Source organism: Canis lupus, chromosome 6 (assembly GCF_011100685.1).
Source record: "Canis lupus familiaris isolate Mischka breed German Shepherd chromosome 6, alternate assembly UU_Cfam_GSD_1.0, whole genome shotgun sequence".
NCBI classification, from domain to species: Eukaryota; Metazoa; Chordata; class Mammalia; order Carnivora; family Canidae; genus Canis; species Canis lupus.
In genome coordinates this window covers 12899847-14053279 of record NC_049227.1, presented here as the reverse complement: position 1 = coordinate 14053279, position 1153433 = coordinate 12899847, and the positions used below count along the sequence as shown (strand labels likewise).

The 1153433-nt window shown below is 44.7% G+C and overlaps 5 protein-coding genes, 7 long non-coding RNA genes, 1 other non-coding gene and 1 pseudogene across 44 annotated transcripts; 7 read left to right on the top strand and 7 right to left on the bottom strand.

The window, feature by feature from the left end:
• Positions 1-60883: 60883 nt before the first annotated feature.
• LOC119872444 lies at positions 60884-61018 on the top strand. The gene has a single exon (XR_005361519.1). It is a non-coding gene; the product is annotated as a U4 spliceosomal RNA (small nuclear RNA).
• Positions 61019-200050: 139032 nt separating this feature from the next.
• Positions 200051-202666, bottom strand: LOC111096489. Its single transcript, XR_005360666.1, has 3 exons — positions 202416-202666; positions 201326-201402; positions 200051-200831 (listed from the first exon to the last, which is right to left on the bottom strand). It is a non-coding gene; the product is annotated as an uncharacterized LOC111096489 (long non-coding RNA).
• A 24594-nt stretch (positions 202667-227260) lies between these two features.
• SDK1 (sidekick cell adhesion molecule 1) lies at positions 227261-764860 on the top strand. 12 transcript variants are annotated; one of them, XM_038539586.1, is made up of 45 exons: positions 227261-227419; positions 238426-238532; positions 240885-241032; positions 398552-398685; positions 517971-518082; positions 518799-518989; positions 527571-527654; positions 530994-531188; positions 533582-533698; positions 535171-535338; positions 537234-537336; positions 539491-539667; positions 548974-549110; positions 570843-570990; positions 571894-572034; positions 576859-577040; positions 603508-603623; positions 605412-605604; positions 612523-612621; positions 618417-618608; positions 621843-621964; positions 645814-645923; positions 647501-647651; positions 648253-648490; positions 657220-657335; positions 658424-658613; positions 660406-660504; positions 675194-675388; positions 678348-678549; positions 686261-686364; positions 688800-688870; positions 696903-697038; positions 698582-698641; positions 700687-700788; positions 719715-719830; positions 721838-722024; positions 723923-724060; positions 730311-730472; positions 731265-731390; positions 741975-742139; positions 745023-745160; positions 748325-748445; positions 748868-748997; positions 761125-761246; positions 763580-764860. In XM_038539586.1, exons 1-45 carry the CDS (start codon positions 227376-227378, stop codon positions 763644-763646), a joined length of 6156 nt encoding a protein of 2051 aa, XP_038395514.1. In that variant the 5' UTR covers positions 227261-227375; the 3' UTR covers positions 763647-764860. The 12 variants fall into 12 exon arrangements, with proteins under 12 accessions (XP_038395514.1, XP_038395515.1, XP_038395518.1 ...); XM_038539587.1 differs by having other exon boundaries at positions 762081-764860; XM_038539590.1 differs by having other exon boundaries at positions 227292-227388; positions 761125-764860.
• LOC119872165 lies at positions 245783-298598 on the top strand (annotated as a pseudogene).
• Positions 527721-546919, bottom strand: LOC111096232. Its single transcript, XR_005360665.1, has 4 exons — positions 546873-546919; positions 546045-546465; positions 528909-528966; positions 527721-527840 (listed from the first exon to the last, which is right to left on the bottom strand). It is a non-coding gene; the product is annotated as an uncharacterized LOC111096232 (long non-coding RNA).
• Positions 677746-690369, bottom strand: LOC111096233. Its single transcript, XR_005360667.1, has 3 exons — positions 686766-690369; positions 685578-685704; positions 677746-682696 (listed from the first exon to the last, which is right to left on the bottom strand). It is a non-coding gene; the product is annotated as an uncharacterized LOC111096233 (long non-coding RNA).
• On the bottom strand, positions 757796-760400 carry LOC119872166. The gene is made up of 3 exons (XR_005360668.1): positions 760269-760400; positions 759812-759893; positions 757796-758320 (listed from the first exon to the last, which is right to left on the bottom strand). It is a non-coding gene; the product is annotated as an uncharacterized LOC119872166 (long non-coding RNA).
• A 179334-nt stretch (positions 764861-944194) lies between the features above and the next one.
• Positions 944195-957879, top strand: LOC102153836. Of its 8 annotated transcripts, none has more exons than XR_005360663.1 (6): positions 944195-945136; positions 945268-945440; positions 945539-945909; positions 950147-950210; positions 956445-956606; positions 957414-957879. It is a non-coding gene; the product is annotated as an uncharacterized LOC102153836 (long non-coding RNA). The 8 variants fall into 8 exon arrangements; XR_005360664.1 differs by lacking the exons at positions 950147-950210; positions 956445-956606; positions 957414-957879 and adding exons at positions 946840-947023; positions 947542-949383 and having other exon boundaries at positions 944195-944762; positions 945031-945136; XR_005360660.1 differs by lacking the exons at positions 950147-950210; positions 956445-956606; positions 957414-957879 and adding exons at positions 946840-947023; positions 947542-948564; positions 949029-949383.
• Positions 957880-966001: 8122 nt separating this feature from the next.
• Positions 966002-1033956, top strand: FOXK1 (forkhead box K1). The gene is made up of 9 exons (XM_038539585.1): positions 966002-966603; positions 1010665-1010850; positions 1020147-1020303; positions 1020931-1021077; positions 1021732-1021925; positions 1024387-1024553; positions 1024644-1024928; positions 1025752-1025976; positions 1026588-1033956. The coding sequence occupies exons 1-9, from the start codon at positions 966002-966004 to the stop codon at positions 1026851-1026853; spliced, it is 2229 nt and encodes a 742-aa protein (XP_038395513.1). The 3' UTR covers positions 1026854-1033956.
• Positions 1033950-1040166, bottom strand: LOC106558890. 4 transcript variants are annotated; one of them, XR_005360654.1, is made up of 4 exons: positions 1039805-1040111; positions 1039348-1039552; positions 1037188-1037426; positions 1033950-1036652 (listed from the first exon to the last, which is right to left on the bottom strand). It is a non-coding gene; the product is annotated as an uncharacterized LOC106558890 (long non-coding RNA). The 4 variants fall into 4 exon arrangements; XR_005360656.1 differs by having other exon boundaries at positions 1033950-1037426; positions 1039706-1040166; XR_005360655.1 differs by having other exon boundaries at positions 1033950-1037426; positions 1039348-1039555; positions 1039805-1040164.
• Positions 1038336-1049339, top strand: AP5Z1 (adaptor related protein complex 5 subunit zeta 1). 5 transcript variants are annotated; one of them, XM_038539580.1, is made up of 17 exons: positions 1038336-1038424; positions 1041634-1041771; positions 1042028-1042214; positions 1042660-1042804; positions 1042977-1043089; positions 1043514-1043682; positions 1044049-1044189; positions 1044476-1044513; positions 1044593-1044755; positions 1045231-1045409; positions 1045932-1046074; positions 1046371-1046511; positions 1047227-1047338; positions 1047489-1047586; positions 1048074-1048206; positions 1048291-1048505; positions 1048753-1049339. In XM_038539580.1, exons 1-17 carry the CDS (start codon positions 1038351-1038353, stop codon positions 1049021-1049023), a joined length of 2460 nt encoding a protein of 819 aa, XP_038395508.1. In that variant the 5' UTR covers positions 1038336-1038350; the 3' UTR covers positions 1049024-1049339. The 5 variants fall into 5 exon arrangements, with proteins under 5 accessions (XP_038395508.1, XP_038395510.1, XP_038395512.1 ...); XM_038539582.1 differs by lacking the exon at positions 1038336-1038424 and adding an exon at positions 1038742-1038863; XM_038539584.1 differs by lacking the exon at positions 1038336-1038424 and adding an exon at positions 1038909-1039067.
• Positions 1049340-1050095: 756 nt separating this feature from the next.
• On the top strand, positions 1050096-1058283 carry LOC119872164. Of its 3 annotated transcripts, none has more exons than XR_005360651.1 (3): positions 1050096-1051468; positions 1052144-1056526; positions 1057044-1058283. It is a non-coding gene; the product is annotated as an uncharacterized LOC119872164 (long non-coding RNA). The 3 variants fall into 3 exon arrangements; XR_005360650.1 differs by lacking the exon at positions 1057044-1058283 and having other exon boundaries at positions 1050096-1050251; positions 1051288-1051468; positions 1052144-1056953; XR_005360649.1 differs by lacking the exon at positions 1057044-1058283 and having other exon boundaries at positions 1052144-1056953.
• On the bottom strand, positions 1051852-1152985 carry LOC479761 (monocyte to macrophage differentiation factor 2). Of its 5 annotated transcripts, XM_038539577.1 has the most exons (19): positions 1152904-1152985; positions 1151108-1151267; positions 1147888-1147962; positions 1140942-1141043; positions 1116484-1117082; positions 1077053-1077285; positions 1075342-1075413; positions 1074775-1074855; positions 1072832-1072869; positions 1066370-1066530; positions 1062034-1062146; positions 1060583-1060820; positions 1059598-1059770; positions 1055424-1055574; positions 1054253-1054443; positions 1053768-1054095; positions 1052814-1052953; positions 1052456-1052595; positions 1051852-1052153 (listed from the first exon to the last, which is right to left on the bottom strand). In XM_038539577.1, exons 3-19 carry the CDS (start codon positions 1147959-1147961, stop codon positions 1052048-1052050), a joined length of 2940 nt encoding a protein of 979 aa, XP_038395505.1. In that variant the 5' UTR covers position 1147962; positions 1151108-1151267; positions 1152904-1152985; the 3' UTR covers positions 1051852-1052047. The 5 variants fall into 5 exon arrangements, 4 of the variants coding, with proteins under 4 accessions (XP_038395505.1, XP_038395502.1, XP_038395503.1 ...); XR_005360648.1 differs by having other exon boundaries at positions 1053768-1053989; positions 1074775-1075413; XM_038539574.1 differs by having other exon boundaries at positions 1074775-1075413.
• PAPOLB (poly(A) polymerase beta) lies at positions 1102312-1104944 on the bottom strand. The gene has a single exon (XM_038539578.1). It carries the CDS (start codon positions 1104763-1104765, stop codon positions 1102837-1102839), a length of 1929 nt encoding a protein of 642 aa, XP_038395506.1. The 5' UTR covers positions 1104766-1104944; the 3' UTR covers positions 1102312-1102836.
• Positions 1152986-1153433: the final 448 nt, after the last annotated feature.

Sequence of the window (1153433 nt, the reverse complement as noted above, 5' to 3'; positions counted from 1 at the left end):
GCCTTAAGCAATAAACAGGTCATGTGGGGGTTATAAATGAGATGATGAGTGTAGCACAAAATGGAGTTAGTTCTGCCCTGCTTGTCCAGGGGTAGGGGATTTTTGTTAAATTCCTTGGGTCCCACATCCACCAAAAAACACCATTGGAACTGATAAATGAATTTAGTGAAGTCACAGAATACATAATGTGCAGAAATCTTTTGCATTTCTATATACTTATAATGAAGTAGCAGAAAGAGAAATTAAGAAAACAGTCCTATTTATGGTTGCACCGAAATAATAAGGTACATAACCAAATAGATGTTGAAAGAGAAATAAACCTAACCAAAGAGGTGTTGAAAGACCTGTACTCTGAAAACTATAAAACATTGACAAAAGTAATTGAAGACAACACAAAGAAATGGAAAGACATTCCATGCTCATGGATTGTAAGAATATTGTTAAAATGTATATACTACCCAAAGTAATCTATGAATTTAATGCAATCCTTATTAAAATACCAACAGCATTTTTCACAAAACTAAAACAAAGATATTCTAAAATTTGTATGGAACCATAAAAGAACCTGGATAACCAAAGCAATTTTGAAAAAAAAAAAAAAAGCAGGGATTCCTGGGTGGCTCAGTGGTTGAGCCTCTGCCTTCAGTTCAGGGAGTGATCTTGGAGTCCTGGGATTGAGTCCCACATTACCCTGCATGGAGCCTGCTTCTCTCTCTGCCTGTGTCTCTACCTCTCTCTCTGTGTGTCTATCCTGAATAAATGAATGAAATCTTAAAAAAAAACAAAAACAAACAAACAAAAAACAAAGCTAGAGGTATCATAACTCTAGACTTATTTATTTTTTTTTACAAAGGTGTAGTAAAGAATGAATGTATCTTAAGGGTCAACATGCAGTCTTGAAAACGGCAGTACCATCATTGGAGAATTTTTCATTTATTGAAAAACTTCTGTAGAGGCAGTATTGATAGGGTCAGACAGTATTCCCAAAACTTTTCCTATGTGGAATCCATAGAAAATGGTAATTTTATGATTTGTTGGGAAAGATAGCAAGGCCACTCATGGCCACAATAGCCCAAACCAGCTTCATTGGTTGTGAAGACTTGTTTGGTTTTTAGATTTACTTATTTATTCTTTGGTCTGTTACATTACTTCTCTGAACCTTAGTTTCCCTGTTTACACAATAGGAATAATACTTATTTGTGATGATTTTAGATCTACTAATGTTTGACTATAAAAATTACCCTTTAGTTTCTCAAATACTTAAAATATAAAAGAATATTTGAATATTGGTCCACATGAAAGCAGATGCCATTTGTCCAAATATATAGCCTTTCAATTTTTATCATTATTTATTTACATTTAAATGCCAGTGCATGGCATTTGCTAGGAGTTTTATTCACACTCGCATATATTTGTGTTGATATCTTTACTGCTTTTGTCACTTAGGAGATATGAGCAGCTGCTCCTGTGTACCTTGTGCTAGCCATTGTAGAAAATCTAAAGCAGAAAACTTATGGAACTCAATCTGGCTTGTGAGGTATGGCTTTTATGCAAATCATGAATGATAAAATGGTGTCATTTACAGAAAATAATGGGCAGAGAATAAATGCAAAAAGACCTTAAAGAAGAGAAAGCTCCATGTGGCTTAGTATCTGGTACTTAGTAGGATATGCAGGGGATATGTGTAAGATCTAATTGAGATTTTCAAGAAAGGTGTTAATGAGGTCTGAAGAATTGAATGATCAGACACACAGGATGGTGAAGTGTGGCTATTCAGAGAGTAATGGGAGAGGCACTTCAATAGGTTTTATTGGTGTCTTCCTAAGAAATTCACTTGGAAGCACAATATTCATTTATGAAGAGGTAAAGACTAAGTTTTAGAAAAGAAATTCTCCTAGATACTATTATAAAGTTTGAGTATTTCTATTATGATTTTATTACTTCCCATCTGTGGTAGATGTTTTATTGAAATTATTTGGATGTTATCATCAAGCTGTGACAATGATGCTTTAAAGGTCATACACAAAACACAATTAATTTTCCAAGTGAAATAAGAATATGCATTATGAAAAGCAAATAATTCAAAGTAGTTCCTCTTTTTTTCATAAGGGCCATTTTATGATGACATTTTGAGGTGTTTAAATCACGGTGTTGTTTTTCTTTTTGATTGCAATTTTCCCTTCCTATTTGTGTAGGTTAAAAATAGAAACCAGTGTGTTTAAAGTTTGAATCTATTAGTTAATATAAACTTATTCTGAAGCCAATGGTAGATTGTGTTATAACTCTCTGTAGAAATTTAATAAAAGTATTTTAGCTTTTATGTAAATGTGATGGCTTCGGATTGATAGAGATTTAATTATGCATACTTTGGTTTATTATAAATTACGTAAACCAGCATTTCCGTACCTCTTTTTGTCATTAGTTTATTCATTAAGAGAATTCTGTTTCCTTTAGTTTAAAATTTTGTGATTTTATTTTACTTCCCCCCCCCCCCCCATAAAAGTAATGAATGATTGTTTCTTTCAAATGTTTGGAAATTAATACTGGAAAATTTTTAGTTACTATTGTCCATCTCATTGTTTTAATACTGTGACTGTTTGACAATGTTTTGTTTTATTTGTGGTACAGAGTCATAAAATCACTGAAAAACAGATGTTTGGGTTCTAATTTAAGGAGTGCTTGGTTAGGTAATGACTTAGACAAACAAAAATTCCTTTTGCACGTAGGAAGAAAATGACAGATGATACTTAGCTGTCCGAATGAAGAATAAAAAGAGCAAAAGAATAATTAGAAAGGGAGATCCAACAACATACCAGGTTTTTGGTGTAAAATAGCTCAGTGGTTACTATTTATTAAAACAGTCTGGTATTATTGATTGTTTCCATATGAATTGCTCACTTTTGTGCTCAGAGTGGGAGCTCTGCACATCTCTCTGGGTAGTGGAGTGGCATATTCCACATTGCATTAAAGCAGTACAATACGTATCTGTGTCTATCTGTTCTCAGGTAATTGAGAATTGATAGTGTTAATATTAATGCAGTTTGTCGACTTTTCTTTGTTTACTTAGATGATGTATTCATCTGCCTTTAGCTTGACATTAGTTTAAAGGAGCAAGAATACTTATTGGAAAAATAGTTTGAGATGTTTAGAATTATTATATACTTCTGGACTGGGTTTGAAAGCTTCTCTGGGCCGAGAGCCAGTTGATTCTTTTTAGTGTTTTTGTATGACTGAGGTCATTTACTTCCGAGATTGAACAACTGCAGCCTTGGTAAATGGTTAAGTTCTGTCCAGAGATAGAGTATGGGATCCTTTTATAAATGCTGCTGTAATTGGTGTTTTAATAAATGTGTTTTGATTGGATAAGATTGTAAAAGCTGTTTTGGAGTATTTCAAAGGAATGAAGTTTAAAATACTGTAACTTTGTTAATTTGTAATGTACATAATATTGAGATTCCAATGTTTATATTAAGTAAATGAAAATATTCAAATGGACCATGTATGTAAGAGGAGCAGAAAGATTCTGAACATAACAGTTGGATTTAAAAATTGAACTAGTTGCCAGAGGGCTGGGTTCTGATCATGGCCTGCCTACAAGCAACATTTGTGACTTTGGCAAGTCTCAGTTTTCCCATTGTTAAAGGAAACTGGCTCTATTCAAGAACTGGCCTATTTCTCACTTGTAAAACCTTCCTCAGTTCTTGAATACTTTCTGAAAGGACTAAGTGTGGCATATTGATAGCTCTAGAAAGTACCTTGCAAATTGAAATTTGAGGGCTGGGGTAGAATAACCGGGAATGAAACTTGGACATGCCCTGTCCGGAAATCCCCAAAGCCTTATTGCTTAACAAAGCAGCAAGACCACTGTGGAAACAAGTAGCCCCTGGGGTGAGTACTGATTTCAGTGTTTATCCTGAACATACGATGTCAAACCACCTTCACAGGTATGGCTCTCCCAGTTCTCTACAATCCGTGCATCTCCTTAGTCTTGTACTTGACTACTGTACCTGGCTTTTGCCTTTGAAAGCTTCCGAATTTATCTCATATTGGAGTAATATGTAGACAGAGAAGGATTTTGAAATGAAAGTGGCATCATTAGTTGAGCTTATAGAAAAGTTTAGCAGTATAGTGCAGGGTTGATAGAGCAGGGTCAGGACCCTTGAGAAAGTTATAGTCAGTACTCTGGATTTTATTTCATTTCTTTCTTCCTCAGTATAGGTTTGTTTAATTTTCTAAAAGAACTCTTAAATAAGTTAGCCAAAGTGGTTGATTCGGGTGATTTTTTTTGCCCCCATTTTATTTTTTTTTAAATTTATTTTTTATTGGTGTTCAATTTACTAACATACAGAATAACCCCCAGTGCCGTCACCCATTCACTCCCACCCCCCGCCCTCCTCCCCTTCTACCACCCCTAGTTCGTTTCCCAGAGTTAGCAGTCTTTATGTTCTGTCTCCCTTTCTGATATTTCCTTGCCCCCATTTTAAAGCTGATACATTGAAATGTGAACTTAGTTATCATCTCCCAGAGCAAACTTCTCTTGGCATAGAACTTGGATGTGTATGTTACACTGAAATCTTGGTCTTAAAAATGCACATATAGGTGTGTAAATGCATATGTACCACATATGTTAATATATATAAAATCTGTGGGAACAGTCTTCGTATATCCCGGACTGTATAAATAACTTCAGGTTTGTACCTAAGTAGCAAATGTGTTTGTTTCTTTCTGTGGAATTGCTAGTCCTGTCTGAGGGGGACTTGCTGGACTCTTTTCTTCCTCCCCTTGGTGTATTATTGTCAAGATAAGATACTTTAGGATCAGACAGATCTTATTTACATCTTGCCTCTCTTTCTTCACTTTGGGCCAATTCAAGAATCCACCTGAGTTTTGGTTTCTCACTCCATGGATCATATTGCAGATTGAATGAAACAGCATATGGAAAGCATTTAGCTTTATCATACACACAGGGGTGTGAAACTAGAATAGACCAGTCTTCCAGTTATTGGATGTGTTTCAGAAGAAGGAATATTTATGAGGAAATATTAATCTCTGATCATTCATTAAAGACTTTGTGTATAAGACACATACAGTGTCCACAATAAGTGTACACATACATAAATGAAGAGTTATATTTATGCATATACAAGCATTGATATACACAGAGAATGAATTTAGAAAGTTAGTTGATGAATTGGTGAAGAAGTTTCCAGTTTGTAAAATTAAATGAACAGTGCATTTACAATGTAAGGAGTCCACTTTTATACTAAAACAGAAAAGCAGAAAATAACTCTTCTAATTTTTACTTCTTTGTAGACAAGGTCCAGTACATTGCAAAGTGGTTGAAGCACTGACATTTGGTTATCCATGGAATCAAGAACCTTAGAGGAAAGGGCAGAGATTTTTTTTTCCACCCAAAATTTCTCTGTCCCTCCCTAATGGGTAGGGAAAAACAAATCTCCCAAAATACACAGTGAACTGAGACAAGGAATCCTGGTCTGCTCTAATGACGCTTGGGGTCAAAGAAGATTCTACAAGGCTTCTGTTCTCCTGAAGTTCACAGCTTACTCAGAATTCACTGGCTTTCTAGAACATTGTATTAAAAATTTGATAGATCCCAGCAGGGATTTTCAAACAAATAGTCATTACCAAACATTGGTTCTTTTAGTGACTGATAGGAAACAAAGCTTCTGTGAGGGCTCTTGCCCAGGGCCAGGCTTCACAGATTTTGCCTAATGTAACATATTTTTTTTTTGTGCCCAGAGCATGGTTGCCTGATGTCAGCAATGTGCTTAAATATCTGCGATTAAAAATATGAATGGAAGAACAAATAAATGAAGGGGAAAAATAGACTGGCAGCATCTTTACATTCAGAAATAAGTTTATTCCGTTGTGTGACCTTGGGTTACCAATCCTCTCATCTAATAAATTTATTTTCCAGAAATTAGCTTAATTTGAGGGACATACATTGCTTATCTGCATTATAAAATCCCAAGTTGGATGCTGTAATTTGAAAATAAAGATCTTTCACTTAGCAAACATTCCTTGCCTGCATATTATATGTTGGGCACTGTTCTAGGTGTTTGGTATACAAGGATAAGGAAGAATTGCTCCTTCTCTTCAGGAAGTTCCCGCGTTTGTGGCAGAAACATATGTGTAAACAAATCCTTTAATGGGTACTTATTGCAGGAGTGCTGTGTGCCAGGTTTGGTACTCAGCTCTGGAGAGAGAGGCAGCTGTCCTGTTCGCAACAGGTGCCATGTGTGTTATGTGAGATAGTACGGCAGGAGCTGGGAAACACTGACAGAAAGAATCTGGTAAAGACTAGTATATTGTTATGACCTGGAGAATGCCATATTTCATTTCTTAAAATTTTGTTTTATTTTTTGAAAGAGAGAGGGAGTACATGTGCAAGTGCAGTGGGAAGGGGAGAGGGAGAGAGTGAATCCCAAGCAGACTGCACAGTGTGGAGCCCAATGTGGGAGTCAATCCTATGACCCTGAGATCATGACTGGAGCTGAAATCAAGATCAGATGCTCAACTGACTGCACCATCTAGGTGCCCCCATAGTTCAGTTCACTCTTTTGGTTCAAATAATTTATTTTATGACTAAAATGTTGCTTTTCCTCTATTTTATATTATTAACTATCCTCTTTATAGTCTTTGATAATAAGCTGTGGCTTTATTTAAAAAATTTACATTCTGGCTATTTCTAGAGGAGTTATGAACAAATTCCATACAGTATCCCATTTGATAAATTCCTGAAAGAATAATATTTAATATTTAATATATTTTAGTATCTCATTTATCTTGTTATTCAAGGAGGTTTTAGCCAGTTACTCTTTGCTTATTGTATGTTGAATTGATCATGTTTTTGAGCATGTTTCTATAAACTTATTGATTTGACGTGTACTTGAATTAACTGTTTACAGTTGATATATTGGACAATACCATAGATTACTCTGTTAATTATAAATTGTTTTATATTAATATAAATTTTTAAATTCTGCTTTTAGAACTTTGCTTTTGCATACTCAACTACATTCACTAATGTTTGATAATAATGCATTATAGAATGGCAATGCCATTTATTTACTGAAGGCTTTGCAATATTTATTTAGCAGTTTCCAGTTTTGCAATAATTAAGTGATGCTGATGTACAGTTCCCATTGCATTTTAAAGACCTAGCTAATTAATTAGCTTAAGTGGTTCTGTCAGCCCTATTGACAGTTGGAGGCACATAGTGCTGGCTTGTCAGGCTGCTAAAATGAAGCCTATAAGAATGGCATTACTAGGGTTAGCTTCTCTCCCTCCCCACTCTTGAGATAGGAGTTTGCTTCCTTTTTCATGACATAAAAACAAAACTGGGTAATGTAAACTGACCCATTGACTTCTGATTAATGTGGCTTTTTATTCAGTATGGATTAGTGTTTTTCCACTTCCTTTTCCTTGCTCAGATTTCCCCAATCTTCATGATCTTTCATCCCACCTTTTCCTCACGATGGTCTCTTTTAAGATTTTATTATGTTTCTGTCAAGGTTACTTCAACAGTGCTTTTGTTGACTCTAACAACAGATGATGGTTTGTGCACACAGCTGCTTCTGTGTCTATCATCTGGTTGCCTGCTCCATCAGGGAATCTGGTTCTGCCTCTTACCCTCTGTTGCTTCCAGACATCCCAAAAGGATAGGCTTTGAGGTGTGGCCACTTCTTGTTTACATCACACTTTATGTAAGTTATGGATTGGTTCTGGAAGGGTCTTTGGTTCAGCTCTGGAATCCAGCCCTCAGGTAGGACATAGGTCAAGGAAGTGGAAGTTGAGAAAGGAGAATTCCAAGTAGGAAGAAGGCTGGACTGGACAGCAGCAGGGGAGAGGGGCGCTGAGGATGGCTGCAGGTTAAAGCCTTGGTGAGTTCCATCCTCCTGAGAGGCCTAGAAGCATGTGTCGTCTGGAGGAAATGGAGCATGAGTTTTTGTTTTTGTTTTTGTTTTTTTTTAAAGATTTTATTTATTTATTAATGAGAGACATGTAGAGAGAAGAGAGAGGCAGAGATACAGGCAGAGGGAGAAGCAGGCTCCATACAGGGAGCCTGACGGTGGGACTCAATCCCGGGTCTCCAGGGTCATGTCCCAGGCTGAAGGTGGCGCTAAACCACGGAGCTACCAGGGCGGCCCTGGAGCATGAGTTTTTGACATTGTTATATTTATGTTGGTGAGACATGGTCTGGGAATCCCCCAGCAGAGTTGAAGAAAATGAAGATGGGTATCTCATGGGATACGTGTTTGAGAGCCACAGCATAGAGATTGATGAGAGCAGCCACTATTGATTGAATGCCTCCTAGCTACTGTGAGAGGTTTTCTGTGAATATAGTTTATGTGCCTTAGTTTCCTCATCTCTAAAAGGGGTGCAATAGTAGGATTCTTGTGAGGAGTAAATGAATTATTAATATGTGTAAAGTGCTTAACATATCTGGGACACAATATGTGTTGTCATTATCATCACAGTTTGATCCAACATCTCTTTGGAGAGAGGCATTATTATACACATTTTGTAGAAGAGGAAGCTCCAGCAACCTAACTACTCTGTCAAAAGTGACACAACTAGTAAGTGGCAGGGTCAGAATTTAAACCATGCTTGTCTGTTTCCTTCCTTTGTGACAGTAAGGTCTTCAGCAGAGGCTGTGTGGTGTAGAGGGAAGCTGAAGGATGAAATGCCTGATGCAGATGTTGTTTTGAATGTCAAATGGACAGGGCCCTTACAAAACACTGGAAGAAGAGCTTTTTGATAACAAATATGATAATAGAAAATCTTACAGGAAGATGAGGATGAGGCTTGGGTTTTGAGAGCTGCTAGGGAGGTACAAAGGGAAAAGGGAGAAGACCAGTGTTAAGACACAGAGAAGTTAGAATGAGAGGATAAGACAAAGATCCTGTAGTTCCCACATTGAGGGACAAGAGAGCTTCAGAAATTATCTGTTGGTCAGTGTTGTCCTGTGCTGCATGGCGGTCTGACGAAAGGCAGTCTAAGTCACTCTTTGTTGTTAACAGATTAAATTTATTTCTGTTTGAAGCCAAAACAATGGGCTGTGTAAGTATGATCGTAAGAAGCAGAAACATATGATTCAATGATATAATTGGGAGCTAAAATTTGGATTTCCTCCCCTTTTGCAGTCCATACATTTTATTGATAGAGCATTCTGATTTGTCATTTGTCAGCTTCGAGGTCCACTCAGGTATCTCACACATCTGTGATGCTTCTCAGCAAATCTGAGATACACACACTACCATTGAAATGATGAACAGTGTGCTAATGTTAACCTGGAAAAGCTCTCCTATAATGCAGTGATTTCTATTATTCATACTAATTCATCTTATTTTTCCTGGTGTGTGTGTGTGTGTGTGTGTGTGTGTGTGTGTGTGTCTGCTCTCTCCACAATTAAAGACTAAGCTGACTTGACTAGAACTTGAGAACAACATACAGTGAATTCTGGAGTTTAACTTGTTTAATGTCTGTGAGTGCTTGACAAGGCCTGGAATTTGGTTTGCTAGGTATGAACCTGTTGCTTGGATAATCGGTACTTAATAAATGTACTTTAAATGAGGAATGGAGGAACTCTCATATTGATAAAACCTACAAATAATTTATCTTGTAATGATATACATAATTAGTGTGTTGTTTCAAAGTTCATCAAAAGCAGAAAACAGACTAGGTAAATTGCCATTAAATAAATTTTCTTTTATACAATCAGGTTTTCTGCAATTTAGATCATCTGTGTGCATGTGTAGGTGGTGGGTGGGAGGATTGTGGAGCTAAACTCAGGACCCTGGACAGATATTGTCCCTGTTTTTGCCCCCTCCCCCCACTCCCATCTGTGACCCAGCCTGGGATTTCTTGTTCCCAGATTTTCACTCTTCATCAAGTACTAGAAGATGGTACACTATGAATACCCATAACCTAAGAACTCACTAAATTTATGATAGGATGTTCTCTACCCTCTTTAATAAGAATTACATTTCATCTTACTAAAATCAGAGAGCAGATATAAATTGAGACAGTCTAGGGGTGAAGTTTCCAACTAATTTGGAGTGATGAGATTCTTGGTGGCCATAATATTGATGTAGCAAATACATAACTTGAGAACCTACTATATACAAGATATTTTGTGGGATGTAAAGATGCATAAGGCACAGTTCCTACCTGGGGCAATTTAAGTTTAAAGCATTTTTATTTTTTGAGATATACTTCACATAGCATTAAATTCAACATTTTAAAGTGCACAGTTTAGTGATTTTTTTAGCCTCACAAAGTTATGCAAACATTCTCACCATCTAATTCAGAACACGTTCATCACTTCAGAAAGAAATCCTGTACTGATTAGAAATGACCCCCCCATTCTTTTCCCCTTGCAGCCCCTGCCAACCACTGACTTTCTGTCTTTATGAATTTGTCTCTTATATGTTATTTCATATAAACGGAATCATAAATATGTGATGTTTTGTGACTGGCTCCCCCCACCCTTTCCCCTTAGGACAGTATTTCCAAAGTTCATCAGTGTTGTAGTGGGTATCAGTACTTCACCCCTTGTCAGTGCTGAATAATATTCCATTGTATGGATGATGTCACATTTAATTTATTCATCAATTGATGGACATTTGAATTGTTTCTGCTTTTGGGCTATTATAAATATAATTAGTATTGCTGTGAATATTCATGTACAAATTTTTATGTAAAGATATTTTCATTTCTCTTGGTTATATATCTAGCAGTAGAATTGCCAGATCATATAGTAATCTACATTTAACTTTTTAAGGTTATGTAGAACTTGACTATTTAGAAAGTGCTTTATAGCCTTTGTATTTTTTTTTTTTTCATCATAGTAACTGACTGAGAAAGCAAATTGAAGATCTGGAAGGTTAGATGGCCTAGAGGAAAACTTGCACATGCCACAGAAATATATTTAAAATGAGGTTCCAGCGTTCTAGGGCAGAGCTGCAGCCTCAGTATATATTGGTCAGGAAAGGAAAATAAAATGTGTGATAATCCAGTAGTGGAAGACTGTATTGCAGGTGTGTCTCTGTGTGTATAGCATCTTTGTGTATAGATAAGCAGGAACAGACTTAAAACCATAAAACAGGTGAGTGGAAAAACTGGAGTTGCAGAATGGATAGATACAGTGTAACATCATCTATATAAGTTAAGAAAATCAGGGCAGCCCTGGTGGCGCAGCGGTTTAGCGCCACCTGCAGCCCGGGGTGTGATCCTGGAGACCGAGGATCGAGTCCCACGTCAGGCTCCCTGCATGGAGCCTGCTTCTCCCTCTGCCTGTGACTCTGCCTCTCTCTCTCTCTCTCTCTGAATAAATAAAAAAGTAAAATCTTAAAAAAAAGAAAATCATAAAATAATGCTGTATACTGCTGTGCATTTGAAATAGTACTAAAATGGCTATGAAGGGCATTCACCAAACTGTGTACTGGTTGCTTTGCATCCCTATTCCTGAACTTTAAAATCTTTGCCATTTCTCCTTACTATATATTTAACGGATTATTTGTTACAAGACGGTCAATTTCTTTAGAATAAAAAAAACCCTTATTTTTCTTACTGCTTTGTCTGGTATAATATGCATAGCATATAAGTAAGAAAACAGATTTTTGAATTGCTAAGCAAATGAATACTAGGCCACTTAAATTGTTTTGGGACAAGGTAGGGCAAGGATAAATAAATGAGCTGTTCTCTCCCTCTTAGTGTGCTGTCTCTTCCATACCTTCATATTCTGCTAGTGTTATCATAATATGAGGCTTGCAATTATAAGAGCAGTTCTTTGTGACATGACATGCTAATAAAGCAGATGGTGTGTGCAAATAAGCAGGATCAAAGATATCTTTGCTGCAAAAGTCATTGCTGTCTCCTTTAAAGTATGGAGTATTTTATGATAGTAGATTTTATCATTGTTGTCAAGCTAATGATTATGAATCCTATAAATCTTTATGGCTTTGTTGTATCAAGTGTCAAATTACACAGCTTAGTCAGGTAGTTGTAGAAAGAAAGATACCTCAGATCAGATTTGGAATACTACTAAAATTTTTACTTTCAGGAAGGTGTTGGTCTCCCTTCTTTATGTTTATATGGGAAAGAACTCTGTTTCCACGTTGGGTCTCTCCCTCGTTTCTCTTCATTCTTCTCCTCATGGGAAAAAGAATGGCAAATTGTAAAGTTCGGAGCCTGAAAATAATATGGGTGAAAGTACTGTGTTTCTACATCGCCTCTGTTCTGTTTCTCAGTGCTTCACAGGTAGACAGGCTCTCCTTCACTTCTTGCCTTTTGTCTTCAGGCAGTAACTTCCAGGGGAGACAGGGTCCTGGCAGCGCTAGCCTGATCTGTACTGTTTCTGTGTGTTAGCCTTCCTGTGGGGGTGGTATATAAAGTTAAGTCTTGCTCCATGAACCTGGCCACCCTCAGGAGGAAGGACATAGGGAGCCCACTTTGGCTTTCGGCCTAAGTTACATTCTCTAACAGAGTTTACTGGAACCTATTGGGGATATTGTATACCACCAGTTCTCTACTACAGCCCAGGATCTAATGCCCCATCTGTCATGATCCCTGCCGGTTATTAGTTGGTTAGAACCAAGAGAGCCATGCATTTCCTGTGCACTCCTTGTTCTCTCCTGGTAGTGGGGAGATTCCCAATTTTTACCATCCCTGACAGTTTTTGAGACTTGTTTCTTTATAATTAAGTCTTGCAGAAAATTCATTCAACATCTTGGCAGTATAGGAATTTACTCTGCTTTTTAGAAGAGATCTGACCTATTTGAACCCATAAAACAGTTACAATCCTAAGGGACTCCATCAGATCATATTTTTGGTAGCTGTTTTTATAGTGAAGTCTTTTATTTTCACTTACAAAAGTACCTCAGTAGTTTACCTTCCTTCAAATAAATATCTACTCAGGGTAGGAGCATTTTACTTTAAAAAACAGATACTAGGGCAGCTCCAGTGGCGCAGCGGTTTAGCGCTGCCTGCAGCCCAGGGCGTGATCCTGGAGACCCTGGATCGAGTCCCACGTCGGACTCTCTGCATGGAGCCTGCTTCTCCCTCTGCCTGTGTCTCTGCCTCTCTCTCTTTCCTCTCTCTCTCTCTCTCTCTCTCTGTGTGTCTCTATGAATAAATAAATAAAATCTTTAAAAAAATAAAAATAAATAAAAACAGATACTATATTTAATTGATATTTAATTGAATCCCAGTGTTAAAGAGATACAGTGTTATTTTATGTCTCAATAAAAAGGGCTGCTATTTAATTGTAAGATGTCTTTGGTTATAAGATGCATCCCATTTCACGGATATTAAAAGAAAAAAAGAACTGAAAGAACTGAGTTATAGATGAAGGATTCTTCAGTTGTGGAATAATGCAGTAGAGGCATGTTGCTGTGTTAGAAAAAACAGGACAGTGAACTAGACACCTGGACATTGAGGCTCTTGCTGTGGCTGTAGGGTAGAATGTATACCATTTCCTTGTAAAATTGTGGAACTGATAGAGTTTGGAGCACCTCCTGGTTTTTGCCCATGTCTCCAGCATCTTTTCATGACACTTTCTCTTCTTTCTGCTTCATGTAGTCTGACCAGAGTTTGGAGCACGTCCTGGTCCTTGCCCACGTCTTTTCATCTTTTCATGACACTTTCTCTTCTTCATGCAGTCTGACCTCCTTTTCCTTTCTCCAGCTGAGCAAGCTTATTTCAGCTCCTGCATCTTTTGCATATACTGTGTCCCAGGATCCACGCTCTTAACTACTGTAATGGTACCACCTCTTTGTGGGAACTTGATAAAGTCAGCACTTAGGATTGGTGGCCATTCCCTCTTGTGCCTTCATCCTGAGCCCCTTTTTCTCACCCCTGAAGCTAGAGCACCTATTCCCTTTAGTGTGACTCTCAGGCGAAACACCCATGAAGAGGCTTCCATTATCTCCCACCAGGGTGGCCTACAGGGAAGTTGCTGTGTTGTAATGCATGAAGCTTTCCAGGGCACCATCAGCAGCTCTGTAGAATTATTTTGTGATCACAATTCTTTTTGTGATTCTTGTGTTCTTTTAGAACTCTAAACTTCTTTGGAGTTTCATTGTGGATTCATTTGATTTTTTGAATGTTGGTCAGGAATCCTCATCACCCTTCATGGTGTTAATCACATGGGAATATATGTTCCTACTTCCAACAACTGATTTACACATATGCTTTAGGAACATAATCTGTCTTTAGGTTGATAACTACCTGTGTATGCATTAAGAATTGAAGTTCCCAGTGTTGAAGAAATATGCTACACTATTAAAAGAGAATTAACAGCTTTCTCTAAAGAACAAAACTAAGCTCAATGTGGCCTGGTATAATCCCTGCCTAGAAGTTCCACAATCAAAAGGGCGAAATGTGGAAAAGCAAAGATAAATAAGTAAAATTGGAAAATATGCAAAGCTGTTCAAGATGTACCAGTGACTCAGAAGTAGATAATGAGAAATATATCCAGCCCCTGTGGTTGTGAATGTGCCACCAAAGCATTGGGTTTTTGAAGTATTTCACTAGCACTCAAACCTCTTTGTCAGTGGCACTCTGGAGTGCCTTCCATAGTTATTGCAGAGAAAAGAATGCCCTAGAGTAAAAACAAGATGCTACTTAATATTCAATTTGATGTCTTTTTAATTTAAAAATGTTAGTAATAATATTATAGCAGGATTAACAGTATTGTCATATTAGCATTAAAATTTTCCTGTTTTTTGGGGGGGAGGTTGGTGAGTTTTAAAGTATTGTTTAATGTAAAAGATTTTAAGAGGTTTGGTGGAATAAAATTATTTTGCACAGTTTGATGGATTGGCAGCAACAGGGAAGACTTTATAGCTCAGATGGTTTTGACACCCTTCTGATCTTCTTTTTGCATTTTTCCTTTCTCATTTTTCTTTCAGAGCAGTAATCAAATAATTTTACTGTATGTAGAAGAGATGCTCAAATAGTTAGATGTCAATGAACTCCTGTGCATTTTATATGTCTATGCATCTTCTTTATCATGGCTTTTAATAGCCTAAGAACTCTTTTAGGGAGGGATGCCTGGGTGGCTCAGCGGTTGAGCCTCTGCCTTCAGCTCAGAGCATGATCCTGGAGTCCTGGGATCAAGGCCCACATTGGGCTCCCCACATGGAGTCTGCTTCTCCCTCTGCCTTTGTCTCTGCCTCCCTCTCTCTGTGTCTGTCATGAATAAATAAATAAAATCTTTTAAAAAAGTATTTTAGGGAGCGGTAAGGGGAGGTTTTGCTTAATTGGAGGACATACATTGTCTTTTATAGAGCTTGGTATGTGGCTTAACAGCATGTAGGATTATAATAAGTTTTTGTTTTAGAGAAACTAAATGTTTTCTCAATGTATTTCTTTTCTTTTTTTTTTAAAGATTTATTTTTATTTTTATTTTATGATAGACATAGAGAGAGAGAGGCAGAGACACAGGCAGAGGGAGAAGCAGGCTCCATGCCGGGAGCCTGACGCGGAACTCGATCCCGGGACTCCAGGATCGCACCCTGGGCCAAAGGCAGGTGCGAAACTGCTGAGCCACCCAGGGATTCCTATTTGTTTAAATATAAAGGGAATCTTTCTGGAAGAATTTACCACGTTTCAGAGCAATTATTTTTTAAAGCATAATGCTTAGATTGTTTTACTGCATTGCTGCTTAAGTGATAGTCCAAAGGAGAAACCGCAAAGTAGGGGTAAGATGGTGGAGGAAGTAGGGTCCCCAAGTCACCTGTCCCCACCAACTTACCTAGATAACTTTCATCCTGAACACCTATGAATTCGACCTGAGAGTTAAAGAGAGAACAGCTGGAACACTACAGAGAGAAGAGTTTTCGCTTCTAACAAGGTAGGAAGGTGGGGGGTGGGTGGGGGGGGGAGAATCAAGTTGGGGAGGGGCCCGGCGAGGAGCATGAGAAAATGCTCCACATCACTTGCCATCAGGGAAATACAAATCAAAACCACAATGAGATACCACCTCACACCAGTGAGAATGGTGAACATTAACAAGACAGGAAACAAATGTTGGAGAGGATGTGGAGAAGGGGAACCCTCTTGCACTGTTGGTGGGAATGTGAACTGGTGCAGCCACTCTGGAAAACTGTGTGGAGGTTCCTCAAAGAGTTAAAAATAGAACTGCCCTAAGACCCAGCAATTGCACTACTGGGGATTTACCCCAAAGATGCAGATGCAATGAAACGCCAGGACACCTGCACCCCAATGTTTACAGCAGCAATGTCCACAATAGCCACGCTGTGGAAGGAGCCTCGGTGTCCATTGAAAGATGAATGGATAAAGAAGATGTGGTCTATGTATACAATGGACTATTACTCAGCCATTAGAAATGACAAATACCCACCATTTGCTTCGAGGTGGATGGAACTGGAGGGTATTATGCTGAGTGAAATAAGTCAATCGGAGAAGGACAAACATTATATGGTCTCATTCATTTGGGGAATATAAAAAATAGTGAAAGGGAATAAAGGGCAAAGGAGAGAAAATGCGTGACAAATACCAGAGAGGGTGACAGAACATAAGAGTCTCCTAACTCTGGGAAACGAACAAGGCATAGTGGAAGTGGGCAGAGGGTTGGGGTGACTGGGTGATGGGCACTGAGGGGGGCACTTGACGTGATGAGCACTGGGTATTATACTATATGTTGGCAAATCGAACTCCGATAAATCATATACAAAAAAGGAGGGGGGGGGATCCCTGGGTGGCGCAGAGGTTTGGCGCCTGCCTTTGGCCCGGGGTGTGATCCTGGAGACCCGGGATCGAATCCCACATCGGGCTCCCGGTGTATGGAGCCTGCTTCTCCCTCTGCCTAAGTCTCTGTTTCTCTCTCTCTCTCTCTCTGTGACTATCATAAATAAATTTAAAAAAATTAAAAAAAAAAAAAAAGGAGGGGGGCAAAGTAAAGCCTTTTAGCAATGATTTTTTTTTAAACAAAGTTTTCTTGTATTTAAACCTACCTCTGGTTATTTCAGTGTTGAATTTTGTTACTAAGTAATTGTCATGTTCACAATTAGTTTTTTTAAGACTGCATTTCATATTTTTACTAATTTTTGATAGAAAACATTTTGACCTACATATTTTATGAATATGTTAAAAATTTCATATTATTGATACTAGTTTAGATAAAGTTTAATTTTCAGCACTGACTACCATATATACAGTGGTTATATTATGTAATGAAACACATAGAGAAGAGACATGTTCTACATTGTAAAAGTGTGTGAAATTAACACCATTAGGCAGTGAGGTATCCTTTTGTTCTAAGGTAATTTTGTGGACTTGGCAATGGTTGTTATGCTACAAGACAGCTTTCCTTCTCTAATTTAGAGATGACATTTAGACTACTGTGAGTTTACAAGAACCTGTTCTTAACTTCAAATAATAGCGCTTCTCCAGGGGCTGTGTCTTTCCTTCTTGATTTCTGGGTACTTGAGATGCTTTTGGAAAGTGAGCAAAGTTCTTCTTTAGATGAGCTATCAATTCAGTCAACTTAAGATCACTAGAGTGGCTGAGCCTCTCCTGTGGAATCTAAGTGCTACTTCCTTATTTTTCCACAGAGCTGCCCTAGTTTTTTTTATGACTATCCTGAATAAAAGCCAGATAGCCTAGGTTTTAGTTTGGGTCCACACTGGATACTACATGAATGGCATTTAAGTTGAGACCTGGTAAGTTTTTTTATGAAATTTTCATTGTGCTGAATGTATAAAAGAAGAGACTGATGTCAAAAAGAAATAACCTGACTTTGGGAAAGAATTCTTGAAGATGGAAAGCACTGTTGCCGAATGGGGGAATTAAGTAGACTGGATGGTGCTTGAGATCAAAGAGTAAATGGGAAAGCATGAGGCTTAACAACAGCAGTAACAAAAGGCATATAATGAAATAATTTTGATATACCTATAATGAGATTTCTGAATTTCAAAATAGGAAATTTCACAAGTACCTGATGAAAATAAAAAACAGCTTTCCTTCTAGAAGAAGCAGCTCAGGCCCTAGCATTTCTATACCTAGCTAAACTATTGTTAGGTGGTTAATGGATCAATATTTGTACACACTGTTCTAACTATGAATCCTTTCAGAAAAAAATTAAGAGAATATTGTAGGCAGCAACAAAATCAAAGGTGAAAAGCCCATGCACTTTAATAGAAAAGAACTAATAACTTATATGCAGCCAATGGAACTTGAATCTAAATAATTGTTACTAGATTGTGAAGCTAAGTGGTTTCCTTGAGTGAAAAATCTGTAGAACATAGACAGTTTTTCTTAATAATACATTTATAAGTAAAAAAAAAAATTCTTTCTGAATTCACTTGCATTTCTAATTAATTGAAAAAAAAAAAAAAGAAAAATCTACTCTGGCAAAACCTGGGGCCTGGGGATATTTAAGGTGTGGGAAATGGTACCTATGATACACTAGCCATTCCAGGGAAACATACCAGAAACAATCTGCTTTTCAAAAGTAATCATAAAAATAGGTAGCATTTATTAAATATTGCATGGTTCTGTGCTAAGTATTTTATTTTTATCTCAGTTTTCCCTTCATATTATCAGAGATACTAATGGGCAGGCCAATTTTATACATCTGCTTAAGTTATAACAAGTATTCTTTAATATTACAAATAGATTGATTTCAGTCTTTTTTTTTTTTTTGTTACTTCCCTTTTCTCCTCAATTGAAATGTCTAGGGGAGTAATCATAATAAGGAATGAAAGGAAACTATTATGGATCCAGCATGTAAAGAGAAAAGAATAATTTGGTTGATGAAAGCTGTCATCCTTTTCCCAAGAAAATTTAAACACAAATGATTCCAATAATTTACATTTTTTATTATGGCCAATATAGTTGGCTTGGTTTATATCAGATGGTAGAGAAGAGTAAAATTTTTATTGAGGAACCAAGACCTGAGCTTTCTGTCTTTGAAAGAGGAGAATATGTAGTTAATTTTCATGATTCCTATCAAAAGAACAATGAACTTTTGAGCAGATTGGCTGCTTAGCAAAGGGAGTACAGAGCAGAGCTAATTGAATCTTCAACAGGGAGAATTTCTTGAGATAAGCAAATTTCTATGATTTTATAAGATAGATTTTTTGGCGGTAGTGAGAACATAAAAACAATTTCAGGAATGAAAAGCCAATCAATAAAGACCCTTAGTTGTGTTTTAATCATGGAGTCAGTTGCTTTTATTTTTTGTTTTTATTTCCCATACAGAGAATTCTGAATATAAAAGAAGTATATTTCTAAGAAGTATTATAGGACTCAGTAAATTAAACTAGGGTTAGTTTTGCTTTTGATGTCTAAATGGATTAGGAAAATTCCTTTTGGGCAACCAGGAACCAGAAGATCAGACAGAAGATGCTGTATCAATTTATTTGCTCTGAAAACTATTATTCAACCTTGTAAAAGTAGTCTAATGTTATGTTCTTGGTAAATAATAGAGTAAAAAAAGGTAAAACCATTATACATTTTGAATAATTGGTTCTTGGCAAATACATATTTTAGGAATATTATAGTTCATTTTGAAACAAATTGTAAAAAGATGAATTATTTTATTCCCAAATGTGTGCTAATAAGGCAGCTTACTGTAGATGTTTGATGTCTTTATGGACTACCTTTAGACTTTACCTTTAGATAAATCTTTTCTCTGGAATTGTGTCCTTAAACATTTGAACCTAGCTATGCCACCCTCAAGTATAAGGGATTTATGAACTGAGACTTGTGTGGGATACTTCGGGAAATCTCTTCATGCTGATGCAAACAGGAGACTTTAGTATTATCAAGGAAAGAAAAAAAATGTGAGATTTGTGAGGATATGTCTCAATTTTACTGCACCAAAATTTAATCATTGTCTGCTGATAGTCTGGCTAATATGCAGTTGTTTACTTTTCTATGTAACACATTTTATTTTTACAAAAAAAAAAACCTAAAATATTTAAGATGGACAACAAAATGTTTTTAATTTTTTGAAAGTAGCCACGTCTGAATAAAGCCATTTCTAGCTAACTCAAGTGTTTATTTATTAATGTAGTTACCACATCTTCTTTATGGAAAAAGTGTTCAAACCTTGAGGCCTTTTTTCCTCCCATTATTGACTGTCATAAAATTGTCAGCTCTTTTGCAAGTGATAGAAAAGTTGTAGGAACTACTGAACTAAAAATTACCCCCCTCCTCGCCCCCGTAAGCTGCTGTTCAACAGCTGAATGATCTCAGGGAGGCAGGCCTGTGTTACCCTCCTGTGGCACTGATTTATACTTTACAGAGAGCAGATTTATGGCCCTTATCTGTTGAAGACTTTTATGAATGACTGATATAAATCAAGAACTGAATGACTATTTTTCCCTTTGAGCATAAATCTATGATTGGGAGATTGATTTCTGAGAAACTCTTTGGTAACCCATTTAAATTATCATCTTCTACCAATTTTCTGTATTTTGGCATAAACTGAATAACTAAAATATAGCTTAATACCCATGTGATAGATCTGCTTTTCTTTTGTTAGATAGTTCTGGAATTCACCTGAATCCCTTCTGTAACTCAATAAATAGCTCAGCTAATGGAGTAGAAAACAAACTTATATAATGGGAATCCCATTGATGGGAATAACTAAAGCAACTGTAATCTACCTTTTAGGCAGGAGAGGGAAAATGAAATATGTGTTTAATTTTAAAGATACTTATGATAAAATATGACATTAATTGGGGAAAATAAATATAAAAAGCCAGTCCTGTCTAGAACATTAGCAGATTACATTGGAAATCCTAGAAATGTATAAAAACAAATCAGCCCAGGATCTTTTGCCCACAGTTCAAGACACTTTCTTTTTGGAAGACTTGTCTTTCTAAAAACAGCATGGGAGAGGTAGGAGCCCACCTAGAATGGAAAGCTGCACTCAAGTGGTTTAAAAATAGTTTCACAGACAGTGCTTTTCTTCCTCTTACAAACATTTTTGCTCTATAAATGACAAATTACAGGTAGAGGGATTATAAAATGATGAAATTATGTTATTTTCTTCTCACATAAGTGGTCCTTCTTTTCCTCTTACTCTGTGGAGTTGTACATCTTACAGTGTGGAAGAAAAGGTTGGTCAGGAGATAAACAATTGATCCAGGCTAGATTTAAATGGAACCTCTAAAAGGACAGTGCTGGTCACATAGTGGTTGTGAATAAATATTTGCTCAAGGGCAGAAGTAACGAAGGCAGCTTGCTGAGGGGTGGGATGGCAGACAGCACAGGAGGGCTCTACATGCAGCCATAGATGAAAAGATGAAAAGAGAGTGGTCCCCTAGGTGAGTGGGATGATAGTGGATTCAGATTGTGTCTCTAGACAATCCTGGTCTAGAGTCCCAGTCCCAGCAGTGTCATTTAATAGCTGTGTGACTCCAGGCAGGTTACTTACCTTCTCTTTGCCTCATTTTCCTTGTCTCTCTGTGATAGTAAGAGAACCTATCTCCTAAATTTGTTACGAGGATTAGCTGAGTTTAATAGGTAGATGTAAAGTCCTTAGGGTAGTAGCTGGCATATGGCTTTCACCAGATGTCAGCAAGTATGACACTGGCTAGACAGCCACAGCCATTCTTAGCACCTGTCTCTAGCCACTGCCTTTGGTCATTTCTACATTTAAATATTTCTTAAAGATGGTTTCTCCATGTCGAAGGACACAGGTTTAGTTTAGAGATTCCTAATCTTAATTCATCTGCTTCTTTTAGTAAAATTTTCCTAAAGTCCTTCTTGCCGAGTATGCTAAGTTATTTTTCTAAAGCACAGATCTTGCCCTACCACTCTCCTTAAATCCCTTCAGTGATTACCTGTCATCCTTAAGGAACTTGTAATTAATCTTCAGCATTAAAAGAATTTAGCCTTCTTCAGAATTTAGCCCATGCTTATCTTCCCAACCTCATCTCCCAATAGATATAGTATAAACATCATTTCTATTTTGCTATAGCCTTCTGGAGGATGTGCAGGCAGCCCTTGCTTTGCATAACAACAATGGTACAGGCTAGACCGTGCAAAGTGACCTTAATAACCAATGGGAATGATTATAGTAGTTCCAGACCTTTAAAATTTTTTGTTAGAATGTTAAAAACTCCTTTGCTGTTGTTATAAATGTGTAGGTAAATGTAAACATAGTAAAACTAATGTTGATTTAGTACACTGTAATGTAAAATAGTAGAAATTTTGAAAGTTGAAAATTTATCAGGAGTGTTGTGAACAATTTCTCCCTTCTTCATCTTGTCATGTAACATATAATATGGAGCAACTTTGCTATGCCTTAGTGAATTTTCATACACCTTTCTAGGTTTGGCTTGGCTTCCAGCATTTAATCCTTTTTGCTTTCATTGTTATGAAATACATACCTCCTTGGGTTCCTTTAATGTGAACATTTTTTGGCTAGCATCACTTCCTCTGGACATCCTCAACCTTTTGCTCATTTATGTTGATAAATGAGTTGACTTGCCTAAGTCTCTGTGGCTGCACATCCAGTCTTTTAAATGGTGATGATGTCAACATTCCCATGGTTAGCTGTTGCTTCTCTAACCCCCATTTCTGCCTAATTCAAATTTCACTTCCAGTTTTACCACTCTGTTTCTTTGCTGCACTTTCCTCTGTGTTTGGGTCAATAGTCTCTTTGGATTACCCATTTTTGAAAGATGTTGAATGGATTTATCACTGGGAGACAGGGAGGCAATGTGGCTACATGCTTTGCTTTCTGAGCATGAGCTAACAGATTCATAATGACCATCACCCACAGGCTTTGCAAGAAGGGATGTGATTGGTCATGGATCATGATTACATATCTGTTACTTAGGTAGTGATTTATGGACTGAAAAGCTAGCGAAGTTAGTCTTTTTATGTAGTTGTTCATGGGTGGAGCAGAGATGTGATATGGAGGTGGATCAAAAGGGTTACTACTAAATCCTGGAAAGATGAAGACTGAGAAAAAATATGATTAAAGAAAAAATAAGAGGCATTATTTAGTGTCTCTAAAATGCCAGCCAGGCCTTATGCATGACTTTTACTTATTAACTATGTAATTCTCATGAAAACCTTGTTAGTGGTTGTTACACTGTGACTCAGAAAAATTAAGTAAATTTTCTGAGTTTATAGAACTAGTAAGTAGTAAAGCTGAGATTTTCTTTTTAAACCCCGACCCCTTTTAAAGATTTTATTTATTTATTTTAGAGGAGAGAGAGAGCACACAAGTATGAGCCAGGGGAGGGGCAGAGGGAGAGGGAGAATCCCAAGTGGACTCTACGCTGAATGAGGAGCCCCATCCCATGCGGGGCTTGATCTCATGACCCTGAGATCATGACCTGAGCCAAAATCAAGAGTTGGATGCTAACCAATGTCCTCCACCACTACCCCGGAAGGCCCCCAGGTGCCCCCAGACTCCTTTTAATATATCATATAGCTCTTAAGTAAAAGATACCAGACTAAAACATTATTAAAAGAGATATTTACAGAGTGTATCTTGCACTTTGATCTTGAACGACACCTGTTGTATGAATCTCAGAATGTACTTTTCTGTGGAAGTATGTTTGAAGATGTGATTTGGTACCTGGTCCATACTACAAAAGCCTATTTTATATGCCTATCTATGTATCTGTATCTCTGTATCTCTTTATATATGTATTTCTATACTATTTAAAATGCATATAATTTTTGTATAAAATACTACATTTTGAGTCTCATCATAGGAGTCCTAGTAACTGCTTTTTAACTTGAGGGCAGCCCTTCCAATCAGCCATACTACAGATGAATAAGAGCTCTGATAACTTAGTAAATATTTACATCTGGGCAGGAATGGCAATCTATCTTCATTTCTACTTGATGGTTGGTGCTCTACATTCCATTTTTCTGACCATTCACATGTTCTTAATAAATTATTTTTGTGTATTGAGACTGCCTTAATCAGTAAAGTTCTTTTGATATCAAGTAACAGAAACAAACTCTATTAAAAAGAGACACCAACTCTAAGGCTGCGGTGGGTGTATCACAGAATTGCCAGGCCCCAGAAGGACCAGGGACTGTGGTTCTGTTAGATACTCAGTAGTTTCTCTCATTACCTAGCTCTACTCTACCTCTTCTCTGTCACCTTTGCCTCTCTCGCTTTGAGGTCATTTGAAACAAACTTTTCTTTGCTTGTCTGCCTCATTCTTCTTTCCATTGACTGGCTTGCCCTAGACCTCTGAGCATATAGTCCTACATGACTGCCTCTTGGGTCATGGTTTTATATTTTGTCAGTTTCAGTGATGAGCGGATCCTAATCACTGTCTCTGAGACTTGATTCCAGAATCCAAAAGACAGAATGACTTCCGTTAGGTAGGCCTACATCATTGGTTAGGCATCCCATCACAGATAGGCCTCCATCATTAGATAGGTCTCCTTCACCAGTACAGTTAGTTGTCTGTGACTTGGGAGTTGACTCTTGCCCTCCTCACCTGCCGCTGGGGTTCAGTTCTCTATTGGAACCAGAGCAGAGGGAGAATGGAAACTGTCTGCTCATGTCTGTTACCACTAGTTGTATTTAGCTTTTTTGCTTCTGGCTTTCTGTTTTACTACTTTAAGGAAAAATTATCACCACACATTCTGTGTTTTCAATTAAAATTCCACATCCAAAGAATTCCTAATAATAAATGACTCCCAAAGAACTATGAAACAAAGAAGGACCAGGAGTAGACTCGCTCTGAAAACTCTGGAAGATCGTTCTAAACAAATGTATCCATTTTACTTAGCCAGGATCCTAATAGCGTGCTGATCCTTTAGGTGAGTAATCTGAAGACACAGACATTGGTATATCTGTGAGTGAGAAGATACCTTTTAGTCACATTCTGTGCTGCTTCATTGCAGTGAAAAATATCAAAGGTGAATGCCAAATCAATTTTTCAGTATTGTACTTGTAAAGGCAGTTCATGAAGTGGTGAATGGAAGAATCAAACTTTTATGGTAATCTTTTATTATAATCTATTTCCAGTTCAGTCAAAAGCAGCATGGCCCAGTGGACTAAGGGGAGGATAGGGAATTTGGAGCTCTGAGATATAATCTATTTTTGCAACTGACTAGTTTTGTGACCTTGGGAAAGCACATTAACCCCAGTCTACTTCCTCATATGTAGAATAGGATCTACCTGATAGATATATAGGTACCTTTTGGTTTGCACCAGCTGAATAATAAGGAAAATTTTATACAAATCATGAGTGGCTTTTTTTTTTTTTTTTTTTAAAATACCAGAAGCCTGTGGTTTATTAAAAGATTCTCCTTGGAATTCCTTTAACACTCAACCTCTTCTCAATTGTTTAAACTGTAACTGATAAAAATTAAATTTATACATACCAGTTTAAAAAATACAGCCACTGGATAGAATGAGGAAAAAAAAAGTCTCATAGAATTATTTTAAGAGCTCAGTAAATTTATGTGAAATACTCCAAAAATAGTGTTTTGCAGGCTAAAGTAAATGAAGAATATGACCAAACCTTAGATTTTAGGGTAATTTTTTTTTTAAGTATGAAAATAACATTAGTGCCAGTTTTGCCATATATTTGCTGTCCTTTTGACACTGGTATCATCATATTGGTCCTGGCATTTTGATGCTGGTGCTGAGTTGACATTCACACTGGCACTGTGTCATCTTGACCCAGTCAGAAATGACTGTAGGCCGTTGCAGTTTCTACTGCTGCTGTTTTGATGTAGCAGTGTTGAAGGTTTGATTTGTACTCTGGAAATCTTATGCCTACTTGGGAATTAGTTCTCCAGAGGGTGAAATATCCTAAAAGCTAACATGTAAACAAGCTCAAAGGATTAAAGTAGTAGGAAGCAATAGTAGTTTGTCATATATTTATGTTGAATTTGCATAACAGTCTTAGTTATTTAAAAGTATATTACTATAGGAAAGAAATATGTTTTGCTGGATTTCACAAAAAGAAACTCTTGAAGCTCAGAGATTAAATAGCTAGAGACACAGACTAAGTACCTAAATCTTCAAAGTAACCGGTTTTGTTGCCTTCCCAGTGTAGACTGCTCCCTGAATTGTCATAGAGGCATATTGCTTGACTTGGTTGGAAATAGTCTAATAACTACATTTGAGTTGCTTTTGAAGAATTCGGTTTCCCTCCACAAATATGGTAACAAAATTTGCTTGCAATCCGCAAATAAAGTTGTTTTTCTCCATCTAAAAGAGTCTCTCCCAAGCTAGTCTGAAGGTGAACACTGCTGTACTACCTTTTCCACAAAGAATTTCATGACTGAACCTCATTAATAGATAAATTCATAGTAGGCTATTACTAACTTGCAAATATTCATTTACAGGAAACAGTGACTAGAATTTTTAAGAGTTCTTTTATATTGGTATTTAGATTTCTACTCAAGTTAAGCTAGTTTTCCATTCATTTTACAGGAAGGTTTTCTCAGAATTCCATCTTGATTATAAAACATATCCCTAGGAATTCCAGTGAGTGTAACTCATGTTGACCAGCTGATTCCAAATGTGATGGCCCAGTATTCAACAAATCCAAGTGAAACCACATGGAGGCCAGAGAATATGCCTGTTTGTGCCGAAACTATCTGGTTAACTGCTTCAGTCCTCAGTTTCAGCTGGCCTGAAATGAATCTTAAAGCAGAGGTAAATTCTCTAGCCTTTCGGAGTACAGCAAATGTCAATCACCGGTTTACAGTCACAATTCAAAAGGTGTGTGCAAACTGGTGTTTGGTTTAGTCATTTCAGTACTTGGGGAGATGGGTAGGTTGGATTACATTTGTGTTATTTCTCTGAGAAAGGTAAGGCAAGTTCTCAGATTATTGTAATCAGTTGATATATTCTTTTCTCCCTCTCCTTTCTCCACTTCTCCTCCTTCCTTCTCTGTTCCTCCTCCCTCTTCCTTATTCCTCTACCTCTCCTCCCTCCATCTGTATCTATCTGTATCTCCAATTTCTTTCTCTCTCTCCTTCCCTTATTTCCTCTCCCTCTTTATATAGAAAAAAAATTCTAGCACAATGACTGAATGAATTGCAACACTAAAGACTGGCCAAGAAACGATTCCTCTTTATATGGCAGCCTCTAGTGTTGAAGATTGCATATGTCTTTATTTTAATCCTCACAACCCTGTAAGTATCATCTCCATTTCACATGTTAGGGCGGGTATAGCTCAAAGATGTCAAGAACTCATCCAAGGTCATTTTCCAGTTAAATGACCAAGCTGGGATTCCAGCCCAGGTCAGCTGGACCAAACACAGATGGTGCTACCTCTGCTTCTCTATATCACTTCCCCGTGATATGTGGGTTGCTGCCATCAGCAACTGAAACCTGTTTGCTTTTGGAGTTCTGAATTGCATAAACAGAGCACATCCTGGTGGAGCCTTTCATTGCTTCCCTGTTGACTCCCAGCAAACTTAGACATAGATTGCAATAGACCCCTTTCATAGCCATGCTTTTTTCCCTTCCTCCCTCCCTCCCTCCCTCTCTGACAAGAGGGAGAGAGAGAGAGAATCGTAAGCAACTCTATGCCCGGTGCAGAGCCCAACTCAGGGCTAAATCTCACAAACTTGAGATCATGACCTGATCCCAAATCAGGAGTTGGATGCCCAACTGACTGAGCCACCCAGGCAGCCCAGCAATGTTTAAGTTTTCTTGTTTCACAGGTGGTTTTTCCAGAGGAAAGCTGATGGGCTAAAAATCTAGATCAATTTTAGAGGGACTTTTTGCTTGTCAGGTCCCCATCTGGATCCCACTAATAAGACATGAAGTTACATCCCAAAGAGTCAGGTGCCAAATTTTATAATTCTTATCTTGATCAGTTAATTACCATCTATTCAGCTTCAAATGAATGAAAGATTTCTAACTTAGTTTATTTTTGTGATTCTTAACACTTTTACGCAAGCCTCTTTGTATTATCAGTGTAAATCCTTTTCTCACTATTTATGTTATGAAAGATAACAACTGGGAGAAAAGCAAACTATACTTAAGCATAAAAACAGACTACAAAAAAAAAAACAGACTACATTAGAAATCCTCTTCAGTGTTATTTTCAAATGCACATATTTTGACATGTGACTTAGTAAGGGGGCTATTGCTCACAGAGGGGCTAAAGGATGGACGGCTCCTATCTGCGCTGTTGGGCATGTCCCTCCCCCAGCCCCACCTTAGCCACTTTCTGACTTACTCCTCCCCCCACCCCCCATCATCTGTGGCTGCTCTCCAGGGACCTCCTCCTTTCTTAGGGATTTATGGTGACTACTCTCAAACATCTCTTTCTTGCCCTGCCCTCTGCCCTCTAATCACTTGTTAGCCACAAGATTGTATAATGGAACCAATGATGAGTTTTCTCTCCACTAAAAGTATTTAAAAAGGCAGGACTGTTGCTGTCAACTAAATGTTAGATTTGGAAATTAGGTCTAAATATATTTAAGGTTGTAAATGAGCTTAGCATCATGTGGCTTACATGGTAAGTTATTCTAAAGAGTTTAGCTTCATAATGGTTTCAAATAATTGTGTCATTTTGTTTGCCATATAATATGGATTTTAATTGTAACACTAATGAGCACTGAGGACATATTTTACATTCAATCATAGAGAGTTATTTGATGAACTGAAATAAGGTATCATTTGATGGATTTAGTAGAAGTTTAGATCCAATTTGCATTTCAATGGTATTTTAGGCTGACTTTAGAAAACTTTTTAGATAGGATTTCTTGGTAAATTAAAAGGATTTAGGGAGATGATTATGAAATAATTGATTAAAAAGTGTGCAATATTAGTTTTCATTGAACTTAAGCTTGTATGGGTTCAATTTAAAACCTAATTCAATACATTCTAGACTTTATATTTCCCTGAACCTCTTTTGGAGTATTAATTTTGTCATGCTTGTCATTCTAATCTAATGATGATTTAATGTTTGCAAACCTGAATAAATTTGTATGCAAGGAATTCTGCTGTGTTTTTAATCAATGAAGATTGAAATTTGGCAACTGAGATGATAAAAAAGAAAAATTTTAAATAAAAAATGAAAATAATGATTAAACTTGAGAAAGTACTTTTATTAATGTTCTTGGCTGTGAACCATGTAATATTTTTCTCTTCTTTTTATCATGTAGCATTTAGAAGGTGATTGAACCTTAAAAGAAGTAATTAGTACTAAATTGTGAAAAATATTTAAATTAGAACAGAACCTTTGTGTTCACTTTCTCCCTCTTTCCCTAAAACCTATGATCTAGAGTCAGAAATGAAAGCAGAAAGATGCGAGCCTATTTTAAAAAACTCCTCTATCTTCTCCAGGAAACTGTGCAGACACCATAGAATGTTGTCTAATGAAACTACATCTTCATTATTTATTGAATAAAAATATAGAAAATTGGAATGTTTAATAGCCTAATCACACCGAAAAAAAACAAAAAAAAAAAAACAAAAAAAAACACCCCAAAATACCAAACACCCAAAACATTCTGAGTTTAGATATCCAGGGGTCAGCAGCCCCTCTTCATCAATCCTGTAGGGTGCTGTCTGGTTTAACATTGCTTTTCCAAAGATCTTACGACACTAAAAGACCATTAATACACTCCTTAACAATCAGTACAGGCCATCTGTTTTTGTTTTGTTTTGTTTTTTTTGTTTTTTGTTTTTTTACTCATACAGGCCATCTGATTGTAGTCCTTCACTTTTATTGCTTAGTGCCCTTTGAGGGTGAAGGAGATAATCTAATGCAAACAGTAGGTTTGAAAACCTAACAGTGATAAGTAATAATGATTCTTGAAAAAAAAAACTTCTAATATTATTTCCCAGAATTGAGGGGTGGCTTTTGAGGTGGCATAAAAGATGAAAGTGATTATTTTCAAGGTCAAAATTTGACTTTTTAAATAGAATGATTTAACATAATAACACAAATGTTTTATAATATATGAAAAGCAAAATTTTTTCTTTAATGTGGAAATTTATGAAACTTGTAATGCCCAATTAGATGTTAGCAGTTAAATTAGATTTGGTTAAGGAGAACAAACAATTATTCAGATGGCTTTGTAGAAGCTTTGGCTGAATAGAAGCTTCAGCTTTTATAGTATTGAAGTTTACTGGTGAAGAAATCATACAGTGACATTCCTGAAAGAAATAATGTTACAAGAGTGAGAGACGAGACCATCTCTTTTACATTATCTCATTTGACCATTTTAACCCCAAGATCTTGTTAGGGCAGACGTGGTTATTCTGCATTTTATAGAGGATGGAATGGACTTGGAACGATTAACTTAACCAAGGCTGTATGGTTTATATGGGCAACTGATCTTCCCTCCAGAGCTGCTGAGATCCTCCTTCCCCCACAGTACTATTAAAACATTGCATTGTATGGTCTTTTGATAATCTTTTATCCATCATATTTAACACTAAGCCAGAACTTGGTACTGAGACCTATCTGAAGTTGTTAGTTCAAATTCCCAATGAATATGACTTCTTCAGAAAAATATGTAACAAGGATTCATTTTATAGTTATGTCATCTGTCTTCCAGCTAAATTCAACACCTTCATTAAAGGACAGAATGTGCCGTATATTCAAAATAATTTGTCTTTAAGGCATAGCATATTCTAGGTCCTACAATCTCTATATGAGAGGCTTCAAAAATGTTTGCATACTGCAGACAGCTGTTGAGACACTGCCAGCCTCAGGAAATGTCCCATTTAAAAGCCTCTTGCCCATGTGTCAGTGTCACTGATGGCATGAATGCACAATGGGCAGTCTGGCTCTGGAGCAGGCTGTCTGGGTCCACTTCCTGGCTTGTCACTTAGTTGCCATGGGACCTCATCTTTGAGTCTTTATTTCTTTACTTAAATTTGTAATTTCTCTCTCCATAGACTGGTCTCCTCTCACTTCGAGGAATCCCTATATATTCCAATCCTGAAAGTTTATTCTTCACAAATTTCCTCATTGTCAGCACTGTTTATTTCTCCTTTCCATTAATTGTTATGCATTTTGAATGTATAGTGCATGGTAGTTTTTAGTTGAACCTCAGCTGGTTAGACACTATATAGTTAACTCATTTTAGAAGATAAATAACTTTGTTTCCTAAGAGTGAACATTCCATCCAAAATATGTGCCACTTTCTTAAAAACAATAAAGTGGACCTTTCCCAACCATGATTACACATGAGGAGCATGCAAACACCAGATCTGGCTGTTCCATTGGAGACCACTATTGTATTCCTTACAAACTTGTGGAAAAATAGTCAAGAATAATATGAAATTGTTTGGGGGTGTGGTTAACCTTTCCTAAGACTGACTTAGTGGACAGTGATCAGTTATATGTGAAGATAAATAAGCTAAATACCAAATTCCGCATATGAATAACTCATACCCAATCTGTTTACAAACCCTGTGAGTCATTATTGCCAAGGAGTATCCTCTGTCAGCTTGGTTAATACTCAATAGTGGGGTTAAAAATTTTTTTTTAAATTTGTTTCTTAATGTTCCTGGTACACTTTTGGACGAGTTATAGTTTGCTTTATAGAACAGAAAAGAAATATTTTCATACATTATTTAGTTTTATTATAATGACTCAAAGCCATCCTCTTTCTGAGAGGAAGGTGTCAGATGGCCAACACAGTTCTAACTACATACAGGAAGACCTCCTTTCTTACCAGAGGGCCCTTTTGTTGTGCCAGAAGCTTCCAAAGTAGATAAGAATAAGATATTAATGGACTCCTAAACTAACCTTACTGGTCTATTTTTTTTTTAGTTACAACTTTCTTGAGGTGTAATTAACATACAATAAACCGAAAATATTTTAAATATACATGTTGGTAAGTTTTGATGCGGTTATATTAGGAATCCTTACCACAGTGAAGATAGTAAACATATATATACTGCCCCCATATTTCATTGAGCAGAGTTGTAGTTCAGGTTCTTTGCATATGGCCCCATTGTTAGACAATCATTGGTCTACTTTTTGTTACTACAGATTAGTTTGCATTTTCTAGAGTTTTTTTTTTTTTTTTTTTTTTTTAGAAAACATTTTCTAGAGTTTTATATAAAGATAGGGCACCTGGGCAGCTTGTTCGGTGAGGCTTCTGATTCTTGATTTTTGGCTTAGGTCATGATCTCAGGGTTGTCACATCAAGTCGCATATCCTGCTCCTTGCTGGGCTTGGAGCCTGCTTAAGATTCTCTCTCTCACTCCCTCTCTCCCCACCTCAAAAAAAAAAAAAAAAAAAAAAGAGGGGGCAAACAGTGTATCTTTCTATCTAGTGTAGTTATTTTGAGATTCATTCATGTTATTACATGTATTGGTTGTTCATTTTTATTGTTGTGTAACTATACCATTGTGTAAAGATGCCACAATTTATTCATTTATCTCTTGATATTTGGACAGTTTCCAGGTTTGAGCTATTACAAATAAAGGTGGTGTGAACATTTGAGTGAAAGTGTTTATCTGGACATGTATTTCCTTTTCTCTTGAGCAAAACAGTTTTGCAGTGGTGGGGTCATATGATAGGCATGTGTTTTAAGAAACTGTTTCCAAAGTGGTCATACCATGTTCTCTGGGACAGTTCTAGTTTCTCCACATTCATGCCAACACTTGCTGTAGTCAGGCTTTTTAATTTTAGCAATTATAAAGAAGTGTGTAGAAGTATCTCATTAATGGTTTTAGTTTTCACTTCCCTAGTGACTAATGATTTTGAGTATCTTTTTATGTACTTATTTGCCATCTGTTTATCTTCTTTGATGAGGCGTCTTTTCAAATATGTTGTCTGTTTTGAAATGAGTCGTTTTCTTTGTTGAATTTTGAGAGTTCTTTATTTCTTTGGAAAGTAAGTTTACTAGGTACATACTTTTCACAGGTGTTCTCCCAGTCTGTAACTCACTTTCTCACACTCTTCACAGTGTCCTTTGAGGAATAGAAGTTTTTAATTTTGATGAAATCCAGTTTTCCAATTTTTCTTTTGTATATTGTGCTCTCGGTGTCATATCAGAGAAATCTTTGTCTAACTTAATCTCGTAAGTATTTTCTCCTAATTTTTTTCCTGAAAAGTTTTATAGTTTTAGATTTTACATCTAGGCCTATAGTTCATTTTGAATGAAGTTTTGTATATAGTGTGAGGTATGGATCCATTTTTTTCTACTTTTTTATTGAATTGTTCCAATATAAATTGTCCACATCTGTGTAGGCCTAATTTTGGACTCCTGGTTTTGTTCCATTGGTCTGTCTCCTTACACTAGTCCTGCGATAATGGCACAGTACCTTTGTAATAATTCTTGAAGGCAGGTAGCAGAAGCCCTCCAGCTTTTTTTTTTTTCTAGAGGTGTTTTGGCTATTCCATATGAATTTGAGAACCAATTTATCATTTTCTACCAGAATGTCTGCTGGGATTTTGATTGAGATTACACTGAATGTATATGTCAGTTTGGAGGAGAGTTGACATCTTAACAATATTAAGTCTTTCAAACCATGAACAGAGACTCTGGGTATTTGAAATTTAAAACCATTCTCTAGGTTTAAAATGCAAGCCATTTGGGTTTACTGATGAGTAAAGAAAGCACAAGGGATGCTCAGGGTGCCTCTCAGATAAGCACAACACTGGCGATTGGTCTTTTTGCTTAATTCACCCGATCAGTTCTTCACATAATTCTCATTTAATATGAGGTGGCTAAATATTAGATGCCTTATGCAAAATAGGAGCCTTGAGTCCTCCACAAGCATCTTTGTCCCACAGATGCTGGTTGACTGTAAATATGTATTCTCTAGTCTGCTGACACCACACCAGATGGAGGGCATTTTGTGTGAGATTAAGATCGATTTAAACCACAGATCCAAGAATATACAAATCCTCCCCTAATCACCTACCCTTCCTTGGGAGTTTTCTGCAGGAAAGATACAATAACACATGCAACAAAGATTAAACCATTATTAATAACATAATTCCAGTTGTGAAGGAAAGAGGTCAGAATACCACAGATATTTAGATAGCCATGTTGTTTTATAGAATATAGCCTTTCCTGTTGGGGCTGTACATTTTTCTAAAGGAGTGTCAATTATAGTAATGAGGTTAAACTTTGACTTATATGAAGACAGCAAATGGAATGGTGACCAGGTCATTGCAGATTAACTACCATTTCCTCAAGGACAAGTGGGAACATATTTGTCATTGACAGCAGGCCTATTCTATTCTCTAGTGTGGAGAATCGGTCTTTTTGAACGAGGGTGATGGTGTGGTTGAGGGCATGAAGTCAGGCTGCCTGGGTTCAGATGGCCACTCTGCCTTTGCAAATGTGCAGACTTAGTTGCTCTGAGCCTCTCGTCTTTAAGGATACAGAAAATTGTCAAGGAGAAATTAAAAGCAAATAGTTGGGCTCAGTGTACTTGGTACAGTTTGTGTTTTTGGCATAGTATATTTTTTCTACTTTTTATCTTTCATATTGTGTGTTCTTGTTAACCACTGCCTACCTGTAAAAATGGGGACTGTATAGTCTGTGAACTGCTCTTGCTTTGCTTTGCTTTCTGTCAACTAATGGTTCTGCTCGTTGGCCTCCCTGCTCACATCCCTTCTGACTTTCTAATCTTCTCTCTCACCCCAGCTGACTTTCTTCTCTACTTCCAGAGGAGTTTCTTCCAAGAAGCCTGCCCTCATGAACTACAACTGACTCAGACTAGAGGAGGGATGGGCAACATGTTTACTTACAAAGCAGTACAAACAACCTATCCATATCCAGGCTCTAAGAACGAAAGCCAAATGCTCTGCTCTATCCTGAAGTTAAAGAGAAAAGTTTTAGGGTTCTGTCCTTAACATGTAATTTAGAGAGTTCAAAATATTTTATGTCTTAAATAGTGATGCAGGGAGTATTTAATAAGCATTGACAAAAAAATTTAACCATGTGGTAGATAGTATTCTGCCAATTAATTTATTTTATTTAGCTGCAGAATGAACTATTATGTCAGTATGAGAGCTAACAGTGTTTATTTCTGACCATTTTAGAATTGGAATAGGAAAAAGACTCAACAGAGATAATAGTTGCTTGAAAACTGCTTATGTCAAATATATTAAAATTTGAAATAGATGAAGGCTAAAATCCAAATTCAGGAGTAATTAACCAAAATAGTTGACAGATGTCAGCTATGCTAATAAAATTTGTATACCCTGAATATTTTCCAGCTTGTAATTAACTGTGCAGATGATGTGATGTGATTTTTGTCACTAACTGCTTATTAATGAAGGGGATGATGACTAGTTACAAAATTCATAGTGCTAGCTGAATACCAAGTTTAAATATTTCTCATACAGCTGGCATAAATAGGAGCTACAGAAGCCTTGATACTGGTTTGATTTGTACTTACTTTCTTCATCTGTGATTGCCAAGGGGAAATTGAATTTGTTAAATTCAGCCCCTAGTGACCTTGAAGGTAGTAAATCTATTTTTATTTGATGGTCAGCAAGAATAATGGCTTTTAGTTTTAGATTCTTTGTTATAAATTTATGTCATCAGGCTAGTGATATCACCATTGGAAGTTCCGTAATAAAGTGCAAAAAGCTAATTTTGAGTTCAGTGAAAGCTAAGTGGGATGTGATCTGCCCATAGGACTTGAAGACTTGTATGCAGAATATCATCAGCAGAAATGGTGTGATAATAAAAGAGCATTATTCATTATCATATAATGTGGCATTTAATATAAAAGAGAAATACTATTCAGACGGCGGATGAACTTCTAAGCATAAACAAGAGGTTGTATCAGGTGTTTCTGACTTTAGTGCCTGTGCTCACTAGTGATCACCAGCCCTTGCTCCTGGATGCCATTCATCTCTTCTGTCAAGCAGTCCTTATCAAGAGCTCATGGTATGTTAGGCACTAAAGTCAGTGCTGGGCGGTAATGAGCCCAGTTTTTCAGCATCTCTAAGTAACTTACACTGTAGAGGGAGGTAGACAAATAGTTATACCAACAATTCTAACTGTGGCTGATGTTCTGAAAGGCAGGAACGTTTTATTGGCATTGATGTTGGAGTTCAAGAAAGACTTTCTTGAGGATTTGCTACTTAAATTGCAATGTGAAGTTGACTAGGTGAGAAGGGTGGGAAAGGGTATTCAGGTAGAGGGAGCAGGTAGTGCAGAGTCCCTGTGGTGGGAGAGAACACCTAGCACACTTTGAGGCGCTTAGAGAAGGAACAGGGAGGGCAGTGGGTCAGATAACAGATGGTTCTGGAGAGTTAGTTAAGAGAGCATGCAGGGTCCAGAAAACCAATTTCAGGAGATGTGTCTTTGTGCTACCAAAGCAAAGGAAACTCTTGGAGGGGTATTTCAGTTTTGATAAAACAAATCTTTATGGTTACCACTGGAGCATGGAATGAAAAGAGACCAAGTGCATGTGGGATAGGGCGGTTAGGGAGCAGTTATAGTTGTTTGCCACAAAGTGTGGAAGCCTGACAAGAAGCAGAAAGATTCCAGAAATACCACTGTGCTGCCTTCCCACCTGTGCCAACCCTCTCTTTAACAGACTATTGCTCTCTCACTTCTTCAGGAATCTTTATCCCATTGCTGTTCTCCTGTTTGCTTATCCTCCTGTTAAGGACAAGTTTGTTTGTTCCTTTCTCTTTTATGATGAATATTTTCAGAATTCAGTTCTTTGCTTTCTTCCTTGGGTGGTCTTTCCAGTAGAGTGGTCTTCTAGTATTTGTGCTTCTCTGCCAGATTAAACTGTATTTGAACTCAATCTCTTAGAAATAACTGTTTGACATCTCCACTTGGTTGTCTCCCAGACATCTTCAACTTCACATGTCCTTAATGTCACTTTGATTTTACTTTCTCCAAACTGGTTTCTCTACCTCCTTCTCTTCCCCTTTTCTTTCTTACTCGTTTTTGTATCTCTGAGTTTAGGATAATACATATTTGTTTAATGAGTGGGTGATTCAAGACATAGTAGTAGGTAGTTTTTTCTTTTTAAGCTTTTATTTATTTATTTATTCATGAGAGAGGCATAGACACAGGCAGAGGGAGAAGCAGGCTTCCTGCAAGGAACCCGATGTGGGACTCGATCCAGGATCCTGGGATCATGCCCTGAGCACGCTCAACTGCTGAGACACCAAGACATCCTAGTAGTAGGTAGTTCTAAGAAGAGGGAAGATTCTTAACTTACACCATCTGGGAACAAGAAAACTCCATTCCTTTTATAAGAAAACTATAGTTTGTCAAAATTCTTTTAAAAATGGGTCACCAGCCCATTTTTAACTGGACATACTCCTTTATTTTTCTCAGCTGGTTAGTTCTCTTTAGAGCATCCACATTCATGCTTCCCTCCCTAGCTGTGTGTATATTTATACACACTCACACACACACACACTCCACAGCCAAATGTTAGATTCCTATCAGTGATTACTATTTCATTTTCCATAGGCCAAAATGCAGCTTGGTTGGAGGGAGTTACCTTTTCTATAAAGCAGTGGTCCTCATTTGCCCATGTTACTCAGCTGCAGAGGCTGGAACTTGTTAGTGCGGGTGGTAATGGAAGTCCTTCATCTTCTCTGATATCACCTCTGGAGATTGGGGGAGCACTGCCTCCATTTACTTAGGCTGGGATGGCAGTGTAGACAGCCCAGTTGGATTTTGCTTATAGGAAGGAGTTTGTGTTTTTCCAGTAGTGTTTGGAGTAGAGCAGTCATTGTCTAAAATTTTATATCTGTTATGTTGTGCCTGTCCTAGTCCTTTAGTGAGAAAGGGCAGGTTTTGCTTGGAGATTTTTTTTTGGTCTGCATTCATTGGTTTTTCTAAGTTGCCATCTCCTCCAGCATGGGATGAACCTAAAAGAAAAACCAAGGAATGTACTGTCATGTCGTTCTTTGGATCCTGAGGTCCAGTCTGACTTCTTTTCTTTGCCTTTCAGATTGCTTTTAATGATTGTTTTAAATATAATATTCAGAGTTTTTAGCTGTATTTGCAGAAATAATGGAAAGACATAATTCTTGGTTTGGATCTGGAAATCAGGAAGCTCTGTTTAATGATTTTATGTCTTTTATTTCTGTTATCTTTTAAAGATTTTATTTATTTATTAACAAGAGACACACAGAGAGAGCGAGGCAGAGAGACACAGGCAGAGGGAGAAGCAGGCTCCATGCATGGAGGCGATGTGGGACTCGATCTCGGGACTCTGGGATCATGCCCTGAGTCAAAGGCAGATGCTCAACTGCTGAGCCACCCAGTCGTCCCTATTTTTTTATTTTATTTTATTTTATTTCATTTTATTTATATTTTATTTTATTTATTAATTAAATAATTATTTATTTATTCATGAGAGAGAGAGAGAGAGAGAAGCAGGCTCCTCCCAGGAGCCTGATGTGGGACCCGATCCCGGATCGCAGGATCACGACCTGAGCCGAAGGCAGACAGACGCTCAACCGTTCAGCCATTCAGGCGCCTTGATTTTATGTCTTTTAAATAAAGTTTGGACATTAAATTAAATCAGAATAAACTCTTCTTCTAGGAGAATGTAACGTTTATCCAGTTTAACTTATACTTCTTTTATGTATCTTTGTGTGTATTGCAGAAAATCTTAAGAGTTTGTAAAAATTTCCACCAGCCCTTCACATACAGCAGAATTAAAATTACTTTATTAGTGTTTTATGTGACTTATATTTAAAGTAGGATCTTCAAAAGAATTATGACTAAGAGCAACCAGCGTACTTTTAGAAACTTTCTCAAGTATATTGGATTTATCAAGTCTCTGCTTTTAATTTTCTTGAGTAGATTCCTTACAATGTATTGTAAAATAGCATTTGTAAAACAAATTAATAATTTGAAGCAATACTTGTTTTCAAACAAGATTAAACTGTTTTGGAATTCAATCCCTAAGAAATAACTAATATCAAATCATTGGCAATACACAGAGTCAAGTTAATATTCCAGGGTATTGTTTTAGCTACAAGTGTTTGCAGATGTTAAACTGTAGTGTTAAGTAGGTTTGCTTTTCAGCTTATTGCTTTACCATGAATTTATTCTCTTCAAAATCTTTTTCAGCCTTTGTAGTTACATAGGTAATCTTTTTAGACACCATGTAATCAATAGAACAGATTTCCAGAAAAAAGTTGAAAAAAAGGCAGATGAATTCCGTGAAGGGAAAGTTAGTGAACCAGTTTGATACATGAATGAATCTGGGTTTGCAGTGGGTTTTTTTGTCGCACTTCCTGCCTTTTTTTTGTGCAAGTGGCAGACTATAGAGCTCTGAACTTTGAAATCTTACTAAAATCTTTGAGGATTCAGATAGGATAAATCTCATTTAAAAAGTGTTCTCTGCTCAGCAGATTTATAATTCAGTATTTATATCTGTTTTAATATACTAAATATTATACATTAAACTACATTAGAGGAGACATTTTTGTGTTTAATATTTTCTTCATTTAATTACCAAAGGAAAAAAAATTATAACAATTGAAGCAATTAACATGTTATAAAGGAAAAGTTAATTATTTTTCCCCAACCTCCTCTCCTCCATCCTTTCTTCCCTTCCCCAGCAAATGTTAACATTGTAGAGCTTGTCTTTCCATACCTTTCTCTATGCCCAAAGAAGTACAAACACACATTTACATATACTTATATACGATTCACATTTATTGGACCCCACTAACAATAATTATATGCTTCATAATGGGGTCATTCTCCATGTATATGAGTCTTCACATCTTTTATCTTCTCTCATTCTTCCAGGATAATAGACATAATTCAAAGTTATTTAAAATTAACTATAGTATAGATCATCTAAAGTATGCATGTGTCCCATTTATTCAGTCATTCCTGTTGATGGACATTTGGGTAGTTTATTATGGGATTTTGTATTGCTTGTTGCTATATAAACAGTTGTTCGTGATTACAAACAGTGAGGAGATGAACATTTTTACTTATGCGTCTTTAGTTTTATACAGCAGTGGTTTTATTCCCAAAGGGTGGATTTCTGATAATGAGACTTACAGGTCAAAGGATATATATACTTTGTATAAATATTGTATTTTTTTCCAAATTTTTTTTAAAAAAATACTTATTCATTAGAGACAGAGAATGAGACAGAGACAGGCAGAGAAAGTCTCTGAGACACAGGCAGAGAGAGAAGCAGGCTCCTCGCAGGGAGCCCAATGTGGGACTTAATCCCGGGACCCTGGGATGATGCCCTGAGCCATCCAGGCATCCCCATTTTTTCCAAATGTTTACTGCAATTTGTGGTTCTAATAGTGTCATATGAGATTGTACATTTTCTGACATCCTTAACAGCACTAGATGTTCTCTTTTAAATCGTTACTAATTTCATGAGAAAAAAACAGTACCTCATTTTTGCTGTAAGTGGCACTTTATGATTTTTGGTAGAGTTTAACATCTTTTGATATTTATTGGCCACTTAAGTTTGATCTTCTGTTAACTTATTCTTTATGTTATTGGCCTGTTTTTCCTTCCAGTTGTCTTTTATCAGTTTGTGGGAGTGCTTTCTAAATCTGGGGTATTAACTCTTTGATGATCATTGATTTTAGAAGTAGTTTTTTTTTTTTTTTAACTGGTCTATACGTATTTGGAGTGGTTTGTGGTATTTTTTGTTAATAAATAAATTAGTAATAAATGCTATCACTATTATGTGTCTTTATATCTTTATGGGTTTCTTACCATCCTAATATTTACAGACATTTTCCTAAATTCTTTTATTGTGAACATCACTGTCATATTTTTTATATAGAGATCTTTAATTCACCTGGAATTTACTTTTATAATTGTGGAATATAGAGGCCAAACTTTACCTTTTTCCTGATAGCTAGCCATTTATTATAGTAATACCATTTAGTAAATAAACCATCCTTTCCGTTCTGAATTTAAATGCCATCAGTATTCTTTTAAAATATTTAAATGATTACATTTCTTCTCCAGCTTAACCCATTTTCAGTAAGGTAATGACTTTTTAAAAGCAGGATTTAGTAAATTGAAAAGGTTATTTCTCTGCTCTCAAATGTCAAATGCTACCTGATACTCTTTATTGTTGCTGACAAAATTGCAAGTACAAGAAGGATTATTGCTGTGAACAAATCCACTAATCAGGATGTAACTTAACAATTTTAAGACCCTGGGTAAAAAAAAAAAAAATGGGAAAAATTGTGATATTCATTCAGAGCTTCTACAAAAGCAGTACCATGTAAGCACTATGAAGAAAGTTATTTATTAAATATCAGAAAGAAATTTTTTTTCACCTCAAACAGAGAAATTAAGTTCATAGAGGCCTGTCTTTTCCTCGATGACATAAGCTACACAGGGATGGCTTTCCAAATAACGCTGTGTTACAGTTGTGGTCCAAGTACCTTGCAGCTGTACCTATGCAGAGATCTGTAGGCAACTATTTCACAGTTTTATTTTGGATTCATCCTTCAAGTATGCTCTGTACATGGGACCAAATCCAGACATCTTATTTTCATACTTTTTGGAAATAAGTCATTGGGCTTGGCAATAGAATATCATGCTTTACAAAATCTTCTTGCTGGAGAATGCTAATTGGGTTTATTCACTCTCCTACAAGTGATGTAGCTGAGGCCCATGTGTGCAAGAGCAACTGGCTTGGGGAGTCCCAAATAGACCAGGTTTGGCCACTCACTGCTGACAGAATCCAAAGGCAGAGAGATGAGTGATGAGTGATGGATGAAATAAGAATTTATTTAATTGATGCCAACACTAGAAGACCGTGGACTACTGTCTCAGAGACTGCAGAGTGCTGAAAATACTTCTAGGTTTACATAAGGAAAATGTGGGATAAAGGTTGATGAGTACAAGCAGGTGAACAGAAAAGGTCAGGTAGATGATTGTCTCAGGGTCAGTCACACTGGGTCTTGCTGGCGCCAGGGCAGTCCTTGTTGCTTAAGGGGCAGTTTTGGTTTCCTTATGGGATGCTTTGCCTGCCAGATCTTTTGCCTGAGTTAGAGATAAGCTGGAAAGAACTTAATCAGTTAGAAAGTACAAACTGAGGTCAGAATGAAGGTGGTTGAAATCCTCTTTCAGTGAAGGAGATACAAAGGTGACTTCTGCATCTCTAATACGGAGGTAACTGGGAGAATTCTGCCAATTACAGATTTGAGAATATTTGACTGTATAGTGTAACATAGTTATGATAGTTCATCTTTATAATTAGAAATAGGATTTTGTAGTACAAAGAGTCCTTACTGCTGTACTATCTGACAGTAAGTGCATAAGCAAATAGAATATGCTGTGTTTTAGGTTGGAATAGTATGTAGCTATTAGATAATGTGTTTCTGATAAATACTTATTATAGGTAAGTATTCTCACATTATTATATTTCGTGACAAAACCAAATCTACAGTGGATATCCAGCATTAAAACTCAAAAGATACCAAGCAGCAAAGGGACTTGTGTGACTCATTTGTTTTTTCTTTTGTCTTTTACTGAGCATCAGCTGTGCTGGAAGCATTTCGTGAGGCTGTGGCAAACAGTGATGAAGAGCACAGTCTTTCCAGGATTCTTCTAGCTAATGAACGAGTATGTTGTATCATCACAATACTGTGCTTTAACAATTATGTAAGTGCTCTGGTTGCTATGAGAGTGTAGTGGAGGCACACACAAATCAGACTGGGTGTGTGGGGTCTGTAGGACTCCCTGGAGGTGGTGACATTAGAGCTGAATTCAAAAGGAAGGAAAGAATTAGCCAGGCAAAAAGAGGATGATTGGAGAGAGAGAAGCTTTCAGATAGGAGTATTAGTACATGGGGACATTGAAGAACTAGTTGACTGTAATGTTAGGATAAATTCCAAGTTGTTGTTCTGTATAATTATATCAAGTGCATGTATTTGCATGTACACATGTTTCTCATTATGAGAGATGATGTGTAGAGAGTCCTAGTAGTAAGGTCTTAAAAATCCTCTAACTCCAAACTAAGGACATTAGATTTTATCCTGATGCAGGATATTAAGCAGGAGGGCGATCTTTTCAGATCTTCTGTTTAAAAAGCTTTCTCTGGAGATCTAGTGAAGGATGGATAAGATGTTGTTAAGTCCAGTGTCATGAAAACTGCTAAGGCAGAGGCATAATAATCCCAGTGAGAACTGTAAAGTGTATTTAGAGATTTCAGGAAGTACCATTGCTAGGACTTGGGATAAGGAAGGAAGGAAAGGAAGCTAGGATGATACCTAGATTTCTGGTTTAGAGTAAGGGGGTATATGGGGATTTGATCCATGAAAACTAGATCCATGAATTTGGGAATGGGAAGATATTGAGTTCAGTTTTGGACTAAAACATCCTGAGGCCTTTGGGGAGAAATGATGATGGGCAGCCGAATAGATGTGACCTAGACACATGAGAAAATTGAAGATTTAGATGTTATCATGTAGGTGGAGAGAGTTTTTAATCCTGCCAGTATATGGGGTTACAGATGTGGAATAACAGCATGAAAAGAGAAGAGGGCTGAAGATGAAGACAGGGACCCCAGCATTTAAGATGTGGGAGAGTACCCTGAGAGGGTGACTGAAGTAGGAAGGAAATAGGAAGAGAACAGCCAGAAGAGAAAGACTCTCTGAAAGGAAGCAGTTGTCACCGCGGTCAGATGGCACAGAGATTTCATGTCAGCTCAGTTGGTAAGGGCATCTGTTGGATTTGGCAACACAAGAGGTTGTCAGTGGTGTAGGCCAGAACAGGTTCCTGAAGTGGCACTGAGAAATGGCAGTTTATAGGGATTGCACAGAGAATGATAAGCAAAGTGGTGACAAGCATACTATTAATCTGTTTCGGTAGGTTGACAAGAGTAGACAATACAGCAGCTGGAAGGAGATGATGCAAGGCTGAGGGAGGTGTGTATGTCAGATGAACAAAACTTGGGCAGTGCCCTAAATCTAGGGATTAGAGTAAAAATAAAGGTGATGAGGTAGGTAGGTGATTGATGTGAAGTTCCTAAAGAGATGAGGGAGTATGGAGCTCTGTAAAAATGGGGAGCCCTTTCCCACAGAATCTGCAGGTGAGAGGGAAGAAAAGGATGGGATATAAGGTACAGGCAAGTTTGGGTCGGAGGCAGAGCAGGCGATGGTAAGAACAAGGATAGCTGCATTTTCCTTTGTGAATTGAGGAGTGCCTTCTGAGGAAGGTGAGAGAGGAGATGGAGAGCAAGGGGACTCAGGACAGGTGGAGGGGAGCTGCGTTGGCACCCATGCTTCTGTGCAGGGCCGCCGCCACCCTGGGTCCTACCAGTCATGCAGCCACGTGGAATTTGAATAAAGTGTATGTAATCCAACTTCCACAGTCTTTCATCATGTGTAAAATGTTTTGATACTGAGAATTTATATGTAACATAGGACTGAACAATTTACTGAAATTTAGGCTAAAGTAAATATTTGATGAACAGTACATGTATAAAGTTAAATAGTTCCATCAGCCTCTAGGAGACCTGCTCTCCTTCAAAATGTTAACATTTTTTTTTCTTTCAACTAACCGACCATTTGAAAGCCACCTGTATTCAGTCAAACCAGTATAGTAAGAGACTTGCTGAAGCACATAAAGGTGTTGCTCTGGGCAGCTGCCAAGAAAATAGACTTCAAATGGGAGTGTTAGCATAGTATACAGGTTTCTTTGCTTATGAGCTCTGACTGTAATACTGATTTTTTTTTGTATATAGAAAAAATAATTTGCTCAAAACTCATTAGAATGAATAAAACGTGTATCTTAGTACCAGGAAGAGAGGATTAAATTTTTTATTGAGTTAAATTGTGTAAGTTTATCAACGGTTATGGCTGACTTAGGTGATTAAGAATAATCAAGTTATGGGCATTTTTGTGTCTTCTCTGTTCAACATTTTTGAGGCCCTTGCCACGTTACTTTTTTTTTTTTTTTTTCCAGAATGGTAGCATTTCATCTAAACTTTTCAGAACGAGAGTACTTTTTTTTTTAAGGATTCTGGGATGATACGGATATCTGAGATTCTTAGATGCTGGCCATATGTTGCTTTTACTGAGGGTCTGGTTTCTTTCTTTTGCTTTCTAGAAGCAGGTGATTGATACTGGAAATTGACAGGTTTGAAGTGATGTACCTACACATTAATAGCATGGATTTATTCATTTTGAATCCTTGGGATATTCTTGCCTGTAAGCATCATTGGAATAAAGTTAATCTTGTGGTTGCTGTATGGAAAATAAAAGGCAAGAAAGTTATTTTGAAAGTACATTTACTAAAAATCTTTACTACTAACATGTTACATTAAGAAAACTCTTAATTTTGTGTTTACTTGCTTCATGACTAACATCATAATGCAGTCTTGCAAACATTTAAAAAAATGAAAAGCTTTTTCCAGTGTGCTATGTTATATTATAGAAAAATTTCCTACAGTGATGTCCTGTATATGGTGACATTTAGAATTCGAAGAGATATACATAGTTATGTGACTTTGGGAATTTATCTTCCTTCCACCTCCACCCTATTAGTAACCTCATTGTTTATTCTTTCTAAAAGTCTTACAAGATTTTTTAATAATCAGATCCCTCTTGCTGCTGAGATAGCCCTCCCCCCCTTTTTGTTTTCTGATTCCCCCCCACACTTCAGAGCATATTCCATTGGGAAGTCCCTAATGATGTCAGTTAACCTTCCACCTTAATCAACCATCAGAAAATCACGTGTGACCACCTTTTTTTTTTTTTTTTTTGTAATTTTTAATGCTATGCATTGCTGCCTTACCTCCATTCTGACACCATGATAGAATTGACCCTGCAGCCACAGTCCCACTGTCCTCATCCTGCCATGGATATCTGGAACCATAGCAGAACTTAGACCCCCATGTCTCTAATATGACATCCCTATACCAGTGCCTGAGTAGGGCAAATGCCTTGATACTGCAGCAGACGCCTTTCCCAGTGCTTATGACAAGTGCTCTGAAACTTGACTTTGGCTGTGGTCCCTACAACCAGAGGTCCTGATTGGGTAACTGTGGTAGGCTGAAAAGTGACCCCCTCCCACTCCCGAATATTCAACATCACATCCCCAGATCTGTGAATATTCCCATATTTGGAAAAGGAGTCTTTGCAGATGTGATTAAATCCAGGATCTGCAGATGAGGAAATTATCTTGGATTATCTGGGTGGGCTCTGAATGTCACTACAAATGTCATTAGAGACACACAGAGAAGACAGACTGAAGAGGAAGGAAGCATTATGGCCATGAAGGCAGAGACTGGAGTGATGTAGTCACATGTAAAGGAATGCTGGCAAGTGACAGAAGCTGGAAGAGGCAAGGAACAAACTTTTTCTCAGAGCCCCCAGAGTGGGGCAGCCTTGCCATCACCTTGGCTTCAGAATTCTGGCCTCCAGAAACCTGAAAGAGTAAATTTCTATTGTCTTAAGCACCCAGTTTGTATTTTGTTATGGCAGCCACAGGAAACTGATCTGGTGGCTTCAGATGGAGGAATGTGCATTTTTGACAAGCACCTGGGTTATTCTGATGCAGGTGCTCACCTTTCTACACTGGACATATGTTCGTGTAGAAGGAGGGGCTACCTGTTTGCACTCTTTGACATGCAGCCAGTGTGAGATGACACCTAGCATCTCAAGTTGACACTTGGGCAGCATTTTTTACTGGACTGAGAGACAGTAGTGTTCTTTAGTTCTTCTGGAACTGTAATTCAGGTTTGTTTGGATTAACTATTGACCTGGGTTAGTCTAGGTCTATAAAATAATCTTGTTCATTACTCCATTTTGTTACAAAGCATGGCTGTATGGTGGGAGAGGAGAAAAGTAGGGAAATTTTAGAAAGTATAGGTTATGTGTTGTTTTTTTTTTAATATGGAGAACTTTGTCGTTTTCATTAAAATGCTAAGTTTTTCATTATAATTTATTTACTATTCATGGTAAATAACTGTTTTTGTCTTTCTTACATAAACCTCGACACAAGATTGGTTGGCAATTTATTTATACATGTCTTATTCTACAACATTTTTGGGGCTCTATGCAGTGCCTCATAATACATAATACATAAATACAATATAGAGAAAAGGAAATCAAGTTCCAAGACAAAATCGATATAGTCAGATCATAAAAACTAACTCAGTTTCTGGAGTTTCATCTTTATCATTCATTTCAATATTACATGTTTTTCTTTGAAGTTATCCCTTTAAAAATGAACTTTAATTTTTGTTAATAATGCATTTAAATTTTTCAGGTCTCCCCAGATTTATTTGTACTCGTGTGTATATGTATATGCATGTGCATTAAATTCCATGAAGTGTTATCACAGATGTAGGTTCGTATTTCCACAGTCAAGATCCAAAATAGCTCTCTTCCTATAAGGATCCCTCCTGTGGTGTTTTCATAACCACCCCTCCCCGCCCCAGTCCCTAATCTGTGGCAATGACAAGTTTGTTTTCCATTCCTCTAATTTGTCATTTCAAAAATGTCATAGTATGTAACTTTTTAGGATTTGCTTTTTCACTCAGCATAATTTCTTTGGTTATCATCTAACTTGTTCTATTTATCAGTAGTTTCATTCCTTCTTACTGCTGAAGAGGATTCCACTATCTCCATCTACCACAGTTTGTGCAACCAGTTTGTGCAACTATTTGGCTATCGAGGGACATCTTGTTTATTTTCAATAGTTTATTTCCAGTCAATAGTTTTTGACTATTGCCAGTAAAGCTGCTGTGAACATTATGTGTAGGTTTCTCTGGCATAAATGTCCAGGTATGCAGTTGCTGGGTTGTAGAATAATTGCATGCTCAGTTTTATAAGAAAATGTCAAACTATTTTTCAGAGTGGCTATATAATTTTAATATTCTACCAACAGTGTATATGAATGATACAGTTTCTCTGCATGCTTGTCAGTATTGGGTATTATCATCATTTTCGAGTTTAGACGTTCTTGTAGGTATATAATGATAGCTTGTTGTGGTTTAACATTGCCCTAATGGCTGTTGATTTGAACATCTTTTGATGTCTGTTCATATTGTTTGCCTATTATATAGTTGGATTTTTTTGTTGTTGTTTTGAGAGTTCTCTATATATTTAGACACTTGTTCTTTGTTGGATATGTAGTTTGAAAACATTTTCTCAAAGTCTGGGGATTTTTTCATCCTCCTAACAAGATCTTCAGAAAGCCAAGGTTTTCAATTCTGATGAAGTCCAGTTTATCAATTTTTCTTTTATGGATTGTGCTTTTAAGAGTCAAGTCTAAAAACTTGTTGCCTACCATTAATTAGTTCCTGAAGATTTTCTCCAATGAAAAAAACTTTTTTTTTTTCAGAGTTTTAAGCTTTATGTTTAAATCTGTGATCTACTTTGAGATGATTCTTGCATAAGATTGGAGATTTAGGTTGAGGTCCTCCCCACTCCCACCCCGTCCGCCCATGTATATCCAAGTGCTCCAGCTCCATGTGTTGAAAAGGCTATTACTGCATTGAATTGTTTTAACATGTTTGAAAAACAAAGTCGAGCATATTTGCATGTGCGTTTTTCATGGTTCTCTGTTCTGTTCCGTCCATCTATATATCTGTCTGCCAGTACCACATAATCCTGATTAATATAGACTGTAGGCCCTAATATTGGGCAGAGTGATTCTTTTCACTTTGTTCTTCTCTGTCAAAATTATTGTAACTATTCTAGGTTTTTTACCTTTGCATAGGAATTTTTGAGAAATCTTGTCTATGTCTACAGTGTGTATATTTGTACTTTGATTATGAGAGAAATCATGCTAAACTAATAGATCAGTAAGTGGGGGAAGGATTGACATTCTTTAAGGGAAGTTTGCTAGTCATAAATTCTTTTAGTTTTTCTTTGTCTCAGAATGTTTTTATTCCCTCTTCATTCTTCAAGGAAGATTTTATTGATATAGAAGTTATGGTTGACAGTTCTGTTCTTTCAGCACTTGAAGAATATGTCACTTCCTTCTGGCCTCCACAGTTTTTGCTTGAGAAATCTGTCATTTGAATTGTTATTCCTCTATAAGTAAGATGTTGTTAATCTCGCACTGATTTCAGGTTTTTTTTTCCTTTAGTTTTCATTAATTTGCTTTGGTGTGGATTTTTTTGGGGTTTATTATGTTTAGGATTTATTAATTTTCTTGAATCTGTAGATTTATGTCTATTGCTGAATTTGGGAAATACTATTTCCTCAAAATATTCTTTCAGCCCACTAACTTCTTCTCTCTGGGACTCCAATGATACAAATTTTAGAACTTTTGTTACTGTGCTGGAAGTCAGAGGCTATGTATTTTCTCTGTGTAGTTCTGATCAGTAAGTTCTGTGGTTCAGTCTTCAATCCTCTTATCTATGTTTTCCCAATTGAATGGTTCCAGGAAGTTTCTTCTTTAATTTCTCTTACTGTATTTTTCAATTCTATAACTTTTATTTGGTTTCTTTTTTATGACTTCTATTTTGTTTTATTTTTTGGAGATTATCTTTTCCTTTTTTTTTTCATGTTTTTCAAGAGAATTTGTAATTGCTTGGTGATGTGTCTTTATGATGGCTACTTTAGAATTCTTGTCAGGCACTGTGGAAAACAATATGGAGGTTCCTCAAAAAATTAAAAATTGAAGCACCATATGATCCAATAATCACACTATATAGAATGTTTACCCCACCACCAAATGAAAAGACTAATTCAGAAAGATAAATGCATCCTATGATTATTGCAGCATTACCTAAAAAAGCCAAGATATGGGAGTAACCCAAGTGTCTAGCAATAGACAAAGGCATAAAGGAAGATATGCTGCACATACACACCACATACACGATGGAATATTACTTGGCCACAAAAAGGATGAGTTCTTGTTTGTGACAACATGGATGGACCTACAGGATATTATGCTAAGTGACATAGACTGAGAATGCCATACAATTTTACTTATATGTGGAATTTAATAAAACAAAACAAATAAACAAAAAGCAAGAATTAGACCTATAAATATGGAAAACAAAGTGGTGGGTGCCAGGAGGAAGACGGATGGGAGAATAAATAAAATAGGTGAAGAGGAGTGGACGGTATATGCTTCCAGTATGGAATGAGTAAGTCATGGTAATAAAAGGCACAACATAGGGAATATAGTCAGTGTATTTTAATAGTGTTGTATAGCAATGCTTGTAGGGAGCACAGCAGAATGTATGGAAAAGTTGAATCACTAACTATTCAAGTTGTACACCTGAAACTAATGTAATTTCGTATCAACCATATTAAAAAAATAAAAATAAATACAATTTTTATCAGAAAATTCTAACGTGTGTTAGAGTGTTGGCATTGATTGATAATATTTTCTCATTTTGTGATTTTCCTGGTTTTGGGTATGATTTATGATTTTTAATTGTATCTTGGATATTTTGGCTGTCAAGTGTTAGTTCCTACTTATACCTTTTATTTTAACTGATAGTTACCATGTTTAGGTTCAGCACTTGGGTCGTGGTCTACTTTTGTTGGTGGTTCCAATGACACTTTAATTTTTAGAGCCTTTGTTGTGCTGAAATGCCTTTAAAAAAAAAAATCTGGTGCCTCTGGGCCTTTCACTGATTCCTATTGCTGCCTCCTAAAAGTGCAGAAGGTGCTTTTCTGTTCTGGGCTGCTTGATGACTGAGTGGAAGAAGGGGCACTCAGACCTGGCAGGGAAGAGGAATGCTGTTTCCCGCCACTTATTATCAGTGAGGTTCTTAACTGAACCCCCTTTCTGACAGTGCTGTGCTTACATGGTGTCATTGCTGGGATTCCTGTTAATCAAGGGGAGAAATGTGCTTACCTAGCTGCCTCCTTTGCTAGTTTAGAAGAGGAGAAACACCAGGCATGGTTTGCTTTCTTCTTTTAAGTCGAGGTTCATAAAACACCTACCATTTTGTTATGCCTCCAGTCTTGGCATCCCTGACCAATTCACTTCTTCCTTCTGCCTTTCAGAAGTATTGCATGATGAGGATATAACTCTCTTAATTGATTCCTGTGCCCTTTCCCAATCTCTTCCCATATGGACCATTTACATTTTCCTCTTCCCTCCATTCATCATCCCAATTTTATAACTTTTGGTTGAATCAGAACATGGTGCTTACGTTTTATGACTGTTCATTGTTTCTAGCTGGTGCATACTGTATCCCATGAGGAAATTTCTTTTCTTCACAAGTTTCTGTTCTGCTTGGTTTACTTTTTACCTGTTATTTAGCTTATCACTAAAATGCATGAAGTTGAGCTTAAAATGGCCAAACATACCAGTTGGCTTATCATTTCCCATTTTTTTCTTTTTAAAATCATTTCTTCTTTTCTTTCCCTTGGAGATGTTCCTCTGTGATCTGGGCTTCAATCTGAGCTGGTTGCTCCATGGGCCTTCTCTAGAGCTCCCATCGTGGGATGCACATCACCACCATTCTGCCTCCTTCCTTTGCCAGCCTCCTTTGCTGTCTCTCTGTTGCTTATTTCAATCCTTATTTGTTGGTGCATACCCTCTGGGAGTTTCCTGAGAATGCATCTGTAAGAAGGAAGCTTTTATGCACTTCAGATCTTTGAAAATGCCTTTATTTTACTTGCACACTTGTCTAGGTATGAAATTCTTGGCTGAAAATCATTTTCCTTCAGAAATTTCAGTCTTGCCTGTTGCCTTACAGCCCCAGTGATTCTCCTGTGAAATAAAATGTATTCTCATTCTTGTATTTGTTTTTAAATTCTTGTATTTGATTTACAAAAATATGACTACTTTTAGATAGTTCTCTTTGATGTTTTAAAACTTTGCATTAGTAGGCCTTGATGTGGCATTGTGGCACTGGACTGGATCTTTGTCCCGGGAAAATCTCATTGTCTTTCCCCTTGTGTTTCCCTTCTTGCTTTATGGGATTTTTGTCTCTTTTGTATATTGTTTCATCCTGAGTGCCTAGGACACTGTCTTTACAAAGTAGGTACTCTATGCAATGAATATTTGTTAAATGAGTGAATAAGTGAACTACTATTGGGGAGTATGTTTCCTGGATTTATCTTCTAATTGTCTTTCCTCTTCTATTGTAGAGCTCTCTTACTTTTTGTTTTGTACACAGGGAGATTCCTTCAGTGGATCTTACCACTTCCTTGGTGTTTTGTCTGCTAGTATAGTATTATTTCTATGATATTATTTTCTCCCCACGTCTTTCCCTCATAATAAATATATATGTATATATTTATATATATACATATATATGTATTTGTGTGTATGTATATATGTATGTATATGTTTTTATAAAGCATCTTTATGGTCAGAGTCGTGGAAAGAAACAGAATAATCTAACAGGTATATAGTCTATCTGGAATTGGCTTTTACATATATAAGTGTGAGGTAGAGGTTAAGATTTATTTTTTCCAGGGGCACCTGAATGTCTCAGTTGGTTAAGCTCAGGACTCTTGATCTCAGCCCAGTCTCGTTCTCAGTGTCAGGAGTTCAAGCCCTACAGTGGGTTCCATGCTGGGCATGGAGCCTACTTAAAAAAAAAAAAAAAGATTTATTTTTTCCATATATGTGTCTGGGCACAAACATCATGATTAATATGATCATCCTTTCTCTTAGGCATTACATTGTCACATTTGTCATAAATTAAGAGACTTTGTTTATGTAGGACTCTATTTGTTTAAGAAAGAGATTATTGTTATCTTTTATCTCTTCTTGTGCCATTACTACACTATGTTTTAAAATTCAATTTAGTTAGCATATAGTGTATTATTAGTTTCAGTGGTAAAATTCAGTGATTCATCAGTTGCATATAATACTCAGTGCTCATTACATCATGTGCCCGTATTAGTGCCCATCTTCTAGGTACCCCATCCACCTATCTCCCCTCCAGTAACCCTCAGTTTGTGACATGTAGTTAAGAGTCTCTTATGGTTTGCTTCCATCTCTGTTTTTATCTTATTTTTTCTTCCCTTCCCCTGTGTTCATCTGTTTTCTTTCTTAAATTCCACGTATGAGTAAAATCATATGGTATTTGTCTTTCTCTGACTTACTTCACTTAGCATAATACCCTCTAGTTCCATCCATGTCTTTGCAAGTGGCAAGATTTCATTCTTTTTGATGGCTGAGTAATATTCCTCTGTGTGTGTGTGTGTGTGTGTGTGTGTGAGAGAGAGAGAGAGAGAGAGAGAGAGAGAAAGAGAGAGAGAGAAAGGGAGGGAGGGAGGGAGGGACCTTTATTCATTCATCTATCGAAGGACATTTATGCTCTTTATGTAATTTTGTTATTATGGATGTTGCTGCTATATAAATATTGGGGTGCATCTGCCCCTTCAAATCATTATTTTTGTATCCTTTAGATAAATGCCTAGTAGTGCAATCGCTGGGTTGTAGGGTAGTTCTATTTTTAACTTTTTGAGGAACTGCCATACTGTTCTTCAGAGTAGCTGCACCAATTTGCGTTCCCACCAACAGTGTAAGAGGATTCCCCTTTCTGTGCATCTTTGCCAACATCTGTTGTTTTCTGACTTGTTAATTTAGCCATTATGACCAGTATGAGGTGGTATCTCATTGTGGTTTTGATGTGCATTTCCCTGATGCTGAGTCATGTTGAACATTTTTCATGTGTCTATAAGCCATTTGTATGTCTGTTGTGGAAAAATGTGTGTTCGTGTCTTCTCATTTCTTGACTGGATTATTGGGTTTTTTGGGTGTTGAGTTTGATAAGTTTTATAGATTTGGATACTAGCCCTTTATCCAGTATGTCATTTGCGAATATTTTCTCCCATTCAGTAGGTTGCCTTTTAGATTACCACACTATTTTAGTGACTCTAGTTTTATAAATAGCCTCTATGTTTGGTAATGAAAGTCTCTAAATTTGTTCTTCTTCAACACTGTCTTATTGACCTTTTTTGTATTTCCTTGTAACTTTGTAAAATCAAAGTCAAATCACAGACACACACCAACACGTAAAAGTACTCTGCTAAGATTTTGAATGGGATTGCATTAAATCTAAAGGTCAGTTTGAGGACAGTTGACATCATTACAGTTCTGTATCTTTTAATGCATGACTTTAGTATATTATATTTAAAATTTTGCATTTTTAAAGACAAAAGTGCAAAGGATTTTGTCTATTTATTCCTTGGAGTATCTTGGCTACTTAGTAGGAATTTGGTATTATATTTGTAGTAGATTCTTACACCCCTTTTTACATAAGGTATACTTTGAGTTTTGAAGTTTTTATATACTTTATCACTTTGAAATGTGGTTCCAAATGGTTTGAAACTCATGAATCTTCCCTGTGTTTTGCTTTATTTATTTTTATTTTTATTTTTTTAAAAGATTTTATTTATTTATTCATGATAGATAGAGAGGGCCAGAGACACAGGCAGAGAGAGAAGCAGGCTCCATGCTGGAGCCTGACGCAGGACTCGATCCTGGGACTCCAGGATCATGCCCCAGGTCAAAGGCAGGTGCCAAACCACTGAGCCACCCAGGGATCCCCTGCTTTGTTTTAAACTTTATCTAAAGTTGACAGATATTCAGGATAGGGCTGGATGTAGCTGCTCCCCAGTGCCATCAAGAACTCAGGCTCTTAATGTCTTTCTGCTTCTCCTTCCTTACTATGTTGATGTTTGTCCCTATGCTTGCTGCCTCATAGTTGAGGCAACACTTGCCTATTTCAGGCAGGAAGTAGGAAGAAGGGCCAAGAGATGAAGGGAGATGACTGCAGAATGTATTTATTTTTTTTCTCTGTTCTAAAACTAAGAAAGCAGGTGCTTTCCCAAGCCCCCATCCCACAGATCACTGCTTCCAGAACTGAGAACTGCTATTGGCCAGAACTCAGTCCCACAGACTGTCTGGACCTGTCACTAATCAAGGATGGTGAGGTCACCATAGTGACCACTTGTTTAAACCAGTTGTAACTCCTATCCTTGGCCTGGGTAAGGGCCTCTTCTCCCTCTCTACTGCTATTTGACCTGACTGGGGTTCTTTTAGCAGAAGAGGAGAGAGAAATATTGTGTAGGTAGAAGAAGGTGTCAGTCACATTTATTGAGGTTTCTCAATAAATAATATGTTAGTTTTTGGAAATTTGCCTGTTTCTAGATAGCAAAGAAAGTGATTTTAATTTTGAGTATTTTTGCTTTTTGTCCAGCATTTTAAAATTAAGTAATTTTGGAATAAGTGTTTATTTTGACGTCTTTTCTTTCTTTCTTTCTTTCTTTCTTTCTTTCTTTCTTTCTTTCTTTCTTTCTTTCTTTCTTTCTTTCTTTCTTTCTTTCTTTCTTTTTAATGTATTAAGATCTGGTGATATTTTAGGATGGTAAATGGCATTCCTTTTTCCACAAACTATTGCTTCCTGGAGTGTTTAGGCATAATGGCATTTATCTGTATAATTGGAAAATGCTTTCTAAATTTCCATCAGCCAAATGGTAAATGGGGATAATAACTGTAGTGCATGTGGGTCACATACTGTGACCTGCTTGCTGTATTATATTTTGGTATGATTAAGTTATGCCTTACATAAGAATAGTCTGGAAAAGATGGAAATTGGTGAATTGAATTACTTTATCTGAGAAGGCTTAGTTACTGAATTATTAAATTTCAGAAACCCTGCTTTAGAATCTGAATCAGTAAATATCTTTACCATAGGTGTTTATGTCATTGAAAAATGGAAATTGCTTTTGTAGATTTGTTGTTATTTGATGACAGTTCAGATTTTATAAATGATTTTTTTCAGTCTTTGGAAGGAATTTGAAAATGTGCTTTTAGAGAAGAGCAGGAGGTCTGGTAGTTTATAATATGTTAGTAGGTCATATCACTTGATGTATACAAAATCTCATTCACTCGGTTCCCAAATTTAATGATTTGAATGTTCCATTCCCCCTCTCTTTATTTTATAGATTATATTATTTAGCCTAATGTGCCAATTTAAAAATAATTAGGAATACAGCTGACTCTTGAACTCTTGGTTAGGAGCACCAACCCCTGAACAATCAAAAATATGCATATAACTATACTTACTATAGCTTACTGTTGACTGGAAGTCTTATCAATAACAGGAACAATTGGTTAACACCTATTTTGTATGTTATATGTATTATATATTGTGTTCTTATACTAAAGTAAGCTAAAGAAAAGAAAGCGCTATTAAAATCATGAAAAGGGCAGCACGGGTGGCTCAGCAGTTTAGTGCCGCCTTCAGGCCAGGGTGTGATCCTGGAGACCTGGGATCCAGTCCCACGTCAAATTCCTTGCATGGAAGCCTGCTTCTCCCTCTGTCTGTGTCTCTGCCTCTCTCTCTGTGCCTCTCATGAATAAATAAATAAAATCTTAAAAAAAATCATAAAGAAGGGAAAATGCACTTACAGTACTGTATTGTATTTATTGGAAAAAAACCAGATTTAAGTGAACCCTGTAGTTCAAACCGGTGTTGTTCAAGGGTCAACTATGTTTGTGATGTCAAGTAGCTTCATTTAGTCATTGTGAATCAATCAGTTAAAAGAAGTAATTTAAGGGCCCAAATAGTGGAATTATTATAAATTGGAGAAGGAATGAATTTTCTTTTAAAGATTTTATTTATATTGGGATCCCTGAGTGGCTCAACAGTTTAGCACCTGCCTTTGGCCCGGGGCGTGATCCTGGAGTCCAAGGATCGAGTCCCACATCAGGCTCCCTGCATGGAGCCTGCTTCTCCCTCTGCCTGTGTCTCTGCTCTCTCTCTCTCTCTCTCTCTCTCTGTGTGTGTGTCTCTCGTGAATAAATAAATAAAATCTTTGTTTAAATTATTATTTTATTTATTCATGAGAGACAGAGGGAGAGGTAGAGACATATATAGGAAGAGGGAGAAGCAGGCTCCCTGCAAGTAGTCCGATGCAGGACTTGATCTCAGGACCCTGGGATCACGACCTGAGCCAAAGGCAGACGCTCAACCACTGAGCCACCCAGGTACCTCAAGAATGAATGAATCTTAAAATTATTTACCTTACTTATAGAAACCAGTTCTGGTTATCTGCATTTTCTCATTGCTTTGTTCCTTGTCATGTAGCATTTTTATCATTCATTCAGAGAGAGGTGAGGGAGAGGCAGAGGGGCAGGAATGGAAAGAATCTCAAGCAGGCTCCATGCCCAGTGCAGAGCCCAACTTGGAGCTCAGTCTCACGACCCTGAGATCATGGCCTGAGCTGAAATCAGGAGTTGGATGCTTAACTGATTGAGCCACTCAGGTACCTCTGGCATTTTTAAACTAAGAAATCTTATACTGGATTCTCAACTGAAGAGCAGCCTTTTTATTTTTGATAGAGAAATATCTCCTTTTACATTATAAATAATACATAAACATTTAAGAACAAATCACAGCTGATTTGAAACATAGGATTTAATTGGATTGTGCAGATGTTAATGATTTTGATGGCTTGTGAAGTGTTCAGTTTAACTGTCATGTATGATGATTCGTGTGTTGTACAAATGAATTTGGAGAGCAAGCTAGTTAAATGTTCAAACTTGGGCAGCCCTGGTGGCTTAGAGGTTTAGCACTGCTGTCAGCCCGGGGTGTGATCCTGGAGGCCCGGGATCGAGTCCCACATCGGGCTCCCTGCATGGAGCCTGCTTCTCCCTCTGCCTGTGTCTCTGCCTTTTTCTGTGCGTCTCTCATGAATAAATAAATAAAATCTTAAAAAAAAAAGAAATGTTCAAACTCTATGACCGAGAGATTGCCTAAAGTAGACTTCCTATTGATGAATCTTGGCTCTTGGCTTCTCTCTAGCTTTTTTTTTTTTTTTTTTTATTCTTGTCCAGTTTTAGAGTACTGTTTTCCAGTCATTGTGACAATCTTTGAGCATCATGGTCTTATTCCAATGAATTCCTTGCCTACTAGGTATATCTAAAGTTGAACTCTGTTATTTAAAACCATCACCCTGAGTAGTATAATAAGCACGTGAAGTTTCAGCCAGCATCCACATCTCCCTGAAAAGTCTTGTGATTTCACTAGCCAGAATGTGTTTGTGCAAGAGTCAGAGTTGGGGAAAATAACTTGAAGAAAAAAAACCCTAAAGGGCCAGAGAACAGAGCACCAGCTGCTATGAAGTAGCATGAGGGTTGAATTCAAGTTTTAAGATGTGGATTAGAATCCTCCTGGCACTTAGCAGTTGTTTGACTTAGGTCATCACTAAATTATTCTGAGGTTTATTTTATTTTAATTAAAAAAAATTAAAATACATTTTATTTTATTTTACATTATTTTATTTATTTATTTGATAGAAAAGAAGAGACAGCGTGTGCACAAGCAGGGGAGTGGCAGGCAGAAGGAGAGGGAGAAGCAGGCTGTTTGCTGAGCAGGGAGCTAGATGCGGGGCTTGATCCTAGGATCCTGGGACCATGACTTGAGCTGAAGATAGACATTTAACCCACTGAGCCACCCAGGCACCCTATGAGGTTTCTTTTTTGCCTCAAAGTTTTCTCTATCCTTCTTCTATCCCATCTTCTCAATTGTTGGCTCACTTTATATTTGACAGAGAAACAGAAGCCACCAGATTAAAAACCCCCTCAAAATCTTACTTCCAGAAATGACTAAGCTACATACATCTTCAACATTTCCTCCTTTTGTTAAATATTTAGGGTCCGTTATCTCCACTGGAATTTGGAATTCCATCCTGTTCTATCCTCCTAAGAAATGTGCAGTATCAATTTATTTTTTATCTTTTTCCTTTCCTAAAATTCCAATTGTTCCTTTTAAAACAGTTCTACAAGCATTTGAACATCCTCAAGACTCTTCTGTATTAAAAAAGAACCATGCCCTCCTCCAACTCTATGTCTGCGTAGCTATTGACTTCTGTCTCTCTCTTCCCACGTACAACAAACTTTGGGAAAGAGTTGTATGTATTTGCTGTCTCAGCTCATATTTTTCTAACTTGATTTCTGCTTCCATCATTCTACCAAAATTGCTCTGGTTAAGATGATCAGTGGCCTCAGGGAAACCAGGCTGAAAGGTTGTTCTTCAGTACACATCTTGATTGAATTCCCAGTAGCATTTTTCACTAATAGTCTCTGAGTCCTTTTGAAATAGTTATAATAAGCCTTCTATCTTGGTTTTCTTCCTGCTTTCCAACTCTCCATATTTTGGGGGGGCTGAGTATCATTATATACTAGCCATTTGGTCTTGGAGCTCCCCAAAGCTAGTCCTACTACTGTTCCCAGTCAGTATTAAGCTTTTAGATGAGCATGGTTTGGATTGTCCTCTTCGTGTATATATATTGATGACTCAGAAATTTGTCTGAGCTCTCATATTCTCTATCCAACCATCAACTCGATATTTTCACCTGGGTATTTCTAAGGTACTGCAAACTCAACACGTACTAGGCCAACCTCTTCTACTTGGTCAAGCACTACATAACTTAGTAGTCATCCTTAATGCCTTATCCACATTATCCCTAGATTTTATGGTTTTTCTTCCCAGATGTCTTTCCCACTTATCCTGTCCTCTTTTTCCGCTGCTGCCACTCTAACCCAAACTAATACCATCTCTTTCTTGGAAAACTGCAGTGGTTTTCTAGTGGATTTGGTCTCATCCATTCTGGTCCTCTTACTGTCTGTTTGCCACTCATTGCCACTGGGATTTCTGAAACATAAAAATAATACCACGCTACCCCACCTCCTTATTCTTGAGTGCCTTCCCATTGCTGTTAGGATAAAGACCAAAATCCTTAACATGGACTCTGTGGTCTGGATTTTACCTCCCTGCACTATCCCTTCCTTTCCTCTGATGTGTGATTGAGTGCCTTGCTCCCTTCTGCTAGGGGGATTTACACTTCTTTCTTCTTTTCCCTCACCTAACTTTCCTTCTTCAAATGTTAGCACAGATGTCATTTCCACAGGGAAGTTTTCCCTGACTGGATGAGGACTTGTAGGCTTTCCTTGTCCTTCATGGTCCTTTGCACACATATAGCTTTACATTTAATTTCGTGATAATTTGATGAATGTCTCTTTCCCCATGATACCAAGAACTGTGTCCTTTTTTTACCCCCATTTTAACCTTCATGCTGCAAAATACTTAGTATTGTATGGTTGGGACATACTTCTGAATGAGTGAATAAACGAGGAATGAATGAATGAATAAATGAAGAATGAATGAATGAATGGCATCAGATAGATTGGGGTTTGAGTCCTGGCTCTTACACACTTGTTATGTGACCTTGAGCAAGCTTCTACAGAGGTCAGTTTCTCTAGAAGCTTTTCTTCTTCATCTGTTGAATGGGGATATTAGAAGTGCATGGAGGCAGGGCTCAGTGGATTAAGTGTCTTACTTTGATTTCAGCTCAAGTTATGATCCCAGGATCATAAGATGGAGCCCTGTTTTTAGCTCTGTGCTTAGCATCGAGTCGGCTTGAGGATTCTCTCTTCTCCTCCCTCTGTTCCTCCCCCTTCCCTCTCTAAAAAGAAAATAAATGAGGATAATATTTGTACGTAATATATAAATATAAATGAAAATTGCATAGCTGAGTCTAGCCCGTACTAAGTGCCAGTAAATCATCAGACAATCATGATTATTACTACAGGAGTCTTTGTAACCTCTGGTTTTCTAAAGTGAGTGAGTTTTCTGTGCATGTTTAAACTATTTTACCTTTAAGGAAAAAATGATGGGCTTAGGCCTTGTGAGCCCTCATCTCTGCTTGTCTCTCCTGTAATGCCAGTCTTCCCCTATGTTTTTCCATGTTAGTGTCTGATTTTAACACATTTCTTCCGTAACTGGCTATACGAGGAGGATCTAATACAATGCTGACCTCAGCACCTGGACTGGCTTCTTTGACACATTCCAGGCATGTGGGCCCCATCTTTCTCCTTTAATCTCACTCCAGGCACCTGTAAGCTCAGGGCCATGTCCTCCATCTCAGAGTGCCAAGTGGATATAATATGTTCTTACTTTTAATCTCTCCTTTTTCCACAGCTGTAACCTAAAAACATTCATCCTCCTTTAGGGTGTTTTAACTGTGTCTTAACCAGTCACTTAAATATTTTGTGTAGCTTTGCACAGTGGCAGTATCGTAGCCAATGAGGTTTATCCGAGACGCAATTATTGCTAATTAAATATTTTGTGTACTTATTTCTGAATACTGTTACACTAACACATCTTTCTCTGACTAAAATATACACATTTCAAGTATATAAAATCATTTTTTAAAACATTTTATTTATTTATTCATGAGAGACACACACAGAGAGAGGCAGAGACATGGGCAGAGGGATAAGCAAGCTCCATGCAGGAAGCCCGATGTAGGACTCGATCCTAGGACTCTTGGGATCACTCCCTGAGCCAAAGGCAGATGCTCAACCGCTGAGCCACCCAGGCATCTCTAAAATAATTTTTTGGGACAGAGGAGCTTTTGCTTTCCATTGTTAGTAAGATAGTAAACTTAAAACTTGACATGACTTTTCATTCTCTTTTCTTTTATGTATTTTTATTTATTTATTTTAAGAGAGCACAATGAAGGAGTGGAGGCAGCAGAGGAGCAGAAGGAGAAAGAATCTTAAGCAGGTTCCATGCCCAAATGCAGAGCCTGGTGTGGGACTTGAACTGAGGACCCCAAGATGATGACCTGAACCAAAATCAGGAGTCAGACACCTAATCCACGGAGCCACCCAGGCATGCCTAGAAAAGCTATGCTTTTAAAGCCAACATTTATAATATACAATAAATATTTGCTTAATACGATTCATAGTATGTTTTTAACATTCTATAAAGTATCTTGGTCGAAATACATTTCAGTTTTATGTGACTTATTTCCCAGTTCCATGTTTTTATAGCAAATTTTTACAGAATATATCATGACTTTATATTGTATGTTAAATTAGCTCTTATCTGGAGGAAAATGTTTGTGATTTTTTTCCTTTAGAATTTTCCATCAAACTATAGTTTATATTGAGTGTTTAAAAAAATAATATATCCTCTGTGACTTAGGCTAACATTTTGCTAGCTGGTAGTATGCTTGAGGAAGACCTATGAAAAGGGAATGCACACACTCTTAGAAGCATTAAGAGTCAGAAATTTGAGTGTGGTGGAGCTAATTTTATAAAAGAGGCTGCTGCTGGAGAACTTCCCAGTGCAAATTGGAGTTTAGTCTCCACTCAGAGTGATCACTGGAATTCTGAGGACATCGCTTCTCAGCCTTTTGACTAAGATCAAGTGTGGAATTCTGAGGACAGATACTCAGAACTTTTTGATTGATGATATGGGCTGGCTTTTGTGGTGAAGCAGAGGCTCTCATGTCTAGTTTGTCACCTTTGATGACCAATGACATTCTCTAGAGGTTGTCATAATTCTTTCCAGTATTATAACCCATACAAATCCAACTAGGATTTTCTATGTAGAGTATCATGTCATCGGCGAAGAGGGAGAGTTTGACTTCTTCTTTGCAAATTTGAATGCCTTTAATGTCTTTTTGTTGTCTGATTGCTGAGGCTAGGACTTCCAGTACTATGTTGAACAGCAGTGGTGAGAGTGGACATCCCTGTCTTGTTCCTGATCTTAGGGGAAAGGCTCCCAGTGCTTCCCCATTGAGAATGATATTTGCTGTGGGCTTTTCATAGATGGCTTTTAAGATGTCGAGGAATGTTCCCTCTATCCCTACACTCTGAAGAGTTTTGATCAGGAATGGATGCTGTATTTTGTCAAATGCTTTCTCTGCATCCAATGAGAGGATCATATGGTTCTTGGTTTTTCTCTTGCTGATATGATGAATCACATTGATTGTTTTATGGGTGTTGAACCAGCCTTGTGCCCCAGGGATAAATCCTACTTGGTCATGGTGAATAATTTTCTTAATGTACTGTTGGATCCTATTGGCCAGTATCTTGTTGAGAATTTTTGCATCCATGTTCATCAGGGATATTGGTCTGTAATTCTCCTTTTTGGTGGGGTCTTTGTCTGGTTTTGGAATTAAGGTGATGCTGGCCTCATAGAACGAATTTGGAAGTACTCCATCTCTTTCTATCTTTCCAAACAGCTTTAGGAGAATAGGTATGGTTTCTTCTTTAAACGTTTGATAAAATTCCCCTGGGAAGCCATCTGGCCCTGGACTCTTGTGTCTTGGGAGGTTTTTGATGACTGCTTCAATTTCCTCCCTGGTTATTGGCCTGTTCAGGTTTTCTATTTCTTCCTGTTCCAGTTTTGGTAGTTTGTGGCTTTCCAGGAATGTGTCCATTTCTTCTAGATTGCCTAATTTATTGGCGTATAGCTGTTCATAATATGTTTTTAAAATCGTTTGTATTTCCTTGGTGTTGGTAGTGATCTCTCCTTTCTCATTCATGATTTTATTAATTTGAGTCTTTTCTCTCTTCTTTTTAATAAGGCTGGCTAATGGTTTATCTATCTTATTAATTCTTTCAAAGAACCAACTCCTGGTTCTGTTGATCTGTTCCACAGTTCTTCTGGTCTCGATTTCGTTGAGTTCTGCTCGAATCTTTATTAACTCCCTTCTTCTCTTGGGTGTAGGATCTAATTGCTGTTTTTTCTCTAGCTCCTTTATGTGTAAGGTTAGCTTTTGTATTTGAGTTCTTTCCAGTTTTTGAATGGATGCTTGTATTGGCAGAATTAATATTGTGAAAATGTCAATGTTACCCAGGGCAATATACACGTTTAATGCAATCCCTATCAAAATACCATGGACTTTCTTCAGAGAGTTAGAACAAATTATTTTAAGATTTGTGTGGAATCAGAAAAGACCCCGAATAGCCAGGGGAATTTTAAAAAAGAAAACCATATCTGGGGGCATCACAATGCCAGATTTCAGGTTGTACTACAAAGCTGTGGTCATCAAGACAGTGTGGTACTGGCACAAAGACAGACACATAGATCAATGGAACAGAATAGAGAACCCAGAAGTGGACCCTGAACTTTATGGTCAACTAATATTCGATAAAGGAGGAAAGACTATCCATTGGAAGAAAGACAGTCTCTTCAATAAATGATGCTGGGAAAATTGGACATCCACATGCAGAAGAATGAAACTAGACCACTCTCTTTCACCATACACAAAGATAAACTCAAAATGGATGAAAGATCTAAATGTGAGACAAGATTCCATCAAAATCCTAGAGAAGAATACAGGCAACACCCTTTTTGAACTCAGCCACAGTAACTTCTTGCAAGATACATCCACGAAGGCAAAAGAAACAAAGCAAAAATGAACTATTGGGACTTCATCAAGATAAGAAGCTTTTGCACAGCAAAGGATACAGTCAACAAAACTCAAAGACAACCTACAGAATGGGAGAAGATATTTGCAAATGGCATATCAGATAAAGGGCTAGTTTCCAAGATCTGTAAAGAACTTATCAAACTCAACACCAAAGAAACAAACAATCCAATCATGAAATGGGCAAAAGACATGAAGAGAAATCTCACAGAGGAAGACATAGACATGGCCAACATGCACATGAGAAAATGCTCAGCATCACTTGCCATCAGGGAAATACAAATCAAAACCACAATGAGATACCATCTCACACCAGTGAGAATGGAGAAAATTAACAAGGCAGGAAACAACAAATGTTGGAGAGGATGCGGAGAAAAGGGAACCCTCATACACTGTTGGTGGGAATGTGAACTGGTGCAGCCACTCTGGAAAACTGTGTGGAGGTTCCTCAAACAGTTAAAAATATACCTGCCCTACGACCCAGCAATTGCACTGTTGGGGATTTACCCTAAAGATACAAATGCAATGAAACGCCGGGACACCTGCACCCCGATGTTTATAGCAGCAATGGCCACGATAGCCAAACTGTGGAAGGAGCCTCGGTGTCCAACGAAAGATGAATAGATAAAGAAGATGTGGTTTATGTATACAATGGAATATTACTCAGCTATTAGAAATGACAAATACCCACCATTTGCTTCAACGTGGATGGAACTGGAGGGTATTATGCTGAGTGAAGTAAGTCAGTCGGAGAAGGACAAACATTATATGTTCTCATTCATTTGGGGAATATAAATAATAGTGAAAGGGAATATAAGGGAAGGGAGAAGAAATGTGTGGGAAATATCAGAAAGGGAGACAGAACGTAAAGACTGCTAACTCTGGGAAACGAACTAGGGGTGGTAGAAGGGGAGGAGAGCAGGGGGTGGGAGTGAATGGGTGACGGGCACTGGGTGTTATTCTGTATGTTAGTAAATTGAACACCAATAAAAAATAAATTAAAAAAAAACAAATCCAACTAGGAATAAAATTATTTAAACCAAAAATGAAAAATTTTGGAGAAATGGGTATAGAAAACAGTGAAAACCTCAGCATAATTTGAGATTTCAGCAGTTGAATACTGAAGTTGAGAGGTATTTCTGGTAGAGATACTCTCTTGTCCTAACCATTGGTTTTTCTTATTATTTAATACCTATAAAAGCTTTTCTTTCTTCTTTGCATGGCTTTACATCCCTCTAATTGCTGAATTTTGTGTAATGTTGAGTTATTGGTGGGATCAAGCTCTTTATGTACTGTAAACATACTCTTCCTGATTAATTACTTTTTGGAGAGCGGGAAGTTCCATAAAGGAAGGTAGATCTGTATTCTCTTAGTGCTTATCTGACCATTCAGGCAGACTTGGAAGGTCTGGAAAGAGTGTCTGTTGAACCAGTTTAGGGCATTATATTGGTGTTAGTAGAGATTTTACAGCTTATGAATACAGCATTTCAGGGAGTCAACACTGAGTTATTCATTGGTCTAAAATCCTAACCAACTGTAGGAATTTAGAAGAGGATTTACTAACCACACCTGAGACGTGCTCATGTGACCAAATCCTTTGTGAATAAAAGGTGCTATACTAATTTTCCATCACTCTGTTTCTCTGGACTGATAGTAAAGCACAGACATGATCCCTTTGAATGCTACTTCAGGAGGTGGTGGTTTTTCTCTCCTCAAATGGACAACTCTAAGAAGATGAGGTTTTGTTACTAGCTCTGCCTTGGCTTCTACTCTTATCATTGGAAACACTGGGACATTAAACTCTTGGGAAACTTTACTTTGTTTAGTTCATGGGATAGGAAGAGCCTTAGTGCCATTAAGCAAATTCTTAGCTTTACATGGTAGTTCTGGGAGCTGTGTTCTACAGGATATGGATGCAGATGTTGACCTTACAATGAGGCCCTGGACGTACTTCCCAAAATACTGATAGAAAGTACAACACCGAATCACTCTTTGTGATACTGGAGAAATGCTGGGTGCTTACCTGGAGAACATTATTCTGTCACGGGGGTTCTGATCTAGTTTATGTCCTAACAAGTATTTGATTGGGTTGTGTCTTACCATTTGGGTTCTATAGCTTAGGCTGTGAGCTCAGTCTTACAGTTTTTTTTTGTCAGGTTTTCTCATCTTCATCCACTCTTATCTCAGAATGCATGAGTATATCTTTTTTGAGCCATGTTCCATAGCCACAGTTCATATGAAATTGCTTGTCATTCTCGCTTATCATTTAAAATAATAACTGACTCCTTTCTCTTGTGGCATTTGCTTATAATGGCAGAGCTATCCAAATGATTATGATAATCTGTCAAGAGAATTGCACAAAGTATCCTCCCACTCCTTTCTCCAAAGCCAAGTTGAATTGAACAACATAAAGGGAATTATCATACCTAAGGATTTTGACTAATCTACTATGTGTTAGATTTATACCAAATGACTGGAAGTATTGAGTTTTTGAAATTGGAAATATTTATACACCATCCATGGTAAACATGTAGTTCTTTTTTATTAGTGTCTTTTTTTCTAGTTCTTTTGATAAATAGGCTGTAAAAATCTCTTTTTACACACATACACACACACACACATCATGTGTACATTTGAAAAAATACATATAGTTAGTAAATAAGACTTTAAGGAAAGATATCAGAATGTTAATAAATGTGATTATACCCGGGTGGTAGAATTTGGAGTACTTTCTACTTTGTTCTGTACTTCTTGGGGAACGTGTTGTTTTTATGATCAATAAAAATATTTTTTCTTTAATAAGAACTGTTTATAATAGAAAAAATGCTTTTAAAATTTGCTATTAAAGACAGTAAAATTTGTATATGGATCAACATTTAAATTGGAGTTAAATACCACTTACATTTCTCAAGAAGAGGAAAATATTTTTATTCCTGTAATTAAGAGACCTACTGATGGTGTTTAAAAATTGTTGTTCACTGTACTTTTGATATACGTAAAAACTGTACCTGGTCAAATAGCTATCTAATAGGTTTTTGGGAAAAAGAGCTAGATATTCCTTCACCTGAGTGAATTTGTCTGCTTTCAGCTAATTTTCATAGTAAATTCTTTTAAATTTGGTATCTATTACTGAAATAGAATAGAAATCATAGCTTATCTTTGCAAGGTTTTTTTAAGCACAAAGTTTGTCGAAACCTTTAAGAATTTGTCTTATAACCAATTTTTTCATTAATGATTTCTTTCTACATTTTTTGAACTTATAATTTGAGCTAGGATTAAAAATGAACATAATTTTATGTTGTGTTTTAAATTGGACAGTATTTAATTAAAACTTTTTCTCTAGGGACACCTGAGTGGCTCAGTGTTTGAGCGTCTGCCTTCAGCTCAGGGCATGATCCTGGAGTCCCCAGATCAAGTTCCGCATCGGGCTCCCTGCAAGGATATGCTTCTCCCTCTATGTCTCTGCCTCTCTTTCTTTCTATGTCTTTCATGAATAAATAAATAAAATCTTTTTTCAAAAAAAAATATCCTTTTCTCTAAATGAAAATTTCTTTCTTTCCCAAAGAAAAAGACCTTATCTATTAGCTTATGCACTGGAACATTGCTTGAAGAAATCTGAAAATGCATCACAAAGTTATCAGATCTTGCTTTTATATAGTTTTAAGCTTTCTAGAGTTTCTAATTGTCATATGTAGGTGATGTAATTATTACTGTTATTGTATTTCTTTAATGAGGATTTAAGCAGTTCCCTGACTCAGACATTTATAATGTAATCTAAGAAATGAATATGTATCTTAGTATTTTTTTTTAAGATTTTATTTATTTATTCATAGAGATGCAGAGAGAGAGAGAGAGAGAGAGAGAGAGGCGCTAAACCGCTGCGCCACCGGGGCTGCCCATGTATCTTAGTATTTTTGAATGGAAGAAATAAAGTACAGAGAAATCATTAGTTCAAATTGGGAAAAAGTTCAGGTATATATATATATACATGTATCTACATACATACATATATATATATATATATATATATATATATATATATATATATATTGAACATTCCTTTATTCCTACTTCATGTAAGACATTCTTGTCCAGGACAAGCATATTTTCTTTTACTAGTGTAACACAGTAAATACTGTGCCCAATACATGTCTTCTGAAAGGATATAAATAGAAGTTGGTTGATATCATTTTGGGGGATAACTCTACACAATTGGGGCTTTTCTCTGGTAACATGAAGTTACAGAATAACTTATTAACAATACAGTTGTTAGGTTTAAGGAAAATTTTTTATGATAATGTACAGGCTGGTTTTAAATTAGGAATTTTGCATCAGTTAAGTGATTTCATCAGATATTCTTTAGTAGAATAGAACTGAAGATGTGCAGTGAGTAGCATTAGGTTACTTATTTCAGTATTTTTGAGTATTTATGAAGAGTTTGTCTATTTCATTGTGATTTAGTTTTCTAGTCAGGGCTTATTTCTAGCCTGGTTTAAAGGAAGTTTTTTTTTTTTTTTTTTTTTTTTTTTTTTTTTTTGTGAGTGAATGCCATGCTTTTCCTTATCCATTGACCTTTCTGAAGACTTTATATTCTCCATTTAATGCTTAATTATTTAAGGATTCTCTGAGCAGTTTGCTTGAAGTCTGTTTTTCCCTCTTAACCATTGACAGCAAAACACATCTGCCTGAGTGAGGCCCCTTTGATCTTCAGAGAGCTTTATCTAAAGGGAGATTAAAAAGAAGTCTGTCAGGCATTTTCCCAAAGAAATTGAAAATGCTTCCTGAGATTTCAGATCAGGTGAAGCTGCTTCTCTGAATTAAGAAGTGGGAAAATAACTATGTTGATCAGTGGTTTAATCATAGGTTAAAGATTTCAGAAATTTGGTTTACTTGGTATGAGGGAATATTTTTTGTTTCACAGATTTCAGGCAAAAATACTAATGACCAGAAGCAACTTCTGCCCATTAATTTTACCATTATTTTAATATTACTAGTGTCTCTGGAGAAGAAATGAATGAAGTTCTGTTTGTTCTCTGTCTTGTTGGGGCCTAGCTAGCATCACGGAAGGAATTTTTAACTGTTCTTTTCTGAATCTAGGGTTTAAATGATTTCTGAGATGTATATGCCAACCCCCTCCCTCCTTTTATACATACACACGCACACACTCACACTCAAACACACACGTGCACACACATGCAGTGCTTATTTTGAGCCAGGCTCTGGATTTGTACTCTTTACTAGGAACAAACCTAACAGCTGTAGGATCTGATATGCCGTGGGCTTCAGAGAAAGTCGATGTACTATCCTTATCTAGGATAGTATATGTATATGTATATATAGCGATGTACAACTATTTAAAGATCTCTCGAAGGGCTTCACTTTCATTAAAAAACACAAAATCTCTACTCAAACTAAATTGAATTCCTGATTTACTATTAATTTCAATCTTTTAAAAAATTAGAGATTAAGAACAGCTAATGAAATTAATTTATAACCTATAATATGTCTGTAAAAAGTCTGCTTTGAACCGCTGAGTCAGTCAGTGAGAAAACCTTGAGGAGAAAGAAAAACCTGTAGGCGGTACAATGGAAACTCTTAATTGAAGTTTGGAGATGTGGAAGGAGAAGAGGCAACAAGAAAGTCTAACGCATGGTTACAGTTTGATTTCTGAAATGAATGGTTGAAAGGGCACAGAAAATAAGGAGCTGGTCAGAGAATCAAACTTTCCAAATTTCTTTTCAGAAATTCCAAGCTTTTATGAAATTTTGAGAAGGTAGCTTAGCCTTGTGTTTTTTAAGCTACTTGGAAGAAAATATCATATAAATGCAAATTTCTGCTATAATCATTTATTTACCTTGTATTATGTGCTTAAAGAGTTGGTGGATCCAGAAGCTGTTTAATATACAGAGCATTGCCTATAAAGTATTCCTTTATCACATAAATAGTTTGTTGTATTCGATAAGAAACTACCTTTCTTTCTCCCTCCTCATTTTCACCCCCTGAGTAATCTCTGAGTTGACCAGAAAGACCCTGTCAACATCTGGCAATTATTCTATCTACTTGAGGACTATTGGAATATGGGACTTGAGTTGCTATGAGTTGATAACATTTTGATGTCCTTCATTTCATTAATTAGTTTAGGAAAACCATTTGGATTTCATATACAAGTGCTTGCTAATTACTTGAGTCATGAGAAGACTGAGAGAGGTCCAAGTGTCCTATTAATTCCTTTGAGTCTGAAAATTTTCTCATAATTGGTTTGGCAAGAAGAATAAGTGAGATTAGTTGCTAATGAGGAGATAAATATGTAATTTTAGCATGATGTAAAGCTGTGTTTGTCAGTAAGTGGTATTAGGAACTTAGATTATTTTTATTAGACCTTGTTTCTTTCTGCAAAATCATTATCATCTCCTGATATTGTAAATTGGGTTATTTCTCACCGTTATTTTCAATATGTGTTAATCCTCAAACTACAGGTACTTAAAACCTTGTTAATTAAGGAGTCATTAATAAAGTTAGCAATATGAGCAGTCAGTTTGTGTTCTTCAACTAATTCAGATGAAATTCAATTTGGCATATTTATGTTATGTTTTCAATTTGACTAAAATATTTAAAGGAAGTGAGGAAAAAATGCTGTTTACACAGACAAGATCAGTGTGTGTTCAAGTAGACTGATAATGTAAAGACAGATAAAATACTTTTAGTAGGCAAGAACAAAATAAGCTTTGTATAGTGTAACTTTTTATAGTCCATTTGACTTTTTGTTCTTAGTGCACAACTGGCCTGGTTCACCTTCATTCACCAAACCTCACTGGTAATATGCAGTTTCTCTGCAACAAATATTGAAGTATGTTGCATTTGGTTTGTGGAAAGGGCTTATTTTCCTCTTAAAAAAGCCAAACTCTAAATCCTAAATAACCACAGTCACTGTTACTTGAAGCATGTACTGTATTCCTGAGTCAGTTTCTCACTTTTGTAATCTTCATGTCCTGAATTTTTGCTTCTGCAAAAGAAGTGGTATCATTACATTGTACGCAAATGCTTCCTCATCCTCTGTCTCAGGCTTCTGCCCCACTGTGTTTTGGGTTAGTAAATCTATAGTTCTATCCAGTACTTTTGGTTGGCAAAAAAAATTATAAATATTATTTTGCGTCTTGTGTTTTGAGATACCCTCAGAACTCCATGGTTAGCCATAATTTTTTTTTTTCCTCTTGCTGCAGGTAGAGGGGTTATAAAGGAACAGTTCAGTTTCTACATGTTACACATTTGGCACAAATTTCATTTGGGCATCTGGCATGTGCCTGTTATGTTGCTAGACAGTGTAAAGGAAATGAAAATGTTTAGTGATTTTTCTTCTGAGGAGATGCGCTATCTAGTTAGAGTGATGAGGCTGATAACTTAGGGAATGATACAAGACAAAGGTAATATGTATGTTTTAAAAGAACAAATATCTATGATTATTTGTTAAACCTTCACAAAATATATTGTAACTGATAGTTATTAATTCTGTACTTAAAAATGGTTATTTCCCCATGATGAAGCCTTGAAATAAATGGGATACTACTCTGAAATTTTTCAAAGATTTATTTTTTTATTTTAGAGTGGGAGAGAGAGTCTTAGACTCCATGCTGAGTATGGAGCTGGATGCAGGCTCACTCTGGAAAACCTGAGATCATGATCTGAGCTAAAACCAAGAGTCAGATGTTCAACTGACTGCACCACTCAGGTGCTCCTACCCTTTAAATTTTAAAGAAAGTGAATCTCTATTTCATTAAAGTTTATGGAGCACCAGAAACCTTTCAGAATTTAAAACTTCAGCCTGAATTACTCAATGTCTATTTGAAGAAACTGAGGCAAGTGACTTGTTCAAGTTACATACTGGATAACAGTAGTGCCAGCATTGGAACTCAGGGCGACAGCTGCACACATTGTGGTTGCTGGCAGTGCTACGGAAGATATATCTGTGAGCATGACTGATGGAAGAAAATGAAAGGCCCTTCCTTTCCTTCCCTCCTTCTCTTCTTCCTCTCTTTTCTCTTGCTACTCTCCTTTCTCCATCATCATCAGTGTCATTACTTCTTATATTTGCATGGCTCCTTTTGGCTTACAAAATATTTTCATATATACCAATATGCTGGAACATCACAGCAACTGTGAGCTAGGTCAAGATTGACTCTGATCCAAGATGAAAAGAACATAACTGCAAATCAGTGAAATAATTTGCTAAAGTAAGTGAAGCAAAATCTCAAACTGAGGTTTCGTACTCTGGGTCTTTCACCCCATCTCTCAGAAAGCTGTTGCTGCCCCAAATCCTTCCCCAAATCAGGAGAATCAATTAGAAGAACATGCAGAAGATGAGTGAAGTTGTGTGAATGCTTTTTGTAATTGAGTGGCTTGTACCTCTTAAAATGCTTTACAGTTTTACTTCATCACTACCTCTTGTAGATATGTGTTGGGGGCGTTACTAGTAGCTGCATAGCGTAAACAAAACTTTAGGCTGTTTTGAAGAATATTTGTGGAGTTTTAAACCCTGGAGGGCCCACCCCTCTCTAGATGGGACTCCTGCACTAAGTGGGATGTTGGCAATCCTAAAACAACCTCCAGAAAAGCCTTCTGAATTATACTCTACATTTCTATACACTTACTACTACATTTTCCCTGCAGCTTCAGCTACTAATATATCTTGAATTACTACTTAAACACATTTCTTTTTCTAGTTACCTTTATTCCACTTCCAGCTTCTTCCTCAACATAGAGCCCTATCTCCCAAAATAAGGTGTTCATGTATATGACACAGTGTTCAGGGAGTGTGGTAGAAATTAGGCAATCATTTTTAGACTATTGTCTTGCCTCTATTTTGCTTAGGCCATTTTTCCAAATTCTTACATATTCCTAGCCACCTTAGCAAAGAAGGAGTGCGGAAGGGATTTGGGCTTTCAGGATAGAATAGTTTGGGTTATAAGATGCCCTCCACTGTTTGCTAGCTCTGGGGCCTAAGGCAAAGGCCTTGACCTCTTTGGGCCTTAATTTTTCCTCCTATAACATGAGGTCAGTGCCTGCTGTGGGATTGTGTGAGGGTTGTCTGCCTGTCCACTTGACGTTTCCACAAGATATTTTAGGCACTTCATGCCCAGTACTAACCCAGTACTAACTTCAGTCTCTCCCTGCCACCCTGACGCCAACCTGATCTGATCTCCTTTCAGAAGGGGTTCTCTAATTTGGTTGATGGCACCATCCGCCATCTAGCTACATGTTTCTCTCTTTTTCATAATTTAGATCTAATATGGAACTATTTTGCCACGTTTACCTCCTGTACTTCTCTCTAACCTACTTTTCTCCACCTGTAATGACATCATATTAGTTCACACAACTGCTGTCTCTCAGTTGGGTCATTGCAATGACCTCATACTTATGTCCTTGCTTTCACTCTGGTACTCTGCAGTCCATCCTGTATGCAGCAACCAAGACAATATTTTTAAAACAAACTTAATTGTGCCATTCGCTAGCTTAAGACTCTTGAGTTCCTTTCCACTGTCCCTTCTAGCACATGGCCTATAGGGAGGTCCAGCATGACCTGGAACCTACACTGTCCCTCTTGCTCTTGAGCTGTCAGCTGCCTTCTCTTGTGTTTCAGGTGTGGTTTGTTTACTTGCTCTGCCAGGAATTACTGCTCCGTGCTCCCTGCCAGCCTTCCCAAGCCTGTGGCATTACCTGCTCCACTTACTCTCTCTGGAAAACTACTGCTCATTCTAAAGTCCTCTGGGAAGACTTTCTCACTGCTGTGTCTCCTTGTGGATCTCTCAGGCCATACCTGCTTTTGTATTGCAGCCTGTCCAGAGCAGTGTGTCCTCCTCTGTTAGCACTTGTGTCTTACTCACTGCCTGGCACTTGGTTTAGCAGTAGGCAGCATGGTAGATGCTTGGCATGTTGTTTTCTTCTCCCTGTACTTATTTTTCAACTGTGAAATTTATTTTATTAATGTTTTATTGGAAAGTAGTTATTTCTCTCTGTTTGATTTTTAAAAGATTTAGGTAGTACTTGTTATGTTATCCAGTTTTTCCCCCCTCTGAGTAAAAGTCTTATGGGGGATTTGAACAAAAAGTTAGAAATTTATTTGTCAAGTCCAGCTTGTATGGTGTATATGCATTTTAAAGACTGACATATATTATACCTGCACGTGATAGTCTTTGTGTAAAATGTGTGGTTTCATACTGGATTTGTGGTGCTAAAAAAAATTACCTTAGTTCTTCTGTAGTTTCCTGTGGCACCGTAAGGTACTAATCATTGTTCTATATGATTTCTGCCCAAAGACATTAATTAACTCAACATTTTGAATTTCCCTTTAAAATTCCACCATAATTTAGTATCTTTAATTTAGTTTTAGAGCCTGTTTATATATCCTGCTTATTATCTTTTGTTAATTAAAACTTCCATTTATCATGGAAAAAGCTCTGTATATTTTAAAATCTGTGTTTTCAAAACCAATCTAAAACCTATTTCAAAATAGTGTTCCTCACTTATGAATAAAGTGACTAATTTTACTTATATTCTGTCTCATTCGTAAAGGTTTTGGAGTGCTTCTTAAAATGTATAATATGCATGTGGAAGCATATTTTCTGCTGTTCCTGTAATATTCTTTCTTTGATCAGTTTCCACCTTTATGGCTTTCTTTAATGTCATTGACCTGTACATTACAGGATTCCATGATCCAAAGCACTATGTCATTTCCATGTAGACAGTCTCCTTTAGTTACTGTTACCTGTGAACATCCAACACTATATGGCTGTATTTTCAAACAGTGGTCATAGTGATTTCAGTATTAATATATTTTTAAAGCAGATCTAATTTTTTTCTAAATTATCATCTTGTTACTGTTGTTGAAATCTATATTCCACTTTTCTGCCAAATGATATAGGTTAGTAAAATCCTCCAAGATTTTATTACCAAAAGCTTGGGATCATATAGGAATTTACCATTATTTTATTTCAGTATATATATGATTTTTCTTACTGTGCCATTACCTTTCATTTTGTAAGTGGTGGATTTATTTTCTGTATTGAAATCTAGCATTTTTGTATAGCTAAATTTGTCAATCCCTTTGTAGTAAGCTTTTCAAACCTCTAGTTCTTTCTCCCCAGCCATTTTTTGCAACTACAGTTTAGTTTGGATGACCTCACCCAAGCTCTATGTTTGGTTGAATTTAAAGGCAGAATCCCAGGCCCCTTCCAGTGAATGGAATTCAGACCTAGTCCAACTGTGGGGCATTCTCTTTGTTCCAGGAACTGTTATGAGTTGGATGTAGAACTAGGACTTAAGGCAGTGGTTGGAGGAAGAGCAGCTCCACTATAGATGAGGAGGCCTACAGATGAAGGACTGAGATTACATAGGTGTGACGGAAGCCTTACTATGGAGGAGCTGGCACATGCTGATGAGGGCAGATGCAGAGCAGAAAAGTGGAACCAGAACTTTGGTCAAGATGAACCTTTGAAACATAACCTATCTTTGTACTTTACAATTAAGCCATTTGTGATAGATTTCTTGTTTGCAACAGGTAACATCCTAATGATTCATTTTTGCTTCATGGTTTTTATCTAATGTGTACAATGAGAAGTTGGATAAAAATGTATCTGTATTTTCTTTGCAAAAGAGTGTATCCTTTTCCATCAATTTATAACATACTTCTTATGAAACATTACCCTTGTAGATTTTCTTTTTTGTTCCACTGATTTGTCTTTAAATCCCTGTTATCAGTAAAAAAAAAATTTAAAGCATTATCTTCTTGTATTACATTTTAATGTTTTTAGGGCAAATCTCCCTTGTTATTTTCCCAAAATTTCTTGGCCATTACCTTCCATTTACTCTAGAATTAGCTTCAGAATTATTTTGTGTTTTATAAAATAACTTATGCTGTCTAAATGTGGTATCTGTCCTCATGGCAGGGGCGGGGGGAGGATGTGAAGATGTAGCCAGTGGCACAGAACTAAAAGAATTCACTTGAGGCAGAACAAAGGCAGAAGTTTATTGAGTATATCCCAATGGAGCAGTGGGCAGGACAGCAAAACACAGGCCTTCAGCATGGAGGCAGTGGGTGGGGGCTGCTTTTAAAGGGGAGGGTGAGGAGGTATGGTGTTATATGACATTTGCCCTTTTTGGTAACTGTGCTGGGTTGTAAGTTAGGGCCTATGGATCTTTAGAGGTGGGTCATCTGATGGGTCTGTGTGCAGCCAGGGGTCTCTGTAGACCTTTTCTACATTGCATTGCACAAGCCTGTTTGCCTAAAAATGGCCTCACAATAACTCCTTGGAGTTTTGGTTAAAATCCCTTTTATTTTATAAACTTGCCTTATAAATTAATTTGGGAGTTTTGATATCTTTATGTTATTAGGTTTTACTGTCCCAGAATGTGGCAAATATCTGTGTATCAGATATTTTTATTTCCTTAAGTTTTTGAGGTAAATTCTCCACATTTCTTGTTACTGTGTTATTAGGCAATTATTATTATTATTATTATTATTATTATTATTATTGCTGTTGTCCATGAAGTCTTCACTCATTTCCTTTTTTTTTTTTTTTAATTTGGAGGAAATATTTAAACACACACAAATATAATTATGGGAAAAAGAATCCATGATTGTTATATTTACATTTTCTCTTTAAATAAAATTCAAATAAAGTTGAATATACAGTTACTGTGGAATTTTACATCTGTATTTTTGTCTGTTTTTGTGTGGGGTTCTCTTCTATTTGGTCAGTGTTGCTAGAAATGTATCAATTTTATTTTATTATTTTTTAAAGATTTTATTTATTGATTGATGAGAAATAGAGAGAGAGGGAGAGACACAAGGCAGAGGGAGAAGCAGGCTCCATGCAGGGAGCCCGATGTGGGACTCGATCCTGGGTCTCCAGGATCAGGCCCTCGGCCAAAGGCAAACACTCAACCACTGAGCCACCCAGGCATCCCTATCAATTTTATTAAGCTTTTCAAGCAATCAAAAGTTTTGTTGAACTTCTGTTGAATCTTTGTCAGTTAATTTATTTCTGTTCTTTTATTTTCTTTATTCTGCCTTAGGTTTATTTTGTTGTTCCTTTCCTAATTCTTAAATTAGATGCTTTAGTTCAGTGCTTTCAGCTTTTTTTTTTTTTTTAATAATTTAAGCATTTAAATTTATAGATTTTCTGTCACTATTGTTGATTCTTGGGAGTTCTAATAGGTGTTATTTTCTTCAGGTGTAAGTACTTTACCAATTATTTTTTGTTTAATCAATGAATTATTTATATATATATATATATATAATATATTTAAGATTTTATTTATTTATGAAAGAGACAGAGAGAAAGGCAGAGACTTAGGTAGAGGGGGAAGCAGGCTCTTTGCAGGAGTCCTGATGTGGAACTTGATTCCAGGACCCCAGGGAGCATGGGCCAAAGGCAGATGCTTAACCACTGAGCCACCCAGGTGCCCCTAGGTATATGTTAAGTGAAAACTTCCTTATTGTTTTTTGAAATACTGATTTCTAATTTGAATTTGAGGTATATTAAGCTGATTGTTTAAAATTTCTTAAGACTTACTTTATGGCCCAGTATGTGGTCACTTTTTGTAAATGTTTTACATTTGCATAAGAGTATTCTCCAACTGTTGGATACAGGTTCTAAAAATATCTATTAATCAGCTTAATTATATTGTACAAATCTTCAATATCTTTAATGATTGTTTTTAGTCTGATTATCTGGCAATTACTGAGAGAAATATGTTAAAACATTCCACTAAATGATGTATCTGTAAATTTCTCCAAGTTGTTTCTTTTTTTTCTTTATAAATTTTGAGGCTGTGTTAATAGGCAGGCAGAATGATGTCTTCCTCCCTCCTATCTCCCACCAAAAAAAAAAAAAAAAAATGTTCATATCCTCATTTCCAGAACCGGTGGATATGTTAACTTAAATGGCAAAGGGGAATTAAGGTAACAGAAGGAGTGAAGGTAGCTATTCATGTGATTTTAATTTGTGGAGATGATCCCCGTTTTTCTGGGTAGGCCCAGTATAATCACCGTGGTCCTGAATGTGGAATACTGAGGCAGAAGAGGTTAGAGTGGTATGAGAAATACTCCACCAACTATTGCTGAAGGGACCATGAGTCAAATTATAGAGGCAGCTTCTAGAAACTTGAAAAAGGCAAGGAATTGAATTCTTACCTAAGGCCTCCAGAAGGGGTATAACTCTGCCCATGTCAGCCCAGTGAGACTTGCATCAGATTTCTGGTTAGTCTTTCCCTGCTCTATCCTTTTTCCTTTTTTCCACTTCTGTCTTTCAATATGCTTATGTTTTGTGGCTCTTGTAGTCATCATGTCTGTAGATTATGAATTGTTACTTAGTTTGACAATACTTTTTATTTTTTTTTTAATTTTTATTTATTTATGATAGTCACACAGAGAGAGAGAGAGAGAGGCAGAGACACAGGCAGAGGGAGAAGCAGGCTCCATGCACCGGGAGCCCGACGTGGGATTTGATCCCGGGTCTCCAGGATCGCGCCCTGGGCCAAAGGCAGGCGCCAAACTGCTGCGCCACCCAGGGATCCCGACAATACTTTTTAATTAGAGAACTCAATAATATACTTAGGAGTATTACATATATTTGGGATTATTTTTTACCATTGTTTTTCTCCATTTTATTTTGTCCCCCTTTGGCTTTTAAAATTTTTCTCCTTTTCCTTTCTCCTCCACTATTTTTTTTTTTCCATTTAATAGATATTTCTGTTATTTTTGTAGTTGCTCTGAATGGTTTAACATGCATACTTGAAGTCTAAAGACTTCTCCTTAACACTCTAAGGCCCACTACATGATTTTAATTCTTGTCACTTTTCTTCCACATTCTTATTTCCTAGTATATTTAGTTCTCTCTCTCTCTGTTTTGTTTATTTTTTTTGTTTATTTTTTTTTTTTGTAAACCCCAAAAGCAGTATCATTATTATTGTTGTTTTGTATGGTCATATTTGTCTGGAATTAACCGTGTTTGCTATTTTCTTAACCCAGCTTTTTGTCTTGCATTTCAGAGCATCCTTCTGGGTTTTTGTTTTTGTTTTTGACTAACAGGTCCTTTCTTTATGTGTCATACTCTTTTTTTCTTTGAGTTCCTACTACTGCCGTTTAGAAGTTCTCTGTGATTTGGATCCTTTTCCTAAGACTGGCTTTTGTAGTTTCATGATAATGTGTCTAGGTGTAAATTCTTTATAATTATCTTGATTGTATTGGGATTCGTTGTACTTCCCATGTCTGAGGATTTAGGTCTGTCATCAACTCTGGAAGATTTGCTGTTGCTATTTCTCCCCTCTATAATTTTCTTCTGGAGTGCTCTTACATGTGTTTTAGTTCTGGTTGTCTTATGCTGCATTCTAGGTTACTTACTATTTACCATCTCCTGGCTCAGAAATTCTCGCCTGGAAGCCGTCTCTAATTTGCTGTTTAGGTGATTCTATTTTTTTATTTTTAGAAAGTGTATTTTTTATAAAATATGCTTGGTCATATTTTCATTATCTCTTGGTCCTTGTGGCTTTAATTGCCTGTTATTTTAAAAAACATACTGAATACTGTACCTCATGTTCTGTATCTAAACATTATGTATGTCTTAAGTTTTTTTAATGAGTCTGATTATTATATTTCCTTTCTCTTGACCCTCCCTGTGATGCTTTCTTTCCTTATAATTTTTATTGTGAAGATTTTAATTATAAAAATTCTGTGAGGGCTATGTCAAGGGAGCTTTTCTCTAGAGATGATTATGTTTTCTCTGTTATATGTTTGAAATGGCTACCAGAGTGGGACTACATCAAGTTAATTTTTCTATTTAGAGTGTTTTGGGTCACATAGATAGGATAAAGTTAAATGCCAATCATTTGTGAGGGTCAGTTTGTGATTAAAATTCACATATTTTTTCCCCCACCTTGTCTAGAACCAAGACCAAAAAGGACAAGTGCCTTTTTTTATCTGCTTTGTGATTTATTTTATTTTATTATTTTATTATTTTATTATATTATTATTTTATTATTTTATTATTAGTATTAGTGCTAGTTTATCTTTTCACAGAAAGTTAGGGACCTTTAGTAGCTCTGAATTGATTATAATTTCCCACTTTAGGGATGACTGGGTGGCTCAGTGGTGGAGCTTCTGCCTTCTGCTCAGGCCATGATCCCTCAGGGGCTGGGGATTGAGTCCTACATTGGGCTCCCTGCATGGAGCATGCTTCTTTCTTCCTCTGCCTTTGTCTCTGCCTCTCTCTTTATGTGTGTTTCTCATGAATAAATAAATAAAATCTTAAGGAGTTCCCACTTTATATAGACCCATGGTCTTGTCTTCTGTTTTTTGAGTGGTTGTTAAAAACAGGATCTCTACATTCTGGGATTGTGCCAGCTGAAGCCATGTGAGTTTGTGCTCCATGTGTTGTTTTTCTTTTTTTCTTAAGATTTATTTATTTCAGAGAGACAGAGCATGTGCATATATATGGAGGGAGAGGCAGAGGGAGAGAATCTTTAGTGAAGCAGACTCCCCACTGAGTAAAGAGCTGGACAGGAAGCTTGGTCCCATGCCCCTGAGATAAAGACCTGAGGTGAAATCAGGAGTCAGCTACTTAACTGATGGAGCCACCCAGGCGCCCCTGTGCTCCAACTTTATGTTCTATGGTTGTTTGCCCTATCCTTTGAAAAGGGGTTCCTTTCTTTTTTGCAAGCTTAGCTATGCACCTAAAAGGAGTTTCAAATATTTGACTTTGTGTATTTTATTGCAAGGGAGGCTTTTGGAGGATCTAGATTAGTTTGTTGATTTATTTTGTTTTTTATTATGTACATATTTTTATAAGGTGAACATTTATGAAACTGTTTCCAGTAGTGTTATCCACTACTTTATGAATGTATAGTTTAAAAAATATATACATAGTATACTATGTTCTTAAATGCTGTTTTATTTGCCATATTTTTTAGATTTACCCATGTAAATACATGTGGATATAACATATAACTTTTAACTGCTATATGAAATTGTCTTATGAATAAATAATAGCATGTCATTCATTCTTTATCCATAAACATTTAGATTTTTTTTTATCACTTTTTTGCTATTAATAACAAAAATGTTCTTATTTCTTTGTGTGTGTTTTGGAAAATTTCTCTGAGGTGTACAATTCAGAGTGGAATTGAAATCCGTTAAGGCCTGCCAGTCTCTCGTTTGACTATTCTGGTCTCTTCATCTGTTATGGGGGAAAAAATGAAGATTACTACAGATTAAAACTCACTTCAGAGTGAGCTCATAACCAAATGCAATATATCACTCTTGGTTGGATCCTAATTCAAACCAGCTGTAGTTTTTTTTCTTTTTTTTAAGACATTTGTAGAAATTTGAATATGGACTGAGGGTATGATGAAAGTAATGAATTATTGTTAATTTTGTTATCTGTGACAGTAGGGATGATTATATAGAAAAATATTCTTATTTTTAGAAGATGCATGCTGTGAGTATGCATGAGGCTCTATCGTGATGTCTGGCATTCACTTGGAAGTAATCCAACAAAATATTAATAAGACAAATATAGCAAAATGTTCATTTCAAACTGGTTGTTAGGTATATAGGTAACTCTTAGACTATTTTTTATACTTTCTTTATATTTGAAACTTGTACCATAGATTAAAAAGACTAAAAAACAAATTATTTGCTCTTCATTCTGTAATAGACACTGTAGTTTGAGGGCCAGATGGCCCTGTGCAGGTTCTTGTAAATAAAGTTTTATTGGAACACAGTCGTACTTATTTACATATTTTTGTGTGGCTGCTTTTGTGCTACATTGTCAAAGGTGAATAGCTGTGACTGAGGCCATTTGGCCTGCTCAGCATCAAATGCTTACTTTCTGGTCATTTAAAGAAAACATTTGCTCTATATACTTACCCTGATTTATTTTGCTTTGAAGTCTGTAACTCTCCACCCTTCTTCTCTCTCCCCTTAATATGTACTTGTTTATTTGTTGTTTGGCTCTGGTTAAAGAATACAAACTAAACAGACTTTGTGTTTTCAGTGAAATGATACCAAGTATATATTAGGAACACAATAAATATTTGTTGAATAATAAATGAGTTAGCAACATGTGAGAATCCAGTTTATCTATATCCTTGTTAGTACCTAATATGAGATTCATAAATTTTGCTGATAAAGTGGGTAAAATGGTGTTTCATTATTGTTTTCATTTGCATGTCTTTGGTTAGTAAGGTGAGATTATGCATGTTTTTCTGTGTTTTCTGTTTATTGATTACATGTATTTTTGTCTTGTGTGAATTGCTTGTTAATCTATTTTACCTGTTTTTCTGTTTGGCTGCCTTCAGTAATGCTTTTACTGAGTTGAAACTGCTCTCCTCCAGAGGGGATTTGCATTTGTTTTTGCCAGTTGCTCAGGGCCACAACTACCTGAAGGCTACATTTAAAAGCTGTTTGCTTGAGGCTGTTTTTGGAGTTCCTGATAATGTAGCTGGAACCTGGGCTGCAGACTTGTGTGAGCCCCCTGGTGGTTATAAATTCTCAGGGACGCACTTTCCTTTCTATTTCAGTAAATCAGACTTGTTTGCTTTTCTCTTCCACACAGGGATTTATTTCTCACTCACCTTTACACGCATGGTCAAAGGACTTGGGGATTCCAACTTAATTCAGATGTCTCTTTTGAGCTTCCCTCTCTATAGAGACCATAGACTTCATTTCTGATGCTTCAGGCAATCATCAAACCAGAGCTTCAAGCCCCTGGAATTCAGAGATGGTCCAGCTTCCACTCCCCCCCCCACCCCCATTGATTTATTATACTCTTACCTAACCAGAAATACATTTTAGAATACCTTTCTTTGAAATATTTCATCTAACATTTTTAATTGTTTTCAGTAGGTGTGTAGTTTAGGGGGTCTGATCTGTCATCTGTCTGTAAAATTAAACCACTGTAATGTACATTTTATTGCTGGAGATTTGCAGTATGTTTGGTAGAACCTGTCTGTTCACTTTACTGCTCCATATGTGTTTTGAAATTCTTTTACATGCTTAAATTGTTTATCCTTTCTTATACTACAAGTTCTTCCTTCCAAATTTGTGGGCTTTTATTTTTTGTCACACAAAATTAAAAATTTTGGTGTTGGGGCACCTGAGTGGCTCAGTGGTTGAGTCTGCCTTTGGCTCAGGTCATGATCCAGGCATTCTGGGATTGAGTCCTGCATCAGGCTCCCAATAGGGAGCCTGCTTCTCCCTCTTCCTGTATCTCTGCCTCTATCTGTGTGTGTCTCGTGAATGACTGAATAAAATCTTTAAAAAATAAAACTAAAAATTTTGATGTCATTAAATTCACTAAAATTTTCTCTCATGTTTTATGTTTTATGTCTTTTAAAGAAAGAATCCTCACACGAGGTTGTGAAATACTTTCCTATACCTTCTATTAATATTTATAAAGTTTTGCTTTGAATTTATCCATCTTCAATTTGTCTAGAATATTTTTTGTTGAGTGCTGGGGGGGGGGGGAGGGCTTTAACCATTCATTTTCCTAAAAGGATAGCTGATTTGATGAACTGATCCTTTCTCAGTATATCAGTTCGGTCCTGACAGAAAACAGATTGTGCTAGCCAACAGGGATAATTTGAGAAGAGTTTAATAAAGGGACTTTCACAGATGTGTGGCAGTTTAGGGAAATGGAAAAGAACTCTGTCATACTCTGAAGCAGTTAACAACTGCTTTTTACACCAAGAGTCCCTGAGGAATAAGGGCAAGGAAGAGGAAAATAGATGTTGGGAGGGCTGAGTTGGAAAGGCCATCTGATAGAAGCTGTGCTATTTTGTCCAGGGATGTTGTGAGCCTAGTGGCAACTGATAGGGGATAATTTCTGGGGATGGGAGAGGGGCCAGAAGAAGTCCCTTAACCTAGAGGATCCACCTATGTGTATCCAACAGGCCAGCCTCCCGGGGTACAGAGCAGGGAGCAGAAGAGCGTAGAGAGGTATGTGACGATATTCAATCTGTCCATTGATTGGAAATTTTACCTTCTTTACTTCTGGAACTTCATGAGCTATACCAGGATAATATGGCGGTTACTGTGAGCAGCTGTATTGAGCTTGAATGCAGATTTTGCAGAACACTAGCTGTGGGACCCTAGACAAGTTACTTAGCCTCTCTGTGTCTTAGTTTTCTCAATTGTAAGGTGGGGTAATGAAAACATCTAGTTTAATGGATTGTTGTAGGAAATAAATGAGCTTATCTATGTAATAAACTTAGGCTGTTTCTTACACACAAGGGCCAAGTAAAGGTTAGCTATGATGAAGACCATGGCAACAATGATGATGTTGATGGTTTTGAGGCTTGTTAATTCTTTCTGTATTAATATCACACCATATTAAGACAGTGCTGTGTTGCCTTTGTATTCTTTTGTGTAGCTCACACTTTTTCATTGTTCTTTTTAACATTTTCTTACATATTATTTATTTTATGTAAGTTTTGGGATTAGCCTGTCAAGTTCCTGAAAAAGCATGTTTGAATTTTGATAGGAATAGGGATTACATTTATCAATGAATTTGTAAAAAACAGACACCTTTACAATATTGAGTCTCACCATTTTTGAACACAGTGTATCTTTTCATTTTCTGGGCTTCTTTTATGTTCTTCAGTAAAGTTTTATAGTTGTCTTCATAAAGATCTTGAACATTTCTTTTAGTTTTATACCCACCTTAGCATTTATGTTGCTTTTTTTTCTATTAGATTCTTAAATTGGCTATTTTGGAGGTATAAGAAAGCTATTGATTTTTGTGGTCCACTTGCCAAAATTTCTTATTTTTTTCTGTTTTGGTTACTTCTGATCATGTAGGTGAATATTCATATTTGTGGATTATGGTAATCTTGTCTTTTCCCATGTTTATAGCTCTAAATTTTATTTTATTGTAGTACCCAATGAATACATTGTAGGTTTGTAGTAAGTAGAGCATATCTCCTTGTTTTATTCTTCCTTTTAATGAATGCTTCTAATATTTTACCAATAAATGTAAATTTTTCTCTGGATTTCTGGTATATGCCCTTTATTTGGTTTTGCTAATGAGCATTGTTAGGAATTAGAGTGGAATGTTATCAGATATCCCAGGCTCTACTTGATAATCTTAGGATTTTTTTCTCCTTTAATACATTAATGCAGTAAAAACCATTGGCACTTTTAAAAATTTTCCCTTTTTAATTGTTGAACTTTAAGTATGTGCCTTGGATAAAACCCCATGTGGTCACAACACGTGGCTGGCTTTCATATTTTCACAACACTTGGCTTTTATTCATTCTTTCATTCCCTCCCTTCTACCTCCCTTCCTTCCTTTTATTTTATATTTTATTTTATTTTATTTATTTTATTTTATTTTATTATTTTATTTTATTTATTTATTTATTATTTTTTATTTATGAGAGACACACACATAGAGAGGGGCAGAGACACAGGCTGAAAGAGAAGCAGGCCCCATGCAGGGAGCCTGATGCAGGACTGGATTCTGGGACTCCAGGATCATACCCTGGGCATGAAGGCAGGTGCTCAACTACTGAGTGAGCCAGCCACTCAGGCATTCCTGGCTTTTATGCTTTAAAATCATACATTGTTTAAAAATGTTACATCCGTGTTCATAAATACTATTTCCATCTAAGTTTCTGTTCTCATCCTGCTTGAGTCCAGTTATGTTGATCTCTTAAAAAAGGATAGCTTTTTTAAAAAAAAATCATTTTCTTTGTCCTAAGGTAGTTTTATATAACATATGAATTATCTATTCCCTGAAGATTTAGAAAACTACCAAAACCCATCTGAACTTAGTGCTTTTTCTTTTTTAGTGTTCAATCATTACCTTTCATTTAGTTTAGTTTAGTAGGATTATTTGGTCTGTTCATGTTTTTATTTTATGAAGTTTTTAGTACATTTTCCTAAAATTTTATCCATTCTGCCTAGATTTTAAAATTATATATTATAATAGAAAGATAACCTTTTTCAAATTTGAAGTTATGTTCTCTTTTCTATTTCTTGTAGTTTATTTGAACTTTCTCAGTTTTCTTAATTAGACTTGCAAAACTTTGCCAGTTTTCTTGATCATTTCAAAGCACCCGGGTTTCAGATGTCCTGATATTTTTGTTTCCTGATTCATTTTTCTTTTGTCTTTAATGATTTATTCTACTTTCCTCTTTGGATTTGTGAGGTTTTTTTTTTTCTCATTTTCTGAGTTAAAAACTGTTTACTTCTTTTCATTGTCTTACATTTTCTAGTAAATGCATCCTATGCTTTTTTTTTTTTTTTTGACCTTGCTCAAGCTGTTACCCAGTCTTTATTCTGTAAAGGCTCATTACTATTTATGGGCAAAGGAAATGCAAAGTTTTCTTTATTTCTTCCTTTATCCCCAGACACGTATATGAGTAAGGTTTTACAGGTAAATAGATAGCATTTATCTTTTTTTTTATTTTTTTATTTTTTGCATTTGTCTTTTTGTAACTATGTTTTAACTAACCCATTGCATTCATTTAAAGAGGTTTAATAACTCTTTAATGAATGAATATATTATTTTGTCCTAATATTTAATTTTTCTGAACATTCTATCTGTTTGATAAGCAAGTAGACTATTCTCTGCCTTTCTTTTTTTTTTTTTTTTTTAATTTTTATTTATTTATGATAGTCACAGAGAGAGAGAGAGAGGCAGAGACACAGGCAGAGGGAGAAGCAGGCTCCATGCACCGGGAGCCCGACGTGGGATTCGATCCCGGGTCTCCAGGATCGCGCCCTGGGCCAAAGGCAGGCGCCAAACCGCTGCGCCACCCAGGGATCCCTTCTCTGCCTTTCTTAACTGTCTTATCCTCTATCAAGTTTTTACCTTACATGCATATTAAAACTATTGTATTAAGTGCAAAAAGGTTGTATTTGCATTGCAAATGTTGTATGAACTATCTTTTTATGGTCTATAATATTTTCTTGTAAAGGGCTGAATAATAAATATTTTAGGGTTTGTGAGCCAGATGTTTTCTGTCAGAACTACTGAACCTCTGCCATTGTGTGTGAAAGCAGACTTAGACAACAGGTAGAATGGGGCTGTATTCCAGTAAAACTGTGTAAGAACATGTGGAGGCCAGGATTGGCCCTTTCTCTCAGTTTATCAATTCCTGGTCTAGCATAAGGATTATGAGAATCTGAAATTTAGATATTATCTATATGTAATATCATTCTTGTCTGTTAATCTTTTTGGTAGTAATTGAAAACTCTCACAACTTTACCTGTTGTTTTTGGTATTTCTTGTATTTTCTCTCGAATCAGTTGGAAAGTCCTTATTTTTCTAAAACATTATATTTAATGTTAATGCTTGTATTCTCCACAAGGACAATATTATGCAAATTGGTTTGGGTGCCCAGGGAGGCAAAAAAAACAAAAACAACAAAAACCCACAAAAAACCTTGGAAATTATAATGCCTTGTGACTCTCCAAAGCTAAGTCTTACCCAACAAAAATCTTACTCCTTAGCATTTAATTTCAAGGGCAGGATATTGATTAGGAAAGTCTCCTTCAGGGCACGTAATGAGAAACGGTAAAGTATTCAGAATTTGTAATGTTTCCTGAATGTAATGTCCTTTAAAATTTTGTATCTGTTTCTGAGGTTATACGTTTTGCTTACTCATACTGTTGCATATTGTGCTTTCTCTAATTGTTTTTCATTAGAGGGAGCTGAAAGTGTCTTCCCTGCCCTCTTCAAAGATACTCTCTCAGCTCCTTTAGCTCTTTTCCAAATTCATCTATTTTTATATGTCTTTCTCTATTTTATTGTTGCTTGTGTTCTGATATCTTTAAATGATTAACTACTTCCCATCTTCTCAATTTTATGCTCTTTTGATTATAAATCTGGCTTTATTTCTTTTTTCTTTTCCTATCTTTTCTTTTTCTGAAATGTATTATTCTTACTATCATTATTTTCTAAAGATTTTGCAATCGCTTCTGTAACTGCTTTGACAAGTGATTTTCATTTTTGAGAATTAAAATTTCTTTTCCCTTATTTAGCTATTTTGTTGTGAATTTCAGTTTTAAATATCTTCAGAAATCTTGATCTGTATAATTTGTTCTTTTGAATTGAGGATTAGTTTATGACACATATAATCATGTTTTGTAAGTATTATGATTGTGAAATGATTTTTGAAGCCCGTTAGAGTGGTCATCAGTTAGGATGCTTTCAGCTACAGATAGTGGAAAACCAACTGAAAATGGCTTAAGCAGAAAAGAAGTTTATTAACAACAAAACAAGCCTAAGTAGAGTAATTTTAGGGACTGTTAATGGAGCGGCCTCAATAACATCATCAAAAACCTACATTTCCCCCATTTTTTCATCCTCACCTTCTTATTAGCCTGCCAGCTTGGGCTTGTTCTTCTATTCTGGCTTTCTTCAGGATTTCAGGACAGCTTGCACAGAAAATGACCAGAGGCTAAACAGGAATCCCCATTTAAGGGTTTGTGTGAGTAAGGCCTTCTCAGGAGCTTCCTGTAAATCCACAAGCTCTTTCAGTCACCAGGACTGTATCACAGGCCCATTACTAAACCAGTCACTGTGAAGGAGACCACTGTGAGTAGCAAGTGCAGTAACAATTTGCTGCCATAGAGTAAGTTGTGGCTGGCAGATTTGACAGTAGCCTTTCCTGAAGAGCACAGGCCTTGGGCAGAGTGATCAAAATCAAGGTTCTGAGAGTAAGTTAAAGCCCGGGTGTAGCAGAGGATGCAGGGATGGCAGTTGGGCAGGAAGCCAGTTTTATTGTCCACACAGTGGAACACTTTATCAGCTATGTCACTGAATAATCTACGCACTTAATTTGGAATATTTATTCCTTAAGGTGCAGTTTAACAAACATCATTTTGGCTATAAATAGAGTTTGCCATGGAAAGTTTGGTATGATTTTTGTCTTTAATAAATAATTGCTGCCCCACTGAAAATTGATTATAAAATTCTCTATTACTATTAGAATATTAGATACATATTTTTGCTATTTTCCTTATAGTTCAGAATCCTAGGATTTTGGGAAGACACGTGTGTGTGTGTGTGTGCGTGTGTGTTTAATGAAAGGTAGGTATCTTAAAGATAGATTGAGGTATAACTCAAGATGGGATTAACTATCTAGTTTGTTTTTATTAAAATCTTTTTCCTGCATATTTGTAATGGAAAAGTTTCTAATGTGAAAAGTAATATAGATTTATTTTAAGGCAACATATAAAAAATAATCGGTCTAACAGCATTGTGTGAATACAGATGAGGTGGTCCTATTAAAATTGTTCACAAAGTATATATGGTAATGCAGCAGGATTCATGCCAACTAATTACTAGTTCAAGTTTGTTGTAAAATCCTGAATTAATGGGAATTGTAGTGTCACTAAATGAGTCCTGTCATGAAGAAATGATATTGCCAGTGACATAAAATAGTCAAAGGCTAATACATTTGGATAACTAATTCTCAGGATGAACTTTTTTTTTTTTTTTTTTTTTACCTGCTTTGCGCTTACTGGTCATTTCTTTATTTTCTTTTTCGTTGAGAGAATACACAAAAATGATATATTATCACTTGCTTTCAGGCTGGAATTATTTCTCTTTAGACGTACATACCAATTAAATGAAAAGTCTGTCTTGGGACCCCTGGGTGGCTCAGCTGTTGAGCATCTGCCTTTGGCTCAGGGTGTGATCCTGGGGTCCTGGGGTCAAGTCTCTCATTGGGCTCTCTGCATGGAGCCTGCTTCTCCCTTTGCCTGTGTCTCTGCCTCTCTCTCTGTGTCTCTCATGAATGGATAAATAAAATCTTAAAAAAAAAAAAAAAAAAAAAGAAAAGTCTGTCTTAAGTAAAATTATTACTACTCATATAGTGTATCTTGTAACTGTTTAACCTTATAACTGTTAGGTTCCTTACTTTGTGTCCAGGTAATTTAATATAAATGATGGATTATTAAATTCTCTTCATAGAAAATAGGCATATTTTAAGTTAATAGTCCTTATCACTGATACCAATTAGCAGAAGAGAAATGAATTTCCAGGATTTATATTTCTTAACAGCTCTTTCAGGATTGTTTTGTTACTCTTAGGGAGAGGGTATGAAATTTGGCCTAGGGATCACATCTGACATAGAACAAATTTATTCATTAATTCAACAAATATTTGAGAACCTATGATTGCCAGCCATTCATGAGTTCTATACATCATTTTAAAGATTGCCATTCCTTTTCTTCTAATACTTTTTTTGAGACTTTATTTTGTGTTAAAGATTTACCATATAGAATGGTATGGTTTCTACCACCTCCATTTAACTTTCTATCAGGAGTGGAATTCAGGGTGAACACAGGAAAACAACTAGATGCCTAGATACTCAACTGCTTGAAATGACTTGTGAATAGAAAACACTGCCTGAGCCCACACACCTGACTTGGTGGTCTGTCAGCCCCTCATCCTCCTTTCTCAGGAAGTCCCAATCCCAAGTATGGGCAGGGATTTAGGCCTAATGAAGCACATTCCCTTTCCTGAGGCATTCCTCAAACTCTCGAAGACTAGGAGGGTAGTCGATTCTCCCTGCCCAGCATTCCCACAGGCAAATTTGCTTCTCTTTGACATTTATTCCTGTGCGGCATTCATCTCAGGGCCCCAAAGTGCAGTGGGAAATAGCCACCAACTGATTGATCCCCTTCCTCACACCTTTGCACCATGCACATTTGCTCTATCCCTCAATGTTTCCCCATGTTATAGATTATAGGAGAAAAGGACAAGGATCTTCTTTGGATTGCCTAGTGGAAGTCTGAGCTTTTGATGGGAGTATGAAGCCTTTAAGTGAACAGGATTTCTAAGCCTCCCTGTTTGTTAAGGGGCTCTCTTGGCTCCCATTCAGATGTTTCCCATGTTGAAAATGTACAGTAAAACCACAGCTAGAAAGATCAGCCTATCTTCCTAATATGGTGTCTCCACAGGGAGAACTGCAAATAGATCCCTGTTTGGTTACTGGGAAGACTAGAATTTCTGAGGAGCCATCTTAAACCTAGAGTGCAAGTTCCCTCTGGGCATTGGAATTACCTGGGGAACTTTTACTCAGACTGCCTCCCATCAAAGCCTGTGGAGGTGGAACCCAGGCATCAGTATTTTGTAAAGTGTCTAGATGATTTTAGTATGCAGCCAAGGGTGAGAACCATCAGTTGAGAGCTTTGAACAATGCACTTGTTACTGTTTATTGGTAGATGTCATAGAAGTATGTTGTTGAATTGCCTGTAAAATGAATTAAAGATTAAAGCATTTCTTCCCCCACCTCATTCATAAACCCTTGTGATAGCAATGTTAACTTTAATGGAATTACCTAATTTTGCCTGATGAGATTTACTTAGAAAAAGAAATAAACATATAGCTCTCTCTTCTGAAGTCTTTTGCAGCTACTAATTAAGGCAGTACACACATTCTTAGCTGAGGTAGAACTTTAGATATTGTATCTTTGCTCCGCTGAATGTAACATGAGTGTTATGGTTTTTTAAATGAATCAGAGCAATAAATCCAACATTGTTTTCAAGCCAAATGCTTTTTCTTATATGCCAACAATTGTATAATCAAAGTAAAAAGTAGCCACTTAAAGATTCCTTGTTCTTGAACAGAATTTAAGAATTAGAAAAAGTAATTAGTGCAAATAACAGTATCTTATTGACCACTATTTAGTTGATGCAATGAATACAGGTGCTCTTATGAAACTGGCATTTAGAATCCTCTTTATGGAACACATTACATTTTATTCAGTTTACATGGACTTCCTGTTGCTTTATGGATACCCTGCAAGGTGTTCATTTCATTTGCAAAGCCAGATGTGATTTGGGCATTTGTCAGGATAAAACTTAAATTTCCTCAAATGCATGCCTTTTAGGGACATGAGAAAAACAATAACCACGTATTTAAATCCTGAGCTTTTCCAAAAGTCTTCTTTGCTCATCTCAAACTTTTTCCTCTGCTAAAATTGTTTGTTGTGTGTCTGTGGGGGGGGGGGCAGATTTGTGAGTAATGTCTCTAATTAAAAAGCTGGTGGCTGACAGATGTGTCTGTGAAATTGGGGTGACCTTACCAAAAGCATGTGTGGACAGCCAACGTGGCAATAAGTACTTCTTCATTGGTGCTCCTCCTCCTCCTTAACACAGTGGACTTGCTCCGGGATCACACAGTTCACATTTAACAAGCGCCCTGTTGCTTCCTGGTTGACTGATGTTTTGTTTGTTATATAACATCTTGACATCCTATTAAGACTGTAATTATAAAACAAAGTCCTAACTCATTGACAATAATGGCAAACAAAAAGATGCAGCTGTTTAGCTTGCTCTTCTTGATTGAACACAGGACTTAATTTAGTGTTTAGTTGACTAATGATTAAAATTTTTGTATTTAAAGATGAGCTGAGAAAATACTGGGAATTTGATATTCAAATAATAGTAGTTTATATGTGTACTGTTTTCTAAGATATTATAATGTGTCTACTTTTCATCTATCCATCCTTGCCATTACTTGGGAGCTAAAACTCTGAGATTTAATCTTTAAGACCAGAGTTAAGTCTGTTGAGTTATTGTATTCAGATTTTAATTATGCTTATGGATTTTGTTCTCAAAGAATGAAAAGTATTACTTTTTGTATAGTATGCTGTTCTTACTACAGAGTATTGTTTTATTTCTAATTTGTACATCTTTACGAGGAAATACCCACACTGATAAAATAGTCATAATTAAGCAAGAAATTTGATTTTCTTGGACTATTCTTTTATTTAGATAACTAAAGAAAAGGAGAATTATAGAAGGAATTTTATGAATCCTATCTTCATGAGTCAGGGCTTTTGCAATGCTAAGGCTTTTCAGTTTCAATTTCTCTTTTGCAAGGTTAAAAGAATCATTCTTGTGTTAGCTCACCAATACTGCATTTCATCATCCTTTCTCACTTATGACATAGCCTCTCTGACTTACAGAACATTGGATTTGCTATAGTAGATCAGTCTGAATTTGTCTCTACAAGGAATGACCAGACTGAATAGGCACCAAAGTTCCATTACAAATCCTTCATCCAGCCTTCCAGTTTGAATTGGAAATATTAATTCAGGCAGCTCACAAGTCATCAAATGTTTCAACGGGTTGTTATAGCCAGAGCAGGCAAAAGAATAAGTTCTGGTATAGACTGTTCATTGAGAGAGTCCAGTTTTGTGTTATATTTAGGTGAGTTTTGAAAAGTTAGATTTTTTTTTCGTAAACTTTCATCCAGTTTATTTAGAAGTCAAATATGTTCCAAGAACCTAGGAGAAATCAAATTCCTCTTCCTCCTCCCCCAGACATTTAACATCATTATTTAAAGTCTCCTTTTGATTGCATAGGGATGACTTATATTTTTTAACCTTGAAATCAGTATTTTTTTACCTTATAAATAATTTTAACAAGTTTTGTTATATGTTATTCTATTACAGTTAGGATTAAAAATAGGAATTTGGAAGGGAGTGATGAATAGTGCTAGATGGAGCAGTGAGATATGAGAGGGGCATCATACCTGGAAGAGAAGAAGGGATTATACTAGTCTGGGGACATTGATGATGATGGTAAAGAGCTCTGAGTCAGTAATAACTTCTGTAGGTATCAACATTATGTTATAGTAAGAAAATTAGTGTTAGAAATTATGAATTTTTCAAAAGAGGTTATGTTTTATATACTCTGTCAGAGAAATCCAGGATTATACTGGCAAAATCACCGAAGTTACTAGAACTTCAACCTAATCTTTAAAATAAGAGCAAACATTTGTAAAGTGTAACTCTGAATTAGCTCATTCACTGATGATGCTGCATAATTCAGAGATTACTACATATACTTTATTCGGTAAACATTTATCGTGTACAAGAAGTGATATGTGGGCCTCTCTACTTCTTGGTCCCTTGGTTTCATATCTGTCTCTGCACCCTGACTTTGACTTCTAGGACGTTATCTTTTATAGGCTAATGTTTAGCACTGTCCTCCTCTCGTCTAGGACCTGAAACCCACTGTGACTCAAACACATTTATGGGAAAAGAGAATAATTTTTTTAAAGATTTCATTTATTTATTTGAGAGAGAAATAATGAGAGAGAACAGGAGGGAGAGGCAGAGGGAGAAACAGACTCCTCACTGAGCAGAGCCCCATGTGGGACTTGATCCTAGAACCCTGAGATCATGACCAGAGCCGAAGGCAGACGCTTAAACAACTGAGCCACCCAGGTGCCCCAGGAAAAGAGAGAATAGTACTAGTACATTTGGGGAAACATCCCAAGGGCCAGTGGGACAAGAACACTTATTGTCTTAGGAGGAAAATTTGGGAACTGCTCCAGGGGTACTTTTTGGGAATAATTTATTCCCTGTTGGACTAAAAATATTTTATTCTTTGTTAACTATAGGAATTAACATACTCCCTGTGGTGAGAGAGCCTTACCAACTCTGGTGCTGTGAGTGAGAACTCACACTGCCTGTTAGAAGTTGGACTGCTACCTACAGATCTCATCTTCTCCCTATTCATAAATGGTATCTTTCAGTGAAGAACTTATTCTGTCTATATTTGAGAACTCTTCAGATGAGGAAAAGGAGCTTCCCCAGATTTTAAATTTGTAGTAAAGGTATTTAAAAACCTTCTGTTTGTCTGCAGTGCTCCAAGGCATTCCCTGTCTTGGTTAACAAGGGATGTCACTATCCATCTCTCAAGCTTGAAGCTTTAGCACAATCTCTGTGCTTTTGTTAGTATCCACAGTCTGCTGATGATGCCATATTATGATTCAGAACTGTTCTCTCAGTGAGACCACCTTCTTGTTTATAGTTGCCTTAGTTCAAGCCCATAGCTGGAGCATGTAACAGTTCTTACTGGTTTTTCTGTGTTTGGGCTCTCCACAAGATAGACAAAATTATTCTCTTTAAAAACAGTGGTGGTGATGCCATACTTCCTACAAGATCTCCATTGACTTTGGCTGCATCACTGGTCAGCATGGCTTCTTCCACTGCCCTGCACAGGCCCCACTTTGTGTCCCATCATAGCTGTGTGCCATTGAACTTGCTGTTCTCAGAGTTTGGAGGCTCTTAAAATGAGGAAGCCATGGAAATGATACACCAGCTCTCTCCTGAGTTCATGTCTTATTCTGTTATAGATCTGTTTACCTATACTTCTCAAAGTTTCAATTCAAAAATTCCAGAGAAAATGTGTTTATAATTAGAACATATTTATCAAATGACCTGTCACTATAAAATCAAAGAGAGTCTTACTTATGAAATGACGTTATTCATTAGCTTTTTATCAAGGAAGAGAAATGATATAGTGGTTAAGAGCTTGGACTCTGGGAGGCACATGGCTTGGTCTTGAACTCCTGCTTTCTATTGAGTCTAAACCTCTCTACCAGCCTTGCCCCTTATCACTAAAGTGGCTGTAACACAGGACCTGTCTCAGAGGGTTGCTGGAGGAGTGAAGAGGTTAGCATATCTGAAGCTCTGAGGATAGAGTCTAGTGGTGTCATGTACTCTGTGTGTTAGTCTTTGTTACCATCCTCACTATCATTAGTTATGGCTTCTCAATTGTGTGTGTATACAGTTATATATGATATTATATATTATATATTTTTAAAAGTTTCTATAGCTTGTCTGTGTTATCAAGGTCTGTCTTAACTTTGTATTATCAGCATCATAGAAGGTGGTTATTTATACCTACTTTATCTTTTTTGTTTTGCTTCCTATTTGTAAAGTATAGGGAAAATCATATTTTGCTTTAGCAAATAAGTTGTTTAGAACAGTTGTGTGTGGGATCCCTGGGTGGCTCAGTGGTTTAGTGCCTGCCTTCGATCCAGGGCGTGATCCTCGAGTCCTGGAATCGAGTCCCACATTGGGCTGCCTGCATGGAGCCTGCCTCTGCCTCTGCTTCTCTCTCTCTCTCTCTCTCTCATGAATAAATAAATAAATAAAATCTTTAAAAAAAAAATAGAACAGTTGTTTGGCGAAGGTGAAAATTTAAAACAGGCTTCAGGTCAAGTGTAATGCATTGGCTTATGCTTAATAAATTTTAGAATAATGAATTTTTACATGTTGAATTTCCCTGTTTTATGAAGAATGTCTAGATTCTGAATATTTTGCTTCTCAATTCAGTTTCATTTGTTACATTCAGAAAGCATAAAAAATGGGCCATTGGTTAATTCATTTAGTGTAGTGAAGGTATACAAATTCAAGCTAAATTTGCCTAATTTCTTATACAGGCTAGAAGATAAAAATCCTTTTACCTCCCACAGTTAGCTTAGTCGTGCATGATCAGACTCCGTTTTAGAGGTCACCTGATTTAATTGTGATTGTAAAGCAGCCAAACAATCTGAGTCTCCACATTCCTCTTTCTATCCCTGTGCATTATCAGCACAGAATGATTAAATAATTATTGTTATTGCTCATGTCATTTTTCCAGTGAAAAATGTTCACAACAAATACAAGAGTTAAAATCCTTCTAAATAGGAAAGTTTATTAATGGACAAGACTGAGCTTATTCCTAAGGCTTCATTTGAATCTGTAGCTTAATTAAGAAGAGAGGCCCCCCAAAATTTTCCAGCAAGGATATTACCTCTACATAAGCAAGATGGCTACTCTTGTCTTTTTAAGATTATTTTGCCCCAAATGTAGTATTCCATAGTGCTGAAACTGTGAAATAGAAAAGTACACAAGGGGTCTGGTGCCTCTGTGGGAATAAGTACAGTATTCATGAGGAATGTCTAGCTACCTACTCTTTTTGATGTTTTATTTATTTATTTTTTTGATAGATGATGTTTATCACTCTTGTAGCTCTCTGCTGCAGACATCAATGCACCTTTATTATGAACGTGCTGTGGCTTTCCAGTCATTGCTGTTCCAGAGCGAGTCTCTGAAGCCGCAGGAGTGAGATGGTTTGCAAATTAAAATATTATACCACATATGATCTTGTCTCAACCTGTAGCACACATATCCTCACAGAAATAACGTTTAATTATGGCACTATCCTTCCTGGTATCAGACATAGTATGGCGCCTGTTAAGATTATATTGTTTGTAGTAAGATGGGGTAAAAAGTGGTTTAAAGATGAAGGAATAAAATCACATACCTTGATAAACCCCTTAGATGCCATTTAGGCTGTGGAGAGCTTTGATTTTGTTTCCTCTCTTTACTCCCACAAATAAAAATGCAAACAGTAATTTGACAGACAAACACTGTCAAACACTGTAACCCCATCTAATCCCCTTACTGCACATCTTAATCCCTGATGGACTTCTCTCCGATATGTGAGTTGTGAGGTTAGGGGGTTTCTGGATGTGACACTTTTCCCAGAGTCTCCCAGTGACAGATGCAGTGACCTTATCATGCAGACAGCTCTATCCAGTTTGACAGTCCAGCCATCTGGCTTATATCGATCATAATTGATTTAAAGAAAACAGCCCTCAAAAGTTGGTCATTTAAAACCCTAAGGCTAAGTTGGCCTACATTTAATTCGAAGTTTTAAACCTTCATTCTTGAAACTTGCTTTGAATTGATTTGTAAAATTAATCCTAGTTTCTGTCTGTGTGAGGTTTTGGGATTGAAAAAACTTGTGGCTTGCCTTGAAAAATGTCAGCTTCTATGAGGAATATTTTATACTCTAACGACTGTATGTGAATATGTACTCATAGTTTGAATTTATATCTCTTGTTAGAATTTGCAGGAGTTGAAAACTTAGGTGTACTGGCTATTAGTCTTGGCCTCCTTATTTCTCGGCTTGCTAGATTTGAGTGCATCTCTTAGAGTCTCTAGATTCTGTATTGGGGTGATGATGGTAGGTGTTGCATCGCGTGGCTGTGAGAATTAAGTGAAGTAATACACATCAAGTGCTTAATGTGAGGCCTGGCACATTGTGTAGGAGAAACAGATTGATTATACTACTGGCTACTGTTTGATTATCAGCTGAATCTTCCTTTCTTGCCCTCCTAATACCTCCTCTCACCTTGTTTTCCTCCACTTTCACTGACACTGTGGCTCCTTTACCTCCTTCACCTGTTCAGTGTTGGAATGTTTTGGAATTTGATGCATGGGCTTTATCTTATTTGACTTGATACTCTATGTGGATAATCTCATGCATAGCCAGGATTTCTGCTCTCATTTGTATGCTCATGGCTTCTGCATGGTTATCTCCAACCCAGATCTCCCTTTTGGGCTTCGGAAAGGCACTTCTCCTACTCCATGGCAGATTAGGCGACCAGGTGCCATACAGGATGTTAAAGCTCAATTTGGGAGTGAATACTATTGATTTGGAGCCAGCTTTTGTTAATTGATAAGAACATGTGGAAATCCAACATTTAATTAAAATGTAGGTGTTTTATACTGTTTTTATAAATCTGATATTGGCATGTCACACTATAATACAAATAAACATTCAGCCAAGTGTTCCCTTTCTGCAACTCCTGGTTATGATGATGCCTCTAGAATTATTTGTTTTGGAAAATCTAGTTTTCTGCGATTCTATTCAGCACTAAATGGTTTCTTTAAGATGGACATCTTTCCAGATTTATTTTATGCTATGATTTAATTTGATGAGTGGCAGTCATATATACAGTACTAACTTACCTAAGTGCCTTATTAGGCTACCTGCTCTTTTTTACATTTAAAAAAATTTTTTTTATAGATGGTACTTATTTCAAACATCTCTGCTGCAAACATCACTTATTTCAAACATCTCTGCTACAAACATCACTGCTCCTTTATTATGAGAGTACTGTGGCTTTCCAGTCATTTTAATAAGGCACTAACTTGCTTTGTTAAAATGAGGCTTATTAACCAATCATTCCTTAATGCATTAACTATTTTTTTGGTTTGCTAGTTTTGTTTTCATTTTTTTTTAATTGTGAGGTTTATACTACGTGAAGAAGAGTATGTAAAATGTGTGTTATGGTTTAAAGAATAATATTGAATGAACAGCTAAGTATTCAGCTTCCAAATTAATAAAACATTATCATTATCTTTGTGCCCCTCTTCTGTTGTTTCCCTCTCCCTCACCCTCAGAGGTAAACCCCATAATGTTTCCTTGGTCTTCCTTACAGATTAACCATGAGGTTGCTATTTGAGAAGGACAGTGTTGCCACTGTAGGCTCTCATAATTAGAACTGAACCTTTGGGTCATGGCTGGGCTTCATTACCCCTGGGGGTTTACAAAGCTCCTTCTGGGGATGGTGGGTGAGGTCACAAAAGAGTCCTGGGGAGCACAGGGCTTATGGTAGTCAAAACAGGGCTGTTGTGTGGGTCACATGTTAGATGCCTGGCAGAAATATGGCAAGGAGATGAACACTTCTCTGTTTTCTGTTTCTGCATTCTGTGTACCAACCCCAGCTTTCCATGGTAGACCACAGTAGCCATTGGAGTGTAAAGGCATGCCCTCCATGGATAAAGGCATCAAAGTGGAATTGGGAGTTGGTGGTGGGGTAAAGTAGACACTCCATCAGTTTGTGGTTAGGAAAAGCCAAGTACATATCAGAATCTGGGTCAGGCTCACCTGAGCATTTTGTGTTCAGGTAGAAAAGACAGTTAAAAGAAGGGTTGTTTGGGGGAGTTGGTTTGTGGTAACAGTCCTCACATGTCTATCTCTTGAGTCACAGTGCTGAAATTTGGATCACTTCCCTCTTTAATTGTATAGTTTGGATCCTAGGATCATTCTTCACTGTGTTCTGAGGATACCATTTGCTTCTTACCTGTGCTGGATCTCATGTTTCCTGTATCCCACATTTCCCTCTTTCTTAGATTACTTTTTTGTTTTGGTGAAGCACAATCTACAGTATTTTGAGTGAAGGCTGCATGGGAAATGAATTTTTTGGGATCTTATATATCTAAAAATTTCTTATTCTACCCTCATTTTTAGAATGATAGGTTGGAGAATTCTTGGTTGGAAATCACTTTTGTCAGTAATTTGAAGGTACCATGCCATTGTCTTGCTTCCAGTATTGTTAAGTTCAAAACTATTCTGCATCCTAATTCTTTGATGTGATTTGTAATTTTTCTTTGCTACTTATAAGGATTTCTCTTATCCCCAATGTTTTGAAGTTTCCCATTGATAGCCTTTGTGGGGATCAGTCTTCTTCCATTGTGCTGGGTGCTCAATGGGTCCTTTGTAATCCAGAAGCTGATTTTTTTCAGTTCTGAGTTTTCCAGAATAATTTAAGATATTGTCCCCTCTATTTTTTTTCTATCCTTTTGGGATTCCTATCATTTGGAGGTTGTACCTCCTGGACCGGCCCTCTATTTCTCTTCTTTTCTTTTGCATTTCTTTGATGTTTTGCTCTACTTAATGGGAGATTTCTTTAATTTCATCCTTCAATTCTGTTTTTTTCCCCCCTATCATTTTGTTCATTTTGTTAATTTTCAGGAGTTATTTTTTTTGTTCTTTTCCTTTTCATAGCAACCTGCTCTTAATAGATGCAATATTTTTACTGTATCTCTGAAAATTGTAATGAGTTCTTCTTTTTTTTAGGTTTGTTTTTCTCTATTGTCTTTGTTTTCCCTGTGTTGCTTTTATTTGCCTTATGATTGTTTCAATTTCTAACTTCTCTGTTGAAGCCTTTCCATTAATTAATCCTGGATATGTGCTTATGGTACAAGCCAGCAGGCTAAGATACAGTACTGATTGAATGTGCCGAGCCTGTGAGTGGGACATATTAACTGTGAGAGTCATTGTGGGGTAATCTGCTTGAGCTCTTTTTTGGGTCAGCTTTCATGGTTAGTATCTTTAGAGAACTCCTCCTGGATTGATGAGATTCCCTAGAGAAGATTTCTTTAATTCCTTACTTGGCTTTTAGTTGTTGGTTTTCTTCCTTTTCCTCTTCTCTCATTTGCTGTCCAATTTGCTATAGGCTAGAGAATTGGGGAAAATCTTGATTAGGATTGTTTGAAATTAGAACAGTTAGATTCTGAGTGACAGCCTAAGGGACTGGTCTGTGCATAAAATGCTTTAAATGTGTGGATTTTTTTTGGCATCTGTTTCCATGACCCAGAAACATGTTTTTATTTATTTTGTATTCTTGAGTGTATTCTGGAAACCTAACGTATTCATGTAATAGAATTCTAAATAGATGAAGTATTAATGCAGATTGTTCTGGAGCAATTTGTTTTTTTTCATAGCATTTCAGTTGATCCAGTACTTATCTAGTTGATTATAAAATGATTTATTCATTAATTTGTTCTCTGATCTTACCAGTTAGTGAAGTAAACAGTACTGGTCCATAATTATCATAATCTTCCTTTTAATTTTTTTGAAGTAGAGCAGTAATTTTAACTTTTCATATTATTGTAGAAAATGCACCAGCTCCCAAAAGCAATGGGATACTGAGAAATAAATATTTCTTACTTTTGATGTTCTCCAAGGTTCATATCATGAGTTCCTGTTGATTTACAAACATTTGGAAATTTAAAGTATTCTGCATCCATTTTAGCTTTTTCCTATTCTTGCTTGTTGTTTTGACTTCCCATATTAGAGGTGTTTGTTCTTTATTACTTTGTTTTTTATTATAGTTGAAATTCTAGTGATAGACAAATCTTTAACAAAAATTCCATTTATACATAAACTCATTGTCACTTGGTTACTATGATTAAACATATGAATGTTATAATTAGGGTTTATTTAGTCATTACCATTAAACCTATGAGATGAAAATTCAGTGTACACAAGGCTCATTAATTGACGATTGCTTCTTCAGAGAGTTTAAACATTCATTGTTTTAATTAAAATTTTTTATAAAATGTTTTCATAAGATGATTTTTTATTAACAGTACCTCTAATATACTTAAAGCATGATCACATAAACAAAATGTGGATTCACATACACTTTTAAAACTACACATTTTAGATAAGCTAGCCATTTCTATTTCCTTGACAAATGAAAGGAACTTTTGTTAGATTCAGCATCAACTTCGGATTTTCTGAATGACCTTGAGGAAATTGTTTACTTGTTCTATATAACACACTTTTCCTGGCTATAAAACTAAGATGAAGGTGTTAATCCTGATCCTACCAAATCTTTGCAGTATTGTAGTGATTAATGAACTCATGTTTGTAAACTATTTTGTTCTTTGTGAAATTGGAATTCCCTAAATAGATGCTATTGTCATTAATATTATGTATCATGTTCAGCACAGTGGACTAGATAATCCATTGTATCATCTTATGTTTTAGTTGTCTTTTAATTAAAATTACATGGAGATACTGATATGTTTTCTACAATCTTGTCCTTCCCTACAAATAGCAAGTGAATATTAACATGAAATATTTAAATTATACATAATTACAAGGTTCTTAAGAATTTATCAGCTTTAGGGAAAGAGAAGGAGTAAAAAATATTAAGACTCCGGAATTTCAGCCATCATATTTGTAAGGATTGGATTATCTGTTTTATGGTATTCATAATAGTTCATACTATTAATTTTTAGCTAGTGATGATTGAGTCTTGTCAAAAATAGTATATAATGTTGAACAATCCACAAGTGAAATTGAGAAAAACAAGTACATTTAAAATAGCATTGAAAAAAGTGAAATCTTAATAAAAACAGAGTGCAAGATTGGTACACTGAAAATTACAAAACATTGTTAAAAGAAATTAAGATCTAAATAAGTTAAAGACAAGAAATATTTATAGATTGGAAAACTTAATATTATTAAAATGGCATTATTCCCCAGATTGATGTACAGATTAAACCAATTCATATAAAAATCCCTGAGTCTTTGTGTTGTTGTTACAGAATTCAACCCAGCTGATCCTTTTTTTAAAATTTTTTTTAAATTTTTATTTATTTATGATAGTCACACAGAGAGAGAGAGGCAGAGACACAGGCAGAGGGAGAAGCAGGCTCCATGCACCAAGAGCCCGACGTGGGACCTGATCCCGGGTCTCCAGGATCGCGCCCTGGGCCAAAGGCAGGCGCCAAACCGCTGCGCCACCCAGGGATCCCCAACCCAGCTGATCCTAAAATCACATAGACATACAAGGGACCCAGAATAATGAAACAATATTGAAAAAATCAAAGCTTGAGGATTCATACTTTTCACTTTCAAACATTCCAAAGCTACAGTCATCAAGACAGTATGGTACTGGCATAAGGGGAGGCGTCTAGATCAAGGCAATATAATTGAAAATCCAGAAATAAACCTCTACATTTGTAGTCACTTGATTTTGAACCAAAGTGTCAGGACAATTAAATGGAGAAAAGAGTAGTCTTTGTAGTTGATTGTGCTGGGACAAATGGATATGCATGAGAAGAGAATATTTGGACGCCTACCTCACACCAACACAAAAATTAACTCAAAGTTTTTTTATAGCTGAATCTATAAAATTTTTATTTTTATTTTTATTTTTTTTTTTATTTATTTTTTTTATTTTTTATTTTTTATTTTTTTTTTTATAAAATTTTTAGAATGAAACATGGGAGTCAATTTTTAGACCTTGGGTTAGATAATAATTTCTTAAGTATTAGGCTAAAAGCACAATTCATTCATTCACTGAATATTTATTGAGTACCTCTTATGCACTTTGCTTAAAAGTGTAAATAAATAAAAATAAGTAAGTTTCAGGTGGTGATATACAACTCTAGATTTTTGAGGGCTTTTAAAAAATATGGTAAGTCTCTTTGACTATTAGAGTAATTTTTCTTAAAATATACAGATAGTATGTGCTTGAAAGTAAATAGAAATTTTCCTTTTTTTCTGAACTTCTTATGGATTGTTTTTAAGTATAACCTATTATCTGTCTTACTTAACTAGACCTTTTTTTTTTTTTTTTTTTACTGATTGCTCTAGGGTTTGCAATACACATACTTATTGTCTGTCTTTAATCTATCCCTTCATGTGAAAGATAATCACTAAAGTAGGTTACTTTCATTTCCCCCTTCTTGCCCTTTGTGCTGTTACCATCTCTTATGTTTTATATATGTTACAAGCCCTACAGCAGTTTGTTTTTGCTTTAACTCTCAATTCTTTTAAAGAAATTAAAAAATATGAAAAAATTTGTTTTATATTCATCTGTATTTACCACTTAAGATGCTTTTTATTCCTTTTGGTAGGTATAGGTTAGCACCTTGTAGCATTGTTCTTTTGCCTGTTTTTCTGGCAGTTTGGGTCTTTTGAAAACAAATTCTCTAAGCATTTCTTTAGTTGAAAACCAATTTTAGTTCTATTTTTTAAAATTTACTCATGAAAGAGAGAGACACACACACAGAGACAGAGAGAGACAGAGAGAGAGAGGCAGAGACACAGGCAGAGGGAGAAACAGGTTCCATGCAGGGAGTCTGACGTGGGACTCGATCCCAGGTCTTCAGGATCACACCCTGGGCTGAAGGCGGTGCTAAACAACTGAGCCACCCAGGGGCTGCCCTTTAGTTTTATTTTTAAGTGACATTATCAGTGGATATAGAATTCCAAGGTGATAGTTTTTTTTTTTTTCTTTTTCCTAAGGAAGTTCTTCCATTGTCTTCTGACTTGTATTGTTTCTGATGAAAAGTTAATAATAACTCAGTATTCCCTGTGTATAATTTATCTGGTTTTTCCCTTCTCAGCACTGTGTAAAAATTTCTGCTTGTCACTCATCTTTAAGGAATTTCATCATGATGTGTCTTGGTCTTTTGGGGTTTATCAATGTTTGCGATATATGGGCTTATATTTTTAACTCATTTGCTAAAATTTAAATGTTATATCTTTATATTATTTTTCCTCTTTCAGAGCTCCCATGACAACTATAGTCTATTTCTCTGTGTATAGTATGTCTGATTTCTGTTTACCCAGATTAGTTCTTTCAGACTTCTTTCCATGCTTCAATCTGTACACTTTTATTGCCTTGTCTTCAAACTTACTGATCTTTTCTTCTCTGTTTATGTACTTTTGAGCACATCCAGTGACTTTTTCATTTCATTTTCAACTCTGTATGTTTTCCCCCTATATTTTCATCTATATTCATTATGTTCTTTGTTCCTTTAAATCCTCAAATATATTTATGCATTTATTTGAAGTCCTTATCTATTAATTCCATCATCTCTGTCATTGCTGTATCTGTTTATATTGTCTGATTTTTCTCCTGATTAAAAGTTGCATTTCCTTTCAAAAAGTAGGTCTTTTTATTTTGTCGGATTACATTACATGTCTTTTTTTTTTTTTTTTTAAGATTTTATTTATTTATTCATGATAGTCACACAGAGAGAGACAGAGAGGCAGAGACACAGGCAGAGGGAGAAGCAGGCTCCATGCACCGGGAGCCCGATGTGGGATTCGATCCCGGGTCTCCAGGATCACGCCCCGGGCCAAAGGCAGGTGCCAAACCGCTGTGCCACCCCGGGATCCCACATTACATGTCTTTAACCTTTATCTTGTCTTTTGTGTCCTGTTGGTGGACAGACTTTACTTGTGGTTTACTTGGGTGAGTCTTTATGGTGGGCTTTGTTTAGCTTAATTATTTTATTTTTTTCAGTAGGCTTCCTGCCCAGCATGGAGCCCAGTGCAGGGCTTGAACTCATGATTCTGAGATCAAGACCTGATGAAGAGTCTGATGTTTAACTGACTGAGCCACACAGGCAACCCTGTTTAGCTTAATTCTAATTCTTAATCCACCCCTTCTAAGGTCCCTGGTAAGTGACACGGGTGTTGAGGGAGGTTCCTGTGGGGCTCTGATGTCTTCAAGCTGGGCGCACTCCAGTTGCCCTTCTTGGAATCTCACCCTACACACGTACAGGTTAGTATTCAGACAGAGAGTTAAAGGGACTCATTTATAGATTTCTGGACTTTTTTCTCTATAGAACTCCTCCTCAGTAGTTTTCTCCCCCACCAACTCCACTCATCACTGTCCTCAGCTGATGAGACCATGGTGCTCTGCTTGGGTTACCATTCCCATGCCATGCTTCAGTAAATGGCTCTAGGCAGAAACCCAAGAAGAGTATAGGGCTCACTTCATTTGTTTTCTTTTCTCATGCTTCATAGACTAGAGACAGAAAACAGTTGGTCCTTATATTTTGTTCCATTTTCTACTTCTTTACTCCAGGAAGGCTGGTAAAGTACTAGTTACTCTCTACACTATCTGAGAATCTCTTATTTATTATTATTATTATTCTTTAACTTCCTAATTTTTTGTTTCCTTAATTAATGCAGAAACTTTTCCATGTTTTTGCTGTACCACTGCATCTAGAACAAAACCCAACACATGGTAATTGCTTAATAAATATTTGTCGAATGCATTATTCAACTGATGATCTCCTTTTCTCCTTTATGTTGACATTCTTCAGTACTGAGTTCCTCCAATTAGCATTTAAGTATGCTAATCTCTCCTTGTCTTAAATAGCTGGGGCTGGACCTGCTATCACTTAATTCTCAATCTACTCCATTCATGCTTTCACCTAGTAGTTCCCCCTCAATAGTGTTCACCAGGGTTACTCACAGGTCTCAATTGCTTCAATCAGTGGACTTTTCAAGCACTAATCTCACTTGATTTCTGGTGGCATTTGACTCAGAGTTTCTTTTCCCTTGACTGTCTTGAGGTAATAAATTTGTACCTTTCTTCTTTCCCTTCTGGCTTTCTCTTGTCCAGTTTTCTTTGCTTTTCCCAGGTAATAAATGCTGGTGATTATTGGAGTATCTTTCATGGCCTTTGACTTATCTAATTCAACACACTCTCGCTTAGCCATATGTCAGTAACTTCAGTTATCACCCACATGCTGCTGTTTTCCAAATACTTTTTTTTCCAAATATTTTTTTTCCTGGTCACACTTTCCTCTGAGCTTCAGATTCAGGTAGACAACTGGCTGTGCACTTCCTTGTCCATCAGGCTTTCAAGCTCAGTATCCCATAAACTGAGCTAATCATTATTCTTGCCTTTTTGACAGTATCATTTTTGAGATTGTACCTTCCATAACTAATTCCAAGAATCTTTTCCTAATTCTCCGAAGTGTTCGGTACTTTTCTCTCTTAACATTTAAAGCCCTTGTATGAAAATTGCCATGTATTGCTTTAGCCTTGCTCCAAAGTTGGTTGTTTCCCTAATTAGATCATAAGATCCTTGATGGCAGAAACTGCTTCTGTTGGTAGGTGCTCAGTAAGTATTTGTTGGATAAACAAATGAAGGAATGAATAAGATTCATTTGGAAGTTAATTATTTTATTGAATATGGCATGTAGTTTATTCTTCTCTCTCTCTTTTTAAAGATTTTATCTATTCATATGAGAGAGAGAGAGAGAGAGGCAGAGACACAGGCAATGGAAGAAGCAGGCTCCATGCAGGGAGCCTGACATGTGACTTGATCCGGGAACTGTAGGATCATACCTTGAGCTGAACCACCAAGCCACCCAGGCATCCCTATTTTTCTGCTCTTGAACAGTAAACACAACTAAAATGTTTTAGTAGCTAGAATGTTCTAGTAATAGCTGTGGCAGTGATGGTGGTCTTATCAGGCAGGGAGTAGTGATGAATTCAACATTATGTGGCAGCCTGTGGAATGAGGGGGGTGTGTGTGCACATGCCTGTTAGATATGTACACATACACTCACACACATACAAAATCCACCCCGAAGGAACAGTCAGAATATTGAGTAATATTAGTCTATGTTAGACAGTGGGATTGGGCCCAGTGACATGCCTTCTCCCCCTCCCAGTACCATGTTGTGACAGATGTTGGGGGTGAAGTGGGGAGGCTTGGATCCTTGGACTTCCTATTGTGCTGTATTTCCAGTATTAATGATGTGAGCTCTCAGGCAAACCCTGGAGCCAGAATTGCTTGGGTTTTAATTCCAGCTCTACCAAGATGTGACCTTTAGCATATTTTGTTACCTTTTGGACTTAGTTTCTTCACATGTGAAATGAGGATGAAGATCATACTCAGAGTTGTTTGTAAAGCACTTAAAGCTGCCTGGCACATAGTAATTGCTGTTGAAGGGTTTGTTAAATAAATTCTTAAGGGGATCCCTGGGTGGCTCAGCGGTTTGGCGCCTGCCTTTGGCCCAGGGCGTGATCCTGGAGTCCCGGGATCGGGTCCCACGTCGGGCTCTCGGTGCATGGAGCCTGCTTCTCCCTCCTCCTGTGTCTCTGCCTCTCTCTCTCTCTCTCTCTATCATAAATAAATCTTTAAAAAAAAATAAATTCTTAAGACCACAGTGTTGGAGGCCATTCTGTAACCTCCATTTTGCAGATCCAAATCTGAAATCCAAAAAGCTGAAGTGTGACTGAGGGTTCCTCATGGAGTAGAGCTGATCTGTCTCCAAGTCACTTCCCTTAACTACAACCTCCTCTTTGCTTACCATGACAGTCTCCACTTGATGTCACAAGGCAGGCTCATGCAAACAGGTTTTCTCTACCACTGGCCCTGTCGAGGATTTATACAAGAAAAGGAAAATGATAGGCACAGAGGAGTCCATGAAATACACATAGAAAATGAGTGTTGAGAGTCTAAATTTTAGAGAATAGAGTGAGTTAGATCAGTGGTTCTTAACTCAGGCTGCATGAGAGGATCCGGACCTCTGTGGGAGGGAGCCGGTAGTTTTCAGAGCTCCACTTGTGACTCTGAGGTATAGCTGTGGCTGAGAAGAACCACTGATGTAGAGCTCACCAAGGCTTCAGTTACAGTCTTGTTCCTCTAGGTTCTCTAAGAGACAACCTCATCAAAAGTAGACCTCTCAGTATTTTCCTAGTGCTGGGATCTGGGGATTCTTTTTTTTTTTTCCTGCAGCTTAATTCACCCTTGCAAACCACTATGCGATGCTAGTCACCATGGCAAGGGAAGAGCAGAGCCCAAAGTGGTAACAAAGCCAGTGTCTGGCTCAGTCCGTTAAACATCTGACTTTACTCAGGTTCCGGATCCTGGGGTCCTGGGATCGAGCCCCACATCTCAGAGAGTCTGATTCTCCCTCTCCGTGTGCTCTTTCTTTTTTGCACGCTCTCTCTCAAATAAGTAAATCTTAAAAAAAAAACAAAAAACAAAAAAAAAAACATATTTTAGCTTAAGATTTCATAGGGAAGCAGTGGCTGAATACTCAATTTGTAATTGATATGCACAGAAAATTCTGTTGCCAGAACAGGTGTTATAATGTCTTGGCTGCTCAAAGTTTTCCTTTTGCTGGCCATGGCAGTGATTGATTGTGACAGTATTTCAAGTGGCTGCTGATGCTTAGGTTTTTACCTTTTTTTTTTTTTCCAAGATCTATTTATTTATTTTAGAGAGAGAAAGCGTGTGTGCAAGAAAGAAGAGGAACAGAGAGATGAGAGAGAATCGCAAGCCGACTCCACACTGAGTGCAGAGCCAACAGGGGGCCAGATCCCAGGACCCTGACATCACGACCTGAGCTGAAACCAAGAATCAGCCACTTAACTGACTCAGCCACCTAGGTGCCCCTCAGATTTTTGCTTTTAAGAAAAGATGGAATTAGCCTGGCAGGTGGAAGATTAAATGAAGAATTGAAGGATAATGAGAGGCTAGCTTTGGGGAAGGAATGTCTTTATCCTTCTTTTCAGACATTCTTTTCAGGTATTCCAGTGCATGTTTTTCTCCACAATGAGAATAGTTTCCTGATATATGATGATAATCACGATAATCACCTTTAACAGTGCACAGAGTAAGTGTCACTGGTATTAAAAGGAGAAGTGTAACATTTTGCATTTACTTCTAGGCATATTTCCTGTGGTAAGCATGTGCACCATGGTAAATGTACCACTTTTTTCATTCATTTAGTACATATTTATTTAGCATGTACTATGTGCCAGTTAAATTTTCAATGCTTGGGAGACATTGGTGAACCAAATGGACAAAAACTACCCTTTTTTAAAAAAAGATTTTATTTATTTATTCATGAGAAACAGAGAGAGAGAGAGACAGAGACAGACAGAGGGAGAAGCAGGCTCCTCACAGGGAACCCAATGCAGGACTCAATCCCCGGACCTTGGGATCATGCCTTGAGCTGAAGGCAGACGCTCAACCACTGAGCTACCCAAGTGTCCCAAACTCCTACCCTTTCTGAACGTTTACTTAATAGCAACATTTAGAGGGGACAAAGACTAAATAATAAACATAATTAAGAAATTATTTTTAAAATATTTTATTTATTCATGAGAGACACGGAGACGTAGGCAGAGGGAGAAGCAGGCTCCCTGCAGGGAGCCTGATACAGGACTTGATCCTAGGACCCTGAGATAATGACTTCAGCCAAAGGCAGGTCCTCAACCACTGAGCCCCAATTAATAAATTACATAGTATGGCATAAGGTGAGGAGTGCTATGGGGAAAGAAAAGAGCAGGGAGTAAGTGGTGGGGTGAGTGGCCTCCAGTTTTCAGTGCTTCACGAGGATGGTGACATTTGAGCAAAGAATTGAGAGGACTGAGGGGGTGTGCAGCGCAGTTTTTCAGTAAAGAGTGTTCTGAGTGCAAAGGATGGCAAAGGAATGTTCAGCAGGTTCCCAGGAGTTAGTAGTAGTCCATAGGCTTCAGACAGCTGTGATCCATAGAGGAAAAGCCTGGAGAGAGAACAGAAGCTTTGGCCATGAGTGCCTATGTGAGGATTTTGGTTTTTCCTTTGCATAAGATAAGAAGCCATCAGGAACGCTTGGGTTGCTCAACAATTGAACATCTGCCTTTGGCTCAGGGCATGATCCCGGGTGGGTCAGTAATTGAGTCCAGCATTGGACTCCCTGCGAGGAGCCTGCCTCTCCCTCTATGTCTCTGCTGTCTCTCATGAATGAATAAATAAAGATATTTTTTTAAAAAGGGAAGCCATCAGAACAAGAAGTAACAGGACCAACAGGAAAGGGCCACTGAGGCCCTAAGCTGGGACCCAGGGCCAGTGCAGTTATCCAGGCAGAAGAGGGACGGGGCCAGGGTGACAAGGACATCTCTGAGGGTAGAGCCAACAGGCTTCTGTGATGGACTTGTGATCTGAGAGAAGTGGGAAGTAACCCCAGGCCATGCTCATTTCTACTGAAGTTCACATAGGTTGCATCTGTTAATTTAATACGCTGATTGCAAATTTTCTTTTTCTTGTTGGGCATTTATAACATAATTTAGTATATTCTGAAAACTATACTAAGATGATTCTTCTCATTTGCTGAGTGATATCTTTACCTATTTGTATTTTGAGATTTTACATTTGATTTCAAGGATAAAAATTTTAAATAAAAGTGTAGTTCAAAAGTAATTTCAGTTCCTCGAAGTTAAATTATTTAAAATTCAATAATTATTTGGGTCATTTTACTTCACTTAGTGCTTTACATTAAAATTTTCCTGTTTAATGAACACTTAACTCAAAAGTAAAATTTGCTAATCAAATTGTCAGACTCTGTTAAATGGCTTGTTGAAATGTTTATTTAGCAGTTATTCCTGATTTTTTAACATTGTGGAATGCCCTCTAATCCATTTTTTTTACTTGGTAATTGTGATATGTGACAGTAGCTAACCGTTATTTAAAAAAAAATTCTTTATTACAAAGCTGAGCAAAACCAACCATAATTTCACCATTCTGAGACAACTACTCTTAATAGTATTATTTCCTTTCAATCTTTATTTCTGTGCTTATTTGTATGAATAAGTGACATTTGGGGTAAATATAATTCTGTGATCTCCTCCCACCCCTACTTAACATCAAAATAAAATCTATTCTTCCTGCTTTGATAGAAATGGATCTTGTCATTCTAAGAGCTGAGTGATTATAATGAAATTTAATGTTCAACTATTCTTAGAAATTTTGGTTATCTTCATCTCTAAAAAATTATAAATAGGATTGCCATTAAAATAACGGTGCATAAAAATCTTTCTTGTATTTTGGATTAGTTTCTTAGAGTACATTCCTAGAAGTTGAGTAGTTTGGGGAGTAGAAACCTTTTTGATGATCTTTATGCATATTACAGTGTTGCTTTCCAAATATTATATGAATAAAAATAATAATAGTTATGATGACTGAGCTCTCAGTTGTGCCAGGCAATACTCAGTACTTCTGATGTTTCCTTTCACTAAATCTCACTAAATCCAAGAATCCCGTGTGTGTGTGTGTGTGTGTGTGTGCGCGCGCGTGCATGTGTGCTTTTTTCCTGCTTTACTGCTAGAGAAACTGAGCCCAGAAGGATGATGAAGGCAGAGCTCAGGATTCATGGTTCCTGTGGTCTGTCTCCTCCAGAGCCCCTGCTTCTCCATTGGCTAAGCTGTGTGGCTTTCCCCCGGCATGATAGCACCATATCCATTCAATCTTAGGTAGCTACTCTTGTAAAATTCCCATTTAAAAATCTAATTTTCTACTAAGACATATTTTTTTTTGTTTGGGTTTACTTGTCTTTGAATATTAATGAAAAGTTACTTACTTACATATTAGCCCCTTGTATTTCTTGTTTTGTACATTGTCTTTTCATGATCTCAACTTGTTATTAACTTGCTATGACTCTTTTTACATTGAGGAAATTATATTGTATCATATTTATTACAGATATTTTCTTTCCAGGTTTGTGGTTTGCTTTTCATTTTAAGCTAGTTTGATTGCAAATTTTGAGTTTGGTAGAAAATATGGTCAAAGTAGATTAATTGGTTTCCCTTATGATTTCTTCTGTTGCTTTGAAACATAGAAACATCATCCAGAAAGTTGATATTTATATTTGCATTTTCCCTTAATTATGAGATTTTGTTTGGAATTGTGTTAAACTTATAAATCAATTTGGGAATAACTGACATTTAAAAAACAGTCTTCCCATGCATAGCAAATCTCTTTATTCAAATCTCTGTGATTTTTAGTGTCTTTTAATGAAGACTTAAGAGTCATGTGGCTAAAAGATAAAATTATAGCAAACAATATAAAGAAAATATTAGTATTTTAGAAATGAAAAGGAAAGAGCTGGACAAGAGAGTTTATCTGTTTCAGAGCACATGTCTACAGACTCATTTTCTAATGGAGTTTGTATGTTTTTACTCTAATTTCCAAGAATATTTTTTTTCTGCAAGAGATTTACAATAGACATTTTTGCATCTCATAAATTAAATATGGTGCATAATTTTCAATTGTGTCTTGGGTTAGGTTTTATATGTTAATTTGTATATTCTGTTAATGAAATAAGAGAAAATACATAGTTAAAACTTACATTAGTAGGAAATTTACATATCCATCAGATTAGCTTTAGCTTCTTTCACTAAGAAGTACATGTGGTTTAAACAAGGTAGAGGTTTATTTCTCTCTTAAATTTTGAGAGATAGGTGGTCCAGGGCTGATACGGTGAGTCCACCATCACTAGGATTCAGGCTCTTAGTGATTCACTGCTTTATCTTCCACAGTGTGTCTCTTCTTGGTCCTAGATGGGTGCTGTTGTCCAAGTGTCATATGTCTCCGCGTACAGGAAGGAGGGGAACAGAAGAACACAGGATGAGTAGCATATGCTCAGCTTTCTTTGAAGGTTTCTGAAAGCTTCTTCACAGTCCTTACACTGCATTTTGTTGGCCAGAACTCTAGGCCCATGGGACAAGATGCAGTGTCTTGTGCCCAGCTGAAAATCAGGAGTTATATTACTGAGGAGAAATGGGAGAATGAATATTGGGCTAATTAAGTAGATGTCTCTGCTCCAGCTCATTTTTATTTATCTAGGTCTATATCTGTCTCTCTCTTTCTCTAACATTTATTTTATGTACAATTAAAGGAAAGGCAGCATTTCTAATATTAATTTAAAAAATAATTCTTTATGCTGTTTTCATCCCTGAATGCAAAGTTTTATGATGAAGCATTATTCGACTTGGAAGGTACCTTTGATACTATTTAACCCTGATGTCACCCAGTATATTCTGTGGGCAAGGAAGGTGGGTGAGACAAAGGGAAGGCTGGACTTGTTTGGGAAGAGTTCAGACCTGGAGTTGTGAATTCTCATTCTGCTTTGTTGTGAAAGTAAGCATGTCTTGGACTGAGTGCTGACTCTTACCTCTTGGGACCATCCTGAGAAATAGTCCCATAGGAGGAAAGACTTACATATTTTAGGAAAAGAACATTCTTCTCTATTCTGTCTAAATTGAATTTAGAAAGAGAGAGATTTCTGACTGGCAAGATTCTGGAGGGCAAATAGTGCATCCTTATGAATTGCTTGGCACAAATCCATGTACATAAGGCCCTTAATGTTTCTAATGGCAGTGATACGATAATGGCAGGACTGAAACTATGTTTAATTTATAGTTTTGACTCTACTTGTAACTTCATGAATGATTTCATTTAAGAATACATAGTATACAGTTAAATGCTAGATAATTTATGCTCAGAGTTGTGTTTTTGATAAAATTGTGTCCTCTGAGGATGCCTGGGTGGTTCAGCTATTGGGTGTCTGCCTTCGGCTCAGGTCGTGATCCTGGGATCCGGGATCAAGTTCCACATCAGGCTCCCTGCAGGGAGCCTGCTTCTCCCTCTGCCTATGTTTCTGCCTCTCTCTCTGTGTCTCTCATGAATAAAATAAAATCTTAAAAAAAAAAATTGTGTTCTCTATAACTTAAAACTGAAACAACAGGTAACTTTCTTGTTTTTATATTTGAGTGTCATTTCAGAATTGTGTAAAAGTTTAGCCAAAAAACCACATTGATATAAATTTTGCTTTGCACATTTTGCACTGTTTTTCAACTCGCTTGATTTTATAAATCACTTGATTTTCCGAATTACAAGTTAGAATTGACACTAGAACAATATTGGTTTGAATGGCGTGGGTCCACTTATATGTGAATTTTTTTTTTGATAGAGTACAATACTATAAATATATTTTCTCATCTTTATGATTTCCTTAGAAACATTTTTTCTCTAGCTTTATTGTGAGAATAAAATTTATAAAACATATAACATACAAAATATGCATTAACCAACTGTTTATGTTATCAGTAAGTCTTCTGGTTAATGGTAGGCTATTAGTAGTTAAATTTTGGGGGAAGTGAAAAGGTATACATGGATTTTTGATTACCTGAGGGTTGGCCCTCCAACTCCTGCCTTCAAGGATCAGCTGTACTTGATATTACAAATGCATCTGTATTACAGCCTCAAAGATGTAAATCACCTTATTTTGACAAATTTTTGAAAATTGAAACAAAGCTAATGAAAAATAGTGTTCACCATGTTTATGTAGTATAATTAGAAGGGCTTTCTGCACATGTAATTATTTCATTATTAATTGTTATAATTCATTAGATGAGAACTAAAGTATTAAGTCATTAATGCAAAAACTTGAAAAAGTAAGAAAATTTTAGAACTCCTTTGTTCTTTTAACTTGAAGATATTTTCTTGTTTTGGTCTACTTTCAAAATAGGCACACACATTTATGTATATGCCTATATAATGTATATTATATAATATGCAGATTGTACATATTATATATTTTACATATGCATTATGTACTATATACGTATTCTATATACTATACATATTATACATTTATACTATGTTTAAACATACATGCATCTACATATAGTATATTACAGGTGTATGTAGACACAACCCTTGAATGGAAGCTACCTATGTCAAACCACATCCTGCTTGATGACATGTATTTTATATTCTCTTAACTCAAAACTTCTATATTTTGAATTTAGTTTCCATAGGCTAATAATTGAAAGTACAATAAGCAATTTTTAAAAAGATTTTTAAAAATTAATATATTCATGAGAGACACAGAGAGAGAAGCAGAGACACAGACAGAGGGAGAAGCAGGCTCCATGCAAGGAGCCCGATGTGGGACTCAAACCCAGGAATCTGGGATCATGCTCTGAGCCAAAGGCAGGCGCTCAACTGCTGAGCCACTCAGGTGTCCCAACAATAAGCAATTTTTAAGTGTCTAACTTTAAAAGGCTGTTTTATACTTTAAGAAATAAGGAAATAGTTGTCTATGAAAATACTCCTGATTTCTAAATGAAATATTTTTAGAGCTTCCATGACCTCCTAAGGAAGTCATTTTCTAGTTTACTACTAACAATACTTTTGCAAAGTGTTCTAAAAATATATTAATTAGGGTATAATAGCCTTTCGAATGAGTTATTACGGGTTTGTATAAATGATAATTTGAAAAAGTTCATGAAGTCTAGTGTGAAGAACTATGGTTATTGCCTGACAATTAACAACTTGAAATATATCTAGTTTTATACATTTGTACTTTAAAAGAACTTGATACAAAATCAAAGAAAAGTACTTTTTAAAGGATTCATTAACTGTAATGGACTTCATTACCCATAATTTGGGGACACAAGAAAGCATTCACCGTAAGAGCTGTGACATGCCATGTTGGGTCACATCAGCCTGCTGGTAGCTCTCTGATGTTGACTATCAGAGGCTTTTTGGTTGGGGAGGTTGGTGGGGAATGCTTGCCTTTGCTATGTCCTCTCAGAGCATTGGGGTTACAAGGCAGCAGCCCTGATTATCTTTTGTGACCTGTATTGTATACATCATTTCTAAGTGAGTGAAAAGTCTTAGTGAGCCTACTTAAATTTTTAGTCTGAATCATTTCTAGAAGGAGCTTACTCCTAAACCCCTGAATGAACAGCAGCAACTGCTCTGGCAGTCAGGAAACTAGATCTTTGGTTTGTAATAGGAGTGCCCCGTGCCTCAGTCACGTTCATTACATAAAATTTTGGTTATGCCCATTTTACTCTTGTACTTGTAGAGCACTAATGTTTTTAATCTATCTCTATATGGGCCTCATATCCTATTGATTATGTTAGCTTATTTTTGATGTCCTCCATCTCCTCTTGAGTTGAACCTGTGTGGATTCTATACAGCATCAGAGGTAGAAAGGCACCATGGTTCTTTAGAAGAGGAAGTCAAGTAATGTTCTGTGTTTCAAATACTCTTCCTGATGATACTCATCACTTTTGCATGCTTTCAGCAGAAACTTACTGAGTCTGTTTCATTAGGAAATAGCCCCGACCACTTAGGGAGCCACAAATGTGTCATCTTTCATGACTCATAGCTCGGGGCCTGTCATCTCTGGAGTATGTTGAGTTATTATCTTGAGTGTGTTACCTGCAAGTTGTTGGTGTTGATACCCACCACTCTCCTGACAAGGCGCTCAGCTTTTTTATGTTACATGGTCGATTAGCTTTGAATTTTACCACCACCAAATGCTTTCTTTTTCCTAGCACATCTGGAGAATTCCTTGTGCGTTTCTTCTCCTAGTTCATCATTAAATAAGACCATTTTTCTAGCACCTGACACTACAGCTGAAATTGCTCTTTCCAGAAAACAGACTCCCTGTTATTATGCTACCTTGAGCCAGGGACTAAATGTTTTTTCTTAGTCTAAAGGTAATTCATTTTGTTGGTTCATTTTTGTGCCCTTTCTCGTTTTAGTGGAAAAACCTACCAAGGTGTTTAAAGAACCAAATTAAGTTATAGTTTTAGGCCATTTCTTATCAAAACATCATTTATCTTTCAAAGTATTTTAGTGAGCTATTATGATACGTGTGTTTATAGTATTATTTTTGCTTAGAAGATAGGCTCGGTTCTACCCAGTAGTCTTATGAGGCAGGAAAATACATTTCTTTCTTTCTTTCCCTTCCTTTCTTCCTCCCTCCCTCCCTCCCTCCCTCCTTTCTCTCTTTCTCTCTTTCTCTCTTCCTCCCTCCCTCCCTCCCTCCCTCCCTCCCTCCCTCCCTCCCTTCCTTCCTTCCTTCCTTCCTTCCTTCCTTTCTTTCTTCTTTTATTTTAGGAGACTAAGACTGTCAACTATCCAGAATATATAGGAAGAGGAAAGATTAGGGTAGGGAGGTAGGAGATATGAAATGTGAGTGCCGGTGGAAAGTCTAAAAATCTGCCAATATTCTGAAGAGGGGAAAGGCTTCTTCCTGTCTCCCAGGTCTGAATCCAGAGGCCAAGAATAGGACAAAGTAAGTGAAAGAGTACTTAAGGTGCTAACTTAAATGGAAAATACATTTCTTTTGGGTGAGTAATTAATTTTATACTCTCCTTTCTAGAGAAAAATTTTATACTCTCCTTTCTCTAGTGCATATTAGAAATTCTTAAAAGTGTGAGCCTTCTACGTAGTAATTACATATCTTGGAATTTATTGTAGGAAATACTAACAATCATAGGCAGTATCTCTGTTGTGTGCCATGTTTTGGGCACTGTTGTAAACATTTTACATATTTTAACTTATCTAACTCACCATAACCTTGTGAGGGTAGTACTGTGTTGTTTACTTTCTTTCTTTCTTTTTTTTTTTTTTTGGCTAAGTGACTTTTGTAGTATCACAGAGCTAGTGTGTGGTAAAGCCAGAATTTTATTTTGCCTCTGTTATATCCAGAGATGTGTGTAAAAAATAAGTAAAAGATTAAAAAATTTGAATCTTCTTATATTTCCATGCATAGAAATTTCTATTAAATAAGGGAATCATATAATTCTGTGAGGATATTAAAAAATCAAGTTGTAGAAGATACTTTCCATAGTGCTAAATCTGAAATAAGTATAATACTATTTTAATAGAAAGAGTATTAATGCACATATATTGGAATATAAGTATTGTATGAATTAGGAAAACACCTGACAGAATAATGTACTGATTAACCTGGATGTTGGGATTATTGGTGATTTTATTTGTGTGTGTGATTTTCTATTTACTAAACTTTTTTCCATTGAGCGTATGATTCTGGGTTTGGGGAAAAAAGTTATTTAAAATTATTTTAATTAGATTAAAAGTTTTACTTATAGTTATGTTCTTGTCATTGTGCTGGTTAAGTAAGTAAAGATACTAGATATCAAGTTATCAGAATCTTTTCTGGAGCCTTTCTTGTAGATGTTAGATTTATTTCCTATTTGTCTTTTAGCATAGTTGTCTTGTAAATGGCATGGCTTCAGGATTTTTTTTTTTTTTTTTTTTTTTTTGGCTTCAGGATTTTGACCAAGAAATTCATAGTTTCCTTCTGTGTTCCTCTACAACATCTGGATAAATACTATCTGGTTCCACTGATTTTCTGTATACAGTTTGTCAAGAGTTAAGAACTCTCACGCCCTGTTTAGATAGCCATTGGATGGTATTGCATTAGTATGGTAATCATAATAGCAAAACTCTTTGTAAAGCTTTCTGTATGTTATTTGACATGTTCGAATGTACCTCTCACCCTGTCAAAGAAAATGGATTGGATCTTAAGGGGATGGTTTGTTTGATTTTGGGTTTCAGTGTGAGTTTCTCACCTTATTTCAAAAGCAGTTGAAGCAAATAGCCCAGGATGTACTATAGTTCTGATACATTTGATTCCCTTAGTTTACAATTCACTTTGGCTATGAAACTTGCCCCAAGGTTTCCAATAAAAACTGAAACATAAAGCCTACTCTTTGTTGTTACTCCTGTTCAACTGGGCATGTTGAATGTTTATCTGACCAATTTACCAACATTTAAAGAACCATTTAGGTTTGGATATCATGTCCATAATAGCCTTTTGGCCTGTGTGCTTTCTTATTTGACCTTGTGCTGCCCTAGTTGTTAGCAGATTCATTTCCTGTTGCTACCATAATAAATTAGCACAGACAGCAGCTCAAACAACACTTATTTATTATTTTACAGTTCTGTAGTTCAGAAGTCTAGGTCAATATGGCTCAACTAGAGTCTCACAAGGCCCAAATCAAGGTGTCAACAGAGCTAAGTCCTTTTTTGAAAGCTCTGAAGATGAATCTGCTTCCAAGCTCATTTAATTCACATTGTCTGACTTCAGTTCCTTGAGGTTGTAGGCCTAAAACCATTTCCTTGCTGGCTTTCAGTGGGGGCTGATCTCTGCTCCTAGAGGCTGCCCACATTCCTTCTCATGGAAACAAGAGAAACATGGGAAACCATTTGGCTCTCTCCAGAAACAGCAGCTCACGTCCCATTCAAGGGAATCTTCTATTTCCCTTCCGTTGCAACTCTGTTCTTTAAGATTAGATTAGGCTCACCCATAATCCAGGATAATCTACCCATTATTCCACAAAATCCTTTTTGGCTTGTAAAGTAATATATTAATAGGTTTCAAGGGTTAGGGCATGACTGTCTTTGGGTGCTGCTCTTTTAACACAGTGAGCCTGTTCTCTTATAAACCTGTTCTCACATAACCATTGTGTTAGTCACAGTAACAGGCCCCAGAAATTAAGAGAATCAGTCCTGACACAGGAGTTGGTAAAAACTTGTAGAGCATTTATGATAAACACTTATGTTGGAATTTTATGATTCTTAAAGTAACACTGGTAGAGATGGAAAATAAGGCTTTATACAGAAGGAAGCACTGAAGTGGGTCCTTTCAGGGTATTTTGGGTTTTGATATTTTAAGGATTGAGGAGTTAATAGAAGGCAGGAAGCACTTGATCACCCGAACGAATACAGTGGAGGATTGGGCATGGTGTGTTGGTGTGGCAGTGAAGGGGTTTCATTGACTTAATTAAGAGATACCAGGAAGTAATACGTATTCATGGTAGAAGGGTTGGTCAGGAAATGGAATTTAGGTATAATTTCCAAAATGGGAGACCACTTAGTTGTGGAGTAAGAAAGTAGTATGAGGAAATTAGTGAAAAATTAGTGTTGGAGTGATATGCAGGATGGATTGAAGGTGGAAGGTGGAGTTAGGACTGTTGGTCAGGTGCTGCAGTTACCTGAGCACAGAGTCCCCAGTCTGGACCATTATCATCAAGCCCTTCTTACTTTGGTCATCTTAAATATCGGTGTCATGAGACTTATGATTTTAAGGCAGAGGATACTTCATTAATTCCTTCATTGATGGTACTTTTGGTATTACTGTATATAGTAAATCACTCTCTTTCTCTCTTTGTTAAGGCTGTGATGTTGGTAAGAGTGATGAACTTTTCTCCTGTGTCAGACTTGTAATGCTTCATATACTTTTCTAATAGTTGTCTTCAGAACACTTTCAGGATAGAAAGAATTGCTTTTTCTATTTGAATATGAAGAGCTGAAATTGAGAAATCTGAAGTTATTTTGTGAAGATCATTCAGCTTGTCAGTGTCATAAGTAGAAGCAAAATTCTGTGCTTTTTTTAAAAAAATTATTTATTTATTTATTTATGATAGTCACACACAGAGAGAGAGAGGCAGAGACACAGGCAGAGGGAGAAGCAGGCTCCATGCACCCGAAGCCCAATGTGGGATTCAATCCCGGGTCTCCAGGATCGCGCCCTGGGCCAAGGGCAAGCGCCAAACCGCTGAGCCACCCAGGGATCCCAATTCTGTGCTTTAATTCTGATCCAATGCCATCTCCCTGCAGCTCTCCTTAGAGATAATTTGAGTGAATCTTCAGATGCACTGCTTAAACTAAGCTGAATAATCTTCCTGCTAAATAAATAATGTATATATTTACTAGTTTTTAAAGACATAATTTATATGTGAGGCATACAATAAATACTTTGGGGTCCTTGGATGCAGGGACTTGAGTATCTTGCTGTCCCAGTACTTATTATGAAGTTTAAGAAGGAGCCATGAATGCTTATTAAATCATGATTGATGATTGAGATCACCTGGGCTGACCTTTGGAGGTCTTCTGATTCTCTTCTAAACTGCCAGAGGCCTAAGGGCCAGTCGACAACCTGGGGTAACCACACTCTAGATCACTGATGTTTGTTTGGGGTCCCAGCTCAAAGGCTCACAATGCCCTTTGTAAAACGTGGTCTTGTTTTAAAATATTTTTTTAAATCCTTTTTGGGGAGATCGAGATTCACAAGCATTCATAAGTGTTCATGTCAGAAAGTGTAAATAGGGGACGCCTGGATGGCTTGGAGTTGAACATCTGCCTTCGGCTCAGGGCGTGATCCTGGGATCTGGGATCGAGTCCCACATTGGGCTCCTTTCAGGGAACCTGCTTCTCCCTCTGCCTCTGTCCCTGCCTCTCTCTCTCTGTCTGTCTCTCATGAATAAATAAATAAAATCTTTAAGAAAAAAAATGTAAATAGCCTTTTCTAAGGAGATCTGATTAATTTGTTAAATTCAGTCTAGCATTTTAGACATGATTTCACTAAAGGTTACAGGCACTCTTTGGCTCTAAAATTTCATTTCAAAGTAAGAGGTCCCTAAAGGCTAGTTTGACTTATTTAATTATATGATACAGAACTCGGGTATTAGTTTTATAAAAACCCTCTTCAAGGCAAATTTGTAATTTAATACAAAGTGGTAAATTGGTATACCTTTAACATTTGTATCATGAGACAAATGTTGTAGATCAGGATTAAGTGAAGGGAAAAATTTTTTATGGTATTACATTTAAATTAAAAATGACAATATTTGTATAGTTTTGAGAAAATTTGAAAATGTGAAATCTCCTAAGAAACTGTGTAAGCAGTTGACCTGAATGACATAATTTTAACTAGCCAGAAAATGCTGCAAAAGCATTTGTAAATCATAAATGAAATCTCGTGTTTTCTTCTCAGTTAACAGTTTATGTGTTTCTATATATAGTGAAGTGTCTAGGACTGGATCCTAGAGGATGTAGTCTGTGCTGTGACATGCCTTCTAACGTGGTGGGGGAGGATACACAGAGACCTAGGACAGAGATTTCTGAGGTGGCTTACTCTGGGCCCAGAGTACTCAGCAGAAAGTACTCGGTGCAAAGAAGTATTGGATTAGTGAATGCAAGTGGCCCTTTTTTATAATCTTGTCTGCCTGATGAATAGCTACCCATCTTTTGAGGTTATTAAACATGTATAAGAATCCTGGAGAGAGTCATTTTTGATCCTTCACCATGTTTATCCCTGATAATATGCAGATATCACAGCATTGACAATAACCCAGTGGATACAATGCACCAGAATGAAAAATGCAAAATGGGCAGGCCTTGGGTGCCTAGCCTCCCAGAGCAGGAGAAAAACTTGTTAAGTATCAGAAATCAGAATTATCAAATATTAAGTAAGCTGTGTTGGTTGTTAACAACCAGTCAGACTTTTGATTTGCAACAATGTGAAAACTACTTTTTCTTTTCATCAAGCTTGAAGATAAAAGCAAAAGAAAATTAGAAACCTTTAGCTCAGACAGGAGTTAGTTCTGCTCCAGTAATTATAATGTATTTCTCCCCCACCCCCACCCTTCTCCTCTCTCATCATGTTTTTTGCTTTAGCAGGTGCCTAATAAATGTTCAAGAATACTGTGGGGAGAACATTCTAGTTCAAAGGAAACTTTCTTTATTGTATTTGCTATTATCATAAATTACTGTATTTCTAATACTTTCTTTTACTTTTCATCCCCTTGCAAAACTCTACTTCCATTTCATCAGGTTTGTCCAATGGTAGGCTTGTGAGTTTCTGGAATAAAGCTCATTCACTTGCACAGCTGAGAATTAGACCATTGTTTTGTGTTCCCCTCTATAGGAAACATGTCCTCCTCCCTTTTACCAGTTGATGGCCTCCAAATTTTGTCACCTGTAATTCACTTATCTACACAAGATCAATTTATTCATTTGTTCAATAGGTATTTATTGAACAACTAGTAGGAACCAGGAATGATTTTAGGTATGGGGATAAAGCTGTTTTATCATTCAGACATGGTACCTGCCCTTACAGATAGAACACTCCAATAGAGAAGGCAGATGATTGGATCAATAATTAGAGTGTAATGTGATAGAAGTGTCATAGGGGACAGATAGAGGACTGAGGAGGTTTAGGAAAGGAGATAATGGAAAACCTTTGATATCAGAAAGCTCTTTGAAACATGTAACCTATCAGTGTCAGTTAAAAAACAACCAAAACCCAAAATATCCTTAAAGTTTCCAAACTGCAATCTGTTATATGTTGCCAAGATAATTGAATAGACATTTGACTTAATAAAAAAGGTGAAAGGCAAATACTAATTTTCTTTATATATTTAAAGGAAGAAATACTATCTGGTGGATAATCAGAAAGATGCTTGCATTTGGATACTGAAAAAGCATACTTTATAGCAGTGTTTCTCAAACTGTGATGAAGGACTGTTTTTTCCTGTTTTATCTTTATTTTTTTATTTTTAAAGCAAGCTCTGTGCTCAATGTGGGGCTTGAACTTACGACCCTGAGATCAAGGGTTGCATGCTCTATCAATGGAGCCAGCCAGGTGCACCTGACTTTTCTGTCTTAAAAGTTCTGCTCCATTGCGGACTGATTAATGGTGTTTCAGCACATGATTAGTATGTAGCTCACACCATGTGGAACTCAAACTGACATACTCTGATCAGATTCACTGAAGTGTCACAGCAAAGTCAAATTGCCACAAAGTTTCTAAGTGTTATTCTTACTTTTGTTCTGACAGTGTGCAGACTGGCACCAGTGCTAGGTCACATTTTTGAGCAGCAGTTCTGCAGTGTAACTGGATGATTAATTTCATCTATATTCTAACAAATAATTTAAGTCTCTTGGCTCTAATGTTGTCATCACTAGCAGTCTTACGGTTATGCATTTGGTTTTCTACTCATTTTCATGACAAACATTTTACCGTGATTGTGGGTCTAGGCCCTGCTTTAAGCTGAGAACTAGGTATCTCTGCATATCTGTCTCCTCCAGGTCTGCCTTCTCATCCTGGCCTGTGATTCCATCACAGGGATTGAAATCCTGCAGTGCCAGACCTGAGCCTGTATGGTCAGTGCATCAGCCTTGTTGGTAACATTGATTGACTCATTCATTCAATAAACATTGCCTGAGAAGATGATATTTGAGCAAAAACCTATAAGAAGGAAGGGCAAAAACTAAGTGGAGATGTGAGGGAAGGACTTTCCAGAAAGAAGGAACAGCAAAAACCATAGCTCTGAGATATGAGGGGTGAGGTCAGGGTACTACAGTGTGTAGGGCCTTCTGGAGCATTTTATTTATTTTTATTTTTTAATTTTTTAAAAGATTTTATTTATTCATTTATGAGAGACACACACAGAGAGAGGCAGAGACACAGGCAGAGAGAGAAGCAGGCTCCATGCAGGGAGCCCAATGTGGGACTCAATCCTGGGTCTCCAGGATCAGGCCCTGGGCTGAAAGTGCCGTTAAACTGATGAGCCACCTGGGCTGCCCATTCTGGAGCATTTTAAAGACAATGGCCTTTATTTGGAATAAGTGGGCAAACTATTGGTGAACTCTGAGTAGAGGAGAAATTGCAAGATCTTACTTAAATTTTAACAGTTATACTGGTTGCCATGTTGAGAACAGAGTGAAAGGACAAGGATGAAAAGAGGAAGGTCAATCAGGTGATTTCAGTGATGTACAAGAAAGATAGGGAGATTGTTGGACCATGTGCAGTGAGCAGTAGAAATGGTGGGAGAAGATGTTTGGATCTATATTAAAGGCTGTGTCAACAAGATCTGACAAATTAGATACAGAGTGTGTGCACGTATACACATGCCCATATACAGATGTGCCTGTAAAAGAAAAAAAAAAGGGCCAAGGATGACCTCAGCATTTTTGATCCTGAGAAATTATGTTTCTGTCCACTGACATGGGGAAACTGAGAGCAATAAGTTAAAGGGTGACATATTTGCTGTGAGACATCCCTTAGTTATCCAGGCATTTGGATGTACAAATCTGAGTTATGTTCTGGAGAGGTCCAGGTTAGGGAAGAGAATGGGAGATCATCAAATAACAAAAGGCTTTAAGGCCACCAGGAAAGGACATAGTACAAAGGGAGTGCATGAAGGTAGACCAGAGAGGAGGTCTTTTTTTTTTTTTTAAGATTTTATTTATTTATTCAAGAGAGACAGAGAGAGAGAGGCAGGCAGAGACATAGGCAGAGGGAGAAGCAGGCTCCATGCAGGGAGCCCGATGTGGGACTCGATCCAGGGACCAATGGATCACGGCCTGAGCCGAAGGCAGATGCTCAACCGCTGAGCCACCCAGGTGTCCCGAGAGGAGGTCTTTTGAATTGAACACTGGATTCTCCAATATTTAGAGATTTGGGTGATAAAGAGGAAACAAGGAGATTGGACGGAACAACCAGAGTGGCAGGAGGAATACGGAGGATGGTGTCCTGGGAGCCAGGGAAGAAAGGTCAGTTGTGCCAACTGCTGCTGAGTCTAATGAGGGGACAGTGATGCTCAAATATTGAGCTTGGCCTTATTGGTGTAGGCCCAGGAGGAAAAATCCAGCAGAGAGGGAGAAGTCAACAATAGGGGGAGAGAGAGAGAGAGAGGGAGGGAGGAATTGCTGGAATTATGTTTTGTTTTGTTTTTTAAAGATTTTTATTTATTTATTCATGGGAGACAGGCAGAGACACAGGCAGAGGGAGAAGCATGCTCCCTGTGGGGAGCCTGATGTGGGACTCGATCCTGGGACCCTAGGATCACGCCCTGGGCTGAAGGCAGACGCTCAACCACAGAGACACCTGGGTGCCCCTGGAATTATGTTTTTGATCTCAGATCCAGGTGTTGGCCTTGTATGGGAGCATGGCCAGTTTGAAGCAACAGGAGGAAGGGCAGATATACAGGTATGGAAACAGGTAGATGGGTAGAAGTCATGCATACTTATGCAGGCCTCTCCTGATGGCATATTTTCTCAGAAACAGGAACAGGCCACCAATAAGGTCTGAGGAGAGGGGTCTATGATTTTCATCTAGGGGAGTGAGAAGGGACATAGAGCAGAGGGTGGGATTCCCAGGCAGCATGGGGGCCCAAGTGAAGTTTGTGGTCATGAATTTAAAGGGAGCCCAGTTGGTATGATTGTGTGTCTTTCTCCAAATACAGTCAGTTTCCTGGGAGCAGAAGTGGCGTTGACACATAAAAGGGAGCAGATTATTCTTGTAACCTAGAGTCGACATCTCCCCATGGATTCAAGCCACCAGGAGTGGGTTCTGGGCACATTGGGTCATTTTCTTCTGTCTCTGCCTTCTTTCATCTAGTAAATTTGTATTGGGCAGATTGCTCATTTGTGCTGAGGAAAAAACCTCTTCACTCTAAGTTTGTTTAGCGCCCATGTCCTTTTCTTATCTGAGAAGGTTGATGGTGTACTGCATTCACTGCCTTGGTAGTCTGTAAGTGTGGCTGTTTGCTGAGTGGAATTAACTCAGTAGTGTCCTGTGGCATCAGCAAGCTGGAGAATGCTTTTGTAGCTGCTATATGTACAGTATCCTTCTGATTGCAAAGGTCTTTATTCTTGTATCAGGCCAGGATTAATTCCTGTCACCTCTCTTTTCTCTTCAGGTCACACATGTCTGTAAAGGGATGGCTTCTGGAATAGGTAGTATCAACATGGAAGCCACATGGAGAGTTGGTCTTCCAGTGGCTTCCCCTATATGCCCTGTTATTTCCTATTTCGGTTGCTTTGTGGATGATTTCTTCTCCCTGGAATTCCCTAACTCACTATTCTCTGGTCAAAAAAGGCCTATCACATTTAATGTAATAATTTTTTCCTATGTAATTTTGTTCACTTAAGTAAAATTCAAATTTTACCAAGGATTTAAAATGGGGTTGGGATAGAGATTAATGAGACAGTAATATACCCCTGCTAACAAATAATTCACATTACGGCCTTATAGAATTTGTTATTTTTACCATCCAATTTTACATTATAGGACTTATCACAGGCTTTTGTTATGATTCCTATTTCACTATAAACTGGCAATATTTTTCATCTGTTGGAGAAAATTTGTAAAGTCAGTGTTTGCACCTATGATTTTGCAACTTCCATTTAATAATGGTTGTTTTTAGACTGAAATTTTATCAGCCTTTTTTTTATACCCTGTATTTTCCCCATATTCAGTAATGTGAGTATACGTATTCTGTATATATTTGGATTTTTTCCCACTGTCTTCAGATAGTTATTTGGTGGACTTTTTATTTTTAGTTGCTATACTTTCCTCCATCACTTTGCTCAAGAATGCTGGATGAAATGGTTGCTTTCATTTCTTTTTTTCACCATCATGATTGTTTCTTGCAGTCCCATTTATTTTTGTCAGGTTTTCCTTCATGCCATCAATCTGTCTCATTTGTGTACTGGTTCTTTCTTTTCTTTTTCTTTTCTTCATGGCTGCATAGAACCATAGATGGTCTTTTATTTGCTTGATTTTCATTCTTGATGCACATACAAACCACTAGACTATGCATTTTTGAATCCTATGTATGTCTTCCCGATTTAGCTTTATATTATTATGAAGATATTTGTCATTTGGGCAGGTCTGAAAGTCTTTATTTTTGAGACTTTGCTTACCTTTTTTTAATGTTCACGTGGCAGGTTGTCAGTTAAATTGCTATAAATCTATCTTCAGTTCTAGGATTCTATAATTACATAAATTCTATTCTTAATGGTACACCTCTGGTCTGGTGGTCTGGTCTTGATGTTGCTAGTAGTCACCAACTCAGTTATTTTGCTCTTTATAGTGATTCTACGTCTTTAAATGCTTATATTTCTCTCTCACAAAAGTTTGTTACGTATACATTTATGTTAATGTGCCACTTTATCAAATATTTATGAAATGCCCACAATGTGTTAGGCACATAAGTAACGGTAGTACCATGATGAATATGGTGCCCCTGTAAGAATTACATTCAGTTGTGGGAGACATATAGCACACGGTAAATTCATTATAGAGCTACAGATAGTGTGTGAAGACAGAGCTGAAGACATGGGATGTGGTGAGGGTAGGCCTCCCTCTTGAGAGAGGTGCTGTTCAAGTAGAGACCTAATTAATGTCATGCAATAAAGGACATTTTAGGGAAGGCAGCAGCAGGTGCAGAGGCCCTGGAGCAGAACTAGCATGGAGTGTCTGAGTGGCTGGACGGTGGTCAAGCCGGGGGCAAGTAGAAGAAAGTGAAGGTGCAGATACAGCAGGGGCCAACCAAGGGCCTAATGGAGCATAGTAAAGAGTTTGGATTTTATTTAAAGTGGAGGATTGGTCCTTAAAGTAGAGGATTTTTAGCAGAGAAGGGTTGTGAGCTTATTTGCTAAACAAACAAAAAACCAAAACACACAAAAACAAGATTAGTCCCTTTCATAACCACAGTAGAAACCTCTGAATCAGGAAATGAGTGTTTATATGGCACCATGTATTCTGTCCATAGACTGTGTTCGCATTTCAGTTTCCATCCCAACTCCTCCACCGACCCCCTCACCCCAATTCCCCATCTCCTTTCTGCTCCTCTGTCCACATGCTGTGTCTTGTTGGCCTGTCTCTCACTCCTCACCAGTTTCTTAGTCTTCTTTGTCTCCACAGTGCTCACATTTTGGACCTTTTACTCTCCAACACGTTCCTCAACCTGAGTCTGCCTTGTGTTCCCTTAGAGCCAGACTCAAGCTGGAATTTCGACAGAAATAGCACAGATTGATAGTGTTCATAGCACTTCTCACCTGGAGGCACCTGACGTCGACCTGTTCTGCCCATGGCAGCATTAGCCATGAGCACCTGGTCACAAGGTGTCTCCCTTTATGACTGATGAATATTTGAGAGGAGACACCCCAAGACGGCTCCAATCTTCTCTGCCCATCAAATCTGCCCACCAACAGGAGTGTCCACTGATGACCCTCACATCGATCAGCCGCTGCTGTGGGGGTTGCCACGTTGGGACTTTTTAACTCCATCATTCCTTCTACATTTATTAGCAGGCATTCTGCTGTAAGGAAGAACTTTCCTTTTCTCCACCATTTGCTTATGTATTTATTTGTATCTGTTACCACCATTATTTACTTTGATGCTCAAACTACCCAAGATTCAGTCCATGGGAGCCCATTCAAGTGGGGTCCTGTGACTTTCTGACATGCCCCCATCATTCTGAGGACTTCCTTATTTCCTGGAACAAATCCATTTTCCAGGCTCATCTTGTATTAATGCTGGAATCAACTATTCATTCAAGAAGCCTTGGCTCCGTTTTCATGGAAGATGAAATTTAGAAACCAAGACCTAGGCACTGGTGTCCTCATTGCTATAGGAGTTTAGATTTCTAGGAAGTTATGGCTGCAAATAATTTTAGTATTCATCATTGTCAAGATGGCATTTCAGGTGACAGGTTACTTTTGTGACTTTCACAAACCATGTTCAGCCATTTGTGTGTGAGTGAGGCAGGAGTAGAACATTGGGTTTAATTGGTATTGGGTTTTCAGGTGTCTGTGATAGAGGGAGAGGGGACAAGGGAGTTAGGGGCGCTTACAAGTGCATGACTCATGTAAGGGCATGACTGCCATAGAATCTAAACTGGGCAGAAGTTGAGAGACAGAACATGGGCAGAGGAATGACCAGTAAAGATGTTTTCTGGTGGTCAGTGGATCAGAGGTCTTGATGGAAGCCAGTTCTTCTTTGGAGATGCATCAGCAGGACTGCCTGTTACATGCAGCTCCGGTTGTATAATGCAGTGATCTTGCTAATTGAACAGATGAGCCAGGAATATAGCAGAGTTTAATTAAACTAGCATTTAATGATGGAAGGAGGTGACCAAATTGGGTGGGAGGAGAAGTTCTTCAGAAATGATAACAGCAGAGAACTAAGAGTCTAGCATGATGGATGATGTTTTTTGTGCATATTGCATGGTGGCAGAAATGGTGAAAGGGGTAAAAAAGTAGTGCCTCAGTGCTAAAATTTTCACCAGTGAAGGGAAAAGGGTGTCCACAGGGTAAGTAGCTGGTTTTAGCAAGAACCAGCTAGAGTGGAGTGGTCTGATAAGCAGGGTAATATGAATATTTGCCTTACGTGATGAAGGGACTTTGCAGACGTGATTACAGTAAGGCTCTTGAGATAGGAAGATGATTCTGGGACGTCTGGGTGGGCCAAATACCATCACAAAAGTGCCTCTAAGAAGGCAGCAGAGAGTTAGAGGATACAATGTGATGGTGGCAGTGGAGCCAAAGGGACTGAAGAAGCCACTGGCTTTGAAGGTGGAGGAAGGGGCCCCGAAGCAGGGAACACAAGAGGCCTCTAGAAAGGCAAGGAAATGGAAACTGTCCTGCTGGCAGCTTTATTTTAGCCTGGTGAAGCCCATTTTAGATTTATGACCTCCATGATTGTGAGGTAATAAATTTGTATTGTTTGAAGCCACTTAGTTTGTGGTGATATGTTATAGCAGCAATAGGAAAATAATCCAAATGGTTTAAGGCTAATTCTTCAAATTTGCAGAAAGTTTTGGGTGAGGAGAAAGATCTGGAGCCAGCTGTGGCATGCCATCTTCAAGGCAATGGCATATGGGGTATGGGAGATAGAACAGCTGGCACCTACAAAGGGCTTCAGGGGTCAGTCTGGTTTCAGTTACAGAAAAAAGGTCTGGGACTATTCAGAGAAGACCAGGAGTGTGCATGCAGGGGCATGGCCAGTGGTTCATTCCCTAAGGTGTGGTGAGTGGCAGAGTATGGAAGTCCTAAGAGGTGGAATTTGAATCTGCTCACCGCATGGAGTAAATTCTGTGGGATTAAGAATCTGCATAATGTTTGGTAACCTTAAGTGTTGTGGCTGAAGATTACAAGAGAACAAACAAACATAGTATTTAAAGTATAATGGGATTGCTCCCAGGAATGGTGGGTTATCAGTTCTTTTGACCCCTCTGTTGGGACTGGTCTGTTCAGCGACTTGTGGGGGCTGTGTTGTGGGTGGCCACTGTGTCATGGTCTAGGGCCAGCAGAATGCCTTCCTCCTTACAACGGCTTCCTTCCATCTAACCTGGGGTCTTCCCCTTACAGACCTGGAGAGCATATTAGCAGCTAGAGAGAGCCATGCAGATAGTTTTCCTGAGCCACAGTGAAATAGCCTTCACTCACCTCTCTCCTGCCCAGCCATTCAGGAACTTGTTACACCTAAAATACAGAATAAAATTCACCTCTGCAACAATGATCATCATTTTTCCCCATGAATTTAAGAGAAACGTGTGCCTTGTAGAGATAATAATAACATATAAAGACAAAAACAAATTATTCACTGACATAGTTTTACATAGTTGAAATCATGTTATACATACAATTCTGTGTCCTGCTTTTTTAAACATAATATGCCTCATAGCCATCCCCCCTTCTTTTTAACATTCCTTATAAGCAACCATTTAATGTAAAAAAGTAGTGTTCCATCATATGAATAAGTCATAATTCAAACACTGTGTAGTTTCAGATTTCTGAGTTTTTACTCTTAAGTGATGAACACCTGTATGGATAAAATTCTATACCTAAGTCTGTTCCTTGGGATAGAGCTCTAAGAATGTAATAACCATATCCAAAAGTAAGAACTTGTAAGGATTCTTGAAAAGCATTGTTAAATTGTATTTCCCAAACGTAGCACCAATTTATATTTGCACTAATGACATGGATGCAAGTGCCCATTATATCAGCTCAAAATGGCAATGACTTTATTTATATACGTTTTAAAATGATGACACATGAGAGTCTTAGAAAATACCCATTTCAACTTGCCTCAGAGCAGGAGTTAGATATTTCTCGTGCAAGAACTGTTTTTGTGGTATCTCTTACAGACGTTCATTACCCTCCTGCTTAAGCACTAAGAATGAAAATTCCTAGATTTTATATTTTTCTTGGTGGCTAATCCTTACTAAAATTTTAGGCCTTTCCAAGTTACTGAAAGAAAAGTATTTTTTTTTATCATACTATTAATCTGTGTGATAACTTATAGAGGACATCTACTGAAACTGGTTCTTGGAATGATTATTAGCCATGAGAGAAATAAGTAAAACAAGTTGGAAAGAAGAAGGAGGGACTAGAATTTGAAAGATTGACTTATGTTTCATAGAGGAGAAGTACATGGACACAATGAACGACAGAGGGAAAAGCATATTCCTCTTTCTTGTGATATTACTGACACAGTCATACTTTCAAGTAGCTATGCTTATAAGGAAAATCCTCTATTTTAAGATTATCTTGAAATATGAAGGTACCAAATGTGCATGAATGAGAAATAAAAATGTAAGCTACAGTAGATCAATCTACACCTGGAATACCAGCCTTCATTTAGTTCATGAGGAATAATACTAGTGGGTCTATGAAATTATATCTATGAACAGATTTATCTGATAAAAACTTTCCTGAAAGAATTGCTTGCCTGTTGTTTCTCTGTATATAAAAACATAGAAAAAAAAAACAGACAACTATCCAGAAGGTCAGAGCTAAATATTATTAGAATTCATTTCTCCATGAAATATCCTTATTGTACCGTTGATCATCCCTGTTGAATTTTCATTGGTTTGGAAATGATATGGCTGGTGTTTAGAATTATGCTATTAGAATGTTCTTCTAAAATAGCTCTGCTTCATGTACCAGTGAATGAATCATTCATTTAAGAGTCTAACAAGATCTGACTAATGTGAACTCTAGTCTACATATTGGATATGTTCCCGACTGTCAGGCCAAAGGACTGACCCTCAGACTACGTGGGGCTTTTAGTTGGTGTTAAATGTGGATCTTTTTGATAAGTCTACATTTTCACTTGAATAATTCAGGGACACATTTTGGATTGATCTTAATCTCAGGCCCTATTTTAATGCTTAGTAAAAGCCCTTTACTTACCCTGAGTTTCATGTTGAAGTGTTCATGATTATTTGACTTCAGTTATTTATGGGTTGGGAGAAATGTGGCAGAAATTTGGTCTTTATTTGAATAATGGATATTTGGAATGCCAAATTGAGGATAAATTTAACTTTTACTTTCTTAAAATTAAAAAACTGAATTTAAACTATTCTGCAATTTGAGCAGTTGTCTTTCAGATATTTTCATAAAGACCCAATTTTCCTAGCCATACTCTTAGTCTAGCCAGAAGGAATATAGGTTGGTTAGAAAGTAGTTATTTTATAAAGAATGAATTTGTGTCAGTTAACACATCCCAGATGTCAAAATGTAAGTGGTCTTTAGGTATTCATTATTTGGTATCATCCATACTATTTTCTTCCCCATTAGTGTAGATAATTCACTTAAACCCATTACTTATTTTTTTTGCTTCCACCTGGGTACTGACATTTGTAGAAGTGATACATTGGAGAGTTTATTTTTGAAAAAGAAGTGATTTTGGTTTACTATATATGATGCTTATCTGAGCAGTGTAAAATGTTACACATTAATAGTTTAAATATACAAGGAGTTCATAGGAAACATTTTACAGTTCAGGTAAAATAAGCTGTCCAGAAATTAAGTAGGCTTTTGTTTTAAATGTGATTCATTTATTTGTACTAAAGTAGCACATTCAGTGACACCCCATTTATCTGGTCATTTTCCAGAATAAGATGGAATTTTCCAAGTAACTGATCATAAATTAGTTTTCCAGGTAACTGAATCTTACACCTTCAAGGACTAAAATCTTTTAAATCTAACCATTATTGATGGAAATATTTATAAAATATTATACAGTTTCTACCTTCTTACTTTTATACGTTTTCTTAATCAGAGGATACTCAGTGTAACTTAATCTTTTTTTTTTTTTCTGATGACTCAGGACTGCTATTTTTAACATGAAGTAGTTGAGCGTTATGCCTGCTTTTAAGTTTTTTTCTTCTTGGTTGGATTATTAATCTGCTGTTTCTCTGGCTGTTGTATCTACCTCTGGTAACTCGTATTGCATCTTCTCTGGCTTTGCTTTTTGTTCTCCATGGCTTGTGAAACTGAAGTTGTTAGGAATTACTGTTTATAGTAAATAAGAATCCAGGACCATTAGAGTGAGGGCACAGGGTCGCAAGTGAGGTGCTTGAGTACTGTTCTTCTCCACCAGCTGTGTCTGGTATTCACATTTCCCCAGATCACTTCTGGATAAAGCTTTGTTCTGAAAGGTTGGCTGCTGAGAGGTCACTGACTCATGGTATGTTAGGTCTTACCTGGTACCTTCGCCTTCCCTCACAGGTGAGTAAACTGAGCCTTAAGAGAGCATTCTGGGAATCGCCCCAGTTTATACAAACTAAGTCTTGATGATACCTAGGATTTAGGACTTGGTGTCCTGTCTCCCAGTCCATGCTTTTCTACTGTAAGTACAATGTTAATTCCAGATAATGATTATGAGTATTGTCATCAGTCTTGGTAGGTTTTAAAAAAAAAAGTCTATTTTCTTTCTCCTTGGGTCTCTCATTACTCGCCCACTTACCTAGCCTGTAAACCAGAGAATCATCCAAAGTTCTCCACACTCTCCATTCTAGGAGTTGCTAATTGCCTGGTTTACAGCCTCAGTATCTCTAGAAACTTCCCTCCTCTCCATCTCTGTTACATGGCCCTGGTTTAATCCTGAAGGATGTGGAGTCTACTAAGTAAATGGAGAAGTTGAATAAGAAGACTCATTGATAAGGAATTAAGGAAACAAAATTACTGTGACTTTTGTAAAGGAGACGTTAAAGGATAGCTTTTATGTGACTTCAGTATATAAATTGTATTATTCTGAGGGTGATGTCCAAATAAATTTTGCATATTCTCCAGACAGTAAAGGATTATATTATAAGCAGTGCTTTAAATATTTTTATTTTTATCAATTTAATAAATGTACTCAATAAATAAAGCCAATTAGCAATGTAAGTTTATAATGAAAAATAGTACCAGGTATTCTGCTTATCCTGAAATGTGGAAATTCATGTCCTGGGAAATTCTTATTTTTGTATTAGTTCATTGATAGTTTCCTTCTCCTTTTCTTGGTCTTTTATCTCTTTTTAGGGCTCTTGCTAGAGTTTCCTGTTGGGCTTGCTGGGTGGATCCGCCTATTTTAATTTATTTTTCTCTCCTATTGTTCACCTTTTTAGCTTCCTCCAGTGTTTCACATTTTTTTCTAAGTTATTTGATGATATTAATTTTTTCGTTCTTCATTGCTGTTGCTTGCATCAATTTAAAAATTTGAGGTAAGAGGAGGAGGGGCAAGATGGCGGAAGAGTAGGGTCCCCAAATCACCTGTCCCCACCAAATTACCTAGAAAACCTTCAAATTACCCTGAAAATCTATGAATTCGCCCTGAGATTTAAAGAGAGAACACCAGGAATGCTACAGTGAGAAGAGTTCGCGCTTCTATCAAGGTAGGAAGACCGGAAAAAAGAAATACAGAAACAAAAGGCATCCAAGGGGGAGGGGTCCCGCGAGGAGCCGGGCTGAGGCCGGGGCGAGTGTCCCCAGGACAGGAGAGCCCCGTCCCGGAGAAGCAGGAGCTGCACCAACCTTCCCGGGCGGAAAGGGGCTCGCAGGGAGTTAGAGCAGGACCCCAGGAGGGCGGGGATGCCCTCGGGCTCCCTGGGACAGTAACAGACACCTGCGCCCCGGGGAGAGCCACACACCCCGCGGCCAAGCTCCCTAAGGGCTGCAGCGCGCACGGCGGGACCCGGAGCAGCTAGGAGGGGCTCGGGCAGAGGAAGAGGCTCCGTGGGGAGTGGGCTGCGCGGGTCCGGGAGCAGCTCGGAGGGGCTCGGGCGGCGGCTCCGCAGAGGGGGCTACGTGGCCGGAGCGTGAATCCAACAGCGCAGACCGGGAGCACTGGGCGCCGGGACACAGCACAGGATCCGGCCTCCCCCACGGGACAGGCAGAGGCCAGGAGGGCCCAGGACAGCAAGGACGCTCCTGCCCGGAGCTGAGCAGATCAGCAGCCCCGCCCCGGAGCCTCCAGGCCCTGCAGAGGAGAGCTCCAGAGTTACTGTAGGAAGCTGATCCAGGTTTCCAGAGCTGGCCCCACCACTGGGGCTGTTCCTCCTGTGGCCTCACGGGGTAAACAACCCCCACTGAGCCCTGCATCAGGCAGGGGGCAGAGCAGCTCCCCCAAGTGCTAACACCTGAAAATCAGCACAACAGGCCACTCCCCGAGAAGACCAGCTAGACGGACAAGTTCCAGAGGAAGTCAAGGGACTTAAAGTATACAGAAGCAGAAGATACTCCCCCGTGGGTTTTTTGTTTTTTGTTTTTGTTTTGTTTTGTTTTTCTTTTTGATTTGTTTGCTTCTCCCACCCTTTTTTTCCCTTTCTTTCTTTTTCTTTCTCTTTTTCTTCTTTTTTTTTTCTTTTTTTCTTCCTTTTTTTTTCTCTTTCTCTTTTCTTTCCTTCTTTCTCTCCTCTCTTTTTCTCCTTTTCCCAATACAACTTGCTTTTTGGCCACTCTGCACTGAGCAAAATGACTAGAAGGAAAACCTCACCTCAAAAGAAAGAATCAGAAACAGTCCTCTCTCCCACAGAGTTACAAAATCTGAATTACAATTCAATGTCAGAAAGCCAATTCAGAAGCACTATCATACAACTACTGGTGGCTCTAGAAAAAAGCATAAAGGACTCAAGAGACTTCATGACTGCAGAATTTAGAGCTAATCAGGCAGAAATTAAAAATCAATTGAATGAGATGCAATCCAAACTAGAAGTCCTAACGATGAGGGTTAACGAGGTGGAAGAACAAGTGAGTGACATAGAAGACAAGTTGATGGCAAAGAGGGAAACTGAGGAAAAAAGAGACAAACAATTAAAAGACCATGAAGATAGATTAAGGGAAATAAACAACAGCCTGAGGAAGAAAAACCTACGTTTAATTGGTGTTCCCGAGGGCGCCGAAAGGGCCAGAGGGCCATAATATGTATTTGAACAAATTCTAGCTGAAAACTTTCCTAATCTGGGAAGGGAAACAGGCATTCAGATCCAGGAAATGGAGAGATCCCCCCCTAAAATCAATAAAAACCATTCAACACCTCGACATCTAATAGTGAAGCTTGCAAATTCCAAAGATAAAGAGAAGATCCTTAAAGCAGCAAGAGACAAGAAATCCCTGACTTTTATGGGGAGAAGTATTAGGGTAACAGCAGACCTCTCCACAGAGACCTGGCAGGCCAGAAAGGGCTGGCAGGATATATTCAGGGTCCTAAATGAGAAGAACATGCAACCAAGAATACTTTATCCAGCAAGGCTCTCATTCAAAATGGAAGGAGAGATAAAGAGCTTCCAAGACAGGCAGCAACTGAAAGAATATGTGACCTCCAAACCAGCTCTGCAAGAAATTTTAAGGAGGACTCTTAAAATTCCCCTTTAAGAAGAAGTTCAGTGGAACATTCCACAAAAACAAGGACTGAATAGATATCATGATGACACTAAACTCATATCTCTCAATAGTAACTCTGAATGGGAACGGGCTTAATGACCCCATCAAAAGGCGCAGGGTTTCAGACTGGATAAAAAAGCAGGACCCATCTATTTGCTGTCTACAAGAGACTCATTTTAGACAGAGGGACACCTACAGCCTGAAAATAAAAGGTTGGAGAACCATTTACCATTCGAATGGTCCTCAAAAGAAAGCAGGGGTAGCCATCCTTATATCAGATAAACTAAAATTTACCCCGAAGACTGTAGTGAGAGATGAAGAGGGACACTATCTCATACTTAAAGGATCTACCCAACAAGAGGACTTAACAATCCTCAATATATATGCCCCGAATGTGGGAACTGCCAAATATATAAATCAATTAATAACCAAAGTGAAGAAATACTTCGATAATAATACACTTGGTGACTTCAATCTAGCTCTTTCTGTACTCGATAGGTCTTGTAAGCACAACATCTCCAAAGAAACGAGAGCTTTAAATGATACACTGGACCAGATGGATTTCACAGATATCTACAGAACTTTACACCCAAACTCAACTGAATACACATTCTTCTCAAGTGTACATGGAACTTTCTCCAGAATAGACCAGATACTGGGTCACAAATCGGGTCTGAACCGATACCAAAAGATTGGGATCGTCCCCTGCATATTCTCAGACCATAATGCCTTGAAATTAGAACTAAATCACAACAAGAAGTTTGGAAGGACCTCATACACGTGGAGGTTAAGGACCATCCTGCTAAAAGATGAAAGGGTCAACCAGGAAATTAAGGAAGAATTAAAAAGATTCATGGAAACTAATGAGAATGAAGATACAACGGTTCAAAATCTTTGGGATGCAGCAAAAGCAGTCCTAAGGGGGAAATACATCGCAATACAAGCATCCATTCAAAAACTGGAAAGAACTCAAATACAGAAGCTAACCTTACACGTAAAGGAGCTAGAGAATAAACAGCAGATAGATCCTACACCCAGGAGAAGATGAGAGTTAATAAAGATTCGAGCAGAACTCAACGAAATCAAGACCAGAAAAACTGTGGAACAGATCAACAGAACCAGGAGTTGGTTCTTTGAAAGAATTAATAAGATAGGTAAACCATTAGCCAGCCTTATTAAAAAGAAGAGAGAAAAGACTCAAATTAATAAATCATGAATGAGAAAGGAGAGATCACTACCAACAACAAGGAAATACAAACGATTTTAAAAACATATTATGAACAGCTATACGCCAATAAATTAGGCAATCTAGAAGAAATGGACACATTCCTGGAAAGCCACAAACTACCAAAACTGGAACAGGAAGAAATAGAAAACCTGAACAGGCCAATAACCCGGGAGGAAGTTGAAGCAGTCATCAAAAACCTCCCAAGACACAAGAGTCCAGGGCCAGATGGCTTCCCAGGGGAATTTTATCAAACGTTTAAAGAAGAAACCATATCTATTCTCCTAAAGCTGTTGGGAAAGATAGAAAGAGATGGAGTACTTCCAAATTCGTTCTATGAGGCCAGCATCACCTTAATTCCAAAACCAGACAAAGACCCAACCAAAAAGGAGAATTACAGACCAATATCCCTGATGAACATGGATGCAAAAATTCTCAACAAGATACTGGCCAATAGGATCCAACAGTGCATTAAGAAAATTATTCACCATGACCAAGTAGGATTTATCCCTGGGACACAAGGCTGGTTCAACACCCGTAAAACAATCAATGTGATTCATCATATCAACAAGAGAAAAACCAAGAACCATATGATCCTCTCATTAGATGCAGAGAAAGCATTTGACAAAATACAGCATCCATTTCTGATCAAAACTCTTCAGAGTGTAGGGATAGAGGGAACATTACTCAACATCTTAAAAGCCATCTACAAAAAGCCCACAGCAAATATCATTCTCAATGGGGAAGCACTGGGAGCCTTTCCCCTAAAATCAGCAATAAAACAGGGATGTCCACTCTCACCACTACTATTCAACAGAGTACCGGAAGTCCTGGCCTTAGCAATCAGACAACAAAAAGACATTAAAGGCATTCAAATTGGCAAAAAAGAAGTCAAACTCTCCCTCTTCGCCGATGACATGATACTCTACATAGAAAACCCAAAAGTCTCCACCCCAAGATTGCTAGAACTCATACAGCAATTCGGTAGCGTGGCAGGATACAAAATCAATGCCCAGAAATCAGTGGCATTTCTATACACTAACAATGAGACTGAAGAAAGAGAAATTAAGGAGTCAATCCCATTTACAATTGCACCGAAAAGCATAAGATACCTAGGAATAAACCTAACCAAAGATGTAAAGGATCTATACCCTCAAAACTATAGAACGCTTCTGAAAGAAATTGAGAAAGACACAAAGAGATGGAAAAATATTCCATGCTCATGGATTGGCAGAATTAATATTGTGAAAATGTCAATGTTACCCAGGGCAATATACACGTTTAATGCAATCCCTATCAAGATACCATGGACTTTCTTCAGAGAGTTAGAACGAATTATTTTAAGATTTGTGTGGAATCAGAAAAGACCCCAAATAGGCAGGGGAATTTTAAAAAAGAAAACCATATCTGGGGGCATCACAATGCCAGATTTCAGGTTGTACTACAAAGCTGTGGTCATCAAGACAGTGTGGTACTGGCACAAAGACAGACACATAGATCAATGGAACAGAATAGAGAACCCAGAAGTGGACCCTGAACTTTATGGTCAACTAATATTCGATAAAGGAGGAAAGACTATCCATTGGAAGAAAGACAGTCTCTTCAATAAATGGTGCTGGGAAAATTGGACATCCACATGCAGAAGAATGAAACTAGACCACTCTCTTTCACCATACACAAAGATAAACTCAAAATGGATGAAAGATCTAAATGTGAGACAAAATTCCATCAAAATCCTAGAGAAGAATACAGGCAACACCCTTTTTGAACTCAGCCACAGTAACTTCTTGCAAGATACATCCACGAAGGCAAAAGAAACAAAGCAAAAATGAACTATTGGGACTTCATCAAGATAAGAAGCTTTTGCACAGCAAAGGATACAGTCAACAAAACTCAAAGACAACCTACAGAATGGGAGAAGATATTTGCAAATGACATATCAGATAAAGGGCTAGTTTCCAAGATCTATAAAGAACTTATGAAACTCAACGCCAAAGAGACAAACAATCCAATCATGAAATGGGCAAAAGACATGAAGAGAAATCTCACAGAGGAAGACATAGACATGGCCAACATGCACATGAGAAAATGCTCTGCATCACTTGCCATCAGGGAAATAGAAATCAAAACCACAATGAGATACCACCTCACACCAGTGAGAATGGGGAAGATTAACAAGGCAGGAAACCACAAATGTTGGAGAGGATGCGGAGAAAAGGGAACCCTCATACACTGTTGGTGGGAATGTGAACTGGTGCAGCCACTCTGGAAAACTGTGTGGAGGTTCCTCAAAGAGTTAAAAATAGACCTGCCCTATGACCCAGCAATTGCACTGCTGGGGATTTACCCCAAAGATGCAGATGCAATGAAACGCCGGGACACCTGCACCCCGATGTTTATAGCAGCAATGGCCACAATAGCCAAGCTGTGGAAGGAGCCTCGGTGTCCATTGAAAGATGAGTGGATAAAGAAGATGTGTTTTATGTATACAATGGAGTATTACTCAGCTATTAGAAATGACAAATACCCACCATTTGCTTCAACGTGGATGGAACTGGAGGGTATTATGCTGAGTGAAGTAAGTCAATCGGAGAAGGACAAACATCATATGTTCTCATTCATTTGGGGAATATAAATAATAGTGAAAGGGAATATAAGGGAAGGGAGAAGAAATGTGTGGGAAATATCAGAAAGGGAGACAGAATGTAAAGACTGCTAACTCTGGGAAACAAACTAGGGGTGGTAGGAAGGGGAGGAGGGCGGGGGGTGGGAGTGAATGGGTGACGGGCACTGGGGGTTATTCTGTATGTTGGTAAATTGAACACCAATAAAAAATAAATTAAAAAAAAAGAAAAAAAGTGTGAATAGATGGAGAAAAAAATGAGGTCAAATTGATATGTAACATTATATAAGTTTCAAGGGTACAACCTTAAAAATCAAGATCTGTATGCACTACAAAGTCATCACCATCAAAAGTCTGGCTTCCATTCATCACATACAGTTGGCTCCCTTTACCCATTCCCCTCTCCGCCATCCCCTTTACTCTCTAGTAACAGTCTAATCTATGAGTTTTTGTACTGCCTTGTTTCTTTGTTTTTCAGATGCTATATGAGTGAAATTGTATGGTATTTTCTTTTTCTGACTTATTTCTTTTAACTTAATACCTTTAAGGTCTATCCATGTGGCAAGATTTTATTCTTCTTTATGATTATTGTGCCTGTATGCATCTTCTTTATCCACTCATATATTGATGGGCACTTAGGTTGTTTCCACCTTTTTGGCTCTTGTAAATAATACAGTGAACATAGGAGTGCACGTATCTCTAAGTTCATGTTTTCATATTCTTTGCATAAAATATCCAGAGGTGGAAGAGCTAGTACATGTAGTAGTAGATCTATTCTTAATATTTTGAGGAATCCTCCGTACTTTTTTCCATAGTGGCTGCATCAATTTACATTCCCACCAACAGTGTATGATTATTCCCTTTTCTCCACATCCTCTCTAATACTTATTTCTTGTCTTTTTGATGGTAGCCATTCTAACAGGTGTGAAGTGATATCTCATTGTGGTTTTGATTTACATTTCCCTAATAGTGATGTTGAACGTCTTTTCATGTGCCTGTTAGCCATCTGTATGTCTTCTTTTGAAAAAATGTTCAGATCCCCTGCCCATTTTTAAATTAGGTTCTTTGTTTTTTATTGTCAAATTGTATGAGTTCTTTATATATTTTGCATGTTAACCTCTTAATCAAGTAGATGACTTGCAAATATCTTCTCCCATTTAGTAGGTTGACTTTTGGTTTTGATGATGGTTTGCTTCACTATGAAGAAGCTTTTTGGTTTAATATAGCTCCATTTGTTTATTTTTGTGTAAGGTGTAAGATAGTGGCCAGGTTTTCTTTTGCAATTGATCAGTTTTTCCAGCACCATTTATTTAAGAGAGTGTCCTTTGTCCATTGTATATTCTTGGCTCCTTTGTCATAAATTAATTATTTGTATATTTGTGGGTTTACTTCTGGACTCTCAAATCTGTTCTACTGATCTGTGTCTGTTTTTATGCCAGTATCATACTGTTTTTATTTTTGTAGCTTTGTAGCATAGTTTGAAATCAGGGAGATGATACTTCTCGGCTTTGTTCTTCTTTCTCCAGATTGCTTTGGGCATTTGGGATGTTTTGTCATTCTATACAAATTTTAGAATTATTGTGGTTTTGTGAAAAAAATGCCATTAGAATTTTGAGAGGGATTACATTGAATGTATAGATTGCTTTGGCCAGTAGGGACATTTTAACAATGTTTTTCATGAGCATTGAATGTCTCCATTTATTTGTGTCGTCTTCAATTTATTTCATCACTGCCTTAGAGTTTTCAGTCTCTTTCATCTCCTTAATTAACTTTATTCCTAGGTATATTACCTTTTTGGATGCAGTTGAAAATGGGATTTTTTCCTTAATTTTTTTTCTTTGTTATTGGTGTATAGAAACACCACAGATTTTTGTATATTGATTCTGTATTCTGCAACTTTACTGAATGTGTTTATTTGTTCTAATAGGTTTTGGCAGATTCCTTAGGATATTATAAATGTAGTATGTCATCTATAAATAGTGGCAATTTTATTTCTTCTTTTCTGATTTTAGATGCCCTTTATTTATTTTTCTTGTCTTACTGCTATGGCTAGGACTGCCAGTACTGTGTTGAATAAAAGTGGTGAAAGTGGGCATTCTCCTCTGGTTCCTAATCTTAGAGGAAAAGATTTTTCAGTTTTTCATTACTGAGTACAGTGTTAGCTGTGGGTTTGTCATATATGGCCTTTATTAGGTTGAAATATGTTCCCTCTATACCCACTTTATCAAGAGTTCTTATCATATACAGATGTTGAATTATTTTGCACCCCATTATTTATATTTGTTTCTTTTGGTCTCTGTCCTTTATGTTGGAGACTTCTCTCCAATGTCTGTTGTTCATAAACCACTTGCACATAGATGGAAGTGAAGTGCTTTTTTTCCCCCTCAAAGTGATCCATCTTATTTCATTGGAGTTCTCCACCTGTCAGTGTATTTAGTTCTCATGTATTAAATTTTCCTTATTTAATAGCAAAATTAGAAAGGTATTTAAATTAAACATAAGAAAGATTTAAATTCTAGGGATATTAGATATTAAATTAATATAGAAGGCTTAAAAACTTCTGAAAACTTTTTGTTTTGATTTTTAAATATTAATGTTATCTGCAGTGTATTTGGTTTGGTAGATTTTGTTGGGAGAATCAAGAGAGAGTTCCTGCCTTGTTTTAGATGGGAGCAGTTGTTTTTGGGTGCTTTTTACAATTCTCCTTCCCCAAAGCTTACCATAATTCAGAGGTTAATTAGGTTTAGACTGACGAATTACAATATACACTTTTTCTTTTGGTGGAATTGCTAGCCACTTGTGGTTGAGAACTTCTCTTTTTTTTGAGAACTTCTCTTAAGTGATACTTCATTACCATGACTCGTAATTAGGATAAGATAATGGGTCATTTTCTTCATTTTGAATACTTAGTTGTTTGGAAATTATTTCATATAAGAATAATTTAAATTTTTTAACTGGTGTAAAAAACAGATATCAGAAAGAAAGTTCAATGTTTTTATAGAAGGAGTAGTGATGTTTTCTCAAAATGATTTCACCAATAGATGTTAAGTGTCTTGTAATATGAGAAAAATGTGTAGTTTAAATTAATAAAATTCACCAATTTATTTCAGGACTATCGAAGCTAATAAAATAAAAAGCTTGGACATTAATTTTCATTAGTATGATTGTTTTAAGTGTGGATAGTTCTTTTATTATATTAAAACAAACTGGTAGGCTATAAAGAATCCTTTGTTTATCTGTTGGTTTAATTTAAAAGCAAAATATATATAATTCTAATTATATACAGCATTGATTGTTTCATTTATAAGTTTATGACTCATTCTTTTTTTTTAAAGATTTTATTTATTTATTCATGAGAGACAGAGAGAGAAAGAGGCAGAGACACAAGCAGAGGGAGAAGCAGGCCCCATGCAAGGAGCCCGACGTGGGACTCTATCCCGGGTCTGCGCGTCTCCAGGATCATGCCCTGGGCTGAAGGTGGCAGTAAACCACTGAGCCCAGGGCTGCCCTATGACTCTCATTCTTAATTTTAACATTTGATTACCTTGTATTCTGTGAATACTGTGTGGAAAGAAAGCTGAACTAAGAAACAAGAAGGCTTTTCCAGTTTGAGTTATACTACTTACTTAGCTTTGTAATATTCCCTTATTATATGACAAAATATTTCTGTATAGGAATTTCTTTTTGAAGTAATACATGTGGGCAGCCTGGGTGGCTTAGCAGTTTAGCACCGCCTTTAGCCCAGGGCATGATCTTGGAGACCCAGGATTGAGTCCCACGTCAAGCTCCCTGCATAGAGCCTGCTTCTCCCTCTGTCTGTCTCTCTGCCTCTCTCTGTGTGTCTCTTATGAATAAATAAATAAAATCTTAAAAAAAAGTAATACATGTATCATTAGGTAATGCATATAATGTATATTTGCATATGTACATATGTGTGTACATGTATCATGGTGGAAAATTGATGTTATCAAACTGTATAAAATGAAAAATAAAAGTCTGCCCCCACCTACACTGAAAACAAAACCGATTACAAGCAAACAAGTCTGCAGTGACAGAGCTCACAATTGCTAACAGTTTCTGCACATCCTTGCAGAAATGTTTCATGCCTGTGTCAGTATATCTGCACATAAATAATAGTACAGGTACTATTTAGCACCTTACTTTTTTCCCCTTGCATCTTGGAAATCAATTTATGAAAACATAGTCCTGAACATATTTATTTCTAACCAATATCTAGTAGCTATAATTTACAGATTAATAAGAAATTTCATTTTTAATTCTTTTTTTCTTAAATTTACACTGTTTCCCTGTGTGTTTGAATTATAGTGGCAGGATGTTTTTTATTTTATTTTTTTAAGATTTTATTTATTTGTTCATGAGAGACACAGACAGAGAGAGGCAGAGACATAGGTAGAGGGAGAAGCAGGCTCTATGCAGGAAGCCTGACGTTGGACTCTATCCCGGGTCTCTAGGATCATGCCCTGGGCCGAAGGCAGCGCTAAACTGCTGAGCCACCCGGGCTGCCCTGGCAGGATGTTTTTTAAAAATCTGTGCATAGGAAAATGAAGTAAAGCAAACATTAACAATGTGTATATTAGGTGGTGAATTTGAAGTGACTTTTTCCTTTCTTTATGCTTTTACGTATATTTCATATTTTTAACAATTGACATTTTATTGTGAAAATCTATTTTAATAAAAAGTACTGTGCTATCAAAAACAGACACATAGATCAGTGGAACAGAATAGAGAATCCAGAAGTGGACCCTGAACTTTATGGGCAACTAATATTCGATAAAGGAGGAAAGACTATCCATTGGAAGAAAGACAGTCTCTTCAATAAATGGTGCTGGGAAAATTGGACATCCACATGCAGAAGAATGAAACTAGACCACTCTCTTTCACCATACACAAAGATAAACTCAAAATGGATGAAAGATCTAAATGTGAGACAAGATTCCATCAAAATCCTAGAGAAGAACACAGGCAACACCCTTTTTGAACTCGGCCATAGTAACTTCTTGCAAGATACATCCACGAAGACAAAAGAAACAAAAGCAAAAATGAACTATTGGGACTTCATCAAGATAAGAAGCTTTTGCACAGCAAAGGATACAGTCAACAAAACTCAAAGACAACCTACAGAATGGGAGAAGATATTTGCAAATGACATATCAGATAAAGGGCTAGTTTCCAAGATCTATAAAGAACTTCTTAAACTCAACACCAAAGAAACAAACAATCCAATCATGAAATGGGCAAAAGACATGAACAGAAATCTCACAGAGGAAGACATAGACATGGCCAACATGCATATGAGAAAATGTTCTGCATCACTTGCCATCAGGGAAATACAAATCAAAACTACAATGAGATACCACCTCACACCAGTGAGAATGGGGAAAATTAACAAGGCAGGAAACAACAAATGTTGGAGAGGATGTGGAGAAAAGGGAACCCTCTTACACTGTTGGTGGGAATGTGAACTGGTGCAGCCACTCTGGAAAACTGTGTGGAGGTTCCTCAAACAGTTAAAAATAGACCTGCCCTACGACCCAGCAATTGCACTGTTGGGGATTTACCCCAAAGATACAAATGCAATGAAACGCCGGGACACCTGCACCCCGATGTTTATAGCAGCAATGGCCACGATAGCCAAACTGTGGAAGGAGCCTCGGTGTCCAACGAAAGATGAATGGATAAAGAAGATGTGGTTCATGTATACAATGGAATATTACTCAGCTATTAGAAATGACAAATACCCACCATTTGCTTCAACGTGGATGGAACTGGAGGGTATTATGCTGAGTGAAGTAAGTCAGTCGGAGAAGGACAAACATTATATGTTCTCATTCATTTGGGGAATATAAATAATAGTGAAAGGGAATATAAGGGAAGGGAGAAGAAATGTGTGGGAAATATCAGAAAGGGAGACAGAACGTAAAGACTGCTAACTCTGGGAAACGAACTAGGGGTGGTAGAAGGGGAGGAGGGCGGGGGGTGGGAGTGAATGGGTGACGGGCACTGGGTGTTATTCTGTATGTTAGTAAATTGAACACCAATAAAAAATGAATTAAAAAAAAAAGTACTGTGCTATTATGAAGTAATTATCAATCGGCAGTTGTTTAATTGAATTATAAAACCATATTCTTTATTGACTATTAAATCATACCTCATTAAAAATATTTTATTGTTATTTTTCCCTCCTCTTTATTTTTTAATTGAAGTATAATTTACATATACTAAAATGCAGAGATTTTAACTATACCCCTTGATGAGTTTTTTACCCACTGCACTTAAGATATAAAACATTCCAATAATCCCATAGACGTTCCTCAAATCCCTTCTAAATCAACTCCTCCCCTCCATCCAGGCCACTGCTGATCTGGCACCTATCATGTGGATTGCTTTCTTTCGTTCTGAGCATCATATGAATGGAATCACACTCCAGGTACTCTTCTGTGTCTGTTTCATTAAACATCTCTGTATTTGTGTATCTTCATCACAACTTTAAAAATGCCTACTATTCATCTTTTTTCTTAATGTTTAACTGGAGCAAAGGCATACAGCTAGGAGGTGCCAGAACCAGGGCTTGGTCTCAGGTCTGAGCCCACAGCTCTTTTCCCTGACTCTGTACATATGGCTTTTGTAGGCCTTGTGATAGGAATAAGGTCAGAAAGTGAGGGAGTCTCTGGTTGGGAAGTACCCTGAGTGTTATGCTCAGGAATTTGTACTTTACTCCTTGGGATGTGAGTTCTCCACAACAATGTGGTACTGCAGGAGTGAGAAGTACAGCAAACTGCAAGTTTGTTACCAAAAAAAAAAAAAAAAAAAAAAAAAAAAAAAAAGGACAAATTCCAGTTTTCACTATTGTGCTTGCTGCCAGAACCCTGGCTGTGGGGAGGTCTGACTGCATCTTTGAGTCTGGGAGCTTGGTTTAAGATGTTGGTATCTTTAGGTTTTTCTCCATTGAGCAGGTCAGTTTCCCTGGACAAGATTCTGTTTGTCTCCTGTCTAGAGGATGATAGGCTGGCTGTCCGCATTCAAGAAGCTGAGTTGTGATATGTATACATACGTTCAGATAATCTTCCTCTTTTTACGAGGTTGTGGGACCACAACTCTCCTGGAGTTAGTTTCCTGAGTCCAGGTGTCCTTGTGTTCCCCTCTGTAGAGAGTTAATCTCAGAGCTCGTCCTGAGTGGCAGAGGGCAAGCACCTGGTTGTGGGTAGTGGGAAAGGACATCCAGTTGCCGGTTGTGTTTTAACTGCCTCTCTGGTAATTAATTAATCAACCTACATACCTCCCTGCCTTTCTCCTTCCTCTCCTCCTTTCCCCTTTTCTTACTTTTCTTTTTATTTATTTAATTAGCCAACACATAGTACATAATTAGTTTCAGATGTAGTTTCCAACACTAGTAATCTTTCTGATTTCCCCCTCTGCACTTCTTTCAGGTGTAGGTCAGCCCCCCCTCCCCCCCAGCAATCCTCTGGGGATTTTGCACCATAAATCATGTTTGCTTTTAGAATCCCTTTTGCTAGCTTTGGATTCAGGCATCTTTTGTTGGCTGTAACATTTTCTGTCTATCTATCTTACAAACTCTCCTGTGTTCTCTTTACTTTTAAAAGAAAATCTTTTCATTATCATTTCAATGATGTTTCCAAAAAGAAGTAAATACATGCTTTTAGTCTGTCATCTTTATCTTGGAAGTCCTATTTGTTTGTTAAATCAGTCTAGGAATAGGTCTCTTTTTGTTAATTTTGTCTCTTAATAAGTTTCTGTTAATTCTGAGGCAAGTTTAGAAGTACTGAATTTCTGTATTTTTCGAAGATCAATGGAATTTTGACTCCAGGCATCTTCCTGTTACCCTGTCAGCAACTTATCTTTATTCATTCTTAAGGCACCCCCCCCCCCTTTACCTGGAAAGGGGGATGGTGTCACACTGTGAACTAGCTTGGATGTCACCAAGGAATTGGTATTCATTCCTTTTGTGCAGCAGTTGATTAGATCCACATGGTCTTGTATCTGCCAGCACAGCGGCTTCTGTGATAAGGTTTAGGACATAGGAATTTAAGACGCTTCTCAGCCCAGAATGTCATAGGCCCATTGAGAGGAAATCACTATGGTGGCTGGATAATGTTTTAAAGAACCAAAGAGTTTTGGAAAAAGAAAGAAACCTCAAACACATTAATACTGCTGGTACAATTTTATGGTTGTAGGCCCCAAGATGCAGAAGGGGTCTCCTTGAACATGCTTTTGTTGCATCCTTTTCTGTTTTTCAGTCTCCCAAACTGGCATCATCTCCCTTCTGCTTTTTCAACCTAGTCACCAACTGTTCTGGCTCAGTTCATAAGAAATGGCTTCTGGTTTTGTTATTTGTATGTTGAAAACTCCATGTCACTATTAGGGGTACAAGAAGATCCACAGGAAAGGTTTTCCAGTAGTTCCCTCCTCTTTGTTTATGTCACCTAGTTCCCAGGTGGTTAAACTTTTCTTTCCACATGCTCAGGCTTTTTAGGGAGCCAGTAGCTAGGGCATCCTCTTACTTGTACTTACCAAGACATTGGAACATGGCTATAAAGACCATCCAGTTGGTTCTTCATTTTTAGAAATCCCTTCAAAGATGTGATGTATGCCTCATTTAAAACATTATGTGTATGTTAATATCAAATTTGATGGAAAAGTGAGAGAGGCTATGGTCTTTGCCCTTGCCACCTGCAGTGCCCAGGAGGGGACTTCTTGCAGGAGCTTTAAGCCAGACAGGCTGAGTTTCTGCTGGCATTAGAGTATCTGTGGGTAGAGGTCCTAATTGTCTGGAGACTGGACTGAAGCTTAGCAGAGACTGATTATTTGCCTGGCCCCCTACCCTGAATTGCAGACTCATCTAGAGCAGGACCACATCTCATTGGTCTTTGAACCTCTGGTTACTGGCATAATTCATGGAATGTATGGGTGCTCAATAACAAGTATAGACTGATTCAATGAGGCAGTTATCACCATGGGTTATCATAGAATCATTTGAGTTATCATCCACACTGAGGTGAGTCATGGGCATGAGTGAGGTCACAAAAATTATTGGTTATATTGCTGCGGCTAGTTCATCAGCTCAGTGCATGCAGTATCCAAACTGATGAATGGAGAGTGTCCATTCTAGGATGAAAAACTGCTGCTGGAGCTTGGCTCTGCATCAGGGTAGACAGGGTGGTTTAGAGAGCACGAGCCTTATCTCATGGGGGCAGTTGCTGCTCAGCCACAGCCCGTAGACATGATGACAGAGCTCCCAGTTTTTCAAACTCCAAATGGTAATATTAAATACCCTGATTTTTAAATTTAAATTTGTAGTGCTTTGAGGAAACAGTGAAATATGGATTTGGGTCAGATTTGGTGAATAGGCCTTTATTACATTGTGGTTTTTAGTTAACCAAATAGGTAGAGGGCTGGGCTGCTGGGAACTTTCATATGAAGGGCAGTGGATGAAAAGGAATCCTTTAACAAGCTTGACAAAGAGCAAGTAAACAGCTCGACAGGAGCAGTGAACTTGAATCTAAGAAAGGGAAGACTTCCAAGGACTCTGGGGGAGGTGGATGGAGATCTGCTGTGATGTGTTTGTATAGTGTGGAGACATCGCATACCTAGAGAACACAGTGAGTCAGTTGTGAATTCAGAGAGAATTCATGTTTGCGTTATGCAGCTGGATCTGGTCTGCTCTAAGTGCCCAAGTCCAGACTGTGACTTGGGCATCATTGGAATCAAAGTTGTTTTTTAAGTTATTTCTTTAAAGCTTTACAAAAAGAGTCCCAAGTTCATATAAATTAATTTGACATTTTGAAAACCATCATTCATATATCTGTGATATAATACTTTAAAGGAGTATTTAAAATATTTCAAGGGATTTACATGAAACTGTCAAAGAAACCACTCTTTTTATGTCTTCACCATGAAAGGATGGGCCTTCATCTTGTGTATCTGGAGGGAATTATGACAGTAGATCCTATTCCAGGAGGTTTTATTTTATTGGAGGGAAGCCCAGTAAAGTCCCAATATTAATTTTCTGTCATGTTATCTACCAAAGAACAGATTTCCAAAGTCTCTCAAACATTTGTCATAATTATTTCTATTTGCTAAACTTGATCAGTGTTTTTCAAGTGACATATGCACTTTAAGTCAAACTGAACAAAGTATCTCCTTGAGTATAACAAAGTATATTCTGTCTAATGTATTGGACTAATAGAATATATTTTCATTTTTATTTGCTGATATAAAAAAGTTTATAATTGTAAATTTGATCAGTGCTTTGTGCAAGTTAGAAATCATCTAGTCGGACAAACAAAACCCATTTACTGAGGTCCTTCCATGTACTTCCATATGCTCAAAGCTATTCAGATTGATGTGCTGTTATCATTGTGCTGCAGTGGGTATTAATGGGTATCATCTGTGCCACACACTGATCATTCTGTGGGCTTCCGTGCCTCCCTGTCTTTTCTCATGTGTCTGCCTTGGCTTAGGAATGTCCCACCCACTCAGATTCTCTTTCTTCTGATTGCCTTCTTATGTTTCAGGGACAGTTGAAAATGAAAATGTCAGTCATGCTAGAGCTATCCTTAGCATCCCCTCACTGTTATTCCCATAATTCTTTGTATGTGCCATAGATACAGCACTTGTCAAATTATATATATCTTAAGGATTGATTTATTTGAGAGAGAGGGAGAGCGAGCATATATAGAGGAGAGGGGGAGAGAATCTTAAGCAGAGTAGACTCCCTACTGAGCATGGAGCCCAACATGGGGCTCAGTCTCACAATCCTAAGATCATGACCTGAGCTAAAACCGAGTCAGGCACTTAACTCACTGCACTCCCCAGGTGCCCTCAAATAATATTTTTGGTATTTAATTTATTTTTTGGCAAGGCTACATGCTTCTGAGGTGTGTGTGTGTGTGTGTTGTTAATTTCTGCATCCAGGCATGTATCTGACATAGAGGAGCTTTTCAACAAATGATTGTTGACATAGATCGAATCTGTTCAGTAGGACAGATACACTCTAGTGCATGACTCAGGAAAATAAACTATTAACCCAGTGTGTTATTAGGCATTTAGCTTAACAGTCTGATGAACTTAATGTATTTATATATTTTTATTATTTCATTCAAACAAAGGAACAAAAAATCTTTAAGGGAAGAAGGGCTAATAGATATATACTTAAGCCTTCATAAACTAAAAATCCAACACTATCTTATACTTCAAGATATTTCATATTGATTTAAAAATCTAACTGTTGGATAAGTAGTGATAATGCCAAACTCAGTTTCATTCAGAATGAGTTTTTTAAGTAATTTGTGATAAATTTCTATTATGTCAAGGCCTGATATATTACATAGTTGAGATATTCCATGAGTAAAAAGCATTGGCCAGAAATCTACTGATTGTAAAAGTCTCACATAAAGCAGAACATTATTTTACTCCCAAGAAGGTTGGAAGGATGGTCCAGTGTATCAAAAATATCCTATTCAGCCTCTGCCTTGTAGAGACCATGAGCATGCCCCTGCTTTTTGCAGGCCTGTGCATCCAGCATGGTCCTTGCTCCCATGCTTCAGGGCATAGTACTGGGTCTGTACAAGATCAGGACCCAGTGTGTAAGGGCTGTGATGGGGAAGCGTGTTGATATGCCCAGTTCATGCCATCATGCCTGTCATTTCACAAGTGCCCATGCTATATTGCTTGAATAAAATAGCATTAATATACCTGTCTCCACCAAATTACCTAGAAAACCTTCAAATTATCCTGAAAATCTATGAATTCAGCCTGAGAATTAAAGAGAGAACACCTGGAATACTACAGTGAGAAGAGTTCGCGCTATTATCAAGGTAGGAAGACGGGAAAAAAGAAATAAACAAAGGCCTCCAAAGGGGAGGGGCCCCGCGAGGAGCCGGGCTGAGGCCGGGGCGAGTGTCCCCAGGACAGGAGAGCCCCGTCCCGGAGAAGCAGGAGCTGCACCAACCTTCCCGGGCGGAAAGGGGCTCGCAGGGAGGTGGAGCAGGACCCAGAAGGGCGAGGATGCCCTCGGGCTCCCCGGGACAGTAACAGAGCAACTGCGCGCCCAGGAGAGTGCGCCGAGCTCCCTAAGGGCTGCAGCGGGCACGGCGGGACCTGGCGGGACCCGGAGCAGCTCGGAGGGGCTCGGGTGGCGGCTCCGCGGAGGGGCTCGGGCAGAGGAAGAGGCTCCGTGCGGGGGGGGCTGCGCGGTTCCAGGAGCAGCTCGGGGGGGCTCGGGCGGCGGCTCCGCGGAGGGGGCTGAGGGGCTGGGAGCGCGAATCCAACAGCGCAGGCCCCGGAGCACTGGGCGCCGGGACACAGCCCAGGATCCGGCCTCCCCCCGGGACAGGCAGAGGCCGGGAGGGCCCAGGACAGCAAGGACGCTCCTGCCCCAGCTGAGCAGATCAGCGGCCCCGCCCCGGAGCCTCCAGGCCCTGCAGACGGAGTGCTTCAGAGTTCCTGTGGGAGCTGAATCCAGGTTTCCAGAGCTGCGGCCCACTGCGGTTGTTCCTCCTGTGGCCTCACGGGGTAAACAACCCCCACTGAGCCCTGCACCAGGCAGGGGGCAGAGCAGCTCCCCCAACTGCTCACACCTGAAAATCAGCACAGCAGGCCCCTCCCCCAGAACACCAGCTAGACGGACAACTTCCAGGAGAAGCCAAGGCTCTTAAAGTACACAGAATCAGAAGATACTCCCCCGTGGTTCTTTTTGTTTGTTTGTTTGTTTTGCTTTGCTTTTTGATTTGTTTCCTTCCCCCACCCCCTTTTTTTTCTCCCTTTTCTTCCCCTTTTTCTTCTTTTTTTTTTTTTCGTTTTTTTCCTTCCTTTTTTTTCCTCTTTCTCTTTTCTTTCCTTCTTTCTCTCCTCTCTTTTTCTCCTTTTCCCAATACAACTTGCTTTTGGCCACTCTGCACTGAGCAAAATGACTAGAAGGAAAACCTCACCTCAAAAGAAAGAATCAGAAACAGTCCTCTCTCCCACAGAGTTACAAAATCTGAATTACAATTCAATGTCAGAAAGCCAATTCAGAAGCACTATTATACAGCTACCGGTGGCTCTAGAAAAAAGCATAAAGGACTCAAGAGACTTCATGACTGCAGAATTTAGAGCTAATCAGGCAGAAATTAAAAAATCAATTGAATGAGATGCAATCCAAACTAGAAGTCCTAACGACGAGGGTTAACGAGGTGGAAGAACAAGTGAGTGACCTAGAAGACAAGTTGATAGCAAAGAGGGAAACTGAGGAAAAAAGAGACAAACAATTAAAAGACCATGAAGATAGATTAAGGGAAATAAACGACAGCCTGAGGAAGAAAAACCTACGTTTAATTGGTGTTCCCGAGGGCGCCGAATGGGCCAGAGGGCCATAATATGTATTTGAACAAATTCTAGCTGAAAACTTTCCTAATCTGGGAAGGGAAACAGGCATTCAGATCCAGGAAATAGAGAGATCCCCCCCCTAAAATCAATAAAAACCGTTCAACACCTCGACATTTAATAGTGAAGCTTGCAAATTCCAAAGATAAAGAGAAGATCCTTAAAGCAGCAAGAGACAAGAAATCCCTGACTTTTATGGGGAGGAGTATTAGGGTAACAGCAGACCTCTCCACAGAGACCTGGCAGGCCAGAAAGGGCTGGCAGGATATATTCAGGGTCCTAAATGAGAAGAACATGCAACCAAGAATACTTTATCCAGCAAGGCTCTCATTCAAAATGGAAGGAGAGATAAAGAGCTTCCAAGACAGGCAGGAACTGAAAGAATATGTGACCTCCAAACCAGCTCTGCAAGAAATTTTAAGGGGGACTCTTAAAATTCCCCTTTAAGAAGAAGTTCAGTGGAACATTCCACAAAAACAAGGACTGAATAGATATCATGATGACACTAAACTCATATCTCTCAATAGTAACTCTGAATGGGAACGGGCTTAATGACCCCATCAAAAGGCGCAGGGTTTCAGACTGGATAAAAAAGCAGGACCCATCTATTTGCTGTCTACAAGAGACTCATTTTAGACAGAGGGACACCTACAGCCTGAAAATAAAAGGTTGGAGAACCATTTACCATTCGAATGGTCCTCAAAAGAAAGCAGGGGTAGCCATCCTTATATCAGATAAACTAAAATTTACCCCGAAGACTGTAGTGAGAGATGAAGAGGGACACTATCTCATACTTAAAGGATCTACCCAACAAGAGGACTTAACAATCCTCAATATATAAGCCCCGAATGTGGGAGCTGCCAAATATATAAATCAATTATTAACCAAAGTGAAGAAATACTTCGATAATAATACAGTTATACTTGGTGACTTCAATCTAGCTCTTTCTATACTCGATAGGTCTTCTAAGCACATCTCCAAAGAAACGAGAGCTTTAAATGATACACTGGACCAGATGGATTTCACAGATATCTACAGATCTTTACATCCAAACTCAACTGAATACACATTCTTCTCAAGTGCACATGGAACTTTCTCCAGAATAGACCATATATTGGGTCACAAATCGGGTCTGAACTGATACCAAAAGATTGGGATCGTCCCCTGCATATTCTCAGACCATAATGCCTTGAAATTAGAACTAAATCACAACAAGAAGTTTGGAAGGACCTCATACACGTGGAGGTTAAGGACCATCCTGCTAAAAGATGAAAGGGTCAACCAGGAAATTAAGGAAGAATTAAAAAGATTCATGGAAACTAATGAGAATGAAGATACAACGGTTCAAAATCTTTGGGATGCAGCAAAAGCAGTCCTAAGGGAGAAATACATCGCAATACAAGCATCCATTCAAAAACTGGAAAGAACTCAAATACAAAAGCTAACCTTACACATAAAGGAGCTAGAGAAAAAACAGCAAATAGATCCTATACCCAAGAGAAGAAGGGAGTTCTTAAAGATTCGAGCAGAACTCAACGAAATCAAGACCAGAAGAACTGTGGAACAGATCAACAGAACCAGGAGTTGGTTCTTTGAAAGAATTAGTAAGATAGATAAACCATTAGCCAGCCTTATTAAAAAGAAGAGAGAAAAGACTCAAATTAATAAAATCATGAATGAGAAAGGAGAGATCACTACCAACACCAAGGAAATACAAACGATTTTAAAAACATATTATGAACAGCTATACGCCAATAAATTAGGCAATCTAGAAGAAATGGACGCATTCCTGGAAAGCCACAAACTACCAAAACTGGAACAGGAAGAAATAGAAAACCTTAACAGGCCAATAACCCGGGAGGAAATTGAAGAAGTCATCAAAAACCTCCCAAGACACAAGAGTCCAGGGCCAGATGGCTTCCCAGGGGAATTTTATCAAATGTTTAAAGAAGAAACCATACCTATTCTCCTAAAGCTGTTGGGAAAGATAGAAAGAGATGGAGTACTTCCAAATTCGTTCTATGAGGCCAGCATCACCTTAATTCCAAAACCAGACAAAGACCCAACCAAAAAGGAGAATTACAGACCAATATCCCTGATGAACATGGATGCAAAAATTCTCAACAAGATACTGGCCAATAGGATCCAACAGTGCATTAAGAAAATTATTCACCATGACCAAGTAGGATTTATCCCTGGGACACAAGGCTGGTTCAACACCCGTAAAACAATCAATGTGATTCATCATATCAGCAAGAGAAAAACCAAGAACCATATGATCTTCTCATTAGATGCAGAGAAAGCATTTGACAAAATACAGCATCCATTTCTGATCAAAACTCTTCAGAGTGTAGGGATAGGGGGAACATTCCTCAACATCTTAAAAGCCATCTATGAAAAGCCCACAGCAAATATCATTCTCAATGGGGAAGCACTGGGAGCCTTTCCCCTAAGATCAGGAACAAGACAGGGATGTCCACTCTCACCACTGCTATTCAACATAGTACTGGAAGTCCTAGCCTCAGCAATCAGACAACAAAAAGACATTAAAGGCATTCAAATTGGCAAAGAAGAAGTCAAACTCTCTCCTCTTCGCCGATGACATGATACTCTACATAGAAAACCCAAAAGTCTCCACCCCAAGATTGCTAGAACTCCTACAGCAATTCGGTAGCGTGGCAGGATACATATCAATGCCCAGAAATCAGTGGCATTTCTATACACTAACAATGAGACTGAAGAAAGAGAAATTAAGGAGTCAATCCCATTTACAATTGCACCGAAAAGCATAAGATACCTAGGAATAAACCTAACCAAAGATGTAAAGGATCTATACCCTCAAAACTATAGAATGCTTCTGAAAGAAATTGAGGAAGACACAAAGAGATGGAAAAATATTCCATGCTCATGGATTGGCAGAATTAATATTGTGAAAATGTCAATGTTACCCAGGGCAATATACACATTTAATGCAATCCCTATCAAACTACCATGGAATTTCTTCAGAGAGTTAGAACAAATTATTTTAAGCTTTGTGTGGAATCAGAAAAGACCCCGAATAGCCAGGGGAATTTTAAAAAAGAAAACCATATCTGGGGGCATCACAATGCCAGATTTCAGGTTGTACTACAAAGCTGTGGTCATCAAGACAGTGTGGTACTGGCACAAAAACAGACACATAGATCAGTGGAACAAAATAGAGAACCCAGAAGTGGACCCTGAACTTTATGGTCAACTAATATTCGATAAAGGAGGAAAGACTATCCATTGGAAGAAAGACAGTCTCTTCAATAAATGGTGCTGGGAAAATTGGACATCCACATGCAGAAGAATGAAACTAGACCACTCTCTTTCACCATACACAAAGATAAACTCAAAATGGATGAAAGATCTAAATGTGAGACAAGATTCCATCAAAATCCTAGAGAAGAACACAGGCAACACCCTTTTTGAACTTGGCCAAGTAACTTCTTGCAAGATACATCCATGAAGGCAAAAGAAACAAAAGCAAAAATGAACTATTGGGACTTCATCAAGATAAGAAGCTTTTGCACAGCAAAGGATACAGTCAACAAAACTCAAAGACAACCTACAGAATGGGAGAAGATATTTGCAAATGACATATCAGATAAAGGGCTAGTTTCCAAGATCTATAAAGAACTTATGAAGCTCAACACCAAAGAAACAAACAATCCAATCATGAAATGGGCAAAAGACATGAACAGAAATCTCACAGAGGAAGACATAGACATGGCCAACATGCACATGAGAAAATGCTCAGCATCACTTGCCATCAGGGAAATACAAATCAAAACCACAATGAGATACCACCTCACACCGGTGAGAATGGGGCAAATTAACAAGGCAGGAAACAACAAATGTTGGAGAGGATGCGGAGAAAAGGGAACCCTCTTACACTGTTGGTGGGAATGTGAACTGGTGCAGCCACTCTGGAAAACTGTGTGGAGGTTCCTCAAACAGTTAAAAATAGACCTGCCCTACGACCCAGCAATTGCACTGTTGGGGATTTACCCCAAAGATACAGATGCAGTGAAACGCCGGGACACCTGCACCCCGATGTTTATAGCAGCAATGGCCACGATAACCAAACTGTGGAAGGAGCCTCGGTGTCCATCGAAAGATGAATGGATAAAGAAGATGTGGTTTATGTATACAATGGAATATTACTCAGCTATTAGAAATGACAAATACCCACCATTTGCTTCAACGTGGATGGAACTGGAGGGTATTCTGCTGAGTGAAGTAAGTCAGTCGGAGAAGGACAAACAGTGTATGTTCTCATTCATTTGGGGAATATAAAAAATAGTGAAAGGGAATATAAGGGAAGGGAGAAGAAATGTGTGGGAAATATCAGAAAGGGAGACAGAATGTAAAGACTGCTAACTCGGGGAAACGAACTAGGGGTGTTGGAAGGGGAGGAGGGCAGGGGGGTGGGAGTGAATGGGTGACGGGCACTGGGGGTTATTCTGTATGTTAGTAAATTGAACACCAATAAAATGGTAAAGATTGGGAATATTGTAGTCAATAAACATATTAAAGGAAAAATATTTAAAACATTAAGATAGAAGATATTTTACTCTATAAGAACGCCTTGCAGTAGCTATTGGCAATCTGATACTGTACCTCTTTAAACCTCTCTTAGAAGTGATGTGATAGGCTTAGTTTTTTTTATTATTACTTAAGCGTAATGGACATATAGTGTTCCATCAGTTTCAAGTGTACAGCAGTTGATTTGATAGTTCTATACATTGCTCAGTGCTTACCATGATAAGTGTAGTTACAGTCTGTCACGATACAATATTATTACAATATTGTTGTCTATATTCTGTATGCTGTATTTTTCATCCTTGTAACTTAGTTTATAAGTGGAGGTTTGTGCCTCTGAATACCCTTCACCCATCTCGCTCATCATCTTCTCTCCTGGCAATCACCAGTTTGTTCTCTGTAATTTGGAGGTGGTTTTATTATGTGTTTACTAGAAGTACCTTAAGAGAACGAGCCCCCAAAGGGGCCTTTTTATTTTATTTTATTTTTTTAAAGATTTTATTTACTTATTCATGAGAGACACAGAGAGGCAGAGACACAGGCAGAGGAAGAAGCAGGCTCCATGCAGGGAGCCCAATTTGGGACTCGATCCCAGGATCATGCCCTGAGCCAAAGGTAGACACTAAACCACTGAGCCACCCAGAGATCCCAAAAGGGGCCTTTTTAAAGAGCAAATGGAGAAATGAGAAAAAAAAAATCAAAGAGGAAAACGCTGAGAAGGAAAGTAAAAAAGGATTTATCCTTGCATCAGAAGCTTCCCTGAAAAGGGGACCAGAAATAAGGGGATGGGCAGCCTTACTGAGAGCATCCTCTATCCTCTCAGTGCTCCTCCCTCTCCCTGGTGCTAGGAGCCTCCTTTGGGAGATTAGCCTTTATGTGAATTTGCATTTCTTGTTGCTGCTGTCATCCTCACATCTGGGACAAGCCTAGGAGTCATTCCTATTTGTGTTTAAAAGTTTCCTGCCAACACATGTTGAGCTGTGTCTCCAAGCTAACTGAGGTTATTCCTCATTTTTATTTTATTTTTAAAAACTGATAAACTAATGTTTCTAGAAAAAAATGAGATATCAGCATAGAGGAGTTATCATCAAGATGGCACTTGTGAGAGGATTTGGCTTTTTGAAGAAAGAGGTCCCATTCTCCTTGGTCTTCCTGTTCTACTCAGTGTGTTTTATTTCTTTTTTATGCATACAGTCATTATCTGTTGTGATTGTGAGTAAAGCCACAAGGCCAGACTCCTACCCTGTTGGGCAGCTACTCTTACTAATAAGGTGGAGCTCTCCAGACTGAAAGGAGCCCATGCAGGATGGGCTAGGCAGGTCCTGCGGGGGATGACTCCTTTTCTCATGGTCTGCACTTGACTAGCAGTATCCTTTCAGGAGCCACTCCTAATAGTAGGGAATCAAGAGGGGATACAACTGCACAAAGGCAAGTCTGAAAACCTAGAAGATGGCCATTTGTTTATTTTTAGAAAAGCTTTGGAATGGCATTCAGTATGTTTCTGAGACTGTGCTGTGCATGCTTACAGATATGGGCAAGAATTATAAGAACTTCATTCTTATAATGCATTTTAAATTCTATTGATGTTTTTTGGTTTGAATTTCATTTTTGGTGTATTCTGTGCAAAAAGATAATATTTTCAGAGCTTTAATGAATGTTAGCTTCTAAATTACTTCAAAATATTCATTGATTAGTTATCTGATAGTATAAACACCAACAGCAACCTGAGTTATATAGTTTTTGTTTTTATCATTAAGAAGAACTTTTGTTTTTGAGAAATGATCACTTCTTTATGCATAGATGGTTACCACTAGCGGTCTCTGCTTTCAACTTGTTTAATTCCTTCCTCAACTGTAACAATTGTATAGTTTTTGTATTTGAATTATTTTGCTCATAAATTATGTTATCCTTGGCTAAAGGCTTTTTTCTCTTTTAGTAAATGCTTTTGACTATCTGGCCTTTATAGCATCAATTTCATTTTTAAATGCCTACAGAGACATGCTTGACTGCTTATAAATTTTCTAGTATAGTTCTGTAAAAATTCTTCACTTTCCAAGGACCATATGTATCTGTCTGGGTTTCCAACAGTTTATAACTGCCAGAATAATTTAAAAGACTTCTCTTTTTTTCTTTTGCAACTTAATTTAGAGCAGACCGCATTTTGTCAGCCAAGACAGTGTAGGAAGTAGCATGGATCAAGCAGCCTTAGACTTCCAGCACCCTTACAGGCAGAGCAAGGCACCCAGGAAGTGTTGCCCTGGGATTCTGAGTTTATAAAATTTCAGTTTATTTCATGCTTAGGGTACATATCCATTGTGATCGGGCAAGGGGATTTCTGCTCAGTGCAGTTGTAGGTTGTTGGAGGAGTCACTGTATCAAATGTTGCTGATACATGTCAGGAGGAAGTGCAGCAAAGCAAGTATGTGGCTCACAGGCTCCTAAGCTTCTGCCTGGAAGTGAGCCCTGTGACTTCTGCTTGCATTTCATTGGCTGAAGGAAGGTGCCATACCTGACTGAGCAGGCAGGACATGCAGTCCCACCATGGGCCCAGAACATTCTGTGGGCAGCAGGATTGAAACCACACATTGACAGACATCTTCCAACCAAGGCTAACTTTAGGGGGGAATTTTAACTGATTGGTAATAACTTTTTGCTAGAGACATTACCACATTGTGCAGAATGAGAACAGTCGCTGGTGTCGAAGCTATTTGGGATGGGGAAAAAAATAAACAGGAAAGCAGAGAATTGATGAAGGGGTTTGGAAAATTGTAGCAGTGCACCAAATAAGCAGTTTGGCAGAATGCCAAATGGCCTACTATTAACAATCAATTTTAGGCCGACATAACTGAAAATTTGGGAAAAGAAATGTGAAGTTGATTCTAGCAAGGTGCAGTTTGGGCTTCCTTGTAGCTGTTCAACTGCTGGAACTCTTACTCTTCATCCTTCAAGGCTGGCTTTATTTATTTGTTTGTTTGTTTATTTTCAAGATTTTATTTATTCATGAGAGACAGAGAGACAGAGAGAGAGGCAGAGACATAGGCAGAGGGAGAAGGCGGCGCCATGCAGGGGGCTGGATGGGACTCGATCCTGGGTCTCCAGGATCACACCCCGGGCCTAAGGTGACACTAAACTGCTGAGCCACCCGGGCTGCCCTCAAGGCTTAATTTAATTACTAGTTATTTGAGTGTATTTTTCCCCACTCACATATGAACTTGTCAAGGAAGGATGAGGGGCCATTTTTGTGTCCTGTGTGCCTAGCATATGCTCACAGGCAATATGTGATTATTCAGTGAATGAATTAGAACCATCTGGCAGCCCTCTCCCGCAGTGCCCAGGGGCCTGCAACACCTTTAGATGCTCAGCATCTCATGAGCTGGCACAGGGGATTGCTGCTGGTGGGAGCAGCTGAAGCAAGATGGCATTTCTGAGAACTCCTGCCTCTGCTCTGCTCATTTTGGTGAGACCTGTGCAAGTGGGTGGGCTAATAAATAGTGTTGGAGAGCTGAGAAGCAGAGGACAAAGTAAATTTGTACCTAATACGTGTGTGTTCTGTTTTTGTCTCATTCTTTTGAACATAGATTGTATTAGAATGAATACAAATTAGTATGACCTAGTTATTTAAAGAATTTAACAACTCTTCATAAAGTCTTCACATAATTAGATAAGCACTTTAACTTTGAATCTTTGCAATGTAGAGCATTGGTTCACCAGAGTGAGAGTGTGTGTCAGCGTTGTCTGGAAGATTTGCCAAAACCCAGATTGAGGGGTCTTTCTTCTAGAGCTTGTTTCAGTAGGTCTGGTGTGGGGACTGAGAATCTGCATATCTAACAGGTTTCCAGGAGATGTGAGACTGCTGCCCTGGGACCACACTTTGACCAGCAGTGATGTCCAAGAAGGAAATGGGGTAGAAATATATGGATTTAAAGCACTGTGATGCTATGTAATAAACATTTGACTTTATGTAAGTTACTAACCCCCCCCCCCCCGCCCCCGGTCCTCTGTTTCCTTCTTGTGGAAAATGAAGGTCATAACTGATTGAGCTCACATAGCATCAGATAAGATTGTATAATAGAGCCATTAAAAAAAAGAGTTATGCTCTGTAAAAACATTCTCTTACAATATCTTACATATTATGAACCATGAATGCTTAATGTGTATTCAGATGTATACAGGGCACTGTGCACAGGAATGGAGGGCAGGACATGGAAAGAAAACAAGCAGCACAAATGTGGCTTATGTCTAGTACCAAGTGTATGAAGGGGACATTTAGAATTCAGGGCAGGACAGGTTGCAGTGGGCTGTCTCTCCTTCTCTGTACCATATAAAGACCATCATTTCACAAGAAGACCCTGGTCATTCTTTGATGTATAACTGTTTTATTGCGGAGGTAGTATCCTGAAACATAGAAATCTGTAATGTTAGTGCATTTGAGTAAAGTTATCCTTTCATAGACTCAAGAGGTTATCTGCCTCTTAACCTTTGGTAAAATTAAAAGTATAAAATTACTCATTTTACAGCATTTAAAACTCATCATGTCAGTAAGTTAAAATTATAAATACCAGAAAGATACAAAAAATCATTTTCTTAGACTGTTTAGGCTGCTTTAAACTACCATAGACCAGGTAGTTTACAAACACCAGACGTGTTTTTCGTCAGGCACTGGCAGATTTGGTGTCTATTAAGGGTCCCCTTTCTGGTTCATGGACAGTCATTTTTTTTTTTTTTTTTACTGTGATCTGACATGTGAAAGGGGCAAAGGAGTTCTCTGACATCTTTTTTATAAGGGCACTAAACCTCCACCCTCATGACCTAATCACTCTCTGAAGCCCCTGTCTCCTAATACTATCACATTGGGAGTTAGTTTACAAATGGATTTGGGGGATGAGCACTTTTGATTGAACCAAATGAACTTGGTGAGGAAAATCTCTGAGAATCTCACCTTTAAAATGTATAGTATATATAGTTAATACATAGTTGACCAGCACTGCCATTTTTCTTTTAAGGTGTGTGACCTTGTCCATTCTTAGAGTTTTAGATATTTTTATTATGGTTTATTCATAAGGTTTTAAAGTTATACGTAATAGTAGGTTTAGAAATTAATATTGAATGCAATTATTAACATTTTTATTTCTACTTCTAGTGATTTAATAAACCAAAATTTAAGATTAAATAAAAATTATAATTTATCAGTTATAATTTTTATTGATTTGAATAGAAAATATAGAATAATTTTGTAGGTCAGAACAATTTATCTGGTAAACAAATTAATTTTTGACAATAAAATTTGATTTTAAATGGGCAAAAAGTGTATCTGGATAATAGATTGAGCTCGATGATGAAGTATAATTATATATACTAGCTACCATTATGAGTAATATAACCCATTTATATAAAAACTTTACTGCAATTTCAATAGTTTTTATGTATTTTTCAGCCAATGAATACTAAAAGGCAAGTTACTACCATATGAGTTCTGTTTAGATTTTTGACGTTAAAAAAGAAATCCTCATTCCTGAAAAAGATAGAGAATCCCTGGCCCAGGTCATAATATTATATGCAATAATATTACCCAGTCCCTTCATATTGACTGTCTCATAGATCATCTCATAACACGTGTCTTAAATATTTCTTACCTGACTGGCTAGAATCATATAGAGCTTCTAAAAAGTAAGCCAGGATAGAAGAATAAGAACATAAACTAGTTTGAAGATATGAGCATATCAACACTCTCAGGGCACAGATACACCTTAGTCTTAGAAGATGGCTTTTTGCTTCCCTACTTTGTTCTCGAGCTGGCTACATCCTTCTCAAAACCTTCTCTGATCATGTTGACTCACATGTCCTTGTTGGAAAATATTAAAAAGCACAACCAAATTTGCCCTCCAAGGTTTTTCCTTTTATTCTTTTAGATATATTTTAAAGATTTTACTTACTCATTTGAGACCTAGAGTGCCCATGCACAAGCAGGGAGGAGAGTCCACTGGAAAGGGAGAAGCAGAAATCCCACTGAGCAGGGAGCCTGCCCAGGACCTTTATTTAGATCATGACCTGAGCCAAAGGTAGATGCTTAACCAACTAAGCCACCCAGGCACTCCTCTTTTTATTCTTTTAAAGATAACTTATTTCTGAAGTACTACTGAAATAATAAATCAAAAATTTTTCCCCAAATTCTTGAAAATTTTCGTGTGGGACAGTTATCAACCCTGCACTATGTATTATCAATTATCCACAAATAACTGAATTAACATTGAAACAGATCAATTGAATAAAGATCTGGGTATATATGAAGATCTGATGTATGATCACGCTGGCAAAAATCGTTTCACAGAAGTTAGTTTATTTAATAAATATCATTGATATAACCATACTTTGGAGGAAAATAATTTTAGGCCTGTATCCTGTGTACAAAAATTAATTTCAGGTAAGTTATTCTAAACATTCCAAATATGTAAGTCATAGAGGCAGGATTCAAGTTCACTTCTGACTCACTTCAAAGCCATATGCTACAGGGATACATGGATGGCTCAGCAGTTGAGCATCTACCTTTGACTCAGGTCATGATCCCGGGGTTCTGGGATCGAGTCTCACATTGGGCTCCCTGCAGGGAGCCTGCTTCTCCCTCTGCCTGTCTCTGCCTCTCTCTCTGTGTCTCTCATGAATAAATAAATAAAATCTTTAAAAAAAAGCCACATGCTACATATTGTTAGTTGTCATTCTATTTCCTAAAGCAGAAATAAATAACATTTGATTGTGGCTCAACATTTGATTGTTTCCATTTCGTCATTATAAATAATGCTATGATGAACATCTTCATATATAAATTGGTAAACGGAGGCATGATTATTTGGTTAAATTCTTAGAAGTGAAATAGCTGGGTCAAAAGGATACTCACATTTTGAAGGCTTTGGGAAATGAATTTTATTTTTGAAGAATTTTTATTTGAGAGAGAGAACCAGCAGGGAGGAGGGGCAAAGGATGTGGGAGAAGCAGAGCCCCTGCTGAGCAGGGAGCCCTACCCAGGGCTCCATCCCAAGACCCCAAGATCATGACCTGAACTGAAGGCAGACGCTCCACTGACTGAGCCACCCAGGCGCCCCTGGAAATGAATTTTTATTTTATTTTATTTTATTTTATTTTATTTTATTTTATTTTATTTTATTTTATTTTATTTTATTTTATTTTATTTATATTTTATTTTATTTTATTCATTCATTCATTCATTCATTCATTCATTCATTCATGAGAAACACAGAGAGAGAGGCAGAGACACAGGCAGAGGGAGAAGCAGGCTCCATGCAGGGAGCCTGATGTGGGACTCAATCGGGGGTCTCCAGGATCACGCCCTGGGCCAAAGGCAGGTGCCAAACCGCTGAGCCACCCATGATTGCCCTGGAAATGATTTTTTTAAATTGCTTTTCAGAAACGTTGTGTGGTTTGAATGATTTTATTTTATTGGTGTACTCAGTATCTTACTATTTTTCTCTTCAAGATAGATTATCATTTGTTAGAAGTATTGTGCCCTTATTTTCGTTTTATTTTGGCCAGTTTTTTTTTTTAAGATTTTATTTATTTATTCATAGAGACACAGAGAGAGGGAGAGAGGGGCAGAGGCACAGGCAGAGGGAGAAGCAGGCTCCACGCAGGGAGCCCGATGTGGGACTCGATCCAGGGTCCCCAGGATCAAACCCTGGGCTGCAGGCGGCGCTAAACCGCTGTGCCACCAGGGCTGCCCTTTTGGCCAGTTTCTAATGAACTTTGGACTTCCTGTGAAATGTGTAGTTGATATTTTGTATCCCTTTTATCATCTGTTACAAATTAACATATTAATAAGCTCATGAGGAAAATAGCACTTCTCTGAGCCCATGTGTCTCCTCTAGCATTATTTAGAGGGCTCTGTTAGGATGCTGTCACAAAAGACAGCAGTGGTAGGATTCTGCTTTCCATAGTGTCTTTGTGGCAAAGGTACCATCACCAAAAGCCCTGCACCTTCACAGTTTCTGAATCCTGTCTCTTGGCAAAGCTTGTGGCCCCTTGATTTCTATTGTTCTCCATTATCGACTCAGTGAAAGTACATTATACTTCCAAGTTGTATAAAAACATGTACTGTCTTAAGACTTATTCCTATGTGTTGTTACCTTTCATGCACACAGTTCAGAATCTAGAATTTACCGTGTTGATTCAGAAGGCCATGAAATGTGATTTCTACGAATTCTGGTCTTCCGTGAGGGTACATTCTTTTTGTGGAAGCCACCACAGTGTTGATACAGGTTCTTTATTTTTCTTCCACATACTTTTTTTGTACCTTCATCTGCAACCAACAAGATACAGAGTTGAAATAATGACCTCTCATGAATTATTTGATGTACATAGAATTCCTTGTGAGTTGTCATTTTACTTAAAGTTTTAAAATAATATATTGTGCTAAATATTATCCCTAGTGCCGAAGGAAAATAAAAGAAGGTTCTTTTCAGGGCAGGGAGTTTTATGTCCTACAGTATTCTGTATGAAAAAGGGTGGAGGCGCATCATCAATCACAGTGTACTCCAGACTAAATTTAGAGTGTCTGCATCCTGTGAACAGTTACCTGGTCTGCGCAGTGGGGGTTTTGGTTTTTACTTTTTAGCACAGACTTAGCCTACTGTACTACAAGGTGAAAAGTACAGGCATTGTTCAAGTTGGCTATAAACAATAACCCTTGTTGAAGTCTTTTTGTAAACAGTTTTATTAATACACATGAAGGCATTGTTTTTTACTATTGTCCTTCTTCTTATTGCAGACCAATTAATATGCAAACAGATTATAATCATGACTTACTTTTCTTTGCATAAGCCAGTTAAATTTAGCCAGAATGGAAAAAATTCTATTTTGGTGCATATAACACTAAAAACAATGCAGCTTCATTTGTAGTCTCCTGAAATTCACATCTAAAAATAAATATTTAAGTATATAAAATGTTTGTTAAAAGTCAGCACAGTTACCACATTGATAATATTTGTAATGTCAATGTGAATTTTTAGCTTTACATATAAATATATACACATGCATATGTATTTCAATATATTTATATACATATGTATCTCAGTATGTATTGAGATAACAGAAGACCAATGATTTTTTAGAAAGGCTGCAAATTTTAGGTATCATGTGATGTTTAAACAACCCCACAATATATCAGTGCCTGGAATTTTTTAAACTTTATATTTTACTTCTTTGCATTTTCGTTTCTAATATACTCTGCAGATGAATTAGTATACTCAAAATCAATGTATTACAACAAAGGGAAAATTATGGATATTGCACATGTTACCAAGAATTAGGTTAGAGTAGTCCTGAGGACCACTTGGTTAGAGCACATAGGTCATGTCCCCTCCATCCATAGAACCTCTCCTTAGTTATTGCTGGATACTTACTATCATACCTTCCTTGATTTTATTGGAATAGAGTTAATTAGAATATCTCTTTGCCTATCTATATGCCTATCCATATGACTAATAGTTGAGTTTTCTTACATCCTTACACTTGATAAGTGGCCATGAAATGTGAATTTTTAGAACACATGGAACAAGTCAGTGATTCTCTTGTACTAATTATATTTAATTGACAGATATGTTCAGGAACTTTCCATAGTCATTAAAATGTAAAGTAAAATTTTAAATGCTTTGTGTAGTTGTTAATATTATTACTATGGCAAGTGATGGTTTAAGAAAGAAAAGATTTCTTGTAAGAACTCTTGTCATAGGGATGCCTGGGTGGCTCAGCGGTTGGACGTCTGCCTTCAGCTCAGGACGTGATCCTGAGTCCAGGGATTGAGTCCCACATCGGGCTCCTTACCGGGAGCCTGCATCTCCCTCTGTGTCTCTGCCTCTCTCTCTGTGTCTCTCATGAGTAAATAAAATTGAAAAACAGAAGAACTCTTGTCATATTTCTTTCTATTTTCATGTTTTGATATTTCTAGGAAATGTTTAAAAGATATGCTTTTTATAATTTTTTTGGCAATGTTGGTCAAAAGCCTAGTTGAAATGAACATGATTGGTTCATTTTAAATCTTCATTTACCATTTATGATTCTTAAAAGAAATAGAGGTTAAAATAAATTATACAAGTGTTGGATAAACTCAACCAGCTTTTAATTATTTTAGCATGGTAGAAGAAAGAACAACCCACTTAATGGCCTTACCTACTGTTAAATCATGCAAACTAAATTTTCTTTTCCATTTAAAAAAAACTTTTTCCTTTTTGTTCTTTTGTGTTTTATATATTGTAGCAGTTGTTTGCCAGGAGTAGATGTTTTTTTAGAGTTACAACCTGGGCAAAACAAAACAAAACAAAACAAAAACAAAGCACATCTGTGTTGATGATGCAGTATTTATTAATATAGGTCATATTACTTTACTATATCAGCACCTGATGTGTACATGAATTATTTAAAATGAGCATCTGTGTACTATTCTATGATATTTGAAATAAAATGAATTTTTAATATTCATACATAATACAATCTGCCAAGATTATCCTGGTAAAAGTGCTCAAATCCAAATGGGAAGTCAGCTGCATTGTTTCTCCCTCACTTTATAGGTCACCCAAGCCTAAAGTTGGACAACCTTCAGTGAAGTTTTCTTGCTTCAAAATGGGATAATTATGTATATATTTATACACCATTATGCTAATAATTTTCAAGTCAGTTAAACTACCAGCTTGCTTGCATGCCTTTTCTGTCCTTTTTTTCTGGATTAATGCTATCCAAAAATAAACTCAGAAACATCGATTTAGCTGACCTCACTGTTCCCCTAAATTTAGAAGTTTTATATAACAAACATCTTTAAAAGTTTTCATATAGAAAATTTTTCTCAATGGAATTATTTAGACCTAGAAATTGTGAATCTTATTACTAAGCTTTAAAAAACTCTTAAGCTAGAAAGATTGAGCATTGGTTTCATTCAGATTTCAGTTTGATACAACTCCTAAGGGTAAGATCAGGTTTTCTGGTTGAAATAAATCACAACTGCGGCCTCAGGAGCTATCTGTTGAGTGAATGCCCGTGGGGCCACTCCACTTTCCAAAGCCTGCTGGGTTTCTACCTGACTCTTCTGCACTCACATCTTAGCTGACACAGTCTGAAAGGAAGGCAGAATTTGCTGGTATGTTAGTACATGATACATATTTTTCTCTTTATGAGCAATTATGTTCATTTTGCTGGATCACATTTCAGAGAGTTCCTTTCTGTTGAGTGAATTCTGAGTAATGTTTCTGAGCTGGACTGGCCACAGAGTAGGATCTTAACCTTATTCATGGCTGTGAATCGTGTGAAGCTGTTTATCTTAGCTGTCACGCAGTGCGCTAATTAGGTCAGTCTAGGGGTGAAGGGAAATGAAAGACTGAAATAATGATTGCTTTCTGAGAACAAAGCCCAGTCATTTTGTTCTGTCTCAAACGCAGAAAAGGAAGGTGTAGACCTTGCTGTAGCATTCATCATCTTCCTTCCTGTATCTGAAGATCGTGCAAGAAGTATTTAAGTACCTTAAGAGTGATAAGGTACATATTTAGATTATCATTATTTTTTATTTTTTTTAAATTTTTTTAAATTTTTATTTATTTATGATAGTCACAGAGAGAGAGAGAGAGGCAGAGACACAGGCAGAGGGAGAAGCAGGCTCCATGCACCGGGAGCCCGACGTGGGATTCGATCCCGGGTCTCCAGGATCGCGCCCTGGGCTAAAGGCAGGCGCCAAACCGCTGCGCCACCCAGGGATCCCTATCATTATTTTTTAAATGGTTTTTATCCTCAAACTAAAACCTGCTAATTGTAGAACCTTTGGAAGATACAGAGAAATATAAAAGAGGACAATTTAAAAGTACCCATGATCCTACCATCTAGAAGTATAATTATTTAATGGATTTCCTTCTGGCCTTTTCATATGTTGTATTTCACAAAATTTAATTATTGCTTTCTATTGTGTAACTATAGCTAATATTTTGAGTGCTTATTTCATAGGAAGCAGTAAGTGAGCTAAGACCTTTACATGTGGTATCTTTTTTTTTTTTTATTTTTTTTATTGGTGTTCAATTTACTAACATACAGAATAACACCCAGTGCCCGTCACCCATTCACTCCCACCCCCCGCCCTCCTCCCCTTCTACCACCCCTAGTTCGTTTCCCAGAGTTAGCAGTCTTTATGTTCTGTCTCCCTTTCTGATATTTCCCACACATTTCTTCTCCCTTCCCTTATTTTCCCTTTCACTATTATTTATATTCCCCAAATGAATGAGAACATATAATGTTTGTCCTTCTCCGACTGACTTACTTCACTCAGCATAATACCCTCCAGTTCCATCCACGTTGAAGCAAATGGTGGGTATTTGTCATTTCTAATAGCTGAGTAATATTCCATTGTATACATAAACCACATCTTCTTTATCCATTCATCTTTCGTTGGACACCGAGGCTCCTTCCACAGTTTGGCTATCGTGGCCATTGCTGTTAGAAACATCGGGGTGCAGGTGTCCCGGCGTTTCATTGCATTTGTATCTTTGGGGTAAATCCCCAACAGTGCAATTGCTGGGTCGTAGGGCAGGTATATTTTTAACTGTTTGAGGAACCTCCACACAGTTTTCCAGAGTGGCTGCACCAGTTCACATTCCCACCAACAGTGTAAGAGGGTTCCCTTTTCTCCACATCCTCTCCAACATTTGTTGTTTCCTGCCTTGTTAATTTTTCCCATTCTCACTGGTGTGAGGTGGTATCTCATTGTGGTTTTGATTTGTATTTCCCTGATGGCAAGTGATGCAGAGCATTTTCTCATGTGCATGTTGGCCATGTCTATGTCTTCTTCTGTGAGATTTCTGTTCATCTCTTTTGCCCATTTCATGATTGGATTGTTTGTTTCTTTGGTGTTGAGTTTAAGAAGTTCTTTATAGATCTTGGAAACTAGCCCTTTATCTGATATGTCATTTGCAAATATCTTCTCCCATTCTGTAGGTTGTCTTTGAGTTTTGTTGACTGTATCCTTTGCTGTGCAAAAGCTTCTTATCTTGATGAAGTCCCAATAGTTCATTTTTGCTTTTGTTTCTTTTGCCTTCGTGGATGTATCTTGCAAGAAGTTACTATGGCCGAGTTCAAAAAGGGTGTTGCCTGTGTTCTTCTCTAGGATTTTGATGGAATCTTGTCTCACATTTAGATCTTTCATCCATTTTGAGTTTATCTTTGTGTATGGTGAAAGAGAGTGGTCTAGTTTCATTCTTCTGCATGTGGATGTCCAATTTTCCCAGCACCATTTATTGAAGAGACTGTCTTTCTTCCAATGGATAGTCTTTCCTCCTTTATCGAATATTAGTTGCCCATAAAGTTCAGGGTCCACTTCTGGGTTCTCTATTTTGTTCCACTGATCTATGTGTCTGTTTTTGTGCCAGTACCACACTGTCTTGATGACCACAGCTTTGTAGTACAACCTGAAATCTGGCATTGTGATGCCCCCAGCTATGGTTTTCTTTTTTAAAATTCCCCTGGCTATTCGGGGTCTTTTCTGATTCCACACAAATCTTAAAATAATTTGTTCTAACTCTCTGAAGAAAGTCCATGGTATTTTGATAGGGATTGCATTAAACGTGTATATTGCCCTGGGTAACATTGACATTTTCACAATATTAATTCTGCCAATCCATGAGCATGGAATATTTTTCCATCTCTTTGTGTCTTCCTCAATTTCTTTCAGAAGTGTTCTATAGTTTTGAGGGTATAGATCCTTTACATCTTTGGTGAGGTTTATTCCTAGGTATCTTATGCTTTTGGGTGCAATTGTAAATGGGATTGACTCCTTAATTTCTCTTTCTTCAGTCTCATTGTTAGTGTATAGAAATGCCACTGACTTCTGGGCATTGATTTTGTATCCTGCCACGCTACCGAATTGCTGTATGAGTTCTAGCAATCTTGGGGTGGAGACTTTTGGGTTTTCTATGTAGAGTATCATGTCATCGGCGAAGAGGGAGAGTTTGACTTCTTCTTTGCCAATTTGAATGCCTTTAATGTCTTTTTGTTGTCTGATTGCTGAGGCTAGGACTTCCAGTACTATGTTGAATAGCAGTGGTGAGAGTGGACATCCCTGTCTTGTTCCTGATCTTAGGGGAAAGGCTCCCAGTGCTTCCCCATTGAGAATGATATTTGCTGTGGGCTTTTCATAGATGGCTTTTAAGATGTCGAGGAATGTTCCCTCTATCCCTACACTCTGAAGAGTTTTGATCAGGAATGGATGCTGTATTTTGTCGAATGCTTTCTCTGCATCCAATGAGAGGATCATATGGTTCTTGGTTTTTCTCTTGCTGATATGATGAATCACATTGATTGTTTTACGGGTGTTGAACCAGCCTTGTGTCCCAGGGATAAATCCTACTTGGTCATGGTGAATAATTTTCTTAATGCACTGTTGGATCCTATTGGCCAGTATCTTGTTGAGAATTTTTGCATCCATGTTCATCAGGGATATTGGTCTGTAATTCTCCTTTTTGGCGGGGTCTTTGTCTGGCTTTGGAATTAAGGTGATGCTGGCTTCATAGAACGAATTTGGAAGTACTCCATCTCTTTCTATCTTTCCAAACAGCTTTAGGAGAATAGGTATGATTTCTTCTTTAAATGTTTGATAAAATTCTCCTGGGAAGCCATCTGGCCCTGGACTCTTGTGTCTTGGGAGGTTTTTGATGACTGCTTCAATTTCCTCCCTGGTTATTGGCCTGTTCAGGTTTTCTATTTCTTCCTGTTCCAGTTTTGGTAGTTTGTGGCTTTCCAGGAATGCGTCCATTTCTTCTAGATTGCCTAATTTATTGGCGTATAGCTGTTCATAATAGGTTTTTAAAATCGTTTGTATTTCCTTGGTGTTGGTAGTGATCTCTCCTTTCTCATTCATGATTTTATTAATTTGAGTCTTCTCTCTCTTCTTTTTAATAAGGCTGGCTAATGGTTTATCTATCTTATTAATTCTTTCAAAGAACCAACTCCTGGTTCTGTTGATCTGTTCCACAGTTCTTCTGGTCTCGATTTCGTTGAGTTCTGCTCGAATCTTTATTAGCTCCCTTCTTCTCTTGGGTGTAGGATCTATTTGCTGTTTTTTCTCTAGCTCCTTTATGTGTAAGGTTAGCTTTTGTATTTGAGTTCTTTCCAGTTTTTGAATGGATGCTTGTATTGCGATGTATTTCCCCCTTAGGACTGCTTTTGCTGCATCCCAAAGATTTTGAACGGTTGTATCTTCATTCTCATTAGTTTCCATGAATCTTTTTAATTCTTCCTTAATTTCCTGGTTGACCCTTTTATCTTTTAGCAGGATGGTCCTTAACCTCCATGTGTTTGAGGTCCTTCCAAACTTCTTGTTGTGATTTAGTTCTAATTTCAAGGCATTATGGTCCGAGAATATGCAGGGGACAATCCCAATCTTTTGGTATCGGTTCAGACCCGATTTGTGACCCAATATGTGGTCTATTCTGGAGAAAGTTCCATGTGCGCTTGAGAAGAATGTGTATTCAGTTGAGTTTGGATGTAAAGTTCTGTAGATATCTGTGAAATCCATCTGGTCCAGTGTATCATTTAAAGCTCTCGTTTCTTTGGAGATGTTTTGCTTAGAAGACCTATCGAGTATAGAAAGAGCTAGATTGAAGTCACCAAGTATAAGTGTATTATTATCTAAGTATTTCTTCACTTTGGTTAATAATTGATTTATATATTTGGCAGCTCCCACATTTGGAGCATATATATTGAGGATTGTTAAGTCCTCTTGTTGAATAGATCCTTTAAGTATGATATAGTGTCCCTCTTCATCTCTCACTACAGTCTTTGGGGTAAATTTTAGTTTATCTGATATAAGGATGGCTACCCCTGCTTTCTTTTGAGGACCATTCGAATGGTAAATGGTTCTCCAACCTTTTATTTTCAGGCTGTAGGTGTCCTTCTGTCTAAAATGAGTCTCTTGTAGACAGCAAATAGATGGGTCCTGCTTTTTTATCCAGTCTGAAACCCTGCGCCTTTTGATGGGGTCATTAAGCCCGTTCACATTCAGAGTTACTATTGAGAGATATGAGTTTAGTGTCATCATGATATCTATTCAGTCTTTGTTTTTGTGGACTGTTCCACTGAACTTCTTCTTAAAGGGGAATTTTAAGAGGCCCCCTTAAAATTTCTTGCAGAGCTGGTTTGGAGGTCACATATTCTTTTAGTTGCTGCCTGTCTTGGAAGCTCTTTATCTCTCCTTCCATTTTGAATGAGAGCCTTGCTGGATAAAGTATTCTTGGTTGCATGTTCTTTTCATTTAGGACCCTGAATATATCCTGCCAGCCCTTTCTGGCCTGCCAGGTCTCTGTGGAGAGGTCTGCTGTTACCCTAATACTCCTCCCCATAAAAGTCAGGGATTTCTTGTCTCTTGCTGCTTTAAGGATCTTCTCTTTATCTTTGGAATTTGCAAGCTTCACAATTAAATGTCGAGGTGTTGAACGGTTTTTATTGATTTTAGGGGGGGATCTCTCTATTTCCTGGATCTGAATGCCTGTTTCCCTTCCCAGATTAGGAAAGTTTTCAGCTAGAATTTGTTCAAATACATATTCTGGCCCTCTGGCCCTTTCGGCGCCCTCGGGAACCCCAATTAAACGTAGGTTTTTCTTCCTCAGGCTGTCGTTTATTTCCCTTAATCTATCTTCATGGTCTTTTAATTGTTTGTCTCTTTTTTCCTCAGTTTCCCTCTTTGCTGTCAACTTGTCTTCTAGGTCACTCACTCGTTCTTCCACCTCGTTAACCCTCGTCGTTAGGACTTCTAGTTTGGATTGCATCTCATTCAATTGGTTTTTAATTTCTGCCTGATTAGCTCTAAATTCTGCAGTCATGAAGTCTCTTGAGTCCTTTATACTTTTTTCTAGAGCCACCAGTAGCTGTATAATAGTGCTTCTGAATTGGCTTTCTGACATTGAATTGTAATCCAGATTTTGTAACTCTGTGGGAGAGAGGACTGTTTCTGATTCTTTCTTTTGAGGTGAGGTTTTCCTTCTAGTCATTTTGCTCAGTGCAGAGTGGCCAAAAGCAAGTTGTATTGGGAAAAAGAGAAAAAGAGAGGAGAGAAAGAAGGAAAGAAAAGAGAAAGAGAAAAAAAAAAGGGAAGAAAAAGAAAAAAAAAACGAAAAAAAAAAAAAAGAAAAAGAGAAAGAAAAAGAAAGGAGAAAAAAAGGGGGTGGGGGAAGGAAACAAATCAAAAAGCAAAACAAAACAAAAACAAAACAAACAAACAAAAAAAGAACCACCGGGGAGTATCTTCTGATTCTGTGTTCTTTAAGTCCCTTGGCTTCTCCTGGAAGTTGTCAGTCTAGCTGGTGTTCTGGGGGAGGGGCCTGTTGTGATTTTCAGGTGTTAGCAGTTGGGGGAGCTGCTGTGCCCCTGCCTGGTGCAGGGCTCGGTGGGGGTTGTTTACCCCGTGAGGCCGCAGGAGGAACAGCCCCAGTGGCGGGGCAGCTCTGGAAACCTGGATTCAGCTCCGGCAGGAACTCCGTCTGCAGGGCCTGGAGGCTCCGGGGCGGGGCCGCTGATCTGCTCAGCTGGGGCAGGAGCGTCCTTGCTGTCCTGGGCCCTCCCGGCCTCTGCCTGTCCCGGGGGAGGCGGGATCCTGGGCTGTGTCCCGGCGCCCTGTGCTCCGGAGCCTGCGCTGGTGGATTCGCGCTCCCGGGCCGCGCAGCCCCCTCCGCGGAGCCGCAGCCCAAGCCCCTCCGAGCTGCTCCTGGAACCGCGCAGCGCCCTCCGCACGGAGCCTCTTCCTCTGCCCGAGCCCCTCCGAGCTGCTCCCGGGGCCGCGCAGCCCCCTCCGCGGAGCCGCCGCCCGAGCCCCTTCAGCTGCTCCGGGTCCCGCCGGGTCCCGCCGTGCGCGCTGCAGCCCTTAGGGAGCTCGGCGCACTCTCCTGGGCGCGCAGGTGTCTGTTACTGTCCCAGGGAACCCGAGGGCATCCCCGCCCTCCTGGGTCCTGCTCCAACTCCCCGCGAGCCCCTTTCCGCCCGGGAAGGTCGGTGCAGCTCCTGCTCCTCCGGGACGGGGCTCTCCTGTCCTGGGGACACTCGCCCTGGCCTCAGCCCGGCTCCTCGCGGGGCCCCTCCCCCTCGGAGGCCTTTGTTCCTTTATTTCTTTTTCCCCGTCTTCCTACCTTGATAGAAGCGCGAACTCTCCTCACTGTTGCATTCCAGCTGGTCTCTCTTTAAATCTCAGGCCGAATTCATAGATTTTCAGGATAATTTGAAGGTTTTCTAGGTAGTTTGGTGGAGACAGGTGATTTGGAGACCCTGCTCTTCCGCCATCTTGCTCCTCCCCCCTACATGTGGTATCTATTTCATGTTCACTGCAGTCTATGAGACCATTGTGTTCTAGTGATGAATCTAAGACTTAAGTTAGAAACTTGTGACTTCTGGTCTGGACAAGAGAGTATAGATCTGTTTCACCTTCCTCCTTCCTACTAAGTACAACTATAAACCCTAGAAATAATGGAGGCAAAGAAGGAGGACTGAAAGGTGAAGGGTTTTGTGATCTTTGCACTGGAGGAACCACAGAGTGGCAGAGCCAATCACATTCCCTTAGCCAGGAAGAACCAGCCATACCTGGCATTTCTTGATCCCTAAATTAGCAACAGAAGGCAGCTCAGGTGGGGGCACCCTCTCCCCCTTTCTTTAGGTCAGACTGGAACAAGCCTGACATCAGCAGCAAGAGAGATTAATAGGGGATCCCTGGATGGCTCAGCGGTTTAGTGCCTGCCTTCGGCCCAGGACTGAGTGGATCAGTCCTGGAGTCCCGGGATTGAGTCCTACGTCGGGCTCCTTGCATGGAGCCTGTTTCTCCCTCTGCCTGTGTCTTTGTCTCTCTCTCTCTCTCTCTGTGTGTGTGTGTGTGTGTGTATGTCTCTAATGAATAAATAAATAAAATTTTTTAAAAAAAGATTAGTAGGAGCCCCTCCAGTGTTCATCAGCTAGGGCATGTGATCTCCTTCCCTGCTGGGCCTGAGATATCTCTTCTCACTGAGAGAAACCTGGGCATCAGGCAGTTCTGCTGTAGGATAGTACCACAACAAATCACCCAGTTGAGTAGCCCCTTTGTCCACATGGACCTGGGACTCATTTCTCCTGCCTCGACACACTAGGTGGCCAGGAGGCACAGATAAGGGGGGATCCTGTCCTAGTAAGCATCCCCCGTGCCCACCCTCTGCTCGACACAGCCAAGGCCAGCCATGCAACCAGAAGCGGCATCTCTGGTAGAGACACTGTTCAGATGTTGGAGGCCCAGCACCGCAGAAGACCCTGAGAGCCCCCTGAGAGTGACCAGATGGTGGAGATCCGAAAGGACGTGAATGAGAAGAGGAGTCCAATTCCTGTACATATATTTAAGTGATAAACATGATCAAAAGCTTGAGAGACACACTTTACAATTGCTTGTGTAATAAAGCTCGTCCTTCACGTGTCGCCATTTGGGGCTTTTGCAACGGAAGTCTTTTAGTGATTGATGACAAATGGGCCTGGGCAGCATCCCGTTCATCTTTTTTTCTCCCCTAAATCCAGTATCCGTTGATTTAATTGTGATTAGAGAACCTTGGGCATTTTGCTGCTAAAGAATCCTTCCCCACTCCCTTCCTGACCCTACTTGCACTGCTGTGGATTTTTTTAAGAGAAGCAAAAACAAAAAATAAACTCCTTCCCCCTGGCCCTCCAAACATATACTCTGTGAGATAACTGTGCCTGCAACAAAGTGTTAATTCTGGGATCGTATTTTTATATCATATTCACATATTTGTTTTTTTAATTGGTGTTAGATGACATGATTAATAAAAAAGGCAAGATATTTTCAGGAAAAAAAAAAAGTCTGTGGGCCTGATCAACCTCCTTTTCTTTTTTTTTTTTTTTTTTTTTTTTTTTTTTCAACCTCCTTTTCACTGTGACATATGGGGCAACCAGGCTTGGGGAAACTTCTACCCTCTCAGCACCAGGAGGACCAATGGGAGTCTCACTGGCATCACATAAATAAAGCAGACCAAAAGAACAGTGTTAAGGGCTATGAAAATTAGGCTGTTTTTGGAACTATAGTCCATAAAAGTAGACCTGAACCTCACCAAGGAGATAGAAGTGCCTAACAACCCAATCACCAATTGGACTTAATTGGCATTTCTAAAACATACCATTCAACAATGACAGTATATAGACTTATCAAGAGTTCATAGGACACTTGCTAAGGTGGAGCTTGTCCTGGGCCATAGAGCAGACTTCGGCATGTTCAAAACATGAACATTCCAATTGAATTCCTTCAGAGTGTGTTTCTGACCACAGTGGAGTCAAACGAGGAATCAGTAACAGAAGAACAGCAGGAAAACCTCCAGACAGGTAAAAATTTACACTTGTAAATAATATATGGGTCAAAGAGATCTTAAAGGAAATAAAAAAATACTAGAACCAAATGGAAATGAAAACACAGCATATTAAAGTATATGTGATGCAGCTAACATAGAGAGGGAAATTTATAGTACTAAATTTTATATAAAAATTGATGAAAGTCCTCCAATCAGTAATCTAAATTCCTACCTCAAGAAATTTGGAAAAGAAGACCAAAAAAAGAACAAAGAAACCAAATCTAAGTGTAAGCAGAAGGAAGGAAATAATAAAAAGCAAAAGCCAGTGAAATTGAAAATAGGAAAAGAAAAATGAAAATCCAAGAAGCAAAAAAAAAAAAAGCAAAAAAAAAAAGCAAAAAAAAATAACATTGGTAAGCCTCTAGCATGATGAAAGATAGAGACAGCACACAAATCACTTAATATCAGGAATGAAATGGGATAACACTACAGATCCTGAAGCCATTAAAAGAATAATAAGGGACAGCATTTTCTCATGTATCTGCCGACTAAGGAGAAACAGACAATTTGTCTACAACTATAAACCACCGGAATTCAAACAAGATAGAATAGATCATCTGAAGTGTTTTCTAACCATTGAGGAAACGGATGGAAGGAAGTGGTTGTGATTACAGAAGAGCAATGCCAGGGACCCTTGTCATGATAGACACATGAGCTACACATGTGCAGAAATTGTATAGTGTCACACACATACACTCACAAGTACATGTTAAACTGGGAAATCCGAGTAAAAGCAATGGATTATATCCATGTAAGTCCTGGTCCCAATATCCTACTGTAGTTGTGCAAAATGTCACTATTGCAGGAAACTGAGTAAAGGTACTCAGGATCTCTTTTATTTCTCACAACTGCATGCATATCTCCAATTACTGCTATAAAATTTCCAATTAAAAAAAATCTAACTTGTTTCCTTTAGGAGTTGAATCCTGACAGTGATTCCAGAGCCTGCATTCTCAGTGGCATATCTGTGTATTGCTATGTTACTCTGAGACGTTGCATTGCTAATAGCTTGGTGCAATCACGTGTGAATCCTTCTATGTGTAGCTTTAAAAGTGTATTTTGTGTATATATATGTGTGTACATATGTATCTTTTATCTTTACCAGCAATGATCAATATTAGGTAATACATATATATATATATATATGTTTTCCTATTTCTGTCACATAGTTTGAAAGTTCCACTAAATATTGGCAGTTATAGTCACTGAAGACTCTTTAGGTTGTGGCAAAAACTGGACATAGCTTAGTAAGAAGAACCATTAAAACTGCCAGAATGGCTGCCAGATTAGACCATTTTGACTTAAAGAAATAGTAATTTCATATGGTTCAAAGAAATTGCTGCATAAAGGATTTCTTGGAAGGATCTTAGAGTAGGTCATAGGATCAAAGGAATTGCAGAGAGGACAAGAGAGCCCTGGGGTGACTGGGACCAGGGACACGTACTCTTTATTTCCATTTCTTCCTAAATTTCAAGTTCTGCTGATGAGCATTCTCTATACTGCCTACTATATGGTGGCCTTCAGCATCTTAGCCTAACAGTCTTTCAGTGAGAAGGAAAGAAACTATTTGAGATTTGTTTGAAAAAAGTTTGGGGTAGGGACACCTGGGTGGCTCCGCAGTTGAGCATCTGCCTTCGGCTCAGGGCATGACCCTGGAGTCATGGGATTGATCAAGACTCACATTGGGCTCCTTGCGAGGAGCCTGCTTCTCCCTCTATCTGTGTCTCTGCCTTTCTTTCTCTCTGTCATGAATAAATAAATAAAATCTTTTTTTAAAAAAAAAGTTTGGGGTAGATTGAAGTTAGCTTGGTTTGGGTCACATGCCTGACCATTTTCCAATCATCAGGCAAAGGGTGATGGTTGGTGCAGCACGAGTTGTGTGGACAGAGAGCCAGAGATTGCTCCTACATGAAGAAGGAGGGGAGGAGAGCATATGAAGGCTGACCCAGACATGGCCAACAGGGTGACCACTGGGAGCCAGGAGCTACCACTGCAGCCTGTGTTTGTTGTTATCAGGGCAGAACATCTAAATGATAGTTAAATCATGAATGTAAAAATGACTCAAGACTAGACCTAATTGTTCAGCTTTTGAGTTCAGGAGAATTTTTCTCTTCTGTTAATGACCAGCCTATCAAAATTAGGAGACTATCAGAATGTTTTCAAAGGTAGCATTTGAACAAGGCATAATATTTATAAACCTTTAATATACATTTTTACTAGGCAAATAAATTTCCACTACAAATTAACATGGTCCCCCTTTTTTTTTCTTTAAAGATTTATGTATTTCAGAGAGAGAATGTGAGTGTGTGAAGGAGGGACAGAGGGAGAGAATCCTCAAACAGATTCCCCATGAAGCACAAAGCCCCACCTCAGGGCTCTGTCCCATGGCCCCAAGATCATGACCTGAGCTGAAACCAAGGATCAGACGCTTAACCCACTGAGCCACCCAGGTGCCCCTCACATAGTCGCTTTTTTCTACCACAGTTGAGGTCTCATAGCAGAGACTATTTGAATTCAGACCTGTGAGTAATGGGTATGAGAAGCTGTGGCTGAATGCTTTAAAGCTTCCTGTTACATATAGGATGTGTGTTTTGAGAACTTAAGAATGCAAATAGAAGACACAAATATCCTCTCCAACTGAAGATATTTTCCTTGAAGCTTTTAGTTTATGGCTCAAATGCTGAACCTAGCTATGGTATCTAAGTGATTATTACTACAAAATAAGATGGGCACTTGGGAATAAAACCTGAATGGTGTAGGATACTGATTCTTGCAAGAACGTGGTGATTCATTAGTTTGCCCCTGTGTGCTCTGACTTCAGAGCTCATCAGCATAGGCCCCATTTGAGCAGTGCAGTTGTAGCCTTTATAAAATGGTAGTGACTGTGATTGCCCACCCCGGTGTCCAGCATGGCTTACATGAAGACCCATGGGAACCTTGCTTGGGTCCATCTCCAGAAAATAGTACTTTGTCTACCACTGAAATTTTATGTTACTTTTGTTAGGAAATGAAAAAACACATGCTGTAAGGTTTTCTTTAGTGCCAGCACATCTAGGAGCCCCACTCAGTGCCTAGATGTACTAATCAGCATACTCAGATGTAGCTGTTCATTTGTACTCTTCTCTGATTCATCCAGAGTATCTTGCAGTAATTCTGCTTTATGTCTGCAGCCCCATTTCAGAGCAATGTCTGTTCACATTGCTTGCATACCTGTTTACAGTTTCTAAACTGTTTTTGCAGTCATAAATATTTGAGCTTCAAGGTAATCCTGTAAAGTATAGACAAAGATGACACCATGCTTTTTCCTTTAAAAAACCCGTCTAAACAGAAACAAGAACAGGTGAGCCTAGTATCATCAACATAGACTGTAGACTTCATAAGGGCAGGGATCTGTTCTGTTCACCATGCTAGCCCTGACTCTCAGTATAGTGCTTGACATTCAATCAGTGTTTCAAGATGATTGATGTTGAATAAACATAAAAAGTACTAAGTTCTTCAGGACTTGGAAGAACACAGAAAAACTTGTGTTGGCAGAAAAGAGAAATACACAGCCCCAGGAGACCAGAATGTAGCTCAAAACAACCTGTCACAAGCACAGTTCTTTGAAGTCTGGTGTTTAATCTTAAAAACTCATACAAATTTTGAATTCTGCTTCATATTAGAAATGTTTATTTAATTGTAAAATTATTTTAAATGTTATTTACCCTAAAATAATATGTTTCTGGGAGATGTGCTGTATGTATCCTGAATACCTCCTAACTAACCTATGTTTGGGTATTTGTTTTGCTTCTGAAAAATACAGATGTCCAATTAATTACATCCTTTCTGAGGACTCTCAATATGATGATGAGCCAAATTTATGCCTTCCACCTTTTCCTTACCCCTGAATTCATCATCTTCGTTCATGGCAACTCTTTCCAGTTTTTTGGGTCAAAAACTGTTGCATCATTCTTGATTTATTTCTTTCTCTCACAGTTTATATCCAGTTTATTTGGAAATACTGTTGTTTCTACCTTAAGAATATATCCTGAATGTGATCACTTGTAACCACCCCTTCTGCTACCAGACTGGCATCATTATCTCTGTTAAATTAATTTGGCAAGGAGGCCCTTCAACTGACACAGCCTTAATGCAGTAGCAGCCTATGTAAGTATACTGAAATTGAAGCCTGTAAATGCCTTGAGGTTACAAAATCAAAACACTAAAGAAGTAAACAGCCAACTAGCCTTTTGGCCTTTTCTTTGCTTCTGCACTTTCTGTCTTTCCCCTGGCGCCAGGGGCAGAGGGCTCCTGACCACTCACCATTTGGTGCTGCTCCAATCAAGGTTTGCTGAAATAAACTCTTAAAATGTTTCATATGCCTCAGTATATCTTTTGCCATCTTTCACCTGGTGTGTATGTCTCCCCTGGCCCAGCCCCCTCTTCACGTGGTGGCATGAACACATGTGTCAGGCCATGGTAGTGCTCTACATGGCATGCCATTTGTGGCCTTCACTGGAACTTCACCTCCTTCATCTTGGCCCAGACACTCTGGCCTCCAGTGTGCCTGGCTTGCTGCTGCTTCAGGGCTTTGCATGTGCTATTGCCTCGACCAGACCTGCTCTTTGACTAAAGATCCAGATGGCTAGCTCTTGGACCTCATTTGGATCTTTACTCAGAAGTCATGCTTGTATTAGGTCTTCTTCATTCATCCTAAATCTTCACACCTACCACCAAACACACTCCCCTTTCCTTGAACTTTATTATTTTTTCCTTGACAACTTACTGTATCTGATATACCATCTGTTTTATGTCTTGAAGGCATTTATTATCTCCTCCCCCCTGCCCCCTCTTTCTCTTAAAAAATATATCTCTAGATCATGAACTTGAGGAGAGTGGCATAGGATGGCATGGAATATATATCAGGCATGCCAGGAAATCTTTGTTTTCCTAATCTGTGTCCAGAGTTTTATTAGAATACTATTTTTTAACTGTCCCTCACTCTCTTCTCTGATTCAGAACTCTAGTGTTTACTCCCAAAGTCTAAGGCTTACTTCTTTTCTTTCGGATGTTTGGGCAACATTGTGCTAACTTTCTGGAGTCACCCACCTAATTGTCCGTGACTGTCGCTTTCTTCAGGCATCAGGGACAGAACTTCTTGTGGAGGAAAGCAAAGACACCATCTCCTTCCTGGCTGTTTATTCCCACATATCCCAGTGCCTTTCCCCTTACTGGAAGCTGTAAGTATGATTTCAGAACTTGAGAGTCCTTGAGACTCTAAACATCCCAGTGACCACTGGGACTGGGTCTCCCCTGAGCAAGTGACTCCTGAGGAGACTTGCTTCTCAGGGTTGTGGCACATCTGTTTTCCTTCAGTGCTAGTTGCTGGCCAGGCACAGTGCCTGGTACATAGGAAGTGCTCAGTAAACCGTTTTTGAATCAAGACTGGACCCCTAAATTTGAATTTGATTACTTAGTGTTTCCCTCTGTGGCCGCCTCATGAATTTTCCACCTTTACATATGGAAGCTGCAGGAGACTTTGTCAGAGGCCACGTTACAATGAGCCTGTGTTTCCTTCCAGGATATGCTGTCTCTAACAAGCTAAGTAAGTTTTTCGAATATGTATTTAAACAAGACTCATTCTAGGCTGACCTTGCATTTGGAAAATGTTTTTACAAGGAACCTGTAAATTATGAATATTTCACTTTCTTTTCATAGGTTTTCTTTTTAAATTCACATTTGCTTCCATTTTCTTGTTAAAATGTATTGAGAAAGATTAATTTAACAAAAATGCCAGTGGAGAAAATACAGAGAAAATATGCAACCATAATATATATTTTAGGTCTGTGTTATTCAACAACCTACAGCTATGTTTACATAGTTGATCTAGGACAGAATGCAATGCTGTAATGCCGCAATGTGCTGCCTCAGAGCCAGCATTCACGTGGGTATTATAATGTGGATGTTTGGGAACTCACCTGGTGCCCTAGTGAAAAATGATTTCGTGTGCAAGGCAGATCCTATCTCTGAGGACTTCAGACCATATTGTACAGTTTCCAAAAATAACTTGCCATTATCAGCTTTGACCCCTAGCTTTGGAATCGCATTTTCTGTTTATTCATGTAGGATATGATCATCATAGAAAATATGGCCTATTCCAGTGTAGGTTTTAGAGGCAAAAAGTGGTACACAGGCTTTTAGTTCCAACCAAGTAAAGTAGCATGGACCCTGACGCTCTCATCCCAGGTTAACTTTTGAGAAAGTATAAAATCTCTAGTGCTAGGAACAACAAAAACATGAGGACCCCTTGTGGAGATTGAAGTCTGCTTGAATTTTCTTGTCACTGGGAAATGGGGAGGCAGCCAGGAGTGTCATGAGAGTCTAGAAGAAAGCTTTTTCTTTTTCTCTCTCTCTTTTTTTTTTTATTGTGGTAAAATATACATAACATAAAATTTACCATTTTAACAATTTTTCAGTGTACAATTCAGTGGCATTATGTTTGTTTATACTAAGCTCTGCTTTTGACTTTCCTAATACATTGGCTTTTATTGGCAGCCGAATTGTCATACACACATGAGGGCATAATTATCTTCAGCTGTACAAGTCCTTAGGCTTTAGGTATGAAGACCTCTGCTGAAGTGTGTTTGGAGGAAGTATTTAAATATGCAAGGTGGTAAACAAGCGAGCATCTCCAACAGACATGGGAAGTAAGGAAGATCAGGTCCCCTAGGAATGTTTATTGATGCTGTCAAATGACAGAATAATCCAATTTAGTTTGAAGTCTGATGTCTTTTATTCAAGGGAAGACAGTCAATGGATTGTTTACTAGGATCTTTACAGGCAGTTGAATGCAGTTCCTTAGGGATTTGGAGCAGTTTGGTAGACTGTTGGAAGCAGCAGAGCTGAGACAGGGTCTGACAGGTTAGGACTAAGATGAGCTAGCTAAAGTGTTGCTGGACGATTGTGATTGGTATGTGTTAGGTTTCTCTGATAGGTGTTTCCCACAGCACAGGCTGGCTTAGGATTTGATTTGTGCTGTGGATAGGGTCCATGGGAATGGCCTCCATTTTGTGGGTCCTGATATGGGAATTAGCTTTATCAGTACCTTTAAAAATGTCAAGAACCAAAGAGAAGAGACCACAGGCCAAGTAACCTGGAACTGAGATTCCAGACATTATCTGCAGTATTGAGTGGAGGGGAAACCAAAGAGACTTGTCTGTGGGGCCACTACGCTCACAAAACACAGAGGTACGGCTTTTATACTAGCAGGAAGATACTTGCTTTGTCTAATCCAAAATAGGGAAGGGGTGGGTTGGGGAGGAGAAGACAAAGGACTACACTAAATGGGAAATATGAAAAGAGTGGCCAGCATCTAATGTGATAGTAATTACGATGTATGGTACCGGGTTATCTTTTATAAAGAGGAGTTCTCAGACCCAAGGGGAAAAAAAAGATGCAGAAATGAGTTATCTCCAAGAAACATACTTCAAAAGAAAGGCAGAGGAAGGCTGAGAATAAAAGGATAGAGAAGAGATCTACATCAACAGGAACCCAGGGAAAGTAGAGGTAACTTAACTTATAAGAGAGAACGAGGGATGTTCTAGACTGATTAAAGGAGCATTAGAACACAGTGTACTCATTGGAAATATGGACTGCTAATGATTCAGCTTGAGAATATACCAAGCAACAACAGAACTGCAGAGAGGGAGAGAGAAAATCAACAGTTGTGTTGGGAGAGTTTCAACACTCCACTCTCAGAAGCCTAAACCCTGCTGTGAAAAAATGAGCAGACACGGAGAAGAGTTGGATGCAACAATTAGTGAGCACTTGCTATTAAAAGTATGCCTAAAACTGGACAGTCAACAGAGTGTGCATTTGGGGGCTTGTAGGGAATGGTTACAGAGAGCAAGCCATTGTCATGCCATCCAGGAAGCCCGTGAACAGGAGTGATAAACTTCAGGGTCCATCAGTATGGCACCACATGACAAGGAATTACCAGCATGACAGCCTGCCTCCTGTAAAATCCCTGTGGTTGTAAATTAAATATCGTATTTCTAAATAATCCTAGGGTTAGAAAGGAAATAAAAAATGGAATTGTGATCTTCTGAGAACTAAAATGTCCCAACTGTGAGATGGAGTCCATGTGGTGCTTAAACAGGTTTTAAAGTCTTACATTTGTTGGCAAACAAGAAAGGTTAGTTAAAAAATAAGTGAGCCAGGCAGTCCTCTTGAGAGTTGGTAAAAAAAAAACAAAAACAAAAAAACAACAAAACAAAATCCAATAACAAGAGGGAAGGAAATAAAGTTAAGTACTAAAAGCAATAAAGTACAGAATAATAACATTAAATGATACAGAAGTTTAAGAAAATCAAGAGCTGGTTCTTTGAAAGCTGAATAAGATCTCGGATAGACTGAATCAGAAGAAAAAAATGAACAAAAAATTACGATATAGCCATAGACCAAAGATATTTTAAAATGATAAAAAATATTGGAACAAATATTACATACTAATAAATTTTGGGAAAAAACGAAATAAAATATATTTTCAGAAAAAAATATAAAATGTCAAAATTGCCATGAGAAAAAATCGATAACACGATTAGATCAACATATGATCAGACAAGTACATAGACATGTAGTCAAAGACTTTTTTCCCCAAAATATCCAGAAGGATTTTATAGGTGTTTTCTGGCAAACTTTTAGGAAACAATCACTTACCATCGTTTACAAGTATTTCCAGAAAGTAGAAGGTATAGGAAACAATGTCCAGCTCCTGAAGCCACTATCAGAAAATTGATAAATGCAGTTCCTGCCCATTAGGAGAACTAAGGAAAAAGTGTGGTTATCTCAAACAGTGTAGCAAAAGCACTTGATAAAGTGATTTTAAAAATACACATAGGTAATATATTAAGAAGGGAAGGGGTCTTTTTTTAAGGTTTCATGCCAAAACCTATATCACAGATTAACTTAATGGAGAATTTTGAACGATTCCCTCTAATACTGGGAATAAATATACTGTTGTCCATCACAGTTTAATGCAGGAAACAACAAAACCTTCTTGGTTTCCAGACAGAAAGAGATGTAGTGCATTAGGTACTTAAGTTGTTGGAAGGGCTTGGAGGAGTGGGTTTGGGGGCCGATCTCAAGGTCACCCCACAGTAGTTGGGGTCCAGAAGACAGGAAGTTGCTGCTGCTGCTGCCATTTTCATTATCATTCACTTTTTACCCCTGCAAGCAGATAACTAGACCCCCAAATGCAGACTCTGGCCTGACAAGCACATCTTCCCATCCTTGCTTTCTAGCATCCACTGGAGTGGGGGCATCCTCTGCTTTGCCTCCCTCCTCCAAAATCCTTTGGAGAGTGCCTCTCAAGTGACAAGATTCCAAGTTGCATCCACAACCTTATCTGCAAGGAAACCTGAGAAGTAGATCCAGATGTAGTTTCTGGATTTCAGACCCATCTAGATAGAGGTAGAACGGAATGGAGTTTGAAAGATTCAGTCAGAAGTATCTGCCACATTATCTCACCATCTCTGCTGCTGCTTGGCCAAGCATTGATGTCCTGAGGAATGCTATCCAGGAAGAAAAGGAAAGAAAAGCTTAGTATTGGGAGGAATAAAAGGATAATATTTATGGATAATAAGGTCATCGCGATTAATAGAATGTAATAAACTGATTATTAGAACTAATAAGTATGGTGACATTGGGTATATATGCTCAATCTATAAGAATCAATGTAATTTCTCTTCATTAGTAGTATTCAACTACAACTAAAAATGTAATAAAACAACATATTAGCAACAAACTATATAGTATCTACAAATTAATCAAGACTGCATATCTTTTCAGAGAAAATTTTAATTTTAATAACAAAGAAGATTATGTAATAGACTTTTTATTCTCTTGCATGTAGTATTAGGAAGAAATCAGTTATTCCTTTTTTTTTTTAAGTTATTCCTAAATTAATCTTAAATTCAATTAAATCTCTTCCAAAATTTGTTTTTGAAGAATTTTTTAAAATTTTTAAAAATTTTTTTTTATTTATGATAGTCACAGAGAGAGAGAGAGAGAGGCAGAGACGTAGGCAGAGGGAGAAGCAGGCTCCATGCACCAGGAGCCCGATGTGAGATTCGATCCCGGGTCTCCAGGATCGCGCCCTGGGCCAAAGGCAGGCGCCAAACCGCTGCGCCCACCCAGGGATCCCTGTTTTTGAAGAATTTGATAAACTTCAACAAAAGCGTAAAGTGATAGGGAAAAAATTGACAAATTTGATTAAGTTTTGATATCTATGTCATGAAGGCATTGGTAGACAGATGGCCAGGTAGCAGAGCAGGGGATGATATATGCAATGTCCAAAACCTGTAAGAGAATAATAGCAAGTTGATGTCTAGAACTGCAAGAAACTCCTTCAAAATGGTATGAAGGAGTTAGCAATCCTAGTAGAAAAAGAAGGAAGGCATGTGAGCTTATATTTCACCAAAGAGTAAACCAGAAGGCTGCCAGCATATGAAGTCATCAAACTCATTAGTAACCAGAGTAATAAGAATGGAGGCAACAGTGTGATAATCACTATTAAACTAGTAATAATTAGAAAGCTGAAAAATGAATATAGGAATTCTCATGCAGTGTTAGTGGGAATGTAGACTTCTGTGGCTATAATGGAGAACAACAGCCTGGAAGTTCTTAATCAAACTAGGAACACAGAATGGTTCAATTTATTCTCCTGGGTATATGTCCTAAGGATGTTGTCAGTAACTGAATAACATAGGTGGACGAGGTGTTTGTGGCAATGTTTGTTTCTAGAGGCAGGAAGTTTGGGTGCTAATCTAGGAGAGCAGCTGGGTAGATTGTGGTGGTTATGCACAGGGAGCAATCAGAAGCAACTGTGGCTACTGTACACTGAGCAAGGTGTGAGGTGTCACAAAACACAGCAATGTTGGAAAAGGAAGCTGCTGAATGGGATGAGTAGCATAGTACCATCATTCATTTGAATTAAAAGTACATGCACACAGAACAATATGCAGTTTTTGTTTTTCTTTTTTTAAAGACTATTTATTTGCCAGAGAGCGAACACAAGCAAGGGGAAAAGCAGAGGGAGAGGGAGAAGCAGGCTCCTTGCTAAGCAGGGAGCCTGATGTAGGACTCGATCCCAGGACCCTGAGATCATGACCTGAGCCGAAGGCAGACACTTTACTGCCTGAGCTACCCAGGTGCCCTGAATATATGGTTTTTAAGAGCACATTCAAATAAAATTATACCCACAAAATACAGGAGATTGTTTTAGGGTTTTTAAAAACCTGTACAATGAACATCCTTACATTTATTTATTGGGTCACATTTCGGGTCATCTGCTTAGAGAGGGAAAGCAGTGCCCTTTGGTTTGCTGGCTCTGGCCTCAGGCAAGATGTTGATCCCTTTGTGCCTGACTTGCCCATGGGTCCTGAGGATTAGATGGCTTGAATTTACAACAGAATCTGAAGAGTGTGTGGTATATCATAAATTGGCAGTGAGTGACAGATGTCACTATAGCGTTGTTCCTGGAAACAAAACTTAGGATTGACTGATATGAAGGTTTTTTTTTTTTTTTTTAATTTTCTAAGATTTATTTACCATTTTGAGGGGGGGAGGGGAGAGAGAGATAATCCTAAGCAGACTCCCTATTGAGCATGGAGCCCGACATGGGGCTCAATCCCACGACCCCAAGACCATGACCTGAGCCAAAACCAAGAGTTGGACACCCAACCAAGGTGCCCCTGGTGCATACCTTTTTTTTTTTTTAAGGTGTATCATTGGTTTGCTCATTCAATAAGTACTGAATGCCCATTATATGTCTTGGCATTTAGACAAAGTAGGCAAAAATCCTTGCCCTGGTGGAGCTAAACTATCACAGTAAACAACAACAACAAAAGTAATGAAATGTGTAAGGTGATAGTACATGTCATAGATAACAATAAAGCTGTGGTTAGTTTTCATGGTACTTTGATTCAAATTTGCCCAGTATCTGGGTCGTTCACTTACCTTTTCATTCTACATGATCTCAAGAGAGTGATCCTTAAGAGATTGGTTGTTTGAACCAGAGTCACTAATAACATAAAGAGCAGTTCATTTATTGTATCAATCTTTGTTAGCTACATGAGACAACTCTGATAATGTCCTCCCTAACTTCCCTTCAGATGAAAATGTCATCCCTCTTTTTGCTTCCATGACTCTACACCTCTGTCAGAATAGTAATCACCACTATTTTTTCTATTATGGTGTACATAAATTTTTTCTCTCACTAGATTTCAGATTCTTCTGATCAGGGACTGTGGGTGGTTCATCTGTCAATCCCTAAAATGGTCAACATTCAAGGAGTTTTTGTCTAGTTGAATTTTGACCTTCTGGTATCCTTTGGGTTTCTTTCTGATAAGTATTTCATGACCCCCAAGTGTATTCAGTACCACATTCCTAAAGACCTCAGAAATTATTTGTACCAGAAGTCTATAGCAAGAGCAGACCATTGGCAGACAGAACTTTACAGTTAATGACTCTACCTTTGGTGATATATACCTTTGGTGACTTTACCTTTATCAGATTTCCTAACATAAAGTGTTTTTTTTTTTTTTTTTTCTATGTTGACCTCATTTGGATTATCTGTGATGGGTATTGTTGGTCACCAGATCCCTTCAGACACCATTCAGATTCCAATGAGTTTGGTTCTGACTTGGGAGCATATATCCATTTTACGTTGTAAATAAATAGAAAATATTTTCTCAAAGGAATTAGACAAATTGTTTATCTTTTTTTCATTATACAAATAAACATTTATTTTTAGTTGAGCTGTTCTAATTTATTACTGAGTATTTAGCATGGCATGTTTTTTCTGCATATTGCTATCAGCGGTTCTTTGGACCTTAATTTTCTCATTTGAAAAATTAATAAGTTTGTATTTTTATATTTATTTACTCATTTAAAATTTATATCTTCCTCAGTTTTAAAATGCACTTAAAATTGGGAAATGATACAAATAGTACAAAGAAAATACATCAGTTAGAAATGATAAAAACAAGAAAAACAAAAGTAGGCCCACATACTAGAACTGGATGTGAGACCGTAGAAAGATGCAGAGTCTAGGTCCTTTGCCTTGAAGGCACCTGATTTTAGTGGTGATGCTACACAGCAGCCCATAGGACAAGGGAATCCCAGCTTGTGCTCTGCTTCCCAAGACTCATCAGGTAAAGCAGATTCTTTGTTGCAGAGAAGCACAGCTGTTCATGATGCCAGGACCAGAGGATTTTGTTCTTGAGAAGTTTGATGTGGTGGCCACGGTGTTTTAATGAGCAGTGTCCTGGTTATAAAGCCTTATGAAGAGTCCCAGAGGGTTACCTGTCCACGTAGGTGGTGAGGTGGCCCTGACACAGAAGCCAGGACCAGAAGTGAAGGTGCTATTCTCAATGACAGGCTCGGCAATCCTGGGCTGGGTGGGCTTTATGTCTGTGCGCTCAGCAGTCATTGGCTTCTGATTTGCACTTACTGAAGGAAATTTTCACTTTGTCCTTCTGCATTACAAATTTGTTACTTTCGGAGGAAGATTTTGACCTTAAACTTGTTGGGTCTGTTTTCTGTGATATGCAGTTAACACTTACACTTTTCCTGTGTCCCTTGGTGTGCCTTATGTGTCAGAAACCACCATCTTCCTTTGCTGTGGCTCAGAGTGTCTTTCACAGGCCTTCAGACCAACATTTTCTGCTTCTCACTCTCTTTTCCTCACAATCCTAAATCCTGTACAACAGCTCCATTGTTTGACAGAGGAGAGACAGAAACCATTGGTGCTTCATTTTCTGTGTAACACCAGCACCCAATTGGATTGGGACACGCCTTAGGGTGCTTGCTTCTCTGCCCTTTCACCAAACTACTGTCTTCCTCTCACGATGATGAGGATTCCCATTTAATCTATTGCTTCTGTGAGAATCTCTCAAATTCTGGATTATCTGGAGGTACTTCTTGTTTTCTAATGATCGTTTTGTTTATAAAACATGATCATGAACTTCTGTCGCAGTCAACAGATGGCAGTGGCCTGCTCATTTTCCCTAGCATGGCGTGCTGAGGCAGGCAAGAGTAGGTGTGATTTCCTGCACCGATGGGTCCCCAAAGGCGTTGCAAGCTTTGTGACACAAAGTACTTTATTTTAACACAAATTAATGTTCTTTATTTTGTTCAGTGATTTTTGTCAATACATAAATGCCTAGAATTCATTTTGCTTGCTTTTCATGCATGCTTCTTTAATCTATGGTGATTTATGTGTTTACCATCTGTAGTAAAAATTTCCCTGTCAGAGCATGTACTGAGATATTTGTACTTACAGGACATAAATTTGTTTTTTGTTTTCCCAGGGAGCTGATATTTTATATTTTTCTCAAATATATTTAATGAAATTAAGATTTTCCCATCGGAATGTTTGTTTTAAATATTTCAGCTAAGTGTCCTGTTATTTGATTTAGAGTTGGATTATTGAAGCTGATTTTTACTTAAATGCAATAGCTGGAATACCTTTCTCTGTATATTTCAACTTATTCTGGATGTTTTATATTATCAACCTGCAAAATCTTGTTTGTGATGTTACTGGCGGTTTTCCAAGCTATCTTTATTGGTAACCAGCTTTTTGTTTAGGAGTTTGTTATAAAGGAAATCCCAAATACACATCTTTTCAAAATTAGTAGCTCATCTAAAACCCTTTTTAAAATAATCAGCTCTGAGAAATGTGAGCTCACCAAATATAGCATTCTTGGTGATCAAAGAATAGGATCAAATTTTTAACTTGGACAAGGAGTTCTGGTGTGAGTTATGAAGAGATGTAAAGTAATCTGTTGTCTTAATATTGAGCTAAATCTATTTTTTAAGCTAATTGGTAAATCTTTAAAAACGGTGCCTAGCCCTTAAAAAGCCCTCAGTCATTCTTTTCTTACTCACTTATTCCTTCCTCTTACCTAAATTACTCACTATCCTGTTAGAAAATCTTCAAAATCTCCTTGTTGAACCTCCCAAGTACACAGGATTAATTGGCTAACTACCACTGCCTAACCATCAAAGGAAGAGCACTGACCTGTTAAATTAAACTTTCAGGTCAGCAGGAAGGGACTAATATCTTTTTTTTAAAGTCAGTCTACCACACATCTACTGGGTATTGACTATCAGAATACTATAGACAATAGGAAGACTAATAAATCACCAGTTCCTAATTTTAAGTAATTTACATTCTTTTTTCTATTACTTTGATAAACCTTTAATTTGTGTAGTGGTATTTTGTGAATTTTTGTAAAGTAAGGTGTTTTAATTTGTGGTAGTCCTAGGCAAAAATGCCTTATCAGAGAGGATGTGGAGCCTATTATTAGGGATTAGGATCTTCTAGACCCTCGGGGCAATAGTGTAGAGATTGTATTCATAATAGGTATGAAAACCTGGGCTTGGCATAGGCATCATATCTGACTGGACTAATCTCTCCCCATGTGTTCTAGAAAGACACACTTCACAGACTGACCATAGCGGAGACCACTGGAATGTACCAGAAAGAGCATGGATTAAATAAGCCAAACACATAAAAAGGCCTAGCAAATTGCCTCACAGTGTATGAGCTCAATAAATGGTGGCTTCTATTATTCTATTATTATTTTTTTATTTTGGTCAACTTTTTTAGAGAAGATGGGCAGCCACTCATCCATGACTATCCAATGCTTGTTTTGTTTGGGGCACAGTAGAAGGTATAGAGGATTTAATTGTGACCCTGACAGACATCCTCAGTGCCCCTGTAGAAATTTTAGTTACATGGACCATTTATGCAAGTGCACAGGCCAAACAGTGGTAAGTATGAAAGGAGTGAAGTCCAGGGTGCAATTGGTTGTATTCCCCTGAACTAAGAGTACAGGAAGATGTGCCTTGAAAGGTGGGTGGAAGCTGATGAGAGCAGGATTGGAGGTGAGCAGTGTTCTAGCAGAAGCAGCATCCTGTGTGACCACTCAGGGAAAGTACAGAGCATCTGGAGCTTGTGTGTACAGCCCAGGGAGAGGGGGTGAGGGTAGAGGGCCAAGTAGGTGCTGCTTGGACAGTGCCTTGAGCTTGCTCTGATGGAGTCTGGGCTTTATCCCAGAGCAGTGGAGGAGCTATAAATTAATTTTAAATATTGCCGGGATCTGACAAAATCCTTAACTTAGAAAGTTTTCCATGGTCTCAGTCAAGAATGGGCCATCTTGATGGACTCGTCACTGTGGAACCAGGGCTGGGATTCTGCAAGGGGGTTGGTGCTGAGCAGCTGTGGTTGGGGCATGGACAGTGGGCAGAGTTGTGAGTCGAAGGGACTGAGCAGAGGGCCCCTCTCTGCTGGGCCAGGCCTGGGGTTTATCAACAGGAAATGGGTTGCATCTATTTGCTCCTGGCCCAGGGAAGAGCAGGCGTCAGGGAGCCATGTCCCAGGACAGTTGATGCAGCTGGCCACTGGGGAACTGTAGCACTCAGGTGAAGACACAGTGGCAGTGTCTCTTCAGTCACCCTGGCATCTGGTTAGCGAGCTTCCTCCAGAGCCAGCCTTTGAATGGAAAGAATAATAACCAAATGATCCTGTCCCCAGGGGTTGGGTGGGTTATCCAGATTAGCTCAGGGCCAAAGCTAACTAAACAATAGAAGGCTTTCTGGGAACTGGGCTATGTCCTTCTATTGTGGCCAGGTGCCATGGTGATTTCGATTTCGGCTTGTCTGTTCTGTTCTTGGGCTCAGGGAGACCCCTGGAAGCCTCTGTTCAGACAGACAGGAGGGGAGAGGGAAAGAAGGAAGGAAGGAAACCTGAATTTGTAATGAGGCCACACCTAAACACTGTGTTTTTTATCTTTTTTTTTTTTTTTTCTGATCTCCTCATCAATTCTCAGTGCATTTATTGATTACATATTAAAGAAAGAGCTCTATTTTAGGTGTCATTCTTTGCAGAGCTGGTGTTTTCACTTTGGTTCTGAAGATAGAGCAGGAGTCCTAATAGTTGACTTTGATGACTTGGATAGACTGGCCGCCCAGCTCTCCTTGCAGAGCAGACCAGACTGGTTAGTCCTAGATTCGATCTGGTATGTGAATTGACATTTCTGCTGTTGTTCACTGATGCCAGAACCTGGGTTCAAGGTAGCCAGTGAGGCCAATGTTCTTGTTGCTGAGGTTGTATAAACTTGAGAAGCATCTGCAGCCTTCTTCCCACACCCCTAACTCTGGTGAGTGCTGTGTGCAGGGTGCCTGTCACTTGCAAAGTGAGACCTCTGCTCCCACTCCATGCCCCACCCCTCCACACATGGGCATTCCATGCAGCTCAAACAGGGTAGAGAGTAATGGGTGCAGCGTGGCTCAACCTGGCTTCATGAAACTCAGAAGGAAAACATTTCATTTAAAGGTATGAAGCATACCAACTTCTAAACCAAATAAAGGAATAAAGAAAAAAGTGATAAGAGGTGGAAGCTGGAAAGAAAATCTACTGGAATGAGGACTGTAGAGTTCTAGGATTAAGAAAAGAAATAACGGACAGGCTCACAAATTAAGAGTGTAAAAGGCACTTCCTGTGAATAACAAATGTCTGAGCATGAGCTGTCCTGTTGGAGCCACTGGTGTCTCCAAGTACAGGGGAGTAATTCTCTCAGTTTCTTCTTCTACTTGCTTCAAGTTGTTGAGTTACTACTGCTTTATCCTCATGAGGAGCCAAAGAAACCTTTTTTTGTGTCTCAGAAGAAAGGTCCCAAGTTTGAACTGACATCTGTGTGTGTTTGGGCCACTGTAGGAGAATAGCACAGACTGGGGCAGCGGGCAGCTCAGACAACAGAAATAGATTTCTCACGGTTCTGGAGGCTAGAAGTCTAGGATTGCGGTGCTGGTCCACTTGGTTTCTGGTGAGAGCTCTCTTCCTGGCTTGCAGAGGCCACTTCCCTGCAGTTTGGCATGTGGTGGGGAAAGGAAGAGGATACAGGATACTCTGGTGTCTCTTCTTAAAAGGGCATTGATCCCATCATGGGGACTCCACTCTCATGATTCAGCCTAATCCCCATTATCTCCCCAAAACCTCAGCTCCAGATTCCATCTCCTGGGGGTTAGGGCTTCAGCATGTGGATTTTGGGAGGACAGAAAGATTCAATCCAGAGCATCTCATTTTTTTTTTATTTAAGCAAAAAGAATACATTTATACATTTTCTGGAGGAGAAAAACCCCACATGGCTATAAATAGTGGCTTCAGCTGGCTTTTGATTTTTCAAGATCAAGTGAAATAAATCTAGAGGTAAACAATAGAATTCCATTAAGTAGGAGCTTCAAAGGGACCATCTTAGTAAAGGCAGTAAATCTGTTTGGAGAAAGTTTTGGGCATCAACTTATTAATAGCATTCAAGCCCATCAGGTTTTCTTTGTTCTTTTAAAGTTATGGGAATGAATTAAAACCAAGCTTCCCAGTCTATCATGTATCATTGAAACCCAAAACACAATAGCATTTGTCTTGTTACAAACCAAGAGGCTGTAAATCTATTATTTTTTTTTATTAAAGGTGCAAGCTCCCCAGTGAGGCCCATGAATGGCCAAGAGAAATAGGAGATGAAGCCTTTCATCTCTGCCCAGTCTTTCCCCATGTGACCCAGGTCAGCAGTGATTCAGTGTTCCTGCTACTCTTATGACTGTGTTTGTGTACCTGGACTATGTTCAGAGGTAAAGAGAAAAGAAAGGGAAAAATGAGGAAAATGACAAGTCTGACTTTATGTTTTAGAGCAGAGTTAAAATTGTAATTAGAGAAAGCTACATGATCATTTCTAGCTCTAAACAAAATTTTCCATCAAACCACTTGTGCCTTGGATCTCTTATGGATCATTATACATAATGTAGAATGATAATGCTGTGCTATTCCAACATCTCTGTTATGGCCATCCCCCTCAAGCAGGGCCCCAGAAGGCACCATTGTTTACAGGGTGACAGTGGCCTGGCCCAGGTGAGGGCTCCTGGAAGGACACCAGACACCTCAGTCTGACTCTGGACCAGGAAGGCCTGTGGAGCAAGATCGGCCTCACCTGCCTCCTTAGGGAAAGCCAGTCTCGGTTTGCAGCCAATGGCAGTGGTGATAACTGCCCATCCCTGACACTATCCCATGGGATCTGCTAGGGAACTGGCCCAGTTCATGGACGCCATTCCCTCTCTGGTCTAGCAAATAACTTCATTATTGAGTATTCTAGTCAGGCTGTAGTAAAGATGCCAGATCTTTAACTTGCTAGAAATAAACCAAACCAAAAACAAGTGGTAATTAAGTTTCCATTTTCTCTAGTGTAGGAGACATGGCGTATTTATACCTGTGGCACTTAGGCATGGTCCTGTGTGTGGCTACATGTTGCCTGTTAAGCCTATGTGCAGAAACTAAAAGGTGTATTTCTTTATTGTCCTAGAAACTAGAGTTTCCACATTTTGTTCTTGATGCTTCCTTGATTCAGGTGGAAGGTAGGTACCTGTGAATCATACAGAGGTCAGCAGCCCTTTGCTGGGCTGCCTAAAGCTGCTCATGGAGAGTTGTGGTTTGATTGCCCTGCTGGCTGGCAAGAATCTGGGAAGGCACCCTCTTGGCATGCCTCCAATTGCACTTTTGCCATCATGGGCAGGCTCTCATCATCTTTCCTCTGCGTGTGCCTTTGTGGCTGCCTACTGACGTGACTCCTATGTTAGGTCCACCTTGCAGAGATTGGGCTGCACATGAATCCCCCCAGAGCCTGGCCACACCGAAGAGATTCCCCTGCCCCTGAGCCCATTCTAAATTAAACCTGTGCTCCTCCATCTGGATCCCAGACTCACTGCAATACCACCACTGCTCTCCGTGTGTTTCCTTTCCTGAGGCTTCTCTACAAGTCGTCTCCTTCCAGTAACAATAGCGATAGCTAGTAACAGTACTCCAAGGTCGGTCCTATTATTGACACCATCATACAGACAAGGAGAAGGAGGTGCCCAACCCAGCATCCCAGGGACGGCAGGTTGTAGCAGCAGACCAGGGGGTCTGGCTCTCTGGTGATGTGGCTCTGGGAGCTCTTAGGGCAGTGCTATCACTCGGCCACCTTGGACTTGTCATGCTTCTGGGGGTCTGTGTGTCCCAGGAATGGGCTCTTTCATGCCTTCCTGGCTCCAGTGCAACCTTCTATGCTATTTTTCGTAGAACTTTCCCTCCTTCCGTAGAAACCCCATGGAACTCTTTCATGTTTCTGCTATTTATGGAGCCCTGTCTGTCAGGAGCTGTGCTTAGTGCTTGTTATGTCTGTTAAGTTCAATTGAAGTGAAATAAACTGAACTTTATTCTTCAGCACTCCCGTGAGGAAAGCATTCTCTCTTTTACGAAAGAGGGAACTGGCTGGCAATAATGTTTTGTTTGGTTATGTCATTCCTCAACCATGGTAGAAGCTTCTTGAAGGCAGAGTCAGAATTTCCTCATTTCCTATATTCTCAGGCAATCCTGCCTAAGCCCACAGACCACAGAGACAGGCAACCAAGTATGAAGGAAACCTGAGGCTGTCAGGACTGATGAGAGGCGGCCACTACCTTATAATGCTGAGAGGTGCTGAGGATCTCTCCCTGCCCCCCTTCCCTTGTATGAATGCACTTCAGATATTTTCCCTGTAGTTGGAATTACTTTTCTCATCAAAAGGGGGCTTCATTGAAAGTAATGGACTTGAGTGCCAGTGTCTTCTCTCGACTCAGCTCTGTGGCCTGTGGCTTTGCTCCATGGGATCTCTGGGTGCCACAGGGGAAAACTCAGCATACAGGGGAGGGCTGTGGAGGGCAGTAAAAGAACAGCACAGGTTATGGGCACATGTCTAGGAACTCACAAGCCCAACAGCAGACTGTGTCCTGAGGTCCTCCCTTCTGTGACTCAGGCTTTGGCTTCAAGGAGGGTGGGCAGGGGGGACAGGGGGAATAAAAGCATTTTGATAAGAAGCCAAATTGGAGACCCTGGATAGATTGGTGTAAACATATTTCAAGCCTCTGGTTGTTTCTTACATTTAGGCCCTGGCGGTAGCCAAGCGGGCCATATATCAGCAGGACCTTGCTTACAGCTCTCAGACTAATGAGGATTATCATTTATGCTTGAGAGTATGTAAATTTGGCAGTTCTTGCTCTAAAATAACATTCTCCATCTTTCTGGGAGTAAACTGCTTTCTTAGTAAACAAATTTTCAGTTTATTATGTTACCATTTAGAAACTTTCTTATTCTGGTGCCAAATTGCTCTTAAAGGTGACTGATTCATAAAGAATATTTTATTTACCTTGAAATCAGATTCTGTTTAGAACAGTGTTAAAACACAGGAGAGTCAGCAGTCCATCACTAGAGATCTGTGAGGAGCTAAAACATTGGAATCCACAACTGTATTTATGTCTTTGAGAGGTTGTTTCTCTCCAGTTCATAGCACTTATATCTGTATCATTCACTGAGCAGCTATTCTGTGCAAGACCCTATACTTGAGGGTCTCCTTAAGATTCAGAAATGAGTAACAGATTAGTCTCTGGCCTTTGAGCCTCTAAACTTTGAAAAGGAGAATAAAACAAGTACTAAATAAGTGGCAAAAAGTCCCACGTGCCCTCTGAGAGGTTGGCACACAGGGAATGGCTCAGGGGAAGACTGTGTCCGCCTGTACATTCCGAGGAAGTGGTGCAGAGAAGGCAGGGTATGTGACAGCAGATCAATTCAGGGTGGGTGGGAGATGGTGGGCATTTGCAGCTGAGAGAATATACCAGCAGGGGAAAGCCTGGGGACCTGTGGAGCAGTAAGAGGTTAAGTCTTGTTGGAATTGAAGGTTACATGCCCATGGTCTATGGCTGGAAGCCTCATGTGGGGTCAGATACCCTGCTCCTCACCATCTTGGAGGCATCCATGCTCATCTAAGATGTTTGGTGATGGAGAAGTTTTTAAAGTTTGTGCAACTGGGAACGTAAGTTGACTTGAATAATTTTTTCAAGTATGTTTCTACAAACCTCATTTGGGGTATTTTGAGCCAGAAGGGTTCTGTGCTTAATTTAGTTTGGGAAATAAGTCTTTGTTAGAAGATTTCTTGGAGCCTTTAATATGCCTTGTGACTTTTTGAAGGGGGATATATTATGTGCTATTTCAAACATATTTGACCATGGAACCTAAGTGGGATACCTTATTGGATTCTTTTGACCTCCTCTTTCTTTCTGAGGTACTGTCTGCACAGCACTCCCTGCCTGATTTAAATTACAGCCCCAGCCCTGCCTGGCCCCTTACTCTGGGCTCAGTTCTGATTTAGTTGCCTCTCCATGTCTGGACTTGAATGAAATGTCACACCCCCAATGTTCCCAGAGTGGCTCCCAAGGGGCTGGGTGTCCAGGGAGTATTACCTCTTCAAGAGATGAATTTCCATCAGTGGAAATTGGGAGTCAGGCTGGTGGATTTCCCATCTTTTCTTCTTCTGTGGACTCCTCCAAAGTGTGCTTGCTTCTATAAACTTTCCAGAGATGCCCCCATGTACCTGGATGTGTTTAACAGGTGAACTGATACACTTTTGAGTCTGTGCCATCGCCACACCTAGGATGACCCATTACTTCACATCTCTCTTTATCTTGAGTCTATGTTCTTAAACATGTTCTACCTTGCTTACACTTCCCAAATTAAGTGTTGGCATGTAGTCCTTGCCTCAGGCTTTCCGTTCTGGAGGACTTGGACAAAGGCAAAATCCCTTTTTCATTGACCATTTGAGGCTGATGTCTCCCAGGGCTCACCTTGGGCAGCAGTGGTCTGATGGGCTAGATGTGGCACTGAGCAGTGAGGATGACCAGCTTCCCAGTAGTCCAGATAAACAATAGGGAGAACAAGGAGGACAGGAAATGCCAAGTAGGTAGTTGATGAAGTGAATCAGAACTGGGAATAGAGGAACTGGAGGTCAAGATCTGGGGGGGGGAGGTCTCTTACAGATGGCTAAAAAGATGCAGGGGGTGGGGGGAATGTAGACATGCGCAATAGGGACATTTAGGCCTGGGAGGAGAGGAGGAGCAGCTCTGAACGAGGGCCAACAACAGAAGCAAGAGTGGCACCCTGAGCATTTGGAGGAGCAAGTGTTGTAAGGAAGAGGGTGGCCTTAAGCACAGGTCACTGGCCAGTTCTAGGTGGGACAGTAGGCACTGCTCTGGTGGTGCTAAGATTCGAGGCTTGGTAGTGGGAGGGGAGTAGCTAGAAGGTACATCCAGGGGTAAGGAAAGGGTCAAGTAAATGAGAGGGTTAAAACCTAAAGGCAGAGCAGGTTATAGCCACTTTCACCTCCAAAGCTGTGCTGTAATTTTTGTCAGTGGGGAAATAAATCGTTTCTTCTACCTTCCAAGACTAGTGGCAGAGGGATTACAAGGCAGACTCACATTTCAGGGCATCTGCCATTCTTGTGTTGTCCAAGGAGACAGACTTTATGGTCTTCGTTTAGTAGGCACATGAGGCTCCAGAGTGGATGGAGGTGGGGAGGGAAGAAGCTGAATTGGTGTGTTTTCCAAAGTGAGGGGACTGACTTCGGGAGTGGCCTGGCCTGGGAGAGCAGAGAAGTGTGTGATTGTTAGGGACAGAGGGCAGAACCACTGCTCAGTTGTTCTAACTTTCTGTGTGTCTACGCACAGATGAGTGTCCTTGGCAGGGGGAGCAAAGAGGAGGAATTTAAATAATGCCAAAAAAGGGGGCTAAGTTCTACTGGGACATCATGAACCCCCACCCTGAGGCTACCGGCAGTAAGCTGAGCAAGTGTGAACAGCTGATGTGACCCTGAGAATGCATCTCTGGTGATTAGCAGCAAAATTGAGGAGGGCTCTGGACTTCTCACAGTATGCGCGAAAGGACAAGAGAAGCAATTTTATTTCTCTGTCCAAGGAGAGAGTAACCTTAACTGTCATCTGGATGTCATGGGGGATTTCTTAATGTTTGTGCAGACAAGGGGAAAGCACTCCGTGGAGACAGAGATGGTGCCACTTCTGCAGAGGTGACATGCTGGAGGAGCGTGAGAGAGCCAATGTGATAAGGACTCCATGAGAGATTTCTTTTGAAAGCAGTGAGGGTCCAAATAGAGATAGCTACCACCACGGTGAAGCAGTCAGCATAATTGCTGGCTGGAGGAGGGGAAGAGAGGGCAGTGGGCACAGTACAGAGGTTTGGCTATTGGCATTGGTGGGCATGGGCCAAGGGTAGGTTGGGGAAGGATGCTTGGGCTTATGTGAAATTTTGTTGAAAAGGCTGGTTTTGGGTACAGACACAACATCTGAGTCCTAATAACACAGCAGGAAGAACTGAGGATGGGGCAGTCAGGCTGACACCAAAGATAGGTATGTGGGAGTGGTGAAAGAAGGTAAGGTGGCAGAGATCAGTGCTCAGAGGGTCACAGGGGTTTGAGACTTTCAGCGTTTGCTGCTGACATTACTCAGGGGTCTCCAGAGAGATAGAACTAACAGCATGTATCTATCTGAAACAGAGAGAAAGGGGGAGATTGATATAAGTATTTGCTCACATGATTATGGAGGCTGAGAAGTGCCAGGAAAGCTGGTGTAGTTACTTTGAAAGGGCTGATGATGTAGATTCTAGCCCGAATCCACAGACCACAGAACCAGAACCACCAAGGACAGGAGAATAGCAGTGTCCCAGTCCATTGGTCAGACAGAGGCAAAGCAATCCAACTTTCCTGTCTTTTTGTTCTATTCAGGCCCTCAGTTTATTGCATGATCTCCACCCATGAAGAGAAGGGCCATCTGCTTTACTCACTCTGTCAATTCAAATGCTAATCTCTTCTCAAAACACCCTCACAGGCACATCCAGAAATAATGTTCAACCAGCTATCTGGACATTCTTTGGCCCAGTCCAGTTGATACATAAAATTAACCATCACAGTGCTCCATGACCTTTCTTGGATTGTTATCTAGCCTTCCAAGTGTGTTCATCACATCTCCTTTTCCAAGTTGTAAGCTTCTCCAGGGCAGGGACCCTGTCTTCTCCTTTGTGTTCTCTGTAGCTGACACAATACTTTCCATGTACTAAGTGTTCAATAAAAATGTGTTGGATGGTTCATTGATCCAATAAACTTATGTCTGTGCCAATACAGAATTGCTGTTGAAAAGCTATGGGTAAATCAATTCTTTGTAAATTGAATCTTATTTCAAATGTACCAGGGATGTTCAGCACTTAAAGGGACCCCAGGTGAATCTTTTGGGAATCCAAGAGCTGTTTATTGTTTTTCACATCTTACGGAGAAGGAAGCTGAGTTACAGAGAAATTAAGTAACTTGTCACTATCTTGTCAAATATAAGGCTTCCTTGAAGTCTTCCTGTTACTTTACATATAGAGTGACTTGGTGAAGAGCTCAGCTGTAGGATGTATAATGTCAGATCAATAACATCATACTTTTAGCAGTATTTATTTCAGTCTGTAGATACTTAGTAGATTTGTGTAAATCAAGCTATATTTCAGTAATATACTAATGACCACAGTCTGTACTGAACAGTTTTGCAGGTTATAGCAGGTTAGGAAATAAAAAACAAAAACAAAAGAACGTACAACGAGAAAAAGCTTCTGGCTAAGAAAACTACTTCTAAAAGAGCCTGGCTCAAAGCATTAGTTTTTCTTCTGTGACTTGTGTGAAGATGATGAATGTGCTGGATGGGTGCCGGGTCTTGGGGTCCTGTGGGTGTGCTCCCAGATTCATTGTGGAGGTGATGGAAATCTCTTCAGTCACTGGCTTCATGTTAAGTTTAAGAAAGGTGTTTAAAAAAATTAATGAAACCTTTTGGATACCTCTCTGATTGAATTATTCATTTTAAATTGATCAGGTTTTATCAACATCTGTATTGAGTTGATTTAGTTTCTTCTTGCTGCATTCTAGAATTAAGTATTACACATGAGAAACCTGAAGAAAAAATTAGAGCTACTTTGAATTAACTGTTTTTGAATGAACCAAATAAAAGATACAAGAGAGTCAAATTGTGCACTTGATTTGTTTTCCTTTCTCTTCATAGTTGTTTTCACATGGCTTCTGCTTGTCAAAAATGATTTTGAAGTTGTCATTTACTACAAGAGACACTTCCTTTTCATTTGGGATTTTAGTTTCTTGACATGAAACATTGAATCAGATGTGAGGGCAGGAGTTAATTTGTATTGATATTAGTTCACAGCTGTTGTGCAGACAATAACCCATTCAGTTCTTGCCACTCTGTGAGGGTAGATGTTATAATACCCTTTTATAGATGTGCAAACTAAAACCCAGAGGGATAACAAAACTGGATCTCATGGGTGTGTGGGTCCTTTGCCATAAGTCATCCTGTTCATCAGCACTGTCTGCATTGTCTGAATGTCTTCCTTCAGTTTTTACATTTAGTATTAGTGTTGGCTGCTGTGACTACTGTTTTTTTTTTTTGTTTTTTTTGTTTTTGTTTTTGTTTTTTTGAAGACACTGTGGTACAGGGCACCTGGGTAGCTCAGTCACTTAATTGTCTGGCTCTTGATTTTGACTCAGGTCATTATCATGGGGTTGTGAGGTCGAGCCTCGTGTAGGGCTCCATGCTAAGCCAGGAGTCTGCTTTGGTATTCACTCCCTACCTGTCTCATTTCTTTTCCCCTGTTCTTGAATCGAATGAATGAATGAATGAATAAATGAATAAATGAATAAATCGTTGAAGACATTGTGATATTACTTACATAATAATATCTTATAATTCTAAAATAATCCCAAAATAACACTATTTGAGGGATTATCCAAACTTTCAGTATTTGTGCTCATTATAGTCTCTACTTAACCAGAATTTTGTGTTTATTGAGCTAATTGTACAGTGCTAAATGCTAGAATATATGCAGAAGTGGTAATGAGTGGAAAGTTGGCTTTGATGTCAGTATCAATATAAATGTTAGGGATAGAGGGTGAACTGTGGGTGGGTTTATAAAATTAAAAACTGAAATTGAAGTGGATCACCTGTAGCAGGTGGCTTCAGATTGCTCCCAGACCTTTGAGGGTGCCTGTCCAGTTTCTTTACCTGCTCAGGCACTTGTAGGTATAAGTTGGACTTCAGTGGATTTGAAGTAGTAACATACATAGTCTTTCATGAATTCTAGTTGTTAAGTAAAGAAATAGATTTAGAATTTTTACCTCCTTTCCTGTTTCCACGTCCTTTGCCATTCTTTCAACTGAAGTATGAATGGATGATGGTGCAGACAGTATACAAGAGGGCAGATTATGAATAAACTGGAAAATCAAACTGTGGAACATTGTTTTAAAATTATACAGCAAACTTAATTAGGTAAATGATATCAAAGAGTGAATTGACAATGTAAAATATGCTGTTTAGCTTCTAAACAATGAATACTTAGTAAATTTGAAATCACTAAGTCAGCAACTTCTTGCTTTATGCAGCAGGGTTCTATTAATTACAATCAAAAGTCAAGGGGATCCCTGGGTGGCTCAGCGATTTGGCACCTGCCTTCGGCCCAGGGCATGCTCCTGGAGTCCCGGGATCAAGTCCCACATCAGGCTCCCTGCATGGAGCCTGCTTCTCCCTCTGCCTGTGTCTCTGCCTCTCTCTCTCTCTCTCTCTCTCTCTCTCTCTGTCTCTCATGAATAAATAGAATCTTAAAAAAAAAAAGTCAACATATTTTAGGGAAGATTGCTAGTTTCAACTGTGTGTCATATCCTTTGGCTCCTTTCAGGGGTCCCCAACCTTAGCTGCACGTTGAAATCACAAGGGAGACCATGCCAGTGCCTCACTCCAGACATTTAGATTTAATTGGCCTGGGGCATAGCCAGGGTAGCAGCATTTTTAAAAAACTCCCTTGGAGGTTCTAATGTGCATCAGAGTTAAGAACCACTGTTTATATTATAATCATTCTTTAATTATATTTGGTTATGTCTTTATAGATGGAGCTCTGCATTTTAGCATTTGGACTTTAGAGTTGTAGTCTTCTGAGGCAGGCAGCTCAGATCAACTTACAGGCAATTTAAAGCACTGACCTTTATCTCCCAAGTTTTTATGTTTAGATGGCAGTTACTGTAAGGATTACCCTTTTCCTTTTGCAGCATCATAATACTGAGTGCCAGGACCCAAGTTTTTGAAACCTCCCAGTAGACCCTTTTTAAACTGTTCTGAGCCTGCAGGGTATGGCAGGACCTAGCTGTTAATTCAGTACTTTCATCTGATTGACGTGGGGAGGATCACTGGCCACCTAAGGGAGGCCTTCGAATTATTAATTCCTTTCTGGATGTCCTTTGTGTGTCTGCCCAGAGGCCTTGGCATTGGGTACGTTGTGAAAGTCATAAAATTAAAGAAATATCTTGTACTGGCTGCTCACACTGACATTCAGAAAAACAATCACAGTAATGGCTGGGGCTTTCTCTTTTGAAAGAACATGCACCAAAGGCCTTTGGTGGATTTCTTGATAGAATTTGTAGTGGGCCTGCTGTGTACTGATTGGTGGAAAAGGTGGGAAATGGTCATGTTGGGGCCACTGGTACTGGAGCTGTCCAACATCTTTGAACTCATTTGGATGTGTGTGTGCTTGTGTGTGTGTACATGGATGGACTAGGATGCACATATGCTATTGTTGTATTTCAAACACAAGGCTAATTTTTTAAATGCTTGCAAAATTTGTCCAAAGAGAGGAAATTGGTGATTCTCCAATTTTTGTTGGTGTATCAGGATCATATATAGTAAGCCTATGATGGGGTCTCAAGTTTTAGAGGGAAAGATCTAAATAAATTTCCCTCCAAAGCTACTTTTCTTGGATACCCTGATACAGATTACAAACAAGGCTATTGATGGTTCCATACAAAAACAAATAAATATATTTTTTACCATTTGTGGAAATCATAGTTTTGAAACCAAGAAGGCCTACATATCACTATCTGCTCTATTTTTGGAAGTAATGGAGGAAGTATTTCAACCTGATTACTGCCTGTGGAGTGAGGAATTTCTTAGTATTTGACTGACCGCCTGCTGGCACTTTATTTCCTTAGAGCTCCTCAAGTCATTATAAGAATCACCCAACGGTTTGAAATGAAAATAATGTCTTACTATAAAATGTCAGCTATCTATGGTAAAAAGATTACACGCCATTTAAAAATATAATTGCCATTTCCCGCTCCCCCTTACATCCAAACATTTCAGAATAACAGAATCCTTGCAGAATGAGAAGGAGCACTCAAGGTTCAAGCCTTGCAAATTTGAGAAACTGCCTCTATTTTAAGCCTTTTAATAGTCCAGATAATTATAACTCCACCTACTGCCCTTTTCTTTCTGTCTACCGCCTGGTCATTCTTGCGACATTTTAATGATGCAGTTTGTGTATTGCTTATTGCTGCTGATGAGTTCTGCCCGGTGCAGGTTATTTATTTATTTTTCCCTGAGCTGGATTTTTCCTCTGTTTACTTATCTTGGTGTTCTGTTTCCTCTCTGAACTGCCACCAGACTTTCCTTTACATGCCATTGTGTAATACACAGCAGGCAGAAGGAGCTTGGGGACTCCTGCTGTGGGAGCCCTGTTTGGGTAAATGTCACCTCTTTCTTCAGACAAAGAGAAACTTGGCCAAATCACAAATCCAGAAACAGCTTAGACTGCCACATCTTAAACATTTTATCTGACAATTTGAAAGTCCATGTTTGCTGTACCATTTTGAAGCACTAACTAGTTTGGTGTAGGGTTTTTATTCATGGCTTGTTAATGTCCTTGGGGTGAAGGTGGAAAGGAGCCAGTTGGGGATGAGTAATCTGGAGTCCATGCCCTCCTGCCCCACTTTCCTTCTCAGGCTTACAGGGAGTTGAGACATGGACCTAGGAGAGGAGAGCTCCTCTATAAAAATATTGTTGATGCCCATGCAAAATAGTGTTGCCACTGGAACTTAATGGGGGTAGTAGAGAGCTTGCTTCCATTGACCTGGGTGGGGGGGTAGTATTTGAGTTGAGTTAGTACCTGTGACAACAAGCTAGGGTTTAGGTACTATTTAAAGAGTTTACTCATCTTAGGCTTATTTGTTGACCTTAAGAATGTTCTCAGGCAGAAATGCTGCTTCTCTCAGCATGCAGGGCTTCCAGCAGGGGCCCTGGCCAGTGGCTGCCAACCCTTGCCTCCCTTTTTAGTGTGGAGGAATTGGGGTCAGTGTAGACCACATTGCCTGGGCCATCGCTTCCCACCTTTCCTCAAATTTTGCTTTAGTTGGAGACCTTGGTGGCTCTGAAAGTATTTAACTCATCTTGGTATAATTCTCCTTGTTTGGAACATGATTACTGTGAAGAAAACTTCCAAGACACCTTTCCATGATGTTTTCCATCCTGTCCCCAGATTGTCCAAGAACCTGATCCATAAGAGGGTAACCCTAGCTATTGGGGAGCCTGTTAGCTTTCAAGATTGTACGTGCAAACTTACAGCAACTGTCCTTCCCTGTTTCTCATCTCTCCTGTGTCCCTCTAGCCCTTCCTCCTGCTCACCTGCCACGGCTGATACCACACACAGAAGTTTGGCTCTTTTCAAGAGCATATGTGGCAGGGGGCAGGAGGATGAATTCTGCAGACAGGTCCCCTGGACACTAGTCCCAGCTCTGACACTTCCCAGCTGTGCAACTTCCTTGACTCTTTTGTGCCTTAGTTTCCTCATCTGTAAGAGAGTAAAAGTAATAGTAATTACATGCTTAACACAAATAACTATTATTATTTCCTAAATAACTATTTTAACAGCTTTATTGAGATGGAATTTATATGCATAAAGTCCATCCTTTAAAGTGTCAATTCAAGATTCTTAACATTTTAGAACATTCCTGAATTATCCCTTTACCTACTAGCGGTCTCTTGCCATCCCCACCCCCTCCTGGCTCTGCTTTCCTGTCTGCCAGGTAACCACCAATCTACTTTGTATGGATTTGCCTGTTCTGGACATCCATATCAACGCAGTCATAGAACATATGGTCCTTTGTGACTGGCTGCTTATATTCCACATATTTCCAAGACTCATCCATGCTGCAGCATGGGTCATGTATTTAATTCCTTTTTATTGTTGAATAATATTCCCTTGCGTAGATATTTACTGCATATTGTCTATCCAGCCATCACTTGACAGACATTTGAGTTGCTTCTGCTTTTTGGCTCTTAGGAATAATGCTGCTGTGAACATTGACATACAGATTTTTGTGTGGACATAACCCACACATTTCATTTTTCTTGGATATATACCCAGGGATGGAATTATTGGGTCATATGGTAACTCTTGTTTTAACGTTTTGAGGAACTGGCAGACTATTTCCACCTTATATTATCACCAGCAGTGTATGAGAATTTCAATTCCTAGTGTCTTTTTGATGATAACCCTTTGTGTGAATGGTTTGGGATGGATTATCCCCTTATAATTTTGATTTTTCTGATGACTGATGTTGAACCTGGGCCAAAGGCAGGCGCCAAACCGCTGCGCCACCCAGGGATCCCGAGTTTAATCACTTCCTAATAGGTTTATGTGTAGAGAGATCATTTTGTTTGGTTTCATCTCTACTTTTGTGTTTTAATTTTTACAAATTAAATTGGTAACGTAGAAAATGCCTTTGTTGCCACACAGTGAGGTCCAATTTGTTCTCAGCAAATGTTAGAATATTGAAGTCAGATGTGGTCATTTTTTCCCCTTTTTTAAAGGTGGTCCTTCCCCCCACCTCCCCATCTTGACTGTATTATGTAGACTATTCAGCTGGTCACTTAACAGTGGTTTTTCTGTAGTATTGGTGAGTTTATGTAGTTTTGCTTGTAGGAAATTGTATATGTTCATTTTTATATCTCAATTTACCCTGTCCATTGAATGTTACCTGCATGAAATCTATGGCTAGGGCACTGATTACCTTTGATGGTTTTTCTAATAGTGCTTATCTGCCCATAGGTTGATCTTGGGTAAGAGGCATATTTGGTGCATTTTTTGTGGTTTTTGAAACAGAAACATGAATCACTCTTTCTGATATAAAACTCACCAACACTAATGTTAGTATTTTGTCATGCAATTCTATTTCTGTTTATTTTTTTCTATTCACTTTTAGTTTACATTCTGAACCAGAAGGCCAATGAGCAGAGTGCATAATCATGGAATTAATTAAGCAAGAAAGGTTTGACCTTGATACTACCAATTACTATCTCTGTGGTCTTGAACAAGTTACCTAATCTCTTTCTCAGTTTTTCATTCGTATAATGGGCATAAAAATATGACCTCTATCTGATGCAGTTGTTGTGGGCAATACCTAAGATTTTGCTTATTAAAATATTTCTTCCTTGGTATACAGTAAATGCTCAATAATTGTTAGTAACACTAGTTGTACACATAGGAACTAGAATCTTATGGGTGCCTCCATCTTATTGGTAGATCAGATGCACATGAAGAGTTAAATGGTACTAGGAGGGTTCGAAGCTCAGTAACAGATAGGAAGGTCTTTAGCATGATCATGCAGGACCTAGCGTTTTAAAGTGCCGTTGACCACCAGTGTGGTCAGTAGTTACTGCCTTAAAGCAGTGCAAGGCAGGGACTGAGGAAGGTGTGTCTCCATTCTGAAATGGTAGATAGATGTATGCCTTAAGAACTTTTAACTGAGGTAAAGTTTATAAGTAGTGAAATTCACAGATGTGAAGTGTACAATTCAATGAATTTTGACAAGTATCTAGACTCATGCAGCTACCACCTCAGTCTGGATGGAGAACGTTTCTGTCACTCCAGCAGATTTCCTCATGCATGCCTGTTCCAATCAATCTCTGTCCCTGTAGGCAACCATTTTTCTGATTTCCTTTCACATAGATTAATTTTGCCTGTGCTTGAATTTCATATAAAGGGAGTCATGTAATATGGGCGGTTTTATGCTTGGCTTCTTTCACCCAGCATGATATGATGTCTGAAATTCCTCCATGGTGTTCAGTTTATCAGTTTGTTCATTTTTATTGATGTACATCTCTGTTGTTTTCAGCTTAGGGTATTATTAATAATGCTACCATGACTATTTATGTAAACTTACTATGTGGATGTGTGCTTTCTTCAAGAATTATCTCTGGAAGCATTATCTAGGCTTGGTACTTCTGGGTCATTGGGTAGATATTTGTTTAATTTTATAAGGAATTGACCTTTTCCCCAAGTAGAGGAGAGCTGCTATGGCAACATACATTTGCCTACATTTAGTGTTGTCTTCTTCAATTGAGCCATATAGTCTGTGGTGGCAAATGGTGTTAAACACTTCCTGTGGGCTTGTTAGCTCTTTGTATATTTTCCTTTGTGAAGTCCACACCCCAGCTCCTTTTACTTATGTGTTTTTTTGCATCTTAATCATTGAGTTGTGGATATTTTTATATAATTTGGATACAAGTTTTTTCTAGATATATGTAACCAGAATAATTTTTTCCACATTGTGGCTTTCATATTCAGTCCTTAACAATGCACTTTTACAGTGCATTTGTTTTAATTAAACTTTTTTTAGATATTTGTACATTCAAATACAGTTATTAAAACTAATATAGAGAGATCCTGTGTACCCCTGTGCGCTTTACTCAGTTTTTCCCCATAGAAATATCTTGAACAGCTGTTGGCAACCAGGCAACTGACATCAGTGCAGTCAACATAGAGAATCCCTTGTGTTGCCCCTCTACTCTCATTTCTGGCCCTTACAACCACTAATCTGTTCTCCATTCCTATGATTTTGTTATCTCAGCAATGTTATATGAGAGGAATCCTATTGTATGTGACCTTTGGGATTAGATTTTTTTTTTCACTCAGCAGAATTCTGTGGAGATTCATTAGATTGTTGCGTATATCAATAGTTTGTTCTTTTGTGTTACCTAGTGGTATACTATGGTTTGGATGTGCTGTAGTTTGTGCAACTATTAACCTTTCAAAGGACATTTGGGTTCTAGTCAGTTTTTGCCTTTTTTGACTAAAGCTGCTATTAACATCTTGTACAGGATTTTATGTAAATAGAAGTCTTTATTTCTGTGGGATAAATGCCCAAGAGTGCAATTGCTGGGTCTGTATGGTAGATACATGTTTAGTTTTATCAGAAACTGCCAAATTGTTTTCCAGAATGATTATATTGCTTCATGCATCCACAGACAGTGTATGAGTAATCCAGTTTTATTTTTGTTTTTACACTCAGCATTTGGTGTTGCCACTGTTTTTAAATTTAGCCATTCTGATAGGCATATACTGATAACTTATGGTTTTAATTTGATTTTCTCTAATGATTAATGATGTTGAACATCTTTTCACGTGTATATTTGACTTCCATAGGTCCTCTTCAGTGAAATGTCTATCTTTTGGCCATTTTCTATTTAGATTATTTGTTTTGTACTGTTGACTTTTGAAGGTTCTTTATATATTTTAGATAATAGTCCTTTTTTAGATATGTAGTTTGGACATATTTTCTCCTAATCTGTGCTTGTCTTTTTATCCTTTACAATGACTTTGGCAAAGTAAAAGTTTTAAATTTTGGTAAGATTCAATTTGTTGTTGTTTTTAATACATTGTGCTTTTAGTGTCAGGTCTGAGACTCTTTGCCTATCTGTAGATTTTAAAGATTTTCTCCAATATTTTTTCTAACAATTTTCTGGTTTTACACCTAAACCCATAACGCATTTGAGTTAATTTTCATATGAAGTAAGAAGCTTAGAGTTTCATTTTTTTTTTTAATCTTCTGGATATTTGGTTGCTCTGGCACCATTTGTTTTAAAGACTATCTTTCCTCTATTTTTAAAATTTGTTTATTTGAGAGAGAAAGCACAAGCAGGAGGGGCAGAGGGAGAGACAGAGAGGGAGAGAGAGAATTAAGCAGACTCTGCCCTGAGCACAGAGCCAGATGCAGGGCTTTCTCTTATGAACCTAAGATCACAACCTGAGCCAAAACCCAGAGTCAGACACTTAACTAACTATGCCACCCACACATCCCTGTCTTTCCTCTAATGAATTTGTTTTTCACCTTTGTCGAAAATCAGTTGGCTGTACTTGTGTTGGGCTTTTGCTAGGTTCTCTATTCATTTCTTTGATTTAAAGTGTCTGTCTCTCTGCCAATATCATACTCTTTCTTTTCTTTCCCTCCCTCCTTCCCTTCCTCTCTTCCTTTATCTCTCTCTCTCTCTCTCTTTTCATTCTAACTTGATTGTAGCGTGCTTCACTCTTTAGGTGAAAACTTCCAGTATAACCACTAACTTAGATCAGGCTATTTGTGACAATTGATTTCATATTTAAAGTCACTTGAAATTTTTACCAAAATCAAATAGAATTGGAAGGCTTTAAAGGGAAAACATCAGAAGTGCCCTGTTCCACTCCTCCCTAAATTATTTTTAGTTGAATGCTAGCTCTTGATTTATCAAATTTTATCATATTCCCCCTATTTTTTGGCTTTTTGTTATGAAGGTGAGGATTTCACATCCTTATATGATACAACTTCTTTGCTTTCCCCTGTTTTCCAAATATAATTGTTTCAAAATTTTTAGTTAAAGCAATGTAAAATGTTTAAATAATTTTCTGTCCAATATTTTGTAATTACAGTTCCTTTCTTGTTTAAAATATTTTGCTTTCTGGAGTTAATATTTACTTCATTCCCCACCCCACCCCCCTTATCTATTTGTCTATGTTCCTATTACTGATTATAATTTTTCTATCTACCCCAAAGCATCAGGTTTTCTTTGTTCCTAAAGATGTTGCTCTGGAAGTCATCCATCCACATGTTCTTCCTGCCTTACCTAAGTGTGCTCTAGGTATTCCATACAAATGTGTTCTTGGCCCTTTTCTTTGCTCTTCTCCAACATGTATCTCATTTCCTAATTCCAACTCTTTCTCATCTTAATATGTACTATAATTTTAGTACAGTACATCTTTAAGTAGTTTCTTGAGAAAGTATGCATGAGAAATATTTTTGAGGCCCTGAAAGTGTTAATATGTACTAATATGAAAATATATGTATCTTTTCATGCTTAATTGATAATTTGACTGAATGTAGAATCCTGGGTTGCAAATATTTATTCAAAATTTGAAGCGGTTGCTCCATTGACTTCACACTTTGTGTTGAAAAGTCAGAGGACATTCATATTTCTAATCTTTTGAGATGAACTACTTATTTATGACTTGAAGATTTTAGCTGCTTCTCATTATCCCCAATGCTCTGAAATCTCATAGCAGTGTAACCTGATATGGGGATTTTTTTTTTTTAGCTTATTATGCTGTATATTCAGTATTCTCTTTAATTTGAATGTTTGTCTTTCAATTAAGGGAATATTTTGTGTATCCAAATTTGATAATTTCCTCTTTATTTTACTCTGTTTTCTTTTTCTGCAACTCTGTTACACAGTGGTTAGAATTTCTGGACTGATTGATATTCAAATTTCTTCTTATCTCCTAGTAATACCATACAGTCTTGACATCTTTGCTATGTTGAGTCTTCTAATCTATGAACATGATATATCTCTAAACATTTGCTTAGCTCTTCTTTGATTTCTGGGATCAGAATTTTATAATGTTCAGCATAAATATCATGGTATGTTTTATAAAGTTTATACCTAAGAATTTCATTTTATTTGGAGTAATTGTAAATAGTATTTTGTGTTTAATTTTGGTTTCTACTTATGCATTGGTAGTTTATAGAAGTGTGATTGATTTGTGTGTTGATCTTATATCCTGTACCTTTGTTGAATTTACTTTTTAATTCTAGAAGGGGTGTGTGTGTGTGTGTGTGTGTGTGTGTGTGTGTGTGTGCGCGCCTGTGTAGGTTCTTCGGGATTTTCTACAGTCAAGTCATCTACAAATAGGAACAATTTCATTTTTCCCTTCCAATATGTATACCTTTAATGTATTTATTTTCTTTCTTCCTTATTTCAGTGGCTAGACCTTGCATAGGACTGATGAGAACAGACATTTTTGACTGGGTACCAAGTTTAGGAGAATCTATTTAGTCTTTGATTTTAACTAAGATGCTATTAGATGTAGGTTTTCTATATAAAGTTTTAAAAAGTTCCTCTCTATTCCTAGTTTGGTGAGAGTGTTTTTTTTTTCTTTTTAACTTTATGAATGGGTGTTGGATTTTGTCAAAGGCTTTTTCTGTCACAACCGATAGATCACAGATTTTTTTTTATCTCATTGATATGGTAAATTATGCTGATTGATTTTTCAAATTTTGAACCAGCCTTGCATACCTGGAATACATTCCACTCAATCTTCATATATAATTCTTTTAATACATTACTGTATTTGACTTGCTAATATTTTGTTGAAGAGTTTTGTGTCTTAAGTTCAGTAGAGATATTGGTGTATAATTGACTTCTTTGTATTATCTTTGCCAAGATTTTATATCAGAGTAACACTAGGCTCAAAATATGAGTTGGGAAACATTTCTTTCTCTTCTGGTTTTTGGACAAGATTATGTAAAGTTAATGTTAATTCTCTAAATGTTTGATAGGATTCTTTAGTGAAACCATCTGGGTCTGGAGATTTTTCTTTCAGAAGCTTTTTAATTACAAATTAAATTTCTTTAATTGGTTACAGGACTGTTCAGGCCATGGATTTCATTTTGGCTGAATTTTTGTAGTTTATAGTTTCTCAGGAATTAGTTCACATCTTCCAAATTCTCAAATTAATGAGTTTACTCACTGTATTCCTTTTTTAGTTACTGCAAGATCTGTAGTGATATCACCTATTTCATTGCTGGTATTGATGATTTGTGTCCTTTAAAAATTTCTTTCAATATTGATAGAGCTTTACACTTTTTTTCCTTGAAAAACCAGGTTTTTTATCTGATTTTCTGTTTTGCTTCTCTTTTTTTCTTTTTCTTTTTTTTTTTCTTTTTCTTTTATTTTTAAAGAGAGAGCACAAGTGAGGGTGGGGAGAGGGAGAGAGAGAATCTTAAGCAAGCTCAATGCTCAGTGTGAAGCCTGATACACGGTTCAGTCCTGTGACCCTGAGATCATGACCTGAGTCAAAATCAAGAGTGGGATGCTTAACCGACTAAACTACCCAAGTACCCCTAAAAATTGAGCTTGTAAGTAAAAATTAGACTTGTAGGAATGTTGTATATGCCACCCTGAGCTGGACAGTTCCCATTATAATTTAGGGATTTTTCCGATGATTTACAGAGCTGTATTAATGTGTAATATTTTTTATATTGCATAACGAAATATGTCAACATTTGGAAGAGCTACATAACTCAGTAAACCAACAAATTATACAGACATAAGAGATCTCCTCAAAGTGTGAGATAGGCCTAAAGATTCTAATGTAGGAGAGCACCAGATTTTCACTGATAAGAGTTACAGATCCTACATGGCAACTAACCTTTCTACTCCTTCAGTTTTGGTGCAGTATCAAGAATATTCACAATACTCCTCCCTTTTCCAGCTACATGTCTGTGGGAGGTGGGATTTTTTTCATGTCCTTCAATTAAAACAACGTACTGCAAGAGATTAAAGACAAGAGCACAAATGAGAATCTAGTCATTTTTTATTAAGCCAGACATTGAAAAAATTTGAAAAAAAATAACCAACAATGCCATTCTTTTCAATAATTGTTTTGGAGGGAAGTTATTTTTTCAAAGCTGTGTTATTACAACATTGTGATAACTTTGTTGCTATTTTTAAATGAATTAATAAATATTTCAAAAGTTCTCAGTTTTACTTTCTTATATATATAGAAAAATATAACTCACATAAGAATTTTGGGGTTAATAATTTTTTTAAATTGTAAAGGGGTCCTGGGATCAGAAACTCTGAGCTCTGATGCTGCAAAAGAAGTTGGTTCTATTATTTTGTTGATTGGGAAACCCAAGTGTAGGAGGCAGGGTTACCAAGTTCAGGAGCTAGAGAAATAGTTAGAGCTGAGATGTGTACCTGGGTGGTAGGCTCCAGGATCCTCTCTGTAGCTGCCACCATACACGAGTATTTCTCTTTGAGGAGGCTTTCTGTCGTGTAACTTTGCTAAAATCAATAGGCCTTATCTATTGGTACTTTGATATCCTTAAAAAGTTCCTTTCCCATATAATTTTCTTGGTCTAAAGTTAAATCTTCACTGTTTAGATATCTTTTGAGTCCCACTTTTGATGTCAATGCACATGTGGCATAAATTCACTGTAAATATCTAAGCAGGGCAATGTATATCACCTCTGAATTTCTTTTCTTGGGCTTTTCAGCCTTTTTATTTAATCTGAGTTAGACTTTTAGGATTATTTGAAAGAAATACTGTACCATGTTCGAGGAAAATGTTGGTTATTTCAGATAGCTCTTCTCTCATTTTGGTTGGTCATACTTTTTCACTACAAACCATAGAAATGACAATTTAGTGCAATTGTACTTTGAAATAAAATACTGGAAAGCTGGAAGCTTATTTCAGTTTGGTGAAATAGGAAAATTGCTTGTATCCCACTGCCTCTTATTATTATTAATTTATATGCTGAAATATATTAGCACAGTGCAGGATCAAACGAGTACATAAACACAACCATTTATGTTCCTACCATAAGCTTCACTGTATATTAATCTCACTGAAAGCTTGAATGGTTTCTTAGGGGAAAATATTGGAAGGGTAGGTTTACCCCATGAGTTCCCTTAAATATGCTGTTAATTCGCATTGATTTTAGAGAGAACAGAGATAACCCGTTTGACGTCCCCCGGACTGAATGCATCATCATGCTGTTTGCAGTACTGTTTAATGGAAACCTGAGGGCTCCTCCTGCTTTCTGGTTCTCACATGCACAGATCTAGATGCCAAGAGAAGACTACAGACACACTACTCAGAGAAAAGCCCACATTTCCTAGTCAAACTTTTGAGTCCTAAATGATGACTTTATAGTGAGACCTGGGAATCTGTACTGTGACCTTTGTCCTGCTTTTTCCTTTCTGACTTTGATGCCCTCCAGAAGACAGTGGGACAGAGCCCCAGCAGAGGAGTGAGGTGTATTTGCTTATGTGGTATGGTATGCTCAGGGATCCTGGCCCCTGTCTTCCCCAGGTCAGTCTTAGACCAAGCTTAGCAGTCACTGCCACCCCACACCAGGCCATCATCCCTCACCCTCAGAGGCCTCCCCAGGGCTGCAAGAATGCTCCTGCAGCACTGCTCACCTTTCACAACCAGGCACAAACACATACACAAGCTTGGACAAGGTTACTTCCTAATTGAGGTGGAGGAGTGCAATAATCTAAAAATATTCTCATTTGTCATTAAGGATGGGACAGTTCTCTAACAGGCCTTCCAATGCCCATGAAAGCCTCTGTGCAGCTGAAGCAGCACTGACAGATATACCCGAGCCCTTACATTTCTGTGAGGTCTTGGAGTCTCCTCTTCTGTGAAGCTTGAGTCAGGCTCTTCCAGGCTCTTTGGGCACTGGCGCCCCTTCAGCCGCTTCCTCTGCTGACTTGTAGACACTTCAGCCATGAGAGGTCCATGGCTGTGAACTCATCAAGGCCCCTCTCAGGCAATGGCTCCATGCTTCTGCCCTCTTGCCTCCTGATACTGCTCTTGGCTTGTTGGCCAGCATCTCACTTCCTGGACTTTCGCTCCTTAGGGTGGGGACCAGCTGTGTCCCAGTGCTGAGAAACCAGGAGACACTCAGTGAATGCTTGAGAAGAGAGAAGGGCCTTTGTAACCACAGAGCAGCAGCAACCATGTGCTTCTGCCTGTGCCTCTTCTGTGCTGTGCTCTGTGGACATTGGGAGGGTAGTAAGGGTCTCCTGTCTCTGAAGTGCAGAATGGCAACTTGGCTTCCAGTGAAACTTGCAGTCCCACCCCATCAGACGTGCTCTAGAGTATAAATATGAAAAACACGCTATGTTTGTGGTCATCATGTTAGGTTTTTATTATGTTTTAAAAATACATATATATATACACACACACACACACATATATATATTCAGTTACAACTACCTTTTGCTCTGAAATTTCTCGTACTCATTTATTTTATAAGGCAATAGTAGAAATATATAAAGTGACATACAGAGAGGTTGGCTGATAGTTTTTAGACCCACAGAATATAATGATACAACCTACTCTATCTGAAAGTCTTTCACTGGTAAGTATTTATAAATATTTCTGATAAGCTAGGAGAACAAAGCCTGAGAATTAGCTCTGATGATAGAGCTGCCTCCTTCTCCTTCATTTCACCTGTAGCTACCAAGGGCTTCTGTAGGTGGTCCCAGAAAGCACAGCTTGAATAAACTTGTCCTAAAGCATGTGGAGGATTTGGTCTAAAGGGAATTATATTAAAGGATCATCTCACATCATTGAAGGGCACCTTTCCATATTTGCATATTTAATTCTAGTAGAGCATACCTGGTCATATTTACATTTTTACCTCAGAAATACACTTGAAATGTACAATTGTTGCCTTTAAAAAGATTAATATTACTATTACGAAAAAGCACAACACACTGTGAGATTGAACTCCCAGCTTCAGTAGGTGTACATAATGACCTGCCAGCAGCTGGGATTTGAATGACTGTATTTACCAGTAAAGGATCTTCTACCTGTATTTTTCAGAATAGGTGTTCACAAATGATACATTATGCCCTGTGCTTTTGTTTCTCACTGGGATTTGAAAAATAAAACTTTCTGTTAGTTGTAAATTCATAAGCTTGGGGCATGAAAATGTTTGAATTTGATATAAAAGAAGTTTTGAAAGGAAGATTAGTGGTTTTAACCAAAAGATTAGCCGCCTTGGGAAATTCAGCTGTCGAAAAAGCAGAGTTCAGTAATAAAAGGTCCTGCTCCAGCTGATTGCTCCATTCACGCTGTGATTTCTAATCTTTCCCGCCGGACCCTTGCCTGATTGACACTGCTGATTACCAACGCCTAATAGCACTCATCCTCACTTTACCAGAATGTGTGGCCTTAGAACCCCTTTGCCTGTGGTGCATGTGGCTCCTCTGCTATGTGGAAGTTATTATTTCTCATATTCATTATCACTTTAAGTGGAGGAGAAATGTGAGGTCCCAGAACTGATCACCATTATGCTCATTATGCTGGCTTACGTCTCTTGTTGGCAGAGTCACAGCAGATCTTGAAGTTGGACTTGGCAAGTAGTAGTTGATTTCTATCTGTTCTCCCATGAGAGAGTTTCTGACGGTAGATCCATGGTTTTCCATTGTGGAGCAGATAATTAAAGCCCATGGCAAGCTCCCCCTTCTTCATGGTAGGAAAACCTGGAGTCATAGGACGTGTTTCTGTTTCAGAGCTTCTTATCCCCTGGCTTCCCACGGAAGTAAATGATCTTTACTGTGGCACATGGGTTGTGGTCCCTTTGTAGATGAGCAGAAGATTATCTCCACATTCGATAGGTAAAGTTAAATCCATTTACATTATGTCAGAACCTTAACAGTCCATTTAGGGAAGTGACTTCTACATCATAAAATGGTGATGTTATCTTGAGAGAACATTACATCCATTCATCTCCTTTGAATGGCTCTTAAATCTGTGTTATCCAGACTGATGAGACTCTCTTGTTCATAAATGATTTATTTTCTATTTAAAAATATGTGAAAATGGAAATATCAGGGTTTTTCATGGTAGTGCATTCTAGGGTCTTACAGTGTTCATTGTAAGGACACAGAAGCATACTTAATATCTACTCATTTTTCCCAAGGAAAGGTAAAACTGTTAGTCACTACTTAGGAAAACACACACACACACACACACACACACACACACACACACACACCCCTACTTCAGTGAGCACCAGGTAGACCATTAACTCTTCCCCAGGTCAGAGTTCAATGATCTTATTCCAGAGGTAACTCCATCATTTTTGTTTTTATGGATCTTTGCAGACTGTTCTCTGTTCCATTTAAGGTATATAAAGATCACATGCTTTTGTATGGGTCTGTGTAGACCTAAATACCAACCCTTCTATGTCTTTTTCTGTCACCAGAGCCTTTGTGCTCTGTTACCTTTATGCTCTCTTAATTTCATCACCTGCATGTATTTCAGTGGTAAATAGTGCTAGGCTCAGAGAGATAACCCTGTTGTTCTGCACACTGGCTAATCTTTATTACAGTACTCGTATAATGATTGTAGCTTACACACTTAAGATCCTAGAACACTGACACATATTTGCCTCCCTTCCTTCTATCATAAATGTTAGTGTCTGTGCTAACCACACTTTTGTGATCATTTGGATCACAAGATATTTCCTTGCCAACTACTCTTTATGAAGATTTCTTTTCCTGCTAGATCAGAGTATGCAGCATAGTTTGTAGAGTATAGGCATGTTTAGTAAAGTATGAATTCTAGGAAAAACTGAATTATAGTATCATTTACAGTTAAAACAGTTGTATAATATATTAAATTGATGATGCTCTCTGTCAAGTATATAACCAGATTCACTTTTTTGAATGTCTATTTCGAAGCTTTTTTATTTCAAAAGATGTATTTTTTATGCCTCATTGTAGGATGTTAGAGCCATATGAAGTGACCATTCTCTCTCCATTTTTAAGGATAGTGCAAACGGCTGGGCATGAATACAGCTCAGTCAACCCCCAGGGGTCAAAGCTACAGTCCTCACAGTTCAGCCTTATGAGGCCATGAGAGTGGCCAGTTTCAACTGATGCATGTAGCAAAGAGGGACATTGGACACTCTGTCACTGCTGGCAGTCAGCCTACTGATGCTCTCTCGCAGCACCGTCAGAGCAGGTGGTGTGCAGCAGCACCCTGGCTTGGTGGGAGGATCCACTGCCCTCCTGGTCTTTCAGTCACAGTCCCTGACACTTTGCCATCTCTGTTCCTGCACCAGAACTAGACAGTAGACCTCTTACAGGACAGCAACTGTGACTTATTCCCAGCACTAATAACAGAATCAGTGTGTGTGTATTGAACAGAAGATCCTGCAAGTCAGAAAGCTAAGAATCGTTCCTGACATCTCTCTCCCTCAGTCCCATATTCAGTCCATCACTCATTTTTTTTTGCCACCTAAATATTATTTGAAAGCCACCCATTTCTCTCCATCTCTATCCACCATCACAACCACTGCTATTGTCTTGGCCCAAACCACAGTCACCTTTGAGAGTATTTGCCTGGATCACCACAGTAGCCCTAACAGGTCTGATTACTGCTCTGGTTCCTCTTAATTCCTTTTCCGTAGTGCAGCCAGATGAGCTTTTAACAGCATAGTCCCTTCACAGGCTGTCTGCTGTCCTTCTATGATAATAGCTCATCACCATTATCATCATAACACTGGCGCTACTCTGACCAAGGCCAATGGGTAGGGTGGCTGTATAATTTATCATTAGTACAGGCCGCTTTTGAATGTGAAGTGGTGCCATTGAAAATCACACAGGAATGACATGGAAACAAGGATGTTTGTTTGCCTTGCCTGCAACCCCATGTAAGGCCTAGACCTTGTTCACTCTGCCTCCATTCACTCTGTCTTCTCTGTGCCTACAGAATTGCTTTTCAGTCTTTTGTACTTCTCAGGGTTACTTACCATGTTCACTACCACCACAGGGCCTTTGCACATGGTATACTTGAGTTTTTGGACCCTACTGATGTTTTAGCTTCTGCATGACATCTTAGTAGGATAAATATTTTTATATAGGCTCTTATCCCAAATGAAATGTAACATTTAATTATTTGAATGAATACTAGTAAGAGATTGGTAATATTATATTATCAGTATAATAGTAATAAAATGCAGTGATGAGAACAATAGCAAAATAAACTCTATACAGTTGGCCCTTGAACAACATGGGTTTGAACTAGGTAGATCCACTTATATGTGGGTTTTTGTATCACAAATAAGTGTATTTTCTCTTCCATATGATTTTCTTGACATCTCTTTTCTCTAGCTTATTTTATTGTAAGACTATATAATACATATAACATACAAAATGTGTTAATTGACTGTTTATAATTATTGGTAAGGCTTCCAGTCAGTAGTAAGCTATTAGTAGTTAAGTATCGGGGGAGTCAAAAGTTTTATTTGGATTTTGACTGTGTGAGGGATTTGTGCCATTAACCTCTGTGTTGTTCAAGGGTCAACTATTTAAATTCTATATATTGTGGCATCTGCATTGCTCAGTAGGTTGAGCATCTGACTCTTGATTTCAGTTTGGATCATGATCTCGGGGTCATATGATCGAGCTCAGCATTGGGGTCCATATTCAGCATGGAGTCTCCCTCTGCGCCTTCTCCCAAAGCACATGCACATGTGCTCTCTCTCTCTCTCAAATCTTTTTTTTTATTTTTTTTATTTTTTCTCTCTCTCAAATCTTAAGAAAAAAATAAATTCTATATATTAAGTACAAAGGAAACCAGCTATATGCACTACAGTGTAATGTAAAAATACAGTCTCAATTTTAGCACTGTTAATATGCTCTTTGATGCTTAATTTGTTAAAAATACAGTAATTTAAGAGCCAGTTTAGAAATTCCACAAATTTATCCAAAATTTGAAGTTAAGATATAGGTTCATGAGAAGATTTCCTTAATGATAAACTCATGACGTTTAGAATCGTAATATATAGAAATGAGGGATTCTGGAGCAGATATCTGAGTTTTATTTTGAAATTCTTAAATGTTTTTTAGATTATCTGAGTTTTAAATGATGATTTCACCACTCACAATCTGGGTGGCCTTGAGCAAGTTACTTAGTTCTGTGGGGTCTCCCTGTACACATCTGTAAAAGGAATATAATAATGGCATCTGTCTCATAGGGTGTTTGTGAAAATTAAATAAGGTAGTGCATACAAAGCACTTAGTTTCTAGCGCATAGTAAATACTCAGTGAATACTAGCAACTGCTGTTATCTATGCTGTTATTCTGTTTATTCAGCAAATATTAATTCAGTGTCTACTTTGCCTATGGCATTATTCTAGGTGCTAGGATTCAGAAGTGGTCAAGAATAAGGCATAGAGTGTGTTGATGTAATCCACAAGCACTCTAATTTCGAGATCTTATAAGTGCCATGACTGAAACAAATGTCATGGTTTAAAAAAAAATGTCATGGTTTGTTGGGGCATGTTGGTGGGGAGAGATTTTTGTCAGATGAAAGGATGAGAACGAGTCAGCTCACACAGAACTGAGGGGTGCATGGGGGCTGGGAAGGAGCACACAGGAAGGCTCCATGTAGGAAAGGGCTCAGCCTGATTTCAAACTTAGAGTGTGACCAGAGTGTTTATGTAGGAGTAGAGAGGGTTCAGGGGCCTGAGAGAGGAGTAGATGAGGCAGTTGTGCCAGGGGATCATATTTGAAAAGTGGGAAGTCGTAACTCTGTTTATTATAGTGCAGAGTCATGTAGAAAATTAGTAATGGTGCCCAAACTACAAGCTAAGTGCCCCAGGTTCATGTTTATATATTTTTAACTATTGAAGTGTATGTACAGAAATTGCACAAATCTTACATAGAATAATTTCTGTGAATTTTTACTAAGTGCCCCATATAATCACATCAAAAAATAGGTCTTAGCCTGCTCACCATAAGCCACCTTGTTACACCCTTACACTGTTCCTATCCCCCAGAGGTAACATTTATCCTGACTTCTAACACTGCAGATAGGTTTTGCCTGGATTTTAACTTTGATGAACTTTTGGATGGAAGCATATGCTATAAACGTCTTTCTGTCTGGCTTCTTTCATTCCACATATGTCTGATATTTATCTTTGAGGGCGTGTGTGGCAATAGTTGTTACATTCCCATTGCTGTGTAGGATTTTGTTGTTTAAATACACATAGGTTTCCAGTTTTATAGCCCACCAGAAGGCCCTAAAGAGACAGGATATGTGTGTGTGAGAGAGAGTGAGATGGAAGCTAGCTGGTGATTCCTGTCATTTATGTATGCATGTTAGTCTTGCTTATCCTAATTACTTTTTTTTTAACCAGGTGAAGATTATATGAAGAAATTTCCTTTAGAGCCTACATATAGACTGTTGGCTATTACTTTGAAAATATAATGCCTAGTTAAAACCAGGGCTTGCATAACCAGAAATTGCCCAGTATGCCCCTTTGTTAAACAGGTATTAATCATAAATGGAAATAACTTGGATAAACTTGTCAAATGTTTTCAAATGGTGCTGATTATTGAGCTCTTGGCTTTCTGAAATATCATCTAGGGTATTACATGCTTCTAAGGGGTCAAGGATTATTGGCTACTTAATTGGGTTAAGTAGCCATCATTTATGCTTTTTAAAATTAGATCTGTTTAAATAAGTGATTGACTAATTGGATAAATGGTGTTTTCATGTGCACTTCATTCACTTTTCTTTCTTTTTTTAATATTTCAGATGATGTTGTGCCGTATTTTAAAACGGAGCCAGGCTTACCCCAGATTCACCTGGAAGGCAACCGCCTTGTTCTTACTTGCCTTGCAGAAGGGAGTTGGCCTTTGGAGTTTAAGTGGATGCACAATGACAGTGAGCTCACCACCTATACCAGCGAATATAAGTAATTGATTGCTTGAAAATAAGATTCTATTTCAGGTTGATGTGTTTAGAATATTTGCTTTATTGGCCACAATAGCACAAAGGGTGAAAACATTTGATTGAATTTCTAATGCATTTGGATTAAAAGAATAGAATTAATTAGAATGTGATTTAATATTCTGATCTACATTGTATTTACACCTAGGAAGTCTTATCATTAAATTTGTAAAAGGAAGCCCGTTAGTGAAATTACTAGACTAAAAAAAGCTATAGTTACAGAGGAATGCAAATAATAGCTTTAGCATGATAAATTTGCTGTCTTATGGCAACAGCCCTGCCCACCAGTATTGTTCGTATTTAACAAGCATGAATGTTTAAACAGGGATCTTTAAATCAGTAGCTTTTGGAGCTCTGAGCAGTCAACAGAAAATTTACCTGGCTAACTTTTAGAGTCAGGGAAGGGAGAAGATGGAGCTGGAGGAGGGGAGAAAGAGGAGAGCCTCTCATTCCAGCCCCCCAAAAAGCTGTATACGAACTCCTGCATGTGCTAGGTGTGGGGTGCAGGAGTAAGCATGGTGCTGGGGGCAGAGAACAAGCTCTGAGGTGAGGGGAGGCCGAGGTGAGGTCACACCTGAGGTGTGGCTTCTCCCAGGACCAGAAGCACCAGCTTGCAAACCTCCCTGTCTCCCTGCAGTGCTCAGATCTTTCTGGTTTGAATCTATTAGCTTCCATTTCTGTATGAGGATTATTATAACAGATGCTGTAGGTCTAAGTAGGACAGAGAATTAGTGACTGCTTAAAAAGTCCAAGAGGTCCCCAAGTCAGCAATGTCATGCTCTTACTGAATTGAAATAAGAGAATTGGCTGGCAGTCAATTTAAATAGAGTAATGGGCTGGCTTCTCAACATGGGGCATTAGCCCATCACTCACCTTGAAAGTCAGAAGTTAGGAGTGTCTCGCTGGCTTTTAGAAGAGCACATGACTCTTAATCTCAGGGTTGTCAGTTCAAGCCCTATGTCAGATGTAGAGATTACTTAAATAAATAAACCATAATTTTTTTTAAGTCAGAGGTTATATGATGGTCCATGAACAACATCCAGCCTGTCCAGAATGTGGTATGTGTGCATAGATTTAAAAAATAAGTTGAAAATATATACAGATATATACACAGAATATATTTAATTGCTTGCTAGAATTTAACAATTGTAAGATTCCATATAAATCTGGTCCCTCTTGACTAGTCAGAAATAAATTCCATATAAATCTGGTCCCTCTTGACTAGCCATGGCAATGCTGCCCCACAGAGAAGCAGGCACTGGCCTGTGCTACGGTTTAGGAAGGGCACAGCCTCTTTGTTTCTTAGCACTCTGGTCCCCATACCACATAAAGACACAGTTGCTATGCTCAGGTCCCTTATCCATCTGCTCTTTGTAGACACTAGAATTTGTGACCTCCTCTTTGATTATTAGGCCTATACTGTAAGAGTGTCTGCTGTTGTGGAAGTAATTTATCATAATAGTTAAGAGCATATTGACATCAATAGACCCAGGTTTGAATCCAGCTGACTACCAATTAGTGTCAGTAATGTGATCTCAGGCAAGCCACCAATATCTGTAAAATGGGCATGATCATACCTCATTTGTGGTGTTGTAAGCATTAAAAGGCTCTACTGATAAAACAGTTTATTTCCTGACCCACGCAATCTAATAAATCCTAGTGGACATTGTATATTATTATAATGAGGTGTTAGAGGACTTAGTTTTGTAGGAGGGGCCTAAGAAAGAAAAAAAAAGCAAGTTTAGAAATGAGAACACATGTGAGTAATGGGCTCTAACAGCAGGTGCCTTGAATTTAGATATTTCCGTTTAACTTCTGTGACTTTGGACAAGCGACCTAACCAGTTTGATCTTGCTTTTCTCATTGTAAAATGGGTGTAATAAAACCCACCTCAAAGGATTCTCATAAAAATGAAATGACATAATGTTTTGTATGTCCCAGGATGAAAGGAATGAGGTTTCAGAAGGCTCCAGGTTGTTCTTCCCTATAAAAAGTAGTGAAGTGAGTGATCCACAACAATGGTCTTCAAAGTGGGGAACATGGGCATGGATAATGAAAAAGGATTTGTTTTCTAGATGTTCAGTTTCCAAATATGTGTTTTCTGAGATTGAGCTAAGAACATGTCTCTGTGTAGGCACCTATGGTTCTCTTTTCCTACCCTCTTTCTATTCTTTTTCCTAGTTCACAGAAGGAAGGCTCACTCTCCCTGTCTTTGTCTTCCTATGGAACTGCATCTCAAGGTTGCAGGACAAGTCCATAGTTCAGGATATTTGGATTGAACAAAATGTTAGGCTCTTTTAAACAACCCCAGAACTATTTGCCTTTCACATAGTCCATTTAGGGGAAAGGAAGACACTGGAAATGGGATATTCTGACCAATTTTGCATTTTTAAAAATTTGGATATGTTGCATAGGTGGGCAACAAGAGCTATACCAATTTTTTGTTAACAACCCCACCTTTCCCATTATCCAACTGTTATTAGAGAATATGTTGTGCCTTAAGGAACATGTAATAAGAACAAAGCAAAGAGCATATGCAAGATAGATCCATGGCAGGCAGAGGCACCTTGTTTTATTTAGGTGGCAAACTCACAGTGGCGCCCTGGGGGTTTTCCATTTACACAGAGTAGATGTAGAATATTCAGGATTTGTTAGAAAAAAATGAAGTTGAGAAATATTCTTTTATGAAGCCCGGTCTGTCTGTATTTCACCCTCTGAAATGAGAAGAGCCTGGTAAGGCCTTAGTTGCAGATCTTAGGGAGGAGGAGGTAAAAAGTGCTGTTTACTTCCAGCAGATCAGTGTTCTATCTTGATGTAGAAGGAACATGCAGGAGAGGAAAGTTAGGGCTTCGTGTTTTCTCCAACATTTATTCAAAAGTAACTTTCATCAATTTTTGCAAAAAAGATTATTTGATAGTCTAAATCATATCCATTTTATTACTTTCCTGTGTTTTGCTTGCTGCTATGCTTCAGCCTCTTCTCCCCTTGTTTATTTACTTCTTCCATGTACTCGTTAGATTTAAATGAACATTTAAATGATCACAAAAATGTGGTCAATACCTTCCTTTGTTGTTAATTTCTATCCATTTCTGTTTATTCTAATGGTAAATAATTCCCATTCAATGAAATGTAATTGAAAAGAAACAGCCACTTTCCTGTCATTAAGAGTCACATTTTCTTTCTAAACTTTTAAATAATTATATTACAAAATTAACACATTTATGTTGTTTTGATTGTGTAATAATTACAATGAACATATAATACAGAATTTTTTTAAGCACCTAGAATCTTTTGATCAAAGGACATCCTTTTTAAGTTGCCAATTATATGTGTATTTTTTACTTCAGAGAAGTATGATGGATAATCAATAAGTATCTTCCAGGCAAAGAAATATGTTACATTAGAATAAAATTCTATGGGGTAAATAGATTTACGGCTCAAGTTCAAAGAGTAAAAAGGAACAATATGAAGGTTCTGTTAAAGAGTTCATTAATAAAAAATGGATAATGTGGATTTCAAACCGTTATTTAGATTCTGTTAGATACATGTAAAACAAGTGTAACAGTTTTATATTAAAATGTTAAATCAGGGGCGCCTTGGGTAGCTCAGTGGTTGAGCGTCTGCCTTTGGCTCAGGGCGTGATCCCAAGATCTGGGAAGTCCCACATTGGGCTCCCTGCATGGAGCCTGCTTCTCCCTCTGCCTGTGTCTCTACTTCTCTGTGTGTCTCTCATGAATAAATAAATAAAATCTTAAAATAAAAATAAAAATAAAAAATTAAATGCTAAATCAGGGGTGCCCTGGTGGCTCAGTGGCTGACTCTTGGTTTTGGCTCAGGTCATGACCTCGGGGTCCTGGAATCCAGTCCCATTTGGGGCTCCATGTCCAGTGGGAAGTCTGCTTGTAGATTGTTTCCTCTCTCCCCCTTGCCCAGCTCTCTTTCTTAAATAAATAAATGAACAAATCTTAAAAAAAAAAAAAAATGCTATAGCAGACACCATGCCATTATTACATATGCAACTATTTAGATTTATGATAAAACCATTTTGGTGCCCACTTTAAAATATGGAAGGAGATGGAGCTTTTTATGCATTGCTCTTTGCACTAGCAGATTTACCTGTTAATTTAGCACACTGAATAATTCGCAGGAAGACTAAGCATTGTGGGTCATTGAAGTTAGATTGCAGGGGTGTTTCATATAGGGACCATTAAAATGAGATAGATGCTTCATTCTCATTTCACTAGAAACTTAGAAGAAATGGGTTATTCTAAAGCAAGAATGGTTTGGGTAGATGTGATAAATTATATACTTTTCACTGAGGGCTTCAGACACTGAGATGGGTTATCAGGGATCCATTGTATTTTGTCATCATTTTTTTTTAGATATAAAACCTGTCCAAAAATCTCATGCTATTTTTTCAAATTACTCTTTCATCTACTTCCTTCCAGTAAGCACCTTCAGCTATCATATGTTAACCTTCATGAGACCATTCTCAGTCTCAAATTGAAAAACATGGCTACTTTATGAAAATGGTAGCTGTTTTCTCTCTGAAATTGAGTCTCTCTTCTTCCACCCCCACTTTGGTATCAGTAGAAAATACTAATCCTATAAAGGGCACATAATATAACCTCAGCTTTTCCAGCTTTGATCAAAAATAGCATTTCCTTTGCTGCATATGTTGCAAACTGCACAATGAATACCAGCGATTTTCAGATGTTTTTCATATTGATGCTAGTATTCACATTTAGGTACAGGTGACTGTATTGGCAAAATTGTAGTAGTTCAACAATTAAACCAAGCTTATATAGCTGTTGTGGGGAGATTTGTCTCTTTTTTTTTAACCCCCCAGAAAATGTTCCTCAATTATTTTCTACTTTGAAATAAATATATATGTATGTGTGTGTGTGTGTATGTGTGTGTGTGTGTATATATATGTGTATATATATATATGAATAGATATGTATGCTCATAATTTCTTAGTGGTAGGCATGATATTCATTATTCTAATGGGAAAAATAATTGGATACTGTGAATTGCTAAAAATCTTACCATCTCCTTATATGGCCTATCTCTGTGGTTCAATTTATGTGACAGTATTAACAATAGAAGTTTGAAAGATGATTATTTTTTTTATTTCAATAAGAAAATAGAAATGGTTAATTAAGTATGAAGTAATTTTTCTTATGTTTTATAAAAAGATGAGAAAATTCATAATATTAATGAAAATGATCAAATACTTGGGAATAACCTCTATAAGAACCTACATGAAGTAGAAAACCTAAGAGATATAAAAGAGAAGCCTAGATAGGAAATCTAAACAACCACAATACCAGGCAAAATATATGAAACAGTTGTGTTCAAGATACTGGATATTAGCCAGCCAAAGGTGGTGATGCCAGAGAAACAGAAAATCAGTGGGCCCTCTGATTTCCCCAGCTTTAATGCTGTGCAAGAATTTCTAGGTGATGGCCCAGACACGGGGGTGCACAAGTGTCTGGAGGACTCCTGAGTTGAAGAGATTGGAGAATCCAGAGAGATCAAGACAGAATACCAGAGAGAGAGAGAGAGAGAACTAGAGATCTGCAGAGGTTCTATGTTGAGTATTAGGCAGGATATTCATCAGCACATTCACATGAGGAGATTCCCCAAGCCTGGGAGAGGACTGCCCAGAAGTGATGGTAGTACTTACCATGCTCACCACCTTGGGGAGTGGGAGTGGGCTGTTCTCACAGGCATATCAAAAAAACCTCATAATTTATGGGGTTATTGGATAGAGGATACAGAATTATCTTGGATTTGTAGTGGGAATTATTAACCCTTGACCAAATACAACTGTGATCATGCCTCAGATTTTATAAATAAGACCAGAAAGGGTCAGACGACTTTCAAGTATTTTTGAAGCCTCGGAGATCAAAACTCAAGAGTATTTATAGAAATACAACAATATCCATCGCCAAACAGGATAAAATCTATAATGTCTAGAATGGAATCAAAGATTATCAGGCACATAAAGAGGAAGAAAAGTATGACTCATAAGGACAAGAAAAACAGTCTATTAATCCATCAAGCCAAAGCTGACACAGATGTTAAAAGTAGAGGAAGACAACGAAACATCATAAATATATTCCAAGTGATCAAATCCAAATACATACATGAAAGATAGTAAAAGGCAGAAATCAAACTTGTGAGGATGAAACCTCTAATGTCTGAGATGAAAAACACATTGGATGGGATATCAGTTAGACATTGCAAAAGAAAATGTTAGTAAACTTAAAGTTATAACAATAGAACTATCCATGATGAAAGGCAGATAGAGAAAAAAAAAAAAAAGGGAATCAAACACAATGAAATGAGCATTAACAAGTTAGAGGACAGCTTCAGCCAGCCTAATGTATGTGTGATTGGAATTCCAAAGAAGGCAGGGGCAGAAAAATATTTGAAGGAATAATATTGAAAATGTTCTATATTTGATGAAAACTACAAACCCACCAATGCAGGAAGCTCTGCAGATCCCAAGAGCAGATTTACTGGCCAGTGCAATGAGGAAAACAAATACAAGAGAAAGAAAAGGCATCTTGATTTTAAGAGAAGACATAAAAATATCTTTTTTTGAAGGTGACATGATCATCTATGTAGGAAATGTGACATTATCTATTAAAAAGCTGCTAAAACTAATATATGGACTTAGCAGTGTATCCTTAGAAGGATACAAGATCAGTATTTAAAAATCTTAAGACCCAGAGACAAAGCATGTAATTATGCTTCATCGCTAAGCAATGGGAAAAACTCCTCTACTTGTGTTATGTTTTTAATCTGCTCTGCCCCCTACTCATCAGGAGGAAAGGTCTATTTAATTGAGAACTGTTTTTGTTAGATGACATGTAACCAATTGGTTTCTTATCATCCCATTAAACTAAGTGTGATTCCTGCCTGGGTCTTCCCACAAGGGGCTTAGTTCCCCCAAGTTGTTTGGCTTCAGTTTTCCTGACTTGTTTTATAGTCACTCTTCTGCTGGTTAACTCTTCATTGATTCTGTCCTCTTTGAACTGCCCAGCAGTTGTACTTTGGCTCAGATGAACTAGCATTACACATTTTGGCTAAAATAAGTAGAATCCCTTATAGTTCCCACACTGCTTAAGGCTCTGGGTCCTTTAATCTTTTTCTTAACATGTTTCTGTCTGGATTTCTCATTTCAGTATTTTACTTGTGAAAAAAGTTATAGACTGATCCCACTTTTGACTATTATTCTTTTTAATTTCATGTACTTATAAAAATAGGAAACTTACTTATAAAAGGAAACATAAAAATAAAATTGAAAGCCTAATTATTTCTCCTCACATCTCCAAAAGAAGAATCAAATTAGTTCCAAGAGTATAAATGGCTTACCAGGTTTTGTTTTGGTTTGTTTTTTTCCTTAACCATTTTTTTTTTCACTGTGAATATAAGATTGGGCTTTGGGCCAAGATATGAAAATTTATAATAGAACTTAGTTGTTTGTTTTCATGCAAAATAGATATTTTTATACCAGCATAAAAGGTTTGAAGATATGGGGAATAATCTTACCTGGAATGGCATAAAATGGATGTGGACCCCCATTCAAAGAAAAAGAAAAAGCTTTAGATCTAATTTTAATGAGCATGAAAATTCTCTCTTGTGAATTATATTGCCTGACCTGAGAGGAAGAACTGAAGATGTGCCTTCATTATTCAGAACCAGAGTAGGTCTTTGTAGACCTGTGTCCTCAGTCATACTATATTATTGTTGCTAGAAGAACTGCTCCATAGTAGCTTGTCTGCAAGCAGGCAGTATAGTGTCAGATATTTTCTAAAATTTTAGTGTTTTATGTTCAGTAAAAGTCATAACAGGTTAATTTATCCCAGTTTTGGAGGGACTGTTAATCACCTAATGATTCTTACTGGTTTACCAGGAAGCCATGATTTTTTAAAGAGAGAGGATTCAAAGAGGCATTATTACGTTTTTCCTGTGATCATGGTAAGTGCTTAGTAACTTCAGAAGTTTCAACTGAAATTATTTTGGCTTTGTCCTGTAGTGTAGATATTTGGGGAATTCTAGGACAAGCCACAGAAACAAACTCTTTCTTATTGAAATGGAACAGGAAGTTATTGCATGGACTTTGGGTTGCTGTTAGAATCAATCACCAGGCAGGCTGGGCACTGGGAAGGGAGTGAGATGAGGCAGCTAGAGCCACATCAGCCCAAGAGCCAGTCCTGCAAGAGTCCTGCACTAGTTCAACTGGAGCCTGGATGCTGCTGTTTGAGCCACTGCCCTGCCTGGCAGTAGACACCACAGTGCTCCCCTGGTTACAGGCTCCGCTGTACGTGGCACCACTTCTGTCTCCTTTAAGTCCTATTCCTGTGCATCACCAGCCTCAGTTCTAAAAATCCAGAGTACATGTGGCCAGTGGTCATGCATTGTCTCATCCTGTGTCCAGGAGTCTGCCTCCACTGAGACTCACCAAGTAAAAAATTCTCAGAACACAGGAAAATAGTTGTAGACCTCAGACAGACAAAAAAGTGTAAAATGTTCACTTCAGGCAGGGCTAGTCAAGCAGTTGTTTATGGACTGAAATGGAGCTAGAGTTGCTTGCTATGGAAACTCTGGGGTGGTTCTTGTGGCTCATCTGAGAGGCAATTCAGAACTGAGGTATTGTCCTACTTAGCAGAAATGGACATTAAAACTCTTGGTTTTGCTGTGATTTTGTGTTTGATTTTCTTTAATTTGCTGTTCCTGATAATGAACTAGCCCTGGAAAATGTTCTGTTTGTCTAGTAGAATTCTGCTTTTATACAGTGAATACAAACATTCCCTGCTGTGTTTATTTGAAATAGGAGCAGGCATTTTCTATATTTTAGTGGCATATGGTACTAAGATTTTATCATACTTTCTTATAAAGAGCCAGGAAACTTTTTCTGCTTAAAAATGTGTGTTTATAAACAATAGGCTTGCAGTGAATATTCCCATCTGTTAGGTGAACATAATTTGTGTAGGAATTCCTGTAATAGGTGGAGTACTTTGCAACTTTTCTGTATATTTTTTCCCTGGTGAGACATTAGACTAAAGAGATGGTACAAAACAGCATATGCCTAATATTCAATTTTGTATCTGCTCCTCCCTGTGGTTTGAAAACACTGCTATTTTTGTGCATTAGTACATAAGATTACTATAGAAATTCATAAGAATTTAAAATCTATTTAGGATACTACAAAAAAAGGGAAAATGGAATGGATAACAATTATATAAATATGGAAATGTTGCAATGATGAAACTGTTCATGTAGTTTCTCAAATATGTACTCCCATAACTTGTGTAATTTCATCTTCAAAAAGTTTTGTTGACTATAACTTAATCTCAAAACTCCTCCTTATTATGATCATAGTATGTGACAGAGCTGCTCGTCCTTCTAGTCTTGATTTGTAATTTAAATAAATGGCATTGACTCTTTGTGTTCAATTTGATATTATTCTTATTATCCACACTAATTAATTTTTTGTTTGAGATGAGCCATTCCTCAGAATAAAATTTTGAAGATTAAAACTCAGCAATATTTTTTCATAAAAGATTTTATTAATCTTGTCATGGGAATATCAAGATGGTTATCAGAGGGAAAACATACTTTGATTAATATTTGCTTAGTGCTGAATTACCTATATTGTCCAAATGTTTTATTCACTAAAAATTATGCCTTTAAGTTCCTTTTTCAGGTTAATTGGACATACTTGAAGATGAGCAATCAGTTGAATATAAGCAATTTCAAGCTATGCTTAGGAACTGAGCCAATAAAGCATACCATACATGGTGCTCTTTACCTAATTTTTAGAAGTTTCTCTGATTATCCTTTGTGAGAAGTATATTTAAGTTGAAGATAACTATTAACATCTTTATAATAAAGGATAGCATCACTGAGTTTTCTCTTTTTCAGGAAATAGGCTTCCATTAGATTGGATGTTAGCTTCCCTTTTCTTTCTTGTGGTAGGCAACTTCCTATTTGTAAAAAGTATCCAGGATGCAGCCTTATTCTTGTGTGTTTGTGAACGTGGCCTAGAAACCAATTAATGTATTTTCTTAGGTATTGTAAAATATTTGGGCTCTGGGGCTATAAAACTCACTTCAAGTGGTCCTTGGTTATAAATTGTACTTGCTTATGGATATCAAAATATCCTAAGTTATAAAACTAACAGTAAACCTGTAAAGCAGAGCTTTTATGGAAACTGTATCCTCTAACTACTTTTTTCCTTCTATAAAATGTTCCTGAAGTTTTTAGAAAGGCATTGATCTGAAGGACGTGATTACTTAAAGTCACAGCAATAGAAAATACCTGTGAAATCACCTTTCAGTTACCCAAAACATTTTTAAAGTTAATGTCAGGGCCATATGTGGAAAAGTGAGGGAAGTGTATGAATTGTGTTGGAGGTCTACAGCAGTAAGTGCAGAGGGGATGTGTCATGATGCTACTGCTCTCTTTGTTTTGATGACACCTGTATCTCATCCTGTAAACATTGTTTGAATTTTTAGGTAGAGTGACACAACACATTATGATGTAAAGGTTGTTGCCAGTTCTAGAAATAACTTAGATTCTGAGAGAAAGAATTATACACACTTGTAGCTGAAAGGTCTAGTTTAAGTGTAATGACCTATAGCTATTTAATATTTGTTTTTATTCATCTCGTTGTGAGTGTTATCCACTACATGCATGGCAGTGTACTGGTTGCCAGAGGCATAGTGATGAACAAGGCAGGTCTAGAACCTAGCTTCATGTACTCTTGACAGCCTAGTTGGGGAGACAGACAGCTATTATGTAATCTCCCAGATAAATTGCAGTTGAGGTGTGTTGACTACAGAGAAAGACTGAATAAACATTAGTTTACCAAAAATAAAATATTTGTTGAGCACTTGTGATGCTAGAACTTCTCTGGATATAAAACCATTAACATTTCTTTTTGGTATTTGGCAGGTATATTATCCCGTCTTTACAGAGGCTTGATGCTGGGTTTTACCGCTGTGTGGTGCGGAACAGGATGGGAGCTCTCTTGCAGAGAAGATCAGAAGTTCAAGTCGCATGTATGTGTGCATTGGAAAAGTCTCCATATGATGAATAACAGAAACAAAATGTCTGTGGAAAATGTTGATCAAAATCACTTTTAACCATTGTAGGAATTGAGATTCTGTCTTGGATTCTATTGGGAATAGAATAATTGCTAAAGTTGTTGGGAGATAAACAGCCAGTAAGGCTGTTCCGATGGTGACCTGGCTAATGAGGTAAATGCCACTCCTGGCCACTCAGTAAGGAACTTTGTCAGGCCCTGTGCAGGAGAGAAAACAAGAAAATTAACTAGATGCCTTCTGCTTTATGATCAGCTGCTCTTAGCATTTATGATACTCAGGTTCATGTGTTTTTCAAATAAAAAATTAAACCCAGTTAAAGTTTTATCAGTTCATAACCAGTTCTTTCCAGGAAATTGTTTAGAAATCCTTTAGCCACACAATTAAAAAAGTGCATAATAACATCCTAGACAGTATTACTGTTAGTGACTTGATGAATTCTCTGTGGGGCAGACCCATTTTGGAGTAAAAGTAACTGAAGGAGACACCAGAATGCAAGGACTTTGCATTTGATGTCATGTTCAGGAGGAATTGGAGAGATGAGCTGACTGATGCAAAGTACTTACTTAGTACTTTTGTAGTCCAAAATCTGTGAAGAGTCGAGTCCATCTAAAATGGCCTATCTGCTTTATTACATTTTGTTTTTTGTTTTTTTTTTTTTCTTTATTACATTTTGAATTTACTACTAAAATGTCTCCTCATTTAAAAGAAAGCAGAAAGTGTAATGAAGCTTTAAATTACATGTCAAGGGCAGCCCGGGTAGCTCAGCAGTTTAGCGCCGCCTTCAGCCCAGGGTGTGATCCTGGAGACCCGGGATCGAGTCCCATATTGGGCTCCCTGCATGGAGCCTACTTCTCCCTCTGCCTGCGTCTCTGCCTCTCTCTCTCTCTCTCTCTCTGTGTCTCTCATGAATAAATAAATAAAATCTTAAAAAAAAAGTTATGACAGATTTGAGAGAACTCTAGAGAGCTCCTAAATTGGCCTGCCAACCAACGATGACAATATTCTCTTATTTGTTTTTTGACCACAGGTAAGGCCTATAGTTTTCAGCCTTATTATATCGAATAAAATAATTGCTCGTTACTCTCCTATTCTGTAATTACTAATGACCAGGTGAGGTGCTAATGCTGTACATGTTTAGTTATGTTTTTAATTAGGGAGGCTGAACTTTTCTAAAGTGTGAAGTCACTCAGCTAAATCTTTCTGCAAAAAAAAAAAAATAAATAAATAAATAAATAAATCTTTCTGCAGAATAATTTAGAACTTCTACTCAATTGAATAATTGAAAACATAATTAATAAATGCAAAGTTCAGATCAATACCCCAAACATATTTGAATAGGTTAGCAGTTTGGAATTTATTATAATGTATTAAATTCTATTATGTAATATTAAATTTTGGGCTTCTTTTGGTTAATTACTTATACTCTTGTTTCTATCATTTATCTCTGGCTCTTAGATTTTCTCTTATCTCTTCTCCTTCTTTTTGATAATAAGTTTTACTTTGAAAATAAACGTGACTGTTTTCCTAATGTTTCATTAGTTTCATCTCTTTCCTAGAATATTAAATCTGCTTATTACATAGGAAATAATTTCCTTTGAATAAAAAATCCATGGATAATAGAGATTTTCTGTGGACTGTCCAAATTTATATGCTTCGAGACAAGGACATAGTATGTATGCTGTATGTGTGTATACACATATATCTGTATCTAAGCATAACAAAGACAGTTTTTGAAAGGTTCAAATGTTACAAATCAATTTACAATTTTTAATTGGCTTCTTATACCTACATTCTAATGACTGGGTTTTTTCCTGGGAACCCTCATTTTTTAAGAATGCTGTTAACCAGTACCACAGGAATTGGAACAAAGCCTGCTTGCCCCAAATTAAAAAAAAACTGAACAGGGGACCATGGCTGCCTGAGTGGAACTAGCTTGAGACCCTGGGGAGTGGGGTGATAGCTAACAGTGCTTCATTACAGTCTTTGTGGTGGATCCCTTTCCACTGTTTATTCCAATATTAAAATCAGTTGCAAACGTTTCATTGTATTGTTGCAGCGACACAAAGACCATGAAGTTCTGCTGATTAATGCATTTCATGGGCACTTTGGAGGCACATGGCTCTGTCTCATGCTTCACTTCACCAGTTGATCTGCATTCATCAGCATTACCACTCAATCTCTCATCTTATTGCTTAATTATAGCAATGTCAGTGACTTTGCTGTAATATATAGTTATTTGCATCTTTGACCCTTCCCCCCCAAAAAAAAAGTTTTCTAGAACTTAAAAAGTCTGATTTTTCTCTGCAGATATGGGAAATTTCATGGATACAGACCAGAGGAAAACAGTGTCTCAAGGACATGCAGCGGTTCTCAACTTACTGCCCATCACCAGCTGCCCGAGGCCACAAGTGACTTGGTTCAGAGAAGGGCACAAGATCATTCCCAGCCACAGAATGTAAGTTGCCCCAAACTATAAAATATAACTCATTACACTTGTTGGCATCATTTACATATTATTTAATGAACTTCACTGTATCAGTTAAGCCTTGAAAAGAATAACATACTCTGGTAGTCCTTCCCCAGTCTTTACTAAGCAGCTGTTTGGAAGACTTGGCTTGGAAATGTTCAAGCAGTTTACAGAAATCATCATGTAAAGTTACCCTTGAGTGGGTTGTGTGCCCTGAATAAAGCACCCTTACTCAGTTATTATGGTCCGTTTTTTTCCCTTTCTTGCATGTACTTTTTGAGATGTCATTATCATCTCTGAGTTGTGTTTAGCTCCAAGTACTAATTTAATGAGTGCTAGTATTTACGTATAGATACTACTTTCTTTTTACTGAGCCATGTTTGATACTACTTTCTCTGACGATAAAACAGTAATTACTGCTTATTTCTCTTTATCCTTTTATCCTACCGTGACAGTTTTATTTCCCTTCATCTAATTAGTGGTTCGTCCATCTATTGCGGAAGAGTTGCTTTGTGATTAGTTAAGCATTATTTCAAGGTGTTCCTGCCTATCCTGCATTCAAGATATTTATCTAATGCCAAACAAATTTTCTTCATTTAGAGCTTGAGGTGATTAAAAAGAACATTTGGTATATATTTCATAACTGGGCATTTTATAATACAATTTAAGGATAATATACTAAATATAAACATTTCAGGGATGAACATTTCTAAAAGAATCATGAAATGCTTATAAGCTTGGGCTAAAAGTCAAATACGCCATCAGATGGTTGCACTCATACAAAAATTCATGAGGAGAAAATGCTTTTGTTTTGTTCTGTTTTTCCAAAAAGGATATATATAAGATGATTATGGGATAGGTTTTCATTGTAACTCTGAAAGTCACTGTGACCTGTAAACTTCTTTCTCCCATACCTGCCCATCCGTGGGATCCCTTCTCGAAGCCAGGTGTCATGGCTCTTCTGCCTGGGCATCTGAACCTGCCTGACCCCAGACCATTCTTGAGCTTATTTAACAAATGTTTCTATTCTTATTGTTGGAAACAGGAAAAATATCGAAGTGTAGACAGGCCATATTTAAACATTTTAGTAAAAGACTAATTACCTTAGAAAATGGGATAACTGCTTTCCCTATTATTTTGTTAAGAGTTGCTTGTCCACATTTGTATTGTTTCCAGTGATAACAGATGCTTCTTGAGGTCAGTGAGACAAAGAACAGGGATCAATTTTTAAATCCTTTAGAAGACTGTTAGGCTGAACAAAAGATAGCAGAGGAAGACTCTTGTGAAATATTTTGGAAGGTTCTAGTGTTGAGCATGGTGTGCCTCAGCCAATTTGGGATGAATGCTGGGGAAGATGGTTGCTAGGAGGGTGGGTAGATTGAACTAAGCTTCTTCTCCAACATTGGAGCTTCTAATTAATGTCAATGGGAGCACAGTCCACAATAGAAGGATTAGTTTAACTCAGGAGCAAGCCGCTGCATAGCAGTTCACTTGTTGACTTGTGGTCTAGCCATAATCATAAGACAACATTTATTCAAGAAGTATGAAAGGACATAAAATGAAATAACCACTCTTAATTTTTTAAGCTTTTTTTTTTTACTTTCAGTCTTTCTAAAGACTGTTTAATTCCTGTTGAGCTACTAATGTAAAGATGCTAAGTAGGCTTTAACTTAGTGTCCTATCAAACAAATGGTATGCGAAGCTATTGATAAATCTCCAATCTCAGAATAATATGCCTGTAATCCTTTATTTTAGGAGAGATTGGTTATGGATATTTCCACGTTCGTAAGGCCTTTTGTTTCATATTTTCTACCTCATCATCACCTCTATATTTATTAAGTACCTGCTATGCGAGATGTCATAAATCAATTTGTGTATGGTTTTCTTCATAAATTTATTCAAAGATACATTGCTTTACACTTCTGATAAAGTTCGGCTTTGGACAGCAGTTGGAAGGGAATTTCTGCATGACCCCTGCCTAGATGGTTGGCAGACAAAAGTCAGATGGCATTAGATTTGTTGTGCACCACCAGTGTTGTCATTTAAACACTGAAACATTTGGCTCAAAGTGTTTCATACTGAAACAGGTCAAGCTTCTGTACCTGCTGTAAGCTTGTCAGTTCCCTAACACAGCTGGGGAGATGGTCCTTTGCCATGGGGAGGAGGAGCCTCATCTTACCAGCCCCATCTCCTTAATATATATTTTTTAAATTTTATTTATTTATTTGAGAGTTAGCACATGGGGTGCGGTGTGGAGCAGAAGAAGAGGGACAGGCAAACTCCACATTGAGCACTGAGACCTACTTGGGCTTGATCCCAGGACCCTGAGATCTGACCTGAGCTGAAACCAAGACTCAGACACTTAACAACTCAGCCCCCAGGCACTCTCCCAACTCCTCCCCCTACCCCCAAACCATGACCTTCGGAATGTGAGCTTTTGGCTTACAATTAAGTGATTTTTTTTTTCATTTTCAAGGGAAACAATGATTTTAATGTTTCCTAACTTGAAAAGTCAGTTGAATAGCCTATTCATAATTTTAGCAGCAGCTGTTATTTATGAGTACCTTCTTTAAACACATCTTCCCTGATTCTCACAATTGCCTTCCGAAGGAGTATAGTTAGTTGTGCTTCTAGAGATCAGACTGAAGATTAGAGATGTTGACAGGCTCACCCAAAGACACACAGCTGACCAATGGCAGAGCTGAGGTTCCACCCCAGGCCTGTCTGGCTCTAAGTCTCAGCTGTCTTCTGCACTAAGCTAATTCTTCTTTTCACTTTATTTTGCTGAGCCTTCTTCTTTTGATTTATTTTTCCAAATACTGCTTTTATTCCTATTTCTCCCTTTTAAGAACACCAGCCTTCAATTTGAAATAGTACAGGTTGCCGTGAGCCACAGGCACACACAGAAACATGTGCCCACATAGCGTTGAGCATGCCTGCAAGTGTATTATTTATCCATTGCATTGGGTCTATAAGTCTCTAACTTGAGAATTTTTTCACAAAAGAGAAGGCAAACATGGTTTTCCAATTAAGGCATGGGCTTTATGACATTCAGAGACCTAGTGGGGGATGGGGTGGAAATGATGTCTGTACAGCACAGGGTGGGGGCAGCAGGAGAAAGAGGGCAGCTGCCATGTGCAGAACCCAGCACCTCACCACTGCAGCCTCTTGATTCTTGAGCTACATACTTGTTAAATAAGGAGGCTTAAGTTGTGTAGCAAAAGGAGCAGCAGAAATCCATCATTATCCCAGAAAAGTAGCTGAAACGAATGTGCCAGTGGTGAACGTGAGCTACCTCACATTCACATCAGAATGAGGCTAAATGTAAAACTCACAAAGTTCTGATTGATGGGATGCCTGGGTGGCTCAGTGGTTGAGCATCTGCCTTCAACTCAGAGCATGAGTTTGGAGTCCCGGGATCGAGTCCCACATTGGGCTCCCTGCATGGAGCCTGCTTCTCCCTCTGCCTATGTCTCTGCCTCTCTCTGTGTCTCTCATGAATAAATAAATAAAATCTTTTTAAAAAAAAGTTCCAATTGATGTTTGGGCTTTACTTACCCCCCCATTCATTCACTGAGGACTTATTGAGGGTATTTACATACCAGGTACTATTCCAGGCACCAGATATGCAGCAGGAAACAAAGTTCTTGTCCTCAGGGAGCCTATCTCCAAGTGGAAGAAAACCAATGACATGCCAGCTGGTGGTAATAGTGAAGAGAGAATAAAGCAGGGACAGAGTGGGGAATGCAGGGGTCAGTTGGGTTGCTATTTTAGATGTGGAATCAGAGAAGTCCTCTCCCATAATCACCTCTTTGGGTAGAGACCTGAACCAATCTGGGGAGGAGGCCTGGGAGTAAATCAGTGAGAAGAGCACCTGGGATAGGAGACTGGCCAGTGTGTTGGAGGAGCAGACAGGGTAGAGTGAGGGAGAGGGCTGGAGATGAGGTCACTGAGGTAGCTGGGCTGGTTCCTAGACTTAGGTTACTTAGCCAGAGTGACGACTTTGCCATTTACTCTGAGGATCTGAGCAGAGCAGCAGTACGATCTCCATTGTGATTTTTCTGTTAGGACTTCTGTGATGAATGGACTACGGGGCAGCAGAATCAGGAACCAGTATGCCCATTAGGCATTTGCCACAGTAGTTCAGCTGACTGAGACTGAGCAGTTTGGTTGGGGGAGAGGTAGTGAAAAGTTATCAGATACAGATGTATTTTAATGTAGAATCAATAGGATTTTCTGCTGGATTAGATGTGGGGTAGGAGAGGAGAGAAGCCATTGGAAAACTCTAAGAATTTTGGCCTGAGTAACTGATAACATGGACTTAACTGTCTCCTGAATGGGAGAGTTGATTTGCAGGCAAAGCAAGTTTTGTCTGTATTGGGGAGGGAGGGTGTCTAAAATTTGTTTTGTACATGTTTGAGATACATAGTAAATGGTCAAGAAGATCCGGTCATAAGATAGTTGTTTGTATCAGACTGAAGGTCAGGCAAAGAGGTCTAAGCTAAACTTGTGGGTTAGCGTGTTCATGATTTTTAAAACTCTTTAATGCTCTGTGTGAAATACGTAAGTCAGTTAGCAAAGCCCAAATAAATAGCTCCATCTTATCATTTTGAGATGCTCTTGGTTGCAGGTCACAGAGGATGGCACTGGCTGAGCTAAAAGCCCATGCACTAGAGTACTTACAGAATTCTAGAACCAAGCGAGTAGAAGGGAAGGGAGGAGGAGACAATAGGGATGGAGACAGGGTAGGGGCTACTGGGGCTGTGCTCTGAGGGTGAAGAGCAGAGAGTGGTCAGCACTTGAATGGCTTCCCAGGGATGTCAGGTCCTATGTCCTGGAGCTTGTGACTATGTCAGGTAACCTGGTGGAGCAGGGAGAAGGCTACAGAAGAGGAGGGGACTTGGAAGCTGGGAAGGTGGGACAGAGGAGGAAGGGCAAAGTCTCATGACTGGCACTGTTGCGTTAAATGCCAGTGCCTCCTGACTGGCCCATGCCAGCTGCTGGCAGCGCTCATTCATCTTGCCTTCAGACATGACGGGGTGAGAGTCAAGACCTTAAGCAGCATGTTAGGTCATGTCCTCTAGTAGTTTTAGCCTCCCCTGGGTGTTGACCATTGAAAACATCCTTGTTCTGAGAACTGTGTCTTACGTAGCAAGTTATGCACTCCTGGAATGGCTGAATGTATGAAGAAATCTGTAGAAAAGTCATGTAATGTTTGTAAACTTACTCACCAAAAAGGGGGGAGGAAAGCATAACGAACTTCAAGAAAAAAATGCTATTGATGAAAGAGAAATGTGTCTTGGGAAAGGCAGACAATACTTTGAAAGAAATGAGAATAAGTTAGAATTTTGAATAGGTGATTATAGGTTTTATTTATCTAAGAAGATGAAAAAAATGCATGTTTATTTTTCTGATTTACTGAATCCAAACAGTTAGTTTGCTACCTTTGCATATCAAAGATGAGTATAGCCTTGTCTTATAAATATAGTCTAATTTGATAATAAAATTGTTCTATGTTATTTTGTTTTTGATATATGTTCTTTGTTTCCTTTTATTTCTCAAAATGTGAAATGTGAATGTTGAAGTTGTGCAATATTTCTCTCACCTCCAGGAGGTAATTTATGTCGGCAGTTATCAGATTAGGACGCAAAAACTTGTTTTGTACAGTGCCATTCTTTTGCTTAATTGCAGGTTCTCGTGCTCAGATTGCATGCTGTAGCCTACCTGACAAGAATGTGGAAGCACAGTGTACTTGCATGTGTTTTCTGGGGAATGCAAAGTTTATAGATTAAATATTTCAACCTCCAGTCAGCTTTTGCAGGATGACTTGCCAGGAAAGATGTGAATTGTGAAGTATGGGCAGTAAACAGCATCCCAGGCAACGTGCAAACAGCCTGACTCATAATTGTCCATGCTTAAATACTTGAATGTCCATTAACTTATTACCATTTCATTTCAATCGCTTCAAGAAAGATTTGTTTAAATTAGCACTTGTAGTGGAAGTCACAACTTAATGCTTGGATGAAGTAGATCTGGTTGTAATAATATTTTTATAGTTAACTGGGCTTTCAAAATAATATGCTTTTAAAAATTTTATATTATATTTTATAGGCATTTTGTGAATGTTTATAGAGTATGTCTATACGTGTGAATTGAGCCATATTTGGTACAACTGAAAAAGACTAGGAGATGTGGGCTCTGGACCTGCTTCCACCATTAATTCTGACCTTGGGCAAATTACTTTGCTTTGCTTCCATTTTCTCATGTCAAAATGGGGAAGGTGTGCTAAATGACCACTGAAGTCCTCTCTGGTGTTCACGTTCAGCAATGCTCGCAGAAGGGCAGGCCAGTTCTGCCTCTCCCTCTGTCTTCCTTCATGCATTCAGTAGATATTTACTGAGTGCTACTTTTGTGCCAGGCACTGTTCCAGCTGTCAGGGGCAGAAAGGAGAATGAGCATTGAAGGGCCTGCCATCAATGAACTATGACCTTGCATAGAAACAGGTTAATAAATGGGGTACTTTCAGGGGAGGAGGAGCACCATGAGGGATGGGGACAAGAGAGCTAAGCAGGAGAGGGAGAGAGTTGTCCTAAACTCTACATTGGGTGTCCGAGGACAGCTGCTTTGCACAAGCAACATTTTAATAACCACATTATTGAGGTATAATTTATGTACAATACGATGAACAGATCTTCACACAAACTGATGAATTTTAACAAATATGTGACAAATGTCAACTCCTGCCCAGTCAAGTAGTACTCCTGTGTCCCCTGCCAGCCCTGCACACTAGTCTCATTTTTATTACCATAGTATTGTTTGTCTATTATAGAATTTCTTATGCATAGGATCATAGAATATGAAATCTTTTGTGTCTGGATAATTTCTGTGATATTCTCAAGGTGATATTTAGTAACAATAATTATTAATATTTCTGAATGTTAGCATTGTTTTAAGTATTTTCCATGGAATGATTCCTGAGATCCTCCCAGCAGCCCAATGAGTCCTCCCGTTACTATCCCTGCTTTACTGATGGAGCCTAAGGGGGAGAATTGCCAGCAGCTGGTCAGTGTCATGCCCCACACTTGCTCTGCTGTGCTGCTTTCTCAGCCTCTCTCTGGAGGATGAGTATTCTTGACAGAGAGGACAAATACTTGTAAACCCACGAAAGGGCTTGTTGTATTTGCTCAGCTGAAGGGGCTCTCCTGTGGTCAGGGTGTGGAAAAGAGGCAGAGAGAGTGGTAAAGGAAGAGGGACATGGGACCTGGAGGCATCAGAGTCTTCAAAGGAATCTGGATTTATTCCATATCCAGTAGGGAGTCCTTGCAGGAGTTGGTGGGTTTTTTTGGAAAATGTTTTGAGGTTGTGGTAAAATACATGTCACATAAAATTTACTATTAGCCATGTTTCAGTGTACAGTTCTGTGGTGTTAAGTACATTCCCACTGCTGTGCAGCCATCCCCACCATCCATGTCCAGAACTCTTTTTGGTCCCACACTGAGGCTCTGTCCCTGCTAAATAGTAACTCCCCATTGGACCTTCCACACCCCAGCACTCACCCCTCTGCTTTCTCTCCCTCATACAGGTCCTCATGTAAGTGGAATCATGCAGTATTTGTCCTTTTTCTCCATTTTTAAATAAACTTAGTATTTTGAGTTAATCGTGAATTCAAATGGAGTTGTAAGAAATAATACTGGGAAGGCCCATATACCCTTTAACCCGTTCCCACAGTTGGTGAGATCTTGCCACACTGTGGCACCATGTCAGGACCAGGATAGTGATATCAACAGGTCAAAACACGACACATCCCCATTACCATGGGTCCCTCCTGTGTCCCATGTGTAACCACAACCCCTTCCTCTGGCCTTCACACCTGCCCTACTCCCTGAAAATCACAGATCTGGTCTCCATTTCTATAGCTTCATCACTTAGAGAATGCTGTGTAAATGGGATCATGCAGTGTTTTAGGGTCGACTTGTTTCACTCGTCCTCATTCTCTGGTTGCTTCCCATCACGGTCCGTATCCTTGCCTGACTGCTTCACCTTGTGTAGTGTTCCATGGTATGGACGAACCACAGCCTGTGAAGCTGCTAGTGAAGGACATGTGGGTTGTATCCAGGGTTCCAGTGTTAAGAATAAAGCTCTGTAAACATTTGTGTACAGGTTTTTGTGTAAATAGAAGTCCGTTTTTCTGGGATAAATGCCCAGGAATTCAGTGGCTAGTTTTTGTAAGGAAACACTCAGCTGTTTTCCAGAGTGGTTGTACCATGATATTTCCCCCTGGCAGTGTCTGAGCAATTCCGTTTCTCAGCATCCTCTCTAGCACTTACTGTTCTCACTGTGTTTTATTTTACTCATCCTGATAGGTGAGTAATGATAACTCATGGTGTTTTTAATTTGCATTTCCCTAATGGCTAATGATGTCGAATACCTTTTAATGTGTTGATTTTAAAAAGAACCAAATAGGAAAAAACTAAACTTCTTGAAGTGATAAATATAATTATTTATTAACAAAGTCAGTTGAATCCATGAAAGAGCAGACAATATGCAGCTAAAATGAAAAATACTGTCCTGGTGGGTATGAGGAAAAAAAACTCAGAATAAAACAAAGAGATAAAAAAGATGGCAAATGCAGAAGACAGGCTAAGAGATAAAGAGGATATAAAAATCACTTGAGCTCTAAGAAGAGTCTGGAAGGAAAGAATGGAGAGAATGAGTGGAGATAACATTCAGAGATAATTGTCATAGTATTTCCTAAAATGATGGATCCTCAGAGTCAAAAGGCAGATTAAGCTGCAAGTAGAATAAATGAAAATATATCCAAATCTAGACATATTATAGTGTCACTGTCGAACTTCAAAGACAAAGACGAAATTGTAACAGCAACAGTACATGTTATTCAGGTTGCCTCAAAGGCACAGCAATTAGATCTCAGTGGACAGCGATTGTGGAGAAGATAATGGACTAATAGCTTCAAAATCATGGAATCCCATATCCAGCTAAACTCGTGTCCTAAACTGAGGGAGATGTGAGGATATTTTCAGACAAGATTGGGAACCTATGTTTCTGAGAGCTCTACTGAGAGACCTACCAACAGTGGGCTTGCAGAAAAAGGACTCTGAATCTAGAAAGGACTTAGAATCTTAGGAATGTTGATCTTTGATTTTTTTTTTCCTAACTAGGAAATGTTTAGTAATTGGAGTTTTACTATGTTTAAATAATTAAGCGGAGATAGTTCTTTGGACATATTTTTTTTACAGGGAATTGCTGCAGAGATTCAGCGAGTGTCCACAGTGGGTACCTGAGATCAAGGAGGGTAGGGTGGTTTTTCTCTTAAGGTGGGAAATACCAGAAAATATTCATATGTTAATGAAAGTTCTCCATGAGAAAAGGAGAAATTGAAGAGTCAGGGGAGGATGAGTAAAGCTAGAGGAACAAAATCCAGAGAAAATGAGAGGTCAGGTAGCCTGGGCACCCACAGAAATAGCGTGAGAGAGAGTGCCCTGGCATGGTGGGGTCCACAGGCTTACACCCGTATGCAGTTGGCCCTTCAGCAGGGAACCTTCAAGAAAAGCAAGGGGAGCTTCCGTTGTAATAACAGATGCCTAATGGGCATGTGGTTGCATGTTATTTGGCAGATGCTCTTGTGGGAAATTGAGTGCTTATAGATTTTTCTTTCTTCTGTGAATAGCGGGAGGAGGTATAAGTTTATTTTATTTTATTTTATTTTATTTTATTTTTGAGATATAAATTTAGAGTGGAGTATGGCACCAGAAGGGACAGGAAGGTATTGGATCATCCAGGGAGTCAAAGCAAATGGAGAAACACGCTAGGTTCGTGGGACCATTTGAGTGCATGTGCATAGTTGCAATTTGTGGTAATGGAATTCTCAGGAAGGCTTACAAGTACTGCTGCAGTTGTAGGAAAGACAGCTAGTTGGATTCAGAGAAGGTGAAGTTTTCCTGTCACATGGGAGTGGAAAAACAAGAATGTCAATGGTGTTTGCAAGAGAGTGATGGCTCTCAGTTGTCTCCGAATTGTCTGTGGGATGGTCCTATATGGCAGAGTCAGACTATAGGAGTCTGTGAAGTAGAGGAATGATTGAGTGGAGAAGCGAGTGAAAGTGACTACACTAGGCCCCCAGGTTCTCTCTTCCTCACCTTGGCCACTCCTTCCAGCCCCAGAAGCCAAGTGCCTCCTCCCATTGGAAGGGAGAGAGTAGGTGATACAATGCAGAATGGTGACCTGAGTTAAATTTTTGTAGGGTGAACTTTGACCTTAGGGAATCTGAGAATGGGTATATGGGAGGGAGAGAGATCAGGCCAGCAGTTATGTTTGCCACGTCACCACAGCTGGACTGTCCAGTGACACATAGCTTCAGGCAGACCTCTCTGAAGTCCTTCTGTGAGTTGAGCGCAGCTACAGCTGAGGCCAGTGGGGTCCCACCCTCCTTTGACTGTGCTCTCTCTTCTCATGCTTACCAGCAACCTCACCCACCTGGAGCAGTCCCACATAGAAGCTTTCATGGGGAAGGCTCTGTTCCCCATGAAATGGAACTTTCATGGGGTTTGCCAAGGCCGAGTGGGTGACCCTGAGTGTGGGACTGAGATGTCACATGAGAAAGTTTCAGCAGAGGTGAGAAGGTGAGTCACCAAGGTCAAAGCAGGAGAGTGCTCAACCACCTGAGATGGCAGCAGGAGAAGGAGTCCTAGTGATGTAGTTTTGAGTAGCATTGGTGGTGGTGTTGGGTCAAGATCTGAAAGCCAAGAAAGAATTCTTGAGATGTCTTTGGTGCAAAAAAGTGATTTTATTAAAGCATGGGGACAGCCCCCATGGGCTTTTAACCAAGAGCTGCCCTTGGGTTATAATAAGGAATGGCTAATTATATATTCGAGAGTTGGGGGAGGTAAGGAAAAAAAAGAGGTGTCCAAAGGGACTTTGATATGCCAAAGAAGACTCTTGGGCTTACCGGAGGCCTTTATGTTGTCAAGCTAAGGTTGTTTTTCCCTCTAGCAAAGCATTAACTTGAAGACAGCTGGGAATTTCCTGGAGGATTATTAGGGTCCCATTGTCTGAGCTGATATTATTGCAGGCAAATCAGTGTCTGTAGACAGAAATGGGAAGCATGACTTTGCTTCAGTGAATGGCCTACAGAATTCTAAGTTTTCACCATCCAGTGCTTCAAACCAGACCCCGCTGTGCACAATGGGAGGAGAGCCAAGATGGCTATGAGAATTTCATGTTTCCTTTCAGATTGTTAGGCAGTTTTGACACTATTGGATGAAAGGTCACTCTTTAAACACCATTTGATCAGGTGATGGGGTGTAGCTGGTGGTAGTCCACACTGACAATGAGGCTGGCACTACCACATGATGCAGATGGACATGATAAAGGTTGTTAGAGGATCTTCTGTGTAGTAAGTTTTATTTGACTTGTGTGGGCAACTTCTACTGTACCTACTGCTTTGGGATAAGGCTATATCCCAGCCAGGGAACCATTCCTGAGCAAAGTGAATAGCCAAAGGGCAGGGGTGGGGAACTTAGAATTACTTGGTTCCATTTGAGTTGGCAGTGTAGTGTTTAATGACAAGACTTTAATATTTTATGTACCAATTTTTCATTTGAAAATAAAATACCACTTCATTTTACATGAGCAGATCTAGTGACAATAATGCATTTCTTTACAAATATTAGCCTATTATACATCTCAAGTCAGTTGCACATAATTGCATTTCACCAACTCTACATAATACTTTAATTAAAACTAGGATAATTAAAATACAGTTTTAATGAACAATAAATTCTAAAGTTGCCAAGCCTAGAATGTGTTACCTGCGTCATACTTTGCTCTCTTTTTAGCACTTAAATCGGTATCCACATTACATTTTGCAATGACCACAATCTGAGCAAGAGGTATTCTTTAAATGCCTATAATATTTCTTTGTAGCTGTAATATATCTGTCTGTCCCCCTTGCATATTATTGGTTGTTTGCTACTAGTTATAAAACCTAGAAGCAAGGGAAAGTTTTCCTTTGTGTTTTTCCCTGAGTTTTAGTGAGATATAATTAACATATAACATTGTATTAGTTTTAGGTGAACAACGTTGTGAATATATGATCAAAATAAATCTAGTTAACATCCATCACCACACAGTTACAACTTTTTTCTTATGTTGCCCCTAAGATCCACTCTCTTAGCAACTTTCAAATAGACAATACAGGATTTTTCTTTTCTGAGAGAGAAAGAGAGCATGAGTGGTGTTGAGGGGAAGAGGGAGAGACAGAATCTCAAGCAGACTAGGGCTCAGTCTCACGACCCTGAGATAATGACCTGAGCCAAAAGCAAGAGTCAGGTGCTCAACCAACTGAACCATCCAGGCGCCCCTATAATACAGCATTCTTAACTATAGTCACCATGTACATTACATACTCAGAAATTATTTATCTTCCAACTGAAAGTTTATACCTTTTGAACCCCTTCAGCCTTTTTCCCCCTGCCCCCACCTTTGGCAACCACTGATCTGTTTTCTTTCTATGAATTCAGATTTTTTTAGTTTCTATGTATAAGTGAGATCATACTGTATTTGTCTTTTTCTGTCTCATTTATTTCAAGTAGCATACTGTATTCTGGGTTCATCCATGTTGTCACAAATGGCAGGATTTCTTCCTTCATTAAAGTTGAATGATATTCCACCATATATGTAGTGTGAGTGTGTGTGTGTATAAGTATATACTGCATCTTCATTCATTCATCTGTTGATGGACACTTTAGGCTGTTTCCATGTCTTGGCTGTTGTGAATGCTGCTACAGTGAACAGAGAATGCAGACATCTCTTTGAGACAGTGATTTCATTTCTTCAAATATACACCCTGGAGTGGAATTGCTGGATTGTACTCTAGTTCTACTTTTTATTTTTTGGAAAACCTCCAAACTGCCTTCTATAAAGGCTACACCACTTTACATTCCCACCAGCAGTGCAGGAGGGTTCCTTTTCTCCACCTCCTCTCCAACACCTGTTACTGCTTGTCTTTTTTATAATACCCACCCTAACAGGTGTGAGGTGAGGTCTCATTGTGATTTTGATTTGCATTTCCCTGATAATCAGTGATATTGAGCACCTTTTCTTTTTAAATTTTTTTTTTAATTTTTATTTATTTATGATAGTCACAGAGAGAGAGAGAGAGAGAGGCAGAGACACAGGCAGAGGGAGAAGCAGGCTCCATGCACCGGGAGCCTGATGTGGGATTCGATCCTGGGTCTCCAGGATCGCGCCCTGGGCCAAAGGCAGGCGCCAAACCGCTGTGCCACCCAGGGATCCCTGAGCACCTTTTCATGTACCTTTTGGCTATTTGAATATCTTCTTTGGTAAAATGTGTACTCAGCTCCTTGGCCTATTTTTTAATTGGATTGTTTCTTTGATTTTGAAGGCTTGGCAACTTAGCACAGTGGTTGGTCATCCTAAATAGTGAATGTTTATTAGATGAATGGATAAGTATATCCTGAATGAATAAGTAAATAGTATTTATTACTCATTCTGGGGAGATGGTGCAGGACAGTGAGCATTAAATTAAGACTCAGAAGACTAGGGTCCCAGTCTGAGCTCCATCACTTAGGAGCTGTGTGACCTCGGGCAAGTCCTTTACCTTTGTTGTATTACCAACAAAGGTAATACAGTGGGACATCTCAAGTGGAGACAGTAGTAGCTACCCTATCAAGCTCTTGGAATTCCTACAAGGAACATGTTGGGTAAGATTATAGATGTAAATGTAATATAGTGCTATTTTTTTTTATCATTTCAACCTCTGCTCATTATACTCTCCATACACATTAACATGCATTAGTATTGAAAGTCAACTATTTATCAGCTCATCTGGAACTGTGGAGTTTTAGGTAGTTTTCATAATGAATCTTTAGTCCTCAGACAAGTGGTACTTGGTATACAGAATACAATAAGTTCGCTTCCTCAGCTCTCCCCAGTTATAATGTCCTTGGGAAATTTCAGCCAGTCTTAATATTGGCTGGGTAACTAGGGAAGCAGTGCTGCCTGTGCATCTAATGTATAGTTCATTACACAGTGAAATGTAAGTGACTTTTACCTGCATCTCTTTTGGATTATTAGTATCACTGCTACTTACTGTCTCCCAAATACCGGCCACTTATTCATTCACTTGTCTATTTCTTTTTTTTTATTATTTTTTTATTTTATTATTTTTTTAAATTTTTATTTACTTATGATAGTCACACACAGAGAGAGAGAGAGAGGCAGAGACACAGGCAGAGAAGCAGGCTCCATGCACTGGGAGCCCGACGTGGGATTCGATCCCGGGTCTCCAGGATCGCGCCCTGGGTCAAAGGCAGGCGCCAAACTGCTGCGCCACCCTTTAACAAGTAACCAATTGCCCTGGCATCATCCATGAAAGTTACTCCTGAAGCACCAAATTCCCTAGGAAGGAAATATGCTTTGGACTCTGCCCAAGGGGATACTGTTGTAGTTAATAAGTCAAGAAAACTTTGTAATACTGTTTCATTTCTAATCCAGACATAGGACATGGTCCCTAAGGGCAGCTTCTGGTGATACTCCAGGATGCATATCATCTTGTTTATCCATGGAGAGCCAAGAGTCAGAGTGCAGTTCAGTTTATATGGGCACGTTGGGGGTTCTGTGTCATGGCAAGCCAGGTCTCATCTGGTCTTGCCCTAGAGTCCTTAGGCAGAAATCTTGGCTACCAAAGTGAAGTTGTCTCACACAACAGAGGAAGGAAGGGATGTGGTTAGAGCTCAGGGAAAGTCACATGCTATGTGTCCTCTTCTAGGGTGTGTATGCACTTCAGGGCTAGGACTTTGAAGAGGCTGTGACATGCAGAAATTGAGGCAGTTGGGGGCCCAGGGGAAACAGAAAAATGAGACAGATGAGTGATGGGCCAGGTCAGCTTGGCCAGAAGTGTGGTTACAGTTGGCAGCCTGTGTCCATAGGTGAGAAGGGAAGCATTTCCAGGGATGGGGGCAGGTACGGTATACCCTACAGAGTCCTTGAGATTACGTTTCCAAAGGCAATAGAGGAGCATGAACTGTGAGGTGAAGACCCCACATAAATGGAGATTGGCTGAAGAACAGAATAGGCTTTAGAAAGCACATGGGCTGACTGAGAACCAGCTGTATTCTTTAAGCATTTTCTAGTTCTGGGCAGGCCCAGCTTAATTGAGGGATTCAGCTCTGTCACATATGACATGGGGTAAAAGCAGTCCTGTGAATGTGCAGTGTGAAAACACATTGCCCGTTTGTTGGCCAGGCTCCAGTGAGCCAGGGAAGGTGCTGGCTGGCTTTAGGATGAAGTTCCTAGTGGTAGGCTAAGTGATGTGCAGCCAATGCAGGTGCTATGGAGGGTCATGCGTTTCCTCATCTTTCTGCAAGACTGCTCTAAACCTTCATGGCATTCAAGTAAAGGAAGCAGAGGAAGTCTTATCACACCAATTTTGTGGATGACTGCACAGGGGAAGAAAGTGGCTATGTGATTTAAGGTCAAATATGATGTTAGTGATAGAGCCAGGGATGGTTCAGCACCTGAATGACGCCTTTCTGGTTATTTTTGAATGTTTATGATAGCTGATCTCAGCTTGCCTGTACTGGATTTGATATGGCAAAAGGGGTCCTGTGCTGGGCATTTGGCACCCCTGCTTCGGCTCCATGATGGCATGTGGCATCTGGTGCCCCATGGCAAGCCTGCAGCATCTGTAGGCTACTTTTTTTTTCTCTGTAAAATACAGGTGATAATAAACTGGCCTGCTTACCTCATAGCACTTTTATTTTTGTTTGTGGTAATCATATATGGTAACAGAAGAGCCTATGATGAGTTACAAAGTATCCTATGTGATGTGGACTCATTTTCTCATGTGGGCTCCTTCCTTGCTGTAATCAGATCTGACCAAAGCCTAGTTAAGATCCAATTGCTTGAACATTTGCATCCAGAGGACAGTCCCTAATGTCAAAGCTGTCATTCATCCACTCGGTCTGTCCACTAGTCAGCAGGCATGAGGCTCTGGGGATAAAGAGATCAATAACACAATCCTGGTTCTGAAAGGCTCACAATCTAGTGAGGGGGGATTGTAGCTATTTCTTCGGAGTTCATCCTGTGTAGGCTTTTTGTTGTTTTAAATAATAGCTTTATTGAGCTGTAATTCATCTATCATAAATTCTTTTTAAAGAATACACCTTTTAAAGTGTATAATTCAGTGGTCTTTAGTATATTCAGAGTTGTGTGATCATCTCCACTCTCTAACAGAGCATTTTCACCACCTCAGAAGAGAACCCCAGATGCCTTAGCAGCTACTCCTCTTCCCCTCCCCGCAGGCGCTGACAGTGGTCAGTCTACTTTCCATCCCTATGCATTTGTCTGTTCTGGACATTTCATATAAAAGGAATTATACACTATGTGGTCTTATGATACTTCGTGGTCTTTATTCAATTGATTTTTTTTAACCTCTTTTATTGATCATCATTAAACATTTTAGTGGATCTTTTTTTGGTATCTTTCCTGAGCTAAATTCTACCAGGGTAAAGAAAAGATGTCCTTCATTTCTTTAACAAACATTTGTCTGATGTTTCCTTTGTGTTGGGCACTCTGGCAGGTATTCCTATGATGTTACACAGGTCCCTGTTCTCACAGGATTTACAGTAGTAAGGGGAAGCAGACCAAAAAAATGGGCTAGTGAACAAGCACATAAAGAGAATCGAGTGATGAGAAACGCCTATTCCAGGATATAATATTTAGAACAAAATAAAAAGAAAGAGAAGAAGCCAACAATATGAAGAAATGGGGCTGGACATTTTGGGTACAGCATTGCCAAGAAACTGAAATGGGAAAGAGCCTAGTGATATGTAAGACCTGAAAGGAAGCTGGCATGGTCACAGTGCTATGGGAGGGGGAAGTAGTTCCAGAGGAGGTCAGTGAGTCCTGGTCATGTGTGCATGGCCAGGGGTTGGGGTTTTTTTCCAAGTGTAGCAGTAAGATATGGAGGATGTGATTTGATTGGCTTTCAGAAAACTTGGCTGCTTTGTGAAGAATGGATAGTAAGGGGGCAAGAGTAGAACCACAATACTTAGGAAGCTCTTGCAAACATCCTGGCAAGAGGAGCTTACATAGCCTGAATTAAGATGGGAAAGAGGAAATAGGGGAAAATGGACAAATTAAAGTAATAAGTTAAAGCAGAATTGGGACACCTGGGTGGCTCAGTGGTTGAACGTCTACATTCGGCTCAGGTCATAATCCTGGGGTCGTGGGATGGGGTCCTGCATCAAGCTCCCTACGGGAAGCCTGCTTCTCCCTCCATGTCTCTGCCTTTCTCTCTGTGTCTCTCATGAATAAATAAATAAAATCTTTGAAAAATAAAAAAAATAAATCAATTGCAATGGTATGAATAAATATTAAAATAAGGATAACTAAAAAGTAGAAACAATAGGACTTACAGATGGAGTGGGTATATAGTGGAGTCAAGCTTCTTGTTTCTGATTTGATTCCTTGGGTATATATGTACTGAAACAATGACAACTGGGTAAGGCTGGGTTTGGGACCTGTTTAATGTGAGATGTTTATGAAATCTAGATGGAGACATCATCTTGTGTCTAGAGCTCCAGTGCAGATCTGGATTGGGGATGTGAAATTGGGAGCCATCCATATGCAGGTAGTGTGTACATGTTGGTATGTAAAACCACAGGAGTGGATGAGCCTTTCGAGGGAGAGAGATATTAGACAGCAAAGAAGAGAAGCAGCTGAGGAACTCCAACTTTAGTGAAGGATCAAGGAATAAGATGCCCACGAGAAGAAAGAGACAGCTGGAAAGGGAGGGGTAGCCAGGATTAGTCATGTTGTAGAATCTCCAAGAAGAGAACTTTCTACCTGGTTTCAGCCTACACGTGGTCTTGAAGTCTAGTAGAAACAAAGGAAGAGGAAGAAGAGATCAGCAAAGCACAGGAAAGAAAGGTAGAAGGGAACAGCCAGGGGTAAGCCCTTTGTTCTATAGCTTTCACCACTTTCTTGGTAAAACCTGCACATAGTGGATGCAGCTGTGTTGCCTGGCTGGGAATCAGTCCAGTTTCCCTCTCTGTCATAAACACAGATTAGGAGGCCCTCTGGAAAAAATGTGTGTGGACAGATTAGAAAGTTTGGGATCAAACAACCATCATAGCACTAGTACACACTTCACCCAGAATGATTTTTCTTCGTGTTTTTGTGCTTGGTTTTTATCACCACTGACGGAATTGCACTGTTTTACCTTGGAAGGTTATAAATGGGGAGGAATCCTTAGAACTCATTCATCTTTGAGAGCATGAGCCTTTTCCTCTTCAGTCTGGCTGTGTCCCTTCATGATTAGACAGGGTAAATTATTATATCCAAGAGAAAAATGTTGTCCTTCAGTCATACTGCAGTGTGCAGACTTGACCTGCATAATCAGAGTCTGTAGTTCCCTGCATGAAGCAGTTCTGGGAGTTACCTATGGTGAGCAGTTTCCAGTGTTGAAAAATTACCCACATGAAGTGTACGGGTGTTCACAGTCATTTTCACATGTACCTTTCATTCAGTAAAGTCATTGCTAAACCATTATTGCCTACTCTGAAGATCCAGATTACCATTTACTTACCTATACTTTGTTGAGCTTAGTATTCTATCTGAAACCTGTGTCATGCCAAGTTCTTTGAAAAACTAATTTACTGTCAATAATCTTAGTAGCCTTTTCTTATTCTCAAACTTGATGTGGACAAAGAAGTCATAATACAGCTTGAAGCCACTATCTATGGATTAATATTCTTGAACTACATTTAGTTAAAAATTAAGAATTCTGTCTATGAAAATGAATGTGCAACAGTACCTGTATTAATTAAAGTTGGAGAGAGGGGGGACTTGACAGCCTGCCACTGGCTTATCTCTGGTCCTTGGTTGTGAGTGTGATGTCTGGCTTTCATCTTAACAAACTCCATATGAATTTAAATACATTGTAAATGCCCCAGATAAAATTTAGTAATTTATTTGATCTACTGATGACATAAGGAATTGTGGCAATCAGGGAATTTTTGAAAAGCATCTAATGATTAAAATAGAAAAATACTATTGGTAAATATTTACTGGAAAATGCCCTGGTCTTAGCATTTTCTATGATCTTACTACTCTTTTTAGTATCTTTAAGGAGGATAATACATACAGCTCACAAAGAAGCAACACAGAGTGATGGCTGAGAGTTTGAAATCAGCCTGCCTGTGTTCAAGCCCTGATTCTGCCATTTCATAATTGTGTGACCTTGGGCAAGTTACTCAACCTCTCTGTTATCTATGATGCTGGTATCATAATAATATTTGTTTCTTTGGAGGGTGGGCATCACCTGTGAAATTAGAAGGCTTGGACCAGCTCCAGGGTCACAGATGGCTATCATAACTGTTTGTAGTTCCCATTAACTATCATTATTATTTTTATGAATTTGAATGTTTCAAATAAAGGAAGAGGAATGGTTGTATCATTCTCTCAGTGTTAGTTCTTGTCAAGTAAATCCTCCAAAGCAAAATTTCACTTTGTATTTCTGATTACTTTCATCCTATCTGGAGGCGTGAAAGTTATTTCCTTAATCCTTTATGTGAATAGAAGTCCAAATTCTCAATAGCCATGGGTAAGATGAAGGTAATGAAGCAGTAGTAAAATAGGTCTTATGGAGTGAGCTGTAATTAAGTTGTGAAGATTTTAAAGATATGATCAGGATATGTCACAGCGCTCATTGAGGACGGACCCATCCTCTTTGGTAATGGAATAGGAAGCAGAGGAATGTTTCTGGTAGGAGATCTGGAGTAGAGTCATTTCCTCCTATTCCTTTCTGTGCTTTGTGCTTCAAGCCCAAAAGGAACAAGCTATTTGTCTATTTTTTTTTAAGACTTTTTATTTATTTATTCATGAGAGACACAGAGGGAGAGAGAGAGAGGCAGAGACACAGGCAGAGGAGAAGCAGGCTCCATGCAGGGAGCCCGACGTGGGATTCGATCCCTGGACTCCAGGATCACGCCCTGGGGGTGCTAAACTGCTGAGCCACACGGGCTGCCCTATTTGTCTATTTCAATACTCTGTTGAACAAGATGGAGAAGGTACTAAGAGTCAGACAGTCTTTCCTGAGTCCCCAAAGCCCTACCAAGGGTGTCAGAAATTCACAGGTCTCCAGGTCAGGAGAGTGGCTCATTTATTGAGAGCACAGGTGTTTAGGTTTCTGTGTCCTTGAAATGTGTGTCATGGGTATTATGTAATATTTGCATACATACACACATGCACATCTGTACATACTTGCATACATGTGTACACACACAGGCATACACATGTAAATATAGATGCATATATGTGAGTGCATGTATACACACATTATGTCTACATACAAACATTTATACATGCATGTGTATATAAATGTATATATGTGCATGCACACATCCATGTGTACATACATGTCTATACACAAGTACATATATAAATAAACACAAACATGTATGTACATATATGTATACATGCATAGATATGTATGTATTTGTATATGCACATAATGTCAGCTAATACACATTTGATTTCATTTTGGACTTTGAAAGAATACATAGATTATTTTGTCTTAAATTAGTTAATGTACTCAAACTAAAGATTATATTTCTTATATTAAAGAGAGAGTACAAGCAGAGGGAGCAGCAGGAGAAGCAGGCTCCCCATGAGTAGGGAGCCCAATGTGAGGCTCAATCTCAGGACTCTGGAATCATGACTTGAGCTGAAGGCAGATGCTTCACCGACAAGCCACCCAAGAACCCCAGATGTTTTTTATTTTATTTTATTTTATTTTATTTTATTTTATTTTATTTTATTTTATTTTATTTATTTTATTTATTTTATTTATTTTATTTTATTTTATTTTATTATTTTTTTTAATTTTATTTTAAGATTTCATTTATTTATTCATGAGAGACAGAGAGAGAGAGAGAGAGAGAGAGAGAGAGAGAGGCAGAAACACGGGCAGAGGGAGAAGCAGGCTCCATGCAGGGAGCCTGACATGGGACTCTATCCAGTGTCTCCAGGATCACGCCCTGGGCTGAAGGCGGCGCTAAACTGCTGAGCCACCCAGGCTGCCCTTTTTCCATATTTTAAAATCTATTACAGTGGTAAAAGGTTTTGACTCTTATCCATATATAAAGTGAGTGAAGTTATGATACTGACTTTTAGAGTAAGATTTATAATACTAATAAAACATTCTGGATCAGAGAAAGGAACCATCCATGTTTCTGTCTTCCAAGTGGGGTAATTTTAGAGGGATATTAGAAAAACCAAAGCTTGTTTCATGCATCCTATTTCTTCTTTAAGTTCTTAAGTAGGTAAACCATTTAGAGAAGTTGAATTTATGTCTGAGACACATCTTGATTTGGGTCTCCCTGTCATGGTTTTGTTTGTTTACTTTCTGTGAAGTTGTTCTCTGAGAGCTTCGTGCTGGAATTGAGAGATTTGTACAAGAAAACATTGCATCAGGTGAGGAAACAGATACTGTTTATACCATGTGGCTAGCAAGGGAGCATGTGTGACATGTAGGTGACCAGCTCATTCCTGTTCGCTTTCCCAGGACCACCTCAGCTTAGCTCTCACATTTGCTAACGTCCTTGGCAAACCAGGTGATTGGCCACACTGCTTGTTGTCGATGGCTCCTGTGGGTATAAAAGTTACCATGTTAAAGCCAGTTACACATTTTACCTACTAGTGTCGAAGGCTCTGCATCTGTAAGGAAGCATGAAAAGTAGAGAAAGAAATCTACCATTAGCTAACTATCCTGTAAATGCTAAGCAAGGCAGAAATATTTTGTGGACAGAATTTAATTTATTTTCAAAGTATTTATTTTGCTGACTAATATATCATTGTCACTCTAGAAAACTTGATATGCTTCCATAGTATGCTAGGTGTTGTAGATTTGAGAAAAATCAGCTATAAGATTTTCAATGACTTCGGTATCTCATCTTGGTCTCCCAGAGTAGCCGGTGACTAGGTCACGCCTTTTACAACCTTTCTAGAGAATTTTCCATCTGAACAACACTCACACTTGTTGAAACACACCTGTTGAAATGAGCTCAGTGAACGTTTCCCTCATGTTCACAGGGAGACATTTTTCTTCCTTCTTGGTGGAATGCTTGACAAAAACACACAAGCCTTGAAGGAGATGTAAAATATGAGGCAAGTCAGAGGGGTTCCACCAAGCTGTGTCACTGGGATACTCTTAGTCACAGAACTTGTTATAATGAGAAATGCCAGGCTATTAATTGCTCCCACAGTTCAGGGCAACTCCAGCTAAAATGCAGTTGTGCTGTGAAAAAGTGTAATGAGAAAACCTAATAGGTATACTCTGTTCTCATATGTGCGCTTTATTGTGGTCATCTTAAAGCCTTTGCTGTTGTGTTTATAAATTTGGAAAACAAATGGTATGATTCAGCTTTTGGTATGCTTATATTTCTTTCTAGGGAAACTTCGTTGTTTTTTTTTTTTTTTTCTGGTTGTAGAAATTATAAAATCTGCATGAGCTCTAACAACTTGCATCTTGCTGTGGCTCTCAGACAAAGGAATACTGCCTCCGAGAAATCCAAATTGTACTTTCCTATCCTCATACCTGAAAAATAATGATGACTTTAAAGAACAGTCTACCATTTTCAGGAAGGATATGGATCAGATTAACACCAGAATGATTAAGACGTTTATAAGTTCGTTGGATTCTTTTGCCTGACTCAGAAATACTTGAGTTCGCATGAAAGTAGAGAAATAAATTGATGATATAAGTCTCTATGAAAGAGTGGACTTTCACTCTATTGTTTTCCCCAAACCTATAAAAAACTTGTGGATAGGCCTTTCATCTGTGAAGTAGGTTTCAGACCTGAATTCCCTTGCCTTCTTGGCACATGCCCCCATGCAGGAAGACCCACTATGCATCCCAAAGAGCCTCCAGTCTCCTCTCTACCTTGGAACGATGCCTCAACCCCTTTTCCACCACACTTAACGACTAATAGCCTGACCTATGGAAAGCCTCAAGCAAATTCTGCAAGCTTTCTTTAACATACGGGATAATTTCTATGAATTAATATATCAGTTAATACAAATGAATACCACTGGTTTTATTCCTGTTTCCACTACTACTACCTTAAGTCAAGCTAGGTTGGAATTCTTTGAGGGCAGGGATGTATTTTGTTCACCTTTGCATCTCCTGCATACACACACGGGTGGGCAAGAAGGAGTGATTGGTTTAATGAATGCTTGAGTGAAGGAATGAGCTTTATCTTGAGCCTGATACCGTGTGAGTTCATCTTTTTCATTTCCCTCCCTCCCTTCTTTGCCTCACTTACCTTTGGGAGAGATCACATGCTACAGCCAAAGGCAGCAGCAAGAAGTGGTGCTTTGAGGCTGTTCTGGGATATGGAGCAGGACCTCTGAAAAAAGCAGCCCTTAGTCTGACACTGATGATGCCTTTCGAGTGCTACCCTGCTCAGAGTTGGAGAGAAAAGGGATGAACGGTTTATTTGTATTTGAAATATTGACTATTGTTTGCCTTGGTTTTCTTCCCTCTGTTAACAGATTTAGATGGATTTTTAGTGATAGAGGCAGACTAAAGGGGCCGGGAAATCTAGAACACTTTAGGCCATGTTCCTTGGAGTCTTCTGGTGCTTCACCTTCAGAATCCCAGTCAGCCAGAAAGTTCTCCTCCTCCCCTGCCACCACCTTTGGTTAGGTCATCAGTTCTTCTGCTTCGACTCCTGCAAAAACTCTTAAACTGATCTCCAGATCCCCAACTTTGTCCTTTGTTCCCCACCCCCGCCAGTCCAGCCTCTACCCTGGAGGCTGAGCAGACCTTCCTGCAAGTCACACATGACCCCCTGCTTTAAAGAGCCTTAGTGGTTTCCCATGGCTTCAGGATGAAGTCTGAGCTGTGGTCTTCTGGCTTCTGCTTCCCTCTGGCCTGCTCACCCTAGTGCCACAGCTATACCCACACTCTATGCTGCCCCACCTGCTCCAGGCTCTCTTTGTCTCAGACCATTCTAAATGCTCTTCCCTGCGTATAATGCCATCCCCCGACTGTGGCTTAGTTTGGCATCAGACTGCATCTTCCATATCGCTTCCTCAGCCTTGCTGATCCCTGAGACCAGGTGCAGAGGATTTTTGTAGTCCCATGTCACCTGTTCTTCCTTCCCTCCATTGTTGGGCCTATCAATCATGTGATGGAGTGGTCTGCACTCTGTCTGACTTTCTTGAAGCTGATGACCATGCTTTAGTTGCCCATGTTTCCTCATACCTTAAATTAGTTCCTGATACATAGGAGTTATTGGTATTTATTTGAAAGAATTGTTTGATATATACCTTTTCTTTTCAGAATATGTGTCTGTTAAGTACATTTGTGGAAATTAAGAAATGAAAGAGTGAGAACACATGTTAACGATGTCAGTGGAGACTTTCCTGACTTTCACCTTCTCTAACTCAGGTCTTGCAGAATGGAAATGAGGGATAAATGCCTCACACTTCCACTTATCTGTATCCACTGAGTTACTAGCAAGGTTTGCTGGTGCAGTCATGTGACACTCTTCATGCTCTTTTTAAGCTTGGGATTGAACTGCATTTTTAATTTACTTTTCTCTTTAAGGACTTGTGCTTTGTTAGTTTGGGTGCTCTTATAGTCTGGGAAATTGTATGGTAGGGATTTGTTTTTTGATTAAGTGCTCCCAGAAGAAAAATAAATGATAAAAGAAATAAAAATCCCAATGAATGATGACATATGCAATTTCTTATGCCTATCTATGTACCCTGCCAGGTTATTCTGACCTAACTGTAGGTAAATTCTCATTTGAGAAATATATATCCATGAAGGTTATATAGTTGTTCAAATGTAATTTTATTATAACTACATTATTATCAAAAATGCATCTTTGGGACTCTAGCTTCTCTTTATTCCATTATTAAAATGATAATGCATTTATTTTTTTTTTATGAGTAGTTTGTAGAACAACATTTTGGCCTAGAATGATTTTTTTTAAAGCTATTTTTGAAAAATTGGGGCTAAATGGAAAACCATAAGTAGCTGACTCATGAGGACTGGTAGTTCTGGTTACCACTGATAGTGTTACAGGAACATGCCCTGCAGTAACTTTGGGAGTTTCACATAAGTGAAAGAACTTGCAGGTTTAATGTTCCAACAAGCCATAATTCATTACACTCTTCCTCGCTTTTTTCAGTTAAGATGTAGAGGCACATTGCATTCAGATTTTAACAACCAACACATGTAAAGTGTCACCTCTCTGCTTTATTTTATATAAACTACTTTATTTTAGAAAAGCATTTCTGTGGAATTAATACAATGTGGTAGTATTAAGAAAAAAATTAAACATGTTTACTACTGTAACTCTCATATCTGCCTTTGTTTCTTCTTCAACCTCTCTGTATTTCTACAAGTATCAAAACACTGTTACCTTAAACTCATTAATTTGTTATCTATCTTCTGCAACCCAGCTATACTGCTAATGTCCCTGGTTCAACTAACGGCACCAATGGCTTCCCAGTCACATAGGTTCTGTGCTTGACAATTCCTGCTTCAATTTTTCCCCTGCATTACATTAACTGTCATTCCTTCAGATTCTCCTACTGGGTAGGACAGGGGGAGGAAAGGGTACTTTAGTTATGAAATACACATGGATGCAGAAAAATGCAGAAAACATAAGTGTAGAGAACAAGACATGATTATGCAAACACCTATGTGACCACCTCTCATTTTAACACTAAACATGACCTATCTTCTCCAGAAGACTTGACTTTTATGGGCCTACTTTCTTGTTGCTCTTTAGAAGTTTACTACTTATACCTCTTTTAAAACAATTGGCATCAAATAAAATGTATTCTTTCAAATCTTGCTTCTTAAATTCAACATTGTGTGTCTGAGATTTGTCCATGTTGTCATTTGTAAGGTGTTTTTTTTATGTTCACTGGTGTATCACTTTCCATTGTATAAATGTCATAATTTATCTTTCTATTGTGAATGATTGTTAATATTGTTTGTATTTATGGCTATAATGAATGTCCCTGCTGTAAATACCCTGGCACATGCTTCCTGATGCATGGGAATGCATGGGAATGACTGGGTCATTGGGGATTCCTATCTTCACCTGCACTGGGTGTTATAAACAGTTTTCAAAGTGATTGAACCAATTTACATTCCCGCCATCATCACAGGAGTTAAAAGCTCCAACTCTTAGCATGTGGAATTGTCAAATTTTTAAATATTTGCCAATCCAATGGGTGTACAGTCACACTTCACAATGGTTTTCAATTGTCGTTTTCCTGATTATTTAATGAGGTTAAGTATGTTTTTATATGTTCATTTGTGAGTTGTATTTCCTCTTTTGTGAAGTGCTTGTTAAATCTTCAGATTTTTTGCTCATTCTCTGCATTAGGTTACCTATCTCTTTCTCATTGATTTGTAAGAGTTCTTTATAGACATTGGGCACAAGTCCATATCTCTGTGGCTTGCCTTTTCGCTCCTCTTTGAGTGTCTGTTGATGAGAAGAACTTACTTTCACTATAGTTGTATTCATCAGTCTTGTCCTTTATGGTTAATGCCTTTTTAGTTTTTTTTTTAAGATTTTATTTATTTATTTATTTATTTATTCATTCATTCATTCATTCATTCATTCATGAGAGACACAGAGAGAGAGGCAGAGACACGGGCAGAGGGAGAAGCAGGCTCCATGCAGGGAGCCTGACATGGGACTCGATCCCGGGTCTCCAGGATCAGGCCCTGGGCTGAAGGCGGCGCTAAACCGCTGAGCCACCTGGGCTTCCCTTTTTAGTTCTATTTAAGATATCTTTCCCTGTCCTGTGGCATGATGATTTTCTCTTAAATTGTTTTCTGAAAGCCTTAGGATTTCACTTTTCACAGTTGAGTCCATAATTTATATAATGTTGATTTTTGTCATGAAGGAAAACCCTATCTGTTCTTTTCTTTCTTTTCTGTTCCTTTTGTTCCACACCCACCATCATTTTACATTCTTATTCTTTTTTGACTGGCTATTACTTTATTACCTTCCTCTTCCAGTTCATGGTCCATTTTACTTCCGTAGGTAGATTTTCCTAAATATTACTCTGGTAATTGTATAGTGAATTAAAATATTCCCACAGTGTTACTTATTCATTCATGATTAAATTTTTTTTCTATTTTTCTGGTATTTAGAACTACTCAAAAGTCTGTTCTTATTTGTAGCTTCACCAAGAAGAGATAACATCTCATCAGGGAAGATTAGCTGGCTCTTAGAGCGATTATCACCACGTCCAGAATCAGTCCTCAGCTCTGCACATCCCAAAGTGTTGGAGTTTTGTTTTTTTTTTAACTTTTTGTCTGAATTCTTGGAATTGATCCTACTCAGAGGAAGGAGAGTAATGTAAGAGCCAAACACCCATTTACAATGAAGAATAGCACATTCCAACAACCATTATATTCATATCTGTTCTCCAGGCCACTCTCTCAGTATCACAGTATCTAGGAAGCCAAGTTGGTATTACAAAATTGCTTTCTGTGCAGACAAAAGGAGCTAGGACATTTTAACAAATATTTATTCTGAACCACAGTGAGGCTAGACACTTTGTTCTATCTTTTCAGCAGTCTACCTGGGTTTTTTGTATGCATCCAAATCAATCTCTTTTTCTCTCTTGGATTTGGCCAGAGAAGCACAGCCAAATCTTTGTTCTTTGAACCACTCTTTTTTCAGGCTGCATGATGACCCGGCCTACTCCCTGACCCTCACTAATTATACTCTTCCATCAGGAAGAACAGAGTATAACTGAATCAACTTCTACCACCTTAGTTCTGAAAGTAGCCTTTTCTTCTGAGATATTATGTCTCATAGTTTTTCAGCTCCTGCCCCGGACCCTCTGGCTCCCTCTCTCCACCCAGGGACACGTGGATATCCCAGCTTATCTCTTTTAAGTCCTACTACAAAAAATATTGTGCTTTAGGCAGAACAGGCCACTTGATATTTTTGAAACACATCTTTTTTCTCACTTCTTTACCTTTGGTTAATTAGGTCATTTCTTTGTCTCAGTTACCCTGTCTCTGGGTCCATTAAATCTATAACTTCTAAAGAATCCTATTTGATGACATGTAATGAATCTTGCCAGTTCATTCCTACTTCTCCAGGAAATGCCTTATAATCCCATTTCCTACTGAAGGGCAGAACCTGGTGGGCCATGTTTGAACCACCTGACTCCTTCCTCTGAAGTAGCAATTAATCATTGTCTGGTCATTGACGAATCATAATATTTAAAGAAAGCTGTGCTAAGAAATCCTGACACCATGAAGCCCATAGAATTGTTTCTTGGAAAAACCAAAGCCACATATCATTTGGAGTTATGGGGTTATAGAGGAGCCACAATACATACAGGAAGCAGTTCTGCAAAGGGTGATATTGATATAGGAGAGCTTGGTTCTTGTCTTACAGAGTTGAAGAATGAATCTTGTAGACAACAGAAAGTGAGCAAAGTGATAGAAGTTTATTAAGCAGAGATACAGAGAAAGCTCTCACAAGTCAGAGGGGTCCCGATAGGGTTACCACTGAGGGCTTTTAGTGGCAGTCTTTTATTGAGAACCTAGCCAGGGAGCCCACAGCCTTGAGACTCTTGTGCAGTATTGGTTTGAGCAGGGACTATTGAGATAACACCTTAATGATATCTTTGTGGTCTGGTGAATTTCTGTGATTTCTTTGTGGCCATTAAAGGGAGATACTCCCTAACATTTTGGAGCTAGGGAGCCAGGTTTATTATTTTTCTCTGTTTTTACTGTCTTATCTCTGTTTTCTTGGGTTGGGCAGGAGCCTGACTCTGGGCCTTTCCCTTATCTTTCCCTGCCTAGCTCCATCTGCCCCTAACTCATTCCTACATCAATATGGGACAAGGTACTACCAGGAAAAGGGAAATGAGAGGTGTGAGGCCCAGAGAGAGAGAGAAACAAAATGCTGCCTTCGTCCCATATGGCTCAGCACATTGTGTCCCTATGCCCATCCTCTTGAATGTGGCTGTGCTCCAGTTCCAGGAGATCTGTGTCTTCATGTTATGGACAAGGGACAGAAGGCACATCTTTCTCCCAATCTCTTCCTACCTGAGTCTTTTCTACCCAGAAATAACATGCTTTTCCTTAATTTTAAAAATTAAGGTATAAAATTCACCCTCTTTAGGGTACAGTTCAGTGAATCTTGACAAACACATGAAGTTCTTAGTCCACCACCCCAGTAAAGGTATAAAATACTTCCCTCACACCAAAAATTCTCTTGTGCTTTGAACTCTTCCCTCACCAGCTCTTGGCAATCACTAATCCTCATATACTTTTGAGTTTTTCTGAACATCTTAAAAACAGAATCTTATAGCATATAGTCTGTTGAATCTGGATTCTCTCACTTATCAGTACATTTTCCATTCATCTGTATTGTGTCTATCAGTACAGTCATACCTTGTTTTGGTGTGCTTTGCTTTATTGCACTTTGTAGATATTGGGGTTTTTACAATTGAAGGTTTATGGCAGTCTTGCATTGAGCAAGTTTGTTGGTGCCATTTTTCTAATAGCATTTAGTAATTCTCACAACATTTTATACTTTTTCATTATTATTATATTTGTTATGATGACCTATGATCAGTGATCTTTGATGTTACTATTATAATTTTTTTTGGAGTGCCATGAGCTGTGCCCATATAAGATGGCAAACTTAATCAACAAATGTTGAGTGTGCTTTGACTACCAACTGGCTATTTCCTCCATCTCTCTTCTGCCCTTGGGCCTTTCTATTCCCTGAGACTGCAGATGTGGTGAAAATAGCAAGAGAACTAAAATTAGAAGTGGAACCCTGAAGATGTTACTAAATTGTTGCAATTTCAGGAACTAATGGATAAGAGGTTGCTTCTTATGAATGAGCAAAGAAAGTGATTTCTTGAGATGGCATCTACTCCTAGGGAAAATGCTATGAAGATTGTTGAAATGACAGCAAAGGATTTAGGATATTATATAAGCCTAGTCGATAAAGCAGTGACAAGTTTTAAGAGGATTGACTCCAAGTTTGAAAGTTCTTCTGAGGGTGAAATACTATCAGACAGCATCACATGCTACAGAGAAATCCTTCATGAAAAGAATTAATTAATTCATGTGGTAAACCTCAGTATTGTCTTATTTTAAGAACTTGCCACAGTCGCCCAAACCTGTAGCCACTGCCAACAACAGAAGACATCAACATTAAGGCAACACCTTCTATCAGCAAAAAGATTACAACTCAGATGGTGGTTAGTGCTTTTCTGCAATAAAGTATTTTTTAATCAAGGTATGTAAGACAAAATTCTATTGCACATTTAATCAACTACAATATAGGGTAAACATAACTTTTCGTTTCCCATTTGCACTGGGAAAACCAAAAAATTAATTGGCTTACTCTATTGCAATATTAACTTTATTGCATGGTCTGGAACTGAACCTACAGTATTTCTAGGGTATGCCTGTAATTTGTGCCTTGTTATTCCTTAGGAGTATTTTACTCTGTGTATGTATCTAAATGTGTTATTTGCCTCACCAGTTGAAATATTTGGGATATTTCCAGTTGGGCAATTACAATAAAGTTACTATAAACATTCATAAATAGGCTTTTGTATAAACAGTTTTTTAAAAATATTTTATTTATTTATTAATGAGAGACACACAGAGAGAGAGAGAGAGGCAGAGACTTTGCTTTATATTAGAATATTTTCTCGATGTTTTATTTTTTTTTAATTTTATTTATTTATGATAGTCATCACAGAGAGAGAGAGAGAGAGAGGCAGAGACATAGGCAGAGGGAGAAGCAGGCTCCATGCGGGGAGCCTGACATGGGACTCAATCCTGGGTCTCCAGGATTGCCCCCTGGGCTGAAGGCAGCAGTAAACCTCTGAGCCACCTGGGCTTCCCATGTGCAAACAGTTTTTATTTCACAGAGTTAAGTTCCTGGACCCCCTGGTGGGTCTCAAGGTAATTGTGTAAACTTATAAGAAATTTCAAAGTTTTCAGTGGCAGAAACCTAGTGTTCTATACCTAGCCAAATTATCTTTTGCCTGCAAGGGAGAGGGGTGTTAATAGCATTTTAAGACCTGCAATGTGCCCTTATTAGCTATTGTAGCTTAATAAACCACCCTGAAGTTTAGTAGCTTAAAACAAAACAAAACAAAACAAAATTTTTTACACAAATCTGCAATTTGAGTAGGAGTAGAAAGGCTTATCTTTGCTCCACATGCTGAGATAGCTCAGCTAATGGCAGCTGACTTCTCCAAGATAACTCCTCTTGTGCCAGCAAGTTGGTATTGACTCTGCATGGGTAGTTCATGCAGGGTTGAGGACCAAAGGCTTCAATTCATTTCCACATAGACCTCTTCATCTGGCCTAGGCTCTTTCAGAGCATGATAGCTAGATTCCAAAGGCAAGCATCCAAGAGGAAGAGCTATAAACTGTATTGCCTTTTATGACTGCCTTTGCAAGTCACATAGTGTTATTTTCACCAATATGCTATTGGTTGAGATAGTCATATAGGCCTGCCCAGGTTCAAGAGAAAAGACTTCATTGTTTATGAGGGAGTAGCAAGGATCTGGATGAGCATGTCATGTAGGAAATATTGTTGAGACCCATTTGGGAATTAAAATATGCCAGATAATGCCTCAAGAAGTTTACCATCCGGGGACACCTGGGCGGCTCAGTGGTTGAGCATCTGCCTTAGCTCAGGGCTTGATCCTCATCCTGGAATCGAGTCCTGCATCAGGCTCTCTGTGAGGAGCCTGCCTCTTCCTATGTCCATGTCTCTGCCTCTCTCTCATGCATAAATAAATAAAATCTTTAAAAAAGTTTACCATCTGCCAAACCTCTTTGAAAGAATTTAAAAAGGATATAAGAAAAAAATAAATCAGGAAAAAAAGTAGAATATAAGGAATGATAATGAAAAACAAAATGGTAAAATGTATTGATTAGTCTAATTGAATGTTGATCTTTTATACTTAAAAATTTGGAACTAAAATCTCATAATAAAATGGAAATGTAGGAGCAGAGGTAGTAAAGGTTTGTCAAAATTCTCTTTTTGTTTAATGAAATGACATAAATACTTATTGACTCTGGACTTACAGAATCCCTTTTTAAAAAAATTAAGTTTTTTGAGGTATATTTGACATATGACATTATAGGATTCTTTATTAGAATATTTAGAACATGAGCAGGCTCTATAGTATCTCTTCACCTCCTTTTCTCACATCAACTCATGACATTATACTTCTGCTCCCACTAAAATGGGATCATTTTTCTGTTCTTACCCCACTTAAACTTAGCTGACTTACTTGACCATTTGGTTCATTTCCTCCTTCTTGACACACTCTTTTTCTGACCTCCATAAAACCACAGTCCTATTTGCTTTTCCTGTCTATTGGATTCTTTTGCCAGGTCACTTTCCTCTAAATATTGGATTTTTTTAGTAGTTGGTCCTAGGACTTCTTTACCTCCCACCTTATTTTCTTTTCTTAGGTAATCTCACATAAGTCCATAGTTCACCTACCAACTGTAGTATTTGCAGATGACTTGCAAACTTATTTATCCATCCCAAGCTACTCCTTTGACCTTCAAACCTCTATATTCAATACCTTCTTTGTGGCATTTTCCTAGATCTTTTTCAAAGGCACATTGAAAAAACAAATGAAAAAAAAGTAAAAAGAAAAAAGACCCTGCTCTCCCTCTGTCCTGCTTTACTTCACAAAGATCCTGCCTCTCATCTAGTAATCCTTTCTTCAAGTAGATAACCACCCAACAATTGTTCAAGGCAGAACCAGGGAATTATCCTTGATACTTCTTTTTCTCCACTACTATATCTGGCCAATCACCAGGTTCTTTTTATTGTACCACTTAATATCCCACAAACTCACTCACATCTCTGTGTCCACCCCTGTCACCATCTCTAGCTAAACTGTTTTATCTCTCATAAATTTCTGCCTGACTGTTATAACTTGTTTCCCTGTTTTTGCTTTTGTTTTTTAATCCTTTCTTCATGTTTTGAACAGAATAATTTGTTAATGTGAATATGGTACCAGTCCCTTGCTTAAAATCCATTAGTATCTTGAATGAGTAACCAAATCCCTAATGTAACCTACAAGGCCTAATATGGTTCCTTACTTCTTCATGTGGCCTGATTTCTTTGCTTCATCTCTGTCTCTTCAGAGACAGCCAAGCCACTTTGTATAATGGTCAGATTTATAGTGTTTAGGGTCAGACTGCCTGAATTTGAATCTTAGGTTTTTTTGTTTTGTTTTGTTTTGTTTTGTTTTTCTTACTCTGGCTATGATCTTGGACAAATTCTTGATCTTCTATGTATCAGGGTTCTCTTCTTTGAAATGGAATTATTAGTGTCTACTTTGTAGGAGTGTGTGTGAATTAAATGTGATGAAATGTGTAAAGTGGTAGCATAGTGCCTGACATTTAGTAAGCCTCCAGTAGATGTTAGCTTATTTCCTTGAATGAACCATGTTCTTCATGACTCAGGAATTCATATGTGTTCTTCCCTCTGCCCAGAATACTCCCATTATTTCATCTGGTTAATATGGACTTATCCTTCTGCTCCAGGAGGACCTTTTTGCCCAGGACAGAGCCAGTTCATGTCTTTTTAGGGTATTCCCTTTACTGCAGGTTTATGCAGTAAATTATATGGTCGCTCTTCCATACTCAGTTCAAAAGTGACTTTTTCTAGGGAACTTTCCCAGTTCCAGCAAGTCAGGTGCCCTATTATTTGTTCTCATAACACACATCCCTGCATCTTTCTTTGCAGTAGTTATTAACAGGTCTTGGTATAACTCATTACTTGAAGTTTGTTTCTCCCATTAGGATGTAAGCTGTCTGAGGATGAGGACTGGACTGTGTGGCATCATCACTGATTCTGCAGCATTGATCTTGTTTGCAGTTAGTGCTCCCTAAGTATTCTTAGAAGAAACAATCTTCTAGGAATCTGATGTGGCCTTTGTTCTATTTCTCCCATTAAATGGCAAGTCACGTCCCCTCTCTGGGCGTTGGTCTTTTACCTGAAAAATGACAAAATTGGACTTAATGTTCTCTAAAGCTCCTTTGACTCTACATTACGAATATAGGCACATCAAAGAAATCTCTAACCTGTTTTCTAATATTTAGAATCATGAATTCTAAGAAATACATGGAATCAATTTAGTTCCCCCATAAAATAGACTAATATCCATATATTACCTAGTGAATGTAGCCCTGGTTGTTATCCCTTTTCTTATTATGGACTTTTAATATGTAAACTATGATATTTATCCCTTTTTTTCTCAATATATAGGAGAAGAATATATAGTCTGTATAATTATATGATCATTGCCATACCTGGTAACAAGTTGAAAACTGAGCTAATATGGTAAAAAAAATCCAAGTTAAAATTATTTAAAATAAGTTTGTCTTTCTCTAGGTAGGTAGCCAGTTAAAGATACTTTTTGTTGTTGCTGCTGCTGTTGTCATTCAGAAAAAATAATCCTTGAGGAGAGAGTGTCCTGAAAAATCGAAAGCATTTTTATTGAGTTTTATAATGAAATTAAGTAGAAAGTAAAAGCAGGAAATGAAATCTATAACACTAGTGGGAAATCTTGAAACCATTTTTATAAGGTTTTTTTTTTTTCTAATTTAATTGGGTCTCACAACATGTCTGTGAGGTTAGGAAGGTTTTTGTTTGTTTGCTTGCTTGTTGTTTATATTTAATAATGTGAGGAAATCTGCTAAAACTGACTGTTCCCTTTCCAACTGATAAATGCATACTTAACAGTTGCTTATAGCTAAAAGCAGGAAGACTTGGAAACTGAGAAATGGCTACTCTGAAGTCACTTTGGGCTTCTGGGAGGGCTTAACAGTGCTTTGGGTTATAAAATTTCCTGAGGTCTTTAAGAAATTTTCTTGGTAACTCTGAGGAATGGTGGGTCATGGTGCAGTGACTGTGTAAATTGAAGGACTGTAGGATTGAGGGGCAAGAATTATAAACAGGAGGCCTATGACTTCCAGTGAGAATGGAAATATCCCCTCAAATGGCTTCCACACCAGTCCTGTTTCCATAGTGCTGGATGATCTTGAATGTGTACCATGCATTATTCTACAATGGCAAGCTATTCATGTACTCCACCCTATCCTAAACACCTTGAAGTACCTTCCTGTTTCTTGGCCTTATTGGATGTAGGCCAATATGAAAAACTAAACTTATCTAAATTTACCCTTCTGCTGAGAATTCTTAAGACAAAAACTGAGGCATCATCAAGAGAGAGAGGACATATGGATAAGAAAAAGATGCACTGGAAAGCAGTGCTCAGAAAGGTCCAGAAGTAATCTCATCCATGGACTCTAGAATTGACTCCATGAGGAGATGATATGAAGGACTGAGAGAACTTGAGAGAGTTCTGAGTGTGCAGGGACACACTCGGGCCCCAACAGACCCTAGCTGAGTACCTACCTTGGACTACCTGCAATAAGTTGGTCATAAAAGCTCTAATTTTCAAAACTATTTAATTTTTTTCTAGGTACGTCTTTCAATATACTTTTTAGGGTTTCTAAGTGATTTCTTTTTCCTTTTTTCCTATAATTTTTAGAGGATAAACTTTTTCTTTTACTTCTTTTGGCTATGGTATAGCTCAAGCTGGTAGTAAATAAATTCCTACAGTACTAAGATACCTTTTTGTAGCATTTGACCAGTTTGAAAGGCAGTGGTTCCTAAATTTCAGTGATACACCAAGCTTCTCAGAAAATGAGTTCCAAAGGGAATTGATTTTTATCTGCAATACTTTCATCCTACAGACAGGATATTGACTACATTTGATAGAATGGAAGTGTGAAACTAGAATGAAGCATTGCAATAATAAATCCTCTGGGACCTCTTCATGATCAATCGTATCATTCATTGGATGGAAATGTCTGAGAGCTGGACAGTGTCAATAGAGAAGAAAGATAAAATGAAAGCATTAGCCTTCTGGAAGAGTCTTCTCCCCTGAGTCATATGGTTTTTGTTAACGGATTCTTCTTTTCAGTATCCTATCCTTTCTCCTTGTTTACTAGTTCCTGTGATAATCTTAAAGCTCCTAATAACTTATAATCAGTATTTTAAAATGTCAAAATATTGGCAGACCTCAGTCCTGCTGGCATGTTGCCATGTGAATTGATCCAGAACCATTGTGAGATGCCTTGGTATAGTCATCTTCATTTATTTCTGTCTTATGTTATTTTGAATGTTATGCTTTCCTAAAGCATTAAGCAGTTTTGTCTTACTGTGAGAAGATAAAAGGTCCATCATCAACATGAACTTCTCTTCATGACTGTATTCCTGCTGTGTTGTGTATTTGGTTACTGGCATGGTCACTTCATTATATGGCTAACAATAGTTTTCACCTATGTGTAGGAAAATATGTCTCAAATATTGATTTCATTTGAGAATTATAAAATTCAGTACTAAGTACCTCTTGAATATTGATGTTATTGATAAAATGATTATAAATCATTCTTAGAAATAAGAACAAAGTTCTTACCTCATTAAAGCTCATATATAATTTTGTAGAGAATAAGGGATTATTTCAAGAGTTTTAATAGGTGATAACAGAGAGATTTCTTTGTTCATAGAGTTTTTAAGGACTTTAGAAGTTTGGAAATCTGTTCAGGCAAAAAGAGAATGAGGAAATATCTAGGGACAGCACAGACTAATCATATGTGGATTGAAGGACTATCAATGTGCCTGTGGAAATTGTGAGTCAAGAGATAGATCATAAAAAATAAGAGAGAGACAGCGTCAGACGTTGACTAGAAGATGAAGGGATAGTGGGAAATAAAGTCAGATCACATGAGGTTTTGAGATGGAGGCAGGTAAGGAAGAAGAAGGTAGAGTGGACTGGACAGAGTGGAGAAGCTAAGATATACTCAGTCATAAAAAAATTAAAAATGGGTAAAATATTTGAATAGACACTTATCCAAAAAAGATGCACAAATGGCCAAAACTGCCTTAGCTCTAAGCCCAGTGTATGAGGCTATGGGAAGTCTAGAGAGGGCTACAGGGTTAGAGGGTCAACAGGGGAGAATCAGATTCCAAGTGGAGCAAGATGAAGAAGCAGACGTTCAGAGGAGAGGTGGACCGACCAGACAGAGGCTTTGGTTTGGCTTCAACTGTGAGTCCTATAGGTGAGCTGAGAGTGGTTAAGGCATATGGGACCAGTGAGGGACATAGTAAAGCAGGAGAGGTACAGAGATGTCTAGGAAACGAGAGATTCTGGGATTTTACCCATCAACAGGAATAAAGGCTGTGATGTGCTTGCTGTTAAATGTTGAATAACTGTGTTTTAGTAAGGAAAAGTCCTAATTGGTAGCATTTTCCAGTTTCCATGGTGTAAACATTCCCACCAATGCAGATTTCAACTACCAGCATGGCGTCATTTCATATGGATTTAGATAGAAAAGCATAAAATTGGCACATGTTAGCCAACAGAAGCTGGCTTCAGCCACACTGGATAAAGGGCATACTTGGATTAACACTTTTGTGAAAAGCCAGATAATTGGCCAAAAATGTGAATGGTAGAGCATAGGGAGCTTTTGGAATCCCTTTTGACTTCTATGGATATAGGTACAGTGACTTCAGGCCCCTGAGCTTGGAACATACCAAAAAACAGACCTGGGATGGATTGGGTCCCACAGGCCACAGTTTGCGAGTTATTGCTATAAATTTTATCATGCCTATGAAATATCTCCATTTGGAAATCTAATAGATACATCAAATTCAAATCTGCTAAGGGATTAATATCCAGAATATATGTATTTTTTAAAACTCCTACAACTCAGTCATAAAAAAACCCAACCCAATTAAAAAATAGGTAAAATATTTGAATAGATACTTACCCAGAGAAGATGCACAAATGGCCAAAGGCTTATTAAAAGATGCTCAGCATCATTAGTCATCTGGGAAATGCAAATCAAAACCACAAAGAGATACCCACTTAACACCTATTAGGACAGCTATTACTTTATTTTTTTTTATTTTTTTTTATTTTTTTTTATTTATTTTTTATTGGTGTTCAATTTACTAACATACAGAATAACCCCCAGTGCCCGTCACCCATTCACTCCCACCCCCCGCCCTCCTCCCCTTCCACCACCCCTAGTTCGTTTCCCAGAGTTAGCAGTCTTTACGTTCTGTCTCCCTTTCTGATATTTCCCACACATTTCTTCCCCCTTCCCTTATATTCCCTTTCACTATTATTTATATTCCCCAAATGAATGAGAACATATGATGTTTGTCCTTCTCCGACTGGCTTACTTCACTCAGCATGATACCCTCCAGTTCCATCCACGTTGAAGCAAATGGTGGGTATTTGTCATTTCTAATAGCTGAGTAATATTCCATTGTATACATAAACCACATCTTCTTTATCCATTCATCTTTCGTTGGACACCGAGGCTCCTTCCACAGCTTGGCTATCGTGGCCATTGCTGCTATAAACATCGGGGTGCAGTGTCCCGGCGTTTCATTGCATTTGTATCTTTGGGGTAAATCCCCAACAGTGCAATTGCTGGGTCGTAGGGCAGGTCTATTTTTAACTGTTTGAGGAACCTCCACACAGTTTTCCAGAGTGGCTGCACCAGTTCACATTCCCACCAACAGTGTATGAGGGTTCCCTTTTCTCCGCATCCTCTCCAACGTTTGTTGTTTCCTGCCTTGTTAATTTTCCCCATTCTCACTGGTGTGAGGTGGTATCTCATTGTGGTTTTGATTTGTATTTCCCTGATGGCAAGTGATGCTGAGCATTTTCTCATGTGCATGTTGGCCATGTCTATGTCTTCCTCTGTGAGATTTCTGTTCATGTCTTTTGCCCATTTCATGATTGGATTGTTTGTTTCTTTGGTGTTGAGTTTGATAAGTTCTTTATAGATCTTGGAAACTAGCCCTTTATCTGATATGTCATTTGCAAATATCTTCTCCCATTCTGTAGGTTGTCTTTGAGTTTTGTTGACTGTATCCTTTGCTGTGCAAAAGCTTCTTATCTTGATGAAGTCCCAATAGTTCATTTTTGCTTTTGTTTCTTTTGCCTTCGTGGATGTATCTTGCAAGAAGTTACTATGGCCGAGTTCAAAAAGGGTGTTGCCTGTGTTCTTCTCTAGGATTTTGATGGAATCTTGTCTCACATTTAGATCTTTCATCCATTTTGAGTTTATCTTTGTGTATGGTGAAAGAGAGTGGTCTAGTTTCATTCTTCTGCATGTGGATGTCCAATTTTCCCAGCACCATTTATTGAAAAGACTGTCTTTCTTCCAATGGATAGTCTTTCCTCCTTTATCGAATATTAGGACAGCTATTACTTTAAAAAAAAATCAGGAAATAAATTTTGGTGAAGATGTGGAGAAATTGGAGCCTTTGTGTATTGCTGATGAGAATGTAAAATAGTGAAGGTAGTGTGGAAAAGTTTGGTGGTTCCTCACAATATTAAATAAAATTGCTACATGGTCCAGCAGTTTTACTCCTAGGTATGTACCCCAAAGAATTGATAGCAGAGACTTAAACAGATATTTGCACACTTATTCATAGCCGTGTTATTCATAATAGCTAAAGTAGAAACAACTCAAGTGTCCATCAGTGGCTGAATAATGAAGAAAATGTGATCTATACATTGGGGAATTATTCAACCATAAAAGGGAATGAACTGTTGAAAAATGCTACAACATGGGTGAACCTTGACAGCATGCTAAGTGAAAAAAGACAAGCACAAAAAGACAAGTGTTGTATACTTCCAATTATAGCAGTTATCTAGAACAGGCAAATTCATGGAGACAAAGTAGAATGTAAGTTACCAGGGCTGAGAGAGGAGAGGATTGGGAGGCTTGTTCAATGGGCACAGAGTTTCCATTTGTGATGTTGAAAAATATGTAGAAATAGTGATGGTTGTACAACTTTGTGAATATACTCAGTGCTATTAAATAGTACACTAAAATGGTTAAAATGACAAATTTTATGTTTATTTTACTACAAGCTTAAAGCAATTGAGCAGAGGAAAAATAATCTTTTCAGCATATGGTGCTGGAGAAACTGAGCATCAGCAGGCAAAAATCATGAACCTCAATCTAAAACTCATACCTTATGCAAAATAAAACAAAAAAAAATCAGTGCACTTTAGATGTAAGTATAACATGTAAGCCTGTGAAAAGTCTTTAGAAAAAGCATAGGAGAAAATCTTCAGGACCTAGGAGTTAGTGAAGATTTTTTAGACATGGCACCAAAAACATGATTCGTAAATGAGAAAAGTAAATAAATTGGGGTTCATCAAAACTGAAAACTTTTGCGGTGTAACAGATGCTGTGAAGAGGTTGAAGCAAGAAACCGTAGACTGGGAGGAAGTATGGGCAAGCCACACATCTTTTGAAGGATTTATAATCATTTTATCAGTAATATCAATACACTTATTGTATGACCCAGTGATCACACTTCTGGCACTTATTCCAGAGAAGTGAAGAACTAGGACCATACAAAAACATGCACACCAACGTTAATAGCATCATTACTAGTAATAGCCAGTGACAATCACTGAATGAGCTAAGAAGAACTCTAAAAAGCCTTATATCAGTTAAAGCAATTGTTTGGTTAATAGAATTTTAAAGGATCTACATGTCAGATCACCAGATGAAAATTTTGATGCTAAAAATAGACATTAAAATTTACAAAAAGTGTCTTACCTTTCCTTACAACTCTGGGAGATGATAGGCAGCATAGATATGATTATACTCACTTTACAGATGAGATAACTTAGTCACCAGGAAACAAGGATCTTACCCCAAGTTTTACTAAACAACAGAGCTAAAACACAAACCTTGTCTTATGATTCGAATACTTTTTCAGCAATGCCACAGCTGCTGCTCATTGATGAAAGTGGCAGTTTTCGTGATTCATAAATTAACATTTCCAGAGGGGGAAAAGCTGCTTCATAATGAAGCTGTCATAAATCATGCACAGTGTCCTGAGATTTGGAACAGAGCTGATGGCAGTCCTCCCACCGAGGCACATGTATGCGCTGGACTGTCTAGGGTCAGCATTCATTTGTCTGCTGCAGTGAAAGCTCTGACCCTCCACACACAGGGATGTCTGCCTTCAGCATCGCTTCCTGTGTTCTCTCTTTTCTTTGTTGAGAATTCTTTTCCCACATCAGCTCCACAATGCCACCCATTACACTCAGCCTCTCTCCTCTCTCCTCTCTCAAAACAGAAGGATCTGAAATAAGACATCTGGATTTATAAATTAAATACCAGATATTACTGGGAGTGATTTTCAGGCAAGGTATTACCTGGTAAGACATTGACATTGAGTGAATTGATTGAATGAATGTAGATTTCAGACTTCTTATGAATTATGTTTATTGCATTTGCCTGTTTCTTCCAATAGAAGTAAGCCACGTCCGTGTAAGGCTTTTTATTTTATTCTCTAATGCTTTCCCAATATCTATAACAGGACCCTACACATTCTCTGTGCTTGTTTAATAAATGAATGATTGTATATGCCTTTTACTTTTAAGAGATATATGCCTTTAAGCTCTGTTAAAAAACAATTTCAGACTGGAAGAAGTAAAAAGATTTCTATGGAGAGCAGGTAGGTTTTGGCATGCCCTAGGAGAGCACTCATCACAGATTATTACCATTATTTTTTGTGTAATCTTTTAAGATTTAGTTAGCTTCATGAGGACAAGAAACTCATCTGTGCCTGGCATATAACAGGCATTCAGAAATTATTTATTGACTTCAGGTTCTGCCAAGGTGGAGTTGCCCCAGTGCTCCCATATCCACCTCTTATGATTAAAATTCCCTGGATACACCACAGCAGACAAACATAGGATGTCTTGTAAAAGGCAGAAAGAAGAGGCATGCCTGGGAACTTTGGCATTTAAGGATCAAGGTGTTGGCAAGTTTCCCCAGTTTTCTTACTACTACCCATGTATCCTGAACAAAGAGCTGCAGATACTCTGACTGAACCAGCAACACACTCATGAAAGCTCCAAGAAAAGCCTATTGCTTCTAGCCTAAGGTCTAGGAAAGGGGTGGCCTACCAAAAGAGTTTTCTCTTGATAAGATCTGTGCTACTCTAGCTAAGGAATGGGAAAAAAGCTCCCTCCTTCCCCCACTGCCTCATCATGTGAAAGTCAGTGTTCTGCCCCTATTCCACTCTATCAAAACAGGTACTCTGACCTGCCCATTGAGTGGTGTTGGCAGGACTGAGCATGGAACTGATCCTCCATCTTCTGCCCAGTGAAAATAGTTCATGCTCTGATTCCCTCACATTGGGCTCTACAACAGCTGAGCATCACCCCAACACAACAGCAAAGAGACCAAAGGAGCTGATGAGAGGTGAGCTAATTACCGTTAGGCCTTATACCCCACACTTGTTTCAGCTGGGCCCAGTGGAGCAGGAGCTTTAGCTCCACTGTACAGCAACAAAGCAGTCAGCCTTTTTCTCCCTCTTCCTGGTGGTTGTGGGGCTCATAGCAGAGCTGATCTTTACTCTCTCTCAGAGGCAATGAGGTAGTTGGAGTCTCTACCCCCCTTTTGCTAGGGTAATATTGGCGGAGCCTGGTGCAAAGCTATACATACACACCCATATGGCCCTTATGCTACATAATAACCAAGGTTGTGCCTGCAAAAAGGAGATTACATAGATTACAAGTCTTATTATATTTTATTTGAAATGTTTAGGCTATAAACGAAGATGATTTATCATACCAAGAACCAGGAAAATCGCAATTTTTACAAGAAAAGCCAGTAAACACACTAATACAGAAAGAAATCAGATGTTGGCATTACTTAGAAAAGATTTTATTTCTATTTTGTTTTATAGTTTAGAAAAGGGGGAGGGGAGGGGGACAGGGAGAGAGAGAATCTTAAGCAGGCTCCATACCCAGCATGAAGCCTAACACAGGGCTTGATTTCACAACCATGAGATCATGACTTGAGCTAAAATCAAGATTCAGATGTTTAAACAACTGAGCCACAGAGGCCCCCCTATCTGGAAAAGATTTTAAAGCAGCTAATCATAAAAGTACTCCCAAAAATAATTATTAATTTTCTTCATAGAAAAGAAAAAATAGAAAAGCTCAGCAAAGAAGTATAACAAAAAAGAACCAAATGGAAATTAAAGAACTGAGAATAACCAAAAAAGCCCTCACTCTTTGGGCTCAGTAGCAGAGGAGAGGTGATAGAGGGTTGAATCAGTGAACTTGAGGATAGAGCAAGAATCTACCCAATCTGAGCAACAGAGAAAAGATACACTGGGGGTGGGGTGGGGAGGAAGAGATCCATAAGTTCTGTGGGACAATAACAAGAATTAACATTCATATCATCAAGACCCACCATGGGAGAGGAAAAGGAGGGTTGAGCTGAATAGTATTTGAAGACATAACTTCTGAAAACATCCCAAATTGGGCAAAAAACATAAACCTATAAATTTAAGAAGTTGAGCAACCCCAAATCAGATAAATGCAAAGAAATTCACACCAAGACATATTATAATTAAACTTCTGACTACCAAAGAAAAGGAGAAGTCTTGGAGTCAGAGTGAAATGACATATTCCTTTTAGGGGAACACGAGTTCTAATGACAACAGTCATCTGAAACCGTGAGTGCTAGAAGAAAGTGGCAGAACATTTTTCAAATACTGAAAGAGAAGAACTGTCGATAGCAAATTTTATATTTTGTGACAATATCTTTGAGGAATGAAAGGGAAATCAAGACATTACTCAGGTGATGAAAAACTAAGGGAATTTGTTGTTAGCAAACTTATCCTTAAGAAATAGCTAGAGGAAATTTTCTAAACAGAAAAAATATGATAAAAGGAGAAAACATGGAACCTCAGAAAGGAAAGAAGAACATTGCATAAAAATAGAGGTAGATTGTATCAGACTATTCTATTTTCCTTGAATTTCTTAAATCGTTATTGGATGGTTGAAGCAAAACTTATAACAACATCTGATATGGTGCCTAGTAAATGTAGAGGAAATATTAATTACCTTAAAAAAGTAGAGGAAGTAAAGAGATCTTAGTGAAAGTAAGGTTTTTAAACTTCACTTGGAGTGATGTTATATATGTATATTGTAATACCTACGTCAGCCACTAGGAAAACTATACAAAGCAAGGTACTGAAAAACACTAGAAAGAAATCACTATCTATTCCAAAAAATGTTTACATAACCTACAGGGAGATAAGAAAAGAGAAATAGAGTAGCAATCAGATTAAACAGAAAACAAATAATAGCAAATTTAAACCCTAACATATCAATAATTATAGTAAATGTAAATGATATAAACATGCCAATGAAAATCAGCTGTGATGGAGAACAAAATTACCAAACAACAGAACTTAATTAACATATATAAAACACCCAACAAAAAACAAAGTAAATGGATTTTTCAAGTATACATGGGACATTCACAAGGATAAACATTATCCTGGGCCATAAAACAAACCTCAAAAAATGAAAAGGATTGAAATCATACAGAAATATTCTTTGACCATGGTGGAATCAAAAGTCAATAACAGACAACAGGAAAATCCCCCAAACCTGGGGAAATTAACACACTTCTAAAAATTGTCTTTGAATCAAAAAAAAAAAAACCAAAGGAACTTTTTTTAAAAAATGCAGAATAGTGAATGATAATAAAATACAAAATGTCAGAATTTTTGTGATGCTGCTAAAACAGGGCTGAGAGGAAAATTTATAGCCTGAAGTGCGTACATTACAAAAAGGAAGAGTCTCAATAAACCAGATAAAGGCAGTTAAATAAACCTCAAGGAACTAGGTAAAGAAGAACAAAATAGACCCAAAGGAAATGGAGGGGAATGATAAAGGTCATGGCAGAAACCAATGAAACTGAAAACAAAAATGGTGGAAAAATTGATATTAAAGGAAGCTGGTTCCAGTTGCACTGCTAGGCATTTACCCAAACAATATGAAAATACAGATTCAAAGGGATACCTCCATCCTGATATTTAATGCAGCATTACCAACAATCACCAAACTATGGAAAGAGTCCAAGCGTCCATCAACTGATGAATAAAGATGTGTATATATACAATGGAATGTATATTACTCAGCCAACAAAAAGAATGAAATCTGGGGGATCCCTGGGTCGCTCAGCGGTTTGGTGCCTGCCTTCGGCCCAGGGCGTGATCCTGGAGTCCCAGGATCAAGTCCTACATCGGGCTCCTTGCGTGGAGCCTGCTTCTCCCTCTGCCTATGTCTCTGCCTCTCTCTCTCTCTCTCTCTCTCTCTCTCTCTCTGTCTCTCATGAATAAAGAAATAAAATCTTAAAAAAAAAAAGAATGAAATCTTGCCTTTTGCAACAATTTGGATGGAGCTAGTGTGTATTTAAGTAAAATACACCAGAAAAAGACAAATGTTTTCACTTGCATGTGGAATTTTTTTTTTTTTTTTTTGCATGTGGAATTTAAAAAACAAAACAGATGAACATAAGGGAAGGGGAAAAAAAAGAATGGAAAGCAAGGCATAAGAGATTCTTAACAATAGAGAACAAAATGAGGGTTGATGGAGGAAAGTGGGTGGGTGATGGGCTAGATGGGTAATGAGTATTAGGGCACTTGTGATGAACACTGGGTGTTGTATGTAAATAATGAATCACTGAATTCTATTCCTGAAACAGATATTACATTATATATTAACTAACTAGAATTTGTATAAAAATCTGAAAAAGACCAAAAAAAAAAGCTCATTCTTTGAAGAGATCAGTACAGTGGACAAACCCACAGCAAGACTGATAATGAAGAAAGAAAATATACCAAATTACCAATATGAGAAATGAAAGGGGAATCACAATAGTCCCTGCAAAAAATGAGAGGAATAATATGAAGAACTCTGCACATATACATTTGATCACCTAGGTGACACAGACTACTCCGCAAGAAGGAAAAACCACAGAAACTCAACCAAGATGAAATGGAGAACCTGTATAGTCTCATAACCAATAAAGAAATTGAATTTGCCATGAAAAACTGCCTGAAAGGGGGATTTCCCTCCAGTTTCCAGTGTCATCACATTTGAAGTGAGTTGCCAGAGAAGATAACCCAGTTTTATGAACCTTTTAAAGAATGACAATTTCACATCCAAAGAAATGGAGAGGAGAAAATACTTTCCAATTTATGAGAATAATATGACCTTGATACCCAAACCAGATAAAGGCAGTTTAAAAAAAAAGTAAAATCTGTAGACCAATATTTCCCACACCCTTACTCATAAAAATCTTTAAGAAATACTATTAAATCAGTTTCAGCAACGTAGAAAACAAATTACATATCCTAAGTAGGATTTACTTCAGTTATCTATCAAAGGCTGATTCAACATTGAAAGTCAATTCATGTAACCCATTATGTCAACAGTCTAAAAGAGAAAACACATGATTGAATCAATTTATGCAGGAAAAAACTTTTGACAAATTTCAGCATTTGTTCCTGGTGATGACTCCCAGCAAACTAGGAATGAAGGGGGAACTTCCTTAAATTGATAAAAAGCATCAAGAAATAAAAGAAAAAATCTGAAACCTACTATCATCACTCACATACCTTGCTGGCAGAAAGATAAAATGGTACAGCAACTAATGGGAATAAATTGGCTGTTTTTAAATAAACCTAAAAACGCAATTACAACCCATCAAATGCACTCTTGGATTGTTCTATAAGATTTAAAGATTTGATTCATAGCTAGAAACAATGTGCTGACCCTGGGACAGGTAGAAAGACAGAGTCATAGTTACAACTCCACAGGAGAAGGCCAGGACCCAGGAAAGCCATGCAGGGAATTGCAAGCTGGAGCTGTGGAGGGCAGATACTGTGTCAAGCAGGGTGGGGTTATCCAGGTTTCCTGGGCACCTTGGCATTGGCTAATTTGCATAATTCAGTGGCCTGCCAGATCTGGAGTCTGTCCCTATTTGCTGGTGCCTGGCCCCAGAGCAATGAGGGCTAGTGCAGAGTGGTCCTAACACATGAGAGCCCCATCAGGGACGTGTTTGGGTGTGGTCTCACCCACTGCTCTAGAGGAACTGACTGGCCTCTAGTCGGGGCCTCAGAACTGAAGCATGACAGCATTTAAAACAAACACAACTTCGTATGGGCATTTTTTTCCCCAGAAAATGGAAAAATCATGTTCACATAAAAATCAGTACATGAATATTCATGGCATTTTCTATTCATAATCACCAAAAATTGAAAAAAACCCAATGTCCCTTGACTGGTAACGTTAATTAAGCTGCAGGTTACAATGCAGCGATAGAAAGGAATGAACAACTTGGGGCAACAATTCTTCCAGGAATTAAGGTGATGAAAAAATTCAACCCCAGAGGCCATATCCTGTATAATTCTGTTTATATGACGTTATTGAAATGATGAAGTTAACGGGATGGAAGACAGATTAGAGGTTGCCAGGGGTCAGTGAGGTGGGGAGAAGTGCTGGTAACTGTGAAGGCCATCACAGGGGGTCCTTGAGGTGCTGGGGATGCTCTGCATCTGCAGTGTGCTGACTCTTCCTTACCACTGAAGTGGAATCTGCTTTTATCTTAAAAAGGTTAAGTTTTTTTAAAGTGTTTATTGAATGGATAAAGGAAGGAATGCTCCTGGGATATAGCCTCAAGGTAGGCATTGAACTTAACTTGTATGAAGTCACTTGTGAAGAAGCAGGAAGGGAGGTATGGGAAGGACTTTTGCCTTTCTAGAAGGTACAGGAAGGACTTTGGCCTTCTAGAAGGTACAGGAAGGACTTTTGCCTTTCTAGATAACTGTCTCTCCCTGAAAAAGACAGAAGGGAGATGGGGTTCTACTTTCTATGGCTTCTCAGGATGCATGGAAAAAAGGAAAATCGTAATTAAATTTTCTAGTTTCAAATTGCTTTGGAAACACAATGGGAATCACTTCCTTTTTTTCTGTGAACTGGGCTCAGCACATTGATAATCGGAGTATAGAGCCCACAATAGCCCAGAGTGAGGGAATGAGAGTGGAGCCATGCCACGTTCATCAAAGATGTTAGATTTTACTCCAAAGGTTAGAATATTTCCAAAAGGAAACTACTCTGGAAACTATTTTTAACGACATTCAGGGCAGCTGGAGCATTAAGAGCTTTAGGACAATCAGTGCTTACTGTGGTAATGATGCGGCCACTTCCTAACTCCTTTCTGAGTGCTGTGTACACCACGTTAATTGTATTATTGCTATTTATAGCACCTGAGGCTGTCTGAGTGTTTCTTTGGAGTGTTCCAAGCCTTTATAAAATCTCAGAGAGAAGTGCAGTGTGCAGGAGGCGCTCGGTCCAGGCTGGTGGTTTGCGGTTATACTGCTCGGTTCTCGGGCCCAGGTCACATAGCCAAGAAGCGCTAGAGCTAGAAGGAGAACCCAGGTCAGATCCAAGCCTTTCTAAAATCGTGGAGAGCAGTCAGGAAGTGCTGCCCATCCAGCACCTGCAGTTGTCTATACTGAAGGGTGTCATGAGAAATGATGCAGGGGCTGGATAGACAGCATTTCCTGACTGTTCTTTAAATGCTGGGGCTGCCGCTGTTCTCGTCTGATGAGAAGCAGGAGAGGGACCAGTGGTGCAAGGGAAATAGGAGACAAGTTGCATCTCCACTTCTGACTCGCCCTGTGACTTCTACAAAGTCCCGTCCTCCCCAGGCCTTAGTTTCCTCATTTAAAATCTTCCTGTTTTGGAGCAGTGTGCAGAGTACCTTCCAGCTTTCATGAGTGTGGCTTCTGAGCTGAAGTTGTAGGAGGTGAGACGATAGAGTAGCGTTGTGGTTGGGAGCATGGGCTCCGAGTCTTCCAGGTCTAGGTGTGAGTCCTGCCTCTGTTGATGGGTGTGTGCCAGGCTCGGCAGCCGGTCAGCTTTCCCAGTGGGCCCGTGGTTCTGTCCACGTGCACCTACTTCACCTGCTCTCCCCTGTGCCAAGTCCTGGTTGCCCTGCAACGGGTCAGCACAGCTGGCCGAGGCCAATTGGCACCCCTGCCTTCTGCCAGCCTTGTGTTTCTGTCAATACACCACCTGTTCGTTCATACATCATCCTTGTTTTTTGTTTATTTTTTTATTTTATAAATTTGTTTTCATTGGTGTTCAATTTGCCAACATACAGAATAACACCCAGTGCTCATCCCATCAAGTGCCCCCCTCAGTGCCTGTCACCCAGTCACCCCCACCTCCCGCCCACCTCCCCTTCCACCACCCCTAGTTCGTTTCCCAGAGTTAGGAGTCTCTCATGTTCTGTCTCCCTTCCTGATATTTCCCACTCATTTTTTCTCCTTTCCCCTTTATTCCCTTTCACTATTTTTTATATTCCCCAAATGAATGAGACCATCTAATGTTCGTCCTTCTCCGATTGACTTCTTTCACTGAGCATAATACTCTCCAGTTCCATCCATGTTGAAGCAAATGGTGGGTATTTGCCATTTCTAATGGCTGAGTAATATTCCATTTTATACATAGACCACATCTTCTTTATCCATTCATCTTTTGATGGACACCGAGGCTCCTTCCACAGTTTGGCTATTGTGGACATCATGCATCATCTTTGGATAATTTCCAGCTACATGGACTGAGGCGGGTAGTTGGGATAGAGACCATTTGCCTGCAAACCTGAAACTTTTACTGTCTGGTTATTTATAGAAAATGTTGGCCAAGCCTTCCTCTAGAAAAATTACACTAATTCTGTGTCTTGGTTTCCTAGCTTCCCTTCATGGATAGAAGGGACAGAATTGTTGACTGACATCATGGAACCTCTAGTCCTCGGCTCCTTTCCCCTAGGCATTTATTCTATGAGAAAATGAACTGTTTTCAAAAGTCTCTTAAACTTCTTTGTTATTATTACCGCTTGCGAGTCAGTGCAGTCCCACTCTTCAACTGTTCATGAAACTTTGCACAAATTACTTCCCCAGGCCTTAGCTTTCTTATCTGTTTCACACATTTAATAATAACCAGGATTAAATTAGTGATAAATATGAAGCTTTTGCTCAGTTCTTTTCATAGAGTTAGTAAATAATAGGAAATATTATTTTTATTTTTGATGGGTCCATAACTTTAAAGTACTTTGAGTCTCTCTATACAAGCACATATTTGCCAAATTGAATATCTTTTGCAAAAATCATGTTTTATTTAGAAATGTTTTGACAGCCAGAACCCATGTTTCTATTGCAAACAAAAATATTTTCAGTTTAAAAATACTTGTTTTGATCATCTTTGTAGGGATGAATGTTTTTTATTTGAGCTGTTAAGCTACAAAATATATTTCCTAAATGTTCTTATAAATATATCTGTCCATTTCTTAGAATATTGCCTTGAAGAAGTACCCAGTGACAATTACACTCTTAGGAAAGGTTTACAGTTTATAACCCAGAGCAGATCTAACCTTTTGAACAAATAGGGGATGTCAGCTGGGATAGACAGCTTGGTGGCTGTCAATGAAGCGATCCACATTGCTCCTCGTGGCTCTCACATTATGTCCAGCACTAGTTGGATGAGCCTCCACGTGGTGATTACCATGAATCTACTGTGAACTGACATGTTACACTCCTGTCTCAAGCACCAGACAATGTTGACTTTTTTTTTTTTTTTGCTATAACAGTAATTTTTTTTTTCTTTGAGGGCCATGAGTAAATAGAATTTTCTTTGTGTTTGCCAAAATTGTAATAATTCACTTGAGGCTTATTGTTAATTTTCAGTGATAGTAGCAAGGGTTTATCCTTTTACAATTCTCATATTGCTTCTCTTTCACATTTTACATGTAGTAAATGAAAAAGTAAGCCCATTGGATAGCCTGTTTCTTTTGCTGGCATTTAGGATAAAGAGAAACCCAATAAATCATGCATTGAGCATCCCTACCAATATTGAATTATGAGATCATGGTATAACTTTTACAGATAAATCACCAAGCCAGTGTCACACAGTCAATCTTGTTTGGAAAGTAGGAAAGCATTTCTTCTTTATAAGATTCCACATTAGTTTTAACCCCTATAACATTATACCAATATTTTTTCAACTTGATTATACTCTCTGCTGCAAGGTCAAGATAAACTTTACATTAATAAAAGCCATATGACTTTTGAGTTCCAAGAAAATTTAATTTAAAAGTAGTACTTTGCATTTATATAACACCTTTCATAATGTGTGGTCTCAAAACACTTTAGAAATAAAATACACTAATATGTTAGCCTGGATTTACAAGCAATTCACTGGGCTAATGTTTCCTTACAAGACTGTGACCCACCAGAAATACTCAAATATAATGTGTTTGTCCTTGTCAGATAATTTTCTTCTTCAAGGAAAATCATTTGGAAGAAAATTTCTTCAACTTAAGATAAAAAAAAAAAAGATACTCGTCTCTCATTTTTTTTTTTTATTATTTAGCAGCAGGAAGCTCACCAATTTATTTCAGACAATTACAACAGTGTTTCATATGTAGAATTACCTTTGAACATGAATAAATTCAAATGTATATGAAAACCAATTAGAAATTTCTGAATTTCAGACTTGTGAAGGAAAGAAATGGCTCAAATTTTTAAGTTTTATGGTTATCATAAAGCAGAGTAACAATGCCATAGAATAAAAATGGCTAATGTCTAATGATGTCAGGCTATTCCCTGAAGTGTAAGGTGAATCACAGACTGAAATTTGGACTAAAATGGGCAACTTCCCTGTTTTAGCTATAGAAATCTACAAACAACAGTTCCATGGAACAACCACATGTTGGAAATGGTTCAGAAAAAGCATACCCTCTTCTCAGGAACCTACATAAGGAGGCAGTGGTATTCACAATAAAAAGTAGAAGACAAATGTTCTCTGGTGGTATGATATTTTAGAAAGAAATAAAAAGATTATTATCTGACATGATCCATGGGAACCAATCTTATTGATTTTCCCACTGTGACCTTGCTTGTCCAGCAGCAACACAAGCGCGTATCCATTACTGTGAGATCTGGCTTCAGTTGTGCTTAGGACACCATCAAGTTAGAGGAGAAAAGCAATAGGTGCTCGTAGTATTTGTTCTTGGCTTAATTAAGCAAATCTTAAACTAATAGGATATTGTATGTCAACTTTACTTCAATAAAGAAAGGGGACAAGAATGAAGAAGCTTTGGATATGCTTATGTAAGATACTTCCAAGATATTTAAATTGGAGAATCAAAGGGTAAAAATGCACAAATGCCTCCATTTGAATAAAAGAATACAAATAATATATGTGTACATCTGCTCTCTGCAAAGATACATAAGATACTGCTAGCAGGGTTGCCCATGAGGGGAGTGTGGGGCTTGAGGACACCAATGGCAGGAAGGTGCTTTATTGCAACTTTTGGGAATGTTTTGGCTTCTGTATTGTTAGCACATAGTAACTATTGAAAAAAAACTGAGTAAATGATAATAGTGTGTGGGTGGGGTGGAGGTGAGTGCTCCAGACAGAGACAGTTTTTCCAGGACTTTGGCATTGAAGGGAAGCAGAAAATAAGGAGATACTGGAGAGTTCCCCACTCTTCCAGGCTGGAAGGATGCATGAGGGTGACAGAGATGGGAAAACATGACAGATGGGAAGAGGAAAAGGGAAAGGAGGGGTGTAGCTTTAGCAAGAAGATTAACCTTGAGAAGGAGAGAGGAGCTGGATGAATAAGTGATTGTGTGGATGCTTTGGGGAGGAGAGGGTGAGGAGTAGGAGGTATGTAAGGAGATGAGTGGCACCCTCTGAGCACATTCTCCTAAAGTAGAACATATTCAACAATAGTAGAGTAATATGTTCATTTGATGATGGCTAAGTTTCATGAAAAGATAAGCAGCAACAACAGGGCCAGAGGCCTATGAAAGAATCCTAGGGCTGCCCCTTTCATAGGTGTGCCTCCCTCTGTTTTCTCCCACTGGACCTTATCCACAGGCTTATTCCCTGGAGATTGGAACCCAGCTTTGCTCTCGTGCCAAGCACTGGGCCAGGTCTGGGGACACAGCAATACGCAAATGACATATGATCCCTGCTCTTGAGTTGCTTATAGCAGAGTGGAAAAGACAATCATTAAGCAGCTAACCACAAAATAATGATGCCACTGCATTGTGATAAACACTGAGGGAAAAGTACAGGGGACCCTGAGATAATATAACGTCTAATCTATAGCATCTTGTAGGCTATGAAAAATCAGGTGGGAACATTGTACTTAACGGTGTCCGTAAAGAAACAGGGCTTGGGAAGGACGGGAGAAGTCAATAGCAGTTGTGTGAGAAATACAATATGGAGGTGATAAAAGCAATGGTTGTTTGGGGCTGGAGAACATGAAGATGCCAAGACAGACGAGGCATGATGATAGAGGGTGTTGGATGCTGTTGGAGGGAATTGGATGTATTAGTAAGGGTTCTCCAGAGAAACCACCAATATGATACATAGAGATATTTAAGAGATTTATTAGGAGGGATTGGTTCCCACAGTTTTGGAGGGTGAGTAGTGCCACGATGTCCCATCTGCAAACTGGTGACCCAGGAAAGCAGGTAGTATAAGTTCCTATTGTGGTTCTGAAGGCCAGAGAGCCAGGAGTATGGATGTCTGAGGGCATGAGAAGACAGCTATCCTTGTTCAAGATAAAAGAGTGCATTCACCCTGACTCCAGCAGATTGGAAGATGCCCACCCACACTGGAGAAGGCAGATCTTCTTCATCCAGGCTACCGATTCAAATGCTAATCTCTTCCAGAAACACCCTGACAGATATCCAGAAGTGTTTGACAGCTGTCTGGGCATCTCTTAGCCCCATCAGGTTGACAGGTAAAATGAATTCATGTGTGTGAATTAACTAGATGGGGGAGTCCTTTCATGAGGTGCACATATATTTAATCACTATGATATATACTTTAAATACCTTACAGTTTCCAATGTCAATTATACCTCAGTAAAGCTGAAAAACATTTGAAAGAAGTAAATCTCAGTTTATCTATGTATTCATGTATACAACATGTTCAGGATATGTTATATGCCAGACAGCAGCTAGGCAGCAAGGATGCTTGAAGAAGTTGACTGACAAGCTCCTTGTCTGTCAGATTCACCAGGACCTTGCTCCTTCATTCCCCTCCTCTTACCTTTCCTTCCTGTTTTTCCTCCTTTCTTTCATTTATTCATAATCAATATTTATTCACTTCCTAGAATGTGCCAGGCACTCAGAGTATAGCTATGAGCAAGATGCATATAATTCCTACTCTAATTTTATTTATGGATGAGTGAGGGAGCCAAATAAGCAATTGTATAAATAAATTTTATTGTAATTTTAATTCCTATTCAGAGACTCCAAATAATTTCTGACTACTTTTTTTTTCTTAAATAATTCTTTCTGGGGTCATCTAGATTGAGTGACCAACTCTTAGCTTACTTAGGGTTGTGAGCTCAAGGCCTTATAGACAATTTAGAAAATATAGGAATATATCAAGAAAACATAATCTAAGATCACCCCAAATAACTGCTGTTAACATTTTGTTATATTTTCTTCCCCTTTTTTGTTTCTGTTTGTGTGTGCATGTGCATGCATCTGGGGCCATATTGTATATTGTTTTGCTATTTCCTTTAAATGATCACTAAGGGAACTTTCCAGAACGCTGGGTGAGATGCGGAGGAGCGGCAGCGGCCCAAGCTGCGCCCAGCAACGCGCTCCTTTCCGCTTCCCCACACCGGCTTCAGCCTTCTCACCGGCTGTAGAAAATGGTGAAAGAAACCACTTACTACGATGTTTTGGGGGTCAAACCTAATGCCACCCAGGAGGAATTGAAAAAGGTTTACAGAAAACTGGCCTTGAAGTACCACCCTGATAAAAATCCAAATGAAGGAGAGAAGTTTAAACAGATTTCTCAAGCTTATGAAGTGCTCTCTGATGCAAAGAAAAGGGAATTATATGACAAAGGAGGAGAACAGGCAATTAAAGAAGGTGGAGCTGGTGGTGGTTTTGGCTCCCCCATGGACCTCTTTGATATGTGTTTTGGAGGAGGAGGCAGGATACAGAGAGAACGGAGAGGTAAAAATGTTGTACATCAGCTCTCAGTAACCTTAGAAGATTTATATAATGGCACAATAAGAAAACTAGCTCTGCAAAAGAATGTGATTTGCGATAAATGTGAAGGCCGAGGTGGTAAGAAAGGAGCAGTCGAATGTTGTCCCAATTGCCGAGGTACTAGAATGCAAATAAGAATTCATCAGATAGGACCTGGAATGGTTCAGCAAATTCAATCTGTGTGCATGGAGTGCCAGGGCCATGGGGAACGGATCAGTCCTAAGATAGATGTAAAAGCTGCAATGGAAGGAAGATAGTTCGAGAGAAGAAGATTTTAGAAGTGCATATTGACAAAGGCATGAAAGATGGCCAGAAGATAACATTCCATGGTGAGGGAGACCAAGAACCAGGACTGGAATCAGGAGATATTATCATTGTTTTAGATCAGAAGGACCATGCTGTTTTTACTCGAGGAGGAGAAGATCTTTTCATATGTATGGATATACAGCTGGTTGAAGCCCTGTGTGGCTTTCAAAAGCCAATATCTACTCTTGACATCATCACCTCTCATCCAGGTCAGATTGTCAAGCATGGGGATATCAAGTGTGTGCTAAATGAAGGCATGCCAATTTATCGTAGACCATATGAGAAGGGTCACCTAATCATCGAATTTAAGGTAAACTTCCCCGAGAACGGCTCTCTCTCCTGATAAACTTTCTTTGCTGGAAAAACTCCTACCTGAGAGGAAAGAAGTAGAAGAGGCTGATGAAATGGACCAGGTAGAACTGGTGGACTTTGATCCCAATCAGGAGAGACGGCGCCAGTACAATGGGGAAGCATATGAGGATGATGAACATCATCCTAGGGGTGGTGGTCAGTGAATGGGGCCTCTTAATGGGGCCGGTGAATAACACTGCTGCTGGCATTTTATATGTAGTAGTGGATGAGTGAAGGACTATAATCATGGCTCACTACTTGCTATCATTTTTGTTTTAATATTCAACTATAGTAGTGTTTTAAAAGTTAAATGAAGAATAAACTCAAATATAAAAGCTCAAAAAATAAATAAATGATCACTAAATAGTGAGAATTTTTCATACTATTAAATAGTCTTTAAAAACATATTTTAGGTTTGCTGAATGACTTTTTAGTTATGTACCATAAATTATTTAACTATTCTCTATTTGGTCACATTCCAGTTATATCCTGTTGATTTTTGTTGTGTATTTTGGTTTTTTGTTTTGTTTTGTTTTACCTGATGTGATGATGGAACTGATGTGATGATGAAAGTGTAAATTTTTGTCACATTTCTGATTATTAAATAATCTAGGATTGGAATTAGTGACTAAAAGGATGTAGATATTGTGGGCACTTTCAATTAGATGGAACCAGTGGGTGGCCAGTTGTGGCAATGGGATAGCAGCTGACTTCTAGCAGACTTTGCAAGGATGCATGGAAGGAGGACTGACAGGTAGTGAAATTTGAAATGACAGCTACAGACCTGGAGATCACTGATTATCATCGGCACTTATGCTAGTCTGGAAAGCATGTGCATAATTTGATGGGAATAGTTGCAAAGGGGAAAGTAGGAAATTGGGAATGTGAATGGTTCAATAGATGCTTTTAAAACACTCTCAGGAAAATACTCAGATCCTGTTGGGATTGGTGTTCCAGGAAACTTAAAAAATACAGATTTTTTAGACCCTCTCTCTTGAGATTCTGATTCTAGAGGTTGGGCTCGGAAATCTACATTTTTACAAGTGTCCTTGGTAATTCATACCATCAGGCAAGTTTGTGAAACAGTGCACTAGAACAGCAGGATTCTTCATAATAACATGCATCCTTGCTGCAAATCATTACTTTTACGAAATGAAAAGTTAATAGACATATGTACAAGCACACCCCCTACAATAATAGGCTTTTCAGTGCTCTTCTGTCTCTTCATCATCTTATTAATCAAAATCTGAAACTTTTTTAGTATGCAAATACTTTGTCTAAGAAAGCAAGCACACGGTGACTCTTTGGGCACTGTACACGTTAGAGGCAGAGTCACTATAATATGCGACTTTCCTGTAGAACTCACACTTTCCTGGTTGCTAAAAATATTTATGGCATGTAATCTTAGAGTTGTTGAAAGACAGCTCTCTTCTAAGGCACAGTGATGTATAGCTGCTTCACACCCCAAATTAAATAGGTATTTCCCTAGAAGAACTTGGTTACTACACACTTGTGGGAGAACAGGAAATTGATTCTGTCTTTTAATAGGTTTTAATTATTCCTTTTCATGATTAGTAAAATTATACAAAACACATACTTACATAAATGCTGAAGAATATGAGTCAGCAGAAAAAAACCTCCCATAATACTATTTTCTATAGGCAGTTACAAATATTTTGTCTTATGTTTACTTTCTTTTATGTATGTTTTTATTATTGAGATCCTATTTAATAAACTATTTTGTAAATATTTTCAAAGTAAGATTATATCCTGAGTATTTTCATTTATCAAGAACTTCATAAAAAAATAATTTTAACAGCTGAATAATAAGTTTGCTGTACTTAGATGCAAGATGCCATACTTAGATGTGAGTACCTCACAAAATCAGAAATACAAAACATGGAGAAATGTATTGCCAACGCATTAAGTGTTTCAGCTAAATATATTTAGTTGAGCTTTATGTCATGTGTACATTTTCCCATTGCCTTTGTAAAATGTGTTTATTAATTCAAATAATATAAATGGCTGGATGTAAACAGAGAAGACAATATGAGCCAGGAGCCAGTGTGTGCAGTGGGTGACACTGAGGATGATTGGCGCTAACACTCAGAAGACACCACTGAAATTGCCTTTGCTTGGTTCTGTACTGACAGCCCAGTTACCAAAGCTAATGGACAGTGTCTGCTTTTTACATTATTTTGGCTTTTGCAGCATTTGGAACTGCTATGACTTTCAGCTTTCTGACACATCTCTTTTGCCTTCCTCAATATTATTTTTTTGTCTGTCTTCCTTGAACTCTTTCTCTTAATTACTATTTTGCCTTGTCATTAAAATGTTGGTGTTCCTGTGCATTCTTTATTTGACCCTCTTTTTTTTTTCCCCCATTCTGAGCAATCTCCCTGGATTCCTTCTTGTTCTCATGTCTTTAGTGGCCTCCTAGAGATGATGTCCTCAACTTACATATTATACTCTTCTCTCTGCCTTGGTACTCGCAGATAGAACCTGCAATTCATTGTGCTTGTTCAAATCCATGCTCCTCTCTGTGATCTTAACCAGCCTTCTTGCCTCAGACTCCTTGGGTCACACACACTCTACTTCTGCAGATTGTAGGACACGTGTTGCTGTGCCTGCCTCCTTTGGGGTGTGGAGTGCACTGGTAGTGAATGATTGGTGGTTGATCAAAGGACTGACCAGGGGTGATGAAAATTCCTCCCTCACCAATTGCTAATTCTCATTTTCTGCCCCAGGACTGGGTGATGGTGCTCTGAAATATGTAGTCCAACTTTCTTTTTCTCCAGAGTATACTTTTCTTTCTTCCTTTGCAACACCGTCTGTTTTTAGGTTTATTTAGAAATTCTTTCTAGTCCTTCCTAGCTGCTAACATATTAAATAACATTAAGAAAATTAAAGAATTAAATAAATAACATTTGATTATTTTATGACTTATCTAATTATTATACTAGTTTATTAAATTTAAATACTAAAATATAATTATAAAAATTGATCCACTAAAGGAGGAGCATCTCATTGTTTCTAACACCCTAGGGTGTCAACACCAGCAGACAGGAGACTTCTAATACTTACAGTTGCAATCCCTAAAAGAAAACATAAGTAATGTGTCAAGTGTATATAGAACTGTGGTGCTGAGGGAAGCTGTAGTTTAGAAGTTCTTTGAAGACCTTCAAAGGGGTATACCCACTGCAATGTGAAAGAAATCTTTTATTTTCTTGATTTGCTTCCTCTAGCTGTCTTTGACCAACTCTTATAATAAAGCGAGGTAGAATGAATGAAGGGAATGTCAACCATTCCTTGTTATGTTTTTTTTTTTCCTGTTACTTTTGGAAAATAATAATGATTTTGTACAAGGTGGTTTTCAAATTATGTGACTGCTAATTATAAGAAAAGCCACGGTACTGAAATATGTGTAGTGCTAATTACTCATCCCTTTCTCTCCTGCTGTAATTCACAGTGTATCTCTAGGATGTCAGTTGCTGATTTGGAACTTCTGCCTCTGCTTTTTCTCAGCAATTAGGTTTTGTCTTCAACTAATGGAATTGAGCGATACTGGGCTAATGATGTGGAGAACTTCTCCTCCACTTTGCTGCCTTAAACGTTGACATGAAACCTTAAAAAAGTCTCCTGGGGTGCCTGCGTGGTTCAGTTGGTTAAGCATTCAACTCATGATTTTGGTTTAGGTCATGATCTCAGGCTTCTCAGATTGAGCCCCAAATCAGGCTCCAGTTCTTTCACCATCTCTGCCATTCTTTCATATCTTCTGCCCTAAGCTAAACTTTATATGAAGCACTTTTTTTTTTTACTTCTAAACTTGATGTAGAGTTAATAATTTATTCATATTCATTTCTTCTTCCTGTTTCACTCCTGTGTAGGCTTTTCTGTTGTTATTGTTCCTCTGGCATTTCTATGTGCTAATGATCCTTGAATGTTATTTTGCTGATCATTAATGTGTGGAAGAGAAAGAAAAACTGTTAAGAGAATCTTCCCAATTCATGTCTCTGGAGAGATGGAGTGGACACACTTGCTTCTATTCCTCCTTCAAAGGACAGCTGAAATCCCTGAATGTTCTATATGAAAACCACAAGAAGACTCTGAATGGCGTGGAGAAGGAGGTGGACCGCCTGGGGACCTTGAGACTCAATGAGTGACACAGTGGTGGATTCCCTGAGATTAATGTTTTCCTCATATTTATTAGCTTGGGGGCCAGAGAAGCCAAAGTGCACATATATAAATAAAAGCTTCCAAGAAACCCTACCCTTTCTAGCCAAAAGACCATAAAAAGAGAACAGCCTGTCAAGACAAAAAACTTTTAGACAATAGCCACCTCACTGCAGTAAACACCACAGAAAACTCTGTGGGAAAACCCACAGACCCCACAAGCAAAGACCCAGTGGGGAGCCTAGACTTCCAGTTTTGCCAGGCTGTCATGAGGTTCTCCATCCCCCACCCTTGACTGTAGTGGTGAAAAAGAAGTTGAGTGTGTAGCCAAGACTTAGATCCCTCTGGGTAGTAATGAGTTCCCTCCCTGGTTCCAGAGGAGATCCCTCCCTGGTTCCAGAGGGGATCAGTCCAGGGGAGCCTGGACTTCTCAGACCTGGTGCTACCAAGGTACCCTTCTCTTCTCACTGAGTAATGTCTACTAGACTCTCACTTCCACCATTGGTAATAAGAAACCCCTCCCCGACAGTGTCATTGGAGGCAAGATCTGGAACAATGGCAGACCTCTCTCCACCTCCCCAGAGATGTATCAATGGAAACCTAGTCTGGGGCCTGAGTCCCCACCCCAACCCAGCACTAATGAGCCTTCTACCCACACCTGGTAGTAATGAGGGGAAGGGTTACCCTTCCTCCACCAAAGCAGTTCAAAAGAGACTGGCTAAGAGAAGATTTAGGTAACATCCAGATTTCATAGCATGCTATTCAAAATGCCCATGTTTTGGGCAGCCCCGGTGGCACAGCGGTTTAGCGCTGCCTGCAGCCCAGGGCATGATCCTAGAGACCCTGAATCGAGTCCCAAGTCAGGCTCTCTGCATGGAGCCTGCTTCTCCCTCTGCCTGTGTCTCTGCCTCTCTCTCTCTCTCTCTCTCTCTGTCTCTATGAATAAATAAATAAAAATCTTTTTTAAAAATGCCCATGTTTTAATTGAAAAATCATTCACCACAACAAAAACCAGGAATGTCTCAACTTGGATGACAGAAGATAATCAACAGACACCAACATGACACAGGTTTTAGAAATATTTGACCAGCATTTTAAAGCAACCGTCATAAAAATGTTTCAATGAGCAATTTCAAGCATGCTGGAAATAAAGAGGGAGAGGGGATATTGTCACATGAAAGAAATGGAAAGTCTCAGCAAAGAAATAGATAAAGCAGTACAAAACAAACATTTTAGAACTTAAAAATACACAACTTAAAACACCTTTAAGTGGACATACTTAACAGCAGAAAGGAGAGGACAAAGAAAAGAATCCATGAATTTTAAGATAGAAATAGAAATTAGTTAATTTGAACAACATAGAAAATAAGACTGAATCAAAAATACAAAACTAGAGCCTCAGAGACTTCTGGGACTGTGGCAAAAAGAATCTAATGTTTGGGGGATCCCTGGATGGCTCAGCAGTTGAGCATCTGCCTTTGGCCCAGGGCATAGTCCTGGAGTCCTGGGATCAAGTCCCACATCAGGCTTCCTGCATGGAGCCTGATTCTCTCTCTGCTGGTGTGTCTGCCTCTCTCTCTCTCTCTCTCTGTGTCTCTCATGAATAAATAAATAAAATCTTTTTTAAAAAAGAATCTAATGTTTGTGTCATCCGAATCACAGAAGGAAAGAAAGAGGAGTGGGGATAAAAAAGTATTTAAATAAACAATGGTTGAAAAATGTCAAATTTGACTCAACATGCAAACCTACAATTTAAGAATCTGAGTGAATTACAAGTACCATAAATCTAAAGAAATGCACACCAAGAAACATAATAGTTAAACTTCTGAAACTAAAGACAAAGGTTTGAAAGCAGCCAAACAGAATAACACCTTACCTATAGGGGAAAAAAAAATTCTAATGACACCAGATTTCTTGTTAAAAACTATGGAGAGCATAAGAAGGTAGCAGAACATTTTTCAAGTACTAGAAGAAAAGACCTGTCAACCACTAATTCTGTATCTGGTAAAACTATTGGGAATGAAGGAAAAATTAAGCCACTTTTAGATGAAAAATCAGAGTATTGTTATGGTAATTACCCTTAAAGAATAGTTAAAGGAAGCACTCTAAAAAACAGAAATGGTAAAGGGAAAAAAAGGTGGAGGGAATCTTAGAATATCAGGAAGAAAAAACAGAACAAAATGGATGAATAAGATAGACTTACTTTTTCCATATGAATGTTCTTTTTTCTTTTGAGTATAGTTGACACACAATGTTACATTATTTTCAGATGTACAGTATAGTAATTCAACAAGTTTATACAATTCAACATGTTCACCACAAGTGTAGCTACCATCTGTCCTTGTACATAACTATTACAATATCATTGGCTATATATTCTCCATGTTGTGCCTTATTCATTCCATAACTGGAAGCCTTTCAACCATTTTTCCCACCCTCTACCCCTTCTCCTCTGGCAACCATCACTTTGTTCTCTGTATTAACAGGGCTGATTCTGCCTTTTGTTCATTTTTTAAAGATTCCTCATGGTATTTGTCTTTCTCAGCTTCATTTATCTTCCTTAGCATATACCCTCCAGGTCCATCCATGTTATCTCAGTTGGCAAGATTTCATCCTTTTTTATGCCTGTGTAATATTCCACTGTGTGTGTATGTGTGTGCACACACACATGCACACGTGTGTGTAGCACCTTCCTTACCCATTTGTTTATCAATGGACACTTAAGGTTGCTTCCATATCTTGGCTATTGTAAATAATGCTGCAATAAACATATGAGTACATATTTTTTTCCAAATTAGTGTTTTAAATCTTCTTTGGGTGAATACCCATAGTGGAATTATTAGATCATATGGTATTTCTATTTTTAATTTTTTGAAGAATCTCCATACTGATTTTCAGAGTGGCTGTATCAATTTGCATTCCCATCAACACCATATGAGTGTTCCTTTTTCTACACATCTTGGCCAGCACCTGTTGTTTCTTGTCTTTTTTATGTTAGCCATCTAACAGATAAAAGGTGATATCTCACCGTGGTTTTAATTTGCATTTCCCTGATGATTAGTGATATTGAGCATCTTTTTATGTGTCTGTGGCCATCTGTGTGTTTTCCTTGGATAAGTGTCTATTAGGTCCTCTGCTCATTTTTTAAAAGTATTTTTTGCTTTTTGGTGTTGTGTAAGTCCTTAATATATATAGTTGGATTTAAACCCCAGAGTGGATTTATCATTTGCAAATATCCCATTTAGTAAATTGCCTTTTGCTTTGTTGCTGATTTCCTTTGCTGTACAAAAGCCGTTTATTTTGATTTAGTTCCAATAGTTTATTTTTGCTTTTGTTTTCCTTTCCTTAGAAGACGTATTTGGAAAAATGTTGCTATGGCTCATATCAGAGAAATTACTGTCTGTGTTCTCTCCTAGGATTTTTCTTTTTTTTTTTGGTTTCAGGTCTCACATATAGTTCTTTAATTGACATTGAGTTTATTTTTGTGTAAAGTGTTGAAAAGTGGCACAGTTTCATTTTTATATGTAACTGTCCAGTTTTTCCATCCCCATTTATTGAAGAGACTGTCTTTCCCCCATTGTATATTCTTACCTCCTTTTCATAGATTAATTGACCATGTAGTCATGAATTTATTTCTGGGTACTCTGTTCTGTTCCACTGATTTATGTTTCTATTTTTGTGCTAGAACCATACTGTTTTGATTATTATAGCTTTGTAGTATATCTTGAAATCTGGGATTATGATACCTCCAGATTTTTTGTTCTTTCTCAAGATTGCTTTGGCTATTCAAGGTCTTTTGTGGTTCCTTACAAACTTTAGTATTTTTTGTTTTGGTTTTGTAAAAAAATGCTTTTGGTATTTTGATTGGGATTACAATTGAATCTGTTGATTGCTTTGGATAATATGAACATTTTAAGAGTATTAATTCTTCCACTCCATGAACATGCAATATCTTTTCATTTGTTTGTGTCATTTTCTGTTTCTTTCATCATTTTTTATAGTTTTCAAAGTACAGGTCTTTTACCTCATTGTTTAGAAGTTTATTCCTGGGTCTTTTATTCTTTTTGGTGCAATTGTAAATGCTATTTTCTTAATTACTCTTCTTTTTTTTTTTTTTTAGTTTCTTTAAAATTCAAAATAGCCAACCTATAGTACATACTTTGTTTCCAGTAATTCATCAGCTGCATATAATACCCAGTGCTCATCACATCACCTGCCCTCCTTAATTAACGCCCATCACCCCCTTTCTGCCTTCCCTCCACTAACCCTGTTTGTTTCCTATAGTTAAGAGTCTCGTATGGTTTTTCTTCTTCTCTGATGACTTCCTATTAAGTTTTTCCTCTCTTTCTTATGACCCTCTGGGCTGCTTTCTATATTTTACATATGAGAGAAACCATATAAGTATCTTTCTCTGATTGACTTATTTCGCTCAGTATAATACACTCCAGTTCCAACCATGTCACTGTAAATGGGAAGTATTTATCCTTTCTGATGGCTGAGTAATATTCTATTGTATGTATATACCACATCTTTATTTCTCTTTCTGCTACTTTGTTATTAACATATAGAAATGCTCCTGATTTCTGGATATTAATTTTGTGTCCTGCTACTTTACTGAACTCCTTTTACTTTTAGTTTTTTTGTGGAGTTTTTAGGAGTTTCTATGTATAACATCATGTCATCTTCATATAGTGACATTTTAACTTCTTCTTTACCAACATAGATGCATGCCCCTTTTTCCTTTTCTTGTGTAATTGCTCTGGCTAGGACTTCCAGTACTGTGATGACTAAGAGTGGACTTCCTTGTCTTATTCCTGATCTTAGAGGAAAAGCTGTCACGTTTGTTTTCTTGTTTTGTTTTGTTTTGTTTTGTTTTGTTTTGTTTTGTTTTTACCATGGGGTATATGTTAGCAGTGGGTTTTCCACATATGGCCTTTATTATGTTGAGATATGTTCTCTCTAACTCTACTTTGTTGAGTTTTCTTTCATGAGTGAATGTTGAATTTTGTCAAATACTTTTCTGCATTTATTGAGATAATTATATGATTTTTATCCTTCAATTTGTTGATGTGGTGTATCACATTGATTTACAAATATTGGACCATCCTTGCATCCCTAGAATAAATCCCACATGATCACGGTGAATGATCTTTTTAATGTTTTGTATGTAGTTTGCTAATACCTTGTTGAGGTTTTCTTCATCTGTGTTCATCAGAGATATTGGCCAGTAGGTTTCTATTTTGTGGTGTTTTTGTCAAGTTTTGGTATCAAGGTAATTCTGGCCTCATAGAATATTATTTGGAAGCTTTCCTTCCTCTCACATTTTTTTTTGAATAGTTTAAGGATAATTGTGAATTTTCTAAATTATGTTTGATGGTTGAAGCAAAAAGTACAACACTGCAAAATGCTTATAGGGAATGTAGAGGAAATATTTATGACGATCTTATACATGGGGTAGGATAAGGAATCTAAAGCAAGGTAAGCTTTCTGTATTTCACTCAAACTGGTAAAATGTTGACACTAGCACACCATGGTAAGTTATGTGAATAAAATGTAATACTTAGAACAACCACTAAAACACTATGCAAAGAAATACACTCAAAAACCCCAGATACATCAAAAATAGAATTTCAAAAATATTCAAGTAACATTCAAGGGGGCCAAAAAAGAAATCAGAGAAATTTTTTAAAGAAAACATAGAGAAAATAAGCAACAGACAAAAAATAAATGATAGACCTAAACCCCAAAATATCCATAATTGCAGTAAGTATAAATGGTAAAGATATACCAGTGAAAAGACAGAGATTTGTGGGTAATTTTTAAAAAATCATGACCCAACTATGTGGTGTCTACAATAAACTAAATTCAAAATAATTGTTTTAGGTACATTGAAAGTAAAAGTACTTTAAAAAGCCATGAAAATATAAATCAAAAGAAATCAGGACTGGCTGGATTAATATTAGCTAAAATAGAGTTTAGAGCAAAGAAGGTATATAATGAAAAAGGGCCTGTCTAGCAGGAAGACATGGCAATTCCAAATATGTGTAACAATTGAGTTGCAAAATATGTAAAACAACCCTAATGGAAGTGAAAGGAGAAATCAGAGTCCACACTTATATTTGGAGACTTAAACAGCCCTCTCTCAATATTGGATAGAACAACTAGTAAGGAAATCAGTAAGGATTTGAATAACTCAGCCACACTATCAACCAACAGAATCTAATTGATATTTATAGGACACTTCATTCAGCAACATCTAAGTATACGTTCTTTTCAGTTCTCATTAAAGATATACCAAAATAGTCATTGTCTTGCATCAAAAAGAAACCTTAACGTGTTTAAAATAATTGAAATAAAAAAAAATAAAATAAAATAATTGAAATCATAGAGTGTGTTCTCTCACCACAACTGAATCAAATTAGACATTAATAACAGAAAGGTAGCAAGAAAATATCCAGACACTTGGAAACAACACATTTCAGAATGTGTTGGGTCAAAGACACAAAATAAATACTTTAAAGGAAAATTAAAACACAACATATTATAACTAATGGGACACACCTAAAGCAGATGAAGAGGGAAACTTATGGTGCTAAACTCTTATATCAGAAAGGAATAAAAGTTTAGAATCCATCAAAGCTCCAACATTAAGATGCTAGAAAAACAAGAGCAAAGTAAACCCAATACAAGCAGAAAGAAGGAAAAGAACAAAGATGAACAAGGAGAAAGAGAAAATCAATGTAAAAAAAAAAAAAAAGCTAGGTAAAAAAAAAAATCAAAATAGGCAAACTTCTAATTAAACTAACACAGAAAAGAGAGAGGACACAACATATATCTGGGCTGAAACAAGTGATGGCATGTCAGATACCCAGTGCTCATCACATCACCTGCCCCAGGTATCAAATGGAAAATAATGGAACACAATGGATAACCCTACATGCAAAGTCTGACAAGTTAGATGAAGTAAGTAAATTCCCCAAAAAACACAAACTGCCACAACTCACTCAACATGAACTAGACAACTCGAGAAGCCCTACAAATAGTAAGGAAATTCATTTCAAAATTTTAAACCTTCCTAAAAAATCTCTAGGCCCAGATAGTTTCACTGAAGAATGATACCAAACTTAAAAATAAAAACAAAAACAAACCACCCTCCCTGCCGCAATTTTGCCCAATCTCTTCAGAGAATACAAGAGAGTGAAATTCTTCTTAATTTTATGAATCAGCAGTATTATTTTGATACCCAAACCAGAAAAACCACACCCAAATGCACACATAGAACATTACAGGCCAGTATTCCTCATAAGTACAAACACGGAAGGCCTTAACAAATTGTTACCAAATAGAATTCAGCAATATATTTAAAAGAATTATACATAGTGATCACATGGGATTTATGCCAGTTATGCAAGGCTGGTTCAGTATTCAAAAATAAATCATTGCAATCAAGCATACTAACAGCCTAAAGCAGAAAAGTCATTTGATCAGATCAATTGATGTAGAAAAGTTGTTAGGCAAAATCCACACCCATTCCTTAAAAAAACTGTTGATAAATTAGAAATAGAGCTTTCTCAATTTGATGAGTAGTGTGTACAGAAACTATGGCTCACATCATATTCAGTGGTGCCACACTGAGTGTACTCCCCCCAGGTGTGGTTATAAGGCAAGGGTGTCAAAAAATAAAAAATAAGGCAAGGGTGTCCATTCCCCCCACACCCCTTCAACAGCACTGGGATTTGTAGCCAGCTCCAAATGGGGCTGGGGAGGAACTAAAGGTACACAGATAGGAAAAGAAGAAAAATAATTTTGTATTTGCTGTTGACATGATGATCTACCTAGAAGATTTCAAGGAATCTATTAAAAAAAAAAAAAAAACCTAGAATAATCTCTACAAAAAAAAAATTCCAAGGTCATAAGATACAAAATAGTATACAAAAATCAACATTTTTATATAGTATGATAAACATATGAAAATTGAAATACAAATATATTTAGAGTTGCTTTAAAAAGGTATAATTTGTTATACAGCTAAGAAAATATGTTTAAGGCCTGATGTTGAAAACTCTAAAGTAAAAAAGAAAAAAAGAAAGAAAACTCTAAAGTACTAATGAGAAAAATAATCTGAATATATGGGAAAATGTGCCATGTTCATGGATGGACAGAAGTCAATTTTTCCCCAAACTGATGTATATGTAGGTTTAATACAATTTCTATTAAAATTGTAGATATAGAAAAGATGGTTATAAAATTTATGTGGGAAAGCAAAGGGGCTGAATCAATGTTGAAAAGAAGGACAAAGTGGGAAAAATCAGTCTACTCAATTTGAATTCTTACTACATAGCTACAGTAAGAGAAACTCTGTGGTACTGGCATAGGGATAGACACACAGATCAATGGGACAGAACAGAGAGCCCAGAAATAGAGCCACACAAGTATAGCCAACCAATTTTTTACAAAGATAAAAAGGAATTTAACAAAGGAAGAATAATGGTCTTTTCAGCAAGCATTGCTAGAATGATTGAACATCCCTAGGCAAAAAAGTAAACCTTGACCTAAACCCTATTCCTCATATAAAAATTAACTCAAAATATGTTGGATTTAAATGGTAAATGTAAAATGATTAAGCTTTCAGAAGATAGAAGAGAAAATATCTGGGGTCAGGATTTGGTGAAGAGTGCTTAGGCATGCCACCAAAGGCACAGTCCATAAGAGAAAAAAAGCAATAAATTGGAATTCTTCAAATTTTAAAACTTTAGCTCTGCTAAAAAGCCTGTCAGGGAATGAAAAGACAAGCTACAGACTGCAATAAAATATTTGCCAGCCACATATTTGAGAAAGCACCCATGTCCAGGATACAGAGAGAACTCTCAAAACTGTGGTAAAAAACCCAATTCTGAAATGGGCAAAACACTGAGGAGACATTGCATGAAAGAGGACAGGTAAATGGCAAACAAGCACATGAAAACTAGTCAACACTCCTGGCAATCAGAGAAATACAAATTAAAACCACGATGAGATATCCCTATGTTGCTATTAGAACCGCTAAAATAAAAAGTACTGACAAATAGCAAATGCCTCCAAGGATCTGGAACACCTGGGTCGATCAGACATTGCTGGTGACAAGGTAAAATGTCTCACTGGAAGATAGTCTGTCTCACTGGCCTCACTGGAAGATAGTCTGATAGTTTCTACAAACAGCAGAACATACACTGATTGTAAGATAGCAATTCATCCCAGAGACATGAAAACCTACATCTGCACAAAATAGGCACCCACCTGTTCACAGAAGCCTTGTTCATAGTGGCCAAAAACTGGAAATGATCTGTATGTTCTTGAGTGGACAATGAGTAAACAAAGTGTGGGGTATCCATCCCATAAGAATGCTATTCTACATTATAAAGGAATGAACCATTACCTATCTGCCCCCTTCTGGTGGATCTCTGTGGACTTATCCTGAATGGAAAGAGGCCTGTCTCAAAAGGTCACATACTGCTGTGTTTATAGAACATTCCTGAAATGACAAAATTATATATTTGAAGAACCAGTTAGTGGATATCAGGTGAGGGGAGAGGGTGGATATGTCCTCTAAGGGCAAGCACAAGGGAGGTGTTTGTGGTGATGAGTAGTTCTGCATCCTGACTGGATAGGAGAGGCTAGCTGCACATGTAATAAAGTGCCACCCCTTGTCCCCATGTCGGCCTCCTGGTTTTTCATTACACTGCACTTAAGATGTGTCTAAGGAGTCTCGATGAAAGTCACACAGATTTTCTCTGTACTCATTATCCAACTTCCTATGAATCTATAAGTATTTCAAAATAAAATGTTTTGTGTTTAAAAAGCAGTCTTCTTAGATATTGTTTTGGTCAGAGTTGTCCCCTTTCCCAAGCAGTTTGCTTTGGTCACTCCCTTGTTGTGTGTAATTTTGTGTGTTTGTTGGGTTGCATCAACAAATGGTTCCTTGTTTTTTAAGTAAAATCTTTATCTTGATATTTGGCTTTTGCAAACCTTTCTAGTTACTTTGTGGGAGGAACTAAACTTGTAAAATCAAAGGGGAGATCCTGGCTCACTAGAATGTACAAAGGTTAGAAATTCCAGGTTTTCTCTTCTGATGCTTGACACCTAGGACCTCAGGGATGAACTTAACTGGAAGCTCAGTGGAACAAAATATGTGCTGGATGCCCCGAGACTTGAATATTCTCCTCCTCTTTGTATTTTTTTATGTCAGATACGTTATTTTTTAATTATTTGATATATTATTTGACTGTAGATAAAGAGATTTTATTAAAACTCTAAACATTTCTTACTAAACTTTAGATACTGCTTATAACATATTTCCCATTTTCAATCCCTTCAGGACAGATAGAGAATTGACATTTGTCTTTTCTTTCAGTGATGGATTCTGTGATACTTACAGCCAGTGGTATGCTGTAATTAGCATACCACTCTGTCCCATGTTTGCATCTTGTTTTCCCACCTGGGTTTCTCATAAGAGGGGTCATGTGAAATACTTCTGTGTCCCTCAGGATGACCACCCTGATGTGAGATCATCACCCACTGGACACACAGGAATGTGTTTGTTCGCTGGTTATTTGGTTATCCGATGCCATCCCAGAAAGAAAATCCATTGCTCAAATAGAATTGTTTATTATTAAAATTCACATTTTAGCATTATTAAGGACAGAGCTCTGATTGGAGTTGTTTCTAGTTTTGATATGAGAACAGGTTGTTTCAGTGCTTTGCAATAGTTGTCTAGTGTCTAGATTTTGTTATACACTTACTGTGTCTTGTCACATGTTAGAAGAGTGGCCGCTGAGGCAAAGAGGTGGGAGTGCTTGCACATCCCACGTTAACTGTGGCTGTGCTAGTGCCTGAGCAGAAGGGATCCTGATCCATGGAGAAAGCAACAGGGAGATGGTTGGGTCAAAAGTCTCAGGAGCCAGCCTCCATCTGCATCTTAGAAAATGCCCTGGGAATGTGTGCACTGGCCTTTAATTGTTTGTTTTCAAATTGCATTATGCTGTTATCTAGCTTATTGAATGCTAACCATTAATATATACCTGGCTGATACCTTCATTACTGTGGCTTCATGTAGTAATATAGAGATTTTTCTCTAAAATATCAAGCATATTTGAAAGCTGTTCTTTTACATTCATGTCATTTTCAAACTTTAAAAATTAAATTTTACTTCCAGAGAGCTCTCAGAAGGTGCTTTTGTGAGTTCATTAACTGTAATTTGATAGCAATTTTTATTATCATTCAGAAGGTAGAATAGCTTTGTGTCCAAAAGTTCGAATTATATAATTTAAGAAAGTTGATATACCATCTCTTTTATCACAGGAAATGAAATGATTTGACTTTTTTAGACATCACAAAGGTACTTCTAAACAGTCTTGCAACTTTTCTTTTTTTTTTTCCTTTAAAATGGAAAAACTCTCAGGAGCACCTGGGTAACCCTGTTGGTTAGGCATCTGACTCTTGATTTCAGCTCAAATAATGATCTCAGGGTTGTGGGATAGAGCCCCATGTCAGGCTCCACACCCAGTGGGGCATCTGCTTCTCTTCCTAGCCTTCCACTCCTCCCCCCTGTCATTTGCTTGCTCTTTTTAAAATAAATAAATAAATCTTTAAATAAATAAATGAAAATACTCTCCATTAAATTAGGGATCCTTTACTCTCCATCAACTTTGCTGTTAAGGACCTATTTATTTTGTCATTAAATGTTTATTTAGTTCTGGGCTTATACTTTAGGGATACATCAGAGAGTAGACAGATCATGTCTCTGACCACATAAGGTCTAAATGAGGGAGACAATAAATGAATAAATGAGAATTACAGATGGCTAGAAACTGTATGAAGGAAATAGATTTGTGTAACATGGGTGGTGGGTAATTTGGTGGATGGTCAAGGAAGGCTGCTCCTCTCATAGGTGACATTTGCACAGATTTCAGAAGTTTAAGAATGAGCCAGCAAATACCTAGGGTCTGAGCATTTTAGGCCATAGAGGTACTTGGCTAGCTCAGAGACTCCAGAGCAAAAGAGCTAAATTTACTAGAGAAGCAGGAGGAAATAAATGGATGGGAGTGTGGTAAGTCAGGGGAAGAGTCCCTCCCAGCAGTAGGGTTGGAGAGGGCAGAGACTAGACTCCTTGGGACTCTTTGGGTCATTTGTATCATTTGGAATTTTATTCTGAGCGCAACGTTTATTCTGAGCATCCATTCAGTGGGGTAGGACCTGTTCCTATCTGTGAGCTTGGCTGCCATGGGAAGCAGAGGCCTGGGAGGAGTCTGGCATGGTTGACTCTCCAGGAGAGTTCTCTCTGGTGGCTGTCTTATGTGGGCAGGTTATCTACTCTCTCTAAAGCTCAGTTTCCTCATTTGTAATTGAGATTAATGACAGTATCTACATGAAAGTTATTGGGAGGGTTCTGTGAGAAAATGTCTGTGAAAGGCTTATGTTGGGAACAAAGCAAGTGCTCAATAATGTCATAACCATATTTGTCATCCATTGTTATAAAGATGAATAACATTTCACTGGCTTCATGACTTACACGGCAGTGGGCATGTAAATAGACACATAGCATGCAGTAATTCTATTGTTAGAAATACACACTAGATATACCTGGACACAATGGAAATTTGTTTTGGGGGAAAGGGTCAGAAAAGGTTACATGAAGAGTTGAGTCTACATGTGGCTGGATATCCACCGAGTGGCTCTGTGAGGGCCCAGGTACCTCCCAGCATCTCCCCCACATAACCTTTAGTCATAGCACTCCGTCCCTCCTGTAGGTTAGAGCATTTCCTAAAGCCTCTATGAAGGTGCAGACCCACACACTCAGTACCCAGAATACCAATTGTCTTATTAGTCCCAAACCTGTCTTTCAGGGAGAGATAGAACCAAGGAGACATCCATGTGGCCAGGGGAGAACAGACTGTCACCTGGGCCATGGCTGGAGCTGGCCTGCAGGAGCAGGGGTCTCAGGCCATGGGAGGCAGTAGAGGGCTCCAGGAACCCCTCCACAAGCTGGAAAGTTCCACCACTCCCCTGAGACAAACACTTGCTTCAAAGTGGCCTGTATCTGGCCACAAACTGATGGTGAAGACACTGTCTTCCTCTGTTAGGATAGAAAGATAATGATGTTTAATTCAAAGTCCTTTGGTAACTGAGACTCTCAGTAAAGTACAGTTGTGGCTGTTTTTCTGTCCATGCGTGGAAAAATCCTCAGGGGAGAAAAAAGGTTCCCAAAGAATTTAAAGAAAGAAAGGGTTTGGGGAGGGAAGGCGCAGATGATCACACACGTTCTCTGCTTCCCCTCAGGAGTTGGTTGCTTTCGTGATCTTAGACATCCCTTCCTTCTTTCTCCCCAACACAGCCTCTTACCATTGAATGAGGCTTGGTCTAGATGTTAGTATTTATAACAGAAAGTACAAAAACTTACCTTTTTAAGCCTTTGTCAACTCGATTAGAGTAAGATCCATTCAGTCATCAGGTATCTCTCCACAGCTTTCTGTAATAGTGTTTGATCGTTAAGTCACAGAATGTGAACTAGAGCTTTCATCTGGAGAATACCCTAGCCTTGAAAGCAAAACCACTCCTCAATTTAATATTTAACTAATTATTGTGTAATATTGCTTATAAGATGATATAGTCACAACCTGTCACTTGTTAATGAGTCCTATACCTTGTAATCACTGCCTTTAAGAACATAAATGAAAACCAGACATCAGCAAAGCAGGTTTTATACAACCAAGAGAGACGTCACAGTAATTCATGGCTTGATTTAAAAGGGAGAGCTCCTCAGACCCTAATTCAAAGGCTGTTTCATCTCTGTCCACAAACACATTTGAAATATCAGATCAGAAACAGTGAGAGTCTAGGGTACAGACAGCAGCAAGGAGTGAGGCAGCAGCCCCGCGGCAGCAGAGGGGATGGAAGAATGTGGAATGCGGAGCCGGGGATCACAGAACGGCTGGTGTTTGAAGCCACATCATGAAGGTGTGAATAACCCTGCAGATATGGTACAGCAGAAGCAGCTCTGGACTTTAGATCCAAAGGGCTTTAAAAACTCCCGAGCTACAGAAAGCCCAGGATCAGGAGGTAGAGACCTTGCTTTGCTCCCTTTGTGACCAGACCATTGCTTTAAATCTCCCAGCCTCAGTTTCCATATAAAATATGAAGGGTAGTAATTAGTGTTGTTTATTTATTTGTTTATTAAGATTTTATTTATTCATGAGAGACACATAGAAAGAGGCAGAGACATAGAGGGAGAAGCAGGCTCCCTGCCGGGAGCCCAATGTGGGACTGGATCCCAGGACCTCAGGATCACAACCTGAGCCAAAGATAGACGCTCAACCACTGAGCCACCCAAGCATCCCCAATGAGTGTTATTTAAATTATGTGAAAAAATATTTAGGAAAAGTGCTCTGTCTATAAAAGCACAATGTGAATGTTAGCTTTCTGAACCTCTTTTCCGCCTTTTGATGGGCTATTTAATTATCGGCTAGTCATTCACTTTCCCTGAGACTTTGTTTCCTCCCAAATTGAGATTGATAACTATTCTATTTGCCTATTTCATACGAGTAAGATGATGCTCTTAAAGTGCTATGTGTTCTGTACATATCATGTAAGTAGATGGTGTCATTATCACTACATTACAGAACAATCTACAAATTGCGAAAATGGTCCAGAGACATCAAAAAAAGGTTAAATGTCATCAGTACACTTTATTTAAGAAAGAAGAGAACTGCTGTACAATTAATTTCCAAAACTTTCTCTAAATAGTCATTCTAAAACAAGTTTCTATGCTTGAAGCATTGAGCATTAAATGTCTGAGAAATTTGCTATTGTAAGTTATCTTATTTCCCAATTGTGCCAGAATGAATTGTTTTGTATATAAGGGTCAAACAGGGGAGGTTCTAATTAAGTGCAAATTACAATGAAATTAATGAATGACACCATTTTTTAGACTTTAAAATGGGCTCTGTGAGAATGCAGTGTGGGCTCACATTGATTATAATTCTGATCTTTTAGGTTGTGAATCAATATTATATACCATTAAAACTCAAAAAATAAGTGAAGAATCAAGTAGGAAGAATGCTCATCTCTCGGTTCAACCTCTCAGATGATGACTTAAAATCTGTTAAATGCTAAGACTGTAGTTGTCTTTATTGTTCACTATATTCCAAAATAATTGCACATGTAATTAGTATTAGTTAATGACAGATATTAAACTACACTACTCACAAGTATACTAGAATGTCATAAATTGTCCAAATATAATCGCAAACTTAAGGTTTTATTTCACTTTTTGCAAACTGCAGACTATAAATGAATGAACGTTATATTACCAGAGTTTTTATTAAATTAAAAACTGTTTGATTCAGCATTTTCTGATCCATCCCCAGTGGAAGAAGGTGGACCAGGTGGGCTTCCCTCCTCAGGTAGTACTAGCCAAGACTGTGACTGAGAAGCTTACTAGCACTTGATGGCCTAAAGAAGCTTTCTCAGTTCAGGACCAGGTATCCCTCACCTTGGAACCAGTGACACAGAGTAGCCTAGGGAAACACCTTCTGTCCCCACAGATAGCCAAAAGCATAGAGTAGGAGCCTGTGCAGACCCCATAGAACGGAGGAGACCTGAATAGCTCTGCAAAATAAATTATCATTAGAGCTACAGACACAAAAGTCGGCTAGACCTTATACATAAAGCCTAGCTTTGCCTGCTAGAATAAAGTATTTAAATAGGATCAGGAGTTTCAACATAATATCCAGAATGTCCAGGATACAATTGAAAATCATACCATACCAAGAACCAGGATGAGAAATCAGTCAACTATAGCCAACACTGCAATGAATCAGATGTTGAAATTGCCTGGTACGCATTTTAAAGCAGCCCTCATAAAAGTGCTTCAATAGCAATTTATTGATTCTTTTTAAACAACTGAAGAAATAGAAAACTCTCAGCTAAGAAGGAATAAAAAAATAATCACATAGAAATTAGTGAATTGAAATATCCAATAATCAAAATTAATAGATGGGTGGATGAGCTCAGTAGAAGAATGGAGGTGACAAGGATAGAATATAGAATATAGTGAATATGAGGACAGATCAACAAAATTTACTCAGTCTGAACAACAAAGGAAAAATAGACCTACAAAAGAGGTCCTCCACAATCTGTGATCTAACATTCAGGTAGTTGGGATGCCAGCAGGAAAGGACCAAGAGAGTGGGACTGGAAAAGCCTTCTGGGAAATAGTGGCTAAAACCTTCCCAGACTGGAAAACCCTCACCAGTCTGTAGATTCAGGAAGTGGAGTGGATGGCAAAGAAGATAAAAATCAAAGAAATCAATTCAAAGATGTATCATACTTATAAAAGGTAAAACAAAATTAAAGCTCTTCAGGCTGACAAAAGGAGCTTCCAGTTTTGGTAATTCTGTATGTACATCTGGCAAAGATGTCCTTCAGGAATGAAGAGGGCAACTCAGAGAGCCTGTCATTACAACACCTGTCCTTGAAGCATGGCCTACCAAGGCTCTCCAAACACGAAGGAAAGAGCAGAGAAGGAGGTTTGAGGCTGCACGAAGGAAAGAACAAAGAGATAGGTTGGATGAAAGTAAACAGTACAGATTCCTTCTCCTATGAGTTTCTAACGTTATATTTGGAATCTGAAGAAAAAAATATAATACCATCTGAAGTGCTAAGTGTATGGAGAGGGGTACTTAAGACATTTATATTTAAGCAGTGAGGAAGGGAACAGACTCTCCATACTTCATCTGAATAGTGGGGTGTTGGTACAAGTTATTTATGTCTACTGTAATAATTAGAGAAACCACTAAGAAAACTACACAAAATGGTATACTAAAAACCATTATAAATAAAGATGGAATCCTAGAAATCATTCAATAAACCTATAGTAAAGCAATAGAAGTGAAAGAAAAAACAAGAGAGTGAATAAACACTCTAAATGCACCAATTAAGTGATAGAGATTGGCAGAGAGGATGTCTCAACTGCGTAACTACAAAAGCCGCTTCAAACATAATGACATCTATATAGGTTGAGAGTAGCAAGTGGAAAGTTATATCATGCAAGCACCAATTTAAAAAAAAAAAAAGCAGGACTAAGTACATTACTATCTGATGAGTTAGACTTTAGATCAAAGATGATTACAAAGGGAAGAACCATACATTACTTAAGGATGAAAGTATGACTCCCACCACAGAGGCATAGGCATCCTCCCTGTGTGTGCTCCAAACATCAGAACTTCAAAGTGTGGGAAACAGAAGCTGACCTGAGACAAAGGCACAGCCACATTCTATTTGGGGACTCTCACCAATTGACAGAAATAGTTGATGGCAAAGATCTGGAAGTACTGAACCATCAACCAACCAACAGGATCTGACATTTTTAGAACAACTCTACCCAATACACATTCTTTTAAAGAATGGCACATTTTCCAAAATAGACCTATCTTAGCTCATAACACCAAACCTCAGTTCAAATCTTAAAAAATTGGAATCATATGAAGTATGTTCTATGAACATAATGGAACCAAACTAGAATTAGATAACAGAAAGATAGGGGAATCTCTAAGCATGTGGATATTAAACAACATACTTTTACATAATTCATAGATTAGAGACACGATCTTAAAGGAAATAAGAGAAATACATACAACTGAATGAAAATCAAGTCAAAAAGACCAAAATGGTGGGATGCATCTAAAGATGTGCTAAGAGGAAAATTTATAGCATTATGTTTATATTAGATAAGAAGAGGGGTGCCTGTGTGGCTCAGTCGGTTGAGTGTCTGACTCTTGGTTCTGGAGGCTCAGGTCATGACCACAGGGTGACCTTGCATCAGGCTCTGTGCTCAGTGTGAAGTCTACTTGAGATTCTCTCTCTCCCTCTTCCTCTGCCCTTCCCCCTACTTGCATGCTGTCTCTCTCTATGCCCCCGGCCAAGATAAATAAGTAAATATTTAAAAAATAAAAAAAGAAATGAGGAAAGCTCCCAAATCAATAATTTAAGGACTCACTTTAAGGACCAGAAAAAGAAAAAAGAAGACATAAATAACTAATATTAGGAATGAATAGGAGATATTACTACAGTTCCTACAACTATTAAAAAGATAATACTACAGGGGGATCCCTGGATGGCTCAGCGGTTTAGTGCCACCTTCGGCCCAGGGCGTGAGCCTGGAGTCCCAGGATGGAGTCCCACGTCGGGCTCCCTGCATGGAGCCTGCTTCTCCCTCTGCTTGTGTCTCTGCCCCTCTCTCTCTCTCTCTGTGTGTGTGTGTGTCTCAGAGGGAGAAGCAGGCTCCATGCAGGGAGCCCGACATGGGACTCGATCCTGGGTCTCTAGGATCATGCCCTGAGCCAAAGGCGGCACTAAACTGCTGAGCTACCCAGGCTGCCCTAAATAAAATCTTTAAAAAAAAAAAAAAAAATACAGGCATGATTAGATTAATTGGACCCAATTCTCAAAAACTACAAAGTACCCAAACTTAACCTACATGAGATAATCTGAATAGCAGCACAGTCATTAAAGAAATTTAATTTGTAATTAACCTCCTTCTCCCTAGAGTCCTAGCCCAGATCTTGTCATTGGAGACCTTTACCAAACATTTAAAGAATGAAAACCAGGGACACCTGCATGACTCAGTGGTGGAGCGTCTGCCTTCTGCTCAGCATGATCCCAGGGTCCTGGATCGAGTCCCACATTGGATTCCCTTTGAGGAGCCTGCTTCCCTCTCTGCCTGCTCTGCCTATGTCTCTGTCTCTCTCTCTCTCTTTGTGTCTCTCATGAATAAATGAATAAAATCTTAAAAAAAAAAAAAAGAATGAAAACCAATTTTACCCAGTCTCATCCAATAAATACAAAAGTAGGTAACACTTCCCAATTCATTTTATGAGGCCAATAAAAAGTCACAAAAACAAACTAGCAACAGATGTGTCTAATGAATATAAATGCAAAAATCCGTAACACAACATTGGCAAATTGAATCCAGCAAAATATAAAAAGAACTTTAAATCACAACCAAGTGGATTTTATTCCAGGTATGCAGGGCTGGTTCAATATTGAAAATTGATCTATGTAATCGATCATATCAACAGACTAATGGAGAAACCTTATGAGTGTATCCATTGACACAGAGAAAGCATTTGAAAAAATCCAGCACTCTTTCATGATAAAAAGCAACCTGGTTAGGGGGAGTAACTTCTAGTACATTTCTTTGCAACGTTTTATGAAACTCTGTATTTCACATTTGGAGGTTTTTTTTTATTATTACAAATGGTATTTGGATGTGTAAAAATCAAATGACGATATGGTTTCAAAGTATAAGCTTCTAAATTTTGGAGTTGGTCTTGCAGGGATTTGTTCATACCTCTGTTGGTGTCCCCTTATGATGCAAACTACCTGTGTTGCCAGTTCTGCTGGAACCAGACGTTTGCTATAGTGGAATCTGGAATTTCTAGAGGAAGATGGGACAGGGCTGGAGAATGCACTGTGTTCTCCCCAGGGAAGGGGAAGAAGAGGGAGGAGGAGGTAAGCCCCATAAGAAAAGAGAACCCAGAGCTGGAAGCTCGTGGAAATGTACTCCGCACCATTTTACTACGATTAGGAACAACTTCATGGACTGTCTGCCATCCTTTCAACTCTCCCTCGTATGTTAGTCATCTGCTGATTTTCTCCTAATTATTTGTAGTAAATCTTACTAAGAGAATTTACATGAAAAGAAGGTTCTGGCTTGGTAGCGTTGATGGAAGAAGGGGAGGTCTGAAGGCCACATCCTATGCTGAAGCCACCATTGGAGACAGGAACCCCAGGATGCCTGAGTGGCTCAGCGGTTGGGTACCTGCCTTTGGCTTGGGCCATGATCCTGGGTTCCGGGATCAAGTCCCACATCGGGCTCCCTGCAGGGAGCCTGCTTCTCCCTCTGCCTGTGTCTCTGCTTCTCTTTCTTAGTCTGTGTCTCTCATGAATAAATAAATCTTAAAAAAAAAAAAAAAAAAGACAGGAACCCCAGAACAGAGAGAATGGCTGAGCTGAAGAAATAGTCAAAGCAATTTCTATCTTCTAGCACTGCAGCCATGAAAATGTGGCTCTCCCAGGAAATCTGCACAGGGTATAGCAGTATATGCAAAGCTTTTAATCTGCAAAAGCCACCTGGCTCTCCCACTTGCCAAAGGGAATACCACTGGGGGCAAGCACGCTGGAGCGCCTTGCCCTGTATGTTGCCTCCTTCCTATGTCTGTGTGCTCTTTCAGAATTGGGAGCTCTTTACAGAGGCACTGTGTATGCTCCATAGCACACCACCCAATGCTGGCTATGCAAGGGTGCTTAATTAAGAGCCATAATGTATTTAATAGCACCTCCCCACCCCACAGTGCCCAGGCATGTGTGCTGGCAAAGCAAGTGTCCCCTACCCCTGGTTCAGGGTCTTTGGAGACAGGGACTATCACATATCCCCCAACCCATCCTTTGGGTCATGCCAGCATTGGAGCAGATGAGCTTCTGGCTTCCAGGGTAACACACTCATTCCCCTTCTGGCCTTTTCTCTTCCACTCTCAGGAAATATGTATTTCCCCAAGGCAGAGAGGAGAAGCAGCCTGAGTACTTAGTATTTATAAACTCCTATCACCTTGAAATTGCTTTACAAAATTTTAAACTTCACATTACTCTTTCGGAGAAGAAAGAGGTAACATATAATATTCAATTTCACACTTGGGAAACAGAAACAGTAAGGTTAAGTAACTTTTGCAAGGCCAGATAGTATATCCGTTAGAAAGATATTTGTGACTATATAATTCTGTTCTCAGGCTTTTTTCAAATGTGTTCTAAAATAAAAAACTTCTGAACTCAAAGTTTACCTTTGTCTCTATTGAGTAATAAATTAAGAGTTCAAAATGAGAAAGTAAATAATGTGCTGAGTTATCGACATAAATTTGTATGATCACTGTAGAAATCATAGGGTACTTTTCTGAAATACTAGACAAAATCTTTATGTCTTAAATATGAGCTCTTGAAAAATATGGTATTTGTTGCTTAAAATAAACTTGCGAGGGCTGCTCCAGTGTCTTGCTGATTTAACAAGTGCAGAAGTTGAAAAAGAGTACTTCAGTTTTCTTTATTCACACAGTAATAACAAAATGAGAGAAATCAGTGAGAGAATTAGATCTGTTTTGTTGACCTAATGATAATATAACTTTTCATTATAAAACCTGAATTTCTAACTGTACTCTATTATTGAAGGTTGAGTATTGTAAGGAGACAGTTCACACTTTTAGAAAGTAAAGCCCAGCATATTAAGTAGCCATTCTATTGCACTGTCAGCTTATTATATCTGAGCAGAATTTATTTGTGTGCCCAGAGGTGAGGTCAAGAGAAAACTTTTTATGTGATTGCGTTCACATCTTCTGAAGTGAGGTTCCTTACAATGTACTCTGTCATGCTATGGTGACAAGGAGACTCAGACACAGTGAAATAGTTCTATAGAAAAGCTCAGAAGAGATGCTCCTGGTCCTCAGATTGCTGGCTTCCATGAGGCGATTCAGAGACATAGGCTCACTCCACTCTGCCATTCCATCCACTGCTTTGGAAGGGAGGATGAGCTTGAAGGAGTGCCTCTCTAGTGAATCCTGGCCTGGAAGTGACACACATCATCCCTGCCAGCATTCCACTAAAGGGAACTTGTCATGTGGCCACACCTACCTGAGAAAGGGCCTGGACATACGGTTTCTGGCCAGGGAGTGGTTTCCCCAGGTGGAAACAAACAAAAAAAGGATTTTGGTGGACAGCCACCCCAGCTGCCGTGGAAGCTTATTTCAGCTGCATTTGCTTATACTTTCCTCCTTAGCTGTATTCTTTCCCCTAAAATATGGGCCTACAAAAGTACTTTAAGGAGAAAAATAGTTCTAGAAAGTAGTTCTAGAAATTAGTTCTAGAAGAATAGTTCTAGAATTCACTTTCAGTTGGTAGAGGAATTGGTTTTTCTGATTAGAGTTTAGTCAAGAAAGAAAATTTGCTAGGGCATTTGGAAATTCCACAAAAATGTACCAGAGAGATAGAACAATGCAGGGTTAAGGACAGGAGTCTTTGGGTGCCACTCCTGGGAGTTTCACAAGCTGAGATCCTGGCTGCAACAAAAGGTTTTGACAAATTTAACATTTAAAAAAAGTTTTCCAATTAAAATGACACAAGATTCTGTAATTAAGGAATCTATAATTAAGGAACCCCTTAAGTGATCACTAATACCATCAATAACATTACTGTGATTTCAAAACTTCAGTCTATCCCTTGTCTTCCACTCTCTAACATAAATAACCAGTAGAGACACAAGCCCCAGTAAGAGAGGGCAGCCGTACTGAGGAGGTAACGAAGCCCTCGCTCCCAGCAATTCAACCCAAAGCCATCCAACTTGGCAGTTGCCCAAACCAAGACCATTGGAAGAAAAAAAAACTGCCAATGCCAGCCTGAGAGTATATGGTCGGTAGTCTTCCCCCCTGTAAGTCTGGCCATGAATGACATCTGATTTGAAACCACAATTTACTACTGTAATAAAGTTTCTAAAATTACTGCAGAAGGAATTCAATTGTATTGAACAGTCAATTGATTCTGGGCTGAAACATGCTTACATCACAAAATAATGACTGGTTTGAGAAAAATAAGGTTGTATTCAGGCGCCAATATCTCAGAGCAAGAGGGATACTATTAAAATTCTTTAGGGGGAAATAAATTGCTGATCTTCTAAGTATGCTTGAAGCCATATCACCTTCTACCAGCCCAGCATCCTGTGAGACAAGGTAGGAATTCTCACTTCAGAGGGAAAGAGTCTCAGAATCTGAGAAGTAATTGGCCAAGAACATATTAGCCTAATACCAGCACCCAGTTTGTAAGGATCTTCACGCTACTTCAAGCAAAAAGGGACAGCCACTGTATTGACAGAGACTTTGTTTTTTAAGGATTGGATTTAGAGGGAGGCTTACTAAAATCTATTAATTCTGATCAGTTAATGAAGAACAAAGTTAAGAGTTTTGGATATTAAGATAGATGGTAGATGCAAACAAAAAAAATTGGAAATAGCAACTCAGCTATAGGCATTTTTTACTTACAGGATAGTAGTGTTTTGGTTTTGATTTTTTTGGAATAACTTTATGGCAAGTTCTGAGGCCCAGTGTTACTTCTTTGCATGTTTTCATTTAAAGGAGTAAGTGAATTCTTCATTTTGTATTTTGTTAGTAAATTTCCTGGAATATTTGTTTTTATTTGGTTTAATCTATTGTATTGCACTTGTTTCTGATTTTATTCTTTGTTACTGAACCATTGCTAGGATTACAAATGAAGTTTTAAAAGATTTACACATTTAACACCTCAAAAACTTTAAAATGTAGATAGTGAGGCATATCACACTCTGGGTTCTCTGACAGCATCAGGAGCTAAGGGAAGTCACAGCTCACCACAGAGCCAGAAGACCTCCTGGTTCCATGTTTCTTTTTTTTTTTTAATTTTTATTTATTTATGATAGTCACACACAGAGAGAGAGGCAGAGACACAGGCAGAAGGAGAGGCAGAGACACAGGCAGAGGGAGAAGCAGGCTCCATGCACCGGGAGCCTGACGTGGGATTCGATCTCGGGTCTCCAGGATCGCGCCCTGGGCCAAAGGCAGGCGCTAAACCGCTGCGCCACCCAGGGATCCCTGGTTCCATGTTTCTAGTAAACTGTCTACCACCGGGCCCAGATCTTCCCTTCACCTAACACCTCATCACTAACCACCCTTCCCTGGGTAGTCCAGAGGGGTGTAAATCACAACAAAAGGTTTTTGTTCACTCATTTTGCTAAGATATATTGGAAAGAAATGCCATTCATTACACACTAATCAAACTGTAATTGCCTGTCTCTGTGATAAATAGATCATGAGTAAGATAGGGCTCTGAAGTGACACTCCCGGGAACATGCCTTTCAGTCTTTACAGCCGTGACATGCTTGTGACAAGAAAGCTGGCTTGCTGTTAGAGAGACATCAATGTTTCCCTCTATTGAAGGGAATTGATTCTTAAAATTTTCACTTGCATGGTAAATAGGCATTGGAAAAAGTATCCCTCACTGGTTGTTTACATGGCAGATAGAGGAGCAAGTTACTCTTAGTTTAAAAGGCAACCTTGTTGCCATATTGATTTAATCAGTGTTTGTGTCTACTGATCTAATGTGTAATCAGAATCCCTAAATAGGAAATGGTTTCATTCCATTGCTCTGTATTCTGGAAGAAAAGTGTGATGTTGGATTTACCATTAAAATTTACCACCATCATGTCCACCACCAGGCACCAAAGCCAAACGTGTTATTTCTGTCCTCTCCTGAGGCTGGTTCTGCCCTACCCAAAATCCATACTTTATTCAGAATTTCTTAGTTTTTGCGTTATGTCCCTTTTCCGTCCTGGGATCACCTCCAGCACCCCATGGTTACACTTGCCTTATCTACTTAAGCTCCTCCAATCTGTGATAGTTTCTCAGACTTCCTTGTTTTTAATGACCTCGACAGTTTTGGGCTAATGCTGGTCATATATTATGTAAAATGCCCTTTAATTTGGGTTTTTCTAATATTTTTTTCTGATGGTTAGACAGAGATTATAAGTATGTGGAAAAAGGACCACAGAAGTAATGTGACATTCTCATCATATGCCCTCATCAAGGGCACACCCTGTCAACATGACTCTTCCCTGCTGATGTTGACCTTTACCACCTCACTCAAGTGTGTGTTTGGTTTCTCCACTGCAATGTTGGTGTATTTCCCCCTTTCTTTACTACTTTTACCTATTTTAGTCCTACCAATACCACAAAGACTACCTCAGGATTCATCTCCTTCTACATATATTTCTTTGAATCTGACCAATTTTGTGAGTTTATTAGACCATAAACAATATTGGAAACAAGACTTATTTATTGAGAACTGAGTTAGGAAGGAAGGTAGGAAGTGCTCACCTATCTCTTAGCTGAGTGACCCACACTATGATTCCACAACATATCAGAATTATGGTCTTTCTTTTACACATGGGGGGAAACTTCAGAACTCCTCTAAGAATTGCTTTGCAGTCAACAGTAGAGGAGGGCCTTATAGCACTGAGGGGAGGTGTGGGGAGAGATTAAATAGTCATGAGCTAGCAAATTCCAAAGGCTATTCTAGGAGTGCAGATATATATTTGAGAGGGAGCCAGTGTTTCCAGAGAAAATATTCTGGATCTGTCACTTTACTGGTCTGCCTTTGCCAACTGCCAGGATACATGATGTGTAGGTGTAGCTCTGTCTGCCACAGAGGTTGACCTCTCTGGAATCCTGCTCCCTAGAACTCTGAGCTTTTAATTGTCCATAGCCTATGATATTGCCTCTTATTTTATCTGAAAATTTCCCCTATATTAACTTTCAGTCAGAGACGATGTCTTTTATGACTATAACCTCCAAGCTTTCGCACAGAACTGAGCACTTGTGGATATGTTCTGAAAGCTCTTTCTTCTGTTTCTACCACATGTCCTATTGTGTTATCACTAGGGAGTACATCTGCCTGTGCCATAAGAACTGAGAATTATATATCCCAAGCACCAGTCTAGTGCCTAGGACAAACCAGACCTTCTAAACAGAAACAGCGACAACAAAAGTCCTTCTATAGCTTGTAGAAGAAATGCAGCATACAGCAACCTCAAATTTCCATCCAAAGGACTACATTCAAGAATGAATCTTTCAGAGTGCCTGGGTGGCTCAGTCAGTTAAGTGTCTGGCTTTAGCTCAGATCGCGATCCCAGGATTCCGAGATCCCGGAATTGAGCCCTGCATCTGCTCGGCAGGGATTCTGCTTCTCCCTCTCCCTCTGCTCTTCACCCTGCTCATGTGCATATACATGATCTCTTTCTCTCACTCATTCTCTCAAATAAATAAATCTTAAAAAATAATGACTCTGCTCATGTCAACAAGATACATAGGAAAATTTGTATTTAAAAATTATGAAGGAAGACAATTTGAGGGAGAATATAGAATCCCCCTGGACCTTGTGACCTTAGTTTTTCAGATTAGCTTCTGACAGTGTAGGATTCCACTGGATAACTTAGTTTAGTCTCAGTGGGCAGCACTGTCCTGCCTAAATAATATTGGCACTTATTTTAACACAGCATCAAACTATTTTAGAGTATTAATGGAAGTATGGATTGAGATCCAGTGAAATTAAGTGTCTTTTATCTTTGTAAATCATGTAATGTTTTGTTTTCAACTTAGAAGCAAACATTCATATATTCAAGTGCTTATTAGCCCAAAGGAAAAAAGTCTTTCACAAAGGAACATACAGTTTACTGGGTTATGTGGAAGCCTTCACTCTAGTAGTACTATCTTCAGATATTCATGGTAGTCTAGATCAGTGGTTCAGGGGCAGGGGAGGATTTTATCCCTCGGGTACTTGATAACATCTGGGGACATTTTTGGTTGTCACAGCTGGGTGACAGGGTGCTATTGACATCTGTGGGTGAAGGCCAGGTGAAGGGTGAAGGATGCTGTTGAGCATCCTATAGTGCACAAACAGCCAACCACAGCAAAGAGCTATCCAGGCCAAAGGGTCAATAGTGCCAGGGTTGAGAAACACATGATTGATTATGTTGTTTCCAGTTTTTGTCTGCACACTTTCCCCTAGACCCTGAGACTTGTTTATATTTGGTTGAATCTGAGAGATGTTAAGTTACCCCAGAGAATGTGACCCTAGGTCAACCTAAGAATGAAACTACTAGAATGTTCTAGAATAATTCTAGAACAGTGGTTTGAACATGAAGACCTTTTATTCCATGACCAAAAACTTTAAGGAGTCCCACATAATTATGGATTTCGTATCATCCAACAATTGAGAAAATGCATAATTGTTCTAGTGCATATGTATACATGCACACACACACATACAGTGACTATGGATTTAGTGCAATATTTATAGTAATTTCTATTTTGTTAATCACAACATTCAAAAAACAACAAAACCATACGTACCTGTGTGAGGCCTGTTATATATTGTCTCTAGTTAGTGCTTGGTTGCATATACATTTGATGGCCGCTGGAAGGAAATCTCTGTCCTCATAAGGGGAAATGGCTTACAGCTTGGGAATGGGGATAATTAATGAGGATTCCTTTGAGACATAGGTGACCTAGAAAATACTCACATCTGTAGCTAAACAAATGGTCAGTCTGGGATATAGAAGGGATATCTTGAATCCACACACAGTGAATGACTGCTTATTAAACGTCTGTAAATGAAGGTGTGGGCTCTCCCCTACTTTTTATGCCTTATCGCCTGTCATTTAAGGAATCTGGCTGCTGAGGCATCAGGCTGCTTTCTTTAGAGTAGGAGCTTGGGAGAGAAGTCAGTGGATAGAGGAGATTATTGCCAAGACTCTGAATCTTCTGGGACCATCTGTGTCTACTTTTTCAAAGAGCAGATTGTGAAATGACAGGAGTGTAGGACATGGAGGCTAATAGAGATGTGAATGAGAAGACTCTAGGAAGTCAGAGAGGGGACTGGTGCCAGTGGGAAGAGCTGATCAGAAGATTAAGTGTCCTGGCAGCAGGACTGAGAGGATGAGGTGACAAATGGCCTTTTTCTCTGGGAAGGAAGCCAATGACATGTGAGAGTTGTGGCTTGGCTTCCAGATCTTAGATCATTTTTCCTTACTTACAAAATTAAGGCCCACATTCCTTCCAGGAAACTAGCTAGAGCAAACAGATCAAGAGACAGCCAAGTAGAAGAGCCTCAGATGTGGTAAGGGAGTGAGAAGATGTAAATCAGCTATTTGGCAGTTGTACCCACCACACTCTGGCCCTGAAGATTTTGCTTTGGCTCCCAAACTAGAGGCACTTTCATGGCTCTGCCACCAGACTTTGAAATACAGCATCATATCCTGGATGAACCTCAGGATAACTTTTATTTTGATAATTTTGGTTCTCAATTTATATTTTCTGCTTTTTCATTGAGTAGTGTATCAGTTAGCTATCACTGTGTAACAAACCACTTCCAAACTTAGTGGTTTCAAAGTTGTTATTTCTCATGAGTCTATGGGATGGTTAGGTTGTTCTGCTGACCTGAGCTCACTTACACATCCATGGTCATGGATAGCAGGATGCCTGGGAATGGCTGATCAAGGATGACCTCAGATAGACTCATTTCTCCTCCACATGTCTACCATATCCTTCCATAGGCTTACATAGGCATGTTTTCACAGTAGGAATCCAAGAGAGAAGGGAGAAACTCACAAGTGCTTTTTCAAGCTGCCACTTGTGTTACATTTGCTACTGAAGCACTGTGAAGTAAGTCACATTACTGAGTCCAGCATCCATAAAAGAGGACATTACTCCAGAAAGTAGATACAGGGAGGCAGATATGTACCAGAACTGGTGAAATACTAAGTAAGCCAGTTGATACCTATTAGTAGTCAGAATGACTTTTCTCCTGCGTATTCTTTTTTAAAAAATATTTTATTTATTTATTCATGAGAGACACACACACACACACACAGAGAGAGAGATAGAGAGAGAGGCACAGACACAGACAGAGGGAGAATCAGGCTCCACTCAGGGAGCCTGACATGGGACTCGATCCCGGGTCTCCAGGATCACACCCTGGGCTGAAGGCAGCACTAAACCGCTGAGCCACCCAGGCTGCCCTCTCCTGCATATTCTTTTATTTTTGATAGTGTTGCTTTGGAGAAAAGCACATTATTTAATCTACTTAGTGGTTGAGATCCATCTCAGTGGACATCTTCAGTAGGCATTTTAAGTAGATAATTTTTCTATCTCTTAACCCATTCTGTCTGTGATCATTCTGTCACCTACATAATGATGACAGAAACCCCAGGAATACAAACACCACTCTTATGCAGCATGTTCAGAGAACTAAATAAAAGAAGCATATAGATTTATGAAGAAAAACAGGATGGAATTCCCATAGAGAAAAGCCTCCTGCTAATTTTATTTTTAAAATGAAATGATGAAGGAAGTGTCCATTCCATTTGGCTTTCTGGTTTTTAGGAGTATATGGTACAAAATAGTGAACTAGGGAACCAACCCCAGCTGTTTGTGTGTTTTGCCAGTAGGGCATGGGAAAACTGCCTGTTTCCAAATTGTTGTGATCACATGGACACAGAAGAATTTATAAACATATATGAATGTAAAAATACATTTTTGCACTTTTTCAGGAGAGAGCTGACATATCATTTGGAACTATTTAGATAGAATAAAGTGGAACTTTCTAAAATCCCATGGTAAGGTAAAGGCAAGGAAGATTTTTCTAAAACTTTATACTGCTTTATACCATTCATACTTACTCATTTCCATCAGTCCTCTCTCAGTCTTAAGTCTGTCTAGCCACATATACTTTATTCAGTGCTAATAACTCTACTTTTATATTCTTATTAGCAGAACATTTCTCTGCTTTCTCCACGTGAGACTGAGAGGCAACCACTAATTAATCCTTGCAATATGTCTTCTTTATTTATTTAATTGAAGCACTGAAACGCCTAGGAATTTAGTAGCAGAGAGGATGTGAATCCTTCAATTTAGGATTCCATACCTACTACGATAAGCATTACAAGGCAGAGCCTGTGCAGCAGCTGAAGGTTTAACCCTCACTGGACTGTTGGGGTGCCGATTAGATTAACCTTATGTGCTATTCAATTATGTGCTATTCAATGTTTTTTCAAGTGGCCATCCTTGCTGTAGAGAAGGAGTACCTTGCTTAGAAGTCTACCATGGGTCTAGCGGGACAACCCAGTTTCTAGGACGTGATCTCGTGAATTACAGGCTTGCATTTTGGTCATTTTTCTACATGTTGGCAAGTAATCCCATCCCTGGGGCTCTGTATTTTTTTTCCCCAAATAAATAGAGCACACATTAGGCCATACAATGATAAGCATAAAAGACTTTGGCAAGTTTCTTGAAACGAAGGTGTTTATGACTATGAATGGCTACCCTTGTAATGTGTTTGGTCTTTAAAGGATCTTTCAGTTTATCACATTGTGTATTTAAATAGGCTTCTTGGGTCAAATTTAGTTTCCCAGAACTTGAACAGGATGCTATCTATGAAAATAGTTAACTACATTGGGAGGCCTTCTGAATGTTCAGTTAGATTCTGCACACAATAAATTATTTGTAGTATTTCATTCAACAGAGACTGTCTCATGAGTTATTTTTTCACCATTGATATGTAGAGACCACAGGTAATAGAAGCTTGCTTTTTGCTTTAAATCAACTCACTTGGTCCTCTTCAGAGCTGCATGTTCTAGGTTTTCTCACTCTGGGGTCACAGCACTGATGGATAAGTGGCTGCCGAGCTGTGGCTGGTGTCCTGGCTGCCTCCTAGAACCCCAACCCATTTTGATCTGTATCACCCCCCCAAGTCCCTGAGTGCCCAAGGCTATGTCTGTCTGCTTTGGCTCTTGCTTCCTTAGCCCTTGGTATAGTGACTAGCAATAGAGAGAGGAGTACACGATTACTGAATGAAGAAATGAATGGAATAATGTGGAGGGATGGAAGAGTCTCCCCCTAACGGTGTTTCAGAAAGGTATTGTCGCACAGTCTTCTCTGCATGGAGTTTATCCTGTCCTCACACCCTACAATGACTGTTCTCAGGACAGATGGCTCTCAAATTTGAATGCAAATCAAGATGACCTAGGACACTTGGTCTGGAGTCACATCCCCCAGCTACTGACTCAGGCTCTCTGAGGAGTAGGCCTCGAGAGTTTAATTTGCAAAAGGCTCCAAGATATTTCAGATCATCTACACTGAGAATACATGTCAGGAACTGTTGATGCAGACCTGCCACATGCCCTGGCTGAGCCTATACTGAAAGCTCTGTTCCTCTTGCCCAAGTTTCCAGTAAGATGAAGGTTCATAGAATCTGTTTCATCCTCATAACAGGTAATTGGAATTAAGAAGCAGTAGCTCTCTTCACTTACCTATGAGATCATGCTGATATTTAACTATATTTGTTTTAAAATTTATTTCTATCATTAGACTCTGCCCCTCTTGAGCAGCAGCCTAATGCACAGTTGGTTCTCTGGAAGAAACTGGGGGAGGGATACCTGAATTCTGTGACCTGCTTGAGGATGAATCAACATTGGCATAACTAGATGAAAAAGAATGTTGAGTTTGTCTTTATACACATCTATCCAAATTAATAAAAGGTCATGAAATCTGTATTCTGACTTTGATTCACTGTAAATGATAAAAATGATACTTGAATAGAGATTCATTTTAAAATTTGTAATGGAGCTGCTTTGTAAGTATTGTCAGTAATTCAGTAAGAGGTTAAACATATCAGTTAAAGATATTATTTGAAATTAGTTTCCATTTGCAGTTTAAATAATGTTTATTCTAAAACTTGATCAAATGAAATAGCCATTAATTAAACACTAGCTCTTTTCCAATTGGAGGAAGTAAATGTAAATATCAAAGGCTGGAAGCCAAATTATTTCTGATATGTAGGGGACAGTTGTGAGTGTGGCTGATGTGTATCTAAGCCACTTAATCTACTACATAGTTTTTGAGGTGAAAAGCCTTCCTCTTGGAAACAAATTGTAATATCTTTAGTCTCAGCCATCTTTTTTGGGCCGAGTGTTTCATCCCTGAGTCTGTATTTTCCAGGTTCAGCACAAAGCAGGTTCTTGGCAGAATTATGAAGTAAACAACATCTCTTTAGTTTCAAATGTCCCTCACCTTCCTCTCTGTGTACATGCTGGTTAAAACTCCTATGGTTGCATGAAAACTATTCAAAGTGGTTTAAGCCCAAGGGGAATTTATCATTACACTGTGAGGTATCTTCAGAATCTTAGGGCAGGAGTCCAGCTGGAAGTCAGGAAGAGCATGGAATCAGGTCCTAGAAGACCCTCTAGATTTTCTCTTTGTGCTTCTACTAATTTTGTTTCATTCATTTACTTCATTGTATATCCATTTTTATTTGTTTTTCATTTATTTAAAAAAATTTTTAGTTGTGGTAAAGTACCTATCACTTATAATTTTACCATCTTCACCATTTTAACACTACAGCTCAGTAGGGTTAATTATATTCACATTGTTGTGGACCTAGTCTCTACAAGTTCCTCATTTTGCAAAACTGAAACTCAGTGCCCATTAAACAACCACCTTTCTGCTCCTTTCTTCCCTTAACCCCTGGCAACCACCATTGTACTTCATGTTTCTTTGAGTTTGACTATTCTGGGAACCTCATGTAAGTGGAACCATACAGTATTTGTTGTTTTGTGACTGATTTATTTCATCTGTATGATAGCATATGTCCGAAATTCCTTACTTTTTTTTTGTTTTGTTTTAGAGAAAGCAAGCAAGCAAGTGGAGGGGAGGGAACAGAGCAAGAGGGAGAGAGAGAATCCTAAGCAGGCTCCATCCTCCAGCACAGAACCTGACGTGGGGCACCATCTCACAACCCTGAGATCATGACCTGAGAGGAAACCAAGAGTTGGATGCTTAACTGACTGAGCCATCCAGGCACCCCCAAATTTCCTTACTTGTTAAGAATGAATAATATCCCATTATATGTATGGACCACCTTCTGTTTATCCATTCATCAGGTAATGGACACTTGGGTTGCTTCCATCTTTTGGCTAATACTGCTAAGAACATGGGTGTACAAATATTTTCTTGAGACCTTGCTTTCAGTTCTTTTGGATATGTATTCAAAAGTGGCATTGATGAATCATGGGATAATTCTATTTTTAATTTTTGAGAAACTGCCACACTGTTTTCCATAGTGGCCATACCATTTTACATTCCCACCAATTTAACAAGGTTCCATTTTCTCCACATCATCACAAACACTTGTTACTTTCCCTCTTTTGGGTACCAGTCATGCTAGTGGATATAAGTGATCTCATGGTTCTGATTTGCATTTTCCTGTAGGGGAACCCCATCTGTTTTCACTTTTGTTGCTTATGCTTCTTGCATCATATACAAGAAATCATATTAAATCCAATTTCATGAAGTTTTTCTTCTGTTTTCTTTCTGAGAATTTTATAGTTTTTGGTCCTACATTTAGGTCTTTGATCCATTTCAAGTTCATTTTGTATATGGTAATAAGTTCATGGTCCAGCTTCATTCTTCTGCATGTGGATGTCGTTTTCCTACCACCATTTTTTGAAAAGACTGTTCTTTCCCTATTGAATACTCATGGCATCCTCGTTAAAAATCAGTTGACTACATATGTGAAAGGATTTATTTCTGGACTATTATATTTCATGGGTCTCTGTGTTTATGCTGGTACCACAGTATTTTAATTATTATGGTTATGAAATATGTTTTAAAATCAAGAAGAGTGAGACTTCCAACTTTGTTTCTCTGCAAAATTGTTTTGAGTTTTGGGGGTCCCTTAAGATTCCATATGACATTTAGGATGGATTTTTCTATATCTGCAAAAACAGCATGGGGATTTTAATAGTGATTGCATTAAATCTATAGATCACTTTGGGTAATATTGACATCTTAATAATATTAAGTCTTCCAGTCTTTAGACATAGAATGTCTTTCCATTTATTTGTGTCTTCTTTAATCTCTTTTAGCGATATTTTTGCAGATTTCAATGTGCAAGTATTTCATCTCCTTGGTTAAATTAATTCCTAAGTATTTCATCCTTTTCTGATGCTATTTTAAGTGTAATTACTTTCTTAATTTCCTTTTTGGATTGTTCATTGTCGGTGTATAGAAATGGAACTGATTTTTGTGTGTTGACTTTATTTCTTACCACCTAACTGAATTTATTAGTTCTTACAGGGTGTTTTTTAAATTTTTTGTTTTTAATTTAAATTTTTTTTAAATTTATTTTTATTTATTTTGTGGGATCATTGGATTTTCTCTATAGAAGATCATTTCTATAAACAGATAATTTTGCAACTTCTGTTCCTATTTGAATGCTTTCTTATTTTTCTTGCCTGATTGCTCTGCTACAACTTAAAATACTGTGTTGAATAGAAGTGACTTAAAGTGGGTATCCTTGTCTTGTTCCTATTTTAGAGGAAAAGCTCTCAATCTATAATCATTAAGTATGATGTTAGCTATGGGCTTTTCGTATATGATCTTACTATGTTTATTATGAGATAATTTTCCTTCTATTTCCACTTTACTGAATATTTTTATCATGAAAAGATTGAATTTTGTCAAGTTCTTTTTCTGCATCAATTGAGATAATAATGTAGTTTTCCCCTTCATTCTGTTAATATATTATATTGATTAATTTTCACATACTGCTAAATTCTTGCAGAGGTGAAATTTTAGGGACTTTTTCAAGTCTTTTCTGCATATGTGCAAAGTCCTGCACATCTGTGTGGCCTTCTAAATTTCCTGGAATATGTCTGAACTTTTCAAAACTCCCTATGGATGTCTCATTCCCTGTTTTTTACCTTTTAAATTCTTTGATCTGTTTCTTGGTAGCCCCCCAACCCCCACTGGTATTGCTGCCTCAGGCTACTGCATATTGAACAAGTGTCACTGATTATTTTCAACAAATGCCCTAGGGATAGTACTTATCATACAGAGTGAGGTCTGAGTTAAGTCAAATAAAGGCAAACACTAAGAATGGAGCTTTTCTAGGGAGCTTCTTGAATGATAAAATAGTAACTGTTCTTCTTTTCTGCTTGGTGGCTTCAAGGCAACTTGGTTTTTATGGGTACTGTAGTTTCAAGGCTCTTGGTTTTCAGGATTCTGTGGAAGCAAGGAGAGGGAACAGGAATAGGCCAAGTTGAGACACCCAAAATTTCCTGTTTTTAACAAGGGTCATCTGTTTTTCTTTAATAAACACTCCTTGGATTATAGTAAGCCCCTAATTAATTTCCAGAGTTCTGAAAAAGGTTTTGGCAATGTTCTCATTAATTTAATGAAGAATTCATTTTCAGAAGTTTTTACTCTATTCTGAAGATGCTTCTCTCAGGTGATGTCCTATGGTTCAATCAGGTATGGACAGGTGTTAAGGGTTTGCTGGGACAGTCTGCCTTCCACCAACTGTAGGACCATCTGCAGTGTTTTAAGCTACTCTATTCAGAGTCTTTGGAGCACTCAGAACTTTAGGAAGACTCTGTCTACCCACTTACATTGCTGGAGCACTGAGCAGTAATCTACAGTCTTATGCCATCCCAGCTCCCTGAAACACTCTTTATCTTTACTCTGCTCTCCTGCGGTGGTCTGTGTGAGTTGCGTACCCCGCTGATAGTACCATATGGGTAGGAAGCTTATTTTAGCTATTTTAATCAGGAAATGATTAAAACAATGGGTTGTTAAAACTACTCTGTATTTTATCTGTTATTCTTGAATACTAGTTTCATATATAATATTAGTTTGCCCTAATTAACTTTAGTATTACAGATTTGTGCCTTTTGAACTCAGTATGCAGATTTATGCAAATTATATAAAGCTTTTAAGTTAGGAGCCCTAGCATTTACAATCTCATTTATCCCATGTTACTATGTCACTAATTCACTAAAGAAAGAGATTGAACTATTGGGATGGGCATTCTTGATCATTTTAATTTTACTATTGTGCAAACCAAGGAGCATACAGTAAGTGACTTCCCAAAGATATACCTGGTTACCGACTTAGAGAGACTACCAATATCCAAGTCTGTTGACTAGGAGCTTAATCTTCTGCATGTTTTCTTGAGTTGCAGTTTCTATGCCACAGCAGTGTATGTAAGTGTGGCACATTTTTAGTGACTTCAGAATTAATGCATGAAATAGAAAGGACAGAACACCAATTTATGGCTAATATAATTTGACAAGGTAAGTAGTAATAACACTATTGGAAAAGAAAACGGGAGAAAAAATATGTCATTGTTGGCAAATGATATATTTGTCTCTCAAGAAAAATCCAATGTAATTGATTGAAAACTATTAATTTGAGAGTTCCTATATTGTGGTGATGAAGAACATATATCCTGACTGCATGGGTTTGTATCCCAGCTCCACCACATACTGGCTATACATTTTTTGGCAGATTAACCTTTCTGTAAAAGTTCTCTTCATCTGTAAAGTGGGGATAATAATTGTACCTACTTCACTGAGTTGCTTTAAAGATTAATGAAAATGATATGTAAAGCATTTAGAACTATACCAACTACATAATAGTTTAAATAATAGGAAATTGCTGGATATTGGCCATTTAATCTAGTTTCACCTAAAAACAATGCAGAAAGAAAACAAATGAACAAGGGGGATGAGGGAGAGTAGAGAGACAACCCAAGAAGCAGACTTTTCTTTTTTTTTTTTTTGGTTGGCACCGCTGACAAATTGTGTTTCTTTTTTTTTCTGTATTTACATTCAATTTACTAACATATAGCATAACACTCAGTGCTCATCACATTATGTGCCCTCCTTAATGCCCATCACCTAATAACCCCATTCCTTCACTCATCTCGTCTTCATTCAACCCTAAGTTTGTTTCCCAGAATTAAGAGTCTCTCATGGTTTGTCTTCTTCTCTAATTTTTCCCCACTCAGTTTCCCCTCCTTCCTTTATGGCCCCTTATACTATTTCTTATATTCCACATGTGAGTGAAACCATATGATAATTGTCTTCCTCCATTTGACTTATTTCACTCCACATAATACCCTCCAGTTCCATCCATGTCGATGTAAATGATAGGTGTTCATCCTTTCTGATGGCTGAGCCATATTCCATTGTGCGTATGTACCATATCTTCTTTATCCATTCATCTGTTGAAGGACATCTCAGCTCCTTCCACAGTTTGGCTATCTTGGACATCACTGCTATGAACATTGGGGTGCAAGTGTCCCATCGTTTCACTACAGCTGTTTCTTTGGGGTAAATAGCCAGTAGTGCAGTTGCTGGGTCATAGGATAACTCTATTTTTAACAACTTCTTTTTTTTTTTAAAGATTTTATTTATTTATTCATGAGAAACACACAGAGAGAGGCAGAGACACAGGCAGAGGGAAAAACAGGCTCCATGCAGGAAGCCTGACGTGGGACTTGATCCTAGGTCTCCAGGATCATGCCCTGGGCTGAAGGCGGCAGTAAACTGCTGAGCCACCTGGGCTGCCCTATTTTTAACTTCCTGAAGAACTTCCATACTGTTTTCCAGAGTGACTGCACTAGAGTACATTCCCACCAACAGTGTAGGAGTTGTTTTCTGTCTTGTAAATTGTAGCCATTCTCACTAGTAGTGTAAATGGTATCTCATTGTGGTTTTGATTTGTATTTCCCTGATGACAAGTGATGTGGAGCATTTTTTCATGTGCCTGTTGGTCGTGTGTGGGTCTTTTGAGAAATGTCTGTTCATGTCTTTTGCCCATTTCTTGACTACATTGTTTGTTTATTTGGTGTTGAGTTTGATCTTGGATATCAACCCTTTATCTGCTATGTCATTTGCAAATACCTTCTCCCATTTTGTAGGTTGCCTTTTCATTTTGTTGACTGTTTCCTTTGCTCTGCAGAAGCTTTTTATCTTGATGAAGTCCCAGTAGTTCATTTTTGCTCTTGTTTCCCTTGTCTTTAGCAACATGCCTTACAAGAAATTGCTGCAGCCAAGGTCAGAAAGTTCACTGCCTATGTTCTCCTCAGGATTTTGATGGATTCCTGTCTCACAAGGTCTTTATCCATTTTGAGTTTATCTTTGTGTATAGTATAAGAGAATAGTCTAGTTTCATTCTTTTGCATGTGGCTGTAAAATTTTCCCAACACCATTTATTGAGGAGACTGTCTTTTTTCCATTGGATATTCTTTCGTGCTTTGTTGAAGATTAGTTGGCTGTAGAGTAGAGGGTCCATTTCTGGGTTCTCTGTTCTATTCCATTGATCTGTGTATCTGTTTTTGTGCCAGTACTATGCTGTCTTGATGATCACAGCTTTGTAATATAGCTTGAAGTGAGGCATTATGATGCCCCAGCTTTGGTTTTCTTTTTCAACATTCTTCTGGCTAACTCACTAGAGTCTTATCTAACATTGGAGCAGAGCAATTAGCCAGCTGCAGCCTCTCTCTAGCCTTCTTGTGTAAAGGAAGAGAAAAATGGCCTAGATGTACTTCTTAAGGTCTCAACCCTAGGACTTAGGTCCACTAAAAAAACTGAGATGTAATCATAAGATTGTAGATACTTTTCCTTCCAAACACCTATCGGCAAATCAGCAGGGATAACAGTGTAATTACAGTGTAATTACAGTGGATAACAACTGAGAGTCTGCAAGACACAGGCTCTACTTAAGAAGTTTTTAGGACCTTGAAGACAACAGGGAAAGCTTAGACAACAACAAGAGAACTTGTTTCTGGCACTCCAGTGACAGCAAATGTCAAACACAGTCTAGCTACTAGCCAGCAGATATAAAACTTCATACTAAGCACCTCCTTACATCAGTTTCTGTTATTCATCTGTCTTACCTGGCTTCAAAAAACATTACAAGGCATGCTAAATAAAAAGCAAGAAAAATCAGTCTGAAGGGTCAAATCAAGCATCAGAACCAGACTCAGGTATGAGAAAGATTTTGGAATTATCAAAGAATTTAAAATAACTGTGATTGCTATTTTAAGGGCCTAATGAAAAAAAAAAAAAACATGCAGCAACAGATAGTATAAGCAGAGAGATGGAAACTCAAAGAAAATCAAAGAGAATGCCAAGAAAAAAAAATACTGTTACAAAAAATGCCAGAAATATAAAACAGTCTTTCATGGGCTCATTAGTCTTTGGTGGGCTCATTAGTAGTCTGGACATGGATGAGGGAAAAACCCATGAGACTGAATATATGGCAACAGGAACTTCTCAAACTGAAATGTAAGGGGGAAAAAAGAAAAAATGGAACAAAATATCCAAGAACTTTTGTTCTTTTGTTAATAACAAAAGGTATAGCATATGATAATAAGAATAAGGAAAACATTAAAAGAAGAAGAAAGTGAAAAACTATTTGTATTAATAATAGCTGAGAATTCTCTAAAATTAATTATAAACACCAAATCGCTATTCTAGGAAACTGATAGAACACCAATTAGGATAAATCCCAAAAAAGTCTACTACTAGGCAAATCATATCCAAACTGTAGAAAACCGGACAAGGAGAAAATACTGGAAAAAAAAAAAAAAAAGAGTGGGGAGAATGCATTGCTTAGCAACAAACAAGAATAAGAAATACATTAGAAGTCTTGCTGGAAATCATTCAAGCAAGGAGAGAGTAGAGTGTAATAACTACAGCATTAAATTAAAAAAATATATTATAGGGATCCCTGGGTGGCACAGCGGTTTAGTGCCTGCCTTTGGCCCAGGGTGCGATCCTGGAGACCTGGGATCGAATCCCACGTCAGGCTCCCGGTGCATGGAGCCTGCTTCTCCCTCTGCCTATGTCTCTGCCTCTCTCTCTCTCTCTCTCTCTCTCTCTCTCTCATAAATAAATTTAAAAAAATGTAAAAATATATATTATAAAACAGCAACCTAGAATTCTGTATCCAGTAAAAATTATCCTTCAGAAGTGACTTTCTCAAACAAAACATAGATACTCTCAAACAAAAACTGAAGAATTTATTGCCAATAGACCTGGCCTGCAAGAAATGTTAAAGAACCTCTTTAGAGGGAAAGAAAGTAATATAGGTCAGAAACTTTGATCTACATAAAGAATGGAAGAGAATTATAGAAGGAATAAATTTAATCTAAAATAAAATATTTTAGTTTTATATTCTTAATTTAAAAGGTCAGTATCTCTAATAGCTATTTTATAATTGCATTTTTATAAAGCTCAGAATACAGGCAAAACTAAATTATGATGTGTAGAGATGAATACTAGATGGTAAATGTACCAAGAAATGCATCAGTGCATTTATGAGTTGTTCATTTTGGTGTGAAGAGGGGTAATTCTTGCAGGGGCACCAGGCAGAAATGTTGCCAAGGTTCTATATTTTGATATGGGCCATAGTTATATGAATACTTACTTTTGTATACTCTTTTAAAAGTGTGTTATTTCACAGTTTACTTTTTTAAAAAATATTTATTTATTTATTTAGTTAGTTATTTGAGAGAGAGAGAGAGAGAGAGAGAGAGAGAGAAAGAATGCACAAGCACACGAGCAAGGGGAAGGACCAAAAGAGAGGGAAAGAATCTTAAGCAGGCTCTATGCTCAGAGCAGAGTCCAGTGTGCAGCTGGATCTCATGACCCTGAGATCATGACCTGAGTTGAAACCAAGAGTCAGACACTTAACCAACTGAGCCCCTGTTATTTCATAATTAACATTTTTTCAGATAGCTATCTTTCCTGTATAATTAGCGATAACCATATAGAAAATGTCACAGAAAGAAATTCTCAAAACAGTGTAATATTTGGAACATGTATATCAAGAAGTGTATAAGACCTCTGTGAAGTCCGTCTAAATTTACAGAGGAATACAAATGAAATTGTGATGGGACGACTGGGTGGCTCAGGGGTTGAGTTCCTGCCTTCTGCCCAGGGCGTAATCCTGAAGTTCCAGGGTTGAGTCCCGCATCTGGCTCCCTGCATGGGGCCCGCTTCCTCTCTGCCTGTGTCTCTGCCTCTCTCTGTGTGTGTCTCTCATGAATAAGCAAACAAACAAACAAACAAACTTTAGAAAAAAATGAAAACTTGACTGTATAATACCATTTCCTGAATGGGAAAACTCAACATTGTGAGGATACTGTTTCTCTCCAAATTGATTTAATGCAATTTCAGTTAAACTCCTAGAAGATACATGTGGCACTTTGATACAATAACACTCAGTTCTGAAGACACTAAATAAGTTAAAATAATAAGAAAAAAATTTTAAACAAAATAAAGGCTCACTTTAAGAGCAACAAAAGTGGAATATCAAAGAATGATTATAGAAATTACTTTTCAAAAAATATTGAGACAGATGGCTAACTAAGAAAACGATGTTTTTTTTGTTTGTTTGTTTGTTTTTTTTTAAGATTTTATTTATTCACAGACACAGAGAGAGAGGCAGAGACACAGACAGAGGGAGAAGCAGGCTCCATGCAGGGAGCCCAATGCGAGACTCGATCCTGGGTCCCCAGGATCACACCCCAGGCTGCAAGCTGCGCCACCAGGGCTGCCCTAAGAAAACGATGTTAAATAAATTTAGGGTATGGAGAGATGCAGATATACTGACAAACAGGGTATCACAGAAGAACCACAACTAGCAGGTAACTATATGGAAAAAAGCATCTTATTGGTAGTATATCATGTTTATTTTTAAATAAGACACCATTTAGAAAATACTGGTCTAATAATTAGTGTTTGTGTGTACTTCTGAGGGTGGAATATCATGCTTACTATGCTATTTTCTGGAGGGATATATGGCAATATTTACTGGAGGCATTTAAAATTAGATAACTTTTGAGAGTTCTGTTTTCAGGAATTTATTCTGAAAACTGCCCAGACACACTATGGATTTTGTTTGCTAAGACATTATGCTTGGTACTGGGAATGAAGTAGGTAGGGAATGAAACAAGTGTGTGCTGTTGAAGGCAAGACAAACATAAAAGAGACTCATAAGACAGAAGAGAAGGAAATGATCAGTGCTGTTCAGAGAGGAAGCACTAGAGATAAGAGCACCTTTCACTGGAGGATTTAGCCTGGCCTGAGTGTGAGTAGCCAAATGTGCCCAGAATGGCAATCTGGGAGCTCTCGGAAAAGCAGTAACGACTGTAACATGGGAAAGTAGTAGGAGTCAGGGAGAGGAGGATGGAGGAGTGGTGTGTGTGAAGCCAACAGTCAAACAGGCATGAAGAAACAAGAGGATGAGACAGAGAGGACACAGCAGAAGGGCTCATGATAGCCCTGGGAAGGCAGGAGGGGTCATATCGCACGAGGTTTTTCATGCACATTAAAGGTTCAAAACAAGAAACTGATAGGAAAAATAATGTTTCAAAGAAGGCAGTGATTCAATATTACATTATGTAATTTTAATGATAATGAGTATATGGCCAATATTATATGTCATAGTGACTATGATTATGTTGTATATCATTTGATAACTTTACAATCATCAATATTACATGGTATTATTTAATAACGCACAGTGATACAATAGTTACTGATATATGAAATAATAAAAGCAGGTGCAGTTCAATCTCAGTTTTGAAAAAGAAAGTTGTGTGTATATTATGTGTGTGTATATATACACACACATCTATATACATATATGCACATGCAAAAGCTGAGAGTAACTTCTAGTGGCTGTGCCAGAATTTTCTATGTGCTAGATGAAAGGTGCTCTTTATATTCTCCTTTATTTTCTAAATTCCCTAAAATGGATAGGTATTACTGTTCACTTAGAAAAATACGTATTATATTAGAAAGATGCATTCAGTTTTATCTTGGAGCGGTTAAGTGAATAGTCTTTATGTATTATAATGGGCTTATGACATGATACTGACAAATACCCGCTAGATGGCATAGCATCTAGGCTAAAGCTGGCTCTGTCCCTTTGAGGTCTCCTTCAGCATCCACTTTTTCCATTAAGGACCCTTAAGCTTCAACGTTTTTATTGAAATATATTATTCAATCCTATAGATCTGAGAGAGAAACTGAAACCAGCTAGCCTCAGGCAGCTGCTTTAGAAATTTTTTTTTAATATTTTATTTATTCATGAGAGACACAGAGAGAGAGAGAGGCAGAGACATAGGCAGAGGGAGAAACAGGCTCCATGCAAGGAGCCCAATGTGGGACTTGATCCCGAGACTCTGGGATCACGCCCTGAGCCAAAACGCAGATGCTCAACTGCTGAGCCACCCAGGCGTCCTGCTTTAGAGATTCTAATACATGTTCAGTTTCTTCATGCTTCATGTGTTGGAACTGTAAAAATTTTGGTTTTGTTACCATAGGAAAATAATAGGGTGAATTAAATCTCATTCCTGTTTTATTTGACTGGGAGCAAAAACAAATCTTAAAATTCAAAAGTACTTGGTGTAACCATATAATTACTATACATCAACTCAGAATCTCAGCTATTGCATACTTTTATTTTCAGTATTATTCACAGCATCACTATAGTTCAAGGATATCTAGTTTGTCATATCTAGCCTTTTTTTCTGTTCTGCAAAAATTCAGTAACAATCATATTCTCGTGTAGGATAAATTTGAGGATAGTGAGGAATAAAGATACAAACCATATGTAGATAGAAATATGTCAGTAATGGGAATATTTTGATAGATCTTATTCTCACTATTCTGTGCCTCCAGAATGTAATCAGATGGTCTAATGGATGAATGCAGTAAAGGAGGAGAACACCACCTCTTAATCTGAAATAAGAAAAGAAAGCAGTGTTCCGATTAATGATGGAAGAGGCCCTGCTGCTTAGTCTAGCTCCTTCCTTTGCACAGCTTGCTCACAGTTAAACCCTGATGTGGCAGGAAGAAAAAAAGCACCTTGTATCCTTTCTTCCTCTTGTAGGGTGCCAGGAACAGTGGCATGGGTTCCTCTTTGCCTGATGTACAGGGCTGGGGTTTAGTTCCAGTCTCCCATATACCAGAGGCAGTAACATGCCCTGTAACCCCCAAGGCTGGAGCCATCTTGGTGTAAAAAGCAGCAATAAACATTAATTTGGACCGAGTCAAAACAAAAAAGAAGAAAAAAAATAAAACCAAAACCTCACTTTCCCATCTGGGTGTACCAACATACCTTGGTTTAACAGGAGTTGCTGCTAACATTCAAGCATTCTTTATACTCTTTAATACAAAGTTCACATTGACTTTTACAGCCTATGGTAAGATGTGTGTTTAGGGGCCAAGACATGATTTATTTGCCCAGGACAAAATTGACCTAATTTATTGAACAAAAGTGGCAAGAATGTTTTACTCTCAGAAGATAAGATATTTTGACTTGCTTCAGTTAAAAATCACTTAATAGTAGCAGTTTATCACTGCTAAGAAGAACTAGAGATTAGTTCTTAATTTAGTAAAAATTTAGTAAATTTTAGAGATTTAGTAAAATCTCACAGGCATCTCCAAAAGAAGGTGCTTCATTCAAGCAAAAAAAAAAAAAAAAAAAAAAGTGAGTAGATGGACAAAAAAAAAATGTGAAAGAGGTGTTAATTGCATTGCAGACAAGTGAGAAGTAAGGCAAACTATTTAATTATGACATCCGCTTTCATGTGCCAAATCAAGTATAAAAGTATTTAAATGTGTAGTTTGTAGGTAATGTTGTCTATAGGTAATACTAGTGAAATAAAAGATATTTGGTAAAGTCAAATGGGATAAAAGATTCCTGTTTCTGCCATCTACTCACACCTTTCTCCTCACCTTTTTCTGCTTAAATCATGTGAGAATGCCTGATGGTGGTGACTGCAGAGCAGAGGGGAGATATGTGAAGCTTCTTTTCACATAAGAGAAGCAGACTTCTTTTGTGTAAAGATCTCATATTCCTACATGAGCAGAACCTTTCCTTTCTGAGCATTTACTTTTTTCTTTCTGGAATGGCCTGCATCCACAGCAGTACCTTGAAGCTGCACCTGGCAGCTGCTATCCTGGGGGAAGTCTTGGGAACCCCTTCCAGCCTGGGTCCCTAGCACTCCCTGCTGTTCCCTGCCTAGCTGCCAACCTTTTGACATTATAGGATATTTAGGCACTCATTGACACAAAACTTAAATTTCAGCCAATGGTTTTCATGTGCATTTCAGCCTTCTGAAGGTTTTAAATTCCTCAAGGTATCAAATAAGAGGCTATAAAATTAGGTTGATGCCCTCTTTACTTCCTGTCCTATAAACCTTGAAGTCAGTGCCTGCATTCATAATTCATTGCTTCACCACAATTGCTCACCCCAGGATGCTGCGTGTAGCAAACAGAACACAAGGGCAGGACCAGATATGTCAGCTGCAAGAAAGGAGAGCCTGGGGCGGGGCAGGGGAAGGGGGGCAGGGAAGTGGGCGGACAGTGAGTGTGGTTAAATTCTCAAAAGCCTAACGGCAACTTAGTCATCATTAACTGTCCAGCAGGAACTATTTTCACAGGATTGAGTCTTATCCAGTGAGGATTCTCTGACAGCCATATAGGCTTTCTCTTGAAAGGTCCTTTTTCTCAAAAGAAATTATTTAACACTTCATTGACGACAGTGCAGAACTCTGATCAGACACAGCTGACACAGGTTCTAGGAAGGAGTTTATTGAGGATCCTGGAGCTGCCTTACTCAGCAGTGGGCACTCATGGGCTGCAATAGCCCTCCTGGTCACTTCCCTCTGGTGACCACTCTTTCCTGAAAGTCCTGGGAAAATTGGTTCCTACCTCTGTTTCTTTCCCTGGTTCAGTTGTAAAATTTGTGTGGGTACATCTAATTTTTAAAAACATCACGAATGACTGGTGAGACTAAGACAGTATTTAATGTGAGGCATATTTCCAGTAAGCAGAGGATAAAGTGAACTCTCTACTAATGCAAAAAAGAATTTCTCTTGCCTTCTATGATTTACATTTCATAACAACCTTTTGGTAAAAGGTTAACTATAACACTTTCTACGTTGCTGCCTATATGGATGAACATATACTGCAATTTTTGTTTTCATCTTGCCCAGACTGATGGTTGATCCTGAAACTGACTTTGTTCACTTGTGTTCTGTAAGCTTTTATTCACTGTTACTAAGAACTGCAATCTGTGTAATGAATTTATTAGATCAATTATTTTTATCTAAATGCATACTTAAGACTTCAAAGACCCCTTTCTTTTGGTTTTCTTTCATTTAAATGGTTTCCTGAACATCACAGCTTCAGTGCCTTCACTTTGATATGTAACTACTATTCTGCAAGAGCTCTCAATACTTTTAATGTCATCTGACCTTAGGATTTTAATAGAATTAAATGCAAACAAGATGAGAAAACAAGGGTCATGGGGAAACTTTATTTGTTACTGAACATTGAGAGAAGTTTGAAACTCTTGGTCAAAGGGCAGTTCTGTGTTTAAGAAATTAAAAAATATGCCAGGAGATGGCCTTAGAAGCAGCATTTATAGAAATTGCTTTTTTGGGGAGTTTGATTTTAGATTTCATCGGGGTCTGTATGGGGTTCACTTCTTTCTTTGCATTTTTATTGTTACAAATCAAGAGACTCATCTTCCGAGGCAAAAAACAAAAACAAAAACAAAAAACAAAAAAAAATTATTGAAAACGATGTGTGAAAAACTCTTTGATTTGTTACTTATAAATAAGTAGTGAGTCTTGTCAACATTTGCAACCACTAAAAAAGTGGTTTAGCCAGCAAAATCAGGTTTACTCAGGAGTAAACAGAAGAACCACAGTTCATGGCATGCAGACCATGTTGAAGCACAAGCAAGTCCAGAGAACAAAGTGAGAGAGGGTTCTGGAATAAAGGAAAACGAGCACACGGAGGGAGGGGTCCTTCTGAATGAAAGTTCATTGGAAGAGAGTGAGAGTTCGAGGTTGTAGCGGCATATTTTCTCATTGGCTGGGTTGTTCCTGGCTAAGAGATCTTTTTCTTCCTGCTGTCACATGTGAGGTAGGCTGCCATGGAGTGACTGGTGTGTGCATGACAGCCTTTCCTTCATGGCTTCTCCATTCCATTTTGCATGCGTTTGTTTTCACAGTTTATTATCTTAACTCTCCCTCTGGAATTTTAACAGTATTTGTAATAAATACACTGTAAGTATTTGAATATTTTCTGTTTAGCTGTGTTATCTCAGCTTTAAATTCCAACTTTTCCTTATTACTGTCCCCCAGCCCCTGGCCCTAAAAGATAAAGATCAGCACTGATGCTATGAATTCTCTAATTAAATGAAAAGACGGGCACTGAGCTCCCACATGGTCTTTGTCAGATCAATAAGATGTCTGGGGTGATGATCAAAACTTGAGAGAAGCAAGGGTTGGGGCACTATTTCCAGATACAGCCATTCATAAGCTAGATTTCTTAACTAGTTTATAACTTAACGTATCTGGAAAAGTATAATTTCAATAGGAATTTCATAGTAATTTCTTTCCTATTTTTATAACCTAAATTTGGAAATAAAAAGTATAAACTGTCATTTTATGAACTTGATTTCTGAAACAAACATTAGATGTTCAAGCCATATTTCATTGTAGTAAAACATCATTGATAATAATAAAAAAAAAAAAGCAAAAACATCACCATCGGTACCAGAGAAACAAGAAATGAAAATTTTCTAACCTAGACTTAGTGCCACATAATCTTAATAGCAAAAGCAGAGAAATGCAGGGCAGAAGCCTTTTGTAGGAGAGAAAACAGGAATAAGGCTGGTGGGGTTGCAGCCATCCCAAGACAGGAAAGTTCTTGCAGACTATGCAGTTGGCTCTTAACCCTCCCCCTAGCAACCTGCAGTATTAGAGTGAGTGGTTGTTCTGTAAATAGACATTCATCACAGGAAAGTTCCAAGGAGCCTGATGATGGCAGTTTTTCTCACCAATGAGATGCTTGAGGTGACACTCCTAGGTTCGTGAAGTGGCTTTTGTAGGCTGAATATGGCTCTGATTTACAAATAACATATTCTAAAAGGTATGCCTTGAAGTAGCTAGAACTTGACCCTTTGGTAATAATAACTGTCCTTTTATTCACCTTTGTACTATATTTTACATAACATGTCAGGAAGAATTCAACATTACCTAAAAAGACAAAATTCTGAAGAAAAATAAAATACGAAAAAAAATTTGATGAAACTCTTTCTAAAAGAAAACTTGATATTTCTAGTATTCCTCTTAGCTTTCCATTCAAGACTTCTGCCCAAAGTGTAAGCATAAATGACTAAGCCATATGGAAATTGCTTGTAAAAGATGTTCTGCATTACCCAGTCTCTCCAAGAGTCTTGGAGCATCACATACATTGATGTTATGCTGGCTAATGAAGTTGCCTCTTGGAGAGGTTTTATTCAACCAAACTGAAATTCTTTCTCTGAGAAATTCATATTACTTTTTAATACAATTGTCTTGGTTTATACCCCAGGGATATATTTAAGTTATAATTGAATATTGCATTTTTAAGAAGGTTCCTTAATTTATTGCTTCTTTCAGCGAATTTTGCTTGGTGTTGTTCTGTCAGAATAATTTAATTTTACATCAGCTAATTTAGCTTATATTAATATTTCCCCTGAAATTCAGATAGCTTGGCCAGCTGTTATAGGTGGTGAGAAAGAAAACTCTTTTAGAGGAAGCATTAAAACATTAAATTATTGTGAAGTGAAATTATTTTATCTGTCCTGGGAGGCAGTCCATTACTAATTCCATTGTATCCTTTCAAGAAAAAGCAACTTTTACTAAACAAAGCCAGTTGTCTCTTCCCACTCCTCCTCTTTCCCTGTCTGCCCTGATGCCATCGTTCCTTTCTGTCTCCTACCTCTCCCAGTCCTCCCAGGATTGCTGACTCCAACAGCCCCCGACCTGGTTTCTGAGTCACAACAACAGAGTCCCTCATCGGCGTTTACAGCATTCAGTGAATAATTCAGACATGATGAAAGAAAGCCTCATTTGACGAGATTGTACCTGTTTCAGTGAACAGCGAGAGTGCAAACAATGATGGCGTTAGTTGAGGAAATACAGGAGTTCAAAGGGTTTCATGGTTTTGAAAGTGAATTGCAATGCAGAGAGCTTCACCAGTGTCCTTTCTACTGTTAGGCTGCGGCCCAGAACTTCTTGCATTGCTGATTCTTTAGCATCAGGACAATGTTTTATCTAATTGCTGATAAGACTTTGTTTTATAAAGTGGGCTTGCTTCTTGTGGAAATAAAACAAGAGTGAAGGAGAACAAACAGAGGCTATTGATTCATAGTTTGCCCCATCCTCGCTTCAGGCTGACATACAGAGGCAGGCCGGCATAGGGAGGCAGGACCAGGTGTGGCAAAGCTCTGTGAGGGGAGGAGTAGAGACTCACTGTCTGATCCGAGGCTGTGGGCCTGGGGACACTGGAGGAAGCAGCCCAGGGGACTGCTTCGGGAACATATTTGGCTTCCTCTGGTTGGTCTTGATCTGGAAGGGATTTGGGGGACCAAAGTAGAGGAGTCAGTGGTCACTGACCAAGTCCCAAGCATTATGGGCCATTGGTGTACAGGACATGTTTGTCTCCTGACTTGTCATGCAGGTCAGAGTTCTCTTGGCCTCTGAGGACCTGGCCCGGGTCTAATGCACATGTAGTCTCTTTCTTTGTACTGAGAAATATATCTACACCACAACCACAATTACACAAAATATGAACTGAATGGATGTGTGGAAAGCTTTAAATTAAGAAGGATAATGGGATATATTTTTTAATTTGCTTTTTATTTTTTTAATTTAATTTAATTTTATTTATTTATGATAGTCACACACAGAGAGAGAGAGAGAGAGAGAGAGAGAGAGAGGCAGAGACACAGGCAGAGGGAGAAGCAGGCTCCATGCACCTGGAGCCCGACGTGGGATTCGATCCCTGGTCTCCAGTATCGCGCCCTGGGCCAAAGGCAGGTGCCAAACTGCTGCGCCACCCAGGGTTCCTGGGTTGTGTTATTTTCAACCACAACTACACCACAGATTGTTTAAAGAGACTGAAAATAGTTTAAGATAGGATGAGATAAAAATGAACACATGCTAGCCTCTTAAATCTATTTTGGGGAATATATCTAGGCTATTAAAATCTAAATGTTTCTACAACAATCCATTATTCACTTTAGATTAGTGTTTCCTAGAGATAGTACTGCCTCCTATGGGATGTTGGTGGAGTCATTTCTAGTGGCTCCAGTGAGGATAGTCATTGAGAGGATGGGAGCCAGGCTAGACCACCTGCAAGGCCCAGGATGGTCCTGCATGATGAAGGTGGCTCTGTGCCCTCATATGTCTTTCACATGTCCCCTTGGATGTTTACAGAGTTTTTTTTTTTTAAACTCTTCATCATAGAGCCTAGTATTCCATTTTTTAAATAAACATATAGCACTTTTGCAGTGTGTTAACATGTACTGAAATTCTCCACAAATGCAATTACTGAGTAAATTGAGGGAAAATTGTACTTTGTTTGCTGGGAACTTTACCAGGAGCCACTCACCATTTCAGCAATGCCCTGTGGAGTGTGAGCTGCCAGTAAAACACACCTGTATCCATCTTCATTTCTGGCTGTGGCATGCAAATATGTAACAGAGGGGATTTGAATTTCACTGTAACAGACTTAGAACCAAATGTTTTTTAATTAGTAGAAGAGCATGAAGTGTGAAGATATTACATTTTAAAGAAAAGCACCTGTATCAATAAATGTTTTTAAGATGTCATTGATTGCCATCATATGTTCCCATGAAATAGGTTAAAAAATCACATAATTCAGTGGTTGATTTGGGGGGTTGCCCACTGTTTTTCAGTCTTCTCCTGGGACTGCCCCCCATAGTCTACAATGTCATTGTGTTTACAGCCTCTCGATTCTTCCCTGTTAAGTCTCAGAGACCTGATCTGATATGTTGGTTGGCTGTGCCAGGGATTCGAGATGTGAGCTGTATATATATTTTTTAAATATTTTATTTATCTGAGGTGGGGGGGAGGGGCAGAGGAAAGGAACATGTAGACCTCCTGCTGAGCATGGAGCCCAATGTGAGGTTTCAATGCAGGACTTAACAGGGGTGCTCAACTCAGGGCTCCATCCCAGGATCCTGAGATCATGACCTGAGCCAAAGTCAGATGCTTAACTTGACTGAGCCACCCAGGTGCCCTTAGATGTGAGCTGTTTTCTAGGATCCTTTATCCATAGCCAATCCCTTGTCAACATGGAAAATTTTTGATATATTGCATTTAAAAATAACCCTCATTATTCCTGAGAATGCCATATATTTCTTCGCTTAAGTAATGTGTCATTTGTCTAGAACTTTATTTCAATAAATATCATTTCTTCTTTCTCTTACCATTTGCAAATAAGCCTAGCCTGTTACTACTTAGGCTAACCTTGGTATTTTTAATATTTTAATAGTTTAAATTTCTTCTTGGGATATAACTTACATATAATAAAGTACACAGGGGCACCTGGATGGCACAATTGGTTAAGTGTCCAACTCTTGATTTGGGTTCAGGTAATGATCTCAAGGTCATGAGATTGGGCCCTGTGTTGGGGTCTGCACTGGGACATGGAGCTCCTTGACATTCTTTCTCTCCCTCTCCCTCTGTCTCCCTTCTCATGCTCGCTCGCTCTCTCTCTCTTAAAATAAGAAAAAATTACTGAAGTACACAAAGCTTAAGTATACAGCTCAATGACTTTTTTAAACATTTTATTACAAACATTTTCAAATGTAGAAAGATTATAAAGTAAACACCCTTACACCCACTGTAGATTCTACAGTTAACATTTTGCTATGTTGGCTTCATCACGTGTCTATCTGTCCAACCATTCCTGTTTTTCTACCAGTCCATCTTATTCTTTGATGCATTTCAAAGTTGCAAACATTAGTACACTTTATCCCTAAACACTTCACCACATGTACTATTAACCAGAGTCAGTATTTGTTTACTTTTTTTAAAGGCAAAATTTACACAATTATGCATAAATAGTAAGTGTACCATTTGAATAACTTTTACAAATGCATGCCTGTGTGCATAGCAAGCCCCAACACTATGGACAATCACAATCACCCTCAACAGTTTCCTGATGCCCCTTTCCCGTCAAACCTGTCCTGACTGCCAGAGGAAACAGCTCTTCTGGATTTTGTGGTCATTGGTCAGCTTCGCTGTGGTCTGGGATTTGTGGTGACTATGAAACCCTTGAAGGGAGATCACAGGGTCAAAACTATTTTTGTAATACTACTTAGATGTTTCTTATCCTTTTCCATCTCACTCCCTACTGAGTGTCCAGTGGGGTTTCCCAGTTCCCATGTTTTGTGTGGTGGTGTCCTTGCTGATAGGGTCCTTATTTCAGTGAGGATAATGAGCTAAAGGAAGAAGTACTTAAAACATTATCCAAGGCACTATTCTCAATCCTCCTGGACAAAATAATCCCCCTTTTTAATAACAAATATTTAATCACACTTCCTTATTCTTCTGCAATGAAATTCATAGATTTAAAAAAAAAGCCTACACATATAATTTCAGAAAATCAATATAATGTCCTTGCCTTGATAGTAAGGAGAAATAAAAGAAAGCAATTTGTAATGAATATGTATTTTAATATGTAAATTGAATGCAGAAGCAGATACGAGAATCCAGCTGTCTTCTATTAGACCAAACATTAAAGGGATTTTCAAAAATGTAAAACAGTACCATTCTCTTAATGATTTTTTAGAAACTATAATTATATTTCATAAAATATATATTAATATGTAAAGTTTGATATTATCATTTCTGATGAATTAATAAATATGTTTAAGTGTCTCAGTTTAAAATTTAATATGATAAATAGAAATAGATATCAACATAAATTAGAGCTTCAGGGGGTTCTCAGAATCATAATTTTAGGGCTGCATGATAACACTCAGACCAAAAAATCTGAAAACTATCAGTTTACTGTACTAGAACTTCATATAAATGGAATCCTATGAATGTTCATGCTTTTTATGTGTACAGTAAAATAAGCAGTTGAGTAAAATAAACTCAGCATAATGGTTTTGAGATTCATCTATGCTGTTTAGTATACCAGCAGTTAGTTCCTTTTTATTGGTAAATAATAATCTGTTGTATGAAGACACCACTGCCAATGAATTTTTAAATATATATATACATCCATGAAAACCCTGTCCAGACAGAAATATAAAGATTTCCATGATGACTGACCCCCTGAAGGTAGCTTTTATTCTGACATCTAGGAACTTCCTGTGAATGGAAAATAAGGGATACACTCACTTTTATGTCTGTCTCCTTAGCACGGCATGTGCCTGAGAGATGCTGCTGTGTTGATGTGTACAATGGTCACATGCTCTATTTCTGTACTTCCAACACTGGTTCTTGCTCTATGGTCCACCTTAGATACCTCTACTCTTTTGTCTCCCTGTACTTTCTTTTTTTTTTTTTAATTTTTATTTATTTATGATAGTCACACACACACACACACACACACACACACACACACACAGAGAGGCAGAGAGAGAAGCAGGCTTCATGCACCGGGAGCCCGATGTGGGACTCGATCCCGGGTCTCCAGGATCGCACCCTGGGCCCAAGGCAGGCACCAATCCGCTGCGCCACCCAGGGATCCCCTTCCTGTACTTTCATATAGAATGCTTTTTAAACTTCTATTTCTACATGTAGACATATTCATTATAAAAAGGTACAAGCATGCACCAACCTTATTATGCCTCTAGTGTCATTGAGCTTATACATTTTCAGGTTGAAACGCATGGTCATTGTACATTGTTTCCCTCTCCCCCTCCTTTCCATTGCCATTTAGGTATTATATTGGTTTTTTGAAATTATATATGAAGGCTGGTTATTTTATCCATGAATTTCATCTCAGAAGAGTAAAGTGGGCATTATTAAATATTTGTTGTAAAGGCATGGGCATTGGGTCCATTAGGATTGAGAATACTTCTTGGATCATGGTTTAAATTATTTATTTTCTTCTTAGCTCATCATCCTCACTGAAATACAGAACCTAGTAGCAATAACATCACAATGCAAAGAATCATTTGCTTCATAAGGATTTGTTTATTTATTTTATTTATTTTTTAAGGACTTGTTTAAAAAAAAACATAAGGACTTGTTTTTAATAAGTGCATCATTTATTTTAAAATGGCATTTTCCCAAGAGATGACATTTCTGGCCAACTGGCCAAGATTTGCAAGTGATGGATAGAAATGTCATGTTTGAGGAGTGGCATCTTGAGTTATGTACAAAATTCTCATATTGATTTATAGAGGGCATTATTCTTGTTTTGTATGGTTATATGTATCTCCTCAGTACCTGATTTGCATTGTTTAATATAAAATAAGAAAACTATGCATTTTTTCTCAGTCTGAACATTTTCTGAATTCTTGCCTTAGGAAGTTCTTTTATTCCAAGAAAATGATCCAGCCACCATGAATTACAAAGTATGTTATTGTATTTTTCACCTTGGGAAGTAAGAATGGTAGCTACAAGTGAGATTTCTGAAGTAAAGGCAGGTTGATTTTTTTATGCTGGCTCTACCAGACAGGTCACATCTCTGCCTCAGTTTTCTGATCCATTAAATGGGGGTAATTATTCCTATTGAATATGGTTGTCATAATTACTAAGTGGAATCATATAATGCAAAACAGTGCCTGAGTTTTAGTAAATAATGTATTAAAAATAGCTTTTGGTTATTACTTATTTTAATCACAAATAGTAATTAATGGTGAAATTAGGGATTGTGTTGCTCTGATGAGTTTTTTGGAATTAGATTTCTCAGTAGACAACAAATATATATTGAGCCTATTATGTGTAGACACTTGGGAATTAAAGATATGAAGGGATAATGATTATTCCTTGGAGCAAGCCTAGGAAATTGCCTTTACAACAACATACCGAAAGGTGGTTGTATTTAAATATCACCAAAAAGAAGTAGTAATATAAGGTGAAGTGTTAGATTCCAGTAGTTGCTGCTTGAATTTGGAAATTAGGAGCCTGTTAGTAATCTTAGGAGGAATTTGGAATAGGAAGGAAGTAGAAACAGTTATCTCCATTTTGGGAAGTTTAGAGAAGAATGGAATGGAATGGTCATCAAAGAGGTCCCTTGGTAATAAAGATGGGAGAGCAGAAGGTGGGGGCCATGCAGGCTTGCAGGACTGCCATGGAGGCCCTGGGGAGAAAGGGTTGGACAGGCCCATTGAGGGCCATGAGACCTGCTGGGGCTGGGAATCACACTTAGGCTCTGAGAAAGGCTTCAAGGAGGTGACCTGGGGGCCGATGGAGGAGGTTTGAAATCACCACTGTGGAGAATGAGAATAGAGCAGCCCAGAAAGATGTGTTTTTAAAAGTCCAAGAAGGTGCTGAGAGCCCCCGAGGAGGAAACTGGAGAGAGTAAGGGTATGGTAAGGTTTCTTCCTCTTTATTTCCCATTATTTTCATTGTAATTACTCATTTTGACACAAAGTGAAATCCATGATAACTAAGGCCTACTGGACACAGGTACCATTCTTGTCTAAAGACTTCAGATCCTTTCGCTGCCAGCTACCCCAGGCGGCAGGAACTTCACAGGGATGCCAGGTCTTGGGCCCAGGAACCAGGTTTAGGCAGAGTTGCTGGGGCTACAACCAGGCAGTCAGAGGCCTGACTCTAGGCTCTAAACTGTGATGTGGGCTTTTCATAGATGGCTTTTAAGATGTTGAGGAATGTTCCCTCTATCCCTACACTCTGAAAAGTTTTGATCAGAAATGGATGCTGTATTTTGTCAAATGCTTTCTCTGCATCTAATGAGAGGATCATATGGTTCTTGGTTTTTCTCTTGCTGATATGATGAATCACATTGATTGTTTTACGGGTGTTGAACTAGCCTTGTGTCCCGGGGATAAATCCTACTTGGTCATGGTGAATAATTTTCTTAATGTATTGTTGGATCCTGTTGGCCAGTATCTTGTTGAGAATTTTTGCATCCATGTTCATCAGGGATATTGGTCTGTAATTCTCCTTTTTGGTGGGGTCATTGTCTGGTTTTGGAATTAAGGTGATGCTGGCCTCATAGAACGAATTTGGAAGTACTCCATCTCTTTCTATTTTTCCAAACAGCTTTAGGAGAATAGGTATGATTTCTTCTTTAAACGTTTGATAGAATTCCCCTGGGAAGCCATCTGGCCCTGGACTCTTGTGTCTTGGGAGGTTTTTGATGACTTCTTCAATTTCCTCCCTGGTTATTGGCCTGTTCAGGTTTTCTATTTCTTCCTGTTCCAGTTTTGGTAGTTTGTGGCTTTCCGGGAATGCGTCCATTTCTTCTAGATTGCCTAATTTATTGGCGTATAGCTGTTCATAATATGTTTTTAAAATCGTTTGTATTTCCTTGGTGTTGGTAGTGATCTCTCCTTTCTCATTCATGATTTTATTAATTTGAGTCTTCTCTCTCTTCTTTTTAATAAGGCTGGCTAATGGTTTATCTATCTTATTAATTCTTTCAAAGAACCAACTCCTGGTTCTGTTGATCTGTTCCACAGTTTTTCTGGTCTCGATTTCGTTGAGTTCTCGAATCTTTATTAACTCTCGTCTTCTCCTGGGTGTAGGATCTATCTGCTGTTTTTTCTCTAGCTCCTTTATGTGTAAGGTTAGCTTTTGTATTTGAGTTCTTTCCAGTTTTTGAATGGTTGCTTGTATTGCAACGTATTTCCCCCTTAGGACTGCTTGTGCTGCATCCCAAAGATTTTGAATGGTTGTATCTTCATTCTCATTAGTTTCCATGAATCTTTTTAATTCTTCCTTAATTTCTTGGTTGACCCTTTCATCTTTTAGCAGGATGGTCCTTAACCTCCACGTGTTTGAGGTCCTTCCAAACTTCTTGTTGTGATTTAGTTCTAATTTCAAGGCATTATGGTCTGAGAATATGCAGGGGACGATCCCAATCTTTTGGTATCGGTTCAGACCTGATTTGTGACCCAGTATGTGGTCTATTCTGGAGAAAGTTCCATGTGCACTTGAGAAGAATGTGTATTCAGTTGAGTTTGGATGTAAAGTTCTGTAGATATCTGTGAAATCCATCTGGTCCAGTGTATCATTTAAAGCTCTCGTTTCTTTGGAGATGTTGTGCTTAGAAGACCTATCAAGTATAGAAAGAGCTAGACTGAAGCCCACAGCAAATATCATTCTCAATGGGGAAGCACTGGGAGCCTTTCCGCTAAGATCAGGAACAAGACAGGGATGTCCACTCTCACCACTGCTATTCAACATAGTACTGGAAGTCCTAGCCTCAGCAATCAGACAACAAAAAGACATTAAAGGCATTCAAATTGGCAAAGAAGAAGTCAAACTCTCCCTCTTCGCTGATGACATGATACTCTACATAGAAAACCCAAAAGTCTCCACCCCAAGATTGCTAGAACTCATACAGCAATTCGGTAGCGTGGCAGGATACAAAATCAATGCCCAGAAATCAGTGGCATTTCTATACACTAACAATGAGACTGAAGAAAGAGAAATTAAGGAGTCAATCCCATTTACAGTTGCACCCAAAAGCATAAGATACCTAGGAATAAACCTAACCAAAGAGGTAAAGGATCTATACCCTCAAAACTATAGAACACTTCTGAAAGAAATTGAGGAAGACACAAAGAGATGGAAAAATATTCCATGCTCATGGATTGGCAGAATTAATATTGTGAAAATGTCAATGTTACCCAGGGCAATATACACGTTTAATGCAATCCCTATCAAAATACTATGGAATTTCTTCAGAAAGTTAGAACAAATTATTTTAAGATTTGTGTGGAATCAGAAAAGACCCCCGAATAGCCAGGGGAATATTAAAAAAGAAAACCATATCTGGGGGCATCACAATGCCAGATTTCAGGTTGTACTACAAAGCTGTGGTCATCAAGACAGTGTGGTACTGGCACAAAAACAGACACATAGATCAATGGAACAGAATAGAGAACCCAGAAGTGGACCCTGAACTTTATGGTCAACTAATATTCGATAAAGGAGGAAAGACTATCCATTGGAAGAAAGACAGTCTCTTCAATAAATGGTGCTGGGAAAATTGGACATCCACATGCAGAAGAATGAAACTAGACCACTCTCTTTCACCATACACAAAGATAAACTCAAAATGGATGAAAGATCTAAATGTGAGACAAGATTCCATCAAAATCCTAGAGAAGAACACAGGCAACACCCTTTTTGAACTCAGCCACAGTAACTTCTTGCAAGATACATCCACGAAGGCAAAAGAAACAAAAGCAAAAATGAACTATTGGGACTTCATCAAGATAAGAAGCTTTTGCACAGCAAAGGATACAGTCAACAAAACAACCTACAGAATGGGAGAAGATATTTGCAAATGACATATCAGATAAAGGGCTAGTTTCCAAGATCTATAAAGAACTTATGAAACTCAACACCAAAGAGACAAACAATCCAATCATGAAATGGGCAAAAGACATGAACAGAAATCTCACAGAGGAAGACATAGACATGGCCAACATGCATATGAGAAAATGCTCTGCATCACTTGCCATCAGGGAAATACAAATCAAAACCACAATGAGATACCACCTCACGCCAGTGAGAATGGGGCAAATTAACAAGGCAGGAAACAACAAATGTTGGAGAGGATGCGGAGAAAAGGGAACCCTCTTACACTGTTGGTGGGAATGTGAACTGGTGCAGCCACTCTGGAAAACTGTGTGGAGGTTCCTCAAAGAGTTAAAAATAGACCTGCCTTACGACCCAGCAATTGCACTGTTGGGGATTTACCCCAAAGATACAGATGCAATGAAATGCCGGGACACCTGCACCCCGATGTTTATAGCAGCAATGGCCACAATAGCCAAACTGTGGAAGGAGCCTCGGTGTCCGTCGAAAGATGAGTGGATAAAGAAGATGTGGTTCATGTATACAATGGAATATTACTCAGCTATTAGAAATGACAAATACCCACCATTTGCTTCAACGTGGATGGAACTGGAGGGTATTCTGCTGAGTGAAGTAAGTCAGTCGGAGAAGGACAAACATTATATGTTCTCATTCATGTGGGGAATATAAATAATAGTGAAAGGGAATATAAGGGAAGGGAGAAGAAATGTGTGGGAAATATCAGAAAGGGAGACAGAACGTAAAGACTGCCAACTCTGGGAAATGAACTAGGGGTGGTAGAAGGGGAGGAGGGCGGGGGGTGGGAGTGAATGGGTGATGGTCACTGGGGGTTATTCTGTATGTTGGTAAATTGAACACCAATAAAAAATTTAAAAACAATCTGTAGATTCAAGACAAAAAGTGCTAGAACTGGATACTTTTGACTAGGAAAAGGTACATGTAGGACAAAAACAGGAAATCTTACTTTACAAAAGATGCACATTTATGGAAGCTATCATTTTAAAAGTGATTAAAATTGAAATAAAATTGAGATAATGCCTCAAAAAAAAAAAAAACTGTGATGTGCCTCCTCATAAAACAAAGCAAGACAAGAAAACTTTGGAGTTCTCTAGAAGGAAACAAAAAAATGCAGAGAGACAAAGTTACAGTTTTCCTCCTTCAAAGTTATCATTGTTGGGGGGTGGCTTCTTATCAAAGCAAGGAGAGATGATTTCTGAACACTTACTTGGGACAAGTTACTATTTGTGTCATTTGGATAACACTCCCCTTATAGCCCTCAGAACAGGGAAGAGTCGGCACTGCTGCTTCCACCCTTGCTCGCACCTCTGGAGAGCAGAGAGCAGTCGTGGAAGCCCAGTGCGGTCCTGGCCCCTACCCGCAGACTGGCAGTCACTCACACCCCCTCCATTCTTGGGCTGGTTAGTTTTGTTCTCCTTATGATGGCTATGTCTGCCATTGTAGCAATGATTACCCTCCTCTACCCAAATTTCACTTGAGACGTTGTTTTGAAGGGCATGTGGTAGCATAGATGTACTATATAAAGAGGGTAGGGGCGCCTGGGTTGCTCTGTCAGTTAAGCATCTGGCTCTGGATTTCAGCTCAGGTCCCAGGCTTAGGGTTGTGAGATCAAGCCCTGTGTCAGGCTCTGCACTTAGCAGGGAGTCTGCTTAACAGTTCTCTATCCTCCCTCTGCTCCTCCTCTTGCTCACATGCTCTCTCTTTTTAAAATAAATCATAAAAAAAAAAAACTAGAGGGTAAAGGCCCCCAGATTTAGGAGAACATTGTCATGGGCACATATAGCAGATTTTGCATGCCAATTAAATATTTCATGATCATCCTGATTCTTAAATTTTAAAGAAATGAAATAAAAAAATCAGTAACTTCAAAGACAGTATGGCATTCAATAGGTAAGTCTTGGTTGTGAAACTTCTCAGTACTACTTGGCCCAGCAGCCGTCTCAGAGGCTATCTGATAATTTGATAGGAGCATGCAGGTGTGGGTCCTACATTTGGAATGTTTAGAGCTGCTGCTTGAAAACTCTAGCACCACCGGATGTCTGCAGTGAAGTATATGCATGGTCTCACATACTGCCAGACATTTTCACACCCTGCCTTACGCAGAGCCCAAAGTTCTGGTACACAGCTATAGGAGTCCTGAAAACATGACTAGAAATAGTCAGCAGCACTCACCTTTTCTGAAGCCCCCAGGCCCATCCCTCTGAAGCCTGTTCTCCCTCTTTCCCTCTACTCTCTCCCATGACCCAAACTGTCATTTCTCCACTTTTTCCCTCCCCCTCCCTAAGATCCTATTTGGTGCACCTGCTGTGGGAACACCACAAAATAGAATGAAGCACTTCCTTGGGGGGTTGTCAGTCCCCAGCGGGTCTATTCACAATTTGTGTGCTGAGGGACATGCAGTGGCATTGCTCACTGCAAGTGCCCTATCTGTGTCTTCCACAGAGTTCTACACAGTTCTGGACAATAGAGCTTTTTAAATGAATCCTTTTATTTTGAAATAATTGAAGAATCACATGCACTTGTAAGAAATAATACAGAGAGATCCCGTGTCCCCTTTACCCAGCTTCCCACAATGGTGATATGTTGCCTAAGTGTACAACAGTGTCACAGCTGGGATATCATCAGTGAAAAAACTCACCGGTTGTATTTGAGTTCCCTAGTTTTACTTGTACTCGTCGTGTGTGTGTGTGTGTGTGTGTGTGCATGCGCGTGTGCGCGTACACACGCGTTTAGATTTCATCATGTGTAGGCTCGTGTGCCTCTACCACGGTCACGATTAAGATGGTGCCAGACCACAAGGGGCCCTCCTGTTGCTGTCCTGTAGCCACCTCACCTGTACTGACTCCACTTCATCCCCTTTATCATCCGGCAACCACAATCTGTTCTCCATTTCTATAGTTACATCATTTCAGGGTTATATAAATGGCATCATATGGCCTTCATGTAGCCTTTTGATACTGGTTTTGAGATTAGACGTCAGCATAAGTCCCTGAAGTTCATCCATGCTATTTTGTGTCTCAATAGTTCATTCGTTTTTATTGCTAAGTAATATTCCAGGGTATGAATACACCACAGTGTGTTCAATCATTTAGCCACTGAACAACACCTGGGTTATTTATAGTTTGGGGATATTATGAATAAAGCTTCCGTGAACATTTGTGTATAAATTTTGTATTAACATAAGCTTTCTTTTATCAGAGATAAATATCCAAGAGTGCAGTTGCTGCATTTCATCGCAGCTGTATGTCGAGTTTTATAAGAAGTTGCCAAACTGCTTTCCAGAGTACCTGTACCATTTTACATTCCTATAAGCAGTGTCTGAGTGATCCAGTTTCCATGTATCCTTGCCAGCATTTGGTATTGTCATTGCATTTTAGCCATCCTGATGAATGAGCATTTCTGTATCATTGTGGTTTTAATTTGCATATCCCTGATAGCTAATGATGTGAATATTTTTTCACATGCTTATTGGCCATCTGCCTTTCCCTTAATATATGTCTTCATATCATTTGCCCATTTTCTTTTTAAATATTTATTTATTTATTTGAGAGAGAGGAGAGAGAGAGAATGCACGTGTACAAGTAGGAGAGGGAGAGACTCTCAGGCAGACTCTCTGCTGAGCACAGGGCCCAATGCAGGCCTCCATCCCTTGGCCCTGAGATCATGACATGAGCTGAAACCAAGAGTCAGACATTTAACCAGCTCAGCCACTGAAGCTCCCCTTATTTGCCCATTTTCTAATTGATTTTTTATTATCTCTTGGAGTTTTAAGAGTTCTTTATATGGTCTATATACTAGTCCTTTTTTGAATATGTGGGTTGCAGATATTTCCTCCCAGTATGTATCTTGTCTTTTCATCCTCCTGATAGACTCTTTCACAGAGCAAAGGTTCTAAGTTTTGATGATGTCTCATTTATCTTTTTTTTTTTTCTTTTTTGGATCATGCTATTAGAGTCAAGTCTAAGAACTCTTCACCAAGTCCTAGGACCCAAAGTATTTTTCCTATTTTTTTTCCTAAAAGTTGTGTAGTTTTGTGTTTTACATTTAAGTCCATGATCCATTTGAGTTAATTTTGTATAGATGTGAGAGTTAGGTTGAGGTTAATTTTCTTTTTCCTTATGAATATCCAAATGTTAAAGACACTGTCCTTCCTCTATTTAATTACTCTTGTACCTTTGTCAAAAGTTAATCGCTCATATTTTTATATTTCTTGTTTGCAAAACAAAATTTTTGCTGGGATTTTGACCATATTTGCACTAACCCTACAGACCTCTTTAGAACTAACCGACATCTTTCCTGTGTAGCATCTTCTATTCCAAGAACACAGTGTGTCTCTCCATTTATTTAGCTCTTCTCTGATTTTCCATCAACATTGTGTAATTTTTAGTATACAGACTCTATAGATGTTAAGTTTATAGTTGAGTTCTTCATTTTGTTTGGAATGTAAATCATACTGTGTTTTTAATTGTAACTTCTACATGTTTATTGTTAGTATTTGGAAATAGAAATGTAATCGATTTCTGTGTGTGTTTATCTTGTATCCTGTGGCTTTGCTCAATTTTTTATTGGTTCCAGGAGGTTTTTTCTTTTTTGGTTCCTTGGGATTTTCTACATATCCATGTCATCTTCAAATGGAGATGATTTCACTTTTCCCTTTCCAATCTGTGTGCCTTTTATTTCTTCTTCTTTCCTTACTTTCCTTCTTCCTTTCCTTGCTGTGGTGGTTAGAACTTCCAGTGCTACACTGGATAACAGTGGTGAGAGCAGACATCCTTGCCTTACTCTCAACCTCAAGAAAAAACATTATCTTTCATCCTTAAGTATCAAGTTCGATGTAGGTTTGTGATAGATACTAAGTTGAGATAATTCCACTCTATACTAACTCATTGTGAGTTTTTATCAGGAATGTTGCATTCTGTCAAATGGTTTTTCTGTATCAATTGATATCATGTGATTTTTCTTTTAGCCTGTCTGTAATGGATTGCATGAATTGATTTTCAGATGTTGAACCAGACTTGCACACTCAGTATAAGTCCTACATCTTATATGTATGTAATTTTTTATACATTCTTGGATTCAATTCACTAATATTTTATTGAGGATTTTTACATCAGAGTTTATGAGAGATACTCATCCATAATTTTCCTCTTTTGTGCCATCTTTGGTTTTGGTATCAGGGTAATACTGGCATCATAAAATTAGTTTGATGTGTTCTTTTCTATCTTCTTAATGAGATTATATCAAATTGGTGTTAATTCATCTTTCAGTGTTTGGTAAAATTCTCCAGTTTTTTGGTTTTTGTGGTTTATTTTGTTTGTTTTTTACGAAGTTAATTTCTTTAAAGGCATAGGACTACTCAGGTTGTCTATTTAATCTTGGTTGAATTTTGGTTATCTGTGATTAAAAGAATTAGGTCATTTCATTTGCATGGGCAAATTTATGACAATGACAGTTTGATTTTCAGAGCCTTTGTGATGCTATTTCAGTCTGCTGGGTTTGTCTGATGCCTCTGGGTCTCCCACTAGTTTTCTGATACTTTCTAATGGGACAGAAAGAGATCTCCTAGGTTGGGCTGCCTGGCACCTCTGTGTTGGGAGAGCATTCCTCAGCTTGGGGGAAAGGACAGAACTTCTGATACTGAGCTCTTGTTTTGATTGGATTCCTTTGCCTGTTGGGAGTGAAAAGCACTTCCCAGGTTTGTGCTGCCTGACTACATGGAGGAGGTGTGAGATCTGTGAGAACAATGGGACTCTCCAGCCTGGGTATTTGGGGAAAGATCTCCCTTGTCCTGACTGCAAGCCACCTGCTGCTATCTCTTGGTGAGGAAAGGAATCTTAGGCCTGGTAGGGAAGAAAAGCCTTTATTTTGGCTGCTTTTTTTTAGTGGGCTTCTGACTAATGGACCTCTTGCCTGTTTATAGGAGCCACTGGGCTCACATTTTGTTCTTGATGGGACTCTTGTCCAATTCACAAGAGGGAGGAAACTGCCTTGACTGCCTTCTGTTGCCATGTTGGGGACTGGGCAACACTAACTAAGCTGGAGTCACCCTCTTTTGTTGGTTGGGGTGGTGATAAAGGTGTCATGCTATCTTCCTCCCTTCTAGAGTCTCAGATGGTTGGCCTTCCTGTTCACAGTAAACATTTATTGTTGCACATGCATCTCTGAGTCACCTGAGTGTGTTTTCTGGTCTGAGCTCAGCTCAAACATGTGGTTGTGGTCAGCTGAAGGTCAAGTGGGTGGTTCTGTTGATCCAAACTGGCTCTCCCAAACATGTGGGGATTGACTGGCTGTGGGCCAATGGAGGGCAGCCTCAGTGGAGGCAGCAGTCCTCTTCCTAGTGTGGTCTCTGATCCTTTAGCTGGCCAGCTGGCCCTTGTCTACATGGCAGTTGCAGCATTGTAGAACAGCGGACCTCAGCTTGGAACTGGCACACCACCCCTTCAGCTGCATTGTGTCAGCCAGAACAGCTCACAGGACCAGCCCAGATTCCAGGGAACGGGTGATAGGTTCCATCTTCTCATGAAGTGCAGGCACTTCAAAATCATTGCAAAGAGTATAGATCCAGGGGAGGATGAAGAATGGAGGCCATTCTTGTAATAAATTTACCTCCTCCTCCCTGCCACCCATATGAGTGATTGTGTTAGTGTCTTGGGTTCTGAATCACTTTAACCGGTCTGGGGACTGCTTACAGAGGCCGACATCTGTGGCATTTCTCTTTGCTTCATAGAATGGGTTTGGTTTCTAAACAAACAAAATTGGTCTCTTTGCCAGATTATTCCTTTTTAAAAAAAAATTTTTTTTTAAATATTTTATTTATTTTATTCACGAAAGACACAGAGGAGAGAGACACAGGCAGAGGGAGAAGCAGGCTCCATGCAGGGAGCCCGATGTGGGACCTGATCCCGGGACTCCAGGATCACACCCTGGGCCAAAGGCAGGAGCTAAACCACTGAGCCACCCAGGGATTCCCTGCCAGATTATTTCTTGACAGTTTTCTGCATTTTCCAAGTTTTCTAAGGAAAGTATTCATTGATTTCATAATCTAAAATATAATTCTAAAACTTGGAGGTGTTTTTCCAGGATTTATGATCTTCTGAATTCTATTCTTTGCCTGAGCTTTTAAAATTATATTGTGATATTCATATCCTGGTAACTCTAATCTGCAGTCTGACAAACCATGATGAGCCACTAAATGAGATTATGAAATTGTCAAACTCATGCTTTCTTCTCTGAGGGGAGCCTGTTGCCTCTGTGGTAATCCTTTCTGGAGGAAAGGAAGCTAAGGAGTCATGAAGGCTGAACAGTGCCCAGATGCTGGCTGTCAGAGTCAGCTCTGCAGGCAGCACCAGTCCTGGAAGAAATCCGCTTCTCGAATGTTCAGTCTCAGTTATTTTGGATACCTGGGTCGCTGCTCTGCGTGTGCTGGTTTTCAGTAAATACAGGTCAAATTAGAGGTTTTTAGAAATAGTTCTGGGTGTTTGTTCTTATGAGCTCCTAATAGTCTCTCTTCACTGTTTTTTGCCTTTTTTTAGGCCATCTTAAATTCTATTAAGTTGAACCCTGTGCAGTGGCCAGTTTGTAGATCAAAAGCAATTGAAATTGGCAATTGCATACGATTCAACCTCATGTTCTACATTTTACCTGAAGCAGTTTGTGGCTTTGCTTGGGTGGCTTTCCCAACCTTCCAGGGAAGCCCGTCCTTACTATCTGTTAGCAGGCTTTTCCCAGGCCCATCATCTTTCTATCCTTGACAAACATGCTTGTCTGCCCAGGCCATGCAGGCTGATTTTTTTTTTAATTTTTTTTTATTTATTATTTATGATAGTCACACACAGAAAGAGAGAGAGAGAGAGGCAGAGACACAGGCAGAGGGAGAAGCAGGCTCCATGCACTGGGAGCCCGACGTGGGATTCGATCCCGGGTCTCCAGGATCGCGCCCTGGGCTAAAGGCAGGCGCCAAACCGCTGCACCACCTAGGGATCCCCAGGCTGATATTTTTAAAGTAGTTTTCAGCCTTCCATGACATTTTTATTCTCTTCATTTTTTTCCTGTTAATTCTTATGCTCAGTCATTATTACCTCTTTAAATGAAATAATTATTTGATTAATGTCTTTGATTCTCCTTCTCCTACAACCTAATTGCTTGTGACCAGTCTTTGCGATGATTCACAAAGCATGTTCCTATTTGCTGTCCTAGTCAGTTGTCTTCTATTCCCCACCCGGTGTTCTCCCTAGTATCCTTCATTTGGCACCTACTGTGCCTTAGTCAGGTCTCAGGCCAGTCCCTTGGGTAGTGAATATGATAGGAAATAGACCATGTGTGCTCAATAAACATTTGTTGAGTGAATATATGAGAGCAAGTAAGTGAGTGAAAGCTATTTGCTTTGGAGGAGCTTTCTCTCCTTCGGGGAGATAAACTTATAAGCAGTTTCAGTCCAGTGTGCAGAGGACAGTAATAGCTGTACACACAGGGTGTTTTGGTAGCACAGAGACTTGTTTTTCATACATACAGTACCCACATGCTGCTTCCCAAATACATCCTGAAAAGATACTCATTTAGACTCATTTTTGGATCATTTAAGACCTCTCTTTTTATCACCTGAACAAATCAGGCCAGTTTCTCTATCTCATTTGACATTTCTCACACCGCGTGAAGAACCAGGTCTGGTGGATGATTGTGTAACCCTTCTCCACCATGTGCCCTCCTCCACCTGTTGCAGAGTTGCTATAAAGCTTGGATGGAAATGATACAGACCTGGGTGTAAACCACCCAGCATCCAGCATGGATTTTCAGTATGCAATCACTATGATAGCAGTCGATCAAAGTAAATATATTAATGGCCAATAATAAAGAACCTGAACAACCACTAGAAAAAAAAGAAAAGGAAGTACTTTGCTAATGTATATTTTTTCTGGAAGAATGAAAGCAGAGAACTAAACCACATACCTATTAGATGGTTTCCTGGCCAAGGATGAATCTGGGAAGGGCATACAACAGAAACTGACCTTGGTTTTGTTACAGAGACCTAAGAATGCCATGAAATAGTCTTGCATAACCATATAGTAAAACTTCTCAAAATCTCCATGGTAACACGCAGAGAGCTGTATCACTGAGAGCAGTGTATACCTGCGTGAATGCCAATCCAGCAGGAGATCTGTATCTATTCCCCACTCAGCACTTGCTCATTTTCATCTCTGCGCTTTCCCAGCAGCTCAGACACTGGCCTCCTCATCACTAATAATGATGATATTTTTGTCTAGAACCTATTTCCTAGTTCACCCTTTCTGGCGTTACTCTCTACACCCTTGGCACTTCTGTAGGACGAGATAAAGGTGTCACCGTAGGGCTGCAAACTTTGTATCATGATAAAAACACTTGACACACAAAATGAGTGTTTTAACTGCAGACATAAGTGAAACAGAAGTTTGATCTTCAAGTGACTTTTGTCCCATCCTTTATATTCAGATGACTGCGCTAATTTGCTTTTATTAGTATGCTGCTTAATAGATACCCCTAAGTCTTTTTACAAATAGTCTAATGTTTGAATAAGACTTTATGGCTGTCAGAGTGTTTACTCATATAATCCAACTTGATCCTCACCTTGGGTGGTAGTCAGGGCAGGTAGTGTGCTTGTCATTTTATAGGCAGGGGAATATCCTCTGATGTGGATTAGCAGATCCATGGTGGAGCTGGAACCAGAACCAAGGCTTGTGTCCTTGTACTGATGCTGCCACTACAGACTTGTCAAGTCTGACCCCTCTTTCTCCCACCTGTTCCCTCTCATAGGGAACTCATGTGCTACCCTGAGCCCAGAGAAATCTTGCCAAGGTTTTTGATTAACTGTCACTTTACAGCTTTTCATGCCATCCTATGATGTGTTTACATATTATTTTGCACTGACTTTCTGAAGCTTAGGGACTTTGCAGAAGTCTTTAAAGTATTGCTACTTTAAGGAGATTATGAAAGGAGATGCAGTCCTTCACCCCAGCCCAGTTGTTGGTTGTATCAGTGCTGGCTTCCTGCTGAGAAGTGATCAGCAGGGGACAATGGACATAGTTGTTTGGTAGCTAGCCTTTGTTGACATGGTATGATTTAAGTGACTGGCTGGAAGTCTTTCTGGACATGATTCTCTCCTTTTCCTTTCAGGCAAAGAAAATGTTTTTGCCTGTGTTCAGAGAAATCAAATGGTGCCAAGCATTTTCCATGACATTATGACCACCATCTTGGGGACAACTACCCATGCATAAGATGAGAGATTTTTCTACATCCAAGAAAATTTGTTTTCCCTATTAATAAAGAAGGTTCATCCAAAGCCATAATTTTCTGTACTCACATTAGTCCATGTCTTAATAGCATTTTCATGAAAAAGATCTTTTAGCACAAAGAAGCAAGGTGATGCTCTATGTTAGAACAAGGCTTCATGGCTTAGATGTTAAAAATAATTCTTTTGTTAAGTGCTTTGGACTTTGAACAAAAATGTCCTTGAGAAACTCCATTTAGCTGGCTGTGTTAAAGTTCATGTTCTTTATCTTGTTATATCTGACAAATATAGTCAGAGAATGTGTCTGTTCCACCTAACAGTTATTTCTACACATCCGAACAGACGGCCTACATGCATCTGTATTTATGCATAGAAAACATGAGTGTGTATTTCATATTTCATTATTGCCTAGTACACCACATATGTTTCCAGTAAGGCTCCAGTATATTTAGATCAAACGTGAATCTAGCAAGATCCATAAACTGAAATATATTTAAGCTTAACAGAATAGACTTGATGAAAGGGCTGGCTTTAAACATAAGCTAGAACAAAATGATGAGCTCATAATTATTTAATGTAAACTGAGTAAGGTTGAGGGGCCCTGTGGGGTCGATTATTTCAAGGGCTTCGGTGATTACACATTGCAGAGCACCTCTCCAGGTGAAACACTACTCGCTACTTGGGTGGGAGGTTAGCCGGCAGTGCCATAAAGCACCTGAATGGTTTCAGACTAAAGAATCTGTTAGTTTTGTACGTTTAACATCCTTGACACTTAATAGGACTTGGGATTTCACTGCAGCCACAGCTTCGTTGTGTGACACTTTAATTGAATGTCTTGGAGTAAAATGAAATTAACAAAGACAGTATTAAATTATGGATGTTCCTTTTTTATCATTTGGCTAATAATTCTACAAAGTTTCTTCTCTAATTATATTATTTTGAATTGATTGATACAAAAAAATTAAAACACTGCCTTTAAGACTAAGGGTACCATCTGGTCTGAGAAATTCTGACTAGAAGTAGTGCGTAGTTGAAGTTAGCCACAGTGTCTCTCTGGAGCTTTGGGAAGCTACTCCTTCAGGGCCAACGTCGTTTAAAGAGGGTCTGCAGTAAATACCCATCCCTGAGTGGGTGAGGCATTCCTGAGTGGGTGGCCAGGCATACCTGTCTTCTGCGCTGCAGCTAGCAGAGTTACAGATGGCTCTAAAGATAGATAGGAGGCACTGAAGAGCACTTGGTTTTTGCTTATGAAGTCACACTCTTTTAGTGTGGCAAACGCAAAGTCAGGCAAGTCCACCCTGGTTTCTGTGTAAGCATCCGTGAATGAAAACCGGTTTTCATATTGGGATACTGATGATCTTGATACAGCATCTCTTTTAATGCCACTTAAAAGGAAATCTTCTAAGTGAAGATCTGGGGGAAAAATTATATAGTTAATCAGCTGAGGCCAGTCCACTTAGAAAATGTGAAAACAAGAAAGAAAATGTAGGAAAACATTACAAATTAAATAATTATTTTGTTAACAGAATATTGGTGTAAATGCTTCATAAAGTAATTGTCTGCTGGAGGGAAAGGGGGGTAGGAAACAGAATACATTTGGGAAATTACTCAGTAAGAGCAGACATTTAGCTTGAAAAACACAATTGCCCATGATTACAAGCACCCTTCCAAGCTCTGCGTCTGAAGAGCATAAGGAAGAAGCAGGCAGTCTCTCAAAAATGTCCCATAGCACCACAGATTCAGAAGCCACCCCCCATGGTTGGTGCTCCCCCTGGGACTCACATCACTGACCTAATCTTGCTTCCCCATACGGAATCATAGGTAAATATTGAGTAAATACAGTATGAATCTCAGATAAACACAGTTTTAGCGAATTGCCCCCTTTTATTAGGTCATGGATCTTGTCTTCTGGTGTTGTCAGATATTACGGCTGTGATCAGGGATGTAACACACACGTGTTCCGAGCAGGAAAAGCTAGTATCACCATGGAGCACTCAGAGGGCAGATTGTTTCCCTTGTTTTGCTTTTCTCTTTGGGTTCTGTCTGTTGGCCTCATTATCTTTCTCCTTCTCCCTTCACTCCTTCCAGTATGCAACATTTATAAGGTTCACAGAAGCACATCGAGGCTGACTTGGGGCTCAGTCCTCTCATAGAACTGCCATCTTCGTGGACAGTCAGGAACCGGTGTTGTCCACTGTTGCATGGTCAAATAGTGTTTTCTAGTGCCTGCTATTCTAAGATAGAGGAAGAGTGGTAACACTTGAAATAGACCACCTGTTTTGTAGCTGCTACTTAGTACTCTTTCTCTTTCCCACCTAAACACATACCAGATAGTTTTGGGTTCAGGATCTTAAATTCTGGCCTAGTGGCAGTCATGTATGTGGAACATAAAAGGAGAGAAGATTCTAGTGAGTGCCCTTATAAGCCTCTCTGTATTAAAGGATGCAGTTAAAGATGCAAAGGATACCACTGGCTGTCTTGTGATTAGTGAAGCTATTCTCATGTACAGTGGATGGACTGAAGCCATGTGCCATCTGTTTGCTCTGATAACAAATGAACTTTATACGATAAATGCTTTTTATGGTCTTTATTTCTCTGACATAATGCATGCTTGCATCCAGCCTACAGGGAGAAAAAGGGTAAGCTTACCTGTTCCTGAGTACTTTACAGTTTGGTCTTCTTTTAAAAAAAATTTTTTTTTTGAACATACATAAGTAGTGCTACTCTACAATTAGTACCTTACAGATCCTTTTGGCTCTTCTTATCTTCCTCCAAAAATACACTGGCTCATGTAACCATCATTGGAACTCTGCATCATCTTTTTAAAACAATAGCAATGGAAGTAGTAGTAGGTTTTAAACTGTGTTGTCTGCATTTGCTCAAACCAAGTTGATAGTTTCCCTGACACTTTGGTGGTGGCTGACGAAAACATTGCTCTTGTTCTCAAGTGGCAAATAAGAAACGTGACTTCTCTTGACAATATGTTCATTGTCATTTTCTCTCATCCCTGAAAAGACTCACTATTGAAATCATTTTTTAAATCCCATAAAGAAAACTTTTCTGCATGTATGTGGTCCTTAATCTTCTTTCCTTTTTTTGCTCACTTAATTTAAATTTTCTGGCATTGTTTGAATGCTAATTATACTTGACAAAACTGTTTTCTAAATATCTGCATCTAGGGGGATCCCTGGGTGGCTCAGCAGTTTAGCCCTTGCCTTTGGCCCAGGGCATGATCCTGGAGTCTTGAGATCAAGTCTCGGGATCGAGTCTTGGGATCAAGTCCCAGGATCAAGTCCCACATCAGACTCCCAGCATGGAGCCTGCTTCTCCCTCTGCCTATGTCTCTGTCTCTCTCTCTCTCTCTGTCTCTCATGAATAAATAAAATCTATAAATAAATAAATAAATAAATAAATAAATAAATAAATAAATATCTGCATCTAAATTCTGATTAACTCGGGAAAGTACAAGAAAATATTTCTTTCATTTACAGAAAGGCAAGGATGGCAAAGCATAGCAACAAAGTAAAAATGATTTCACTGAAGACATATTTGAATTCGTCCTATTTCACTGGTTTGAAGAGCATTTTCTTAGCCTAGACATGAACCTATATAAATAGAAGAAATAAGTACTTATAGGAACTAGTTTTAAAACATTGGTTTTTCTAAGACACTGGTGCAAAATCTCTTCTGATTCCCCCAATTTCTGTATCTCAGGGATTCCCAAAGTACCTTTTTATAACAGTAAGACTTGTTCCTCTAGGTGATGATTCCTTTTTTTTTAGGCTGGCCGTATCCACATTTGCCCTTTCTTTATATGTTGTTGGCCAGTTAACTCAGAGATGCACTCCTAAAACCCCAGTGAAGTTAACCCACTTGGAGGAAATGTAACATATCTGCTCTCTCTACTATGCCTCAGACATTTGGGTGCTTGGGGAAGTTCTGCATAAAAGCATTTCTAAACATAAGATGTCATTTCATTGGGGTACTCCTCCCTCAGGATCAGCAGTTTTGTTGCTGCCATTGTCAGAGACAGACAGATAGAAACCACCCTCAGTTGTCAGCAGAGACAGGAAGTGAATGAGAGGTAGGTGCTCACAGAGCCATCAGGAGGGCTTCAGGGGCAGGCTCTGGATGGAGCTTGAGAATGATTCCCAGGTTACTGCCAAGGGATTGGCCCTCTACGGGGAGTGGGGTTCCTGGTGGGTAGTCTCAAAGCAGTGCTACAGGTGCTGGCCCCAGGACCACACTCCCTCTGCTGGGATGGGAAGCGGAGGCTACCTGTGCAGCCTGCTAGCTCCATGGTAGAGCAAACCTCTGGATTGCTACAGCTCACAACGGGAAACTCCCATGTCTGTGCTTGTCCAGAGAAGCAGCAGACATGTGAGCCCCTCACTTCTCTACCACCTGCAACAATGCATGCAGTTGACATGTGAAACCTAGAGTCTGCACATGCAGTCTTGAGCTTTCTAGCTTCTGTCGAGCAGGAGTGTCTGCCACAGGGCAATGGGATGAAGTGGAGTAACCATCTGTGATATTGGCCACCTTATCTGCATTTGAAATACAATTAGCTCCTGTAGGCAAATAAGCCATATTTTATAATGCTTTCCATTAGAAGTTTGCATGCTGCACTGTTTTCTGCACATCATCTCTATACCTTTAGGTTATTTGTATGCTGTACTGAGCATTGCTCTCTGAATGCCCCTCAGAAAGCATTACTTTATAAGGACATGGCATCTCCCAGTACAAGATGAAGAGGCAGAGATTGGGCCTGAATCTTCAGGCTACATGGGCCTCCTGGCCAGTCCTGGAAACAGGCTGCTCAGGAAGCTGGGGAGTGGAGTGGCAGGGCTCCTGGGGCTCACTGCCACAGCCAACAGCCCCAACAGCTGATTAGGAGGAGTCCCTTCCCTTCTTCTGGCTTTCAGTGCCTCTCTGGCTGATTGTTGACAGAACTGAGCCATTTCCTGGCTGGCAAAGGAGTCTGCAACTAGTCTGCAGAGCCCTAGCCCAGCATCTCAGGGCAGGGGACCATCCCAGGGTGGGTTTGGGCCTGGGAGATCATTGGCAACTGGCCCACACAGAGGCAAATAACAAATGCCAAGGCTAAAAGACATGAAAGTGACTGTCCCTGAGAGTGGGCTTGGGGACTAGGAAAGAGGTGGGACAGGGGACTGCTGTGGTCAGAGAGGGTTATAAGGTGGGGAAATTAGCTAGAGTTTTCACAGTGGTCAGAGGAGCTGTGCTCCAGAGCCTGTGCTTGGGTATGAATCACAGCCCCACCACTCACTAGCAATGTGACCTTGGACAAGTTACTTATCCTTTCTGAGCCTTAATATCTAATAACAGTGCCTAGCCCCCAGCGAATTATAAGGAATACATTGTGTTTGTGGGGTTGAGCAGTGTCTGATACTTGGTAAATATTATGTAAATGCTGGCTAAGCAACCCTTGCAACCATAGCTTATACTGCTGAGGGCTGAGCTGGTAGACAAAACCAAAATTTAGGTAAGCAGGAGCATTACGTCACTAGATCAACCCACCTAATAGGACTACAGCTAGTAATTCGAGAATCTGGAAGCAGTTAGCCCTTGGGAACTGATTTAAATAAGACATATGTCAGGGCTTCAAATACTATGAGGGAATTGTGGCAGAAACCATGTCATATGGACCGAATCATGATACAGACATGAGGAAAGACTTGGTGACCACTGTTGTTCTAAGGTTCCTCTAGGCCCATTGGTCATGAGGCCAAAGCAGTACAGTGTTCCAGATCCGACTAGGTAGTAGAATAAGGCAGCTGATGTGATTCTTCATTCCTTCAAGAGCCAGTCTGAGAATGAGTGGGATGATGCCGGCAGGGACTCACACTAAGTGCCCCCTCAGCTGCAAGAAGCCTCCATTTCCCTGTCTCTGAAAGGAGAATCCATTTTGAAATAGACCTTACTCAGGGGTGATCAGTGCAAGATGTGCTCCAGGGATGTAATCAATTCTGGATCCTTTGGCCAAACCCAGAGCAAAGCTCCCAGATACCTGAAGTAGGCCTCTTAGAAATACCTGGCTCCAGACTGTCCTGGAACCCTACTTTTTGTCACTAATAGCTAGATCCTAACCTTCTGCTGCCTCTGAGGATGGGAGCCTTGCACTTCCTGAACCACAGAGTGCCTAAGCACCTGCCTGTATGTTCCACTCCCACTATCCCTTCTTGCATTCCTCCTCCCTTTCTTCTTATCATTTCTAGTGAACACTGAAGGCTTCATTTTTTCATTTGCCTTACTAAGATATATTTTCTTGAAGGTATGCTGTGTCATATGTTTCCCTGCCAAGTAGGCCCAGCAGAGAGCTGACCCTTGTTTGTTGATGAATAAATGAGTTACAAAAACCAGCCTTTTATGCTGTTACTCTCTTTCCCACTGTCCATTTGAATGCCCTTTTCTTCTCTCTCCCCCATCCATCCATTTATCTATCCACTTATTATCTGTGCATTTACCCATCTATCCATCCAACCCCTTACCCCCCATCCATCCACCTGTCCACCCACCCTTCTGTCCATCCATCTGTCCACCCATCCACCCCCTACCCACCCATCTATCCACCCATCTACCCACCCTTCTATCCACCCATCTACCCATCCATCCATCCATCCATCCACCTACCCACCTATCCATCCATCCACCCCCATACACACTCATCCATTTACCCATTCTTCTATCCATCCATCCACTTACCCACCTATCCATCCACCCACCCTTCTATCTATCCATCTGTCCACCCACTCACCCATCTACCCACCCACCTCCCCACCCCATCTTCCATCCATCCATCCATCCATCCATCCATCCATCCATCCATCCATCTATCCACACATCCACCCACCCATCCATCTGTCCATCTATCCATCCATCCGTCCATCCATTAATCCATCCATACATCCTGTTTCTCTGTACATCTCACTTTGAGCTTGTTTACTTAATATCAGAGCCATTTCGGACTCCTGCTTATATTCCAATACACTGTAACCTCTTCTGCACATATTCTAGTCTAGCTTTTGACAGAGAAAGCTTAGTGAATGCATTTAGGTGTAGCTTTGAAACAATGAAATATTAACATTGTACTACCTTGAGCCTTTCTTAGATGGGAAAGAAAAAATTCACAATAACACACAGAATTATGTGGGAAATAATGAAAGAAAGGTCAAAGGCTAGAATCCTACAAACAGGACGAGGATTCAATTGCTACTATTAAGAAGAGTGGTCTTTTTATGAAAATCTCTGCCCAGTGTCCTTTTAAAAGAAGTAACAGTAACATGTAAAGGGTATAGGTTTAATACTGTGGTCTGTTTCTATAAAAGAAAAATTTCTAAATTTGAAGGCAATCTTTCACTATTGTAAGATCCTATAAATGATTCACTTATTTAGCTTTGAATCTTGTCTTCTTATATTCCTCTTTGAAAAGATGTGATCATTATTAATAGATTAATCAGCTACACAGATGTATTTTCTAATGAGTAGAAAAGCTGTGTGTATTTGAAGATCTTCATGCTCTACAAAGAGAAGCCTGCCCAGCCATTGACATGACTAACACCAAATCTTTCCTCATACAATGATGATCACTTTTAGCTTGTGAAAGTCTTCCGTGTGCCTTAGTCTTTACGTTCCTTTCTGAGTGCAAACTTTTAAGTGGACCCTTGAGCCTCTGCCCTTTATGGCTTTCGCTCCCTCCTTGTCTGTCTGCTCTATAGCTATTGTCAGCAATCTTGTTTTTTCCTCAGACTTGGGAAGCTATAAACTGGATCTTTTGTAACCTTCCACTCCTCTGCCACTTAGTGAGCTGTTGGAAGGGGGATTTAAAGTATAAATGGGTGTCAGCATTCAGAATGCCGGTTCGCTAATGGCTGTGCAGCTCGGTTATCCTGGGATCATGGAAGGGGAAGGGACTGAGTCCGCAGGGGGGCGGGGGAAGGGCTGCATTCTTACTTGGCTGCAGTTGCCTTGGAAACCAAAGTTTGGTCGCCTGAGCCCGATTAGGACCCTTCCCTGTTAAGTTTTAAAAGGGATGTGTGGGAACAGGACCCTCCCTGTTCTGCTCTTGGGAGAGCAAGAAAATCCTCTCTGGAAGCCTTTGTGTGAGAGTGGGATATCCTAGAATAGCACAAGCCCAATTGTCCTAGTTGTTTTTTTTTTTTTTTAAAGATTTTATTTATTCGTGAGAGACACAGAGAGAAGCAGAGATATAGGCAGAGAGAGAAGCAGGCTTCCTATGGGAAGCCTGATGCAGGACTCTATTCCAGGACCCCCCGCCCCGGAATCATGACCTGAGCCAAAGCAGACACTCAACCACGGAACCACCCAGGTGTCCCCCAGTTGTCCTAGTTTTAATAAACATGTTATCTTTTTTATCATTTTATCTTATTTCATCATGGTAAGTGAGCTCTTTCATTCCCACCCACTATGCCCTCAGCCCCCAGCCCATCCCCTCTGGAAACCGTCAGTGTTCTCTATATAAACATGTTATCTTTATAAAATCTCTCTAGTATATTCCTTGAGTTCATTTTATGTTTTATTATCTAATTCCTTTTAAAAATATGTTATAAATTATTTCAATTCTACAAAAAGAATTTAAAGGTGTGTGTCATGAATGCCCATCTACCAGCTTGCAGTTTGAAGGCATAAGGCATTGGCCCTGTGAGGTAGCCCAGCCTCAGGTCACAGACATTATCCTGAATTTCCTACTTAACATGCCCATTTTGGCTGCTGCTCCTTTCATTTTTCCGTAATTTTTTTTTTAAATAAAGGAAAGATCTTAATATACCAATTATACCTTAGTAAGGCTGGAAAACTCTTGAAAGTGAAAAAAAAAAAAAAGGAAAGAATGAAGGCAGGAAAATAACATGTAGCAAGGGGAGGAGCTCTGGGGCACACCCCACTCTGCTTCAGGGTTTGGACCTCATCATCACTCCTCCATACAGCAGGCCCAGAAGGCATCTGCTTTAGACTCTATGTCACCTTACATGAATTCTTAGGTACTCAACTTGTCCTTTAAGGAAAGATGAGTGGGCGGCTGATTATAAAAAATATCTGTAGAATTGTATTGCTGTTGTCATTACTATTAGGCTACGAAGTAAGAACTCTGTGCTGGATGCTCTGCCCATGCCAGTCATATCCTCTCTCTGGCAGTCCTAGGAAGCATCTGTGTTCTGCTTCCCAGGTGGCTGATGGAGCCTTGATGAGATCAGGTAGCTTGTCCAAGGTTAGTGGGCCAGCTGCCTGACTCCAGGGCCTCTCAGCCACACCCAAAGGTCCTCACGTGGGAGATGGACTTTGTTAGTGGGGACTCAGCCTTCAGCCTCCTCCACCTTGTATCACACTTCCATGGAACAATGTGTTATGCTGTGATTTTTTTTTTCTGTATAGGAATATTGGATATGATGTCTTGTAAACTGATGCCACCCAGCATGCTGAGCCATATAAGACTTGGCTGTCAGTACACACACACCCCCAGGCCCTTCCTACAGAAGAGCAGTCAAGTCTTACAAATATGTCTGTGAGTTTATGACAGAGAGGGCAGTGTAAGGGCCTAGAAACAGATACAAAGTGCATAGAACTCCTTCAGAAATGGAGCCCAAGAGGGGCGTTTGGTGCCCATAAAGAGCAACAGGAGGAGGATTGGCTGCACTCAAGGAAAATCTTCTTTCAACCCTCACTGGGGGGCATCTGGTTGTTAAGTGTCTGCCTTTGAGCTGGCATTCTCCCCTTTCTAGTATTTATCATGAAAAGTTAAATTATAGTGAATTGAAAAGTGACACACCCGTGTTATAACCCATCATGGTAGATTGGGAGCTGAGACCTGATGTGAAATGTCCCTTTCTAAAGTGTCAGCTCTAGGGAGTGGCAGGTGTTCTCCCGACACCACATGGTTACAGGATAAAGTCACAAGTGTGGGTTTGTACCCATTTGTATTCTTCCTTGAGTCAAGTAGTAAAATCTGTGAAATTGACTGATTACACTCAGAATAATATCAGTGAGAACAATAAATCTAGCTTCAGCTCTCATAAAATGTGTTTCTGGGAAGGTAATGACTCATGATCAGGCAAGTACATAGACATCATGAGAATGCAAGGAAGTAGAATTTATAACCTTTGGCTTTAAAAACCACGGACTGTTCTGTGGGCCCTGGTGGCCTACCGGGGGGCCAGTAACATGGAGCATGACAGTCTGTGCAGTCTTCTTTTCCTTCTCTGGGTTCACTCTGAGGCCTAAGTTCTGCTTCCTGTGACATGTTAGGGAGGAAGGAAAAATGATGAAAGGAAGAGAAAATACTTCTGCAATTAGTATAGATTAGTAAAGGGAAGATGAATGAGAGAATGGGGTGCCCACAGATGACCAGTGAAAATGGAAGAGGCATCAAAGAGAGAGGTTTCTTTGGCAGTGAAAAAGCATTTTTTCCTTAAAAAAGAACTAGAAGGTAGCAGAGGCTTTGAGATACTTTACTGTTTGCATGTTGGTGTCCTTCACTGGAAGCAGAGCTCCCTGAAGATAGGGGTATGCTTTGTGCCTCATACCCAGCATGGTGCTGGTCCCATTCAGCCTGGACCCCCCAGCCCAGAGCACTCCTGGTGGCCCCACCTCAGCAGACATCGGGACACAGCCACTTCTGACTGTCTCTCCATAGCCACTGAGGTCTTAACCCCTGGATGGTCTGTGCCCCTCTGGTTTGATGACCATATTTATTCACTGTTCTTGTTTGTTTTCCTTTGGTTATTTGTCATGCTGAGCACTTTTCAAATGTGTGATATTCATTTTTAATCTTTTAATGAATTTTGTGTTTGTTTTATGCATTCTAGCCAGTTTGCCCTTTGATTTTCTTGTTTTTTTTAGATAAACTAAAATTACAAATATTATGTCATCAGGTTTATAAATCTTCCTTTGTTATATTACATAGTTTTCATACTATGTAAAAGTACATTTACCTTTAGCTGTTAGGTTCTTAACTAAATTTTATTCTTGTTTTATATAATGTTTAATTTTTAAAATGTAATAGCTTTAAACACATACATCATAATTTTAAGTGTGCATAAATATGTTCATATCTGTATTCTTTAGCACATCCTTTCCTCTTTTCCTTGTTGCTGCCTTCCCTGCTTCTCTTCTTTCTCTTTTTGTCCGTCCCATGTTGGTAGCCTAAACTCTATCTTCTCTCTTTTTTTTTTGTATAGTCATGTAGTCGGACACGCATGCATACACATGTACACACACACACAATTTTTATTGCCACCATTTGTAAAAATTGGATGACATATTATATGCTTTCCTATACATTGAACTCAACTTGTATTGCTCCAATTCAGTCTTTTTTTTTTTTTTTTTTTTTTTGAGAGAGGAGAGAGAGAGAGAGGTGGGGGAGGGACTGAGGGAGAGAGACATAATCTCAAGCGTACTCCTCACTGAGCATGGATCCCAGTGCAGGGCTCCATTTCACAACCCCAAGATCAAGAGTCGGGCACACAACTGACAGAGACCCCCAGGTGCCCCTCAATTCAGTCTTTTAAATGGTTTGTGACATACTGCGTGTACATGTCATAATTTGTAAAATCTTCTTTCATAATTTCTTTTCTCGTTGGAATTTTATATCATTGTACGGCATGAGGTAAGGATCTAATTTTCTTTCCTGAATGGCTGCTAGTATTTCCTTGATGTTTTGTTGAATCATCTCTTCCTATCCTGGTGACCTGCACTCTTCCTGTTCTGTGTGTTAATTGTGTGTGTGTCATGGTCTCTTTGGAGGCTGTCTGTACAGATGTCAACTTTTTGTCATTTTTGTTCACTTTCATTTGAATGCACTTTTCTATTCTGGAATAATTTTACAGTGATAATGAGAGCTGTAGGAGAGTTTGGCATTCCCTTTTCCCAGCTTTCCCTACTGTTAACATCTTACCTGACTCTGGTGCCTTGATCAAATCTAAGAAATTCACTTCAGTACCATGCTGCTGACTGCACTAGAGGCTCTGTTCAAATTGTCCTAGTTTTTCTCCTCATGCCCTGTTCCTGGTTCAGGTTCCCAGACCCTGCATGGCATCTTGTCCTCATGTCTCTTTGGTTCCCCCCAAACGGTGACACTTTCCTGTCATTTCTTGTCTTTCATGACCTTTACATTCTTGATGAGGAGCACTGGCCAGTTGTTTTATAAAACGTCCCACAATTTGGGCTTATCTAGTGTTTTATTTTTTTTTTATTTTTTTTTATTTATTTATGATAGTCACAGAGAGAGAGAGAGAGGCAGAGACACAGGCAGAGGGAGAAGCAGGCTCCATGCACCGGGAGCCCGACGTGGGATTCGATCCCAGGTCTCCAGGATCGCGCCCTGGGCCTAAGGCAGGCGCCAAACCGCTGCGCCACCCAGGGATCCCTTATCTAGTGTTTTCTTATATTTAGACTGTATTATAGAAAAGGAGAAAGAATCCCAGAGGGTGAACTTCTCACTTCGGCAATCAGGGCCCATGACACCAGTGCCAGTGATTGCTGCTGACGTCAACCCTGGTCACTTGGTCCAGGTGATGTCAGCTGGGTGCATTCCCTGTAAAGTTCCTGTTTCTTCTTTCCCTTGTTGTGTCCTTGGTCTGGCGACATGCAAGCCACCCACTGGAGAGAATTTGTGAACATAAGTTAAAGACACCACAAACAATAAATATTTGGGGTAGATACTGCGATTATACAAATATCCTGTTTTTCCTTAAAGTTCTGCTCACTAATTTTACCATTCATCAGTGGCTCTTTGCCTGCATTAACTATTTCTGTGAATTCCTTGCAGAGGTTTTTCCCATTCTTTCTACCTTTAGTAATCCAAATCCTCCTGTAAGGAAAGTTTATCCTTCCTCCTTCAATCTTCTATTATTTAATCATTATTTATAATAGTATGGGTTTATTGTCAATTCTAAAACTTAATAGAATCTTTATTCTTCCTTTAAAAACAATTTGGGGTCTTTTATTACTTTTTCATTCTTCTTACAAACTTAAAAAATATCTTCAATTTTCAGAAAGTTTGACTGGGGTATTCTTTAGAACTTTGTTAAACTTTTCAACTAAATCTGGAAAGAAATTGTATCATTGTAATCCAGTAACTATCTTACCTGAAAATGTGGCACACCTCTCTGTGTCCCTACCTTCTCCTAAGGCCTCTTTTGGCTTTTCCATGAAGGCACAGGACCCTGTTAGATATCATTTATTGTAGGTTGACAGACAAGGCTCCATAATTTCTCTCTACCCTTGCCTGGGTTTACTTGTTCTTCAGGATGATGAATTTGGAGCTTTCTGCTTTCGGTATCTATTTAGACATTTATTTATCTTACTGACTAGATTGGCTATATCATGGGTACTTGAGTTCATGTTTTTTTCTAACTTTATTCTACACTTTTCTTCTTTCCTTTTCTGGATTAAGCTTTGGTTCCTTGTCTCTATGAGATGGAACAATATACCTTTCCCAGACTGATGTAACTAGTTAGGTTTTTGCACGGGCTTCATTAAAACCTTCAAGTATGTACAATAAAAATCAGATGACTTTGCTTAGATTAAAATGGAGGTGTGGATTTAGCACCGGATCCCCAACCGTTTATGAGCAGGCTTTAGTACGATAGGCTTTTTGTTTTATAGTCTGATGAACTAAAGGGAAGGGAGCGATTCTATTTTCTAATTAAAAATTTTAAAAAATCTTGTCCTGTCACCTCTTAGCCAGTTTGGTATTTGAGTAATGATATACATATCTTTATTCCTATTATTCATTGGTGAAAATGTCCAGCCGCATTGATATGCTCTTAGCTGTGAGTTATCTTTTCTTTTTGTAAAGCAAAGTGCTGCTTCCTCTGCTATCACATAGCAAATGATTCATAAAGGACCACAGTATTCAGAGTTTTCAGTATCACTCCTACACAGCTTATTCCTACATCAAAAGAAGGAAAGTCCTTTGTGCCCTTTGAGATATCTTATCCACCTGCAGAGGCATGCTGGAAGCCCAGGTATAACAGCCGGCTGGCTTCGCCTTTCCTTGACTTGTCCCTGTCCCAAGTCTGGGTTCTGGTTAAGCTAATTCCCTTTAATTTTCTCTTCTTGTCAACCCCTTTATTCCTCCTGCCCTAACTGAAATGTCCCAAACTCAGATCTTTGTAGTGAAATGTACATGAAATATAGTTTTTAGCAAATTCCTTTATTTTACTAATACATCCAAGCACAGTTGAACAAGCTATACTAAGCTGAGCGTTTTGGAGCAAAGGAAGACACAAATGGAGATGACAACATAAGATACATCCCTTTTTCATTTAGGGGGCATTCTTGTGTAATTAGCTATTTCATATAACAGTATTTTTTTAAATAGCCAAACGTAATACTTTAACACCATAACTTTTTTAACACCATAACTTTTTCTTCTTCTTCTTCTTCTTTTTTTTTTTTTTTTGCATACTTTTTCTTTTTCTTTGTGATAGCTTTAATGAAAACTTTTCTAATATGTCTCTACCTTTCTTTGGAACATAGTGCATATAATTTATTCTTTTTCAATATCACTGCAAGGTTATAATTAAAAGCATAAATTCCTGTTTCATGACCCTGAAAGTCTATAGAATTGTTCAGTTCCTTTTTTTCTTAAATTCATTAACTGGCCTCAGCTGTGCATTTTGCATTCTTGTAATTACGTTTATGTACTTTTTTATATCCACCGTTGATTGTCACTGTGCTGACAGTATCACTGAACCTTTAATCCTTCCTCCTCAGCCCCGGGGGTCTGTCTTCAAACTTGATCAAAGAAGAAATCGGCTTCCCATTGATAAAGTCTGAAAGAATCTGGATGACATGGTGCTCTCACCTCTTTGGCTTCCTTGGACATCCTGTAACGCACCAAGCCTATCCTCTCTTGGGGCCTCTCTGGATCTTCCAAACTTGGTTTCATGTGGCACATCCTGTTTTATTATTCAGTTCTCAAATTCCACCATTTGTCTCTCCTAGGAAACTGCAGTGAGAACTCTGGACCACTGGTATGCTCTAGTAGGGTAAAACAGCTTGTTGGTTTTCATTTCCAAACCATTCTATCCCACAGAATGAGTTAGGACTGTTGCTTCTTTTGCTTTTCTCTGGCATGGTTTTTTGGTTTTGTTTTGTTTTTATTCTGAAATAATTATATATTATATATTCACAGAAAGTTGCAAAAAAATCATCTTTCCTCAGAGAGGCCCCATGTATCTTTCATCCAGTGGTTATATTTTACATAAATACAGTAGAATTTCAAAACTGGAAAATTGGCATTGGTACCATGTGTGTCTCTAGTCCTGTGCTCTGTTATCACATGTGCTGCATATTTGTGTACCCACCACTGCAGTACAGACACAGAGATGCCCCACCTCTTCAGAGATCTCCCAAATGCTGCTTCCTCCCCTACAACATCCTTTACTAGTAACCACTAACCTGTTTTCCATCTCTGTAATTTTGTCATTTCAAGAACAATAATATAAGTGAAGTCATACAGTATGTGACCCTTCAAGATTGGCTTTCTTCACTCATCATAGTGCCTTTGAGATCCATCCAAGCTGCGTATATCAACAGGTAGCTCCGTTTCATTGCTTAAGTAGTGTTCTACAGTGTGGTAGCAAAGTTTGTCTAACTCTTCACCTGTTGTGGGACATTGAGTTGTTTCCAGGTTTGGGCTATTCCAGATAAAGCTGCTGTGAACATTTGCATATATATAGGCTTCTGTGTGAATGTAAATTCTCCTTTTATATGGGATAAATATCCAGGAGTACAATTACTGGGTCAAATGGTAAGTATATGTTTGACTTTTTTAAGAAACTGCCAATTTTCTGGTGTGGCTTTACCATCTTATGTTCTCACCAGCAGCAAATGAAAGATGCAGTTTCTCCACATCACCATTTTTAATTTTAGCTGTTTTAATAGGTCTGTGGTAATAGCTTATCATGGTCTTGATTTGCATTTCCTTAATGGCATCTTTTCATGGGCTCATTTGCCATCCGTTATCCTCTTTAGTGAAATGTCTCTTCATGTCCTTTGCCTGTTTTCTAATTGGATTGCTCTTTTTTCACTGTTGACTTTTGAGAGTTCTTTCTATATTCTAGATATATGTTCTTATATCAGATTTGTGGTTTGCAAATATTTTCTCCCAATCTGTAACATGTCTGTTGCTTTAGAAGATTTTTCTTCCTTTATAGAAGTTTTTATTTTGTTCAAGTCTAGTTTATTGATTTTTTTTTTCATTTATGGGTTGTACTTTTGTTGTCATATCTGAGGACTCAGCACCAAGCTATAGGTCTCAAAGATTTTCTCTTGAATTTCTTCTAGAAATTTTATAGTTTTACATTTTACATAGAACTTTTAGATCTATTATGAGTCAATTTTTATAGAAGGTGTATGAGAGTTAAGTTCAGGTTAATTTTTTCCCCCATGAGTGTCCAGTTGCTCTAACACCATTTGTTGCAAAGACTCTTCTTGCTCCATTGAACTGTGTCTTCACCCTGGTGAAAAACCATTTGGACAGACATCTATGAGTATGTTTCTAGGTTCTGTATTCTGTTCCATTGATCTGTGTATCTGTTTATCTACCAATACTATACTGTTTCACAAATTTTAGAAAAATCTTTCATATAGCTACCAAAAAAATGGTTCTGGGAGCTTGATAGGAATCACATCAAATATATATATATGTTTGGAAAAAACCCAATATCTTTGTTGTTTTTCAATTTATGAAATCGGTATATCTTTCCATTTAGAACTTTGTTTTCTTCCTCCATCGTTTTTGTAGTTTTTCACATATAAGTCCTTGTCATGATTGTCAGATCTTCATGTAAGTATAATTTTAACATCTGTTGAGTGATTGTTAATGATTTTATATTTTTAATTTTTGTTTCCAAATGTTTGTTGCCATTACATGGAAATACAGTTGGTTTTTGTGTGCTTGCTTACCTTATATCCTAAAACCTTCATTTCTGATTTATGATGCTGAAGTCATGCCCTTTTAGGGTCCTGGGAAATTCCTTAGTTGAATCCTGAGTCCTTGAGATGTGACCTAGCTTTTGATGGTTTCCTGCCTGTGTGATACACCATGTTCAAGGCTTATCTTGTACATTTCCTGGCACAGACCCATCACAAACCACTTCTCCACAAAGAACTGGTTTCTTCATGTGGAAATGGCATTCAGAGACCACATCTGGTATCAGGAATTGGAACCATCAGTTTTAACCACTGTGAGAGACTGCATGACTCCACAATTATCTGCTGGAATGTGGTACCTAATTAAACTCCTTGATATTCTCTTACCTATAAGGAAATTCCCTAGTAAGGGTTCAATATTCATTTGTTAGATGAGTGAGTGAGTGAGTGAGTGAGTGAGTGAGTGAGTGAATGAATGAATGAAACATCTTGTACTAGTCTCTGATGGTGGCAAAATAAAAAAAAAATATAATATGGCCCATCCAACAAAGAAATTGTCAAAGCAATTCAAGTCACTGCCAGTCTTTCAAAGAAGTCCAGAACTCCTTCAACCACAGAACTTCTTTCCACCTTTCTTCCTCCCAGTGACCTCTCCCCACTGGCCTGGCCTCTTGGCTCTCCCTCTTCCTTTCTGAATTCATTCTAGACTTTGTGTTTCTCTCCTTGGTGTGAATTCACAACACTCTCCCTTCCCTAGACTCTGCTGCTAGCACAAATTGCTTGGTAAGGCCCCGCAGGAAAGGAGGAGAGAGATTGCAGATGCTCTTGATTGAAAGTCTTCTCTCTATATTCACCACAAATAAGTATGTGGATGCCGACCCTTGATCAAAGGAAGCTCTGCATCCGTCCTGCAGTGTGATAGAGGGACACACATTGTAAATATATGCTCAGCACATGTATGTACTTCAAACTTATTTTTTAATACACAAGATGGCCCTGTGAGAAAGGTAAAGATCTCTCATTTCAGCGATAAAGAAACAGAGCCCAGAGAACTGAAGTTTTTAAGGCATTTCTTTGGCTGCTGTAATAAATTTTCACAAACGTAGTGCTTAAAACAACACAGATCTATTTTCCTACCATTCTAGAGGTCAGAAGTCCAAAATGGGTCAGACTAGGCTAACATCATGGTGTTTGGAGGGCTGCATTCCTCTGGAGGGTCTGGGAAAGAATCTGTTACCTTTCCAGCTCTAGAGGCACCTGTGTTCCTGTACTTGTAGCCCCTCATCCATTGTCAAGCAACAGAGTTGTACCTTCAGATCTCTGTCTGGCTCTGACTCTCCTGACTGTTTTTACTTTTAGGGACTCTTGTGATTACTTGGACCTACCCAGACAATCCTGTATCATCTTCCTATATCAGGGTTCTCAAGCACATCTGCAGAGTTCCTCTGCTGTATGAGGTAACATATTTACAGGCTCTGGGGGTTAGCATGTGACCAGCTCTGGGGCCATTATTCTGTAGACTCAGGGAAAGTGCATACACTCTACACTGGGGCTAAGAGTTGGGTCACACCTATTCCTGCCTCTCACCCTGCAAGACTGGCCTCTCCTTCAGGGAATCTCACAGGGCTTTAACTTTGGGTAGCTCTGGCAAAGAATCTGCTGTAGTCTTTCACTCTGTTCAAACCTAGTGCCTGGTTCACGGTGATCATTTTGGGCCAGGGTGTTGGCTGAAAACTGCTTCTGGCATACCTGAAATGCTTGTTGAGAAACGTGGCCAAGGACTGAGAACAAATACATCAGCACCTAACGAACAACAGTGCGGTTCTCCAGGAAGACAAATGGAGGCAATTACATTTTATGTTACCGTGTTATGTTTGTCATGGAAATGAACTGCATGATCATTAACAATGACAGGAAGTGGAGACAGTAGGGAAAAGCAGCTGTTACCCTTTTTTCTATTTTTATCCATTTTCCTCATTTCGTTTTCATGTGGGGTGTCTAGGCACTATGAGTGATACTACCTAAATATGCACACTGACTGTATCTCACAGGTGTATTGTCATGGTTAATAATGTTTTCAATATTCTTAGACTTTCCCAAAATGGTCCTCTTTAAATTATTTATGGCTTTATTTTGCACATATCTCCATTTACCTTGGCAAATCTGAAGTTGCCTGCCTGTTTTCTCATTTTAGATACATCCTAATGTCCAAATCAAATGATTTTATAAAGCTTTTCCTGGGAAAGTCTGAAGTGGGTAGTTCTTGTGAAAAAAGATTGCCTGTCTCCAAAGGAAATGATCACTAATCTTCATAGTCGACCCCAAGCCTCCGATTTCTGCCTCTTGTTAGCAGAAGCAATGGCTGGATCTAGTGGGGAAGGTAATTCCCAACAGAATGATCAAGGAGGCCTGGCTTTCAGGTTCTGCCAGGATAGGAAGGGGAACCCCTCACCTCCAGCTTATATACCACAGAGGCACGGGATTCCTCCATCAAGATATGGCCTGTTGTGGGGCAGTTTTCCTCCTGCTAAGTGTCAATACATGGGACTTTGACAAACCCAGGTGTATCACCAGTTCCATGGCTTCTGCCTCATGCTGGACACTGTCTTAGCTACTGAGGAGACAGATGTGAGTCTGAGAGAAGCAGGGGAGAGAGACAGAGAGGGAGAGGTACACACTCAGGCTGCAACACATTTGAGTGCCGGGACAAAGGATTGTGTCAAATGCTGTTCTGGCCTCATGCCCCAACAGGTCTAGGGATAGGGAAGGCGGCTAGACTCAGGTGAGGGAACTCGAGAGAATTTGGGGTGGGTGGGGTAGAAAGGACTGGGTTAGAGTCTTGATTCCTCCACTTTCTTTGGGAAAGCTTCTTTTCCTCTAATAGCTTCTGTTTTCTGTCTGTAAAATGGGGCTGATGTAGTAGCTTAGCATTTTAGGATTGGGGGCATATGCCAGGCATTGCACTACTCAGCCTTTATGTAATCTTATTGGTTTCTCATGCCAACGCTAAGCAATGGGTGCCTTTGTTATTCCCACCGATAGACAAGCAGCCTGCTCAGTGCCCACAGCCAGGTGGGTGGAGGAGGGCTCTCCTGCAGTGATCCCTCTGTCCACTTCTTGGTGGCAGCCACCAGGTGCTGGGAGAACCAGATGTGGTAATGGGTACGGAGCACTGAGCACCGGGGCCAGGCCCAGAGAACATGCTCAGTAAAGTCTGCATCTTATCATCCTGTGAGGAGGGCAGAGCAGTTTTGTGGAGGAGGCTAGTTGAAAGGGGCTTCTTGCTCCTTCTGTGAAACTATAAGCAGTTCCAGGTAGTAGGACAAATGAGGAGTGGCCAGGGGTCAGTTCTCAAGGAGACACATCTGGAACAAACAGGTTTACCCCTGCTGAAAGGGAGCTCAGAAAAGGCTGTTAGAACTCAGGAAAAAACACCAGTGTCCATCTCCCAGCTATGGCTCATGGTTCTGTTGGATTCACTGATTGGCATCTTTGGAATAACTCCCAGGGCAGGGTAAATAATGCAAGGCCTCCTGGGCCCTTGGCCCAGCTTGTAAAGGGGTGGCGCCTCTCCCAGGGGATACTTTCATTTTGCATTAACAAGGGATGCAGTAATCCTTTCTGAGGGTTTAGTTTAGGAACCCTGGGTTTTAAATACCTCTTGGCCTTATTTATAAATTACTTGCTCTCTGTTGACTGTTTTACCATTTCCCTGCGCCTGTTTGCCAGGCTGTGTGTGTAAGAGCAGAAGGCTCATGGGTCGTATGATGGAGTGTCTGTTTATACACAAATGCCATGGCCTGTACTGGTAGTTTCCAGAAGAAAAAATAGTTAAAAGAAAGTTGGGTATTCTTCTAGATTTATATTCATCTCCATTGCTGACAGAGTTCTGTCCTGGAGCACAAGGCTCTCACCCCATCGTCTGCGGTGTGTGTGTGTTCCAGGAGCACGTGGAGGGGCACCACCACTCAGTTTTACACTGAGTGCCAGCTGTAAAACTCGAGGCATGTGACTCTGCTGTGGCCATGTGTGCTCTGCGGGCACAGCTTTGTCCCTTAGTCATCAAAGACAGTTTAACAAAGAGTAGAACCTCTTTGTAATAATTATGTTCCTTTAAAGAGGGAACTAATGCTGTGACTGACTTGCAAGGGAGAGAACGTTCCAGAAGCAGTCTGTCCCCCAGTGATCTGACAGCCTTCCTTGCTATTGTTTGCTCTTCAAGAAGCTCTCTTTTTCACGGCCGTTACTCCTTGTGCTTGATCCTGTCACGAAGACATGACCCCACACAGGTGCTACCATGTGGAGCCAGGGTCAAGTGCTCTGCCCATTGCCCCTGTTCTGCAGGAGGAAGAAAGCCTCCATGTGCCTTGTTCTGAAGAAAAGGAGATCTGACTTGTCTGGATGCTTGAACTGCCAGCCTCTGCTTTCCTGACACAACCTACGAGGCAGAGATAGCTGAGTGGGGGTGACTGGCAGTCACAGGGGCTGCAGGGGAACTGCACATGCCCTGCAGGGGCCTCCACTTGCTTGGCAGTTCCCCATCCCGCATGCCATCAGTTCAGGCAAGAGTATCTCACTTGGCCGTGGCTCGTTTAATTCTGGGCTGACGTATGTATTGTTTTTATTATGCTATATATAAAGTGAACTTAGTTCAGATTTGTCTGCTATTTGGAGAGGATCTCAGAAGAGCCCCCTCTGGGGAGGGCTTCACTGGGGCCTATCCAGGTGCCATATATCTTTCTGCCGTCTTTTTTAATGGTTTCTGGTTTGAGTGGATTTTACAGTCTGGGTAAGTTCCAATGTTTAAGGACCTGACTACACATTCTACACATTTTGTTGAATCTTGTTTCTTTTTCTAAATGTTTTGTTTTAGCAGGAAATAAAAACAAAACTAAACAAAAAAGTGGCTGGGAATTTTTATGCCTAAACTTCAACTCTGTTTGAAGCTTCCTCATTCAACTTCATTCTCCTGCACGTGACCATGCCAGAATTTGGGCATGACCTCTTATTTGTGCCCAGAGCTGGGACCACTAACTAAAATAACACAAGGCCCTGGATAGAGTATAAATTGATTAAAATGCTTTTTAAAAGTAGCCAGAAAAAAATAAAAAGCAAAATAAAATGAGTGAACTCTGAAAACTAAATAAGTAAAAGTATCTAGAAATTTTAAGAAACACTGCTGTATAAATAAATATGTTTCTCCTGGGTGAAAATCCCCGATGGAATACCCCATCAGTTGTATCAGGTTACCCTGAAATTTCTCTGTTTCTTTCCCATCTCTCCTGTTGTCCGGTATCTTTCCAACAGGAAAAGGATCGATTCTGTTTATGACACATCAATATGTGTTTAGAAGAGGCCAGGGATTTCCTAGCATTAAAGTCTTGTATCGTAGGTATTGCAGTTGGAGTGGTAGGTGGGTGGAAATACCTGCAAATGTAGCTTTTCTGGGCCTCTTTGCCAGAGCATTACTCTGTCTCCAGTGCACATGACTTTAGGGAGTAGCAGCTTCGGATGATTTTATGACGTTAATCTGGTAATTCAGTGACTTGGCCATATTTGCAGGGTAGTCTGTTCACTAAAACTCTAAAAAGTATTTGATACTAGCCCTAGAAGGAGGATGTATTCCTATTGACTGCATGTATTATTTGACGACCTTCCATCCATATGCATCCCACCTGCCATCCATATGCATCCCACCTGCATTCAGACCCGGCAAACATTGAGCGAAAGACCTAGTGTCAGTCCCACTCAGGTGACTGCCTGATTTGCACTTCACGAGGATCCTTTTGATATGAGTACTGTCACCCCTGTTTCACAGATGACCAAACCAAGTAGTGAGCCTGAAGGAACAAAGCAGAGCCAGACCTGATTCCAGGCCTGTTGATTCATCCAGGTCACACTTGCACATTTCAAGGACCTTTCTTTATCATTCCAGAGTATTGTGATTACTTCCGCCTAGGTTTACTTGTGGACTTACTGCCTATCACCTGTAATCATCTTGTCTTGGTAGAAACAGAGGATGTCTTCTCTGTAGACCACTTAAGATTTTAATTTGAAGGCAGGCCATGTTTTACCTCAGGCCTCCAGGAGCTGGTCTTGGAGAAGATGAATGAGCTCTGAGCTCTGGTGTCCCTTCTGCTTTTATTCAGAGACAGATACTGTGCACTCAGGAGGGTGTCCTTCTTTCCTTCTCTTTATGGCTCACTGAAGTTCCCTCTCTGCCACAGCTAGGCCAGCTGACCCTGATGCTCACCCAGTGCTGTGCTCCTAGTGAGCAGTCTGGGAGGCCCCAGTCCAGGCCCACAGTTTGGGGGAAAGTTGGATGCATTGTCCTTTGGGACAGTACAGATAAGAGCCCTTAACCAGAGCTTCAGGTGGAAGGTGAAACATGTGGGGAGGAGGCTCAACTGAGGTGAGGATGGTACTTCATTCCATGTCACCTCCAGAAACAGCCCTCCTATTCCTGAACTAGAACATGCATTCTGGGGTAGGAAACCTGCCTATCTTTCTGTATGGCATCTCATCTGCATTTTATTTTTTAAGCAGCTGTCACCAGGAAGATAGATGTGGTCAGACCTCCACATTTTCAGCTGCCTCTTTGGCTTCTCTACTCCTTTAGAATTCTATAAAATATATATCTGAGACTTCGGAGATCTACCATTTTCTTTTTCTGTCTTTTGGATGTGTTCTTCCCATTGAGCCACCTCCCTGTGTTCAGTAGTTGTATTCCCCAGTTACCTTCCCTGGACAGGGCCACGCATCGTACAGGTGCTCCATGCAGACTCACTAAATGGTTGGATTACTCCTTTCCTTGCCTGCATATTGGCACCAAGATGGAGTTGCAAGCTCAAAAATGAGCAGTCAGAGAAAAAATGTGAATATGAATAAAAGGTGCATGTTTTCTTCTTTCTATTCATTTAACATGCATATATTGGTTACATATTGTTTATCAGTCTCTGTGCTTAAATGCTAGGGGGCAACTGTGTCTAAGGCAGAACATGTGTGTATTGAATATGCTTCAGATCCAAATGGTTTTAAGGGAATTACCATCTTAGAAGTCGTATCCTATAACGTATCCCCACTTGTATCTCTAATTTAGAGTTGACAGCTAACGTAGAATAGAATGTTAGTTTGAAGAATTTATATAAATTTAATTATATTTCCTCATATACTTTCCCTAATGAAATTAACTATACATGCTTTAGAAAAGAGGCCCTGCATGTACTAAATTGAAATGTTTGGCAAGACATGGACCACGATGGTAACTCTGCTGGTGGAAAGCTTGAATGACCCCTCCTTGTCTCTGCATCTTCCCATTCTTAAGGGAAAGTCCATGAAGTGTTCGTATTACTTCTTATAGTTTATAAAAACACTGAATCTAAGCTCCATGGGACATGGGCATTGTGTACATGGTTCAGGCTTATATGCCTTCCACTCTGAGTTAGGCCTGGGGACTCACATCTGATTAAATAATGAGTACAATTATTTGGTTCTCTTCCCATGGCAATCCGGATGAACATCTATCCTTACCTTCTTTCCTGGTCACAGGCAGCTGTGAGGAGAGGTGTAAGCTGTTTTCATCAACTACCAGGCTGGTGCTTCCATAATTAATATGTGAGTGCCACAGGTTGGAAAGTCAGTGTTCTTTGTGGCATTGAGAATGTGATATCCCCTGGACATTGGCAGGTGTGGCAGGAAGCTCACTTGTAGACACGCCCACTGCTTGCACCCCCACCGGCTCCATACATCAAGTGTGTAAGCCCTTGGACCTAGACACCCAGGGGCATTTCCCCTCATGGGTGATCTTGACCAGAGCTGATGGTCAAAGACCCCAGGGATCTCCTCTGAGGTTTTAACTTTACCAAAATAGAGAATTCTTACTTTGTCAACTGCCTCAAGAAAATCAAGTGCAGAGCTGAAAGCACCTGGAATGTGCCCTTTCAAATGAGTCATCTTCTGAACCATCCATGTGCTTACCATCAGCAGTAAGCAACCCTTCCATGTGTTCTCATGAATCCAGCGCTCTGCTTTTCCAAGCTCAGGTCCATCTTAGCCATAGTGCACTGAGCTTTTAAATCTCTGTGCTATTTTTTTTATTACTATCCCACAGAACTGGAAGTTAGAAGGTTTCATTTTGAAATGTAGAATTAAGATGGGGAAGACTAAGGAAATAATTTTATGTAAAACCATATATACATTTATTTTAACAATGTGAAAATAAAAGAAAAATCTCTCTGGCTTAATGTTATAATTTTCCTGTAAAGTCAATGTGAAGTTTTAAATTAGTACTTTGGAATTATGTAATAAAAAAGCCAAGTAGTCTGCATCATGGGCAAAGTATTTTTTTAAAGATTTTATTTATTTATTCATGAGAGACATACACAGAGAGAGAGGCAGAGACATAGGCAGAGAGAAGCAGGCTCCATGCAGGGAGCCTGATGTGGGACTTGATCCACGCTTAACTGCTGAACCACCCAGGCATCCATTGGGCAAAATATTAAACACATGCCCTTGCATTCATTTTGAAAGTTGTTCTTCTGTAACAAAAGTGATTTATTGCGGAAAAATGTTTTAAAATACAGAGATCAAAAGAAAACAAGTTATAATCTTACCACTCAAAGTTAACTGCTGTTACCATCTTATATATACACATATAGAGAAATATACACAGAAGATTATTTTCTGTGCACTGAGGACACACTCTTCTTTTTTTGAACCCCAGATGGATGCTATTGCATATGCTGTTTTCCATCTGTATCAGGATTCATATGACTTCCAGAAACAGAAACCCCTATTTAAACAAGTTTAAACGTGAGTGAAGTACATCATCTCACGAAACAGGAAGCCCAGAGATAGGATGGGCTGCAGTATGGTTGGTTCATTAACTCAGGTTCTCAAGATGAAGGACCTAGGGACTTTGTTTTCTCTCTCTCCGGCCACCAGCATCATCAACTTCATGTTAAGGCTGTTTCCTTCCAGGCCATACAATTGCCACTATGAACACCCAGACAGCATGCTTCCTTATTCACATGTGGTAGAGGGAGAAAAAGCCTGATCCCCCAACCAAGGAATAAAAATCCTACCCTTTCATCTGGTGGGACTCACTTAGGTGTGGGTACCTAAGTGCAATGATAGTCACCAGATACTTGCCATGGACCAGCTGGTTCAAGCCTGGTTTCCTCTTGTCAGTCGTGGCAAGAGGGAAGGGATTACCATGATTGGTTTAGACTGGTTAGGGTTAATTCTTTAAATCACATTACTACTATAAAATGAAGATATGGAATAAATGTCAGAAGTCAGCGCCCACCTCAGTAGCCTGAGGGCTACTTTTTTTGATGAATGGATAAAGAAGATGTGGTTTATGTATACAATGGAATATTACTCAGCTATTAGAAATGACAAATACCCACCATTTGCTTCAACATGGATGGAACTGGAGGGTATTATGCTGAGTGAAGTAAGTCAATTGGAGAAGGACAAACATTATATGTTCTCATTCATTTGGGGAATATAAATAATAGTGAAAGGGAATATAAGGGAAGGGGGAAGAAATGTGTGGGAAATATCAGAAAGGGAGACAGAACGTAAAGACTGCTAACTCTGGGAAACGAACTAGGGGTGTTGGAAGGGGAGGAGGGCGGGGGGTGGGAGTGAATGGGTGACGGGCACTGGGGGTTATTCTGTATGTTAGTAAATTGAACACCAATAAAAAAAATAAATAAATAAATAAAATAAATAAATAAAATATTTATTTATTCATGAGAGACACAGAGAGAGAAAGAGGCAGAGACACAGGCAGAGGGAGAAGCAGGCTCCATGCAGGGACTCCCCATCGGGGGAGTCGATCCCTGGACTCCAAGATCACACCCTGGGCCAAAGGCAGGTGCTAAACTGCCGAGCCACCCAGGGATCCCAACATTTCCACATAATATTTTTTGGACCACATGTAAGAGTAACGCTAAAGGATCATTTAGCTTACTTTCATATCATCACCTTCAGGCTATTATCTAATTTGCTCTGACTCTCAAAATTCTCTCTTCCGGCTTTTGCCTACACATTGCCTTCCTCAGCATTGCAACGGTGGCTGCCGGCTGCCAAATGTGGGACAGCACATTTCCGGCCTGGCCTCCAGCAGGGGTGAGGGCTCTCCCCCAGGCGTGCTTCTCCCCTTTGTCCAACCGGGCAGCTTGAGTCCCATGCCAATTCCTCATGTCTTAGATGGCACCGGTACCTGTACTGGCCTCTGATGACCAAAATCCAAACCTGGTGTTGGGAGTAGGCCAGCTTCCTCACGTATGTGGTGGTGGGCAAGGTGTGAACACAGCAGATTCAGTTTGTGAGGGAGGACTCAGAGAACCAATGCATGGTACCCACTTCAGTGTCTTTAAAAATTGCTCTTCTCTTAAGCATTATAACAATTATCTGAATTATCTGAAATTAAGATGAATGTCCTTAGATTGTTTAATTTTCATTTTAAACTCAGTTTCTTTTGTGGAAGTGTTCTGTTCAGAAAGAGCTGGATAGGAAGAAGGAAAAAAGTCTTCCTGGGAACTGATCCTCATTAATCTAATGTTCTGGAAAGCTTTGGCATTTTTGTGCTGTCTTTTTTGGCATAGACAAGTTTTTCTTTATAAATTTTGACTTAAGATGGTCTAGAAATTAAAACCTAGAAGAAAAAAATGAGCTTAAAGATACAAATTATAATGGATGTAAACTTTAATATTTTTATTCCTTATGTACTTTATATTTTCAGTACCCTTGAGACAATGTCATAAATAATACAGAGAATTAATAGGCATTTTTGGAGAATAATTCTGAGAAATAATAGGCATATTTGAAATTACGATGGCGAAAATCAGATGTTAGGGAAAAAAGTTATGACATACTCAGTTTTTTAAATTGTACTATTAAATGTATAACTTCGTGTGTAATAAATATTCATATTTAATTTTAGGTGCCAGAGTAACATATACTAAAATAAAATGGAACCATTTCTACAGTTCTATAAAGGAATCTATAAAAGAGTCATAAATAATTATAGTAAAACTTCTTTGAGGTATTTTTATGGGACTGAAAATTGAAAACTTGTTAATAGGGAAATTATCCTAAGTGGGAGGAGATAAGTTAGTAAGAGACCTCAAACTGCAGTATATCCTATGGGAACCCTGAATAAGCAGTAACTTTGTAAAATAATCTCGTATAATGCATAAAAGTCGTGAATGTCTGAAGAAGCTTTCCAGAAGGTATCAGGAAGAAAAAGATGATTATCATAGAAAGATTCCCCATGACAGGTCACACAGTTTGCATGTTTTTTATGTTACCAGAACAGAGATCTTATCTGAATTTGGAAGGGCTATGACTATCTAGGATTTAAAATGAACAAAGAAACGTATTCCCTGTAAAGTAACAGCCTGTGGGTAGCAAAGCAATTCAGTCTGGATCCCAGGTACTTCTGGCGTTTGAATAAGAGCAGGGCCTACATGGCACGTGGGTGCTCAGAATGTATTTTACCTGCAATGCCCAGACTGCCCTTTGTATCGTTTTGTTTTCTTTTAACAAATTATGCAAATTTTAGCAAGAGCAAAAGACAGTAGGACACATATTTTCATTAAAAGCTGCTTAGGTTTATGGAAGTTGTATCTTTGTTATTTTTTCCTCCTCCTCTTTTAAATAAGTCATCTGGTGAGTCTCTGTGTGATCTGCCTGGCAGAGCAGCAGTCCACATGTGGGAAGGCAGGTCCTCCCTCCGGTATTGTCACCTTGCTATGTTACCTTGAACAAATGACCTGTCTGAACCTCAGTTTTCTCATTTCTAAAGAGAAGGTAGTGGGTCAAATGTGTCTCCAAGATTCCTTTCTGCAGTAGAATTAGGGTATACGAGAAGGTCTCAGTGATGATGGACTAGACTGTTTGCACCTCCGGAATGTGAGGAGGTGGCCCAGATGGAAAATCAAATCGAAGGGGTCAACACCATGCCCACTGGCAACTTTTCTTCTACCCACTAGTCGAGAAATAGAGGTATAGAGGCTCTAATGAGGCACCTTAGGAGGTGGAAGAAATTGCTCCCATTCCAGGTTTGGGGTAGTGCAGTCCTCCACCTGAGAGGTTTGTGACCCTTGTGTGATCACACAGCCCTGCTTGAAAGCAAAAGACTAGCTCTTCTGGAATGTCTTCTAACTTGTTACAAAGTCCCAGAGGAAGCTCTGTGTTTTAACAAACCTTGGATACATATGTTCCAAAATGTTGTCTTCCTCATAACAACAAAGGGTCAGAGGGCTCAGAGGCTCCCCACAGGAGTGTGAACCCCGGGGCAGAGAAGGCTTAGCCACCGCCATCTTTCTGAGGTCCGCCCATACGTTCGCTTTTGTCCTTCCAGATCTTTTTATAAACCCTGGACATTTCTTTCTTGGCTTACTAAATTAATTTGCCTTACAAACCAGAAGTTCTATGGAGTGCCTTTGACACTGTCTCTTGTCTGACACAGAGCCATCACGCTGGAAAATCAACTGGTGATCCTTGCTACGACAGCGGGGGACACCGGGGCTTACTATGCACAGGCCGTCAATGAGCGAAATGGAGAGAACAAGACCAGCCCACTCATTCACTTGAGCATCGCGAGTGAGTTTTGAAATTCCAAATGATAATTCTGAAAGCAATAAAATCTTGATTTAATTAATATATGTCTCATGGGGCATTTTGCAATAAATCTCTAAGATAGTGGCTATGGTTTAACATTGATCCAGTGTCAATAGTTGCTTTCTTTGAAGTGCTATGCAGAAAATGTGGGCACAACAGATAATTCCTACTGCAAGATCCTGTTAGTTTGGGGGATTTAAAAAAATTACTTTTGCTTTTACACACTGCTATTGCATATTGTTTTTGATAACAAAAAACCTTGATTCATAAGGAATTTTATCTGTGAACTTTGAAACTAAACACAGGTTATGTTTAATTTAAAAATAAAATCTTTGAGAAAATATATATATTGTGTTAAAATTAGCAGTATTTTTTTTTTTAAGAGAGAGAGAGAGAGAATGCAGGTGGGGGTAGTGGGAAAGGGAGAAGGAAACAGGGAATCTTAAGCAGGCTCCACACCCAGTGCAGAGCCTGACACAGGGCCTGATCTCATGACCCTGAGATCATGACCTGAGCCTAAATCAAGAGTCAGTTGCTTAAAGGAATGCACCACCCAGGTACCCGAAATTAGCAGTATTTCTTAATTATAATCTACTGACCATTTTTTCTACCTGACTTAACTGAATCATGATGAGAATACACACCAATTACAGTTACACTTTCAGTTTATTTAAGGAAATTTTAGTTTGAGGAAACTTAGTTTAAACATTTGGACTTTGAAAGGAGGCTCTAAAATTCTACCAGAGTTGATTGCTGGAGAAGGGGGAAGTGTCCAGAAACAAAAACTCTGAGCTAAAAGAGATGAAAGCAAGCACTTCACAGGGCAGGTAACCAGCTGTTGGCAGAGTGATGTTTCATGGGATGAAATGCTGTGACTCTGTGCCTGAGAACACACAGCTGGGAAATGGTTGTAAATTTCAAAATTTGATGATCACATAAAACAAGGGGGAATTAAATGAGTTTATCTGTCTCATAGTAGATGTCATCTTTTTAAGAAGCACCTCAAAGGAATGGCTTTCCCCTCAAGTGGTTTGAAAAGTTTCATGTGGTACTTCAGATAGGATCCTAGTGGCTGCTCCTCATACTCCCTGAGGGATAGTTGCGTGAAGCCAAGCAGGACTGACTAGGTGAATGTCCGTAGCAAACATGGGGCAGGAGACCCCGGGATTCATTGAGTGCTTTCACATGCCTGTCACCTCCCTGGTAAATGCTCCTGGGTGGCCATCATCCTTCCGTCAGCATCTCCATTCCTAGGAGTTGAATCCTGATCTCCAGACCACAGACAGGGTGTGGATTGGGCTGTCACCATAGAGTTAGGTGCATTGACTGGGTGTGGGGTTCACAAACTACAGGCCATGATGTGCTGCTATTTAAAGGACCCTCTGAATCAAGAATCATAATAGAAATAAATGTGACTTATCAAGACTATTGATAATAAAGGATGGAAATTATATTATCAAATTGATTATTTTAGTGATTTCTGAGTTTTACAATTAGAGCCATTTATTGTTTAGAAAATTAATTAGGCACTCAATTGTGATATACATACCAGTATAATAATTGACCATATTGGTAGAATTCTAGGTCAGAAGCAAGGAAATTGGTCTGAGCCTGTTGGAAGATGGGGAAAAAATTCCTCAAGTAGCCTGGTTAACACGATGCTAACATCACAGAGTTGTGAAATCATCTGTACCTGTGCTTTCCTACATGCCTCTTCTAGAAAGGCCAGTAGGAAATAAAACTAATACAGTGAATTTGCAAGTTGCCATCCTAATGCAGTACCGGGGCGTTAGATAATTGGAATATGTAAATTCTTTTTCAATAACTTCAGATTCTACTCCAACCAAGAAGAATATTGGAAACAGCTTATAAATATTATAATTAACTGTCTTGCATTTTGTTCCCTTGTATATATTTATCTTTTCATTGGCACCAGGTAAAATGTTTAGAAGGTGAGATATAAAAAGATTGATGATGTGGATGGACTTATTTTAAATCTTGGGAGAAAACCTGCATACTGTTTCCTTATATATTCTTTGCTTTTTATTGGGACCAACTAACATGTGAAGAGTCAGAAGGTTGAGGAAACAGCCTTATTTTGATTTTTCAGGATAACATTCTGTTGACATATTGGATTTAGCTAAAAGTTAAATGGTACTCAATTATGCATTTTCTCACTAAAAATTCTATTTTGAAACCTCTAAAGATCAGAAATATTGATAAATCTGCAGAAGCTGCCAGAATTGTATGTGTAAGGATTGTTCCTTTCTGGACTGCATCAAATGCTATCAGCAACAGTACCTGTACTCAGGACCACCACCAGTACTAGATGGGGCTGGAGAGGGGCAGAGGTACAACACCTCTAAGTTTACCGTGAGATTAGGTATCCTCAGGACCTGTTCATGCTGGTAGTAGGATATAGGATATGCTGCAGACTTAGACAACTTGTTTTTTATTTGTTTGTTTGTTTGTTTGTTTTTCTGAGGTAGGCTTTGTTAAAAACACCAAACAAGATTGATGAAATTTCTGAAAAACTTGCCAGCCAGCATTTCTGAAGAATCAAAAGATATTATAGCCAATTATCATTTAACAAAGATAAATTTTCCTCAGCATCAAGGAACTTTAGTGAATATGATTGAGGTGATAAGGTACTGGAAATTAAATTCCTAGTGGATCATACCATAATTAATTTAAAATTAGAGAGCACCAGGGAGCCCCACCTCTTGTTTCCTGTCATAATAATAAAGCTGCTCCTCCTGCAGGGACAGCAGTCCAAGTGAATAGCTCCCAGGGGCCAGCCTTGTCTCAAAGCCTCTATGTGGGGGAAAAAAAAAAAAAAAGCATCTATGTGAGTGATGCCCTAACACCCAGCTAACAGGAGGAAATCGTGTATCTTCCCAAACAACAGTGGACCTGAGAGTTCAGAACCTCACCACCTTCTCAGTTGCTCAAGGTTTTGATTACACTTCAAGCTTATGGAAAGCAAAAGATAGAGAGGATTCAGATAAAAATAAATAAATGTTTAAGAAAGCTTGACAATTACAAGGGAAATGCAGCCCCTTCCCTGTGCTACCTGCTGTTCTCTGAATGTTTAGTTGATGGCATTATTATCTCTTTACATTTCTTCCCCTTTTGTGTGGCTAAGAAGATAAATTGCAGCATGTTCTGCACAGATATTTCCTGTCCAGGAGAGGCCATCTCCAAACTATCCATTCTCCTGCTCCCCAGTGAAAGCTTGCTGCCATCTCAGGGTAGATTCACTTTGAAGTTTTAATGTGACGTGAAGCCAGCAGATGTTAAGGACATAGGTGGGACTGTTGAAACGTCCTGCATGAATTTTTCATAGCTGGCTCCTGCAGCTCAGGTGCGTGCTAGAAAAAGAATGGGCTGAACTCACCGGAGAGTAGACGTTTCTATTCTGAGGTCAGACCCAGGCAAGCTTTATAAACCTGTCAACCTGCTTTTGGTTTTCACTTTGAAGATTTTACATTGAGTTAACTTTTGTGAATCAGATCTTCTGAACTGAATTAATATGTGAATAAGTGTTTCTTCTTAAAATCAGAAAAAAAGAGTACAGTCAGGAGATGAGAGGAATTCTGATGATGATTAGTCTGTCATTGTGTAAATGCCACTGTGCACACCTTGACACATCACCAGTTCTGACCCAATGTGCAAGATGTACAGTGTAATAAGAGCCTCTGGTGGGGAGGAGGATTGAAAAGGAAGCGGTACCTGTCTCCTTCCTGTGTTTCACCTTTCATTTTAATGCCTCCTCTTCAAACAACATCAGCAGATAGGATATCATTTCAGCTGATCCTCCCTTAGGCTGACAAACCCTTGCTTTTCATATTGAAGACCACTTAACATTCTTTTGTCCTCTATAATGCTAATTTAACTGCAGACCTCATATATGTTTAGTAGTTGAAAGTGGATTCCTGAGAATAATGTCCAGGAACCATCCTCTGAGAGAACCACCCTGTAAAACATGGCTTTTGTGTGCCCAGATAAAATTCTCTCTTATTTTCTTTGTGCCTTAAATATTTCAGGGAGAAAGGGGCAAGGCAGATGCCTTTCAAGTGTACTCTGACATGAGTTGGATTCCCAAAGCAATAGGAACAATTTGAAATATTACTGGAAACCTATCTAGAGACAGTGTCCATAGCACAAATAATCAATTTAGCTTTATACATTACATGGAACTTTACTGTCAGAATTTTCAAAAACATAAACAGGAAATGTACTTTACGGTAGAGAAATGAGTTAATCATTTGGGATGCATTGAACCTTCTAAGTGGGGTGTGTAATGAAGCATAAGCCATGCTCCAGTCCTGGCATCCTGGAGCTGATCATGAGCAGAATTGAGCATAGGCTATGATCTCTAAAGCAATTCTATAGGCCCTCCATCAGTAAATAAGTCTTGAGCATTCACCCCTAACATATGCATGCTCAGTTGTTTATAAATTCTAAGCACATAACTATCATACAAAAGAGGTAAAGGTGAAATAAATGGTATCTTAAGTATCTTGCTAATCATGACCATCTTATTAATCTCAAAAAAAAATAAGTTATTTTACCAGCAGAAGTGGGTTTATTCAGGAATAACAGAGAATTGCAATTCAGGACAGGCAAACTATGGCAAAACCTTAGGCAAGTCCAAGAAACAAAAGAGGAACATTGTTTTTGGAGAATATGGAGGAAATTGCATCAGAGTGTAAACAAAAGTCTATGGGAGAAAAGCAAGAGTTCATAGTGGTGACCATTCCTGATTGGCTGAGTTGCAGGGATGGTTGATTTCTTTTTTGTTTTGTTTCATTGTTTAAAGATTATTTAGGAGAGAGAATAAATGAGGGAGGGACAGAGGGAGAGGGAGAGACAGTATCCCAAGCAGACTCTCCACAGGCAAAGAGCATGACTCGGGCCTCTATGTCATGATGCTGAGATCACAACCTGAGCTAAAACCACGAGTCAGATGCTCAACCAACTGAGCCACCCAGGCACAGGGTGGTTGACTTCTTGCAGGAGATACATTGCACATCTCTCCCTGTTGGGCTCTGTAGTTCTTTCTTGTTGACCATTCTTCTCTTGGCTCTATAATTGACAGTTCCTCCTGTCATTGATGTCAAGTGGTAAGCTCCCCCTTCCCACCCTCCCCTTCTAGCCTCCTGAGCCCACTTTAGTGAGGTTCCCCTTAATTAATTTCCAGATATATTCTATTTTTAGTTGATGTCTCATGGCACAATAGACACTTTGTGAGTAGAAATCCGTATTTTCTGTGGTCTTCCTAATGATGTTTAGTTTTTGGATGAATTTTTGTGATACCTGTTTGAGGAGAACTATTTATCTGGCATCGTTGCTGAGGAGGAGCCCGCACATGACATAAGCCCTGGTGCTGCCATTTGTTATCTTCATTTGTGCTCAGAGTAACTCAGGTCTGTGCTTCTTCCCAGGGGCACTTATATCCAACGATCTGTTCTGTGAGAGTTAGTTTAGTTAAAACCAAATATATTTGTCCCTTGAGGAACACAGGTTTGAACTGCACAAGTCAACTCATACACACATTTTTTCCAATAAATATGGCATAGTTCTACAAATATGGTATAGTTCTACAAATGTATTTTCTCTTCCCAGTGATTTTCTTTTCTTTTTTTTTTTAAGATTTTATTTATTTATTCATGAGAGACACAGAGAGAGTGAGAGGCAGAGACACAGGCAGAGAGAGAAGCAGGCTGCATGCAGGGAGCCTGATGTGGGACTCAGTCCTGGGACTCCAGAATCATGTCCTGGGCCAAAGGCAGGCGCTAAACTGCTGAGCCACCCAGGGATCCCCCTCCAATGATTTTCTTAATAACATTTTCTTCTTTGGCTTACTTCATTGTAAGACTACAGCATCATATATATGTGTGTGTGTGTGTGTGTGTGTGTGTGTGTGTGTGTGTGTTTTGTATGTTTTATATATATAAAACATACAAAACATATATTAGTTGACCATTATGTAATTGGCAACAGTAGGCTATTAGTAGTAAAGTTTTGGAGAAGTTATCCACAGATTTTCGACTGTGTGGGGTGTCAGCAACCCAAACCCCCATATTGTTCAAGGGTCCAGTATACACAAGTACACCTACTCATTGGTGAGTTCTGAGAGAAGACAGATACACAAAGGCATCCTGTCCACCTTCTTGAAAGTGAGCATTTTTAGCTCTTCCCTTGAGATAACGTGCATTACAGTGTATGACATGGGGCCATCCCACTGGGAGACCTGATCTGCATAATAAATGGCATTATTATTAAAGATCGGTTTTCTTCTTAGCTCTCTGATTTAAAAACAGATAAAAATGCCAATTCTAATATTTCATTTCTGAACCTCAGATATATGTTTATATGGGTTAACAATAGGCTTAGAATCAGGTACAACTGGTGGTTCGCAACCGGACTTCAGCTTTAAAAAAAGAAAAGAACAAAAATGATGAAGACAATAATAAGGCCATAATTCTCTCCCCAGCCCACAAGACAAAACTATGTTATTTCTGTTCCCTACCCCTGCTCTCACCCATCTTCTTTTCCTATGCTGCTTTTCCCCTTTGTGGCTGATTTGAGCCTAATCTCTTCCTTGGTAGATCTTAGGAAATTAGGTTAAACCGTGATTTGTAATTTGCCCTCAACTTTTGAGTGAATTTGGGATAGCCCAGTATCCCCAGGCTCCCAAAGCAGCCATCTTCACACTGGATAATGCAGACCTCTTAGGGGGCATGCAGATTTCTGAGGGGGCAAGCAGGCACATCTAATCTTTGGACAATCTATTTCCAGGTGCTGTCATATTGTTTTCCTAAAACCAGGTCTGTGTGTGTGTGCCTGAGTTCCAGGGGCTCTCTTCCCCGATTGCTTCTCTTACAGGGTACAAGTCACACACACATCTTGAATCTTTAATACAAGCATTTATGTGAGGGAATAAATGTCCAGGCGCCAAACAAAGGGAGAATTCTGTCAGTGTCAGAATTGTGCAAGTGAAGTACTCTAATAACTGGGAAATAAATCATTTTACAAATTAGATGTTTTCAGTTTCTTGCTGTCTACAAAATGAGGCAGGACCCAAACACATTGTCAGTTGACATCTTATTACAAATAATTTTTGAAGATTGCTAATACAGTACAGCATCTACTTGTAAGACAGGAAGACATTTTCAGGTCTTTTCCAGGCCAGGGATTTAAGAGACAGCAAGTCACCTTCACACTCTCCCCCATGGCCAGGCCACTTTTGGAGATGATGGAGCCACAGGCTGGAAGCTGCCCAGATCTCTGAATCAGCACATGGGAAGAGCAGCCCTGGAGAGTCATCCTGATGGAAAGGGGCTTTATAGAGTAGGGAATAAACCTCTGTGTGCTAAGCGCTGAGACTCCAGGCTTTATTTGTTATCGGAACAAGAAGTAATCTATCCTAACTAATAAATTACATGTGGAACTCAGAAGGGGCTAAAAGAATTGAGAGAAATCCTTGAATAGAATTCCTTCCATTGGCACCTGCTTTTCTACATGAACATAATTTCATAGGAGTTGTATTTACAAAAAAGAAGTAGGATTAGAATCAGGGTAAACCTCTATCCATTTCACAGAGAGATATATTTTCAAGGATTTTTTTCTTTTATATGTAATATTCATCAAAATTGGTTATACATGTGTTTTGATTAATTGAGTACAAATAAAAATTGTAACAGTAACTCAATCCAAGATAACTTTTCTTTTCAACTCCAGAGCCATATGGTTGCTGGGAAATTTTAATTTATATGCATATTTTATCAGAGGCTATGATAGGGTGATCAATAAAATACTTCAAATCATTAACTGTAATAAATTAGAATAAAATTCTGTGGGAAGTGTAGAACAAAAATACAGGTTCAAGAAGAAAAAGGAATGAGGTCAGATTTCTGGGCACTAAACATTAGAGTTAAGTCATGTATTTTTCTCAGTGCTAGGTGATGTGTATCAAATCTTCGATTTGATATCAAAATATCTAGATTCCTTTGGACACATAAAAGAGTGCCATAGACTTCTATTTTATTAAAATATACCAGCACAGTCAAATATTAAAATACATGAGAAATTCTGTTCTCTGTAGACCTTCAAATTGGTCTTGGAAAACATGAGGTGTTAACATTGTTAACGTCAACTGTGGAATAACACGGGGTTTTGCAAAATTCTTCTAGGTGATGTAGGAGCAGAAACTATTCCAAGCTATATGCAGATTTGATGATAATTTATAAATAAATGTGCTGTTCAGTGATTTCCCCAAGGGAAAGACAGAAGTAGGGCCATGATGAGCCTTGAGCTCTAGATCAGTGGTTCACATTTTCCATGTTAAAATTCCATAACCACCTGAGTCAGTGATCAAGAGCATTTCAAAGCTGTAGGTACCAAGGCCCCAAGAAGTTAGGGATCCACCAGAATTACAAAAATAGTGAATGTGGAGTTACGGATTCAAGACAGGGTTTCTTTGAGCCCCAACCCACCTAGGTTTTCCTGTAAAAAGGGAACAGCATGTATTTTGGATGCAGGGTGTGCTTTGGTGTCAGAGTCCAAGTGAGGGAAGCAGGAGGAGAAGGCCGAGCTCAGGGGAAGTAGCCCTCTCACTGTATGGAAGATTTGGTTAAGAGCTTTTCTGCACTCAAACCTCAGAGGAGCTTGGTTTTGTTTTAAAAAGGGAGGCTGTTTAACTGACTGAGCTACTCAGATGCCCCTTAAAAAAATAAAATAAAATAAAAAATTAAAAGAGAGGGTGTTTTGATGCCAGAACCATTCCCAATAAACATTCAGTCTCAGTAAAGTCAGCATATTGTATATGCGCAGACAGCTCAGAGGCTGGCACCCTTTTGCAACCAACAGAGGTACATGTGGTGGCTGTGATGAGACTCCGCCTCCCTGAGCACAGGTTTGCAGAAGGGTGTTGGGGGGTTGGAAATAGCACTGACAGAACAGCACCGGTGGTAACTTACGATCCATAACAGCACGTATGTTGTCACCTGTCATGCACGATATACAGTAAGACATGGTCTGCCCCAGTGACATGCACAGTGGTCCTCATCTTCCCAGCCATTACTGGGGACCTGCTGCAGCAGATTCTGCACTGGGAGTAAGCCACAGCGGGGAGCAGTGGGCCAGGTGGATTCAGTAGACAAAGCATCGGTATTCATTTGTTTCTCCCAATATGAGATGATTCCTTAAGGGCACAAATTGTCATCTGTTAGTGACTTACCTAATCAGATCTTAAAACTCCATCAAAAGCCCATCTTTACTATTTTTCAAAACCACCTCTCCTCCTGACTGTGGGATCTCATTTCTTCATCTTAACCAACAAATAGCCACATGCCCGCATTCAGGCGGACTGCCATTGCAGGCTCTTAATAATTAAGCATAACATTTCAAAACCTGTCATGTATTGGAAGGGACTCCACACTGTGACTCACTCCTGCAGTAAGTACCTTACCAGCCCAGATCCCTTCAGATGCCACATTCATGGAAGTGCTTTGTCTGCTTTCCCTATCTCTATAATTGATATGAAAAGATAAGCAATTTTTATAGGGCACAAACAAGGGGGATGGAAAATTGAATTTTCCTTGCAATCATTTTATCAGCTCTAACATACATCCATCACCCATCTCGTCTGGGGAAATCCTAGCCATCTCATGGTTATGAGCTGAGAAGAGGCCACATAACCAGTTGTTAGTTGTAAATAGAGTTTTCTGTGAAAAACTATGTTTACTCAGTAGCTGGATACAGATGACGACCATGGTTAGTTCCCTGGTGTGTGAGCTTTTTACTCCATTTTGGATGAGATAATCACACACTGTTCTTCCTGATGTCCTCTTTCCTTTTGTGAATGGGCTCAGTGTTCTGAGGAAACACCTATTCCATGTCTTCCTTCAGAACTTCTGAGGTTTGCAAGCTCCACATTGTCTGACTTCCTGGGCAAGTCTTTGTAGTTCATCCTTCAGAAAAATGAGAATAGATGATTTTCTGATTTGGAGGGAATGTGGAAAGTGCAACCAACCTCTTTAGTAATAGGCGGTGTTCTGGAGGGCAGGCCTGATACTCAGGATCCTAATGTTGATTTTGAGCAGTCAGGTAAGGTTGGGAAGTCATGATCTAGCCTAATGTGTGATGAAAGCATGTGATAGTGGTGATTGTAGTTTGGGCCACTGCAGCAAAATGCCACAGACAACAGACATTTCCTTCTCACAGTTCCGAAGGCTGAGGAGTGCCCATGTGGTCACGTTCCAGTAAGAACCCTCTTCTGGGCTGTAGACTTCTCAACACCTCCTCACACGGCAGGAAGGGCTCTTCTTATAGGGGCCCTGATCTCCTTCGCAGGCTCCATCCTAATGACCTGATTATACACCAAAGGCCCCACCTCCTGATGCCATTACCTCCTGTCTCCACATCAGGGGTTAGGCAGGGGTTAGGATTTCAACATCAGAACTTAGAGGGGACATGAAAATGCAGGGCCCTGTGATAGGAGAAGCAGTTGTCATTTACTGAGTGTCTCTCTGTGTAACTATTATACATAATCTCAGCCCTCATTTTTAAAAAGCCCTATGGGGTCAGTATTATACCTATTTTACAAATGAGGAAGCAAACGAAGGGAATAAATAGCTTGTATAAGGCTACACAGTTAATTACATGCTTTACTTTCAACCCCAGTCTGTCTGCTCCCAAAGAGATTTTCATCATTTTATTTGTTGAGATTATTTATATTACAGATCATTTCTGGCTTTTAAACTCATGTTGAAAGTTCTTAATCTGGTCACTGCTTTTCTGTTTGCAGCCTAACAACTGGTCACCTTCTGATAATGGTTCCATTCTTCCTTTACAACTTCGTCATAATGTTTTATTGCTGATCACTGTAAATGATGTTCTTTTGGCTCTTATGGAAGGCAATTATAGCAGGTAATTAAAATTGTAGATCTTTACAGTGTGCTTGTGAACATTAAATCAAGCCTTAAGAAAATCAGGTATAAAGCATCTGTTAAAGTAAAAGGTCACTGGGCAACTCAGAAGACCATTACCAAATCTAGCGATCCAGACTCCCTGCTTTTCCACAACCCTTGTATCTGAGGTGTAAAAACCAATTGAATTTTTAAGACTTTTTTCTTTATTTATGAGACACATACACACAGAGGCAGAAGGAGAAGCAGGCTCCCTGTGGGAAACCCTGATACAGAACTCAATCCCAGGATTCCGACCTGAGCCAAAGGCAGAGGCTCAACCACTGAGCCACCCAGGCACCTGACCTTGTATGTTCTAATCAGCAAGCTCTTAGCAATAGCCCCACCTATGACTCTTTGTTCTTTCAGCTAACTATTCCACCTGTACCCTCTCATCTTTCATGATCTCTGTGAATATCCTTTTGCACAAAGTCAGTTCCTACCGACAGAGCCTAGTGTAGCTGTGTCTTTGGTAAGGCAAGTTACAGGGGCTGTAAGAAACACGATTGCTCGTTGTCATTGTCTGTTGCTGTTTGCCCGGGAATGTTTGGTTAGTGTAGCATTTTCAGGTGGAATCCCAAAGGCTATTAGTTTACATGGTTCCATAGAGTAGGAAAACATGAGCTGAGAATTTTCTGGTTTACCCTGCCTATACACCTGAATGACCATCTGGGAAGTCTGAAGGCTGTCATGGTTTTGTGATTTTCCTAGCAAGCAAGATTCAGACAGTAAACCCAGAGGTGCATAAGCTCCTAGTGAAACTCCCAAAAAAATAGCTGGTATTCCATTTGGTCCCCAATGTGGACTTAGGAGTCCGTGTCAGAGCTGGAAAGGCAGGAAGCCAGTCCTGGTGACCCACTCATTTGGCCCATTGGGGTTCGTTGGTTGTTTGCTCCATTTACTGAGAATGGATTTGGGGGCTGTATCCCACTTGGTATGGCAGGCCCTACACTGTGCTGCTCCCTTCACTTCCCTCAACAGACTGTAGCACATTCTAATTTATTTCCCCATCAGGATGTCACTCTGTGACTATGTTAATGCAGACAGGGTTGATTATACCAAAGTTTGCTCTCCAGTGGGAAGGTTTCCAGCACAAAGGTGCTTCAGAATTCAAACTTCTCCCTTTCTACTCCTTAAGACTCTGGGAAGCACCTTCATCAGAATAACTTATGTATGAGACCATATGCAGGAGTTGACCTTTAGTTACCAGGTCATTTCAGAAAGTTAACGTGGATTCACTTTTTTAGCCTATGTAGGGAAACTTCTGAAATGAGAAAATAGCCTCAGAAAAAAATCATGCAAAAATGTTACTATCATAAAGAAGTACTAAATGAGTAGGCAATGTTCTGAGCCTTTCATGTCTTTGTTCATTTTAGTTATAGTATTCAAAAAATCATGACAGTAAGCGTGTTCTTGATAAAAATCTAGGATTTCTAGTTAACTGAACCCTGCACTGGCATGAAGATTAGTTGGATCATGTCTACCTCTTAAGTCTGTACCTGACAGATGGGTACCGAGCTGTTATTCCCCCACCAGCTTCTGTTTTGACTGCTGGTCAGTATATATTTTGAATATCAGTCCAGCCTGAAAGAATACTCAGGGATTCATTAAAAAAAAATACACTTCTCATCATTGTGGAAACATCCTGCATACTTCGACTGCTGTTTTGGAGTCACCAGGCACCATTCCTCTGTACGCTGCTGTTCGTCTCTAGACAGCAAGCAGCTGCTGGAAAGGTTGCAGTGTGATTCCTTTCCATCTTTAGGATCCTCATATCTCATTTCTGTTCCAAAGTATATAATCCCTCCTTTTAAAAATTCAGATTTAATTTCTGCTGTTGCATTCAGAAAACACCGAGCATCTAGTATGTACCAGCATTGTGCCTGATGCTGAGAAAACTAAATGAGTTAAGACACACATTCTTGCCATTCACAAGCTCAAGCTTTGCTCAGCAGAGGCCGGGCGCGGGTGAGTGACAGGGATGTGATGTGTGGAATGCCCAGTGGGAGGACGTAGGTAGAAGTGTTGTGGAAGCACAGGCCAGCGAGCAGTAAATTCTGCTCCCAGGTTGGAAAAGGATCATTAGCAGAACTCTATAATCTTTTAGTTCATTTCTGGAGAGATGCTACCCCCAGTGACATGATGAAGGCAAGGAGGTTCTCTACGACCAAGGATGGTGGCAATTGCTGTCCTGTTGTTCGCTCCTTGTTTTCGATACCAGGGCCCCCAGCCAGACTCATTTCGTTTCTGACACACTTGTTCTAGTAAGTGTCCCGTCTTAATCTCTTACCAGAATGCACATTCCATGAGGGTTGGCCTTTGTTCTCATCCCCCAAGTAGCGAGAAGCATGCCTGAGAACCAGCAGGGCCTCAGGAGTGCTAGTTCAGTGAAAGGGCGAGAGCACTTAGAACTCAGTGCACTGCCTTCTCATCTCTGCTCCTCCACCCTGGGTCACATGGCTCTCCATGGACCTACCCCGTCCTGATCTTCCCTCCGTCTCTGCCTTCTCTTGGACCTGCTCACCAGCTTTGTCTAGGTCCTTCGTCTGGCTCCTTATCTTTGGCATTCATAGCTCCTCCTGCTTCTCCTTACCCCCAATTATGAGGATGCTCCATTGTTCAGACTTTTGGTGCAATATTTTATTTTGTTTTCCTGCCATTTGGTTTTCTCCCTGGAAAACTCATTCGTTCTTATGACTTTATGTATCATTTTGATCAAATGTTATCTCCAGACCAGAATGCAAGTCTGAGCATTCAGTCTTCAAGTGGAAAGTTGCATGAAATGATATAAGTCCTCTATGACTACAAGATTCCGATTGCCTCCTATATGCTCACCTTATTGGTCTGATTTAGTCAGGTACCCTGAAATGAAAGGCATGTCCCCAAGCGTGTCCTTGGTTACTGACTTCCTCTCTTCCTGTGCGTGACCTCGCTTGGCCCGCTGGTCACTCTCTGGCTTCCCTCTGTGTGGCAGTGTTGCTCATCCAGCTGGCCCTGCTGCTGAGGGCGCCCAGCCTGACGCAGTGCTCGGGACACTGTGCCCTGAGGATGACATCCACTGTGCCGCTGCACAGTTTCACTGGGAAATTAAATTTGCCTGTCTTCTTAGACTTCCTATCCAAAGCAGGCTCTTCTCCTAAGTTCCCTCAGGAGGCCTGTCTCTGCCTGTGTTTCCATCCCTTTCCTGTCCCTGAACATTTCACCTAAAGCCATGCTTCTTCCAGATTTATCCTCCACCAATCCAGCCTTTAATTTGTTTACTCAACATGTATTTATCAAGTACTTAGTAAATGCCAGCACTGTGTGGGACATTGACAGTATAACAATGATGTAGATAGAGTGGTTTCTGCCATCACAACTTATGTTGGTGGGACAGAAAGGCAAACAAGCATGCTTAATATGGTGTGGGATGTCCTAAGTTAGGGAGTAGCAATTGTCCCATTCATCCTGCATTTCTGCCACTTCCATTTCTAATCCTTTGCCTGCTGCAAAAGACTGGGTTGGTAAATATAAAGATATGCAGGATTGTATATTGTATATGTTGAAGGCATACTTCTAGGAGGAAGACCTATAATACTTCTTATTTAAATGGCCAGTGGTATAGACTTATATAGAGAAAATAGGGAAATTTTTCAAAAGATGGATTAGGTGAGAAATAGAACCAGTCAGTAGAATTACAACCTTCAAGCCTTGGGCCTCATTATTCTCACAACCAGGGTCCTTCTGTGGGCAAAACTGCCTGAACCACCAGAAAGAATGCCAGCACCCATGCTCTGCAAGCCCAGTATGTCAGACTGTAATTTAAAAGATGAGTTGCTTTACAAATGGACTATTAATATAGGTTCTTCATCTCTAAGCCATTCAATATGTGATTTGTAAAAATTGATTTCCTTATAACTTACATTTAAGTTATGTATATAACTTATATACTTATACATAAAGTAACTCAGATGTATAAGTTAAAACTATGACATCAGGCAGCTAGATCTGCCACAATAGGATACCACTGACTGGGGTTCTAAACCGATGACTTTATATTCTTTTCTCACAATTCTGAAGGCTGGAAGTCAGAGAACAAGGTGCCAGCAGAATTCATCTCTTCTGCAGGCTTGCCAATGGCTTTTCCTCTGCATGTGTGGCTTTTCTTCTGTGCATACAGAGAGCAGGAGAGAGAGATCTAATACCTTTTCCTCTTCTTATAAGGACACCAGTCCTATCATATTAGGGCCCCATACTTATAACCTCATTTTTCCTTAATTACCTCCTTAGAGGCTCTTTCTCCAAATACACACTGGGGATTAGGGCTTCCACATATGACTTTAACAACCACCTCATCCCTGTGGTAGTTTCTTTCCTAAGGTACAGTCTTGCTCTACATCATAAGTCCACTTTAGCCTTCTAAATGAAACATGGGCCGTGTTTCATTTAGTCCACACAATACCTTTCTCCAAATACACACTGGGGATTAGGGCTTCCACATATGACTTTAACAACCACCTCATCCCTGTGGTAGTTTCTTTCCTAAGGTACAGTCTTGCTCTAGATCATACGTCACTTTAGCCACTAAATGAAACATGGGCTGTGTTTCATTTAGTCCACACAATACCTTAAAAATACATGAGCCAGTATTTAAAAGTTGAGAGAAACTCATCCAATTTAAAAAAATACCTAATGAGCTGACTGTGCCGGGCCCACCTTCCCAGTTTGGACGGTCATAGGTGAGCACATTCTCTGGGGGCGAGGCTTCTGTTTTCCTATGGAGTGCAGGATTTGGGAAAAATATTCATTGCGGATTTTAAATGATTGCAGATTTCTTTCTTTATTTTCTTTATTTTTTTTTAGTGTGTGGGGGGGTGCATGTCATGGAGAACAGCAGAAGGAGAGAGAGAGAGTCTTAAGCAGGCTCCACACTGGGTAGGAGCTTGGTCTCACAACCCTGAGATCATGACCTGAGCCAAAATCAAGAGTCAGACACTTAACTGAGCCACCCTAAAATTTAGGTGCCCCTAAATTATTGCAGATGTACAAAAAGAATTCCCTTGGAAACTATCCATGTGTCCCATCATAGATGGAATTCTCTAGGAGTGGTAAAGGCTTGCATGAGCAGCAATACTTTGACTCCCAGGGCCCCTGGAGAGCATGTGTACATAAAAGCAGGAGAGATGCCAAAGGCTCATTTACCAAAGGTCTGGGCTATGGAGCAGTTTGTGCTGGGAGCACATATGGTTGGTCCATCACTTATGCGACACAAGTGCCTCTCATATTTTCAAGGTCTGTAGTAGTCTGTATTAATGGCACCCCTAAAAGTGGGTAGTCAGTGCACAGCCTGCTTGGATGTACATGGCAATCTCAATCACTTTGTTCCACAGTTACTCCACAGTTACTTCTAGGCTATCTCTTGTGCACCAAGCCTTGAGCAAGGCCTTGAGTGCTTGGGGAACCAGGATGAGATGGTAATGTAAAGAGATGATTCAAGCAAAAGCATATGAGCCAGGATAGAAAGCAGCACAGATAACTGGAAACCCAAGCATGGGGCACCCAGCTGGGTCTGAGGAGACCGGGAAGGTTTCCCTGAGGAGCTGATATTTAATATGATCTTAAGGTTCAGTAAGAGCCGTAGAATGAGGAGCTGGGGAGGAAGGCCACCCCAATAAAGGGTAGGGGTTCCTGGGGGCCACAGAGATTTCTCTATCACAGACATTTGACACTCCAGCTTCCAAGGTAAGAATAAAGCTCTGTACTAGCAGAGGGCCCAAACATAACTATTTGGAAATAGGAATAATGCTTTAAAAACCAGGGGATTCCACATAAATGTTGATGATCTGGTGACCTGAATCCACATCCCCTCCAGACACAGTTAGCTTGAGCTGAGTAGATATAGCTCACTTTCCATGGTGCATCCCTTCCTCTGGCCCAGGGCCCAACTCTCCCAGGCTGTGTCCCTAATAAGGAGACCAGCCAGACACGATTGATTACAATGTTCATCTTCTTGTTTCTCTTATAGTAGAGAAATCTACCCAGTCTCTATCAAAATTAGGAAAATAAAAGTTAGACAAGGAAGGTGGAGAGTATCTCATGCTGCCTGATAGGGTTGTGCTGCCTGTCTGCTTGGTACCTGCAGGTAGGAGTTTGGACGATGGTCTCTCAGTGCTGCTCCCCACTTCCTGGTGGGCTAATCTAGATCAGGGATCTCTAATCAGGGCTGTCACTGCAGGGACTTGCATTGATGGATGCTCTGAGGAACTTGGCTTCCACTACAGACACACATATCATAGGGCTGTACCCAGGGAAGTGCCTCTTCCCATGACATCCTCTCTCACCTGCCTTCATAGCCCAGAGGGGCGTTCCTTCTAGGACACTCTCATCTTCCCTGGACTGTTGTTCCGGACTGTCAAGCCCTCCACTTGCCAGACAAAGGACAATTTCAAAGACGAGCCAGTGCTGAGACTTTAACAACTGGGTAAGAAATACTATTGAAAGTCAGGCAGCTTGCAGTTCCCAGCTTTCAACAAAATTGAAGGAGGACCTCATCAAATTGTCAGCCAATAGATCATTAAAAATAATGTTTGATGATAAATTACTGTGTGATTTGGGGCATCATCATTGGAATGATATCAAGGAATTGACACTGTTCTAACAAACTCCTTCCACTCCATATGCTTCTTTATGAAAATAAGTTTTCGGGATCCCTGGGTGGCGCAGCGGTTTGGCGCCTGCCTTTGGCCCAGGGCGCGATCCTGGAGACCCGGGATCGAATCCCACGTCGGGCTTCCGGTGCATGGAGCCTGCTTCTCCCTCTGCCTGTGTCTCTGCCTCTCTCTCTCTCTCTCACTGTGTGCCTATCATAAATAAATTAAAAAAAAAAATTAAAAAAAAAAAAAAAAGAAAATAAGTTTTCTCAATGCATACACTTATAAAAACAAAAAATGGAAATAAAATTGATACTGGACGCCTTCTCATTTTAGCTGGAAATAATATTCATCTATGAATACATGAACTAATTTTTTAAAAAGCCCCATTCATCCACTAAGAGATGGATTTCCAATAAAACTGTCCTTTTTCATGTTCAATATCTGTCAAAATTTATCATGATAAATGTTGGTGTGATTATTATTACTAATAATTATAATGGATGACCAATCAGAATTGTTTAACATTTAGAGTTTTTAGGTCATGGAATTTGGAAAAAAAAATGAAACATCTATCCTTTCTTATACAGAGAAGTGTGATAAAAGACTTTCAAATATAACATGACAGTAAATAAAATTGTGTGTGAATTGAGAAAAAAGAATGATGTAAAATTTCCAGGTATTAAAAAAGGAAATTTTAGAATGAATGTTAGTTGGTATGAAATCATAATCTTAGTTCTCTTTGGAAACATTTAAAAGAGTAATCTAAAGTTTCATTTAAAATATATTAGAATTAAATATAAATATTTAAAGTAAAGTTTATGTGAAGAAGATATAGTTTTTCAAAATTCTTTTATGGATTAAATTGGCAAAAAATACCCCATATGAGTTGTATGCTTGGTTTGTAAATGAAAGGTGAAGCTGGAGGAAGGGGATATGAGAACTTCCAAAGGGTCCTGCCAAGGGTGCCAGGACAGTGGGAAAACCAGAGGTCAGAGAGACAAGACAAATCTAACAAAAGCTGTAAACATGCTGGGCCAGTATATTAACAATAGTCATATGAAAGTGACAAAGTTAGAATAAAATATTTTAAATATATGACAGTTTCTTAACACTAGGTGCTCATGAAAATCACTGGGGCTGGTTCAGGACATTTCTTTTTATTTATTTATTTTTATTTTTTATTGGTGTTCAATTTGCCAACATATAGAATAACACCTAGTGCTCATCCCATCAAGTGCCCCCCTCAGTGCCCGTCACCAAGTCACCCCACCCCCCGTCCACCTCCCCCTTCCACCACCCCTAGTTCATTTCCCAGAGTTAGGAGTCTCTCATGTTCTGTCTCCCTTTCTGATATTTCCCACTCATTTTTTCTCCTTTCCCCTTTATTCCCTTGCACTATTTTTTATATTTCCCAAATGAATGAGACCATCTAATGTTTGTTCTTCTCCGATTGACTTATTTCACTGAGCATAATACCCTCCAGTTCCATCCATGTCGAAGCAAATGGTGAGTATTTGTTGTTTCTAATGGCTGAGTAATATTCCATTGTATACATAGACCACATCTTCTTTATCCATTCATCTTTCGATGGATACCGAGGCTCCTTCCACAGTTTGGCTATTGTGGACATTGCTGCTATAAACATTGAGGTGCAGGTGTCCTGGCGTTTCACTGCATCTATATCTTTGGGGTAAATCCCCAGCGGTGCAATTGCTGGGTCGTAGGGCAGGTCTATTTTTAACTCTTTGAGGAACCTCCACACAGTTTTCCAGAGTGGCTGCACCAGTTCACATTCCCACCAACAGTGCAAGAGGGTTCCCCTTCTCCACATCCTCTCCAACATTTGTTGTTTCCTGCCTTGTTAATTTTCCCCATTCTCACTGGTGTGAGGTGGTATCTCATTGTGGTTTTGATTTGTATTTCCCTGATGGCTAGTGATGCGGAGCATTTTCTCATGTGCCTGTTGGCAATGTCTATGTCTTCCTCTGTGAGAACTCTGTTCATGTCTTTTGCCCATTTCATGATTGGATTGTTTGTTTCTTTGCTGTTGAGTTTAATAAGTTCTTTATAGATCTTGGATACTAGCCCTTTATCTGATACGTCATTTGCAAATATCTTCTCCCATTCTGTAGGTCGTCTTTGAGTTTTGTTGACTATATCTTTTGCTGTGCAAAAGCTTCTTATCTTGATGAAGTCCCAATAGTTCATTTTTGCTTTTGTTTCTCTTGCCTTCATGGATGTATCTTGCAAGAAGTTACTGTGGCCGAGTTCAAAAAGGGTGTTGCCGGTGTTCTCCTCGAGGATTTTGATGGAATCTTGTCTCACATTAAGATCTTTCATCCATATTGAGTTTATCTTTGTGTATGGTGAAAGAGAATGGTCTAGTTTCATTCTTCTGCATGTGGCTGTCCAATTTTCCCAGCACCATTTATTGAAGAGACTGTCTTTCTTCCAGTGGATAGTCTTTCCTCCTTTGTGGAATATTAGTTGACCATAAAGTTGAGGGTCCACTTCTGGATTCTCTATTCTGTTCCATTGATCTATGTGTCTGTTTTTGTGCCAGTACCACACTGTCTTGATGACCACAGCTTTGTAGTACAACCTGAAATCTGGCATTGTGATGCCCCCAGATATGGTTTTCTTTTTTAATATTCCCCTGGTTATTCGGGGTCTTTTCTGATTCCACACAAATCTTAAAATAATTTGTTCCAACTCTCTGAAGAAAGTCCATGGTATTTTAGGACATTTCTTTAAAGCACTCAAGTGATTTTATTATATAGCCCGGCCTGTGAGTTATTTGGTTCAAGACAATGTGTGGTCCTTGGACCAGGGACATAAGCATCATTTGGGTACTTGTTAGAAATGCATCATTTTGAGCTCCACTTCAGCCCTTCTGGGTCAGATTCTGCATCTGAACTAAATACTTAGGAGATTCATATGCACATTCGGGTTTGACAAAGACAGGAGTTCTAACAAGCTGCTGCTACTGCTGCTGCTGGTTGAATAGCAAAGTTCTAGAGCAGAGCTGCTCCAAGGATGGTCCAGGGACCGGCAGAATAGCATCACTTGGACATTGGGTAGATGTGCAAATTCTCAGGGTCCCACCCCAGACCTACAGACCAGAATCTCTGAGAGTAGGATCCAGGACTCTGGGTTTTAACAAACTCTCGGGTGATTCTGGTCCTCACTAAAATTTGAGAAGGAGTTCTCTAGAGAGAATCGACATGGACCAGCTCTGAGCCTCAAGTAAACTTAGGGAGATGGCTAGGAGATGGATGCCCAGATGCTCAGCTTAATGAGAGAGTGACTGCTAAACCTCCATCCCAAGCTCCACCTGTTTCCAACCCCCAGGCATCTGTTCTACCAGAGGCCCTGGTTGTATGATCGATTTTTTACAGGCATAACCTGATAGCACCTTATATCTTTCCTTGTGCCACGTGCACATACAGTCCTTGGAAACATTGCTCCTAGCTATGTATTAGGTGATTCAGAAGGCTGTCAGTTTTGAGAAGGAGAGGGACCAGATCAGAGAGGGCTGCCCAGTAGACTCAGGTGCAGACTTCCCCCATGGCTCACATCATTTGAGCCGGCAGATCTGATGGTGTCAGAGGCATCCTTATTGGAGAGGGATTCTGTGTGTGTCTGTGACAGGCCCGAGAAGAGTTACAGTTTGGGGCCCCAGACTGAAGCAAGCCCTTTCCTTCTGCAGCAAAGAACTGTTCATTATTTGAGGACAGACATCTCACTCTAATGAGTTTCTGGGCCCTCATAGACACTGAGCACCAGGTGACCAGTTCCCAGAACTGCCCATTATAAGCCAAGTATTGTGAGATCCTCTAGGTCATGGGGATGATCAGGTGGAGGTGGCATATTCTTGGCCAGGCCCAGCCAGGTAGGGAAGGCAGTAGTTACATGAAAGTTAACCCCCTATTCCCCTGTCACTCACCTCATTAACACTGACACCTCCTCCCCATCTCATGACTGTAGCCTCCGTGGGAAAGGGTCCTTACAACCAAATGACAAAGGAGTGAAAGCCCTGGGGCTAATTCCTAGGTGGGTCAGAACCATGTGCTGGCCCCAACTGAAATGTGCTTGCATAATCTGGGGGTTCTCTGTGAAGATATTGATAAAGGGGAATCCTCCCCCCATCCTAGTCCTGAGGTTATGCTCCCCATTCCTGAACCTTGGGCTCTGCTCCCTTGAAGCTTCTGCAGCATGGGAGACAGTGCCTCTAGCAGGGGGTACACCAGGTTTCCTTGGACCAACAGACAAGGCCAGAGATTGATGCATGGGAGCATGTGGGATTGGCACCAGTGACCACAAAGAGCTCAAGCATTGCCACACAAGAGGGGCAGGGAGGAATCTGAAACCCAGTGACTCTTGGTATGTCCCCACTGCCTCATATCCAACAGCAAGAGACAGTGGACAGTCTTAGCAATTGGAATAGGTCAGCTGAACACTGCGAGGAAGCTCTGGGTCACCCAGCCAGATAAACCACCAGGCCAGCTGAAATGCCACTGGCATGTGCCTCCCTCACAATGCTTAACCCCAGTGCAGATGGGACTATCTGAAGCTGTCTAGCAAAGAAAATATGGTACAACATTGTGGTTAACACAAGTACAGCCAAGAAATTTTCTGTGCTATTCTTGGAGGTCCAGCATAAACCAAATGGGTTTCACTGGAAAGGATTCTCGGAAGAACATAGGTCAACAATGGAAAGGAAGGGGGCCCAACTCATAGTCCTATTTGGTGAAGATGCAGCTAGCACCCACCTATGCCCCTCAGCCAGGTGGGACTTAGGAAAAAATGAATTTCATGAGCAGCTTTCAGGTACTTGGTGATGGAGGAGCTTCTGTAGCTCAGGGCAGCCATGCCTTTCCCATGTCCTTGACTTAATGCTGAGCTGCAGCTGGGCCAATAGGCTTGCAGGTCGGTTCTCCTGGTAACATGGAGCCCGATGCTAATCCCACAGGGAAAACCAGGACCACTTTACTCAACTTTCTGTTGACTTATATTTACTTGAGAATTCCGCATAATGTGGGCTCACATTGCTTTGTGTTCTGAACTAAGTTGAATATTCTGCTTTCAAATGGTCTTCTTTATGACTACAGACAGGATATGATTTATTAACTACGTCTCTAGCTGTTTAAAAAAAGAGCTTTTATTGTGAAGAAGAAATTGTTAAAACCCTATCACCTGCAGGTAGGACTTGGCTCTTTCTTCTCCGAATTAACTAAAATCACCCTGTTTTCGATTGATGATATTCCTTCATTAGTTTTAATTCATTTTTAAGCACATCTGATTTTTTTTATTCATAACACTTTTGATGAAAATTAATTAGTTTCTTCAAGAAAGGAAACAATACTATCATGGGCACTCAGAGAATGTTCGAAAAAAGGGCCCTGTTATAAGGCCAGACTAAGGGTCAAGACTGTGCATCTGCTTCAGAGAGAGCCCACTGTGGGGTGGAGCTCTGCTGGCATTTGGCTGCTGGTGATCTGAGCCTCAGTTTTCTCATCTTTAAAAAGTGGACTATGAGCCAAAACTTTTGTTTTATGGGCCTGACAAAATTAAATTTTTATAGGATATATGAAGATATATATATATGAAGATATATATGCAAAGGTTATGTAAATGCTATACTGACTAAACATTGTCTTAGCCCAGCGTAGAATGGCAGTCAAAATTCTAAGTCATAAAGGCCTAGGGAAAAGTACAGATGGGTAGATGATGAGAGGAGAACATTAGACTCAATCTGGTATCAGGTCCACCCCAAACTAATGACTAAAACCTAGGAGGGGCCCGGATGTGCTGTCCTGTCCCCTCAGGGGACACCTTTACTGATCTTCTTCCCCAGATAGCCAGCTTCATGCCACTTAATCTCTTTTGCAACAGACAACTATGAAACCAGATTTCAGTAAAGCCAAAGAAATATCCACTTCCTTAATTATAATTTCAATAATAAAGAATTTAGAGAGAGAGAAAAAAAAACACTTTTAAAAGTACCACTTAATGCAGCTCTTCAGCATGCATTTGACATCGATGTTTGCCTAAGGCCTTGGAGACAAAAGTCAAATCTATTTACCTACCACATTTCTGCTTTGGTCTGATTAAACAAGAGCCTTAATTTTAATAAAATGTGTGATCCTGTATTTAAAATCCATTATGAGTAGAACCTCCTGAATTAATCCATTCATTACTTACCCAATAAATGTTGTTGTTGTTTTAAGAAAAGGGCTTTTAGCATAATACTTTATTAGTCAGAATATATGCTTCAGCAGAACATCTATTATCACATAAAATACAGGGCTAATGGCCTGGTCCAGAGAGGTGAGGCAGGACAGCCCTCAGTGCATCTGCAGAGAAGGGGGTCCCAAGCACCGGGGTGGCTCAGAGCAGTGACCCAGAAAGTTCTCACGGACATGCCCAGTTGATGACAGCAGAGAGGGAGGGAGCAGAGTTGGAGACAAAGCTACTTCAGGAGGGAGGGTGGGAGAAGAGTGAAAGCTTCATCTGAGACTCCCAAGTCCCAGCCAAGCCCACCAGCAGAACAGAGGCAGGAGCAGCTATAGAGCTGGTCAGAGGGCCTCACCTTTGTACATGCTGGGCATGCTGCTCACACTTGAAAACAGAGCCACAAACCTGCCTTTAAAAAAAAAAATCCAGTTCTTGATTCAGTGTCCCTAAGCTGTGGGTCTCCCTCTGGCATTCCAGATAGGATTCTCTTGACACATGTGTTTTTTTTTTTCTTCTCAACAAATGCATTCTAGTCAATTAAATTCCATTTGCAGTGAATATTTATTTAACACTGAACAGGTTGCTTGCTTCACAAGCCTCAAAATAATACAAATAAAATAACATATTTGAGTGGATAGAGAAAATTACTGCATACATTTAGAAAGTGACTGGATCCATCAGTATAAACAGAATTGAAATTGTGGTTTCTGAAATAAGTTCAGTAGAAATGATATTTTATTTGAACTGCTCTTCTATATACAACCTTACAGAAATCCAATTTAATAATTTTAGGCCATATTCCCAATTACTTAAAGAAGAAGGGTGGGTTTGTATTTCTTGATAACGCGTATGCGTTTCTGTTTGAAGTAAATGAGAGTAACTTACACAGAGCAGGAGGAAAGAGAGCCATAGAAATTTTGTTAACTATAAGTTTAGGTTGCTGATAAATGATACTCTCATTTTCATGAGCTGAATAATAAAAAGAGCTCACAGGGGACACACACCCAACCACATGCATGTACATATACACAGGAAAAAAACATGCTGGCTTGTCCCTTTGGGTATGTAGTTAATATACTGCTTAAAGGGATCTCAATAAGGATTTCCTATAAATTATGTTTATTGCATAAAAATAAGAGCATAAGGTTTGAATTCTAAATGTGCTAAGGGAATTCGGCCCTCTAATTTGAAAAAGAGAAGGACATTTCTTTAAGTAGTTTATCTGCAATAGGTCATTTCCAAATATGATGTAGAATGCCCATCTTCCAGCAGAGCTGACATTTGAATGCTCATCCCCCAAACCCCAGCTTCCTGGTCACCTGCCCAATTCTTTGAGAAAAACCTAGCCATCACTCTACAAAGTCCCTCCAAATCATTTGTGTGGACACATCCTGTTTGCCTCCCTCCTGTCCCAGAGAGGTATTTCTTTTTTTTTTTTTTTTTTTAAGATTTTATTTATTTATTCATGACAGACACGGAGAGAGAGAGGGGCAGAGACACAGGCAGAGGGAGACGCAGGCTCCATGCAGGGAGCCTGATGTGGAACTCAATCCCGGGTCTCCAGGATCACGCCCTGGGCTGAAGGTGGCGCTAAACCTCTGAGCCACCGGGGCTGCCCCCTCCAGATCCAGCCTGAGACCTGCACCCCCCACCCCCACTTCCCTGACCCTGTCTTCTCCAGGGTTTATCTCTGCCTTGTCTTCTGTCCCCTCACCCTTCCCTGCTGCAAACCTGTAGGCACAGTCTGTGCCTTCTCCACATCCTGTCTGAACCCCCGGTTGCCATCAGATACCCTCAGACTCCCTGGTCCTGAGCCTTCGCCTTCCAAGGTCCTCTGGGGTCTGGCCCTCACTGGCACTGCCACTGACAGGTCAGAAGTGGTCTCTAGATCTTGGGCAGTGGGGCTGGCTGCCCTCCTTGGCGCCCCCTCCTCTAGCTTTTCTAACTTGCAGGAAGCTCTTGCTCAGTATTTCTCTTTGACTCTCTTTTTTGCACCCCCTCCCCATGAAATGCCCTGGTGGGGGAGCTGTCCTTGCCTCAAAGCACTTTCCTGTTAGCATGAATCACTGAGGCTTGGAGCCCGAGGTATGCTTAGGTGATTGACTGTGCACTCTGCTGCCAGGGCCTCATGAGGCCAGATGTCCCACGGACTCCTCAGACCAATGTCTGCGTAAGGCAAGGCCTCATCTCTTGCCCAGACCCTGTGCTCTCTCACTAGAACTGGAAATCAGAGGATCATCATAAATTCCTCACCTAGTTCCATGAGGCTCCCATACCCAGTTCTATTTTTGAAATAGTAGTAATTTTATTTAGCATTTCCTGGGGCCTGTATCTTGCTATGCTGAAGGAGGTATTTTATAGCAGAACCTGCAGATGTGCTAGTGCTAGTCACACACTAGTGCTAGTCAAGGCCACAAGACTAGTAAGTGGTGGAGGCAGGATTCCAACCTGTGCAGCAGCAAAGCCCAGTATTTCAGCCTTCCATGTGCTTTCGTGTTTCCTGCTGCATCCTGATGGCCATGCTCAGGCTCTTATCGTCTCCAGGGCTCCAGAGTGGGACTCCAGACACTTTTGCTGGTCTTCCTCCTGAAAGAAGTTGTGAAAGCCATCTACCTCCTTGCACATTTTTTTCCTTGCACATTTTTAATGACTTTCATAAGTGTAAATGGTTGTGAGGGATATTATAAGTATTGACAATTAAAACTGTCACTTCATTCTTCTGAATGGATAGCTAATTACCATAGTGATTTGATGTCAACATCTATTTCCAGAGTTATGTGAAAAATGTTTTCTTGGACATTTGGAGGTGGTGCTGGTACATTATTGACTTCTGCTCCCCTGCCCAATGGAATTTTATCCCAATTTAATGTTCTTTTATGCTTCAAAAATTGTCATTGGCCACCCTACCATAGTTTCTTGCAAGGGTCAATCAGAATACCCTTATGTATATTACAAATTTTATAAATGTTAAACAAAATTTTAGTGGAAACACATCTCTTAATGAGATGGGTTCAAGGGCATTTGTGTTTTGGCACCTAAATGAAAGGAACTCAAATTCTTTCTTCAGCTTGGGACCTAGAAGGGTTTTATTCAACGTGGCAAGTCCTTACCATTCAGTATGGAAAGAGATTAGCCTTTCCTTTTCAAGTGGCAGGGCAGTGGTGAAGAGGAAGGCAGGAGGGAGAGCCTGAAGCTCAGACCTCTCAGGCAGATAGTTTTAGGGAAACATACATATGGAAGTTGAGTATCTAGAGATTGGTTCTTTTAAAACTGCCTGTGCTTAGAACATCCCTTAGGTCACCTTACCCACAGGGCAGAGGTGCCCTGGTTTGAAGACCATACTCTGGATGTAGCAGTGGCCTCCTCTCTTGTCCCTGGCAGGTACCCAACACCAGGCAGCAGAGTTCTCTTTCTAAAACATGCTATTTCCATTCTTCAGAACTTATAATCTTTGTTCTTTGCCTGTATTTAAGACTATTCACACCTGTCCTAGCCTGTATATAGAATTTCAGTTTTTCCAAATTTTCCCTCCTCTCCCCAAATTAATGCACCCCTCTCCTACTCTGTTATTCTTTGAACAAGTCCCCCAGCCTGCCCTCAGTCCCCTATTTCTGCCCTCAACATCTTTAAGATGGCTCACACGTCCCCTCTTCTGAAATTGTATCTAGTCCTGAGCACTTTCATACTTCTGTCCTAATGCCTCCCACATGGCAGTCAGTGTACCTTCCTCACCTGTCAAGGCCTTAGCTCCTTTCCAGACATTACCTCTCTTCTGACCTTGGATTCTTAAGTTAAGCACAATGCTCCACATACTACTTAGAATGGAATGGATAGTCTCAGATGCCAAGAAATTAATATTCTTGAATATTTGTAAGAAAATTCCTTATTCTTTAGGAAGATCATTTTTTGAGGAAAATCTATTTAAATAGTTTGATATTGTATTCATTGAGAAGGTAACTTTTGACTTGAGAGAATATGGCAAGAAAAATATTATGAATGTGGAAGAGCTCTTGAGCCTTATATTGACTGGTGAATTTCAGTTTAAAACAGAAAGTAAAACTCATTTTGATGAATGATTCTGACAGGGCACACATTTTGATAATAGATTGGAATGTTGCTGATAGCAGCCATTACCTATAATACAACACACAGTCCTTTGGGTAGTAGGATCATTGGTTTCTTTTCTTTTCTTCTTATTGTACCTATCTATGTAACTTTCAAAAATCATAAATCTTTTTTAAAAAGCTGTTCAGAGCCCATCGGGAGTGTATACTAGAGAAGCCAGCAGACCTTTAATTATGAAAGCAGTGTTTGGCACCTCAGTAACGTATTAGCTTTACAGAAAGAGAATTCAGAAGTTAGGAATAATAATATATATTTTCACAAGTTGAAATTACCAATAATTCACAAGTTGGGTAGGAACCTGAGGCATAGCAGGTTGTTCGATGTTGCCTAGCAAGTTAAAATATGGAAGGCAGGGGGCGCCTGGGTGGTAGGTTAAGCGTCTGCTTTTAGCTCATGTCCTAGTCCCAGGGTCCTGGGATGGAGGCCCATGTTGGGCTCTCTGCTCAGGAGGGACCTACTTCTCCCTCTTCCTCTGCTTGCCATTCCCCCTGCTTGCTCTCTTTCTATGTCAAATAAATAAAATCTTTTAAAAAATATGGAAGACATATCCTTCTAAAATTGAGTCACTGTCTTCCATACTGCTGTCCTGTACCCAAAGCAAGTTAGCAGGGGTGGCCCATTGGGGTGAGGAATACCAGCCATGGGGACAGGCCCCCTGCCTGAGTCTGGCTGCACCGCCAGCATGTACATGGCCTTCCTGGGCTCCCAAGCATCCCCTCTGCTTCAGCTCCTCATCTGTCTCATGGTGGGGGACAGTGACACCTGCCTCACAGGAGTGTGTGGGTTGTTCATTAAGTCCATGTAAAGTATATAGCAGGGCCTGACATGTAGTAAAGTCATTCTTATTTTAATTATTATTTATTACTCTTTTAGAATTAAGTACAGTGACACTTATTTTACTATTATCTTATTTTAATTATTGTATATTATTTCTATTATTAATACAATTTTCTAAAAATTGTCTGATGGACCAGCTTAAAAAAAAACCCATATGTGTGTGTTATTAGTAACTCACAATATATGTGGGAAGTTTCACTTGTTGGAGTAAAAATTATCGTTTTATTAAAATGCATTTAAAGCTTGTTAAAAGCAGACAAAGATACTATCTACCATGAATAATAAGCTTTTAGGAAACAATGTCTTTCTTGAAGATATGATATAGTCTTTTTTTAGGAATTGAATTATTTAGATGATAATTAACATTTTAATGAAGGAATTATCCTTTTTTCATATTTTTTAAGAAACTGATATTGAACTTAGGCTTCATGTTACTGATGTTATAAGTATTTAGCATATTCAAAATCTCAGTTAAAACTAATTTATGCTTCATATTTCCATAAAGATAGAAGCATAATATGCTTCTTTGTATCATGTGTATATCACTCTCACTCTGTCATCAGTGTTTCCTTTAATGGAGCTATATTTTGAAAATACCAATCCCAAGGAAATAATAATTTAGATAAGTAATATCTTTGATTTGAAAACTTGCCAATCATACAAGTGCTATGAAGATGTGTATTTTTAAGAAGTGCCTCATTCACTAAGTGACAGTCACTGGCATTGGGCAGGTGGATGTGATTTACAGGAAGCCTCCTTATGTTTTTACTTAGTCTCCCAGGAGACTGTCCTCATAGGTGGGCATGGTAGACATGGAGGATGTGGCCTTTGGAGAAGGATTGGACATTGAGGCTAAGTGGCTGAATTGCCTCAGACACCCCCTAGAGGAAGAAAAATAAGATTTAAAGCTTTGTTATTAAAGAATAAGATCTATAAGTAAAGCAGTTCATTCATACCCCTGGCAGATTTTGACAAATAAGAGAAAAATGTGTCCCTAATAGGAAATACATGTTTGAGGTATATTTTAAACTACTTATAGCTGCTGGTGCATTGAGAGCTTGCTTGTAGAAATAGAATTAATCTAGATGAGCAAAAGGAGAAGGAAGTGTTGTTTTGGACCAGAGCTCTGTAGAGCATTTTTTGGACAACCAAAAATAAGAATTTCTGGTTCCTCTTATTCATGATGAGTGATGTGCAAGCCCAGGGGTCTACTCTTGCCCTTTCTTGGGATTATTGAAGTTATTTTGAAATTTTGATTACAAAGATGGTTCTGGCCAATATCCTGTGGAAGCATCGAAATGACCAGCCCAGAGGGATGAGGGCAGAATGTCTTTGAAAGCCACCCTGCCTGTTTGGAAGCTGTGGGTGCCTTGCTGTGGGTACAGGGCTCAGAACTGGAAATACATCAGTTGTAGGAGTCTTGTGAAAGGTGAGAGAGGTACAATTTATTTTGTTTATTGACTTTTCCTTTAAAACATGCTATTTAAGGAAAGAAAAAACATTTCTTTTGTCTTTAAATACTATGTACCCTTGTCACAGTAGTCACTGACAACCTGAGTCCTTCAGAGGGAATCACCTCATGTGAAGTCAGAACATTAACTTGTGGTTACACTAACTAGTCCTGCACAGCAGCGTGGGTAAGAGGGTGTGCGCCACTTGGAGTATGCCCTGTGTTGGAATGGTGGAAAGCAATCCGTTGTTCAGACTGCTCTTGCAGTCCTGAGTGTAGGTTCTGGAGTTTGCTCATTTATTCAACAGTTTTGGAGGGCATTTATTAAGTGTCAGCTGTTGGGGATATAGTAATAAATATGATTGTCTTCAAGGACTTCATAACCTATTCTGTCTTACGTTGCACAATCTTTGTGTGTTTTTTTAATCAAGTTATTTTAAAATTGAAAGGTTTGATAGGAAAATTTTCTAATTAGATTTTGTATATGTACATGTGTATGTATGCATTACTTTTATTTCTTAAAAAATAAAGCCTTATACATTTCTTAATTTGAGAATAGGGATTATAACTCCAAGGAATAAAGTTCTTGAGAGTGATACGGTAAATCTTACTTTTTAGGAAAGTTGTAGGAGCCCAATCTGATGCCCCATTTGGTGGAGGAGCAGGGTTTGGGAATCATCTAACCTCTGTTCTGATCTCACCTCTTCTTCCCAGTCCTGTGAGTGTAGGGAGGTTACTGCAACCTTCAAGCCTTAGATACTTCATCTGTAAAACGTGAATAATAAACATAACAGTCCACACCTCACAGAGTATTTGTGCAAATTAAATCAGGTTATGTAATTAGAGCCCCTAGAACATAGACATTCTGTAAATGTTAATTATGTCTCCTCTCTCATCTCCTCACCTCAAGTCTCTGTACTTATTACCAGTACCTATTATTAACTACTGAAGATGATCTGATATCCTAGGGTAGATGGTGACCATATCCCAGAATACAGACAATGAGAATGGAATGTAACTTAAGAAATATTTTGCTCATGAAATTTTAAAGAGTCATGTACTTGGAGTGCCTGTATTTATTAAAAAACATAAAAATGACAGGTTGACTTTATTTTGCAATATTTTCTTCTGAAAATACAGAAAGAGTATTTGAGAGGTTAGGCCAGATGGCAGACTAAGACTCTACCATAGTCTTTCCCTCTCGCTGCAGATAATAGAAACAAAAAAGAAGACAGGTGGATGATAGATAGATAGAGAGCACAGAAAGGATGTAAAGGAATATATTACAAGGAATTCCTAGAGGGCAAAAGCAAGTGGGAGTGCCTGAGAGGAAGCCTACAAAGGGTGGCAGAAGCACTTGGAGTGGGAGATAGGGAGTCGGTGGGACCCAGTGCCCACACAGGGAGACTGATTGAGCTCCGGCAGCTCTGTCCATAGGAGTCTCTATGCACTGTACTTCCTAATCCCACCTACCCTTTGGCCAGATGCATTTGCCTATGGTGAAAGCTGTGTGTCCTGGGGGTGGAGTCCCAAGAGTGGTCGGTTCTGGCCATATGCCAGGAGGAAAGGAGAGTGCTTCTTCCAGAAGATCATCTAGGTAAGCATCCTGGTCAGCAGTGTATCCACCCTTTCTCCCATGGCAGTGGATAGGCACAGCCAGATGCTCTCAGGTGAAATTTCCCAAATAAAGATGGGCATAACATCCAGGGGCACGAGGCACCTGGGAAGCTGGAAAGAGAGACACGAACTCAGCAGAGAGTACTCCTTCAAGGAAGCCCTGAAGAGAGCAAATGGAACAGAACTATAGAGAAGACACAGATTCTTGTTTTAGGACGATACAAGAAAATATTTCATCCATCCTGGAAAGTAAAGACTGGCCATTGAGACAAAAATGCAGTAGATGAAGGAAAATGGTGGACATAATTGGAGAACGAGGTTAGGAATCCTCCTAGAATGTGCCACAGACTGTGAGATATTATGTAGATGGGAAAAAGCTAACGGTCATAGAAAATACAGCTGACATTGTGTTAAGAGAAGGCCAGGGCAGGGCGGTGGGATGGGGGAGAGGGCGTGCTACACAAAGAAGTATTAGGGACTCTCCATAATCCAAGCAAAGCAAAATAAAGAGATCATGGAGTACAAGTAGAAATAGCAAAAAAAAAAAAAAAAAAAAAAAAGCAACAAATGTCCCAGCACAATATTCTAAAAGAGCCCTGAAAGGAAAAATAAAATACTTCTAGTCAAGATACTGAGGGAAAATAACTGAATGTAAAACTCTATGCCATAGTCTTTCGAGTGACAAAGACATCTGTAGACATCCATGGTCTCAGAAATTTGCTACCCTACTCATTGGAAAGAATTGATAAAGGATATATCTCAGCAGTAAGAAAATCTACATACAAGTGAAGTAAAAATGAATAAAGAATTTGCTAAACCTTACTATTAAATCTAAAGAATGTTTCATATTGACTGTCAACACAGAACAAAATTCCAAGGATCATCAACAATGAGAGGTATTGAAGAGAGGAAGGGAGTGGTGGAAAAATGAATAAAAAGTGTACTAATTTTCTTATTTTGCTCAAGAGAAGGACATACCTTGAGTCTAGACATAAGGAAAAAGTACATTTATATGTTTAATTTATTTGGAATTTATTTTATTTAAGTAAACGTTAAAATGTTGAGGATAGCCACTAGAAGAATAGAAACTGAATGCATAGCTTCCAATCACTAGAGGAAAAAATGGAATGAATCAGATCAATCCAAGAAAGAATAGGAAAAGAGGATTAGAAAAAAACAATGAAGAATCATGGGAAATAAATATATGAAACAAGATATCAGGACCACTACAAACAGATGAGTAGTTTCAGTAAATGTGACTAATTTAAACTCACCTTTATGAAAGACAAAGCCTTTCTGATTGGTTTTTTAAGAAGCAGTTAATTATATGCTATTTACAGGAAATATTCTCTCACTTAAAGTAGGAAGGTTGAAGTAAAGAGACACAAAGACATATCAGACAAATATTAACCATAATCAATCTGATTTAATAATATTATATTAGATATTAGATAAATTAGAACTCATGTCAAATGGTATTTTAAAAAAAACAAAGAGGGTGCCTGGGCGGCTCAGTCATTAAGCCTCTTACTCTTGGTTTCAGTTCAGCTGATGATCTCTTGGGATCATGAGATCAAGCCTCAAGTCGGATTCCACACTCAGCATGGAGTCTGCTTGAGATTCTCTCTCTCTCCCTCTGCCCCTTCCCTCTCTCATTCACTCTCTCTAAAATAAATCAATAGATCTTTTTTTAAGAAAAAGAACAACAAAGGAGATTTCATGCTGAAAAGGTCTCTACCAAGACAGTCTGACAGTCATAATTAATATGGTAGGCTCAACACATGAAAACAGAAGGATGGTTCAGAATTACACTATGAAAAAATTCAATTCCCACTCATTGTCAAAGTTAGCCACTGGGAATAGAAGAAAAGCATATTAACAAAATAGAGGGTATCTAACAAAAATCTACTAGAAACAACTTGAATTCAAAGTCTGGATCTGGGCAAGAATGTTGGCTATTATATTAGCCTGAGGACAGTAAATGAAATAACTGTGGGAGGTGGGGGAGTAGAGGTAGTGGCAGAAAGGTAGGAAAGAAAAGAGTTATAGATACTATAAAGAGGCCAGAATATCATTATTTCAGGCAGTGTGATTGCTGACACAGAAAATCTAAAATAATCTATTGGGGATTAGGGTTTATGAGAGAGCCCTGAAAGATGCCTGGATACAAGATCAACATAGAAAAAAAATAACAGTTTTTCTGTTCATCAGGAATAGCAATTTAGAAAAGACAGAAAGGTAATAAAAATTAAAACATGCCATCACTATAGCAAGTTAAACTTTTAAATACTTTTTAAAATAAATCCAACAAGACATACATAATCTGTAGAACTTCACTGAAGATTTTGAAAGAAGGGACAAATGAAGTGGTATAAAATGTTCATGAATGGAAAAAAAAGTCAATTATGTGAAGATAATGACTCTCCGCAGATTAATCTATAAATTCAGTACAATGTTGAGACTTACAAAGTTTATTAAAGAATGAATGTGGAAGCCTTCAATAAACCCTTGTACCTCCATATGATGGGATACAACAGATCCGTTCTGGGTAATGAGGTAGATTTGTACATATGAGTATGGCTCGAACTCCAAAACATATTTTTCTGTGGAAAAAGAAAGTCATAGAACAATGCATATAGTATGATTAGTTTATTTTTTCCTTTCTCTCTTTTTGTAAGTAGGCACCACGCCCAGCATGGAGCCCAATGCAGGGGTTGATCTCAAGACCTTGAGATCAAGACCTGACCTGAGATCAAGAGTTGGATGCTTAACCTACTCAGCCACCCAGGCACCCCTGATTGGTTTATTTTTAAAAACACAAGACAGTCCTTTATACATTTTACTAGTACATGCATATACAGATAAATGAATTGGAAAAGATCCAGAGAGAAATCACACTCAGCTATTGACCATGGCTTTCTCTGGAGAGGGATGATGAGGACAGAATGTAGAAAAACTTCAAAAGGATGTTTCACCCTCCATTCAGGGTTTTTTTTTTTACATAAAGCCTAGGGTTTTCAGGTGTGCTTGTTAGCAGGAGGAATTGGGGAAAATGTGTCTAAGCCATCTTCCTGGAAGCACAAGTCACCAGCACAAGCTTCACAAGGGCTGTGAAAAAAAGGAAAGAATATCCCTGTTATAGGGTAATAAATTTGTCACATTGGAACAGGCATGTACAAATGTACTGTTTGGTTATCTAGGGTAGCAGCTATTCCCATATTTAGTTATTTATAACAACCTCTCTTTTTGCTCACAACCTTATGGTTCATGAATTGGTGAATGACTTAGCTGAGAGGTTTATCTCTGACCCACCTGTTATCAGCCGAGTGTCTGGGCTAGAGGTCTCCTTGTAAGGTGGCTTTTCTTTGATGTCTCATTCTCTGGGGCCTTTATTTTTGGTGGCTTCAGGGTAGTGGCACTTATATGTGGTAAAATCCACTTCTCAATTAGGTTACTTTAGACTTGAAGCAACAGAAAACCTCCATTCAAACTTGGTTTTAACTCTAAGGAGATTTGTTATCACCAAGTCCAAACACAGAGCAGGTGCCTGGTGTGGCTCATGCATATTTCATCAGGACCCCAGATTCTTCTTGCTTTTCTACTGTAGCATCCTCAGCATCAGCTTCATCCCAAATCAAGGTGACTGCTGGTAGCAGTCATGCTACCATGCCTCCTCATCAGGAGACAAAGCCACACCATGAAAATTCCTTCCCTTTTGTTTTACTAGATCAACTGCAACTATGGTCACCAGGAAAGAGCCAAATGGTCATTGGTTTATTTTTTTTTAAAGATTTTATTTATTTATTTATTTATTTATTTATTTATTTATTTATTCATGAGAGTACACAGAGAAGAGAGAGAGAGGCAGACACACAGGCAGAAGGAGAAGCAGACTCCATGCAGGGAGCCTGACATGGGATTTGATCCCCGGTCTCCAAGATCAGGCCCTGGGCTGTAGGCGGTGCTAAACCGCTGAGCCACCAGGGCTGCCCTGGTCATTGGTTTATACCAGTTTTTTAGGGGTTGAATTAATACTGAGTCAAGTGCAGTGTCCTTGACACCCTCTGTCACTCACACCATACTTAACAGAATAAATTCCAAATAAATTAAACATATAAATGTAAATTTAAAACTGTAAATCCTTAGAAAATATTAGTTTAGTGAAGACCTTTTTAAGAAATAAAAATGTAAAGCAGTGAGTCAACTAGGAAAATGTTGCATCAAAAATTAAAACCTCCTTGTAATAAGGAGCCCTATAAGCAAAATTAAGAGACAGACCGGAAGTAAATATTTGCAACACAGTTAATCTACAAAGACTTAATATTCTAGAAGTATCACCATGAAGAAAGGTAACTAAAGGATATGACAAGGCAGTTGATAGCAGGTGAATATGGATTGCTAGTAAGCTTATGCAAGGATGAACAATCTCACTCTTCATCTAAGAAATACAAATTAAAATGGAGTACAAATTTTCACTCATTAAATTGTTGAACATTTGAGAAGTTTGATATCCACTGTTGGGCAGGGGATATGATAATGGAATTTTCAAAATGCTGTAAATTGTTGTATAGAAGAGCATTTCAATAAGCAATTAGATCCTATCTGTTATAATGAAGGATGGTTTCCATGCTTTGTCCCTCTTTGGTTCACTGCTCTGAGAAATACTTGTGTGTGATCACAGGGGAGTATATGGAAGGCTGTTCACACTGATGTCAACTGGAAAAAGTCCTCATGTTCTTGAATAGAGGCCAGCCAGGCGACCTACTATGTGTCCAGCACGCAGTGTTTTTGTGTAAAGTTTGGTGCAACACCGCACATACAGATGGAGAAAGATTACTGATAGTTGCTCAAGTGAGAGCTGTTTTCTGTGAACAAAATCCACCCATTTCATTTGATGTTGTTGTAAAATCAACATCTCTGTATGTCCTTGTTATAGTGCTTGCATCGTGGTACTTGCAGGAGGGTAGTAATCACCACATAGACATTTCTGGGTTTAGGGAGTGCTTGTGTGCTTCAAACTGAAGAGGTTTAGTTGACCCCCCTGCTGCTTGGGTACCACCAAAAAGAAATGGAATGAGTAATTTGAACACAAATGAGAGAAAGCAAGACTCATTTTCATCCCATGGAGCACTTGAATGTCTTCACCAGAAGGGCTGTCTGTTATTTGGTGCTCATTCAGGATCCTGTTTGGGGCTAACACTTCTTTCTAAGATGCCTTGGTTTGCCTGAAGTGATTCACAGAGATTGATTTGTAAAACATTCTGAATCAATTAAGGCTTTAATCAGCAAAGTAGCAAACTTCACATGGCTTGTGGACTAATTTTACCGTCTCCCATCAATGTGAACCTAAGCTGAAAAAAGAAGACAATTAGGAGGATGCAATTATCTGTCCTGATTACTGAATTAGAAGTTTATGTTTATCTGTCCCGCTGTAAAGGTAGGTTCTTCTGTGGAAAACAGTCCCAGCAGCTGGTGAGGTGCAGGAGCTCCTGGCTCCAGGGCCCCTTCCCACAGACCTTCTGAGAGCGAGGGTGAGTCTGCATCCAGGAGACGCCAGCTATCAGCTCTAAGTGACGCAGCATAAAACAAAGGCTCCAGGGAATTATTTTGTATAAACATTTGTGAGAACAAGTTTCCAAAAAGCCCCTTGCCAATGGTGGTGGGAGTTTCCTTCACAAACATCTTATTTGAATTACTGCATCTACAGATCTATCTACTTGCACAATAATCAGGAAATTGGTTTCCTTTATTTAGAACAGCTCAGCCCCCTAGAGCCACACAGGGAGCTTTGGAAAGTCCCAGAATCCTCCAAGAGCCATTTAATCAGAATATCAAGGGAAGATGCTAGGTGTGGGTACTTTGTTAGACTTCCAGGTGATTCCAGTCCGCAGCCAAGATGAAGAACTCCTGGTTGAGAGAGCTTCTCCAGCCTGGTGCAATCTGTCTGCCTTTTTAGGATACGATGACCATGTCTTTTTAGAATGGGATTATTTTTGACAATTTGTTCTTTTCAATAAAGCTGTGTGTTAAGTGTCTAACTAAAGATAACTTTTGCAACCTTATCAGATTTTTTGTTTCATATTTACATGTCTCATACTTACAAATCAGGAAGATCCCTTTTTCAGATAATGGTTCCTAATTCTTAATTTGGAAAAGGTCATCATCTGAATTATTTGTTCGACAATATCAGTGAATAGCATGTGAGTGATATTCCTTACATGTACCAGAAATGTCAGCCTTTTTCTGACAAAACTGGAGTTTGGATTATGGATTGTGTATCTGAAGCATCTTTCTCTTAGCTCCATATTCCAGAGCCACTGTAGTATTCTATTTGGCAAAATGATGCAAACATGTCAGGAGGAATGCCAGGACCAGGTGTTGCCCCTTGAGTGCCCTGTTTCTCACATAAATGGATTTACTAAACATTTTTTTTCTGGGAGGAGTTCTGCAAGAAACTACTTCCCACTCCTCAGCATTTCTACTGATAGCTTAGTGCCCTTTTCAGCACCTGATTGCCTGGCAAGTCCCTATTTTGAAAAAATTGTGGTAAGATATCCATGACATAAAATTTATCATTTTAACCATTTTTTGCATATACAATTCAGTGGCATTAAGCACATTCAAATTGCTATGCAACCATAACAACTGTCCACCTCCAAAACTTTCTTATCTTCCCAAACAGAAACTCTATCCCCATTACAAATAAATACCTGTTACCCCTCCCTGCATTCCCCAGGACTTCTAATCTACTTTCTGTCTGTGAATTTGGTGAACTAAGTACCTCATATAGGTGAGATACAGGATTTGTCCTTTTGTGACATCTTTCACTTGCATACTGTCCTCAAGGCTCATCCATGTTGTAACAGGTGTCAGAACATCCTTCCTTTTCAAGGCTGAACAATATTCCACTTGTATATATATGGACCACATTTTGTTTTTCCATTCATCTGTCCGGGACACTTGGGTTGCTTCCACTTTGGTTCCTATGAATCATGCTGCTGTGAACATGGCTATATAAGTACCTGTTCAAATCCTTGCTTTCACTTCTTTTGGTCACATGCCAAGAATTGAAACTGCTGGACCATTTCACTATTTTTTATATTCCCCAAATGAATGAGACCATATAATGTTTGTCCTTCTCTAATTGATGTATTTCACTCAGCATAATACCTTCCAGTTCCATCCACGTTGAAGCAAATGGTGGGTATTTGTTGTTTCTAATGGCTGAGTAATATTCCATTGTATACATAAACCACATCTTCTTTATCCATTCATCTTTCAATGGACACTGAGGCTCCTTCCACAGTTTAGCTATTGTGGACATTGCTGCTATAAACATCGGGGTGCAGGTGTCCCGGCGTGAAACTGCTGGATCATCTCATGATTCTGTATTTAACTTTTTGAGGAACCTCCATCCTGCCTTCCATAACAGCTAAATTCCCACTAGCAATACTTAAGGAACCCGACTTCTCCACGTCCTTGCCAATACTTAATTTCCTTTTTAACCATAGTGGACATTCTAATGGGTATGAAGTAGTTGGCTGGCTTTTTTTTCATTTTTGTTGTTGTTATTAAGTTTCTCATTTAAATTCCAGTATAGTTAACATACAGTCAGTGTTGTTGTGTTAGATTCAGGTGTACAATATAGTGATTCAGCACTTCATGCATTACTCAGTGTTCATCCTAAGCGTCCTTTAATCCCCATTATCTACTTCCCTCCTCCTCCCACCCACCTCCCCGCTGGTCACCATCAGTTTGTTCTCTAGAGTTGAGAGTCTGATTCTTAGTAGCTCTCTTCTGTTTTCTTTGTCTATTTGTTTGTTTCTAAAATTACACATATGAGTGAAATCATATGATCTTTGTCTTTCTCTGACATTTCACTTAGCATCATACCCTCTAGATCCATCCATGTTGTTGCAGATCATCTTTTGTTGTTGCAGGATTTTAATCTTTTTTATGGCTGAGTAATATTCCATAGTGTGTGTGTGTGTGTGTGTGTGTGTGTACCCCTTGAATGGTCCATTTTTAATACGATTCTGTCTAGAACTGCCTCGCCTCTAATATTTTCACATGCAGCAAAGAGATTCTTTTTACGTAAAATTTGGAAAGAAGGCTCCAATTACTCTGTATAGAGATATGCAACATTTCCAGCCTTGAGCTCAGCCAAACTTTCTGTGACCCCTGCATTCTACAAGGTCTGCCTCTTTTCTGGATTCTACACTGTAAATTGCCTCACCTTTTATTTTTTTATTTATTTTTTTAAAAGATTTTTTTTTATTTATTTATGATACAGAGAGAGAGAGAGAGAGAGGCAAAGACACAGGCATAGGGAGAATCAGGCTCCATGCCGGGAGCCCAACGTGGGACTCGATCCTGGGACTCCAGGATTGCACCCTGGACCAAAGGCAGGCGCTAAACTGCTGAACCACCCAGGGATCCCCAATTGCCTCACCTTTTAAAGGTATCTTAAACAGGGGTGCCTGGTGTCTGACTCTTAATTTCAACTCAGGTCATGATCTCAGGGTCATGGGATCTAGTCCTGCAATCGGGTTCCATGCTGGGTGTGGAGCCTGCTTAATATTCCCTCTCTCCAAAATGAGTGGGAAATATCAGAGAGGGTGACAGAACATGAGAGATTTCTAAATCTGGGAAACGAACAAAGGGTAGTGGAAAGGGAGGTGGGCGGGGGGATGGGTGACAGGTACTGATGGAGGCACTAGATGGGATGAGCACTGGGTGTTATACTATATGTTGGAAATCGAACTCCAATTAAAAAATGTACAAAAAAAAGGGATTCTCTCTTTTTCCCTCTGCCCCTCCCCCTCTAAAAAAATTAAAAATGTTTTTTAAAATAAAGGCATTTCAAAAAAGCACTTGAGTTGTACCTTCCCATCATTTTTTTTCCAAAAATTTGTTATATCTCCTCTTCTGCTTTGCACTATACTTATAGGCTATAATTTTAAAAATCTTTTACAATCATTTTAGGAGGGTTTTGGGAAGGAGAGAAAATAAATATATATTAACAACTGTTACAGTTTGTGGAGCACAGTAAACAGCACTTTCTCCATCCAACCCAAGTTCTTAATCTGTTGGAGAACACGACAAATGCTTGGGTGGATAAGAGGTTAAAATATTATCTTTATAACTAATAAGGCAGAGTTTGAAAATGCGGCTAAAATCTGCAAGAACATGGGTTTTCCTAACACCAAAACAAGTGTTGAATGTAGCCACTCAGTCTTAGACTGCACATGTGCTAGGCCACAAGGGACATGAAGGAGCAAAGCAGGTGTATGTTCTGGGGATAGCCATGTAGGAAAGAGTGAGGAGCTAAGCTAAACATCTTGTTTATTTATTTTTCCCAAATTCACTAATTAGTTAAAGTTCTATCTCTTTCTGCAGTGAGGGAGATAAGGAGGGAGGAAGAGAACGAGAGACAGAGAGAGATGAAGAAAGACATCAAGAATGGACTTCTCTCCACAAAAAAACAGAAGTAGATTAGAAATATTTTGTCCAGTAGGAATCCTCCATATTTAACAGACTATCTTTTGTCCCTGCTTGAACTTGATCTCAGCTACTGGCATCTGGGAGTTGCTAGCCATGACCACATTCTCCGTTCATTTATGGAGCTTCCCACTACTCACACCTCTGCCCTTTGACCCCAGGCTTCATTTCTTCCCACATGTTTTACTGAAACAAGAATATGTCTCAGCCCCTGGTCTTAGGGGTACAGCATGTCCAAGGAGACAAGATTTACAGGCAGTCATATTGGACCCTAAAAAGTGGACAGGAGTAGGGGAGATAAGAGGGTGGTAAAAGCAGAGGTTTGGTTAGATGTGTGGATCCTCCTGGAAAAGTGAGGGCAGAATTAGCTTGAGGGGGGTACAGAAGGGCATTTCATTCATCTCTCTTTGGAGGGATGTTGGAATGTGGTAGAAATAGGACCACAGACTCAATGGGGCTTTTGCTTGTTTGTTGGTTGGTTGGTGGTGGTTTTTTTTTTTTTTTTTCCACATATGACTTGGCCATTTACAAAAACTTCTGCCTGCAGGAAGAAAGGCTAGAACAGCAGCCAGCTAGACCCAGGAGGCCACTTCACGTCTATTCTTAACACACCAGTTTTGTGGATTTTCTTCTGCATCACTTAAGTACAATCTAAGATCCCCAGAAACCACTCACATCTTTCCAGAGGCTATTTTGGAATTCATAGGAAAGGAAGCCCTTGGGATCATAAGTTAAACACAAACTTTAAACAAACTTTAAATATGCATTGAAAAACAATGAACAAGGCGACATGCATATCTGAAAGGTGATTCAGATGCACATTTGAAAAGAAAGGGATCCACAAGAATAGATCAGAAGACAAAGAATAGAAGATTATGATTGTATTATGCTAGTTGATTTTTTAGATATTTTAGAATATATGACATACAGCCTTTTTGATTATTGGGAGGCTGATTTCCATCATGTAGAACAACCAAATCAGAGGTTTCTTAGATTTCAAGCCACTTTGAAAAGTTGATTCATTCAGGTGTTCATTAATTCAGCAAGTATTGATTGAGCATCTCTTACTCCTTTAGCCTGTTTCAGGCTCTGGGAATTCTGCAGTGAGCAGGACAAAGGTGAACCTGCTCTAGTGAGCACCCATTCCAGAGTGGAAGACAGATGACAAGCAAGTCAACAAGTATCTAACTGCAGTCATTCTAGAGAGTAATGCATGCTTTGAATGATGAGTATGGATACAGAAGAAAAGTACAAAGGCTCCAGGAGGAAAGGAATTTATTAGGTTTAAGGAGAGAAGGCCAGAGTAGCTGGGTTGTAGCTACCAAGGTGAAGTATAGTCTGAGATGATGAATGCTATAGACTGGCTACCAACACACATACTCGACATTTCACTCAATTCAAGAGAGGTTATGGGCTCTCACAACCAAGAATCCATAAACCACAGATTAATTCAAGGGAGAAATTGAACTTTGGTTTTGGCATCCACATAAAACAAGCTGATTAAACTGGGGGAGCATACCATTGTCCCATGTGCATGGGAACAACATGTCCTGTTTTAAGGACGGTAACAAAGGAGAAGCAGTTGGGGAGAAAGCTGAAGAGTTTGGACTTGATCCAGCCGGTTGTGGGAGCTGAGTCACCAAGACAGTGAGTGTACCCCAAGTGGGGTGACCTGGCTGTAGGTTACCTGCAGGGATTCAGACTGGAGGGACATGCCCATCACCTTCTTCCTCTGTCCTTAGGGCAAGTTAAGAGTGATGGGCTAGGCACTAGGGGAGTGTAAACAGGCCAGTGTATACGGGTGTGGATTTTCATTCTTGGGGCTGATAGAAAAGTCATGAGCTTCCAAGTGATGACACAGAATGAAGGCAAATTAAGGTTAAACCAAACACAGAAAAAGCATGTTTAATGATTTTATCATGTTAGATTCAAATGAAATAAAAATCAGCTTTGGTCAGTCTGTCTAAGGAAAGGAGTTCAAACCACCTGACAAATAAAAGACCTTCAACCCAAGAGAGTGAAAATGGACTCTACATTGAAAATGTGTTTTCCACAAGCACATTAAGAAATTAGAATTTGATCATTTTGGTATTAAGGATTAGAGATATATAAAAATTGAGCTCCTTTTGATTAAAACATTTTTATTTTAAAGATTTATCCATGTGTGAGAGAGTGTGCACACATGTGCCCACATCCTGCGGTAGGGGCAGAGGGAGAGGAGAGAGAATCTTAAGCCGACTCCACACTGAGTGCAGAGCCTGACACAGGGCTTGAACCTATGATCATGGGATCATGACCTGAGCTGTAATCAAGAGTTAGATGCTTAACCAACTAGCCACCCAGGTGCCCCTGATTAAAACATTTTTTAAAAAATTTTTATTCATTTATTCATGAGAGAGAGAGAGAGAGAGAGGCAGAGTCACAGGCAGAGGGAGAAGCAGGCTCCATACAGGGAGCCCGACGTGGGACTTAATCCCAGGACTCCAGGATCACACCCTGGGCCAAAGACAGGTGCCAAACCACTGAGCCACCCAGGGATCCTCGATTAAAACATTTTTTAAAACTTAAATACACTTTTTGATCTCTAGGCTATTTTTCATCTTTGAGATGTTTTTTATCTTAATCACAATCTTCTTTAGAAATAATAGTGTGTTTTATTTCTTAGCTATCATTCATTGGCTATGCATGGTTTACCACAGTATTAATGTGTTCTTTTTCTTTTATGGAAGAGAGAAATATTTTTTGTCAGACATTACTTATCCTTTCTATCTTTCCAGAGATGATCAGAGTTCAGAGATTACATAAAGCTCATTAAAAAAAACCCTATTTCATAACTCAGGAGTAATTTTGATTAGAATGTTTAGCAGAATGTTAATCCTGGCATATTTAGCTGCCATGATGGATTGCACGTGAGTGGCATGTAAAGTTAAGAAGAAATGCCCAAACTGGTGAGTCATAGGTCAGCCTTATAAATTGGAAAGAAATACAATCAAGTAACCTGACATTACCCACTTGGAATGTTATCGTTTATTGTTTATTAATGAACAATAAACAAACCTGTCACCAATCATTGACTCTGAAAAATGTGCTACTTAGTTTACTGCAGTGACTGGTACTGTCAGAGCAGGGAAGTGCAGTGATTATTAAATACCATCAAGCCGACCCTTGATATAATGAGATTAAAACTGTCTGTACAGAGGAACTAGCCTTTATTAAAAAAGAAATAGGAAAAGAAAGCTACCTTATCAAAGTTGGCTTTACAGACTGGGTGACATCTGGTTAATAAATTTGCTATTTTTGTTGGAAACATAACTTGCATTACTATTATATTTAAAAATATGTGGAAGTCTTCATAACCAGATAATATAATATGATCTGCTACTATGGTCAAACCCTATTCTTCCCTCTATACTTTCCTTCTACAAGCATCTACTCATATTTTAATTCTTCATTCTACCATGATAAAGAGTCTAGACTTACATCCTAATATCAAACATTAGCATGAATGTAAACCAACACTCCTGTTTATTATATTTCTTCAGAAACTAAAGGTTTCTTGTGCACAAAAGTTATATGTGCAATAGCATATACCTTCCCCCATAACAAAAGTTAAACTGCAAATACTCTGTTAACTTGCACACATAGCAATGTGTTCAAGAGCTGCTGTTTATAAAAGGAGTTTCGTTTGGCATCATTTTAGCCTTCAGGACAGAAACTTCTACATCGTTTGCTTTTTGTTGCCTGAGATGAATAACTGACACATACAGTATCATTGCTCTATATAAGAAAGTGTAAATTACTGTGTTACATTGTTGAAGGGCAATAATACAAACAGGAAATATGAAGTCGATTGACATTTCTCATTTGGGAAAAACAAAGCTAATTCCGGTCATTCTGTGTGGGGCATTCTACTTGGCTGTAGAACATTGTCAATTGAAGATTTCTTTTTTAAAAAAATAAGGGGAAATGAGCACTGTGCGCATTTAGGCACTGCTGTATTTTTCATTTCTCTAAGATCTCAATTGAGAGCAAAGCCCAGAGAGAAGTAGGGTGGCTAGGAGTCAGGGCAAGCTCCCAGCTTTCTGAAGTCAACACAACTGAACAAAGCCACTGACTCTAGTTCTCAGCAACCTCTTCTTTTCCTCCTCCCCCTGCACACACAGCACTCAGCTTCCACAGGCCAGGTGAATTTTCTTTGCAAATAAGAAAACGTAGACATGCTATTTTTAACTCTTTGAAATTTAAGATTTTTAGACCTTTCCTGGAGCAAGACATTGGCTCTCTGGTAGTCACCTAGGCATGGGAATATCCTGCTGCCCAGCAAAAGGGAGGAGGCTTAAAGTGTACAGTTAAATTAAAAGCCAACATGACACAGAGCCTGTAACCTTTTACAGATCACAAGTGGCTTCCTTTTGTTCCCATGGGGTAGAAAGTGAAAATTCTGTTTAAATAATTTTATCAAAAGAAATGCCATCTGATATTTACTGTTCCCTGAGTATTACAACTAAAATATCTTGGGGACTTATTTCAGATCGTCCATCTAAGTATAATGTAAAAGGTTCTGTATAAATGTCCTTTTGTCATTAAAAGTAAAAAATGATCAAAATAATAAAATGCACTTAAAAATGCATTATTCTTTATTTTTTGTAGTTTTTAAAAAAAAATTGTATTTAAATTCAATTTACCAACATATAACACCCAGTGCTCATTCCTTCAAGTGCCTTCCTTAGTGCCCATCACTCAGTCACCCCATCCCCCCAGCCTCCTCCCCTTCTGTAACCCTTTGTCTCTTTCCCAGAGTTAGGAGTCTCTCATGGTTTGTCTTCCTCTCTTATTTTCTCCCCACTCAGTTTGCAGTATTCTTTAATACAAAGTCTTTGTCAGCACTCAGACAAGTTTATGTAAAGCTATACAATGCTTCATTTTAAAAACTTCATAAAGATGGGGATCCCTGGGTGGCTCCGTGGTTTAGCGCCTGCCTTCAGCCCAGAGCATGATCCTCGAGACCCAGGATCGAGTCCCACGTCAGGCTCTCTGCATGGAGCCTGCTTCTCCCTCTCCCTGTGTCTCTGCCTCTCTCTCTGTGTCTCTCATGAATAAATAAATTAAAATCTTAAAAAAAAAACTTCATAAAGATATTACAGTGTAGGGGCCAGAGTTTCTGTGAGTTTTTGATATATTAAACTTAACTCTCTCATTCTAATATATCAAATAATTTCTTAATAATTCCCCATGTTTCGCATGGCTCTTTTAAGCTAAGGCAGCTGAACTTATGTGCCAATTTCCAGGGGGAAGATGGTGGTTATTAGGAATAAAATAAGTCCTCAATATGGGTATAACTGTTGCATTGAGCAAGTAGAACTTAGAAGGATGTAAACATTTTTAGGTAAATAGCTTGTATTCTGGTCTCTAAATATCATTTCAAAACACTATCCTTAGGGGTGTCTGGGTGGCTCAGTCGGTGAAGCATCTGCCTTTGGCTAAGGTTATGAACCCAGGGTCCTGGGATAAAGACCATGTTGTGCTCCCTGCTCAGCGGGGAGTCTACTTCTCCCTCTCCTCCCCACTTGTGCTCTCCCTCTCACTATCTCTCTCTCTCTCTCTCTCTCTCTCTCTCTCAAATAAATAAAATCTTAAAAAAAAAAAAAAAAACTTTCCTTAGACTAGTCTCTCCCTGACCCTTTGGGAGAAATCTCCAGCAGATGGCATTTACTTATTTTTAAAAGAAAGTAAACTTTTAATTTTAAGTAATTTTAGGTTTATAGAAGAGTGCACAGTTAGTACAGAGAGTTCTGTATACACTTTATCCAGTTTCCCACATAACATTCACATTTTATATAAACACTTTACATTTATCAAAACTAAGAAACTAACTTTGGTACATGGCCATTAACTAAAATACAGTTTATTCAGATTTCACTTATTTCTCCATGTTCTTTTTCTGTTGCAGTAACCACTCCGGGCTGTCACATTGCACTTAATTGTTATGTCTCCTTAGTATCTTCCAATCTGTAATAGTTTCTCATTCCTCCCTTGTACTTCATGTCCTTGATATTTTGGAAATGTACTGGTCAGATATTTGTAGAGATTATTTGATTGATAGTGAATTGTATCTATAGATCAGATCGGAAAGAATTTGACATCTTCACAACGTTGAACTTCCAACCCATGAATATAGTATACATTTCCATTTATGTAAGTCTTTGATTTCTTTCATCAGTGTCTATAGTTTTTAGCATGCAGATCCTGCACGTTTTGTTAGATTTATATTTAAGTATTTCTTATCCTTATTGTTTGCTTGTTTTTTGGTGCTAGTGTAAATAATGGATTCTACCCCTTCCCCCAAATTCACCTTGTTCATTGCTGGTATATAGGAATGCAGTTGACTTTCACATATTAGTCTTGTATCCTACCTTCTTGCTAAACTCACTTATTCTCAGAACTTTTTCATAGATTCTTTAAGTTTCCACATAGACTTCTGTGAAGAGAGATAGTTCTATCTCGTCCTTTCTGATCCATATTACTGCGTTTTCTTACCTTGTTGTACCAGTTAGGACTGAATAGGAATGGTGAGAGAAGACATTCTTCTGTGATCCTGATCTTAAGATAAAAGTCCTCAGTCTTTAATTATTAAGTATGATGTCAGCTGTACAGGTTTTTTCTGGATATCCTGTTTGTTTAATAAAGTTCCCTTCTATTTCTCACTTGCTGAAAGTTTTGATCATGAATGAATGTTGCATCTCCTCAAATTCTTTTTCTGCTTCTACTTAGATGTTTGTATCGTTTTTCTTAGCTAGTCTGTTAATATGGTAACTAACGTAGATTTAAAAAAAAATATTTAACCCACTTTCCAATACAGGAATAAACTCCACTTGGTAATAATATATTATTCTTTTGTACACTTTTATATATTTTTGTATTCAATTTTCTAATAATTTGTTGAAAATATTTACATCTATATTCATGGAGGATATTTTTCTGTAATTTACTATGCTTGTAATGTGTTTATCTAATTTTGATATTAGAATAATCCTGGCTTCATAAAATGAGTTGAGAAGTATTTCCTTCTCTTCTATTTTCTATAGGAGTTACATAGGAGAGTGGACATTTTTGGAAGATTTCACCAGTGACACTATCTGAGTCTGGAATTTTATTTTGTTTCATTTTGTTTTTAAACTTTACCGTCACAGATGCATTTTGTTAATAGATATAAGACTATTCATGTTTTTTTTTTTCCTTGAGGGAGTTTTGATAGTTTGTTTCTTTCAAGGAATTGGTCCTTAAAAATTCTAAATTGCCAAATTTATTGACATAGAATTGTTTGTGGTATTTCTTTATTATCCTTTTAAAGTATATGGTATCAACACTGATGTTTTCCTCTCTCATTCAATATTTGTAATCTGTGTCTTCTTTTTTCTCAATCAGCTTGCTTATAAATTGTTGCTTTTATTGATATTTTTAAAAATATCTTTTGGTTTCATTGACTATACCTCTTTTCTGCAAACCTTTTTTCATGGCTGCAATAGAGTTTACAATATACATTTCAAAATAATCTGAGTCAACCTTCAAATAATAGTGTACTACTTCACATATAACCTTAAAACAGAATATTCCCAATTCCTCCCTCTCATCTCTTTTACTGCTATTGTCATATTTAATTTTAAATGTGCTATCAACACACAATATATTTAAATAAGCTACCAACCAATATATTGTTGCTATGACAGCTTTAGACAGTAGTCTTTTAGATAACTTAAAAATAAGAAAATGTACCTTATTTTATTTTAACTTCGTTTATTCCTTTGCTGATGTTCTTTACTTCTTTGTATGTATCAAAATTCCTTATATCTATCATATTCTACCTGAAGAATTTTCTTTAATGCTTCTTGTATCAGAGGTCTCCTGGCAATAATTTTCTGAATTTTAGAGGAGAGGGTTGTTTGTTTTTCCTGAAATGTCTTTATTTCTTCTTCACTTTGAGAGGAGAGTTTTACTGGTATAAAATTCTATACTGACATTGCTTTTCCTTCAACATTTGATTAAATTCCATTGTTGTCTTGCTTTCCTGGTTTCTGATAAGAAGTCTTCGATATTTCCTGTTCCTCTGTAGGTAATGTCTTTTTTCCCCTCTTCTTTCCTTCAAGATTTGTTGTCTTTGGTCCTCAGCAGTTTGAATACAGCTTAGCTATATTAAATATAGTTCTATTTATAACTATTACATTCATATAATATTATTATATTATATTATATTATATTAATATATTAAATATAGTTTAGCTTTTATGCTCTTTGATGTTCTGTGAGCTTCTGGATCTGTAGTTTGGAGTCTGTCACTAATTTTGGAAAATGCTTGGCCATTATTTCTTCAACTGTTTCTTTTCTTTTCCTTTTGTCTTTAAGGTTTCAATTATGTATATGTTAGACTATTCGTATTCTCCCAAAATTCTTACATGCTTTCTTCTGTTTTATCACCTTTTTTTTCTCTTTAAATTTCAGTTTGGGTGATTGTTATTCTATTTATCGCTCTTAAAGTTCAATTGTCTTTTCTTTCAGAAGTACTCATGAGCCATTCTTCATCACAATACTGTTTTATTTTTATTTCTATAACTTCCATTTAATTTTTTCTTATAGTTTTCATTTCTGTATGAAATTACCTATTTGATCTTGTATGTTATCTCCCTTTTCCATTAGAGCCCTTTACATATCAACCAGAGTTAATTTAAATTTCTTGTCTGATAGTTCTAGCATCAACATCGTTCTTAAGTCCAGTCCTGATGATTATTTTATCTCTTCGTGGAGTGTTTTTCTCTGCCTCTTTCATATGCCTCATAGTTTTTGTCGAAAGCTACCATGTCATATGGTAGATACTTAGGTACCATTTTTTTTTTATGCTCAGAGAAAGCGTGCCTTTTCTTCTGCTAGTGCTTTAGTATGAGGGTGTGTTAATTCAGTCAGGGATTGGGCTGGGTTTAAAGCTTGCCATTGTTAGGGTTGTTGCCCTCATTCCACTAGAGGTTTCAAATTCCTTTAGTGATATCTTGTGTTTACAGCGTGAGTTCATTTTCCAAGGGCTTTTCTGTTCCCCTTTCTGCTCCCACTTGCCTTTGAGTATTCTCTTTGCACTGCTCCCTGGAGGGAACCTGTCTCTTAGCAGAATCTCCAGTTGTATTCCTCACTTATTTGTACTCCCTGGTTTTTAGTGTGGGGTGGAGTACTGGGGCAGAGGGCATTCTGCTGTGTTCTGATTAAGCCTCACTCTTAGGTAGGCCCTGTGAACCTAGGCTCAGGCTTGTGGCCCTTATAAGTTGTTGAGGCTCCTCTGCTAAGTATCCTACTGACCTAGCATATGTTCCAGTCTTCCTTCTGGGGTAGAGTTTCCCCTCACCCCCCACCCTCACTTCCCTGCCCTGGTTACTAGGATTACTTAGTGGGATTCACATAGTGCCCACAGGCTATGGTTCTGTTGCTCTTCTTCATGTCTATTAAGGCTATTGTTCCTTTGGGGATTTAGGAGCTAGAGCATTAGTAGTGATGGCTGCCATTTCCCCTCCCAGGTGCACCACATTTCCTGCAGTGCCTTAAGGCCATGTTTTGTTGTTCTTTCCCTTATATATTATGACTTTGGTTTTTCAGGGGACAGAAGAAAGAAATCTGGGCAGTTTCAGCAGTGCCTGCTGTTCCCCAGCCCCAGCCAGCACCATGGAGGGAGCTTTTCTTAGGATCCCCATTGACCCTCCCTGTGAGCACCTGATTGGATTCCTGGAGGAAAACCCTTCACTAGGCCATTAGCCCCTTTCTGTCTATGACCCCTGGGATGGTACACACTCATGTTAGCCCACTCTCAGCCTTAGGCAATTCATTAGAACTTTTAGCCGAATCTTCAGCTGTGCTTGAGTCCTATTCAGTTGTGTCTGTCCCAAATGAGCAAATGCTTGGGTCCTGTTTCTCAACAGAGGTGCCTATCTCTTTCTAGATTTGGGGTTTGGGGGCACCTGGGTAACTCAGTGGTTGAGCCTTTTGCTCAGGTCATGATTCCAGGGTCCTGGGATTGAGTCCTGCATTGGGCTCTCTACAAGGAGCCTGCTTCTCACTCTCTCTGCCTATGCCTCTGTCTCTATGTCTCTCAAGAATAAGTAAATAAAATCTTTTAAAAAGAAAAAAGATTTGGAGTTGTTTGCCTTGCAACTTCTATTCTCTGGCCGGCTCAAGAAGAGTTGTCAGTTTGCCCTTTGTCCAGTGTTTTCCTTGTTGTGAGTGGGAGTGATGGTCTTTCCAGGTCTCTACTTGCAGGACCTGAAGCTAGAGATTCCCTGTACCCAGTTTCTGCCATTTCCCTTTCAAATCTCTCAGAACAATAAATAGTCCTTCACTCACTTGAATACTCTGGACAGTCACCAATTCAGAAATGAGATCATCTGGTAAAACATACAGGAAATGCTATGGAGCTAGTTAACCCTCCTCCCCTTTCAGGCTTGAGTTGAACTGGCTACAGTGGGAGAAGGGACTGTGACTGGCTTCTCCTCTGTCCCTCCAGGCTACCCATGCTTTTACTGAACCCTCACAGTTTAGGGTGAGGGAAGATTAGGGATAGGGCCAGAAAGGGCTAGAGGTTGGGTGAGGAGAAGGAGTATAAAGAAAGGATGCAGGAAAGTTCTTACTTGACCAGTACTTTCTTGAACTGGCGTAGATATTTAAAGTGACATTCTCCTGTGAAAGCCCCAAGGATACTCCTGAGTCCCATTCATGCCAGGGAATATTCCCCTAGCGTCTCTCACAACGAAAAACTGCATGTCCTCCACCTGTGTGTCTTTGTGTCCCTTTTCTCAGCCCCTAGGTATCAGGTGCTATGCTCCTGGCTTCTTTCTTCTGTTGTTCTCCAGGCATTTCTCTTGTAAAAGCTCTTACATGATCTACAGGAAATGTCCACTGTGGTGGTCCTGCTGCCTCAGGAGGGAGGAGAGCTGCATTCACAGTAGCTGGTCCCTGGGCCTTGATAAACCAGTCTACTGTCTCCCCTAAACTGCCAGGGACACATGGACACTCTCCCAGAGGTACTGTCACTTGACTTGAGGTGAACTGGGGTAAGGGTCAGAGTCCCAGCATTATGACAGCTATCTCCCCAATTTTTCTTCTTATCTCTAGCTTTTTTGGGTGCCATTTTCACCAATCTCCTTCAGATTGGGAATTTGTGATCAGCTAAAAATCGTAAGAAACATTTTTGACATCCAGTGTTACAAGCCCTATTTTGAGGATCTTGTATGGTGAGATGTGGAAGGAATCATGACTTAAATTTCCTGGGCTCTCAACAAGACAGGAGGAATCCAATGTAAACATCTTCTTACCAGTGCTTGTTCTATTTAAGCGAATAGATGTTTTTAGTAACTGGTTGCAAAACAGTGCTTTTTATCTGGGTGTTATTTTTATAATTTTAAGATGTGAAAACTGTTAGATGCATAGAGAGCTCATAACATCCTAAGACATCTCAAGTTTAAGATACTGAAAATTACATTTGAGATTTCAGATTTCAAAACTCAAAATGCAATGCTATGGAATATCTTAAGTGGCCAAAGGAAAGAGTTTTTGAAGGGACACGGATACTTATTGTCTTTTCTTTTGTCATAGTGACAAAAGTAAGAGGATCCTCAGACAGACCCTCCCCCCAAGTACAGAGTCCAGCCTGGGGCTCTATCCATGAGATCATGACCTGAGCCAAAACCAAGAGTTGAATGCTTAACCAACTGAGCTACCCAGATACCTCCAAACCTTAGAATTTTAATACAGCTCTATCATATTTTATACAGGGTCCCTAAATTTATTGTAATATTAATGGGGATTTTCTTTTTAAATGAATTCTACTCTTTTTCATAAAGCAAAGACTTTTTTAAGTAAATAGCTTCCCTCCCACTACCCCTTCTCTCTCTTATGTGGACACCTTAATTCTTAGATTCAGAGGCAATGTGTTCATATTATAAATGGCACAGTTAAAAGATCCAGCTTTAGAATCAGACACTCTGGATTCAAATTATGGCCAGGAACATACCCTAATCAATCACAATGGCCACCAGATCTATCAGGATGAGTGTCTGACTAATCACAATGGCCATCTGACCTGCCAGAGCCCCTGAGCCCTAGACTGCTCTGACCCATGGCAGCTGATATCAGCCTTTCTTTACTCTCTATGCACTGAGCAGCCATACTTTCTGAGCCTTGGTTTCTTTCCTGGGTGAGGATAATAATCTCTGCTGTGTAGAGTTAAGAGGATTGCCTGAAGTACAGTGGTTCCTGGCAGACAGAGGCCCTCAGCAGAAGGTAGCTGCTGTTATGACATTGTTAGGTTTCAGACCACAGAGAAAGAGTGTGTGCTTCTTTGCTGCCTCATACTTCCATATGCCTACTCTCAAATTCATATCCTTCTGGGGTTAGTTAATTGATTAAGAGACGTAAACTATATCTAATGGAGACATTTCTCTATTTTCCAGCTAAAAATCTTTAGGTGATTTCCTCCTTTTAAATTTTTGTTGTGAAGCTATAAAACAAAGGGGGATCCCTGGGTGGCTCTGCAGTGTAGCGCCTGCCTTTGGCCCAGGATATGATCCTGGAGTCCCGGGATCGAGTCCTGCATCGGGCTCCTTGCATGGAGGCTGCTTCTCCCTCTGCCTGTGTCTCTGCCTCTCTCTCTCTCTCTCTTTGTCTCAAATAAATAAATGAAAGAAAGAAAGAAAGAAAGAAAGAAAGAAAGAAAGAAAGAAAGAATACAGAAAAGGTATGGAAAAGAAATGCAGTCACTCGTAATCCTCTCCTACAAAGTTAACCACTGTCAGCTTTCAAAGTTTATCCTTTTATATAAGGATGTTCTCATGTTGGGATCCCTGGGTGGCGCAGCGGTTTGGCGCCTGCCTTTGGCCCAGGGCGTGATTCTGGAGACCCGGGATCGAATCCCACATCGGGCTCCCGGTGCATGGAGCCTGCTTCTCCCTCTGCCTGTGTCTCTGCCTCTCTCTCTCTCTCTGTGACTATCATAAATAAATAAAAATTAAAAAAAAAAAAAAAGGATGTTCTCATGTTTATGAGAATGGGAACATACTAAACATGATGTGTTGAAACCTCCTTTTCACTCAATTGCTTTATCACAAATGTCCTGTCAGTAAATAACATCATCATAGAATGCCATTATATGAACTTTCCAAATTAAATCAACTGGGGTTAATGGCCATCAGTGGACTTCCAGTGAACTGCTTTAGATGTTTATCTTTTCATTTGTACACACTTTCTTAGAATGCATTCCTAGATGTGAATCTGCTGGACAGAGAGAATGTGTATTTAAATAATAAAACAGGTGACCAAATTCACTTGGGAAAAGTTGGTTCCAAATTATACTCCCCTTAACGAATAGGTAATGTCTATATTTCCATATTTAGGGGTTTTATAATAAAATAAAATGTTTCTATGTTCTTTGATAACTAAAAGCATTTTCTCCTTAAAATTAACACCTTTAAAAAAATGTCTTCATATTAAAGTTTGAAACAAATGCTTTTAATTACAAAGCAAGTTTTTTCAAAACTGCATTTTTCAGAATCTTGGGGTTTGGGGTAGCCTGCTTCTTTACAGGTGCACACAGTGAGGCTTGAAGTCACAGGGTTGAGAGGAAGAGTATTCTGAGTCCTGCCAGCCACTTTTCCTTTTCCCCCATCTTCCTATGTAGGATAGTCCTGGAAGATCCATTATTTTTCTCCTAACTTCAGGACTACCCTGTGACATTTAAGTTTTCTTTTAATGGAAGTATAATATGCATACAAAAAAGTAAAAAAATCTCAACTGAATGAATTATTATAAAGGAAATGCACCTGTATAATTGCCACCCAGGTTTAGATCAGAAAAATATTTTTATTAGCATTTTTTAATGCAAGTGATTATAATGAAAAATGTAAAATTGTCCTGATAGTCCCTTGGACTACAACTTTTATGTCAGATGGTCAGTCATGTTTCTTTGGGAAAATGTACCCATTGATCTTGCTTCTTCTGTTCTCCGGGGACAATGAATTCTCAATATTCTCTGTGTAATAAATTGCCTGGTTTTTAGAGTATCCACAACACTGGAAAAGCTCTTAATAGTTCTGGTCTTTGATGGTGAAACCAAACCAAGAAATTTGAAGTGTAAACATGGTGGTTTGCAACAGTATGTGATTGAGAGTACGTTGCTGCACATAGTCGGTCCAAACCCAGGTCTGAATGGTTTGGCGCCCGCCATTACTTGGTGTTGACCTTGAGGATACTAGATGATGGTAGAGGAACGACAACAAACCATGTGTTCTGCATCAGGGAACCTGCAGGGAATGAGAAGTGCCTGTAAGGTGATCAGGGCAGCACTTGCCCTCACACTCACCCCCTGACTCCTGGAGGCCATGCCTTGCCTCAGGTGCCAGGCTGTGCCCGGGAATTCTGGCAGAGAAGATTCAGAGCTCTAGCTCCCCACAGCAGCCAGCAGCCTACTCCAGCTGTGTGCTCGGAGGCCAGTCCTGAAGTCTCACTTAGCCATTCTGGGAGTGTTCAGGATGGACACCTGGTTTAATCTTGTTGTTCAGTCAATAGCTTCTGCATTATCTTTCTTTTTTGTGGTTAATGTACCATTTTTCTTCTCTTTTTTTCCCTCATACAAACACCGCCATGCCCAAAGTACTTCCCCTGCTTGTAGAAAAGTTATAGCCTAGTCTGTAGTGGAACAGTGCTCTGATTAAAGTGATTAAAACTATATACAGCATGCATAATTAACCTTTGCGCGGCTGTCATGGCGAGCTGATGCATGGAGCTGATACTGTATCTGTCTGTGGCAGCCGGCGTATGCTACATGACCATTTTTTTTTTCTGCAGAATTTTAATCACTTGAGATAAAGAGCCAGGAGAGAGAGATCAAGGCTGTATTAATCCTCTCAATGGCTTTATAATTTCCCTTCTATTCTGCAGCTGGTAATCAAGAAAAATAATGCTGCCTTAATCCTAGATGCCAAGGTCAATCATCTCTGTGCCCTTTGATAGTAAGGATGTCATTATGGAACGATTTTTAATGAACGTAATTCTTGCTCTGCTCTGCAGGGAGAAGAGTATTGTCCCACAACTTCAAGATGATCAGGCATGCCTCAATTTTTAGCAGGACTGATTTTTAAAAATTAGCTCTATTAGAAATAAATTCCTAACAGCTGGTTGGGGCTGCAGACCAGCTACACGTCTGCCATGTACAGCCAGCTACACGTAGCCATGAGAGATTGAGGAACTCGGGAGAGAGCCACAGCAGCGGGCAACAGGTGAGGAGGGCCTGACCCTGTGATTAGCACGTGGGCCACACAGCCGACTGCCCACAACCACAGCAGCGGGGATGTGGCCCTGCGTGAACTCAACGCCTCCCTGGAGTGCTGCCAAGATCAAAATACAAGTTCAGCGAGGCACAGAGGCGTGGTGACATTTTAAAACAATGCCCTGTTTTTTGTTTTTTTTAAAGAACATGCAGGCAAGTGAAAAACAAAAATCCTTTCAGCTCAGAAGCACCTGAGCCCATTCCCAGGTGGCTGGCTTGTGCTTCTTCCACCCACTTCCTCTCTTATTTGGTTTTCCCCCAAACATGTTCTCTTGCTCGAGGTGACGTGACAGGAGCTGACACAGCCTTGACAGAAAGTCACAAAACAGAGGGCTGAGAGCAAGCACCGGTGCTATGGAGGCTCCAGCTCCTGCGGCAAGGCCGGCCATGGCTCTGAACTGCGGCAGGGGAGGGCAGGACTCATTAGGAAATCTTGTGCATCTTGGGTCATCGATCCTGGGGAAGGTCGGACTGGAGGCAGGACTGAGCACAGGCTTCAGAGCCACATATAGTTATGGGACGGTCAGGAGGCCATGCATAACCAGGTGGCTAGCTGTTCACCCTTGGAAACGGGAGGATGTTCTTCCCCTCTGAGGGACGTGGCTGCAGAACAGTCCAGCAGGGCAGTTCTACAGCTAGCCTGCACACCAGAGGGATTGTGTATATAAATGTTTTTTTTTCACAGGTCTTTAAAAATGTGTTAGATTCACCTTCTCCTGAGCTGTCCATGTACTTTCCCTCCATGTTGAGGGGTGCATCAAGGGATTAGCAGGTAGGAGTGGCAGTAGACCTCCCGAGATGCCCTCCATTCCTGGGATGCTGCATGCAGGCAGGTTGGCTAAGGGATGCTGGGAGTGAAGGTCATGGCCAGTGTTCACCAGGAGACTCTCTTTATCCTGAAGGCATCCTTCTCTCAGGGCTCTGATCTTTCTTCTCTCCTTTGTAATATGACCCCAAATACCAATTCTGGCCTTCTAGAATTTGTGCTTGAATTCAGTAAACACCTCCTCTTGGATTCTACTCAGTGAGAATTTATGACCATCTAGCCTGGTCTGGAATGAAATTTACCCTTGTACTGTGAGAAGACTGTACACAGAGCTAATTTAGAATATAAATAGCATCGTAGGGGGCATGTTCTGCCTCCTTACACGAACAAACTATTTTTTAAGGATTCAGATACCACTGATGTCACTATTTACAAATGAACCCTTTTTTTTTTTTTTTTTGGTCATTAAAGCAGGCTTAGCAGGGCCTCTCCTTGGAACCACTTTGTTAGCAATTCATTTGAGCAGTTACAATGAATGAAACTGGATTATTAAAAAAATATTCTATAATTTAGACTTTTATACTTCCTCTGAACTATGCCGCATGGATGCAGAAAACAATTTAGTCATGCATACCATAATTCTGCCTTTTGTTCCTTTCAAATATCATTTTGGTCACAGAGCACTTGCTCCATCTCCATAGTTGGTACATGTGTTGGCTGGGAGGGCCACACAGATGGGACCCTCATAAAAAACTGGAGTATAGGAGCTGTCAGTCTGGGTTACAGCATGACTTCTAGGGCCCAGAGCCTTTTCTTCAGGGTTCACTAGAGCCCGAGGGTCCTGGAGAAGATGAAGCAGATGTGCTGGGTGGCTAGTGGGCAGGGTGCTAGGAATGGCCCCACACATGCTTTATCCGATGAGGCTCCCACTTTTCTGTTTTCCATATTGAAGCTCTCCTAAGATTTATTTGGGGGGAAAATGTTTCTTAAAATTTTAGCAACTTGTACGGCCGTTTTTGTATCGTCCTTTGCTCTATCTCAAAGGAACTTATATAAAGGAAGTTGGTCTCAAAATAAGAGGTTGTGTCTGAAAGAGGAAGTTCTTGGGGCAGTCACAGGTGTGTCTTCCATCTGTGTGTGTGTGTGTGTATGTGTGTGTGTGTGTAAAGCTCTTTATCATGTGAGGTGCCTCATTGCAAAGCTGAGTTTTAGAAAGTCACCCTGAAGAGTAACCAGGGAGCCAGACACATGGGCCAAGGGAGGATTTCGATGGCCCCAGGATAGGAAGGCCTTTTATGTCCCTTCTAAGAAATGTGGACTTCATCGTGACAGCAGAACCAATAACCTAAGTTATTTTGCAGACCTGGTTCCCATTGTGCATCCAGCTAGAGATCACTGTGCCTGGGATCTGGAGACAGGGGTCTTGAATCTGGCCCTCCCTTCCTCCCACTGCCACCCTGGACCTCATCGTCCTCACCGACGCAGCATCGTCATGGTTCTGCTACCCCCAGCCCCTTCCCTTTCTTCACGGTCCACATGGCCTCCAGAATCCTACCTTTAAGACACAGGTGCACTCAAGACACCACCCCTACAGATAAATCCTTCATTATTTCCCCTTCCAGAGATAGCATCTGTACCCCTGAATAAGGTGTACAGTCTCCTAAGTGATTTCTCTGTTTACTGCTTTTTGATGGCTGTGCTGATTTTATTTCCACACTTGGGCTCACCGAGCAGAGGGCCTCTGGCATCTGAATTCCATGTGCCCCACACAGGAGAGTGTTCAGTGTGCTGGAAACTGAATCCAGTGGATATTCTCCTTTGTTGTTGTTGCTGCTGTTTATTGACATAAGTGTGTGTACCGGGCACCCCTTGCAGACATCTGCCTCTCTCGAACGCCTCACAACAACCTCAAGCAGAAGGAGGAGTTAATTCCACTTCCTGGATGAGGAAACTTAGTCTCCAGAGAGCTTCAGTGCCGTGCCTGACTTTATGCTTACTGTTATTTAACATCCACAGACGCTAGAGGCTGAGGACAGTGCCTCCGTGGGGAGGCTCAGGGTGGAGGGAGCAGTGCTGCTTGGAGGGGAGGCCCAACACAGGCAGGAGCACAGGGCAGCCCCGCCTCATGTGGGCCAACACACTTGGTCTCTATAAATAAGGTGCACCTATGATGTCCCAGAAGAAAAGGTGACCCTGTCTCCTTCCCCTTTAAGTCATTACAGATTAGGCAGAGGGGCTTCTCTACCAATGAATGGGCCTTGGCCTTGAGACCTAGGCTGGGCTGGGTGAGAGCTTCTCTCCCTCTCCTCGCCCTTGGCCCGTGTCACTCCGGGTGGACAAACTGGAAGATATTTAGGGTGGGAGGAAGGTGCCCTCCCTTGACCACCTGGGCCCTGGGCTTCTCTGACACTAGCCCCTAGGGGCTGCTCTCCTCCTGGTGGGAGCACAGGTCAGGTGTCCCTGAGCTGAACCTGCCCACATGTGAGGCTGCTGTGGCTTGATTTGAATGCAGTAAGTGTAACACAAGGATTCTGAATGAGGGTGGCCTGACATGCTGGGTTGTGACAGCCAACAATGGCTGGTTTCGAGGGAGAACTGTAAATGAACTGACAGTTACTCAGGGCTGGCTGCTTTGTGAATTAATGAAGGTTAGCTCCCTGATGCCGGTGGGATTGGGTCCCTGAGTGCAGCAACTCTGGGCTGACCGCACGGGGGCATGGGGTTGGAACTAACTCAGGACACACAGTCCTCACATTTTGTAGAGAATGCACTGCAGACCTCTATACACTGGGTGTTTATTTATACATAAGCCTTTTATGTATGTGTCTCTTACTGAGCACCCATGATGGTTTCCAGCGTCAGGTCAGCTGGGTGTAGCAACCCGGCTATCCGTCCTGGCTGCCACTCCCGGCCCTTCACCCTTTCCTCTTAATGGCACTGAGAATTTGGTGTGCCTTGTTTCTCACCTAAATTGGCGAATGCTTTGGCATCATCATCACATCTTTGAATGAACACGGTAGATGCTGCTTAATTACTTAGTTGACCCCTGGCCTCCTTCATTTCCCGTTATACCATTATGCCAACCTTCATTAGGCATAGAGTTCCACCAAAGCCTTTCCTATCCCTCATGTCTTCCCAGAGTTCATCATAAATACAATGACAATAACAGATGCTAACATCTATTAAGCTCTTTCTGAAGAGAGGGTACAGGAGTACATTTTGCATGTTGTTTCCTTTTGAATTCTCCCACTTAGACCCTGAGCTGAGTTCTGAGCTTTTACCTTCCCAGAGGCATCCCAGGAGACAAGGATTTCAGTGCAAGGAGTTCATTTAGGAGGCAGTCCTAGGATGGGAGTGACGTGTGACACAGAGAAGGCAAGGCTGCCAGTTGGAGGTTCATTATTTGGCAGCACTTGGAAGACCAGAGCTCGGTGCTAGTACATGTATTGTGTGGTTGTCCCAGCACAGGGCTGAGGGAGGGAACCCGGGTGTTTATACAACTTCTCCTAGCAGCCACTGTTTGAGAGCTGCACAGGGCAGAGGCTGATTCTCTGGCATATGTGGCCTCTGGATGAAGGCAGGGCAGGCTCCAGCCACCAGAGAGGCTGGCAGGCATCACGATCCAGATGTTGGCCACAGGGGGTTGGTGAGATTGGTTAGAGGCCCACATTTACAGCATTGTCTGCATTAGGTTGTCGTATTATTTCCATTTGACAGATAATAAAACAGTCTTAGTGGACTAAGTAACTTGCTTCAGGTAACACTTGTGAGTCATTGATGTTCTTCCTGCAGTAGGAACTTCCCCTCCTTCCTGCCAATTCAGATATTTCACTTGAAATTCAGTTCAGTAGTTGCTTTGTGAGCTTCGTACCTGCCTCTGTCTAGGTTGGATGTCTTTGGCACCTGCCTGTACCCCAGAAGTTGGCGCTTGAGGTACAAAGAGGTATTCACTTCCGCAAAAGAGTAGATATTTCAGCCTGGTTGAAGGGAAACCGATGAGCCTAGCAAATATGCTTGCTGGAGTGATGCATTTGTAATCCAAACTTTGAGTAATAAATAGGCTTGGCTCTGCTGCTGTTAAAAACAAGCTCACAATCCCAGTGATTTCACACGTGGATTTGATTCTCACCCACAGAGCCCCCTGCAGGACCACATGGCAACTCAGGGATGAGGCAGCCTTGATCTTGTGTCTCCTTATCCCAAGCACACCAGCACCTGTGGCAGGTCACAAGAGCAACTCAACTGGACATTCCTGCTTGGGCTTTCACTAATTCAGTCCCGAAATGATAATGCCATTTCTATCTCCACTGTATTGGCCCAGCCCTGTCCCATGGCCCCAAGGAGTCACAAGGAGGCTGAGGAGTGCAGCCCCGAGTGCCCAGAAAGGGCTGGGGAGGGACAGCTGGGCACTAGTGAGCACCACAACTGTCTTCCCCAGTCAGAGCAATAATGATAATTAAGCAATCATGATCAAGGCCCGCCTAGGGCATTTCCTGGGGGTTTCCAAAAGGCTGAAAGAATTTTGCCGTGGGCTGTAAATGTCAGTCGCTCATTAACTCGTCAGAAATGCCCAGAGCCACGGTTGCTATTACTAATAAGATATATTTGTTTGGTTATTTAACAAATCAAAAAAGCATGTTGTCATGTTCCCCTATCCTGAGGATTCTTTATGTGATGAATACCCTGCATCCTGTACATCATATTAGTTAGAACACCTTTTCCCTTCTCTCTCTCCAAGTTACGGCTACAGATCAATCTCCTTGGCATGAAATATATCATCATGGGGTAGCAATCAACAGTTGTTTGCACAGCTGTTTTGAAACCTCAACAACTAAAAAATGCATTCAGATACTCCTTTCTTCCCCACCCCCCCAGCACCTGATATGAGGTCTGCTGGTGTAGGAACTTGCAAATTTTCATTTACACTTGGCAGTCTCTTTCTTTGCTCCATCTGATTGTTTTACAGAAAAACAAAGTGACAATTATGTAGTTTTTATCACCTTAACACAAAAGATGTACAAATACTTTCCAAAGGGTATTTAAAAAAATAGACGATTCAGCCAAAAGAAGACCAACAGATTTAGGGAGGCCTTGGATGTGTTCTACTGAAATGGATGCTTGAAGTTTGACTTTCCTCTCTCATCAGTGAGTAACAGACACCGTGCCTTCTGCCTGACTTGCACAGATTCCAGCTGATGATAAAGAAGGAAATCATAACTTTACAGCTGTTCCCAGGTTGTTGTCCTCCCTTGGCTCTTTGTTGTGAAAACTGTGGATATAATTCCTCGTTCCAAATGAGAATGACTTGTCCCTTAATCTGATGCTATTCTCATAACACTGCCCTATCCCACAGCCTGGCCATCGGCTTCTGGGATGGAGTTGGTGGCAGCCTCCACTGAGAGCAGTACAGGACCCCCACTGCGCCCAGCCTCTGGAGAGCTTATGCTGTTATTTGCCCTGGTGTAGAGTGGGTTGACAAAGGCTTTTGAAAGCCCAAAGAGAAAATGTATCCAATAAATCAATGGTGATGTATTAACAGACTACTACTGTATTCATTGTTCACAGAATGTAATTCCTTGATAATGGCATTTTGTACAGTATATCATCGCAAAACAATAGCAATATCACCACAGTGGAAATGACTTTGATAAATTATACACGAATAGGATCTTAGAATTCTAGCGTAGATCTAATTTGGGGTTATCAGGACTTGTGGAACAGTAGATTTCAATTTTGCATTGTACCGAAGAACAAAAAAAATCCCAAGAGGAAGAATGCATGTATTATGAGAAACAGTGTTTTCCACTGTAAGTTACTGGTGCACAATTAGCAAGGTTTTCACCTCTTTTGACTCATTCTCTTTTTATTCTATATAATGTTATGTTCATGTTTGTTTTCTTCATTTTATCTAAAGATGAATCTATGCATACTTCTGAAAATTGCTACAACTTAAGAAGAAACTATGAAATTTCATCTCTCTCTCTTTCTCTTTCTCTCTCTTTTTTTAGAAAGAGAGAGATGGGGAGGGGCAGAGGAAGAGATAGAATCCCAGGCAGGCTCAGCACAGAGCCTGACATGGGGCTCGATCTCATGACCCTCAGACCATGACCTGAAACAAAATCAAGAGTCAGACGCTCAACCAACTGAGCCACCCAGGCGCCCCTGAAATTTGATTTCTTTTAAGTGGATGTATGGGAATAATATAATTTTGTTGCTATTAATTTTTTTTTTTGAGAGAGAGAGAGGGCATGAGTTGGCAGGGGAGGAGAGGGTTAGGGGCAAAGGGAGAGGAAGAGAGGGAGTATCTTAAGCAGACTCCATGCCCAGCACAGAGCATCCCACAACCCTAAGATCATGACCTGAGCTGAAATCGAGAGTCGGCACTTAACCCACTGAGCCACCCAGGCGCCCTGTGTTGTTACTAATTTTTAAATGAGACCTACTGATACTACTTCAAGGATCCTGACAAAATCACCCATAGTGCTTATTGTCCTCTAGACCTTGAAATTTTAAAAAAATCACACAAGCCACTCTTGGCTCCCTGAAGTCTACTAAGAATGGAGGCTGAAAGTGATGTCTGAGGACTGCCTCCAGAATCCAGCCAGATGATAGAATCCTAAAGGATATAAATAGTATTTCATTGAATTCCTGCATATTTCTTTTTTTTTTAAATTTTTATTTATTTATGGTAGTCACAGAGAGAGAGAGAGAGGCAGAGACACAGGCAGAGGGAGAAGCAGGCTCCATGCACCGGGAGCCCGATGTGGGATTCGATCCCGGGTCTCCAGGATCGCGCCCTGGGCCAAAGGCAGGCGCCAAACCGCTGAGCCACCCAGGGATCCCGAATTCCTGCATATTTCTTAATACAAGGACAGGTGCCTCATGTCCACAAACCCTCACATTGGTGATGATGACACTGAGCCTTAAAGGGAAGTGATTCTCCCTATCCTGGCCTCAATGCATCTAGGACCAGGCATTTCCCTCACTCTGGAAGTTCCAATCAGGAAGAAGGGTCTTTCCATAGGCCTGTGCTGTCTGGCATGGGAGCCACTAGCCACATGTGGCTGCCAAACACTCAAAATGTGGCTCATCCACGTTGCAATATGTTACAAGTACATAGTGCATTCTAGTTTTGAAGATTTAGTTAAGAAAAGATGAACTAGCTCATGTTTATGTTTTTTAGTCGATCACATGTTTAAACAATATTTTAGATATGCTGGGTGAGATAAAATATATTTGCAAGCTTTTTACCTCTTTTTATTTTTTCATTATGTCTACCAGTAAATTTAAAGTTACATGTGTGACTCAGATTATATTTTTATTGAATAAAGCTGCTGAATGAAAATCATGAGAGAAGATGACACTGAGCCTCTACAGGGAGCATTGGGTCTGTTGTAGTTATTATGCCTGAATATTATATTAGTCATTTTTGCTGTGATAATAAATATTCTACAAATGTTCAGGCAGTGAGTATTTATTTCTCACTGTGGGTCTTCCAGTCAGCTGTGGCTCTGTTGGGCTTGGCCAAGCTTGGCTCAACTTAGCTGGTACACATGCTTCTTATTTGGGGACCCAGGCTCTGGTGGAACAGCCACTATTTGAGTCATGTGCTCCTCATTGTAGAAGCTCCAGAGGGTGGAAAGAAAAAAAAAAAAAAAAGAAGAAGAAGCTCCAGAGGGTGAGCAGAAACACACAATGCCTCCTAAAGCTCCTGCTGGGAATTACTGGCCAACTGTCGCTTCATCTCCTATTCCGTTTGTTCAAGCAGGTCACATGCCCAAGGCCAAAGTAAACATGGCAACGCTGTATACCCTGCTTGCCAGGAAAACAGCATGGGCAGGAACATGAAGAATGATTGTGAGCATGTGATAGAGCCTGCCACACTCTGCCCTCTTAGTCACACATGTTTACTCTCTTCCCACATGGAAATATACTCCTCCTTACCTCAAAACAGCTTAGAAGTATCATAGGTCTGTGTATGGCATCAGTGTCAAAGCTCAGGCTGTCAAGATCCACAGCATATCCAGATATAGCTCCTCTTGACCCACTTTCTCATGAACCCAAAAAGCAAGTTAACTGCTTCCTCTCCTTCTTTCCCCCATATTCAGTGTTGGAACAAACACAAGATGAACTCAATAGCATTCCCATTTGGAGGAAGGGAGAAAGCCCCACAACAGTCCATGTGAGGGGATCCCTGGGTGGCTCAGCAGTTTAGCACCTGCTTTTGGCCCAGGGCGTGATCCTGGAGTCCCGGGATTGAGTCCTGCATCAGGCTCCCGGCATGGAGCCTGCTTCTCCCTCCTCCTTTGTCTCTGCCTCTCTCTCTCTCTCTCTCTCTCTCTCTCTCTCTCTCTTTCTCTCTCTCTCCCTCTGTCTATCATAAACAAATAAATAAATCTTAAAAAAAAAAAAACAGTCCATGTGAGTCCTAATATCCTGCTGGGGAAATACTTGGAGGCCCCTAGGGACACAAAGAGTGAGGACTGGTCCTCAATGAGGCCACTGGGAGAACCCAGTCTGCTGCTTGCCTCTGAGGAGGGCACGAGGAGATAGGCCTTCCCTCACAGCCAAGCAGATTTCTTAGCCTGTTTCCACAGAAAAGATGGAAGCTAAGGGTAATTTTAGAACTCAGGTAGTCACAGCCTATTCTAATTCAGGCTCCAGTATGTTCAGCGCTTCATGAAACCACTGCGTTTGTTTTCATCTGTGGCTGCAGGCAGCTTCACATGCATGCAGGGCTCACAGTTCTCTCCATCCCAAGGCTTTCTCTCTGTAGACTCAAGCACAAGTACTTTGAGTTCCTGCTGCTTCCAAGAGACCAAATTCTGGGTCTCTTTCCCTAGGCCATTTTGTGCAACTGAGAGATTTCATCGAGGCCACACTAACCTAGTTGGACATTCCAACAGAGCAGGTAACAGCCATCCCTTTGATTTGGCCTTTGCTGGGAGGCTGTGCCTTCATAGCCACCCTTGATTTGCCAAGAAATAGTTCCATTTTCAAATACTGCAAGTCCTGGAATTGGGGGATTTTCTACACTCCCTTTCAATGGTGTTTGCAAAGCAGTGAAATTATTTTTTTGAAGGGAAAGGGTCATTTCTTTCCTGCATGGGATGTAAAGGCATCCTGTAACAACCAACTCACACTGGTAACATTCTGTTTTGAAACAAGTTCAGTAGGTACATTTTCTGCCTTCTAAGTTATCATGGGTGATATTTTTTTGCCAGCTGTTCCAGTACTGCATACTTTGGGTTGCCATCTTTCCGACTTCCCATAAGAGTTCTCTGGCTTCCCATCACCTAGACCCAAAATTAGTGCCCTGTGTATCAGGCTTTGTGTTCTGGCAGCCCCTACATCTGTGTACCAATCACTGCATCAGTCAGCTCTTACTGCAGTAACTTCACAACGCCCCAGATCTCTGTGGCATTCAACGACCAATATTTATTTTTCACTTAAGATTCCTGTGAGTCAGCTGCAGCTCCATTGAGCTTGGCTATGCTCCCCATGCCTTCTCATGCCAAGACTGGGCTGAATGAGCAGCCACCATCTGGACTGTGCTCTACTAGTGGTGGAGGGCAGGAGCTCCAGAGGGCAAGTGGAAAGCCACACTACTTGAGAAGGCCTCTGCTGGGAATTGGCATGCCGTTACCTCCTCCCACAAGGTACATGGCAAGCCCAAAGTTAATGGGGTGGGATGTGCCCTTCACCCTCTAAGGAGCTGCCATAAGGGCAGGGTGGAAGCAAATGATTTTGAACAAGTGGTACAGTCTCTCATAGCTATAGACTCCATAAAGGAACCTGGTGGTGAATCATCCAGAAACGCTGGATTGCATTTTTATAGAGGCAGAATCATAGGCATGATAAAATTCACAGACAGGAAGAGCTCCAGCCTAGGCAGTCATCCAGCTGTGCATCCCACTCGGTCCAGCAGAAAGAACCTGGTGGTGAGTTCTGGCTTCAGCTTAGCCACCACTTACAGGTACACCTTATGCCTGCAGCTTTCCTTCCATGGATCTCAAGTCCTTCTCAACTATTAGCAGAGTGTTGGATTAAATGGCACCTTGGGTTGCTGTTGACGATGATGCTTTCTCTGCTAAACCGTGGTGGGGAGCCTGCTACACCATTAGGAGCTGGGGCTGCAGTAGAAAGAATATCAGTTTAGGAATCAGGCTGATTTGAGTTTTAATCTCACTCTGCCATTTACCAGATGAGGAACATGAGCCATCTTAAATTCTCTGGGTTTGTTTCCTTGCCTAGGAAACAAACATAATGGAACCTCACTCATAGGGCTGTTGTTAGAATTATTATTTTGTACATTTTGTATTGTGAGAAAAGTTTTTGTTGTGGATAGTCAAAATCGGACCCTCACCAGTGAACTCTGGCCCCAGTTCCACTTGTATCCAGGGACAGCAAAGCAAAGCTGTTAGAAGCATGGGCACTCGGCGGCCTGGTTCTGAACCCTGCTCTGCCGGCTTCCCATTTGGGTGGCTGTGGGAAGGATGCCTTGTGCCTTTTGACCTCAGGACACCTAGCTGTACATGAGCTACCATGACCTGCACCCCACGGTCCCCCCCATGAGAATGAATGTGCTGGAACCTGCTAGTGCTAGTGACTGTCAGGAAGATTGCTGTCTCTGTCTCACACAGCAGCTCTTCGAGTGCCTGAAGCCAACTCCTATGCCTTCTACACCCTCCCAACACTCTTAGGCTGGGCAGCTTCCATCCCCCAGTGTCCCCCAGATGTCAGGCTTCCTGCACTCGTCGCCCGCCCAGCTTTCCTCTTGTAAACGGCTCCAGTGGCTCTGGTTGAGGTGAAGGAACAGAGGGTGAATTCCAAGTTGGAGTTCTTGCCCACAGGGTTAGTCGCACTCTGGACGCCTCTGGACATCTCCACAGACACTCAGAGTCTGCCCACAGCTCTCACCTGTTGCCCCCTGGCTGGCTTCCCTGGCTTTGGGCCTCACCCTGCCCTCTCCTGATGGTGGTGACTTCATGACCCCACTCACTTATCCCAGTCCTCACCTTATCTGACCCTGGCTCCTGGACCACCCACTTGTCAGTTGACATTTTTTGCCTAACTTTGATTCCCTGGGCTGCTATTAAGGATTTTACAGGTTTCCCTTCAATGGATTTCTTAATCATAGTATCATAAACCATGTATTCATTCTTTCCATTAGGGTGCATTTCTTACTTGCCAGTGTCTACTTTAATGTTCTAGAATGGTTAACTTATTGAGTGGGTCCCTAAAAGACTTAATCTAATCAAACAGGGAGAGAAAATTTCAAGTTCTGTTGGTTTCTTTCTGAAGTGGAGAACAAGGGGAAAATATATCATCTTTCTGATATTTATGCAATGGTCACTTATTTCTTTACTTATTTTTAAAGTGGGGGTTGATAACTCAGCATTTTATCCCCATACAAGTCAACCTAAACTTCTTTAAAAAAAAAAAATCACTATTTTTAGATATCAAGCAAACCATGTTAGCATTCTAAAGGAACAGCTAACTCTCACAATATTTATATAAAACTCAGCTGCCTTACAGGAAGCATGGTCTACTCCAGGAATGCAGGTTTTACACGGGTAGAAGCATCAGGAGCAGATGTGCTCTAAGCACCACCTGTGGCACCTCGCCACATGCCCAGCATTTTCCTCTCTGGGCCTCTCTAAGCTTGAGTGACAATGATCCTGACTGGTTTTGCCATGGCCACCACTGCAGCGATGGGTAAGGTATGAGAATAATTTCACCGAAAGACATGGGAAGTTCTTAAGCAATGTCTCCCAAGGTCCCCCATTCTAAATATGGCAAGGAGGGCTTTAAGTACTTCATGCTTGGAGCTGTTCATGCTTTCCATCATTGGAGTTAGACCAGTTTTAAAAAATATGTATCATAAATAATCTTCAGAACATTTTAATATACTGCTGATAGTATTAAAAGTCAAAGCTTTCATAAAATTTAATTTACTTCTCCATGTAACTTAAATCAGGAGCAGTTTTAAAATGTGCATGGCTCCTGCTAAATTAATAGCTTCCCTTTAGCCTTCTGGGCTTGGGGGCATCACAGTCTGCACCTGGGAGTTTGATGAGTGCAGGGAAGCTATGGGTTGTGTCTGTAGGGAAACCTCCTTACAGCCTTTGCAGAACTTTAGCGCCAGGCCCCCATGGGGTAGGAAGGGGCTTCCTTCCCACAAAGCCTTTCCAGAAAGAAAACTCCCCAGGTAGACTCAGTTACTGAAAGGATTTCTGTGCCTGCCTTAGCAGCCTTGTGATGCATCAGGATCTCCTGGAGATCCATGGGAGCATCTCCCTGGATAGCTACAATGTCAGGGCATCGAATCCACGAAAACAGATGTGCTTTACTATATACGGGGTTAATGGAAGAATGATGTTATCCTTATTTCATACCTGCCTGTTGTCAACATATCCCTGACAGTATAGGTTTCCCTCATTCTTCTAAGTCTTTTGTTGTGTTTGCTTTGAAAATGATGTAAGTTTCTATTATAGGATACGAAGAATAGCACAAAATACCCAACAGGTATGAGGGAAACCATTATAGTTGAAGAAAGAGATCATGATAAAAAGTAGTTCAGGGGCAGCCTGGATGGCTCAGCAGCCTAATCCTGGAGACCTGGGATCGAGTCCCACATCGGGCTCCCTGCATGAAGCCTGCTTCTCCCTCTGCCTATGTCTCTGCCTCTTTCTGTGTGTCTCATTTAAAAAAAAAAAAAAAAGGTAGTTCAGGAGCTTGGTACCCATAGATTCAATTTTATAATCACTACATAACAATTGATTCGTATGTTTGGTTATTGGGGCATAATTAGGCTAATCCTCACTTTTGTATGCTATTTATGGTGAATTTGGTACTTTCACCTATGGAGTCAACACTAGGTTGCCTGGCCCAGGGTGCAGTCCCAAGGCCCTTCCAGCTAGACATGACCATGTGACAGAGTTCTCGCCAATGAGAATTTAGTGGAAGTCTGTTAGGTAGGACTGCCAGGAAAATGTTCTGTTTAGAATAAAGAGAGAGGGATCCCTGGGTGGCGCAGCAGTTTGGCGCCTGCCTTTGGCCCAGGGCGCGATTCTGGAGACCCGGGATCGAATCCCACGTCGGGCTCCCGGTACATGGAGCCTGCTTCTCCCTCTGCCTATGTCTCTGCCTCTCTCTCTCTCTCTCTCTCTCTCTCTCTCTCTCTCTCTCTGACTATCATCAATAAATAAAAATTAAAAAAAAACATTAAAAAAAATAGAATAAAGAGAGAAAGACTTGGGTAGCACCACGTTGCCATTCCCCCTTCTTCCTGCCTGTAACAAGTCTGTAAAGCTGGGGACAGTGCAACCATCTTGCCACTAAGAACCAGTGAGCCTGAGGACAAATGCCAACACCCTGAAGGACCTAGGCACCATAGCTCACTCTCCCTCTCCTTCTCCAATCGTAGTGATCTTTGTGTTTGAAGTTGCATAAAGTGGATTCTTAGATCACTGATTTGAGGCCTTTATTCTTTCTTTTTTTTTTTTCCTTTCTTCTTTTCTAATATAAAGGCTGTACATATTTCTCTAAGCACTGATTTAGGTGCATCCCAAATTTTTAATATGTTGGATTTTCATTTTCATTCATGACAAAATATTTTCTAATATCCTTTGTAATCTCTCCTTTGACCCATGGGTTATTTGTGTGATGTTAAACTCCCAACTATTTGGGGATTTTCCAGGTGGCTTTCTGTTATTGACTTCTGATTTAATTCTGTTGTAGTCAGAGAATATACTTTGCATGATTTCAACCCTTTTACACTTATTGAGATTTGTTTTATGACCCAGAATATATTGGCAAATGTTCTGTGTGCACTTAGAAAGAATTTGTATTTTACTGTTTTTGGATGGAATGTTTTGTAAATATCACTTAGGTCACGTAGGTTATAAAGCTGTCCCAGTCTTCTGTATCTTTACTAATCCTCTGATATTTAAAGAACTTCTTTTAATGAGAAGCAAAAACTTCTTATTCACATATTTACCATCTATGGTTCTTTTTATCCCTTGTGTACATCCAGCTTTCTGTCTAGCATCCTTTTCTTTCTGTCTTAAGGCACTGCTTTAACAGTTCTGGAAGAACTGGTCTGCTGGTGATAAAGTATCCAGTGCCTGGCGTCGTGGGAGTACAGACCTTCTGGCCTTGTTGGGCTCTGGCCTCCTTCCTCCATTCTCTCAGCACCCTCAGCCTTGGTGGTTTTCTGCTTTACACAGACTCCAGGTGCACAGCTCAGCCCTCAGCAGAGACTGGAGGCAGGTCTCCGGGGCTATTTGTACACTGGCTCCTCCCTGGGTTCTGCCCTCACAGTCTTTAGCCTCCTTGCGGCACGACTCTGTGTCAACTCAGGAGGCCCACTGGGATCTGTTTGGGTTCCCTCCCACTGGGCTGGAAACCCATTTAAAGTAGTGAGCTGGGGCACCCATCTGTTTTCTTTTATTCAGGGATCACTGTCCTGTGATGAGGCCAGTGGTCCAGCATCTAAAAATCATCATTTCATATATTTTGTCTGATTTTCTGGTTAAGGTGGCAGGATAAATCGGATTCCTCTTATTCTTTCATGGCTGAAAGCAAAAGTCCTCTCCACCTGCCTTTTAAATAAAAAATTTTAATTGTAGTAAAATACACATAACTAAGTTTACCATCTTAAACATTTTAAGTGCACAGTTCAGTAGTACCAAGTACATTCACACCTGCTCCCCCATCCACCCCTAGAGGTTTTTTATCTCCCCACCTGAGACCCTGTCCCCATGAAACACTCACTCCCCACCTGCCCCCCACTCCCCTCAATGCTACCACCTACATCTTGACTCTATGAACCTAACTCCTCTGGAGATCTCACAGAGATGGATCACAGTTGTCCTGTCTGGCTGATTTTTCCGCAGCATCACGTCATCAAGGTTCATCCTTGCCTGGCACGTGTCAGAACCCCTCCCTTCTAAAGACTGAACCCCCATTGTACATGTGTGTGGACCACACTCTATGCACTCATCTGTCAGTGAACATTTGGGTTGCTTCCACCTTTCAGCGACTATGAAAAATGCTATCTTCTGTGTTCTCTAAATGTTCCACAAATGTGTTAAAATTCTTCAGATGCACACGGCCATGCAGCCACGTTGTCCAGTCTGTGTTTGTAGGTGTGTGAGAGTGCATGCATTTTCATGTAGCCCTGTGGAAGAAGAGCACACGGAGGGATGCAGTTTGGCCACCTGTGCTCACATCCCCTTGCCTCACCCTTCTCATCTCCTTTTCCCTTCCTTCTCTTTCCTCTTTCTCACCTTCTCCTTCTCTCTCTCCCTCCTCCTCTCTCTGCTCTTCCTTCCCTGATTCCCCCCCCCCCCCGCCTTGCTCCAGCGCACCACTGCTGTGCTTACCACATGCAGACACGCGCACACGGGTGCCAGGGAGCATAGGGGCGTGTAGGCCGTGAGCGTGGGTGGACGGCAGGGTGAGCGTGGGCGGTTGGCTCTCAGCAGTGAGCTTACGCAGTCCGCACAGGAGCATCCTTGGCTGTGACAGGAGCTGGGATGGCTGGAGGAGCAGGGCTCCGGTACCTCCGTTATTGGGGAAGCCGGGTTGTTTCTGGCTGGGGACGATCCAGGAAAGCCGGGGTGAAGGGCTGGCAATGGACCACAGGCCCAGGAGCCAGGCACCGTCGGGCGCATTGCGGTGGGAGAGGTTCCCCAGGTGAAAGGAGTGATGCGAGCAAAAGCGGAGCCAGAAGAAACCTTCCACTTTTTCCTCCTGTGGCCTTGTGACTACGTCATTCCCATTTCTTTGCCAAGAATTCTGTTTAACCAGCTTTTAAAACTTCAGATAAAATATGGAAAATTACATATGCATGTGATAGCTAAAATAAGACAATGAAAATTATTTATTTTTCATGCACTTTGCCCATTTTTGATTGGTTTTAGACAATGTGTATTGCCAATGTGTTTTCTGACTTTATCATTTGTCTTTTGCTTTTTACATGCTGTTGTCCTTAGGAAAACAATGGCTCCTGAAACAAAAGAGCAGGCACTCAGTAATTCTAACTAATGATAAGTCATCTGAATTCATAAAAAGTTTGAATGACTAATTTAGAATTTTAGTTTTATTGTGTTCAAGGCATCTTGTCATGCTTGATTGTCAAACTAAGTCTTAGCAATTAGAGCTCTTTGGGAACATGTTTTAATAAATAGATGGTGATTTTATTTCAGTGAACGTTTTTCATTTACAAGTGCAAAGAAGTTCTCAACTCTCTGATATCTTGTTTATATTTTTGATTTGCTGAGAGAAAATTTTATTTTTATACAAATGTAGATTTTCTTTAGCCCAGTCCCTAAATGAATTATCATAAATTCTGCATTAATGGTTTTCCAGTTATACAGTAAGGTAAAACAGTTCGTATATGCCTCATTTTATTATTATATCAGCACAATTCTAGGCTTCTTTTTGGTTTCAGTTTCAATTATGAGAAATGTATTAAAATATCATTTTTCCTGTAATCCTCCCAGATGTGCTGGCAGCGTCAGCATCAGTCAGTACATGAGAATGGTTTTGGTAAACAGGTGCTCGCCCTCCTTGGCCTGGCAAGCCAGCCTTCACTTTTTTTTTTTTTAATTTATGATAGTCACACAGAGAGAGAGAGAGAGAGAGAGAGAGAGGCAGAGACACAGGCAGAGGGAGAAGCAGGCTCCATGCACCGGGAGCCCGACGTGGGATTCTATCCCAGGTCTCCAGGATCGCGCCCTAGGCCAAAGGCAGGTGCTAAACCGCTGCGCCACCCAGGGATCCCCAGGCTTCACTTTTGATATCACACTCTCAATCCTCTATAGAAGTATCCTGCCACAGAACATCCACCAGGAGTTTCCAAGGCACATCGTTCATGCCCTCCTCTGTTGAAGGTTCTTGAATACCAGGCTCAGAAGGACCTGTATGCAAGTCCTGTGTCTCTCAGTCCCATGTGACTTGCAGAGAACTAGCCATCCTCCCTGGGCATCTGTCTCCCTGTCTGTATGAAGTTGGGGGGATTGAGTACAAATGCAGGTAAAGCCCGCAGCTTGGCTTCTGGTCCCGGGGTAAGCTCTCTGGAAATGGAGTGGCTGCTTCTACACGGTCTAGGCTGATTAGGACACCTCCCCCTCCTACCACAGGCCGTGGTCTGAATGTCCTGCTGTGTTGCATCTGTTTTTGCCCCCCTGCTTCTCTCTGCCCTGATGTCTTTGTCCATTGTCACATGTCCTCAGGTGTCACTGTAGGCTAACACTCCTCCAGGGGCCATCCCCGATCCGGAGAACCCTGCTCCCCGCAGGTCTCATGCAAATCTCAGCTGCACAAATTGTCAGAGCAAATGGCAATTCTCCCCTCAGCCTTTGGTTCTCTTGCTCACATTCTGCCCAACCGCATGAATTGAAAGTATGTGAGTGGATTCTTTTTTAAAATTTTTAACTGTGGAATATTTCTGACACGGAAGAAGCTGTAATTTGGTACTGGTGTACCCTACCAACATGTAACAAATACAAACATTTTAAATAAGGTGCTTTTATGGGAAAACAAACCCCTCCCACCCCTTCTTCTCTCTTTGCTGATTCATTAACCTGAATTTGGTGTGCCTCCTAATCCAGGGTTTCCTATTTTATTACACATTTCCATCCCCATGATTCTATAGAATAGCATTTGTGTGTTTTTAAATTTACATAAATATTTCAATTTTATAAAGCAGTTACTCAAATATTTATCATGCACAATTGACTTAATGGAGTCTAAAATTAGGCAGCACTTTCTGAATATAAATGGACTTTCCAACTTCCACACTAATCAAACTCTCTTCCTATATTTCCTCTCTCTATGGTCTTCTATGTTGGGTCTGTCTTGCTTTTAATCCCCAGGTTAATTATAATAATATACAAAATTACTTTTCACAGTTAATGTTTATTTAGATTTGCCAACATGGTTTACTCCTCATGGCTTCTCACGGCCCCTCCTCCCTCGCCTACAAGTACTTCCTACAGAAGTCGCTTCCTGTGGAAAGCCTGGAAATCTTAGTTCATCTCACTCGCATTCTCCCCTTTCATTTGGGGAAGTTTCAACCTGCAGAAATGTAAGAAGAATAAACTGTGTATCTTACACCCTCCAGCTAGATTCAGTGATTGTGAGCATTTTGGCACTTCTGCTTCCTCTCTGTCTCTCTCTGTCTCTGTGTATTGGTCTCTGTATTTCTGTCTGTCTGTCTGTATGTCTGTGTCTCTTCCTCACCCACACACACTTTTTTCCCCTGAAGCATCTGAGAATTTGTCATAGACCCCCTCCACCCTAAATACTCCAGCATCTATAGACGCTGATAAAGAACATTCTCAAAAAAAAACAAAAAAACAAACAAACAAAAACGCCTTCTTCTCCATAACCAGAACAGAATTATCACTTTTTAAAGTTTAGGACTTATTTAGCATTATTATCTAATATATAGCCTACATCCAAGTGTCCCTAATTATAGCAATAAAGAGCTTCAGAGCTTGTTTTCAGTTCCAGTATCCAGTCAGGGATCATGCTCTGCATTAGTTCTCATGTCCTTTTGTCTCCTTACCCTGGTCTTCTGCGTTTTTGAAAAGTTCAGATCTGCTGTGTTGTAGGCTATTCTTCAATCTTGAATGTATCTGTATTAGGTTCAGGTGAAACATCCTGGTGATACTGTGCCCTACACCAGAGCTGCTGGGTATCACTTGTCTCATTATTGATGATTTTGGGTGAAGTGATTACTTGGTCAAATGGAGTCCAGCAGATTTCTCCAAAAATGAAGGTGCCTTTCACCTTTGTAATTAGTTAGAAATCTGTGTGGTGATACTTCAACATTCTGTAACTCCTGGGTTGCCCAGTAGTCTGTACACGGCTGTTCAACTTTCCGGGAACACTCTTGCCTCAGTCCGATACTACCATGACAACTGGGTACCACCACAACCATACCCTGAACTTCCACCATCTCTCTGTGTTTGTTAGGTTAACACTCTTTTGCAAAGAACTACCCTTCCTTCTCCATATCTCCACCCTTAAAATTCTTTACAAGGGCCCCGTGTGTTCTTTTTATTAATTCAATATTATATGATGTAATCTTGCAATTACTTACTTTGAGTCTCCAGTGATCCATGTTTGGTTGGTGGGAGTTCATTCAAAGTGTCTGCTCTATCTTTTCAATGTGCTCTGATCTGATTCTGAGTGTTTCTCACTTTCCAGCAGAACAAAGTGTTCCAGCCTCACCTTGAATTTTCCCTGCCAGAGCCCTGGTGTCAGCCATAGTTCCAAGAAGCCTTGGTTCCTTTGAGTGGGGTGTGGCCCCTAGAGCCCAAGATCTGGGAACTAGGTGTGCTCATTACTACTGAGGTGTTATTTATTCTAGACTCTTTCAGTGGACAGAACAAGGATAGGTATATAATATATATATAATATTATGTATGATATATAATAACTACATGTTGTATTTTTATCTTTTTAAGTGTATATTATGTGTATGTGTGTATATATGTATATGTATGCACATATACATATATATATGCAGTTCTGTTTTTTTTAAGATTTTATTTATTTATTCATGAGAGATACAGAGAGAGAGGCAGAGACATAGGCAGAGGGATAAGCAGGCTCTTCAAGGGGAGCCTGATGCGGGACTCGATCCTTGGACTCCCGGGACCACGCCCTGAGCCGAAGGCAGACATTCAACCACTGAGCCACCCAGGCATGCCTGAAGCTCTTGTTTTAATAATGAGTTGATACTGGCATCTCAAAATTCCAGTTCAGTATCAATATCCTACGATTTTTTCTTCTCTTCCCCATTTTATATTTGTATTCCCTTCTTCCACAATGAAAAAACCAATTTCCAATAGCATTAATTTATTTACTCATTTTCTCAATCCTACAGTTCACACTAAATTGTTTTGGAATTGCCATACCAATACAACCACCTACTTCAGAGTCACTAAGCACAATTCAAGATTTCTTTCTTGTTCTTTTTGTGCTTAGAAGATATCCTCTTGAGGGTTATAATCAGATACTGAATTCTAAGTTTTCTTGGATTAATTCTTTTTTTTCTTCTGTGTATTATGTTATATATTTGATGGACTGTTAGGTTCATTCATTTCTACATGAATTAATTGTAGGAAAACTTTTCTATCCCCATTGATTCAGTAATATATTTTTGGAAACATAAATCAGAATAGTTCAAAAGTCAAAACTACACAAAAAGACACACTTAGAGAAGTCCTACCCCTTCCCTATCTGTAACTTATACCCCATTCTCAACCATGCCCCCACCATACACAGCTTCATAAGTTCCTGGTATATCCTTTCTATGTTTCTTTTTGTGAAAATAAGCATATAAGAGGATGGGAGAAAACATTTGCAAGTCATATGTCTGGCAAGTCATATGTTCTGGCAATCTTGTCCAGAACATATAAAGAATTCTTACAACTGAACAATGAAAAGACAATCTAAGGTAAAAATAAAGGATTTTAATAGTTCTCAAAGAAGAAAAACAAATGGTCAGTAAGCAAATGAGAAAATGCTTAACCTCATTAGTCATTAGGGACATGCAAATGAAATCACACACACAAAAAAGAAATCACAATGAGATATCACTTCACACCCACTAGGATGATGATTATAATTTTTTAAATGGAAAATGACCAGTTTTGACAAGAATGAGGAGAAATTGGAATGCTTATGTCTGCTTATGGGACCATAGTGGTGCAGCTGTATAGATATACATTTACAGCTCCTCAAAAAGTTAAATGCAGAGTTAACCATATGACCCAGCAATTCTGCTCCTAGGTATATCCCAAGAAAAGAGAAAGCATGTGTTCACCCAAAAGGTGATATGTGAATGTTTTTAGTAGCATTATTCATAATCGCCAAAAGGTGGAAATAACCCAGTGTCCACAACAGATGGTTGGATAAACAAAATGTGGCCTGTCCACACTATGAAATATTATTGGGCCGCAGAAAGGAAGGAAATACTACTACATGGTACAAGATGGATGAGCCTCAAAAACATTAGGCTATGTGAAAGAATCCAGACAAAAGACCCACATGCTGTGTGATCTCCTTGACATGAAATGTGCAGAGTAGGGAATCCCATAGACACAGGAAGTCAATTAGCAGTTTCCAGGGTCTGGGGACAATGGGGTGTGAGTGCTGGAAGGTGCAGGGTTTCTTCTGGGGTGGTGAAATGTTCTGGAATTAGGTAGTATTGATGGTGGCCAAACCTTGTAGATATGATAAAAACCACTCACTTGTAGACTTTGAAATGGTGACTTTTATGGCATATGAATTATATAAATAAAAATATAAGCATTTCATTTCTTAGATACTCATCACCATCTGGTTTCATTTTGTTTTATTTCCAATTACTGTCCTTGACACTGGTTCACGGAGGCCTTCATCGTTCTTTTTTACAGCATTATAATGCTCACTGTACCGCACTTCATTCTGCCTGTCTCCTCTATATGGATACTTAAATGATCTCCAGTATTTTTCGATTATAAGTAATGCCTCAGTGCATACTTGCTACACACATTTGTGTGCTGTTGGAAGTGATCTTAACCTTGATGCTGAATGATAGTCTAGATGTGTATGAAGTTCTAGGTTGATAGTTTTCTTTCTTTTAATCCCCTGATGCTACTACTCTATTTTCTTCTAGCCACTTTATCTTTCTGATTAGAAATCTGCCAGTTCAAATATTCTTTTGCAAGTCAGCTTTCTCTATGGTTGCTTTTTAGGATTTTCTCCTCATCTCTGCTGTATGCAGTTTCACTCTGTGCTTTATGTCCTTCTACTTCACAATCACTGTGCTCCTTAAGTCTGAGGAATCATGTCTTATCAGTTCCAAAATTCTTAGCTTTTTCCTTTTTCCAAATATTGCTTTTCTATCTCTGGTTGTCTCTCTTTCTAGAACACCTAGGTAAATGTATCTCAGACCTCCTCATTTCACCTTGCTTTCTCTTACCCTCACTTTCATAGTTTCTACCTCTTTACCTGTCTTTGCTACATTCTGGGAAACTTCCTTGATCTGTCTTCCATTCAATTATTTTCACGTTAGCTCTGTCTTATCTGGCATTTATCCTTACTTCGAATTTTTTATTCTGATGGCTGCATTTTTCACTTGTGGAAGTTCTATTTGCTACTTTCAAAATCTACCTTTTGTCTTTCATATCATTGTATTTTTTGTTAGAATTTCCATTTTTCAAAAAAAAATAAAATAAAATAAAAAAATAAAAAATAAAAGAATTTCCATTTTTCATTTGTTCTTCATAATTTCAAACTTCCTTATTCTGCAGTGTCTCTCAGATTACTCCATTATCTCAAATTCAGGTGTGTGAAGCCTGCTGTTTAATATATTGGCCCTTCCTAATGGTAGCTACGTATCGTCCATGGGTGAGCTCATCCTCATTAGTAATCAGTTCTTACCTTCATGGATAGTAGATGTGTTGTTATGGAAAGGTTTTGTGTTTCTTTGGGCCACTGTCCCAATGGTTTTATTGATCTGAAACTGGTTTAAATTAATTTTTCAAGTTAAGGAGTCCCACACAACACAGGTGGTACTTCTTTGTCTTTTTGATCTTTGTTATTTTCTGGCACACACTACTTGTCTTTTTCTTTCTATCAAGCTTAACTCTGAATTTTAAATGTCTTTCCTGTATTTCACCTAGATTTTTATGCATTTATACCAGGAGTAGGGCTCATGATTGCTAAAATCAGAAATCTAAATATATTCTTTTTCTTCTGTGGTAGAATGTATATAACACAGACATTTTAACCATTTTAAGTGTATAATTCAGTGGCATTAACTACATTCATATTGCGTGACTGTCACCAGTATCAATTTCCAAAACATTTTCATCACGCCAGACAAAAATTCTGCATGTGTTCAGTAATAACTCCCCATTCCCACCTCCCCTGCCACCCCTGCTCACCCCTAATCTAACTTCTGCCTCTAGGGATGTACATAGTGTAGATATTTCATATAAGTGAAATCCTACAATATTTGTCCTTTTGTGTCTGGCTTATTTCAGTTAGCATGACATTTTTCCAGTTCATCTACCTTGTAGCACATGTCAGAAGTCTGTTCCTTTTATGGCTGAATAATGTTCCATTGTATGAATGTACCAGAACTTGCTTATGCATTCACCTGTCGATAAATATTTGGGTGATTTCCAGGTTTGGGCTCTTGTGAATAGTGCTGCAGTGAACATTCATGGACAGCTATCTGTCTTAGTCTATTTTCAGGCCCCTGGGGTATATGCCTAGGAGTGGGATGGCTGCATCATATGGTAATTCTATGGTTTTTAAAAATATGTTCTTAAAATAATAAAATGAGTCATAGAGATGTAGCACTCAAACAGCAGAGGTAGTGAGGGTCTTATCTTAACTTGCTTCTATTTTGGATAACATTTAGGACATTCAGGGTTTAGACCAATACTTCTTAGCCCCAGATTGCCCAGTTATTATGTATTGCTCAGCTGTGTGCACCATGTGCATCCAGTGTGATATTAGATGGAACTAAAATAGTTTGTGCGCTTGTGGATGTATTGCTTATTTTATTATTCCTTCAGGTGGGTGTTTGTTTGTTTAGGGTATGCGGTGATACCTGGATACCATACTCACTCCTTCAATACACTGCTTCCCAGTCTTTCTCCCTGCTCTTCTGACTGCTGCTTAGTTTTCCTTAACTTGAAAAGCATTTACTGAGCACCCACAGTGTGCTTGGTTCTATGATAGCAGTACAATAAAACACAGGTCCTAGTCAGTGAGACAGGCAGAGGAAAGATGATGGCACAGGGTGAGGAAGGCTGAGCAGAGCCAAGCACATGCTTGTGGAGCTCTGCTCTTAACCCAGAGGGTGCCAGGTGTCTAAAATGCTGGGCTGCAAAAAGCAAACATTCATCTAGGCTCCAGCAAGTGACGGGACATTCATTGCATAAGCACATGTGGAGATAAGGAAGGCAGGACTGAAGGGAAGGTTGTTTCATCCAGGTCGAGGAGTACTGGTCTGGTCACCTGACATGAGCCTTGGCAGCATTGGCAGAGACCTTACAGGCTGCTGGCTAGATGGCCACCCAGGTCCAGTCAGCTGTGACCAGAATGTGTGGGTCATGTGGAAACGGCTTAGTGATTCCCATGCAGCAACCCCATAAAGACTGTGATGGACATCTCAGGATATTCTGATGCTTATTCCAGCCAACACAACCAGCTACTACAGTCCCTTTCTTTAAGTACTCTAGCAGCAGGTCATATCTTATCACATGTAAGCTTCCATTAGATTATTGTCTCTTTCTTCCATATCACTTTTAATACATGTATTGATGTCAAAAGGGAGATCATTCTCTTTTGTAAGTGAATACATAATAAATATATTTTACCCATGTCTTCCCAGGTATCTAGAGCAAGTATAAGGGAAAGATAGCATCCTTTGGGGGATCTAGGAGGGAAAGAAACCATTTTTTGGATGCCTTTCAGTGAAGAAGGAATAAGATGCTTTTGAGAGACATGGTTTGAAATGTCCTCCTTCTGTAAGATGTTCTTTCTACCACTGTAGGTCATTTTGGAGTTCTAGGATGGTCCATCAGGAGCTGAACATGAGACTGTATCTGGATGGTCTTTTTCTGCCCAGCCAGACAGGGGTGGGGAATAGGTTAGGAAGGCAGCCCTTTGGCTGTCCATCTTGGCCCATTTTCCTCTTGGTTGTCCTGAGTTTTCTGAAAGTCACTTTAAAAATAAATATGGAATTTCTTGTCACAGGTAATGGAAGGGCCCAGGGGCAGATGGTCTTCACACATAGCTAGGCCCACATACTAGATTTCAACAGACCAGGTTTCTTTCCTTGTCAGGCTCATCTGTCCTCTAGCTTGGCTCCATTCTCAAGCAGGGTCTTCAGTGGGGACCACATGGCCACTAGTAACTCCAGTCTTACTTCCTGCCTCTGCCACAGGGCACATGCCCCATCTGCTCTGCGAGTGATGCTATCAGCCAGTGTGAGAAACACCCAGTATAGGGTGGGGTGGGCACATCCCAAGGATTATCCCTAATTCTCTTGCTGTGGCTTTTGCTTAGATCGGCATTGCCACCTTGCAGCGCTAGTCCACCATTCTTACTTTAGTGTGTCCCAGCTCTCCCAAACATGACAGGCTGGTGATACACCTAGAAGGCAGGAGCCATGTGCGTGGTCCTCTTGGTGCCCAGTGCATTATCTTCCAGATATCAAGTGTGTATATTTGGATTTGCTCTGTATGCGCTATGTAATATGAGCTTATATTATGTCTAAGAATAAAGAAATATGCATGTTCTAGATTAAATATTTTTTTATTTATTTATGATAGTCACAGAATGAGAGAGAGAGAGAGAGGCAGAGACACAGGAAGAGGGAGAAGCAGACTCCATGCACCGGGAGCCCAACGTGGGATTTGATCCCGGGTCTCCAGGATCGTGCCCTGGGCCAAAGGCAGGCGCCAAACCGCTGAGCCACCCAGGATCCCCTAGATTTAAATATTTTAAAAGTTACCACAGAGAAGTTCAATGATTAAAGAATTTTCTCTTAATTTGAATGATGTATGGCTTTATCTTTTTTGAGTACCTTACTTGCTTAAAATAATATACTTTAAGACATAAGTCAGCCCCTTTTGAGTAAAAGTTAAATGTAAAACACATCCTTGAAACCATAAATGAGCAGTAGCGATCATTGCACACTTATACCCCCCAGAGAAGTGACTATTTTATATGAGAGGAAGTAGACACCAAGGGTAAGGTTCATTTAAAATGTATAAAAATAATGAAAGCACTCATGGATTGAAAGACCATCTGAAAGGACTGTTCACTTTTTGGGTGATGCTGACGTGGGAGCATTGTTTCTTTGCAGAGAAAACAATGAGATGCTGTATGAGTGGCTCCTGCCTCCTGCTGCATCAGCAGGCAGTCACATTATTTTTCGGTGGAATGTGCAGTGCTTTGTACCTCTGTTCTCTCTCCAGCTCACAGAACCATAGCAGAGAGAGAATCGGAACATTTCAGAGAGACGAAACAAAACCAGATTATTCTGCTGTGCTGCCGCCTCACCACAGCACAATCCTCTGTTCAGAATTGCCTCATGTGAGGCACATTTTTAAACTGTAGTATGCCTATAAAGGCTGTCTGTGTGGGAGAACTTGCACGTGTAGGGAAAAGAACTGCCTGTTGCAGAATATTGCCTGAAGAGGCCGGTTTCTTCTGGCCAGGGAATCTGTTTCCTTAGTATTCTGGAAGGTGCCTGAGCTCTCCAAGGTTACTGGAAGTATTAACTGACTAAACCATTCTGTTACATTGGTGCTATGGTCCTGGTCGGAAGCCTTCCCAAGCCTCTAAGGTCTGCGCTTTGCCCCAGCGGGGCTTTTTTGTCCGAGCTTGGAATCTGGGCACATCCTGTTGGAAGGTGTAGAAGTGAGCATTTTATTTCCCTATCGCCCTGCCGTTGTAGCCTGTTGTAAGTAGTCCTCAATGTAACTTTCTGGAGCACAGGTCACCTGAAAGACCAGCCTTTGGCCCTTCTGCCTGAATAGCTGTTGATTCTTCCTCTCAAAGCCATCATGAGCACTTACCCAGAAAAATTGATTATTCAGATCGTTAAATCCCCAATTAGTCTGGATAATTGACGTCCTGTTGTATTCCATAAACGTGACACATGCTGTGAGGCACAGTGGGCTTCTTCCTTAGTGGGGACCCCATGGCTCCTCCCTCCTCAGGTTCACATCATGGCTCCCCTGGCTTTCTGCCCTCCTTATGTTGGCTCTGTGGGGCCTTGGCAAGATGTGCCCTTGACCCTGTGCCAGCTCCCTGTTTTGTGGTGGCTAGAGTGGCCCCGCCAGGGCATTTCTGTGGGGCCTGTCTTTTTTAACTGGGACAGAAATTGAAATGACACGAAAATAAAACGTGGTTCAACCTGAATGTACATGCCCTCACTCAGCCACTATGGCTGCCTGTGGAAGAGCAGGAGTCAAACCCCTGTTTATCTGACACCATGTCTGTACTCCCCATGAGGGAAAATAGCAGCAATAGAACTTAGGTGACCTACTCAAGGTCTTCCAGCTGGTAAGTGGCCCAGGCCAGCCACTTCCTTTACTGGACCATAATTTGTCCCATTTTCTATCAGGTGTTGGAGGAGAGAGGTCACATGGATATGAGAATGAGTGGGATGCATCTGGAACAGGCTCCGGGCTGGAGGCGCTCATGGGGATCATGTGAACTCCCCCATGATGGTGTCTTACAGGAGTAATAATCTGGGGCCAAGGTGCACATACAGGGACCCAAGGGATGGGATGAAGAGCTCATCTGGCTATGGAGACATTTGAGATGCATCTTGAAGACTGGGAGGAAGCAGAATTTAGAGGTGGGGGAGAAGATCCCAGGAAAGGAATGGGGGTGGCACGGCGAGCAGGGCAAGTGGCCCGTTTGCTTGGAACAAAGGGCAGGAAGTAAGTGTGCAGGACGAGCAGGTGCCGGAGGAGCTTGGATCCTGTGTCATCCTGGAAGGGTGTGAAGACGGAAGCTCTGTGATGGCAACTGGGTCTGTTCTAGGGAGGTGGGTCTGGTGTGCACAGGGGGCGCCGGGGGCTCAGCTTCAGATTGTGTCTCCTCAGACACAGGAAGTGAAGCTGCCCTCCTGTCTTTCAGATTTTGCTTTTGTATGCTAATGCGCACACGGTGAATTCTGAGAAGGAGAGTTCTTATATTTATATGACCACGAAACCTCTTTTTCACAGTAACAGTGCCTAGTAAGTCCTCAGTGTGTGTGTGTAGACAAATAAACAAGTGCGACACCAGTATTCCACAAAATATGGTTCAGGGGTGCTGCATTCTGGAGAGGGAAGAACCCTGACGGTGACAGGCTTTGGCCATGACCCAGGAAGAAAGGAGCGCTTGCTGGTGCTGAAAGCCCACTGTGGACACCAGGCCCCCAGCACAGCCCCCAGCAGCCTCTAGGGCGTCCTCGTCTGGCTGTGCCCTCCTCCCAGCAGGCAGGCAGCGGGGGCACAGAGAAGGAGCACCTCTGGGTCTGGGCAATGAGAGGGCCGCGGGGAACCCTGGCTGCTTCCCTTACCCACTGGCTTGTTGGAGAGATAGAGGAAGCATGTGCCTCGGCCCTGCCCTGGCCGTCCCAGCAGATGAACAATGTGGGCATGCAGGGCCCAAGAAGCCGCAGAGGGAAGAGGCCAAGCCCAAAGCAGGTTGTACCCTCCTAGTTTCTCCAGGTGGCTCTCCCCCATCCCTTCTATAATCCCAAATCTGTGATCCAAAGGGATTGTGTCAGTAAGGATGAGGGCGAGGCCACCCCTCAGGGCATCACCTGGAAGCTCCCTGGTTCAGGGGCAGCTCTGGGTCTCTGGCCTCCTCTGATCTGTCCATTTCTCTCCCTTCCTCTGACCTTCCTCCTCTGCCTGGGCCCCCACACCCGTCTTTATTTTCCCTGGAATGTATCAATGCTGTGGTAGCGACCCTTCCCTCATCAAAACCCTCAGCTCCCTGAAACCTGCCTGGGTAAGTTCACCTCCAGTTATCTCTTCATCTGTTCTTGCCACCTCTGTGTGTGGTGAAAATAAGGAACCTGATCTGGGGCAAAACCAATGCTGGCCTCTACCCATTTCTCTTGGGTTTTCCTTCATGTTTTACCCTGGCTTTTTTTTCTGTTCACCTCTTGATGTGCCATGTGAGAATCAGGTGAGCCAGAGAAAACAGGGCCCAGAGGATGACTGGCTTGTCCCAGAGGACACGTGTGGCAGTGCTAGGGCCGCATCCCAGAGCTTGTCCTGTTGTACCTCACACTCTTCCTTGGCAGTGCCTGCTTTTCCAGAAGCTCCCTGCTTTCATTGCAAAGATAGAAGAGTCCCCTCCAAATGTTGAGGAAAGGTAAGGTACAATTTCAGAAGCCCAGACTAGAGGTAGCTTCACATTTTGCATTTAGCAAAAGCCCATTTGCAGTTTATCCTCATATGTGGCTTAAAGTGTGTGCATTACACAGTTCATTTATGCCTTTATTATAATTAGGTGCAGGTAAGTTGCACTATTACCCTGTTTGCCTTTTCTCTGCTTATCTGCTTATGCTATTTCATCTTATTGGCTTCATGTCAAATCTTTTAAATGGTTATAATATTCCCCTTTCTGAGATCAACAGGCGGGGAGGCACAGACTATGTCAGAAATTCAGGGAAATGAAGAAATGTGCATACATATGTACACACGTAGAGAGACTGCACCGAAGTCACAGCGAGGTTGTGCAGAGATGAGATAAAGTGAGGTTAGCCACTTGAGGTGTTTTCCTGCTTCTGGAAGTCAGAAACACTATGTTTGCAACGGCCACACAGACACAGGCTTCTTAGCTGCCGCGAGGTTCACAGAGGACGGTCAGATGGTGGAGGCAGGTCTTTGAGGCTTGCTCCTGCACATGCGGTGTGCTCTCCCAAGTCTCATTTCACAGTGATGTTTTGCTTGAGGGCAAACTGATAGTGGAATCTGCGAGAAACACCATGAGGTGGGCTGACAGCTCTAGCCCTTTGGGTAATTAAAAGCTAAATGGAATGATGAGAAAACGTCCAGACAATTTAATTGGTTAATTTACTTGCTTTTTGAGAATTTCAATGAGACCCCTGGCGTCATTTGAACTTTTAAAAAGAAGTCATATCAGAAGTCTCCAAAAGTATGTATTTTTGGTGGTCTAAATGCCTGTTAAGACTGACCCATTTTGCATGGGTATTGGTGACAGGCTGCAGGTAGTGAGCCTGAGCCGTGTGCCATGTTGGTCTGGTTTGTGAGGCACGTGTCTCTTGGAAATCTCAGAGTCACTGATTACTCACCGTTACAGACCCTGTGCTTATGAGGCCCCTGGAGCCTCAGGGGTCAAGGATATTTTTCAAATAACAGAATGAACCATCAGTCAGTGGCAGGCAGTGGGATGAGCCTCGTTTCTCCCCAACTCTCACCATCAGTTTGGCAAAGCTGGTGGCTGTGGCCATGAGGGAAGGACCCAGATGGAGCAGGGAGTCCTTGTCCTGGGGTGCACGGAAAGCACATATTCTATCCAAGCACTCTCTCCCTGCAGCCAACTCCAAGTTATGAAAATCGATAAACTGCCTTCAGGAGCTTAGTGTTGAGCCACATTGCAACTCCTTAGTCCTCACACTTTGTATGCACCTTCTACCTGGAGCACTCCATTAAAAACCCTGACTTGGCCAGGTGTATTTGAGATAACTATTCATTAGATATTTAGATATTTTACTTTTTTTCTTTATTTTGCAATCTACTGTTTGTTCATATATTTATCCCATACTGTCTCTGCTAAATGAGAGGAGAGCTGGACTCTCAGAAGTCTATCCTGTTACTTTTTAATGTTCTGGTAGAAACAGGGATTATTTGTACTCCTGTTGCCCTAGACTTTAAAGACAATTGAAAGTTGACTGCTTATATGTGTTATACACAGGTCTGTCATTTTAAGCAATTCCAAGGTAAGGTTCAACATGGCCTCAAATAATCACTTAGAGACTGGCTGGGGTTATTCATATTTTCCTGTATTACACACTTTGTCTCTGTGGGTGTGTGTGCATGTGCATGCATACACACATGCATTGTATTTCTAGGAAAAATACCAAATAGCAATTTTTTACTGATTTATTAGGTATTAGAGAAATTTAACAATATTCCTCCCAAATTCTGTATACTTTGTATTATCTTCCATGTGATGAAAGAGGAAAAGTTATGGATAATAGATAAGTAGACACAGACAGACAGACAGACAGACAGACATTGGATTTTAGCCTCTCCAGCAATTCCTGACTTAGGCACAGACATACACTTGCCCTACCAAGTTTCTCCCCAGTCTCCTCAGGCTTGATGCCTGATGGCATATCTCCATTTCAGTGACTTTCCTGGGCCCAAAGGCTCACAGGCCTAAGGCAGCTCTCCATCTGAAGACACTACCATCACCCCTTAACAAACCAAATACAGCATAATCAATTGGTTTTTATCAAAGGACTCCTGAAGTAGAATAGAAAGATTTAGTCTGTGGCATGGACTACATGCATACAACATTATTTTCAGGCTTATCATTTTGTTTTTTTTTTGTTTTGTTTTGTTTTGTTTTTAATTTTTATTTATTTATGATAGTCACACACACACACACACAGAGAGAGTCAGAGACACAGGCAGAGGGAGAAGCAGGCTCCATACACCGGGAGCCCGACGTGGGATTCGATCCGGAGTCTCCAGGATCGCGCCCTGGACCAAAGGCAGGCGCCAAACCGCTGCGCCACCCAGGGATCCCCAGGCTTATCATTTTGAATCTAATTTGGCACTGCATGAAAATCAAACGGTTGATAGCATTAAGTCTCAAATTCCTATCCATTGTCTCGTGCACAAGTGTCTCTATTTCAAGTCACTGTTCGTCATGCATTCAGCTAATGTTTATTGAGCCTCTGCTTTCTGTGAGGACCTGTGCATGCTGCAGGGCGAGTGCAGTGTGGGGTGTCCAGGTGTGAGGGTCTCTGCCCCAGAGGAGATGGAAAGTGTCCTTGCAGCCAGCATGTAAGGAGCATGTAACAGGCTTCCCGCAGTGAGGTCTAGGGATGCTCTGAGTGCCCAGAGGAGAGAGCTACCCCATGTTCAGGGGCACGACGGGAGTTACATATGAACAGGACCCTGCAGGGTAGGTAGAAGTGGTATGAAGGACATCATGGCTCCTGTTGGAAAGCTGCCAAGCCCCTTACCCAGGCTTAGAGGAACTCCTACTTTAAAATTAAAAATGTAAGTCATGCTTTTTATTTCCGGAGGTCTGAAGAGAGAGAGAGACTAAGACATCTAAGAGACTTTCAAAGTTACCTTCCCACTTGTACACACACACACCCCTCTTCCTGCACTCAGGGTTCATGGTCGCCACAGGAAGATGAGTAGAGTTAGGGCCCATGGATTCTGATCAAACCCCCAGTAAAGCTGAAATGGCCTCTGTTGCAATTCTAGTTCTCTATTTCAGGGCCTGAGGAAGTTCATTTCACAGGCCTTGCGTGGAAGTTGTGGTTTTGTAGACACTACCTGGTCGGCAGAGGCAGGGCAGCAGCATTTCCTCTGCTGGGTCTTCCATTTGCTGGTGCAGGTGCTGCCTTCCTGCCTCAAACTCAGGGCAGGTCGGGTCCCAGGAGCAGTGAGGGCCCCTGCATCCTCCATCTCCATACAGTGGCATCATGGGATCAACTGTGTGTCACTCCAGTTGGCCTCCAGGAATGACGTCAGATGAGCTGCTCTATGGAAAGCTTTCCTTCATATGGCCTGATTCATCTGCTCACTTTTCCACATACATGCCTCTCACTGCCTTTTTCCCAGGGACACAGCCACATCACTGACAGTGTTATATTTCACTTCTTTTCAGATTGATCTGTGGGCATAGAATTATCCTTCTGTCCATTATTATTACAACTTTCAATGCAATCCTCATTAGCCCACTAACTCATGACTATTACTATCATTGCTAATACAATGACTATTAACTAAATATGAATAATTCATGCTATCACTAATATAATTACTGTTATTAACTATACTTCCTCTCACATAATCTGTCTTTGCTGCCTCATCACCCTCTACTTCTCTTCACCTTCTCCCTGCCTGTGTTCCCTGCAGATCCCAGGAGCCAGGCTTCTCCCCCGGCCCAGAGTGAAAGTATGCTGGTGACCAAGCGGCACTTGGTTTGTCTTCAGAGCAAGGCAAGATGTAGGGTGAATTTCTGGCTTTGTGACTCCTGTGGGCGCACCAGCACTACCAGCATTGCTCTTGTCTTAAAGTCAGACTCTGTCTTTGCTGAGGCTGTGGGGCCTCTCTGATGTTGCAGATCAGGAGTCCGAGAGGCCATGTGCCCTGCCTGCCCCTCCTCCAGTGATGGCAGATGGCAGTTGAAGGGTAACAGTGGAGGTGTCAGGGGGACCAGAGTTATTCCCTCACTCCTGGTAAACTGAAGAGTTGGGGAGAGAATCAATAATATCAGAGCATTGACCAAAATATCACCATGTGTTTTATGCTCCATAGATTCTATTTCTAAGAGTATCAGCATCTCATCATTTAAAAAGTCTGATTTATCAACTGTCTGTACACTGCTGTGGTGGGCCCAGTGGGGAAGTTAATGGTTATTAGCTTGCAGGGACCTAGAGTCTACTTGGGGACCATCAGGTGTAATTGGTTAGGACCTGCTACATGTCAGGCTGCACAAGACCTCACATGTCAGATAGACCTGCACCCCAGACAGGTTGCAGTCCTCCAAGGGAAGGAGAGCAAAACCACAATTAGAGACGTGGTCAGTGCTGTGACACTAGTATAAGCACAGGAGCTCTTGGGTCACAGAGGAGGGGCACCTCATTAGCCCGAGGGAAGTGCCAGATCGGGGCAGGCTTTACAGAGGAGACAACAATTAGCTGGCCTTTCTGGATACAGGGGTCCAGCAGGGAGGGCTTGGTGAAAGGACAGTGAAGCCAGAGAGAACCCTGTGCAGACAGGCAACAACATCCCAGGAATGATGATGATCCCCTGCAGCAGCTGGGAGAGGGGTCTGGGATCAGGAGGGAAAGATAGTGCTGTGTGTGTACTGAGACTTCAGGACTTTATTCTGCAAGTCACAGTAGTTCAAGAGGGAAGGATTTTAAAACTAGGAGTGTTTAAGGAAGATCATTCTGGCTATAGCATGTGGGCCAACTTGAAGGCAGGCTTTTGAATATGTGGATGCAAGGTCATAGGACTTGAGCCAAGATAGCAGCAGTAAGGGTTAAGGGAGGAATACACTTGTGAGTTTGGGGGAGTTTGTAGAATCTGTACATATTAGTTTATGGGGCTAGAGAGAGGGCAGTGTCTTCTATGACTTTCATGTTTCCAGCCTGAGTGGCTGCTCGGGTGATGTTCCCAGGGGTCATCACAGGAGCAGGTTCAGGGGGCAGGGAGGAAGCAGGATAGGAAGAACAAGACTGTGGATTCAGCTTTGATACTCTGGGTTTTAGAACCAAGATGGAAATTTCCAGAAAGCCAATTGGCACCTAAGCTACCAGGCTGGGGCTGGAGACAGAGATTTAGGGGTCATTACTTTAGGGTGGTTTTGATGACCCCAGAGAAGATAGCCCAAGAAGAGGGTGGTGGGAGGATGTGTGAAGGACAAGCCAATACTGAATAGTGAAGAAAGAGGACAGATACTGGTGGGAAGCAGTAGGTGGCAAGTGTCCAACAGCTACAGCACAAAGCAGGGGCTATGGAGCTATGGCATGAAGAGGGAGGAAAGACCCTTGCTGAGGTAAGGAAGGCTTCGAGGTGGCTTCGGTGCCCTTGTGGCAGTCCCAGGAACTGCAGGCACAGGTACGCAAGCACCATCCCTGTCTTCAGGTGAAGGCAGCAGAGACTTAGAAATTTTAGCTCAACTCTCTGCTTCCTGTTGCTGAGATATAAGTAAGAGGCTATTGGAACAGAAAGTTTTCTTTGTTTCTTTATTATTAGAAGAGTAATAAATGTTAACTGTGGAAAAATGAGAAAAGCAGAAAAAAGATATCCATAACTTGCAACTCTGTAGCCCAGACTCATGACAGTTAACATTTACCAGTTTCATGCAAATAGAAAACAAACATTTTTAGCAAAACAGAATTATATCATAGATACTATTTTGTAAGACTTATTACTTAATATTTCATTATTTATACAATGTTGACTACAGTATCGTTTTAAATAGCTGCCTGATTTGCTTTCTTAAGCAAACTTATAATTTATCAACTAGCTCTAAACCGTTGGACATTTAGATTGTCTCCAGATTTTCACCGTTAGAGACAGAATGGTGAATATCTTTTAGCTCCATCTGTGTGAACATCAAAATTATCTCTTTACAATAAATTCCTAGAAGTGGAGCTGTTATGTTGAAGGATGTTGTAGTCAATCTTTTGAGTTACAAGAAATAGACACCCATACAGACTTGCTAGCTCCAGTATAAAAATGAAGGCAGGGGGCTTATGTGAACAAAAGGAAATGAAGCGGGGGTTCTCATGGAACTTGAGAGCAAGATACCCCCAGGTTGAGAAGGCAGAAATACAAACTCCCTGAACCCAGAGCACTTTTCCAGCACTTTCTTGGCTACTCAGGAGTCATGTGACCTCACACCTGTACTCCCTCCTCTTCTTCACAAGCCTCTTATGCTTACTTCTTTTGCCATCAGACTCAATTTTATATCATAACCACACATCTTTGGTGGTTGATAGTTGTGTCTTTTAGTTAGAGTGATGAACAGATTCTTATAATCATGAGTTCTGGCCAGGTAACTTTGGGCAGCCCCCGGACCTGGGGGTTGAGAGAAGGGTTTTGGTCAGTTGTGGAATAGTGAGAGATGACTGTGGGTGTCTCCTCCCAGGCTCCTCCAAAATCCACACTTCGTGACATCAAATTTGCAGCTTAAGATCTGCCATGGTGGGAGTGCTTGCACCTTGGAAATCAGCAAATACTGTGGATCAGGGCTGGTTTTTCCCTGTTTATCAGGAACCCACTGGGTGTCCCATGGAACAGTGAGACTGCTTTAGAAAAAGGTATGACCAGTGACTGGCACCTTTAGAATGTTTTTGATGGGGCGCTTGGGTGGAATAGTTGGCTAAGCATCTGATGCTTGGCTTTGGCTCAGGTCCTGATCTCAGGGCCATCAGATCTAGCCCTGAGTCTGGCTCTGTGCTCAGTGCAGAATCTGCTTAGACTCTATCTCCCTCGCTCCCCCACCTAAAATAAATCAAATGTAAATTTTTTAAAAAGGATAAATGTAAATTTTTTAAAAAGGTTGTTTTTGACAATTTAACTCCACTAAATGCTGTAGATGTTACTTTATTCTAGCATTTCATACTGTAGAGAAGAAATTGAAGGGTTTTGTTTTCTTCTGGCTGATACCATGTTTTTTCTATCTGGACTCTTTGTAAGTTTTATTTATTTGTACTGAAGCTCAGACACTTTGCTGGCGTATGACTATAGTGGCTCTCTCTTTCTTGGTACCCAGTAAGCCCTTTTTATTTGAAGATGCAAATCTTTGTTCACGTCGGGGAATGTTTCTGCATTGTTAATTTGATGGATGTGTTTCTCTCACAGACTCTATTTTCACCTTCTGGAATTCCTATTGTGCTCACACTGGATCTGTTGGATCAGTCTTCCATTTTGCTCATCTAGTCATCATAGCTCATTTAATCTGCTTTCTGTAAATTCTAGGAAAAACTCTCAATTCCAGCCAAATTCACTGATTTGATTTTATGCACTATCCAGTCTGTTCTTTGGGACTTCTGTTGCATTTTTAATTTTGGCAATTTGTATTCTCATCAAAAAAACATCTTTCCTGATCTAAGATCTTTCTGTTTTCATATTTATAGGATGTTATCAACCTCTCTCAATGGAGCTTTTACTCAATTCAGATTTTCTCATTCATCTGAATCAATTTGATTTGGAAATTTCCTGAAGTGTTCTTTTTTATAAAGGAGATACCTCTTCATAGTCTTCAAATTAATCGATCTCTTTCTTATGGACTTTTTCCATTACACGCTTTATTATTAAGATTATTTAGCTTTTATTTTGCCACAATAATGAACATGTAGATTGTTGTGAGGTATCTATAGTTCACCCTAATGGGATGAAGATGGTCTTATTTCAAGGCTAATAGAATTCTTTCCCTCTTTAGTTTTAACAATCCAGAGATTGCTAGGGCCCTGCTCTTCTCTCATCTGTGCTCACTGTACTCAGGAAATTCTCAAAGTGGGGTACCCAGGCCAGGAGGATCATGTTAGAAGTGCGGATTCTCAGACTTCACCCCAAATTTACTGGTACAGAAATTCTGAGGGCAGGGCCTGGAAATCTGTGCCTTCACAAGCCCTCTGGGGATGTGATGGCCTTCAGGGATGGGGAGCTGCTCACCTGCTGTCACCGGATTTCTGTACAGAGGGAGTTCACACCAAGTGTGAGTTTATGTTTAGCTTCTCATACCAACCCCAGTGCACTGTCCTGAGGAGGTCACAGATGGGCCCCCAGCCCCACAGACTGCTCTGACTTGCTCCCTGGTGCTCTGACCTGAGTGACATTCCTTTGGTTGTCCAGCAGAAGCTGGGGGCCATCCTTTTGGCTTTCCTTTTACAGGTGGGGAGTTTCAGATCAGAGTGGCTCTGCCTCAGACAGATCACATTTAGGACCTCTTGCAAAAATTCTTTTGTGCACAGTGGTTATCTTGATTCTCAGTATTAATACATTTATTTCCTTTTTTTTTTTTTTTAATCCTCCAGACATTTCTGTAGGGATTTAAGAAGTGCAAAAATAGGTAAGTTCAAATGTCCTAGGGACAGAAGTTTGGGTTTTTTTTGTAATGACAGTGTTTAGGATGCTCTGAGGACTGTAACCTCAGAGACTTACAGGGCCGTGGGAAGCTGTGATCTTGAGGTGGGAGGTGAAGACGGCCTGGAGCAGTGAGTCTTGTGGGGACGGGGAGAAGCCAGGTCCCCACAAGTGTCTGAGGGCAGGGCTCAGCCTGATTAACAGTGGGATGAGAGGAGTGTGAAAGAGGACAGAGGCCAGGAGGACTATGTTTTCTGCTATGGCCCTGGATGATTTCTGGGAAAAGAGGCAAACAGGACTTAGCTTCAGCAGAATGGTGGCTCTGGATGTGGGAATGGGAGGAGGAGACCACTCCTGACCTGGGGTGACATAGCTGAGTCATCAGGATGAACAGGTGCATGTCATGCTAATAAGTACAGCCTCACCTGCTCAGGCACATCACCAGTGGTCCTGGTTATGAGGTTTGTGTACTGAAGTACACAAACCAGATGAAGAGCCGTTGCACCCACGATTCCTTTTGGGCCTCTTCTGGTGTGTTGCAATGAAAATAGTGTTGAGGATGTTCTCCAGGTTCCTGGGAGACACAAGGAGAAACCGCAATGCCCTCAGGCTCACAGCCCCTCTGCTGTGTCCATGTTTGAAGTTTTCCCTCAAGCCATCCCTCGGAGTTTGGCATGTTAATTTTCAAGTTTATCAAGTGGCTCCGATGTTAATAATGACTTTCTTCACCCGTTCCCCTCCTCCTGTCTGTTGTAATTCTTCCCACTCCAAGTCTTTGTTTTCCTGTTCCTGTGTGTGTGTGATGGGGGTGAAGGGGCAGCCTTGGCAGGAGGTATCCCTCCCGCCTGGTCCTTTCGCTCTTGGATCCTCAGTCTTGATTATGGCCATGGTAATTTTCACCTGGCTGTGATGTGGGGATGTCAGCTAGAGTCTCAAGTGCTCCATGACCTGCTACATCCAGCCTCTTAATTTGACCGTTGACAATTAATTTTGTCCGCTTACTTTCCCTCTTTCTCTGTGTCCAGTTGTGGCTTAAAGATATATCTGCTTACACTGAGCATATAATAAAGGAAATGGGACAGCCCGCTCTCTGAGGAGCCGGTGAGGCCGAATCCAGGTGCCCTCAGGCTTCACCACTGCCTGGTTTAGAATCAAAGCCTGGCGCCCTCTTGCCAGGGAAGGGTCAGAACGCTGAAGCTGGCAGAAATGCGGACCACGTTATCTGCAAAGAGCTCTCGACAGCTTGGGAATGTTGCACCCTCTGTGAACACAACTGGCGTGGAAAACAAGGAAAAGCAATGAGGAGAAACTGAGAGATAGCCCTCGCTCTGAGCTTGCTTACAGGACGAAGTATGCTCACGTTTCCAGATGGAAGCTGTAGTCACTGATGCACACACAACCTGTTCTAATGCTCAGGTTGTAATTGACAAGAGTGATGGTGTGTCCATCATCAGGAGAGATGAGCACTATGATCTCTAGTCACTAAAGTAAACAGTTTTAATCCAGAAATAGAACAGAGGTGAAGGAACACAAGGAGATGCTTCCATGGATGCCTCATGTTTCACTGGCCAGTCTGCCATCCTGCAGGACTCTCAGCAGGCCCGCCGGGGCTTCCTGGCAGTGGGCAGGATGCTCTGGGACACATCCTTTCCTTTCTCTGCAGCTTAAGAAGTGCTAAAGGAAAGTGTCATAGGATTTGTAGCTGTCTCGGGGGGAAAGCTGATGTGAATAACTGCTGCGGGCAAGCTCTAGAGATATGCTCTATGATCTGCTAGGAAGACACCCAAAGTTTTCCCTAAAAGTGGAAAAGAAATTCCAGTTAATCTCCTACAGGCTGGCCATTGCTCTGCTCTTCTCCCATTGCCCATTGATGAGATGAAAATTGTCTTTTAGGAACTGTGGGGTTATGTTTATTTTTAAAGATTTTATTTATTTATTTGAGAGGGAGAAGAGAACATGAGCAGGGGGGAGAGGAAGAGGGAGGAGAGGGAGAAGCAGACTCCCTGCTGAGCAGGGAGCTGGATGTGGGACTCAATCCCAAAGGAAGACACTTAACCAACTGAGCCATTTAGGCACCCCAGGAGCTGTGGTTTTAACAACGCTGTGTATTTCCACAAGTGAATGTTTACAATAGTAAGTCCTACAAACTCTTTGCCCCTTTCGTGTCCTCAAATCACACTGCTGAGCGTGTGACCATGTGGGCCCAGAGCCTGGGAGGAGTCTTTGCCGCCACTCCCGGGGGAGGGGTCAGTGCCACCTGCTCACAGGAATAAGCCCCACCTCAAATACATACACTGGAGGCCCCGGGGCCAGGAGTCTGGGTGGAAAGGATAGTGGCCGTGGTGCTGAGCAGACCTGTCCATGGTCTTCACCAGGAGGACCTCCTGCCTCATCCAAATTCCCATTGCTGGGAGAGCAAGCTGGGTCAGCGAAAATGACCTCAAGGTGTAGACAGCCTGGTGCAGAGCAGGTGCCCAAAATATGGGTTCATCATTGTCTTCTGTTCCCACCGTTCTCTGGGGTTGGTTGCAGAGAAATGTCATGAGATGGTCTTGAGTACAGATTCACCGCTCATACCCAGGCTGTCCCTGAAGGGGTTTCTAAGAGGCAGTAAAGCTGGTGGTTACACACACAGGCCCTGGGTCATGTGGATCTCGGTTCACGTTCTAGCTCAACGACTTAGTCACTAGGAGACGTGGGCCAAATTGCTCGACTTTCTATATATCAGTTTCTTTATGTGTAAAACAGGAACAATAATTCCTAGTGTTTGTCAGAGAGAATAGGCAAAAGCCAGATTTCCAGCAGGACTCCTGGGAACCTAAATGCAAAGGAAAGCCGGCCCAGATCTCCTGGTCACCCTTAGGTCCTCTCAGAATACCCAGTACTGGGTTTCGGGCCACAGATGAATTCCTGATCCACCTACAGTGGCTTTCCAATGGCTCATGTTTTGCATGATGGGCTGCTAGGGGCTGACATTCTTTCTCCCTTAGATTTTACAGCGTGGTCTGGGGTGTCTTATTGAACCAGGTCTGCCCTTACGTTACATATATGTAAAGGTTATTAACATGTTGGTATTTAAGAACCCTTTTAAAAATATATGACATTCCAAAGCAATCACATGACTTTTTAAGAGAATCTGTTTTCATTCAGTAAATGTTCTTTAGTTAACATCCTGTTTTTACTCAGATATTTCAGGGCATTCAGTTTGTGAGTACCTACTGTGTGCCAGATGTGTGTTATAATCATCTTGCATATGTTCTTTTCTTTAATCCACAGACAGCATAACCTACTTCTCCCACAGTGAACAGAAGCTTAGGGGTGGGTAAACAGAGAGCTGGTCAGTCAAAATGTGAGAACTCTGACTGCCGGGCCTCAGGACTCCACCCACCCCGCCCTGGCACCATCACCAAACAGGGCCCACGGCATGCCATGGCCATAGAGCACAGTCAGGCCCTGGCTGCCATTGGAGAGGACTCGTTTGCCACAGCCCCTACTCGTCATCACTCCAGCTTGTTTGTCTGAACTTTCCCTAGGCCCCTTCAGAGAGTTCAGTAAAAACAATATCCTCTAATTTCATAAACAGATTGGATTTTGAGGCATATTTCTTTGTGAGAATCTTACTCATTGAATGTCTTTAGAGTGGGAATTGTGGTCACACCTGAGGTTCTTATGTAAGTTAACAAATGATTATTCTTCTCGCAAAACTACAGGAGTGACCCATACAAATGAACACATTCTTTGTTTTCTCCTGATTGCTGACAGCGGCTGCTGTGTGTTCCGAGTAGAAGAGTATTTAGTGACAAAAGCCAGGCGGGTGTTGCAGCAGGGGGAAAAAATTAGGAAATTGATGAATTATCTTTCCATTTGCACCTTCAGAAATAGGTTAATTGTTTCGGTGACTGGCTCCATCTTGATTAGGAAGCATTAGTAGCAATTAATGATATAACTTCAAAAAAGGTATAGGAAAATTAACAGAATTTTCAGTTCACATAAATTATAGTCATTATCTACTGTATCCAGAACCATCAGGACTGCCAAGCCAACTGATTAAAGTCCAAGTAGATTTTTTTGGTCTGAATTCTCTGGATAATTGAACAAATCTTTTTGTTATGCTTTCAGTATATAATTCCCTATAGTGAGCTAATAATAATATTTAGTTTAAAATGCCTCAATTCTATGACATAATTAAACACCTTTCACAAGTTACCTTTATTAATATATGCACATTTTACCTACATGGACAAATATTTGATTATGGTGATGAATCTTTTTAAATAAAAAGGCAGCTACCAGAGTGTGGCTTAGCACAGTTCAGGTCAAGAGACACGAAATTCTAAGACTGATTTTATGTAGCCTTCATTTCAAGCAGCTGAGAAGCAGTGGCCCTCAAGGACGGGCCGGCAGGAACAGCAATGTGAGTGCTGTTGAGCAGGGGTACTGAAGAAACATGGAGAATATGGCTGGGTTATTGGAGTAGGGATGGATATAAGGGGAAGTCCAGTGAGTCCGTCAGAATAAACAGCCCTGAAGATCTCAGTGGCTTAGACAAGAAAGTTTCTTTTCACTCATATTGCTTACATACTGAAGGTCTTATAGGGGACCCGGGTCTGCTCATGGTAAGTAAGGTACTCAGATCCGGGCTGTCACACATGCCACTGTTCCATGATGCAGCCATGTCTACAGGAGGCTTTAGGCTCTCACACAGGGCACAGAGGTCTCGCATTCCATGAATGTGTCTGCATGGAAATGCCCCAGGTCTTGTCCACTCGTAAACATGGGCAAAACCTGTCACATCGCCACGTCCCCTATGAGTGCTCGCCACTCATAGGGGATGGGGGAGCATGATCTTCCCCTCAAGCCAGGAGGGAGAAAAGAACTCAGAACTGTGGCAAGCATCATCAGAGTGATGTCTTCCACTCCAGCTAAGGGTGAAGCTTGAGTTGGCTGGCGTTGGGGCAGTTGTCAGGGTCTGAGTATGAGGAGCTAGTGTTCCAGGAAGATTATGAGGAGCTAGTGTTCCAGGAAGATCAGCCTGAGTTCCACTCAGAAATGACTGCTCCAGCTGCAGAGTTCCTCATTCTCTTTTCTGTGGGTTTTTACCTCTGCTCCTCAGGCATGGCTGTACCTTGGACCTTTTCATTAGAGTCAGGATGGGGTAGCAGTGAAGAGCACAGATTCTAGCCAGAAAGCCCTAGGTTCGTATCCCAGCTCTGCCCTGTGATGTTGGGTGGGTAACCTATCTTGGGAGTCTTTGTTTTCTGTCAAAATGGGAACAATAAAAAATATACATAATGGTAAGTGTAATGTGATTGGTACAGTGTCTGGCCCATACCAAGCAGTAAATAAATGTTTGCTATAATTCTTATAATCTCTGAAAATGTTCCACTGATGGGATCTGTAATTGTTCAGTTTCCTTCCTACCTTCCCTAACCCTTGCCCTCTTTGCCTAGTTGAAACCTAACTTGTGTTTGCTCACGCAATCCAGTAGTCTCTTCTTGCACACCATGGCATCCACATTTTAATTATTTCCTTGTGCACATAAGTCCTCTCTTGGCCTTCCAGAATGCCTACCTTGTCAAGGCTCTGCCTGTCTTCTACCTGCTTCCTTTCCTGCTGGGCTGAAGTTCCACAGACGGGTGTTGTCTAGACTCTCTGGGCACATCAATGCTGCACAGAAATCCTTGGGCTCATCTCAGGTTCCTCCTGCCTCTCCCCAGTGCTTATCCCAGGCCTTGCCTCCTTCCACACCCATCAGGACTGCTTCCTAATAAGTCACGTTCATGAGAACATAGTGTTTTCATGTGTTTTCTTTGACCTAATTGGTGAACAGGTGACTATAATCCTACTTGAAGAATAATATCTCTGAGTGCAGAATTTCTCAAATGGAATAAGCATGTACATCATCTAGTAAGCTTGTTAACAATTAGGTGTTGATTCACTAGGTCTGGGGCCCAAAACTCTGCCCCTCTAACCAGCTCCCAGAGGAGGTCTGTACTCTAGTCCCAGCTCCACTTTGAGGAGCAAGGAATTGGTTGCCTTGTATAAGTACTTGGCCATGTGCCGAATAGCTCGAACTTTCCCTTCGATGACGTGGGTGCTCTGCTACCAGAGCGTGGCCAGCAGCACAGACTTCACTTGGGAGCTGATTAGATGTAGAATCTGATTTAGAAACTCCATGTGCACAGGGTATGCAAGTGGCCCCACACGTTCATTTGAAGGGTTGAGAAGTGCTGACTTAGAAGACATAAATAAAAAGATCTTCAGAGTATTTGTAAAACCATATGTGGTTTTCTGTGCTCTGAAAACTGAAAATACTGATGTCAGATTAAGCTAATTAGTGAGTGGGTTGAAATTAATTAACCAGAAAAGACCCTCTGAGGAAAACACATTTTGGGCCAGGTTTGGGAAAAGAAAAATATATTTATAAATGTATTTAAGACTGGTTACTTTTATCATTATTTAGGAGCATCTTCGTCTATAGACAAAGATTTTTCCATTACTTAGAAAAATCTGGTTGTAAAAGAATAATGATTTCCTCACCTGGCTTACTGAATTATTTTTATTTTGTTATTTATTTTTCTTTTTTTATTTTTCTTTATGTAAAAACAAATATGCATGTGTAGTCTTAGTTCTTCCCCCTTTCCTACTGCAAGAGCAACAGATTGTACATACTTTGCAGTACTTTGCTTTTTTCACTTATCCATGTATCTTAGAGACCTCTGTGTCGGCCTGTGAAGAGCTTTCTCAGCATATTTTCAGCTGCCCAGCATCCAGCAGGGTGGATGCACCACATTCACATTTTGCTTTTCAAATGACATTTAAAAGTCTTTTACACAACAATAACCAACACTTACACGTGAGAGGTCATTGCCCCAGAAAATAATTAATAAGCTTGTGTTAAATTTCTGTGCCTTTTCTAAAAACTGTCTCCTTCAAGGAACCACCACAAGCTCCAACTGAGGTTATTTTAGGCTATCATGCCTTTCCCAGACAGTACTTAAATTTCAAAATAAAGAAATATTTATTTCTTTGAGACACTTTGCAAAGACTAAACCAAAAGCAGGTGTCTCTTTCTGGAGAATAGTTCTGGGGAGAATTCTTGACTTCTATTCCAGGTTCCTCTGTCTCCCTCAGTGAGTTTCCCCAAGCATCCTGAGGCTTAGTGACCCCGTGCTGGTTACCCAGAGAGCACCGTCCTTCCTTCAACCCCTTTCCCTGTTTCCCCAGGAACAGGCTTATCGGGCATTTTACTGCTTATTGATGAGTTGTCTCATGGATTGAACAGAAACTAAGTCAAATTTTTAAATAAATAAATGGCATCCTCTTATTGGAAGCTTTGTGAGTGCCTGTTGTTTAATGATTTGTCATAATTGCCTTTGGATTTCCTATAAATTCCCTATAAATCTTTTGTTCATGCCACCTTACAGAAAGCCAAACACCCACGCTACTTTAAAACTGCAGAAGGCTGCTAAGTATGTGAAATGAGCTCTTACTGTTCGTTTGTTTGAGCTGATAGTTTGCCCAGTCCAGAATTGCCGAGTAATCATCGACCTTCCACATTTTAAATAGGCCCACACTGACCAGCTTCTTTCTTGATATATTTGAACAATTGTATAAATGGGATTAGGACTTTATTTTTTATTCACCTGCCCTCCTGTTTATGTGAACAGACTTCTTATGTTTCCACCAACAATACACTCCCCTCTCAATAACACTTGTGATAATGTATTTGTAAGCATGTATCTTAAGAGGGATCTTAGCTGTGTTTTTGTACACTTAATTCTTTATATACACAGCTTCTGCTTTATATATTCTGTCTCTGTCATCAACCTTAGATTTATTGTTGGTGTTGATTTTAGACCAAAATATAAATGAGATTGTGTTGACATTTTAAAAAACTTGCTTCATAACAGATTGAGTAGAGAACCAGTTGGTTTAAATAGATAACCTTGGGTCATATCAGAAAATGTCTTGTTCTAGCTGAGTATTCTATTCTTGCACTGTGGGACTGACTTTATTCATTTAATGGAAGCTAGGGCAGACAGGAAAAGAAATATTTTCTTCTCTTAAGATTTCCTGATTTGTTTGTACCTGTGTTGTGACACCCAAGGGTAATTCTGATATAGCAACTTCCAACAAAAAGAAAAGAGATGGGAAGCAGAAGGGGAACTACCCTACAGTTATGATTTCTCATTCTTCACTCTCAAAGCATCTGAGTGCTCTGCTTCATTCCGTGGCTTTGTTTGCTGTCTCCTCATCAAGGACAATGACCCACCTAATTCCCAGAGAGAGAGAGAGGGAGGAGTGCCCACGATGAAAGTGGGAGAGAGAGAGAGAGAGAGCCAAGAGCCGTAGTTCTGTCCTACCTTGTGCTCAGACTAGATGTAGCACTGTTCTGCAGCCAAATGCTGAGCCCAGTTATTTATTCAGCTTGGGGTCAGGGCTCTCCACTCAGGATGCTACATGACCAAAGAGGCCATGCCCAGGACTTGCCCTGGTGCATTGGGACTGGTCAGTGCTGCCATGTTGATGAAGGGTACAACCCTTGCTAGCCCCACCTAGGGATGAGGTAAGGTGGAGTCCCCACTCCTTCATCCTAATGTCAGAAAACAGAAGGCTGTTCCATTCCTGAACTTATTGTGGAATGCATATGACCAAAGGACTTGGTTGTCTCTCAAGTTGTTTACTTACTCTTTATTGTTTGGGAACATTTACATTTCACAGTTGCTTTGAGATGGTTAGGATAGAAATTGGCAAGATTTTCTGTTTCAGAGTTTGCCCTCCTCCAGGATGAACTAAATAAGAAATTGATGACCTAGAAACACGGCAGAGGAAATGTTCATCAATATATTTGTGTTTAGGGATCCCTGGGTGGCGCAGCGGTTTGGCGCCTGCCTTTGGCCCAGGGCGCGATCCTGGAGACCCGGGATCGAATCCCACGTCGGGCTCCCGGTGCATGGAGCCTGCTTCTCCTTCTGCCTGTGTCTCTGCCTCTCTCTCTCTCTCTCTGTGTGACTATCATAAAAAAAAAAAAAAATATATATATATATATATATATATATATTTGTGTTTAAGGTGGGGATACATAAGAAAATGCAAAGATTGATAAAATCTTTCTTCAGTTCTGTGTATAACCACCTTTGAGAATTTTAGTTTCGTGAAAACACTAAATGTGTTAATGAGAGGTTTATCTGACTTTGGATTTCTAACTTAAGAGGCTCTGGTTTTATTAAGATATCAGCCTGATATGGAAAAATTAAGAGGGTCATCTGTTGGCCCTTGGGCAGTGCTCCTGGTAAGAACCAGAGCCTCGAGAAACCTGTTTCTCCCAGTATTGGCCCTCAGCTCTGTGTGTTTTCACATGGCTGGGGAAGGATATAAAATACAAAGCTTTCTATTTTATATTGCTCCAATCAGGCAAAGTCTTCAAAACCTAACAGCCCTGGGACTATTCGCCAGCAGCATGGCTTCTCAAGCAGGCTTCTTTACAATAGACTATGAATTTACCTTGAGCTTCGATTGCCGTAATTTCTAGTCCGTGAGTTGAACAGTAGTATCTGTAGCAAGGGAAAATAACTTCAATTTAGTCTGGTTTTCTAAAGATCCTTATTGTATTTTAAGGAGGGCACAGTTGTGATTTCGAGATCTATTCTGCTGAACAGACTGTGACCCTTTTCTCTCTTATTTATCTCCTTTTTAGTTTTTTCTTGCTCTCATGTGCTCAAAAGCATTTGTTAAGTTAATTTTCTGTTTTCTCCAGGGACTCAGGATTGAATTTCTTTGTTCTTGGTTTTATCTATTAAAGACACTTTTCTAGTTCCAGATTCTGTTTGTGAGTCACATGCTTTGTAAAGAACATCTGATTTTTCTGCAAGATGTGAGCTTGGCACATGGTCACAGACATACCCCAGGAGCCGAGCTGTGCTGCTCTCCAGACACCTATATGTAAAACTCTTGTCTTGGGAAGAGATGTTGATATTTTAGGGATAGATACTGAAATCTATTTCAAAACTGTGAGTTAGGTTCATTCAATTTGTCAAGTATCTATTAGGCACTTATATTTGCCGGGGCTGTGAGCATAAAGGGGTTTATGAGCATCGCATACCCTTAAGGAGTTTATAGTGGATGGAGCAGATATGCTTATACAGATGCTCTTGTTTGGAGGAGAGAGATTCTCATCCTACTTCCCTCTAGAAACTAAATGCTTAAGTCCAATGAAGATGTGAGGGCAGTAGTGTACTTAGTCATGGTCCCAGTGTGTACAGGTAAAGGAGTGTGTAAAGGAGATGGGGAAGAGCAAGACACCAATACAGGGAGCACCAGTGAGCCCATCACCTCTGGGAACACCTGTTCTCAGTACCCAGGAGATCTCAAGTAGAGATTAGAAGCCACTTTAATGCCATTTATGCTTTATCAGTTGAGAACAACTTTCAGGGACATTAATATACTGGCATTCTGGCCTGTCTATACACCTCAGCCTTGTATGCCAATGTAGTGGAAAGCCCTGACAGGTGTTTTTGTTTTTCCTTTTTGTAATACAAGTGACTGACTTAAGCTGTGATGCCCGGGCACCCATTTCAAAGATGGCTATCTTGGAATAAACACACTGCCAGCCACAGGGCTAAAGAGCCAAACCACCTCCCACACTGAGGCTGCTGTGTTTTTTTTGTTTTGTTTTGTTTTGTTTTTTGAGGCTGCTGTGTTGTAGAGCTCTGAGTTGATTTTGATCACTGACCACCTGGGCCACTTATTTTTTCTCCTCCTGTATTTTAAGTTATTGCTTTTATGTTTTAAATGCATCAGTGAAGGTCAGCCTGGGTGGCTCAGCAGTTTAGTGCTGCCTTCAGCTCAGAGTGTGATCCTGGAGACCCCGGATTGAGTCCCACATCGGGCTCCCTGCATGGAGCCTGCTTCTCCCTCTGCCTTTGTCTCTGCCTCTCTGTGTGTGTGTCTCTCATGAATAAATAAATTAAATAATATTTTAAAATAATACATCTCTGAAGAGTGAGCCTATGCAACCACAGGCCCCCACCCTCTTCCCCAATAGAAGCAGAACCCCTAGCCTGTGCATTCTCTCTCTTTCTCTCTCAGTCTCCCTCTACCTGTAGCCTGCCAGCATAGCCCCAGGTATGCTGTGTAGTTCCCAAGTCTCGTGAGTAATAAACCTTCATTTCGTTAAAGTAGCCCCAATGGTCATTGTTGAAGGGTGTTTTCCAATCACAATAAGGCCCACAAGGGCCAATCCAAGCCTGATAAGCTGAGACTGGTACAAACGACCAACCATACCCCTGACCAAAGAATAACCTCAGGTGGGAACCCACAGGAGCCAGCAGAAAGCCCTGGGTTTGCATGTGAGCGGTGAGTGACACAGACTGTAGGCAGGGCACCACAACACCTGCCACAGAGTGGTTTTAACAAAGGTAAAACGTGTACCACACGCCTCATACCGTGTTCAGCATATTCACATTCAAAACGATCAAAAGCCAAAAACTGTAAAACCTTGGGAGAAAACACAGGGGAAAAGTCCATGACGTTGGATTTGGTGATGATCTCTTGGCTACAACACCAAAAGCACAGGCAACAAAAGAAAAATAGACAAATTGGAATCCATCAAAATTTAAAAGTTTTACATCAAAGGACACTATCAACAGAGGAAAAAGGCAACCCATGAAATAGGAAAAATATCTGCAAACCCTATGTCTGATAAGGGATTAATATCCAGAATCCGTAAAGAATTCCTACAACACAACAAGCAACCAACTAGACAAACAGCACCCCAATCTGAGACACCAAGCAAAGGACTTGATGACCCCTTCCTGAAGATGGCGTACAAACGGCCAACAAACACATGGAAAGACGTTCAACTTCACTAATCATTTGAATAAACAAATGCAGTCCTTCCATACAGCAGAACATTACCCAGCCTTAAACAGGAAGGAAAAATTGACAAATGTTATAGCATGTGTGAGCCTTGAAGACTAAGTAGCATAAACCAGTCACAAAGGGGATAAATGCCATGTGGCTCCACTTAATGAGGACCTAGGGTCAAACTCACAGAGACAGAGGGCAGAAAGTGGGAGCCAGGGGCTGGAGTTGGTGAGAGGGGATCAGGGTGTGATGGACACAGAGTTTTAGTTTGGGAAGATGAGAAAGTTCTGGAGAAGGATGTCAGTGATGGTTGTAAAACAACACGAATTAATAATGCCAAAGAACAATACACTTAAGAATGGTAACCTTCAGGTATGTATATTAACCACAATAATAAAAAAGTGCACCACATATAACAAAGAGGGAGGATCATCATTACCAAGGGCTTGGGAAGCTTTCATGGAGGAAGTGACATGTTCTCAGGCCCGGGTACATGGGCGGGACTCAGGAGGAACCAGTGCGAGTTGGGGGAAGGTAGGAATGGAGGAAGTTTTATAGGTGAGAGTACTCTTGTCAGAAGGGGGCAGCCAGGATACTTCAGGGTGCTGCTATGTGGTCTGTGATTGAAGCTCAGGAATATGGAGCCATGAGGAAGACACCCCAGAGAAGACCTGGCTGGCTTTATGTCTGTGGTCACTGGGGCCTGGCCTCGGCTGGCATATCTGGGAGTTCTTTGCAGAGTGGCTAGGGGTCTAGAGTAGGATGGTCCTCAATGAGACCTCTCTCGTGATCTGAAGATGTTACTCCTCAGTTCTGTTATGTCCAGCCTGGTGGAGTTCTCCTGTAGACACAGGAAGGAAGGACTTGTCCCCAGGCCTCCTCTCTGAGATCACTCGAGGTTTTTACTGCACACCTAAGTAAGCATCATGCCTTGTCTGAGGCAGGGGGAGTATGGCCCAAACAGAACTGATAATAACGCCTGAGCTCCTGGTCTTTCAATCTCATGAGATCACAAGACACAGACAAAACAAGTCCAGCAAGCAGTATGTCAGTAGGTGAAGGACCAGGGGAAGAGCAGAGCAGGGCAGGAGAACTGGAACTCCTCGTCATGGAGCTCTCTAGCCGGCAGAGGCAGAGATCACCAGGCAGCATAGCTTCTATCCTCAAAATGATGGGTTGGTGGCCATTAGGGAAAAATCAAATGCTCTGATCCCTCCTTTACAGTTTAGTAAGTGCAATGCTGTTCTTCCTACAGATCTACCAACTTCTAAATATTTTGTGTCTCTTATTTGAACTTTGAAGAGAACTTTTTGCGAGAGAGCTCCTCCAGCTTGGGGGGTGGAGGAGGACTGAGCCTTCAGAGGCCTCTTCCAAGGTGTCTGCATTTTCACATTGTCCTTGCTAACAGCCTCAGATGGGCAGCGATTGCCCCAGTGGGCTTGACTCCATGCCCAGATTTGCATGTTTGGCAAATGTACTCAAGGGAATTTCTTCATTAAAGCTAAAAGTAATCTGTTATTGTTCCTAATTACATTCTCAATAATTTTAGAATGCCATTCAGAAAATTGACCTAATCTTGTGAAAAACGTATTATCTTACCCCTCTGGCCCACCCAAACTGCTTATAGTCCCAGTTTTTCTATTGGTTATGGTTCTTCTATTAAGTGGCAGATTATGCATTTATGTGTTTAAATAAAAGGCAGGTTATCAGCTCCTATCTTTTGAATCAGATATTTGGATCACTCCAGTGTCCAGTCATGCAGTTCCTAAATCCTGTCTTCTGTATACCAATTTGCGCTCATCCCCAAATAAATAGATAAATAAGCCCACTGTAGAGCTATCTCTATTACCTTCATTTTTCTCTGCCCAGTACAAAGCTGATGAAAACACATTCTTTGTTACATTCCATTCATTTCCAAATGTGCAAGTTTTCAAATATATTATAAATGAGAAGAAAAGAAACTCCTGGATTGTTTGTCAAACTGTCATATTATTTTATTTATCGTCTCTTGTCTATAAAAAAGTCCAGAAGTGTATTGAGATAAAAATGGAAGTACATGTAAAGATAAAATTGTAAATGGCCCAGAGTGCTGTATTTCCTCCCATTTTTCTTTCCCTCCTCCTGTTGGACAGTAAACAAGAAGAATCGAGTCAGCTGGTGCACACTCCTCTTCAGAAAACCACGAGAGCATTTGTGATTGGGTTTGCCCCCATAAGCATGCCGCCAGTGCCACTCCCACCCCCCGCTGCCTTCTCCCTGCACTGGTGTGATGCCATTGTGGTTTGTGCCCAGGTTCTGCTGACAAATGATGAGGGACATGGCATCTAAAAGAACAGGAAAGTATCCTTAGATACCTCCACACACAACAGATTATTAACCCAGAAATTAATACTCCAGCTTCACCTCTTCAGGTGCTGGCTGACTCCAAATTAAAAAGTGAACTTGGCCAAAGTAAGAAGTAGAGGAACCTTCTACTTAGTGAAGAGGGTTATTTTTCCCCCCATCAGGAAAGAAATCATGCCGTTTATTCATTGTCAAAAAACAGTGCCCATTGACATTGCCCAGGTTCTGCTGCGAGGAAATCAGCTTGTGCAGTCTTAGAGAATGACCTGGTCTGTCTGTTGCTGACATACCTTGCACTGTAGCACATTTTAATGAAAAAAGTAATATTGATTTCTATGAATTCTTGGAGATATATATAAATATAAATATATATGTGTGTATGTCAGTCTCTTAAAAATATGTATCCTGGGTTGGTTCAGCATTACAGGATTTGAGCTGTTGAGATGCTGGCTCCCCAGGGTGGCAAGAGATCAGATGTACCTGTTGCCATGCTTCTGCAGGCAGGAAAGCACTTAATCCCTTTGCCAGGCCACTTTAATAATGCAGGGAAGGATGATAGACTCCAAGTAGCTGCAAAAGCAATTGATAAACAGAAAAGCCACCTGATTTTCTTTAAATAGAATATCTTGGAGCTGTTTTTACCCATCCCCTCAGAAGAGCACCGGTATCCCTTGCTGTGCATGGGAGAAGGTCAAGAATCACAAAAGACTGACCAATTAAATGAGGCTTCTTATTGTCAGAGAGCAGGCTGAGAGGGGTCAGAACCAGCCCGTTTGCAGAAACTGAACAAAGAATGTCTCCAGCTCGACGGTTCTCCATATGTTTTGTGGTGCAGTGAAACCCTTGTTGCTGAGAATCAGGATTTTTATCTACATATAGCTCTGCATTCCTCAGCAGTTGTCCCACAATACAAATTCGAAGATTCATCTTCAAAAACTGAACAGAGCAAAGGATACAAACATGGTGCTCCTAAGGGGCCTTTGGACCCCAATGTTTATAGCAGCAATGTCCATAAGAGCCACACTATGGAAAGAGCCCAGATGTCCATCGACAGATGAATAGATAAAGAGGGTGTGGTGTATATATATATATACAATGGAATACTACTCAGCCATCAAAAAATGAAATCTTACCATGTGCATCGACGTGGACAGAACTAGAGGATATTGTGCCAAGCGAAATAAGTCAGAGAGAAATTCTCATATGATCTCATTCATGTGTAATTTAAAAAACAAAACAGAGGAACATAGAAAAATGGAGGGAAAAATAAAATAAAATGAAATCAGAGAGGGAGACAAACTTTAAGAGACTCTTAACCATAGGAAACAAACTGAGGGTCACTGGAGGGGATGAGGGTAGAGGGATGGGGTAACTGGCTGATGGGCATGAAGGAGGGCATGTGATACAATGAACACTGGGTGCTAAACGCAACTGATGCATCTGATCTCTACCTCCAAAACTCGTAACACACTATTTGTTAATTCACTGAATTTAAATAAAATTAAATAAAATCTTTTAAAAGCTGAGCAGAATTTTTTAGCCTCAATTTTATAAATGTGAATTCCAGTCCACCTGGAAAAAAAGAATGGCACAAAGTCTCATTTCTGTAGTGTTATAACCTCCTCCTCTGACCACTCCCCTCGCAGTGCTTTGTGGCCTTGGCCTGCCCATCAAAGGTTGGCAAAGGTGCTGCTGGGGTTTTGTCCCAGGCCTGCCCTCCATCCTCGCTTCCCCTGCTTTCCCAGAGAGGCCTTCCTGTCTCGGGATTTGTCCCCACTCCCACGCTGACCAGCCCATGCTCCCTGCACCTGCCCCCTAGACCCCCCACAGGCACCTGAGCATAGCCTTCTCTGCAAACTCCTTCCTGTATCTCCATCCTAACTTGCCCATGTCCTCACCCCCAATCCTTCTCTCTTCCAAGTTTTCACCCGAGTCGCTCTGCCATCCACCCAGACCACTCCAGCCAGCAACCTGGAGCCCTCCTGTGCATAAACCAGCTGCCTCTACCTCCTCCCTGTGTCATCCCTCCATCTCTTACTCATTATAGCCCCCTTCTTAGGGTCCTCTGGTGACAATTCCATTCCTTACTGGATTGAGTCCGCGGGTCGTGTGGACCCTGATCACGCCACACTTAGACCCACTTCCCCTTGACCTCCAGAAGGACTTGCACTTTTCCACATAGGCTGGATGGGTTTCCCCCTTCTTTGTTTCCTGTTCCTGTTCCTTTCCTTTCTCCTCCCCCTGATGAGTGCCTATCCATTTTCCAAAGACATGGCTTAGGCTTTCCTCATTCCCCTGGAAGAGTTAAGCTCCCCACCACACACCCACCAGGTCCTGCTATGCCCCTCCCTGTTCCTCTTCTAGCCCAACAACCTGTTGATACTCTGTTTACGGGACATCTTCCTCTGCTAAACACACCTCCTTGATGACACTGACCTCGTGCCATTAAAACTTGGAATCCCCAGTGCTAGTGGAGTGCGTGGTTGCAGTGCACTTGAAATAGGGCATTGTTACTGTTGCTGTGATGCTCTGTAGTGGTCATATAGCCGTAATGCTCTGCTGTGATGCTCTGTAGCATTGTCCTGAAGGGGTGATGCTCTGCTGATGGTAACCAACCCTGTTCTATTTGGATAAGACTTAATTCTCCATTTAACAAGTACTTGCCAAACGGCTGTTAAGGCCAAGGCACACTGTTTCATACCAAGATGAATGGTGCATTTGTCCCTCATTCCAAAGGGTGGACAGGCCTATAGGCACCTGGGTGGCTCAGGTTGTCAAGTGTCTGCTCAGGTCATGATCTTGGTCCTGGGATCAAGCCCTGGGTCAAGCTTCCTTCTCAGCGGGGAGTCTTTTTCTCTCTCTCCCTGTGCCTCTCTTCCTGTTCGTGGTCTTTCTCTCAAATAAATAAAATCTCTAAAAAATTTTTTTCAAAGGTAGATAGACCTACCAGCGCATCGTGATGTTGCAGTGAGCTGAGAACCATGTGCCAGAGGAGCCAGGGCACCTATGGTGCTGGCTCGGGAGAGGCCACTGTTGCTCTGTCCAAATAGCCAGTTGCCTGAATTTTAAAGCATTTCTGTAACTGTTATGTCATCTGCTCAGCACAACCCATATATGTTATTATTATAGTATTGAACAAAGATTAAAAAAAGAAAAGCTAAAGATTGATTGCTCAATACTGAGAGCCTTCATTGTCTTTTACTCCCTGGTTTGTTTTCAACCCTATTTTCTCTTTTGTTCCTCCAAATTTGGGGGCCAGTTGTTTTTGGAGCAGGAAGCTTTTGAGGTTTCAAATAGTCCTGTAGATTGCATTACCTGCCAGCTTCTTGATGAGATCCTATTTTCACAGAAATAAAAACCCTGTAGCTGTAGACATACTAAGAATCGAAGAGCCAGAGTTTCCTTCTAATCTTAGAAAGTGTGGCAGCTGTCATACTAACATTTTTTCCACTAACAAAGGCGTCTCTCATAGAAGAAGTCTACTTGTATGTCAGAAGGGCGCGTGGCTTGCTCATCTTGCACATGTTTATGTGGCAATTGTGCCTGGGTTTTGTATCTCAGGGCAAATGTGACTCAGCACCTTTAGGTTGAGGGCAGCGTTCGACCTCATTATTTTCTGGTGTGGCCCGGAGAAGATTGGGGTGGCATGCAGGGAGCCGAGCCTACAGCCTCAGCCCTGTTGGAGCTGGCTGCTGCAAAGCTTTCCTGAGGCGTATTTGCCAGGGGCACCCACCTATGAATCAGGAAACTCAAGACAGTGGTGCTATAGAGGAAACCCAAACATGAGATCCGCTTTCTCAGATGTCCTAGAAAATCCCACTGCTTTCAGGCACAGGCTCTTTCCTGAAAGAGACAAGTCTGTATTTTTTAAGGAGATGTTGATATGTTTGTAAGAAGAGGGTGGGGAAATGTGCCTGTGCTGAGGATCCAAGTGTAGGCTGTGCCTCTGTGCTGAGAATGGGGCTGCAGGGTGTTCATCTTACGCCCGTGGTGGGAAGAGCAAGGACAGGGCCCCGTGGGGAGGACAGCACTGGCAAAACAGACAGAGGCAGCCGGGGCACAGAGCTGGGGGGTGGGATGAGGGCTTCCTTCTCAATCCCACCATAGTGCTGTTAGCCTCCAGGTTCACAGTGCCTTCTGGGCTCCTTGCGCATCCCTATGGACATGCAGATGCCTACCCTCCCTGGTAATGGCCCTGCAAAATGCCTGTCATTTGACAAATACTCTGAGAAGTTCAGTGCCTTGTTCCCAATGAGGAGCTGTGGTGGCATTTCCAGGTTGATTGGATTCAAAACTGTTTTCGTCATAATTGTGCCTTTCAGGTGCTGGGCATGTGGGAACCTCGTCATGGATAGTTGGGGGCAGGGAGAGAAGCTTGCAGTGAGAAGGACCAAGGGATTAGGGGCGCAGGGCAAGGGGAAGCCTGATGGAGTCTGTTCCCAGGGACTGGGCCAGCACCCCACGTCACTATGTCTACGTGTCCAACAGAACAGCTTGAGAAGAAGGGGCTGACGGTCAACAGCAAGCACATCATCACTGCGTGTTCTCCTCACAGTGGAATGCAAGGAAATAGGAAGCAAGGAAGTCACAGTTATGGGGACAGTTCCGGGGCGGGGGGGATGGGTCAGGGGGAGACCAGCTGCATGTCCAAGCGTGTTAGGCTCCGAGGTAAGTGGCACACCCTGCTTCGGGCCTCGGGCCGTTCCAGGGCTCTGCCCAGTAAGGACGGAGCTGGGCCTAGAGAGGCTCAGGAAGCCGCGTGCCCAGACCGATGCTGGATGTCATTCATTAGTCTGGTGTGCCCTGCTGGGCCCGAACCCGTGGGGGCGGCATTCCCGGGCAGCTGTCTGGATGGGGTCATCCGGGCTTGCCCGCAGGCTGCAGTGCTTGGGACAAGGAAGAGTGCCCAGGTGGACGTTGAGACCCCAGTTAGGAGAGTCTATCTAGTTATCACTCCACAGCAGAAGGCTTGCTTTCTTTCCTTTACTTTTTCTTTTCCTTTTCCTTTTTCTGTTGTTTTTTTTTTTTTTTTTTTTTTTTTACTCTAAAGGAAAGAATTTTTATTCATTTTTATTCCTGCCCATATCACTGACCAGGAGTATGACCTAGAACCAGTGGTTCTCAACCGGGCACAGTTTTGCTACGCAGTGGACATTTGGCGATGCCTACATACTTTTTTTTTTTTTTTTAACATTACATCCTCAGGATCTTCTTTATCTTATAAATGAAAGTTTGTCCCTTTTGACTACCTTTACTAGTTTCTCCTCCTCCCTGCTTCTGGCAACCACCTGTCTGTTCTGTTTCTAGGAGTTCCACATTTATAGATTCCTTATGTAGGTGAGATCATACAATATTTATCTTTCTCGGACTCATCTCACTTAGTACAAGGCCCTCAAAGTTCATCTATGTTGTACCAAATGACAAGATTTCCTTCTTTCTCATGGCTGAATTATATTTCATAAATGCACCACATTTTCTTTAGCTATTTAGCTACAGACAGACACACAGTTCATTTCCATGTCTTGGCTGTTGTGAATGATGCTGCCTTGAACATGGGCGTGCAGACATCTCTTTGAGTTAGTGATTTCTTTTCCTTTGGGTTCATACCCAGAAATGGATTGCTAGATCATATGGTAGTTGTATTTTTAATCTTTTGAGGAATGGGCAGAGGTGGTGTTGAAAACAAGACACAAAATGAACTTTGGGAGCAGAAAGGTAAAACCCAAGTGTGAAGGAGTACACTGGGGTCGCTGCTGACCCTAGAGATCAGTAGGCATCTCATTCCATCCAATACATCCAAAACCCAGTTCCTGAACTGCTTCCCAAAAGTCCACCCGCCTGGTATTTCCCCCTTAGAAATGGCATCTTCTCTCTCCACAGCTCCTCTTCCACAGACATCCCCATATCCAATCATCAACAAGCTCTGACTCTGCCCTTGAAAAATGCTCCAAACCTAGTTCCACCTCCAGCACACAGTCTCTGTTCCTGGCTGACCTCTCTTGCCCTCCTTTGGTCCCTGCAATGGATTCCAGAGTTTGATTCTTAAAACTGACATCATATCACCCTCTGCCCCAAATGTTCCAGTACCTTCCCATCCACCCTTAGGATATTGCCCAGAAGTCTCCCCAGGTACTTGGCTTTCCCTGAGCTGACCCCTCCCATCATCACACCTCGCCCCACATCTCCCCTTGCCCTCTGGGCTCCAGCCTGCAACCCCCAGCAGCCCCTCCAGCACTCCGAGCTGCTGTACAGTGAGGGCTCTGCAGCGCTGTGTCCCCTGCCTGGAATGCCCTCTGCTTGGGCATCCCAGAGATAGCTAGGTTTCCTCCTCACTCCCCACCACTCCTGGGTTCCTGATCCCCCGTCTCTCTCCCCATAAAGCAGCACAGCAGGGCGTCTGCCATTTATCCTCCTTCATCTGTAGCAGTTCTGCAGCTTAGGAGTTCAGGCAAACTTTGAACCTTTTTGTTGTTGTTTGAGAGATTTGATATTCTTTAAATGTACTTTTAATTAAATGCAACCTAGACAGCTTCTCCCTACTCAGCTCTCCAGCGATTAAGGGGTTTGAGCCGGGGGATTGACTAGGATTAGGTGCTGTTTCCGGGCTCAAATGCTGTGTTCCCGCAACTACAAAGAGGCCTCCACTGAAGCTGCCTGGTGTCCATTTGCTGCTGACCTCTGCAGAAAGCCTCTTCTGATTCCACATCTTCACTTCCAAGCACCTAAAACCAGCCTAGGACGTATTCTGGTGAAAAACTATAGTAAAGTCTCAAGGAAATGGTTGGGGGAAGGAGCATTCTAGTTAATTTAATTTTTGGTTAACTGAGCACCATCCAAGTCTCTATTAGGAGCAGACATCATTATGGGAAAAGAAGTTGACAAATTTCGGATGGAGACTTTCCTTTATTTAAGCCCTTTCTCTGCCATTTGAATTCATGTGACACTCAATTTTCTCGTCTGTAAAAGGGGAGCAGTAATAGCTCTCTTGTCTTGTTGTTAGATTGAACGTTCGCAGTCATTTATTTAGTAGGAGGTGTGGTGACTACGCGGGAGCTTTGGAAAAGTGCATTCCCCTCCCGCTTCCTTCTGTTTTCATTCTTCTCGGAAATAATTCTTAATACACTGGCATATAGCGTTTAAACCATGTTGTGTTAATGTAGACCATTGAGGGAAGGGGTTATATCCCTGGTGGAGGAGGGAGCAGTGACTCATTATTGTGGAATATTTATGAAATATTTATGAAAAAATAACCAATCATTAAGGATTTTGAGTGCTTTTGTATCTCGGTGCTATGGAAGAGCAGAAATAAAGAGGTTGTTTTATTCTTTTTGAAATGCCTAGATATTCTTCTTTACATCTCTCTTCTAAAAATTGAATGTGGGGGGAAAAATGGGTAGATAAGTCAGCATGGCAGGTTCAAAATGGCAGATAAAGCACCTCTATTACCGCCTCTCACTGAAAAAAAGAAAAAAAAAAACCTCTGAAAAGCGGTAAAGGAAAAAGAGACTGAGGAGCATAATGACAAGGAGACAGGACGGATTCACAGATGGCAGGTGAAACCAGTTTCTGGAGAACTGCTCAAGGAGGAAGGAGTGGGGGCCATGGGGGCAGAGGTACATGCCTGGGGACAGCTGGAGTGGACTGGGCCATGGAGGGGCCAGTTATGACCTGGAGCTGGAGATGGAGGGAAGAGTTAATAGTTTGTCTCTAGACCGATCTACTTCCTACCCCGCTACTGTATGCAGCCGCTCAATAGGACAGGCAGAGGGACTCATAGGTCAGGGTCTCCTCCACTGAAGATGAATGGCCCAGAGGACAGACCCCTACATCTGAGACCCAGGGTCTCTTCAGAATAACAGTGAATCTCCCACATGACCGAAGCTGCCAGGTGACAAGTGAAGTGGTCATGCAGGGGCAGGTGCATTTTGAAGCCTCTCTGTGCTGGTCTGTTTCACCCATGTGCTCATGCAAATTCAATTGAAATTTAAATGCTTCAGAAGTGTGCCCCCAACATGGTGTCCTGTCATGAGCAATGTCTCTGCTGTTGGGAGATCTGCTTTCTGGGCACTAGGTAAAATTTTACTTAAAAGTTGTGACAGCAGTGTCAATAGCAAATGCATGGCTTTGCTCCCAGGAGTCAAGATCACCTCGCCACCAGTATCATACATACTCCACCTAGGAGCAACCATGTGTTAATCTGCACCTCCTACCCCTACTTTTCCAACAAGTGTCCTGTGCCCTGATTCAAATCCAAGTCGTCAGTGGACTTGTCCTGCCGACCCCGCTGGGAGGCGCCTGGGGAATATTGTGTGACTTAAATACCACTTGCTGTGTCTGAAGCCTAACGAAGGACTGCTCCATCTGCTGGTGTAGCTGGCACCCACGACAGGATGGCACTGCCCTGTCCCCTGCACCCCTGAGGGCCCGCAAGCTCAGCCCTGGCATTGCTCTGCATGGCATGCCATCTCCCAGGGTCCACGTGCGCCAGGGCCTGTCCTCCCTCCCCAGGCGGTGACAAGTGCTGAGCACGGGCTTCCTTTTCTGCCACTGTGGCTGAGTGGTGATTAATGCCAAATTAGCACCTTGCTCAGTGACCTTTGAGCATTCGCTGCTGCTCTCCTTCACTTCACATAACTATTTGCAAATATTAGCTTCTCAGGTCATTTCTCCTCATCAGCAACTTTCACAGATGACAGGCAGATTGTTAATCTGATTGGCAGTCAGCCTCTGTCCTTTGCCCCATCCTGAAAGTATCTGCACTCGGGCATCTCCCAAGGAATCCGACAAGCATCTCAGCGGCCTCTAGGACATTGGTAGCAGAGAGCATCAGAAGGAGGTTTTCAGGTCCTGCTGGGCTCGCCTTGGAGGCAGAGAGGCTGGGGAGGCCCAGACTCGTGGAAACTGGTCTCTATCCACGTAATCAGTGTATAGGTTAAAAAATTAATGTGTTAGCTCTGCCCACATCAAGCTTTTTTTTTTTTTTTTTATTCACATGAACCTTTATATTTTTTTAAAAGATTTTACTTATTTGTTCATGAGAGACACACAGAGAGAGGCAGAGACATAGGCAGAGAGAGAAGCAGGGTCCCATAGGGAGCCTAGTATGGGACTCAATTCCAGGACCCAGAGATCATGACCTGAGCCAAAGGCAGATGCTCAACCACTGAGCCACCCAGAAGCTCCCATGTGAACCTTTAAATAAAAAAATCACATATTACTTAAGCAGTGAAGCCAGAACACAGACAGGGCCAGTTCTTGTTTTCCCTGCTGTGCTCACTTAGCAGCACTAACCCCACTGCAGCTCCTGGCAAGAGCCTCACTGCCAGAGCTGTCCCCAGTGCTAGGCACAGGGGCACAGCTCTCCAGTGCCAGGTACTAGATGAAGCATTTCACGTTTGTGGGACCTAAATTTATTTTTATTTCCAGTCTCTGCCTTCTCTACCATTTATTGAAATCCCTGGTCCAAAAATGTTTGATCAGTCTTCATAAACAACAATCAAGTGGGCTGTGGGTAGTTTAATTTTGATATTACATGTATTTTAGAGAAAAGTAGTAAAAACATGTTATATTTTTTTCTCCCTTGTCACCAGAAGTACGAGCTAAATTATTTATAATTTGATACACAAAAAACAGAGTGGATTCAGGATATTTACTTTTCAGAGAAGAAAAAGGGATTGAAAGTACATAGGACAGAAAACTTTGTTGATTGAATCTGTTTGCTTCAGGGAGTCAAATTTGGGCCCAAGTGAGAAAGCTGGCCACTTTCTAACAGCACACGTGCCCAGCAGAGGGCCTGATACATGGAATATTTGTGGAATTGAGCAGATTTGAAAATAGTGGGTGGACTAGGTAACTCAATAAGCAAGGTCTTAAGTCAATAAAAAAAATAAAGTCAGCAAGCATTTTGGAAAATGCTCACCACTTTAAAGCCCTTATGCACACAAGGTACAGGTGTCAATGTAAGGCTCTGGTTCCCTTCATTTCCAGTCATAATATTTGCTTACAGGCTGTGGACTCCACTGCAGACTCCTACAGTCTGATGAAGACCAGTGACAGTGACCACACCTAAGGGCTCCCACAAATGGTTGGGGTGGGGTTGGGACATTCGGGTGTCCTATCAGAGTGGCTTGACATGATCCCACATTTGTTATGTGCCAGTCTTCACATCTTCCATACTTAGGAGAGTCCCGTGGACTTTTGCTTTCTCTGCATAGGAGATGTTGGCACACCCGAAACCATGGCTCCCGTCATTGTGGTCCCCCCTGGCAACAGAAGCGTGGTGGCTGGGTCCAGCGAGATCACCTTGGAATGCATAGCCAATGCCAGGTATGTGGTTAGTCATCCCCTGAGGATATGAATCCATTATTACTGTAATGAGATGACTCTGGTGGAAAGACACATCACCATGTGCTTCCCCTCTAGCAGTGGTGGTCTGGTTGGTCCACCAAGTCTACATGAACAACATGCATGGGAAGATGGGGAACTGAATCTCCAAGCCTGGTATCCCAGTACTTACGTTGAATGTACCATTTATACTGGAAAGCCCTGCTTTCAGTTTAGCTGTGGGTGCTGGCAGAGGGCCTCTGGGAGTCCAGCTGAATTCAAGCCAGGAGTTCAATCCCATGGATAACAAAGGAAAGAGTTAATCCCTCTTCTCTTCTGCAGTCCTGGGTGTTCTTGGCCCAGTGAGTGGTCTCTCCAGAATACCATTCCCGTCATTGTGCCTCCCATGTAGCCAGGTCCCCTAATAGTATTTATTTTAAACATTCTTTTCCTGAGCAAATGGAATCATTAGCACTTATGGTCCATTGCTGCTGCAATTAGCTATCCTTGCTCAATAGCCCTTGAGCAGAATGTATTGTTGATGCATGCCGTAAGGGAGTCAGGCCGTATCGGGATTGATTTTTAAATGTCCATTGTTCAACCCGCCATGGTTCCTGGTAGAATTAGCTTTGTCAAGCTTGTGCTGAGGGCCTGAAATTATTATTATTGCCATCTGCATGATTCACCATCTTTGTCACTAATGCCCTGCGTCCTCCCAGGCCCATCCAAGAGCTGCATGTAAACTGGAAGAGGAACGGAGTGAGGATCAGTGGTGGGCTCCACAGCTTTGGGAGGCGCCTCACCATCAGCAACCCGACGTCTGCAGACACTGGGCTGTACGTCTGCGAGGCAACGCTGAGTGGGAGCACCTTCGACGCAGCCACAGCAAAAGCCTTTCTGTCTATCATAGGTAATGCTGGGCGGCAGACGGCACACAGTCCCTGGGGAGCAGCCCACACGGTGCTGCCTCAAAAGCAGCCTGGGAACATCCGTGCCTCACCTGCTCCCTTTGTAACTCAGAAAATGAGGGTGAAGTGGAGACTACCTTCCAGATTCACCCCATTCTTCTTTTTCCAAGTATATAAGCCCGCTAGACCCAAAGCACTGATGTTCTAAATGCTTCCAAGAAATGTTATTCTGGATACTAATGATCACCAAGCTTGGGGAGTGGTGTAGCAATGTCCTTGTCACATATATCCCCTTCTTGTACTGGCCTATTTGCCACTAAGCTTCTCTGTAGCCCTCACGGGGCTGTTAGAGTCAGTTTTCAGAGATTATCCTATTACTGGTAGTTTTTGACCCAGAAACAAAACAAAACAAAACAAAACCTTTGGAATACTAGCTTCTATTAAATTAAAAGGTGAGAATAGAGCTGCTTCCCAGGACATGTGTGAAGGGTCCAGGGAGAGCAAGAAGATGAGATTGGGCACACAGGACTCGCTCTAGACACTGGAACATGTCCATGTTCAGGGTGAGTGTGTTGTACGGTGGCTAAGGGGATCCTCAGTGTGCTTTCAGATTATGGTAAGATTACATTACATTGTGAAGCAAGTGCCTTTATTTCTCATGCTTCTTCAGCCTCTGTAATACCTTTAGTCTTATTAAGTAGCTGTGGTCACTATCGCCGTGACCCATCCAGCAGGGTGGTGGCCGCTGCAGATAAGAGGTGCCATGGCAGCTGACCCCAGGAAGCAGAATCTTTGCCTCTTCTCTCCTTTTCAGGAAGAAGGGAAAAGGATGAGAAAGGTCAAATCAGCAAGGAGCCCTGGGGAGACCAGTGGCTCCTCACGTGACATATTTTGCGGTTTGCCACTTTACCAACTAAAAAAGAATAAAAGCTTGTATTTTCCTATGAAATGAGCAAGAGTATCAAAAAATACTGCATAAAAGGCAGTTTGCCTTGCATGCATCACTCCTTTCAATCATGAAAGGAGTGGCCTGAAAACAACTCTACCAAATACACACAAGCCTGTCGGTCCCTCTGAATGAAGCACAAAAATCTTTAAAGTATCAGGAGAACAGGCCTTGAGTCACACGTCGTGGCTAACTCCGCATGAGGGGACTGAACCAGTTTTCTTGCTGCCTCTCTCATTGTACTTCCACATGGAGGGCAACACCAAGGTCCAATTCCCTGTGAAGACTTTCCCATGACGGCCCTTCCATAGCGACATGAGCACAGCACATTATAGATTGAACCAAAATTAAAATGTGTGACATGTCAATCTCCAGGAGACAGGACTAGATTGTCTTAAAACATCGTAAGGTAATTTAAACAAGAGAAGAAATCTATCTTCCCGTAAACTAGAACATTTGTTTCCATCATACTTCCGTTTAGAAATATTTGAATCTATGTTATGAGCTTTGGTTTTGCACTTACAACTGAATTCTGAAGCAGACTGTTCATTGCTCTGTGTCCCAGCTTTGAAAGGTACACAACTCTGTGTCTTTATGATGTTGATTTACATTCCCTCTTATTTACAAGGATGTGCTCTGACAGGTAGGATTTTGTGGTGGAATCATCTGGGAAGAGCCCTGAGAGCACCTCTGTGAATCCCGAGTGGCGGTCTGGGAGAGAGGGTCCCCCGCACGCTATGAGGCCGGGCAGGGAGCTGTCCCCGCAAGCAGGCGGATGTCAGAAGGCGGAAACACGCTGCCTTTCAGTTACTTTCATCTCAGCTGACGAGACAAGACAGGGCAGTGGCGGCTGTTTCTTCCGCCTGTCAACTCTCCTGGCATCTTGCTTAATTTCCAAGGCCTGAACAGGAGCGCAGGCAGCGTCATCCCGCGGGCAGTCCTGGTGGCTGTCCATGCAGCAGGGGGCACAGGCCTCCTGGGTCCACGTTCCCCTCTGTCTCTGCTCCACTCCGGCCTGCTGCTATTCCTGGGCTCTTTGCCCTGCTGTCCACCTGCTCCCTGAAAGCCCCCGACTCCCTGCGCCACTCAACACCCCACATGCTGAGGCAGACACCTGACGGGCCCCCTTCCCCTCCTGGCTTCAACTCCTGGCACCACCATTCCCTCCTCATACCCCCATCTGGCCACTGGAGCCAGATGGGTTGGAAGAACTGGCTCTAATGGACAGGTGGATAAATAGCGGCGCTCTCTCCCTGCTGTGATGAGATGCAATCTGGAGGTTGTGCTCCCCCTGGCTTCTAGTGTCCCCAGTAGATGAGCTGACTTGGTCGCATGCTCATGTCAGCTCACCTCCCTCTCCTGGTGGTGTTTCTATCACCTATCAGATAAACCAGGGGCAGCGAACCTTGTCTTCCTGTCTGCTTCTTGGAGAGGCCAACCCAAGGCTCTGAGTGTCATCCATCAGACTCTGAGCATCCGTGCATGCCTGTGCTTGAGATGAATGCCTTTCCGCCCCAGGACTCACCTTACCTGGTTGGTGAATCTGTCTGTCCTTCAGCACTTCTCCCAGCTGTTGCCCTGCTCTCAGCTGTGCTCCGGAGCATGTGGGCACCCTGGGGGTCAGCCACACACCGTATGTGATGGGCTGGGCTGTGGGGACACACTTGGGCTCAGACTCTCTCAGCACCACTCACGGACTCAAACGAGTTCCTCTGCCTCTGTTGGCCTCAGTTTCTACAACTATAAACTGTAGACGAGGTAGGAAATGAGACTGGTTCATACTGTGGACAGTAAAAGTAGTTTGGGCCACAGAAGCACAGAAATGGCAGCTTTATTAGTTCTTGGTAGTTATATCACCTGTGGCATTGAATTAGTTGTTTACCAACAATTAGTTGACACACATTTTCCACCTTTACTGTACCTGAAATCAGGATGTGTCTCACAATCCCTGGAAGCCTTTTTTCTCAGGGATAAGTAAAAGGACAATGGCTTTTACCCACAACTGCAACATCTCAGATTCAGTGAGAAGCAGCGTGTATGTCTTCCTGTCCAGACTCACAAATGACATTGTCTCTTGTCACTGCTGTTCACACACTTACCTGCTTCTGTGAGTGGCCGCATCCCCACGCACTGGCTCCCCACCCCCCACCCCCAACAGCGCACTCAGACACACATCAGGGTGAGTCTCTGTGTGTCTCGGTCAGTTCTGGTTTGCATACACAGATCATTCAGGAGTTACAGTACCATAACTATCAAAAAATCACAGATTATGTGTATCATCTCCTGGCTGATAGGAATACCACAATCAAGAAGTATATCTATTCCAGAAGGTCTTCTAGAGCTGAGACTGAGCTACCCTTTAGTGTTTGGATCCCAACATAAAATGCTTCCCTTCCTTCCTTCCTTCCTCCCCTCCTTCTCTTCCTTCCTTTCCCACTACTACTCCTTGGGTCTACATCTTCTACACTGTGTGTAGCCGTGGCCCCCACATCAAGGACTCTGGTGTGGAAAGCAGGCTGTCACAAGGTGCTTATGGCAGCACAGAGGGCACACCAATGGTGGGAAGGGGCACCTGACCTCGTGCACCAAGTACCAGGGGCGGAGGCCCTCTGGGAATCTGAGCATGTGGCCAGAACAGAGCCCTGTGGTGGCCAAACCCTCTACTCCTGTCTTATAACCCGTTTGTGTTGGTTTGGATGAACTCAAAATGTCTTCTTCCCGCTTTTACATATGGCCTGCATGGGCAGTGCCCATGTTAATCATCAGTGCCCTGTCACAGCTGGAACTTACCTGTACAGCAGGTTAGGACCACATGAAGCCCAGAGGCAAACACCAGTGGTGCTTGGGTTGTCTGCTCTGAATACAGGATCGGCAGGCCAGCTGTGACCTTGTGGGACGGAGCAGGGTGCACTCGGTAGGGAGCCACAGGGGTGTGCCTTCATGTACCATCCGTCCTTCCCGGCTCCCTGGCTGTCTCTGCCCCTTGCTTATCTGCCAGCCATCTGTGGACCCCACCGGTGTGTGCAGGACACTGCTAAAGTGCCAGCCTGGCAAGAGAGAATGAAGGGAGGATTTGCAAAGATGAATGGAACACACCTGCTCCCCTGGAGGGCTTCAAGGATTTAAGATCCTTGGTAATCTGTAGCTCTCCTTCTAGCAGATAGTTTTTAAGTATCTCCTTGGAGGGACACTTGGGTGGCTCAGTGGTTGAGCATCTGCCTTCAGCTCAGGTCATGATCCTGGAGACCCAGGATCGAGTCCCATGTCGGGCTCCTTGTGGGAAGCCAGCTTCTCCCTCTGTCTGTGTCCCTGCCTCTCTCTCTCTCTCTCTCTCTCTCTCTCTCTCTCTGTGTGTGTGTGTGTGTGTGTGTGTGTGTGTGTGTGTCTCTTAGGAATAAATAAATAAAATCTTAAAAAAAAAGTGTCTCCTCGAAAACTGTGCCAGGCACTCTCCGAGGAAGGCCCAGTGTGGAGGGGGCATCCTGTGCAAGGAAGCCGGGAGGACCCTGCCAAATAAGGAATTCTAGGGCTGATCTTGAAGGCCGACTCGGGATTTGCCAACAAGGCGAGTGTCTGCTGTGCAGGAGGCAGTGTGGCTGTGGGGCTGCTTGGGCCCCACAGTCCTGGGGGTGGGCTCCGTCAGTTTCTCTGCCATAGCCTGATGAATCCAGCGTCAAGCCTTTGGGATGACCACCTTCCTGGGGGCTTTCAGGGAGAATCCGCTTCCTGGTTTCCTCAGGATGGGCAGGATCCAGGGCATAGGATTGAGAGACTGGGTCCTCGCATCCTTACTGGCTATTGGTTGGGGCCACTATCAGGTCTCAGAGGCGCCCTGCTCCCTGTGGCTTAGGCCACCTTCTCCACAGCCAGCAGCACCAGCCAGTTCTCATGCTGTGGATCTCTGAATTCCCTCCTTCATCTCCTCCTCCAGCGGCAGCAAGGCCACTGTTTTTAAAGGCTCTGGTGATGGGACTGGGCCTGCCCAGCAACCCATGACCACCTTTCCATTTTAAGATTGACACCCTTAGCCACACCTGCAGAGGCCATCTTGCCAGGTAGCAGGACGTGTTCACAGGTCCTGGTGACCAGGGAGGTGAACACCTGGAGGCCATTCTTCCCCTCCCAGTGGACCAAGATACCATGTGTGGCTGATGGTGACAAGTCAAGGACACACCCTGGGATGAGATGGTCATTCTGGAAAAGAATAGGGAGCATCCTTGGGTCTTGTGGTAAGTCCTACATGTGAGGCCTTTGGCAGGAGAGCATGAGGAATCCTTGGGACACATGGACCATTTGCTGTAGCTGCCTCCATGAGGCCATCATGAGTGCTGTAAGGCCCTGGCATTTGGGAGAATGGGGGAATTGACAGAGGCCCCAGGTTCAGGCATCCTGGAAGGCATCCCACCTCCTGTTCTGAGACTAGGACAGTGGAGCATGATCAGCATGGCTGGCTGCTTCTCAACACGGGATGGGAACGTTTTTCTGATGTCTTCATCTTGTTTCAAGAGGGGTAAAGGTGTGAGTTTCAATCCTCAGTTTTATTGGCTACTGTTGTGATAAATTTTTAAGTCTGGTGTGCACCGATGTTGGCAGTGTGCCCTTTCTAGAAAGGGTTGCTGCCAATTAGCTAAGACACACACTTCCCCCTCGGAGGTTAATTGGTTGCAAGAGTCTGTGCACAAGACAACTAATTCACGACACATTATTCAACCCATAGCCCTTTCATTGTGGATATGCCTGGTGTGCCCCCTACTTTTGTCCTTGCAGCTGACTACGTGTAAAAGTAGCTGTGGGTCAAGAGAAAAAAATCTTCTGAGTACCTGTTGAGTTACGTTGATATGAAGGGTCAGCAGTGAGAGAACTCATAACACATGGATGGTAGGAAAAGAAATAAAATCACCATCAGAAGCCACATGGGCCTTTCAGTACCTTGGCAGCTGTGCACCTACTCTGCTTCACTCACCCACCTGGAAAAGTTTCAGGAATGAGGCGGGAGCATTAGTGAATGAACAAACATGCTTTGCCCACGCCACTCCCGGCCTTCCTAGTTGTCAGCTACTAAAACCTCCCTGATCATTGGCTCCAGAGGAGAGAGATGGCACCTTGCAAGCGTTGGCAGGATGCCCTTCCAGACTGTGCCCAAGGAGCCTGGCGGCCCTGCAGTTGGTACTGCAGAGCATGTAGGGCAGGTGAGTTTGTGCCAGGCTCCCATGGTAACTGTCTAGGATGGGGAATAGCAGTGTTCACACGAGTGACCTTGGCCAGGCGTCTCATGTGTCCCTGCCCCAGAGCCTTGCCTCTGCTCAGCTCCAGCATGCTTCGGGCAACTGTGTGATGAGCACTCTTGTCTCTGACCCCACGCTAGGTTCCTCCCCAGGCACTTGGGGGAGCCTGGGTGGCACTGCAGAATAAGGAAGAGTGGCATCAGGACACTGGCCATGGTGCCAGATAGTATCTGTGCCCAGTGCCTGGGGGAAGGCCTTTTGGTCCTGGTGGTATTACCATTTATATGTGCTGGGTTTTGTTATCAAAGTGTACTTCCTCTGGGATGAATCCCAAGGGATTTGGGCCAAATGAAAATCAATTCAAAAGGTTACATACTGTGCATGATTCCATGCTTATATCATTCCTGAAATGATAGGATTACTGATGGAGAACAAATGAGTGGTTGCCAGAGGTGAAGGATGGGATGTTGGGGTGGCCATGGTCATAAAAGGGAAGCGTGTGAGACCCTCGGGTGATGGGCCCATTCTGCCTCTTGACTGTGGGTACATGGGCCCACGCACTGGTGACATTGCCTAGGGCCAAACCTGCACACACCCATGCGTGCCCACATATGCGTACAAGCAGAACCAGGGAGGTGAGAGTAGGGTAGGTCCCCTGTTTTGCTGTCAGTGTCTTGGGTGTGATGTTGGGCTGTAGTTTTGCAGGATGTCACCATTGAGGGAAATCAGAGGATGCCTAAGATCTCTATTATTTCTTACAACCGTGTGGGACTCTGCAATTATCTCAAAATAAAATGTTTAATTTAAAAAAGGACAACCGTAATTAGCCACGGGCAAATGTTGACTCTGTCACTTAGTCTTTTTTTTTTTTCTTTTCCCCTCACATCCCTTTCATCACACCATGGAGGTAGATATCGACTTTAGTATTCACTGATGAATATAGGGCATGACCCGCACACGAGGGCTGCGACAAGATGCAGCTCCTGTATAGTTGGAATATAAATTTTGCTGCTGTCATGATTATTAATGAAGGAAACATGGCTGAATGTGAACATGTGAGTGTGCAGTGGAGACCAGCTTGAAAAGAGACCATGAATCTTTGCAGTGTGTCTTTCAACCCAGTCCGCGCACACCCAAAACCCATTAGAGGGCTCTGCAGCCTCTTGGCGAGTATACAGCCCCAGCCTCAGGCAGACGACCTGAGTCCAAGTGACCCAGGTCATCGCAGACGGGGTGCCAAACTCCATCTCCATGGAGAAACCTCCAGCCTTCTCTCCTTCGTTGTGTCTTTGAAACACTAAGTGTTCATCGCTCTTTGCTCTCCTGTGTGTTCGACCCTGTTTTAAAGACCCGGTCAGGGCAGCCCCGGTGGCTCAGCAGGTTTAGCCCCATTTTCAGCCCAGAGCATGATCCTGGAGACCTGGGATGGAGTCCCACGTCGGGTTCCCTGCATGGAGCCTGCTTCTCCCTCTGCCTGTGTCTCTGCCTCTCTCTCTCTCCTTTCTGTGTTTCTCATGAATAAATAAATAAAATCTTGAAAAAAAAAAAAGACCCGGTCAGTGCAAGAGGCATGCCAGGCTGCACTACCCACATCACACACAGCCACAGTGGAAATCAGCCACACAGGAAGACAGTGCCCCGAAATTAATTATCACACAGACAGTGAATACAACAGCCTTTTGTTACCACAATAATGAAATCACTAGCACCTTCATACTGGATGAATCTGCCCATGCCACTGTGGAAGTTCTGCTGAATAAACTGAGGAAAAATATTGCAATTTACTCTCCAAGGAGATTCACTGTTTAATACACCCACTATTTTTTTGTTGAAAAGACGAGGGGAGTATCTAGAGATATACAAGCGGTGGAGTTTTCTCTGCTCCTAAAGATGGATGAGAGGCCCTTTTTCTTTCTTCTCTTAGCTATTATTTAGCTTTCCATTGAAGCATTAAATCTATATTTTGGAGAAGAAGAACCGCTAAGACTTTAAAAAAATATGTTAATGGGCCACCCCATTCCCTGACACAGGCCCCGTCCCCGGCTGTGGCGCTTTATTTGACATGCTCCACGCATCAGAGTTTGGTTTAGATACTGAAACAAACTAGCCTATAAAACACTGTGCTGTAAATATAAACTTTTATGAACCTCCCGGGATAGTCCTTCTAAAATGTGAATTAAGATATTCCATGATTCAAGCCCGTAAACGGAAAAGTAGCCATCACCCTGAGTAGTAATTTGCTTTCTGAAACCCTAGAACATAAACCACCTTTGGACTGAATTCTGAGTTTGTGTGTACAATGGCGATTAATGAACTTTCCAGAAATAGTTTTTAAAAGGAGTTCCAACTCTTGCAGATCTCCCGAAATACACCTTTTGCTTAGGGGCTATTTTGTTTTTCTCTTTTTTAAAGAGCCACCGTATTTCACTGCTGAGCCCGAGAGTCGGATTTTAGTGGAAGTGGAAGAAACTGTGGACATCGTGTGTCGAGCCATGGGTGAGTGTGGGGAGGCTGCTCCATAGGCTGTAGTGAGACAGAAGAATGGAAGTGGCACTTTCATCATCGTAGGGACACACATTGACTGTGATGTTAGTGACAGGGCTTTTGGATCCTAGTAGAACTCAGTTACTGGCCATGTGACCTTGAGGAAGGTGACCTTGATTTTGCTGAGCTGATTCTCACCTGCAAAGCAGAGATAGTAATCCTCACCCAAGAGGACAACAAGGAGGCCTTCACCCCATCCGTCTCGACAGAGAGGGACAGCCTTGTCCTCTCCACCCCTTCAAGTGCCCTGGTTACATGACTCCCCAGGACTTAGGGCAGGAAACACTTTCTCGTCTGCAGGGTAATTGGGACTGGTGACCAGGTGTGCTCTGTAGTAAGAGAGATTGTTTTAAATTCTCTGAACAGGAAATCTTCTTCACTTTTTCTCTTTTCTTTTTTCCTTTTACAGGTTTGGGTTGCTTTTTCTTTGTTATTCCTGTAATTTCGCCCCTCATCCCCACGCCATGACTGGGAGCTATCCACTGTCACTAGTACCCTGTCAGGCAGCACAAATAACTATACTAACCCCCCTAACAGAGACAGGCTTTTTGAAGGCAATTTCATTAACAAAAGATATGTTAGTGCCCTGGAGACTGTCAGTGAAAAGGACCTTTTTTTGTTTTGTTTTGTTTTGTTTAAGCTGTCCATCTTAAGGATGAATATTTTATTATAAGAGCTCAGAGGGTAAGGATTACTAACAATTTTGTAAATTTTCAAAACAGCTCCATAAAACAGATACTATTATCTCAGAGTACACATACAAAAATAAGACCTTAGAAAGCGAGGTTAAGTAACATGCTCGAGGCACAGAGCCAGGGAGATGAGATGAGATACTTTTTAAAATCATGGCTGGGCATCTGGCATTTAGGAGCTGCTCATTAAATACTGGACAACCTGCCAGGGGTCACATGGCAACGGAGATGGGATCCAAACCGAGACCCATCAACTACCAAAGCAAGGGCTTTGGCCACGGCACCTGGCTTTTCCAGGAGAGCCAAGGTCCTGGGTCCTTGAACCCATGCCACCGATCCACAGCCATGGGCATGCCATTTTCCATCTCTGAGAAGTTGCTGGGGTGTCCTCTGAACAGTGCTGATGGCTCCTGCAGAGATTGGGGTCTGCTGTAGGCACCCTTCTCTACCAACTGTGCTTTGGCCCAGAGCATGTCTCCTGGGGGGCTTGGTTCCCAGCCCCGGGGCAACTTACGAGTTCGAGTTCGCTGCTGACAGATCAGCTCTGCTGCCATCCTTCTCTGTTCAGGATCCTGGGGAGGGGTGGGGAGAGAGGAATGTGAGCTTTATGTGGAAATAGCTCCCTCGCTGTGGGTAGCACTGCTCTCTTCCTGGTATAAACACAGGTTTCTAAGGTCAGTGGTGGTCTGGAAGTGAAGCTCCACAGTATTTAGAGTGCTCAGATTTTAGAAACCAGGATCTACGCTACTGCAGTGGATAAGACTCCTGTTAATAACACTACATCACCCCAAAATAGAAAGACTTGCAGTTCCTGTATACTAACAATTATTTTTCGATAAATGACAATCTTAAGCTCTTCCCTTGACAAGAGAATGTTCTCTTTTGCATGATTCCTACAGGGTAAACTGCTTGTTAAATACAGACTTGTAAATATATACTGAGCAGGCCTTTCAACGTTGCCATCAGATAATTTACTGCTTTCTTTTAATTTTGACAATGAAACTATAGCAGCATGCGAAGTGGTTACTCTTCATGAAAGCTACATCATGTAATTGCTCTTAGGAGATTTTACATGAATTGGTTATGCTTTTACCTTGAAATGGATTTTTTTTTAATTTCCTGATTTAATGAAAAGTGACAGGAAACATAATTAAGGCAAAGAACAGAATCTGAGAATACATTATCTTGAAATATTCCACATTAACTTTATTTATTAAAGAAGACATCTTACACCTACATAGCATCTGAAATCAAGGCACTTGGGTGTGCTTTTCACCATGAATCATGTCGAGAGGTGTTTTGTTTAAATTAATTTCCTAGGTAGGGAAACCAAGGTTCAGAGCCAGCCTGGACATTCCTGTGCATTTCCCATGGGCCCAGAGCAAGTGTACACACCCCCTACATAGTTCAGGACTTTGTTGTCTTGTGTGCTTTGGTGGAGTTTCTGTGTACAATCTGTCATGTCTATCCCACTTAGCCCTCTTAGGTGGCTTAGGACGGTCAGAGAAGTGCCACAGAAGCAGTGTCCCCTACTGCTCATCACACAGGCCTCCCAGGGAAGGAGCCTGGCATCTCCACGGTTGGGGCTTGTCCCGTGCATCATCCTTGCCCAGGTTCTGTGTGCTGGGCACAGCCATGTGGCAACCAAGCAACAGAGGTCCTCACACTCTGAGGCTGAGGACAGTCCTATCCTTTACAACTCTGGTTCTGCCCCCGTGAGCTTGTCCTTTGTCTCCTGCTGCTTTCCTCCCAAACCCAGCCTCACCCTCCATCAGGCGGGCCCACAGGGTGGCATGGAGCTCCGGTCCCAATGACCAAGGCCTGGGCTTTCACCATGACATTGTTAGGATGAAGAAGGCAAGCCCAGCCTCAGTCTGACTCTCCCATCCTCCTGGTCAAAGCATTAGCCTAGCTCTGGATGCCACCAGGTACTAAGGATAAAGATGGCACCTCTCACCACCTGATGGTCTCACATTTGTCTCGGGGGCTGAGGCAGCTTTTCCCGCGTGCACAGTTGAATGTCACTCATGTCTCCTCAGCCTCTACCCCCCATTTATCTTTTTAACTGCAGCCATCCTCCACTGCTTAGATCCTCAGCAGGGGGCAGCTGAAAAGACAGGACGCTCATGTGGTTGATCTTTCCAACAGCCTTTTAAGGTTGCAATGACTACTTCCTTTCCAAATGTGTCTTCTGCCCTGGTGGCCCTTCCCCAAACCTCGAGTGGCAGAGTCAGGCACTGCGGAGCATCAGGGACCTTCCTCCCAATCCCTGTCTGCCCCCAGGTCTGTCACGGTCATGGCCAGAATCCCTTTCTCTCCAGACTGGTGCAGAGACCAAGCACAGGCTCGGGAGGGGGGTGGGTCCAGAACAATCTGTAGCCCGGCATCAAGAGTTCATCCCTGCCCTTCCTCTTGCTGCTTTACCGTGTCTACTTCTTCCTAGAAATGAGAAAAATAACACCGAACAGGGTGCACAAAGGGAATCAGACTAAAGATATCACTGAAGTATTGCCACGTAGCCTTGGAAACATTTCACCTCAACCTTCATGTAAAGTGTTTGAGATTTAATTTTTTCAAATGCCCAATTACTTCCACACAGGAGTCCCTCTTCCCACCCTCCAGTGGTACAAGGATGCCATCTCCATCAGCAAGCTCCAGAATCCCCGATACAAGATGCTTTCAAGCGGAGGCCTGCGCATCCAGAAGCTGCGCCCAGAGGACTCCGGGATCTTCCAGTGCTTTGCCAGTAATGAAGGAGGGGAGATCCAGACCTACACCTACCTGGATGTCACCAGTGAGTACTGCCCCTCAGCAAAGCCAGACCATCCAGGCAGGGCCCTCAGGCCAGAGCTTCCCGGCCTTTGTGTATATGATATGCTCAGAAAATGGCAGCATCTGCTCAGCCAATGGACAGGGTGCAGAGGCCAGAGGCGACCATCTGTGAAGAGCCACAGCTCAGGCCAATAGGAGCCCACTTGCTAAGCCCCACAGAAGCCCCTGGGCAGCAGATACAGCCTGTTGTCCCCAAGCCCTGGAGTCCAACCTGCTCTCATGCGAGCCGAGCCCTCCTCTCTACTGAGAAGCAGGGAAAAAAAAATCTCCATTTTTCTGGACAGAACTAGGACTGTTCAGTGAATAGTTCATCCCTAATCTTTTTCTTTTGATCTTTTCCCCATTTTTAATATTCATTTTCTATTTTAGTTTTATTGAACAATTATAGTTCTTCTCTAAGTTTCTTTTATTATCCCATTAGCAGAAATACTTTGGCACTCTGTCTTTGAAAAATAAAATGAAGGCAAAGGTTTTCACTGTATCTGTGGGTTTCCTTTTTCATCTCCATGGTTGTAATATTATTCTTCTAAAATAAAGTAGAATCATGTTTGCCCTTTTGGAGGCAAAATGCCGATATCCTCAGGTATGAGAGCCATTTGAAAAAGTAAATCATTTAAGTATGCAGATGGCTCTTATCTACCAGAACTTATGAATTTAAGGATTCCATGCATCTATTTTGGTCAAGTAGGAGTCACTTCCTTGAACCTTACCCAGGGGTCAAATTTGGCCTCTGGTTTGGAGCATAGGAAACCAGTATCATTACAAACAGCAGGCAAAATATTGGGTACTTAAGCTGGAAGCTGAGTTTCGATCAATTAGAATTATTTAAAGCATATGTTATGAGTGTCAGCCGGGAGGGGCACAGATGAGCAAACTTTTTCTTCCTCTCTTTTTTTAACTTTATTTTAATTGCAGTATAGTCAACATACAGTGTTAGATTAATTCATTCATTTAACAAACATTTACTTAGCATCCGTGTCAGACACTTGGGTCTGTCACGCTTGGGAGCAGAGCTCTGAGGAAGACATGCGAGGTTCTTGTGCTTCCATGATAGAGGTCATGAAGTAGGGAGACAGCAGAGGAGGAAATAATTTAGTCAGGGATAAGGGCAATGAAACAAGCAAATAGGCGAGGCCCAGGGTGATCAGGGAAGCCTCTCTGAGGGTGGTCAGGGAACATTCCCTGAGATGGTAACAGAACTGAAGCCCAAAGGTACAAAGTCTTGGGGGATGTGCATGTCATGGGGTGAGGTGGGGGGGGGTGCTACAAGTGCCTTCCAAGGACAGGCTTTGGGGTGATGTGTGCACAGGGAGCAAGGAGACAAGTAGGGACTCAGTCTCAGGAGGAGCCAGGGGTCATGGTAGGAGGTAGGTTGGAGGGATAAGCAGGACAAAGGCCCAAGAGCCAGTGGGTGGATTTCAAGGGATTTTATCAGGAAGTGGCAAGGTGTCCTTTATAGCTTCCAAAGGGCACCCAAGGCTGAGTGTAGAACGACCAATGCAGGGACCTGGTAGGAAGCCACTGTCCTGTCCACGTGGTAGCCCCAGAGATGGAGGGAAACTGTGGGCTCTGGGATTTGCTGTAGGGGCGTCACCCGTGGGACTTACATGCTGTAGGGATTCCTGCTGGTGAAAGGAGAGGTAACACCAGTGCTTTGGTCTCGAATCCCATCCACTCGAATCCCCCAGTGCAGGCTCCACACGGGCCCGCACAGGATTTGGGACATGCAGATCCCCATTCTTCAGAGGTTTCCAGTGTAATCATTATTAAAGTAGTACAATGTCACATGAGCCTTGCTGAAGCCAGCCTGAGCTACCCCGACTGTCTCGGTCTGATTCAGGGCTCTTGGGAGCTGGAGGCCCAGGCCGGTCCCCCAAGGACAAGAAGAGCCCCCAACACTTGGGCCTAGGACACTTCCTGGAAATCCCTCACTGAAGTGCCTGAAATCTGGTTATTTTATGAAAGTGTCATCTCTTGGGTCATTTTTAATACTCAAAAATCAGCTTTTTCTACTTTTTAAAAGTAATAAAAGCGAACTTGTTAGATTTATCTAAATAAATGTCTCCTATCTCATTAATGTTCATCTAAAACAGCACTCTCGGGGCTCCCCCACTCTTGCCCTTGTGTGTCCATCACATCATGAAACTGGATTTCTCTTTAAGCTGTAAACACAGGCAGCTCCTGGGGGACACATGATAGAAGGTTATAGTCACTCTTGAAAGGTTTTCCTCTTTCATCGCTGCACTTACTTCTGTGATTAGTCCTAGGAAAGTCCATATGGGCCACCCCAGCAGGCAAGTCTGAGCATGAGTGAGGGGCAGTCCACTGAGCATCTCACTCTTCACTCCCACTTAGATGTTGCTCCAGCATTTACTCAGCTTCCTGTGGACACCACGGTTACTGATGGGATGACAGCCACTCTGAGGTGTGAGGTGTCCGGGGCCCCCAAACCTGCCATCACGTGGAGGAGAGGTAGGTAGCCTTTGTGGCCTCTACAGCCTGACCAACATGGGACATGAGTCCATCGGGCTGAGGCTCATGTCGTTTCCTTCCCACAGTCCTTCATTCATTCAGTAAAGACTAGAAGCTGTCCATGGGGCACCTGCCAGGTGCCAGATGCCAAAGCTTCCAGCATGAATAAGACAGGCAAGGCCCCCGTAAGCCTCATGGAGTTTATCTCCACATGATGAAACAGACATGTCTGAAAACCTGTGACTATCCTTATTTTCCTACTTAAGCCCTCATAGGGCATCTTAGGCTTGTGAAGGGGCTCCCCCAAATACCAGGTAATGGATTTGGAGCAGTGCCATCAGGACCCAGCATCCCCACTTATGAAATGAAGGTCCTGTTAAAAATTAAGAATAATATCCTTATTCTTTTAAGAAAGAAAGATGCCTAAGATACACACCTGAAACCAATAGGATATGTATGCCAATTATACTTCAATTTAGGGGTGCCTGGAAGGCTTAGTGGTTGAGAGTCTGCCTTTGGCTCAGGTCATGATCCCAGAGTCCTGGGATCCAGTCCTGCATCAGGCTCCCTGCAGGGAGTCCTGCTTCTCCCTCTGTTTGTGTCTCTGCCTCTCTCTGTTTACCTCTCATGAATAAATAAATAAAATCTTTAAAATAAATAAGTGAATAAAGGCAGAGACACCAAAGCCCGGCTTCTGCCAAGGTGCCTTCTCTGTGTGTCACTTAGCAGAGTGGTGGCAAAGGAATGAGCTTTAATAAAATAGGACACAGGGAGAGAAAGATGCTTCTGGCTCACTTGACACACATGACGCTCTCAGTTCCACCTGTTTTCAGACCCAGTGAGGAGAAGCATCACGTCTAGGACTTTTTCTGCAGTCTCAGCCCCTTCCACATGTGAGCACCCGTGTCACTAAACAAACAGCACACACAGTCCCTCCTTAATAAATATGTGCTGGGTTGTGTCACTTCATGTAAATGGACCTGTCACAGTCACTGGGCCCTGTTGGGGTGAAAGTTCAAGACCTACATCTTTGTCGTCTCTCCAGAGAACCCTACATAGGCTTCTCACCTCCCTTGGGTGTAACTCATACCCTCAGATGGTAGCTCTTACACATGAAGATCAGAGCAGCTGCAGGCCACTAAGCGAGAGGGCATTCTTCTGTGTTCTACATAGTTTTTTCTCCTGGTTCAGAACATAACAATAACTTTATATGGATATAAATACATACAGATATAAAGGAAACTGAGATTTAGTCACCCAAAGATAACAGTTGCATACATGAGTCACAATTTGTTTAACCAAATTTCTCAATTTTGGACAATTAAGATTTTCTTGGTCTTGTTATCCTAAATAACACTAAAAGGAACTGCTTTGGTTATTTTTGTACATACAGTTTCCACTTTATTATGATTATTTCTAGTTATTTTCTTGGTTTTGGTGCTAACACTCCTGTCTTCTCTAATTTTCTTCAGGAAAGCATATTTTGGCCAGTGGTTCTGTGCGGATTCCTAGGTTCATGCTTCTGGAGTCTGGGGGTCTGCAGATTGCCCCCGTCTCCATTCAGGATGCTGGCAACTATACCTGCTATGCAGCCAACATGGAAGGGTCCCTGAATGCTTCCGCAGCGCTGACCGTATGGAGTAAGGACCACAGGCCATGTGGAACTTCCTGTTAATCACCATGTCAGCTGTGCTTAGGGATGTCAATATGCCCTTGGACTCTCTAATTGAATCATAAGAGAATGATTATTTTTACAACTAATTTATAGAAATCTGTTGAGTAATTAATTTTTCAGTTTCTGAAAGCATAATTAGAAACTGTATTCAAATATTTAATGGGGACGTTTCAGGAGAGTGAGAAGAGTGACTCTTAACAGTGCCATAGAGTATATTATCCCAAACTAGTCCAAAAACTAAAGTGATAAGCGGGTTAATTTTGTGAGCTTCATAGAAGAAATAGCATCAAGAGTTAACATTTTCGAGAAAGTAAGCTTTTTCAATAATATCATTAAAACCCACTAAAACACTCCTAGTATATTAAATATGAGTGTTTTTTATATGATAGAAGCAAACTGAAGAAAAATCTTTGTTATTTCTCCAACTTTTGTTTCTTTATCAAGCACACAGTTTTCTGAAATGGAGAATAGATTATTCCCCAGACATAAGGATTCATAACCAAGTATTTCTGCTCCCAGCCCCCCACCTTTTGGTCAGTTTTCACTCTTAGCTTTACTTGCCAGCATACCTTTTCTTCTTTGCTTCATCGATAGCTTTATTAAAAAAATAATAGTAAATAAATAAAAATTGTTCAAAAAAGCAAAAGACAGTGCTTACAGATTTTTATAAAGCTTATCTATCTAAAGAGAAGAAATTTTTAATTTTCTCTTTGATTTGCGTCAGTAATGGATTTATGAAAATATGATCCCGGAAGAGAAACTGAATTATCATGCTTTATTTTGTACCATTTAGCTCTCTATCACATAGTCTGTGTCCACTTTCATATGACCCTTACTAATTTATTAGGTATTCTAAAAACACCAGGAGTTTTAAAAAGGAATAAATTCAACCCCCCCCCCACCATATTATCAGGTGCCAAAAGAGAAGTTTTGTCCCATTTCATGGCCCACTCTGCCCACCACTTCCCATTTGGCATGTGTCTCTAACACGTTAACCTTATATTTAACAACTTGAGAAGAATTGATGTCTATATCTTTGTAGGTCACTCACCAGAAAGCTCTGTAGATCCGCAAAGATTCACATTCTCATGTCACTAGACTGATAGGTATGCTCTTGTGGCCTACATTCCCCGTAGACAACAAGCTAAAGTTCACTTGTTTTTCTGGACACCCCACTACAAACAGGCTGGGCCCCAACTAGTCTTAATGACTCCCACATTTCGGGTTCCCACATTTTGGTTTGTAGGACCAAAACAGCATCCATCTCAGAGGTGTGCAGGCAGGGGACCTCTACCACGGGGCCTTTGCTGGAGCCTTTGCTGTGGGGGTGGTGGCTGCAGGGCACACTGGGCGCTACCCTGACCAGAGCCTGGTGTTGGGTGAGCCACTGTGGGTCTGAGCACCACTTTCTATTCCTGAAAATTGGGAGCAGTGCTCTCACAGCCCTCCCAAGGTTGTTGTGAGCATTAAATAAAACAATATAAATGGAAGCACTTTGCAAAGTCATGAAGTGCTGTGCAGACAGCAGAAATGACCAGAATGTTAATGATCTTGGGAAATAACAAAGATTTTAACCTAAGACTACAGAAGCTAATAAACCTTTGCACATGATCTTCATTCTTGATGTCTTTCAGAGGGCTTAGAGGTTTGGGGAGGGCAGGCCTGACTCCTGTGGCTGCTGCCTGGGAAGGACTGGCTTCCGATTCCCTGAGTGTTTCCCAGTACTTCCATTTACACTTGTTTTGCCAAGATGAGAGAAAACTTGGAGGTTTTTATGTCAGATGACCAGTTCCATACCCTCTGAGGGAGGAAACTCTAAAGCATGTAGTTTTGTCTGAACTGTGACTTGTGTCTTCACAGATCGCACGTTCATCATTAACCCTCCTGAGGACCGTGTGGTGATTAAGGGGACCACAGCCACACTGCGCTGCGGAGCCACTCACGACCCCCGGATCACTCTCCGGTCAGCTCAGTTACTCACGTGTCTGGGGCTCATTTATGTTCTGGGAGCTTAGGAACCAAAGTGGAGATAAGAAAGCAGAATTGGGGGAACTTTGATTTCAGTCACAGATCCCTGATTACGACATCTCACGGTCCTGGGCTCCATCATTAATCACATAAATCCCATTTTCCACTCCAGCCTTATGTATTATTTACAGTGAGCTATGTTCCACTTCATGACTTCAGTGCAGCTTTTCATGATTTTTCTGCCAAGGTTAATACACTATCTGTAAAACGTACTTGTCAGAGGCTGATACTTAATGAGAGAAAAATCCGGGGGGATCGAATAGGATTTCAGCAGTGTTTACCCTGGGCTGTGTGATACTTGGGAGGAGTTTTCTCTGCTCCAGGATGGTTTCATTGTGAAATGGGGAGCAAGGGAGACCCACACCCAGAAGAAAGGCAACCACAATCACCTGGTGCACGTCAAGGAAAATACTCGTAAAGAGGAGAACTAGATGTCTTGAAGCTCCACTAAAGAATTATATCCCATCCTTTCCCGCTTTCACACAGGAAAGTCATGGTGGAAAACATGGCCCCCCGGGTAAATCATGGCCCCAGACATGGGTGACTATGGGTGGTGAGGTTCTTCCCCAAGAGCTGCCACTTTCAGAACAGTTTTTAATTTTCAGAACCAGCCTTAAAAATCAATCTAGAAAGAAAGATACAGTCATCCCAGAATTTTCACTCTGGCCTTAGCCCAGAAGGCACACGGTTAGCCAAATGGATGGAATTGTGATGCCTTCCTTTTTTCTGGAACATCTCACTCTGAGCAGAGGGAGGTGGCTGCCGCTGCATACATTATTAACTGGATTCGGAGATTAATCTGTTTTCTCACTCTTCTTGGGCAGGTGTTTGGCAAATCGTGAATTTCTGTGCCTCCACCTGGCTCTCTGGAGTTCTCCAGAGCTCAAACAACCAAGTTTGGTTTAGTCATAAGAATGTTGAATGCAAAACCAACAAATAAAAACTTAACAGGTTCAAGATTACCTAGAGAATCCATGGAGGCCATCTCAGAGAGAGTTGTCATGCCCAGAAAAGAACTCATTCATTTCTAAATGGGTTGGGAGTATGATTCCAGAGAGAAAGAAGGACAAATAAGTTGGTTTACTGCTACTCTGAGAGCTTACATGGAATCCCTCTGGATCTGTGTGTTTTTCTCAGAGCTTTTTATATGTGACTAGACAGACAGAATTGGAGCACTCTTCTTGAGAAGGGCTTAGATTGCTCACTCTGAGGGCACTTTTTGTCCCAGGGCTTCTCTGTCCCAAGAGCACCAGGCCTAAGGGACAATCCGCAGCTAACATTGTACCCTCAAGTAAGCAGTTTATTCCTTTCCTTCTTGGGGTACCAGGTCTGTTGTCTCAGAGTAGTTCCAGATAAACAGTTTATTGATCTCTATGCTCTGTGCCCATTAAACCTTTAAAGAAATGGGTACATTTTGCAAATCTAAGCAAATTATTTTGGGAAGGAAAGCTAGCACCTTCATCCCATTCACCGACACCCAAAGTCTGGACAGGTTCCAAATGGCTTCTATGTTTGAAAAGAAAAATGTGCTAAAATTTTCATAAATAAAGAACCAAATGAGAAATAAATGCAATTTTTAAGGACAATCTGCCAGAATGGTTGGGTTTCAAGAACACATGTTCATGGGATATAATCTATTTTTCTAGAAGTTGGGTAGATCCACTCAGGAGTTTGTGGACAGTCATTGCCTCCTATCCAGTCAACACTCCTCTCCTCCAGGCACCTTCCTGGGTGGGAATGTGAAGTCAGTTATAGTAAATGACAAATAAAGTATGATCATGACACGACAGACTTCCTGTCTCTAAACCTAAAGACCAGATCAATGTTCTTAGTGATCTTCACTGACCTCTTTATAACTTTAATATCTGTTTTTGTAGTGTGACCAAGATACCTGGTTGCTTTTCCTTTTTCTTTCTTTTAGATCTATTCACATGTCATAAAATTCACCCATTGAAAGAGCACTGTTCAGTGGCTTCTGGTACATTCACAAGATGGTCAGTTGCTTGCAGCCTAGATCCTAACTCTAGACTCTTGGCTGGATCCTAACTGGGTATCTTGCCTCACTCATGACTCCCTGCTTGGCCCACAGCTATGTCTGGAAGAAGGACAACACAGTCATCACCCCATCTAGCAGTTCCAGGATTGTGGTGGAGAAGGACGGCTCCCTCCTCATTAGTCAGACGTGGTCGGGTGACATCGGAGACTACACCTGTGAAATCATCTCTGAGGGAGGGAATGACTCCAGAACCGCCCGGCTGGAGGTGATGTGAGTGTTGCCTCTGTGTATTGTTAACTGGCTGCCCATTATCTGCAGCACTATGGTCAGCTCTCCCGACTCCAAGTGACTGGCACTTAACATGCCTGACACCACAGTGGGTCCCAAGCCAGAGGTCAGAGGCCATGGCCTTACGCCTCGTAGGCATACACTTACAAGGTTTGTAGGAACCTCAAAATTAACCTCAAAATTTCGCTCTTCTTTTAGATGATTTGATGCTTGGTTTTCCTCCTCCTCCTGTCTGTTTTTCTTATTTCCTACTTGGCACCACGTCATGGTGGGCCCTATTTACCACACTGCATCCACTTTGCCATGTGGTGCCCATCAGCACTTCCGGTCGGAATGTCAGGGCCGGCTCACTGAGGCGAGACCTTTCCATGAGAGCCCACAAAACATTGTGCTGAGGGCAGAGCCAGCTGCATCTCTGCGGGTAAACAGACACTTTCCACTAAATCTCTGGAAATCCTGAAAATAACAAGCAGCTGATCTGGACTCCCTGGGGGTCTCCTGGGCCCAGGTGGGAAACCACCACCCTCCTCTATCTCTGGGAGCTCTTTAGTACATCTGCTTTCTGTTCACGGGCAGGGGCTGAGGAGCCTGCTGATAATTCCTCTTTTTCTGACACATATTTATTTGTTCTTTAAAAACGGCGTCCTCCTGGACAGTGCCTGAGCACATCCAAGCAACGGTAAAATCTGGAAATAAGGCAGCAGAGCAGGGCTGGTGTCCTGGCGGCAGCCAGCTCCAGGGGCACAGGCCAGCAGCTAACATGGGCTGTGCTGGGCCATTAGAAAAGGCAATTTTGAGAAGTTTTTCTTACTAGTCTCTGTCCACCTTGATCCAGGATAGGTTCTATAGACAAAAGCCACTCCCTGAATATACAATGTGAACGGTTTGCATACAGGGCCAAGTCTCATTTGTCTTTGGATCCCTAGACTCCAGCCACGGGGATTAAAATGAGAAAAATGCTGGCTCCGTGCTGAGCACATAGGCTCCTGTGTTTGTTGCACGCATACATGAGCAAATGAGCAGACAGGCAGCTTTGCATTAGCCTCTGTTGGTGGGATTTGATGGGTTAACGTGTAGCATCTAGTTCAGAAAAGCCTCATGTGATGCCTCTAGGACCTGGAAAAGCCCTATGCTACCTCCTCATTGGCCTCTGTAGGATGACCCCTTGACTAGACTTTAGTCCCTTGTCAGTCTCGAAACATCAGGATGCCGTGTGGTCCCAGGGGACCTGTACAGCCAGCCCTCCAGCTCCCTGAGTGTGTGTGGAAGTACCAGGTCTCCCCGCCCACCTCTGGGCCCTGGACCTGCTGACCTGGGGCCCTTTCTGCCCTCCACTTTTGCCCAGCTCTCCATCCAGGGCTTCAGACTGCTGCTGCCTCTACAGCCTGGCTTCTGTCTTCGGCCATTCCCACCCGAAGGGCTCACACCTCCTCTAGGGCTCAGCCATAGGGTCACCCCTGTGTGGGACACCAGGCTGCGGGTGTCTCCCAGCCTCCCAGCCCTTTGCCTTGTACCCTCTGTCAAAACACTGATCGTCCTGGGTGGAAAGCACCCATTTTCACCATTTCTTTCCCTATGAAGCAGAAGCACCAAAATGGCATGCACAGTTTGGCATTATGAGTGTCTGGCAGTGCTTTGGGACACCATAGGGGCTCAATAAATACATGTTGGTCAGTTGAGGCACACATGAATGAATAAATGTGTGTAGGTGACTGGCCATTGGCTGGCCCTCCTTCTGATTGGTTCTTCCCTCTGAGACTCACACGCCCCTGGCTTTTCTTCCTGAGGGCACAGGGTCAGATCCCACTGTGGAGAGCCCTGGTGGAGCCACTGTGGAGGCCCCTGGTGCCCAAACAAACCCCTGTTTGGCTCTGACCCTGTGTCTTTCTTCCTCCCATCTTTCCTCCTTTTGTCATGTTAAAAAAAATCTTTTTTTTTTTATTTTGATAATACTGGAGTACATGACCAGCAAATTCACATAATCCACTGTGCTGTTCACATTTTTAAAACTACCTTTGAGAACTCTTAGATCATCCATCATTCGTATCAAATAAATAAGTGTTAGCATTTCATAAAGACTCTGTCAGCAGAAGCCAAATTGCATGCTTCCAATACAGTGCATGCTTTTTTATTCTGCACAGTTTTTATATTCTACTGATTTACATATCTTCCCTTCTATTTGCTTATTTGATTTCCTCTGAGTAAAATACATTTTTCAGCAAATGTTGCTGTATCTATAAAATAATAGGCTTTCTGTAATGGTAAAACACCTCATCTCTAAATATAGAAATATTTGCAGATTTGTGATTCAAACCAATTTAGGTACAACCGAGTTGCAGAACTGATTTGGAAGACAGTGGTTCCTTGTGAATTGTGAGTGTAATAAACACTCCACTCTTGCAAATCTGAATGAATTGAGGGAGCCGTAGGTTATAGCGTGGCCTATCTTTAGATCCAAATAGGTCTTAACTCTACGACATCAGTAATGACAACAGTAATGATAATAGTCATAAGTCACCATTGCAGGGCATTTTGTGCTTCCCAGAGAACTTTCAAATCAAGCTCAGTAACATTTCTGTGATTTACTCAGATGACAAAAAAAAAAAAAAAAAAAAAAAAGGTGGAGGGAGTCTCATATTGCAGAAGTGACTGAGAGGTACTTACAGCTAACTAGTGCCCTTTGAAAGAGGCTGAAAGCCTGCTTCCTCTGCCTCCCTACTTGAGTTAAAAGCTACTTTGTTACATATAGAAATGAGGAGCATCAGAAGTGGGCTTTGCTAAAGCAGAGGGTGTGTGTAGCATATTCCAGCGCCATTCTCTGCGCCAGCCTGGGCGGACACAGCAGGAGGCACGGTCCCAGGTGGGCCACAGGGGCCAGTGGTGCCTTGGGAGGTGCTGCCCACCAGCCAGGTCGGGACTGGACACCCCTCTCCAGCTCTGAGTGACTATGGGCAGGTTAGCCACCACGTCTCAGCCTCGGTTTCCTCAACTGCAAGCTGCACCTGTTATCATTGCCCTATAGGGCTGTCATGTTTGACCAAACCAGAATTTGTAAAACCCTGGCCTGGAACCCAGCTTCAGGTGGGTACTCAATAAATCATAGCTCCTATTACTCCCTCACCGTCTTAGCAGGAGTGCCATTACTCCTTCATCAGGAGCAATCCGCCCACACCCGGGACCAGGAAGTTTCTCTTTTATCCTGCCTTATTTTTTACCACATTCTGTGGTATGTGTCGGACACACTATGTCTGTGTGTTTGGTGCTAAGCCCTCGATGCCTGGAATGGTGCCAGGTGCATAAATGTCCAACAAATGTCAGAGTGAGCCTCACCCCCCTTATGAGGTTGAACTAGGCTTGTGTAATTGGTATCACGGAGAAGGACTAATTTATGAGAGGTCTGCCTTCATCACCTCCACAAAAGGCTCCCACAAATCCACACGGTCCCAGGATGTTCCCTATAAATGAACCACATGCAAGTCATCATGAAATGCCCGTCACTGATTGGTTGGCTGTGTCTTTCCCACTAGTTTGCTAGTGCTAAAGCAGAGGGTGTGTGTTTGTAGCGTCCCCCAAAGGGTCTTGCTGTATTGAACACACCAGGGGGACCAGGCTTCTAGGGCTTTATGTATAGAGTAATTATTAATCATTTAAAGACCCAATTAGCTTTGAATCTTTCCTTCTGAGATCAGAGACTAATTCTTAGGAGCCTTAAGTACAGAGAAAACCTAATTTATGGAGCAGACTTGCAGACCCAGACTCTGAGGCAGTGGGAGAGGTTTCTCTCAATAAAGCTACACCTGACAAAGCCATAATAAGGAGAGAACAATTTAATACCATTTCTATAGAGTTGTCAGGCCCCCACCATCTTCATCCACAGAACGAAGTCAGAGAAGATGGCTTTGACCGGGTTATCATTTGTGTGTTAAAGGGGCAGTGCTTCCACATAGAAAAATACTCACCTGACCCTCTATCACATCGTAAGTCCCCTTACAGCCACAATTTTGCCAATTGCTTCAAATCTTTTTCAAAGCTGTTTTCCCCAAACATACTTGGCTTAATCTCCTTCCCATACAGTCTTGGTTCCTTGTTGTTGTTAATCTCCGATGGTCTTGCAGTGTAATTCATTTGATGGGGACTTCCCTCCTAGCTTTCTTGAAATTACAGAGTGACTCAGCACCTGCTTCACTCCCATTGCTCTCAGATCCCTTTCATTTGTCACCCTGTCTGCATATTCCTGTCTGTGAGTCACTCTGGTGATCATTTATTTCCTTTCAAAGTTGGCAGAGAAACGCCAAGACACAATCTATTCCTATTAGATAAGATTCTCTCAAATGAATTCAGAATATATTAAAGCCTCATTTATTGGTTATTGATGGGTCAGTCAAGTATTGCACAAAGCTTAATTTTCCTGATAACCAAAACTTATCATTTAAAGAAACAGTTTACATTTCCATATTAAAAAGCTATTTGCATTGAGAAACGGGTAATACTGAACACAGGAGATATTACAGAGGGGTTTTTTCTACAGGACAGAGGCTGGAACTAGGAAAAATCTCAGTTTCCTTCTGACTCTGAGTCCTGTGATGTGTGTAAAACATCACATTGTGTGTTGGGCCACCATCTTGGGCATGACTGTGAGCCTGTGAAGACTCTGTGGGGCAGTGGAGGAGGGGGGCTCGTTATTTCTTGATTCATCATGTCATGTCCTTGGGCACCACTCGGCTTTTGGCTCCCTGTTCCTATGTTAATGTCTCAAGGCTACTTTGTCTTCACGGTTCCAAAGTCTTTTCAATCTTCCCTCCATCTCAGGCCTCTCGCTGCCATTTTTTGCAGGCTCTAGGGCCTTTTTGTTGGTGGCTTTTGAGCAGCTAGGAGGAGGGACGCCAGAAACCTCTCTTACTAGAATCACATGCGGAGTGAGAATCAGCAAGCTTTGAGGGGCAGACAGAGAGACTGCACAAGCATCCTCCAGGGGCAAGTGTTTGAGGAGTACCCTCTCACTCCAGAAGTGGCTGTAACTTGCCCACAATCCACAAAATGCTCCATCCCTTAGAAAAAAAGCTGTCTGGTCACCTGTCACAGGGATCATTTCTTAGCCCTCATTTTATTTTATATTATTTTATTTTTTAAAAAGATTTCTTTATCCATTCATGAGAGACACACAGAGAAAAAGAGAGGCAGAGACACAGGCAAAGAGAGAAACAAGCTCTATGCAGGGAGCCTGATGCGGGACTCAATCCCGAGACTCCAGGATCAGGCCCTGGGTCAAAGGCAGTTGCCCAACCACTGAGCCACACAGATGTCCCTTTAGCCCTCATTTTTGGCTGAGAGAAGCATGATCTGAAATGGAGTGTAAGATCCCATACTTTCCTAGCTATGGGAAAGATGTACTTTTAAGAGTTAGAACTGGATCCAGTGTGGCCCTTGCAAGACCATAAGACAAGGTGTGCAGAGACACAGTAGTGTTTAAGGGACCAGGTTAAACACTCCTATTGTCCAGGAGGGGCCTGTCCCTCTACAGCCTTGGGTCCAGTTCATCCCAACTCAAGGTCCAGCATGGCCACCCTGCAAAGCTTGTCCCCAGCAAACAGTGCACCCCCACCATCCTCTCTCAGAGCCTGGATGTATATGTTGGCCATGGATGCCTGGCTCCTTAACCTCTAGCTCAGCTTTTGTCTTGGGGTCTGTCCTTTCTCCTGACCATTATGCGGATGTCATATGATATTTTGTCCAGTCCCTGGGACATTTTCCAATGAGCTGCCTTTGGGGTTCCAGCCCTAGAGACCCAGTGTCACACAGATAACCCAGAAATTTTTAACTTGTGTCTCTTACTTCCCCTCCTCTGTGACCCAGTGCAAACCCTGCATTCCCACCAGTGCCCCCAGCATCCCCCCGCCAGTCTTACCCATGCCCTCAGCAGGCCATTCCCCTTCCTTATCCTTCCAGTCCAAGGGAGCTTCTCCTCCCTCTCCACCCGTCCTGACTCCTCCAGCCATGTGGCCCCCACAAGGTGACCCTCGATGCAGCCCCAACCTGCATTCCCACCCAACATTTTCAGAACCATCTTGTGGCTCCTGATCCGAGGTGCCTTACCCTGTCCCAGTCTGTATGTGGACCTCGTGCCCCTTCTTAAGAAATTCAGTTTGGGGAGAGCAGGGCAGTGGCAGCCTCTCCGTGTGCCCACACTCCACGTATGGCACCAGGCTTGCAAGGTGTTAAGCCATTTGTTAACCCATCCACTCCTGTGTTGGCTGATTTATCCATCCATCCCGCATTTACTGCATGCCCACTCTGTGCCGGCATTGGTAATGCCAAGGTTAAGGAAAAGAGGCAAAGAAGAGGGAAGAGAAATTTCCTACCCTGGAGAAGGGAGGCAGATCCATAATCAGACAGGATGCAGTGGAGTTCCTGTTTCTGTAGGACTTTGAGATGTTTGGTGAACTGAAAAACCTATAAATTGCAATCGTAAAAGAGGTAGAAGTGATTGGTGCTGCTCAAGAATTAGTCAAAGGTGAGAGGGAGGCTGAGCCTTGGAGGCTGATTTTCTGAATGGCATGAGCCTTCAGTCAATGGGACATCATGTGTGCCCACACACAGGTCACAGAATGGCTCAACTCAGGAAGCTGCTGGAGGGGACATCCAGTGTGGGATGGGAAGGAGTCATAGTGATGCAGGGGGTGGCTCATGGCATGACCTGTACGATGGCAGCAAGCAGGACCATCCAGAGGGTTGTGTGTTATGGGTCTTGGAAGAAGTGATGTCGGTTGGGCTGAGGCTGATCTGTGGAAATGAGGGGATGGTGTTATGACATTCTTAAGATACAGTAGGTGAGACGTGGCTACTACTTAGGCACTTATGAGAGTGGACAAGGGAGTGGAGATGGGAGTGTAACCACTGAAAGAAGGATGAGCAAACCAACATGGTGGTTCTGGTGAGAAGAATGATTCATGGCTCACTGTCAGCCCCAGAGATCACTCCCCTGAAAGTGTCATTGAACTTGCCTCCTGCCCACTGTAAGATCCTCTCAGAGCCTCTCAGTGCCTCATCTCTGTGAGCCTGGGGCCTTCCAGCCTCTCACAGCTTCTGTGGCCGCTTCCAACCCAGGGAGCTACACATACACGGAGGGTGGTTCCCCTCAGGCCCATGTGGGGCAGTTTCACATGTGAAAAGTGACCCAGAACACCAACCTGCCCTGTCAGTCTTCCTAGTGTTTGTCGTGTCAGAGAACCTCACATTCTAGCGGAATCTTTACAAGGCAATTCTAAGCCCCTGGAGTCAGCATGCACCCCTGGGGGAATGGCATTATTCCTCACCTCAGACCCCAGCCACCGCCCCACGGCTCCTAGGTGACCCTTGGCTCTGACTGACTCACCAACTTTTGGAGCTTCCCACCCCCCAGGAGGAAGGAGGACTGTCTGGAACAACTCACAGAACTTAGGCAAGGGCCCTACTTAGGATTTCAGTCTTATCATAAAGGATAAAGTCAGGTCCAGACACCAGAAGGGAGGCCAGGGCAAGGTCTTGGAGGGTCCCACAAACAGAGCTTCCACGTTTTCAGGAGACGTCATCCTCCCGGCATGCAGATGTCCGATGACTGACCAGGAAGCTCAACTGAGCCTGGCATCCAGAGTTTTTATGGGGTGTCACTATCACTGGCCACATGACAGAGCTCACTCTCCAGCTCCCACCCCTCTGCTTCCAGGAGATCAGAAGGTTTGGTTGATGTTGCTCACTCCAAGCTCTAACCACAGGGTTGGTCCAGCCTGACGAGTCCCCTCCTGGGACACTCGTGGCCGTGAGTGCTACCGTCAGCATAAACTTAGCTGTGGCCCTATGGGCCCCCCACAAACAGCTAAGACAGCCCTTCAGGAGATTCCAACCTGGGTAAAGACCAGACCAACTCTGTATGATACCACAGTCTTATTTGGACATATTTATCCAAGTGTATCTTGGTTTGTTTTCAGGGGGGACTGTTTGAACAACTTTGGTCTGTTTCAGAACAAACTCATTTCAATAGGAAATGGGGCGTGGGAGAAAAATAGGTATTTTATCCTGGCATTTCCTTCATATTGATCTTCACTGGGAATTTAAGGGAGAATCAGTTACTGGAGAATTCACTCCCTCTCTGATTTAGAACCTCATTCACAATTAAAGAGAAAACAAGCCAACATTTCAAGCTCAAGTTGATTCTTTAGTGTACTAATTTAAACTTTCAGTCTACACTGGAAATATTAGCTTGTTTATTAACGGTGTGCCTGGGTTATAGAGACCTGTGTTTCTTAGGTGGCTGTGAGTATGTAACAGCTTAATAAATTTCACAGTGTAATGAGTACATTTTTTAAATTAAAAATATCAAGTATAATTATGGCTCTCAGTGCTGACCTACGTGGGCCAGCAGTAATTGATGCCTAAGAGAGACCAAAAACTAGCCAATGGGTGAATCAGGTCCACCCAGCACCCTCCTCTCAGCACCGCATGGGATGTTTCTAGAAGCCACATAACAGGGTGCTGCTCCCAGATCCGTGAGATGGAAAGGTCCTTAGGATTGTACAGCTGCAGACACTTGCTGGTAGAAATCATGCCATTGGAATTTAAAGTTTTGTCACCAGTAAGTCCCAATATACAGTCTTCAGTATGCATTTGCTTTAATTGTGCTTCCGTTCCATAGCCTTGCTGATGTGTTATTTGCTTTTTCCAGGAGTTATTAGAGTTTTCTCCACATTCTCCTGAGTCCTTCCCCCAAACTCTGCTACCCAGCAGAAGACAGAACGACAGCACAGCTCCATGCTCCATGTCAATAAAGAGCCAGCCCCTCTCTAGAAATACATGTGGGCATTTTGGCTGGTGTGACCTCACATGCTAGTGTCCAAAACTTTAATGTTAAATCTTATTTCCTAGGCCTTTGACTGTTTACACGGCTTCCTGCATTTCCATTAATAGCTTTGGGCTCTAAGAACTAATTGCTGACCCAGGTTTTCTCAATTAAATAACATACTGTGTAGAAATTGGCCCTCCCCACCCGCTTTAAGTTATGGAATCATCTGCTGTGTAATCTCCACCAGAAGGATTTGATCAGATTTCTTTTGGTAGGAAAACAACACTGTGAACAGGGAAGGGTTTGGGGTTGGGGTGGCGGGGAGCTCTGGGGTTTCAGTATTTGTGTTTGGGGCATACTTTATATTCTCCCATTTTCTGAACATTGCCCACCAGGACGGTGCGGCATAGGAACCAGGCTAACCATCGACTCTGATATGCACTGTCTTCTCTTTTTGTTCCTTTGTACCCAAGTGAACTGCCTCACTCACCTCAGAACCTGCTGGCCACCCTGAACTCTTCCCACAGCCACACCGTGATGCTGTCCTGGGTTCGACCCTTTGATGGAAACAGCCCGGTGCTCTATTACATTGTGGAGCTATCTGAGAACAGTAAGTAGTGAAGCAGAGTTGTCGCCTTGGATGATAATCACATTGCTCTCTGCACGATTATTGTCCTCAGCCTTTATTTCGGGCTCAGACCCTGAACAACTAGTCAAATGCTATGATGCTTTACAGAGTTCAGTGAAAATCCCTGCTCTGGCTTCAGGAGAGATAGAAGGGGACGTGGAAACCTGAGACTGATGAGAAGGGAGCCTGGGGAGCTTCCTGTGAGAGCCCAGATCTGGGGGCTCCCCAGGGAGGCCATGCACACCCCTGTCCCCAGGCCTAATTCGGGCGTGAGAAGTGAAGCCTCCACCTGGGCCTGGCTGGGAGTGAGGCATCTTTGCATGCTTCCTCTGGTGTCTTTGCATGCCTGAGTATTCCCAGGACCCTCCCTTCTCCCCTCTTGGCCCCAGCCAGCACATCCTATCTTTGCTCCAGCCCCCGCAGCTGCTATGTCCTCTCCACAGGCCATGGAATGTGCTCTCCAGCGCCTCTCCTCTTCTGCCTCTGGCAGCCTCCTCTTAGGAGGTCAGGTGCACACCTGTGATTTCAAGGGGTATCTTTTCCCCCCAAAAAAGATCTTGGTCTCCAGCATCCTTATCCAGACCTCGGGAGGCCTGCACAGAGCATCATCCCTCCTCATCTCTGTCTAGTGGTCTCACACATGCTTCCAGTGTGAGTTCTTCACACTGTGATTTTGACTCCTTTTAACCCTGAGGGTCCTCACCACAGGGCCTGTGGGCCTTCATATCTTGATTCCAACCCCTAGACACCCTTAGTGAGGCCTGTTCGAGCTGCAAGGCCAAGAACAGTCCTCGGCTCTTTCTCCCTCACTGGGCCCAGGCTTCCAGTGCAGTTCAGCCACCCTGTGGATTTGTGTTCTAGGATGAGCTGGACCCTGCTTCCCTTTCTAGCTCTGTAGACCCCGTCTCTCTCACCAGGACAGCCTCTAACTGGTCCCCCTGCTTCTACTACTCTTCTATTCCAAAGTGTTCTTACACAAGCAGAAACACTGGTCTTAAAATATGAAGGATGTGTCCTCCCTGGATATACCCCACAGGGCTTAGGATGAAATCCACCACCCTCAGAGCCCAAGTGGGGTCATCTACCCCACCACCCCCACCCCTGCCACTCTGCTCTTTGCCACGCATGTGCCAACTGCACTGGTTTCACATTGGCTGTGTTCACAGGCCTGGTTTCCTTGGTTGGAATGCCCACAGGGCTGGACTGTTACCCTTCATGCTTACCCAGAACCTCCCAGAAGAAGCCTTCCTGCATACCAGTTCAGTTTACGCTTTTACTACCCAACAAAGTCATCCTCCCTTTATTATATTATCTCATGCATTATTCCAAACTCCTTCCCGGGCCTCCCCTGAGGGACAGTGAGCCAGACCACAGGGAGCTGGACTCTTATTATGGTCAATGTAATGGGGCCCATGGCTTGTCTTGTCATGCTATTGTTATCATAAATGGGTCCCTGTTCAGGACAGCTAGGCATGGTGCTCTCTTGGGGTACCTCCACTGAAACCCAAGTCAACCTGGCAGAAATCCAAGTGGCTCATTGGCACTGCTTACCCATGCAGGTGGAGGTGTCCCACAGCTCTGCTACAGCTCTTCCCAAGCCTACCCGTCCGCTTTTCCTATAATTAGTGACTTCACTCACCAAGTCTCTTCTAATTATCTTTTATACTTCCCCTTCGTCTCGTGTGTGAGATCCTCCTTCAGATCATCACATGCTCACACCACAGCAGGCCCTGTGTGACGCTCATTTCCCAACAGAGGAAGCTGACATGCAGAGTAAGTCACTGGCCGAGGTCACATAGCTGGTAGGAGGTGACAGTGGGTTCCACCCAGGGCTATCTGCCTCTTAATGAGTATCAGGCATCTACAAAGAAGTTCCATGGGGCACATTCTCCTCTACGGCACTTCTGCAGCAGCATTAAGGTAAATGCCGACCCACGATGGTGCACTTTGGTCTCCGTCTGTGTGGAGATTAAAGGGACCCACTTTGCGAAGCTGCCTTTATTTGAGTGGGACAGCTCCCGAACCAGTCCACTGAGGGAGAGCCCAGAAGCAATATTTTAGTTCCATCTCCTGGGTTTCTAAATTTACACCCATGGCTCTCTCTGTGGGCTTCAGTCTTGAGCACCATCTGAGAACCATGTGCCTGAGATCCAGCTCCTGGTTCCCCTTTCTGGTGGACTTCTCTGATGGCCCATCTGGTCCCTTTCCCCAAATTGTGGGGCAGGAGTATGAATGGAAACTGGTCTGTGTGCCGCCGTCCATCATCTCTTCAGCCCAACGGCTCTGGTCAAAGTGGGAAGGCATTGGTGTTATTTATTAAAATAACCTTTCTGAGAAAATAAGGATTTCCTGAGGATCTCATGGTCATGCGGCCTGTAAGAAACGTAGGGCTTGATGGTCTGTGTGAAGACAGAGACACATGAACAGAACTCTAGCCATTCAAATTCAGACAAACACGAGTCCCGCTGGGTGTCCATGTCCTTGAGACCAGGACCAGGTTTCCCTCATCTCTGTGTCCTCGGTCCTGACACCAGGTAGGCACTCAGCAAATGAGCTGAAATGGATCTCTCTGGAAAAGCACCTTTGGGATGGACTCAGGCTATAGTCTTAGACCCTCTCCCAAATGACAAGTGCTCCACCACCCTTGGTTTATGAAAATAAGACATTGTTTGAACACACCATACCCACCATTTTCTCAACAGATTGCATGGGTGATAAGTTCTTTCAGTCAGACATCTTGCCCGAGTAGGACACAGGCTTTCTACGCAAACATTCGTCCTACCCATGCATTCATTCACTCAACACTAAATTCCGGCTGGGTATCTGCTTCCCCCAGGTGCTCTTCTCAGTGCTGGATGCAGAGCTGAGGTGACTGCTCTCCAGGCATTAACAGCAAGGGGAAGGTCAGGCTCATCTCTACATGGGGCCATGTAACGAGCTCCCGCTGAGCTCTGTATCACTGCTGTGGGAGCATGGTAGGAGAGGGACCGGCTGGGAGGTGAATCACAGAGCCCTCAGAGTGGACAGGCCCCAAGACTTGGGCCAGGCAGAGGGGGCGGCAGCATCAGCAAAGCCCCAAAGCATAAACATGGAGGCGCGGAGAGAGCAGCCAGCTTCTACAGGGACAAGAGGGGAGTGGGGCCAGGACATTGCCCAGTGCTATAGGAGTGTCTGCCTGGGGAGAATCTCTCTTGCTCTTCGTGCCACAGCTCAACTATGGCTCTCCTCCGTATCTCTTCTTGACTCAGAACTCCATCATGCCCAGGCAGGCTTTGTCCTTCTCTCCTCGGGGTCCCTACACCCCTAGATATATTTCTCCTGGAGTATTTGGTACTGTATAATAGTTCTTGGTCTGTGTGTGTGTCTCCCAGCAAGACTGTGACCCCCGTAAGGGCAGGCCGGGCCCGAGTTCTCTTTGTATCTGTGACAGCCAGCGGAGAGCCTGGCATGCACAGGTTGACTCTGTGGGGTTCAGTGGCTTCACGTCACTTCGAAAGGCTCTAAGAACATCGTAAGTCCCTCATTAGCCTTTGGCTCTCTCCACTGGACCTTTCTGGAGCTGGCTCAGACTCCCATCTGTTTTTCCTTCAGAGACTGTGATGTGGAATAGTGTAGACTACTCTAGAGTATTCTACACTATTATTATTATTATTATTGTTGCTCAAAGTATTATTATTACACGAAGAAGCCAGAGTGGTAAGATGGTTATCTCTGGGATGATTCTGATTTCTACTATGCAAAATAAGTCTGTGGGCTTTCCTGAAATAGTTCACATCACTGCCAGTCACATGGTTGCCTGTCTTCCTGCTGCGGCAAACGGGAAGACCAGCACTGTCCCCCAGGCCAAGGATCTGGTTTTTATTTTTATTAGGAAGCAGTGCCCTTAAGAAACAGCTGAACCCACTAGCTAATTATGGTCAGAAAGAACAGCTTAGCAGCAATACACTAAAATGGAAATATTTGGCCTACACTCTGTACTATGCAAGTGGATAATTCTGAATAACTCCGTTCAGCAGTCCATCGATCCGGCTGCTCGGGACACTTTCTGCAGCCAGCTTCTCCTGGCAGGCTGATGAGGATGCCATTCTCCTGGAAGCCATGGCTCCTGCAGGGGCCAAACTGGTATGGTTCTGTGGCAGGGGCAGGCCCTTTGCAACACTTGCCCTTGCCACATGCCAGACATCACTAGAGGGCCTCTCCAGAGCTTTTATGAAGCAGAGCTCTGGAGTTTCATTTGAGCCTTTGTGCTCTTGCCTGGAGTCAGAACTCTCTGCAGAAAGCACATTGGGCCTCTCAGGCATCCTGAGGATCGCCTCTCTGGAGTTTGATAGTTCTCCTTGCTGAGCTGGGGCCCAAAGAGGGCAGCCATGTCCACAGCCTGCTTCTAGGTACACGTCTTGGGGGCTAAGAGCACACAGGGTCCACGGGCAAGGGGACTCTGGGGTTCCTGGGTTAAGAGAGCTCAGGGATTCTCGTGGCCTTGATAGCAAGGACCCTGTAAACTGGTCGAGAATTCTGGTGAACAGCTAGAGCATTTGGCCCAGTCTCTTAAGTGCTCCTTGAGTTGGATCAAAAATAATCTTTCTTTGAGATTATTATGATAACAACGCAGGAGACTGCCAGAAGAAACTGTGAGAGGCTTTGAAGTGGACTCAGAGACAGATCAAACACACATTACCAGGCGTCTCATCCAGCAGCCTTTGGGGCTGGCTGCCTCTATAGAGACCCACACTTTTCACAGCTTTCAAGCTGTTTCACAACTCTGTAGATAGTACAAAACTTAAGAGTAATGCAAATAATTCTCATCCATTTGCATTTGCACAGAAGAAGGGGGAAATTAATTTAAAAAACAACAACAACTGATTAGAGGCTATAAATAGAAATAGGGAGGTGCAGTATTGTTTCTAAAGAATCCAAGTTTCATTTACTGTGGATTGGTGACAATATTTTTTAAAGCCAAATGCCCTAAGACCTCAGTTTTTATCTCAGAGCCTCATGGATTGCCAGCCTAAGAATGCAGGAAATCAAACTGTTGTCCTGACCTTCTTAAAGCTTGGAACAGGGAGAGTTGGACTCCTGGCCCTAGTTCCTTGCACCATGAGATCAAAAGATTGTCTCCACATTGGAAAGAAATTGAGGGGGGGAGGGGTGTGTTCATGGAGGCAGTGGCTCAGCTAATCAAGTTTCCTGGAGTTGTGGGGAAAGTGGGGCTGGTTTCCCTCCTTAATGATGCACCACTATGTACTGGTCCATCTGTTCTCATGGTTCAGTTCTCAGTAGCCACTCAGCATCCCTGCACTCTTGCCATCTTCCATCCACGATGTGGGAAGGGACCCTTGTTAATAAGAAGAGCAAGTGTCCTAAGCAACATCATCCAAAGGTTGTCCTTTCCATCCTCAAATCCTGTGAGTGGGATCACTTGTCAGCACTGTGATGTATTATTTTCAATGACCAACCAAATGCTGCCCTGTTAGGCCCCTAAATCAATAAAGGATGTTAAAAATTTGTAAAAAAAAAAAAATGTCTGGGTTATAAGCAGTTCTTGTACTAACCGGTTATGACTCTGTAGATATTACCCAGTTTTGCATCTAGCTGTAAATTCAGAGTGTGCTCTTTGAATTCCATCTTGAGATAGTCCTAGCACCTTACTGGTTCCTTCATGAATTAGTGATCTACCTAAAATCTTTAGCACATGTTCATTTTGTATTTGGATGAGAGCCATGATTTTACTTTTAAAAAATGGATCCTTTCAGATGAGTGAATTGGATCCTTTCAGATGAGTGAATTGGCCTCATATGGTATTAGAAACACATCTACTCATGGAATGAGCTTGTGCGATAACCCTGATATTTGGGAGAGGCAATCCTTGTCTTAATCTAATCCTCAGACTGAAACCTTTGCATGTGAGACCAAGGCATTTACTCCACTGATAACACGAACCCTTGAGGTCTTTCACTAACTAGAAAGATTGCCTTTTTCCTATGAATCTTTTTTAAACCTTAGCAGGTCTCTCGGTAAGCAGGTAACAACCACACATATGCAAAAACCCAGGCTTAGTTCTTCTATCAGCCTTTCTTAATAAATATGGGTGTTCACAGTTTTGCCATCTCATGTTAAAAATATTTGAATTTAATTAAAAGATAAATTGTCATTTTTATTATTAAAGTTAGGCATGCTCACTAATAAAAATTTAGAAATTACTTGAAGCACAGAGAGAGATAGTAATCAGGATGGTCCCTTGTGAGTTGAAAGCCAGCCCCTCTGTCCCATGTCCTCTGGGACTTCATGCCTGCCCACCTTCTGTCTGCCAGCCCTCCTTCCCTGCTGGCTCTTTTCACCTCACCGAAGGATCACTGCTGCCTCCTCATCTCTCCACCATAACGCCTGCACTTCTCGGCGGAGGCCAGAACATCATCTGAAGGACAGATGCCTGAACAGTCATGGTCCTCCGAGCAGCTGTTAGCTTGATTCCCACCGCCCTCTTGCTTCTTACCCATTATTCTTACGTCTCTTGGGCCATTGTGTCTGCCATTCCATCGGACTCATCTGGAGACTTGGTTTCCCATCCTCCCCTAAATTGCTGGCATTCCGTACTTTACTTGCTCAGTCCCCAGAGCTTTCCATCTGGGACCCCACTAATGACCCTGTGCCACTGTGGCTCACCTGTCACCCATGTGCTGTCATGCCCTGATTTCATGTTTGCCACCTAGACCTCAGTCCTTAGCCCCAGATGCATATAACCTCATGTCCCCCAGCCATTCTTACCCTGCTGTCCCATGGGCTCCGCAAACTCAAACAGTCAAGATAGATTCATCCCATTTCCCCTGAAGTTGTTCCTTCTCCAAGTTAGAAACACAGACATCGTTTTGACTCACTCACCATTCCTGCCCCCACAAATAGTAAGTTCTGCCTCCTAAATGTGTATCCAAGCCATTACACTTCTCCATCCCCAGAGCGCCTGTCCTTCCAGTTAGCCTTCTCAGGTCTGCCCTCCCTGAGCCATCCACTGGAGCCCCCCAAATGTACATGTGCCTGAGTGAAGCCCCCGTCCCACCTCTGGAAGCCCTTCAGAGGCCTCTCAGAGGAGGTGTCGCAGTGGGGCAGGGTGTGAGCCCGGACTTCCTTCATGGTCTCTGTCGTTCCCCAAGCGTAGGGCTCAACACAGCCTGGAGACTGGTCCCCAGCCCATCTTCCAGCCACACTGCCAGCCCTAATTCCACCATAGAGATTTCATTGCTTAAAGAATAGATTCAAGGCTGATTAGCATGGTATATAGCGCTATTCATCATCCACCTGCCACCTGCTTCTCCAGATTTATCTCCAGCCACTCACTGCTTTGCCTGTTAAGCTTTAGCAACAAAGCATTGCTCATGGATCTCTGCAAACACCAAGCAGCCAGGGCCAAGACAACCAGGCTCCACCTGTCTAAGGATTCTCTCCCCGTCCCAGCCCCTCTGTGTCCCATCTCCTCCAAGCAGGGTCCCCTGTCTCCCCTTCCAGGGTGCACTGTCCCAGGTCTCCTTCTCTGGGGGGATCACTGTCCCAGGTCACCTTCTCTGGGGAGGGGTGTGCTGTCCCAGCTGTCCCACTCTGTGTTGGGGGGGGCATTGTCCCCTGTCTTCCCTTCCAGGGGTCACTGTTCCCAGGTTTCCTGCTCTGGGTGAGGGCGCTGTCCCAGGTCTCCTCCTGGTGTGTGTGTGGGGCTGTCCCAGGTCTCCTACTCCAGTGCGGGGATGCACTATCCCAGGCGACCTTCTCTGGGGAGATCACTGTCTTCAGGTCTCCCCCTCTGGCTGGGGCACTGTCTCCCAGTCCCCTTCTCTGGGGAAGTGCGCTGTCCCAGGTCACCTTCTCTGTGGGCAGTCTCCAGGTCTCCCCTGGGTTGGGGGCGGGGGAGGGGGCACTGTCCTAGGTCTCCTGCCCCAGCAGTGCTGAATTACCCAGTAGGCAAATCAGGCCCTTAGGGCACAATGAAGGCAAGACACCAACACATGAAAATATCCAGACGGAAACTTTTAAGAATATTTTTCCTATTCCCAAGCTTGCAAAAAATACTGAAAGTTTCCATTCAGAAGATTTTTTACTTCACATTTCTTTGATTACTGGTCCTGCTGAATACATTTTTCCAAGTTCCTTGGCTTTCTGTGCTTCCTGTCTATGATCTATCAGTTTCTTTTCCTCTGGTTTTGTATCAGAGCCTTAGGGTTTCTTCTGTCATTTCTGACACATATTCTTTCACCTTGCCTTTTACTTTTAATTTTTGTGCATTACTTTTTGACATACAGAAGTATTTGATTTTTATGTACTTAAATCTATTGATATCTTCCTCTGTGATTTCTTTCATTACTTTTATGTTGGTTGCATATTTCAACACAAGCATAGATTTCACATTATTATAAGTTTCCCCCTTGTTTTTAAAGCTTTACATTTTCATACATTTAACTGAAATTCATCCAGAATTTATATGAAAATTCTGGCATATGATTTTTATTCTTTCCAAATGACCCTCATTTTCCCAACACAATTCATTGAACAACCCATTTATTTATGGATTTTTTTTCCCTTTTCTATACATTTGAAAGACCTATTTCTATCAAGGTCTGTCTGGGGTCTATTTGGACCCATTGATTCATCATCTGTTTTCCTGCCTGGTCTCTATTTTAACTGTTTCAGTTCTGAAACATGTTTGAATAGCTGATAAAGCAAGTTCCTTCATCTTTTCAGAATTTTGCTAGTTCTTGTCACCTGTTTATTGTTCTGAAAAAAAAGTAGGGATTATTTTGTCAGGTTTCAATAATAGTACCATCGTCTTTTTAGTGATGTTAAATCTACAATGAGTTTTATGAGAACAGACTTCTTGGAGAATCTGTCTTTCTACCCAGAAGATAACAGCTTCTCCATTTCGTTAGCTCTTTGTTTACATCCCATAGGGAAGTTTGCAGGTTTTTGTGATAGTTGTGCTAAGATTCCGTCCTGTTCCTACTGCAGGTAGGGTTTTCTCTCTATTCCATCCATTCCATGTTATAGCCAGCTCATCATTGTTGGGGTACTGCAACAGCCCTGATGTTCGGGTGTTTGTCTTCTTTCCAGCCACTTTCTAGATCCTCTTACTATTCTAATGAATTTCCAGTCAATCCTCTTACTATTCTAATGAATTTCCAGTCAAACACTTACTGTTTCCTTTTTTTTTTTTTAAATCTTACCAGGTTGGTCAGAATAATTTAAAAGAATAATCAGTGTAGTTGTGAGTCTCTTGTTCGTCCTCTGATCTCAGTGGAATGTCTAGGGGTTTACTGTTACATATGATACCGGGGTTTTGTTGCTTAGTGATATATAATTTGCATATCATGAAATTGAGGGATCTTAAGTGAGTTTTTACAAATACACTTATACCATGTATCTCATACCTCAGGTAAGGTACAAAACGTTTCCACCCACGGGGAAGTTCCTCTGTGGCTCAGGTCAGCCTGTCCTCCTCCTGCAAGGGCAAGCCCTCAACAGCCCTCTTTCCCCATGCAGCCTGTTCTGAACTTCATATAAATGAACAGGATATTGATTAGAAACAAGTTCTTTATGATCTAGTATATTCTTCCCATTCATGATTCTTATGATTTTAAAAATATTTTTAAGGAAATTTCTTCTAAGCAAATTATTCCTAAAATAACAACATTCTGTTTGACAATACCTCACAACTTCTATACATGAATATCCTCAGCTCCACAGCCTTGAGGCAAATTCCTTTTTTTTTAAAGGTTTTATTTATTTATTTGTGAGAGATACAGAGAGAGAGAGGCAGAGACACAGGCAGAGGGAGAAGCAGGCTCCCTGTGGGGAGCCCGATGCAGGACTCCATCCCAGGACCCTAGGACCACGACCTGAGCCGAACGCAGACGCTCAATCACTGAGCCACCCAGGTGCTCCAGGTCCCACCCTCCACATAGCTTTTGGAGGTGACACGCTAAGGGACTTGGTCACCATCATGACACCAGATTCCTGAGCCTCAAACTCCAAATGAATGTATTTTTCCTTCACTTGGAAAGGAACACTCTCTTCCATGAGTTAATACCACATTTCCTCTTTTTTGAAGACATGCTAGAAAAAACGTGAGTTTGGGAGGACATGCCTGGGTCTTCTGCATCTCTTAAGGTGTCTCAGCTGGAGGATCCATGTGGTGGGTGTCTATGCCACCAAGAAAACACCTGTTTCTCCCGAGTGATTTAGCAGCTTCCTTTTCAAACTCTGCCATCCAGTCCCTTTTCCCTTTGGTCTCCAGGAAACCCAGAGCTAAACTGAGTGCTTAGCTGGATGACCTGAGTCATCCCAGGTGCTAAGACATGGCTCTGTCTTCTCCTCCTTAATGATTTCAGATTTGTTTATTTGTATTTTCATTTAATATCCAATTCTATGTGTATTTTCACTTTAGGTGTGTCTTCTTTAAAAGCACTAGACTTCTCTCTCTGTGCATGCACACACACACACACACACACACACACACACACACATATGCATGTGCACACACACACGGAGTGCCCCAGCGATGCTAGACCAAAGTCCTCCTCTCCAAAGAGCCATACCAGATCACTGAGCAATGCCGCGTGAGAACAACCTGAACTGGCAGGCTGACATGATGCTGGTGTGAAGGCAGCTTTGTCCTTTGTCGGTGTGAGGTTCATAGGCGATGGAAGAGAGCAGGAAGGCTGCTTATTCTGAATTGGTGATTGAATTTCCCTGGAAGGAAGGAGGCCTGGGAACTAGGGGCTGGGCCTGGAGACTGCAAACCCACTGACAAGCATTGATCTGGATGGATCATCAGCTCACTAGGCTGGAGCATGCTGAGTCTGAGATGATATTTTGGGGTTCAGGTGGCAATTTCCTACAGGCAATGTGTCTTTCCTGGAGCATAGAAAATTCTAGTGGCCACAGCTTTCTTGAGCTGGGTATCTTCTATCAGCTGCTGGGCTAAGATCAGCTTTGGGGGAGCATCCTCTGGGGCCCAGGGCCTCCCCCAAACCCCCTCCCAGCATCTTTGGCGGGGTCAGGAAGGGTGCTTCATCCTTCACAGTGATTATTTCTAAGCCATGTGGCTCAGCTCTTTCTTCTGTGGCCACAGAGTCTTTTCAGAAAGGGCCAGGCAGCTATCTTGCACACTGCTCTCCATGAGCTCATTTGCTCCTGTGTGAAGGCCGCTCCTGACTGGCACTACACAATATGTTCAACATCTTCATCCCCACTTGCTATTATGTGCTTAAAGGCTGACGGGCTTTGTGCTGTTTTGCTTGCCAAAATTGCAAAGACTTTGTTCTTTATACTTCAAATCGTTTTAATGCTGTCTTTGAAACATAGCTCACACAGGTATCTACTAATAGCCTCAGAGTTGTTAGGAAGTATTTTATGTCTCAGCTCATTTTTCTCTGGGCTTTTGCATACTGAACCTTCACATTAATGGCATTTGCTCCCATTTTAAAGTCCATGCAGGAAGACAGAGCGTGTCACAGACACTTACTCATCTTTGCTATCTTGCTGTGCCATAGGCCCAGAAAGGGGCAGAGGTGGAGGGCTTGGGGGTTCACTCCCTTTCAGCTCACTGCTCTCAGGTGAGATGCAGGGAACCCGAGGTCTCTCCCACAGCCCTTGCTGGTGCTCACCTCGTGGCAGGCTCTCTCAGAGCCTGTCCCACACGCCGATGTAAATCCCTGCACCAGTTTGCCTGCTGTGACCACTCAGTGCGAAATACAGAGTGGCCCCAGTGATGTGTCTTCCGTAAGGCTGGGGCAGCTTCTATGCAGAGAGGGCAACCTGTGTCTACTTTGTCACCTGCCAGCCACAATTCGAGCTCTCTGAGGTTTGACCAGTTGTATGGGGTGCACCACCACCATCCTGACATGGCTCCTGCCCACAGCCCAGTTCGCCTACACTTCTGGATCCGTCCAATCCCTGTTCCCAACCTCTGTGGCTTCTGCTTCCCCAACTCAGTGCCCAGCCCATTACCAGGAGTGTGTGTCCCCTTGTGGACCTAAGCCTCAGGCACATTTGGAGTTTTACCCACAGTTCAGAGGCCCCAGGCCCTTGGATGTGAACAGTGTAAGGTCCCAAAGCCTGTTCCCAGCATTGCTTTGGCTGTGTTCCCCAGTGAGGGGAGGGGGGCTCATTTATTTCCCAAATGCTCAGCGCTTTCATTCTTAACTTTGAAGGTCAAACTTGGTGCCTTTTTTCCCTCTGGCCTTGTATATTTTCTCATTGCTCCAAAGAAGTCTACAACAGAGAAAGCCCTTCCCAAATGGAGGATGTCAAACTGTACTTAAACTGTCTGCTCCTGGGTGTTTTGTCTCAGGTAGGACAGAGCCACCTGTTGCCTACCCCCTCCCAGGCCAAGGAAGTTCCCTGACGGGTGGATCTCTGTGGGCCTCCCCCATGCCACCAAGCAGGTTATGACCATCCCTCCTGTGACCTCAGGCTTCTCTCCCAGGGTTGCCATGAGCAGGTCTGAGTCACACCATTCTTTCAAACTTGTGCTTCAATTCACTCATTTTGGATATGTATGATGCTTTTGTGGCATCCTGTCCATCCTGAGGACTTTGTCTCCTTTCGCGAGCACAGCCCATTCTACAAATGTGCCGTCTACCAGCCACGCCTGACTCTGCAGCACTGCTACAAATTCAAGTCCTCTCGTCTCATAGCAATTCCTAACCAGAGCCCTACAAAAGAGTCTTCTTTCTTTAACCTTTGCAGAACTAGTTATTATCTGTGCTTCTCTTAATATCCAGATGAGCTTTGAATAAGCTGAGAGAAACTGTTCTTTAGCACGGGCTGTGCCTGCCTGTGAGTCCCTGCCCCCGCCTGAATGGAGGGGCTTGGAGGGGATTAACTCTCAGGCAGAGCAGCTGAGCTGTTCAGGCGTGCACGTTATTTGTTGTCCAGCCCTTAAAACCACGTTTCTCGGTTCACATGATGACAGGAACTTTAGGGTACTTGAATGTAGAGAAGCAAACGGTGATCATCCCACCAAATTAATTTCAGTAACTCAGTGAGCTGGATGCTGAAATGGAGGCCGGAGTGGTCTCTGAAAAGCTTGAAAGTAATAGCACAAACCACTTGAAAAAGCATGAAAATGGTTTGAAAAAAAAATGGGGAATGCATCTATGCCTGTTTTGTTTCACTTTTTCTCATGTTCTATTTTCCAAGTTTTTGTTAATGAATATGTATCTTGTGATGTGTTTTGTAGATATATAAATAATATGTGTCTATAAAATTTATATGTAATTATATATAATATTATATATATATATATTTTTTTTACCTTCTCACATTACTTTGTGGGCATATGGTTCTGTGGGTGGACTCAGATTTTGGATGGCTTATGTAGTTTTGGAAGTCTTGTTAAGGAAAACTATTCAGAAGCAGAAGGGCCTCTGCTAGGCCTTAGGGCAAGGGCAGATGCAGGCTGAGAGCTCAAGGTCCCTCTGTCCCTCCTTCCAGTGCTGCTGCTAGACTCCTACCATATGGGCAGCTGGTGCTACTGTTTACAGCTGTGGAGGACACAGCACCTGGCTGTCACTCCATCCCAAGACAGCAGGCCCCCAAACACCAAGAGCTACAAGTGAGCTGCATCTGGGACATCCCATTGTCCAGGCTCCAGCATCAGGAAGGGTCACAGTGCTGGTGACATCCTATTTGAGCACTGTGACCATCGTATCTGCCCCACGGCAGCTCTGAGTCTGCTGTCCGTGCCTACCTGTGTGAGTCACATACCCAGCCTCATTCTCTCCCTCTGCAGAGCACAGGGGCCTTCCAGGTTGGGTCGCACTCTGCTTGTCACAGTTTGTCCCTCCCTTCCTGATCCACTCCCTTCCTGATCCCCTTCCTGATGGACCTTTTCTTCTCTTATGATTGATTTTAGAACAGTTTTAGGTTTACAGAGTTATTGTGAAGATAGGGAATTTCCAAAAGCCTTTCACCTAGTTTCCCCAATTATGAACATTTTGCACCCATGGGTACATTTGTCACAATTAATGAACCAATGTTGACATTTTATTATTAACTACAGTCCATGCTTTCTTTGAATTCCCTCAGTTTTTCATTCTGCCCCAGGATCCTATCCAGGACACCACACCTCATTAGCCATCGTGTCTCCTTAGGACTCCTCTTGGCAGGGCAGTTTCTCAACCTTTCCCTGTTTTTGATGACCTTAACAGTTTTGAGGTGTGCTGCTCAGGTGCTCTGTAGGATGTCAGTAGGTTGGGATTTGAGGATATTTTTATGATGATTAAACCAGCTTTCTGGAGTTCTGAAAGAGCGCCAAGGTGGTGCCACCCCCTGTCCCTTCATATGGGTGGGGAGAGTGCCATCAGCATCCTTACCACTGTTGATACTGGAGAGGCCTTTTAACTGTTGGGAAGAGCAACTTAATTTGTGCCCAGGGCTAGATTCTCACCCATCTCAAGTGTGTGGTATCTTTCTAAGAAGCCCAGAGTACTCACATTCAGTGTCTGAACAGCCCAGTGTGGGGAAGAAGAGCCTCTCACAAATGTGGCATGGCTGAAACCCTTGAAAGATGGGCCAAGAGCATTGCTCTGCTTCTGGGTCATCTTGTGACTATACCCTTGCCTTGCAAGCTTGAATACTAACTATGACCAGTAATGAGTCCAAAACAAAGTTGCCTTTATCTGGGGGTGTCTACCAAGGTGGAAAGATCAGACCAGAATCTCTGATTCATCTCTCTGAACCTCCTTTGCTCATATGAACATGAGGATATTCATACCTGCCACAAGGTTATTGTGAAGGTTAATTGTGTACTTATAAAGTCACCCCAAGTGCCCAGGACACGGCAGGTACTTTCACTGAACTATTTTTTGAGCTCCTGCTCTATGTCAGACATTCTTCTAGGTGCAAAGCATCTAACAGTGAGTAAAATTGATTTAATGGAGTTTATCTTGTGGGTGGCTATTTAAATGGGTGGTATTCATTATGTATATTATTATTATAACTTACAGCTTATATTTTAGGAGATGCAGTATGCAAACACTTGTAGCCAAAACAGCAGTAGAATCAGAATTAGGGAAAAAAATAAATGTGCATCTTAATTCTTTCACTTAACTTGCTCTGTAACCTAGGGAAGTTGTTTTAATGCAAGACTGTTCATTCTCATTAATATAAAAAAATACAAGGCAAAGCATCAGTGAAATCGCATATTTCATCTGCCAAACAGGATTTAAGATGGTCACAACGCTCAATGCTGGCAATGTTGTGATAAAACAGTCCCTTTCTAGAAACTTTTTGTTATGAAAAGTGCTATACATCACAAAGGTACAGGGAACTCTTGCGCTCACTTTCAGTACCATTAACATATTACCATATTTGTTTCATCAAGTCCCGACCTGTGTTTTGCTTGGTTTTGCTAGGGTATTTTTAAGGAAATCCCAGACATTATATCATTTCAACCATAAATGATTCAGTAAATAGCTCAAGTAATGACATCACATGCAACAAAATTAAATGTCCCTAACTGCTTTTTTTAAATGTGTTTATTTAAATTCTGGTTAGTTTACATACAGTGTAATGTTAATTGTGGGTGTGGAATTTAGTGATTTATCACTTACATGTGGCACCTGGTGCTCATCAGGACAAGTGCCCTCCTTACTGCCCATCACCCAGTTCACCCTTCCTCCCCACCCAACTCCCCTCCAGCAGTCCTCAGTGTGTTCTCTATAGTTAAGAGTGTTTCTTAGTTTTTCTCTCCCCCAACCCATGATCATTTGTTTTGTTTCTTAAATTCCACATATAAATGAAATCATACGGTATTTGTCTTTTTCTGCCTTATTTCACTCAGCATTATCCTCTCTAGTTCCATCTGTCTTGTTGCAAATGGCAAGATTTCATTCATTTTTATGGCTGAACAAAATTCCATTGTATATATAGACCACTTCTTGTTTATCCATTCATCAGTCGATACACACTTGGGCTGCTTCCATAATTTGGCTATTGTAGATAATGCTGCTGTAAACATCAGAGTGCATGTCCCCTTTGAAACTGTATTTCTGTATCCTTTGAGTAAATCCCTAGCAGTACAATTACTAGATCATAGGGTATTTCTATTTTTAACTTTTTGAGGAATGTCCATACTGTTTTCCACAATGGCTGCACCAGCTTGCATTCCCACCAGCAGTGCAAGAGGGTTCCCCTTTCTCTGCATCCTCACCAACACCTGTTATTTCTTGTGTTGTTAATTTTAGCCATTCTGACAGGTGTGAGATTCCAATTTTGATTTGCATTTCTCTGATGATGAGTGATGTTGAGCACCTTTTCATATGTCTATTGGCCCTCTGGATGTCTTCTTTGGAAAAACATCTATTCATGTCTTTTGCCCATTTTTTAACTTTTATGGGGTGATGAGTTTTATAAGTTCTTTACATATTTTGGATACTAGCCCTTTATCAGATATGTCATTTGCAAATATCTTCTCCCATTCCATAGGTTGTCTTTTAGTTTAGTTGATTATTTCCTTCACTGTACAGAAGCTCTTTATTTTGATGAAGTTCCAATAGTTTACTTCTGCTTTTGTTTCCCTCGCCTTAGGAGACATATCTAGAAAGGAGTCGCAACAGTGGATGTTGAAGAGGTTACTGCCGATGTTCTCCCCTAGGATTTTAATGGTTTCTTATCTCACATTTAGGCCCTTAATCCATTTTTAAGGACCTTAATCTTTTTCCCATTGGATACTCTTTCCTGCTTTGTTGAAGATTAGTTAGCCATATAGTTGTGGGTCCATTTCTAGGTTCTCTATTCTGCTCCATTGATCTATGTGTCTGTTTTTGTGCCAGTACCACACTGTCTTGATCACTATGGCTTTGTCATATAGCTTAAAGTCTGGAATTGTGATGCCTCCAGCTTTGCTTTGCTTTTTCAGGATTACTTTGATTATTCAGGGTCTTTTGTGGTTCCATACAAATTTTAGGAATGTTTTTTCCAGCTCTGTGAAAAATGCTGTTGGTATTTTGATAGGAATTGCATTAAATGTGTAGATTGCTTTGGGTCATAGAGACATTTTAATAATATTTTTTCTCTCAATCCATGAGCATAGAATGTCTTTCTATTTCTTTGTGTCATCTTCAAATGCCTTTTTAAAAATTGACCTTTCATGGATGATACTTTTGAATCCAGATCCAAACAAGGTCCATCCATTGCTTTGGTGGTTCTGTCTCTTCATTGACAAGAGCCCCACCTCTCTGTCCCCTGCTCTTGTCTGGTGCAGAGGCCAGGACGTCTGTCCTGCAGGATGTCCCAAGCCAACTCTTTCCTCCTGGTGTCATTTAATCTGTTCCATCTCTCTTTTTAATTGACAAGAGATCAGAATGAATTTGCATTCAGCTTTGGTTTTTGTGTGATTCCTTGGATCACATGTGTGCGTGTGTGTGCGTGTGTGTCTGTGTGTGTATGTGTGAGAGAGAGAGAGAGAGAGAGAGAGAGAGAGAGAAAATGTGTGCTAATGTCAGTGGTGGCTGGATGTTGCTGGGTACTTCCCACTGCATCTCACAAGGAGATACTGGAGGCCCAACTGCTCTGCTTTTTAGTGATGTTCGATTTGTCCCAGAGTCTGGGAAGTGGCAGCCTGGAAGGTTTGGAGGATGTTATTTACACATCCCTGAGTCTTGGTTTCCTCATCATAAGAAAGGAGATAATACCTCTTCCCCAAGAAGATTCCTGTGGTTACAGATGGGGATGCACTCCCAAACTGCGTGCTGCCATGCAGATGTCAGGTGTCAATAATTATGGTCCTTTTGGCAATTAAAATTTTCTTTGAGAAAGCATTTTCTTTCCTCAGATACCTTTAATTGAGAATATGGTAAGGCTCTTTTTTATTGAAAAAAAATCTTCCAGTACATTTGTGAAGACTGAAAACCACCAGCTTTTCACCAACAGACAGACCAAAGAAGTGATTAACTCCTCGCAGATTCTGGGCACTTGAAACTGAGCAAAAGATTAGTGATGCCCATGTGGAGCAGAGGTTTGTTTAATAGCCTGACTGGGGAAGACTAAAATTCCTTAGGCTTCTAGATCAGAGGAGCAAGAGGCATCTCTGAAGGCAAGGAAAAAAGCTATTGAAACTTTTATGGGATGGTTTCCTTTATCAAAAGAATCTTCCACATTCCAGCCCCTCTGACAACAAGCATCTTGTAGAACTCCTTTCTGAGGACCAGGAGGAGAATCTTTTAAAGGGATTTTGGTTATAGATTGTCAGGAACAGACTTGCTATTTAAATTTTAACAGTTCTCAGCAAGCTTGCAGTTCAGAGGCTTCTGAATGAGCCAATCCTTCCCAAACCACTTTAAAAAAAAATACAAATCAGAGTGCCCATGAGATGGATCGAGTTCATTTGTATTAGTTTTCGGTTTAATCTCTCTTCCGGCCAGACTTTTTATCTTCTAGTAGAGAGTGGGAAAAGAATGAATAAAGAGCTCTGTGGATGCATCCGGAGGACTGAATGGAGCCCCAGGTCCAGGGCAGAGGAACAGACCCTGTTGCCAAGTCAGACTGGGCAGCTGATCCCACTGCTCGGGTTACACACTCTGAGTCCCACCAGGCAGCACCTGGGAGGGAGGGTGCTGGAAGCAGGAAAGGCGGCGGCAGGTGCTGACCCTCACTGTCTCCGTCTGTGGGCTCTGCCACCGTCCTGACCTTGCAGTCATATACTCTGTACCTGGCTGAGCAGGTGAGCCATTCGCTTACAAACCCTGAGACCTGCAGAAAGAGAGGGACGGAAGGTAAGTTTTATTAAGCACTGCCATTAGTCGGGGTCCCCCCAGGAAGCAAGTGGCATTAAATTAGAACAGTCGAGGTGCTGTAGCTGGCTGGTTCAGGACACGCAGGCAAGGGGAATTGCAAAGCCCAGAGGGAGAGAGGGAGAGGTGGTGTGGCGCTGCCCCCACGAGAAGAGCGAGAACCTCTTGGTGAAGAATGAGATAGTCCGGGGCCCCTGAGTAGTGAGGAAGACAGAGCCCCTGCCCTGCCAGGCAGGCTGTCCAGGGCACAGAACAGGGTGGGGAGGCAGCAAGGGATGAGGCGGCCATGGGAGACAGACAGGCCTCTCCAGCACAGGTACCCACCATGGGCCAGGCTTTGCGCTGATGGGTCAGCACACAGCTCTTACTTCAGACCAATGACGGTCTCAGAAGCTATACGTTATTTCCCTGGTTTGTCACCATTGAAGAAAATGTGTCATTGTAATAATATACACATAACATAAAATGGACCATCTTAACCATTTTTAAATGTACAGTTAAGTGGTGTATATTCACATTATGCCACCAGTCCAGAATTCTTATCTGGCAAACTGAAACCCTGAGTCTACTACATGTGACTCCCCACCTCCCGTTCCCCCCACCCCTGGCTCTGTGTCTGTGGGTCTGACTCCTCCAGGGACCTCCTGTAAGTGGAATACTATACTACTTGTCCTTTTGTGACGGCCTTATTTTCAAGGTTTAACCCTGTTGTGGGTGTGGGTGTCAATTTTTTCTTTTTCAAAGCTGAATACTATTCCACTGTATGGGTGGACCACAGTTTGTTCATCCATCTGTCCATTGATGGACACCTGGGGGTGCTTCCACCTTTTGGTTGTTACGAATAATGCTGTTATGAACATGAGTTCATACCAAATATCTCTTTGAGACCCTCCTTTCAGTTCTTCAGGGTATATATTTTGAAGTAGAATTGTCGAATCATATGGTAGTTCTATTTTTAGCTTCTTGAGGAGCCTCCATACTGGTTTCTGCAGCGGCCGCACCATTTCACATCCCCACCAACAGCGCACAAAGGGCTCCAGCTTCTCTACATCCTTGGCCACACATGCCATTTTCTTGCTTCTTTTATAGTAGTCATCCCAATGCTCGTGATGTGGATCTCATTGTGGTTTTGACTTGCTTCCCCTTTATAGACGTGCTCAAACAAAAGTTAACAACTGTAAGTGGAAGAGCTGTAGCCAACTGTGACTACTCTGTATCTGTTGTATTCAGAATGAAAACCATCTCTATGAAGTGTGACTTGGCGGGGAGAAGCACTGCTCCCCACCAACCAGTTACATGGATATGAAGGAAGGCTCTTGCATTATCTATGTGGACAAATGGCTCTTTCCTGTAGGGGAGCATGCTTAGCAAACCAAATTGCCATGAGCTATTTGATGCTTCTAGAAGGGTCTCAGACTCCCAGAGCAAAAAGAGAAATTGGTGTGAGTTTTTCCATAGTTAATTGGGGATGCATGCATTGCACTTTTAAGGAAACATGAAGAGCGAGGGGATCCTCATCAACCGTAGATTACTTATACCACTGAAAATCAAAAGCCAAGAACACTGAAATGCCCAGCTGGTGGTGAGGACTGCATTCCCAGAAAGCCATTTTTGGAAGCAGCTTTATTTGAAATAATTAAAAAGATTCAGCCTTTGTAGCCCAACTGGCATCATGCTCTAGAACAGCATAACTTTTTGTCGAGGAATCCAGCTAACAAACTCCAACTTGGTGATAGACGGCTCTGTATGATAGTCAATACGAGTTGCTCTTGAGAGTCTCATTTCATTTCATAGCACTTTGTGGCTACGTCTTTGTGACTCATAAGGAAGCAGAGTGCATTTCTGATGAGCTCCTGGCACAGTCTTGTGAATCCTCAGTTGGGTCTTTAGGTTTTTGCCAAAGTGGCAGTGATTTTGTGTGTGGAGGGTGCCCATTGCATTGTCTGCAATCTGAGCATTGCCCAACGCCATAGTGGAAGTCATGCATCTCCTCATTCTGACCATCTCCGATGTGGGTGAAAGGGATTTTAGCACCACGTCCAGAGAATGAGACAGACGGTCTGATTTCCACAAGAACCCCCCAATTTCACTTCACTGATAACTTGAAAATGCAGTTCAGGCATCATGACAATTCCAAATGAGAAGTGACTGTGGGTGTTCAAAGTCATTGCCAGGTCTTGTTCATTCCAGGGCATCATTCTATAAAACGATCAGGCCAAAAAGCATGTTTAAACTCTGGGAAAAAAAAAAATCCCACCAAGGTGTAGAAGCCCAGCAGAATCCTCTGAAGCCTTGCATGCGAGAGCCTATTTGGCTGGCAGAGCCGCTCTTCCACACCTGCCGGAAAGCTGGGTGCAAAGATATTCTAAACTAGCTGTGAATTTCATTACGTCTCTCTCCAGCCAAAGCCACTCAGGGGTGCGGTGCTGTAATGGGCCGCCACGCAGATGGGTTGCAAAATGCACAGCCCATCTGTCTTTATCATGCTCATTTCCTCTTTTATTAAAATGTTAATGAATATAGTTTTTATTTATCATTTGGTGACATGTGCGGCATCCTTTTCTGGGAGACAAATCTGCAATCTGCCTAACCGTGTGAGCTGACAGAGAACACGGGAATGAGGAATATTTTGGTTCCATTCAAAATGTTGTAGGCAGGTTGAAGGAACAGTTCCTTTACTTGCTGACAGCAGCATGAGTATGACAGGAGGTACTCTGAACTTGAGGTGGACGCCCAAGTTTAAAGGCAGGCCCAGGGGCTACCAAGTGCTAGCCACGTGGCCACGAGTCTTGGTTTCCACGTCTGTTAAATGGGGACAACCGCTCCATTTGCCCAGGAAAACCAAAGAGAGAACTTATAGGAATGTATTTTGCATTCCCTTACTGTCATTCAGACATGTGCTGATATGATTCTGAATTCGTTTTACTCATTCTTTCAGACTCTCCATGGAAAGTACATCTGTCAAATGTCGGCCCTGAGATGACAGGCATCACCGTGCGTGGACTGACTCCAGCTCGCACCTATCAATTCAGGGTGTGTGCTGTGAATCAAGTGGGCAGGGGCCAGTACAGCGCAGAGACAAGCAGGTGTGTGATGGTGTAGCCCTCAGCGCCGATGAGGGGGAGCATGGGCCTGAAAGCGAAACCGTGCATCCAGTCAGGAGGAGGAGCTTGATCGAAGTAATCAACCTCCATCCCTTGGATATGGGCAGAATTGTGTGCAGGAAAGGCTGTAATGAAGAGAGAAACACAGTCGCTCATGTGTTGGGCTAGCTGGGTTTTCCTTAATTGCTCTGAGGGAAGTCTGTGCTGACACCCAGTGTTCCTGAGAGCAGAGCCTCCTGTACACATGAAATGAGGAGCTGACAGTGTTTTCATGCCCTCTCTCCACCCTGACTGCCAGCAGGATGGGAGCTGGTGCCACCATCCTGACAGGCAAACACTGAGCAGGGTTCAGTGCCTTCTGTGCGGTCCCCATACTCCCCCAGCCCTGGGGTGGCTGCTGGGAAGCCTGTTCAGATGTGACCTGGTGCTCCAGTGTGCCCTCCCAACCGACCTGAGCATTCACTGGACCTGAGTTGTGGCATAGTTGGGATCCAGAGGACTTTTTTTCAAAATGTGGGAGTTTGAGATGAGAAATAGTGAAAGAGCCAAATAAAAAATAATTTGAAAGGAGTCTCAGGCTATGGACCTGCAGCCTGGCTCACTCAGGCTTGTAATCCCTTTAGGACTGGGGGTGCTGTGGGTTATCTAGACAGAACAAGGTCACCTCCTGTGTCTTCCTGTTGCTGGCTTAACTGATTCTCTATTATGTTGATTTGCTGTACCTATTTCATGCATGTCCTTTGAGTTTGATCAGCTGTGTGCTTTTCTTTATTTATCGCTTGATTTTGATAAATCATTAGGCCCCAGATTCAGCCAGAGATGGCAACTGGGGACCATTTGTATCGGGTGCTGATCTCTCTTTCTCTCCTCCTGTTTTATTTCTAGGTTGATGTTACCTGAAGAGCCACCCAGTGCTCCCCCAAAGAATATCGTGGCCAGTGGGCGTACCAATCAGTCCATCATGGTCCAGTGGCAGCCGCCCCCAGAAACAGAGCACAATGGGGTGCTGCGTGGGTACATCCTCAGGCAAGTAACCTGTGTTTGGCCATTTTTAGACTGTCATTATAAAGAGTCAGGGGTCTGTTTCGCTGGGGTCACAAACTCAAAGGTCTCTAGAAGCCCAACAGTCATCAAGAGAATCTGGCCAGTGTCAGATTCTAGGGAGTGGTAGAGACTATGGCAAACAAGTGACCATGGGCAGCCTTGCAGGGGTGGCCTCTTCATATCCAACCATAGCATGTCCAGTATCAATGGTTACATTGTGGTAGAAGAATGAAGAGAGATATTATGAGGTGGTGTCAAGGTGTGCTATTCATTCTAACTCTTTTCTTTGTTTCCTTTTTTTTAAACCAGGGGCATGCATTATTAATAGAGTCATTTTTAATTAATAATAATGCAGTTGATTTCATTATTAACCAGTTGTTACTATGCTAGCTACTATGTTGTTCAGTATTGCCAGGTTTCTAATGTTTCAAAGAAATTTTTAAAAATCTAGCTTTCTACATGTGACCTCACAGTCTTTAAATGTTGGAAATGAAGTCAGTATGTTTGGAAACATTGGGCAGCCCAAAATCACACATCAAAGGCCAAATAAGGCCCAAAGGATGGCCAGTTTGCTTTCTCTGCCTTATAAGAGGTAGTCAGGCTTCTAAGAATGTTGTGGGGACTCTACAAGAACTTGACTGGGTTGGAAAGAAGAAATCTGTTTTGCCAAAACTACTGCTACTCTTTCACCACATGTGATAATTACAGTGGTTTGTTGACACAAGTAGTGAACAGGAAAAAGCAAAGCGATATTAAAGGGTACTTAGGAAATCTCTTCTAATAGACGGGATAGCCATGGACATATTCATTCATCGACATGCACTTTGTCTCCCTCCCCAGCCTTATGGGGTGAGAACTGTGGGTGTCCCATCACTATCTTCCTCCCAGTGCCTGGCCCATGCCCATTCTGAGCATGTGATCAGAAAATACTGGGTTAACAAAGGTTTAAAGTAGCTAAATGTAATGTCTTAGACAAATGTGAAAAGTTATAGAAGTGTAGCTTCTTTAGCTCTGTTCTCTTTGCATATGGAGGACTGCTCCTTCCAGTATCTACTGCTATAATCCTCTACTCGTCATTTAACACACCTTTTCTTTTTCCACGTGTACGTCATATTAGCCCATCACAACCACTTCACTGCTATTCTTGGGTCTTCCACAAGCATATGGATTATCCTCTAATTATGCATCTGAAGTGGTTTAAATGTGGCCATCCCTAGGGGTACACAGTGGCTGGAGCACTCAGGGCCCCTCTGGTCACTCTGCCCCCCAAGTGTTCTCTCTGCTTTCAACAAGAGACTGTGATCTGACCTTTATGGGCTCAGGGCAGTTCTCAGCCTCCAGAAAACAGGCTGGGGCTTCCCACTGCCATAGGCCCTGATTTCCTGTCTCTGTGTGCTGCTTGCCCCTCACTCCAGTTGTCACTCTTGTCCCAAGCTTGTTAGCTAATGAAAATAATTTCCTTGCCCTCCCTTCCCAGCCCTATGCACATTTGTCATCCCGTCTGCCTTTGTCTTTTCTTGAGCACACAGAGAAGGTTCCTCATGCTCCAGACTCCAAGTAAGGACTTTAAAAGTCAGCCTGCAGAACCAAGCTCGGGGTGAGGAGTTTAATAATAAAATCTCTCTGATGTTACAAGGCCCCATCAGGAACTGCACGTTTCTCTATTTTGTGGGATTATCACTGTTAAAAGGATTTTCTGTGATGGTGTCAGTAGAGTCGAGTGCTAGGAAAGAGGGTGTCTGTATATGTAGGGTTTTAAATCAAGAAAGTCCTAAAATGAGTGTGCACTAACCCAAGGCCTGTGAATATCAAAGTTTTCAGAAATTAAAGACCCATGCCAAAATGAATTTGCTTGGAAACATTTCCAAATAATCCTCCGGCCTGCAAATCAGCACTGTTTGTAAGTGTGTATCCTCCAGGGCACAAGCCTCTGTGTCAGATGTACAGCAGAATCCACGGAAGAACAAAATGGAAATAAATCATCTTCGTGGCTCCAGCCATAAGAAGTAGTTAGGATGTGTGCACAGTCATAAAATATTTATAATAATGGGCAGGGTGCTTCTTTGAGAGGAGCATAGGGGTTATGTCCTTTAAAAACATTCTCCTGTTTATTTCCATATAAAAAAAATCATCTTGTTCTGTCTAAGACAGTCTCCCGGGCAACATATCCTACCAGTCAGAGGACAATGCCCTGCACTTTCATTATTAACTGTGACCTTCCCAGACATCCTGTGAATATTACAAAAGCACCCTGAGCCATGGGTCAGAGTGGACCAGCCTGCCTGCTACAGAAAGGAGGGCAGCCTGTTTCCAAGACATGAATCCCAGGGTTTGTTTTGCATGATCGTATGAACGGAGGTCTAGGAAAGGATACGGCTCATGCAGGCTTAGTTTCTTCACTTAGCATACTTCCTAGATGAGAAGTGTTTTCAAACCATAAATATTTACAGGGTGCTTTACACGGTCACATCTCTTTGGCACCCAATGTTTGATTTTATTCTTGTGACAATCCTGTGAAACGCCATTATGATTCTGTTGTTTTGGAGAGTTAAAAACCAAGGCTCAGAGAAATTAAAGCTTTACTGGAGGCCACCTAGTTCATCAGTCTTCTTCCCAACCTAAGCTTTTTGAAGCCAACTTCTCTGCTTTTCCTTGGAATGTGTACTGGGTACTGATGAGTCCACACTAATGAGCTCTTCGTAAGCAATCTTGCCCAGTATGTACCATATTGGTCCTAAGTGGTCTTGGGTGCCATTTATATGCAGATAACCTTGGTGCCCCTGTGGGAGTGGGGCCGATCCTTGCCTTCTTCCAAATAGCTGTCTCATTGTCGCAGTGCCATTTATTTTGCAGACGGGGAATTTAAGTGGGAATATCTGCCATATGAGTTATTCGATGAGAGGCCTCTCTCCCTGTGGGCTGCTGCCTTGAAAACCATGATGTCGTATAAACAAGCTGAACCGCTGCTAGGAAGTGCACCCACACTTGCTTGGTGCAGGCCATTCAGTAAAGGAATGTCAGTTCAGTAGGTGTCAGCAGTGGATGGAATATGAAGCAACAAAGCGGTGTGAGGCATTAGCTTGCGTTTTTGCCAAAAAGGAGCATGTCCTTCCCCCACACCTCCCACCGGGCAAGCTGCTACCACCTTGAGGCAGGAGATATGAGGAGGCCTGGGACCTGCCTGCTATTCCATGCTGCCCGCTCCTGATCATGTGTTTCTCCCACCACACAGACCTCACCTGTACAAATGGTCTGTAGCAAGAGGAGGTGAAAGACTGCCCTCAGAAAATCTGGATTTTCGTGAAGAACCTTTTATTGCCTTCTCCATGCTTCCATACCATATTTTCAGCTGTCATTCTCTTCAGAGAGCTGTTTTCCATTGGAAGGCCTGAGTTTAGGGGTTCCTTCTTTCTCCTAATGGCAGCAGCCATGCTCACCTTCACCCTTGTGCTGGAGGCCCCACCTGGGATGGGCCAGACTCTGCAGCCCGCGGTGCTGCTCAGTGTCAGTGGGGATCCCTACCCCCACCTGTTGTCAAGAGTCCCCTCACTCAGGGTTCCCCCCATTTCCACTCCTCCCCACTCATCAAACAAAGCCACGTCTTCCCAAAGCCACTTCCCAGGGCAAGAGCCACTTCATGGCCAGGATTTGGGTGCTTTTGAAGCTTCATGATAACCAAGGCAGTTACTCCCAGCACATACCCCTTGCCCTGTCCTGGGAAACCAATTCACTTCTAACAACAAAATCGGAAAAACCATTTGCTATCCCAAATAGTGCTGCAAAAGTCCTTTTGTAGTGTACATGGCAATTTCTTAAATTATACATTTTCTCAGTCTAGAGTCCTGTACATCACTTAAAATAAATACAACTTTAAACTTATGTCTTTTGTGGGGAGGGGGATTGTTTATTCTACATGTTTCCTTTTTTACATCGAAAGTGGCATATAGGGGATCCCTGGGTGGCGCAGCGGTTTGGCGCCTGCCTTTGGCCCAGGGCGCGATCCTGGAGACCCGGGATCGAATCCCACGTCGGGCTCCCGGTGCATGGAGCCTGCTTCTCCCTCTGCCTGTGTCTCTGCCTCTCTCTATCTCTCTGTCTCTCTGTTACTATCATAAATAAATAAAAATTAAAAAAAAAAAAAGAAAGTGGCATATAACACTGTACACCATAATAATTCCACTTTGTTACACTGCAAAGTGATTGCCATGCCAAGTCTGGCCACTGCCTGTCACCATACAGTTGACCCCTTCACCCATTTTGTCTGCAAAGATCCCCTAAAGAGCAGCTTGGCCTACTTAGCACTGGACCAGTATTTTAGAGGTGGGAACACCATGTAGAGCCACTCATTTTGGTTCTGGGACTTTTGTGAACAAATCTAGAACCCCCAGATGGAAGAGGAGGCCAAGAGGCAGGAGACCACAGCTTTTCTGCTTCTCCCCACATTTCAGAGCCACAGGAGAAAAGTGTGCTCCCAAGTTGTCATTTATGGCAACACCCAGGCAGAAATCATGTCTGGGATTTTTGGTACTAAGTCACTGTGCTCCCCGGATGAGCTACACGTAAAAAGCTATCCTTTCTCCTTAACCATTACACTGTTGAGATGTCAGTTCCATTTTGCCCAGAGCTTATAATCTCTGTGAGATTCAACGACATCTCTTTGGAATGGTTGGTTTAGGAAGCCATGTGGTCTGGGGCTGAGCTCTAGCTTCACTCCTGTGTGTTCACTTCCTTTCCCTCTGACCATGCGGCGTAACTGTGGGTACGCCCGATCCCTGATTCCAACTATTTCTCCATGCTCTGTTGCAGGTACCGCCTGGCTGGCCTGCCAGGAGAGCACCAGCAGCGCAACATCACCAGCCCAGAAGTCAACTACTGCCTAGTGACAGAGCTGATCATCTGGACGCAGTATGAAATCCAGGTGGCAGCCTACAACGGGGCAGGCCTGGGCGTCTTCAGCAGGGCCGTGACCGAGTACACCCTACAAGGAGGTGAGTTTGCCTTCCTGCCATGTTGGCCGATCTTTGCTGGGGAGTAGGACACACTACGTTTGACTAGAGCATATAAGAAATAAAAATCAAAGAGCTCGAGCCTCTAGGGAACAATTAGAAGGAAACTCATCAACTATGTAACTCAATCTCTCTGTCCCTAAACTATGGCAATACTGTGGAAGGGACACAGAGAACATTCTATCTGCTTTCTTCTGGGTACTAAGGCCAGGAACTGTCTACTCGAAAAGATCTGTTTGACTACCTGTTTCTGAATGGAATGATGGTATATTCCATCAGGAGTCCTGAGGATACTATGAATGTTTTTCAAAGAGAATGGTTATTTGGAATTTTGTCTTTAGTAATGCACTATGATTATTGGTAAAGGATTTTGCAACTTGGTACTTTTTTTTTTTTTTTTTTGGTTTTCTTTTTCAGTTACACAAGCCAAACAATTTACTAAATCAGTAAAAAACCTGTCCCCGCACTCACTGCCCCCTCCAAAAATGACCAGGCAGTCCTAAAGCCAGTGGGGCCTACCTTCTGTGTTACGACCCAACCTCATCATTTGAAGACTGATCCCCCTCTGTGTTCTGGAGGACCCGGGTCTCAGCCACAGGGAGAGCTGGTGTCCCCAAACACATTTCGCTCTTGGTACCATCAACAGGAATAGACGGACCCTGTCATGGCATAGCTATGTGTGCCCACAGCACCCAGGTCCTCATCCAGGGAGGCCGTCTCCCCACAAAATCGACAACTTCTTTCATTCAGCAGTTTTAGCCTCTTCTGACTCACAGGTGTGAGTTTATTTGCATAGGCATTTTTATTGCCGCCAGGCCTTGACCTTCTTCAAATGATAAGGTTTCTAACTGCCCACTTCTCTCCCCAAATCATGCCAGAGACCTAATGTTCCTTGATATTACATACTGTTATCATCACCCCTTATCGATTGGCTGTCTGTCATCATTCCTAAGTCCATAAAGCCTCCTTTATAAATGAAGCTCAGTCAGTTCTGCTTCCGTAGTGAAATATTTCACTGGCAGAAATATTTAAAATGCAAGACAGCCAGGGATGACCCACTCATCTGCACATGAGGCTTGATTACCCACAGAAAAATGGAGGCAGCTGAGCACCTGGACAATTAATGTTTGCTTTAATTCATCTGCTTAATAAAATAACAATAAATTTGGAAATAATTAAAATAATGAATATTGCTATTAACACTCCCCTATTGCTATTAACTCAGACCGCTTCATTTTAGTACTGGTGAGTTTGAGTCCCATGCAGAGTGCAGGGAAGTACATCTCCACCTTGCAGAGAAGGGCTTGCAGCCTTAGAATTTGGCTTTGACTCAATTGGCACTGGGGAGCCGTTAAAGGTTGAGAGCAGTGAGTGACGGGAGCAAAATGCTATACAAGGAGGCCAAACCTGTCAGTGGGCTTGCAGGTGAGCTGAGGGGGAACCCCAGCAACCACAGTGACCCAGGCCAAAGGGCAATGATTGGGCCATGAATTGATGAGTTCTCTGCAGCTCTGATGCTGGCCATGAGAAGGGTGGGTTGGTATGTTGGGTGGTGCGTCATCGTTTTTAAACTAGCTTTCCCTCTGTTCCCTCTGAGCACCTCTCAACAGCCTGTCCTAGGAGGGCAGACAAGCCCCACACTCCCACTGTGCCCTGTCCTGGGCCTGGGCCTGGGCATGAGGACTGCTGGGGCCCAGCCCTGGCCTCGGATTGCTGGCAGGTACAGGCTAGAACAGGGCAGGCTTGCTTGAAGCCACTTACACATTAGGGAGCCAAACCCTGGCTAGCTCAAACTTAGCTGGTGTGAAATGACGGGGTGTGCGGGGCTAGGCAGAGGTGACAGGTGTGCGGGCCCCCCACTCTGGGTCAGGGGATCCGCCTGATGGGGAGGCTAACTACAGATGCTTCCGCTCAGTGGAAGGATCTGCTTTCCTCCTCTAGGTGAGCCCCTGACTTCTGTTAGCTCTCTGCACAAGTATGGTTCATAATATTGCTCTTTTTTAAAGAAACTATTGATGAACTGACATCCCTGAATGATGCCCAGTGTGTGGATTTTCCTGTCCATAGCTCAGTTTATGCAGCTCGGCTATCTTTCCTTTGTCTGGGCATTGCATGGCTGACATTGGAGCACTGAGCCTGGAGCCCCAGCAGGTTGCAGGCACACCCAGGGGACATGGTCATAATTCACATTCTCCTTCAATGCAGGCATTTCTGCTTTGACAGTCCCTCCTAACCTTGGGGTGACCTCAGGAAACATGGGCGTCTTTGTCCTCCATCTGGGGGGACACATCCCTTTCCTCTGCCCGTGTTTTAGACTCTTCCTGTGCACTCACATGACTGTAAGGTCCGTGGGAAAAAGACCCTGGGCTTCTGGAATGCAGTGGGTCATTTCATGGCTGTTTCCAGACTGCCCTACACCTAATCCTACACCCGTCCCTTGGCCACTCAACAGAGCTTCTCAGGCTTGTGACAGCCTCTGAGTCTTGACCAGGATGCATGGCCCACCCTGACCCTCCTTTGTTTGAGGGGCAAGCCTGAGCCCCAGGACAAATTGGTAGTGAGACCTTTGTTGACCACAGCATTGGGATACTGTCCCTTGGGCATGGCTGTGGCATGTGACAGGTGTCGGGAGGGGTACGTCTATGGGGGAGGCAGCCGGCCCCCCCAGCATAACATGCACTCACACGGCGCTGGCCCAGCCCTGCTCCTCGGGAGCATCCTGGTCAACCACCCACAACTGAGCAGAGGGGACCCGGCTTGTAAATTCTGTCTCTGAACCAATGTTCCTACCCCAGACAGGACACAAATAAGAGAGGATTTAGACATGTAGTTGGGAAGAACTGGAGAGTGGGGGTAGGGGCCTAGTCTGGAGCAGGGGTGGAATAAACCAGATAAAAAATGATCTGATTAGAAGGTGAGGCATTAGGAAGAAAAATGGCAACAGCAGGAGCCCTGAATAATTTAGGGATATGGTGATAGAGAGCATAGGTTTGTGAGATGTCTTCCTGCACCCACTCTCACCCACATCTATCCAGACACAGCCCTGTCCTGCTAGTCTGTCAGGGTCAGGCTCAATATTTGCTACTTATCTGCTTTCAAAAAACACATCAACCTTTGTGAGCCTCGCGTTCCCCACTATAAAATGATCGTCTGTAGCGGTGTCTGCCCTGATTCCTCTATGGGCGGTTGTGAGAGAAGACAAGGTGGATCACACAGCAAGACCTGAGAAGCCCTGAACTCTTACGTGGATACTAATTTGCTGCTCCTGGCCCCATTCCTCCTTCTGTGGCAACACCCAGCATCTACTTCATATTTGAATGTTTCTGCAGTGGCAGTTGTACAGGAAGAAATGGGGTCGGTCTCTCTGCTTATGGGAAAATCTCAAGAACTGATGTGAGCACCTACTGTATGCTCAGGGTTGCATGATGGGTCACAGAAGCAAGAGTAGGGAAGACACCTGACATGCCGTCAGTCTTGGGGACCTGCAACCTTGCCCGGGAAGAAAGACCAACGTTTGTGAAACAGGAACTCAGAAGAAGCCAGCCTTGCAGTCACTCCCCACCTGTCCACAAGATCAGTGTCATGAGCATGCTGCAAAGACTTGCCAGTCAAGAGACTCAGAGGAACGCACCATCGATGTGCCAAGGGGCTTTATTGGGGTCTACGTGATGGGACTGCAGCAGAGGAGTTAGGGTTCAGCTGTCTGTAGTGGTTAGAAATGGAGTCAAGATGCTAGAAACAAACCCAAAATACACACAGTGGAGGTGTGTTTTTATCTTTCTCCCATCAAGAGTGGGCCTTGGGCTGTACAGGGTGTTTGTGGCAGCTCCATGGCCACCAGAGAGTCAGGCTCCTTTTTGCTTTGCCACCTTTAGCGTTTGCCTCCTGGCTGCAAGCTGGCTACTGGAATGCCAGATGTCACATGCACATTCTGGAAGGGGGAAGGCACAGGGTTATGCCTAAAGGCCAAGTTTGGAAGTTTGCTTTTATTTGGAGGACTTTCTTAGAAGCTTCATTTGCTGCTGACTTATGCTGACAATTCATGGAGTATCTCTGTGCTGGAAAGTCTAGGAAGGTGCTCTTGTGGCTGGATGCGTTTCTGCCTGTTGCTAAGAGAGGAAGGGGGAAGAAATCATGGAGGGCAGCTGGCAGTTTCTGCCTTGCTCGCTCTCTACAGCGGCCCCTGCTGAGGTGTCAAACCCAGAGGATATGTATTTTCTAGATACGAAATCCTATGACCTTCTGGCTTATGGCTGCATTGGAATTGCCCAGGGAAGAATGAACGGAAACCAGGCCCAAGGGTCCTCCACTTGCCATTTGTTTGGGCACCAGCTGGGTGTGCTTGTTGCCACTGGGGGCCCCTCTCAGCGAGCCTGGGGTGCCCCATGGCTGTGAGGGCCATGGGTTGACAAAGCATGTAGGACTAAACTGGCCCTTGAAGCTGAAAAGAGAACCCTGTAAACGCCTATTAGAGGGGAAGAGAAAACTCATAAAATTAATGATTTGTCAGCCTAATTTGGAAAATTATTGGGACGTTTATGCACATAATTCTGGAGTCTGTCAGGACAGCACAGGAGCAGCAGGAAACACCCAGCTTTGGGAAGAATAAAGCTTCCGGCCAGCCCGCCTGATTCTTCCTCCTCCCTCCAGCCAAGCGGCAAGCCTGATCCATCAGGGGAAATGAGATGTAATTTGTCCTGACTTTAATAAGCAATTCGGATTTAGCTCCTCTTGAGAAAGCATCAGAATGCCAGAGAGAGCTGGTGCTGCTCCCACCGCCATGACATGGTGGAGGGTCACTCTCAAAGAGCTCACGGATGTCACGGCCTTGACCATGGGGACAGAGCCAGGCGCCCACAGGCAGCAGACCTGGGGACACGGGCAGGCATTAGCCCCTGGGGGGCACAGGTGGCCTGCCTGCTGCTGAGCACACAGGCTTGCTCTTGAGTATACTTACTTCCCAGAAGCTCCCAAAGGAATATGAGCAAGTCATCTGTACCCTGAGTTCAATAGGATGTGCTATCGATCCCCAAAGTAATTTGAACCTACTATTCACCTGTCACATAGCCCATTTTTCTCTTCAACCCAATTTATTATTGAGAGCTATTAAAAATGCCTGGTTTGTCTACTTTGGTTCTTCGCCTCCTCGATGGGCTAATGCCTTGGACATGTGGGGATTATGCAATATAAACTTTCTCACTCCCCCTGCTCTTCACACACACACACACACACACACACACACACACACCATCCACCATTCTTGTCCACCAATCCCACTGAAGAGGTTTTCCTAGCAGGGCGTCCATGACCTCTTCTGCTCTAGGTGTTTTCAGATGCAACATAATTAACCTACAAATGGAGCAGCAAAACCCTAATGCAGTCCCAGCCCCATGAACTTTACAGTGGATAAGAGGACAAGTCTCTCCTGTAATAGGAACTGCAGCCTAAAATCCAGCACACGTGGAGCCCACTCGTCACATTTCCATCATGATTACCCAAGATGAAATGGAAAATAACTTAAATTGACTCTTGAATTTCTTTCAGAATGCTCTGGAAATCAATATGCTTTCCGTAGCAAGTGGAAAAAGCCATAGCGTGTAAGTTCTGCATAACTAAACGTCTTGTATAATTACAGGCATTTTTCTTACTGCCAATGTCGACTTCAGCAACTTTCCTATCATTTAGTAGGAGAAGCAGAGCCCTGTAGTCAATTGAAGCAATGAGTGGTCCAAATCCAACACCAATGCAGTGTTTGGCTTCCAAATTCAGGTTTTGTTAAAAACAGTTCAGCTCCCCTCAAAAGCCCTATGCAGACACAGGTGATCGTGAGGTTTTCAGTGAGCCTGAGCATGGACTCCTGCTGGAGTGTGCAGGGTGACACCCACATCCTAAAATACGCAAGCTTCTTTCTGTTTCTTAACTGTGTTCACAAAGATGCAGATGTTAGTTTTTTCTATAAAGGGTCCAAAGACAAATTATACTATAAATCATCATTTTGAACACACCAAGGTTTTAATTTTTTCTGGTTTATTTCTTTATCATTTTTCTTCCTGTAACAGGTATTTTTGTGCTATAATGATTTATCCCAGTTTCAGAACATTACCTTCTAATAAAAGAGAAATATTTCATATTTAAAGAGAAATGGAAAAAACATTTGGTTATCCACATTTCTAAAACATTAGTAAAAGCTCCTAAATGTTCACTTGGGCTTTGAAAGGTTTCCTAAAGTAAGGGTTATAAATGAACACTCTGTTTGCAAGCTCCATTCGTGTCTCCTCTTGGGAAATTCTCAATGTGGCATAAATGGCATTGCACGAAAGATTTGTTTCTCAATCCTTAAGACTTTCCAGACCTCAGGCTGTGCCTACAGAATAGGATAATGTTGCAGATTCTCCCAGAATCACCTACATTAAGTATGAACTGAACAAAATGATGTGGGGTGTTCCATCAGGAATGGGTTTCATTCAGTCTTTTAGAATTTTCAGGAAAGGAAAGGAAAGAATAGGAAACTGGCATTTTGGAGGAAGCCACTCTATGCCAATTTTTGTTGCCCTCTGCTGTGCATGTATACGACATGCCTCACCTTGGTCACCGCCTCCCCCGCGACAGCCGTGAGAGAGAGAAGCAAGCATTGCTTGTTCCTATTTCACAGAGAAAAATGGCAGCTCCGAGAGGTAACTAACTTGCCCAGAGTCGCATAGCTGGAAAATGCTACAAATGGTGCTTTTTTCATTCTGCGTGTATCAAACATGGACCGAAATTACTTCCAGGTTTCCAGTGCAGGTTGAATATAGAATAGAAAGGAAGTGAGATCTTATCTTACTTGTGTTCACGTGGCAGGTGGATTTGCAGTAGTTTGTGGACATTTTGGATTGCAGTCTACAATAGGAAATCTATTTGATATGGAAACCCAGTATATACACAAACATGCACACACAAACACAGAAGCACACACATACACACAAACACACATACACACACAAATTCACATGTACACACAAACACATGTACACACACATACACAGCTGAAACAAAAGATTCATGGAACAGTAGTCACCTTTACACACTGTGTGATGTTCTTTGATATTTTCTCTTCTATTTCATTCTGTTTCATTCTCCCATTCTTTAACAAACGCTGGCTGTGACCACTAAATTGATTTCCTGGTCTGCTAATGCATTGGTGACCTGGAGTTTGAAGAACACTGAATTCAAGCAACACAGGGCATTTGGTTCTGCTGATCTTGCCTCCCTGTCAGAAGAGGCTCTCACTGGCCTGTAGGACGCATCAGGGTCCCTGAGGGTGACGACGGAAATCAATGATAAAAGACCAAACACATGTCCGGGTGGGGGCATGAGTGGGGTGACCCACCTGGGCTCAAGCTAAGATCTGGGGACTGGAAGAGGGTTCTAGTACCTGAATCTGTGCAGATGACCTCACAAGGGAGGAGGGCTTCCCAGCTACGGCTGGGAGACACAGGGAGAAATCAGACCAGTCTTAAACTGCGGTGGCCAGCATATTATTTGTCAGGTACAGACTGGTCTTCCCTACTAGCCTGGGAAATCTCCGAGGGTGGGGGCTGTGTCCGATTTGTCTGATTTGTATCTGTATCCCCAAATCCAAGCACAATGCCTGATATGTAAATAAACAAGGCATAAATAGATGTCTGATTAAAGACAGATGCTTCTTGTTTCTTATTCAGTTTCTGATGCTGTGCCAAGTTAATCTACATATTCAACCTGGTGCCCTCCCTCCCCCACTGCTGTTTCTTATCTCAGAAGTGCTAAGGAAAGCCCAGTGGCTGCTTGCTCTGCCCCACACATCGTACCTCCCTAGCCTGAAAACTGGTCGCACATGTTTTCGCCTCAATGCCTGGCAAAAAAAAAAAAAAAAAAATGGGGAAAATAAGTTCAGAAAGGGCCATGCAAAGCTTTTAAAGTATTAAGGTATTTTTTTATTCAGGCCATTAAAAAAAAGGCACTCAAGCTTACTTGTCCAAGATTTGTTATCCTAATAATGTGTTAGGAATGTTTAATTCGATGGGAACATTCAGGTGTATCAAAACTGCAAGAACCATAACAACACAAGAACTCATCCACAGCCTATAACGATCTGGAATTAACGATAACACCAGACACACAAATTGTAATATATACATCCATGCAGCAATGCGTAGCCAGTAATTCTTCCAAATAATGAGCTTGCTTCTCCCCTATTTGAAAGGCATATACATTTAATTCTGTAGGATTGCCTGGAGAACTAGATGCCCATAGATGCCCATGAATCCCCACTAAGTTCCAGATAGACACTACAAGTCCTTAATATTTGAAATCATCTACTTTAAGGCTAATGAAAAACAATGTGCAGTTGTCATGAAGACATAAAGACCCATGCGCCCTTGTGTAGCACATAGGTGCCACTGTTCACTGCTGCCAGCCCGGCAGCAAGTGGGTCCAAGGGGAGGAGACCATTTCCCAGGCAAGGTGGGTCCCTAATGGCCCCATGCCATGCTGCTCATCAGCTGGGAAAACTGAAGGCGCACTTGAGGGCCACACAGGATAAACTGTTTCTGCGGCAGCACACTGACTTTCCTGGTTTATCTGTAGCAGATAAGGCAGTGCTACTTTAATAGATAAAAATTGCATCAGGTGAAGCACCATAATTTCATTCCATGTGAGGTTCAGCTAATTTTGCAGCATGGTCAGGGGCTGCCTGGCACTTTTAGCTTGGGTTTGCACCAGTCTGACAGAGGGTAAGAAGCAGGGTACAGAAGACAATAATTGTCCTACCAGAGAGACCTGGATACCCATGGCCCCTGTCCCAGGAGATCCCACGAATTTCTATGCTGGCACTTCCTAGTGTCATGTCCTTCATTGTATCTGACATGTTGTGAATCTCCACAATGTCAGATAGCTCTGTGGTCAGCACAGCTTTCTTTAGATTAACAATTCCTGTAAACCGATTCTGCCATATATGTAGATTGGGTCACAGATGAATTGTGATGATAGACTAGAATTTACTCAAGGGTGTTGCACATAAGCTTTACATAATTTGCATAATATTGTTTGAGCGCTTGCCTGAGACCTACTCTGTCAGCCGCAGAGAATGGTCCAGGAAAAGTGCTCACCCGGCGTAATCTCAGATTCTCTGGGTTGTTAACAGCAACACACATTCCTGGTAGAAAAGGTGTAAAAGAGGCTTGTGAGCTCAAGTGGGGTTTTCCTGCCAACCCATTAACCAGGTTCTAGATGGAATGAAAGTGATAACCGTGGGAAGGATGGGGGCAGGAAGGGAAAGAGAAAATAAGCAGAAATGATGCCATAGAGCAGTCGTTCTCAAAGTCTGGTCCCTGGACCAGCAGCACCTGCTTGACTTGTTAGAGATGCCAATTCTCAGGTCACCTCAGATCCAGTGGGTCAGAAAGTCTGGGGGATAGGGTCTATGATTCGTGGTTCTACGAGCTCCCCCAGATGATTCTTTTTTATTTTTTAAAAGATTTTATTTATTTATTCGTGAGAGACACACACAGAGAGATATATAGAGAGAGGCACAGAGACACAGACAGAGGGAGACGCAGGCTCCATGCAGGGAGCCTGTTGTGGGACTCGATCCTGGGACTCCAGGATCATGACCTGAGCCAAAATCAGACGCTCAACCACTGAGCCACTCAGGCATCCCTGATTTTTTTTTAAAGATTTATTTATTTATTCATGAGAGAGGCAGAGACCTAGGCATAGGGAGAAGCAGGCTCCTTGCAGGAAGCCCAATGAGGGACTTGATCCCAGATCCTGGGATCATGCCCTGAGCTGAAGGCAGATGCTCAACTGCTGAGCCACCTAGGCATCTCCGCCCCCCACCCCCCCCCAGATGATTCTGATGACTCTAATCTGAGACCACTCCCCAAGGGGTTGGTGGGTGGTACCAAGGAGTCGAAACCACCAACCCTAACAGCTTCTTCTCCATATTTATGTCTCTGGCATTTTCAAAGGGGGATCATGCCCAAGGAGGGTCAGGACCATATGCTAAAGAAAAGCAGTAATCTCTGTGAGCCAAGGCATGTGTGCTGGGGAATGTAGAAATATAGTGTCTCTAAGGAGCAGCTACAGCTGTGTCTCTAGAAACTCTGATGACTGGATAGGAGGCTAGAGTCTTCCCTAAGATAAAGGTCATGACTTGGAAAAGAAAGGAAGATCCACGCAGTGGTCAATGGCTCCTCAGAAGGAGTGAGTTGTATGGACCAAGGTTGTCACTGAGGATAACATGGATGTTTGGAGAAGACCAGGATCTCAGAATAGCTTCTTTTCCACATTATGTCTCCAGCATTTTTGAAGGAAGTAAGACTACGAGGGCCCCACTTATTTCAAGCCCAGTAGCCTGGTCATATTTCAGGAACCTTTGCTTGTCGTTTTGATCTGTCAAGGTTAATGGGATTTGTGTTAGAACAATAGGCTTCTGACAAGGGATAGGTGTCATCCCAAAGGATAGGAAGAACATCTTCAACAGAAACTGGTGAGAAATTATGGCCAGAGAAGAAATGCATACCCAAAACTGTAAAAACACTCGCTAGAGGGCCAGACTGTGGCTTCCACCTCAAGGGCAGAGGAGTAGAGAAACATGGCTCTGTAATTCTCAGGAAGCAGTCACTAGGACTCACCTTTCGTCTTTCAGAATTAGCCATATCCTACCAACCTCTTTTCCTTTTGGAGGAGGGCTACTGACTTAGTAGATCCAAATACCATAGTCATTTCCACTCATTCATTCATTTTTTAAAGATTTTATTTATTTATTCATGAGAGACACAGAGAGAAGCAGAGACATAGGCAGAGGGAGAAGCAGTCTTCTCACAGGGAGCCCCATACAGGACTTGATCCCCAGACCTGGGATCATGCCCTGAGCCAAAGGCAAACACCCAACTGCTGAGCCATCCAGGCATCCCTCATTCATTCATTTATTAATTCATGAAATAAGTACCCTTGTGGCTAAGGTGGGGAAATATGGATTGGATGATGAAAATAATTAGATGTGTTCCCAGGGCTCAGCTTTGCCCATAGAGTGCAATTTACCTGACTCACAGGTGTAAAACCCATCGTTCTTCTGGCTCTTCTAGGCCAGCACTTCTGTCAGAGACTTGGAGGGAACAGAGATATGGCATGCCTATCATATATTCAGGTGTCACAGCTGAGGTAATTCATGTATTCTCTCTCAGCTCAGAAATAAAAAATAAATTGCTTTCTTAGATTGATGGTTGAAATCAAGTTGGGACATAGAAGCCAAATACTACATTTACGCACAAACACACCAATCATGTGACCATGGGATGGAGAGATAGGACTTGCCAACTGTCACCATAGAAAGACTGGGGGAAAGGTGAGTCACCCAAGGAGAACTACGACTATAATCTTAATCTCCCTGTGTAGATCACATATTTCCAAATCAAGGCAGATCACAATACCATGGAATCGTATCTTGGCTGGATGTCTCTTGGAGCACTGAGCTCAGTTCCAGGTGCCTTGCCCTGAGGGATGATAAGAAAACCAAGGCTTTTCAGAGGAAGACAGCCAGTACACAGTGGGCAGTGCTCCCTAAATCCTGCCGTATGGGAAACAAAGAGAAACAGGATGTTTGTTTAGCCAGTAGTAGTAAAGCCTAACTGGATATTGTTGTGATTTTCAAATAGTCCAACAGCTTTATGTGCAAGGGACAGTTTACCCAGGAGACAGAAAGGGACCACTGGGCCCAAGTTGTGGAAGGCAAGATTTTAGTTGAGCATAAGGAAAAGCCCCTTTATCAGGCATAGCAGAGGTGCAAGATCACCTAAAGAGCAGGGACGTTTGTCTGAGAAGCTGTGCCAACTGTAGCTAAGGGACCACACATCTGGGTGCTGCAGGTGATCTCATGGCCTCGAGGGCCCTTGCATCTCCTCTTCCAGTCTATACAACTCGATCTGTACCCATCTGGGTGTCTTGCATGGCCCTGGCCTCTATGAAGCTTCACAGAGGAAGCATTATGTATCAAAGATCTGGTGAGCATAATATCATAGGACAGAACCATGATGTTGAGTCAAATGCATGTATTGGAATCTGTGTCCATGCCTAGGTACAGACTCAGGCACATACTCAGCCAATAACTTTCCAACCACATTTTCACTTGGCAATTCCTACTTATACTTAAAGATTTGGCTCAGGAACTGTCTCTTCCATAGAGTCTACCTGAAGGAAATCTGTGTTGACCTTCCGAGTAGCACTTATTACATGGAATCACATATGTCTGCATATCCCACTAGACTCTAAGTTCCATGAAGACAGGGATTGCAAACCTATACTCACCACATAAACACAAAGAAAGGACCTGGTTTGATAATAGTACACATATGCACATTTACACATGCATATGCACATAGACGTATACATACGCATGTGTACTTCTGTGTTAGCATGCCCTTACCAGAGATAAAGCTGACATCTCTTTGTGTAAATGAGAATCTGAAGCCAAAATAAGAAGTCTTCCAGCACATTATACTAATCCTTGTATATTGAACTGGTGTGTTTTATTGTATCATCAGTTTGTGTGATCACATCACAGTGTTTCTAGAGAGGAAAGAATACATTGCAATATTGCCTATAGTAGGGAATCAAGAGATTGTATCAAAAAAGAGGACTTAGAGCTATGTAAATACTTTAGTGTGTGTGTGTGTGTGTGTGTGTGTGTGTAAATATTAGAACAAAAATACAAACATTCCTAATTACCAAAATATATCAAAAAAGAAAACAGACCACATTGTGAATCATACACATGTGTACATATACACAGAGACATAGCAATAAGCATATGTATAATTATAATATGTATGTAACATATGTGTGTATACAATATACAGAACTGAAGCCAAATTTATTGATTATATCAATAAATATAATGAAATTAATTAGCCTGTAAAAAAAAGACTTCCAGATTGGCTGGCAAAGCAAAATCTAACTGGTACTATAAACACAAGATACCCAAAAGGAAGAGACTTAGAAAGGTAGAAAAGTAAAAAGATGTAGAAAAGATACACAGGCAAATACAAATAAAAGAAAGCAGGAGTCATAATCTTGATTTCTGGCCCCTAGATCTCATATATAAAAAAATAAAAAAAGAGAAAGGAGAGCATGTCATAATGCCAAAAGCTGCAGTTCACTGTGAAGTAGTAACATTCACTTATGAACCTAGGAACGTAGCAATGACCTGCATGAAGCAGAAACAGTAAGAGATGCAAAGAAAACAGAGACACTAATGAAAGGAGACTTTAACATGTCTCTCAGCCCAAGGCAGATGTAGACAAAAAGTAAAATCAGTCACAGTATAGATACCTAAATGACATGATAAATAAGGTAGAATTTATGTACCAACTGTGAACTCTGACAAGAGAAAATACACCTCATTTTACAGGGGGACAGAGAACATTTATGAAAATCAAGTGTGTCGTAGGCCACGAAAAATCCCAAATGATTTCAGAGAATGCAAAGATTGTATCAAAGAAGCCAAGTTACAAACTGGTGTTCCACTTTATGAATATTGATGCAAAAATGCAAAAATTATCAAGCAAAACTCAAACAGCATGTGAAAAAGTAGTAGATCATATGCAAGTGGGGTTTAATCCAAGAATGCAGTTTTGGCATTTGACAATATTCAACACCTCTCCATAGTAAAAATATGTAATAAAATAGGAATTCATACATATTTACTCAGTATGATAAATGGCATATGTACCTCAGCCCCCAAGTCTGTTTTCTCCATTCGCTTAATGTGGAGGCACTGCAGGTGCTCCTGCTAATGAGGAATGATGGGCTGCTCACAGTCTCCACCACCCTTGAATGTTGCAGGGAGACTGTTCACCAAAGCAGTAGACAAGAGAAAGCAATCAGAGGCACCAGACCTGAAGAGGAAGTGCTAAAACTATCTCTACTTACAGACAATAAGACTTTGATATCTGAAAACTAAAAGAGCCCATGGAGAAACTACTGTCAATGATAAGAGAATTTATCAAACTAGCCAGTTACAAAATCCGCATAAGGAAATGGGAGACTCCATGAGCACAAACAAAACACAGCTAGAAGTTATAATCAGAGAGAAGGCTTACTTCACTCAGCATAATACGGAGAAGGACAAACATTATATGTTCTCATTCATTTGGGGAATATAAATAATAGTGAAAGGGAATATAAGGGAAGGGAGAAGAAATGTGTGGGAAATATCAGAAAGGGAGACAGAACGTAAAGACTGCTAACTCTGGGAAACGAACTAGGGGTGGTAGAAGGGGAGGAGGGCGGGGGGTGGGAGTGAATGGGTGACGGGCACTGGGGGTTATTCTGTATGTTAGTAAATTGAACACCAATAAAAAATAAATTAAAAAAAAAAGAACAGAGAGAAGGCCTCACTTCAATATAGCTGAATAACATTAAAAAAGAAAAGAGAGGAAAGAAATCTGGGGGTGAGCTCAACAAGAAATGTCCAACTACACATATTTCTGAAAGTCATACAAATAGACACAAACAAATGGATAGTCTCATCGTGTTCTTGGGTGAGGAGACTTATCATCACAGTGATTGTGTGCTCCCTACCTTAATTTAGAAATGTCCCATGATCTCAACAAAAACAGTATCAGAATCTTTTTTCTAGCTAGAGAAATTCATTTTTAAAGTTCATCCAGAAGAAATGAACAAGAATAGCTAGGAAAATCCTGAAAGGGAAAAGCAATGAGAGTGGACTAGTCCTTTAGGAATGAAAATATATTACCAAGCTCTGTAATTAAAAGAGTGCAGTATCAGTGCAGGAACAGAAGATGAATGGAAAGGAGCAGGAAATCCAGAAATGGACTCAATTACATGTGAAAACTTAGTACACAAAAACAGTGGCATCTCAAATGACTAACCAAAAACACAATTGTTGATAAGTAGTATTGAAGTAAGTGGATTACTCTATGGGAAAAGATGAAACTGGAGCCATTCTCCACACCAGATTCAACATTGCATTCCAAATGGGTCAGAGAGATCCATATTAAAAACAGGAACCCACAGAAGTACTAGAAGAAAACAGTGAATTCTGTATAACCTGGAAGCAGGGAAAATTTCTCTATCATTTAAAATCTAGAAGCAATAAATGAAAAAAAATTGATAAATTTCACTATATGTTTATATAGCTAAAGTATTCTGTATGTCAAAAAAAGATAAACAGCAGACAAATTATATCCCAGAGAAGTCGTTACTAGCTGTATATTAAGCTGTCTATTAAGAGTTTTAAAATAGAGAAGTAGAAGACCAGTAAGCAAAAGAGAGAGGTCAAGAAATAAGAGAATTAACAGAAGTGCAAGTGGCCTTTAGCCACATGAGAAGGTGCTCACTTTTGCCAATAATAAGAGGAGCACAAAGGAAACTACACAGAGACACCATTTCTCACCTATCATTTTCGCAAAAATGTGAAAATCTGACAGTATTCTGTGATAAGACTTGAAACAGACACGCTTGCTCAGTGCTAGTGGGGAAGCAACATGATACGAATACTGATAGGTCAATCAGCACACATCCGTGGATGCCGCAGTTAGTGGGAGGACATTTAATGAGGAACGGGTACCCGTAGTCTCCAAGCATCTCCTCCCAAAATGCATAGGAATTACAGAGGGACAGGGATAACTCTGCTGAGGAGAAACCTCAGGCAACAGAGGGTTCAAGTGAACCTCCCATGATGGGACAAAGCAAAATCGTGCAGCAGAGAGGACTCTATGAAATAACAGAGCACCACCTCTGTGCTCCCCCTTCCTAAGAGACATAGCTGGAACCTACCTGAGAAAAGACACGAGACACACACAAACCGAGGGACAATACACAGAAAATAATTAGCCTGTAATATCCTGAAATGCCTAGGCTGTGAAAGTCGAGGAAGTAATTGAGCAACAGCCCCAGGTGGAAGACCGAAGAGACGTGAAAAGTAAAAGCAGCACAGGATCTGGACCGGATTCTTACTACCATGGAGGGGAGGACCTTACAGGAGAAACAGGAGAAATTGTAGATAAGATGCAGTTCTGATGTTCTGGGTTCTGTGGCTGTATTGTGGTCAGGTGGTCAATGTCCTTTCTATGACTTACATGCCACAGATTCTGGGGACTGAGGGACTTACCTTGGTAGCTCACTATCAAACAGTTTGGGGCGGAAAGTCTTTCCATTACTTCAAATGCTTTGTAAGTTTTATTTTTTTTTTTTTTTTCTTTTTTTTTAATTTTTATTTATTTATGATAGTCAGAGAGAGAGAGAGAGAGAGAGAGAGAGAGAGAGAGAGAGAGGCAGAGACACAGGCAGAGGGAGAAGCAGGCTCCATGCACCGGGAGCCCGATGTGGGATTCGATCCCGGGTCTCCAGGATCGCGCCCTGGGCCAAAGGCAGGCGCCAAACCGCTGCGCCACCCAGGGATCCCGCTTTGTAAGTTTTAAATATGTCAAAATGCAAATTATCTGTCTCATTTAAAAATATTGCTAATTCCTTTTCATGTTCTACCCCAAACTGGTAGAACTCCTGATGCCAATACCTGGCTAAACCGTCAACCCCCTGACTTGTAGAAACTTATTCCAATGAGACACTTGCAAACAAATGGAAAGATGGGAAGGCCCATACGTGAGACTGTCCACCTCCATGGTAAGGCGAGACCTACCGAAAGGCCCTCACCAAGGTCCTGGTGCAAGACTCTGGCTCATAAACCACTGTGCTGTGCTGCTTTCTAGGTTTTCCTAGAAATTCCACGGTATCCCTGCAGAGAAAGAAGAGAGCATAATAGCAGAAATAGGGCTTCTTAGTAACTTTGAGACCATCTATCTATCTGTTTATAAAACTAAATTAACTTACAAATATTTGTAAAATACTAAAAAATTGAAGGTAAGATTCAAAGAAATGAATACAAGCATATATTAAATTGGTGGCATAACCAAACAGAAAGCGATTACTTCAAGTCACTTTAAACTATGATTACTTGACTATACATCCCTAACAGGATATACTCCAGGCATAAAAACAAAAACTGGGGGGCACCTGGGTGGCTTTGTCGGTTGAGCATCTGCCCTCAGGTCATGATCCTGGGGTCTCTCTCTCTCTCTCTCTCTCTCTCTCACACACACACACACACACACACACACAAATAAGTAAAATCTTTTAAAAAATGGGGAGAAAAAGGTCTGAGACTGTTATCAGCAGTCACATGGTAATGATGGTGTTGGGTTTACATTTTAAGACTATTGCGTGAGAGTTATGAGGTAAAGCAAAGAAGTATTATGTTGATGTTATTGGGAACTGAGATTTTTGTTGAAAGTTGAAACTTTGAATTTGAATTAGTAGTATGATGATTTTGTCTTAAAAAAAAAAGAATTTTTTAAAAAAGTCATAGATATAGGAACCAATGCAGTAGCCCTGGGCTTCCCAGTAACCACACACACAAAAAAAACCACAGGCATTCTTGGATAAGTAAACAGAGATTCCAGGTCAGGTATCCAGCAGGTAATATATAAGATGAGCCTGCAAGATCTTGACCTCTCGGAAAGCAAAGAAACTATTAAATGTTAGGGACAGCTTGTCAAAAAGACTCATCCTCACCTGGAGAGACTCCCCCTACTTAAAGATGGGAAAATATGAAAATCAATACCACTAATAATTGCAATGAAGTGAAATGCTTCAAATACCTGTCAGTCTGTGGATTCATAACAGTATTTTTTTAAGCCTCATTGGTCACCTTTGGAGAATATAAGAGAAACTATTATATAATGAATTTGCATAAACCTTCCCAATCAGAACTCTCAAGATGTATTGTGAGATACTTGACCTTGATTGGTGAACGTCATGGTTTTAATATCTGGTTTTATTCTTGAGATGGCTCCATTCAGACTGCATGCAGACTTTTAACCTCTTCCAATACATGGAAGCTACCATTGACGAGAAAGTATTTGCACAAGTAGGTAGTCACATGTTAGAAGATTATTTATTACCTTTTCCCCAGTTAGGAGAAACTTCTTCCTTGCCATTAACCGGAATGCAGATAATTCAGCCTCTTTAAATAGCACTTTACGGGCATAATGTTTCTTTAGGTTAACAGCTCTTCCTTTCATTTCTTTGACAGACATAATGTTGAACGTTTTTTTGAGTTGAGGTGAATGGATTGGATTCTGAGCAAATGTTTTTCATATCAAGTATTTCAAAATAATGAGTATTTCTATGGTTCTACATAGATGTTGTTGCCAGTCTTAATATTTTCCCTTCAGAGTTCAAACAGTGACTCCTTTAGAATTATAAAATTGATCCTGTTCTCTCCAGTGCACAGTTAACTCCATAACCAAGGTGAGTTTCTGCTTTGACCCCCGTATGTGTCAGGATGCTTCTACAAGGTTTCAACCATGTCCACTCAGGTGCTCAGAAGTGTCAGTTAATGGAACCACTGTTGGTGCCAATAACTCATGCTTCCACAAATCTTCAACGTGACTCCAAGTCACCAAAACTAATAGCAACAGTGATAATAACAGTGCTTTGTTTAGTTCACACACTTGGGACCCTTCTTTCTGACAGCCCATAGGCTTCCATCTGCAATTGAAATAGGAAACGGGTAGGGGGGCGCCTGGACGGCTCAGTCCGTTAAGCATCTGACTCTTGATTTCAGCTCAGGTCATGATTTCAGGGTCATGAGATTGAGCCCCACAACTGGCTCCACGCTCAGTGGGGAATCTGCCTGAGGATTCTCTCTCTTGCCTCTCCCTCTCTCAGATAAATAAAGCTTAAAAAAAAAACAAAAGAAATAGGAAACAGCGAAGTTCCCACTTTTGAGTAATGCTATTAGAAGACTAACGGATGGCAGTTAGATGACCCAGAGACAAACTCATTCAGATCATTAAATCAGCAAAGCCTCCATCATGGATGGATGATACTGATAGTTCTAACCTCACCTGACATGTAGCATTATCATCAAACCCTAAAAGACATCCTTTTGTCAAAAGGGATGCCATTTTTTTTTGGTCTTTCACAAAACAACAACAACAAAAAAAGGTGGGACTGTAGTGTCCTGGATTTTAGTAGATTTACCATCCCAATAGCATCCTTAATAAAGAGTTCAAGGCCACAGGCCACCTCTTACAAATAATGTCTCTGAATAAAACAATGAATTTCTTGAATCTGAGGCTTTTCAGGTTGACTTTTGCAGTACAATCTTTATGCCTTCCTGTTAGCTTTGGTATATTAAACTTATAAATGTGTTCTTTGACACCTTACTTATTCCCAATATCCATTTAGCTTTTTGCCCATATCATCCTTCCTAGCATGACTGATATGTGGTATACTGCGGTGCCGGTCCCGATCATTGCCTCTGGGCCGCCTCCCCATCCCCAGCACTGGCACAGGGTCTGCTCAGGGTTCACTGCTGTGATCCTTCTGGAACCTCCCACCTCCTCCCCCAGGTCAGCCTATGGTTGGCTAGTGGCTGGCTGCTTTGGGCATGGAAAAGCCCAGTCCCTTGGCCTCAGTTGAGGACAACTGGAAGGGATTAGATGCCCTCTTCTGCACTGTCCTGGCTTCCTCACTTCCTTCTGGGTGTATCTACTAAGCACCCCAGTAAAGCTTATACAGGAAATGCCTCACAAACAGGATGCTCAATCTAACACAGGTATATGATTTTACAACATAAGTAACACTCTTTGTTTTGAAGGAGTTAATCAGAAAGTTTTGCTTTAATAGTCTTCCAACATGTCAGTCTTCCATCTGACATGTCATCCACACACCTTCTACCAGTGTTATTCAGAAGCCATACCTGTCCTATTTCCCGTGCTCCATTGGTCCCAGACATGTCTCTTACAGCTTCTACACAATCTGACAAGAGGAATGATTCTGCAGCTACAAGGAGGAGTGTTGGCTTTAGTGCTCAACAGCAGGATGTTGTAACCAACTTCTCATATTCAATCTGATACAGTTGTAACCAAATTCATAAATACCCTTTCTTCCAATTTTGTAGCTGCATCCAGTTTCCCACTTCTAATCTTTTCTGGGTAAGATCAGCTATTGGGGGAAAGGTGCTGGCATGATCTGCCTGGCATCATCACTTCATCCAATTCCTTTCCCATCAGATACTGAATTTAGGCTAAAGGAGAAGATGATCTGAGCATGCAAATCTCAATTCCAGAGCATCGCCATGACATTCCCTGGGCAGAAAATTCTTTTACTATCTGACTTTTACTACCTGATGATTCCCTTTAATTTTTTTAAAGATTTTATTTACTTATTTATTTTTGAGAAAGAAAGCAAGCAAGCACAAGCAGGGAGAGGGACAGAGGCTGAGCAGGGAGCCCAATGTGGGGCTCAAACCCAGGACCCTGAGATCATGACCTGAGCCAAGGGTAGACGCTTCACTGACTGAGCCACCCAGGCGTCCCAATGACTCCCTTTAATTAGAAAATTGTTCATTATGCTGGGGAAATATGTCTCTATAAATATAAAATGGTATTACTAATACAGACATAAATGATTTTAATATATATTTATATGATTAAATATAAAGTACATATAGTGGACTGTGGGCTTAATGACTTCAGAAATCAGCTTTTCAGAAAGTTGTGGCTGCATGCATTCTTAAGGATGTTTTCAAATGAGTTGAGTTGAAAAATCCAAGAAAAAAAAAAGCATGCAGTAGGCAATATTGACACATTCATTTCTATTTGATTAAAGAACTAAAATTCTGAAAGATTCATGACCTATAAATATTAATTATGTACTCTCTGATCCCAAATATTTCAAAAAGTCAATTATTTGAAGCTGTAAAATGCTGCAGTCCTCTTTAATGAGTTGATTTATTTATGTAGCTTATTATTTTAAAACATTTTTAAATTTCTAAAACCAAGGATTCATTTTGAAATCCATCAAGGATCAGATCTTGCTGAATTTACATGACTAGCCAGGAAGAAAGAAAGGGAAGGAGGTAGAAGGGAATTTTTAAAAAGTCATTCATATTTTACTGAGGAACACCTAACACCAGGAAATAAGCATAATCACACACGCCCTCTATATGTGACCAGGCAAAAATACTAGCAAATTAATTGAAAAAAAAATTCCATGCACACTTAACAATAACTACAAAATTCACTGGTGATAAGCAGCTTGAACTACCGTAAAAGTGAACTTGAGAGGTTGGGTGAATGGGGATGTCGGGGAGAGTGCTGTGGGCTGTGCTGCTCTGAGACCTCCCTGCAGATGCTCCTGAAAAATGTGTAACAATGGCTGGGTTCAGCAAGTGCATAGTAAAGTCATGTCTAGTTTTTTGTTGTTGTTGTTTTAAGATTTCATTTGTTTATTTGAGACAGGCAGAGAGAGCGAGAGCTCAAGCACAAGCGGGGAGCAGGGGCAGAGAGAGGTAGAGGGGGAAGCAGACTCCCTGCTGAGCAGAGAGCCTGATGTGGGACTCGATTCTAGGACCCTGAGATCCTGACCTGAGCCAAAGGCAGTTGCTTAACCAACTAAGCCATCCAGGTGCCCCTAGTTTTATTTTTTTTAATAGACTTTGTTTTTTAGAGCAGTTTTAAGTTCACCACAAAACTGAGCAAAAGGTGCAAAAGTTCCCCATGGGCTGCGTACCCCCTACCCATCACAGCCTCCCCCACCATCACTATCCCCCACCAGAGTGGTGCATCTGTTATAGTTGTTGAACTACACCAATACATCAGTGTCACCCACAATCAGTAGTTTATATCAGGGTTCACTCTTGGTGCCATAAACTCTGTGGGTTTTGACAAAAGTGTGATGACGTGCATCCACTGTGACATCATACACAATAGTTTGCCCTAAAAATCCTGTGTTTTGCCTACTCGTCCCTCCCTCCCCTCCCCTGACAACCACTAATGGACTACCTCTGTGGTTTTGCTGTTTCCAGAATGTCCTCTAGTGGGAATCACACAGGATGTAGCCTTTTCAGATTGGCATATTTCACTTAGTAGTATGCAATGCACAGATAAAGTTTTCAAATGTAATGCAATAGTTGTAAATTTTTCAGCGGCTGTGAACAGCGGTTGACCACTGTGGAGAATCGACAAGACATCATTAACTCTGGTGCTCCTCTGCCATGTGGTGCCTCCTGCTTGCCCATTCCAAGAAATCCCACTTCAGCCATTGCTTTATCCCGGCCACAGACTTTTCTGTATCAGATTAATTCCTGTTTCTAAAACTGCTCATGTGCTTTCTCCGTTCCCCTGTTAGGGGAGCATGGGTGCTAGGTGCTCACGACAGGGCTCCTTGTCCTTGGCTGTGAGAATCAAGACAGAGTTAAAGCTGTGTTGAATTTAAGACTGAGAGTGTACTAGGATCACTGTAGGGGGAATTATCTAGAAAAAATGAATTTTCTTTTTGAGCGATGAAAACTACAAAAGAGCATAACACCTGTCACTTTAGCAGACCTCTTCAAGGTCTGCAGTTAGGGACAAGGGAAGAACTGCACTTTAAATGCTAATTATCTGGGGAGAAAATGTCCCTGGAGGCCTTATTGGGAGCAATGGGAGGCCACCGAGGCACTGAGATCTCTTGTGAAGACTGCAGAGAAGCCCTACCTGGGAGCAAGGCCAGAGCCTTTCCTCGCAAGAGGAGGGCTCCATAGCCCTCAATAATTAAGGCCTTTCAGCCTCTGTTGGAAACACTTTCGACAAGGATTTTCTGGCTGTAGCTCTTTCTTTCACTTTAGGGAATTTGTAATTCCATCGTCCTTGTATTCATGAGTCATTTCCGATGACAATAATTAGGGTGACAAGAAGCCAAAGGAAGGCTAGGACAACTGGTGATTTTTTTGGACAAAGCCCCAGGTGGGCAAGAGGAAGGACTCTGGGGCTCCAGAACCTCCTTCCTGGGACATTGGGATGGACTGTGCCTCTAGCTTCACGGGCTGTGATGCAGGGGTGCCGCAGGCAGAGCCACTCTGAACCTGGTGCTTTGATGTGACCCCAGCTGATGAGAAGGGAGGGCAGAATGAGGCTTCTGGGAGAAGCAGCCAACACGTCAGAGTCTCCTCCCAGGTGCCCCTGATACTTTTCTTCCCTTTCCCTGTTCCTCCTTCCTCGTCTCTCCCTCTTCATGTCTTCCCTTCTTTCAGTGGAGACAACTAGAGGTTTAAGACAACCACTGTCCTATAGCACCTCCTGGTGCTGTGGGGCCGGAGGGGAGGCCCCCAGTCTGAGGGTGGCTGGGCTGGGCTGGAGGGCAGGACATGGATCCTCTCACATGTCGGGGCCATGGCAGGGAAGGCTCGAGGCTGGGCTCCCCCAGGATAGCCAAGGTGGTGTCAGGGTCCTGGGCAGAGTATTTGCTGAGCCCGCATGCCAGGATCCCAGGCACAGATATCACCTCATGGTGGGAGAAAAGTATCAAAAAACTTACAGCAGGTTTTTATTTTTAAGATTTTATTTATTTATTCATGAGAGACAGAGAGAGGCAGAGATATAAGCAGAAGGAGAAACAGGTTCCCTGCGGGGAGCCCAATATGGGACTTGATCCCCAGGATCCCGGTATCATGACTTGAGGCAAAGGCAAAGGTTGACGCTCAACCACTGAGCCACCCAGGTGCCCCCTTACAGCAGTTTTTAAAAGTCAGATTCCCTGTGATATAATTTACAGAAAATTATTGATTCCCCCTTTTTAAGGTACAGTTGTGTACGTTTCGATAAACACACATAGTCCACGATCACAACCGTGATCGAGACACAGACTATTTCCATCACCCGCAGAATCCCATGTGCTGCCCCTCTGTACTCCAGAGGGATTATATCTTCAGAGTGTATTTTTTCTGTTCTTTTATTTGTAAGTTCTTTATGTCTTCACCTTTAAAGTGAGATTCTTTTAGACACCACAAAGTCAGGTCTCGCTTTTCATCCGATGGCCTGTCTTTTGTTGGTATGTATGGACTGTTTACATTTTATGTGACTTGATAAAGTTAAAATCTGTAATCTAGACAATTGCTTTCTATTTGATCCCTCTCCTGTTTTCTCCTTTTCTGCTCCTTTTGCTTACCTGCTCTGGGATTAATTAGGTATTTTCATATTTACATCATTTTCCCCATGCTTGCCTTATTTTATATCTTTTCCAAACTCATTTAGTGATTGCTCCAGAGTTTATGACAGACATCCTTAATGAATCACAGTTTATCTTGAGGCATACCATATGCATAATGTAAGAATCTGGTCAGTGTGTCCTTCCAGAGCCTCCTTCCCAATTCTCATCTTGTCAGGACCACTCATTTCACTCGTACCCACGCTACAGGTCCTGATGAAACACTACCTTTGTTGCTCTAAACTATCAGCTATATTTGAGAGTGAGTCAAAATAAGAAAAGAAATCTATTCTATCTGCCTTCATCTTAGCTGTTTCTGGAAATCACCATTTCTCTGCATACAGCTAGGCCTGGTGTCTGTCTGGTATCACGTTCCTCCAGCGTTTTTCACAGTGCTGGTGTGCTGGTAATGAATTCTCCCCATCTGCATCTCCCTGAAAACGCCTTTATGGTGCTTTCACAGGACAAGAACCCTGGGACCATAGATTTTCCCATCAGTACCTTAAACATATTACTCCATAGCTTCCTGGCTCACTTGGCTTCCAATGGGAAGGCCTTTGTAATTCCCTCCTTCATTTCTCGGTAGCACCGAACTTGTCTGGGCATCTGCAGCCTCCGAATGCTCTGTCCTGCCCTGCCAGCCCGCATTCAGGTGCTGGCGATTCATTAGAAATTTTAACTGAGCTTCCCCTACCTGGCTGCACAGTGTCCCCTGATCCTTCTCTGTCGCAGGTGAGCCAGCACTTGCACCCTCACCCCTCCAAGAGGCCCATCTTTCCTTAACATTTCAGACTCCCTGGTTGCCTTGTTGACCTTGGCTTTCCTCCAGGCTCAAGGAAATTTAAGATTTAGTAGTTAGTTCAGCTTCAGTACTGGGAAGTGACGTTCTTCCCGGCATTCTACATCCTCAGCACTGTGATCCCCCCTGGCCATTTTTATTTAGTTATTTTTAATCCACAAATGCTGAGTGGGGAACCAGACTATTGGCCTGGCAGCCAGCATCAAGAGCGGCTGGGAAAAGAGCGTTACTTGAGGAGTACACTGAGGGGCTGGGGTGAATTTTATGCTTTTTTCACTTCTGCCTAATGAGATGAGCTTTTGGAGAAGAGAATAATGAGAGGCTTAGTAATCTTTAACAGTACCATGCTCTGTCCCCGTGTGTTCTGTGCCAGGAAACTGTTGTCTTTATGTCTTTACCTTGAGCCAGAGGATCCTTTTGGCTTCTGTGTCTTATCTTTGAAGCAAGCTCTGAAAGAACAGGACCTTCTTTTGCAGAAAGTTGGATGTCACAGCCAGTGGGCTCATCCCCTCCTTCGAGGCCAGTGAGGTTCTTGTCCTCCAGCAGCCAGTCATGGCTGCCTTTTTCAAAACCCTTTGGATTCCTGATGGTCTGCCGTGTACTTTATCAACCATTGTATTTGGCACATGAAGCAATGCCCAAAGCAACCTATCTACATCCTCAGCACAGCTGCCCCCATGTACCCCATGTCTAGTCATGCTCACTGTTTCCTCACAGTATGCCGGGGTTTTATAGTCCCAGGTCCTGCTCACTCTATTTCCCCAATGGAGAAGGCCTTTCTCAAGGCCTTCCCTCTTCAGACATTTCTGCCAGACCTAGTCTAGGTGCCTCCTGGCCAGAGCCTTCCATGCTTTCATAGGGCAGAGTTGGCTGCTCTGTCCTAGGTGTCTGCTGCTCCACAGAACAATGCACCTGTTTCAGTTGCATGAGTAGCCAACATGACTTCCTGGAAGGCAGGCCATTTGGGGTAGCTGGTCAATAACAGGAAGACAAAATGGTGATCCCTGTAATAGACAAAGAGAAATTTAGTCTCCAAATGAATGAACAATCCATATGGGAGGGGATGCTTTTTTTCCCATACGAAGGATAAATGGGCTTGAAACATGGTGGTACCTAGGGGGGAAGGGGTTTCTCGAAACCTTGCCTGGATCTCAAACACTGAGTCACTGAGAAATGAACCAGAGAAAGCTTTTATTAGCTTTTTTTTTTTTTTTTTTTTGGTGTTCAATTTACTAACATACAGAATAACACCCAGTGCCCGTCACCCATTCACTCCCACTTTTATTAGCTTTTTATTTTGGGATTCCTGGGAAAGCCTCACCCGTGGAATGAGATGATCCAGTCCACTTTTACACCAACACCTTAAAGAATTCTCCAGCACAAGATGAGAAATAACCCAGTTCTTTTTCTTCATAATGCCACTATTAGCTTCCAGAAACATTCATCACACTTCCCTGTTCTCAATGCTGTAATGGCCTGTGAATCAGGAGTGGCAGTTAAGAGTTTCTTTTTCATCTCTTCTCCCTACCGTGCCTCCTACCGTTTGTTTTGCTGTCTTCCACGACTGCCTTGGAACAGTGCCTACTGCGCCCCCACAGAACGTGCAGATGGAAGCTGTGAATTCCACAACCATCCAGTTTCTCTGGAATCCCCCACCTCAGCAGTTCATCAACGGCATCAACCAGGGATATAAGGTACATGGACTTAGTTCAGACCCCTGGGTGGCCGTCCTGGTATGTCATGGTCTTGTGACCAATGAGAAGGCTGCCCACTCCTCATTTCATAAAGAACCCATTGCATCAAGTTACAGAGTGTGTTGGCTTTGGTGCTAGTGGTTGGGAGGGGGGATGAGGGGGTCACCATTTATCCAAGCCCTTATCTGCTCTACTGGTTCAAAAACTCAAATTATTAGTTTTCAAGTGGATGGTTCATACATAACAGAGCAATTTCTTTTGAGAAAAGCCATTTATTTTAAAATTAGCAGTGGAAAACCTATCTCAATTGATTGGAATCAGCATTTGTACAAACCACTTCTTCTTGGAGAGAAGTCCTCTTAGAGGACCAGACTTAGAACAAAGGGTGCTAGATGCAGTGAATGATATTTCTGTCAGGTAAAGATATTTATTCCCTCCCCGTCTCAAGTTCAGAGAGAGTTCTGTATATAGAACCAAGACCAGTGAATTCAGGGCACCTACCTGGCTTGAATTAGATACCCAGATTCCCACTATATAACCTCCAGATAACTTTCCTTAATGACCAGAATATGTTACCTTCATAGATGTATTTGGATGCAATTTCCAAAAGTGTAGTTCATCGTGCCTTTTAGATCATCTTCTGGTTAGACTTGGGATCCCGTCTTGGTTTTACCTACATCACAGTCACTAGTGTTCTGCAATAGCAGGTAAGCTCAGGGAAGACCTTTATGGAGAAAAGACTCTATCTAGTCTGCTTGAATTCTTGGTAATTTCAAATTCAGAGAGTATTATTTCCTTAGACACGTGGTTCACTTCTTTTTCCCGTTTGGATTCAACTTACAAAAACACTTTTTTGTTTTCACTAGAAAGGCAGATGTAGCTAGAAATTTGCCCTGCCTTTTCTTTTCCTTTTAGATTCCCCCAGAGGAATCTACACTCAGAAGCTTTTTTGAAAGAAAATCATATTGATCAACCAAGATGATTTTGCCTCCTTGACTTTCCTGTCAAGTCTTATTGGCAAGACTGGAGCATTCATTCAATGGCTCAGTGTCAGGTTTGATCTATATAAATACGCTTTGTGTCCTGCAGCATGTCAACCTTCAGACCTAATTAACCCTGGAAATGTTTGGTATCAAAGGAATTAAAAGTCACACTCATACATAATGTTGCCCAAACATTAAAACAACTTCCCTTGGAATATGTATGTATACTATATTTCTTTAAAATTATGATCGACTTCCTAAATTATTTTCAGAAAACTAGTGTGACATAAATCATAAATAATTAAGATTCATTCTCATTGAATCCCGGGCTTCTTTCTGAGGCAGAGTAGGTGCCTATCTGGAAAAAATATCTGTGTTCATGTTTCGTTGATAATTGTGTTTGTTTTATTGTACCGATTAAGTTAAGTAAAGATGGCATTGTCTTTATTGCATAGTGCTAAAAAAAAAAAAAAAACATGTATGCTCCACAACATATTTAAGTGAAGAGAAAGTGAAGGTTTGAGGAGTGTCTATAATTCCAACATGTTTAAAGTAGATATTTTATTTATATATACATGTATAAAATATATACAAATGTATATATTTGTGTACAATTATCTGTGAGATAGCCTTTCAACTCCATATTTTTAAGTGAGATTATAAAATGTAGGATTTATGGAGTTTCTTAATCATGACATTGCTTTCTTTGAAGATACAGTAATTACAAGATAAAAATTTGGATACAGACTTGAGAGTGAAGATGTGCAGTTTAAAAGGATCTCTTTGTCCACCTGTCCCCTCACAGCTCCTGGCATGGCCAGCTGAAGTCCCCGAGGCCACCACAGTGGTCACCATTGCACCAGATTTCCACGGAGTCCACCACGGGTATATAACAAATCTGAAGAAGTTCACTGCTTACTTCGCATCAGTTCTGTGTTTCACCACTCCAGGGGATGGGCCTCCAAGCACACCTCAGCTCATATGGACTCACGAAGATAGTGAGTACTCCTCTGCCATGTGTCTTCTCAAAAGTCAGAAGTCAGGTGTCAAGGAGGTCCAGACTACCTCACTGCCAGTGCTGGATGAGGTCCGAGGAGGGTCATGAGGAGCCTTCATGTCCTCAGAGTGCTCACAGACTGTGCACCCTAGTGAGATAGGTCATGGGCAGTATTAATAATGAGTGGCAGAAAGTGGTTTCTGGGATTCGAAGCCAGGCTAGTGGAAAGATCTCAGAGGGCAAGAGAAACAGTCTGGACTCAGCCATGTGTCCACCTGTGGTCTTGCTGAACTTCTCTATCCACAGATTTCAACTTCCAATCCCCTTACCTTCTTCTTGAACACCCCATGAGGCCTCCCAGCTATGCCTTCCCTGACCCTCCCTGGGGCATCTCTCCTGAGTTCCTCTGAGCATCCTGACTTGCCATCACCTCCATCTGGTCAGCTCAGACCAGCTCCTTCTCGGCCTCCAGGCCAGCTGACACCTGTGGAAAGCATCATCTAGTGAAGCTATCTGAGAAAATGACCGCAGATGTACACTAAGACTCGCATACAGGGAGGTTCATTGTGGTTATTTGTAATGGGATAAAAAGAAAGAAAGAAAAGTATGCAAATGTCCCAGATGGGTATAATTTTAAAAATTATAGAATGACATTATACTAAACATTTTGTCATTATTAAAAACTTTTGAGAGAAAATTGTCATGATCTAGTGTTAGGTGAAAAAAAATATGTAAAACTACATGTGATCTAAATTTTATAGTAGCACACTTGTATAAAACTACCTGAGATGAGAAGAGACCTTGAAGGAAAGATGTCACAATTCTGACAGTTGTTATCTTTATGTGATGTGATCATGGAGATTCTCCACATTTGTTTGGATTTTGCCCCATGTTCTCATTTCGCTGTGAATACGTACTCTCTTTATAAGGAGAATTGAAACTAGTACATGTTTAGAAAAAGTCACCCAGGGCTGCCACTTGTCTGTCCTCCCATCCAGGCCACGGAACTCTGGGTATGGCTGGCCTCCTGTGCCACAGATGGCACAGTGGCACAATGGTGCGGTGGCTGGGCCCTACTCGCTGAGGCCTCATTATTGCTGTGCTCACAGAGGCAACATGTACAGAGGTCATGGCCATCCAAGATGAGCTTCCTCCCCCTCAGCTCCCCCCTCAGGCCCTTCATTCTCACCCCACTGCCTCTCTCAGAAGATGGAGTCTGACCCTATTGTCAACCCACAAATGCACTCAGGTGTCTCTCATCTGAAAGTGGCAACTCCCTACCCACCCTGTGTTCCTGGTGAGCTCACTTCCTTCCCAGAGAAGCTATTACTGGACCCCTAACCTCTCACACTCATCATAACCTTCAGCAACAGCTCTCACCCCACCCCTGGATGGTGACCTCCTTACAACCATTGCATTTTATCAGCTGCTGCAACTACATCGACTGATACGATTCTGTGGGTTTTTCTTTTTCGGCGAGTTGTTGATAGAGCAGATTGATTTTCAAATGTCGAACCAGCCTTGCACACTTGGAGTAAATCCCACTTGGTCCTAGTTTGTAATTATTGTTTATGTTGTTGGATTTCATTTGCTAATACTTTGTGTGTGATTTTTTTGCATCCAGGTTGATAAGAGAGATTTCTGTACTTACTATGTGTCTGGTTAAGTGTCAGGGTAATGGCTGGCTTCATAAAATAAGCTTGGTATTGTTCCCCTCTGCTGCTTTCTTTTTTTTTTCCTTTAAGATTTATTTATTTATTTATTTATTTATTTATTTATTTATTTATTTGAAGTGCTTGAGCAGGGGGAGGGGCAGAGGGAGAGAGAGAATCTCAAGCAGACTCCATGCTAAGCACAGAGCACAATGAAGGGGTGATCTCACAACCTTGGGATCATAATCTGAGCCAAAACCATAAGTTGGATGCTCAACCAACTGAGCCACCCAGGCTCCCCAGCCCCTCTTTGGCTCTCTAAAAGAGATTGTGTAAAGTCAGTATGAATTCTTCTTTAAATGTCTGGTGGCATTTTCCAGTGAAATCTTCTGGACTTGGATATTTCTTTTAGGGGAGCTTTTAAATTATAAATTCATTGTCTCCGATGATTACAGTACTATTCGGTTGTCTGTTTAATTTTGGTTGTGTATTCGCAGTCTGATTTTTCAAGAAACTGACCCTCTAAGTTGTTGAGTCTGTGCATATAACACCCCTGGCAGTATTCCCTTAGTCTCCTCCCATGGCTGCAGGGTATGTTATTGTGTTCCTTGTTTCATCCCTAATATTGCTGATCTCTTTTTCTATTTCTGTCATTTTTCCTAGAGATTTGTCAATTTTATTGATTTTTTTTGAGGAACGCTTCTTATTTCATTGAGTTTTCTCCATTGTTTTCCTATTTTCAATTGCATTGATTTCTGCTGCTAATATTTCCTTCCTTCTGCTTGTTTTGAGTATATTTCTTGGTCTTCCTTTAATTTCTTGAGGTAGATACTTAAACTATTGATTTGAGGCCTGTCCTCATTTCTTTTACAAACACTTAAGGCTATAAATTTTCCTCTCTACACTGCTTTAGCTGCATCCCATGTAATTTGACATATTGGGTTTCATTTTCACTTAGTTCTATATACTTTGATTCCTTTGAGACTTCCTATTTGGCCTATGAGTTATTTAGAAGTGTGCTGTTTAGTTTCCATGTGTTTGGAGATTTTCCTGTTGTCTTTCTGCAACTGATTTCTAACCAGATTCCACTGCTGTCAGCACACTATACAATTTCAATCCCTTTAAGTTTATCAAAGTTTGCTTTAGGGCCCAGCATGTGATCAGTCTTGGTGAATGTTTCATGAGGGCTTGAAAAGAATAATGTGTATTCTGCTGTAAAACCTACTTTTCAATTATATATTTTATATACCACCCTCCACCAGAGTTTAGGATTAAGGAGCCAGTTGATCAATTTCAGCTTTTCCATTTTTTTTTAAAGTATGCTTATCTCATCAAGTCTCATTTCTACATAATTATCTTATAATTAAATGTTGCTTTGATTGGTTCACTCATCCATCTGTCCAACACAGAGACAAGCTATGCACATTTACGCTCAGATGTCTGTGGAATGCCTACTTTGTGTGAAGTAGCCAGCTGGGCAGTGCAAGGGTTGCAGAGATAAGGCCTCTGCCTTTCGAGCTTATAGCCTAGTCTGACATGAGGCACGTGTCTGAGGCCAGTGCCACAGAGGAGGTCTGGAGAAGTGGCTGACACTGCTCATGAAGAGTAGCAAAAAAGCGTTGTGGAGGAGCATCAGGTGAGTATTGGAGGAGGCAGCAGCTGAGGCAGCTCTTGACAGATAGCTTTCCGTGCAGAGAACAGCTGAGGGCATTCTATGTGGGAGAAGCAGCATTCACCGTGGTGAGAAGAGGACTCAAGTGTGAGAGGACATGAGCGAGCTATTTGGTGTGGCAGTAGCACAGCACGTGGAAGTGAGGGAGGGACGAGCCAGAAAACAAGTTGGGAACTGACTCAGAAGAGTCTTGGCTGCGAAGTTTGGACAAAGACATTCTGGGCATTGGGGACCCACAGAAGGTTCTCCATGATGGGGTTATCTGAATGAATCCATGTTCCAGAAGTTCTGTGTAGGGGTCTTGTGAGGACGCAGTGGAGGTAAAGATGAAGGAAGCTGAGAAGAAGGGAGCCCATGATGTGGGGACAGTGGTGAGAGGACATGGAACCTAAAGACATGTCACGGGGCTATGGGGTAGGAGAAAGGAGTTAAGATGACCCACCATGCTCTGGATTATGTGACTGCAGAGTTGATGATGTCAGTGATCAAAATGTGGGAAATGGGTCTAGGGTGAGGACACCGGGCTGATGTGGGACACATGAGGTATGTGGTGGCTGTGGGGCCTCTGGGCCTACGTGTCTGAAGTGGATCTGGGAGTCCTAGCAAGTCACAGTTATGACCTTACTTTCCAAGGACGGGTTAGGGAAGGCAACTGAATATGTGGTCTAACCACAGACAGAAGTATTTGAAATCCACTCCATCTCAGGGTGTCTGAGCGACAGGGTTGCTAGCAGGTAAAGCCGCCTAAGCAGATGAAGTCACCTTAGGGATCAGGCAGGCAAACTCTAAGACAAGGGAGCAAAGAGACAGGCGCAGCCACTGGGCTCTGTCCTGGTCATGTGGGACCGAGGGTGCAGAGGGGGCCACGTAGGGTCTCAGGGAAAGAAGAGGGAGCCTCACTTGGGTGAAGTGTACTGTGTGCAGTCATCTGTAGGGAAGCACAACCCAGCCCCCTTACGCCTTTGATGGGATGGAGAGGTAGCTGATGGGGATAAAGTTCATGAGCATCCTCCTTATAGCGCTTCATTACGTGGACAGTGGTGAGGGATTTTCCTCTATTTCACTTATTTGAGGAAGAGGCAAGGGCAATGTCTCTGCTCAAGCCACAGCCAGGTCCAACTGGATATCAGAATTCACTTTCAGAAGATATTTATTAAAAATACAAAGTGGCAGAAGAAGGTAACTCCTTCCAAAGAAAAGAGTGAACACTCCTGGCGGAATTCTTTGCGAAAAGAAAAACCTCAATTGTTGCCAGTTAAACAAGCAGAAAGAAAAATATCCCATTAAGCTCTGTGGCCAGGAAGCTGAACCTTAAATGCATTTTTTGCCCACTATTAGTAGGGAAAAGGAGAAACTGGAAATTCTTTCTTGGGAATTGAGAAAACTGGAAGTGATCTTGTACTTTTAGAGTTTTCTAATGCAGTCACAATTTTTCAGTAGCTGGGGAACCTGTTGATGCTGTTTGGAGTGTGGACTATCTCACAGAAAGGTTGGGGTAGGGCTGATGGCCCCGTGGGTGCTGGAAGCACAGCCACCCGAGCTCTCGGGGTTATGGCGCCTCACTTCGATCCGCATCCAGCCGGACTCCTTTTCCGAAGCTCCAACGCAATAAGAACTCAGGGGTGGGGTGGGGAGGGCAGGCAATGCAGTAAAGAGGAAACAGAATATAAATTCTAAGCCAAGACATTGCCAGCTGGTTCTAGCAGAGCTAGAGGACAGCATATTTGGGCAAGAATCCAAGAAGCAGAAACACTGAGAATATAAAAGGAGCAAAAAGCTTTCTTTGCTGCTCTGTCGATCGAAAAAAGAACAAGTCAGTTCGAAAATCCATCAGAATGTCTTTCTGGAAACTCAAAACTGGAGGAAGATGAGCTGGTTTCGACAGCCGTTCTATTTTACCGTGTTTCCGGCTCGGAGACTGGCATTTGTGGGTGTTTGAGATTATCCATAAAACGTCTTTTGAAAGTTTCACCCAGATGAGCGTATTTGCTGAGACTGTTTCTTTTCCTTTTTTTTTTTTTTTTAATTAGAAGTTGTGTTAGGAAGCTTTGTCCAAGTATCAGCTGAGTCCCAGGTACTGAATCCGCCATCTATGCAGACAAGGCAACAATGGCCCAAACAGGACCAAGGCTTCTCCATAGAGATCCCCTGAAATCTGCTCTTCGGGAGGATGACCCTGTCTTCATGCTCTCTTATTTTAAACTTGAAAGATTGAATTGTGTATGATTAAAAAGACCTCAGTGTGGCATGTTCAGGGCCTGATGGGGGAGTCAGAGGCACAGCCTCTCAGGAGGAGCCTGGTGTCTCCAAGGGGCCTGGGGCTCCTGCCTAATCCGTCTGTGCTGAGGGAATGGGTTCCTTGGCTCCTCTCCATTCTCCTTCAGTTCCTCCTTTGTCTCTGATTCTGCCCCACGAGCCTCCCCTCCTTCTTCCCTGACTCGGACTCTGGGCATGGGGAAGGATAGGCCCGTGGGGCCTGGCAGAGGCATGCAGAGCAAACCCCAGCAAGCAGCCCCACCAGCTGGAGGAAGTAACTGACGGACCCATGCCTGGCTCTGCCAACAGTGGAGCCCATCTCTGTCCCCATCCCTTGTTTCATCCCCACATCCCATACCCACTCAGTCCCAGACTCCAGTCTCCTATAAAGCACTTCTTCTGTCTCTGCCCCTGGAGCTGTTAAGGAAGCAGCTCTAGGACAGGGCCAGCGGGGGCTCTGCATCCTCCTCCAATGCCTCCTTGCTGGCCTCCTCGCTGACCCGGCCTGGCCTTGATGCCACAACTACAAAGCCAACGAGGGGTCTGGGCCCTGAGAGTCTATGACTTTGGACTATTCACCTCACGTTGGGCCTCTCGGACTTTATCTCTGGGTGCTTTACAAAGTGGCAGAAAGCTCATCTCAGAAATGACTTTGTGTTGAGACAGTGAGATATCTAAGAGTAGCAGCTGACGTCCAGGACAGGCCTCAGACCCAGAAACGCCTCTGCCTCCAACAGTAGGGAGAACAGTCACCCACAAAGAAACTCCTAGTGAAGGAGCATACTGTTGCTGGAACAGCATCCTGCCCCTGCCCCACCGTGGGGTTCCTCAGGGAGGGGTGGGGGCGTGGAGCCTGGAGCTCTAGGTCAGGCCTGAGGGCATCACCCTGGATGGAGCTGGGTGTGGGCCGGCCCTGGCTGCACAGAGCAGTGACCACACGCCAGCCGGACACTCGGCTGCAAGGCATGTCCAAGGACATAGGGCGCCAGCCGTGGCTTTTCAGGATCCAGGCAGCCTGGTTGTTCTCATTAGAGTAGATCAAGGAGAAGGAAGTGTGTATCAATCTCCTGCTGCCTGTCTTAAGGTTCTTGGCGGGGCTGGGATGCAGCAGAGTAAAATTATTTATGTGCCCAGAGCCAGGATGCCTTTCACACCTCGAATTCCCTTGCCCCTTCTGGGTTTTACTGGCATTGCCTATGACTCTGGCCTATGGGCCCAGCGCTGGCCTTCCTTCCCTGCTTAGAACTGCCTCCCTTCCCTGCTTAGAACTTTCCACACAAATCTGACCTGGAGAGAAGGGGCTCTTGTGTTAACAGATGACTTTATTTTTACCTGCTAGAACCAGGTGCTGTGGGACATCTGAGTTTCACGGAGATTCTGGACACATCCCTAAAGGTCAGCTGGCAGGAGCCCCTGGAGAAGAATGGAATCATTACAGGTGAGTATCTCTGTGCTTGGGAGAAGGAAAAACACACTCGCCCCGATGGGGGAGATGGGCGTCGCTGGAAGCCACACAGCTGGCCGGGTAAAAGGGCATCAGGGCCTCTCCAGGAAGCGGCATGTCTGCCGGACCTTGGGCAGAAGGCTCCATCACCACACCCAATACCGTGTCCCCAGGACCCTACCTCCTGGGGGCATTGCCCTGCATGGGCTGTGGCCTCCTTATGTTAGCTTAACAAACCTCTAAAGCCTTTGATCAGGGAGACTCAGCATTTTGTGGCACATCCCCTCACACTCTCAGTCCCCCACGATTCTCCTAGCCATGCGGAGAGGAGACAGGCCCCAAGAGGCCCTTCCTTAGCAGTCGTGCACCAGAAGTCCACCGTGTGCAGTCTCTTCACTGAAACACTGCAAATCAGCCCACGGCCAGGTCCGTCCCCGGCCAGGATGGGCCCGACAGCAAAGCCTGGGTGCCCTGGCTCAGTGCCCTAGGGGGACCCAAGGTGAGGACAGCCAGCCTGCCATGTCCCCAGACAGACTCTCTCAGGCTGTAGGGGTCTTTTGTAGGGCTTTGATGATTTTTTTCAGAGAGCTTTATCCTTGGCTTGAAAAAAAATTTCTGGGTGGCTCTGACTTCAGGGAAAGGTAGGAGCCTCAGCTTACCTCTCAGACCCTCCATTTCTTCGTGGGGCTGTTGGGAGGAGGCACCAGGGCAGCAGCCGCCAGAGGCCCCTTCTGTTTAGCAAGCATTACTTGAAATGTCAAGCCAGCCACTCATATTCCCACTGCTCAGCCACTGGGTCTGGGACACATACTCTGTGGCAGGTGCTCTCTGGGGCTCTACCTGCAAAACCTCCTGTCATATCCAGGGCTCCTGCCTTTGCCCCCTAAGCCTGGACCCTGAGGCTTTAGGAGTACCCAGCTCCTGAGTGAGCCATGTCCATCCTGTTTCTGAGTCCGCCAGGAGCCTAAGCTGTGTCCGCTGTCCCTCAGCCAACCAGCCTATGCTGCCCGTGGAAGCCCTCATGTGCCCAGCCATCCAGAAGCCCACTCATGCTAACAGGTGTACCAGAGAGTCCAAGAATGATGTCTGTCCCTGATGCCTGGCCTCGGGGTTCAGCTCCCACGGCTCTACCAACCCCATGTCTGGAGAGCATCAAGGGCCACCCTGGGTACATCCACAGGCAAGCACCTTAGTATTACAGGATCTTGTTCAAACAGCCAGACAAAACACCTCCTACAATCTCCGTCCGCCACCGTGGGTGGCCAGCAGACAACCAGGCCAGCACAGGGATGCAAGTGTCCGTATTCTGGCCTCTACATCCTCAGTGTGCCGGCAATGGGATTCGAACCCTGCTCCTAACCCAACCCAGAGGCTCCCGTCTTCCTGGGGTGACAGTCTCTCACCAAGTCTCTCAAGGTCCCCAGGGTCAAAGAAGCACCTGACAGCTGTTTGTCAAGTTACTTGGTACAAACAGCTGATTAATATGCTAACAACTTAATAGCTGTTTGAAATTAACAGAAAGAAAATAACATTTGTATTTCCTTCTTCACACAAATATGTTGTGTGTTTCTGATGTTCCCAAGGGAATCTGACTCTGCCCACTTTCTTAAACATGGAGTCAGAGTGGACCCCACCACCTTCATTTCCTTAATTCCCCACATTGGTCTTCATGCTGTACCTGCCTCTGTATCACAGACACCACCAGAACCTCAGCTTTGCAAAGACAAGGTGTGTGCAAAGACACGTGGCCCGCCCTGATCCTGAAATTGGGAACAGCTAAGGCTGGAGGTCTCCATCATCCCGGGGACACGGGCAAGAGGCACCCAGCATCACCATGTTCCCACGCTGTTTCTGGGCCTCCGCACAGTGTCCCCAGTCGCCTGGGGCATAGCCTGGGGACTGCATTCCTCCCCTAAACTCCCTTTTTCTCTCCTTTAGTGGGGAAACCCCCTGGAGCCAGCCCCTCCCGACCCCCTGCAGAATGGTGTGCTCCGGCCACTATGTCCTCTGGGACGTCTGCCCTGATGCCTCCTCTCCCTCTGACTTTTAACCAGAGTACATGTATGGGTCTGGTTCGGTCCTCAGAGCTAATGCTTTGAAATACCCACTGTCAATAATATTGCAGCTCCAGGAAAGGGGACTGTAGGAGCCAGGATCTGGCCGGTATTCTGCAGCCTCTCAGCACAGGATCCCAAGTGTGAGTGTGTGAAATAACAAAGGCCTCCTGCTGCCTGGAGCAGAGGCTGGGGAGTCACGTGGGGGATGGGCAGAAAGGAAGCCTGGTTGGTTTAACTTTGCTCTAAGCCATGCGAAGGGAGGAAAAAGCAAACCAGGCTGCGCTTATGGAAAACAAAAAAGCAAAAACACCAGAAGCGCGTAGAAGGAGGCTGCCCTGGAAAGCAAAGATGCTCCAGCTCAGACCTCTCAGGGACTGGTCAGGTGCTGTGGCCGGAATGAGAGCTGCGCTTGCTCACTGTTGATTTCTGAGCCGGGGCGTCCGCGGCTGCCTGCTTGGCCTGTGGGTTTCAGGACCCGAGTCCCAGAAATCTGGCTAGGGTTCCTTGGTAGGCGAATGGACACGGAGACTCCCCTTCCTTCAGATATGCACTGGGTCCTCGTTCCTCGTGTAAATCTTCAGGGAAGCCCATGGGCACACGTAATCACTGAGCAGAGCCAGCATCTCCCGGCTGAGTGGTGCTTGCCAATGCTTACAATTTATGATCCTCTGTTCTCGCCAGCTAATAGAGCTTAATGAACTCATTTTCCTATTTTATTTAAACAAATACGTGTAGTTACAAGCAGTAGCCTATAGTTTACGTGGAGCTTGGCCTTCTGACTCCTGTGTGCTGTGGACCTGGGTTGGAGGCATTGCTACGACTTCAGAGCTGCGGGCAGTGCTCTCTGGTCCCTCTCAGCAGCCACACGGTCCCCATCTCTCTGTGTCTGACCTGTGCCATTATCTGTCTGGGGTCCCAGGAGCTCTGGTGAAGGCTGCAGAGGAAGAGGGCCTACGGGAGCTGAACCCGACGGCTGTGGTTTCCTAGGCCTAGCTGCACATCTCTCCAGCCACAGCCCCAGTGACCCCTGCCCTGGGCAAGGCCCTCCCTGGACCCAGATGCTCTGCCCCCAACTGACGGTTCCACACCCTCCCTTGACGGGGCTCCAGGCAGCACCACAGGGTCTATCCCAGGCTCCAGGCAGAGTAGCTAACCAAGAGGCAGAAGAAAAGCCTGGTCTATGGGCAAACCCAGCCTCGGGAAACCACAGACTATCCTGGAGCCTTCCTGTTAACGCAGCTGCTGTTGGAACGGCTTTGGGGCAGATGACAACGGCCAGGCCTGGTCCTCTGCACGGGGCACCCGATGCCCCAGACACCTGCTGCCAGCCGTACCTCGTCAGCCCCAAGCGCAGTGAGCAGCCCCAGGCCACCCTGTCAGTTTGGGGCCAGAAAGAGAGGGCCATCCTGAGGAGGGGCAGAGTGCCCAAGAGCAGATTGCCCACTGTGCTTATTGTAAATTCCAGCATCTTCCACTCTCCCTGCGTAAACTCTGATTTATGAGGGCCTGGATGCAGACAGACAGCTTGTGATTGGATGTACTGCTCTCTTGTAGAGAATTTACTGCAGATCAACAGAAAATTATTTCTGAAGCTCCTGGGGTCGTTAGTCTCAGGCAGCGTTGGGAGCAAGGAGGACCCCCGCTGAAGACGCCCAGTGCTGGCGGGGCTGCCCTTCCCCCCGCAGGCTAGAGCAGGCAGTGAGACATCCACGCACAGCCCAAAGAGCCATGCCTCAGGGCACTGCTTCCCTTACACCCCTCCTGAGGAGGTGAGGGCCTTTGGGCTTTGCATCCACGACAGCAGCCCAGCCGCATACCCAATGTGACAGCAGATCCCAGCGCTGCTGCCCCCACTGAGGGTGCTGGAAGTTTGGATTCCAGGTCACTGTGACAAACAATGTGCTGTATTTTTGTAAATTCTGATGAAGAACAGAATTAAGCAAATAAAACCATAACATACAACAAAAACAAAACATAAAGCAAAGTCTTCTCCTCCTGTACATTCAGGGATGACCCTGAGGATCAAACTGTCTCTTGATGTATTCGGTGGAAACCTCTGAGGTCAGGGGAGTGGTCGGGTTTGCTCGTGAACATCAAGGCTTCGGAGAGAAGGCCTCTGGAGGTTCCATGGGAAGTGTGGGGCCCGGCCAACCCTAGAAGTCCTTGCCAGCTTCCAGCAAGTTCACAAACGGCTCTGCACCTTGGCGTTCTCCATTATAAATAGGGTAGTGACTTCGCAGTTCCGCTATGAGATTAGATGAACTAATGTCAGCGAAGTGCTCAGAACGCCACAGGAACTTTGGGAGCACTGTGTGTGCTTGAAGCTGTTCATACTCATTGCCCAGAAGGCTGGATTTTTAATTGTGTGATTAGATCCGAAATTCTGAATTAACAAAATAAAAAGAACTGATTGGCACACTGAGTGAGGCACGGAGGCTGGACGTGGGGCGGGTGGGCAATGAGGAGGGAGAGTCTGGGGTCCAGAGGGAGTAGGGCAGTGGGTGGTTAGCCAGTAGGAACACCGAGGTCTGGGGGCAGGTGGGCAGCCCACAGCCCAGATGGGCTGAGCAGAGCACAGGGGCCTGTGCAGAGACCAGAAGGTAACAGGGGAGGTGCAATGTGCAGGGAGGTGGCCGGCAGCCGGGTGCCCATCTGCTGCTCCCCCCTGGATGTCCTGTCAGCCTGGGGGCCTGGTGTCCTAGTGTCCTGGAGTAGGGAGTAGCTGGGCTGTGGGACCGCAGACGGGCAGCAGCTTCTGACATTAATTTTTTTTTCAAAATATTAAAGTCCCGAGATACTCTTTAAATTCTTGTTTACCTGCAAGTGCAAGTTTCTAACCATATTTATTGCTTTCATCAGAATGAGCTTTAAGATGCCTCTTGGTGTTTCGGTATCTGTGAGTTTATTGACTGGAAAGAAGGAAGTGCAAGTGTTTTCAGCAGTTCCCCTTTCCTTTGGGCCCTCAACCGCCTTCCATCAGTGTCTCCCACTTTAGGAGACCCTCTGCAGGGTCTCTAACCACATAAACTCCCCTCCATGGGGGTCAATTCAGGATCTTGCTGGGGCTTTTCTTCTCTGAGCTTAAAATAGCAGTGGAGTCCAAGGCTGAATAAATTGTGGTCACAAGGCCCCACTGGACTGAACAGAGACCAGGGAAAAATCAGATTTTGGCAGGAAAACAGAAGGTTCAGAAACTTGGGGAGGCAGCAGAACTCATGCGCTTAGGCAGAGGGACTTTTTAGAGAAAGCACTTTACACGGGAGAGAGCTTCTATCAATCACTTCATGAGGGAAAAAGTGGCAGTGTTTCCACAAATTAGTTGCAACCCAGAAGCAAGCTCCTGATTTAGAGCAGTGCATAATGAAAATATCAGCGTATAAAAACGGTAAATATTGATGAAATGCATCCACATTTTGCCATGAGGTGAAATTGAGCACTGCAGGCTGGCGCCGTCACTCATCTTTCCCTAAGGCAGCTCGGGTGCCAGGGTCACCACCCGCAGGTGGGCCCGGGCTCCCACAGCCCACCAGGTGTCAGGGGGACGGGGACACTGTGGACAGAGGAGGGGCCCAGCTCAGAGTCCATGTGGGCAGAGCAGCAGGTTCTCTCCCAGCTTCAGCACATCTGCTGGGCTTTCATGCTGTTTTAGATCCTCTGTGACAGCGACAGTGGCATCCAGCCCCACCCTCAGCTCACAGGTGGCCCTGCTAATCCTGTGTTCTCGCTCCTCAGGCTACCAGGTTTCCTGGGAGGTGTACGGTAGGAACGGCTCTCGGCTCACCCACACCCTCAGTAACACAACTCATGAGTACAAAATCAAAGGGTTGTCGTCACTCACCACCTACACCATTGATGTGGCTGCTGTCACCACTGCGGGAACCGGCCTGGCAACCTCATCCACCATTTCTTCTGGAGTGCCCCCAGGTCAGTAAAACCCTGCTGCCGTGTCTCTAAGGGCAGGGCTCAGATATTGCAGGCACTCTGGGTGGATGGCAGCCCTGTGCACACCCAGGGTCCTTTACAAGATGGGTGTCTGCTATCTGCCGAGGCAGTGGGGTGGCAAGTGTACTAGGACTCAACGTCAGCCTTGTCCTCCAGCCTTATCTGCTGTTGAGGTGTGGACTGAGGGTGTGCTCTCTGTGCCCCAGAGAGCAAGCTGGCCCCAAAGTCCTGCCCTCCAGGGAGACCAGCAGTCAGGGCCCACATACGGAGACACAGGCTTCCTCCAAGAGCGAGCAGTAGGAGGCGTCGATATTAAAACCAAGAATAGGAAGCATAAACCTTGATTCACTCAGTGAAACAGTGGAGATTTGGTCTGAGATAAGAAAAAGGAGTAGGAGGCGGTGGGAGGGAGAGCAGGGTGTTCGTGGGTGCCAGTGGCTGCGGACCATCACTCTGTGATGTGGGCATGGGCTGCCCGTACCCTCCGGTCCTTTCTGAGATTCAGATTATCTCCCTGAACACACAGCACACTCATTTCGGCTTCAGAGAACTGTACTTCACTCTTTCCTCTCTAATTTTAAAATTTACATTTAAAATAAAAGTGTCTTTCCTGGGAGTTCACAAATACAAGGGAATGTGAAGAGGTATTTGGGGCTCTCGGTTCAGTTCTGAAATTAAAGCTGTGGGGCTCTTGCTCTTTAGAAGATGCCTGTTGGCCTTGTGTCAGTTGGTCTTTGAGGCTAAAGCCCTGAAGCTCCCTCCGAAATCAGCACGTCCTCCTTTAGCACCATCCGCCTCCAGACCCATGTTCCTAGCCCAGCTGTCTTCTGGAAGGGGGCCACTCATGATCTGCACGGGATGCAAAGCAAATAAAATGCATACAGTAAAGAAAGAAACAGGGATCCCTGGGTGGCGCAGCGGTTTGGCGCCTGCCTTTGGCCCAGGGCACGATCCTGGAGACCCGGGATCGAATCCCACATCAGGCTCCCATGGAGCCTGCTTCTCCCTCTGCCTGTGTCTCTGCCTCTCTCTCTCTCTCTGTGACTATCATAAAAAAAATAAATAAATAAAAATAAAAATAAAAAAACATGCACATGAATGCGTGTGTCCTCCTCACAGAGACTGCATCCAGAGAGAGTTGGGCAGCCCTACAAGCTCTATGTGGTGGCAGAAGGATGAGGGCACAGCATTCACTCTCCCCTGAGCAAGGTGACCTCTTAGGACACTGTCTGGAGGCCAGTAGCCTCCCTCTGAGGCAGCAGTTGGCCACCGTCACCCATAGCAATGTCCCAGGGGCTTCTCATAAAGCAGATGCCTAGGCTGCCAAGTGTGGAGCAAGGCTGGAGGATTTGCCTCTGGAGCAGGTACCCTGGGTGTGCATATGCTGCTCATCGGGGACCACACTCAAAGGCAATCCGGTGTTTCTTAAAGGCATTTACAAAATAAGTTTACTTTTTTAAAGAAAGAAGTCTTTGGCTGACAGAAAGATTTGTTTATTCTACACAAACAGTGCATTCCCACAGCACACATTTAAAACATTGTTAGCACTCCAGGGCACCTGGGTGGCTCAGTTGATTGAGCATCCGACTCTTGATTTCGGCTCAGGTCATGATCTCAGGGTTGTGAGATCATGGGCTCCGGGCTGAGCTTGGAGCCTGTGTGAGATTCTCTCTCTCCTTCTCCTGCCCCTTCCCACTTGTGCACACACGCTCTCTCTCTTTAAAAAAAGAAAAAAGAAAAAAAAAAAACCTACATTGATAACACTCTAATACCTAGTGATGCTGGCATTGTAAAGTGTCATTGTTAGAGTCATCTCACACACACAGACTGACAGTAACAGTAACTCTGGGGCACTGGCATGTGTGAGCCGGTTTCCCTGAGATGCTTGGGCTCAGTCCAGGCGGGTGGACCTGCAGAATGAGGACACCAGGAGGACAGGGCCCCACTGCGCCCAGTGAACTTTGATGAACCAAGGTGAAGGAAGCAGTGGAGGTGCTGCTGCTTCACGTCAAGGTCGGGTCCCCCATAGCCAGGGATGGATCCCGGGGTGTCCCTGAGTGCCCTGAGTGTCGGCTGGAAGCAACCTCACAATGACCATCACTCAGGAGGACTGTATTCTGCTTGCTGAGCTTGAAGTGCACATCCATTAATGTCTGGAGCACCATTTAAAGGATCTAGTGAGCTGACACATCCAAAGACAAGAGTCACTTGTCCTTCAATGTAAACATTTTCTGCTTCAGATTCATTAAATGAGACGTGGAAAGGCCCCTCGAGGTCCTAGAGACCCAGGCTGTGCCAGTGCTGACCTGATCACTGAAGTGGTTTTACTGTTCTGTGCAAGTCCTGGTTTCCAGCACTCCTAGCTCCGGAGGACCCGAGGGTGTTCCCCAGAGCAGTGAAGGCAGCAAAGTGTTTCCACTCCCTGCCTGGCATCCCTCCCCCCTCCCTTCCATCCCACTGTCTTTCTCTAGAGTAGCACAGTAAGATAAGAGCCCCCGCCATTTCCAACTCACGATGTTTCACTTTTGAGTGGGACAGGCTCTTTGGGGGAGCAGCCAGCCAGAAGAGCCGTATTCGGTGAGTAGGCTCAAGCCCCAGGTAACCTCACAGGATGAAAGCCCATTCAGAGCCCCCCTCCTCCCATTTAGTTGCCGGAGCAACTGAACTCAGGCGGAGTGGGGAGGGCTCTGCACTTTCACCTGAATGCTATTGTCTTGGAAACCAGACCCAGGAGCCTAAGGCTCAGGACCAACACACCTGGCAGCAGATAATGTGGCACCTGCGTTCTCCCGCCCACCCCACTCGGCTTGCCCCAGCATCATGGTCACCACCAAAGGGAGGGTGGACATTTGGTTGTGTTCTTTTCGGAGCCTGAAAGAATGATATCCATTCATCCTTTCGTCCTTCAACCATAACCTGCCGTGCACAGAGATGAGTGAGTCCTGACCTTCAGAGTGGATCATCCAGAGGCCACGTGAAAATGTGTCCCCACATGGGATATGTCCTCATCCCACTTCAGAGGCCATGATGCCTGATGGGTGACCCCAGAAAGTAAGGATCATGCTGTGGTCATGTTCCCACAAGCAGGCTTCTCACTAACATGGTTTTGAAAACAAATCGAGGCATTTTGAAACCACTTACTTACTGACATGTTTGGTGCATTTCGTGAGCTGTTGGAACTTGCATCTCCACATTTTCCCTCTCCTTTGTCTCTAGAGCTCCCTGGCGCCCCATCCAATCTGGTCATTTCCAACATCAGCCCCCGCTCAGCCACGCTGCAGTTCCGACCAGGCTACGATGGGAAGACCTCCATCTCCAGGTGGATCGTAGAGGGCCAGGTATGCTCTCCTGGGAGTGGACAGCAGGGTTTCCAGACAGGGGACTGATGCTCTGCAGAATGGCTGGTTAGGGGCACAGAGACTCTCAGGACAGGGGGTTTGAGAGGCGGTCAAGTTTGCCGGATGTGAGCCAGAGACTGGAGATGATGGGCTGCCAGGGGCAGGATGTGGAAAGGTAAGAGACAGGATGTTAGGTTGGGGTCTGAAAAGACCATAGAAGAAATGATGAGAAGGCTTAACATTCAATTTTCAGCTCCAAATAGGGACCTAAATTGAATGGCATAGTTGATTTATTTCTTTTTAATTCCATGTAACAATAAGCTACCAGATGTACAAATAAGATTTTTTTTTGGTACAACTTGTGTATCCTGTGAATGAACGCGCCCTGTGTAGAGAGCAGGTGTGTTCCCAAGCACTGTTCCAGGCAGGACACAAAGAGGACAAATTTCCGTCTTGGGAGAAAAGAACATGTACGTCACAGTCGAGGACTGGCAGGGAGGCCCGAGGGCTGGAGCAAGTGTGGAGAAGAGTGGGAGGCTTGGGTTCGGATGAGCCCGGGGGCAGATCCCATGGGGTCACGGGCATGGGGTTCCATGGGGCTGGGGCACCACACAAGGCACAGTTCATGTTCCAACAACAGCAGGAGATAAAAAGCTGAAGAGACAAAGTGTGGAAGAGTATAGTGTCAGAACAGTTCTTGTCTCTAGTAAAATCCCAGTAACTTTTGGAGCTGTGCTTGTGCTCTGTTGTAAGACTTGCTTGTGCTCTGTTGAAAGACTTGCTTTTGGAAATTGGCCATAAATTGGGGACCAAGTCCACATACATCCTCAAAACTTTCATTAAGAAACTATTTCTGAGGGCAGCCCCAGTGGCGCAGCAGTTTAGCACCACCTGCAGCCTAGGGTGTGATCCTGGGGACCCAGGATCAAGTCCCACATCAGGCTCCTTGCATGGAGCTGCTTCTCCCTCTGCCGCCTGTGTCTCAGCCTCTCTGTGTCTCTCATGAATAAATAAATAAAATCTTTAAAAAAAAAAAGAAAAGAAACTATTTCTGAAAACTGACACGCAGGAATCTGAAAGTGCAAACCAGCTGGTTGGGTCCCATTGATAAAAGGGGCTAGAACGACTCTTAGGAAAAAAATCAACAGAATGTCCCTACCTCACATCAAATTGAAAACATAGGTCCCGGGATCCCTGGGTGGCGCAGCGGTTTAGTGCCTGCCTTTGGCCCAGGGCGCAATCCTGGAGACCCGGGATCGAATCCCACGTCGGGCTCCCGGTGCATGGAGCCTGCTTCTCCCTCTGCCTGTGTCTCTGCCTCTCTCTCTCTCTCTCTCTCTCTCTGTGTGACTATCATAAATAAATAAAAATTAAAAAAAATTTTAAAAAAAGGAAACATAGGTCCCCAGTGAATGAAAACCAAAATGATAAAAGTGAACTTTAAAACACACAGAGGAAAATGGAGGAGAAAAATCACTTTATCTCATGAAAAGCAATTCTGGAGTCTCAAGGTCCATCAGAAATAGCTGGGCAGGGAAGACAGAATCCTGTGGTACAGCCCTTGGCATCCCTTGTCCTGGGACAGCTGAGCCCTGTGCATGCCAAGGACACAGGTCTCAAGCTTCAGACCTGTGTGTGAGACTCACATAGGCTGCAGTGGCATGGAAATGCCAACGTCTTCTGGTTTCCCAAATAAGGCCTTTACTCCCTGCCTCCAGGGCCAGCCAGGATCAGACTACTCCTGTCTGTGTTCTGTTTACCAGAACTCAGTCGTGAACCTCCAGTTACACAAGAGGGGGTCTGGGAACTGTCTTAGTTTCCTTGAGAAGAGGAATCAGCATGGTGGACGCAGAGCAGCTTCTCTGCAGCAGCACATTTGCTCTGCACCGCCATCCCACAACCATGTCCTTAGATTTCTAACATTAAAAAGTTTTAAACATACCCAAGAGGAAAGACGATGACAAAACAAACTCTTACATGCCCATGATCTAGCTTCACCTGTTCCATTACCTAGATCCATCTAGTTCCCCTTTTATTGTTGCTGAGGTGTTTTTTTTAAATGCTTTTATGCCATAAAATGCAGCTATGAAAAAATGGCAAAGTCTACGTTTATTGACTCACTGACATAGGAAGATGTTCACGTGCATATCATTTGATGCACAAACAAGCAGATCAAATGTAGTATCTCTTCTCTTATATGAAGTCATTTATGCAAAATTACATGGTCATATTTGTGTATGGAATGATAACATCAGTGGCTAATCTGCTTAGTTTAACTTCTTTATAGATACATAGCTACACATAGACCTAATTTTATATCTGTATACACCTCTATACATCTATCCCCCCCAGTTTCATTGAGAAATAATTGGCACACATACATCATGGTCTAAGTTTAAGGCATACAGCATGATGGTTTGATTTGGTTGTAGTGTTTTATTTTACTTTTTTTAAAGATTTTATTTATTTATTCATGAGAGACATGGAGAGAGAGGCAGAGACACAGGCAGAGGGTGAAGCAGGCTCCCTGCAGGGAGCCCGATGCGGGACTCAATCCCAGGACCCCCTGAGCCAAAGGCGTGAGCAAAGATGCTCAACCTCTGAGCCACCCAGGGATCCCCAGCTGTAGTGTTTTAAACCACATCTCAGACCACATGTCATTTCACCATGAAGTTTCCAGAGTGTGTCTCTGTCTATATGTGCAAACTAAATATGGATGAATTTCACAAACGTAATGTTGAGCAAACAAAGCCAGACACACATTTTGAGTAGACACTGTTTGATTCCACTTATATAATAAGTTCCAAAACAAGAAGTCATCTTTGGTGTTGGGGTTCCAGCTCCCCTTGGGGCCTTGTGGTTCCGCAGTACAGGAGGGGTTGACAGAGCCTCCCAAATGCTGGGAATATTGCTTTTCAGTCTGGGATGTGCTTATCTTGTCTGTCCACCTGTGGTTGGCATACTCGTCTGTATGTCTATATTTCCTTCAGAAAACCTTTACATTAAAACATCCATACTCTTAAAATTATAATGCCATTATTGTACTTAAAAATTCCTTAATATCATCTAATAATCAGTCCACATTCAAATTTCCTGAAAATTTCCAAGAACATCTTTTTACTGTGGTTTTGATGAAAACCAGATCCACACAAACTTGACACTATGCATTTGGTTGTCCTGACTCATAAACTGTTTAAGGAAATTTCTTAACACCTTTATTAGGTTAATTGGCACATAATAAACTTGATATTTCCAGCATATACAATTTGATAAGCTCTGACCTAGATGTATGCATTCCTGTGAAACCATCACCAGGATCAAGTTGATGAGCAAATCCATCACCCCTAGAAGTTTCCTCCCCCTACCCCTGGCCCAGCCCCAGCCCCAGCAATGGCTTGTGAATCCCAGTCAGCTGTCCCTTGGCTTGTCCTGCATCAGAGGGGCACCCTTTACCTCCTTGGCTGTCCCTGGCTCCTCAGCCTCCTGTTTCCTGTACACGGAAGGTTCACTCCAAATCCTCAATGAGCATATCCTCGGGGGACACATCTCAACACCCCCAGGGGATGCCTGAAACCAGGGTAGTGCAGTCCCCTGTGTGTGCTGTGTTCTTCCCAAGATGTACATAGTTATGACAAAGTTTAGTTTATACATTTGCACCATGAGAGATGAACAGCAATAACCAAAAGTAAAATAGAACAATCCTAACAACATACCGTAGGAAAGGTGTGTGAATGTGGTCTCTCTCCCAGAACGGCTCACTGTCCTGTGCCTACCCTTCTTATGATGTGAGAAGATAAAATGCCAGGAGATGAGATGAAGGAGGGGAATGATGTAGACCCATTAGATGGCATCAGGAAGAGGGTCCCCTGCCTCTGGCCCAGGGGTGAATGTGGGTGGAACCCCAGGACGTGGGGCCATGGGGAAGGACTGACTGCTGCAGACTGGGGCCACTCTGATGCGGTCCCCAGATGGTGCCATGTGCCCCACTCTGCAGCACGCCAGGACACACAGTGGCCGCGCATCCCACTCTCAGGGCCACCAAGGATGCTGTGAGTTCCCCCCTCAACCTCACACTTACTGGTCTCAGCCATCGATGGTCTTTCCTGAGTGAAGTATTTTCCTAAGATTTTCAAAATGGTGATTTTCTGTCATCTGAAAAGAAGTGTGTCCCCTCATCCCTCAGGCAGGTCAAGTTACCCTGAACACAGGAAGGTGGGATAAATGCTGAGTCTTTTTCCTGAATTCCCAGCCTCAGAGTAAGGAACTGGTCCCCGCTTATCCCAGTATTCATTCATTCATTCATTGCTCCCTCCATCTCTCCCTCCCTCCCTCATCTCTACTATCTCTTCCCCTAAATTATCAATATGAAAGTATAGTTTTTAAAAATATATTCAGTGCACTTCAATCACCTACAGTCATTATTCTTTCTGAATCTAACCTTGACCCATCTTGGCCAGTGGGGAGCATGTCATGTTCTGGGCTTTCTGACATGGAGTTACCAATCTTTGATGACTTCGTACACAGCAGGATGTCCCGGGATCATCCAGTGCCTTCCTGTCCTGCAGCTGAAGCTCAGATGGATCATTCCCACCTGGTTTCGTTAAGTGTCAGATGGTGTTTAAAGACCAGAGTCTGGGCACTGAGGGCGGAGAAGGGGTGCTCATTGCCTCCAGCTGGACGTTCTAGACCTTTCCCAGGGACAGAAAAAGGAAACATCATGAGTTCATGCTGCTATTTCCAGGCAAATTTAAGATAACTTTAACTTGGAATTTACAGTTGAAATACATTTTTTTCTAAAATTGTGCTTTTAGAAATATTAACATCATCACTTATTTTCATTATCCTACTATCGTATCAAGAGTTTCACAATGATAATTTCAATGGTACTACTCACAATAAGACTACTGAATGCGGTGTTAGTATTTGTCCTTGAGCCATATTACGCTACCGATGTATGGCCAAAATACTGAGTTCTAAATTATTTTCTTTATGTGAAAATAATTACAACTTAATACAAACCAAGGTTCATTCATTTCAGGGTTGTGTTTTGTTTCATTCTTTTGCTTCCATTTTTAATGACTGCCTTCTTTAAAAATCATTTAACTTTAAAAAAATTGTTAAAATAATTGAAATTTATTTTCGAACATGTAACTCATTCACGCCGGCTCAAAGTCAAAACCACAGAAAAGGTGTATCCAGAGAAGTTCCTCTTTCCCCCTTCACTCTGTGGCCTCTGTCCCCCAAAAGCCCCATAGTTTTTGGTTTATCCTTTTTTTTTTTTTTTTTTGGCAAATACACTCGAGTGTGTTCCTCTCTTCTCACTCAGAATGCAGCACACTGCCCCCAGCTCTCTTCACCTGACAGCACGTCCTGAAGATCCTGCAGGCAGATCTTCCTCATCCCTTCCCACAGACGCAGTCCTCCCCATGTCTGTGTGCCAGAGCTCATTGACTCGGCTGGGGCTCTGCTGCAGGGGAGGCACCCGCAGTGCACACCCCTTTTCTTTCTGCCATCATAAATGACCAATACCTTCTTGGCTCAAACAATACTTATGTGCTATCTCACAGTTCTGTAGGTCGCAAATCCAATATGGGTTTCCTGGGCTAAAATCAGGGTGTCAGCAGGGCTCCATCCCCATCCCAAGGCTCTAAAGGAGGATCCATGTCCTTACTGGTTCAGGTATTGTCAGAATTCACCCTCTGTGGTCCTAGAACTGAGCCTGGCTGTCACCATCCCCAGTGTCCAAGCAGCCACCATGCTCTTTGTCCCGTGGCCCTGCTTCCTGCACCCTCCCAGCTGGCAGTAATGGGTCCATTCCTCCTCCTCCTTCCATCTCCTGTCTGTGACCAGCCTCCTGTCTTCCTCTGCAATTTTTATGGATTTAGGTGAATAGACTGGACCCACCCAGATAATCCAGGATAATATCCCCATTCCAAAACTCTTCACCTTAATCACATTTGCAGAGTCGCTTTGCCATGTCAGGAAACTGTACTCACAGGTCCCAGGAATTAGAGTGTGGAGTTCCAAGGTGGGGGCATTATTCTCCCAGAAGGTTGTCTTTGGTCTTTTGCATAGTCATCTTGAATCCTTGGAATGGATTCCTGGGACTGGGATTGCTGGATGAGACAATGAATGTCTATGTAAATTCTTTTGCCATGCCAAAAGAAGTAGAAGTCTAATTTATCCATCACTTCTTGCATGCTTTTGGGTTGTCAGCCACAGAAAGGTTTCCCCCACCGTTAGGTTATAAAAGAATTCACCTTTCTCCTAGCACTGGTAAAGCTACTTTTTTCATTTAGCTCGCCAACCATTTGAAATTTGCCCTTGTATGTGGAGTGAGGTATGAATCCATTTTTATAATTTTGAAAATAGCTATGTGATTATCCCAAAGCCATTTAATAAAAAGTCTCATTTTTTTCTCCCACTGATTTGTGATATTAAATTCCCATGTGCACTTGGGTTTATTCCTGAACTTTTTATTCTGTTCTATTAGTCTGGCTATTCATGCATTGATACCACATTGTTTAATAATAGAGGCTTTAAAATGTGTTTGAATATCTGTTGAGCGCTTTCTGACCACTTCCCACCTCTGCAGCTACACACATGCACACACACCACTCACCTTGTTTAGGATTTTTCTGGCAACTCTCATTGATGTCTTAGGATGGTGAGTCTTCTATCCAGGAACATGGCCTGTACATCTTTGTCAGCTCTTTTCTTCTTGGCAAAAGTACTGGGCTATTCCCTCTGCTCTGAAACATGCAGGAAAAGTCCAGGGCAATCAGCGTGCCTCAAAAACTGTGATAGATGGAGTATGGGAGGGGCGCCTGGGTGGCTCAGCAGTTGAGTATCTGCCTCTGGCTCGGGGCGTGATCCCAGGGTCCTGGCATCGAGTCCCACATCAGGCTCTCTGCTCAGTAGGGAGCCTGCTTCTCCCTCTGCCTATGTCTCTGCCTCTTTCTCTGTGTCTCTCATGAATAAATAAATAAAATCTTTTTTAAAAAAAGTTTTTTTTGAAAAAGGAAGGAGTATGGGCTTTGCCTCAGGTAGACCTGCTCCACTTCTTGCTACCCTCTTTCCCTGCTCTGTGAGCCTTGATGTATTTAAGTTCGTTATGAGCCTTAATCTCCTCACCTGTGAAATGGGGTCAGCAATACCATTTCCAAGATCACCATGAGGATTAATTAATGTGTGTGTGATTTTTCATTACATTTTCTGACATTCTGCTGGCATATAGGATAACAATTTATTTTTGAATATTTTTCTTCTTTTAATGACCAGCACAAAGCTGCCACTCAGCCTGTTGGAGAGGGTATAGCCAGAAACTCTTGAGAATTCTCTTCTTACTTTATTAATTCTACTCTCTCTTTCTACAGAGGAGTCCTATCATCCATTAATAGTGACAGCTTTGTTTCTTTTTTTGAAATCTTCATATCTTCTGTTTCTCTTTTTTTTTTGTTTCTTTTAACTTATTTATTCTGTAAGCTCAATGGGAGGGCGAGGTCTTCCCATAGCACATTGAACTGGAGCCATGATAGAACTGTTGTTTTATTACTAACTTTCAAGAAGTTCTGTTAAGATTTTTTTTTAAGATTTTATAATTAATTATAACATGTACAATTTACGGTATTTTTGTTTATTTTTATAGCTAGCCTGTATCAGATTAAGACAACTCTTCTAATCCTAGTTTGCTAGGAGTTGATTTTTGTGCTTTTTAAGATTTAAAGAAAATCATTAATGTTTATTTTTATCAAAACATTATTTTGCATCTATTGATATGTTCATGGTTTTTCTTCCATTCTCTGTTGGAAGGATGATATATGTTGATATTTTTAATGTTTGACCATTCCAGTGTTCCTGGTATAAACACAGCTTGATCACGATGGCGGTCTGGTTTGGTTTGGAGCTAAGATTATTGTATTCATGTTCGCAAGTGAACTTGGCCTTTTCTTGCTGTTGGTTTGGCTTTTAAGATCAATAGTTTATTTTCTTACCAGTTTTCATAAACAAAGATTTGATTGCCCTCCAGGCAGTGTGAGGGGCAGGGCTGCTGACTTAGAACTTGGCCTCAGACCCAGAGCCTCTAGGGCATCATCCCAAGGCTTTCTGGGTTTCCCAGTCCTGGCTGAGCCTTAACGAGTAGGGGACTGGGGGCACTGCCTTATGGGTGATAACTGCTAGGTGGCACAGTGGATTAAAAAGCTACAGTCTCTGCTCTGCTGGTCCCATCACAGGGACTCTGGGCACTGGATCTCCGAGCAAACATGGTGATCTAGCCTCTCCACATCTCCTCACATGGGTTTAAAGGCTCCAGTTTCCCCAGGGAAGCATGGTCTGGGTAGGTTTCATGCCTTTCCCCAGCGGTCATGCTCCCCCAGATCTGTCTGAGAGTGTCCCATGTAGTGAAGGTCCTGGGGTGCAGTGCCCATAGCCAGCGACACAGACTCCCCGGGGGTGCGCCCCAGGCTGCTATGCTCACCACGGGTTCAGTTTGTAGCCATTGGTTAAAGGAGTTTGAGATTTCCCTGAAGTTCACTTTTGCCTTTCACCTCAAAAATATTTCAAAACTACAGAAAAATCGAAAGAATACTACAAAGACTCAGAGACTCCATACAAGTTTGGTCAGTTGTCCCAACATGTCCTCGGTGGGAAAAGGATCCAGCCCTGGATGACACACTGTCCCTGGTTGTCACAGCTCTCCCATCTCCTTCGACCTGGATTCATTCCCCCACCAATCCCTGATTTCATGCCCTAAATACTTTTGAGGGCTCAGGCCATTCATTTCCTAGAATATCCCTCAATTCAGATTTGTACAATTTCTTTATGATTAGAGCAAGGTCATCCTTTTTTGCTCAGAATGTCACAGAAGTGGTTTTCTCCCACTGCACCCTGCACTGAACCTGTTGGGTTCAATATGACATCAGTAGGTCCCATGATTGGTGGAGTTAATTAGCTCACGTGATTAAAACGGCATCTGCCTGGTTTCTCCACACAGAGCTCCTTTCCTCCCCTTCACAGTTAGTAAGTATTCTGTGGGAGGCGCTGCAAGATACTGTGAAAATCTCATTCCCCTTCCCGCTCACATCCACTAGTTTTGTCATCAACTAAAGTTTCTTTACTGAAATAATTAGCACAATGAGGGCACCAAATAGTGACCTAATTCAGTTATTTCTTCTGCATTTATTGATTGGACTTTTACTGTAGTGGACAGTTTTTTCATCCCATTCATTTGTTCATTTATTTGTTGACTTCAGTGTAGACTTACGGATTCCTTCTTTACTTAGCAGATACTAATGCAGTGCTATCATCACTTATGTTGGTGCTCTGGCTCTCCCGCCCTTCTACCTGGTTCTCGTGTTCTCCTCGCATGCCCCTGTAACTCTAAGCATACACTTGTGTTCTGGCACAACAAGGTGTTCTAAACTCCTTTTATTCTTTCCTCTCTGTTTTTAGCCATTTTTCCAAGGAACTAGGATCTTTTCAATGGAGAGTAGTGTTTAGAAACCAAGATCTGGGCACTAGATGTGCTCATTGCCACTGGATGTCACTATGTTCAGGCCTTCTCCAAGTGCCTGCAGCTAGGAAATACATACCCTCAGGTGCACACACATCTACACCTTGGCCTATTTCTGTGTCTATCTACATATGCTGAAAACCACTCATTCACACTAGCACCTCCAAATACAGTTTAGTACCTCCAGCTTGTTTATTCAAGCCACTCCTTTCCACATCTATACTAGCCTTTCTTTGGCTCCCACTAACCTCAGTTGTTTATTTATTTGCCAAATCCCCCTGTATGTGGACAGTCCTCCCACATGAGTGGGTTTCCACCAGCTTGGACACCTTTGCGCAGGTCCTGACCCTGCCTCCCACCACCAACTGTCCTAAATAACCTAACATGCAAAGGTAGGTTATCAGAATCTAAAGTTAATCATTATGTCTCTCTTCCTTCTAGTGGCACAGGATCCTAAAATTCCTTAATTCTGAACCAGTCGTACTTGTTCTTATGTCCAGTATTTCAAGTCCACTGGGTTTCTCTCTATCCTCAAAGGCTGTGATTATTACAGGTCTCTTCTCCCTCAGGAAGTGCTTGCTTAGATTTTGCTGTGAGTTTGGTCACAGCTTCACTTCCCACATGTATCAGCCTCTGGATAAGTCCCTTGCTCCCCTAGTACTTGACCAGGCATCTATTGTACCATAACTAGCACTTCTCTGGCTTTGGGGCAGGAGGCTAACCTTAAAAGTTATCTTGTCTGTCATATTGCCAGAACTGGAAGTCCCCCTACAAATATTCTAAGGCATTTTAAAATTTAAAAAAAAATTTAAAGTTTGGTAGTGGTGCAGATAGTTGAAACTTCAAAACCAAAAGAGAATTTTTCCCCCTAAAGCTCATTATCCAAACCATTTGTGTTTAAATGTTCCCAGAGAGTAATCATTCATCTATAAAAAGAAGTTTAGTTCCAAACCCCAGAAGGTAAGGATTATAGACTTTTTCTGGGCTTCTTAGGACAGAATAATGGCCAAGAAAGAAGACAGAAGACAGGCAATGGACATTTCACTGCTTGTGTGCTGGGAGCCCTGAGCTGGTTCTGTCACAGAGCCAGCGTGCCCTGCTCCTGTGACTGCTTGGCCACATGAAAGAGATGCCTTTTTCCTCAAACATCTGGATTGACTCCATCGATAGACTGCTACCCTTCTTTATGTTGTCCTAATCCATTCAGTTTTGGTTGAACATGTTGGACTGGTTTTCAGTGATACAGTAAGTCATCCCCAAGACTATTTCATGATGATGCTGCAAAGGCTAGCATGAATATGAATATCCTTTTTTAAAAAATTTTTGCCAAACCAATCCTGCTTTTATTTGTGACTTGTTCCTACTGACCTCAAAGGCATATTGCAGAGGGTGTGCCCTGAAAACTTAATGAAGGGGAGTCTCTCTAAATGCCTTGGCAGACACTTCACTACTGGGCGAGAGTCTAGTTTTCAGCACACTCTAGGCAGCATACACTCCAAACCACCCCCATCACCTACCAACACTCACACCTCAGCCAGGGGAAGAGCAGATCTGCAGCTCCTCTTCTCACTCTTAGTGCCAGGACTCTGGCCACGAGATCTTCAAGAAACCCCATCCTGCCCCTCTCCCGTGTCACCTCCTGGGCATTTGCCACCTCCCATGGTTCACCGTCCCATTTGTGCCCCAGGAAAGGCCAAAGTTCCCCAAGGATACACGGTGCCCGGATGAAATGGTCAGTGACATAAGGACAAATGGCACAGGCACTGGGGTCAGAGAGACTGGACCTTCGAATCCCAGCTCCTCCAGGTCCCAGCTGGGTGGTTTCAGGCAGGCCACCCAGCTCAGGATCTTTGGCCGTGAAGCAGGGATATTAATACCTGTCTTGAGAGGTTGCTAGAAAATTAAAATACTTTGTCATGTTTACTTACCTGAGATGTGCATGCCTCTGCCTTATCTAGGCATGAGGTACTTTGCAAATGCAGTCTCCTCTGAATACCCTCCAGCCCTCCGGGCAGCAGGGGCCATGTCTCTAGCCTTCATGTGTACTGTCCACTCATGTCACATTCCCTCCATGAAGCCTCTCTTCAACTCACCAGTTACTTTTCTGAGAACATGTCATGGGTTCTGTGGTCTAGGCAATCTCCAACTTTCCTAAATTCAGAGCAACAGGGCCCTTGAGACTGTAACTGATTTAAGTGAAACCTCCAGAACATTCCTCACTTAATTCTCTTTGGATGGATGCAAGCTGAACCCAGGCTTTCTGTGCCCTGAGACTCCAGCATCCCTGGCCCAGCCTCTTGCCCTGTGCCTGGTACAGGTCAGAGTTCAGAGAGGAGTAAGATGCTGGAGCACCAGGTCCAGTGAGAAGTTGGCCATCCAACTCATCACTCTGGAAGCAGGGCGTGATTTCAGAGTGAGCCCCGGGTGCCGGCAGAATGTGGGAAGGAGGGACTGCACCAGTTCGGGTGGTGGTGGAGGCCCAGGAAGGAAATGGCATCTGTGCTCCATTGCGAGGAGCCCCCACGTCTGTCGGTCAGGGCAGGCAACAGCCCAGCAGCCTTCCAGATGTGAGGATTTGGCTTCTACCAAGCACTTCATGGCAGGATAATGGTATTTTCTTCCCTTTGATCTGCTTCTCAATCATACCATCTTTGCAGAAAAGTTTCCTTTAAATTCTGACTGCTTTTAAAGTGCACCAGGAAGGTTGTATCACTCAGCATTATCTTCAGTGAATTATGGAAGGAAAGACCCTAATCCCTGGAGGAGTGCATTGCAAGGCCCTGTAGTAAGCTGATGCTCAGATGTAGGTTAAAGTTCTAGAAAGCAGCTTTTATAGGTATATCTGGCTCAGTAATGCTTTGTTTAATTAGTAACCTTTGACTGTAGAGTGAGCAAAACATCTCTTCCCACATTTTTATGGTGCATGTAGAAGGGAAGAATGCAAGTGTTATATGTTTTCATTTGCTGTTTCTGTCTGCCTTCTCACTCCCTCCGTAAACCCCTGCCATCTGCAGCCATTCGCTGTGCTCTAAAAGCCAAAATAACATCTAGTCTTCTCTAAAGGCTGCTTCGAGCAGGTTTCCTGTAATGAAGATGCTGGTGGCACAGATAAAACTGTTTTCATTCCGAAAATGCGAAGGAGAGAGAGAGCCCATGTAGTGCTTATTTGTACATAATAGTACCCTTTTCTTAAAAGGACCTGTTTTAGAGAGTGTTATGGCCTAATAAAATAAAGCACAACCCATCCAACTGTGGTCTCTCAGTAACTAAAGAGCAGTGGAGATGGAGCAGGTGGGGCGTCACAAATGGCCCAGGTAGCCCCAGGGTCCACGGCGGTGGCATTCAGAGAGAAGTGTTCCTGGAAGAAGTCGAGGTGCTAGGCAATGTTCTGTGTTGCCCAGCGCCCTTCCCACTGAGAGACTGGGTCACGGGCTGATGAGTGGACAGCTAGGCTTTGCTTTACCTCCCGTGTGCTGGCAGGCTTACCTATGAGCATCGCTTACCAGATGTGCCCTAACCTGCCCAAGCCAGGCCTCTCGCTGTGAATTTCTCCCAGTGGTGACCTGCAGGGAGGACGTCCAGGTGGACTTTCTCTCCTCCCAAGTAGAAGCCCAGACAGCCTGGGTGTTTCTCTTCATGTCCAAGTTCTCCGGGGCTTCAAAGCCAAGTGTGCTGCCTGAGAATTCTGGAACTGTAGCTCTTCTCTGCTCTGCTGGATTTACCTCCATTCTGCACCTTTGTCCACTCCCTGTGGTCCTTGCTGAGCTTGTCCTGTGCCAACCTGGACAAGTAGGAGAGACACTCATGTCCCAGCCTTACAGGGGGAAACAAACGGCTGTGGCTCTGAAGAGGCTGAATTTATGAAGACCTTGCAACTGAAAGTGGAGGTGTGCATAATCAGTTCCCCTAAGGTGTTGCTCTAAACTGTCCCCTTTCTCTATAATGATCACTATTTTCAGTGATTTCTTTCCCTTTAAGAATCCATCAGAGTATTAAAGAGCAAATTTGGAAATGTGGAGGCTAAGAGAGATCTGAGGTTTCTTGCAATAAGATCCTCCAAGCTGCAGCTTTGTCCTTGACCTTTGTAGGATGGGTGGGACGGTGAGGGCCCCTAAGGCCCAAGGCGAGACTGGAGAGGGACAGGCCAACCAGCAAAGCCCAGCACCAAAACAGGACGATCAGCACATTTGTGACGGGCTGGCCTCCAGGCTGCTGGCTGTCAGAGGGTCCGTGGACACTAGTTGGCCAGAGAAGGTGAGGCCCACGCACACTGGGACACGTGGTGGGAAGAACAATGCATTGAAAGCTCTAGCACGGGACTCACACATGCTAAGCACTTAATAAATGAAGCATATAGTAAAAATAATAAAGTCAAGGCAAGCATTTGAGGAAAGGCTGTGTGCCTGGGGAGGCCTACAGGGAGGATGTAGGGCCACGCCTGGAAACACCTGGACAGTCAAGCAGGCCCAGGCCCAGGTCAGAGTGGGACCAGGGCCCAGGCAAGTTCAAGGCAGGAGGTGCTCTGTGGTCAGAGAACTGAGGAGGGCTGAGTCCCCGGTGACAGTGACGGGAGGGTGTGCGGCTTGGGAAGAGGCCTGAGCTCCCGGGACTGGAAGCCAGCCCAGGCTCAAACACCCAGAGTGTCAGTTGAGAGTACCAGAGAATAAGCTGCTGGTACTTAGAACTCACTCACGCAGAACCAGAATCCCACAGCCTGAAAAATGTCCAGTCTGGCTCTCCCTGGCCTTTTCCCCAGTATAAATGAGGCCGTGAATAGCAAGGGGACATCCCCCACAGCGTGCTGTACACTCAGGCTTCACCTGGCCTAGAGGGTGCAGGCCAGCCCATGTGCGCAGAGGGGTGGCCTGTTCCCACCCCACACCCACCAAGGCCAGCGCAGCCCGGGGCTCCTATCTCCAAGCGAAGGCCCACCCGCTTGAGAAGCAGACGAGCCAGGAGGGCCCAGAGCCTCTCACTTTGCTCAGCTTTGTCACAGAAATGCTCTTCTCCATTGGTTACATGGTTACAGAGTCTCCTGGGGACCTTGCATGTCCTGTTCCCAGTGCTCACCTCTGACCCAAAACAGGGCCTGCAATGTGAAAGGAGGTGCCAGGAGAAGCCCATTACCTGTTGGCAGGGGGGTTTGGTGGGGGGTGGTCATGGCACAAGTGCCAGTTGGGACAGAGTTCCCTTGCTTTCAAAGCCTTTCCCCTTCTTATGTAACTGGCTATTACCTCTGATGTTGGAAAGGCTTTCCAGCGTGTCTGTCTCCTGCAGGGTCATAGGCCAGATGTTTTTTGTCTCATCACTGTGAGATCTGTAGGTGGGGACTTCTAGTCATTAATTCTGTCTCCTCTCTCCTCCTCATGGTTGGAGGTGAGGGCTGCTGGTGGCCCCCTTCATAAGAATCTGTGAGCATCTCAGCTGTAATATGCTCTGCCGGTAGTTGAATTTCTTTGTCATAATAGGAAGAAAAAGAGTGACATTATTTCTGAATGGTCTGTTGAGTACACAGAGGAGGGCTGTCACCAGCCTCTATGGCTCCTTCACCAATGACTCGGTCACCTGGATTAAAGTGCCGAGATGGGCCTCTCTTTATTCAGGGCCAATACCTCTGCCTAAGCATAGGGGCGCCAGCCCCAAGTGACAGGCGGTGGCAAAGTACACACTCGGATAGTTCAGAATGTTAACTGTTGGCTTGATTATCCCTAATAACACCCTGACAATGACTTTTCTCTTTCACTTCTTGACCAGCATGGGAAATCTATAGAAGATGAATGGTTCAAACTGGACATCCTGTTCATTAGTCTATCAGATCCTTTTAGGTCCTGTTATAGGACTTTTAAAAATACCACAGAGCAGAAAATGTCATATTGTCAGTGGCAGTGCAGGTAGGGCTGAGGGAAACATTCTACTACAAGTGTCGTTTTCAGGAAGTAGAGGTCAATGTATAGATAAGTCACAACCATCAAACCAAATTAAACTTTACGAGAAATATTTTCCTATTCTTTTTGAGGACCGCTCAAAATCTTCCATCCTAATTCCCTTGTTGGATTTTTAGGTCCACCCCTCTTTCATTTTTCTGGTCATCAGGTTTTGTACTTTTTCATTCAGTCACCCATTCACCCAGGAAGCATTTATTAAGCACCTACTGTTTTACAGGATTGGGGTCTCATGCGCAATGTTAGACTTTAAAGACTTCCAGAACCTCATAGCCTGGGGGGATGCAGGAGGGACAGCTGACCTATAATCTGGCTGACACAGATGAGGCGCGCCGCTGAAAGAGAACCCAAAGCAGATGGGGCCAGGCTGCAGTTGCCACAGAATGCTCCTGTGGGGGCGGGGGGGATGCCGGGGATGGCAGGGTGAAGGGAGGACTGCAGCATGAAAGGCAGAGGTAGGAAGTTGCATGGCACTTGTTGTTTTAAAACATAAAGTTTTTTATTCAGGTGTGGTGAGGCCAGCAGATCAGGAAACGACTCACTAAAAATATAGTCGTAGTCACAGTTCCAGGAGTGGGGGGCCTGGGATGCCACGTGGGGCCACACGGGGAAGCATCAGGGCTGGTCAGGAGGCACTGTTGGGGGGAGAGCCTGCTTGTGGTTTCTGCAGGGAGGAGGGGCGAGGCGAGGTGAGCAGGCTTAGGATGAGCAGGCTGGGGACCGGCTAGTCTGAGTGATTTGGGGGGCTCCAGGGCACAATGGCTATTTGCCTGATCCCTGACCCTGGGTGATTAGGGCAGCGGGACAGTGGGCCAGAGCGTGAGAGCCCATGGAAGAGGGTGTACGGTATGGGCTCTGGACTGGTGGTTTACATTTGAAAGGTGCCTCAGGTGAGTTGTTGGCTGTCTCTAGGGCTTGGCTGAGTCCCTCCTTGGGGTGGCTCCCCCAGTGTCGGGCAAAGCCCGAGATGTCAGGGATCAGATAGGGAAACCAGCAGTGTGGCTGATACACCTGCGGGGAAGTGGCTGCAGAGCCAGGGTGTGTGATTAAGCAGGATGGGCGACAGGAAGGGCAGCTGGTAGGAGCGGCCTGGTTAGCTTCTGGCTACAAGTGTCTGTGGGAAGCCAGCTGCTGGGGTCGGAGCACAGTGCCATGTGTTGGGGTGCCCCATGCCCTTCACATACCCCATCCCATCAGAGTCTCCCGTGACCTTCGGGGGAAGTCGCTGCTGTCCTTGCTTTACAGGCAGGGCTGAGGTCCTGACATCACAAGGCAGGTAGCAGGCTGGTTCTTGCGCCCCCCTGCCTTCCCCTCCACTCCCCTTGAACCCCACTCTGAGCATGATGGGGCCCAAGTCCTCGTGGACATTTCAGCATCTTTGGAAGTGGCACAAAATCCTGCTGAGTGGCACAGGGAGGTGTGAGCATTCCTGTTTGCCCTTGAGAGGTGTTGTGTCTAATGAGAGAGAAGGCGCAGACATAGAGGAGACCACATGCGCTTCAGAGATAAGCCAGCCCGGGCAAGTGTGAGGAGGGAAGGGGCCCCCAGATTTGAGGCGGCCATGCTCAGAACCCGGGATCCTGGAATGGGGACTGTCAGGGGGGCCCAGATGACCCGCAGGAGCAGCCTCTTCATGGGAGGGGAACACTTCATGGGAAAACTGTCCCTAGAAGGAGATTTTGGGAGGGGATGCATTTGGGGACTGTGTGTAAGATGAGGGAGGCCTAGGGAGCTCAGGGGAGGTGAGACAGGGAGGACCAGGTGGGCACAGACTCAGGATGCCTGGGGTGTGGGGCGGCAGGGATGACCTTGCTGGTGCCGAATGTTCCTTTACGGCTGCGGCAGCAAAGGCCCTAGCATTCTGGGGCCTGTACAGGACCAGAGGTCTGTGCAGGGTGACTGATGAGGAATGAGCTCCTTCACAGAGATGCAGGCCCCAGTGCCATCAGACTGGCCCAGAGATGACCAGAATTTAGAAGCGTCTGCCTGGGGGTCAGTAAGAATGAAAGCCACACACGGGGGTCTGAGCCATCCATGGAGGGACACCAAATGCTGGGAGGAAGGAGACCGATGCTGAGGGAGACAAAGGAGAGGTCACTGGAGGCACAAGAGGAACCTTCTAGAGAAGAGACAACTGCGAGGCCAGAGGAGGCCAGGAGAACCCAATGTTCTTGATGCCCCACATAGTAGAAGACACAACCATCATTTCCCACTCCTCCTGCATCTGAAGATGGAGAGAATGTTAAACAATGAGGAAAGAATAAATAAATAACCCGCCAGCAGGGCTGTGAATGGAGGGAGGGCTGGGGAACACAGCTCAGGCTGTTGCAAAGCATGAACCCTCCTTGGTCAAGTGTAGGGACAATTTCCCAACCACTCAGCAGGATCGTAGATGTTTTGGGAACTGGGGGCCTCGCTCAGGCCCAAGTGCCTTCCTGGTCATGCATGACCTGCCAGCAGCGCCATGCAGAGATGCCCTGTGCGCCCCCCATCCTCACTGGGGGGCTGCACTCAGCTGGGGACATGGGGGCCAGCCCTCAGAACAAGAGGCTACTCGGTAACTGTGGAAGTTGCCTGACAGGCAGGGTTTCCTGCTGACACCAGAGTTTCAGCCAGCAGGGTGCAAGTGGCTTGGTGGGGTTCCATGGAATGGATTCTTGGAGAATCTTTTTTCCCTCTCTTAGCTGGGGATGAAAGGAGAGCTGTCTCCTCCTGCCCAGCCCCGTCCTCCCTCCTCTCCCTGTTCATAGGAACAGACTCAGGTTCCTGTGCTTGCTCTCGGTCTGCTGTTGCCTTTCATAGAATGAGGTTAATGACCGTCCTCAGAGTAGCCGTTCATCTCCTAGCCTCCAGGACACTGACTTCGTTGTGGCCACCAGGGCCTCGGCAGAGTGTTGGCAGTCCTGCCTGGGGAAGACTGTCCTCCATCCGCCTCCTCGGAGGCCACCCCAACTGCAGAGGCTTTCCTAGGACAGACAGGTGCAGCTCTGGTGGAAAAGCCCACTTGACAAGGGTGGCGGGGTCTGGGACCCCCAGGTATTGAATGAACCCCCAGCCTCCCAGCCAGACAGGGAAGCAGACTCGCCAGTCGGAGCCTTTAGGGAGGAACGTGATCAGGGCAGCAAGTCCTGGTGCTTTAGGAAGGACAGCAGCTCCCTAATGGGTCCTAAGGACCACCCCCCGATGAGTGGTATTTGAAATGTGTGGCATTTCTGCTTTTGTATTAAGTATTGCAAAGTGCTGTTTGTTAGCTTTAAAAGAAGTAGAAGAAAAAAAACCTGTCAAAATCCCAGCTTCCCCATGGAGCTCTGATTTGTTTCATCTTTAAAGAGCTCTGCCACACGGTATGTCCAGCGCATCATTAGTGAACAGCCAGTTACTTCTAGAACACTTTGTCGTGATGGTTTTGAAATCTAACTAGAGAGCCAGAGGAGCCCAGCAAGTGTTAAAAGACTTCTGTTTCCCACTAAAAAGAATTCTGGTCTCCTTAGATCAAAATGTAAACCTTTTATTATAGAAATTTAAGCGCCCCTCCCCACCTTCAGAGGTCCGTAAGTAAAATCACATTTTCAGTAATCATTTGCTTTTGGAGCTCCGCGCAAGAAAACCCATTTTCAATACCGATCTTGAAATCATGCACGTGGCCGCTGTATATTCATTTGTGCACAAGCCAACAGTGGGGCTGGACCCTGGGGGAGATGCTGGGGGTTCGGTGAGGAGTAAGACCCAGAATCTGCCTGGCAGCTCTCACACTGACAAAAGGGAGAATAAACACGGCAAGACACCTCAGAACGGAGGCAGAGGGAGGACTGCATGTCCTTTTGGTGAAAACACTGGAGCAGGGGTTGACAAACTTTTCCTGTAAAGGGCAAGAGAGTTAATAATTCAGGCCTCTGGGCAGATGGTCTCTGCTGCAAGCACATGGCTCTACCAACGGGGCATGGAAATAGCCACTGGCAAAACACAAACCAAGGAGTGTGGCCATGTTCCCAGAAAACTTTATTTACAAAACAAGGTGGGCTGGATTTGGTCCTCGGGCCGTAGTGTGCTGACTCCTGTACTAGGGCCTGGTTTCAGAAGCCTGCCTACAGCTCATCTGTCTTGAAAACTATAATTGTGTTTGTCTTACTGTTTATGATTTGTCCCACCCTCTGTGAAGTTAGATGTGACCCTTGTAGAAGATTGAAAGCTACACACCCAGAAGTTAGGATCGTCGCGCTCTTATAACTGGTTTTATAACTGGTTTTACTTCTAACTTGGCCACCTTGTTGCAGTGTCCTTGTTGGTGGACTCCATATACTTTGGACTCCATATACTCAATACTTTGAGTCTGGTATTCTCTGAACCAGTGTTAGCACCTTTCTGGTTTCCACATCAGTGAGCAAAAGGAATCTTTGACACATACTGTGTATTCCTCTGAATGTCATGTTTTTAAGGGGATGCAACAGGTAGGAGGAGCACTCTGTTGTGTGTCAGGTATGCAGAAGATGCCTTACCAGCACAGAATTAGCAGCCTGGGAAGACACGGGGGCAGGGGTTGTTGTTCACGGAAGCCTCCCAAAGGCCCAGATGCACTCCAGATTCCAGAGGAGCTCATCAGCAGCAAGGACTGGAGAGGGAGGGGGAGCGCACACTTCAGAGAGAGGGAAGAGCATTTGTAAGGTACAGGTGTGTAAGGTACAAGTGTTTGAGACTAAGTGATGCCTCCAGGTAATGACAGGCTGGCTTTGCAGGGAGGGTGGCAGAAAGAGCCAAATGGAGCCATGCGGCGCCCACCTGGGCTCGCCACTGATTTGCCACACATTCAAATCCAGGTCTTTTAAAAAGGAGACAGAGCACCCCATGGGAAGACAGGGAAGTGTAACCTTGGGTGTCCCCAGCCATTCATCCTCACCCTACAGCTGGCGGCTACCCTCGGCAAAATAGAAGCCCTGTCTGCACTCTGCCGGCAGCGACCTTCTCAAAAAGCACATTGGAGCTCGTGGACATGAGAGTAGCAGCAGGGCAGTGGAGCTCCAGAAGGAGAGCCTTCCCTCCTCAGAGAACCCCAGGGGTTCTCCCTGGAGAAGCTAAGTAGGCATCATCATCCTGCTGGCCCCACGCACGTCCTGGCAGTGGAGCATCTCCCGGACCCTCTGCCAATGGAGCTGCAGACCAGTGTTCTGAGAGAACCGCAGTAGCCTGTGGTGTCCTGCGGCTTCAACCTGTCCTGCCTTTACATCGCCCATGGATGGCTAGTGGGTGTCTGTCCCTCCAAAGGCATCAGCAGGAGGCCGTGCCAGTTCTCCCCCAATCTTCTCAGGCATGTGGGTAAAACAGGCTGTGGAACCCAGGGCGGCTGACTCTGCTGACCCTGCTGAGGCCTCCTGCTGAGCCTCGTCAACCAAGGCCACACCCTGAGCTCTTGGTGCCCAGGCAGGCCAGTGGGTGTCCATGGGGTAAGGGCAGCCCCCCAGGCTGGCAGATGAATGCTTGTAGGCCAGCGAGACAACCAGATAGATGGAATCCAAACATGTTGGGGTTCAAGGCCCAGAGCCTGCCGGCACCAGGCCCCACTATTTCTTAGCCTGGAGTATTCATCTGCACCCGGAGCTCAAACAGAGCATCCACCGTTGGAGGGGTGGCGCTGGGGGCCCGGGGAGAGGCGGAAAAGGAAGGAGTGGCTTTGCAGAAGCACAGCGGCCTCCACAGTTGGGCCTGGGGATTTGGACAATAAGTGGCACTTAGCGTGCAGGTTTTTCCCACACACGCACTGACGTGGAAGGATGCGAATGCACGCCAGCAGCAAGGGCACCACAGGGCTGGACGGTGGTGAGCAGGTGCCTGCGCCTGCCTGGGTCACTCAGAGCCGGAGCCGTGAGCACCGGCCACCCTGCTTGCCAGCACCCTCCACAGCATCTCAGCCTGGGATGGAGCTGTGAATAAAAGGTCTTGAACTGATTGCCCTGAAACTGAAGTCATCTCTTTTTCCTTTTCTCTTTTTCCTCCTTTCCTTCTTTTTTCTTAAACGTCTCCCAAGAAATAGTATAGATGTTCTGATTCAGTCTCTCACGGATCCCTCTCCCTGGGCCTCAGAAACCACTACACGCTGTGAGGCCCCATTTGGGGGGGCGCTCACACTCAATACAGTTCAGCTGGGTTGTTGACATTTCGACGTTAAGGCATTCATAAATCTCGGTAACGCCTAGAATAATGCTAACTGAGCAGAGAATCTGGTCCCAGCCCTCCCACCTCCCCGCCTCCCTGCCTCCCCACCCCGCTGCTGTGCCCGGGGCCCTCACCTGGAAGCACGGAGGGTGTCTGGGAGCCGTGCGGAGCTGTCTGGTGTGCAGCTGTGGCGTGACAGGACCTAACCTCCTCCAGCCCCATGGTTCCTCTCTCAGCCCTCTGCCCTTCATCCCACAGACACCTACTGCATCTTCTCTCGGCTGGACTCTGAGCCCCAGGCCGGGCTCCTGAGTGGACATTAGTGCCCCCCCAACGTCACACCAGCAGCACTGCACAGACCCAGGCCGCGGTCAGCGCTGGCGATCTTCTCCTCCTGGCCCTCTCCTGCTCCGCGGGGACAGTGGAGGAGGCAGGTGGCAGCCGTGGGCCCTGGGGGCACTTGGCACTGTTTCTATAGTTCGTCTAACTCCCATTCTCCAAGACAGGTGTTCTGTGCCACTCAGATCAATCCTCGATCTACATCCGTTTTCTCCTTTTTTCATTTCCATGTCTCTGAAGTGAGGGTCTGGGGGCTCCGCTGGGGGTTGCAGTGCTGAGGACTGGAGGGACTGGAGCTGATGCAGTGGTCCTGGGGGCTGTGCACCCGGCCCCCAGCTGTGTAAACTGCTCCATCTCCTGATCTCACTGCCCCATTCAGCTGCCTCGCTGACTCCCCAGCTACTCATCGGCTCTGATCTCCGGATCTTTCTCCCCATGCGTTTCTGGCCAGTTGTCCCACATTTTATTTTAACACTATTTTTTTTAAGTGAAGTGAAATTCATGTAACAGAAAGTTAACTGTTCTCAAGTGCATGGTTCACAAGTGAGTGCACTCACGGTGCAACCACTACCTTTACCTGGTTCCCAAATATATTCAGCGCCCCGAAACAGTATGCCATTCAGCAGTCACTGCCCATTCTCTCCTCCTTCAGCCCCTGGCACCCACCCACCTGCATCTGATTCTGTGGATTTACCTATTCTGTAAATGGTATGAAGTAGAATCATATAAATGTGTTCTCTCGGGTCTTCTTTTATTTGGCTTCATGTTTTCAAGGACACCGCACTGTAGGTTCCTTTTTACAGCTGGCTAGTACTTCCCCGCATGGACGCTACACAGGTGTTTATCTGTGCATCCACCAGCCGGGCTCCATGTGGCCTCCCGTTTGGCTGTTGAGAATAGAGCCGCCGTGAACATATGCGCTCCTATACTTGCTAGGGGACCAGCTTCCAGGTTTTTCAGTGTCTGCCTGGGAGTAGGATTGCTGGCCCATAGGATCATTCTATGTTTAACTTACTGAGAACTGCCAGACTGTTTCCATGTTTTCAACGCTGAGTATTTAGAGCTTTGACTTTGCATGTAGCCTTCTGGAGGAGGTAGGCTGCCCAGCTGTGTGCACTCTGCCTCCTCTATGCCCTCCTGGACCTTCCTCCAGGTTTCCAAGATCTCAAATTCTTATGCCATCCTCTAGCCACCTGGCCCTTGCCGACTGGTCCTCTGCAAGCTTCACGAGCACATTTCTGCGCTGTCATTTGACACATTTACGATGTGTTAAAAGCAAAGGGCCCTAGGCGGACCCACCTCACCCCAGTTTGTTTGGCCTGAAACCCCTTTGGTGCTTCCAGCCTTCCCTCCATATGCATCTGCTGGGGCCCCCAGAGCCACACAGGCTGCACGAGGCCCAGTGTGCCTGGCGTAGGAATGCAGAAACCTGTGTGGTAGAATTAGGGCTTTCCTGGCTGACATGATGTCACAATATCTCCCCTCATGGCTCTCTTGATTTGGCCTGCTGGTCTAGCTCCCATGGCAGCAGGCAGTCCTTCTCTGTGCAAGGCCTGCGCTGGATCTTTGGTGTGTGTTTGGGATAGGAATGGGCAGGGTCGGAACAGGGAGAGACTGAGTCCCCCGGTCAGTCCCCCTGACCAAGTCTTCTCTCTGGCCCTCTCTTTGGGTCTTCACCTGTCAACCAAGAGGAAGGACAGGATAGTATGTGAGGTCCTGACCTTTGAGGGAATAGCAGGAGCCATAGCTCCAGGGCTTAGACTGAGGGTGTGTGTGCAAGATCCACTTATGGAGGACACGGGGTGGGTCTGCATAGCCTGATGCACACCAGGCAGCTGCACATCCGGTAAATGGCAGCCTCTGCTCTGCAGCTCATCCATCCCATCCAAGGATCTTCTTTCCCACAGGTTGGAGCCATCGGTGATGAGGAGGAGTGGGTCAGCCTCTACGAGGAGGAGAACGAGCCTGATGCCCAGACGCTGGAGATCCCAAACCTCACGCCCTATACTCATTACAGGTGAGAGGAGCCAGTGATAAACTGCCGCAGGAAGAAGGCTAGCAACTCCAACAGATGGCTTCAGCCAGCAAGAACAAAACCCAGTTATGTGCATGTAATTGAGACATTTCCAAGTGGTAATAACAGTACATTGAACCTTAGGAGCAAGATACACAGCTGAGTATCATTCCTGGAGAGAGTATATCCCCGATGCTAGGTTAGCAGTGCTCCTTCCATCAACGCTAGCTGCAATGGCTCAAAACTAAGAGCCCCAGGCAGCCGAGATGTGGGGTTTTCCTTATAAATTCTACAACTCCTTGGGACTATTAACATGCTGTGTGTAAACAGGGCGGCTGTCCTGGGAACGTCTTCTGCTTCCCCCTTCCAGGACCCAGGAGTGGCGGGGCTCACTAATCAAGCACTTAACCTGCCATGCAACCTTTAACTCCTTGATCCTGAAACCTATCCAGGCAGTAAATCCTTGGCCTTAACAAAGGGTCGCACAATCGCAAGCTGTTAGAGACGTTATAACTTCCCGTAAGATCGTTGACCGAGATGAAATTTCCAGTTATCATCAGATGTTGAGTTTGATAATGTCATTGTTCTGCCAGAACAGATACGTTCCATAAGATCAGGGAGTAAAAGACTAAGAATGAGTAATTCAGAGAGTAAAAGGTGACATGACATCTTCGTGAAGAACATCCTTTTTGGTATAATACTGACATTAGAGCTTTTTAAAACAATGCTTAATAAGAGATGCTGTTCAGCTCCTGTTCATTGTGACATCCTCCCTGAGACCAGAGCAGATAATCAGGGCACCATATACTCATTTTTAGAGGAAAATATTTCTCAAAAAAACTAGCTACAGGGGCTTCAGGCTTACCACATGAAGCTGGTACCAGCTATATTATTGCTTTGAAGATCAGAAACTGTGACTAGAGACCCCTGTCCCTGTCTTCTTCCAGCCTCTGTGGTGAACAGGCGTGTGTGCTCAGGGCACATTTGTGTAGAAGTTCACTCCAAGAAATTGTACATATAAACAAAGAAGAGAGAGCTGAGAACATTCATCAAGACTCTAAAGCACATCCACCCCACCTCGTTTTATAGGAAAGGAGATGATTGGCCTCAGGTCTCAGCTACCAATGGGGTCCGAGTCCCAGGGTGTGGACTCTGGGGCCAGGGCTCATCCCCTAGGTGCAGGCACCTGTGCTCACTGAAACACCAGACTGTCAAGGCTGTCATTTGGCCCCTTGACAGCTAATCCCCTGACCCTACCCTAAACATGAATCAGCTGATGGCATCTGATGACACAGATTTCTGGCCATGTAACCCATCCCATTATGCTTCACTTGGGAATTTAAAATCTTTGCACTGGAACAAATTTATTGTTCTTGGGAGGCTTTGAGGCCAAAGGGCCAAATATGCAATTTGCGTTTTTAATGAAACCAAGTGGAAAGAAGGTATCCTTGAGCAACAGCCTTCATGACACAGATGGACACACAGCCTCACCTTCTGAGAAGGTTATGGGTTTTTGTTCCATCCATCTCTCCACATTGTCTTTTCCTGCAGAATAACCATGCCCATGGTTCTCCCTCTAGATTTCGAATGAGGCAGGTGAACATTGTCGGTTCCAGCCCCGTCAGCCAATCATCCCGGGTCATCCAGACACTGCAGGCGCCCCCTGACGTGGCTCCCACCAGCGTCACCGTGCGAACAGCCAGTGAGACCAGCCTACGGCTCCGCTGGGTGGTGAGTTGGGGGCTGGGAGTGGGCTGCAGGGATGGTCGCCTTGAGTATTCATGGTGTGCATGTGAAGCCAGAGTTTAGTGTCTTGTTAGTCATGGCTTTGTCCGAGGCAAAGCTTATCTCTTCGTTAAACCCAAAAGTATTGCATTTTACAGTTGCTGTTGGGTCACAGACCAGCCCAGGAGATCTTGTTAATTAGGAGCATTACTCACAGGCTTCTTGGTACTGAGGAATATTCTTTGGGGGAGGGAAGCCAGCAGTGCCCCAGGTTGGACCTATAAGTCCTTAAGCTAGGTCAACATGGAGGCAATACTCAATGTTTGTAGGAGAGCCAGCCTGATATTTATTCAGAACATTTCCCCCACAAAATTAAGCCAAAATGTATTAAAAGAAATTACGTCCAGCCCAAGTTACTGACAGGATTTCATTTAATTAACAGAAGAAAAGTTCCAGGGAGAAATGTAGTAAAGGTTCTAAGAATATCCCCCCTGCCCCCGGAAATATTTTCTGCGGGATTGGCCTCCTAAGACAGGCCCGCACTGGAGGACCTCGACAGGTGGCGGTTCGGAGACGCCCGCTCACCACGGCTGTTGTTTGCTTCCAGCCCCTGCCCGATTCCCAGTACAACGGGAACCCCGAGTCAGTGGGCTACAGGATTAAGTACTGGCGCCCTGACCTCCAGGCTCCGTCGCTCACACAAGTCATCAACGACCGGCTGGAGAGGGAGTTCACCATCGAGGGGCTGGAGGAGTGGACGGAGTACGAGCTCCAGATGCAGGCATTCAACGCCATCGGGGCCGGGCCCTGGAGCGTGGCAGTGCGGGGCCGCACGCGGGAGTCAGGTGAGCAGGAGGCTCTTCCCGCCCTGGAGGCTCAGCCCCAACCTGTGTCTCCCGAGACAGAGCTCGGTGTCCCCCGGTCCTCTCATTGCATCTCATTGGCTCTGCCCCCACCCCGAGTCTATGCTGACACTTTATTAACCCAGTAATTACATCAATCTCGATGGTAGTTTCAGTAAAATGTCATTGGAGTCCACACCACTAATTTGAAATTAATCATGGATGTTACGGTTGGGGCGGGGGGGGGGGCTGGACTCTTGGTATTATCTTTTAAATTAGGTGTAATTTTCACTATCAGTGATAATAAGCAAGAGTTTATTTTCTTTTTTTTTTTAACTTTATTTGAGAGAGAGTGTGTTCGTGAGCAGAGGGGAGAGTCAGAGGAGAGGGAGAAGTAGACTCCTCTGCTGAGCAGGGAGCCCGACGCGGGACTCAATCCCAGGACCCTGAGATCACAACCTGAGCCAAAGGCAGATATTTCACCAACTGAGCCACCCAGGTGCCCCAAGTGTATAGGGATTCTACGGATGTCTTAATAACACAAGGCCCTCAAGACCTCCTCTTGACAAAGTAGTGTGTGGGATGTGTTAAGATAGTCTCCTGCACTAACAAATAGCCCCTCGAAGGTTCAGTTGCTTTAACACAATAGAGGTTCATTTCTCACTCATCACCGAGGAAGACAGGTGTTTCTGTTCACTGGTGGCTCTCTTCTTTGTGATACAAGGACCCAGACTGTGCTATGCCACAGGCCTAATCCTCATCTGTGCCCAGCTACCCAAGGAAGAAGAAAGAGCAAAGAGCAGGCACGCCTGACCCCTAAAACCTGTCCAGCAATGGCACCCTCCCCTGTGCACAGAGCCCCAGGTTCAGGGTTGCTGCTGGTTGCCAGGGAGGAAAGGGAAAGTACTTCAGGTCAGCCCTCAGGAGTCTGTGCTGACCTGCAGGCCTTTGAGTGCTGACCTGTGGTTTGGAGGACCCTCGTTAGCCTGGTTTGAGTTTGTGGAGTGACAGAGAGGGCTGGTGTCACGTTTAAGACACACCATGACACAGACCAGCTCTTTCCACCTGGTCTGAAATGGCAGGGTTCTCTCCTGAAAAGAAGGAAATGTACCATACACGCCTCTTCCAAGAGGACTGATATTTAAAGAGGGGTTCGCTGGAGCAGCTGGGGCTGCCTCAGATGCCTTCCTGGCTTTCTTTCAGGCTGTAGATTTTATTACATTAGGAACAAAAGATTGAGGCACCACGCTCAGCTTGTGGCTATGTGATCACTTGGATTTCTAAAAAGCTCTATTCAGTCTCTGAGTCTTTGTGACAAAGAAGAGGACTTGAAACATTCTGAGAGGACTGTTCTAACCCCAGTGATAGGCAGACAGACTGAGAAAATACTTTTTAAAAAATCTTTGCTGTGACTAACTAGAAAATTATAGACAGAATATAATTTTTTGAGATTTAGAATTTATTGATGTCCTCATTAGAAAAACAGAGAAAGTCCGCAGATGTCAGAGGCACAAAGGGACTCAAGCAGTAGGTTCTGAGCTGGTGCTGTCGCTGCCTTGCGGGGTGGGCACGGGTGCATCCATCCCAGGAGTTTCAGGACTTGGGACATGGTGCCCACCCAGGAACTGGAGGTTCTGCCACGAGTCTACACAAGGAGGGGAGTTAGAATCAGGGCCTTTGCATGTAGACAAAGCTCCTGGTGCCCCCTTTGAAAGGGGAGATTGAAAATCTCTGCCAGGATAGTTTATCTGTGTCCACCTAGCCACCTGAACTCTAAATAGGAAAAAAAAGGTAACTCTAAGTCCTGTGCCCAAATCAGGTTTGGGTTCTGAATTTACTCTGTCTGGTCCAGGAACTCCTAGAAAAGAAATTAATGTAAAACATGATTCCAGACACCAAAAAGCACAAACAACAAAAGAAAAATTTAGACTTACTAACATGAAAACCTTTGTGCTTCAATGCATACCATAAAGTAAAAAAACAAAAACAAAAACAAAAAAAAACAGTCCTCCAGTCATAGAAGATACTTGCAAATCATTCATCTGATAAGGGGCTGGTATCAAAGATGTATATAAAAAAACTCTTACAACTCTACAGTAAAAATATAACCCAATTAAAAACTGGACAAAGGGGGGCAACTGGGTGGCTCAGTAGTTGAGCATCTGCGTTCAGCTCAGGACAATCCCAGGGTCTTGGGATCAAGACCCACATCAGGCTCCCTACAGGGAGCCTGCTTCTCCCTCTGCCTATGTCTCTGCCTCTCTCTGTGTCTCTCATGAATAAATAAATAAAATCTTAATAAAAAAATGAAAACTGGACAAAGGATCTGAACAGACATGGCTCCAAAGAAGACATACTAATGGTCAGTTAAGCACATGAAAGGATCCTTAACCAACATTATTCACTGCCAGGAAAATGAAAATCCAAATGTGATATTAGTGATATTAGATAATGTGATATCAGTTCAATCCCCAAGGTGGTTAACATAAAATTGAAAAAGCTGGACAATAACAGTGTTAATTGTTATTAAAATAAGTATGGTTCAGAGATTGTGTACTTCATATATCATTGGAGGGCCTTGAGGAGCATCCTCACTGACCAGAAAATATTACCCCAGGGGAAACAGTGAACCACTCCTCCTGAAATATTATATATTACACCCCAATAAATCATTTCACTGTCCTCCAAAAACAAAACAGAAAAATTTTTAAATGACAAAAAAAAAAGATAAAAGAAATAGAAACACGGTTCAAGGCCAGACGTTCGGTGTAACCAAAGAAGGAAACATCTCTGGAGAGAGATCACCACAGCCACATTGTCCCAAATAAAGATCAACGTTTGAAAGATGAGGACACAATTTTCAAACACACAAGGAGATACTTTTCCATGACTAAGAATCATGAGAGGGAAGGAAATAGGGCCCTGATTACTTTAAAATACATACTAGTATGAAAGAGAATATGTAATGAGTATATTTAAAATTATTAAAGACTTTAAGTTGTAGCATGAGTAAGTTCTAAGTAATATTATGTATAGCATAGTGATCATAGTTAATACTACTGTATTATGTACTTGAAAGTTGCTAAGAGAGTAGATCTTACATGTTCTCAGAAAGGAACAATAATTTTGTGATTGTTAGCGACGTTAGCTAATGTTACGGTGGTAGTCTTTTTGCAGTACATAAGTGTCTCAAATCAACACACTGTAACATTAATCTTACAAAATGCTGTGTATCAATTATATCACAATAGAGCTGGAATAAATATAAAATAAGACTGTAGTCTTAAATTATGAAAAGAAAACATTAAAACTTTAGGTAAAGATTAAGATGCTAATTTTAAAATGCTTTTTAAGAAAAACATATAGGACACAGCCACTGAAAATAAAACACTATGATTAGTGAAAAGCAATTTAGACACTGCTAAAGAGAGAATTACCAAACTGGAAGCTAGATATGAGTAAGTAACTTAAAATACAGCACAAAGACACAGAGACTGAAAACATGGTAGAGAAGCTAAAAGACATAAATAATAGAATAAGAAGGTCCTCTTTATACCTAATAAGACTCAGAGAAGAAGGAAGGAGGAAAGGAGAATAAGAAAATATGGGAGATAATAGCTGAGAAGTTTCAGAATTGATGACTGAAGAAAAGTGAATCCTGAGCAGAATAAATAAAATAAATCTACACCAAAATGCATTATGTTGCAACTGTAAAGCATGGGAGCCAAAGAGAAAATCTTAAAAACACTTGGTGTGAAGACATCTTATATCCAGAAGGCAAGACAATTTGAAGTGGACTTCTCAAGATCAGTGGAGGCTAGAAGACAATGGAGCAATGGAATCGTAATGGAATAAGAATAATCTTGAAGAAGCTGAGAGGAAATAACTGCTAACCTCAAGTTTTACACTTGGCTACATTACTTTTCAAGGATTTTGTTCAGAAAACTGTAAACTTTAAATGACACATAAGGATTAATAAAATAATAAAAATAGAAAATAATACTGTTTTGTTAAGTTTCCAAAGAATACTCCTATAAAACAAAGTAAACCAATGGCAAAATGCTGAGATGAGACTGTATTTTTGAAAAAAATCTTTGCTGCTGCCACAAAGCTCCCTTTACAGTGGTCAAGAGAATGCTAAGGAGATCACTCTATGCATAAACTCACTCCAGATGCTTTCTTCTAGTCCTCTTCTCCTCAGACAATCTTGCATCATCTCCTACCCAATAACTCTAAGGCGATCCTCTTGAATGATACCATTTGTAATATCAAGGTAAAGCTTTTGTATAAAAAAAAGGCATAATGTGTTTGTTTTCGTCTTGGTTGACAAAATCTAACACAAACATATGTACGTGTGGCTAAGGAGAATCATAACCAGCCTCCAGAATTAACTGCATTGATTTCATTATTGCCACATTGATCATTCACTTGATGAGAAAGTTTTTGATCTAGAGTAAAAATTGTTCTTGCAATGTAAGTTTTGCTCTATACTATCACATTCTTTGTTATGTTGAGGGTTCTGACTTACATTTTTTTTTTTTAGTTTTTAATGGGATGTTTGTTCAATTAGAAGAGTTTTAGTTCTACAGGTGTTTTCATCATAAATTGAATAATAGGGTTATTGTTCTTCATTTCTAGATGAGATGACTCAGACTTCAGACATTTTTAATGCTAGAAAAGTGAGCTCCTCAGGACCCATCTTAGGCTGTTCTCCCCCCACCCACCCCCACCCAAGAGTACTGGTGCTCAGACATCATTCCTCCCCAACCTGGGGCATTCTCTGGCACCCCTTCCAGTGTTGCTGGTCCTGTGGGGCTTTGGCACCTCCGCATCTGAACAGCACTTCCAGAACCTCCTGCTGGGGGCAGCCCCTCACCTCTGATGAGCAAGCCCCTCCCTGTCACAGCAGTTTTGATGTCTTGCCTTCCCTGGTCCTGATGAATTTGAACACATGGCCTCCCCAGCGAAGAAATCACCCCTTCTGAGAAAAGACCCTGCCAGGCACCACTCAGCCCTGGGTGGGGGGAGTAGGAGAGGGTGCAGGGGTGGTGAACCCCAGTGGTGGAGTGCAGTTGATGGGGAGAATGAAAGTGCAGACCCGTGTCTCATGGAGATGGCCACACATGGGTACCTATACACAGTCATAGGCATACAGGAAGCTGGTGTGGGAAGAACAGAGCAGAACATTTTGAACCACATTTAAATGACATTTCCTATTTTGAATTACAATTTGAGTTTCATGACATCCTATGATTTATTATGATATATTATAAGATAAATGTGGCCCTAAAAATCAAAAGACTGAGCAGTGAGGAATCCTATAGAGGAGTGAGAGCAAACGAAGGAAAAGAGAAGTGTTTTGATCAGGATTGTTCTTAATGAAAGGGAATCTCTGGGACTGCTCCCAGACATGAGATGACAGGTTGGAAAGGGAGTCGAATCTCCCTCAAAACCAGATAATGGGAAAGGTGTTTGTTTTGTTTGTTTGTTTTTTGTTTTGTTTTAACCAAATCTTAAAAACATAGGTCCTCTGTTACAAAATGGTAGATTGGTTCACTGAAATTGTCATCCTGAACGCCACCATTTTCTGTGGCTCTGTCCTTGGAGACCCAGCTGAGCTCTGGGTGCCACGTACAGATCACCCCTCTCACCAGCTGGCTTTCCTTCTCCGGGGCTGTGGGTACCCTTCAGGAAAGGGGTGCACATATTACCACACCTGGAAAATCATTATTATTTGTAGATCCACGGTGAGGACTGAACACTCATGGCGTCAAAGACTGGCCTGCAGGAAACAGTTATGGATTGGAGAGGCGGACCCATTGTGTTGCTATGATAGTGGCCTTTCTCTGCCTTTCTCTAACAGTTCTCAGAACACAGCACTGCTATCATGAGCACGCGATACCTTTGGAGTTCTCATCTTACTCTAAATAAATTCAGACAAATTGTAGGTTTACCTTTCCTTCGTGCAGTCGTGACTCCTTTAATTCACAGTTGATTCGAGGCAGCAGTGTATTGCTCTTTTTTTTTTAAATAAAATAAGCATATGTGTGAGTGATGTCCTCATGACTGCCATGGTGGGAGCCCCTAGCCGGGCAGGGAGAGCATGAATGAGCCCTGTGGAAGCCACCGCCAGAAGACACTAGGGACACATAGAGGCATGGGTGGCAAGCACACTTCCCTTAGAGGGCTGAGTAAACTTGAAATTATAAAAATATTCTTTTTTGTGACACTTAGCTTCTCAGATAAAAGTGTTTTATTGAATGACTGGCAAACCAAATGAATGATTCTTGACTGACATATTTGGGAAGAAGAAGTGTATCTACCAGGTGTGGGCTGACCAGCATTCTCTCTCTCTCCAAAAGTATGAGGAAGACCCCTGAACCCTAATGCAAACAGACACAAACAGGTGGCTTTTCTGTTCTGGGGACATGCTGGTTGCCTCCACTGGCAGCCAGTCTAATGCCCGAGTCCTGAAGATGGTCATGTGGTGAGTAGCAGAGAACAGGACCACTGCTGGGGTGTGGAGGCCGGAGAAGTCACCCTGTCTTAGGGTTAGCATCCCAGGCCTTTGCCTCTATGACTCCCCTCTCTGGGGACCAGAAAGTGCCCTGCCTCACTTCAGGCTCGTGTCCCCTCAGCAGATCCCTATCTGCGGGAACCACTGACTGCGGTGGTGACCTGGCCGTGCTTCCAGAAAAGGTAACAGGTGAGTCCTGGCACTTTTTTCCTAAAGACAGTATTGGTCTCCTGCGGCCGCCATAACAAAGCAGTCCAGACCGGGGCAGCTTAAAACAAAGATTTATTCTCTCACCATCTGAAGGCCAAGAGTTGGACACCAAGGTGTTGGCAGGGCCATGCTCCTTTGCCTACTCCAGTATGGCCTCATCTTAACTAATGACATCTGCAGTGACCCTAGTTCCAAATAAGGTCACATTCTGACCTACTAGTAGTTGGGACTTCAGTTTATGAAGGCTAGGAAGCAGCAGACACAATTCAACCCAACCCATAACAAAGACCAAATCACATCAGTGAAGAAAATCCGGAATCAAATGTTGGAGGGCAGCATTACTGTGCAAACCCTGTCATTTTATGTGTTCAGAGTAAATGACTGACCTAGCTACGACCAGTCACTTTGCTCGAGGAGGGAGCACTTGTGTGAATAAATGAATGAATGAATGAGTGGGTCTGTGGATGGAGGGTGGAGAGAGCCCCCATGAGCGAAGTGTTCCTGCTTCTGAAGTGTGCTCGTGCACTACTTCCCCCTAGTCTGTGGAGCCCTGGTGGGCCTGCGGAGTAGACACTGAGGGTGCAGGGTGCTCGGTAGCCTTTCGCTCCCCCTCCTTCCGTAGAGCAAGGAGATCATAGTGTTGTCTTACTGTCTTCGAACAGAGCCGCTGATCACCTGCTCATTACGGAGCCTAGTGATGGGTACCAGGATGGGGGAGGGAGAAGATGGGCTCCAGGACGTGTGGGCTCTGCTTGACTGTTTCTCAGATGGCACAATCAAGGCACAGAGGAATCGAGCAGCTTCCCCAGGTCACACGGCTCAGGAGTCTTGTGGAGTCTGAGTTTGCTGCAGAGCCCATGAGCTTGTCTCTTCCCTGTGAACACCTCATGACCTCCTGACTTCTGCCACTTATTAGTGATGTGGGCAGGCCATGTGCCTTCTCAGAGCCCCCTTTTCCCCCTTTGCAGAGTGATCCCTCCCGCGGGCTTGTCCTGAGGTTGAGTAAAATACCAAATCCTATCCCATATTACTCGCCATGAAACGCAGTGAACCTGAAGTGTTTCTCCTCCTTTTTGACCACGGAGGCCCTGCAGGATGGTAGGTGGCACCACAGCCAGCAGCTGCCTTTTGCTCGGGGCATCACCTGTCTTTACCAGGGGACTCTGGATCTATCTTTTCCATCTGCATAAAGTTTAAATGGGCTCACAAGCAAATTATCAAAGCAAATTGAGATTATCTCGACTATAAAGCCTTTTAAAGCTTAACTGTTGTCTTTACACATTCTATCTGGACCATTGCAAATGCATATGACAAATTAATGTAGGTTCAGTCACATCCATACACAGAAGAGATAAAGACATCATCTTACGTGTACATGGGTCAAGAGGTCCACAGCTCGCCTCCACGGGCCCACCTTGTTGTAAAAAAGCACTCACTGGAATGGGATGTATGGAGCGTCCTCCAGCCTTGGTATCTCCATCTGCAGAATGGGGCTAATCACCTTGCCTTGCTGGGCTATTGTGGCTATTAGATGCAAGTGTGGATCTGAAGACCTCTAGCACAGGATGCACGCTTGGGACCTAGGAAACCTTCCCTCTCCTCCCCTTCATGATGACACCTCCTCTCTCCTACACCCCCAGCCCCCTGTCAGAATACTGCATTTACAGATGTCACTCAACTGGTGTCTGGGAGTGAGGATTTCCCATCTGAGATAAAAGTCTGTAGCTCCCAAAAGTTAATATAAAAACAGACCAAGCACATTTTCTTGCTGGGTGGATTCAGGTAAAATTGAGCTCCTAAATACCCAGGATTTGTGGAATTTGTCGCTAATATGAAAAAGATTTACATTTCTGTTATACCTCCACAGGCTTAATCTGATCACTCCAAAACGCTCAGAATTCATTGCTCTTTCAAAGATAACTTGATTGTTTGAGTGAAAAGTGGACCTTTATTTCTAGAAACCTTTGGACTTTGGCTACCGATCTTTTTTGCTCATCCTTTTCAGTTCCTTCAGCGGCCCCTGAAAACGTGTCTGCAGAGGCTGTCAGCTCCACCCAGATTTTACTGACATGGGCTTCAGTGCCCGAACAGGACCAGAACGGGCTCATACTGGGCTACAAGGTATGTGTGCATAGGCTGCGCAGGTGCTACCACATGTCAGTCCCCTGAACCAGCGCACTTGCATGGTCTTACGGACCTCCCACACCAGCCCAAGTTGTGATTTGCACATCTTGTGACTTCTCTAAACTTCATTACCATCTGGGGCTGAGGCCTGGGTCTAACCTCCCAATCTGGGGCTGAGGCCTGGGTCTAACCTCCCAAGCAAGGCACTGATAGGAGCCAGTGACTTAAATTGGCCTCGGCCTCTTGACCTGTAAAATGGGAGTGATCATGGTAGCTAGCTCCGAGGTTGGTCTGAGAAGGAAAGGGGATTTTAGTTTGTAAGCTGCGTTCTGAGGCTAGAACATGCTGGGTCGGTGTTCTCGCCTCCCTGCACGTCTCCCTGCCTCTCTGGGAGCCCTTGCTGGGTCCAGTCTATTTTTTTTAAAGGTCTTATTTATTTATCCATGAAAGCCACACAGAGAGAGAGAGACAGAGACAGAGACATAGGCAGAGAAAGAAGCAGGCTTTCTGCAGGGAGCCCAATGTGGAACTCGATCACAACCTGAGCCAAAAACAGACACTCAACCACTGAGCCACCCAAGGTCCAGGATCACAACCTGATCCAGGACAGACGATCAACCACTGAGCCACCCAAGGTCCAGTCTGACCTGCACTCACCCACTTGTGTTTTTGTTCAGGTGGATTAAAGCAGTTCTCCTGAAGCAGATGCCCAACCTCCCAATAAGCTGGGAACCCTGAGTGGGGCGCTGGCTCCTTCTGTAGGAAGCAAAATGTCTTTGTTCATAACTGAGTCCTGGTTTTGGGGTCTGCAGTTGGTGTGGCTACTGCTATGTGCTCAGATCTTGTAAATTATGGCTCAGGGGCCGCTCCCCTAGCTGCGGGCTGGGTTTCTCTTCTGGGGTCTGTCTTCCCCACAAAATACCAGCGTACGGAAACAAGATCCCTACGCCTTAAACACAGCTGTTCTGGGGGAGAAACCACAGTTGGCTGGTGCTAGCCTTGTGGTTGAAAGCCCCCATGACCACCGAGGCCGCTCCTGGCACGCTGCAGAGTCATGACCGTGGGCTTGTGTCCTGATGCTCCAGGTTCTGTTCCGGGCCAAAGATCTGGATCCCGAGCCCCGCAGTCATGTCGTGCGAGGGAACCACTCACAGTCGGCACTGCTGGCAGGTCTTCGGAAGTTTGTGCTGTATGAGCTCCAGGTACTGGCATTCACCCGCATCGGGAACGGAGTCCCCAGCTCTCCCCTCATCCTGGAGCGGACCAAGGATGACGGTACGGTGACGGTGTGCTTGGATAACCCAAAAAATCTGGATGGTTGGCATTTTTAATTTAATTTACAAACCACTCCCCCCCTTTATTTCAGTGGAGGAAAACAAAACAGAATTGTTTTTCAGCCACTGAGTGTTTATATGGCCAATTTCAGCCTGGAGTGAATTTTTACAGCCTAATTATGAACCTATGAGATTTTCAGCCGTAACTCTGCAAGAGGCAGTGCTATAAAGGCCCGGTGGGCTGGGGCCATAAAACCTACGGCCGCTCCTGTTGGCGGTGTCTGCACAAATCTGGCTAAGAACCCCCCTCCCCGCCTGGGTGCCTCGATTCTCATTGTGCCACCCGCCTCCATCGTTTGCAGGCCAAAAGGTCAATAGGAGTTCCCGCATGGAGTACAGTGTGTTCCATGGGCCCCCGGAGTGCCCCGCACCCCTGTTTCCAGGCCAGAATAACAAGTACATCTTGATGGCTCTGTTTTTATGGAAGTCTAAATCATCCGCAAATATGTTTTTCCACTTTGCAGATGTCAAACACTTAAAGGTTATCTCTTTTACATTTTTATTGTTACACTGACTGTAGCAAATATCTTGGAAGGGAGGTGTATTCTGGGGGAAATAACTGCTCTCCCTGCCCCCCCCCAAACCCACCTTAGGGATCAGAAGCTTCTCGCAGAAGTGGAAAAACTATCGATTTCCTTACACGTGTCCACTGAAATCATTAAATCAGCCTCCACGGGGCTCTGGCTGCTGAGCGGGAACCGTTCTCCAGGGAACGTTCCCCAGGAACCATTCTCCGTGTTCTACTGGGAGACAGCCCTAGTGCCGGGCTTCATTCGAGGAGAGGAAAGAGCTCTGCACACTTCCTGTTAGTCCTTTCCTGGATGCAGGGCCTCGGAGTGGGGGTGGGGGGCTGAGGTCTGAAGGGGCAGTGACCTCAAGGTTGTTTGCAAAACTATGCAAAGCCATGGCAGCCCAGGTTACACAAACTGAAAGTATAAGGGGCCTTAAACCTTGGTCATTCACAAGTGTTTCGTCCTAAAGTAGAGACTAGAAGTCACAGATTTTCCTTCTTCTCCCATGGTGCAATTATAAGCATCTTTTCCGCTCCCTCTTTTCAGGGTAATCCAGATGATCAGCCTCGGGACAGCACAGGGAAAGGATGCCACTTGAGGCTGATGTCAACATTCGCATATTTGTGCAAATCCGTCCTGGCATGCAAGCCTCTTACCAAAAGCAAGGGTCACAGATTTATTTAAACACAAGGCTTAAATTTTGAAATACTATTCTCAACTTAATAGCCAGAGGCAGAATTCAACAGCCTCTACATGACTGTGACACACATCATTTCATCTCTGTATTCCACGTTCCCTACTCATTGCCTCTTATCTGGGAACCAGTCAGTTAAGTTCCAACAAGAAGTTCTGATTTATCTAACACCTGTTAGCAGGTGTCAAGCCCCAAAAAGAATTCAGCCCAGATTGGCAAGATCTTGGCCTTGGGCTTCACACACCTTGCACTCACAGGATTCCCAGCAGTTTGTGAGCACTCCTTCTGGAACTTGGACAGCAGATGAGATGGATTCAAAATGAGGTATTTTCTCAAAATCACTAAGGGGGCCACACAGCCAGCTAGATTCCAGAAGTCATTTGCAGCCTTGGAGTACCTCATCCATGAACAGAGTCACCCATAGTAGTGAATGCTGGGCCAGCCCACAGAGTCCTATGTAACCTTGTCGTGTCCCCAAGTGATACAGTGGTGGCACCTGGATCACGGGTTTGCTCTACTTTCTCTAGCCCCAGGCCCACCAGTGAGGCTTGTGTTCCCAGAAGTGAGACTCACGTCCGTGCGGATCGTGTGGCAGCCGCCGGAGGAGCCCAATGGCATCATTCTGGGTAAGGAAGCGGTCGTGATTAAAGAGATCATAGCTCAGAGGGAAATAGCAATTAGATTGATTTCATCTGTTTTTATGACATGTCAAAGAGGTTAGGGAAAAAAAAAAAACCCTGCCTGCCACAGCCCAGCATTTTCTATGCTAAGAAGTGAGGACCCTCTACTATTTTGTGAGCTTTGTGCTGAAGTTTCTTTGCAGACTGAAATTTACATTTCGTTACCCCAGAATTTCTTCCATTTGTTCATGGTTCACAACAAAACCATCTGTAATTGGTCCTTCCTTCAGCTCCGAAATAACCAGGCTGTTTCTATGTGTATCCAGGAAACAGCAGGCTCATTTTTCACGGGAGCCAGAGACCTGGACTTTGCTCCCCAGAACCAGGAAGCATCCTCTGCTGCAGAGCCTTCACCTAATCTTTTTAAGAAGTTTCCAGGGTGCATTGTGTGCCCTGGGTCCCCGGGAAATTGTTTACTTTTAACATTTCACTTGGGGGGCCCCTCTGATAGCATTGATGAAAAGCCTTCATGTTTCGTAGTTCCCCAAAGGTAGCAAGTTTTATTTTAAAAAACATCATCAGTTCCCTTTTATATTTAGCCTTTCACCATAACAAATTCAGGGCCGCCCATATGCCTAACACCATGTACATGGCGGGCAGTAAGGAGTGAATAAGATGGGCCTGTCCTCAGGATGCAAGTCACTCAGGTGCCATCCGGGAAAGGCACAGGTGCAACATGATAGGTGACATGATGAAGGCTTGTGACATGTCCCACAAGCAGGTCCCCAATTTGGACCAAAGGCAGGAGCTGGATTTTGCAGGGAGGTGGCCTCCCACGTCCTGGAGGAAGGAAAGGGAAGAGGGACATCCACTCAGCCAGATGGAATGCCTTGTGCCTGTCTGAGTATAGGCAGATCCAAGCCTGGAGATGTGGGCCTGGCCAGGCTGGGGACTACTGGGGATGGCCAGCTACACCACACAGGCAGTGCCCAGAGGCCCAGATGTGTGAATCAGGCATCAAAAGGCCAGGGCACCAGGCACGGTATACTCTCCAGACCCAGGCCAGCACTCCCATAGGATATATCCCTAATCCAAACCTGCAGCAGACCCCCAAATGTGTTAGCTTGTGTGCTGGGTGGTTTACAGTAAGGTTATAAACCTGAGCTTATAGGTAGACAGTAAAAATTCACCACTTACACCTGTGCTTCTGACGTTAGGCTCCTAAGATTCGGTTTGAAAAGGGTTTCATTTCATTAAAAAAAAATATATATATATATATTAAGATTTCCTTTATGTATTCACGAGAGACACACGGAGAGAGAGTGAGAGAGAGAGAGAGAGAGAGAGAGAGGCAGAGACACAGGCAGAAGGAGAAGCGGGCTCCATGCAGGGAGCCCGACATGGGTCTCGATCCCAGGACTCCAGGATCCTGCCCTGGGCCGAAGGTGGTGCTAAACTGCTAAGCCACCCGGGCTGCCCCCAAGATATATTTTTTTTAAAAGATCTGTGCTGAGGCCAGTAGGGGAGTCACCCAAGGACTTTGAGCAGCATTGTGACATACTCAGTTTTGCCTTTTAGATAATAACTAAACAGGCAAACATTTTTTGAGTTCTTGTTTCATGAAGATGGGAAGACAGGGCCAGCGGTGTCCCTAAGTTGTCTACTCGCAAAGACTGTGGCCCTCCTTCATCTGACTTTTCCTGTGTGATTTCTGGAGTTGCTAGGTGGGGTATTTTGCATGAGTATGGTATTTCTGAATTGGGTGAGCTTCAGAACTGCAGGTTCTTGCTACTTTAAAATCACAATGAGCCACCGAAGAAGCCGCTGCGGAAGTGTGATCCTGTCTGGTTGAGACGGGATCACAGACACCTGTTGGACCCTGCACCTTGTGCTCCAGGCCTGGGGTGGGAGATGGTCTGCGTAGCACGTGGCTAGGCCAGAGGTTTCCTGGGCACCATACGCCAGCTGCTGCCTCTTCTGGACAGAGCAGGGCTAAACATCTGATGATCCAGGAAGCATCACCAGCTTGCTGTGAGACAGGAAACATTTCTGGAGCACAAAATGTGAATTCCAACCTGTCCCAGTACCTGGAATCTCCAAAGAAGTAGGGTCTCCCTGGCCTGCTGAGGAGGGAGCGCCCATCCCCACCCCAGGCCTGGTAGCTCCTGCTCCCACTGCTCCCTTCTCAGCCTCTGTCCTCTGCCCTCTGCCCCAGTACTGTGGCTGGTGCTCATTCTGTGCCCACCTCTGTGCTCACTGTAGCCATCTTGGGCTGATAGGAATCATTCTAACAGGAGGTCCCCACAGGAGATGGTTGGGAGGCAAGTGAGCATTTCACATGTGTTTCTCTCTTACCATAGACAGATGTGTGCTGATTTTGTAGCCATGGCTTTGAACTACTCATCCCGGGTCCTCCTTGCAAACATGGGGAGGTTCTGGCCTCAGCCAGTGCCAGCCCACTGTGCTTGCCTAGTCCTTTGTCCCTTCTGTGCCTTTAAAGTCACATTCAATGGCATCTCTACCCACAAGCTCCCTCCACACCCATCCCTGCCTGGTGGTGCCAGCATCATCCCATGAGTCTCACTGTCCAAAGGTAAAATCTCATCACTTACTTTTAAGGGCATCTCTAATGTTTGTGCCTCTAATTGCAAAAAACACCACAAACAGAGAATTCAGACCACAGTGGAATAGAATTTTGCATCATTTACACCTAGAGCCATAGAAAGTCTGGTAATACCCAGGAGAGACGGGCTAGTGGGCAAACACACACACTCATATGCTCCCATTAGGAGTTTGAACCAGCACAACCATCCCGCAGAAGGATCTGGTGATGGCTGGGCAAGGTGAGCAGGCCTGCACTCTGCATGCCAGAGGCCCTTCCCGTCAGGTCTCAAACCTGGAGTTCTCTCACCTGTACCCAAGGAGAAGCGCACCAGGATGGTCCTGGCAGCACCACTTTGAATAACAGGGCAAACAAGGAGCCGGATACCTGCATGTCCATCAATCAGGCTACAAAAAGGTGTATCGTGGGCTCTTCACACAGCAGAAAACACAATAGCAGATAAAGTCAAGAACAAGATCTATATATATCAACATGAGTAAGCCTCACAAACATCCAATTGGGGGGAAAACAAGTTCCAGAGGAATATACACAGTGTGAGACTGCTCCCGTACATTTAACAACTCTATAAGCATTATTATCTGTCATTTCTGGGTCCGCGCATATAGTGAAAGTGTGAACTCGTGGACAGGAACTCAACCCGAATTGAGAAGGGAGGTTACCTCTGAGGAGGAGGATCCAGTGGGGCTACAGGACGGCTTCAACTTTGTCTCATCTTCTCTTGTATATGAAAAAAAATCCAATTTGGCAAAATCTCAAGATTTCTTCACTTGGTGCAATGAATATTTGGTATTTGATCTATATTATTCCCAGTATTTTCTGTATGTTTGAAAGATTTGTGATAAAAAAGGACTATCATAAAATAAAAATAACACATCCACTGTAAACTTCTAAAAAATAGAAAATTCAAACAAGTAACAGGATGACCCACAATTCCATCACCCCAAAATAACATTAATATGTTTTTTCTTCTAATCATTTTCCTAACGTTTTAATTATAAAATATATCCTACTTACAAAGGACTCTCTTCATTCTAGCACATGTATGATGTAGAGGCAGTGAACTGCACGTGTCCCTGTTCCCCAATCTATGACAGAGAGCGCCAGTCCCCCCAAGAGGGTTTGGGTTTATCTCTCCTTTAGTTTTCTGTATGATTTTCCTAGAGTTAAATTTAACCCTTAAAAAATCTAATATTAGTGCTGCACGTTTTTAGATTTCATATAAACTCCTTTCATGTGTTTTTCTGTGACTTTGCTCTTCTCTTCCCACATCATGAATCTTTGCTAAATAGACACCCTGGCTGTCTGTGTCCGCACACACCCAACCGGGATGTGTGCGGCACCTCTGGCATGTCTGCAGCACACGTGTCCTGGTGCTTGCCTCGTGGAGCACATGTGGAAGGGTTCCCTGGGCCACACCCGTGAATGGCCTCATTGGGCCATGGAGTTGGCATGCTTTCAACTTTGCACAATGACACCAGACCATTTTCCTGAGCAGTGATACCAATTTGTACTCCCACCAGCATGTGTGAGGATCCCCATGGCTCTGCACAGCTTTGCCAACACTCCATAGGCTCAGAATCTAAACTTCTTTGCCATTCTGGTGTCTCGTTGTGGTTTTATGTTGGATTTCCCCAGCGGCTTCCCCAGCCAGTCTGTCAGCTGCTCCCATCCCTGGGCTGCCCTGGGCTTCATCTCAACCTCTCTGTATTGTTATTCCTGTTTCCTTGTCAATCTCTACAATTTCTCTGCCTCTCTTCCCAGTTCAATTGTGCATTTAGGTTTTCTTTTCTTGATACTTCTTAGTTTTGAATGACTTAATAGAAAGATGTTTTGGGACATCTGATTTACTGCATTGCCAAAAGCAGACACTCTCTGTATACTTCAGTTACTATTTGGACTTCCACGGTACAGACACATTCATCCTGATAACATAGCATTTAAATGCAAATACATTAAAATTGAAATTAAAAAAATACAGATCATCTCCCAAATTGTGGAATCAGAAATAACGATGTGACTGATGTGCTTAGAGGTGAATCTTCACAGCATTTCTCATGATCTCCTTAGGATGCAGGCCCAGAAGCAGAATAACTGGGAGAAGGTGCTAGAACATTTCCAAGGTTCTTCATCTACATTTCACACTCTCCCTCCAGATACGCTGTATCAGTCAGCACTCCTGATGGGGGTGTCCACATAGCTTCACCATGTTGACATTAATGCTTTGTTTTCTTTATCTTGGCCAGTTTGAGATTAAAAGCAGAATATTTGGGGGGGGACATTTTAAAGTTTACTAGCCATAAGGGGCTTTTATTGTTTTTTACTTTTGGGAATTTCCAGTTGATGTTCTGTACTCGTTTGCTGGGCTGACATAGAGAACCACAGAGCATAAGGCTTAAACAACAAGAATCTATTTCTGTCAACCCTGGAGGCTGGAAGTGCAAGATCCAGGTGTGGGCAGAGCCGGTGTCTCCTTGTCCTCCCTGTAGCCTCCCTCAGGTAGCTGCCCCTCTATGCGTGTCTGTGTCCTGACCTCTTCTTACAAGGGCACCAGTTCCACTGGACCAGGACCCTAGTGACCTCATCTCACCTCAATACTCCCTGTAAATCCAGTCACACCCAGAGATGCTCAGAGCTAGAACTGTAACATGGGAACTTGGGGGGATACAGTTTAGCCCGTAAAACATCCTTTGGCCATGTTTCTCTCAGAGACTTACCCCTTCCTTCGTGGCTCTCAGATCCATTGTACATTGGTGCCATCCAAGTACCAAGGGGCTAAGAGACCTGACCCCAAAGTCCAAGTCTGAGTTGGAGGTCTGGCTCCACTGTTTTAGTGCCATGACATGGAGTCGGGACAACTTAGCCCAGTAAACACCAACTAACAGGATCATAAACAACATTCACAGTCACAGGTGTTGCAGAAGTTCCCCCTGTTCATTTTGGCCACAGAAACTTTCATGTAGACTGCAAACATGTGTCTTCTGGTCATCTGCCATTTCCACGGTGGGTGAAACAGGTGCTGTCACCTGCACACAGACCCTATAGGCCGGGCTCAGTGTACATCCGGCCTCTCAGGGCCACTGTAGCTCCCTCAGCTCCTCACTCTGAGTGGCGGCCCCTCTTCCCACCCCAGACTCGCAGCAGGACTGAGGCATGCGGGAGGGTCGACAGGGCTTGGCCTCTTCAGGTTGCAGAGGGTGAGACACAGTGAGAGGAAAGGCCCAACCTCACCATCTCTTGGGAGTTGATGCAACCAGCTGTTTTCAGGAAGCTTCTCTGACAGCCCCACGTGACATGATTCTCTATCCCCTGCATCCCCAGCCAGCATGCTCTACATGATAAGCTCATGAACCCTGAGGTGCTGGCTCTACTCTCCCCTATGTTGTACCATGCTCCGGACAGGCTGAGGGCAGTGTGGACAAAATTGCAGATGCAGTGTCCCAGCCTGATGAATTTGGGCACATTACTAAGCCTCCCTGTGCCTCAGTTTCGCTATCTCTGAAATGGGAACAACACTCATACTCCCTTGTAGGGTTGAATGAGTTGTACGTCAGGACTTTACGAAAACACCCTCCATGTGGTAAGCGCTCAACAGATGTTCGCTCAAGTGCATGGCTATTTAGTATTTCACCATGTCTTCTGGGCCAGTGAATTTCTCCTTGTCACCCAAAGCTTTGCCTGGTGCCAGCATCTAGCTGGCCCTCAGCAGAGGTTTGCACAGACAAGACAAGGAGAAGAACCAGGAAAGGCAGGTTGGAGTCAGGTTATGAGATGCTCCTAAGGGACATTCAGAAGTTGGGAGTTTACCTGTAATCTCTGGTGGTGGGGTGGGGGGGATCACTAAGAATCATAACCATTCAGGTAAGGAGAGGGTAGCATTTAAATACCTAGAGCATTCCAACCATGGCGAAGCAGACAAAAAAGTAAAATAGTGCTATGTCTGCCCGTAATGCAGAAAAACACCACATCTGAGCATCTTCTGTTGTAATGGTAACAAATGTTGTCTGGGTAACCTGTCACCTGGATATTATTATAGCTGGCACACCAAATTGCAGATGCTGTAGGAAGGATGAGAAAACAGTTTCTAAAGATTCAGATCGGCGTTCGTGGGCGAGAAAGGGAAACGAGACTTGCTTCACACCCAGAGACCTTAAATCAACGCTCCCACTCGGGCAGCGCGGCCTTCCGAGTATATAAACACCTCTGCAGCCCATGCTTTTGTAATCTATATCAAAACATGTTCTTGCATTTCCAAAAAAAGATTAACAGCATGAAACACCACCAGGCGCCTACGGGGAAAAACACTTGCTTATTTGCGTAAATATTTTACTGTGGAGAGCTTTTAGCATTTAGAGCCTGCCTTTGGGGGATGCGGCGGGAGCCACCTGAGCACAGCCACCCTCCCTCACTCCCTGACTACTCCACACTCCCTTAAATGCTATGAAGCTAACGTGATGCATGTGCTCTTTAAACGCACATGGGTCTGCCCTGCCACACACATAGCCTCCTCCCACCTCCACCTGCCTACTGATGGCCTAACATTTACCTTTAGCTTATTACAGAAGGGTGTGCAAGGACTCTGCTGAGAATTAGGAGCACAAGTGAATATAATCCATGTTTGCAAATACATAATTTTGATCCACTGTTGCATTTGTCCGCCCCCAGCCCTCAAGCAGATAAGCTGTAAAGCCAACAAGCCACACAGTGCCTGGGCTGGGTGCTCCCAGGCCATTCTGCTGCTGGGCTCTCTGAACAAGTAGTGGGTGCTGGCAGGGCTGTCACCACTCACACCCACCGACGGGCTGCCGAGGGAGTCAGCAGCACCATGTCCCACTGGAGGCCTTGGCTTCGCGCCCCTGAGCATCAGGCCCTAGTGACATGCCACTGAACAGGCGACTCTCAGACTGGTGCCTTTCGCTTGCCCCAGGAAGCACACAACCTGGGAGAGGCCAGCAACCACCCAACGCATTATATGCAGCTCCCCCAAAGGGCTCTGGGTGTCTGTCTACAGTCACCCCATCTGACTGAGGCAGCTGAGACCCCCCCCCAAGGAGGCTCCCAGAAACAGCAGCATCTTAGAACCTCTTTCTGCATCTGCTGCAGCTGAAGGTTCTAGAACTTGTCTTGGGCTTGAAACACATGCCCTTTCCCGATTCTGATTTTCTAGATGCACATTGTCTTTTCCATCTTCTGGGCATGTTCAGAGACAACATAAGCTTCTCTCACACCATAGTTTCAATCTTAGCCTTGGATCACTGTGGCTTGTACTTGGTCTTGACCCTCTGAATGTCTGTATTATCATAATTCACCCATAACCTTACAAATCAGACTTCACTCGGGCCATGTTTTCCTCCTGCAATTGATTCAGCTTGTACATTCTTTCCTAACACCCAGCACAGCCTTCTGCCCTTGCATTGCTGACATCCAGCATGCTAATGTTTCTGATCTTGCTCTAACTGTAATTATATAACTAGCCTTTTCCATCGAAACCCTGTTCTTCCTCAACATTCTCTCGTTATTCTCCACAATTGCAAGAATGGGTTCTCAGCTGCTCCCTTTTGCCACTTATGTACAGGAAGAGGCTCTCTTCTACTGTGCATTGAGTCTAGGACGTGGTAAGGATGTGTCAGGTGCCAGTCTTCACATTCTCCAGGCCACAGAATGGGAACTGGAGACTATCACCCTGATTTTAAGGCAAATAAGAGGAAGGTACAAATATAACCCACAGGCTGGGGGTTTTCTCCCAGTGGCTTGTATGGGAGCTGGAGCAGAGGCAGAGATGATGAGCCAGGTTTCCTGCAGTTGCACACAGATGACACTGTGCCTTGCTGTCCCATGCGTTGCTTTGGAGTGGCTGTAGGAAGTGGGCCTTGTTGTCTTCATGCTTCGGTGGTGGAGGAGCCCAAGGAAGTCCTGCTGCAAACACGCCCCTTCCCGCCCAGTGCTAAGGGGCAGGTCCATGTGGTGGAATATTACACAGGCATTGGAACCCACGTTTCTGAAGAAAAAGAATAATGCTTTAGAGATGTGGTGAGAAGACACGAATGAAAGGCCTGCATTTGGAGTAAAATCAGTTCTGTTTCAAGTTCATATGCGTAGAAAAATGATGATCACAAACAGTCGCTAAGATTCTGACTTAACAGGGACCTCTGGGCAGTGAGGTCCAGAGTCACCTTGTGGCGGATACTCTGTGCGTGGTCAGCCCTTGGGGCCCCGGCACCCCCTACCCATGGCCAATCCCGCAGTGTCTGAGGGGCCAGCAGTGCGCTGTGCCCTAGGGTGCCCTCTGCCCTGGGGCCAGGCCTCTGGAGGAGTGACTGCCCCCATGACTGCTGGGGGCTCGAGGGATGACAGAGGGGGCCTGGCAGAACAACTGCTTCATTGCACCTTCTGTGAGCTTCCTCTGTTTCCTGGGCTCACTTCCTGAGAAAACTCTTGGCTCTGGGCTGTCTTGGAGCTGACTGGGTCCCTCAGGCAGCAACATCCACAGAACAGAAAGTATCTAGTGTGGGCAGAGCTCCCAGGGGCATCTGCCCCTGCTCAGTCGGCTCCATATTCATCTCCGGGCCGGCTTGGCCAACGATGACCCATGGCAGCCTATGGAATGGGACATTCAGAGGGTCCTGGGCCTCGTGTCACTGGCCATCCTGGCACATACTCTACCCTCCTTGGTGCTTTGGCTTCAGATGGCAGAGGGCCTCTGGCATCGCACCAGGTTGGGGCTGTCCCTCACAGGTTGTCGTGCTCGCCCCAGACCTAGCAGCGGCTCTGACTCCAGGCTCTGCTGCAGGGGAACTTGCACCCACTGCCCTGACCTTACTCCCAATGCAGGCACTGCAAGGCTCTTGCAGACAGCCCTAGATTTGCTGTCTGCTTTCCGAAACAACTCCTCGACCCCCTGGCTGTGCCTCTCGCTGTTGCTAAATGCCTTGCAGTCTCTCCCAGTCCCTCACAATCACCTCGCAAATATCCTAGAGTGATCAGTGTATTTCCCAACTGTCTCTCTTTTCTTTGAATCATCAGGATTCTACCATTTAAGAGCAGGAGGGAGCTGCAGGAAGCAGCAGGCCTCCTGGGCAGAATGGGGCTCTCACCCTGGAGACCCGGCCCTGTCCTCTGCTCACTGGCTTCCCGCCTGGCCCTCAGGAGTAAAGTGGGCCACTAATATGGGACCTATATCTTGTGCCTGAAATGCAGAGGTGCTAGTGAGTGGGGGCTAGTTGTTTTCTTTATTCGTGGTGTAGGGGTGAGAGCTTCTCCCTCTTCCCTTCTGGGTTCTACAGCTGGTCTGAGACTTAAGACAGGTGAACAGGAGAAAAACAAATTTAATTTTGTATGTACAGGAGCCCCAAAGATAAGAAGCTTGAAAGTGACCAAAACAGGCTGTTTTTAATGCCTCTGAGTCAAAGAAACAGTAAATTTGAGAAGAATTGATAAGACAAGGGGTTTGGGCTCAGGGTGGTAAATAGGGAGCTACCAAGGTTTATGGAGCCACCCAGCCCTAAACTGCCCGAGGCTGCTGGTAACGCTGCCTCTCTTCCTCCCAAATCAGCGAAGGCACCTTTTCCCCGGGGTGGGGGTGGAGGCAGAGGAGGCTCTGAGTGTCCTTCTGGCACTGGCCATTTCTTAAGTAAGTTTAATCCAAAATAATCAGTATGTAAAAATGGCATATCTGGGGACAGCCTAAGCTACTCTACTTTGGTGGCTAGAAATGAGAAGCTGAGATCACATTGGGGTTGGAAGTGAAGCCTGGCTTAGGACCTCCCAGTACTCTAGGTGTTGAGTTCGGAGTCAGAGCCTGCCGGCTACAGGTGCAAGCAGTCTTGGGCTCCAGGAGACCTGGGAAGTCTCCCCAAGACGAGCACATGCATGGCTAGGTTCCTGCCCACTACAGATGCTGAGAAAGTGTGTGCGAGCAGGTGGTTTCTGCTTCTCCTCGTTCTCTTAGATGTATAGGCACATGTTCCTGCCCCATGAAGACAAAACCTGTTCAGCTCTCCCAAACCAGAAATCCAGCATGTACACAGACAAAGCCCAAGCCCCTGAGGTCAGGTGTATGAACATTAGCCTGCTTATAGTACAAAGTTGATTTCTGTTTCTTTGAGGGGTGTTGGTATCTCTTCATCACCAGGAACGATACTCAGGTGGCTGAACTCACTGGCACCGGGTCACACCTCATTCTTGAGGTTTTAAAAATATTATGTTTGCTCGTGTTCTTATATGTGACATCTGTGTCTGCCAGTGTGGCCTCTGCCCTTGATTGCAAAGTTCAGTTTGTCTTTGCAAAGTAGCTCCTTATTTCCTTTCTCTAGTGTAGGAATATGCATGTGTTAATGACATTGGTTAGTTGCTTTTGTTCTGGGCACAGACTGACCCTCCTCCAAGCACTCAGCTGGAAGAAGGGGTCGCCACCAAGAGCCCTGGCAGACCACAGTCCTATATGAGGCTTGCTTCAGCCTCTGTGTATGAAGGGCAACCCCACTGGGGCAGCACTGCCTTGGGACAGCGGCTGGCTTCCACCCAAGCTCTGATCCATCCTGTGCACCGCTTTAAATTTGCTGAAGGGGCATCGCTATTCATCCATGGTCCCACTGCAAATCCTGATAACATAAAAATAATAACACAACTCGTAACAGCCTGAGGGGGACATACTGAGGTCAGAGATGCTTTAAGAAGATTGATTTACATAACTTTCATAGCAGCAGGTGAGTGTCAGAGATGAGTTCAGAGTTAATAGCTCAGATAACAGAGTTAGGAATGTATTCAAGAGTTAAAAGTACAGACCAGAAGAGAAATAAAAGCAATACTATAACCAATCAACAGTGTGTGACTGACGAGCCAGAGGAGAAAACACACTGACCTCACCTCCATGCCCAGGGAGGAGTCCATGGGGCTGTAGGAAGAATGAGGGATTGAGTACCTTGCCAACATCATGACCATCAGGGACAGTATGTCATGACGCTCAGGCACGAATATTAGAAGAACCACAAGCAGATGATAAGACTTGAGAAGGACCAGACATCTGACAGAGCAAACGCTGTCCCAGAGACACTGCTGGAGAGCCCAGCACAGGGCAGGATGCACGCTATGCCACCGTGTGCTCAGACAAGGATGGAGCCTCTTCATGGATGCCTTAGCACCTCTGCACGGTCTGATTCTCACCAGAAAGATGCACATTAAGCCAGCAGAGGGGATCTGGCAATCTTGGGCCTGGGAGGGAAGAGATCTCTTTAAACTACTTCCTTACACTCTTGTGTTATTTGTGAGCCATGAGAGTATAATACAATTCAAAGAGTAATGACAAAACATCGCAATATAACATTTTAATGCCTTCATTAAAAAAAAGGCAGCTTAAAGCTAGGAGTTCTCCAAGATGAATGTTAATTCCAGGACAAGAGACCCCGTTCCAGCCAGAAGGCAGCCAGCCAGAGACGGGGGCCCTAGAAGCACGGTCCCAGCCTCAGGACACTGCAGAGTGCGCAGCACACAGCAAACGAGACAGGCTTGGTGGGGCTGGGGTGTCCCTCCCACGTCTAGGTACCTGTCCCCAGCTCCTAAGGGGCTGTCTGGGTCAAGCTCCATGTCTCTCTGGGTCTCGTCCCTAGGCTGCTGCTGCCTGGTGTTCACCCCCCTGTCCCAGAGCAGTCAGACAGGCTGGGTGAGGACCTGAGGCCCTAAGGATGAAATTCCCTGGAGGCTGCATCACAGAGGATGTCCAGAGTAGCAGGCAGAGGGACTGGAGGGGAACCCTGAGTCCTGCAGCCGCAGAGACTGGTGGAGAACTACCTCTGGTCCTTTTTGTAGTCACGTTACAGAGTGAGTGTGTGTGAGTGTGCATGAGTGTGCATGAGCACTCAGCCTGTGCCGGGGCCCTGTGAACCTCCCCTCCCGTGGCGGGCCGGCGGCACCCCAATCCCCACGAAGCCCCTCCTGCTGCCCCCTCACACAGCCTCATACAGCCTCATGTCCAGTCACACAGCAGAGACTTCCTGGAGCCTGGATCGCAGCCCAGGCAGGTGCGCTTCCAAAGCATGTGCTCATCACATCACAGAAGGCTGTTCTCCCTCAGAAATACGCTCGTGTGGTGCAGGCACTTGAGATGTGTGGTCTCGAGTATCCAGCATCTGGCAAGGGGACTCTCCCTTTGTTGGAAGATTGGGGTGGATGTTTTCTCCTTGCACGAAGAGGATGACTCAGTAGAAAGTGAGACAGACATGGGGTTCCTGTCCCGGCTCTGTTGGTTACTTACCTTGTGACCTCAGGCAGACCACCTACCCTCTCTGAGCTGTAGAGCTTCATGGCCAAGGAAGGATGCATAGGCTACCTGTCCCAGCCATGGTGAGGGCTTAGAGGGGTAAGGACTGCCAGGAGGTCAGCAGGAGAGCCCCATGTGGTGGCTGCAGTGACCATGGTGCCCTCACCCTCAGGAGGCCAGGTCCCCTAGAGTCTCAGAAGATTCGGGACAAGGTTCCTGTAGCACCCAAATCCCAGGCATCCCACCTACAACTGGGTAAGGGAAAGAAAGGTGGGAGGAGAGTACAGAGAAGGATGACCTGGCTTCTCTATGCTGCTGGTCATCAGTCACTTAATGGAAAAGGACAGGCGTCTAGCAAGGACACCCTGGCCAGAGGCTGGAGGCCAGCTGGACCACCCCTGGTAGCCGGGAGACAGCTGGTTGTCCCGGCGAGAAGAGGCCATGAGAGGCAGAGTAGCATCTGTAACAGCCACTCAGGGGCCAAGCTCAGAGTCGTACAAACACCAGGCCTGTGAATGGCTGTCACCGTGGACAGGGCAGGGTGTGTTGTACCTCCAGTCTGTGTACTGATGATGGGGACCAGCAGAGGTCAGGGGTTTAATGCTGGGCGCACTCCACACCTGATCGCGTGGCCTCACATATGGCTGGCCAGGCTCCCTATGTGGCTGGACACATGACAAAGTGCAGCAGCTGGGAAGATGCCAGTAGCTCGGCACAACGGAGCCGAAGACGGTTCAAGGAGGAAGACAAAGGAGCAGGACTGTCTCACCCGGAGAAGCAGGCGGGCAGTGTGGAATTACTGAGGCCTTGTCCACCCCCAGGAGGCCAGCAAAGGCAGAGCCGGTGGAGGACAGAGTTCTGCTCTGCCGGCCTGCCCCTCCCGCCCCCTGCCCCGGGAGGTCTTTGTTTAACTTGAGCATGGTGGCTGTCATCGATGTTTGTGGATGCCACCACACCCCGCCAGTTCTGGTTTTAATCAGCGTAGGAGCACAGCTGTCTGCGCCCGCGAGGAGGCCGCGCGTGCTGGGTCCCGGGCTGGGGCTGACAGTTGGCACTGCCTCTTCAGATGCGGGCGCAGCCTGGTTGGGAGGCTCGGTCATTAATAACGTCTGATCAACCATAATCCCTTGATAATCAAGGAACTTCAGGAGCCGTTCGGAGCCGTTTGGAGCCGTGGGAGCCCCCCTGAACTGATTGCACACACCCCGCTGCCTCCTTCGCGGGAGGGGGACTGTTTGCAGGGGAGCCCCCAGCTCGGGGACCACACTGGGGCTTCCTGGGGGGTGGGTGCACAAGAGGGGCCAGCAGCAGGAAACCGAGCCACCCCAGCACCAGCTCCTGCTCCCAAGGCTGGGACCCGTGGGCAGACGGGAAGGATGACCCAGAGGAAGGGCAAGTAACCATGTGAGAAGGGCACACTTGAGGGAACATTCTAGGAGGAGGCACTGCCCTTGGCCCTGGGAGGGGAAGGGCAGGTGGTAGGAGCGGTGAGAAGGAACAGAAATGGCAGGGAGCGCTGGGCCTGCCCCTCGGGAGCGTGGCTAGTTCCCATCACGTTCTCTGGGCTCCTGCAGCCACGGGGAAGGTGAAACTGTTCCCACCCCTCGTTGGCGGGAAAGATGAAGGAGAAGGAGGGTCCTGGGGGCCCAGCGCTCAGAGGCTCCGTCTGTCACCGCGGCTCTGCCGTCCATCCCAGATGCTGGCTGAGAAGGAAGGAAGTAGGAGAAACAAAGCAGAGTGATGGTGGGGGTGGCGGGGATGTGGGATCTGTGCTGGGGGCCGGGGACGTGGCTGATGCATGGCCCTCCTGCGCCCCGCAGGGTACCAGATCGCCTACCGCCTGGCCAGCAGCAGCCCCAACACATTCACCACGGTGGAGGTGGGCGCCACGGTGAGGCAGTTCACGGCCACCGAGCTGGCCCCGGAGTCGGCGTACGTCTTCAGGCTGTCGGCCAAGACGAGGCAGGGCTGGGGGGAGCCGCTGGAGGCCACCGTCATCACCACTGAGAAGAGAGGTAAGACCCCAGGCCTAAGTCCGCTGTCATGGTGCTACAGGGAGGAGAGTGGGCCTGAGTGGGAGCCTGGAGGTTGCTGGGTCAGGCCCTGGGTGGCCACACCTGCAGCCGGGCACATTACCATGTCTACACAACCCAGCATCTACCAGACAGGCAAGAACATCCCAGGTTTAAAGATGGAGACGCGGCTCAGAGAGGTTGTGTGACTGGCCCAGGGTTGCTCCGAGTCACCGTGCTTAAGGGCAGCTGCCTGAAGCCAGGCACTTGATCTCTGATGTTCAAAACCACGTGCCCAGCTGAGCGGATGCCTCAATAAACATAGTTTGTACTGAGCAGCCCTAGGGAGTTCTGTCCTCATGGACGCCTCTTCTGTTCCAAGCCCTGGCGAGGTACATTGGCTTGGTACCTCTTCACCAAAGCCTGAGGAAGAAAGCGCTGTGAGCCCAATTCTATGGAAGAGAAAGGGGAGCCCGGACAGATTGGTCATTTGCCCAGGACACAGCTGTGAGGCAGTGATGAGGACACCCTCCATAGACCCCCAGGCCACTTCTTCCCGCAGAAATCTGCTGCGGGTTCCCATTTCAGTGAGCCCCTGACATGCCCTGGAGCCTCGCTCTGCACTCTGTCTTGGCAGGCTCCCTCTCCAGGCCCACTGCTACAAGGCCTTGGGGGCCTTGGGGGCCTCGTACGCAAGCAGCTCTGGCTGCCACTGCAGGTTCTGAGGTCAGGGCCAACCCCAGCAGTCTCAGGAAAGAGTAGGACAGGAAGGCGCTTGCACACATGGGTATGTTCAGAGAGATGACCTACCCTACCTCCCATCTAGGAGTCCCCAAGCACCAGGCTCTGGAGCTGTGTGACCCTAGGCAAGGCCCTTCCCTTCTCTGCCCTGACCACCACCTGGTGACCTCTTAGCAAGCACTTGGGTCAGCGCAGGGCCTCCGAGGGCCAGGATGACCATCAGACCTCCAGCCCAGAGCTGGTGCGATGTCCATGCTCAGAGTAGGAGCCAGTATCACTGCTGCCTGCATCATCACTTTATGACAAGATCTAGAGCAGTCTATCTAAGGGACACATGAGCTGACCCCAGGGTGCCTGAATAACAATCTGAAAGGCCAATCCAAAATCTACAAAAGGTAGAAGGCAAAGGAGGCTGGCGTGCACTGAGCCCTCACCACATTCTGGTACCTTCCAGGCATTGCAGCCCACTCCTCTGTCTAATTCCCACACAAGCAGGTCAAATGGGTGGGGAAACTGATGCCCTACAAGGTGCAAAAGCCTGCTGAGGTCCAGCTCAGTGGCCACACTGGGTGGAATGTCTGGCTGCCCAGGAATGGGCTGCTTGGCCCAGGCACACGGCTGACCCTCCTGATGGCCAACGGGGGGGACGCTGTCATCACCTATCTGTGGCTTCGAATCTTCCAAGGACTCCATGCCTTCCAGGGGAAGGCCAAACCCTTCAGCCTGCTGTGAGTCCCCAAACCCCAAACCTCTGAGCCCCAGGTGGCGGAGGAGGACAATGCCCACCCCGGAGCTGCCCAGCGGCACCAAACGCGTAGCCCTTCTTCCGTTGGCTACCGTTACCTCTGTTGTTAACTGGAGGATGGAAGGCTTGGAGTCACCAGAGATGCCAAAGCGTGAAGCAGATGGGGAGACAGCCATGCACACTCGGGCCCCTGACCATCAACACACAATGCTGTCTGGCCCATGGTCCCAGCACAGGGGCCCTGGACAGAGGACACTGGTGCCGGGACTACCCCCTCCTGCAGTGGTGGCCAGGGTCCTCGGGCTCCTCCTTGTCCGGGACGTGGTCGGGGTCAGCAGCCAGGGCTGAGGGAGCAGCTAGGGCCCTGAGTGCCTCTCCCAAAGACTCTTGCCTTCTTCCTCAATGGTGATGAAGCCCATAGGGAAATCTAGCACTTTCTGAGGCACTGGGACAAGACACAGGTTTGCTAAAGATTTGATGTGACTTAAATCCAAGTGGAAGCATTAACAACAAGTGCCCTCCAAGAGGCACCCTGGTCCACAGCAGGGCTGCTGCTGCTGGGGCTAGGGGACACATGCCCACACCCAGCCCACGCCCTGACCACCTGTTCCACCTGCCTTGGGCCCATAGAGTTTAGGGGATTTGGGCCAGGGCTTGCAGACCACCCCCAGCAGGACTTCCCCAATTGCCACGATGCCCAGGAGCGTGGTCCTCGCAGCTGGCAAGGGGCCGCAGGGCTGTCTGTCACACGGGCCGAGGAGGGACAGGGCAGCCCAAGCATGTGTTCCCAGAGGAGCGCCGACCACAGAAGGTGGAAAAGCTCCTCCCGCCCCTCACTGCAGGCTGGCAACCAGTTGCTGCTTTATTACCCACCACACATTTTCAACAGGATCGATAATCTTCATGATAAACAATTAAACAATTATTCCTCCCTCTGTGGAGTTTCCCTCTTGAAATCGATGGGGTGAGGAGACGCACCACAGTAACGATCCATGCTCAGGGGCCTGGTCCCAGACTCCTGCGCTCCCAGTCACCAGCGCTGTAGGCACAGAGCAGTGGCGACAGCCCCTGGAGGAGCTGAGCAGGACACTGTGGTTGTTCAGGCTCCAGTTGGCTTCTGGGGAGAGGAAGTCAGTCTGACAGATGCGCTGAGCCTGTGATCAGAGGGAAAGTCCGCAGGAGAGCCCAGGTGTCCTCAGTGACGCCCGCAGGGACGTGTGGCCGTCCAGGAGCATGTGTGGGCTCACCCTCTTGTCTGTCTGTCTGTCTCTGCAAGAGCAGCACTCGGGGAGCAAGCCAGAGCGTCCAGTCCAATCCAAGCTGGGTGGGTCCAGGGTGAGCAGTGAGAGAGCTGCAGGTGCCCGGGCATCGTCTCCGTATGGTCTGAGCTCGTGCGCAGCTGGCAGTCCCCATGCTGGATCTCATGTGGAGCAGCAGCCCCTCACCTGTCCCTGGTCTGTTCTCTTCTGGTTGCAGAGCGACCGGCACCCCCCCGGGAGCTCCTGGTGCCCCAGGCAGAAGTGACTGCGCGCAGCCTCCGGCTCCAGTGGGTCCCGGGCAGCGACGGGGCCTCCCCCATTCGCTACTTCACGGTGCAGGTGCGAGAGCTGCCCCGCGGAGAGTGGCAGACCTACTCCTCGTCCATCAGCCACGAGGCCACAGCCTGCGCTGTCGAAAGGTACCCAGAGCCAGGCGGACGTGCCCCGGGGAATGGGCCCTGCCGCTCCTGCCCAGGACTGGGAAGGCTGACCGCTCACGTCTCTCTAGTGCCAGGGACCAGGATTGCCACATCCTGGAGCCTGCTCAGGCCCCTCCCCCGGGTCTGTCCTTCCAGGCATGCCCTGGACAGGCGGCTTGCACACTCCGGGTCCCAGGGATGGATGAGGCACAGATGACAGGGACAGTGAGCCTGGACATGTAGGCTCCATCACCCTATCCCCTAAGAGGCGGATGTGGAGGAGGGGAGGTGTGGGGAAGGGGTGTCACGGGCTGAGAGGGTTGCACCTTCTCTTGTGCTCTCTCTTTTAGTCAACAAGGCAGATAATTCCCCCTCCTGCTGTCATCCACTATGATGGCCGATCAGGGACATGGGAGGGGCATCCCCACTGCACCATGAGAACCCAGCATTTATCCAGTTACTGAGTGAGCCACCAGGCAAAGGCAGAGGGGAGTGATGCTGACCACCACAGCTGAGCTCTTGGCACCCACGGTCTTATTTAGGCCCCTTCTCATTCCCCACCCCGCTCTACAGTGAAGGACAAGGGCACCCCCTTGTATGGTAGGAGACTAGGGCACCCCCCTCTGCAGTGAGGGATGAGGGCACCCCCTCTACGGTGAGGGAAGAAGACAACCTCCTTTACAGTGAGGGATGAGGACACCACATCTACAGTGGGACACCAGAGCACCCCCTCTATAGTTAGAGATCAGGGCACTGCCGTTTATGCTGGGGGACGAGGGCACCCCCTCTACAGTGGGAGACCAGGGCAACCCCTCTATGCTGGGGGACAAGGGCACCCCCTCTACAGTGAGGGACCAGGGCACCCCCTCTATGGTGGGAGTCTATAGCAACCTCCACTATAGTTAGAGACTAGGACACCACCCTCAATGCTGGGGGATGAGGGTACCCCCCTCTACAATGGGAGACCAGGCACCTCCTCTATGCTGGGGGACAAGGGCTAAATAACCATCTAGGTGAGAGTTCTCAGAAGTGACCTCAGGCCCTGCATCCCTCCCTGGGGGGCCCGGGCTGTGCAGGTTCACAGCACCTGCAGAAGCCCCCTGGGTCTGAACGGTGGGCAGGCCTGTCCATGAAGCTGGCAGGGCGTCTTCCCTGTCCTCCTTCTCTGGCCCTGACATGGGTCACTTTCCATGAAGCTCACATCAGGCTGTGAGGGGGCCACTGAGGAGTGAGTCCCACTGGCTCCGAGGGTTCCAGGACCCTGGCCAGTAGCTCCCATGGGGAGGGTGGAGGAGGCCAAGACCCCATTTCTCAGGCTGCCAGCGTTCCTCTCACCTTTCAGACAGAACACATACTCATTGCCCCCCAACCTGGGCACCGTGCTGGGAAATCTCACACACGTTTCTCATTGACCCTGCATGATGGCCCAGTGGGGGACATCATCATCCCCATTCTGCAGAGGAGAGCTGAGGGTCAGAAGGGTCACACTCACTGCAGCCCCAGCATCTCCTGACCCTCCTCCTTTGCAAGGCTCTGCTTCTGCACTCTGCTGAACCTGAGCAGAAGGGGGGTTGTGGAGCAGCTGGGGCGGCAGGGGGTCAGGGGGCTCCTGCAGCAGCCTGCATCCTCAGGCATCCCCACTCCCACCCTGGGCACAGTTCAGGCTGTGAGGGAGGGGTGAGGGCTGGCTGATGCATGGCTCTGTCACTGCGTCTGACACACGGCAACAGCAAGGTTTATAGAGAAAAGGAGCTCCGCGTAAGCATGTGACTGAGGTGACGCGTGATGCACAGGTGGGTTGTCACACTGGGGCATCATGGGAAGGGAGACTATCCAGGCTCAGGTTGGTTTCCAGCCACCTGCCATGTGGTGGTCTTAGGCAGCTCCTTGGCACTCACCTTCGGGGTTGTGGCACCATTTGGAGGCCGTGTGGTGCCTGGTGGCACCAGGCCCAGGACGTGGCGGCCCCCCTACACTGCCCACCCGGGAGGCACGGCTACGTGTCCAGCGTTCACCTTCATAGCACATCCACGGGTGGGGCAGCCCCAAGCAGATCGCTTGGATCTCCCAGCATCTCCATCGCGGCTCCCGGACCTAATGCCCAGGTTGTGCCTTCAGAGAGGGTGACAGTCCAAGAAGGAAGGCAGCTCATCAGCTTACAGCTCCAGCTGCTCGGGGCCCAAATCTGCTCGGTGCACAGTGACCCCCTCCATCACGGCTCCTCTGAGTGGAGGGCGAAAGGTCCCAAGCACAGGTACTCTTTCCAGCAGGGCTGGAGGCACCGTCTGGCTCCCCACTAGAAGGGGCCACAGTAGCTCAGATGTGTGTGGTGGTGAGGGAGTTGACCTTTAGAAAACTGGTTACAGTTACATCTTTTATTTCACTCTTCACCGGAGGAGAAGAGGACTGGATGCTCACCTCTGTGACCTGGTCTGGGAACTCAGGGCATTAAAGCTCCCACGGGCTCTTCCCACCGTGGTTACTGTGATTGTCACTATCATTACCGCTGCCACCCCAATGCTAGACAGCCTCTCCTCTTAAGCAGTTTCTGCGTGCTGCCCTATACGTTGTCGGCAGCAGGCCTGCAGACACACAGACCTTGCACACGAGGAGGTAGAGGTGTAGTCCTGAGCGTGCTCCCCCAGGTGGCAGCCAGAGGCCCTCAGGGTCCCCAGCTCTGGGGACATTTGCTTGGCCCATAGCCCAAAGCCTCACAGCCACAGACCACCCAGCTAACTTACACACTGTGGCTGGTGAAGAATCGGTTGCTGTCACCTAGGCAGCAAGCCCTCACCACCTGTCTGCCCATCAGTGGCCGTGGGGCCGCGGAAAGTCCATGTTAGCTTGTGAAGCCTCATTCCCTCTTCTGTGGAAGACAGAGATGGAGGGGTGACCCTGTTGGTCCTCTCAGCTCTGTGAGCCCAAGGTTTGCCTCCATTACTGATGGCAGTGACCCAGCTGCCATCTCAGAAGGCAATCCCAAGTAGTCCCACTCTGCCCGCTCAGATCCTACCAGCATCCCACTCCCCCTCTGAATGACAGCCACACAACCTGGGAGACCCAGCTCTCAGCCCCTTGCACCACCCCCTCCAGAGCCCTGAGTTCCCCCAGGAGGCCCTGAGGGTCGGGTGGCATGGCCAAGAGTGACCAGATGGCTTCATAAACCACACTCCGTTGCACTGGGTGCGTAGCTTCATCAGAATGTGCTTAGGGATAAAAAAAAATAGCATCACTCCTTTGTGTAACCATCTGAAAGAAAGGAGAAAAACAAAATCCAGTGGCCTTTTCTATCCTGGGGCCTCCTAAAAGCAAACAGACCAATGGAGTGCAGGGGACTTCACATTGGAAAGGAGGGGCCCATGCTCCCGGCAGACGTTTGATTTGGTGTGGGAGAAGCTGTGGTGGGGCCCCTCCAGGGCCCCCTCTGGCCGCCAGCAGGAACACATCACGTTCCAGGAAAGCAGAGCTTTGCACATTGCCACGACATGACCTCCTTCCCATTCCCATAGCCGCAGAGCTGCTCTCTCCTTCTTTTTCTCTATGTGTTTTTTTTTTTCACGATTTACTTTTGCCAGTTTCATGAAGTCTGCTAATGACCAGAAAGCATGAAAGTTTAAACAAAAGTTCAAAGCAAAAAGTTTAACAATCTGCATCGAGCGGCTGTCCCCACATCTAGTGGGTGTGGGGACAGGAGGGGAGGCGCCGGGTTGAGGGACAGCAGGGCAGCATCCGTTCCTAGTGGGAATGCAGTACAGTTGAGAAGGAGGTGGCCCGTGAGCCCAGAGCCACATGGACATTCTGGGTGTCACTAGGATGGCAACAACGGCAGTGTGAGCTCAGGCGATGGTCCTGTACCCACTGATAGCAGGTCCTGCTGTTCCTCTGAGCATCCCCGGGGGACACTATGAACGCAACCACGGGGGCAGAAGGGGATTACATGTGGAACAAGAGGGATTCCATTCAAGCCAGGATGCTGGCCCCGTCTCCATTGGGAGACGGCCAGTTCTTTCTTTTCTTCTTCTGTGTCATCTTTAAAAATGAAGTCATGTGAAAAGCAGGTAAATTTGGCCAAGGATATTATGCATGGTTCTATATTCATTGCTCTTTGTGATGCAAATCTTGAGTTCTTAATAGATCTTTTCAGTACCTTAAAGGTGAATAAATCAATACATAAAGGCAGTGGTAGGTAGCTTCCAAAATGATCTGGACTCCTGCTTTATTATTATAACCAAACCAGGCGAATGAATCTAGGCAGCTCCTTCTGTTTATGAGACTCTGCCTCTGGCTCCATGGGAGGCACAGGGACTGGAAGCCGCATCCACACCACCCCCAGCCAAGTACTTTGGCCATGGAGCTAAACACAGGCAAGAGGGTAGCGATGGCACACAGGTCAAGCACGAGCTTGCTTTCTAATTGTGCTTCCTTCCTGCGAGCTTGGACAGTGAGGTGCCATGCCACCCAAATCTGTTCATTTCCTCAGTTTGGGATGGCTAGAATTTAGATAAAGGTGTTACTTCAAATGTTTACCTAAATCCAGCCGGTGTCCAAGTTCAGAAGGCAGAAAATTGGCAGGCAAGGGATGCTAGGTGCAAAGAGGCCAAGGGAGTCTGCACATGGCAGGTGTGTCTGGGGACAGTGAGGTTGCCACGGGCAGGGGACAGGGGAAAGCCTTTGGGAACGTGAGAAAGAAGAGATGATGCTTAGGAATTGCTCACTGTGTGCCTAGATCCACCATGCTCCATAAGAAGGTCATGTCATGTGACTGTCACAGCAGCTCTGGGATCCTCAGAGAAGGTCACTGACTGGCCCAGGCTGGGGGGTGGCAGGACCAGACTCTGAATTCTGGTTGGGCTGACCCTGAGGTAGGCCTGAGCAAGTGAATAGGGAGCTTACAGGTGTTGAAGGGTGTTGAGGGAGGGCGTCCAGGATGATTTGTGCCTTTCCTCAGGGGTCATCAGCCCTGAAGTGCTGCTCTGCTCCAGGGGGGAGCATGACAGGAGCACGGGTGGGGGGGTAGTAGACCAGTGGTCCGAAGGCCCAGCTATGCAGGGATGAGGAGGAGGGGCAGGATGAGCTTGCAGGGCATGCAAGCTGTTGTCACTTCTCATCGGGCTCCCTTCACAGCTGCTGAGTCTCTCTGGGCCTGTTTTTAGGGCACCTGGCAGGCTTCTTATCCAGAGGCGAGGGTAAGCCCCTGCACCTGAGCCCCTGGTATGCCCTGCGGCTCCCCAGAAGGCCAATGGTTCTGTGAATGGCACAAGCCCAGGAAACAGGCCCAACGCTGGGAACCTGCTTCCTGCTCTCCGGCACTCTCCCCTTGACCTCAGACCAGGCTGACTCTTCCAGCCACCTGACAGGCATGTGCTGCACCCCTGCTCTGTGCCCCAGGTGGGAAAGGAGGGCTCAGCACCAGCCTCAGACTCCGAGAGCTTTCGACAACAGTGAGGTACTAAACACGAAGGATCAGTGACAGGGCTGACACATGTCCTGAATGTCATATGCTAAATGAACGTGAGCACTAAATACAAGGACAAGGGTCACACAAAGCAATAAATGAGGCCACCTCTGTCCCTGTCTCTGTGGGAAACGCAGACAATTGTCAAGGTGGGGTTGGTGAAGGATTGGACAGGCCTAGAGGATGGCGTGCAGGGACAGGCTCTTCCTGGAGCCACTCGAGCTACTGTCAGAGGGTCCTGATGAGGAGGACAGGCAGGATTCAGTGATTACGCAGTGGGTGCCAGAGCTTCTTCCTAGTGCTTCTCCTAAATGCAACGTCGGCGCTCCAGTCAGCCCAGGTGAGGAGCCTGTGGCACACCGACCCACCGAGGTTATGTGGGGGTTAGTGTGTAGGCAGTTTGGCTCCGGAGTGCACGCTCCTGGCAACCGCCCTGCACTGCCTTCTAATCCGAGGAGAAGAAACTAATGCAAATGTGGGGCCTCTGGTGGGTGAGGCAGGAACCAAAGAAGAAAACCATGTGGTTGTCACCAGAATTAGATAAAGTAGCTCCTAGGAAGCCAGGAACAGATGGAAAGTTATTTGTCTTAATAAAGGATATCTCCCCTGGAAACTGGGTATAAAGATCATTCTTAAGGGTGGAACTTTGGAAGCACCCAGGACAGCCAGGGCCAAAGCAAGGTCGCCCGGCACTGCTTCTCTCTAGCTGGGCGGTGGGGGCACAGAGAGGCCAGGAGACAGGCCTGCGGTCGCAGACCAGCCACAGCTGGGCAAGCTGGCGGGGCAGAGGGCTTGAGGGAAGAGCATCCTTTGAGATGCTGGCCGACAGAGAATCCCGTAATCCTGTCTTAAGCAGGAGGGTGTACAGAAACAGAATTAGAGGAAGATACGTCCAAAGATGGTTATTATCATTGCTTAAAAATGTAGAATCTTTCCTCCTGGCAAAGTATTACCCAGATCCACTTGCAAACCAAATGGAAGTGGGCTGCTCTTGGCTCATGCAGGGGAGTTGGGGACCCCCTGGTCTCCTAAAGGGCTCCTCAGAGCCTCCGGGGTTGAAACCCATGAGATTGCAGATTGGTCTGGAAGGGAGGACAGGGGACCTGCTTAGAGGCGGCAAGGCCTTTATCTACTGTAGCTGAGGAAGCCGGCAGTGTGGACCTGAGGGACGGGGAGGCGGAGTGCAGACCGCTCCTGCTTTCCTGGTCTGGGAGATGGACACAGGGGCTGGGCCTGGCCCGAAACAGAGCTGCTGCCAGCGGGGCAAGGGCGGGAGGTCTCCTCATCTGCTCTCTCAGAAGTAATGGCAAGGACAGCCAGGGGCAGGCCAGCCAGGGACCCGAGGAGGACGGGAGCGTCATCTGCTTAGAAGTTTGTCCAGAGTCTGTGTGGTACAGAGTTCAGCACAGGACAGTGGCTGGAGGGAGGGAGGGAGGGAGGGAGGGAGGGAGGGAGGGAGGGAGGAATGGAGGGAGGTGGGCCTAAGTGGTGGTGCGCCCGGAGCATTACTGCCCCTTAAGTCCCCGTCAGCAGGCAAGTGGGCGCATTTCCCCCCATGGACAGTTGACATTACCTCGGTCTTGGGTACAGTGGAGGGACGGCCTCAGGGCAAGATCCTCTTCCCATCCTGGCCAAGCCATGGCTGGTCCTCTGGCAGAGGGCAAGGGACTTCATGCGACCAAGCCTCTGTTTTCTCATCCCTGCAATAGGAATCACAATGAGTCTCCCCCAAGAGCTGCTGGGCGCCTAACTGGGCACTGCCTGGCCAGGGCTTGGCGCCGTGTCCCGCCTGGCAAATGGTGGGGACGCGGGGCAGGGGGGCAGGCCTTGGAGCCAGGCGGCCGGCCGGTGCGGACCTCCACAAAGGAGTGCTTGTGGGTGAGCAAGGAAGTGGTTAGGCGCCCTCGTTTCACGCCCTGAATCCCTGAGGGCTGCAGTAATTAGCTCCTCCTGAGAAATTCTCACGTCCCTCAGAGAGCGGTGATTTGCCTTGCAGGAGGGGCTCTAATTACAGGAGGAGCCCGAAGTACAGCCGCCACCCCGGGCTGGGAAGTTCCACGCTGCCCTCCGTCTGGAAACCCCGCTGTCCCCGGGGGCCCGCTCAGAAGACAGTGCTGACTGCTGAGGGCCCCCCTGGGCAGCGCTGGTTGAGGGGCCCTGAGCACACCTCCTCCCGGCTGCCCGCTCACTGTGGCTGGAGCTTGGGGCGGGACAGAGGGAAAGGGCTCAGGCACTCATGGCTCCTCTGTGTTTCAGGCTGAGGCCCTTCACTTCCTACAAGCTGCGCCTGAAAGCCACCAATGATATTGGGGACAGTGACTTCAGTGCCGAGACGGACGCAGTCACCACGCTGCAGGATGGTGAGCCAGCTGGGACCCAAGCGGGTGTGCGGATACTGGCCCCTTCCCAGCTGCCGCCTTGGGACCCGGAGACTTGGGCTCCCAAGGAGAGAGGCCCCGCTTTCATCCCAAGCCAGGAAGGGGTCACCCAAGGGGGATCAGGCAATGGCTGGCGAGCATAGAATTCAATTAGCAGCAGACAGCTCGGGGCACCCCGTTACAGCCTGTGGCTGTGAAGCCAACTTCAAGGGCTTCCCAAATGGAATGGAGGTTTCTTTGATTGGCTTCCAATCCCCTACGATCCATTAGCATCCTAGAAATTGAATAATTTATAGGGTCATTAAAAATAAATGTGTAAGGGTAGCTGGGTTTTGAGAGGTTTCCCCATTTTTCCTTATTCACAAACGACTCTGCAGCTTTACCATTTGACAGAAGCACAGGTAAGTGATGGAGGTGAGGTCCCCTGAAAGCTCCAGGTGGTTTTTACCCACTGTCTCCCACCTCAGAGGAGCAGGCCTGAAGATCCCTGGTGAATTTGGGTGCTGATCCTGCCAGGCCCTAGCACCAGGAGCCAGCGGCATCCAACACGCCCAGTGGTAGGCCCAACTTTTAGGGCAGGAGGATTGCTCTTGCTTAACAGATGCCGGGGCTTGGATTCCAGGCTGTGAGCCTCAGCCCTCACCACCCGACAGCACTGAGTACCAATTCCCCAAGTTTCCATCTTCCTCTTTTATAGCCTGGGAGCATGGCCTCAACAACATGAGGCCTCAGGTGAGCGAGGAACCAGCCGATGAGGATGCGGAAGCCCTTCCAGCAGCTTCTTGGCCTCGAGCAGAGATTCCTCTGCTGCACAGCCAGGGCACCTGCCGCTTGGACAGGCCCCTCGAGAAACCATGGTTGTCTTTGTGGCTCATATTTTAATCTTACATTTAACACAGCTGAGGTTCTATTTGGAAGTAAGCACTAATTCTTAGAAGAAAGAAGCAAACACAACAAGCTAATTTTGTTGGCGAGTCACTGAGGAAATGGCAAGCCAGTGAGCAGGACACCACAGACTCCCTTTGCCCTTACAGAGCCCCCTCAGAACTGGCCTGTTTTGAAAAAAACATCCAAGGACCACTCCAGGCTCCCAAAGCCCTGTCTTAATCCTTTGATATTTAAATCATTTCTTTTGATGAACCTATGCTGTTATCTCCCTCTTCTGAGATTTGCAATTTCTCTTTGCAGTTGACTGCATTGTGTCTGCACTGTATTGTCTCCAGAATCACAGATTCAATGAGACTGGCAGACTGCAGGGCTCCGGGAGCTCTGGGCTGGGGGGACAGGATGGAGGGCTTTCAATGGATGGATGGTCTGCTGATAAACATTTTCCTATCATGGTGGTTGGAATATTGAGACCCCTCCCCATAATTGTCATCCTGCGTGATACTCTGTGGACTTCAGACAGACGAGTGGGAGGCCAGGGTGCATTAGGTAGAGGCTCCCCAAAAGGCAGGATGGAGGGCTGGAGGTGCGGCTGATGCAGGTGTCTCCCAGAGGCCAGGTGCCCTGGCAGGTGCAGAAGAGACTCACAGTGCGGGTGCCTGAGAGACCAAGTTTCAGGTAGTCGAGTGCGGAGGGCGTGGGAAGAGCAGCTTTGGTCTCGGCACCCACTGACTATTGGAGTCTCAGGACCTTACAGCAGGCAGCCACAGAAAGGCCAAGCCAGTATGCTGAGCCAGGACCACACAGGTTCAGTGGGAGCAGTGGTAGGGAGGGGGTGTCAGAGAGGTCCACTGGACGAGATGCACGGATGGCTGCAGGATTGCAGTTTCCAGCCTGCAGGGTATATCCACGGGCAGAGCCAAACTGACCTTATCCCTCCAGAGAGCAGAGTAGAGCCTCCACCGATGCCCAAGCTCAGCAAGCGTCCCCCAACCCCCAGCAGTCAGCTTCCCTCCATGGCAGTCACGTCCAGAGTATGAAGCCAGAGCACTCTGGCCTGGCTTGATCCTTTGTCCTGCTCAGAGCCTCTCTGAACTACGTTCCTCAAAAACATGATGCCTCTCCTGGAGAGAGGGATGTGGGCCGCTGAGAAGCTATGCGACAGCAGGGGGCTCCCTAGGCAGGGTCCCCAGGGAGGAGAGCCAAGCACCTTTGTGTGTCTCTGTGTGGGTCTGCCAGGGGGTGCAGTCGGGTTTGAAGGGGGTGAAGGCAGGGCATTATGTTGTCACCTTCCCCAGGATCAGGTCCCTTCCACCCAGGTGGGCATAGGCTCTGCAGGTGGACAAGGGCATTCATGGAAGGGAGAAGGAGGGAGGGAGGCGGGGATGTTGGTGCTGGCCTCCCGAGTCCCCCTCCCCTGCCAGGCCTGGGCCCTGCCTCCTTGCCAGAACAGAAAGAGAGCTGGCTCCAGAACAGCGGGCAAGTACAAGCAGACCCAGCTAATCCTCGCTTTCTTCTTTTTCGGGTTCCAGTTCCGGGAGAGCCTCCAAGCTTCATCTCTGTGACGCCGCACACCACCTCCTCTGTCCTGATCCAGTGGCGGGTAAGGGCCCGGGAAGGGCAGGGTGTTCCCTAAACCAGCGTCGGAGGCTGGAACCTGACCACGGGCTGACCCCCACCGTCGGAGTGTTGGTGGCAAGTCAGAGGAAACAGTGTGGCCCACAGACCCACAGGGAGGGGGCCCCACACCATGGGAAGGAGCTTGAGCACAGCCCACCAGGGAGGGCCAGCAGGACAGCAGGGCTGGTGCAGAGCATCCAGGCTTCTGGGAAAGGGTGGCCCAGCGAGGCTTCCACAGCACAGGCAAAACCTGGGTGGTGTCCTGCAGGGCTGGGAAACCACAGCTGGTGGAGTTATCTTCTCTACAGGAATCATTCACAACCAGACAAAATGCCCATGGAGTTACGTGTGTCCTCCCTACGTCCCAGGTGTTAATCCTCAGTGAACAGTCAAATCAAGGCACATTATCCTAGACCAGCAAGTAATCTTGGTGGGCCGTGAATAGCACATAGGATATGATGTCGAAAGGATACTCTACCCTCTGTTTGCCTTATTTCTGATTTGGGTACTTTTGCCAACAGCAGTGTGCATTGAAGACAAAAATAACAGGGGAGAACTGCCCTGTCCCAGGGCAAGCCCAGAGGGTGCTCATCGCGTCTGTGGGAGGGGGCTCAGCCAGGTGGGGGTGTCGGGTTCAGGAGCCAGGCTGGAGCCAGGTTAGATAGGCACGGCACACCAACAGGCAGGGCCAAGGGCAGTGATGAGAATGTCGTGGGAGCTCTGGCCAAGAAGGGGAGTTCCTGAGGCCAGAATGGGGTGGCCATCCTGGGGAGGGGGAGCACAGCACCTAGAGCTGGGGGACCATGGGGTAGGGAAGTGGGAGCAGGTGCCATGGTCTGTGTTCATGGCCACAGTGAGGTGAGGTCTGCCTAGGAGTGACCACGGCAGGCTGGCAGTCCACAGAGGGGTCTGTGCGGCTGGGCTTCTCCCTCCAGGTTAATGAGATTGTCTAGGAGAGTGCCAGCATCACACAGAGACCAAGCAGGAGAGAGGGGACAGTTTGAGGGTCAGGAGACGTAGGGGCCCAGGTGATGCTGGAACCAAGTGCAAACTGTGGTCTGGACATGGCCTTGGAGAGGCAGAGGCCGTGCTTTGCTGGAAACAGAGGCTGGCAAGAGGGGAGGGCTGGCAGGACTTCCCTTGGAAAGGGAGGGGCCAAACAGCATGGGTGGGCCTATGGGCGCCCTCAGGGAGCCTGTCTTCCACGGGCCTTGTTGGCTGAGACAGAGCATGCTAGAGACCCCTCCAAGTGAGAGTTGGTGCCCAGCAAGGAGCAAAGGGGAGAGCAGTGCCAAGTCAGGAGCACCCCCTGGCTGCCTGGGGCTGCTAACAGGTAGGAAGTCAGGGCAGGAAGACCAGGCGTTGGAGAGCCTACGCCAGCCGTGAGGAGGCTTCCTGAACTCTCAGGTGGTGGCTCCTAACTACTGAAGGTTCCCGCTGCCTCCCCCTATGTGGCAACTCAGTGGCATCAGTAGATATTAGTTCCACTCATGTGCAGTTTGACCAGGAGTGAGGAGCGCAGGTGGAAGTTCCATGCAGTTCAACTGAACAGAACCTAACACAGCTGCTCCACGAGGGACAGAGCTGGGCTCCGTGAAACACACATAATCTTTGGATATTGCTGGAGTGGCTGTGGGCCCCTTCTTCACTCTACTGCCAAGTGATGCATCTCGGAGGGAACCCTTGAAGGTGATCAAGAGACAGTTTCAAATGTCTCCCAATGAACATGGAAATTTGCTACCTGGTGTTCTGTAGTTTCCAGCCTCATCAGAGTGTGGGGACAGGATGGGCACTAGCTGCCATCCCTGCCTCTGAAAAGCCGTGTCCCCTGAGCTTATCTCGGGGCCCCAGTTAAGTGACAAAGGGCCTGGTTCTAGGTCTAAAGGCCCCAGTTTGCCAGTGGGTGACTGTAGCCCCAACAGGCCTCTCTGGCTCCCTCTTCTTCCTCTGTAAAAACAGGTCAAAGGTGACCTCCAAAGTCTGAAGCAAGGCCCATTAGGTCTTCACACTCCGGACTCCCAATAGGGCCTTTGGTGGGAGGTGAGAGACATTCCAAATGGAAATTCAAGGTCCCAAGAGCTTCTGTTTCCCACTTTCCACTAACTCAATCAACCAAAGATTGGTCTTTTCTACTGGCAAGTAGAAAAGTGCTAAATTCTACCACAAAATTAGCATTTTCTTTATAGACACGGCCTTTGACTTGCCAGTAACTAGGTAAGCTCCTTTTCTATAAAGGCAGCACAGAGGCTTGGGACGGACCATCACCTTCCACACAGTGGCTGCAGGCCCCTGCCATCCTATCCACCCCCTCCCCAAGCATGCAGAGCTCCGAGCCCCGTGGTTTCGGTTGGAACAGCTCTGTGAGTGGCGGGTAGCTGTACCCAAGAAACTTGGCATGTGTGTCCATCAGCTGTCCCTGTTCGGAGCCCAGTAGAACAAACTAATTGCAAGAAGCCTAGAGCAGGAGGTGGTCAATATGATGTATTGTACAAATAAATGCCTGTCAACTGCCAGGCAATTGAAGTATAATTAAAATTATGAGTAATTTACTAAATCAGAGTGAATAGAACAAAGACACTATGTTTAAATATAGATTTGCATTCCAAATTAAATGTTTCACCTGTAAACCCCCTTTTTTCCCAGTAATTTGTTTAAAAATGCAAACACCGTCTGTAATTTCAAGGCTGCTGACCCACTTAAATGTCTCCTCCATAGAAACTGTCAGGTTTGATTTTTCCTGGTAGGATAATCAATCTCTGCCTTTCACAAGGTCCAGTGCTATTTGAAATCTAAGGATTTGAGCGTGTGTTCTAGACAGTGGCAGTATTGTGTTCACACTGAATGTAGCTCATAATAGACATCAGCATTTCTGAATTGGTCACAACACTTCAGCTGGTTGCTCTGAAACTTCCAGTGGCTCATATAGCCTGTCATGCAAGTGCAGTCCCCCTTGTGTGGCTGTAGACTTCCCTAAGTGGATTTTGAGGCCATTTTTTTTTTAGCAAAAAAAAAAAAAAAATCTTAGCAATAAATCATATCATGCACATTGTTGGACTTAGCAGAGGGTGGACTCGATGCTGTAATAGAAGCCTTACTAAGAAGAGCGTGACCGCTGCCTGGACAGAAGGGAGTAGGCAGCATGGCCTCTTCAGGACGTATTTAGGGTTTTTACCTTCTCTCACATAGACTCCATCATGCACAGAAGACCAGCTCATGTGTAGGGTGCCGAGCACCCAAAGGTGGACAAGACAGACTCCAGGCCTTACAGAACTTCTGTTTCCGGCGTTGAGCCCTATGATGCATTGATGGGAAGACAGTGGAGGGGGAGCAATTAGCCCTGGCCAGGGGAGCTGCGAGGGACTTTTGACTGGGTTTTGTAGGATGAATGCTCCCACACACATATCCCAGGTAAAAGGCAGAGACAGGCATCTGGGCATCACCCAGAGCTGTCACAAAGTCCCAGAGGTGTGACAGCCCCTGAGACTCAGCACCAGGCATCAAAGGGAGGCATGTTGGAGCCAGATTTTCTAGGGCCTCCTGCACTCAAGCATCTCTGGGCAGATGGCCAGTCCAGGATGAAAGTCACTGTAAATCGGGTGATCTTGGACATCAGCAAATCCAGCTCACTCCCACAAGCACTGAGTGAGCATCTGCCGTGACCAAAGCCTCTCACAGATGCTGCAGGGAAATAGAAACAAAAAAACACAGACATGGCCTTGCCTTTGGTCAGCGTGGAATCAGAAACAGCGTGGAATCAGGCACAGTATGGCCAGGGCCAAGGGCTTGGATAACAGGTCTGTGGCTTGAAGAGAACTTTCTGTTTAGTCACAGGAGGCTCTAGAGACAATCTGGCCAGATTTCCACTCACCATGGTTACAGAGCTGAGCCTGGGAGGGTGAGCCACCAGCTGAATCCCACACTGCAAGGAGCCAGAACTTGAATCCAGAGCCTAAACATGGCCCATGGCTTCTAGAACTCTCTGTGTGGCACATGGAGCTGCCCTACAGACACCTCCCAGGACATCCAGAGTCTTTCACAAAGGACAGATGGGCTTACTCCAAATTCTAGGAATGGAAAGTGTGGTTAAGCCCAATTCTGAGTCCCATGCAGGCAGGTCCCAGAATCTCTGTGGAGCCTCTTCTGCTTGCACCTCGAAATCACTCTCTCCTCCTTGGCTAGAAACTTTCATGAGCCCAGGATCCGTGGCCTTGGCCCTTCCCCTGTACCCGCTGGCCCCAGAATGTATATGGAGTGTCTGCTGCCTATTTGCAGAAACCCGTTTGGTCCCCAGTGACCAAACTCCCAACTTCCTGCTTGTTAATTGTGGTGAGTTAAACCTCAGCTTCTCTCTGTGTGAAGAGCGAATTACCCTCAAGCCATCAAATCTCAGGCCTCTGCCTCTACAGAGTCAGGCCCTGGGGCTTCACAGCCTTCCTGCGGGGGGTCCGACTATACTGTGAGGGAGGCTGCGGAGGTGACCCAGTGGTGACATTGCTGTGCTGGTACTTAAATAGACCCAGCCGCTCAAGGGTCCTCTGCCCACTGGCCTCTTCATCTCATGGATTCAGGTCAGCTCAGGTCCCAGGGAAGGAACTGCAGTGTGTCTCATCATTGCTGCCCAAACCCCTGCCATTGCCTCCTTGCTCCACTCGAGCACAGTGCCTGGGGGTGCTCAGCCAGGATGGCCCGAGACTCCCAGCGTACCCAGGAAGGCTGGATGTGGACAGGAGACATCCCCGTATGGTACCCCCTGAGCTCCCATGGTGCATGTGGTGTGAGCAGACACATACCAGCAGGGGCTCTTCTGCCTGGTTACCCATCCTTGCTGCTGGGAAACACCAGGGCTCCAAGCTCTCCCGGTTCCCCACGGCCACATCCGGGCACTGAGCCACCATCCCAAGGGACAGAGGCACTGGGATCTGAGGAGCATGTCACTCTGCCCTCCTGGCGGGAGGTCACTTCCCATACCCTTTCTGTAAAATTTAAATGATAGGACGAAGAGAAACCAATTCTTACACATCAATTTTTTCCAACTTTTCCATGCACCGTATTTCTTGAAGAAGGGGGTTAAATAAGCTATTGCAATGCTGTAATAGCCATGTTTTAAGGATGCCTTGTGGGATTAGGATTTTCATTCTTCCACTGTGGCCAGTCAGAAAACCAGGCTTAGAGCTGAGGTGGCCAATTGCCTCGACCACCCTGTCTTCTTATGAAGAGACGAGCGTGTATGCACGTTGTGTATGCACACAGTCCCCGCATGATCCACGTCTGCGGGAGGCACACCCACTGACACCATATCTGGCACCAATCAGCAATAATGCTGAAGGGCCCCTACCTCCTTAGAACCAGTGTTCAAAGCAGGGTTTGAGGGACCTAAAAGCTGTTCTGAGGGCAGCTCTGTGAGTGCTGCAGGGAGTAGTTTGAACACAAACCCTGTCACCAACAGCCCGTGTAAGGGAGGGTCTGGCATACTACAGTCTGTGGGTGGGGGCACACCCCGGATACGAGGGACGCAAGGGTACACCCTCACAGTCATACGCCAGGCCTCTCAAACACTAAGGTTTCATCAAAGTTGGTAGAAAGGGGGAAATTTAATAAAATAGTAAAATGCATAAGAGAACCCCAGCCTGTCACTTACTCCCCAGACTAGGCTTCACCACCAGTTCTCACCTCCTTTCTCTACCTGGAGAAGGCACCAGATCCCACGGGCTAAAGGCTTGGTCCCCAAGGCTGCCCCCCCACTTCAGACGCCAATCATGAGTATTGTTGTCACCTGTGCTTCTGACCAACTGGCTGTAAATCAGAAATTCCTACGGCCCCCTCCCTGGGCTTGACCAATATGTCACAGCAGCTCACAGAATCAGAGAAACATCTTATTGATGAGATCAGGTTCATTATGAAAGGATATAGCTCATAATGAACAGGAACAGCCAGATGGACGAGATGCACAGGACAAGGTATGGGGGGTTTCCAGGTGTGCCCCTCTCCCTGCATCTCCATGTTTTCACCGACACGGAAGTTCTCCGGATCCCGTCCTCCAGGGTTTTGTGGGGGCTCATTACACAGGCATGACTGATTAAAGTATTGGTCATTGGCCATCGAATGAACCTCCAGCACCTCTCCCCTCCCCAGAAGTCAGGGTGGGACCTTCTGATCACAAGGTTGGTTCTCCTGGAGGCCAGCCCATATCCTTAGGTGACATCTAAATGTCACTCATTAACATGACAAGAGACACCTTTGCCACTCTGGACCAAAGACGTGTATAGAAAAATATCTTGCTCATCTGAGCGACTACCTAGATATTCTTCTGATAAGTCACAACATCTCAATGCATCGCTGCAGCCTCTGCTTCCATGCTCACGTGAAGCTCTCCCTGTGGGTGTGTCCAAACTTCCCTCCTCTTAGAAGGACCTTTGGGTGTTCTTATTGCCTCAGTATTTGTCAAATGATTGCTGGATACTAAGTTGCTTCTCAAAATATGCTTTGTCTTCATCTATAGCAACTGATAATGTGGAACTTCATCAAAGTTGGTAGAAACTTGGACTCCCTGTCTGAATTAGCTATTAAAATACCTTGTTCATGTTCATCTGTCCAAAGTTTGCCAATACATTTGCAAACAGCTTTGCCATTAGTGACCTCCAAGCTTGAAGGTAGTCCTGTTGTTTTGGGGTGTCATTGAAAAGACCCAGAGAGACTTTCTTTTGGGGCTTACTGAGGGATTGGCAGCCTAAGCATGTATTTGCTCAGGATTGCATATATGCAAACATCTATGGCGGGTAGATTTCTAGAAGTGTGTAATTGCAAGTGCATTGAAAACTTTGATAAATAAAACCAAATTTCCCTCCAAAAAAGAAACCAGCCATTTGATTAGGGCCCTCCCTACTACATTGTGACCTCCTAACTGCATCACTTCCAGAGACCCTGTTTCCATATAAGGTGGCATCCAAGGGTACTGGGGGTTAGGACACCAACATTATTTTTATAGGGGACACAGTTCAACCCACAACAAGGGGGGTTTTCTGCAACAAAGCTGTGGCCTCTACTGTGGGACCAGGACAGAGTTTACTAAGGCGCTGGGGGCACCCTAGAGACCACAGGATAGGAGTCTCAGGAAATTCAGTGTGCATCTCTGTCTCTGGACAAGCTTCATGACCCTGCTGGCACCAGGGTGCCAGGCATGCACTTTGCTCATCTGTCTGGTCACAGCCTTGATGGTTCTTGTCCTTATTTGCTGAGTATCCCAGGGGAGAAAGGGGTCCCAGACACCCTGACCCCTGACTGGCACTATGGTGGCTGCAGCCTTCCCCAAACTCATTAATCAACAGAAATTGACAAGAGGGAGAATGTGGGCTGGGCATCCCGGTGAGCGGGATGAGCATCCCATCGTGGGTTAAATTCTGAGCCTCAGGGCCTGTCTTACCACTGTTCATGTTCCACAGGGTATCTAAACATCGAATGAGCACTTACCCTACCCTACCCTAGGCCCTGTGTATGCCAGCCGACATGGGAGGGGCCACAGGGGTTCCCGCTTAGGTCTGAGTCATGGCAGAGTGGGGGTGACCTGGTGTGCAGAGTAGTAAGTGGGCTGCCACGAGCCTGGGTAGCCATCAGACACAGTGTGGGGCCAGCCAGTGGATGATGCAGAACCAGCCCATATGCATAGTTCCCCTTGAGTTCTGGGTTCACCAGGCAAGGGCAGCTTCCTCACCCATCTGCGACCTGGGCCATAATGCCCTGCCTTAGCCCGGGGCTCATACAAATATTCGGGCTGCACATGGGATAAGATGCCCAGTGCCCACACACAGGCGCCAGAAAACCCAGGCTCTCAAAACCTGACCCTCTACCTGGAGCTCCCTGCACTCCTCTTCATGAACATGGCACCTACCTTTTTGTCTGCAACCAAGAACCACCTGTTGGTCTGCAACCAAGAACCACTGACTTCCTCCGCCGTTGGCTGATTCAACTTGAAGCAGAGGTGGCCATGCCCCGTGGGCTGACCATTACATTATTTGCAGCCTCCTAGAGATGAGAGCCTGAACGGCCTTCTTCAGGGATACCGGATCTACTACCGGGAGCTGGAGTCAGAGGCATCCGCAGCCACTGTGTCCAAGACACTCAAAACCCCTTCGGCTTTACGGGCCGAGCTCACAGGTGAGACGCTTTCCCCATCCATCCTTGCACAGGCACCACGCTGCGCACCCAGGAGAGCAACCTCTGTGCATGTTCATTACCTACAAGGCATGGTGGGAAATGCCCTGGAGGGTCAGAGGAGATGTGGCTTGCCTCCAGTGAGCATAGCCACTGGAGTGGACAGGTCTCTGGGGAAGCCCAGGCATGCACAGAGAGATGGTGGCCCATAGAGGGCTCCTGCGCTTTGGTGGCTTCCACCCAGTGCAGAGATCAGGGGAGGCTTCACAGTGGAGGAGGAACCATTTGAAATAGGTTGTCAAGGGGAAGGGATTTCACCGAGGACACAGGGAAGGTGTGATTTACAAGGCCTGGGAAAGCTAAATGGTCTAGAGATGGGGAGAGCCAAGGGGTTCCTGGATGGAGCCAGCGAGGAGCACCTGCCTGCATGAGGCTGGTGGGGGCGTGCAGGGAGGGAGGAGACAAGCCAGGCCCTCCAGGGTCATCATGTTGCTGCACCAAGTGGAGCAGTGGACAGAGGACCAAGGGAATGGACAGAGGCCGTCAGTGCCGGCTGCACTGATGGGGTCAAGTCAGGGGGCTCCCCGGCCTCTTGGCGCATACACAGCCCTCATGTGGAGTGGTGGCTCCTCTTACCCAGAACGATCCACCTGCTTAGCCATGCTCTCCAGTCCCCCTGGCTCAGGTATGACTCGGATACCACAGCAGCTGAGGCAGCTTCCAGAACTTCTGGAAAGGCCACTGGCTCTCCCCCATCCTCCTCTCTCAGGAGGTCAGAGGGCATCCCCCAAACTGTCACAGAAGATCTTTCTTACCCCTCAACATCCTTGTAGCTTCAGAATGTGTGGCTCAGGGACCACATCCCTGTTCTCGGCTACCTGGCACCCCAGAGCAGGCTGTGCCTTGGGCCTGCTGGGGCCACGGGGCCGCAGACCGGCAGCAGCCACACCCTGCCTATCCCAGGAGTGGTGCTCTTTTGTGGCTCGTTTGTCTCCCATGCTCTTGGCCACACACCCCATCCCCACCCCCAGGAATTCCATGCTGAGAGCCTGACAGTATTTCCCTGGGCTTTGTAGTGAAATCGTAACAACAAAGTGAGAGGACCCAGGATGCGGTTAGGTCCATACACCTGGCCTCAGGCGCACTTTGTGGCTGGCTCACCCCCATCAGAGTAGGGCTCTTACCTGAGCACAGGTAAGCCAACAGCTGTGCCTGCTGCCTGCCGCAGGGTATCTGGAAAAGTTACCGCTCTGGGGGAAACCCATTTCTTGTCTTCTTTAGTGTTACTTGCGTTATGTGCCAGATAACTAGTGTGATCCACTCCGTCAGAGGGTGAGCATGGGCCCCACCTGTCGCGGGCCGGGCTGCCCGGCTGTCTCGGGAAGCAGCACAGGAAGCCCAGAGAGCTAATGGAAAGTGTAGAGGCTGCGGTGTGGACAGGCAGCGGTTTCCGAGCCAGGCGCCAGCCCTCCGTTCCTGCAGACATCATTTGCAGTAACTGTTCCCTGCGTGCTAACTGCCTTTCTGCTTTGCTTACCCCTAATAGCCCAAAGCAGCTTCAAGACCGTGAACAGCAGCTCCACGTTAACGACATATGAATTAACACGTAAGTGCGTGCCGCCTTCAGCGGGAGGCGCCGTGACCGCGGGGCGCGCCGTGACCGCGGGGCAGGCTGGGGCCGGCGCCAATTGGCCTCTCAGTGGACCAAGTGAAAAGCAGCTTGGATTAATGGCTCTAATTTCTGGAACTCCCCCTTTCTAACGATGCTCCTCAACGCACCAAAACCATCAGGGAGACAGGAAAGGAAACTTCTAGAAGCAGAGGCTAGGAAGGGGTTTTCCTGACAGCTGACATTAGAATTTGGGAAAGTCCGAAGGAGCCAGATTGCCTGTCTGGTTCCCTTCTGCTTTTTCCTTTTACTCTATTTAATTGTGTTAGAACATGCATAAAATTTACCATTGTAGCCATTTCTGAACATGCAATTCAGGAGCATTAAGCCCGATCGTGCTGCTGTGCCACCATCAGAGGCCACGTTCGGGGCCCTCCCCTCCTCCCAGGTGCGGCGCGGTCCCCGCTAAGCCCTCACACCCTCCTGCACCCAGCCCCTGGCGCCCACCGTCTCCTTTCTGTCCCTGTGCCTGAGGCCTCCAGGGACTGCACGCAATGCCTGTGCTGCCGTGTCTGGCTGCTTCCCCTTCGAGCTTCATCCCTGGGGGGTGCAGACGGGAAACCCTTCCTCTTCAAGGCTGAGTAGCACCCCACGGCGTGCACTCACCCCACGTTGGCTGCCCGTTCATCGTCCCTTGCCTCTGACCATGGCACGCTGCTTGTCCTCGCATTCCTGGTCCTCAAAGGGCTCCATGGTCCAAATGCAGGGCTAAGGGGGCTCCACAGTGTGACTCCCTTCCATGTGGCGAACTTTCCAGGACTGGAACGTGAACAAAGGAAGGGAGGGAGAGGAGCTGGCCCTTCCCAAGGCCCTACTATGTGCGGGCACTCTTGCAGGGCTTGCCAGCACCATCCCCTTGCATCCCCTTGCATCCGCAGCAGTGCTGGGTAGCTGGCCCCGCCCTTGGGGCCAGGGTGGGAAGCACACCAGCCATCTTCAGCTCCACACTACTCCCCCAAACATGGCTCTACCGTCCCATGTCCCCATCCAGCCACCACTCCACCCATCACCTTGTCTCCTGCGACGTTCCTGATGCAGAAGCAGCTTAGAGAGTCAGAAGCCTGGGTTCCAGAGATGAGGCTTCCCTGGCTGGACCTCACTCCCGGCTTTACAGTCAGGTCATGAAGAAGGAGAGGGACCTGACCACGACAGTGTCCATGTCCACCCTGGCTTGTCTCAGTTGACACTGAGGAGCCGCACAGTCCCGGATGGGCACTGACAGGCCAAGCCGTTGCATGCACCCCGGAAGGCAGCCCAGCTTCAGCAAGGCTGAGAGGAGGAGAGGGACAGTCCCTGCCCCACTCTGCGGGCACATCCCAAAGCCAGCGGGGGCAGGAACCTGTGTTCCCATTCACTGAACCTCTGCTAACCAGTGGTTCCCTGGGAGGCAACATCTGAAGCCTGGCATGAGTCACCATTCGCTCAGGGGGCCACACCTGGGCAGCGCCCCCTCCCCTGCAAGCCAAGCAATGATGAAGCAATATTAACCAGCAGGAGAACCTTCCAGAATGTTTAGGTTCCACAATCAGCTACTTTCACCCTATCTCTCGTGCTTGGCCTGTGTAACCCTATATACATGGCTTCACACGCCCTTGTGTTCCCAGGACGCAGTTGTTAAAAACTCAGAGGCGTTTACGTTGCCGGGATATTTCCCCCTTAAATGCTGGAATCTTTCTCCATCTGTTCTTATGGAAAGAGTCCGGACCAAAGGCAAGCCTGCATCAGGTTGTGGCGCCTCCATTCTTCCCTCTGGGACAGGGCCTTGCTGCCACCTTTATCCTGAGCGCAGAGTGGGACAGGTCTGCTGCTTAGCACCGTGGCTGTTACTCCGGGGCCAGGGAAGGAGGAGGCCACTCCACAGGCCCCTGGGGATCCCCCACGGCCTGCCCCGGGGTTCCTGGGCAGACATGGACCCCCTCCGTGTGGTTCCAAGGCAGGGAGGTGGTTCTGGGCCAGCTGACCCTGTCTCCTTCCGCCTGTAGATCTGAAGAAATACCGGCGCTACGAGGTCATCCTGACAGCCTACAACATCATCGGCGAGAGCCCGGCTAGCGCGCCTGTGGAGGTGTTCGTTGGCGAGGCCGGTAAGCTCCGGGCAGGGGTGCCCTCCGGAAGGCCCGGTCTGGCACTCTCAGGGCTCAAGCAGTGTGCCCGTGTTGAGGTGCTGGCGGGCCAGGAGGTTCCAGGTCACTACTGGGAAGGACGGGATCTGCCAAAGGCTGGGCCATCCTGGCAGCCAGAGGAAGCCGTCCAGTCTTGCTTTTAGACCAGAAGGTTTATTTAAAACCCGGAGCCCTTGTGAGTACCAGGACGTGCTCCAGGAGAGAAGCTGCTGCTTCCACGGGATTCTGGGCATGTGGGGACCTTGGCATCTGCCAGGGATGTTTGTGCTCAGTCTCCCATGGTCCCTGGCAGGGCCACAGCAGTGGCCCAGCACCCACGTCAGCCTGACCTCCTGATAATGGCCCCTTCTCGGGTCTCTGAAAGCCCATATGGATCATTGCTTACACCCCTTTTAGATAAGATGCGACCCCTGAGTTTGTTTCCAGGCCTGTCCCTTCTCTGGAGGCTCACAGAGAGACGTCATGTCGTGTTGAGAGCAGATCGGGCTCCCTTCTCGCCTGAGGGCCCTGCCCACTCCCCTCTGCCTCTGCCGGGGTCCTGCTTGCATCAGCTGGGGCAGTCGGGAGCGTGCTTCAGGCCAGGAGCCAGCGGAATTCCCTCTGAGGACAGAATCCCAGACTTGCCGGAGATGGAGGTTCGGCCGCTGGGCCAGCCTGCAGAAACGAGTCAAGTGACCTTTTGAAACTTAGAGACGTTACTGTTAGAAACCAAATGACACTCCTGGGGGCGTAACTTAGCAAGATTTTTCTAGAATGGTCAAGCGACATTTGCACCAAGTGAGAATGAGCGAATTGAGATGTGTGGAGCGTAGCTTCTGTTGGTGTCTCTGTACGTTTGTCCCCAGGGGTTAGTCAGGGCCTGTGGGGTGGGGGCTGGGCAGACGCACCTTGCCTCAGAGAGGAGCCCACCGAGGCCGACCGAGCAGGAGCATGGGCTGGGAGGGGACGTGGCACACATTTCCTGGAAGGGCAGGGCTCCAGTCCTATCTGGCATCTAGGCCCAGGTTGGCCACCACAGGGGTGGGTTGAGGGGGGGCACCCAGCCGGCTGGCTGGAACCCACAGCACTTGCACGGCCCGGCAGTGGCCTACTCTCAAGGCCTCCGGTACTGGAGGCAGAGCCAGAGTCCTGAGTCCCAGGGGTGAGGGCAGATGTTCAGAGGAAAGGACTAGAGCCAGGGAGGCCCCAGGAGCCTGTCAGCCAGCCAGGTCGCCATGGGCCTAAAGCCCAGCTGCACGCTCCTTGCCGCGTTAGCAGGTCGGTGGTCTCTGGGTAAAATGCCTGCAGTGTGAAGTCTGCCGTCCCCAACACCCCGAAGCACCGCTGTCAGGCCCCACATGGGCAGAGCTCCCCCTTCCCAGAGAGAGGCCCCGTGGCCACCAGCTGTCCCCCCTCCCCGTCCCTCTTCCCCGGTGCCACAGCCCCGAAGTGACCCTGTGAATCTCCAGTTCTGAACATCCCGCCGTATTTGTGCTCTTGTGCTGGCTGCTTTCACGAACACGTTTTTGAGGTTCAGAGTGCGTGTCCACCCCTCGTCCCTTCTCACGGGTGCTGGGGAGCATTCCGCTGTAGGCGTGCACCACGTTTTGTTTCTCTCCATCCATGGATGGACACTTGGCTTGTCCCCGCCATCCCAGTTCTGTGAGGAGAGGCACTGGGCATTCTCTAGCAGCGCTGAGCTGACATCACATCCGAGCAGACAGGAGGCTCCATGGAAGCTGCAGCCAAGGCTGGGGAGGGGCGGGGGGGGGAGCCAGGGCAGGCCCTGAGGCCAGGTGCTGGCTCCTCCTGCTCCCCGGGGCCCCTCATCACCCTGCCTTCTCCAGGGAGGGGTCCTCTCCCCAGCTCTTCCCTAGAGGCCCTCCTCAGGGGCCCGCCTCCCCCTGGCACGCACCTGCTCCACATGCTGTCTCCCCACATCTCCCACCATCAGCCTCCTGGGTCCTATAACCCCCAGAAGGGAAAGGGGGCCCTACCCATCCAGCCTGGACTCCTGGACCATCTGACCCGATGCACTCTCTGTGAGGAGCCAGCTGTGTCGCTCAGTGCACCTGCAGGAGGTGCTAAGAAGTGCTTTTAAAGTCTCCTGAGCAGTCTTGTACTCAAAGTGCGTGGAACACTGCTCACCCTCGTACCCCAGTTCCTCCTGTCCCCGGCCCAGGACCCAACTCCGGGGGCTTCTTCTCCAGGAAGCTCTCTCTGAGCCCCTCCCCAGGTATATGTCCAGGTATCTTCCACTGTGCCCAGATCCTCGGGCACTGTGCAAACATCTCTGCCTTTCATTATCGGATGGGACTGTCTGGTCTTCCTCCTCATGGGACCACCACCACTCATCTCAAAATGCTCCTCATCCTGAGCTTAGGACTGGAGGGGACATAAATGCCTTTACTGTCCTGCAAATAGAGGTCCCCAAACACTCCCATGAGGACAAGGCAGGAGAGCAGCTGCAGGATCCTGGGAAGCCCCCAGATGGGATGAGACAAAGTGGGTGGAATTCACATCTCAGAGCAGGTGGGAATAAGTTGGGGGGGGGACAGAGATGCCTCATCCTGAAGCAAGGTGACAAGTGATGGTGGTATCTGCCCCATGAGAGCTGTGACCCCAGGACCCTTGCTGCCACCCACACACTTGTGCAGTGGGTGTGTCTCTCCATTGAGTGTCCTTCCCAAGCCTCCTACAGTGCCTGGGCAAGGGGGGGGGCGGTGCTGGCCAGGATGCAGGAGCACACTCTTGGAAGGCAGGCAGGTGGAATGCTGGCCCTTGAGCCCATAGGCAGCAGCGGGAGCAGGGACCAGAGAAGCCTGCTAAGGGCTAGGATCTGTGCAAAGGGGACTCTCAAAAGAACGACACAGGAAAAATCGGATGCTCATGGCCCTACAGCTCTGCTCCCCTCACACAACCTCAGATGGGTGCAGGGATGGAGTTAGGGAAGGAACTTGTATGTTGGCTCCTTCCACCAAAATGCGGGTACAGCCTTCCAGTCGAGGACTCAGAGCACCGAGGCAGAGCAGCCCAGGGGACACCAGGAGACGGTGTGTTGTGCACCCTGGGGGAGAAAGGGCGAGACCTGCCTGCCCATGTCAGGTGGACACGGGCACTGATCTGCTCTGGGCCTTGAGATGTAGATCCCAGGAAGGAGCAGGGCCATGGCCCCAGGTGCTGAAATCAGGAAGTCTTTGGTATTTGGGTGGAGAAGACAGGGAAGCAGGCTTCTCAGTGTACATGTTAGCCACTCTGGAGCCGCAGGGGAGTCTGCTATGCATAGTGGGCTCTCAGTTACTGAGCAAGTCACTTAACCACTCTGGGCCCCAGCCTTGAGGCATCATGGTACATGAGTGCTGTGAGCTAAGTCTAAGGACACTGAGGTCTGCATGCTGACTCTACCTGCCCCTAACACACTTGTCCTGCCCAGAATATGACCGCACAGGGTGGATCAGTATTTGTGAATGACAGATTGAGACCCTGGGTGAGTTACTTGATTCCCCCTGGCCTCATTTGTAAAGCAAGGTATTTACAGTAGGCCTCTGAGTCTAGCCCAAATATGCAATATTTAAGTCTGTTTCACCTTACAGAGACAAAGTAATTTTGAGGAAATTTCTCATTGAAATTGATATCTGAGCCCAAGCATTAAACTGGTGAAAATTACACATCAGTGTGGACTCCAGTTTACAGGAGATAAAAGCCCAGCCCAAACAGGCTTAAGCTGAAACAATCATTTCTTAACTCAAGTAACAGAAAACTTGAAGATCCTGGGTACAGCTTCAAGTATGGCTGGATCCAGCACCCTAACTGGCTGGTTTGATGTCCCCTCTTGGCTCCACTCTCCTGTCAGTTTGCTCCTATCTTGGGCAGGCTCCTTGTGACGGTGCCCCTGCAACTCCAGGCACCAGAAAGGCAGCTTCCCTTCAACAATGTCTGCAGAGGAAACCCACTGGTTCTCCTGAGTTTGCCTATAGTGACACACCCATCTGCAGACCAGATGCAGTGGCCAATGGCCTGAGGTCCCCAAAGGCAAGTGACAATGTCATCTCTACCTGGGCCATATGAACCAAATGGAAGGGAGGATCCTGGGAGAATTGGTGCTTCCTGCAGCAGTGTGCATGGCAGTGTTTGCCTAGTGGCCAGAGCTGCTTCTGAGAGAGGTGCAGAGACCGTGTATATCTGGACACAGCTGCTGTCCCAGCGGTCCCCAGTGATGTCTCCAGGCCCATCTGTGTGTTCCCAGGTTCCAGGTGTTGCCCACATTCCAGCCTTCAAGCCACGTGCTACTCAAGGATGGGCCTCTACATTCAGGCTAAGGCTACCCTCCTGCCCTGAGACACGGGTGGGCACATCACCACCTCGCGGTGTTTCCAGGCCTCCCAGGCTACTCTGCCCTGGAACAGATTCCGGCTGTGTCGCCTGGAATCCCTGGTCTTGCCTCCCATCTCTGGGAAGATCCCCAGGCTTCCTCAGCCCAGCCTCAGGGCCAACACCTCGGGCCAGGGGCCGGGGCTGCGGGTGAGGAGTAGCGGTCTCCTCCTCTCCAGGCACAGCCTGTGCGTTCCCTCCTCTGTCCGGAACACGTTGTACACACAGCTTTCTGCACTTGCCAACTGTGGTCTGTCTGTGCTCTCTGCTCCACGAATCAGAGAGCCCCTCCAATAGCCCACCCCCGCCCCGACATCCTCGGGACTCTGGATTGCCTGGATCGCTGTGGCAAGGGGTGGGGAGGGAGGGACACAAGCAGATCAGAAAGGAATCTCCTTTCTGAAGCCTGGCGCCCCTGCTCAGAAGCACAGACACCAGAGACAAATGACAGCATGCAGCATCCCAGAGGGTGGGGACCCCCGGGGCCAGGGACCCACAGGAAGTTCCCAGTGGGGAGTCTTCAGCCCCAGCTCCCGTTTGCCCTGTCACCCCTGCCCATTCAAGGAGGATAGACATCTGAGGACCCAGGAGCTCGGAAACCATGAGGGCTTCTAACAAAACATGGCACAGTAGACCTGACTGGCCCCAAACCAAGTCCAAGGCTTTTTATTCTGACTGTTGTTCTGCTTTGACCAGAAACTGACCTCACCCTGAACACTCTGTGGGGGCCAGCGGGGGCAGAGCACTGTTCCCTGCTCGGACGGTGGGGATTGTGGAAGCAGAGACCACCCCACCCACACGCTGCTGCCAGGGAAGGGGCATGACAGCCCCATTCTCACAGAGCAGGGGCTCCTCGTCCCATCGGTGCCTGCCCTGGCCTGCCACCCCAGCTACCCACTCAGGACCTGGCAGCCACTGGATTCCACTCTGCTCCCATCTGCTGCCGACGGCCGCTGCACAGGGCCGAGGGCCAAGGGCCAAGGGCTCTGGAGCTGGTGGGCTCTTACCAAGCTGTCTGATGGGTGTTGCTAGAGCCCCTGTGAACTGGGGTGTGATTCCTGAGGCAGCAGGCCCAGGTGCCTCTGTCATAGGGTCATGGTGAAGATTCAGTGAGACTGAGCATGAAAGGTACTTGGCCTAGCGCCTGGCCCAGGGATGCACGGACAGCTGTAGGTCCATCTGCACTTTGGAGGGTTAGGGAGCAGCTCCTGACAGCGTCTAGCGCTGCTCCCCCTCTGAGCCTCGGGCTAGCTCTACAGGCAGAATGTGCTCCCTCTCCCAATTCAAACAGGGCCCATCTACAGAGCCAAGCTGGTCGTGGCAGAGGAGAGGAAAGCCAGTGTAAACCCCAGAAAGCTCTGGGCAGATGGGGTGATGGCGGCCAGGAGTAGTGTTGGCCCAGGAAGTGACTGAGGCAGCCGAGTGCTTGGCCCAGGCCTGAGCTGCTAGCCCGCTCACACCTGATGCTCAGAGCCTGGCCATGGACCCAGAACTCTGGTCTGGTCCCCGGATGATGGGCCACACTGCACAGTCCACAAAGTCAGTAGTCAGTCCACTTTGCCATTGGATGGCTTTGTGGGGCCTCCAGCTATCACTGGGCACGCAGGGGGAGGAGAACCGTGGGCCCCTGGGCCCCTGGGGAAAGGCAGGCTACCATGGAGGGGAGGGGTGCATGGGCAGGGGCCTCGTGGGGAGGTGGTCCTGCTCCAGGGCGGGAAACACAGGTCAGTCTCACCCTTTGACTTTCTACCAAGAAAAGCTGCCATCATAGAGATTGCCACCTAGAGAAGTAGGCCAGGGTGGCAGGTCACCACTCCCAAGGGCTTTCGGCACACAGTAAGCCCCAGGCAAAGCCAGACTGGGACTGTACCCCCAGGTCTCATCCCCCTAGAGTCAGCATGGCCAGGCCTGTGCAGCCCTTCTCTCCTGCCCACTGCCTGAGGCCACCTGTTCCCCTGAGTCTGGCTGCTGTGTCTCCTTCCCTCCGTGAGCGTCTCCAGCACCTTCCTATGAATGTGTGTGAATGTAACCCACGTGTGCCCGCCTGTTCATGGAAGCTCTGAGGGCAGCCACAGCCGCTCCTGCTCAAGGGAGAGGCTAGAGACTCCTCCACACCCGCCAGTCCCCTCTGTCCCGCTGGTCCAGGGCATGGCCTCTGCAGGGAGCATGGGGCACAGCCCTTCAGCGGACAGGGAAGATGCCTCATCTTAGCCTCCAGAGGCTTCTCCAGATCTTGCCCCTTGCATCGAGGTCTGGCAGTGGTGGACCTAAGTCAGGTCTGAGATGGCAGCTGGGGCCTCCTCCTGGGGCTGGAAGGAGCAGGGACTCCAGAATTTCTCCATAGGAGGGGCTTGGGGGAGCAGGCAAGTGGGGCTCACTGCTGTATAAGGAATGGGGGCCAGGGCCAGGTGATGCCTCCCTGGATGAGGCAGGTGGTACTGAATGGGGTGGGCCGGCGCTGGGTCCAGGTGGTGGGAACCCTTGCAAACCACCCCTGGGGTTACTCCTGCTGTTTCACGTGGGTGGGGTCACTGGTGCGGGGTGCCGGGTGCAGGGCCTTGCTGTCATAAGTGAAGCCTCTGTGAACACTGTTGTGAATCTTTTACAACCTCGCTGATTGTCTCCTTGGGAGAAAATACCAGAAGCAGAGTCCCTGGCTCAAAGGACAGGAGCGCTTGTTGTCTGGAGAAACTTAAACTCATTGACACCTCGTGCAACAGGGACCAGGACGGGTCTTATGGCCCCTCTGCTTCCACTTTTAGATCTTGTCTCATCTGTCAGGTGAAAATCTATCTCCCTACTGTTCCATCCGCAGACCCTTAAATCACTACTCTGCCATTAAATGACCGTGACTGTACATGGTGACGTTTCTCATGGGGTCTTAGCATCCTGGAGGGGATTGTCAGAGCTCTGTATGCATTAAGCACATCCCGTCCGACCCTACTTGTGGCCCGTTGTTTCCCCTTTCTGTTGCTTTTCCACTCACTTTAGTGTGTTAATATTGTATGTTCAAACCCGTCGCTCGGCTGCATCGTCTCCTGACCAGGAGCCCAGCAAGTACCTGGAGTGTCTCCCAACTTTTCACGGTTCCGTTTTCCCATAAACTCTTTAATGCCTCCAGATTTGTTTCGGTGCCTGGTCAAGGAGAGCTTGTGGGTGGATGGTTTTAAGAGATGCCGCCCCAGGACTGACCTCTCTTCCCAAGGTTCTCAAGCGCATTTCAGGTTCCTGTGACTTGCGCTCCCCCCGGTGCCGCCAACCCCGCTGTCACGCCACTTCATTATACGTTCTTCGTCTACACTGGTGCTTGCCCTACTTTTTGTTTTCCAGAACTTCTGAGCCGTTTTTAGGAACTTTATAATCATTTTGGCAAATTCTGCTGGTGGTTTTCCAGAATGTGTATTATGTTCTAAACAGGCGGGAAAGTGTGCCTTGCGGTCATCTTGCTCGCTGTCCCTCTCTGAACTGCCCTTCACCACCCCCCCCCACTTCACCTCCCCAAGCTTCACTTGGCTCCTCCCCACCGGTCACCTGCTAGACTCCTCCCCATAGTGTTGTCACTGTGAGCTCTGTCAGCCCGACAGCTTGTCCTTGGCCCGCATGTGGCAGCCAGGCCCCGAGGCCCACCTGGTTGTCGAGGCATGGCTTCAAAAAAAAAAAAAAAAAGGATTTGACTGGTTCCTCCTCCAAAAGAGGGAGTCAGGACTTTCTCCTAAGGCCAGTGGGAAGCGCCCATGAGAGGTCAGGTCAGCAGCCCACCCCATGTGGGACCTTTGTTCTTTGTCACAACTTTTGCCAAAAAGGGAACACAGACGGTCACATACTATAGTCATCCGGGTGCTTTAGGGGCCATTTAGGTCGCTCTGGGCCTGAGTGTCGCTTCACAAGACTGCAAAGCATCTTGGAACGTGTGGTTGGCTCATTTTTTTTTTTTTTTAATTTTTATTTATTTATGATAGTCACAGAGAGAGAGAGAAAGGCAGAGACACAGGCAGAGGGAGAAGCAGGCTCCATGCACCGGGAGCCTGACGTGGGATTCGATCCCGGGTCTCCAGGATCGCGCCCTGGGCCAAAGGCAGGCGCTAAACCACTGCGCCACCCAGGGATCCCTGGTTGGCTCATTTTTAAAGAATGAGAAACTTACTGTGAACTGCGAGCCCTACCTTTCCTGTAAGTCCCGGGTTTTTAATTGCTGCTGGTTGGAGGAAGAGAGAGATGGCACCGCTTCTTGCTGTCTTAGCTCCCCCTAGCGACACGTAGAGCAGGGCTCCAGCCTCAGGTGACAAGAGAAGGCTTTGGAGCTCTGCTGGCCTGAGACGGTGTGCAGCCCAGAGTCGATGGCACTTTGGCCCACGGCATCTCCCTGTCATCACCTACTGTGATCTCCAGGTAATAACTAATGGGTGGAACGCAGAGTCGTGACAGCATGAAAACATGAAGCGTAGGTGACAGGTCCCGTCTCTTGTGCGGTGGACTGCATGGTGTGCAGGTGGAGACATGGACTCACACACAGGTGATCACAACAGAGCGAGTATCTGCTGGGACGTGACAGCCTGCTGTGTGCCAGGCAGGATTGCTGTCTTTGGCTCCCAGATGAGCCGTGGATGCTCAGAGGCCATCACTCAGTCTGAAGGTGCTGGGAGCTCCTGGGGCTCCTTCTCACCTGCTGGGGCTACAGCATGTGGTTTGCAACCTTGACGCACAAACTCCTGAGGAGCCATGGCCTCTGAGTGCAGACTGGAGAGTCCCCGCAGAGGGGCATCCTCTAGCATCGCTGTGCCTGGCCCTAGCAGGAGGGCAGATATTGGTAAGGGAGTGGGAAGCATGCCCATCCTCTCCTCAAGCCAGGGAGAGTTGTGAGGGCCTGCTCCCTTTGTTGCCTCCTCCAGGCTGTCTTCAGCATCCCATACTCCAGGACACCCCATCCTGAGGCCACAGGGGAAGGAGACAATGGAACCAAGCAGCTGTGTTGGTTCGAAAGCCCCTGCAAGTGCATGGGGGGGATGGGGTGCTGAGCAGGCGAGGGGGCGGCTGATGCAGGAGGGACCCGAAGACTAAGCTGGCAGTGCAGCCAGACACGGCCCTGGAAGAGGAGGCAGGAAAGGAGGGCACTTCCCACAGCCTGGTCAGTGCTGGGGTGCCATGGGGACCCATGGAAACCTCCAGAATCGCCACAGCCCCCCACTCTCCCCACCCTGTGCGGGGGATCCTTCCCCAACCTAGTCTCATCCCATCCCATTTCTGTTTCAACCCCCCAGTAGATCCCCATTGTCTGTAGGGGAAATATAAAATCTGGTCCTGAGACCAGCACTGGGACTCTTCCTGTCAAGCAGCATCTCTGGCCACTATGAGCGTCACCTGGTTCTCCAGCTCTGTGTGACCCTCTTCTGTGCCACGTGCTCCCTGTGCAGCCTCCCAGCCTGGATTACTGCCTTCCCTAGTGGACGTGGGGCCTAGGAAATGTTGGTAGATAAATGACATTTCTAATAACCTAATTTCCATCGATGTAGGAAGGTTATAGAGAATATTCGAAGGCCTAATGCTTTCTTTGGAAAGGATCCCAAACATCACGCAATCCAGACACCAAGTTCTCGGCCAGATTCTCAAGACATTCCTCTCAGTACCACATGGGTGATGGGTGGAGACATCTCTGCTGAGAGCCCACTCACTCCACAGCTCAAGAGGCCCCTGAGCGGGGAAGACCCGCTCCTGCCCTTAAGCAACCCACACTCTGGGCGGAGAGAGATGGCCTCTCCTGGGATCTCTAAGTGGATGAGGGTGTCCAGGGTCAAGCCTTACGGGCTGTGGGGCCTTCGCACCTTACAGAGCCCCGTGTGGTCTGGCATGCCTGCTGGATGCATAGACACTGGGTCATCCTGGGAAGGAGGGTAGCATCATCGCCACGTGTGTGACTAAGCAGACTGGCCACATGGGGACGGGGTGTTCGTGCCACCAACCCGGCTTCTGGCAGCACCAGATGAAGCAGTGGATTTGAAAGTGCTCGGACCCCGGAGTGTCTCCCCAGCTCTCCAAGGCTGGATGCTTGCTGAGGCTTCTCCCTGCTGGGGACCTAATTCCCCAGCCTTACTCGTACACTTACTTCTTAAACCTTGTTCCTTTGACCTAGAGCTTCTCCTGGAGAACTCTGGGGGTCTGACACAGTGGGTCCTGATGTTGGGATGTAGGAGAAGAGTGGGAATTGCGGGGAGACACCCTGTCCCCCTCTTGCAGTGTCCTTTGTCTTAGTTCAGACTTTCTGCATCCCAGCAGGTGCAGGGCTCAGAGTTTACCTTCATTTTATAGGTGAGAAAAACTGAAGCACCGAAGCTTCCAGAGGGTTCTCCAAGAATGCCCAGCTGGTCAGTGGTAGCAGGACACACCAGTGTGGCCACCTCATCCAAGGCAGCTATTTTTCTTATAAAATAACTCCTACTGGGATCAGAATCAGAAGAGAAGGACGTAGGTTTTCAAAATTGAGAAAACCATGGATTAAGCCAGTCTGGGCCAGCCTCACTCTCCCTGGAGCTTCTTGCATCATGTCACCTGCCTCCCCAGACTCCCTAGGGCCCCCATTGCCTGCCCAAGCATGTGCAGACTCACCTCTCCCTCAATCTCCACAAGCGTCCTGAGCGGCCAGAACCTGGTGGCTCTCATGTATGGCAGTTCCAGGGTTACGTGATGGGGACGGGCTCATAAGGCTAGCGGCCAGGGACATTCCAGCACTCGTTGTACTTGACCAAGTGGCTTAGCAGGACCCTCTTCCCAGCCCTGCCCTGCATCCTCGCTTTACTGATTCAGAGAGCAGGGTCCCCAGACCAGGCCCAGGGGCCAACTCCAGCCAGTGCCTGTTTTTGTGAATAAAGTTTTATTGAGATGCCCATTCGTTTACATTCTGCCTGTGGCTGCTTTGGCCATACAAAGGCAGAGTTGAGTTGCTGCGACAGAGACGTGTGTCCCTCAAAACTTAAAGTGTTCTCTGGCTCTTCACGGGAAAGCTTCCTCCTTTAAAAAAAAAAAAAAAAGATTAAAGATTTTATTTACTCAGACAGAGAGAGAAAGAGAGAGAGAGAGAGAGGCAGAGGGAGGAGCAGACTCCATGCAGGGAGCCCGACGTGGGACTCGATCCCGGGTCTCCAGGATCAGGCCCTGGGCTGAAGGCGGCGCTAAACCGCTGAACCACCCGGGCCACCCCCACGGAAAGCTTCCTAATGCTTGTCCTTGAAGATCAGCAGAGCCTTCCAGTTATGCAGACTCCAGTTCACATCCAACCTGTTCTGGGATAAACAGCTTAAGCCCCTTCAGACTGTTTTCTAAGGTGTGAAACGAGAACAAACATCTTCCCCCCCAGCTTGAGTTTTGCAGATACAAACTGCGTAGGATACAGTTGATCAATTGGGGACTGTGGTTTGTGGTACACAGACCGCCGGTGGTCACAATGCAGTCATGGCCTATTGGGGCCTGGGCCTTGCTCTGATGGGAACTCACCCTACAGGCAAGGAGGAAAACCCAACAAAAGGTGCAGGCCACATAGCTGATTTGCTTGAGTGGCTTTCACCGCTGCTTCTCCTGCCAGAGGTGGGGCAGCAACTGAGCTGCCGTGCTGCTGATGGCATCAGGGACGATGGAAAGCAGAGAGCATCACTGATGGGGATCAGACGCTGGGTGTGCCCAGCACTCACCTTAATCAATGAAATACCAGTGAGAGAAATGTGTTTGCTATTATGAGTCTGAAACTCTGGTTTCAACTTCCCTTCCTATTTTTTTAATTAATTTATTTTGAGAGAGAGTGTGAGGGAGAGAAAGAGAGAGAGAGCATGGACAGGGGGAGGAGTAGAGGGAGAAGCAGGGTCCCTACTGAGCAGGGAGTGTGATATGGGACTCGATCCCAGGACCCTGAGATCATGACCTGAGCTAAAGGCAGACGTTTCACCGACTGAGCCACCCAGGGACCCCAATCCCCCTTCTTATTTAAACAACTATTCTTAAACCACAGTTTGTAAAGCCAGCATCTTAGGGTTTCAGTGCCATGTGACAGCTGACTGCCCATATCTCAAGCTGATGAAGCTTCGCTGCCTTTAGTTCTGGGCCTGGGGCACCCCTCCTCCTCCCCACATGGGCCAGCTCACTCTGTCTGAGCCCCCACCCACCCCACCGATCTCCTCGTTGTCCTTGCTCTGGAGGCACCAGTGATAGACCCTCTCAAATCCCCACACTGCTCCAGATTCCTGTAATTCCTGCAACACATCTACCATCCCAAAGGTGGGCAGCCGTCTTCCTCTGAACTCACAGTGCCAGGCCCTGCGCTGGGTCTGGGCTGGGTTGGCCACAACAGTGGGTTATCGCTCAAACACCATGAAATCCCACATTTAGCACAGGGGCTACCCCAAATTCAGGCCCATTTGTCAGAGCCCAGAATGTACAGCGACTGGGCCTCAGCTGGGTGCCGTTCGTAGAGGAACTCATGCTTGTTGGTTATATCGCTACATAACAAATTTTCCCTACACAGCTGCTTGAAACAACACACGTGTGCTACATCACAGTGTGTGAGTGCCAGGTGTTCAGGCACAACTTAGCTGTGTCTCTGGTTTGGGTCTCATCCAATTGGCAGCCAGGGCGGCCATCTCATCTGAAGGCTGGACCAGGGAAGGACCCATTTCTAAGCTCACTTGCGTGGTGGTTGGCAGGCCTCCATCTCATGGGCCAGTGGACAGAAACCTCCCTGAGCTCCTTGCCACGGCAAGCCTCTCCAGGGGGGCATCTCCATGGCTGCTGGCTTCATCAGAGTGAGTGCATGAGAGGACAGGACAGAGAGCCAGCAGGACAGGCTCTAGTTGTGGAGAAGCACGGTGTCCTATAAGTCGATCATGGTGCCACCACCTGCCACATCTGCCACGATCTGTTGGTCAGAAACAAGTACTCACAGGAGGGGATTACATGAGGGAGGGTGTGAGTACCAGGAGGTGGGACCGTGGAGCATCTCCACCAGCCAAGATGCTGGTGTCCAAGGCTGTGGAAGGCAGAGTGCCCAGGACAGACCTGTGCTGCTCCTGGCTCGTGGAGGAACTGCAAGGGGAGAGACATTTAACATGTCAGCACATGGTGACAGTCCCTACAGGGACTCAACCCATGCAGGACCAGTGCACCATCTGCCCCTGCTGGGCGATTCACTGGACAGTGAGTGCAGGGAGTGAGCTTGGAGCAAGACACTCTGTCAGGCCACCTTCCAGAATGCCTCCTCCTTGCTGGCCACTAAACTTTGTCTTCTCAAAATGTACTTCATTTCGTCTCTGAAACCCATTACATCTGGTATTTTCTTCTATTTTATTAAAGGAACTGAGACTCTGAGAGATTGACCTGTGTCCCAAGCCCTACAGTCTGAGCCCATATCTTAAAACTCACCACCCAGGGTTTTTCCTATGACCTCCCACCTGCAACCTCTGCAGCATAGAGTCCATGGCATTGATTGTTTTTAAGAACAGTTTTTGGGACCCATTTCCTGATTCCTCTTGTTAAGCTTCCTTAGAGTCATGTTGGTTCTGGCTTGGCAGTGAGGTGGTTGGAGAAAAGACAGGCATTTAAGCTCAAGGGAAAGGCATCAGGCTGTGTGAGATAGAGCTGGGCAGGGCAGCCACTCCAGAAACCCCAGGAATGTGGCCTTGAACCCCCTCCCTCCCCTGGCACTGTACTGGGAGCCAGGCCGAGAGGCTGGGAGTGTGGTGTGAGTCAGGACCTGGGGCCAGGCCTCTCTTCACCCTGGTCTTCCCCTACATGAAAGGTGGTTCCACTTCTTGGGGTTAGGAAGGTGAGGTGAGCCCAGACAGAAGGCTTGCACAGGCACCCCCGCGCCGCCCTCAGCACTGTGCTCATGCCCTGCAGATGGGTCACTGCGACCTCAGCAGCCGGCAAACTAGGTGTTCTCATCTAGGGCAAAAGGCCCTGTGGATTCCTGGAGACGGGGTACTTTGGTTTGAGAAAAGGAGATCCATGTCTTTGTGTTCATTACAGATTTATAAAACATTGTCTTCTCATTTTGAATTCTGCTATAGGCTTTTAAAAAAATTATTGTGTGGTGTCTAACTGAAGGCTTGCTTACAGACCCAGAGTTTCTCAGGGCAGGGCTGGCAGCCGCCCAGGCCACCTGCAAAGCCCTGAGCCTTGGACTTCATGTTCGGTGACGGCAGTGATTCTCCTGTCTTTCTTCTGGGGATGGTGCCCCTGCCCAGAAGTGAATGAAGCCTTTGTGTTTCCAGGCTCTGCTCGCCTTTTGAGAGTCCCCTCCTTTTCCACTTTCTTGCACTGACTCATTGTTCTGTCTTGACTTGTCCCCCACTGAGTTGAAGAACTATGATCCACTTAAGCCTCCTTTATGTATTACGGAGACCCCAGAGGTTAGATAATTATCCAGAGCTGGAGTCTGTCTCCAGGTATCCTGGCTTAGAGGAACAGATTGTGTTGGCAAAGTTTGCTGAGAAGATAAACTACATTAGAGAATTCTAGTTCCTGTTGACTTCAACAGGACATCAGAAAAACTGCTTGCCAGAAAAATGTTGATGTCATTAAAGTGAACTGATGAATATGTATAATTTTTTTTATTATATAAACAAATACCTCTCTTGTTATATGCAAATATTAGCAATGATCCTCAAGTTATCAGTTAAAAATTGCTCTACCCAAATAATAAATCACTGGGTTACAGAAAGTAAAAGAAACCTAGCATGGCCTAGCATGATCTAGCATGGCCTAGCATGATCTAGCATGGCCTAGCATGATCTAGCATGGCTTGTCATGATCTAGCACAATCTGACATGGCCTAGCATAGCCTAGCACTATTTGACATGGCCTAGCGTGATCTAACATGGCCTAGCATGGCTTGTCATGATCTAGCACAGTCTGACATAGCCTAGTGTGGCCTAGCGTTGCCTAGCATGGCCTAGCATGGCCTAGCATGGCCTAGCACTAGCAGATGCCCAGCATGGCCCCAGGTGGCACTGGCACCTGGGTGACCATCTGTCTGATGTGACCCCAACAGACACCCTACCTGTTGCCCTTCCCACTCTCATCTCTTACATTAGCCTTTGCTTCCCTGGCTCATTGTCACATGTTGAATTCTCCCCATTATTGAAGGATACTCGGTTTCCAGGAAAGACCCCGTGCCCCCCAGCCAGAAATGACTTCTCATGGCCCTTTTAACCTGTCCTCACAATTACACCCTATATCATCATTACTGTGATTTCTCTCTCTTGTTACACATGTCACTGTGCCTTTGGATCCACCCACCCCTCAGCATCAAGCCTAGGGCCTGGTCTACGTTCAGGAAGATGTTGCACATCACGCTGTGGCAACAACCAGCCACTGAGTCCCAGCAGCTTAATCACCAGCAGTAATTTCTCTCTCACATGCCCCGTCCTTCCTGGCCAGCTGTGTCTCTCCCGCTTCTTGCAGTCTTCTCTCCAAGACACAGACTGAAGGATCAGCCCCCGTGTGGGACCTGCTGGTCAGGTGGTAGTGGGGAGAGGAGGTAGCAGGCTGGGGAATCCTCTGGAAGCTTCTGCCGGAAGGTGGTCTGTGTCACTCCTGCCCACGTGTCGCTATTGCTTCCCTGTCATCACCACACTAGGATCAGAGAGGGGAGACATGTGGGCCCCCTTAGGAGAGAGATGACCCTCCTATAGGAAGGCAGTGGGTATTTTGAGTAGTGAGTGAGTCTGCAGAGTTAATTCCTATGGCACAGAAAATGTTCTGTTGCTCTCTCAAGTGTGCACTCATCTACCAAATATTTTTACAGACCTGTCTTCTCCTTCTTTCCATGCTGTGAGCACGCTACACTGTGCCTGTCCAGCTACCTCACCTTATGGCAGGTGCCGTGGGAGGGTCTGTGGCTCAGGACCCAGGAGTGACCAGGTCCACTCAGGGTCTGGTGGGCACGGAGTTAGGCAGCCAGGAGCCAGCACGCTGAGCTAAGCAAGTTGAGCTTGAGCCAGGCACAGCCGTTTTATTCTACTGCCTGTTGCTCCACCTGATGCTGGATGGCCACGGCGGGGGCAGCACATCCACCTGGGGGTCACATGAGATAGACAAAGTGCTGCCTTTCCTGCTGTGTGGGGCTTGCCTGCCAGTGTCGAGTCCCTAGAAAAATCAGAATCCCAGAAGATTCCAGAAATCTTCAGGTGCAGGGTGACTCTAGAAGTCTCAGAGTTCCTCTGTCACTGCCTTGGCAAACTTTCTCTCTCTCTTTCTGTCTCTCGCTTGCTCTCTCTCTCTCACTCGCTCTCTCTTGAGTGGCCAGGCTGGCAGGAGCCACCCACAAAGGACTGGATCCCTGCTGTGTGGCAGCATCGTCAGCCCTGATGTGAGACACGTGGAGAGTGTCCACTCTGCACCTCCACCTTTGCAAGCCCCCTTCTAGTGCTGCCTGTGAGCAATCTGTGTATCAGCACACGCCACACGCTGCTGTGCTAAAATGCCTTTTGAAACTGATTTCATGCACGTTAAGAAAGCATTCTGGTCTGATATCTGTGTTTACCATACACCACGGGTGCAAATAGGGGGAGAACACGCCGACAAGGGCTCACGAGACGTTCCATCAGTTCCCCACGAACACGCTCGATGATGAGCAAGACTGCATGTGGGCTGGTAAACAGCAGTGCCTAAGTCAGGTCATCCTGCGGGCGTGGAGACCCAGAAGCTTTCAGGAGCCAAAAAAATACATCTTGAAACTGACATGCTCTGTTCTGTGTTTACACACATTTCTCTCTTCCCTGCTTGTGTCAGCATCAAAAAAGTCCTTGTTACCCGCAGCATTTTTATGGCACAAGAGCTCTGTGCTGCAGAATAGCTGGTGGGCACATCAGAGCATCTCAGCTTGGGGACGGCAGCGCGTGTGGCTCAGCTGCCCCGTGCACGGGGCCAGCAGGGTTTGTCCAGCGCGTGTCAACCGCAGCCCCGAGGCACATGGCCCCTGAATTCCGGGGGCCACCGCGAGCCCCCAGAAGCCCTAGTTTCTGTGGCCCTCAGTGTCCAGAGAAAAGTCTCAGGCCCCAGGGTCTGGAAAGGAGACTCTGGGTTGGGGGGGCACCGCGCACAGACAGTTCTAACCGACTACCGGGGTAATGGCCGTGCTCAATTTTGCCTTTCACGTTTTAATTGTACAACAGTAATTTTGCGATAGAGTTGCCGATGGCAAACATGCAAAAGACATTAACTTTATTTATGTTTTGGATTATTAATGTGGCTGTTAAAATTCCTCCAGTTAGTTTTGATTGAATTGTTTTTTTGTGTGATTCTGTTGTTTAATGGAGCGGTAAATAAGAATTTCTGATAATGAGGCCGAGCATCTGTCACAACAACCTGGTGTGGGTTATTAACATTTCCATTAACGGCAGGGTGGGCAGCGATAATATGGGAGCCACACAGTTAGAACAAAATAAATAGTCGGTGTCAGGCTGAGTGGGTGTTAATTACTATTTTATTCTACACTGGGGTGGGGGGGTTGGGAAGGGGTGAGCCTCGAAGGTCGTTCTCTCCTGAGATCCAGGGCACAGGGCTATCACCCTCAGACAGTGGACAGTGGCTGTTTAGTCGTCTCCATGCATGGCCTGGAAACACACTTGAGTCCAAAGGCAGAGCCCCTGGGCCCACAGGCCGAGGCCCCCAGACGGCTCCCAGGGCTCTGGGCCCAGCCCAGCGCAGACCTGTTGGGGTGCACGCATGGGCGGGCGGGAGACAGGGAGTAGCTCCCGGGAGGCAGGGAGCAGCCTGTCATGCACAAGTGTGGGGCGAGGACTTCGGAGACGGCTCGGAGCTGGCAGACAGAGGAGATGTGCTCTGCGTGTGCACACGTGCTCTCTGTGCTGTCCCAGCTTCCCACATTCCGTCCGGCTCAGCAGGCAGTCACGGTGTCCTCCCCACCGTTCCGGCAGTGTGGCCCTAGGGGCAGGAGGACAGGGTCCTCAGAGTTTGAGCCATAAGGGGTCTCGGGGCAGGGGCAGGGGGAACCGTGCAATCTATGCTCCTGTCCCCATTGGAAGGGCAGCCCTGCGCCTGCAGACCCGGGGAACAGGGCACCACAGCAAGAGGTTCCTGGAATGGGCACACAGATGCCTTTTTTCTCCATGTTCCATCCAAAATGCAGTGCCTCCTCCACTGTGAATGTCGCAACACACCCCACAGGGCCCGCAGGTCCTGCTGCTCTCTCAGCGACGAGTCACAGTTGGTGCAAAGACCTCGGATCCTCCAGCACTCATCACACCTTGATGCCCACAGCAGCCCTTAGGTCAGCCCGCCAGCATAGCCTCACGTCGCACTCCTGAGGCAAGCAGATGACCAGATCACACCTCTGTTTTTTAACACTCTGCTAATTGTGTCTCCAATTGTATTTTATGCATCTCTAGACGTGATTCTGGGAAGGGTTTGCAGCGCTCCCTGGCTTAGAAGCTGAGTGGCCCAGGGCAGGCTCTCAGGCAGCCCACTCTGGAGTGAGGTGTCCTGCACGTGTCAATAGACGCCACAGCTCCTCTTCTGTGCTCCTCTCTCCCCAGCCCCGGCCATGGCCCCGCAGAACATCCAAGTGACCCCGCTCACGGCCAGCCAGCTGGAGGTCACGTGGGACCCGCCGCCCCCGGAGAGCCAGAATGGGAACATCCAGGGCTACAAGGCAATGCCCTTTTGCATGGTTTGCTTCTTCCTTCCAGGTCACTTGTAGGCCAGGATAAGTGGCCCAAATCCCCAGGGTTCCTAAGGGCTTCACTGGAACCCTGGTCACACTCCAGGACTGCTGCCCTCGGCTCTCTAAGTCCTGCTGGCAGACACACAGCTGGCCATCAGGGCAGAGAGCCATGGACAATACCAAGCGGCTGTAGCAGGCTTAGCGAGACCTGGCCTCTCAGCCTGGGGGTGACGGTCTGGTTCATGGCACCGCTGGCTTGTGCCCAGCAGCCACGCCACCCCACCCCAGGCCCGGCCAGGAGCATCCAGTATCTTTGCTGACAATAAAACAGGGCAGGTTAAAAAGAGTGGGTTCTCTAGTGGAGCTCTGCCCTCGGGTTTCTACTGGATATTTCGTGAGGTCCAGGCTGGGAGGGCCAAGAATTTGCATTTCTAACAAGTTCCTCCAGGGGTTGGGGTTCCTAGGAAGCCCAGTTTGAGATCCATCACACTAAAATCTTATGATGTCATATTAGCTAAATATTGCAGACGTGGGGCAAAAGAAAGGCAGCGGGCTGATGAGTGATTGCCCAGAGCAGGTTCGTGCGGGGCAGGAAGCCCCCACAGCCATCTACAAGGCCATGTCCGTGCAGAGAACTCAGAAGGACCAGCTAAACCCACCCTGAAGAAAGCAGCCCCGGGCCCGTCCCTTGCAAACTGCCCCTTCCTTCTCCTGAATGACTCCTCGGTGGCCCAGCTGGGTCAGTCATCAGCCTCTGTGGGCCAGCCTGCCCTGATGACTATCGGGCCAATTAAATGTCCATTTAAAAATGATTTTTGTCAGTGTTTTATGAAAATAAACACCTTCCTCCGCGGCAGGGCTGTTCCAATGATTGATGAGGTAATGGGAAGTCCTGTGAGCTTGGAGGCAAAATGCTATTTATGGATGTCCAGAATATGTTTTCTAATTTCCTTAATGATAAAGACATTGAACTTGGGTATTGATCTCACGTTAGTAAGGCCTATCCAAGCGCAGGGTTGGATTGGCACAGTTCGGAGAGTACTGCACCACGACTTGCTGGTGCAAGTGAGCAATGCTCCCGCTCAGGGTGAGCGCAGCAGGGCCAGGAGCGCAGGCCCACACGGGAGGCAGGAATGCTGTCCCTGGCTCTCTGCGGCCTGCCACCTTGTGGGGGTGCAGCTCCCAGGGCCTGGCCAGGCTTCAGCCCACAGAGCCAAGGCGGATGCACGGGCGAGTCTCGTCTTCGTGCAGTCTGGCTGGCCCTGGCATGAGGTGGTGGTTCTCAGGCCAGCCGTCCGGGGAAGCGATCCTGGCAGCCTCCTCCAGCCGTTGTACTTGGGCATCAAGTCCGCCCACGAGTACATACAAGCGTGGTGACAGGAGATGAATCTAGGAGACACACGGGGCTGTCACCACAGGGCTGAGCCCAATGGGGTCCCTTCCTCATATTATTTTTATTGCCACATTGATTGAAGACTCAGATGTCAGCTTGCTGTGGGAGCACAGCGTAGAGGCTCGGGTGCCTGTTCTCTGCAGAGGCTGGTGCAGGGGTGGGTGTGCTTGGCCTCCCTCCTTTCCAGGAGACTGAGGGAAGGGGCAGGCCGTAAATACAAGCACTAAGCTCTGGAAGGGAAAAGGAACTCTACTTACAGGCACCTAGGAGAAAGTGCCACTCCCATCTTCAGGCCCCTATGTTTTATTCAGTTAGGCAAAGCTCAAACTCCAGAAGAACAACTCAGAAATGCAAATTATTGGCTTCCTCAACGCTATTAGCAGCCAAGAGTTCCCCTCCCTCTGGCACTGACCTCAGCCCCCGCCCCCCCACCCAGACTCTCTGCCCTCCATGCCACAGCATAGCCCGACCCAGGGGCTGGCATGCTCGGGCCAAGGTCCCAAATCACCCTGTACTCGGGCCTCCTCTGTCTCCCACAGGCGCAGGAACAGGGGCAGCCACTCCTCCACCACCTGCCTCCGACTTCTGGCTCTTTCCAACAGGTTTACTACTGGGAGGCAGAGAGCCAGAACGAAACAGAGAAGATGAAGGTCCTGTTCCTGCCGGAGACGATGGTGAAGCTGAAGAACCTGACCAGCCACACCCAATACCTGGTCAGCATCTCGGCCTTCAATGCCGCCGGAGATGGGCCCCAGAGTGACCCCAGGCAGGGGCGCACCCATCAAGCTGGTAAGAGAGCAATGTGTTTCTAACCCACAGGCTTCCACAGGGCACCCCTCTCAATGGCCACAGTAGCCCCTGAGCCCAGACAAACGAGGGGCCCCTCCTCTCCATCCCCACAGCTCTCTGCTCGCCTGACCCAGAACACATGCCGATGTGTGCCAGGGGATCTCGATCTCCAGAGAGGCAGGCCTGGATGCGATTCACTTGCTTCCCCCAGGGGCTGGCCTTGGCCTATTGCGTGGTGGGGCCCCTGGTACCCGCGAGACAACAGTGAGCATAGTGTGCCTCCCTCCAGACTCTCCAGGATCACAGAGGGCAGGCAGGCTCTGCATCTGCACCCAGGCCTCCTTCCCATTCCCTCAGGGAGCTTCTTACTGGGCTCTTAGCTCCACATGTCCACAGCCCTAGGGGACGAGTGCCAGTGCACTGAGCCCAGGCCACAGTACGGGCACTCCCTGGGTTTCGGGGCCACAAACGACCTGGAATGGCTCACAGCTGCCTCTCAGACACTGGCCTAAAAGCATTTCATTGTCAGGTGTCACATGGCCTGTGGCCTCACCTCCACACACACAGGTTTTGTTTTGTTTTGTTTCTTGCAAAAAGCTTTATTATCTCCACTTGGTCCATGTTTTGGGAAAGGGCTCCAGGATGGTTAAAAAGCTGCCTGGTGGCTGCAGGGGAAAAGGTTCAGGCACAAGCCCTGGCACTGAGGGGTGGGAAGGTGCCAGAGGAGCCCCTCAAAGGCTGCTGGTCTCCAGAGGCTACTAGTCATGCTTGAGAGTGAGCCTTTTGAAAAGATACTCGCCCAGCCCAGCCTGGGGGGTGGCCACCCATCTTCCTGATGAGTTTTACCCCCTCATCTAGGAAGTGGTTCTCCAGGAAGTCACAGAGATGGGGACCCGCATGGGCAGAACCCAGGGCATGCAGATCCAGAAGGGCCTGGTTCAGGCTCTTCTCCAGAAGCAGCTTCGAGCACTTGTTCTCCTGTGGCTCTCAGCTTCCCAGTGACCTGGAGGTCATTAGGAAGTGGTCAGGAATTCCAAGGGAATGCAGCTTAGTGCTCGTCCCGGGGATCTGAGAGGCACTTCGTGGGACCCAGGAAGTGTAAGGCCCAGAAAGCCAAGGAGACCTGTCCCACTCAGGGCTCCCGGGCAGTCTGTGGGTTCAAGCATTGAACCCCCCCAGGTGCTCCATCTCCTGGGGTCAAGCAAAGACTTCTTTATGAAGCCCTGCCCAGCATGCAAGGGCTGCTTCCTCGGGGCCTCATCCAGTGGGGAGGAGTTGTTTCTGGAATCCAGGCTGGGTCCCCTGTTTCCTCCCAGGGCACCAGGGACCTGGCAGGTCACAGGGGTGACTGGAGGGAGAGCAGCTGGGGGACACGTGGTGGTGATTCTAGGGGCAGTCCTGGGCACTGCCCCCGCCCAGAGCCCAGGCAAGGGGTAGCAAGCAGGCTCAGCATCCTGACCACATGCCTGGCCCTCTGCAACCACAGGCAGCTTCTGCCCAGGATGGCTCACTGGGCCCCCTCCCACACTCCAGGGTGAGGCCAAGAAAGTGGGCAGAGCCTCCAGCGGCCTCGGTGGCCGGGAAATGAAGCCCTCTGCATTTCCCTCTGCGCCTCCATCTATTATTCATCTTAATGCCTTTGTCCCTGCGTCTCTCAGGCTCCTTTGTTTTTAAACCCCATCATTTTCTCTGCTCTTCTCAGGAGGGTCCAGGTTTCTGGTTGATCCTGGGAAGTTTGGAGATGGTCCATAAATCTTTTCATCCCACTGCGTGGAGACTATTACTGAGTTGAAAATAACATCTAGTAACACTTTCATTCTATGTGGAGGCGTAGACATATATGTAAATGATCTATAAAGGAGCTTTACTCAAAGTCCCTTTATGCTGTGTTCCTCTAGCTCCTGGGACCCCCAGCTTTTTGGCGTTCTCAGAAATAACATCTACCACGCTTAATGTCTCCTGGGGCGAACCGGCGGCAGCCAACGGCGTCCTGCAGGGCTATCGAGTGGTCTACGAGCCCTTAGCGCCTGTCCAAGGTGAGGCCAGAGGGGAGCGCGGGGAGGGTTGGCTTCACAGGTGTGCTCACGGCACTCCAAGGTCTGCAGGGTGAGGAGCGTGCCCGCTGGATGCCTGTGAGCCTCTGCACCCTGGGCTCCAGCACAGGCCTCTCCCAACTGGCTTGCAATGGGACACCCTTTGACCTTTCACATTTCTCTCCTGTTCTGCTGAGATCTTAGTCGTCATGGGCACCACTTGTTAAGACCACACAGAAAGCATCGGCCCATCAGCTTCTGTGGGCGTCCTGGAAGGGCCTCTAACCACCCACCATCCTCAGAGATTTTTCTGCTGTCACCCTCATTTATTCATTCACTTGAGTCTTTATGAAGCAACTTCTGCATGCCAAGTACTGTTCTAGATGCTGGAATCTATAGATCCAGGGAAGCAGGGATCTTTACCGAATTGTTTGTCGAGATCCTTGTTTCCCTGAATCCATGAGTTTGTATTCCAGTGAGAAAAGAACCAACTCACCCACAAACAATCCACGATACCATGGTGACCACTGTTGTGAGGACCCAGGTGTGCTGAACCCCTGGGGGAAGGCCTTCCTGGGGAAGCTCAGGCCTTCCACAGGCCACTGCGGGATGGGGTCCAGCATCCTGAGGTCAAGCCTGAGGAGTGGGGAGGAGGCCGTGTGAGAGCAACGGGCTGGGTCATGAGGGCTGTGGTGGAAACGCCCTGAGAGGGTCTGACTCACACAGACCAGGGTCCCTCTGGCTACAATCACAGTCTCATCGCCGTGGGTTGCAAAGATTTATTGATTGGCTCCAAACTTCCAAGGATCAGTCAAAAGCAGCACAGACCCTCCAAGAAGAGCAGAGGAAGCGTTTACACACAGAGGAGCCTGAGAGACACAGTGACTAACGCATAAAGATGAATCATAGATGGAAAGAGAAGATACACAAGCTTCTGGAGAGAAGGGGTTGTGGCCCTAGGCCTGGGAAGAACAGCAGCAGCCACAGCACCTGGGAAGGGGCTTGGAGCCAGGGGTCTCGGTGTGAGGAATGGGGACCAGGGATGCACATATTTGCAGTGGGGCCCCGGGGGAGCCTCCGACTGCACAGGAAGAGGGCAGAGACAGGAGCGTACCCTGGTTCTGTCATTGGGGAGCACTGCTCTGCTCCTGCTGTGTTACTGCCTCTGGCGCTGTTTCGATTTCTGGTATACCCATCCCTCCTCCCCACACACAGCTGAGGTGCTCTTGGAGTGGTCCACAGACATCCTTTCTTGCCCACTGTGTGCCCAACACCGGGGCCAGGGAAGGGAGACTAGCCCAGGGTGGGCTTCCCCTGGTAAAACACACAGCCAGGCTGTAAACATTATAGATTATTTAATGTCTAGGAGGAAAAAATATAACCAACACATCAAATAATATTGGCGCTCCATTTAAAGCCATGATAAGTTTCCTTTTAAAATAAGTACATTCAAGTAAAACAGGGAGTTGATTTGAAGAAAATTTAAGCACTAGATTTTATGTCATTGAATCTAAAATACCATTATTGACTCTAAGATTCATTGTTATTTTATGAAGTGCTAAGAAAGAAAAAATGCTTGCAGTAAACTGCGGCCCAATACGTTTGCATCATCAATCCCAAATCAAAGATGCAAAAACGTGAGGGAAGAGTTTCAGACAATTGAGGCACTTTGGTAAATAACAGTAAAGATAGGGCAGGCCTATAGTTTGTGAAATGGCAGAGGGCTCATGGCCGCACATGCTGTGTTCTTTTCAGTACCGGTTGCCTGGCTGGGGACCAGGTGGCCTGGGCACGGCTAGGGTTGGAGTCCCAGCAGCACGGGCCCAGAAGGAGCCAGGTTCTGTGCATGCTCATTCTGCATGGGCAAAGGGCAGGGAGCCACTGGACACATCCATCCTGCTGCCCAGGACTGTCTCCACCCTCCCATGTACGCACACATTTGCACACACACACTGGTTCCTGAGCCAACCCTGCAGATTAACTAGTGACATGGAAAGGAGAAAGGATTGCCAAGAATTGTGGTCCTGAGTGACCTTAGAGTCCTTCCTTATCAAGACAGTAGTCTTCCCATACTTCCTCAAATAAGTGATTTATTCAAATAAGTACATTGATGGGTTTGTAGAATTTCTAGAAACTCTGTGGTGGGCACCCCTGGGTCTGGTGCCCAGGCTGGCTCCCCTACTCTTGTAAAAAAGTACTTGCTGGCCAGGCAAGACCATGGCCATCATCACCACTTGGTTGTGAGCCATGGCGGGCCCTGCTTCGTGATCCCCCACACATCCAGTTCTGATGTCCCAGAGTCCTGCTGGCTCACAACACATCTGTCCCCATGGCCTTGCCTCCCCCTCCAGAGAGATGATCCTGCACATGTGGTTTCCTGGTGCTGTCAGGGTTGTGGTCACGTGGCCGTTCTACAGCAATGTTGGCATCATTCACAGGACACCAGCTAGACACTCAGGTCCCTCATGCGCAGCTGACATGAGCTTTTTCTCTGCTCCCTGTAGACACAGCCCCAACGCACATGCCCACCTCTCAGGTGCATTGAGGTAGGGATTACTACAAACCAGGCCCAAGCAAAGTAGCTGCAGATATGCCCTCCAAGTCCTCACAAAGCTGCACAGTGTCAGGGCCACTTTTACTGGCATTTCACAAGAAATCAGGCTTTGAGCCCTTAAGATGACATCCCAGGGCCTGCAGGTAAGGAATGCGGACACGCGTGGGGTTTGAACCCCAGTGGATGGGTTCGAAAGCCACGGTGATGGGGATGTGTCTGGAGTGCTTGCACATCTGCAAGTAAACACGCAGTGAACACCGCCAAGAGCGGCAGGAGTGGTCATCAAAGCATTTCATGGCCACCAGTGGCGCTTGTCATTCTCCCTCCAGTGACAATAGGCAGAGTCACTTGATTGCAACTATTTTGCCTCTTCCCACAAGGAATAAGTCTGTCCGTCATCAGCATCGTCTCTTGTCTGTCAAGAGGGCTGGTTCTTCCTGCCTGCTTTCCTTGCTTCGGCAGTGAGTGTGCTATTCTCTGAACTCAGGAGAAAGCACTTTCGCTTAGTGGCTCATGCATTTCTCCAGAATCTCGGGGTGCACAGCCTCATCAAGTCCCCTGGGTGCTAGAGAAGAAACCATCCAGACCCCCAAACTTGGACCATGGATGGATGGCTCCGGCGCATCCCACACTCCCTGATGTCTCCTGGTTGGTCCAGGCCCAGGGCGGGTGATGGGAAGCATTGAAGCCGCCACTGAGCCAGGCCCTCCGCGAGTCTGAGGGTTCTTTGTGTCAACTGCAGAAGCCATCCTGAAGCAGCACTACCCCTGCTCCAGCTGAGGGTGAAGCCAGTCATGGGCCCCCAGGTCCTCCCATGTCCCTGGCCACCAGCTCACCAGCCCTGTTCCTTAGTGCCGCGTGGTCGACCCCGTGACCTGACCTTCTCGGGCTGTCACTGCTTGCCACTAATGCCAGGATCACTTTTCAGGATGCCCCCCCCCCCCCCCGCCATGTGCCTGTCTGGTCTGATGGCATCTGCCAGAGCCCCTGGCTTGGCCAGACAGCAGCCACAGGTCCTGACCCCATCCAGCCCAGAAAAGAACACAGGCCAGTAAAGGGCAGAAACTCAGAGCAGGAGAGGGTTGCCCGTGCCCTCTCTCTGCCCGTACGCCCTTTGGGGCATTTTGACTTCTGGCTGGCAAGAGGGAAGGGAAATGTCAGTTGACCACAGGACTATGCTGTTATATCATGAAAAGGACAAGACGCTCAGGGACGAAGCCAGAGAAGGCAGTGACGGGGAACACACTCAGCGGAGGTCAAACTGTCCAGCATCTCTGGCCGCTGGTCCAGCCCTCGCCGTCCCACCTCCATACCTAGATCCTGCTCTCCCGGGGTGGGGGTGGGGGCCCCCTTCATTCCTCCACAAAGCCTTTGCTGCATCCCTTTCCCAAGGGCAGCAGTTGGCCCATCAGCTCGGTGTACGGGCCTCTTGAGTGGGGGGTCTCTTAGAGAAAACCAACCCCTGTCTCCTTCATGTTTTATCCGGATTCCCAGTAGGAAATCAGGGAAAGTAGCAAGTGGGTCTCTGAACAATTTCCAGATCTTCACAATGCCTCCAAGAATGTTTCCCAGAGATGTGGCTGCAAATGAAGTGAAAACATCAGGCATGTTTAGCAAGGGCTAGAATCGCACTAATCTGCAGTAATGCCAGTCCTTTGGTGAAGATTGCCAAAGACATGACATGTGTGCTTAGACACATAGATATGCCTGTGTGGTGAAGATGGAGGAAAAGCTGTACAACAGTGATGTCAGCCGGTAGTGATTTTCCTGGCTGTTTTTCCTGCCTCTTCGCCTGGGCCCTGGCGGTGCCTGGGATACACGTGGACAGACTCCGGGGCAGACTCCGGGCTAGCCAGATGCTCATCAGCCCTGGCCAAGGGAGCAGAGAGCAGAGCGTCCACTCAGTGCCAATGGGCCCTGTGGTCACTCCATCAGGAAGATGGGCCTGGCTCACCCCTCGCCGCCCCTGGCCAGCCCCCTGGTCACGGTGGGGAGCACCGAACCACATGGAGCATGAGCCACTTCTCATGTTTTAGGGAACGGATTTTATGGAAAAGCTACTTTTATGTTTTTTTAAATGTTTTAAATGGTAGTATTTTATATGATTGCACCCCGGGGCTTTGTAGAGTAGGGCACGGTTTAAAAATTGACTAAATAAATAAGATTCTGACATAGTTGAGATGCAGGGGAGGCCAGACTAACTCTACCTCCTAGTGGGTTGGAATTCACAAAATCTGCACATGGGTTTGTTCTGCTCTGGGGAAAAGAAAGGCATTTTTTAATTAAAAAAAAAAAAAAAAGGAGGGGTGCCATCCAGAATAACTTTATATCCAAAAAGATCCCATCCATTTGCTGATGGTGGTCATTGTATGTGCAAACTGTCACCCTGAAGCCCCTTTCTTGAGCCACGCAAGGTGAGGGCAGGTTCTCTGGGCAGAAAGGGCCCTGTTCCTCAATAGAAAAACTCAAATTCAGAGGTCACTCAAACACAGAAACATTCTGACATAGTTTGGAAGAGAATCATTTAGCTGAATCAGTGTTCTACAAAAGGCATAATATGAAAACAGTGAATCAGCTGGAAGGTATTTGGACAACTGTAAGGTTGAAAGACATTGGCTTTGATGACTTTGAAGGATGAACCCGTTTTGTCATTAACACTTTGTTGGGCTCTTCTGAGGTCACAGAGATATAAGGATGAAGGGTCCGAGGGCACCAACCATCCACACTGAGGGCAGGCCCAGCCATGACCTCCCAGGCCCGTCCATTCACGCTGAGCGCCTGGCCAATGGCGGGGGCGGGGGCAGGGGCAGGTGCTAGGGAAGCACTCCCGACCAGCTCTGCCGACTAGTGTCAGAGGGGCCACCTCTTCATCGCCCCACCCCGAGGGATGCCCAGAGACACCCACATGCTGTGTCAGGAGCTTACAAGACTTTTTTCTAACACATCACCTTCAAACTTTAATCAGAGAGCCCCATTTCTGTCCCGGAAAAATGCTGCATTTGTATAATTTTTACTATGTGTCTTCCTCTCCCGATGTTAAATCTCAATTTTCTAATTACCAGCTACACTTTTGCTTCAGTTATGTATTTAGGAGTGAAAATGTCTCCCTGTCCTCATGGTTCTCCAAGTGCAGGGCATCGATATTTGCCATGACAGCCTTTCTTCATCAATGCTTCAAAATCCAAAGATAAAGTTTTTACCAGTGGCTTGAGGTCTTTAGGCCACAGCTAGGCCAACTCATTTGGGCTGGAGACCCCTCTTGCAGGAAGCCCATCTTTTAGCTGAAATGAAAACTCCTGCATCTTCTTCTCTGTTCTCTTCTCCGAAGTCAGGAAGCTCCAGGTCACCTATGCAAGCGACACAGATCCTGGTGCCGCTCAGAGCGCAGGGGAGGAGAGAGTGACCTGGGTGCAGGAGGACGGCGGTCTTCCCAGTGCTGTGTGGGACACTTGGGCCACCTCCCCGCTTGGCACCATGAGGCTGGGTCTTCCCTTTGCCAGCACCACTTATGAGACTTAAACACTAATTACACGTATCTGTGCTGAAAATTGGCTATTACCACCACTTAAACTCCTCCTAATTGTAAGCAATACTTCCTTAGCAAGCCGGGGATGCTGTCCCTGTTGCCATGGAGAAATAGTTGGTGCTCGGTTGCTTCTCTAAATGTGGCCCTCTCCTGGCCTTTGCTCTTGGTTCCAGGGGTGAGCAAGGTGGTAACGGTGGACGTGAACGGGAACTGGCAGCGCTGGCTGAAGGTGCGGGACCTCACCAAAGGAGTCACCTACTTTTTCCGCGTGCAAGCACGGACCATTGCCTACGGGCCCGAACTGCAAGCCAATGTCACGGCCGGGCCAGCTGAGGGTAAGTGGAGCTCTGTGGTGGGGCCTGCGCCCAGTACAGCGCCAGAGGCGAGTGGTGTGCCCCTTCCACCTAGGGGTCCATCCTCGCCGTCAGCTAAGCGACCGTGGCCCACTCAGAGTGGGCAGGAACACAGGACCATTTTGGCAGCATGGGTGACTTCAAAAGCATGTGCTAGCACCATCTTTTATGGATGGACTGGTTAAATATAGATGAGCAAATTCTTAGGTGTTAAACATGTAACGTTTTGGGTTGTTTTCTGAAAAAGTTGGGAGAAAACAAGTGAATTTTTAAGGGTTTATTTATTTATTCTGGTGGGAGGCAGAGAGAGAGGGAGAAAGAATCCCAAGCAGACTTCCTGCTGAGCACGGAGCCCAACTCAGGGCTTGACCTCACAACCCTGAGATCCTGACCTGAGCCAAAAGCCAAAAGTCGGACATCCAACCAATTGTGCCACCCAGGCACCCCAAACACACATGAATTTTGGCAACCAGATACACAAGAGAAGTTTGAAGTGTTCACATCATGATGAGGAGCCACATGGCTTTGTACTTAAACTATTGGGCACCTAGGAAGATGAGGGTAGCAGAATCTAGGTTCACAAGGCCCCTGCACATCAGGCACAGGACTGGGCCCATGGCATGGCTCATCTCTGTTCCATCTGGTCAATCCCAGAGACCCATGTAGCCTTCCCACATCTAGGATGAGAAAAGTGTGATGTGGCAAGGCTAAGCCACCTAGGCCTGGCTCCACCTGTCCCAGTCTCTACCGTCCCCTGCCTCTTTGATCCCACAGGCTCTCCGGGCTCCCCCAGAGATGTCTTGGTCACGAAGTCTGCCTCTGAACTGACCCTGCAGTGGACCGAGGGAAACGCAGGCAGGACACCCACCACTGGCTACGTCATCGAGGCCAGGCCCTCAGGTAAGGGGGGGGGGTCTGGGTACCTGCCAACCCCAGAGTCTGAATATCAGAGCCCTTGGGCTCCTCTCAGCCTTTCCCTAACGATACAGAGATGAGGGCACCCTGATGAAATGTCGGGCCCTTCTCTCCCTCTCCTCCACCACCTTGCGGGTCTGAGATTCTCCATGTTGCGCCACAGTGCAGGTCTCTGGGAACGTGGTATCGTCTTCCTCAGAAATAGGTACATGCAAACTTAGGGACACTTAGAGACATTTCCAACTCATCAGTAGGATTCAAGAGTGCTTCCAGGGGCTCATCCCAGGCTCTGTGTGTTTGCACCCGGATAGACAGAGTCCTGCTCCTTTCTGGTCATGATGAAGATGCCTGTTCCCAGGAAGCCTACATGTCCTCTGCCCCATTTTCAGGCTCCTGAAATGACTCTAAGGTCATTCCCTACCCTGTGTGCCCTAAGAGGGTTTTTGCTCTCTTCCTCCCATTCAACAGTAATAACCAAGCACGGACATTATTAGAAAATCAATTTCTGCTGCACTGAGCTGGCTGTTACTCCTTGGAGCTAGAGGGTGTCACCAAATGCAGAGAACACTGAGCATGTCCGCTGTAACCTTCAGATGGTCATGCAAGTATCTGAGCATGAAAAAACACGGTGCGCCAGGGCTGCATGCAGAAAGCCCGCTGCCAGAGCCCGTCCATGGTGCTAGGCATCCTTGCAGTCAGATATTTAAAGAAGCTGTTGGACCGAGAGGGAAGGTCTGCAGGGTCACATACATCACTGTGCCAGACAGACTGCCCGCCAAACTGCTTTTGAGAGATTCCTAGTTGTAAACACCTCCTAGAAACTTCCAGGTAGAAAATCTGGTGCCTGAGACCAAAACAGCATCTGTTAAAGGCAATATGAAGAATTATTTGGCTCAAGCACTCACACATTCAGTGCGTCAGGCTGAGGGGTCCTGGTAGCTTGTGTTGAGCAAGGCATTTGGTCTGTTCTGGAAGTGGAGGGTCTCAAATCAGTGACAGGCCTTCTGTGGCCACTGGCCCCCCCCCACCCCATCCCTCTGGAAGCAGTTGGCCCCGAGAGCAGACAGCAAGCTCTCTGCTGAGAACATCCAATTCCTGAGCCCTTGCAGAGACTGGCAGGAGCTTGGAATACAGGCCCGGTCAGGTCTGGGCCCAGTCGAGGGCTGCAGAAGCTACACTGACACCAGAGAAGCAACTCGACGCTTTTCTCCCCAAATCTAGGGAGAGCATTCATTGCAAAGGTTACATTGTGAGCCTCCAGGCCCACCAAGGGCTTCCTGAGAGAATTACGGAGATCCATGGACATCACTGACCTCTAACTGAAATTCAGCATTTCCTTCCCTTATAAACACAGGCATGTTCATCTACTCTGGCTGCATGGACCCCACACTGGGTGGCTTAACCCACATGCATGTACTGTCTCCATCTGGAGGCTGGCCATCCAAGGGCCAGGTGTGGCTCAGTGGGGTCCCCTGAGGCTGTGAGGGAGGGTCTCCAGCTATGTCAATCTCGGGCATTCTTTGGCTTCTGGAGGCACCACCCCCATATCTGCCTTCTTCCTCTGTACCCTTCTGTCCCTGTGCTCAATTTTCTCCTTTTTACGAGGACAACCAGTCATACAGGATTAGGAAGGGCCCCAACTCAGGACCTCATCTTGACACATGCAAAGACCCTATTTCCAAATAAGATCACATACTGTGATGTTGGGGATCAGACTTTGAACACATGAATTTTGAGGGGATGCAATTCAACCCACAACAGTAGGTAGGAAACCACATAAGTAGCTGTAGAAACTGTGGAGTTGTCAGCAATAGAAATCCCACTGCTTTCCATCTCATCCTGGACTGGCAGGCACTTCCCAGCATGGTTGACCTTATCATTTGAACGCTTCCCGGACCTTGTTACCCGGTGTGACCCTGGCCTAGTGGCACTCACCAAAATCCAAGCCTCTGTACCCCATCTTCCAAAGAACCATGTATGCAGTCCACCAGGTAGTGCAACAAAAACTGCACATGACCCACAGGATCTGAATATCTGCAATATGGGGCTGCTGTGAACCTCTAGTCACCTCTAGGTAGTTATAGGCATCAGCAACATAACTGATTCCTTTTACAATTTATTTTATGCATTAAAGTCATTCTGAGGTGTTCCTTCACCTTCTCAGAGGTGAAGAGGTGTGGTGTCAGCAGATTGCCAAAGGGGTCTGTGGCACCAAGGAAAGATAAGAGGCCCTGGAGGATACACACACAGAAGACCCTTGCCAACTCATTTCCTTCTGCCTGAGAGCTTGGTCCCCAACTAGAGTGTTAAGAACCCCACTGGATGCGTGTCTGTGAGAGGACCACAGTGGGGTCATTGGGGTGCAGGTCATTCTGTGTCTGGCCTGTGTCAATGTCACTTCCCAGTTGTGATGCTGGTGCTGTTGTTTTGCATGATGATCCCATTGGCAGACACCAGATAGAGGGCAAATGGTATCTCTGCATTATTCCCCATAACTGCATGGGGTTCTATAATTATTGCAAAATAAAAAGCTCAGCTTAAGATTTTAAATATATATATCCCATGGATGGTGTCCTGTTCAATCAAGTGCAACAGCACATCTTCGAAACGAGCATTTTCGTGTCAGAGATCAGCCGTGGGGAATGTATCACATCAGCAGCCAGACACGGGTGTATGGGCTCAGAATCTGAACAGTGGAGAGCACATTCTGGCACTTTCTGAGTAAAGAGAAGGTATTGATTCTCAGGCTTGCCTGGGGAGCTATTCTCTTTGGGTTATCATGTGCTCATTCATCCACCATAACGAAGGAAGCGGGTTGCTTATTGGCCAGAAATGCAGCTTTAGGGAGCGTGGATGGTGGTGTGAAGACGAGCTAACTGGGATGCGGGCCTGGGTTTCTCATGGAGCCCCGTACCCTGAGGTCCTCGGCCAGATGGGCACCTCCTGAGATCAGCAGGACCCTGAACTGGGCAGGTTGGTGCCGCTATGTGGAAACCGGCCCCCAGGGACTATGATGTGACAGGAAACCGACCTCCAAGACGCTGTCTTGTTCAATGAGCGCTAAAAATTTGGCCTCCACTTCTGTTCTGAGACAGATTTCCCCTTTCAGACCGTGGACGGAACCAGAGCGGCTGCGGGGCTCCCTGTCTCCCCTCGGAAGGGCGCTTCCTGCCTCCGGTGACTGGGGCCAGCAGCAGCTCAGAGGCAAATGAAATGCTTTTATGGATTGTCAATATTTAAACACCTTGCTGGTGCCTTAGGGCTTTGGATCTCAGCTGTCATCTATTACAGGCCTCATTACACAAAACATTAAACGCTCTATCTTATTTTCTCCACCGAAGCTCTCTGGCAAGACTTTCTCCTCGCAGGGGAGTGGTTTTCAATGGGAGCGTGGATCTGGTAAGATGGACCCAGGTTTTCATGAGCAGGCCTTATTTTTGATGGGATCCATGCAGCACACGGGGGTTCCTCCCCAATGGGTGTCTGGGGAGCCTGAGCCACTTTGTGTTAGGTGGCCCCTGCCCCTCGCCGCCCCCCACCCGCCCGTCTGCTCGGCGTGCCATCTTCTCACCCAGCCAAATCTCCATCTTGCCCCCGGGAGGCAGGTGGCTTGTCAGCTAGTGGCTGGTGTCGTGAGGTGGCCAGCAGGGCCGGGGCAGCCCAGGCAGGTGGGGGCAGATGGCAGAGCAGCCTCTGGCTCTCCTGCATGGTCACCGTAACCCCTACAAATTCTGTGGGATCTCCCCATGCTGTCCTAACGCGGAGATAGAACCAAACAGCAGCTATGAGATTTTTTTTTTTATTTTTATTTATTTATGATAGTCACAGAGAGAGAGAGGCGCAGAGACACAGGCAGAGGGAGAAGCAGGCTCCATGCACCGGGAGCCCGATGTGGGATTTGATCCCAGGGTCTCCAGGATCGCGCCCTGGGCCAAAGGCAGGCTCCAAACCACTGCGCCACCCAGGGATCCCAGCTATGAGATTTGCATCTCGGGCTGGAACATTCCTGGGAAGGACGGTCAGTGAGTGCAGACCCAAGGACAGCCTTGCCAAAGATGCATGTCTCCACTTGTGCGTACGTTTCCTCTTCGTCGGTGTTGCAAAATTCCCTGGAAGGCAGAGGAAACTATGCAGTGGGCTTATGCAGATGATTTATTTACACAAATTATCCCAAGGCAGTTTATTGTGTAGATCACGAAACCGAATTTACATATTTACACAATAGACTGGAATGGCACGAAAGGAACTATAAATATATTTTCCCCTCCGAAGCAGCTGTGAAATTCATATTTAGGATGTACTCGGTGCGGGCAGACATTGTTCTGCCTTTTTCACAAATGAGTGTAGATAGCCCAGAGATGAGAGCTGGTCAGCAGGAGGACAGGCCCCTAGTTCTGGTCCCTGATCACCACCCTGCCCCCCCTGCCCCCCGCCTCCAGCATCTCCCAGCTCCCTCCCCACTCATTTTGTTCATTCGGGTCTTCGGCCCTGGGACTTTTCAATCGAACAAAGAAAAAAAAAAACCAACCTTTTCCCAAAGGTTTAAAATTCACAGAAATCCCTGAGTCAGCAAATGCGGCGGCCGGCTGCTGACCCTCCCCGGCCGGGCAGTCAGTCCTGCCCGCCTCACACCCACCCCTGTATCCGCTGCGGCCTCCTCTTCCTGAGCTCACCCGGCACAGGTGTCCTTTGCTTCTAGACATCCACCTCATTCTGTCTCCTCCTTAAACCAGGATCAGATAAAAGGTGATTTTTTTTTCTTCTCAGAGATATTTAGCCCCGTGCATGAGCACCCCCTGCTTCTGTTAAATTTCAGACTGAGACTGACCACCGATACAAAGAGAAAAGGCAGTGTTTAAGGAATAAACAGCTGACAGGCCTCCATTTGCTCAGAGCTGCAGGCTGACAGTCACGTTGTTGGTTGCGTGAGTTAGTGGAACCAGAAATCTGGGGCCCGTGAGTGACAGTTTCATTCAGCATGGAGACCCTGTTTAATTGTCCATGAAATCAAACTTTTGTTGGCCTGGCGTCTGTCTGAATACCTGCGGCACGCAGCTCGGTTCTGGGCGTTGGAGGGATAAATTGAGCGACCCTCGGATGTGCCTGAGCTGGGCTCTGTCTCAATTCAGGAGAGAAGTGTTCATGTTTCCAGGTTTATTAGGACATTGTCTGGGAGCAGATGTGCCTCCTGCCGCTGGGCGGGGGAGAGGCGGGGGCTGCGAGATGGAAACAGACTCGCTCTGTCGGCTGCAGGCAGGTCTGTTCTAAGGCAACGAAACCTATTTAGGTGCGAAAGGGTTCTTTCTTCAGGGATCTTTACTCTCAGCCACTTCCTGTGTTTAGGGCACAGATAACGCAGTCGAGGCAGCAAAGACAAAGCAGAGTCCATATTCTTTTTTTTTTTTTTAACATTGTGTTTATTTATTCATGAGAGACACACAGAGAGAGGCAGACATAGGCAGAGGGAGAAGCAGGCTCCATGCAGGGAGCCCGATGTGGGACTCGATCCCAGGGCCCTGGGATCATGACCTGAGCCAAAGGCAGGCAATCAACTACTGGACCACCCAGGTGCCCCCAAAGAGTTCATATTCTTCAAAGAAACACCAAACCACTGAGGAGTCAGAATGTGGCTTCTCATCGCCTCCCCTGAGGTCAGCCCGACTTGGGACATGTGATCACTGGGATCCATTTAGGAATATTTGGGAAGTTTCTCAGCGGTGTCCCACCTGCTTACCTTGTGGGGTGTCCTTTCCCTGGCAGGTGTTTCAGAAGCAGAAGTCCAAGCAGGTGTTACCTTGGGCATCCAGGAACCCCACACATAAGTGTGATTTGGGCTCCCTCCCCGCCATGGACCCCCCCCCATCCTGAAGGTCAGTAGGACCCCCAGGACATTCAAAGCATGGCACCAGGCATCAGACACTCAGGAATGTAGCTTCAGAAGACATTTCGACTCTTTTCCATCCTGAGAAACCCAAGATGGTAATGTAGGAACTCCTTGAGTGGGAATGGGAAACCAGGCTGGGATCCCCTGAGCCTCCTGGTAGGGGTGAGCCTCGCCTGTGGTCTAAGGACTGGCTGAGCTGGATCCCCAGAATGGCCCGTAAAATGTACAAAGGCATGTGTGCCTCCCACGTGTTGATTGAGATGGGAATCCGGCGCTGGGGATTATCCTGGTGCGTGGAAAATCAGTTGCACAAACCTCATTATAGCTAATAGTTCTGTAATGTTATTTTCCCCCCTAATTTGTAGAGATACTTTTCTCCATCATTGATTTATTGAGATATTTAACGGCATAAAACAAATGAGAAAAACAATCCACGGTGGAGGCACAGAGTGGACGCTTCAACAGCTGGCAGGCTTTCCTTACCCACTCAGGACCACGATGGAAATGATAGTATAGACAGATCGCCCAGTGAATTACAAGCGACGTCTGAAATGCCGAATGCGCTAATTTTGGCAAAGAAAAATTAGCAAAATAAAAACGAGAACATTTTCTTCTGTTAGCTCAGAAGGAAATTCTCTTGCTATGACTCTCCCTCCCCCAGTATTTTTCAATGTAAACGGATCGCTAAATTGTTCTGTGTTGAGATTCTATATCAATATTTTAAAACTTTTTTTTTTTTTTGAAAAATGAACACAATTCCTGGAGCTATGACAGAGCGCTTAAAATAAAATGTGGCCTTTAGGTGATGGCAGAGGAAGAGGAAATAATTTTTTTTCTTCAGTAGCAGGAAAGCATTACAGAAACATTAATGCAAAAGACACTCAGAGAACCCACTCCAGAAGAGTTCAGACCTACTCAGAACAGTCTGAGAATACCTTTCACACAAGTCCCTTAATTGCAATGGTTTAAGCAACATTAATTTTAAAAGAGCCCTTTTTTTCTTGAGTCTCTTACAGCATAAAATTGTCTATTATTTTATTTTTTTTAAGATTTTATTTATTTGAGAGAGAGTTAGAGAGAGTTGAGGGGAGGGGCAGAGGAGAGAGAGAGAGTGTGGGTTCTGCACTGAGCTCAGAACCTTGATATGGGGCTTGATCCCACCACCCTGAGATCAGGACTTGAGCTGAATATCAAGAGTCAGATGCTCAACTGACTGAACTACCCAGTTGCTTCTTGTCTGTCCTCTTAGAGGAAAAACGACTGAATAATTCAGTCAACATTTAAAGCCCTTAGACTACTTCCTCATGACTTGCTCATAGTAAGTGCTAAAGGCATTTACTAGAAGCCTGCTTGTGCCAGGCCCTGCAAAGGGCTATGGAGATACAAAAATGGGTGGATGGATGGATGGATGGATGGATGGATGGTAGATGGATGGACGGATGGATGGTAGATGGATGGACGGATGGATGGTGGATGGATGGACAGATGGATGATGGATGGATGGATAGTTGGATGTATGGATGCATGGATAGATAGATGGACAGATGGAAGGAAGGAAGGAAGGAAGGAAGGAAGGAAGGAAGGAAGGAAGGAAGGAAGGGTAAGTGGGTGGATGTATGTATGGATGGATAGATGGATGGGCAGATGGAGGGTAGATGGATAGAAGGAAGGAAGGAAGGAAGGAAGGAAGGAAGGAAGGAAGGAAGGAAGGAAGGAAGGAAAGAAGGATAAATGGGTGGATGGGACGGATGACTGGATAGATGGAAGGATGAATGGTAGATGGATGGTGGATGGATGGATGCATGCATGGACAGATAGGTGGGTGAACAGATGGATGGTAGAAGGAAGGAAGGAAGGGTGAGTGGGTGGATGGATGGATGACTGGATAGGTGGAAGGATGAATGGATGGAGAGATGGATGGATGGGGAGATGGGTCACATCAATAGATATTTACTGAACTCTTGAAAAACTCAAGGACCCAATGATGAGAATAGGTAAATGTGAAGGAGTGCTCAGAAAGCCCATTGGTAGGAAGCAAGCTGGAGTGTGGAGTGAGGTCAAGAGGAGTCAGAAAGGAGAAGTGACCTTGTTGATTTGCCTCCACCCCTGCCCTTAGACTATGAATTGCTTATATGAACAGAAATCTCACCTAATTCCCCGACAGGGCCTGAGCAAAGAGTGAGCACTTCAGTATCTGTGGGATGAACGTGTGGGTGGGTAGAAGGCAGCAGAGAGGAAGATGGAGCCATAGTGCTCCCGAGGCACAGGGAGTAGCATATGTAGAGAAAATGCTCCCTCTGCACCCATTATTCCAAGGTTATTCTTGTGCAAAACTCAGAATGGACATCTTAGCAGTTATTCCATGTGCAAACCTCAATCTATTGGGGCAGGCGGAGGGAGGGGTGGACTTAAAGCTATGGCTTGCCATTTTGACATTATTAATCGGTAATGGGTACCTTGGTAAGAAAGGAGTATAAATGCGAATGTTTAGAAATAAATAATCATCATGCTATTTTTCTGCCTGTGCAGAAATTTGTACCTTTAAAATCTCATTCACAGCCATTCCTTCATTAACCTGTGGCTGCAAGGACTTAATCGGTGCAAACTCTAAATCCTATGCAAATACGGACTTATACACTAGCAATTTTCTTTCTGTGTACTGTTGGGCTAATCCACTTGAGCATATCTGGTGTTCCGAGGTGCATGATAAGGTTGGAGCCAGATAACCCTCAGCCCCCGGAAGGCTGTCAGGCATGTGCGCATGCATATTCAAACGTGCCTTTCCTCTCCAGATCTCCTGGTCTTTTAAAAAGATCACATACCTGTGCCTGTAAAAGAAATTGTAATTCATGGAGGATCAGTACTTCAAATGAACATTTTGGCCTCTGAGCCCACTTTTTACCAAACCACCTCCTTCGAGATTGGATTTATATACACTTTGTAGGACGCTGCTTGCTCTGTGTACCACACTGTTAGAAGCACTTTATGAGTATTACCTTTGTTTAACCCTCAAAACAAATCTATGTTGTCACCATTGGTTGTCACCATTCTGCAGTTGAAGCCCAGAGAGGTTAGCAATTCTGCCTCAGGTCACACAGCTGAGGTGTGCTGGGGCCAGGCTTGGCGCCAGGACTCTCTAGCTCCAGACTCTGTCCTCCTTCAGCCACGGTGCTCTTCTGTCTCTGCGATTTTGATGACATCGCTGATCACATTTCCTTGCCCCTTTGGTAGAATGCCCCGGAATCAGATCTATTGGCTTCTTCCTGTGTCTCTGCATCCTAACTTTGTGGCTTTAATTTCAATTTATGAACGTTTTCCTACATGTCAAGGTTTAGATAAATTTGAAACGTGTATGTTTATTGTGGCAAAAAACACATAGCATAAAATTCATCATTACGAATGTGTAGTTCGGTGGCGTTAAGAACATTCACAATGTTACACAGACGTCACTACCGTCTGTCTCCAGAACATCTTCATCTTTGCAAACTGAGACTCTGTCCCCATTAAACACTGACCCCCCCACCTCCAGCCCCTGGCACCACCGTCTACTCTTGTGTGTCCATGAATTTGACGAGTCCAGGGACCTCCTAGAAGTGGGATCACACAGCGTCTGTCCTCTTCTCTCTGGCTTCTTTCATAGAGCACCACGTCCTCAGGGTTCATCCGTGTTGGAGCAGGTGCCAAGATTCCTCCCTTTTTAAGGCTGGATAATATTCTGCAGTACAGGATGGACCACATTTTGTTTATCCGTTCATCTGTTGATGGACACTTGAGTTGTTCTACCTTTTGACTATCCACCTATTGTGGATAATGCCATGAACACGAGTGTGCAAGTATCTCTTCAAAATTCAGTGTATAATTGTCTAATTTACACTTGGATTTGGTAGCACTGGGGCATAGAATAAAAAGGGAATAGGGCAGGTTGGAGGCAGCAGCCACCCCAAAGGATGAGCAGAGTGGAGGGCAGCAAGCATGCCCTCACACTCTGGGAGTGTGGTGTGCAAGGTTAGGTCAGAGTCCCCGGGGTGAGCCCACGTCCCCGTGCCAGCTGTCACGAGCACCCTTCCTGCTGGAGAGCTAGTGACATGTCTGCTCCAAGGCTGCGTGGCATGTGTGATGGCCTCACTGCACTGGCAAGCTGGCTGGTAAAAGACACTGTGGTGTGAAGTCATCTCTGGGCCCCTGGTGATATTGTCACTTCCAGTTAGGATGCAAGGGGAGCCCCCCAGGTGTTCCAAAGAATCCAGAAGCCTGGCAGGGGTGCACAGGAGGGCAGGTGATCAGTGCGTGGGCCAGGGAGGCAAGATCCTGGAGTTGAGGAGGGGTGCACACTGCGGCTGGGACCACAGCCAGCCAGAAGGGAGTCAGAAATCCACAACAGAAGATGACAGCAAGTCAGAAACCAGAAGGAGGCCTGGAGTCTGGTGGGATCCAGTGGGATCTGGTGAGATCCGATGGTGAGGAGAACATTCAGGAGCACTGCCTAGCCTGCAGCTTCAGCAGAGTCTGTCCATGGGAGAGGCTGGCCTCCTCCCCAGCCCCCCGCCCCATGCTACTTAACTGGCCTCTGGCTCTCAAATCAGGGGCCTTCAGCCAGGGTGGCTATGAATCCACAGCAGGGCAGGCGCCATGTCAAAGGCAGGAAAAAAGCAAACCTAACCTCTGCTCTCTTGTTGTCTCTTCAGATGAAGGCCTATGGGATATGTTTGTGAAGGACATCCCCCGGAGTGCCACATCCTACAGCGTCAGCCTGGACAAGCTCAGGCAGGGAGTGACTTATGAGTTCCGGGTGGTGGCCGTTAACCAGGCGGGCTATGGGGAGCCCAGCAGCCCCTCCATGGCCGTGTCAGGTAGGGAGCCCTGCCCGAGGAAGGAACTCTCAGGGCGAAGCTCTTCCCTCTCAGGGGGGAGGGGGTGACTTGGAGCCACGGTGGAAGAACCAGGGATGCACTAGGCTTTGTGCAGACTCGATAGGAGACGGGGGCACAGCCTGGAGGACACGGTGCTGGTGGGGAGAGGTGTACACCCGAGCCCATGTGACCACCACCACCACCAGACCCCTCACTGTCCTCACCACACTGTGCTTGAGCAAGTCTTAATTTCTGTCTCATTTTTTCGTAATCAGAGACCCAGGCCAGAGTCAGAGCAGTCAGCTTGAGCTAAGCAGTGTGCTGTCTGGGGTGAAGGCATCCCCAGGCCCAGTGCAGTCCCCAGCCCCTCCCACTGGCTGAAGGTTCCTTACTTGGGAGCCTTGTATGAAGCTTGAAATGCAGAGACCACCCCAGCAGCCGCCGGACCCAAGTTGTGCTTGATCAGGGCCTCCCCCGAGATGGCTGAGGGGCCACCTGGGATGATGAGCCCCCTTCTTTCCCAGAGATGACAGACTAGCTGCCCTCACCAGCCATTTGGCAAGAGGTGTGGCAATGGGGGGAAGTGCCCTCCGGGAGCCAGGAAGCACTTCTTGGAAGAGGGGGGCCGTGCAGCTGGGTGGTGAGGGGTGCATAGGGGTGAGGACACAGGAGAAAGGAGCAGCAGAGATAAAGTCCCAGCAGCAGGGACCCCAGGCAGGGAGGACCGAGGAGGCCGGCCTCAACCCCAGCTACACTTGGCATTACGGGGGCGGCTTGGAGGACCCCCCCTGCGAGGACCCCACAAAACACAGGTGTCATGCCACCCAGGGCCCTACAGTGGATCAGCCCAGCAGCTGGAGGGATCGCAGGGAGCAGCATGAAGGTGGTTCAGGAAGGTAGCTGGCAGAGCGGCGCAGGCAGGGGCACAGGCAAGGCCAGAAACCAGACTGACGCCCCTCTGATCAAGAGTGACATGTCGTACTTCCCCTGCACGTAGATTCGTTTAAGCTGCCCACTACCCTGGTTTAAATTGAAAACGTCTTTTGTCTGCTCTTTGCCATGAATTTGGAGGAAGCACAGTGTCCGTGGGCAGGCTGGGGCCCCGCGGGGCTGGCAGCCAGAAGGAGACCCAGCACACTGCCAGCTTGCTTAACAGTAAGACTTAGAAAAAATCAAAATTTTCTCATTTCCTCCATTTTTCTTATGAAAAGTTTAACATAAGAGAGACAAGAGAATAAGGAATCCCTGGGCACCCATCACCCCAATTGAGAGATTCAAGGTTTGCGCTTCTCAGTTCCTCTGTAAAAAATCCACGTAAAGCAATTCCAAATGCACAGAGCCTTTCGCTGTCCCACACGAAGGCAGCCGAGCGCATAGGCTGGTTCCTGCGGGAGAACACGGCCCCCTCGCCCTTCTGTTCCTGGGCCCGTGGGCACGCCGTTCCCCCAAAGCCCGTTGCACACTCTTGGTAGCCAGGCAGCTGGGGGGCTGCGGTCAGCTTCCTGCGTCCTTCAGAGCAGCCAACAGGTCAGCACCTGTCTGCTCCGCCTCGGGCCCGACGGCAGATCTGCGGTGCTCCCTGGGCGGGAGGCCTCCTGCGGCCACCGAGGCCTTTCTTTTCCAGGCCTGACTGGGTGGTCAGTTGGGATTTGTTGGCTCATTATATGGAGCACGTTGTGTGCAGCCTGAAAACCACTCACATGTTTGGATTTGGAATCCTGCCATCTCCCAAGAAGCCCTATGCAGCTGCATGATCCAAAGTCAACAACCCCCCCCCCCTTTTATCCCCAGTGTGCACACATTTTTCTCCATGAGGGAGAGATTTAGCACAAGGTAGATGTGTTTTCTGTGGGCTTCAGTAGCTGGGAGGTGGACCGTGGGCCTTGCCCACAAGAGGCTTTCCATTCCGTCCTGTGTCCGCTGCCTCCCAGCCAGCTCCCCTGCAGGGGGGCATGTGGAAGGCACCAGTGGGACCCGACGGCCAGCCAGCACCTACCAAGAAACATTTTCCCATTTTTCTGTTCTTTGTAAACAGAATAAAACATGAGCAAGAAGGATATCCTTCTTCAAAGCAACTTTTAAATGAACTTTTTCTGTTTGTCTCTCAAAAAACATATCCAAGGATGGGGCCAGTTGTTCTGCTCAGTTTTGCTGGAGGCACATAATAAATAAAACACAGCCCCGGCCTTCGGGGAGGCCTGCTGTGGCAGAGGTAGCCAGTGGGGAACGCTTTCGACGAGAGGTTTCTACACAGGTGTGGTGGGGATCCAGCACCAGGAGTGAGCAGGAGTCAGACCACGGGGCCTCACGGGCTTGGACTGTGCCCTGTGGCTAATGTGGGGCCACTGAAGGCTTTTAGGGAGGGACCGTTGGTTTCCATCGGAGGAAGATCTCTCTGGCAACAATGTGCAAAAGGGATTGGGGGAAGTCAGAAAGAGGCGAAGCTGCTGGAAAGAGGTTGTAGGGTGGTGGCCATGGTGGAGAGCGTGAGGGGCCCCAGGGGCCAACTGGGAGGCACCTTCCTCCCTTTACTCCAGGACACCAGCTGTAAGCAGATGAAATCAGGGGAAGTCACGGGAAGGGTGGTGGATGGACAAGGACAGGGCGAGCTCTGAGACAGGAGCTGGGCTCCAGAAGGGCCAGAGCCGGTTCCCACCGAGGAGGAGCAGCCCACTGAGGGGCCCATCGTGGCCGAGCTTATGTCTGGGAAGCCAGCCAATCAGCCACCTAACCCATCTCAGGTGGGGGGTTCATCTTTCCTGTGACTCCAGGGCTGCCCATCACACCCTCCCTCACCCCCCTGCACTAGAAGCCCCACCACCTGGTCTGGAGACAGGTGGCAGGAGTCTGTCATGGGTGACCGTGTGTTCATGTGCCCTGCAGCTCAAGTGGAAACCCCGTTCTACGAGGAGTGGTGGTTTCTCCTGGTGATGGCGCTTTCCAGCCTGATAGTCATCCTGCTGGTGGTGTTTGCCCTGGTCTTGCACGGACAGAATAGAAGATACAGGAGCTGCAGCACAGGTGGGACGCCTGCCTTGACTCCCCTACCCCCTACCCCCCGCCTCCAAAAGTGCCGGGGCACTGGGAAGCCAAAATGTTGACTTTCTCTCTCTCTCTCCACCCGGGATCCATGGTGTGGGCATCCACTCTGTCTTTGTTGGCCTGTGGGTGATAAAGTAGGTGCAGCAGATTTCCTTTGGGAGGCAGCTCGGCGTAGCACACCCAGGTTCTGGACCTGGCTCTGCCCGCCAATGAGCCTTATGTCTTGGATCCGTCATGTGGGTGGTTTGGGCCTCCCTCAGTCTGTTGCCTCATCTACACCACTGCCCAAATGCAACAGTATTTTTTCACAGGACTTGTAAAGTGTCAAACAGATGAATCACACTACTCAGTATCACGAGAACAGTGAGCTGGGTGCATCTCAGAAATGTAGGTGTGGCTCCTGGAGCCACATGTGGAAACACTCTATGGGTACAACCACAGACCAGCTTATCCCTCGCCTCATGCCCCTCATTCCAGCTTCCAGCCCTCTGATGCCTGGCTCACCTTTGCATTCCTCAGTATAAGGGCCAGGCCTGGCACACAGTAGGTGCTCAATAAGTGCTTGTTGCTGCATGGATCACCCCCATCAGAGAAATGGACAAATGGACATGGCGCAAAGCTGGACTCCATATATAGGAAGGTCAGGAACAACCCAAATGGGTGGGGGTTTCTAGAAGACAAAACGTGATTGTCTCTTGGCATAGAAGCACAGAGAAGCTCCATGAGGGAACCCCTCGGGGTTCTGGGAGTGCTCTGTTCTGTATCTCTATGCCAACGGTGGGTTATACACATAACACAAAACACTCCAAAGGCTTCAGATTAGTACACTTGATGCATTTTATTTTTTTAAATTTTTTGAGAATTTTTTTTAAAATGTATTTATTTATTCATGAGAGACATAGAGAAAGGGGCAGAGACACAGGCAGAGGGAGAAGCAGGCTCCATGAAGAAAGCCTGATGTGGGACTCGATCCCAGGACTCCAGGATCACACCCCGAGCCAAAGGCAGGCGCCCAACCACTGAGCCACCCAGGTGTCCCTATTCTCCTCAATTTTAAAAAAATTGTCATAATTACCCCTGAGACCCGTTCTTTGCACCACTAGAATGTAATTGTGCTCTGGACCGTTCCCACCCCACACAGCTGTAGCTGGGCCACATGCATGACCAGCTCTCTGGTGTCACTGCAGAGGCAGGACAGGTCACACAGCTGGAGCTTTCTCCACCAGCCCACCTGCCTTTGCTTCTTAGGAAGGCAGATCCCTGATGGGGTTCTCCCTCAGACGAGTGGGCACGTGGGCCGCTGGGGATGAGGCACTGGGCTGAGCGGCTCCCCTGGCCTCCACACTGACCCCCCCCACCCCCACCCCCACCGCAGCATCTCTCACTGCGCCTAGAGGGTTAACAGAGCCAGGCACCTCGCCATTTGCTTTCCTAACATTAAGCAATTCATTCCTCCAAGAAAGGATTTATTTTTTTCTGTATAAATTCACTTCTAACAAGTGTTCGTAAATCAGATTTTATTCCTGTGGGATTTACTATGTATGAATGGCATGTCATTTTACTGAGTTAATGCTATTACAGAATCCTGTGTCTGGCGCATAGAAAATCTCCCCGCTTTTCACTCTCCTTCTGCATCTGGAAAACAGGCCTGAAAAGACAGATCTGACCTGCAGCTTCTGATACTCCGCGTCACCCTGGAGTATTAATTTAACATCATAATTGAAGCCTAGGAAAAAAAAGCTACTTGTCTCCTAGCATGTCTGCCTTGCTGTTGGAGCCGTGCAGAACCTTCTTGCGCTTCCTCACACCACCGTCCTCATGGGATTTCCTTTCCAAGAGCAGTTTTTACCTGCTCACCCTCTCGTCTGCCCTGATCCGTGCCAGCCAACAGTTCTGTCCCCCACCTGCTGATCTCGGTTCTGTCCTCTTTCTCTGCTGCACACCCCTTGCACACCTCCAGCTTTTGGGCCGGTCCAGGGGTACTGGGCTCATAGCAGAGAGGGCGCCATGAGGTTCTTAACAAACCTGGAGCAGATCCCTGTCCTGGAGGCTGGGACAGCAGGAGAAAAACAGGTCCTCACCTGCCTCCAGGAGCTGTGTCCAGCCAGGTGTGTGTGTGTGTGTGTGTGTGTGTGTGTGTGTGTAAGGCAGATCATAGGGAAGCAAATATGTAAAAAATGCACAGCGGGAGGCTCTGAGGGCCTCTGGGAGTAAAGGAGGAGGCCTGGGAGATTCCCTCTGGTCCTTGACATTCTGTGAGCTGCGGGAAGAACAGGATAACCCAGAGAATTCTGGGGGAAGAGGGCAGACAGCCCCAGCGCAGGGACAGCCTGGATGGGACAGAAGCCATCAGAAACTCTACTGCTCCTTTGGTTTCTCACAACTTCACTGTTACTTGTTTGATCTGCTGATATATCTTAGAATATGTCTTCTTTTTTTTAAGATTTTATTTATTTATCCACGAGAGACAGAGAGAGAGAGACAGAGAGAGAGAGACAGAGAGAGGCAGAGACACAGGCAGAGGGAGAAGCAGGCTCCATGCAGGGAGCCCGACGTGGGACTCGACCCCGGGTATCCAGGATCACACCCTGGGCCAAAGGCAGCGCTAAACCACTAAGCCACCCGGGCTGCCCAGAATATGTTTTCATATGTATTTATATACTTGTTTTTAAGTGGCTTTTTGTATATTGACAGATATGTGCAGTCATCACTACAGCCGATTCTAGAACATTTTCTCCACCCCAAAATACCCTGTTCCCTCTGCTATCACTCCCTGTAAATCTACTTTCTACTTACTATTTTGTTACCTGGCCGTGAGTTTTTTATTTTGACATGTATTAAATATTTAATTTCCCGATTTTAAAAAAGTTTATGCATTCTGAAGACTCTTTCATAAAACACCGGTAAGAATACCAGTACTTTGGCATCAGGCAACATAAACACGGAAATGTCCGCCATTGTCCTGGACACGCAGCCTCGGCCCCAGCGCGCCTCCGCCTGCCTCGTGAGCTCCAGCAGGGAGCTCTGGGCTCTGCTTCGGCAGGAAGCCCGTGAACACCTGTAGGCCGGCAGCGGGGGCTCGGCATAGCTGCAGCCAGCCCTTTACTGGAACATCTGGACCCATTCTCCCGTCCCGGCTGTAGGTAAGAGCATCTCCAACATGGAGGAGTCTGTGACCCTGGACAACGGGGGGTTTGCTGCCTTGGAACTCAACAGCCGTCACCTCAATGTCAAGAACACCTTCTCGAAGAAGAATGGGACCAGGTAGGGACACAGCAGCCGTAACTCAAGTGTGCCACATCTGCCCACAGATCTGAACCAGACAGGGCTGGGGGTGCCAGCCACGATGTCACCGTGTCCATGGGCACCCCCAAACTCCAGCAGGGTGGCTTTGAGCCTAGGGGTTTGAGCATGGCAGGGGCGAAGGGCATCTGCATCCTTTTCTGGAGATACAAAAGGAAGCTGTGTCCCAGGCAGGAGGGGAGTGGTCTCGGGAGGCCTGGCCACCCCAGGCTGGTCCTCTGTGGGCTGGCCCTCTGGTGAGGCTGTGCAATGTCCTCCCACTGACATGACAGTGGCCAGAGAGCAGGGCAGGAGGCCAGAGGGTGGGGCAGGGGAGGTACCTGTGTCCCAGAGCTGCCCTGAGCCCGCGCCCGCCATCCCTGGCGGCCCCATCCCTGCCCTAGGTCGCCGCCCCGGCCCAGCCCCGGCGGGCTGCACTACTCAGATGAAGACATCTGCAACAAGTACAACGGAACTGTGCTGACCGAAAGTGCCAACCTCAAGGAGAAGTCGGTGGACGCTTCAGAATCAGAGGTCAGTGGCTGTGGCCGCCATCCCCTGCCTCCGGGAGGAGCCCTCTGCCATCCCAAGGTGCCCTCTGGTCCCAGCTGAGTCTCGCCGCAGCCGCACAGGGAAGCAGGGCCAGGGGCGAGTGACTCCTTTTTGCAGATAAGTAAAGTATGGTGCTTCAGTTCCTCAGGCCTGGAGGTCCTGGTACCAGCCAGCTCTCAGGTCACTACCTCGCCCAGAGGCTTCTGATCCTGAAGCTGGCTCACTTTCCTTTTGGCTTCCAGGAATAACTGTGTTTTATCTCTGGTGGTGATTGTAGAACCTGGTGTCTAGACCCCAGCTGGAGTGGCAGATGGCCTGAGCCTGCCAAATCCAACTTATCTGGGACCGCTCCCCCCCCCGCCCCCGCCGCAACCCCTGCCCCTCCCACCTGCCTGGCTTCCTTCTGTGAAGGGGGATGAGCCAGTGCCATTCTGGGACAGGTACAGGGCCTGGTGAGCTCTGACTTGTCCCTGTCCTCACTGAGCAGATGCACCAGGGAGATCTTGCCCCAGGAGGTTCTCCCCACCCAGGACCCAGGGGCCTGCAGGTATGAAGCCTGCTGAGCATCTGAGTGTTAAAGCGTGAAGCTGAGCACACCCGGGGGCAAGGCCTCTGTCAGGGGAGCAGGCGGGGGAGGACCACCCAGGGGCTCAGCACTCCCCCTACCTCCACCCCCGGGTGTGCCTTTCCCCACAGCGGTGCTGTGTCAGCGTTACATGAGCAAACCCAGCTGAAGTGGCAATTAGAGAGGTGGTCTTCTATCAGTCCTAAACTTTTTTTATTTCACATATGCCAAGTCTTGAGAGAGAGGAAAATCACCAAGCTGTTTGCTGCCCCACCTCTTGGCATTCATACGCTAAATCAATATTTAATCTAAAATAAGTCTCACCTTCATTTGGACCCGAATTCAGGCCTGATTAAGCCCCGAGGCTCAATAAAATGGCTTCTTTTAAATTGTGCTTTGTACATGAACTCCAAGTGAGAGGGGACAGCAGGTGGGCTTCAGTGTGACACGGAGTCTGCTCTGCTTCGAGCTTTCTGTTTACAGAGGACACGGGGCGCCCTGTCTGTACTTCAGCCTTGGGCATGGGGAAAACAGCAAGCAGTGCTGCAGATGTCCAGAAAGGTACATTTGTCTGAAATCAAGGCGCTGTCAAGTGAAATGCTGCAAAACTGACCTGCCTTTTTGTGATAAGGAAATAGCAGCTCTTTTCATGCTGTGTCTAGCTGCTTGCACCAAAAGCCACGTGTTGGGAATGAGTAGGGATGGCCTTGCAGCAGACAATTCTGGTTCAGCAATTAGAAACGCATTCGCATGGCACCTGCCAGGGGTGTCTTCTGTAATTCTGGGGCCTGAGGCTGTTTAGGGCATTCAGACCCCACATTCAGTGCTCACAGCCCTCACATATTAGCCGTGCAGGTCGACCTAGTGACAGTCCAACAGATGCTAGGCACCAGTTGAGCACCTACTATGGGCCAGCACACTGATTTCATGCTCATACCAGCCGCATGAAGTAGAGCAATTTTCCTCCTTGGCCAACCAGCAAGACTAAGTCTGAGGTCATCCCGAGCTTGGCTGAGCCCTGGCCTCCACCGTCTTCTCCAGCTCAGCACCCATTCCTACAGTAGCCAGACTTGGACGCATGATTTTTGAACTCTGTTCATGAAAGCATTCTCAAAATGGGTTGATGGGGAGCATTTAGCCTATTTCTCCTCTCACACATGTAGGTTGTTTTGAGATGCAAATTTAGGTGTTTTTTATGGAGGATTTAAAGCTTTTTTGGAGGCACTGAGCTACGCATATACATACATGCCTATATGTGCAAAACATGTACACCTTACATACACACACAGGCACAGAGAGTGGAGAAGGGAGGAAGGGAAGAAGGGAGGATGGCAGGTGTCAGAGAGAGGGGTGTGGAATTGATTCTAAATCCTGCAAGGACGTTGTGATGATCCTCATATAATAGAGGGCAGAGTCGAAACTTATGGAAGTTTTTATGTCTTCCCTGGATGTGCTGATGGTGTGTGGGAGTGGGGGAGCCTTGAGAGGCAGACCTGAGTGCCAGGCTCCCAGTTCTGTCCTGCCCAGAAGACCTGTTGCACAGAATTGAGTTGTCCTAGCTTTATGACTGTGGCTAAGCACCCACCAGAGGGGCGGGCCCTCCTCTCTCAGCAAGCCCTGTGCTAGGAGGAAGGGGCTCCTTTTACAATTCCCACAGGTGCCTCTCAAGGTTCCCAATGCTTTCTGGGTCAAGAGCTCTATCAGGAACCTGATGAGAGGTGTAGATGCTCTCTCTATGTACATGCAGAATTTCATCTAGGATCTGGAGGTCCAGATCCTTCCCCTCCGAGGAAGCTCTGACAGTCGCCTCCAGCTGAAGCCCCATGGAGTCCAGCTGAGAATTCCTATGCCTGGCTTCTGTCTTCTCTCTGGGTCCTTGGGTAGAAACAGTGAGGCCCATCTTTTTTTCCAGAGTTCATCACTTTATAATCTTGCTAGATCCTGTCTTTGAACCTTGTACACTTGGGAGATTTGTAGGCACTAAATATTCATGGGGATCCCAACAGAGGGACCTGGGGATGTTCATCATCTCAGAAGTGCCAGCTCAGATGGGAGTTTGCTGTGAACCACATTTATTAAACAGCTTGATTGAGATGTAATTCACACACCACACAATTCACCCATTTGGAACATTGGGTATTTAGGAGTATGTTTTTAATTTCCTCATATTTGTGAATTTCCCAAATGTCCTTCTGTTACTGATTTTTTAATTTTCTTCCACTGTGGCCTAGGAACATGCTTTGTATATTTTAAATTCTTTTAAATTTATTGGGTCTTGTTTTATGGTCTGTGCCTGAAGAATGTTCCATACACACTTGAAAAGAGCATGTTACTCTGCAGTTGTGTGGAGTACTCTGTCTGTGGGGCCTGGCTGATTTACGGCACCGTGGAAGTCACCTAGATTTTTGACCTTCTGCCATCCACTAATGTATTGATGTCTCCAGCTATTGTTGAACTGTCTGTTTCTCACTCCAATTCTGTCAGTTTAATTTTGTGTATTTTGCAGCTCTGTCATAGGTAGATATATGTTTATAATAGTTACATCTTCTAGGTGGATTGACCCTTTCAGTAGTATAGTATGTCTCTTTTGTCTCTGGTAACAATTTTGTCTTCAAGATTACTTTGTCTGATATTACTCAGCCACTCTGGTTCTCTTTTGGTTACTGTTGACATGGTATATCATTTCCATTCTTTCACTTTCAACTTGTTTGTATCTTTGAATCTAAAATGTGTCTCTTATAAACAGTATGTAGCTGGTGCATATCAGGTTTTTTTTTTTTTTTTTTTTTTTTGCTCTGCCAGTCTCTGCCTTTTGACTAGATTGTTTAACCCATTCACATTTAATGTAATTACTGCTAAGGTAGAATTTACATCTGCATTTTGACAACTGTCTTTTATATGTCTCATATCTTTATTCCTCTTTTTCCCCCACTTACTTTTTCCTTCTTTAAAAAAGATTTTATTTATTTATTTATTCATGAGAGACACAGAGAGAGAGAGAGAGAGAGACAGAGACACAGGCAGAGGGAGAAGTAGGCTCCATGCAGGGAGACTGATGTGAGACTCAATCCCGGATCTCCAGGATCAGGCCCTGGGCTGAAGGCGGTGCTAAACTGCTGAGCCACCCAGGCATCCCACTTTGTTCTTTTTTTAAGGAAAATTTTCTAATGTACCATTTTAATTTGCTTAACTTTTGCTTTTACTCTGTTTTTCCAGTTATTTTTGTTACTGGTTGCTCTAGTATCAACATTTACTTAAGATTTATACTAGGGTACCTGGGTGGTTCATTTGGTTAAGCATTCAACTCTTGATTTTGGCTTAGGTCTGTCTCAGGATCCTGGGATTAGGCCCTACATGAATCTCCATGCTCAGTGGGGAGTCTGCTTGAGATTCTTTCCTTTGCCCTGCCCCCCTACCCTGGCTCATGCACAAGTGCATTCTCTCTGTCTCTCTGTCGCTCGCTCACTCTCTCTCTCTCTCTCTCTCACACACACACCACACACACACACACACACACAAATATTTTTTTAAGAAAGACTTATACTAAATCTCAGTGATATATAGAAACTTTACTCCTATACAGCTCTACAGCCTCCTCCCCTTTCTATGCTATTATTATACATGTTATGTCCGTATATCCATATGGTTACAAACTCAAGAATACATTTTGATAGTTACTACTTTACAGAACTATATGTCTTTTAAGGAAGTCAAGAGAGGAAAGGAGAGCAAGTATGTTTCTGGAGTTTACCACTTTAGCCTGTTTATGTACTTTTTCTGGTCCTCTTCATTTCTTCCTGTGGATTCAAGTCACCATTGGGTGCCATTTCTTCACCCAGCTTCCTCCTTTATGCTATTATTGTTAAGTATGTTACATTTCTATACATTATAGGCCCAACAATACAATCATATACATATTTTATGAAATTGCTTTTTAACTCAGATAAAAGAAGAAAGAAAAAGAAATATGCAGTCATACTATCTTTTATAGTTACCTGTGTGTGATCACCTTTGTTGATACCTTTTGTCTTTTCATGTGAATTTGAACTTCTGTCTGTGTCACTTGCTTTCAACCTGACAGTCTTCGTTTAGTGTCTCTTGTAAGGCACGTTGGCTAACAGTGAATTTTCCCATTTCTGTTTATCTCAGAATGTCTATTTCACCTTCATTTTTTGAAAGTAGTTCTGCTGAACAGATTCTTGGTTAGCAGTTTTTATTCAACACTTTGACTACATCGACCCCATTGCCTTCTGTCCCCCAGCTTTTTTCTGATTAGAAGCCAACTCCTACTATTATTCAAGTTCCCTTGTCCATGATCTCAAGAGTTTCTGTCTTTGTCTTTTTTACTGTGAGGCATCTGGGTATGGACTTTGCTCCATTTTTCTTACTGGGTGTTTGTGGAGCTTTCTGGGCATGTGGATTAATGCTTTTGATAAATCTGGAAAGTTTGAAGTCATTTTTTCCCCTGTTTTTCTGCCTCTTGCCTTCTCCTCTCATTTCACTGCTGTCATGACTGGCTCATGTGGTGGTGCTCCCAGCACCTGCTCACATTTATCAGGTGCTCTTTCCTTTTGTGGTTGCTCTTTATTGTGTATGTGTGTGTTCTCTGTGTTTTGGATTGCATAATCTCTGTCAATATCTCCTGGTGCCCTGATTCTTTCCTCTGCCAGACCCAGCAGACCGCAGGGTCCTTCTTGTGAATTGTTCATTTTAGCTATTGTATTTTTCAATGCCAAAACTTCTCATTTGGTTCTTTTGCAATAATTTCTGTCTCTGTTGATAGTCTCTACTTGGTGCAATATTGTCATCTTCTGTTCTTTAAACACAGCTTCCTTTAGTTCTATGGATAGATTATAATAGCTGCTTTCAAAATCTTTGCCAACCAACATTCGGGCCTCCTCCAAAGGCTACCTGCTTTTTGTCCCCTGTATGGCACACACTCTCCTGGACTTTTTTGAAAACAGGTCATTTTAGTTGATATATTGTACCAATTTGGAATACTGGTCTCTTCCACCCCAAGGATTGTTCTTGTTGTTTGCTTATTTCTTATTTAGTGACTTGGCTGGAGTAGTTCAATGGAAATCCGGTGCCTTCACAGTGTGGACTCTCCGATGCCGCTCCTGAGAGATGCAGCCTTGGGGATGCATTCAGGCCCCCTGAATACCAGGGATAACAATGGTCCCAGCCAGGCTCTCTTTGTACCCTTTTCTCCCCCAATTAAGATTCTGGATGGTCTGTCATGGTTGGTATCACACCCAGCTTTTAACCTCCACCACTTGTTGACTCAATTATTTTTCACAGTGCCCTGGGCTATACATTACTTCATGGCTTGATCCAATTAAAATGCAGCCCTTTTGTAGAGGCAAGATGTTGTCAATCTGAATTTTGCTCTGATCCCAAGAGGGCTCTCCTGAGCTATGTCTCTTTCCCTGGTTCCCTCTGTTAAACTTCTGGCAGGTTTATTACTTCGCTTGCTATAATCATGGAATTAACAACTTCCTCTTAATTTCTCATCCTGAAGGACTCTGCTATTTTCAATAATGCCCTTAGGCATGCTCTGTTACAAACAAAGCCATCCCCTCCAGAGCTCTCTGTTCTAATGGACTGTCTCTCCCCACTGTGCAGGACTTCTGTGTCATGGCACCAAAGCTGAGGGTGGAGACAGTGGCCCTCTTATCCCATAGTGACACACCTGCTGTAAAAGTAGGGCACTGGGTGGAGATGGTAGTCCCTGGTCTTCTGAGCTTGCCTTTCCCAGGGTAAAATGTCTTCCCTACAAGCCAGTTTAGGCAAGGAAACTGGGGTTCAGTGTTCTCAGCCTGCCACAAGTGGTATAGACCATCCAGCCTGTGGGTGAGGACAGGGTGAGGAAGGGAACCTAGTTCTCTTAGCCATACCTGCCTGAGATAGAGCTTTCATCACACTGAGCTGGGGATGGGAGTGGGGAGGCGGGTGATGCAGGTCACAGTTCAAGTGCCTCCGACTCTTGTTGTTCTTACTGAAATTTAGATTTTTCTGGAATAAATCTTTCTCCATTTGCTATATGTCCTTGCCACTATTTTCAGAGACTATAAATGCCTGTTTATAAAATCACTCTCCCCAGTTAAATCATTGCTCCACCAGGAAGAGAATCTGCTAGCTCCTCACCAGCCATTCTGGAAATGCCTTTTGCATTTGTAATTGATGGTAAATGTAGTGATGACTTCCGCCCAGTCCCTTAACCTCAAATTCACAGAAACAGAGTCAATTTATAGAACTGTAGACAGAGCCCTTAGAGAGATAAGCAGGAAGAACAAACCAGTGGTGGATAGCAACAGAATACACCAGAAGCACTTATCTCAAATAGGACTAACTAATGAGTGCCTTGTATTTCGATTTAGATTTGATATTAACCCTCCTGACCGGTGGCAGCTTCTGGGTTTAAAGACACTGCACACTGAGATGCCAGTGGTGGAGAGTATGGCACAGTCTGGGCCCTGGGCTTTGCCAAGGGTTTGACACAGAGTGAAGCAGGAGTGAGGAGGGTAATGCCCTCCCCTCCTGCCCACCCTCCTCTGCAGAGCTCAAGGGAACGAGGAAGCAGAAACCTTGCAAGGTCTTGGCTGGAAGAGCTCTTCTGTGAAGTTAATCTTTCACTAAGAAACTAGCGATGCTGTCCTTTTCTCCCCAGGGTATATTTTTAACCATTTTCAGAAATATTGCTTAAAGGGGAAATTCTGCAGATAGGTTCACAGGAGCACGGGAACCTGCCTGATTGGAACCACTCTGAGTTAGGCTCTCGCTGTCGCATGACACACGCTGTGGCTCTTTATCTTTCTCCAGTTAGGAATAAGAGGGTCTGTCACCGGCTTTTCACACGACTGCTTATGAACTATATCAGGACTACTGTTCAGATCACACTATAAAAATTGTTCTCGAAACCCAAATAAATGGTTTTCAAAATCTCTCCTGCTCCAACCAACTTAGACCAACCCCCTCATACCTAATTAATTCCCTAATAATATTTGACTCTTTCATCTTGCAAATATAATACCAAAAGTATTGAGATTATCTCTGTTAGCTGCTTGCCAGGCATCTGTGCACCTTTAGAAACTGCCACCACATCCAATCACCTGCTGTCCTTCTGTGGTTTCCTGGGAAACCAACACACTTCACTACTTCGTATCACACAGGAAACTTAAAAAAAAAAAAAAAAAAAAGGACCCTGCAGCATTGCCTTTCTGTCAATAATCCTAACTCACTAAAATATATCCGCATTAAAAAATAATAATGTCATATAAACAATAAACAGAACAGGCAGCAGCAGGAGGAAGGATGGCATTTTAATCCAGTGCTCTCTCATAGAGGAGACGCCAAGGGCTGAGCAGAAACCAGGAGGCCCAGCTTATGTGTCATGTGACCCTCCACTCCTAGGCTCCTGTTTCTCCTGTGTTTCTGCAGGGTGGTCTCACAGAAGCTCTTGGCTGGGTCTCTAGGTGCCCAGCTTTGCCACATAAAGAACTCTGCTCTTCCAGATGAAGTGCAAAGAGTCCCAGGGAGGTTTCCAATTGGCTCTGATCAAATCACATGTGTGCCCATTAGCCAATCACTAATGAGGGACAAGGCAGAGAAGGATCACTTCCTGAAGTTCATTTGAGAAGGTCAAAGCCCACACACAAACACTGGGACATCACTGTGAGCCAGACAGCCACCCAACTTCTCCTGTCGAGGCCTCTTCTCAGCACCCACATCTGTCTCAGACCCCTCTCTCCATAACTGTAGGACTTTGAGGTCCATGATTGAGAGAACATACAATGATGTAGCTTCTGAGCTGTCTCCAGTGAGACTGTTCGTCAAGTAAATGGGCCTATAGATGTGGGACACGAGACACATCCATCCTCTAAGCCAGGCTGGACATGCCTGGGGAGAGGCTACCTCCTGCAAGAACATGAGAGTCCCTTCTAGACCAGACACCCCTTCTCCCCCCATTGCCACCTGGCCATCATGCGCTAACTTTTCCATGGGCCAACAGCTGCAGGAGGAAGGGTGGGCAGGGGTAGCAAGAGGGGGAGATGTGGGTGCCAGACAGGTGTGCTGAAGCGACATCTGCCTATGGCCATTTCCCCCAACACAGAGACCCCACAGAAGGCCTACCTCGTAAAGTGTTCCTCTAACCTTTTATACAGCTGCACTGGAAAATGTACCAAAGTGTTTCTAAAAAGGCTTTATTTCTGCCACCTTAGCTGTGATAGCAGCGCTGGGTCTGGCCCCACTCTGTCGCCCGCCACTATGACCCTGAGAAGGTCACATGCTTATGGGGGTCTTGGTTCTTTCAGACACAAAACAAGGAGATTGAATCCAATTGCTCCTTCTCACATTTGTGCTCATGCACATCCTTCATGGTTGGGACGGTGCGGCCTCCAAGCACTAGAGGGTACAGTGTGAAGAGGGTGAAAATCTTGAACCATATGTTCAATCTCCAGAAAACCATGACCCCTGACCCGAGTGTGCGATCCCCACTGTCATCATCCTGAGTGTTCTTTGCGTTTCTCCAGAGAGGAATGCATCTCCTCCTCTCCCTGACATACCTCCACGTGAGCTCTCTTCTCCCAAGCTTCTTAGAACCAGGATGGATGTCTCAGAAGGAACAAACCCAACTCTGGGGGCAATAACATAGATTCCACCTGCTTCCTTCAGGTGACCTTTGTTCTCGTCCTTGCCGGTCTTGGTATACATAGAGCTCGTAAGCCCCTCAAAGCCTCTGGAAAACAGGGGAAGAACAAACCTTAACTACTAGAATTTCAGGTGCCCCATCTCTTATCAGCAACCCCCAAGGCCAGAAGAACCATTGAAGAACTCAGCATTTTTCAGGTGCAGGAATCCATCAGATACTATGTCAAGTCCCCAGCAGGGGCAGGGCGGCAATCTCTGATCAAACACCTTAGCATTTCTGCAGCAAAACCAAAGGATATTCACACTAAATAGTCTCACATCAGTTCAGCTCAGGGTTAGCTGCCAAATGAGCCTAACGCAAGTCAGGCTTCGCCACCAGATGAGGTCACGAAAACAGCTTTTGGCTTTCAGAGCACGGTGGGTCTGAGATTGACGGGTGGGCCGGTGTGAGTGGGATCAGCTGATGCAAAGGAGAGCTGGAGCAGAGAGCCAGTTCCATGTTTGCTGAGGCAGCAGGAGCCTCTGGGCTGCAGGGCTCCAGGGCTCCCACCCCTCCTGGGACACCGGGCAGCTTGCCTGCTCTCTGAGCCTCTCTCTTCACCCCTAAAATAGGAATAAAATCCCCACCTCACAGGCCACTCTGCAGTGTCAGAGATCATGCAGGGGGTCACTCTGTCTGCAGTAGCATCTGCTAAAAAGAAGCTCCTCTTGGATGGCTCTGTTGTCACCATCACTGTCTCATTATGGAAGAGCTGGATACTCTCTGCATCTTGGGATGTGTCAGGAGGGGACATTCATCTGACCCGCATTTACATGAGCTCTGACTCAGTAAAAAAAAAAGCAGAGGAACCACAGATGCATTCAGCTGCCAGCAGTTGATTGTGCCATAACATAAACAGTTTACATTTAATGTCCTGAGAAGTCCTGAATCTGTGACTTACTATTACTTTCCTGTAAATATCCAGTGAGAGCCAGATTTTCAGCCTGTGTCTAGAGAATCCCAGGAGTCTCTGGCTCCCCTGCCCACGTCCACGAGGGACTTCTGCATAGCCAAGAGGCCACCAGCTTTCACAGGCCTGCGGGACACAGGCCTGGCTTCCTGAGTGGAGGCCACTGTTTGTTAGTCCCCGGATAGAGCTTCTTGCATGGGGGCCATGTCCTCCCCATCAGATGAGGAGAGTGGCTCAGGCGTATGGCTCAGAGCTTTCATGAGTCTCTCTACAGACCACATGTAAGATGGGGGCAAGCAGTCAGCTCTCCCCCCCTTCCCTACCCTCACTCCAGCCTGGCAGAGCAGGAGCTTCTAAGGAAGACACATTCCCTGGCCCTACCCCAGAGCCTTTTGATCAAGACAGCAGGAACCACACTCAGGAATCTGTGCTCTCCCCAAAGCTCCCTGGTGATTCTGAGACAGCATTTGGGGGCCTCCTGACACCGTCTAGGGAGACAAAGAAGGACAGAGCTCAGGCATCAGAGCCTCAAGAAGAGATGCACCAGAGTTTCAAGGACAGAGCCCCGGGGTGGGGAGATATCTTGGAGGGGGAGAGGCTTTACCCAGCCACAGGCTCCTGTTTCCTACCTTGAACTTGAAAGCTGGACGAGGTCATGTCTCTGGACCCATTTCTGGCATATTCAGGGTGTCCAAGGCCTCTGCTAGGTCCCTGGGGGTGCATGGAGGAACCTGCTGTATTTTCAGGGTATAGGGACTGGGCATCTCCGAGTGGGGCCTGGCAGCAGAGCCTGACCAGCCTGCGGCTCCACCCCAGCAGGTGGCAGGGCTCCCAGGGGTGCAGGAAGCTCCCAGAACCACACAGCACCTCTGAGGCAGGGAAAGCAGGAGCGTCCATTCTCTTGGGAGAACAGCCTCCACTGTCTGTTAGCAGTGCTCTCAGTAATTTAAAGTCAACCCCCAAAACCATGAAATCGAGTTTGGCTTTAAGAATATGAACATAGAAGCTATGTGGACTAAATGTTCTTACTGGAAACTCCTGATTTATTTTATTAAAAGAAAGGGAGAGAAAGCCTCTCAGACTGACCTTCAGACGTCAACAGGGCAGGCTCTTCTGTAGTGTGTGGCCAGGGTCAGGTCTCTCCGGCCTGGGGAGGGAGGGGTGGACGGCGACATTAGACATCATGGCTCACCAGGGCCTCCCTCCTTGGCAGCCAACCCATAGAGGTCTGCGTGCATGAGACATCACATAGAAATGTGTATCCCACAGAGAACACCCCATCTGCACCCCCACATGTGGTCAGGGCCGGCTCCCTTTGGGGCAAGCTGAGGACGCTGGGCCTTCCTGGCTCCCACCATGCAGTTCTGCCCCATGTGGACACAGAGCACCCCCTTGAGGCTGTGTAGACCTGCCCTGGGCAGAGATTGAAGTGTAGACCCCTCCTGAGGACAGGCTCGGACACACAGGGATTAGGTCCAGCAGCTCAGGAACAGCTGGGACAGCACATCATCCCTTTGTAAATGCAGTGGAGACACTGAGCTCAGCTGGGTGTCTGGGGGTGGGGGCAGGCTGGGGAAGTGGGGTCGGACCTCCTGTGGAGGGCGGGCCTAGGGGAGGAAGGGGAGGAGGGCGGGAACTGACTCGAACCTTCCAACTTTGGGTAACTAATGCGGCTCCTGCCTCCTGGCCACTCCTGGCTCAGCCCTGCTGCCTGTGGCCACCCTCCCCCTGTGGCCACCGGTGTCTCCCATGGCTGCCCCCCACATGCCCCCATGGCCACACTTCCCCTCTCCCATGCACCGCCCCCTGCCTCCCTACCCCCCATGCCCACCCACCCTGTCTTCCCTCTCCCTCCAGGCCACCCCACCCCCCATGCCCACCCTGCCCCCAGAGGCTGTCCTCTCCCTCCCGGGTGCCCGCTCACACCCTGCTGTCCCCCCAGGGCACCGACTCCGAGTCCGAGGATGTGCCCCCCCAGCACTCCTTCGTCAACCACTACATGAGTGACCCCACCTACTACAACTCGTGGAAGCGGCGGGCCCCGGGCGGGCGCGCCCCGCACAGGTACGAGGCAGTGGCGGGCGGCGAGGCGGGGCCGCACCTGCACACGGTGGTCACCACGCAGAGCGCCGTGTTCGCGCCCGCGGGCCCCGGCGCCAGGACTCCACTCACCGGCTTCTCCTCCTTCGTGTGACGGCCCCAGCGGGGGCCCTCCGCGGACCTCCCAGCCTACTTTTGTTAAGACAATCAACTCCAATAACTGAGCTCAAGCTTTTGTTTAAAAAGAATTCTGATAAGTGATGATTTTACCTACTTGTGGACACTAGATTTCAATTAGAAAGGTTTTTTTAACGGCTTTTTGTAACATCGCTGCAGGAAGCGGGTTTCTTTGTTTTCTTTTCTTTTTACGAGAAGGTGTATTTCAGTGGTGCAATGGCGGGAAGACCTCAGACACCCCCCCCAGCCCTGGGTTCGTCCACCCCGATGCCCAACTAGGGAGGCTACGGGGGAGGCAGAGCAGGGGTCCAGGGAGCTGTCTGCCCGCGTCCAGGCCGCTCCTTCCTCTTCTCCACCTCCTGTGCCTCCGGAGAACCAGCTGCGCCGGGGTCCCCATCGGTGACACCCCTGGCTGGGCTCTCGCTGCCTCCTGGGGTCCGCAGAGCGAAGTCTGCGCTGGGCTCAGCGCTTTTCCACCCGACCGCATCCACCTCCAAAATATTCTCCCCCGCAGTTTCTAGGCAAGGAATCAGCTGTCAAGTTCCCGGCGAGGGGGCCAGAGCTCGCGAGGTGGGGTCCCCTGACTCGGTGACGACTCAGTGGTTGGCACCCTGTGTCATTCCCGTGGTGAACTATCCGGCCTTCTTTTCTTCCTTTCTTCCCTTAAACCCGACGGTGCAGAGCAGGAAACCACCCCCAGGGCTGGCAGGCGCCCCGCCGGCCTCACCCAGCAAGCTAGCTCCTTCCCGAGAACACAGCACACAGCCAACCCCGCTAACCCAGAGAGAACAAGACGGCGCTTGCAGAATTGCTTGTTGTGTAAGAGGTGTGCATTGTTAACCAGAGTATTTTTTAAATCTTTTTATCTTTTTTTAAAATATGTCACATGAAATGAATGAGTCTCTGCTGTCTCCAGGTGCCTTTTTATTAATTGTTTAGCTTTGTACATGAGAAAGACGAAAAGCGTCAGTGTCTCCAAATAAAGCAAAACAGCTCTGAGCAAACGAGGCCCCGAACTGCCCCCCTGGCCAGGCCTGCAGCGCTCGTGGGCGCCGGCCTTCCCCTGGCACAGCCGCGGGCTCCCCACCCTGCCCGCTGCCCGCTGCCCACTGCCCGCTGCCCAACCCCAGGCTGCTGCTCTCTCTTCCCCGACCTCAGCCCAGCTTTTAGCCTTAACTGGGTTTCTGGAAATGCTTTTCCCCCCTTTGCTATTGTTTTGTTTCCGTTTTTCAGCTACATGAAAATAGCATGAACTACGCTGCAAATCTGAAAGTCCAAACAGTAGCTGCGGCTCCAGCCATCACATTATTCTTGCGAGAGGTGTCTGACAGGGCTGAGGAGCAGGTGGCCGACCCGACAGGCCTGAGCCTAGGTTCGGGTGTGCGGGGTGTGGTGCCGGTGCCAGCAGGAGTGCGCCCAGAGCTCGGGGGGCCGGGTGTCCCCACCTCGCCAGCGGGAGTGGGGCCATGACAGTGCCCAGCCACTCTGTGGACACCAGGCCAAGGGCAACAAGGCAGGTGCAGTCTTCCCGAGTGGCCTGCCAGCGCCCTGAGGGTGGGGGAGCCTGTGTCGTGGCCACGTGGACAGCCTGTGGCGTCTCCTCGGCTGTATTCCTTCTATAGCTCCACAGGGCCCCCTGCTTTCAGAGCGGCCTCCTGTGGCCCCAGGAGACCGAGGAGAGTTTTGTGGTGGGTGAAAAGCCCCTTTTCAGTTTTTCCAAAACAAGAGGGTGTGGAAGGGTTCCTTTCCTTCTCTCTCCCCCCACTCCTTTTCCTTCCTTCTCTCTGTCCTGCCTTCTTTCTCTGAGTGGAGGCAGAAATATTCTAAACCAAAAATCCTCGATGCTCTGCCCAAAGCCACTTGTGTGTGAGAATCACTGCCCACAGTTCACCGGCCAGGACGCGCCCTGGGTTCAAGGGGCTCCTTCCTCTCGGCCCCAAGTCAGCGGCCAAGGGGGCAGGAAACGGCAAGGCTTACAAACTGAGCTTCTTGGAAGACAGGCGCCCAGTGGAAAACGCGGACAAACACCGCCTTCCGTGCACTTCGCTCTCTAAGCCATATGGACTTTGCTTTAAACCATGGGGGAAGAGTGTTATGACGTGTTGGAATGAGGACGATTTGGTTTGAGGTGTGTTCTTTGCTTTGGGGATTTTGCGACGACACGACACCTTTTTTTTCAGGTTCATTCTATTTTCCGTGCTTTCTCTACCTTCCCTGAACTCACTTTGTGTGGAACCGTCTGTCTGAGTCTACACTGGCTGCTTATGGACTGTTGGCATCTGCGCTCCAGCCCAGCCCTTGGCCCTCGGCAGACTGCTCCAAAGGAAGAGCAGGTGCTCGCAGTGAGGCTTGTGCCTCCCCGAGCAGTATGCACATGGACCAGTGTCACTTCCCGACCTCTCACCTTTACTTCAGGGAGGAAAAAAATACATCACACGAACGAACCACATTCCTTTAACTAAGACAAGATGAAATGTCCTCTTCTTGCCGCCTTCTGTAGTGACATCACTCAGGGGCCCCACAGGGAGCAGTGGCCGAGCCCCCATCCCATGCCCACCCTCGTATGGGCCATTGGACATTGTGCTGACGGCTGAGCTGCCCTTCCCGTGTGAGGGTGGGCCAGCAAAGTGGCCCGGGGAGGCCGTGCTCTCTGTGGGGGCTGCAGGGCTGGGCATGCACGGGGCCGGCCCTCTCTGCCAGGCACCAGGGCACCACTCCCCAGACAGGTGAGCGGCAGGGGCAGCTACGGGCATTAAGCACATCGGCATGGCCTCGTGCACCTCCCCCTGGATAAATCAGCCCAAACCGAACCCCCACCTCCTCCAGCCTTCCCTTCCGCTTCTCTCACTGCCATGCTTTAAGGAGTGCTGAATGAAATGTCTTAGCAGAGGACGGTGTGGCCTAGGGCAGTGTGGGGACCCACACCCCCCCAAAAGCGATGGAAGTGGCCCTCTGCCAGGTACAACTTCCGCGCCGCCGGGAGGAAGGGTCACGTGCACGCTCTGTAAACTTCTTTTGATGCTGTGCTTGTACTTGATCACGACTGGATTGAAGCATGGAGTTTGCGCAATGGAACGTAGCATGGTTTCTAGTTTTTACAAATCCTTGGCACACAGTGTAGTTACTCTCCCAATGAGCAATCCATCCGCGTATCCCAATCGGGCTCTCCTTAGGGCAGCATCCCTATAGCATGGATCGGGTCAGGAAGGCAGAAACACTGTAGCCACCCGTGAACTGAGCTAGTCTGCCAAGGCATGCTCATCTCCTCTCAACGTCGTCGCCTTCTGGGTTCTCTAGAGCTTAGGTCAGTCCTGAAGTTTTCCCAACAATGTTTTCTGGAATTGTGCAGAAAACCAGATGTCCTTTAAAAAAAAAAAAAAGGAAAAAGAAAAAAAATCTTGTAGGAAGACAGAGAGGTGCTATGGGTATGATTTTTAATAAAAACATCATTTTGTTCCTTACGTGCTTGTGGTTTTCTTTAACAAGTATCGATGAAATGACTCATGAATTCTAGGGCTGTAAAGATTAGCCCCAGTGAAGTCCTAAACCACACACGCAGTGGTCCCTGACCCCAGTCCTGGTGAGATGCAGGTATGCACAGACAGCAGGGCTGAGCTCAGAGGGATTTACGCTCTCCTGGGGAGACCCGCACCAGGGGCACCTGGCCATGTAGCCCCACCACCTGGCCGTGCCCCCAAAAGGCCCCCAGAGCCCAAAGAGGAGACTGCTCCCTACCAAACTTAGCTTTGGTTGGTGGGAATGTGGGGCCCAGGCAAGGTCTCCCCTCTGGGCAGGGCCCCCAAGAGAGGCGTGGCCCCCCACACTCTCCTGTCCTGCCATCCTCGGAGGGGGGCTCTCAACCCTGTGCACTCTGTGAATCACTGAGTGCGCACAAATCCCAGGGCTGCGGCCACACCCAGACCAACTAAGGATCTCTAGGGGCTGGGCCCAGACACCCGCTTCTTTTTTGAAAGCTCCGCAGGTGATTCCCATGTGCAGGCAAGGCAGGCCAGCCTGGGAAAAGGCCAGGGAGCACGGGGGTTGGGGGTACCGGGGCACCGGGCCGGAGTTCCAATTTGCCCTCTTGCTCCAGGAGCCAGCACTGCCATCACCGAGCCAGAGGTAAGAACGTTTTCGTTTTGCTCTTTTCCCCGCCACTGACCGCCTACGTTCCACCCTCCCTAAGTATGAAATTGAAATCTGCGAATTTCCCTCTGTGCCCAGGATGTCCGACTTGTGGCTGCGTGTCCAAGTCAGCGGATGGTCACTGAACACCACCGCTTGCCAGATTCGCCTGTTCATCGCAGGCCCTGGTGCTGCAGGCCCAGTCAGGGCTCCAGTCTGTGATGAGGAAAGGCCCAGAGAGGGGCAGCCACCTGGCCCGGGGAAGCCAGCCGGCGAGGGGCAGGTCGGGCTCCGAACCAGGTGGCTGGGGCCGCAGGGCGGGGGTCTGCTTTCCCCTCAGCTTCTCCCAGGAGGTTGGGACGCAGAGCCTTGGGGAAGCTGGTGTCCCTGCCCGCAGCTTGGAGCCTCGTGGCGGAGAGGCACCTGCGCAAAAGTGTGCAGGCACGGGAGGCTCCGTGTCCCCGCGTGCTCTGCTCCTGCACGCAGATAAAAGGTGCGTGTTTGCTTGGCCTGTGCCTGGAAAGCTTCGTCGTGGTGACTGTCGTCGTGGGAAAGTTCATGGGAGGCCTTTGTAAACGCAACATTTATCACCGGGAACAGATACCCCCACTGCCGTGTGGGTGACAGGTAGGCGGACTGCCCTAGGCAGGAAAAGCAACATGGGTGAGAGTCCCGGACGCAAAGGCCTGACTGCGCTTCCTTGCCTCCTGGGGGCAGGATGGGGTGGGGGGTGGGGACCGGGAAGGGGTAGCAGCGAAGGGTGGCCTGCTGGGGGCCCGTGCCCGCCTGTGAGGAGCCCAGGGATTCCTACACCCTGAGCCCTGCAGAGCCTGGCCCCAGACGGCCCAGAGCTCACATCCGTGGCCCTGGGAGCCGGGGTGGGGTGGCGGGTGGTGGTGGTGGGCTGCAGGGGTGCAGGGACCTGCATCTCCAGGAGTCAGCCTTCCATGGAAGGGAACTGGGCCTCTGCGTCCTCCTCGACTTCACCGAGAGCCCCATCCACAGGATAATGCGGACCTAGACACCGCTAGGGTGCTGGGGCCCCTGGCAAGGCCCTCAGCAAAGCACCTCTGAGCAGACCTGGGCTCCCGGGGTGGTTCGCACTTTGGCTGCTTTTCCCAGCACTCCTGCACCCCCGCTGACTCTAGGGCATCCCTGTCCCCCAGGCCACCTCCCAGATGGCCGACAAGTGCCCAGGCTAGGCCGAGGGTGGCGTGGCTGACTTCTCCATGCACAGTGAATCTGTGCACAGTAACAGAAGAGCAAGCTGGAGGGGCCTCTGAATCTCTCCTGGGAGATCGTCTTGCTTTCTGCCAGTTTCCAAACTGTTCCTGTCGACCTGGCAAGCTCCCAATGTTCTTTCGATGAGTTCCGTTTGCTTAGGTTAACCTGAGACTGGTCACGTGTTTGCAGTGGAAGAACCTTGCTTCTTGCACCTGGGGCAGGGCCTCCTCCTCCTCAGGCCTGAGCTCTGAGCACCGGGGCTGCACCTGCAGGGAGGAAGGGGCCTGCCTGTGGGGCTGCGGAGGCTGCAGAAGGGCCCCCCACCCCGAGGAGTAACAGCCACACTGCTGCCTGGGCTCAGGGGAAGGTCAGTGTGGCTGGGCTTCAGGATAAGGCAAACAGTGGGTCGTTACTGAAACGATTTGCCAACCAAGGAGGGCCCTTTTTCGCAGTGAGCTATGGCTGGAAGCCTGAAGTGTGTTTTCTGCTAAATGAGGTATTTGGGGGACAAAAAAACACTCAGTGAAAATTGTGAACTGTCTCTAAATGGCCCCAGCCTGGTGGGGCTCTATCCCTGTAGGTCTGCAGTGTTATGCCCACCCAACCAGAGTATTTGGGGTTGACTCATGCAGATGAGGACACAGAAACAGTGCCCTCCTGCCGGCACACCTGTGGGCTTGTGGCTCCTCCTCCACGCAGCCACAGCCTCTGACCCTGACCAGGAGGGGGGACCCTGTCAGCCCCGAAGCCCCACCTTGGACCTCACCGGGCATCCACCTGCAGGAAAGATAAGCCAGGGGGTTGAGCTGACTGCATCACGGGTGGCCTTGACCCTGCAGCCTCCGCCTCGGGATGATCAGAGGTGACCCCACCAAGGCTCTACTCACCCCGGTTCTGACCTCGGGCACCGAGCCCCATAGTGCCAAGGAAAAGGCAAAGCAGAAAAGAGGTTTAGAGGTTGGTGACAAGGCCTCACCACATTTCCTAAGAAAACTGAATTTTGATGAACTGGTTGCCTGTTAATGTGACATTCACAGTGGGTTTTAGAGGTTCGGTTCTGTCTCCAAGTGGAACCGTTCTCAGACACCATTTTTGGGAAGCACAGAAGCTCTTGCAAACCTTCTGATTAAATAGTCCACTTTCCTAGAATGATTGGTTCGCCAGATGCCTCTTGTTAAATGGTCTGATCGTGTCCGTGGCTTCGCTTGTACAAGTGCTTCAGGATTTGCCAAAATTTCTTTCCCTTTAATGGTTTAAGTCAATTAACAGCCAGCATGGGCGAAAATTCCAAGCTGTTAATTTTGGGCTCCAAGGTCTTAAAATGTCCTGCTTCTCTTCAGATAAGACCATATTCTACAGTCATTGAGCAAACCACTACATTATGGGGTTGAATGTGATCCAGGTTCAAATATTTTAATAAAAAAATCATATTTCTGAGCCATTCTGAGATGTTTCTATGGGATTCTCCAGCCAGCAGATGGTATAATCAGCTTGATGACTTAGGGGGCCCAGTTGGGGTCCCCAAAGAGAGCCCAAAGGAAAGTCCCATTCAGCTGGTGGAGGCCCAAAGCCTGCAGCTGAGAGTCCCGTGCTCTCTGTCTTAGGGAACATTTTTTCAAGAATGTTCAGGCCCAGAAGGTTGGGGACTGGCTGCTCCAGGGATACAGTGTGATGGAAGCAAGACAGAAACCCAAACAAGCCCCTCAGAAGGTCTCCAGGGGCATCTCAGATGGAGAGGCCACACCGTGTCCTGGGGATGCCAATGAGGGGAAGGCCCCTTCATCATCCACCCCACAGTGCCCACTCGCCTCCTGTGTGGACCTGAAGACTCAGCCCTCCTGGCCCGGTGCTGACACAGATGTCCCCAGGCCACCTGAGGTAGGAAATGAAATTTGCCATGTCCACACACTGGAGCCTACGCAGCTGTTTGATGACATCTATGGGCACAGAGCAATCTTCATGTTATACCCTTACGAGCAAAAATAAGTGTGCTCTCACGTGTGTGTACGCACGTGTGTGTATGTGCACACCCATGCACACACATCAGGGTGTGTAGAGGCCATCTCTGGAAAGATGGACATGAACTTGGTAACAGTGGTTGCCTCTAACCTTGGCGCTATCTGAAGTTGTCACCACACACACACATATATATCTTTTCAAACAGAAGAGGAAAAGAGTGCCAGGGCATCTAGGCTGACGCCCCCACCCCAGTGCCTGTCCTTTGTGGGCTTCTGGGCGCTGGTCACAGACATGAATTGAAGAGGGTGGGCCATGACCTAGCCACGTGGTCTTGGGAAGATCGCTAATGTGCCCCGATATATTTATTTTCTGTAACATAACACTAACCTGTTTGAAGACATAAGTGAGAAGTGAGTGGGAAAGCAATCCGAAGTCTCCAAAGATAAGTGACTTGTCACTTTATTCCTGTTGTCCCCATGACCACCAGCTCAGAGGGGCCCCCTCCAGTGGGGGCCCTGGCCACCCAGGGGTGCACGGGAGGATCAAATGTGCCCCATGCCAACCACGCCAAGCCTTCACCATCAACCCCTTCCTGCTTGTAGGGGTTTAGGCAAAAGTAACCCCATTCAAAACAAAGTCCACCACCCTGGCTTTGGAACAATTTATGCTCTTTTAGCTAAGAAATCATACCTTGGGTCAATCCCATCTTTCATTTAGAATTTTAGATACTGGGAAGTATCATACATTTCTTAATATTATTAATGAAGCTTTGGAGATATTTGTGTATTGAACTCATGACTTGAAAACACAGGTAGCCGAGCCCCGCTCTCCCCTCTGCCCTGTCTGTCCCTTCTTGCCCCACCCCCCCTCCAACCTCCCATCATGTCCTCCTCCTCCTGGCCTCCTTAGTAGCAGCCTCTACTCACAATGGGCTCTCATCATGCCAAGAACAATCACCACTAAATGTGGTTTCTGAATTTTCTATTGCCTTTGAGTGACTCAGAATCCAGCTCGGCTCAAACTGGAAACACACTAGAATCTCAATGAGGCTGCAGAGAATCCTGGTGGCTACAAGCAGAGATGACTGGAAAGCCAGAAGATTAATGCTGGGCAGGACAAAGCACTCGGTTAGATGAAGATATCGTAATCGCAACCCCCAATGCCCTATCTGCGCTCAGAGAGGTGGTGGTGATTTGGTAAAACCACCACCTGCCAATCTGTCTACCCTCTGTTGACACCCTGCTCCCATCTGGCTGACAGGAGGAGGGACTCCTCACCGTGCCGGGCTCAGGAAAGAGCCAGGTCAGCAGGAAGCAGCCAAACAGAGGATGAGGACATTGCAAGATGTCTGGGATCAAGAGACTTCTGTGCTTGCCTCCGTCCCCTAGAGGCACAGCCTTTGCCGAGGTGTCTTCCCAGTATAAACCCCATAAGGGTCTCCAGGAGCTGGAACCCCACGGCAGATGCAGTCGCAGTCCTGGGGCGATCCTCCTCCCAGGCTTGCACCCACCCACTGATTGTAACTGTAGTGTGCGAGCAAACAGACTGTTGACATGCGTCTAAATCGAAATGCACCTGCATATTAGTACCCGTTCCCTGGAGCCATAGACTCTCACTGTCTATGACTTGTTTCTAAACTGCCCGTTCCTATTAGGCATTGCCAGAGGTCCCAACAGAAAATTACCTCCTCTTCCTTACCGAGGCCGTGCTGGGGTCAGCCCCACCCTGGCGGGCACTGAGGGATGGGCTCCAGAGACCCGCCGTCTGGGTTCACACCCGGCTCCCATCTTTCCCGGCTGTGTTACCTGGGCTGGGTTCCTACGGATGCCAAGCTCAGTTATCCGATCTATAAAATGTGGACGCTTGGAATACTCAGGAGATGGCAGCTATTCTTGTAGTAGCTTATTTGGAAAACAAAAAGGAAAGCCAGTGCTCGGTAACAGTCACTTGCTTCTGAACAGATGTGAAGTCTCAGTACTTGCTGAGCAAGATGGAACACACCCCCTCTTGTGGAACCGACTTCCTAGTGAGGGGATCCAGAAATAAGCAATAAGCGATCCAGATATTGCAGAGGCTCCTCAGGGTGATAGGTGTGATAGAAGTAGAAGAAGAAGTGGAACAGGGTGAGGGGTATTGGGGCGAGGGCAGTTTTCATTTTTACTAAGGCCTCAGGAGAAAGACAGCCTTCCACCACAAACTCAAAGGAGCTAAGCATACTGTTCTTTGAGGAAAAGGGAATGACATTTCTAAGTGGATAATATCTTACAAAGTATGAGGTTTATGGGGAGAGAAGAAGATAAACATAGCTCTTTGGAGAAAACATGAGCAAATCCAGAGCACAGCCCATTGTGCTATTTGGCTTGTACCACGAATGCTTCCCGAGAATTTGTTAAGGGGCAGAGGTTTCTGCAAGCCTCATGGGCAGGTCACTGGGTTTTACACAAGCAAGCAAGTCTGGAAGAACAGCCAGGTCGGACCGGTGAGGGTGAGGTCACACTGGTCTACATCAGGGCTTGGCAAACCACAGCCAGAGGCCGCATGAGGCCCACTGCCGGGTTTTGCTAATAGCTTTATTGAGAAATACTTGGCATGCCACACCATAGAATTCACCTGTTGATAGTGTACAGAGTTGTGCAACCATCACCTTATTCAAGCAGTAGAGCGTTCTCAAAAGATCTCCCAAAAGGAGATCTTGTAGCCGGCCACTCACTAGCTCTCCCTAAGCCTACCCCCCCACCCCCCCGCCCAGCCTCAGCAACCACTAATTTACCTCCTGTCTCTACAAATGAGCCTCTTCCAAACACTTCATAGAAATGAAATCATACTGCAAATGGCCTGCTGTCCTGATTTCTCTCACTGAGTGTCATGTTTTCAAAATCATTCCATGCTGTAGCATGTAGTTCATCCCTTTTTGTTTTCCCAAATAATATTCCATTGTATGGTTAGACCAGATTTTGTTTATCTATTCAGCAGTTGATGGACATTGATCATTTCTACTTTTTTGTCTATGACAAATAATGCTACTATGAATGTTTGTGTAAAAATGTTTGTGTGGACATAGGTTTTCATTTCATTTGAGTGTATACATACAAGTGGAATGGCTGGATTGTAGGGCAACTCTAACATCTGGAGGAGCTGCCAGACTGTTTGCCAGCGTAGCTGCACCATTTTGCATTCCCATGATCAAAGTATGAGGGTTCTCATTTTTCCACATCCTCGTCAACACTTGTAATCATATGTCTTTCCTGTCCAAGCCACCTCAGTAGGCATAAAATAGTATATTGTAGTTTTAACTTGCATTTCCCCAGAGGCCAGTGTTGTGGTGCAACTTTCCACATACATCATATACATTCATTTATCTGCTTTTGAGAAATGATTATTGAAATCCTTTGCCTATTTTTAAACAGAGCTCTGTTGTCTTCATGTTGTTGAGTATTAAAAGTTGTTTATGTGTTCTGGATACAAGTTCCTCGTCAGACATGTGACTTGTCAGTACTTTTGCCCAGTCTGGGATTGTGCTGAAACAGCCGGGAATAAGGATAGTAATAGCACCATCATTTATAATAGCAAAAAAATTATAAGTAATGTGAAGTTATTCAGTAGTAGTTACATAAAATACATTTATTTATAATATGGAAAACATTTCCCTTTTTAACAGCAGTTAAAATAAATGGGGATAGTCCCCATTTATTCCTGAGACATAGTGAATGGACAAAGCAAGGGGAGCCTGGGTGGCTCAGTTGGTTAAGCATCTGATTGTTGATCTCAGCTCAGTTCTTGACATCAGGATCATGAGTTCAAGTCCCATGCCATGTAGGGAGTGGAGCCTACTATAAATAAATAAATAAATAAATAAATAAATAAATAAATAAATAAATAAAAATAAATAAACAGACAAAGCAAATTACAGAACAATATAGTCAGCCTTTGACTACTTATAGAAGCAAAACCGTACTACTTTTCTGTAGGTGCAAACGTGTAGGTAAATACATTTTAGACAATGACTGTTCTACTCTAGCTGAATACCACAGAAAAAAACTGTGGCTCTCCTACTCCTCCCAGCAAAGACAGAGTGAGGATTCAGACTCCCACCTTACCAGGCTGGGGCAAGATGGCCCACCACCTCCTCTCCCTCCCTCTGCCACCTGGTGGTTTCAGATCAGGCCAAGGAGAGAGCTGAGACTGTGCCAAGATCACACGGGCAGGCTGGACTTCCACCACCACCTAGAGGTAACACAGAGGCCCTCCACCTCCCCAACAAGCGTGTGGGTGGTGCTAAGTGAGTATAATGGGGAGTCAGGACTTCTACCACCATCCAGTGTCAGGAGAAGCCACTTGGAGAACAGTAATGAAGTGTCTATCCATCCCCTGTCCAGAGTGGTATCAACAGGGAGCCTGAAAGTCCACTCTCTCAACTATAATAAGAAACACCTCTACATCCAGCAGACAATGGAAGCCAAGTGGAGAACCTGGATTCTCACTCCCACCTGGCAGTAAGAAGACACTGTCTCTCTCCCCTGTCTGGACTGGTGTCAGAGGCGGCCAGGTGAAACACAAGGTTTAAAGGAGATTCAGATCCAAGAACCAGGAAAATCATAAACAATGAGAACAGACAATTAACAGATGCCAACACCAAGATGACCCAAATATTAGAATTTTCTGACACAGATTTTAAAGCAGCCTTCTTAAGGAAAAAAAAAAAAAAACACTTCAATAAGCAATTATAAATATGATGAAAAAAATTGAAAAATTCAGCAAAGAATTAGAAGTTATAAGGAACAACCAAATGAACAACACAATGATTGAATTAAAGTCTCAGTGCAGGGAGAGGAATGGGGAGGATACATGGAAAAAATCAGTGAACTTGAAGGTAGAATAATAGAAATTACCCAACCCAAACATCAGAAAGAAAACAGACTGAAAGACAAAATGAACAGAATCTCAGAGACATTTGAAGCTACAAGAAAAGATCTATAATAAAAGATTTGAATCATTGGAGTCCCAGAAGGAGGAAAGAAAAAGGGTATGGGGTGAAAAAGTATTTAAAGAAATGATGGTTGAAATTTCCCCAAATTGGTAAAAGATATAAATGTCAAAGAACCGAGTGACCCCAAAAAGATACATGCGAAGAAATCCATGTCAAGACACGTCATAGTCCAACTTGTGAAAACTAAAAACAAAGAAAAATCTCGAGAGCAAAATGGGACATGAACTCTAGGGGAAAAGCATTCAAATGACAGTGTTTTCTTGTCAGAAACCACGGGGGCCAGGAACAAATGGCAGAATGTTTTCCAAGTGCTGAAAGAAAAGCATTGTCACCTACAACCCTATATCCAGCGAAAAGTAACCTTTGGGAACAAAGGAGGAATTAAGGACAGTGTCAGATGAAGGAAAACTAGGAGCATTTGTAGCCAGAAGATTTGTAGAAGAATATTGTTTTGTTTTGTTGTTGTTGTTTTGTTTTGTTTTGTTTTTTGTAGAAGAATATTGTTAAAGGAAACTCTAGACAAGAGGGAAATGAAACCAGGCGGGGTGGGGGGGTGGGAAGCCCTGGGACCCTTAGGAAGGAAGAAAGAAGCAGAAAGAAACATGGGTAAATATGACGGACTTTCTTCCCTTCTGGGTTTTCCAACTTATTAACCGAAAGTGGTAACACTTTTTAATGTGTTCTCATTATAAGCAGAAGAAATATTTAAGATAATTATTTTATAAATGGGGAGGGGAAGGGATGAAAAGAGATGTAAGTTTCTACACGTCATCTGAACTCATAAAATGTCAACACACAAATAGACTGTGGTAAGTTATGTACATGGGATGTATGTAACATGCATGTGACTCTTAATATACATATACATATATTTATATTATATATATATATAACTCTACATCGATGACTAAAAAACTTTGAAAGAGATTCAAATCACTGTAGACAATAAAAGAGTTCTTTTTTTAAAGATTTTATTTATTCATGAGAGACACAGAGAGACAGAGAGGCAGAGACACAGACAGAGGGAGAAGCAGGCTCCATGCAGGGAGCCCGACGTGAGGACTGGATCCCAGGACTCCAGAATCACGCCCCAGGCCAAAGGCAGGCACCAAACTGCTGAGCCACCCAGAGATCTCCTATAAACAGAGTTCTATAAAAAATGCTCATGTAACCCCCAGGAAGGCAGGGAAAGCAAACAGAAAAGCATAATACAGGCAGAACAAACTGCAAACAAAAAATAAAATAGCAGTGCTAAGATCTCAGTAATTACATAAAATTAAGTAATCTAAATAAACCAAGTATAAGCCAGAGATTGACGGGAGAGGATGACCAAACTATTTGCTCTCTGTAGTAGTTACTTAATTTTTTAATTTAAATCCAATTGGCCAACATATAGTATATACTTAGTTTCTGATGTAGTGTTCTATAATTTATAGTAAAGTTACTTTGAATATAATAAGCAAGTCACAAGTAAAAGAAGAGGAAAATGTTAATTAAAAAAACAATGGCTATATAAAACCAGATAAAGTAAACTTCAGAGCAAAGAAAATTATCAGAGACAGAGAGACGTTAGATTAAAGAGTCAGTTCAGTGAGAAGATACAGCAATCCTAAATATGTGTGCACTGAACAACAGAACTAAAATATAACAAGCAGAAACTGATAGAACTGAAAGGAGAAAAGAACCAGTCTACAATCTTAGTCGTAGGCTTCAACACCCTTCTCTCAACAGTTGAAAGAACAACTGGACAGGGCACCTGGATGACTCAGTGGTTGAGCATCTGCCTTTGGCTCAGGTCATGACCTCGGAGTCCTAGGATGGAGTCCCACGTTGGGCTCCCTGCATGGAGCCTGCTTCTCCCTTTGCCTGTATCTCTGCCTCTCTCTGTGTGTGTATCTCTCATGGAATAAATAAATAAAATCTTTAAAAAAAAAAAAAGAACAACCGCACAAAAAAAAAATAAGGTTACACAAAAGCTCAACAACACCATCAACTATCAGGATGAATTGACATTTATAGAAAACCCCATTCAAAGCTAGCACATTTCTTTCAACTATTCATGGAGCATTATCCATGATTGATCATATCCTGAGCCATAAAACAAATTTCATTGTATTTAAGAGCACTGAAACTGTACAGAGTACATAGTCTGAGAACATTGGACTCAAACTGCAAATCCATACTAAAAGGTAATAGGAAATTCTCCAAATATTTGATATCTAAAAAATACAGTTCTAAATAATCCATGCGTCAAAGGAGTCTCAGGGAAGTTTTAAAGGTACATATCACTAAATATGAATGAAAATACAAATCAGCTAAAAGAGCTCTAAGAGGGAAATCTATAACACTGAATATTTACATTAAAAGTGAGGGAATTCTGAAACTAGTAACTGAAGTTTCCACTTAAAGAGCAGAAATCAAAGAAATTTTAAAAACACAATCAACAAAAATCAGTAGAACAAAAAGCTGGTTATTTGAAAAAGATAAGAAAATGGACAAACCTCCAGCAAGACTAATAAAAAAGACACAATTATTATGAACAAGACGGAACGCATTACAGATTCTGCAAACGTCAAAAGGATAATAAGGGAATACTGCAAACACCTCTACCGACATAAATTTGACAGCTCAGATGAAGTAGATGAATTCCCTGAAAAGGACCAACTACCACAAGGCACTCAGTAGGAAATAGATCATATGAATAGCCTCGTAGCATCAAGGAAATTGATTCCTAATTTCAAGAATCCTATAAAAAAATTTCCCACACTGAGATGGATTCACTAGAGAGCGCAACCAAATATCTAAAGAAAATTAGCACCGATTCTGTAGAATCCATTCCAAAAAACAGAAGAGGTAAAAACACTTGCCAACAAATTTTATGAGGACAGTACGAGAAAAGAAACTATCTCGTCAAAGTACTGCATGAGTATGAAGATGAGAGTATGGTCCTATTCATGTAACAACATTGAAACAACGAAGTTCTAGAGATGGAGACCAGATCTGTGGTTGCCAGGGTGTAGGAATGGGTGGTGGGAGATGGCGGTCACTGTGAAAAGGTATGGGAGAGAGAGCTTGTGGCGATGGAACAGTCCTGTGCTTCCATTGCCGTGGTGGTTCCACAAATCCAGAATGTGCTATTCTGTAGCACACAGGGCTACACACCCACGTCGTACCAGTGTCAGCTTCCTGGGCCTGCAATTTTGCCGTATAGGAGGAAACCATTGGGCGCAACTGGGTGAAGGTGTATTGGAACTCTTTGTGATCACCTTGTAATTCCCTGTGTATCTGTGACCGTTTTAAAAATGACAGCAATAGGGCAGCCCGGGTGGCTCAGCGGTTTAGAGTCGCCTTCAGCCCAGGGCCTGATCCCACTCCACAAAGGACAGAGCCAATTAAAACACTTGCCTTGTGGGGCACCAGGGTGGCTCAGTCAGTTGGGTGTCCCGCTCTTGATCCTGGCTCAGATCATCTCAGGGTCACGAGATCAAGCCTTGCATTATGTTACACACTAGTCGGCACGCCTGGGTGGCTCAGCGGTTGAGCATCTGCCTTCAGCTCAGGGCGTGATCCCAGGGTCCCAGGATCGAGTCCTGCATCGGCTCCCTGCATGGAGCCTGCTTCTCCCTCTGCCTGTGTCTCTGCCTCTCTCTCTCTCTCTCTCTCTCTCAATCTCTCAATCTCTCGAATAAATAAATAAAATATTTTTTAAAATAAAAATAAAAATCACAGTAATAAAGAAAATAATAAATAAATAAATAAATAAATAAATAAATAAATAAATAAATAAGTGGGATGCCTGGGTGGCTCAGCAGTTGAGCATCTTCAGGGCATGATCCCAGAGTCCAGGGATTGAGTCTCACATCAGGCTCCCTGCGAGGAGCCTGCTCCTCCCTCTGCCTGTGTCTCTGCCTCTCTCTCTGTGTCTCTCATGAATAAATCAATAAAATCTTAAAAAAAAAATCACAGTGAGATACCCCTACACACCTCTCCAAAGGGCTAAAATGAAAGCAGCTGACTTGTAAACCAGTGTTATGTACGCTGCTGGTAGCAATGTCAAGTGGTACAACCACTTTAGAAAACAATTTCACAGTTTCCTAAAAACATTAAATACACACATACAATATAATTTAGGCCTTCCAGCTATTTGCCCCAGAAAATGAAAGGGTACTTAGTGGAACCAACCTGTATGTCCCATCAGCCGGGAAACCAGCTGTGACGCATTCGTATGGAGATGTTGCTCAGGCACAGAAAGGATGTAGACGGCAGGTAGAGTACGCATAGCCTCACGGACACATCTCAACCAACAAATGCACTGAGTGAAGAACCAGGCAAAGCAGAGAACGTGCTGTAGGATCTTATCCTATATTAAATTCTAGGAAACGCAGGCAAATCCATAGCAGCCAAAGGCAGGTCCTTTTGTTGGGGATGGGCAGGTGAGAGACAGTTCGTGGTGGGCAGGAGGGAGTGATTTAAAGAAACGTTTTGCGGGGAGCAGATATAGTGGCCGCTTTGACTGTGGGGATGACTTTGTATGCGTGTGTAGTATCTCATGTTGTCCTATAAATGTATGGAGTTTGTTGTATGTCAGCTATATCTCAATAAAGCTGCTAATGTTGAAAAAAGAAAAGAAAATATATTTGTGGGTTATATGTGTAATGATAAAAAAAAGCACAAAAAAATACACACCTTTCAGGGAGAATTGATGCTGGATCATGGCCCATGTCAGGGTGGCATCCACTTCCCCCACCCCTGTCCCACCCCCACGGCCCACCGCAGTGGGGCAGCCCTGAGGCCCCGGTCCATTTGCACACTGGCTAGAGGTGTGAGTCTCATAGTCCTGCTTGCAAAGGAGGGGGGACGATGAAACTGTAGCCCTTGACGCCATTCCTCCTCCTGATAGTGGGCCGTGTGGCCTTCCCTCCGTGTGGACTCCAGCCACTATGTGCCATCTTCGTTGGTCTCACTCACATATGACACACTGGGTCAGGGCATGGAGAACACGGAGTCAGCCAGGAACCCTGCTGGCCCAGGTGACCATGGCCGGTGATCGCCATGAGGATGAAGCAGAGGCGACCTCTGCCCCACAGTACGACGAGCAACTTCTCCAGTGTGCACGGAGGCTGACTTCTTCGTTAAAACAGGTCCATATGGGGGCACCTGGGTGGCTCATTGGTTGGGGATCTGCCTGCCTTCAGCTAAGGTTGTGATACCGGGTCCTGGGATCGAGTCCCACATCGGGCTCCCTGGATGGAGCCTGCTTCTCCCTCTGCCTGTGTCTCTGCCTCTCTGTGTGTCTCTCATGAAGAAATAAATGAAATCTTTTTTTTTTAAAGGTCCATATGAAAGGCACAATCAAGGCAGCACTCTGTGCTGTAGACAGTGCTGCCCAGGCTTTGTTTTCTCCCTCTACCCTCTTAGGATTCAAACAAAACAAATTTTAGTGCTGCTGCCCAATGTGATCTGCTAAGGAATTTGAGGACAGGAAGACGGTATTGGACACCATCAATCAATATATTGATAACACTTTATACAGTTTAACCCCAGTGTCTTTTGAAATTCCCTTTTTAAAAGAATCAGAAATGCCAACATTTCTTTTTTTAAAAATATTTTATTTTGACACAGAGAGAGAGAGCATAAGCAGGGGGAACAGCAGGCAGAGTGAGAGGGAAAAGCAGACTCCCCACCAAGTAGACAGCCCAACATTGGGCTCGATCCCAGGATCCCAGGATCATGATCTGAGCCAAAGGCAGACGGTTAACCAACTGAGCCACCCAGGTGCCCCCAGAAATGCCAAGATTCCAAAATCAGAAGCCAGCTTCAAACTCTGTCTCTACTCCTCATTCATTCATCAGACTCATTTGGGCATTTGCTATGAACCAGGCACGTTGCTAGCTAGACACTGGAGGGGCAGAGATACAAAATTCTGTCTCAGGGAGCTCACAGCTGTGAAGGAAGGAGACGGTTCTCAGATGGTTCAAATTCAGAACCAAGGCCACACCAGTTCTGGAGGAAACAGAGCAAAGCCAGAAAGCCCCACAGAAAGGGAGGTATCTGAGCCATCTTGAAGGATGAAGAGCAGTTGGCCAAACAGAAAGGAGAGAAGCACTTCTCACCCACTACAGTGGCTAACCATATAAAAAATTGGCATTGCCAACTGTTGGTGAGGATTCCGAGCTCCTGGAACCCCCATGTCGTTGGTGGGCATGTAAGATGGCTCAGCCACATAGAAGGACCAATCAGATTAAACACATTTACCTATAACCCAGCAAGTCTTTATCTGGGTGTTCAGTGGAGAGAAATTAAAATACATTAAGAACAAACCATGGGTACAAGAATGATCATGACAGCTTGTCCGTAAATCCCAATGTTCATCAACACAAAATGGATAAATTGTGGATTAGTTCGGAAAGTGATAAACAAATTGCAGGCAATGGAATCCTACTCAGCAATAAGAAACAAACTATTGACGTATTGTGTATTGATACACAGTGTGGGTGAATCCCACAAACATCATGTCATATAAAGGAGGCCAGAAGCAAAAGAATACAAATAATATGATGTCATCCTATGAAGTCCAAGAACAGATAAAAAAAAAAAAAACACAAATCCATGGTGATAGAAACCAGGAGGTGGTTTTGGGGGTGGGAAGCTGGGTGGCAAGTGGAACATGCCTTTCTAGGTCTACATCTTACTTTGCGTGGTGGTGATCACGATTGCCAAAACTGTTAAAACTGACCTCTTAGGATTACATGTCCCAAAGCTAAGTGAGGATAAAAGGTACTGGAATATTCTGCATATAGTAAAGACTAAGGATTTCATCCAACTGGGGCATAAGATGCCTGATAAAATGGCAAGTGGTTGGAAGTAAGATGGTGAGAGAAATCCTAATAGGCTATATCCTTAAAATTGAATAGTCAGATTTTTTTATGGTATAAAGGGGGAAATGATAGGAGCTTGCATAATACTAAAGTTCTCAGAGAAGAAATAATCAAAATGCCAGGCCAGCCATCCAGGACATTTTGGCTAGAGGCATGTTTTATAAACATGGCATTGCCCGTTTTGTTTTGGTCTTGGTGTCTGCAGCAGCATCTACAGAGGCAGACAGCCCGTCCTGGTCATCCTGGGTTCTCTCCTCTTCATGCGTGTTCTGGTGAAGGAGTTTTACATCCTTTTTACCAACCGAAGCGTGGTTGCTTCTCTCATGCGTGTTCTTGACCAGAAGCTAGTTAAATGAGCTTTCTATGCTGGTAATATCCTATCCCTCCCTCTCAACCCGAGATAGGAATTAATCATCAGCTAATAGGCTTGAAGCCCCTTTTCATATTCATAGGTTCATTTCATACTCTGATGGCTTTGAAAAATATGGTGTGGCTTTTTGCAACGGTGCCAGCATCTAAGATCTGGAGCAGTTGCCTGTAAATTGGCAGTCATTTCTGGAAAATAAAGGCAGGTTAATGTGGAAATGACTCGATATACCCAATGGTGACATCCAGAGTAACACCGTCTATCCTTTTGCTGGAGTTAAAATAGCCATATGTCAAGGTAGCCAGGATCTGAGTGGTTTCAGTGGATTACGAGCCATCACCCGCAGCGGTCTCCAGGATGGGGGCTTTGGGGAGTCCCGAGCAGGCCTCTGTCCAAAAATCTCCTTCACCCCCACCGGTCGTGACAACTAAATCTCTACCACTGGACAGTAATTTGATGGGGAGTTTCAGGTCAAGACCATATTTTAATCCCTTCCCTAACATCCTTCCTCCCGCCTTCAGCACAGTTATAGAACATCAGACAACCTTGAGTCATGCTGGATGTCAATTTTCCAGATTTCTTTCCCGTATTTTCAATGTCTTATTAGTGGTCAAGGTCCCAAATCTGGTTCCCAACCTCGAATTTGGTTCAAGTCAGCTGCAGTCCCCTTAGATAGTTGGGTTTCCTCATATTTCCAAGATGATTATACAGTCCAAGGGATTATCTCCTCTTCATGCAAGATTTCAACAGTCTTCCCTCAGGCCTGTTACGTAGAGAGAAGTACTCTTGCCTCATGATGTCTCCCCAGTTTGACCCCCCACCACCACCCAGCAAAGAAACAGACCAGCTAGCTCAGCAGACGGAACTCGTCTGAGACCAGGACACGAGTAACAGGGGTTCGTCGGCCCGCCACATGGTGTTCAGTGTTGGCTGTCAGCACTCAGCACTCAAACCCGCCATCTTGCCACCACGCTCCTTCAGAATGCTCTGGAAAGAGGGAGCATCACATATGATCTGATACTATTTTTTTCTTCTTCTTCTTCTCTTGGTAATGCATCTAATCCTTCCTTGGAGAAACTCCAAGCCATTTCTCTGCCCCAAACTGCACCTGTTTTCAATCACTTAATCCGAGTTAGAATGCTGGGGTTGAAATGGAAGTTTGGAATCAAGCCTCATCTTCGCCAAGGGTGACAAATGGAATTGGCTCAGAACTGTCATCTCCTGGACCTTCGCCAGTGGGAAAGCTCCAGGAGGTGAGTGTTTGGCAAGCTAGCTCCAAAGAGCAGACAGAGGGATGCTGGGGGCAGGGGACAGGGAGATGCTTGGGCAGGTGGGGAGGGGTGTCAGGGTCTTAAAACTCCTCTCATTTTCCATCATTAGGTTCCCTTCCTTGTTTCCTTCCTCCTTGCCATCCTCTTCCACATGGCTTCTCTTTCTCCCACACAGCTTTACTCCGCGCCGTAAGGACACACCTAAACATACTACTTACCGTGCAGCAGCAGACGCAGACACTAATAAATGCCGTGTCTAGCGGCGCCGCAGGGAAAGAACCCTGGATGTTCTGCGAGCATAGGTAACCTGGATCCAGGGGGTCTCCCTGAGAGTGGAACATTCTCCTCTTTCTGGCTTCTCTCAGTTGAACAAACTACATATCTGACTTCAAATTCCCCATCTGACAAAAATTCTTAGATTGTAGGCAAATGTGGACAACATCATTACATCACTAATGTGTGTACCAAAATGGGTTAGCCATACCTGAATCCCCGTTTTTAAGAAGGGCAGGGTGGGGGAAGGAGGAGGTACAGAGGACTCAAGTTTGCAAATGTAAGGATAGTGGTGGCCTTAATGTTTTGTTGTATCTTCATCTGCATCCTGCTGCTCCCCCCTCCCTCGCCCAGGGGGACTCAGGGAAGCGTGTTTTAGGAATTCTGCAGGCGGATCCCAACGACACAGGAACAGCCAGCAGCGGAGAACTCATGTGCCTTTCCCTTGTCCCGGCCTGGAGCTGGGGATGAGGAGCTTCCTTGGGCCCTGCCCCTCTGGGAAGAGGTTCCTCTTGTGGGCTCATGCAACTTTATGCAAAGTACCTCAAAGAGCAGCTCCTCTCGAGAGGAATGAATTTAAGGTGGGAGAACCTGGGAACCTGTACTGGGTGAGCAGCCGAGCCCTTCCTCAAGGACAAGGAAGGTGGGGGATGAGTGAGCAACACCGTCCAATCCAGGCCAGCAGAGAGCAATGAATGTGAAACTCCAAGCTCCACAATTAGCTTTGTTGGACTAGTTCTTAGTCAACTAAAAGCATCTTAAAGGAAAAGACAGTTTCTACTGCCAGAATAAATTCATAGCTGAAATTTAAAAAAAAAAATTCTCCTGTGAGTGGCACACCTGCTGGCTCCTACCAGCTGTAAGAGCCAATTACACACGTGTCATCCCCACTCATGTTCAGGGACATCACACTGGCCACTTGAAGTCCGCCATGCATGAGTATTTACACCATGAAATTGGTAAACGCCACAAATCGGAGCCTCTACCCTTGGAGAGCCAGCCGATGAACGTTTGCCAGCGCACCAGAGATACCCCTCCATCTAGAATTCGGGCCGGTTTCCTCTCTGGCCTGGTGATTCCTTAAACTAAGATGATCCTTTCGTCCTAGAGAGATTTATGTTTGTAGATGGGATTTGCAGAAGCAGGGAAGTCACTTCAAGCTCCAGAAACATTTTAAGGACCACAATGAAATAAAAGTCTTTTTCTTGCTCTAATTGAATTAATCAGAATATGTCATGCCTCTTTTAATTCACCTGAATCCCCTGTTACTTCCACAGTTGTGGCTGACGGAAGGTTTGTGTTAGATGCAGGTTTCCCCTAGTAACAGGAAGGAAGGCGTTTCTATAAAACCTTTCGTAAGCCACAATGGCCTACATTCAGTACAGGAACCAGCTTTTCTTGTAAAAGCAGAAATCCTCTTTGGTGAAAACAGGCACTGATGTAGATCTGTAAATTCAAGGTGTGTGTCATGAACTTTCGAAAGCAGGCATCCTCGAGCACCCAAATGTCTTTTTTGGCACTGGTTACCCATGCAAGCACCAGTGACCAAATGCCGGATGGCTCGGATCGTGCCCCCAGATGCTTCCCCACACCAAATGCCGTGGAGAGTTTCTGGTGTCAAACACCGGGAAGGAAGTGGCCGGGAATGCATCCGTGGACATGAGCGGTGGGGCCATCAGGGAAAGAGGGGCGGCAGCTGGCTCTTTACGGCGTCCGGGAATTGGAGCAAGATGGATGGAGGGGGTTTGGGTCCAAGAGCCCAGGCATAAATATTCAGGGTTTTCTTTTCCCCTTTTTATAGACGACAGTATGAGGCCAGCCGAGCCCCATTTGCCTTTTCCCGGCCCCGCACATTATTAGCGTGGCCTCAGAGGCCCAGAGCCCAAATGAATTTAGAACAGGTATAAAAAATATATGTGAGGATTTTACTGGAGCCAGAAATTATGACCCAAGGCCTCGGTCATCTGCTAGCTCCGGCACCTGCAGGCAGGCCGCCACGCACAGAGGCGGATCTAGCTGTGCAAACGTGCATCCTGGGTGGATGCCTGGGATTCTGCAAGGGGACAAACATATGGGGCCGCGCCCCAGCCCTGACCCCTCTGAGAATGCAAATCCCTGCTGCACCCCATGGCCTCGCCTCTCCCCACCACGCTCAGCACATACCCGTGAAGACCTGTCAGCACGGGGCCTAGAGGAGGACCTGCCGGGGAGACTGGAGGAGGGAATGCGGTGTGCCTTGGACGTGTGGGGTTCCCTGGAGGGAGGCCGCGGGGCCAGAACCCCAGAGCCAGAGGGGGACGTCAAGTCCTCCAGCTTGGACGGTTTATCCAGAGCTGACTCCGTGCTGTTTGCAGAAAAAAGACTTTGGACGTTCTACTTAATCTCCTTTTACTCCTGCAACATGTGAGTACCACTGAGGGCCTCCCACGGGCCCCGAGTCCAGTGCCCCTCCCCGCGCCCCCCCGGCGATCGCTCCTAACTCGCTATTTCCTCCTCTTCCGTGGAAAGTTCACAGCAGGAAAGATGCCTGCCCTCTTCTGTCGCCGCCCGACCAGCAGGAGTGACAGGTGCACCCCACAGCCACGGCCCACAGTTTTCTGCATGTTAAAACAGTTTCAAATCCTTCCCTCTGCAGACTCGCTCAGTGGCCCTCATGTACAGGGTGTTGTTTTAGAAACTAAATAAATCTACATATTTCCAATCTCCGAAACACATCTTGCTCAATGAAGCTTCAAGGAAAGGGCGATTTTGCTCTGGAATACTGATGCATTTCAAAGCATTTCCCCCGCAGCCCAGGACGGATGACATGTTACAGCCTTTAGCGACGAGGATGGGAGCCAGGCACCGACGTGGACACACGTGTTTGCAGAGGTGTGTATTTCTGCTTCGGGGAGGATGTAAGGAGGAGAATAACTCAAACGATCAGACTCTGGTTTCCTCAAAACAAAGGAAGAAGTTCCTCCCAGTGAATTACTGCACATGTGGTTCTTTCTTGTTGCCTGAATTGTCTTTTCTTTATTATTTTTGGTTATTTTTCTTTTTTAATTTCTTTTAAGATTTTTATTTTAAAAAAGATTTTATTTATTTGTTCATGAAAGACACAGAGAGAGAGGCAGAGACACAGGCAGAGGGAGAAGCAGGGTCCCTGTGGGGAGCCTGATGTGGGTCTTGATCCCAGGACCCCGGGATCATGTCCAGAGCTGAAGGCAGATGCTCAACCACTAAGCCACCCAGGTGTACCAGTTTTTGGTTATTTTTAAAACTCCAGTATTATTGAGCTAATAACTCCAGTACAGTAAACCACACAAATCTCCAGGAGACTGTGGGCACATTTTTACCTGTGTTCCCACCTGTGTAACCATCACCCATGTCAAGACATAGACTATCTCCAGCTTCCAGAAGGTTCTCTCATGGCCACTTGTCCTCCACCCCCTGCACCCCAACCCCCTGCCAGGTCACTACTTCTCTACACTTCACCATGGACGAGCACTGCCTGTGTTTGAACTCCGTGCAAACATGACCACGCACTAGTGCTGTCCTGCTGCTGTTACTCATCCGCTCTCCTCTACTCTGTGTCATGTCTGAGAGAGATCCGCGTGTGGCTGCATCCACCCTGGGAATAGACCCCAGGTACCACCACCCCCACCCCGCCCGCCCCATCCCACTGTTCGTGAATGGTTGGCAGCGTCCCGTCTGGACTCTCATAGTTAACGCTGCTACACAAGATCTTGGACATGTCTTCTCAAGGACGTAAGCACCCATTTCTCTTGGGTACCTACTCGGGTGAGGGTTTCTTGGGTCATGAGCAGGTATATGTGTTTAGCTTCAGGAGAAACCACATAACTGTTTCCCAAAGTCCTGAGGGCCAGTCTGCATTCCGATCAGTGTTGTCTTTGCGTCCCAGCAGCTGCTCATTCCTGCCAGCACGTCCTAGAGCCGGTTGTTGGTCACCTGGTGGGCTGCACCAGGGTAGCCGATTATGCCTTAACTTGCATTTCCCTAATAGATGATGATGCTCACCGCACCCCTGTTCTGTCCCACTTACAGAAATTCTCTCCCACTATTCAGGCCCAACTTATAGCTCACCTTTTCCATGAAGCTCTTTCTGACACTGACCTTCACGATGCATTCCTTTTTCTACCCTCTGCAGAGAAGCAGACAGCCGCCCACCACCCCCAGACAAGAATTTGGGTGTCCCCTGGCTCTCCCACACTCACGTCACAACATCACTCACTGCACCAAGCAGCCTTTACACCATGGGCTCTCATGTTGGAAAGAAGGTCTCCTTTATTCTCTTGATCTGCCCCGTGAGTCCAACACCACTGAGCTCCGAGCAAGGGCTCAGGGGCCAGCAAGTTGGCTGAGGGGTGCGGTGACGAGATGGCCAGATACTCTTTTTTGTTTTGTTTTTTTAAAGATTTCATGTATTTATTTGAGAGTGAGAGAGAGAAGGAGCTGGGGGCAGAGGGAGAGGGAGAAGCAGGCTCCCTGCTGAGCAAGGAGCCCAGTGCAGGGCTCGATCCCAGGACCCCGAGATCATGACCTGAGCCCAAAGCAGACACTTCGTGTACGGAGCCACCCAGGTGCCCCCAGATGCTCTTGGCCACTTTGCTGCCTCTGCTTTATTTCCTTAAAGTTTGATTCATGTTTTTCAGTTCAGGATTGGGGGGGGGGGGGGCCTTCAGTCGGGATGTCATCATCAGCATCTCCTTTGGTGTGGAAGCAGATCCCATCAGTAACTCACGTGGCGTTTGCCACCACCGCCACCGTGGAGATCACATGCCATTTCTTGAGCCCTCTGCTCCTCCTCAAGGTACAAAGAACTCCTCCCATCCTAATGCAGTTCGGGTACCTCCGGTTGTGAGCCCTCCTCACGGCTGCCCTGGAGGATACCCGAGACCCGCCCGCCCCTCCAGGCTTCTGGGAGCATTTAATAAGATCAAGTGTGGGAAAACAATTTGCAAGCCTGAGGCTTACAAATAAAGAACTAAAAGAAGATGCTTCACATCACTAGGAAAAAATTCTGCATATTGCACTGTGGTTTTGCAGGAGCAGATTAAAGTAGAGCAAAGCCCTAATATACACACCCAGAGTATTCCAGGGGCTCCAAGCTCAGCTGCCTGCACGCCTGTGTGAGCAACAGTATTTTGAGCATGCACCGCAAGTGTATGTGTATTTACTTATTTATGAAGCATACCATATACTACTGTGAGAATACATTATGTACATCCCAAAGCATACCCCAAAATAGGTATTCGTTTGGAGGATAAAAGAAAAATAATGCAAAGAGAAGTTTTAAAGGTATTTTGGGTACTGCCAATCCAGGCAGGATTGTCCTGCCTACCCCCCGATGCAGTACACCAGTGTCCCTTTAATGACGAGGCTCATGAGTCAGAAAAAGCTTTCTGTTGGCAGCAGGTCCCTCTGAGCAGACCCAGTTACTTTACCCAAGAGGCTTTCTCCTCTTGCTGTGCGTTCTCACCTCGCCACCACCCTCTCTGAGTGCAGCTATGCTGTCCTCCCGGCCAGCTACCAAAATGGAAATGATGCTCGAAGGCGACACAGGTAGAGGAGGCTGCAGTGCTCAGAGCGGAGACCCGGCCTGCACAGGCCCCGGCCTCCCGTGTGACCTCAGGGCCTTTGTCATCTCCGCTTCCCTCGTCCATGAGATGGGAGAGAATGATGCAGGAGCTCTGTGGTGTCCTCAGGGTGCTGAGGCAGCACAGGGGACCATGTGGGAGCCCCTGAGTCTCAGCCATAACCCTCACTCTGTGCTCCTATAGTCTCAGACCCACATGTCCCTGACGCTGTCTCATCCAGGCTTGCTCAGTCACACATGCTCAGGCCCTGCCCTGGACTCCGTCCCCCACATGGAGACCCTGATGCGCCTCCCCCGTTCACTCTCGCCTGCACCGCTGCCAGGACGAGCAGGGCTTGGACTTCCTGGGTGGCAATCAGCACCTTAAGGAGGATTGACACCACTGGGTGCCTCCAGAGGCTGAGCTGAGGCCATTGGAGGCATCCTGGCCCCGGTGGGTCTTGCACACTCAACGGGCACAGAGCTTTTGTGAGGAAAGCCAGCTCCCAGCATCCCCCAGAGCTGCCGCAGGTCTCCAGAACTGAACCCGAATGTTGGTGACTCAGGGAGGTTTGGGGTGGCCCGAGCAGCCTGGTGCCGGGGTGGCAGGCTGAGGAGCGGAGAAGTGAGCAGGACACAGAGGCGGTCTGCTGAAGGGAAGGTGGGTGTGATCGCATAGACTCTGCCGTAACCACGGATGGAGGCCTGGCAGGGCGCAGCATCGATCCAGCGCCTCTGCTGAAGACCAGGCAGGGGGCAAGGTGCGGCCATCGAGGCATTGACAGGCAGCTCCATGACCTGTGTGACAGCACCCAGACAGGCCAGGCTCCTCCTTTGTCACCTCAGTCCCTGAGGCCACCATAACAGCACACTGTATAGACCAGGGCCCTACAACACCAGGGATCTTGCCTCTGGCTTTCCTGGAAGCTAGAAGGCCAGCTTCGGGTGGCCCTAGCAATCCGGGGTGCTCCCACCACTGCCTCCACCACCACGTGGCCTTACTTCCCGGTGTGACTTCACGCGGCCTCCTTGTAAAGACCCAGAGACAGGATTCCGGCCCAGCTGAATCCCACATGACCTCATCTCAACCAGATTCCATGTGCAAGACCTTAGTTCCAAACAGGAACCAGGGTGGGGACCTCAGCACATGTCTCTGGAGGACACAGTCCAACACACAGCATTGCCCACTGTTAAATGCGATCATACATTAGCCCCTTTCTAGTCATTTGGGGCTGGTTATAAAGGCAGAGCTGTAGCTTCTAGTGATCTCTTATGAGGGCTGGGTGTTTTCACATTTCTCGTTTCGCCTTCGGACGGACCTCGTTCTGCACGTCTCCCTGATGCGGAGATGAATCACGCAGCCTGCCCAGACCCACGCTTGAGCCGCTACCTGCATTTGGGTCTGGAGAGCCCAGACTCCCCGTGGTCCCACGTCCCACCCCGGCCGCCCCCACGTGGTGTGCTCACGGCACCTGTTCACGGTGACCGTCTCGGGAAGCGGGAGCGGAGCACAAGGAAGGCCAGCAGGAGGAGGAGAGAGACAACCCAAGAACACCATTGGTCCACTTCATTAAACTTGCAAACAAGTGATGTGGGACAGAATGTCCACAAAAATATGACAAATGAGGCGTTTCTAGGCTTCATTTACGAAAAGCTTGTGTGAATCAGTAAGAACACCAGGCCCCACAGGTAGACGTTCAAAAAACAAGAAACACTAATGTAAATAAACGTATGGGAGGACATTCAACCTCACTAGTAACCAGAAATGTAATCTTTTAAATGCTGTCTTTTACTATCAAATTGGAATTTTGAATTATTATTAACTATTATGTATTATAATAGGCATATATTATAAAATAACATATATTATAACACCTATATAATAACGATTATACGACTATTATATAATATGTATTATAGACATTAAATACATATATGAAACATGGGGAGAGTTGGAGGCATGAACACTCTGTGAAACTGTAAATTGGTACAGACTCCCTCGAAGACAGTGAAAAATAAATAAGAAAGTAAGAAGTGTTCAGTTCACACTCACTGAAAAAAATTGTCTGAGCCCTGCTACTACCAAGAAAATAATCATGCTTGTATACAACTTTACAATAGAATAAATACATGGCAAGCAAGCCTACTCAAATAGCAGAACAGCGTGGCACTGTGTGGGAGGCGTTGTAAAAGGACTCCCACCTTTGACCTGGTGAGTCTCCTTCCAAAGCACAATCCAGAAGTCTCTTCCAATATGGTCACTAGAAATGTGTACCCCCCCCCAAAAAAAAAAAAGATTCTCAAGAACATTTGCTTATTGGAAAATTATTTGCAAAATATCAAATATTAGAAACAAAGCAGGAGTGATATAAATGGGTGCTGCCAATGGCACGCTGAGGAATTGGTACAGTGTGGGAAAATGCCAAAATGAAAATGCTGGGTGGAGAACGTCGAAAGACAAAATTGTGCACACAGTCTTAGCTTATCTCTCTAAACAATGCTCAAGAAAAGACTAGGAAGAAAGAAAAACACAATAACATGTATTTTAAGTATTGGTTTATGTTCTTTATAACATTTTTGAATGTTCAAAAATATATATAAATCTAAAAAGTAATTCACATAAAAATAAATTCATACTTAGTATTTTTGCTGAAGTTGGGCTCTGGAAAGGGAGTGGGGGTGCGGGGCTGCAGACAGGTAGCAGACCAGAGCAGGGGTGGCCAGCTTCTGGCTCTGCGGGGACGGTCCCAGATATAACACGGGCGGGCAGGTGGCTAGGAAGCAGGGGGCAGCCCCCTTCCCCGTGGGAGCAGCCAGCAGCGACCAGGACTTGGTTGTTATCAGCTTTGCCATCCTCACCTCTCCCCCTCAAGCTCTGGGCAGGACCCGATGGGTTTCCTAGAGCCAATGCTCCATGCCTAGCTGGGCCAGGAATTCCGCACAGCCAACCATGCCCCCAGAGTGGGTGTCACAGAGGTGCCCAGGGGCACCTCCCAGATCGAGACTTGGCTTGTTCTTTAAAATGGAGTGAAATATACCTAATATACAATTTTAACAATTTTTTAGTGACCAGTTCAGGGGCACTGAGCACATTCACCTTTTGTGCAGCCACCTCTACCATCCATCTCTACAGCTTTTCATTTCATAAAACTGAAACTCTGACCCATTAAACACTCATTCTCATTCCCTGTCCCAGCCTGGGGTCCCCCGACCCCATCCTGTTCCTTTTTCCTGTGATCTGATCCCTCTGGGACCTCACAGATGTGGATTCAGGCCAGTACTATCTTCTGTGTCTGCCTCATTTCATGACTATCATGTCCTCAAGGTTCATCCATGTGGGAGCAAGTATCAGAATTACTTCCTTTTAAAGGCTGAACAATATTCCATTTGTGTGCGTGCGTGTATCTGTGTGTGTGTGTGTGTGTGTGTGTGTGTGTGACATATTTATCTGCTCATCCATCAGTGGACACTTGGGGATCTTCCACCTTTTTCTCTATCGTGAATATTACTGCCATGAACGTGGGTGAGCAAATAAGAACCTGCTCTCAGTTCTCTGGAGTGTATAACCAGAAGTGGAACTGCTGGGCTCTGTGGTCCTGTTTTAAATGTTTTGAGGAACTGCCATACTGTTTTTCACAGTGGCCATACCATTTTATATTCTCACCAATGGTGCAATAAATGGTATTCAAATCTCTCCACATCTTTGCCAACACTTGTTATTGGCTGGGTTGTCTGTGTGCTTGGGATTTTTTTTTAAGAGTTTGAGAGAGCAAGAGCATGAATAGGGGTGGAGGGGCAGAGGGAGAGGGAGAAGCAGACTTCCCGCTGAGCAGAGAGCCCAGCCTGGGACTCCATCCCAGGACCCTGAGATGATGATCTGAGCCAAAGGCAGATGCTTAACCAACTGAGTTGACGGTTGGACCACTGACAAAAGTGGGGTGAAGGGGAATCTGAAAAAACAGTTTGATGGAGATGGAGAATTTCGTTTGGCCATGTTGACTTGGCCATCCCAGGGAGATGCGGAGCATATAAGCATGGACCATCTGAGAAAGGAAAGGTTATACCAACCCTAAAGGCAATCAGTATGCTTCCATCTCATGCCCAAACCACCCCTAACCCAGTGGAAGAGACTCTCACAAACACCTGATGTCCAATGAGCTGCGGGGTCGGTTCCACCCAGTGTGACCAGCAGCTCACAGCACCTGCTCCACAGATAGTCACTTAACCGGTCCTGGGCAGACAGATGGGCCCATGTAGAATTCTGAAAGATAGAATTCCTTATTTTCTTAGCATCAGAACCAGGCTCATTCAGGAGCCACTTCATAAATGCCTTTCCCTCCAGCAGGCGGCCCCCACCTGCGAGGTTCTCCTCCAGGTGGAGTATCTAGTCACGGTGTGAATGACTCCCTCAGGCTCTACCTCCAGGGGGATGTCTGGAAGGGTCTGGAAGAAAACTCCTGAGGGAATGCTGGTGATGATCCCCATCTACCGTCTACTCCGCCATCCCATGCACTGGCTGGAGCCGGAGGAGTCCTGTCCTGAGAGGTAAGTTAGCTGAGCACTCTAATCTCTGGTAACTCTCAGGGTTGTATCATTATGGAACTTTTTATTATTATGAGGTAATATTTACATATAGTGAAACGCCCAGGTCATAAGTGCAGACTTGATCAAGCTTGAGCTTTGATAAACATATATACCAATGCGATCACCACAATGGTCAAGACATGGACTATTTTCATCACCCCAGGAAGGGGTGCACCTGTTCCAAGGCAGGTCTGCACGCACCAGAAGGAGCCAGGGTTCTGGTTTCTGTGACTACAGATTAGTCTTGCTGGCCGATAGATTTCATACAATGGAATCATCCAGTATGTACATTTTCTGTTGTTTGTCCCTTTTTATGACTGAGCAATAGTCCATGGCGTGGATGTACCACAGTTTGCTTATTATCCACTCTCCTGCTGACAGACACTTAAATTGTCTCCAGTTTGGGGCTAAAACCACTAACATCCTATTGTCATTCTTGGGACAGCCTTTCACAGGCCGTGTCTTCATTTCTCTTAGGTAAATATCTAAAGGTGGGAGCATCGTGGAATTTCTGAAAGGACCTTAGAAGCGTTACTTCCTGTCCAATCCCAGATGGCCTCCAGCACCCATTCTGTGCTGACACCATTGTAAAAAGATAATCTGAGTGTTCGCCTGGATGTATCCAACCAACTCTCTCCAGCCAAGGAGTTTTACAATCTCGTTTGCACACTGTGCTCGGAATTTAATTAACTGCATTGAGGAAAGTGACACCAGGACCAGCTTATAGTGGCTGTAACACTAAGGGGTTTATGGCCACATATTAAAACCAAAGCCATAGGGAGACTGGCTTGGAGCCAGACAAATCAGCAGCAAGAAGGGTAAAGATGTGTTGAAAATAAAATTTAATTTTCCAGCTGTGGTTATGAGCAAGTCCTCTTCTGGCTTCACTGTGGGGTCACAGCCTAACAAATGAGGCAGGCACGGAGGCATCCCGAGCCCAGGCGAGCAGCGAACCAAGGAAGATTTAGCAGCCCCATGTGTGAGCTGGATCCGTAACAAGCACAGCCTCAAAGAAGGATGTTAAGTCTGCGTCCTTTTTTGCATAAATCCTCTTGGTCACAACCAGAGGAATCACCTGGAACCTATTTTACTAAATCGCTTCACACAACAGGTCAGGCACAGCAGGAATTAATTCTGTACTCACCAGGAACAAGCATGTCACAATCCAGGCAGACCCAGCCTTTGCGCCAAAGCCTGTCGTGGTCGGAGCAGCCGTGCGGTTGAGTACGTGGCCACAGCAAGCCCGGCTCCTGGACTCATCATCGTCCACCCTTTCATTGGCTCCGTGGCCAGGACACGTCTGTCTTCTGCAGATGTGCCTGCACCCGCGACCTTGACTCCTTTGCCCCGCTGGCCATTCACTCCTCCCTGCCTGCCATGCACCACCAACCTTCAAGGTCTGCCTGAGATGCCAGCTCTTTGGTGCAACCATTGCCGGCTCGCCCAGTGCCCCAACGGCTCCCTCTCCCCATTGCCATGTACCCTGGATTAATGCACACCTTGCCTGCCATGCCCCTCATCCATCTCCATTCTGCATCATATAACCTTGGTAGGGCTGTCATACCAAGGTGCCACCAAATGAGTGACCTAACCATCAGAAATATTGTCTCACAGTCTAGAGGCCTAAAGTCTGAGACCGAGGTGTTGGCAGAGTCACGCTTCACCCTGAAGGCACTGGGGGGGGTCCATCCCAGCTTCTGGGAGCTCCTTGGCTTGTGGTGGCATCACTCTAGCCTTCCCATAGCATTCTCCATGCATGTCTCTTCTTGTGGCATCCTTTGTGTCATGACACCAATCAGGCTGGATGAAGGATCTATCTGATTCCAGCATGGCCTCATCTCAGTTAATGACATCTGAACAACCCAATTTCCTAACTCAAGCACAATCTGAGGCCCTGGGGATTAACACTTCAAGAGGCGAATCTTGGGTGGGGTGGGACACAGCTTAGCCCATGAAACCTGAAACAGTTCCTCACACACTGCAGGTGCCCTGTGAAGATGTGTGTTATCTGTAGGCTGACAGGGCACCTAGGACGTACCAGGCACAGGGGAGCAGTGAGTGATGTACCCAATGACCTCCTTCAATCACTGGAATTTATTTATTTATTTTTTCAATCACTGGAATTTATATGAATGTCCAGGAGCAGAGACATTCCATTCTCTCATGCTCCCTCTCTTCCTGCCTGGGCCTCACTTTAGCACAGATGTCCGGGAACTGCTGGAGCCCAAGGCAGCCCTCCCTGTGGTACTGTATTGAGTGAGGTGTGCACTCCTGGGTGTGAGGTCATCCCAGGTCATGCCCATTCCGGGTCATTCTCCTGGAGTCTTGCAGAGAGACCACAGAGACACAGCACTCTCTACTTTTAGTCATATTCCATTTGGAAGTCCCTGTGGGCTTTGGGTTGTGTCAGGGAGAAGCGGGGCTGGTTTGAGAATGTACTCTCAGGGAACCGTCCATAAGGCTACCCTCACTTTTGATACCCATTACAATTTCAGGGGACCCCCAAAACACCTGTAGGTTCAATGATCTGTCGAAGGACTCACAGAACTCGTAGAAAGCTGTTCTGCTGATGGGAATTGTTCCGTGCAATGAAAGGACACAAGTGGAAATAAGCCCAGGGCAGAAGCCAGGAAAGTTCCAAGCACAGAGCTTCTGGTTGTCACGAGCAGCATTACTTTCCTGATAATGATGTGAGACAATATGCAGAGCATTGCCAGCCAGGGAAGCTCCTCTGAGCCAGGGACTTCACTGGGGCACCATCACGTAAGCTTGACCTACTCCCTGCTGGCTGACCTCTGTCTCCGCCCCCCTTGAAGTTCAAGCTGATGACGCAAGACCCACAGCCCCCCACCCGAATTCATATCTTTGTGACTATTTGGCATGACTCAAAGTCCCTGGGGAAACAAACACACTTCTATCAGGCACGACATGCCAAGGGCTTTGAGATCACCTCCCGGAGCTGAGGGGTAAGGGCCAGACCTCTTATTGGTCAGATCCACATATCCATTAGCTGGGGATGCTAGTGAATTCAATCATTCCTATTGGGCAGGATGGGATAGAGGAGTCCTCTTGATTTGTTGGTGGCAGTACGGAGTGAAGCAGCCAGTGTGAAGAGCACTGACAATTCTCACTACCATGACACAGCAGTCTCGCCCCAGAAAACATGTCCCAGAGCGCTTCTCTTACAGTCCACAAGGCATGTACAAGAGGATGTTGCAGGATTATTGGTGATGCCCGGGAGGTAGAAGCCATGCTGGGAGGGTGGATCACACAGTATGGCATAACACAGCCATTAGGAGTTGGCAGGTCAGAGGTATAAACAGAAACATGAGTGGATCTTAATTATGTGCATGTTGCCCAGTGAAAAACATAAAGAAAAAGTGGTAATAGGGCACAAAACAATTATATAAATTAAAAACCCAGCCACACAAAGCAATGTGCATTTTGCAAAAACACAAACAAAAAAGATACACTTTGAAAGAATATTCACCCATGATAGGATTGGAGGAAGGTGATGGGAGTAGGACATGGCGTTAACATGAAACAAACCGATGAGCATGACACAGCAGTGGCGGTCCACAGGCCGGGAACAACCCTGTGCCATGACCACGTCACTCCACCTGGACTTAGAAATTTTTCCTTAGTCTCAACTACACTCAAATTTTTTTAAAAGTGTTTTTTAATTCTCCCTTACTGATTACTGCTGGTTTGAAAAAATAAAAATTGAGCCACTATTTTTAGTAAAAATAAAATGTCTGTTGGCTCCTGTACATAAGGTGAAGAAACAGGCATGGTCTTTCTCCCCATTCTGTCATCCAGTTCCCAATATTTGTTAGAATACCCATGGATTTACAATTAATCATTATTAATTATCCAACCAATACATTTGAATATTTAGATGAAACTAATGACTCCTTAGGTAACTATGAATGACCAAAGTTTAATTCAAGAATATTTAGAATAACTGAAAAAGTGTAGAAGAAATTGAAAAAGTAGCCCAAGTTCTACCATGCCAAAAAGTCATGGGAACCATTCTGTTGTGTCCCTTGAGCATTTCACTATATTATTTTTATTTCATTATTTTAAGCATTTACATCACACTATGGGCCAGACACTTGCTGGTTAAAATATTAACTAATTGATCAACAGGTTTCCAAGATACAAGACCAATCAATTAAAAAAAATCAGTTAAAATTCTATACAGGAGCAAAGAAAAATCCAAAAATTAAGAAAACAATCCCATTCACAATAGCATCAAAAAGAATTTTTAAAAGTCACAATAAACTTAATAAAAGAAGTGTAAAACATTCACACTTTATGCTATAAATCATTGTTGAAAGAAATTAAAGATCTAAATAAATGGAAAGCTATCCCATATTAATGGAACAAAAGACTTAATATTTTTATGGGAGCAGTGCTCTTCAGAGTGATTTACAGATTCAACACAATCCCTATCGAAATTCCTCCCGAATCCCTTTCTTTGAAGAAATTGACAAGATGATCTTAAAACACACGTAGGAATTCAAAGCACACAGAATTGCAGAAACAGTCCTGAAAAAAAGCAAAATTGGAGAACTCACTTGTCCTGATTTCAAAACTTACAACAAAGCTGTGACAATCAAGAAAGCGTGGTGCTGGCATAGCATAGACATAAAGATCAGTGCAGTAGAACTGAGAGCCCAGAAATAAACTCCTAGGTCTATGGGCAGTTGATTTTTGAGAAGGGTGCCAAGACTATTCAATGGGGAAAAAATATAGTCTCTTCAACAAATGGTGCTGAGAATGTTGAACACTTACATCTCATAAAAATTAACCCCAAATGGATCAGAGACCTAAATATAAGAGCTAAAAGTATAACACTCTTAGAATAAAACATAGGTGTACATTTTAGTGACTTTGTATTAGGATAGATTCTTAGGTACAACACCAAAACAGTAAACAATAAAAGACCACATAGATATATTAAGGCATCATCAAAATTTAAAACTTTTATGATTCAAAGGACACCATGAAGAAATTGAAAAGAAAATCCACAGGATGGGAGAAAAAAATATTGCTAATCCTACATCAGACTGGGTCTGCACTTGGATATAAATCTAGATCTGATAAGGGACAATATCTAGAGTATATAAAGAACTATTACAACTAAATAATAAGCAAATGACCCAATTTAAAGCAAGCAAAGGATATGGTTGTCTATATATTCTCTATTTTTTCCCAAAGGAGATATACAAATGGCCAGCGCTTCATTAGTCATCAGGAAAATGCAAATCAAAACCGCAAGGAGGTAACACTTCACATCAGATAGAATGGTTGTCATCAAACGGCAATGAGTTGGAGGAATCAGAACCCTCACCCACTGCTGATGGGAACATAAAGTGGTGCGGCCACTTTGGGAAGCAGCCTGGCTGTTCATCAAACAATCAGAAGTAGAGTGACATTAGGACCCAGCGATTCCACTCCTAGGTATATGCCCACGAGACGTGAAAGTATACAGCGACACAAAAATTTGTCAGGAATATTCATAGCAGCATGATTCATAACAGCCAAAAGGTAGGAACAGCTTAAATGTCCATCAGCTGGGTGAATGAATAAAAGAAATATTGCATACCCATGAAGTTAAGCAGAATTCAGGATTAACAGGAATGAGGTATTGGCACATGCAGGAGCCTTGAAAACATGCCAAGTGGCAGAAACTTATCATAAAGGACCACCTATCGTGTGATTCCATCCAAATGAAACACATCCAGAATAGGCTTTTTTGGGTAATAAAAATGTTCTAAAATCGATTGTGGTAATTATGGTATTGGATGCAGAAAGATGTGCATGAGTGTATTTAAAAGCCATTGAATTATACAGGGTCACCTGGGTGGCTCAGTTGAGTGTCTGACTCTTGATTTTGGCTCAGGTCATGAATTCGGGGTCATGATATCAAGCCCCAAATCTGTCTCTGCACTCAGCAGGGAGTCTCCTAGAGAATCTCCCTCTCCCTCTGCCTCCCTCACTCACGCTCGCTCTCTCTCAAATAAATAATCTTCAAAAAATTATATAAAAATAAAAACCATTGAATTATACAATTTGAATCAGTGAATTCATAGGTATGTGAATTACATCTCAAAAGTAGAACTATTGAAAAATAGTAATTTAATGCTTCTAACAACTCTACCACTCTCTGCATGTTAGGAGTATCACAGAGAGGTTAAGGGGCATGAAGCCCAGCAGCATGGCCCCAGATCCTTCATCATTATTTCTGTATCTGCCAGCGCATCTCATGCCCCCCACCATTCACTGCTGAAATGCAGCAAGATAGGGTATGAATGGATGAAAGTGATTGGTTTCCTTCCATGTATTATATACCAAATAAATGTTGGTTAGGCTACAGAGTTAACTATAAAAACCAAGCCAACATCTAGAAAAAAATACAGGGAGCCTTGAGGTAGAGGACTTTCCAGGCATAACAACATGAAACAAATGGCACCAGAGATGAATGGAATTATACTAACATCCCAAAATTAGGGGGGAAAGCCCCGTGAACAAAATTAAAAGTGGAAAGACAAAGTGGGAAGAAACATTTGCAGTGTGCATGAAAAACAAAGGCTTTAAAGCCATTTCTAACTAGAAAAAATAGCTAGCAAACATGTACAAAATTTGATGTATTCATCAAAAATATAAAACCAATGCAAAATGAAGTGTTAAAAATCAGAATTTCAGAGCACCTGGGTAGCTCAGCCGGTTGGTCATCCAACTCTTTTTTTTCTCTTTTTTAAAAGATTTTATTTATTTATTCATGAGAGACACACACAGAGAGAGAGAGAGGCAGAGACAGGCAGAGGGAGAAGCAAGCTCCTGCTGAGCAGGTAGCCCAATGCAGGACTCGATCCCAGGACCCCAGGATCACACCTTGAGCTGAAAGCAGATGCTCAACCATTGAGCCACCCAGGCATCCCAGCACCCAGCTCTTGATTTTGGTCAGGACATGATCCCAGGGTCATGAGATCAACCGCCACATCAGGCTCTGCTCTCAGCAAAGAGTCTGCCTGGAATTCTCTCCCTGTACACCCCCCTCCCCCCGCCCCGCTCATGCATGCACGTGCTTGCTTTCTCTATCAAATAAATAATTTTTAATTGAAATTTTGAAGCTTTAAAGAAAATGGCATCCCATGTGAGTATAATTGCGATGACAAGGAACTTTTCATTCGACTATTCACAGAAGAGAAAGTCCCACGGTATTTCTGCAGCTGCACTGGGGCATATACATACACAATGTTTATTATACCCTGGACTAGGAATCTCACTTAGCAATTTTTGCCCAAGTAACAATACAACAAACACACAAAGGTTTAGATACAGATATGAGTTATGACCAGAAATGAGAAATCTCCTAAATATGTAAAATTAAGTATACAGTTAAATAAACCATGATAAGCTTGTATGACAATCCTACAGACCAGTGAAAACACTACCGAATTTCCAATGGGAAAATGCAAGCAATAAAACAGTACAGGGAAGAAAGCAAAATCTGAATCTGAAATAAGTAAATACAGAGACAAATGCACAGAAAATATAATGAACAGAGTAGTGCTTGATGTACAGCAGACACTTGATAATCATGTGCAATGGTGGGAAATAAGAGCCCAGTAAACGCTCCGATGGGAACGCTGGCTTTGGGGAAGTGTGATTTAGGGCAATTTTTGTTTTGCCCACAATTTTGTGCATCTCCTCAATTTTCTACTATCAATACAAATTGACCCTATAATCAGAAAATCACGATTCGATTTTAAAGATCTGTAGATATTCCAAGTGAAATAAAGACTGCCCATATTTTCATGAGCAGGTGAAAACAATCAAGTAAAAATCCAAACTAAGCAAAAGCAGAACAGATGGACATCGGAGATGGACGAGGACACAGGACCTTCGTCTCTAACGATGGAGACCAGGGTTCACGTTAAGTCCCGTGTGGCTATGTGGAACAAAACTGAACTGTTACCAACAACAAAACATTTCCATGGGTTTTCTTTCCTTTTTGATTCCTAGTCGATAATTTACTGTCTCTTCTGTCAGAAGAGGTTGTCACTCCTGGTTCATGGTAGGTGTTTTGTCAGAAACCAGAGGAACACTCCAGAGGCCGGGGCATCCCCGTGGACAACAGAGGCAGGGAGCTGGTCCTCCAAGGCCACTGGCTTGCAATGGAAAAACGCTCTTCCTCGGCGTTTGAATTTGGCTGCACGTAATCCTGGATTACTTTCCACCCTTTGGCCACAGCAAATGAACATGCACAGCGGAAAGTCCTGAATAACGCACAGAATGACCCAAATTCTTAGAGAGTGAAAATTTACAAAATGTAACTCTAAAATCCGAAAACCTGTTTAGCTTGGGGAGCCAGGCTGTGTCATCATGTGACGAGAGGAACTAAAATGTTCTGGAGGGTGGCTGAGGCACGGATAATCAAGATTTAGGATTGTTTTTGAGCCAAACAAAATAATGTGATTCATGTTACCCAGCTGCATTATGAACCCAGTCATTCTGTCCAGTTTATCCCACCACCTACTCCAGACTTTTTTTTTTCTTTCACTTGGATGTACATTCATGGTCCTAAAACCATGGCTTCCAAGTCTAGATGTTTGGGGAAGTGTGAAACAGTGTAGCAGCTGTAGCACTCCCTCTAACTGCAACAAACCAGGGTCATTTGCGATGGGAGGGAGGTGCATAAAAGTGAAACTAGGAAGAGATGGCTGATGAAATACATCTCCCTCCCCCAGGGTGCCCTCAGGAACCCCCCATGTGACATTTTCCTAGGACTTCAGATGTTCATTCACGCCCCCAGAAGATCAGGACCTCAAACCACAGCTGACACAAATATTGATGCTGAAGCAGGGGCTCCCTGTTTCTCTTTGAACATGTTCCCCCAAGAGAAGCCCCATATCTCATGGGACATGTGGCACAGTGCAAGCTGGCCACCCAAGGGGTAGCAGACCCTGGAGATTGGCCTCAACCTTGCCTCCTCCCCACACCTTGTGTTCTATCTCATGTTTCCATCGTCTGTCCAGCCCCGAGGTCATCAGCAGGAGACACCTCATAGGGACCACAGCTCTGACAATGGGCAATGTCTTCAAGTCTCTGCTCTTCTTCCCATAGGGGCCACAAGCAGTACAGGGTGGCAGCAACCAGAAGCTGCAAAAGTCATAAACCTAGGGAGGTTTCATGAGCTTCAGTATAGTATACCGTCTTCTTTCCCTCGGTTTCAAATGACCACAGGAATATCGGGGAATAAATAAATAGCTCCCTGGTGGCAATTGTTTGCTTAGAGAATTCTCAGAGAGTACGTAAAAACACAGTTTGTGAGCTCCTATGCTGTGCAGTACTCCAGCCGTTCACACAAGAGGCCACCACCTACATAGATGACATGAACAGTGCCCTCTGGAGTTGTGCACCATGGCACCCCTAAGATGTGACTTCTACTTTTCAGCAGGCTTATCCCACGGTCATCTCGAGAGGTGGCACTTCCAACTAGGGTAGGATTTGGGGTTGCTTGGGGCTTGACAGTACTCATCATAGACCTGCTGGGTCTTGCCCAAATTAATGGAGGCTTCCATCATGATGAGCAGGGCCAAAGCCCAGTGCCATTACACCTGCCATGTATGAGGTCTAACCAATAAGACCTCAGCCCAGAATATTGTGATATTTTAACACTCACACACTCTGATGTCAACCGTAAAGAGGTCGTAAGAAATCAGCCGGAATCAGCTGATTCTTTAAATATATATGTATGCATAAGTAGAGAGAGAGAGAATTCATATGCCATATAATTCACCAGTTAAAGAGTACAATTCAATAGTTTTTAGTATATTCAGTTTTGCAACCATCACAAATCAAGTTTTAGAATAGTTTCATCACCCCCAACAGAGACCAGGTATACCTTGGGATTCACCCCCCACGTCACATCCACCCCAACCCCAACCCCACCCAAACACTAATTTACTTTCTCCCTATAGATCTGCTGCCTTCTGGGCACTTGAGATAGAGGGCATCATACGAAAGATGGTATTTTGTGACTGCTTCTTTCATTTAACATATTTTTGAAGTTCATCCACGTAGTAGCATGTTTCAGTAATTCATTTTGTGCTATCATCACTGAAAAAAATTCCATGGCCTGGATATAGCACGTATTACAATGTCATCAGTAGATGGACACTTGGGTTGCTTCCACTTTGGAGCAATTACCAGTAATGCTGCCGTGCGCATTTATGTACAAAGTTTCTGTGTTTGCATTTGTGTTGGGTATGAACCCAGAAGCAGAACTTCCAGGCTAGACGATAACTCTGTGTTTAGCATGTTGAGGAACTGCCAAAGTACTCTCAAAAGTGGCTGATCCATTCCACATTTCTACTAGCCCTGCACGATGGTTCTGATTTCTCCCCATCTTTGCCAGTACTTTGTGTCATCTATCCTGGTGACAGCAGCTGTCTGGAGAGTGGGACGTGGTTGCTCATTGAGGTTTTTATTTCCATTTCCCCAATGGTAATGATGTTCGGCATCATTTCATGCTTTTTGACCATTTATATGTCTTCTTCAGAGAAATATCTGTTCAGGTTCTTTGCTTGTGTTTTTAAAATTGGGTTATTTTTTAAAAATCAATTATTACTGAGTTGTAAGAGGTTTTATGTTCCTTATCAGATATAAATCTGCAGATATAAATCTGCAAACATTTTATCCTGGTCTGTGGGTTGTCTCGTCCCTTTTTTGAAGTCTTCATTTAAAGCTCTGAAGTTGGGCAGCCCCGGTGGCGCAGCGGCTTAGCGCTGCCTGCAGCCCGGGGTGTGATCCTGGAGACCCCGGATCGAGTCCCACGTCAGGCTCCCTGCGTACAGCCTGCTTCTCTCTCTGCCTGTGTCTCCGCCTCTCTTTCGCTCTCTCTGAATAAATAAATAAATAAATCTTAAAAAAATAAATAAATAAATAAATAAAGCTCCGAAGTTTTTAATTTTGATAAAGTCAGATTTATCTCTTTCTTTTATTGCTTGTGCTTTTTGGTATCATATCTAAGGAACCCCTGGCTGGGCCAAGGTCATGAAGATTTGCTCCTGCGTTTTCTCCTACTTGCTGTTTTAACTCTTCCACTTAGATTTATAATCCCTTTGAATTAATACCCGTGGATCATGTGAGGAAGGAGTCCACTTTGTTCCTTTGCATGTGGCTATTTACCTGTTCCAGCATCATTTGCTGAAAAGACTATTGTTTCCCACTGAATTGTCTTGGCGGCCTTTTCTAAATCAATCGACCATAAACATAAGGGTTTATTTCTGGACTCTCAATTTCATTCCCTTGATCCAAATGTCATTCTTTATGCCAGTACAACATTATCTTGATTACTGTTACTTTGTCATAAGCTTTCAAATGAGAAAGTGTTAGAACTCATTTTTATTATTTTTTTCAAGAGTGTTTTGGCTATTCTGGATGCCTTGCATATCCGTGTGAATTTTAAGATGAGTATGTTGATTTCTGCCAAAAAAAAAAAAAAAAGGTAGCTGAGACTTTGATAGGGACTACACTGAATATGTAGACAATTTGGGAAGCATTGCTATCATAATAATATGAGACTTTTAATCCATGAATATGGGATGTCTTTCCATTCCTTTAGATCTTTTGAACTTTTTTTCAACCATGTTTCATAGTTTAGTGTGTATGAGTTTTCTACATCCTTTATTAAGTGTACTCCTAATTATTTTATACTTCTGGCACTATTATTAAAGGAATTGTTTTCTATAATTTTATTTTAGGATTGTTCATCACTAGTGTAGAGAAATACAAGTGACTTCTGTGTGTGTGTGTATCTTTTATCCTAAAACCTTGCTAACCTCATCATTTGTCCTAATAGAGTTTTTAAAGTGTATTTGATTGAAATTTTCCAAATACAAGAGCATATCTCTGCAAATAAAGATAGTTTTACTTCTTCCTTTCACACCTGGATGTTTTTATATCTTTTTGTTCCTTAAATACCCTGGCTGAAGTTTCTAGTAAATGTGGAACAAAAATGGTAAAAGCAGGCATAATGACCTTTTTACTGATCCTAGTGGGAAATCCTTCAATTTTTTATTAATAACTGCCGTAAGTACAGGTTTTTCATTGATGCTCTATATCAGTTTGAGGAAGTTCCCTTCCATTCCTAGTTCATTGAGTGTTTGAATTATGAAAGAGTATTGGATTTTGTCAAATGCTTTTCCTATGTCCATTGAGATGATCATATGGTTTATGTCCCTTATTCTCTTAATATTTTTATTATATTGATTTGTTTTCATATATTAGACCAAACTCACTTTCCTGGTATACAGGTCATAGGATATCTTTTTCATATGTTTCTGGACTTCATTTACTAAGATTTTTTACGGATTTTTCATCTCTATCCATAAGGGATATAGATGTGTAGTGTTGGGGTATTTTTTGTGTGTGTGTGATGTCTTTGTCTGGTTTCTGTATCCGGGTAATGATACTGAATTACCAGGGTAATTCTGGCCTCATAGAATTAGTAAATGTTCTTCTTATTATTATTTTTTGGAGGAGTTGTTAGGCATTAGTGTTAATTCTTCTTTAAATGTTTTACAGAATTGACCAGTGAAGCCATTTGGTTGTGGGCTTTTCATCCTGGGAACTTTTATTGCTAATTCAATCTCTACTTGCTATAGGTCATTCAGATTTTCTATTTTTTTCCTGAGATGGTTTTGGTGGTTTACTCATTTCCAGGAATTTGTCTTTCTCATCTGTTATGTTGGTTATCTCTATAATTGTTCACAGAATTCCCTTATAATCTTTTTTTATTTTTGTGAAGTCCCTAAGCATGCCCACTCTTTCAGTCTTGATTTTAATAATTTGACTCTTTTTTTTTTTTTCTCTTGGCCAGTCTACGTATGGTCTGTCAATTTTGTTGATCTTTTCAAGAACTTATTTTTGTTCTGTTGATATTTTATATTGATTTTCTATTCTCTCTTTTATCATATTTTGCTCTATTCATTATGATTTCCTTCTTTCTACTTGCTTTGGGTTTTGCTTGGTTTTCTTTTTCTTGTATGTTAAGATGGAAAGGTTAGAATGGTTTGAATCATCCCTCCTCTTTGTTTTTTACTGCTAGAACTTTCCCTTAAGTACTCTTCAGCTGCATTCTTTAAGTTCTGGCATGTTGCACCTTTTTCTCATTCATGTTAAAATAGTTCTTGATTCTGTTTATGATTTCTTCCTTTGCCCTTCTTTGCTCTAGAAGTGTGTTTTTGATTCAGTGCCTTTATGAGTTTCCCAAGTTGTCTCCTGTCAGTAATCATTCATTTAATTCTACTATTGTTAGAAAGTGTACTTGGTATGGTTTCAACCTTAAATGTACTGAGGCATTCTGCTTCTCTGAGGCTCCCCTTTCCAGTCCTCTGGCTAAAGCTGAAGGCCCCAGTCCTTACAGTCAGCTGGCCACTTCTGCAATCAAGACTGCATGTAGATCCATGTAGAGGGAGGACAGGGAAAGAAAAGTCCCTGGGGTCAGTGCCCTTTTGAGGGTCACAGCTCCACTGAATTTAGAAGGAAGCTCCCCTCCCTGAGTCTGGACTCCTGCTGGCCCCTTCACCAGCCATCACCTCTGGGATTGTCTGAGGGCCAGGATATGAGAGGATGGGGAAAAAAAAGAAGGAAGAAAGAAAAGGAAGCCCAGGACACTACTGTACTTTCTGAGGATTAGGAGTCCCTTCTTTCAACTTAGAGCCAGTGCTAGCAGCTTCCCCTGAGCACCCTCTGCCTGTGCCCCAGCTCACATGTGGGTCTCCAGCTACGACACTGGAGGGGAAAATGGCAAACTCGCTACTACTGGAGGTACTTTAAATCCTGATCTTCTTCCCCAGTCTGCTCAGCACTATTTTATCCTCAGGGTCCTCCGGTAGCTGTTCCATGATTCTGATTTTATTACTAGACTCAGTGGAAAATACAGGTGAAGTGTTATTCCATCATATCCAGAACTGGAACCTGAAGTGGATTTTAGAAACTAGAAGTAAAAGAGAAACACAGATTAGTGCGAATCCATTACTTTTACTGGCAAGATAATTAAACCCTGTCTGCTGTCTGCTATGTAGGACAGCCACATTATCTTCATCTACAAAGGATGGCTTCATTACCGTCATCTAAATTGTATGCCCAAGCATATCTTTATCTAATCCTGCTTGATTTGAAAGAATTATTCATATTCATGAAATTTCCAGCTGCTTCTAGACTGGGTTGAATAAATAAACAAATGACTCTCAGAGACATGCTTGTTTTTTAAAGATGTCTCATAATCCGAATACTCCAGGATCCTTCTGATTCTATAGCCGAGGTCCTTCAAGGATTATCTCAAACCCATAGTCTTATATATAAACTTCCATTTTTGATAAGAAGGTTGATGCCAATGCCAACTCCAAAAACATTAATTAAAAAACATTAGATCACATCATTAGATGCACATGTATTGATTCTTCCTATTGATTCTTTAAGAGCTGGCCTAGCAAGACACAAGGAGAGGTCAGAAAACAGAAATGCAACAGTCCTCACTTTGAAATGCAGAGTTTACGCAGTGGAAGCCATGGACCCTGATGGTTCCATCAGCATCCAGAGATTTGGTGCAGGAAGGGAGTCAAGAAATGCTTGCCAAATACTTTTTTCCCAACCTAGTTTAGTTTCAAGAGCCTAAGCTCATTGGGAATATAGAGTTCGGAGAGAGAAGCAAACAAATTTCCCTCAAGAGGGAAATGTGGAGACAGAGAGTTTCTCTCAGATAAAAAAGGAACATCTCCTGGGCATGTGGGGTAGAGGCTACAGGGCAGGCAGGGGCACTCCAAATTGTGCCCCAACCTCAGAGACAGCAGCCACAGATGTCCCAGGGATGTGGATCTCACCCCAAACCTAGTTCAGAGGCAGCAAGAGAGCTTCTGAAGGATCCACAGGAGCTGGCAGAGGGTGTCTCCACTCTCAGCTGTCTTTGCCCCCACCTGGAACTCCAAAGGCAAGACTCAATTTCTAGAAGAAGCTACAGTGGGAGAATGTCATAAAAAATGCCTCTTGTATTCCCACCAGCCAAGTGGAGATAAAATTAAGTTGATTTAAAGACACTGAAGACATAAAACATTTCTGGCACACCCAAGTTGTGGACTGAGTTTCCCGTCCATCACCCCCCACTACCACCACCAGCCAACCACACGCACACAATAATAAATAGTAAACAGAGACATAACCTTTGTGGAAAGGAGGATTTTCAGCAAATAGAGGAGGCTGCCCAAGCCAGGGAGTCTTATTCAGCCAAATGATTACAGCTTGGATTTTATTTCTAAGCATCTTTTTAGCATTATGTTGTCACCTATAATGAGTCGCCTTCTTGCACAAGGGGTAGAAGATTCTAATTGGCCCTGGCAAAGGAATTTCTCATACGTTTCAGGAGGGAAAGGATGAGCAGCATATGTAGTTATACTAATGGTTTCATTTTTTAAGACACTGAATATTGTTATGTGCTGTTCTTATTTTATTGCGCGCAGATTAACAATTGTTCATCCCAAGTAGAGGGCTGTGTTGAGGGGGGGGGGTGGGGAGGGTGCATTTCATTTACTGGCAGCTACGAGCCTCCATGATTGGTTTTTCTCTCCCCTGCTGAGGTCAATAACCAGCTCCGATATGATTTCTGCTGAATCAGTTTGCTGTGATTTGTCTTGTCCTCCTGCCCAACGTTAATTATATCTCCAAATGAGTGCTGGGCTAAAATACAGAGCTTATTTCAATAGAGGAAAAATGTATTTCTCCTTATTTGATGGCCCTTCATTTTGACTTTCGGCTCCCTCTCCGCCTTTCCAAGGTCTGTAATCAATAGTCACGTGGCTCCAGGTCCTTTATCTGGGAGAAATGGGGAGACCTTGGCGGTACTTTCTTTTCAGACTTCAGAATCCAGAGTTAATGTAGGGATAAAAGGATTTTTATTCTCCTTCCCTTTCCAGTGAAATGCACTCTCAACCCCTTATTTTAAAATAGTCCTCCCTTCTAGAAATCTGCTGGATTTCTCTCACCTATCTCCTGGGGAATTTATATGGTTCATCTTATGAAAAGATAGCTCTGCCCCCAGGTGACCAAAAGTAAAAGCAAAGTTCAAACAAATAGCTAAAAAAAAAAACAACAGCAACAAAAAACTTTTCTCCAAGAGCAACAGATTTGTTGTCCAACTCAGAATGCGAATAGTGGCCCGATGCCTCCATCTTACCAGAACTGCAGGTGCCCATCCCCCAAACCCACTGTGTGGCACTGGGGCTTTTGGCCATTTACACACAAAGATATCCTAGCCTCTAGCTTGGCACAACCCATATTCTCCAGTAATGGTCATTGATAGAAAATTAAGGCCAGTAGGTGACCCTACTGCCAAAAATGCTGATATTGGGACTGAATTATGTAGAAAGAAAATGAAGTTCTCATCCCTGTTGACCAAAACAATGGAAAAGAATGGGTAGATGAGGTCTGCATGCAAACCCAAACCACTGTCTTCACAACACAAGCAGCCAAGATACATTGCTTCTATAAAGTGTTCTATAAAGCCGCTGCCAAAGGGTAGACCCTACAGTCTAAGCCTTTTTATACCTTCCCTATCAAAATCTCTCCATCTTGTGTCCCTGTATCAGTGTCCTGGGGCTGCCATTACAAAGCACCACACATGGGGGCCTTAACCAACAGAAATGTATTTTCTCACAGTTCTTGAGGTTGGAAGTCCAAGATCAAGGTACTAGCCGGGCTGGTTCCTTCTGAGGCCTCTCTCCCTGGGCCTGGAGATGATCATCTTCTCCCCTTCACATCGCCTTCCCTCTGTGAATGACTGGGTCTCCTCTTCTTACAAGAACACCAGTCAGACTGGATTAGGACCTGCCCTTGTGACCTCAGTTTACCTTAATGACCTCTTTCACAGCCCTCTCCTGCAGATACAGTCTCCTTATGAGATACTGGCCATTATTAGGACTGTAAAGTGTGACTTCAGGGAGGTCACAGTTCAGGCCCTAAGAGTCCCATCCCTCAAGCCCCTGCTGAACCACATGGATTTACTATCTCAATGCAGGATGTCAGGATCTTAATATTTCCTCTCTCAAGAGTTATGATGTTGAATTTTAAGTGTGATCAAAAAGGGCTTTCTTCTAATCAGAGCTGGGAAGAGACTACCAGGTTTGGGCCGTTGATGAAGATGAAGATGCAGAGCAAAGCAGACAAAGCAAACCTGCCAGCAAGGTGTAGGTCACCCTGTCCCATGAACATCGGTTATTCAGGGTCCGTGGCGGGACCAGAACAAGGCTCACACCCAGTGGGAACCCTGGACCTTGAGTCCTCGGGCAGGGGAGGGGGGCTGCAGTAATTGCTGCTCAGCCTGTCCCTGGTGACCTTTATTAGCCCAATTTCCTCCCAGGAGCCTCATAACTGCAGGCTGGGGGCAGGGCAGCTGTGGAGATGCTGTCAGCCCTGCAGGGACTCTGCCTGCCTCTGGCCTCCAACCATGGAGGAAAAGAGGAGAAGAATGTTCAGGGAATGAAGTCAGACCTCTGTCTTGCACTCCTGCTCCCAAACTCATCTACCTATACAACACAAATTTCATAGGTTGAATTGTACCCTTTACCCCCAAAAGATGTTGAAGCCCTAACCCCCAGTACCAGTGATGTGACTTTATTTGGAAATAGGGTCTCTGCAGATGATCAAGTGAAGATGGGGTCATCAGGGCAGGTCCTAATCCAATATGACCAGTGTCCTCAAGAGACGAACTTTGGACTCAGACATCATACAAGAAAAGGCCACGAAGATGAAGGCAGAGATCGAGGTGATGCCCATATAAGCCAAGGAATGCCATAGATTGATGGTGCTCCATCAGAAGCAGAGAGGGTGAGGCCTGGAGCAGACGCTCCCTTTCAGCCTCAGAAGGGACCTATCTCCCAGATACCTTGACCTCAGACTTGGGGCCTCCAGAACTGTGGACACCACACTTCTATTCCTCAAGCCACATCATTTGTGGTGTTCTGTTAGGGTGGCCTCGGCAAATGAATACACACAGAGAAATTGTTTTTCAATTGGATCCTTTCCCCACTCTGCTTAAAATCCACCCTCCTTACCAAGGCAGACAAGCCCCATGTAGCCTAGCCTTTGATGACATCTACCCCACTTTATGCCTCTTCCTAAAATGCAATGCACTCCAGGCTCACTGGAACCCCTTCTCATCCAAACATACCAGATCCTCCACTACCTCAGGGCCTTGGCACCTGCTGTTCTTTTCCCTAAGTCTTTCTATCATGTTGGCTTCAGTGACACCACCAGCCCCTATCTGGTTTGATTTCTGGCACAGAACTAAGTGTGGTCTGAGATTATCTTGGGGATAAAAGAACTGAAAGGAAACACTCCAGAATGTTACCCATGGTTCTATCTCAGGTGACATTACGTACGGCATGATTTTAACTTGCTGCTTTCCTAATCTTCCACAATTAACAGTATTATTTTCTAACTAAAAAAAAAGACAATGGCTGTTCGGAAACATAGTCTACAATTTCTGGGCATCTCTGCATTTAGCACAGTGCTGTTGGCTAACAAAACATTTCCCTTCTAGATGGTTCTCCAGCAGAATCTTCTTCCAAATGATTGTGCTTGGTTGTAAAAACACTTGCTTAGAATTCTTTGATTCTATGTCTCTCCAGCCAGAGCAAGGCTGACCTTAGTTGTCTGTGACCAATGGGATGAATTGGAAGTGATGCTGTGTGACTTCCAAGGCCAGGTCAGAAAAAGTCCTTTCTCTTTGGATGCTTGTTCCATGTTAAAAAATACAACAGCTCTGAGACCACCATGCCCCTGGGGCTGAGTGAGAATTTAGGTGACTCTCACCCAGCAAGGTGATACTTGGCATCATGCGTGTGACTCCTTCAGCCTGAATGACATTTTTGCCATATTCCACTGGATTTTAAGTACCTGCTGAGGAGTCTTTCCCCAAGCAGCTACCATGGTAGAGTGGAAACCATAAGGACTCTGTGGTCAGACAGCTCTGAAGACAGTCCAACTCTGCTCTGCTACTTTACTGGGTGTGCATTGGGCTACAATTAAGAGAAAATGTGGACAACATGAGTTTTTAAAAGACAGGATCATCTTACAGAAATCCGGAGAAGGCAGTTGCTGGCATTGCTTTAACTGCTTTAATAATGTCACCAGGGCCCCAGGTTGGTTAAGTCTGAGACTCATCATTTCCCTTCTTTCTCTCCCTTCCTTCATTTCTATCTCTCCCTCACTTCCTCCCTTCTTTCCTTACATTCTCTCCTTTCTATCCTATCTCCCTTTCTTCCTTTTTAAAAATCTCCTCATGGTCACAAGACAGCTGCAGTAGCACCAAATACTACATCTGCTAACAAGGCAATGAGAAGAAGTGTAAGAAGTCATGCGAGCCACATTTGCCAGCCACCACTTTTTTTTATTTTTCCAAAAAGCAAAAGGCTTTTTCAGAGCCACATGGAATAGTAGTGTTTTTGTTAGGTTTCATGGATCATAACTGGATCACATGGCTCCCCCTAACTGCAGGAGGGCCTGAGGAACTGGAAAACAGCTTTATCATGATTGTCTTAATCATAAATCATCACTTCGGGCTGGGTGTGTTGCAGCCTTAAACTGTAGTTCCTGCTAGCAAGGAAGAAGGTGAGTATCCTCCCAAGCCACTTGACCACTTTCATGTCTTAGTGACTCTGAACAAGACACTTGAGGCCTGTGAGTCTGCTATATACCTGTAAAATGGAACACCCCATCCTCAGCATCCGGTAGGGTACCTGGCTTACTGAGGATGTCCCGAATGTTGGCTTTCCTGGAAGAAAGCCATGCTACCTTATCTAAACGCATCACAAAATGTCTACACTTAGCCTGATGGTGGTTTACATTGTGGGAACACGGGTGTGCACCGTTCCGGCCTGAGACCAGCAATCTGCTTCAGAAGGAAAATACCACACATCTGCATGCTGGACAGAAAGTCTCGTCTTGCAAGCCACAGCCTCGAGGAACTGGAGTGGGCTGGAGATCCCATAGGGGGGTCACGGCACCCCTGACAGCGCACCTTCCAGGCCTCTGCAGTCTTCCTCCCTGTGAGTCATGGTTGCCGGGCCCAACATGGGCTGTGCATGGAGAGCTCTCTGCATTTATGCAGTGCCACTTACACCTTCCCTCCCTGGAGTGTTTACCTTAAAAAAAAAAGGGGGGGATGTTATTTATTTATTCATGAGAGGCAGAGACACAGGCAGAGGGAGAAGCAGGCTCCCTGCAAGGAGCCCAATGCTGGGACTAGATCCCAGGACCCTGGGATCACGATTTGAGCCAAAGACAGGCGCTTAAGCACTGAGTCACCCAAGCATCCCTTAAAAGGTTCACCTTTTTTAATAGTATCATTATTTATAATCTGGGAAAGGTGCCTCTGGACCAATTTCTGTGCAGGAAAACCAGCTCACATTTTGCCCAGAGCAACGTGATGCCCAGATGCATTCTCCCCTCCTTGTCGGATCGTGTTCATCAAGCCAATTCTCCGCCACCAGCCTAAATCGCTGCTTGCCGCAGTCTCTTCATGCCCCAGAGAAATCCCTTTTCCCACCGTCTCCCGAGAGGCGAAGTCCTTGACTCCTAACCAGAATAAAGTGACTCGTTAAATTAGTCCATCGCCTTCCGGAATGAATGTGGCTGCCTGAGACCGATTCTGTATGCCTCCTCCTGGTCCTCCCAAATCTTCCTGTCCTTTCCCCAAGTTAATGGAGTCTCAGCCAGGCATAGGACCACCCACGTGGAAACTACACCTCCCAGCGTCCATTTTGGCATCGTGTGGTCACGTGACTATTAGAGGCCAATTACAGGGTTGTGAGCAGAAGGGACTGTTCCACCCACCCAACCCCCATTCACCTTGTTGTCATGTGACCATGAGGGGCCAATGGGGAGTGAGCAGAAGGGAATTTCCCAGCCTCCCTGGCAGCGCCTTTCGGTCATGTGACTAGGAGGGACCAATGGGGAGTGAGCAGAAGGGAATTTCCCAGCCTCCCTGGCAGCGCCTTTCGGTCATGTGACTAGGAGGGACCAATGGGGAGTGAGCAGAAGGGAATTTCCCAGCCTCCCTCGCAGCGCCTTTCGGTCATGTGACTAGGAGGGACCAATGGGGAGTGAGCAGAAGGGAATTTCCCAGCCTCCCTGGCAGCGCCTTTCGGTCATGTGACTAGGAGGGACCAATGGGGAGTGAGCAGAAGGGAATTTCCCAGCCTCCCTCGCAGCGCCTTTCGGTCATGTGACTAGGAGGGACCAATGGGGAGTGAGCAGAAGGGAATTTCCCAGCCTCCCTGGCAGCGCCTTTCGGTCATGTGACTAGGAGGGACCAATGGGGAGTGAGCAGAAGGGAATTTCCCAGCCTCCCTCGCAGCGCCTTTCGGTCATGTGACTAGGAGGGACCAATGGGGAGTGAGCAGAAGGGACTCTCCTAGCCTCGCTCTGCGTTCCCTGTGGTCAGGTGACTAAGACGGGCCAATGGGAAGCGAGCAGAAGGGACGTGCACCTTGTCCGGCATGAGGCTGTTCTTTTTGGAATGCAGATGCGGCGGTAGTGGCGCTTCCAGTGTGTCCGGGGCAGAGAGGAGCCCAGGGATGAGGGAGCCTCAGGAGCGAAGGAGCCCGGGTCTGGGGCGATCTCGTGCAGTGCGGAGACCCCCGCCTCCGCCAGGATGGAGGACCTGGGACTGTGGTGTGGGAGGGGCGGGCCTGGGCCCCGCGCAGGCTGTCGGTCTGCAGGTCAGGACCCCTAGGCTGTGTTTGTACCCCTGTGGAAACATGCACCCACCAGTGAGGAGGGGCCCGCACGGAAGCTCAGGTGGCGCCCGGAGAGGCTCCGTGGGAACGCTCGCCCAGCCCACTGGGGGGCCCGGGCCACTCCTCCCCCCGCCCCACTATTAGGCGAATGTCTCTGGAATCCTCCTACTTCGCAGTTAACTTCCAAAGTTGTTCCTCATCCAGGATGGCCAGTTTCTGGAGCATGCGCCCGGAAAGCCCCGACTATGCAGAAACACAGGCAGCAACCCCACGGTGAGCTTACCTCGCGTGTCACCCGCCTCACATCTTCCCCTTGTGTTTCACAGGGCTCAGCGAGAGCTGCTGGCGCTTCCTGGGAGACCCGCCCTCCATGAACGCGACCAAGTCTAGCTCACGGTGGGAACGCAGCAAGGGCTCCTGACCAGTGTTGTTTCTCGTATCCCCAGGGAGGCCCTGGGCCCCCGCAGATGGGGTCTTGAGGTTTGGGCATCTTCCAGAGTCGTGCACGCTTGACGTTTGGCAGCCACTTGTTTGTTCGCTGACTTGCTAAAAATCTCAAACTCCCAGGACTATGAAAATGATTTGTCTCTGGAGGGTGCACTTAGTTCAGAGAACAGTGAACTTAACTCCTGCGCTTACCTAAGGGGAGCAGCCTGTGTTCCCCCACATGATGTTTAGAGAAGAAATTCTTTTCTCCCTCAAACAGAACTTTACCCAGAGCGTCTCAGTTGTAACGACAAAAATCAGGCCTGACTGTCATGGTTCCAAGGTGGTTCTGAACCCTTGTGACCAGCTGCCCTCCTTCCTCAGCCAGTCTCAGGGATCACAACCATCCCTGTTCAGGTGAAAGTGCTGGGGGTGCCAGCTGTTCTGTGATCTGCCGGGGACCACTTCATGCTGTCCCGCTAAGCAGAAACCCTAGGCTAACTGCGAACATACACAAAGGCGTGGGTAAATCTCACGAACATTTTGCCAGTGGAAGAAGCTGGATGTGAAAAAAGGACTTCCGTGGCTGTAAAATTGTAGAACAGACAGATCTGTAGTGTCAGAAAGCAAATCAGTAGTTGTTTCTAGGGATTGACTGGGGAGTAGACATGAGAGAATGATTTGGGTAATAGAAAAGTCTGGGTATTGATAGAGGTTTGGCTGACACAGGTATTTGCATTTGTCAACACTCATCAGATAATAATACTTAATACTTGTGCGTTTTGCTGTATGTAAACTTTACTAAAGCAACAACAACAACGAACAGGGAAAGTGGGGCTAGGAAATGGCCTATTATAGCCAAGCAGAAGGAGGACAGGGGCCTCTGCTGAGAGCTAGCCTGGACAGGCAGGCTGGAGCTGACCATGGAGCCATGACCAGGTGATGGGACTGTTTTGCCACTAAAGGAGATGCACTGGAAGTTTTGGTCTAAGAGTGTGATGTGACTCAAATTGTGTTTTAGGAGGGTGATTATTTTGTCACTATCCCAAGTGGACACATCCCAGCTTTTTGCTGGGAACTTTGCTGCTAATTCTGGCCTTCATGCATCTGAGCATCTTTTCTGTGTTTGAAGAATCAGGCAGAGGTGCCTCTAGACCCGCCATCAGACAGGCTGAAAGTGCCGGCTCTTTGCTTTCACATCTCCCAGGCAGCCAGGGAGGGGTTGGAATCAGCTTGGAATCAGAGCCAGTAGGAAAAGGAGCAGGGACCTCATGGGAACAGTCTTCCAAGAATGGTCATAGCACAGCATGTCCATGTCCAGTGTCCAAAGCTATAGTGTTAGGGACCGAAGAGACCAGTGGGGAAAGCAGACCTGTCCGTGCCGCAGGGTGGGAGCCACAGCATCTTCCAGCCAGTATGAACTGGGGCACTATTCACAGCAAAGCAGCCTCTATACCTGACTCTTAGACCTCATGGAGATCTGTGAGCTCCCTAAAACCCTCTATATTTCCTTTTCTGCTTTAATTAACTAGATTTAATTTCTGTTGCCTATAACTAAAATCCTTCATAAACAGTACTCTGCTCTAAGTGTTAGTTCCGTGGATCTGCAGGCAGCCATGCAGAGACGTAACGGAGAGGACCAAGGTTGGGATCTGAAACCCAGCCCTCATTAATTCCCTGGATAAGCGCAGTGAGATTCTTGCTCTTCTGTCCCTGGGGCTCCTCCCTGAGAATGCAAGAGTTGTAGCAAATGACCTGACGACCTCATCCAGCTCTAAAGACATTATGGTATTGTAGCTAACAGGTAATATCTGATATGACTTGGTGTCTCCACTTAAAGGACTGTCCTTCATGGATAGGTGGTATCATTGTCCCCTGCTATAGTAACCCTACCCTGGGGGTATGTGGACCCCCTGGTAGAAGCAATATCCACCAAGAATTAGAGCAGGAGACACGGCAGAGGCTCTCTACTGTCAGCTTTCTCCTTTGTGTGTAACATGCCTCTGCTCTAAGACTTTGGCCCGGAGGCAGGAGGTCAGGATATTCATCTTGCCCCATTGAAAGCTGAGTCCAGCTTTACTAAGCACTCAGCTTAATTGCCCTAACTGGAAACTGGAAATTCTTGGTCAGGCACATATGGCTGAAGGACTCATTACTTGCTTGAGGAACTTGTTCAAAATCAGTTACCTAAACCATAGATTTCCCAAAAAGATCCTTCTAACTGGGCAACACAGTTGCTTCTCAAGTAGCTGTATATTTATCAAAACTCATTCTAGACCCTTGTCTTTTTTTGTTTAAATTTGATTAATTAATATATGGTATATTCATTTTAGAGAGAGAGTTCAATGATGAATCAGTTGCATATAACACCCATGATCATATCCCATGATTGCTTATCATAACCCATGATCTCCTTAATGCCCATCACCCAGTTGCCCCATCTCCCCCACCATCACCTTCCCCTTCCAGCAACCCTCAGTGTATTTCCTAGAGTTAAGAGTCTATTATGATTTGTCTACCTATCTGATTTCACCTTATTTTGTTTTTCCCTCACTTCCCCTGTGCTCCTCTGTTTTGTTTCTTAAATTCCAAATAGGAGTGAAATCATATAAGTATCTTTCTCTGATTGACTTATTTCGCTTAGCATAATATCCTCTAGTTCCATCCACCTTGTTGCAAATGATAAGATTTCATTTTTGATGGCTGAGTAATATTCCTCTGTGTGTGTGTGTGTAACCACATCTTCTTTATTCATTCATCTGTCAATGGACATCTGGCTCTTTCCATAGTTTGTGGACACTGCTGCTATAAACATTGGGGTGCAGGTGCCTTTTTGGATCACTATGTTTGTAAAAGGACAGTCTCTTCAACGAAATGGTGCTGGGAAAACTGGACAGCCACATATAAATGAATGAAACTGGACTGTTTTCTTACACCTTACACAAAAATAAACTCAAAATGGATGAAAGACCTATATTTGAGACAGAAATCCATCAAAATCCTAAAAAACACAAGCAGCAACCTCTTCGACTTTGGCTACAGCAACTTCTTGCTAGACATGTCTCCAAAGGCAAGAGAGAAAAAAATAAAAATGAACTATTGGAACTTCATCAAAATAAAAAGCTTTTGCACAGCAAAGGAAACAGTGACAAAACCAAAAGACAACCTACAGAAAGAGAGAAGATATTTGCAAATGTCTTATTAGATAAAAGACTAGTATCCAAGATCGATAAAGAACTTATCAAACTCAACACCCAAAACCAAATGATTCAGTCAAGAAACGGGCAGAAGACATGAACAATCATTTCTCCAAAAAAGACCTACAAATGACCAAAAGACAGATGAAAAAATGCTCAACCTCACTCGGCCTCAGGGAAATACAAATCAAAACCAGAATGAGATACCACCTCACACCAGTGAGAATGGCTAAAATTAACAAGTCAGGAAATGACAGATGTTGGCAAGGATACAGAGAAAGGGGAACCCTCTTTCACTGTTGGTGGGAATGCAGGCTGGTGCAGCCACTCTGGAAAACAGTATGGAGGTTCCTGAAAAAGTTATTAATAAAGCTACCCTATGACCCAGCAATTGCACTGCTAGGGATTTACCCAAAGGATATGTCCTTGTTGTACTGTGCCTACCAAACCTGAACTATTACATGGACAACCTTGTGCCATCCCAGATTGGTCTCCCCATTGAAAGACTCACCCTAAACCACTGAAGACATGTGGGCTAAATGGTGGCCGCCAAAAGATATGTCTGTGTGCTAATCCCTCAAATCTGTGAATGTGACCTTAATTAGAAAAAAAGGGGGGTCTTTGTTGATATACTTGAGGGACTTTGAGATGAGATCATCCTGAATTATCTCTGTGGGTCCTAAATCCAATCACAAGTGCCCTTATAAAAGATACACAGGAGAGAGCACTGTGACCACAGGGGTGGGGACTGGCATGATACCATCACAGACCAAGAAATACCGATCACCCCAAAGCTGGAAGAGGCCGGGAAGAGATTCTTTCTGGACCTCCTGCTGGATTTTGGACTTCTAGTTCTCAGAACTGTGATAGAAGAAATTTCTGTTGTTTAAACCACCTTGTTCACAGGAATTTGTTAGGGCAGCCACAAAGAACTAGAGCATTGGCTAACAGGCATCTCACAGTTGACATATCAAACTGAGCTCCTGATTTTTTCCAAGGCCACTGCACTGAGGATCTTTCCTGAGTTGGTGGTCTCCTTCCTTCCAGTTGCTAACACTAAAACCTTGGAGACATTCTTAATTTCTCTCTCTCTTTCCCCCACCCATTTCATAGTCAAACCATCAAGAAATCTTGTAGCCTCCCCCTTGAAAGTAGGAACCTAGAATCTGAGCTCCCACATCCCTTCCCTTGCTTCTGTATGCCGGCTTATTGCAGGGTCCTCCAGCTGGTCTCTCTTTCTCTCCTTTTCTGTCTCTCACTCACATTTCATTCATTCCATTCCAGCCTCCCATTGTCCCAGGGCCTTTGCATAGACTGCCCCATCTCCCTAGAACACACTTCCTCGGGCAGCCATTTGGCTCAGCATCTCTCTACTTTCAAATTTTGCTCAAAGGTCAGTTTCTCAATAAGTTCTCTCTTGACTACTCATTTAAAGTACCAACACCTCCCCCAGCATTCTTGATTTTTCTTTTTCTGCTCTATTTTTTCCCTTTAGCCCTTAACACCTTCTGTCACTCTGTGCTCCCTATTTATGTACCATGTGTGTTTACTGTCCATATCTCCCCACTAGAATGTAAACTCTAGGCCAGAAGGCATTTTTACTTCCTTTATTCCCTGATATATCACCCACAAAGTGCCAGGCTCAGAGTAAGCACTCAATAAATATTTGTTGAATAAATAAGTGAAATAAAGAAAGTGTCGGCTATTTCTTTCATAATAGAGTGCATTTGTTGAGATCACAAAATAAATCGTGTGGTCATCAAAACTTATTGTCTGTGTTGTAGCATTTTGAAATATGAAGATATGCCGCTTTACGAAAATGGTTGTCATTTTTTTCATCTTATCAGCTGCATTTAGAAGCCTCTCCACTTTGTAGATGCAGTTGATGACTTACTGCTGGCAACAGCAGCATTTTTCTCCCTAGTCTGGACCAAGATAATAATTGTCACAGGGTACACTGAGGACATCTGTAACACTCAGGCTAGGTGATGCAGTGCAACACACCACCCTCGGATTTCAGTGGCTTAGAACAGAAAGAGTTTGTGTCTTGCTCACATGAAGTCCCTGGTGGAACTCAGTGATGTCCCTGCAGCTGTTCTCCATGTAATGGTTCATTTCTGCTCCTCTACAGTAAACGTGCTCCCAGGACCATATTGGCAGCAGGGGAGAGGACCGAATCCTCTTCTACTGGCATTTAATGCTTCCACCTGCAAGTGACAGGTTTCACTTCTGCTGAATGCCATTGGCCAGGGCCAGTCACATGACCTCAAAGACACAGGGGCCAGAAAATAGGGGATGCAGAAATACTGACGAGCACTGTCAGTGGATACCCCCACAAGTGGAGCGCAGTATCTTATATATTTTTAAGCTTTTTTGCTCATATCTTTTGGCAGTTTGTAACAAACTTTTGGCAGTTTTTCTTATTAATTTGAAGGAACTCCTCAGTGCTTTGCTTCTAATGTAAGGTGCCAACACAGTGTTGCAGTTTGTCTTTTGACTTGATAGTTTTATGGTGGCTTATAACATGCAGAGTTAGGCATGTTTTAAACCTTTTTATTGTAAAATAAAATTCTATGCATTGGTACCGAAAAGGGCACAAAAGAGATATATAGCCTAATGAGTGATTTTAAGGCACACACCTTTGTAAACAGCACCCAGGACAACAAAAGCCTCCTCAGAAACCATCTTCAGCTATCCTGCTGCCACATCCAACCTCCACAAAGTGACCACTCTCCTGAGCTGGGTGGCCATCACCTCCTTGTGTTTTTGAATAGATTGGTCACCCAGTGCATATCTCTAGCACGCTATAATTCAGTCTTCCCACTTTTAAAAAATCATGCTATGACTTTTAAGTCTCATTTAATTTCATGATTTCCCTTCCATCCTTTTTATTTCTTATAACTTACCTGTGGAAAGCTCTGGGGTATTTTTGGCTGATTGCAACCCACAGCGCAATTCAGTGTGACCCTCTAGTCTCTGTATTTCCTGCAAATTGGCAGCTGGATCCAGAGGATTGATTAGGTACATGTTTCATCCCTTTGACAAGACTGTAGGTGGTATCTCTTGTCTACTTGCATAGGCTAGAATCTCCAGTGCAATATTAATAATAGTAAAAGCAAGCATCCTGTTACTGATTTTAGTGAAAACACTGTTAGGGGGTTATCCTTAGAAATGATGCTGGATTTTGAGCTAGGATAAATATATTTTATTACATATCCATGGTGGATAAGGTAGGATGTATCTAACCCTGTTTTTTTTTGTTTTAATTGGAATAGATATGGAAATTTTTCAAATGCCTTCTTAGCCTAAAATAAAGATGATCTCTTCATTTCCTTCGAGTTATACTATTTTATTAGATTTCCTGAAATTGAATTCATATATTCCTCTCATAATAATATACTTGGTCATGATGGATTTGAAAATATTACTAGGTTAGTTCATTAATATATTTTTATTGAAGTATAATTAACATTACTCAGCCATAAAAAAGAATGAGATCTTGCCATTAATGTGTTTTATTTAGAATTTTTGCATCTGCATTTGTGAGTGAGAGTTTATTGTTACCATTACCATGTCTGCTCCCACTGCAATCCAGAGAGTATTAATGTCAAGGTTATGCTCTTTTCATAAAAAGAATTTGAAACATTTCCTTCTTTTTCTGGGTGCATGTTGCATGGCTGGAGTAGATCCTCTAGTAATTGCCCCAAGAAAGACTAATAAAATGATGTTTTCTTAGTTCTTTCATGTCAGAGGTATTTCTGTGGGTAGCCTTTATACTTTAAGAACTGTTGTAAGATCATGGCTTACATCCTCTTCCCATGAGAATGTAAGAATTTCTCTGTTCTTTCTCTCTCCCCATTCACCTCTTTTGCTTTAAGTGTTACTATAAAAAACATCTGAGATCTGCGGTGGGTTTCTTTCCTCCATGCCTTCTTTTTCTTACATGGCTGCCCAAACTCCTTTGGGAGCTTCTCTTTATGTTGCAAGTTTAGTAACCAGCTAGGAATGTTCCAGCATTAACTACTCCAGGTACCATGGTATGCTCTTTCTTTACACAGGCCCAAGCCTTGTTTTATTTCAAAGGCATTTTCTTAAGCTGTATCTTCAAATATTTCTTCCTTTCTGGTTTCCTTCTTCAGGGACTCTAGTTACAACATATGTATGTAATTTCTTCTGGTTTATGTAGTTTCTTCTGTTGTAACTTCTGTGTTATCTACTCTGTACTCCCATTTTAAAACTGTGTCTCTTTTAGATTTATTTTCTGTCCTCTACTTGAGAGGGAGGCTACAACTTTGCTATTTTGTATTAGTTTTAGCTTTGACAGTATCCCTTTTGCCCAACCCTCCAGCTCCATCCACATCCCTGAGGTGGTTTTATTTCCTTCTTCCACTTTTTTCCTTCCACTTTACCCTCCTTCTCTCTCACCTGATGTTTTGGACATTGTATTTGCCATCTCCTTTATTTAAGATTGCTTGCTTAAATTTTTAAAAAACTCATGGTGCAATGTTTGTTTGCAGATAACAGTTTTCCTCAGTTTGCTGTGGTGCTGTAGGCAGGATAATGCCCCCCCCCCCCCCAATATTCATGTCCTAACTCATGGACCTTGTAAATATACTGTGTTTTGTAGCAAAGGGGAATAAATGTTGCAAATGGAATTAAGGTTACTATTCAGATCACCTTAACATAGGAATATTTCCCTGGATTATCTGAGTGGGCATAATGCAATCGCAAGCACCTTTAAATGTGGAAGAGAGAGAACAAAGTGATTTAAAAAAAAAAACAACAAAAACTCAACTGGCCATTTCTGGCTTTACAGCTAGAGGAAGAGGCCATAGGCCAAGAAATGTGGGTTCCTCCAGAAGCTGGAAAAGACAGTCCTTTTCTGGGCCTCCAGAAGGAACACAGCCCAGTGACTCCCTTCTCAGATGTCTGACCTCCAGAACTATAAAGTAGTAAGTTTGTGTTGTTTAAAGCCACTAATTTTGTAGCAATTTTTTTTATGACAGCAATGGGAAACTAATGTATATTGCAAAATATCTTGAGCATTCTTTGTGTTTGCTGCTGTTTTTCTTTTAGTACATAATATGTAGGTGTGTGTATATATGTATAGACATATATACACAAACGTATAGTTTGTATGTATATATTTATATGTGTGTATATTCATTACTGAATGAGTTAAGGCAGGGAGGTCCCATAGCATTGTAGCCTTGTAGGCTTTTGTGATGCCAGGTCTTACTCATGAACTGCTACAAGAACAGATTGCTTCGGGGGAGGAGGGGCAAGATGGCAGAAGAGTAGGGTCCCCAAATCACCTGTCCCCACCAAATTACCTAGATAACCTTCAAATCATCCTGAAAATCTACGAATTCGGCCTGAGATTTAAAGAGAGAACAGCTGGAATGCTACAGTGAGAAGAGTTCGCGCTTCTATCAGGTAGGAAAACGGGGCAAAAGAAATAAAGAAATGGGATCCCTGGGTGGCACAGCGGTTTGGCGCCTGCCTTTGGCCCAGGGCGCGATCCTGGAGACCCGGGATCGAATCCCACATCGGGCCCCCGGTGCATGGAGCCTGCTTCTCCCTCTCTCTCTCTCTCTCTGTGACTATCATGAATAAATAAATAAAAATCTTAAAAAAAAAATAAATAAATAAATAAAAAGCCTCCAAGGGGGAGGAGCCCCGCGAGGAGCCGGGCTGAGGCCGGGGCGAGTGTCCCCAGGACAGGAGAGCCCCGTCCCGGAGAAGCAGGAGCTGCACCAACCTTCCCGGGCGGAAAGGGGCTCGCAGGGAGTCAGAGCAGGACCCCAGGAGGGCGGGGATGCCCTCGGGCTCCCTGGGACAGTAACAGACACCTGCGCCCCGGGGAGAGCCCCACACCCCGCGGCCGAGCTCCCTAAGGGCTGCAGCGCGCACGGCGGGACCCGGAGCAGCTCGGAGGGGCTCAGGCTGCAGCTCCGCGGAGGGGGCTGCGGGCGGGAGCACAAATCCAACAGCGCAGGCCCCGGAACACAGGACGCCGGGACACAGCCCAGGATCCGGCCTCCCCCCGGGACAGGCAGAGGCTGGGAGGGCCCAGGACAGCGAGGACGCTCCTGCCCCGAGCTGAGCAGATCAGTGGCCCCGCCCCGGAGCCTCTAGGCCCTGCAGACGGAGAGCTCCGGAGTTACTGGGGGGGCTGAATCCAGGGCTCCAGAGCTGGCCCCGCCACTGGGGTTGTTCCTCCTGCGGCCTCACGGGGTAAACAACACCCACTGAGCCCTGCACCAGGCAGGGGGCAGAGCCGCTCCCCCAAGTGCTAACACCTGAAAATCAGCACAACAGGCCCCTCCCCCAGAAGACCAGCTAGACGGACAACTTCCAGGGGAAGCCAAGGGACTTAAAGTACACAGAATCAGAAGATACTCCCCCGTGGGTTTTTTGTTTGTTTGTTTGTTTGCTTGTTGTTCTTTGTTTGTTTGCTTGCTTTTTGATTTGTTTGCTTCCCCTACCCCTTTTTTCCTTTCTTTCTTTTTCTTTCTCTTTTTTCTTCTCTTTTTTTCCTTTTTTCTTTTTTCTTTTTCTCTTTTCTTTCCTTTTTTCCTCTCTCTCTTTTTCTCCTTTTCCCAATACAACTTGTTTTTGGCCACTCTGCACTGAGCAAAATGTCTAGAAGGAAAACCTCACCTCAAAAGAAAGAATCAGAAACAGTCTTCTCTCCCACAGAGTTACAAAATCTGGATTACAATTCAATGTCAGAAAGCCAATTCAGAAGCACTATTATACAGCTACTGGTGGCTCTAGAAGAAAGCATAAAGGACTCAGGAGACATCATGACTGCAGAATTTAGATCCAATCAGGCAGAAATTAAAAATCAATTGAATTTGATGCAATCCAAACTAGAAGTCCTAACGACGAGGGTTAATGAGGTGGAAGAACGAGTGAGTGACATAGAAGACAAGTTGATGGCAAAGAGGGAAACTGAGGAAAAAAGAGACAAACAATTAAAAGACCATGAAGATAGATTAAGGGAAATAAATGACAGCCTGAGGTAGAAAAACCTACGTTTAATTGGGGTTCCCGAGGGCGCTGAAAGGGCCAGGGGGCCAGAATATGTATTTGAACAAATCATAGCTGAAAACTTTCCTAATCTGGGAAGGGAAACAGGCATTCAGATCCAGGAAATAGAGATTCCCCCCCCACCCTAAAATCAATAAAAACCGTTCAACACCTCGACATCTAATAGTGAAGCTTGCAAATTCCAAAGATAAAGAGAAGATCCTTAAAACAGCAAGAGACAAGAAATCCCTGACTTTTATGGGGAGAAGTATTAGGGTAACAGCAGACATCTCCACAGAGACCTGGCAGGCCAGAAAGGGCTGGCAGGATATATTCAGGGTCCTAAATGAGAAGAACATGCAACCAAGAATACTTTATCCAGCAAGGCTCTCATTCAAAATGGAAGGAGAGATAAAGAGCTTCCAAGACAGGCAGGAACTGAAAGAATATGTGACCTCCAAACCAGCTCTGCAAGAAATTTTAAGGGGGACTCTTCAAATTCCCCTTTAAGAAGAAGTTCAGTGGAACAATCCACAAAAACAAGGACTGAATAGATATCATGATGACACTAAACTCATATCTGTCAATAGTAACTCTGAACGTGAACGGGCTTAATGACCCCATCAAAAGGCGCAGGGTTTCAGACTGGATAAAAAAGCAGGACCCATCTATTTGCTGTCTACAAGAGACTCATTTTAGACAGAAGGACACCTACAGCCTGAAAATAAAAGGTTGGAGAACCATTTACCATTCGAATGGTCCTCAAAAGAAAGCAAGGGTAGCCATCCTTATATCAGATAAACTAAAATTTACCCTGAAGACTGTAGTGAGAGATGAAGAGGGACACTATCTCATACTTAAAGGATCGATCCAACAAGAGGACTTAACAATCCTCAATATATATGCCCCGAATGTGGGAACTGCCAAATATATAAAACAATTAATAACCAAAGTGAAGAAATACTTAGATAATAATACACTTATACTTGGTGACTTCAATCTAGCTCTTTCTGTACTATAGGTCTTCTAAGCACAACATCTCTAAAGAAACAAGAGCTTTAAATGATACACTGGACCAGATGGATTTCACAGATATCTACAGAACTTTACATCCAAACTCAACTGAATACACATTCTTCTCAAGTGCACATGGAACTTTCTCCAGAATAGACCACATACTGGGTCACAAATCAGGTCTGAACCGATACCAAAAGATTGTGATCATCCCCTGCATATTCTCAGACCATAATGCCTTGAAATTAGAACTAAGTCACAACAAGAAGTTTGGAAGGACCTCAAACACGTGGAGGTTAAGGACCATCCTGCTAAAAGATGAAAGGGTCAACCAGGAAATTAAGGAAGAATTAAAAAGATTCATGGAAACCAATGAGAATGAAGATACAACCGTTCAAAATCTTTGGGATGCTGCAAAAGCAGTCCTAAGGGGGAAATACATCACAATACAAGCATCTATTCAAAAACTGGAAAGAACTCAAATACAGAAGCTAACCTTACACATAAAGGAACTAGAGAAAAAACAGCAAATAGATCCTACACCCAGCAGAAGAAGAGAGTTAATAAAGATTCGAGCAGAACTCAACGAAATTGAGACCAGAAGAACTGTGGAACAGATCAACAGAACCAGGAGTTGGTTCTTTGAAAGAATTAATAAGATAGATAAACCATTAGCCAGCCTTATTAAAAAGAAGATAGAGAAGACTCAAATTAATAAAATCATGAATGAGGGATCCCTGGGTGGCCCAGCAGTTTGGCGCCTGCCTTTGGCCCAGGGCGCGATCCTGGAGACCCGGGATCAAATCCCACATCGGGCTCCCGGTGCATGGAGCCTGCTTCTCCCTCTGCCTGTGTCTCTGCCTCTCTCTCTCTCTGTGTGTGTGACTATCATAAATAAATAAAAATTTATTAAAAAATATATATATAAAATCATGAATGAGAAAGGAGAGATCACTACCAACACCAAGGAAATACAAACGATTTTAAAAACATATTATGAACAGCTACACGCCAATAAATTAGGCAATCTGGAAGAAATGGACGCATTCCTGGAAAGCCACAAACTACCAAAACTGGAACAGGAAGAAATAAAAAACCTGAACAGGCCAATAACCAGGGAGGAAGTTGAAGCAGTCATCAAAAACCTCCCAAGACACAAAAGTCCAGGGCCAGATGGCTTCCCAGGGGAATTCTATCAAACGTTTAAAGAAGAAACCATACCTATTCTACTAAAGCTGTTTGGAAAGATAGAAAGAGATGGAGTACTTCCAAATTCATTCTATGAGGCCAGCATCACCTTAATTCCAAAACCAGACAAAGACCCCACCAAAAAGGAGAATTACAGACCAATATCCCTGATGAACATGGATGCAAAAATTCTCAACAAGATACTAGCCAATAGGATCCAACACTACATTAAGAAAATTATTCACCATGACCAAGTAGGATTTATTCCTGGGACACAAGGCTGGTTCAACTCTCGTAAAACAATCAATGTGATTCATCATATCAGCAAGAGAAAAACCAAGAACCATATGATCCTCTCATTAGATGCCGAGAAAGCATTTGACAAAATACAGCATCCATTTCTGATCAAAACTCTTCAGAGTGTAGGGATAGAGGGAACATTCCTCGACATCTTAAAAGCCATCTACGAAAAGCCCACAGCAAATATCATTCTCAATGGGGAAGCACTGGGAGCCTTTCCCCTAAGATCAGGAACAAGACAGGGATGTCCACTCTCACCACTGCTATTCAACATGGTACTGGAAGTCCTAGCCTCAGCAATCAGACAACAAAAAGACATTAAAGGCATTCAAATTGGCAAAGAAGAAGTCAAACTCTCCCTCTTCGCTGACGACATGATACTCTACACAGAAAACCCAAAAGCCTCCACCCCAAGATTGCTAGAACTCATACAGCAATTTGGCAGTGTGGCAGGATACAAAATCAATGCCCAGAAATCAGTGGCATTTCTATACACTAACAATGAGACTGAAGAAAGAGAAATTAAGGAGTCAATGCCATTTACAATTGCACCCAAAAGCATAAGATACCTAGGAATAAACCTAACCAAAGAGGTAAAGGATCTATACCCTAAAAACTATAGAACACTTCTGAAAGAAATTGAGGAAGACACAAAGAGATGGAAAAATATTCCATGCTCATGGGTTGGCAGAATTAATATTGTGAAAATGTCAATGTTACCCAGGGCAACTTACACGTTTAATGCAATCCCTATCAAACTACCATGGACTTTCTTCAGAGAGTTAGAACAAATTATTTTAAAATTTGTGTGGAATCAGAAAAGACCCCGAATAGCCATGGGAATTTTAAAAAAGAAAACCATATCTGGGGGCATCACAATGCCAGATTTCAGGTTGTACTACAAAGCTGTGGTCATCAAGACAGTGTGGTACTTGCACAAACAGACACATAGATCAATGGAACAAAATAGAGAACCCAGAAGTGGACCCTGAACTTTATGGTCAACTAATATTCGATAAAGGAGGAAAGACTATCCATTGGAAGAAAGACAGTCTCTTCAATAAATGGTGCTGGGAAAATTGGACATCCACATGCAGAAGAATGAAACTAGACCACTCTCTTGCACCATACACAAAGATAAACTCAAATGGATGAAAGATCTAAATGTGAGACAAGATTCCATCAAAATCCTAGAGGAGAACACAGGCAACACCCTTCTTGAACTCGGCCACAGTAACTTCTTGCAAGATACATCCATGAAGGCAAAAGAAACAAAAGCAAAAATGAACTATTGGGACTTCATCAAGATAAGAAGCTTTTGCACAGCAAAGGATACAGTCAACAAAACTCAAAGACAACCTACAGAATGGGAGAAGATATTTGCAAATGATATATCAGATAAAGGGCTAGTTTCCAAGATCTATAAAGAACTTATGAAACTCAACACCAAAGAAACAAACAATCCAATCATGAAATGGGCAAAAGACATGATGAGAAATCTCACAGAGGAAGACATAGACATGGCCAACATACACATGGGAAAATGCTCTGCATCACTTGCCATCAGGGAAATACAAATCAAAACCACAATGAGATACCACCTCACACCGGTGAGAATGGGGAAAATTAACAAGGCAGGAAACCACAAATGTTGGAGAGGATGCAGAGAAAAGGGAACCCTCTTACACTGTTGGTGGGAATGTGAACTGGTGCAGCCACTCTGGAAAACTGTGTGGAGGTTCCTCAAAGAGTTAAAAATAGACCTTCCCTATGACCCAGCAATTGCACTGTTGGGGATTTACCCCAAAGATACAGATGCAATGAAACGCCGGGACACCTGCACCCCGATGTTTCTAGCAGCAATGTTCACAATAGCCAAACTGTGGAAGGAGCCTCGGTGTCCATCGAAAGATGAATGGATAAAGGAGATGTGGTTTATGTATACAATGGAGTATTACTCAGCCATTAGAAATGACAAATACCCACCATTTGCTTCATCGTGGATGGAACTGGAGGGTATTATGCTGAGTGAAGTAAGTCAATCGGAGAAGGACAAACATTATATGTTCTCATTCATTTGGGGAATATAAATAATAGTGAAAGGGAATATAAGGGAAGGGAGAAGAAATGTGTGGGAAATATCAGAAAGGGAGACAGAACATAAAGACTCCTAACTCTGGGAAACAAACTAGGGGTGGTGGAAGGGGAGGAGGGTGGGGGGTGGGGGTGAATGGGTGACAGGCACTGAGGGGGGCACTTGACGGAATGAGCACTGGGTGTTATTCTGTATGTTGGTAAATTGAACACCAATAAAAAATAAATTTATTTTAAAAAAAAGAACAGATTGCTTCCTGTAATATGACATATTTTCATGATTCTTTGTGCAGATATCTCTAAACCTGAGTGGTTCTTAGTTGGGGGCATTTGTCAGTCTCTTTTCTTCCTGCCCACATCAGAGCAGTAGATGAAAGGATCTGCCCATCAGGGTGTGTCTCTGGCCCTCCAGAACAGTGTTTTTGCTGGTATTCTCTGAGCTTTGTAGCATCTGGGCTGCCACCACTTAGCTGTGTCCTCAGCATGTCTCCATTTGCTTTTAGCAGCTCTTGTCACAATGCAGCTGCTTTCAGGGGAATCTACCCTTGTGTTGGAGTTCACCTTCATTGCTGAAAATGAAGTTTGCATTTTTTACTAGTCTTTATTATTATTATTATTATTATTATTATTATTATTGGAGCATGGAGGGAATTGAGCACAGATATGTTCATAAGAGAATTCTAATATGAATTTTTAATAAGTGTCCCAGTTGACTAAAATCTTTGGGCCACCTTTGAGAAACATCTAGAAATTTTTCACTGCTTAATGGAGAGACTTGACCTGAATCAAGACAAGATGAGGGATCCAGCCAGATGAGCACCTTACATCATGCTTGGCAAATACTAGTGATTCCATAAGCATACTGGATGGAACAAATGGGGTTTTTCCTAGGTCTTCTGCTGAGGAAAATCCTAGAGGCAAAATATTTTTTGTTTTTCAAAAACTAGCAAAGATGTTAAGTAGGATAATTTAGCCCCAGCCCCTAGCCAGGTGAAGCACCGTTGGAGATCCTTTGTGAGAAAAGACCCAAGGAAGTCCACAGGCTCTGTTTGCCTAAAAATATATCTTAACCAATCTGCACAGCTTGAAAACTCTCACCAGCCAGCGGGCTGAAAAATGAGGTGGGAGAAATTGCATCCAAAGGCATGTGAAGATGCCCAATCAAAGAGAATAGAACTGTGTCCCATCCTGCCGTCAGATGAGAAGCATTCTTTGTTTATAATAGCAGTGAGCCAGCCATTGATGAGAAGGTCTTTGATTAATTCTTTAAACATTTGCTACGTATCTTTGTTGTACCAGTGACTATGTTGTCACATTTACCAAAATTGTGGAGGCTGCTCTCAAATTTATTTAGACAGTAAGTAAACATGTCATACTGATAAAAGTATGTGTCTTCTGAGTAATGGCATGTTTTCTCTACTTTTGATCCAAAAATCATTCAAAGAATATCTAATTCTGCCATTACTCTAGAAAGAGTTATATGTGTACGCTTAAATCCCCTCTGACCTTGTCTGTTGGTTTTTCACATAGATGGTGTGATGGGCTGAATTGTGTCTTTGCCTCAAATTCAAATGTTAAAGCCCTAACCTCCAGTACTTCAGAATGTGCTTTTACTTGGAAATGGGATCTCTTAAGAGGTAAATAAATTACAATTATGTTATTAGTGTGGACTCTGACCCAGTAGAACTTGGTGTTCTTATAAAAAAGAGGTCAGAACACAGACACAGAGGGGCAACCACATGAGGATACAGGAAAAGATGGCTGTCTACACGCCAAGGAGAGGCCTCAGGAGACATTGACCCTGCCGACCCCTTGATCTTGGACTTTAAGACCCCAGAACTGTGAGAAAACCAGCATCTATTGTTCAAGCTACCCAGTGTGTGGTGCTTTGTCATGGTAGCCTGCGCAGGCTGATACAGGCTGGTGGTTGGACAGAGGCTGGGTCAGAGAATATCTTTGTAAGTGTTGTTTGACTTTATCTTTGGAAAATTTATTGCCTTGACATCAATCCTCCCTTCTCATGCTTTTCTGTGACCCTCTTAGATTCTCAGGAAATAATACATGTCTTGAGACCTAAGACTGACATGAGTAAGTCTGACAAGTTCACGTCAAGATCTCAACAGACAGGCTAATGAAGGGGGTACTTCCACGTTCTAGTTTGAGTGTCTATAAAATTACCAACTTAAGCGCCCGTCCTTCCGCTCCTCTAGTACCAGGAGCCTACAGACGAAAAGGTCAGCTCAGATTATGGGCTGGTTAGCCTGATACAATCAATGACTGTGTCTCCTCCAAACTTATTTCCAACTCAAAAGATGGGTAATTATAAGAAATTTATTCTCAGCTAAGAAGAAAGAAAGCAATTATAATGATTTTTTGCACACATTTAGAGAATATTGATGCATTCCCCCCAGGTGTGTGGAAGCAAATTAGCATTTCCATTAATATTAGTTAATGTGGTTAGTATTTCTCCAGCACTTTCTCTGCCATGCCAGGCACTGTGCCAGGCACCATACTTGGTGCTGCAGATAGGAGAGCTGGTGCCTGGCTCAGTGGAGCTTAGGGTTTTGGGAGAGAATCAGGCGCCAACGAAACAAAACAGGAAAAGACACGGGACCCCGAGAAAGGAGGGTAGCGAGGCCAGGCAGAGCCAGGGCCCAGGATGTGGGCAGCATCAGAGGAGTTGGAGCAGGGTGGAGTCTAGCTGGGCTGCCCTCCACAGGCTGCCACAGAGATGCCCAGCCTGGTAATAAAAGCAATGGGGGAACCTTCGAGTGTTTCCTTTTGGACAGCTCCACTGAGCTACCATTCATCCATTTAAAGTGTACCGTTTCAGTGGCTCTTTGTATATTCACAGATCTGTGCAGCCGTCATCAGCTTTAGAACATCTTCCTCATCTCAACAAGTCCCATCCACCTCAGTTGTCACCCTGCTACCCCCACCCCCACCCCAGTCCTGTCATGGGTTCGCCGATTCTGGACATTCCCTGTAAACGGGATCCCACACCGCGGGCTCCTTTGTGCGCAGGTTCTCTTGCGGAGCCTCCTGTTTTCCCAGTTCAGTGCATTTCCCAGATGCAGCACGTGTCGGTGCTCCATCACCTGTGGCTGAGTGACACTCGCTGTGTGAATGGACCCACCACATTTTGTTTGTCCACCATCCATCGATGGACAGCGGGGTTATTTCCACCATTTGGCCCTTGCGAACAGTGTGCTCTGAACAGGGGTGTGCGTGTTTATGTGTGGGTGCGTTTGCCTGTCTGTTTGATTCAGTCTGCTCCAGGGAGCGTGAGGGGGTGTCCCATTGTCTTTGAGTGGTTTTTAAGCAGGGACATGCTGGGACAACCCAGAGCTATTTGTCTAGGAGCATCGTCGTCAAACCCAGATGCCCGTCAGCATCAGCAGGGAGAGCGTCACAACGCAGAAGCCGGGCCCAGCCCCACTGCCTGAATCAGGGGGTCCAAGACGCATTCCTGATGGGTTCTCAGCTGCCGCTGCTCCTGGGACATTCTAGGAGAACCTCAGCGCTGAAGCACGAAGAGAGGCGGCAGGACTGGGCCAAGCTGAGAAGTGAGTCAGAGATGAGGGAAGAAAGGGCAGAAAGACAGAGAGGCCAGTGGAGGACGAGCCGCGGGACCAGGAATGAGGAGTCGATCTTGCCCTGTGGAGGTCCAACAGGGCAAATCCCCACACCTGGGTTTACAGCAGCTTTATTCAGAGTTGCCCCAAAACCAGAAGCAAGCAAGACGCCTTTCAGTAGGTGATGGATAAACAAGCTATGGCCCGTCCAGACAGTGGAATATTATTCAGCAATAAGGAGAAATGAGCCATCAAGCCATGGAGAGGCATGGAAGAGCCTTAAATGCATATCGCTAAGTGAAAGAAGCCAACCTGAAAAGGCTGCACGCTCTATGATTCCAACGATATGACATTTGGAAAAGGCAAAACTGTGGAAACAGTAAACAATCAGTGGTTGCCGGGTGGAGGAGGGAATCAAGCAGCTGAGCCCAGAGGATTTTCAGGGCAGAAAACTGACTCTGCATGATATGGTAGCAGTGGATGCGTGTCATTGCACATTGGCCAGAACCCATAGAATATACAACACGAAGAGGAAACCCTATGTAAACTGCGGACCTGAGTTACTAATAACCTAGGATGTTGGCTTATCAGTTGTAACAAACATGCCATATGGATGTAAGATGTAAAGCATGGGAGACTGTGGGGGATGGGGGCCAGGGGCAGGCCAGGCCCTAACTTGGGATAGCTACCCACCCCAGCCCCCGCGCAGCAGGCAGAAAGGAGGGAGACCTGAGGACACAAACTGGGAAGTCAGAGGTGTTTCTAACTGGTGGCTTCTGATTTCTCAGTGGTGAAGGACACAAAGTCATTTTCTTAAAATGAGGGTGGGAGTGGGGTGGACAATGGCTGTGGGATTTGAAGAGAGACCCAAAACTGTCATGCGATAGTGGATGAAGGAGCAGATGACGGGAGCCTAGCAGATGTGCTGGAGCCCAGAGAGCCTTCCCCTTCTGCCTGCCCCCTTGGAGGTCCACCTGCAAGGGAAACTGGAACTGGGTGCTTCTGTCTGCCCTTCAAGGTGCCCTAGCCTCTCCCCTTCCAAACCACCCCCCCACACCCCCCAGCAAAATGAAATCCCCACCTCAGGAGTTCCCTTCTCTTTGGAGCTTCCCTGGGGGTTGAGAAATCCCTCTTTTGTGTTTTTCCTAAATGGGAAGCATCCTTGACACTCTGCTTATCACATGATTGTTTTCGAGACTGTTTCTACTCTAGGTAGGGCCGAGTCAGCTCCTTCTCCATGTTTTTCAACCAAGCATTTGGTAAAGTTGAGTTATTACCTTGGTGTTTTATCAGGAATCCAACTATTTGCCTTTCGTTAACTAATAGTGAAAATCTCTCCATGTCTTTGACAACAAACATGAACCCCGTAAAGGGTTCACCCTGAGGTCTGGTATTACGGAAGTCACTTGGGATCTTTTCCTCATTTGTTCTCAGGATAAGTGAGAACTTTTTTATTTATTTTTTTATTAAAAAATATACTTTTTAATTAAAATTGTATATAGACATCCACATGCAGAAGAATGAAACTAGACCACTCTCTTTCACCATACACAAAGATAAACTCAAAATGGATGAAAGATCTAAATGTGAGACAAGATTCCATCAAAATCCTAGAGAAGAACACAGGCAACACCCTTTTTGAACTCGGCCATAGTAACTTCTTGCAAGATACATCCACAAAGGCAAAAGAAACAAAAGCAAAAATGAACTATTGGGACTTCATCAAGATAAGAAGCTTTTGCACAGCAAAGGATACAGTCAACAAAACTCAAAGACAACCTACAGAATGGGAGAAGATATTTGCAAATGACATATCAGATAAAGGGCTAGTTTCCAAGATCTATAAAGAACTTATTAAACTCAACACCAAAGAAACAAACAATCCAATCATGAAATGGGCAAAAGACATGAACAGAAATCTCACAGAGGAAGACATAGACATGGCCAACATGCATATGAGAAAATGCTCTGCATCACTTGCCATCAGGGAAATACAAATCAAAACTACAATGAGATACCACCTCACACCAGTGAGAATGGGGAAAATTAACAAGGCAGGAAACAACAAATGTTGGAGAGGATGCGGAGAAAAGGGAACCCTCCTACACTGTTGGTGGGACTGTGAACTGGTGCAGCCACTCTGGAAAACTGTGTGGAGGTTCCTCAAAGAGTTAAAAATATACCTGCCCTACGACCCAGCAATTGCACTGTTGGGGATTTACCCCAAAGATACAAATGCAATGAAACGCCGGGACACCTGCACCCCGATGTTTCTAGCAGCAATGGCCACTATAGCCAAACTGTGGAAGGAGCCTCGGTGTCCAACGAAAGATGAATGGATAAAGAAGATGTGGTTTATGTATACAATGGAATATTACTCAGCTATTAGAAATGACAAATACCCACCATTTGCTTCAACGTGGATGGAACTGGAGGGTATTATGCTGAGTGAAGTAAGTCAGTCGGAGAAGGACAAACATTATATGTTCTCATTCATTTGGGGAATATAAATAATAGTGAAAGGGAAAATAAGGGAAGGGAGAAGAAATGTGTGGGAAATATCAGAAAGGGAGACAGAACGTAAAGACTGCCAACTCTGGGAAACGAACTAGGGGTGGTAGAATGGGAGGAGGGCGGGGGGTGGGAGTGAATGGGTGACGGGCACTGGGTGTTATTCTGTATGTTAGTAAATTGAACACCAATAAAAAAAAAAAATTAAGGAAAAAAAAAAAAAATTGTATATATTTGGAATGAAATTCACATAACAAAATCACGTTAAAGTCATCAGCTCTGGCTCACATCTGGATGTGATGGCATCCACAGCATTATGCAGCCACAGCTGTCTAATCCTAGAACATTTTCATCACCCTGAAAGGAGATCCACCCCCATTATCAATTACTCCCCACCCCACCCACCCCCAGTAACCATCAGTAAGCTTTCTTGTCTCTATAGACTTGCCTACTCTGGGCATTTCATATAAATGGAACCATGGGACATGTGGCCTTTGGTGTCTGGCTCCTTACCCTGAGTATGTTTCTAACGTTCATCTGCATCATAGTGGGTGTTGTGTTTCTTTCTTTTTATGAATGAAGAGTATCCTTTGGATGGTTTCTGTTTTGTTTATGCATTCATCCATCCATAGACACTTGGGTTGTTTCCACCCTTTTGGCTGTTGTGAATAATGCTGCTATGAACACGTGTGTATGATGCCCTCCTTTTGAACAAATGCTGCCCTGCACTGTCTCCCCAAATACCTCCCCCTGCTCGCTCTCCTCAGAGCCCCTCTTCCTCTGCTTCTTCAGCCGCTGCTAAGGCTCTGAAAGGCAGGCTCTGAAAAGCAGGCTGTCAAAACCCTCACTTCATCCACAACTAACCCTCCACCCCCATCCTTCTTCCAGACTCACCACTAAACTCTCACTAATCCCCAGGGCAAAGGAGGTGTGGGGGGGCCATAGTGGCCCTGCTGCTCCCCAGTGTTTCCACATCTTTTTCTATGTATTCCTATTTACATACACAAACGTGCAGCTGAAGAAAATGGGGTGTTTGTGTGTTAGAGCATAACATAGATGAAATTATTCTGGACTTTTCATTTGGTAACTTGCTTTTTATTTCTTAATGCTGTGTCTTGCTGTTCCATCATATTAGTACACACAGATGCACCTAATTATTTTTAGCTGCTGCAAAATAGTCAGTAGCACCAGTCACAGTGGCATAATTAGCTACTGATCTGTTGACGGACACGTAGGCTTTCCATTTTTCACTCTAACAAGTAATTTTGAAGTAAACGTTGTTTAAATGCCTCCTCATCTAAAAGTATTGCTTTTTCTTCTGGGCTGATACTGGAAGGAGGTCTCCATCATTAGATACGTACGTTTTTAATTTTACTAGAAACTACCAATTGTGCCCCCCCAAAAAAATACCTGTTCCAACGCTCCTGCTAGGAACAACCTGTTTCCCTGCACATTTGCCAACATTCTACATTATCCAACTTAATGTGGTTGCAAACCTAGTAGAGTAAATAATATTTAATTCCTGTTTTAATTTGCATGTTCCTGATTACCAGCCACATAATTGTTTTTAGATTGGCCTAGAGCGGTGGTTCTCAACCAGCGGCGCTCAGCCCCCGCAAGGAACAACTTGGCAATGTCTGGTGACATTTTTGGTTGTCATGCTGAGGCATCAGAGCTCCTGGCATCAGGTGGGCAGAGACCAGGAATGCTGCTACACACCCCACTGTTCCCTGGACGGCCACACAACAAGGAAGGTCAGCAGTGCCAAGGCTGAGCATCTTGTTAAGAATGCCTGCACTCATTATGTGCTTTATAAAATGTAGTGGTGCAATTGCACCCTGGCAATGAGAAAGATTGCCCTAAAATAGTTCATGTGGTTTTTCTAGAAAATGATGATAACGAGACACTTCCCAGCAAAACCTCATCTCCTTCCGCAAGTACTGGAGCATTGCCCTCTAGAGCGAAGTATACAAGACACGCTGGAGGGCCGAACCTCCCAGCACTGGTAATTAGTGATATGACTGCGCATTACTTCTCCTCTCCAGCTTCAGTTGATGAGGACCAGATCAGTAGGTTTAGCAGTTTTGTAGTCACTCCCTGATGTGATCCCTTCTGTCCGTGCCTGTCACCTTCTGACCCTCAGTACCAGGCAGATTTCGCCCATCTAAACAGTCCCTAACATCCTCTCTTTATGCACCTTACCTTTATTTCATAGGCAGGTCTTTGAAAATGCCGATTAAATTATTCAACATTTTCTGCTACATAATGAAAATTTATTCCTCTCAACTATCCAAAATCATTTTTAGAGTAAGAATTAACTGTTTAGGAAATAAATATTTATGCATATGATTCCTGACCTCTGCCTCTCTACAAATTGTGAAGGAAAAATCTGCACCAACTCGACAAAAATGAACCTGAAAAACAAATTTCACTGCATAAAAATCCCCAGGATTAATGTCAGTGGGCTGGGAGCTGGAAAGGGCCCATCTTCCTCGGTTTTCTTTAATAGAATTTCACAAATAATCAAAAGAATAAATATTAAGAAAAGAACAATAAAGAACCAAAATATTTGCTCTTTTGTAAGCTTTTGTTTAAAATGCCATGCATATGCCAAAACTCATCTTCCGATGAGTTTTGTGATGGTCTAATAAAATAAAATGGTCTCCAAAAATTTAATATGGTTTCAGCCTTTTGCTCCTATTTGATGCATGTGGGAATGTTAATGGAGGAAACAGTAGGGCTGACGTGAGATAACCCAGATGGTGCTGGGTTGTGTAGCTCCATGATGCAGCTAGACAATATCAGATAAGACTGTTGTCAGTTTACAAGGCTGAGCCCCACAATGTGGACCTTCCGGGTTGGGTTGAGACCGTCATTGCTGCTTTAGAAATAGATAGGGGACGCTGGAGACACACTGGAAGCCACTTCCCGAAGTTTGGTCTCACATGTATGTAAATTTGCAGTTGCTAAATTCTATACAAATGTGGGGAATCGTCCTGAATGTCTTGAATGTTCCTTATTTGTTGATGCAACAAATACTTTAAGTACCATGGGTTAGACTGAATCACTGGTGTGAATTCTTTACTCCCTGTAGTTGTGTCATATATCCACATCCTTGCCATAGCTTCATGGCAGGCATAGGCATAGGATTTCTCCACAACTGGACACAGGGCTTAACCATACATCACGTTTGGACCAGTGCAGTGAGATGCAAAGGCTCAAAATACGCTCATCCAGTTGAACTTCCTCTCTTGCACTCCATCTCCATGTGAAGGATGTGCCTCAGGTAACCCTGAAGAATAAAGATCCCAGAAGAGAAAGAGACACATAGAACAGACCTGAACTGAATGCATGCTTGGAACCACACAGAGCCAATCTAGCCTGGATCAAATCTCAGCCAACCAGCAGACATGTGAACCAGAAGTAGATGCTTGTTACTGAATGCCAGTGAGTTTGGGGGCTATTTGTTATGCAACGTTTTTGTGGCAGTAGCTGACCAATATGCACCTATATTACTCCCAAATTAGGTGTGCAAAGATTTTAAAAGCTTAATTTTCAAAAGTCCCAATGTTTAAGGAGCTCACAGTCGAGTAGGGGAACTGACTTGTACATAGATGCACAACCTGGAGAGGTACTGTTTCACATACAGGAGCGAGGAGCTAGAGACCCAGGGACAGAGTGGAGGGCTCTGCTCACCCTGGGGGCCAGAGAAGCCTTCCCAGAGGGTGATGACCTAGACTGAGAGTCAGCAGGCAGATCCGGGAGGGAAAAGGGCCTTTTAAGCAGAAAAGAGGGGTATGCAGTATCCATGAATCTGCCACCAGTCTGACTAAAGCATGAGATGTTGGGGGAAAGACTACTGAGGAATGGAGTTAAAATTGGGGTCACACCACCCGGCACCCTCTTACAACCAGAGCATCATCTGCCCCCACGATCCATGCAGAAAAACCTGATGTAAAAACCTGAAAATGATTAAAGAGAGACTTGGAAATAGTGGAAGAAAAATTTGACCTGAAATCCATATAATAATAAATGAAATTACAACTTTAAAAATGCTAGAACCTCCAGATGAGGCCTGCTCATTAGGTTCTGGCTGGTATAGACAGACCAAGGATCTCAGAAGCAGATAATGTCATCCAGGCTGACAGGATCTGAAAGTCAACAAAGAACTGGAAAGGGGAAAAAGAGAAAACTGGGTGGCTCAGTCGGTGAAGCATCTGCCTTTGGCTCAGGTCATGATCTCAGGGTCCTGAGATCAAACCCCCTGATCGGTCTCCCTACTCAGTGGGGAGTCTTCTTCTCTCTCTCTCTCTCCTTCTGCCCCTCTCTCTGCTCTTGCTCTCCCTTTCTCTCTCAAATAAATAATTTTTTTTAAAAAAAAAAGGTCTTGTAAGTAGGCTGAGATCTTCCAAGCAGGAAAAAAAAAAAAGGACAAAATATCAGTTGACCAAAATGTAAGATTCTGCACTCAGGGCAAGATTCCTGCTCACCTTGCCTCATGCACAATAGCAGCAACTGCTGAAGAGTTCCAAAGGTCATTGGACCTTCCTAGCAGGAGTTAGGAGCTTCCTAGCATATTGTGAATCATAGGAACCACCTTGGAGATTTTAACCATTTCACATTTTTTCTTATTGTATCCATTAGGGTTCAGTCAGGGGAGCAGATCCACCACAAGTATGATGGGATAAGGGTTTATTATAGGCATTGGACCCTACACACATGTGGGTGAGCTGGGAAGATGAACAGATGGAGGACAAAGTTGGGAGATCAAGGAGATATCACTCAGCGGTCCCCCCAAAGCACAGAGCAGGTGAATGGCTCCTTTGGGGAAATTCAGAAAGTCAGCTACAAGCCAAGTCAGTGGGATGCTCTAGGCAGGCTGTGGAGAGGACTGGGACCGTGAACCCTGTGTGGCTACTATTACTCCGGACCCACAGGCAAGAGTCTGCAGGTGGTGAGAGTGGAGGGTCTGTAACATGGAGGCCTAAGAAGTGGCTGCAAGGATGAGTAGAGGGTCATTCTTGAGGCACTGGGGAAGATTTTCGTGTAGGAGCCAGATAGGTCAAGTCAAGCTGGCTCCTTACAAAAATCCAAAGATAAGGACGCCTGGGTGGCTCAGCAGTTGAGCATCTGCCTTCAGCTCAGGGTGTGATCCTGGTCAGGGGATCGAGTCCCACATCAGGCTCCCTGCAAGGAGCCTGCTTCTCCCTCTGCTTATGTCTCTGCCTCTCTCTGTGTGTCTCATAAATAAATAAATGAAATCTTTAAAAAAATCCAAAAGTAGAGCTCATCCCGGTTCAGAGGTTCAGTGATGTTCTCAGGCCCTGCCCAACCTCATTGGTAAGCTCTGCTGTCACCATTTTGTCTTCTCTTTTGGTTGGGATTGTCTTGGCAGACAAGAAATAGGGCCAACCACAGCCACACACCACAGGAAGAGCCACAAAGGAGACTTCTGGCAAAAGAGGACCCTGGCTTGTTGCAAGTCAGGGTCAGCCCTGGAGAGAGAAGTTCTTCTGGAAGTGCAGGATGAATGGTGAGGATCAGCAGAGGAGGTAGGGCGAAACGGGAATTACAAGTAGAAAAGGAGACTTACACTTCTGTAAAGCCACAGGCAAAAAAAGAATAGACTATTACTCTATAAAAGATGATTTAAAAGGTATAAAACAATCACTAATTAGAATACATAACAGAAGAATTAATTCTCTAAGAGAACAGTAACAGTGACAACAAAGCAGAGTGTAGCTTTGCTGGATCTCAGCTGAAAATGTGGAAAGACTCAAATTTCTTCCTGCTCTGTCAGTGTCTACAAACCATCATGAGTATGATTTGGGGGTTACAAATAGATTTTAGCAAGTAGGCAAATTCCCAAATACAAAATCTGCAAATAATGAGAGTGGCCGAATGAACAAGATATGCAACAAAAATCTGCTTACACTCCAAGCACATGTGTGTGTCTATGCACATATGTGTGCATGCGCTCACAGACACTGCTTGGTCACCTGCATGTAACAGGTTGTGTGGAAATGTGTCTGTATATACGATGACAGGTAAGATCGGTTTCCTCGTTAGGGAAGAACTATGTAGAGGAGACAAGGGTGGAAGGAGGGTTTTCCTTATGTACTGCTTTATATCCTCTGATTTCTGAAACTTGTGCATGTATTATCTATTTAAAAATTGCTGATCAATCAACTTAGAAAAAGGAAAAATCTAGTTTTAGAATATATGCTTTTGCACCTCGGTGACTTTAAAATAATTATTGCATTTCATAAAAAAGGGTCCTTGCTAAAGTGATGAGAGTTTGTCCAAAATAAAAAGAGTCGGTTAAGCAGTCGGTGCACTTCTATCAGAAAGTGGTGTGAGATGTGCAGTTGAGGGAATGAAGGGAAAGGCTCTCTGCTGTACCCAGACATGGGATGGTCAGGTGTCACTAAGGAGGGACTCCAGCTGGTCCACATCCTTGATTTTGCAGCACATGTGACGGGGCAGGTGTCAGGAGGTTGCTGTGTTGGGGAATCATGAGAAGAACTGTTCACCCCTCCCAGTCACCCTCGAAGTCCCAGCCAACAATCTGAGGGTTGCCAGTAAGAGGGCAGATGTGTCCGTGTAAATCATTGATTCCTGCTAGGAAACAACCTGGGGATGTGTCTGTCTGGCTGTGGGTCAGGCTGTCACAGTGGTCCATGCTCAGTGGCACAGTGCTGTGGCTGCCAGGGGTCTATGACCAGGTGCCCATCCATGTGGCGTTGCTGCATGGGTGGGGGTTGGAGGGATCCTTGACGCCCCGGTTCAGGTTGTCCTACTTCCTCTATTGGGCTCTGACCCCCTAAAATATGTTCAGCACTTAAAATGAAGTAAATGACATTTGTGGAAGGAATTTGAAATGTAACTGAGTCGAGAGACAATAAACCCCACAGAACTCTAACCAAGCTGGGCTCTTGGTGAGAAATTCTCTACTTTGGGCCCTGTTTTACCCACTCAACACCTCCACGATCCTGTCCTGTTCTCTGTGGGGCACTGTGTTTCAGTCAAAGCCTGGGTTCCTGATTGTGGCAGCATGGAACATTCTGGGCACTGGACTCAGCGGCCATCCAGCTGACCCTTACCATGTGTGAACTTGGTATTCAGGAATCTGCATCCTCTCTAAGATCATTTGGAAACCCCCCCGCCCCCCGCAATCATGGTCACAGCACCTCTGTGCTCACCCAGGAACACATGTAGGCCAGCAACCAAATGGGCCTCCTGTCCATCTGCGGGGGTCACTGTGACAAAACATCACAGAACAGACATTTGTTCCCTTGAGGTCTCGAGGCCACAATCTGAGATCAAGCATTGGCCTCTCTTCGGCTTGCAGACGGCCACCTTCCTGCCAGTGTGCTGCGTGGCCTTTCTTCTGCACATAAGTGTCCCTGGTGTGTCTGTGTGCCCCCAGTCTCCCCTCAGGACACCAGTCAGGTTGGATCAGGGCCCATCCCAGTGCCTCATTTTAACTCAGTCTCCTCTTAAAGGCCTGTCTCCTAGTCCAGTCACTTTCTGAGGTGCTCGACCTTGGGACTTTGCTGTGTGAGCTTGCAGAGGGGACAGAGCCTGGCCCCTCACAGTCACATCTGGTCACGCGGTGCATGCGTTTCCAGCTGTAGTTGAACAAGGCCACGCTCTGCCTGCTTGTGGCAGCTGTCACGCTGTAAACAAGTGTCCTCTTCACAGTCTATTTAGTGTACCCAATTCACATTTTTTGTGCTTTCTGTTGGGAATTTTGCTATTAAAACAGCCCTCAGGCGTGGCGCTGAGGTACTGGCTCATGTTTCCAAGCTCAGGAGGCTGCCCTGTGCCTTACGGACGAGGCACATGTGTTAGGTGAGCATTGTTCAGGTCTACATTACAATGCCGTCATCCAGAGGTCAAAGTTAACAAATCAGCTAAGTTACAGACCCTAACTAAGGCATCCATAAGCACAAACACACATAACACCAAGCAACGTATTGACCAACTGACAAAAATGGGACCAGAGGCTTGCAGGAACTTGACCCTTTACTTCCCCATGAAAAAGTCCAGAATTTGCTAATCTGGTGCTCATAATAACTTCACGGGACACAGCTACGAGTAACTTAGAACCCACTGAAGCTTGATGCCGTTCAGGCTGAAGGAGATGCACTGAACTGCCTTTTGGCTTCCTTATTTCATTTGTTGCCTGCCTGCCCCAGCCCCAAATAATTCTCACCACTCATAGCCTGAATGTCCAGGTGTTTTCATAACCTCCTTTTATGTAGGTTGCAAAGCCTTCCCTAAAATCAGTATGGTACAGTTTGCTTCTTTAGAAGAGGAACCACCAAGCAAAGAAAGACTTTGATTATAGGTATCTGGGAAGCTATTCCTTGAGCTCATTCTGTTTATGCATCAACTTGTTCAAATTGGAACTTTCCATGTTTATGTATTGTTTCTTCCATGTAAAAGAAATAGCACGAGATGAATTGAAAAGAAGAAAGAAAGGGAGAGAGGAAGGGAGGGAGGGGAGAGGAAGGGCCTCCATGTGCAGTAAGTCACCCACGACCAAGCCCCACTATGGCTGAAGCACCCATCAATAAGGTGTGTCAGGGGCAGCACCTTCACCTCCAAGCACTCCTGGCCAGTCTCCCTGAGAGAAAGAGAACTAACCCTTACCCACGATACCTCAGTTGATCAGGACAATGATGCAGAGAGCAGCTTATTGTCCCTGTCTTAGGTTGAGTTGTCTGTAAAGCAAAGCCTGAGACAAAGAATTAGGTACAAGTATTTTGGCCCCATGGAGCACAGCCAGGGAGTGGGGAAGTGAGACAGAGAAGGAAGATGGATAACTGGGTGTATGAGTGTGAAGGCTATCCCCTTGAGAGAATTCTTGTGAGAATTCTCAGAGAGGCTGTTCACAACACCCAGAAGTGCCCTCCCCCCAGCAGCAAGGGAGCTGGGGTGTTCATCCACAGCCCCCTTCCTGCACTGGCCAAGGGTCTCTCCTGGGGCATTAACGTACATGGGCCAGGGACCCTCCTGTAGCATGAGAGTGGACTCAGGTGGGGACACAGAACTGCTAGTGAGGGTAGGACCTACCCTTGGGGACCCCTGTAGGGCCAAGGGGATGTGGGTGGGCACTGATGTCAAAGTCTCCATTTTACAGATGAAAATGGGAAGTAGCATGCTCAAGATTGTCCAGAAGTAACCAGGAGAGAGGCTGTAGTAATTATCACTTTCCGTGTAACAAAGAAGACTCCTCCCAAGTTGGAAGGAGTGTATGTATGCACCCCCTCTATGCTCAGATCCCAAAACTTTCCAGATTATCTCCTTTTTGTCCACCTGGCAGAGGATGTGGGCTGCAGAAATTTCCCAAACATCTAAACTTCTGCCCTCTTTCCAACTGCCACCCTCCACCACCGATTCAGAGATGTATTTCCTCCAGAGCGACATGAAGTTTGGGGATGTTGACGCCACAATATTTACACTAAATTTCTCCACTTTATATCTAGTCTTTAGTTCTTTAAAAGTTGGAATTCCATGATTTGATTTGTTATCCAGTTTCCCTTGGGCTAGAGGCTGAAAGGAAGATCCTTGAGTTCTAAGCGACAGTGTTTGAGAATTAACAGAAGAGGAACATGGCGAATTCTCCACACAATCCTCCCTAAACATGAGTGAACTCATTTACCCCTTACCAGCTACCACTCTTACTCTACAGATGAAGAAACAGATTTGGGAAGTGGTGAATGACTGGCCCCAAGTCACAGGTAGTATAGTGTCAAAAGTCCAAAATCCTGGGCAGCCCTGGGTGGCTCAGCGGTTTAAGCACCGCCTTCAGCCCAGGGCCTGATCCTGGAGTCCAGGGATCGAGTCCCACGTCGGGCTCCCTGCATGAGGCCTGCTTCTCCCTCTGCCTGTGTCTCTGCCTCTCTCTCTCTCTCTCTCTCTCTCTCTCTCTCATGAATAAATAAAGGCTTTAAAAAAAATGTCCAAAATCCATGACTCTCCACTTGGTGTCACTTAGCTATTTCTTGAACAGACCAAAGGATCATCCTCATGGTTAACTGGGCTTCTTCCTGTAGCTAAATTACAACACAGAAGATGAGCATTTGAAAGCCAGACTGCCATGGAGGATCTGGGTGTGTGGGTGCCACAGCTATCTTTATCGATCCTGACACAATAGGAGGCCTTGAAGTGTCCACATTTCCTTCCCTTTCTTTGTGTTTTTAAGCATGCCGTGATCCTCCTTTTGTTGGTGGTGACTGCTGTTAGCAGGAGGCGACATAATATCGGCTGAAGCATCAACAGTACTAACATAATAGTGGGCCACGAAGCATCTATCATGCACATTCTGGATGTGTATTTTCTCCCCCACTCAACCTGTTTTACTTAAGTATTCTCCAGTCTCCTTGCTACTACTAACTCTAGTTACTAAATCTAGTTTCCCAAGAATCTTAGTAAAATGTTATGTAAACAAACAAAAAGTACATCCCGCAAACGTATAACAGATGAATTAATTCATCAGTTTTCTGGACCAAGATGCCTCAGAGCGAATGCAAGTATATCCCAAAGAGAGACCTTATGTGAAGGGCTGTTCTCAGGATGGTTTTCTCTCTTTCGTGTACGTCTTCACACTCATAAGGGTGGTCTCTGTGCAGGGTCTTGGGAGCCACAGTAACTCGGTGCTTAAGACAAAGCATGCAAGATAAAGGAAAAGAGTGATTGTCCATGGACTTACCAGAAGCCCACACGTAGGTGCTGACCAAGCAGAGCTGAGTTTACAACCCCTGGCAGTTGTTCATCACCCTTCCTCAGCTGGCTATGCCCCAGATGAGGGGTCAAGGGTTGTCGTGGATGAGGTTTGGATGTTGAGGCTTGTATTTGTTTCCTGTGGCTGTTGTAACAAACTGTCACACACTGAGTGGCTTTAAAAGAAAACAAATTTTTTCTGCCACAGTTCTGGAGACCAGAAGCCCAAAATTAAATATCAGTAGGACCACACTCCCCTCAGGCACCCTAGAGGAGAATCCATCCTTTGTTCCTTGGCTTCTGGTGGCTGTTGGCACTCCTGGGCCTGTGGCTACCCCACTTCAGTCTGCCTCCACAGCCACAGTGCTTCCTTCTCTCCTGCCTCTGTGTTTCTTGTAAGGACGCTTGTCACTGGATTCAGGTGCCACTAAGATAACTCAGGATGATCTCCTCATCTCAAGATCCTTAATTACATCTGCCAAGGTCATATTCACAGATTGCAGGAATTACTGACATGGACATATCTTTTGGGGGTCACCATCTAGCCCATTGCCTGTCTTCAGTGGTTTAGGGTGGCTCTTGTCCAATAGGGGGACCACACTGAGATGGTACAAAGTCCTCGACATAATAGTTTAGGTTTGGCAAGGATCTAGAAGGAGTTTTGATAAATACCATTGTTTGAGAAGCCAATGTTTTGCCTAGTTGAGCTATCTCATGTCTTAGAATGTTTCTGTTTGGGAAATCCATGGCTCAGATAAGTTGGTTTTGGAGAAGTTCTGATGCCAATGATACCAAAGTGAGACATCACTGGTATCCAACACGAGATGGGGGTCTCAGTACCAACCCTACCATGAGCCACCTTGCTGGGAATGGCACTGGCCAGGCTTCCTGGAAGCATGGCTAGAAATCAGAACATAGATTATCCTAGCTATGAATAAGCTTCAGGTACTAGCTGAATCCTGGGAGTGGGACAGGGAGCATGACTTTGCAGTGGACACCAGCCAGAGGATGCACACAGTGCAAAGCAGCCCTTCTTACTGGAGACCAGCAGGTGTGAGGCCAGGGGCACTCCTGACCCAGTGCCCTGGATGAGGATGCCCCTGTACCCACAGGTGCCTCTTAGGAGATCAGGGATGAGGGAAGATTGAATATTCGCCCAAAAGATGGTATTTAGGGTGGCAGAGGCTGGTTAGAGCAATGTAAAGTTTCCCTCCCACCCTCGATTCCAGCCAGGTAGAGCCTCCCAAGAAAAATTAGACCCAGAGTAGGAAACCACATTTCCTAAGAAGCCACATTTTACATGAGTGTCTGCATGGGTTAACATTTGAGACACTGCAGTAGGAATGTGATCAGGGCTTAGCTGACTGGGGTGGAAAGAAGGGATTTGGGAGTCCCAGGGGAAGGGACAGCTGGCATTGTCAGAATGATGAACAGGATGCTAGCAGGTCATGTAAGCAACCTTGATATGGAGATTCCTCGGATCCTACCTCGGGGGGAGGGGGGGCGGGGGGAGATTTGATGCTCTCCTACAGGCCAGGATGGCCAGGAGAAACCTGATGTGTAACCTGCTTCCTCCCACAGTCACTTCACCTCAGGATTTTATTCTTTTCTTGTGGAATACCCACTGGAATTCTATACCTAAAGCAAGGAGAAGAGAGACCCAGGCCCAAACCCCAGGGAACAGCAACACCAGAGGATAAATGGAAGAGGAGGAACCAGTGGAGTCACGAGGAGAGGAGATGGAGACACAGTGGAAGATGCACCATGAAAATGATGTTGAGAAGCCCACAGACAAGGAGGCTTCGGGGTTGCCAAAAGGTGCTATAGAGCATCACCTACCTGTTCAGCCAACAGTGGCCATGGCTATATGGAGCCGGTCACTCATGCTCCACAGGGGTTCTAGAAAACACCTGGCCGGTCCTAGCCCATGCTTCCGGCCCTGTGTATGCCCTCCCTCCACTTTCCCCAACAGTCTGTCCTCTTGGACAATAAAGATCCAACCCAAGATGCCCTTAGTCTTGGGGTCGTTGAGTTTCCCTAGCCTTTACAAGCATTGTCTCCGGCTCATCAGCCAGAGGGATTTCTTTCTGGAAACAGAACAGCATCACCTCTGCCCACTTAACTTTCTTTTGAGAAAGGGGTCACGGTGTCTCCCCGAGTGCTGCTGGAGCCCAGGGGTGCAAAAGGGCAGGGTTGGCAATGTCCCTTCATCCCCTGAGGCTGGAGTGGGCCTACATATCTAATGAGACTGTGCAAAGAGATGAGGTCACTGTCCTGCCCCTGAATCACAACAGCATAGTTTATGTCTCCCCAAAACCTGTGTCCCAAAGGGAAAGGAGCAGCATCTGCCTGGCCACTCACCTGTGTTGCTGAGAAATGCAAAAAAATGATAGTCCACAAAAGCACTATTTACGGGTACAGTACCTCTAAGGTTCCCTGAGTGGAGGGATTGGAAAGGAGTCAGCATTTTTGGGGCCCTGGAGGTTCCAGATTCCACCACAACTTCATTTATCATCTCTGGTTACTTTGATCTGTGATCGTCCGCGGCGGCCCTAGGCGGTTCCTCGCCAGGTTTGCTGACAGGTGTACTGAATCCTGTCGCCCCTAGTCCCTCCCTGCTGATGGGCTTCCCCTCCTGGCAGGTGGGGAGGCGGATGGGGAGACTCTTCACAGCATCGCTTGGATTCTGGACCCCCAGACACTCCAGCACCTGAAAGAGAAATTGGGAACGAGTACACCTCATTGTATCTGAGGCCACTGTGGGCTTCCACTCAGATTCACACCTCCTGATGTTGCCAATCCCTCAACAGGGCTTGCTTTACCACCACGTGGCTTCACTCACAGTAATGAATTTTCCGGGCAGTGGGCACCCTCAAGGAGCAACGCTGTGATCTCCAAACATCCAATTTGGTCAAGATTTGGAGAATAATTATCTTGTTAGTCAGGGACTGGCTGGCCACTAATGTAAACCTAGGTTTTGAATGTACCACTTACTCCAAAGCCTAAATGTGCACAGCAGCACTGTTCACATTAGACAAAAGGTGGAAACAACCCAAGTGTCCCTGGACAGAGGAATGGGCAACCAAAATGTGGTCTATACATTCTCTATATGGTGTTTTATAAATAGCACATTCCGTTTATACCTATATTTACATGTAAATGGGATACTACTCATCCTTAAAAAGCAGGGCAATCCTGGCACCTGCTACAACAGGGATGAACCTGACAACGTCATGCTCTGTGAAATAAGCCAGTCACAAAAGACGAATCCTGTAGGCTCACACTTCTGTAATGTCCCAGGAGTTGTTGATTCACAGAGACAGAAAGTAGGATGGTAGTTGCCAGGGGGCTGGGGAGGGGAAGGGAGTAGGGGTCAGTGTAATTGGGACAGAGTCTCCATGTGGGGAGACCAAAGTGTTCTGCAGAAGGCGGCAAAGGATGGACAACAGTGTGAATGTGGTGAATTTTATGTTATGTGTATCTTGCTATAAAAACATTATGAGTGGTTATCTGTGAGGAATAGGACTTGGGACAAGGGAGGACTAGGTTTCCATATAAGACTGTTATACTATTTGATTTTTTAATTACATGTAGGTAATATTCAGGTAAATATTTTAATTAAAAAAAAAAAACACAGGGTTCCTGGTGGCTCAGTCAGTTAAGCATCCAACTCTTGACTTGGGCTCAGGTCATGATTTCAGGGTCATGGGATCAAGCTCCATGTCAGGCTCCACACAGAGTCTGCTTGTCTCTCTCCCTCTGCTACTCCACTCCCCTTCTCTCCCTCTATCTCTAAAGTAAATAAATAGGAAATCTTTTTTAAAATAATCAAACACAGGGGCAGCCTGTGCAGCTCAGCGGTTTAGCGCCACCTTCAGCCCAGGGCCTGATCCTGGAGACCCGGGATCGAGTCCCACGTTGGGTTTCTTGCGTGGAGCCTGCTTCTCCCTCCGCCTGTGTCTCTGCCTCTCTCTCTGTGTGTCTCTCATGAATAAATAAATAAAATCTTTAAAAAAAATCAAACACGATAAATAGTATATTTTAGTTGGAAGAAGATGAAACACATATAAGAATATAGCAAAACAGCCATCTCTATGCTGTATCTCTTGTCTCACCAGAATGAGAAATACTGTATTTTTCCTCCCTGCTACATCAGGTAGAGATGAGGACGCAGTTTGGAATGACCAAGCTCTTACATCAGACATCCTTCTCTTAGGAAGAGGGAATGCTTTTCTTCACATTTCTCAAAGCACGCTCATAAACATCATCTGATTCGATATCACACCTTCATATTACAACCAGGAAGTGCATCTTAGCTTCATTTTTAAAATAAGGAAACTAAAACTCAGGGTAATCATAAATTCCTAGCATAGAAGCCTTCTCAGTGCACAGTACAACCACACCTCTCACAAAAGAGCAGATTTGCCACGTATCAGTGGTCAGCTGGAGCATAATTGGCTTTAGAAGTAATTGACAGTTGTCAAAACTGTCTGTCATGTGTCTATTACCCATCATCTGTCTCCTACCTGTGCCATCTATCATCTGTATGCAATCTGCGTATTATCTGTCATCTGTGTATTTATGTATCACCTGAAACTACCAGTTTACACCCTTTGTCCCAGGTTAGCTTGTGCCTGGGATTTCTCACTTCTAACAACACAGTGCTACAGCGGCTGCATTCAAAGAAGCCCACTGGGAAAGCAGACTGGGTGTACTGGAAACTGTCGTGCAGCAGTGTGTGGACACGCATGGAGCACCCGGAGTGATAATCCGCCCCTTGCTTCCCAGGCATTGCCAGCACAACCAGTTACCTTTCCCAAGGACAGCATGCGGGGAACTCACTGGTCAAACAAAGCCGGCTTGCCAATAAAACAGTAAATTTGGGGGATCCCTGGGTGGCTCAGCGGTTTAGCACCTGCCTTCGGCTCAGGGCGTGATCCTGGAGTCCCTGGATCGAGTCCCTGGATCGAGTCCCACATCGGGCTCCCTGCAGGGAGTCTGCTTCTCCCTCTGCCTGTGTCTCTGTCTCTCTCTCTCTGTGTGTCTCTCATGAATAAATAAAAAATAAATAAAATAAAAAAAGGATCCCTGGGTGGCTCAGCAGTTTAGCGCCTGCCTTTGGCCCAGGGCGTGATCCTGGAGACCCGGGATCGAGTCCCACGTCGGGCTCCCTGCATGGAGCCTGCTTCTCCCTCTGCCTGTGTCTCTGCCTCTCTCTCTCTCTCTTTCTCTCTCTCTCTCTCTCTCTCTGTGTGTGTCTCTCATGAATAAATAAATAAAATACTTAAAAAATATAAATAAATAAATAAATGTAAATAAGTACCATGAGTACTTATTTAAGTAAATTAGTAAACTCAGACAGGAGAAGCTAGACACAGCCAACTGCTTCCAGTTTGGGGGTAGGGGAAAGAATTCAGCATAGCTGTCTGTACTTTGGCTGCAGAAGGTATTAACTACCAGGTCCCCATTTGGTGAGGCCAGTGAGAAATGCAGAGATGCAGGAAAAATTCCTGTGGGAAACACAGAGTGTGCAGCCCTGCTGGCAGGTGTGTTAGAATAACCCGAACATTCCTACTGTATTAGCGTGGACATTTATTATGCAGAGTAAATCAACAGCTAGTAATGTAGTATTGTTTGGTAATGGTTTTTTTTATTCAGCGAACTCTTAGAGTAGCAATAAACTGAAAATAAAAAGTAAACGTGCATGTTTAATACAAATTAGATTTCCGTTTCTCCTGAAAGGTGATGACAAAGACCATTGACACACCATACTTGTCAACAATGACCACCCACCACGGGGGGCCCTGTGATGGCACCTCCCACTGGCAAACTGGAAAGACAAACCTGCTGGAGAAGCTCAGCATCTGCTTCAAAAGCTCACTCCCACTGAACTTTGCTCCAAGACACAATGTAACAACACGTGCATGTGCATTTACATAGTCATCTTTGTTTTTTGTTTTTTTTTAAGATTTTATTTATTTATTCATAGAGACAGAGAGAGAGAGAGGCAGAGACACAGGGAGAAGCAGGCTCCATACAGAGAGCCCGACATGGGACTCGATCCCGGGTCCCCAGTATCACGCCCTGGGCTGCAGGCAGTGCTAAACCGCTACACCACCGGGGCTGCCCTACATACTCATCTTTGAAGGATGACTTTCCCCCTAGATCAAATGATCATTCTTCTGAATTAGTATTGCTCATTTTTACTCCCTTGTTTTATCACATGCACAGAAGTGACCAATAGCTGCTAATGTGTTCACTTCTTCAGCTGAAGATTTTCACGGCAGCTACATGACACCAGTGTTGTGTCAGGGCCATGAGAAGTTGCTAACAGAAAATTGGTTCATTCTGACTAGTTTGATTTTTTTTCCATTCCCTTTGAAAATGCATGCTGTTGAAGGTGAAACATCTAAAACTATAGCGAACAAATGCCGTGGAAACTACAGTTAAAAAATTAAACATTGAAAAAAAAAGAAAAAAATTAAACACTGGAAATACGTATTGTGGGGACTGTGATAATCAATACACACTTGATGGAGAACGCTATCAAGGTAAAAACAACATTCATACCATATTGTAAGATCTGTGGGGCAAAACTATGCTTGCATCTTGGTTGTGGTACACTCATAATTATTTCCAAATATGTGGCAACATCCTGCCAACACAAACAGAAACTGTGCCTGTCACAATTTACAGTATTTTATTTATGTGCAGAGTAACTGAACTACAAAAATGCTAAAATAAAACTGATGAGAAACTTTTTAAAAAAATTCAGCACTCTTGTCTCCTTGTTTCCCATAGATGCACTTTTAGAAATGTTTGAACCTTTAGAGAAAATTAAGTATTCTACATTGGTAAGTGACTTTTTGTAAATATATGAATCCTCCAAGTCTTGGGTGCATTTAAAAAAAATCAGTTTGAAATATTTAATTAAAGTAATCAAGGAGTTCTAAAAGATCTTCAGCACTTGAAGATCTTAGCAAAATGCAATTATTGAAAATAAAGTCAGCAATCAGGATGGTATTGAATGTGTTCCCACAAAAGCAAGCGCGGAAGTAAACAACTGAAATAATATGAGTTCAAACCATGACAAGATTTCATTTTAAAATTCTAAACTTGTGTCTGGGAATACCTAAGCTTGCAGGAAGACTCTTTTGAGGAAGCTCCTATTTTTAACTAGATACATCGATACTTAGTACATACAATTTCCCAGCATCTTTGATCAGCAAAACACTCGAAAGAATCATAAAGTTACTTTATGAACTTTGATTCATAAAAATATTTGTCAATAGAACATATTCTGAATGGAAGCAAAAAACAGGATCTGTAAAAATTTGGACTGAAATGTTCATACATTTTAACACAAAAGTAATAGAATTGATCGTGGCCTCCGTTCACTGGAATTGTCCTGAGCTCACCAGAGACCTCAGCACCTGCACAGGGGAGTCTTCTTGCAATCTAAAACATTACAAATAAAGGAGAAGGACTGACTGAAGGGGATGAGGATTTCAAATTCATGGACCATAAAAACCACTTCAAAGAAGTCTGCAGGCAATCTGATGAAAAATAAAATAGAACAACGTTGAAAAACTTTGTTTTTCAGAAAAATAATATTAATGTCGCATTAGGAGAAGATTTGGCTAAAAACAGAAATGCATGAATAGCTGCCAAGGGACAATTATTCTTCCTACGTGATTACCTAGTGTTCAGATAAACATGACCTTAAATATATTACAGATAAATCTTTAAATATAAATAATTTAAAATTGTTTTTCCTTTAATGCAGATAGATTTTCATGGGTTTTTTTTAAACATTTATGTTTTAGAAATAGTTTTTGTATGTTATAATCCAACCAAGATAATGAACCTAATTTGTCAGCCACAAAATTAAATATTTTTAAAATTATTTATATTTTAGTATCGTTTTTTCATTTCATAATTTTACCAGTTGAGATTTAAAAAAAAAAAATGTGTGGTTACTACATTTTACAATCCTTGCTGTTCCAGAAGAGACTGAGGCAACAGAGAAAGACATGGACCACCCAGCTCTTAACATCACTCAGTCATATGTTGGGGACTCAAAGTCCTTTTTAGGCTTTGTCCTACACTTGTTAAAATGACCAGTTTTGGGGCACCTGGGTGGCTCTGTTGGTTAAGTGTCTTCCTTCAGCTCAGGTCATGATCCCAGGGTCCTGGGATTGAGCCCCACATATATACGTATGTACATGTGTACCTACAGCTCTCTGCTCAGCAGGAGTCTGCTTCTCCCTCTCCCTCTGCCTCTCTGCCCACTGTAGAATCTATAAATAAATAAAATCTATAAATAAATAAATTTTTTAAATGACCAGTTTCAGCTAGAATGACATCGGCTTGATTAACTGCTACTGTAAATAAAATTAGGATCACTGAATAGTTTTTGTGTTATTTCATCCTTAATAATTTATCTGACTGGTCCTTACTAACCTGGAAGCAAATTACAGATATAGTGTTGTATCTTGCATACACGTTTATTTAAAAAATAAGTCACCCTGGCAGGGACACCCCTTCCCAATCTGTGGGATAGCCAGACTCTAGAATGTGAGGATGAGGGGACACAAGTGAATAAAATCCTTTATCAAAACGCTTGGGTAAAACTGCATGCTTTTGTTTGGATAGAAGTCCAGCCTGTACTAAGGTATCTGAACATCCAAGAATGGAAAAGAGATTTTTACAATAAGAGCTGCAGGATTGCACAAAGGCATTGTGTGGAGATAAACCTCTCTTCGTCAAGTAGTTAGCAAGTTAGCAGAGCTGATAGCCACAGGGCCTCCTGTCTGGAGACAGATGAGGGCACATCTGGGAGGTCAGAGCCCTCCTCTCCTGGCTGGGGGCTACAGAGAGAGGGTACGGGGGCAGCTGAGAGAACCGAGTGAAGTAAGGACAATTAATGCTTCTTGCAGTGGAGCCTGTGGGACATCTGCAAAGGATTGCTGGAATATTCCCAGAGACAGCATGTTGCCAGCTATGTCTAAGCCTGTGTTTTCCCAAAGGCCAACCCTGGACAAGGATTGGGGGCTCGGTCATTTATCTAGAAGGAAATAAAAATAATAGTAATAAGTGATAACTATTAAATAATAGGGCAGCCTGGGTGGCTCAGCGGTTTAGCACCACCTTCAGCCCAGGGCATGATCCTGGAGACCCAGGATCGAGTCCCACGTCGGGCTCCCTGCATGGAGCCTGCTTCTCCCTCTGCCTGTGTCTCTCATGAATAAATAAATAAAATCTTTTTAAAAATAAATAAAAAGCAATAAATAAATAAATAATAATAAGTCTCTCCCCCCACACACACCTCTTTGGATCACCTCCAAATAAACAAGGGAAAGGAGAGCGGCTTGACACAGACACTGGGGCTCCCCCCACAAGGGCATCTCAGAGATGCACAGGACAGGACAGCCAGTTCCGTAGCCACCAACTTCCACCCCCCTTGTGGGAGATGGCTCTCAGGGGCTGCTAACTTCTCACCTGGCTGCACGGGGGCTAGTTGGGCCCCCATTACAGGTGCCTGCAACTGGAAAAGGGTCCATCCACATCCACAGGAACCACCCTGTGGTATCCATTGTGAGGCCCGCAGGGTGCACTGGCCCGATATCCTGGTGACGGACACTTAAGTTCTTCCCACCCTTTTGCCTTTGTAGAAACAGCTGCTGTGCATGTTCTCAGAGGAGTCCCTGTGGACCAGGAGCCAGGCTCCCTCCAGGGTCTGCCCCTGCCCTGAGGTGGCTCTTCAGCTCTCCACTGGGTGTGGGCGACCCGCCCTGCCCCCAGCACTGGATTTGCTTGGCTGTTGGCCTGCAAGGTCATTGGCAGTTCATGAATATTCCTACTGATTCAAATCCTCACCAGTGTTTCCTACTCTGTCTCTCCAAGGGTTGCCAACCGGTAAGTGAGGCTCTCATTTGCATTTCCATCATTTTTAATGAGGACTTGGTTGTTGTCTACTGAATGCTTCAAGAAAAAATGGAGTCTGATATTGGGTGTTTAATTCCTTAAACCCATGTGTGTGACATGGGAAGGGTGTGTGTGTGTGTGTGTGTGTGTGTGTGTGTATTCTTTGTTCACCTTGAGGACTTTCTCAAGCAAAATTCTTCAAGTCACCTAGGGAAAATACTTGTGACAGTTATTAAAAGTGCCTTTTATGGAGATCATAATAATGATTTGAACCACTAGAACACTAAAGGTATAAACAGTAAGATCCTGATAAAAATAGAGCTCTATTCCCCAACACCACATCACAATCCCATCGTTTTAGTGATCTCTCCCTTGTACTACTGCCTACATTTGTATTCATTAAACCATGCGAGTACCCGGGGAGTCTAAACCCTTCCAATTCTGCGTGGTTCCATGAGATTCTGAATAGCTCCCTTATATTTTGACCATAATCCAAGCTTTTCTGCTTCTGTTTAGCTTGCATTCCCTTTTTTAGCCAGCTATTCTTTGCCTATCAATGTATCAGAGCATCACCACCTGCCTCCCCCCCCAAAAAAAAAATATATATATAAAATATATATATATATCCTATCTTAGTTTCTGAATTCAATTCAAGAGCAAGATAAGAGAAGCAGCTGAGCAGGAGGGAATCCCTGTCAGGTCACTCTTATCGTGTCATCTCAGCCCTGGAACAAACTTCAAGTCAAGGGCACAGACAGCAAGACCAAAGCCTAAACTACAGTGCAAATGGATAGGGAACCACTGGTGCATGGGAGGCCCGTGCTGGAGAGGGTTAAGCAGCACGTCTGGGATGTCCAGACCCTGCATATTCAAGGTTTGCCTTTGAATGGCTCCTGGGAGGTCACTGCTAAAGCTCTTAGAATGTCCTGCCTGATAAGAGTGCCTGTTTAGGTAGAGGCCCTGGGCCCTGCCAGAGTCTACACTAACAGCATGATTTATGGGGGCATCCCTGGGCTACACAGTATCAGCTTGGCCTCTGGAGGGGCCGGAGACTAAGTTCAACCACATGGATGGTCAGCCATGCCTATGTAACAGACCCCCAAGGAGAACCCTGGACACCAAGGCATGAGCGAGCGTCCCGGTGGGCAATGCTCCACGCATATTGTCATGCATCGTTGCTGGGAGAAATCGGTGCTGTCTGTAAGGCTTCACTGCAAGGGGACAATGGGAAGTGCTGCCACATGTGCCTCTTCCCTTTGCTGATTTCAGCTAGCACCCTTTCACTGCAGTAAACCCTAACTGTGACTGTAGGATCTTTTCTGGTTCCTGAGACTTTTAGTGAGTCACTGGGACCCAGCACAGTCTAGGAGGCCCCCAGACGGCAGCACCACACAGTGTACAGTCACAGCGCATGAATGCAAGTGCCTTCTGCCTCACCCCTCTGTTCACCACCATCTGATTCTGTGCAGATGCTGGAACAGTCTGGAACTCTAGACTGGGCACTAAAACAACCAACATTCATTTCTCGCTGTTCCGGAGGCTGGAAGTCTGAGACTGCTGTGCCTGCAGAGTTGGGTTCTTGATGAGGGTCCTCTTCCTGGTTTGCAGATGGATGCCTTCCTGCTATGTCCTCTCCGTGGCAGAAAGAAATGGAGGAAACAAGCCACCTCCTGTTTTTCTAATCTGCTCAGAAGGGCCCACCTTCCTGACCTAGTCACCTCCCAAAGGCCCCTCCTAAAACCATCACATTCAGGATTTCAACATAAGAATTTGGAGGAGACTCAAACAGTCCATAGCAACCACTAATCATGCGTGTCCCTCACCCTCACTCTGAAATGCTAGGGCCTTAACCCCATAGCACCAGCCAGGATTTCCTAAATTTTAATAAAGAGATCCTGGAGAGAACATTTACTACAGACTGCCCTCTTGCTTCCACTAGCTAAATTCAGTACTCTTGGTTCGCATCTGGAAGAGTTGTTTTAGAACTGACCCAGCCACACAAACGGCACCCTTTAGAGACACATATTGTCAATTCCTTTTCTTGCTGAACCTATTTAAATCCTCCAGTTAATAACATCTTTTCAGATAATAGGTTTGTATTCTGTGACCCTTACCCAAAAGTCCATATCTTTAAAAATTTCAACCAGCAAATAAGCATAAGAAGCATTGATTATTCATTCTGTTCTCCTTGAATTAGGTTAGAAAGTTCTTTTGATTTCAAAGAAAATTGCATGGGACGTAGATATATTTTTAAGAAAGAGAAACAGATCACAGCATTACATAGGCAGTGTAATCCTGATGTTGTAGACACTGCACGCACATTTGCATGGAAATAGGTAGCGAAGAGAAAATCTCCAGACACTAAAGGTGGGCTGCAGGGTTGGGGGAACAGAATTCTCGCAATTTCCCTTCTATATCTTTCTGTCGAGTTTATTGTCTGACTTTTCTACAACAAACATGGATTCATCAAGAAAGAAAGGAGGAAATAGTGATAACAAGTGCATTATCTCAATGATCCTGGTTTGTTTTCCTAGCTGGCCCTCCCTGCAAAGGAAGTAGATCACAGCAATCATGATAGTGACTTCTGTGCCAGTAAGGGCCTGCTGTGCTGTGTCGCAGGAGTGTGGGGCTAACCCCAGAGTGGGTGAACAGCTGCTCCCATGAGCAGGTCTTGGCCTCTGCACCCCTAGGACCTGGACTGACACCTGCACGCAGCCCATGCTCGGCACCTGTGTATGGAACTGAATGGGATTCTCTGCATCCTTTACTAAACCTTTACCAGACTAGAATGGGGGGTGGAGGGAGAAGAGGAAGATGAAGAGGAGAAGAATTACCTTTTGTTTTATCCAGGAGCCTCAAAGGATGGGGTGAGACTCCCCCACACTCGGGAGGGCCATCTACTTTTCCTAAGTTCACTGACTCGGATGCTCATCTTATCCAGAAACATCCTCACAGACACACCCAGAAACAATGTTCAATCTGGATATCCCATGGCCAGTCAAGTGAACATAAAATTAACCACCATAGTATTTTAGATAGATACAGATAGAGATCTTTAAAGCTCCTTCTCTGTTTGATGTCTTCTTAACCAAGCTTGTGAACAGAATGTGTGTAAAACACAGAGGCTTTTTATTACCCCCGTTTACACACATGCTATGCTTCAGCCCCTCCGCCGAACTGCATCCCATGTTCTAGATGACCATAAAAGAAAGGAGTGGAGACACAGCCATTCTCCCTTGGGCCAGTCACTCAGCCAGCGTCAGTGGTCTTGTGACTCATCTTTCTGGATGCAGCAGAGTGTGTGGTCAAGGGCTGCACACTACCATATTCAGACACCCCCCCCCTTTCTACATCTGCACACTTTACAGGTGGGAAGAAACTCACAGAGAAAAATAGCTACCAAAGACGTAGTTATAATAGATCTAAGCTTTGTCTCCTATACTTTAAATGTTACTCCAAATCAACAGCTTTCTGTATTCTTTTTACTGATTTTTTACTCCAAGTGACAGATTTTCTGATAGCCAGGATGCATCATAGAAGGAAAAAAAAAAAAAAAACATTCAAACACATTCATTTTTATTGCCAAAAAAAAAAAAAACAAAACACCTTGGTCATAGCAACTGCCTTCCTATTTATAAAATATATGTGATTTTTACTACACCCAAGGTGAAATTTATATATATATATTTTGCTATTATCCAAAAGTCAACAAAAAAGAATCACTGGTAACCTCTGTTAGTGGCAGACAGGGGAATAAAATGGTGCCAGTACAAACCAATTTGTCCACAGGATGACCCTTCTTAGGTGACCCAGCCGCTGATGACTCACAGAGAGCCTCCAAGGCCATGGCCAAAACAAAGCCAGAATGCAAACATCCCTGATAACCGGCATCCAAGAACAGGACGTTTTACACAGGAGCAGCCATAACCTTGGCCAAGCAATTCATGTCCCCTCCAACTCCTATACAGATGTACAAGGCTGCAGGGACACGGTGCCTGTCCCGGGGCACTGCCCGTGCACATCCAGCTGTGCTAATGCCAGCATGCCCTTCCTTGGAGTTCCAGCAAGCCACCCCAAACATAGAGACAGGAAGTAACCATTTTACTATGCTCCCAGGTTCCATGGGTCTCAGGAATCCAGACACAGGTCATCTGGAACAGCTTGTCTCCCATCTCTGCTCCTCCACCAGGTCTGAGGCCTCAGCTGGGCAAACTGGGAAGCTGTGTGTTTAATGGCCTTTAAGCATTTTTGAAACAGGGCTCGTGCAGCTGAGGAGCTGAATTTTAAACTTTATTAATTTCAGTTGTGAAGTTTAAATGGCCACATATGGCTGATAGCTACATGGAGGGCACAGATACAGAGTCAGCTTCACTCCTGTGGCTGGCAGCTGATGCTGGCCATTCACTGCCACCCCTGCTGGGCCGGTTGCTGGGATGCCTACCTCTGATCTTTCCGTGCCATCTCTCAGCAGGGCCTAGTTGGGCTTCCCTGTCAGTGGCAGCTGGTGCTAGTAGTGAACCTCCCAGAGAACCAGGGGGAGGTAAACTCACTTTGGAAATAGCTGCTCCACATCTGTTATAGACCATACCCACCCAACCCACAAGGCTGGCACTACTCTTATCAGTTACCTCCAATGGGTACAAGGTCCACAGGAAATTAGAATTGGTTGGAACACAGATTTGAAGCCAAATTCTGGTGGCCCAATCCTTGCTAGGTGAACCTAAACAAGTTAGTAACTCTTTTGTGACTTAGTGTCTTCGGTGGTGGCTGACCTTAGCTAAAAGAGTTGTCAAAGATCCAAGATCACTCCATTCTTTTGCTCCTTCATCTCTAGAATGTGAGTTTTCGATCTCATACTTGTTGCTTCATGGTCACAAGGTGGCTGCTGCAACTCTAGACTTCATGACCCCAAAAGTAAGAAACAAATAGGGGCAGCGGCAAGAGGTCATTTATGTATTATCACCAGAGGAAAAACTTGTTGACACCCATCAGTGTGTTCCCTTAGGATTATGATATAGAACAATACCTTGTGGAAAAAAAAAAAAACAAAACTGGAAAGCCAGCATCTGGCCATTTTCCATTCTTGAAAGTGGAAAGTAAACAAAAGAGGGAATGGTTGCTGTCTGGCAGAGAATATCTCTTAATTAGGGCCCATCTTAGAGCTTCACCCCCCTCCCAAACTTGGAAAAGTAGGTTGGTCTCAGAGCCTCAACCACATAAAATCAAATTTAGTAAACACATTCACATGGAGCATATATGAAATGCCAAGCCATATACATATACAAGACAGAGAAGGTTTTTAAGGTTCCTTGTTGAACGTACATTTCAGGGAGGATACAGGCAAGAAACAACGTAGGCATTAAGGAAATGTGATCGTTTGAAGTTGTGATACACGCCTTCTGGGAAATAAAAGGGCATAATGGGGTGGTGATGCCAGAAACGTGAATAACTCAGGCCAAAATATAAAAATAATATTTGTGAGAAGCGATACCAAACACCAGGCCTATTTTTTGAAACTCCAGCTGCTTCTAATTGAAAGTGATGCTGTGACTCTGCCTCCCTCCCGACATGGCTCTCCACTGCTCCCAAAAATCCTCCTTCCTCTGAAACAAAGATTCCTCGGCCCTTCGTGCTCCACCTGTGAGCACCCCGCACAGCACCATCTGAGAATGAGTTTCATCCTCATTATTCATTTAAGAACATTTGTCTCTTCTCCACCAGGAGGCCCTGCTTACTGTGCAGGTTTCTTTCTGACGCTTTTCTTTCCATTTTGCTTATTGATCCTATGAAGAATTCTTGTCCTTCTTTGGGGAGTTGGATTACATTCAACAGTTTAAGAAGAAGAGCTGGGAATGTAAATACAATTGTAGAAAGAAAAAGAACACACGGCGGAAACAGAGGCTTCCCACAAGAGCATCTGTCTGTCTTGATGTTATCACTGGCACGAGATGTCCTTGCACCCAGCGATTCTGTGGCCACTGCAGGCGACTTTCACAGAGCCCACGACAAAGTGAATGATAGTCTTAGGGCTGTGAGTGACCTCATAAATCATCTCCCCACGCCACCTTCCATGTGCTGCAAAAATCCCACTACGATGTTCATGGTAAATGTGCACATCACTTTCCGTTGCACCAGGTCTGGTACGGGGAGGGCCCTATTGACAAGGGTCCACCGTGGGCAACCCTGGAGGGCAGATGCTCTTTCCTGTAAACATCACCCACTGGGCCTGATGTTGCTTCTGGGGCCATGGCCAGTTCCCCCTCTCCCACCTCTCCAGCCGATTTATCTCAATGGCTCTCTGTGGACTCCACCAAGAATTGCACACTATGAAATCCAACCTCCTTCCCTCAAGTTCCAACAGGCTACCGCACCCTCATGTGCTCCCAGCTCCGTGAATACGGCTCCATCCTGATGCTGCTCAGGACCAAAGTGTGAGGACTCAGCAGCAGCTGATGTCCCTCTGCCCTCACGGCCCCTTCAGACTGACGCCTTCCTCACCACTTCCACTGCTGGACCCAGCCCGCGTCCCCTTTCTGCTGGTTTAGCCTCCCCTTCCGGCCCCCACACTGCCCACATCCTCCAAGGTCCTAGCTTCACATGCAGGGCAGTGTTCACAAGGAGCTCCTTGACTCGGGCCCCACCCCTCCTCCTTCTGCTCACCCACTTGCCCCAGCTGCTGGAGGTCAGGCCACTGTGTCTCAGGGCCTTTGCTCTAGCTGCCCCTCTGCTTGGCGTGCTCATCCTCCATCACCAGGTGGTACTCCTGCTCACCACTTGGAGGCCCATTCCAGTGTCACATCATCAATAGGGTCCTGCCTCACCCTTTCATTTAAAATTTCAACCTCACCCCACCCCCCACAGGCCATATCCCACTTCACTACGATCTAGCATACTGCTTAATTATTTGTCTTATGTTGTGCCCCCCCAACCTCCCCCAGAATGCCAGTTACCTGATGGTGGGTATCATATCCATTTGCTTCTTGCTGTATCCTGGCATCTAGAGCAGAGCTGAGCACACAGTAGGTATTTCCTAGACACTTGTTGAATAACAAGTATCCTCTACCCAATAACTTCCTTCAGGCACGTTAGCCCTTACCAAACAAATGTCTGAGTTCCTTTCTTCCTTTCCCATGTGCTTTCCAGACTCGGCCCCTACCTCACTATTCTCTTTAATTTGTCAGTGTCTCCCTTGAAGTATAAAGGAGAAATTGAACTCAACACTCTCAATGCATTCCGGAAAACAGATATTTTACTGGTGGTATCAGTTCCTGTGATTAGGGACCAATTTATCCATCTGTTTACAGGAAGTAGTATTGCTGCTTGGACGTTACAAAACACTTTGGCTCAAATTAAGCTTGTGAAGAAAGCTTAAGAAACTCAGAGATCTTTTTTCACAAAAGTATTGCCAAGTGACATCTGTCTCTCCTACACCTGTGTAGCTGGCTGCCTTTAAAATTCTTGAAAAGGACTGACATCAGACATGGTCCTCTCTAGCTTCCCATGAGAGCCTACATCTCCGACTGCCAGGTTAGCAGAGGGCTCAAGGACGAGGGCTCTGGGAAGCTGAATGTGATGGGGCTGGTTTCCCACATGTCTGCTTGGGCCCCACACTCTCCCCTCTCTAAATCAGAGGTATTAGGAATACAGTAACAGGTATGGAAATTGTCCGTGTGGTGCCTGACACGTGCCCTGGGACCTGCTGACCTGTAAATATCAGTCTCCCTCCTCCTCTACAACTGCAAGGCAGTAAAAGAGTCCAATTTCTAAGCACAATTTTCTAAGAATATAACTAATCTACAAATGAGTTTTTCACCCAATGCTTGGATTATTCAAGGGATCAATAGTCCCCCCCCCTAGTCACACACTGGTCCTTATGTTCTGACAACAGAGAAGCAAAACCGCCAAGTTCACTTCATTCTGAGCCTCAGTATAACTCCACCCTGTGGACCGAGAATCCTGATCTAAATTCATGATTATGAGGGGATGGGGCAAAGTCTTAGATTTTCTGTGTGATACTTCAGATCAGATTTGAGAATCCTGAGTTCCTGTCAACTTTATTGGTCAGAGTTTCTCATTTACATACCAGCGACAGTTCCATGAAATTTATGGGCCTGGAACTTATTTGCTGGAGGAAATAAAAGCAGTTCCATGTATCCTACAGCTGGGCCAGGACTCTCGAAATGCCACCGATGACATATGGCTTACTTGGGTAACACCTGATATATTCTAGTTCTTTTGCATATATGGCTCCTCACCTTCCTTCACTCCCTGCTGGGTGTTCTTGTGCCAGCGCTTCCACAGGGCGCTCTACAGGGTGAGACTGCTGGGCATGTAGCACCTGGCATGGAAGTCCAAGCACTTGTGCGCACTGCATCTTAGCATCAGAGTTGCCAAGGAAAACACAACACAGTCAGCTGCTGGGCCGAACGCTCTGCTCATATAGAGAAGAGGCTTAGCAAGATCAGCTTCAGCCGTGGGCATCCGGCCCCCGTGGCCTCCGGTCCCTCCTGGCAGCCAATGCTGGGCACTGGCCCGCATGTGCCTGTCTTGTGCTGAAACGGGAGGGCCCTGTCCCCTCACCCCAAGGGGACAGATGTAGCAGTGAGATTGGCCAGATGCCGTATGACACACTCGTTCCAGCAGAGCAGAGGAGCACGTGCTGAGTCTGCACAAGGGAAAGGGCTCCCATGCGAGGCCATCAGCGGGCATAGGCAAAGCACCCTGTCTCTAGTGAGGACACGCCCCAGACCCAATTCTGTGCTCATGAGGTAGTAGGGGTGGGAATGCTACCCGCAGGAGACTGCCTTTCCCAAAGGAAACATCTGGAAGATGCTATTTTCTTCAAGACTATGGAGAAAGATGATATTTTATAGGTTACAGTGCCACCTGACAATAAAGAAAATACTTCTTGTTACAACAGCATAGTTGAAATCCATTTCCCATGGAGATTAAATGAAGCCTGGAGGAACCGAAGATGCTTAGATTTCAGGTAGGCTCTGCTCAGAGGCCCACAAATCCTATATATGGCTGGAAGTCAGCTCTGCCTTCCCAGGCGTCTATAACATTTACAGATGTCCTGTAACATTTGTCCCATGACACCTTGGATAATACTTATCGGTAGGCATGCTTTACCTTCCCTAGGAACATACTGAGTCCTTGAAGACAGAGGGCATCTTCCATGTATATTCAGCCTCCATAGTGTGGCATTCATACTCAGGCCCTATAAGTATTTCCTAAAGAAATGAGTAGGATTCCTACCAATAAGAACTCTGTCTTAAATACCAAAGCCAGTGGATCACTTGGGAAGGGCACTGTCAGTTCTGTCATGACTCCTAAAGGGAAGAGGCTGGACCCACGATGAGCACCATGAGGTGAAGACCATCACAGAGGCCATGGAGAGAGACGTATGTAGCCAAGTAGCCCCACGTTGATTCAAATGTAAGTGTAGTGGGGCACCTGGGTGGCTCAGCTGGTTAGGCATCTAACCAGCTTGATTTGATTTCAGAGCAGGTCTTGATCTCAGGGTCATGAAGTCAAGCCCCACGTTGGACTCCACACTGAGCATGGAGCCTACTTAAAAAAAAAAAAATCAAGGTAGAGTTCCCAAATCCCATTTTCTAAATTGTTCCCTATGACCCTTTCTCTGCTAGGACAGAGACGTTTCTTGCTGGATGAACAACGAATAAACATGAGCAGTTCTTGAGCAAAATGTGATCTCCATTTTTCCAATAGGTTCCAATAGGTTCCAGATTACACAGGAAGAGGGCTCAGGGGTTGAGCATCTGCCTTCAGCTCAGGGCGTGATCCCAGGGTCCCAGGATCGAGTCTTGCATCGGCTCCCTGCATGGAGCCTGCTTCTCCCTCTTCCTGTGTCTCTGTCTCTCTCTCTGTTTCTCATGAATAAATAAACAAATAAATCTTAAAAAAAAGAAAGATCATTAAAAATAAAATAAATTTAAAAATAAGTGAATGTAAAAAAAATAAGTGAATGTACACATTTTATAAAAATCAAAGGCAAAGTTAAATTCTATCTTTTCCTATCTATTGTTTTGTTCTTAAACATTAGAAGCTGCTTGCACCATAAATATGCTTAGGAAACTAGTACAATCATATTCATATTTTTAGAACACACTCAGTTTTTCCAAATTGAATCAAAAGTTGAAAGTAGACAAGAGGGATTATTTCTAATACTTAAATGCAGACACAGAGAGAATTGGTGGGCTTTCTCAAAAGCAGAAAGCTGAACAGGTGGTGACCTAGCTCTCAAGCAAACCATCCAGAAAACACTCTAATTGGGGAAAACAGCCGCAAGGGCCTGACACTCCTGACACGAAGCCCCTGACAGCTGAGCTCCTCTCTCCTCCTTGCTCCCGCCAGCAGGGCAAGGGATGCAGATGCAGCTGGCAGCAGGGAAGGTCAAAAGGCAAACAGCAAGCATTCTTCCGGGTGGCTCGCGCCTCCTCCTGCAAGAGACACCTCTGGTGAAGGTGAAACGGGTCACGAGTGAGGCTGGCTGGGCTGGGGGCCGCTGTGATCAGGGGAAGCCCTGGCTTCCAGACACACCAGGCAGAGCAGGTCAGCGCTTGAAGGAGCCACAGATGTCCTCTTCCTGTCACTCTGTCTAGTGTTCTGCTTCTTCTTTGCCACTTCAGAAACTGTGATGGGGAAATTCTGAAAGTTATAATGGTGCGTCTCTCGTGAGAAAGGTAGTGATCCGAACCTCAGATGTGGTGCCCTTTAAAAGTCTGCACACCTTCTGGGGGATCCCTGGGTGGCTCAGCAGTTTAGGGCCTGCCTTTGGCCCATGGCACAATCCTGGGGGCCCGGGATCGAGTCCCACGTCGGGCTCCCTGCATGGAGCCTGCTTCTCCCTCTGCCTGTGTCTCTGCCTCTCTCTGTGTGTCTCTCATGAACAAATAAATAAAATCTTAAAAAAAAAAAAAAGACATGTAAACTTTTTGCCTGCAGTTCCATGGAGTCTGGAAAACCTCTGAAACCTACCTGTGGAACCCTGAGAGTGATGACCCCAAGCACTTTGGGGATTCCCCTAGGTATTCCCTGCTGGAAATCTCACTACATTTCCCTGGCCCAGGCAGTCCATCTTCCATCTGACTGCTTCCCATGACCCCAGACTTCTTACAATCTGCCTGTCTGCTGAGCCATGTTACCCACCAGGCAGCCTTCCTAGGAGGAGAGTCACCTTCCAAGTGGTTCACTGCTTGAGTCCACATTTGGTCACTGTCCATTCGCTGCCACCACCACCTCCAGCACATGCATTTGGGCCCATCAGGTTGTTGGAGGAGTAGCCTGTTCCCAAGGCACCCTCATTCTCTGCCCTGCTGCCAGGGGGCACTCCACACCACTGTCACCTTGCCGTTCTTGGGAGGGACTCTGATACCTACCCACTCCATGTGGCTCACGTCAGGTTCCCCCACGTGTTCCTGCAAAGGCACACCAATCCTCTGCCTCCAAAGAACACTCCCCTGCCCATCTCCTCGAATCCCGTGTAAATCCTCTGCCTTCTCTTATACGAGCTGTTGACAGAACCACCAGACAACACCTGTCTGTCCTGGCAAAACTCTTAAGATAGAAGATTTCCATCTCCATGTCCTGTGATAACACGGTGGTTTTCTCTTTAGAATCAAGTCCACAATATCCTTTCTTTCCCTCTGAATCGTGAGCCATGCGGGAACTGGGGCAACGATTCCTTTGTATTAGAAATTCTAGCATCTCTAACTACATCGCTGTGAGCACCCATTAAATTTTTTTGGCTGATTAGGAACTTTGAAATGCAGAAGGAATTTGCCTATTTGCACCAAGACCCCAGACAGAATATACATCCATTCCAAGGGCAAAACTGTCCCAAGCAGCATGACTGCTATTTCTTTGAAATAAGCCCTACATCCAAAGGCAGCTGCCTGGGACTCTGGAAAGCAGCCACAGTGAAACTATTTTTGGAAAAACTAAAATCACAGAACCTCAAATTTCCAGAAGAAGACCATGAGTTACCTAAAACAGACATTTCAGGGAAAGGAGTAGAAACATCCTGCCCTAACTCTCTGATAAGCCATCATGGCTCAGTGTGTTGCGGGAATGCACCACTGGATGCCCATCCTTGAGAGTCCTGTGTGCCCTGGCCCCACTCCTGCAAGTCACAGAAAACCCACCAACAGAACATGGTAAAACGCTAAGACTGCCTGAGCCTAAAACCTAGTGAACACGGAAGGTCATGTGAAGGTAAAGTTCCAGCCCCAACAGAGCACACAACTGCAAATTAATGCTGCAAAAATGTCCATGCGCACTGGTTACAAAGAAAGCTGGTTTCAGATGCAATGAAAACTTTCATTTTGAGATATTCAGTTAAGAAGGGGTTTTATTAACCTGATACATGTTCAAAAATTAGCCATTAGAAAATAGAGGTCCTGGGCAGCCCGGGTGGCTCAGCGGTTTAGCGCCACCTTCAGCCCAAGGCATGATCTTGGAGACCTGGGATCAAGTCCCATGTCGGGCTCCTTGTATGGAGCCTGTTTCTCCCTCTGCCTGTGTCTCTGCCTCTCTTTCTCTCTCTCTCTCTCTCTCTCTTTGTGCCTCTCATGAATAAATAAATAAAATCTTAAAAAAAAAGAAAATATAGGTCCTGCTGAACTCAACGAACAAATTAAAATTATTTGTGATTTGTTTTTATATTGTTATTGAAATCCATACTTAAAAGAGTGTGTGTGTGTGTGTGTGTGTGTGTGTGTGTTTCAAGTTGACTAATTTTTTTTTTTCTGGTGTGATTCTTACTCTTCATTTGCTCAATAGTTAAGTGTTCACAACATGATTTGTACACTAACCTTTGTTGCAGCTCTGACTGAGTGGCATGAAGAGCGGTTTCTATCAAACTCCAGCTCGTGTTGCAGACAGCCAGGTGCAGACTAGCACCTCCAAAACATGGGCAGCTTGGTTTGGTGAGAACACCATAGACTTTGTTGGCATGTGGTCTCTCTCCAACTACCTGCCCTGCTGTGTACCCAAAAGCAGCCACAGATGATATGTAAACCAACAGGCACAGCTGTGTTCCAACAAAACCTTATTTACAAACATTGAAATTTGAATTTCACACAATTTCCACGTGTCACAAAATACTATTCTTCTGGGGCTTTGTTTGTTTTGTTCTTACAACCATTTAAAAATGCAAAAACCATCCTTAGCTCACAGCCCATACAGGTGTCAAATCAGGTTTGGCCAACAGGCTCCATTATGCCGTGAGGGTGGGCAGTACTGAAGTTGTCCCCTCATCAATGAAGAAACTGAGTCATGGAGAGTTTGAGTGACTTCCAAACGTCAGATAGCCATGAATGGCAGAGCAGTGATTGGGTCTGCCTCTGGAGCCCAGCTTCTAACACAGTTTAGACTGGCCTCCAGCTACCATATATATTGGGTGTTGTTTATCCATCACTTCTCCACCTCCAGTGTGATGTCACTGATTTTTTTTAAGATTTTATTTATTTATTCACGAGAGACACAGAGAGAGAGAGAGAGAGAGAGGCAGAGACACAGGCAAAGGGAGAAGCAGGCTCCATGCAGGGAGTCCGACATGGGACTCAATCCCAGATCCCGGGATCACTCTCTGATGTCATTAATTTATATGAAGTTCTCTCCAAGTGCTATGTTTTATTCCTGATGCCTCCAAAGCTTTCCATTACTGAACTTACTTACAACAGAGCAGCAGTTTGTGGTCAGTCGAGCAAATAGGCTGAAACAGTTGATGGTTTATTTTCACCGACCCTAGGCTCAAAAGACATGATCATTGTAATTATTTTCGTATTTATTCCCATCCTACGATGTCTCTACAAGAGTTTTAGGTAACAAATAGCACTGTAACCTCATAAATTAATGAAGATGTTGCAAATGGGTGATGTTAAGTCTTTAAATAAAAGCCATAAGGCCCTGGCATGCTCTCATAGATGCTATTCATTTACTTCTTTTTCTTCCCAACATGGGAACAAGAAAAATAATTCACCTGCAGGAAAAGCCAAAGGTGGGCATGTCAGCCTCCCAAGCCACTTCTGGAAAGGTGCTAACAAATCCCTTCCATGAATATTTCCTCACTGCCGCTGTGTGCTCCCTTTGCTCTAGCAATTGGAGAAATTCCCAGAAATTACTGGATACAATCTGTATGCTGAGGGAACTTAACAACCACTGAAGAAATCTATTCTAGATGAATCCATCACCTATGAAATGTCATTGCAGCCACATTTGCTTCTGTCTTTAGTTTCCAGAACACATCCGGTGGCACTCTGCCACAGGACCTTTGCTGCTGCTTCTCCCCCTGCTCGGAACAACCTCCCTCCTTTGCAAGAAGAGCTCCTTCTCCCCCAGCCTTGGCTTGAGAAACTCACCCTTAGCTCCTACAAAAGGCATTTTCCATCTGCTGGTCTACTTCACTGCCTTTTCTCCTTTGTAGCTGGTCACAGTCTGTATTTACATGATTTATTCATAATTCACAAGGGCTTTCTCTGTCTCCTCCTCTACGCTGCAAGCCTTGAGGGAATCACATCTGCTTCTGGTGCAGCACTGTTTCCCTGGCGCCTCACATGGTGCCATCTTGAAAACACTGGAGGGAGACGGGGAGAGGAGGTTAGGGAAGGCACCCGTGTTGCAGGTTGGGCTTCTAGGAATGTCCCCTGAGGCCACCAACAGAGGCAATGTTTGCAGGAGGCGAGGGGCTCTGGAGTAGAGCACAATTGTCACAAGACAGGAACTTGGCTTCCTCTTTCTTCCCTCTGTTGCGATACCTTCTTGGATTCTTTCCTCCCCTGTCCCCATCAGTCAGAACCCTCCTATCCGAGGAACACCTGTTGGGGCGCATTTCCTAACTCCTTACGCAGGCACCCGTGTGTCTCCATCCAGTCTGTCTGTTTGTTCCAAATTCCCTGCATTCGATCTGGGCTAAGACACAAAAGTTAGAAGAAAAAAAACAGTTAATGGATTGGGGAATATATTTACTCTTGTGCTCTCCTAGAGATGGGCTGAAAGGTCATTTCAAATAATTATCGCCCTGATAATTGAGCAGATGGCAATCACCAAATCAGGCAGTTCCCCGCCAGTCGGCGTCTCTGTAGCTAATTCACCTTCATGCCTGGGCAATTTGTTCTAACTAGATTATATTTCATGATAACAACTTGTATTCTTTGCTTTTTGGGGCACCCCAGAAACTGACTTTCCAAAGGGTTTGGTATCACGCAGGAAGCTGCACCTACGGAAGCTAGAAGAATGGGCATGAGTCCAGACATGGCATCACCACTTGAGGCATCAAGTGATTGGTAATTAAACCCAATCACGCCTGCCTCAGGGCTGCCTCTGTGTCTGCACTGGAGCCATGCCTCCCCCAGGACTGGCCTCCTCAGGGGTATCACCAAGTCTTCCCTGATGGCTCTGCTACACGCAAGATGAGTGCTCAGTCTCTTCCCCACATTTTAGTGAATTGAATCCAAAGAAAAGCAACTTGATCACAGCCACCATGCTTCTTAATTTGTCATCCTAGCAACCAACCATTCCTCTTACCTTTTTGTGTCTTTTTTTTTTTTTTTGGTCCTTTCTATAAGAATTCTGAGGGAGTTTCCTACCTGTGCAAATTCTCCCTTCCCCAGGAAGCCAATCACCCACACTGACAGGTGCTCCTTCTGTGAATGGGTCATTACTTTTAGGCAGGGATGTGAATAGTCCATTTACTTGGAGGAAATTAGAGACAACAACGTATAATCACTTAATTTGGAGCAGATCCAGGACTGAATATAAGCACCTTTGATTTAAAGGAAAAAAAGCAATTAAAGGCAGTTGGCAGAAAGTTCTTTCAAGTCAATGAAGTCATTCAATCAGTCCATAAAAAATGACTAGCTTTTGAAAGCATAATTTGATCCCAAGTGAGAAGAGAAAAAAAAAAAAGATTAAAGATTGACACCCACAAGAAGGAAAAACCAACACCAAACAGTAGTGGATGATCTCATTGGTTTTCTGGTTCCATTTTGTTTTTCTGTCATCCTGCTTCTCCAACACACTCCCAAGTCTGCTGTTCATCCTTCTCAGAGAGCATCTGGGCCCCTCTGAGCATTCAGCGAGGCCCCCCCCTTCACAGTGGGGTGGGAAGGGGTGAAGACTGCAGTGCTGGGCTCTCACTCTCCCTGCCCACGTGCAGCTCAGGCTCAGCCCCCGACATGCTGCCAGCACTGACTCCTGGGCTGGTGATATCAGGAGCAAGGGAGGGGAGGCTCTCTGTCATTCCAAGGGCACAGAGTCCTCGCAGACCCCGTTTTGGAGTGTGGTTAGGGGAGTTTCTCCAGCTCAAGACCACTGACTGTCTGGAAACGGGAGCATGGTCAGAAGAACACCAGTGTAGTTATGAACGTCACAACTTTGCTTGGAGATGAAAAGTCAGAAATTTCCTTCCAGGGATGGCTGGGTGGCTCAGTCGGTTAAGCATCTGCCTTCAGCTCAAGTCATGATCTCAGGGTCTTGGGATCAAGTCCTGCATTGGGCTCCCTGCTCCATGGGGAGTCTGCTTCTCTCCCTCCCTCTCCCTCTGTGCTCGTACTCTCTCTCTCAAATAAATAAATGAAATCGTAAAAACAAAACAAAACAAAAACCAAAAACAAAAACAGAAAAAACAGACATTTCCTTCCACCACAACTGCCCCATCCTTCCTCTGTCTCTCCCCAAAGTGCTTTGAATCCCTTACATGTGCTCACAGCCCAGACTCAGCTGCCAGGTGCCCACCAAGTGCTGCTTCCCCGAGTCCCCCAAACCCCACCTTCACAGAACTGTCCTTCCGCTAGATGTTGAGCACTGATTACAACTGAATTATAACTGTATCATGTCATGTTGCCATTAGAGGCCCACATGCCTTCTCTGAAACCCTTGGGCCAGATGTGTTTTGGAATTCAGAACTTTGCAGCTTTCAAAAGATAATGCACTGCATATGCTCTATATTACATTAAAAACCCCGAAGGCTCCAGGGGCAACACCCTGTAATCAAACCCATTAATATTTCCACAGGAAAACACATGAATATTCAGACTAAGTGGGGGAAAATAATGATTATAAATAGTCTCTCATCAGTTCAGGTCAGGTTTTGCAACTAAAACAGTTCCAAAAAACTTTCAGTTTGCAGAACTCTTGAATTGCAGAGTTACATATGAGGATCGTGGACCTGTATAAAAACCTATCTTTCTAGCCCACCAGACTGAACACAGGAAAGAGATGCTGGCTCCCTAGCTGTCCATAAAATCTGAAGCCTCAATACAATGTGTGACTAAATCAATGATACATAAAGTGAAAGGAAGTGTTGAGGAATTGAAATAGGTGCCTCATTCCTTCTCCAAAATGCTGCCCAGCTCAGGATTATCTGACAGATAATCCAAGGCTGGCTAAACTTCTGTAAAGGGCCAGATAGTAAAGAGTTTTCAAAAGCTTGTGGAAACAGTCCCATTTACAATATTTAACTCCACCATTATAGTGCAAAATCAGCCTTGGACAACACATAAATGAGTGTGTCTATATCCCAATAAAACTTTATTTATAATGACATTCTGAGGATCAGAGTTGTCCTACAGGCCACATTTGCTGTCTCCTGAACAAATGCACAAATGTCTTATTTAATGATCAAGATTCATTCAGCAGATAGGGCTTCTGTCATGTGATTAGCACCGTTCTCTAGGCTCGACATTCAGCAGTAACTAAAACACAAGTTTTCGCCCTCCCTCAGATTATAGTCTAACTGAGTCCAGGAATTAGACTGAATTCTTCAGATCTTCTCAGCTCAGTGCTTTACTTCATCTTTATAAAAGTGGACCTTGGCCAAAGATCTTAACAGACACCTCAGCAAAATATTTACAGATGGCTAATAAGCATTTAAAAGGTGCTCTACATTATGAGTCATCAGGGAAATGCAAGTTAAAACAACAATGAGATTCCATTGCACATCTATTAGAACGGCCAAAATCCACAACACCAAATGCTGTCAAAGATGTGGAGCAACAGGAATTCTCATTCACTGCTGGTGGCAATGCAAAATGGCACAGCTGCTGTGGAAGACAGTTTGGTGATTGCTTATGAAACCAAACACACCCAGGGCACTTGGGTGGCTCAGTCGGCTAAGTGTCTGCCTTCGGCTCAGTCATGATCTCAGGGTCCTAGGATGGAGCCCCAAGTCAGACTCTGCTCTGCAGGGAGTCTACTCCTCCCTCTCCCTCTGTGCTCTCTCTCACTCTTGCTCTCTCCCACTCTCTCTCAAATAAATAAATCTTTAAAAAAGAAAAAAAAAAAAACACCCTTACCATAGGATCCCGCAATGGAGCTCCTTGGAAATTTACGCAAACAAATTGGACCCTTATGCCCCTACAAAAAGTCTGCTCAAAGATGTTTATGGCAGCTTTATTCATAATTGTCCAAGTGGAAGCAACCAAAGTGTGCTTCAGTAGGTGATGGATAAACTGTGACCCATTCAGACAGGAATATTATTCAGCTCTAAAAATAAACGAGCCATCAAGCCATGAAAAGAGATGAAGGAAACTTAAACACATATTTTTAAGCCAAAGAAGCCAGTCTGAAAAGGCTTCATACCATATGATTTCAATCATGTGACATTCTGGAAAAGGCAAAACTATGGAGACAGCAGAAAGATCAGTGGTTTCTTGGGTCAGGGATGAGGGAGAGGTCAAAAAGCAGAGCACAGAGGATTTTCAGAGCAGTGAAAATACTCTGTGTTATATTACAATGATGGATACCCGTCATTATCCATTTGTCCAAGCCCATAGAATGTACAACACCAAGGACAAACCTTAAGGCAAACCATGGACTTTGGGTGATGATGATGTGTCAGTATAACTCATTCTCAGTAAAAGGTGTGCCATCCTGGTGAGTGATGTTGATGGTGGGAATTGTGTTGGGGGGCAGGGAAGGGAGTGGATGAGAAACCTTTTGCATCTCCCTCTCAGTTTTGCTGTAAACCTAAAACTGCTCTAAAAAAGTTGTCTCCAAAAAAAAATTGTTGGCACATAGAGTCAATCCTCCTTGTCCAAATATTCCAAATTTCCAAATTTGCCTATACAATTGAAACCTATTTGTAACCTCAGAATAAACATGTGCAGAGCTTTGGGTGTGTGGGACACAGACACAGTCCCAAAGATGGGATTCAGACAATACATGTGTTCTTGGCTGCAGCTGAGCAAGCCAGCCCTCTCTCTGCCTCTACTTCGGTTCTCGTAGTACAAACAAGTGTCTTTCCTGCATCTACATATGCTCACAGCCCATGTCCTCCGACCATGTGGCTATTAATCCAGAAGCTAATACAAAAAGACAAATTAAAAAATGCACACTGGTTGGGAATTTAATGACACACTGCTAAATAACTTGTGGGTTAGAGGAGAAATCTACTTGGAAATGTAAAAGAGCCAAAAGTTGATTCTTTCTAGGGGGGAAAAGAAAAACACCCCAAACTAACCAGTATAGATAAATTTCTGGCAAGACTGCTCAAGAAAAAAGAGATAAGGCCCAGATAAATCATGTTATAAATGAAGAATTATTACTATTTAAAAAATAAAAGAATGCTATTAACAAATACAGTTGATGTTGGTTCTTCCGGCGTCTGTGTTTTATAAAGTCATCATGAACTCTGAGTTAGTGAACGCCGAACCACTGCTCCCTGGGGGGAGCCGGCTTGTGTCGCTGCCAGCCTCTGGTCACAACATTTTCATCAACCGATCAATACATCACCTTGTTTTATGTGTATTTCTGTTTAAAGACACCTTATTTAATATATATTGTTGATTCATTAACAGCAAACCCACAGCCAACTGCTCTATAACTCATGCCCGAATGAAGCTTAACTAACTTGCATGTTTTCTCTGCAAATAACCTCGAGGCACTTCAGTAGGAATGCACACACGAGCACTCTGCTTTGGGGACATTTTAAACAGCAAAAAGCACAAAAATGCAAAAACCATTATCAATGAGTCTTTCCCTCCATCCTTTTATTTTCAACCTCTATGGGCCTTATGTTTTAGATGTGCCTCTTAGAGACAGGAGACGGGGTGGGAAAGAGTGGGCATCATGAGAACAGCCCCCCTACCCTCAGAGCGAGTTATTAAGTCACCAGCTGCTGTGGACACCGCCTGGATTGGACGAGGGGGTCGGTGTCCTGCACCAGCCCCCATGTGGCTCCCCAGACAGAATCATAGGCGCCATAGGGGAAGGGCAAGTTTGAGCTACTCCATTAGAAGGGCCAGAAGAAGCCACTTATCACATCCTCCATCTGCCTTTACCTCTTCTTTTCCTATATTCCATCCTGTTTTAGTTGCCTTCACTTTCCACGGGGTCAGACGTGGGACTCAGGGACCAGAGGGGACCCATGAAGAGAGGATAACTAAGAGACACAGAGGAAAGCACTCCCCATCGAGGTGGAAAGTGCTTCCTTCCAGACCCTGGGATCCTACAAAGCTCTGTGAAATCCACTGCGTATATAATTCACTTTAAGAGTCCCTTATTCGCTTGTAACACCCTCTCTTTGCAAACCCGAAGAAAGGAAATCTAGAACCGCATTCATGTACCCAGAGAAACAAGGCAGGAATGAAAGTGGGTGAAGCAAGGAGCCTTCACTATGGGGAGCAGTGGGGACTGAGGGGGTCTACCGGCTGCCTGTTTTCAACCCCTGGAATTTTCCAGCTGTTCAGAGAAAACCAGTGCTGGTTTGCTGAAAACAACCCCTGTTGTGGGCCAGTGGGCTGGGAGGAGATGCCTGAGGTGTACAGAGCAAGTTAGAGCTGAGGTCCTCGGAGAGACATCATGGGGCCTGTGCCGTCCCCCTGCATGTGCAGGACTGTCCCTCGGAGCCAGAGCTTCCTACAGCGAAGGGAGGAACTGACCGACATCAGGGGAAAGAACCAAAACTCGAAGTTTTTGATGGAGTCACGAGGACATCAACCTTTTCACACCAACTTAAAAACTTGAAAAGAGGGGGATCCCTGGGTGGCTCAATGGTTTAGCACCGCCTTCAGCCCAGGGCGTGATCCTGGAGACCCAGGATCGAGTCCCACGTCGGGCTCCCTGCATGGAGCCTGCTTCTCCCTGTTCCTGTGTCTCTGCCTCTCTGTCTCTCTGACTCTCTCTCTCTATCATAAATCAATAAATCTTTAAAAAAGAAACTTGAAAAGAACTGCCTTGGACAAGACTAGGATTCATTATGCATTTGAATTGTGAAATAATCATCTAATCAAGATAATTAACATTGTTTCGAGAAGACATTTACAGGAGAGTTTGGAAGTCTATGTACCCAAATATATTCAGTGCTTGATACAAAAAAGCTTACATTTGACCTAAAAATTCCATGCATGGCCATTTGCCTTCAGGTCATAAGGGGACCGTTGGACATATGCAAACGTGTGAGGACATTAACTGCATTGTTCTTTATAACCAGAAAATCAGATATAATAAATTGATAGAAAATTGATGAAGCAAATCATGGCATATCCTTGCAGAGGAATACTTTGTAGCCACTAAAATTATGCCAGAGATCATGTTACTGACCAGCAAAGTGGGCTGTGTTATACTAAGTGAAAAAGGCAATATAATACCTTAAAAAAAAAAAAAAGGAAATGTGTGTACAAAATTACCTTGTATATGTGTTGGGAAAAAAATGTCTGAGAAGTTATTCATCAAAATGCTAATAATGGTTATGTGAATGTTAGGATTACTGACAAGCTGTATTTTCTTTGTGCCTTTTTATATTTGGTAAATTATTTAAAATAAACACAAATCATTATAATGGTTTATAAAAAGAAGTTTCCTAAAGAGCTCATTGTGAAAGCTCTTTCAGCATTTTAAATGAATAATTGATCTATTTAGCACAGGTTTACTCTAAGTTATAATCTCCCTGAGAGCGGGGAGCATTTTCGCTCACGTTCCTTCCCCAGCTCCACCCACAGCCCTGTGCATCAGCAGACTCCCCGACAGCCGGGCATCAACTGGCTCGGTATTTGGGGGTCAAGTACCAAGGAGATATTAGTGAAAATTGCAAAGGACTAAATTGCATAGCTGAGCCTTTGGCACTAGAACTTTTATAATTGGAAACTAAAACCTCCGAGTCATTTCATTTTATTACAAATGAACCCACCTCACAACTCCCCTTCAGTTTTGAAATCTCGCCAAAGTGTTGGTTACGATCCCATCACTTGGCTAATATGAAAGTTTTAAAAGCTGTTTAATGACATCATTATCCTGCAAATCATAACGAGGGAGGCAAAAACGAGTCTGGTGTTTGAAAAATCCATGCATGGACCTATGATTCCTGATACAGGAGCAGGGCCCGTCTGGACAAATTTGAAGTGATAAAATTTTGTTCTTTTGCATCTCAGCTTCATCATCAGTGCCTCTGCCTCTGTACCAGTCAGCAGTTGCTGTGTAACGGAACAGCCACAAAAATCTCAGTGGCAAAGAAAAATGGCAGGCATTTCTTTAGGTCTGCTGGGGGTCATCGAGGGGTCTCTGGGTCAGGCTGGCCTCTCTCCCGGACACCTGTAGGATTCAAACTGTAGTCTGCACCACGTGCATTCGCCTGGGGTCCAGATTAAAGAGCAGAAGCAATTTAGGGGAAGCTCTTCTGTCAATGTAGAAGGACAAGGTCAAGAGTGTATGCATAATCATACCAGCACACGCGAGGTACCTGCTCGTGTCATGTCTGCTAATGCCCCTTTGGCCAGAGCAAATGCCCAACAGCGGGGGGGTGGGAAGCCCACAGGAGGGAGCACTCAGGGAAAGTGAGGAATGGTGACCAACGATTGGACCTGCCATACCCTCCACTAACACAGGTGTTTGACACGACTTCCTCTCTTCCTGAGTCAACAAGCGTTTCTGTGCAGCCCTATATAGCCACTCATTCCTCCTGAAGGAAAAGCCAGCCCTGCCTGCATGGTAAATTGGGTGTCCTTTTTGGGCAAACAAAGCACAGATTTGATGTTTTGTTAACCAAGCCCTTATTCTGTTTTGAGGTTCTTTGGAGAGGAAGGGCCCTTCCCCAGTCGGGGCAAGCATGTCATCCCTTAGTCCTAGCCAGCCCGGAGGGGTCAGAGCCACAGAGGGACCGGCCGGCCCCACAGCCCGGGTGCTACAGGCTGAGGAAGAACAGAGCCCATTTTCCCTCCGTTTGAGAAGACATGTGGCAATGGCCGGTGGCCAGCAGCAGGCAGGGGGCCGGTCATCGAGCTGTCACACACGCCACCAGTGGAGGAGCGGTGGCCCCGTGGCCCTCAGACTGCCGAAGAGCAACAGCACTTACACTAATGACTCCTTACTTCAAATCTCGGGGAAAAGCAAGTGCAATTTTACTTTCTAACATTATAAATTAGGCCGGGTTCTCGGGAACCGCGGTGGGGCCCGTCAAAATGTGTATAAACGTGAACAATGCTGGGGACGCCGAAAGGAAAGATGTCGTGGGTAAAAGGGTCCGTCTGCTGACGCACAAACCGCAGAGAGACTTTCAGCTTTTTCCTTCCAAATCTAGACACCAACTGGCAATTTGCGCGTCTATTGTGTTCTAAACGAGGCTGAGCCTGGCCGGGATGGGAAGGGAGTCTGAGCAGTCACACAAGGCGGGGAAGAGGAAGACCTCGAGCCAGGCATCCCAAATGAGGGAGACTTGAGGACGGGACGGCTCAGGCAGGCTTCTCAAAGCACGGTCCTCACAGTGGCAGGGGCGGCATGGCCTGGGCACTTGTCAGGGGTGCCCATGACATGAGCCAGGCCTCCGGGAAGCAGACACTCAGGCCAGGGCCCAGCTGCCTGGGTTCTTAGCTGCCCCCACCCCCGGCCCCAGGAGTTCCAGCTGGAGGCTTCAGGGGTGTGATGAGTGCTCACACCTGCTCCCCTGGGCGCTTGAAGGAGCTGGAGCAGCCTGCAGAGCAGAGAAGGAGGGGCAGCCCCGGGGTGGCCATGGGGTGGACAGTCCAGAGGTTGGTGGGCCCACCCTACCCTGCAGCATTCTTTTCCTACGGCTGCCTGAACAAGTCTACAAACTGCGTCGCTGAACCCACATGCGTGTACTGTCTCCATCTGGAGGCTGGCCGTCCAAGGGCCGGGTATGGCACGGTGGGGTCCCCTGAGGCTGTGAGAGAGGGTCTCCAGCTTTGTCAATCTTAAGTGTTCTTTGGCTTCTAGAGGCACCACCCCCATCTCTGTCTTCTCTCTGTGTGTTCTTCTGTCTCTGTGCCCAAATTTCCTTTTTATGAGGACGCCAACCATATTAGATTAGGGCCCCCCCCCTCCTCAAGACCTCATCTTGACTAATTACACCTGCAAAAGACCCTATTTCCAAATAAGGTCACATTCACAGGACTGGGGATTAGGGCTTCAGCATCTCTTTGGGAGATACAATTCCATCATAATTTAGTTGCTGACAGTTGTGATTCATATAAGCATGGATGGGCACCTGTGACCCAACAGGAGCCAATCAGATACAGTAAGAAGCTGCTAAGATTCTGGTTTGCAACTTGGAGGACATAAGGTTTGATGTGGCCCGTCCTTCTGGGGCCTGTCAGGGATAGATGGGAGTCTGCACATGTGTGACACAAGGGGGCCAACCCTCCCCGCCCCCCACTGGTGATAAGTGAAACCAGGAGAATGTAGTGAAACACTGGGTCTAGGTGACATCACTTAAATGCTTCAAGCCAGGCCTATTCCCAAGTGTTCCAAATACATGAACCAATGTCTTCTCTTCTGCAAAATAATTTTGGATTGTGGTTTTCTGTTCCTTGAAATCTAAAGAATATGATGATGATACATATGGTCCAATGTCTCTCAAGCCAAAGCTCATTCTTAGCCCCATGTGACATGCGTAGAAAAACAGAACGGCTAAAGTACAAGCAGGGGCTGCTCTTGGTTCAAGAGGGGCTGTGCAGGGGCTCCAGCTGCCCTGGGGCCTGCTGCAGAGAGAGATCTCAACCCCCGAAACCCATGGCCGGCACACCAGTGTCTCCAGGCTGGCCACGAGGAGGCCCTGAGCCCCTGCTGCTCAGAATTCAGTGCACGGGCCAGCGGCACCCAGCCACCAGGGAGCTGGTCAGAGAGACGCAGGTTCTCAGGGCCCATCCCAGACATTCCAAGCCAGACTCTGCATTTTAAACAGGATCACCATTGATTTATGTGCTCATTAAAGCTCAAGACGCAAAGTTCCAACCTAATTAGTGAGCAAAGTTTTGGTGGATTAAATCTCAGCTATTTAACAATCAAATTGGATTTCTGCTCTTTCTATCTGATTTAAAGCTATTCCTCCAAGGATCGAGATGACCTAACAACCAAGTCATCCTATGAATATTATATTATGTTGTGTTCTATTCTATTATATCATAATATTATAAACATAACACAACAATATTAATTTATATTAGAGAGCCGCATAATATATAAATTCTACTTTGAAGTACATGAGGCATCGGACAGTCTGTTTCATGTTCAATTTATATTCTTATTGAATGGCATAATATAGTACTACAGGCTATGAAGACAAAGTTTGTGCCCCAAGTGATACTACACTAACCAACATCTTCAGCATCATAAGCAAAAGTCGCTGAGTCATGGCTCAGCTCTTGGCTCCATGCACATCCACTCACTGGGCGTCCGGAGCAGCCAAGTAGACGCTGGGTCAGCACCAGAATAACATTCCTCAGAAACCCAGTCAACTGAAAGCCCCATTGCAAACCTCTAGCAGTTCATCTGCTACAGAAAGTAAACTGTCTCTTGCTTCCCCAGTTTCATAGAGATGTTTTTCTGGCCTTCCACTGGGTTAAAGACTTGCTCAGAAAGGCTTTTGGGGGTTAGTTTCCACTGGTGGTCATCGTTCAACCTGGGTCAAGGTATGACCCAGTGAGGATGCAGGGCACCACGTTTCACCACGGATCAGTGGCAGTAAGGAAAAATATTTAGAGACCACAGACAACAAAGAAACCAAAATTAAACTAATCCTCACACCTGCAAGGCTTTGCAGATAAGTAAAAATCAACTTCGACCTTTTCACATCTTTGACTCTACTTGTATCTTTATTTTATTTAGAACAAAACAAAATGGATACCATCAAAAAAATACCACAGTCCCATACAAGACTGTGAGGGACACCTGGGGGGCTCAGTGGTTGAGCGTCTGCCTTTGGCTCAGGGCGTGATCCTGGGATCTGGGATCGAGTCCCACATCGGGCTCCCTGCATGGCGCCTGCTTCTCCCTCTGCCTGTGTCTCTGCCTCTCTCTCTCTCTGTGTCTCTCAGGAATGAATAAATAAAATCTTTAAAAATAAATAAATAAAGACTGTGAGAGCTTAAACAACATGTACAAAGCAGAGTCCGTTCAAACGCAGAGTAGGAGCATGGCCTGTGAAGAAAAGCACTGAGCAGATATTCGAGGTTTTAATTCTGGACAGGGGAGGGCTAATTAATAACTGACAACTTCTGCTGTGGCTAGAACAGAATGAGCCCATAGGTGTATGCACCTTTGGTTAAAACAAGCTCCATCGCTCCCTGGTCTGAAAAACGCTGTTTGGTCCAAGCAGGGTATGGGTATGTCCAAACCCACGGTCCTCGATCTGTGGCTGCTGGCTGGAGCCAGTTGTGTGTGGAATCTCCTGGACACATGCTGCTCTAAGTGGGGAATTTTTTATATACAACGTACATTCTCTTAGTCAATATCTATTGATCCTCCAATATTGACTACTTCTTTTTGATTGCTGCTCAAATGGCACCACATTAGAGACAATGGTGCCCCCTGCCCCCATCCACTCCCCACCCTCTGGATCTGTTCTACTTCTCCTCCTAGCGCCGGCCCCTGCCTGTTCTGCTGGCATGCTCTGTGCTGCTCACTCGACCCACTCCCAGCTGAAGCTCCACGGGAAAGGGGCTTTGTTTTGCTTCCAGCTGCGTTTTCACATCTAGGACAGCGTCCGGCAGAGACTAGGTGCTCTGAAAATATTTCTGTGTGAAAAGCAACGCATCAGGTGTTAGGCTTCCTAGAGCTTTTCAAATAAAAACAGTATTATAAAACATAAGTCAGATGCTCTATATTTTAGTAAATTATATTTAAACCCTATACTGAAAAGCACAGGGCGGGATGGGGTGGGGAGGAGAACATTTGTCTCCTACTTTGGAAAGCAATTTATCAGCATCTGTAAACATTTTAAATTCTCATACCCTCCAACCCTACAGCTCTGTCTCTCTGGATCCACACTTCCTCTCATGCACAAGAAGGCATGCCCTCGGATGTTCACATGGCTTTGTTTCTGAAAAATTGAAAATAAGTCTCAGGCCTCATCTACCTCATGCTTCCCATGGGTCTTGTCAGAAAATAAAGCAAGTGCCAGGTGAATGCAGACCTTACCATCCACGACAGGAATCCTGTCCCTCCCCTGACATGGCCTTTGTCACGGGCAACTCCAGGAGGGATCCAACCAGTTCAATCAGCAGTCAAGATCTGTTTCCACCATTCATGACCCCAAGCTGGGATGTCCTTGATCTGCCCTGGTCTGAGAGTCTGATCTGCCTTCGCTGGTGCAGCAGGCCTGTCTGTTCTCAGCCAGCACAGCCCATGCCAAGGCTTCTCTACCCTAGCAGACACTTCCAGGTGTCGGCTTAGCTAGGCCTGGGTGTTCAGAGGAAATTATGTGGACCCCCAAAGAGCTAGCAATTTATGTTTGTCCTTAGGCACCAGAGTGGGAGATAAAGGTTCCCCCAAAGATAGCTGCCATGTTCTCATACAAAGCAGAAATACATCTGGGGCCAGGCTATCTGCAGCTTGAATGTTCCATGTCCATTGAATAAGGCGTGAAGGCCCTTCTACTGGCCATAGAGTTCAACTGACCCACTCCCTAAAAATTGGAGTATCAGCCAGCTAATCCCAGACATCTAGAGGTCAGGCATCCAGTTTCCACAAGAGCTCAGTAGCAAGTTAATAGCTATTTTTCAAAAGTCACATATCTAGCAACTGTGTCCAAACAGCAAGTCCAAAATCCCATAGGGTACCTGGCAGTCGAGGGGGTGGAAATCTCTCTTGGGGGAGGCTGCCTCCCTTTGGAGCTCAAAGGCTACAATTAGCAAGATCTTCATACTTGTTCTGTCCCCAACAGCTAAAGATTTCACTGAGGTGCCAGACATTTCCACAAGACTCTGACAGCAAATGGCAGGGGGGTTAACGCACTGTATTTCCTTATATACAGTTTTCCCACACTATAGAGGTCAGTCTACTTATTCAGAGTTCACCACTTATGATGTTAATCTCATCCAAACACAGCCTCCAAGATGACCCATAAAATAAACCATCACAGTGTCTCTGTCCCTCCCCTACCTTGCTTAGGGCCCCATCCCTCATGGGACCAGGTAGGCTAGTGACTCAGGAACCCATATCCAACAAGGAAAGAGAAGTTGAGATCCTCTCCTCACAAGATATTCAGGCAGTCTTATAGGATCTGGGACAGGGAGACCGTACCCCATCCTGAAAGCGGCTGAGGGGCAGAGGGCAAACTGGACAAAGTGTCTTTGGCATCCAGGTTTTAACAACATGACAACTGCTTGTCGCTCAACTGACCAATTTTTCCATGCCAATAATGCACCCAGAGCCAGCTCTGGGATGCACAACCCTTTCCCCTCTACCTGGAGGAGAGGACAGAACCCAAAAGCACTATTTGGGCTACTTGTTTCAACCCTGCAGCCACCTTCAAACCATCCTATTAACAGACAACAAAGTGGAGGACACAACTGACCATACAGGTCGGTCAAGGTGTCAAGTACCAATTCTCTCTCTTTTTTTTTTTTTATAAACCAGCTTTATTTTTTTTAAGATTTTATTTATTTATTCACGAGACACACAGAGAGAGAGAGAGAGAGAGAGAGAGGCAGAGACACAGGCAGAAGGAGAAGCAGGCTCCATGCAGGGAGCCTGACATGGGACTCGATCCCCGGCCTCCAGGATCAGGCCCTGGGCTGCAGGCGGCACTAAACCGCTGAGCCACCAGGGCAGCCTCAAGTACCAATTCTCATGAACTTCCCTCAAGTTCCATTAATTGATCTTTGGGGCCCTCATCTGCCTCATCTAGAAGGCCATATTCCAACCTCATTGCCGAAAGTGTTAAGTCAGAATCTGGGAAGGACCTGGGATTTTTACCCTATTTGCATGCTAACTGTTTAGTTTGCCACAATTTTATATACATATCCTGACAGAAGGACACAAGACCCCTGGGGCAGAGACAGGGAGAGTTTATTACTGACAGCAAAAATGATAAACAGAGCAGCATCTTGTACATTTCCCCATACCCTAATTCCCACAGGGCCAGGCACTGAGGGCCAGATGTTATCTGTACGTGCACAGAGGTGTACCACAGGACCCTAAAATTAAAAGACTCTGACCTTTAATGTGGCTGCTGGCATATCTGCTTATCCTCTCCTCTGAAGAGAAAGATTATTCATTACCCTGGAATGTAAGCAAGTATTTCAAAAAGACGAAGGAGATTATATCTTTCCTACCCAGAGACATCACCAGGGAGGTATTTCTCTAAATTTCTCTGGTGGCATATTCTCTTTAGCCTCCAGTACAGGCTTGCTATTCAAGTATGTTCTTTGTTCAAGGCCTAGGCTATGCAGGAACACAAGAAATCCATGGAGATTTGTCTTCCAACAATGTCACCTTTTGTGAATTATCTTTTCAAATATTTGGCCCATTTTTTATTTGGCAATTCATCTTCTTTTTATTGAGTTGTAATAATTTTTATACAATTCAAGTCCTTTTTGTAAAATATTCATATTACAAATATTGCAAACAAAAAGCCCTCCAATTATGTGACCTGCCCTGTTGTTTACTTAATAATGTTTTCGAATAGAAAGTTTTAAATATCTTATAAAGTCCAATTTATCCATTTTTTAAAATTTCATAATTTGTTTTTTGTATCCTGTTTTAAAAATTCTTGCATGCTCTATGCATTCTTCTAGAACCTTTATAGGTTTACCTTCACATTTAGGTCTATGTTCCATTCTGAGTTCATATTGTCTGTCATATGATGCTCACTTGTCTCCCACACAGATATCCTATTACTGTTGTGCCATTTGTTGGGAAGACTGTTTCCCCACTGGCTTTCCTTGGCATCTCTGTCAAAAAAGTAATTAATCACACATGTATGGATCTATTTTTGGATTCTCTATTTTAGCACAGTCCAATGTAAATATAATGCAAAATGTAAATGTAAGCTACATAGGTTATTTTAAATTTTCTAGTAGCCACATATTCAAAGAAGGACAGCTATGGGACTGCCATCTTAAAAACCCACAGTTTAGTCAGCCACGAATATTTACCCACTGGTGCTGACTCTTTTAATGAATAGGTCCAGGCTGGCCAACACAGAGGCTGGGCCATCATGAAATACATGTTAAGTAAAACAAAACTTGACACAATAAGATTAAATTGGTCTATAAGCTGGAGTCTCAGCTGAAAGCGGAGCCCACGAGTTGTGACTTTCAATGTGATGTTACATAATCAATGCTTAACATTTCCTCCTGCCCAAGCTACACGGAGCAAAGAGCAAGATTCTATAATCAATACCATGAGTAATACAAAGTTTATTTAACTCGAAGAGGAAAGAAATTATTAAAGACTGAAATAAATCTTACAGTTTAGTTAGAAATAGCATACACTATTCTGTGCCAGCCTCCTGGGTTAAGCTAAGTCTCTAGAAACAATCGGTGAGGCTTCATGATGCAACAAAGATTTATGGGAGAATTACCATTAGAAGAATAAAGACTGTGGATAAGCCTGCCTTTATTATTGTTGATTAATCCACAAAACATAAACAAGAGAGACAAAGCAAAATGCTGTACTAAGCATCACTTTCCTCTGACTCCAAATCCCATGAAATGGCAGAAAATACAATTTTAAGGAAAATAAATACATAATGATACTAGACCAGAACGTTAGAATATTTTTGAAGTATAGAAAGTATATGGGATATGATCTAATGAGGTGGAAAAAACAACAAAAAAATAGCCCAAAGGCAACACAAAAGCTGAAGCAGTTCAGGGGCACTCCAAACACAGAGCAGAACCCAGAACTCCTGGCTGGCCACTGACTTCTCCATCATATTCCCTTTCTCTGCTAAAGATTTTCCTAATAATAAATATTTTTAAAGATTTTATTTATTCATTCATGAGAGACACAGAGAGAGAGGCAGAGGGAGAAACAGGCTCCCTGCGGGGAGCCTAATGTGGGACTCAATCCTGGGACCCTGGGATCATGCATTAAGCTGAAGGCAACCACTCAACACTGAGCCACCCAGGTGTCCCAATATAATATTTTAAAAGTAATCTCAGATTATAAAATTTTGGCTTTTTAAAAATCAACATATAATGTATGATTAGTTTCAGAGATATAATGACTCATCAGTTGCATATAACACGCAGTGCCCAATGACATCGAGTGCCCTCCTTAATGACCATTACTCAGTTACCCATCTTCTCCACTCACCTCCCCTTTTCGACCTCAGCGACAGCAACTTCTTTCTAGACACATCTCCAAAGGCAAGAGAGACAAAAGCAAAAATAAACTATTGGGACTTCATCAAGATAAAAAACTTGTGCTCAGCAAAGGAAACAATCAACAAAACTAAAAGACAATCAACAGAATGGGAGAAGATATTTGCAAATGTCTAATCAGATAAAGGGCTAGTATCCAAAATCTATAAAGAACTTATCAAACTCAACACCCAAAAAACAAATAATCCAGTCAAGAAATAAGCAGAAGACATGAACAGACATTTATCCAAAGAAGACCAGAAGTGGCCAACAGATACATGAAAAAATGGTCAATGTCACTCAATATCAGGAAAATACAAATCAAAACCACAGTGAGATACCACCTAACACCAATCAGAATGACTAAAATTAATAAGCCAGGAAACAAAAGATGTTGGCAAGGATGCAGAGAAGAGGGAACCCTCTTACATTGTTGGCTGGAATGCAAACTGGTACAGCCACTCTGGAAGACAGTATAGAGCTGCCTCAAAAACTTGAAAATAGAGCGACCCCATGATCCAGCAATCGAACTACTAGATATTTATCCAAAGGATATAAACATAGTGATTTGAGGGGGTATGTGCACCCCAGTGTTTATAACAACACTATTTATAACAGCCAAAATTCGGAAAGATCCCAGATGTCCAACAGATGAATGTATAAAGATGTAGGGTGTCTGTGTGTGTGTGCACGCGTGCGTGCTTGTACTCATGCTTGCACACAGACACAATGGACTATTACTCAGCCGTCAAAAAGATGAAATCTTACCATTTGCAAAGATGTGCCTGGGAAGTACACAATACTAGAGGGTATTATGCTAAGTGAAATAAGTCAAAGAAAGGCAAATATTAAATGATTTAACTCATATGTAGAATTTAAGAAACAAAATAAATGAACATAAGAGAAAGGAGCACAAAATTTTGGCTTTAAAAAGCAAACAAGGGCAGCCTGGCTGGCTCAGTCAGTAGAGCATACGACTTCTGATCTCAGGATTGTGAGTTCGAGTTCTATGTTGGGTGTAGAGATTGCTCAAAAATAAAATCTTAAAAAATTAAAAAACGAACAAAAAATTCCCTCATAAAAAAATCCCAATTCGTTACATTTTATTTTATATTCCTTTTATATCCTCCCATTTTCAAGTGTATTTTATGCATATATGCATAGTTATAACAGTAGTACACATCCAATTTTATGTCCCGTTTTTCATTTAACCTTATAGAAATATTTCCCATCTTGCCACTGAATCTTCATAACTCTCATTTTTTATATCTACATAATATACTTTGATTGAGTGTATCATGATCTATTTTCTGCTTTCCTTCTTTTTGACCACTTGGGTTGTTTCCAATGTGTGCTATTATAAATAATGCTGTAATTAACATCTTTATTTCCTCGGCTAAATTTAAATCTGTTTTATGAATTAAAAGCAGCTGAACTGACTTCTGTGTCATTCCTCTTTGAACAAAAACGGAACGTCCTGGTTTCATAACAAGGAACAATCTAAATTTAGGTGTACAGATAGAGCTGTGTGACAAGTCAGAACAGCAATGGCAGAGTTCCTAAAGCTTTTTAGACAATGTCTATTTAGCTTACTTGTCTCTCTTTGGGAAATAGAATAAGTCCCAGGTTGCTTCAGTTTAAAATGAATCTCAAGATTGATAACAGTCTTGACAGGAGTAATTTTTTTAAAATAGTAGCACTTCTGGCTGCATTGCTTTCTTCAGATCTTTCCCCACTTGACCAAGGTGAAGGTCAACCACGAATACATAATTTTCAAGCTATTTCAAATACTGGGTAACACGAAAAGGTTTCCGTTTTCTCATAAAGTATTTTGTTGCCCAGATAAAGCAATGCCTGGTGAGAGTAAAGCAGATATGTGTGTGCAGGCCAGGCTGGGGGTGGGGCAGGAATTTTATAAAAGGACCGATTACAAGTTGAAGAAATTTAAAATAGGATACTAAATATTTTAAACTCAATGGAGCAGATGACCAGTAGATTGCTGCAGCTAAAAATGAATTACTTCCTGGATAATCAAACCATTTTGAGAGCCACCTAATAGGAATTTCATATGTAGGGAATTGTGGGAACTAAGGAGGGAAAAAATTCATAATAAAATTATCCAGAGTTAAATTAAGACACAAGTATTGGGGTTGAGTGAGTTCACTGAAAGTTGGTCAGAATGCATGAAACACATAAGCACCTACAGCGCACCACTGGGAACTTTCAAAACATCAAGGATGAAAGGGAAAGTCCTCAAAGATTACAAAGCAGGCAAAATAAAAAAAATAAATAAAAATTTAAAAAAGCAGAAGGAGAAAACAGATTGCCTACAAAGGAACAAATATCAAATTTGGTTCTGCCTTCTCATTGGCAACAATGGTGCTACAAGACAACAGACCAACAGCCTCAAAAGTCTGAATATCATAATACAAAATGATTCCCACAACCAGATTAGTTAACATACCCATCACATCACATAATGACAATTTTATTTTGGAGAGAGAACATGTAAGATCTGCTCTCTTAGCAAATTTCAAGTATATCATACAACATTATTAACTGTAGTCACCATGCTGAATATGAGATCCCCAGAATATTTCCACCACATCATTGGAAGTTTGTGCCCTTTGGCCAACATCTGCCCATTTCAGCCCTAATCACCACCATTCTACTCTCCATTCCTATGAGTTTGACTTTTTTTGATCCCACATGTGAGATCGTATCGTGTCTTTCTCCATCTGACATATTTCACTTAGCATAATGCCTCAAGTCCATCCATGTCACAAATAGCAGGATTTCCTTCTTTTTTAAGGCTGAATAATATTTCATTGTATATACCACATTTTCTTTATCCAGTTATCCTCTGATGGACATTTAGGTTGTTTCCATGTCTTGGCTGCTGTGAATGATGCTAAAATGGACATGGAAGTGCAGACAATTATTTGAGATAGTGATTTCATTTCCTTCTGACATATACCTAGAAGTGAGATTGATAGATCATGTGGTAGTTCTGTTGTTAATTTTTTGAGCAACCTCCATACTGCCTTCTGTAGTGGGTGCACCAATTTATATTCACTCCAATAGAGCACTAGGATTCCCTTTTCTCCACATCCTCATGGACACATACTATCTCTTGCCTTTCTGATTACAACCATCCTAACAGATATGAGGTGACCTCACTCTGATTTTGATTTGCATTTCCCTGGTGATGAGTGATGTTGAGCACCTTTTTGTGCACTTGTGAATCATTTGGATCTTTTGGTGGGGGGGGCGGGGGGAATGTCTGTTCAGGTCCTTTGTGTTTTATTTATTCAATCATTATTATGATTATTTTGCTATTGAGTTGTGTGAGTTCTTTATGTATCTTGGACATTAACCCCTTTGTCAGATATATGGTTTACAAATATTTTCTCCCATTATGTAGGTTGCCTCTTCTTTTTGTTGATTGTTTCTTTCACTGTGCAGAAGCTTTTGAGTTTTATGTAGTCCTGTGTGTTTATTTTTCTTTTTTCTTTTTTTTTAATTTTTATTTATTTATGATAGTCACAGAGAGAGAGAGAGAGAGAGAGAGAGAGAGGCAGAGACACAGGGAGAGGGAGAAGCAGGCTCCATGCACCGGGAGCCCGACGTGGGATTCGATCCCGGGTCTCCAGGATCGCACCCTGGGCCAAAGGCAGGCGCTAAACCGCTGCGCCACCCAGGGATCCCTCTTTTTTCTTTTTCTTTTTTTTCTTTTTTTTATTTTTTGCTTCTGCTTTTGCTGTTGTATCTAAAACATCATCGCCAAGACCAATGTCATAGGGATTTTTCCTGTTTTCTTCCAGGAGTTTTACAGTTTTAGGTTTTAAATTCAAGTCTTCAATCCATTTTGAGTTTGCCCTTGAGAATAGTGTGAGATGGGGTCCAGTTTCAGTCTTTCACATGTGAATATCCAGTTTTCCCAACACTATTTATTGAAAATACTCTCTTTCCCCATTAAATATTCTGGGCTTTCCTGTGAAATGTTAGTTAACCATATATGCATGGATTTGTTTCTGGGCTCTCAATTCCATTCCATCAGTTTCTGTGTCTGTTTTTATGCCGGTGCCATGCTGTTTGACCACTGTAGCTTTGCAGTATAGTTTTAAATCAAAAAGTGTGATGCCTCCAGCTTTATTCTTCTTCCCCAAGACTGCTTTTGCTGCTTGGGCTTTCTTTGTGGTTCCATACAAATTTTAGGATTGTTTTGTCTATTTCTGGAGCCCAGATTTCTGGGCACTTTCAGAATCTACAGTGTGACCGAGTTTGGCGGGCTTCTCTCCAGGGGCACCCTGACCATGGCCAAGAGGGGCTGGGCCAACTCACCAACAACATCGAGGTCCATAGCCAGTACTGAGGTCTGCATGCCTACTATCCCATACAAGAGTGGGCATGAACCCTCCCAGGTCCCTTGGCCTTTGGTGCCGATGACAGGACCAAGTGCAATAAGGTGTAGCCAAGGTCTCAGGGGCATGGAGCTATTTTTGGCTGTGGCCAAGACCACAGTTGGTGAACCAGCTGCCTGGGTTCAGACCCTTCCTTCTCAAAATCCTCTTCTTGGTCTTGGACTGTGCTGAGGCTTCAGTCTCCTACCTGGATTCCAGGGTTCCCACAAAGATACCTCTGTCCACGGACTGATGCCATATTGTTGGAGGCACAGGGATATCTTATTTAACCGTCTTGCTGTCATCATCCCAGTATTTTAGTCCATATACTGGTTTCTGGACCCCCTCATCATCCTGAATCCTCTTCTCTAATTACATTTCAAGGTTGTCTGGGATTTTTTCCTCTTAAAACAGAACACTCAGGGTAGGCTTACCCTGAGAATCACCATTTTTCAATATCTTTCTGAGCTTTGATACTGTTATCCACTAGTGGACTTTGCTTCCCAGCATTTTGGAGGGATTTAAATCACCAGGAGGTGAGGACAATGACCACATCCAGGCCCCAGGGGGGACACACACACATACCCCAAAATCAAACATTCTCCAAACCCATTCAGTGTTGCTCACAATTCCCCAGAGATTGTGGGTTTCACACTTGCCATCCTTACACGGGTTCTTGGTTCACATCAGTTTCAGTTCCAATAGCCAGAGTGAGCCAGGCAGGTGGGGAAAGGACTTTTGTGACCAGGTAGAAACAGCTGTCCCGAGGTGCCCCTGTTTTCCAATTTTTCCCAAAAAGTCAGAAACCTACATTTTTGGTTTTTGTCTGGGATTCTCCTGACTTCTGTAGTTTGCTAACAAAATAGAATAATTTGTAAACATTCTATGAGCCAAATAGATACATGCATCTGATTCAGAATAGACTAGAAACTTCCAATTTCAGTGAAGTCTAGTGGAAAATAAATCTCAAAGGTGATTAAATTTCTGGGGCCAGAACTTTGGATCCAGCAGAGAAAGGGAGGTGTGGCAGGGGCAAGGAGAGTCACAGCCATCTCTTTGCCATGGAAATCCCATGGGAGGAAGCTTATTTTTTTCTGTATTAAGAGATCAATGAGAGATTAATAATAATCCCATACATTGATGTAGCACTTCAAACCTGAGTACTTGCTCATCTACGATCTCATTTGATCCTTATAACAGTCCCATGAGCTTGTCAAGAACATTCAACACTCTCTCACCCAATTAAAGGGAGCCAAGGATTCACACAATTTCAAAGAAAGAAAGAAAGAAAGAAAGAAAGAAAGAAAGAAAGAAAGAAAGAGAAAGAAAAGAGACAGAAAGTAACCTTTTCCAGCTTTCAGTGGAAATGCTCGGAAATAAGTTCACTTTCCCCTAACTTTCATCTGCTCTCTTATCCTCCCTCTGTTCAGTACTCTCTGCTATTCTCTTGTTGCAAAAGGAAGAAGAGCATGTTCACAGAGCACGGGGCTCGGCAGCAGCAGGAGTCAGAGCCTGGCCAGTGAAATAGAACATATCTGGTGAGGTTTGTAATGAAAATATCACCTGGTGTTTGAGGATCCAGAAATGACCCTCACTGACTTGTTGGTATCCAAAGAATCAAGCCTTGCCTGACCTCAGTCAGGTCTTTGGTCATAAAAAAATAAAATATAAAAAAAATCATTATCTGGAACCAATCTTTATAATCCAGTGGCTCATAGATAATAAATGAGTCTCTTATCAAAAGTGGGAGTGAACATACCCATTAGGATAGCTTCTATTCAATGGGGAGAAAAACACACAGAAAATAACCATTGTTGGCCGGGATGTAGACAAATTGGAACCCTCATGAACTGCAGGTGAGAATGTAAAATTGGTGCAGCAATTGTAGAAAAAGTATGGTGTTTCCTCAAAATATTAAAAATAGAATTACCATATGATCCAGCCATTCCATCTCTGGGCATTCACCCACAAGAGTTGAAATCATGGTCTTGATGTATTTGCACACCCATGCTCACAGCAGCATTGCTTGCCATAGCCAAAGATGGAAGCAACTCAGTGCCTATTGAAGGATGAATGAATAAGCAAAACGTGGCCTATGTGTACAAAAGAATATCACTCGGCCTTAGAAAGGAAGGGAATTCTGACACTTGGTCCACAAGGGATGAACTTTGAGGACATGGTAGTAAAGAAGACAAATGCTGTGAGATTCTATTACAGAGCATTCCTCCATTCAGAGTAGCCAAGTTCACAGAGACAAGGAGTAAAAGGTGGGTCCGAGGGCTGGAGAGGGGTGGGGGATGTCAGGGTTTAATGGGGACAGAACTCCAGTTTTACAAGAGGAAGGGTTCCAGAATAAGCAAGGATTGTTGTGGGGAGGGTGCATGGTTAATGGTATCCAGGCAGTTCTCAGCCACCTAGGACAGAGCAAAGATCCAAATATTGGGAGATGGGGCAGCCCGGGTGGCTCAGCGGTTTCGCGCTGCCTTCAGCCCAGGGCGTGATCCTGGAGACCCGGGATCGAGTCCCGCGTTGGGCTCCCTGCATGGAGCCGGCTTCTCCCTTTGCCTGTGTCTCTGCCTCTCTCTCTCTCTCTCTCTCTCTCTCTCTCTTTCTGTGTCTCTCATGAATAAATAAATAAAATCTTTAAAAATAAAATAAAAGAATAAAAAACAAATATTGGGAGATGGGTTGTAATTCGAATGGGATTATGTTAGCCGTAAATATGCACACTTCATGACTTTGTGCTGCATCTATCTCCCTATATTGTAAGTGTAGCAGAGGGTCCTAGGACGGTGTCACCATAATTTTAGGCATCTCTATGGTCTCAGGAAGGCTCCATGGAAAGACAAAACCCACAGGAGATGGGTGGATTCCTGGCCTGGCTCAGGATTAAGATTCCTGATAAACTGTGTCCAGTGGGGCAGCAGTCCGCTGGGATTGGGAGCAATGGGCTGAATAATGAAAATGCTTTCAAAGGATAATCCTAGACACCTGTGTGCACCTCATCTTACCCAACCCTTAAGGATACCTGGGCCAGATTCCAAGGAAGAGGAGATTCTACAGTAAAGGAGATCAATTTTTTTTTAAATGGTACTCCACCCAAGGGATATTTAAAAGCTTATTGAAAGGAGAGAGATACATAGCAGGAAGAAATAAATTATGAAACAGACCACATACAGGTAGTCCATTGATTTATTACAAAAGTGCCAAGGCCACCCACAGAGAAAGAACTCACCTCTTCCATAAATGGTGCTGGCACAGCTGAATACTCGTGAGGGGAAAACAAAGTTAACCCTTACCTCACACTGTGTACAAAAATTAACTCAAAATGGATCATAGGCTTTAATGTAAAAATTAAATCCCTAAAACATCTAGAAGAAAAACATTGAAGGAAAGCTTTGTGACTTTGTATTAGGCAGAAATTTCTTACATATGACAACAAAATTACAATCCTTGTAAACAGGGAGAAATTCGACTTTACTGAAATGAAAAACCTTTGCTCTCCAAAAGGCACCACGGAGAAAACAAAAAGACAAGCCACAGACTAAAAGTATTTTCAAATCCTGGATCTGATAAAGAACTGGTATCCAGAATATATAAGGAACCTCCATAATTCAGTAAGAAGACAAATAACCCAGTTAAAAATGAGTGAAAGACTTGAAAAGACACTTCACCAAAAAGTTGGGCAAATAGTTAATAATCACAAGTAAAAAATGCTAGACAGTCAACAGGGGATACAAATTAAAACCATTATGCGATCCCATTACACTTACTAGAACAGCTATACTACAAAGGACTGTCAGGTGGCAAGGACTCAGAGGGGCAGCACTTCTTACATGCTGTTAGTAGGAATATAAAATGGGAAAATACTTGGTTTCTTTAAATGTTAAGCGTACACTTATCTTATAAGCCAGTAATTCCACTCCTACCTATCTACCCAAGAAAAATGAAAACATATGTGCACCCAAAGACTCGTACAAGAATGTTTATTACACTATTATTCATAACAGCCCCAACCTGGAGACAACTTGATTGTCCATCAACTAGTGGATGGATAAACAAAATGTGATATATCCACACAATGGAATATGACCCAATAATAGAAAAGGAAGATCCTACTAATAGGTTAAACAGCATGGACTAATACGTCAAAAGCTTTCTGCTAAATGAAAGGAGCTCAACCCAAAAGTCTACATAATAATTTCATTTATAGGAAATTTCTAGAAAGGATAGGGCTTCAGAGATGATAAACAGATCAATAATTGTCTGACTTTGAGGTTAGGAATGGGCACAAGAAAATTTGGGGGGTGATGGAATTGTTCTAAGACCAGATAACAGTGATGGATGCAGAATGTATAAATTTACTAAAAATCATTGAACACTGCACTTAACAGTGGTTGAATTTTATGGTATATAAATTATACTTCAATAAAGCCATTTCCCAAAAGAAGTATTCTGTATGTTACCCAGAAACTCTACACCTATGAATCTATCCTTAATTCACCTTAGCAAAAATGCAAAATGACCTGTGCATCAATCTATTTACTATAGCATTTTTTATATACGCAAAAGATGGGAAACACCCCAAATGTCCATCAATAGAGGACTGATTGGCTGTAGTAAATCCATAAAATGGATACTCAGCACCTGCAAGAAGGAATGATGCAGATTATGGCATTTCCTGTAAAACAAATTCCCAAAAATACTGTTAAATGAGAGAAACAACGCTGCAAAAGAGTTTGTAGTAAAGGAGTTTAAGAACAGGGGGGTAGTGATGTATTTAAATAGGTGTTTGCATTCCTTTCAATAAAGAGACCATTGCATTCTATATAGATTTTAAAATTTGCTTCCAGGAGAGCTTCTTGCTGGTGTCCCCTTCAGTCCAGAACAGCCATGTGGCCGAGCCCATGTTTAATTCTGTGACAGTGACAGCTGCCACATCTACACTGTGTCAGGACTCAGAGCCACCAACAGGAGGAGTCTCCTCAATCTGATAACCTGGGAGTCAAAAACATGGGGTTCAAGGAGGAAAGTGGACCCCAGTGTCATGTTGGTCAATGCTTATCACCTGGCTGTCCGAGAGGAAAATTCTGATTTGCAGTGTTTGCCAGTTTCCGTGGTGCAGGTTTTCCCATCAGGGCCAATTTCAAGCTAATATCTTAACGTCTCTGAACCCAGTGCTGGGAAAAGCTGCACGTGATCAGCTCTCCTGGGGGTCCAGACCAGTTCCAGCTCATGGCTGGCAATGAGCTACCATTTCATACATTTAACTAGCAAATCAAAAAGCCTGACAACACCAAGTGTTTCATAGAAAGATGCATTAAAAGGTACTGGGTCGTAAATTGGCACAACTGCTTTGGAGAGCCATGCGACATTACCTGGTAAAACACAAAAACTGCAATCCAAAACTATTTGCAGGCTTCCACCAGGAGCTCTGGAACCAGTGCTTTTTGCAACATTGTTCGTAAGAGCAAAAAGTAGGAACAACTTAAATGTCCATCCGTAGGAAAAATTCATAAACAAATCATAGACCAGTCATTCAATAAAAGAATGCCATCCAGCATTTAAAATTAATAAGCTAATATATGTATCAAGATGGCTGTGCCTTGGAAAACACAATGTTGTATTAAAAAGCAAGCTTTAGGATGTTATGCATAACGTAGAACTTCTGTAAAGGTTGAAAATGCATGAAATGATACTCTGCAATACTGTAGAGAAATATTCATTGAAACATGATGAAATCATTTTAAATAAAGTAGGCAGATACATACCAAATTCATGATAATACTGCCTCTGGAGAGAGAAAAAGAGAGATTGAAACTGGAGAGGGTATAGAGGGTACTTTGTCTTTATCGTGTTATTCGAGCTCCTTTAAATATTAAAAAATATTTATTTGAAATTAGAATAGCAACACATAAATGGTTTAAATTCTGGATTCTGAGTAATAGGGCATGGTGCTGGCTATCTTTGCCTTTATGCTTTTCAATATTTCAAAAGCTCCTTCGAAACACTGAGGCACCACCTTTTATGACAGGTTCTCAATTCTGTCACTGTTAGCTGGTGAGTCCCACAGGCCAGATATCCTGGCAGTGAAGTGCCATGAAAATGCAGTCATCTGACCACTTCCCATGCAGGTAGCATGGGACCATGGGGGTTTAACGCCCCCTCTTCTGACTTCTTCCTTTAAAACCTGGTGGTATCTCACGAATGTGCTATGGTGACATTTGTCACACCATATGTACAATAATAACATTGCTGTCTTTCCCATTAAGCCGTGAGACCCTCCTGGGTAGGATCTACAGTTTGCTCATCTCTGCATTCCTGGGCTCTCAGTGCACCACGGTGGCCATGGAGATTTGAATGAATCCGTGAATGAAGGAATCATCTCTGTTTTGCGCGGCCACCTTCTAAACTCAGTGGGAATGCTTGTGTCCCTCCCAAATTCACAGGTTGAAATCCTAACCCCCATGGTGGCAGTACTAGGAGGCCTTGAGGCAATGATGGGGCCACAAGCCCTAAATACTAGGATTCACATTCTTATAGAGGAGACCCCAGTGACCCTCATCACCTGGTGATTGGGCCAGGACGTGGCCTCACCAGGCACCAGATCTGCTGGAGCCTTGACCCTAGATGTCTGGCACCTAGCACTGAAGAGATAAACGTCTGTTGTGTATGAGCCGCCCCGTCTGTGGTATTGTTACAGAAGCCAGAATGGGCCAAAACAGACCAGAGTGCAGAGGTCACACCACTCTGTAAACAGACCAATTAAATAATCACCAGGAGTAGCTCCTGTGGGGCTCACACACACGGTCGTGAGGCAGAATGATGTGAGCCTCTGGTAAGTCACTGGAATAGGGAGGCTCAAGCTCTGGCCCATGTGGCCATAGCCGTGACTATAGTGACACCTGGAACAGATGGCTCTAGGCCCAGTGCTTCCTTCTGGCTCTTTTTTAAATTTTTATTTCTTTATTTATCCATGAAAGACACAGAGAGAGAGAGGCAGAGACACAGACAGAGGGAGAAGCAGGCTCCCCGCAGGGAGACCCATGTGGGACTCGATCCCAGGACTGGGTCCCAGCCCTGAGCCAAAGGCAGAATCTCAAACGCTGAGTCACCCAGGTGTCCCCCTTCTGGCTCTTAATTCAAGATAAGTCAATTCACCCAAACCATAAGAGAGTAAGACCTAGGATATTCCATCACTCTCATTTCTCTATTAGAGACAGGGACATAACTCCACAGAAATAGAGAAAACGGGGGCACCTGGGTGGCTCAGTTGGTTAAGTGTCTGCCTTCAGCTCAGGTCATGATCCTGCATCAGGCTCCCTGCTCAGCAGGAAGTCTGCGTATTCCTCTGCCTTTCCTCCCTGCTCATTCTCCCTCTCTGTCTCTCTGTCTCTGTCTCTCTCTCTCTCAAATAAATATATAATCTTTTAAAAAATCAGGAGGACAGTAAAGTGAGCTTATGGGAAAGCCAACCAAAGCACCAGTGTGTACACAGAATGGGGACAGTGGGGTGACCCAAAGAAGGGACAGTGCAGGGTATGGGCACATGTTGGGGCAGGACATAAGCCTGATATAGTAAAGTGTGTTTACAGGAAAACTCATTTGTTCCTATCACAGGGGTCAAGGATGGGGGAAGACCTGAAACCTCAGAGCATGTCCTCAGGACTCAGTGACTGAGTCGTTCAGCAAGCTGACCTGTGCTAAACTGGGTGACCTCTACTGCTTCTATAGTTCCTGAGAGCCTGCTCAGGAAGTGTGAATCTCAGTGACCTTGGCCAGCAGAGCAGGGTCGGTGGCTCACCTCATGCCTGGAGTCGCATCAGAGCATCATCTGCATCAATGCCCTTGATCCTCACAAAACACCCCCAGGTAGGTGCGGTTATCATCTCTGCATCACAGATGGGGAAACTGAGGCCCTCCAGGGTTGAATAGTTAGATCCCCCAGCTTTTAGGTGGCAGACCTGGCTAATGAACCTAAAGAGAGTCTGCCCCTCAACCAGCACAGCCTACTGGTAGCAGGAATCTTCTTCCTCCCACCAAAACAACTGCTGGGACCCGAATCCTTTACATGAGGGTACATGCACCGCACACGTGCACATGTGCTCACATCCACACACACACATACACACATGCCCCCATACACACAGACGCCTGGACACAAATGCGTACCTGGTGACACAGGATCCCAGGAAGTAGAGGCTCCAGAAGCTTTACTATAGCAGGTCTCATCCCAAGGGGCTCTCAACAGACTGTCCACACCATGGGAGCCTCACCATAACAAGCCCACCATAACAATGTAAGTTTCCAGAATACTCACCCCCACGTTCTAGCATACTTCCTAAAACATTTCTCATCAAAATCACAAAAACCCTGCAAGAAACAACACGTGTTACTAATTTAAGTTACAGAGCCCTACTTCTAACGGGGACAGAAATGACTCAGATCGCATGAAATGTGACTTCCTACCTCTCCCTGGCAGTTAGAGGGAAGCTCTTACACAGAGGTGTCTTACAGGAAGGGAGAGAAAGCAGGAGATATGGAAACAGAATTTTAAGTCCCTCTTGAATTCTGAGTCTTGCAGATACTGGACATCCTACTTTGTCTGTAAGGACTGTGTAAATCCTGTCTGTCTGATGTGTTTGGCTTGTGCATGTGTTGTCTCTAAGTCTCAGAACTCCCTGAATTATTACCGCCAGGGCCACATGGGAAAACGAGCTGAGGAAAAGTTTGAAGTCCCAGTTAGCATCGTCATTATTGAGCTCATGAGCCCTGCTAGAATTCCAGTGGATTTAGGGAATTAAGACACCAGTGACCTCTTTTAGTCTAGCAGATTTACATAAGCCTAAGGCATGTTTGTTGAATGAATAAATGAGAGATGAATGAATGAGTGAATGAATGAATAACGAGGTGGACTCATCTTCCAGTTGTCCAGCTCAACACAGAAGTGGGGGATGGTACTGCCACTCCACAAAGGACAGAGCCAATTAAAACACTTGCCTTGTGGGGCACCGGGGTGGCTCAGTCAGTTGGGTGTCCCGCTCTTGATCCCGGCTCAGATCATTTCAGGGTCACAAGATCAAGCCTTGCATTAGGTTACACACTAGTTGGCACGCCTGGGTGGCTCAGCGGTTGAGTGTCTGCCTTCAGCTCAGGGCGTGATCCCAGGGTCCCAGGATCGAGTCCCACATCAGGCTCCCTGCATGGAGCCTGCATCTCCCTCTGCCTGTGTCTCTGCCTCTCTTGCTCTCTCTCTCTCTCTCTCTTTCTCTGTGTGTGTGTGTCTCATGAATAAATAAATAAAATCTTTAAAAAATAAAAATAGTTTACACACTAGTCATGGAGCCTACTTAAAAACAAAACAAAACAAAAGAAACACTTGTTCTGAGTTTTCACCTCTGTCTCTTAAAAGACAAAAAAAAAAAAAAAACAGAAACAAAACTTCCCATCTCTGAGTTTCAGCTGTGATTATGATATTTTAATTGTGCAAAACAGGGTCCCAGAAATGTGGATCTTGGATGCATGTACTAAGGAGTTGATCTGGGAAAAGCGGAAAGGATAGTATTGCTTTTCAGAGGGGAAAAGTCCAGGAGTTCTTAAACAGTAATTGGGCACCGAGGGTCTCAGCAAGGAGAAATGGGATCTGAGAAACAAGCCTAAGGTCTGCGGGAAAGGAAATCCGAGGCAGAGAGCAGCCCGAGCGTGAGACTCTGCCTATTGGCCTTGTGGACGTGAGCTCCTAACCTTCTGCCCAGGGGCCAGGCCTCAGGTGAGGCATCAGAGCTGGATGAGCCAACAACTCAACCAACAATCGGTCTGTATGTCCACTAGTACATTCCATTCAGTTACATTAATTTCTCAATATTGTCAAAGCATCTCTTTTTTAGTGTATAAGTGATTCTACCTTTGTATAAACACACACACACACACACACACACACACACACACACACGACTCATTCAAAGGTTAAAATCTGAAGTTGATAGACAAACACCATCTCTCCCCTCAGTAATACTCCCTCCCTGCTCACCTCACCCAGAAGGTGCCTCCTTTGAAGGTAGAGAAGTAAAGCAGAGACCTCTGGTTCAACCTCTCAAATCCCCAGAGATGTCACCATTAGCAAAGGGAGAGTTAGAGTTTGGAAATAACTGCTGAAGGTTGGCAATTCTTTTTTTTTTTTTTTTTTTTTTTTTTTTTTTTTTTTTTTAAGGTTGGCAATTCTTGAGAGAAATTCAAGTATGTGCAAATTCCCCAAAGGTGAATCTTGGGCTGCCCAGTAAACTGAAGTTCCAGAGCTTTCCAGGAAAATGAGGCTATCCCAAGATGGTGCTATGAACAGAAAAGTCTGACTCCAGGGTATACATCTTAATGGACCACTGGCATGGACTCCCTTGATGCTCTTCTCTTAATACCAAGCACAATGATGCTTTCCTGGGAATCTGCATCTGCCAAAAACAAAAGCCTCTTCACGATGCTCACAAGCTGAATCTATCAGCCAGGGAGCTGAGCTGCCCCAGCTACAGTTGGCCATGGGTGCTCCTAGCAGCAGTCAGTAAAGCCCTGGGGTAGACCTGGCCATGCGCTGGGTGGGGCCTATGACACCGTTTCTAGAAAGTCTGAAACCTAAGAACTTTCTCCTGAGGAGGACCATTTTCACCATGAAACTAAGCTGGAATCTGCAACCATAAGAAGCAAAATGGGGAGCTCAAGCAACACTTATCTGGTGGTAGCCTAGCACAGTTCCAGAAAAGGCAGAGGTGTTGACTCTTTCAACATTTAGATGAGTTCTCTTCTAGGTTAAAAGGGGGCAGAGAGGGGATCCCTGGGTGGCTCAGTGGTTTAGCGCCTGCCTTTGGCCCAGGGCGCGATCGTGGAGTCCCAGGATCGAGTCCCACATCGGGCTCCCTGCATGGAGCCTGCTTCTCCCTCTGCCTGTGTCTCTGCCTCTCTCTCTCTCTCTCTCATAAATAGATAAATCTTTAAAAATAAATTTTAAAAAGCGGGGATAGAGAATGTCTTTTTGTTCCTGTGATGGTTTATTTTATGGGTCAACTTGGCTAAGCTGCAGTGCCTAGTTTTTGGTCAACTGGCTGGATGAGGCACCCCCAACATTATAGAGAGCGATATGCTTTATCTCAACTACTGATCTACATGTGAATCATGTCTAAAAAAATACCTTCCCAGCAAGAGTCTGTGTTTTCAAATTCAGAATGAAAGTTCTGGCCTGCCCAGAATTCTATGCTTAAACTACCCATCAAGCAGAATTATATTCACCCATGCAAGAAAAAATATTTACTCCTATGCATCACTTCTCAGAAAAATCCAGATGTAAGGCAAAGGATGTGTTAACCAGCCTTCTTGTGGGAAGTGTCTCGCAACACATGCACACATCGAATTGTCATGCTTTCAAACATTATTTGTAAATTGTATCTCAATAAAGCTGGGGAGGAAAACAAATAAGAAGGTGCTCTCTACCAATAGGAAGGAAGAAACCAAGAAAGAGAAAGCCCTGGGATCCAATAACAGGTAAACCAAGGCGAGCTGTGAGGTTTGCTGATGTGTTGTGGGCAGCAGCAGCAGCAGCAGCAGCAGCATTTTTGATGATTTCCTTCGGGCCAGGTAGTGATTTGGGGCCAAGCAATGAAGCCAGAGTTGTAAGGCTGCATGACACATAAAGCAGGATAAGGTGTGTGCAAAAACCCACCTGCTGGTGTCCCAGGTAAAATTAATGAGCTGGTCTTATCAGCAGAAACCCAGAGTTGGCTCCAGGGAGCTGTCGGCTGGGAACCCGCCCCGCACAGTGCAAACAGTAAGCAGAAGTTCCGTGGAGAGCAGCATCTATGCAGGAGCTCGGCTGGTGCGGTCCCACAAGGAAACAGGCTCTTCCGTCCTCTCTGCTCTGGCGATCAGCCCGATCAGTCCCATGGGGGGCATTCTAGGTGAGCCACACAGCAGCATCCCCAAGGAGGGAATGTCCCAGGTCCTGGGGTGGGGAGCAGGAACCTCTCAGGTCGAGATCGTTTCTGTGTTGCACATTATGTTGCTCAGTATCCCTTGTATGACATCCACTGAGAAAGTCCTTAGGTAGTTTAAAACCAGAAAATGACAAATGGGCCAGCTTTATTCCCCATTAAATAATGTGACTCAGACAATGCTGATTCCCTTATCGCCCAGACCAATAGGATTTCCGGTGCCAAATTTAAAATTTAATCACAGTAACTTAGTCCTTGAGGGAGCTTATTTGTTCCTTTTCATGGCTTTGATTTATTTTTCTTTTCCCATAATCTTATTGGATATGTCTTTTATTCTAAGCAGCCTTAATATCTCCCTGGGAATCTCTGGCCCCATGAAGTAAAATTTACAAGAAACAGAATCATCAAGGCATGTCTACAAAAACAGTTTTAGGAGAAGGAAGAAAAGACGGATGTTCAGAGCATCGTGACCACAAGCGGCAATGATGTGCTTTCTCAATGAGAGAGTCAAGAGGAGAAGCAACATGAATTGAGGTCATAATATGAGAAATAGGAAGGAAGAAGGGGGGAAGTGGGAAACACAACGTGAGGTACGTCTGTGTGACCCTAGGAAATAAGTGAACATCTGGAGACGTCTCAGGGAAGTGGGAGTGACTGGGTGCAGATAGGAGGCTAATTATAAATATGGATAATGTTTTAATGCCAAGAATGTAGTATTTTCACACTACGCATATTTTTAGATTTGCAACCTGAAAAATATTCCAGAGTCAGAGGTTTTGATAAAACCTTGCAAAAACAGATGACAAGACTGCTCAAGGTCACTGGACTTGAATATGGAGAAGGGATGTCTGAATCTGATTTTTGATGAAGAATTTTCAGATGTCTGATTCAGGGCCTGAGGGGTGAGCGTGGGGATTTGCTGCCCACATTCTCTGTTGCTGCATCTGACAGTAAATCCAAGCTGAAAAAGGCAGAACCAGGTAGCTTATGACCCATCCAGGCTCTCAAATCCCAAAGGAAATGCAAAGGGGGATAAATTTCAATGGCAGATAGCAGCCATCCCTAGAGAACCACATTGGGCCTTCCTTAATGAATGATGTTATCATGAAGAATCAAAACTTTCACTGACATATAAACAGGAAAATCAGTCTGGGGGTGACTGGGTGGCTCAGACAGGTGAGCATCTGACTCTTGACTTTGGCTCAGGCCATGGTCTCAGGGTCAGGGGATAGAGCCCTGTATGGAGTTCTGTGCTGGGCATGGAGTCTGCTTGGGATTCTCTCTCCCTCTCCCTCTGCCCTTCCTTTCACTCTCACTTTTTCTCTCTCATTCTCTCTCTAAAAATGAAAAGTATTAAAAGGAAAATCAGTCTGATTTAGAAATAGGTGAGGGAAGGAACCTCCTGCTTCCCAACAACTTTTTAGCTAAAGGAGAGAATGGGTAAATATCTCTTCTTGCAACATCTGTCCTCGCTCTCATTCCTGGATACATGTCCTCTACTGTCCCTTCAGTCCTACCAGATGGCATTCCACGTGTGGATGATAGAAAGCCTGGATCTCCTGATGCAGCTGTGTTTTTCTTATCACACTCAGAGTCGTCACTAAGAATTTAGTGCCTGCCCACTGCACATGGGGCCTCAACACCCACTTCTAGGCACTGGATGCAACCCAACCTTCCCCTTACCCCATCCAACACCCCGCTGCAGCAGATGGGATCTCCAGCCACCCAATCTAGCTAGGAGCCTAGATCTAACACATTAGGGGTTGCTCTGTAAAGGTGTGTGTAAATTCATAAATAGGTCAACCAAGGTTGGGAGGAATGCCACATTAGTGGACAGAAGTCGCTGCCATAATCCTAAGTGGAAATAGTTGACCTGCTTTTCCAGGCTACATGACCCAACTACCTGCCAGACGCTGAATGAGAATCAATTCAAGTGCTTTTCTCACCCTGGGCAACCAGAATGTCGTAGTGGGTTGGATGGCATCCCCCATGAAGATATGCCCTAGTCCTGACTCTGATTACCTGTGAATCTGACCTTACTCAGAACCAGAGTCCATGAGAATGTAATTAACGATCTTGGGATGAGCTCATCCTAGGTTGTGGGTGGGTCCTTTATCTGATGATGGGTGTCCTTGTAAAAGAAGGAGGGAAGATATGAGACATGGGGTGCCACACAGAAGAAGGTCATGTGAAGATGGGGGTGCAGAAAGTGAAGTTATGTGGACATAACTAAGGAACGCCGGAGGCCCAGATACTGGAAGAGGCAGGAGAGGATCCCCACGTCCCCCCTCAGAGCCCTCATAGGGAATGCAGCCGTGCTGACACCTTGATTTCAAAACTGTGTGAGAATACATCTTCTAGTTTCAGCACTGGGTAATTTATTGTGAAATACGAACGTAAAATGCAATTAAATTGTTCAAACAATTGGGCAAACAAGACCTGCTGATCAGAAAATGAAGGTGGGGATGCCCATACTGACCTGGCAGGGCAGTAGGTTAAAACATCCTTCTCCTGGGTGACAGATGGGTCACCATCTAGAGGAAGCTCTGTTAGGGCCACCACTGAAGCGTGCACAAAAGTAGGGTTCTGCAAAAGTCAGAGGTACTTACATAAATGGCAGGAGGAGCTGGAGATAGAACATGGCCACCAAGTAGAAGGTGACAGACAGTGTGTGTCAGCCACCGCTGGCTGCTTCCCCAGCCTGGTCTATTTGGGTCACCAGCCTCATCTTCTTGGGAGGTTCTCAGGCCTCAGGCCTCAGATGCTCACAGCCATGGGTTTGCTGCAGCCTCAGCCATGCACACTTGTCCACACTGGCCCCTCGGAGCTCCGCAGCTGGCCACCAGTCAGCAATCACTGCTCACCCTCCACACCCCTCCCCCCGCCCCCGGCTGGCCATCTCTGCCAGCCCTCCAGTCCTGGCAGGTTTCCGCGTGCAATGAGTGACTCCCGCTGCAAGGGCTATGACGGACCATCCATGGAAAAAGACACAGAAACTAGGTTTTTTGCTCTGCTGATGTGTCCCCGACACAGGAGCCAGTCAGAACTGCATACTTCCCGTCCCACCCACCCTGCACTCTCCAGAGTCACCCAGAGCATCAGTGGCTCTATGCCACCAGGCTCAACTCCCAGGAAATACTTATCTCCAAGCACAAAGTAACGCTCATCAAAATCTTCTGTATTCAAAGAGCCAAATGAGTGTCCGGGATGTGGCCATTCATTCAACGAGCACGTTCTCAGAGTCTCCTGGGTGCTCTGCTGGGCATCAAAAAGGGGTCACAGGGAATTCAGGAACTGGATATGAGAGCAACAGAAGGATCGGGCTCAAACTCAGACTCCAGAGATGGAAGCATAGACATTTTTGGATTTTGAATATTAATAATATTCATTTGATTACTCATTGAACTACTTATCGAATGCCAGGCATGCTATTCAAAGTCTATAGTGTGGGAGAAAACAAGTAATTTTCTGCCCTCACTGAACTCACTCAGAGCTGACGGGTGAATTAATAGTGATAATAATTACAAGAAGAGCAGCAAAGCTCACAGCTGCTAGGTCGGGCGTCCAACACCCGTGTCCCATCACACCCGCACCAAGTCAGGTCAGGTTATCACTCCCGATTCGCCAGTAAAGAAACCGAAGCACAGAGAATTTCAGGATCTGTGACTCCCAGAGGCGTTCTTATGGTTCATTTTTTTTAGCATTAGGAATCATCTGGGGGATGTTATGACTTCTGATTACTCTCTTTCCTTTTTGGACGTTTTGTGGCCAGATCTGCCATTTCCCAGGGGGAAGGTTCATGAGACGTTAAAAGTTAAACACAGACTATGGGAGAAGAGTCAGGCATTCCCTCTCGGGGCGCTGATAATAAATGAACAATCTTTTTTTAATCAGAAATCTTGCCAAGGTCACAGAACTCATAAGTGGCAGAGCCGAGCCTCGACCCCATTCAGTATGCTCCACAGCTTGTCCTCTTGACCATGACATTTGCTAAATTAATCACATAAAGTCGGTTTGCCACGGCCAGAAGTCTGAGCTCACCGCAATTAGCAAAGATGGATTTAAAGGTGCTGGGTTCACTCCCTGCACCTGGTTCAGAGATTGTGCCATAATGCAGGGTGATACTGTTTTTGAATTATTAACGAATGTTTTTTTTTCCTTATTGGGGTGAAATCCATACTACATAAAATGAACTTTTCTAGAGTGTACAGTTTGGTGGTGCTTGGTACATTGACAATGGGGTGTAGCCATCACCTCCACCTGATTTCAAAACATAATTGGTGCTTTTATCATGCCTGATATTTCCCCAGCGCTGCTGGTTGTGCTTCAATAATGAATGCCAAAGCAGAAATGCAGAAAGAGAGTGAGCTATAACTGTGCTCTGAACGTGGCCCCCAAAATGTGTATGTTGAAATCCTAACCCCCAAAGGGGATGGTATTAGGAGGTGCGGCCTTTGGGAGGTGCTTGGGTGGTGAAGGTGGAGGGTTCTTATAAAATGGGATTCACGAATGGGGTTTGTGTTCTCATAAAGGAGATCCCAAGGAGCTCTCCACCCCCTCCACCCTGTGAGGACACAGTGAGACTACTGCCATCTATGAAGCAGGAAGGAACTCACCAGAACACACCATCTGGCAGCTTGACCTTGGACTTCCAAGCCTGCAGGATGGTGAGAAATAAATGTCTATTGTTTATAAGACACCCCCCACCCAAGTCTGTGCCAGGACAACATGAATAGATGAGACAGTCCTTTCTTGGCTTTTGAGTTGCAAAATTCTATGCCCAGAGACCCAGAATGTTCTCTCATATGTGAATGAGATTGGAGAAGCAAGCTGACTAGGGTAAGAAGGCATCCCGCCATTGAGACCAGAAAGGCTTCCCTGTTGGACAGGGTGGGAGAGAGGAAGAGGGTATGAAAGGTGAGGGGACAGGGGCGCCTGGGTGGCTCAGAGGTTGAGTGCCTGCCTTCAGCCCAGGGCGTGATCCTGATGCCCCAGGATCAAGTCCCGCATCGGGCTTCCCTTAGGGAGCCTGCTTCTCCCTCTGCCTGTGTCTCTGCCTCTCTATGTCTCTCACGAATAAATAAATAAAATCATAAAAAAAAAGAAAGGTGAGAGGACAGAATCTGGAGGAACCACGTGGACCACCACATGTCCACCAGGGTCAGCTGCTAGGAGCTGTATGGAGGCTGAGTCCATGTCCAAGGCCATCAATTTGCCCTATGCCCAGGGCTTCTGAGGGACAGGTTACTGTATCCTTTGGAAAGCAGTGAAGCCCTGCCACCTTGTCCCCTCCGTTTTTTGTTTTTTTGTTTTTTTTAATTTTTTTTATTTATTTATGATAGTCACAGAGAGAGAGGCAGAGACATAGGCAGAGGGAGAAGCAGGCTCCATGCACCGGGAGCCTGATGTGGGATTCGATCCCGGGTCTCCAGGATCACGCCCTGGGCCAAAGGCAGGCGCCAAACCGCTGCGCCACCCAGGGATCCCGTCCCCTCCATTTTTAAAAAACCTTTTGCTGAGGCATCACCTACATGAAGTGCGCAGATGATAATCATAAAGCTCAGTGTATTTTCACAAACCAAATGTGGCCATCAGATTAAGGAGAATGTAAGCAGAGCCCCAAAAAATCCCTAGGTCCCCTTCCAGTTAACTGCCCCCCCCAAACCATACCCTCTATCTCAACCCCAACAGCACAGATGAGTTGGGGCTGGTTTTGTCTTTTTTTAATATTTTATTTATTTATTCATGAAAGACACAGAGTGAGAGAGGCAGAGACACAGGCAGAGGGAGAATCAGGCTCCAAGGGAGCCCGACGTGGGACTCGATCCCGGGTCTCCAGGATCACGCCCTGGGCCGAAGGCAGACACTAAACCACTGAGCCACCCAGGGATTCCCTGGTTTTGTCTTTTATATAAAAGCAATCACAACAGGATGGATCCATTACATTTGTGAGATTAGTCTGTGTGTGGCAGTGATCCCTTCGTTTTCATGGCTGTGTAGCATTCTGAAGCGTGACCGTGCACGTCACACTCACCGTCTCCCTACTGGCAGACAGGCAGTTTGGGGCTTGGGGCCTCTATGAACAGCGCTGCTGAACAGGAACATTGCATTTCACTTGAGTGCATGCCTCGGGTGGGATTTCTGGATGACAGGGCATCAGTAGGCTCAGCTTAGGTAGCTACTTCCACACCGTTTTCTAAAGGAAGTCTACTAAAATTCACAGGGAAGTGCAGAGGGCCAGGAGGGATGGGGCAGTGCTGGAGAAGGAGAGAGAAAATCAGGAGGAGCAGGTTGGAGGGTCAGACTCTACTATGGGACTTATTATAGAGCCACAGTAACTAAGTGTGGAAATGACTCAGAGGGATAAGCAGAGGCTGAGAAGCCTCTCAGAAGAAAAGCAAAAGCCCTAAGCTGGGAATTTTCATCTCACTAGGAAATGAGAATGTCTGCAACATTAAAAAATATTTGAAATGGTATCTGACGGCTCTCAGGAAGGCAGGCGGGACAGAGAGGTTCCCTGAATTCCCAGCTAATGGTTTGCATCACAGCCCACCACCACCCCCCCCCCCCCCCCCCCCCCGCCAAGGAGCAGAGTGGAGCTGGAAACCAACCAGCACCAGGCTTGCTAAACTGGGCCCCCGGGACCGAGTCTGTCCCAGGGTGCCTTTTCCCCCAACACTGTATCATGAAATGGTTCAAACAAGTAGCAAAATTGAAAGAATTTTACAGTGAACATCCATCTACCCAACATCTGGATTCCACCATGAACACTCAACTATGCTTACCTTCTCACACATCTATCCATCACTTCACCCAACCCCCCCTTAATTTTTTTTGATGCATTTTGAAGAAACTGCATACATCAACACACTTTTTCCTAGATACATTGGCATGCATATCATTATCTGGAGTCCAAATCTGTTTACTGTCCTTTGTGTAAAATTTATATACTACAACATGCACAGATTTTAAATGCAAGTTCACTGATTTGGACAAAGGTATGTCCCCTTGTATAACCCAACCTCCATCAACATGTAGAACATAATCAACTTAAGATACCAACTTACCTGTGGTTCTGGATAGAAGATTCTAAAAGCTTGAGTAACCTGCATGGAGCTTCATTTCTGGAAACTGTGACTTCAGGATAATTATTGTGTTTGAAATAGATTTGTTTTCTAAAATTTTATTTATTTAAAGAGAGAGTAAGTGCACAAGCAGTGGAGAGGACCAGAGGGAGAGGGAGAGAGAACCTCAAGCAAACTCTCCACTGAGCACAGAGCCCTAACGCAGGGCTTGAGATCATGACCTGAGCCAAAACCAAGAGTCAGATGCTCAACTGACTGAGCCACCCAGGTGTTATTTTGACTTAAATCTTAATTTGCCAAGCAAAGCCCAAGTCAGATTCTGGGTTTCAGATGGGACCGATTTTGTGGATCCCGCTCAGTGTCCAGTGAACATTTAGACAAGCAGAGGTGGCCGTGGCAAAGGGAAATAAAGTGAGGATGGGCCCCTCTACTCATAGAAGAAAAGTACTTTCTAGAAAACTTCTTTAAAAAAAAACTCCAAGGGGGACGCCTGGGTGGCTCAGTGGTTGAGCATCTGCCTTTGGCTCAGGTCATGATCCGGGGGTTCTGGAATCGAGTCCCATGTTGGGCTCCCCGCAGGGAGCCTGCTCCTGCCTCTACCTGTGTCTCTGCCTCTCTCTGTGTGTCTCTCATGAATAAATAAATAAAATCTTAAAAAAAAAAAAAAACTCCAAGGATGTTCCCCTGTCTGTGTAAAGAAGGATTCCTTCTCCCTGTAAAACATTCCCCAATGGGGAATGTGGGTAAAGCTCCGGCTCTGAGGGTAAGTGTCCTGGATTCAGATCCTGGCTCCCCCAGAACTTGCCAGGAGTCAGACTGGTCACCTCGGAGCCCAAAGTCCTCCTCGTTCAATGACTTATAATAGTGTTCACACCACAGAGACATTAGTGTCTGTTTTTGGTGATGTTGCAATCATTCACAGAGGTGATATTCACATCACCTAAAGTGAACCACCTTCGGCTGAACCATTCAGGGCATCTACTGCCCTCCCAAGGCTGAGCCCCCCCCAACTCTGGCACAGAATGAGCCCACCCGTGTGATGGGTCAGGACCACAGGCACCCTGTAGACATGGGAGCAACACTCCTTATCAGGACCTTTTCTAATTGCATCAAGGCAAGGGTAACTTCTGCGACCTCTTCTAGGCCAGCTTTCCCTCCATCCAACAGATGGGCTGGTCATCTGGCTCCAAGAAGCAGTAGCAAGGACCTCACGTGCATGGTGGAGCATTCCAGAATCTTGACGTTGAGGAAACAGCAGGGGCCCTTTCTGGAAACAGTCAACAGGAAGGCCTCAGTTGGCAGAGCAGCCTCTGGCCCTCTGTCTCGGGCTTCACTTCCACTTCATTTCTCCTCTCCATGTGCACTGCTCTTCAGATCAATTTCCTTATGTTTTTAATTAATTTGAAGCTTAATTAGTTTGAGTTTTAGAGGGTGTGCTACAGCTCCAAAGGCTCTCTCGGGACAAAACCACATAAGGCTCAACCTAACCAAACCAAGGCATTCACGGCGGCTGCCTGCACAGACTCCTCACCCAGAGAAGGCAGCGAGGAGGTGAGGCTTCACGGGGCAGGCCAAGAGGCCAGGGGCATCCCAGAAGGCCCCATCCCCTCAAAACCTGAGAGCTACAATGGCATCGTTCTCTGCATAGATTCTGTGAGTCTGGAATTGGGCAGGACAGAGCAGGGACAGAAGGATCTTCTATTCCACGGTGTGGGGGCCTCGGCCAGAGGCCAGAGGCTGAAATCACCCGAGGGGATCTTTGCTCATACATCTGGCAGTTGGTCCATTGGCTCAGACATCACCAGGCCACTGAAGCAGCTATACTTGGTATCCCTGTGTTGTCTCTGTGTGGCTGCTTGGGCCTGCTCACAGGATGGTGGCAACATCTAAGAGCAAGTGTCCCATAAACAAGGCAGAAGTGCACCATGTTTACGACCTAGCTTCAGAAGCCACATAGCATCCCTTCTGCTCAGTTTCAGAAGGTGAGGTGGACCCTGATGAAGGGAGGCAAGGTTCTAGAAGAACACACAGAACTAGTGATATCACTGTGGCCATCTTTGCAATCTGCTACTCAGCGTCTACTGAAGAGACACTTTGCCCCACCTCAGCATGCCCAAGGCAGGCACCCCATCTCTCAGCAGAGCTGCTCCCCAACAAGGAACCTGGCAGTGACTCCAGAAAGCCCAGCCTACATCAGCCTGTGACCTAAAGAGGAGTCAAGCATTGAGATGTTGAGGTGTATCTGTTGCAGCAGCTGGCAGTGCTTATGCTGATTAACAAAACCATCAACTCAAAGAAAATGAAAACACTAATTTGAAAAGATACATGCACCCCTATGTTTATCGCAGCACTATTTGCAATAGCCAAGATACAGAAGCAGGCCAAGTATCCACTGACAGATCAATGGATACAGAAGATGTGGTGAATACACAGGATGGAATATTATCCAACCATAAAGACTGAGGCCATTTGCAACAATGGATGGGGAGCTAGAGGGATAATGCTAAAGGAAGTAGAGGAAGACAAATACCGTATGACTTCACTTATATATGTGGAATTGAAGAAACAAAACAAACTAACAGACAAAACACGGACTCTTAAATACAGATAACAACGTGGCTGTTGCCAGCAGGTGGGGGGGTGGGTGAAGTAGATGAAGGAGATTAGAAGTACACTTATGCGATGAGCATTGAGCAATGCAAAGGACTGTGGAATCACTATATTGTATACCTGAAACTAATGTAACACTGTATGTTAATTATTCTTCAATTAAAAAATTAAACGAAAAATAAAATAAAACCATCTAAACATGGAAGCCATGCCTGCCTTTCTCACCCAGGCTCTAGAAAAAAGACACACACCCCTGCAAGATTCATCATCTGAGATAGTCCTTCAATGCTCATAAGAACCAACATGTTCTCAGTTTCTCCATTTACAAAGCACTTTCGCTGTCTTCTTCCTTACTCAGGGTAACCAAACCTAACCCGAGACCTGCCAATTTCACCTCCCAAAGACCTCCAGACTCCATTGACTCCCCTCCACTTCCTCACCATGTCTGAGCCCACACTGTCCTCCTCTCCCTCCTGGCCCTCTGCACTGGTCTCTGCACATACATCCTGTTACCACTCCCTCCTTCTGGAGGCCCTCTTACAACCATCAGTGGCTTCCACTTTTCTGAAGACCAAGTCCAAAGTCCTAACCATGGCTACCAGGTTAGCCAGGTGCTCTGAGCAGCGCCACACCCTTCACCTTTACCCATGCCTCTCGATCCCTACGCTGCAGCCCCCACAGAGGTGCCTTGGTGACACTTGCCGCTGTTCATGTGCTCATGAGCCACGTGTGGCCAGAAGCCACTGAAGTGGATGCTCTTGTCCCCATGTTGCTCTCTATGTTTCTTCCTCACTCCAAGAGCAGCTCTTCATCAGGGTCAAGCTCTATTCTGCTTGTCCTCCAAGGTTGATTTTAATCTATGTATGTGCTCCTATTTATAGTACACATTATTCTTCTAAGCCACCTAAAACCATGCACGGACCAATTATCTGCTTTGTTCCTTGGAATGACTGAGTGTGGCTGTATGGCTGGATTGCAAGATCATGCCTTTTTAATCATCTCATTATAGAATCTGAGGTCTTCAATTTTCTTTCATAAACTCACAGAGAACATCTTATTCTGTTGTATTTTATTTATTAGCAGCAAAGCACTTTTGTCAAAAGGAATGTCCCTATGGATATAATCAGAGACAGCCCCCCTCCATCACGTGAAAAGTCACAGGCAATCAGAGCTGGTATAATTGAAGTGGACAAGGACAGGAAACACTGCCACCTGCCCCCCTCCCTCTCTGCCTTTTGCTGTGATGGCTCCAGGGCACCCCAGCTCCAAGGAACAAAGTTTGAGAACCAGCGATTTAAGTCATGACAACACATAAAACTTCTTTATGAATTCCAGCATCGTTTGCATATAAAATGTATATTAAAGTCTGGAGAGATTGCTTAGGCTCTTCAAAGTTATTAAAAGATCATTTTAGAAGTGAAAATCGCCTTAGAGATAACTTCTGGAGAATTTTAATTTGTCTGTGAGTTAAAGGCAGCTGAGATATAGTGAAAGAGAATATTGGTTAAAGTCAGAGGTACCCGGCAAGGAATTCTAACTCCAGGTAAAAAAAACACATAGCTTCATAGAGCTTCTGTTAGCCATGTTTCCTGCAAAACGGCAGGAAGACTTCCTTACCAGTTGCCTTGAGAGCCAAATGAGATAGAAAGTGGGAACATGCCTGAGGATAGAAAGAATGCGCAAGAAACTTCCCCTTGAAAAAATAATTGGACAATTAACACAATATTGCTATAGAAATTGTAGAAATTGATGTTGAGGAAAATCTATTTGTGATGCATAGAAATTCGTAATCTATTGCAGAAAGAAGAAAGGACACATCCAAATGTGCTGATGAGTAAGCCAGTAGCTCTATAAACATGTGCTCTTTATAATTTTATACAAATATATAATTTTATAATTATCCAGAAATCATCCTATAAGTATGCGTAATGTATGTGTGTATCTATGGGTGTATATGTGTGTGTGTGTGTGTGTATACATACAGTGATATACATTTTTAATATATATAAATATATATTTATATATAAATAAATACATATATTTAAAAACCAAAGGATTACTTTTAAAATATTAGTAGTGGTTATCTCTGGGTGGCAGGCTACATGAGAGATATTTAATCTTTGTGTTTTCTGTAGGTTGGTTTGGAAGTTTTGTTTGTTTTTCGGGGGTTTTTTCCAAGCTTTTTTTTTTTTTTTTTTTTTTTTTTTTTGCATTGGGTATGAACTGCTTGTAATCAGGAGGTGAAGTCGCCCATTCCCCTGGGTGAGCAGATCCCTGAGTACCTGGATCTACCTTCATCCTGGACCATTAGTACAGCATTTTGAGTCTATGGAAACTACTCTGAAGTTCAGTATTTTGAATGACAAATAAACTGAACAATCTGTTTTAAACTGAGTAAAAAATGTTTCTAGATTAGGTCATCTGGCTGTGAAAATGGCTAAATGAAATTGACATATTCTTCCAGACACGCACAGGCAAGGAGAGTTGTCACTTGAGTCTGATTTACAGGAAGTTGCTTTGTTTAGTTTGTCAGTTTGGTCTGTCTGGCCTGAACTGATTTCAATGAGGCCCAAAGAGACAGCTCTGTCTTGACCTTGGATCTTCGACCCAACCAGCCACTAGACACCTGGTGAACTCTCTCTGCTGAGGTGGCTAGGAGGCCGCCCATAGCTGAGGAAGATGCTAACGTCGGCCAAGATCTGCCTGGAAAGGCACAGTGTGCAGGTGTAACAGTGCCCCCGGAGAGGGGCTGGGACACGTATGAATAGTGGACAGGTGCACCAGGGACATGAAAGACCAGGGCCCTGGTGGGGGCGGACAGGTGTGACAGGGTCATGGAGGGAAGCCAGGGCATGGGGTTTGCAGGGGAGCCATACACCGGGCAGACTCTCAGAGGATGGTCTCGGGAGCTGCACAGGACAGAGCTCCAACTGGACATCTGCTGTGAGTGCCACCAAGGTCACCAAGGAAGCAAGTGTATGTGGAGAAGAAACAAGGGCAGGGCCCTGAGAAGTTCCCTCCTCAATTCATCCGAACAACAGGGGAGGCGTGTGCCTCTCGGCCTTGTCATGTGAGTTGTGCAAGGTCACTCTCAGATGTGGAGACAGAAAACACTAGAAGTCTTCTTGTCAGAGCTGTGTGCACGCATCCACCCATCCAAGGCGATAGAACAGAGGTGCGGAGGGAATCTAATTGGACTGTCTGCTCAAGGTGAATTTGAGCAGGAAACGAAAGAGGGTAGACAGGTGCTTTGGAAAATGGGAGCTCCATTCCTGCTCCTCCCCACTGCACTCAGAAAGCCCCGGGTGGCAGCGCCTGGGTGGCTCAGTCGTTTACTCTGCCTTCTGCTCAGGTCCTGGGATCCAGCCACACATAGAGCTCCCTGCTCTGTAGGGAGCCTTCTTCTCCCTCCCCCTCTGCCGGCAGCTCCCCCTGCTTGTGCACATTCCCCCGCCCCCCCCGTCAAATAAAAAAATTAAATCTTAAAAAAAAAAAAAAAAAGTCCCTGGTGACAGGAGTCTTGTGGGCAAAGCTGACAAAGCACCACATCTGTGCATCTGCACTACTTGTCCCTGGCAGCTGTCCCGACACGCAGTCCTGCTGCGCATTTAACCCTCTGGTCCTTCCCTGCACCGGCCCCTTTCCTTGGCCGCATGGAACTCAGAGACCAGTTCCAGTCTCCAACAGTGTGACCCCCTCCTCCTCCTAATCCTTCCTGACTCTCCCCACCCTCCCCACACCTTATCCAAGGTCCCAAACTCGTCACTCAGATGGGGCAGCCTGGCCTCTCCCTTCAAGGGGATCAAGACCCTGAGGTCTGAAATCTTCCCTGTCTCCTCTCCTCCCCACCAGTGCCTGCCTGTGCCTCCGTCCTGTGCAACCTGCTTCCTCGCCCCGTTCAGTCAAATAAACATCTAACCCCCTCAAGGACATCTGCTGAATTTGGTCATCAAGAAGCCATTCATTCCTGGCCTTGAGCAGGACATCTCCAGGATGTGATGGCGGCCAAAGGCAGATCATGGTAGATGGAGGAGTTAGTAAAAAGGAGGAAGTGGAGATGGAGCTTTGGGGGATGCTAGAATGTTCTAGATCTTCATTGCGGGGGAGGGACCATGACAATATCTATTTGTCAAAATTCATAGAACTGCGCGCTAACAAGCGCAGATTTCACTATGAAACTGACTTCATTGTAAACATAGGCAATAAATCATTCTTGCTCAACAAAGATCCCTTCCCTCTGCAAGCGACTGCCTTCCCTTCCACTTGTCACATCTCAGATGGCACTAACAGAAAAGACGATGCACATAAATATTTCTCTCCCGCTCCAGTTTCCACTTTCCCCGTTCACCGATTTTCTTCCCGTTTTCCCCTCAGTGCAGACTTTCCTCTGTTCCCTTAATAGTCCCTGTTCTATAATTAGCAGCTCTGATAATTCTTTTATCATGTATGTTTTATTTCTAAAATATTCACTGCTGTGGCTGTCCCATAATGCCTTAATTCTCAATTCCCTGATCACCGTTTTTACAATCGTGCAGTATTAATAATATCTTCTATTTCGGTACTGCTTTTTTTTTTCTTTTTGTCTGATGAACGAAAAAGTACTTTGCAGGCATATTATACCCCTGTGAGGTAGTTAGGGAAGGAAAAGAGATCCTTCAGATGGAAATACACAGGCACAAAATGTGCGCAGTGTGCTGCTCTCAGAAGATGGCTCGAGTGTTGGCCACAGGTCAGTCCAGATCTTCGCGTCCCAACAATGGTGTGGGCCCCCCACCGCACTGCCCCCTCCTTCACTCCCTCCGTGCCTGGGGCAATCTAGAGTCAGTCCGACCGCACTTTGCAAGGCGGAACACAAAATCTACACCATCCTGGCCCTGACACAGAGACTCATCCTAGAGGTTGTGGTGGGAGAGTGATCATAAATGGAAACGTGAACACACAGAGTGCACACCCAGAGAGAATCGTGGAATTTCTCTGAGTCAGAGGCTAAATCCCCTGACTCTAACTTTGTAAGCACACAGCATAGACCCGGGGACAAGTCCCAAGCCCAGACCTACCCCTAGTGGGTGCCCTCCCAGTTTTGGTTTCTGGGGTTCCCTGGTGCCAAACTATTCTCTCAACAAACACAGGATCTCTGGGTCATAGGACTCTCCCAAATGGTCCTGCTTGGGCAATACTCTCCCACAGAATGCGTCTTGTCCTGACAAAGTTGGTGCCAGAGAGTGTCAGTCTCCCTAACAATGCAGGGCATGTCACAAACAGACTGTACACACAGTGATTAAGACGTGCAAAGGGCCTCGCAACAGCCTTGACCAGCCGGAACTAGTAGCAGTGACCCTTACAGGCATCCTGGCCACCTCTCATCACACATGCCTGCCGTTATGGACACAGGGAGGTGCAGGTCAAGTGCCACTCTGGGAGTAAGTGGATGAGCTGAGTTTGGACCACAGACACGCCCCTTCTACTGCATCTTTCTTACATAGATCATAAGCACAGGCCCTGCGTGGGATTGGCAGAGGGTGATTCCAAATCTTTTGACTCCCTAGTGTCACTATCTCCCTCCGGGTTTAAGACAGGTTGTGTTTTCCAAAAGTGACCATAGCCATATCTTCCATCCCACCTGCTCTTTTGAAAAATATTAACTTGACATTCCTGTGGAGTGATGGGACATGTGTCCCCTCCCTTTGAATCCGGGCAGCTTTGGAAGTCTAGACTTCATTCACTCATTCATTTATTTTATACGTATTTATTGAGCACCGCCTACGTGCCCAGCATCTTCACTCAGACTTCAAATACTTAAGCCTCCATATTTTTGCATTTCAGGAGAGTGATTCCTCCTTCATGAGCTGCTCCCTGGTTTGTTTGGAGGAAGACGACCATGAGGATCCAAGGTAATGTCTGCAAGGTGCCAGGTGGGCCCAACACCGAATCTGTGCCCCGTGCCTGCCCTGTTCTCTGGGAAGCTGTGCTGTATGTGGAGCAGGGAGGAAACGTCCCATGTTAGATTCCCCATCTGGTGGTAGAAGATCCAATGTCACTCTTGGAACCTTACATGTAGCCTGGAGCAATCAGAGTGACCACCCATCCCCTCCCTTGTTTGTTCTTTCGTATTTAACACACGCCAGTCCCCTTGCTTTGTAACATCGGCTTCCTCTTAAATCATATCCCAATACAGTAAAGCATCAGGCTGACAGGGAGCTTGGGAAATGCACCGCTTTGATTAATTGTGTTTCTGGTTGACAGAGTTGAGCTGAAGCCATTCTGCTCTGATTCTTGGTGTTGTAAGGCTTTCTACTCTCCAGACTCCGTAAGTGTCGACTAATAAACATAATTGGATCCCACTTTGATGACAAACCTTTTTGGATTCCAGGGAGCCTCTATTTCCATGTTAGGTAGGACTTCTTTGGCTCTGGGTTACAACCAACCGCAGACAGGATTTGCATACTAAGGATGCAGGAGTGGTGAGGGTAGCCTCCAGAACAGACCACAGCCAGGAACCAGAACACTTGAAGGAATCCAGGCATCAGTCGGCCTTCTTGACATGCCTGGTCACCTGGGAGAAGATCTCCTTTGCCAGAGGCACACAGGGCTTCTCTCCCTGGGGTCCAGAGAGCCATGCTCAACTCCAACCAACCTGGCATCTCTAGTTGGACCAGCCACGGTCAGAAATCACCTCCAGAGCAAAACATTGTGTCAGTAGCAGATGCTGAACAAGCATGACGGCTCCCATTGTGACCATTAGTTGGATGTTGAAGGCACAGGCTGGGGACAAGGGGCAGCCTTTTTTTCCATCCAAAAACGGAAGCCTGAGTAGATAAGACCACAAGTGTCCACTGCACTCTCAAGATCTATGGTTGACATATAGTCCCAGACCTGGAAACACAATTCTAAATAAGCCCTCAATGTCATGAGTTTTCTTATCACCATGTCCTGTGTAATTGGTGAGCACAGTGGGCTGTCTTAGTCTGGGTTTTCCCAGAGGCAGCACTGACATGCTGATCTGAGTACAAGTGGTTTATATGGGACGTGTATGGTACAGTGTCTAAGATCACTTTGACACGTTCAGAGTTTTGTCGGGAGACGGAAGGCAACTGCTGACAAATCATGTATTTATGCAAATAGGAGAGACAACATGGTGTATGTCAACATATCCAAACCCCAAATAATCTGTTTTCAAGTTCTAGGGCAGCACATCACTGAGTGTTACCTTCTTTGAAAAATACAAAACTTGCAGATTTGAGGCAAAACTGGAATTGTTTGCATGATGGGGTGTGTGTGTGTGTGTGTGTGTGTGTGTGTGTGTGTTTTCTGTTTTTACCTAAAGCTTCCAGTTTGAGACCTTTGATGCATAGCATGCAAGGGCGCCCCCTAGTGGTCAGTATGTTGTTTCCTGTGTGTTTGCATGTTTGGGGCTACACTGCACAGACCCCAAAGAAGGAGTCTCTTTCATGGGTCAGTTCTCCTCCTCTCTTCCTGCCTGCACTTTTTGCTCCCAATACCTAATTCATCAAACCCGGGCTAGCTTCTGTAACAAACCGACCCGGAATGTGCTGGGGCTTAAAGCAGTAAGATTGTCCTTCTCACTCATGGGCCAAACCAACGCCAGAGTGTTCCTGATGGGCTGGGGGCTCTGCTCCACCCAGGCATTCCAGGCTCCAGTCTCCCCGGGGACTTAGCTATTGTGGATGGGTCGGGTGCCCCTCCAGTACTGTGTCACTCGCGTGGGTATCCATTTCTAACTATACTTTGGACCCCCAAGGGCTGTGTCCATGCATAAGACAAGGCATGTATTCAAAACATTATTTTTTAATGAGGAAGTAAATGAGTGAACATGTCCAATCCATTTTGACTTCTGCCTGGAGAAGGGCTCCTCACATGTAACCTCCCCCTGCCCATCGCCAACATCCTTCCCTATAAAGGTGAAGAACGCTCTGTGAGTTGTAGAGTTGACAGGATTCAGGCAACGTCTCTTGATTTTCTTCTCAGAGGGAAATTTCTCATTCTCCTGGATGGCTACTCTTACATAATGCAAAATAATCACCTCTTCGCGGCCTAAAAAAAGCTTTCCTTGAATCTAGTGGCAGATGTCTGAAATGGAAGGCTCTAGTGCAGCTGAACACGCAGAGCCACAGTGTCAGGGAGCTCCAGCAGCCCCCTCCACTTGCTAGCACAGAACCTGGCAAGCCCTGCAATGTCAGAGGGAAGCGGGGAGAAGGCTCTGGGCCCAACTCCAGAGGAGAAACCGCAACACCCTCCCATCTGCCTCCTCCTCCTGCCTGCTTTCCCACCCACTGCAATCACAATGCTCTGTGTTTGCCCAGCATGGCACTATTTTTCCAAACACTTCCCTGCCCATATCTCATGGGATCCTTACCACACCACTGCAAGGGTACAATGCAGGCCTGGTTACCACCGTGCTATCCAGCAGAGCCCTCGCAGCAAGGGCAAGACGGAACTTACTGGAACACAAGTGCCTGCCGGCAGGGGCTGTCTCTATACCACGGCTGGAATCAAAGATGAGCCGAGGTCCCCAAGCAGGAGGACTGCTTGGAGAAGCCACGCATGGATCAAGGCCGCTGACATCTGTCAATTTGAGAAAGGCCTCTCCAGGAGAGGGGGCAGCCCACGTCCTGCTGCCGAGAATGTAAATTGGCTCATCTTTCTAAAGAGCAGCGTGCTCTGCTGCCTGCCAGATTTGGAAACTCTGAGGGTTGATATCGGGTGGAGAAAATCAATGAGTCAGGACCCAGGCTTCTAATTCCGGTTCTGCCACAGACGGGCCGTGTGACCTTGTGCAAAGTGTCAGGTCACTTGGGGAGGCACTGTAAGAAGAAGATAAGGTAGGACATCGGTGCTTTTTGGCCCGTAGGCTCTCAAAGTTCATGACATCCCAAAATCAAAAAGACCCACATTTCCCAGAGTGCAGCAGTATCGTACCAACACATTTGTAATTATTACAAAGCACCGGCTTCCAACCTAGATTCTATCTGCCACCAGTTACGAGGTCTGCTTCTAGTCAGACAGTATCTGAGCAGAAGAGCAGAGGCATCTGAAGCTGGAGCCCTGCAGTCAGGAAGGTCTGGGTTCAGAGCCAGCCTCCCGCCACCACTGAGTGTGATCCTGGGCCTTAGGCTTCAGCCCGCTTACCTGTAACGCAGGTCCACGAAACAAGGCTTTATGAAATGTGCACACTAGGGCAGGTAGCATCGTTGTGAGGGCTGATCCAGATGACATAGCGCCTGCAGGTAGTAAGTGCTCAATAAACACATGTAATGTCATGATCTTCATACTTAACAAAAATTATCAAAACAGTTACTTCAAAGTTCACTGATTTAGCCACCAGATGCCAATAGATAGATGATAGATAGATAGATAGATAGATAGATAGATAGATAGATAGATAGAAAATTCTTGAGTTAATGAAGAGACTAGCTTAAAACAACGTAACAGAAAGATCTGACATTTTGGATTCTGTCTCAGTCCCACAACTGGTTAGGCTGCTGCCACCAGCACCACCACCACCACCACAGCCCTGATCCCTGGGACACCAGTTCTCTCTGAGCAAGCTCTAGATGCAACCCCCTCACCCTCACCCTCACCCACTCACCCAGCCCTCCTATCATATTCTTCCACCCTCACCAGTGCTTGGCCACCAGTGTGTGAGGCGCCAACCCCTTTGGGCAGGCCCTGCCAGGAAACTCCAGCCTTTTGACCCTATAATTCCATAGAAACTTTGTCCGATGGGATTTTCACACAGAGAAAATAGGAGTTATTTTATCTCACAATCTGATGATCAGCTTGGGATGGATTTTTGTTTTTTTTCCATATCAGTGTCAAGACTAGTGATCACAAATTTATATGTATTTAGCAGCAGTTCCCATAAATAAGTGAAAACTCAGGGAAGGAATATGGTGCTAGCATTAGCATGATAGTTCCATTTTGCTACAGCCATTGACAGAGGCTTTGGGCTTAGGGGACAGTAGGGCATGGTGGAGATTGAAGCTAATTGGAGGGAGACACATACAAAGGAGCCTCTGTGTTATAACTTGGGAGTGAGGGCCCAATTTCTCTACTTTCTTGGATTTTTCCAGGTTTTTTTGACAAAATCTGCCAAATTGTAAAATATTATCTTGATTTTTTTTTTCCCCTGTGTAGGTCAAATAAAACTGCAGACAAGAGTCAGCCGCGGACCATCATTTTGTGAGCTTTCATTGGGCCGCCTCCACTTCATCATCACCTCCAGTGTGTGTGGACCAATGTGAAGAATGGCATGGTCACCATGTGTGGTTGTCCAGGGTGTGCACTGCCCAAAGATACCACACCTAAGAGACTACGGGTTCCATCTCAGGCATCCCAAGGTCCATACTGTGAATTTCAACAGTTTTCCAGCAGAGGGCAGTCACATGTCATGCTCTAACAAAATCAGCTTTTATCACATTTTCATAAGAAGCAAGTGTCTTTGTGTTTTAAGATTTATTTATTTATTTATTTATTCATGAAAGAGACAGAGAGGTAGAGACATAGGCAGAGGGAGAAGCAGGCTCTTCGCAGGAAGCCTGACGCAGGACTTGATCCCAGGACCCCGGGATCATGATCTGAGCCAAAGGCAGCTGCTCAACCACTGAGCCACCCAGGTGCCCCTCAGAGACGGGCAAGTATCTTAAGGCAGGGCTATCCTTTTTCTAATTCCCACAAAGAATTTGTAAGAACCAGTTGCAGTCCTGAGGGTGGAGAATATTGAAGTGTATGATCCCATCCATTCTGACGGGGTTGTAAAATGAAAATTCCAAATACCAAACATTGGTGAGATTCTGGAGGCCCCAGAACTGCTGTACTGTCCTGACGGTATAAATCATTACACCCCCACTTTGCAAACTGGCAGCACCTAATCAAGCTGAACATGCAAATACCTGTGAGCCCGCAGTTCCACCAGGTGTATCCCCAACAGCACGCATACCTACGTGCACCCAAAAGCACGTTCTAGAACATGCTCATGGTTTCTAATAGCCCAAACCAGAAAGAGCTCTGATGCCCATCCGCCATCAGAAGGATCAGTAAGTTGCAGCATCGTGGGCAACAATGCAAAAGAACAAACCACTCTTACAAACCATAATACAGACAAATCTCATAAAGTTCACGCTGAGTAAAGGAATCCAGCCACAACACACATCCTGTGTGATTTCACTTGTATAAAATGTAAACGGCAGACAAAGCTCACTTCTGGCATCCGAAGTCAGGATAGCACTTTCCCTGTGGCAGGGGGAGGGCACACAAGGAATCTCCCAATGTGCTGGGAGGTTCTGATTTTTTTAGTTGGGTGGTGGTCACATGGACGGGCTCATCTGGGGAGATCTGTCCATCCGTACACACTCATACTTTTTGCTCTTTTCTATAAGCATGCTGTAGTCTAATAAACAACGCCATGGTAGACAATCCCATATGCGCATCGGGCAGGGAAGGGCTTCACAAGAGAAAGGGAGAGAAAACCAGCAGACCAACCGTCAAATGGTCTCCGGAAGGAATGTTCTTTCCCAAACTGCCGGGAATCATAGTACATGCTGTCATTGCAGAGGAAAGCCAGCTTCCCTGGATTGGCTGTGTCAACAGGCTGACTTCCCATATCTGTGTCCAGGAGTCCTTGCTTCTGGCTGCCATGGCTTCTGGCATTTGTCACGGGAAAGCACTGCTGGCCTCTTGTTTCCAGGAGGAAATGCAAATGTTACAAGTTATCGGTACACATTTAACAATTTATCACACCCTTGGAGTTTGATGAAGTTGATTTGTGGTTTGTGATCTGTGAGCAAGATGGGCAGCCACCCATCCCCCCAGTTCCAAAAGGGAGATGCTCCGGCAGGAAACAGCATGAGGACAAAGTCTGGACTCCATGTCCCCCATGTCCCAGTAGGATGACAGCGTGCGCTGAGCTCCCCCAAAGTCTCACAATTCTTTTTTGGCCTCTCTTGGCTTCAGGATGCTTTGCTTCTAATGGCCTGTACCTTCACAGCTGCTTTGCCTACACATTCGAAAATTGAAAGGTGCCTGGAGGATTCATCCCCGGTGAGCCCTTGGTCAGTGACACACAGGCCGTTGAATATGAAAGCCCAGTCCCTTTGCCTGACCTGGACAGACCCTCTGGGACACTGCCAAAAAACCCTGACCCCACTTGGCTTCTTTGCCTCCTGCCCCCCTTACACCTTCCACCCTGAGACCAAGACCTTAACAGACGACTTGCATGACAATCTCCATCCGAGTGTTTGCTCCTGGAGCCTGACCTGGAAGAGTGGGGGATGTGGATTCTAGCATCTTGGAGATTTCGAAATCTGAGATGGCTGTGGCTGGGACTCCTGCCTCCCACACACATGCCTGTATATCAGGTTTCTGCAAAGGCCAGCAAGTGGCTTGCAACAAGCTTGCAAGCAGCTGTCATCATTTCCAGGACTTGCTATTACTCAAGTTGTAATGTTTTCTTTGGGTACACAGACGTGCTCCCACGGGCTGTGCACCAGGGCCCAGTCCCTGGCTTGGAACTTGGAACATGCTTTCCCGTAAAAGTAACAGCAACTGCTAACATGGAGTAGCGCACCATAACTGACAAAGCCTATTCCCCAAACAGCCTTCTTAACCCATGTGTTGCCGAGCTTTTGTCATTAAAGTGCTAATCTGAAAAAATAAAGTGCTACACTGGGTTCTAGCAGTCTTCCTCCAGTTTGAGAGGGAAAAGACTTGGTTCCTCTCCTAGAACAAGGCTTGTCTGCTGTCCCGCAAGTAAGAGTGCACACTTGGTCATCTGAATAGACCCGAGATCCACCATTTACCAGCTGCTCTTCTTCGGACAAGCCACCAGCTCCTTCTGCCATCCAGATGTCCCCATCTGTCCAATGGACACAAGAATGCCAACCTTTCAGGATTATTTATAGTATTATTCATAGATAATATTAAGTGGGAATCTGGCCTGTGAGGTGTTCCACATTATTACACATCAAAGAAATGCAAATAAAAAGTACAATTCTGTAATAAGTTGAGCAAAAGTAGAGTCTCCCATTCCATGAGAGCACGACATGGTACAACTACTTCAGAAATGCACCTGCTAGAGCTAACTCTCCACATACCCCATGTCCTAGTAAGCTCGCCTACTCCCAAGAGAAATAAGGGCCTGGATGCACCCAAAGGCATGTTTCAAAAATATCCACTGCAGCCTTATTTATGACAGGCAAAAGCTGGACACAACCCAGACGTCCCTCAACAGTGAATGGGTTTTAGCATGTGGTGTATTCTGGTGATGGAACCTGATACAGCAGTGAGAAGGAACAACCCACCTCCCCAACAACATGCATGAGTCTCACAGACACTGCTGAGCAAGGAAGCCCAATTGAGTCCAAGAACAAGTAAAAATGTCTTAGTTCAGGCTGCTACAACAAAGTCCCACAGACAGGGTGCCTTATAAAACAACGGAAACTTATTTCCCACCCTTCTGAAAGCTGCAAGTCCAGGATCAGGCTGCCAGCGTGGTTGCGTTCTGGCGAGGACCCTCTTCCAGGTTACAGACGCCTTTGCATAGACTGACCCAGCAATTCCACTCCCAGGTAAGTAACCAAAAGAGTTGAGAAGAGGCATTCAAACCAAGACTTATGCATGAATGTTCAATAACAGCATGATTCGCAAGATCCAGAGGGTGGAAACAGCCCAGTGTCCATCAACTGATGAACAGATAAACAAAATGTAGTCTATCCATAGAGTAAAATATTATTCCCGAAAGGAATAAAGTGTTTACTGCTTCATGCCAGAATGTGGTTGAGCTGCAAAGCATAAATGAAAGAAGCCAAACACGAAGGACATATACAGTGGAATTCTACTTAAATACTTGGGATCACAAATCCATAGGGACAGAAAGTGGGTTAGTGATTTGCAGGGGTTGGGGGAATGTGAACGAGGAGTGGGTACGGGGTTTCAGCTTGGGGCCAATGTTCTGGAACTACATCATGGTGATGGCTGCACAATTTGCAAATTACTTAGCGAATTGTGAGCTTTAAAATGGTTCAAACGACAGATTTCATGTTCTGTGTGTTTTGCCACACACACGAAGTTAAACGCAGAGTTGCCATATGACTCAGCAATTCCCCTCCTAAGTACAGAGCCAAGCGAAGCGAAAGCATATGGCCACACGGAGACCTCCCCACGAACGTTCGCAGCAGCATGATTCCTAACAGCCGATGGGTAGAAACAGTCCAAATGCCCCTCAAACAATGAGTATGTGTGTGAGCTTCCCGGGGCTGCCGAAACAAATCCCCGCAAACAGGCGACCTCAAACCATGGAAATGTACTGCTCACACTCCGGAGACCAGATGCTCCTCCGGGAGCTGGAGCAGGGAAGCTTCCTTGCCTCTCCCAGCCCTTGCTGGTGGCCTGCCATGCTCGGCATTTCTTGGCTTGGGGCTGCGTCACTACAGTTTCTGTCTCTGCTATCACATGGCCGGCTTCTCTCTGCGTATCTTATCAGGACACCAGTCATTAAGGGCTCAATCCCCAGTATGACTGTATTCAACTAGTTGCATCTGCAAACCACCCCATTTCCAAATAAGGCCACATTCTGAGGTACGGAGGGTTAGGATTTCAACATCTCCTCCTGGAAGGACACAATTCAACTCATAACAATGTTCTATCCGCACAAGGGAATACTCTTCAGTCCTAAAAGAGCCTAAAACACCAACACCTGCTATGACATGCAAAGTCTGGAAACATGATACTGAGGGAAAGAGGGTGAACATAGAAGGTCCCATGGTGTGTGATTCCATTTATGTGAAATATGCAGAAAAGGCGAATCCAGAAAGGCAGAGTAGATTCAGGGACTGGAGGGACGGAAAGAATGAGGAGGGACAACTAGCAGGTCTGGAGTTTATTTTTGGTGTGATGGAAGTGCTCAGGAATTTAATAGTGGGAACGGTTATACAGCCTTGTGAATACACCAAAAACCAGTGGATTGTGTACTTTAGAAGGGTGAATTTATGTCAATTATATCTCAACAGGAAAAAAAAATGACCTTGTTAAGGGGGTAAAAAACAAGTCACAGACTTAGAATATTTGCAAACCACTTATTTAGCAAAGGACTTGTATTTCGATTATATTTAAGAAGAACGCTCAAAAATCCATTGTAAGAAAAAAAATTGAATTGGAAAATGGGCCAAAGAAACAAAAAGACATTACACTGAAAAAGATAAAACAGATGGCAAACAAACACATGAGAAGGGTTTGTCAATATTAGCCACTGGAGAAATGCAAATTAAAACCACCATGAAATATCACTACACACCTACCAGAGTGGCTAAAATAAAACGTAGGGACGCCCCCCAAAGCTGGTGAGGACGTGGAGTAACTGGATCCTGCATACGTTCCTGACAGAAACGTAAAGCAGGCCAGCCACTCTGGAAAATTATTTGACGATTTCTTACAAAACTAAACATGCACTTACCATACAACCCAGAAATCACACTCTTGGGCATCTACCCAGAAATGAAAACTTACGTGTACACAAAAATCCATGCAAATTGTTCATAGCAGCTTTATTCATAATGGCCCCAAACTGGAAGCAACCCAGTACCCTTCAAGGAAACCGTTATATCCACCACGAATGCTACTTAGCAATAAAAAGGAACAAACCGTTGATACACATAATAACTTTTATGAATCTCAAGGGAATTATGCTGAGTGGAGAAAAAAAAAGCCAATCTTCCAAAGTTACATGTTCTAGGATTCTATTTATATAACATTCTTTAAATGATCAAATGATAGGGAGGGACAACAGATGAGTGGTTTCTAGGAGAAGGAATAGAGGTGGGTGGTGTGACACCATAAAGGGGCAGCATGAGGGGGATCTTTGTGGTGGCGGAGCAGTTCTGTGTCTTGATTGTGGTGATGGTTACCCAGATCTACACATGAGATAAAATTACATAAAACTGCACACACACACACCACATGTAAGTGGTGAAACTGAGTGAGTTCTACAGCTTGTACAAGAAATATCAATTTCCTGGGTACACTGTTGTACTATAATTATCCATGCTACCACTGGGGAAAACCAGATGTAGTACATAGGGCCTCCCTGCATATATTTTTTTGCAATTTCTTGAGAATCTACAGTTTGTTCGAAATAAAAAGTGTTTTAAAAACAGATCATTTATTGAGGCACTTGGGTGGCTTAGTGGTTGAGCATCTGCCTTCAGCTCAGGGTGTGATCCTGGAGAGCTGGGATCGAGTGCTGCGTCGGGCTCCCCATGAGGAGCCTGCTTCTCCCTCTGCCTGTGTCTCTGCCTCTCTCTGGGTCTCTCATGAATAAACAAATGAAATCTTAAAAAAAAAAAAAAAACAGATCATTTATTTACAAAAAACATTGAGCAGCCACTACTGCCTGAGCACTAACCAGTCGGAACAGAGCCCAGCCATGAACAACCAGTGTGGCCAGCCCCGTAATGGGCCTGTCTGCAGCGCACAGACCCCAGGGTGAAGCCAAATGAGGCATCAAATGTGTCATGGAAGGCTGCATCCCTTTAAGATCCTGTTTATTTTTTAAAAGCTAGAAACCATGAGTCGGTATTTATTGTTATGAATATATTATCAATGATACCTCTGGGTAGTGGTATTACAGGTATTACAGGTATTTGATCTTTTTTTTCTTTCCTGTATTTTCCCTGTATCCCCACAGTAAATCTGAATGCACTGTTTTTATAAGAAGAAAAAAATAAATTACGATGTCAGTTTTCTTTAGTTGAAGGTCACAGAAAGTAACGCAAATGAATCTGAACAAAAATGAGTCCTAGGGAAAAAAAAAAAAAAAAATGAGTCCTAGGAAGGATGTTGAGGGCTGAGGTAAAGAGGGAGATTTGGCCACCTAACATCCTTCCTCTCTCTCTCTCTCTTTCTCTCTCCTTCTCTCTCTCTTCCTTCCTAACAGAAAACTGGTTTATTCAGGGTGGGAATGTGTCCAGTTAAACTGTACCTCCCAGCTTCCCTTAAAACTCTGGGTGACATGTGACATTGTTATGGAGGACCAGGTATAAATGAAAGTCCACTGGGCTCAAATTCTAGGAAAGTTCTTGGTTTTTTGTTTTGTTTTGTTTTGTTTTGTTTTGTTTTGTTTTAAGTGGCTGACTGTGCTGGCAATGCCCTTTTGTCCCTCCTCCCTCCTCATCCCTCCTGTATGGAATATCAACATGATGGCTGGTCCTGCAGCAGCAGTCATGACATTGTGAACTTGAGGATGGAAGCCACACACTGAAGCTTGTTGGAGAAGAAAGACAGGAGGAGTCTGGGACAGTAGTGACTCTGTGGAGCCATAGAGCCAACCAGCTGCCTGTCTGATATTTAAACCACCCTTTTTCCACTGCCTGCAAACTTCTTGAGCAATTCTGGACTCCCAGGACTGACAAGAAGCTGGAGAACCAGGCTTGAAAACAGGCATGAATGTAGGCAACTCAAGAGTTAAGAAGCAAGAACCACACCCACAAGGTTATGGGTGTCTCCTCACCCGCCTGTGAAGATCCTCCTCCTCCAGGGAACATTAGTAAACAGTCACCTGTGTCTGAAAGCAAACCACATCCTTTCCTGGAAGCTAAGCTATAGGCTGGGAAAAGGAGAAAATTACATAGGTCTTTCAATTTGCCTTCTAAAAGTCCCCCTTTGGAGATTCTGCTTGCTTATTGTTATAATGCTTCCAGGAGAAACTCACCTTCTCAGTGCCTCAAATAAAACCTAAATTATGAATAGATGTGCTCGCATGTCTCCATATGAAAGGCTTCCCCTCCATGCTGCACTGTAAGCTCTGGGCAGCTGCATGTGCTCAAACCCCAGCAGCTAACCCTTGCCAGCACAGAGGCCCAGGAAAAGTGACGAGGCCTGCCTCCGGCAGAGAGCTAGCTGGAAGTACCGTGGGCTACATCTAAATATGGTGTTCCACGAGGGTTCCACGAGGAAGAAGAGGTTTATTAGCAAAGCCCTTTGGAGCTCTAGAAATCCCATCTCCTTTGGTGATCATCAAAAATCTAAGAGTCACCTAACCCTACAAAGCATGGAGCCCTCGGTTTGGCACATCTTAAGATGAAAGAAAGTCCCATAAGAAGGGGCATGGAAGAGAAGTCCACTTATTTCACAGCCTCTTTGTTCTTTTGCTGGGGTCTGTTTCCAGAGGAAGAAGCATCCAGCTGGGTCTAGTTTGGGTCTTGTGGCGGAGGGCTAGCACCTGAATGATAAACCCTACCCACTGCCTCTGAACTATACCCAGTGGGAAAGAGACAAGTGAGCCCTCAAGCAAAATCAGAGGGAACGGGTAACTGGGAAATACACACTCTCTTAACTTTTAAATAGATAAAAATTAAATGCTCAAAAGATAAATTAATTTTTTTTATATTTTTTTATTCATGAGATCCACAGAGGGAAAGGCAGAGACATAGGCAGAGGGAGAAGCAGGCTCCCCATGGGAAGCCCGATGTGGGACTACATCCCAGAACCCCAGGATCACAGCCTGAGCCAAAGGTAGACTTTCAACCACTGAGCCACCCAGGCATCCCAAAAGACAAATTAATTTAAAACTTCCACTTAAAACTTTTTAAAAGAAAAAAACCAAAGTTCCAGGGAAGGGAAGTGATGCTCAGATGGCATATCTGTGATTTATGAGTTCAAATTTCTAGGCCCAGATGAATCCTTTGCTGAAATCAACCTGAACAATTCTGTGATTCTCTCAGGTCACGCGAAGATGAGTGAAGTGGTCCCTGGCATTGACAAGTTCCCAGCCCAGAGAGGGAGCAAGAGATATAAGTGACAAACCATAAGGTGATTCTAAGACCTATTAAAGGTACCTGGCAAAAGCACCATGAGAGAAGAGAGAAACTGAGCTAATTTTGACCCTGAAGACCAGAGAAGGCTTCCTGAAAGAGGAGGTGACACTTAAGTAGAAGATGCGGATGAAGACAGAGACTTGGGCCAGAGGATGGGGAGTTTTGAATGTTGTGCTGGACTTTCTTGTGGAAAATAGAGTGTCTCTGAAAGTTTTTGAGCAGAGGGATATAATATGATCTTATCTCATCAGGAGGGTAGAGATTAGATTGCCCCAGTGGGAGAAGTTAAAGGTCAGGAGACCAGTAAGAATGTGGTTGCAGTAATTCAAATGAGCAATGATAAGGGGCTATTTCAGAGTCCAGGGAAGCTGTGGTAATGATGAGAAACCACATTCCAGGGAACAAGAGTAGGCAAGTCTTGATGAGTAATTGGACGTCATTGGGGGCGCGGGGGGAAGCATCAAATGGAAGATAATGCAAGATTTCTGTCTTGGGTGATCTGATGAATAGCGATGCTATTAGCCAATCTTGAGAGCTCGGGAGCAGTGTGAAGGGGAAGACGACGAGGTTGATTGGGGTCAGGTAGGGTTTGAGATGTGTGAGAGACGCCCCGACAGAACCGTTCTACAAGTAGCTGGAAATCTGAGTCCAAAACTCAGGAAGAAAGTCTTGGTGGTCATTGCCTTGGAGCCCTGAAATATGGGCTGCCTTTTGTTTGGTTATTTTTAGGATCCTTAGTAGATATGTGTTACTTTTATAGTGACAAAAAATAATATGCTGTGTTTTAAGAAGAGCTAATGCAGGAGCCAGGCTGGATTCTGGGACATCGGGAGCATCACAGACGCCTTTGCAGAACTGGCATCAGTTCAGTACAGGGCCAATCGACAGTTACTGAGCACATGCTCTTTGCCAGGCTCTGGGGGCGCTGCAGCGAACAGGACAGTGACCGTGACAGATGTAGCCCCCATCCTCAGAGAGCCCCGAGGAGTGGGAAGGTGCCAGGAGAGGAGAGATGAACATCTGTCCCTCTCTGCAAGAAAAGCAAGGAAAGGCAGATTCTAGAAGCCGCAGAACTCAACGCCTGGCTGGGCAAAAATTCTGAAGTCTTGTAAAGCCTAGGACAAGAAGGCACAAGTGGATGGTCCGCCTGGATCCACGGAGACCATTCATACCAGAGGAAGCTTATTTGCCTTCCTGGGAGGAGACTAAAGAGACCATGTGTCTGGGGTTCAGCCAGACCGTTGGCAGAGGTCCTCAGGAGGCTCCCGTGGGTGGGCTTGACAAATATGAGCTGAGACGAGTCAAGTGAGACAGATTCAGGAGAGGCCGAAGGACCAGACGCAAAGTTTTGATTAATGGGTTGATGTCAAGCAAGAGAAAGAGTCTTGAGACCCACAGTTCTCCTTGTGACCCTGTCCTGTTTATCATTAAAAAAACAAAACAAAACCAGGAAATAGGTATCAGCTCAGGATAAAGAAGAATTTAAGCAATCTGAAAAAAGAAATAGTAGACAATCCCATCACCGGGTATGTGGGAACAGCCCCCATGACCACCTTCCATGGATGTGAGGTCCTGGATGAAGGGCGTAGTGACATCCTTTCCAAATCAAGCATCCTTCCTGTCTGGAAGCAGCCTCTAGACACGTCACCCAGAACCACCTACCCCACCCACCATCTCGGCAAACTCAACATTTCTGCAAGTGAGCTCACCCTGCGAAGGTGGCAGGGTTTGGTGGGAGGCACAAGATCTTTGCAGCCAGTTGAACCTGGTTGCCATCCAGCTGTCCAAATGTGTTCATGTGAGAAAAAGCACTCACTCCTGCCCTCCCTCAGCCTCAGATTCTGCATCTGTAAAAGGCAGACAACACCTACCTCACTGTTTCGAGGGTTCGGTAAGGACTATTGTGTACTTTAAGCACCCAGACCCACCATCTATCTGTGCCAAGTACTCTGAGAGGCTGAGTATCCAGCAGAGGGATCACATGCACACAGGCCATTAAAATGGGCAAATAAGCTAAAGAACATATGATTCCAAACTGAAGGAGAGACCTGGGGGAAGCGGGAGGCAGTCAGAATACACCTCTCTGAGCTTAAAAAAAATAATCCGTGCAGAGCTTTTCAAGCATAGCACACAGTAGGTGTCTAATAAATGACATTCTCTTTCTGTGTACCACCTATCCTCTAAATGGTATGTTAATCTGCTCCAGCTGCCCAAACAAAGTGCCACAGACTGGATGGCTTCAACCACAGAAATATATTTTCTCCACAGTTTTGGAGGCTGGAAGTCTGAAATCAAGCCCAGCAGAGCCCATTTCTGGTGAGATCTCGCTCCCTGGCCTGCAGATGGCCATCTCCTTGCCGTGACCTTTCGTGACAGAAAGAAGCCCTCTAAAAGGACACTAAACATATGGGATCAGGGGCCACCCATGAATTAATTAACTTTAAATTCTTCTTCAGAGGCCCCATGTCCAAATACAGCTACACTGAGGGCCAGGCTCGACGGATGAATTTCAGAGAGACACAAGGATCTGTCCATAACCAATGGGCAGCTGCACCTCATGACACCCCAATTTCCAGGGCACACGGGCAAGCTGCCACTCCCTGGAGTCCCTCACCCAGGCCTCTCCCTCCTCTCTCCAGCTGGTGAACTTGGTGGTGAACACTTACCACTTATTGACTAACATAGTATCATGATATCTAACACTGATCAACTGTTTGCTACCTGCTGGGCTAAGTATTTCCCATGTGTTCATTCACTCAATACTCACCAGAACCTGTGAGGTGGGTCCTGTGACTCATCCCCTTTCAGGGAGCCCAGGCCCCACTGGGAGGAGGGCCGTCCCCACCAGGTCCCATGGGAAAGTCGTGCAGGATTTTAACCCAGGCCATCGGCCCCCATGCACCCAGGGAAGTAGCTCTGTCCTGCCCATCTGTCCAGCTGAGGAGTAGGTCAGTGAAATGCCTGCCTTCCCAAAACCTCCATTTGTCTTGAAGTGTTAAGGAAGAAAATTCTAATAATTTAGCTGGTAATTCAAAACATTATTTTTATGCTAAACATGCCTCTATCACAAAGTAGAATGCAAAATGTATGAGCATTTTTAAGATAAAGCTGGAAGTTTCAGGGGAATTTCGGTAAGGTGGGCCCTGAGGTGTTCTTTCTCTTTTCCCTCAGGGTAGTGGGGTGGATGAGCCAGAGAGACCTGGCTCCCTGCTGCCAGCATCAGCCTTGCTGCCCACCTCACTTTGGGACTCTTGTCCACACTGCCCTCACCTGCCACCTCCTCTCCCCTCACCTGCCTAGGCCACCTCCATTCCTCCCCAGCACCCCACCCTCTTCCCTCTGAACTCCACAGAAACACACACACACACACACACACACACACACACACCCTCCAGCACCTGTTTGCCACTTCCTAAACCACACTGGCCTATTCTTTGTCTTTTCCTGCCTAGTTTCCAATCTTTTTGATAAAATCGGTGGTTCTTTGCAGACAAGAGCCGGACTGTTGCTTCTCCACATGACCTCGGGACACATCTCACACATGGTGCACACTCAGGGAACATGTGCTTATTATTTCGGAGGTGGATATTTCCTCAAAATTTGGGGCCATTGCTGCAGAAACGCTTATGTGCTTTCTGAGTGTCACAATGTCCCATAAGTTCTAGCTTTGATTGGCTCAGACTAGTTTGAACTAGCGATAAGGGGAAAGTATAGGGAAATCTGCCATTTGTACAGACATGCATATGGTTTGTCTCAAAGTCACTACGTGTGCTTCCTGCCCACCTGTTCTGCTGTGGAGCTACTTATCTATCCCTTAGATCTTGCCTCCTAGATGAGGTCACAGCACTCTTATATCTGCCCTGAGCACCAGGAAGCTCTCCTCTGTAGCACTTACTCATAGTTTACATGGATATGGGTGAGGCTTGCTCTCTGTTTGTTTTCTTTGCATTGGATCTATGTCCCCAGCACTTAGCAGGCTGCTTGTCACACAGTAGGCAATTCAATTAATGCTGACCAAATATCGAATGCTCCCCTGTTCTGGCCGATAAACATGAACCTCCTGCCAGCGTCCACCTAAATTGTCCTATCAGAGGATGGCTCAGGGAGGGGCGCTTGCTTCACACTCCCCACATGGCCAGGAAACCAGGTCTCAGGGCTGGAACCTCGCGGAGAACTCCAGGCCAGTTCTGGTGATCACAGGGGGACCTAGGGCACCTCTGTCAGTCCAGGAGGAGCCGCTGGGTCTTGCAGCTATGGCCTTGTTCAATTCTCATCCTGCACTGCCATCTCCAGGGCACTGGAGCGCTCTTCAGGATTATCGAAGGTGCCGCAGACTTGACCAGCAAACACAAAATCACCCTCCTAATAGGGGCTTTCAATCTGAGAAAGGTCAGGACACTTAAGAAACATTCACTCATCATTACTCTCCATTTGGCGGCGGTGGAGGGATGGGCAGTTGTTCAGAGTTACCAGGGACAGAAGCCAGAAGCCCAGACATCCACTGCCCATCCCCTCCAGTATGAGCTGGTGAGACCACAGGGCCAAGACAGGGGGCAGTACCCTACATCGGTGCTTATCCCAGGGTAACGAGCCTGGCAAACTCCTGGGACCTTGTCACATGCCACCTCCAAGGCAGTGGGCCAGGGTGGAACCTGACATTTCTAGCAAAACCCCAGGGATCCCTGGGTGGCGCAGCGGTTTGGCGCCTGCCTTTGGCCCAGGGCACGATCCTGGAGACCCGGGATCGAATCCCACGTCGGGCTCCCGGTGCATGGAGCCTGCTTCTCCCTCTGCCTATGTCTCTGCCTCTCTCTCTCTCTCTCTGTGACTATCATAAATTTAAAAAAAAATTAAAAAAGATCTAGCAAAACCCCAGATGCTGTGGTCTTATGCCACAGTCGACCCTTGATAGTCAAAATGTGATCCAACAAACATCAGCACCCACATCAGCATCACCTGGAATATTTCTGCTACTCAAAATGCAGTCCTGTTTTGGCAGTGTCCAGATCACCCGGGAGCTCATTAAAAACAGAACCTTGGCCCCACCCCAGACTTCCTGCATTTGATCCAGTTCCCCAGGTGATTCACAGACACAGTCAAGTGTGAGATACTCTGTTCTAGAATGCTGGTCCTTGGGTCCATCTACATGTTGAAACAAACTGTGGGGCTTTTTAAAAAAATGCTGTTGTGGGAATTCCTAGAGACCCTAATTTATTCTCCATTGGGTGCAACCTGCCTATCAGGAATTTTTTTTAACTTCCCCTGTCATTCCAACATCAAGCAAAGTTTGAGGGCTTTGCTTTATATTAGAATATTTTCTCAGTGTTTTATTTTTTAAAAAGGGTCACGTTCTGGGTGCTAGATACCCTCACCATTCCAGGACTGTTGTAGATTCTAGGCTCTTCATCTATCTTGCATGTTAACCAATATTTGTATAGGTTCCTGTTATCTTGCAATATTGTTTATAAGGTTTGCTGAAATACGTATTGAACTTTGTTCCTTGGGCTGTCATGAAAAGATAAAACACAAAAAAATATATTGTATTAAATTTTACTAATTTTTTTCTTAATATATATTGGCATTTCTTTTCTCCAGAGAAAATGACCAACTAGCACATGAAAAGACACTCAACATCATTAATCATTAGGGAAATGCAAATCAAAATACAAGGAGATACCATGGATGGATATAATTTTTTAAAATGGAAACTAGCGAGTGCTACTGAGGACGTCCAGAAATTAGAACCTTCCTACATTGCTGCTGGGAATGTGGAAAGGTGTGGCCACTGTACGAAACAGCCTGGCAGTTTCTCAGAAAGTTGAAATGGAATTTCCATGTGACCCAGCAATTGGCAAGTCCCAGCTGTATACTTGAAAGAATTGAAAACAGGGCCTCAGATACTTGTAGGTACATGTTCACAGCAGCATTATTCTTAAGAGCCAAAAGGGAGACACAACCCAAGTGTTTATCCGCAGATGCATGGGTAAGCAAAATGCAGTTTATCTGTACAATGAAATATTATTTGGCTACAAAATGGAATGAAGCATTGACACGTGCTGGAACATGGATGAGCCCTGAAAACATGCACTCAGTGGAAGAAGCCAGATAGACACAAAAGAATATTGTATGATTCCATATTCATGAAGTATCTAGAATAGGCAGTCCCAAGGACACAGTCATGTGTTCATACGTCTCTTCAAAAAGCCATGAGCTCCCAGAACCATACCATGACTTGCCTGGATATCCTCTAGGCCTATTGCAAAGTGAGTTAGGGTCCTTCTTAAACTTGATTTGGTCATGGAAGTTTCTTGTGTCTTCGTTTTCAAAGAGACAAAATCATTCCTACAGGTTTTACACATTTTTTTTAGTTTATTTCTGGGTGTCTTCATTTATTTTGCATGGCAAAAGGGATCTTTTCTTTCATTGTATTTTCTGAAGAGCTGCTCCTTGTATATAGGAATACTACTGATTTTTAAAAAAATACCCACCCATCGTATGGTAGGTTTCTAGGTATGGCTCATGCCATGGCCAGAAATTTGAGGTGAGTTCCTTATTCCAGTCCTTTCCAAGCTATGTGCAGTGAAGGACCTGGCTTTGGGCCTCTTCCTGATGCGTTTGTAAAACAGATGACAAGTCCACAAGATCCACTCTCAGATGTCATTAAAATGTCAAATTCCTACAGAAGTTTCTAAATGTTTATTTCCAATGTCTGTACTTTTTGGTCACGGAGCTGTAAGCAGTTGGCGGACCAGGAGTGGTCTGCAAGCTCACTCTGCATGTCATTGCTTTACTCTTCTCTACTGTCATTAGATGTTGCAATTCCACACCTGCAGCTCCTTCTCCAAGCTCAGGTACCAACATCCAGGAACCCTGGGTCAGTAAGTTACATAGTACCTAGTCTGTGTGTGTGCGCGTGAGAAAGAGAGAGATAGACTTGTTATGACCAGAACAAAAGGAGGAAGAAAGGACAAAAGTCCAGGAATAGATATTTAGGGATATTGATTTTGGAAGTTATATATAGAGAAATACAGATATGGATACAGGTTTTCTCCAAACTTGGAAGACAAAGAATGGGAAGAAGCTTGGCCAAAACTAAGGTTTTAAAATTCTGAGCAGGGCAGCCTGGGTGGCTCAGCGGTCTAGCGCCTGCCTTCAGCCCAGGGCATGATCCTGGAGTCCCCGGATCAAGTCCCACGTCAGGCTCCCTGCATGGAGCCTGCTTCTCCCTCTGCCTGTGTCTCTGCCTCTCTATCTCTCTCTCTCTCTCTCTCTCTCTCTCTGTGTCTTTCATGAATAAATAAAATCTTTTAAAAAAAACTTTAAAAAAATAAAATTCTGAGCAAATTATAAGTTGGTGGGCATGGGAAATAAGTTTTTAAAAATAGATCCTTCAGTTAAGATGTCTTGCCTTACGATTACATTAGGGCAACAAGAGGCATTAATGGCCTAATTGCTCCTGCTGGAGCAGAAGTGCTCCCACATCTGGGATCCCGTGACTATATGATGGCCACCATGTGTCTTACAAGGTTTCAAGGCCCACTCAGGACCATGACTCTGCTGGCAGGGGAACAGGTCACATGAAGTATATGGAGGCCTGGGGATTTGTCCCTGTGAGATCCTCAGGATCCACAGCCCCGCTCGCTTTTCCCACCTTGCCAGCCAGCAGTGATAGACCACTTGTGGGCACCCTGCTGGATGCTCTTCATTCTAAAATCCACCACTGGTGCCAGTAAGGAAGGAGCTGCCACCAAAGGGTGTGATGTAAACACACACATTTGAGTAAGAATTCCTCACCAGAAACCAGTAGGACCCCACAGCCAACTGAAGCCTCGGACTCACCACCTCTTTAACCCATAAACAAGCTTGCATGAATCCAAAGTTGAATCCACAGATTCCTTCCACAGGATTTACGGAGCACTTCTGGTGGGTAAGACCTGGTTGGATGCAGCAAGCATGCCTCTGCATGGGAGCAAGGCGGCTCTCAGAAGAGTGCAAAGCGCAGTTAACCACCGTTCAAGGCTCTGAAGATAATGAGACAGGACCATGAACAGACAGCTGTGTGCTACTTGAGGAGAAGACTGTTCTCTGAGGAGACATCTCAGCTGAAACTGGGTCCAGAGGACTTGGATCCTGAAGCCCTGTTCCTTAAGGCTGGAGCAGAGGCTGTGGGATGGATACGGGAGAGAGGACCCTGCACTGCTGTCTGAAGTCCTCACTCTTAGCTCCAGGCCCTGCTCTGCTCTACAACCTTGGCCTAGTCACTTTACCTTAGGCATTATTTTCTCCATCTGTAAAAGGAGCTAAGATCACCTGTGTAGTGATATTAAACATGGCTCCAAAAATCATGGACACTCCTCCCCTCAAGAGGTGGATCCATGACTCCACCCAACAGAGTACGAGAGAAGCAAGACTTGAGACTTTTGAGAATACATTCTAAAAGGCCATATAGTTTCTGCCTGGTTCCTTTGGGAGCCTCTCTATACGAGAAGTCCAGCTACCCTAAGGCCACCAAGCTGAAGAAGCCACAGGTAGGCATGCCCAAAGCAACCCTTTCTGAGCTCCCAGCTGCCAGCCACATGAACCAGCCACCTGGGACGTCCAGCCCACACCCCCAACACCTGATGGCAACCGCATGAGACCCCAAGCAAGAACTGCCTACCTGAGCCCCAGATGAGCTCCTGACCTACCAAACTGTGAGCCAACAAAATGATTGCTTTACACTTGCAAGTTTGAGGGCACTTCCCGTAGTTATAGTAACAGGAGCATCTACCTCACTGCCTTTGTTTCTTAAACCTCTTCCTCACTCACATGCTCCTACCTCCTAGCGGTCTTTTTCTGCTCCTCAAACACAGCAAAATGGTTCTGGCCTCAGGGCTTTTTGTACTAGCTGTCCTCTCTCTCCAGAAAAATCCTTGTTCCCCCCACCCCATCTTCCACAGACATCTCCTTATCTTGAAGGTCTCAGCCCAAGCCGCCAGCACTCAGAGTCCCTGGGGCTTATACCCGATCTAGCTTAGATATTGGGTCCCCAGCTGCCTTCTGATTTTTACAGCACTTCCACCACCTGACATTTTGTTGGTGTTTATGGACTATGCCTTCTGCCAGAATATAAAGTTCAGGAGAGTCCCTTCCTATTTTGATCACCTGTGCATCCCCTGGTCTTGCATAGTGTCTAGCAGAAAATCAGCATGGATCTGTGTCTATTAAATGAATGAATTCACCAGAAGGAAACTGCTGTGTGAAGAAGGAAAAGCATTTCCATCAGCGAGGACAGCAAGGAGCAGTGAGGATGGTGTGTTCTGGGTAAGAAAGGTGGCGAGTTGGGACCCAAGGGGTTCAGGATGATGCGAGCAGGGATGAGGAGACAGGTGGGGCCTTTTAGAACATAAAAAGGGGTATTGTTGGGCAGAACTTGATGTGATGTTGAGCAGGGAGGATGTGGTAAAACACATACCACATACCACTTGCCATTTTAACCATTCTTCAGTGCAGGGTTCGGGGGCATCAGGCGTGTTCAGGCTGCTGTGCAGCTGTCACCCCTGAATGCCTCCAGAACTTGTTCATCATTCCAAACACTGTTCCCATCAAAGAATCCCCATCCCCTGGGCAGGTCTCTTCTAGATCCCTCCTGTTAGTGGGCTCCGACAGTAGTCGTCACTCGGCTTGATATCCTCTAGGTTCACCTATCCCTTAGCTTAGGTCAGAATTGTCCTTTTTTTGTGATGAAATATACCTAACACAAAATTTCCTTCCTTGCTGTTTAAGGCTGAGCAGTACCCCGCGGCGTGTAAACATATTTTGTTCATGCGTTCATCAGCACGGGGGGGGGGGGGGGGGGGGGGGGGGGTCGGTCTGCTGTGTTTAAAGGCTCCCCTGGGCGGCCACGTGGGCCAGGGAGGGCGGCCAGGGCAGGTCCGGAGCTCACCTGCCGGACCTGCCACCTGTGCTCCCTTCACAGGTGAGGCCCGGGCTCAGGGCACCTGGGTGGCCTGCCACGGGGCGCAGCCCCGGAAGGACAGGGCAGGGTCTGGCAGGGCTGCAGCCGCCGAGCCCAGCTCTTCCCGGCCGCCACCCGCCCCTTCCCGGACACACGTTCCCTCCCGGACACACGTCCCCAGCCAGCACAGCGGCGCGCCCCGTCCTCCAGTGCGCTTGCGCAGGAAGAGCTGCGCGGAAGGCGCGGGGCGCATGCGCGGGAGGCTCCGCTCCCCGGTAAGCAATCCAGGATCCGGGGTTTGGGCCCCGCCGGGAGCTCTGTTTATAAACACACCGCGCGGCCACAGGCGAGGGGTAACCCTAAAGGTAGTGAGGTTGGAGGTCAGAGGTCAGCAGGGGTGCCAGCGGGGAGGTCGGTCCCTTCGCCTCTGCCGGCTGCTGGTTGCGCGGTGGGGCCGGCCCAGCCACCCTACCGCGGTCCGGGGCTGCCGGGTGCGCCACGTGGTGCGCACGTGGTCCGGTCCCGGCGCGGCGCCTCCCTTCCCCCAACAGCGCCGGCGGCCCGCAGCGCCCCCTGGCGGCGGCTCTCCGCGCCTCACTGCGAGTCGCGCCTGCGCACAACGCGTCACGACGCGCCTTCCGGTCTGTGCGCGGGCCGGGCGTGGGTCGGTTGCGTCCTCGCGACAACTGCGCGTCCGCCGTCCCGGGGTCCCGGGGGGGGGCGGGGGGGGCGACCCGCCCAAGGTCACCCGCGCGGCGCCTGGGAGGCCCTGGGACCCCGCGGCCGGGGGCGGGGCCTCCGGGGTCCACGTGGCCTCGGAGGCGGAGCTCTCGGCCCCGCCCTCCCTCCCCGCCGGAGTGGGCGCTTCTGCGCTGCGGCCCCGCGGGCGCTCGCGGGGGGCCCGGTTCGCGGTTACTGCGAGGGGGCGGCGCCAGCGGCGACCGGGACGGGGAGGTGACGTGGCCGGCTTCCGCTGTTGCTCCCCCTTCCCCGGCCCGCGCCTTTGACTTCATGCCCTAGCGATTCCAAAAAGATTTGGGGAGGCTTACTTCGCACCCCCCTCCCCCGGCTTCTTTTCTCTCCGCTACCCCCCCCCCTTTTTTTTTTTTTTTTTTTTTTTTGCCATTTTCTCGTACAGGCTGAGTCGCCTCGCCGCTGCTGGCTGCCCGGTTAGCCGTTAGTCTTCTCTGCAGGTGGCCCGCCCAGCAGCACCTGCCGAATGCCTACGGTGTGCCCGCGCAGCTGCACGCTCCACGGCGCCCAGGCGCCCAGCCCTCGGCACGAAGGGGGCAGCTCTCAGCCCGCCTGAGTTACCGGGAAAGCCCCCGAGTGCTGGCCCACAGGTCAGGCCCTGGCCTTGACCTAGGGGCCGGGCCGGGCCGGGGCGGGGCGCGTGCATTCGCGGGTCTCAGGCCTGCGCCGAGCACCGAGCACCGTGTGCTGAGAATGATCCTAAACCGCAGGCTTTCTTGTAAATCTCGTGTGGTCCACTGGTGCACCGAGAATGCTTCTGCTTGCTTTCGCTGGACTCTTGCACCCGCCGCCAGCCTGTGCTTGAAATCCCCCCGGTGATTGTCCAGAACGGAGTTGCTTCCCAGCCTCCCACATTAAATGTCATAAACTTGGATTAAACGTAATAGGTGATACGAGGGATCCCTGGGTGGCGCAGCGGTTTGGCGCCTGCCTTTGGCCCAGGGCGCGATCCTGGAGACCCGGGATCGAATCCCACATCGGGCTCCCGGTGCATGGAGCCTGCTTCTCCCTCTGCCTGTGTCTCTGCCTCTCTCTCTCTGTGACTATCGTAAAAAAAAAAAAAAAAAAAAAAAAAAAAAAAAAAATGCAATAGGTGATACGAACACGGTTGAGGTTGCATTAAGTAAGAAGTGAAGCCCAAAAGACCCTGGAATTTCATCAGTGGTACGAGCATCTTCTTGATGATGGTTTACAAATACTATTCTTCCTCAATGTGTTGTGCTGTTTACAATAGAAAGGCTACAGGCTTGACACAAAGTTTAGTTTAACTACATTGTTAACTTTCTCTATTACTTCCTAAAGTCTAGACAGAGGGGTTAGCAAGTGTTTTCCACAAAGGGTCAGAGGGCCAAAATATTTTAGGCTTTGCCAGATACACATAATCTGTCACATATTCTGTTTTGTTTTGTTTAACACCCTTTTCAACCTTCAGGCTCTGAACTATATAGAATTTTCAGATGGATGAGTTCAGGCTACCAAGGTGGAGTGTCTGAGCGCGGGGTTGGGAACGCTGTTTCCAGCATGTGGATCCAATAGAGGTAAATAATCTTCAGAGCATAGGTCACGGTAGGATAATTGGGAAGTAATGTGTTTTGAGACTTTGTTGTCCATAGTACTGATTTCACTGTAAACTTATATAATTTAATTTTTGATACTGTTTGTTTAACAGCGAAGCCCACAGAATTTATCATTTCGTACTCGTGAGCCAGCTGCAGCTCAGCACTGGTCTTACCTCTAAGGGAAGGTGACAGTGGGTATGGCGGTTGGTGATCGATGTTCACTTCACCTGGGTTCCACTTGGCCATACCCCAAGGTCACCCCCAATGAGTCAACAGCCTCCTGGTGAGTGGGGGCCGGGCTGGTCTTGTGCTTTTGACCAACAGAAATCAGTGAAAGGGGTAGGATGTCAGTCCCTTGACAATGTCATGTTGTACTTGAAGGATGGTGGACTTCTCGCCCATCATGCTCATGTTCCCGTGATGACTGGAGACAGCCTCTCCTGCTGGCCTTGCAGGAGCAAACAGCCAAGTTAACTGCCCCTGGATAGTGCCACGTGGTAGGGGACTGTGGGCAGTCAGCCTCCAGGACCCGAGGGTGGCCTCCAGCCAGATACCAGGAAGAAGCTATGGCCCTTGGCCATGTAGTCACAGGGAAACACATCTGCCAGCATCCTGAATGAGCTTGAAAGTGTAGCACCTCCAGATGAGAACAGAGCTCAACCTACACCTGGATTACAGCCACAGGAGACCCTGAGGGGATGATAGAGACCCAGCTAAAGCCAAGGGCCAACTCCTGCCCTATGGAAGCTGAGGTGAGTGCATTTCTGTTTGTTTGTTTGTTTGTTTTTGTTTTTTTAAGATTTTATTTATTTATTCATGAGAGACAGAGAGAGGCAGAGACACAAGCAGAAGGAGAAGCAGGCTCATCACAGGGAGCCCAACGTGGGACTCAATCCCAGGACTCTGGGATCATGCCCTGAGCTGAAGGCAGACACTCAACCGCTGAGCTACCCAGGCGTCCCAGTGAGTACGTTTCTTAAGTCACCAAATTTGTGGTCATTTGTTATACCGCAACAGAAAATGAACACATTATTCGCTACGTTTATGTGCCTTTCTGCGTGTGTGTCACATTTCTCAATTTTAGAAGGTTGGGGGAGGAAATGTAAACATTACACAATAAAAATAGCAGGAACGAACGTACTCAGATGTTGGCCAGAGTGCTCTCAGACATGTGACTGAGGAGCGGTAGGTTTATGTTTGGGGTTGTTTACTTCCCCAGGTGACTCACTGTCCTGCCTCCGTGGCCTGTCCACACTGTGAAGCGGGAGTGAGGTCAGGAGCTGGCCCTGTTTTCACCTCTGTGCCAGAGCTCCCTGCCTACCTGTGTGTCTCAACGTGCTTCCATTTATTCACCTCTAAAGCGGAGATGACCGTAGTACTGGTGTCAGGGCACAGCTGGACAGGATTCGGTGAGGCAAACATTTTCAACAGACCATGTTATGGCCACTGTCCCTTGCAGCCCTCACCCATTAAGGAGCCATCAGGGGGCAGAGGGCTGACCCCAGCTCTGGGCCCAGGTGGGTCTATACCATACACGGTGAGTGATTCAGGAATCTAAGTAGCTGTCTACCATTCCCTGAGCCATCTAGGAGAGGTCAGGCCTCCATTTGACAGGGTTTTCCGGAAAAGGGTTCTTCCCTTTTAAGATACAGCCATGAGAACAGAAGGCCTTTCCTCTCCAGATGCCACGGGAGGGGGTGAGCTGTGGCGGCCGTGGGGCTTCCAGGCTGCCACAGGATGAGAGCGGAGCTGGCCTCATTGTTGACTGAGGGAGCTGGAGCCATGGGGTTGAGCTACTCCGAAATTCCATCTACATCCAGATCCCAATCATGTGGACTGAGACATTTCCGTGTTGTTTAAACTATTGTGAGTTGAGTTTTCTGGCCGAACTTGCATCCTGATGAGGTTATCACATAAAGCTATACAATGGGGAGGGCGGGCTGGGGGGGTTATGAGGGACAGTGGATGACGGGTGTTGGATTCGGTGTCTGCAGCTCCTCTTAGAGTTGGGTATGGGGGGCGTGGCATACTGACAACCATCTTATCACAATTGAAGCCCTGGGGGGCCTTCTCTGTGCTGGCTGCCACCTCCAGCATCTTGATCTCAGACTCCCAGCCCCCAGGACTGTGAGAAGTTGGTGTCAATTGTTTGTAAGTGGCCCCAGGTGGTGATGTTTGTTACAGCAGCCGGAGCTGACTAACACAATCCCCACATCAACCGGTATGCTCCATTGCTTCTGAAGTTTTGTCACAAAGCACTTCTGTGCTTGAGCGAAATCACTGTTGGCCGTGTGAGCACTGGCCCTCTGCGTCGGGCCTCCCACATGGTCAAAGCTGGCAGAGGCTCTGCAAATGCTGAGCGCCTGACTTTGGAATTTGCACAGGACGCTCCCATCCTGCCTGGCACTCAGCAGCTGTGAGGAGAAGGAGTCTGGGCTCTGAGGAAGGGAAACGTCCCCACTGCCCCTCACTGTAATGTGACTAGGACTACCTGTGGATGCCCCCCATCCAGCCTCAGGGACACATGCACCGGAGGAAAGTTCAAGCTGGTGTGGGACCCGCTTGGACCATGGTTTCTGGGCCTGGGCCTCCTGGCTGTTGCTTGGCTTCCTGCTTTAACTCTGCTATGCCTCGTCCCCTTCTTCCCACATCCCAAGCAATCCCTAGATTCTGTTGTGGTTCTAGGAGCCTTGTCCCTGATCACAGGCCTGTATTCTGTTTCCTGCCACAGAGACCTGGAGGTCCGGCCGCCTCAGCACCTCCATGGAGGGGCCCTCTCACCCCTCCCCCAGGACTACACGTCCTCAGCGCTACCCCTGGAGCCTTTGCTCTTCTCTTGCCTGTGGAATCGCACAAAAGAGAACAGGGTCCCTGGGCCCCAGCCTGGCCTCCCACTTTGCCAGCCAGACTTGAGGGCCCGCCCCAGAGGAAAAAGCTCCTGCTAATCACACTGCCCAGTATGCAGATAGATGAATCTTCCCAGACCAGCACGGGTCTCAAGGTTGGCCTAGCAGTGACGAAACTGAGCAGGCCGATGACTGGACTCCCAGCCCGCAGCCCGCCTCGGCTTTATCGGCCGTGTTTTGCCGAACAAAGGCCCTGCCGGCCCTGGGAGCTCATGCTGCCACTCCATTGAAATCCCGAGGTGGTTCCCTATTAATCACTCCCTTATGGTGCCTCAGAGGCCAAAAGGAGTCAAACAAAACCTCTCTGCTAAGCAGGAAGAGCTTTGCAGAGGCCTGAGCAGCAAGATTCCTCAACCGTTCTCCAGTTTAACACTAACAAGATGCTGGGGCCTCCCGGACTCACACAAACAAACCGGAATCGCTGCCTGGCTGCTGGAGGGGGACTTGGAATGTGACTGGCTCCTCCTGTGCTCCAAAGGCTCCATGTAGGAGGCAGGGCCGGTGAGGGAGCTATCAAGCCTGCACGCAGCCCCTTCCTTATTTTAAAACCTAAAAAGACCCAATTAAATGATTTTTTTTTTAAGCAGACACATACTAGGAAGACAGAAGAAAAATATTTTCATTTCTCTCCCTTCTCTGGTGTGACCTTGACTCTCAACTCCTCTGTCTGTCTTTTCTTCTAATGTCACCATCCTGCATGAACTGATAATATTGCATTATTCATTATTCTATAAATATGAAGTTTGGCTTCTCTTTTTATTAATTTTTTAAAGATTTTATTTATTTGACAGAGTGTGCACAAGCAGGGGGGTGGGGGCAGAGGGAGAGGGAGAAGCAAGCTCCCCACTGAGCAGGGAGCCCAATTCAGGACTCGATCCCAGGACTCTGGGATCATGACCTGAGCCGAAGGCAGACTCTTTACTGACTGAGCCACCCAGGCACATCTGGCTTCTCTTTTTAAACAGACACACCAAGGCCAAACACTGAGCCATCATTCACCAAGACAAGTCTTCATTTCCCAAGGAGCAGACCTGTTATCTGTGGGCCAGCATTTGGATCGTCCTGCTGCAGAGAGAAATGGCTTTTCTGTACAGATGCTGTGGCCTCTATCAGAGGATAGTCCTAGATTTTTATGCCTCTGAATGAAAGCACATTCTTTTTCATAAAAATTTAATTAAAAAAAGAAGGAAGGGGAAAAAAAAAAGCTGGCTCAAAGAACACTTGTGTGCCATCCGTTCACATGAGGGCAGAAGTCTATCCAAGACAAATGCATCATATTAGCTTGGAAAATCAGATGATTAATAAAGATACAACAATTCATTGGAAAGGCATCATCCTTGGGCTAGCAGTATAGGGAGCGTTCTTCAAAGTATAGCATTTGGCACGCTGTGGATATAGCAGTTGTCTTGTGAATCTAAAACAGGTTTGGTACAGACAACAGGAAGGTTGGGGGAACACATAGCATCATCGCACTGGGTGATCAATAAGGTGCTGCAATCCAAGAGGGCAGGAGCTCTCCTCACACAAATAATAAGCCTGAGAAACAGATTATATGGCTTGATTTGTGATCGGCAAGGCCTGCTCACTCCTTAAAGGTTAACGGAATGAAATGACTGGCACTCATCCATGTTTGGAGTATGGATAGTCCAGCCTAGCATGTGCTGTGATCAAATAGCAGAGGAAATCCTACCAGGGCAGTTAAAAAGTACTTCTGCAATATTGCTGTTGTGAGGGTTTTTTTTTTTTTTAATTAAAAAAATGACACTCTTAATCGGAAAGATGATTATGATAATGGTTCTACAGTGCTTCCTAAGGATCCATCATACCAGTAAAGGGAGGAAATTTAAGGTACAGTGGGGGGCCAACTCACTATTGTTCCAGGAAGGGCTCAGGCACTTGATGGCTCTTCTCTTTGAAAAATGCTGCTAATAATTAGAGAGTTTTATGTTTTGCTTTATGGTCTGTAGCACAAATCAATGCGCAGGTTCCCCACCCCACCCCCTGCCACGAGGCACCCCCCCACACACACAAATCAGACACGTTCCTCCCATTCCATCCTTGACATGGGCTGTCTTTCCCCCAGTGACGAAGAGACCAGGAGCCAGCTAAGCCTCTGACCTACCTTCACAATGCAGGCTGTGAGCACAGTGAGTAATGTTGGCACTTAGGTTCTCCACTCCCCGCTTCCACCCGTGAGAGGCCTTCTGAGGCAAAGATTTATGGGGTTTTGCAAAGAGTCATTGATCGATGCATGGACCATGCAGTTATTTAAAATGATGTCAACTAAGGATTTTTGATAACGTGGAGAAATACCATGGAAAACAGATAGGAGACAGTGCATGTGCACACATGTGTGTGCGTGTATGCACTCTCAGAGAAATGCACCCAACTATTGAAAGTAGTCAGTAGTGAGGTTGAGCATGTGGCTAGTTTCTTTCTTATAAGTATTTCCTGATTTTCTCCAATGGACATATATTGTATTTCTAAATCAATAGATGTGTCATTTTTTTTTTTTTACAATGAAGTATAGCAGACATTGAAATGGCTCTCCAATATTTCTCCCCCCACCCCTCCCACCATGCCACCTTTTTCTGATGATTGATTTCTGTGGCCCGTTTAGGTCCCCTTTACTCCATTCTTGTGCTGGCTTGTTGCTTGGTAACAAGCATTTTTACTGATTGCTTGTTTCTCGTCAGCACTCGTTAGCAATGCTGCATTGCAGCACGATCTGCTGTGAAATTATCTCCATCCAGGGCAATAACCAAGACCATCTAACCTCAGTGATCACACCTTCCACCTAATGAGATGTGAGTGCCACTGCCAGCTTCCCAAAACATTGCATTTCATTAATGTCCCAGCAAGAATAACACCTTGAAGATTCGAGGGCCCTAGTTTTTGCTTCTATGTGCAGCCATGAAAATCTCTCCTTTTATCCTACCCCTGATGTGCTGCTGGTCCTCAATGTCTGTTCTTTGCCCTGTTGTGGCAAATGCCTTCTGGCTACCTTCCTAGTAGCTCCCTCCCGACCTCTCTCCTTTTCCCGTAAAGAGAACCCTGATTTTGTCCAGATACCTACCTTCTATCCACTGCAGGAGAAGCAGGACCCAGCTCATAAGAGAGGATCATGACTGAACTAAGACAAGTGTGGTGGCGAGTTTCACACCCCTTGCCAGGAAGTGGTTTGGGCACAGGTGGAGAGGGTAATTTTGGCCAACAAGACATGAAGGGAGGTGGGCTGGAGTAGGAGAAAAGTGTCATTGTTCCTAAAAAGCAATACATGAATCAAACATGGTCTCCACATCCCAGTTTGGGAAGATAGGGGTTGTAAGGCCCCTGTAGCCACCTCAAAAGCATGTGATTCAATACATCAAGGACACAGAGCCACATGGTGGAGAGAAAGGGAATCCTTGGCGACACCACGGAGTCACTGAATCAACACACCCTAGGCTCACCCTTTCTCCTAAGTCCTTACATGTGAGGTCATAAATCCCCTCTGTGTTGGAGCCACATTGGGCTGGGGTTTCTGCTATTTATAGCCAAAGCCTTCTAACTGAGCCAGTGCCAAAGTTAGACATGTTTGAGTGATGTGAATCTCCTGGTCACCCGCTGCAGAGGGTGGCTCACCTGTCCTGGATCATCCAGAGCACTCATGGTTTACGTCATGATTCTGGTACAGTTTCAATAGGAGCCCCATTTTACTCTCCAGAGTGTCGTAGTCTCTGAGGATCAATTATATGGTCATCATTCTGAGTCAAGCTGTGTCCCTGCCATAGTCATGTGTTGAAATTCTGCCCCTAGTACCTCAAAATGTGACCTTACTTGGAATAAGGCTGTTGCAGATGTACTTCATTAAAATGAGTGGCCCCTAATCCAATCTAGCTGGGGTTCTTATAAAAAGGGGGAAATTTGGAGATAGATCCTCCCCTAGAGCCTGCAGAAGCACATGGCCCTGCTGACACCTCCATCTAAGACTCCTGGCCTCCAAACTGTGAGACAGCACATTACTGTGGACTAAGCCACTTGGTTTGTGGTACTTTGTTTCGACAATCCCAGGACATGTACAGTCAACCTACCTAAGGCTGCATCTGAGAAGGAAGGAATCTCTCCGGCTGCCGGTGATCCGAGGTGTCAGCATTTGAGAGGAGCCTTGATCGAGGAAGGGATGATATTTGGAGACAGGGCCCGAAACATGAGCCAAGGGCAAAATTACAGACAACTGCTAACTCATCCTGACCCAATGAGATGGAGGCAAGGGAAGAGTCCAACTCCAGGGTACCTGGTGCTCCTCTGAGGGGAGTAATCCTGCTGTGAGGGGCAGCAGCAGAGGAGGTAGGGCATTCCATACTGTGTAGTCTTGGTCCAAGTATACACCAATATGCAGAGGAGACAGCAGAATGCTCAGAAACAGATCCATGTACCTGCGAACACCTAATGTGTGACAGAATGGGGTGGGCCTGCAGAGCTGTAGGGGAAAGACTTGGTTTGCAGCCAGTGGAGTGAAGAAAATTATGTACATACACATCTGTGAAAGAAGCAGAACCTCTACCTCACATCATATGCAAAAGTCAATTCCAGGTGGATCAAAGAATTAAATGTGAAAGGCAGAGCTACAGACTTTCAAAAGACACAACAGGAGAATTATCTTCATGACTTCATGATTTCTTAAGTCATTAAAAGCACTGATCGGGGGCACCTGGGTGGCTCAGTGGGTTAAGCATTTGCCCTTGGCTTATGTCATGATCCCAGGGTCCTGGGATCGAGTCCCACAACTTTGTCAGGCTCCCTGCTCAGTGGGCAGTCTGCTTCTCCCTCTGCCCCTCCTTCTGCTCATGCACACACACACTCTCTCTTTCTCTCAAATCAATAAATAAAAGCTTTTAAAAAAATAAAAGCACCAATCATACATAATGACAAATCAAACTAAATTAAAATCAAGAAGTTGCTCATCAATATGTAGCAACAAAAAGAACATGAAAATGAGAAGGCCAGTCTTGGAGTGGAAGGAAATACCTGCAAGAGGTATACAACCGGGGATCCCTGGGTGGCTCAGCGGTTTAGCGCCTGCCTTTGGCCCCGGGCACGGTCCTGGAGTCCCAGGATCGAGTCCCGTATCAGGCTCCCGACATGGAGCCCGCTTCTCTGTGGGCCTGTGTCTGCCTGTGTCTCTGCCTCTCTCTCTCTCTCTCTCTCTCATGAATAAATAAAATTTTAAAAAGAAAAAGAGGTATACAACCAACCAAGGCCCATTTTCCAAATATTTCAAGAGCTTCAAACAGATGAGGAAAAAACAGACAACCCAAGAGAAAAATGGGTAAAACACTGGACCAGGCACTGCACAGAAGAAGTTGTCTGGATAGCCGGTAAACATTTGAGAGAGGTATTCCACCTTATCAGAAGTCACACAAGTACTATTAAAACTATGATGGGGTATCTCTGTATCTTCCAGGCTGACAAAAATTTAAAAGTCTGGCTGAGATACAGAGCAAGAGAAGGTGGGAGTGCAGTCTGGTACAAAGGCTTCCGAAAATAGTTGGACATTTTCTAGGAGATTTGAATTTTGGGTATCATGTGACTCCCAAGTGTACTTCCAGATATACAACCAAGGACACTCATTCTCAGGTGTCCCAACCCCCTGGAGGGCTTCTGGGCCCCGCTCCCAGAATTTGAGTCCGAAGGTCTGGGTCGGACCCCAGAATCTGCATTTCTAACAAGTCCTTAGGTACTGCTGAAGCCGCCGCTCTGGGGACCACACTTTGGGTAACACCTAGAGAGATGTGTGCTCACGTGTTCCAGGATACAGGGACAGGAGGCGTTCTTGGAGTCAATTGCTGCAAACATCCATCAGCAGTTGAATGAATACAGTGTGTTCATCCAGCAGAATCCTAGAAAGCATTGGGAATGAATGGCCGACACCACTTGCAAAATACGGATGCATCGTCCAAACCATTTGAATGTAAAACGCCAGACACAGAAGACCCTAAACGGTATCATTCCAGTCACAAAAACCTTCAAAGCAGGTAAATGCAGCCCATAATTCAGGGGTGCATGCATACATGATAAAACTCTAAGGGAAAGCAGGAAAACAACGCAGAAGTCGGTGTGGTGCTTTCCTCTGGGGTAAGGGGAGAGTGAGTAGTGTCACCAGGGAAAGTGTGCTGGTTACGGAATTATGGCCTGCTGGCACCAAACCCATCCTTCTGCATCAGCTTTGTGATGTCGGGACTGGAAGCTGCACTCCACACTTGGGCTCAGCCATTCGGATCCCTCTTTAGATCTTCCAGTAGGCGATGCTGGACAATGCCTGCCAGGCTGGAAGAGGGAGGAAGAACATCCTTCTTCTGGTTCCTTCCATTTGGGTCTCCACCTGTCCTGTTCCTATGGTCTGTTCTAGGGAGGTTTCTTCACCCCTGATTCCTCTGCCCCTTACTGCAGCACCTGTCTGCTATTTTTTCTGAGAGACCCCTCAGAATCACAGCACCAGCCAGCCACCACCTCACAAACCAGAGTTTCAACTGCTCCAAGTTCTTAAGTTTCAATAACTCTAACCTTGTCACTTTGTCCCCTTGGGTAACCTGCACTTCATTTTGTTGCCACTTCCAAGAGATACCCAGAGTTAGCTTTTTATGCTTCAGTTACCTAGTTCATGGCCTCATACCTTAGCACACAGCTCTTTACATCAAGTTTTGTCTGTTAAAATCAGTCAGTGGCTCTTGTCTTCACACTCAATGCTTCATGGTAACCCCTAGAATGGAGCTCACAGGCTATCACCCTGTGCAGCAAGAGGGGGACAGGCAAAGGGGACATGCACCAGCGAGCAGCCTCTGCTGCTTTCAAAGAGCCTGCTTGGAGGATGGCCAGCTGTTCCAGTTTGCTGGTCATCCTGAGCTCTGGGACCTCTGGTTAAATACATTAACCACAGTGATGTTGTATGACCACCACCCTTGGCCTCAGGGAAGGTGGAGACATGTCGTGTTCTAGCTGGGCTCCGTACCATCCCAGGCAAAATCAGAGTTGTGCTAATTAGGAGGAAGTGCAGAATAGGTACAGACAAGGCTGCCAGTGGTTGTGCCCTTTTAACTCCAGACTGTAATGATTAACCACCCTGCAACACCGCCAGCAAGCACACAACTGCCAGCAGAGCTGTGACCAGACACCAGGTCTTCTGACGGTGGTCCCTTCGTTCGAGCACTGCTTCCCTTCTGGCATCCTGGAAAGGAGAATTATCTCTACCATGGAGCATTTTATTTTATTTTATTTTATTTTATTTTATTTTATTTTATTTTTATTTTTTTTATTTTGTTGTTGTTTATAAGATTTTACCTATTTATGAGAGAGAGAGAGAAAGAGAGAGAGAGAGAGGCAGAGACACAGGCAGAGGGAGAAGCAGGCTCCATGCAGGGAGCCTCACATGGGACTTGACCCCAGGTCTCCAAGATCACGCCCCAGGCCGAAGGTGGCGCTAAACTGCTGGGCCACCGGGGCTGCCCCCCTGGAGCGTTATAAATCTTGGGTGGCTAATTAAATTCTGTAGGTGAGGGGCTGGGCAGTACACCTGCCCGCCCACAGAGGGTAGCTGCTGAGCGATTGTGGTCCCCAAAAGGAAAGGTTTTATAGAAGTTCCATTTGTCTTTCTGCGCTTAGGGTCAAGCATGGCTTTTTCCAAGTGGGAACCTGGGGTTTACATTCTTAATTTTGAGACAGGTTCAGAAATCTTGGGTCCTGTACTCTTTTTTTTTTTTTTTTTTTGGGATACCTTTTATTTATTTGGTGCTTTCCTCAGACATTGATTATCATTTTATTCTAGGTTTATTCAAAATATCCTTTAGGACCTACATTTGCAACTATTGGTGTGGTAAGAAAATGCTTGCCAGGGAGGATTTCAAACCTGAGAAGTGAATATGCCCACTCACTTCAAATTCAGCAGCTCATTCTATCATGGCACTGATAAACATAAAAAGAGGGAAGCAAAATTATGTTTTATAGATTTAATCTTTTCGATTAACGTAAGCTTTGTAAAACTCTCTTAGGCAGCTGGTTTTCCCTTTTGAAGCCTTAATTGGTTAAACCGTGGAGGGGAAATCTGATCGGGGGGGTACTGGACAGCCAAGAGATGCTGGGCTGTGCACATTTCATGTGCGTTTTGCGGCCTCCCAGAGCCGCATCAGCTGCAAAGGTACACACAAAATAGGAGGCCACATCTCATCTGCTTCCAATTACCCCAGCGCCGAGTGTGTCTAGTACAACCGCACTTTTTATAAATGGCTGGGAATTGGGCTGGAAGCCAGGGCTTCTTGAATCCCATTTCCTTCTCTAGGCTACAAATTTCTTCCCAGATGTGAGAAGCTGCATTCACTTTTTCCTTTTCTCCCACTTCAAAACAGGGACGACAGTAATGCACGTCCAGAGGAGAGTGAGATCCAGGCAGTCCCTCCCTGTGGCAGGGAGTCCGTGGAGTCCCAATTTCATTTCGTCTCACTGCTTTTGCTCCTGTCATCTTCCCTCTTCAGACCTCAGAGGATTTCAGTTTGCACTCTGACACTTGGGTCTGTTTTTGGTTTGTTTTTTTTAAACTTGAGTTCCAATTACGCTTTTAGGTTGAAATGTAGGAAATTAGTGACCATTGACCACAGTCGACCACTCCTGAATGGCAGTAGGGCAATTCAGCCTGATGATGATGAGTAGCATGATTGAGGTCTGGCTCACCTGCCAGGCGCTGCACTGAGCCTTTACACCCATGACCCCCATTCCATCTGGAGGTTTACAGGAAGTGGGGAAACTGAGGCATGGGGAGGGACCGAGTAAGTTGCCCAGGATCATGCAGGTGTTAAGTGTGGGAGCTGCACCTGAAGCCTGAGGGGGCTGTCCCTGCACCCACTGCACCTGTGTGCCATCAGCTGTCCTAACGTCGGGGCAGAGGCATATTGTCACCTGTGTGGGTGACAAAGCATTTTGTAGGAAAGATTTAAAGGATGAAATACTTTGTGCTTACGTATTTTTGAAAATTCACCTCCGACTAATAAATTTCAGCAACTGGCAAGAAGCAGGCTACAAGGAGCCCAAGTGGGAATTGACAACACCGTGGTCTGGGAGCTAAACCAGCAGCAGCCCACAGATGACCCCCCTTTCACCTCTTTCAACCTCTGTTCCCTTGTCTGTGCTGTCAGACAGGGCTGGTGATGGTGTTCACAGGGTTGTTCAGAGAATGAAATGAGATGTGCAAGGTGCCTCGCACAGGGCCTGGCCCACGGTAGTAGCTCAGTAAATGTTAGCTGAAATAAAGTATGACACGGCATATTGCCAAAGGAAGAGACCTGCTTCTGGGACAAGTCTGATTAATTTTTCTCCAACAGCTACCGTGAGCTGGGATGAGACACTTGGAGCCTGAGTCTCTATCCTCCCAGCTGTCAAATAGGACAACAATGGTCTCTAACCACCTCATGAGGATGGACGAGGAGGTGAAGCTGCAGGGTGTCATGAAGAAGATCCTGCACCATAGGTACACATGAGAAGCCAAGAGCCACGAGACTAGGGCCCCTAACCCACTCCATCTGAATGGTGGCCTCCCGGTTGTAAATAGACGTGATGATGCCTCCCTCCCTGTTGGCATCTGCTAGCAAATCAGATTAAAACAAAAGCAAAAAAACAACTTTGAACATGATAGAAGCAAAGTATTGTTTTAAGACATGAAGACATGGGACGCCTGGGTGGCTCAGTGGTGAGCACCTGCCTTCAGCTCAGGTTGTGATTCCGGGGTCCCAGGATTTAATCCTGCATCAGGCTCCCTGCAGGGAGCCTGCTTCTCCTTCTGCCTATGTCTCTGACTCTCTGTGTGTCTCTCATGAGTGAATAAATAAAATCTTTAAAAAAGAAAAAGACATGAATACTGATCCTTAACATGCATGTGGGCAGGATAGATATTTCCTAGTATCTAAATTTGTATCTTGTTCTCTCTACATTTATTTCTGGAAGTAGCCAAGCCTAGGGTGCCCTTGTCTGGGGGCAGCTGGGATTGCAGAACTGAAAGCACCAGCTTCCAGTGTGGAAGGTTATGCTAGAGCTTCCGAGGAGTGAGGCTAGGGAAGAGTTCCCAGAAGGGGCACCCAGACAGCCCCGATATGCTTTCTCCTCTGAAGTGTTCCCTTCTTCCCCATTTCCCATGCACAGAATCATTCATTATGTGCTCCACTGTCTGCTTCTTTCACTAAACACCAGGCTTGGGGTTCATCCACACTGTCGCATGTATCAACAGTCCATCCTTGTTAGTACTGATGGCGCTTGATTGTAGGAATATGCTGGTAAAAAAAAAAAAAAAAATCAGCCCACTTGTTGATAGACATATGGATCGTTTCCAGTTTGGGTTTTATGAATAAGTCTGCTCTAAACATTCATGGGATAGTCTTTGACATGTGCTTTCATTTCTCTCGAGTAGATTCCTAGGGATAGAAGTGCTGGGGTGCACGCTGAGTGTATGTTTAACTTTTCACTAGACTGTTTTCCCAAGTGAGGACTGGCGGCAGAAAGGCATGAGGGAGCATTTTGGTGGCAGAAACGTTCTAGATAATATTTAAAGACGGGATGGGACTACACTAACTGTGAGAATTTGCTATGGAGATTACACCTTCATAAAGTTGCTAAAAAATGAAAATCTAAACACTGGCCAGAAATGTGGTAATAGTACAGCATTGTTGGGATTCTTTTATGAGTGATAATATTGTGGTTATGTTTAAAAAAAAAAAAACCCTTGTAGAGATACACACAGAGCTGCAGGAAATGATATAATGCCTGAGATTTGCTCTGAAATAATTCAGGAGGATCTGGATGGCTTACAGATGAAACAAGCCTGACCATATACGTTGATCCTCGTGGAAGCTGGATGATGGATCCGTGGAGACTATTTTATTATTCTGTCCTTTTTTTGTACATGTTTTACACGTTTCCATGTTTCAAAGTTTTCAAAGATGAACTTAAGAGTCTCTTAAAAAAAAAAAAAAAAAAGCTGAATTGGCGGAGTGCTCCAGTGGTCACTGACGAAATCGGGTTGGAATGAGCCAGTGAATACATATTGTTTCTGCTTGCTCAGCACACCCTCCCCTTTCCGCTAACAGTGGCCAGACTTTGCTTTGAGGAAGAGCCAGCCTCTGCTTGCGTCTTCAGGGGCTGCCCACCTTTGGCCCAGACCTGGGCCCAGCAGAGCCCCTGCCAGCCAATCAGCCTCTGTCTCCTGGGCATTCCTGCTCCGCTCAGCTTGGCTGTGTGGAATGGATGGTGCAAGAAGCCTGAGCTGATGGATCCCCACCAGCCCCTGCCGCACACAACCCCCCACCCAGCAGAGAGAGCAGCCTTGGGGTGCTGCTGCTCTAAATCCCCATGGCCGGTGATTCCTATGCTTTTCTGAAACCTGGGTCTTTCTTGGCTTTCTTTGGTTCTGTGAACTGCCCAGTATCACGCTGATAAATTCCTTCTTGTTTAAGTTGGCTAGTGTTGGTTTCCGTGGCTGAAAACCAGAGCACCCCAGGGCAGACACGGCATGCAGCTTGCCAGACACTCTGCATGTTCCTTCGGTATCTGCGCCTCCCTCAGGCAGATTCAGCTACAGGCGCAGGCCGCTTGGACCCTGCATAAGGAGATTTCACAAGTAAAAGAGGAAGAAATACATACCACACAGAGATACCAAATTGATAGCTAGGAGCCCTTGCTCTGCTCAAACACAAATCGAAAGCATCATCATGAAGACAGAAACATCTATTGGACCAAAGAAGTTCCACTGGCCGCTAACACATTGTCCTGCAGAAATGCAGTGTGTTAGTGGAGAGGCACAGATGTAATTCTGAATTTTCTAGAGCTACATTAAAATGGTAAAAAGAAATAGGTGAAATTAATTTTAGTATTATACTTTAACCCAGTATATCCCAAATATTATCATTTCAAACTGTAACCGATATAAAGCTATTAATATGTTAATAGTATTTGGCTTTTTTTTTTTTTACGTTAAGTAGTTGAAATCCATGTAGACTGTATTTTACACTTATAGCACATCTCATTTTGGGCTAGCCACATTTCAAATGCTCGATTGCTACATGTGGCTGGTGGCTGCGTGTTGGAAACACAGGGGCGATAAACTATCCCTCAGGCATTCCTGCATGTATTCGGGATCGTGCAGCCTTAGAATGGTCACCACGTCCCTAGACTATAATGCTTCACTAACCCAAGGACAGCAAACCTGGCTTGATCCTGTTCACCAGGTACAGAGGTGATTAATGGGGCCCTTCAGACCGCTCTCTAGAAAAGCTGGCACTTGCGCTCTTAGGGAACTGAGCTGTTAGTGGTGGGAGTAAGGCACAGAACCTCGGCTGAGAAGCAGAAACAGAGCTGCTGAATGATCACTTACAATTACTTCCTGTTGCCAGTCCCTCGTGCCAGGAGCTGAGATGTCATCACTTCCATCCATGCTGCATGAGAAAGGCTGAACGTACAGAAAATGAACAGCCTCATCCTAGATCCATCAGAAAAGCAAGGCCTTGGGACCAACCTCTGTCCACAAACTGGGGAGACAGTGGGTGCAGAGAACCACAACTTCCCAGAGCACAAGCCCGAGAACAGGAAGCACCAGGGGCACAGGGCGGGTATAGGAAAGGCCACCCCTCCATGATGCAGTGCTGGAGGCTCAGCAAGGACAAGTCTGATAGCTAAAAACTCACTCCTGGGGGGTCCTGACTCTCCTCATGAGTTTCCCTGCCAGAGGCCCATCAGGTCTTCACAGTAAATACCAGAAAAAAATATCCGCTGGCACATCCATTGTGCACATCCCCTTGCAATCTGTGCAGAGCACTCGACTTTGTAAGGCCTGCCAGGCTGAGCAGCTTCTGAGAGCTTCCATGGAGCTGGCCTTGGGGCTCAGAGTCTTGCTTTCCTCATTTCCAAGTCTATTCTTGTAAAACACTCTGCCTTTCTTGAAGTGACAGCAGTGGGTTCCTGAGGGTCTTGCAGCCCCATTGATATTCTCTTTTAAGCTCTCCCACACGCCCCTAAGTCCATGTCACAGCAGAGGACGCTGAAGCCCAGAGATGCCAAATAACTTGTCCACAGTCACACAGCTGGTTAACAGAGGAGCAGGCTCCAAAGTCTTTGGCCCCTCCAGCGTACCTTCATGCTGCTTCATCTTAATGTGGCACCTCAACTCCAACTCAGAGCTGGCCTCCTTCAGACTGCTCCCGTTGTCATCACCCGCATATCATCTGGTGGCTAAATAGATGTATGGAGCATCTCCTCCTCCTTTCAGCTCCCCTCCTGGTGGTCATGCTCCTGTGGAGTCCTGTCCTGTACTGAATTGGGCTGATCTTGTAACCATAGGGATATTGTAGAAATGGCAGAGCAGGGCTTCTGAGGATCATAAAAAGACCTCGCAGCCCCCTCTTTGCTCTCTCTGGGAGCTTTCACTCCAAGGGAAGCCAGCCGCCGTGTTGGAGGATGCTCGAGCGGCCCTGCGGAGAGGTCACCCAGCTGATAAGGGACTCGGGCCTCCAGGCAGTAACAGCACTGACTTGCCAGGAGCCTGAGCTACCACCTTGGAGGCGGATCCTCCAGGCTCTGGCAAACTTGCAGAAGATGCAGCCCCGACCAACATCTTGCCAGACACAACCTCGTGAGAGAATCCCTCCCACCCAAGCCAGAACTGCCCAGCAGAGTCGCTCCCCAGTTCCCGATGCACAGAAACTGTGGGGTGACACGTGTGTTTCTGTTTTAAGCCACTGCATGTTGGAACCATTGATCACACAACAGGAGATGAGCGACCCACAGCCTATCTCTTTTTCTAAGTGCCCACACTAGTGTATTCCATCAAGAGTACTTTCCACCCATGCCTTGGTTTCAACAAGTGTCCTGTGCTGTCAAAGTCAGACACCGTTCTCCCTGTGTTGGTGTTTCAGGAATGATAGGGTAGCTGGGGCCAGTAGGATGTAAAAGAAAAACAAGTCAGCCTGCTCCCAGTGAGCTCCAGACACAGGGTTCATGACTCTCGGATTTTTAGGCTGCAGTCTCAAATGGGGAAGGAGGTGTTTCTATAGAATACTGTTCTCTCTCTCTCTGTCCTTCTGCGGCTGTCTTTTGCAGTTGTACAGAAGTGCAGTCCCGCTTAGTAACGGCCAGAGGTCCAGTGGCTGCATGACATGAGGGCCTCGCAACTCAGCAAACAGGCAGGAAGCAGTACTGGGGCCGGGGAAGGATCCCAGAAGGATATGGCCGTGGCAGGAAGTGACACTCAGCAGACAGGAAAAGTGTGAGAAGACAAGGGTCTGGGTTCCCCAGGCATTCCCGCATGTTAATCCAGCCCCTTGAGGATTCTAGTGTGGACCGGCAGCTTCCAGACTTTGAGGCTTCTCCTCCTCAGCCCCATCCACCTGCCTTGAGACCAGCCAACTCTAGGGCGGAGGGTCCTGTAAGTCTCCGGTCTTGTGCTGGGGCTCTGCTGCTTGGCACACATCCACTCCAGTCCAAGTGAGAACCCCTTGGAGCTTTGGGGGGCCCACGGCATTGCTTCTTTGTGGGTCTTATGCAGCTACTATGTGCCTGGCATGCGCTGCCTGGCATGCTTCCTGATGTTGGAAGATAAAGAGAGGAGAGGGCAGAGGCATTAGCCCTGCCACACCCCACCCTCAGAGCAGCTTGGCCAGTAGAACTTTCTGCAATGATGGGAATGTCCTTTATCTGCAGGGATCAGCACAGCAACCACACAAATCTCCAGATCCAGCCCTGGAAACATGGCTTGTGCCATTGAGGAATTGAATGTTTAATTTTACTTCATTTGAATTAGAATATACATGTAAATAGCCACTTGTGGCTCCTGGCTTCTGAACTGGGCAGCATGGCTCCTCATCTTTGGGGAAGGGGATGTCTATAAACACAAGCTCTGTAGAGTTGTTGTTGTTGTTGTTGTTGTTTTAATTTGTAAAAAGGTACTATTTACATAGAGTGAAAATTCACCTTTTTTAGTGCACAGTTTTGCTACTTTTGACAGGTACACAGAATCATACAATCGCCATCACAGTCACCCCTCACCCTCAACATCCCCACATGTCATTTTGTGGTCAGCCTCTCCCCAGACACCAGCCCCGGGCAACTGCTCCTCTGTTTCTGTCTCTATAGTTTCGCTTTGCCCGGAATGTCCTATAAATGAAAGTATACCCAGGGCATTCAGGGTTCATCCATGGTGTTTTGTATGTTTGCACTTGGCTCTTCTTCATTGATGCAGTGAATCCCATCACGTGGTTGTATGGCGGTTTGTTTATCCATTCCCCAGTTGAGGTTCAGTTGGACAGTTGTTTCCAGTGTTTGGTGGTGAGTATTTGTGTACAGGTTCTTGTGTCAACACAAGTTTTCATTTCACTTGGGTTAAAGCCTAGTGATGGGACTGCCAGCCATCAGGTCAGGTTGCTGAACTTCATGAGAAACTACCAGAGTATTTCCTCAAGCGCTTGCTATGTAGGAGAGCACCTGCTGCTCCAAGTTGGCAACAATGGTTGACTTCATCATTTCCTTTAAATAATTTTAATAGATGTCTAGTGATATCTCGATGTTGTTTTCACTTTCTCCTAAAAAGTGATATGTTGAGCTTCTTTTTCTGTGCTTATCTGTCATTTGTATATCTTTTTTAAAAATATTTTATTTATTTATTCATGAGAGACACAGAGAGAGGCAGAGACATAGGCAGAGGGAGACTCAGGCTCTCTCTCTCTCTCTCCCTATACACACACACACACACACACACACACACACAGAGAGAGAGCGTTTTAAGATACACCACATGAATTTTCCCATCCTAACCATTTTAAGTATACAGTTGGGTGGTGTTGAGTACATTCACGTTATTGTGCAACCATCACCACCATCCATCACCAAAACTTCTTTATCTTGTAAAACTGAAACTTTGTCGCCATTTACTCTCCATCCTCTATACCCTCGCCTAGTCCCTGACACCCACCCTTCTACTACGGTGCCTCTAAGAACCTGACTACTCTAGGAAGTTTCTAGAAGGGGAATTTTACAGTATTTGCCTTTCTGGAGCCAGGTGATTTCTCTTAGCACAGTGCCAAGGTTCACTCATGCGATAGCAGGTGACAGTTTCCTTCCTTTTTAAGGCTGAGTGATATTCCATTGGCTGCATATCCCACAAGTGTTGATGGAACTATGGCTCCCACCTTTTGGCAGTTGTGAATAATGCTGCTCTGAACATAGGTGCACAAATGCCTTTTCAAATCCCTGCTCTCCGTTCTTTTGGTTTTATACATCAAAGTCAAATTGCTGGATAGTATGGTCATCCTATGTTTAATGTTTTGAGGACCTGCCATATTGTTTTCTCAAGTGACTGCACCATTTTACCTCTTACCACCAGAGCGGATGTCAATGCCTTTGTATGATATAAATATTGCCCAAATCCCCCATCTTCTGTCCACCTTGCTCCTTGAACACCCCCTTGGCCTGGGCTCTACCAGCTTCCCAAGTGGCCTCCTGCAGTCACTCACCCCATCCAGATTCAGGCTCCACACAACAGCCAGTGATTCCATTTCAAGTATGTGGTTCCGCATGCTGCCCTTCTGCCAGAAACCCCTCAGTGGTTTCCATGGCTGGTGGGATAAGACCTAAATCCCTACATGACCCAAAGGGCCCTTTAGCCTCTTTTTGCCTAATCGGGTCCAGCTGACGTGATCACTCTCTCTTCCATCCCCAGTGACCTATCAATCCTCTGAGGGTTCCATGCTCCCTTCCTTAAGGCATGCTGTTCCTTCGCTGGCATGCCATCCCCCTGCCCCCTGGCAATCATCCTTGTAGTAAGTGTCATTCCTTAGGGAAGGGATCCCTGACCTCATTTTTATTGTCCTTCTCCGTCAAGTAGGTTCTCTTCTTACAGCTTTTCATAAAAATGTGTTACTTACCCCACACACACACCCAGCTCTGTGTACCTATGTAATTCACTCAGATGGTGATTGGCCCAATATATAGAGTGCAGGTCCATTGGAAAACGGAGGAAGCAGCCAAGCTTCCCATGGGAAGGGGGGGCATCTCCGGGCACACTCGCAGGTCCCCACCCAGCACTGCCTCACGGGACTCCCGGCATTTACTAGTATGCACACTTGACTCAGGTCTGCAGCTCCCACCCAACCGTTAGCTCCACCAGGGAGGGTCCGGGTTCTCATGCTCCATTATTATTAAAGGATGGAAATGTGGGGACGTTGCCACCTCTCCTAGGGGACCTGGCTGAAGGAGGAAGGCATGAGCAGGACACTGAAGCAGTAAAGGGGCCGCAGCCCTGATGCCCCACTGGCCTCCCCGATGAGCCAGCCGGTAGGCGATTTAAAGCGCAGGCGGTGTCCGCAGCCCTCAAGCTGGTGCCAAGCGTGGGTCCCCGGATAGTTGATCTGGATGTTTGTTGAATGAATAAGTGACTCCAAAAACGCACACGGGGCATCAGGGATCGCAAGCATCCTTAGGCACACTTCAGTTACAGTTCGAAAACCCTTCCTTCGGGTGCTGGAGTGTGATCTCAGGGGAGGGTGGGCGGAGGGAGCGGCTGGGAGGGGCGCCCCCGCGGAGGCTGCGGAGTTCATTTGTCCCGGTCCCCGGGGACCCGGAGGGGGAGGGGGGGCAAAACTTTCCAGCGAGATTTCTGGGGGTTCCCCGGGCGGGTCCCTCCGGGACGCGGCCGGAGTCGGGCGCGGCGGGGGCGGGGGCGGGGGGCGGGGGCGGGGGCGGGGCAGCGCGCCCCCGCGGGGACACCTGCCCCGCCCGCCCCGGGAGCGCGCGCGGCCTCGGGGCGGCTCCGCTCCGCTCCGCTCCGCTCCGCTCCGCCGCGATCCGGCCCGGGATGCCGCGTCCGCCCGCGCCCCGCGGAGCCCCGCCCCCCGCCGCCGCGCCGCCGCCGGAGGCCGCTCGGAGCTACGCGAACATGGCCGAAGTCGGCGAGGACAGCGGGGCCCGCGCCCTGCTGGCGCTGCGCTCGGCGCCCTGCAGCCCCGTGCTGTGCGCCGCCGCCGCCGCCGCCGCCGCCTTCCCCGCCGCCGCCGCCCCCGCGGCCCCCGCGCCGCCCGGGCCCGCCGCCCCGTCGCCGCCGCCGCCCGCCCAGCCCCCGCCGCCGCCGCCGCCGCCGCCGCCGCCGCCGCTGCCGGGCGCGATCGCGGGGGCCGCGGGGGCCGCGGGGGGCGCGGGGGGCGCGGCGGCGGCGGGCCCGGGCGGCGCGGGGGCGGCGGGGGACGCCCTGGTGGCCGCGGCGGCCGCCTCGGTGCGCCGGAGCCCCGGGCCCGCGCTGGCGCGCCTCGAGGGCCGCGAGTTCGAGTTCCTCATGCGGCAGCCCAGCGTCACCATCGGCCGCAACTCGTCGCAGGGCTCGGTGGACCTGAGCATGGGCCTGTCGAGCTTCATCTCCCGGCGCCACCTGCAGCTCAGCTTCCAGGAGCCGCACTTCTATCTGCGCTGCCTCGGCAAGAACGGAGTCTTCGTGGACGGGGCCTTCCAGCGGCGCGGCGCGCCCGCCCTGCAGCTGCCCAAACAGTGAGTGCCGCGCGGCCCCGCCGGCCCCGGCCCCGGCCCCGGCCCCGACCCCGACCCCGGGGTCACCCCCGGCCTCCGCGGAGGTCCGCCGCCGCCACCGCCGCCGGGATCCCCGGCCCGGCCTAGGGCAGCCCCGGCCCGACCCCGCCCAGCGTGGGCCTCGGGGACACCCTCCGACCCAGGTGCAGTCTGTGCTCGAGCTGCACCCTGCGTACACCTGCGACCCCCACCCTGCCCTGGCCCTGGGCTCCGAGGGCCGCCCCGCCCCCGCCTGGCCTGAGCCGTCCGGGTGGCCTCTGCCCCTTGCCAGGCGTGTGCACCGGAGGGCACGCCTGACCCTCGCCCAGCCTGGGTCCCGAGCGCCGCCCCACTCCCTGCCACGTTTGGATTCCGGGGTCACCCCTGCACGCAGTACTGGAAAGGATAGCATCAGGTGGTTTCCGTAGCAGGGGTCAGGTCTGGATGGCAGCGACTTGGGAAGGGATGTTCCCATCCTGAGCACCGGAGGACAGGACAGGAAGTGTCCTCAGGGTCCCTGGAGATGAGGCCCCTGGGACAGGACCGGAGTGCCTAGTGCTCCAGCCTTCCTTGGCACACCTGGGATTCTTGAGCCAGAAGGGGAAGCAGCAAGGCATGGGGGGCGCAGGGCGGGGAGAAGGCAGGCCTCCACCCCCCAACTGCAGCACTGCGGGTGGCAGGGCCATCAAGTCCCCGTGGGTGCTTTTAGTGACATTCACTCACTCTCCCTTGTCTTCTCCCCCATGGGCTGCGCCCCTGTAATCCTTGCTTTCTCAAGATCTGTTGATCAGGAGAAAGCCTGTTTAACTACCCTGCTTCCTCTTCGGGCACTTTCTGTTTCTGTGTAGTAAGTGCCTTTAACCCCTCACTTGTGTTTATATTTCTCCAAACGGTTTCCTGTACCAGAGTTGTCTCTGACGGCCTGATTATTCTTTCATGAGAGAGTGCAGGGGATTTTTTTTTTTTTTTCTGGGGTGATTCCCAGCGCCAAAGGCTTGCTTCTGTAAACTTCTCCCCTCCTTAGGGTCTTGGTGTGTTTTGTTGTAAATACTGCCATTGAACAGTTCTCCCGTGCAACATCAATAACTCACTCCCTCTTAGGGTGTGAGGGAGAACATACCTTTATCTTACAAACACCCTGTGTTGTGTGTTGTGTTCCATCCGGACTTGGTGAGTAACAAAGTTATTCTATCCCATGTTTGTTACTGCTTTATTCTTTTTACCACAACCTGCAAGGTCTCCATTCTGGGCCATTAAATACATTTTAGGGCCAGTCACTTCTCTCCTGAGAAAGTGACAGGCACCACAGCACCATCCCCTCCCTGCCCCGGAGCTCTTAGAGGCCTGTTCTTCTTAACGCACCTTTACGTGATTCCCTCAGATTTTTCAGAGCTCCCTGCCCAGCTGCTGAGCAGTAGTACACTCCTGACAGGGACCTAGCTTACTGAGTCCTGTGCGCCCTGATATCTTCTCTAACTCAAGGGGAAGGAATGCCAGCCCACCGAGGCCTCAGATCATCCTCCGGATAGGCCAGTACCAGGTCTGTTGTGTGTAACGTGGCCCGGGTGTTGGCGGCCCCTGGCAGGTTTGCATTCAAGGGGCCTGCCTTCTTGGTGGGCACGTCTCAGAGCACCGTGCTGTGGCTGACAGCCTGGGTGTTTGGCGGCTCTCTGACTGGGTCCTGTGCCCCACTGTACCTCTACTTGACTTCAGCTATGCTACTGAGCAGTCTGCATGTAGGCAGTGATGTAAAATTCACAAGAAGACAACAAACAGGCAGAAGGAGAAACACGGGGCGGGGGGAGCAGTGTCTGTGTCTCCCTTTCCCTGTTTGCTTCTAAAAACTGGCAAAGCCTGTTGACTAATGTGTTTAGCGGTTTGAGCCAGTTTATGTTTTTCTCTATTTTAGAGAGTATAAACCTAAGTGGCTCCATATATGGAGTGGGCTGTTGTAAACTTCATTTTAGAGCTCGATTGAGGCTCTTCAGCCCACCACTAGAAAATAATCAGGAAATTTTAATGAATTCAGTGCAAGGAAGTTGAATGTGTACATTTTTGTCACTCCAAAATGGGAAATTCATTATTGACTTTTACAGAAAAGTGGTAATTACTGTCTGGTTCCTCTTGGGTATTGGTATGTGGTTTTGCCATTAATATTCGAAGCTATGAATTTCTTTACCATAAATCTAAAATTCTTATTGTGCTGGCATTTTGTGGACTTGGCTACACTAGGATTTAGTGGAGTGTGGTGCATGAGCCTTGGAGGTTTTTTTTGTTTTGTTTTGTTTTGTTTTGCGTCATGGTGATAGGCACACCCTCCCGATGGTTAACATCTGTGCTGGGGGGCATTGCACACACCTCCTACTCCCAGGGGCAGCTCCCACTGTGCCATTCCTCCCTCTTCTTTGCCACCCAAGAAAGCATGCAGTTAAGAGGAATCCCAGAACTTATCCCCATTTATTATTACTACAAGTACATCTTCCCAAAACTTCAGTATTTTTGAATTATTGACAGGAAAACAATTCCTTGTGACACACTTAAAGTTGATCTTGGTCTCCTACCATATAGCTGCACCATGCTGAGTCCACTGGATGTTCCCTGGGAGGGGTGGGCACATCACTTATAACTTAGCAGCCACCTTACTTGACTTGGCAAAGCCTCCTGGGCCACGAGTCTAGCATTTCTCCCAGGGCCACGAGTCTAGCATTTCTCCCAGCCCGTGAGCTCCCTGAGGGCTGGCCCAAGAATAGTTATCTTTCACTGGAGACACAGTGCAGGGCCTGGCTGGCAGTAGGTGTACAACTGAGTTGTTTGTTGGATGAACATCTGAGTGAAATGAATTCGCAGCTTCCGTGGGGAAAGCCTTGTCATCGGTTTCACGTGATTTTCTGAGGTGGGGACATGTGGACATGATTTTCTTCCCCCTGGGACATGTGGACTGCCTTTTAGGGTCAGATGGGTGGGAGTGGTTTGTGTGTGTGTGTGAGAGAGAGAGAGAAAGAGAGAGAGAGACTAGTTCTTTATACAATCAAATTTGGAATTTGGGATACATGTTATGTGTGAAACATACAGAAGAAGGCCCGTACACAGCCCCTCTCTTGCTCTTTTTTTTTTTCCCAACCTTTGTTTTTCTTAAACACATTTGTAGTAAATGTGGACCACCTAATTGATTACAGTAAGAACAAGAAGTGTTTATGGTAGCCTCCGTGAGTAGTACAGTCATGGGATTATTTCTTTTCTTTTTCCTTTTCTGTGTTTCCCAGACTTTCTGTGATGAGCGTGGCTTTTTTTTTTTTTCCAACACTTTCTGTTACAGAAAATTTCAAACATAAAAATAGAGTGGCAACCTTTTCCATAGCCATCACCGCCATCAGTGGTAGCATGTCGTGACCTAGCTTGCTTTACTTTTGTCCAGACTCATCATTGCTCTGGCCCTCACTTACCTGGAAGCAGGTCATTGATGTCATGTCATTTTGTGTGTAAACTGCTTCAGTAAAAGATAAACGATCTTTTTTTTAAAAATCCTAACTGTGATGTCACGATCACACCTTTAAAATTAATGATAATTTCTTACTGGCATCAAACATCCACGCAATGTTCGCACTTCCCTTGCTGTCTGATGAATTTTCTTTCTTACGGCGTGTTATTTGGATCAGGAACTAAATCAGGTGCAGACAGAATGATTGGTTGGTGTCACTTAGATCTCTTGTCATCTATAGACTCCATCTGTCTCTCTTGTTTCATCGCTGAAAAGACAGGTCATCTGTCCTGTGTAGTTTCCACCGTCTGCGTTTACAGATTGGATTCTCATGGTGTCCACTTACTGTGAATTGGTTGAAGGACCAAGAGATTTGATTAGACACAGGTTAGATGGTTTTGTTTTGTCTTTTCTTTTCTTTTCTTTTTTTTTTTTTTTTTTTGCCAGAAACTGCCTCCTAGGTGGTAGAGCATGTGTCTGTCAGAAAGCAGAGATGTCTGTTTTTCTCCCTTAGCACCTTCCCGTGGTCCTTGCCTGTACCGTGGCTGATTGTTTTGGCTGCCAGCACATGTGCTTGGCCGCACTGGTGCCCTCCACCCAGTGAAGGACGTGTCGTGAGTGGCCTGGGGGAGGGATCACAGTTTCTGCGAGTGGACCCAGATGGAAAATGACTGATTGTGACCCCACAGCGTTTGACTACATACGTGTTTGTTTTGTAGAGTTTCCAAGTGCTGTTCCAACCGGTCACTTGAAAAGTGTGGAATTAGTTACTAACCATCACACAAGTAGTTATCAGATTGAAGTCATTTTGAAATTAGTTGGAAACTGCCCCAGACTTGACAGCAGCATCCAAGCAACAGTAACTGTGTTCCATTCCCCCACTCATCCTGGACACCGTGCCTCCACATCTGTTGGGGGCTGGGGGTCCCTCCTTGACCCAAAGCTGCCGTCATGGCCAGTCAGCCCAGCTGCTGGCTTGCGTGCTGTGGGGGGTTTGCACCTGGGACAGGAGAGGGTGTCAGCTCAGCTGGCTTGCAGAGGCCCAGAAGGGAAGCTGTGATGCCCGAGACTGTGCTGGCCCCATGTACACAGGTGGGCCAATGAAGAGGGGACGTCTGCACGTCTACTGGGAGGGGTGCAGGCTGTGTGCCGCTAGAGCCCACCTGCCAGGAGACCTGGCCTGGGAGAAGAGCAGTAGCCCGAAGAGCCTCTGAGGGAGAAACATTGCAGTCTGGTGCCCGCGTGGGTGTGGAAGCTGGAGCACCCCGTGCAGACACCAGGACCCTGGCAGGAGGAGCCACTCAGCGAAAAGGAAAGGAAGCAGTAGGTTCAGCTGCATAATGTCTGGATAGCATGGCCAAAACCCCGAATGTGCATTTTTGAGAAATAAACTCTTGGTTCTAGTTTTCTTGCTCATGGGCAGCTATCATAGATCACATATATTTGTTCAGAGTTACTCGGTCGTCTTATAAAACGCTTACTTTAAAAAGGTTTATGGGAGTGTAGTGAATTGGGAGCTAGTATACCGAATCTTTGTTAATAAAAATATGGGCCACTTTCCAACACTTAGTTCATGCTGAGGTTTTTGGGCTTATCACCCATAGAGGAAAACATATATAGTATTTTAGAAACCAGTCTATGAGAAAGATGTTATGACATATGTGCTGAATCCAATTTAAATAAATTTATGAAAGCCTTTGTTGTTAATAAGGGAAGGGGATTGGTGGATGCTAAAAGGGTATTGTGTAGAGTTTTAATGATGTTCACGGTTAATGTTTCAAAAGAGACACAGCTATGTTTAAAATTATGTGCCGAGAGGAAACGAAAGCTTTTGATTTGTAGATACAGTAATTTACTATTTGCTGTTTTTGCATCTTGTGAATGTCAGGGGATAAACTTGGTAAATTAGTGACAACTCAAATTACAGCCATGCCTCATCTCCATAATTACCCTACATTTAAAGCATTTCATATTAAAATGAGAGGATTATAGAAATGCTTTTACTTTGATTTCCTGGAAGTAGGCCCTTGCATTGTGACTGCTAGGTTTCGTGGTTAATGCTTGGTACTGCTATCACCTTTTGCAAGTTTCCGGTTTTCTGGTAAAAAGCTCCTGATGGATTTAAAGGACAGAAAGGGGAATCTCTGAGTGTGAACGTATTTGGTGACCATATGAAGGGAGGCCATGAGAGCATGCTTTGTGCTGCTCGGGAGCCCAGACAGAGGCCATGAGGATGGCAGGTGCCCCTCAGGCCTCGCTGGACCCACTCCTAGGCGGCTGACAGCAGGATGGAAATGAATTAGTGTGGGTTTTGCCTTTCTTGGACGTAACTGTTCAAGCACTAAATTATGAGCTGATTGAAACGTGTGGCTTCTCCTATGAATACTTTCTGGGAAGCACATGGAAAAAAGATGGGTATTTTATACATGGTTTGATTAAGAAGAAACTTTTCTCCCTTAGTCATCTGTGACATGTTTAAGCCTGCCCAGAAAGGCACAAGCTCCTCTTGCGTTTATTTCCTTGGCAGGGAGGGTTCTCGTCCTTCCGCACGTGTGCGCTGAACAGGGTTCTGACCTCATCGCCTTCCTGCTGGAAGCCACAGCAGCTGCCAGGAACCCGTAGGGCCCGTCCTGCCCCTTAGCACAGGTCCCGGTGTTGCTGACAGTGGCCTGCCACCTCTTCCCTCCAGGTACCCTTTGCCTTTGTGCCAGCCAGACGCAAGGCATTGGCTCCCATGGCCCTTTCACACCTTTACACGTTACTGGGGACCCCAGTGAGCTTTGGTTTGTGTGGGGCCTGTTACCCTCACCGCATTAGACATTAGAACCAAGAAATTAAATATTCATCAATCCATTCAAAATTAGCAATAATAAACGTATCTCCAGAATAATTATTTATGATAAAGTCACTGTAATTCTCAAAACAAAGAAATTTAGAATAGGGGTATTTGTTTTTTGTAAGTCTTTACCATCTGGCTTGCTACAAGACAGCTGGACTCTCATGGCTGCTTGTGCTCTTAACTATGGTGATAGGTGGTTTTCGGTTAAGCATGGGGAGAAAGTCCAGCCCCACGTAGTTATGGGCTGGAAGAGGGTGAGCTGTTTTGGTGGACTTTCTGATGATTGCAGATGGCATTCCTTGATGTCTCACCAAAACTTAATAGTCAGTAGTGTCTTAAAGGTCAGTTGAGCTGTGGAATCTGAAACATCATCAGTGGACTTTCTGTACTCTGTTATATTAAAATCCATCACTCTGTCTTGCATTTTGAATAAATCTTTTATTACCCATATGTGGTTTTGTAACTTATGCCCTGATTTTTGGGAGAATATTGATTGAATTATGCAGATCTTCTAATGTCAACATGTCTTGTTATATAAAGAAAAGCCTGTCTTATCTTTGAGTTGGCAAATTTCATTTCATCCTCCTCAAACTCAAAAGATCATGTTTTTGAAAATAGAAATCTTTGAAAGGATGAGGCATTTTGATGTAGTTTAATTTTGAAATTTACTGTAAAGGTTGAGTTGACAGTATATTTTAACAGAAAATTTAAAAGCCTTATAATGTAGTCATTGGCCTTATTAGCACCTCATAATGTAACTTGGCTTTCATTTAGTATTTTTTGTGTGTGTGTGGGGTCGGTTCTTGGTGACTTTGGCTGGGGCTGTCTGGCTCGTCCATTATTTCTTCTGTTTTCCCATGAGCAGATCGGGCATAGGTATGCTTGTCCATCTCCCTTGCTGGTTTTCTGGTGACCTCCCTGCTGTTTCCCTTCAGCCCCGGGAGCGGGGTCCTCAGGGGCAGGCACGGACAAGGGGCTGGACCCAGAACCATGAGAGTCCTCAAGGGGCGTCAGTGACGAAGTAGACGAAGTAGGTGTTTTTTCATGGAGATATTCCCTATTTGGGATTTCTTTTGAAACCCTTCTGAGTACACTTTTCAAAAGCCATGCCACTTTTGATAAACACAGACATTCCCTCCCTCCCCAGTGTCCTGTTTGTCTCAGTGGATATCTCTCTTCCCTCTTCATGGTGAATCAGTACCGTAGAGAATAAAACTGGCCTTCTGTCCAGTCTAAAGAAGCTTTGCTTTTTGTGATTTGTATCAAAAGAACAAAAAGTACTTACTGCTTTTCCAAATAGTAGAAACATCGAGTACGCTCTGGCTCCTCCCTGGTACTTCTCGCACTGCTCCCTTTCACAAATACTCTGGGTTTTATAACTTTCACAGTTGGAGTTGTGTAAGATACGTCATGTTGACATGTTGTGGGACATCCATGGCGATGAGTGGCGTAGTGAGCTGCTCAGGAAGACCTCTGCTAGAGGCCCACCATGCTGGTGAGCCATATGTAACTCAAGTGCAAGCTCAAGCTCATGCGTGGGTAGTTACTGGAGCCGGTTGTCCATCAAAAACCTTCCCAGGAATACTCCCTCTTATCACATGATGTGGTTGCATTATGGGTGAAATTCAGGATCCTTCAATATGCTGCCACGAAGCTGTGGCTGAAATACAGTCCATGAGAAATAGCTTGTGAACCTAGTAACCCTGTGGAGCTGATGTAGAAAGAATGTGAAGATGGAATCTGACGGCAGGCAAACAGGTTGCAGGCTGCGAAGTTACATGAACAGAAGTTTGTATTCCTCTACCTCCACCCTTGGGGACATAAATATATCCGGTTAGCTTGGCAGGTACATCCCTGAAGCTGGGAACAGTGACTCATCACAGAAAGAAAACATCTTCCCCTTAAGAGTTTCCACCTCCCTTTGGTTGGGTTCCATATTAACCAGGAACATTTATAGCCCTGCCTCAGCAACTAGTATGTGGGAAGACTACTGAATATCTGGCTTTCTTAGCAGTTATATTTTTCTTTGCAAATTACAATATGAACAGATTTTCCATACCTGTTAACCCTCAGGTTATCCAGCAGGAGATCTCATGGAAAGTCTAGAACTTTCTGCAGTGATAGAAATGTTTTGTGACTGGGCCGTCCAGGATGGTGGCGCTAGTCATGTATGGCTGTTGAGCATTTGAAATGGGGCTAAGAACTCAATTTTTAATTTTTAGTCTGTAAGTTCATTTAAGTTTAAATAGTCACATATGCTGATGGCCTTGCAGAGTTTGCAAGTCTGGATCTGCAGCACCTGGGTGCAGCCGCTGCCTCAGTTTACCCCACTCACCTCCAAGGCACAGATGTTTTCTGCAGTATGCTTCGAGGTGAGGAAGACCGATGGGTCCAGCCTGTGCCATGGGGCTCCAGCAGACCCACTGCGGTTCCTCAGTGCAAGGTGAGGAAGCACCCAACCATACCCTTTGCAGAAGACACTTGTTGAAATGTCTTCTGGCCAGACAGATTAGTCATTGTCTTCAGTTTCTACTACTCTGGACTGCCGATAAATGAGAATGGACAGTTTCCCCTTTATTACCCTCATTCTTGAAGCCCCAGGAAAGAAGTAAGGGACCGAAGAGATGATTCCTGTGGGTAATAAAGAGAAGAGACAAATTTGCTGATATAGGGAGAAATTTTTCTAAAATTCTGTGGCCCTTTCTAGCTCTGGGTTACTGTGCATATGGTTATCAATAGATTACTTTTGAGTCCAACTCGATAATAGGAATACTGTATACTCACAGATTTTAAAATTCCTTTATAAACAAATGCATGAGTATCATGTGTCTGCCTGTCTGTCCTATGTGCTGCCTCCACAGACACCTGTTCATACCAGGTGGCGCTTGTCAACATGGCTGGTCTCATATGGTGTGACCATTGGTTGGTGTCTTCTGCAGGGAGCTACAGGTCCTATGAAGGCAGGGCTGAGCTCTCTGCACAGCGTTGTATCCCACTGCCAGCATGTGCTTGGCACTTTGAGGACTCTAAGCCTTTATCCAGTAGATTTTTGCTTATATATATAATCTTCTGTGGCCTGCTGGTTGTTGTCATAGATAAATTCCAATATCTGGCTCACAGAAAGTCCCAAATCAATGTTACTAATCAGTGGTTGAAAAACATGTCCTTCATGTGGCAAATCAGGGAACCCTGGCTGGCACTGACTGGTAAACCCATCATTGGTAGCTCAGCAATCCAGGCTGTAGGAGGGTTGTGTGGAGGAGTATTGACAGGCCAGGAGTGGAAATGGGGAGGATCCTACTTCTGCTTGTGTGCGAGTGAGGAGACTTCAGTGCAGGGCCACTCCGAGGGAGGGCCGTGTGTCCAGGAAGAAGAGGAAACAATCTGGAGAACACTTAGCCAGGCTCAGCACATTTAGATCCAGGCAGCACACTAAGCCTGTGGGCCAAGTCCCAGCAGACTCTAGTTTTATAAATAAAGTTTTATGGGAACACAGCCAGGCCCATTTGTTTACATGGTCTCTGTGGCTGCTTAGTTGAGACAGAGATGGTATGGCCTGAAAATCTAAAACAGTACGTGTCTGGCCCTTTATAGAAACAGTGTGCACCTTGCTCTAGGTTGTACACCTTCCTCCACACCAATGATAATGCTTTACTGAGATTAATTCCCACCTTTATGTTACTGGTTTTCTTTATGTGGAGTTCCTGTGGTTCTTAATAAGTTGCGTTTAATTCTAGGTGTTTTATTTTGTTTTATTTTTATTTTATTTTATTTTAAAGATTTATTTATTTACTCAGACACACACACACACACACACACACACACACACAGAGGCAGAGACATAGGCAGAGAGAGAAGCAGGCTCCATGCAGGAAGCCCGATGTGGGACTTTATCCCAGGATCCCAGGATCATGCCCTGGACCAAAGGCAGACGTTCAGGCGCTGACCCACCGAGGCATCCTTAATTCTAGGTGTTTTATATATTTGCCTTGGGGATAGTCAATACAAATAAGATCTTTTTTTTCTTATTATTTTCTAAAAGGTTAGTGTTTCCATGTAGGAAAGATGGGCCGTGTGTGTGTGTGTGTGTGTGTGTGTTTTCTTTTCTTTTTGTTGGTATGGGCTTTATAATACTAATTTATGTTTAAAATTTTGCATTTTGAGAACATATCAAGCTTCCAGAAAACTGCAAGACTACTTCAGACTAGTTCTAATAACTCCTGTCCTCGGCCACAACTCACCAATTTTTAACATCCTGCCACGTTTGCTTCAGTATTTCCCTATGTGTATATGTGCTATTTGAGAGTCCGTTAAATGTATCATGCTCCCTTTTCCGTTAGTACCATAATATATATTTCCTTAGAATAAGGATATCTTCCATAACCACAGCCTGGTTACTGAGTTTAGGAAATCTGACCTCACTCCGGTTCTGCTCTCTAATCCATGACCCGGGTACCAGTGCTGTCAGCTGCCCCAGGAGCATACTTGGCAGCATCCAGCATCCTGTCCAGTGTGGAGCCTCTCTGGTCTCTGTATTCTGAGACAGCTCCTTGGCCTTTCTTTGTGTTGACCTTGACATTAAAAAAAATTAAAAATAAAAAACAGGACAATTGTTTTATCAGATGCCTCTCAAATTAGATTTGCTGAATTAGACCAAGTCCTGATGAGATGGTGAGGTTCGGGGTCGGGATCTTGGGCTGGAATGCCAGCATGAGGATGCACACCCTTCTCAGGCATCTCTCAGCGATGCCATTGTCCTTCCTAGTGGAGTTCATGTGGATCACTTGGTTTAGGTATTGGCGGAGCTTCTCCACCCGATAGTTACTATTTTTCTTTTTGTGGTTAATAAGTAATTTTTGCCATTCAGTGCTGGAATAAAATATTTATTTTGTATCCAGTCACAGTTACCATTTCTCCTAACAGTTTTTAAGTTGACTTTTTTTTTTTAAGCACCATTCTTTGATTTTATTTATTTATTAATGAGAGACACAGACAGAAGCAGAGAGATAGGCAGAGGGAGAAGCAGGCTCTCTGCAAAGAGCTGGATGCGGGACTCAATCTGGGATCCCCGGATCACAACCTGAGCCAAAGGCAGATGCTCAACTGCTGAGCCACCCAGGCATCCCTTAAGTTGAATTTTTGCATGTGTTTTCTAGGTCAGATTTTCATCTACAAATGATAACTGTTTTTGTCTCTTTCTTCTGCTTTTTTTTTTTTTCAAATCTCATTTCTTTTTGTTGTCTTGTTGAATTTGCTAGAATTTCCAGGTAACATAGAATAAATACCATGATAATGGGCTCCATTCTTCTTTCCAGCTTGACAAGGAAGGCTTATAAGGTATTTCAGAATAAATGTAGCTTCACTGCTCAGAAGCCACTTTCTTAAGGCAGTGTTTCTTACCTTGCAGAGGTGAGTCTCCTGGGCTGCAGCCCATGGTGCCCTCAGTCTTACCATCCCACTGTCATTGTAGGGTTGGTGGTCTGTTTATCTGACATGCTCTGGTGTTGGGGGCAGGACTGTGCCTTACTCATTTATTACTATAATCCCAGCACCACCCAAGTAACCCCAGTCTGGGCACATAGTTGGCACTTCGTAAGTTGGTGGCAAAATGAATAAAGTAGCAAACAGGAGAGGTCTGAATGCAGAAACAACCTGGCTAAAGACAGTGATCAGAGGTGATAGAAGCTTAGCATTTTAAAGTTGTGTGTCTGGGGCACCTGGGGGGTTTAGTTGGCTTAGTTGGTCTAATTCCTGATTTCAGCTTAGGTCATGATCTCAGGATCACAAGATTGAGCCCCATGTCTGGCTCTTTTTCAGTGGAGTCTGCTTTAGGTTCTCTCTCTCCCTCTGCCTCTGTTGCTCCTTCTACTTAGGGGCGCCTGAGCGGCTTAATCTGTTAAGTGTCTGCCTTTGGCTCAGGTCATGATCTCAGGGTCCTGGGATGGAGTCCTGCATTAGACTCCCTGCTTGGTGGAGAGCCTGCTTTTCCCTCAGCTCTTGTCCCTGCTTATGCTTTCTCTCTCTCTCCCTCTCTCTCTCTCTCTCTCTCTCTCAAATAAATAAAATCTTTTTTTTCAAATAAATAAAATCTTAAAAAATAAAATAGTTTTTAAAAATTAAATTAAAAAATTTAATTTTTGGACAGGTGCTGTGACCTCAGGCTCCCTTTTCCTCATCTGTAAAATGGGCACACTACCCACTATCTGGGTGTTTATGAGAGTTAAAAGTGGTGTACCAAAGTGCTAACTTTGGTGTCTGGCATATAGGTGCCAGACTACATGGGTATACTTACTACAAGCCCATGTCATCACCATCACTGCCATCATTTGTGACCATGTGTGGGGGACTGTTTTTGCTTTGCGAGGCATCTGGATGTTGGAAGTGAGAGCTCTCTTATGGTAGGGAAACTGTTGCAGGGCCTGGAGTGGGTCATGGTGGAGTAGCCCTGCCCCTCACTTCAGCAGAGGTGCCAGTCACTGCTGGTGTCACAGGATGGCTGTCATCTTGCCATGGCTGGAGAAGGGGCTTGGGCTGGTAAGGGTCCCTCACACCTCCTAAGGTGGTACGATCGGAGCAAAATAGTAGGGTTTGTTCTCTTGTGTTTCTCTGAGCTGCTTGCCCAGAGAGTGGGGGTTTGAAAAGATGAGCTCAGATTTTCCCTTGAATCAGTTTGAATCACCTTTGGGGCTCTGGGAGCAGCTGGTACTGGGGCCGGATGCTGAGTGGTAAGCCAGCCTCCCATCACCAGCTCCATCCCTGCAGCGGTGTGACCACCCCTTCCCGGGACACAGGGCATTCTTCAGAGGAACAGTAGGAATTGGGGATGGAGGCCAGATCTCACATCCAGGCATTTAAAAATACGGACAGTACAGAGGATAATTAAACATGTACTTGTGACCCACAAAGAATTGACACTCGTCCACACTTCGTCCTGTGTTTTCAGCGGAGAGTGCCCTTGCCACCATGTTTCTGTCTCTTCTGCAGAGCCACTGAGCTCCAGTTCTAGCCCATCCTGCCCCTGCACAGAGATGGTCATCTGTTTTCATTGTCAGGGGTGGAGGGGTTGATTTACATAAATGGCACCGCAGATCTTCTCATCGTACTGTGTGTATTTTCCACTTCTCTGGAAGACCACATCATGGGTGACATTGCCAGGCCCAGAGAACTGCACGTGTTTCTTCATAGCTCTGGTGCTTGGACCCCAGACCTTCCTGGCTCTATAGTCTCATCTCCTGCTCACCCTCATTCTCTCAGCTCTGAGGGGGTGGCTTCTTCTCAGCACCTGCAGTGCTCCCACATATGCACTGGGTCACCAGGAGCCCCTCTGTGTCTCAGCCTGAGCATCCTGCCTGCTATCCCCCCGCCTGGTCCAGGGTGGCTCTGGGTCCCTGTCCTGTCCCCAGGCTCTCCCCAGGCTCATGTCCAGCTTGCCTCCCCTGAGCCCTGGCCCAGTGTGGTGGCCTCCAGCATCTCCATACTGAAACTGAATGGCTTTGGGAAGATCTCCCTCAGCACCCCCACATATACATGCACTCACATGCAGTCCAGGTGGTTACTAAGGCCTTCGATGCTACTTTCATTGGCAAGTGGGTGCTCCCTGTGTGAGGTGCTGTGGGGGCTGGAAAAGCAGAGGGAGCAAGACAGACTCCCCCTTTGCCTCTGTGAATTAAGAGGGAGACCTCACAGCCATGAGAGTGAGCATGTGGTATTTCAGGGAGGTGCAGGGCGCAATGAGGAAACCAGAGAATGTGTTAGGTGGATGGGGAGGACCCTTCTGGGGAAGCCGTACTTGATGATCTAAATTACAAGCAGGAGCTGCCGATTGGAACCATTGAAAACAGGGACTTCCCCATAGGTTCGTGGCTGTGAAGCAATGGGGGAAGTTACTCGGATAGAGGATGCCAGAAATTCAGAGGACCCCAAGGTCCACCTGAAAGGCTCAAAGGAGAGTAGTGATATATCCAGCGGGGCTACCATGGGGGCCACACTCAGGCACAGGGACCAGAGTGTGGCCGTGGCCATGGGGAGAGATCAGTAGAGTCTATGGGGTTGGGTGATGAGCTGGCTCTGAGGGTGTGGGAGACGGGGGTATGTCTGTGTGAGTGTATGTGTGTGTGGGTGTGTGTGGACAACTCCCCAAAGCCTCTGAGAGATGCCCCCTTTCCAGGCCTGGAGTCCTCATCATGTGCAGGTTTTCTAGTATTGCCTGGCCTCATAGCATAGGAGGGAAGAAAACGTGCCTAAGATTCAGGGAACCCACAGGACTAGGGTAGGTTTTACTCACCTGAATGTTGGGGACAAAACAACATTAAGAATGATGGTTTCATTATGTGTGGCAAAACTAAAAACTTCAGTACTGGAAACCATGTGAGCCTTGGGAAGCCCTGGGCAGGGGCCATTGCTCCCTAAGATTCCAAATGCTTCCGGGACAGCCGGAGAGCCCTCCCGGACCCTGGAGACATTTTCAGCTCATCCTTCTGAATGCCATGAGCCTGTAATGGAAGTGGAATCACAGCCTGCTGAAACAGGGAGAGGCCACCCCAGCCAGTTCATCTGGGCAGGGGAGAAAAGCAGCAGGTGAGTCGCATAAGTTATGCCTGTGAGCCAAGCCCTGCTTGTCTCTGTGAGTACAGAAAACCTAACAGTGTAGGGAAAAGGTGTGTGCATGCTTGTTGCTTTGAGAGCATCTCTTCGTGTATTTGGGAAATAAATAGTCTGCTGCTTGTTTAACAAAACACCGTGGGAATAAATTCCTGAGTCAGTGGTACAGGCTTCAGATCCTGCCCTTGGAGCCTTTGGTGGCAGTGCAGAAAGCCTCTTGGCTCAGAGGATCCCTGAGTCTTTTGTGAGTAACGGGGGTCCCTGATTGGAGATTGATAAGCTGAGGTGCGGACCACAGTGGACCTGTCCAGGTGTCACAGAAGATGCTGGTGTCAGGGCCAGCATTTGCTTGTCTTCAGCTCATGCCCTGGTCTGCATTTTCTTCCGTGTGGTGGGCTTATGGATGGCGGCGGATGGCCAGGGTTGCTGGGGAGGGCGTGCGTCTGGTTTCCCTGGCTCGCCTCACGCTTCGTGGGCTTCAAGGGCACAAGGCAAGCTTCTGCTATGCCAAACCTCTCCTTGCCGACCCCACTCGCACCCAGGAGACCTGGGCTCTGGTTTACCCTACCAGTTCCAAACAGCTCAAAGAGTGTGTCTCCAACTGCTAAGAACCCCATGTGTGCCCGGGCTGTCCTGAACCCTGGTCACTGTCTGCTAAGGACAGACGACCTGGCCCCTGGGGCAGGAAGATGTGTAAGCTAAAGGCTGGCAGGCTGGAGGGTGTCCTTTGTGGGGCCCTCTGAGGGTGACTGCATGCAGGCCAGTGACAGGGGATGGCAGGTAGGACAGGGCCAGACCGGCATGTCTGGGGAGGCGCACAGAATGTGGGGGGTGAGGAAGGAGGGAGGGACTGTCCCCAGATGCGCCCTCAGGTGGTCAGGGGCCCCCTGGGCTCCTGTGGTGTGCCCTGTATGGGGCACCCTGCCTGGTTAGCAGGTGGCTAACCCTGCCCCTGAAGCCCTGCCCCTCCCCCAAGGCCAAGGGCTCATGGGGGGTGCTTTCCTCTTACAAGACAACGTCCGCTTCACTCTGCAGGCCAGGGTGTCCCCTGGTTTGGGAACTTGTGCTAGTCCAACAACTTTAGTTTTTCTGAAGTAGATTGTTTTTGGTTTGTTTTTTAAATGCCAGTGAGATTTGAGATTGGGCTTCGCCGGGTAGTTTTTAAAAAGCAGGGATGGGAGCACAGACCGAGCCCCATCCCACCATGAGTGGTGGGGCAGCACACCTGCTGCCCCTAGGCTCAGGAGCCACTCCCCCCCATAGCTCTGTCTCCCCTTGACACTCCCTCCCTGGCCCTCCCCTCTCACTGGATCTGCTCCTCTTAGGTCGTCTCCCCACGCTGCCAGCCCAGATGCGTGTGGCCTTTCAATATATGTGTCCACGTCTGCCTGCAGCTCCTCAGTGGCCCTCCTGCTCTCCCACCAGCCCTTGCCATCCCCCCACCTGGAGTGGCGTCCACCTTCTGCCACATGGTCATCCTAGTGTCACTTCCCCGGGGCCCAATTGGGGCACTTGGTTGTTTGCACACTCTGTTTCTTCAAGGTACTAGTGTTGTTTATGATTGTGTGTTTTTGTATGACACATTCCCTTCCTCCCCTCCCCCTGCCTGCCCTGTTCATCTAGAAGGTCTGGGAGGGTGAGAACCATGAGCGGAAACGTTTCTGCTGTGGCTTGTTGGGTTTATGTGAGCCTTGTCCCTGCTGAGTGTGCGGTAGCCGAGGAGAACCCAGGTGTCCCCTCCCTGCCTTTGTTAACTTGGAGGTGATGCGGCTCATCCTGGTTTGAAGAATGGTCACCAAGACAGTTCTTCCTTGGATGCCCTGGTCCCTCTGTCCCTGGGCACATGTGCTTTAAAATGTCTGTGCCATCCGGTCCCGGCACCTTGAATGTGTGTCCTCTGCACGTACAGAGAGCCCTGGTGACACGTTCAGCCCATGTTTGAAGATAATTAATCCTTCAAGTTTCTTGCCTTCCGATTCTCCTCTAACCTCTAAGGGACTGAACTGTAATTCTGACACTTGGAGATTTGATGCACACATTCATATTTGCTTGTTCTCATCAATAATTTTGTCAGTTTTTTATTATAACTCTGTGTTCGTCTTTTATGGTTTTCAGAATGGTCACCTCTTTTTGTTCACTGTCACCTACAAAGCCAGGGAGGTTAAGATGTGTTTTTAATGAGATAACTTAAAAAATGGGTGAAAATTTCAAAGTCAGTAGCTTCCTATAGGAGCAGATGATTGTCTGTTCAGAGAATTCGTCTATCCAAAATGACATTTTTCCCAGAGAATTCCAGACTGCTAATATGGTAATTAGTAGAAAGTTCAAAGTCTTTAGTTCCAAAGTTTATTAGGGAGTTGATTTTTATGAGTCTATATTCTGTAATTCTTAAAAGTCAAAATTGTTTAGTCGCATTTCTTTTTGAAGGAGCCAGTGTTGAAAAGAAAGCCCTGAACAGTGACCATTAGCTTCTGTGTTCCCTGTTGCCTTTACGGTTTCAGGCTTTTCAGTATTTTTTTTTAATTTTTTAAAATATTTATTTATTTATGATAGTCACACACACACACACAGAGAGAGAGAGAGAGAGGCAGAGACACAGGCAGAGGGAGAAGCAGGCTCCATGCACCGGGAGCCCGAGGTGGGATTCGATCCCGGGTCTCCAGGATCGCGCCCTGGGCCAAAGGCAGGAGCCAAACCGCTGCACCACCCAGGCATCCCTGGCTTTTCAGTATTATACAAGAAATCGATGCTTATAGAAAATTTGGAAAATACGGAAATGTGGAAGGGAGAAAGGCCACGTACAGCTGTTCTCCACAGAGATGCCCACTAACACCACAGCATGTTTTTTCCTTGTGTCTGCTTCCTTTTTAAAAGAGGGCACTTTGCTGAAAATGCATCTTTGCAATTTCACAATTGTTGATGATCCCGGTCCCTCTGGCAACTACTAAGGCGCTCTTTTTTATGTTAATGTCTGTTTAATGAGGAAGTTAGGACCGCTCTGCCCCACTAGTCTGGGAGTCCACCCCTGCTGTCTGTCCGCTCTACGTAAGGCTTCAGCAGGAGGGAGGCCCGGCAGGCAGCTCCTGGCTCCTGGCCCTGCTTTCTGTGATTCCCCCCTTATCAGGAAGGAACCTCTCCACCCATCCTCGTCCTCGGTGAATGGCACCAGATAACTCCTGTGGTAACCAAACGCAAAATGTGATTGCGAGTTTTTTTCTGAATTGTTTTCAGAGTGGGAAAACGTAGAAGAGGTCCTGCCGCGCCAGGTTACAGACCTCTCATGGGGGAGCTCTGTCTTGGGGGTGAGCAGGGACTGTGTCTTCCGCTGTAAATGCCAGCAGGGTCCTTTCTTCGCCTACCTGGGCAGCTCCCCCTCCAGAGTCTGTAGAGACCTACCACTTTCCTCTAGCACTTTGGATTTGCCGGGTCTTCAAATAATTTTATTGAAAGTGAACAAATAAAACAACAGCTCACGAAAAACTGCCACAGAAATCACTCAGCTACTTTACACCTTGGCTGAGCACCATTGTGCTTTTTGTAAAAACGTGGACTACAAGCTAAGAGTGTCCTGCCTTCATCCACTAGGGACAGGCTGAGGACGCGGGGCAGGGGCATGGGTTGGGGAGGAGGCTCAACAGCCAGTGGGGAGGGAAGGAGTTGATGCTTTCTCTCTTCTCCCCATTCCCTTTGATGTCCGCGGCACCCATTTGTGCATCCAGCACCCTGGTACAGCGGAAGCAGGTGCCACAGAGACGCTGAAGGAAAGGAAAGAGCCTGGAAATGTAGGACCCAGGGGCTGGCTGAGCTGGGGAGGGGTGCCAGGAAAGACAGTCTGCTCAGTTTTTATTTCAGAGAAAACGGTGCTGATGAATAGGCCTTCGGGGATGCATGGATGTGGCTGAGAGTACGATTTACATAACAATTAAACTAGTTCAGTAGACCCGCCGCTCCTGAAACCAGGCCTCTCCCTGAGTGAGTATTCGGTGGTATTAATCTGCTTTATGACCCACTTTCCCCAGATGGATCATTTCTTCTCCACGGCACTAAATATGTTCAGAGACCTGGGGTCTGCGTTGGCGGGCAGTTTGAAGGTGTCTGAGGTGTGCTCTCTGCTCTCTCCCAGTGCCTATTTGTTGGGCAAGGGCTGGTTACTCCATCTTTCCCATTTGTACGACCCTCAGTGCCACACTGTCCTTCCTGATTTGTGTGTGAAAGTGTATTTTGCCATCGATCCTCAGATTTTCACATATTCTCCTAATTCTGAGTTAAGGCAGAGGAAGAGGCTGCCAGGCACAGGCCCCTGGGTTGGAATGAGTTTGGAAGAATGAAGTGTTTCCCTCCCGGGCCAGGCACCATGTCGCTGTTGGCCTTCCCAGGGCCCTTTGGAATGCGCTCTTTGAAGGGCCTACATCTTGAGGTAGATAAAGGCCTTTTCACACTCTGCGTGGTGCTGATGCTACTCCACTGTGTTTTGTTTTGGGCTCTCTCCAGGATGGCATAGAGGTCTCTAAAAAGAATCTTGTTGCTTTGTAAACATCATCTGGTTGCCAGCGATTATCCCAGCCTCCCTTAGGAAAACCGGATGTGCTTCCTGACTCTCCGATCCAGCTTCTGGTTTCAGCGGCTGCTACTTTGGGGGAGATTAGCCTGAGGGTAAATCAAAGTGGATCTCAGAAAAAGACTGTACTCCCTTAGGAAAGGTTATAGAGGTTAAAATCTGACTTGACCTTAAATTATCCAAAGTAAGTTTCTCGGTTTAGTATGGAATTTTATGTGGCAGAACAAGGGCAAAAGTGCCTAGAGTGTAGTAAACTGATATAATAAAAATAGAACAATTTGCCCCAGTGGTATAAGCTTCAACTTCTCTTGTGTGACCCGGGAAAGAATTTTCTCTGAATGTTTCTGTGTTAAAGCCATAGCAGCCTAGGTCCTCCGATGGTGGGGGTGCCGGCCACGCAGGGGTGGCCCTGGCTCTTCCTGGGGAGGTTGGCAGGTGGGGTTGGCTGTCAGAGGCCCCCTTCTGGAAGAGGCTAATGGAAAATGTTACTTGTGAAAGGAAGCAGATGAGCTCTGGGTGGCTATGATCCCTCGAGCCCCAACCCCACGTCCCTGGTGCCTTATCCATGCTGTTCACAGCCTTGAATGCCATCTCCACTCCTTATCTCCCAGACAGCCCCCGCTCAGCCTTCTGGCTATGCACACCCTGCCTCCCCCAGTTTTGTTTACCTGGTTGGGGTGAGGCCCTTCATCGTGGCTCCTTAATGTCCTTGTTGCTCTAATGGAGCACCTATCACGTGGTTGTGTTTATTTGCCTCCCTGACTAGGTCGCAGGCTCTGTCTTCCAGGACAGACTAGCATTTATATTTCCTCTCAGGGCCTGCAAGGAGCCGGACGCTTAGGAAGACCTAATAAGCTGTTTGTGGGTGAGTCGAAGGCTGATGGAGTGCACAGTGGCCTGGGCCATCTCTGGGGGGCCACAGTGACCTGGTGAGCATGGCCCTCTCTGCCACCATAGTCTCTACCCCAGCACCTGGACCCTGTCCACCAATGCACACCTCACCCCAGAACTCAAGTCATCCTCTACAAACACAGAGTGTATTTCCTAACATGTGGGCATGGTTGTTAGTTTTGTGGCAGGTATATGTGTGGTCGGCTGGTGTTGAAATATAAAGTTTCAGAATTTAACTTTGGTAAAATATGGGCTGATTTTGCCACATGAAGTTTCAATCACATGATGATAAATTCAGATCGCATATCATGCTGTTGGTCTGAACCTCAGGGCACTGCGGGTCTGTGTGTGCTGATGGCTCCTGGCTTGAGTGGTGAGGCACTGCCTGTGGGTCCCTTCACTGCCCAGTGACAGCTTACAGCCCCATGGTGGTGGAACTGGTGGGGACCCTGCCCCTGCAGTGATGGGCTTGTGTGGGCTCCCACAGGGAAGTGCACAGAGCCATGCCTGACACTGTGGATATGATGCTGATGATCGAGGAGAGAACAGCAGACAGGAGGAAATGGCTCTGTGAGATTAGATTGTCTGGTTCGAAGCTGACTCATCAACAGCTTCGATGGTTTTCACTGTTGAAATTTTTAACAAAATTTGGTTTCTTCGTGTTTATACCTACGGAGTTGGAAGGTCAGGGCTTACATAGAGGCTGTCATTGACGGTTTCGATGACTTGATGGATGACCTGGGACAAGTGACTCATCCCCCTTGAGCCTCAGTGTCCTCATCTGTAAAGCCACGCAAACCCAGCTTCCTTTCTGGGCTAACGGAAGCCTGGGAAAGTACTGGATAAGTGAGTGTCCTGCCTTAGTATCTATATACTTGACCCACACATGTGGGCTGCAGAAACAGTGGACCAGTTTGTGTTTTAACTTACTGGTGAATTAGAGATGAGTACTTGGGATTTATGTAGAAGACTGTTTTATACTTTAATTAATATATTTATTTATTTTTTAAAAATTATTTATTCATGAGAGAGACAGAGACAGAGACATAGGCAGAGAGAGAAGCAGGCTCCCTGCAGGGAACCCAATGTGGGACTTGATCCCTGGATCTGGGATCATGCCCTGAGCCAAAGGCATATGCTCAACCACTGAGCCACCCAGGCATCTGTATACTTTAATTTAAAAACCGTGTGGATACCAGGTCTGTGACTCCTGCTGAGCAGGACATCTCTCCCTTGCTCCAGAGAGAGGGCCACTTGTGGAGGTGGGCTGGCCACCCGGCAGCATCACACAAACCTGTTCCCACAGTCTGTGTAGGTCAAGACTGCTTTTAATAGAAAGTAAGCTCAGAGGGAGCCACCAGCCTCTACCACATGGAGTTAGAGCAACTCTGTGTCCCTGGCCTGCTCCCATTTTGTTGTCATCATGGTCTTTTTGTTGGTTCTTGTCATTGTGCTGTTGTCCTTGTGTCTTTTCTCCTCTGTGTAGTTCTTCCTCTGTATGGAGGTATGCATTACCCGTATAACCAGTTAGGTACTGTCCTAGGCATGAGGGACTCAGGGCACCAGGCCCCGGGTCCCAGACTTGAGACGGTCTCTGAGCTGTGAAGGGCTCTCAAGAACATCTAGAGCCGAGGGCACCGAGGACCTGGCTGATGGTGAAGCTGGGACTGGATCCCACCCGCTCTGGCCCTGGGTCAGCATTGCTCTTGCTACAAAAAAGCCTCACCTGCTTACTGACCATTCTTGCCATAATCCCGTGTGGCAGGCAAGGTGCCACCATGCTTTACGAAGGAAGGACCTAGTTTAGAGACATGTTTCTTCATGGTGCCATGCCTAAGAAGGAGTTTATTCTGGTTCAATTGAAGAAGCTACGTGCTGGTGTCTGACCGGCAGTTGCCACCAGCAGCACAAGGGCGGGGAATTTTTATATAGGGCAGCCTCTGGTAAAGCAGGCCTTAAAAGCCAAGTACACATGTGCTACTTTCTGTGTTGTATCTGTCAGAGGCAAGGACGTGGTAACAAGTACACCCAGTGACCAATGGCTGGATGGTAGCTGAAACAGAAAGAATGGTAGCCAGCCTCTCCTGGTGATGTGAAGAGCGCTCCTTCCTTGGGGGGCAGGGAAGCGGGGGGAGGGGCATACAGTCAGAGCCCCTCCTGGTGATATGAGAACTCCTTCCCTGGGGGGAAAGGGGGCCACATGGTCAGGGCCCCTCCTGGTGATGTGAGGAGAGCTCCTTCCCTGGGGGGGCAAGGGGCACTCAGGGCACCTGACCTGTGAGAGGGGCTGCAGCAAGGAGCAGGCCTATCCCCATCCTCAAGGAGTTGGCCCAGAAATGGTTGCCATACCACCATTCACATCCCCTGGGAGAGAACTGATCTGGAAGGCACATGTAACCACACAGACCATGGGAATGGTTGTTATGCAATGGCCCCGGTGTAAGAGGTGATTTGGCCAAGTGGATAGCAGTCACTCTAGGGAGAGCCTACCTGGTTGTTGAGGAGGAGGGACCTCAGGAAAGGAAGACCTGGTGCTCTCAGTGGCCCTCAGATGTGTTGGCAGGTGGAGAGGGTGGAAAGGTACGCTGAATTCTGGGGCCATATGGAACTTTGGAGGTTCTCAGAGGAGGTGCCTGATATGGCTAGCAGCAGCCCACATGGATGGATTGAAGTGAGGTGACCATACGCCTGTAGGAGAGTGATGATGGTGGTAGTAACTGCATGTGTTCATGGGCCTGTGGCACATGCACTGGCCTGTGCGCCTCACCCGCTTACCGACCATTCTTGCCATAATCCCGTGTGGCAGGCAAGGTGCCACCACACTTTACAAAGAAAGGACCTGGTTTAGAGACATGGAGTCCCTCCTCAAGACAGCCAGCCAGGCCGGGCCCCACATGCGGCCACCAGGAAGTGAACTGTTCAGACATGCAGTCCAGGAAGGAGTGTCATAGCCTCTGGGAGAAGCATGTGGAACTGCGAGCTGACCTGGAGTGAAGTCAGGCTGGGCATGAGATGAACTGAGCTTCATGGTGGGACAGGGCCTCTGGGCAGCCAACCCCAATGCCAGGAATGGAGATGTGCGTCTGGAGGGAGGCAGGAGAGTGAGACTGGAGTTGGACTGTGCCCAGAAGGAGGACGGTGCAGGTGACTGGGGTGCCACGGGAGCCCTTTCCTATGACCATGGCCAGAACTAGACATTCAGCATGCTTGATATTTGAGGTGGATCATAATACCTGTTACGAACCCCTGGGTCCATTCACCCTTTTGTGCTGACAGGTAGGAGAGTGCCCATGAGGCCCACACAGGACATCTGATGTGGGGGTCTCTGCTGCGCTTACTGGATGGATGTGCACTCTCCAGTTGGAAGTGTGACGAGTGCCACGACCTGGTGTCCACTCTGTAAATGGCACTGACTGAGGGACCCTGATGGAGGCCAGCCTGCTCCTCTGAAGAGTCGGGTTTACTCCTCCTGAGTCTTGACCAGCACCATCCACCTTGCAGGACAGTCGCCGCAGAAGGTGGGGGTGATGTGCTCCTTTCCATGCGCCCATCTACTGTGGGGAAGCACGTGAGCCCACTGCTCTGCCTCACGTACTTCCTCGCCAAGGGAGTGTTGAGAGCTAACAAAACCAAACCACTGCCCTCTGTGAACTGCGGATTTATTCTCATAACCTTGAAAATGGTCTCATCTGTCTTCAGTTTAAATGTGCCAGGTATCTGGCTTCTCATTCTCGGGCTTTCTCTCCTCTTGCTTGCTAATTTGTTGCTCAGATAGGTGACATTTAGTTCTGTTTATACTTCGGACTGCATTCAAAGCCATTTATGATTAAACACTGCTCAAACAGCCAGGGTGAGATTTATTGACACAAAGCAGAGTTGATGCAGACAGAGTGCTTGGGGAAGGGGAGGAGGAGTCATTTCTCTCTGTTCTGTGTATTTCCAGTTGACAAGACATGACATTTATTTTTAAATTGTGCTCATAGCTCTGTGACTTCTGCAGAACTCCAAGCCAGATTTCATTTTAAAATTATAGTAAGATGGGGATAATGGTCAGTACTTCTGAGGGCCCCTCCCTGGTCTCTGTCGGCTGATAGACATCACGTCTACATTCATAACCAGATACCTTGGCTCAGGTAATTTATCCAAGTGAATTTGTGACTTGAAAAGAAAAATTGAAAAAAAAAAAAAAAAGAAAAGAAAAATTGTCTTCCTGTCCTATTAATTTGCTGGTTCTGATATTCCTAAATAGTCAACAAAGCTATTAACCATTCTTAAGCTCATTGTACAAGCTTAAAGTAGCGAAAAGTACTTCTTTAATGTAATTATTTTGGCACAGTTACGTGCCAGGCCCTGAGCTAGACCCTGGGCTTGGAGGAGGTTGTGGCTCCTGTCTTCAACAAGCTTGGTGTAATGGAAAATTTGCATGGGAAAGAACCAGGAGACCGTGCAGCCCACATGGCCACTCACTCCAGGAGAGCCCGTGCAAGGTCAGCTTCGCAAACAGAAGATTCCAACAGCCACTGCCCATTTGCTTTCTCTCATCTTTGAGATATTTCTAAAGCCACCCAGTTTTGAACACCAAAAAGCACTTGCTTTGTGGCTTGCAGGTCTTGTCACTTCCACACAGATGGAACAAGGACAGAGGTGAGACCATCTCTTCATGTTAACCTTGTGGAATGTGAGGGGGGAACCTCCCTTTACCTCTGCTGTCTGCTAGACATGGCCCAGGTTCAAGACAAGATCCAGGTCTTATATTTGTGTCTAAAAATAGGTCGCTTTTTTTTCTTGTTTCAGTTTTACAAAGCACATTTTATAAATTTTGGTTTACATGTTTTCTGAGAGGTGATGCGTTCCCACAGTTCAAAACTCAAAGGGTATGCAATCCACAGTCTTTTCTCTTTCTTCCCAGCTTCCTCCCCTGATAATCCATATCTGGCTTCTAGTATAGGAAAACCAGAAGATTAAATATCCTTCCCACTCTGACTTCCATTTCTCCAAAGAGAGCCATGATTACCATAATATTTTCATGCACACTTTCAGAACGCTTGCGTGCACGCGGAGGTGTCTGCAGAGCATTGCGCTGCCTGTAATCCTCCCTGCCTGGCTGAAGACCCAAATTCACAACAACAACAATCAGGCTTTACATAGGGGTAAAAAGACAGCTTTTTTGATCAGCTTTCTTGACTCTAATATAGAAAATAATCAAAAGGATCATAGATGGAATTGTGCTGTGGCGTGTGGGTATCTCATTTCCAGGAACGATCATAAATAATAGCTTCCTTTTGCTGGCAAAGAATGTTTCCAAGTGATACTCATCAGTGTCAGGCTTACTTGTGACGTGGAGCCCAGGCCCAGGGGTAGGTTCTGGCGAGATAGTCTACGTACCCCACTCTGCTGAGCCATCCTCTTTTCCAGCGGACTGGCTGGGACTTAGGCCTTCTGGCTGGTGTCAGAGTCAGGGATGCCTAACCTATGAGAAGCTTTCTGTTTATCAACAGTCAGCTTTTGACTTGAGAGAGCCAAGTTTGGAATGAATGAATAGGATATTTTGAAATACTCTGCTGTTGTGAAATATGAAACTTTGCAAGTTCTTTGTTTCTCTCTGTAACTGGCTGATAGGAGCCGGGTCTGGCCAGGCGGCTTTTCAGGGCGTATTAGTAAATTGTACGTCCCTGGACAGATCGTGGCCAGGAAACTCAAGGCGTCTCTCACTGTGATTCCACCAAAGAGTACTCAACGCCCACAGTTGGTTCTTTGAAGATAAAGAATGGAAAGGAGGCAGGGAGATAAGCAAAAACAGTCCTGCCAGTGGCTATTCTCAGGCTAGGAGTTGCCAGACTTTACCCTAGACCCCACCACCTGGAATCTGTCAGTAAAGGACCAGAAACAAGTACCAACAAAATAGGGTGCCTCTTTTGAGTGTCTGTGGGAAGCCATGTTCCATGTATGAGCAGATTTCTGATGTTTCCCAGTGGAACCCGGGGCTCTGGCTGTCCGCAGTGTACGAATGCACAAACACAGGCTAGCCTAGTCTGCCTGGAGGGAAAGACAGAGGGAGCCTCCCCACAAGCACCCATGTGTCCTTGGAGCAAGGGTGCCGATTGGGCAGGCTTGGCTCAGGCAGACGTGTGGGGGAGTGCATATGGTGCAAATGGGACCTAGTCCTCCAGCAGCCGACGAGCAGAGAGCCAGCACCCCATTTTACAGATTGAGACCTGGCTTACAAAAGTGAGGCATGACAGCGTTGGCATGTTTTAATTTTATGAATTATTTTAAGCAGATTGCTTGATTTTTCTTTTTTTCTTAATCAGAATTAAAACCAGTTGTTGGTTTGTGTCTGGTTTTCGACACAGCTCTCTGGGTGAAAGGGAGGTGTGTGCTGTGTGGGGCACACGTGCTGTGACGAAGCCACCCTGTGTCTGCACCTGACCCCCACCACCTGCTGGCACTGGGCATCTGTTTCCTCATCAGTAACAAGAAGAGCATGAGCCATATCTTTAAGTCCTGTTCATTCTGAAATGTTACTATTTCAGTATAGTTTTAGCTTTAGCACACTAATCCATGTTCCCTTGTGGAGTCATTGCCATTTTCCCAGAAAGTGACAAGCGCAGCCTGTGAATCGGTAACGTGTTTGAGTTCTGATCTCTCAGGCTCTGTTGAGGTGTCAGATTGTTTTTTCTGTCACAAAAATAGTAAAACATCAAGCATCTTCACCTTTCACCTCCGTTTCCTGTTAAATGTGTCCAGACACTGTTTTGTGTGGATGAACCGGCCATAAACTTTTTTATTCCCTCTATGTGGCAGTTCAGTTTTGAACTAAAGGAGTGTGGATGCTCCCTGGTGTGCATTACTGTCCAGGGGAGGGTGTGGGTTGCTGCCCCAGGGGAGACCCTGTAAGCTGTGTGGCTTTTTCTAGCAGGTCCCAGCTCTACTGGTACACTCTTTATTCTGAAACAATTACAGATTTGGAGGAAGTTGTTGAATACATTTGGAGAGGTCTCCCATGTATGTCCCCCAGCCTCCCCAACCCCGTTAGACCATATGTGGTCATCGGACAGTAGCAGAGCCCGGAAGCTGATGTGGTACGGTGTGTGTGTGTTTATGTCATATTACCACACTGGTGCATCTCTGTGACCACCCCCTCCACTGAGACACACAACTGTCCCACCACTACTTGGTCCTCCCTGCTGCTGCCCCGGAGCCACACGTAGCCCATGCCCCAGCCCTTGGCAGCCACGCATCTGGTTCTCCAGCTCCGTAGTTTGTGATTTGGGGTTTGGTGTATAACAGACGCTGCATCACGCCCTCCATGCAGGTGTCAGAGGCCCCAGCAGCCTATGGCCTCTGCTGCTGAGGTGACTGGCCCCGGCGAGTGGCCTCCTCCCTATTTAGTCTCCACCCACAGAGGGATGTCTGCCTGACCCAGTTTGGGGACTGTTCCCAGTAAAGCTGCTGTGAACATTCATGTTCAGGTTTCAAGTGGACAGGAGCTTCATTTCCCAGTTACAAAGCCCAGGAGGGTAACTGCAGAGCTGTACCTACTGCCAGCTTATGGTCTACAGCACTGCACCACCGTCCGTTCACCTCCACTGCGGGAGACACCCCGCTTCTCCCTGTCCCACCAGGCTCTGGGGGGTACCGGTTCTGACTGTAGCTGCTCTGCCAGGTGTGTGGTGACAGCGTGGCAGGGTCTGCAGTGGGCCTTCCCCGACATCTGGGCACAGCACTTACCTCCTGTGGCTCATCTCATCCACCTTCCGTGGAACCCCTTCACGGACATGTCTCTTGGTGCTTCCTGTCTACTTTCCAATCAAATGGTTTGGTATCTACCACTGAGTTTTGAGAGTTATTCACACCATCTAGGTGTGAGCCTCTGCCCAGCGCAGGGTGGCAGGTACTTCTGCCAGCCCACAAGACCCTCATCCTCTGACCGGTGCACACTCAGAGTTTTAATGTTGGTGAAGTCCAGGTTGTTGATATTTTTTGTCTGCAATGGACCATGCCACTGGTGTTGTGTCTAAGAACTCTACACCAAGCTCTAGCTCCCAAAATTTTTTTGAAATTTGAATTTTTCCCCCCACAGAGAATGCATTGTTTCCCACTGGCTGCTTTCAAGGTATAAAGAATATTGCTTCAGTGTTCAGGTTTATTGTGCTTAGGATTCATTCACATTCTTGAATCTGTAGGTTTACCTCTTCTGCTGGATTTGGGGAACTTTTAGCCATTCTTTGAATGTTTCCCATCTACCTATGTGCTGGTCTCTTTCTGGGGCTCGGGCGACATGGATGTTTGATCCTTTGTTGAAAGTCTCATGCATCCCTGGGATCTTCTGTGTCCTCTGCTTCAGTGTGTTGAAGTTTCTATGGTGGTGCTTTTTTTTTTTTTAATATTTTGGGTTTTTTAAAAAGATTTTATTTTATTTTTTCATGAGAGATATATAGAGAGAGGCAGACATAAGCAGAGGGAGAAGCAGGCTCCCTCTGGGGAGCCTGATGCAGGACTCAATCCCAGGACCCTGGGATCACAACCTTAGCCAAAGGCAGCTGCTCCACCACTGAGTCACCTAGGTGCCTCTGTGGTGGTGCTTTAAAATCCTTGTTTCGTGGTCCTGAAATCAGTGTCATCCTATGTTGGTATCTGTTGACACTGTTCTCATCATTTGAGATCTCATTCTTGGTACGACAAGCGGTTTTTTATTGAAACCTGGACATTAGGGGGTAATATTTGAAGATGTTGGATCTTATTTAAATCCTGTTTTATCAGTCCTCCTCTGATACCACTCTGGTGGGCAAAGTGGGCACACCCATCTTTCCTTCCTTCCCACGTGCTCTCCGTAGGCCCTGAGGGCATGCCCAGTGCACACGGATCACTCCCACCCCACTTCAGCCTGCCTCTTGCTCTCTGCATGGGCTATTGTCCCAGACACCTCGGGGAATGACCTGTCCCCTAGACCCTCCCTAAGTGGGGATAGCCTGAATCCCCATCTGCAGTGGGGACAGCCTGGGTCCCTGGCCCTCAGTGCACATGGCATGTTTTGCAGGGGTCTCCACTGTGGGTCTTGCTTCTTGGGCCTCTGCAGCGCAAGGCCTGTGTGTATCCAGCCTCTCCTTGCTGTGTGTGGTGCCGTGTCTTCCTGCCACCTGGTTCAGTGTCCTTCTTCCCCTAACAGCCAAATGCTTCTTTAGAATCAGACAGACGTAGTGTCAACTCCTATAAACTATGTAGCGTATCTTTACTTCAGGTAGGTCTTTTGTCCTTCAGTGAAGTTTTATGATGTTTCTCCATCAAAGTCTTGGTGTATCCCTGTGACTTGTTTGATCGTTTGTGTGATCATTCTTACCCTTGCTGCTGGAGCTTTCATGTCATTAACTCTCTGCTCTGAGCATCAAGGCGTTGTGCATCACCACCCTAGAGCATGCTTCTGTCCAGATCCAGCTGTGGCTTATGAAGCAGCTCAGACTCACACGGGGTCCTGGGCTTTGTGGGGCCTTGCACTATGTGCTGCACTCGAAGTGCATGGAAACCCCCCCAGAATTTCCCAGCCGGCCTCTGTTGCCTGGTGGCCTGTGGTAGTGATGTGACACCCCTCACCCCCATGGCCTTAGTGAGAAGGTGGCATTCCCTGTGACAACCAGGCCTGTGTCCTGTAGGCCAGCCATGTTCTAGAAAATGGCCTGAATTTTAATCTTGAGCTGGTAGCACTCATTAAGCTAAATTACATAAAGAATTTTTTTTAACTTTGAGAGTGAGAATTATTCCAGCCCCCCACCCATGAGAATCCTGGGCTGACAGCTCAGGCGATTTCCTTCTGTTCCATTTCACCGGGCGTTGGTGTGCCTCTCCTGTGTGTCAGGCCCCTGGATACCCCAGTGAACAGGGGTCTGTCCCCTAGGCACCCATCTCTGTGATCATAGAGTGCAGTGCATACTGTGAGGACCAGAACAAAGTGCCAACAGAGAGAGGGTGTGGGGCTGCTATGCGCTGGGGATAGAGGTGTCCTCGCTGAGCAGGGCCCCCCATGCCAAGGGGCCGCGTCAGAGCAGAGGTGGGTGCAAGCATTCCCGGCAGGGTGGCCCTGGGGCAGGGAGGGTGAGGGAAGATACATCTGAGAGGCTGGTGTAGCCAGTCCTATGGACTCAGAAGCTTGCATTTTCTTCCAAGAGCCATGGATGGTTTCTAAGCTGAGGTAGGACCTGATTCGATGTGAGGCTTCACAAAGACCATCCTACTGGCCTGTGGAGTGCAGAGGATAGGATGGCGTGGGCACAGGAGCCCTTGGGGCCGTCTTGACCCCAGCCAGGCTTGCGCGCTCTAGCGCTCTTGCTTGGCATCTGATGAACGTAAGGGTTTTGGTGGAACTTAATACTGTTTTCATTTTTAACTGAAAAATAGCCTGGAAATACTTAAACTTTCCCTGAATTGGGATGCATGGGTGGCTCAACGGTTGCGTGTCTGCCTTTGGCTCAGGGCGTGATCCTGGGGTCCAGGATGGAGTCCCACATTGGGCTCCCCGCAGAGAGTCTGTTTCTCCCTCTGCCTAGATCTCTGCCTCTCACTCTGTCTCTCATAAATAAATAAAATCTTAAAAAAAAAAAAAAAAAAAAAAGCTTTCCTTGAATTAATTCTGAGTAAGTTTAGAAGTTTGGTCACTGCCAACTTAGAACTGTCCTGAGATGTTGTAGGATGACTCTCCTCCTTGAGGGCTGTGTTGGTGGCAAACCTAGAACAGGGTCGAAGCATCACTGGTGTTTCCTCTTCTTTTGGTGGCCGCCACTCAAAGTGCTAAACATGACCAAGTTTAAGAGGCAGGAGGACAGCAGGCCACCTGGGTCTGTGTGGAACAGGTAGGTGGCCCCTGGATTTTCAGTGAAGGAGCAAGGGAAGATCGTGGAACAAACAGGGAACACGAGAGGCATCCATACTGTTTTCATTTCACAGCCCCCTTCCCAGGGGAGATAGGTGAGCCATGAGCATGAGCCATGGCCGCCCTATGTCCCCAGGGAGACCTCGCCCTCCCCCCACACCGGGACCTTGCTGCAGAGACACCTGCAGTAAGGTGATGGTCATGTCCTGCCCTCATCAACTGGTCAAGAGAACGGGGGTATATGCCTTCCCCTGCTGCCTTCCAAGTGTCCCTGCTCCAGTGACTGTCCTTGCTCTCTTGTTCTACAAACCTCCAAGATGACGCCTGGAGTCTCATCTTAGCCTCCAATGTGTGTTGGTAGGATTTCCTTAGCTGAAGGAGTGTTGTGTGGATAGATTTTCCACGACACTTAGCCAGAGGATGTCTGGAGCCCCTGCTGGTGACACTGCCGGGGGAGTGGAGGTGTGGACTAGTGTCCCGAGGGGCCGCAGCAGTGCAGTGGCCCAGGGCTCACTTGTTCCACGGCAGGTGAGAGATTCTCAGTGGCGTTTCTCTCAGAAATGTGATCTGCAAGAGTGTTATGGAAACAACATAGGCATGTGGGAAAGCCAGGCATGCAAGACTGGTCCCCCTGCCCAGCCCTTCCTTGGCCATGGGCCCCCCAGCCCGGCCCTCTGCCGAGTGCCTGCTCCTTCTCCTTTCTCCTCTGGGTTTGGGTTCAGCTCCCAAAGAGCCATCATCTTGCCCTGGAGCCTCATATACAGGGCTGTCTGTTGGAGGTGTGTGACCAAAAAAGCACGGCAGTCTGCATGAAGAACCCCAGAAGGGGTGGCAAGTGCTGCCATCCAAACGGGGGGCTCCGCCATTTTTGGCTCTGTGAACCTGACTGACACTCACTAAGGCCGGTTCCTTCATGTATCAAAGTGAGAATGACAACGAGTGTGTCTTAGATGACGCTGAGGAAGTCCGTGATCTGGTGCTTGGAGGCAGTGGCCTGGCACCGGCCCTACACCCCGTGCCCTCAGGACAGTGGTGTTGCTCCCCCTGAGTCATAAAGGTAAATGTTGCTGAAGAGCCTGTTGGTCAACATCACCTAAATGTGGGTTTAATTTGTCTTCTCAAAGTTGTTTGGCTTTGTTTTGAATGTGGTAAACTGACTTATTTTGAGGACTGCCTTTGAATGACATTGCTGGTGAGAAGCCTACTGAAGGCGAAGATGAAGCCAGTGCCATGCCCAGCAGGTCTGCTCCTTCCTGGCTGGCATCCGTAGACGGGCCCTGCTCTCTGTGGACACGCCTCCTTGTTGCCTTGGCAGGATTACCCGGGCTCCAGTGTGAAGAGTGGGTTCTTGCAGGAATCAGGAAGCATTTTCTCCCCCTGCCCTCTCTTTCAGGCACATATTGTTCAAAATACCACCATTTATTCTTAAGAAATCTAAGTGACCTGGCATTTTCTGCTTCTTAGGTTTTCTGGGGCCCTTGGCATTTTGGGTTCTTGATTTGTGTGAGTCAAAATAATAATGGCATTGTAAAAGCAGCTCCCGGTGCGCTCATCAGTCCCATGCCATGCACTAAGCCATTTTTTTTTTTAAGATTTTATTTATTTATTCATGAGAGACACAGGCAGAGGGAGAAGCAGGCTCCATGCAGGGAGCCTGACATGGGACTCGATCCCGGGTCTCCAGGATCAGGCCCTGGGCTGAAGGCTGCGCTAAACCGCTGAGCCACCCCCCGGGCTGCCCTAAACCATTTTTGAAACTCGACCTGCCCTTCTGGGATCTGGTGTATGGATAGTAGTTTAGTTTTTTCTTCAGTACGGAGTGCCTCCCGTCCTGTCCGCCCCCATCCTGCCCCACCCGCTTTGGGGTGTGGGGGTGTGCTGTCTGCCGGGAGCAGGCCTGCTCAGGCCTGGACATATTTTGCAGAGTTCTCAAGCTCTGTCAACTGTGATAGCTTCCCAGACCTGGTCGCAGGCTTTCAGTTGTCCAGGGAAGTGGCTGGCCGCCAGTCTGGTTCCCAGATAGCAGGGGCAGAGCCACACACGCCCCGGCTGGCCGCCCCTCCCTCCCCAGCTTGGCAGCACTGTCTCCATGCAGGTTTCATTTGTGCCTGGTCGCGTTTTCCAAATTAGGAAAGTAAACTGAGCTTGGCCTTGATAAAGCAAGGATGTGATTTGTCAGGCATGCAGACGCCAGCCCTGTTGTGTTTTGACAAACGGAACCTTAAAAACAAATACAAACAGCAAGGCCTGTTTACTCTTGGGAGGTATACTTGAGGTTTATATTTTAGGGTTCTCTCTCGAGGTTTGCTGCTTTGAGGACATCAAAAGAGAAAATCTTGAAATCTAACTTTTGACTTGGATAGCAATGCCAGTGTGAGGTGGGGACGGGAGGCCTCGTGGGTTTGCCTGGAACATTCCCCTTGTTGGCAAACTCATGCTTCCCTGTGGAAGGACAAGCCTGGCTACAGACCTTCCATTTGGCGGTTGTGGTGGTGACGCCGTTCTGGCAGGCCCTTCCAGGCTCTGCCTTCAGCTTCTGGAAGCTTTTCCTCTGCCAAGTTTAACAAAATTGAACTTGTGCCTCTTTGAGTTTCCAGAATCCAGATCAGCATGCAGAGCTGATTTCTGCTTTGTTTTCTGTTTCTCATCCCCTCCTACACAGTTCAACAGCTGCTTTGTCCCTTCTCCTCTGTTTTATAGAAGGAGTGATAACACAGTGGCCTTTTCTGTAATATCCTCAAAATACACGTATTTAAATAAAACTAGTGTCTGGAAAAATGGGGTGTTTTGATTACTTGATGTATGTAGTAGAGCCTTCGTTTGGTGCATGGTTACCTGGCACACTTAATAACAGCAGATACTAGGTTTTGACTACTAATGTATCATTATTATTAAATTTCATGTTAAGAGTTAGGCAGAAGACCTTCAGTTTTATAAATTTTCCTTATATGGAAATCTTCGGTGCCACATTCCAGTGGCTGGCAGTGTCCTACCCGACCAGTCCAAAATTCCTAATGTCACCTGGATGTTGTCCCCTGTGGGGTGGGGGTCTATGCATTACCAGTGCTCTCTGTGAAGAATTTCCAAGTGTAAATGTGACTGTTACATCCTGTGTGGTGATTTCTTTTTCCAGGAGTTGAGGGGGAAGCTGTGTGACAGGGGGCAGTCTGGGCAGCCATCTTTTTTTTTTTTTTTTTTAATTTATTTATGATAGTCACACACACAGAGAGAGAGAGAGAGAGAGAGAGAGGCAGAGACATAGGCAGAGGGAGAAGCAGGCTCCATGCACCGGGAGTCCGACGTGGGATTCGATCCCTGGTCTCCAGGATCGCGCCCTGGGCCAAAGGCAGGCGCCAAACCGCTGCGCCACCCAGGGATCAGAGGGCTGTTATAACAGACAGGTTACAGTCATGGCACAGACTGCTCCCCTTCCCCCCCCATTTCAATGACACCGTGACCTCTGGCAGCCTGGCAGAAGGATGGCTGGGGGGTCTGCTGGTGGAGTGACTCCAGCCTCCAGACGGCACACGGGGCCACCACAAACACTGCCATCTCCGCCAGAGCCTCTCTAAAAAGTGTAGACGTGCTTGGAGCGGCTGAGTCAGCGGCTCCTGGCCCACCCCAAGTGATGGAGTGATGGACCTCCCTTGCCTACCGCACGTTCTCTGATTCTTCAGCCAGTTGGCTCTACTAAACATAGTGAAGGTATATTGTCCATGTCCTTGCAAAGTTAATCTAAGACCAGAAAATTCTAATCATTTTTCTGTGGCTTGTCAATTCCATGGAGGCCAAGTTTTAGCTGTCCCCCCTCCATCATGCCGTGGCTCTTACAGCACTTAGATTAGAATTTATCTCCCCCTGCCTTGTACCCACATGCTGTTTTATATGCCTTTACCTCTTGACTTTCGATTCCAGAAATAGGTCATGGTGAACTTGTGTTGCATGCACTGTGTGTGTGCCAGGAGAGCAGAGCGGCCGTAGTGTGGTCAGCACCCTGCCCCAGGCAGTTAGCAGCCCAGAACCAGGAGCGGGGACCAACAGAACAGAGTCTTGAAGAGTATAGGTCCCTTAGGACAAGGCTGTGTCCTGTACTTCATGGCTGGCTCCCAGGAACTAGTGATGACTTAAGTGCTATGTCTGCATGGTAAGATCTGTGGGTCAGGCCAGCTGGACTTCCTGGAGTATTTTCCTTAAATTGAGTGGAAGGAAAAGGTAAAAGAGAACTGGAGTTGCTCGCGGCACATAGAGCCCCGGTGTTTCTGTGACTGCCATCCATAGGGTCCAGTCTTGAGGTCTGCATCAAAGCCAAGCAGCACAGGACGGGCCCTCCAGGGTCTGTTCAGTCCGACACTGACCTTAAGGAGGCCAGGACACTGGAGGTGGTGGTTCTGAGCTTTGTGGTTCTTCTATTCACCCAGCTGGATGGTCTTCAATGATTTTCAGGCAAGTCTAGAAGGTATTTACTTTTCTGCCCCATTGACTTTCCAAACTGTAAAGCTCAGGAGCTTGCCTTACACAGTGAGGCAAACCAAACTTTTGGTTTGTTTTAAACCCAGTACATCCCCACAAAGGCATAAGAGTGTCCCTGGGAAGACCCTGGGGACCTTCCCCTAGGGATCCTTACCCTGCGCTGCCCACAGCTCTGCTGGGGTGCTCTGTGTCCCTTCTATATGGCAGGAGAGAAACGGCCATGTGGAGGGTGGACCTCAGTGCCAGATGGGAGTGGTGGGTCATTTCAGGATTGTTCTGAGAGCTGGCAGGCTTCCTCCTGGGGCCAGCATTCATCAGGGTCTTCGGCAGTTTCCCAAACATGCCTGAGAACAAGGCTTTATGAGGAGTAGTTGTCTCCTGGGCAATGCCCACTGGACACCTAGATTCTGGGCTCTCCCCCACCCAGATGACTCACAGTCACTGGTGAGCCTCTAGCCTCAGCCGAGTAACACTGTAGAAGTTACCTCAAATCCTCCAGGTGATACTGTAGAAATAACCTCAAATTCTCTGCAGCTGGTAGGAGTCTCCTAGGAGCAGGACATTGCTCCCAAGGAAGGAGGGTGAAATAATTTTGAAGGGGCCAGAAACCCCAAGGTGTGCCCCCTTGGCCACCTCCTGCAGAGGGATGCCCAGGACTGCCATGAGCCCCACTTAGCAAGCTGTGTGAGACACGGGAGGGTCATCACAGCTGCACCCAGCCAGCCTCCAGGGGCCCCCATCTAATTGCCTTCTCTACTCGGGCTTCTCAGGTGAGGGCGGAGCCTCTATTTTTACCAAGGAGCCCTGGCTTTGACCAGGCCTTTGGCTGCATTTCTGTGTTTTAGCATTTACCACAGGGGCTTGAGTATCCTGCAACCTTTTTTTCTTTTTCTGTAGAAATAGTTTTGGCTTGATTATAAATATATTGTTTATTTTTAAAAAGAAAACAGGCCATACGTTTGAAAACATAAAGAAGAAAGCAGGGGTGTCTGGGTGGCTCAGTCCCTGAAGTGTCTGCCTTCTGCTCACATCATGATCCCAGCGTCCTGGGATTGAGTCACTGTCAGGCTCCCTGCTAAGTGGGGCACCTGCTTCTCCCTCTCCCTCCATCCACCTCTCCGCCTTTTGTGTATGTGCGCCCTTGCTCTCTTTCTCTCTAATAAATAAATAAAAATCTTTACAGAAGGAAGCAAAGTTACTTCTCAACATGTATTCTTTAATTTGCCGTGTATGTTTCCCACACCCAAGTTGTTACTGCGCTGACCGGGACCCAGAGCTGAGCGTGTGGATAGGATCAGAACCGAGCCTGTGACCACCTGCTCCCAGGCTGCTCTGGCTGGCCGGGGTCACAGCTGTGTGAGTCAACCAGCCTGAGGAAACAAGGCTGAGGGGTCAGTGCAAAGGTGGAGGGAGCTGGCAAGCAGTCAAGATCACAGCCTCGGTTCATAGAGGAGGGACGAAGACCAGGCAGAGAAGGTTGGGTTTTGAGTTTTTGTTGGTGTGTCAAGGACTTCACCAAGCTGGTGCCTGGTCAGGGACAACAGTCCTCGCACTTTCCCGAATCTTCGGCCATCTGCTTCCCTTGGCTCTTCCTTGTTCTAGCTTCCTAGTTCTAGCTTATTCCTGCCCCTTTGGTCTGCCTGTGATGTGCATCCTTAGCTTCACTATGAAGGTGGTCCCCATGGCCTGACGAGCCCCCATGGCTGCAGCCTCCCTTCTGCGGTTTTGGCTGTTCTAGCAAATGCATTAAAGTATTAGTAAAAATAGATCTTTTAGGCTAAAAAAAAATGATTGTCAGAATCCTTTGATGTGGGGATTGTATATGTAAAAGTTTTACAAACCCATTTCCTGAACAGTCTTATTTTTCTCCCAAGTTCTTAGGAAAGTCAGAGCTTCTAGCTCCCCTGGCATTCTAATTCCAGACGTAGGTACATGGGAACCGCTGTGGGCTGGGCCCACCCTGGGAAAGCTTCCTCTTTGCCTCCACCTGGAACAAGGGTCTGGAGCAGGGTGGGAAGGGAGGGGCGGGCTGGAGGGGCTCTGCGGGCTGTTGAGTCATGTTTTGTGTGCCTCCCAGCCCTGCCTTCAGAACAGGAGGCCTGGCAGTGTTTCCACTGTTCTCAATCCCCCTGGGGCAGGAGCACACGGTGGAACTGGGCCAGGTTTAATCCTCCATGAGGTTTCTGGAAGACCTGTCACACCTTGCATAATTCTAAAGGGTTGGTTATTAAGTATTTGCTCCCTCCCCCCATTCACGAATATTTCATTTCTTTTCTTTTTTTTTTAAGATTGATTGATTGATTGATTGAATTATTATAGACATAGACAGAAAGAGAGTCAGAGATAACAGCAGGAGGGAGAAAGCAGGCTCCATGCTGGGAGCCTGACGCGGGACTCGATCCCGGAACTCCAGGATTGCGCCCTGGGACAAAGGCAGGCGCCAAACCGCTGAGCCACCCAGGGATCCCCGAATATTTCATTTCTTAAAGGACATTGTAGCAACACTGAAAGAATGTTTTGATATGAGTGTGGGGTCCTGAAAGGCCCAAGGATCTTTCATCCGTCTTTCCCGTCTCTTCTGCTCACAAGAACATCCGTGTGCCATTGGCTGCTCACTGTGTGCCAGGCCTCACACTCAGTGTTGTCAATGCATTTGAAGAGACCTCCCAGGTCCCCCCACACTATTCCCACAGCTCATTCTCAAACCAAGCCTGTCTTCACGAGTCAGCTATTTGGTCTCTGCACTTCATCACCAAGTATCACACTCCTCTGTGGGCCAGCACTTTATGAGTTCTTGGTATGCCTGGATTCTGTGTGTGCTTCTAGTCACTTTGCTTAGACCATTCTGCTTAATACTCTGAAGAACCCTGTGAAGTATGCTCTAAGGATACCCTGTGCTCCTTGATGAGGAAAGCAGGCCGGTGCATTAAGAGACTTGCCCAAAGATGTGCAGTGATGAAAGTGTCCCAGTAAATGGCCACATAATGTTTGTCTCTGAGTACACACCATAGTTTGTTCAGCGATTCCCCATAGGGAGCTCTTTAGCTGTTTACAGTTAGGATATAGTTTTGGTTTTGGTAACCAAGGTCAAAATAACAAGGGTGAAGTTGATACAGTCTTAACATAAGCTGCTACAGCAGCTCCTAGGCCTTTTCTATTACATTGTTGTGTTACCCAGTGTCCATCTGATGGCCTACTCTGGCTGCTGCAGCTCCTGCCATCACATCCTCATTCTGGCCATTGAAAAGGAAAAAGTGAAGAAGACATTCTGTTCTTCTTCATGGCATGCCTATTTGCATCCCATTAACCACCACGGTCTCATGGTTGCAGGAGAGGCAGCGAAGCATTGTCATTTGGGCGACTGTGTGCCCAGCTGAAACTATTCACTGTAGGATGTGTATCCAGGGAACTAGCTGCCTCTGTCATAGTCTGCCTTTTAACCACCCATGTATTTGTCTGTCGTCTTCCAAAATAAAAACACTCCTCCTTATCAAAGGAGGCAGCCTCAAGTCCCGCTTATGACGACACCCTATAAAGTATAGGATCTCTGGTGACTAGTGCATCCCTCCATCATAGCATTACAGGTGGTCCTCTGTGAAATGCTGAGCTGAGCACAAGGAAAGGGGAGGTGGCCCCAACTCTTCAGTTGGAAAAGAGAAGAGCAAGAAGCACACTCACTAGTCATAGACATTGTTCATGCCAGTTCCCACAGGGCCAGGCCCTGTGTCTGCATTCTGGAAGGATCTCTGCCCACCAGCTCCCTGGCCTCATCTCTGCCTGTCTCACTTGAGTGGTGACTTCTTTGAGGCCTCCTGAAGCCATAGGCTTGCCGGGCTGGTGCCCGATCTCCAGCCACATGGCAGCTGCTTGAGAAAGATGTGGCATTCCTTCTCCCACAGCCCATTGCTTGGAGCCACTAAAAGCCACATCAGCATCCTTGTGTACACTGATGCTCACTTCCCCATGCATCCAGTCCCCAAAGAGTTCTTCTCTCTCTGCCTATTTCTCTCTCTCTCTCTTTTTAAGATTTTATTTACTTATTAGAGAGAGAGCAAGAGAGCATGAGCAGGGGGAGGGGCAGAGGGAGAGAGAGAGAAGCAGACTCCCTGCTGAACAGGGAGCCCTATGTGGAGCTCAATCCCAAGACCCTGAAATCTTTTCCCCCCCTTTTTTTAAATTTTGATTTATTATTTATGATAGTCACACAGAGAGAGAGAGAAAGGCAGAGACACAGGCAGAGGGAGAAGCAGGCTCCATGCACCAGGAGCCCGACGTGGGATTCGATCCCGGGTCTCCAGGATCACGCCCTGGGCCAAAGGCAGGCGCCAAACCGCTGTGCCACCCAGGGATCCCAAGACCCTGAAATCTTTTTTTTTATTTTTTTTTATTTTTTTTTTATTTATTTATGATAGTCACAGAGAGAGAAAGAGAGAGAGGCAGAGACACAGGCAGAGGGAGAAGCAGGCTCCATGCACCGGAAGCCCGATGTGGGATTCGATCCCAGGTCTCCAGGATCGCGCCCTGGGCCAAAGGCAGGCGCCAAACCGCTGCGCCACCCAGGGATCCCCAAGACCCTGAAATCTTGACCTGAGCCAAAAGCAGATGCTTACCCGACCAAGCCACCAGGTGCCCCATTCTGCCTTTTTCTTATGTCTAGAATGAAGATCACTGTATTTATATTGATATCAATAAGGATTAAACAAGCTCTTTTTATCTCCAACAATTTCCTAGCTGGTGGGGCAGGTGATGGGATTCCTCCCTAAGGACCAGATGGAAGTGAAAGTGAGCACCCCAGTCACCCCCAAATCACTTAGGCTCCTTCATGCCTGAGCAGGACCAGAAGCAGCCTTCCATGCTGTGATCTTTGACCTGTTGTTGAAGACAGTGGCTTCATGTGCAACCACAGGATGTTGATTTGCCTCAACTTCCAGGAGCCTTTGGCTCCCATGTGGGCCCAGGGACTGTGCATGTGGCCCCAGGGACTGTGCAAGCCTCGGGGAGACCCTAAGTATGGGAACTCTAGAGCAAGAACATTTCAGAGGAGCTTGAATGAGATGTAATTCACATAGCAGGCAGCTAACCCACTCAAATTGTCCAGGTCAGTGGTTTTGAGTCTGTTCACAGTTGCACAGCTACCACCACAGTTGATTTTAGAATATATGTCTCACCCCTGACAGCCAGCCCACCATTGCCTCCAGCCCTGGGCTGCCCCCCAACTCCTCTGTCTCTGGACAATAGGGCAGGGATCCTGGAGAGAGATCTGAAGTGCTGTCCCTCCCAGTGTAGGTGCTTGCTTGCCAGAGCTGTGCTCCAGGCTGGGGCAGTGAGTGCTAGAGTGCACACGCCCACCCGAGGCTGGGATACCTCGCGCTGAAGGCGGGCGCGCAGTGTGTGGTTGGGATCAGGTCAAATGTGAAGCACCTCCAAGAGAATAGCTTTAATTGCAAAACATGCTCATTAAAACTCCACAACCAGGGCCCTAAACCGGAATGAAAATATTATAGGGAGAGAAGTAATTGGTGAACCCGGGAGCACCCTGGGGAGAGATGCCTGTTTAAAATTAAGTAGCTTCCTAGTGTTTTTCCTCTTAGGTAGGAGACAGTTTGCCTCAGGATAATTTCTGGAAGAGTGAGTCAGGAGCTGCTTTTGAAATAGCTGCTGCAGTAAATAATATGAAAATGTTTATTGTTAAACCGTAATTGGAAATGACTCTTACGGTAGGAAATTGGCCCGTTTGAATCAGTTATAGATGGTGTTTGATTTTGTTACTAATTTGCTAACCCAAATCCCTGACCTACAAAATGTTGTGTTTGATTTTACTAAAAACTCCACCTGTGTGCACATATTATCTGGAATCTTTGTTTTTGAACTGGAAAGTGTCTGTTCAGAGTCTCCTGTTTTATTAGCAAAGAACACACAACTACAGAGGCCAAGGCAGTAAACTCACTAGAGGTTCTAAGCCACTCTTCTTCCTGTATGCTGTTTCCTTCCATGTCAGTCTCCACCCTACACCTCGCCCTCACAGGGGACTCAGCAGTGGGCCCCCCACCCCCACCCCGGGCACCTCACTCACCTCCTGAGAATCACACTGTGGTGTGGGGGTGGTGCAGCCCCAGCTGGCCTGGAGCCTGGCCTCCCCATCCCCATTCCAAGGATTCTATGCTAGCTCTTGTCTTCACCTGAAACCCTGTTTTCTGACATTCCGTTCTGCCTTGTGACCTCTGCCATAAGCCAGAAGCCACATCCTCTTTCTGGTTGCCTTGATGATTGTAGGATGCTATGATCTTGTGTTAGCATGAGGACTTTCACGGTGTGGGATGTCAGAACTCCAGCTGTGTGCCCTTTTGGCAGGTAGTAGAATGTAGCTTGTGTTGATTTGCAGCTGATGAAGGAAGAGACCAATGGTAAAAGACAGACACAGTGCCTTTAAATACTCATCATTACTGCTTCCGTATTGAACACTGTAGGACGGGGCTGCATGCGGGTGCGTGTGTGCACGTGTGTGCCTGTGTGTGTGAATGCATGAGTGCGTGTGTGTGTGTGTGTGTGTGTGTGTGTGTGTAGCCCTCAAGCATCTCCCAGGTTCCAAACTCTTTCCTTCCTTCTCTGGTTTGGAGACGGCAGCCCATCCTTGGCCATGAGCTGGGACAGATGCTGGCTCGGCTCTGAGTCCTACAAGAGCTGACAGGCCTCCAGGTCTGGGGAGACTGGAGGCCTCAGAAAGCGTCAGGAGGAAAATGTGTGATGTAACTTTTAGCCAAAGTACTGATGAAGGAAATTTCTGCTGGGTTGCGGGAAAACTAAGGAAAGTGGGAGCAACATCAAACGTTTCTTTAACTATGGCTTACAAGAGGAAAATTGCAGAATATGTTTAAGTGGCCACGAGGGGCCTTACGCAGGACCTTGGGGGTGATGTTGACATGACAGGACAGATACCCCAACCCCCACCCTAACGCTGGTGCTTAGACTGCATCTCCCAGAACTAGTGCAGCATCAGGAAATGGTGTCAGAACGCCTTCGTTCTCATTTTAGGTTTGGAACTATGAAGCTGGTACCTGTGGGTTCAACAGCAGCCTGGTACTTTGCTCCCCACCTTGGCTAAGACCCCCAGTCCTCATGCTCTTGCTTGGGTGTCTCTGGAAGAATCCGTACTGGCCAGTCCAGCCGGTTTGAGTTACGGACTTTCTCTGGAAGTTGCAGGCAGCCTGACTGTTAGAGCAGACGCTTGCATATGCTGCTGAGTCATTTCATGAGCGTGGAAAGCTCAAGAGTACTCCTGTGGGCTCACAGACACTCACTGCCTCTTGGGTGCCCAGAACCTGTTTTGACCTACTCTTAAATCTAGTTTTTTAAAAACTATTTTACTAAGAGAAAAAAGGGAATTCAGATGAAGAGGGTGTTTACTGCGTCCCTGGGAGTTTGGAGGTGTACTCGCTATGTAAACAAATAACATGAGCAGGAGTGAACCAGCAGCCTGCTGGCGGAGGCTTCGTGTGGTCACGCTGGGGAGGACTTTCACACTTCTCGAGCTGTGAATCACTTGGCATAACCTGAGCACCTTTCCAGAACTACTGGGAGAGCACCAAAGGTGGGAGTTTACATCCATCCTCTCCAGGCCCCGCCCCACGACACCCCCCATATTTTACAAAGAGCCTTATCTAAGCAATTGCTACAGGCAAGACTGTCGCTTGTCTCTGCACAGGCAGCCTGTTCTCATTTGGTTTTGTGTTTTTGTTTGTAACTAAGTCCTGCACTTAGCAACCTGTTAAGGACTTGTCCGTCTAGAAGGTAAGTGTGCTGGATAAGTAACGTCCAGATTTTACAGGTAGATGTTCCTTGGAGGCAGGCGACCCAGGGTTCCTGTGGCACACACAAGGTGTGACTTGGATATGTGAGGCTGGGTTGGTTTGCATGCAGTCACCTGCCAGTAGAGAAACTGAGATGCTGAGGATGCTGCTTGTCATAGGGTGTCTGTCTTTTCCACTTGCTGCATGAACGGTAATCATGGAATTTCAGTCTCTCAACAAGCTTGGGTACCCAGCGGCCATGCTGGTAGATGGGAAATAACTCTGTGTGTCAGAGCCTCTGCTAGGGACTCACCTGGGTTCATAACTCTCTCTTCACATGTGCAAGAAAAGGAAGACCCATATCAGTGTTAGCAAGTGTCCTGATGAAAGCAGCACACATAGGATTTTTGGTTCACTCCCTGAACTACAAAATGACGGTGGGGTTCTGTTACAGAAGGCAGTTATGTGGTGACCTAGAACATTCCTCTGCCGACTCCCACCTCCGCCTTCTCCCCGCCTGTTCTGCACTGACCTGTGTCCTCTCTCTTGTTACAGGTGCACTTTTCGGTTCCCCAGCACGGCCATAAAGATCCAGTTCACATCACTATACCGTCAGGAGGAAGCCCCGGCGTCTCCCCTCCGGCCCCTCTACCCGCAGATCTCCCCTCTGAAGATTCACATTCCGGAGCCGGATCTCCGCAGCTTGGTCAGCCCCATCCCGTCCCCAACTGGCACCATCAGGTGAGTGACCTCCTCTGGCCTGTGCGCAGCCCACCGTGAGCCTGGGCCACACAGTCCCCTCCACAGAGGAAGAGGAAGATGACACAGAAGTTCTAGGTCTTATACAGCATTCTGTGTGTTTCTGGAAAATTGCACAGGGATGGAAATTTTGGAACTATTTTAAGTGCATCAAGGGACTTGACGACTTAAAGAAAATCTCTGGAGAATTCTGTCACAGAGTGAGAAGTCCCTGCCTCCTTAATCACTTTTCAGTTTGCAGTTCTGTGTAGTAGGGGCTTTCTTAAAAAAAAAAAAAAAAGCACAGGCATGATTTTTTTTTTTTAAGACATTGAAAATATTTTCAAGTCATATCTGCATATCAGGATTTGAACTTTGTTTTTCTAAACTTTATTGGTGAAGTTTTAGGAATCGCTCTGGATTTTGAAGGAGGGAACATCCTCAAATGTTCTCATCATTGGCATGATGTACAAAGAAGCTGTAGGGGAAGGTTTCAGGGAGATCTACATAGATGGAGACTAGCCAGGCTCTTGACTCAGTGCCACGCAAGTCCTGCCTTCTACCCATTCTGTTACCTGTCTCAGGGTCAAGATTTATACATGTTAAACTATTTTAGAACTTTGTTAAGGACATTCTCAGTGAAACTCGCTTTCCTTTTACTGCGTGTATGACCCCTGGGGTGCAGTGACCACTGTGCATTTTGGTGCTCCCACCACAGCACCAGCAGCCTCCCCCATGGCCAGTGTGTCATCGGTGTAGATGTCAGACCTGGAAAAGGCAGGTCACATCACTTCCTACAGGGGCCCCTGAGCCACACTTTGAAAATGGCTGCTCCAGTGGCGGGAGCTTTGCTGTCTCTGCAGCCGTCTTGTCGGATGCTGTGCCTTCCCTCACTGAGTGTCCCTGCTCCAGAGGTCCTCATGTTCTAGAACTGCGTATCCCCCATTCTTTCTGTAATAATCATGCCTCACCCATGCCTCTTATTTTCCTGCCGGGACGTGTTGCTGACATACTGGGAACAGTATACATTGAGCTGGCTTGGAATTGGTGTCCTGCAGAGCCAGTGAGTAGGTGTGACTTGCTCTTACAGAGAGAATGGTAGGGACAGTGCTGAACGGGACGTGGCCTGGAACTCAAGACTAGGACCCAAATTCTGGCTCTAGCCAAGTATCTAGTTAATAGAGAACCAGGGGCAACTGAGGCAGGCCCCTGCTGCCTCATTGGGCCTTGTTTACCTTGTTGTAAAGGGAAACTCAGAGGTCCCAACTCTGGCAGACGGGGACAAGCAGCTGCTTACCAAAACCCAGGAGTGCGTTAGGTCCTGTACTTAGCACTGGGCCTGCAGTGTCTCAACTACTACTTGCATTTATTTCAGGTTTCTAGAATGGCTCTGCTTTAAAACCCCAAACTGATCATGTGATCCCATTGTTGTTTCAGGCGGCTAACTTGAACTTATTCTAGAACCTGAGTTTTATGGTCACGCCATGAAAATGTTCCTACACTTGCTTACCTGTGTGTAGTTCATCTGTGAGTAAGAAGTCGTATATAGTGAGATGGTGTAGCCACGTGGAAAAACAGTCCAGCTCTTCCTCGCAGTGCTGAAGGGCCACTCTGTGAGCCAGCCACTCACCTGAGCAGCAGGAGGTTCAGGCAAGAGCTTGCACACAAGGGCTCAGGGCAGCATTATTCATAATAGCCCCGAAGCAGAAGCGACTCAAATGTCTGTCATCTAATGAGCGGCTAAGTCAAATGTGGAATATTTACAATGGAATGTTGTTTGGCCATAAAAAAAGGAATGAAGTGCTGACACCTGGCATAACTCAGATGACCCATGGAAACATAATGCAGAGTGAAGGCAGCCAGATGCAAAAGACCGCACACCGTTATGATCCATTGATAGGAAATGCTGGAACAGGCGGATCTAGAGAAAGACTGGCAAGTGGTTGCCAGGGGCTGGGGGTCAGAGGAAGTGCCATCCAGCTGGTATGGCATTTGTTTCTGGGGCAATGATGCAAACGCTTTGGAATCAAACCGTGGTGATGGTTGCACAACTCTTGAGTATACCGAAAACCCCTCAGTTCTTTAATGGGGGAATGACATCTCTGTGAAGCTGATACCGAAACTTGCCTGTGCTGACCCCTTTACCCAGCAGTACTGTAAAGCAGCAGTGGACACAGGGACCAGCAATGTTTCACGCCTGTGCCGCTGGCAGCTGGGGGCTGGTCCTGGGCAGTGAGGGGCTGGTCGTGGAGGACCTTTGGCACCCAGCAAAACCCGAGCAGTTGGTCGGCATGGGATTGTTAATTATCAGTGTATAGTACAGCCAAATAGATGCATTCTAAGAGAGAAAAATATGTTGGCTTATACCTGGAGGGCTTCAGAAAATAAATATATCTTCCAGTAATATTCCAAATCAACACAGTAGCCACCCGGTTAAGATATTCAAACCAGGCTTCGGGCGCTCCTGTAGTTTTTGTGTTGGAAGGGAGGCTGTAGCCGGAAGCAGTTAAGGGAGCTGTTGAAGCAGAATTGGGACTTGAAGCAGGTGTGGCTTGTGAGGGGCCAGCCCTGGGGCCAGCCCTGGGGGGGAGCTGTGGGGTTGGGGGGGGACGCTGTGTCCTGGGCTCCCCTTCTCCTGTTCATCTGGCAAAAGATATGGAGAGAAGATAGTCATGGTGGGACCAGCCCTCTCTCCCATTTTTGGCCTTTAAATATCACAGAGGATTTCTGTTTACATCCGTTTATCTTGGCACTGTGGAATCCAATCGAGTGTTTAGAAACCTCGGAGGCCGCAGTGGTTTCGCTTGCCAAGATCCTGCTCCTCTCCTGGGCTGTGGTGGGGTGGAGCCTCGGGTTTACTAACTGCCACCACCCCTGCTCTCACCACCTCTGCTCTAATCCCTGGGACGCTCCCTCCCACCCCTCCCATGACTGAGGAGGGGAGGAGGGCCCATCTCTGCAAGGGGTGGGGTGGAGGGGGCTGGCACCCCCGCGGCTGTCGCTGCCCGTCCTTCTGACGACACAGTGGGAGGGGAGGACACCTCTTCTCCTAGTTTGGTCCTCCCTCGTCCTGCTCCTGCTATTGGCCAGCTCCCCGCGTTGCCTGGGGGCCCCGGTGTGGGTTGCTTTTCTCCCAGGCCCCAGTTTCTCCAGCGCCCTGCCCCGGGTCTCTGTCCCCTCCAGGGTTTTCTGAGCCACTGGAGTCCCTGTAGGAACATTCTCTCCAACCAACAGCCCCCGCCCCACCCTCCGACCCTGCCCGCCTTCCTTTCTGTTTGACCTTTTTTTTTTTTTTTTTTTTTTTTGCTTCCCCAGCGCTGTGGGCCAGGGGGTGTGGCCGCCTGTGGTTGGGTTTGTTTTGTTTTTGGGCGTTTGTTTGTGTTTTTTTTTTTTTTTCACTGATGTACTCCACCCAGAAAATGAATGAATGCTCTTTGAAATAAATTCTGCTGTCTTCAGCAGCATTTTGCTGACTTTTTTTTTTTTTTTTTTGCAAAGAAGTGTTTTTAGGAAGAAGAAATCAATTAACCGTTTTCTGGGTTTTACAAAACAAGAGACCAACCTATAAAGAGTCCTCAGAGCTAAGAGTTTTAAAGCCAGAGCTGAAATGAAGCGGGAGGAAAGAGGAGCTGGTTGTCACTAAGAGCCAGACTTTACAAGCTGCTTCTTTAAGAAGCTTTTCCTTGATTTTTTTTTTCAGGGTAGAGATCAAAAACCAGAGTAATTTGTGCTGGGAAGTCTGGCAAAGTCTAGGCCACTGCCTTCAAAATGAAACCACCCCTAACCGTCATCTTCAGGTGCAGTTCCACCTCATTGGTGGTTGGAGCTCGGCTGCCCGCCCTTCCCTGTCATCTGTCCCGTCCCAGGAGAAGTGCTTGTGTCCCTCCGCAGACGGGCCCTTGCATAGGGTGGCGGGTCCTTCCATGGAGTGACGTATCTTTCCTTGGGGTGATGTTTCCTGCGTCACCGCTCCCAGCTCGGCCTCCAGACACTTCCTGTCGTGCCAGCCGAGGCCCTCACCTGGTGGTCTTGGAGCACGTCATCCGTGGCTCACCTGGGGGCCACTTCCTGGCACCTGTACCTGTGGACTCCCACCCTGCCCCCCCCGCCCTGGGCCCTTTCCCTGCCCAAGAGGTCCAGGGAAATAAAAATTGGCTTATCCACACAGAAAGGCCGGCCCTCCATGTTCTTTGTATTTTCCCTTCTGCCAAAATCCATGCCACGGTGTGTTTTGGCTCTAGAATGTGGAGAGAAAGTTCTTATCTTTATGGAGGTGGCCGTGTCCCGGTTCATGGACACCTCTTACGGGCCCTTTGAAGGTTCATGCTTTAAGTGTTCTTGCCCGAGCCTTCTGGGTGTCGCCCGGCCTGTGGGCACATGACCCAGTGACGGAGGGCCCTTCCCAGGCCTCACACTCTGGGCGGTAGGAAGCAGGAATAACCTGGAGAACAGGAGCTGAGTGGGCGCGGGGGCTGCGTGCCCCTCAAGGTCTGCACCAGGCGGGCTGCTCCTCGGCATGCACACACCTTGTGATGTCTGGGCTGATGACTTGCCGACTGTTGTGTGCGGGGCAGGATGCATTTCAGAAATGACCTATGCTTTTGAGCTTCACAGGATTCCGCAGCATCGCATTATTCTTAAGCATCCCTAAAGAGAGGTCTCAGAAGCTGCCCTCTGGGGACCTTCTTTCCCTGTTCTCCTATTTTTTTCAGACTACAGAAAGACTGTATGCAGTATACAGAACTCAGACATTTCAGAAAATGAAGCTCCCCCCACTGTGCCATTCCCAGGACAGGTGCACGGGGCACGTCTCTAAATGCTCCCAATGGCTCACTTGGAGATCAGATGCTGGCCAGCAGATTGCGCATAACGGTTGAGCGTGGTTCTAGCTGGTGGCACCAATGCTGATTGTGTTGAAGCTTTTACAAAGTTGGGTTTTTATCAAAGGGATAAAAGAACCAAAGGGTACAAGAACCAAAATGTCCACCACGGTGGCACCACGGGGACAGTCCCTGCCCGCCTCAGTGCTCTGCCAGTGTTTGCTCGTCTCTGCATGGCCCACTATGCGATTCTCTGGGCCTCTCGGTGTGTCTTGTGTCGACTTCCTAGGTGGAAATTAGGGGTTTTGTTTTCCGTCCCCACCCTGGCACCTCAGGACTGTTGGGTCAGTGAGTGTTGGCGATTTCTTAGCCTGTCTGTGCCAGCTGCAGTGCCTACTTTTCCTTGCTCCTGCTCCGGCTGTCCCCGCCTGGGGGGTCTTTGGGCCTGTCTGCTGTGTTTGGTTCAGGCTCGGTGTCCCTGTGACTGGCACATCCACCCTCTGCCCCCATCAGTGTCCCACGCTCCCAGCTCCGTCTGTCATGCCGACCTGTTGGGAAGACCCTCCTTGGATGCCCAGTCTCCTTCTACCTGGACCAGCCTGGGGCACCTCCGACCCTGGGATCGGCTTCCCGGTAATTCTGGGAGCTCCTTCTGCTCAGTCTGTCTTTCCATTTCCCTGATCTCCTCAGTTTTTATCAGGGAACATCCTCTAGCTGCTTCCTAGGAAAGAATTCAAGACAGGTAAATTAAAAAAAAAAAAAAATCTTCCATGCCAGAAAATCATCATTCTCCTCCATTCACACTCTCTCCTCTGTGGACACATTTTTTTTCCTGACAACTTACAATCACTGTCTATCTTTGAGTGTTGTCGTTAGAGAGGTTAGTACTCCTCTGGCTCAGACCCTCTCAGACCCGCTGTTTGCAGTGTCCATGCATTTGGGGCGCCGGGAGATGACCCTCTTGTTTCCGTGGAGCTTCCCCCCTGCTCATACCCCTCACTGCCCTCCCTTCCGTTCCTGGTGGCTTCCTGGGCCTTTTGGGGGCTTTCTGGCTATACTTACTGAACTTGCCTTTCTCCTCTTTTTAAAATTCTAAGGACGTTTCCCTGTCTTCTGCAAGTGCATTAGCAGCCTTCTCACCAGCTAGTCACCATGGTCTGTGCCATTCTGGGGTTGAGGCCACACTCTGTTTCGCTCTTTTCACCCCCTGCTGCCCCCTGCTTGCCTGTGTGGGCACCACCAGGTCCCCCCCACCCCACATGCCACAACCCCAGGGCACCTAGGACCGGCAGGCACCTGAGTGGGTGTTGAGGGCCCTGCAGGGCTTGGGGGCACCCTGGACAGGTGGCAGCAGACACCATGGGAAAGGCTCACTGTGGGCACCAGGGACAGACTTCATCAGCTGCCCTGTTATGCATGGGCATAGAAAAAATGCATGCATTTTCCTCAGCTTAAATTCTTACCATCATAGTTAGACCTGGAAACACCTTTTCCCATCAGGCTGTTCATTCTTTTCCAATATTTGTAAACATATGATGCAATGTCATTGCCAGGTATGACTTGCGTGGTTACAGGGGTCCGTCCTTGGGTTTGCCCTGGTGCCACAGCAGCCCCAATCCAGAGCAGCTGCTGGCAGGACAGGCCAGCCCAAGCAGCCACCACCCAAAACCATAAACCTTTCTCACCTGAAACAAAAGCATGACTTAGGAGCTATTTTCCCACCAAAGGTAGAATCAGCGACCAATGGTCTAAAGTGCGCGTTCAGTTTCATTTCCACCTTTAATCTTGAACCAGGAAGAACAGGCATTTGTTTTGTGTGACATCTGGTAGGTCGCGGCTGCTCGGCCTCTACTGCTTTACTGTGTGCCTACATTGAGACTTCCCACACACCTGGGCAGTGGGGGACCCCCCACACCCACAAAGCGAGCAGTACTTTGCTCAAGCCTGGCGTCCCAGGAGGTCCCTACCATGTCCTCTCTCTCCTATTCCCTTCAGAGTTACACATGTGTGTTTGTACTTTAAGAATTATTTCCAGGGTGCCTTGTGGCTCAGTCAGTAGGGCAGGCAACTCTTGATCTCAGGGTTGTGAGTTCAAGCCCCATGATGGGCATGAAGCCTACTCCAAAAAAAAACCAAACTCCCCCCCCCCCCCCCAGCTTTTGCTAGAAGTGAGGGAGATTTTCAGTGGGGCAGGATACAACTCTGGATGGGACACTGAGCATCCTGGTGGGCTTCCCTAGTGTGTGAGAGCCTTGCTGTAAGCCCCCGGGCCGCCATCTGACACTCACCCTCTGAGGCCCATCTGGGAGCCCAGCTCACCTGGCATCTTGCTGTCGTCCTTCTCTTCAGATGGCAGCATGATGCCAGGGCAGCTGGGTACCAGGCACAGCCCTCTCCGTGGAGGCCAGACTGTGGCGACAGCTGAGTGGGGTTCAGGGAGGAGCTAGCTGCTCTGAGGCCAGAAAGGCTGTGCACAGACACACGTTCTCCTGGGACAGGCCTGCTGGGCAGCTCTGGGGTCACAGCCGGGACCTGCCCAACCGTGCTCTGTCAGAGGGGCGATGGATGTGTTCAGGAACAAAGCAGGGTTGACAGGGCTGCCTTTGCCCGGTGCATCCAGCACTTCTGCATCGTTTGGCAGAACACAGTGCAGAGAACCTTCAGGAAAAGCCCCTCACATCAGGGTTGTGTGACCATCTAACCACAGCTTCATGCTGTGTATGGTGGCATTTATTTCCCAAATGGCTGCATTTGAGAAGCCTGCTTCTGAGCGTGTGAATGTGTTACTAGAGAGAGATTTTCTGTCCCCCTCCCACCCTGACATTACAAGCTTGGGTTTTATATATTTGGTTCTGAATTAAGTTAAGAAAAGCTGCTTTTATTACTGTTTCCTGCCTTTACTAAGCAAGCCTACTTGTGTTGTGGGAGTCTGTTCTCACACACCTATCTCTGCTGTGTCTGGGGGAACCCAGCAGAGAAGAAGACTTATCAGATAAGAGTCCTTGCAATCCGGGATGTCTGAGGGGCTCAGTTGGTGATGCGTTCTACTCCTGACCTCTGCTCAGGCCTTGATCCCCCTGCGCTGGGGCTGTGTGGTGTGCGCAGGTTCCTCACCACAAAGGAATAATGGCCAGAGTCAGCTGAGGTCCCTTTGTCCTGTCCTTCCTAGTACCTGTTGCATGAGGGAGACAGCCTCTGAGCTGTGATTGCTGACTGGGCCTGGGGGAGGAGGAAGGTTCTGGGGTGGGGGTGGGGTGCGTTTCCAGGAAGGAGCTGGGCAGCTGGGTCAGTGAGCATCGGAGTTGGAGTTTTGGGGATTGGGAAGGTATCTTGTCATTTGGGCAGAAGGGAAAGGATGTTTAGGCAGGGGAAATGGGACAGAGGGGAGGACGCAGGAGCACATAGGGCATGCTCTAAAACCTGGGGCCTCTGGATGGTTCCTGTAGGGTTCTGGCCTTGGAGGAGCTCTCCTGAAGGCAGGGGCCTGAGTTCTCTGTGACTTGAAGGAGGTGGAGTACGGGCACACTGGCCTTGTCCCTGCTCCTGGGACAGTAGGGGCCAGGGCACCCAGGGTCCTGCCATGAGGCTGGCGAATGGGGCTCTGGTCAGCACCTAGCAGGGGCACCTCTTACCTGGGCTTGTTACCCACTTTTAGTGTTTGCATTGATTTCCTGTGAATATTATGTAACAGAATTAGTTTTCAGAATCAGAATTTCGTTGTAATTTGATAACCAAAGTCCACCTTGTTAACGAGAGGCATTGTGCCAATGCCTGTCGCTGGTGAGCTGGGCCAGGTGAGCTCCCGCAGGAAGCAGGCCAGGGTTCCTGCAGGCCTGGCACCAGCAGTGTGTGCTCAGAACCCGCTGGAACTGGGAGTGGCCTTGAGCCATGAGTGTGTCCAGCCCATGTATTTGGCTGCAGTTTCTCACTTTGGATTGGTACTGCAGCCCAGGAGAGAGAGCCAGCATCAGTAGAGGCTGGAGCAGTAGCTGTGGCACCAAGAAACTGGGGGCGGTCCGGCCCAGAGGTCCTCACACCCTCTCTCAAGTCTTCATCTCCCCAACCTTTGCCCACAGCGCCCTCGTGTGGACAGTGAGCATGCGACAGCAGCAGCAGGGCATGGTCAGCCCTGCCTACCTGCTGGCTGTGTGCAGAGGGAGTGGGGACCCGAGTAGGGGGCCTGCTGAGTGGCTGCCATGTAAACCTGCCTCTCAGGGCCCACGGTTCCCCACCGCAAGCAGAAACTGCTGCTAGAATACCCCACATCGCACCTGCCATGCGTGGACGCAGACTGTTTTCTGGTTGCACTTGGTCCGTCCTTTATCAAAGGCCAGGTGCAGTGTCATGACAACACAGGAAAGAAAGGGGTCGAATTTCTCTGTCTCCCTGCATCACCCAGCCGGGTCCTGAAATCCTGTGACGTCAAGTCCTCCTCCTTTTCAGGATCATGTACTTAGGACCTGTTGTTTCTCTCTGCAGTGTTCCCAACTCCTGCCCGGCCAGTCCACGTGGAGCCGGGTCATCCGGTTACCGCTTTGTTCAGAATGTGACCTCAGACCTGCAGCTGGCAGCAGAGTTTGCAGCAAAGGCCGCCTCAGAGCAGCAGGCAGACACGTCTGGAGGGGACAGCCCTAAGGTCTCAGGCCTCACGGCGCATGGCCATGTGGTGACCGGGCATGGGGCACAGAGCAGCCACACACACGGCTGTGTGTGGCTGCTCCAGTGAGGGTGGCGGGCTTCTGGGGTGCCAGCCTGAAAATGAGCTGCACTCGGAGGCAGAACACTGGCTCTGCCTGCCCATCCCCCCCCACCCCGAGAGCAAGCATTTGCTCAATTACCAACATCACACTTAGGCCCCACGCACACTGTTCTTTCCCACTCTGCACCTCATTAGCATTCTATCCTCGTCCCATCTGTTGGTGACAGGACAGTTTCAGGGTTTTAATTAGTCGACAAGGTTTTCCTTACAACTTTGTATTTCAGCTCATTCTCTTGTGATACCTGTTTTTAAACCAATCTGTAGAGGGAGAAATTTCAGAATTAAAGTATGATGAGAATTTGATTTTTCCTTGCATGGGGCAGGAATGGCTGTCCCTAGTTTTGTGCATGCACATCAGGGAAGTGGGTGGTGGTCCAGGGACCAGGTTAGGTGGGCACGCCCTTCCAGTCTGTCCCAATTGGTAGCAGGACACGCGGGGTAGAGGTGAGGGTGGTGGCTTGGAAGGTCCTTCTGGAGCTAACGGCATGCCGCCTTTCTTCTCAGGACGAGTCGAAGCCACCGTACTCCTACGCTCAGCTGATCGTGCAGGCCATCTCGTCCGCGCAGGACAGGCAGCTAACACTAAGCGGGATCTACGCCCACATCACCAAGCATTACCCTTACTACCGGACAGCTGACAAAGGCTGGCAGGTGAGGCCTTGGGCCCAAGAAGCCAGATGAGTCCATAGTCTTGGAACAAGGGAGTCAACAGGCTGTGGTTTTCTGTGAGACGAACAGAAAGTGATAGAGGGTGTCTCTGTTGATGGCCCGTGGTGCATGTAAAATGAGCAATGGCCCCCTGAGTCCACATAGACTTCTCTCCCTCTGATGTGGAGAGGGATGTATGTATGTACCTCACGCTCACCCCACCTTACAGTGCTGCACTATGTTGGAAATGGACTGTACACACGTGCTCCAGCAGCAGCCCACATGTCCCATCATGCCATGGGCCATGCAAGACATAACTAAGCTGTGTCACACTTGTTTGGGACCATTTTCCTCAAAGTTGCTCCTTCCCACTGGCCAGTTGACTTAGTGCAGGCTTCGAACCAGTACGCTCCTGGACTCCAGCTTGTCCTTCTATTGCACTTTGTCTACAAGGAACGCTGTGTTGAATTTTACAAGGAAACACGACCACTGTGCCTTTGCACTGCCCAGTAGAATACGAGCACCTAGCGGCCCCGTGGAGTGCTCTCGCTGGCATGAACGCCACCTGCCCCATCACCTCTAGTCTTGTGGCTGGGGTTCAGATTTGGGGCTGGTTTTCTGACTTACTAATTGGTGAGTATCTCTGCTTGCCCACAGAATTCGATCCGACACAACCTCTCCTTGAACCGTTACTTTATTAAAGTCCCTCGTTCCCAGGAGGAGCCTGGGAAGGGGTCTTTTTGGCGAATAGACCCTGCCTCAGAAGCTAAGCTCGTGGAACAGGCATTCCGAAAACGGAGGCAGAGGGGTGTCTCCTGCTTCCGCACCCCCTTTGGGCCTCTGTCGTCCAGGTAAGCCCCTGCTCTGCTCCTTGGGCAGAGTCTGTCTTCTCCCACTGTCCACATTCACAGGAGCAGTTTTGTGTTTTCCATCGAGACCACCTCAGGACCAAAGAACTTTATGATGGTACAGTTAGTACACTCACCACTGGCTGCTTCTCTGACATGTCAGTTCTCAGAAGCTGAAACGTAGGTGATGGTGGGAACAGTACCTAAACCAAAGGGGGTTAGAAGGGGACTGCAGCTCCCAGGGTTCCGTGGAAGCAAGCTCACTAGCAGGAGGGCTGGAGGGACCCAGTAAACCGCCACCCTGGCCCTGGTGAAATGCTGCACCCTGAGGGACACACAGAACAGGGCTTGTTGAGCTCACACAGGCTTCCTGTCATTGATGGAGCTGATGTTGGGATGTGGCCTCTGTCGGCCCTCTGGTCAGGGCCTCTCCTGCTCCATGCACTTGTAGTCAGCACGGTCTGTCAGGCTAAGCTGCCCATGGAGGGCCCAGAGGTCTTCCCGAGGTCACCAGTCCAGGGAAGGCATGGGTGAAGAATAGAGGACAGATGCTCTCTGAAATTCTTCCCCTGGAAGGAAATCTTGGAACCTGGTGCTTTGCACTTCGTTGTTTGTCAGACGTGATTCCACGAAAGACTGCTCAGATGTCCAGAAATGTCTGATACAGGGTCTGTCATGATTCTCAGTTCTGTAACCAAACTAAAAATTGGAGCAAAGGTGATGGTTGTACAGGTAAGGTAGGAACTCAGAACGTTCCAGCTGAGCTCAGATTTTCCAAAAGGCCCATTGCTTAAAAAGGAATTTGAGAGAGATTTTGTTAGAGGAACTGTGAGTTTGCTAGTGCTGCAGTAGCAGAGGACCACAGACTTGGTGGCCTGAATGCCCAGTACCCTTCTCTCACGCTTCTGCAGCCAAAGTTGGCAGCAGGGTGCGTTCCTCGGAGGCATGAGGGCATCTACTCCAGGCCTCTCCCAGCCTCTGCAGCTTTGCTAGTGATCTCCAGCACCCCTGGTCTTATGCAGGCATCACCCTGACCCCTGCCTGCATCCTCCCCTGCCATCTCCCCAGGCTCGTTTTTGTCTAGATTGCCCCTTTGAGGATGCCAGTCACTAGGTTAGGGACCATCCTATTGACTTCATATGACTCAGTTAGTAAAGACCCTAACTCCAAGCAAGATACCTTGGGAAGCATTGGTGGTTTCTGGGTACACAGTTCAACCCCTTAACAGTGACTGGCACTACTTTTCACTTGTAAGACCAGCCTATTGTCCAGCTGGGGGCATAGTTAATGGAACTGGCTTTGTGCGCCCAGTAATGCCCGGGGAACCCTGATAAGGGGTGTCTCTGGAGGATGACAAGGTGGGCCTGACTTCACGGTCACTTGAGAATTAGGGACACGATTTGATGAACCTGCATAGTGGCAGGCAGGAAAACCTTGGGCCAGAAGGAAGGCCCAGCAGGGTGTGGGTGTGAGCTGTGTATTAAGGAGAGGGAGAGACTCTCCTGGCTGCAGAACCTAGATTTTTTAGGAGAGAGGCAGGGGGTGTGTTTGTGTTGGGTGGGAGGCAGGTAGGACGTAGGGTAGATTTGGTACAGAGTTAAAGAGGGCCTGCCAGGAATTTGGGCTCCTGTGGTCAGAAGGAAAGCCATCACAGGCTTGGGGGCTGGGACGGACCCAAGCATGACCAGTTTGAGTGTGGGCATAAGCACACAGACTGCAGGTCTGGGTGGGAGGCAGATGAGCCAGCCAAGAGGTGGGAGAAGCAGTAGGAAGGCTTGGGTGGCAGGGGGTGGGGGTGGGCAGCCAGGTCTGTGCCCGAGGAGACCAGGGTGCCCTCAAGCACCCCTGTGTCTGGGGAGGCAGGCAGCACCATTCACCGGGGGTGTTCATGGTGCTGATAAATGCAGAGTGTGAGGACTGCTCTCTCCAGGCAGCCCCGGCGTCCCACCTCTGCGGATTTGTGTTGACCCCAGGGTTCTGTTCAAGGGACTGTGAGTCCCCTGCTGTGCATCCGGTTGCAGGCCTGCCTTCACTGCATGAGCTGGATGACAGTGCTCTGGTTGAGAACCTAGGCAGACAGTGACAGTGGGAGATGAAGAGCTGTGTGCCCAAAGCCTATGTTTTTAATGTAACACCGAGCCCATTTTGTGGAAGACTGGCTGGTCCCCTTCAGGAAGTAAATGCTTGGGGTTGTGGCTTTTGCTGGGAAACCACAAATAATGCAGTGTCCTCCCACTTACTGGGGCTTTCAGTGCCTGGCTGCTGTTCTGTTTATCGGGTAGCTCATTGTCACCATGGAACATTACGCTAGTGTTGGAAATGCCTCGTGAGGACAGAAGCATCAGGAAAGGCTGACAGAGGTGCCATGTAAGATGGATGTTACAATGTTTATGTTTTGTTCGACACTTTAGTTTCTTACCTCGTTTACTTACTTGGATGGTCCTTTCTCTTCTTTTTTTCTCAGGAGTGCTCCAGCTTCACCCACTCACCCTGGGCTAATGTCCCCTCGTTCTAGTGGCCTGCAGACCCCAGAGTGCCTGTCTCGAGAGGGCTCACCCATTCCACACGACCCTGACTTTGGGTCAAAGTTAGCTTCCGTTCCAGAGTATCGGTATTCCCAAAGTGCACCTGGTAAGAATGGTCTTGTCCCTTTATCCGGTGTGGCAAGATGGAGCCTCGGGAGTCCACAGGCCTCAGTGGTCATGCTCCTTCTTCACACAGGCTCTCCGGTCAGTGCCCAACCAGTGATCATGGCTGTGCCTCCTCGACCACCCAGCTTGGTGGCGAAGCCCGTGGCCTACATGCCAGCGTCCATAGTGACAGCACAGCAGCCAGCAGGCCACGCCATCCACGTCGTGCAGCAGGCTCCCCCTGTCACCATGCTCAGGGTGGTCACCACCTCCGCCAACTCTGCCAATGGGTACATCCTCGCCAGCCAGGCCTCATCAGGGGCTGCCCATGAAGCGGCGGGCACAGCTGTGCTGGACCTGGGCAGTGAGGCCAGAGGTAACATGCTCATGCGTGCACTGGGCTGGGATGGGTAAGGCCGTCCTTGGTCTCTGGAACCTAGCCCTGCAGCCTGGGCCATGGGGCTACAGAGCCCGTGCTGGGGCCACGGACTATCTCTGGGGACCAGTAGTTCTCAGACTACTGCCTCTCCTCCCTGCTACTTGCTTTTTGGGGCATATGTCCTTTTAAATCCATGCCAATTGCCCTCTGACACGCACCTTCCTTGGGTGGTGGCACCTGCAAGTACGCACAGCCCTCGAGGTAACAGCACTGGGTAGTGGACTTATCGTTGCAGTCCAGAGAGTGATTGCTCTGGAGCCCCCAGTGGAAGTCCTAAGAAATCATGTAAAAAAATAAAAAGTAGCCACAGATTCCTACGTTGGGCATCTTAAGCCCAAGGGGTCACAGGGTCAGTACTGAAAATGCAGCCAGAATGGCAAAAGCCAAGCGGAAGCCCTTGAGCTGAACACAGTCTCCTGGGCTTGTGGGCCTCCATCCACTGACCCCATTACAGCAGCCCGTTAACGTCACAACAATGAAGGATTTCAGAGAAAGACTGTGGTTCCAAGCACAAATCTTTTCTTTCCTGAATAACGTTTTCTTTCTCTGATTAACTTTGGGTTGGTTAAAGTTCAAGGTATTTAAATGTTTCTCTTTAGCCCTACTGATTGCCTTTTGTTTCAAATATATTTCTTTAGTGGGATTTTTCTTTTGAGAGCAGTGTTTTTTCTTTGGCGTCAATGCTTGAGAACCTTTCCGCCATAAGCCGACTTCCGGGCCACGTCAGGCGGACGGGGTTCTGATATACTTCTCCCCGTAGGCCTGGAAGAGAAGCCCACCATCGCGTTCGCCACCATCCCTGCTGCCAGCCGCGTCATCCAGACCGTGGCCAGCCAGATGGCCCCAGGGGTCCCTGGACATACGGTCACCATTCTGCAGCCGGCCACACCAGTGACCATTGGGCAGCACCACCTCCCTGTCCGGGCCGTCACTCAAAACGGGAAGCATGCGGTCCCCACGAACAGTTTAGCTGGCAGCACTTACGGTGAGGCCCTGCCCATGCCCGCTCAGCTCATCCCCGCCATTCTGCCCGTGGTGCCTGCAGCACAAGAACACATGTCCCCTCTATCTGTGACCCCCCTACACCCCCGCTGCGGTGGGTCTGTTGAGCATCTGCACCACATGAGCACTGTGCTCAGGCCAAGACACAAGCCCTGCAGCAGAGGCAGATCCCATGTCCCAGAGCTCACACCCTGCTGGGTCAGATGAGAGGTCAGAGGTGGGCAGGGGTGCAGCTGCAGGAAGGGTGGCAGGGGGCATTCAGTTTGCATAAGATAGTTCAGAGCAGGCTGCCTGGGTTAAACCTGCTAGAGGTAAGGGTGAGAGCCACCCCCCACCCACCCCCAGCTGCAGGGATGCAAATGCAGCAGCAGCAGGGGGAGGCCCCTCAGGCGGTAGCAGGGTCAGAGCAGGGAGGGTGTGGTACAAGAGGCAGGGCTGCAGTGGGAGCCTGAGGGGGGTGGGCATGGCATGCTGGGAGCCAGGGTCCTGTGTAGTTTACGTGGCCCTGGTGTAGCACCTCTGCGTGTGCTCAGGACACGCCAGTGCTGGTCCTCACCCATTCCCAATGCAAATCTCTTTTTCCTCCACTCCTAGCCCTCACGAGCCCCTTGCAGCTCCTGGCGGCCCAGGCTAGTTCATCCACGCCAGTGGTGGTCACACGGGTGTGCGAGGTGGGGCCTGAGGAGCCGGCAGCGGCAGCCGCCACCCCAGCAACCCCAGCCACAGCTGCCACCTCTGCCTCTTCCACCGGGGAGCCCGAGGTCAAAAGGTCGCGTGTGGAGGAGCCCAGTGGGACTGTGACGGCGCAGGCCGGGGTGATTGCAGCTGCTGGCCCGCAGGGACCGGGAACCGGGGAGTGAAGTCGCCTGCGAGTGGGCCGAGTGGGATGCTCGCCAAAAGGGATTCTGGAGCCGGGCCCTGACCGCTGGCCTCCTGCCACCTGGGGACCGCAACGAGGAGGCTCCATGCTGACCTGCGCACGTGCCAAGCGGACAGGACGGCCTCCACCTGCCTGCACCCGGACACACTCGTCCTCCTTGTTCTGTCTCCTGCCCCTGCTGTGGTTTAAAACAAAACACATAAACAAGTTCAGACAGCTGATTGTATGATTCAGGAATGCTTGTTTTTATTTTCCTTCTCCCTTACACCGTTTTCTCTCCCAGGCCTGTGGTCCAGCACTGGATCACAGGCCAACCGGGCCATGAGCAGAGGCAAGGCTTCCGGAGCAGCCTTCACCCCCACCCCCACCCCCAGAGGACAGACGGAGCCGCGGCGAGGCACAGAGGCCGTGCATGGGAGGGCCGGCAGGGGGCATGAGTCCTGTCTGCGGCAGAGCGGGAGGAGGCAGGAGAGAGGCAGGAACTGCCAAAGCTCAGACTGTCTTGTGGGGTTTTCGCCCTAAAATAGTGACATAGAAGTCTCGGCATTAATCGGGGGGGGCGGGAGCTCTGGTTTGGCTTTGGACCCCAAGTACTTCTTGTTTTGTTGAAACAAATTGAGGCTTAATCATAAACCTGAGATGGAAACACAGAAGGCAACATGTATTTGTGAGGTCAGCACCTATGGGCAGTTTACCAGCTGTATGTCTGGGCTGCTTACTGGCATTAATCCCGTGAAGAGCTGGTGATGCCGCTCTGTCTGCTAACTTCAAGAAAGATTGACGGCCACCTGGATTGGTGTTCGGGGCAGAAAGTCGTCTGGGTGAGGAGCGGCAGTCCCTGGTCCAGAGGCTCCAAAACCAGGAATCGGCGAGCCCGGCGTCCTCTGCAGGCCTGAGGCCCCGGTGCCTGAATGCCGTGGGATGCGCAGCAGTGGCGTAGGCCTCTCCCACCACCGTTGTCACCAAGTCACACTTGCTTTACTGCCCAACACATACCTCCTGCTATAAGTCACATCGTCTCCTGCTCCTGCAGCACCAGTCCTCTGGTAAGCAGTGGCCGCGCCACCCCTGCGTTCAGCTCCTGATGACTCCATTGGTCTTCCCTGCAACCTGGCCACGTGACCCGGCGAGTGACACCAGCTCCCCCAGGGAAGGACCCCAGCTCCCCCAGGGAAGGACCCCTGCACTTGTAGATGCCCCATGCTGCTGGAGCTGTCAGCAGAGCAGGTGAGCCCACACTGCCTGATTATTAGCCCTGTTTGGGATCCAGATTATAGTTCTTCAGCTCCTCTTGGAGAACATTCTCAGGAAATGTTAAGCACGTCTGTGAAAAGTGACTTTAAATTTGGCTGCCACGCTGGCATCTGGCATCAATTTTTCTGGCAATGGACACTGCCTGAAACGGCAGCCACAGGCCCTGCACAGAAGTCCAGCAGGGATGGTTTTTCTTCCTGAAAGTAGCCTGTCCTCAGCATTAGTCTCCCACCGACCAAGCTGCCTGCCCCCCACTGTGCCCTGATGTCAGCACCCGAAAGAGTGCAGCCCCCTTAAAGCTCCCAAGAGGAGGAGTGGGCCTCAATGATCAGGTCAGGTACTGGCTCAGAACGAAAGGGAAACTGTGGAACACAATTTCGAGGCCGTTTGGGCAGGATTGGCTGATGCAAACTTGCCCTGGCGACAGCCAGAGCTCATCGGAGGCCAGGGTGGGTGTGACCAGACGAGTCTTGCTGCCACAGTCGTCAGGGTGTCCATTGCTGGGGACAAGTGCAGAGTGGCCTCCTGCCCAGCCCAGGGCAAGGCCTGTACTGGTGTTCCTCAGGCCCCAAACCAGTCGTTTCTATGGCACCCAACTTTAAGTGGGAAAAGAGCTCTTCTGTGAAGTCCATACCTGTTGCCTTCAGTGACGTTGGCCGTCCTTGGGGATGAGAAATCTCACTCTGTTCCACGTCAATGTTTTCTGTTCTAGCAACTCTATCCTTTGCATCAGCTGCTGTGTGCGTGAGAGGGCGAGTGGCTGGGCGGATGCAGTGGCACGCACAGAGGTTTTTTGGCTCCTTGCCAAGGGCCTCACCTTTGAGGGTCTGACCCTGGGGCCTGTTGCTTTTTCCCTCCCACCGTCATCGTTTACAGGGTCCTTTCGGAGGGGCGTTGCCCAGGGTTTGTCTCCATAGGAAAGCTGGCGCCCTCTGCAGAGAACACAGGACAGTTGGCTGCCAGAAACATGTCAGGGCCTCACCTGATTGGGTCAGTCTGGCACTGACCCTTTGCTCTCCCAACTTTGAGGTGTTTTGGTTTCTGCTCGTTTTTGGTGATGGTTCTGCTCTCTATTCGGGTGGTGGTTCCAGGAGAAGCGGGTACAGGGAGGTCTGGATGTCGGCTGGTGGTACTCTGCCCCATGGAGAGCTTGTGCCTTGTTAGCTCCTGCTGGGACCAAGAAGGGGACCCTGTGGGATCAGCTCAGGCTGGGTGCAGGGCGGGGAGGGGGGTGGAGAGGGGCTGGGCCTTGCGGGAATGGCCACCCTGTGTTCACAGCGCGCTTCTGGATGGGGCCAGGGTCATCTGACCAGATAGCAGGCCCGGTTTGTGCCACCACTTGTCCTGGGACTGGTAGCCAAAGGCCCAGGGTGGCCCATGCCTCAGGGAGATGCACCTCACAGCAGAAAGGGCTGTGCCCCAGAGCTGGCCAGGGGATGGTCTCCTCCAAACTGGAACCAAGAGGCCAGCCGTGACCAAAGAATTGCAGCCCTCAGATTCTGGATTATAGAGGGTGTGCCAACCCCCGCCGAGATTAGAACAAGTGGAAATAGGTCCACTCTGGCACAATGCTGGTGTCACTGTGGCCCCAGAGGCCCGAGAACCTTCTCTTTGATCACCAAGGGGCTCACGTGTGTGAAGAGGTCAGCTAGGCCCAAGTGTGCGGCTTTGAGAGGGGCTCACCTTCTCCTGCGCTGTGACCCAGGGTATGCAGGCCCTCTCCACCCGGCTCCCAGGTACCTCTTCTCTCTCTCCTGCTTACCTGTCACCATGTTTAGCAGCACCAGGTACAGGAAAACACCCTCCCTATGTAGGAAGGAAGTCACAAAAGTAATTACTTTTCAGTAGTTGAGCGTTTTCCACCAAGACAGTCTGGTCTGGTGTTGGGAGGCAGAGGGTTGGTAACCAGAGCTCACCGCTGGTGTCCCAGGGCCCAGTGGGTGCAGCAGTGTGGGACACAGCTCCTGGCACCCAGGGTGGATCTCACAAGCTGTCCACATCTTTGTTCCACACTGACGCCCTCCGAGGTGATGCACACCAGCGTCTGCTGAGGACAGGCCAGTACAGCGCTGCTAGGAATCAAACACACTGTCCTTTTTCCACTTTCTTGGTAAATTCTTACAGATTGTGGAGCTTGCATCCCATGGTGAGGTTTGACGTGTCCCAGAACAGCCCATTGTCTTGGCACACAGCCTTGCCCCATGCTCTGAGGACGACAGGACCGATCACTGGGTCCACCGTGCAGCGCAGCACGAGGCCAGTGCCGGGGAACAGGGTCCGTGTGCCTACTGTCTCGCCTGTCAGCTTTCCGTTCTCCGTCGGGTGGGTTCATGTTTGAGGGCTACTGTTTGTCTTTTTCTTTGTTTAAGAACCGGGCCAAGTTGAGAAGATGAGAAAGGCTTTCTGGGTTGATAAAATGAGTATTCTGTGATTCTCAAAGTAGGAGAGAATAGTTCAGGGCCAGGGGTGTCGCCATGGCTGGAAGGTGGGGGTTCCACCTTGCCCCAGGCAGCCTGACCCCAAAGGGTTCCGTGGGGACCTCCTGGTCCCTTTTCTGCTCCTCACTGGGGCTGGTGGAGGATTGGCTTGAGCCCACGAGCATCACTGGGTCAGTCTCTCCCTGCCTCTGAGGACAGGTGTTCATGGAGCATTCAGAGGGCTCCATCCTCTCCAGAGGGAGCAACACAAGTCCCCTCTGCAGAAACCCTCTTGTGAGCCATTCAGAGTTGAGAAGAAAGAGCAGGCTTGCCTTTGGCCTTGAGATCAGTTTCTTAATAGAACAAAAACTAGGCCTCACGTGAAGGAAGGAGCACCTAGTTGAATGTGAGAAAGCATCAGAGAGGAAACAACATCCCCTGAGTTCTTGGAGCACAGAAGTCAGTCCAGTGGGTGCGGGTCGGGATGTGCTGTTCTCCAAATGCCACAGATTCTACTTTGCCCTTGAGCTACTGTGTGTGGGATGTGGGATGTGGGATGTCATGGGAGCCCAGGGCCCAGCCCTGCGCCTCAGGGAGGAAGGATGTAAGGTCCCCGGCAAGGGCTCCTGTCTCCGGGCAAGTACGTAGTGAGTGTGCTGCTCATTCTAGAATCAGGCTGTGAGGCTGTGCCTGTGACAGGAGCCAGGGCTGCGAGGTGGAAGGCCCGGGCAGCAGGTGTGCTGCAGGCTGGCAGCCCCCAACCACAGTCCCATTGCCAGCGTGACCTAAAGGAGAGGACGTTTCCCATAACCCCTCACAAGTCGCCCGTATGATACCTCTGCTTCGGAGCAATAGTAACAGTGCTTGCTGAGAGTTTAAGTTATTCAGATGCACCGCTGCGGCGGGGCCGCCACAGGTGTGGGCGCGGACGTCCCCTGCCCAGTTTCTGTCCATTGTTTTCAAGTTGTTTCCCCTCTTATAAAGCCTTTTCATTTTGAGTCCTTTCCCAAGGCCTCGATTCTCGCATGAGGTTTTAAATGCTCAGGACCCGGCTGGGTGGGTGCAGGGCGTCTGCGGGAGCCCCGGTGGGCATGGGCAGCCAGTGGCGCCAAGAGTGGGCCATGGCCTGGGTCGGGGTGGCCACCACCTCCGCTGTCCTGGTGTCGAGATGGGACTTTGTGATGCAGCCATGAGCATGTCCTCCGAATTGATGTACAACAGGCCCACCGCACAGACTGTGTTTAAGGAACATTGTTTTGTTCCTGGCTACCCTACAGCCCGCAGGAGCCGCCAGCCCGGGCCACCAGCCGAGCAGGACCGTCCCTGCCAAGGTGCTCAGGTGCTCAGGGGCCCAGGCTCACCGCAGTGCAGCCCCACATCAGCACCACAACCTGGGCGGTGAGCACAGAGGTGTTGGGAGCCAGGCCTGCAGTGTGGGGCGGGGCGGAGGGGGCGGGCACAATGGGGTTGCTGCCTAGACCAGCTTCCCCCCACACCCCAGGGTGGGGGGTGGGAAAGTTCTCAGGAGTACAAGGCAACTACAAGGAGGTGGGAAGTCCGAAGGATTGCTGCTCAGAGCTTGATGGGCCTGTGCCTCCAGCGTGGCAGTGATACGTCTACCCATCTGGACCGGCTGCTTTGGCCCTGAGATGCAGGCCTTGTCCCTGGGATGCTGGAGCCCAGCCAGTTAGTGACAGTGGCCCTCCTATAGTCAGCCACAGCCAGGACTTCCACAGAAGCTCTGCCTACCATCAGGGCCTGGCGTTTGCACTGCATTTTTACACAGGACTGAAATGAAAATCTTTTCGGAATTAGTGAGACTTGGGATCCTGTTTCTTCGTTCTCCTAACCCCTAGTTTTGGCCCTCGCCACTTCAGCCAAGAGTGAGCAGAACATCTCTGTTTCTAAGGAGAAACCCCACAAAGCACTTCATCTAGTCCTGGCACCTACTTGTCATTGAGGCTCACTTGGGAGGTGTGAGCAGCAGGAACCAGGGAGCCAGCGGGGGTGGCCATCTGCACGGGGGTGACCTCCTGCAGCCCCTAGTCTCCCACCTGCTTCTCGGGCAGGAGAGTCTCCACATGGCTCTCTCCTCTTTGTTCCAACCATTATTTTAAGAGTCAAATACAAGTGGAAGAATTCTGGCTTATCTATTCAAGAATCTTTTCTGGAACAGTTTGCTCATTTGATTCATCTAAATATTTATTGATGGCTTACTCTGTGTCAGAAATAGTGAAAAGTGCCCAGCAGGGGGGCAGGCCTGGGAGGGAGGTGGCCCCACTGCTGGGGCATGTCCCCGAGTCACGAGGCACATGCCGACCTGTCCCCTAAATGCTGAGCGAGCTGGCTGGGCTGGAATGAGGCCTGGGACTCTGAGGTGAGTTTTCTGCACATGAAGGTAACTGGTGTGGAGGATGTTAGACTGGGCCTGTGGCCTTTTAAGTTCTTAGCCTCTGAGTTTCTGCTAACTGACCCACCACATCTTTTTTTTTTTTTTTTTTTTAATCCATTAAAATGGGATTTAAAATCAAACATTTAAAATTTGGCCATTCCCTGCTTCCCTGCCAGCTTCCTTTCCAGAAGGCTTTCTGGATACCCATACACTTAATTTACATGGCTCAGTCTGTATTTCAGGATGGGGGTCAGGGAGGAGAGAGACAGAAGTGTGCCCCCGACTCCCACCTGGGTCGGCCGAGTTCAGCCCCATTGAGCTGTGCATGTCCCGCAAACCCTCGTGCCCCAGAGGTCGGCCCACGTGAGAAGGGATTGAACCAGTACTGAGATTTTTTTTTTCCTTACCTGCCGGTAATTCTCCTGTAAAGATAATTTGGGGGGCGGGTGTTAGGGGTGCGTGTGTGTGCGCGTGTGAGAGCGTTTTTTTTTTGTTTTTTTTTTTTTTACAGTGGCTGTCTAAAGTATTTTCCACAGTACGTGTAATAATCAGTGCTTTAAAAGCGGTGGTACCCCATACAGTGGAAACCAGCGCACGGGATTGGAGGCCCCACCGTGTTGCAGGCTCCTGCCCCCTGTGCGTGCGTCAGTCTCCGGGAAGCCCAAGGGGACCCAGACGCCCCCACAGGTGGCAGGGAGCCAGCGGTCCCATCCCCAGAAAGATGAGAGGCCCCATAGCAGCTGGGCCCGCCTGTGTTTTCATTTCAAATGGGATACAGTATTTTTTTAATGAGGAGCCATACTTTTTTTTAAAAGTTTGAGATCTGAATGTGATTTCTAATTGTATCAGACGTTAATGTTTTAAAGCTATAACAAAGTTTAAAATTTCTACTTTTTGTTTTTCATTTATTTTAACTGTTCTTTTATCTATTAAATTGTCGTATGTGGATGGGGAAGTTCTGTTTCTCCTCTTAGCATTTGTTTCTATAACCAGAAATAAAATTATATATTACAGAAATGAGCCTGGGGCTCTGTGTGGTCCTTATGAGTGGCTTCTGGGGGGGCAGACGGGTGGAGGGGCAGGCCCCTGGACACGTGGCCCCTCTGCGCTCCCTGGCACGGGGGCACCTGACCTGAGGGGCCCTCACTGGGGAAGGTGTGCTTTCTCCTATGGCACTTGGGAGGTACCCATGATTTCCTGGCCTCTCTGAGCCCCAGTGAATTCCCCAAATCTGTGTTTGCAGCCCCAGGGACGAGAAGACCCCTCACATCTGGCCCTGGACGTGGAGGAGCCAGTGGTCCCTCAGCCCGCTCCTGGGCACTGACAGCAAGGATGCCACACTGCCCCCAGCTGCCTCCATGAGTGGGCCCATGCACCCACCAGAAGCAGACCCAGGACAGACATGGGTCCCTCCTGCCGGCACTCAGCTCCATGAGACTTTCTGCCCCTTTGTGCACGTTGTCTCTGAGACCTCGCTTGTTCCGTGTACTGGGGGCAAAGTGGAAGGCAACATAGCAAATGTGGTCAGCCCAGACTCTGCAGTCAGACTTGGGTTCAAAGTCCAGCTGGGGCGGGGGCAGGGGGGCTTTCCCCTGCAAGGGGTTCCATTTCTTCACCTGCAGAATGGGCGCCCCTGCCTCAAAGTGTTCTGTGGATCACGTGGGCCATGGCACGTGAGCTGTGGTGAAATTGCAGGGCCCAATGGCTTTACAGTTACATTGTCATAAGAAGGGTGTGCCTCTGCCGCAGAAAATCCCTGACCGGCTCTCATAGAAAAGTGCACTTCCCACCAACGCATTATTTTTTTTTTTAGATTTTATTCATTTATTCATGACACAGAGAGAGGCAGAGGGAGAAGCAGGCTCCCCGCAGGAAGCCCGATGCGGGACTCGATCCCAGGACTCCAGGATCATGGCCTGGGCCGAAGGCAGGCGCTCAACGGCTGAGCCCCCCGGGGATCCCGCCAGCAACACATCTTTTGTCAGAGTTCTCTACTGTTTGTCCCCGACTCATCGCCTGTTGGAGCTAAATAACTGGTCTGGTCTGTTCCAGATTCTACAGATGCCCACAGTTGCAGCTGGAGTTTGCATATACTTTCCTTCAGGCTACCCCACGGCCACTGTCAGATTCCAATGGTAAACCTTATCGCAGTATTGACAGTACATTTTAGGATTTTAGCCAAATAAGCAAGAGAGAATATTAAGTCTCATGAGCTACCAGTGAAGCCAGTTAACATCTTTCTGCAATATGCAGCTTTTTAGGCTTGGGTTTTAATTAAGACAACTGTTTCTCACTAGCAAGACCACTAGTAAGATTGGGACACCTGGGCGGCTCGGTTGGTTGAGCTTCTGACTCTTGATCTCAGGTCAGGTTGTGATCTCAGGGTCGTCGGTTCAAACCCTTCGTTGGGCTCCATGTTGGGCGAGGAGCCCACTTAAAATATGAATGAGTGAATGAATGAATGAATATTAAGAACTTAAGGTAACATTTTACACAACTGTGAATCTTGTAAGAAACCATCATGTATTATTAATCCCGGGAAGATGCTTGGGGTGTGCATGAGCGAGGAGAGAGAGGATGGTCCCGGCACACAGCTAAGTTCCCAGTAGGACTGAAGCCACCACATGAAGCTGGGTTTGTACTGAAGCATGGGGAGGGCACACCCCCACCAAAGGCAGACTGCACTTTCCAGCAGTGTTCGTGGCCGCCAGAGGGGGAGACAAACCACGTATTCACCAACAGCAGAACGGCCAAGTGGCAATAAGCTCCTACAGTCTGCTGCTCAGCAGAACACTGCAGTAAGGGCGGACGGCTCTGATAGCCCCACCCGGGTGGTCCTCCCCGGTGTCGGGGGAAAGAGCCACAGAGGCGGCTTCATGCTGCAGGGTCCCGCGTGTATGAAGTGCAAACAGGCAGAGCTGACCCACGCTGAGAGAAGGAGGTGCCAGGAGCCAGTGGGGAGGTGGGAAGGGCCCACCCTGCTCTGCACAGGGCCACACGGGCTGGGGTCAGCTGGCCAGGGCTGCTTGCTACATTTCCAGAATTTGGGGAAGCCAGCTGCTAAAGCCAGTATTAAAATTGTAATTAGGGCAGCCCGGGTGGCTCAGCGGTTTAGTGCCACCTTCAGCCCAGGGCCTGATTCTGGAGACCCGGGATTGAGGCCCACGTCAGGCTCCCTGCGTGGAGCCTGCTTCTCCTTCAGCCTGTGTCTCTGCCTCTCTCTTCAGCCTGTGTCTCTCATGAATGAATAAATAAATCTTAAAAAAAAATGTAATTATATAAACTTCCAATTAAATAAATTACATGAAAAACAAAGGTAATGAGTACACGGTTCATCCCTTACTACTATTGGACTCTAGCTGAGCTCTCCGCCTGTTCCCATCCCTCCTGTCTGAACGATTTCTCCTGGTGATTCAGTGACGTCACATTGGCAGCTTGAAATCTGCCATCTGGGAGTATTTACACATGGAAATCATCAAAAGCACAGCCCCTCTGCCCCCCAGTGAGCCAGTGAAACATTTAGGAGCATACCACTGATTAATGGGAAAGATCCTGGAGTTCACTTGAAATCTGTATACTTCATATATGCTTTACTTTAATAAACATCTTTTTAGGCTATGAAACTAGTATTTGAACTCTTTTCCAGGTCTCAGATTTCATAGGTTTCAATGCGGATTTGCTGTGCATGCCACAGCCCAGGTAAACCAGCCAACTCCCTGCAAAACCATGGGTCATTATCAAGCTACGGGCTGGCAGCTTCACACCCAACTTCCTGTGTGTCTGTGATGGGGGGGGGGGGCGGATGACATGGCTGGAGGAGATGCCAACCTCTGCTCTGCCAGCCTCTTCCTTCAGTACAAGGGACTGGAAGGCAGGAGGGCGCTTCCTGTCCCTGCCAACATCATCAAACGCTCTGACAAGGGCAGTCGACTGTAGTTAGTGTCTGCAGCACAGCCAGGGCTGGCCACCTTGGGCCTCTCCTCCTAACTCTGGGCCCCCATTCCACCAGTCTCCCCACTGCCTGCTCCCTTTCAGCTCTGCAGTACCTAGAGGGCAGCCCCAGCAGCTCTTGGGACTTGACCTCCTCAGTGCTGCAGTCTCCTAAATGTCTTCCCACTGCTCTGGCCATTCCCCACTGGGCGAGGACAGGGCGGGGGGGGGGGGCAGTGCAGCTGCAAGTGCCAACCTGGGGTCCGGCTGCTGGCTCAGTGCGCTTCTCCACTGACAGGTGTGTGACCTTGGCCACCTTACCTGGTTTTAGCCTCAGTCCACTCATCCTTCAACTCAGCTCAGAGTCGTTCCACAGGTTCCACGAGGTTGCGTATGTGCAGTGCTGGGCAAGCAGCAGGACTTCCCTGAGAACCACTTGTAGCAGACTTCCCAGCTCAGCTCTGCTCCTTGTCACTCTGTGGCTCCCGCCTCTAACTCCTCAGGCCGGTCGCCCTCCATGCCTCCTGGGTGCCATCAGGGCATCTCAAAACCACCAAGTCCTGTTTTCGGGCAGGTGAGTACCTGGCTGGTCTTTTCGGCCCCATCTCCCACCTTAAGTGTCTCCTCACTGCTTATCCCTCTGACCTCCCTACCACCCCCCTGCCCACCACCCAACTGCCTGCGCTTCCTGGGCTTCATCTCCCTTTCCTGCCATTTCCCACTACTAGGCTGAGGTGTGTATTGCCTATTTGATCACTGTCAACTTGTTGATCGTAGTCCACCTGGCCTCCCCTGCTCACTGTCCCCAGAACCTGAAACACTCCCTAGCACAGCGAGGGGACCCAGTCATTGCTGGCTCAATGACCGAATGACTCCCCCAACTTCTCTTCTGCCCCAGGGCCAAGGGAATGGCACCACCCAGAAAGCCAGAAACCCCATCTTGCCCTGTTCCTCCTCCTGTCTCCAAATACATCTCCAGGTCCTACGAATCCTACCCCTGAATGGTTACTGTATCTGCCTACTTCCCATCCTCATGGCTCTACCTAGCTCCAGCTCAGGCGACCTCCCTCTCTTCCCGGGGCCACCCCATGCACTGTCCATCCTGCTGCCAGACATCAGGACCCCCATCAGGTGCATTCACGCCCCGGGAAGCAGGCCCGCAGTGCCGCCTTCATACCTTTGCCCGCCTGCCCCCTCCCCCTCCCTAGGTCTGACAGCCTGTGGGCCCCGCTGAGGCCCCGCTGAGGCTCCCGTCCCTCCGGAACCTTCCTCCCGCGCCCGGCCTGCCCGGTTCAGCCTGTAACAGCATCGCCGTGCACGCTTGTCACCGCCTGGCGGCGCCCGGGTCTCCAGGCGGTCGGCGGGCGGGGATACTGTGGCCAACACATCTTTCAGGAGGGCTCGCGCCTGTCGCCTCCGAGCCTGTGGTCAGGATGGGCAGGGAATAGGGCTTGTAACAGCAGCAGTACAGCCAAACTAAACACATGAGAGCTTCAAAGCAAAAGAAAACAAAACACCACGAAGAGGTTCAGCTGTTCCCGCAAACTGCCAGACACGGGTGAGCCCACGCCCCAGGGCTCGGGTCCTGTTTTCCAGTCGTACCGAGCAGAGGAGCTGCACACAGCAGTGCGGCCCTCGGCCAGGAGACAACCTAGACGCGGGGCAATGGCCCTGGGGCTGGTGACGAACCGTCTCCTACTAGCGCCCGGAGGCCCGAAGCCCGCGGGGATGCCTGGGGTCCCGGGGTGCCGAGGTCCCGGTCCTAGTCTCGCGGGACCCGAGGGTGCCGAGGCTCCGGGGTCCGCAGCGAAGCAGGGCGACCCGGGGCGCTGACGGCCCCGCCCCCGACAGCCCATTGGCCGGCGGCCTGTCCGCCCCGCCCACGTGACGCGGCACGTGACGCGCCCCGGAAGCGGCGGGGCGGCGTCTCCCGGCGGCGGCGGCGGCGGCGGCGGCATGTTTACGGCGGGGGCCGAGGGTCTGCTGCACCAGGCCAGGTGGCCCGGGTTCCCCGTGAGGCCCCGGGCGGGGGGCGGAGGCGGGGGGCGGGGATCGCTCTCCTGCGCGTGCGTTAGATCGGGTGGGAAGTCGCCGTCCGGCCCGGCCCGGCCCGGCCGCAGCTCGCTCCGGACTCCCCCTGCCCGGTCGGCAGCCCCTGTCCTCCTCAGTCGCTCTCCAATGAGCCCCTGGGCCACGGCTAGGTAGAGCCATGAGGATGGGAAGTAGGCAGATACAGTAACCATTCAGGGGTAGGATTCGCGGGGCCCGGAGAGGTACTTGGAGACAGGAGGAGGAACAGGGCAAGATGGGGTTTCTGGCTTTCTGGGTGGTGCCATTCCCTTGGCGCTGGGGCAGAAGAGAAGTTGGGGGAGTCATTCGGTCAATGAGCCACTGAGGAGAGCTACTTGCTTTCACCCGTGGGAGAAAGCAAGGTGGAGGCTCGGCCCCCCCCCCGCCGCCGTCCATCAGACAGGGTAAGACCTGGTGCCACTTGTGTAGAAGAAAAAGCAGTCGGAACCACGAGCGCAGGGCGAACTGGATCTGCACCTGGAACAATTGATGGGGAAAGACCGGGATGGTTGTGGCTGCTGTAACTCCGTGGAATCGAGATCTTGAATGCAGATTAGGTTCTGAAGGCCGTGAACGGCGCAGAAATCTTCTGCAGTCAAAATGACCCTTGAAAAACCTGCTGGGAGAGCGCCTCATGGATTCGTCTCTTTCACCGTGGGACAGAGATCCCAGTGTTCAAGCTCCAGTATTACAACTCAGGCTCATGTGAATTTAGGGGTTGTGTTAAGTGAAAATAGGTATCTTTAAATACCAGCAGCATCTCACTCACCGCTCAACACGCTCACCCCCGTGTTCTTGCCAAGAGACCCACGGAAACCGACACCCACCCAGAACGCCACGTCACAGGGCTTACCCCTCTACAGCTCACCTTCTCCGGGCCACACGTCTGCGGAATCAAAGGCAGAATGAATGACCCCTCGCCATCTAAATTCCCGTGCCTCCCTCTGTCTCGGGTGGGCGAGTGGGCAGATTGAGGGTAGCGTATAGGGTCCCACATCCACGTAACCTGTGTAATTTCGCCCCTTTAGGGCTTGAGGGAAGCCGATCACCCTCAGTTAGGTCTTACTGGTTTTCACAGTATTCTGTCCTAACTAAGCCTGCCATTGCGGGGGGGTACTCTAGAACAATCTGCTAATATTCCGGAATTAGGATTTGGGAGTGAATTTTAGTGTCTGAACATTCTGGAGATGAAAGCAAGGATGGAGAAAGCCATCAGAAGCATCTTTTGTGAGCTGAAGACTAACTGAAGGAAGTGGGACTTGGAGAAGGGGTGGACAGGGGTGTGCAGCAAATTTGGGGAGGTTTCCAGAAGCCCAAGACTGCTGATCAGAGGCTCTGTGTGGGAGATAACCAGGGAGGGAGAGGTAGGGCCGAGAGCAAGAGAAACAGGACCGGTGGTTCTGAGAAGTAAGGAGGGCCCAGGACCCTGCAGGCATTGTTACTGTCCATAGGAGTTTGGGTCCAAAGGCAAACTATTAAAAGGTTTGAGCAGATTGGCCTTTTAGAAAGAATGCCACAATTTAGAGAATGTACTGGAAGGGATTCACTGGGATGGGAGGTACCACCATTCTAGGAAAGAGTCTTTCGTGTTATTTTGAGGCGGCCTGGTGGCCCCCCGCTCAGTGTCAGCAGCCCGGTGAGGAACAGACCTGACCAGGCCTCCTGTCTTTGTGTCCTCATCCCATTGTGTCTATTGTGTTTGTAAGTCACCAGGTCCAACTGTGGCTGTGTCAAGTACCAGGAAAATGAAAATGGGATAGGAGGTGGGGAGGACACCAGAAGTAGTGGGGGATTCATTGAGGTTTATCTGCCAGCCTTCAAGTGAGAACAAGAAATGGAAGAAGCAGCCCCAGGTGCTGGTCACCCGAGGCTGGAGCTCCCTGTCTGTCTGGGTTCAAAATTCTGGGTTCCTGAGCTCGAGTGTCTGATTGGTCTAGTCTGGGTTTAGTGGATCTCAGCCGTGGCTAGAGGGGTGAGGGGACCCTCCGAGAGCCCCCCTAGAAGTCCCTAATACCGTGTCTCCTGGGCTGATTGTCTTGTCTTGCCTTTTGGCTGGAACAGAAGCCTAAAAACCCAGGTTTCCATTTTGAGACTGTTGGATATCTTACCTATAGATGCTCAATAGATGCATCTTAACTAAACGGTAAATGTTACGATAAGTAATTATGTTACTTATTGTTTGGTATAAATATTTACAAATATAAGGGCAAAAAATATTTGCTTTTTAATATAGCCGATCTCACTCTTGTTCCCAGAAGCAAAAGGCTCACGGAAGGAATCTTTTGAAAAGCAACTTATTTAGGACTAAAATGCCCTTCATTCTGACTCTTAAAATCAATCAGTTTTAGTTCTTCCACTCTGGCAACAACAAAAATCTGCAGGTGTGGTGTCTCCGTACCGGGGTCCCCTATAACTGTTGGAGTGGGGGTCTCCTGCCTGGCAGCGGGGACAGTGACCGGGCGATGGCCGGGTGCCATTGACGGAGGGGCCCGGTGAGGTAACCAGCCAGCGACTGTCCCCGAGAGGAGCTGTGGGGGCTGGGCTCACTTTCCCACAGGACACCCAGGCTTCTGTGCTCCGTGGTGTGGGGGTTTTCTGCAGTCCCAGAGCCACTATGTCATAGCTCAGGGCCACACTTCCGGTTCCCCTGACTGGGTGCCCCCACACCAGGTTGCCAATGCCCCGCTCTTTGTCTAGAGGGATCCAGGATGAGGAGCTGCAGAAATTTTGTTCCCGGGTCGTTAAGCTGCTGCAGAAGGAGGAACTGGGTCCCGACGCTGTAGACGCCCTGCAGAGGCTCTTCCTCATTGTGTCAGCCACGAAATACAAGAGGAAGTAAGTGTGATGATCTTGGGGGATGCAGGCCCCGGCCAGGCTCCCAGCACGTGAGGCTGCGGTGGGTGCCTGTCCGCACCTGGCAGGTTGGCACACACGTGCGTCGGGCCCTGGCATCTTCTGTCCTCGGAAAGCCGCACCAATGGCCCTCAGATACAGAAAGCTCTTCCTGCCTGCCAGGGGGTCCCCGGGGGCTTCTGGGGGTGGGTGCTCCTTCAGTGATGTGCCACCCACCCACACAGCCTTGTCCTCCCAGGCTGGAGAAGACCTGCGTGGACCTGCTACAGACCACACTCTGCGCGCCCAAGTGCCCCGAGCAGCTCCAGCTTCTCTGCACTGCCATCCTGAGAGAGAGGTCACCCTCTGATGACCTGAACCTGTCCTGTGACCACGTCCAGAACAGCCGGCAGCTGAGCCTGGTGGCCTCTGTGCTCTTGGCCCAGGTGAGGTGACGATCGCTGCTCAGATGGGCCGTCCTGTTCTTGGTGGCTCTGGGGTGCCAGTGCACGGTCCCGGTGCAGACACGGACCTGCCACATGCGCAGGCTTGGCTTGACCTCACCTCCCCTTCCATTCTACTGTGTTTGTGGGTGCTGCTGGCGTGCCAGTACACCCTGCACCTGGATGCTTCTGGAAGGAGAAGTACCAGCCTCCCCTGACCCCTCCTGGTCTGCCCCCATTGTTCCCGGGGAGGTGGCCGGGCTCCGTGAAGGCTAATTCAGACTGCTCTGGGGACACTCCTGGACATAAGAGGTAGCATCATGGAAACAGTGATGCTTGTAGAGACGCAGCCTACAGCCCCATCCCAGATGTGTTCAGACCAGATGACCTGTCGTTCACCCACTCAGGCAGGTCACCACTTCATGATCCCCCTGTGTTGCACTTGAAGGGTGACAAAAAGGAAGAGGTCAGAAGCGTGGGCCAGCGCGCCTTCAGAGTCCTTGAGAGCCGGCAGCCCGAGGGGCCCAGTCTGAGGCACCTGCTCCCGGTTGTGTCCAAGGTCACCCACCTGGCCCCGCACACCCTCCATGAAGGTAGTCGCCTGTTTTTCCCTAGAGGAGGGATGGTGGAGAGGTGGTGGGGGAGGCCTGAGGACCCAGCACTGTCTAGTGCTCATTGTCTAGAAGGACCTGCTCATGCCCCTGTGGCGCAAGTCTGCGGGGTTGACTGTTTCCCACACGTTGCCCTGCCTCTCTCCATCCATAGACCAGACCAACCTGCTCAGCAAGAGGCTGGTGGACTGGCTTCGCTATGCGAGCGTCCAGCAAGGGGTCCCACACACTTCCGGAGGCTTCTTCTCTGCACCCAGAGCCCGGCAGGTGAGCCTGGAGACTCAGAACCTCCATGTCCTGGAGCTTCCCTCGCTATCCTGGCCAGCATTGCCCCAGGGTCCCTTCAGCTCCTCCTGTCCTTCCACCTGCCCTGGTTCCAGAATGATCCCTCCCCACTTGTGTGGGTAGGCTCTGGGTCCCCAGGGTCGAGCCCCCAGCCTGTGATGTGTGCTAATCCCACTGGCAAGGGTCACTTACCTGATAGAGGACCGTGTCAGCTCAGGTGCCAGCATTTATATGTCTCATGGGGGCCCCCCAGTCCACAAGAGTGTGAGGGCAGAGCCAGGCATACAGCCTCCCCATGTGAGCCTGTTGGCGCCCCCTGGCCTTGGACCCCAGCACCTCCCTGGCCCCCAGCACCTCCCTGGCCCAGGTCCCCCACGACCCGCCCTTCCTTCCTTACCTCCTGCAGCCAGGCCCTGTCACCGAGGTAGATGGAGCGGTGGCCACAGATTTCTTCACTGTGCTGTCCACGGGCCAGCACTTCACAGAGGACCAGTGGCTGAATGTGCAGGCCTTCTCCATGCTCCGGGCATGGCTGCTACACAGCAGCCCCCGGGGCCCCAGCAGCCCCGACACAGGTGGGACACAGGGGAGGGGAGCAGGAGGGAGGCAGGACCAGGTGTGCCCTGGGGGAATGCTGGCAGCCCTGGCCGAGCCTCATTGGCACCGGGAGGCCCTTCCCCATCATGCAGGAGAAGCCGGGGTGATCACTGAGGGCAGACATCAACAAGGGTGTCAGAGAGCTTCACCAAAGCCCTTCTCTGCAGCGGTGTAGACAGGTGGACTTTCCGGGGGAGGTGGGATGCCTGTACTCCATGGGGCATCTGGTGAGGGTGACGGTGGGGGCCGGCGGGGCAAGGCCTGGGTGGCCTGCCGCAGGGGCTCCCTTCACGCCCCTGGATGGGCCAGGCCGAGTGCCCTCCGAGTGCCCCCCTCTCTTCCAGACGACAAGTCGGAGCTGGAGGGCTCCACCCTGTCTGTGCTGTCGGCCACCTCCACCGCCAGCCACCTGCTGCCACCCCAGGAGCGGCTGAGGGAGAAGGCCTTCGAGTACTGCCAGCGCCTCATCGAGCAGAGCACGCGGCGTGAGTCCTGCTGTCATGCTCCACCCCGAGGGCGCCGGAGCCTGGGCAGCCTCTTTGTCCCAGGGGGGCCTTTGGCTTCCAGGCCTAAGCCCGGGGATCTGGGCATCGGGCAGGACCTGTCCCCAGCCCACCAGCGTCTGGCCCAGCCTCCCGTCCCCTTGGGGTGGGGGCGCCCTCTGCTGGTCTGCTCCCTGCCACCGTGTCCTCCTGGAGCTTCCAGAACAGGGTGTGTCCTGCTCACTGTTTGATGGTGACCAGAGACCAGGTGACTTTCTTCCTCCCCCAGGAGCCCTGCGGAAGGGGGACTCGGACCTGCAGAAAGCCGTAGGTGCCGGGCAGGCCGGGCGGGGCGGGCCTCACCCCCGTGGCTCTGTCCGAGCCCGACTCCGTGCCCGCCCCACAGTGCCTGGTGGAGGCTGTGCTGCTGCTGGACGTGCTCTGTCGGCAGGACCCATCCTTCCTGTACCGCACACTGTCCTGCCTGAAGGCCCTGCACGCACGGCTGTGCGGGGACCCGGCCCGGGTGCGGGCGCTGCTGCCCATCGCGCAGTTCTTCCTGAACCATGGTGAGCTCCTGTCTCGCGCGCCGTCTCTCAGGGTCCAGATGCTGTTCTGGTTCGAGGTGAAGCACAGCCTCTCTGTTCCTGTTTGTTGCTCCTCTTCCTTTGTTCGTGGAGCCACGTCGTTTTAATGGACTGTTAGCACCAAACAGGGTGGTGTTTAAATGGGTCATGTAGTGGATTGAACTGTGGCAGCTTCACACTGATCTTAGAACTCTTTGCCACGAGAGTGCACGCGAGTTTTGTGGAAGGTGCCATGAATCCAGCACATTCCAAAGAAGGTTCCACACTGTGTGACTCAGGGATTGGTTTGTCGCCAGAGACTCCCAGGGAGAGCAGGCTGTGGCGTGGCAAGTTTTCCCTGTGGAGGAAGGACACCTGGGGTGCCTGGTGTCCAGGACTCCGAGGGCCCCTAGCCAGCCGTCCTCACAAGGAGGCGGGGACGTTCTGCTGGGGTCCTGACACCGCCGCTGCCTTTCAGGGGAGGCGGCCGCCGTGGACTCAGAAGCCATCCTCCAGCACCTGTTCACCAGGATACCCTGCGAGCTCTTCCACAGCCCCATGCTGGCTTTCGAGTTTGTCTGCTTCTGCAGGGACAGCCTTCCCGTGTTTGGCAGGAACCTTGACATTCTCAGACGGAGCTTCCCCAACCTCTTCAAGGCATGCTCCGGTGTGCTCAGGCCAGAGTGGGTGGCCCGGCAGGGTGGGGATGCAGCGCCCCTCTCCCTGCTCCTCCCTCCCGGGAGGTGGCCTGGGCTGCAGGCAGAGGGCCCAGGGACCACCAGGGAGTGGGGGTGGGGGGTGGTAGGATGCTTCTGTGCATCACACCCTGGGGAGCTCCCTGCTGGGCCCAACTGCAGTTTATTCTAGAACTTGCCCTGTAGGCTCCTCTCATGCAGGAGCCTTGCCTGCTGGGCTCAGCCCTCCGTGCTGCTGACTTTTGATGTGTGTCTGTGACTGGCTATTGTCACTGTGTGGGCTTTGCTAATTCAGCTGGAGCCTCAGTCCTTTTGTTAGAGAAAAAACAGTGATGAACGCAAATCATCATTGCTACGAAGCGAACACAGGGGCAGGGGGTTTTACAGATTACAATGGCCCAGGGGCCGTGGGTGGGACCAAGGGGCTCTCCCCTGCCCCATGGGGGCCCTCCCGGCTCCCACCGAGCATAGCTCGTCCCCGCAGCTCCTGGCCTGGAACAGCCCAGCCCTCACCTCAGAGTTCGTGGCACTCTTGCCATCACTGGTGGACTCGGGCACGGCCGTGGAAATGCTCCACGCGCTGCTGGACCTGCCCTGTCTCACTGCGGCCTTGGACCTGCAGCTCAGGTGAGCCCCGGCGGTGACAACTGTCCTGGGTCCCCTCCCCATCCCCTGCTGTTCGTGAGCTGCCCCAACGAGAGCACCCATACCCTGGGCCTTGGAGCCTCTGGCGGGTCTCACACAGCGGTAGAACCCCACCCTGCAGGTACTGGGTCCCAGGCCCCTTCCGGTCCATCCCTCTGAGGCTCATCGCTGGCTCAGGGTGCTGTGATGACACAGTGACGACTGCTCTGTTTCTCCTGAGGGTTGGAGTCAAGTCTCTCCACCCCGGAGCCCGGCCTTAGGCATCTGCTTGCTTGCAGGCTGTCACCAGCTGCAGCCGAAAGACCACTGTGGGATGTCTCCCTCAGGAACCCTAGCTGCCTGGAGGCCTCCCGGGACCCACAGTTCCAGGGTCTCCTCCAGCACCTGCTGCGTGCCACGGCCAGTGGAACCACGGAGAGGTAGGGGCCGCTTGGGCCGGGGGGCCCTGGTCGGGTTGGGGGGGTGGTGCCTGCGGCTGAGCATCCCCTGGGCCCAGGTAGGACAGGAGAGCACCCTGAAGCCTTGGGACAGGGCTATATGTGTGGCCAGAGCCCATTCTCAGTGTGGGTGAGACTTGTCTGGGGACATCTGCCCCCCGGCCTTGTGCCTTCTGGCCCAAAGGGGCCTCTGCGGTCGCCCCCCACCCTTGGCAGGCACCACCCATGCCGTGGGTGCTCGCTGGACTCGGGCCTCCCACTCAGTTCTTTACCAGCTCCCTGATGTGGTCCACACAACCCTGCAAGATAAGGCACTGTGGTGACTCCATCCTGCAGCTGCAGAAACCAAGGGGTAGCACTTCCCAGGAGCGGGAGGGCCAGGACTGGAACAAGGCATCCCGACTGCAGACCCCGTGTGAGCCGTCCCCATGTCCCATGGGAGCAGTACTGCCCTGAGTGGCCAGTGGCTGATGACGGGAGCAAGGCTCTAGCAGGAGGCAGCAGGCATGGTGACAGGGTGGCCTTGTCCCAGGAGGGCAGTGCAGGCGGGTTCAGAACTGGGTCCATGCCACGGCACCATGACCCCGTCCTTTCTCCCCTCAAGCACCAGCCAACTGTGGATGCGTGGAGAGCGCACCCATGGGCCCCGGGGAGCAGGTGGGCAGGTGCTCAGGGGGATGTGCCGTGTGCCCCGCAGGTTGGCGCCGCTCCACCAGCTGCTGCAGCCCCTGGCCAGCCTCACCCGGGTGGTGCAGTGCGCCGAGGCCGTGCCCACCCTGCTCCAGGCCTTCTTCTCAGCTGTGACCCAGGTGAGCCCACTTCTGGGATCCTTCAGTCCCACGCCAAGGGGGCTTGCCGTGGACCTTTGCAGAGCCTGTGTCCTTGATCGAAGAGCCCGCTGCCGATCAGCAAGAGGCACCGGGAAGGGGCCTGAGTATATATCTCTCTCTTCACCCCAGTTTGCTGATGGGGCCTTGAGCAACCAGCTGGCACTGCTGCTCCTGGAGAGAAGCGACTCCCTTTACCAGGTCCCCCAGTATGAGGCCCATGTGCACAGGTGGGTGCATCACCGCCTCCCCGACCCTCCTGCCCCCACCCCGGCCTCCCGCTCAGCCTGCTGCAGCTTTGAGTCCCCACGTCCCCTAGGCTACACCCCCTTCCAGCTCTCTGTGGCACATCTCCTGTCCTCCAGCATCACCCCCGGGCCAAGCTGCTGCTCATGTTCCTTGTTCCCAGTCCAGATGGGCCCCGTGTGCATCCCTCCTGCCCCAGCTCTGTAACCTCCAGTATGGCCCAAGTCCCTCTCTGAGGAGCCTTCCAGACCATCCGTCCCCCTTCCAGAAGGCCTGATCCACACAGGCCTGTGCCCACGCCACTCGCCAGTCTCAGCATCCTCCCCAGTGGGCTGTGGGTTCTTTCAGAGGACAGACCATTTCCACCTGGTGCTCAGAGGCTCCCCCCACCCCCACCTGATTCTGGTTCTGGATTGGGGGCCACAGTCTGGAGCCTGGGGGTGGCCGCCCACCAATGTCCTCCCCGGGTAGGGTGCTGAGCTCACAGTTCCTGGTCCTGTGTGCGCGGCACCCATCACTGGTGGTCGAGCTGGCTAAGGAGCTGCTGGAGTTCGTGGGGAGTGTGAGCAGCGTCCACAGCAGAGAGACCATGCTCACGGCTGTGGTAAGGCCTCCCCGCCCCACCCCGCCTCTGCCCCTTCCCAAGCCAGGGTGCCTGCAAGAGGGCTGAGGCTCTATCCCCACCCAGGTGTGGGCTGTCGGCGAGTATCTGTCCGTGTCCTGGGACCGTCGGTGTACTGTGGAGCAGATCAACCGATTCTTTGAGGCCCTTGAGGCCCTGCTCTTCGAAGTCACCCAGTCCCGCCCATCTGCCACCCTTCCCAAGTGCCCCCCACGGGTCATCACAGTGCTCATGACCACACTGACCAAGCTGGCCTCCCGGAGCCAAGACCTGATTCCCAGGTACAGGATGGGGCACATGGGGGAGACCTGCATGCCACCCCCTGGGGAAGGGGAGATGGCTTTGGGATATCTCCCAGGCCCCCAGGGTCTGCCCATGGCCGGCAGCACGAGGGTGACGTGGACACAGGTGGTGTGGGCAGCATCCTCATTGCCTCACTTCTCCCAGCCGAAGCCCCACAGCCTGGAGGCCACGGCTGTCCCACGAGGGGTGCATCCACAGCTCACCAACTGGGATCCTTATCCTCAGGGTCTCTCTGTTCCTGTCAAAGATGAGGAGCCTGGCCCAGAACCCAGCCCCGAGCTCCGACCGCTGTGGGGAGGACGCGGGGGCTGTCTGCACACGGGCCGCCGAGCTGCTTACCCTGCTGAAAATGCCCAGCGTGGCCCAGTTCGTGCTCACGCCCAGTGCTGAGGTGTCAGAGCCTCGCTACCACCGTGACACCAACACGGCTCTGCCCCTGGCCCTGCGCACCGTCAGTCGCCTGGTGGAGAAGGAGGCAGGCCTCCTGCTGGGGTGAAGGGATGAAGACCCAGTGGAGGCTGGCTGGGCTGCAGATAAGAGCCCTGTATTAGGGCCAGACTGCGGCTTCCAGAACCAGAGGGCCCGTCAGGAGGGGTGTGAGACCCGGGGAGGAGCTTGGGGTGGGTCACACGGCTGTCCCATGCACACCTTCCTCTGGTTGTGTTTCTCGTGCACTGAGCTGTGCTGAAACAGGTCTGACTCAAGCTCTCACTCCATTTGGGGCTAGATGGGGGCTGCTTGGTCTGTTTCTGGCTGCTCCTTGTTTGGGGGCAAGAAGAGATCCAGCTACAATAAAGGTCTTTTAGAAGGTCCCGGTGTGCACAAAGCAGGGGAGAGGGCCCCATACAGGGGAATGCGCTGGGCTGGGAGGCCTGGCCCAGGGCAGGTGGGGACCCCCCAGCTGGGGCAGGCACCTGGGGCTGTTCCTTCCCACCTAGTCCCCACAGCAGCCCAGATGCTACAACAACAGGACTGTGGACAGTCAGGAAGCATGTGACCTTTCCAGAAGTGCAGCCACCACTGGAAGGGCCGTTGCTCAGTATCCTTTCTTAGCCTGTCTTCTGATACTACTGAATGATTAGAGAAACTGAGGCTGGGGCTCTGGGGCTCTTTGGCCTGCAGCCCCCTGCCATCGGGGCAGCACCAACCCAGCAGGGGTGCTCGGCCTCGGCCTGACTCCTGCGGGCAGAGCCTGAGAGAAAATCCAGGATCGCTCTGGTATTATGCCACGTGAGGGAGACACGTGAGTGTGGCCGAGCAAGGAACGTGCCCTGCCCCCTGCCCCCTGCCCCAGCAGCTCGCCCCGCTCCAGCCTTTCACACCAGCTCCCAAGGCTGCCCCCCGGCTCCGGCCGCGCGCACGGGCGCCCGGCACCAGGTGGCGCTCCTGCTCCGCGAGCCCCACGCCCGACCCGCCGGCCCGGCCCCGCCCCTCCCCTCCCGCGGACACGGGGGTGCCCGCCTCGGCTCCGCCTGGCGTCCTCCGAGAGGACAGGTGGCGGCCAGGTGCGGCCGGTGGAGGACCGAGGACGGGCGGAGCAACCCTTGGGCTCCCCGCCCCCGCGGCCCCGGGCGTCCAGGCCGGGTCTGCCGAGCCCTCCGTGCCCCAGGCCGACCTCGCGCGGCCCCGCGCCCGAGCTGAGGATGTCCGGCCGCCGGGAGTCGCTGTTCTGCAGGATGCCTGCGGGGCTGTTTTCGGTTCGCGCTCAGCGTGCGGTGTTTACCGTAAGCTCCGTCTCAAACCTGCGCGAGCGGCGGCTGCCTGGGGAGGACAGGTTTTGCGGAGACCCATTTCCCTGCCTCACACGGAGCCAAGGCCGATCGAGAGACAGTCCCTTTAGGTTTTCTCTGCGGGGCAAACTACCAGAGCTCAGACCCCGGGGGGCTCCCAAGGGCAGATGGGGTCTCCTGCCACCCTCGGGTTGTGGCCGGGGGTGCGGCGCGAACCCCTCCCTGGGCGTCCTGTGCCACGTGCTGGGCCAGCAGGCTGTGGGCAGAGGCCACGCAGCCTGGGGTGTGCTGCGGAGCGGGGCTCGGCCTCTCGCGCTTTGCCACTGCCGAGAGCATCCCCGGCCCGTGCGTCCGTCTGGGAGGCGGGAGGCGCGTGGGGCAGACGTGGCCCCACCTGGAGCTTGGAACCCCCTCCAGCTGCGCTGAGCCGGTGAGCGAGGTCTTCACACACTGAGCGTCCCGTCCCTTCAGAGCGTTAGTATGGCCGTGGCCGGTCTAGAGGATCAGGCTGCAAAGCGGAGGGGGCCCTGAGCAGTTACCGCCTGTGAGGCGCCCGCCGCTGTGCGCCCAGCCCCTTCCCAGGGCTCCAGCTCCTTGGGAACTTGGGTTTTGTGGGGTCACCCACTGGGTTCCACGGCTCTGTCTCCTCCACCGCGCACAGCGGTCAGGAACCGAGACCAGTAATTGGGTGAGCCTCAGGCTCTTGCTGGCCCCTCTGAACTTGAGGCCTTGCTTCAATTTGGAGCTATCGGAATTTTCCTTTTTGGTTCAATTGTACATTTAAAGTGAATTTTTAAAAAATACACATCATCCAGCAGTTTCAGATTCAGTAGCAGGCGGCGCTTCAAAGCAGGCCAAGCCCTGGCCCCTACCTGAGGCGCCCAGCCAAGGGCCTGCAGCAGGTGCAGGCGCGCCTCTCCCCTACGCTCGCCAGAGGGCAGCATGGAGCTGCGCGAAGCCCAGGGCATGGGCCCGACCTAGGACACCTCTCCCTGGGAGGGGCGCGTTGGCCAGCCCCTTTCTCCCCCAGGTCTCTCTGTGCCTGTTTGAGCCCAGCCGTGAGCTCTGCGCTGTGACGACCGCACAAGAGCCATCTGTACATAGGCCACTGCGCTGACCCTGCTGAAGATCCCGAGATGTCCCAGCCCCGCCATCACCAGGACACTGCCACGGCCCCGGCCCTGCGCACCGCCAGCCGCCTGGTGAAGGAGGTGAGCCTCCTGCCGGGGTGAAGGGACGGTGACCCGGTGGACACCCGCCCAGTTGCAGATTAAAAGCCTGGCCTGGTATTAGGGCAAAGCTGCAGCTTCTGTGACCAGAGGGGCGGTCAGGAGGGGCGTGAGGCTCAGGGAGGAGCCTGGGTGCCCAGGGGTCAGGGGTTGTCTAGACCCTTTGAACTTTATGCTGTGCATGTGTGACCAGCAGGAGCAGAGGCAGCTACCCCCTCCCCACCACTCTGGGCCTCAGGGCTGGGTGGGGGACAGAGCGTTAGTTAAAACCATATGGGGCATCACAAGGATCCTGCGTCCTCCCAGGGGGTCTCCCTCTGGACCACAGCACAGTGTCCACACTAGCTCCACACACTGCCACCCTCTCAGAATACGAAAGATAGTTTATTGAATCTATACGTCTCCATTAAAATTTTTAAACATAAAAGCTCTGTAACAAACATCACAATTTAGTGTTATCTGTCATATAAATAAAATATACACTAAGATGTACATTATCCACAGCAGGGAACACGGCATGAGCGCGGGAGCAGCAGGGCGGGGAGCACAGGGGCGGCCACCCTAGGGAGGCGGCGTGCGGAAGCGGATCTTCTTGGCTGTTTCCACATCAGACTTGGCAACCAGAAACCGCATCTTCTTTCCCCCATGTCGGATCAGGTCCACGGCTCTGAAACCCAGCGCAGGGGAAGGAGGATGGTGGAGCAGGGCTCGTGTCGTGGGGGCTCCCGGGGGTGCCCAGGATGGGGGCCTACCCCGTGCCGTGACCCAGAAGTGCTCAGAGGGGCCTGTGCTCACACTGCCTGGTCCAGAGCCCACCCCCCACCCCGAGGAGCCCCTGGTGGAGCTGGGGTGTCGTCAGAGGTCAAACGAGCAGCTGAGGGCTGAGCCTGGACCTCTACCACAGGGTAAGGATGGGACCTGCTCGCGGGCCTTGGGGTACCCTGGGGCTGCAGCACAAGGCGGTGGTACCTCAGGTAGCTGACGCCCATCAGGCTGCTGCCGTTCACTTCCAGGATGCGGTCTCCCAGGGACAGCCGGCCATCCGACGCTGCAGGGCTACCCGGGAGCAGGGTCTGGATGTAGAGCCCAGGGGAGCCCAGCGGCGTGTGCTGGGGGGAGAAGCAGCGGCCTCAGGGCGCCGTGGTCTTCAGTGTGTCTGCGAGGGCAGCCCTGGACACCATCACAGCCCCCAAGGACCGAGGTGACGCTGCACGCTCTTCCCTCCTCCCGGATTCCTGAGAACTGCCCACGCCCCAAGCCCCTGGTCCCCAGCCCTCCTCTCCTGGTGAGCTCTCACGCTGCGGGCCTGTGCAGAGGGACAACTCACCATCCCGTCGATCAGGCCCATCCCCAGTCCAGAGGGGCCCCGCTCCAGCTCCACCACAAAGACATAGCAGAAGTCCTCGGTGCTGGAGCTGTGGCTGGAGGGGGCGGCCGGGGGCTCGTCCTCGTGACCCGCCCCATCTCCTGGGTGGGCAAGGAGACGTGCCACTGTCTACGCTGCCGCAGCAGCCCACCCCAAGCCCAGAGGCGGTGCTCACACAGCTCCTGTCGGGGGGAGGGTCTGGACTCCGTCTGTGGGCAATGCCCCCGTGTGCCTTTGGGGCACGTCCACCCCCCCCCTTGCAGCTGCCCCAGGACACCAGCCCCTGTCAGAGGCTGGCTAGTGCCAGTGGCTGAGCGGTGGGCTCTGCCCACGGTCCCCCCAGGCTCCCTCTCTCCTGCCACAGAACTCTCCTGAGACCCTCCCCAGGCCCCCTGCCCAGTACTGGGACCCCCAGAAAGCCTGCCCTTTCTTGACTGGGGCCACCGTGAGGGTGGAGGGTTGCATCAGTTCTCTCTTCAGGTCAGGTCAGGGCTTCGGGCAGAGCTTGCAGCCCCCATCTCCGCACCGCTGAGCAGGTATCCTGCCTCCGGCCTGGCTCGGCCTGGCTGTGCCTGTGCTCAGGCCACACTCCGCGGTCTGCAGCACTGTCGGGGGCTGTTCTGCCCCCATCCAGCCCCCGGGGAGGGGGGCACACACGCCCTGCCTCCTCCCTGCCCCCCTGCCTCACACCTCCTCCCATGTGTCACCTGAGTCCTCTCTCCCTCCGCCCTGAGTGTGGAGACTCAGTCCCATCTGTGCATGGTCCAGCTGCCCACCCCGTCTGGCGTCCCAGGCTATAGGGTTCCCGGGCAGGTACTAAAAGCCCAGGCCAGACAGGCCCCCGGGACCTCATTGGTGGAATGACCCAAAGGGGATCAGCCCAGGTGCCAGCAGGGCTGGGGTACAGGGCCTCACCTTCTGGAGCTGCCCCCCGGGAGCCACTTTGTCCGTTCCTCCTCCCTTCCAGGAGTGCTTGCCCACAGGTGCCACCAGGCTCTGGCCAGTCAGGGACAGCGGGCTCGAGGCCGAGTGGGGTGCCGGGAGGCGTGAGCAGGCACGAGGAGTCTGCCTGCAGGGGGCCAGCCTGGGGGCCCCCGCGGCTCTGCCTTCCCGGAGGGCCCTGTGCTCGGGGAGCCCCTGAGGAAGGAAGAGCGCGCATCTGGCTGGCTTCACGGGCTCCCCTGGAAACCAGCGGGCAGCTCTGGCCCTCTGGGTGCCCTTCCGGGGTGGTGTGGTGTGGGCCCTGGAGGCAGGGGAGAGGGAAAAAGTTCAGGTATTGACAGGCTGACAGGAGGGGCCCAACGTGGTGGGAGAACCAGAGGGGTCTCCCCAGCCTTCTGCAGCCGGGGCTCCACGAGCTGCCCAGGGCAGCAGCCAGGCCCTGTGTCGGACCCAGGTACCTGGAGGTACTCTGGCTGGGACGGCCCACCCCCAGGACTGGGTTTGCTGCGCAGGCTCCACAGGAAGTGGCGGATGTAGAGGAGGTGCTGGTAGATGCTGTCATCCAGGCAATCTGCTTCCAGATCCACCTGGAAGCCCTCACTGGGCAAAACGATAGGCGGGGGGTTTTCATAGGACTCCAGGACATCCTCTGCGGGGGAGGGACACACTGTGACCGGCCTGGCCAAAACAAAACTTCCTGCCCCTTACCAGGCTCACCCACCACCCCTGCCCAATACTGTAGGGACTAGGGTCACAGCAGTGGGGCATTCAGGCGAAGGCAGCTGCCCACACCAGCTCTCAGCCCTTCAGTCCCAGTGACCACCCAGGATGAAGCCCAAGCTCCCAGGGAGGACACGGCCCTGCCAAGTGGAACCTCTGCCTCACCCCCAGCTCCACCCGCCCCTCTGGGCACTCCCGGCCTGTGCTGACTGCATTCCGCATGTGTCACCGTGATCCATTAGCTGGTGGCACGTGTCTGTACTAGAACAGGAGCCCGGTCCGACAGCAAGAAGGCCAGCACCCACACAATTTGGGGCTCCTGGCAGAGAGCCTCCCATGCGGCCGGCCTCAGGAGTGAGGAGGGGCCCAGGGTCCCGCTCAGACCACTGGCTCCATCCAGGCCAAGGCTCCAGGTGATAGGGGCACAGCAGAATGTCGCCCACGGCCTTATTTCTAGCTGCACTTTCTACCTTCTTTTAATTTCCATCTCTGTATCACGATGTCGTGCAACGAAAAGAGGTGGGCATCTATTTGTAAATCACACGTATATGCACATACAGAGGCCCATGTCCACTGTGTGGGGCAAGCACACCACCTCCCCCTCAGTGTGGGGACCTGCTCTCCTCCTGGTGGGTGGTGCACAGAGCAAGGCCCCATCCTTGCGCTCCTCGATGGGGAGGGGACCTCTGGCCTGACCCAGAGGTTGGAACTGGGCCATGGACTGTAGACTCTGACATCCAGCTGTGGGATCTCAGAGTCCCTAGGCAGGGGACAGACCCAGGCACTCAGGAGGAAGATGGCCCCAGATGCTCTGCGGGCTCCTCTAGGGAAGTCCCCCAGGGAGGCTCCCCTTTGCCCCCAACACAGCCCACAGGACCCCTTGCTCCTGCCCCTGGGACGGCAGCTCACCTGACTTGAAGGCATCGGGGCTGTCCTGGGCACCCGGCTCCCAGGCGCTCATGGGGCCCATGGCCGAGGCCAGCTGGTACTGAGTCAGCAGCCGGTGCAGCTGTGCGGGGCTCAGGGTGGGGAACGCAGCCCGCAGGTTTGCCCAGCTCATCTGGGTGACAAGAAGGAGCTTGTGGTCAAGACCCCTGGGGGGGCACAGCTACACCCCCAGGGAGGGTCTGCCGGGCACTCTGCGGGCAGGGGCAGAGGCCTGTAAGGGCTGATGAGGCCAGCAAGGGGGTCAAAGCCCCAGAGGTGGCCGTTCCTAGGGGCCAGCAGGCACCACACCGCACGCTGTGCCCCCGACATGCCTCTCACCGCATCGTGGCAGGGCCGAGAAGGGAGGGAAGGAGCCCTGGGGACACAGGGCAAGAGAAACGGGATTCCTGCCTCACGGCATGGAAGAGTCGTCGACCCGGCAGCCTCAAGACTCCATGACGGCACAGCCTTCCACCACCTGGGACCCCCGAGACTGGCTCTGTGGGCACAGGACAGGGAGGCTCCTCCAGGGGGGCTGGCCGCCCAAGCCATGCAGAAAAGGGCAGACTTGTGCACGATGACGTCAAACAGCTTGCACGTCCCCTGGACCACAGTCTCTCCCGCAGCTTCCTGACAGGTGCCCCGAGGACCCCCGCTGACCCTGCCCATCGGGGCCGGCCCACGCTCACGCCCTGGGTGGCGTGTGGTGGCTCATTGTCCCCCAGCTCCTGAGGTTGCTCTTCAAAGTTGGAAAACACTCCGTTGGCTAATCTTCGGGATGTGTCCCGTCTTTATTCTTCCAGGAAGTTCACAGATTTCTCGCTCCCAAGGTCCCGACACCCTGGCGCTGAGTCCCCCCTGCAAGTCGGTCTGGCCGCCGAGCTGCTCAGCCGCAGGCACCTCCAGAAGCTCTGGGTCAGCGGCCCGGGACCTCGGGGTCTGGGCTGCCACTTGCTGCGCGCTCTGCACTCCTGCTGTTTGGACCTGGGCCTTGTTGGCCGGCGCCCTCCTCCCATCTTGCCTTCGCTCCTCTGCTTCACTGTCTCCCGGGTTTACTGCCAAGAGGCCGGGGCTGCGGTTAGCAGGTGCCTCTGCCAGAGGGACAGCAGTGCCCCGAGGCTCCCGGTGCAGGGGTGGGGGGAGGTGCAGGGCACCGCTGGGAGCCCACAGGCTCTGGAGGCCTCCGGGTGCCTGAGGCAGTGCCCTCTGGCTTTCCCCGTCCCTGGAATCCAGGCTTCGCTGCCCACCCCGTGCAGCGTCCAGGGCTGGGGTCAGGGAGCCACCAGCAGGGACCCAGCACACTCGCGCGTCCGTCTTACCCCAGCACAGGGACACTTTCTGGGTGACTTTGTGGCCTCTGTCTCCCGATCTTGCCACTGAATCCTTCCTCTCTGCTGTCACGGTTTTAGTTTCCGAGAGTCTTTTTGGTTCTCTTATTTATAGAATCCTATTATTTAACGGACACTAAGTCTTTTTTTATCTTCATGAAGATATAAATTTTTTTTAAAGTTTCTTCTTCCTGAGAAGTCTGTTTCAGTGGATGTCCAACTATGGCCTGTATTTATAGGACTCTCAGGCTAAAAGTTCTCACCTTTTTTAAAGGGCTTAACAACAACAGAAGAATTTGGGATGGTGACTATTTGTGGCCCGCAAAGCCTACAGTATTGACCACCTGGCCCTTTACAGAGAAGTCTGTCAACCCCTGATCGGTGTCCCCCGACCTCATCTCCCCGAGCCCGTGTCTCTCGTGTTGGAAGCCACTCACTCCCGTTTCAGCGTGGGTGCTGGGTCTGCCTGGCTGCCTCACGGTGGGACCCATGTCTGCATCCTCCATCCCCAGCTCCCAGCTCCCACCAACCACCCAGCACCGCTAGGTCAGCCACCTGCTGCGGGGGAGGGCACAGGTCCCAGCCAAGCCGGCAGTGGCACACAGCCTCCAGCACTCAGAAGCCACTTGGCCCCTGAGAAGCCCCCTTTATCGGGGTGAGACTTCTGGTGTCGGGCTGACAGCCTGGTTTCCTAGCCTGGACACCCTTTGTCTTCAGTGCTCTAGAAATGAGCCCTGGTCTTCTGCTGGCAAGTGTGAGGAAAGGGCCGGCACCCGGCTGTGTAGGAAGGGGGGCAGCAGAGCACCCAGAGTGCCCGCTTCATCCTCTTCCCGTGCATGTCGTGTTGGAAGTACCACGAACACACGGGAACCGTACACGTCCAAGGTGCCCAACTGCTGTTCACAGGGGGGCCAGCCGATGCTCCCAGCTGAGGACAGGAGCGGAGAGCAGCCCAGGCCCCACCACTCCCCTGCAGAGCAGCGTCCCGACTCCAATGCTACAGCCGCAGCCGGGCTTCCTCCCTCGGGAGGAAGGTCCTGATGCTGGGACCACAATAATCCCTGCACCCCGGGCCTGACTCTCGCTCACCGACACTGCTCATGGTTGCCGACGGCCACACATCCACGTCACTGTGCAGAAGTGCACACCGGTGGATGCACCCCACTTTGTTCACCCCTTGTGCCGCTGAGTGCTCTTTGGGGCTCTACACCTGTGACATCCCCGTCTGCCTCTGCGAAGTGCAGGCCAAAGCACTTCTTGCCGGAGAACCAGTCAGCTGCCCTGACTATGAACACTGTTAAATGTGTCCCCCAGTTTTACTGAGATGCAATCATTACTACTCATTTTTAATATAGGGTCGGAATGATGTACCCTTCATTCTGGTATCAGCAATTTGTAATTCCCCACCTTCATTAGACTTTTCAAAGAGCCACTCCTGGCTTTCTGCTCTTTTCTGTTCCCCGTTTACAGATCTTGGGGTTGGAAGGAGCAAGAGCAGCACCTCCTCCTGCTCCAGGATCTGCATCCTCCCCTCTGTTCTTGGCCTCCTCGCGTCTTCCTCAGGAGCCAGCCTCCTCCACTGCGCAGGCACTCATCCCCCTTCCTGGCCTCCAAACGTCTCATCTCCATGTTCTCCGTCCCTATGGGCTTATGCCACCAAGAAGCCCAGCTTTGCTTTGGTTTGGTGCCATTGTGGAGGAAGCCAACCACATGCCTGCGTCCCAGCTGGGCTCAGCACCCAGGCGTCCCCAGTTTCTGAATTTTCTCTAGAAAACCCACACTTCATTTTTAGGATAAAAAAAATCAAATAACTTCAAAGACATTTGAGCAAGATCTGATCCCCAATACGTGGTAGATTCTCAGTACCTGCTGAGTGATCGCCAGCTGTGGGGCCTAGGCTTAGCCAGCATGAAGCAGTGGTCCCCCGAGGGCAAAGCCAGGTGACATACATGAAGTTGGTTACGCCCTGTGGGTGTGCAGCAGACAGCAGCTCCCGCCATTACTAAGAGTGATGGTGATGCAGGCACAGATGAGATTTTCTGAGTTGTGATCCTTGGGTAGAGGCCGAATACCCCAATTTTATTCCAGACTGAAAGGTCTACGATCCCTGTAGGAACTTCACATGTGCTCCCCCGGATGCTCCCGGCGGCACCAGCCATGCAAACCTCTCCCCATCGTCCCTGTGGCACACTCAGTGCTTTGCCAGGCAGGAAAGGGACACCGCTGGTTTGGTTTCAGTGGTATGGGGCCAACTGTGTGGAGAAGCGACTGAGGGAGAAGGTGAGGAGCTGTGCTAACTTCCTGTTGAGCTTCCAACAAGTGACCACAAATGCACATGCTGACAGTTCAGGGGGTCAGATGTCCAGTGTGCATGGGGCCAAACCCAAGAAGCCAGCAGGGCTGTGTCCTCCTTGCTCATTTTGGTTGCCTGAACTCAGTTCCTTGTGACTGTAGAATAGCAGTCCGTTTCTGTGCTGGGCTTCAGCTGAGGGTTGTTCCCACCTTCGGGAGGCCGCTGCACCCCATGTGCATCTTCAGAGGCAGGCAGGTGGTGGAGTCCCTCCTCCTCCTGTCCTCTCTCTGACCCGCTCTTCTGAGCCCACCGGACAAGCCAGGGTAAGCTCTCCATCTCAGGGTCTCTAACCTTAATCACACATTCAGAGCCGCCTGTGCTAGGTGGGGCCAGGGGACTGGACACAGACCTCTTTGGGGCCTGCTCCTGCCTGCAGGTGGTAGTGGCTGTGGAACAGAAGAAACTCTGCAAGATCTCAGAGGCCCAGAAGCCAGGTCTGGGGCCCATGCTGGGTTTGTAACTGTGCCCCTCCTACCTGGATAAGCTGGGCCCGGGGAGTGGCCAGCAGGTTGAGTGTGCAAGAAAGCTTCCGGAAGAAGCACTCTCCGGCCTCCCCATAGCCGGTGCTCCTCATCCACTCCAGGAGCTGCTGCAGGCGGGCGCAGGCCTGGACACCTCTGGGCCAGTGGAAGCAACTGAGAGAGGGGCCTACGAGCAGAGAGGGCAGGTGAACCCAGCTGCTCCTCACAGGGGCGTGCTGTCCGCCCGTGCCCAAGGAGGTCCCCAACACCCGTACTCCCCGACCCCAAGCCTCTGAGGACAGACCTCATGACCTTACATTGATCTCCAAGTTATCCAGCCTGCGTCTGGACCCCTCTCTGGGTTGGGTGGGGTAGGCATGGGTGTGAGGGGGCAGGGCAGGGGGGGGGCTGTGACAGCCACTGAATCCTAGGTGCAGAGACATGGGCCACACCTACAGCCGAGACCCCTTGCTCCCATCTGGATCCTGCCTGCAGACCCCAAGCAGCCCAGGAAGACCATGCTGGTGACACAGGTGCGTCATGGGTTCACACCCGCTCTCACCTCCCCATGTCCCAGCAGGACCCCTGGCTGGAAGTAACTGGCGCTCCAAGCCCCTGGCAGTGAGGAGAGCCTGGGGGCCAGCAAGGCAAGGTCAGAGACCACATCACCTTGGAGCCTGTCCACCTTCTCTCACTGCTGGGGCTGTGTAGGGACAAAATGAGCCAGGAAAGGCCGGTACAGACCCCCACCCCTACCGCCACCCTGGGGTGTCTGCAGACACAGATGGACATTACTGCTCCCGGAGGGACTCGCTCTGTGACATTAGCTACTCTCCTGGGCCTCCACTCCCAGCCCTTCCTGGCACCGCCTGGACGCCCGTGGAGCAAGGTGTCTCCTGGAACTTCAGGGAGCAGACGCCACGGTCCTCAGCGCTCACCAGCACCCGCGGCTTGGTTCTTACTGCAGGAGTGCAGGTCCCCAACACCCCAGGGCCTCACCCTTGTCCAGGAGCTGGTTGAAGAGCAGAGTGCTGGAGAAGAAGAAGAGGTACGCCAGCACCTGGGAGGCAATCTCAGGGTGCATCTGGAACTGCCGCAGGAGGTCCAGGGTGGCCTGGTACACGGACACGACATGGCGCAGCTCCTCCGGCAGTTGGGGAGCAGAGCACCAGCTCTCCCGGCGCTCTGTCTGGAAAGGGGGGCACTCCAGCAGGGCCGGGAGGCAGACATACAGGGACTAGAGGGGAGAGGGAAACACCAGCTGTGGTCTGCAGGGGCCCTGGGGGCCACACGAACCCCCCTGCCTGGGCCTGATCACATATCCTGCTCAACAGGCCTCAGCTGCCCCAAGCCAAGGCCAAACCCGCTTATAGGGGCAGATGACACCAGGAGCCACAGAGCCCCAGCCAAAGGGCTGCTGGGGACACTCCGCGGGTCTTGAGGGGACGGGGCTCGCCCCTCTTGTTCCATCAGACAAAAGAGTGGTGAGGGGGCAGCCGACTGGCCTGGAGTTCCCCCCAGGACCACACCCCTGGCCCTGGAGCACCCCTTCCCACAGAGCTGAGCCAGGCACAGCACTGGGGGCCAAGGTGATGGTCCTGGTGGAAGATCCAGCAGGAAGGCAGGCCCCTACACTCGTCTTGGGGGCGACAGGGCAGCATCTGCTGCTCCCCAGAAACAAGGTGAAAGCTCCGCCTTCCCAGGGGGTCCTCGCTGCCACCATACCTCAAAGTGATCCTGTGATGACTGGTCAAGGGCAACAGGCTTCCCCACTGGGAACCCCAGGGCAGATGTGAGCACGTGGTGAGGCGGCCCTTCCTGTTTGGCCAAGATACTGAGGCGGTGTCCTTCTCAACACAGGGCAGCTGGTACTAACTGGCCACGGATGCTTCTCCAACCACTGTCCTCAAAGTGCGGTGTCCAACCAACCCCCCTTGCTTCCCGCTGGAGAGCAGCAGGGGCAGGTTTCATACCCCCACGAAACCCATGCAAGTGAAAATTCAGTCTTAGCAAGTTGCCTCGGCTCGCCCAGTCGGGGCCCCTCCTCTCTCTGCTCGCCTGCCTACACCCCCCCCATGTGCTGGGGTAGCAAGGACCCTCCTTACCTGGGGGCTCAAACGCCCCCTCTGTTCACCGCAACGGCCACCAGTGTCCATGGGGCACACAGTCTACCTTCCCAATCACTGCCCAGCAGCCAGCCCTCCTGCTCCCCCACACTGCCCCTGCGCAGTCGGCCGACTCATGGGACAAGGGTGACCGAGCCAGAGAGCAGGAGGGGAGGAGCTGGAAGCCAGGGCTCACATGCGCAGAGGCAGCGGTTAGAGCTCACAACCCCCCAATGATGGTGAGAAAAGGGCCTATCTCCCCTTCGTGGTCCTCACCCCCTGCCCCAAAGAGCCATGAGGAACACACCCTGCGCAGCGTCTCAGTGAGCCGGCAGCCTGCTGTACCTTGGAGACGTAGTACACGCACTGCTGGAAGGCATACAGGATGACCTCCTCCAGCACCGCCATGGCCTCCTCACTGGCCGTCAGCGTGCAGGAGAACAGGGACTCCTTGGAGCCTGCGGGGAGACAGCAGTTACCACGCGGGATGTGTGGGGCGCCCAGTCACCTCCGGAGGGCGCTCCCCAAGTCCCCATCTTGGGTTTGGCGGACGAAGCCACACAGCGCGGGCTGCCGCCCCAGTCCCGCGCCACGCCTTCCCAGGGCTGCGGGGGAGGAGATGCTGGATGCGACGGCCAGGCCCCTTCCAGGCCCGTCAGTGCTGCAGCGATGCAAAGCACATCTCGAGCTCGTTACTGAATAGATGCCAGACACATTTTCTGTTGGAACCAGTGGCCCAACAATAATAGATTCTGACCCAATTCCCCTGCAGTCACTTCTCACTCCTGACACATGTCAAAGGAACACCTGGCCAAAGCTCCGAAGGAGACGGTCACTCCACAGAACTGTAACCTGTTTCCAAGAAGAGAGAAACCCAAATGGTTCTCCCCCAGCACCTGGGAGAGGCTGCAGGGAAGAAGCTGCTCTGAGACCAGGATTTTCCACAGCCCCACAGAGGGAGGCAGCCTTGGCTGCATGCGGCTCCTCCAGGACAATAGGCCCAGGTGGTTGGGCCTCCGCATGCGAGCTGGTGCTGAGCCTGGGGGCTGCCCAGCGGGGTGGAGGGGGGTATCAGTGGATGCCACATGATTTGTTCCCTCTGGGAGGGGTTCCTGTCAAGGCAAGAGGCCAAACTGGCCACAGGGACCCCAAACCTGAGAACCCCAACAGGGCGGAAATGTTCTGAAGAGGCCTCTAGATCTCAGGAGGCACGTGGTGTTCCACCAGCACTTAGCAGAGGTGGACGCCCTGCCTTTGTCTCCCACTCTCTCAGATCCTCGCTTTAGGATCTGCAGCAAGCAGGTCACATGTGTGCGTCCAGTGTAACAGGCACCAGCCCATTCTGCCATGGCCCTTTCGTTACCACACAGTGTGGGCTCCATGACCTAGGACTCTCCTTCCAGGGCTGGGAGAGAGGTGCTGGCTCTAATGGGGCCACCCACTGCTGGACAAACAGAATGGAAATAGTGTGCAAGTCCATCAGACACCCCCATCCCACCCCTACAACCATCTGGATGTGCCACTGATCAAGGCACTTCTCTTTCCAGGGCTTGGGGCTCTCCTGCCCAAGCCCACAGAGCAGCCCCCAAGGGCTCACTCCCCAGGAACCCGCCTGAAGCAGGAACCCAGAGGCCTTTACCACCTGCCCACAGTCCTCCCCAGAGCCCAGCCTGTGGGGTCTCACTGGGGACCGACCCTGGTGGGGTCTGGCTGCACCTGGCAGTCTCACTGGGCTTCAGAGGAGAGGCAAATCAGGCAACTTTGGGGTCCCTGGGGCTTGGGGTAGTAAGAGGCTCTTAACAGGCTGCTGGGCTGTAGCACCCCAGGCCTACAGAAACATATAAGGGTGCCCACTGCTGACAGCAAAACCTGCAGACCAAAGGCGACCCACAGCCAAGCAAAGCCAGCAGGAACAGGGCCAAGAAACCAGTTCCAAACCCTTTCCCTGGAGCAGGGCCTGGACGAGAGCAACACACCGCCCTGCAGGCCTCCTACTCATCCAGCCTGTCTGAGAAAGCCCACTTGTACCCCTGTGTGGCAGTCGGGGCTCTGGAGAGAGGAGGGGTGGCAGAAAGAGGCGGCCAGGACCCCACAGAGCACAGCCATGGGGCGGCTCCCCACAGATGCCACACGAATCTCTCAGACATCACTGGCAAACCAGCTGAAACACTTGTGCCCATGGTACAGGCTCTGCTGGAGTGTCCAGCCAAGCTGACACTCACAGGAACTTTTCAGGAGATCAGGGGCCTGCGCCTGAGGCCCCTAAATCCACAGGTGCTGAGGCAGAGGCAAAGCTCCCGGAGATACTCAGTGGATAAAATACCCCCTGGCACCCATGGGCCCACCTTCTATCTGCCCGGAGAAGGGAGGCGCCCTGGACAAGAGCTTCAGACAACAAAGATTGTTTGCGGAACGAGAAGGCGATTTTCCAGCGTTCAGGACATGACATCTGTTTTCAGAATTCTTCCCACAGAAATTTCCCGCTGAAGGTCAGGAGGCTGAGACACGGCTCTGACCTTGCCTCTGCCCTTTGGTGATGTTATTTTTCCTCTGAGCTCTCCAGCGCCGGCACCACACAGGACGTCGTTTGTGGGACGGTCAGAGCTCGCTGTGGTTTCCCCAGTCTGCATGGTCCACGGTCCCTGGGGTGGATGGAGGCAGGGCCCTGGCCATCCACGTACTCCCTCTCCCAGCATCGCCTTGGGGCACAACATCCAGGGCCTGACCAGAAATAACTCCCCCATGAGCAGAGGCAGCAGCTAAGAAAGCAGAGCCCCTGTCAGCCCCAAGTAGCTTTTTAAATGAAAATCTGCCAGACGCACGGTCCCTGGGCTCAGGAGGCAGGCCCAGTGGGGCCCACAGACCACAGCCTCTCAATAGTGTGTGAAACAAGGTCAGATGAGATGGGGCATCAGCAGGACTCACCCACCAACACAGTGCCTAAAAGTCACAGGGCGGGGGGCGGGGGGCAGTTTTCCCAGCTGACTCTGCTGGAGCCCGAATTGGCAGCACTTCTTGTCAACACCCCTGACCTCACACCTTGCACAGGAAGCCACACGTGCTCAGAGACAAGCCAGAGGCCCGGGAGCTCCCTGGCCGACACCACGTCCAGAGGAGGAGCCCCTCGACTCAGAACAGCTGGGGGGGGCCCCAAAGAGAAACGTGGGCTGTGGAGAAAGGGGATCATAGGGAGGGCAGGAGGGAGGCCCTGGGTTCTGGGAGCACCAAGCTCAGGACAGCCCAGGCTGCTTGGGCAGGGGGTGTGCCCTGGCTTTGGAGACACACAGAGGTCGTTTAGGTCACACTTGGGGAGAAGCCAGGTAACTGGGCTGCTTTAGGCCCAGGCCTTGCGGACAGAGAGAGCACCCTGTCCTGGGAGGTCTATCTGGACGCCTTGCACAATGTCCACCCAAGGGGAACCAGGACGGGGACAGCAGGTCAGCAGGCCTGAATGTCCACAGGGACGCAGAAGGTTCCAGTGTGTCCCTCTACATATCCACAGAAGCGCTGATTCCCAGGACCTGGGAGCCCAAGAAGCTCTCAATGTCCCTTTCACTGTGAAGTGGGGGGTAAGAAAGTACTAAGAAGCCATGACTGAGGAGAAGGGATGTAGACACACCTGCTGGCTCTGCCTCCCCTCACCCCGCCACCTCCCACCAGGCCTCCTGCACAGGCTCTCCACCCCACCGGTCTCCACAGCTCCAGGGTGGCCGACCTGGCACAGAGTAGGACAGTCTGTACCATGCAGACCATCGACTGCCAGGAGCCCCTCCTCTCTGGAAATCTGGCCCATCCCAGAGGGGCGGGAATGGGGGCTCAGCAGGGTCTCACACCCCTGGGCAAGGTCCAGGGCTCCCTGCTACTTGCTTGGGGCTCTTTCTCCCAGAGCCCACGGCCACCTCCCGGAAGACATGGCTGAGCACAGACCCAGTGCAGCGTCCCGGCACACTGAGCCTATGGGGAGCTGTGGCCAGGCCCCAGCCTGACTGCCTGGCTTTGTTCCCAGCCCCGGTTGGTGCCTTCAGAGGCAGGACCGCCAACCACGCCTGCCCGAAGCTTCCAGTGCCCAAGCCCCACCATGGGGAGGGAGGGAGGTGAGCGGCTGTTCTTGCCACATCAGAGCGAGGGAGGGTGTGGCAAAACCAGGCTCATCCACAGGAGGCTGTAGCCCTGGCTCCCCAGACTACCTCACCTCCTTCCCTGCTCCTTGCAGGAGCCACAGAGCAGACACAGAACAGCTGAACAGGGCCCAGCCAGATACCACCCTCTTCAGGAAGCCCCAGGCTGCCCCAGGCAGTCTCTCCCAGCATAGCACATTCTAGCATGTGCATCCCCTGCAGCTGAGTCTGGAAGCCAGCACATCCCACAATCACACACAGCCCCCAGAGGTACTGTCTCCTCTCTGAAACCAAGGTGTGTCCCGTAAGGGACAGCCCAGGGCCGATGCACTGCACCCTTCCTGCAGGCGCGCTAGGGGGTACAGCAGGCACACACAGTGGGATGCCTGATTATATAACAGGACATGACGGGGACGAGAGGAGTGGGGTCAGCCCAACTGCCAGCATCACCCCCTCCCAGAGGGAGCCCCAACACCACACCACCTCCCACTGTTCTAGTGGCCGACTCCACCCCAGGCAGTGAGGCGACCGCACTCGCAGCCCGCTCCCCCGCACGGCAGTACCTGTGACGTCCAGCTCCTCCTCCAAGCTCTGCATATAGAGCGGGCACTTCTGCTGGATGAAGTATAGGAGCTCAACTGAGTTGGACATCCAGAAAAGAATGTGCTGCAGGTCTGGCACCAGGCCAGCCATGGAAAAGCTGGCTAGGGAGATGGGCTCCTGGCTGCCAAAACAAAAGACTCAGGGTTACTCCTGGATGGTAACCCAGGGAGGCTGAATGCACCACTTTGCAAATAAGGCTGTTCGTTCCAACGGGACGCCACCAAAACCCACTGATGTCAGGCTGGGAAAGGGGACGCACAGATAAGTTGTTGGACACATGAGGCCAGAGGCACACATCCTACAAACCTCGCAGGAAGGACAGCCAGTGGCCACAGCCAGCAGTAAAGGACTCATGTAAACTATTTTCACATCTTGTCTTCGGGGATTGAGATAATGAAGGCACGTTGAGAAGAGCGTGTGAAGTGTGTGTGTGCATGGGGAGGGAGCAGCCCACGGCTGGTAGGATGAGGAGCAGGAGTGTAGTGTGTTCTTTATGTTAGCATAAGTGACAGAAAAACCAAACAGCAAACAAACAATCTTGGGAGGCGCATGGGCAAGATTAGCTAAGAACTAACTGGTCATAGCTAGAAGTAGTTGGAAGATTTAGAGGTCATTGTCAGAAAAAAAAAAAGAGGCTGCCACTGAGATCTACCGGGTGCTGCTGACACATGCTCCTCACACAGACTCTATCAGGGCCGCTCACTGCAGCTAGTTAAATCGGAAAGCCACCAGGCACGGGACTGGAACCCTCCAGTGCCTTCAATGATCCCCATCACAAGCCTGAGGGATGACCAGCCGGGAGTGGAAATGGTCCTAGAGGCACTCCTCCCTCCCAAGCTGGCACCTCGAGGCTCTGAGCTCCCTTTCCAGGGGACGATGACAACGTCAAGGCCCCCCTCCTCCAGAGTCCAATGGACTCCAGCCAAGCCCAGATCCACCCTGGCCCCCTCTCCTCGCTTCTTGTCTCCCATGCACCAGCCCCTAGGACCCAGGACCTCGTGTCTGTGAGCTGCCCATGGTGACAGGAAGCTCCCAGGCACTGTCCTGACACCTCTCCAGAAGTCTGAGGGTGCAAGTGGCAAGGCTGTGCTGAGCTCTGGGAATTCCTCAATTTCCAGCGTCAATGGCTGGTGTTTCTGGGCATGATACTGCATCTCATCCCACTCCCACAGCAGAAGCAGGTCAGCAGGCCATGCTCTGGTGGCCTCTGAGGATGCCCTGACGCCCAGCGCCCAGAATGTTGTCTTTGGTGCCACCATGACCACACCTAGTGACTCTCCTGACAGGGAGCACGGATCCATTTACAAGCAAATCAAACCATCCAGGTGTGACTTGGTTTGGTCTGAGGGGTAGGCTGGGCTGTCTGTCCAACAGTCCCAGGGACTCCTCACCCGAGAAACATCTCTTGTTGGTGCATGGTGATGGGCAGGCCAGGCAACAACAGGGCAGCTTCAAGGACAGTGCTGCCCCCGGGACCGGCAAGGGCACAGACTCTTTACTCCTGCCTGGTGAGCTGGCAAAAGCCACAGCGGCTTAGGGACTCCCTGTCATTAGTGATGGTCACACCCAGGCTAGCAGGGAACTAGGTCCACAGGAAAAGCCACAGGCAGCCTGCATGGGCCAAGGCAGGGACCTCAAGCTCCGTTTCACACATTCCTCTGATGCCTGCAGGCTTGTTGTTCTCTAGGACTAACTTCACTGCTGTCATGATAGTGTGACCTCTCTGTCCTGCTCCCGGGGAGGGAAGGAACTGGCTTCAGGCTGGGCCTCCTTGTCTTCACTGCTAGATAGGTCACTGCCACTGCTGCCACCCGCTCCTCTTGCAGGACCCTGAGTGCTGTTCCTCCAAATCTGTTCCACACACTCGCATCATACACGCATATCCACACAGGCGTGAAGAGGTACATGTCAGTGAGAAAGGGATTAATCTGGCCCTTCAGAGCCTAATTCCACTTTGTTTTCGACATTCACTGCCCTTCTCAATTTCACCCAGAACTCAAAGGGACAGACAAGCCTCTACTGACAAACAAACCAGCAGTATTGCCAACTGGAGTTTCGGTGTCGAATCCCGGAGAGGTCAGTGCTGATGCACACCTGCCAGCCTCAGGCCACATACCACAGTGCACAAATGAGGTGTGGTGAGGTCCGTCCCATCCCACTCCGGTGAGCATTTGGGGGGGGGGGGGCGCGGGGGCGGGAACAACTTCATGTATAGGACTCCAAGGTCAAAGGCAATAAAAGCCAAAACAGACAAGTGGGATGACATCATACAGCCAAGCTTCTGCAGACAGAGGAAACCATCACCAGAATGAAAAGGCAATCTACAGAGTGAGAAAAATATTTGCAAACCATCCATCTGAGGGGGTTAATTTCCAAAATCTATAAGGAACTCCTATCACTCAAAAGCAAAAAAAAACCAAAAACAAAAACAAAAAAACTAAGCACCTGGTTAAAAAGTGGGTTAAAGGGGATCCCTGGGTGGCTCAGCGGTTTGGCACCTGCCTTTAGCCCAGGGCGCAATCCTAGAGTCCCAGGATCGAGTCCCGCATCGGGCTCCTGGCATGGAGCCTGCTTCTCCCTCTGCCTGTGTCTCTGCCTCTCTCTCTCTCTGTCTATCATGAATGAATAAATCTTTAAAAAGAAAAAGTGGGTTAAAGACCTGAAGAGACATTTTTCCAAAGACGACCTCCAGGTGGCCAACAGGCACATGAAAAGGTACCCAGCATCACTCAGCATCAGGGAAACGCAAATCAATACCACGAGGAGAGCTCACCTTACACCTGTCAGAACAGCCGTCATCAAAAAGACGAGATGACAAGTGTCGGTGAGGGTGTCAAGAAACTGGAGCCCTTGTGCTCTGCTGGGGGGCGGGGGGGGGATGCAGAAAGGTGCAGCCGCTGCGGAAAACAGGATGGACACTCCTCAAATTAAAAATAGCACTAACATATGATCCAGCAATTAATTCCACTTCTGGGTATTTACCCAAAAGAATTGAAATCAGTATCTCCAAGAGATATCCCCACTCCATGTGTTCCGTGCAACACCATTCATGATACGGAAGATCTGGAGTCACACTAAATGTCCACCGAGAGAGGAAATAATAAAGAAAATCTGGTACATAATACAATGAAACATTATTCAGCCTTTAAAAAAAATCAAGGAAATCCTGCAATACGCTACGACACAGTGAACCTTAGAGATGTTATGTGAAGTGAAAGAAGCCAATCGCAGAAGGGAAAATATCGCAGGATTCTGCTTAGATGAGATATCTAAAACAGTCCAACTCATGGCCTCAGAGACAGAACGGTGACCTCTGGGGCCGGGCCGGGAAGGGAGAGACCAGAAATTGCCAAGATACACTTCAAAATTTATTTTTTTTTTTTTTAATTTTTATTTATTTATGATAGTCACAGAGAGAGAGAGAGAGAGAGAGGCAGAGACACAGGCCGAGGGAGAAGCAGGCTCCATGTACCGGGAGCCTGACGTGGGATTCGATCCCGGGTCTCCAGGATCGCGCCCTGGGCCAAAGGCAGGCGCCAAACCGCTGCGCCACCCAGGGATCCCGATACACTTCAAAATTTAAAAGAGTGGTTCACTCGTTAAGTGTTTTTACCACAATAAAATAAATAAAAATAAATCAGATCAATGGGTGCTCTGATGTAAAAATGTTCAAATCTATTTGGGAAGCACATGGGAAAGTATTACTGAAATTATTACTAAAATCAAATGCATTTTTGCTAAGAAAAATTAAATTAAAATTTAAGAAGTTCAAAAAATGTTCAAAATAATTCATGAATAAAAAATAGAAACTAAGATAGAAATTATGCAAGAAAAAGGAAATAATCAATGGAACAGAAATGAAAGAAAAAGTAAACAGAAACAAAATTGGTCCTTTTAAGCAGATGGCAACAGACAAATCCCTGGGAAGATAAATCAAAGGGAGGTAAGAGGAAAGATAGAAACCCAAGAGGAATTAAATAGGGAGATAATACCACAAATACATGAGAGATGAAAACAGTCCTAAGAGAATAAACTTTTATTCCAGTAAACTTCAAGAACAAAAATAGAAGTCACCGAAATCAACACAAGCAGAAACAGAAAACCAGATATGCCCATAATCACTGAAGAAGTGGGATCAGCAAACCCAGGGGCCACCCAGACACTTTCATGGGCTACTTCTCACACACCCCAGAACCTGAGTCATTGGCCCACACACCCTGATGCAGGGAATTGGACACAGATAAGGCTGGCCAGCTGGGTTTCTGTGAACCTCACTATTTAAAAAAATATATTTTATTTATTTATTCATGAGAGATACAGAGAGAGGGGCAGAGACACAGGCAGATGGAGAAGCAGGCTCCTCAAGGGGAGCCCAATGCAGGACTCAATCCCAAGACCCCAGGATCACAACCTGAGCCATAGACAGATGCTCAACCACTGAGCCACCCATGCATCCCTGAACTTTGATATTAAAGTCAGACAAAGACAATGGAAAAAAAATCCTACACCAATTTGACCTATGAATTCGGATGGGAAACGCTAATTAAAATGTCAACACATGGTAGATCGCCATGCCACACAAATCAGTAGCCATGAAGGGTTTAATCCCAGGGATTCAGCTGTGGTCAGAAAACCTGCAAGCACAGCACCCACACTCACGGGTTCCCAGGGGAAAAGGTGTGATGATCACAGATGCAGGAAAAGCACACAGCGAAGGTCAACAGTCACTGGCAATGTAAAAAGCAGCACCTCACACAAGCACCTGAAGCCCGAGGCAAAATATTCATAATGTGAAGTTCAGGTGTGGATCCTTGGGCGACTGGATAGAGTCTGTGCTCTTCTGTATTTTGGAAAGGAGTCACACTTGGATAAAGAGGAGGGGAGAGGGAACATTCCCTGAGGATGGACACAGGCCTGTTAAGTTCTAGAATAAAGACTGGGCAGGAATGCTGAAGGGAAGGCCTCGATTTCCCAGTGATCAGACACTCAGGAGGGCGAGGGCTGCATGAGCCCCTAAAACCTCAGCTGCATCACCTCCCACATGTCCCTACAGCTGGGGGGCAGCCACACTGGCCAGCCCATCACACGGAGGTTCTGTGCAGGTCCCCCCACCTCAGGCAGGCCGGCTGCCACCCTCTGAAGCCAGGGCTGCCCTGTGGGGCCTGGTCCACACGGAGCACTGCCCAGGGAGCGAGCTGGATGGCAGAGCCTGGGCCTCCCCTGCAGCCTCATGCCCCCAGGCACGAGGCACGTCACTTGTCATCAAACACTTCCTTCCTCTGATGTGGCGCTGGCTTCCTGATGTCAATAGGAGCTGGAGAACACACATATGTGAGCAGCAGGAATTCCACGCTCCACTTCCAGCCCGGGCAGAACAGCTCGGTGACCCCAGATCCCTGCTGCTCCTGACCCGGCCTCCATCCCTCCCTGTCTATAGTGCCCCCACTCTTGAAGGCAGCGAGGACCATTCCTCCCTTCTCTGCCTGGGACCGTGGCGGATATGTAAGCACGCACGCGTGGTGACGGCCTGCTTTACAGACGCCAGGAGCAGAAACACGATCGAAGCAATCCAGGGCGCCAGGTGTGACTTACAGTCCTGGGTGCCCTTTCCTCATGACAGGCAGTGACTACCCCTTTGACATGGCTCTTTGGGGGGTTGCCGCACATGCACGTTCCTTACGTGGGCCAGCTTGGTGCAGGCTTTACGCCCCTGCACACGTGCAGTCATACTACCGCCACTCCTCCGGGTGCTTCGTCTACTCGGCACTATTTTCAGATTCGGCCATACAGATGCAGCGTGCAGTTCATTCCCTTTCACCGTCGTCGCCAAGTATACACTGCATAAATGCATGGCATGCTGCCACAGGGCACATGGGTGCCCTCGGACCTCTGCGCTTACAGAAGAGGCCTTGAGAGCGCACCTCCCAGCCATTGTGTGAGTACATCTCTCTACGGGGCCCACATCAGAGGGGGACCAGCGGGTTGGGCACGTGCACGTCTTCACCGTTGATGCCAACCAGCTTCCCGAGGTCCAGCAGCGGTGTGTGAGTATAAACAGCCCTTTCCATGAGAAGAGATGAGGGGAACGGAAATGCACTACCCTAGCTCAAAGTTGGGGGTTGTACATTCTCCTAAAGAGGCAGGTTCGCTTTAGCAAAGCCATTACGGTAGGTGAAAGCAGGCCAAGGCTCCAGAGAGCATCTCACCCCCTCGATCTAACAGATGCTCCAGAGGAACTCCCCAAGCCCAGTGCTTCCCAGGGTGGTGAGCACAGAAATGGGAATGGTCACTCAGAGACAGGACTGTGTGACAGAAGCCCAGAGCTGACCCCAGCAGTGTCTGGGGGGCCCTCTGGGGGCTTGGCTCCATGGGGAGGTGCAGGTCTCCCAGGAGCTAGGGGCCTAAGTAGGGGCCATACTTACAGCTGTGCCTGCTTCTCCGCCAGTTCTTTGGTTTTCTCCTACAATCAAAAAGACAAAAAAGCAAACCTGAGAAAAAACAGAATACCGCAGGATCTGTTCAATGCGACCACCACTAAATTCATGGTATGCCATCCACATAAAAACCACGGCAGTGTCATTGTGGACATCCTGTACTGTGCGGCTGTTTACTGGAAACTAGGCTGGAAAGGATCATTTTCCATCTGATGTGACACCTTTCCATTCCATTCCTGAATATGATCTGCATATTTCCTGCAACAGACAGTTTACAGTTTACACCCAGCTCGCTGACATGACCACTGGCTCTTCAAGAAATAGTAAAGCAGGTCAAATATCCTCCAAATACCAGAAGAATCTACTAACGCTCCTCTTGTTAAGCTTTATACATACGCTTTCCACTGTCAGCCACAGGGGTGATGAGTACATGTGTGTGCTTGAGTATTTACAAGTACGTTTAAACATCCCAATGGGGACACAGGTTTAGGCAACCTTTTCTGTCACTTTTAATCAAGAAATGGCTCTTGCTTTAGCAGCAAGTTGTTATCTGGCTAAGCACAGCCCCAGGTGCCGACTCTGTTACTTGTTCTAGGATGTGCTAATCTGCCTCGAGTGTATGGAATAAAGAGCATGGTTGATGCCCAAGAAACAGTGAGACAAACGAAATATCCACAGCTCTTGACAGACCAGGGCTGAGACTCACAAGCAGCACAGTGGGGAAGCATGCCGGGGATGGCCTGGATCCAGACTCCTCTATTTATGAGCTCCAGACCTTGGGTGAGGTTGTTCACCTCGACGAGCCTCAGTTTCCCTAGCCAGGACATCAGATATGTCATATTGTCTAACTTACTAGGAAGTGTCAGGTCCAGGGCAGACTTAGAACAGTCACAACACCTAAGCATCAGGCCTTCGGTCACCGTAGGCCCCAGTGTGGTCAGGCTCCTGCACTGCACGGATGTCATCTGCCCTGTGCTTGGACCCCACACAGGGATAATACTGACATTGTTCTGCATGAGAACTGTGGTACGAGGTGGGCTCAGATGCCCATGATGCACACAGATAACTTACACAAACCTCTGGGTGTGACAGCCCATGTTGGCTTTTGCTTTTAAAAGGTTTCAAACATTGTAAGTGCAGATTTTAATCTGGGGAATCTCTCTAGTTTACAGGCCAAGATGAATGGGTGTCTCTGAGGGACTGTGTGTAACTGCCAGTTATGCTTCGGGTCCTAGGGAGTCCAGTCACTAGAGGGGCAGGAAGAGATGGAGGAGGGGGGAGTCGAGTGCTGGACTCAGACAGCCTGCAGTAGCTCTTGCCCTGGCCCTGTAGGGACAGGCTGTCTGTGCCCCCAGGGGACATCTGGCAGTGCCCAGAGCCATTTCCATGAGGGAAGGGCAGCCACTGGCGTGCAGCAAATAAGAGCCCAGGGACACTAGCCAACAGCTGACAGTGCACAGCCTGGCCTCACAACAAGAACTTCTGCCCAAACGTGCATGATACCGTGCTCTAGAGACCCTGATGGAAGGAAGTTTTACAACATAGAGAAGTCAACCAGTCCTGCACCCCCACCACCAAGCTGACAGGGGCTCCACGGTGGACTTTTGGCAAGAGGCACAGGGCACTCAAGTCAAATAGGTGCTGAGGGCTTGGGACTCCAGGGCACATCCCGGCTATGCTGGGCCTTGAGGAGGGACATAGGACCAGAGCTCACAATGCCACAGCTGACCCCACGAAGACAAAGTGCCTTTCCCACTCCCCCGCCCCAGGACACCCCAGGCTTCCTACGGGTGAACAGGCAGGGAAGGCTGGCCCTCAGAGAGGAGGGACTCCTGAGCTCCCCCAGGTGGCCACAGCCTCCATCCAGCTCCTCCACAAGCCCCCACTCCCCATCCCACCCCGCTGAAGAGAACAGCACCCCCATGACTGACCCAGACTGTCTCTCGGATCGCCTTGGCTATCTTGAGCAGGAGCTGCCCAAATGAGCCAGGCTCCAGGCGGGTGGCTGAGTGCTGGATGCAAAGGCAAAGGAGGAAGGCAGGGGTGAGCTTGTGGTCGTCCCCACTGGGCTCGATCAGAGTCATGATTCGCTGCAGCAGTGCATCCTCCACTTCAGGCTCAAACTCCAGGTGCAGCAGCCTCGGCCGGGGTGGGGGGACCCGTGTGGAGCCAGAGGTGGAGGTGCCCTGGGCCCGGAGCGAGGCGCCACACATCCTGCAGCTCCGTGGCACGGCACGCAGTCGGGCCAGCGCCTGGGCAGGCAGGGGCTGGGCCTGCGCTGGGTCCTTGAACAGCAGCAGGTAGTAGAGGCCGAGGGAGAGCAGGTCCCCATGGCGCAGCACCACTGCCCGGCCCCCGACTTCAGAGAAGTTGACGGAGACGGGTGCCCCGGGGATGGGCTCCAGGACCAGCCTGCTCCCTGCCTGCTCTGGGCCGGAAGGCTGGTGCCTGCGGATGGTGCAGTGCAAGGGTAGGATGTCGGGGGCCGAGAGGCTTACACTGGGCTTGCTGGAAGGGGTCCTCTGGCCCACCGTGTGCTGTTCCCGATTGAGCAGGTACACCAGGCTGTCCTGAAATGCAAATACTAGACCTCAGGAGCCACCTTGGGAAAACCCATCAGCGGGAAGAAACAAAAAGGTGTCCCAGTCCCTGGTTACCTAAGCCATGCGGCCAGGACCGCCAGCCTGGGCCTGCCCTGCCCTGTAGCCCTTCCGCACCTGCTGCTTGCCCCTAGCCTGTCCCACATCGGACACTCACCCTGTCCCCAGGGGACGAGGCTTCCCAGAGCAGCGTCAGGGGCACACCAGACACCCAGGGATGACTCCGGCTCTCAGACAACGAGGCCAGACAAGGGACAAGCTGGGCACAGACACTGGTTTACAGTCACAGCCAAGTGCCATCAAGCACCCCCCGCAGGTGATCGGTGACAAGCTGTGTGCAAGCACCCTACTTTGCAGCTCCAGCTTAGTGAGGCAGATGTCTCCTCATTAGACAGAATAGGGACAGGACTACAGCTTCTCTCAAAACCCTAATGAGATTCAACTATACCATAAAGAAAAAACTTCCTACCAGAAAATTCATGAGCCTGTGTTTCTTGAGCAATATGTCTTAGGAGTGCAGAAAACAGGACGTCAACCTAAAGCAGCTAGTCAGCGCCCAGAAAACCTGGCAAGATCCAGGCAACACCAGTCTGCACCACCAGAGACCCCTGATGCTGGCCTCAGAGTGTGTACAACCACGGGGGGTGCCCTCAACTTACCTTTCCCTCATTTAAACTCTAAAAATCACACCCAGGAGTAGAGATAGAACAGGCTAGTGAGACATGCAATGAGTGGAAAAGCAGGCTCTCTGAGTACACACGTGCCAAGAAACCCTCACCTTTTCATGCAAATGCCACCCTCTGCCCACCTGTTTCTTCAAGAAACCCCCTCTGACCTCTCTGTGGGTACTCAGCCTGAGAAGTCACCCTTGTGGTTGAGCATAGGCCCCAGTAAAGCCTCGCCCAGAGCCCTCATCTGGCCTCTTGTCAATTCCTACTGCTTGGAAAGCGTAAGGCCAGGTTTAGGTATGGCTAACACCTCAGCACCAGAAGCCCCAACACCACACAGCATGCACCTGGCGTGAGCCAGAAGGGAGCTCAGCAGATCTGCACAAGCGAGCAGACAAAGGAGCTTCCAAGGGCTATGCCCCTGCAGACAAGGGCCCCAACAAAAGAGGGAAGTGTCCTGACTGGGGGCCACTCTCCTTTCTGGCCTCCTCAGACAATGCCTCCCATGGTGCCCTCGAGGCCATGTGCTCCTATCTGGACAAGGGGACCCCCTAAGTTGGGGTCCCCAAAGCCAGGGCATGACATGGTCTGAGACACCATCTGGAAGATGGCAGACAATTCTCTGAGAAGGAGCCTGGTACTGAGTGAGCCCTGTCCTTGCTGCCTCCTACTGTAGCCTGTACAGAGAATGTCCTGGAAACAAAGCATGGGGGAAGCCTCCACTTCCTCCAGAATCTAGGATGGCCCCCCACAGTGGTCCCCAGCACCCCATTTCTACAGCCTCATTGTCACCAGAGCGACTGCAGCCCACAGAAGTTCACAGCTGACTCAGCTAGCAGCAAGAGGAGGCTTTCTACTCTGAGAACTTCCAGCGGGCCCTCCTAGGTCAGCTCTCGGGAGGGCAGCTGGGCCTTCGTGGGGGCACAAGGGGGTGCACTCACGTGCTGTTGGCTGTAGCCCTGCAGAAGGAGTAGGTGGGGAGACTCATAGAGTGAGTAGCGCATGGTTTCCTGGCCGCGTTCCTCAGGGCCTGGGGTGGTGGCCGAGCTCAGGCTGCTCTCACTGACTGTGCGGCGCAGCCGGGGTGTAGGGGGGCTCTGGGCACCCTCTGAAGCCAGGGCTGGGGTTCCCTTGGCACGGCTCCGCTGCAGCCTCCGGGCTTGGGCGTTTATCCCTGAAACAGAAGCAGTACAGGGTAAACAGAGCTTAATAAATGAGGCCCACCTCTGGGTCCTTCTGAATTTAGATCTCACGGACCCACTTCTAACACTGGTCACTGTTTTGTCAACAGATGTGGAGAAGATCAGAGGACTCCACCCTCTGATCCCAACCTGGTAAGGCTGGGCCACCTCTGGACTCCCCTTGAAAAGCAGGCAGCCCAGCTGTTCACGTCTGGAGGAGCCCTACAAGGAGCCCCATGACCCACCCAACAGCCTCGCCACAGCCCCTCCCCTCTGGATGACAAACGGCACTGCAGCGTCGACTTCTGCCAGGGTCACCGTGCCAGGGGCTCCTGGTGCGTCACTGCACTGTGCCCAGAGCCCTGCTGGCCCACCTGTGTTTGTGTGTGTGTGCGCATGCGTGTGCCTGTGCGTGCGGGGGGGGGGGGGACGGTGCATGTGTCCGTGTGCATGCATGCGTGCTGTGATCAAATGAGACGAGACCTATTCACAGCCCCCTGGCCCTCCCCCATTTACAAGTAGGAAGCGGTCCATTTGCCCTCTGAGCCGGCTGGTCTCTGTCTAGGACAGCACGACTGTCCCTCCCAAGGATGCCCCGCCACGGCCAGGTCGGAAAGCACACACATGCACACCAATACGCCCACAAGCACGCCCATGCAGGCGCACATGCAAACCCATGCACACACAAACATGCCCATGTATACACGCAGGCACACACATACACATATGTCCCCCTGCCTGGGCCGTGAAAGACAGTCTTCCATGTCCAGGAAGCAGTCTTTTAAACTAACGCTGCTGGAAAGCCGAGAAGCCAGATGGAGCCCAGGAGGCCGATCTCCTGTCACTCCCAACAGGGCTGACCCCAGCGCTTTTTTTCTGAGCCTTCTGCTGACTCCCCTCCCCACAGCCTCCATCCACCCCTAGCTGCAGCCTCCCTTCCTACAACCATTCCACCCAGATCAGACAAAGCCAGGGCAAAGGAGGGAGGCTAGCTGGAGCAAGGGTGCTCCCTTACCAGAGACCTGCCCTTCCAGGAGGAAGCCCGCTCTTCTGTAGCCACAGGGGGCTGGGTCTGCAGGAGGCCCGGCTGGCGGAGGAGCTGCAGTGCAAGGCAGTCCGCCTGGGCGCCTGCTGCTCCCCGCCCGCCCGCTGCAGAGCCGGCCAGCCACTGGCAGGCAGGAGCAGTCTAGGGCACGGGGAGGTAGGGCGGGGAGCAGGGGAGGAGGGGGGAGGAGAGTAGGGTCAGGGGGCAGGCCAGGATGGGGAGAGTAGGCGGGAGGTAATAGTAGGGGGAGGAAGGAGGGGAGCAGGTGGGGGGGAAGAAGGGGGAAAAGCAGGGGCTGCTAGGGAGTATGGGAGGGGCAGAAGGAAGTGTGGGCCAGGTGGGGCCAGGAAGGGTGGGGGGAACATAGAGGGGAGCAAGTAGAGGCTGGGGGGGGGGGGCAGATGGAAGCCAGCTTCCTGCCACTGTACCCCACCCCCACCTGCCCTGTCCCACCTGCTACTCTTAAGGAGGACAGACCTCAGTGCCTATAGCAGCACTGTACAACCATGGGGCCGTGCCTGAAAGAAGAAACATTTAAAAACCAGTCCAAAATGATGTTCTAGCCTCCCAGCTTTTCCTCCATCTAGGGCGGAGCCATGGGCCAAGATAAGCCTCAGAACTACTTCCCAGAAGTCCAAAGCCTTCCAGAGAAAAGGGGGTCCTTTCCTCTTAGATTCTCAGGGGCCCCCCAGATGAAGCCTGAGAGACCAAGGTAAGTGTCCCCTGGACTGCAGCCCCACAAGGGAGCTCACCACCAAGTAGGCCCCACTGCAGTTGGGCTCCTACCCCAGCAGACAGCCCTCCCAGTGCCCAGGGCTGGCTTCCCTGACCTCACTGTGGAAAGCAGTGGTTCTCACCCTGCCTGTGCTCAGACGCTCCTGGGGAGTTTTAGTTTTTGTTGTTGTTTTTTTATTTTTATTTATTTATGATAGTCACACACAGAGAGAGAGAGAGAGAGAGAGAGGCAGAGACACAGGCAGAGGGAGAAGCAGGCTCCATGCACCAGGAGCCCGACGTGGGACTCGATCCCGGGTTTCCAGGATCGCGCCCTGGGCCAAAGGCAGGCGCCAAACCGCTGCGCCACTCCTGGGGAGTTTTAAATACTGCAGCTTGGTCGGCTTCCAGGTCTCCTTACTGGGTCTTTGGACAGCCACGTGAACACCAAAGCACCAGGGCTGAGGAGCAGTGGCTCAGAGGCCAGGCCATCAGAAGTGACGTGCCCACGGCCAGCACAGCTCAGGTGCAGAGTAACCCACAGCACCCAGAGAACGCAATTCTGACATGACCCCATGTTCACCCTACAGGTGGCATAGCCAGAAGGACCCTCACACATGCATGGACACTGAATGGGCCATGTGACCCTCTGTGGGCCTGTGTGTTCATAGGATGAAGATGCTATAGGGGGAAAAGTGGGGGCCACGTGTGCACCCAGAGGTGGGGGGAAAGCAGACTGGAGTATAATAGATAAGGTAGGATGCCAACTGTTTACATGCTTCAAAAGCCATAAAACATCACTGCATGTTGCTCATGGTTTACTTATGTGTGCAAGTGAGGCTATGTTTAAAAACGGATAGAAAAGGCACACAGTAAATTCAAGAAATGGCTGTGTTCCAGGTGGGGAGCATGGAGTCTGAGGATGCATATAACATAGCACAGGTGACAGGACACGATAATGCCACAGACTGTATCTTTATGCATAATGTCGTATATGGTGTTTTATTTTTATTTAAGAAAACTCTAAATCAACACAATTTTTAAAAAAGAGTTAGGTCAATTCTGGGAGGAAGGTCTTTATACTTCTACTTCTTTAAACTTTCTTAAAATAAAAAAAAAATCATAAACACTGTGGAGGCCTCCCCAGGCTGTGACCACGGTTTCCCTGCAGCGGGGTATGGAGTTTCAGGGCCTGATGAGGCCCCCAGAGATGCGCCCCAGCCCCGCCCCCACTGAGCAGCAGGACCCGTGGCTTCCAGAGGGCTTCTAAGGACAGCCACCTTCCCTGCTGATGTCTGATTTCACTTCAGCTTTGCCGTCATCAGATTCATGCATCTGAGCAGCACGCAAAACCAGGACAGATCCGCCAAACTCGGAAACGACGTTCCCAGTTCTGGGTGGAGGATGCCAGGTGGCACACAGCTGGGCAAAATCCTAGCCAGACGCACCCCAGTAACCTCCAAAGGCCTGGCGTGTGCCGGTGGCCTGTGCGGCACAGGCGTTTTCGAGGCACTCTGCCCTTGGGCCCCTGCCACCTGTGATGCGGCTGAGGAGCCAGGGCACGGGGGCCACTGAGTCTGGGGCCTAGTGGTTGAGTCTCTGCCAAGAGCATGCTGGCCCAGCGGCCAGCCTCCCACCAGTCTGGGATTTCATTCACATGGGGGAGACTGAATGGCAAATCACTGCTCTTCAGCAGTGAGTTCTAATGAAATAAAAGGGCCACAGCGTCCACATCTTCCATGGCACAGGGACTCCAGGTAGAAAGCTATTCATCCTATGGAAGAGCGCCAAGCCTTGCCCGTGGGTGAAGGAGATGCACTCCAAGGCTGGGAAGCCAGAATAGGCCCACTCTCCTAACACACCCATTCCCCACCTCTTCCAAGATGGGCCAAATGTCCTGATCCACACATTTTCCTGCTATGGTGCAACTGAGCTCATTGGGGCCAGAGATTTTGGCCTGACTCTGCATCCCTGAGGGACACTCAGGAATCTGTACTTTATAAAAATGCCCAGAAGGTTCTAGAACACAGCAGACAGGCACAGGAACTCCTGTTGAGAATTTGTCCCTCTCCTTTGTCCGCAGACAAAGCCCTGTCTACAGAAATACACTGAGCACTTGGTAAACTTACTTGAGCACCTACCAATTTACCTTGAGTTTGGGATTTCCAATTCTTTTCTCTAGATGAATGTATTTATTTGTCAGCTCCTAGAAAGGTGGCAGATATGGAGCTCCCCGCTCCACCCTTACATACCTGCTCTGGTGGAAAAGCAGAAACACATTCAGCAGAGGAGTGAAAGCGAGGGTCTGGGTAATCTGAACCTGGGGAGGCTTCTGTGCTTCCCCAGGGCACACACAAGGGACCTACCATTGTATTCCCACCCAGTGACACATACAGGACCTACCTTGTCATGTTCTCACTCCAAGGACACACACATGGGACCCACAATGCCACCTAACACTTGCTAATACACATGGGCACCAGACCCAGAAGCAAAATGATTACTTTCCACATTCTAAAAGGATAATGAACTCGAGGAGATTCTGAAGTAACAGGAATCACAGGCCCTGATGGGATGGATGTGCAGGGTCCAGTCTGCCTCTCCTGAATTGTTTGCCTCTGACATGGGAATTGGTAAGGGGTGCCCTGACCTGCAGAAGGTGTGACCGTGATCGAGACAGTGAGAGAATGCCAATGTCCATTCATAGTGGCCACGTTTACAAAAAGGAGCTCGCTTTCCCTGGCCACTGGCTCTTGCTAGCTCCCTCACCTGCCCAGAAACCCACAAGCATGCGGCTCTCTGCAGGGCAGGGAGCTCTGGTTCCTCCCCTACTGGCTCAGACACTCCTGGGAAGGAAGAGGTAGGGTGACACCCTGGGTCACATGGCTCTTTAACATTCAACTCCCTCCTCCCACCACAGCAGGTTGGTACAGATGTCCCCTCTGCTGGTGGAGAGGAGAGGACTCTGAGCATACCAGGGGTGGTAAAATTAATTTTGAAAACAGTTGGTAGCTGTCACCAGAGCTCCAGTCATGGGCCCAGTGCTGGCTCCAGAACAGCACTGGAAAGAAAAACACAGCTCTTTCCTGAACGTCACTAAGTTCAGGACAATAAATTTAACCTGCAGGGTTTACCTCCGAATCCTGTTTGCTCTTCCCTCCTGGACTCTGAGAGTTTGAAACAGTATGTACAACTTGGAAACTTTTGTGTTGCTTATATCCATGGCCAGGGCTGGAGGTCTCACAGATGTGGTTACCAGTGGCTACTAATGGGGCAAGAACTTGGTTCTGCATAAGGGAATTTTACTAGAATTAGGGGAATTAGACTATTTTTAGATGACCTCTAATAACAGTTGGGGATACACTGCTAACATACAGCATTGCTGCAAAACACAGAGGGAAGCTCAAGCAAGTCCTTTTGAACTGGAATGCCCTTTCCTACTTTAGCAAAGAATGGGATGGAAGCTCTTGGTACCAAGCAATCCTGGAAGTTAATTTTTTGAATTTGAAATGCACAAAAAGAATGACCAACTCACGGATAATTTGGTGAGTGCCTATCTAATGCATAGCCAGCCTTATTCTGGGCATTTTGAATTCCACTTCATTCTCGCATTAAACCCTATAAAGGTTTAATACTGAAGGGTAGATGGAAATATGTTAGCTTAGCTTTTTAGGACCGGTCTGACTATTGGAAAAGGAAATTCTCGGGACACCTGGGTGGCTCAGTCAATTAAGCAGCTGCCACTGGCTCAGGTCATGATCCTGGGGTCCTGGGATTGAGCCCTGTATTGGGGTCCCTGCTGAATGGGCAGCCTGCTTCTTCTTCCTTTCCAACACTTGTGCTCTTCTTCTCTCTCCCTCCCTTCCTCTCTCTCTCAAATAAATAAATAAAATCTTTAAAAAAAAAGAAAATTCTCAACAAAATGTGTACTGAGCCCCCCTCCCCTATCAAGAACAAGCAAGGATGCTTGCCATGACCACTTCTGTTCAACATTGCACTGGAGGTCCTAGCCAGTACAATTAAGGCAAGATAAAGAAATGCAAGGTTTAAGAATTGAAAAGAAAGAAAATTATAATTATTTTTCAGACATTGTTTATAGAAATTGCAAAAGGATCTATGAACAAATTACTAGAATTATGAGGTGACTAGACATGGTGAGCGTGCTTATTCAATCATGTTTTAATATAGGAGAAACAATGAGAAAAGGATATGTAAAAGTAACAATGTCATTTATAATCATGTCAAGAAACATAAAACTACTAGAGAATAAGTCTACCAAATGATGTGCAGGATCACAACACTGAAAACTGCATAACACTGCTGACAGAAATTAAAGGCCTAATGAATAGACAGGTAAATACCAAGTTGATGGATTGTACGGATGTCCGTTCTCTCCAAACTGGTGTGTAAGCTCAATGCAATCCAATTGCAAACAGGGTCTCAGTAGATGTTGCATGGGCAAGTGTGTGTGTACCTATAAACCCATGCACAGTTAAGTGTGCAAAAACTGGTAAAACGTATATGGGAATACAAACAGCAAGGTAACCTTGAAGGTCAGCGACAATGCTGGAAGACTCGTACTACCAGATGAGAGCCTATTCTAGAGCTATAGTAACTGAGAGAATGTGGTATAAGGACCAAGAGACCACTGGAACAGAAATGAGTTCTGAACCAGAATCTCACATCAGCAGAAAAGACAGTCTTCTCAATAAATAAGGCTGGATCAATTGCATTTCATATGGAAAAAAAAAAATGAATCATGACCCCTACCTCACACCACCCACAAAAATTAACTCCAGATGGATTGGAGAACTAGCCATGAAGGTAAAACAATAAAACACTGAGAAGAAAACACAGGAAAGATCTTCATGGGCTTGAGCACACAAAGATTTCTTACATGGGGGGAAGGTGCTGCTCACAAAGGGAACACTGCCCTTGGGAGCTTCTGAGTGCACTGGACAGGTTACAGACAGACACCGCCAAGCACATCTCTTCAAATATGACCATTGCACTGGTCAGAGAAACAAGAAAGTTTCTAGAGGGACCCTAAAAGAATCTGTTTCTTTCATCAACCAAACTAAAAATCAGATATAATAAAATTTAACTGTGTGGTTTGCAGAGTAACAGTGAAAACTGAACTCACAGCCTCACCAAATTTCCCATGTGAAAGTTAAGGCACTGACTGGGGAAAAGCAGGACCCTAAACCTTGGAACAGAGAAATCAGGGTAGGATCCAATGAAGCTGGGAAGCTTCAATGCCTGATTCAATCTGAGCCTTACTTGCCAAGAGAACCAGCTGTCCTCCTGTGTCTGAAAAAAATGGCCTTCCCTTGCTTACGGAACCTACGATAGCCTCACCTGGGAGCCCCAAGAGGCTGCCTCCTTCCCTGAACACCCACCTTTATCCCTTGTTAGCACACTTTGGTGCACCAGAGCCAAGTTTTAGAGGAGAACAGTGCAAGAGGAAGCTGAGCAGCAAGCTGGGCAATAGGCAAGCCGCTCTGACCCTGGGGATCCGACAGCACTGGGAGAGTCTGTAGCAAGGAGGTCTGCGGTGTGGTCCCTCTGGGGGTTTTGGAGCATGCCTTCTTCCTTCCTTTTGAGAAACAACTCCTGACCTGTTATTGAGTGGGAACTGGACGTCTCATAAAGCAACATTACAGGACCGTGCAACCTAGGTTCCCCTCACTACCTGGTGCAGGTTTCTGTTTTCCTGACTGACACAGTAACTGTTTTAAGAACTTCTCTTCAAAAGAATGTAAAGCCAAACTACAGAGTAAGAGGAGATATTTTCAGTATATACATCAGAAAAAGGACTCATCTCCAAAATCAGTATGAAAAAGGCAGATGCCCCAACAGAAACTAGACAAGGGTTTGAAAAGATACTGCAAATAAAAATATCCCAAATGGTCTTTCAACATATGGAAATGTGGCTAACCTCATTAATCATCAGATATACAAATTAAAACCACAAAGCAATACCGCTGTACAACCGTGAGAATAGATAAAATGGGAAAGAACAGGCAGCACCAAATGTGAGAGAGAAAATGGAACAGTCAGACCTCTTACACACTGCGGGCACACACACTTGAAAAGAGGATTAGGAGCATCTCCTACAGCTGGACATCTGCACACCCATTGGCCCATCGACTACATTCCTAAGTATATACTGGACAGAAATTCACGCATTATCATAAGGTAGAGCCAAGAACATTCACAGCAGCATTATTCAACTATTGAGTCCAAACTGGAAACAACCCAAGTGTCTGGCAACAAGAGAATGGATTCATAAATCGTGGTGTATTCATATAATGCAATACTGTACAGCAATAATAATGAATTATTAAGCAACTAAATAAATAAGTCTTTAAAATATATTAAGCAGTGCTCGCTTCGGCAGCACATATACTAAATATATTAAGCAAAAAACAAATTTTAAAAAAAGGCCAGACACCAAAAGGTATATGAGATATGATTCCATTTATAGGAAACATAAGAAGAGGCAAAACTGATCTTTGGTGTTCAAAGATAGCTGGGTCAGTGACTAATAGTTGGGAGGGAGATGAGGGAGCCCACTAGAGTCCTGGTAATGTCCTATCTCTTGATCTGGGTGCTTGCTGCACAATGCACTCGCTTTTTGAAAATTCACTGAGTTGCACACTTACAATCCATGCACTTTTCTATTGTGTGCTATATGCTGTATTTCAATGAAAAGCTTCCTTCCAAGAGAAGGAACTCAGGTGTTGAGATTATCATATACAAAATATGTATATGTAAACTTACCCTGTTTAAAGAAATAAAACACACCTTGAAATATCTATAGAGAAAAATAAACTATAAACAGTAATGCCAGGTTTGTAAAATAACCAATTAGAATCTCCAGAAATGAAAAATGCAGTAAAGAAACTACAACTTCAGGCAAGCCGCTCTGCAATAGTCCTTGCAATATACCAGACACAACAGAAAAGGGAATCCAGCGAACCAGAAGACCAGTCAAAAGAAATTATTCAGGAAGTGGTACAAAGAACCAGGCAAGAGAGAGAAAATCTAGAAAAGAGCTAAGAGACACAGAACATAGAAAGAGAAGGGCTGACATGTGTTTAAAACAGCTCCAAGAAGAAAGGAGTAAGAATGAGGCAAAGGCATTATTTGAAAAGAAAACAGTTGAGAATCTTCCAGGACCAACTGAAGAATCCAGCTCATAGGTTCAGAAATGCAGTAAAAGAAAGAAGAAAGACATCACAAGGAAACCACCAACTCATCTCCCTTCTGAATAAAGATGTAGATGTCTTCAGCAAGACACTGGCAAACCAAATCCAACAACGTATCAAAAGGATACATCACAAACCAAGTGGGATTTGTCCCAGAAATGCAAGGTAGACTTAAGCACACAAAAATCAATCACCGAAATACACCAAATCCACAGACTAGGAGGCCAAACCACATGATCTTCTCAGCAGACATGCACAGAGCTCTGGACACTTGGAATAGCTGAGGAAGTGTCTCAGCAAATCCTCTTCCCAAAGACCCACACACTCAAAACAGGCCAAACCATTGTGTAGGAAAAAACACACACAGATGGTATCACTTAAAGCAAGAAAACGGGCATGAGGAAATCAGGACTATGGGTACTTGTGAGGGGGAAGGCAAGGGCCAGGTCAGGGGGATGTGGTGCAGACCACCGCCCCTGTCTGCTCAAAAAAGCAAGTGGGAACGCACCAGTGCTAGAAGCACAGCTCGGGTGGGCAGTGCCCACTTTACCATGTTCCATTGACCCCAGCGCTCGTGGTTTACACCCTTTCCTGCACATGGTCCCTTGCACCACAACTACAGTTACGCACACCCCACCTTGGCCTCAGAACCACATCGCCTTGCCTTTCTATGGCACAGAGGAAGCAGCCTGGAAGGCTGAGGGGCCTGCAGGAGACACTGGGGACCCCAGGAGCCAGGGACACGGTGCCAAGACTGCTCATGGTAACCATCTATACCAGCCTAGTCGACATCAGCAGTTCAGAAAGTGGGCTGCTGCAGGGATGAGTGGAGTCTCGTCCACTTCTTCCCGGTCCTTGGTGCGCCTCTGTCCTGTGCTCCCACCGCCTACTGCCAACCCTTCCACTTCCACCCACCAGTCTCCACAGCACACTTCCTTCTCTCTCCCCAAGGAGCTGCCAAGTGCTTCCTTACTGCAGGACACCTGGGAATTAATTCCCGGGGAAAATGGAAATATCCTAAGCCTCCTGAGCTTTCTCTCCATGTACCCTGGGAGGGATCCAGGAAAACTTCCAAGGGAACAGCGTCCCCCCGGACTCTGTCTATAGTGGCCCAGTCCTTAAGCTGTGTCATGGGTGCACAAATGGTTTGTTATGTTATTCTGTATCTGTTTTCCATGTGCTTGACTATCTCAAAATCCAGGACAGAGAGGTATGGGATGAGAAATAGAAACACTCTGTAAACATTCTAAAGACCACTCAACCTCACAAATACTCCAGGAACACAAACTGGAACAGAGGGAAACCATGTTCCTCTGTCAAATGAGCAGAGAATTTCAAATGATAGAATCATGTGATGGCGAGGAGACAGAGACGGACATTCTCAGTGCTGGTTGGAATGGAAAGTGGCACGGATCCACCCCCAGTTTTAGAAATAGCTATGGAGACATGTGGGCTACACCAATATTAGATATAGATGTATCACTATCTAAAACTATCTCCATTCTTCCACAAAGGAATCCCACTTTTAGGCTGTTGTCCTACAGGAAGAATCAGAAAGGGATCAAACACTTATGTACAAGATGTTTATATAAGCATAATTTATGGGAAAAAATGGAAATATTCTTAAAATCCAATAGGGATATGGCTAGATACACTCGTTCACTGGCATTAAAAATTATGTTCATAATATGAGCAAATAAATATGTGTTAAAAAAAAAAACAGAGGAGGGGCGCCTGGGGTCTCAGTCAGCTAAGCATCTGCCTTTGGCTCGGGCTGTGATTCCAGGGTTCCTGGGATGGAGCCCCACATCAGGCTCCTGGCTCAGCAGGGAGCCTGCTTCTCCCTCTCTCCCCTGCCTTTGCTCTCTCAAATAAATAAAATCTTTAAAAAATAAATAATAATTTTTAAACATTTATTTTTTTATTTTTATTTATTTATGATAGTCACAAAGGGAGAGAGAGAGAGAGAGGCAGAGACACAGGCAGAGGGAGAAGCAGGCTCCATGCACCGGGAGCCCGACGTAGGGATTCGATCCCAGGTCTCCAGGATCGCGCCCTGGGCCAAAGGCAGGCGCCAAACCACTGCGCCACCCAGGGATCCCAATTTTTAAACATTTAAAAAAAACCAGAGGACATATAACTATATATGTAGCTTGATTTAAATTGTGTAAGAAAGTAAATATAACATTAAGAAGAGACTGGAATGATAGGAGAGGACATTTTAGGTGATGTTTATTCTCTTCTTTACACTCTCCCTATTTTCCAAATTTTCAACAATAGAAATGTCATTTTTTAAGTGCAGAGAAATTGCATATTTTTAAATTTTATTTTATTTAAATTCAGTTAATTAAACATATAGTGCAGTATTAGCTTCAGAGGTAGAGTTCAGTGATTCATCAGTTGCATATAACACCCAATGCTCATGACAAGTTTCTCCCTGAGAAATTCCATTTTAAAGCACTGATGAGCATTATTTCTGTGGTAAAACCTGGACCCTCTCACATGAATTTGAGTCTCAGTCTGAAAATGACATCCCCTCTTTAGAAGAAACTAATAAATCAATTGAGATAATGGGTAACCAACTAGATAAAATGCTCAAGCCATTTGTCACTTACAGATGGAAACAGAGCCTTCCAGAACTGTGGCCAAGAAAGAACAGTGTGGCAGAAGCAAGAGTTTTATTTAGCTGAACCCAAGGCCCTATCTGGTTCCCCCAAGATGACGAGATGACACTAAGCCCGCTCTCAGGGAGGACAGGGTGGCACAGTGACAGCTAGCACAGACTAACCTGCGGGCCGCTTTCCACTCTCACTCCAGCAGGTGGGCACCCCTGGGTCCAGGAGCAGCTCTTCCTGCCAGAGTGGAGCAGGGCCATCTTTCAGTAGGAATCCTGTCCCCAGAGAAAGGCCACTGTCCTCACTGACTGCTCTGCGCACCCCGCCCCTCCATTGCTGCTCTGGAATGAGCTCCCCAGGCTCACCCATCACTGCAGGTTGGAAGAGACAGCTGAGGACAATGCTTTGAAAGTAGAGCAAAAAGACAAAGATGAGAAACTGGGAGACAAAAAATCCAAAAAAACAGATCCAGAACCTGAATAACAGAAGAACCAGAAGAAATCATCAAGAGAATACCATATTTTTTAAGAACAGAAGATGATCATGAGTTTTTAGATGAAAATGGTCCATGAAAAGTCCAACACACGAGAGATTAAAAATGCATGAAGGCTCAAGATGTGCAAGGGGATAGGGATCCCTGGGTGCGCAGCGGTTTGGCGCCTGCCTTTGGCCCAGGGTGCGATCCTGGAGACCTGGGATCAAATCCCACATCGGGCTCCCGGTGCATGGAGCCTGCTTCTTCCTCTGCTCTCTCTCTCTCTCTCTCTCTCTCTCTCTCTCTCTCTGTGACTATCATAAATAAATAAAAATTTTAAAAAAGATAAAAAAAAAGATGTGCAAGTGGATATATTTTGAATAAATATCATAACAGTTAAAACAATTCTTTTTAAATAAGAAGGTAAGACTCTAACATCCGGGTACAAACATACCATCCCAAGGCACACATGTGACTCTTCAGAGCGAGGCTGGGGGCTGGGGAGGAAGCAGCATAAAGAAGTTATGTGCTTCCAGAAGGAGAAAAAAGCTACCGAGCATGAGGGGTGAGGAAACACAGCACCCAACAGCTTCTCAGAGGGCTCTGTAATGAGAAATGGGCCAATCCCTTCAAAATTCTAGGAAGAAAGCTGTTTTCATTCTAAAACTCTACACCCAGATATTAATCAAGCATTAAAGCAGGATAAAGACCTTTTTAGACACACAGGGTCTGAAGCAATTTTAATTCCCTTGCATACATACTCTCTCAGGAAGCTACCAACTCCACCAAGATGGAGTGAATAACCGAGACAAGGAAGTGGGGGGGACAAGGAGAAACAGGGGGTCCTTCCTCAGAGAGAGGCCCACGGGAATGATGTGGGGCAGCCAGCCCGCACTGAAATAAGGCAGACTCCAAAATGCTGGAGTTCGGGATGCCTGGGTGGCTCAACGGTTGAGCATCTGCCTTTGGCTCAGGACGTCATCCCAGAGTATCAGGATTGAGTCTCGCATCAGGTTCCCTGCATAGAGCCTGCTTCTCCCTCTGCCTATGTCTCTCCCACTGTGTGTCTCTCATGAATAGATAAATAAATCTTTTTAAAAATGCTGGAATTGGTAAAATACACCATATATCCGAGCATCCTGAAGTAAGGTAATTGGCAGAGAGCTGGGGAATACTGATTAGTGAGAAAGAGAATACAAACAAGAACCACAATAATTAACTTCAAAGAAACTAAAAGTTGGGCAAACAGAAAAAGTAATCCTTGTATACACCAACATTCAGTTGTGCAAAGGCGCACCTGGCCACAGAAATGTGCACCCTGGTCCTTTTTTTTTTTTTTTTAAGATAGATTTATTTATTATTTATTTATTTATTCATTCATTCATTCATTCATTCATTCATTCATTCATTCATTCATTCATTCAGAGAGAAAGGCAGAGACACAAGCAGGCTCCTTGCAGGAAGCCCGACATGGGACTCGATCCCAGGTCTCCAGGATCACACCCCGGACTGCAGGCGGCGCTAAACCGCTGCGCCAACAGGGCTGCCCTGCACCCTAGTTCCTAATCCAACCACCACTCTGACGCCCTGAGAGCACCAGCCACGGGAGGTGGATGTTTTAACAAGAGCCATTCTCATCTTCATGGTAGGAAATCACTAGATGTGCCCCAAAATCAAAACAAAAAAATCAAGTATAGTAGGATAAGCTTGTTATTTTAAGCTATGGAATTAAATGACAAAGAAGAAATAGTCTCGGATGATACTGATTCCCTTGGAGGAGTGCAAAATTGGGAAGAGCAGGCTGGGGTGAGGAACTGTGTGTGTGGTCTTTGTTTTTGTTTTTAATCAGCAATAGGGAAGTACAGCCTTAACTGTGCACCTATGTAACTTTGGTAAAAATAAGTAAACTTTTTTTTAAGATTTTATTTTTCTTATGAAAGACACACATAGAGAGGCAGAGACAAAGAGGGAGAAGCAGGCTCCCTGCAGGGAGCCCTATGCAGAACTTGATCCTGGGACTCTGGGATCACGACCTGAGCCAAAGGCAGACCTCAACCACTGAGCCACCCACGTGCCCAGTAAGCATTTTTTTTTTTAAGTAGGCTCCATGCCCAGCACAGAGCCCAATACAGGGCTCAAACTCATGACCCTGAGATCAACACCCTAGCTGAGATCAAGAGTCCTATGCTTAACCAACTGAGCCACCCAGACGCCCTAGTAAGTAAATGTTTTTAAAGGTATATCCCCTTCAACTTACTAAACGAATGAACGAAGACACACACTTAGGGTAGACATGTCCTCTGTCCCTAGATACACCTTTCTTTAGATTTTAAATTCTTGACATTGTTTGCATCTTTGAAGCTAGAAAGCATCCTATATGCACGTGGCATGTCAGCTCAGCAGCAGCTGTGATGTGAGAACTCCCACATCTCCTCCCGTCCAGGGGTGAGATGGGGGAGACCCTACAATATTTCAGCCAGATAAGAATTATTTGAAGAAGGAACATGAGCTCTGTCATGTGCAAAACTTTCAGGATTTCATGCCAACACTGGGAAGAAAATCGCAGAGATCACAGTGGAGCACTCTCCTCAGAAACTCTGCCTTTCTGGAGCTCCTGAGGGTGCAGAAGACGATGCTGTGTGCATTCTGATGGGCCCAGGGTTGAAAAGGAGAATTAGACGCTGGATTTATTTCACTCAGATTTATCTTTTCATGTATGCACAAAACGGATACAGATAAAAATCCATGTTTAAATAAATCTTTAGGTTTACTAGAACTCTTTAAGGAAGTACAAAACTGGGATCCCTGGGTGGCGCAGTGGTTTGGCGCCTGCCTTTGGCCCAGGGCGTGATCCCGGAAACCCGGGATCAAATCCCAAGTCGGGTTCCTGGTGCATGGAGCCTGCTTCTCCCTCTGCATATGTCTCTGCCTCTCTCTCTCTCTCTCTCTCTCTCTCTGTGACTATCATAAAAAAATTTTTTTAATTAAATTAAATTTTAAAAAAAAGGAAGTACAAAACTAAGAATCCTAAAGTAATACTAAAGCCTTGTGTCTGGTTTAATGAATAGCCCTTTATATTTTGTGGTAAATAAGACATATCATTAATTTTAGTGGTTAAGGCGGCACCTGGGTGGCTCAGCAGTTGAGCATCTGCCTTTGATTTGGGTCATGATCCCAGCGTCCTGGGATCAAGTCCCGTATCAGAATCCCTGCAAGGAGCCTACTTCTCCCTCTGCCTATGTCTCTGCCTCTCTGTGTGTCTCTCATGAATAAAATCTTTAAAAATTTTAGTGGTTAAGACATATTTATTTTAATGGTAATACATATAACTGTATTGCAAAATTGTTCTTAATGATCCCAAAATATACATAGATAGCGCTCCATCCACACCATGGAATATTCCATAATCCCTATAATGAATGAATGAGAACTGTAATAGATGTGGAAGAAGTTTGGCAGGAAAACGAAATATGTGATCCCATCACTAAAACAACAACCTTGAACCCAAAACATGTGCATGAACACACTCGAGTAGGTCCACACCTACTCAAGCGCCCAAGCGCAGAGAAACTACAGAAGGCCACTGTGGTGGACAGGGTTCTAGGATGACCTCTGTTGTCTCCGCCTCCTGGGATTACTCCCATCCTTGTGTTCAAGGGCAAAGAGATTTTGCAGATGTAATTAAGGTCCTGGCAGGATTGATCTTAAGATACGGAGACAATCCAGGGGGCCCGACCTAATCACCTGAGTGCCATCAAAGCAGGGAGTTTTGTCCAGTCGGTCACAGGAAGCAGAATTACCCTGTGAGAAGGGTTTGGACAAGGGGGTGCTCTACTGTGGTGCTGGGAGGGAGCCCTGGTCGACAGCAAGCAGCAGCAGCAGCAGGAGGAGAGGCAGAGGCCAGATGGAGACCCAGTCCTACAACCCCGAGGAACTGAATGCTGCCAATAACCTGTGGACTTGCAAGACAGCAGCCCCTAAGTGAGCAGAGGGTCCAGCTCCCCCTGAGCCAGACTCCCAACTCACTGAAACTGTGAGGCAATAGTTTTAAGCCACTAGATTTGTGGTTATTTGTTACAGGGATGACAGTAGACTCTCATCCTGGGAAATGAGGCACTGCTGTAACAAATACCTACAATGGGGAAGGTACTTCCAAGTCAGGCAGCAGGAAGAATTCGAAGAGCACAGAGCAGAAAGAGTCCAGAGGGCCATTAGGCTATTCACAGAAACATGGGCTGAAAGACGCTGCTGGTAAGAGCTTAGAAGACAATGAGGAACATTTCCTCAAACTGCCTTCGTGAAAGCAGAACCTGCTGTGGGCAACTTGCCCTGGGAATCTAGACTTGGAGAGGGCTGCAGTGGAAGCTCAGAAGGACACGGGATGGGGATGTGTTCCTGGGGATCTGGGAAGGGGGCCTGGTTGTGCAGAAAGGACCTGGAACTAAGGGCCTGAAAAGACCTCTCAGCAGAAGTGGCCCACTTTCTTCTTGCTACCTGTCAGAGAACCAAAGAGCAGAGAATCAAAACGGAACTGGGACTGGATGACTGCACATCCTCAGCCTCTCCGCGTGACAAGAGAGGCCAAGAGTCAGAACCTGCTGCTGGAGAATGGCGCCCAGACAAGGCTCAGAGCCCTGCCTATTCCTCTCCTGGCGTCTTGTAGGGATCTGGAGTCAGAGAGCTGAGCCATACAAAGACCCTTTCAAGAGACCAAGGGTGCTCCTCATCAAACTATGGGCATCGGAGCAGCTTACAAGCCCCCTCACATCTCAGTAGAAGCTAGAAGTGGAGAAGGGCCACATCAGAAGCATCGCCTGTGGGTGTGGCTTGTGTGACAGGTGAATGCCCCTGGAATCCGTGCACAGCACAGGCCCCAGGTTCTCGAGAAGCAGCAACTCAGACTAGGGCAGAGGGAGCCTGGCATGGAAGGAGGCTCCTGACAGGCTGAAGGCTGAGGAAGCCACTTGCAGGGCTGCGGAGGAGTCCCATCTTTCGGGAAAAACAAAGGACGGCTCAGAGCCCAGAGAACGGCAGGCAGAGTGCTCCAAGCCTTGAAATTTAACCATGGACTCCAGCTGCAGTTTGCCTGGCTGGATTTCAAAAACTGCCTGGACTTGGCGACTCCTTCTCGCCATCCGCTGCCCTCTTTCTGACCCAGAACACCATGACTCTTGTCCTGCACCTGGCCACCCACTGCAATCTGGGAGCCTCTGGTTCCACAGGCTCAGGGGTAGGGAGGTCTGTGCCTTGCACCTGTGGAGCTCCACTTACTGGATGTTACTGGATGTACTCAGACACCTGCTCCACATCTGACTTACATTATGTACATGATGGACATTTGGACTTGAGCTGATGCACAACGGCATGAGGCTGTGAGGCCTGAGGATGACTAGAGCCTTTAGCCATTGCTATGGATATAGCTATGGCTCTTGGGTAGCCAGACCTAGGATGACCCCCAGTGACCCTTGCCCTCGTATAATCACCTCCCCTGAGCGTGGGAGGGACCTATAAATGTGGAAGCCATCATGCCCCCAGTGATGCTTTGTTTTATGGCAAAGGAAGTAACTAATCAGTTCAGTTCACTCTGGGTTCATCAAAAGGGAGGTTATCCAGGTGGGCCTAACCCAAGCACATGAACGTTTAAAAGCTGAGAGGAAGTCAAAGATTCAAAGATTCAAAGAATGAGGGAGGGCTGGTGCAACACTGCTGACCAGAAGGGATGGCGGGGGGGGAAGTGCAGGGGGTGACACACATGGATAGAAGGTGGGAGCAACCCCAAGACAACAGCCAGCAGGGAAATGGGAACCTCAGTCTGACAACCACAAGGAACTGAATTCTGCCAACGGTAAGGATGAGCCTCCTGACGAGAACCTGGCCTGGCTGACACCTTGCTTGGATCTGACCTTGTGATACCCTGTGATTCCAGCCACACCATGTCAGACTTCTGATTTGTGTGCTAAGGAATGGGCATTGTTTTAAGCTGCTATGCTTGTGGTAATGTATTACATAGCAAGGGAAAACTAATACAGGTCTGTACTAGGCTAGTACCATGAAATCAGGAGGAATCAGAATGGCAGAGGCACTTATGTGGGAGAGAGCAGAATTCCATGGTAAAAAAAAAAAAAAAAAAAAAGTTTATACCATATGAAGGCATTTATATAAAATAAAGTGTAAGAAGTGTGAGTGTGTCTATTAGCATTATTTCCCTAAAATATAACAGTCTAATCAGGACCAGTCAGATGACTTTGGACAAGGACAGCATTCCCACTGAAAACAAGGAACACTGGCGATATGGGGCATAAGCAACCGAGGAAGAAACTGTCAGGCCAAAATCTGAACAAAAAGAACCCAGAGGTGGGAGTTTCTGAAGCTACTTTTGTCCTGCAAACATTGGCCAGTTCCAGAGAACAAGAGCAGTGGTACTGTAAGAAATCAAAGCCCTGGGCTTGCTGTGTTGGAGCCTCTACAGGAGACCCTCCCCGCTTGCTCGTTCTTCCCTCCTCTGGCTCTGATAGGAAAGTCTTCTTGGTTTCATAAAATGCTGCTCCTTTCCCTGTCCTCTGGAAGTCGGAGGTGCAGTACTGGAATGATCCTGTCCTTGAGTATGAGGAAGAACTGGATAGACCTTGGGTCCAGCGTTTTCACAGTTGGGTTGGGTTGGGAGTGCATCCAAATTGCTCACGCACTCTCTCTCTCAGGGAAACTGTCCAGGTTTTTTTTTTTTTTTTTTTTTTTTTTTTGTGTGTTTTTTTTTTTTTTTGTCCAGGTTTTTAAGTCTTTCTTGAGTGAGCTTTAAACAGGCTTTTTCTAGAAGATTGTCCATTTTGTCTAAGCTTTCAAATTCACTAGCAAAAAGCTATCTATAAGATCCTCTTAAAAAAAACAAACAAACAAAAAAAAAAAAAAAACCTTACTGGACAACCCGGGTGGCTCAGCGGTTTAGTGCTGCTTTTAGCCCAGGGCGTGATCCTGGAGACCCGGGATCGAGTCCCACGTCAGGATCCCTGCATGGAACCTACTTCTCCCTCTGCCTGTGTCTCTGCCTCTCTCTCTCTCTCTCTCTCTCTCTCCTCTGTGTGTCTCTCATGAATAAATAAAATCTTTACAACAACAACAAAAACCCTCCTACTGTAGCTGTAGCCCTTTCACATCTCTGAGACTGCTCCTATGTACCATCTTCCTTTTCTTCATCAGTCTTCCCAGTTTTGACTACTAGTCTTTTCAAAGAACCTACTTTTCATTTTATTGATCCTCTCTCCTCCATGTCTTAATGCAGTAGGCAGATAGCTCATCAGTGTTTAGGCTTTAGCATAAGCATTTAAAGCTATGGCCCTCCTTGGGATTCCTGGGTGGCTCTGTAGGTTAAGCATCCTACTTTTGGTTTCGGCTCCGGTCATGATTGAAGGATCATGAGATTGAGCCCCATGTTGGTCTCCACACTCAGCACAGAGTCTGTTTGAGATTCTCCCTCCCTCTGCCCCTCCTCCAACTTGTGCTCACACTCTCTCTCAAATCTTTTTGTGTGTGTGTGCCTTTGCACAACTGAAGGCTGGTGTATACAAGGATTACTTTTTCTGTTTGCCCAACTTTTAATTTCTTTGAAGTTAATTATTGTGGTTCTTGTTTGTATTCTCTTTTATACTAATCAGTATTCCACAGCTCTCTGCCAATTACCTTACTTCAGGGTGCTTGGATATATCGTGTATTTTACCAATTCCAGCATTTTTTTAAAGATTTTTTCATTCATTCATTCATTCATTCATTCATTCATGAGAGACACAGAGAGAGGCAGAGACATAGGCAGAGGGAAAAGTAGGCTCCCTGCAAGGAGCCTGATATGGAGCTTGATCCTTTACTTTGACTCCCACCCTGAGTCAAAGGCAGACACTCAACCGCTGAGCCACCCAGGCATCCCTCAAATAAATAAAATCTAAAATAAAGCTATAGCCCTCCTTCTAAATCCTGTATCAGCTGCATTCCACAAGTTCTGATTCATAGGAAAGTCTTTCTTGATCCCTGAGTTACTTTGAAATATTTTAACTTCTGAATATCTGAGTGCTGTGTAAGAGATGGCCATCACTGCTGGTCAGGACCCATTCTCTCCTCCTTCCTAATAGTATCATGGTGAGGAGTGACGAGCTGATGTACTCAGCTCACAAAAACTACCTTTTCCAGTCTTTCTTGCAGATAGGCATGGCCAGTGATTGGTGGTCAGTGAGCAATGAGGCCATGTTCCCATTGCAACTTCTAGGAAAGTTCCACAGGAGGAGGATACGGTTTGCAGGGATAACCTTTGCCTGGCCCCCTCTTCCTGCCTTCTTCCTGTCCTCAACGCAGATGTGATGGCAGTGGCCCTGTAATTATCCTGTACTTGAGGGGATCTTCCAGACTGCAGGCATGAACTAGAATGGTAGGACTGAACGTGGAAGGAGCCTTGGGTCCCTGGTGACCTAGAAAGCCACATATTGGCCCTGAACCTACCACCGCTGTAATGTGAAGGAAAAGAAACCTGTCTTGGATTCACCAGTTACCTGGCCAAATGCAGCTCCTGACTGACGCAGAGGCTTCTAAGATACCACTTTGGTATTTGATTTCTGAACAGAGAATAGTTCACGTATATGAAAGCATTTATAACTTAGACTAAAAATAAATACTGCTCCATCTACCACCTAACTTAAAAAGATGAAACATTGGGATGCCTGGGTGGCTCAGCAGTTGAGCATCTACCTTTGGCTCAGGGTATGATCCCAGGTCAAGGGATCGAGTCCTGCATCAGGCTCCCTGCAAGGAGCCTGCCTCTGTGTCTTTCATGAATAAATAAACAAAATAAAATCTAAAATAAATAAATAAATAAATAAATAAAAGCTGGTTCATTTTAGGCTCACTATATTCTCTAAACTACAGCTCTCTGCCTTCTCCCCACCTCTCATCTCACCAAAAGAAACCACTACCCTGGACTCTGTGATTAACATTCCCTTTTTCCTAATTTACAGTTAGACCACACATTTTTGTAACCTTAAGTTATACTGCTCTACTTAGTATAACATTATTTTTCTGCTATTTTCTTTTTTCCTCAATATTCTGATACACTCTACACTGATGCATGTAGCTATGGTTCATCTAATCTCACAATTCTACACCGTTCATTGCATGAATACACCACTATCTATCCACTTCCCCACTTATGGTTTTGTGAGTTATTTCAAGCTTTAAGTTATTACAAAATGCTGCTACCAAAACTCCCATACTGATCTCCTGGTGATCCATGGGACAGAGTCTCTAGGAGAGTGCTTCCTGACTCTTCTGACACGATGGCACGTGTAGAAAACGATATTTTCATGAATACTGGAAGAACACCAGAGGGGTGTAGAGTTCTGGATGAAGCTGCAGAGGGGCCCACAGACTGGCACCATGAAGATTCAGTGCCTCCCAGCCCAGCGGCAGAGGCAGGCCCAAGCAGGCCCACAGTGCTAGTTAAGTCCAAACTGTCTCCCAAAAGGAACACAGCATTTCCCCCCTGTGTAGACCCTGCGTTAGAGCTCCCATAGCTCCCCCTCCTCCACAAGCCCGGATGTTGTCAGACATTCGGTAAGACAAATTTCTATGCACTCAAGTCATGTTTCCTCACTGCTAATGAGATGGGGTATCTTTCTGTGCAGTCTATTTCTAGATTCTCTTCTGAGACACTGATTTATTTCTTTTGCCCAGGTTTTATTAGGTAAAATCTGTTGTTCTTGAACGGATTGTTTTTGGCATCCTTGATACAATCCAGATAGTAATCATTTGTCAGTTTTATGTATTCTAACATCTCCCTATTTGAGCCTGTTTTTCACCTTTCACTGTTCATTATTTAATACAATTAACAGATTCTGTTCATCAGTCTTTAATGGTTTGAGCTTTTTTTGTCTTCTTCAGGAAATTCTTCCCTAAGTTATTTGTCATTGAATTTAGTAAACAAAAACAAAACAAAACAAACAAAAAAAAAACACACACACCTGTTTTGTAGTCAGAGAACATGCTCTGTGAATCAGATATTCTACAATATGCTGAGTCTTACTTTCTGATCAAGCAGGAGGTTAATTTTTGCACATGCCCAATGCTTATTTGAGAATAATATGCACTTTCCAATTTTTGGGTGGAAGGTACTATAATAAATGTCCAATAGATCAGGGATGACAAACACCGGCCAGGGGGGGATGGGTAACAAATCCAGCCCTGGCCATCTGTTTACATATCATCTCTGGCTTCCTGTACTCCACAAAGGCGGAGTTAAGTAGTTGAGACAAAGACCATATGGCCTCACAAAGCTGAAAATATTTACTATCTGGCCCTTTATAGGAAAAGCCTGCCAGTCTCTGTTGCGCTCAAAACTGTTCCCCTCCCCCTTTTTCTTTGGTCTGCTTGATATCAATTAATGAAAGGGCTGCTTTAAAATCTTCTATAACTGGGCAGCCCAGGTGGCTCAGCGGTTTAGTGCCACCTTTGGCCCGGGGCCTGATCCTGGAGACCCAGGATCGAGTCCCACATCGGGTTCCCTGGGTAGAGCCTACTTCTCCCTCTACCTGTGTCTCTGCCTCTCTCTGTCTCTGTCTCTCTCTCTCTCTGTCTCTCAATAAATAAAATCTTAAAAAAATATATAAAAAATAAAAATGTTAACAATGACACTTCAGCAATTTTGCTAATCCTTGCTTGTTATGTTACTTTATATTGAGGTTAGTTTATTAGATAAGAGTAAGTTTTAAATTGTTCCATTTTCCTGGTATATTACTTTTTCTTTCATTAGAGCAGTGGTCACTCTTGTCCCTAGCTGTTACTTCTGCTCTGAAATCTGTCTGGATGACCTGGTCACTCTAGCAGTTTCTTTTCCTTAGCGTGTATTTTTTCCATTCTTTGGTATCTTGCATTTTGGATGTGTCTCTCATAAATAGCAAACAGCTGCACTCAGTTTTTCCATGGAATCTGACACTCTTTTTGTCAGGAAGTCTGGTCCATTTGTTATATAAAGTGACATATATTTGGTTTCATTTCCATCATCTTAGACGATATTTTCTTTTTACCTGTTTTTTCTATCCTCCTCCTCTATCCTCCTTAAAATTTTTTTCACTCCATTTTTTACCTTATGAAAGTTTTAACCTTTTCACATGTTCCCCTAACATTATAACATGACTTCTAGAGTTAATAAAGTCAAAAATTTCAGCAGTGTCTTTATCCTCCTCCACAACAATGTAAGAGCATCTGAACTCTTATTGTCAGATTTAAACCCCTTTCCTTGCCTCTTTGCTGTTTATTTTTATTGTGTTTTCAATGGAGAAATACATCATCTGTTTCCAAAATAGCGCTTGAAAAATACAAGGGGTACAGGTTCTATAAAACAAAGCCAACTCCTGCCATGAGACACTATGTACATCATGTGAAAAAACTAGTCTGATATTCAGAAAACTCTAAGTTTCCAGCTTGGTTAAACAAGTATAGTTACATGAAACACTTAATAAACTAATTTTCCCCCAAAGTGTAAACAAAATGACAAGACCACATCTGTGCCTGGCAATTCCAGCCAGACACCTCAACTCTCTGAAATACACAGCTCCTGTGCACACTTTGCCCAACTTATTGTAGCAGAAGGGCAAGATATCTTGACTGCACAGGCAAATATGTGGGCAATAGGGACACTGTGTACTCGACATCACAAAGTAGGGGTAAAAAGAAAGCCTCAGTTACTGCAGAGCCTATAAGGAAGAAGACTATATTCCAACTTTGGAAAGTTAATCTAGAAGGATAGAGAAAGGGTTTAAGAAATTATAGTTTCACATGAAAAATGCACACATGGTAGAAAGGAACACAGTTGGGGGAGGGTAGGAATCAGAACCAGGCTAACCAGGAAACCTGTCAGGCTCGCTGTGTCTAGATTCAGACAGACCAAGTTTCCATTCATCTACATCTGTTGCCATTCATGTGTCCTAAACACAGATGTTTTGCTGCTTAATTATGAGTGGCCTTTCATTTTTTAATTTAAAAGAAGGTATTCCTAACCTCTCGTAGGATAAAAAAACAGAAAGCTGACTAGATGTCAAGTACTTGCTAGAAACTATTTTGTATTTCAATGTTTTTACATGTGAAATTTACTGATAAATTTTAGTGAGTCCTTTAAAAATAAAAATTGGTTTAAATATTTTGGAGAAAATGCCTTTTTGCTTACATGTTTAAACTGGAAATTAACTTTATCATAAGCAAATACTCTGTGGAGCATACAAAATTTCTCATAAGTATAGCTCAAACAGCCATCCAAGACCAATAACATGTTTCCCAATTCATTACTTTCGGTAAAACTTTAGTAAAATATTAGCCATAGAACCCATATCCAGTGTTTTGTACCGTGTTGCCACAGGATTGTTGGTTTTCTATCATGGTTAAAAATATACTAGCATTTTTTTTTAAATGAATCAACATACAAGCATACCTTGTACATACAAACAAAGAGAAGCAGGGGAGAGGCAAAAAGCTTTTTGTTTTAGGACAAATGCAAGAGAATATGGATCTTTGTTAGTTCTGAGACAGTACTTGGTATTTGACTGCTGACTGTATGCACTCTAAAACAATTCCACAGATAAGACCAACAGATCATTTCTTGATTGTGTCCCAGAAAAGCCAAAGATCTACTAATTACTGTTCCAATGTCAAATATATACCCTATGAGTTGACATTTCAATTTAAAGGGTTACAGCTACCTCACCAGAACCGAGCTAGATGGACTTCTATGCTTTTTCTGAAGTTTGGTACACACTGCACCCACAATGGTATCCAATTGACAATTAATAATGAAGAAAACTCTTCAGGAAAAAAACCTAAAATTCATCAAGCTGAAAAACTTAAAATTAGTTCTACTTTCTAATAAAAATATACATAAAGTGCATCATCAGTATAAGGAGTTCTGATACCAGTTTGTATTGCAAATTTTCCCCAACAATGCATCAAACATAAATCCAGTCCAGATGTCAGGCATGGGTACAAATATAGTTGGAGGGTTTTTTTTCTGTTTTTTTTTTCTCTTTATGGGTAGTCCTTTAAAATAGTTACCATAACTGCTGCTGACATATTTATAATAGTACTTCTAGCTTCATATACTAACCTGGACTTCTGATCAAGATTAGCCAAATAAAGTTACCAAATAAGGCTAAATCTAGTTTGAGTCAAATCTAGTTTGGCACCCTTCATTCTCCTCCTTAAGAATTTGAAGACAACAGGTTGAGTTGGCAGATATAGTTTATGGACCCTTGAGGTTGTTTTTATAGTTCAATCTGTCTTACTGAATTCTTGGTAACAGGAACGGTATTTGCAGGGAGAGCCGGGATATTAGAAAGTTCTGTCCTGGGTGTTTTCCACAAGGCCAGCACTGTCTGAGTAATTTCCAATGGAGTTGTACTTGTCTCTTTATGAGATTGTTCCTTTTCAAGTTTCCTTGGTCCTTTATGAGGTGAGAACGTCCCCTAGACTCCCACAATAGGATTAGCTATGTTTGTTGCAGGACTCCCTGAAGGCCTGGGTGGATGGTTTACCAGACGTGCTGAAGAAACAACTCTGGCAACTGTGGGCTTTGGTGGTGGAGGAAGGGCTAGTTGTGAGGCAGTCTGAGGAATGCTTTCACTCGATGCACCCCCTAAGCTTTCACTGGGATTCACTTGTTGCAAGGAAATTTCAGTAACTTGTACGGTGGTCACAGATGCAGCCATTACAGTAGGAACAGGACTATTTCTGCCCTGAGAGCTGCCAGTCACTGGGCTGGTCTTCATAGTGCCAGTAGGTGAGGGCACAGACATGCTGTCTTCACTGGCTGCAGACAAGTCAAGGCTGCCATCACTCAAAGCTGTCAAAGTGACACCTTCCATTGAATGTGTTTTCCGTTTCTGAAGCACATGATTAGGCAGTAGTTGATGAAGTTCCTTTCTTTTTAAATGCATTGCAGCAATTTTCATATCCATCTCAAACATCTTGCTATTTATTGCTTGCCTATAAACTGTATCTGTGAAAGACTGGATATCATAGGTGAGATCAATACTGAGAACGTCAGAGTTTTCTGGCTTTTTTAGCACTAACCCAATTACCCACATAGTACGAAATTCTTCCTTGTCAGGATTTTCCTTAGGTGCTGGAAATGACTGAGGATTCACATGCGCCAGAGTAATAAATTCATTCTTCTCCAAGCTTCCAACCAGGATTCGGATTTTTGATTCCACCAAGCCCACCCATTCAAGATGCTGTTTTTCTGTCGGTGCGCTTGCTAGAAGAACAATATAATGCTTATACTTTTGAAAGAAGCTCGGAGCTTCAAAAAGCTTGGACCACTCTGCCTTACTGAGCAAAATTTCATGTGTGATAGCAAGCCCTTGTTTAAACTCCTCAATCATGACCATCCTTGTCGAAACAGACACATTGTATGTGGAGTTCTGCTGTGGGTATGCTGGTGTGATTATGGGCATAAGATGGTACCTATCACTGGGATTTACTCTTGGGTCCCATACAGGCAAATTAAGATTCCGCTCTTCAGGCTCTTTCAGTAGCACTGGATTTGGCCACTCCCATTCAGAAAATACCAAGAAAAACTTCCGTACAAGAGTTGATGCTATAGCATTTGGGTAGAGCTGGCAAGTTCTTGCTACTAGCATGGCCCAGGAAACACCTCCCAGGAAGCCTAGTATATTGGAATAGATATTGTGGCATTTGGCCCACAGTTTGATGGCTCTCAGAGTTAACCTGAAGTTGTCAATGTTTGGTACTAGATGTAAAATTTCATCTGTCACCCGGCAACCGTTAAGGCTTCTTATGCATCTAATATCTAAGTTTTTAAGCAGACTGTCATCTCTCAGGTCCAAATCTTCGGGAATAGTCTGCAGTGCCAACCTTGCAAACAAAATATCAATCTCTATCCCATCAAAACACAGTTTAATAACTGGTACAAATGCTTCCTCAACAGCCCTTAAATCTTTTACTTCTTCATGTAGTTTCAATTTGTCATAGAACGAGGTGAAAAAGTCGCTCCGATCGACATGTCTCGGTGCAACGCACAACGCATCAATATCGGCACCTTTTGTATGTACTCCTAATCTGTAAGAACCAAAGGTAAAGATTTTCCCTCCAACGTTTTCAATTACAGCTTGTGGAAGGCTCTTGCTTTCACTGATTTCTCGTATCCATTCCTTTACCAGATTATTTAATTTTTCCAAAATTAAAATCCTGCGCTGCAGTTCCTCTTCCTCTTCAAAAACCCCAAAGGGCTTCAGGGTTTCAATTAGCTTCTGGGTAAGTACGCAGTCAGTCTCCTTGGGGGCTGCTAAACTGATGGGGGAAGAGATGCCATAGTGCTTGGGAGGCAGCGGCATCTGTTGTGATCCCGGGGTTGTCACCGGAAACGGCATCATCTCTAGCGCCGGCCCTGCCACGCCACGTCCCCCGCCACCGCGACCTCCACGGCCGCTGCCCGGGTCATGATCCGCTGAGGCGGGAGGGGCGGGGCTCCTACCAGCCCAGGTCCAACCCGCTCCCGCTCCGCTCCCGCCGCTTCAAGCGCCTCTCAGCCGTCCCCTCGGCCCCAACATGGCGCCCGGGCCCTCGGAGCGGCATTCTAGAATGGCCACGCACGCCACGTATGTTACGGCGCCTGCGCGTGGCGCGAAGCCTCACGGGAGTTGTAGTTTCCGAGGTTCCACTGCAGGACCCTGGCGGGTACAGGTGGTCAAGGGGTTTGGCTTGTTCTTGGCTTCGTCCATACGGTTTACACACACCTACCATCTAGTCCCTTGATCACCATTTTTTCTTACGCCTCCGATCTATTTCCTCTCCAGGGGCAGCTTCAAGTGGCCTTCGTCCTACAGCGCATTCTTCAGAAACCCCTCGCAGCGAGGGTCTGCTGTGCAAAGCGCCTCCCATTGCATTCTTCGTGGTGGGTGCCTGGCTGGTGGCTTAGCTGGCTCTGCAACTCTGGGCTGACAGTTCTGTTCTTCCCAGCTGGAAGGTCCTACCTGCTGCCTCAGGTTTCTACGATTTCTGTTGAGAAATCTGCAGTTCAGCTGACCCACTCACCTCTCTTTTCCTAATGGCAGCTGTAAGAATCCTCCCTGCCCTGAGTGTCCTTCAGGACCGCCACTGGTATCAAGGGATAAACTTTTCATTTACCTTACACTGTGATTTATGGACCATAAGATTCGTGTTTTTCATTCCATGACCTTCGGAAGAAGCCAAGGCATGTCCTTGGACTATCCTCTCCACACCATTCTCTTGATTCTCTTCACGCAGACATGTGATAGAGTCACTGGGTTCTCCGTGTCTCTGAGCTTCTGTTTCTTCGTGGGTGACGCCACATCTCCCTCTCAACTCTCCAATTTTCTTTCAGTTGTAGTCTGCTGTTTAAGCCCATCACTGAAGTATCCATTTAAATACTTACATTAAAAAAGAATACTTACATTTTTAATTACTAAAACCATTATCTTGTTCTTTTCTAAATCTTCCCTGCCTCATTTTTAACTTACTTAATATTCTATAACTAATGGTTCCAATTCTTAATATTCTTGAGAATCTGATTTTAACTTGTTTTCTACTTACTCAGGCATCATTTCGTGTGTCTTGTAATTTTTGGATTGTGAGCTCATCTCTGGTGAGGCTTGGGATGCCTGGATGTCCTTCCAAAGAGGAATTGCTTTGTTTCCATGAGATGTCCTTGTACACTATCAAATTGTACACTGTAATTTAATTCCTTTTCCAGGGACTAGCCAAATCACCTGAGTAGTGTGATTTTGAATCCCAAACATATGAGAGGAAGGGTGGTTTTCAATTCTAGGGAAGAGTTTTTCCCACCCAGAGCCCACATAAAGAGAATACTTTGTCACCTCCTTTCCTCAGGTATCAGATTCTTCCTGTTCCATCTTTTCATTCAGTGTGTCTGCCATTCAAGAGTTGCAACCATATCTGGGGGTTTCAGTTCCAACTCCCTGCCTCTTTAGGGTTGTTTTTTGTTTGTTTGTTTTTTGTTTGGGGTTTTTTTTTTTGTTTTTTGTTTTTGTTTTTGTTTTTGTTTTTTGCCTCTTTACGTCTTGAAGGTCTAGGTCTCTTTCTTATGTAGCTGCTAAAGTTTTTTTTTAAGATTTTATTTATTTATTCATGAGAGACAGAGAGAGAGAGAGGCAAAGGGAGAAGCAAGGTCCGTGCAGGGAGCCCGACGTGGGATTTGATCCTAGGACTCTGGGATCACATCCTGAGCCAAAGGCAGATGCTCAACCTCAACCGCTGAGCCACCCGGTGTCCCTAAACTAAAGTTTCTTGATCACAAAGACTCGCAAATGCCTCCAGAGCTTATAAAATCAGCTAAGATTCTGAGGTTTCAAAGTACCTCTTTTTTTTTTAACCCCTGCTGATTTACTTGGTTACTCAACTATGCCTCTTAAAGGAGATTTTAAAAAATATTTCAACTAAGGAAGGTGGGCAGGGGGTTGGGGTGACTGGGTAGTGGGCACTGAGGGGGGCACTTGACGGGATGAGCACTAGGTGTTATGCTATATGTTGGCAAATCGAACTCCAATAAAAAATATACAAAAAAAAAGATCTGAAATTTTAAAAATTTTTAAAAAATATTTCAACCAACACTTTCAGGTACTTTATATAGAAAGATTTTCTAGGATAAGTAATCCCACATATTGCAAGAAATAGAAGTATCTATTTTTCAACCCACTTCAATATGATTTGCATGCTCAACATTCCAGCAACACAGCCATCAGTAAGGTCTTTGTTGACTTCCATGTGCTTAATCCAATGGATCTAATGGTCTAAATTTTGTTTTATTTATAATAGCCTCTTCTTGGCCTCCATGGCACTACACTCTGTGCTATCTTGTACATCTCAGGCCTCCCCTCAGCCTAATTTGCTGACTGCTCCTGCATTACTTAGCCTCTAAAGTCAGTGATACTCTAGATTCCATATTAAATTATTTCTTCTTATCATATGTATATTCACTACCTAGATAATCTCAATTTTCACAGCTTTAAATATCACCTATTTACAGCTTAATATAAGCTTTTGTAACACATTCTTTTTTAAAGATTTTATTTTAGAGAGAGAGAGCATGTGCACAATGGGGGGACAGGCAGAGGGAAAGGGAGAGAATCCCAAGCAGACTCCCCACTAAGTGCAGAACCCAATATGGGGCTTGATCTCACAATCCTGAGATAATGACCTCAGCCAAAACCAAGAGTCAGACTCTGAATTGAGCCACCCAGGCAGCCCATAACAGACTCTCTTCTAAGCTCCAGATCCATATTACCTGACTTCCAATCTACCACCTCCATTGAGTATTTGAAACTTAACCTAGTTTAAAGAGAGCTTACTCTTCCCTATATAATTTGTTTCTCTCTCAGTAGTCACCATTCTAGTAAATAGCATCCCCATCCACCCAACTGTGCAGAGGTCCCTTCCTGATTTTGATCCTAAGATGGAAAGAAAAATACGAGTGTTCCTTGAGTGTCTTGATTAAAGGATATGATTGAATGAATTTGAGCAGCTGCCTTTGGGACTGGGGAATGTGGCACTCAACACCTTCCTCTTTCTTATACTCAACATCTAGTTCATTTATGAATATTGTTGATTCTTTCTCCAGAATACATTTGGGATTCATACACTTCTCCCTACCTATTTCCTCATAACTCTACTCAAGGTTACCATCAACTCTCATCTAGACTCCCATAGTAACCTAATTAATCTCCTATTACTGACCTTTTTGAGAATTTTCTACTAGGAGCCAGAGTGGTCTTTTAATCCCTTCAGTAGCCTCCCATTATACTTAGTCTAAAATACCTAACAACCCAGCTTGTCTTCCCCCTAACCATCTCTCCAGCCTCACTGCCCACAGCTTTCCTCCACACTCTAGCCACAATGGCCTTCTTCCAATGCATTGCATTTGCTTCACTGTCTCTCACCCCTGAGTCTGTACACAGTGCTCTTCCCTCTGCCCAGAAGGCCCTTCCCACCCCACCAAGTGTCTACTATTCTTCACCTGCTTAATATGTTGTCATCCTTGAGATTGGTTTAAATTTTATCTCCTCAGAATTCTCTTAACATTCATGCTAAATTAGCACATGTGCTTTTCTTCCATAGCGTTATCACAATTTGTTTTTTTTTTAAGATTTATTTTAATAATAAATTTATTTTTTATTGGTGTTCAATTTGCCAACATACAGAACAACACCCAGTGCTCATCCCGTCAAGTGCCCCCCCCTCAGTGCCCGCCACCCAGTCACCCCCACCCCCCGCCCTCCTCCCCTTCCACCATCCCTAGTTAATTTCCCAGAGTTAGGAGTCTTCCATGTTCTGTCTCCCTTTCTGATATCTCCTACCCATTTCTTCTCCCTTCCCCTCTATTCCCTTTCACTATTATTTATATTCCCCAAATGAATGAGACCATATAATGTTTGTCCTTCTCCGATTGACTTATTTCACTCAGCTTAATACCCTCCAGTTCCATCCACGTAGAAGCAGATGGTGGGTATTTGTCATTTCTAATGGCTGAGTAATATTCCATCATTATCACAATTTGTAATTATGTTTTCCCTGTGATTGTTTCTTTGCCTTTACTTCCCACTAGACTCTTAGCTCCATGAGAACATGATTTGCTTTGTCAACTGCTCTCTCTCTCTCGTCTCTCTCTCTCTATACACACACACACACACACACACACACACACCTAGTCAAGCACCTAACAGAGTAGCACTCAACAAATATTTGCTGATAAATTACTGAATGAACACAGAAAAATTCTTTCTCCTTCGAATCCCTGGTAATCAATAACCAGAAGACTTATTACTTGAATTTTGATTAGACAGAGGTCACTTTCAAATCTACATATTGTTACTTTTGGGAAATTATTTCATGACTTGGTTTACAGCTACTCGTACCAGTTGGCTACAGGGAGCTTCTATGGCTGCATGACTCTAGTACCCCACTACATTATAGGACCTTTTGATTTGAAGTGTTTCCAAAGGAGATTTTTGTGGGTCAGGGGCTCATACTCAGTGCCTAACGATGTGGAAGGGCCTCACAAGAAAGCACGCCATTGTCATGGCTGTCTTTCTGGAGAAGCTGCTGTCCAGCAGTGCTTACTAGGGAAAAAACTAGATATATCTACAAGACAAAAATTCCATTCCTTGGATAATACACTAAGAGAACTCTACACAGAACCTCTAGAGGGTGGGGTGTTTGCCATTGTTTGTAGTAGGATGAAGCTGGATGAAACCTCAGAGCCCATGACTTGGGGAAAGGATAATGTGGTATATGTATATTAATGAAAACTATGACTCAATCAAAAGCAATGAACTGAAATTTATAGCACCACAGTAGATCTTAATCTTATTACAGTGTCCTTAATTGAACAGAAAGTTTAAATTTTTACACAGTCAAATCCATCTACCTTTTCCCCTTATGGTTTGTGCCTTTTAAGTCATCTTATGAAATCTTTCTTTCTTTTAGCTGATGCCAATTATCCCAACACCATTTACAAAATCCTTTCCCTACTCTCTGTGATTCAACCCTACATCACACCAAATTCCCATTGAGTCAGTCCACACAAATCTGCCTCTCCCATCTCTACTGTGTTCTCTCCATCTGCTTGGATGTTTCTGCCCCGAAACCCACATGCCTTGAATTACCACAGTTTTAAAACATGTCTCAGAGCTAAGGAGGTCAATCTCCCCTATCCCTGTTCATCTTGTTCAAACCTATCTTGGGCATCCTTTCATAAATATGGACTCAGTCTGTGCAACAACAGCACAGCAAAGAAGGCGGACTTGGGCCTCATTTACTGCTTTCGCTCTGTACACATCTGAACATGTGTTCAAGACCTCTAGGAATATTTCTGCCACTTCAACCATCAAAAGGAAAAAAAAAGAGTTGACTAGCATTCTCTGTTTATGTGAATATATTATCTAAAACCAATAAGAGATACTATCCTACATGATTAAATATATCCTCCAAAATCTTTCCCCAAAATTATGTCACTTTTGGGAACCAACAACTATTAACATGCTTTAAATGTTAATAAAACATAGTTGTTAATATGTTAATACTGCTTGGAAATGCTTCACATGGTTAACTGGACCAAGTGAGATCTCTCTTCCCATTTAACCAAATTCCAAATTTTGCTTTTATGTCTACCTGTTTCCAGACAACTTTAAAGAGGTTGATTCATTTTGTTGCAATTTTGTATGACAGAGAAGGCATCAAGGACTAGGAGAATTTGTTGTACTAGTTAGAGAGCAAATGCTGGCTAATGGATTTTTTTTAAAAATATACTTCTTTCAGAATTTAAAAATCAATTTCAATAAAACTATAAAGAGGTTTTAGAAAATGAGTTAAGTGCTATTTCGTTTATACAATCAGTAGCTAGTCATGACAACCAATAAACATCCACTGTCACATTGTGAGCATCCCAACTGGGGGCCAAATGTAAAGAAAGATAAACTGCAGATCTAATGGCTAACAGATGTCTGGTATTCCTGCTCAACCCCTCCACCTGACACCTAATCCCTTCTGGCTCCAACTCCCCAGGAGAGCCTGCATCCCCGCAGGTACACACTTCCCTCCCTGCAATGTCCATACCTTAGCCAATTCCTCTTATATTTTACATCTTGTAGACATTTTACACCAGTTGTGACCTCCCCCTGTGTGTTCTGTGTTAAGCTTTGGAGGCTCCTTATATAATATGGCTGGAATCCCTGGGGAGGTGGGGGTGCTGCTGGCCAGGCCCCGGGGTAGGCACCACCCAGCCTAGGGGAGCAGGCAGTTAAGCCTCTTCCAATGCTGCACTTCAATGTGGAACTGAAGGCTGTGAACTTTTAAAAAAATCTACACAGTGAATTAAAGGATGAGATGGGCTGCGAGCAAATAACCATTTAACTTTATGTTCTCTTTGAATTAAAAATCCTCAAAAATGGGGATCCCTGGGTGGCACAGCGGTTTAGCGCCTGCCTTTGGCCCAGGGCGCGATCCTGGAGTCCCGGGATCGAATCCCACATCGGGCTTCCTGCGCATGGAGCCTGCTTCTCCCTCTGCCTATGTCTCTGCCTCTCTCTCTCTCTCTCTGTGACTAGCATAAATAAATAAAAATTTAAAAAAAAAGAGTTGACCAATATTCATTCACATATATATGGAATATATATAAAAAAAATCCTCAAAAATGTCTTTTAAGCTCAATTACTTTAGACTGATGAGAAAAGTTAGCAGTTGTCTTGCTTTTCACCAAATCACATACGATAAATGCTGCCCACAATGATTTTTATCCCTGCGAATATGCTTAAAGGAATCTCACACAAGACTTACAAGGCAGTTACTTCTTTTTTTTTTTTTTTTTAAGATTTTATTTATTTATTCATGAGAGATACACGGAGAGAGAGGCAGAGACACAGGCAGAGGGAAGAAGCAGGCTCCCTGTGGGACTCAATCCTGGGACTCCGGGATTATATCCTGAGCCAGAGGCAGATGCCCAACCACTGAGCCACCCCGGCGTCCCTGCGAAATTCTTCAAGTTCACATGTGGGAGACTGAAAAAAAAATCTAAAAAGGCTTATATGGCCTCCCCAGAAGCCCCAGGGCGAGCTCAGGTTTAAGATAGACACTCACAGGGCAGCCCGGGTGGCTCAGTGGTCCAGCGCCTGCCTTCAGCCCAGGGCCTGATCCTGGAGACCCAGGTTCGAGTCCCACATCAGGCTCCCTGCATAGAGCCTGCTTCTCCCTCTGCCTATGTCTCCGCCTCTCTCTCCGTGTTTTTTTTTTTTTTTTATTGGTGTTCAATTTACTAACATACAGAATAACCCCCAGTGCCCGTCACCCATTCACTCCCACCCCCCGCCCTCCTCCCCTTCCAACACCCCTAGTTCGTTTCCCAGAGTTAGCAGTCTTTACAAGGCAGTTACTTCTAAACAAAAGAAGAAGAAAATCGAAATCGCCTCCTTCATCCTGAGAGAAGTTCTTAATGATCAGATTCATAGCAGAAGAGAAATATCAAAAGCACAGAGAGGTTAGGGGATGTGTGAGGACAGAATTCATGGTGCACAGTCAGTAGGTAGAGACACCAGAGGGCTCCCATGCAGCCTCAACATCCCTGTCTGTCATGGGGGTCCAGGCTCCATCTGCACATCCATAGATGGAGAAGTGGGAGGAACCACACACCCAAAGTCAGGCGCACTCAGAGATGACATAATCTGCCCCCACCAGCCACTCTGGGCCTGAAGGAGAGGAGAAGCTGGTGGGTTGCACTGTCAGGTGCCCAAGTGGCAAATTCCTTGTCACTCAAACCCTGGCACTCGCGGACTGCTGTCAGCACACCACCCTCTCTCCTCCCTGTCCCCATCCCCTGGCAAAGAAAATGGATTCCAACCCTGGAGTTTTAGATGCACACATGATGTGGGACTTCAAGAGGAGCTTGCTCTCCTTACATGCATCAAGAGGCATTTAATGAGCATCTACTGTATGACCCACACTGTACAGGTACAGGCATTCAAAGGGTGGTTAGTCCCAAGGCCAATGGCTGAGGCAGAGATGCCTTGCAATGGCATAGCCTGCACACCTTGAGTCACAGAAGCTTTGACACACTCTAACCTTGCTTGATTTCCAGGGGACACCCAAAGCAAAGGAGGGGACCCTGCCTGCAGGGAATGGAACAATGACAAGTCTCTGAGGGCAATGTACACCACACAAAAAGGCACCCAGGAGCAGAGAAAGCAGCTCTGCATGTCACCCTCAAAACACTGGACTTTCAAGGCACCCAAGTACCTCAGTGAGCCAAAAGACAGAGGGTGTAGCCTGAGGATCATAAAGGTACATGGCCACTGGCCAACCAACTAAGCTCAGGCTGCTAGGTCCAAATTGTGGTTCCCAAGCAAGGGCAAGTTTGTCCCCAGGGACAGCCACCAATGCCTGGAGACATTTTGGTTGCTGCAGCCAGTAGAGGTGTTGCTAGCATCTCGTGGGCAGAGGCCTGGAACTACTAACTACCCTCTAATCTGCAGGTTGGCCCTCACAGCATACCATCGGCCTAAAATGTCAGTGAGGCCAAGCTTGAAAAATCTAGGCTAAATATTCTGCCACCCCAAGACACAAAAGAACCTTCTCTCGCCTTCCCAAGCCACTGATAAAGGCCACATGGCCCAGCTGTCACTCCTCCCCAAAGTGCAGGGAACCTGATTACCATCTGTATGTCAGTGACAGGACCCAGAGCCCTGTCTATGCTCCTGATGCTAAACACCAGCCTTCTGGGGATATGCAAGTAGGAGAGGCCTTGCCGCCCCACCTACACCAGCAGTCTCTCTCCCAGAGCGGATGCACAATATTTTGATACTCTGGAAATCAGGGGGAAGCTGGCAGCTGTGAAAAGACAGTGTTTATGAAAACAAAACCCAAAGTGCCTGAGTGCATTACTATGGGTGCATAATAATGGTCCAAATGGTTAAGGAAAGCCCCAAGGATTCTTGCTCCAATGCCTCTGGGAAGCATCTGGCACATCCTCTTTCAGGCTTTGATTCTGAGGGGACCCCAACGAGTCAGTAGGAGAAGAGCCTGGGGTGAGTTCCCGGCACCCACTCCCAGCTGCTCCTCAACTCCAAAGAGCAGCCAGGATGCATGCCTTGGGCATTGGCTATAGCTCATTCTGAAACCAGTACCAGTGAGCCCAGACTCACTAATGACTGGGGTGAGTCCTTCACTGTGACAACGGGGAGTGGATTGGTGAAAACCATGATGGCAGTGCTCAGTAACCTGAAGCCTGAGAAGGCCGGTGTGAAGTCACACACAGATGCACGTGCATGCACACACCACATATAACGCACACATGTGCACATATGTACGTGCATACACGTGCACATAGGCACGTACGTGTACATGCACACGCAGGCAGTCCCTTCCCCTTTCCACCACTTTTCCCAGATGAGGTAGACTACTGGCTCACTGGAAGAGTAGGGTCAACCTCTTCTGCTCTTTAGGGGAAAGAAGAACAGAGAAGCCGTGGAGCACTGTCCCACAGTGGAATTCACCACCATCCTAAACACGAAAACGCCCCATCTCTGTAGGCACTGCTTTCACCTGTGCAAATGCCACCACACAGCCTCATGCCCACACACAGGCCAGCTAGGCCCCACTCTCTAGAAGACAAGCAGGCCCTGGGGGTGCGATGGGCAGCATATAAAGCAGGAGACACGGGGCAAAGTCTTCCCGAGCAGCCAGACCAACAAGCTTGAGATTCTTATTATCAAACCTGGCACAGAATCCTCAACAGACATGTAACACCCCCTTCAGCTCTCTGGGGTCAGTTCGGACAAGCCACAGCCTCAGCAGGCCTCACCGCGCTGTCTTTACTGTCACAGGCAAGGGGGAGAGCATGGTCAGGAGGCCCTGGGGTGCCCAGACCACACCCCAAGAGAAGGCCAGCAGCAAAGGCTGACTCCCTGGGGTCTAGGAGGCCTGCTTCAGGCAGGTAACACAACCCGCTTCCAGCCCGAAGAAGTGTGTCAGTGAGACTGGTCCTGTTCAATAGACTCTTTATTTGAAAGGTTTTGCAAAACCAACACCAAGTTGAATAGGCCATGGGCAATGGGGCCTTCTCTTGCCTCAACTCACGTAAAGGGAAGGCCATCTGCAAGGGGCTGGTGAACAAGAGACAAGATCCCATGTCGGGAGATGGCATCTGGCCCCCGGTTCCCCACCAGCCATCATCTGTACAACACACAGCAATCTTTCCAAGGCCCTGGCTGAGTAAGGACAATGACCATGAGCTGAACACCAGTGAGGCCCCTCAGCAGGTCTGCCTGGCCTCGTGGGAGGCAAGACAGGGCCAGACGAAAAACCAAAGCCTAGGCCCGCAGGGTGGGGGTGTTTGGGGTGCTGGTCCAGAGAGGCTTGGAAACAATACCAACTCCACCTGGGCCTGCTTTTAATCATCATTGCATGCCAGTAACTCCCAATGTCATCAGGGATTAACTCCCCCCGTCAGAAGGAACCCCAACTCTGTCCTCCACACACTTCTGCCTAGGAGCACACAGAACAAGCTGCTTACTACATACAGGAAACAATAATGATACGGAATTTCAACTCCTTGGCATCTGCCAAGCACCATGCTAAGTGCTTTTCTATGTCACTAACATGAGGCTGAAGTCATGCCCCCATTCTCCAGATCAGGAAACTGAGGCCACAAGAGGTGAGCTACTTTGCCTAAAGTAACAGAGGGTCACTACTGCTAAATGCCAGTAGTAAGACTGTGAGACTCAAAGGTCCCATCAGGCCTGAGTGACCCCAGCCCCTGGGAGACCCACTGACCCACCACCCTGCTCCTTTTCACACACTGACAGTACAAAGCAGGCCCCAAAGCAGAAGCAGAGCTCATGAAAATGAACATTTACAACACCTCAGAGACACACTCAACAGGTCAGGAATGCTCAAGGCCCCTTTTGACCCTGGGGCATCATGAAATCAAATGATAACTCAGGACAAGTCCCTTTTTTTGCATTAAGCCACCATTTCTCCAGGAAATTAAGAAAAAGTCAAATATGATTTGACATACGTTTAAGAGTTGTTCAGCATTTGAAGAAAATTATGATTTATGGCATTTACCTATTAAGGTCATCAACTTCCTGCCAACTGAACAATAGACAGACGCAGAGCAGGGCCCCATAGGTTGCCAAGTGCCCCAGGCACCCACAAACTCATGCACACTCGGTGCACCCTGTCACCTCTGAAGACTCGACTTCCTCCCCTGTCCTTTCATTGCACTGTCCCTAAGACTCACCCAGTACTGCAGGTACTACCGGACTTCCCGTAATACATGTGCCACCTCCACTGGCACAGCATGTATGGTGTGCGCTTGGCACTAAAGCACATGACTGCAAGATGGCAGCAGGAGCCGCTAAAGCACCAGCATGTGTCCCGCAGCATAGATGAACTGCAGTCTCCACGGCAGCTTCAATTAAAGCAGTGAATTTAAGAAGTCCTCAAACGCCATCACGGAGCAAACACACCTTACTGAGCTTTCCCCCAAAGAGATCCCTAAGCCTCTGCCTTTAGGTTCTCCCCCCACCAGCCCCTGCTTTCCCTGAGTCTTCTCCCGTCCTCACCTGCAGTCAGAGTGTCCACATCCTTGGCTGCCAGCTCTTCCACGTCTGACCTCTTTCTTAGCTCAAACCTCCGGGACAAGCCTTCTCGGGGTTTCCACAATTCCTGGATCAAGAGGGGCTTCTCGTTATCCCCAAAGACCCGAAAGCATTCAGCCTGCCACTGCTGCCCAGGGTCACCAGCCTGGCCCACCACGTCACACAGCACATACTGGCTGGCGCACTCTGGGCTCAAGGCATAGCGCTCCAGGGCCTCCTTCACCAGCTCCTGGGCGCTGGACATGCCGGTGGCCAGGACGCTCTTGTAGTGGGTACCCGTGCAGACACTGTCCCCGAACACCTTCAGGACCCCAGGGGCCGAGAGCTGGGTGGAGAGTTCTGCAGGGTCATCGCTGGCGCCCAGGCTGGAGAAAGTGGTGTCCAGGTCTCGGTACTTGTAGCTCAGCGTCCGGGACAGCACGCTGGATAACAGCTGGCTCTGCCGCTTCAGCTTGCTCTTGGTGGGTGGAGACATGATGAAGTGGGTCCCATAAAACATGGTGGGCCAGTCGTCATGGACAAGGACTGAGGGCTCTGGCCAATGACAGGGCAAAGGCTGTGTCCTGGGAGAAAAAAATAAGGGTTAGCACTGACCATCATGAGTGGCAAGAGCAATCAAGGCTCAAGTGAATTTTGATAACTCAATAAGCCACCCAGGGTCTGGTTTCACAACAGAGCCAGCAGGCATGCTACATCCGGCCAAGTGCCACGAGCACCTGAGTCAGAAAACAGTTGAAGCCAGCAGGAACCACAGGGGACAGAGCCGGTTCCAATGGCCTCAAGCACCCTTCAAGGAAAGCCATTACCGGGAAGTACAATGAGGTCACCAAAAGGTAAGACAGGCTCTGCCATAGGGTTCTGACTTCTGCGGAGAGCCGGGCACATACGCCCTTGCGGCAGGCAGCCAAGAAACAGTGGCAGCGGGCATGTGGATGAGCATACTTGCCTAGCAGAATCGTGCAGGGCTGGCCCCGTCCCGTAGGAGGCAGCCCACAGAGGGCAGCAAGCCCAATCCCCTTAAGCTCAGCCTCTCCTGCACCACAGCTTCTAATACGGGGAATGAATCCCAAGCACAAATGGATCCAGGCAAACAGGCAAAGTCACAGACACGTTAACAGAGTACTGAGTAACCAGACATTCTGCACATAGATCCCCAATACATGGCTCCTCGATGACTGGCCGTGGCCTGGAAGAGCTGCTTCCTCAGGATAGCAGCACTACAAGGTCCACACGAGTACAATGGACACAAAAGGGCTCTTCCAGAACCAGGGGAGGCATGAGTGGAATGTATGCATTCCACCCACCACATCCAGCCTGGTATTCAGGCCCTGTCCCAGCCAGAGATGCGATCTTGCTGGGGAAATTAGAAACAGCTCAGGGACGCTTTGGTGTGTCATAAAATCATAATTCTGATGCACCTGGAGCTCGAAGGACCTAGAATTCTAAGTTTACCAGGTGCCCCCTGCTCCCTGCCCAAGCGCTGTGGGAGCAAGAAGGCAGTCTCTGCTTCATGAACAGAGACTTTGCAACAGGCAGAGGACACTGCAAAACTGTACCCACCTCCTGACTACTGCATCCCGCTTCTCTGCTCACGTGCTCACCAAACCCAAAAGCAGACCAACCAAGAAATGTCTACTCTCTCAAGGCTCTGGAGACAGTGGCGCAGGTCCCAGTGAGGACAGCAGTGGGCACTGGCCTCTGTGACTGGGAGAAAAACGGCACTCAGCTGAAGTCAGGGTCCTGTCCTGACCCACTCCTGGCTCCACGGGCACTGGAGAAGGCTTTCTGGAAGTGAAGCTGTGTGCGTGGCGTAGGAGAACGTCACTGAGAAGCCCCCCAAACAAAAGGGCCCACACAGACCCCAAGGGAACCCACAGTGGACCTGTGTTTGGGCCTCTTGCTAGCTTCACAGAGGCTTCTGTCACATTTTGTAAGTCTCTCACTCCACCCAGGGCTTTCGTTGAGGAAGCCTGGAAGCAGACCTGCCATTCAACTCCTCTAGACCAGCCTGGGTCTGTCAGCCACCATACATCCTCAGAGAAGCCCCAAATCTTCAAAATGGTTCTGACAGCTTCTTGCACCAAACAGCAGGTTCCAAATACTAATGTTTGCCCTTTGGGGGTGGGTGGAGGACATTCGTGTTCTATAGCCTGTTATTTATGCTTCCCCCCCCCTCCCCCGCAAAGCTCTTTATTATACACCAGCTTCCTGAAGCCTAGAACTCTCTTAAAGCAGTCAGTGTCCTAAACAGAACAAGCATTTGGGGTTCTCTCCAGTCTCCATGAATCAGGGCTTCAATTCTCTCCCTCTGAGAAATGTGTGACCCATCTCCTTGTGAAATTCTTTTCTTTTTTAAGTATTTTTTAAAAGATTTTATTTATTTATTCATGAGAGACACACACACACAGAGAAAGAGAGAGAGAGAGACAGAGACACAGGCAGAGGGAGAAGCAGGCTCCATTGAGGGAGCCCAATGTGGGACTTGATCCCGGGACTCCATGATCATGCCCTGGGCCAAAGGCAGTGCTAAACCACTGAGCCCTCCTTGTGAAATTCTAACTCTGGCCTCCCTGCATGGGCCCACCAAACACAGCTGAAGCTTTTTGGATAGTACCTGCATACCAAATTTGCACGCCACACCAGCAGCCCATTCCGATGTGAGCCTTCTGAGAGTTATACAACCCTGCATCTCAGGACACCTCAGCTCAGAAGCCTCTAGGGCCTTCGCAAAGTACCTGAACCTTCCATAGACGCCCTGCTTACCTGGCCCCCTCCTCCTCCAAGCATTGGCCCCAGGGTCTTGACCCAAACCCAAAGTGGCCCAGAGGCTTGGAAGCTGCTGCCTTTCGAAATGTCTGAATGTGAACTTAAATTTGATGTCCTAAACTGCAAGGAAGGCACCCAGGTACAGCATAGAAGGGGAATGCTATTCTGTGCCTGGCACAAGGTCCAAGTTCTGTAAGGTCTGAAGCATATACAACTCTGCTTTAATAAACAAGAAACAGAAGCTTACACAGCTGCTAGGTTCCCTCCCAGGGACTCAGAAACGAGCTCCCCTCCCTTCTCTTCAGCAGGATTCCAAGGCAAAGTTAGCAAAATCACATCAAGAGGAGAGAAAATGTAGGACAGACTGTGATCTATCTGTTCTCTTCAGAAGCTCCTTCTTAAGCCCCAGAAGTCCCAGCAAATACAAATCCTGGTCTATCTGGCCAAGGAGCCTTTTTCTCCTCATGGTCATTCTCTCTGTGGCCACTTTCAGAGAGCAGCCACCAATGGTGGCCACGTGTTCCCTCGCCAGCATCCTTCACAATTGCAGAATGCAGAGGACGACCTAGTTGTCCCCCTGTGCCAGATGGTCCCTAGCAAGGGCCAGAGCGCAGGTACACCCTACAGAGTGGGGTGTGCCCTGGGTAACTCAATCTGGGTTTTGGAGGCATGACCTGTCTTTCTCTTTGCTGCCCACTCCTCTTTCACACAAATATTTGGGGAAACAGGACCAACCGTGTAGGACACTTGCTATTGCACCTCTCAGGCAATGTTTTTCTCTTGTTCTCCAGGAAGAATCTAATTTCTGATGAAAACAAGCTCAAGTCACCCCAGTGAGTGCAATGAGTGAGGTCAGTGCCGGGCTGACGAAATGGGTGGAGACACATGGCCAGCCCAACACCACAATGTGGAACTCATTAGAATTTCCACCAGGACGGGGAAGGAAGAGGGTAGACTCTCAGGCTCTGCTTTATCCGCACCATCCATAAATCCTGTTTTGAGAGCTCTAGCCAGAGCAATGCTTTTAAATACAAAAATAATTTAATCAGATGTAATTCTGACATGCTACCCTCTTGAGAGGGGCCTTTTTCCACCGATTGGATTAAGGACTGGCTCCTCTCTGGAATGCACAAGAGGTGCTAACTGGAGACACCTGTAATCACCCTCAACTTGCAAATTCTTTTGGGCAATTCAGATTAACTAAACACTTAACAGGGAGTGTGTGAGTGTGCGTGTGCGCGCGCGTGGGGGGGGGTGGGGGGGTGTTGCTGAGCAGGCGGGTCTGCAGCCTCCCACCATCAACCGGCTCCCTGGTGGGAAAGAAGCCAGTTTCTTCCTCGGAGGCCCCCAGGAGCTCCAGCTCAGCATCTGTTTTCTTAGATGCAGTTATTTGTCGAGGGGCTGGAGGTGGTACAGAAATAGCTGGGAGACAATGCTTTCAGCTGGCACACGAGTGGGGGAACGCGCCGCCGTGTGAGCAGGAAAACCAGCACCGGCTGTGGGCGGGTGGAGGGGGGATGTCACGCCGACCCTGGAACGAGGGCGCGGCCCCGGGTGCCCTGCTCCCCCGCGGCGCCCGCGCTGCCCGACGCCCTCGTAGGGACCACCAGGGAGACTGAGGCCCTGGGGTGCCCTGCAGTGGTGGGGCCGGACTCCCGAGTCCCATGGCACCGCTGCCGCAGCCGGACCCTGGAACCTGCAGGGCCGGCCGCCCTCACCCGCGCTCGCCCCCCTTCGGGTCCCGCCCCCTCCCCACCCCCGGAGCCGCGCCCGGGCCGGGACACCGCCGGTCTCCATGGCAACCGGACAAGCCTGGCCGGCCCGGCCCGGGAGATGCCCCGTGAGGGCCGCGTTGCCCCAGCGCGCGCCCCGCGGCCTCCCCGCCGGCCGGCTCTGCGCCCCGGGACCCCGGCTGCCGCTCCTCGCGCACCCTGCACTCACCTCCGGCACAGCCCGCCGCCACCGCGTTCCCGCGCCGCTCCCACACTGCCGTTAACCCGCGCGCCCTCGCGCCCTCGCCCCGCGCCCCGCGCGTGGCGCGGCGCCTCCTGCCGGCGGCCCAAGGGACGGGGCGGGGCCTGTGAGGGGCGGGGCCTCCTGCCGGCCGCCCAACGGACGGGGCGGGGCCTGTGAGGGGCGGGGCCTCCTGCCGGCCGCCCAACGGACGGGGCGGGGCCTGTGAGGGGCGGGGCCTCCTGCCGGCCACCCAACGGACGGGGCGGGGCCTGTGAGGGGCGGGGCCTCCTGCCGGCCGCCCAACGGACGGGGCGGGGCCTCATGGGGCGGGGCCTCCCTCTGCCGGCCACCCAATGGATGAGGACAAGTCCCCGGGGGGGGTGGGGCCTTGGTGGGGGCGGAGCTGGTGAGGAGTTGGGCTGAGCGCCAGCGCCACCTGCCGGCCAATTAATGGATATGGGCTTGGCCTCGAATATAAGGGCGGGAGGAGGCCTCCCGGGGAGGGCGGGGCTAACTGAGGAGAAAGGGACCAAGCAGCCCACCCTTGCCTGCAGCTCAAGGGGTGGTGCCTCTGCAGGAGGAGCGGGGTTGGTTTCTCCCGAGGCCTCTTCCTTGGCCTTCTCCTCCGTGTCCTCCTATGGGCATCCTTCTGTGTGTGTCTGTGTCCTAATCTTCTGTTACAAGGACGCCAGTCCTAGTGGATTAGGGCCCACCCCAATGACCTCATTTTATGACTTAATCACCTCTTAAAGGCCCCACCTGCAAATATAGTCTTGCTCTGAGGCGTCAGGGGTCAGAGCTTCAACCTATGAATTTTAAGGGGACACAGTTCAACCCTAACACTCATCTTCGTCACCTGGCCAATCCCCACTCTTCCTTTAGGACTCAGATCAGGTGTTATTTATGTGGTAGCCAACCTCCCAGGAGATCCCCAATGATTCACACCCTCTGGTTTTCACACCACTGTGTGGTTCCTTCTTGTGCTGGATAGGGCTGATCTGTGTAATCACTAAGATCTCACCAAAATGACAGTGTGACTTCTGGAGTTAAATTATAAAGGATGTGGCTTCCTTGCTCTCTCTGGGATCACTCACTCTAGGAAAAGCAGCCTGTCATATTGGGAGAACACTCCAGAAGCCCTAGAGAGATCCACATGGTGCAAAACCAACAGCCAGCACCAACCTGCCATCCACATGCATGCACCATCTTGAATGTGAGTCCTCCAGCCTCAGCAGCCTTCAGTTGAATGCTGCCCTGCCCAGCATGCTAATTGCATCTCATGAAGGACCCTGAGCCAGAACCATCCAGCAAAGCTGCTCCCCAATTCCCAATCCTCAGGAACTGCGGGATGATATATATGTTTCTTATTGATTTCACCCACTGAGTTTGGGGAAGTTTGTTATGCAGCAAAAGATAGCTAACACACCTTATCCAGGAAGGGCTCCCTGCCCCCCCACACTTGAATCTACACCCCTCCTCTGCACTCCCACTGGTTCACATTATATCAAACTATGTTCCTTAAATGCAAATGAGATGTTACTCCTCAGCCTATGCTCCTCCATGACTCCCCTTTGCACTTAGAATAAGCAGACCTCAAACCCTACCCCAACTGTCCCTGCTGCCCATGCCAACGCTCCCTGCATCACAGCACTCTAGCCATACTGAACTTCTGTTCTCAAATGCACTGTTCGTTCCCACCTCTGAAATCTTTCCCCTTGCTGCCTCCTCTTCTTCAAATACTCCTCCTCTTGTATCTGCATGCTGGCACCTTCCCCTCGTTAAAAGTCAGCTCCACTACTCTCTCTGGACTCATTCTCTTGATGGCCTCCATCTCATTACTTGCTTTATTTAATGCATAGGCATTTATCACTATTTAAATGTATTTGCTGTGGGGCACCTGGGTGGCTCAGTGGCATCTGGCTTTGGCTCAGGTCCTGATCCCAGCGTCCTGGGATCTAGTCCCGCATTGGGCTCCCTGCAGGGAGCCTACTTCTCCCTCTGCCTGTGTCTCTGCCTCTCTCTCTCTCTCTCTGTCTCTCTCTCTCCCTGTCTCTCATGAATGAATAAATAAAATCTTTAGACATAAACATAAATAAATAATAAATAAATAAATAAATAATAAATAAATAAATAACTGTATTTGTTGGAGTATTTAACACCCACTGAGGGTTGTGTTCTGTAAAGGCGGGTACCTCACCTGCCTTCTTTAGTGCCATGCTGGTGCCTACGAGGTACTCAATAAATACTGGCTAACTACGTAATCAAAGGAATGAATAAATTTCCACCCATTTCCTTCTCATCCCCTCAACTGGAAACTTATCAAGGGCAAGAACTGAGTTTTATTAATCTATGTATCCCTGCGCCGGGCCCAGAGGCAGGTGAACAAAACAAGTTTTTGAGCTGCAAGGTTGACCATCTTTGGAAATCCATGGAATAAAATGGAATGCCACGAGAGGGCAGCAGAATCCTAGGACTCAATCAAGGAAAGGCACCAAGAAGCCCAAAGAAAAAGCATCTGGTTAACACCAAAGGGCAGGTTCCCCAAGAGATGACCTGTCTAGGGGCAGAAAGACTGGGCTCTGGGGGGGGACCAGAAGGGAGGAAGGACAGGTAGCAGCAGGCACGTGGACTTAGATCCCAGTCTTTCTTTCTGTCCAAACAAGTGATTTAATCCTGGGATCCCATTCTCAATGAACTCAGCACCACAACCCACAACAGCAGTGCTCTGGGTTCGGCCATTCTTTGTACACTCATCAGGCAAAATTCACTGTTACTTTCCTTGCTGTGTCATATGTTGAGCAACTTCCAGTCAACAATGTAGTATACCTCCTGGCACTGGGGATATACGGGGTATCAGGTCTACAGAGTAATGATATTTTATTTTATTCAGTTTAAAGTTGATATGTCTATTCTGATGTAGAGGCATTTGCATCTGTAGCTTGGGTAAGATACTTAATTTGAAAACACAATTCAGGGACGCCTGGGTGGCTCAGCAGTTGAGCATCTGCCTTTGGCTCAGGTCGTGATCCCAGGGTCCTGGGATCGAGTCCCACATCAGGCTCCCTGCACGGCACCTGCTTCTCCCTCTGCCTGTGTCTCTGCCTGTGTGTCTCTCATGAATAAATAAATAAAAACTTAAAAAAAACCACGATTCAATGTATGGAGATGGGAAATGAAGCCAGGGGTAGTAGGTGTGTTTGATTGAAACAAACAAAAGGCTCAGTTCTGTTCAAATGGATCATGTCAAATCACTTTACACTTGAGTATTTCATCTGTTGCATAGAACCTGAACCACTTACTTGATTGTCAAAGATTTTAGCTCAGGTGGGACCTAAGAAATCATCTACCCCAGTGGTTAATAAACTATTCAGGTGGGGAAGCCTCGAGGCCCAGTCTCGGAACTGGGGAACAAGTGGGATAGTATTTCAAACCAAGTAGAACTTAGGATCAATGTCATTGGCCAAAAATATGACTTTGTGATATGATCACAATATAAGATCACGAACATGAGCATATGTAGCCTCAAGAAACACAGTGTTGAATCAAATATGTTTGGCTGGTTCTGACATTTCCATTCACATTAATTTTTTTTTATTTGTTTACTTGATTTGATGACTGTGAGAATTTGTTATAGAAAGTACCATTTAGTTTGTAATGTATGTATGAGAAAAATAATTAAGATTGAAAAAATACTATGCATTAACTTTTTTGAAATGAGAATTGAGAACAAGTGGCCATTTTTCAAATTGGGGTGAAACAGCTTAGTCCAGCTGGAGATCATTCTAGTGCCCAAGACACACATGAGAGCCCTTAATCTAATTCCACATCTACGCTGAAGTCACGAGAGGCTAATGGACTTGCCCAAGAAAACAAAATTTTATTAACAGATCACTTCTTCCTTGTTAAATCACATTCAAGAAGATGTGCAATCAGGATAGGTTGGGAATACTAACAGTGATTATTTCTGGGTGATGGAGTTTGAGGCAGTTTCCAAAGATAGATAGCCCTATCAATATGTCCACATCCCACATGCTCCTCTTCCACTGTAACTCGAACTCTCCTCCATCAGGTGGTGGAGAGGAGGTCTGCCTTCCCTTCCCCTTGATCTTGGGAGGACTTTTTTTTTTTTTTGGAAGGACTATTTAGCTGTATCCACCATAGAACATAGGAGAAGTGAGGACTTCCAAAGCTAGATCATAAAAGATCGTGTCTCCTACCTGGCTTTCTTTCTCTTGGGACCCATCTGCCTTGTTGTAAAGGGAAGCCCAGACCAATGGGGAAGTCACCTGGTGTGTATTAAAATGATCCCAGGCCCTGGGATCGAGTCTCGCCTCAGGCTCCCCTGAGGGAGCCTGCTTCTCCCTCTGCCTGTGTCTCTCATGAATAAATTAATTAAAAAAAATTTTTAAAGCCACTATATTTTAGGGTACATTGTTTTACAGCAAGACAGCTGATGCAGGGTTTTTAATTTACTTATGCTTTCCTAAATAATTCAGGTTATCTACAGTGAACAGAGACTGCTTTGATAAAAGGAGTGAACAGACGTTATTTTTAAATTTTTTTTTTTTAAATTTTTTTTTTATTTATTTATGATAGTCACATAGAGAGAGAGAGAGAGAGAGAGGCAGAGACATAGGCAGAGGGAGAAGCAGGCTCCATGCACCGGGAGCCTGACGCGGGACTCGATCCGGGGTTTCCAGGATCGCGCCCTGGGCCAAAGGCAGGCACCAAACCACTGCGCCACCCAGGGATCCCTAGACGTTATTTTTAAAAAGACAGCTGGACAAGAGGGAGGCATCTTGGATTTTTATTTTTTTAAGTGCTTTCTACTCCACCGCAAACAATAACATTCACCGGCAGGATTATTCCTCTTTACTACAAATGTTTATCAAATGTTGTGTTAATACAAAATGGCAATTTCACAAACACAGAGAGAGTCCAGTACCAGCAGGACATTTTTTAAAAGTCATGCCACAGATGCCAGTCTCCAACGTTGTAGACACAATAGGTCTAGAAAAACAAGTGTGTCAGAGCTCCTGCTCCCCGCCCCTACCCCTATCCTCCCAGAAAGGCCTTCATAAGCAACAGGAGTGGGAATATGCCTAGTAAAACCTGGTGATATAAACAGGGCTGGCGGGCGATCCGTTCAGCAGGATCAGGGCTCAAAATTTGAAATTGGAGGCACAATGGTTCTTGCAAAATTGGGTCCATTCATTTTTCAAACAGATTCGCTGTCTCCCTCCTGCCTTCCCAGCCCTGCCTGAACTAAACATTGACACACATTCCTGAGGTCTCTGGGACCATCCTGCCCCAAGGTCCCTTAGAACATGGGGCTAATCACCAAAACAAGAGACCCAAAAATCTGGTCTTGTATTCCTCTCAGTGGGGTCAGGGTTCTGAGCAGCCAGATCCTCTAAAGCTCCTAACTTCTTTCTCTTTAACTGTTCCCATTTGCCCTTGGGCACCCAAGTTTCTGAGGAGCATCATGCTGACCCCACCCCCACCCCCCAATCACAGCGACTAAGTACCTAGTACCAATGCTCATGCCTTCCCAGGACAGAACCAACTAGAACAATTTCCAGACCGTAGGTTCAGACTCACTCATGAGGCATAAAAGCAGTGTTGTGCATTGCAACCAGCAACTTGAAAGAGTGACAAAAGATGGACAGGGGAGGGTAGGAAGCACCCTAGTGCATCACATAAGTAGGTCCTGTTTCAGCGATGGACGTGTAAATTGGAATCACAGTATAGAATGTATTTCTGATGATGAGTGTTAATCAAAAAGGTTTGGAAAATGCTAGCATCTGGGAATAAATGGAGGACAGCTGACCCACAGAGCCTGCAGCCTAATCCCACATGATGGAGCAGGTGGATCCCAGGAAGCACAAGTGAGCCTCCTGTTACTTGCTATGGCTGGAATGTGGCACCTCCCCTCCTAATGCCACAACAAGGGTACAGGTGGGTTTGAGAGCCCATCACAAGGCCAGCTTTGCAAAGAGATGGTTGTTAGGACACCTGTGAGCTGAGGTAGTATGGGCAGAGACTCCATGCAGACCTGGGATAACCAGTTGTGGCTGAGCCCCACTGGACCCCAGTGACGAGGGGCCACTCTAAGCTCAGGGTTCGATGGCTGGGCCACATGGAAGTCCTTGGGCTCCAGTGTCCTTGCCTCCTGGAAACAGTCTCAGCCCTGGCCAGTTTCCAAAGGCAGGAGTCGAGCACATCAGCCTTTCATCCTCAGGCCGCGCAAGGCTCAGGCAAAACTGAGTGCAGAGATTGAGCAGCCAAAGGATGGCATCGCTCAAGTCTGGAGAACAAGGCCCTGGGAGGATGTTAAGGAGATGCCTCATCCCCTGCCCCAGAGCTCAGCAATCAGGGAGCAAGACAGTGGAAGGAAGAGGATGTGAGGCCCAAGAACCATGACTTGGATTCCAGCCCTGCCCTGCACCATGGATGACCTTGCACCAGTCACATAGCCTCTCTGAACAGCCTGTTTCCCTGTCTTGCAAGGTTTTACTGGGAGAAATATATGAAAACGTGAACATGTGAACATGTTCGGAACTGTGTGTATAGTGCCTGTTACACTGATAAAGTGGGGGGTGGAATGCAGAAAGATGTACCCAGGCCGCAGGCAGTGGCATGCTTGTAAAATAGCTCTCCAAAAATATTAGGCTCTGATCTGTAGCCTTTTGCTGATTCTTATGGTGTAAATATTCCATCAAGGCCAATCTCACACCACTCTCAGTTTAATGAGATACCAGGCCCCAAGATATTTAACAACTGGTCTCCAGAGTGCCCTAAGCAGAGCACACCAATACCTCCACGACTTCCTGGCTCGCACAGGCAGTGGACATCGTTAGACATCATGCAGGCGCCAGCAGCCATGCAGCAGGCAGCATCCCCTCCCCCACCCACACCTCCCTCTTCTGCCCCCCACAAATCAGACCACCTGAGGAACAGGCACGTGCTCCCCTGGCTCCTCTACAGTTCATGCCAAATGCCAGAGTTGCCTGCTCCAAATCTTCCAGATAAGCCAGCTCCTTGGCAGTGCCCAGGCAGTAGATCCCTAGATACCCTGAACCCCCAGGGACAGTGGCCAACTGTAGAGAAGGCTCAGTCCAATGACAGCAGGTGGAACAGCTGCCACTGGACGGCACATACAGGACTCAAAGTCGAAGTGTGGCCTTAAGAAAATCCACTCTATTCAGGGAAAACTTTATGTGGAAAGATACTCATCAGAGATACCTACATCTAGACCAATTATAGATCCCTCTTGAATTGAAAGAACAGTTAAATATATTATGGTACAAATCTTTATATCTCCCATCCTTGTAATTTGGGATAGGCGTTCCCTCATCCCTACAGATGAGCCTTGGTGAGTCTGAGGTTCCCTCCTGAAAGGTCACTCAGACGCTCACCACCATACAGACTGGGTGTGTCTCCCCCGGGACCCTGCCTCCTTCACTCTGTAAGTCCAGGGCTGGCAGACCCACTGGGGAAAACCTGGGGAGCCTCTCAATAGCACTCTGGTTTGTCCTCTGATGTTCAGACTCACCAAGAGTAAAGGCCAGGGCAGTGTCCACACAGACCATGGCTGTGAACCTGTCTAACCTGGATACAAAGGGCCAACGCATACATGGGACTCCCTAGCCACATCTTCCCAAACTGGGAAGAGGAGACCAAGCTCCCCTGCTACCCCCACAAATGTGCACGGAGCACCGACTAAGCACTGGGTATGGTGGGCTGGGCACAGAGCATGGGCAGTGGAGACGCAGCATCTGCCCTCAACCAGGTGTCCCAGACTGTTGCTCACACCTCTCCTGCCTCCCTATCCTGCCCATGTCTCCAGGCTCAGCTAAAATAAGCTAAAAGGAGGAGAGTGCTGGCCTGTGATATTCACCACATGTGTGGCATTTGTGACCTCTGTTTAGAGGGAAAAGTCTAGATCACTGATTCTCCACAATGTTGGTCTCCCCAAGCCCTTTCAGGGGCTCACAAAGTGAAGCTGTTTTCACAATAATACTATGACATTATCTGTCTTTCCCTCTCCTGCCTTCATGCAAAGGTTGCCAGACACTACGGCACAGGTGATTGTCACATGCTCGTGCAAACACAGGCAGGGGAGTCCTATGGTGGTCTGTTAAGCCAGACGTTCAAGAGATTTGCAAGAACGTGAAACAGTGCCACTCCTCCTCCTAAGTCTCTTTTTGTCTGGACAAATGTTATTTCTAATAGAAAAATATGTTTCTTATGTTAACGTGTAATGAGTTGATCTTTACATGAACTAATAGGTATTTTGAAATACTACCAGTTTTAATTTCTAGTATGATGAATGTTAATATTAGATCTAGCCCATAAACAAAAGTTCTTTGGTGTCCTCAATAGTTTTTAAGAACACAAAGGTGTTCCAAGACAAAAAGTTTGAGAAACATTGATTTACATTGTCCAATAGAACATTCTGGAAGGATGTAGACTGTCTTTATCTGTGCTGTCCAAAAAGGGTAGCCACTGGCCACATGTGGCTATTGAGTACTTAAAATGTGACTAGTACCCCTGAGGCACCGAGTTTAAATTTTATTTAATTTTAATTGACTTAGCCACCTGTGCCTTATAGCTACCATGCAGAGAGCACTCCTCTACATGGAGTCTGGTGTTTCTCAGCCCATTTGGGCTGTCTTTATTTTCCATACACTGATCTATCAAAGGTGTCTATGCATGAAGGAAGGTTTCAGTGTTGTTTCTAGGAGGAGCTGGGTCCACAGCCCTCTGCTCCCCTAGGGGACCTTGCCTTAAACTGGGGAAGGGTCTTGCCATGCTGAGTCAAGCCAGCCCAGCCCACTCGTCTGGGCTTCATGCCCATCCCTGACCTGCACAGTTTGGAAATGGACCAGCAGCTGACAATCAGCTGAGTAAGACCACCAACTCCTTTTACAGCTGACCAGATGAAAGCCCAGAGAGGATACGTCAGCTGCCCAAAGTCACACAGGAAGCAGGAAGTCAGGTACACCACATCTACATGTGGAAAACAAGATCACAAGGAAGGGCTGGTATATCCTCCCTGCCAGACCAGGAGGAACCATGCCACCTGTGCCACCAGACTGTGAGAGAGGCAGCAGGCTGCACATCCTGTCACTGGAGGGGGCAGGACTTGCATGGCCTTCTACCCAGAGCAGGGGCCACAGTGCCCAGGAAAGAAAAGAGGCATGGGAGGGAAAGGCATCAGCTCCAGCTCTACCCAGTTCTGTGCCCTGGGCATGTTGCTCCTCTGCTCTCATCCCTGCTCTCTGGGTACAAAACTGAGCTGTCCCACCCCTTCTGGCTCATATTCAAGGCCCATGCTGTTCAGGCTCCCAGCCTTGCACATTGCATCTCAAATAAAGCAATCATAAAAGAGGATGGGTCTGGGATACACAGATTCCTGCCAGCCACCTGTGCACAGGCCAGGTGTCCCGTTGGGACCTGTGGCTTGCAGCTTTTTACAGGGAATCCAATCCCTGTGGTAAGCATTAGCATGGGGGCCAGAGAACATCCTCCCAGCCACCCTGCCACTGGGAGCCATATGGCTACACATTCTCCCAAATAAGCATCTTTTGAAAGCCTGAGTGGGAGCTTCTGCCAATGTCTCCAACACTGGCCTGAACACAGGGCTAGTGAATGAAGCCTCACACCTTTGATATAATCGTTCAGAGCACATGAACCAGCTGAAGCAAAAACATGAAGCCCACTATCATTTCAACTGCTCCCACCCACACGCTGGAAACCCTAAAATTGACTTGTCAGTGTTTTAGGGAGCATAGTGGAGTTGGGGAGAGCCCATGGCCACCATTTATAAGCTAGGTGCCCTTGGATGAGTTACTTAACCTCTCTGAGCCTGTCTCCAAATCAGTAAGATGGGATCATACCTACCTCGTAGAGTGCTTATAAAGATGATGTAAATCACAGGGCTTGGGACAGAGCTTATGCAACGTTAGCGACAGAGCCCAATTTCAGGGATGGCCTGTGTATACACACAGGCTGCTAAGGGGTATTAGTGCTGTGAATCTAGGAAACTAAGTGAGAAAGAGACAGCTCAAAGTAAGAACTGTGGTTAGGGCCCCCACTCCTGGACATGAGTCTGTCTTCTGGAATCTGACTCCATAACCTCATCACTAACATGTGGGGCATGGCCTCAAAGCAGATGAGCTCCAGAGGAGGGCTTCCAGAACCGGTGTTCAAACCAGCTGGCAGAGTTCAGACTCCAGAGTGCCATCCTGACCTATTGGTTCAGCCATTCAAGGGGGGTGGCAGCCAGGATCTGGGGTTCAGCAAACCTCTGCAGAGATTCCCTGGCCAAATCCTAGGGCCAAGAACACTGTTCTGACTTCCTTCCACAAAAATGGCCTTTGCCCTTAACTTAGCAAGAGAAAGAGGCTCCATGTGCTGACTGCCATCTCCATTTTACAGACAAGGAGACTGAGGCAGAGGGAATGAAGGACATGGCGGAGGGTTGCATGCTGGTCTGTGTAGGGCTGGACCCTGAGCAGGTCTGATTGGTTCCAGGTTCCAGACTCTGCAGCTGGAGTGTCCGAGCAGCTCAGTGCCAGGCCTAGCCCTGCACAGGGACCCCGCAGAGCTGGTCTGTTCTCACAACTCAGCATCCTGGGCATCCCTGGCCAGTTGAGTGAGAAGCACAGGCAGGAAGCAGTGGGGCACAGGTGGGCCTGTGCGAGCTTTGGAGGGCCAGAGATGTATACCCCTTTCCAAGATATCTTCAGTGATGTCACTTGGTAGCTTGAAATCAGCCATAGGAGCATTTACACCATGGAAATCAGCAAATGCTACACACCAGTGCTTTAAAAAAAAAAATCATTAAAAATGTTCAGCCCCACATTCTTCCCTGGCGGACAGACTTGGGGGCAGTGGATGTCCTTGGAAACAGGAGATCTGGCCATGAGACCTGACACTTGGAGGTTAGATAGTCCTGGCTTCAAAGCTTTGCTTTGCTGGTTAGATCCTGGGTCCCCTTGGGGAAGTTGCCAAACCTCTCTGTGCTTTGCCTTCCTGCTCTGTAAGATCAGCTAATAATCCTTACCCCGCTAAGGGGACTGTGTCAATCCATGGACAGAGCATCTATGAAGCCACAGCAAAAAGCCTGGCCCCCAGGAGGGGCACCATTTCGGTAAGCCTCTGCCTCCCAAGCTTCCTGCTTCTCCTCACACCTGCTGTGCACCATACCTGTGAGTGTACTCATGTGTCAGTGTACTCGTGTGGACCTGGCTGCTGGGACTGCCACAGGTTCTTTCAGGACCCCATGATGCAGTTCCCAGAGCCTACCTTTCAGCACCTGCTTGCACAGTGTATGGTGGCAAAGGTGATAAGTGCCTTCTTGACTAAGTCACCAGGTTCATTTCCCAGACCTCTGAGCATTACCTGCCCCTCTTAGCTTAGCTCTCCCTAACACCTGCTTCCCAACAGAGGCCTGAACCCAAATGCAGGTGCTCAGCAGAGCTGTGGGAAAACATTCAGAGCACTTCAGCTCTTGCAGACGAATACGAAAAAGAGTTTGGTGCACCGAAAACCCAGGACTGCAACATTCTCGGGAAGCCCTGTACATCATCCCACTGTGTGAGGCCCCCACCCACCACTAGTATGGTTTCAGGACCTCAGCCTAGTCCCATTGACAACTCCCATCCTGCACCCACCCCTGCCCGGTTCTGTCCTGGGATAGTCCCCGGCCTGAGCCCGATGCTGATGGAGAGAAGGATGCTCAGCCCTGCTCCTACCATATGTGCAATTTCCAATCAAGAGAGAAAGGCAGCTCTGGTCTGTGATGTTGGCTTAAAGTCCCCTGGCCTGAGAGGCTACTGGCCCCAGGGACAGCCCTCGGCAAGCTCTGCTCAGGGCCTGTCAGGGAAATCCTGCCAGCTGGCAGGCAGGCCTCCACCAGCAAGTGCACCTGCTTTGGCTTGCCCTGATGATTGCCAATGAATGGAGGATGCAAGTTGTCACCTCCAGGCCTGTCCTCTAGCCTGGCTGAGCAGTGGGAGGCAGTTGCCACAGTGGGAGCCTCCTGAACCTGCCTTCATCCTCACTTCTTGCCAGCTCCTACCCCTCACCCTGCCCCAACAGTGCCTGCCTAACTCAGGAGCAGCTGCTGAAGTGCCCAGAATATCAAAGAGGCCTGGTGACCGCCTCCCTGGCTCCTTGGGGCAGGACAGCCGCTTTGATGGATCATCCTGGCACATGACAGCCTCAAAGGTGGCCAGGAAGAGGGAGCTGGCATTTGAATTCCCAGTGCCCTGCCTTCTCTACCCCACATGGCCGGTGCACAGACCAGGATGCTTACCCACAGCAGGGACTGGCCTAGGAACATCTTTCCCTTTCCTGCACTGTCTCCGACACATTTTGGAGGAGGCCAGGGCCTGGGTTTGGGTGAAATGGAATGCTGGGAAACTCACTTTCACAAATGATGTTGAGGAAGAGAAAGGGTTCATGGGAAACCACCTAAATTGGAGCAAAAGGAAGGAATGTGGCCAAGGCCAACAAAACAGTGTCCTTACCAGCCTGTCCATAGTCAGAAATCCCACCATTCGTAATTCACTCCTTTGGGCAGTGCAGCTGACACTCCTAGAAGAGTGTCATCTCATTATCAAGGGTTGCTTCCCAAGTGGACAGCTAAGGATGCTAATTAGAATACCAGGCTGGGTATTTCACATTTGTCATCCTATCACATCTTTAAGCAACCTTGCAAGGTACCTTACTATACCCAGCTTATAGCTGAGGACACTAAGGTTAAGAAATTGGCCCTCACAAACAGAAGAAGCCAGATTTTATGTTAAGTCCGGCAAAATATAGCTCCTCCCTTAAAGAGCTCCTGAGTTGGGGGGCAGGTGCAAGGACCAGGATGATGAAGGACAGAGCTTCTAGCCATGGCGCAGGTAAGCACAGAGGGTGGTGGGAAGCAGGCGGGAGCACCTGAGTCAGAGAAGGTCAGAAGTCCCTCGACACTAATGCCTGAGCAGAGCTTTGAAGGATGAGTAGGAACAAGATGGGTGGACCAGCATCTCAAAAGTTGCGGGGCATAAAGGGGCAGGCTGTCTTGGGGAAAAAGCAAGCTTGAGTAGCCAAGAGGAGGGGGCAGGAGGAGCTGCAGGTGTCACATAAGGAGCTGAGCTCCAGAGTCACTAAAGGAGACCCAGGTCCCTGTCCCAGGCCACCCAGGCCCAGTCCTGTAACAGGGCTTTGGTTCTCATCAGTGCCTCAATGACAGGACTTTCACGTCAGCTTGGCATGGTGCTGGTGCCGTGGTCTGAGAGATTTCCTGACTGGTTTCCCATAGCTAACAAGAGCTCCTCCCCCACTGTCACAGTGTCCCTGCCTGTGGGCAAAGCCCTTCTCTAGGGGGCCCTCCCCCACAAAGCTTCCTCTCCCCACCCCCCAACCTTCAACCCTGACCCCATCTGAGGGTGGGCAGACCAGATGAAGGCAGCTTCCAGGCACTGGGAGTGCACCCACACATACATGCACACAAGGCACAAGAGGACAAAGCTAACCCCCAACCCCCAAAGCATCTGCCAGCTCAGAACCCGCCTGTCTGAGGAATGTGTCGGATGGTTTAATACTGGCTTTGGTACATGAGATTCCAGATGCTGGAACCCTGAAATACATTGGAATGTACTAGAACTAAGCATAAGGCATCCTGTCTTGGCTCACCCAACTTTGATTGGGAGCTGTAGGCTGAGGCTTGTCTACCTTGAGAGATGCTTGATTCAGAGATTCCCAGATTCCCACTCAGATCAGGAGCTAGGCCTGGATCCCCTCCCCAGTAAATGTCCACGTGCCAGGTACAGAGTGGACAGCCCAACCCTGGGAGGACACTATGAGGACAGGTCCCCAGAAGTCTTGTCATTGGGCTACTAGGAGCTTCAGAGGTGGGGGTATCCCAACACTGGGGACACTCTGCCCAGATCCCTATCAAACTAGCCAAGGCCTGCCTTCCTTCTGGGGCTTATCTGAGGAGCCTCTAAGGGCCATGATTTGCACCAAGCAAGAATCCGAAAGTTGGCATCACAAGCCCTAAATCTGGAGCAGGTGAGCAATTTCCTGGGATCTGCTTGCCCCCCCCCCCCCCCAAGGAATGGCTCTGATCATTTCTATGGATTTTTCAGCAGAGGAATTGGCCAACTAACCACTTCCCAATCCCCAACCACTCTTCCTCTGTACTGAGAATCAGCTATGGTGTAGCCGAAGGCCAGGGGTTCCTCGAGCTGTCTACCTAGGTCTCCCTTCATTGTCCCCAGACTGCCCCACTCCAGGAGTGTCCCCAACAGGGAGAAGGAGTTCAGGCATAGTGTCAGGAGATAAGTATGCTCCCCTACATGGAGACTTCTAACTGGTCTGGTCATGATCCCACTGCAGAGCACAGAAGACAGAAAAGGCTAAGAAGGGCCATCCTAAGTGCTGAGTTGATAAGTCATGGCTGCCCAGAGCACCTCCTGGAGAAGAATACTGATACTGCACCATGCTCCATTTGATTGGTGATGTCTGCTGTGGTCATGGATATTCACCATCCCTGATCTACAGGCTGGGTGACTTTCCCTGAACAGGGCACAATTCCCCAGCCAGGACTTTGGTAGCAGAGGAGGCCCTGGCCAGCGGGGTACAAACAATCCACCAATTCCCTAACAGAGTTATGAGAACCCTAAAGAGTGTCTATTGGCCCAAGGTCCCCCAATTTGCCAGGACAATGTCTCTCCCTTTTCTGAAGATGTTAATGTTGGTTGTATTAGGAAATACTTGCCTAGAATAGAAACACATTGCAGGGTTAATTTATCCTCTGTAAAAATTACTAAATGCTTTCTTTCTCACCTGGGACCCTAAGGACATTCTGGCTACTACCAGAAGTAGCCTTGGACCCATCGAAAACTCTGCCCGTGGATGTGCAGATGGGCCTGGGCACTGCTCTGAACCAAAGTTCATAGAAATGCTTTTCATGATGCTCTGCCCCATGCATCGGAGCCACCTCACTTGGACACCTTGGCCTGCACAGTGCTGGGCAGATACAGGTACCTCCAGATGGCATAGTAGTGGGTGCCAGCACCAAATGCCACAAAGAGATGCCAGATGGCGTGAGCAAAGGGGATCCTCCCGTCACTCTTGAAGAACACCATGCCCAAGCAGTAGAAGACCCCTCCAGTCATCAGCTCCCAGATGCCCTCGGTGTTGGGCTGTCGGCAAGGACAAAGGTAGGGCACAAGTTAGAGGAGCAGCCAGCAAGGCTGGGAGCACCCCACAATCCCCGCCCACATACTCAAAACAAAAAGAAACATGGATAGGAAGCCAGCCCAGATTCCCGGGTAGAAGGTCTTGACACATATTAATTCTTCCCAAAATTAATTCTCAAATGTTATTGATGTCTACCAAAATCTCAAAGACTATTTTATAGCGTATGTTTTCTAAAAATTAATACAATCTGGGTGTGTACCCAAAAGAAGTGAAAGCAGGGATGTGGACAGATACTGGTATATCCAGGTTTGTAACAGCCAAAATGTGGAAGCAAGGCACATGTCTGGGGATGGATTAATGGATAAACAAGTTGTTATTCGTGTTATTTCATACTGTGGGCAATTATTGCTCAAGAGTTAAAAAGGAAGGAAATCTGGCACCTGCTACAACATGGATGAACCTGGAGGACATGATGCTAAGTGGACTGAGCCAGACACAAAGGGACAGATACTGTAGGATCCCACACAGATAAGGTCCCTGGTGTCCACTGAATCCATGGAGACAGAAAATAGAATGGAGGTTACCAGGGGCTGGGGAAGGAGGAACAGAGAGTTAGTGTTTCCTGGGAACAGAGATTCAGCTTGGGGTGATGAGAAAGTTCTGGAGATGGCTGGTGGTAACAGCTGCATGAGAATGTGAATGTGCTTCATGCCACTCAACTATATACTGAAAATGGTTAAAATCGTAATTTTTATGTATACTTTATCACAATTTTTAAAAAGGAATATATGTCCAGGGAAAAGAATTTTAGAGAAATCAAACAAAAAATATTAAGAAAAAAAGGAGTCATCCTAGCCATCAGAGATGAGCAGTATTAATACCTGAGCAATAGGTAGTTAAAGGGAATGGCAGAGACCCGATGAGAGCCATCACACCATCCCCCACCCCCTGTCTTCCTGGGTCCACCTGTACACGAATTACAAGCTGCCACTGCTAACAGTATCCTTCCAGAAATGTTCTCTCCACGAGCAACATGCCATATGCACTTTGTACATAATGATGCATAGGAAATGATCATTCTAGATCGATGGACTCACACCATCCCCACCATGCTGCAACGCCACACTGGGTTAACTGGTCTATGGGGGACCAGTCTGCAACCCATGGCAGGAGACATTTCCATCTTTTGAACAGCTGCATAGTATTTCATTGTCCCTGTGGACACTAACTGATCCATTCAGTCCTCCAGAGCATTGTACTCACATATTAATTACACAGTAACAACGTTAGGAATATCTAGAACCTCCTAGCACTTGCTAGGTGCAAGGCACCACATGGAGGGCCTTTGTGCCACCGTCACAACTGCCTTAAGAGGCGGGCATTACTCCAAGTGACTGTCATGAGGATACGCCCACGACACGTGCTAAGTGAGGAAAGCATGCTGCAGAGCAGCGCATTTCGTGTGACCTTATTTTCGTAGAAGAACAAATAATTCAGTATGTCTGCATATCCACGTAGATTTGCATATAAATAAATAAAAAGGACATACAACAAACTGAGTGGTGGTTACAGCTGGAGCATTGTATTAGGGAGGACATGGAAGGGGGCTTTGGCTCTTTCACACATGTTCAGACTTATTTTTTGCAGTGATTGTGTATTTAAATATACACTTACTATATATAAGTATATATATGTCCTTAAATATATGTAATATATGATTGGACAGATAGTGTATAATTTAGTATTTATTTAGTGTAATTAATAAAATTTAAAAATTTTAACATAAATTTAAATATTTTAATTTAAAAAACATTTACTATAAATTATATAATGTAATATGTACTTCATAAAATTTTTAAGAACCTTTTTAAAATTTATTTATTTATTTATTCATGAGAGACACAGAGAGAGGCAGAGACAGAAGCAGAGGGAGAAGCAGTTTCCTTGTGGGGAACCTAATGTAGGACTGGATCCCAGGACCCCAGGATCATGACCTGAGCTAAAGGCAGACACTCAACCGCTGAGCCACCGAGGTGCCCAAATTTTTAAAAACTTAAAAGTATATTTAAACAAATAGTTTTAAGATTTCAAAACATTACAATGTAATATTTAGTTGAATTCGTAATATTTTTAAAATAAATTTAAATTTTTAAAAATTAAAAATATTTAATATAAATGATATAATGTACTATTTATTCTACTATACTTCATACATTTTTAATTTTTTAAAAAGACATTTAGATGTTTAAAAAAATTTTAATGTTAAAAATATTTGTCATAAAAATATTTGTCATAAATTATATAATGTAATATTTAATATACATCAAAAAAATTTTTTTAATTTAAAGATAGGGGTGCCTGGGTGGCTCAATTAGTTAAGAGTGTGCCTTTGGCTCAGGTTATGACCTCAGGGTCCTGGGGCTTGATCCCCACATAGGGCTCCCTGCTCCGTAGGGAGCCTGCTTCTCCCTCTGCCTCTCTCTCTCCTTGTGCTCTCTCTCTCTCTCTCTCTCTCAAATAAATAAATAAATCTGTAAATAAATAAATAAAACGTAATTAAGCTACATTAGCTCACTCAGTTTAGTGCCAGAATAGAGACAGGCCCTTGGACAAAACAGAACTGAAATATTGTGTTCACACATATATGTCTGAATTTAACATGTGGTCAAAGGAACATGTTTAAATGGCAGGTAACTGAAATCACTGGCTAGGTGTCTGGGGACAAATCACCATGTCCAGAAGAAACCACGGTGGGAAGTTTAAATCCATAACAGAAACAGGAGAAAATACTTTCCTAACCATAGGAAGGAAGAAAGAAAGGCTTTCCTAACCATAACACTTAGAGTTAAAAAAATAAAGAAGATAAAATTTTTCAAAAAGATGAAACACGTGATAGACTTGACAACATATAATCTTACCACCTGCCAATAAGAGTGTAAGATAAATAAACTAGGGAGGGTGCCAGGCAGGTGAGTTTTCTGTGCCCACTTGACAGGACAACGGAGGCTGGGAGGGGTGATGTGGTTTCCACACTTGCCGCCCCCCACCTCTTCTCTTCCTGGCCTCTGCCCCTCACAGCGGGGGGGGGGGGGGGCGGGGGGGGGGCACACCTGAGATCCATCCTAGTCGACAATGTTATGGGGGCAAATCATGGCTCAGCCACTTAGGGGCTGCACATGCACATGGGCTGGCCTGAATGTCATGAACGGGACATCATGTCCCTCTCCAGGGACACCTGGGTCAAGGAAGTAAGATCCTGTGGGTAGGCCTCCTGCACTTAGTAAGGGCTCAGACTATATATAGGGAAGGTGCCCCTTCTGGGCTTGGTCTCTGGTGTGGACAAGCAGTTTAGGATATACAGACACCAAAGCAGGTAATCAGAAGTCCAGAGCCCTGACTCTGCCTCTACGGCCAGGAATGTTATTACCACAGATTTAATTTAGTGACTGGGTACTTACTATGTGCCAGGTACCATCCTAATCCCCCCCATGGGTTTTCCTATTCAATCCTTAAACATACATGAGGGCTGAATCGGGGAGGGTCACACAGCTCGCTGGAGGTTAGGCAGAGTCAGGCCTCAGTTTCCTCATGTGCCAGAGGAGGGGGTTGGACTCAGTGATCCCGAGAGGCACGCTGGGTCCCTCCAGCCAGCTGGGAGTCCCCTTGCTGGGCAGGTGGGACTTACCATTGAGAGGATGACCAGGGCAGGGAAGAAGCCCATGATGACATAGCAGAGCAGCTCCACCAGCTTGTACCTGGCAGGAAGACAAGCCATCTGGGCCTCGGGACAGCCTCCCCATGAGGAACAGCGTACAGCTCCCCGTTCTGGGTAGGAGGGACACCCCAACCAAAAGAGTGAGAAGGACTCCACCCTCTGCCCAGCACTCCTGGACTCTGACTTCACCCATTGACACCCAGCAGGTGCTGGCAGAGCTGGGTGGCCCTGGGTGGATCTCCTTCCCTCTGGGACTTGGGTCTCCATCGATGAGATGACAGGCCAGGATTGCCACTGCTGAGTACAGCATGCCACACTCGAGCCTGGGGCAGCCATTGCTAGGTGACCCTAGCACCTTTTCCTGCTGGGCCCAGGCAGCCGCCCTCCATACATCCGAGTGGCTACAACCGACTGACACTGATTTGCTGTCCCTGGAGATTCCAGGGGTCACTTATTCCCTTTGTCTTCTATAGCTCTGTTTCTTTTCTCACTCTGCAGGACTGAAGTGAAGGTATTCGCAACCTCTCCCCCTCACCTGACCACCCAGCTTAGGGAAGATGGGTAACACATGACCCACAAGGCCTTTGTTAAAAACGCTCTTCAGATCCACCCTACAGGCTGTGGCCCTGGTGGCCATCCATGGGCCTGAACCCCATGATGCTAGGCAGAGCTGTACCCTCATGCCTCAGGGGGTCACCCTGGGTTGTCATCTCCCCAGGGGCAGAGAGGAGGCCCAGCCCCCACCCCGTGACACTCCCCCCACCCCGCAGCCCTGGCTTACCGCTCATGGAAGAAGAAGACGTAGATGGTGCCCACAGAGGCCATGATCCAGACCAGCCAACGCATGTGGGAGGCCCAGGGCCCCAGCTCCCGAAGGTTCAGCCTGGGAGAGAGCCAAGGGCACAGCCTGAGGGGGGCCCGCTGGGACCCAGCCCCTCACAGGAAGACTGACCCCAGAGAAGCCCTGTGCCCCGCGGCCCCGCAGCAGGGACGTGGGCTCTCGTGGAAAGCCAGGTGGGGAGACCGAGAAACCGACTGAACAATAAGCAATGATTAGAGGGAAATTTCCAAAACAGATACTGTCGGAGTATGAAGAGAAAGAGCATCTCAAGTGGACGGGAGTGTGAAGCCTGTGTGAGGGCAATATGGCAGACTCTTTTTTTTTTTTTTTTTAAGATTTTATTTATTTTTTTTTTCACTTTTTTAATTTAATTTTATTTTTTTATAATAAACTTATTTTTTATTGGTGTTCAATTTGCCAACATACAGAATAACACCCAGTGCTCATCCTGTCAAGTGCCCCCCTCAATGCCCGTCACCCATTCACCCCCACCCCCTGCCCTCCTCCCCTTCCACCACCCCTAGTTCGATTTTATTTATTTATTCATGAGAGATACACACAGAGAGAGGCAGAGACACAAGCAGAGGGAGAAGCAGGCTCCCTGCAGGGAGCCCGACGTGGTACTCGATCCCAGGACCCCGGGATCACAACCTGAGCCAAAGGCAGACGCTTAACTGCTGAGCCACCCAGGTGCCCCCCCATCTGCTTGAATCTACCAAACCCAAGGTGTGTATGTCCCATGACCCGGTCCTTCTGGCCCCGGGGGATCAGCCAAGTCAAGGCTGTCTGGTACTCGCACCCAGAGGCACAGGAAAGGACATTCATCACGGCATGGGTCCATCGGGGAAAGCCGGAAGACACCCCTTGTCTACCAGCAGGGGAAGGGGATGGCATCCATCTGTGCTGGTTGTCAATGACTGCCTCTCACCCTTTCTGCCTGCCCCAAGGTAACAGAGCTGGGCCTCGCACATCCCTCCTTGGCTGAGGCACGATGCTGAGCTTTGTCAGGGGAGTAAAATGAAGAGACTTTGTAGGAGGAAAGGCTCTTCCTCCCTGGTTCCTGCGGTTTTCCCATGACGTTTGCAGAGCAGGCTTTTCTCCGCAGCTACGTGGCCAGGGCTGTTTCCCAGGGCAGGTGCCTGCAGGTGCGGCTTTCTCTGGCATTTGGCCATGGCGTGTTCTCTTGCTGTTGACTTAGGTGATGGCAGCAGCGGCGGTACAGCTTCAGGTCCTGGACAGTGCAGGCCTGTGCCCCAGGCCAGGTGGCTGCTCCTGCACCCTCTCTGCAGCCCCACACACCTGCACACTGGGGCCCCCGCATAGGGACTCCTGTCCAGGCCACCTGGCCTCCACCCTGTGCAGTGTCTGCATAACTGAATTGCACTAAAATGCTCTAAGGCTCCTGCAGGCGTGTCTCTGGCTGCTAGTTCCAGGAGCACCCAGCAACCAGCAGCTTCCCTGGCACAGAACAAGTGGGGAAGCTCAGGACCTCCTGTGGCTGGCCTCTCCCGGCACCCAAGAGGGGTGATTTCTAGCAAGCCACCCCACCCCCATCAAACCCTCAGCAGCTGCTCTGTCATCCCGTGGGCAAAGACCAGGCTCTTTCCAATGAGGTAGGAGCTCTGCCCTGGGTGAAGGTGGGGCTGGTGGTAGTTGTCCCTTATCTCCACCACTACTGGCTTCCCCAGATTTGTCTTTGATGCTCATGAATCAATTCTCTCCTACTCCAATCTCCCATTATGAATCCTTTATACCAAGTTTTTGGTGTTCAAATCACTGTATGGTTTCTGTGTTCCAACTGCACCCTGCCAAACACACCGTCCTCTGGTATAGTCATAGCAGCTTGGAAAACAGGAAAACCATCTAATCTATACTTAGGTGCATACAACAAGACATATTGTTAGGTGTGCCAGGATTGAGCAGAGCATAACAGGACTGTATTATATGAAGAGAAACACGTCAATGCGCAGAACTCCAATCTGAGCCCCTTGTTGAGTGGTAGCAGAAGTTACATCTAGAAAGGGACAGTTAATGATGGCAGTGGTTGTGGGGGGAGGGTCCTTTTGCTCTTTTTCAGGAGTGGCTTTCTTTCTTAAAAATTTTTTAAAAGTTTTTATCTATTTATTCATGAGAGACACACAGAGAGAGGCAGACACAGACAGAGGGAGAAGCAGGCTCGCTCCAGGGAGCCCGATGTGGGACTTGATCCCAACCCCGGGATCACACCCTGGGCTGAAGGCAGATGTTCAACCACTGAGCCACTCAGGCATCCCCTGAAGTGGTTTTCTTGAATGAGAATACTTTATATAAAACATCTGTCTGGGGGCACCAGGGTGGCTTAGTTGGTTAAGCATCTGCCTTCTGCTCAGGTCATGATCCCGGAGTCCTGGGATCAAGCCCCACATTGGGAGTCTGCTTCTGCCTCTACCCTTCACCCTGCTCTTCCTCACTCTCTAAAAAAAAAAAAAAAAAAAAAATCTGTCTGCCCTCCTGCCCCCAAAAAGCACTGGCTCAGAGTCCAATTGTTATTATAAATAAGTTAATTTATACTGGATAGCTTAAAGGTAAAAAATAAACAATAATAACCAACTCATTACCCAGAAGAACCATCAGGAAAGAGCATTCTAAATAGTTCTCCAAACAGATGCAAAATTGGCCAATGGGTAGGAGGACAAGTATAAAATGGGATGGAGGGGGGTGGGCAGAGGAAGGGATAGGAGGACAGGCTGGGATGGAGGTGAGGGAGCATCGAACCACATGTAATATTTCTTTCTAAAACATTACATTGAATTTCGGGATGCCTGAGTGGCTCTGCGGTTGAGCGTCTGCCTTTAGCTTAGGGCGTGATCCCAGAGTTCTGGAATCGAGTCCCACATCGGGCTCCTCCTGGCTTCCGGCAGCGCCTGCTTCTCCCTCTGCCTGTGTCTCTGCCTCTCTCTCTCTCCCTGTGTCTCTCATGAATAAATAAAGGAAATCTCTCTCTCTCTCTCTCTCTCTCTCTCTCTCTATATATATATATATATATATATATATATATATATACACTATGCTGAATTTCAACTTGACTTTAAGAGAAAAAAATGAACACCCCTTCCCCACAAAACATGAGCTGAACTTCAAATAAATATTTCTGCTCTTCTCTTTCTATGGTGCCAAAGCATTTCAAGCATCTTTTATATCCTTTTCTTTTTTTAAAAAAAAATTTATTTATGATAGTCACAGAGAGAGAGAGAGGCAGAGACACAGGCAGAGGGAGAAGCAGGCTCCATGCACCGGGAGCCTGACGTGGGATTTGATCCCGGGTCTCCAGGATTGCGCCCTGTGCCAAAGGCAGGCGCCAAACTGCTGCGCCACCCAGGGATCCCTATCCTTTTCTTTAAGTAAAGATTGTATGCAGGAATCTTACACGTAAGTCCAATCTACCAGAAGCAAACATTTAAAAAATGAGGTTTTCTGATTGAGGCAAGGATGGGGGAACCTGCAGTCATGCACACCCCCACCCCTCCGTGGTCCTCTGGAAACCTCGGGGGTTCTGCAGAAAATGGTGTGAGAACCAGAGCCGTTCAAAGAAAAATACCCACCACAGGATCTATGGTGTCCCCTCTCGTTCTCCCAGCCAGCCAGGAAACTGGTCCCCAAGCTCCTCTGTTTCCTCCACATTCAATCAACCCCTATGTTTTGCCAATTCTTCCTCCTAAAAACGGCTCATAAACCAGGGTACATCTCCTGCCCCCCTCGTTCACAGCCCTTCCCACAGCTGTGACTCATTTCCTGTGTCAGTATTGGGATGGTCAACATCTGTGCTCCCTGTGAGACCCTAAGTCCCATCAGGAGGGCCATCCTCAGACACCGGCACGGGACAGAGAGCCCAAGCCCAGCCAGCCGCAGCCAGGCACAAAGACTAGAAACCCAGGCATTAAATCAGCAGGAGGCAGGACAGATGGAGGATTGTTCTAGAAATCCATGTCAAAGAGAGTTACTGGGACACCTGGGTGGCTCAGCACTTGAGCATCTGCCTTCAGCCCAGGGCGTGATCCTGGGATCCGGGATCAAGTCCCACGTCGGGCTCCCTGCATGGAGACTGCTTCTTCCTCTCTCTGTGTCTGTGTCTCTCATGAATAAATAAATAAAATCTTTAAAAAAGAGAGAGAGAGAGAGAGAGTTACTGCAGCTGAGCCCAAAACTTGACTGTATTCAGTCACGTCCCAAGGGAAACCTGACATTACCTGGCCCCTGCCAACTGCAGGTGGTGCCTAGGGCACACGTGGGACCCACCACAAGTGGCCACAGGGAATGAGGTCCCTCCTGTGGCTCCTAGCTTCTCTCTGCTGCTCCTGGCCTGCTCCAGTGGCTTCCCACGTACACACACCTCCAGGATCTTGCTTATTCTAGACACCTCCAGACTTATGCCTGCCCCCTTGGCATCGATGACCAAAAGCACACCAGTTTTGGGAATAGAAGTGAGTCACCTCTTCTCCCAAAGCCCAGCTAGGCGTGGGGCTTGCATGTGCCTGCATCTCGCAGGCAGACAGCAGCACGGCTGGTTTCAGGGGGAGGCTGGCCCAAGAAACCCTGGCCCCCTTGCCTCCTCCCACCTTCCATATGTCACTCTACTCAGCTGCCTGCAAGTGTCTTTTCAATCTGTCCCTGTCTCCTCTTAACCGCCTTGGCCACTCCTAGGGGCCGGGCTACCACCTCTTTTTCCCTAGGTCCTTGTGCCAACCTTGCCCACACCTCCCTGCTCCCAAGGCAGCCACCCTTCTGCCTCCAAACAATAAAATCACCTCAATATCCTGCTTCAAAGCCCCATCACCCCTAAGGATAGACCAAACAGCCTCCCATCTATACTCCCTTTACCTCTACCCTTGTATGAGATGTGGGCACCATGCCACACCTGCCACAGGAGCACGGACACCCAAGGCATGGTCACCAGGACCTTGTCCAGCAGGGAGGATGGATGACTCCATGGGTCTCTCCAGACATATGTTATGCAGAAGAAGCAAAATCCAAAAGAACGGGGATGCCACTAACATGAAATAAGAACTCAGGCATAACTATCATCTGATGACAGGTGTCAGGACTGTAGCTACCTTGAGGGGAGGGGACGAGGAGTACGAGGCAGCTGGATACATTCTGCTTCATCTGGGTGCTGGCTGCTGTGTGCAGAAAGTCACTGGGATGTACACTTACGACTGCGCATGCTCTCTAGGTATAGCACACCTCCATGAAACATTTATTTACTTTTTTTAAAAGATTTTATTTATTTTTTGATAGAGCAAGAAAACACAAGCAGGGGGAGTAGCAGAGAGAGAGGGAGAAGCAGGCTCCTCGTTAAGCAGGGAGCCCGATGTGGGGCTCAATTCTGGGACCCTGGGATCATGACCTGAGCTGAAGGCACTTACCAGCACTCTTAAATGTATTTAAAAAGCAACAGTCAAAAATAAATAAAAATAAATAAAAATAAAAAATAAAAATAAAAAGCAACAGTCATTGTATATATACAAAAAGACCCATCTATTAGCAGATACAGTGAAAGAGAAGGCCCCGCTTATGACAGCCAAAAATAGAAATTTCCTAGGCAAAATCAGAACAAACCTTTCTGTGGCTCCTCACTCTTCAGAAGCACACGTGCTTCTCAGAGCAGCACACCTCCTCCAGGCAGCCCTCCCAAGGCCCCCACACCACAGCAGCACCTTCTCTGAGCTCCCATGGCTGCATGCACACATGCCCATCTTGCCATGCCACCACTGTCCTGTCACAGACACCCTTCCACTGGCCAGACCCTCGGGGTCCCGACCCCCAGCACCACCCGGCCACGTAATACACATTCACCAAATGTGAGCCCAACAGCTCTGCAGGCTCCCCAGGCTTTTTTTCTTTCTTTTTTTTTTTTTTTTTTTTTTGAGATTTTATTTATTTATTCATGAGAGACACAGAGAGAGAGAGAGAGAGAGGCAGAGACACAGGCAGAGGGAGAAGCAGGCTCCATGCAGGAAGCCCGACGTGGGACTCGATCCTGGGACTCTGGGTTCATGCCCTGAGCCAAAGGCAGACGTTCAACCGCTGAGCCACCCAGGCGTCCCTCGCCAGGCTTCTAGAATGTGGTGTGAAGCTGAGTGTTTTCTTATTCCAGAACTTCCTGGATTTATTACTAAATCAAGTTGCAAAACTCTAGGTCACTTGCTGGGGGAGTTTAAAATGGATACACCGATGGTGACCTGGCAACACTTAACCAAATAAAAGGCCCACTCTCTGCCACCCAGAAATCAAGTCTCTAATCTACCCTCCAAAGATCAGGCTCCAACCAGATGAAGCTGCCATTTCTGGAGGTCAGGAAAGGCTGCCTCTTAGCAACTTCATACTATTTGAGCCAACAAATTCACGCACATGTGCTAAATGATACACAAGCAAGGGGCTTCACTGCAACATAGCCTCTCCTAGCCAAGGGACAGAGCATACCAATGCCAGAAATATCCATAAACAGGGGATGGCCAGGAAATGTTATGCTGCTGCAGAAAAATAAAAAGACTGGGGAAATCTTCAATGCACTGATATGGAGACATGCCCTCAGTGATATTACTAAGAGAACAAAACTAAATTGCAGTTTGAATGGTATCCTTCCTTTTGTATTAAAAATAGGAGAAGTATGAACACCAAAAAATTGACAATATTATGTTCACACACTTTCACTCTTTTCGCACAAAATAACTTTGGAAAGATACACAAGAAACTGGTAATAAGTAGTTGCTTCTAAAAGGAGAATGGGCAGAGGGTGTGTTCTTACCTACACTATTCTGTGCTGAATCAACATATTACCCAGCCAATATAAGAAGAAATTCGAAGAGAGGAAGCCAGCCCTCCCCAGGGACAGCACAGGGGTACTCACCAGGGTGCATAGGATGCCGCTATGAAGAAGTAGATGACCATTCGGTCGAACATGTGCAAGCAGTGCTCCACCATCCTGGGGCAGAGAAGGCATAGGGGTAGGGTCAGGGTTAGGGCCCCAGAGCCACACCCTGGGACAAACATGCCTCCCCTCAGGTGTGGAGGGGCCTGAGGCTGACTTGCCTCTGTCCAGCCACCACCCCTAGGCTTCAGGCTCCCCATCTGTGAGTGCCCAGAGCAGTGATTTTCAAACCAGGCTCCCCAGCACTCTGGAGGTTGAATGGGGACACCCTGTAGGTTTCTTCAAAGACCCCCTTCTCCCAGAAAGGTGAATGTCTGACATCTACACCTGTATAACTCTGCATTTTGGCTTTATTTTTATTTATTTTTCTTAAAGATTTTATTTATTTATTCATGAGAGACACAGAGAGAGAGAGAGGCAGAGACACAGGCAGAGGGAGAAGCAGGCTCCATGCAGGGAGCCCGACGTGGGACTCGATCCTGGGACCCCGGGATCATGCCCTGAACCGAAGGCAGATGCTCAACCACTGAGCCATCCAGGCATCTCTGCATTTCAGTTTAATATGCTGGGCTTTTCAAAAGATTTCATATGATGAAATAATTTGGTGATTAAAACCAATGAACTTATCTATGTGCCCCCCTCCCCCAAAGATCCTCTGGGTCCTGGTATTCTGGTTCAGGTCCAGATCTGGAGCCAGAAGGCCTGAGTTCGAATCTCAGTGTTACCACTTAGGGACTGTATGACCTTGAACCATCTCCTTACCATCTGTCTGTTGGCCTCAACTCTCTGCTCTGTCAAGTGGTTAGAATACCAGCCTATCACAGGATGACTGTGAGGATTAAGTGAGTTGGTACTTAGCACAGTGCATATCAGGAAGTGCTCAATAAACATTAATGTTTTTGTTGCGACCTCGCATTGCATAGCAAATTGTAAGCTTCAATATATCTGCTCTGTGTGGTAGCCAGCCTCCAAAATGATGCCCAAAGAGCCCCACTTTCTGGTATTCACACCCATGTGTAGCCCCTCCCGTGATGAATAAGACAAACAACATGTGTAACCAACAGAGGGCTGCAGAAATGATGGTGTGTGATCTCTGAGGCCAGATCAGAAAAGACATTAGAGCCTCTGCCTTGTTCTCTTGGAATGCTAACTTTGGGAGAAAGGAGCCATGTGTCTGTGGAGATGTCCATGTGGGAATCACTGAGCACCTGCTAAACATCCAGCACCAACTTGCCAGCCACGTGAGGAAGCCACCTTGAAAGTAGCCTCCTCCAGCCCCAGTCAAGCCTTCAGATGGAAGCAGCACCAGGCCAGCATCTGGACCACACAAGAGATCTGAACCAGAACCACACAGTCAAGCCCCTGAATTCCTGGCTCTCCAAAGCTTTGAGAGGCAATCGAGGTTTCCTATTATTTAAAACCTCTGTGACTGAGCATAATTTATTATACAGCAATAGATAACTAACATAAACTGATTCTGTCCAGGAAACCTCAGCCCTCAACAAGACTGACCAGTGATCCTATGTACGGTTTAACTGCATATCCTCCTAGAAATAAAAATGACAACAGCAGCTAGCATGTATAGAGCATGTGACATGACCAGAACACTAGTCGAAGCAATTTAGAACATTAGCTCTTTAATCCCACCTAGAAGGTAGGTACTGTTAGTTTCATTCACCATGTGACAGATGAGGACAGCGACAGCCAGCACAGTCACACCACTGGTTAACTGAACACTAAACCCAATGACAATGACTGCTGTCTTAGTAAGAAAAGGAGGGGGCAGATTTGGACAAAGAGACACACAGGGAGGAAGGCCACATGAAGACACAAGCACCCTGAAGGATAAGCCAAGGAACGCTGGGGTTGCCAGAAACCAGAAGAGGCCAGATCCTCTCCTAGAGACTTTGGAGGGAGGATGACCCCATGGACACCATGATCTTGGCCTTCTGGCCTCCAAAATTACAAGAGAAGAAATCCTGTCATTTCTAGACACCCAGTACATGGTAATTGGTTACGGCAGCCACAAGAAACTCCTACGGTGGGGAAGAAGAAAGACCCATGGGGAGAGCAAGAATGGGAAGTAGGAAGGGGGGACACAGCAGAGTCATGGGGTTTCCGGGGGTGAGGGAGGCACTGAATCTGGGGAAGAGGTATCACTGCAGCTGCTGCAATGGGACAGGGCATCCCTGGAATCAGGGGGACCCTGGATTCCTGGGATTACCTCTGGCTCAGATAGGACCAGCTCGGTGATCTTGAGCAAGACCCATGGTCTATGGCCTTCCAAATTTCAGTGTCATTATGCACAAGATGGGGATTCCATGTGCTGCAACATGGACAAGCCCTGGAACATCATGCTTAGTGAAAGAAGCGAGCCACAAAAGGTGGAAGCAACCCAAGTATCCATCGATGGATGCATGGATGCGCAACATGTGCTACGTACCCACAATGGAATATGTCTATTTAATGCCTTCAAAAGGAAGAAAGTTCTGAGACGCACTACCTACCATGTGGAGTGAGCAACATACTGTGCCGGATAAATAAGCCAGTCACAAAAGGACAGATATTCTATGATTGCCTTGTGTGAGCTCCCGAGAGGAGTCAGACTCAGAGAGAAAGTAGGATGGTGAGTTGGGCGAGATGATAGGGAGCAAGTGTTCAAAGGGCACAGAGCTTCAGTTCAGGAAGATAAAGTTATGGAGATGATGATGGTGTTTCCACAACCATGTGAATGTGCTTAATGCCCCTGAACTAGACACTTAGGCCTGGCAAAGATAGTCAATTTAGGCGATGTGTATTTACCACAGTGTTTTTAAAAATTAAAAGTAACCCAAAAATTTAAAAATATGTGACTAATGCTATACCACAGAATTATTGGAAAGACCAGGGGTGACATCTGTACAGGACTTAGAACTGGTAGGGGTGTTTCCCAGAAGGGGGCAGTCATTCTGATGGTTCTGACAGTTCCAAAGGCCCCTCATAACAACACCAGAAGCTGGAGGCTTACTCTCTGGGCCTCTCAGAGGTGAGCCAACAAGGCTCATGTGGGTGACATGGTCTCCCCAGGTGGGACCCACCTGCGGACACCCAAGACAAAGACAGGTCCCCACCCTGGACCCCTCCTGGCCCAGCTAGGCATGCTTCCTGCCCTGGTCACCCTGCCTGGCACACACCCCTCCCGTGGACTAGGCAGAGGCACCTGAGGTGGCTCTTTTTCCAGGAGATGGTGTGAACACAGTGGACACCACGAAGAGCCCACAGAGGCCAAGGCCATAGATCCAGGCAGAGATGGTCTCCCAGTCGTCATCTGACAGGAGGTAGAGGTTGGAGCTGCCGAGGATGCTGGGGATGATCCAGAGCTGGAAGCAGAACAGAGACAGGTGCTAGAGGGCCAGCCTCCAGGCCAGGGAAGTACAGAGTCCCTAAGCTTCCCAGAGCCCACTGTCCACCCTCTTCTCTAGACCCACACCACTCAACAGAACCTCCCTCCATGGTGGGGAAGTCCTAGACCTGCACCGTCCAACATGGGAACCCCTAGACACCTGTGACTACCGAGTACCTGAGCCATGACTATGCAGTAAAGTGCTGAATTTTTTATTTTATTTCATTTTAATTGACTTTAGTTTCAATTTCAGCAGCCCCACGGAGCCAGAGGCTACCATATTGGGCAGCACAGCTCTAGAGAAGGTTGTGGTAGACACCAAAGCTCCCTGCCTCAAGGAGCATCACCAGTCACTGCCCCCACTTCTGTATCAGCTGACAGCCCAGCCTCGCAGTCCCCAGGCACCTCACACCACCTCACACTTGTGTGGTTGCACACGAAGCTAGCGCCTTCTGAAGAAAACAGCCCACCCCATCACGCCCACCTAAAAAACCCTTCACTCTTCACAGCTTGGTTTCTCCATCATTGCCCTTGAGGAGTCTAGAACTCTCCAAAGCACTGGGGGCAGGGGAACTCTAAAAGCATGCCTAGTTCTGTGTGTTGGGAGCACTTTTTCAGGAGGAAGGTTCTATGACAGCAGCAGCCAACGGAACTGTAATGTGAGTCACACCAGTCATTTAGGATGTTCTGGTAGCCGCGGTTTTAGAAGGAAAAATAGGTGAAATTAATACTATATTTTGCTCAACCCAGTATACCCAAAATATCATGTAATTAACATAAACACAGTAAGGAGATATTTTACATCCTGTTTTTCATGCTAAGTCTTCCCAAGTTGGTGTGTATATCACACTCCCAGCATATCTCCAACAGATAAGCTGCATTCCAAGTGTGCAACTGCCACAAGGGGCCAGTGGCTACTGAACTGGACATGGGTCTAGATCTTTCATTATTCTCAGAAGGGTACACTGCCCAGAAAAGGATTTTTTTTTATTTATTTATTTTTTTTTATGATAGTCACACAGAGAGAGAGAGAGAGAGAGGCAGAGACATAGGCAGAGGGAGAAGCAGGCTCCATGCACCGGGAGCCCGACGTGGGATTCGATCCCGGATCTCCAGGATCGCGCCCTGGGCCAAAGGCAGGCGCCAAACCGCTGCGCCACCCAGGGATCCCAGAAAAGGATTTCTTAGGCAAGACTGAGGTGGAGTCGACAAGTATCCCAGAGAAAGGGAATGGCATGTGCCAAGGCATGCAGGTGTACCTTCTACCCAGGAAACAGTGCATTCAAGTGCTGGAAACTGGGAGGAAGGGTGTGGCAGTGGGAGGTGGGCCAACTAAGGAGCTAAGACCTGCTTTGGAGCTTGCTATGAAGTCCAGATTACCAGGGAGCCACTGAAGGTTCATAGAGCAAAAGAGGCATGCTTAGCACCGGAGTCCAATGTACCCAAATGGCCTTCCCTTGAGATCCTACTCACTCTTCCAAGAGCCACAGAGGACTTGTCGTCATTTGGGACATCGCCATGGAATAGAAATGTTGACTCTCTCCAAGTGTGAAGGACTGCCTTCCCTTCCACCTGAAAGGGGCCCCCTCTCAGCACCCCAAAATGCAACTCACAGCATGGGTGGCACAGTTGGCTGCATGTTCATACTCGGTGGGCTGGTACCTCTTGTGGGCAGGGACTCGGTGGTTCATGAACCTGGAATGAGAGGTATAATTCCTGGAGGTTGGCCCAGGAAGCCTGGAGCAGCTCTGGTCACAAGATTCCCAGGAGACCTGAAGATCAGGTCCCTCCCGGGTTGGGGGGGGTGCTGGGGGGAAGGATTCCTCCCCCTCTCCCCCTCCCTCTTCTCCTTCCCCTACTCCTCCTCTCCCTCCTTCCCTTTTCTCTCCCCATCTTCCCTCCCCCCTTTCTATTACACTGTTTTTGGACTAGCCAATATTTATTTTGTGCCTAATCCCTAATGTGGTATTTGTTACAAAACTTTGCTAAATACAGCATTCTCTCCATTTTCTGCTTCTCATTTTCCTTCCGTCCAACTGATGCACAGTACAGCTCCCCAAGGGTACAGCCTGACCAACTCTTCCTTGTGCACCCACCCCCATAACCACCACCCACAAGGAGCCTGAGCTCATTTCCCGCCCCC

Bases quoted from the DNA above. Each gene is read 5' to 3' on its own strand.
- SDK1 (XM_038539586.1), top strand. From the start codon at position 227,376: ATGCACAATGACAGTGAGCTCACCACCTATACCAGCGAATATAA. The intron at 227,420-238,425 runs GTAATTGATTGC...GGTATTTGGCAG, and splicing joins ACCTATACCAGCGAATATAA to GTATATTATCCCGTCTTTAC. The intron at 518,990-527,570 runs GTAATGCTGGGC...TCTTTTTTAAAG, and splicing joins AGCCTTTCTGTCTATCATAG to AGCCACCGTATTTCACTGCT.
- FOXK1 (XM_038539585.1), top strand. From the start codon at position 966,002: ATGGCCGAAGTCGGCGAGGACAGCGGGGCCCGCGCCCTGCTGGCGCTG. The intron at 966,604-1,010,664 runs GTGAGTGCCGCG...CTCTTGTTACAG, and splicing joins GCCCTGCAGCTGCCCAAACA to GTGCACTTTTCGGTTCCCCA. The intron at 1,021,926-1,024,386 runs GTAAGCCCCTGC...TTTTTTTCTCAG, and splicing joins TTTGGGCCTCTGTCGTCCAG to GAGTGCTCCAGCTTCACCCA.
- AP5Z1 (XM_038539580.1), top strand. From the start codon at position 1,038,351: ATGAGAGCTTCAAAGCAAAAGAAAACAAAACACCACGAAGAGGTTCAG. The intron at 1,038,425-1,041,633 runs GTGAGCCCACGC...CTCTTTGTCTAG, and splicing joins CCGCAAACTGCCAGACACGG to AGGGATCCAGGATGAGGAGC. The intron at 1,046,075-1,046,370 runs GTGAGCCCCGGC...GCTTGCTTGCAG, and splicing joins GCCTTGGACCTGCAGCTCAG to GCTGTCACCAGCTGCAGCCG.
- PAPOLB (XM_038539578.1), bottom strand. From the start codon at position 1,104,765: ATGATGCCGTTTCCGGTGACAACCCCGGGATCACAACAGATGCCGCTG.
- LOC479761 (XM_038539574.1), bottom strand. From the start codon at position 1,147,961: ATGGTGGAGCACTGCTTGCACATGTTCGACCGAATGGTCATCTACTTC. The intron at 1,054,444-1,055,423 runs GTGAGCTGCCGT...CCTCCCCCGCAG, and splicing joins CCCCGATGCCTTCAAGTCAG to AGGATGTCCTGGAGTCCTAT. The intron at 1,052,596-1,052,813 runs GTGAGTTGTCCC...TTCTCCCCCCAG, and splicing joins TGGGCCTGATCGACGGGATG to CACACGCCGCTGGGCTCCCC.